Source organism: Haemorhous mexicanus, chromosome 4 (genome assembly GCF_027477595.1).
Source record: "Haemorhous mexicanus isolate bHaeMex1 chromosome 4, bHaeMex1.pri, whole genome shotgun sequence".
NCBI lineage: Eukaryota > Metazoa > Chordata > Aves > Passeriformes > Fringillidae > Haemorhous > Haemorhous mexicanus.
This window is the reverse complement of record NC_082344.1, coordinates 24,245,409-25,398,841: the sequence shown is the minus strand read 5'-3', so window position 1 is coordinate 25,398,841 and position 1,153,433 is coordinate 24,245,409. Positions and strand designations below refer to the sequence as shown.

At 39.8% G+C, this 1,153,433-nt stretch overlaps 6 protein-coding genes and 1 long non-coding RNA gene across 18 annotated transcripts; 2 read left to right on the top strand and 5 right to left on the bottom strand.

Annotated features, from left to right (window-relative positions):
• Positions 1 to 8,996: 8,996 nt before the first annotated feature.
• Positions 8,997 to 140,605, bottom strand: PDLIM5 (PDZ and LIM domain 5). Of its 6 annotated transcripts, XM_059844138.1 has the most exons (14): positions 140,489 to 140,602; positions 137,544 to 137,679; positions 98,424 to 98,575; positions 70,384 to 70,426; positions 66,174 to 66,190; positions 64,156 to 64,173; positions 63,705 to 63,877; positions 62,230 to 62,266; positions 36,124 to 36,287; positions 25,698 to 25,872; positions 18,418 to 18,598; positions 17,274 to 17,394; positions 13,014 to 13,129; positions 8,997 to 12,389 (listed from the first exon to the last, which is right to left on the bottom strand). In XM_059844138.1, the coding sequence occupies exons 2-14, from the start codon at positions 137,637 to 137,639 to the stop codon at positions 12,300 to 12,302; spliced, it is 1,383 nt and encodes a 460-aa protein (XP_059700121.1). In that variant the 5' UTR covers positions 137,640 to 137,679; positions 140,489 to 140,602; the 3' UTR covers positions 8,997 to 12,299. The 6 variants fall into 6 exon arrangements, with proteins under 6 accessions (XP_059700121.1, XP_059700116.1, XP_059700120.1 ...); XM_059844133.1 differs by lacking the exons at positions 64,156 to 64,173; positions 66,174 to 66,190 and adding an exon at positions 68,742 to 69,130; XM_059844137.1 differs by lacking the exons at positions 64,156 to 64,173; positions 66,174 to 66,190 and adding an exon at positions 68,742 to 68,848.
• Positions 140,606 to 140,614: 9 nt separating this feature from the next.
• On the top strand, positions 140,615 to 166,526 carry LOC132326208 (uncharacterized). Its single transcript, XR_009486168.1, has 3 exons — positions 140,615 to 140,685; positions 153,832 to 153,926; positions 166,212 to 166,526. It is a non-coding gene; the product is annotated as an uncharacterized LOC132326208 (long non-coding RNA).
• Positions 166,527 to 171,058: 4,532 nt separating this feature from the next.
• On the bottom strand, positions 171,059 to 190,142 carry LOC132326206 (melanopsin-like). The gene is made up of 9 exons (XM_059844132.1): positions 190,009 to 190,142; positions 188,136 to 188,269; positions 186,444 to 186,647; positions 185,844 to 186,015; positions 183,884 to 184,039; positions 182,731 to 182,838; positions 177,158 to 177,332; positions 174,787 to 174,936; positions 171,059 to 171,445 (listed from the first exon to the last, which is right to left on the bottom strand). Exons 1-9 carry the CDS (start codon positions 190,140 to 190,142, stop codon positions 171,059 to 171,061), a joined length of 1,620 nt encoding a protein of 539 aa, XP_059700115.1.
• A 43,651-nt stretch (positions 190,143 to 233,793) lies between these two features.
• HPGDS (hematopoietic prostaglandin D synthase) lies at positions 233,794 to 263,065 on the top strand. 6 transcript variants are annotated; one of them, XM_059844127.1, is made up of 7 exons: positions 233,815 to 233,932; positions 244,742 to 244,777; positions 246,098 to 246,238; positions 256,741 to 256,833; positions 258,830 to 258,939; positions 261,963 to 262,061; positions 262,710 to 263,065. In XM_059844127.1, exons 3-7 carry the CDS (start codon positions 246,106 to 246,108, stop codon positions 262,872 to 262,874), a joined length of 600 nt encoding a protein of 199 aa, XP_059700110.1. In that variant the 5' UTR covers positions 233,815 to 233,932; positions 244,742 to 244,777; positions 246,098 to 246,105; the 3' UTR covers positions 262,875 to 263,065. The 6 variants fall into 6 exon arrangements, with proteins under 6 accessions (XP_059700112.1, XP_059700111.1, XP_059700110.1 ...); XM_059844126.1 differs by having other exon boundaries at positions 233,819 to 233,932; positions 246,095 to 246,238; XM_059844130.1 differs by having other exon boundaries at positions 233,914 to 233,932; positions 244,742 to 244,832.
• A 1,946-nt stretch (positions 263,066 to 265,011) lies between these two features.
• SMARCAD1 (SWI/SNF-related, matrix-associated actin-dependent regulator of chromatin, subfamily a, containing DEAD/H box 1) lies at positions 265,012 to 305,811 on the bottom strand. Of its 2 annotated transcripts, none has more exons than XM_059844123.1 (24): positions 305,703 to 305,811; positions 305,233 to 305,447; positions 298,046 to 298,217; positions 294,715 to 294,892; positions 291,732 to 291,795; positions 287,353 to 287,441; positions 285,354 to 285,443; positions 284,641 to 284,725; positions 282,794 to 283,185; positions 277,538 to 277,740; positions 276,267 to 276,357; positions 274,984 to 275,083; positions 273,465 to 273,524; positions 273,201 to 273,276; positions 272,596 to 272,731; positions 271,433 to 271,570; positions 271,026 to 271,121; positions 270,479 to 270,596; positions 270,106 to 270,227; positions 268,805 to 268,993; positions 267,838 to 267,956; positions 266,664 to 266,846; positions 265,879 to 265,988; positions 265,012 to 265,574 (listed from the first exon to the last, which is right to left on the bottom strand). In XM_059844123.1, the coding sequence occupies exons 2-24, from the start codon at positions 305,432 to 305,434 to the stop codon at positions 265,513 to 265,515; spliced, it is 3,075 nt and encodes a 1,024-aa protein (XP_059700106.1). In that variant the 5' UTR covers positions 305,435 to 305,447; positions 305,703 to 305,811; the 3' UTR covers positions 265,012 to 265,512. The 2 variants fall into 2 exon arrangements, with proteins under 2 accessions (XP_059700106.1, XP_059700107.1); XM_059844124.1 differs by having other exon boundaries at positions 271,026 to 271,118.
• An 85,994-nt stretch (positions 305,812 to 391,805) lies between these two features.
• ATOH1 (atonal bHLH transcription factor 1) lies at positions 391,806 to 393,613 on the bottom strand. The gene has a single exon (XM_059845614.1). The coding sequence runs from the start codon at positions 393,611 to 393,613 to the stop codon at positions 392,750 to 392,752; it is 864 nt and encodes a 287-aa protein (XP_059701597.1). The 3' UTR covers positions 391,806 to 392,749.
• A 12,994-nt stretch (positions 393,614 to 406,607) lies between these two features.
• Positions 406,608 to 1,087,809, bottom strand: GRID2 (glutamate ionotropic receptor delta type subunit 2). Its single transcript, XM_059844122.1, has 16 exons — positions 1,086,763 to 1,087,809; positions 949,021 to 949,176; positions 691,606 to 691,890; positions 675,940 to 676,145; positions 624,918 to 624,971; positions 616,904 to 617,077; positions 611,876 to 612,037; positions 603,900 to 604,019; positions 549,613 to 549,714; positions 537,424 to 537,621; positions 529,648 to 529,960; positions 510,455 to 510,593; positions 500,292 to 500,487; positions 473,620 to 473,786; positions 413,462 to 413,702; positions 406,608 to 409,354 (listed from the first exon to the last, which is right to left on the bottom strand). Exons 1-16 carry the CDS (start codon positions 1,086,848 to 1,086,850, stop codon positions 408,932 to 408,934), a joined length of 3,024 nt encoding a protein of 1,007 aa, XP_059700105.1. The 5' UTR covers positions 1,086,851 to 1,087,809; the 3' UTR covers positions 406,608 to 408,931.
• Between the last annotated feature and the right edge of the window lie 65,624 nt (positions 1,087,810 to 1,153,433).

Below are 1,153,433 nucleotides of genomic sequence, written 5' to 3'. Positions count from 1 at the left end.
AGCACCCAGCAAGCAGGCAGTGCAACCATCACTTTAACTGCTTTCCTCAAAACACCCCCTGAGCCTGAGCTTTGGCTCACCTGACATTCAACTAATCATATCAAAGTCCTTACCTATTCTTTGTTTCTATTTTTATTTCCCCCCTCTAACATTAGCTTCAGATGTCACTGCTTTGCTTACTTTTTAATTAAAGACTTTGACATTTTTAAGGCACTTTTTATTTCCTACCTTGGCAATATTCAAAGGAGGGCTACACAGATGGGCAAATAATCATATCAAGATCTGAGGCAGCACTTCCCTTCATCTTGGTCCACTTGGGTAAACTCACAACACGTGCCAGTGGGAACTTTTCTTGTAAAGAAGACAAGGACTGTAAATCCCTGCTGAAACTTATTTGGGAAGGGTAATTATGGCTATGCAAAAGTGCCATATATTAAATATAGTTCAGGTGAAATTTGCTGGGAAGGGCTCTGACCCTAATTTGTAAGTTAAACAGATGGTACCTGTTAGAGAGGCTCCAAATTCTGAGCAAAAGTAAGATAATATAATTTTATATATAATTTATACAGCAATTTAACATGTAGTCTCTTCAGAAACACCAAACCCTTTTCAATTCCACAGTCTCTGGCCTTTAAAATTAAATAAATTCCCTTCAGTTATTCCTAGGTATTCCATGTGCAAAGGTACTGTAATATTTTTTCTTATTTCTGAATAGGTGTTCTTAGACAGTGTCTTTAAGTGAGTTGTGCGAAGATGCAAACATTTGCTGTCTCCATTCTCCTTTACAAAGCACCTGCATCTGTCTTCCTCACCCTTTCCCCAGGGAGAAGGGAAGCTGGGAGCCCCACAAAACAGCAATGGCAGCCTGAACCATCCCTGAAATGCAGGCATGATAAACGTGATGGGGCTGATCCTACCTTGGGTGGTCATGAGTTAGGAACCACAGCTACAGAACCTAGTTTCATTGAAGATATCCATGTCCTTCCTTGCCTTATTGCAAAGATTTTATGCCACAGTTGGCAAATTATCCCAGCAAGCTCTGGGATATCAGTTTTGTTAGAATAATTTGCCACTGAATTAAGTTTCTCTGTAAACCTTTCATTTCTTACTATGCTCTAGTGGATTGGGGGCACCTGAGACTTACTTGTAAAACTGCAGGTGTCAGGTTTCTAGCACACAGTGTAATTCTCACAAGGAGCTTTAAAAGTTAAAGCCACTCTCCCACATGAAGGTGGTCTAAATTCCTGACAGGTAAGGCTGCTTGGCTGCTTGTGAGTGGCAGCTTGGTCCCGTTGTACTCCTTTCCATGGCACTGCAGAAGGAAAACCACACCTGCCAGCTGGGCAGGCTGGTCAACAAAGCCAAGGACATCACACATGGAAAAACCTCTCCAGCTCAAGTGGGGAAACTCTGACAAAACACAAGGGGTTTTAAGATATCCCCTAGAAAAACAGCAGCTGCTTTCTTATAAAAAGATGCAATGGTAACCAGCAGTTGCAGGCATCCAGGCCAAGCCCTGTGGCAATTCCACAGTTCCTGTCTCTGCTGCTGTGTCTGCAACAGAACCAAAACTAACCAGCTTCAGATGGCCTCTTTTCTCTTCACATCTTCTATAAATATCCATTTCCTCCTCTAATTCCAGCATAAAACTCCCTTAGCTTGAATCTGCCCAGCTCTGGATCAGTGACATGTTTTAGATTTGTCATCTTAGACCTCCATGCAACAACAACTGAAGTGTCACTGCTGCTGACTTGAAGGTAGCTTTGTTACTCCCCAGGGTGTGTGGCACCTGGACACAGACCTGGGAAGCAGCAGGACAGCACAGTCCCAATGAGTGCAGCTCTTCTGAGCTATGCAGGCATATAATTTCAAATACTAAATACATCAGCGGTCCAGAACCAAAAATTGCCATTTGCTGGCTCTCAGGCAGCCATAACTTTCAAGAGAAGATTCACACTGGAACTGGAATCACATGAGCAATTGTACTGATTCAATATCACTTATGTTTGTTACCATCCTCAAATTCAGCCATGCAGAGTAATAATAATGGTATGAATCATTTTGATAAAACCCACCTTGTACACATAATGACAAATGTGAGTAGCTTAGAAAATGTGCAGATTGCCTGGATCTGCATGCAAGAGAAGAGGCCTGCTCAATTTCAAAACAGTAATAATTAAAAAAAATTGGTTAGGAATATAAACATTGATAAACTTGCCTTACAAATATTATTTTAAAGATACCTGTGACAGACTGCTTGAAGTCAAAGCCTAATACAGCAGTTATCTTCAAGGGGACTTCTTTACATAAGTTTAAGAGGAAGCACGTGCTTCAGGGCTTTGCTGGGTTCCAGGCACAGTGTCCTAATAACAATCACCTGCAGTCTCTGCCTCATTCCAGCAGGCATTTCCCTGTCCAAATCCCAGGCCACAAATCCCAGAGTGCTGTCACAGAGTTGCTCTGAGTGACCAAGAATGAGAGAGGGGCTGCAGGCTGTGCTTTGTTTTACATCTTTATGAGGCAGAACATAAGGTTTTCTATTCTTTGCATACATATGCAGAGTATTATCCATATGACAACCATAACAAAAGAAAGAAAATTAAAACCAGACTTATTTGAATTAATACAAAATAAACAGTTTGCTTAATATCTCTGTCTAATTTATCTTATGACAAAAGTGGACGAAATGCTTCTAAGTTTGGGGGTGGTGGTGTAGATTAGGGAAAAAAAAGCAAAATATTTAGCTTACGTCACCTGAAAGCAATCTCCTCTTTGATCTTGTTTTGCTTGAATTGCCAGCACTACTTCTTCTCCAGGATCATCAATTCCTTCTCCATCTCTATTTGTTCTTTTCCATGGAGCTGCATGGTACTTAGTTGCTGGCTGGGGTTAAACCATGGCAGGTCTTTAATTTCTGTGGCTGCACAGACACTGTAGATTTTACACTACTCAGGTCATATCACTGACTGCTGCGCTTGGCCTTTGCTGCTAATAGATATTCTCTTGGATTTACTTTTACACCCCAAACCTCTAACAGTTTAAACTTTGAACCAGACCAAAAGCACTGATATAAACACAATAGCATCTGTCTTTGCTGTTTGGATTATATTGCATTAAAAGAACATCTGTAAGGCTGAAAAGTAAGACCCTGTTAGGTAGCAGATTGTGCCAATTCAGTCCTCTTTGGAAACAACCCCTGGTTACTGCGTGCTCCAGTTTTCCATAGCAGTCCCACTGTCTGCATGGCATGTTTTGGCTGAGATGTAGATCCTAATTTTTAAGAATGCTGGAACTCAGATGAACAAGCTCCCAGAAAGCTGATGGATCAAAACTAAAGTAAATTTACACTATTTTCTATCATTTATAAATATCAAACTATGTATAATTAGAGAAAACACGGAAAATGCTTGGTGCACTAAAATGTTCCCTGTGCTTTTCAGAGCCCCATCTCTATCCTGCCTCATGAGGGCCTGCTGGGGCTGGACAGGCTCCAGGTGAAGGAAACTTGGACAAGGAGGGAAAAGCAGAAGCTCTGGATGCTTCCTCTATCCGTGGTCCAGGACACCAGCCTGGCTGAAGCAGAGTTGCCTGAGACTGCACAAGGTGAGCGCTTCACTCCTCCAGCATCCCCACCAACCAGCTTTGGTACACAGCAGTACAGAGCCATTTCTAACCACAGCTGGGGCAGGTGGCCAGGGAAGGGGCAGGCTGTCCTTCCACATGGACAGGAGCTCCAAACAACGCAGCACTGACAAAATGACAAAGGGGAGATCAGATCCTCAAGCAGTTAATAATATCCAGCTGACACAGACCATGCAAATCTATATAACTCACTGACCCAAAGCAGCAATGGATTTGTTTATCCTTGGGCTACACCAAAAACCTTCCAGAAACGTGTCAGCTCACAAAGCAGCTGGATGCCCCTTACACAGGGACATGGTTTAGCTCTGGCACTCAGTGCCTCACAGAACAGCATTTTAAACAGCATTTGAAGAACAGAGGTTCCAGCTTTACACATAGCAAAACACAAAAACTACGTGGTAGTGATTAGGTGAGGTTTTGCAATCCATTTCATCCCCCCCAAGTTATGGTGCTGCACAAGGGTGCAGCAGCTCGAGGTGCATTCTGTTCTCACACCCCACAGAGCTGCTGTGCAAAATCTTCAAGTGGGCTTTAGCAGAGGTGGCCATGCCAAGAGCTGAAAGAAGTTCAGAGATGCAAAGCCCTGGGGGAACTTGAGATAGGGCTGCTACCTACAGACAGCACAGAATAGGATGGTGTAATTTGAAGCAGCAGCTGGCACTGTAAAGTTAAACAAATCTCACTTCAGCCTCTGGGCAGCCCCGGATCAGCTGATGATGAAAAAGGATTTACTTGTGCTCATGTACATCATGAAGATAAAAAAAGCCATTTGACCTCAAAGAAAAAAGCTGTCAGAAAAAAATGTGCACAATTTGCTGATGAATATAAATGTAGAAGAGAGTGGGAAAAGTCCCTTCCCATGAAGCTGCAAGGTCTGTGTGCCTCCTGGGTCCCCCTTCAGAGCATCCTCAGCTCCTGCCAGCTGTTTTCCCTTGCCATGCCCAAATTATCCCAGTTTTTCAGACCATGTGCTCATCACTCTTTGACAAGAAAAACTGACAGAACAGCCTGATTTGCACAAGCCCTTGCTCTGTTTCTAAACTGCTTCCTACTGTCACCTCCTCTTTCCTCCTGTCACTGTGCCCTGAGTCCTGACCTCTGCTGTAGCTCACTTTTCCCTTCTGTCTTTACAGTGACTGAAAGCACAATCAAACATTTCTGTGCAGCACACTTTTTCTCCCCTCCAGGAGAAAGATGGGAGCTTACTGTATATACATCATGGCAAGACATGAAGGACAGAATAGCAAACACTGTTACTGTTCAAAAAAACCTGATTTGAACACCCATTTTCATCCTGGTTGATTTTGCAAACCCCTGCCAGGAAGATCTGAAGAGTCTTCTCTCAACATGCTCCCTGAAAAATAACTCATTACATTGACATAGACACATATTGATAAGAGTAAGCTCACACTTGCCCTCAGCAGTGATTATCCTTGAATGTATACTAGTTTAAAAAGCTAACCTATATATAAGCCTCTGAAGATGTATTTTTGGGTCTGTGGAAGTGGGAGAACAAAGGGTCAGGGTCACCAGGGTGCTGCTGGGTAGGGGGAGGGGACATGACTGGCAGAGAGGCAGCAAGCAGGGGCATTTGTTGGGATGGATTGGCCAGGACTGTAGCTCCTGCCAATGGCAGGACCTATCCAAGGAAGAAGCTGAGGTCTGGATGCAGGTGGCAATCCACAGCTCCCATATACTGATTTCCATTTAACTGTTTGCACCCTTTGTGTAGCAGAGCAAAGATCACCACATTGCTCCCACCGCATTCCAAATTATTACTCCCAGTTTCATGGTAATGCATCATGCTGTATAAATAGTGATGCTGTGCTCCCACAGGACACCACAATCCTCAAATGCTAATTACCACTGAGCAGAAAAATACAAGATTCTCCTACTTACAGCCATGCAACTGCCTTTAGGATGAATATGGTATTAGGAAACTTATGCCAAAGCTCTACAACCTTGTAAAGGATCTTTTTTTGGGGGGGTAGCATATCATAGGCTTCATCAGAGCACAATCTGAAACTGATTGCCAACACAGACACCCACTTGGAAAAAAGGAAAAAGAAGTGAAAAAGAAGTATCAAAAAAAACCATGTAAGATTTAAAGACAGATTTGCAGCCTTATTGCAGCATCATTTAACTTCCACTTACACACTGATTTATTTCAGAGAAAGTCCAGCCTACTTTCTTCTCCAGATAGCACTTGTCTGAGTTTCCCTGAATCCTCTGCTGACTGTCAGTGGCTAGCAAGTATGGAAAAAGTAGTCACATGGCAGATTAACTTCACTGTGGTTGCTCAAAGCCAAGTGTAAGTCCAAGATTGGATCCTAGTTAAAAGGAAATCCTGATAAAACCAAGGACCAAATCCTTAATTCTGAGCTTGCTCACTTGACAAATGTAAGCATAAAATTAAAATAGCTTTGATACCAGACATTTTTAACTTGGAGGGGAGTAAGTTGAAATCAGTGAGGTTGTACCTGTTTAGGTTATCCATGATTTTGGCTCTATACTTGTTTTCATGTGTTTCCCTTTTGCTTGATGGATTTCAAGGTAAATAAAGACTTTATGTGGGATATAATTACATTTTGGTCTAGTATCTCTAGTCATTTTTTCAGCGGAAACTTCTGGGTGGGAAAACTTGACACTTCATGCCAAAATTTAGTGCAAGTTTATATTTACCAAAGGAACATTTGACATTTCATTGATGCATCACAAAGAGAAATAAGGGACACACCTGACAGGATTATCTCGTAATGAAGTATTTTAAAACAAACATGGGCACTGCCCAGCAGTACGAAAAAGCAAAGCAAAGGCAGGAGAACTGAAAAGGAAACAACTCTGATCTACGGAAAGTGTGAATATTACAGCACAATGACACAATCCTTAGTCTCGCAGTACAGGAGAAATCTTGGACAAAAGCATATCCAAAATGCTGGATATTTTTCAATAGGTCAAGGTATTTTCAGTGCAAATACAAAAGTGCTGTATTGCAATTGCATACCCTTTCGTCTTAAGTATTTTCAAAAATCAGCCATGCATAAATTTTAGTGTGGTGATTTTACATTTCTTTAGAGATGTTTTTGCTTTCACTCCATATTATTATAACATGCCTTTCTCACACACTTTCATGAGACCTCTAAAGACACAGTGGTTTTCTATCCCCAAACTACCATACACAAAATAGGTTGGGGCTTATCAGAGATTTGCACTATTTTTCAGTTTCCTATCTAAGCCAACCTCAACTTTCCTGGCAAATGATAATGAAAAAGACCAGTAAGCAAAGCAATAAAGAGTAATATAAAAGCTCATTATAAGCCCAATTCATAAAATTACAAGCTGTAGTGTGCAGTATGCACAAGTAAAACTGAAAACCAAGTTCAAGCATACCAAACGAGATTATAAATTAGCTGTTGTTTTTCTGTCTGAGAAAAGCCATTCTTTAATGAGCTTGGGAACACAGCTAAATATTTTCTTTCATAAATTCAAGAAAAAGCCATACCACTTTTGAGACTTCTGCTGGGCAGCTTTTTCTCGTCTCCCTTTTCCTCTTTTAAATTTTAAATATTGCATAGGAACCATTTGCTCTGTGAGGTTCCCATAGTTAGGACCAAACCCTTCTCAGAGGAATTTTGGCACCTTATTAATTAGCTGGTTATGAGAAGGAGCTGCACTCTTTCAGTGACTCCTATTTCACCATCAGTAAAGTGTGATACCATAATAAATTTCCATCAAGCAAACTATTTCTGGTAATTCCCCCTAATTAACACCAGACAGCTAATAATAAATTAGGCCCTATGTGTTTCTGATATAACCAAGATCTTGTCTGAGCACAAGATATTAACCAACGTCCCAAGAAAGTAAAACTTGAACCTAAATTAAGCCTTTGCTGGTAAAAGGATTTATATGCAATTTTGTGAGAAACCCTTTGAAGATCTCATATAGAGCATTTTGACCAGCAAATATTTTGAGTGACAGAGAGATTTGTTCTGTGCTGAGCAGTGAAAGTGGATTTATTGTGAAAACACACCACCGCGTTTTAAGCCTATAAATCTTACACTGGATTACAGCATCTTAATGAATGAATGACAGATCTCTTTTTTTTGTTGGTCGGTGCATTTTAATGTTACATGACGTTGTGATTGATAGAAACCAAACCTTTGCCATTAAAATGTCAAATGCAGACTTCATGCCTTTAAAAATTTGGCTTCTGGAGCTTAATGTACTGTTTGCAAATAGACTTGTGTTTGTCTCGCTCATGGCCTAAAGACTGAAGGGGAGGCAAGTTTTCTGTAAAGCTGCCTCTAAATTTTATAGAGCTGTGTGCAGTGTTTTCCTTTGCCTGTGTAAATAAAGGTAAAAATACAACAGTGCATTTGCCTGTTTAAGAGATGCTCAGCTAAGGGGATTCTTAGACTGGTATTATCATGAAGGAACTGGCCCTGTCAGAGCAGACAGTTAAGCGTCCCATGGTGAAAACAGAGACTGCTGCATGCCAAGGCTGAGTGTGGTATCAGACAAGGCTTGCCAGAGCAGGCAGTATTTCCTTGGACAGTGTCAACTTAGGAAAAATATTAAACCCTTCCAGAGAAGCAGTGCAAAGTATTCTAGACAGCAGAATGGAGAAAGGATAGCAAATAAACAGTAATTGGCCAATGTAAGTTTTACATTGTTACATATTCTACAGCGTTCAACACAGTATTTATACCTTTCCATCCATCTTGAGAAAAGATGAAGAATCAGAGACTCACCAAGGCTGAAGGGACCTTGACTAGTCCAAGGGCTGTATCCAATCAGGTTTTGAGTATCTCCAAATAGAGACTCCACAATCTCTCTGGGCAACCTGTGCCAATGTTTCCCATCCTCACAGTTGTCCTCTTGCTACATACCAAGCCTGGCTCTTTCTTGACTCCCCTATCCAGGTATTTGTACACACTGATGAGGTCTCCCCTGAGTCCTCTCTTCTCCAGGCTGAGCAGTCCCAGCTCTCTCAGCCTCTCCTTGTATGACAAATGCTCCATGCCCCTCACCACCTTTCTTGCTCTCTACTCCAGTACAGCTATGTCTCTAGTGCTGGTGAGACCAGTACTGGACTCAGCTCTCCAGATGGGTTTCACCAAGGTTGAGCAGAGAAGGATAACTTCTCCCATCTGCTGGCAATCCTCATGGTCACCTTGGTGTTACCAGGACTCCCTGGTCCTTCCCTGTAAAACAAAGCTAAAAAACCCATAAAACCTGGAGAATGAGCAGCTCAAATGCTATCTATTCATGTGTACAATCATGGCTTTCCTTTACTGGCTATTATTCAGGAAAAGAAAGCATCCAACAACCACAAAATAACTCAAGACAGAGAATTTCAGGTTTTGAGTAGGATTTATTTGCTCGTTATGTTTTTCAATTGTAATTAAATTTGCAAATGTGAACAGACAAAATTTAATGCCAAAGATTATTAAACACAAGCAAAGAAATCACCAGGACTTAACAGCTGGTAGTTTAGCATAAAACAATGTTTGCAAAGCAGCTGGCATGGCTAGATGATGCAAGTAGCTCTGTGAAGAAATAGGTACACAACAGACCAACACACACTGAACCACAACTCAACTCCTGCTTTTATGTTTATGGCACTGTTATATTAAGCATTTATATTTACATGTAATCCTGAATTATTTCATTACAACATACTGAAACTGTCATCGTGGATCAATTATTCACTTATAAAGACATTCTACCTCCAAACAGAGTTTAGCCAAATTCTCTCACAGGCAGTTTTGGAAGAAAAACAATGACTGACTGAAAATGCATGCAAAGATCTACAGTAGTAAGGTTACTAATATATCAGTCCTGACTCTGTAACATTCCCTCATAATATGAGTGCTATATATGTGCTGTGTGAAAAGAAGTTGGGAATCTCACTAAATCCCCAAATGATTTTTTGCTATGTCAAGTCTGCATTCAAATGCACATTTATACTTATGTCTCTCAATGCACGTGCATACGTGTGCATGTAGAAAAAAGTATATTTAAACACATACACTCAGACCCCAAAAGATTCTAGAGGTAAAGGCAGGCTTAAAATAAAACAAAATAATACCAGGATGAAATAGTTCTAAACAACAACAACAAAAAAGGTAATAAATATTCAGTGAGATATATGGCATTATTATAAAGTGCTCTACTAAAATCTCACTTATTAAAATAACGATAAAAATTATGTTCCTTTTAATTGATTTATATAATTTGGTAAAGCCATTAAATATTCATTATCTATCAGTGACTCTATGCTTCCTTTAAAATTTTAAACAAATAGATAAAAGCAGAAATTAAAAGGCAAAGCAGCTAAATGAAGCAGTTCTATTGGAGCCTTTCAGGCTTTTGTCCTCAAATTCATTAACAACTGCATAATTTCAAACCCTAGAGCATATGGATTAAAAATAAAATCCCAATTAAAATTATGAGGCTGAACAAAATTGAACTGGATTTTAAGGACAATGACAAACTAAAAAGTTTTTATCCTACGTTAAAATTGCAAGGTTTGAATTGCAGAAATTACAGAACGCCTTTTCCTGTGCATTTCCCCCTCTGTCCTCACACATGTGCAATAGAGCTCCACTGAAACCTAGTCCGTAGGTCTCATTTCTCCACATTCCACTTAATTTTAAAGCAACCTGGATTATATTACTGTATCTTGTCCTGTCTGCTTCCACCCTTCTGTTTTTCAGCCAAACTCACAAAAGGGTAGATCTACAAGAGTGTAAACATTTTAAACAGCTTTATACCGTACCACCAAATTTCTTATTTACCAACATTCACCAAATTTACCAAAATTCTTCTGTACCACTGGAAGTTAAAAAAGAAACGTGGTAATATTGAGTAAAAACAACTTCAGGAAATAAAGTGAAACAGCCCCACAATGTGAACCTGTCTCACTGAATTAATAAAACGCCAATTTTTTTTTCATATTTCAGTACTGCAATTTTGGCTTTCTTTCCTCCTCTTTTGCTGATGTTCCTCATTACAATTGCTTTATTCAACCATAGCAAATTTTTTTTTACTTCATTATCCATGGTTTTATGGATTAAACTATCCCTTGAATCAGTAAAAAAACCCACCCCACAACAACAAAACCAGTAAATGGTTATTTTTAATGTCTACTAGAAAGAGCACTAAAGACTAACAATTCAGCTCTGACACTCCAGTTGAATCAAACAGCATGTAAATTCAGCTTCCTTCAGGAATCTGCTCAGGTCCCGAGAGAGCCCCCTTCACTGTTGCGCTATTCTGCTCAAGCAAATTCACCCTGTGCAGAGGAGCACACCTCCTCCCTGGCTGCCTGCAATTGCTCCAATTAAACCAGTTAAGCCCTAATTTGAGGCTAAGGGGCACTGAGCTGGCGCACTGGTCTTGCGCTGCCTCCCTGTGTGGATGCAAAATTCCTATCAAGCCACAGAATCAGCTGATCTGGCTAGCGGCAAATGCATAATGACAGCATTGTCTCTGCTCCCTTGCAAGATCTGAGAGCTACTGAGCTGCTTAAACCAATGGAATATCATTTAACAATACACTCCCTACGTCTGGAAGAAAAGTGAAAAATAAATCCTTAACTAATAAAAATCCTAACAGCTGAGCAAGAAAGTTAAGTTTTCGGTACGCTACCTGGCACACCACCAATATACATATTCATGAGTTACGTGGTAAAGAATGTACTGAGAAAAAATGTCCTCAGTTGCACTTCAGCAGCTTCCCTCATTCAACACAGAATCTCACATTCTGGATACAAAATGCTGTTACCTGCAGATTCAGCACAATTTCCCCTTTACAAGGCACTTAAAGCTACCTAAAACCTGAACTGCAAACAGAAGAGTTGAAATCCCTGCTCCCTTAAGATTTGATCTGACATTTTCATTCTATCAAACACACTCTTAGCAGCAAGGGATTTTGGCTAGTGTTCTGGTAGTACATGAGTACAGAAAAGTATCCCATTTATGTTTTAAGTGGCATCTTAATATTTTTTTTACCAGCATAGCCACTTAAATACTTTATAAAAACCTCTGTCCCTTGCAAACCCATCAGAAATTCAAGTGCAAAGGCACAGGTACATGTAGTCTTGTACGAAACTTCCTGTATACAAATATCAGATTTTAAAAAAAAAAGTTTCGGAACTATATATTTTGTGTAATTTTATCTTTACTTTGAGTTCCTTTTAATGGAGTTTAGCTGCAATATTTCTGGACACACTTTAAAAACATCACTGAAATAAAGTGATCGGGATTGCTGAATCCACTCTCCTTTTATTTGTTGAACAGCAGCAAGACTGAGACCTCTAATATCAGGTATTCACTTTTACAGATGCTTCACTTCTCATAATGAAACAGATAAATGTGGTCATAAAATCATGAAATACAGTAATGTGCAAAGCGTAGAGATAAAGACACTCTAATTGTTTGGCTTGGGTGCAATTCCCGATACCTTTCTTTTTATGAAGCAAAATCATAAATGATAAACACTCTGAAAAATTAGTGTACAATCCTTTCTGCAAGTTTCCACATCACTTTTACATTTTAGGAAAATTTGGTATAAATAATTTTAACCAAATATTGAACATGGACATTTTAACCTTTCTGCTCAGTACATTTGTTACACAAGATGAACTCCAAGTTTCAGATGTTGATAGAGTGGGCGTGTTTCTTGCACAGTGGCTTGTCCTTCTTGGAGAAGAAAGTCTGGCCCTCCAAACTGTCACTACATACCTGAAATGGGGTAAGAAACAAAAGAACACTCAATTCAGATGGATTAATTACACCGTAACCATTCAGAATGCCAAATCATGATATTGCTTTATGCACAAATATATTCAAAGAGTAAGAATTACCTTATTTTTTTTGGGATCCTCTTTTTAAGTAACTCTAGTGGTTTGCGTAAGCATAACCTTTCTTAAGACAAGAGGTGCTTAAGTGGGAGCAGAGTTACATTCAGAATTTAAGAAAACAAACCCCAATCATTAATATTGGGGCTCCCCTTTAAGTTTTTTTTGGTCATACAATATAAGCAAGCAATACCTTGGCTACAGTGTCCTTATGTCAAAAGCACTCTTACTACTTTGGAAACACAGCCCATTCCCTTAGAACCTTCAACACTTACTCTGAGGTAGTAAACGTCGAGGGTTAAATGCTGGGACACAGGGCTGCAATCCAGGACACCTTCGCTCGCACCCGTGCCAAAGGCTTACAATGGCAACACACCTTCCAAATAACTGGGAAAGCACTTTTTGTTTGGGCTCAGGGGATTGAGAGAGGTTTGAGCTGTTAACTCCCATATGGGTCAGGCTAGCACTGCTGCCAGTGTTTGTTTAAAGGCAGACCAGCTTTACTTACGGAGCATACAAAGCAGGTGTCATGCCAAGTGTGGCCCAGGGCTTCAAGAAACCTGTCTCCAGCTTCAATGGGGAATTCACAGCCGTGGCACATCGTACCAAAGAGGGCATAGTAATCTGCAAAGAGATACAAATAGCTTTTAAAACATATGCAGAAAAGCAGGACTGACCCTTCGAGAGCTTTGCTCTTTCATTGGCAATACATTTGGACTGAGGTTTATTAGACTGAGTATACTGAATAAAGAGCTCCTGGATCAAAAGCCTGGGATGTTGACTTCTTGCTAATTCAGTTCTCTTCCTCTTCCTTTCAAGTGGGCAATGCTTCCATCTTCCTGGTGTTTCATTTCCTTGAGATCAACAGTGGGCTGGAGTGGGGGAAATGCACTCCTTGAGAATACCCACGTGAATACCACATATTCCTTATGTTCTCTCCAACTCTGCTTTGAAACCACACCCCAGCGATTCACACTACAGACCTTCTCAGAGAGTCATGAACTCCAACCTACATCCTGGTACAATTTTTGCCCCAGACTGCACTACTCAAAACCATGTAATCATTAGCCTTCTGTCCTAATTAGAGTCTAGAAATCTGGATCAAGTCAGAATACCTTTCTAGTCACTAAACTACGCTACATGACTTTTAAAAAAACCAACAAAACCCCAAAACAAACCAACAAATCCTTCCTCTTCATTACTACGAAGAAGCTTCTCCAGCAATCTCAGGGAGCAGAGACTAAAACAAATGGCATTGAACCATTAATTTTCCTCAATCCAAGCTGTCTGGTCTTTTTCACTTATTTCAACTCTCAAACACCCCATTCTAGGAATCAAATGTTTTATTTCTGCAGAGACAGCAGTGGCATTAGTGCTACAACATGAGAGAATTTGGGACCGGCACACTACCACGGCAAACGCGTCACGCAACATTATGTCTTCATAAGATGAACTACTGTCAAAGTGACAGCTATAATGAAGCTTTGGACTCCATCTACCAGTAACAGAGTGTTACTACCATAGTAACACTCTGCCTCTAACAGGGAAATTAGATGCCAGGGGTTGTTTTCAGAGGAGAATTATAAGGGATGGGAAGCTGGGTAGAAGTGGATTTTGTTTCTCACCTAGACTGCACACATCTGCTGAAGCTCGAATGCTTACTGCAGCAGAGCCCAGAAAGGATCATCAGATGTGTCAAGCCCAAGAGAAAAGTCCTGGTTTTGTTTCCTAAGATAGTGTTTTGTGTGATAACCTCCCTGAAAATGAATCATCATAGAAGACAGCTCAACAGGATGGGGAACACAAGTGCTCTGGAATAGAAAAGCCCTTGATAGCTGCCAGTGGCAAGAAACTGCTTCACTGATCACCTCCATTAACCCATGCTACTGGGATGAATTTGTAAGTGTTTAAGAAGAAAGACAAATAAGAACATCAAATGGTAGGACAGACCTGTGCAAAACCCCTAAAGGACACGGTCTCATTACTGTACTCTTTCAGCTCTTTACATTTGTGGTCATACAGAATCTTACTGATATTTTCCTGGTGCCAGCAGTTAAAACCTTTTGTAAGTTGGCCTGTGGTTGTGTTGATAAGTTTATTGGCTTTTCTTCTGAAGAAAGGGCAGTAGATAAGGCAGAATGAAGGGCATCAGCTTTCTTTTGCATGCTTGAATTGCGATACCACAGAAGCCTTCCAAGGCAGACTTCTTACACAGTCACATATCAGTGCTTCCTGCACACAGCGTTTTCAAAACTAGGCTACTAACTCTGCACTTAAAAAATGTTCAAAGTTGTAGATATCCAGACTTTTATTTTAATTTTAGCCTCAACATCTAAACCCAGAACATTCTGCAGATTAATCCCCTTTTAATACTAATAGCTGATGCTGTTATAATTTCAAATACAGATTTATAATTAGAACTCTCCTTTGCACTAGGAAGAAGGAAAGTTGGCAGTGACATTTACTCCTTATTTCTTTAAAATTAGTCATAGACTCATAACTCCAGCTGGACTGAAAGTCTTTGAAAAATTAATATAACTCAAATTAACATCTAGTTAGTGAGCCAGAGCCATTACAAAGTATCACTGCCAATAACACCTCACAGATTGTGTCTGCATTAACTTGCACTAGCAACTTTTTATCTCGGAAATAAACTTTGCAAGAAGTGTGGTATACTTGACATCTTACCACCGTTTTTCCTGCCCACAATATAGAAAAAGGGCACATTTTGCACAGGAATTGTAACAGTAGCACAAATCAATGCACTGCATGACATGTGGGTCATTTGGTGGCAGGAACAAGAATTGAACCTTAGGAGAAAAAATCCTGTCATGAGCTTTCCACCGAAAGGGGAGTTATTGATTCCTCCAGTACTATTTTTGAATCATCAAATGTCTTCAGGATTAGGGGCTTCACATGGCTTCAGGATGAAATTTCACCGTGCTGTCACACTGGAGGATGCCACTCATATACCCATTTCCTCTGCTGCTCCACAAATTCAATAGGAGCAACACCCTACCCTACATTTGTCACCAAGTTAGCAACAACCTACTGTGTCCTTTTGTATCAGCCAACATCTTATTAAAGCAGCTCTTACAAGAGAAATTTTGGATAAATTGGCCTACTTCCCTCATGCTTACAGTACCTAGCACTCTCCCTGGCACCCACTGTGAACAACTCTGGGATCAGCTCAGAAGGAAATCTAAGCTCCAAAGAGGTCATTAGAATTTCATGCTAAATCTTTTCTGGTCAATCTATTTCTACAACTAGTGAAACTGCAATGTTCCTAAAAGAGTAGAAGGAAAACCATAACAAGGGTCCAACTGACAGCTCCAACACAGCACGCACTGTGAAAACAGATAATTTTGATACAATTTCACCTCTTTTCCATTTTCTGGGAATTGTTTTACAAATTGTTTATTTCTTTCCTAGCTCAGAGGGGTACATGGAAAGTTTTGGGTGAGCTAGAAAACCAACTTAAATAAACACTGTTCATACTAATAATAGATTGACAAGAGGTTCAGCATGGCCCAGCAATGTGCACACACAGCCCAGAAAGCCAAATGTATCCTGGGCTACACCACAAGAGGAGAGGCCAGCAGGCAAGGGAAGGATTCTGAACCATCTACTTCACTGGAAGCCTTGCATCCAGATACAGGGCTCCCAAGATGGGAAGGGTGTGGACCTGCTGGAGCAAGTCCAGAGAAGGTCACACAGATGCTCAGAGGAATGGAGCACCTCTCCTTTGAGGAAATGCTCAAAGAATTGCGGTTGTTCAGCCCAGGAGAAGGCTGCAGTCAGACCTTATAGCACCTTCCAATACCTGAAGGGGGCCTACAGGAAAGCTGTAGAGGGACATTTTACAAGGACACGTAGAGATAGGACAAGAGGGAATAGCGTTAAGCTGAAAGAGTACATTTATATTGCATAATAGGAAGCCATTTTTTTACTGTGAGGGAGGTGAGGCACTGGAAGAGGTTGCCCAGAGTAGCTGTGAATTCCCCATTCCTGGAGATGTTCAAGGCCAGCTGGATGGGGCTTTGAGCAGCATGGTCTAGTGGGAGGCGTTGGCAGAGGGGTTGGAACCAGATGATCTTGAAGGTCCCTTCCAACCCAAACTATTTTATGATTTTATAAAAAATGTTATGATTAGCTGGAAGTGCTAAAAACCAAGCCAGAAATGCTCTGAACTTCTAGGCCACATCATTCATGTAATATTGCTCATCCATCAGGCTTTCAAGTGCTCTAACTGTAGCATTGTATTTTTCCCCTGACAGTTTTTTATCCTTGATCCTGCAAAAAACTATGTGGACAGACTGCTTACTCTTGGAAGCCCCTCAGGCTGTGAATAAGGCTATTCAGAGAAAACCACATTACTCCAATGGCATTTGCTTGTGTTTGGTAAATAAGCAGATTCACATAAACTTCAGATTACTTTAAAGCCAACCAGAAAGTCACCCTAAAACTAACACTTTGATGTATCACTGATACTCCAGCTTGAGGACTTAACAGGAATATGTATAAATCAGTGACAAGAAGCCTGCTACTGCTGAAGCTGATGAAGAAATCCTCACCAACTCCTCCTGCTGCAAACTAAAGGGTCTACAGCAGCAGTTATTGCTTTGAATTGACATATCAAAGTTACATGAAATTGCTGGGGCGCTTCTAATGTGTAGCTTGAGAAAAGGGAATTTTTTTTTTTGCCCAACCTTACTGAGCTCTGCTTTCCTGCACAGCTGCAGTAAACTTTGGTTGCGCTGCTTCTTACCCGTCTCACAGTAGGGATCACCATCTTCTAAGTGAAAAACATTATTGCGGATGGGGTTATGACAGGCCACACACACGAAGCAGGAAACGTGCCAAGTTTGTTTCAAAGCATTTATTACTTCCTGTGGGGATTAGAAAAAGTGTTAGGAACACATTATTTCGATGTGATGACTAGGATTGTGGTAGCCATGCCTCCACACTTGATTCATTTCAAGAATACTTCGTTTCCTGCTGCCACTTTGAAAATGGGTTGTGCACACAAGTTCTGCAATGTTAAACTTAATGAGGTGCTTTACTTATGGTACATCTCCTTATTTTTCATAAGCAATCCTTCAGGATCTTTGGAAGGTCTGACAGAGCGTTGGACAAATTTTAACAACTCATTTGTTCAAATTCTTAATTTTAATCAGGATTTCACCCATAATGGGCCCCTGAAATAAGAAAAGCAGCATCTCCTCTTCCTTCTCTTGAAGTCTGTGAAGAGTTAAATCAGAAGACATCACACAGAAAATTACAACTGTTCTGTGCTGTTTTGGAAGATGCTATAGCGCCAAATATGACTTGAGAATTGTGCTGCCAGAGCCCTGCATGACCCCAGTTACACAAGAATGCAGACACTTTGCTGTCTGCAGTGAAACAGCAGCTGATCAGCTGGCAGGCTCAAATGAGCAATATCAGTACCCAGTAGGAGAACATGTCTTTCCATCTACATTAACACTGGGAATATTTCAGTACTTCTCATCTAGCAAGCAGTGTGTTCTTAATGCTCAGTTCACCTAAGGAGGAATTTTTTCTTTTTACTTCCTTCCCCTACTTCCCCCTTCCCGTTCTGTAAAAAGCTGCCAGTTAAAAGCATGTTGCTCAGGAAAATTTGGTAATGGCAACAGCTACTGAACAGCTTCATGAAAACAGGAGCTGAGCTTAGAAGAGCCATGGAGCCTACAGCACCTTTTCTCAGACATTGAAAAGGTTCAACATTAGAAGATCCAAAGGTGTATTTTTATGTGATGAGAGCAGAAAAGGTGTGTCAAGAGTATATTTGAAAGAAAGCAGACTGGGCCAGGTAAAATGGAATTTCATAGTAGAGAAGCACTGAACACTGTGATTATTGCTCCCACCAAAGAGGCCATTTGCTGGTCACTTACCCCAAGGATCTTCCTCTGGCACTTTGAACACTCAGGGGCAAAGAACTTCTCATAGCAGACCTCACAATACAGCATCCCTTTCTCTTCCACAAATCCTATGTATGCCATGGAGGTTTTGCAGTGGGCACAATTAAACTCCTCTGGATGCCATGACTTTCCCAAAGCCACCAAGAAGGGTCCTCTGATTAGAAAGAAGAGATATCGTCAGCAAAAGCGCCTGGACTGCCTCCTGCAAAAGCTGTTAATAGATTTATCTGCAATAGCTCTGTGCCATTACTACACTGTTCACACACATACATTGCTCCTCTTTCCTCCTACAGGCTCTAAGAAAGCTCCAATTGTTGACTGTATCCATCTCCACTGAACTAAGAAAGCTCCAAGTGTTTACTGTATCCATCTCCATTGAACTCTCTCCTAGAAATGCCTGCCCACAATAAACACTAATTGTTTTCACTTCACTGCATTTCAGAAATCTTATTTTAGAACCACATTAAATACAGCACTGAACTGTCTGCTAGGGAAGTGAAGAAGAAGAATGTTTTCCATGTTCCCAATTCCACCTATTGCCAAGAGATATTTGACTCAGTGACATGATTAGCTCTCCTATAGTCTGCCTTCGTATTGAGACTACAAATATAAGTAGACTTGACCCCACAAGGAGCAGACAACATCAGTTTCTTCTGAGACAAAAATTCAATCACTGTTCCTATCCAACAAGTTTCTTACAGGATAATCCATCCTATAAAGGATGGATTATAAAAGTTATAAAAGGATTTTTTTGTACTAAAATAGGTCCATTTTTTCCCAAACATGCAACTTCCTCTATCATTTGTAAATGCAAAAAACTTATGCTTTTAATACCATTTGTCTAGTTAATGCACTGTAGTTAATAAGAAAAGAAATTTATCCATTTTTCAGTCAACAAAAAATTCTTAGTTTGTAACTCATGAATCACATGTATGTATCATTGTCTCTATATTCATCTGAAAATATATTCAGTATGTGAATCTCTTTAGAGATTTAAACATATTTACTTTAAAGAGGTGCCTCCAAGGCCCTACCAACACTCAACTTTCCAGAGTTTAGGTTTCAGATGAACTTTGTGGTTCATCTCCTTCACCAGATTTCCTGTTTTTCCAACACCAAGAAAGATGTAATTCTTTCAAGTAGTGAAAAGTGAAAAGATGTAATTCTTACTTTTTTTCTGATCTAATGCTGCCCTTAAAAAAACCTGAAAGGTACTAATATGACCACCTGCTGCTAAACAGTTTTTTTGAAATCACGTAATCTACAAGAACATTATTGTGTAAGATTTTCATATTAACAAAGCAACAGCAATAAATAAAAAAACCCCAAACAAATAAGAAAGAAACCAAACACATACCACCCCCACCCCCCCAAATCCACTTTGAAATTTGCTAATGTTGACTCTAAAATGGAAATATAAGTAGGCTGAGGACAGAGGGCAATTCCATCAAGGATAGAGTGTAAAGATTATAATTTCTCTTCTACATTTTCTCTGGCAATGTTACGTATTTTGAGCAGGATAAGAAGTCCAAGACAGGGGACTCAAACAGGCTTAGGACAGACTTAAAGATTTAGGATAACCCAAACACCCTGTAAGTTGATGAACATACTTAGTCTGGGCCAGTTTCTTTTATTCATCCCTGTTTATTGGCGGGAGCAGAGTAAAAAAAGGTCCCTGAAGAGAAGCTTTAAGGAGGGAGCTGGGCCTGAGCGCAGCTCTCCAGCCCCTCTCCCAGCGGATGCCTGAGCAGTGCAAACACTGACCTAACCCGATACCCTCCCACTGCTCTACAAGCACCTTTTTACATCAATGCCCTCTCAGTTATGTACTGATCAAACAATACAAGCCCTTATGTACAACAAAGTGCCCTCAGAGCGCCGTGTCAGCACAGGCTAATTTAACAGATTCATTAACACGGGGCTGACACTAAAGACGCTCTCCCGGCTCCAGGTAGGATTGAATTTCTGGCCATCTGCACTGAAATGACGGGCTCAGCTCTGAAATGGGAAGCAGGCATGCCAGCAACAGGAGGAGAAGGAATTTTTACATCTGCTGCATTTAGCTCTCCAGAGTTTACAGCCCTGACATGTTGAGGTCAGCCACTCAGGACAGTGCTCAGGAACGCAGACGGACCAGGAACAGTCTGAGAGCACACCTACGGAGTTCCTCTCCCAAAGCTCCCAGACAGCTGGGGCTGTGCCCTGCACAATGTCTGAGAGGTGTTCCATTAGTGCACTGGCTCCCTGTGCACACATGTCCAGAAGAACACTTTCTAAATACAATTTTACTTTCAATCAGGCCGCAGTTTAAACATGTCAAGCTGATACTGCAGCTTAATGATTCCTGCAACTTAAAAGCTGCCCAAAGCACATGGAAGAAAAAGAAAAAAAGAAAAAAAATACCTGCCATGTAAAATACACTAAAACATGATATTCAGAACTTGGAGGTGTTCCCAGTCTCTGCATAATTTTGCCATCAAAATGATAGCTTCCAGTAATGAAAGGTATTTATTTCCTCTATTAATTTGAAAAGGACTTAAAAGCCCCAATTTGAGTAAGGGGCAGGATGCCCACTCTCACGCAATGAGACAGAAGTAGCTAGGGGGATGCAATGCTAGGAAAATGGCTGTAGATTCTTCATCGTTCATTTCTTCCCCATTTAATACCAAAACCAGTAAAAATCTCACATGCCTCCATCAACTAGAACATACTCGTAAAAGCAGTGCGAAAAACCCATGTTCCTACTGTCCAAACGGGATATGGGATGACCCAACTGGCAACAGTTGGCTATGAATGTGCCTGTACCCCAGGCTACTTTGACATGCTGAGCATTTCTGAACAAATTTCTGACATCACCACCTAGACCACATGAACAAAACTCAGAGATGAAAATAAACTAATAATTTATTATTTCTTGGAAAGAAATTCTGATTGATTTACAAGAGTATTTGCAGAATCTAATTCTCTAAAGGTACATGACTTTAGTAGTCACCTCAGACATCTGGGTTCTGCATGCAATAATGATATTGGGGCAAACTGAAAGAAGTGAGCAACTTAAAGGAAACGTAAGTGCAATTTCAATGACTTAACGCTCATAACTGAATATAACTTCATCAGTATGATTGTGATATATTTTATTAGTATGCCAGTAATTTAGTTTCTCATGTGGCTTGTATTATGATAGCAAGCCAGAACTGAAATTTGGTGGTAGAGAGATCAAAAAGGCTTTCCACATCTGCTAGGAAGGCCAATCACTTCACAGTTAACCATACAGCAGTTCTACATTCTTGGAAGTTTCTTCTCCTCCTCCCCTGAAAACACCACAGTATACAATTTGTGTACAGGAGATGCTGAAAGGAAGCATCATTTGTACTTTTTCCTTTGTGCTTTTTGCCTTTAAAAAAAATTAAGATTTATGAAAAGGTGACAAAGCCAAGTCATCATTCACAGCAGCCATGCCAAAGGGTATGTTCTCAATGGTGATCCAGAGAAAACACATTTGGACTTCAAAGGAAGAGCCAACTCTGCAGTGCAGAACTTGGTAAGGCTGTCTGGGAACCAGAAGTCTTCATCAGGAAATGCCAGAAGTCTGCCAGACCGTCACAGCAAGCAGATCAAGAGAAATTTAGTTTGCCTCCAGCTTTGATTCTTTTAGACATGGAAAGAAAAGCTTACTTAATGAAGCTTTGGAAAAAACTGGAACCTTCAGACAATCACTATGTGAATAATTGAAGATATATTAAAAAGTTATAAGGTATCTCTAAGAAAGGTTTTGGCTCATCCAGCCATGGTTATTCTATGCCTGAGTGTAAAGTAACCAACTCCAGAATGCATTTTGGCTTCAAAACAGATGTACAATGCAATGCCATTTGATCCTCCTCCTACCTTTTCATAGGTAAAGCTACCACTGACGGCATGAAGTGTAATTATGTTAAAACTTGAACTCAAAATGCCATTGCAGTCTTCCACATCCACTGTATGCTGTGAACATGAGGCATATTTGGCATTGATTAATGCACATCAACTCATCTCAGAACTCTTGCTTTTAATAATTGAGCAGGCATTTAACATATGAAGAAATATAAGGATTTAAACACCAACAGCAAATTACAAAGAAGTCAGATGTGGGTACCAATTACTATTCATGAAAAGGTGTCACTTACAAGAGGTGACAATGGCTTAAGTACAGTCAAGTGGGGCCTCTGCAGTTTGCCCTCAGGTATCCACTACGGAGTAAATGTTGCTCCACAGACCAACAGACTGCCCTACTTAGAGGGCAGGAGCTCATCTCTTTGGTGATCAAAACAGGGGAGTGAGGAGCAGCGGAAAGTGATTTAAGGACCAAGAAGAGAGGGGAACTGCTCAGGACTGAGACCCCACAGCACAGAGCACCAGCACACCCTGATAAAACACAACTGCTGTAAAAGGCAAGGAAGCCTGTTGTATGAAAGATGCAGCAGATGGTGCACTTAATGTTTGGTCTAAAATTAAAAGAGAAAATTAATAGTTTCTTGCATGTTATTTACTGGACACAAATCCAAATCCCAGAGAACAAAAAGGACAGAATACTAAAGACAGATATAATTATTATATAGGCGAAACTGTTCAAGGAATCAGATGAATCTCACCCCAAAAATAAGTACACTTTTTCTGATATTAATCTTTGATTCTTCAATGAAGAAAAAAAACTGGATTAAGAGGCATAGGTGCACCTGTGTTGGGAATGTCTGTAAGTATTTTCTGTTGCTTCAAGGGGGTTAGGTTCATATACCTTTATTTTATTTCCTTGATGTATCCAGTAGAAGTAGGAGTAGCTTTTCCAAAACATCACAGATCCATTAGTAAAGAGTCTTGTAAAATTAACCCCAGTGCTAACTGAACTGGTAGTGAACTACCAGAACAGAAATCTCATGGAAGCAAACAAGCTGGACTCAGTTCACCCCTAAAGATCAAGTGATTTGCATTGGCTGGTTCTGATGTAGAATCCAAGCCAGGGTGCAGGAGGCTACAAAAAAACATGGTGGAAAGGCTGATTTTCTATTGTAATGAAAGAAAATTATACAGCTCATGGAGTTCCTCATTTTTCAGAGCTTTCTAATCAATAAAAGTCTCTTTCTTTAATCTTGGTGAAACATAATGCAGGCTCTCTTATTTTGTCCACTGAAAACATGAGATATAGATAAATAAATTTAAAAATACTATTAAAAAACCATTACTTTCCCCTTGTAGTTTAACAATACAAATGACTGAATAAGCAAGAAGAAAATACTTTGGAAGAATGCATTTTTTTCAATAATCCAATGAAATTTCTATTTTAGGGAAAATAAAATGCAAGGTGGATGAAAACGAGGATTTGCACATTGGCAATAAAAGCAATTACAATTCCCTGAAAGAGACAATCACAACTAATTGTCAGAAACCACTGACTGAACAATGCAACCCAGATTCAATTCTTCCTCCATACAAAATTCTGGCTAATGGTAGCATATCTTATGGAATCAGCAGAATTTATTTAACTTAATCTCTATTGGCAAACTTGTGTTTGTATTGTACCCATTTTATACAAGCTAAGGACAATAGCTACGATAATGTCCAAAGGCCAGGGAGCCCAGCAGAGAGCTTGAAATCCAGCAATATAGTAAATTATTATCAATTCAGTCCTAGTAATTGTTAAAACACCACTTGTTTTTCTTCTATGGATGTTATTTTTCTTCTTCTCAGTTAGAAACGACACTTTAGAAATCAACATTAGTCTTTCTATGGCTATGCTCTCTGTTTGGTTTCCAACCAGCTAATAGTCCCAATTCCATTGCAATGGGTGTATGCATGAAAACTAACTTGCTTATTTTTCTTTGGTCTCACATTTACTCCATTCCATCCAGTTTTCTGGTTCTCTGTAAAATGGACTGTAGGACTGTGATTGTTAGCAGTTCACAATATTTTTCCTCCAAAGTAGTTTCATTCTTGGTTTTGTTAGATAAACCACACACGAAAACAGTGTCCTGCATTACCAAAATGGAGCCTTAACCCACTTGTGACTAAAGAACCAAAACCCATAAAAGCAAAACAAAGCCGTGCTGTGAGAGATGCTGCAGGATTAACAGAATCCTAGAATAATTTAGGTTGGAAAAGACCTGTAAGATTATACAGTCCAACTGTTCACTCAGCACTGCCAAGTCCACCACTAAGCCATGTTCCTAAGTGCCACATTACACATCTTTTTAAGTACCTCCAGGATGGTGACTCCAAGACGGCCCTGGGCAGCCTTTTGAGTGCTGGGCAGCCTTTTGAGTGCTTCACAACCTTGGTGAAAAAAATTTTCCTACTATCCAATCTAAACTTCCCCATCACATCTTGTGGCTATGTCCTCTCACATGAGGAACATTATTTCCATAATGACAAAAGAATGATAAAAGTACTATTGACTGCTGACCTGACTATAAACCTGCTGACTCCTTTGAACCAACCTCCACATCACTGCAAGCTCCTTTCAGGCAGTTGTAGAGATGGGTAAGGTCCTCCCTGAGCCTCCTTTTCTTCAGGCTGAACACTCCCAGCTCCCTCAGCTGCTCCTCATAGGACTTGTGCTCCAGACCCTTCCCCAGCTCTGTTGCCCTTCTCTGGACATGCTCCAGCACCTCAATGTCTTTCTTGTAGTGAGTGGCCCAGAACTGGACAAAGGATTTGACGTGTGGTGTCCAGTGCTGAGTACAGGGAGACAATCACTGCCCTGGTCCTGCTGATCACACTGTTGCTGATACAGGCCAGGATGCCACTGGCCTTCTTGGCCACCTGGGCATACTGATGGCTCATGTTCAACTGCTGTTGATCAGTATCCCCAGGTCCTTTTCGGCCAGGCAGCTTTCCAGTCACTCTGTCCCAGCCTGCAGCGATGCCTGGGATTGTTGTGACCCAAATGAAAGACACAGGACTTTGTTGTACTAAACGTCATAAAACTGAGCTCAGCTCATTGATCCAGCCTGTCCAGATCCCTCTGCAGGGCCTTCCCACGCTCCAATACAGCAACACTCCTGCCCAACTTAGCCACCTGCAAGCATGACTAAGTGTGCTTTTGATCCCAGTTTGGACCATTGATTAGGATATAAAGCAGGACATGCTCAAATACAGAGCCTGAGGAGCAACCCTGGTGGCCAGTGGCCAGCTGGATTTCGTTCACTCATCACCACTCTCTGGGCCTGGCCATAGAGCCAATTCTGCACACCCCAAAGAGTGCCCCAGCAGGCAATACACACCTGATGACCTGGTTGCAGTGTGCACACATGGGAGTGCGCTTCCCCGCTGGAATATGCTCCGCCCGCTGAACCAACGTGTCTTGCTCATTTAGCTGAGGTGTTGTTGCAGCTTTGTCACTCGGGGCAGTTATTCCAGGTGATTTAATACTGTTTGATGTCCATCCACTGACAGGAGCTGGGGAAAGAATGCCAAAAGCTTTTAGAGGACCATCTTTCAGTACTAAGTAAATTAACTTGAAGCACAAGCAACCAACAGCATTTGCCTAACATCATTGTCCAGTGTATACCTCCCTCCTTAAAGGAACATATTAAAAAGCACTCATTCTCCCCTTCTTCCCCCATTAAGTTACCCAGAAAGTCCAACCTACTTTATGAAATGTCTGTGAAATAACACAGAATGGTTTTGGCTAACTTGGAGAGGTAGTGGACAAATTTTAACATGTTGAAGAAGTTAGGTAAAAGAATATACAATCTGTGAAGGCATTTTTTTGTTTTAGATACAAAAGCTGAAGCCAAGAACATCAGTATATGAATAGAGGCAGGAGAAAATGACATACTTACTCAAAAAATTTCACAGTGTGTGCAAGAGATCATACATCATTACTAACATGTTAAACAAGAACATGCATTCAATACAACATGTGTAGGAATTTAAACTAGAGTACTGTAAAAGTAAAATTTGTTTCTACATTGAAATTAAACACTGGTCTAGATCCGTGGATTCTGCCAATCTGAAGCACTCCAAAGGTCATGTTCACATCCTCCTTATAAAAGCATGACACAAATAAAACCCTGACATTTTCAGAAATGTATAGGCTACACACTTCCATGTGTACTCAGGGTTTTAGAGCTGGAGAACAGACATAAGCTTTTATGGAGTTTGAGAAATGCATTTACAAAATGAAAGGCACAAATGATACTGTTGAAAGGGTAGAGAAGAAACAAGCAGACCTCTGCTTTTCTTTTCCCTCTACTGATATATGTACCTTGGTAATGGACAAGCTACAACAACATGGGTTTATGGGAGCAGTTATTCCTGTCAAGAGGAGGTATCTTTCTTTTTCAAGTACATTATAAAAAAGCTCACATTTCCATAGCCTTTTGTTTGCAACCACAGGCAAAAGAAACCTGAAGCATTTACTTGGTGCCCTGTCTTTAGTGCAGCTTTGCTAAAGCTTGTAAATCAATGAGTGAAATTAAGATGCAAGTGAAAATTCAGAGGCAAACAACCAAGCAATGACCAAGACATTAGACAGTGCAGGATGATGCTTCTGCTGCAAAGATGCAGCTCTCCAGGGTCAAGGCATTGGTATGAAGCTTTGCCAAAAATCTAGTTTGTGGAGCTGTTAATCTTTGTGCTATTCGTCCTCTCTTGTTTGTCATATCTTCCAGGGAAAAAATGAAAAATTGTTTCTCTTCATCTCCATTAATGGAATGCTGATCAGCCTCTGTCCTACAGAAAAATTGCAAATACTTTTCAGGCAAAACACTGCATTCCCTGCTGAAAGAGAAGTGCCATAGTGCCATACTAATTCACAGTGAAGACAGATTTAAGCAACACTGAATAAACAGAAAATCCAACATAAATGCCAATATTGTGCTATTTACAGAATATAGCCAAGCACTGCACAGTTTAATCAAAATATTACCATGAACTTTAGCAACCCCCTCCTCCACTCACATCTAGGCTAACACATCTGGAAGAGAAATCCTGTTTAACACCAATGCTTTTGTACTGTAATTAGACTTGGTATTAACCTGCTGATATGTGCTCAATACCTGCTTTTGCTTATTCTTTCTGTGTATGAAGAAGAAATATATTAATATATCTTTTTTTTGTTTAAGTGGTTGGTTTATGAAAATTTCTCATAGCAGATCATTTCAAGACTGATACAGTTTTGGATCCTTTTCAGAAACTGAAGTAGCAAAAAGTATAACAATTCATAAGGTTTGCTTGTTTTATTCTTATTTGTTTTTTCTTTTTTAAAACAAGACTATATTTCATGTAAAATTAATGACTTTGCAATATCTTGAAAAAATAACATCTTTATTCTTGAAACACTGAACATTCCTGAGCAGAAAGAATTTAGGAATAGAGGCACTTGATCTTGAACAAGTGACTCTGCTACTGTAGCTCACTTTAGATTATAAATGCCTGCTAAGCTGGAAACGTAGGAAGAGATAAAAATGAAAAGGTGGCAGAACAGCTTTGAAGACATGAACAAAAGTGGTGTTGATTAATAGCACTTTCCTGCTCTGTCATCACACATGGTTTTTCAATTTTCAGATCCCATTTCATGAGAAGACAGGAATACACACTAAACCCAAATCTGTTTGAAGACTGCTTTTGCCATAAATCAAATTGCAACACAGCTCCTAGTGCATTGCTAATTTCTGTTTGGGTTATCTACTGAATCCCAAAGCCCATTCAGACACATCAGCTGTCTCGTTTGCACTGTGTAGTTAAAAAAAGTGTTTCTGCTTGCTTAAGGGGTGGAAAAAAAGGCATAAACATCACAATTGCTCCCTTTTCTTTGTTCTCATTACAGCTTTCATTACTGCTGTTTTTATGAACGATGCTTTTCTGAACACTACCTAACTTCAAAGTTACTACTGGCCAGGAGGAGAATTTGTCTATGTAAACCTTCTATACAAAGCTGTTAGATCAGTCATTTCTGAGTTATTTAAAGCATTAAAAGTGAGAGGAGATAGTCCATCACATTACAACAAAAACTCTCTTTTAAGCAAAATATAATAGAAACCACACAAATTAATATTGTGTCAAGCAAGAGCTGTGACCTGAGCAAAACCAATCTGGTCTTTTAGCGTTGAGGACACTCCCTGCCCATGCTCCCAATTTGTGCCCCCAGCATTCTCACAAGGATTTTTCTTCTCTTTGCTGGTAATCACATTAAGACCTTGTTGGTCTTGCACAGTCAAAAATCCACCAGTAAAGTACTGTAGTATCTATACCTATATAAAATACCTTACTTGATATACTGCTTTCTTTGTAAGAACTCTAGAAACCTTCCACAGTTCTCTAGATTTATTTCTTTTTTTTTTTCACCATTCTCCCTTCTTCACTGCTTTATTTGCCTCAGCCTTTTATCTTCCTCATTTCCTTCTGAACACCACCTGGAGGATAGCTTTTATTGGCCACTTCTGTCTTTCCACAGGCCACAAACATACCTTTAACACTTCAGTAATTTCACCAAAGGTTCATTACTTCCACTGCAACCCACAGACCATTTTTTTGTTGGTGGTGACATTTTCATTTAGTTGGTTTGCTTTTGATTTAAAAAATCCCCACTATTAATGCTCCACTTAAATCTGTATGAATTCTCAGTACTTTCCCCAACACTATTCCTCCTCTTATAGCTAGAGAATTTCAAATATTAGGCCTGTTTTCTTGTTTATATAGAACATTGATATTTCCCATAGATTCCTTCTACTTCAACAGCAAGTTTAACACTCCAGTGGACAAGATGTTTTTACTGCAGACAGGATGGGGATACTCTGAGTTCACATCTTCTCTTCCCTTCCTTTCTCTTCTCTATTCCCTCAGGAATCTTTCAGATTGAAACTCAACTACTTGATTTAAAAACATCAGGCCCAGAAAACTGATACGGGCGTTTTTTTCTTGCAACTAGAAGATTTTAGGGCACATGAGGAATGCCAAAGTAGGTACCAATCTTTACACACAATCTAAGTGAACACCTCTCAACTCTTGGCAACCAGTCTGAGCTCTCCTCTAGTTTGTGTTTTATACTTTTCTTTTTATATTTTACACATATGATCAGCAGCTTTGTTCTCAATGAGTACTGGGGAAGATAGATGTCCCATTATCCAAGATGTGTCAAGGTGCATGCACATTTTTAATTGCAAATGGTGACTGATTAGTAATGGAAAGAGAAATCACCCATATTTTCCTGTTGCCACCTCTGTTGCTTGAAATGGGACAAAGGACAGAAACTTTTGTGGGTGGCTTGAAGATTTAAAACTAAAAGCAGTAAATTCAACTAATAAATAAAATAAAAAATTTAGAAGAATTATACACTCCAGCAGAAGCTATTCTGACCTGAGTAACAGAGAGATTTGGGTTCTATGCAAGTCATGAGAAGATGTCTGTGGCCAAATTTTGTAGGCTTCACTTCACCGTCACTCTTTTTAATTAAACATTCTAAAGCACTATTGATTTACAATGATGTATTGTCATTGCTTTTTTAATTTTTTCTAAAACCAAAAACACTCTGTCCCTGACTATTAACTTTCTACTTTATTAGGTTTAAGTTTAGCAAACCCACAGTGTTTGCTTTCACTGAACTCCTTGGTATGGCTAGTTTAATATTTAACAATCTTTTAGGAAGGATAAAGAAGTGCCTCTTTTTTTTTCCTTTTTTAAAAATCCCAGTGTGACTTTGCCCTTGTTAGTCTAACAATAGGTTGTTCCATCGCTGAGCACATGGATAACTGCAAACACTGCTGAAAGGTTTGGAAGACAAAGGGAGAAAGGCGGATACGCAGCGGTGCCAAAGTCACTTTGACAGAGGTTCTCTGGTGCGTAGCAACAATACAACAGCCTGAACTGTTTAACGCTCACTTAAACATAACATCAGCCTTCATGTAATATCTATAAATAACAATGCTACTTGAAGCAGTGGGAGTGCCAGAACTTCATTTGAAAGTGTTCTAACTCAGTGATTTATACACTGCAATCAAACTACTGTATTATAAATGGAAAATATAAAGCTTCATACGTCCAATTTTCTGACTTTTCGTAATATATCTGTCATGTAAGAAATCTTCCTGTTCCTTCCCTCAAAACCAAACAGATGGCCAGATGAAGCAACGTGTCTGAAAAGCTATGCTGTCAGCTCACTGCTCTGGCTGCATGCAACACCCCGTCCACTCCCAGGCCCACATGAAATCACACAAGTTCAGTGCAGAATGCAACAGGACAAGTACAAGGTGAGAAAAAAGCCAAAACCTCAAAAAAAACTCCCCCCAACAAACGCAGAGTTCAACCCCTGTATTCTGTAGTTGTTTCTTTTGTTTCTCATGAAGTCTTGGAAACACAGTCAGAGCTAAACTCCTTTTGCTGATTAAAGGCAGAACAGGACGAATTAAACCATTATCATGTCTTTAAATGCTGGGTGAAAGCTGTATGCACCCGTGGAAAATCAAAACAGGTGTCACCTTGGCCCCATTTCAACAGCCCCTGCAACTAGAGGGACTAGTTCCTGTGTTAGTAACCAGCCTTTCAACTGGAAAGGCTCCGGGTAAATTAGCTGTAAAGCATCTTAATTAAAATGAGTATGGTGGTTTTGGCTTGCTCAGCCTGTCTCCTTCTGATTTGTTACATCACATACCGTCACAAATTTGGCACAACTGGCGTTGCTTTTATCGAAAAAGCGGCTCAAGAAGAAAGAGAAAACCAAGTCCTGTGCTACAGTGTTGCATTTCTCTGCAGTGACAGTATACAAACCCATATGGTGGCTTTCTGCAGATAAGATTTTACCCCCCTTGCTTTTAGTTCCTCTTCTGAACTCAACAGCTTGGCTATGTCCGCAGAGACCATGTCTGTCCAGTCTCATGTAAATCACCTGTCAGTTTCATGAAGCTGATGGTTAACACTGAATTCCAATAAGAATGCATTTACCAGAGGAATACTGGTTTTTCATTTGCTGAACAAATATTAGGCATAATTCTTGGATGGCCCACACCTGTGCATCTGAAAAGGACACACCACTGCTCTGAGCTGGTGGTAGCTAATGGAGAGGAACTGATCTGGTGAGTCAGTCTGTGACAAGAAGTTACTTTTTAACAAATCAAAGACAATGAACATCGAATTTTGGAAGTCAGTGAACATTCCCACTTGATGTGCGTGAAATAAGCATAGAGCCAAAAAATCTCTGCATCTCTGCTTAAAGGAACACAAAGAAACCTGCATCTGTCCAAGTACTGCATATAATTCATTTAAGTGCCCAATTTGGTGCAATAGCACGTGAATTTGGAAAAACCAAAACACAGGAAAATTGTGTAAGGTCATGTCTGTAACAGAAGAGCTGAGTTTCTATTCAGCAGATCTCATACTGAGGTACACCAGTCCATTCTTTCTCTGAATAGCAGGTGGTACATTTCTGCATCATTACTATGATCTGTCCCTTCTTAAAGATAAACATTCAAGTTTTAGAAACACTAATTTTTTCACTAACTCTACAGTAGTTAAAATTTCGTACTGCCATCAAGTTAAGGTTAACATTTATAAATTACTCTGGTTTCACAATGGGTTTTGCTTGGCTAAGCGACTTCACATAAATTAACTTGTAAGAACAAACTCTTGTGGTTTGCTGTCACATGATGATATAACAATCTAGATTAGATGAAAAATTAATTACAGTCCATAAACCAGGATCAGAAAGGTTTTGTATTTTGACCTGTCAATCATAACACTTTTATGGAGAAGGCTTTCTGGTTTCATGAATGGTGACTACATCAGGGAGCAGCAACCTTTAACAATCTTTTTTGGTGAAAAATGGTGGAAGTGTTTTGGGATCTATTTTTAACAGAGGCAAAACCAACAATGTAAGAATTTGTTGTAATGACTAGCAGTGTTAACCCAGTTTCTTCCCCATATTCAGACCTTGGTCCTCAATGGGCAAGTAGCTCCTTGAGCTCCTATAATTAGTCCTGACTTTAAACTCCTGTTCTACAAAGGAAACAAATTATTATGAGAGGATCCTAAAAACAAAACTGCAGAACTTTATGATCACCGTGATGGTGACACAATAGTTTGGTTGCTTTTTCCATGCAGAAGTATTCCCAAAGCTATCAACATAAATTAGCCAGCCTGTATAGCCTGTATGATCAAAAAAATTGACATAGGGGCTGGTGCAATTACAAATGAAACACAGAAAAACAAAAGTGACAAGGACAAAAAGTGCTGCAGTCTATCCCTTTATGGTACTTAATCCCTTCAGGACTTACTGGCAGTACAAGCATTTTGTGACAGCACAATGTATCTCGGTGACTTCCTCTCCACAGCTCCATATTGTTTGCCCTGATGGCCAAACTCCACAGTTTCACATATCATTTTTCTCATTTTCTCTATATAAATAAGTAGCAGAATAAGTAGCAAGGAAGGAAACAAAGACTCGAACTGCCAATAAAGCACGATGTCAAGTCACACCTAGGAACAGGCTTTTCTTTCCCTTTAAAATTTTAATATTATTGCAGGAATGGGATATAAAAAAGAAAATGCAGCAAAAAAGCTATGGATAATTCCAGAGGAGGTAAATTCAAGGCTACCAAGTACACAAAAACAACTCCAAGGAAATAGCAGAATTTTTAAAACAAAGTTGTCTGGGGAGTACTTTTAACGTGCTTTCAGCCAGTTTCTAAGTGTAATCCCTCTGCTGAAGGGATCATGTGCTTAACACATGTGCTTGCTCAGGATTAGGCAACTGACAGTTGTGCATATTGCAAAATATGCTGACATTCCCTAGCAGCTCTTCTGGAAGGAGATTATATATCCCAGTGATACCAGGCTGAGAGAGACCCTAGGAATAAGGAAACTGGCACATCTGAGTAAAGGGTCACTTAAAACACCCACTTTGAACGCTTCTACCACAAACCTTCCCCATCCCGTTCTTCTAACTCAGCTGCAAAGCCTAGGAGGAACAAAGGGCATCGACTGCAATGAAACTCTCCTTTCCAAGAAGCAAACCAGCCTTTCTGGCCACCAGCTGTAACAGCTCCCCACAGGCCCCCTGCTATCCCACGGGCCCCAGCAAGCAAGTGGGATGTTGCCTGTCCAGCTCCTGTATGGAAGGCAAGGTATGGCACTGGCAGTGCTGTGCCTGGCACACAGCCCCTACAGTCCCCATGCATCAGCAGCTCCCCCCCCCCAGCAACAGGTTTGAAAGATGTCAGGTAAGAGAAGCAATTTCATGTGAGAAATGTAACACTGAAGTCCTGACTGCTTCTGACCATCACAGATCCTGCTATACTCTCCATGAGAACAGTTTGTCTCCGGGACTGACTCCAGCTGGTGTAGCTGTGCTTACCAGGCAATTGCACCTTCTGAGATTGTTCTCAATTTGCCACGTGCTATTCACTTCCTTTCAAGTTGCTGTGGAAGTTCACGGCACGCTGATGAGCAGCTGTCACCTCTCACCCAACAAGGTGGCTGCGTGGCAGTGGTGAGTGAAAGCCATTCCTGTGCATGCCCTGCTCCTAAGGTGCAAATGTTAACTGAAGCTCCTCTGGCACTTGGGACATCATACTCCTCCCACCCTGTTAATTCCTGGGCAGTTGCTGTTCACACTGCTGCATTATCTTCCCTGTACTTTCCAGTTTTAGGAAAATCTGAGTCTTCAATGCCTCTTTCTCCTATAGCTTTTATTTCTGACTCCCTCAATATTTTTGGGGAGAGCTAACAGCTTTGCTTCTTTGGAACTTAAGCAATGCATCTCAGAACACTTCATCAAGACAGCACAAAGCTGACATCCTCCTGACCATTTCTTTCCACCAGCTTCTCTACCAGTATGAACTTTCTAAGCTTTCTTTAAGCTATTCTGGGACATAACAACCAAAATTCTCCACCTGGCTTTCCCTCTCAGCTGCCTACTCAGTATCTCTGATGTAAAACAAAACAAAACAAAAAAAAACCCAAAAAAAACCCAAAAAAAACACCAACAAAAAAATTCGCATTATGCAAGAGCATAGGCATAGATTTTCAGAGCACTACAGAATCAAGCGCAGTTTAAGTAATCTCTTTAAAACTCTCTCCTTCATGAACATCTTATAAAAAAGGCTATTTTGAACATTTGACTCCTATTAATACTAGAGCAGGCTAGTAGGATTTAGCAGTGAAACACCTACCAACATACTAAAAATGAGTGTTGTACTACAGAAATTCCAAAATCATGAGTGGTTTCTATGCAAGGTAAATAATTAATGACTTGGTGAGACAGAAAGTTATATCAACTGTGAAGCACAACCAGTCACTTAGAAAAATGCAGGATTATGACATGCCCACAAAAGCTTGCCTTAAGCACACATGCTACCAAAAAGGTTACTTTAAGAACTGTTGGGGCTTCTGTTGCTACTGCTCATTTTGAGGGTTTTTTTCCCTTCTAATGCTAGCTAACTCATAGATGTAAAACAATGCTAGAATTAAACTGACCTAAATTTTAAGAAGTCTTTACCTTGCCCTCATTAGCAGACTCACTATTTGCCAGGAAAGTAAAGCAATGACAGTGCATTGCCATCTTGAGGCTTCCTACAGAACTGCACAGCCCAACCAAAATACACCAACTTGTTACCAACCACAGCAGTCATTCAATCAGAAGTGCCAAAGCCATTATAAAACATGCAGCATTAACACCGTATTTTTCTTTATTTTCATGCCAGGGCTTCTATAGTCCCATTTTGGGACTGGATATACTTCTAAAGAGGGAAAACCCTTACACAGAGCAAAACCAAACAAATAGAGCTATTTAGCATAAATGATCCTGTCAGAAAAAAAATCAAGACTAGTCATATATTACCAAGAAAAATCTGAAGCTAAAGCTTAATTAATAATACAGATTTCCCAGATCCTTTGAAATTACTACACAAGTTTAATTTAGCACCAAAATTGATTCAGCTTTAAAAATTACTCCAAGTAACTACTGCATGTAATACTATGAAAACCTATGTACACAGTTACACATACAAATGTGTCTGTATTATCTAATAACATAGGAGTGGCTCATAAAGAAAACAGAATGCTTTCCAGGTATAACACATTCTGGTGTGGGTTCAAAGGTTTAGAAATCACCCAAGTTCATTCAAAGGTAGAAGCTATGTGAATTGTCCTTGTAAGAACTTTTACACAAACCTCTGCAACCCAAACCTATGTCATAACCTGGCACCCTGCTCAAATAAAACCTACAGATGTCAAATACATAAACACTTTAGTGCTTCAGCCTTTTTTATCTTTTTTTAAAATTAATGAGTACTTCTGAAAAGATCACTTGGAAAACACAAGAATATGGGTAATATCAACATATGTCAATATTCCTCCTACCTGAATGGGATATGCTTGAATCTACAAAGTCACATGGGAAGAACCAAGATAAAACTGTGGGGTGTATATACATATAATTGATTTGTATAAATGCCTTTAATAGAGGTGTGAGGCAACTGATTTTGCTTGTTTGTGAAACTAATTGCATCTATGAGGCTACTTACAAAGGGCTACTGGTTTACTAAAGTGGCTAAATTGGTTTTTCTTCTCCTCTTTTCCCAGCAAACTGGCCTGTTCTCAAAACCCACAAACAGCCATTTGAAGCCTGTTGTTTTTACGCCCAAGGTGAAGCTTGTTTTCCTGAGCCATCCAAAGGCCTTTAGGTGAACAAGAAAAAGCCTCTCTGGAAGTTACCTGCTTGGTTGGGAGGCTGCCAGCCCTTGGCAGAACCCAGGGGTGCCGCTGGCTTGAGAACTGCGGCAGGTGAGGAGTTGGCAGGAGCAGGTCTCACATCCACAGTGTCCTGGCAGGCAGGGACGCTCCTCACTGGGGCAGGCTGGGCAGCTTCCAGGGAATCACTGTTCAGAAACGAGGGAAGAGTAAATAAATGCCTCTTGCTAGAACAGGAGAACTTGTGAAACGGAGATGTGGAGTGACATTCCCTCACCCCAGTGCAACAATGCAGCACCCACTAGTCTGTCATCACCCACAATGCTGTGGTAGCTACACCCTAAGGCTGCTTTCTAAGAACTGGACATTTGAGTAAGGTCTGCCAAAAGTCAATAGAGTCAACTAAACCCCTTCACAATTTTCATTTTAAAAGAGTTTTAAGTTTCTTTAGTCATTAAACAACATGCACAATATTTTATATTGCCTCTTTAGAGCACTTTACAGCTGCTTTTATACTTTAAGGGTTGGAAGAACTCTTTTAGCTCTTTAAAAACACACATGATGAAAACTGAACTCAATCACAATCCACATGTAGTGCAAGTAGCCATTAATTACACTGATAGCAAGAAAATTTTTCATTTCTCACTTGCCTTTGGGAAGCTGAAAATAAATACTTTTATTTAAAACAGTCAAAGTAGAGGAGTAATTACTAATGAAGGTCATTTGCAAAACAAATGTACATCAAAACCAGGAAATTAACAACATTGTGAAATACAGCCAAATACATACATGAAATACCATTCCAAAAATATATTTTGCACATTTTAGAAACCCATCAATAACACACTAGAAGCCTTGTATTCTTTCCTCTATTGAAGAAAAACAAATTTTCAGCACATGTGCACCATGTGTATTTTCACCAGGGTCATTCCCAGAATTACAGATTGTGCCAAGTTTGTAAAGTAAAAATCCATGAGCTATTTTTACTTTACAAGTGTTGCACATGCACAGTATTACCTTGCCTGCATGACATGCAACAACTTGAACACACCATGAGGCCAAAACAAAGGTTCATAACCTTGATTTTTTTTGTTGTCACTAGATTTACAGGGTAAATAATTCATGTATTTAAAATCTTCTTCCAGGTTAGGGATAACAAAAGTCATTCACAGCTTGGAGAATAAACTGAGCATTCAGATTTAATGAGTAACAGCTGTGGTAATTGCAGGCTTTTGGTAACAGCAGTAGCTGTGTTGAACCAGCACTGGTGGATTTGCTGTACACAGTGTGCCCAAGCCCAGAGAAGCACAAAGTGAGTCCTTGCATTCCTTTATCTTCAAATGCTGAAAAGATATTTAAAGACATTTGTGTAGCTCAAATGGAGGCATTGAAGGTGCACGTTAGATTCCTTTGAGACTCGTGTTCTAAGTCTTTATTACAGGCAGATTTTGAGGCAGTGGAGATACGGCATAAAAGTGCTAATGCAGACTGAAAGAAAAATGATAAATAACTACCCTCCGATGTGAAGTAGCAGCAGCAGCTGAAAATGACAAGGTAGTTTAGGATTGGCTTCCATAACGAAAACTGCAACCTCACTGTTACAGAAACATCCTTCTGTACTGTTGAATATATTCGACATGTAACCCATCAAACCCATTCCAGGCCAGAGTCCCACTGCAACTTTAAGAATCCCTTGTTAGCACTGTTGGTGCTAAAAAAAGAAAGTTTCCTCCTTCTCCATCCAAGAGGCTCATTACTGCTTGTCAAATAACTTTTCAAGTCTAGCACCTCTTCACTGCCTTTGTCTGGAATATATGTCATAAATAATACAAATCATCAGTCAGAAATAAAAAAATCCTGCTGACTCAGCAGCTATCTTTTACAAGCAGAGGCTACTCAACAAGCAAAAATGGATTTCAGACAAGTAAAAATGGTTCCCTCCAAGGAGAAGATGGCAAGGAAGCTTCTTGAGGGAAGCCCACAAGGCTCATTGCAATGCTGATTGGAAACTCTACTGTTGCTATTTTTGTGGTCAAATTCTAAGGCTTGTGAATGACGTGGCCCACTAGTTCCTGAAGCAACAGAATGCTGGAGACACTCAGGCTTTCATTTCGAAATTAGGTGAAACTCTAATGATCCCAAACTAAAAATCAATCATAAACCCAGGTATAAGGACGTCTGATGCTTTTTTATCACTTCTGGAAGTTTACATGCCAGGAACCTCAAGCAAGAAGCTTTCCAAGGGAAAAGCCTGAAGCCATCACTTGGACAGAGGGGATGCTCCTGGCCTCAGGCAAAACTTCTGATAGGTCTTGGACACCCTTTGCATTGCATTTCTGATTCTTCAAAGCAAAAATTGAATAAACTCAAGCCACTAGTTCAGCCTGTGAATTTAAGAGGCAGGCTGCTACTGCAGCTTGGTAAGCCTCCACTGTGCGATAGTGCCCATCTATGGCAGGCTGCATGAAATAATGCAGCATTTCTCTGGCATTAAGTTGGCTGCGAGCGCACATGCAGTGTTCTCTGCAGAAAGATCCATCTTTGTCTCACTTTCAAAGATGCACTGCACCCTCAGCATCTCCCTCCTAAGAGGTTCAACCTTTTAAACACTGAACTTGAAATTCATGCTGCAAAGTTAATTCCTCAACACCTCATGTTTTTCTACACTGAGAAACATTTGAACTCTAGTTATGGTTATCCAGCTTTACAAATACAGTGATGGATCTTTTCAGAAGCACAGTTATCTTCTACAAGTGGCTGTACAATGCCCACAATTAGCCCCACTAGTGTTTTGCAACTCACGAGGATGTACAATGATGACCCAAGTTTTTACCATCTAGAAAATACAGGATTTGAAGAGGCAAAAAAAAAACCCCGAAATCTAAGAAAATAAATATATTATAGAAGAGAGGTCCCACCTGCTTTTCAGTGTCACCACTGGGAAGCTGAGGAAGGAATGATAAACCTTATGTATTTACCAAGCTCTGTGTGAGTACTTTATTAGACTTCCTAGCTGACACTCACAGGTCAGCTTCAGGTCAAGAACATTTCCATGTCAGAACACTTGTAATATTACTAATGACACACCTACCTTCTGCCTCTAGCATTAACATTTTAACTCTGTTCCATAACTCTTAAACTCCTCCTTCTCGACCTGATGAATACTTACAGCAAAAATCAAAGTTTTCCAAGATAAAAACTTATGCAAACATGAGGCTCATCACTGCAAGCTAACCTTTCCTGCAAGCTGTGAATGCTCTGCTGTCAGCCTTTGGGCAAGGGGTATTAACACTGCAAGAACCAAGTAATGGTGAAACATGAGTCTGTCAGATTCAGTCTTGTGTCCTGAAAACCCACGAGAAGTTAGATTAATAAGCTATGGGAAGATTAATCAAAATAATTCTGGAAGTGTGTTGCAAGGGAAACAGATTGCAAAAACAGCCCAAGAAAAAAGTCTGGCAAAGAAGCAAGCCAAAGACACCTCTCTATCTTTTACATATGCTAGCTTACACTTAACAGACACGCCTGAAATTCCATGGAGAACAGCTCCTACCACACAGTGCAGCCTTATTTTATCAAAGTAAGTGTGTGTATGGAAAACAAACAAATTTCTGGGGAGCCAGTTAGGAGGCATGAGGGGGACACAGAAGGCTCCAGGGCCAGTGCAAACTTTATTCAGAGCTCACAAAACGCTCCTCAGACTTACCCTGTCTCTTGGTTCAACAAAACTGGGGGGGAAAAAAAAAACAGAAAAAGCAAGTAGAAATTTCTTCTCCTGTGAGGGAGGAAGCGGATCCAAGTTACACTTGATATAAGCACCAGTTTTTCAGAGACCAGGCTGAATGCATTTCAGAGGCATTTTAAGAAATTTGCACTGAATCTTTCTGAATGTATTTAGAGGTTTTCTTCCTCCCTCAAAAACCCCAAAGCCACAAAAAATAAACCCCAAAAAAACCAAACTGAACCAAAGCCAAACAAAACCCCAATAAACAAAAAACACCCCAAAAAGCCAACCAACCAACAGAACCCCAAGAAAACAAACAAACAAACAAAAACAGAGAAGAAAAACACGTTGTCTGGAGCTATGGATGCCTAAACCTCCCCTCCATCCTTCCACAGCATTTCCCATACAATGCTGTCTAGAATTACTTCACACAAACTTTAAAGAAGCTAATAATGGAGATGTTGTTATAGCCAAAGAAAGACCTACTAAATAACTGAAAAGGAATTGAGCTTGCTATCATGTACCTTCTAAGAGCACTAAGGTGATAACAAGGGCCAAGTCACTTGGGCTTTCTTAAGCAGGTTCAAAGGATTTGGCCGGGCTTTCTCCTCATGCAAGCCCAAGATATTGGCTATCCATCTGTAAATATTACTAGCTGAGCCCAGAGCTCAGTCTGGTACATCAGTATTTTACTATTAGTCTGTGGCTATAAATGATGGTTTAGGTATCTTGTTAAACTAACTTGCTCTGTTGTCCAGAACAACTGTGGAAGTAGGGCACAAGTCCCCTGCGGTGTGAGGAAATCTGCTGACAGGACAGGTCAGGTAGTATCTAAGGGACAGCTTGTAAATGCTTTCTCCAGATAGCCAGGAATTCTGTGACTTGGATCTCAGATCTCAGTTGTTTGTCATACAAATCATGTGCTATATTTTGTCCAGTATCAAAATACACAATAGCTGAAAATATATATGTAGGAAACCAGAAAAAGGCAGGTATGAGAATGACAACAAAACTCCATGAACAAGGGAAATGCAGATGGCTTTTTGCAAGGGTTTTCTGGTGTAACAATAGAGAAACAGAAGCCAAGAATCACTGAGTGCTGACCTTATCCCTACTACAAGCTCAGTGTTTATATTTCATCTTAGCCTAACAGTGCTCCAGTACCTCGCTAGAAGGAAGAAAAGCAAAATAAAGTAACAGAAAGAAAGAGCAGAGAAAATCATCTGGGTGGAGGTATTTCTGTATCAAATTACAGGGAGGGAGTATGAAACCCCTCTGTAAGCAGTGCTCTATACACAGAAATAACTCAAAGCACCTTTCAGAGTATGTATTCTCTCAGAGTTAACACCAGTGCTCATCTCAGAAGGTGTGACTACCATTTTTTTAGAGGAATTGAATGTAGCATAGCATCAGGAAGATAAACCAAAAGCCACGCCAAAAACAAAAGGGCTGTCAACACCCATTCTTGCTAGTGTTTCCCAATATTTCCCAGTGTTTCTGCCTTGAGATTTAATTTTAAGGCAAAGCTCCAATTCTTGGTCATGCAAGACATTAAATACATAATTTCCTGTGCTGCATATGTGTCGTTTGTTAGAAAACACGCAAGCCCCATAAACTCAAGGCCATCCCTGTTGCCATTAGGATGAAACACTTAGCTTGGTGCAAGACTGCATAGCTGCTACACACCCCCCAAAAAGACCATTACAGAGGAGTCTGGTGGGGAAGAAAACGTGTGGATGCTCACCACCACTTCAGGCCAGTTACTAAGTCAGAAAAAGGTCAAGCACTCTGGCAGCAACCCAGTACAGAACAGTTTAAGACATCCAGCTTTTTGGAGCAGAGACAGTGAAGTGAAAAGGATAAATGTGAAATATATCTGGAGGAACCTTACTGCAGAAGAGAATCAACACCCTGCTTTTGCTATAGCTACAACCTTCCTGAGTTTGTCCCCAGAGATAATGCAAAGAAACCTAAGCTACTTTGGTAAAATAGATTCATTACCTTTTCATTAAAGTTATGAAAGATATAAAAGAGCCAGAAAACCCTAAAGCAGTTTATTACCTGGCTTTTTTGGTTGAGCCAGACCTAGTTCTATTTGAAGCAGTTATATACTTTTCTGTTGTATACTTTTCTCTTTAGTTATGGGACGTAAGTTTTCAGTTCTCCCTTCGTATCAACTATTTTATTGTGGAATGAAGTGAGCTGCCATTTAAAACAACTTTTCAGCATTGCATTCATTTACATACTACAGTATGTCACTAGATGGATTTTAATGCAAAGACATTTTAATACCTCGTGTCACACTCAATGGGTACATTTCTCTCAAATCTATTACTCTCTTCCTGACATAATTGATTAGTTTTGCTTGATCTTTGCTGAAATTCAGTAACAATATGCAGTGGCTGACACTACATTTATCTTCTTTTCTTACATGTTTCTCAAGCCATTCAGCAAAGGCTGTGGTCTTTTATTCAACAGGACAAGACAGCACAAAGCTTCATTTCTTCAGTTCCATCTACTGGTAACCTCTCCTTCCTTACCAGTGCAGCAGCTCAGGACTAAGGATGTTAATAAGGAAACCAGAAATCATTACCCTCATTTGTTGTATGCTGTCTTCAGGAAAACACTGGCTATTCCTGCAAAAATCCTTTTTAAAATGCAGTTTTATGCAGAGTGTTCTCAGACTAACTATACTGCTATTGACCCAGATTTTAGGTCGTATCCTGTTTATGATGTCTCTAACAGCCTGAAAGTAATCATCTTCCTTTATCACCTTATGCCACAGCCTTGTAGCAGCAACGTGAATAACCAGAATAATCTGGCTATTGCAATGGTTTAAGAGAAAATTCACCTTTCACAAGTTTAAAGGCTACCTTTAAAACCCCCTAAAAATCCACGGATGTTTATTCCAAGCCATTCAACCTCAATCTTGATATATATCCAATACTGATATGGTCTTTTGGGCAGGCCTATATGGTCTCTGTACTCCCAGTGTACCTTCTGGCTTCTGGCACATCTCTCTCCAGCTCTGTCAGTTGGAAGAAAAAAAAACAGATTAAGCCCCTCCAAAACTGGACTTCAGCTGTGGAAGAATGAAACCAGTTCTCCATTGTTTCCTGCCTTTTCCAACACACATGTACTTGTAAGGGACAGCAAGTGAATGGAGACACTTTGGGAATTCCAACACTGAATGCATCCCCAAAAATAAATCTTCAACACCAGGAGAGCTTATCCTATACAGCGAGCAAACAATGGACAAACAGAAAGCCAGTTACAGATTCAGGAAGGAGAAAGTTTCCATTAATGTAATAATCTACCTTCACTTGCCAAAAACAATGCACATTAGTTAGTGAAAGAAAAAAAAAGAGAAGTCATAGAATTTGTTTTCACTGTACTAAAGTATCACCAAACAAACACCACAGCTAAAGAATAAATTCTTGCTGATGGCATGGCCTGGGCTTCACCTATAGGGCACAGACAGGTATCAGAACTCCTAAAGAGGTTTTCTCTTTCAATATGTACATAAAAGGTTTTCTAGTAAGATCATTCAGTGGCAAAAATAAAGTTGGTATTTTAAGCTGTATTATATCACCACAATTCTTTCAATGTTCCTTTTTTATCTTTTTTATGTGGATATGCTACAAGTTAGAAATTTTGACACAAATAAAAGTTGGTTTGTGTCTTATAAACGACTATTTCCCCTCCCTGAGGTCAGAGCTACTTTAACCTTCTCTGGAGACTGAGGTCACCTTGGAAGCCATGAAACAGAAGTAAAAGAACTAATACTTGTTACTCAACATCAAGTGGATCTCCGCTCTATTTATCTCTAGAAGGGTCTAACTCTTGTGAAAATATAAATAGGTACAAGAAAACCCAGAGATTATTTCTGCCCTAGCACAACTTAATACATGCAGCCCTGTAAAATAACCAAGCAGACTTCTGCCTGGGCAGCTGAAGTCATAAAAACAGCCTTCCGCTGAAGCAAGCGTTAACATCGCTGCGGTCAGGAAAGGAGAACAAACAGTCCTGTGCACTGAACAGAATCAGCACTGGAACAAAGAGCCTAGACAGCAAATATATTTTAAAACAGTCATTTGCTGGCCTGCATGCCAGTTATTTGATTTTATACATTCAAAGTGAACTTTAGAAAAATAATCTAACGTGACGCTTAGTTGCTCAAGGAACTGTGGCAAATAATTTACCCACGCAGAAGTTTCAAGCCAGGATCTCTTGTTTCTTCTATTGCTGCCTCTGCAGGGTGACACTGCTCCCTCAGAGGCTCACGATACAACACAAGCACCACCATGTATATCAGAGGACACTTGAAGCCAGTGAGGAAAGGAAACCTTTAGTAGGGTGGACTTGCACAAACACCATCTGCAGGTCCAGGGCGCTGTCTTGGTTTGGATAAGACAGGTGCCTGCTAAAGAAGGCAGGAGCTTCCCCTGAAATGGAGAATGCAAACCCTCCCCACCCCTCCAAATTGCTATGAATTTTAAATTAAGGGGCTCTCAGGCAAAAAAAAATACGGGAGCAGGAAATAACAGTTCTTTAATAGGGAAGGGGGGAAAAACCATAAAATGATAAAATAAAAACAATGCAGTACACTAAAATGACAGAGTCAGAACTCAACCTGACACCCTGTTGGTCAGGGTGCTGGCAGCAGTCCAGTTGGAAAAAGTGGCTGCAGTCCTCCTGAGGTGTCAGGTGTGGTTCTGTTGGAGCAGGGGGTCCTGTAGAAAAAGGGTGATTCTTCCTCCGCAGATCCGTGGAAGAAGAAGCAGCTGCTGTTCCTCTGGTGAATCCAGTGGAGAAGCTGTGCTGGTGTGTCAGAATCTCCTGATTATATCTGGATAGCAATGCTCGGCTCCTCCCTCTGGGCGGAGCATCTCACAATGGGATGTTACAGTTCTTATCAGCCATGCAGTGACATTCAATAGCCTCTTATCACGGGATGCCCCCTGCTGAGGGAGGAGTGATTGTGATCTCGCAGGGAGAGAGATAAGGGGAAATTGCCCACTTAACACCTAGACAACTGCCATACAGATGGTAATAGAATACATCCTGCCTTGCAATCCAGAACATAATCCACCCCTTATTCTATTTCCATCTGCATCACAATGAATCCTTACACACAGTTCTCACTTAAGACTAGGTTTCCCTGTGGTACACAACGGCTTTCTCCATCTTTCTGCATTACCCACCAAGTGTAACCAGGTCCTTGAGCAAAAACAATTCCACGGATGGGTTTGTCTTTGCCTGAGGTGGGAGTAATCCAAACAGTCTTTCCTAAAATACCTTTCATGTGTACAACAGGGACTTTATCTCCATCTACAGTGTGCAGGGGTTCAGACTGGGCAGGACCAGCTCGATTGATAGACCCTCTGGTGTTGACCATCCAGGTGGCCTTTGCTAAGTTCATCTCCCAATTTCTAAAAGTCCCCCCACCAAGTGCCTTCAGGGTAGTCTTGAGTAGTCCATTGCACCGTTCAACTTTCCCGGCAGCTGGTGCATGGTAGGGGATATGGTATATCCATTCAATACCATGTTCCCTGGCCCAGGTGTTGATAAGGCCGTTCTTGAAATGGGTCCCATTGTCCGACTCAATTCTCTCAGGGGTTCCATGTCTCCACAGCACTTGCTTTTCCAGGCCCAGGATGGTGTTCCGGGCAGTGGCGTGAGGTACAGGGTGGGTCTCCAACCATCCCGTGGTGGCTTCCACCATGGTCAGCACGTAGCGCTTGCCTTGGCGTGTCTGGGGCAGTGTGATGTAGTCGATCTGCCAGGCCTCCCCATACTTGTACTTGGACCACCGCCCACCATACCACAGGGGCTTCACTCTCTTGGCGTGCTTGATGGCAGCACACGTTTCACAGTCATGGATAACCTGAGAAATACTGTCTTTGGTTAAATCTACTCCTCGGTCTCGTGCCCACCTATAGGTGGCATCTCTACCTTGATGACCTGAGGCATCGTGGGCCCATCGAGCTAGGAACAACTCCCCCTTATGTTGCCAATCTAAGTCTATCTTCGACACCTCTATTTTTGCTGCCTGATCTACCTGTTCGTTGTTTCGATGTTCCTCATTAGCCCGGCTCTTGGGGATGTGGGCATCTACGTGGCGGACTTTCACAGGTAGGTTCTCCAACCGAGCGGCAATTTCTTTCCATTCCTCAGCAGCCCAGATTGGTTTTCCCTTACGCTGCCAGTTGGCCTTTTTCCACCTTTCCAGCCAGCCCCACAGAGCATTGGCTACCATCCACGAATCAGTATAAAGATAGAGCCTTGGCCATTTCTCTCTCTCAGCAATGTCCAGGGCTAGCTGAACAGCTTTGAGTTCAGCAAGTTGACTTGATCCACCTTCTCCTTCGATAGCCTGAGCAACCTGTCGTGTGGGGCTCCATACGGCTGCTTTCCACTTCCGGTTCAACCCTATGATGCGACAGGAACCGTCAGTGAAAAGAGCGTAGCGTGTTTCCTCTGCTGGGAGTTGGTTGTATGGTGGAGCTTCTTCGGCACGTGTTACTTGCTCTTGTTCCTCTTCATCAGAAAGACCAAAATCTTCACCTTCCGGCCAGTTTGTAATTATCTCTAAAATCCCAGGGCGATTCAGGTTTCCAATACGGGTGCGCTGTGTGATGAGGGCAATCCATTTACTCCATGTAGCATCAGTGGCATGGTGGGTGGTGGGAGCCTTTCCTTTGAACATCCACCCCAGCACCGGTAGTCGGGGTGCCAGGAGGAGTTGTGCTTCCGTGCCAATCACCTCTGAGGCAGCTTGAACTCCTTCGTAGGCAGCCAAGATTTCCTTTTCTGTGGGAGTGTAATTGGCTTCGGACCCTCTGAAGCTTCGACTCCAGAATCCCAGTGGTCGGCCTCGAGTCTCCCCAGGCACCTTCTGCCAAAGGCTCCAGGACAAACCATGGTTCCCGGCTGCAGAGTAGAGTACGTTCTTTACCTCTGGTCCCATCCTGACTGGGCCAAGGGCAACAGCATGAGCAATTTCTTGCTTAATCTGGGCAAAAGCTTGTTGCTGCTCAGGGCCCCAGTGGAACTCGTTCTTCTTGCGGGTGACCAGGTAAAGAGGGCTCACGATCTGACTGTACTCGGGAATGTGCATCCTCCAAAAGCCTATGGCACCCAGGAAAGCTTGTGTTTCCTTCTTGCTAGTTGGTGGAGACATCGCGGTGATCTTGTTGATGACCTCAATGGGAATCTGACGCCGTCCATCTTGCCACTTTACTCCCAGGAACTGGATCTCTCGAGCAGGTCCCTTGACTTTGTTCTTCTTGATGGCGCAACCGGCTTCTAGCAGAATCTGGATGATTTTCTTTCCTTTCTCAAATACTTCCACTGCCGTGTTCCCCCACACAATGATGTCATCGATGTATTGCAGATGTTCTGGGGCCTCACCCTTTTCCAGTGCAGTCTGGATCAGTCCATGGCAGATGGTGGGGCTGTGCTTCCACCCCTGGGGCAGTCGGTTCCAGGTGTACTGCACGCCCCTCCAGGTGAAAGCAAACTGAGGCCTGCACTCTGCTGCCAGAGGAATGGAGAAAAACGCGTTAGCAATGTCAATGGTGGCATACCACTTTGCTGCCTTGGACTCCAGCTCGTACTGGAGTTCCAGCATGTCTGGCACAGCAGCGCTCAGTGGTGGAGTCACTTCATTCAAGCCACGATAGTCCACAGTCAATCTCCATTCTTTGTCAGACTTGCGCACAGGCCAGATGGGACTGTTAAAGGGTGAGTGAGTCTTGCTGACCACCCCTTGGCTCTCCAGCTCACGGATCATTTTGTGGATGGGGATCACGGCGTCTCGATTCGTCCGATACTGCCGGCGGTGCACCGTCGAGGTGGCGATTGGCACTCGTTGCTCTTCCACATTCAAGAGTCCTACTGCGGATGGGTTTTCTGACAGTCCAGGCAAGGTGTTCAACTGCTTAATGTTCTCTGCCTCTACAGCAGCTATGCCAAAAGCCCATCTGAGTCCTTTTGGGTCTTTGTAATAGCCATTCCGGAGGAAGTCTATGCCTAGAATACATGGGGCCTCTGGGCCAGTCACAATAGGATGTTTCTTCCAGTCTTTCCCAGTCAGGCTCATCTCAGCTTCCAAAAGGGTCAATTGCTGTGATCCCCCCGTCACCCCGGCAATGGAAACAGGTTCGGCCCCCACATGTCCCGATGGTATCAGGGTACACTGTGCACCAGTATCCACTAAAGCATCGTACCTTTGTGGTTCTGATGTGCCAGGCCATCGGATCCACACCGTCCAGAAAATCCGATTTTCCCGTGCCTCTCCCTGGCTAGAGGCAGGGCCCCCCTAACCCTGGTTATTATTTCTTCCCTGGGCATACATGGTAGAGGTACCCTCAAGGGGATCTGACGGATCATACTCAGCAGCTCGGTCATGGGAGGTTGAGGCTACCTTCACTTTACTGGAGTTCTCTCGGTTAGTGTTTCCCTCCTTGAGTTGACGCACCCTTGCTGCCAGGACTGAAGTGGGTTTTCCATCCCACTTTCCCATGTCTTCCCCATGGTCCCTCAGAAAGAACCACAAGTCAGCCCGTGGGGTGTACCCTCTCTCTCTAGGTGGAAAATGTTGGGCTCTAACTCTGGGGCCTGTGACTCGCACTGGTGCAATATGGGAATTGTTCCTTCTCACCGCCTCCCTCATCTCCCTCATCTCCTCTCTGAGTTCTTGGACCACGGCAGAGACATGAGCTTGCATGGGGCCATTGATCATACTTTCATAATTTCTAAGTTTGTTTGCCACAGAACCCACTGTCTCTCGGTTGGTATCAGCATTGATCGTTGCAATGAAAGTGGTGTATTGAGATGGCCCCAGATTTGCCAGACTCCACAGCATCTGCCCTGTGCACCTGACCTGGTCGGGGTCATTATCATGCTGTCCATCTCTCCCAAAGAGTACCTCCAATACTGCCACTTCCCTCAGCTGTTGGATCCCTTCCTCAAGAGTCTTCCAGCGCATTCTGTGGTGCTGCTCCTGCATTCTTTCCCTGTGGACAAATCTCTCTCTGACACTTGTTAAAAGCCGCTCCCAGAGGGAAAGGGACCCTGGCTCCCTTACAAAAATCTGATTGATACCGGAGTCCTGAGTTAAGGGTCCCAGATTCCTTGCCTCACCACCATCCAGTTGCACACCTGTACCCATAAGGTCCCAGACCCGAAGTAGCCAGGTTGTATAAGCCTCACGTCCCCGTCGTACAATGTCTTTGTGTAGATTACGGAGACTTTCGTAAGTCAGGGACTCGGTGATGATTGCAACCTCTGGCTCCCCTGTGGGTTGTGAGGGCCCTCCCCTATCTGGGTGCTCTGCTTTTGTTTTAGATCTCCTTGTTTCTACAGGGGCAACTGCTGCTGGCTGTGACTGCCTCTGCAGTTCAGCTGGAACCTGGACAGTTGTAACATCTGTGGGTTCTGCTGCTGCACTATTAGATTCTCTCTCTTCAAAGCAGGGGGAGGGCTCTGCACCAGCTGGGGAAGTGTACTCCTTCAGGATCTGGCCTATCTCACGCATCTCCTTCACCAGACCCCCCACCCAATCTGGGTAGTTCACATCTGGCACGGGCTGTGGGGTAGGAGTAGGCTCTGGGGCAACAGCATCCCTGGACTCTGGTGGCGTGTTAGGTTCTGATGCAGGTGTCAGGGTAGTTATCCAGGTTAGTCTCTCTCTCTCTCTAAATGCTAAATAGAACAGGCCTATCAGCAACACCAGCCACTGTATGATATCATTAATGTTTAGATTGGATCTGAACCCTTCAAAAACTGGTGGGGTGGACCCAAAGAGGTGATTAAAGGGTTGGGAGAAAATTTCCCCTGGTGTAATTTCCTTACAGCAGGTGCCATTATTAAAGTAACCCCAAAAACACATAGTTAAGGTGTGATAGCTGTGAATCCATGTGCCTGCCTTCCAGAGGAAGTTAAAAATCCATGAATTCCTCACCTTATTCACCCATAAAACAAACCGGATAATAGCCACAGTAGCCTTGGTTATAGGACCCATGTTAAGATAAGGGCCTACAAATGGGAGAAATACAGCCATGATCACGTGCCACCCAAACCAGGGTAAACTGGACCACATGGTGTCACTTGATGAGGTTTGTATAGCCACACAAAAATTAGATTACTCAAGAACTGTTATTCCCTTTTTGTTTATTTGCCCTCGAGCCCCACGTTGGGCGCCAAAAATCTGTCTTGGTTTGGATAAGACAGGTGCCTGCTAAAGAAGGCAGGAGCTTCCCCTGAAATGGAGAATGCAAACCCTCCCCACCCCTCCAAATTGCTATGAATTTTAAATTAAGGGGCTCTCAGGCAAAAAAAAATACGGGAGCAGGAAATAACAGTTCTTTAATAGGGAAGGGGGGAAAAACCATAAAATGATAAAATAAAAACAATGCAGTACACTAAAATGACAGAGTCAGAACTCAACCTGACACCCTGTTGGTCAGGGTGCTGGCAGCAGTCCAGTTGGAAAAAGTGGCTGCAGTCCTCCTGAGGTGTCAGGTGTGGTTCTGTTGGAGCAGGGGGTCCTGTAGAAAAAGGGTGATTCTTCCTCCGCAGATCCGTGGAAGAAGAAGCAGCTGCTGTTCCTCTGGTGAATCCAGTGGAGAAGCTGTGCTGGTGTGTCAGAATCTCCTGATTATATCTGGATAGCAATGCTCGGCTCCTCCCTCTGGGCGGAGCATCTCACAATGGGATGTTACAGTTCTTATCAGCCATGCAGTGACATTCAATAGCCTCTTATCACGGGATGCCCCCTGCTGAGGGAGGAGTGATTGTGATCTCGCAGGGAGAGAGATAAGGGGAAATTGCCCACTTAACACCTAGACAACTGCCATACAGATGGTAATAGAATACATCCTGCCTTGCAATCCAGAACAGGCGCACACATTAGTCCAGGTGTGCAAAAAGATGAAACCAGCAGGGTTTGGAGCTGGTAACCTCATGTCAAAGACCAGGACAGGCACAAGCATGCAGACAACAGAAATGTGCTCTGAAGGAGTAGCCAGTTCCCTGAGTCCTAAGTGCCAGCCACACACCACATCTGGACAATACCTCTTGCTCTTTGGCAACTCCAGAGCACTTGTGGACTTCCTGGAGGGCGCGCTGGCCGGCAGGGGAGGCTTTGCGACAGGCGTGATGAGCAGTGCATCCAGCAGCGAGCGGTAGGCACTAGGCTCGTGGAGTCTAGCAAGTGTGTAAAAAGACCCCACAAACAAATGAGGTGACCACATGAAGTTCAGGATGGCTGGGACCACGGACAACACAAAATCCCTTATGAAAAGCCTGTCTGGAGAAACTGAACCCAGGAAAATTGATGCAGGAATCATGTCCAAACAAGCAGCCCACAAAGTGGAGGCTGCACAATTCAGGGGAGGCATAAGAAAACCCACTAAGGTGTGAGAAGCACGTTCTTTGTATATTTTTACCATTAATAAAATAAAATAAAAAGCAATGAGAAATTTTTTTCATCTTTTTTAGTTTTCTGATTTTGTGTATGCTTTCTAATGTACATAATTTATTATCACCCTGGAACATCCATGCAATTTAGAAATACAAAAATATGGGTATTATTGCCTATTAAAAAGTATTTTACTGATATGAATGGATGATCGAAAAACTTGTCAAAATGTTTGCTCTAAGCAAGCCTTTATAAAAAGCAATGCAGTAAAGATTTAGATGGAACTCAGCAAGCTATTGTTTTCAAGCATCAAAAAGTTCCTCAAAGTTGTAGATTATTCTTTGTCACTCACGTAACACAAATGTTATTTACAGGTAATTTACTAACTGAACTGTAAAACAGGCATCATGAGGAACAGAATGGTGGAATTACTCACCAAGGTTCAGAGCAGCTAAGCTATAAATAGGGCATGGGAGCTTTGGACATATTCTAATGACTTGCCCAGTATGGTGACAGAGCCGACTGATTTCACAACCCTGCCAGGGACCAATTATTCTTGTGTGAACTGGAACCTCCTTAAACCAACCTATAAAACATTCCTTTTGAAGTTGATGTCTACCTGGCCCGGACAGCAATAGCAGCAGACACTGCAGCAGCAGCCATGCTCTTAGTTTTTGATCTCTGCTCAAAAGGAGAAAGAGCTGGAGGAGGAGAGGGTCCAAGGATCGGCAGATTTCCCGAAGGATCTTCCAGCGTTACTTTTGCAGCGCAGAAGCTTTGAGTCAATGCAGGAGAAAACAGAGAAAGTAGGAAAGATTGACAGAGATACAGTATAACACCAGAGCACATTAACCACTGGAGAGTAATGGAAGTTTCCAGCTCACAGAGACATAGGCAATGTGTGAGTGACCTGAATATTAATATAAAGAACAGCAATTTTGATTTCACCCACAAATAAAACTATTCCCTCATCAAGTGAGCATTTAGCATCTGTCAGCTTTTAAATTCCTCATCATAGACTCTACCTCGCATGCCTGGATCATTCCCACTGAACCAGAGCCCAGAACTCTCCACATGGATCCATTTAAGTCTCCATGGTGTGGACAGAATTAGCCATGAAGATCATTTACCTTGTCCTCTTTTTCATAATAAACAGTAAACACAGAAAACTGGAGTATTTAGTGATATAACTTCTGTAGGTCCACCCTTAGCAAATTCAGCGTGTAACCCCCTTTTCATTTTCTCTACTTATTTTACAGGTGGAAATGGATTTGAACAGGGAAAAAAAAGGTGAAAGACCCAAACAGGCTCCAAAATAACTCCAACAATTTCTAACCTCTAACTTGGGTTCTTATTTTAAAATTTCAAAATTATCCACCAAACTGCTGTGTGTTTTTTCAAATAACTACAAATATGGACAGAACACTTTAAATACCTACAGAACTATATACTATTTCCCATATTTAAATGTAAAGCCAGTGCCTGAATACCTTGCTTACACCTAGCAGCCTGCTGTAGATATACCTTAAAATATTTACCTTGTATAACTTACAGATGATTTAGACTGAAACCTTGAGAATTTATTGTAAGAATTTGTTTCACAAGTAGGCAGAGATGCTTCATGCCTGCCCAAAAGCAGCAAGAGAAGAGAAGTCATTAATCAAACACTTATTACACCTCTGGCAATACTAACTAAAGCTCAGGAGTTCATTTAAATTTTTTTCCTAAAGCTATCCTTACCCATGAACAAACAAACAAAACGGGTATATTTTTTTCAGGTATCCTGTAGTGTTAATTACTGAGGGAAGCACTTTCTCTCCCTATTGGTAAAGACTTACATTCTGGATGTCCCATCACTACACAAGTTAAAGCTTGTATTCTCCTCCAAAAACTTTGGGCTACTGGATAATTTAACACCACACATTTTGTAACAAGGGTGACTATATTCTCCTCATGTCACCAACTTCTGCTGACAAAATCCAACTGAATCTCCTACCTATGACTGCTTTTCCTCCTCCATCAAAAGGCTGCTTTAATTTTTAAATTATTTTTAGAACTATTGCCTAAAAGCTACTTAAATTTCTAATTCCTATATAAATTGCCACAGCACTATGAGGGTCAGGAAACCTTTAAGCTGCTCCACCTGGACAGCATCATCATCAAAAAAAGAATCAGGTGAAACTGTACGGCTTTAAACCAAAAGAGGAGAGACTTAGATCAGGTATTAGGAAGGAATGCTTTACTATAAGGATGGGGAGGCACAGGAAAAAGTTGCCCAAAGAAGCTGTGGACACCCCAACCCTGGAAATGTTCACCTCCAGGCTGGATGGGGCCCCGAGCAATCTTGTCTAGTTGGAGGTGTCCGTGCCCATGGCAGGAGCACTTGAATTAAATGATCCTTAAGGTCCCTTCCAAAGCAAACCACTCTGTGTTTCAAAGTGTGCAAAATTACAGTTTCTGACTGCACCTTTCTAGCACAGCTGGGCTCGGATGTACCTGGCAAGGGCAGGAGGCAGCCCGAGGGCTGCTCCCACATGCAGGGCTGGAGAAGGCAGCCCCCCAGCTGGGTCAGCAGGCAGGGGGAACTCGGTGGTCTGTGTGGCCACAGCACACATCTTGGGGACAGGAGGTGCTTCATCTGCCGGCAGAGAGCTTGCTGCATCTGGAGCAGGCACAGTTATCTTCCTAGTTGATGTTAATTTCATGAGTAATTATAATGGGATAATAAACAGAGAAGAAATTTCTCATTTGATTAAAAGTACAAAATAGCAATGGCCAACTCTTTCTAGCTGGTATTCTTGCATCTGTAATTCTTCCGTCTCCTGTAGGAACCAAATACTCACGGCCTGGGAATCACACCATGCTGAAAACAATTTTGGAGGCATTTTTACAGCTAAAGCTTGAGCGCTTGTTTAACCACAAACCCAAACTATTTGGATAGTTACCTAAAAAATAACAAACTTGAGCAAGAGCACAATCAGTATACAAGAAACTATCTAGTGTCAGGAGATGACACTTCAGACACTGAGGCTACTTGGCTGCTGGCATTTAAAACCTGAATGATTGAAGGGAAGATGTGTACACTTGCCTAAGACTTCCAAAAGGTTCTCAAACAAAAGTTCTATATAATAATAGAAAGCAGAAGGACAAGTAGCATTCACCACAAGAGAGCAATAATTCTCCCTTGTATTCTGCTTCCTCTTGCTTGTCATCACACCAAAACAACCATAAAAACTCTGACAGTTTTAGTACAGTCAGCCTGACACCTCCTCTTCTCCCAAACTACAATTTCTGCAGAGAATGTTCCTGGATGTCCACTTACGAGAAAGTACACAACAAATATCAGGACTAATACCTATTATTACTTATTACTAAGTCTTTGTATTTATATCAGGAATAATTCCATTAAAAGAAAATATAAAAGTAGGTCTGCATGACTGGAAAAGGCATGTTTATAAAATACAATCTAAAGACCTGCTGGCATCACATCTGTTTTATATTAGTTATACACTTTCTCTGGAAGTGCCAGATTCTGTGGTTCACATGGTTTACTTCTGCCAGGATTACTTCTTGAGATGACTTTTTGCAACTTTCTGGAAGGGCTGTCATTGCTCTTAAATATTCTACTGTTAAACTTACAGGAGGACATTGCATATATGAAATAGAGTAATAATACACTATAACTTACAGGAGTTGGTTATATAGACATACAACTATTTAAGACTCAATAAAGAACTAAAGCTACAATAAAAAAGCATTATGAAATCTACCTTATAAGCAGCTCACTTAACTTTAATGTAGAAATCAAGTCCAGATCCTCCATACATTTTACAGCAAGGTTTCTCCTTCTTGGTGGTTAAGTAGTGGCTGATACAATTTACAGAGCTCCAGCCAAGAAAAGATGGAGCCCATTTGGAAAATAAGGACCTAGGCCAGTCCTTGACAACAAATTCAAGGCTTCAGTAGCAAGAGCAAGTCTACTCACGCTTGGATGGCCCAATTTTGCTTTCCTAAAAGCCTGACATGGCACTCATGAATTGCTCCATGCAGCTTTCCAATAGCTGCCATTTTAGTTTAAAAAGGGATTTGAAGACCAGATTTGCTGTATTTCCCACTCAAAAGAGCATTATAAAAGCAGCAGCATCTGCTCAGTAACAACATATAAATACCAACTGCTATCACTGATGACCTCTCAGTTCAGGGGAGACTCCAGACTACACAGCTGCATCAAATAACCATCAAATTGCTCTCCTTCCCACACCCAATGCTAAACCTTCCCTCAACAGCTCTGCAGAAGCTGCTCCAATTTCTGCCCTTCTTTAGCAGAAAATTCTTACCATCAACTTTTATATTTGTAAAAATACTTTGTCTCTCATCCTGAACCAATGGTGAGAACATAGCTGCTTTTCACATTTCACATCTTAAAGCTGCTCCCTTGCTAGGTTAATTTTGCCAGATAACAACATTTAGAGATCTAGATATTGAGTAAGATTAGATTTAAATTTCTTTTGCCTGGATTCAGATGCAGAGCTAGGATTTAGAGAGGACTCCTTGGTACTCAGAATACAGTAGCTGCAGTGGTATCTGCAAGGCATCTACAGCTCAGCAGAATCATGGATTGGAAGGGACCTTGAAGGTCAGCTACTTCCAACCCTCCTGCTGTGGGCAGGGACAGCTTTCACTAGACTTTGCCCAGAGTTCCATCCAACCTGGCTTTGCACACATGAAGGGATGGGGCAAGTAGGTGTAATCATACTGAAGTTTCACGGGTAGACATGAAAATCAATTACTGAAGCAGTACTTTTTTCACTGCCTTTTTCAACTCAGGTTTTCTGATTAAAAAATAAAATCACCAGGAGTATTGTCATACATCTTCTGTGTGTATTTTTCATCTTTGTTGATCTAGGAGAATTTGCTGCTGAAAACATCACAACCAAATCTTCTTTACTGTACTGGCTCAAGCCAAATGTCACCATGAAAGAACCCACCAGCCCGTCAGCCTCCAACCCATCCTGCCTAAGCTCATGTTAGCTCAGGAACATAGCTGCTTCTCCCAGACAACAAAATGTCCTCAAAAGACACCATAATAGACTTCTAATTGGATGCCAGATTTCCTCTTCTCTCAGCTAGTTGAGAACACTACTTTAAAGGGTTAAAACTGGTCAGTTCCAAGTCTTAGTATTAGCTTTCCAACAGCAGAAAGCCCACATAGGTGTAGGCAACAGTATATTGTATACTTTATTCAAGCATGAATGTCTGTCTAAGGCCTAGCAGGACCAGGCACTGTTCATTTAATTCTCATTTTCACAGGGACAGCTTTGTTTCATGTTATGACTTTGTGCTTGTGCATGCTACCTGGAACTCAAAAACTCCTGCACAATGTAAGATAAACCATGAGAAAAGTTATTGACCTCCAGTAACAATTAATCACCCTCCAAAGTACTGTTGCTTTCTTCTACCTAAAATTACTGTTCATGTCTAGTACTCACAAATTACCTCCAAAGCACCAGCAATTTGCCAAGGTAAGTGCCAGTAAAACTATCCAGGGCCAGAGACAGGAAATTTGCCAGATAATGTCCTTGTCTTCTGTGATTGCATCACAGCACAACACTGTGTTACAAATTAAGTAACTCACATTTTAGAAAATTACTTTTGTATTTCTAAATTCACATATTCACTTTTGACTTGTTGAGACCACTAAAAAGTTACTCCAAGTTATATGGTGGACACCCACTGACAGCATAAATACACTAAATATTGTATCTTGTTTTAATTAGTATCCACATGGCTGTTCATTAATTTCCTCGTCTTTATCTAATTTTTCTCCTTCCCCCTCCTACCACTTCCAGGAAAATCCCTAGTCACAGCAGCTTAATGAAGTTTATTTGAAGTGAATGACAAACAACCCTCTCTCCTCCAAGACAGACAAACCCAGGCTAGAAGAGGATAGATTGTTAACTGAATCAAAACCCCTGTGAATGATTTACCTCGCAGGAGCTGGTGCAGCAATATGTTCAGAAAGTTTGGGAGAGGGGACACTGCCAGGGCAGGAATCTGCTATCGGCAAAAGAGCAGCTGCAGGTTCTGGTCTAGCATTGTTTTCACTCCATTCACAGTAAAAAAACCCCAAGTGAAGACACACAGAGAAAAAGATTTTTAATTTACATTAAAATAGTATGCAGAAGAGGAAACACTGTGCATGAAGGTGTTAGTAAACTCAGAAGAAAAAAAGAACCCAAACCCCAAAAAACCCCCCAAAAGACCATGAAACTGATAGTAAAATACAATTGAGAGGTTAAAATGATGCAAAACACACTTAAGAAGTATCACAGTTCCAGTGAAGGCTGAGAGTGTCCTCGCTGCCTTAAAACTCCGAAAGCCAAGTAGTATTGGACATTTACAAAGATGGAACACATTAATTTGGGATTATATTATATAGAAAACAACTTTGGAAAATACTGAAAGTGACACAAGTGCTAGTGGGATTCACGCCAAAGCTTTGTGTGCTTTTTGCTACAACTTTTTGGTGGGGTTAGTTTTGTGAACATTACACTATGCATTTATCAGTATTTTTCATATCCTTTCTGTGATTCAGCTGTTATAGGAAAAAAATAAATCCAAAAAATGTTCTCTTAAAGTGCTCTACTTGAAGAAAAGCACCTGCCAGACTGTAAAACACACAAAAAAAGTAATCTACAAGGCAGAGAGCAATCACAACAGTAAGTTTTGAGCAGACTAAATTAGCCACAGGGGCAGGCATTCTGTAGTTTTTTCCTTATGTTAGTATGCAGAATTAAGTATCTTATTAAAGTAGGGAACCTTAAGTGCTGAAAATTATTGAACAGATTTAAGAATGACCAGGGAGCAGACCTCAAAGGTGGTAAAGGTGTGGATGGAAATTCTGGTGCAGATGGCATCTCCAAAGTCGGGGTAGCTATAGATTTTTTATTCAAATTAATACAGGTATCCTGGGTTCCTGCTCCATCAGGTAGATCTGCAGGTATGCTTTAGATATATTTTTGACATGGGGGAGAGAAAAGTAAATACATGATTTTATGACAGATTGTTTCAAGACTGACTGAGAGTAGGACAAATATTTTCCAGTCACTGTGGATCAACTAAACTACAAATCCAGAAAATCTTCACTCAGGACAATGAATTGACTCTACAATTTAAGGATAAAACCAAATCCAGAGCTGATTGCTCAAAAGGAGATGGTTGAAAGTGAACATTTAAAACAAACACCTTGGAAACAGGTTACTGCAGAAATAGAAATAATCTAAATCACATAAACTTTATACAAAGGCTAGACATTGCCTTCCTAAGTTTTAAATAACTGGTTTAAAAGCTGCAATCTACACATTTCAGTGAGGGCTTTCCATTTCTATATCCTGTCTTTCCAGCTGCTGAAGAGAAAAATCTATTTTATCCAAACAAAAATCCCTAGTGGGTTACAGTTTAGAAATAAACAATAGTAAAAACCACACAGAACATCTGACTTGGACAATGCCTGCCTGAAAAGCTGAAAATTATTAAATTGAGATATTTTACTGAAGATCGCTAAAAAAAGAGAAGTTTGTATTTTATTGTCACATTGATATTTCCAGGAGATATTTCTAGGAGATCTCTAAAATTTAAGCTTCTTCATTTATATAAAAAACCACTCCTAATATGTTTTCAAAGATCAGATGTATGCTGGGAATCAGACATGAGATAGGGCATGTTTGTCAGATACAAATGAAAAAGTGGTTCATTTTTGGGAACAGTAACAAAAAGTCCAAAATTGAATGCCAGTAATATCTGTGCAATGGGGATATTGGGTGAAGAGATGACATCTTTCAAGCAGTAAATGAAATTAATTTCATGCATTCATAAACCACTTCTGGAACTAGTAGTGTTTTTACAATGAAGTTATAGAAAAGTAATAATTTGGCTGTCTCTCAAACTACTTTCATATCCTGAAAGATAGACTCTACAACTATGTTTAATTTTACTCAAAACAGAGGCTTCTATTATTTTCATTATTTAGAGTGTTTATTCTTCTTTTTCTCACCACAGCAACTGACCCTTCAAAAGGATAAGAGCTGGTAAGATACATAAACATAATGGTAAGTTTAATAACAACATGAAAATAGTCTCATTACCTAGGGACATCTCCAGAACATAAAAATACCTGAAGGTCAAACCATTTTGCCCTTAAAACGAAACCTTTACAGAGAATCTAAGTGATAACCTTTCTAACATTTTACAGTTTTCATTGCATTGATGGTCTCTGAAATGCTCACATTTCGTTCTGTTCATAAAGAAATTATATAAACCCATACATTTAAATACATTACTTCACATTCCCAGTTTAATATGCAGTACTCAATAACCAAATTATTATATTGTGGTGTATGTGCACTCAGTAACACACTTGGGTTTAGTAACACAGTACTCACTGTCAAGTTACGTGATGGAGGGGCATGGAAATTAAACTGATTGGCATTTCTCATCCAAGCACTCTTTTGTGAAATTACTGAAGTGAATGTTTTCCCCTACTGTCCCTAAGGAGTTAACCCAAAAAGTATGCAAGAGGTGACATCCCTTGGGCTATCATTACCAGGGCAAATCTGTGCAGTGTTAGGCATCCACATCAGTGACTGTTAGTGCTAGATAACTTATCTATTACCTGAAGTCTCCATTTTCTGTTTGTCTTTTCCTAAAGACAAAATGACAAATACCATAAGCTACTGCTGTACTGTATAGCAGCATAAACCACCTGAAAAGGAATCTCAACTTAAAATGGTTCCAAAGGTCCTCTCAAATTCTGACATCGTGCAAGGAAAGAAAAACAACCCCGCCAAGTCTTCTGCAGAAGCATCTGTTCACAGGACTAATTCCATCAGAGGAGCATGTAGGTCAGCTGCAGAAACCCAAACCAATTGCAATGGTTCTCATTGAGCAGTTGTGAGAAACCGGGCTTTTACATGTGCTTCACAATCACCTTTGTTTGAGGTCTCAAATGTTATCTGGTTCAACAAGCGCTGCAAAAGCCAAGAGCGAGCTTTACTTCGTATATTCTTACTCCCCTAAGGGTCAATCATTTTATTGATGCCTGCAAATCTCGTGTCAATTTCAACAACACAAACACGTACCCCATTTTGAAGATGATCAGGAAGTAAAATACTGGGATAGTTTTAAACAATTCAGACTGTTTCTACCATGCAGTGGGGATTTAATTGTTTCTCTTCCTATAGGCTGTGAAGGTGCTATGAAATGTCAGCCCCATGCAAGAGAAGAATATTCAAGGAGTCCGAGAGACTCAAAAGAAAAACAGACAGAGCTAAGATAAAAGCAACTTTTATTAAAATACTCTCCAAGCTTCAAAATGCATAAATTAATGGATGTGTAGCTACTATAATACATTATTTTACATGAGAACCACAGGGCTGTGAAGCTTTCATAAACACAAGAAAGCCTATAAGCTTCACTCTGTAAATAAATAAATACTACTGTCTAATCTTGTCCCTGCTAGAAGATGTGTTGAAGCTCTTACACAGCAACATTCTGCTCAATTATTGTTTTTTAAGTTTTCCAAAATATGAACATATTACTAGTCTAAGCAGCAGAATCTTTATATTGAGCTTTCACTTCAATTCAAAACATTGGAAAATAATTTTTTAAAATTTTTCTTTTCTTTGCTTAAAAGCAGTCTGTCTTCTTGCTGTACTTTGTAAAACATTTACAACCACTCTAAAACTGACCTGCTGAAAACCTAAGGAAATCCAAGATAGTCTTCCTGGTAAGTACGATTATTTGAAATAAGTGCATACAATCCCCTCTTCATCTTCTTCCCCCAGCCCCAGAATCAAGGTAACACAATTTCTTACTCATTTGATCAAAATTTTCTGCTTTCTAACAGCCTACAGTAACTCAAACTCAGCAATGCAAATGACTTCTTTCAGTTGGAAAAAAGAACTGAAACAGCCATCTCCTCCCCCACATTGGGAGATTCAGCCACCCAAGTTGTTAAGTTTTAAATATGTATTTTTTGTCAACTAATGATTAGCACAAAAACATTTCATCTCATTTTTTACACACCAGTAGGAAAGTGTTAGAAAAGTATAGAAAAGGCTAGAATTTCTCTTGCAGAAAGGCTACTGAAACACATTTTCTTTTTCCATTTTTTTCTTTTTTCTTTTTTTTTTTTTTGCAAAGCAGCTGGAAAAGAAGAAAGGAAGGAAGTGTTTTTATTTTGCTTTTGCAACTTGGGTAAAATCACTGGACATTAAGAACACGTGCTGAGACTTCATGGTGCCAGTCACGTAATTTTGTATATTTGGGGCTAAGGACGTGGATGGGAACCTTTTCCCTGTGGAAAGAAGTGATAGAAGAAAAATAAGAAAGAAAGAAAGTTTGTCTTAAGCAGTTTCACAAGTGAGCATGCAAACTCCATGCACTATTTCTATTGCATTGTCTTCCTCTCTGTCAAAAAGCTGGATCCAGTGTTAGTCAGAGTCAGTAAAGAAAGTCTCACTGACTTCAAGACTCATTAGATTTAGCCAAAGGTTGGTGCTCCTTTTGAACACTGCTTATCCCAAGGCAAGGAGACAGCTGACCCTCACGTGCAGCCAGAACAGCAGTACTTCCTAGCTATGTCTTGCAACCAGATCCACACTCACAAATCAGAAATGCCTGATGAGACTTGCAAAAGGAAAACACAAGCTGACCTTGTACAGGCAAACAAACCGGTTCAAGTTTAGAGAAAATCTCTACACAAACTCCTGCACAAACGTTACTACTGGGTTGCACCAACAGCTTTTACAAAGGTTTGTCTATGGAGAAAAAGATCTTGATTTTGACATGCTGAAGTAAAAGGCAAAAAGGGAAGGAACATTTTAAAAACACCCAGATGTCACACAAGTGCACCAAACACTACAAGTTAAGAATTAAAACATGCAATGTATTAAAGTAATAAAAATGTAAAACATCAACTCACTTAGTCTTCTTCCCAGCTTCATTTTCTGGTTCTTTCACTGAAGGAAAACAGAAAATTTTTATTTTCTAGGGCACTAAAGACACTGTACCACAACACTGACATTCTCTGCTGTGCCAATGCATTCACTACAGCAGGAAATTACAACAAGGCTCGTCAGGATTCTTTGATTCTAAATCCGCCCCAAAGGACACGAGTTATGTCCATGAACTTCAAGAGCCCCCTTGCTAGTAGGACTGCTGAAAAGTGGCTCTGCTCGTCTCTGCCCTTCCCCCCGGCCCACTCTCCATTCTGGCATTGAGAAAAGTGATTTGAGAAGGTGAAGATGAATAGAAGTTAAGGGGTATTTCTTCTGGATGAACATCCAGTGGGTTTATATCAGGTGATAATCCAAGCATTTGTTTGCAGCCAGGCCATTTCCCACCAAGGTTCTAGAGATCTACATGAGGGATAATGCAAAATTCCCAGTCCTGATTTTAAGGCTGGCAAATCTAGTTGCAGTAATTTTCTTACAGCATTTGTCAACATGATAAATTCATCTTTACTGGATAACATGTTATTTGATGTTCAGGTCCTATACTCTGCCCTTACAAGGACTGATGAAGGGAACTGAACACAGGACCACAAACCAATCAAGTCCAAAGTCAGAATATTTATCAAACACGGACAATAACCCTTATTTTGGGAAATGTTATCACTGGCTTCTAGAAACAGCTGATTTAATCAAATCTCCTTCTGGAGAGGAGATCCAATTTCCTCAATGCCTTCATTATTGCAGCTCTATCTGAGAAAAACTGAAGAATGAGAGCTCAAAGGCCCTGACAGCACTTCTGTTGACCTTCACAGAAAATCACAAATCTCAGCCAGTGACTTATGGCTGACAGCATAACATGAAATTGAAGTTTTAGCATAAAATTATATGACTGGGAATGACCTTCACCACATCAACTGTTCCACTCCACCAATATATGTAACCACACCATAGTACAAGTAGAGGGTGGAAACATAACCTGGGAATAAACTGAGGAACTACAGATTTATGTTTCTGATTGGTTACACCATTGCAGATCACAAACTTTTGTATGACTGACAAAGACTTTCCACGTGCCAGAAAACACCTAATTTTTCAGAAGCATTAAATTTGCTCAGGAATGTTGTCATTTTAGTGATATGGGGGGGAGGGGGGGAAGAAACAACAATATCAATCTTTTGATATCTTTGGGAGTAGAAATGGAAATTTTAGGATTTATCAAGAATATTTTAATTCAGGTCCATCCAGAATAATGTCCAGCAATGTATATATCCTGAACTACTCAGTAATGGCAGGGTTTTGCTTTATTATATATTTTAGAGTAGAATTTAGGGGGAAATATTTTAGAGTAATATTTCCCTTTGTCTCTCTCCCCTGAGCCCCAGCTTTAAAAACGCAGTCTGTGCAGGGGACTTGCCCATTCCCCCACGTGCAGCGAGGAACTCACTGTGATCCGTGCCGGTGATCTGGGCGAGGATGCGGAAGGAGCGGGACTGGGTGGTGCCGGTGCGGGGGTGCCAGTCCTCGGTGTCCTCGATCAGCCGCTTCTTGCTGGCGTCGCTGTGGGTGGGCGTGTGGTAGAACTCCGTGTAGGTGTCCACGATGTGCTTCCGTGGGGGGCTGCGCCAGGGACAGACACAGCAGTGAGTGCGAGGCTTCGCACAGCACCTCGCTCTGGCCACAAAGGCACGGGTGCAGCTGTGACTTGTCACAGCATTTAAGGGCAGCAGTTGAGGCCCAGCTAAACACAGATGTAGTTTTCTGAAGCAAACACGCCTTTTATAATTACTCTAACCCCTGAAATAACCCCCTGAAATATTTCTCCTTCTATCACTGATGGAACACTTGAAACAGTAAAAGACAGTACTATCAAGACATCTACATGTTTAGACTTTTACCGTTTGGGTGGGTTTTTCCTTGGAGGCGACAGAGAAAGACAGCAAGAGAAAGTTTTCCCAGCATAAACAGGAAAAGAAAAAAAAAGAAAAGAAGAAAAAGTCAGAAAGCTGAAATGAAACAGAAATGTAGCTAATTATTCTAATTAGTTTTGTGATAAAGGGCACTAAAATCCAAATAATAGCCATATTCTCCTTCTACCACTAAAACCACTGCACAGAACTCACATACTTTAATTAAACTCATGGTGATTTCCTTATATAGATGAGAGGGAAATTTGTTTTGGTAAAGCAGGGTAGTCTACCTAGGGCAGATCAGGTGCCCCTTGACAAATTCTCCCTTTAGCTCCCGAGGGGCACAGCACAGATGTGTGCACATGCAAGGACCATCCAGTACACCCCAGGTGGTTTGCACTTGGCAAAGCCTAGATCAGAACCAGGCCATCTGAAAGCACAGATGGCCACGTTCTGAGGCATAATGAGGAGGTACTCTCTTTGAAAGAAAAGCAGTGGGGTGATTGTTCCACCTGGGAACTTTCCCTACAGTAACCTACAGACTTTTCATTATTATCAATTATTATCAAGACTATTATCAATCCTTGCACTAGCATGACTTTCAAGAGTACAGGATGAAAAAGCTTTGATTCCAGTAAGGGATGTAAAGAATGTGTCAATCTGGGCAATTTGGGAAAAGGGAAAAGAAGACTCAAACTACATAAAAAGCTACTACTAAATTCTATATTTGATGTTCCAAAGCATTAATCTGTAAGACCCACTAAGTGTACATTTATTTTTACAAAATTTACAGGAGGAAAACTGTGAAAAACTAGCTCCTAAGATATAAAACTTCTAATAATTACTAAAAATCAGAACCCAACAAAACTTTAGAAGTCACTTTAATTTTTAAAACTACCTCCTCACTGTATTTTTATGGTTCAAAGTATTTCTGGGGAATAAAGGTGGAAAATGAGTGAGGAATGATGTTAACTGTTAACAAGTAAGAATCAGGCCCATTAAAAAGAATGCATTAGTAAAAACTTAAGCTTAAAAAAATATTTAATACTTGAAAGAATGTGAATGGTATGGTACAAAATTATTTCAAAATATTTAATTTATTGACACACAATATTAGTGAAGAGCATGTATCACATATCAAAGTTGATAACAGAGAAAGAGGTATAGAAACAAAGGCAATGGCAATTACAGGATGGAGAACAGAGAAAAATGGAGTACAGCATCTAAAACAGTTAATAGCAAAAATGAAAAGTGAAAGTTAAAGCAGTAATTAAAGGTGTGGAAATACATGAAAACGTAATGATTTCTGTGCAGTTTACTGGATTCTAGTGAGTACCCCAGTGAAATAAGCAGTCTTTCACATTTGTTATATACCAAAGTGGTATAAAGAAAAAAATCCTGCTGACTTCTCAGGCCTAGTGGTCTCCTTTTTAAGGCTTAAGAGTCTACTAGTAATGACTCACTGAGGCAACAAGGTGGTGCCAGAGACAAAGGAAACCTCAGTGAGACAGGCACTCTCTTAACTCAGCCTTGAAGCAAGGGGAGAAGAGAGAAGCCAATAAAACCTCAATGATTTATCATCCTAATATGCACAAATCAGAGTATATGGACGTTAGTTTTCTTTTCCTGTATCAATTCAGAATCCAGCCCTTCATCCCACAGTTCTCAAAGCAATTTTATCTTTATACTGTATGTCACCATTTACTAGCTGTATTACCAACACCAATGAACCACAGTTGCACCAAGAATTTATCAGTACACACAAACACCACACGAATGTTTTGCAGAATAAAAATGAGCTGCAAAATGTAGCACAATGGAAAGCAAAGTCACATCATGTCCAATGCAGATAAAATAATGTATTACACTGAGAAAAGCTGAAGCTGTTTTGCAAAATTTAAGTATGTAGCTCTGTAAGAGCTGAAATTTTGCAAAACCAGAATACATGCTGGTTACTCCAATAGGAAAAATAACCATAATTCAAGTCCAGTGCTGTTGATACTAACTTTGTCGCTGCTGCTATCTGCAAGGGAAAAAAAAAGTATTTTGATGTGTTAATTAATTCTTTGCTTCTTAAAACAGTACAGGAGTTTCCAAATCCAAGCTCTGGTAAAGCCCTATATCGTGTAAGTCAAACTTACAAACACCAAGAGAACCTATAAGAGAAAATTTTAGACCAGCTGAACTTTAACTGAGTGAAGACTGGGGACAACTTACCTGTTTTAAGCAGCAGGCACATCTTCATGCAAAAGCAGGCAAAAAGGTCTCGATAAAAGTGCAAATGCACATAGGCTAGTGAAGGCAAATTGCTTGCTTTCTAAGGCAGAACTAAACAAGGGAAATTAAACTTCCTTTCCCATCCTGAAGTCAAATAGTTTATATCCTGAATGTTTTTCGAGGGAAGCCAAGAGGAAGGGAGGAAATTGTGAGTATAACAAGGTGCATGTCTAAAGCACTGCATTTGCTAAGCAGTGCCATGTATGAACAACGTATAAGTTGGTTTTTTGCATGTTTTGAGAAAATGAATCATACAAGCCACAGAAACAAAATGGAATTCATTTCACACTGATCAATTATTCCAATCTTCAATGTTTGTGATATTTTACAGATGTCATTGATACCATTTTCAATTGGGAGAGATTCAAGCATCATTGTAGAAATTTAACTTTTCTAGGTAAAATTAAGTAGTGTAGCAGCAGACCAATATAACCACCTTAGTGGGTTTGTCCGCTTGTTTTTGGTCTGTGCTTTAGGACTGCAGGACACTTAGCCAGCCCAAACACAATACTGTAAGAAGGACTGCAATATTAAGTGGGTTTTTACAACTCTGAAATGTTTTCCAACTTTTCTAAACTAGATCTGCAAGGCAGACAGTGAGACAGGGATTTCTTCACCTCTCAGCTGTGATTATTCATCCTCTTTGATGGTATTATTCATCCTCTAAGTAAGGTAGGGCACATAGCAGTGCTCACCCAGTCATCTCATCTTGATTGTAAAGTGCTTACTCTGTGCCTGCAGCGCTTCCTTCCAGGAGACTTAATTTTGTTGCTATTGTTCCTCTTTTTCAGTACTAATTGCTGCTTTTGAATACTCCTTACACAGTTATTTGCTAAAACAGTATTCCTGGAAAGATAAGAGAGGGTTTGCCAAGTGTATTCAACAACTACACCAGCAGTGAGCAAGTCCTTGGGATCTCTCAATTTCAACCCACTTTTTGCAGAGTGGGTCCTGCCATCATCTGTTTAAGAAAGGGCTGGAAGTTACCGTGGCTGCATTATGAGTCCACACATGGAAAATATTCATACTACAACATAAAGGGAATAAGTACCTAAGGAAGTAGGAAACTCAACTGAAACTGCAATTTAGTCGACGTTTTAGTTGGCATTACCTTTCTGTAGGGTTCTTAATATACTTTCTATACTGAGAGAATATCAGAGAAGAGAGGCACAAGGCCTGTTCTTTTCTTTTGTGGGATGGGAAATAGTAACCACAGCTTTTAGCTTTTAAGCCCAGGTTTCACATTTTTAAAATTGAAGGGAAACCTACAATTCCACTCCTGCCCTTTTTATTACTTAATTCAACTGCGGGTCACAGAGGCCAACTGCCATGGAACTGCTCATGCCCAGGCTCCTCCTCTCCCTCAAGCACAGCAGGCACTGGGAACTAGTCCCTGAGGTGCTACAGCTTCCAAACTCTGCCCAGGAATTTCTGGGAGAGCCCAAGGCATCCCCAAGTAAAATCTTGCTGCAGGTCTGAGTTCCCAGGACCACTGCTGAGCTCAATTTAGTTTCCTAATCTATTGTTTACTAGTCTAGATGCTACACTAGATAAAGCCTTTTATGTCTCCTACAATCCCTTAAATGTTCAGTCTCTGATGCCCACTTCAACATAAACAATTATTTGAATAAGGAAATTACTCACATTTAAAATCTGCATTGCTTGTCTGAGGTGAAGGTTAAATTTAAAGTTGAGGCATTTATATTACCGCACTGCAAAAAACCCACCTAACCCCATCAGCTTCTTAGAAAACATCTTACAGCTTCTCCTGTGTTGTGCAGAGAATTAGTGAGTCATCTGTCTGTCCCTTTGACTCCCTTCTGGGACCTTTTTGCACTGGTTCTGCCAGGGTCATGGTTGTTCTTCCAGAGCCTCTCATTCCCGGCCATCACAGCACCCACTGACCCTTCTTGACAGACTGCTCTGCATTTTTAAGTGCCTGCTGCTTTCAGTCACTGTATTGGGTGTCAAAATACACAGTGAGATCGGACATTGTAATTAATACCAGGCTTGTTGTAAGGTCCAGAACGTGGTGATAGAACACATCATGTAAAGCATTCCACGGTCCTTGTTCAATTTAGCCATGACACTCTATAAACTGACGTATCACTCGTGAGAAAAACCATCCAAAAGTCTAGCTGGGGCCCTTTGAAGCATCACTTTTAAAATAATTTCTGAGAGATCGGTTTCTGAAGAGCAAACAACTCCTCCAAGCTGTGTTTTCCTTGGCCCTCAAACAAGCCCGGCTTTTTTCCTGTGAGGAAAGACCCTCACAGCAAAAACAAAATCCCACCTACCCATTTTGCTGTTTACTCTCCCCCTGGTTCTCTCTGCCTCCTCGTCGCGGCCCCTCGGCTGCGTCCTGGGCGCCGTCGGCGGCCGAGGCGCTCGGGGCGGCACCGTGCTGCCGTGGGACAGGAACTGCAGGTTTAGGAGCGCCCGGCACAGTTGGCCAGGGCTCAGCGTTAGGCTTGGCGTTAGCATGCACTCCGGGCACGGCACACGTGGCCGACGCCTGCGCCGGCGTGAAGGCGGAGGACGGTGATGGGATGGAGGTGACCTTGGAGGAGGTTACAGCTCCAAACGGCCTCGGTGTCTTATTGAAAGCCACGCTGGCTGTGGCAGTGACTTTGGGTGCAACAGCAGAGGCAATGGGCACAGGCTTAACTACTTCGGTAGGTTCTGCCTATGTGGGATGAAAAACAAAACAGAGACACACAAAACCACGCCAAACGCATGCACATTCCTCAGCAGGGATTTTAGCTGTTCTCGGGGCAGATGACCCGCCTGGCACGAAGCACAGAAGCAAGCTTTACCAAGAGTGCAGCCATGAAGTGTATGGGAAAACAACCTGAGCCGTGCATCTTAGGAGAGGGAATGATCCCAACATGCATAATCAATATGAAATTCCACAACACTAGCTCCTCTTGGCATATCCAAAACAGACACTCCACAAATCAAACTCACAAGAAACTGAAAAACCGCTCTGTTGCAAAACCCAGCGGGTAAGTCATGTGGAAAAAACCAGAGCCTTGTAGAAAAATCCACATTCCATGTCTCAAACCCAATTTGAGATATGCACGTTCCCCATACACAAATGGAATGTGCAAGTGTTCACACACTGATCTGCTGCTACGACCTTTAAGAGCAACACAAGAGCACATTGATACTCCCCAAAGTCCCCACACACCCATGTCAGATAATACACTCAAGAAGTCTGCTTTTCTTGTTTCCTTGGGTTTTTGTGCTGGGAACTATGTTTTAACTTTGTCGTCCCCATACTGTGGCCTTTAAAGGTCATGGTCAGCAGAACAGTAATATACTACACATTAATTATGTCCACTGGAGAGGCTTACCAAGTACAGGCTATTTATAGTATTTTCAAGTTTGCAAACACCATTTTTATCAGAAAGAGGATTTTGAAACTGTTGTATAGAATAAAAAATTAGAAGAACTCAAGAACAAATAATTCTCCAGGGCTTTAAGGACAGTGAGGGGACTTGTTCACTGAAATTGTAGTATTTGGATAAGCTTCTCTCAAATACCAAGAAAGATTTCAGTGTCCACTAAAATAAACAAATCCCCACAAAAAATTTTAAAAATCGATGCCAAAAAAAACTACCTGTTTGTTTCTCTCTTAGATACAGAGGGAAAACAACAGCAATATCTTAAAAAAAAAGGTTACATGAGTTGGAGAATAGCATTTATTCACCTTTTGTTTTTCTTTTTGATAATCATTTCCAGGCCTCTCTATTCTTTTTTAGGAGGAGAAAAAAGTAATCAAAGATCCAAATGCTGCAATAGTCTCAATATAACACATGGAAAAGAAGCATGTTATACTGAAAGTCTGAATGCCAGTGCTTATCCACAACAGGGTTTGACAGATGGGTAACAGTTAGTGCCACATGCTACATATCACGGTTCTGATGATGAACATACCTTTGTCACATGAAAATGATCAGGCTTTTGTATAGAAGACACTCTGGAAAAGAAAAACAAACATAAATGTAAAAAACAAATTCTTTCATGTTTAAGCATTTCACTGTTCTACTCACCACATCCACCCATACATACATAAAATAATTAATTTTCCTTCTTCTATAACAAGAAAGTATAACAAGAAGTATTCAAGTTAAATCTACAGCACTGTTGTTAATACAATGAAAAGGTAAAACTGGACTGAATTAATTTCAGATATAATGTTAGGAAGTCTAGCATCTAGCATTAAGTACTATTAGATTCATAAATTCATAATTCTATATCATCACTTCAGAGACTTCAACTCCAATCTGCTTTCTGTTTTTCATTCTTTCACAAGAAACTGTCACATAATTCCGCAGCTCTCATCAATTTATCAATCTATCACTATTTATATTTTAAAAAGTGCATATTCCATATACAGGCCTAAAACAGAACACTTCCTTTTAGAAAAACACAAATCCTCCCAAAGAACGTGGCAAGTTAAATAATACAGAAAATTTTTACACAGTCTTTGGTTTTCAAAAATAAGGTTAATGTCACTGCAATTCTATAGTAGATGGCAAAAATAAATTTCTCCCAAACAATGGGCACATTGAGACTACTGTGGGGTGGTGGGAAGGAAAGGAAGTATGGCAATGAAAGGGATTAAGCAGATCAAGAATTGACAGATTTTGTTATATCTAAATTGAAATGGCAACGTGTAACAGGTAAAAAACATTCAATCAGGGTTTTTTTCAGATTTGCATATACTTACTTATGTGTAAAAATACACACACTAAAAAAAAAATATTAAAAACCCAGCAAAAAATCTGATACAGTAACATTCTGTTTGCAAACATTGCTGCTGGTGTCTTCACTCAAGTGAAAACACTTGAGTGTTTTCATCTTGTTATCATAGAAGATTGGATTTTTGACACATCTTCTGAATAAGGTATTGGAAACCTGCAGCTGGGTTCACATTTCCAAAAGACAATTTGCTAGGGAGGCAAAAAGGTTCATTTAACTGGAAATCAGCTAACAGAGGCTACAATTTAAAAACCCCTTCTACTGTATAAACCAGCTTCTCAGTTTTTACCAGAAAAACGTGGACAGCTACAAATCAATTAGGCACACTTGTTACCTTTAACAACTCTTTTTTTTAATGTTCCATTCTGTCCTCTTTTTTTTTCCCCTTAACTATTTTGTCCACAATGTTTATTCCTTCCCTCAAAGACATTTGGCCCTCAGGCCTCATCAGACCCCAGCAACAGGAATCCTGATGCAGGTTCAGTATCTACCTTACAAAAAAGGGAAATACATATAATTCAGATGCCATGCTGACAGGAGAGAGAAAAAAAAAATTAAAAAGAAGGAAAAAATCAAGGAAAAGATGCATAGCACAAGAAGATGATGTTCTGCACTTGGCCTTTCCCACTCGTGCATGGCTGCTGACACACATTATGTCCACATCAACAGCAATTCTCAACAGAGAGGGTTTTGTCTGCTCTGGGGAACAGGTCCCTCCTCCCCTTTCCCACCGAGTGTGCAGCCTATGAAAGCCTGACCTCTGGCCCTCCACAGCACTGGGGTGCATCATTAATCTCTCCTAATTGCAGAGTTGTCAATTTGCAGCAACAAAAGCAACAAGAAGGGAGAAAATAATGCCAATACATATGGAAACATTTCTTTCTTAAGACCATTTCTATCTTATGTGCACTTGTTCATTTTTAATACAGTAACTTGAAATGTTTTATCTATCTATTAAGCTGGATCAACAGGAAGAATTAGGAAGATATTACCATTCAAGCCAACTACCACATTTCACACTTGAGAAAAAAATCTTCTCTTTGCTAATGCTAGACTTTTGTTTAAGTCACATAAAAGGAACATATTTATTTTCCTTTGTGTTTTACAAAATAATAAAATTTGAGTTTGCAATGGATTACACGGCCTCTATACTCATCAACACAGTGCTGAGCAAAAATGATTTTATGCCACTATTACCAGACAACCAGAAGATATACTTTTCAAAATTCATCTTCAAAACTATCATACAAAAAGAAAAAAACAAAGGTGGGGAAAAACAAAATCTTGATAACCAAAGTGTTCATGATGTTCCTTTCAAACAGACAGACAACATAACATTTTCCCCACAAACATACTTTAACCAAACACATAAATTTGTGTGCCCCAGACATACTTAAAACAGTTTAACTTGGCCTTGTTGACTTCAGACCATAATCAGACTAAAAAATCTGTGATTTATCCCATATTGTAAAAGGAAAATGCTCACCCAGCAAACTGAGCCACCAGGATCATAATGTGAAATATGCATGGTGGTTAGACAAGACAGTACAAAAGGAAATGCACACTTCAAGTTGAAAGCAAAACACATCCAACACACACATTTAAGAAAATTCTTCCTTCAGGGCTATTTCCCACAATATTTTCCTAGATACCACTGAACTGCACAGCCAAAAAGTAATTAAACTACAGAATCATGCATATTCCTTAGCTGTTAGCACTTCACTTGCCACCTAGCAATTAAACATATTAGGATTTCATGCAGGTTTGGTCCCATTGAATGTATGAATAACTGATGATAAAAGTTTTCAGAATGAGATGACACACTTGCCCTGTTACTACTTACTAGAAAAGGCAGGATGGCTTTAAGCACGGTATTTTCTGAATGATTTAAAACTAGCAGTTCAGCGTATTAGTTTATGCAATACTTTCAATAACATACAAACAAAGCAAAGACATAAGAGCTCAGTATTTAGGCTTATTATAAACAACTCACACAAAAGACCTTGGCAAATGATTACTGTATCAAACTTCATAAGAATTATTATAAACAACAAAAACAGCAGCTGCAGTCATTGCTTACTGACAAACTGTTACTGAAAATGAAAGTGCATGATTTTTTTGCACAGCTTCTACATCAGTAATTTTTTTTTTACTGGAGGAAAAAAAAAAAAAGCAGCTATATTTAGCTTGTGTAAACAGCTCATTTTGACCAAACATGATCAAATTTGCTGTCTAAACACACCACAAGACAATCCTCTCTGATGAATACTTTCATGACATTTAATGTAATTTAAAACATTCCAACTTCCAGAGCAGCCTTATTAGGAAAATGAATTAGTCCACTCTTGACTGTAAGCAGTAGGCCCAGCAAAAACTATTCATTCTTTAAATTCCCCTATTATGCATTCATTTTCCAAGTACTCCATCCAGTTCAAAAAAAAAAAAAAAAAAAGACGACACAAGCATTTTGACAGAATCCTTCTATAGTTACCAGTAAGTGGAAAAAGACATTATTAAAGCTAAAATTACAGCTCTTCATGCTTCTGCAGTGAGTACAATTTGATACACCACTTCCAAGGACTGATCATCAATGCCAACACTGTTTCCTCAATAATCAACATTATGGAAGCAAACCCTCAGCCACTTAACCACTAAATCTTCATTGAACCTAGAATCCAAAGAACATGTAAGAGCTCTCTTCTGAACTCCATTTAAAGCCCCATCATCCCCCATCCATTTAAACCCCCTTAGTCAAGGGACTGTAATGTACCTGTAACTTTAAAAGCACATGAAAACCTCAATGGGCAAGTCACAGGAAGGTAACTGTGCTTGTTGTTATATGAGCCCTTCTATAAACAAGGGGAACACAAACTCTGGTACTAATACAGCTGCTGTGTTTGCTGTTTTCATATTTCTGTAACCAGAAGGATTGTTCAAGCTCTTGTAAAAAATACAACAAGAAGGTGCAGCACCTTCAGTGAGTAATAGAATCATCCAGGTTGAAAAAGGTCTTTAAGACTGAACCAAGCCATAAACCTAACATTGCCAAGTCCACCAAATGAAGTCAATGATGGAAAAATTCCTCTGAACTTTATTTGTTGTTCTGAACTGAACCTTTCTAACAGAAGGATGGAAAAGAGGAAGGATTCCCTTCCTGTCTCACATCCTGCCCTTTCAATTTTCAAAACTAACTCCTTTTTCCTAGCTGGTGAATCATCAGGAGACAAGTTTTGGCAGCAGATGCTACATCCCTGAAAAGCACTGGTCAGATCTTCCTTTTGAAAACCTGAATTTTTCATGGTCTTGCCATTGTAGTCTGCAGTTCTGTTGGTTAGCTTCATTTTACTTCAACTGATAGGGGAGAAAGCTAAATAAATTTGCTTTCTGTAAATTAGCCAACTTGTGGAACAAAGATGACAAGCAGAAAGCATTTAACATATATAACAAGCCATGACTTTCACTAAGGGTTATCTGAATAAAAACAAACGTAGACATAATTTAAAGCACAGAAAAAGGAACAATCCAAATATATTTCTTTTCTTCCTTAAGCACGAGCCCCTTCTCCACCACAGACACAATTAATTTCTTACCAATCTTGCTCTGGCTCACAACAATAGAAGAACTGGAAAATTGTTAAACTTGCTTCTTGTTGCAACTTACACTTTCAGAAATGGTTTCCTTGCATACATTAATACAAAAACATACAACTGTGCTTCTCACAGTTTTATAGAAGCATACACTGCCCCAGGCAACATCACTTGGTACATCAGCTCTTCAGCAATCTTGCCAGGGCAAGCATCTGTGGCCTTTAGGTGGCAAACCTGTTCACAGCCCAACACATGGAAAAGCAGAAGCAGCAAAATCATCATTAAGTAGAACTCAGTGAAAATTGGAATCTGTTGCAGTCACTGCAAAAAAAGAGATTTCTTTCCTTTTTGCCTTAAGAAACAGCAATGTTGTCAAATCTGTACTCTGGTCATTGTGGTTGCTAAGAAATGGCTATCAACATTTTATTTCATCAGTCATTCCCTTCGTTCTGGATTATTGTGCTAGCCTACATTTAGTTGAACACACCAAATGATGACAAATAGTGTTAATTACAATCAAACAACAGAAATGTCAGTGCTGCACCCAGAGGGTGGCTGGGCACTAGAACAGAGCTAGTTTGTGAGTCACTCTCAACAGATGCTACACTTTTAGTAAGTTTGAAAGGGGATAAATTATTAGAACGTGTGTTCATTTGGTTTACACTGTAGAATACGTCACATCCTCAAAGTGTGCCTCCCCCAGCACACCAGGGCACAATGAAGCACTAGGTCAGGTAAAAGAAAGAAAAAATATGTTCTTGCTTTTCTGGCTGCTTGATAGTAGGCCAAATCAAATTTAGGTCTCTCCTCTTAAATTTAAATAAGGTTTGTGATTTCATCATTATGTGTTAAAATAAACAGTGCTGATATTTTAGGAAAGAAAAAAGCTGCCCTCTGCTTTGGTATTCCTACCCACAAAAGTTTAGTTGTTTTTAAGACCTCCCAAAGACAACTACTCCTCATAGTCTCATTCCTGTGGTCTGTGGCAACCCTACCAATACATTTGTAAAGAGAATTTAAGTGCAGGCAGATAATATTTTATTCTATTACAGCAAAACCAAAAACCAAACAAAAAGCTAAGGAAAAAATACCACAGAATTTATCTCACTTACCTTCTGTCAGAGGCTTTTAAAAACATGTTTTTTGCTTCCAGGAAGGCAGAAAGTTTAGCAATCTGGAGGTCCCATGTTATGGCTAGCCCTGACTAGGAGAGCACATCTGTACACAGCTGTCCATGACTCCCCCAGTAAAAGCCTGGACAGGTGAAGCATCCCCAGTACCAAGCATGGCCGATGCCCTACAATCCTGTATGGCAGATTGCTGCCAGTTGTCTTAGAAAAGTCATAAAGCAGACCAGATACAAATGGTAACTCAGCATGTCTAAATAATCATGATAATTTTTATCAGTTATGCCTTGCTATAGCTATACTTTTCTTTTCTTTAAGCCCTCCTAAAGCTGTCTTGCTAAGTAATAGTATTGACATAACAGCTAAGTGCAAGTGACAAGATAAAACAATTATATCTGGTTTTCTAATAAACTTTAATTTACACCTTAATCTGATTTTCTTCATCAGTGCTTATTAGATAGTAAGTTTAACATAGCAAGCTACCTTTTAAAAACAGACATCTTAAAGAAAAGCACCAGTCTAAACTCATAGATCTAGTCAGTCCTTCAAAACTCTTAAAAAAAAAGGGCTCAGCTTCACATTGACTTCAGTCTGTCATCAAATCTGAGTAATAACTTAAAAAATTCAAAACTAAGCACTGAATTATTTTTGCCAGTGCTTTCCACAACATGGTGACTAATGTTTAAATTACCTCCTTTTAAATTACCTCCTTTGTTTAAATAAACTCAAAAGTGTAGTCATATCTATTTTAACTGGAAATTCACTACAAACAGCTCCCCAATCTCCAACATGTCCTTATATGGTTTTTATTTTTTTCCCTTTTAAGCATGTGTGTGGGAATGAGCATTTTTTCTCAAATGAAGAATCTGGCAATTTAGAGAGCTGTTAGGATATATTTTACTTCTTCTGGGAACTAAGAACACCTCTCTTCTACAAAGCAGCTCACCCATTTCTTACTTCCAGGAAGTCTGAGAAGGACAGTGGAAGTGTAGTTAACCAAATGGGATGAAAACTGTGTCTGAGGTGTCAGGGAGCAAGAGCAAAGAAGAGCCCTGTCCTTCACTAGGTCAGCAGCATGGGAAGCAGTGTCACTCACCCAGACTCTGAAAGTATTGTCCAGAAATCTGGCAAAATCCCAACTGCCCTACCTACCACCTCCTGCTTCTTCCTGGCTTCAGGTGATACAAGGAACAATATGAGCAACCTAATAATTCAGCTTCTGAATTTCCATCTGTGGCGTTTCAAGCTGTGTATCATCCCAACTACAATATGCAGACGTGTGGAGAGCCTACCACAACTGCATGGCTGTTAGGAAAACTACTAAGTCTGCGACTGATCCAGAAAAGCCAGGGATATGGCAGTAGTCACCAATAAAGAAAGATGATGATAATCTATTTTTAAAAGGATAAACTAGTGTTCTTTTTAACAGGACATGCTATGGGTTCAGTTATTTCCCATTAAAATCAGGAATATCATTAAGCTTTTGTCTGACTTCTCAGTGGGACCCACCAGCAAACCAGTCAATTTTCTTTCTTTTTCAGCCTTTCAGACACCTCTCTTCCCTCCCATGACACCCCAGCAACAAGGGATGAATACTCATCCTCAAGGTGCACGAGCACAGGACCTGACTGGCAAAGTGCCACAAAGGCTGTCAGAGGCCTTTCCACCACAGGGACTCTGTAGCTGGACACATAAAATTGGTCTTAAACTGACATCCATTTCGGCTAAGCCCAGTTCATGATAGAAAATAAATAAACAAGTCCTATGGAGATTCTCAGTTCAGTCAAAAAGAATTCTCCCAGGCTTCAGGCCTGGGAAACTTAGAGAGGGAGAATGAAAGCAATTATTATCTCTCTTTCTGTCCATGTTGTTTATAGATATGTGCCTTCAGAGTGTGCTATTCATAGTTCACCAATAGTGTGAAAGGTTTTTACTTTGAGATCAATCAGATTTCACCTTAGCAGTCCTGGTTATAAAAGGATGCTACCTCTTAATAAATTATCTCTTTTTCACTTTCTGAACCATGGAGTCATTTTGTCCGTCCCTGACTCAACAGCATCAAAGTCCCTAGGTGAGCAATGCTAAAAGAGATTTGAACCCAAAGAGAAGACCCCCAGCCAATCCCATTAAATCCTAAATCCAGACATAGCATTTCTCAGCAAGCTGGGCACTGCAGAGACCCCAACCAATCAGTTGTCCAAGCACAGGAACTTTGAACCCCTTATAAAAGGGAGCGCCGAAAAATAAACCCAGTTCTTTGTCACAAGATCCTCAGAGAGTTCTGTCACTCCTGTCTCCAACCAATGACCTAACGTAATACCAGCACACAGCCGAACCAGCCCTCATTGTAGCAGATGTTTGGGGGGCTCCCCAAAGGGAAAACCACCACAGGTAGCACTGGGTGTGGATGGCAGAGCTGAAGCTCTAAAAACCACATGCCAGAACTATTACTGTATCAATTTAATGAGCATGCACTTGCCAGAAGCTGTTAACTTTTCTGCTACAGACCCTTGCTTTTCTTGCACCTTATCATTTCCATGTATTGTTTACATGGTTATATATTTAAGGTCATTTTAGCAGCATGTACTACAGGTCTAACATGCTGAGAAAAGCTATTTCTGTCTCAACATAGCTGTCTGCTATAGTTCTAGATATCTAACACTTCAGTTTGGCAGTTTTTTTGTATTTTCCTTTCCTTTCAACCATGTATCAGGACCTCAAGTTAACCTGTCCAACACGTCTCACCATGCCTTCAAGGGAAAGAGAAGTCAAAGATGAACTGCCACACTATGAGCTGCAGCTGGAAATTATTTTGTATTCTGAAAAAGCCAAACAAGAAATCAGCAGAGACCTTCAACAGTTCATTCCGGCAGTCAATAAACTGGCCAAAGAACCAATTATTTAGTGAAGGTGCATAAAAAAAAAAAGTCCTGGTATTTTTCTGCTGTTTGCAAAAGCCATGAAAGAAGAGAAAAATTAATAAGCCCATCTATCTCCAACTGATCTCACCAATTACAAAGTTTTCCTTTCCCACCATCTAGTTTTTGAAAAAAAATAGCTTTCATCCTTCTCAGCTCAAAATACTTAGGGGGTAACAGTCACAGCACACTTACAGCATATGAATTAAGTTGCTTTTGTGGGCAGCTAATCACTGATGGAAAACATCTGATGGCCACAAAGCCTGTTGAGATCTGTCACAATGCTGCAAACATTACTTTCATCTTGCCTCATAGCCAAAGTGAGTAATATTTGACAGGCACAGTATGTGTTTTTATTACCTCATAGGGTTTTGTGCCACAGACATGACTTTCTACTGACAATATCCTGGAATTTATCAAAGGCAGTAATTATTCAAAAAAATTGTGTAGAAAAAAGCCCTTAAAACAGTGTAGCTGTGAGACTCAGCTTGTACTTGGACACCCAACTCTGCAGCTACCGCTTACTTTGACATGAGGTGGTGCAACAGATGCATATCTAGTTTAACTCACAGTGGTGCTACTCAATTTGTATTTAGCAGTTTTTCAGACCTCTTAGAAAATACTTCATACTTGAAAACCTGCCTGCTTTTCCCAGGATTACCAAACACCCCATCTTTCTTATACTGTTACGCTTTCATTACGCTATCTTTCAGGAAGACATTTCTTTTCCAAAGAGACAATCATTAATTTATTCTCATTTTACTGTTTACTAGAGGAAGGTGGCAAGAGCTGATGAGTCAGGGCACTAAAATTTTGATTCTCAACAGCTGAGAACTTGCATGGCAGAGGACAGGTTTTATTTAATCAGTGTCTCATTCTTTCCTGTGGGCTGAAGCTTGGGAGCAGTTTATCTAACAACACTTGTTAGTTCACTTACATCTCTGAGGATTTTTTCCCTATTCTTTACATCCCACATACACAGAAGTGCAAAATTAACTATCTGAGCTTAGGAAAATAACCAGTTACCTGCATAAGTACTAAATACACTATGTGGCCAGTTCAAGCTAACTTGAACTATTTTCAGCATATGAAGGGCATAGCCCATATATAAACCATGTAAGCTTCTTTTAATCCATTTAGAGACAACTGTCCCTTGACAGATCACCACATATCCTTTTATAATTAAAGAATGCCTGCAAGTTAGCATCATAAACCATGCATGTTGGAGAGATGTGTTTTTCAAAGGAAAGCAACAGGTGTGGGGCATAGTCCGCAGTGGGAAAACAAACGTGTAAATAGAGACAAGTAACATTATTCACGGCACCCAAATAATGAGATGAGTGTTTATGAAGGAAAAAAGGACACAGATTACACAGCTGACTGAGATAAAATGAACATGGGCATCCTTAGGTGAGGTAAGCTACCCATACTTAGTCAGATTTTGACCCACTAAGAAGCCAGAGTAGAAAAAACAGTGAAAATCATTTTCCTGTTCTTAATGTCATTCCTGTCATTTTTCAGAAGATTTTAAATAAACTCTATCAAGCATGTCCCACAGACCAGATAACACCACGTACAATCCCCCCCCCCCCACCCCCCTTTCTGAAATAGGAGACAGAAGTGTCTCTCTCAAATATATTCACATGCTATTCAAATTCAAAGGTAAGAAGAGTAATATTTTAAGAACTGTTTAAACTTTTCAAAATTCAAGCTTTTCCATTTATCTGGACTTGGCCAGGAGTGCAGGAAGCACCACTGCTGACGCATTATTGCTGAGCAACTGCCAGATCCCAAGGCTACTTCAGGTTCTGGCAAGTAAACCAACAGGACTTTTAAAACTTTTTGATCAGAATACTTTTGGACCTGGGTCAAATTTCTTCAAGTTCACTATCTTTTTGGCAGTCTCACTAAACTGTTGAACTTGATGGACATTTGACTTAACCCTAGCACAAGACCCTCAAAGATGCCGCAAGAAAGCTCTGCCTAATGTTTGCAGAGAGTCATTGTTTTATTGAGTTTCTGAGATCTTTCTAAAAACACTTATCCTTACATAACTACTATAGAGAAGAAATAAAAATAAAAGATCAGTGTCCCAAAGCACTACAGACAGTACAGTTATGCAATTCTCAGGAAGCTTTTAATCAGGGTCTTTGTAAATTAGTAGCACAGTCAAAACCAGATCTGTGTTGTTGCATTCCTTAGGAAATTGCAGTGCACGCAAAGCACATCAGACTTCCAAAGCCAAGCTCCCCACACCAATACAGGCTTCCCCTTTATTTCCTAGCTTGAGACCTTGACAGCTTTGCTCTTGGTCTCCTTTGCAGAGGTCTCCTTTCGTTCTGCAGCTGAATCAGAGGCTGCTGAAAACTTCCTCTAATAAAATCCCCAAGGGAAAAACAAGACACAAGGCAGCATGATGACAACAACAATGACAAGACTGGTTTCCATCACAGTGAAAGAATTTCTTCAACTTCATCTTCCAGTCCTCAAACATTCACTGGCACAAAACATGTCTCAGCAACAGGCACAGAATAACATTAGCTGTTACTACAAATTGTTTTTATAGCTGCACACTGGGAAGAAAGCAGAGGCTAGAGCACTCCTGGCATTCCTGTTTCCATTTTGTAACTGGATTGCTACCATGTTTGGCTGGACATGAGCTGGCAACACATGCCTGTAGCCCAGAGAGCCAAACATGTCCTGGGCTGCATCCAGAGCACCGTGGGCAGCATGGGGGGGAGGGGATTCTGCCCCTCTGCTCTTCTGAGACCTCACCTGCAGGGCTGCATCAGCTCTGGGGTCCCAGCACAGGAAGGACATGGACCTGATGGGTTGGGTCCAGAGGAGGGTCACCAAGATAATCAGAGGGATGGAGCACCTCCACTATGAGGAAAGGCTGGGAGAGTTGGGTTATTCAGCCTGGAGAAGAGAAGGCTCCAGAGTAACCTTACTGCAGCCTCTCAATATCTGAAGGAAGCCTACTAGTAAAATGGTGAGGAACTGTCTACAAAGGTATTGGCCTTAAACTGAAAGAGACTAGTTTCAGACTAGATATGAGGAAAAGTCTTTGAGGGTGGTGAGGCACTGGAAAAGGTTGCCCAGAGAAGATGTGGATGCACCACCCCTGGAAGTCTTCAAGTCCAGGCTGGACAGGGCTCCAAGTAACCTGGTCTAGGTGAGAGGTGTTCATACCCAGGGGAGGGAGCCTGGAGCCAGATCTTTAAGATCCTTTCCAAGCCCAGACACTCCATGATAAGGTACTTCTGTAGCAGCACTGTGTGTTTTGCAGATCCAGCTAAGGTCTGAAGGGAGGCAGCAGCACTGCAGCATATTAGACACACAAGCACCATGCAACTCAGTTACAGTGGCATTTGTTTGCTCTGCAAGAATGGTGTTAGAGTATTTTCAGACATGTCTATGAGCCTCCTTATATCATGTACTCTCTAAATAAAATATAATCAGGGACTGATTTCAGCAAATGAATGCATCCCAAACGACTCTCTGTATCCCCCCAAAAGCACACAGATATACCCATGAGTAATTTGGACCAAATACATGTAATCTGGGGCATGAAGGAGTTTTAACAGCTGCATTGCTCTGATGCAGCTGTTCACAATTACTGACATGTGTTGCAAGGCACTTCTGATTACTGTGTGTTTAATCTATATATAAATGCTTTATTTTACTACTCAAAAGCTTGGCATTTAGATGGTATCTGAAAGGCTTCAAAACTGATGTCTGCCTGTGATGTCCCAGCTGGCTATTTCAAAGTGTGCCAATAGAATTAAAATGTCACCAGAGATCATGCCACTGAGGTATCTGTGTTATTTTAAGAAGCGAAGATAAACTGTGGCCAACTTCGGATTGTTTCTTTAAGTCTTTCGCTAAACAACTAGAGACACAGCTTAAAATAAATATGCAAGGTCAATGGCATCCTAATTTCCATGCTAGCTAATGAGCCCCTAAACTTTCAGAAAGGTATTGTATGGGTTGCACGGGTTAAATGAGAAACGGGTAGAGGGGTTTTACTTGAGAGCGGGAATGGCAAATGGCCATCAGTCACATGGAAGAACCTACACACTGCTTCAATGTTAACAAAAAAAAAAAGAGCAGTTATGGGGAGAACATTTAAATTATTTACCTGAAATATAAGAGCTTTGAAAGCAGTGGCTCACTGACTGCAGAAAATGTTAGTTACAAACAGTTGGAGGCTGATTTGATTATCCAAACTATTTTTATATGGATGCTGCTTTACTAAAACATATTGTCTTGGTGAGCCATGGGGAAAAGTGCAACTTCACATTCTACTCACCTGAAGGCATTTTTTTCATGGCAAATAAAGTCATAGGTCTCAGCTGCTTCCTACAAGAATCTTTAGGCATGGAAAAGCATAAATTTTTAGGCATGCACTTCTTGAGTGATCTCTTTGGACAAAGATCAGCTCAACTGTTCAGACATCTCTTAATAACACATTTATGTTAAGCAGACCAATGACCAATACAATTTTTCTTGGCCCAATTGCTATCTTCAAGAGGAAACATCCACAAACAAAGAGGAAAATAAATCACTGACTTGTGAAAGACTTAAGATTCCTGCAGTCTTTTGCAAAAACGAGGAAACATTTCTACACAGTCCTGAAAAATATTCTATGTATTTACACAAAGCTTGGGCTACCATGGTTTGGAAACCAACAAAACAGTGCCAGCCACCCTCTGGTCTCCATAGGTGATATCCCATAATCATCTTCACTCTAGCAGCCACATGCACAAAGCCTGATTTTTGGAGAGCTCTCAACAGGGCTGGTCCTCACCTACTCAAGACTTTCCTACAGGCTCGACCAGTTCAAGAAGCACAGAGTTTGAAACGACTCACTACAAGAGCTCTCTAATCCCACACTGAAAGACATATCTACCATCACAGAAATCTGATCACCTGGGTCTGCCCATTTTTGACAGTTTTCCCTTTTGCCTCCCTGCCTGACCATGAGCAGTCTACAGTGATCTAAGGCAGGGAGTAGCATTAGGCCATTAATGACATGCTCTGTATCTCCTATTTCCTCTTTTACTTACCTATACATGTAGCAGCTAAGTCTTACAGATCCTCTTAGGAAGAGCAACTTAAAGTAAACAAACAAAAGCATCACGAACAAGCAAACCCCACTCAGATGGATAGGCAGGAAAAAATTCTGAAAATGTCAAGAGGTAATTTAATTCAGTGACTAATCGTTAGAGAAGTTTTCCATGGAGTTTAAAAAATAAAAAACCAAACAGCAGGAACACGGTGCATCATGAGAAGAACTGGATGAATTCTTCACATTTTTCATGAATAAAATCATTGGGGAGAATTATACAATGAAAAGGGTAGTCAAGAGTAAATATCTAAAGTTTGCGATACTCCAGCTCGCCCTCATACTTCCTTTTGGCCTCACCCACAGTTTGCAGCTATTATTAACAAAGGGTCATTCTCTAAAGCTAACGTATGGGAGGCAAAAAAGAAACCTACCTCAGCCAAGAAAACTCTTATGATCAAAATAATTATAAAAATGAAAGGTGTAATTAAAAAAAAAAATATGAGTACATCCTCAGAAAAACACACAAACAATTTACAACCTTTTTCATCTTTCTTCTGCAAAGAAAGCAAAAGCAACCAGAAGGAATAGTTTCACAGTGTCCCTTAGTCAGATCTTGATCAACAATGAGCTCTGTCTGCTAATTACTTGTTGATAGCAGAAGCAGTTCAGGCCCAGCCCTGCAAGGTATTATGTTTCTCCAGGAAGGCTGATAAATGCCTCAAGCTCCATTATCTTTTATAGCAGATTAAGTCTTCCCCATTAAATAAAGAACCTTTTTTTCTTCCACATCAAGAGGAATTCAAAACTTTATAACCATGTTTTATCCCAAAATACATTTGTCCTTTCTAGTATAAAAAAGAAACAGACATCTAAGTTATGAATCCATCATTCCTACGAAGATAAATCTACCAGATTAAAACAGTTCATGATTTTCCTGACCTTCCCCCCCACACTACTCACCTGCTTTAAAATTATTAACAATAACATTGAATTGATTAGTACTAATTTCAGCACTGGCATGCTACCTCCACTCACCTCTACGTGTTGCATACCATAGGATTTGTAAGCAACAACTACATGGTGTATTGCAAAAATAGCTAATCTTAGTGGCTAATGTAAGTAAGGATCATTTCTTTCTGACTAAAAGAAATAAAGTGACTCACAGATTTTATTAATTGACATAAGACATTGTGTTATAAAACCCAACCTAACAGCTTTTCCCGTAGGTGGCTACGAAGTGTCACTCTCATGAGGCATCTAATTCTCATCTTCCTAGTTCCATTTCCTGCCAAAATACCCTCTATACAGTAACTGAGATTTCATATGGATTTTTTTTTCTTTGTTGTTGTTTTTTAACGACAAGTGTTTATCTGAGTTGTGCTGAAACTTGAATTTGCCCCAAGTTCCATGTAAGCCCCTGTTCACAGCACTGTGCAACCTGAGTCTAGCAGCCCTGCCACAAGGGAAACTTCCATCTGCCCTTGCTCCAACTTGCTCTAATTGCACTAGGAGCTTTCTTCTCCAGGAGAGCTCCCTTCAGCCAAGCGCAAAAGCTACAAAAATCCCATCACCATACTCTCTATATAATGGAGTTATTCAACATCGTTCCTTTTTAGGCAGCTCCAAAGTTCCAAAGATGCAACACACAAATATTAGTCCAGCATTTTAAGTTAATGGAGCAGTCACTTATGAGTTAAGAAGATTTTGTGGAAAATGACTGACTTGTCCAGTCAGCACCTTCCTGCCAAGACTTGGAAAGGACATAACTGGCAACTCTTTCAGTCAATCGCCTCCAAGATCGGTATTGACAGCAGGCACACTTAAAAATTTCAGTACTTGAGAGACCTTGAATGGAAAATATTACATATTTTTGTACTTGCAAAACCTGTTATACATTATATTTAGCCCAGTACGTGCATTTCAGTGACTCCTGTGTCACTGAGACTTATAGTCTGCTCATGTGGAGGAGCTTTGTATGTAAAGGAAAAATAATCTGTTAGCAATCAAGCAGCATTAGTTACCTCTGAAGTCACTGTCCTCATTAAAAGTTTGGCTTCCTACACTCTGTAATACATTTTAAGAATGCATACTACATTCCATTTTTTGCATAGAAGCTTAGGAGCTAAAAGGGACACTATACAGTCAATAAGACTGACTGACTAGTTTGGTCATTTTCCCTCCACAAGACACTGAGTGTTAAAAGTCTTTCCCCCCTATAACGAAACTCACATTACTTGTATAATCCAATCCCTTCTGCCAAGATGGTCTCTAATACAGAGCAGCAATTAGTCACAAGTTAAACAGAAACAACAGACTAGGCCAAAGAAGCAATCCCCCAAAATAACTGCCACTCAGAAAACCCATTTAACTGTTTGGTGAAGAGCTTATTCCAAACAGAAAGCAACATCTAACATCAGCTTCAAACCAGTCTTAGCTGCTGACAGATTTTCTACAAATTTTGTGTCTCTCAGACAATGGCTTATAACCTCTCACACTGCGTATTTATTTTATTTTGGAAGATTTTGTCCTCAGCCACACCCACATAAATATGACATCAAATTTTCATGGGGTTTTTTTGTTTGTTTTGTTGGGGTTTTCCAAGTTATATTCAAATTGTATCTTGGCAAGAGTTGGAAATGTGAAGAAATTGAGGCTTGCCAAAACCGTGGGAGAAAATACTCAGCAGACATCATAAACTTAGAAGTTTAAGGCATTAAGAAGAATATCAAAGATTCCAAAATATAAAAGCATATAAATCTGTTGTAAATTTAAATATAAGAGAGATTGAAATGATTTGCAGATTTCATGTTAACAGACAAACTCTGCTCAGCTAAAACAGCCACAGGAATGCTGGAAAAAGCTAAAGCTTAACATGAACCAGTGTCTTACAAAGCAGGGATCAAACACTGTTAGCATCAAGTGTAATTAAGACTAAACTGAGAAAGTATGCAAGAACAGTTTATTCCATGTAGAAGATAAGTAGATGTCACTAAGTAAAAACAAATAATCCAGGTTCAGTTCTGGTTCAAGCAGTCACAAGTCCCCCACTGTATCTATGAGTTCCATTTTCAGAATTAACACAAGTGAGGAAAACTGCCCAGATTTTTAAGTGGAATTATTACCTAAAATGTTCTTGAGATATTTCAATAGCTTATTTTTTTTTCATTTCATCTCTATACATAATTTGCAACTTTTTTTGTTGGTAAATTCCCATGGAATAGGACCAAAGGGAAGTTTTTGTCATCTTTTATCCTTGCAGAAGAGATCTCATTCAGCACAATGATCCAACCCTAACATGTCTGTGCTGCAGATGTGGCACTTCTGCTAATGCTGTTCTTACTTGAAAGATTCCTAATTCTTTGAAACATAATATTCTTACTGACAGTTGCTTCCCTGCTTCTCTCAACATCCGAATTCCCATTTCTCAGAGCTCCTGAAACTGGCAGGAGCACTTCCTTGTATTGATTAGATGCCTTGGGGTTGGGGAGAAGGATCTGACATCTCCAGCAGCAGCAAGTGGTGTCAGGTCATGTGCAAGACAGAGGAGGATTGTGGCACAAACACCAAACAAACGCAAACAAAGGGCAGTTCACAATTTTAACAAAGTTGAGATAGGGTCTCTCAAACCTCCTTACTCATCACAGGAAGGAAGAGAAACTTTCCTTTCTGAGCACTTTTTGGGCAGAGGCTGTAACACAGGACTCCACCAGAAGCATCATGAGGTCAGGAGGAAAGCATGTCCTCCGGACCCCTGCCCCAGCAGGGAGCCCAAGTCCTTTCAAGGCCAGAAATTGCTGCATCTCCATGAATGAAAGAATGTGCACATGAGCAACTGAAAAGACAAAGGGCTTTTTTGTTTTTTGGGTTTTTTTCCTGGTGGGAATAAGGATTCAGCTGTGACTAAACTGAAGTGTCAGATGAATCCTGAAGACTTCCTGTCTCAAGTCTCAAACCACAGAGATGACAAAGGCTCAGATCTGGTGCAGACCCTCCCAAAAGCAGAGAGGGTGCACAGAAATAAGTAAAGAAAACTGTCTTTCTGCCTGAACGACTCACTGTGAATTAGGTAAAAGTGGGGATACACTGTGCATTGGAGGACAGTGCAATTGGGGAAAAAAAATCAGTGTGAGAAAATGTTTTTAATGTACATACAGCAAAAACACTTCAATGTTGTTAGCCTGTCTGAGACGAGAATTATGTTGATAGATAGATGAAACAACGCCTATAAGACCCCAGTTTAATTATTAGTTACAAGTGTTTATGATAATCAAACCCACATGTCTTGTGTAAGCACCCAGATTCTCACCATGCAGGTGTTACAAGGCACAGTTTAGTTCTCACTCCCCCCTCACGCTGAATCATCAGAAAGCAGCCACAGAGGGTCTGGATACCAGACTAACAGGTTCACTGATTCAATACACAGACAAAGCAATCCCTACTGGTTTTCATTCTCTTGTTATTTTTCAGGTTGAGTGTTCAGTCCAGAACACATCCACTGAAACACATCCTATTCAGTGTCAAGCCGAAACACACCCTGCCGGAAAATGTAAAGCAGTGGGGATATTAAAAAAAAAACAAACAAAAAAGAAAAAAAAAGAAAAAAAAAGAAAAAAACACCACACCAATTTATACACAATTCTTTGTTAGTCAATCACCAGGCAAAGCTAGGTTTCACTTCTAATACTGAACTAGCAGCAGCATTAGAAGATGAAAAACTCAGGTCTATTTTACTGGGCTGTGGAACTCTACAGTGTTTCATTGCAACATTCAGGTGCACACCCTTCCTCAAGTTTTATTTTGTTGCAGGAAACTTCACTTTGGGAAATGAAACCTATGTGCACTCCAAAACCAAAGTACTATTTAACAGTTGAGAGGTTCTACATCAAATGTAGCAGATCTACATCATTAATAAAATATAAAAAGAACTGCAACAAGGAGTGTTCGCATATGGTGCTCTTAACAGCAAGAGAATATTTAAAGGGAGTTTGTGTTACCACAAGAAAACAAACTTTATTTCACAAGGAACTAAGCAAAAATGACTGGTAATAGTCATCCCTGATTTATCATCATGATACTTTATTTCTCCTAGTATCTTCTACTGAAGCACTCAGAGCCTCCATGGCTATCAAGTAAGATCAGATCTGACTATGTGAAAGGCAAATAAAGGTTATCTGCTTAAGAGGAAATGTCTAGTTTTAGGAAATCAAACATTAAAAGCCAGCCAAGTCTGCTGCAAAAACAGAAATGGAACTAAAAATTTAAAACTTATGCTTAATCACTACATCAGTTCTGACAAATAAAAACCCACCTGATATAGTAAGATCAGTAATTGAGGACATTTTGCAAGTAATATAGCATTTTAAAACAGCAGTAATCAGCTGCTGCCTACAGCAGGTAATAATACTAGAGAAACAAAAATATGTTTTTCTACATTGCACTGCAGTGCTTATGGGGTATGGGTGACTGTTACCATGAATACCACGGAAGCCCATTAGGAAATAAGGAATCGAAAGCCAGAATTGCATCAAAAGCCTCCTGGAGAATATTAGTTCATTAAAATCACCTCAAATAAAACAAAATGTAACAAAAACCTAAGAATATCACTTTTCTGATGGCTTTCTGTAACTCAATAAAGAAAAAAAACAAACCTACGCTCCCCTCTGGGGATTATTTATAAAAGGGAGGAAAGCAGTAACTAAGAGAGCTTCCTGAAACACAGCTATGAACCTTTTCCTCAGAAAAACTAAAAAGCAGGACTTAGCCAGGAAATCACACTAAGAGCAAATAACATTGCTTTCTTATCAGTCTTCAAAATCTGAACTATTCCACAGCTCCATTTCTGCCCTTTTCTAAAACAAACCCAAACTGGATCCTAAACCAATGCCCCTTCCTCCCCACCCCCAGAAATCAACATGCCTTTCAGCATCTCCTCTGTGAAGAGATAATGAAAAGTAAAAAGTGCCTGGATTGTTCTTACACAGCCACAACAGCTCTTGACAACAAATTATATGCCAGTCCAAAGCACCTGGCATGTAATTGCCACAGAAAGGCTGCCTTAATATTGCACTGTCAGTGGAGACTACTTTCCCATGTAGGAAGTTGGCACTTATACAATAAAGCTTCTGCTTAAGGGGTACATCACAGGGATATAGACAGTCAGCAAAATGAACTCCTGTGGTTTTCAAGAGGTTTTTTTAGATTTCTATAATGAAGGTTAGCTTAGTTGTGTTCTTACCTTCCTAAAATGCATATATTTAATGTCTGGGAAATATTCAATCTGCTCCTTAGAAGCATCTATGTTACTAAAGGTCTCTAATGTGGGGATGTTTGAGCATGTATCTCGCGTTCTGTTTATACCCTTCAACAGCAATGAGAAGGCTTTGCAACACGCAGAATATAAAGCAACTTAAAGCAAAACTAACTTATAGGGGTTTGCAAGCTGGAAAATGCTGTAAAGTAACAGTCAGACTCGTAGTAACACTGGTCACAACCCACTCAGCCTAGACGTTTTCTGTATTATATTTCAGCTTGCAAATGTTACTTCTTGCTTGCAGCAAAGAGTATATGAATTGAACAATGTGGAGCTCATTAAGTAATTCCCTGCTGTCCACAGAGATACTCCTCAACCCAGTTCTGGGGTTTTTTTTAATTCTGTAAGACAGGAGAAAGCTATTGGTTATTTCAGCAAGTTATTCTAAATCGCAAGCAGTCATTTATCATTATCATATCTTTCACCCATTAGGCAGGGCACTGCAAGCCCATCCTCACCTTGCATACTGAGGCACACTGTCCATCTAGCACATGCCAAGATCAAGTAAGATTATCTAATTTCCAGGTACTTCCTACTGAATTACAGCATTTCAGGAAAAACATATGTGAATAAACCTTCACTGCTCCTGTCTTCACAGAAAGAAATCAATTGTGTCAGATCTAATCAGAATACAGATTTATTTTAGTTTTATAATAGAGTGAAAATAGGCTTCTAAACTACTGCACACCTAAACATCAAGCCAAAACTATTGCCTTTCTAATGATCTGCTTGTGTAAAGCCACATTTCTTGCACTGCATTTTTTTGCTTTAACAATTTAATCTTTGTGTTTTAAAAGCACCATTATACATCAGAGTGTATACGGTTTCATCCCTATAGTAGAAGTATAATGGAAGGTCAGTATTTTCATAATTATCTTAAATATAGGAATGAAAGAATGCAGTCTATATAATAACAACATGTGATAAGCATTTGTTTTTAGGCTAATCCCAACATATCTGAAAGATATGCATGGTTTCAGGCTTTAAAACAAACATCTATAGGGTCAGTAAAATTACTAAAACATACAAATGCAAAAAAGAACAAAAAGAAGCAAAAAAAAAATCCACAATCCAACCTCAACTTTATTTTCTTGTCTGAAAACAAAGTAGTATTTTTAAGAAATTTGTCAGACATCTGTGCTACGCAACAGATTGTATAAAGCAATGGCACAGATGTTTCTCACGGTTAAGGCAAAAAAGCAAGATGACCAATTAAAGCACCTAAGTTACCACTTGATCCACTGCAAACAGATGGGAACTTCTAGGATCCAAAACTTTCCTCCCTTCCTTTTCACAAGGGACTCCCAGGGGCAAACCTACACTACAATCACTCACTACTGTTCAAACAGTGATGCCTCAATTTATCTCCTCCCCAGCTTTTTATCAGCTTCTGCTGATTATAACATCTGAGCTACTCTCCCAAGCAACCTTCCCAACCTTTATTCCATCAAAGACTTGAACTATGAGGGTAGGAATTTGAAAATTCATCCCAAATTGAACTTGGAAGCTCTCAGGTTGTGAGAGACAGTTTCTTGATGATTGCCTCCTCACTTTTACACAAAAGAAGGTGATGTTTTTAAATATCCCGCTAATCTGACTGCCCGTGGTTTAACTCACCATGGCATAATAATGTAGACAAAACCTCAAAAACATAATGGCAAAATGGATGCAATTGCTGCAACTCAGAGGTGATATTTTGCATTTCCCTGGTAGCAAACATACTAAAAATAAAATGAAAACCATAAAAACCAAAACATTAGCATGTTAATGTTTCTTCTTTAACCTCCCTTTGCTTGATTTTCAACTTCCTGAGGTGGTATTAACTATATGGGGGCCAGAGGGGAACATACCTGAAATTAAAAGTGAAAAAACATCTTTAAACTTAAATTTGAAGGAAATTTTTGATGTTCAGTAAATAGCAATCTGCCTTTGGCACTTGCCATTGCCCACCATCTTTATCTACTACAGTATTTATGTTCCTATGCTGCTTACAGCAGTAACCTCTAGAAACTGCACAGCCTTTACAAGTCTTTTGCAGCTCTAAAGCTTCCCAACAAAACTCTAAGGTACACAATGTGAGAAAGGCTGCTATTACTGTTGCTTAACTCACCCTCAGTCCCACCCATTTTCCTGGCAGATGGCTAGGTATCACCCTGTACAAGTCACTGAACTCTTGTTTTTTACCCTGCAACCTTCCACTTTGATCCCAGCAACTCTCCTTTGAACTTCCAAGCAAGCCTTTAGTTTGTTGGGTTCACTTAGCTGCAACATGTTCTGTGGTTCATCTAATTGCTACCTGACCAGCAGCAAAGTGCTACGTACAAGACGACTATGAATTTCAGCTGGAAGCAAGAGCTGTACCCTTCCATTTATTTAGTGTGTGGGCAGGCTTTCCAAAGGCATGGCTTAGCTAGCTAAACTTGCTCAGCTCCTAAATTAGGAGCAAAAGGTTCCTACCTTGCTTCCAACAAGGGCATAGATTTATACAACAACCTTTGGATTAAAAAAAAACCCAGCTTCATTCATTAGCTTTGAATTCTCTGGACAATGTTTTAACTCAATATCACTTAATTTCAGAGTGAGATAAACCAGAAGAATTTAAGACAACTCAGCTGACTGCATTGCAATGCGCAGCACAAGAAGTTCTCCAGGGTTGTTTGAAATCTCACCAGTCTCCACTGAGTGAGCTACCTGGAACAGCTGCCACCTCAAAGCTTAGTGACATGGCTAAACAAGAGAAGGGAATGTCTGGTTTTCACCTAGTTATTTTCAGGCATAATCACTGAAAACTAGAATTAATGATTGAAAGTAACAAATTAGCCTTGGGGAATAAGCTGCCAAAGGTTTTGAGTGGCATTTGTACAATGAATATACAGCTTGTTTACATATGCCAAGCCATACTGCCTCAGCTGAGTTCTGTAAGTTTTCTGTGTCTCAACTCTCTCAATTAAAAAGAAATTATTTCCTTAATCATCCAGCATTTAGATATGACATCCCTGAAACAAGTTACATAAGAATTAGTATTACAAAAAAAATTACAGAAAAAAAAAAGTTTTCAGATTTTGAAAAAATTACTTGGAAGCTGTGGTGTCTTTCAACCAATTATTATTGTCTCTGTTCTGACATAGGACAACGAAGCTTCTATTTTTCTAAAAAAGCAAATCACTGAAGAGCCAAGCTAAATTCAAAATACCTATGTAAGGGAAATGATGATGACTAAAGCTGGGAGAAAAATATAAGACTTCTGAATGCATTCTTATCATAGTTTTCCTCAGGCTCATCCATATATGGTTTAGGGAAACAAAATACCCACCCAAGGAACCTATGACTCATAGAACTGAAACATCAGTTTTAACCATCATGTTAAGTGAAGCCTGTAAATTAAGCAAAAAATAGTAAGAAAAAAAGCATACTAAGCTAATCTTACTGCTGAAAAACCTTTCCAAATTGGTTAACTTGAAAAAAGATCTTAGAAAACAGAATTCAAATGGTCCATAAGATTTTTTTCTTCCTTACCCCATCTTAAATGATAAGAATTTCAGCTGCCCTTAAGCTAAAAACCGAGACTTCATGCTTCCTGAAAGAATAACCAAAAAGATAAGGGAAGGCAGTACGACAAAGATTAATACTCAGGCAGGCAGCTAAAACAAATGTCACGGCTTTTGAGCTAACTGACTGCAGAACTCATCCCTATGGCTCATCTAAATTTTGTCTCTGAGTCCTATAGAACATCAAGAATACCCAGGAGGCCCCAGCACCACCTATGACACTTGGGCAACCCCATGCTTTAAAAAGGTTTAGGAAAAAAAGCCCACCAAGCCCATGGCCATCACTGAAATTCATCTATTGCTTTGTAGCAGCTGTGTTCCTCCACTGAAGAGCTGGAATCAGAACCACAGTACCTGCCCAGAGACAGCTTTCTGCACCCAGAAAATTTTTTTCACCCAAACAAAGAAGCACTGCAATACAGCAACAGAGGAGCAAACAACCTGGAGAACCCTCCTTTCGCTTCCCAAGCCAAGCAATCTCAATGCCTTTTGTCCTAAATTAGTAAATTCATAGACAGAGTGAAAGAAATTCCTTTATAAAGCACACTATACCCATTCAGATCTGTTTTACTAGAGATAAATATGTTCTCCATCATTACAGGAAAAACAACGCCCAAGGCTTTCCATCTTTTCTCTTTTACTTTTATCCCTGCATTGCTGACACTTTTCCCAGAAGATTCACAGGTATCATGATCTCATTCATCTGTAGAAATCCACAATTCTTTATCCTTCTCACTCCAAAAGAATCATTAAGACAACTCTCTGGAGAAACAGTCCCCAAAAATAATATTTTAAAAATAGGTGGTGGCTTTTAGCTGTTCAGCAACTTAGAGATTTACTTATAAAAGTCCATGCTAAGTTACTGAACTTGAAAATATATCCAAAAAGCAAGCATCTGGTTTCCATCTGTCCTCATGGGAAACTGGAATGGCTTTAGATGAAAATGAAATATTGGGGTGCAAAAGAGCAAGATCTCAGAAAGGGAGGGATGAATACAAACAAAAATTGGAGGGGGGAGGAGATCTATCAAGAAGCTAAAATCACAAGTTACAAAATAAAAATAAGAGAAAAAAACCCACAGTCCATATTTTTGAGTCACATAATGTTGCAGCTGAGACAGCCACAATACACAGAGTATCCCCATAAAATTCCAGATGGCTTCAACCCATACAGAGTAACACCAAACCACTACAGAAGGCTTCAGGTGTCTGCCCTTCTTGTTCTTTAGCCCAACCTTTTATAGCTCTCATGTCCATGCACTGCACCTGTGTGCCCTCTGTTCCCTTGGGTGTTGGTCAGTGCCCCTGGGCACTCCATGGCTCATTGCTGTCAGTGCTGCTCACCTGCTGCTCACAGCTGTGCCCATTGGAAATGAGGCTGGCCACAGCCCCACCCCAATTACCAGAAACTGTGAACCTACAATATAATATGAAAAATGAGCAGGTAACATGCCTACATTCAATTTTCATTTCAGAACTGAAAAAAATATTTAGTTTCTGTACTAAATAAGGAGACTTGTTTACAGAACATACTGATTTTAAAGACATACACCTGAAAATACTTGCCAACACATGCAAATGTTAAGCACCTACTACTGCACACAGAGCTGGCAAAGCACAATTTTGTCCCTTGGTATTTGAGCAACCTCTAATCAAAGTGGACTTGCAATTGTGTCAGCTGCACCTCCAGTTCCTTTCCAGGACACACAACAATTCCGTGTTTAAAAAACCTAGCTGCCATACTGCCTTACATGGAACAAAGGGAAGCTTTTATTTGCCCTTCAAATATTTTGGCAACATTAAATTACAAGTTACAAAACATCTAAATTGGTTTTCCACAAGGGGTACTTGCATATCTGCCTACATAAATATACTACTTAAAATCTGTAAGTAAAGGTTTTGAAGACAGTACTTTAACTATCCCTTCCAACCTCCCAGACAAGCTACTTCTTGCCCCTTGTTTAGTTTCTCTTAATTTTATTTTTTCTACTTTGCACATGAAGAGAGGAAGCCAAGTGAAAACCTAAATAGGTTAACTATCAAGTTAAAAATATTTATAATAAGGAATCTGATAATAAAGAATTTCCTCTCTTGCCTTTGCCATAGAGTACAGAAGTTTCCTTTGTAGCTTTGAAAAGGTGAAGTGTCACCATGCCCTGACCACTGTGCAAACTAGGGTGCTGGAGTACATGCTCCAAAGTAACACCACTAACCATTGTGTTCTTTTAAAGCAGCAGCTAACCAGGGCAGTATCTCAGAATTGATGGACTCTTTCAAAACTAACCTCAACATCCTTGCATTGTAGTTCAAACTATCAGCAGACTGTGTGAAAGAAGATAAAATCTCAGAAGTAAAAATGAAAGATAAATAAAAAGCAATAATAGCAAAATAAAATATGTCTTAGATTTTCCTATTCTATGGCACCAGCCCATATTTTGAAGGCCAGCTTTCCTTCACATTGGCAGTATCTCCTTAATCTTGCATGTGAAGAGTAACAGCTTAAAATATTTTATTTCTTTCTGTTTCATTTTGGGAGAAGAGGCAGGAACAGAAGAATATAATTATGGAGAACACTCAATATTAAAATGGCTTATCTTTGCCACCCTGTTTATACTCTCAAGCTCCCATGGGCAGCCATCAACTCCAGTTAGCATGAGTCAGTCTGACTCCAAGAAGCATCTTCTTCCAGGCTATAAAGAACAAATAAACAACCAAAGCAGGTCTGTTAAACAGCAGGGCAAGGAGATGTTCACAGGCAGAGGAACCAGGAGAACACTGCCTACACCTTCGGTTTCTTGGGACACAGGCAAAATTCAAAACAGCTTAGACCATGAGACTACAAAGCAGCAGAGCCACAAGACACATCTGTCACACCCCCAGACGCCAGGACCAAGGCTATTCCTTTGATCACTGTTAGTCTGATCCTGACTTAGCTTTCAGCTGTCAGGTAGCTACAGTGGCGAGTCAGATGCTACACTAAGTGGGAAGGCAGAGAACAGTAGGGGATCAGGCTAACTCATGATTAATTTGGTTTTCAAACCACTCATCTCTGTACCTAACCAGAAGCACTCTCAGGCAAGTTATTACCTGACTGGGACATGCCTGCTATGACGTTCCTATATCTGATATTAACCCTGCCCATACAGTTATGGTGACAGGAAAAAGTGGGGCAACCCACCCGCCTGCTGCAGTGACTCACTGGGTCCTGGAAAGTGCATTTCTGAGCGACCTGCCCGTCTCCTTGGGAGTCAGAGAAGCAAATGACACACTAGATACAACATGTAGTTCTTCTAATGAGCTGGTATAATGCCTGTCTTTCATCAAGAAACTTTTAATGCCACCTTTACAAGTTTCACTCAGGGAGATGCCCTAGGGATGAACCACATCACAAGGTGCTCCCTTCCTCAGACTGAGCAAAGGGAATCCCTTAGTCAGGGTAGCTAATCACTAAAGCAGAGGACAATGGGAAAAACAAGAAACAACAAGCAGTGCTGAACTGCAGCCTCTTAGAGAAGAAAGTACTCACACAATCATTCAAATACATGGCACTTAGGGCTGGGAACAAGCACTGCCACCCTGGGGATGGATGTTTGTCAGCTCTGGAACCACATCACCTCTTTTTAATCAGTTGATACTGATTAACTCGCTGAAGGATGTAGTCCTTTCACTAAGGGGAGGAAAATTTGCCACAAAAAGCAGTCAGTAACTGGTGAAGAGATATGGTATGGATCTCAACACTCATCAAGGAACTCTGCACTGCTGAAGGCAGGCCTGAACAGCACTTATGGTCTACAACTGCTGCTGTTTTCTATGAAAACAAGAAGAAATGCTTTTCCCCATGTGATGGATTCAGAGGCCAATCTCCTCCAATATGTTCTCTCACATGATTGAATCAAAATAGCAGTCTTCTAACAAAAAACATTTAGCCCTGGGAAGCTTTTGAGAACTGGAAGAATTTATTGCTTGTGCTGCTGCTCACTCTACTTCAGGTTCAATAACCCATATGTGAGCATCCTGCTCCTCTCCTGGAACAACTCCCAAATAAGAGCCCCAGGCTATACCAGAGATAAGCTGGGATTCAAAAAACTCTATGATTTAGTAATGAGACTGGGCCAAGCTGTAACTTCTACAGCAGTGACTTCAATTAGCAAATGGAGGCTGCTACTTAGTGACACAGTGGTATCACCATGGTGGAAATCACACGGTGGAAACATCTCCCAGAATCTGAGCAGAAATATTTTGATCCATTTAGCTCAAGGGCTAACTATTTAAATCCATCATTCTGTTAGCCAGTAAGAATGATGCTGTAGCATTTGACCCAAAAAGATGTTCCTAGTCACTTGAGGGAGGGGGAAAAGCATTAATAAGACCTGCTTTTAAACAGATTAATTAAACAAAACTGAAACTCAAAAGGAAGAGGAAATAGAATAGGTGACATAAAGTTGGAAAAAGTCTTTGTCAAGCCACATAATTAACATCTAATAAGTTTTCAAAAATGCTGTAAATCAAGACAGATTACAGACTATGGCAGCATATCTTTCAATCGCTGACATTTAACTCCATAGACTTTGCCAAACCACTTAAACATTTTTATCCTCCAAACCACTGGTAGGATGATAACCAATTCTCTTTATAAAAAGAAGCTATCTTACCTTTGCAGAGTCATGTTCAAATTGCCTGTACATGCCTTGATCTTGTTTTGTGCTTCTAGATGAGTCATCCCATCCGTGCTTATCCCATCAATGGTGAGAACCACATCACCGATCCCCACATGTGCTTGGGCTGCCTTGCCACCGTCATTAAGCTGAAACATCGCAAGAACGGTAAATGAGAAACTTGGACGGTTTATGTTTATATTGAACACAAAATCACAATATTTTATTCACGGTGCTGTTTCATGCAAAGAGAAAAAACAAGATATCTTTTCTCATTTGTTAGTCCTGTGAAAATTGCTGCAATACCTATAGGTATTCATTCTTATTTTACTTCAATGACAGGAAAGAACTGCACAGTAGAGCCTGCTTTTCAAAATCAAACTCCACTTCTACTTTACTGTCTGGAAGCTATGGACATTCATGAAGAGACACAAGCAGGGATAGGCACTCATGGTTTCCTGAACTCCCAAGTTCCAGCCACCTCTCTCTTCATACATCAATTTTTTCTTACAAGAGGAGAGAGAAAGGCTCTAAACCAGCTTTTTCCTTTCTAGATTTTCCCCTTAAAAATCTCTTCAAAGTTCATTTATTTGTGAATGACTGGTCACATGCAGGGAAGACTCTGTTAATAGCGAAGCTGACTTTTCCCCAGCTACAACTACTAGAAAGTCAAAAGTTCAACATCACAGACAGGCTGCATGCAGGACATTGTTTTGCCTTTCTCTCAGTAGGTTTACAGGCCCCAATGACCTGCAGTATATTTAGATCAGGATAAGAAAAGTCTCTTGAGAAGACTAACTCTTTGATCAAGGTCACTGCCAAAGTTCAGTTCAATTGCTTTGGTCCACTTGAATGAAACAATATACCAACAGAAACCTCTGTAAAGTTCACACTATTGGCCCTAATTGAACAATAAATCAATCTTTTCATCTGATGTGACTGAATTTCAACTACCTTCATTCCCAAGAACAGAAACAGAAATTAAAGTAACACATAGTAAGACCTATGCACCGACTTACATCCCTGATCCTCAATCTTCTAATAATTTTATAGCAGGCTGAAGAAACATCCTGGATGGTGTCAATTCCTCCTATCTTTCCAACAGCAGAGATGTTAGAAAAAGCAGTCTTCTTACAGCAGAGATGCTGTAGCTGCTGGTGCTGTGCATACAAAACCTCACAACTCTGTCCTCTGCCTGCAAGCATGAGCCTGTTCCTTGAAGAAGTCACTGCTTTTAGAGCAGTGCTGCAAAAAGCACAATTACTTTATCTTCATTTCCAAAAGTAAACTTCACCTTGAGCCAAAACGGTGCTTTAGCACATGATTTGAGAGCTGGTGGTATTCAGCCTGGAGAAAAGGAGGCTCGGGGGAGACCTCATCCCTCTCTACAACTGCCTGAAAAGAGAATGTAGTGACATTGGGGGTCAGTCTCTTCTCCCAGGTAACAAGTGACAGGAGGAGAGCAAACTCAAGTCATACTATAGGACGTTTAGTTTGGATACTAGGAAAAATTTCTTCATGGAAAGCATTGTCAAGCACTGGAACAGGCTTTCCCAGGAAAACAGTAGATTCACCATCCCTAGAAGTGTTCAAAAGATGCATGGATAAGGCACCTGAGAACACAGTTCAATGGTTAACATGGTGGTGCTGCTACCTTGACAGCTGGACTTGGTGACCCTTAGAGGTCTTTTCCAACCTTGACAATCCTATGTATGATTCTATGACTTTTCAAAGGTACGCCAAAGGAGGTTTTAATCTCCTTTGTTTTTTAACTGCCCCTGTTTTAGTTCATACAGTAGGGACCAATAGGTTTTCGTTCCTTGTTACTTTACAAAGTACAGCCACCAGTCTATAGATCATTCACTTCAATGGGAGAAGTGAGGTTAAGTCTTGAAAACTGTCTGTGGGTAAAGAGATAATAATGCATGAAATATGAGGAACTCAGTCTCTGCATTTGTGTAGGGTAAACCTGTAGAAGGTGTACCATCAGACTAGCTGATATGGTTAAGGCTTTCCTAAAAACCAAGTAACTGGAAATATGCAACAGCTGTGACATGTTTTGGACGGCATCTGAAGACAAATACTTTAACTGAGAAAAAATATTGTGTAATGTTGCAAGATATATGCAATTGCAAAACTCCAAAAATATTACCATTTGACAACACATAGACTAAACCCAAGAAATTTCACATTCAATGCATCACTGCTAGCATCAATTCCATACTTGCTGATTGCAGTAGCAATCTTGAGCAGATAAAAAACAACAGAGAAAATTTTCAACAAAATGAGAAAAAATCTCCCATTTGATTTTAGCCTGGTGAAAGAAGAGGCCTGCGATCAAGGAAGACTTGTCATATCTTCAGATGCAAAATAGCAGCCACGCCCTCAGCATTACAAATCAACATACCTATTTTAGCCAGAGTTGAAACCAGAGGGTGCTAACAAGGAAACGTTAGCAGAGCAAGGAAGTTAAGTAAGAGGCAAAAGAAAAAGGAGATGCCCTGATTTCAGGAAAACTCTTTGACTCGCCAAAGTCATAAGAATTGCAAGGTGTATTGTGAATCCTTTTACAAAAGGCTTCAACAAAAAAGCCAAAAATCCTCCAAAATTGGGCGTTCATACCCAAATTGTGAGTTAAGAAGCCTGATTACTATAAAACACCAATCAGGGAAGCTCACAAGCATATAGAAAGCTATGACCAACATAGCTATTTATAGGAAAGCTCCTCAAACCTTTGGGTGAGGGGTGGGACCTGCCATAAACAGATCCTGCCATAAACCGATATGTTATAGCACGCTGACATTTGCCAGCAAGGTCTGGAAAAGGGAAAGGAACGTAAGGGTGCTAAAAGCTAAAGGTCAAATGGATCGCTGTGGTTTGTGAATAAAATTTAGCTTTCTCAGAACGTGTGCAAATGCACATGATGCTGACATGTTGCAATTTGTGATGAAAAAAAAAAAGCAACCTACACACTGCCCAGGACTAAGACTTCAAAAGCCAGCTTCAGGATAACTATTTTCATGGAAGGGTGGGTGGCCTTACCATCCCCAGGCATGTAAATGAAAACAAATTTCTTAATTAAAAAAAAAAAAAGCCAAACATTTATGTTTAACTCTAGTGGCCAACACACAACCCACAACCAACCACCCGACTTTCAAGAGGTCATTCTTAAACTGTTGCCTTAGGGGATGAAACTCTTTCCAAGTGCCTGTGGGAGACTGCTATAAATTAATTTCAGTAAAACCCCAGGATGAAATTTCCTAAGAATAGGTCCTGAGAAGTGTGATGAGTCCCTCACTATGTCCATGGGTCCTACTGTACAGACAGAGAACTTGCTATGCCTTAGAGGTGAAGCTGTCAGAGATGTATCAAAGCAAATTACTGGACAAGAGTATGAAGAACTGCCCACACGGAGGGATGCCAGAGTAGTAATCTCCTTATCAAGATGGAGTAAGACTTCTAAGTAACACCTACTGATTCTGAATGAGAGATCTGAGTCACTAAGCAGGAGAGGTGAGGTTGATACTCCTTGGAAATCTCAGTGTGAGTATTCCCTGAAAGTACTGGTCAGCTGTTTCAGTACAAGCTGATTTATACTGAGCATTAATCTGGTTATATATAAGAAACCCAGCCCAGTTCACTAAACCAGCCTCTGGGCTGACTGACAGAGGCTCCAAGCAATAACATCTCTCCTAAAGTACAAGCATTCCACTGCTTCAGAGTCTAAGGGGCTTAAAGACTAGACCAGTGGCTGTCTAGACCTGGGAAGTTTGAGTTGCCTATAAAAGTAAGCGCTAAAGAATGAAACACTGCTTTGCTGATGACCAAACAAAGTCTGCCAAGTGGGCTGTCTCACACACTTGACCATCACATATCACTCAGCAACCCTGGCTTCTGAAGCACCTATACTGAAGGGGGACTGAAGCTACAAGGGCAGTTTTACCATCAGTGCAAGAGGAATATTATCACAACTATATAAAGAAAGAAAACAGCTACACTGAACACAGCAGGAGGAATTAGAACATTTGAAATAACTAAGGATCTTTTTCAGACTGCAGACTCTGGGAGCTTCCCTTTTGACACTTCTTAGAGGCTAAACCATAGATTACCACCACAAACACTAAATTGGAATACATAATGAAGATGACATATATCAAACTGTGTACACATTCAACCCAAAACTGCAGAGATAGTCCAATTAGCCAACTCCATTCTGGACTCCACCCAGAATCTGGTCTGGGTTTTCCCTTTTGGCCCATTTTTCTTATCACAATGGAAACAAACTCCATTTATTTTTTTCCACACAGATTTAAAAAAATATTCAGCAGATACAGAAGACAAATAAATAACATTTGAAGATTATATATTAACACCTACAGTGTCATTGCTACTTTTGTACCATCTTTTTTTTTTTTTTTTGGCCCTGTACAAGTGATTTTTTCTTACAGTGCAAATTTAACCTTAGCAACATTATCCTGCATCAGTGACCCATGAAGTACAGAGTTAGTTATCTGGAAAAAATGGTGATCTGGAACATACCTTTATTAAATGTGTCTGTATTACCATATGGAAACAATGCAACCAGAGAAGAGTATAGCAGTAAAATATGGAGAAGAGTATAGCAATAAAATTACAAAACTGGCTATTCAATAATCCAACTAACCTCTAAGCACTACAAATATTCTTCAAATCCTTGATGGATCTGTTTTAATTCTGTATTTACAGTATTACGCAGGTTTTTAAAGTCAATCATGAATTACAGCTACAATAAGCAGACTTTTTTTCCTTGATGTTACACCACAGACTTGAAAGCTACAAAATTGCCAAACCAGGAATGTTTCCTCCTACTTAATTCCACGTCTCCCTACTCTGGAAAACTCATTTGGAGACGGAAGGGGAGGCAAGCAGGAGAGACATTTCATGACCAGGCACCTGCCGAGGCCACTCACTCCCACAGCCCCCGGCAGGAAACCTCTGCCCCTCTGCAGCCATCCGCTACATGGATGAAAGCCAAAAACCAGCCTGTGCCATGCAGGGATGCACAGGATGCTTTTTAACAAAGACAAGTGAAATCACCCATCTAATGTTAGATTTTTTTGTTTGGCAAAAAAAAACCCTGAAAAAATTAGGAAAAGATTGTTGTTCTTATGGTTCTCAACATCAGAATTCCAAAACTACAAATATTGTCCAAAACCACATTCCAAATGGAGACAGAACAAAAGCAAAGCAGTTCTTGATCCAGGACAGACTTCAAGATATAAAAAGTAGTCTCAGCATAGTTCTACAACTCAGGTTTTGAAATGCAAACAGCCCAGAATACCCAGGAATACAACTGTTTTATTGAGCTAAATTTTAGCCAGAACACTATTTTGTTTTGCAATAATCAACAGCTTTTTTACCTTTACTCTTAAGCTTCAATTAGATATTTTTAACAAGTCTTTCCAGGGTAATTGTATGTGCACACATACGTGCATCTATCTCTGAATCAATGTAATTTGCAACCTTACTAATTTCTATTTAACACTTAACCACCTATTTCTCCCTCACCTGCCCTAAAAGAAAACTTGACAAGCAACTCTTCTTTGAGGTGTCATTATTTTGCTTTTACACAGTAATAAATGAATTACTTAAGTTGCAGTCACTCCTAGGACAAAGGTCTATTGACTAAAGATGGAGGCTGCCTTCTCTGTTTTCCAAACTGCTTGCCTTGAATATATGCTATCTGCAACCACGCTGTATGATGGTACATCACAATGATTTTCTCAAAGAAACTGTTTTGTACTTTGACAGTAAGTAATGTTCTCCCATTGCACAAACATCCCTCAATATCATCTTCAACGTTCTCTGAGAATGTAACTCACTGATTCTGATTTAAAACTCCCTGGGCTAGCTGATATCCCTCCAGCTTGATTTTTACCTCTTAAGCATTTGATCCATAGCTGGCTGTAGCAATTCAGTTTAAAGTCATGAATAATCAAAGCAGAAAGCAACCAATGACCTTTGTGTCACTGCTGCTCCAGCTTCTCTTTTGTTCTACATTTTTCCCTATAAAGTATTTTAAATAACTAAAGAACCAAAACACAACGTACTCATTTAGAGAAAGAACATTACAAAATAACTTTGCAGAATCACAACACAAGCAAAGGGGCAAGCTCTTTTATCAAACAACATCCTGCTTTTCAAACCACAGGGATTTATCTCCTTGCTACAATATCACTTCATACTAATATTTACACTCACGGCCTGTTACTGTTTTGTTTATGCCTAGCTTTGTTTCACCTGACCGAAGTATCACCTTGCACTGATAATCAGTATTTTTAACAGCAACCTCATAAACATACATTGAGCTAAAAGTAAGCTAGAAATAACCCTTTGGTGAATTAATGAAAGAGAGGAACAGAAGCCCACTCCAAAATACAAGGTGGGGGGACACACTAATGCCCTGCAGCAGCACCAACTCCATCACAAAAATTGCACATCTGACCTGACTCCTGCTACCCCAGGACCTCACAACCCACAGAGCCAGAGTGTGGAACTCTCAGAGCCAACACAAGCACAAAAAGGGGAACACAGCGCTCCAGCATAATACACCTAATGGGATGGCTCATCAAAGCCCTTCCTCACCTGCTTCCTTGATGGGAAGGAAGCAAAACCCTACACTACACACTCCTGGCACTCCTGTCTGGGACACTTGAGGCCCAGCTTAAAACTTCTGCATGAGGGGGGAAAAAAGCATGAGAGCACCTGCTCTTTGTGACAAATAAGCTTCCTCTGCACTCAATGGAAACTGAGAGCTGTATCATGTTCCTCAAGCCTTTACTACAGCAATATTATTCACATAGCCAACAGATTAGCCAGCCAGCTTTGATAGTTGCTTCCAAATCAAGAACACACATGGCAGTTTTAAAGTCCAGATCGAATTTATACAGCTGAGTTATAAGAACTCTAATGCAGGGTTTGCTGTGGAAAGCGCTGACACAAGCAGCTATAAAAAGGGGTTATGAGGCAGTCCTCCAAATAAGCTAAAGCTTTTCCCCAAACAAAGCAAGGATCAAAGTTAGCTTAGGTCAGAAAACCTGCCTGATTACCAGAGTACTTTGCTATGTATCACCACCATGAAACCCTGCCCTCACCTCGCTCCATGTGGTTGTACTCCCACTTGCTACATTTTCATTTCCCTTCTTTTTCTCCCTATAACTTTAAAGGTGTTTTCAGACTGATTTATAAAGCTGTAACCTAAGGCATGGACAGCACAACCATTAAAGATAACGTTTAAGGAAAAAAGTGTAAGACAAAGCATCAACCATTCCTCTTGGTCTGGCTGTGGACCCCAAGAGCAGGCTGCATCCCAGTCCTGGTTAGAGGGCTGCCCTTGCCTCCTGGCCTGTCCTCCCACATTCCTCAGGCCTGCTTCATCCCTTTCCCTCCATACACAACTCCACTACTGTGATGCAGCAGTGACTCGGTTGAAGCAGACCCAAACCAGCCCTTTCACTCACTACAGCCCACGGGAAAATGGGGAGAGCCCACAGGCATCCATTCATTTTGCCAGCAAAGAACCACAAAACCATCTCTCACATTTCATTCTCAGTTCTGACAGCAGCAACCCTGACAACGACATATATTTTAACATGATTGAGCTGTGTATACCTATAGTCCCACATTCAGAAATTATGTCAAAGAAAAATTAACACAGTTTGAGTTTTTCCTCTAAGCAAACATGGCTGCGCATGCCTGTGGGTTCATATTCTAGGAAAAAGATTAATGGTTTCAACCCTCTCTTTTTTCCTTAAAATTTTTCTCTTACTGTATTACAACCTTTAATATTTATCTACTGTCTTCCACAAAAAACAAATAAACAAGAAAGCACCAAATAAAACCAAAATAATTTGGTTTTGGCACTTTAAATGATGCGTTGCATGCATGAATCACCCATTCTATTTATCCATGCATGCACTAAATGTGGAGCTATGCATCTTCAGAGGAGCATGAGAGGACATTGACTACTTAAAACAGGAGAGGCACCATATAGCTTAGATCACTCTTACACACGATTGGGTTGATGCAGAAAAGGATCCAAAAATATACATTAGGTTTATGAGGCAGAGTAACTGCACCATGTGCAAGCCTTTTGAATATGTGCTCTTTTATTTTTCAATCACTTAACACCAAACAAAGGAACTTGAATGCCAGTAGCAGCTCTCAGCTTCCCTCTGTTGTCCCAGAGCAGGTTGCCAATAAGCAGGAACAGTTTCCACATGCCAATGCCAGAAGGATTTTATTAACTGGTGCCACCTCTCACTTGTCATGGCTTGACTGATCATGGATTCCTCGCAGCTCTGCTCTTCTGTGAGCAAGAACCTTTGCTAGCTCTCCCCCCTCCCTTAGGACAATCCAACTCCTGCAGAATGTAAGGAAGCAGAAACAACTTCAGAAAAGGCTCCTTGTATATTGGACAGGATATTTAATTTTTGACAGAATGCCACTATCTCGTGATTACTAAAAGTCCAGTAGCAGTTATTAGAAAGTACAATCCCTGCTTTTGACCTTGCTGGTGTGAAAAGGAAGTAGCTAATTACATACAGTAATCAATTCTAAAACAACTCATCTCTTCGACAAGCAGCTTAAACATTTTATCCAGGTACTAATACACAAGTTAAAATGTGTGTTAATTGTGTGCTGGGAAACACCATCTGGAATTCAAAGGATTATTAAAATGAGTGAAAAGTCACACACATCAAAGAGGGATAAAGAAACTATTCTGTTCAAGTGTAGATGTGTTGGTATGTAACAAGACTAAGCATCTGGTCTTGCTTTTCCAAGCCACTAGCATTCAGGAGATCAGACATGAAGAGATTCCACCAAAAGAGGATGAGCAATAACTTCTTGACTAACAAGACATAATTAATGTTCAGATTTGGAGAAGAAATAATGTCACAACGACAAAAAACAAATTGTCAAAAGGACTAAGAAAAAATAATTCAGACATTGTGACTAGAATCATATTTGCAGGAAGCACATGGGTAATTCCAAAAAAACTTTTAAACATACTTTTGAAATGCTTGAGTGATGGAAAACCATTTACAGTCATGTGCCAGAATGTCTGAAGATATTTAAGACCCTATCATCCTTGAGAGAATGCTTAGCTTTCACTAGGCATTCTCTAAAGGAGCTCAGTTGTGTTCTCATGCTGCCAGCATGCCTTAAGAGCCCTGTTTATTTTAACTGGCTCTCTTCTCTCTGATGATTATTCTTCTGTTCAGAGAGTTTACAGAACTGATCCAGGTTCCTCCCTGGGAAACTATATGCCAGTGGGTAAAAAATACTGCCTACTTAATTTTTCAGATACAGAAAGAGAAAAGGGAAAGAAAATGTAGCTAGAAACACAACACAAACTTTGTGTGGCTGCCTTAGCTTTTGGGACCTGCATGTCTCTCCTCCAGTAGTGGTTAGCTTTGGGGAGTTTGGGGTGGTTTTTTTTGGAGAGCCAACACAAATTAACTCCACAACTAAAGCACATGATCTCTTAGGACTGCCAAACAGGCAACCCCTCAGGAGCCACTTGATTTGCACCAGAAAAGAAGCTTCAAGCCTCTCTCATTTGGAGCAAACAGTTCGGAAACTTACTAAGTTTTATTGCTGGACCTCCCAAACAAACACAAAGCAAAGCAGAGTTAGTTTTCTCTAGTGAAGCTTAAGTGTGAAGCAACAAAAGGGACTGAGCTCAGCTACTTCCAAAGAAATTAATTCCCATCCTGTAAAGGCCCTACGTATGACAAGGTCTGCAGAGCATAAAATGATGTATGCCCTCCCTTCCCAGACAGTGTTATGTTTATTCTTCTACAGATGATAAAATTAGTTGAACTAACTGAACATCCATCTCCTTATTAATCTTAGTAGCCAAATATGTGTCATCTTGTTTTCATAAGGCTTTCATGGTCTATCATTCAGCTCTTCTTAATGGCAGATACCTTTTCTGCATTAAATGTGATGCAATCACCCCATACTTGCCAGAATATCCAATTTAGAAATTCAAATAGCACAATATATTATACTGTGTAATTTAAAGATACATTTATTTTTTTCTTCTCAGTACCTCTCCCAGGACAAAGAGCCTTGTACATGGCAGCAACAAGAAGGAAACACAACTAATGAAGCAATTCTACACCTGAAAGCAAAGCAGAGAATCAAGTGGGGAGCCAGTGGCAAGAAAATGCTACTACAAATTGAATCCCTCATGATACATCAGCCATTGCTTCACTTGCCAGCTACAGGCATGCATAAACAAGCAGAAAACAACCTGTTGCTTCAAAGAACTGAGATAATGTCAAGCTGCACCATATAAAGTAAGGAGAAAACAGAGGCAAGTTCAGACACTCCTAGAATTGGTTATTGGCACAATCACCTGCCCAGAGAGGACAACTCACGTGAATGCCATCCCAAAGTGCCATTCTGCAAAAACTGTACATGTCCATCTCAAGGTGAAACCCAAGCCCAGCAAAAAGAGCCACCACACCCACAGAACTAGCAGAAGAGGCTGGAGACTGAGCTGCACTTGTGCCAGCTCTCTGCTGAGCATGGAGCTCAGCACCAAGGAGGAAATACACAAAAAAATGCAGAGTGCAGAAACTCTTCCATGCTACATCAATAAGGGAATCATATTTTAAGTATTTTTTTTTAAGGCACTAAGGCTTATGGCACCTGCCTTTGGCAACATGGAAGAAAAGGGCAATCTTAAACATGTGAAAGATGACAACTCATTTTAGATAAATAAGCATGCTCTGAAGTGCATGGAGTAACAAATAAACCAATCATGGCTATTATGCTGACAGCATAAGCACACAAAAGCACAGTTCAGTATGTATGTGCATTCCTGCAATGGAGAGAGAACTCCTTAGGATTAGTCAAATGCAAACTTCTAGCACAATGAAATAAAACAAAAATAGGAGACATTAGTAAGTCCTTGTGGGTATCGTGCCTTTCATACATCAAGGGAATATTATAGCAGTCATTTGTTTTAAGCCAGTCACATACTGGCTAAAACCCCAAGTATGAAATATTGCAGAAAAAGAGTCCAATAAAAAGCTCTCAGAAAACAAGAAACACATTTTAAATCAGTTGCATATTATTTAATAAATTCATACAGCTGTTTTTAGGTAAGACACACAAATCTTTATCATCAACTAATAAGGCTCATGAGAACATATAACAATTTCAAGTTTAATTTTCCATTTTATATGTATATACATATATACACATGCAATACACTGTTTTAGTTTGCTTCACTTTAAACATTACTTTTATGTGATTTTTTTATACAGTTCCACGTGTGGGTGTTTGTGTATACATTTATTATGAATGTAAAACACTGAATATGTAACTATAGACCATGGTATACATATTTATTCTTTAAGAAAATATTTGTGTATAAATATTTATTCTTACACACACCTCTATATAAATAAAAATGCATTTGTCCTCGATGCTGGAGACCTGTGTGAGAAGACCACTTGAAAAATTATCAGCACTTTTTTAGGCAGTGTACAACAAAAAGCAGTTGTCCAGAGCAAACAGGGAGCTATTCAGGACAAATTTTCTGACTGCAAAACTAAGACCCTCATGTTAAGTAAATTTTCTTTAACATTCAATTGCCAAATGCATTACACACGTGCAAGACTTAAACATAAACCCATGCAAAACCTCCTTACTAAAGCTCCAGAGATGAAAATGCTTGTGTAGTTGTTGCAGCTGAGAACTTTGACAAAATTTCTTGCTGCTATATTTTAGCTGTCTTCTGAGTTTTGCTGCTGAGAGTTGCACTCTAATTATAGCAACCTAAAGTCTGAGTTAGGCTGCAACATGTTTTTTTCTTCCTTGGACATCTGGAGATCAGAAAATTACACATACAGCTAAACAATGAATAAAGCTGGTTATCAACTAGCCCTGAAAAAACAATGAAGAAAACTCAACCCTTCAAATGCACTTCCTGCAACAGTCTACCCCTTGCTCTCAGCTTGACACTGTGCAGTGGAATGTGTCAGGCCATTCAAAGTCTGGGCTCGCAGAGGAATCCTGTAAGCTTAAGCCTGTTAGCCCCGACAGTTCTCTGGTGCATTTTCTTTTCTTAATTTTCACTTTCTTTTTTCCCCCTCCCCCCCGATTTGTATGTACGGAGCCCTACACTACCAAACTAAAATCAGAGGACATTTCGAAGTTAAGACACAGAAAAAGAAACGCTCCCTAAAGCAGAGTTTACAATGAATATTGTCACATCTAAGGAAACAAACATTTTAATCATTTAGGGTGTTACATTTTGGGACGAAAACCAAGACTGCTCTAGCATCCTGGAAAAAAAAAAAAAAAAAACCTATATACTCTGGTGGTTACAGGCAAAGCTCGGAAACAATTCCAAGTAAAACAACAAAACACAGTATGCATTCATTCATCCAACTTGATCCAAGACAGATGGTATGGAAAACCTGCAGGGTTTTTTTTCCCTGCTATTTTTGTTTGGTTGGTTTGGGTGTATTTTTTGATTTGTTGGTTCTTTTGTGGGTTTTTTTTGGTGTGGTTCTTTTTTTTTTTGTTTGTTTGGGGGGGATGTTTTATGCTACTATTGCTGACAACTGTACAAAATATTGATCCTTCACACAGGAGCCACATGTTTCCATGTGATTTAAACTCTTCTCGATCTCTGAGATCCAGATACAGCCTCTTAAATGCCTTCAAAGCTTAAGAGTAAAACGCTGACCAACTACAAGGAGAAGGCTTTCAAAAAATATGATCATACAGTGGACACAGCAAGTCCATTCAACTTTTCAGGCACAGAATTTCAGGGTTTTTTTTTTTACTAACTCTTTAACAGCAACAGCTTTTACTGCAGGAAGACTCCTGCTAGATTTCAAGTAATTTTTTAAAGTAAACATTACTTGAAGAATTGCTGGAAATAAGACTTTGGAAGAGTTTTATAAACAAATAACAATGGGTACTTGCTTTTCTGTTTTTCACCTTGTTTTCTTGAATTCAGCATCAACTACACCAAATTAAAAGTTTCTGGTCCTTAAAATAGTGCCCTTTTTGACCAATATTTTGGTTGCAGCCACAATGATTTGGTTTTTTTGTCTTGCCCTACTACCCTGATTGTTACTCAATTTTGTATACCTCAAGTTTGTGTAGGCCACTCATGAGAAAGGCTCTGGTGAAAGCTGGCAGTGTGAGTGACAACTTATTCTTTGGCATAAGAAAGACAATTTCAAAACAAAAGGATATTCAGAATAAATATTGGATGTTTACTGCTGAAAGCTTATCATCAAAGAGATTCTCCACATCAGTCCAAATCCAAGAAAAATTATGCCTCTCTAAAGCAGAGAATATCTCTTCACCTACCAACTGAAAACAGCAGGTGGGAATATCCAAGTAAAGCGAGTCCCTGCTCCTTCCCCACAGCAGGATGCATCCATCAGCTGTGACAAATATTCAAACACACAATTCAACACACGCCACCATATTACTCACTTCAGTGAGACAGAAACCTTGTGCAGGAGTGCATTAACGTTTGCAAAACAGCTCCTCAAGACCAAAAAAAAAAAAAAAAAAAAAAAAAAAATCAACTTTCAGCTGCAAAACTTGGGTTGTGGGGAAAAGAACCAACCAAGCAAAAACCACCCCCCTATACTTAGGTGAGACAGGGAATGCAGACAGTTTCCAAAATCATTGAGGCTCCACCTTTAGTTTATGGGACTATTTAAAAAAAAGACAAAAATATCACAGTCCTGCCCATTCTCTCTCTCCCCAAACATCATCAGGCAGGATAAGAAGGGTTATGCTGAGGCCATCACAGACTCAGGCTGGCCACCAGAACCAGAAGGGTCCAGTGGCTTCCCACCCACGACCATGATTCAAGGCAGGCTTTATCAATCACCAAACAGCAACAGCACCTCCAGTCCGGCTTTGGCAGGTGGAAGGCAGTAATAACAACACACGTGGAAGCAGAAAGTGAGAGCAGCCAGTGACCTTTGGTGAGCAATGTTCTCATGTCATATGAGCTGGTGACATCACGGATTCACATCAGCCTGATCCGAAAACGCACTGTTTGCATATTTCCTGCCTATTTAACAAACCAACTCTAGGGGAAAGCTTTCTCCTCATAAATACACCATTTTTGATTCAACCCTTTTCTAAAATGAAATGTTCAAGGGAACAATGAAAATGCCACTGAAAGGTCTGAGCTCTTCCCACAGCCATCCATCGCGTCTTTCTTGAAATTAACAGCTTCAGACATTCCTCTCCGGCCACCTATTAGAAGGCATCAGATATCCTAAAATTACGTAACCTACCAGAGGCAGGTCCTGGATTTACAGCACACGTCCCTGAGTGGCTCTTCCAGACACTGAATGGTCTGGAAGCATTTCATACTTCTCACTAGTGTTCAGTTACAGCCCGTACCACTAATCCAAAAAAAGGTTTGATTTTCCAGGGAGCACAGGGGTGTTTTCCCTGTCTTCTAAGCTGCTAGACTTAAGCAGTAACTTAGCACAATTATAGCCACGAAAATATGTTCAGGCATGCTGAGAATAAAGGATCTTCATACCTTAAATAGAAACAAGAGCACCCTGTGATCAGAATTTTGAATAATTAGCACCGACATGGCTACAAAAAAACTAAGACCTATCCCTACTTGAATTTGATACTGAAATTATTTTAATATGATTAAATTCTCACTTTAAAGTTTTGTTTCACTCAAAGTAATTCATGCTGACCTGGAACAATCACAATCACATGCAAGCAAAATTTGTATGATTTTCAGCAGGAGTCTTGCAGTTGGTTACAATGAGAAAAAAAATCCTCTATAAGAAAGGCTTGCAACATAGTGGGATACGCCTTTTTTCCTCTTCCCTCCAGCTTTCCAGTTAGATTGTCCTTTAACCTCTTGAGCTCTAACTGGAGAAGGTTAGAATAGCTTTTTGCACACCATAGTATTCTGATCTCCATACACTCTGCTACAAGTCACCAACTCAACAGCCATGCAAATGTGAGAACTGAAGGAGATAAGCATCTTGCACAACCTTTTATTGACCCAAAATTTATAACACACTAACGAAGTTACTATTTAGAAGTTCAACAGGGCCAATACTTCACCTTTGATACAATATGGCCTCTCTCAGGTGAGATTTTGCAGTGCTTTTTGAGTATAGAGATGAAGAACAAAAGCCAAACCACGCTAGCAAGAGAGAACAATAAGCGTGACTTAAGCAAAAACATGAATAAAGTTGGAGACCTTGGAAGTAAAACATCTTCTCGGAAATATGCCCACTTATAAATGAGGTTAGGGGAATAGCAGGTTAGTGTGGCTTTGTATGTTTTCTTCTCCATCCACATATGGACATCTGTGACCTGGCAGGTCAAATGGAGACACTGAAGTTCCTTCTTACAATATGTGTATTATTCAAGAGCATGAACCAACAGAGCATTCATGGCTGAAACACAGTATTCATTCCCTTACCACAAGAAAAATTCATGCAACTTGCCATCTGTTCCAAGGAAACCATCTGAGGGAGTAAGTCACTACAGAAATACAGAGGGTGTGAGCTTGGGCACCCTCGATGAGACCATGGTGCCAAACTGCAGACTGTTGCAGAGAGCTCCAGCTGATGCAAAGTTTGGGCCAGATACCAGCAAGGGTAACAACATCTCCTTACAAATCTGATACTAACCAACTCACCTCATACTTTAACCCTCCCTCAGTGCAAGACCTCCTCAAACCCTTCTACCTCACACCATAACCATGAGACAGGGACTGCTTTAACAAGTGCACTCCTAAGGAGTTCAGTACAAAAGGCTCAGTGTTCCCACCAATAAAGAAGTCAACGTGCTCTCCCTCCACGGCCACACACTGAGTGCAGCATGTTGTCACACACGTTCCCAAAGCCTGGGAAACAGCAGCATCCAAACCAGGACTTGTGGGTAGGGGAAGGGGGAAAATCAGTCTCTTGCAAACGTTTCCAAATGAATGCATGAACACAGGATGATGGATATGGGCACTCGGGCACTCCTACAGGGATGCTAATTGACTGCAGCAGCAGTAACGGGGTCAGTCCCACCCCCTCCTGTCTGTGTGTTCCTATCACTGCTAACACACAGGGAGTCACTTGTGCAGCTATTAAAGGATAATTGTTAGCCTGACAGAGTAACCAGCCAACTGCACCTTGAGTCAGAGCCACAGAAAGAATTCCCATCTCCCACTAGGACCAGTCACCTGGTGACTCCAAGGTCTCTGTCACAGGTGTATATCCTGCTAGCTCCCAGATATGGTTGGCACCCCCAGGACAGCACCCATTCCAAGGAGACAGGCCCTCCTTCATCCCTGGAAGCCAAGAGCCCAGCCACTCCCAGGGTCTCTGGATATTTTACCACCCCAGAGCACCCAGAGGACCTGTCTCCTATTTATGGGAGCTTCTTACTAACATGAATTTCACCAAGTGTTTCATGGTTTCTGAAGTGCTTCTCTCATAAACTAAACTAACTAAATGTGCCAATGGAAGGACCAGCACAGGCAGCACTGTATTTTGCAGCCAAGACTCATACTGAACAGCATGATGAAACTAAATCAGCTGATGAAGAAATTAAATCCCAAGCCCTTCAAATGACCAAGGAAATCAGTTCATTCCTTCAACTCACTACAGTTCACTGGAAAGAGGAAGCTCAAGCCTTTGAGAATTGAAAGCACACAAAACTCAAATAAAGATGACAGCAGCACAAGATGTGTACCAGGCCAGAGGCACATTTATTCTGCATTCCAACTAAACTGAGGAGGAGAAAAAAAAACAATACAATTTTTCTGCATAAGCAAAACTTAACGCAGAACATTATCTTTCTTCTTCCACGCTAATGCAAGCTACTAATACAAACAAAAACCAAAAGAAGTACCAACCAGACATATAAAAATCCTGGTGCAGCTTAAAGTTTGTATTCAAATGTCAATGTGTGGAGTGATTAACCTGCCTGAGGTTACACCAGACCTCCCTGCTTGTCTGTTACCATCACATGCACTTCCTAAACACTAACCACAGCACTCACTGAACATAAAATAGCTGTCATTCCTCCCCCTTTTGCAGAGAAGTCACAAGCAGGCTGGTTTTCATCATCCTAAGGACTACAAAGCTGAAGTAGGAACTTAACAGCAGAAGAGGAAGGTTGGAACAGCAGTGATCAAGAACAATCTGATTAAGAACAAAATCATCTGTCACATTCAAACACATCAAAGTGTGCTCATTACAGCCAGGAGGAGAGACAGCAACACAGAGCCCTGTGCACAAAAAGGTGTGCAAAAGATACAGAAAACAAAGGCAGCAGAAGTAAATCAATTGTGAAGCATTACTAGTCAGACATGCATGGATTTAGATTCATATCACTGAAGCCAACCCAGGTCAGGCACAAGTGATGGCTGATTTCTCAGCACAGGCGAGGAAACTCTCATGTCCCTGGGGCAGGATTACACAAACCTCCCCAAAACAAAGGAAGAATGCGCTCTAACTTCCAATTTATATCATTAAACATGACACTTCAATAGCATAATGCCCTGCAGTTACAGGTAGTTCTCCTGAAAAACAAGTTTTAAGGAGCACATAACCCTAACTGGAAAGCTGATGGTATTACCCACCAAAAATGAAAACAAGGTCTATTTCTGTGCTCTCTTAGCATACCATGAGAATGGATGAGCAGTGGCAGTAGCAAAGAGGCTGGGAGTGGTACACAGAGTCAGGGGAATAGCAGGATTGAAGCAACACAGACTTATGTCAGCGCTTCAGGCTGCACCTTCCTACTCAAGGTTACTTGAAACAGAGCTGAGGAGCTCTCAAACCATGAAGACCCAAGTTGTAATGCCAGAGGAAACACCCCAAGACTGGAAAAGAATTTTTAGTGACGATGTAAACCACATAAATACACATCACTGCAAAGGCAATTCCAGGCAAGCTCCTCTAAGATTCTGGGATACATCAAATAAAGAAATTAGTACTAGTCTCAGGGCTCACCAACCCTGCCCCTTAATGAAAAACATTTCAGTTTCTTTTTCCAAAAAATATCATCTTTTGGATCCACTGATGGAATGACAGATGGTTTAGTTCTGCATAATAAAATATTTCAAAATAGTAGTTTCAAATTTTAAATAGGGTCTAATTAACACATTTTAGCACAGTTGCCCAAAAATCTAATCTTGGTCAAATGCTGTTTCCCCCACATATACCACCTGAAAGTAAAAATAAAATCATTTTATCCTAATTTAGTGCTACTAAAGGCATGAGGGTGGTAATGAACAGGAATTAAATGGCACATAGCCATTTATCTCCAGACAGATATGGCTTAGGAAGCGAGAGCTTTGTCTTCAGAGCTGTGAGTTTAATTTGGTTTAAAAATAAAAAGGCAACAAAAAGCCCAATCCAAAACACTTAGCACCCCCCCCCCCCAAAAAAAAAAAACCCAAAAAAACCAAAAAACAACTCCCTAAGTCCAATTAAAAAATAAATGGAAGAGCAAATGATAGAGAAAGGTCTCCAAAAGAGACACTGGTGTCCCAGAGCCTACGTGTTGAACAGTGTACTCCAAGCGTGGTGTGGGCTGCCCAGCAAGGGTCTAAACTTTCATCTGGCACTCAGGGGACATGAATGCAAGTTATTTAAAACCACAGCACATCCAGCCAGCACGTCACTTTAACATTCTACTATAGATTGTGTTACTGCTATGCTTTATAATGAACCTTTGGCTTCATGTGCAGCTCTCTGGTGAAGCACAGCAGTGCCACAGCTTTAGGGTTTTAAGAATTACAGGAGACAGTTAATGCTTCTGCCAAATCCAGACGTGCAGCAGTATCCCAAAGGCAGTGAAAAAATGCCATAGGTTCCTGAAAAAGGGTCTCCCACTGAACAGAGATAAACAAGTTTCGTATGCAACTGAGTTTAACTATGATCTCTGGTCTCCTGATCTGATTTACAGCTCCAATCTTCACTGTTTAAGTGTGAACAAAGGCCTCGTTTTAATGCAGAAATAATAAAAGCATTCAGAAGCATCCACCTGAAGTCTGCTGAGCAAAACGTGAAGGGCCTGGGTGATTTCCCAGGGCCGGGCTCAGGCAGCAATAGCACAAAGTGCAAAGAGGTCACAGCAGAGGCAGCGGCGGTGCCTGCCCGCGGGGCTGGGCACACACGTGGTGTGACGCTCCGGGACACAGGTCAGGCGGGACAGGGGACAGCCTGTGCCATAGCTGGGGCATTACCTGCACACATACTTCCCGCTAAAGGGCAGGGCAAAAACGGAACAAAGCCCTGAAACATTTCAGACCTCTGCTCCTTCCCAGGGCGGGTGACAAACGCTGCTCTTCCAGCAGGTATGTGAAATGCTACAAACAAGAGCAAACTTGAGACCTTTGCCGCTCGTCTATCTTGATAGTGAAGTTCATCCCTTCTTGTTTGACATCCCAACGAGGCAAGGGGCTTGAAAACACACAAATCAGGTTGGTTTTCACTTCAAATTCACACCAAATTTGGCAATCACCTTTTTTTTTTTTTTTTTTTTTCAGTGCTGCCAAGTAGCAGAATGGTCAGGCCATAGCAAACTGTTGCATGTATGAAGCCGCCCTACAGGACACAGCCCGAGCCACACCTTCCCCAGGAGGCGCCAGGGCAGATCCTGCTTTTCATGGGAGCCAGTTCCTAATCCTGGATCCAGAGTTGAGGTGGGTGCTTGCAGACACTGAAGCTACCCCAAATTGAACTGCAAAGCTCAGCTATAATGTATAAACACATACTGATCCTGAAGATTTTGGTAATAGGGCTGCGCTGAAAAACATTTAAGCCGTGACCCCTGCAGGTATTTGTTACCACCTCTGTGTCAGGGCTGGTATGCATCAATAAAAAGCTGGGCCTGGCATGACAGCTCTCCAGTGCCTGCTGGCAGCAGATCAGATTGTACTTTGAACAAAAAACTTAGTGTTGCAACATATCCCTCCTCACCATTCTGCAGCACTAAAACAAACCAGGCAGAGAGACATATACTTGTGTATTTTTTGTCTACACTAAAAACTAATAAACATGAAAGCCTACTTATATCAACATGAGTCTGTTTATTCCTCGCAAGAATTTATAAATCGGCATTTCAAGAGCTTTGAGACATTCTTGACTAAAGAAAATAACATTAAATCAAGTTTCAAAGTTCATTAATAACTCAAAATATTTTCTAGGGAGCACAAAAGTAAATTTTTCCATAACTGCTGATGAGGAAGAGCCTGTTGAGAGATATCACCTCAGCCTCCCCTAAAAGGTGTGACTATTTGTGTTTTGACTCCTGCATTTTTTTATTTTTGGGGGGTTTTTTTGGTAGCCTGGCTCAAATAATCTAAGATCTTTTTTTTTCCCCAATGCAAAAATATTTGAGTTCTCAGGAGACTTGTAAGTCTTAAAAGAACTGGAAAAGAGAAACAAATTACAGTTTCATCAGCATTCAAGACCAGCAGTGAAGTGGTAGGGCAAGGCATATTTGCAAGGAAAATACCAACTTCTTATTTCAGCTTCACTATAAAGGAAAAAAAGAAAAAAAAAAAAAAAACAGTGGAGAGGAAAAATTGTAGAAGGTAAGATCATTAAGGAGAGTGCTGGCAGGAGGTGACCACTCCAGACCAATGATGTGAATCCCAATACCCACATGTTCAAGGGTCCAAATTTTATCATCTGCTTATATACTAAAGCACAGTGGGCAGAGTTGAACGGAATTTGCCCACAAACAACACAAAAATTTCTCATGCACCCTGAAGAAATGTAAAATATTCACTCAACAGCCAGATCAACTCTATGCTGTATTCTTCATTTGTTTGTAAGTTACCAAAGCCAAAGCACACTAATAGGAGCAAGGAAAAATGTCTTGAAAACCAAGGTTTTATTCATCATTTATGAAAATATTCATTTACTAGTACCAAAATACATTTTAACACGTGGAAGAAATAGGATTGCCTAAGCTTTTCTTTTCGAAGTAGTAACTCTTTGTACGCAGATTTCTTTTGACCAGGTAATTCATGAAACTCTGCTAAGGGATATAGGAAATATCAACAGTATTTTAACAAACACAGAAGGTGAAGCATTTAAAATTGAAGAGGGGTATATTTAGATCAGATACTAGGAAGAAATTCTTCACTGTGACCATGGTGAGACACTGAAACAAGTTACCCAGAGAAGCAGGGGGTGCCCCATCCTTGGAAATGTTCAAGGCCAGGTTGAATGGAGCTCTGAGCAGCCTGGTCTAGCAAAAGGTGTCACTGCCCACAGCAGAGCCATTGGAACTAAATTATCTTTAAGGTCCCTTCCAACCCAGCCCATTCTATGAGTCTCCTTTTTTCAAGTTTCACTTCAGACTAGGATAAATTCCCTTCCACAAGTTTGCACATAGCAAATTTGCTGCAGTATGCAAGTCTGGACTGTCCTAGGAAGTACCCCAAGAAGCCTGGGAATGAAGCACCATGCTGGAGGAGATCTGTGATGAAGGAGAGATAGAAAGCACAAGCTCCATACCCAGAGACAGCATACAGGAAATGCTCAAGTAAATTACTGTATGGGTGAGCCAAAGGAGGAAAGTTCAGGGGCTATTAACATTTTTCTATCTGATGAAAAACAGCCTACAAAAGGTATGAAAGACAGATTTGTCGCTGTACAACTTTCCACACATATCCAGCTGCCAGAAATGCTAAATGGCACAAGTCAAAAAGGAGGCATCATGCCAGCTGTCATATTCCTCTATATCAAGAGTGAAAGAAATAAAGAAAGGAAAAGATATTAAGGCTGGAGTTTCTCTTAAGGGGATTGTATTAATTAAATTTTTTCCCACAATGTGTTAGTTAAAAATCCAAGAGATAATCTAACTTACAATATAGAGCCCCGTCTTGCACTGAAATCCAGCTTCAAAGTAAATGCACTGAAATTATGTCCTGCAATAATTGTGTAGAGTACTTTGCTTACACATTTGTTACATTCTGCTCTCAGTTACTCATTTTAAACAATAGCATATGGAGACATAAGGCACATATTGTAAACTACATTCTTTCTTTCTTCTCTGCAAGAGGAGAAGTCATGAGAGTTTACATACATTACAATCCCCACAGTTTACAATGGCTGGGCCCAGCCCAGATATGTATGCAACATCATCTAGACCTTTCCCATACCTACTTCCAGCATCTATATGTTGTAGTGCTTTTGAAAAGTATCACAACTTTATAATTCAAGCAGTTTATTTCCTACATATATTCAAGAAAGATTCAGGTTACTATTACCCACTATTTACTTATTCCAACATTTCCTCACAATCTTGCCAGCCATGCTCCACCCCCTATTAACAAGGGCTCCCCCCACATAACACATATTTGTTAGAAGAGCAGCAAACACAAGAAGCAAATAAGCTTTGTGGAGTAATACTGAATTTTCACCAGCTAAAGTCTCATCTCCCTCAAACTAGAAGAAACCAGTGAAGCTGGCCCAGGAGAGGGGACCTCATCAATCTAAGTATCTGAAAGGGGAGTGCTAACAGGATGGAGCCGGGCTCTTCCCAGTGGTGCCAGCTGATAGGACAAGAAGAGGCAGGCAGACACTGATGCACAGGAGGTTCCAACTCCTGAATATGAGTAAGAACTTTTTTACTGTGCAGGGGATTGAGCACTGGAGATTGCACAGAGAGGGTGTGGAGTCTCTCTCATGGCAGATACTCAAGAACAGGATGCAATCCTGTACCATGTGCTCTAGAACTGCTTGAGCAGGGAGGCTGAAGCAGATGACCCACTATGGTCCCTTCCAACCTGACCCATTCTGTGACTCTGAATCCTTGAAAGAAAAAGGAAGCTCAAAACTTTCTTCATTAAAGGGCCTTTCCACATAGTATGGAAGTTTGGACTCAACATGCTTCTGACAGACAAATTACAGAAATAAGTGAATGTATTCATTCATCTTCTTCATCTGGAATACCGCAAGTAGAAGAGACCCTCCACACGCTGCTGCCCACACATAGCTCTCAACCTCATTATTTCAGTACTGCACCAAACAGCTTGTTCACATTTGCACATTCAATACTTGGAGAAAAGCAATTACCAGCTCAGTTCCCATTTTAAAGCTTGCAGAGCCCTTGTTCAGTGTTTCTGTCAAGTCACACCAAAGAAATGCATGAGGCCAATGCTTGCACTGCCCACTCCTCCCCACACTGCCAGAAGTGGCTCTGTGGCATTGTAGGGGACATGCTGCCTCTCTGCCTGCAGCACCCCACATCCCAGTGTTTAATGAAATCCTGAGCAAGAAATTCCCACACACATCCACGGAAAGCCTTCTCCATCTTTTAACATTCCACGCCTGCTGCAACTTGCAATGCCTTGTAAAAAATAATAGAAATATACTTCCCCCAGAGCACAATCTGTCAGAGGATAATTCATTTAGGACTTGGCTGAATGAGTTTCAGGGCACCATGGGCTTCCTGGAAGGCAGGAAGACTTATTCGATTATTCCACACACTACCACTACCTTGGCTTTTGCTTTGCATATGCTGACACCAGAAGCTGGAGCCACCATTAATAATCAGACAATTTTCCCAATTTACTTTCCTAACAGGGTAAAATTCTACCACACAGGCCATGCACTGTTTAGTTCTGAAGATCTCTAGCAAGCCAGCTGCTCCATAATTCACTTTCCTGTACCACATATACATGAAACTGCATACACCATGTCCCAATAAAACAGCTCGTAGACAGTCGACAACACTTTGGTCACTATGTAATTGATTTAAATACTTGAATTTGATGCACCATTTCCAGAAGTTTTGAGATTTGACATGTTGTCTGTTTAATTCCCAACACAACCCAGATTATAAGAGATCTGCAAAAATTTGTTTCGGGAATTAGGAAAAAAAAACCAAACATGAGAAAATTATTTGGCACAGCTCTGTGCCCAAAAGTCCTGAAATATTTATAATGCTACTTGACCAGCCAGCGCTGCCACCCTCACACATTCAAAAACCATGAGTCAGGCCCTAGAAATAAGTAGTGCTTTTTAATCTCACAGTTTTATTGCCAAGATACACTCTGAGGTTTTGCTGGGTTTTCCAGCTTACTTTTCTTAAATCTGCAATGCAAGACCAAAGGATTATTTTGATGATTTAAACTGAATTCAGATTTTGATACAAGCGCATCAATACAAAGGACCTGGAGCTTAAAAGCAACCTCCCGCAATGTTCCCCTCCAAAAATTCACAGTTACTTTGACACTCAAAACAGCAGCAGCAAAAGTAACTGATTTTCTTTATAATCTTGACTGCAGCAGTTTTGGAAGGGCTGCTTTAGGAATATCTCTTCAACATGCAGGAAGACAGCAAGAGGTTGAAGACAGCTTTGCGTGGTCCTGATTAACATCCAGATGAGGTTACTGGTGCATATCACAAAGCACTTCCTCCTCTTATTGGGACGACTGGTAAAACTAACTCAGATCTCATGCACCGCAGTGAGGCCCCTCTGATGAAACAGATTTTGGCTCCATTTTATTCAAGCCTTTCAACAACCTTTACACTTCCTCCCAGTGTGAATAAAAGGGATGGGGAAATGGCCAAACTGGTATCTTCTGCATGCTTTTTAACCAACACTTTGCTTGTAGAGTCCATTTTTTAATGAACAGAGATCAAGCCAATGAAGCTGCTACCTTCTTTATGTCATTTAACCCTATCACATTGTAACAGCCTCATGGGCAAATGACACCTAAACCCCCTGTGCTCTCCTGAATCACAACAGCCTGAGGCAGCTGAGGCTGAGGGAGTGAAGCCACTAGCATTGACATGATGTTGGGACTGCAGAAGGGATCTTGTGGCAGGCTCCAAAAAACAGCCCCACACATTGGGCAGCAAGAAACTGGAATACACAGTTGAGTCATGCCCAGGAAGGTCAAGAATCTGTCAGGAAACTAAAAATGAAAATACATCTCTAGACCCACTTCTCCACCTCACATGTAACACCAGCTACAGAATTTTCCCTAGAAGCCTGCAGTGCTTTTTGGGTTGGAAACCCAAAGCATGCATATGCTGCTGACAGTACTTATTCAGGAATCCAGGGGCACCCAGTTGCTCATAAAAGAGCAGCTTGTTTCTTGATGCTGAAGCATTTCCTGTAACTACACCCATAAAGCAAAAGCTGCCTGTATCCAGCCCTTCGTTTCTGATAACAGAAACCCAGGGCTGGGCACAACAGAACCAAACTACACCCTGCAAGGACTGGCACAGCTCAGAAAAATGGGAAGGAAAAGGATTGTTACAGACTTGCAAGGCAGTATGAATTCAATTCAAAACAGAGACAAGCTATCCCTATACCTACTTATACCACCTGCTTTAGAGTCCAAAGCTCTTACCATTTGTCACTTGCAACTCTCTGACAAACATACTATATATTCACTAGTTTTGTACATTTTTTAGCTTGTGAATTTTTTTGGTTCCTAATTCTTATTTCTTTTATTCCTATCCCTTCATTTGCTTTATTAATCCTAAACCCTGTTAGTGTCACAGGTAATAATGGATTCTGAACAGCATTTCTCTTAAATGATAACTAAGAGCAAAAACTCCTGGTAGAATTATTTCAGCAGTAAGGCACAAGTCTTCAGGCTACGAAAAGGAAAGACAAAAGTTAAAGGCAGTACAAATTGTGTTCTTGCAAAACTACCTTCCTCTTTCTGATAAAACAGGCAACAAACTAAAGGACTCTAACCTATTTAGCAGAAACTGAAAAAAATGGCACTAGAAAACCAACTCTGATTCAGTTTGAGTGGTTAGCTACCTTAAATACTGAAGTGAGGTTATTTCCTAATTCATAATGCCCATTGTTATGCACAATGTTTCCTAGAATTGACACTAACATTACTTAAATGTCATTGTGCTTATGTCTAAACTATTTGCATGCCACCCCTCTCAAGTGTATGCCTTCTCAGAAACACAGCAGTTACACATTCCACTACGCTCATCTTTATCCCCTCACTCTGAGTAATATTTTTCTTCAGGAGGAATTCCCTCTTGTGAGGCCTCATCTCCCATACCCAGCCCCCTTCCAAGTCATACAGAAATTTCTCTCAAAGGAATGAGTCCTGCTGCAGGATAGAGGCTGATTAGGTAATCATCATCAGGGCAGAGCGGGACAGGAAAATCTCTACAAAACCTCATTTTGTGCCCTGGGAATATGTTCCTTGCTAAAGAAATGGAATTCTGAAATGGAATGTAGAAAGCAGGAATGAGAAAATTAGGACATGCAATTAAGAAGAAGAAAAAAAGTACAGAGTGAATGAGTGGCAGAGCAGGCATTCAGAGTTAGCAGAAACACTGGAGGCACTCCATCCTGTTGATGAGGTCAGGAACCAGTTGACGTAAATGCTAAGGCATCCAAAATCCTGAACTTCACCCATCTTCCTCCATTTCCAATACCAAAAGTACTCCTTACATTTATTTGCAAGGAGGAAGCAGTGGGAGAACACCCCAGCAGTTTGGCCTTCCACAGTGGTAGGAGGTTACAAAGTAAAGCATCAACACCAACTGGTTTGCCCTAAATCCTTCCTTTGACTGCTGTAATCAGAGTTTCCTGTGAGCAATTTCCAGTTATTTCATCCCACACCATCCAGAACAGACGTATGCACTGATCTTGGCTGTCAACTGCAACAGCAGCAGTTTTCATCAGTTCAGGTATCAAAACTAATTAATGTAATTTTAAGTTTCAATGATCAGCAGTTTGTACATTTTAAAGCTGAAGTGGAGATGTGTCAATGGAGGAAAATACTCCCACAGAAGAGCTACTACACTGGCCAGTGAGTTTCACATTCCCTCTGACATAAGAGGGATGGTGATACTTTTATCCAGAGAGGGAGTGCAAGAATTCAAACCTCCAAGCTTTAAGTGCACACCTTGTGGAAACCATCTTTGGGTTTTCACATTGAAAGTGAATTGCATTTCTAGACACATAAAATTTGTTCTTTCAGTGAAAAACACCTACTCATCTGTATTTTGTTCATAAGCTCAATTATTTAATCAGCAGCTGAGAAGTTTTATAAAACTAACCAAAACAGGACATGCTCTGAGGGTAGTCATCTCAGCTTAAAAATTATAACTTACGCAATAATTGCATACTACAAAGAGAAAAGTGGAAGGAGCATCTCTGCATTTCCAGGGCAAGAGTTAGCACTACTAAAGCACTCGATTTACTGATGGAATTTGGCTGTCTGGTAAAAGCCTGTTTCTATTTGAGTTCTCTGGATGCCATACAAACATCTCTGCTAGTTAATTCTCTTAGGCTAACAATCACTGGCTCATGCATCTACGAGACAAAGTAGAAAGTTGTCTGGGAAAGGTCAACTGTCTCCTCCAAGCAAGTCTGTGCCTCTTTCTTCCTGGTAACAAGTCTGAAGAACCAAAACTGCAAGGTGCTGAGCCGTGATGTACATTGACACAGGCTGAGCCTTATGCAAGAGTTTTCTTATGGTAACAACTCATATGCCCACAACTGCACTTCTCCTTGAGTGTTTTTCCAGTGCCAAGGCCTGGGTTATTAGCATTTACAGGATTACAATCGATTTGCACAATGCCAAACTAATTTAATTTAGAAATTATGCTCTCAAAGGAGATTCATGTAAGCCCCAGCTACAGTGACTTCTGATTCTAGCCAGCTGCCAAAATATGACAGCTGGAAAGTGAAGAGAAGAGAATGTATTCATAGCTGACAGAAGTTGTTATTTAATAAGCATTCAGTGGCAGTTTTCACAGCTTAGTATGCTGACAGACATGTCCTAGCAAGTCTGGCTTCAGCACTTGTAGCCTGTACTGTCCCCAGGTACCTGCCACCACAGTGCCAGCAGATCCAGTTCCTGTGGCCCAGCCTGTTGGGCTGAGAGAACCTCTGCTGCACCAGTCCCATCTACTATCCCTGCTTAGGGCACTGATGGAGGAAGAACTTCATCTGTGGAGTTAGCTTTAAGCTCCATCACAAAAATGCAAGCACAGGTTTTCTTCTGCCAACCTTCTTCAGCCAGTGAGTAGCACTGACAGGAGTGGGGGCCAGTTCACATCCAAGAGACCTATTTGGTACTACATAAGCTTATTTCCACTTTTGAGAGTGCCAATATTTGGGGAGGGGAGCCTGCCTCACACCTTTCAGCGTTAAAAGATTTAAAGAAGACAGGAGCTCAGGCAGCCAGGTAGGATGCAAGGCTCTCCAACCATTACTGCTTCCTTTGCAAGGCTGTTTATAGCTCCTGATGACTATTTACATTACACTTGATCAAGTCAAGATTCCAACAATCAGTCCCCCATGAAGAACTAGTGCACCATCCCCCAAGGGTTAAATATATCCTGAATCTATATTTTGGGGGTTGCCTTTTAGTTTCTAAAGAATTGCTAGCATACTACCAAAGAACACTCATTTGGTCTAGATTCAAAACACTGATTTCAAGAGCAGCTGCAGAAAGCCAGCAGAAGAACTGTCTAAAATTGCAGGGTCCATGCACCAGCAAAGACTGGGGGCTGATCTGCTGGAGAGCAGTTCTGTGGAAAAGGACCTGGTGGACACCAAGCTGTCTGTGAGCCAGTAGGGTGCCCTGGAAACCAAGAGGGTCAAGTGAATCCTGAGCTGCATTAGGAAGAGCATGGACAGCAGGTCAAGGGGAGTGATCTTGCCCCTCTACTCAGTCCTAATGAGGTACATTTGGAGTGCTGTGTCCAGTTCTGGGCTCCTGAGGACAAGAGACATGGAGCTCCTGGAGCAAGTCCAGTGGAGCATGACAAAGATGATCAAGGGATTGAAGTATCTCTCAAACCAGGAAAGGCTGAGGGAGTTGATGAAGAGGGGACCTCACCAATGTCAGAAATTGATGCACAAGAAGTTTCACATGAATATGAGGAAGAGCTTCTCTACTGTGCAGGTGACAAAGCACTGGAACAGGTTGTCCAGAGAGGCGGCAGCAGGTCCCTCACTGGAGATATTCAAGGACTGTCTGGACCCAATCCTGTGCCATGTGCTCTGGGATGACACTGTATGAGCAGGGAGCTGACACATTGTAGTCCTTTCCAATCTGACCCATTCTGTGATTCTATGAATTTATCAAGTGGTCTTTGATGTTTAAAGCTTTACAAGGCTTCCATTTCCCTATTGGTCTAATAAAAGCAAGCCCAACCCAACTTCCACAAGCTCTGTGGTTTGTAAATCTCCCCATACCTTTTGTTTGCTCTTGTCCCTCCTTTTAAAGGCATTAAGTAAAGAAAATTAGAACAGCACAGAAGGTATTGCTCAGATACACATGCAAATTGTAGACAAACAATCCCATGAACCTGTCACCCCGTGTCTTCCACAATATAATGCAAAGTCTAGAACCACAAAGAGAAGAGGTAGAAAACACTGAACTCAAAACTACATCTGGCTTGTCATGTATAAGATGCACGTTAAATAGAAAAATCTTTAATAGCGGATGCACTATAAACTTTGAGATTGAGCTGCTCTGCTTGGCAGAGGGAGCTTTTGCACAGCAAAGCTGCTTTTGTTTTTCAAGGTTTCTGAACAAAATGTTCTATAGCTAGAGTTTCCACCAAAGTGATACTATCTTTTTAATAACAAAAATACACCTTTGTGTGTACATTTTTCATATTTGCAGCATTTTGCCTTGGCTCCACAGAATCTTTTTTAAAAAAATCTCAAATGATATTGCTACCAATACAGCACCACACTTAGAGACACTTGGATCATTTTCTCCACAGCCTGAATAAATTTTGGGTGCAAGATTAACTAAACATAATCCAATTACACTCATAAACACAAAAGCTAAATAAACAGGGAATCTTACCCTCCTGAAATTGATGCACTCTACGTTAATCCAGGCTTAGCGTCTAAATCACTAGTCAGGTCTTCAAAAGAACTATGAAATAATTAGCACAAAATAAAATTTTCTGTTGCCTTCCCAGGGCAAGTACTTCACATTGTTTTATTACTTGTCAGGGAAAAAAACTAGATACTGAGTTAGATCATTCCTTAATATAGCCCAGGATAAGTCAAACTTCTTTCATATCCAGTTAACATGCAAACCATTTGACCTTTCCAACAGGACTACTAGAGACCTGGCAAGATCTACATTTTAGCCTATGGGACTTCACACAAGGCATTACATTTTACTTTAGGGCTTTGCTACAGGCACAGCTGACAGCAATTGCAAGAGTTCATTCACTCAAATATTTTCAACTATCTTTTGCATTTACATCTACTAAGCTTAACTGTTTAAGCCGAAGTTTCAAATTAAAAAGTAACTCAAAATGAGAAAAAAACTGTAATACTAATCCATAGTGGTAAAATATTATGGACTATTCCACTTGAAATTTTCTGGTCTACAAGTCTCTGTGCTCTGTGGCCACTTACCCAGTAGTTTTGATGTAAAATACAGTTTTTGGTGCAACGCTTATTGATCTGCTTTAAGGGTGTGTATCATGGTAAGATCATCAACTGACTGCATGCCATTTTGTCCCCATACTACTTCTCTACTTGGGATAGCATAAACAAGCAGCTACACAAAACTGCACTGGTGTCCTGAAGTGACAAAAGATTAAAAGCTGCTGCATGTGGGACACCACCTGAGGTGTTGCCGGTCTTTCAACACCGACAGTGTTGAAAGGTGAGCAATGGAAGAAGCAAATAAATGGGAAGAGGGAGGGAACCCATATCTGCTCTTCTGAGAAAAGATAGTACCTCCCTTTGCAAATTCAGCTTGAGGACCTCACACAGCAAGGGAACGTGAACAGGTACTTCTGTCATATTTTCACTGCTGTCACTGCCCTGAAGACTTGAGTCATTCAAACTCACGGAACACAGGCCTTAGCAGTGGCCTCCATCCCTCCTATCTCTATTCTTGTAACAGCACCTCTAGAAGCAAACTAACTTGACAGAACAATGGGCTGAGGTGTGAATGAGGTTCAACAAGGAAAAGTTCCTGTGCTTGGGTCACAACAACCCCATGAAGTGTGACAGGCTTGGGGCAGTGGCTGGAAAACAGCCTGGTGGAAAAGCACCTGGAGATGCTGGTTGACAGCAGTTGAACATGAGCCAATGTGTGCTAGTGTGTGCCAAGAAGTCTAATGGCATCCTGGCTTTTGTCAAAAACAGCGTGGCAGCAGGACCAAGGAAGGGATTGTACCCCTCTACTCATGACTGGTGGGGCTACACCTTGAATCCTGGGTCCAGTTTTGGGCCCTTCATTACAAGAATGACACTGAGGTGCCAGAGAGTGTCCAGAAGAGGACAAGGGAGCTGATGAAGGGTCTGGAGCACAAGTCTCATGGGGAGCAGCGGGGGAGCCAGGGGTGTTTAACCTGGAGAAAAGGAAGCTCAGGGGGACATGATTGCTCTCTACAGCTACCTGAAAGGAGGCTGTAATAAGGTGAGAGTCAGCTTCTTCCAACAAACAAGAAGGACAAGAAGAAACAGCCTCAAGTTGTGCCAAGGGAGGTTTACATCGGATATATAGAAAATTCTTCACCAAAGGCGTTATTAAGCATTGGAACAGGCTGCCCAAGAAAGTGGTTAAGAAAGTGGTTGAGTCACCATCCCTGGAGACATTTAAAAGATGTGTAGATGTGGCACTTCAGGACATGGTTTAGTGGTGGACTTGGCACTGCTGAGTTAGTGGTTGAACTCGACGATCTTATAGGACTTTTCCAACCTAAGGGATTCAATGATTCTATCCCTCATATTTGTTCAAACTAACCTCAGCCTCAATTTTCATTTTTTATGACCACTGGCAGGAAGAATATCACCTTTCCCATATTTCCACTGCCTTAGGCATATGAGAAACAGTTTTCTCTCACACTTTCCCTTATATTGGTAACATATGAAATCTATTCTCAAAAAGTCAAAACAAATAATAATTAAAAAGAAAAAAAGCCAACAATGTTATCTCCTGGCTCCATACCAAAGCCAAACAAACAAACCTTTCAACACCATGTCTCTTCTCACAATGCCTTTTGATAGCCATCGGCCAATGAATAATGAGAAAAACAGTTACACTAAAAATAGCATCTCCAAATGGTGGGGAAGTCGACAGAAGCTGTCAGGCCTCCAGGGCGAGATACTTGCAAAGAAAACATGCCTAATATTTTGCAGTTACTATTCAATAAATGCTCCTGTCTTTTGGCCTCTGGAAGGACTGCCAATTTTGCATCTGCTCTGAACATCTAATCAGAGTTTATTTTTTCACTACATCTGTCTTTAAGAAGTAGACACTGCAAACAAATACTTTAATTTTTCCATCATGAAATATTTAGCTTATATTCCTCATACTGTAACTAAACCTTCACTTATAAGGGAAAAAAGAAGAACCAGCATTTTTTAATGTAAAAAGAATGTGCTCACACATAACATCAGACATCCCTCAGCTACAAACTCTTTGGTTCCTTTTTCTCCCAGTACAGCCAGCTTCACCTTTGGTGGAATGACATCAGCAGAGGAACTGGTTTTTTAAAACTTTTCTTCCTACTCAGTCTGAAGAGGCTGTCTAACCAATAAGGTCACGAACAGAACAAGATGCAGACACTTTTCTTACGCCTCTTCTCCCCCACGCCCTCCCTTCTTCCCAAGCCCACACACCAGTGCTGGTCTGTCATTCTTTAAACCACACAGCAGAAGAGACAAGGGAAGGAAAACAAATGGTCAGAGGAAACAGCCCTTTTCCCAATTTTCAGCACAAAGGTGTTAAACTGTAGTGAGACAAGAGGCAGCTGGGAAATTACACCCATACCAAATGATCTCTCTTTCCATCTTTGAGGAATGAGGTTTAACTGAAGAGCTCTCTAAAGACAGTTGCTTGCAACTACACTAACTCTGAAGCACTAGCCAGCACTCTTAGGACTTTCTCAACACTTGCTCATATTAAACTACTTGAGCAGCTGGGAACTTTGTAATTATCCAAAGGAAAACCTCTGCTCCTTCAGGACTTGGTGCACAGAGGATGTAGACTTTGGCACTGGTAGCTCATTTGTCATTGTCAGTATATTTTTCAGTAAACCACATCTTGTAAACAACATTAAACTGAACAGAATAACACTTCTTGCTTGGTATCTTGGCAAATCCCATTCACTTCATAAGCACTGATAGCTCCTGTAAAATACAGCATTTGCTGCCCCAGGAGCAGCATCAGCAGGTACAGGCTGCGATGTCTGACAGCATCTCTGACCTGTGTCAGGAAGTTACAGAATTACAGAAAGGATAGGATTAGAAGGGATGTCTGGAGAGCATCTGGTTCAACCCTGCTGCTAAAGCAGGCTAACTTGTGACAGCCAGCACAGGATTGTGTCCAGGTGGGTTTTGAGTATTTCCAGATAAGGAGACTCCACAGCCTGTGTCATCAACCTGTTCCAGTGCTCTGCTACACTTGAAATAAAGAAGTATTTCCTCATATTGAGATAGAGCCTCCTGTGTTTCAGTTTGTGTCTGTTGTCCCTTGTCCTGGGCACAGCCTATGTCTTCTCCAGGATCAACTCTCTTGAAACTTCCCTCAAAAAGTGATGCTCCAGTCCCCTAGTCATCTTCATAGCCCTTTGTTAGCCCCCCCCAACATTTACTTGTCTTTCTTCTACTGAGGAGCCCAGAACTGGGCACAGCACTCCAGATGCAGCCTCACCAAATCTCAGTACAGGAGCACAATCACATTGCTCTTCCTAACGCACCCCAGGATATCACTGGTCTTCTTGGCCACCAAGATATGCTGCTGGCTCACGGAGTTTGCTGTCCTCCAGGACCTCCAGGTCCTTCTTGGCAGAGCTGCTCTCCAGCAGATCAGTCCCCAGCCTGTGCTGGTGCATGGGGCTGTTCTTCCCCAGGTGCAGGACCCTGTATTAGTGTTCTGTTGAACTTCATTATGTTTCTCTCTGCCCAACACTCCAGCCTGACCAGATCTCACTGAATGGCAGCAGAGCCTACTGGTGTGTCATCCACTCTTCCCAGTTCTCTACCATGAGCAAACTTGCTGAGGGGATGCTCTATCCCTTCAACCAGGTCACTGATGTATAAGTTGAACAGGACTGGACCCAGGATTGACTCTCAAGGAACACCACTGGCTGCAGGCCTCTAATTTAGACTCTGTGCCATTGATCACAACCCTGAGCTTAGCCAGTTCCCAATCCACCTCAGCTGCAGTAGTGAAATGCATCTTCAGCTGCATTTTGTGCAAACCATCAGTAACAAATCAACCCAGCACACCAAGCCAGCAGCTGCCAGCTAGGGTTTAGTTAGGAGCTCTCAGCAGCTTCCAAGATGAAGCGTAAAGTTACTGACACAATTATCACTGGCCAGGCCAGCAGTTCTAATATTTCTCTCCTATTGACATACCTGCTTGAAAGAGTATTTCCCCAGCCCACCATTAAAATAACTTATTTCATACTTGCACAAAACTTGATTTTACTGGAAATGACACATACAGCTTAATATAATAATTCACACAAACACAAGGGCAAGAGGCTCAGCCAGACTCTAGTCACTCAAAGTTGACATGCTCCAGGTCCACTCAAAACATCATTTTCCTTTATTGTCTTCTCACTATTTTCACACATATTAATGACCTCCCAATACCAGCATAAAGAACATCAGGATGCTCGTGTGGGATGAATACTGAGCAGCTAACTTGCTGAACTTGCACATTCCCTACTTCATCCCAAGGTGGGCTGCTCTCCCACCTACTCCTTGAGTGTACTTTTTGCCAACAGACTTATTATCATGAGTATTCTGTCAACTATAAGCTTGCAACATCAACACAAAAACATCCTTGAAACAGCTGAAATAATGAAAACTGAGAAAACTGCAAAACCAAGTGGTTATTTCTGAGGCAGGAGCGGTGCTTGTTTGTTTTGGGTATTTTGAGGAAGAAAAGTGATCAGTGAAGCAGAAAGAAGCTGGGAGAAACATACTGAAAGAAGCTGCAGTAGAAAAACAGAGCTGTCAGTCAGGTCAAGCATTTCAACATGACTGTATTCCATTTAATTCCTACAGCAAAAGAAAAACAGCAAAACATCTTCTGAAAGACAATAGCTAAACTTGTCACCAGAATGCAATAAGAAAGTAACTTACATATAAGAAAATGTCTGATGTATTTGCATTAGGTCGGAAGGTATATATTGCCTACAGATTACATTAATCTTCAAACTATAGCTTTGCTTGAGTATTTCCTTGTTTCTAGTCATAAATATTGCCATAAAACAGAGAGAAGTACCTTTTAGAGACTACATTGCAAAAATTTTGATAAGCTACTAACACATCAAGCACACATTTGGAACAAGTATCCAAACCTCTCACAGGTCATCCCAAAATAATGAATGCATCATCAATACCAAATATCATTTATTTCAACCTTCAGAGAACAGCAGTTTTGACAGTTCTAATGTTAGTCAAGCTAACTGAGATTATTCTGGCTTTGTTAAAGAAGCATGGGGAACTAATCAACTCACCAAAAAATAAAGCAAATATAATATTACTTCAAAGTTGAAAGAAGCATAGGTAGTTTTAAAAGCTACTGTGCTGCACTTAAATAACAGAAATGTAGTAGATAGAATTAACCCCAAATTCTGTTTATATAGAATTTAGCATGCCTGAGAGCCACTTCATGAATCCTACCTAGCAATATATTGGAGTGCTTTATTTCCAAAATGCATTTGTTCCTTTTATTGAATGAGAATAAACTCCCGTGCAAATAAATCTTGTTCTCATCTCCTCTAGATTTCCCTTTGTTTTATGTTTGCATCATAGTATAGGTCTTGAAGGAACAAGGACAACAGTTGCTTCTTTAATTAATGTAAACCACCATGAGGAAACAGTAAGAACAGCAACTCAGAATAGTCTAAGTTTGCACACCTGGGCTCTAGTAATTTCTGTATTTGTCACTGCAGGCTAGCTGCTCACAGTTTGCAATCTCTCATTACACAAATGCCACCTCAGAAATCAGTACATGGAAGCCCTACAGTACACTTACATGTGGCAGCCTGAGCCACTTGAACTTGGCTGTTAACAAACCTCAACCCACCCTTTATCCCTTATTACTTTCAGAGCAACTTCCTTCCCACGGGCCCTTGCTTCATGGGAACCATACCGCCCATCACACTCCCACCACCCTGCAGCAGCTTCCCAGTGTTAAATTCCTGACCTGTGCAATGGCACTCTGCAGGGCTCAGACAAGTGCCTTCACCAGGCAGGGAGGAGGACTGGGAAAAGCCACCCTGTTGAATCCCAGCCAGATGCAAGTTCATGAAACAAGTGCCACATGCATTTGTGTTTTATGGACATGTATACATGTCATGTATGGGCACATACCTGTGTACATATATGGTATATACTTACACTGCTATGTGCAATAACCATCACATCACAGCAACCCCAGCTTATTGCTTCCCATGAAATGTGTACAGCTGTATAATTAAACATAGCAACTTCACAGCACTCAGCTATAAAAATGACTGGCATTACCCTGCAATAACTGTTGCTATTGGTTATGAAGTTCTGACTAGTCTGCAATATACTAATTTATGAAAAATCAAACACTACCCCTGAACTAATGTTAATCTTAGCTGACCATAAGAATTTCAACTGAAGGACACAAAACAGGCTCATTTTACCCTTCAGAGGCAACAAGGAATACACCCATTTAAACTGTATCCCATCCAAACTCAAGTGACTTACTAAAAACTTTCTTCGAGGAACTGTGAGATCTTAATTTGTTCAAATCATTGGTGAAGAGATTAACTTTTCAGATAAACATCTTCAGAAACCGGTCTATTCTCTGTGTTTCATATACTAGGCTTTATTTAAACCTAATTTCAAGGAGTTTAAACTAAAGCAGGAAATTAGCCCTCAGCAGCCCAGCATTCATCTTCAGCATCTAGAGGACAAATTAAAAACAAAACCAAACCAAAGAGTCCTCCTTGCCAAGGAACATAATTATGCTGTCTCATTACTGTTTTGCTGAAATAATTTAATTAGCAGCCTTCAGATACAGGAAGGAATTTATGCTACATCAGGAAAAGAACAGCTTGGGGGGGTGAATTGTACACAGTGTTCTAGCATATCAGGAACATGGGTGTTGAATTCTTCCAGTAAAAACTATCGGGCCAAAGCTGGATTGGCATACCAGAACTAAGCCCTTTTTTTGATCCAAAGGAGGGGGGAGGAAATAAAAAAAGGCACCAGGCAGTCTAATACTTGCATACTTTCAACTGCAAGTAGGAAGACACAGTGCAGGAGCAGTCCTGAGGTGAAGTGGAGATTGTGCTTCCCCGCCCATGCACAAATTAAAGCTCCAAAACCACACCAGACCCTGTCTTTCATTATGTTCTGCTCTTGTGGGCACTGACATTTGTCATTAGGGAATCCCATAACGGAGGCTTTTATAGGTAGCTCTTGAGGCCAATTCCTCCAGGCTACTCCATGCGACAGCGAATTTGATTCCTGCAATAAAGTTGGAGGCTAGGCTAATTCCAACATATGTTTCCTCTTTTAGATGGGAAGCCTGCTTACAGCAGGACTGCACTCTAGATCTCCAGGATAACAGAGGCCTGTAGAAAAAAAGGATTACCCTTTCCCAAAGCTGGTTGTTTCACATGGCTGACTGCCTATAGTGCTTAACTGCTGGTCAGTATCACCCAAAGGGACCCTGGGCAGGCAAGCTCCTGTACCATCAAATCAGTAGAGTTCCATCCACATCCCCACTTCATATCTCTCATTAGTGTACAAGTAACCAGCTACTGAACAAGAAACTGAATTACAGTTCAGTTTTAAAGTCCCTGCAATCCAGGAACAAACTGCTTTTCAACCCCTTATTGTCTCAGATATTAACTGTCTGAATCAGTACACAAGCATTTCTACAGCTCTCCAACCTATTTTAGCCATATTTTAGCCATATAAAAAGAATTTTTCAGAGCCAAACTGTACTTTAATTTCACCAGCATAATCCAACAGTGGATAAGATAAACCAAGACTAAACGAACTGGAAGGGTTTGAAACACTAGTTAAGATTAGCTAAAAATATCACCATGATGCATAAACCCAAATAGAAACCTGCTCCATCTCCCAGGGCAGTATCAATTCTGCCATCCCAACAGGTGTAAAAAATAATTCATCTTTGTCACTAAACTCCATGAAAATGCAGAAGAGAGAGGAGAGCTGTTGACAGAGGAGGGGCCACTTGTATATAAATGACTCCACCTGGCTAATCAGATTTAAAGGTATCAGGGTACAGAGCCATTAAAAGCCCCTCCCCTGACTTAGAGATTTCCAATGATCCTAGAAATTCAAAATTGCAAACTTTGTCCCCATATTTTATGCAAAGTGCTTCAGCCATCTGCAAAAGGCTTTGAAACTTAGCCCACAGTGAAAGACAAGCCTTCCTGAAAACACAGTTTTAAAGTAGGAAACTAGTTAGACAGTGCTGGGTACAAAGATCATATTTGTTTTGACTTAGTTCCTTAAATCCTTTGAATACCAGTTCAGAGCACATACTCTATAAAACACTCATGAGAAACTGGCAAGTTCACTCAGGCACATATTGATGAACTGCTATTTACAACTACTGTCATTTAAGTACTTTTTTATTACAAATAGTAGGATTTGTAATAACAGACACCACAAGATCCTCGAGCAGCTAAGAGCTGCTGAATAAACAAGTGTAACAGGAGTGATTTTCCCCCACTGCTTCCCATTTGAAATGCACAGGCTCAGCCCAGCAAAGTAAATTGCTTGTTTCCTGTCAGCCTTCAACCTCCACATCTTTATTTTCTGGATGGGAACAGGGAAGGGAATTCGAGGGTAATTTCTTTTGTTATTTGAATAAACAAATGCAGATAAAACAACCATTTCAAATGAACAAGTCCTTCCTGAGCTAATTTTCTTGGAGCCTTTAAACAATAAAGATTTCTTTTCCCCTTTCTATCCCTCACTCCCCGACCCCCAACAGTCCTCCATGCCACAGGGCAAGTAGAGCCCCAGTGTCTATAATTAATGGCTTTGTCTGAAGGTTGTGGGTTGGTCACAGCATAACAGATACCCACATGCAGGAAAAGAAGCAAATGTACTTACTCGTGAGATAGACAGAGGCACATTGAAATCCTTGCCCCCTTGAAGCCTGAAACCCCAGGGAGCCGGCCCGACCAAAGACACGCTGTAGTTGCTCATGATGTTTAGTATTCACGGACCAAATCCAAAGAACTGATGCCTGCAGAAGAGGATTAGAGATTTAGTTTAAAGATGATAAAAACAAAAGGCACTGCCTGCAATTTCGAAAACCTTCTCTCTTTGGCTGTATTCCTCTGCCCCCAAAACAGACAAAAACCCCACACCAGGTCTGTCACGACTTGTGCTTTTATTCCCCATATGTTGTTTCCCTCCATAGCTTAGGAAGAAACAGAACTTGGAGAACTGCCAAAAAGTCTGACAACTACTTTTTACTAACAAAACACTGTGTGGGGCAGGGGTGGTAAAACCATCCGGCATTAAAGCTCAGCTTAAAAAAAGTCAATATTGAGACAAGCATGAATTGATAGCATCCCTTAAACTGAAGTATGGAAGACATTAGCACTACTAGCACATTCATTTCTAACAAAATTAGTATCATATGCTGCCCTGTCATCAGCTCAAAGCTTCTTTCTAAACACAACAACGCCAAAAGCATCACAACTTTGCAGTTAGTCAGAGGAAAAAGTTCCTGTAACTTTTTTACTTTTATAGCATCGCTTCATAGTGGCAAAACAATATCACAGACGAGACAGGTATTAAAACCAACCCTCAAAATGAAAGCCATGAACTAAAGCAAAATATCCACAGTCACAAATTAATGCTGAGGAAGCAAAACCCAAGCATCTCCCTCTCCACAAATGTGGCTAACAAATTACCTTTAAAAGGCAACTGAGATATTTAAGCGCTGTTCAGCGTCAAAGATAAGGGCTTCAGTTCCACCTCAGATAAGCAACGTTACAATGACATCTTAGGTAGTGGATGCCGTCTATTTTTGTACAGTTGAAGCCCGGCAGGAGCACACCAGGGCAGGCTGGTGTAAGACTACACCGGGGCACAGCCAGATTCCATACTCATATAGGGACATTTAAGGTGGACCTTCAGCCAAGCAGCAGCAGGCGGCTGCACACCCCATCAAACTCTGAAAATCCCGGTTTTAGTTGTTCGTACACTGCAGGGGACCACGTTAGTTTCTCAGAGGCGGTGGATTTTTCCAAATAGAGCCCACCCACCAGGAGCATGAGAGCAGGGCAGTCGCACAGCCCCCATCAATGCAAGGATGTCACTCCCCGGGAGAGTCATCCACAACGCACGTTTTTGGGTTCACCTCCCAAAGCAGCAGAGATACCCTGCCAACACTGTTTTCTAAATCAATCAGTGAACTTTATTCACACCGACGGCCACTCAGGTAACCAGAGCAGGACTTCTGGCATTAGACAGCACGATATATAAAATATATATATATTAGGAAGCAGAATTTGGAGCTTGTACCAGAGGTGCCAGGGCAACCGGGCCATTCCCAACCCACCACTGCCGGCTGGCATCCAGCAAAGGGGCAGCTCTGACCCCAGGCTCTGATTCAATCCACCCTTAAAAACTTCAACAAGCACCAGTGAACAGAAAGGAAAGCACACAAGACTGAGCTCTCCTGAGGCTAAAGAGGAAGAAAAGTACCCGCCAAGTTCGAGCTAGGATGCTTAGGAGGCTTGCTCACCACTAAAGCTAGAACTAAGTTGTTTAATTGCCCTGCACACAGAACTCTTTTAAAAAGAGGATCTGAATTAGTCACAGATTTCTTTCTTCATAAAAATACACATTCTGTTCACTCCCGCTAAATGAAAACCACTGCAATGGCAGGTCACTGTAAATTATAAGACTGCAGAAAAGCAAAACACATCGACTGACCAGCATACAGTGTAGTGGTTTCACACAGGTGAGAAGGCTTTATCAGGCAATTGAAACTAAAGCACCTGTGTAGGTTGTTTGTTTTTTTGACCAGGCATCAACTAGTTACACCTACAGACCCATTAAAAAAAAAAAAGAATTCTGTTAGGAATTGATGTCATTCTTTTTCACTTGTAGCAACTAGAAATAGGAGGGAAGAAACTGCGCGCTGAAATACCGTGCATGACACTCAGCATCACTCATCCTTCTTTTCTCACCCCCTTAATTCCGGTATATCTGCATCTCTAGCTTAACAGATACACCAGGAAGGCACGGCAAACTAAGAAGACCACCCGCTCAAAGTTTTATTTAACAAATTACTTGAAATGTGCCAGCTAAAGAGAAACACCGGGAATCACCAATCTCGCTTCACATGCGGAGCACTCTGCAAACAAACCAGCTAAGGGTAAAGTCGTGCAACTTTTCTCTAGACGATCAAACGCCCGGTGGACCTGCGTCTGGAAGGGGGAATTTCAAATCCCGGGCCGAACGCCGGCCGCACCGCAGCCGGCCAGAGAGCGGGGCCCTCCTGCCCCGGGGCGGCCGTGCCGGAGGGACGGCACAAGCCCCCGTACACCCCAGCAGCCCGCTCTGCCCACCTCCCCGGGATGAGAAGCCCCACGGCCAGCGCAGGCTGGGGACCAGAATTCCGCCCAGGAGCGCTCGGTCTCGGTTCCAGGCGCTCCCACAGCCCCAGCCGCCCGAGGGGCACCCGGCGTGCAGCCCCGCGGGTGCCCCAAAGCCCGGGGAGCGGGGCACACCGGAGCCCTGTGCCCGAGCAGCCCTAGGGGCACAGCAGCGCTCGGCTGAGGGCGAGGAGCCCCGCAGGTGCCCCGCAGCCCGGGCTCCCCGAGGCGCTGCCTGGGGCCGGGCCGCGCCCCCGCCGCACCCCGGCACCCCGGCCGGGCGCTCCGCCACCACGGCAAGCTGCGCTCCCTGCTTACAGAAGTCAAACGAAACGAAAATAAGCACGGAGGAGCTTTACAAACCGCGCCCAGCCGACGGACTTTTTGCCTGATTCCCCCGCTGGTTATTTTCCGTTCGCTTTCTGCCGCCCCGGCACTCACCCGGCGGTGCGGCACAGCGCGGAGAGGCGAGGACACCGCAGCGCGTCTGCGAGGCGGCAGCTCCGTCCCCTCGCTCTTGTTTTCACTTCCGTCTCCCGCCGCTCCTCCCCTGGCCCGGCCCGGCCCAGCCCTGCCCGGCCGCCGCGGGACGGGGCTGCGGAGCGGGGCTGGGGCCGGAAAGCCCGCGTAGTGCCCAGGTTAGCCGTGCGGTTGATTTGTTTTGGTTGGTTTTTAACAAGGGAGCGCTCCCTTTCGCCCCGCTTTGATTTACGCGCACGCAGCTGCGGGCGCACCTGTGAGGCGCAAGGGCGAGCGGGAAGGGGCCGCTCCCCGTGTGCCAGTCCTGAGGGAAGGCGTGCGCTGCCGGGCAGGGATGGGGGGAAGCCGCGGGGGCAGCCTGAAGCGGAGCAGGAGAGCCTATGAAAAGGGGGAGTTTGGCTTATTTCATGTGAGGAATGACAGGGATATACTCGCCCCCTGAGGACATCAAAGTGAGGGAACGGCGGCGAGGCAGAAGAGCTGCTGGAGCTGACAGAAGGCTGGCAGAAGAACAAACAGGTATAGAGTAGCCATGCGTAAGATCAGCTCCGAAATTGGAAGGGATCCGCCAGAAATTAAGGTCTCTGGCACGGCCTCGCTGTAGGAGTGGGTCCATTAAATGAGCCAGGTTCTAAGGTGATGCTTGATCAGATTGTTACAGGACTAATTCTTTAACACGAGGACTGTCCAGCTGGGAATGCAGCTGGGAATCCGTGGGGCAGGGCGGGCTGGCTGGGACAGCTCTGCTGGGCCACTGCCGCTGCCTTTGGAAAGGCAGGAGTAGGGTGAAGATGAAACAGCAGTGGCGCTTCGGAGTCACATTCAGCTGCACCTCCCTGAGGCTTGAGGTTCCTGCCAAACTTCACACGACAAGAAGTCATTACAAGTAAAAATGACTGTGAAAGAAATGTGCATCTAGTTGACAGTACCATTATCAGTATGATTCAAAGGATTTCAGTACCCTCCTCAGGCATGGATTTATTGTGGAGAAGGAGTGCAGAAGAAAGCCTTAAATTCTTATTCATCACCATCCAACACAACACACAGTCCTCATAATGGACAGCCCTGCCTCACCCTTCTGGTCCCAGAGCACTGTCCCTTGCTTTTACTGTCACTTGCACAGCCCTGAGCCTGATTTTGGCCCTGCTGTGCTCATTGCCCTCACAGGCTACCCCAAAGAGGCTGGAGCTGATGCTGGGTTAGAAGACCTGTGCCCTAGGTGCCTGGGTGTGCATGAAACCAGGGCCTGTCCCATCTTCTGAGCCCTGGCTCAGTGAGCCTTAACAAGGGGATTTTAACAGTGTCCCACTGAGCTGTGTGTCTTTAACTAGGACAAACACACTTCAAACAGCATCTCAAAAGAAAAGCATCTAAACCTCCTATTACTTTAGCCAAACCACTGTTTCAAAAATCTTCCTTCCTTAGTCTGCTCTTTTCCTATTAAGTCTCTCCAATCAGGCAAAACTAAAAATCCCTGTTACGCAAAAAGACTCTCACATGATTTTAAATCATGGAGGTAAAAATTACCCAACACAGGGATTTTTCTTTGTGTCACAAGGGCTGTAGGTCACTCTCAAGCTGTTTTAGTTTTTAGAGTAGAAAAAGCTCCAGGACCCCACGCCCCGGTGTGACTCACATGATATCTCCAGTGTCAGCATGTCCCTGTGCTGACTGGCTGGGTAGCAATCTGCTCTCAGCTCACCATGGCACACAGCCTGTGGTCCTGCTTGATTTTGCACTTTGCCACGTTAGTGAAAAACATCCTTTTCCCCTTCAGTGCTCCCAAAGCCTTCAGCTTTTCCTGTTGGAGAAGTAGCTTGCACATGCAGCATCTCAAGACAGTATTACATTAATTCATCATGACCAAAAGAGAATGTGCAGAGAGATTTTTGCTGCTTGGAGTTGCAGCAGGTTTCAGCCCCAGCAAGCCTGCATGCACTTTGCTCCATACCCACCCATCGCAGCAAGGCCAGTGCCACTCCCAGCTCAAAGCTGACAGTCTCATCTCTAAGTTCGTCATCATTTCGCTGTGGCGTGATCAGTTTGAAACAAATGAATCTGTTTTCCTTTGCCTCCAGAGACAGGGCATGGAAATAGAGGCAACTCATTAGCTCGAGATCGCTCCATTCTTGGTCCCTTTTCAAATATTCTCCTCTTTGAGAGAAAGCTTTTCATTAAGATGAATAGCAAAATTAGAGATAGCAAGTTGAGCAAGAAACCTCGGCAGCAGCTAGAACTGTGGCCTGCCTGTTCTTCCTACCACTACCGGATTTTAGACAGAGCTTGCATTTTCCCCTCAGAACAAGGAAGGAAAGGGTCTGGAAATTAATTAAATGCAGTAGTCAGCTAGCCAGGCAGATACAGCCTATGTCAGAATTACTCAGGCACTTAAGTCTCCTTTAAATGCTAATGAAATGCCTTAGGTGCCAGGTAATGCGCACTACAAAACTGACAGAGAATATCCCCTGCGGTGGTGAAGTAGAAAAAGGTATTTGTAAATGGGAAAAGAAGCCCATAAATTATGAACAGATTAACAATGCACAGTCGAATTATTTTTAATTAAACACCATTTAATGTAACATTACCTTTGTGTGTGCTAAAGCATTGAACTACAAGCTGTGCTTTTACTGCACTGCTACTTTCACTTTTGCTTTTCTTCCAAAGGTATAGCTAGTGTAAATATTTACATTCAGCGTATAACTGCTGTTCAGCACTAAGTAATCCTCTCTCTAAAGAGGTTAATGTGCATATCATCTAGAGCATAACAGCTTATTTCCAATTCCAAGATAGCTCTGCGGCCAAAAAATACAATAAATCAGATAATTTCTATGTGTTTCTGAGAAGCAAGGGCTGCAGTCAGCTTTTGACAGGGCAAGCTGTTACACTTTGGTCACAGTGAAGCCCAAACCTCCTAGAATTGGTATCACAGAAGAACTTTTATTTTTCTGTTTGTTTGGTGTTTTGTGGTTTTGTTGTTTGTTTTGTTCTGTTTTTCTTTTTCCTGTCCCTGTTTCGGAAAGATAGCCTGTGCTGAATTGCATCCTCTCTCATACATCCTGCCAACCACAATAAGTCCACTTAGTCCAAAGACTTCTTTGCGTGGGAGGAGCCATGTGGTTGGGCAGAGTGGCTGGCAGGAGGTTCAGGATCCAGCCAGCTGGGCAGCTACACCCACCCAATTCACCTTGGAACGGTTTGTCAGCCAAAAAAACCCTCATGGTCAAGTTTTCTCTTACTTGTCACCTTTTTTTTCTCACCTCTTAGAGCCCTGTTCTCCCCGCAGCTGTGCTGACCATCTTCACCACTTGTCATCAGCCCATTTTCTCACTGAGCATGTTTTCTTGTGTTACTTCTGCTGTAGCTGTGTCCTCTCTGGCAGCAATTTGCTCCCCATCTCGGCGATCACGACAGCTTTTAAACCCGCGGTTTTCATCAGATTAAAAAGTTAAGTGTTGGTGTTCCCACTCTAGCCATTGAAGCTCTTGATGTTATAAATGGATTTATTAGTATTTTTATACCCTGATTTCTTTTTTATTATAGCTAATTAAGCCTTCTTTACTTTTTCTTTATTGGTGCTTTTCTTTGCAAAGAGAAAGTAATATTTACTAGTAAAATACTTTCTTATTTACAGTGTCTCTAGACTCTTGGTAAATTGCATAGACAGAGGAAATGTATGTTATTACTGGACTCCTTTGTAGTGACTGAGCAGACACACTGGAGCCTGGTCACTCCTAGTTCTAAGCTAGGAATATCTGTTTTGTTCCCTCCTCCTCAGGTAAAAGAAGACCACCTATGTGGATGCCACAGCCCATGCCACAGGTTAAACATTTCTACTTTGTGTGTCCAAACCAATGAAACAGCAAGTAAACCTCTTCATTCCAGGAAACACAATTAACCTTTTCAGAAGCTTAAGGTTATCTTCTTATCACATTAAACATGGTCCATTTTAGGGACTGAAATGAATCTGAAGCTTCTCAGAACGTCACAGCCTGTACAGCTTCATCCTCACAGCCCTGCTGTGAGGCATTAGCCTCATTTTACAGGTGGTGACCAGAGGCAATAAACATTTATGCTTGCAAGGAATCAACTGTCAAAGAATTGAAACCAGTTCTTCCAAATTCCTTCACCACTACTAACAACTAACTACTGGATTACTCTACCCCAGGCTGACACAGCCCTTTCTGCTTCTTCAAATGGAACAATTCATGGGAAGAAAAAAGGAGGGGGAAAAAAAAATCAGGCTTCATATTTACCATTTTTGACGCAGTTATGGGAATAATGCTTTCCATTATCCCCATTCTTACCTCTTGAAGGGAGCTGCCTGCCCCAATTTCCTTTTCCTTAACGGCAAGGAATGGTTAATGCAGAAACCTGTGGCTTGGTGTGCTTTAATTACAGTGCCTCAGCTATGCAGGAAGGGCTTGCTGAGTGATATCTTTGAGCTATGTTTGTGATCCACCACGAATACCAATTAAGCAGGGTTTGGCAGGTAAACAGCCAAACTTTCAGAGTGATCCTTGCAGTTATATTAATTAATGCCTCAGGAGAGGAGGTGCTGCTTTGCCTGAAGACTTGTGCATGATAGATTGCCTTGGCGAGAGAGGCAGCGGGTGCAAGCCGCAGCACGAAGAGCCTGGCAGGTTGGGAGCAGCAAGGCACAGGGGTTTGGATAGGGGCACAGCAGGGGAGCAGACAGCTCCCCTGCTTTTTTCCTACCAGCACCACTCACTCACTCACAAAAGCACAGGCTTTTTATAGGGTCTGTTCTGCTGCTCAGCCTTGGCACCCAGAAGATGCCCTTTGGGGCTCCCCCACCACAACCCCACATCATCCTCAAGTCAAAGCCCTTCAGCCAGCTCACACAACTGAACTGGTACAAAAATGAACATAGTCCAGAGCAGTGACACCCCACTGTATCAACAGGTCTAACAATACATTTACAAGTGTTTGGAAGTAAACTAAGGGGGGGGGAAAGATCAACTTTTCTTTTCTGTTGGATTGAAGCCCTTCAGCCAGCTCACACAACTGAACTGGTACAAAAATGAACATAGTCCAGAGCAGTGACACCCCACTGTATCAACAGGTCTAACAATACATTTACAAGTGTTTGGAAGTAAACTAAGGGGGGGGAAAAGATCAACTTTTCTTTTCTGTTGGATTGAGTTAGTTGCCCTGCATTTTATAACTGCTTAGGTAAAGCCATACAAAAATCTGTGCATAGAGAAACCTCTCTAGGCCTTTGTCACCACCTCTAGAGTTGTTTGGGGTTTTTTTTTCCCCCAGAGAAATACAAAACAGGCATGAGAGCAGTAAGATCAGAGAACATGTTCAAGAGATCTTATTTTAACTGCTGCCCACATAAAATAATATATTAACTAATAGCTATTCCCACAGTAAATAAAATACAGGTAAACTTGGAAAAAAAAAAAGAAACAGCCACCAGAGAAGCTTTTGTTTATACATCTTAAGAATTTGAACCAAATTTGTACACACCAGTGTCATATTTATGTGTGAATTGTTTTGTGATGATTTATTTGTGAAAACACCAGTTCCTTGTTGACTTTGCAAAGTTGGCTGCCACATAGATCTGGTTGTCACCCCCAGAAGACCAAAACCCTCATTGTGCTCATAAATTTGGTCAAAATTCTGTGCATAAATCAAGATGAGCAGAAGGGACCACAGGTACATAGAAACACCTCTCACTGTCAGAAACAGTTGTGCTCTCCCAGTGTGGATCCAGGAGCCATCAAGCCTGAGCCTTTCCCTCCTTAAATGCTACAGCATTTCTTCACAAATTAATTTACATCTTAGAAGTGCCTGTGCTTTTCTGGTCCCAGCTGTTCCCATGGGAAGGCTGTTCCTGCCCCTGTTTGTTTCAATGGCCAGCAACCTGCGTCTTATTTCCAGACTAAGTTTAGTCACATATGGGTTTAAATAGTTCTCCCTCACTGCTGTTTGAGTCCTGGGTATTTTTAGAGGGAAACCATATCCCCTGTCAACCTTCATTTTTCCTGGGCTGAACAAGCCGAGGTTGCCTCGGCCTCCATTTGTAAGGAAAGATTGCAGCACTCCTGATGATCCCAGTAGCCTTTCCTTACACCTGTTCAGATTTTTATTTTCCATGGGCATGAGACATCAAAATCATATGTAGTGTCCTAAGGACACCTTACTGATGTCATCTTCTGCCATGTATTTAGTGTTTCCACTGGAAACATCTTGATTGGCATGTCCCAGAATGACATTTCCCTCTCCTAAGAAAACCATAATGGTGCTCCAAAGGTACTGGAGAATTTCCCAGTTGATTAATTTTTTCCTATTTTCCTCCGAATTTCAGTTTACCGATAAATTATATCTATATGTCTGCTTTTCTTATCTATGCTTCTAAATTCAGCTCCATTACATTGTTTTTCTTCCCATAACATCTTTCAGATGATCTTCCCTCCTGATAGAGCCTCCCAGCTTTTGTCATCCACAAATGTCATTAGCAAACTTGCAGTCTTTGTGCCCAGTTTACTATGAAAACATTAAGCAGGAAAGCTTTCAAGACCTTCTAATTTATAACCATATATTTATATAATTATATACAAATATGTCAACAAACTCCATTAACTACCTTTCTGCATCATACTTCCTATTGCAGTCTTCCCTGCTGCAGTCTTCCTGCTCACCTGGCAGGAAAATGAATGGCTTTGGTAGTGTAAGGATTGAAGCAGAATATCAGATGCTGTCCTGAAGCCCAGATGAATGAAATCTGACCCATTGACTTTGTTTATAACCTCAGTGACAGGACAGCTGTGAGGTTAGTCTGACACAGGCTGCCCTTGGCAAGAGCAAGAAGCCATGCTGGGAGGAAAGCGCAGAAGTGCTGTGAGCTCCGTCTGGAGAGATGTTCAGACCAGAGCCACAGGAGTCAAAGACTGCTAAGAGGTCTGAGCAGAGATGGAAACACAGAAAGCCAGTATTAAATTACATTTCATGATGTCTTAGATGCAAAACATCATTGTGCTGATGTTTGCAAGGCAGCAGAAGTAGAGTCATAGAGTCACAGGCTAGTTTTGGTTGGAAGGGATCTTAAAAGGTCATCTAGTCCAACCCTCTGCAATGAACAGGGACATCTTCATCTAAATCAGGTTGCTAAGAACCCTGTTTGTTTCAAAACAGGATAGGGAACAAAAGAAAGATGGAGAAACAGTGTTTTAGAGTTTAAGGCTGTTAAAGCAAGGGTAAAATACTCTCTTAGACAATTTAAGGAAAGTGAAAAAGAAGGAAAAAGCTGTTGTTGAAGTATTTCTCATCCATAATTCCTATGAGCAAGGTGGTCACCTAACATGGATAAATCAAAGCTATGGATATCTCAGTTGGTCTCTGAGGTTATTTACTATACCCACATATGGAAAAAACGTACCGGCCGCTTCCTGTAGAGGTCAGGCTATATATAAACAACTGCAAGTGAAGTAGGATCTGATGCAATTGGCTCTAGGAGCTGCCTGTTCCACAGCATCTGTGCAGCTGCAGGTGGGACATGGAGTCACATCAATCAATCTAGGGTTAAACAGGAGCTGACAGTACTTTGGAGGAACATGAAGTGCCTGCAACCTATTTGCTGGGCACACGTCTGCACTTTGCCTCTCTTTGCACGAGAACCACCCTCCAAAGCACAGTGAAACAATCCTCTCACTCTCAAAGCTTTCACTCTAAAGAATACAAGGGAGTGGCAGAACAGTGACATCAATCGTTTTAGGCATGGTGTACCTGTTGAAATGCATGACACAGGTTGCACAGCAGTACCTGCAATGTCTGTGCTAAGCGACAGAAAAATATGTTAGAGACTAGTTAAAGAAACAGCTTGAAAACAGCTTGAAGGAGAAAACAGTGAAAATGAGAAGGAGGAGAGTGAAAAGTTCCAGCCACCACCTATTGTGTCTAAACTCATATTGTTTCTAAAAATACAAAAGCAGAAAGCTGGTAGGAAGTGTTGATGCCAGAAAGCTTTCAGCAAGTAAAGGACCATGCTGGTGCCCAGTGTAAAACTGAGCCTACAGAGCTCCAGGATTCAATCTGACAGCCATGTCCTAATGCCACTGCTCAGCTCCACCTCAGCTTGACCAAAACTTCACAGCCTATTAAAATCAAGTAGGAACTTTCTGTGGCTCTGGCTCCTAAGTTTAAAATTGGCACTGGACTTTGTCTCGCATTTCACCTCCTCCCCAGCCCTGTAGCTCGATACCCCTCGTTAGCCTGCTCAGGATGGTTTCTGTCCCTCTCTCAGGAGAGCATTTGTCACCCGGGACTGTTCCAGCCCCTGCTTACTTTGCGGAGAAGGAATTTTGGCAGCAATTAGCTGAAGTGAATTTCGGGACCTTCAGCCTGTTTGTTTGACCTCTGGAAGTAGGTGGCTAATTCAAGGACAATGGAAGCTGTCATGTTACCTGTTCCCAACATGAAATCAATCAGGGGAGAGTGGGAGTGAAGTCAGCCTTTCTGTTTTGATAAGAGAGTGTCCAAAGATCCCTGGAATGAGTGGAACTCCAGCAGCCACTCGGGCACAGGACCGCCTGGCCTGCTATTTATACACCCAGGGGCAGGGCTGGGGAACAAAGTGGTTCTTCTGCTCCTGGATTTTTTTATTTGCCTGGAACTGAAGGGGAAGGGCACAGCTCATGGCTTTCATCATCCAGAAGTATGCATGGGCAATTTTTTTTCCTCTATAGTGGGGAAAAAAAGTGTTACCAGTATAGCCTTGTGTCATCTATCGTATAAATGTATCTATATAATATTCTATATAATATATATATCATATATATTATCATTAGATGACTAAAGATTGTTTAAACTTTCAAAAACAGCATCTCTCTAAAGATAACCTTTAAGAAACTGAAAAATGAATTCAGCACCCCATGTGTAATGATGATGTGCCTGGTCTGTGCTCCAGGTGCCAGCAAACCGAAGATGGCTTCGCTCAGGAAGTGTTCGCCTTAATGACACAGAGGGACAAGGATATCAAAGTACAACAGCTGAGAGAGACATGAGGCACATACTAGTTCATATTTTATATGGCAAAAGCCAAAGTAATGGCATTTTGTGGAGTTTAATTCACATGCAGAACTACGTTTGAAATTCAGTAATACGCATATTTGTGCTAAGCCCCTTAGGAAGCAGATCCAAGTCATCCCAATGTTTGGAATTTTTTTTAACTAGTTGTAGACATAACTTAGTCATTGCAGTGGGTTTTGCCTTTGAGGAAGGGAGCAGTAGCACTTAATTTCATTTAGAAGTGCCCTTTTCCTGTTGACAGAGATAAGCCCCAAGAGAGCCTCATCCAATTCTGTGTGCTAAATATGACAGAAAAGAGTCTTTGGGAAAAGAAGTCCAGCACAAGACCCTGGGGAATGCTAATTGCAAGCTTATTTTAAGTATCTTGCATGTTCTGAATAGTTTACAAGGCTGTTCCAGTTGCTGAGAAGTCAGAAGTCTTGGTAATAAAGACTCTTGGGAAACTGATCCATCAGTTTTACAAGTTTACAGTGCTGCTGGAAAAGGGCCAGTGAGCTGGTCCCTGGAAATGAATGAAATATTTCTCTATTACCTCATATAGCTTGCAACACCATGGTAGCTGAGCAACTTGCAAGTGTTACTGCATTCATCCTTGCAGTATCTGAATAATCCAGGGAAATGCAAGTACAAGCAGCTATAAAAATATATCCACCTCTCTTTTGTTGGCAAGGTTTCCACCCAGCAGAGGAAAAATCTCAAAAAAACTCCCTCCATGGGGCACAAGCACATCCTAAGCATGGACCCTGTTCCTTCTCCCACCCCAGACTGCTCCCAGGCCTCTGCTAACAGGGCAGCAATGCTCACCTAACCTCAGTTTGTTTCCCACTGGACTAGTCAATTATGACAATTTTCTGTGGAGACAGAGGCACATACAAGAATTACCAGATTAGCCTCTATGGGCTGGTTTCCCTCATCCCACAAACTTTTGGGACTGAGACATGAATCCAACATGGGGCAAGTGACGCTTGGGATCTATAGGTGCTTTTCATTAATAACTACATGACCTATAACTCTGGCCTTCTCATAGATTATTGCCATTATTCTATTCTTAACATTAGCAGTCACTGGGTATATATCTATGTTTTCAAACAAAAGCATGGCTCCAGCCCAGAGATTCTTTGCAAAACAATTTGCTGCTTCTTCCCCCTCCACCTCCTCTTTTCCTTCCCTCTCCACCCATAAAATTCACATCCAAATTCAGTTATCTCTGTTTATCTGACAGGAAGTGCCAAAGGAAAAAAATAATGGATGATAGATTTAAGAAAATAATACATCGTGTATGCAGTACATACACACCATATAACATTTTACAATGCCATATCCATAATATGTGCTAGGAGTAAACTAATCAGACTTATTTCAAAATAGCTGGTTAGAAGGAAAAAATACAAGAAGGGCTGATTGCAAACAGAGAGAACGGAGTACATTTTCCATGTCTCACCAAAACCTTTGCAAAAAATCGCTTCTAACCATCTCTGTGTACAAGAGAGGAAAACTGCATGAGAAATTACTTTTTTCCTTCTTGCACAAGTCAGAACTTGAGAAACAATGCACCCTGCAGCTTTAACCTTACAGCCTCGGGCACTCGATTGAAATGGCTCACAAAGCAAACAAAGCCTTCTGGAGAGAACCACCTCCTTATCTATTCGTAGAGAAAGGAAGAGGGAGAGGATGAGTGACTGCAGGAAACTCGCATTTCATTCCAGTGACGAATTTTGACCAGCCTTTCATTCCTTGCACTGGAGATGCAAGTGCTTAAGAGGACCACAAAGAGAGGGATGAGTGTACACAGCTCCTTTTAAGCACAAGGGAAGCTCTTTTTGGCAAATAAATGTGTTTCCACTGTTGCTCAGTCATCAGGATCACCAGACAGAGGGCGTGGGCTTATGTTTTTTCTTTTTTGGGGTCTGTCTAGCCAGAGTTTTGCATAACTTCCTCCACCCTGTTTCACTCATCTTTCTGCAAGAATTTGAGCAGTTCATCTGCATAGTGTTCTGTCTGACCTTCCCAGTGATTTCTTAGGAAGTCGGGAATGCACTGACCCCTGGGCAGGCGCACAACGAATGGGGCTGGGGCAGGTCCCTGTGCTGCCAGGGACAGCTCTCATCACAAGTGCCAGCTAGTGGGGCTGAAGCAGGGTAGGCACATCAAACTGTGACTGCCAAAAATGGGGATATCTCTAGCAGCCAGGGATTGTAGTCAGTCACTTGAGATCCTGTTAGTAAGGTCTGACTTAAGAGAAAATGTGTGGGGAAAATAGTGAGCCATATATAGTTATTTCAAGCCCTGAAATATGCAGGACTGTAAATAAGCTATTTGTATAATGGAGGTGGATACAGATGTCAATGAAAACCAGGACAAAATGAAGCATATTAGCAAAAAAAAAAAAGATGCTGTCAGACTCACTCCACAGCTCTTCTGGATACAAGAGTTCCTTTGCCAGACTGTGGAAATGAAACAGATTTTTCCTCCCTAAAGTTCAGGAAAACATCAGATCTAGGACTGCCTGGTAAGCTATAAAACAAACTGCAAGAAAAGGGAATGGCTAAAAAAAATCCTCCAAAAAACTAGGAATTTAAAAGAAATTAATGTCTGTAAAAGTGTTAGGGTATGCATGGGATTGTAGAAGGGCTTCTTGCAGAGTTACTCAGAGTAAATTTTGAAACAGAAAGTATTAGATGTCCCAGTGGCTGTGCTAATGCCAAAAATCTGTTTTCTTATTTTTGATGATAAATAACCTTAGGGGGCTTTTCCTATCCCAGAGAGAGGGTGGAATAAATTAAGGGTGGATGTTGGCAGCCTTGCAAGACTGAAATCTTGGAGCAATCTCCAGAGCAGCTGGGACAAGGCAACCTCACTGGTGCTTCTGAATGGTGTTTGGTCTTTTCACAAAGGACTGAGTGATATGAGCAGAATAGGAGAGTAGCAAACAAGGCTGTGCAATACCAGTCACCTTGCTGTAGAAGAAATCAAATCTAAAGGAAATGTATGAATCATTTTATATTATCACTTTGTCTTAAAGACATGTGATATTGAACATAATCTTTAATCCTTGAATCTTTTGAAATGGCTGGAATAAATTACTAGTTTATGGCCTTTTGCCCTTCCCCAAGTCTTGGGAAAGTATCCATTTCTCTAGCTAAGGACAAGATATTGGATATATCATTCCAGTAGTGATCATTTTTCACATTCAGTTAAATTCCAATGGCTACACACCTCTCTTAACCCTAGCTAAGTTAAGAGAAAGAGCTAAAGCAAGAAGAAGGTTTAATAAAAGTAACATTGCATCAGGTGCACAAACTTCCTGGAACAGCTAAAATTTAGAGACAGAGTCATGGATTTTGGCAGAGCACTGGCATGTTTTGATGAGATCACCAAAGGTGTAAAGTGACTGCAAGACATGTATTCGATTATCTCTTAGATTTATAGAGGATTTGCTTGCTTGGAAAAAATTTTTAGAATGATTGGCATACACAATTTGTGTAAGCTAGTGGTGTTGGGATGTTATATACAATTCTATTTATATACAAACTGGGGGGAGTTCAGCTCCTTGATCTAAGCTCCCACGTAGACAGGGGGTGAGAGTGTCCATTTGCTGCCTGCACGTTTGTTTGGACAGAACTCCGCAGCAAGTGCCAAAAGATCCCACATCAGAAGGGCAGCATTTTACTCCTGCTGTAGACTGTCAGAGACCCAGCAACAACCAGCATGGCAATAATCAAACTGCTCTACTGGGAAATGGCACAGGCCACCAAGGAACTGAGCAAGATTTACTCGCAGCCTTTATGTAATGGATGCAGAAAACTTTGTGTACTCTTGTTCTAAGAATAGCCCCCCCAGTGACGAAGGGGATTTAATGGAAAGATAGCTGTAGACCCTTCGTGCTTTAAAAAGCATCTCACAGTCTCTGAGCGTCTATTTATTTGCCTGTGCTCATCTTTCACTTCCACTCAAAACTATGTTTTGGCCATGTATGTGTGCATCCACAAATTCCCAGAGCCTTAGAGTGAGAGCAAGGAACGGTCGCTGTAAGATGTAAAGGGGACAGGGTGAGTTATTCTGCTGACATTAAGTTATGAACCCTCCTCCAGAGAACAATGTTCTCTTCCCAATGTCTTGCCACCAGCCACAGAAATGAAAAAAACTCATCTGGTGATAAAAAGGATTGAAAAACTCCTTCCTTTTCCCATTCCTCAAAAATGCATCTTCAGCACCTTTAAATCGAGCTAACTGCTTTCTTTACTCTTCAGGTGAATAAAGGCACTCCAAAAGGAACAACTCCAGAATATCTCAACAGGAGCAGAGAAACAATGGCAAAGGACTGAAGACGCTTCCCACTTTAAAAGTAGGGATTGCTTACTAGAAAAATCATAAGAAAGAAGGACCATGCCATAGGGCTTTTGGGCTTTTTTCTTTTGTTTTTAGATGCTAAAGCAAACAGTTTTCTTACCTGTGTGTCAGATGTGGGTGTGGAGAAGACATAATGGGGCTTGTAGGTAGTTTTGTTGATCCACTCCACAGTCTGTTGTTCTCCAGCTGAGGCAGCTAAGTGAGAGGCAGCCCTGCCATCCCTGTACATAGAGAGTTCAAAACAATGGAAATAAGTAAGTTAAGAATAAGTAATATTTCAGCTGAATTTGAAGGAGAAATATGCAGCCGAGAAAGGGCTGAGCTAATGCATCCTATGGGTCCTCAATAGTTTTTGTGTATCTCTTATTAAACTGAGAGATGTGCAAAGTCCATTGTAACTTAAGGACTATTTTGGGAGATGGATCAGAGGCAAATACAAAGAACTGAAAAAATGACCAGCTCTGACAGAGGGCAAAGCATGACAAGTGAAGTGTAATTTTTTTTCCCATGCCACCTCCAGAAGCACTGACCTTCTTCCTAGGTTTACTCAGTATTTATTTGCAGTCATTTTGAGGACCACATTGCCCACCTTCCCTCTGGCTTTGTGAAGCACAGCTAGCCCTCAGTAGTGTATGTGGCTGAGAGTTACCACCTACAGCCATTCTGGTTGGGAAGGTGAAGCAGACCCTGGAGAAAAGTCTATTTCTTCCTCAGATTGGGAGGTATTAGAAAAAAATCTCTCCCTGTTAGGGAGGTCAGGCATTGGAATAGGCTGCCTTGCCCAGGGAGAGGTAGAGTCACCATCCCTGGAGGTGTTTGAGAGCTATCTGGTGCTGGTTTTCTGGTTATGGGTTTACAGTGTCAGAGCTGGGTGGTGATCTAAAGGTCTCTTCCAGCCTTGATGATTCTATGATTTAATGAAAAAATTGCTGTTTAGAAATCATTTTGGTTAGGAAGTAGCCACAGAAACTGGATGGTAACTGCAGGGCATGACTCAGGATCATGTCAGCTAGTGCTTTTTTACATGATGGTTCTTCTCCTGAGGGGGCTGACTCAAAAACTCTTTCTCCATTTAATGGCAATAGAAAGCTATTTCATAATTTCCATCTCTTTAAGCCACACTTTGCTATTTATGGCAGCATTCTCTCCCACAGATGCTGCCATCTTCTCTGCTTACAGCTATTCCTTAAGCACCACAATTTCCTGAATTTCTTCTTTTTTTTTTTTTCTTTTCCAAAGGATAAGTGTATTCTTTCTGTCTAATCCTGGATTCGCACCAGTCAGCAAAGGGGATCTAGACTTGGCCATACATCTACTTTTTAGACTCTGTGAAGAAAGTCTGCTTTAATTTCATAGATGCTAAATTAGATTTTATCTTAAATATAGATCTTAGTTTTATAGCTGCTACCACTTGAGCCACACTTCTTTTATAGCAGGGGTCTGAGGTATTGCCAAAACTGGCAAGGGAGGCAGAAGGGTTTTCTTTTAGCCCAGAATGCACACTCATTTATGAAATGTGATGTTGTAGAGGTTTTTGAGCCAAAATTATGGCTAGACTGTGTGAATGCCAGGATTTGCAAGTCTCAAGTGACATTACAGCTGTCACCTGCAAGAACTGAATGGAAGATTTGGAGCATCTGTGGCAAGTTTATTCCCTGAACATAAACAGATGAAACTCCCTCATTCCTACCAGCTCCAAGAGTAGATCTCAATAAAGAACATAAAAATTCTAGGTACCTAAAATGCATTGGGAAAAAAACCTCTTCTCTTTAGCATTAATAATTCACATATGTCTAGGAAAAGAAGTGGAAAGTAGATGAAATGTATTCTTTATTTTTGGAGTTTGCCCCTTTCTGGCTGCCACCTCCATCCTTGTAACCTTGGCACTGAAAATGACTAGGGTGGAGAGAAAAGGAGAGGGCTACTGTTTTTTAATATTATTATTCTAGACAATGATTCCATCTCCTTTTGGTCAAACAAGACCCTTTTATTCACCAAGGCTTGGAGGACTCAGTAGAGGACAGTGAAGTCATAGCAGAGACAAAAGCAGATTTTTTTTCTCTGTCCCTCTTTGAAAGTTCTTGGAGCAGCTTCAGCCTCTTATATTTTTCTCTGTTCTCCTTGTAATTCTTATGTTTGGGGGTCTTTTTCATTTAATTTTAGAATAATTTTTAGTGACTTCCCTGTTCTCTTTGGGGAAAGTTTCCCTGTGCACCTGGTACACTGCTGTTCATCTCACAATGGCAGAAAATGAGCACTCTCTGAACAACAAAGTGATCACCATTTTATTTTAGGGACACTGTGGGAAGAGATTTGTGCAAAGAGGAAGAGAAAAAGCAGCAGCTAAGAGAAAAATAGTCCTCAGTAAGATCTAACTGATAACTGAAATACAAAAAAATATTTTCGTTTCATTTGGTATTTTAATAATGTTTTCATTCTTCATAAAAGTGGGCTTTAAAAAATAGCCTTAAAAACCAAGCCTAATCCTGACATGATTTTTACTGGACAACCTGAAGCCTTGCTTAGACTTGTCTGAGACAGGGATTTCAGAGACTCTTCCTGGCTTTCCAATAAAAATGCATCAGGACCCTGGGAAGATGGATCCTGGGAAGCTATAGTCTGTCTAGCCTTGGCTGTAGGTTCTCAAATACATGTGTTACTGCCGGGAAAGGAAACCTCACTGATGACACCTAGTGTTTTCCCATATCCCAGGAGAGAAGGCTCCTCTGAGGGATACCCAGGGGGCCTCTCCTCCCCCTGGCTCTGCTAATGAAAACCACTGGAGGTGCAAGAAGTGGTTTTTACTGATCTTCAGTAGAAGAAATGGGCTTCTGGCTGTGGGTGTATAATGATCCTAAGAACAGAAACTTCTCTTTTCACCCCTTTGAGAAAGCAGCTCTAATGAATTTAACAGTGACTGCTTTTAGCAGCAGATAGACAACTGTGTTTCCTGACGCAGCTATTCCTATTTAGCATCTGTACAATGGCACAGTGGGAGAAAAAATTGGTGTCAGACTTTTCATCTGATATAAAGGGCTCAGCATCAATGTATGCAATATGAAGTCCAAAATCACGGCTTGGAAAAATATGGAGTGGGAGCAAGTCCATCATACAGGAATCCTGTTGTTTCCTGCCAATTGACAAGTGGAAGGTTTTCCTGGCTGTGAGGAGCATGGTGTAAAGAGTCCCACGTCTTTGTTTCCATTTCCCCATTTTGGGCAGGCAGAAAATCAGCCAAAGCATCTGAGAGGATCATGAAAGAATGAAAGAGTGAAAGAGTTTTCCCAAATCTCTTAATCCTCAGCTACCAACCCAAACAATCAGGACCAGTCACATGTATTGCAAGAAGGCCAGTGTCCAGACTAATTCCTGCAGAGTTACAGACAGTGGATAAAGTTTTAAAACCTTATTATTATTTTCTTAAAAAAAAAAAAAAAAAAAACCATGTTTTAAAGCATAAGAGAAGACCACTAAACACTGAGACTAACTGAAAAGGGAAGAGGGCAAAGTTGCATTTGCCATGCCCTGTTGCACACAGAATCCTGTAAAATTGAGGCTCAGTCTGCAGATACTGAAACCAAAGGGAGAAGGTACAGCATTCACACATGGGAATGCAGATAGTAAGAATAAATCAGCAGAGACAATTCAATAGAGGTACAAGGCTGGCAGAGTAATGCATTGGCACAGCCTCTATTCAACAAATGAATCCTCAAGGCAGCATATTTCTGGGAAAGCTTTTGGTCATTCCTTTCTCACCACTCCCCTGCACCCCAAATGAAGCGATGACTGAGTATTTACAGCCTGGCCATGTCAGAGGGTTGACAGTCCTGCTGATTGAAAGCACAGTTCTACTAGGAAAAGTGGCTCTGTGAATGATAACCTCATGGCTTTCTATTTATTGCATCTCACTGATTTCCAGTTCAAGTGAACTGGAAAAAAAAAAGAATACAAATAACTCACCAAGGTTGGTTCTTTCTGGTTTATATGTCAATGGCAATTAACAACACAAGTCAGGCTCTGTCTTTTCATAGCTGAACAAACAAAAGCTGAAAGGTTCAGTGTAGCTTTTCTACTTTTGCCCCTTAAATGAAGAAATGCCTTCCTCCAGAGCTCCTTTCCCTGCAATGTACTGCTCCCCTTCGGAAGCCAGATGCCCTGAAGCCCTTCTCTTAAAGGCAGAAACTCCAGGATCTCTCCTCCCAGATAGCAGAGGAAGGAGAATCAGATACTATACTGGTAGTCTTTCACTTATTGTAGAGAAAAGTGAACTTTAGGCACAATTTTAGTGACTGTTTCTCCCTACTGTTTTCCTTTAGCTCATTTCCCTGCCCAAAACTGCCATACACATGAAATGCCCATTGTTCTTTCACTTTAGCTCTACTTAAAGCATCATTCTACTAGCTATATATATTGCAGGGCAACATAAATCATTAATAATTCCATCAAAGTAGGTGAATGCAAGCCAGTAGAAAAAAAAGAAAAAGAAGTCCAATTTTTTCCCCTGTTAATCTAGTCCATGTGTTCTCCATTTTCTTTTCCATTAGGCAAATAGCCATTGAGTATTCAATGCTGTATATAAAATATTGCAAAAATGTAACCAAGCAGCTCAGTTCAGCTGCTCAAATCATGCAAGGCTATCAGCATTTTAAGACTGTCTCTCAATTTGCTCTTGGTCAAACTCTGAGGGGACCAGGGCTTCATGCACCAGGACCAGAGCTGGACACAGATGGGCCACAAAATAAATGGTTTTTTCTTTTATCCAGTTTTTTTCCACAAAACACCTAAATGCAGAAAACTGTTCTGAATAGATTTTTAAACTTTGGGGGTTTTTTCCCATCAAAGTAGAGCAGCCTAGATTTCCTGTTGTACTCTTTCCTTCTACTCATCCCCTTCACTCTGCTACACTAGAGATCCTTTTCTATCAGTTTGCTTTGTTATGATGCAGCTTTTCAAAATTTGGCTATGTTTAGGAAAACACTGACAAACAGCAAAAGGAAAAATGAAAAAAGGAGAACTGGCAACCCATAGATGCAGTTAACTGTTACCTTCAGTGAGGAAGCATGGAAAACAAGAAAGAATGCATTTAAAGATGCAAATACTTCCTTTAGAAGTATTTCATAACAACTGAGAGACAGGCAATCCATTTAAAGCAAAGCTTTAACATGTTTAAGGAATCTCAGCTCTGCTTTCTCACAGGAAGCTGAACTCAAACTTTGACCTCCAGTCCTTCCATCTCTCAGCTCTAGGTAACAGATGGGATTGGGGGGGGGGGGGGGGGTGAAGGTCGGGTCTTGGAGCAATGCTTACCAGTTAAAAATGGAAAATAAAAGGGGTTCTGGCAATCCCCAAGGAAGCATGCCTTCTCTTTGGGCAATGTGCTTTCATATGTATATGTGTGTGTATTTTTTTTTTTTTTAATGAGATACATTTTGAAAGAGGCCAGTGCCAAACCAGCAATCTGATTTTCACTTCTCCTTGCTTGCGCTCATTTTGCATTTCTCCTGCAGGTCAGAGCATGTGAAACTACAAATAGAGACAATCACCACTTCAAAAATGCCTGGTTTTAGAAGCCCAATTGCTCTTCAATTAGCACATAGCTCTTCTCTTAATAAACTCCCACGTATCTCTGAACACAACCAGTGGCAAGTTGCATTCTCTTCCACAAAAGACACTGAAAACACTTAGTGGAAAAACAAGTAACTATTATTAATAGTTACATTTTCTGCCTGGACTGCCAGGGCCAGTGGGGCTGTAACAACCACTAGCTCACAGTAAAATGACTTACAGCAGGCTGCTCAGCCAGACAGAGCACCAGAGAGAAACCAGTCCCTCCAACAGATTCTTCCCCCTTGCATCATCAGACATACAGATATAAACGTGCAGCATTAAAGGCCACGTTGGCACACATCCTGAGACTGCTGCAGAGATGATGGCTGCAATCACATCATCTGCCCCCACAAATTTACCTGTTCTTTTGAATTCTTCTTTCCAGTATTTTTGAAGGATTTCTCACTTGACCAATCTTATTTTGTTCACACTGAAGCATTCCATTGTTTATTTCTTTTAGGATCTTAGAGAGGGAGAAAAACCATTCCCAGACTTAGAGCTCTGTCTTTACAGGAGTACCCCCACAGGCCCAATTTATAAGGGGAAGCAAAAGCACTCAGGTGGTGCCTGATATTAACTTGAGGCACCTGCCATGGTAGCAAAGCTGAGCAGAAGAGTGAAAGACTGAAAGAAATTGTGTATTATTTTCCAAGTTACCCTGCTGTGCCAGTTTTAGGGAGTTTTCATCCTGCCTCCTGTTAACCTGTGCTTGCTTTTTCCCTGCTGTGTTCCTGCTTGCTGCTCTGTTCTGAGCAAATCTTCCAACTTTCAGCCACAACAGTAAAATGTTCTCTCTCACTTCTTGGTCCATACATTTCCTGCTTTAAAATGGCAACACCTCTGTCTTTGCCCACAAAACAATTTGCTTCTACTATAGAATAGCTTTTAGCTATACAGCTATACCAGAGCTTTCAGTTCCATTGCGTACTCATCTAGAAAATTAAATTTTAGATGGCAATGATCCCTGCTACTTTTCCCCTGGACCAGGCTTTGCCAGACACTTTCTCATTATGTCACTTGGATTCAATTACACTTTCCTTCGGACTAAATATTGCCACAGATACCCAATACTTTCACTCTGCTATATAAAAATAGAGAGACCTTTCATCCCCATCCCCCCCCCCCTTTTTTTTTTTTTTAATTCTAGCCCCGTTCATGTGTAATATGACAGAAACCTTTGCTGCCAGCATTTCTGGTTTCTCCCCAAACTCTCAACCAATTGGCTGCATTTAGACAGCTGGAATCTAGCCCTGTGTTAATAATGTGAGGAGAAGTGTTTCCATTCACCCTGGTGCCCAGGAGCTGGATATGGCTCTGCACACCTGAAATCCAAGAACACCCCTGTGGCATGTGGCACAGGACATTCCAGGAGCTGCAGGCCACGACCTCCTTTTTAATGGGCTTGTTTCCCCTCAGTGCTTTGGAGCAGCAGGAGAATAAAAGGTTATATTTGTAAAAACCATCACTGCTTCAAATTGCAGTAACATACGTGGCTTTTCCCAATACATTGCCACTAAAGGGCTTTATGGCTTCCCTTGCCCATTACCTATAAACCAGCATCCTTGCTTCCACTGCCTGCCTCTTTGGCTGCTGGTGGAACTGAGAAAAAAATGTTTTTACTGGCAAAAAACCCCATGAAGCAGGCATGGAGACATAGAGAGGGGCCCAGTGGGACATAGATTTTCAGGCATGAAAATCCCTAAATTAATCACGAGGAATTGAAGAAATACCTGAAAGACCCTTGATGTGGAAAAGAAGTGACTAAACTCTAGTCCCTCCCTGGCTGCCTTTGCAGACAGCCACCTGATACATGGATGGGTGCATTTTGGGCCACAGCAGCATGAAAGCACCCAGGATGCATCCAGCTGCAGGAGCTGAAGTTAGTGACTAGAAGGCTTTTTTAGCTGCATTTTCTGTGTAAAACACTTTTCCTCAATAGGGGTGGCAGCAGCGGGGTGGAGGGAATGACCACAAAGTTTGGACGTCTGATCAAACATAGGTCCTCCTCCCCAGTAAAGGTAAATGACCCTCTTTTAGTCACCTCACGGCTTTCTGGTGGGGATAGAGCAGATGCTGTGACACCAATATAGCCACAGCAGCAGTGCCTGTAATCATTAGCCAGAAAGAACAGGCTGTGGAAAAGAGCTGCTGTAAAATAGCCCATTACTTCATGGCACGGATTCCAGGAAAACACGTTGTATTTTGGTTACGGATCCTTGCAGCGGGAACTGCTAGTACGGCACTTGAGATAAGGAAGAGGCCAGATAGACCTAAATAGCAAAGCTTGGTATGACTTCTTATGTAATTATCAGCTCCCCATCACCATGAGGTCTGCATGTCTCAGGCAGCTAAAAATAGAGCAGCTTCCCCCTGCCTTTCTCTCTCTCCAGCCTGTGTGAGGGAAGACCTGACTCACTTGTGTTTGGGAGAGCCCTCTGAGCTGCCATGGGCTTTCCCTTCAAAGGCAATATAAGAATAATGTTGATTTTCTAAGAGTAAATTTTTATAATATGTTTTTTTTTCCGTGTGGCACACTCACAAAATGCTGGGACTTTCACTGTCATTGCCAGTGCTTGATAATACTGAGAGGAGACATTTCAGTTACTAAGCATGAAAGGAAACATCCTGTAGGCTGGCATAGAAATGTGGGCAACACTTCTTCCAAATTGCTTATTAAAAAAGTTACATTCTTTGAGAGAGAAGACTTGGAAACCTTGCCCTTAGAAATACAATGTTTATATCGTTTTCTGGTTACTTCCATGAGGCATGCCAGATTAAGGTGTGAGGGTAATATTAATTCAGTGCCTGCTCTTTATTCATTATTCCTGGAGATGGTCCCAGGCATATATTTTGGTGACAATTACAGCATTCACATTTGAAGCTGTCATTGAAATTCAACATATTATATAGAAATATTAAGTGGCAAAATTTTGACCCCAGATGGGATCCAAAATTTTAGTTGTTGCCTTGCTTGGATCTTGGTTTTGCTTTGTATTTCTGATGTAATAAATAGAGTTGAAATCCAGATATTTCAGTGATATTGACCACATCCTGCATTCAGGGAGTGTGAAGTGTCTGTGTTTGGGCTGGAGAGAAGAGGCAACACTGCTACTGTCTGCTCACACTTTGTCCCGGCCTCTGCCTATGTTAAATGAGGATAATTAACATTTTCTTGCCTCTCAGAAGACCTAAGAGATAGCCTGTTGATAAGTTGTTCCTCACAGTGCTTGCCAACTGCTTAAATAAAGTCTGTAAATATTTTGTGAGCACTCTGTAACTACAAACATGTCACATTTCTACTCCAAGTCTTTCAGACTTTTGCACAGCTTCAAAGGAATGCTGTCATAAGAGCAGGGATACTCTGGGGTGGGAGAGGAGGCAAGGGTCCAGAGCAGGGTGTCTGGGGAAAGGGAAAGGACAAATGACACAGGATGTCCTCCTGGGATGAGCAGCCAGAGCAGCTTTGCAGTTCACCCAAGGTGTGCAATGGTTTCCCTGTGCTTCTGTGCCAAGGGGATGGAGCTTCTGGATTCAGGGGGACAGAGTGGGACACTCACCTGTGAGAGAAGATGATGAGTGGAGGTGGTGCAGGCTCAGGGGAGCTCCAAGGAAGGTGCCCACCCCACAAGAACTGGAGGGCACTGAATGAAATTGCAAGCAAAGGGAGGCTCTGTTTTGTATAAACCACAATGGAACTGCAGAGCCTGTGGGATGTTTTCGTAATTAGGCTTTCACATGAGTCCCAGGAGTGATTTCATAAATCCATGGAAACAAAGAGGTCTGTGAAATCTTATTAAATACCCTTTCTGGCATAGAATCACCAGAAGTTCTGGGAGAGCAGAGCAGGAAAGTATTGGTGCCTTTTCTGCTTCTCTTTGTGTTACTTATTGCTGGTCACTGTTGGAGACAAGATATTGACTCAACCAAACTCTTGGTCTGAGTATGTATGGTTGGGGGTGGGGGAGGGCTTCCATTTTTCTGTGAAAAAAAAAGTCTTGTTTCTGTCTATTCAGGCTGGAGAGACAAGCTTGAAAAAAAAGGTCAAGACTCATGAAAATTCACTGTGGTAGTCCTCTGGTTTTTACCCAGTTTCCTGTCTTGTTTGAGTGTTTGTGATCACTTTTCCTGAGCCTTACTGTGTCCACTGGAGTCCAGGCCCAGATTTTAGGAGCACAAATGGAAGGGACTTCCTTACCACCTGCCTTTTACCTTGATATCTCCATTGATTCCCGCCTACAGATTGATTTTCTCCCTTTTTCAAGCTTGGGTTATTGAAGCTGCTTCACCCAAAAGCAAATGTCTTGGTGCATCAGCAGCACGAGAGTATGGCAGAACAACCCAGTCATGAAGGATCATCTGCCAGGCACCCTCAGCACTGCTCAGAAACTGCTCCAGGAAAAATCATCACACAGAAAAAATATATCAGACCAGCACAAAACCAAACGTTTTCTGAGTAAGCATCCTATGCCAGTAGGGACCCATGCCAAAGCATCCATGCAGAAAAAAAGGGAAAGGGAGAGGGAGAGGGAGAGGGAGAGGGAGAGGGAGAGGGAGAGGGAGAGGGAGAGGGCTTCAGTCACTCCCAAAATAGGCAAGATAGTAAAACTCTGAAGAAGCATAGAAGTCTTTTTTTCACTTGCCCGTTTCTCTTGGCCTCTCAGACCAGCAAATCTGGCAGACTGAAGCCTGGGGGGACAAGGCACATAGGAGAGAGCCCCAGGGGCTTGTCAGGGAGTTCAACACTTGCTGCTGGGCTCTGATGCAGCAAAATAAGGTTTTAAGCTATAATGTGATGGAAAGACAGCTTGGTGCCAGGAGGAAAAGGCCACACCACCTCAATTCCCAGCCCCAGAAAAGTGTGTGGCTTTTAGGTAGCATGACAGCGAGGAAGAAAATATAGCACAACGTGGACTCAGCCCGGCCAAGCAGCTGAAGTTCAAGTTATTTCCACATTACAAAATACCTTAGGGGACATGCAATTTTTCCACTAAAGTTTACAAAAAGGATAACAGAGATCCTACTGGTCTCTTGGCAATTTTCCTCCTCAGCAAATCAGAAGCAGTTCCTTGTTCAATGGCTGTGCATTGTCAGGAAATTTACTGCGTTTCTTCAGCAGGGCTCCTGCTTTGTGCACTCTGCTGACAGTCACGCATGCAGTGAGACTCAAAACAATGTCAGCCTGTTTAAAACCATCTCAAGACATTTTTTAATTGCAGGATTTTTTTCTGCAGGTATTTGCACTTTTAAGGAATTTATTATCATTCTGCTGGAGCAATCGGTGTCTGAGACTGGCCTCTGATGTCTGTCACTGACACTTCACTTGAATATCCTATTTTTCATCCCAGATGTGTAAAAAGAGTAGTCACATCCCCCTTGAATTTTTCTGCTGCATTTAACAAGGTGAATGAAGTTTGGTCCTGTAAGAGAAACTTTTCATCCCATTTTCTCCACATGCTGGTGCCCAGATGGTCACAGTGACCCAAGAATGAAAAAGTTGCTCTGAGAAACTTGGTGACTCTGAGCTCACTTCTGTTGGATTGTCCATAGATGGGGTTAGGCAAAAAGACCTGGCTGTATTAATTGCTTGGATACAGCTTTTTTATAGCTTTTATGAAGATGGAATTGGCCCTTCTGTTGCTTCTGGTGGATCAACAGTTTCCACTCTAAGCTGCTGTTTTCATTTGCTTTGCATTTACCAAACTCCAGTGTGTTCAGTTTCACATTTTCCACACTTGTAGTCTGCTCTGGGGTGGATATTTTTTTTTCCCCTCCATCTCAGGAAATAAGGATCATTTATTTCCAAGAACACGCCTGTGGAAAATTAGTTGTTAATGTTAAATACATCCATCTGTTCCTTTGAAGAGACTTGCCACCTGCTTGCAGTGGAAAGGAACCAGAAATTTGGCAAGGAGAAACACTAGGTAGATATCTTCTGCAGTCCCCATGAAAATCTACTCACACTGAGCTCCCTATAAATGTCTGGAAAATACCAATTTCATGTGGCACCCACTAGCACACATCTGTCTGCTCCAGGAGAACAGTTCTGCTCCTCAACATGGAGGGAAAGGGCTGGGATACATCACCCCGAGGACCATGCACCATTGATAACAGCAGCAGCCCATCTCCTCACCTCCTATTGCCTAATTAGTCTTTGGCTGATTCACTCCAGAACAAGGTCCTGAAGATGACAAGGGTCTTCTGGAGCTTTGCTTTAAGGTGAAGAATGTACCTGGCTTTTTAAATAAAAATGCCAACATGATACTTAACTAGGAGAACAGAGGAAAAATGCTTCAGAGTAAAAAAGTTAATATATTGTACAACACAATCATCCCTACAGAAATTTTCTCTCAGGGGATTTTACCTTTAAATATTGGCACCAGGATTGCTGGCACGCAGTCATCTCCTTGTGCTGGCAGAGGGGAGAATCAGTAACAGTGGATTTACACCTGACTTTGACATTTTGCAGTTAGCTTTTCATGTCCTGCTACAACCTGTAGCACTAACAAGTACAACCAGAGTGCAATGCAGACACACCATAAAGCAAGTAAAATACATGAACAGACATTTGAACTCTTAGTAAGCTGTAGTGTATGTTAATGCATGGGTAAAAGTGACAGGTACAACAAAGGCATCCCAGCACCAAACTTTTCACCTAAATACTTTTCCATTCCAGGTGCAGACAGAACACTGATTATAGACTGAGGCTCTGGATGAGGTGCAGAGCAAGAACTGATCATCACCTTGTGTTGAGATGAGCCAGGAGATGCATCTTGGCTGCTTCCACCCTGCCAGGCTTCATCCTGCAGTCACCTGGTGCGTGCACTTGCTGAACCCAAGCACTATGGGCAGGTTTGATTACTCCTGTGTGAGAAAGGAGTCTGCTGTGTAATATTTACCCAAGTTTTCATCTCCCCACTAACTTGCTTTGTTTTCATGTATTTGTGAAAGAACCAGACAAATAAATATCAAGGATAACCTACACAGAGAAGCAGTAAAGACCAGGTGTAACAACAACAAAAACAACAAAAGCAACACAATAAAAACAAAACAAAGAAATCCAAACAAACAAACAAAAAACCTCCAAGGGCTGGGGGGAAAGTAAGGAAATTTAAAAAAGAGGGTATTTACTGTGCAGTATTTTCCCATTTTTGCACATCACATCACAAACTCCGACCCCCAACCTGATCCCTGCCCTCTGATCCCTGACTTTTGACACTTGACATCGCAACCCTTACCCTTCACCCCTTATCCTTGGCCGCTGGCTCTTGGCCCCTGGCTCTGGAGCCTGGACCCTGACCCCAGGCCCTAACCTGGTCCCTAGCTGTCTGCCCTCCTGTACCCAGACCTGCTGCTGTGCCCTGTAACCCCAAGCCCTGGTGTGTAACCCTCAGCCCCCAACCCCTGCCTGTCCCTGCAGCCTGCACGTGCCACCCCTGCCTGTCTGGGCTGCTCTGTCCTCCTGTGCAGGTTCTGGTGCTGGCCTGGTGTGATGATTGCTCCTGCTGCTGCTGCTGCCACGAGGGTGAAAATGGCACCCTTAGGGCAGTGCAACTTTCTACTGCTGGTTTTTTATTTTAAACTAGAGACAAAAATTACAGTCTGGTTTAAACACAGAAGAGCAGAGGAAACGAGGTCTCGGCTAATAAAGCAGATCAAACCAAGAAAGGTTCAAAATACACCCAAAAATGTGATTCAAACCAAGAAAGGTTAGATGTTGTGCAAAAGGTTTCTTCTTCAGGTGTGTCTCCTGAAAGGAGGGAAATGGATGGATGTCTGGGAAATGAGTGAGCTTTCTGGAAGAATGTGGTTTCATACCAGCCCAAAGCTGCAAGAATCATTAGGGTTCACGTAAGTAAATTTTCTTATTTGAAAACTTGATCTAACCATTGATTTAACTATTAAAAAATACCACTGCCCATGAAAAAAGAAAGTGTTTACACTTGTAGTCTGGATTTTCTGTTATTCATGAAAATTGGAACACATCCTATAATTGTGCTATACAGAGTTTTAGCAGAAACAATTACTCATTAACTTTTAGTCAGATTCGGGTCAAAGATCAAAGTCTGCTATCACAGTTTTGATGTATTGACTTTAGCAAATTTTTTTCAATTTTGTTCACCTGATACCTGCCATCCCAGCTGAAGTCATTGTATTTCAAAAGTAGCTGTGCAACTTCAGGTTTTACCCAGCCAGTGAACTGTAAATTTAGATGTTATGCACTCAAGCAGGTGAGTGCTTGCACCTGAGCAGTCTAAATGACTTGAAAATAAAGTCACATATATATAAATATATATATATATATATATATATATATAATCTTACTATTAACTGGATCAGAGCACAGGTTTCAAAAACTTTGACTCAACTCTTTTATTCCTCATCCTGGCTCCAAAAATAATGATTAAATAAGAAAAACAAACAATGGATAATTCAGTTTAACTCCTAAGAATATTTTATTCCATTTAAGTGAACCAATACATTCCTTTGTGAAATGGGAAGCAACATTAATTAGTGTACATTTTTATGTGCCATCTATTCTAATGTGGCAACAGAGAAGCTTGCAAAATTCTCCTGGATTGTATAATTCAATTTGAGACTAATTTACTCTGTGACTGATATTTCTGCACAAGTCTCACAGTGAGTGCAGTAAGTCTATCTGGTATTTCATACAACTTCAGTTTTTATCTCTCTACCATTATACCATTTAGTATTTTAATCTGCATCAGTTTAGACAAGCAGTAATCTTGATAGCAGCTTCCAAAGCAATGGTACTAACAGTGTATGACACTAACAGCATAAAAGTGAAGCGTTGTTTGCACATACCTCAAGCCTGCTAATTTTCTGAGACACGCTCACAGTACCAGCACAGTAATAGTACCAAAGACATAAAGAGATCACTGGAGAGCCTTCTTGTAGCCTAACAGGTAGAATGCAAAACTTCAGATATGGAGGAATTTGTTGGCTATGACTTCAGGTCTTCCATTCTTCATCCTGCCAAAATCTATGGCAATACACTGCCTACATCCTTCCCAGTATGTTTTTATAACATGAAACACCAAAAGCTTTTTCTATTGTTATTTGGAGTGATTGCCACAGTTAAAGTCAAGTCTAGGGCTTGGAAGCCTTGAAAGAACACTTGCTTCCTAACATCTGGCTCAAGAAGAAAAGAGATGCAGTAGCTGAGGATATTTATTAATTGCAAGAAGAAGTAAGGTCACTGCACAGTTGATGTAGGGAAAATAAAAAAATCAGAGAAGGCAGGTTCAGCCATAAAAAGGACAAGGATCCAAGATGACAGGACAGTATGTTTAGCCTAGGACTAAGCCTGCCCCATTTCTCATGAACATAATACCTAATTAACATTTGATTACTCATTGTGGCCAAAACTGTGCAGTGGATGAAAACCTGACGTTGTGGAACTGCAAGTGAGCACGTCCCTGTCCCAGTCCCCAGCAGCTGTCCTGCACTCTCTGCTCACTGTGCCAGTCCTCAAATGGAGGAATTGCCCTTGGAATTGCTGAGCTCATTGCAGATGACCTTGGCATGATTCCTGGCCCTGTCAGAAAACTCAGGACACAATGGGCACAGGCTTTGGCAGCCTGGCTGCAGGAACCACTGCCTGGTGCTGCCCCAGCTGAGCCTTGGTCCCCAGCACCACACACCAGGGCTACACACAGGCTGTCATTTGCATGATGGGGCTCCATCCCCGATTTCCTCCCTGCTTTCCAGAGTAAGGAAGTATGAGGGTCTCTAGCCAGCAGAGCACCTCAAAGAATGGCAGCATTAAGAGTGCCAGCACTGCATTAGGCAGCCTCTCACAGCTGTTACCTCTGTAACCTACTGGTGCCTTTTTTTTTTTCTTTTTCTAAAAATTGTACAGTCTATACCAAAAGCAAGTGTGTCAGTCCTCTGAAAGGTTTGGCACCTTGCAGAGCCTCAGCTGTGCAAGTTTGGAGGCATTCTTCACTCTCTTGTGCTGCTCTGGGTTTTAATTTGTTCTTTAGTGGTGGTCCTGTCTAGCTCGTGGAAAACAAGATTTGTGTTGCCTTTTTTTATAATGAAAAAAAGTAATTAAAAGCACTTCTATGCTTCCCATCTGGTTTCTGCATCAGGAAAACGGGCAAAGAGAAATTACTTCCCGAGATCAGGCAGTGCAATACACAAAACCTGGAAGTTCTCTCACTGTTCTCTGCACAATCTAGGATGCAGCCAAGGAAATAAACTGAGACTATGAACATAAACTTTCACTCTCTTGTTGAATGTCTGAATACTATTAGTCTCCCTGGACCAAATATTTCCACTATTATATCCAGGGGAGCACCTGATTTCTACTAATATATATTGATACTATGTTAAGAACAATGTAGTTCAACTTGTTGTCTATGTTTGAAAGTCAGAGACTGAAAGGGAAGATGTAGAGAAATTGGAAAATAAGTAAAAAAAGGAAGAGTGCAGTTAGGAATAAAATGCTAACTGTGAGCCTGAGCCATAATGTGAAGCACAGATAAAACGAGCACAATTAGTAACCACAGATAATGATCTAAGTGCAGATCCTGTAGCAAACACCACAGTACTGTGTGGTTCTCTCCCAGGGATGATGTTTTACCCATTTTGAAGGCCTCTGGTAAGTGACCTGTAGAAGACATCTGCTGGTTTGTTTTAGAGGAGATGAGAAGAACCTCCTCTAAACAGACAAGTGATATACAGCAGCCAAGGCTTTATTTTTGTCAATGACTTGTCAAGCCAGCTGTGAGCATTCACCCTTTCAATCACAGACTCATTAGGATACATATTTAATCAGGACTTTAACTCTGAAGGTACTCTGAATGCTTCTACAGTACTGTGTGGTTTAGCATATAGCACCTTGCATTTTGACATTTAGGTGACCATGCTAATGCTGAGGTAAAATCCAGATTTCTACCACTAAACTTCCGAGGATTGGAGGCTGGAAATCAGCCACTTCCCAGTGAAAAACTACCAGTTTCTTATGTTTAGCACGCTGCCTATTTAAAAAATAAAACACAGCAAAAACAATGCTGAGAATGATTGGATTAAGCTCTAGTTGAGGTCATGCAGCCATCTGCCTTACTGCTGGGGCTGGTGGAAGCTGCGGTCTCATGGTGCTTCCCATTGCTGTGCAGAGCAGAGCTACCAAAACAGGAACGCTGCTCCATGTGCAGATAGCAGAAGCATTCAGCAGCTGACCCAGCTCTCAGTCATTTCCCCTGCTGCTGGCACCCCCACCAGTGGCAACAGATCAGGCGGCATCCTTGACCAATGCCACTCGATCGTGCTGCCACATCTTCCACTGCTCATTTCCTGCAGCACAATCTGAAAGAAAGCCTGTTTCCATGCCTGAGCTGCTTTGGACAAAGATAAATCTGGAGGCTGCCTAGTAACTACTATAAAAACATTCAAAAAACCCCTGATGATCTAACCTACAAGGCTTCAGTTATTTGGTATAATTAAGTGGAGAAGACGCCAAGAAAATAATTACCAGAAAGTTTTCTTTTGACAAACCTAGGATAGAAATTTCTCAACAGCTTCAAGGAACTCCACGGATGAGCTAAGCTCTTCCAAGTCCAGCAGATTGCCCTTTTTGTCATGAAAGTGGAATAATTCAGTCTCATCCTCTTCCAGTTCTTCCCGAAACAGACTGGTCTCTGAGGTAGGAATGATGATGATGCGAGGGACTGCATTGCTAGTGAGAGAATCCACAACTCCATTCACTTGACTTCCTTGAGTTGCCATATGGAAAGTACTTGAGTCTCCACTGGTGACACTGCTGCTATTCAATCTGACAGGCAGAGAAGTTGCTCTCAGGGAGCTGGTCATGAGTGGTGCAGAAGGACTGGGTAGGACAGGCTGCCCAAGCACCTTCTCCAAACAGCTGGAGGAGAGCGAAACCTGGAGCAAAGACATAAGATTTAGCACTGTCAGACACCATGAGGCTGTGGAAAACAGTATTTGGAATATTCATTGCCACTAGTCAATATCTGAGCCACCAGGCCAATTTTCTAAATACTTGAATCATTAACTTGAAAGAAAATCATGATGTGCTAACATGTACTGCTTGGAAAGCAGAATGTTAAATGGAGCAAAAGAAGATGTAGCAGAGACTGAAAAGAAGAAAAAAAAAGAAGAAGAAGAAAACAAAAGCTCATACTTGTGTCTGACTTATTAAATCATTAATGAAATGGTATTACTTCATTTTTAACACATCTTAGGGTATCAGGGTACTAGATTATTGCACTTCTCTCTCTTCTCATGGAAGAGATCTCAGATAAGACTCAAATACACTTCATTCTTTATTTTTCTAAAATTTTTTCAACCTTGTGACAATCTCCGTCTCTCTCCAAATGGCTCCTGATACTACCTCAGGGAAGTTGGTGGCCTTGCATTCACAGATTGGAAAATGCTTCCTCCAAGAAAGAAGCAATAAAGACTTTCTTTGCAAACAATTTCTTATCTGCCCATTTTGAGAGAATTCTCATTTCTAACTTGGCTCTGATGGCAAGTGTTCTTGGCTCTGTGTTCTTTCCATAAGTCTTGTGCACAGTGTGCAATTCAGAGTCAACTACATAAGCTTTGAAAGCATCAGTTAATATTCAAATACACAGGCAAGGGAAGGCATAAGTAATCAGTTTTGTCTTCTTTAAAAAAAATGACAAGGTGATATAACCACTGTGTCAGATGGAGAGATAAGCTGGAAGTTCCTCCTTTCTAGAGAAAACCAATATTTAAAGTAAAGTGCAGGTTCTACTTCATTTGCATATGAATTCTTACAGTTCTGTGTCATTCTACTCCACAAGCAGGAATCACTCACAAATCCATACTGATAATGATTTCTCCAGCTGCTCTACCTACCAAGCGGAGGGAAGCATGCTGTGCTAAAAAAAGTGGTTTAAATCAGTGTGACAGAGAAGAAAAGTCCATTCTTCCACATGAAAGGTAATAACAAAATGAAAAAATCCAACTCCAAAGCCACTCCTCCCTGTTCCAAGTGCTGTTTACACTGCAACAGAAGGATAGGTTTCTTTTGGATGTGGCTGGCACAACACCCACTTACAAGTTTTTTTAATAGTTTTCACATTGAGTAATTCCTTGAAACAAAACCTGGATGCCGAGGGGACATTTGACCACTCTTCTTTGAAATCAAGTATCCAAATCCACATTTTAATACTTCCAGAAAAGCCTCTTCACTGCCATGTTAAATTTCCAGGTGTCAGCCTACATCAAGTTTGTTACTATCATAACTGAAGTAAGTCATGGGGCTGGATCATATCTTTGTGGCAGCACAGAAAACAGTCACGTGCATCTTTATGCTTTGGAATGCACCAGGCCTGGGACACTGACTGGCTTGTCCACAACTGAGTGTTTTTGGAAGTACTCTAATTGGAATTCAGTCAAAGACAATCCAGTAATGCCATTAAAACATTAAAATAAATATAAAAACTGCATTGGTGCTTATTTAGGGTTTGTTGGGGGTTTTCTTTTTTTTTTTTTTTTTCCGCTTGAGGATAAATGGGTGGTCTCATTGTGAAACACTCTCACTGAGCCTGAGAAATAAATATTTACTCGGATAGTATGAACAGCAATGCATTGCATTGAGCTGCAATGAACACACAAAGCATCTTCACAACACACAGGAGCCTCTGCTGAAAACAGTGAGAAAAGCAAATGAGGCTTTGAACACTCCATGTAAATAAACTCCTCATAGCTCAGTGAAAGCCACTGAAAGTCTAAAGGGTTATTTATCAAAATAATTCAAGAGATGTCTTTCAAAGGCAAAGTATAGCACATGAGCCTTCTTGTGGGCTACACATTTGCTAAATTCCAGATACAGATATATTTCTTTTATGACTGAACTGTTTATGCAGACCACCTGAGATTTGCTTCCCTTCTCCTTCCTTGTGAGACCAAAAGCCAGTTATTCTCCAGAACCTGGAGACAATATCCTTTGCCACTTGGCTACAACCTTGGGCACGCTTGGCTGCTGACAGAACTAAGCAGTAGAACTAAGTAGTAGATTTGAGCCCATGTTGCCTGACACATTTGAAGCTGCTGTTTTTCCTCCAATACTGTTCACAAGAGTTACAGGAAAAGAACAAGGTTTCTCAGGGCTTGATCTTAGTGACACACATGAAAGAAGACAGGACAGAGGCATGCAGGAACTGGGTCATTGGGTGGCTGGAAAATGTCAGAGCAGTTCCTGCTTTAAACTATGCTGTCTCTAGACAATTACCATCAAATCTGGAAGGGAGCACTGGTGACAGAAGCAGATGCTGTAGCTGCCCAAGGTGTGGGTGTTTGTCCACATGCATTAGAGTAACCCCATGGAAGGAGGTTACTACCCCTTCATCAAAAAAGGGGTGTTACACAATCCAGGCACATACAGGGGATTGTAAGCCACGTCAGTCTTTCCCTGGAAAGGCAGCACTGGTGTATGCCTGACACTGTGTCATCCATGAAAGAACTCATTTGGAAACTGGAGTTACAATCTGGCAGAAGCTGAAGCTGACTCATGGGTGACCTACTGCTCCCATCAGGGAATGGAGGGCTCCTCAACAACAGGACAGCAAACCTCCGTGGTTTGGCCAACGAGGGTGATGCATCCACAGAGGATGCACTGAGTACTCACCATCTGCTCTTTCAGTGAGGGAAGGGTGGCAGCTGCCAGACTCTCCCACCCTTAGGGAGAAATGGGAGTTTCTTTCTCATCTTCCCCCTCAACAAAAATAAAACATTTTAATGTACACTGAAAAGAAGGAAAAGGGTGGCTTCTATCATGTCAAACTCATTTTTGCAGACTTGACTTTACTCTAAAAGGAGACTGCCACAGTATGGACACAAGGACCATGATGGACAGAACCAAAGCTGGGGTAGATTAACAGGCAAAGAACTCATCTTCTTCCATCTGATGCTATTGACTATGCCTTAATGCAGCTTCAGAGCTATAAGCACAGCTGGCTTTCCAAAAACAGGCAAATATCAGTGAAAAAAGTTAATTAGGCATTACTGGCACTCACATTTGTCACACAAACACACACAAAAAAAAAAAAAAGAAAAGAAAAAGAAAGGAAGAAAATAAATAACAGTAAGGAGAAAGAGGATGTTAGAATCAGTATCAACAAAGCCCACAAATGAAACAGCTGGGCATAAAGGCTGAATTATCATTCCAGAGATGATGCCCTGCAGCAAGATTAGCACTAAAATGGAGAGTCCTCAGCTGAGACTTTTTTCTGTACCTTTTGGGCAGCGGCTGCATCGCAGCTGCAGGTCTTTGGGAGCAGGTCTCTCTTCTCTTGGCTCAGACTTGTGGAGAAAGAATGACTTCGGCGAGGCTTCAGCTTCTCTTGAGCTGGCTCCACAGGGTCAAGCTCTACATTGCTCCAGGTCTGATCACAAATTGATGAAAGATTTCAGACAGTTGCATCCTTTCTGAAATTCTTGTAAATTCTCAAACTCTAGCAAAACCCATGCACATTCACAGAAAAGTAAAGCCCTTCTAAGAAGTCTCATACTCAAAACTCCACTGTGGGGAGGCTTTATTTTCAGTCTTGTCACTTTCCCTGGATTACTTTGCTTGCTGACCAAAAATAAAACCAACTTGGAAATAATGAAAATTAATTTAAATTCTTTTCACCCTTTTTTATCTCATTGCTTATGCTACACTTACACCTGCAGAGGATCTGAATTCTAAAGATAGGAGCCAATACAATCAATCTGTTTATTATGTCTTGTGGCATTTTGTGTGACCACCAGCTGATACAAAACCATGGAAATGGACAGATCCAAAACCATGTTTGCATGCATTCCAGCAGAATATCCAGAACACCAAGGGCTTCTCAATCTGCGTGAGCCTGTTGATTCTACAAACCCTCATTAGTACATGGGAGGCAGTGGCTGACCTTTGCTCTCTCTAGTTTTCTAAGAGCATGTCAGTAATGAAGCACAAATGGGACACTGCAAAAGTGCTGTTCCCTTTATAGGCTTGGGGTAAGGCTGTCTGTCATCCCTTACTTTGTGGTGACTTTTTGACTGAGTATCAATAAGATCATTCCACTCCAACACCAGCTTTTAGATATGGATAGACAGAGGCCAGACAGGCAGACAGACAGGGCTCCACACAAATGGGAAGATAGTGAGTAGTTCCTCTGCATCATCTTGCTCATACATCTATGTGTGGGCACCTGTTTATTTCCCCTCACCTGCTGAATAAAACTCCTTGAATGAAACATTCCTTGACATGAATCACAAATATGGTTGTTCCCTTCACTAGCATTTACACAACACACAGAAAAAAATGTTGGTGACAACAGCTGCATCTTTTACTGTGTTCCTGGTGTCATTTCTTGCCCATCAATGTTTTATTGGAGCCTTCCAAAATTTCAGCCAGTCCTGCTGTCATGCCAAAGCCATCAAGCTTAGCTTTTATTTCAGCAGCTGCTGTTTCAGCTAAAACCTCTACAGCTGCACTGAGCTGTCAGTTGCCCCAAAGGACAATTGCCTTTGGCTGCATCTACTCAGCACAGCACAGGGCTGTGCACTGCTAACAGCAGAGGTTTCAAATGAGATTCCTAAGCCAAAGCTGTGCCAAAAGCTGAAGCCTCCTACCCTCATTATCCTGTCTATTTAAGCAGCACCTGCATCAAAATACATGCAATAACCTGCTAACATGAGCAAACCAAAACCAAGTAGTGACCATCAGTGAAGAACAGAAAGCTTCTTGGATCAGGATGATGCAGCTGAAATTACTTTATTTGTCACCAAAGGAGTAATGGGAGAAAAAATAGGTTTTTATACATAAAGGTATAAAAGGTATACCTAAGATTTATAATTTTGTGAGAGGTTACTGGTGGCAGCTGTCACTCCGGGAGGTTTCTGATGCCCAAACTGAGGGGGAGCAGCACAGGTCCCCAGGAGGGCCAGCCCCAGCCCAGACTTTGCTGTGGCTGCCATCCCCCTGAGGAGCCACCTTCCCAGCACCTCTGCAGGCAGACAGCTTCTTGTGACTGAGAGAGGCTGTGAAGAGTGTCAAGGGATTCTTTTGTTTCTATCTCACTCAGTCACCAGCCCTACTGACACTGGGGGTATGTTCCTACAAAACACCCCACCACGCTCAAGGGGCAGGAGCCTTTCACTCCTCATGGTTAAAATCCAGGTAAAGAAGTCAAAAATTTCCCATCCTACAGAAAGTGGACTTATTCTAAAATAATAAGAGAGCTTTTGGATAAGTTCTAAAACTTTGGATGGAAGATTGTTTTCTTGTCCTTCAGGCCACCGAGATACCTAACATAGCCAGTAGTTGGTGACACAGGGAGTGTCTGACAATGGCTCTCTTTATTTCACATTAAAGACTTAATCTGAATATCCTCGGTCCCAGCAGGCATCAGAACCACACAGATATGCTGGCCTGAATGCTTTTTCTGATCATAAATTATCATCCATGAACTTCCAGCTTTGCAGAAATGACCTTACATGACCAAAAAATTTAGCTACACTCTTCCCCTTCCCTTTTCTGTTCTCTAATTTTGAATATGTATTTATAGTGTTGCTTATTTAAAGTCTGAGAAATGTTATACTCACTTTCTTTCATGGAAACAAGAAAAGACTTACAGCTTCTCCAGTAGAAACAGAGGAAACACAAGTGCTCCTAGTCCTGCCAGCAAGAGAGTGGTGGCTGCAGAGAGAGGTCCTGAAGGATGACTCATTTATGGATCCCCTCAGGAGGTCATTCTTTGATATTCGTATCAGGAACCTCAAGCAGGGAACAGCTTTGTGGATGGTTTTTCTGAGGGAGAATGTGAGAAGAAAAAAAAAAAGCCAAACCTGTCACACTGAGGACACAGCTTTGAAATTCATGTGGTGAAAATGCTGTCTCTTTCCATCACCTCAACACAGCTTCTGTTTTGATTAAGGGGGTCTTAAAGATTACATGCAAACAGCGCGGTAGCTGGTGCAAACAACTCAACAGGCTGAAAAGAAAGTAACAGGTCCTTCTGGGCCTTGTGTCAAAACACACACGAAAGAGCTGCATAGGTAAGTGGTAAGAATTGAAAATATCTTGAAACGCATGATTGCATATGGTTTATTTAAAATGTTAACCCAGAAAATTTCTGGGCTTGTTGGTAAAAGGTCTTCACTGTGCAAAGGCACAGAATGAGTGGAAACAAGGGAAGAGGAAGAGGGCCAGAAGAATCAGATGTTGTTAATTATTTGTATCACAGCTACTGTAAACTCCTATTGAAAATTAACACTGTACAAGCATTGAGGAGAAGGATGGTCTAGACCCCAAACCTGCCTTATTTGTTAAAAAATAATCTCAGTCATGATTGTGTGAGTCTATTTCTCCTGACTCCTACTGTGGCCCTGCATGGAGCAGAAGTGTCCAAAAGCCTCCCCTGGGCAATGCCAGCTGGCTCTTCTCCTCACAGGGCAATGCTAGTCAGAACACTTCATTTGGTGTAACACTTCCCCAGCACTACCCAATCCATTATTTAAGCCCAACAGATGAAGCTAATGAGGACTAAAAACTAAATGAACAAGTCAAGAAGTGAGGCATCAGCAAGGCATATGGCAAGGAACTGATGCAGGGGACCATGGATCGCTGGGGGATGTCAGTACATTGACTTGACACTGAGATGCAAGTCAAGCAGATGCATATTGTAAAGTATATTGTATTGTAAAGTATATTGTATTTTGTTTCTATATTTACCAGGTTTGTTAAATAACCAGGACATTTTAAATCATCATTTCTGTTCTCACAAAAGATCACTCGTGTTAAAATTTAAGAGACATGAAATGAGGTCACTTGCTTGTGATCAGAAAAAGAAGCCCACCACCACCAAACCTCAATATCTGGCATCATCACCATGCTCTGAATAGTTCTGCCTCTCTTTCCTCTGTAGTGTCAAAGGCAAGTGAACAGCAGCTCTGTGTCTGCTCTGGAGATGAGGACTGAAAAAAGCTGCACCATCATTCCTGATCCTGCCCAGATGCCTGCTGGTGACCAGACAGGGTCCACTGAACTGCTTGGAGCAGAAGGCTGCTCACATGGTGCTGGGTAAAAAAAGATGGTTAATGTTGTGCACAAAATAAAAGGTCCTGAGAAAGGGTTACAGGACACGAGAAAATGTCAAGCCCCCATACATTTCCTTTCAGGCTGAAGACCTCAGTCTGGTGCTGAAAAGCAGCTGCCAGCATTTTTCCCCAGCTAAGCTGAACTACTTCCCTCTGACAAATTCAAGTTTGTGTAAAATACACCATCCCATTTATTAAATGGGGTTCAGCACAGAGATCTCCTAATGAGGGAGATTCAGGAAATAGATGTCTGATGGTGAATTTTCAAGGAAAACATATGAATGTCTTGAGGGACCAGAATTTCTATTTTACTAATATTTGGGAGGAGTATTGAGGGACTTTTTGCTGGCTGGGATCAAAGTACAGATTTTGAAGGGAGTTTTAATATTGTATGTGTGAAATAAAAGGCATAAACTGAGGTACTTATTTAATGATATTCCTATAATCTGAAATAAAAGAGTGACTCTATATAGTAAGAGTAATATAGTAAAGTGACTCTTATATAGTAAGAGTAATATAGTAATTGCAAGCAACTTTTAAAGCAATACAGCAACTCAAAGTTATTTGCGATTATTCATAATTTATGATGTAGGAGTTTTGAGCCAATATTTTTTCTTTAATTCTGCTTTGCTTGGGAGCCAGTTGGAAACATGGAGTTGCAGAATTTCCTGTTTGCTATGAAAGAATGATTCCAAACCCAAAAATTTTCAAAATGTAAGGGAGTTTCTGCAACAACTTTAACACAGCAGTGTGTTAGAGTTATTGTGGAACACAGAGACAGCACACAAGTTGCTAAAGATGTAAGAGCTTTCTTCCCCACAAAAGAGCATTTCACAAATTAAAACTTTGAGTACATTCCTCACTTATATTTGTTTGCTCCTGTGAGTCCTGTTGAGAGGTGTTATTCTCCTTTCTGCTGGTAGGTAATGAGTGGGCAGGGGGGTGGGTAGATAAGGAGGAATGTAACAAACTCTCAAACCAGTTCTTAGAAGCCAAGTGCTAGCACAAAGGTCACTGTTACATTTTCAGTTACATTCACTATAATGTACATTTTTTTCCCTCTGTTGTTTAAGGTAAGGAAACCCCACAAAAAGGCTTGGTTTTGTTGGGATTTTAAGATGTGCAGGGTCAGGAATTCTCTGTGCAAAAAAGCATCTTGTTTTGCCAGTGGATTGAGCTGGATTTGAACACTTTTGATCCTGATTTCTGGATGCCTCTTTCTAGAAAGATTTGGAAAATAACAGATCTAATTTGGTTCAGTAGTTCCAATATAAAATGACAAATTATCCCCTGCTCAAACCCTTAACCCTTTGGCCTGAACAGACTGGCCCATTTATCTGTGCTTGAATAAATTACTTTCAAGGCATAATGTGAATAATTAGAAGATTTGGAAATTATCCAGAAAAAATAACCTTAACATATACATTCATTTTTCACCGTTGAAGCAAAATTGGTCCTGCCAACATATTTTTACCAACTGACTTATTAGTGTACGTAGGGTTTTTTCAGTTTTGAAACTGCATTCTTGATTCATCACAAGGGACCAACATTACTTCTTTTCCTGACTGGATTGCTCCCAAGTGCATGAAATGTCTTCACAAATCCATAAAATTTTCTCCTGTTGATATGTCTAGAAATACAGATTAGAAAGCAGGGAAAAAAATAAAACAAGATAAAAACAAGATACTTATAAAGAAAATGTCTGAAAGCTTGTTGTGGCCTCCAGTATTTTTTTAAACAGTCTTAAGAAGCCAATGCTGATAGGAAAAAGACTGACTGAAGCAGTTCCCTGTCACAGAGCCATAGGATGGTGTGGGCTGGAAGGGATCTTTAAGGAACCTTAAAGACCATCCAGTTCCAAGCCTGATGCCATGGGGAGGGACACCTTCCACTAGACCAGATTGCTCAAAGCCCTATCCAACCTGGCCTTGAACACTTCCAGGGAAGCATCCCCAGCTTCTCTGGGCAACCTGGTCCTTGCAAAAATAATAAACTGAACACAGTAACTTTGGTTCAGAAACAAATAATGGGTACAAAACACATCAGCCAGCCATCAAAACTTCTCATTGAACATCTGCAAGCCATCAGAAACTAGACATTCTCCTACTCTAAACTAAAATGCTCTGCAGACTTCAAAAAACTCAGATGGTTTTTGAAGGATGCAAAAAGGTGTTGTGATAGCAGACATTTTCAAACAAAATATGTCTCCAGAATGGAGAAACAGGGATTTGACAGATAAACCACTCAGTGGAAAAGGAGCAGTGTGGGTGGTCACACCCAAAGAGTTGTGGTCAGTGCTCAGTGTCCAGGTGGAGCTCAGTGAGAGTGGTGACCTCAGGGCTGGGTGTTGGGACCAGCCCTGTTTAACATTGCTGTCGGTGACAGGGACAGTGGGATCAGGAGCACCCTCAGCAGGTTTGGTGATGACACCAAGCTGTGTGGTGTGGCTGCCACCCTGGAGGGGAGGGATGGCATCCAGAGGGACCTGGACAGGCTGGAGAGGGGAGCCCACGGGAACCTCAGGAAGTTCTGGAAGGCCAAGTGCAAGGTGCTGTGTGTGGGTCAGGGCAATCCCGAGCACAAACACAGGCTGGGCAGAGAATGGACTGGGAGCAGCCCTGCCCAGAAGGATTTGGGGGTGCTGGTGGGTGAGAGGCTGGACATGACCCAGCAATGGGCACTCACAGCCCAGAAAGCCAGACGTGTCCTGGATCATGTCCTGCATCCAAAGCAGCGTGGCCAGCAGGGGAGGGAGGGGATTCTGCCCCTCTGCTCTGCTCTGGTGAGACCTCACCTGCAGGGCTGCAACAGCTCTGGGGTCCCAGCACAGGAAGGACATGGACCTGGAGCAGCAAGTCCAGAGGAGGCTGTGAAGATAACCAAAGGGTGGGAGCACCTCTCCTCTGCAGATAGGCTGAGGGAGTTGGGCTGATCTGCTAGGAGAAGAGAAGGCTCTGGACAAGGCCTTACAGCACTTTCCAGTGCCTGAATGAGGGCTACAGGAAAGATGAAGAAGTGTTTCTCACAAGGGGTAGGACAAGGGGGAATGGCTTTAAACTGAAAGAGGGAAGGGTTAGATTGGATATGTCCCATCCCTGGAAGTGTTCAAGGCAATGTTGGATGGGGTTTTGCACAACCTGGTCTTGTGGAAGGTGTCCCTGCCCATGGCAGGTGGTGAGAACTTGATGATATTTAAGGTCCCTTCCAACCCAAACCATTCTATGATTCTACAGAATTATAGGGTGAAAGGTTTTCACCCTTTTTGAGCAAGTTTCGACCAGCCTTCTGAGAAACTTTCACTTTTCTTACAACCACACTGTCATGCATCAGACATCCTAAACAATGAACTCAATTTCCAAATCCCAAGTCTGAGGCGTCAGGCAATGGAATTTACCAGCTTTTCCACTTCTTGGGTGAGATGAGCCTCATACTAACGACTAACCCTGCCATCTAGTGGTATTTATACATTTACCACATTTACCACCATGGCATCCCCATGTCTTCTCAGAACTTTCAACACAGCATCACTTTGTGAGAGCTACGCTTTGAAAGACTTGCAAAAAATTCTACAGGTATGATGGATAGCAGTTCTGTTACAAGTATATCCCCTTGTTGGAATAAAGTATTTTTTGCTGCCAGTGTCCCAAATTTTTTTGTGAAAAAAAGCTTCAGAAAACCAAACCTTGAATATATGCATATTGAGGTGCTTGAATTGGTATGGATGTGATTGTTTTGAGCCTTGCTGGGATTTTTTTCTCTAGAGAGTGCTCTGCAGTGGCTGTCTCTGGTGTGATGAAAGGTGACCTGAGCATCATCTTGTCCTCCTGTCAGTCATGGAGTTGTGCAGTTCCACAGGGCAGAGCAGGGCCCTGAGGGAGAGGAAAGGTGAAGGGAAAGACTGTTCTCTTTTGGCCACTCCCCAGGCCATATCTGGAGTTGCCATGTACCAGCTGGGTCTGACCCCTGGGAGCCCATCATGGCCTGGACAGCACAGGAACATGGAACATGCAGTGCACAGGGTGAGGCTGAAGGAATGAGGGTAGATTTCTCCATGTAAAAGATCCACATTTGCATGTACAGTTATACACATACCTATACATTTACTGTACCTGTATCTTGGGTGAATTATTGCATAAATGATGGGGTTGTAGATTGCAGAAGCTTTGGCAATAACTGCTGGCACAGATTTGGAATATGGTGTTAGACTGTTGCCTCGACTAAAACAAAGCAAAAACATTACACACAGCTATGCCATGGATTACATGGATACTACATTACTAAAACATATTACTCTTTAAAATTGGTTTTGTGCTATTATCTTTTTATAAGAAATTTTGTAAGAAATACACCTATAAAGTTGATTCATTACAACGATTTCTTTGCTCAGAGGAAAGGTTTGAATTTGACAGCATGTACTTGGTTTCGTTCATTTAAAGAAGACCAAAGACATGCAGCAAGTAATTTTAGGATGACTAGGAACACAAAGAATGTTTGTTCCCTGATTCTGCAAAAGCCAAAAATAAAGAAACCCAAAACCCCAGCAAAAGAACTCCCATTGTGGCCACCTGGGAAAAGTGAATGGCGATAGAAAAATCAAACCTAAAAAATCTTTCAGCAGCAGCATGTGTGCTGAACAATAATGTGTGTCAGTGACTCAATTCCAAACACTGTAGAAGGAAGAGAGGACTGGAAGTGGTTTGAAACCAATATTTCCCTTTAGACTTTAGGCTCTCACAGCCAGTCAGGTGTGACCAATGTCAGTGCAGCATAAGCACAGTCAATATCATGGTATCACAGAATGGTTTGGGTTGGAAGATACCGTGAAGATCATCCAACCCAACCTCTCTGCCATGGCAAGGACATCTTTCACTTGATGAGCCCCATCCAACGTGGCCTTGAAGAGTAGAACATGCATTGATAACACACCAGTGTTGTGAAAAATGGGTGGAGGAGAGAGCAGTGGATGGAAGGAAGGAGGGTATTAAAAGATAAAGGAGGTAACTCCTCCAATTTATACAAAGAAAGTATCATGTGGGAGAGAAAACATTGTGTACCAAATATTAAAACCAAAAAGTCATAATAGTTTTAAAATGCATAGACAAATAATCCTTTCTGCTTTATTCACAAGGATATGGTGAAGAATGAATATCAGCTATAATGTAGTAATTATTTAAGACCCATTCAAAAAGGAGATTTGCCTCATGTGGATGATAGTACTAATCTTATTTGCTTAACCCCTGCTTGGATTCCTCTTCCACTTACCCTGCCCAGGCAATCAAGGTGACACAAGCATATGGAGACCAGGACAAGACAAACACAATGATGACCACAAAAGCAATTTTTGCCAGCTTCCACTCATTCTTCATGGACTGAGAGAGGTAGGATTTCCGGCTGCAGGACCCCAGCTTTTCAACATCTCTGTAAGGGGAGAAAATACAGATATTTCAGAAGGATAATGAAAAAAGCAATACCTCTAATATGTTCTCAGCAATATGCAAAATGAAGTAAATTTCTTATTTCACCACTCTTACTGTTCTATTCTCCTCTGATATTTAAAAACTCTGGAAGGTAATTAATGTGGTTGCAAGTGTTGTGTTTGCTGTGAGCCTGAGCCAGAACCCCTGGGACTACAGGACAGGAGTGCTGTGTCCTTATCCCTAACATGAGGAGGGTTTCAAGTTGCAAAGACACAGAATTTGGTATCTCTTGCCCTGTGTTGCTTTTAGAGGTGGAGCAAGAAAAGGCACAGCTGGTTGGGAAAATCAAGACTTATGTCTTTTCCTTTTCGAGGAAGGAACAGCATGCAGAAATTCCAGTTCATGAGGTAACACAGGCTGGAATACCCTGACAGCTTTGAGAAACCTGTCCCAAACACTTTCAAGGACATTTTTACTTACCTGTAGATTTATTTCTGAAAGAGTATTTCCAGTGGGAGGTACAACAGGCAGTCCTAATATTTTTGTTATGAAAAAATCAAATTCTCTTCTCACACCAAAAACCCCACATTTTATTTTTAATGTTTTATATAGGTAGGCATTTTATATTCTTTAGTATAGAAATAACAAATTTTACATATTAGTGTTGTTGAATGGAGATATATTTCAGGCTGAAGACATTAATTACCAACCAGAAGGGTAACAAAGTCTCTGCTGGCACACTGTAAATATAGAACAAAAATCAAAGAAACATAGAATGGCCTGGTTTGGAAGGGAGCCTAAAGATCATCTAGTTCCAGCATGCCTGCCATGACCTGAGACACCTTCAGCTAGACCAGGGTGCTCAGGGCTCCATCCAGCCTGGCCTTGCAAAAGGCATGGGAAAAGCTTATGTCCACTGTGCTCCATGGGTGTACAAGGATGCACTCCTTTGCTTGGTATCAAGTATACATACACAAAGCACAATAAAAACCAAAACAAAGGCCAAAAAATAGAGTTCAGAAAGAACTTCATTTTAGACATTTATAAATGTACTTATAAAAGAGGAATTTAGGCTTATGAAGCAAAATGATTTCAACAAGTGCCTGCACACAGGAGCAGAGAAAAGCCATCAGATCTGATGAGACAGCTGAGCAGCAGGAAGGACTCACAGCACCAGCTAGTGTTGGATCGGACCAAAGATAAGCCATGTACTCATTAGCACAAAAATAACTGATAGAATGATGTTAGTTTACAGATCTAACACCCTGCTGATTTTTCATTTCAAATACAGGCCAAAAATTTTTTGGGGAAAACATATGAGCAAGCATAGCCAAATATTGTGCATGTAGCTGTGATGCTTGAGTGAAGCACAATGGTTTTTGGGATGCTTGCCTTAAATAAAACTGTCAAAAAATATGAGGACGGTTTTGTTTATAGAGCTGCTCAAAGACAGATGATTCCCCCACTGCTACATGTTTTTTATTATCCCTTGAGGCTGAAAACTGCTGGAATACACAAGGACATTGTTTCTTGTAGTGCAAATCTGAAATGCAAATAACTCAATCCAAGTGTCTGACGTACTATTAACTACCACAGTGGAATAAGATTAGAACCACCAGAGACTTCTACTCTGAAACTCATACATCCATTCCAGTTTTAAATTGGCAAAAAATGGTTCTCCTGTTACAGCTGTCAATTTCAATTCAGACTAATTTTTAATTCAGATTTTTCTGCAGCTAAAGAAACTGAGAAAATCTCCTTTTACACAAAAAGGGATATGTACTTCTTTCAGCTAGATTACTTACCTGCCAGTACGCCTTATGGCCAGGAACATCGATAAATAGCAGTGGAATATTATTACCAGGGGGATAAAAAACACACAGCAGCATAAAATCATGGTGTAGCTTCTGTTTGCAGGGGAGTAGGTAACATAGTCCCACGTACAGGATATCATCAAGCCCTCAGGCACATAGGAACCTGTGGAATACATGGAACACATTATTCACACATGCACCCAAAGTTAGAGCAGGTGCTGATGCAGCCACTAAGAGCTTAAAATAAACCCTGTCCTGGATCCATGGCCTTCAAGAGCTGTGCCAGCCAAACTACACATCATATATGAGGTCTGAGAAGTGAGTGCCCACGTGGAGAGGAGGCCCTGGCTACAGAACTCTCAGGTACACACCTAATACTCCATTTGTAGGTTGTTCTGCTTTAACACACCTGGGTGTAGGGGGCAGAGGTTTGTGCAGTGCAGTTGGTGCAGATATGTGCTGCAACAACAATCAGGTAGTGGCAGGGCATCCTCACGAGGACTGAGAAGAAAACTCATTATTTTACACCCCAAGCAAGACTGCAAAGAGCACACAGGGAATGCTAGGGGAGAGAGAGAGCAGACAACATACTCCAGCCGAGGAGCGGAGCCACGCTCCATCCCAGGGAGTAGAGCCACACCAGGGCGATGATCTGCACGGTGCGTCTCTTGGAAGTCCACTGGATGGACTGCAGGGGCTTTGTGATCACCAGGTAGCGGTCCACAGAGATAGCCAGCAGGGTCATCATCGAGGTTATCCCAAAGAGAGCCCCGCAGAAAGCATACAAGTTACAGCCTGGAGAAAGAAATGGCAATGTCAGGGGCTTTCTTGAAAAGAGGCATGCCTTCTCTCAGAGCTCATTGCAATAAATCTCCCTGGTTTTTTCCCTGCTCAGGTCTTCTCTCTCAATAGAAGCATTTTCTTAGCTTCACATTTTCATAGTTATTAAGTGTTTATTAGAAAAGGATAAATATAAATAAAATACAAATATATGTATTTAAACAAGTCCTACTTCACTGCAGGCTGCAACTGGGAATGTTTGTCAATGGAAAACTGCCTCAAAGAAAATCCAATCTAATTAAAGTTATATTTTCCTGGACTGTTGCCCAATATATTGATTTTAACAGGCTGCAGCAGACATCTGTCTGTTAATGATGGATGGGTGGTTCAAGAAATGACTTTGGTTTATGTGGCTTAAAAATGCAGAAACGGTTTAAATTTGGTGACTAAGAGACCAACTGTAGAACATAGCTCCAACTCTTATATTTAATGGCAGTACTTTTTAAAAGAACTGACATTTTTTACATGAAACAGACCTCTTAACCCCCTCTGCATGCAGGCACTGCACAACCAGATGGAAAAAGTTACGCTGAATTTAATGGAGCAACCTGTGGAAAGATCATCCATTTCTTGAAATCTTGTATTGCTCCATGTGGTTATAGACAAGACCCCACCAGGAGTGACAGGCAGCAAAACCACCAGATCCAACCTTAAAGCAGAATTCTAAAATCTATACAAGTAACTTGCAACTAAGGACCAAATCCCACTCAACCCAGATCAAACGCTTCATTTGTGACAGCATGGTAATTTGCACTAATTTTATCTAAGGGGATGAGCAAGACTAAAAATATCTTCAAACTAAGGCAGAGTCCCTTCTGTGCTGCTGAACAGTACATGGTCTCTGGGCTTGCTCCACCATTGTACAGCCACCAGTGGGTGCAAGTTTTCATCCATAGTATGATGAGGAGCACCAGCCAGCACTGAGCCTTCTGAAGTTCTTGCTATACCCACGTTTCAGCCTTAATTTCAACACAGATGACCTTTTCTTTCTTGCAGTTGGAAAGAAAGAGTCTTGCATTTGCTGTCCTCAAACAACTACTGTTATTTAAATCTCTTAATTAAATATGATATTCCTCAAAGCTTGCCAATGTATATCAGCATGCATTTCTAAATGAAAGCAGTAACTAGCCCTCAAAATGATACAGAAAAAATATTTACAACTTACTAAATCTTTTCTACTTAATTTCAGTAAACACCTCCCTTACAAGCTAAAGGGTGACATGATTACATGTGGATCTCGACTCCTTCCTTTCCAAAATCTGTAAGATAAAAGAATTACAGCTATAGTACAAAACATGTGACATCACACTGACTGACGATGTCTGGGGCTGTGACTCAAGAGATTCGTGCTGCTCTAGCCGTGGCACAAGCCAAGGCTGCTGTGGCTGAAACAGGGTGCAGGCAGCGTAAAGCTGGCGAGGTGTGAATTAGTGTGAAAAGTACCTATGTCTCCAAGTATCCATTCTCTGTGCAAGCTGTTGACAAAGCACATGGGTGCCTGAGAAGCCGACATCAGGAAGTCGCTCACAGCTAAATTCATTATAAAGTAGTTTTGGGGAGTCCTCAGCTTCTTGTTGCTTAAAAACATGAGAAATACATAGTTTTAAAAAGACAAAGTGGAAAGTTAACTTTATAACTTTGCTTACTAACATAAACAAATACTGTCCAGGTTGGAGTCGATGGTTACTCGCAGTGAATCAATTGCTAATCATCGGTCAATTACTGCAGCTACAGCTGAAGTCATTTCAAAATTATTGAAAAGACCAGGGGCCATATAATAGATTGTTTCCTCTTCAAGCTAAGGAGAGTTTCAGCTGTCTTGATATATATGGATTTGTTCAGAAGAGCAGTTCCCTAGGAGTGCTCTGATATTGATTGTGCCTTGCACTGCACACGAGGAAGATCCGAAGAAAGTTACAAAGCCAAAGGATCTGCTTTGGTGATACTTTAAAAACTGCTGACCTGAGGTGGTGTGTTGACACAGTTGGCCTGAAGTGGTTGACACAACACTAGCTAAATGACTTTTTGCAAAGTGCTACAGCGTGAGCAGAGCACACACAGAGATATGGAGAAAGTGCTTTTGCTTATAAACATCTCAGAAGAGAGAATGAAACCTATCAGTTGCAGATGAACAGACAACATTAAACACCACAACAGGGAGTGTGAAAGCAAAGGTCTGCAAGCAAAGCTTATCCAAGGAAAACAACTGAAACCTCTCTGATGTGCTTTGCAATATCAATATTTGCAGCTAACATGAATTTCTTTCTTCATGCTGATAAATATGGAAAAAGAAAGTGAGAAAGCCATCTCAGTGCTGCTGCAATTCTAATAAATTCTGGGGTCTCATAACTGTGTGCAAAAACAAGGTAAGAGAGAGTACAGAGTTCATGCATTCCCAGGTATTAATCTGCCCATGCAGACATTCCTGCTTTGACAATTTAATGCTTTTATTACACCAGCTGAACCACACACATTTAAAGAAAAATACAGAGCTTGTGCTGCATTTTAAAAAGTCATGAAGGTATCTACGGTTGTGGGGAATTAATTTTCTCTAAATCATATTAGAAGCCGGTTATTCAAAATAACTAATTTATTTGTCTTAAACATTTAAGAATAGGAAACTAATGCTTGGTTCATAACCCCACTGATGTCTCTAGCATTGTAAGGCCCTGCTGCATCACCATGCATAATGACAACAAGTAGTGAATGCAGAGGATTTTGAAATCCATCATTACATTAAGGGACAGAGGGCAGATGTTTCTTTTTTCCATGAGATTTTTGCATACTCTAGCTGCAGTAGCTTTGGCTGCATATTACTCTGCCAAGAGAGCACACAAACTGACAGAAATCCTATGATCTGCCTGAAGCAGGAAATACACTGGTGCCATGAGCTCATTTCATGTAGCAGATTGCCTTCTTGGTCCTTTCAGGACCACTGGGCTCCTGCAAAGAGAGTCACTGTTTGTCAAGTATTTGTGCAAAGGCTACAGGGTAAGTGAACAAGTCTACAGCTGCGAGACTGTGGTTTCTACCATTAGAAGTATTAAACCATTCTTTAAACTTTCAATTGGAAATTGTTTAGAGAACAATTTTTTTTCTCATTTTATTTGATTATTTAAACCATCAGGAATTTGCACTGAGGTTGTCGATGCACATGGATGTGTTTTCATCCATGTAGGGTTGCCTTCTCCTCTCTTTCCCCCCCACATTTGTTGCCATTAGATTTAACCCCAGTGGAAAGCAATGCAGAAATCTGCACATGGGCACAGGTGAAACTCAAGGCCTCTCAAATCAACCACAAAAGGAATTTTTGTACCTGTAAAATGCATAGAGGACTAGGAGGTTTCCAATGATGCCAATGGAGCCAATAATGAGCACACATGTTCCTACGGTGTAAAGAACATGACCAGGGATCTCTGCCTTGGTCACAGTGTGTGGCTGGGTACTCATGGTCAAACCCTGAATGGAAAACAGAGGAAAAGGAAAGGTTAGTCCATTTGGGACCTCTTAGTCCATGGAACAGATGCTCAGGCTGTAGGCATTCACTTCCACAGCTTGTGCAAATGAAATACACGCTTCTGAGTTCTTTTCACATCCCCTGTAATCAAGTTTCCCTCAGGTAACTTTCACAATTTTGACAGTAGACATTTATCTTAAGAAAAGAGCAACAGAGAAAGCAGACTGGAAAAGACAACTAAGGAAGTTATGATGATGATGATGATGATGATGTGAAAAAGGCAAAGAAGCATGAGCATAAAACTCATTCTGGGTAACTGCTGCACTCTGGGGCACAGAGCTGGCTGACAACACAGACTGACAGCAAGAAATAACTTGTCACAGTTTGGTTTTTTCAGGAACAATGATATCAAATCCCACACTTATAACCATTAAATCCCCTGGGTCTCCCCAGGTTCACTGTACACTAACTCGGTGCTACAAAACCTGGGAATTCTCCATGCAAAAGAGAGGAGATGAGAGGTATAATAGCAGCACTAGCACTGCCTATGTGAGAAAACATACATTGAATAGTCTTGACACCTCTTTCACTGCCCTGTATCTTCAGCACATGAACAGCCTCCTTCTGTATTTCTTCTTTTTTTAATCAAATTCAGATTTATCACTGGCTACATTCAGCAGCAAGGCAGCCTACAGCTAATTCACTCAGCTCACATTAGCATTAGCAATGAGAAGAATCCAAATTGCCTCGTGGAGATTCTTATTTACCAAGTTACAAGCAGCTAAGCCTCACACTCCCAATCAGATCTGGAGAGCTGAGTCAAAGGTGTGACACCTTGCCACAGCTGGGTCCCTGTTTCACTTCACCCCCTTCCTCCACTGCACAGCTCAGCAATGTTTGGAGTGTGTGATAAGGCTGATTTTGGCCAGTGAGAGAGGAGCTGGGTGACAGAACAGGTTAATATGATAACTATGTGATGATAACCACTTCTAGTATTTAAGCAGCCATTTTAAAAATGATGAGCACACCCTTTCTTTCCCGTAGCTACCTCCTAATCTCCCGTACTGCTGCTTCTCCTTTCTGCCTTATACTCCTCACTCATCTGTGAAGTGCACACAGTACAGCTCCCTCCCTGTACAACAGTCCTAGATGAGGACATTATCGCCCCAGCTCTGCCACCCTCCTGGGGCATGCCCTGGGGAGGCTGCACTTGGCAGTAGGGAGGGCATGGTGAAGTGCACTGCACACGCTGAGCACCCACACAGCAGCAGGTCAGGGGCAGAAATACTGACAGCAAAGCTCCCTGGACTCAAGTGCTGTAGTAAAAAGTACAAAAGCTATGCCTTCAAAGCTGGAAGGTGCTTTCAAGCCTTCTCAGTCATCTGACAGACTCTGCCCTTGACAGGATGGCTACTGCCTATATGGCACTTCACCATACAGAGATCACATCACTGAAAAAGTAGGAAGAAATGGAAGAGAGCATCTGCTGGTGCTGGTTGCACTGGGGGCCATGACTGTTATTTCCAGTGCTTAGGTAGCAATAAAAATGCCACCATGTGTAGGATTTACCCTTGAGAAATGTGTGAGAGGTTGTGTAAGAGCAGGCAGGGACAGGTGGCCCAGCAAAGAAAGCAGTCACAACTGTTTGCGGCACCAGGCGGAGCCAGCACCGTGCTCTCAGAGCAGGGCTGCCTGGGCATGCAAGTCAAGCACGGTAATGCCTCTCCTTCTCTCTCAAACCCAATAATCTTGGCAGGGGGTCTGCTCTGAATTGCAACCCTGCCACATTTCTGGCAGTGCGTACCAAAGAAGCTAAACTGGGGAGAAAGGAACAAAAAGCCTTACTTTTTTCCTTCCTTTCCAGCTTATCTGTTAGGCATGCCAAGGATTTGATTCTACCTAGGGGTTTATTATATAGAGGGCTATTATATAAATGTAATTCAGGGCAAGTAGTACTTGCCTCTCATATGATTTATGTTTTACTTCCAACGTATGGGAATTCACTGTTGCAGAAATTCATTTGAGAAATGGACTACGAATTTCACACCCAAAGGTGTCTCACCTTATCTCTGTGCTGAAGAGAAGCTGACTTGAACATTTTGGCCTCGTTTACTCATTTGCGGGTGGTGAGCTGTGTCAAAAGCTGAAAAATATCTCACATGACACATTTGTTAACTCAGCTTACAGTTTGTTGGCAATACCGGATGAAATATAAACTATTGATGCTTACAGAGCGGAATCTGGAAAGCAATAAATAGCAGGGATTACACAGAGCCTTCCATCTCAGTGAGAAGTTAAAGTGAAAGATGCTTAGATTACACAGACTTTGGATCTTGCCTCCAGGGGAGTCCATGAAATACCACGGCCACTTCTGCTCCACTGTTAATAGCAGTCAGATAACTTTCAGATCTGAATGGAAAGACAGCTACTCATTCCCTCTGCTGGTGTTACCCTGGGAGAGCAGGATGTGGCAGGCATCCAAGCTGAATGAAATGGGGCAAACTGACAAAGACCAAGAGCCATTTGTACCACTGTCCTTTGAATCTGAGAGGAAAAATGTGCATATCCATGTGTGTGTGTGTATAGATATATTTCAACAGAAAACCTCAACTTGGATGAAAAATAATTTCATTAAACTGGTGGAAAATTTCTAAATAGTACAAGCTAAACCAGTACAAATAGATGTAGGCTAATCAAGGAGAAAATATACCTCATTTTACTCACATCATGTATTTCACCATTTTGGCATATTTTCACAATAGAAAAATTTAAATTTAAAGATTCAAATACTCTTAAGGTTGAGAATTTAAGATCTGCTATGGTGAACAAATGCTGCTTTTCTAATACAGACCCATCTTCCATACAGCATAACATCCAGCTGGAGGCAAGTAGCCCTATGATCAAAGTTTTAGGATATTAATTAAATCTAGGCTTTCTCTCTTTTCCTACAGTGTCAACTCTGAGAAACTGGCCTTTTAGCAGTTTTAGTTAACAAGATAAATACTTGCCAATGTAAATATTTTACCACATGAAGATGAGAGCTAGAAATATAAAAAAGAAATTACAAACTTAGTGATGAGCTTTAAGAAGAAGCTGGTTTTTGCATATCTTCTCAAAAGCTGTTACTACTCTATGCATTTCTTTTTTGTAGTTTTAGTTTTCCACAACTAGTAAGAATAAAATGAAATTATAGGAGAATATTCCAGGTTAATATGAGCGTTTTAACCCAAGAAAACTCGAATCATTATTAAAAATCTTTCCAGACAACTTGGTAAGCAGGACAGCAGCTACATACAGCAGGTTGCATTCACTATAGACACTGATGAGTCTTACTGTGTTATGTCCATATTGGCCTCTCTTAGCACCTAAATTATGTATCAAATGGTCAATGACAGCTGCATGAATCAGCAGAAGATTAGCTTGTACTGTGGGGAAGGTCCTGCCTTTTAGGCTTGGTAAAGCACAGATTTTGTATCCATCTCATGTCACCGAGATACACTGTGCAATACTTTATACTTCAGCCTGATCACTTCTATTTTATTAACTCCAAATTTAGACCTGTTGAGAATGCAGAAAAACTGAAAAAATCTCTAAAAAATTAAAAGATACCTTGGGAGAAGTTTCCCTTAAGCCATTTCACACGGCTATGGTGATGTACAGCTGACCTGGGTTCAACACACCTATCTCAAATGTGTTTATGGGTGCTCAGTATCATCACAGCCATGCAACTTGTTCTGAAAAGCCTATTCTGTATAAGCCTCTGTCTTGCTCCTTTTCTTTAAGGATGTGATTTAACATAATGATAATGAAGGAAGGCATTCCATTTTATTCAATATATTGAATATTTAATGGGTGAACCCAGTTTTCTAGTGCTTACTTGAAATGAGTTCACCAGTTCCATTTTTCCCCCAGACTCACTTTGCCTCCCTCCATATTTTAGTCCTGGGACAGAATCCTGAGCACTCTGCTGAAGACACATCCATTTCCTGAGTGAGCATTTCAAAGGCACCATCCAGAATGACCTGATTGTTCAGGTCAAAAATCCAAATGTAAACAAGCAGCCCATGAAGACGCCAGTAATTGCACCGGGGCCAGCTTCTGGCATTCTTGCCAACCCTGTGCTCTCTCTGTTTGACTCCTTCTGAAATCATGCTACAATCATTTGCATTTTGACTCTATGAGCTGTTGGAGGACCTGACAACTCACATAAATTATGATGTGGCCTTACCCTTATATATGAAGTGACTACAACATCAAAACTCTGTCACCTACATGGCTGCTTGGAGGGCTTTCCTGGCAGTGTAGCAAACAGATCTTCAGGCAAATGGACAGTAAAAAATTAACAGTTGTCCCTCAACTATTTGGCAAAGGAAGCAGGCACCAGATAGAAAAATAAACTTTCTCCCATATTTCTCCCAAAATAAAGATGGAAAATAGGAAACAGACGAGGAAGGTAATTCTAAGAAAGCTTTTGTAATTTGATTTTTAGTGATAAAATGATGGCTAAATAATTACAGCAATCTGTTTCTGCTTTTCAGATACTAAGATGAATAAAGAAGACAAAATGAATTATACACAGAGGAAAAGAAATTGTTGTTAAAAAAGGAGGGCAAGGGCAGGTCCCCCTCAGTGGGTGGGGGTAGAAAATGGACTGAAATGGTTGTATGATTGGCATTAGGGGGATGTAAGATTATCCAAAGCTTTATTCACCCTCTGGTTTTGCTCATGGGTGCAAGCTCATCTTGTGGAAATGATTTACACTGAAATGAGCTTAAGGAAGGGCTTGCTTACATGGGGGATTAATGTGCACTAACAAGGGAATAAATTACCAACATAGCAGCCTCCCTGTGTTAAACTGCTCTGTGGATTCACAACATAGAAGTTTGATTTGCTGTTCAAAATCTTGTCTACTACACCTGAAAATTTTAAAGAAAAATACTAAACAATGTTAGGTATGTTAGGTGAGATGGGAGAAATCTGAGCGTGCTAGCTAGCAGATAGTACTTGCCAAGTTCCTTATAATGTCACTGATAGTCCATATAATCCAGGTAATTTCAGTATGGAGCACCATCTGGCTTGAAATTACAACAAAATTTGGTGCTTAATGAAATATCTTGTACTAGGAACTCTTGAAGCAGCAAACAGAAGGTCATTGCTGTGCAGAGACTATAGCAGAACTAGTGATCCTCAGATATTTTACAAAAGAAGACATATTTAAAATGAAGATTTTTGGAAAATATTGTTAATATCTTTGGGCTTTTAAAAAAGCCCCAAACAAAATCAAGACAACTTTGCTTGTTCTGGATGACAGTACTGTGTTCCAATACCACACAGTAAGGTCATATTAATTTGGCCCTCAGAAAGTCAAGTCAAACCGTGATCACCCACACGTGGAGAAGTTGCTTTCCTTATCAGCCTCTGGGTGACAGTCCTCTTCCACACTTGTTCCAGTCAGTTCACATGCCAAAGCCAGGAGCACTCAAACACACAGTTACAGTGTGTATTTAATCAAAATGAAAATTGGTTTAGCAAATGGACTCAATGCGTGTGACTTCCATGCAGTCCACCCAAAAGTCACAAAGAAGAACAGGAACTGCCTGTGTATAACAGGGCAAGGAGCAAAGTCAGGCATCTGCCCCAGACCAGACAAGTGTTCATGCAGACTGTCATCATTATTTTTTGGGAAAACCTTGAGAATTTTTTTCCTACAATAAACTATGTATTTAGTTTATTCCATTCCAGCAATTTGCTTCTGGGCTTCTGGCCAGTTGAAACAAAGCACTTGATTTCAGGGCTCATTTGTATCCTTAAAATCTCATGTTTAGCACAGCCTCTGCTTTGATGAGATGCTTTCTTTCAGACCCTTAATATCTGTGCTTAAATTTCTTGCAAGCAATCTAATGAGGCATGGCTGGGGATGGCAGAAACAAACATTAACTCCCCCCAAAAACTCCAAAGAGAAATCCATCAAACCCTCATCAAGTTCTCAATACAAGAATAAATCAGATAGATACTTAAAGCAGGCATACTCAGATTTTTACATATCCAGCCTAATGAGTCAGTAAAAGCAATAGATATTAATAATTCAGATGTTTTCTGAATTAATGATATTATAGTGAAATGATAACATAGCAATCAGTAGCAAACAATGAACTGAAAATAATTTAAGTTTTAATATATGTCTGCTAGTTGCAAAGCTTTCAAAGGGCATATTTTCATCTTTCTGCAGACTGGCTAGAAGAACTTTAAAATGTAAAGCCCTTTCTGGAAAGCACAGAGACATTGCTTTCTATGTACATCTTCAGCTACACTGCTGAAATCAGTGCTAAAAGAGACATTTGTTGGTCAGAGCACAAAAGAAAACAAAAATCCAAGCCCAAATATCAGCCCAGCTGAAAACTAAACTTGTGTTCCAAAACTAAACTTGGCAAACATGAGGGATTACCCAACATTCTACAAGTTGTTTTTATGGAGCATGCCTGCACTTACTTTGTGGGAAAGACCTGGCAAATAACTAGCACTTGTTTTCCTTTCCTGAATCCATGCCACTAGAATCAAACCTTGAGGCAATGGACTTTAATTTCAAGACTTGAAAATGTTAAGCCAAGGTACCAAAGGCATGTTTCCTGAGAACATTTCTGTCCCAGTATTAGTGCACTTGTATAATCCAGACAGGTAACATTAATGAGGCCTTCACTACATTTTCCTCTACAGAAATTTTATGTTCTATTTAAATGCATCCAGTTCTGGTCTTAAACATAAAAGAAACAAATTCTACCATGAGTTACAAAATTTTGAAAAACAAGCAAGTAGAAACCCACTACCAGAAGCTGCTCACACTAAATTGAGTTGGGGGCTCAGTTCATCTTTCCCCTGTCATCTCTCACAGGCTTGCCTGCCAGCACAGACAGTTTCTTAATGAGAGCCACTCGTTAAGAAACTCACCCTGAGACACTCTCCATATTGTCCCCTTGATCATAAACGACATCAAAACTATCTGATGCTCTGTCCAAATGCACCTCAAATCACAACCCAAGCTGTACACGCTCGGGCAGGCAGCACACTGAACAAATCTAATCAATGCTGACACTGCATCAAAATTAGCTGGACTATCACAGTTCAGTGCATATTTGTTTGGCCACCAGGGAACAGATGACTGCTAGCACAGTGCAACAGCAAAGCAGTAGGCAGAAATCTCAAGACATATATATATTTTATAGCCTTAGAGCATGTTAGTTAAAAACATGGGTGGTCAGAACATGATATGCTGGTTAAGTCCTTCAATATAAAAAATTTAGAAGTCACCATCAGGGAGAAGCTACAGCAAATATTTGTTTTAGTCTTATTATGCAGCATATTTTCATATGTTATTTTTCTCCTTCTGAGCATCTTGCTGCTAACTGGAGTTCTTTAATAAACACACGAAGTTCACCTAAAAAAGAAATCTCATTGCTCTATGTTTGCCACATAGTGAGCAGAGGTGAGTGTTTTGAACTCACTTTGCTCTGTAACCCTTGGGCTCTTCACCTGAGCTTCTCTCCCTCCTCTGCCTCCTTTGAGCTCCTGTAGCTCATCCTGATCTGTTTCATTCATACCAGGCTACCAGATGATGGCTGCTCACATTTCATCAGCCACAGATGACCCACACCAGGATGCTGCAGCTCCAGCCTGCCCACCACGTGTCAAAAGCCATTTGATCAGCTGCCACTGCTGACAAGGCAATGCCACAGCACCCATGGTCCACCTGGAGCAATCCCTCTCCCACTCCATCAGCCCCAGCAGCACGAGCTCAGCTCCCAAGTGAGGCTCACGTTACTGGATTTTACAGAAGTACATGGTGAAATGTCGGCCTGTCCACAGATGGCAACACACTGAAATTCTGATCTCTGCCAGTGGTTTCTGAGCTCTGCTCTGAGGTTTCAACATATACTCTGGCTTCTGGACAGCTGAACTTTTATATTTTATTTTAACAAAAAATTTCTTCCTTACTATTGACAGCTGAAAGCACGTCCTTCATCAGCCACCTCTGGCCTTATGCACCTTGTCTAGATGTTAGCAGTCTTTTCATTCCACTGTTCAGCTTCTTGGGGAGACCCACTCAACTGCTACTGGAAGATTTGTGCATGGAAATCGCTCTGAGAAAAGTGCCCTGCAGTTTAAATAGTTCCTATGAAATATTGTACTTATTTTTAAGGATCATGGGAAAAAAATCCCATCAGCTGACCCTGACTTTTCAAAGGCTGATTACAAAATGAAAGCACATCCCAATAAATCAGCTAAGGCAAGATGTTAACAACTTTTACTAATTCCATACAGTGTATTTAATGCTACTTTTTAAAATACAAACAGCTAATAATTTTCACCCATGTGGTCATTTGGGTCCTGCTGAATTCTCTGCTCTAGACTTCTTCTGTCATATATGAAGAACCATGGTGAATGATGAAGGAAATACAAATAATAATAATAATAATAATAGTAGAATTACACTTCTTTAGCTACATTACAATGAAGCTTTTTTGCAATTTTAACTAGCTGTGCAGAAAGAACTGTAGATTTCTCTCTCTACTTTTTACTGTTTGTAAAAATCCCACTTTTTCTTCTGCAGGAAATATTCTTAGCTGAAGGTCTGAAAACAGAGACATTCTTCACCAACCAGGGTAATTTCCATATTTCAGAAAGAAATTTTGATCATGGGTGGCATGGGTGAGGGTGGAGGGCAACCCAACTTCTTGATACCATTTGCACATTCTATCATGTACATTTGGGAACCTGAAATATGCTAAAAGTAGTCAGATCAGAGCCCCACCATCTCCTGTGTCTCACACCTGGCTGTCTGGCAACAGATGCTTTTAAGAGGAAGAACATGGGGAACAGAGGAAGTGAACATTCTCAATCTGCTAACTTCAAACCTTGTGTGATATTAGTATAAACACTGTGGCATTCAGTTTCTGTTTAGATCAAAGAATTGTCTGATCACTCTAAGCTGAGGATTCTTCCATATTATATCTTCTTGTGTCTGTTTAATATTCCTCTATGCATGGAAGGTGGAGTGTGCACAAGGCAGAGCCAGACACTTCCCAGAGGTGCATGGGGAATGAACATAAAGAGTGTCAAAATGTTGAATGAAGTGAGCCGTGCTTGGAGCAGGGGGTAGGACTTGACAACCACCCTTCCAACATAAAATATTCCATAATGCCAGCAATAAAACCTTCAAAACTCACAGTTAATAAATAAGGGTTAAAGCCATAAGTGAAATGAAATATGATTTCAATTACTTGAGGACATGTACTATGTCTCAATAAATTGAAAATACTCCTACCTACCTTCTGTTACTTTCACAGGAAACTGGGGACATAAAGAACCAAGTGAACCTAAATGCTGTTTTACACCCAGAGACTTTAGATACTTTTAATTGATGATCTCTGCAGAGACAGTATTTCTTTCATGGGGAGGCTGCAGCTAAGTGCTCCACTACATTTGCAACTCTTTTTGCTACTGTGCCTTTAAATCCCACATTAAAAGAATGATTTCCAGAGGTCTTAGGCACTTCACACCTATTGATTACGCTGCTGGCAAAACACCTACTGTTTTCCTTCGGTGCTGAAAACACTCCCTGGTGTTTATCTGCACTCTTAGGTGCCTAAGCATCACGAAAATCTACCTTTAAAGTGTGTTATGAATTATTTTAAGAATCTAACTGGATCACTGATACAATCTTAAGTCCAATGGCCTAATGCATTTTAGTCTGACAAATTCCCACTAGACACTCAGCATAAAGCACCTAGGCACCACAGGTAATGGAGATAATCAAGATGACTGGGAAGAGAGAGAAGTTACTGGGTGAAATATGTGCCAGGAGACCTATCTCAGCATCAAAAGGCAAGTCTTTATTGCCAAATGAAACCTTCTGGCAGGAGCACAACTACCCTTAACTCTCCAAAACAAGAGTAAAACAAACTCTCATCCAGGAAGGAGGTCGTTGCTTTTCAAGTCCTATGGAGGTTGAAGAACTTGCATATTTCTTGTGGATTTAGCATTGCTAAAGGAACAGAGACCAATGTCTGCTCCAAACTGGCTGCTCCATTTACAATTAGAAATCTACTGCAGACATTTCAAAGATTGAAGCAACACTTGCAAACTTACACTAAACTGAAATATGAGCATAATTAGAGATAAATTACAGCAATCAAAAGACTTTCAGATTTCTAAAACACTAAACTAACAAAGCATAACTGGACACATTTGATGGAAATAGGTGTGTATAGTATAAGTAACGTCTGCATCTCTTAGAAAACTATCTCATGGCAGTGATTATCCTGGGAGAAGAAACAATATCTTACACAGAAGCAAGCAACTTCGGTTTGGAGAAGCATCAAGACAATTTTGATACAGTGGTGAAGGAAGCTTCATCCTTTCCCTGTCCACTGCACTGTGTAACCCACTGAAAACAGGGATGATGCAGTTATTTTAATGTAGTCCCTTGTTTTAATTCTACGGTCCACTTTTCAAGACTCTACGAAAACTAACAAAAATTTTAGCACATCTATGTTAGGAAATGTCATCTTCCTCTCACCCTCATGATAACCTCTGGATATGGGGTAGATTTGAAGCATCTCCTACATTGCCTCAGCAACATCAGCTTGGAATCAGGATGAAGTACCAGAACAGAAAATCTCAGCACAAGGCAGCTCCCTTTTCTGATTTAAGAAGAAAAAAGCCATCTACAGAAAAGAACATTTATGTTAAAAAGCATATAAAAAACTTCATGTTATAAAACATATTAAAAAAGCCAGCAAAGTAATATGCACCAGAGAATATCAAAAAACAAAGAGAAGTCTAACAAAGCACTGTGTCTGCTTCAAGTCATGTCCATACTAGATTTGAGTTCACACTGCACATTCCTTTGTCCACCCAACTCTGGAAAAGCATCACATTAAAGAGCATCTCTCAATAGAAAAATGGCTAAAGGAACAATTGCTCACAACAGCTGTGGGAGTAAAAGAGATATTCGAGTTTTCTCCAGGAGTAAAAGCCCACTGAACACAAATCGTTACTATTAGTTGCAAAATTGCATTGAACTTCAGCAAAAGTTTGTTGCTATTAGTTTTGTGGTATCAAACACCGAGCTAATGACAGAGTGCAAAGCAATTCAACAGCCACCAACTCTAAATACAAAATAATTCCAATACAAATGGGTTATTTAAGTTTTTTGAAGCATTACCCAGGACATCATCAGACTGCTACCTCCTTTGCTGTGGAGGAAGGATGGCAAACACTGCAGATCTTGCAGCCCTCCAGCATTTGAGCCATGCTGCCTTCCCTTACCAGCTGCTTGAGGAGTAACTGACTGGCACTTACCTACAGCAGTGCCACTGGAGCTTTCCAAAGTGCCAGCATTGATCCACTAAGAGTCTCCCTGCTGCTCCTGAAGTCACCTTCACTTGCTATCACTCAACTGGGGTGCAATGGTCTCTGCAGCACCATGGAGGGCAGGACCTCTAACGACAGAGACTGTGTGGTGACAACAACACTGCACATTTCTGAGCCATGCTGACCCTTTCCCTATCATAGTAAAGTCAATTACATCATTTGAGTACTTGCACGAGTTCCAGTACAGAAAGTGTAGCAAAAGATACCAGGTCTATAAAAAACTATGCATATTTTTATTTCTCAACAAAAGACAAGTAATTTATTGAGCACTACATTATTAGCTGCAGAAAGTTTGACAGTACTTTGTCCTTTTTTTAATTCAAACCCAAACAAATTTCCTTCTCACTTGAGATCAAGTTCTTTTTTAGGCATGGCTAACTTTGCAAAGCACAAAGTGAGCTCTTTCCTGTTGCTTTAGGAGGTTTAGATTAACTGGAGCTGTTTAAATGTTGCCCTTTATATCATGCAGCCAGCAAGGGCTTGGTTTCACCTACTCAGTCATTTCACTGGCAGCACAGCTGTGCTGATGGCAGTCAGTCCAGAAGGATCAGCAAAAATCAGAGCAGTCCATTCCCTATTTCTTGGGCTTTCTGCTTAGGGTATGTTTGAACTTTGCAAATGTTGTCAAACGAAGCTGCTGATACCATTCCCAGGGCTGTTGTCAGCAGGATCAGCTGCTAACTCCCAGCTCAGCCCTCACTGTAACAGGCTGGCCCAGGCACACGGGGTGATCCAGCTGCACAGCAGCCCCAGGCTGCATCCTTAACCATGCCCTGCATTCTGCATGTGCCCCATCACATGTTCAGGTACTGACTGCAATCTGTACCAGGCATTTCTGACTGCTGACTTATTTACCTGCCAAGCACGCTTTCAAGTCCCAGTGCCCACCAAAGCTGCATGTGAAGTCTGAGCAATATCTTTTTATTTAAACCTTCCTAGGGTGGCTGTCCTCATCACAGAATTTATAGAGTGTCTAGCAGCCTGCAACCAATTTATGCAAGTCAGCCTGGTGCTTCCTCTCAGCTGCATTTTGAGTAGCTACTTAAATTCCCTTGCACCTATACACGAAGATTTCCTGCTTTTCAGGACTGAGAGAGTTTGACTTGTACTGCAGCTGCAATGTCTTGCAACTCCGTGGTTCTATTGAGTTTGCATAACTTTAAAATCTCTCAGGTACATTGATACCAAAGGCTGAATCATCTCATGCAGCAAGGCTGCTTTGTCATGCCCTGGGGGTTTAGGAGTGTGACCAGCCTCGCTTAACCACCTGCAACATTATGTAGACACACGTCTCTACTCTGAGTCCTGCTTGTGCACTGTATTCTGCTTCCCAATTGCTTAGCCAGGGACTGCTGGACTAAGCAGATCATCTTCAGCAGCCACCCTCTCTCTCCAGGCTGGCACCTGAGGGCATTGGAAACACAGGACATCCTAGGAGGGCATAATTTGCAACCTCTCAAGGTAGCCAAACAAAGTCAACCAAATTTCAACTATAGATCCCTTGATCAACTTAGTTGCAAATACACATGATTTTACACAGTTAAGTTTGTGGCAAGAGAAAGCAATATGGGATGTGAATAAGTTGAAAATTCTGTGAGTATATAATGACAGGGAACAAAACTTGTATTTCCTCAGAAACTTTAGAGAAAATTCAACAGCAAAAAGGGTCACTGTGGTAAAGAAGGGATTAAAAAGACAAACTGAAAATTAAGACCTTTAGCAGTGCCAGAACCCAATATTGGTAAATAATTTGGAGTTATGAGTTATATGCTCAAATTCCTTTTCACTTGCCACTTATTTATTACTTTAAATTACTCTATAAAAAGCTTGCCCCAGCTTTTTGTATTACTTATTCCAGGACCTGTTGCAATGAAACAAAATCCACAGTTTCCCTCCCAGCTGGAGTTTCTCCCACAGCATTCCCATAACCTTTTCTCATCCCCTCTTCAGACTTGAAACAAATATTCTTGGTAGACTTCTTTGAATGCCAGGGCTGGGCTGGCTAATGAAACTAAGTCCCCACAAGTTAGCAAAGACTTAGCAGTAAATCTTCTGTACTAAAATCTCTACAAAACATTGTAATGGTATAAGGTCAGGGTACACAGGGATAGGGCTGTATGAGGACAGAAGTACACAAATTCTTTATATTTAGCTTGCTGACTTATCTCAGTCTTCTGCCTCAAATCATCCTAACTAATTTTTAATGCACAACAAAATCCTCTTTTCATTATGAATGTGTTCAAATAATCCTAGCTTAATGCATAAACTATTGACAAGCCTTTCTACAGCACTTCATTTAGGTCACTTTACATTCTATTAATAGGTTCCACAAAAGGATAACAGCTCTGAAATCTGCTTTAGGACTTCATTTATATTTCCTTTCTCATAAAAATGTCCCTGCTATTATGGATCAGATCCAATAAGGTTTAATCAGTCAGCTCTTGATGATGCAACAAATACCATTGTAAGCAACCTCCTGCTACACCAACCCCTTGCACAACCACTTCTCCCATCAGCCAAGACTACAAATCAGTCCTAAAAATCTAAACAAAACAGCACAAAGAAAATAGATAAACATACACGCGCAGAAAATAAATACCAAAATTCACATTCAAAAAAATTTCAGTGAGATTTTCCTTTTAAAGGAGAAGCAATAAATTTAAATTATTCCTCAGAAAACGAAGCAGAAGAGAAATGCCCCGTTCCCTCCTCCCTGCCCAGCTCCCACTTCCTGAAGCCTTCCTCCAGGCACGTACTTTTTGGGTTCAGCCGAAAGCATTTCCCTCCCCTCCGCACATCTGCTCTGTGCAGGGCTGCCGAGCTGCGGCTCATCCTGAGGAGCGCTGGAAATCCCAGGCTTTAAAAAGCCGCTCGCAAGCCCCTCCTGGGCTGCCAGCCTGCCAGCTCCGGCAGCGATCGAAGCACAACATAGCCCCCAGCAAGCCACACGACCCGTCAGTCACCCTCACTGGCCACACCACCGCTGTTCCAAGTGCAAAAAGATGACTTGAAACAAACAAATAAACAAACCCTATCCACACCCAAACACCTCACAATTCAAAAAATAATACATATATATATGTCCATACACACTCACACATATTTATATATATGTGTGTGTATATATGCATAGATATATAGATATATATTTCTAAAAAGGATGGACACTCAGAAGAGCTTGTTTCCAGGGCAGCCCAGCTGGCAGGCTCTGCCCAGCCCATCCTGGCAGCACTGGAGCCCCTGTGGTGCCACCACCGAGGCTGGGCACCCTTTGAGAGTCAGTACCTGAGGCTGTGCCTGCTGCCCTGCAGTCCCGAGCGGGCAGCCCGGGATGGAGGGCACTGCCTGGGATTTCTCTTGTGGCAACTCATGCCCCTGGCCTCTTATGGCTATGCTGGAAGGAGCCAGCCTTCCTTGGAACCCTCCTTTAGGGGGCTGGAAACAGCAGCTGGGCACCTGCCACCACCCCCCTTCCCCCAGCCTCTACTGGCTGGCCAAACCTGGCTCCAGCTTTCCCTTTGCAAAGCTTTCCCTGTGCTCCATCCCCACGGCCCATGAGCCCCCTTGGCCAGGTTAGGGTGGCTCTGCCTTGCTGCACAAGTGAGCAGCAACATGCCGAAGCCATAGCTGGGTTTCTTGCAGGGCTGTCAAGAAACAAGGTATAAAACAGAACCACTTCCCAGCAACTCAGCCTGCAGTCACCAAAACTTCATTTGCAGAATTATGCCTTAACATTCAAGCATTTCCTGTCACAGAGGTGCTTGAATAGCCACAGAGAGTTTAGTGAGCAGCAGTGAATGGGTCACAGGAATTTCTTACCTCACAAGAACTTGTTGGTGTCATGGTTGTAAAGCTGAGCATTTCAGAGGCACTGGAACATGATGGAAAGAGCAGGGATCTGATGTCAGGCATGCTCTTTGAGAACCCCTCTCCTGCACTCTGGCCAGAAAGACATCAGAAAAGTAGTTAGATTCCTATCCCTATATAATTTTTATTTTCAGTGTATTAATATTTTCCACATACTTGGTTTCAGCGTTCCCCTTTTTAAAGGGGAATGGAAAGGATGTGTGAGAATGAGTTTTGTCTGAAGAAGAAAAGGTTCAAAGTAGTAGAGAAAGGAGGTAGAAATTACAATTTAAACAAAGTAAAGTTCAAGAAACTTACATGCCCCCTCCATTTAGGGCATGACAGTGGTCAGAGCTCCTCAGGAGAATCTTAAAACTATTTCTGCCCACAGATTAACCCTTTTAACTGATGATTTTAAAGATAGTAAAAACTGAACTACAGATATAAAACTTACAAGACTGGTGAACATATAACACATGGATAATCTGCAAATGCTGGAGAATAATGCTGAAATCCCTAGACTGGAGGCCTAGATTTCAAAACAAAGTTTACTTTGACGTTTAATAGCCCAAAGACAAGATTGATATGTTAGAATATAATGGGGAGTCAGCCAGAACAGAAAAAAAAACCAAGCCTATTTGATGAAAACACAATATAGGGTTATGCATTGTATTATAAAAGTCAAATTATGTTGTCATTGTCATGCATAATTTAGACACCAGTACTGTTTGTTGTTATTACTTCATCCTTGGGTTTCATTCCCCACTGAACCACCTCACTTCCATTCAATCATTTGACCTGAGAGGTTCTCATTCCCTGCCCTGAAGATGCCCAGTTGTTAGCTGCTGTCTTTCAGTCAGTTGTATGTTGGCATCATGATGCTTTTCCTTTTAGATGCACCTGTTGGCCTGATCCCTGTGATCTGCTGGCTGTAGATCAGTTTGGGAGGGAACTTCACTTCTTTCCATAAGTTTATATGCCCCAAGTTCAATCCACCAAATGACACATACATTCAATATTGTTACAGTTACATTTTTTGGTTACCTTACAACTTTTTCCATAAATATTGCCTTTCAGAGGAAAATCTATATACAATATTGGAGCTACTATATGCATTAGTGATAGTTTTAGAACCTGATGACTTATAATTTTGTTGGCTAATATTGTTTCTGATCTCCAGTGTGGTTTACATTTTCTGTAAGGCAACAGAGATCACACAAGAAATTATCTAACCCTATTATCTATCTAACCCTACTAACCATATTATCTATCTCTATATATCTATTATCATGCCCTCTATTATGCACAGGAGGGTTCCCTTTTTTCCTTTCCTTACAGAAGTAAGTAAAATACTGGAAATGCCACTCTCTGAAACCTGAGACCTGAAAAAGTGCTCAGATGTCCTTTCTGAGGAACTGCTTTCTTTGCTCATTTTGTTCACTCCCATGTCTGCAAGCTGGAGCTGAAACTTCTCTGAGGACAAGCCAACTACACACAATATTTCACTTAGCTGGATCAAACTGAACCCTATATTCTGTGAGATAATGTGATTAAAGCTAAGAATTGGATGCCAAGGGAAAAGTTAAATGCCAACTAAAGCAAACTTATTCACACTTCAGACTTGTTTAGACTGACAGGTTCTTGACTGACAATTTAAGTTGGCTCCATGAATGACAGTGTTTAGGTACAACTAAACCTCCAGCCAGAGGATTACTGAATTCCTGTCCCACACATCTCTCCTGCTCTCACATCAAGATTAGTTCTTCATTAGGCCTTTCTATTTCAGCTGTTTGTAATTAATGCTAGGACATGGGAAAATACAGTAAACCTATCAAGTGAGTACAACCAAAGCGTTTGGAGCTTTGAACGTCGCATGCATGCTTAAACTAACTGTGTTTAAATAAAAGCACTGAAAATCAGTGTCTTAAAATTAGTCACAGAACACAGATTGCTCAAGTAACTGGAGAAACAGGTAAGGGAAATTACTGCCAAGCAAAAGGTCAGATAAAAGGCCTGGGACACACTCAAGATCCAGGCACTAAGTGGTAGCAGTTCTGTGTGCAGATTTAAAGGAACCAACCAAACACTGAAAAAAATGCAGGGAAGAAGTACCCGTGGTTGTTTGGTTTTTTTTTTTTTTTTAGGAAAACAGAGTAGAGTGATTTCGGATGAGTAATAGCACTTTACATTTCTATGACACTTTTCATCCCTCAAGCTCCCAATGCAGTTGGCAAATTTAACAAATTGAAGGACCTTGTCCTCTGTTTATCTGTCACCAAAGGCATCCCTGGTGGAGCAAAAAGCAGTATCTGTTTAACAGGTTAGATCTCTTGTGACATATGCCACACCTCAGCAAAGCCACGGGGAGAGGATAATTGTCAACAGCTGGAATTAGTGCTGAATCCTGGATTAATCAGTTGTTAGAAGAAGTTTGTTAGTATTTCTCCAGTTACCACTGGTGATGATGACTTTACCACAGATCTTGCCAAGCTGCCATGCCCAGGGCAGGCTTTCTCATGACCCAGCTCCTCTGGGCACCTGCCTCAACATGAGGTGCCTTCACATGCCACAGTCCCCCTCCTTGCAACACTTGAGTGTTATATTCACCAGACAGAGTGAGAGCAGAGAGGGACTGTAAACATCCAGGCATGAAAACAGACCCAGTGGTCAATCAAGAGACACTGCACACTGAGAAATGGAGAATCATAGAGTAGTTCAGGTTTGAAGGGACCTTTAGAGGTCAGGGACATCTTCAACTACATCAGAGCCCCCTGAATGTTTCCTGGTGATTCATCACCTCTCTGTCACCTGTTCCAGTGCTTTACCAACTCTCATTGCAAAAGAATATTTTCTTTTATGTAATCTAAAAAAATCACCTTTTAATTGATTTAAACAGTCAACTTTGATCTAAGCCTTCACCAAGGTCATCTTTCCTTCATTGCAGCTGTATTTCTGGAAATACAGAAAGTGTCAAAGGTGCTTCACACACAACAGAATGTTCATATATGCTGCTTCCTAAGGCACATGAATGACAACAGCCTGACCAGCTCCTTGGAAGTCTCTGAACACTGAGATTAGCAAAGCAGGCTAAATTCAGTCACAGACTACCATCTATAGTGGCAAAGGGAGAAGAATTGCACTGAAAAGCTCCTCCAGGCTTCAGATTCAGTGGGATGGGAGTGAGCTTCACATTCCCCTTGTCTCACAATCACATCAGGGATGTCAGTCCTCCTTCTGTCCACTAATGGCTACTGATGATACACTTATGGCTACTGATGCTATGATCACTGAAGAGCAAAAAACAAGGTGAGTAAAGCATGGTTATTAAAAAACTATACAAAACAATGAAAACTGGAAGAAAGAAAAAAAATTCAATGAAAACAAAACACATGGCCAGTGAACTTGTACATTCTAACTTTAAAAAGAAAAGAAATAACACAGAAATCCCTTTCCAGATGTGGTGTTGGACCAAAAGACTGTCAAAGTCTGATGGGTAATTCACAGTCACATGTTCATTTTGGGATGGAAGAGAGGCATGTTTGGAAATGTGTTTTGAGCTGTCAAATAACCAACAGTGAAATAAAAAGTGGGAAAATAATCATATGCCAAAGAGCAAAATGGATTTATTCAGCAGTTAATATTTTTCACTGGTTTAAAAATAGCCAGAAAGTCGATCCAGGAATTATTCTAGGGACTGGCGTAAGCTGCTGTGCAAACACTCAATGCCATCCTGCTGAGCTTCTGACAAGTCTAAAAAGTCTCACATATTTCACATGGCAGCTGAAATATTTTAATTGCAAAGGAAAACAAAGTGTTAGCGTGGATCAGGCCAGCTGAGTGTGAATGAAACAACTGTAGAAACTTTAGGGCTTGGAAAAACTCAAGATGTTCCTTGGCCAAGTGCTTCTCAGGTAGGGTTAGTCATCATGGACAAGCAACAGTTTTTCAAATACTGAACTTTTACAGTATAATCAAAGATTTAGGATATGAATGCAGTCAGTTAATATCAAGGTATAGGTTCCAACCCATAATCACAGAATTAGAATGCAAATCTCTCTGTTATAGTTTTCAAGGGACAAAGAAGACCCAACAATGCTTATCTAGGACACATCTTATGCACAGATCACTCACTAGCAAAATGTACACCTGTATAAGCTTGACTCTACTAATTTACAAATGCCCAATTAATCACTGTCATTGGCATATGCTCTGTTAGACCATATGCCAATGGCAGTGATTAATTGGGCATTTGTATTTTCTTTCTCCTTCACCTCTGCCAAGCCTCGAGAAGTTTTGCTTGTTTTCATTCTGGGAGTGAGAAGCTGAAGGTACATGAGGTGGTGGTCCCTGCATGAAGGGGCTTCAGCATAACTCCTATCCCCTTCTCCAAGCCCCTTCCATCACAGAGGCTGATATCCCTCCTATTCCTTTTTCCACCAGCAGCAATGAGTTACCAGGACTCAGGTACATCTTTTCATCCCAGGCTTACCCTTATCCAGAGTCCTTCCCATGGAAAGAACAATCCAGTCGAGACCCACACCCAATCTCATTCCTCAGCTGAAGACATTCATTTTCTCAGGTACAGCAAAGGATTTTTAGCCATGGCTTATCATCTTCACAGCCCTTGAATCTGCTGCCTCCCAAGGAGAGGGTCCTCAGCATCAAGGCACAGCCAAGGAATGTTATCTCTGCTGGAGACACAAAATGGCAGGGGAAGAAATGCAACTGTCAAATGACCTGAGGGAGGAATACAACTTCATAATGCCCTGGGGAGACACTCACCTTGGGCACAGAGATCAGGGCTCCTGTTTACCACTCCCAGAACTGCTGTGTGCTCTTTGGAAAGGCTGTTTGAACTAGAATGGAAATGGACCTGTCCTAGAACTGGGATCTCAGATTAACATTTTGCTACACCACCAATACTGTAAACTTACTCAAAATACAATCTCTTTTGCTTTCAACACTCAGTTATAAACACTTTTCATGATACCAGTGTTTTCCACAGGACAGACATTCTGATTTTTTACTAACTCAAGATTTTTCTCTGGCCTCATTCAATCACAGAGTTTTCTCCAACAGCTTATGGAAAAACCCTAAAAGTCACAACTTTTACTGTCAAAGTCATGGCAGTGACAGTCACACAGATTTTGTTGTTGTTTTGTTATCTGCTATATTGACATTTTCCCATTTCTGGTCAAAGGTGACTTATTTCTATAAATAGAAACATTTTCACACTTTAAATGCTTAAACAAAATCCTTTTGTGTAAAAAGCCAGCCTGGAGGATTTCATCCTGGCAGTTGAATGAATCAGTCCTATCAATGCTTAGACAAATAATGAGGTTAAAAAAGAACCCCGAATTTGGTATTGGCTCCCTATTTCAGACATTCTTTTTAAAAGAGACACCGAAACAAGGAAGCCCTTATAGGTCTTCAGTTCCTATATGACAAAGGATGGAAGAAAATACTTAGATGTAAAGCAGCTATGACCCACATGCCCTTGAAGAGCCAGAGGGCCAACTGTTCCAATCCATAAGGAATAAACGTTAGGCAACAGCTGTGCTACTGCCCTGAACACTTAGCAGAAAGTGCTGTGCCCTGTTAAGTGCTGGCTCCAGGGGCTCCAGCCCAGCCCCTAACATGGCTCTGATGGTCCCTGCTGACACAGTGACAGGGGCTCTGTGTGTGCTCCAGGTGATGCTCTGCCCTGTTCCAACCATGGCACTTTGCAGAGCACGGTGAGGGAAACACGTGTGGTGTGACCTTTCAGAGCTCAGCCCTGCCCTCACCCTTTCAGTGATCAGACACCAGTTCCAGCTCTGCAGGAACCTTTCAGTGTGACCCATTCCCACTAGCCACCTCCTAAACCAGGTGAATTAAAATCCAGGTTCCACTGAAATGAGATGGCAATGTGTTTCAGACAATCTCAGAATCTTCTCAGGATCTTTTTTGCATCTGTGATGCAAAAAAAAACCCCATAATTTCTTCAGCCATTTCAGACCAAATAACCCTGTGGTTTGAATTGCTCCTCAGATGACATCACCCTAAAACACTGCCTGAACCAGAAAAAAAAAATTAAATTTAAACTACAAACTTGTTTAAAAATTTGGCTTGAGTCTTGACTTGAATATCCTCAAGACTCAGACAAATAGCAAAACCATTGTTGATTCTTACCTCAGAAAACAGAAGCCATTCCAGTAACTGAACTAGATGTGTAGTAGTTTGTTCATCCTGAGGTGAGAAGAAACTTGAATTTCATTTCTGCTAAAAAAGAAGCCATCACTAATACCTTCTGGATGACAATCTCACATATGAATCTGAGACTGGTTTTCAAATGCAGGTGCTAAAAGTAAAGGAAAATAATCACAAATTGTCTAATTTTTCTTTCAAATGGGTTCTTCTGACTTTTTATCTTCAAAAATTTCAATTCTGTTCCAGAATAAAAGAAGGAAACACTATTTGAAAACATCAGAAAAAGATTTCATACTTACATTCACTGGGTTTTTCTCCAGAAGAAAGAACAAAAAAAAACCATTAGTAAAAACCCTGTTCTTCCCTTCACCAAAAATTCTCTGGTCTGAAATTCCCTCTCTTTCAGACTGGGATAATTTCTCAGCTTTCCTGGTCTAATGCCACAGGAGTTTCTGTAATCCCTCTCCCATCTGGTACAGAAGTCATCAGGAGGCACTTACATTCCTCATCAAAACAAGTATTATTATAAAACCCCACCACTTCACTAAAATGAAACCTTTCAGACAAAACCCCTTTGCCTGAGAGCAGGGCATACAAATGAGGAGACTTGATGAGCACCACAAAAGAAGCTGGAGAGGGACTCAGGAGTCTGGGCTTCTTTGACCACCTGATGTCCCCCTTCCCTTTGCAAAAGGTACTCCCACAGGTAGCTTCTTTTCCCTCGTTTCTCACAGAAACCATAACACAAATGTACACATTTCCTAAAAAGGAAACAAAGTTTGCTTGGTCTAGAAATCATTAGCAAAGAAAGCTTTGAAATGAGGTGTTTGTTTTTTTTTTTTCCCAAACATATAGTAAGTGATAGCCAGAATGTAAAAACAACAATCTGCTCTAGGGACTTTGAGGAATGGATACTTTTCCCCAAAGCTTCTGCTCAAAACGGCAGGGCAGAGAATCAGACAGAATAAGACATTAAAACAGCAAGGTAAAAGGACGTCTTTGTCAGGTGAACTACATAGGACAACTTAAGGGACCATTTAATGTTTGACTGAAAGAGGTTTTGAATTTCTCCAAAACACTATAAATAGAGTGGGTTGTTTTGGGTTTTTTAAACCATAATTTTATTTAGAAATACTACAGAAAATTTTGCATTAGATCTATAGGCAGGTCAGATCACACACTCAGTTTCTGGGAGTGCCTGCATGTGTGCGTACACACGCACACACTTTGATAAAAAATTGATTTAAGTCAAAAAATATTTCCTAATATATCTGGAACAGTCTTCGTTGCTGAAGCTAACTGTATCATTACTGTTCATTTATTCTGTCAGCTACAACTTTGAACTCTCCATCTAACTTCTCAGCTCAGGAGAAGGCTGGCCTACAGAAAAAAAAACATTTTTTCGTTCTTTCATAAGCATAAAGGGGTGTTAGATTGTGAAGTAAGCTTTGCTACAGTTTAACTCATGAAATATAGCTGCATATTACAGCAGATAAACAGTATTAAATAAATTCTTGGGTTTCCTTATTCTTGTTAAGATTTTCCCAATAGTCCCAAGTATTCTCCCCACCTTTTTCCCAAATGACACAAAGAACAGAAACTAATGTTTCTTTGACAGAGCTACACTCTGGCAACAAGGCACAAGACTTTGAGGTTTAAGCACTTCAGCAACAGCTATGCTTCTATCCAAACTAATTTATAGATTAAAACAAAGGGATAGAACAGTGAGAAACCAAAAATTCACAGATAGAAAAAAAAAAATCTAGTTAGACCATCCATTCTCTCTTGCCAGCTCCATGAGTCACAACGGCATATTGCCATTCAAGGAATCATTGGAACCATTCAACTGGAAACAAGAAATAATCCAATTTGCTTCAGAGGAATCAAAGCAACCTATGGCAGATTCTGTCAGGCAGAGAGGATAGGTTTGTGAGCTTTCAGGTATGTTTAGAATTGCAGTAGTTGCCCAACGACACCATTAAGTTCAGTGTTGTAGCTCTGTCAGGAACCAGCAGCTAATGCTGAGAAAACAGATGAGACACCTCATTCAGCATCACAGCCACTGTGTAGTTTTAGAAGTCAAGGAGGGAAAAATTCCTGTGCTCAAATGGCAGGATTTGCCAGTTGAGCACAGGAATTTTTTAGTTGTTTTGTTATGATTAAATTAAAAAATTTAATCCAAAAGTCTCTTCATCCATCTCAAACTTGTAGGGCTGATTTGGGTTTGATGTAATACACAGGAGAAATATTAAGTTGCTTTTCAGCAAAAGCTGTTGATACAAATGCAGTTTTATTATTCCTCCTGTCAGCTTCTCTTTCAGCCTTTGGTCCTGAGTAACAAATCACTTTTCTTAAGTCATGGAACCAACTTCTGCTGTTGTATCACAAGCTTCCATTTGGCTTATCTGTTTGTGTTAGGATAGTGAGAACAGAAGTTGCTTTATAACACTGATCTTCACACAAGCATTTAAAAACCACCTTTATTGTATTTTCTAAGCAGAGCTATTTCTGGGCACAAATCACCAGGATTTTGCCTTTACTTTGAGAGAATTGGCCCTTCTTGTTCTATATCCTTTACTCACTTTACTTTTTAAAAGTCTGCCCCACACAGAGCTGTACTCTGCAAGTCACAGAACCAGTTAGATTGGAAAAAACCTTTGAGATTATCAAGTCCAAGAAACACCACGTTGTCAATTAGACCATGGCACCTAAACATGGTGCTTAGACCATGGTGCTTAAACACCTCCAGGGATGGTGACTCCCTCATCTCCCTGGGTAGTCCATTCCAATGTCTTATCACCCTTTCTGTTAAGAATTTCTTTCTTATATCTAATCTAAACATCTCCTGGCACAGCTAAAGACTGTGTCCACTTGTCACTGGTTGCCTGGGAGAAGAGACCAATGGCCACCTGGCTACACCCTCCTTTCAGGGAGCTGTAGAGAGTGATAGGGACACCTTTGAGCCTCCTCTTCTCCAGGCTAAACACCCCCAGATCCCTCAGCCACTCCTGATAGGACTTGTGCTCCACACTCTTCACCAGCTTTGTTGCCCTTCCTGGGAGATGCTCCAGCACCTCAATGTCCTTCCTGAACAGAAGCACCTTGAACTGGGCACAGGACATGAGACCTCACCAGTGCCGACAGCAGAGGAGCAATCACTTCCCTGGTCCTGCTGATAGTTCCTGGTACAGGCAAGGATGCCATCGGCTTTCCAGGTCATCTGGGCACATGAATCAGCATCCTGAATAGGCCAAAGTCTGCCCTCTGCAGCTGAGGCTGCATCTTCTCCCTTTTGTTTTTTTCAGCACCTCTTGCTTCAGACCTCCCCGACCCTGGTTTGGTGTAACGGGAACGCGGCACGATGCACAGGGCGGCACCGGGCAAAACTGTGCAGCCTCCATTTTAGCCATGCACCAACTTGTTTTTATTTCACTTAAGAGGCCCCACTGAAGGCACAACATGTTCATTACCATTGAGCACTTTATAAACAAAACATCAATCAAAGAATTAACTACTTAAACATTTTGTTAAATTTGCTGTCACTATTTCCTTGTGATCTGATGATAGCTGCATAATTTATTGCTAATAATAATTATTAGTCTTAACAGTTTTGGCACGTGTAATGATTTCTCCATCTACTTCCTGGCATTACTGTTTCCCTGCTTCCTGATCACCACTGACTTTGTGTTACCTAGAGAGCCTCGTGCTTTCTCCAGAGAATTTTGTATCCTCTTGTCTGATCCCACAGCTTCTCTTCCACCACCTAATTGAAGCAGTCACCTCTGGACAGGAAACATAAGGTTAAATTGATATCATATTCTTCTGAACATAGTATTTCTGAGTCATGTCATACATCTCATCATGCAGGGAGGATGCATCTCAGGGAGAACTGAAAAGAAGAATTCAAGACAAAGAAGAAGAGTTGAAGGCATCTTTTACTTTCCTTTGTGGTGCAACAATTACAGCCACTGATTTAATTTAGTAGTTGTCTCATTATAAGATTTACAACTGTCAAAACTCTGAATACGTAGAACTGCTTTTTGATTTAGAAAATTGTGATGATTCATAATTATTTTTATTTAAAAGAGGTGATTCAGCACCCTTAACAACCAGGGTGTCAGCAAACTCCTAATTCTAGTTTTACAAATGCTGCTCCAAAAATATCTTCCAAAAAACTTTTGGCTCCAAGGTATGAGAAACATGTCCACAAGAAACTTACCCTGAGATTTTGATTTAGTTTCTGAAACTATGGTTTTTGGATGCTTATACTGAGAGATAAATTTCTTGGTTAAAGTTAACTGAAGTTAAAAAACACTCTACTAAACCTTCACCTGCTGGAGAAAAGGATATTTGGTAGATTTTAGAGAGAAGTATAAAAGCAAAATTTCTGAGGGTGAGCATGTTAGCTAGTGAATGTCCTTCACATTTTATAGAAAGAAAAGTATTCCCAAAAAGAGACCAACAGTTTCCATAAATGTATGGAATCTGTAAGTTTGCCATATAGATTTATTTTGTACTTTTTGCAGAATGAAAGTAAGTTTGATTAAACCAAAGAAGTATCCATACATAAAATTTTAATGTTAACTAAACAAAAAAAAAATTGCTTAAAACTTTAGGAAAAAGGAACTTTTCAGGATTTTCCCCTGCTGGGCTAGGAGAGGTGGAAACCTTGCCCATGAAAAGAGAGGTGGAAATATTTTTATAGCTGCTTGTACTTGCATTTCCCTGGATTATTCAGATACTACAAGGATGAATGCAGTAATACCTGCAAGTTACTCAGCTACTACTGTGTTGCAAACTATATGAGGTAATAGAGAAATATTTCATTTAATTCCAGGGTCCAGTTGTTACAGTGCTGGCCCTTTTCCAGCAGCACTGTAAACCTGTAATAGAGACATATTTCATTCTGTTTCAGGAACCAGTTGGTACAGTGCTGGCCCTTTTCCAGCAGCACTGTAAATTTGTAAAACTGATGGATCAGTTTCCCAAGAGTCTTTATAACCAAGACTTCTGACTTCCCAGCAACTGGAACAGCCTTGTAGACTTGCAGTAAAAGCCAGGTTTCTCAAAATCTGCTAGCCTATATTAGCTAACAGATTTACATGGTGCTTCGAACCTTCAGGATTCTTGCTTAGTATAAAGAACAAGGAAAGTCTGCTAGGAAAGCTAGTGCTGGTTTTTTTTGTCAGGTCTGGCATGAAACAGTTTTACATTCATAAAATGGTGTTACACTCACCTACAGCTTTGCATTCATCCATAGCTCAAAACAAGAATGCAGAGCAGCAAGACTCAGCTGAATAAAATGGATCTGTGATGATTTCACTGGGCTATGGAGAGCAGCTGAAATTTGATAAACCTGTGAAAAGTGGAGAGACAATGAGTTATGGAGTGCTGGTGTCTCCCATAGTAAAGTGTCTGGCACATTTTGATCTTAAAATAGTGCCACTGTTCCAGAGTGACATTTCACAACAGAATTGACACCTTACTCACCCTATGGTCCACCCTTCAGAAGTAATATTTAGCTAGCTAACAGATATCCTTCATTAACAGAGGGACTCCTGCAGTAGTTTACATCCCACTGTCAGTGCCACAGTCTTGTCCCCCACTGCCAAAATGCCATCCAGCCTCACATTAAAATACTGCTGGTAAGTCAAGGATAGGATCACTATAAGTTTAGTATATCTACACAGGTATTAACATGCTAGAAATTATTTAAATGGATTAATTTTTGCAACCATATTTGATTCTGTGATAACTATTTTGCTTTGACTTGCACGCTTAAGAACTCCCTCAAGCTGTCTTCTAAAATGTACTGACACGTATTTCCTTTACTTAACCTGTTGCTCATTTTCACATTTCCTATCCTGGCAAAAAAAAAAAAAATTAAAACATTTTATTCTACTTCTTAGTTATACCTTAGTTAGCAATGCAATGAAAAAAAAAATCAGTGTGATATTGCAGAGATGTATTAATATAGTCAACATTCAAAACTTTGCTAAAATCAAGAACTGAGCAAAGGACTGTGATACATCTTCAGTGTATCACACAGAACTAACTAAGAGCTCTTGACTTTCCAGGGAAGCACAGATTTTATGGGAAGTTTACTGTAGTAGACTAAAATATTTAAAAAATAACCCAAACCCCCTATTTTATTTCATGTTGACTTGTACAGAAATTAGTGTAATTCATTTTCCTGAGCTGTCTGACATGACTTAATTTCTAGCAGTTTACAAACCAGAAAACTACCTTTCCCTCTGACCCAGAGAGAATATACTGACTCCCATTCTCATCCAGTGATGATATCACAAGAATTTCTCTGCTTCTACTGTTTAATGTGTAGGAATTACAGAAAATGAGGCGATTCATTAGAAAATTATTGGCAAGGAAAGAATAGCTTTTTTTTTTTCTAAAAGAATGCTTTTCCCCTTGGCCATGCCTCCAAGGCACTGAAAATGGGATAATCTGGGTGAGTAGAGAAGTTGAAAAATGCCTTTCAGTAATTTAAGTCATGTGTGTTTTACAAACTTTGAAGTACAAAAATATCTTGTTGATGTTAAAAATGCTTCTACATTGGTAAATTCCTGGTCTTTCAGAACTTGGATTCCCAGGAAAAAGCCTTGAAACACGAGGATTTCATATCAGCAAAGCTGTGTGTGTAAATACCAGACTTCCTTGTACAGGGGTAAATTCTAAATCCTGCTAAGCTCTCATAATAGTCCCCTTCAATCTGGGAGATTTCTGTAGCATGCATCAGGTGAGTGTAATTATTACTCTCCTAAAAATACTTCTATTAATGTTTTCTGCTTGTACTTTAAGGTAAAGAACATTTCCTTACCCAGACCACTACTAAATTATACAATTGCAGTTTTCTGGAGCTGAGATGTCCCTATTGGGCTACAAACCAAAGAAATTTTTTAAAGACATTTATCAACCACATCCTCATTGTGCAAGCATAAGTCCATAGGGAACCAGATGGATGCAAAACATCCCCCTGGCAGAGAAGTCTTGCCCTCTTAAATTAATCTTTTCCAGGCTGGTGATTGCATGGAATCACCATGGAGAAAAACAAAACCAAGCCATGCCACAGAGCAAAAACTGTGCTGAGCATCTTGAATTTCTCTGGACCTGTTGTTCATGGTAATAATTTACACCCAAGAAATTCATGATTCTACTGATGTCTAATATTTCTGCAAAGTACATTCATTGGTTTAACCTCAAAGGGACAATGAATTCCCCATTCCAGTTCAGAAAAAACTTCTTATGTGATCAGAAGGTACAGAACCCATTGAATTATTTGTGGTCCCATTTTCCTCCCCAGGATATAAATCTGGCCACATCAAAGCAACCACATTCCTGTTGCACTGATGACCCTACTAAAACTGAGTTGTTGCTCATGTACCACTAAGTCAAACCTGTCAAACTGCTCTATGACCACTAAGCTAAGACCAGATGACTTCACCAGTGGCCCCTGGGCTCTAACAAGCAGAAAATAACATTGACCTTAATCAGATCAGACACCAGCTTCTTTCAACTCTATCTCAAAGTCTATTTGATTTCATGCTTCATTATAAAATCAATTAATTGTTTCATTGCCTAGTTATTTTATGTGCTTCTTATGGAATATATTGTGTTGATATTCAAAAGATAGCAGGCACTCAGGATATTTTGTATTAGCCACTCACAGTAAGAATGGAAAACAGCATTATTTTTAAGAGACATAGCACATGTAAACCAATGCCATGAATAAGTTCACCAGACCATCCAAAGCAGGGTGATCAATTGTACCGGCCAGGGGCCTTTCCTGAGTGCCTAAAAGCTCTGCTTTCACAGGGCCTTCACAACCTGTGACAAGGAGACAAGTGCCATCCACAAATCCATCCTCAGCATCACCTTTTGCCAGTGCACAAGCACTTCCCAGCACAAGAGCTCAGTCTCCTCAGAGCTGAAAGCAGAAGCTTCTTCAGTGCAGTGAGATATTCTGGAAACTGAAATTAAGCATGAAACACCAAATAAATGAGGGCAGACATTACAACATGCTGGAAAAGTTAGGCCATGATGAGATTCCTTTGTGGCTGTGCAATAAGGATTTAATTTTCCACACAACTCATAAAAGTGAGTGGATGTTTATGGAAAATGGAATCATTCACTCAAGAATGAGTTTCCTAATGAGGGTGATTTTTAAGGAAGTTACTTATACTTTATTCTATCAAACTTTTAATTTACATCTAGATTCAGTAAAGCACTTAGCCATGATGAATTTGAGACGCAGCTCCATGAATCTATAATTAAAAACATTCATTTCAGACAAATGGAATCATAGCATTAGCAATGAGGGAAAGAAATTGTTAAGATTCAACCCTACAAAAATTAGCATATATCATTCCCCCTGCAGAGAGTATTTGCAAGAGATGTGGGCTGGAAAACCGCTTTTCTCTTTTTATATTAACTTTTGTCCCATTTCCCATGGACATATTCCAAAGAGTAATTTGTCTTAGCCTTCCTGAAAAGTGCTCCTATAACAACTATATATTTTTTTTAATCTTGGATTTAATTATGTATAGGTTTATCCAATATTCCTGGCACTCATTCCTTGATAACTTGTCATGTTCTCTCCTGTGATTTATAAATATTATTTGGCAGTGGCACAATGACATTACCCTTGCCCTACTTTTGTCAATAATTGGTGAAAAAGGTGTCAATAATTGACAGAATCCTGTCTTTCGACTCTTTTGAAACCATTCTTTATTCATACCCAAGCTGTATAAGCTGCACTCAGAGCTGAGCTTCACCCAGAGCACAATATCCCACTCTCGATGCTGACCGCCAATAATTCTTCCAAAGATCATTCACCAGGACTTAAAAGAGGCAGAAATGGAATAGCTTGCTGCCTACAGAATGACATTTTTCCCCTTTTAATTCAGAGTAGATTTACATCTCCTCTCAGATTATTATCTTGTTTATTTTATATGATGGCAGCTTTTGATGGTTGAATTACTTCTAAATGCATAAACAGTTTTTTGGAGTCCTAAAGCCCTGTCTGTGTATAGGGCACATCCAACCCCACTTGGGCACTCCCACAGGCATCCCACTGCCTTTGTCAGGCAGGACATCTCCTGCCAGTCAATCTGACCAGCCCCACGGACCTGGCTTTAGTCTGGCAAGTACCCTCCTGCCAATCAGGGAAATGGCTGGAACTACAAGTGACTGGCTGGTTTTCCACAAGCCAATTAATATTTACCCAGAACACAAGTATTCAAGGCAGAAATATTAGTCTCAAATCAGCTTACAGTGTCTTCTGTTTTAGGTGTTCCTCTGTCTTATACACAGAAAGCAGCTGAAGCCCACAGTTTTTTCACATCCTCCCTGTGTATGTCAGGCTCTCATTTCTATCCATTCCTGGAAAGTGGTCCTGACATAAATTCTTGTAGCTTCTTCACTACTTCTCTGTTGTCCGGTACCAGCACAAGGCCCCAGAAGCTGCATTTACCTGCATCGCTTACCTGAGAGAAACTGCCTTAATCCAACCTGTCAGACCATGAAAACCCCAAGGGTGTAAGCTGAGGTCATGTGGAGGAAAGCCTCTTGCAGCAGGTATGTCCCTGTCCATGTGAGGAGCACACTGCAGTGCCTGAGGGCTGCCGGCCTGCCTTCGAGGGACACCAGCTCATATCCAGCCTCTGTCCTGACTCTCCAAGGGGCCTGGCATGTTTGGCATGTTGACCAGAGCCCTACCTACCATGTAGGAGTGGTATGCCAGTAGTGGGAGGCAGGAACAGTGTAGTAAATGCCAGATGGAATGCATTGGAAAACACAGTCGGAAAGAACTGGTCTTACTCTGAACACCTGAGGCTAGATAAGCCAATCTGGCAGGTCCTTAGATTCTCCAAGAGAAAAACTATTCTTCTGGAATGAGGATAAGGAAACATTTGGACTCACCAAATTACTGATAGCTTCCATTTAGTTAGGAAGGATTTTAAAAGTTTCTATTTTTTTTTTTTTAATCTATGTGCTATTAGAAGAATTTTTTATTTAAATATCAATTTCCAGTATTTCTCTGAGGCATAGAGGTCTAACATAGCTCCATTACTTACTCAGCACTCTTTGATCTCTTTACTTGATAAATACTTATCTCTAGAAATAAGTTAAAATGTTTCTTCTGGTAAATCTATTTACAACACCACTTTAATGAACTTTCATCAGACTGAATATATACAGCACTCATAAGCTGAGAATCACATTTCCTCATGCGTATCATCCATAATAATGTGAAACTTTGTTTCCAGGCTCCTGCCCTCACTATTTTGGAATCAAAGAGTGATTCAAGACTCACTAAATAACTCTCCCATCCTGTGACTGGGAAGAGAGTCACCAATTTCAAACTGATAAAAAAGGCCACTTTCAGGACTGTGCCCCAGTAGGGAAGAGGAGAAAAAAAACTATGAGTCATGATGCCAGTGATTTTAACATTGATGATCTGTCTTCTCTATTTAATTTATGAAAAATTAACATCACCATTTGGCACTGCAAGGATCTAATGTAGGAATAAGTGGGTTAAATCCAACTTAATTGTGATGAGGCCATATTGTTTCCACATTTCTGTGTGTAGTATTCAAAAGTCTTATGCTGAGGGCTGAGAGCTCATATCAAGCACCACAACACCTTCCTGGAATTAGTCATACATTTGCATAATTTACTTAGGTTTTTCAACTTTGCCCAGAGAACAGCATAAGTCCACAAACAGTTTAAGATTGTTGCTTCCAGTGAGTGTGAGTATACCTTCACCAGCTCCAGTCACAGTTCTGGGCAACCCAGTCTAAAAAAGATGTGGACTTACTGGAGTGGGACCAGCCCAAGGTTGCCCAAGCATCTAAGGGACTGGAACATCTGCCATGTGTGGAGAGGATGAAAGAGCTGGGACTGGTCAGTCTGGAGAAGAAACAGTGGATGTACAGCAAAGCACATGAAATTCCATCTTCAGTATTCCATCAAGGATACACCATTTAAATTCTAAAGGTGGTTAAACACAGAAACAGGTTGTGGAGCTATTAAAAACCCAACTGGACATAGGCCTGAGCTGTCCCTGCTTAAGCAGACTGGCTTGACTAATAGATCTCAAGAGATCCATTCCAACCCAAATTACTCTACCATCAACACCATAACCTGCAGCAGCAACACTATAAAGTCATTTTATTACTGCTATGTTCCTGCACAAGTAACATCCTTTTTGGATGGTCTGTAGTTTTCTCTGGGTACAAGTAAATCCAAATAGTTCCAATCAGTTACGCCCTAACTGGGGATAACGTGAGAAAATGAGGTCAAAGATAGCTTCAGCAATAGAACAAACGTCATCTGCTTTAGTGGTCAGCTAAAGTGTTTGCAACCAGTCATACAAAGGGCAAATCCTCTTTCCAGTAACTTGCTATGTTAAAAGAGATAATCCTTCCATTACCTGTGATTGCTTTCAGTTCAGTTCTCTGCTTAGGAGTAGAAGGATCTACACAAAATAAATCTTGTGAGAAAGTATCAACTGGGCTACAGTTTGAGAATCTGAAATAAAATGTTATCTTAATTTTTCCCCCTAAGAACGCAAATAAACACATTCCTGAGCCACTGAGTAACTAAATCAACAAATGAATTTCTGAAGGTGACAAAATTTTACCTTGCTTTCAAACACTAACATGCACATAGAGCTACTTCCAGGTAAACTCTTACTGTACTTTTACTCCAGAGCACTGCACTGTGTCTTAAGTTGGGGGCCTTGAAGGCCTTTTTATCAGAAGCTAATAGATCCATCTCAGGCTGGAAAGAGAAATGTCACTTTTCTTCCCCAGCTTCTACTGGGGATAGAAACCTCCACAGACAACCCAGAAAAGAGGGATCCTTACCTCACTAGCTGGATTTCATAATCTGTGGACTCTTCTCATCTCCTTTGTTGTCAGAATAATGCTTAATAATGGTAAGAGATAAGCAGTACAAGGTGTAGGCAGACAACAGAGTTCTTCTTGCTTTTATAGCAACTTTCTGAAATGAATTTATATCTTTAATTTCAGCTACTTCCTCTACTTCAGCTACTAACTCAGCACCTCTCAAAAATTTGCAAAGTATGATACAGCAAGAACACAAAGCTACTTTAATTTCTTTAATATTGTGGTAAAAAAGTCAGAACTGTCCAATGATTTTGCTAATTTTTTAGAGGAGAACCAGCAGTGCATTACTGAAAGCCTGTACACAAGCAGAGTTTAAAAAGTGAAAGGGGCTTAGTAAGTTTAACAAAATCTTAGCAAAAATAGAAATTTCACAACAGACAATACTCAGCAGGGAGTATTTTAGTATGGAGGAGGAGATGCACACAGTGTGCTGAACACATTCTTTAATGTTTTCTGCACATATTTTGCAATGATAAAGAGATTGTTCACTGCTTGAGGAGACTCTGCACTTTCCACAGAAGGCACAGGAGGAAGTGTGACAGCATCCTCTCCTGTTGGGAAACACAACAATGCAGAGAACAGGATAAGGGGAAAATGTCATCTGAAAGGAGACAGCAGTACCTGAGCTCTGGGCCTCTCTCTCAGGCATGCACCAAGCCTACAACCCTGCCTGTACACAGGCCAGGGTAATTTCTTAAATGCCTCATCTTTCACTTAGGCACAGCTGGAGACTGTGACTCTGCAACTCCAACCACCCCCTTCCAGCAGGGATCTGTCTGAGCTGCTGCCATTGCTGCATGAGGGGAAAGCAGCAGCCCATGCTATGTGTAGATCAGCAGGGAGAGTGAGAGGGGTGTGAGACAAAGTTGGCTTGGGTTACTTCTAAGAAATTCAGGAGTCTAGCTGGATGAGCAAAACCTCCCTGATCACTCATTCAGACAGGTCATGAGATTGGTAGAAAGGCAAGAAAGCTGCCTGCAGGCAACCTGTCAGACTGACTGTAACGCCTGGAGTTGCACCAATACCTCTGCTTTATCTTTAGGTACAAAACCAGGCTGATGCAGACCTACATCTGACATTCAACCCCACCCCAAGAACCCAGCCAGATCCTTCAGGCCACTCCTCTCTTCCTGCACTCTCTGAATCAGTGGAAACAAAAGGGAGCAGTGTCCGGACAAGTGAATAATTTCACAGTGACTCCCAGAAAAGCTCCACAATGGAACAGAAAACCTATGGATACATTATCTTGTCTCACTTTCTTGGCTCAGCTTACCTCTTATCAGATTCTCACTGCACCCTTGCAGAAGTGCAGTGATTATTTAACAGTATCTACCGGGGGGAACTCTCTGTTGCTCATGGGCTGCTGGACACTCACAATTTTGATGCTTGGCATAAAATGTGTCAAATGATGCGCCAGCAGTAAAATATCTCTGCATAGGTCACAGAATCAGAACAGTTTGCAAGTAAAAAATAATCTTATTTATAGAAACAGTAAAATAAAAAATCATCAGGGAGAAAAGGACAACTTACACAGGTACTTAAAACTCTTGGAAAAAAAATGTATCTACATTTGCTAAGAAAAACACTGATAAAGATGATGTTGCAAAAGTTTTAAGATTACAGCAAGTATTTTGGATAAACATCAAAAAACTTGTAGTTCAAGCAAGTTATGTCTTCCTACAACTTTTGAGGATAGACAGAATAGTCCAAAATATGTTCAAAACAAGTATTTCACTTTAGCTTCCAAAGATTTTTTTCCTTTCTGCAATAAACAATGACAAAAATATCAAAGCCTACAATAGGACAGAGCTTGGTCTTTTTACTCAGTGCACTTCCAATTTTTGTTCTGCTTTTTATTCTGCGAGCAAAGCACTTGCACCCAAACACAGAAACTTTTCTGTTGAAATGCAATTGTACTTCTCTCATCCTCTAAGTTATTTAATGCTACTTACAGCAAACAGGAAGAGGGAACTGCTCTGCAAATACCACTGCAGTTTATCACTAAGACTTTCTGTATTTTGAAATTAACAACAAAAAATATCTATAAATTTAATGACAAAATATGTGTAGACCCTTTACAGTGTCACAGTCAGCATTTGCTGGATGGATGAAGTCAGTTATATGGCAGCATCTGTCAAAAGCTGGAGGCCCTCTACTAATTTTAACTCCTGAAGGTCTGCAGAAAAGGACAAGAACATATAGATGAACAGTGGCTGCTTGAAAGTCTTAATATCTCTCAGAGATTGTTTTGCCATCTGTATCTCCTGAAAAGAATATTGGAAAAAGAAGGGCAGGCAGAAATAAATGTTTTCACAATATCATGGTTGACAGAGGACCAAGAATTCAAAACCAGAAACCTCTTAAGAACAACTCACCAGACAGGAATCTTGATCATTTCAGGCTTCTCTTCATGAGGCAATAAAATACTGATATTGACCTTGAAAGTCCCACCTCTGGAAAGCTGGAGACATTTCACATTATTTTCTATCATGTTGAAAAGAAGGTAAATCCAGGAATCCTGACAGAGTAAGCTCTGGTCTCCATGTGAATTAAATCTCAAACCACTGAGGTTGATGAATAATTTTGCACTGGTAGAAAACAGAAATTCAACTGGTTTTATTTAAGTTCATTTTACCCTGAAGAGACTCCCTTCAGCTATGACACTTTGCTCAATGCCATCTCTGCCACTTTGGAAACGACACCATTATGAGTAAACGCCTCTGGTTGCTTGTTGCTGATGGACACATCTTGTTTATCCAATGTATCAAGTACTTAATAACACCTCCAAATAGCTCCCCAAAGCTAAAATGAGCACATTACTAGAAAACACAGTATTTTTTTTCATTTTGCCTCTACAGAAGCAATGTGAAGAGACAGCGCAGTTTTGCTCTACTCTTTCATGTTGACCACCATGTCTGGTTATCAGAGCTGGAGCACGGAGCACAACTGCTGTTGAGAACTGCATTTTGATTCAGATCACCCTTCCAGAACATGCTGCCATGGCTATTTTAGGCACTCTGGCACCTGAGAAAAAGTCAAAGGCAATCCTGTTTCTCTCCCTGAAGAAGAGAAACAGGATTGCCCCAACTGATTCTCATTCTAATTGTGCCCGGTTGTTGCTAATTTTTAATGAATTTAGTAGTTTAAATCCGTCTAACATCAACCAAATGTTAGCTCCCATCCCCTTCTGCTGTACTTTAAACAACTGAAAAAAAGACACTGCTTTGTTCTCTGGGCCTGCAGCTACTGACTGTAGAGAAGCACAAGACAGAGATAAAAATGTAAAATATTTATAACTAGCTTTAGAAATGGCCTCCAGGTCTCCACCCCTAGCACTGTGCTTCTTTGCTTTCTATGAGCAAACCAGGACTGCAGCTGCCTACCACACACTGTTACCTGGGGATTGCACCCTGAGCTTCAAGCCACTGGAAGCAAGCACCCTTAAAGACATGCCTGCAGGTCTGAACACAGCATCCCCCTGGTAAAGGCTGTGAAGGAAAGGCTCAGGCCAAGGACTGTGCTATCACCTCAAGGATTGCACTGTGGGGCAGGCAGGACGTGTCAGCAGAAGTCCCTGAGAGCCCCAGCTAGACAGAAGTGTCACCTCATGCTGTGTATGGCTCACAGAGAGCACAGTCACATCATCTGGCAGCACAGGGGTGGAGCTGCACTTGCGTAAGAGCTTCAGAAACCACCAGAGAGTTGAAAGGAGCAAAGAATAGAGGAGACTAAACCGCTCTTACCTACCTGCTTTACTTTTTCTATTGCCAGTAGAATTCAGACAAAGAACACCTAAGTAACTTCTGCTTAAGCACCTCAGACTATTGCTTAATTCAGGGAGGAGAAGAACAGCTAGCAATCCAAATGCAAGGTTATTTTTATTTTGAAAAGCTGAACACTCAGAGTTCCTTTCTCCTTAAGCACAAAAGAACAAGTAAATAAGTTTCTTGCTCATAAATTCATGGCAATTTTCTATTCTGTTGATCTTGTAATGACTTCTACACTCCAGCTTCCCTGTTTTTTGACCTCAAATTTGTTTCTGGTGGACAAAGATTTACCCCTTCTTCCTCTTGTCGCTGCAATAAGTTCCAAGGACTACCTCAGTCTATTGACGTTAATTCTTCCTGAAAATTTCTCCTTAATCAAAATAATCCAGTGTTTTAACTAGACAAGTTAATTTGTCATCTGGTATTTTAAATAGTTTTTTAAAATATATATTATACTCTCTCTAACCTCCTTCACCGTACCAATACGCTAGGGACACAGTGAGCCATCAGAGGTGGGCTGGCTGTGGAACTGGCTACGTTCTGTCATCTGGACAAAAAACCCAAACATTCCCTTAGTGAGTTTATGTTGGATTTACCAGTACTGGTTTCCATTGTGATTAGAGCAATTGGGGCTGCAAAGTCACTGCTGGAGCCATAGGGCAACAGCATTAAGGCTTAGACATTGATCCCTTTGTCCCACTCACTTTGACAGCTCAGCCTCACATACTTCTGGGAACAGAAGACTTCTCCCACAGCAATAATTCAGAAAAGAAAAAAAACCCCAACCAACAACAACAAACCAAACCCCCCCCGCCCCAAAAAAAAATTCCTCCCAAAAGAAATAAAAAAAACAATTAAAAAAAATCAAAAACAGAACCAAACCAACCAACACCAACCAAACCCAATCAAGTTTTTAAACCACATTCTTAATCCACTTTAGCTTCCTTGAAAGCAATTGGGATATCTAATGAGTCGTTTTGTGGAATCACAAAGGATGGCATGAAAGGATTGTTTTTTTTAAGAAATCTCAGATCTCACAATTTTGAAGTGCATGATTTCTTCTGCTTCATCCCTCCAAGTGTGTATGTGCAAACAGGTCCCGTGCCTGCTCAGGGCTCCCTGGGGGCTTCGGAGTGGGACTGTCCAGTACTTGTACTTGAGGTGAAGGTGCTTCATGTTTTTAAGAAGGCTTCCCTTTAAAACCTTTTATTTGCTTGTTAAGTAACATATTTGTCTAATGTTATCCCTGCTGAAACTGATGTGGATGGAATCAGGCAGACAGCACATGTTACATTACATTATGAGTCTTAACATTTCACTAATTGCATTGACCTACTTCTGTGAATCACAGATTATGCTCCTGCTCATAAAGCACATCTGATTCCCTTACGTCGTTGTTCATGCAACGTGATACAATTGCAAGGGCCCACAAGGGGGTGAAATCTCATGATTTGTCTATCCAAGTAAGCAGACAGCATCACCAGCTTTCATCAATACTTTGGCCACATTAACAAAATGAGGAACAAAGCTCTCCTATCTTCTGCAACTTGTACAGTTATTTATTTCTTAACTTTTCCTTCCCTTTTAAACAGAGATAACAAAACCTTAATTGAAATTAGAAAAGCAGCTGATCGGCTCTGACTTGGCCATGTGGTTTTTCATTTCCATGACAAGTTTCTGCAGGATGTAACAGGAAACAAAGCTTCAGTATAGAGACCTCAAATGGGTAGAGGGTCAGCCATCAGCTGACATACCTCCATTCAGTGTCTCAGTGAACTGCATCTTCTGAAGAGATCTCTGGCTATTCATCAAGAATTTTTACTTAATTGTCAGGTATGTATGTAGCTATGAGCTGGGAAGAGTGTCCTCTGCTAAGGCAGAAAAGCTGCTGGGATAAATGCATTCTATAGGGTAAGTGGCTTTTTAAGCCTTGACCAGTTTCTCATAAATAGAAGTGCTAAGATCAAGCAAATAGTCTGCCAGCTAGCTCAGGACTGAGGCAAACACACTAGAAAAGGCAACTCCAAATGCTCCAACTAAATTAGTTATTATGATCCTGCCCAAATTCCCAATGGCAAAACCAGCCCCTGGGACAAGAGCCCATAAGTCCTTATGCCAGCTTTACTGGACTTTGGATCAGGGTCCTTCATATTAAAAAACCACCTGTAGCTATGAACCTTCCTACTTAGGAATAAAGACAAGAAACCACTTCTGAACATGAAGAAGTGTGTCTAACAGACAGCTCCTTGTGGCTCTCCATGTAGTAACTTGAGGACAAACCTTTCAGCTGATGCTTTTCATTGTACACACAAAAGCTCCCTGCTGCCAGGAGCAGAGGGGAAAAAAAAAGTTATCAGCTAAACTTAAAACCCCAAAATTGCAGGCTTGTCTGTAGCTGATTGCTTCTCTAAGCTGTTCTGCTTCAAAAGCAAATCTCATTATTGCTCGTTTAATGATCTCATTGATCATTAAGCATGGCCTTTTACTAGAGTTACAGTAACACTGGAAGGATATTTGATTAAGAATGGATAATTTCTTTTAAATGTATTTGTGACTCTTCTGTATATTTTAAACAAAATATCAAAAAATGTAATGGACTATGCATGAGCAGAGAAAGCTGCACATGTAGAAACATGCTTATATTGACACAGATGGTGTTTTCAAATACACAAACCTTTTTTTGTTTATATTTCAAATTAGGAAAAAAAAAAGGCAATGAAAGCAATAATTCCCAATAAACTTTTAATGTGTCAACTTATCAAAAAATAAATGCCTGGCACTTTCAATATTCCCCCCAGCATTTATTTGTTCAAAAGTGTTTGCAAACTTAAGCTGCAGAAGTCCAGCATTAGGTCCTTCTGAAGGTGTACTTTTCTGTCTGAATTTACTGCTCACTAAAAGAGAATAGCAAGCTCAGCAAATTGCTGAGCTCTGTTATGTGTAAACATAAAGGAGCAAGTTCCTTTGCTTTATTTGTGGGTCTAGCATTTTGCAGGTCTAATATCCCTCCTTAAGTGGCTTAAAAATGATGAAACTTGTAATTATTCACTTCCTGTATCATATACTAAAAGTTAGTTTGCTCAAGACTCTAATAGCAGCATAGTAATGTAATTGAAAAAAACAAACAAACAACCAAACAAGGTAGAGGTAGGTGAGGAAATTACTAAGGAAGTGAACATGATGACTATATCTAAGTTTACAGTGAAACTTCTGACTTGAGTGGATTTATTCTCTTGAGCACACAAGTAGGTGCACTAACAGCAGGTTACCAGTCTTGATAAGATGGCTGTGTTCTGGGAAGTGCAAAAGTCAATTCACCATAAAAAATCGTTGGGATTTCCTTCCCAGCAGGGAAAAAGCCTCACTGTGGCGATGTGCTTACTCCCATTTCAGCTCTGGGGAGCTGGCTTCTTACTGTTCCCAAAGCAAGATTTCAGGAATCATGGTTGTTTCTCCTGGCACATGCAGTAAGCAAGCTATCCCACCACAGAGACCTGCAACAGAATACAGGCAACTTCATGAGATGCTACATTTTGTTTCAAACCTTCTGCTTAACTATCAGTTCCCAGGCAAAAGGTGGAGCAGCAGCTGGGACAGAAGAGGTGGGGAAAATCTGGCCACAATCAATAGGCACAGGGATCCCTCAACACTTAGGAGTCACGGGGCAGGAGATCTGCCTGGAGTGTACTGATCCTCTAATAGCCTGTGAATGCCCTGAAAGGGACATCTGCTGAACTAAATCTTGGATTTAAATTTAATCCATGTGAGTTCCCTTGCATTTATCTAGGGCTTTCAAACCACAAGGAGAGCCCCCACGCTGACCAAGAAAGGAAATGTGTTATTGACTTAAATGTCCTCACTTCCCTGTATAAAACACACGGAAAACATCCTTTCACTGACTGGATGACTCCACACAATTGCCAGGTGTATGCCCACAGAGTTGTCCATGGGGCTCAGGTGACTGTGAGAAACCTTTCTGTTGCTCCATGACCAAAAGACAAATGGGCAAGAGGTCAGCTGCTGAGTCTTGAGACAGCTGACTGCAGCTCCTGCCACTAAAGAGCCCCTGCTGCCATTCCCAGGAAAGGTGTTGGACACGAATGGATGTCTCCGCACCCAGGTTTTACACATGCTTCATGTAATACATCACGATCTTGACTGGTCTGCTCTCCCATCCCTGAAGTTTCCAGAAGTTGGACAGAGGTGAAAGATGCTTTAGGCAAGGAGCCTCATGTAACAGATGGATACACAGTCTCAGCCTGACTGCTTTGTCGAGCAGTTCAGCCAATTTTTCATGCCGTCATCAGCAGTTGCAGGCCAAAAGGGCAACAGAAAGGGAGACTTTAATCTGCAAGAAATCATCAGCAAATGAAAACAAGGTTAGATCAGGTCAGTGCACTACTAACTTCATTATTTTGAAATTGTATGCACAAATCACTTCCCATTTCAGAAAGCAGAGGAATTTATTTGATAATTCACATGCATCGAGACAAATCTGGCAGAATTTTCTTTAGGAGAGCCTACTTCCTGATCATGTAAAGAGTTGTACTTAGCTTGAGTGATAGGTGCCCCTGTAAATCCTACTGTCTGCATACCCATGCTCCTGCCAGACCCTAAGGTGCCCAGAGCAGCAGTGAGGGGAGGGAATAATGCCTGCCCAAGATGCATGGCCTGAAGGCAACTTCCACTGGACAGGGACTCAGTTACCCATTCAAAACAGGAAGTAAAAAATGTGGTCCCAGCACACTCCTGTCACAGGTTTGAAATCTTTTCTGCCTGATCTACATTAAAGATTTCTTACAGCAAAGGGAAAAAGGGGGTTTCAGTACCTTGTCAGTCATTGAAGGTGTAATTGCAGCACAAATGTATACTTGTGTTTCATACCAACTCGATGAATGGAACTCTAGCAGTGAAGGTACAGTTTTAACTCCTTAAATGGCTCACAGAGAAAGCAAACGTTAGATTACCAGTGTGCTTACTAATGCTTTACCATGTTTTTACTGGTAACCTTGCCAACCTGCAGTCTGTTGAAAACAATTCCTGGAGAATAATACCTTCTTCTTCCCTTTGAGAAGGCTGAGAACCTGATCCCACAACAGTTGCTGTGTTCCACTCTCTGCTCCAAATAAAAATAACTGAAAGTTCCTAGTTGCTCAAAATTTGCAAACATATTTTAAATAAGTTTGTTTCAAATTCCATTTGCTTTAGAACCATAAGCATTCCTTTAGTTTTCTGCTAATGAAATGAGGAAAAAGTCTCAGACTGCTTCTCTGCAACTGAAAGAACTGTTTTACCCCATATAGGCTGCTTTATCAAAAGTCAACCATTAAAAACTGTTGAAACATGCTATTAGAGCACTTGACACTTTTTGGGATGCACTTGAAACCACCACCTCCAAGGTCACATTTTGGAGAAAAGGAATATTAAAGCATAAATCTGCAGCCAGGGCAAATCTGAAAGCATGGAAGTGCCACTACCAAGGTAAGCCTCAGCAATTCAGCTTATCACTCAGTTTACATCAGTCCAAATTAGAAGACACTTTGGGGTTCTTTTTGTAAATTTTTTCTTAGCTGTAAAGGCTGTTGGTTTGTGAAAACCCAGCTGTTTACATCAGGGAAAAACATGTATTACATGAAAATGAGTTGAGCTGCAGCAAATGATTAAGAGTGATCTATCACCTCATTCCAGGAGAGAGTGCTTTTGTTAGCACCACTCCCTGCACCTGCAGGGAACACACACACACAATTGTTTCTCGACACAAAGAAAGCCTCAGAGCAGATTTGTGTGGTACACATCGCACTACAGAATCAGAAAACTTTGCTCCAATTCTGCTGCATTGCAGTCCCATGTTCAGAGGAGAACAAAGCAGAGCAACATCGAATGGACTTTGCTAAGGCTGAAGTACAATGAAAAGGAGAAAGAAAAACAAACAGAAAAGCACAACATTCACTACAGATGAGAAGCAGCAACATGAGAGCCATAACTACAAATGTGCATTACTCATGGACACAGTTTGTACAAATCCTTCTTCACCGATAACAAAAACCCCGCCCACCAAAACCAACCAAAACCCCAAAACCACCAACTTAAATCACACTCTGTTCTTTATGTAAAAGGTTTAGAGCTGGCTTTTTTTTTGGCGCTGGTGGTGGAGCATTTTGGAGTGTCTCTGTTTGCAGCTGTTTGAGGCATTCCTCTGTAGCAATCAAATTGTGTGGGCTTCACATTAGTTAGAAATAATCTACAAAAGACATTACTTGACTTGTTCCACACATTTTACATTCAGAAGTCATCATCTGACTCAACTCCTCAGCGCCTGTCTTTATTATCATATATATTCAAATGGCACTTTATCACTTTAAATTTGCTTTGAACGAAAGCCAAGAAATTCCAGCAGTCAGTATGCTCTGCTAGCCCCAAGTCAGCAAACTTGCTTGTTATCAGGAATGATGCAGATACCGTGTGAGTGCGAGACGGGGGAGGAGGAGAGTCATGCAGGCGGTCATGGGAAGGGGTTGGTTTGCATATTTAACAGCCCGTGCCCGAGCGCGCCAGCCTCTTCGGGGTCGGCGCTCACCGGGACTCCCGTGCACCAAGGAAGGGACCGCGTATCACCGCACCGGAGTGAGTTCTCTTTCAGCTTTGCTGCCGCTGCAGCCCGGCTCCTCTCTTTCCCCTTGCCTCTTCTGATCCTACTCTGCCCTCCCTAGGCTACCGCTACAGTGGCTGCGTGCGAGGTCAGTCTGTCAAATTATGCTACGTGTAGAGCACGTCCTGAGAGTGCTTAATTTGTAGAGATTTGTTCGGTTTATTCAGCCTGGCTCTCTGAGTGGTGCTACCGGCAGAGAGCAGCTCCATACGGTGGCTGCGAGTGTTACCAAAGCACCCCATCTATGCACTCTCTCTGCTACTTACAGGCATCCTTAAACTGTGCCTGCTGCACTTAGGACATCTGTACGACCACGTGCACCGCTAAAACCAGACTTTGCTCAAAATTGTGAGCTGCTTTTCCAGCGGCAAACAGGCAGATCACTGGCATGTTGTAGAACCAAGCCGCTGTTCCTCATCAGTGCCTTGCTCGGTCAGTGCTGAGCTACTTGGATAAATCAGCCTGCGAGTCAGGGTACTTGCCAAGAAAAGACAGCCTCATCAGCAAGGAAACCAGTGAGAAGGCTCTGAGAATTCTGCAGGGAACTTTTAGTAAGTGAAAACCCATTTCAACCAATATTCCATTAGATGTAAAGGCTGACTAAAATGCCTTCACTTACATAACCAAGCTAAATCTAAGCTAACGTCAGAGAAATTAGATGAATTTTAAGCAGCACCAACCAATTATTCTAGGTCATTTTTGTACACTGTTCTGTTCATTTTTCAAATTCCTGTGTTCTAAACCAATGGATTAACATACTCTGGTCTTAATTCCCACAGTCATTCTATAGAGTAAAAATCTCCTGCAGCTGACTCCACTCACTCAATTTTTCTCCTTATCAAAGTCAAAGGTTTTTTTGTTATTTGTCTTTTACTTCAAATAGCCATTGAGGACTTTTTTTTTCTTTCCATCTAACTGCTGTTGCTGTCCTATATACATAATCCTCCCACACATATTTCCTCTGTTAAAAGCAGTCTCTTGTTCCCGGTTCATTTCAGACTATCCAAGCAAACAAACCGAAGGTATAAAAGTATCTTTCCTGGGCTTCTGTACTCCTTACAACTGTTTGTAAACACAAGTACTTTTATACTCAAAACTTGCAACGTTTGTAAAGAAAAAAAGACACAGAGGTCTTTTTTAAGTTTACTTTTGTTCGTTATTTTGTTTTATTTAATCCAAACCAGAATCTACCTCTCCCTAAAAATGTGCACATTGTGTAAATTACTCCGTGCTGCAGACGCACACATGCCCAGGCACACAGTCAAATCTGTTTGTATAGAAATAAGACAGAAGCTCTCCAAAATTTAAACTGAAAATATACACAAAGTAATTCTTAAAAGAGTTCTGGATTCCTGCAGGAGCAAGCATGTTAGCCAGCACAGCATGCTCCTGTGCCACTGCCCAACATGCTCTGTTGCTCTAAGGGTTTGCTCATAACATTTCTCCTTGCTGTCTGTCCCACCTTTTCCTGAGCAGCTGCAAAGCAAAAGGACCAACTGAAGTTGGTGCTCATTTTCAAAACATCTTAGATTGAAATCTCACCAGAAAGTAATTACACTGCCCAGGAACCACTGATGGGGCTGGCATTGGGCTGGCAGGGGCACAGAAAGCTATGCTCATTCACACCTGCTGGAGACTTACCATATATGCTGCAAATTTCAAACAGGTGAATTTTTTTTTTACCTGTTTTACAGTTAGTCCAAGAAGCATGAGAAAAAAGAAAGAAGGGAAAAAAATTAGCCAAATCCCACATATACATTTCAAAGTGCCACCACTTTGAAGAACCGTGTCTAATCTCAAAGCAATCTGCTAAAACTCCCAGAAAACAAGCCACAACAATGAACTGAAAAAAACTGAAACACCTACTTTTGAATCTCTTTAGAAGTAACTAAAAATATTGCTGGAATGACTTAGTAAAGAATAAGCATGAGATGGAAAAAGAGAGAAAACAAGGATGTTCAGTGATACCAGGCAAATTGTACTATGCTTTGCATTTGTAGCAGATGAAAAGAGGGAAGGCAAACAAAGGTTTAAGCTGTCTCACAAGCTTACTTTAGTTGATGTGTGACAAAAAAGAATGCGTGATGTGTAATTGCATGTCTCAGCCAAATGACCGTTTCTCTGTACCAGGCACACAGCAATTGGGACTGCCCCGGAGCCAGACTAGCTGCAGTTTCCATGAGAAACTGGCAGCAAACTGCCTCTCAGAAAGTATTTTCTACTTAAGTAGGAACTCACAGGTTAGGGTTTTACATATTGAGCAGTCTTTGACTGTAACTTAAGAGTCCTGCACACTTCTCACTTATGGCCAAATTTGGGTGGTCCCCAGTTTCCTGGCTGGGTGCTGCTCAGAGCTGTAGGTCCACATTTGGTCCTCTCAAGGATACTGGCCTGGCAATGCCTGAAAAGCACTTTAGCAAGCTTCTGGGTCTCCTCAGGCTCACTCTGGCTAAGAAAAGAATTTCAAAATATTTGAAAATACTTGAGATCTGTGCCCCAGTCCACGTACTGATGCCTCCTGGGCACAGTGGTCTATGCCAGGTACTGCAGGGCAGAGCAGGAGGACACCAGGAATTTGTGACCAGGACCCATAGTGGGGGGTACTGGAGAATTCTGCAAAGTGAATAAAAACCTTTCCCAGTCAAACCTGTACTTGCTACAGGGATCATACGCAGTGCTTAAAAGCCTATCTAATTCTTTTGAGCCTATAATTTTGGTGGTTTTAGCAAATTATACAGTAGATTCATGATCTACAACAGGTCAAGAGCAAAGTAGTTTAGACAAGCAGGGGGAAGGATTTGGTGCTTGTACTCCCTCTTGCACTTACACACACATACACACTAATACATGGCTGGGATAGAAAAAAAGCCCACTTTTTAGCATCCAAGGAAATATGTTAGGTGGCCAAGACAGTTACAAAATTTTTGTGCTGGACAGGCTTCTGAGGTCAGAAAATGGACATGATTCATCCTGGCAAAAAACAGCTGGCTTTGGAGAGCCAGCTAAACAACACAGAGCTACGCTGTTCACAACTGAGCTCTGAAGGAATATTATTAGGTCATGCTGATTCATCTGAAGAGTCCAGAGAGAGATGCAAGGCCTGAATTTTACAGCAATGACATGGGGTTAGCAAGCATGAAGATTATTTAGGCTTTTGTTCTACCACAAAATGCTTCTGGGAATTCTTGAAACATCTGATGTGGATATAAAAGACTTAAGTAGTTTTTCCTGAGAAAGGATCCTAACCACTCCTTTGTCTGCATCTTTCCCGAGATCTCTTGCAATTTCATTTACCAGTATTTCATGGTCTTGGGTGTGCAATTCATTAATCTAAAAGAGGCTGCACAAAACAATTTCAAAAGTTGTCTATGTAAAACTGGCACCAAGTAGTTGCAAATCCAAAGTTTGAGGATCAGACAGAAAGCAAAGTCACCTCAGATGCTCAGACCCTAAAGGGAAGGGTGTGGCAAGCCAGGCAGACTGAGGACATGCTGCTGAGGTGGCTGAGCAGAGCCCTGTCCATCACCACTTCCCTGCCTCCTTAATCTTGCTGACTTGTGAGAGTTCCCTCATTCACTTCAGTTCAAACAGGGTGAACTTCAGATATCTGAATCATTATGATCAGTTTGATTGCAGTTGCATGAGGGGCAATCACAAACTCAGCTCAGGGAAACCCAGTGGGGTCTAGCATTCTCCTTCAACAAATCTTGACAGTGGACACCCATTCACACTGGACTCCCACTTTCTTATCTTCTTCTTTCGCTGATATATTGTGGTTATTTTTCTAGGAAAAAAAATCAGCAAAAAACCAAGTGTTTTTTTTTCCTGTGTTCTTGAAGGATTTTTTTGAGTTCTGATTTTCCATGTCAGCAATTCAAGCCTAAAGCTTCCTCAGAGAGAGAATTGCTTTAAGGTCTCCTACAGCTCCTTTTTTTTTAAGCCCACATATTGATAGATCAGGCTTTGCTCAAACAGTAGAGTTTTACTCATCAGGTCACTTGAAATACATATAACCATTAGTGCTACTCAATACTCTCACAGTAATGCCTTAAAACTCTTCTCATTTTAGGATGCTGATTTCCCCCACAAGTCACAAATAAGCAGCACAGCAGGTGCATGCATATGCAAAATCTTTCTAAAAAAGAATTTAAATCTATATTATGCTCTAAGTGATCCAGCAATCTAACCTTGAAAATCATGCTAAAAAGTATCCATTATAGTTGTAACTTTTTATTTTAAAACTTGACCCACATAAAATTCCATAAACATATACTTCAGATGATTTGTGTATTAAACAGAAAAGGGTGCACAGATTTTTTTTCTCTTTTCTTTCCAAGGTCCAGACTGCTATCTGGCTTAGAAATATAAGATATCAATTCCATATGTTTATTTTCTATAACTGGACCAGAGTGGGAAAAGAGACCATCAATTTTCAGAAAGAGACCCTATGTGAGACTGAGAGATGACAGCAAATAGAATTACTTAGAGTTTTTAATTTTATTTTCTGTCAAAACAGACTGCAGTGGAAATCTTCCACTGGAAGACTTGCAGTCTTCCATCAATCTGCCAATATTCTCTTATCCTTCTCCCCAAAAGGATGGGCAGAAAATTACTTATTCTCTTTGCTAAAAAAAGAACTAATAGAAACATCTTTTGCCAGGGAAAAAAAAAAAGCACCACCAACAAAAACTAACCAAAATATTAAATCAGTACTATTATTGGTTTTCAAAGGCTGAAAATATCTCTTAAATCTCTAATATTTTTTCACTCAAGGTAAAAAAAATTGAAGACATTTCCTGTAGCAACCAATTTGATCAGTAACCAGGAGGAGTGCAGCACCACACCCACAGGCAGGGCAAGGCTGCTTCTCAGATGGTTTCTGCCTTTTCAGCACTGCTCAAACAGGATAATGTAAACAATTATGCCTTTCCCCAAAACTTTGACTGGTATGTTGGTTAAATAAAAAAGGAAGAAATACTGCACATGGATATTTTTATCTTTCCTACACTGTGCAGTTTATAAAGTTACAGCTGTGGAAGCTCTGCTTTACTTGCCTCATACAGTAACTATTTTTGTCTCTCTGGTTCCTTCCTCTGAAATGTGAAAATTTAAACAAATAAGGGCAAAAAGACTCACTTGGACAGCTAAAACATCATTTTAAAACTGAGGAGGGAGAAAGCTGCTTTAATGCTCAGCTCTCCAGTCAGAGGGATGAGGAATGCACATATATGACAAGGACGATAAGCAAAGATGGGCAAAATTGAACTTACTATTCTTAATGTTTCTCAGGTGAAACAAGACAAAGTCTCTTTCCTGGTTAAAGATTTTTCTTTGTACTCCATAAATAACACAACTGTCTGCCAGCTCCTAAGGAACAGAACCAAAAATCCATGCTTCATATTTGGAGAGGTCAGGTCACTCCTGTGATGACAGCCTAAGAAAGATTGCTCCTTTAATGTGCAAAGATTCTTTTGTCTGTCTATGCAGAGACCCAGCCAGCTTCTCACCTTCTCTAATTTGAGTATCCTAGCTGACATGAGCACTACTTGTGTTCATGGCCCTGTCATTGGGAATAAGGAAGACAAGAAAGAGTCTTCCCTCTGAAATCCCAGTGTTACTATTAATAGAAAACATTCGGCTGACACTAATTTTAAGACTTCAGACTGCATATGTGGCAGAAATGTGTGAGCAAATATAGGAATTGGGTGAAACTGCAGTACCCCAGGAAACCTGTAGGACATCCAAATCAGGTTGATTGGTTTGCATCCGCTTCAAAATTTACTTGATTTTCAGGCTAACTTTGCAGAAAAAGGTCATAAAGAAACAGCAAATGCTTTGAAAACAGCACTTGAAAAAAACCCAAGAAAAATGTCTGCAAAGCTTCTCACCTTTTGATAGAACAGTGCTTAGGGAGGACACAAACTTCATAAAGTAAGAGTCTTCTTGGCAGAGAGATACCTGTAGGCATTCGTGAGTGAAAGCTGATTTGTTGTTATACTTTCATCCTGGAAAATAATGAAAATGAAATATATAATCAGCTCCAGCAACCAAGCACTCTGAATGGTTATAAAAGCTTAATCTTACAACAAAAGCACTCTGAATGGTTATAAAAATTAAGAGGTATCCATTGACTGAATCATCACTCCTGAATCATTGTCATGCTCTGGTTGCAATTCAAGAGAGGACAATGACACCTGGCAGACAAAGACCTGCAGCTTCCGCCTTCTATGGCAAGCCCATGGCCAGGACATTGTGTCAGGCACTAATTCTGGTGCTTTCCAGAAGTAACTCCTAAATAAATGAAGAACCCTCATGCCGAATGAATAGAAATACAGTGCAGTGCATCATCTCTTCCAAGCACACAGTTCAAGTCCCAACTTTTAGAAACACCCAGATGAACCCTACCTCAACCATACTGGTCTTGCTTCTTGGAGGGAACAGCTGGGCTCTTTGACATCATCTAGTGTTAATGCAACTTTCAGGATGGAAAACCCTTAATTTCTTGCAGCACAAAGTACAGTTAAGGGGGACTTTGCAGCACAAGCCCTTTGTCAGACTTTGGATGCATGTGAGGACATGGCTCAACTTAGCTGGTTTTTCTCCCTCTTCACCCCCAGCTCAGGGAAAGCTCTCTGCTGACTGTCATCTCAAATACTAACAACCCTATGCAGGAAAATGTAGTTATGTGCTGCCTTATTTCAAAACATTTTCTCTGAATTCACACATTGAGTACCTGCCGTTGTCGCGTTCCGCTGCAAAGGAATGGCGGAGGGATTCTTTTGAACAGATATCTTGGCGTAAATAAAGAAATATCATATCACCAAAGGTGGATAGAAAGGGGAACAGAAAGGCAGGGTAGACTGCATGGCTGAGGCAGGGCAAGCAGAACAGCGGGGCAGAATGAGCCAAACCTGCAGACGAGTCCCCCGCTCCCCTAGAGACTGAGGCAGCAGGCCCTGGTTATGGCGCAGTTACCTGTGTTTGTGTGCTAAGGCTCCTCTTGTAATCCCATCTAGCCCTGGCTAGTCAGGGAGAGTTGTTCCCAGGCACCAGGAGTTTCAGCACCTGCAGCCCAGTGGTGGGAGCTTCCTCTCCCCTGACTGACTGCCAGGCAAAGCCTCCCCACATCCAGAGCTTCCCACCATTTCCTACAGGCCTTGTCCACGTAGAGACCCTACAATGGCAGTGGCCTCTGCCCCCCTCACGTGTCCCAGTTGCCTCCTGCACACAGCATGCATTAAAGCTCTGTCGTAATTTTCCAACCCATGTCAAAAAATGGATTTGTAGCATAAAACCTGGACAATATTGAGGCATGCTGCCAGGCGAATCCTGCCAGAGCTTCCCGCCGTTTTCTGAGGGCGTTGTCTGTAAAGACTCTAAAATGGCGGCGGTCTCTGTTGAGGCATAAATAAAAGTTAATTGGTTCCTCACATGCATCCAGGTTTTGGTGCCTGTCACCAGCATGAAGAATATTTTCTTGGTATTACCTTGAGGGCAGGGTTTTCCAAAAGAGAGATGAAACACTGTTCCACTAGAGAGCTCAGCAGAGTTTTGGCGCAAGCACTGCCGAGCAGAGGCTGCATGCTCTGAGTACACGCAGGGAAAGCAGCCTGAGCAGTGTCCAGCCTGCCGGTGCTTTTTCTCTTCTGTCCTACTCCCGTCTGAAACTCAGTATTTCAGAAAATGCTGGTTCCTTCCTGGGCTCCGTTTTTAAACTCTAATCTTGCTTGAGGTTTTCAAAACGATTGCTCAGTCCTGCTTCAACTGGAATAAAAGCATCCCAAGTTCATCAGGAAATACAGTATCTCCATAAAGCCACAAAAAGTTTTAAATAATTTGAAATCTGTGATAAAATTCTTAGACGCATGTAACTCCACCATGATTTTTTGACTGACCCATGAGTATTATGGCAGATGCCAACTTTACACATATTTGACATTCTCTCAGATTTCCTGTTTGATTTTGTCACTGAATGGCTCCAAGTTGAATTTAATCATGAGATCCATTAATCTTCTGTTTAAAGGTATGTTAAAGCCAGTTAAGCTGGCTTTCAGAAAGTCACAGAGGAAAGCTGGAAAATCAGCTAAGCGGGTCAACAACTTTAAAGTATTAAAGCTAATTTAATAGTAAATTTAAAGCTGTTGAGTTCATGGCTTTGAAAGCTGTAGGCAATGAAGTGACTGAAGTATCTGAAGTGATTGAAGTATCAGGAAAATCCACAAATGCCATAGGTTTATGTCCAAACAGGAGACACAGGAGCCCTGCAACTTTATTCAAATAAATGGAGAGATTCCACTGGGGCACACACCTACAGGGTTTTGTCTCTCGAGGTTTCGGAGGGCACAGCCTCGTTTTATCCTAAAATCCGAGCCACATGGTGCCCTCCTCCTTTCCCCACTGGCTGAGGCACTAGGAAGGTACAGTCTTCTTGAACCACCTACCACATATCCCCCCTCGAACCTACTGTTTCACCCCAAAATTCAGAAACTCAGGCTGTGCAGACCCTTGTCTGTTTCTGGGACCAAGCTGCCTGGGCTCTGCAACCAACCTGCAGCCCAGTCGGTAGAGACATTGAGATCATTTCAGAGATGTTAACACCTGCACCTATCAAATTTTTTGTAAAGACATCAGCTTTCCTCTCAGGAGTGCTGTCAGTATAGGACAGGACAGGTAGACAGGGCTGTCCCAGCCATGTGTATTCATCAGAACAGAAATTGGAAAAACGCTGCTGAGGTGGCAGGTTTATTGGTGGAAGGCAAATCACCCCCTCCTGCTTTTATACACACCTAGCTTTGCAATGAACTCACCTGAACAGATTTAATAGAATTAAGAAGGTGGCTAAATGCCTGCAAGTCTGGACACTGATGTCCATCCACCATGACTATCTTTCAGTATTTTTAAGCCATGACTAACCTAAAAAATGAGAAACGATTTTAGATAAAGATTTTCCTGCTCTCCACCTCCAAAAAAGTCCCCAACATCTTCACCCCAAAAACCAACTCAAAGACACCAAATAGATATTTTTCCCCTAGAAATGACATTTTTCAATAATTCAGTCATTCTGGATGGTTTAAATGGTTTTAATTAGCTCCTCATGATCCCCTTCTTTATAAAACACCCTGGGGAAATGAGGGAGAGGAGGACAAGGAAAAAAAACCTAACAGCTTACTTTGTATGTTTGGCAAAAAGTTATTCTGAACACAACCATTTCTTTCATTTAGAAACTTATCTGTAATTGTTTAGGAAGCACTACTCCTGACATTTCACAGCAAATATAAATAAAAAATAAAGTCTACAAATATTTACAAAAACATGTTTACAGTAAACCCATAAAGGCTTTTAAAATGTCAGGTATTTTTGGTAAACTCCTTCTGGGGTTGGTTTTAGTTTTGTTTTTATTTTTGCTTATGGATGGGAAAAAAATCATAAGCTTAAAAGTGCATCACCACTACAAATACTTGATTACTCCTTATGATGTGTTCATTAGAAATTTGTTTAGCTTTGCCTTAGACAACTCAAACAATAGCTTCCGCTGCTTCCTTGACAGACCAAACTATTCCACTGTCTATCACAACAGGCAGAGAGACTTGCTAATCATCAGCCCAAATTCCCTAATTCTTTTCATCACTTCACTACTCTTGACTGGACATGCCTTTGTGTACAGAGAGCTCCCAGTGTAAGAATTAGGCTCTTCCAACACACTCACCTACCGGAATGTTCAGGCCTCAGCCTTCTCCAGCCCTCTCTCTATGTAGCTATCTCCTCCCTCACGACTGCACCTTAAAAATCTACTACTCTTGTGCTTTTAAGTGCCTTCCAGCTGCCAGCAACTATTTGCTAACAGGGCTGAGTGGGCTAGAGGCAGCCAGGGAACAGGAGCCATGTGTGAGTGGTGTAGCAAGTCCAGGGCACTGGTATTGCTATAGGTGTTTATGGAAAAAATTCTATGGGCACTCCTAAAGGAGGGAAAAAGACACTACATCACTAAATCAGTAGCATTTGCTTGTCTGTAAAAACCTGAAAATTAGGACTCAAGGTTTGGGGTTTTTTTCCCTTTGGCTCCTGAATTGCTGTCATGAGTCTCAGATAACTCATGCTCTTTTAAAAATGCCGTTCCTAGTTCTCGAATGACAGCACCAAACCAGAAACAGGGAGAAAAGGGAAGAAAATCCTGCTACAATCTCATTCTCTATTTTTACATTAACTTTCTAGACACGTAACCAGATTCTCAGTATATAATAGTATATTGTATTATCATATGTAGAGCATACCAAGCAATAAATCTTGCAAATGGAGTAGCCAAGCTCTGCCACTTACCTAAAATTTGCTTGAAAAAACTGGGTTTGTCAAAATTTCTCTCCTTAGAGAAAGAAGTGGTTTCACCTGTAACCTGTGAGCTGCCTTTGCCAAGCAGCAGATAAACACATTTAATTCACACATCTAAAAAACTAATCACATCCTGATGCAACTCATTTCACCTGGAGCCTCTCTCTTTTATACTGTGCAAAGGAACACACTTGACTTAATTATAATGGACTCTCTATTTGGAAGCCCTTGTTGATATCTCCATTGGTAATTTTCCAGCTCTGTTGCTGCTTCTCTGCTAGGCCATCTGACATGATAAGTCTCCATTCACTAATAATGTGAATCTTACTAATAATGTGAATCTCCATTCACTAATAATTCTCTTCTGAGCCTGCTGTGTGCTGTAGGGCAGCAGATGACTTTTACAATGAATTAGGCAGTCTCTAATGCACTCATTTGCCTTTTTTTTTTTTTTTGAGGTTTTCTTTTTGCTTTTGCTACTCTGAAGAAAGAAGGTACGTGCTTTGACTTTAGAGGAACAAGTGGCAAAAGCAGTTTGCTCTTTTCAGTGTGAGTTAAGTGTAAACTTTTCTGTTTCTGAACCAAGAGTTTCTCTGTCTAAAGCAAAAAACTGATGATGTATCTCCACAAGCACGTTTTCAAGGCAAGATGACTAATCAGGGGCTTGTTCTATTGTGAGATTTTATGGTAGCACTTACTCATGAAAAAAAGAAAATAGAGTTCCTTTTCTGTCCTGGTGCAGACAATCTGTGTACTGGGCTTTCTTACAAACCCTCTGAATGTGATGCATATAAAAGAATGGTAAATGCAATATCTCCTTCAAGGCAAAAATGAGAATGGGTTTTGCTTTGGCTGAGGAGGAAGATGGTTGTTTTACTATATTTTCCCCAGCACATACAAATCTCAGCTGAGCTCTCTTATTCAAGTGCCATGTGTAAATTCTTACCTTTGGTTTAAAGCAGCCTTATCTGTTTACATTTCCTGTACCATCCTTGCTACAGAACCAAACCCTCAAATATTATCTTTTCTTGTCTGTTACCCTGGGAAACAAACAGAGCCTTTCAGTATTGTGACTCCTAACTAGAACTGTAGGGAAAAAAATAAATCACATGAAAGCTTAAAAGGGTAATTTCAAGTTTTCTTTTGGCTTCTGTACAAAAACTGAAAAATCAATGATGATTTTTCCAAAACAACATTGTAGCCTGGTTTACATAGCAAATTTTTCTTCTAAAATAATTCCAGGCAATTGCTTATACAACTTCGGAACTAATTGATGCAAAAAATCACAAGGGTTTGGTAATTCTCATGATTTGGTCTTGGATGAAGGTCTCCATAAGCAGTAGGGGCTGAGCAGGGCAGGTCTGAACAAAATTGCCGCTTGAGATAACAACTGTCTTCTGGTACAGAAGAATATATCTGGGGAAAAAACAACAACAACAACAACAACAAAAACAAAAAACCCCCCAAAAATCACTTTATAGATGGCCTAAGTTTGGAGTCACAAGAGAAACAAATGAAAGCTGAAAGTTCCTATTACATGTGAAAAAAAAAATCAAGTCAGCTTTCAGGAGTCACTCAAGGAGGAACTGCAGGTTCAGCTGTCTTTGTTCACGTCTGCGTATGCTGTGGCTGACAAATGGGGAACAAAAAGGTGTGAGCAATGCAACAATTGCAAAGTGCAGTGCACCAGGGCTTGGTGTAATATTTCCTCTGCGTTGTACAAGCACGTCTGTCAGAACCAAGCAGACAGAGTGTTTTTCTATAAAGGGAGTTGAGTTAACCCTGTGTAAAGCAGCTGTCTCCCCTCCCAGCAGAGTCCAGCATGCCTCAGTACAAGCTCACCTACTTCAACCTGCGGGGACGAGCAGAGATCAGCCGCTACCTCTTTGCCTATTCGGGCACGAAGTACGAAGACCACAGGATAGAAGCGGCAGACTGGCCCAAAATCAAGCCAAGTGAGTAGCACGGGTTCCTATAGCCAAAGCTCCACTAGAAATGCTAGCAAAAAGAAAAGCAGTTGGTGAGGTACCTGTATGTTCTGTGAGCAGAAATCCACTTAACTTCTTTCTTTAGTTAAGCCTGTGTGAGTTTTAAGGTGAAACAGTCAAAATGTCATTGCTGATGCTCTCACAGGAGACCGGATCCAAACGTTCAGACAATCTGAAATGCCTAACCTGCCGTCATCCAGCTGGGCTTTTACTCCTTATCAGTTCAGTACAGCTTTTGCGTACCTAAAGATAACCAAATGAATGCTGATTTCAGCTTCTCTGGATAATTTCATCTCAAAGCCTTCACCCTGGGTTTAGAAAGCTGAATTGGAGAGAAGGGTCAGGAAAGACATTCCTTTGCAACCTGAATGTTTTCTCATCACTTTTCCTCTCTGAAAACCTCAGTCAGTTGATACAGCAAAATAAAAAACCAAAAGGATCAAAAGAGGTACTAGAAAAATAATTGTTCCTAAGAATATGCGCTACCAACCCTTCCAAAAGTACCCTTCAGGCTATTGTACCCCATTCATTTCATGTCTTTTAGCTTTCAAAGGTATTTGTTATTTCTGTTCATTAAATTAGCTTTAGTTCAAGTGAAAAAGATCTTGAGTTTGAAGACTCTGGGTAGGAAATCAATGCCTTCATTTCATGGATTAGGCTTGCATTTGGCCTCATGGGCTATGACTTTTCACATCCAAAATGAAGAATTATGGTTTTCATTTGGATAAAAGACACAACCAATTCACAAGGTGACTTCTATTAATGAAGTAATGTTTCTTGATAAGCTTTCACACAACTTAATAAGCTCAGCCTGCAAGCTACCAGATTTTTCTAGGGTGCAAATTTTGTAGGTTTGGTCTTTCCTGTTTGCAGTGACAAGAATGATAAACACTCAAACACTGCTGTAATCCAAGTGGCAGTTGAAGCCTTCAGTGGTGGTCAAGTATAGAAAACGCTGGCAAAAATCCACAGAGAGGAATGAGAAGCAATGGGACAGGGACACTTTTAGCTAGGGATGACTGACTTTGAAAACCTTTTTGTTGTAAGAGCTTAAGCCAGCTGACCACGTGGTATAGCTTACTTCTCTTTCACTGTAGTTCTCAGGAAGGAGAGTAGAAACTAAAGGTGAGATTAAGAATTCAGATGACCTGATGTAAGCTCTGCAAAGGCTTTTCATACTTAATTACACATATATTCACACATATGCACACTCACTTTTGTCCTGAAACAAAGTTGAGAGTATAAGGAAAGTATATTTTTATGTGGCATTTTCTATACTGATGAAGTAAGACAAATTAAAGAGACAAAGCACAATTAGTCACTTAAAAGGTGCAGAAGCATTCACATTCTAGAACAAGATGCTCTAACAGCAGATTCAGCATACAAGGTAAAAGCATTGCATCACTCTTGGAATATTGTTGATGATCCCAATGTCTGAGCAGCACAAGAAACAATGCAGGAAAGTTCTTCCTGTGCTTTCCTTTAGTGCTCACTCCACAAACCTCCCACTGGAGCTTTATTTGTGCAGGACATGTGTACAGTAAATGTGCAGCTGCAGCATCTAAGTATTCTTCTTCCCTAAGTATTTTTTTATCTTGCTTCATCATATTAGAAGCTTCAAAAAAGAGGGACATCGTGTTGTATTTGCAGACTGTAGTCAAAACTGGTTCCATATCTTTCATAGGCAAGTGGGTAAAGGCACACGTGATGTATGCAAGTGTACACAGCAATTTGTCTGGTATTTCTTAATCTCACCTCAATCTGTAATTATGTAATTAATTCAATTAATTTGACCAATTTTACTGATTATTGAAGGCTACAAAATAAACTGCATACTAAATTGCCTTACTTTAACTGGTGTTGCATCCAGTGCAGCTGTAATTCCCTTTACCATTGCTAAACATTTACCACTCTTTGATTTTCACCAGGATGAGACTGACTGGAATCTGCTACTTTATTTCTATTCTTTCTAAGGTAGACCCAGTTCAGGAAAAATAAGAGGAGAAAAAAAAAACTTGATATGAAGGATCAGAATACAGATACAAATGAGAGTTGTGCAGAAGAATTCTCAGCAGAATGAGCAATGCTGGTGTATATGCAGTGGGTTGGATGGATCTCATTTCACATTTACTTTTGAACACAGCAGTCATTTAACTTTCTGGGCAAGAATCCTGTTACCCGGTGCTTTTTCCAAATCAAACTGTGTCTCTGTGGAGGGACCTGAGGCACATATTGAAAACTGAGGATAGCAGAGAATGCAAGGCATGTTTTCCATAGGGCAGATGCTGTATGCAACACTTAACAGTGTGAAGGCACACAAAATCTGTACAAACCTACTCCCTCTCCCGGAGACAGCCATTTCTTGTGTTGAGTCACAGGCTGCAAAGTCAGAGTTTAGGTGCCCTAGGGCAGATTGGGGCACTGGTTATTGGTCTTGTTGAACACTTCAAGATGTTTGTTCCAAAGCCTTGTTGCTACCTTTGATTCAGTGTTTTTCTGAATGATTTGCCTGTGGTAGAACATTTTGTCTGGGAATACTGTGAGTAACCATGAGAAATGCCTCACAAAGGCAGAGGAGGAGATAGTCATTAGGTGATCTCCAGACAATTTCCTTAAGCAGCATTACATTTTTATGCATGAAAAAAACTTTTGTTTTAATTAGCAAACCTCTTAATTGCTTGCTGTCTGCAATGTGCATGTCAGTGGTGGCAGGTGGCACCATTACTTTGGTGCTAGAGCTAGGATTCAGGGAGATTGGAAGAGCAAAGGTTTAGCCTGCTGCCATAAGATATAAACAACACTTTCAGATATGCACCCAACTATTTCTGTGTAGGTGTATGTTTTCCTGGTCAATTAGCAGATACATTCCTGTTCCCATTCACTGACTGAGTGACTGGGTGTCAACAGATGACTGAAATTCAAAGAACTCTTAGACCAGTATGAATTTTGCACAGATGACTTCACAAATCTTAGAGCAGCAGCTCCCAAATTTTACTAAACTTCTTATCTGCCATGGGATTTCATCTAGAGCTCAGTTATAAAGGCTGCTGTGGAAAGCCATTATGCAGAGAAAATGAACAACTCTAATGAACCCTTGGTAAGCCTGCCCCCAAACTTTTCAGAGTACGGAAAGAGAAACAAAGTGTCCAAAGGTTAATGACTTGTCCAGAATTTGTTAATGCAGCAGATGGACTTACAAAGTGTGTAGCTCAGGATTTCTGGGGTCTCTCCCAGTGTTTTTGTGGTGATTGGGTTGCAGCTGCGCATTTACTGTACACACATCCTCTACAAATAAAGCTCCACTAGGAGATTTGTGGGGTGAGCGCTGAAGAAAAGCACAGGAAGAACTTTTCTGCACTTCTCAGCAGATTGTTTCTTGCGCTGCACAGACATCGGGATCATCAACAATACTCCAAGAGTGCTGCAATGCTGTTACTTTGTGTGGTAGGTCTGCTGTTAGAGCATCTTGTTCTAGAATGTGAATGCCTCTGCACCCCCAAAGTGACCAATTATGCTTTGTCTTTTGGACAAGAGAACACTTCACGTTTCTTGAGCTAATAAGAAACAAATTGAAGAATTCAAGTTTGTCCAAGAGCACAAGGAGTCAGGAATCTGAATGGGATCTGAGAGGATAGATTTGCTTCAGCAGTTTTCTCAAAATTGAAATAAGGTTTTGCAAGAAATACCAAGCTTTCCAAATCAGCATACCCTATAAACCAGGAAATACTGACATTATTCTGAGGAAAAGACTTAGTTCTGTAAAACTGATGGGAAAACAGAAGATCTGTGCATAAAGATCAATGTGAAGAAAGCCCATTGAGAAAGCAGACTAGCAGCTGCAGCAAGTTTAATTTTTGACCTGGACTGAAGAGTGTGGTGGGGTTTGTTGGTTTTTTTTGGCATTTTTCATATGGCTGCCACCAATAAGCTGCAATCCTTATGAACTTTCTGGCAAAAATAATAAGTCCCTCCTGGAAATACTGTCCCACTTGATTTTGTTTACACTTAGTGGTGATTTTGTTGTGTTTGAAAGGATGGCCTATTCTAACACAAGAACTTCTGCGATTTGGCTTATACACGGAAATTAACATTTCCATAATTCAACATTTGTTTTTTTCCCTTATGACACTAATCAGATCATCTTTGGCAAATTTTACAGCTGGTGCAGTTTAGAATATAAACACATTTTTAAAAGGCAGTGTACAAGTATTAGCATTGTCCTGCCTTAGCATAGAATTTTAAAAATCAGACAAATATCAAGCAGCAGCTTTCCCTAGCGCTTCACCATATGTAAGTCAATAATTATTTTAACAAGTCAACTAACTCATTCTCTACACTTCTTTTTGAACACACTCCGACTTTACAATGCCCCCATTTAAAGGGCAGTCAATTCAAGATCTGCAACAGGCTCATACAAGATCTGTACTCCCACACAGTGGACTGCTCACAGAAAGCATCTTTGCACTGACATAAGTACTGATACAGCAGAAAATCCATGGTAATGGTGAGCTAAGTTACCACCACCTTGGATACTAAGCTGGCAGGCAGCAACAGCTTTGGATCTGTGGCTTCTTAAAGCTGTTTGAAACAATGATAATAACAGACTTTATCATCATAGTAAAGGATGTTTCTCCTGCACCGATGGCCATAAACATCCCATAAACAGTTTAGGATGTGTAGAATGGTGCTTGAAAAGGTCCTTTGGAAACCTGACGGACGAATGGCCCTGAAAATACTCCCAAGACAACAGATAAATCTTGAGAAGCACCTGACACCAGACAAAAATTCCTCAGGGGAGCAGTTGCTTTGCTTCCTGAGTGATTTTCTGCTATGTAGCTCCACTAAAATCACAGCATCCTCCTCATCATCCCTTTCTAGAAGATTCAGATTCTAGGTGCCTCCAGCTCTGGGCTACCATTTCCAAGTGCCTTGCTCCTCTGTCACCATTAAAAAATACCTATTGCATCTTCTGATAAGAAATACATGAAAAGTATCTATTTGTTTCTCATGATCCAATTTAAATATGAATGGATAGGAAGTGCAGTTATAGTCAATTTTCAAGGCAAAGGAGAACTTATTTTGGCACAGATATCGCAGTAAGAAGCAGGTGACATTTATTTGCTCCCACATTTGACTAATCCAGCTGCCTTATTATGGAGCCAATCTAAGCTTGATTACCAAATGATTAATTATTCAGCTTTTGAGCAATAATCAAGGACTTAAATACAGGCTGCATTGCATCAGAGCCACAGACAATTACAACATGGGCAGGACGAGTCATGGGCAGGTCAGCTCGGGGAAGAATGGGGGAACAGGTTGGAAGGACACAACAGAAATGAGGAGAAGAACAATGGAGAAGTTAAGATCAGTGAAAAATGGAAGAAAGAGGTAAGGGAAGGAGAGAGTTAAGAACTGTATCTGCATGGGGAAGAAGAGCAGTGAGAAGCACAGCACAGCAGCAGCAGCTGGCAAGCCTAGGTGCCAGGACTGGACAAAACTGTGCTCAGCTCTGTTGTGTTTCCCCTCCCTGTCCCTGACACAGAAACAGTCCCACCGGAGCACCCTCCACTGGGTCATGGCCAGGAGGATGAGCGAGGAGCTTGTGTTCAAAGGGAAGGCCTGAACACCAGTGAGAGCCTACGGACATGGCAGGATGCCAGCAGTCATCACAGCCCTTAGGGGCTTGATGGAGTGGAAATTAATTAAAGGGGTGATCTTGCTTTTAACACACATCATCTCCCCTACTCAGCATCCATCAATTCTTGTCACAAAAGCCAATGAAAACTAAAGTAATATGAAAAGGAATGAATCCAATTCCTAAACACTGTACAGATACTTAAGAGAGAGCTTCCTAAAATGAGGAGAGAGACTGCAGATCAGCCTGAGGACTTGACCTGTGTCAAGGCTTTCTTCATGGCAAGTGTAGACTGTGCAGATTTCATTCCAGCATGTGGTGCAAAAAGCCATTAAATAACCAACATAATATGAAAAGCAAGAACCTGCTGATAAAGGTTCAATTTAAAGAAGAGTATAGGTTTATTTATTTAAAAAGGAGGCTTTTAAAAAACCCTTTTCCTCTTTCAATCTAAATTTGGAACACCAGCATCCACCAGCTTTGTACTTCAGATGAGCGGCAAAGCAAGCAAGAACTAACTGGGAAAGGTCATATTTTGTGCGTGCCTGAGAGATGACACTGTTTGCATGGTGACAGCAATAGATTTTCCTGCTTTTCCTTCTCAAAAAGCATTTGCTCAAGTGGGAGTTGGAAACATTGTAAGACAACATAGCTTTGAAAAACATGGAAAGCACATCTGTATAGATACACAAGGGTTTAAACTGACATAAGTACCAAGCAGCCCCCAAAACAATAAGGGTGAGAGAAAAGCCAGTAAAGTGACACTAACATCCTTTCAGCCTGCACTACCTTGGCTTTGCTGCTCTGTTGAAATTGCTCCCCAATGGATGGTGTTTCATGCCTTGCCCCCCATGACCTTGATTCTACCCAAACATCTCTCACACAGCAGCTTTTCACTTGCTCATCTAAAGTAGGAGCCTGGAAGGAGCTGCCACCTACCTGCTCTGCTCATCTGCAGTCACACAAACCACGCCTTTCACCAAAACTGAGACAACTTCATCAGGTTTAGTACCATGCCTATGCACATGGGGCATTTGGGCATCTCCTCCAACAGGTCAGTGAGCAGAATTGGGCCAGAAGCACCACAGGAGGTCAGAGCAATCCACAGAAGCCCATATTCCTGAGTCTAAGGGTAAGACTGCTTAAATCCATGCACAGAGATGTTCCTGTTTTGTTTGGAGCCCCCGAGAATATGGCCTAGGTGTGGTTTCTGCAACTGGCAGAGTTTCTAGAGGCCACATCGAGGTCATTGTCAAGCTCTAGCCTTATCTCCAGCAATCAAACGGTGTCCATCCAGTGTGAAGGCTCCTCACGTCCTCCCTTAGGATGAGCTGTGTAATAAAAATCTACCCCTCTGGAGAAGGAAGACTCCCAAGTTTCACAGAAAATGCATTCTTCCTCATAACAGCCAAACTCAGACATTAAAAAAAAAAAATCTTCTGGGAAAACTGTTATTCTAAATTTCAAAAGCTAAAAGATACTATACAGCAGGTTCCAAAAAATTTTGGGCATTACATGGATTTTAGACAATAACATTTCAAAGGCAAAGATGATTTTTTTCCTAAATTTTTCCAGACTGAAAACACAGCTTTGTAAGCCATTATACTTTCTCCTCAGGTATGGAGGAGATGTATATAAATATTTTCTTCCCACCTGACTAGTCTTTGTTATTTTCTTTTGTTGTAAAACAGCCTGAATATTTGCTGTAGTTTCTGGTGCTCAAGAATAGCCTGCCCTGCACCCAAGAAGAAACAACAGATTTTTAAAATTATCTGTACAGCACATGTGTACTTTCTTCAGACCTCTTAGAATTGCACTCATTTATAGTTTATTAACTCAATAATCAACAAAATCAGTGTATAATTATATACATGCACTCTATCAGCTGGAAAAAAAAAATCTGTGTTTACATTAAATCCCAATTTTTCCCTGTTCTTGCTAAGAAAAAATTAAATAGCATTTTGAATACACAAGAAAGGAAGGAACATCTACCATTTACTATCTGTTATCCCTTAAAGAGTGCATTGTTCAGTAATGGTAGCAATAGATTTGCTGCCTCCTAACAAACAAACCCCAAGTCTCATTATAAATCAAAGCATAAATCCTTTTAGATATTATGGGATAACAAAATAAAGTCTGCTCTCATTTATTAATTTTATGATTGTATTAAGAGTCATGCTACTGTAGGTACACAAAACAAAGCTGTCTTTTTATATTTTCAATTGCAAACTCAGTTTCTCTTTCAGAAAAGAATAACCAGGTCTTCAAGAAATTAGCTCAGCACTGAGGAGGATGATTTTTGTAGACATTACTCATGTTTTCAAGGAATGAATAGCAATTCCTTTGAATTCAGAAATGATCAGATTCCTGGGAAACAAGACATGAGAGCTGACTACCACTCTGCCAGTAAGCTGACTTTGACACTATAATCCATGTTCCTTAACTATTCAGAAAGGTGCTTCCCTCCTTTAGTTGTAATCAAGGGTTTCTTTTAAAACAAACAAACAAACAAACAAACAAACAAAAACCCCCACCATAACAACAAACTGGCTTTAATTTTTCTTGTAGTAACCCAGAAAGTGAAACATCAGTCAAAGCTGGGATTTATAGATGACTTCTCCTGTATGGAAACACAGCAGCAAAAATATCTGTGGGTTTCTAGATGAAGCAATCCCAGTCTCACAGTTTCCCAACCTGAGCAGTGAGTGACAGTGTGTTTTGACAGCTATTGCTACAGACAGGCTTAGTCATATTGACCCTGCCAGAACTGCATCACCCCAGAGCATTCCTACTGGGGCCTCCAAAAGAGGCTGCTTAACTCCTTCCTGGGGGGAGCTATTACCCCTGCTCTGGCTGCACTTTTGCTGTTTCCTGTTGTCAGGCATTGTTGTACATCCCTGTGTGGTCTGGGGGCGCATGGAGCAGGCTGCAGGCTGACCACACCGGCACATCCAGTAGTCACACCTGCTGTCATCCCCTCTGCTTGTGCTGGCCTGAAAGATGTGCTTCACATCAGCAAACATTGTGACACACCTCTGCAGCTTTGGAGCAGTGATGCTCAGGGCCCTGTGCGCCACTAGCCCAGAGCACAGAACCAAGGCTCTTCTCATTTTCATAGCCAGAGAGCTTTCCTGTGAAACATTCAGGGGATACAACTTGTCATCTCTCAGTGATTCTCAATGGAACAAAACATGGGCTTGCCAGGACCTTGCTGCTCTCTGGCTAACGAACATGGGAAGTCTGTGCAACGAGTCTATTGTTGCTTCAGTAACAACCAGCAGAGCCTGCTTTCTCCTGGGGTACAGCAGCTAATGCTCATTGAACTCTCTTGCTTCTGCTGTTCATCAGTGTCCAAATTCATACTGAATTCCCAGTGTGCTAAAACTTAAGGAAAAAAACAAATAGTATCATGAGTACTGTGTTCAGATGCAGGGAAAAAAAAAACAACAACAGAAAAAAGGCACAGACTTCTGGATGTCTTGTGCAACTGCAAAATTCATGTTGCAGGTCAGGACTTAACAGCTAGGACCTGGTACCTAATGTGATTCACATACTGCATGCTAAACCACAGAGCAGTGTTCATCTTTTATGAAGCTGCCTTGCAAAACAGTTATGAATGCATAAGATTTCACTATTGTCCCCTTTTCATTAAGAATGAAAAACGCTCATGGAATAGAGTTGTCATTCCAGCTGCCCTGTAAAGACAGTTCTCCTGGGTTTGAAAGCACTTTGCATGCTTCCAATGGCCAAATATTCTCACTTTTCCACTACCACCTTTTTACTCTTTAAGAGTATCACAAGATACTCTTAAAATGGATATAAATCACATTTATATAAAGTGTAATGCAGATGAAAATAGGGTACAAAGCATTTAACTATGGTCAGCACTTGCAGTAACATACTTGGAAACAGCATCCTTGGAAATGCAGAGATGTACAGTTCCCTCAGTGAACAGCACCAGGTTCCCACAAGCAGATTGTCACTGCCCTAAACACAGCTCTTTTCCCCAGATTAAACCTTTGCTCCAAGGTTCCAGTTCTATTTCATACCACACAGGCAGCTTCTCCAAAACACAGCAAAACAGCAGTCCAAGTTTCCATGTAACTACAAAATTAACAACAGAAAACTAAGACTGATTTCTTATCTCAAACTCCCTTACAGATATCCACGACACCTGCTTAGTTTGTCTTTCCCTGTACTTAAAATCTGGAGGCTTCTTCCCCATAACTGTCAGATTTTTTTTTTTATGCCAGCCACATCAGGTGAATTTGAATATCTTTTTAGGATTTGTAGTGCAGTGTAAAAGATATATTTGTGTCAGTGATGACTGACAAGTGAAATGCCTTGTCATGATGTAAGTTCTGAAATGAATCACTGCTTCTCAATTTGCCCAATCTCTTGCTTCATGCCCCAGCTGCATCCTGCACTATGAAATCTTCAGCAGTACTTTACTTAACCTTGGCAGTCACTTTCCTGGGGAGAAAAAAGCAGGATAGAGAAGAAAAAACCTAATATTCCCCTGAAAAGTTTCTCTATAGAAAGAATTCTGGACATACAGGAATACATTCAGCTTCTGCAGCACGAAGCCAGGAAACAGGAAATGCACCTCTGGTTTCTGTGCTATAGCTGCCTTCACACAGTGCACTCTGATTACATCCTTACTCTTTTTTATTTTTAGTCCTTGCATTTCTCCACAGAAACAGTGTGAAACTGTCAAGTGCTATAATAATGCATATTCTCTGAGTGGTAAAACTTCAGCTGTCACAGACTCCCACTGTTAATGGCTATGATTTAACTTTTGGTTGTTTTTTTCTTTTTTACTTTCCCCTCCAAGCTATCCCATTTGGCAAACTCCCTATTCTGGAAGTAGATGGAGTTATCATACACCAGAGCCTGGCAATGGCAAGATACCTTGCCAGAGAAGCAGGTAATACATCTTTGACTATTTTCTTTCTCTCTTCTGAGCTCACATTAAATGTTCAGGTAAAACCACATCCACAGTAAAAACAGAAACAAACCAACAGCCTGGCAAGCCTAACCATGCAGAAATCAACACCAGCATGGCAAAAATTAAACCAGTGCTTGGGGTTTGGGCTGACTTCTTGAGACAGTACACTTTGTCCACCTGTCCCTGCATGACAGAAAGCACCTACCTGTGGTTTCCCTTGGCAGGTCAAAGCTTTCCCTAAAGCTCAGCTTTGACCTGCCAAGATAACCAGAGAGATGACCAGGAGGAGGAGGTTTTGGAAGCATTAGAGATTATCACAGCAGGCAGAGAACTATGAAGCAGATTTAGGCAACAATTCTGGGCTAGCAAAGAGATTAGAGGAGATGTTGACATCACTTTCATCTTTAAATACTTACATGCTGTGGAAGTACACAACCAGTTAGATAAAATGATATGAGACTTAGTAATGCAAGTAATCAAAGAGAGTGGACAGGCTTTGCTTTAGGTCAAAGAGGTGTCATTCAACACCATCTGCAAAACTGGTCTGGCTGAAGGCAGATGTGCCCATGGCATGCTGGGCATCAGCAAATTGAAGAGGGGGCTGGGAAGCAAGTACTGTTCTACTATTTTTTTTACACTGTGAGCAAACGGATGTAGCCTGCCTTTCAAAATATCTCCCATTTTCTAACTGAGGAAGGAAGCAGAAATTCATAGCATTATTCTTCAAGGCACTAACACGACATATTTCAAGTATGTCTGCAATACTCTGTCCCAGCCCATTTCCTTCAGCTTTGGTACAACCTACTCCTTGCAAGAGAAGAGAATGAGGAAAGCCCACCTGGTGATAAAAAACAGTGGGAAAGCCTGCCTTCCACCCAAGATTCCTCCCTCCCTGGCTCCTGTAGGGAGGCTGATCTGGAACCATGCTCCTTTTGCAGTCTGAAGTTCAGATTTTTTTCGATTGACTTACACCAGTGACAAGGGCTTGGGATCTGGAGCCCATTCCAACCGTGATGGGCTCTTCCCAGAATTAGTCATGCTGTCAGCTACAGCAGGAAAAAAAAGCCATGCATGGAAAGGAGAAGATATCTTTTCAACTTCGTAGTGAAAACTGGCTGGTTCTGCCGTTAAGGCTGCATACACAGCACTAATCCTTTAAAATTAAGAAATGGCATTTTTAGGTACCTGACACCAACAACTCATAGCTGAAGGATCACAGAACCCAAGGCCCAAGAGGAGAGGCACAGCCCTCACCTTCAAAAGCACAACATTTCAGTAAGGGAGGTCATCTGTCAGAGGTAGGGCATGCAGCCTGTGATCTGAACCTGCACGGAGGTGAAAGCAAAGGCACAGGTCTGTGAAGTGACAGCTAGGGAGAAAAGGTAGAGGCATTAGGAGAACTGCAGGAAAGCCAAGGAGCTACAGGGGAGAAAAGCAGATTTGCAAACAAGACAAAGTTTAGTTGAGGTCCTTGATTACAATGAAAGAATAAAAAGTAGGTGGAATGTCATGAAAATGTTCTGAATGGGGCTGAGTGGGCAGGACATAGGGAAAGAGAAGCAGACTTTCACAGGTGCACTTTTGGAGAAGGTTTTGACCAAAATGGAAAGACCATGAGATGGAGAAGGACACAGAAAACTGGGATGGGCAAAGATGAAAGGAAAGGAATTTGTGCTGACCCTTGCTGAATGTGTGGTGGAAAGCAGAGATGATACAGAAACAATATTCAGGCTCAAAGCTCAGCTAATGGATAGAACAACTCACTACCTTGAGTGGCTATATGAGGCCAGAACTGGGAAAAAGCAAAGGTAGATAAAATTGCACCTGCATGCAAAGAGTCAAATCCACATTGTTAGCATCAAAAAGACCTGGAGAACATGTATGTTTATGAAAATATTCACAGTTTACCTTTGGGGCATCAAAAATTCCTGCTGCTGCTGTCTCTAACATCCCTTCATATGCTTGCTTCCCACAGGTGTGGCAGGCCAGACACCTGTGGAAGAGGCTTTAGCTGATGCCATTGTGGACACCATTGATGATTTCATGACACTGTTCCCTTGGGCAGAGAAAAACCAGGACGTGAGAGTAAGCCAATCACTAAATTAAACAAAGATAGCATGTAAGACATGATCCTGTATCTGAGCATCTGCTGTGGAGACACTGATGGGGATCAGCCACTGGCTTCATCACCTCAGCTCAACAAGGCTGAGCTGGTGGAGCTCTGTGGTTCTTCCTTGAGGCTGATCCCACCTTCTCCTTCACCAGGTTATTCTCACCCTTGGTAGAAACTCTGAGGTCATCAGCTTGAACCAAAGATGTGCCTACACCAAACTGCTCTTCAAAAGGGCAAAGACAGGACACTTCCACCCCAGCTGCTGCTGTGGATTTCCTCTCTCTTGTCGCAAGGAGCCTGTGCTCAAATCTTTCTGCCAACTCAATAAGATAAATAGCCCCACCCCATCCTTTAGTGTTTCTGCATTTTGATTTCTTCTAGGTGTTCAGTAAGTATCAATGTCCAGTAACATCAGCTGCCAGGGACAACTGCTTGTCAGGACAGCAAGCACTACTAATCAGGGCAGGGAGCACAGCCCTCACTGTGCTTTCCAGATGTCACAGCTCACCTTGGTCCTCTGCAGTGCTTCTGACACCAGGCTGTGGTGCTGTGGCTACTTAAACACACAATCACAGGGTTGTCCTACAGCATTTGGGGTTCCTTTGGTATCAGGCCAGCGCCTCTCACCAGAATCCCAAAAACAGGCACACAGATCAGTTGCTGGGGGAAGAAGGCAATGGATGATTTCCCTGCAGCATTACAAAGGCTCTGCACAGCTCTGCCCTGAGCAGACAACCTGACCCTCTTAGGGAAGTGGAGGTCTAACAACAGGTCTCACCATAAACTGCCAGTGCAGCCACCTTCCATTTATTCAAAGGCAACATTTCAGATCATTATCTGAATTGCTTATTATGGTATCTTATTAGAGTTATTATTATTAGGGTATCTTATTATTAGGTAAGAAGATACCCATTTTTGGGTATCTTATTGCAGAGACCACAGAGTAAAAAATGGTGCCCCAAACCCATAATAAATAAAGAAACAATATGAAAGTGCTCTGAAATCTTGCAGGGGAAAATCTGGAACTTGGAGGTTTAGTACTTAAAAGTGTGAATTACTTACATTTCCAAGTGATTTCCTTAAGTTTCCTAGTTTGGGGAGGGTGAGCTGACTCATGAGTTTTAATCATTTCAGAAGAGCCACACTCCACCAGATATGCTGGTAGCAGAATCAGCACTGCTGCCCTTCTGTGGGGAAGCTTCTGTTGTAACTCCAGCGTGTGCCCAAGCACTTCTCCAAAAAAGGACCCAGATCGTGTCACCAGTGATTAATTTAAACGGGAAGAGCTGGCAGCCAACTCAAACGTGCCAATCCTCACGTATGCATGCTAAATTATGTGCTGGGGCCAAGGATGGTCGGGAATCTCACTTTCCCACGCTCCCAACATTGTCCTTCCTCTCTCTCTCCTCCCGGATCCGCTGCCACCACCTTGTGGTCGAAGTGGCACCTCACGGTCTCACCAGGCCAGATTTAAGTCATTTACACACACAGTGAAGCCAAAACACCTCCCCAGGCCTGACCAGTGCTCACACAAACACACACCCAGGGAGCGGTGAGAGGATGTATTGCCATCTAGCCAGTAGCAAAGAGAAATCAAAGCAAACTAGGGGAGCAGAGCTAGAAGCTGCCTCTGGAAACTCCCTCCCTGCCAGGCACAGATTCCCCCTTCACCCCACGTTCCCCAAAACACAGCTGGCATTGCAAAGCTTTGCACCCTCTGCTGCAGAGCTCCAGGGTTGAGACAGGCAGGTTGTGCCACTGCAGAAGAGGGATCCTGGTTGTCCCCACCAGCTTCACAACTTGGCTGTGCACTCCTGTACCTGGGGAATGGTGTTACTGTCACGATCACACAACAGCTTGGGGTTTTCTTTGCAGGGTAAAACAGTGGGGAGGGGATAAGTTACCTAAAAGAAAGGAAATACTGCAGCCCAGGGCACAGATACGAGATTTCTGGACTGCAAACTCAGGCTGATATTTGCAGTTACCTCATACAGTTACTAAGCTCTTAACAAAGCAGAAAATTATGTCAAATCTTCGATCATATCTGTAGAAACACTGATTTGATTTCAGCCTGCATTTAGGTTTCTGCCTCTTCTGATTTTCTTTTTTCACATGAACCTCAGTTAAAGCTGTAGAAATAATTCCATTCCTGTACACCAGTGCTTATTTACCCAAGCCTGAGCATGTTCCTCCAAAATTAGGCAAAGCACAATTACTACAAAAACTGTGCCATGTGGGTTGACCAGATGATCACAACAGTCTGCAGTCTTAATTATTTCCATGCAGATAAGAAAAGAAAACCAGAAGCAGCCTTAAGACTTTCTGCTGTGGGGAACAGCCTGTAGAGAACCACCACCATAACCTCATGCTTCAGCCATTAACATACAGACACTAAGGCCTGAGCCTTTCGATCATCTTTTAAAAACAATTTTTAGCCATCTCAAATCTTACTGCTCTGGGGACAAAAAGGCAAAATAACATGAACATTAAAGCTCAAAGATAAATCAACCCCACCAAAAGCTCAAAACCCAAGTTCTATGTCTCACATAAGAAGGGTTGATAAGCAAAGGTAACTGACCAGCATCTGACTGACTGCATGGAAAGACAGAGCACAAGGGATTCTGGAAACCTGAGACTCTGCACACTAGAAAAGATGACATTCAAAAGAGCCCCCAAAAAACTGCTATGAGACATTAGGAATCTATCTTGTAGCTGGATTCTTCCCAAATCTCTGGCTGAGCTCCTGCCTTGCCATGGCTGTGTGCTTTTCTGTTAGCACATCACCACAAATATCATGTCAGCATCAAGGAGCACTCAGGTGTTCATTAAGGGAGGAATTGGCTTTAAGTCATGGCTCAGCAAGCCATGAATGCCATGTTTTGGTATCTAACCCTAATCTTTTTCATATTTCAGCTTTCTTTTTCATAAGTAATAAGACCTCAAAAATTCAGTTTTACTGACTGCTGTGCATCTCTGTATTTTGCTCTTCCACCAGAAAAAAGCATTTGATGATATCCTCACCAACAAAGCACCTGAGCTACTGAAAGATTTGGATACTTTCTTAGGGGATAAGAAGTGGCTGGTAGGGAATTCTGTAAGTATAATTTTTGTTTCTCCCATTCCCATCAGATTGCCAGAAAATTCAAGTAATAGACTATTGCTGAATTTCTGGGTTTCATGTCAGGCCATGAAGGAACTCTCCCCACACTTTGAGCCCTTTATTCTTACCAATACACAACTGGTCACTCAACTGCAAAGTGAAAATTGTTTTCCATGATATTAGAAAAGTGAGGCAAACCAGGACTAGGATCTGCATTTTCTAAAGCAGAAAACGCATTTTTGTAAGTATGTTGACACAAAACATTTAAAATCCCTTTGCACTTGTGAACACAAATTCATGACTATACAGAACCCTGTTTATCGTCACTGACTTATTTGTAAGGCAATACAAAAGAAACCTCTATATAGAGAGTACCCTTTTTACCCCAAAGCAGGAAAGACTAATATTGTAACACAAGTAATATTTGTAGCAATACTTGTAGCAATATTTGAACCAATATTTACTGAAGTCAAGCCTTGCATTGCAACCTAACTAGCCCTGTAATAATGGGCTTTAAAAAAAACTCCAACCCCAAAATGAAAACTTAAAGCAGATAAATACACAGTTTTTTGAGAACATTTGTAGTCCTGGCTTTTGAGATTACCAACTAAAATTTACTGCTTTCTGTCCCATTTCCACTAGGTAACATGGGCTGATTTCTACTGGGATGTGTGCAGTACAACACTTCTATCCTGTAAGCCTGACCTGGCAGACAAATACCCCAGGCTTTTGGCTCTCAGGGAGAGAGTGCAAGCACTGCCAGCTATTGCAGCCTGGATCCAGAAAAGGCCAAAGAGCGTAATGTAGATCAGCTGCTCAGAGAAAACAAATGCTTGTTTAGTTTTCAATATGACAAGCATCCTAAGTTATTAACTTCTAAATCATTTAATTAACTTCAGATGGCTATGCAGTATCAAATCAAAATCTACTATTTGTATCCACTTGCAAGAGAATCTGAAATACTGATTTAGTAGAGTAATAAATATTGATTCACAGAAGCGTGGTTCCAATTACATTCCCCCTCTACTAACACAGTGCTTCACCAAACCAATTAAGGTTTTGTGCACTCTCAAAGGGAGAAAAGGTGAATGCACCTTCATGGAGAGGTGCAATCTCAACAACATTTTGCCTATTGCAGTCTTTCAATCCGGAGGAAAGCAAGTTAAAAGGAGAGGGCAAATGTGTGGGACACTAAGCAAAAAAAAAAAAAAAAAAAAAAAAAAAGAGAAGTAAAAAGAAGACCCACTTAGTAAAATTCAAGGACCTACAAAAAAAGGGCTTGAGAAGCTTGAGGTTTATGCTGTGCCCCTGAAAAACCTCAAAACAAGCCAAAATAAAAACCTCCAAAACAAGCCAAAAAGCAGTTGCTCAGCAGAGCTGGTGCCCACACCAGCACCAGTACTCCATAAACACACCAGCTGCAAAAATATTAACAGCTCAGTATCTACGCCAATAAGTAGGAGACACAAACTGGTGGTCAGTGACGGCAGCCAGGTTTAGAAAAATGAAGGGTTTGCTCTTCCAGGACTGGAGAAGAAGCAGGTGGAAATCTTGGCAATGTGGACTGCTGTGGATGAAAGTGGTTTACACGAACTCAAGGGGAGACAAGTGCTTGTGAGAGGTCTCCATTGTGGTGTAGGCAGATAAACCACAACAAACTTGGGCAACACTCCATGCTGGAAATCACCACTGTTGGGAAAGTATTTCCCTTCACATTTTCTTTCCCCTCCCACCTCAAGTATTATTTCATTGAATTATGAGTGACACCAAACAACTCCTTAGAGAGACAACTCAGGTATTGTCACAACAAAAAGAAACAACCTTTTCTCATTCCCATCTTCACCTGCTGCTTCACCCTAACCTGGTTAGGGTTAGGGTCCTTGCGTGCTTTACTCCGGCTCTTCATACATTTTTCCTTCTTTAGCTCCCAAAACTCCTCTCTTCTTCAGCAACTGACTTCAGAGAATGGCTTTGTGTTCTTTCCCCTCTGTACATCTTTCCCAATCAGAAAAACAGAACCATAGAATAGTTGAAGGAACCTCTGGAGGTCATCTGGTCCAAGGTCCTGCTCACACAGGGCCACCTAGAGCCAGCTGCCCAGGACTGCATCCAGTTAGTTCTTGGTTATCTCCAAGGATGGTGGCCCTGCAGTCTCTTGAGACCCCCAGCTACTAACAGTAGAAACAGTTACAAGGAGGAAAGGTGGAAACACACATGAGTTCCACAGCATCTACAGACAGATACTGACCCCAGAGGTAACCACTGCTCCTCCAGACTACGTTAACTGATCCCACACACATCCAGAACACCACACAACCCACCCCGAAGGGCAGGGATCTTGTTTCAATCCACCCGTGAACTAAGCAAGTCAGAACATGCAGGAACAACTGGATAAGATTTGGGTTAGCATCATGCTCAACAGAAACACACAACCCAATCAGCTGTAGCATTAAGCACCGGTGGTTCTCTGTTAAATCCCACTATTTAGCTCAGCAGAACCAGTGGAATTAAAGAAGCATGGAAAACTGATTCTTACCCATATCCCTTCTCAAACAATGCAGTACATTTTCACCTTGTTTCAGTTGTGCATTTTGGAACAGACAGCACAGCCACAGAACATTTCTAGGAAAAGCCAAGCAGTTTAGTTCACATTTGGAAAAGGTTTTGGAAAAGCTTTAATTTCCCACCATTTTGAATTTGCAGAAATCACGTACAGTTGACCAGAATACCCACAAACCATTTGGCAGGAATTCTGTTTTTACAATCAATATCCTCACACCACTGTAATTAGAGTATAATGACACACTGGTAATTAACTACTGCTGGACAAAGCCAAGTCAGTTCAACTGGAACATTCCAGCTGGTTTTAGAGCTGTCTAATTGATTTCTAACACGCACATTATCATCCCCTCACCTGCCCCAAACCACTGCAACCATGAAAACATTTTGTCCATCTATGGAATTTTATTGGAACAGGTTGATACAAAACCAGTACGGTACATCAAATGAACCAAAACAAGCAGAAACAGACTCGAGCATTGTCAAATAAGGCACATATAAAAAAATCTACACACGGAATCCAGTGAAACACAGTTTTTTTATATATATATATATATATATATATTCAGAGGTAGAAATAATTACAAAAATACTGACAAATCTTAAGCAGTAGCAGATTTGTTAAAACAATTACTACTTCGGTCCCCATTTTCAAAAGTGATCTGTAAAACCTTTATTTAGCATTTGAGGTTGGCACATTTGGGCCATTTATGCTTTTAAGCATCAAAAAATGCTATTGGTGTTAAAAACTTTCAATACCATGAGCAACAAAACAAAGAAACTACAAAAAGTTAAAAACGTTCATAAAACTCCTGGTCAACAGTAATGAGAGTCCTTGGGGTACTTCATCACATTTCTTCCTTGAATTTCACAACATATTTACATTTTAGAGACCCAATGAAGCTTTTAATAGTGTCGCTATATCTGCTGGAATGGTTCCTTCTTCTCCTGAGGAATAAAGAGAAGCATTAGTACAGCTTAAAATATTTTGCATAAACAGATAAAAGCCTACGTCCCCAAAACAGTAAAAAAATCCTCTGCTTGTAGGACTTGCTCACTGATTTCTGGGTCAGACTCAGAGGGCACCTCCTGTCAAATCAAATAACAACCAGCAAAAATACATCTTTCTAGTTCAACATAAAAAACCCCAACAGCAAAAGGCTTGTCTGCATGAAGTACATTCTTTTTTTCAGACTAACATATTGCAGCTTTAATTTCCTTAAGTGGACATCATTATGTGTAAGACACCTACCTGATTCTGCTGCAGTCATATCTTGTTCTAACTTCAATTTCTGTTGGCTGATTTTGAGCATGGTTTCTTCAATAGTCCCCTTACTGATGAGCTTTATGACTTGCACTTCTCTGAAAACCACAAAAAGAAAAATCCATGTGCCTAGTTTAGATTAGTGAAAAAGGGAAGGATGCTACACCTTGGCTCAGCTGGCCGGGGTTTAAAGCAAGGATAGGGAAATGAATGAGAGGGCAATATAAAGAGCTTCTAGATTTTTCTCTGGAATGACGGTGCTCTGTATTGCCAGAAAACACATTTTCTCCTGCACTCCCAGCCAGTGCAAATACCTGGACAGTCACAAAAATCTCCATTAATATAAACAAGTCCAAATCCCCCTAATTCCCTTTTACTGTTGAATACAGTTGAAATTACACACATTCTATGGTTTCATTCTTTAGGATAGGGTGACACTTAAAAGCTTAGAAGTCTCCTGAAGAGAACAAACAGCTTGGCCAGACAGTCCCAAAGACTTCAGATCTACCTTGGAATAGTTCCCAGCACCAGAATTTTGAGAATTATGCACAGTTTGACAGTTATAGTGAACTAGGAAAAGGAGGAAAGTAAATAAAGGTTTGTTCTGCCAGCAACATGGACTAAGACAATTACAGTTCCTCGCTCCCACCCAACCCACAGCTGCTCTACACAAGTCTCTGTTTAGAACTTTAATCAGAAATACTGTCCTTTTAGCCTCCTTTGAGAGCTTTCCTCCAAGGAAAACCAAGCACTGTAATTAAAAGTAGTCTTACCGTGTCTGCCCCACTCTGTGGCACCGGTCTTCTGCTTGCTTATCGTTGTAAGGGTTGCAGTCAATGTCATGAAGGATAACGACATTGGCTGAGGTCAGATTAATGCCCAAGCCACCAGCTTTGGTGGACAGAAGGAATACAAATATACCCATGTCTGTGTTGAACTCATCTATCAGATGTATCCTGCAGAACACAAGAAACCATGCATCAGGCCTTGGAAAATATTCCACACTGGCTCCAGAGACAAACACAGAAGTTGGGATGATCTTCTGGAAGAACGTACAGTGGCACTGCACAGCCTCTCTAAAGTACAGATGTTATGCAGCAGGAAAAAGGGTACCAACAGTCCTCTGCAGTGACCAGAGAAACATAGGAGTGACAGATGGATAGCAAAAGAGTAAAAACAGGCTTAGAAAAAGATTTTTGATTATCATAGAACACAAAGAGTCAGTGGGAAGACAATGGAAGATTGACACACATGAAACGAATGGGGAATGTAAAACTCCACAGCAAAGCAACTGGGTTGCATAGAGAGCTGGCAGATACTAATTTAACACAAAAGTCCTGTTTTTCAAATAAAAGGGGAGGCAGAGGATGAATTTTGCATCATGACAATTTCCTCTACTAACTGCACACGCAAGGGCAGAAACAGGTATCAGCTCTGCATGGGAAGTTACACCACAGCAAAAATGACCATTTTTTGAAATTAAGGAAAAAGCATCAAAAAAAAAAAATCTTCAAAAATTCTTGAGAAAGAAAACCAGCTCAGCTCAAACAAGAAAAGCATTGCAACATTTTCAGCTGCAGGGACAGACAGAATGGTTTGCCCTAGAGAAACAAAGGAGTGTATCTGCTTATTGTAAAAGAGATACACTCTACTTCCAAGGAATACTACAGGTGTTATGAGGTGCTGACACACAAATCAAACACAATACGAACTGCTGAAGACACATTTTTCATTTCTGTGGCTAAGACTGTTAACCCCACCACTTAAACCTCATCTTTCAGCCTCACCCTTACTAAGGTGATCTGAAATTCAACATTAAACACCTGCTATGGTCAATGTCCAGTGAGCACAGATGTCTATACACTGGAAAACAAAGCTAAGCGTCCAAAGTCACCTCCCCCTCTCCAACACACTCACTTTCTCTCATTTTTGGCAAGAGTCACATACCTCTCTGAAATTTGTGTTTTTCCATCCAGCCTAATGTATCTATGTTGCCAGTGTTTTAGAAAAACTTCCAAGATGTCCAGCATCATAGTGAACTGGCTGAACAACACAACTCTGTCACCCTGGAAAGGACAAAGCAAAGCAAAATATTTTGAAACATGTCAACTACGAAGTACAATAATTCTTTATTGATGCAAATATATGATTTTACTTTCACAGAAGTCCTGTTTTCCAAAATAAAAGACTAAGCTGAAAATCATCAAGTCAGGATTGACTTTCAGTGAAGATTCATATCCAGTAGTTCTGCTGCATTAATTCACTGTCTGCTATTGCAGTAATATTTTAATTACTTTGTACTTAGGTGGCTCAAAAAAATCACATATCAAATGCATAAATGACAGATTACTTCCTTCAGAAACATCAAAATACTTTCATTCAAAACTTAAATATTTCATGTAATACACAGAGTAGCCCTGTTTTGTCTGAAATAGATCCACAGCACCCCCCTGCACAAATTCAGGGTACTCTGAAGCAATATGGCACATACTTATTTGCAAAATCAACCTGTTTCAATCTCAGGGCAGGACTTCAAACAAGGTCCTCCTCTTACCTTTCCACTGGCTTAACACACACACGATTATTCTAATGTAATACAGTTATTTAATTGCCAAGAGAAGGTCCGAGTCCCTGAGGTGTAAAAAATTATACAAGACCCCACACACTAATCAAATAGTTAACTTGAATGAATACTCTGAAACTTGGTAAACTGGGAAAATTGATTTCAGCTGTCTCTTAAGTGATGCGCATACTAAGGGCTGCACATTAAAAGTTGTAAGCTTTGCTTCTCAATTCTGCACATGCACTAAATTACATTGTAAAACTCCACAGCAAAGCAACTGGGTTGCATAGAGAGCTGGCAGATATTAATTTAACTCTTTAGACAGGAAAAAGCTTCAGCCATCTGTAATACCTTCTCTTTAAGGTCGGAGAGAATGCGTTCCAGAGCCCTAAACTTTCCAGAATCCAGGATCTCATCCATGTCTAACATGAAGTCATTGATGTGAGAATATTGCTTACAAAGCACATGCAGCTCAAAATCTGTCATTACTGTCATATCTTCAAAGATAAGGTCAGGGTTAGCATCACAATGTGTGGGTTCCTATTAGCAAAAACAAAGGGAAATAATGCAATACACAATCTCACCAGAGAAGTAAAAACAAATCCACCACACAGTAACATCCATAATCTCTGCAAGAAAAAGTAACACACCTGGACATGGACAAATGCCAGAGCTTGGCTCATGCAAGCAATGAAAGAGGAACTCTCACCTTCAGGTTTATAGGAGAGGATAATTACTTCACAGTTTAGCTCTCACAAGCACTTTGACTACCAAAAACTTAAGAAGGATATGCTAAACCTTCATCACAATTACCTACTTCCCATCAAGCCCCATGACTTTTTACACCTTTATCAGACCTCTTCCCCTAAAGACACATTCCTTAAAAGGGAGATCCAATCCTTGGAAAGATGGTAGAAAACATGGAAAGCCCAGCCCAAGATGGGTGGGTAGAGAAATGTCATGCCGGGAAGAAAGAAGAAAACAAAGCCACATCTGGACAGTATGATGGTATGGGAGTAAAAAGGGATAAAAATCCTTCATAAACCAATGGGTCACTTCTCGCTTCCTCAACCTTGTCTGGCTTCACTTTAAAACAAAGCTGAAGAATATTTAAATCCAGCTCCAAGTATTTTAGAGCACCTGTTCCATGCTGAGATATTTTTCTAATATTTTAGACATAATCAACAATTTTCCCCAAGCTCCTCAGGCATTAACCTCATACAAATTCTAAAAAAAAAAAATCCTTAACAGATCAATACTTAGGCCTTCCCTATTTTAGTTCTGTACTACTCAGTTCTTGCTACTCAGAAAGCTACTAAACTCAAGTGCCCACCTAAAATTTTTTCCATAAACATTGTGGCTTTAAATTCTGGGGCGGAGGGAAGAGGTGCTAAGGCAGAGTTTATGAAAAGGAGATGACTGCAGACTCACAACTGTTCTCTCCATTCTAATGATACAAAAATCAGTGTTAAATACCTACAGAGCTGGATTAGAGCACTGGATAGATGCAGAAAAATAAAAAGCAGCAACAATGAATTAAGTTTGGCAAAGACATTTTTGACCAGAAGCCTGACAATAAAACACACAAAGAAACAAGTTTGCATTAGAAATTCTGAGCAATGAAGGATTGCTTCTGAATCTCAACCCCTTACCTTGAGCATGAGGGTGGACATTGCCCTGAGCTTGTCATTTGTGTAGTACTGACGATGCAAAAGTGGATGATTGGCCATTTTTCTAAGTTGCATCATTGCATTTCCCATATCAGAGTTTTTCTCTGAAAACAAAAAAGGCATCTTTGTACTACTACTGAAAAGAACCATCTGAAACACTTATTTCTCAGCAGACCTTTGTTTGCAAGAACTCAGTTTGAAAATTCACCTATTAGCTAAAATTCAAACAAATTCATAGAAGAGATATAGACAGTTTATGGGCATTGACATTTCTACAAAGCAAAGACTGTAGTCATGTTCAACATATGTCTCAGCATGACAAAATCCACCAAAAGGAAAGGAGGCCCTTACATACCATTACTGTTAATGGTTTTCTTGAGCTTGTTTAAGAGAGCCAAGTAGAGCTGTTCCTGTTTATCAGACATGGCACACAGTTCAATGAGATCTTTTTTGGGAGGTAGTTGTTTAAGGACCTGACAAAACAAAATGATACCAGATAAAACCTGTATTATTGTGAACCATCAGTAATTCTGCACTGTCTTGTAGCTGTTACGGTACTCTGTTAATTCTCCTCATCCCAGCTCCTTTCACTGTTTGCAACTTCACTAACTTGGGCAGCAATTCAATGCAGGTCTTGACCTAGATTACACATCAACCTCCCCATCAAGTAACATGGTCTGCACACTCCAGAACTGCATGAAATAATATTTATTATATGCAATACTTGGGATCTACTCCCCTGTTAATCAGCATTACCCCCTTCAGACCACTGAAGTCTGCAAGTGCCCGTTAACATTTTTTAAGATCAGTAAGTAATTTAATCTCATATTATAGTGCTGGGTCTCAGAGATTATCAGGCTTTTTGATAACACAAACCCATCATTCTAAAGATAAAATGTTACCTCATCTTTTACTCTTCTCAAGATGAATGGCTTTATTATCTGCTTTGCATGTGCAATTCTCTCCTTCTCATATATGCTTTGTTCTTCAGCAGTCTTCTAAGGAAAACATTGAAAGAGTTCAATTACAGTGCGAAGTTTTCAGCTATAACACCACCACCTTAATTTCTCTAACTTGATGAAAACCCCAGCCAAAACAGACATGCTTGACCTGACCATCTATATTCCAAGATATCCTGTTGCAGGATATTTTAATTTAAATGGTTTACTCAATTATTTCATTCTCTAGATTTTCATAATCACATTACCTTTTTCCATAAGATGCCAATAAAACACAAGTTATGCAGCAGTAGCAGTCTTCCAGCAAAAATAAAAAAGTTATTTTCAAGAAGAGAATTCATGGTACTCACTGTTTTTGAAGAGAACATCCTTCGAATTTCACTTGTGCTACTGCTGAACATATGGGGCATGACAAAATTCAAGAGGGACATCAATTCCAACAGATTATTTTGAACTGGAGTCCCCGTTAGCAGCAAGCGATTCTTGGCCTGTTTGTCCAAAGTGCAAAGAGCAACAAGAAACATTTGTCAAACAGGCTAAAAAATATTATTGGCAAACAAACCACAGCTATGGAGAAGTGAGAAAATTAACTTGGTTTAAATGATAACTTTTTAAACTTATATATTTGGAACTCATGGAATAATTTCCTTGTTAAGTCAGCAAAACTGTTTACAGATCTGTGGGGAACTGCGCACCAATTTAAGACAATTAAAAAGGCATTCCTGGATCTATTAGGCTTCTTCTTGATTTTTCTGTTTGGGCTTTGTTTTGGTTATTGTTGTTGGGTTTCTTTTGTTGTCTGAGGTACTTTTTCTTCCTCCTGATGACTGTGCTAATTGCTGCTTCCATATCAAGTTCTCTAATGTCATGCAGTACTTAAGCACAAGTTTTGAATTGCAAGTACAAGCAAGTTTTATTGCTTAAAGATTAGCATTTTAAAAAGGCTGTTGATGAAAACATGATCTTGAAAAATAAGATGCAGTAAGTGATCTTAAGTTTATTATTACTGTACAAATATTACAGTGCTAGATCGTATTATTCAGAGAAAGAGCTGTTCTCAAATATTTTTCAAAACTCCACTTACTCAGGCTGCAATCCACAAGAAAAAATATTTTCAAGCTGGCTCTTTTCACTTAGCCTTATCAGAGTAGGTCCTTAAGTACTACAAAGTTTCAGCACAAGTAATCAGAACAGCATCTTTAAAATCTTTACTACTATGGGACGTAACTGGGAATTTGCTCAATACTGAAACTCAAGCACTACCACCATTGTAATGATGGTACAGGAAATTTATTACATTTCTTTGGGAGTTTATGTCCCAGAAGTGATCACAGTCCAGGATCCACTCCTTAGACCACACCAACACTTAAATCCATTTGCATACTGTAGTTGCTCTAAAGTTACGTGTATTAGAACATTACAGTTAATATTCCTGCTTTCCCCCTGCTTGTAACTACCAAACAGAAAAGCCAGGAGCTGTCCCCTCTAACCCAGCAATAACCAAACCTCTTACATTAATTGTCATGAGGTGCTGGTAGCGGATGGAGCTCATGTTCTTGAGCATATGACCTTCATCAAAAATTGCATAGTTAAGCTTCAGCCTACGGAACAGTCCTCGATCATCTGAGCTGCTGATTGCAGAGTTGTATCTGTCAAGAGACAAATATCACTTGCACTTAAGTCTCTCTCTGAAAATGAATGCACTGTTATCACAATCAAACTAAATTCTCTAATATTGATAAGAGTTATGGACAAAGTACATGAGGGGCAGTAGAACTGCCTGGAAGTAACCAACCACAACACAGTTGTGGCAAATGATTTCAGTTTACTTGATGAGCCAATGCTCTAAATAACCTAAAAATCTAAAATTTTGCTGATTCCCAAAAGTCTGCTGAAGTCTATTACAATGTAATATTATCTGTAATATACATGCTGACAGACACATATCTAAAACACCTATGTCACAGTATCTCTTACATAGTCATAAAAGCCTAGTTAACCATTATCTGAAACCCAGCTCCTAAAATTGTCTGGTTTCTTGTACCACTAGAGGTCAGCAGGACCACACTAAAGCTCCCTGTTTGTAGTGTTTTTTTGTAGTGTTTTAACTGTACTTACGTAGTCACAATCACATTGAAATCAACGACTTTATTGTGAATGTCCAACCTGAGATGTTTCCTGTCTTCTTGGGATCCTAAAGAAGGAGAAATTATAAAACTAGTACAATTACATATATTAAAAACACTGTAGAGAAATCACTCATCAATAAATCTGTGTACTTAACAACTGTCTTAAAACACTGCCACGAGCAATTCATCTTTTCTTACACTGGCCATGCAAGCAACTGCATTACTGGATTCACGTTTTAACTAGATTCCTCACCATAGTAAAAGAGGACATTCAGTTCAGGACACCACAGATGAACTTCTCTTATCCAGTTATCTGTAAGACAACATTAAAACAAAACCCAAGACATTTATAATTTATTACGTCTTGCTGTTTCACACCTCAGCATCAACGCAAACATCCAAATTTAATGCAAATCCCTCTAAATTCTCCTGAAGGTTAAGAGACCTTCTGTCTTAAAACTGGAAAACTGCTAAGTAAGAAACTGAATCTGCTAAGTAAGAAGCTGAATCAACCCCAACTGGGCTTTAGTAACTCAACCAGCTTGCACTTCAAACTCCTGCAGGAACAGGCCCTGCATGGTCTGTAACCACCGTGTGAAATAAATACAATGTGTGACTCTGCAGCTTGGTTTCTTCCCTAGACAGTTAAATCCCCAGAAAGCAAATCACCTTATCTGTCAGTACTTGCCTGCAGAAGTATGTCACCAGGAGAGACAGTGCCTCTGGGAGCAGGCAGAGGCCTGACATCTCGGCTCTGCAGCTCCAGGTGGTGCAGCAGCACAGCAGCCACAGCCAACACTGCCGTGCCCAAGGGGAAGCTGCTTGACAGCCAACACAAGTGCTGACCCCAAAGCACAGAAGGAGGGGGACTCTGCTAAACACCACTTGGGAAGGGAGGGACCCAGGTCAGGGGTGAGAAGACATCTCTGGAAAAGCGTCAGGAAAACTGCCAGCAGGCTGCACTGCCCAGGCATTGCCAACCTGCCTCTACAACTGGGACTCTAAGAACTGACTTCACAAAAGCACTTTTATTCACATACACACCAACTTCTAAGTAATATATGCATTATTAAGAGTTGTTTTAAAAAGTGGAGTTGTACAACTGGAAACTTTTCTGATGTATCAAGAGAAATTTTTGAAGTCCAAATCAGTATTTTGTATTAAAAGCAGCATTTACTTTCTAAATTCAATTTGTTACTTCCCCTGTCATTCAACAAATCCAAATCTTACTCCATCAAGAACCATTTTCTGCTCAACTTCATCCACTTTGCTAACATTTCATTCCACCACACTCTCTCCAATTTCAACTGAGGCTATAAAACCATCAGAACACACAAGTAACAGACAGCTTCATCATTTTAGGATTTTCATCTGCTTTGACAGATGCTGTGCAGTAAAGACAAAAAAAACCCCAGTGAATGTTTAAAATGTCATGAAACCTAACCCTAAGCACAGCCTGAAGACTAGCAAGTTCAGCCAATATTCAACAGGTAAAAAGACTACTTTGCTACAGAAGCTCAGATTGTAACAAGCAGCTTCATTTTTTTCGAAGCAGACAGGTCGTCTAAAAAAGTTCCATACTAAGTGTAATTAATTCAGAACAAGCATGCCTGCACTATGGTCTGCATTCCAATTCAAATGACTTAAGGAGCTGAGTACCATCACAAGAAAATCAAATTTTCTTTCATTAAATTATCGTTGCTTTACAATATGTCCACGATGGTTTGGTTCTTTTTTCCCAAACAAAATTATTTCTGAAGGTTGTAACTTACCTAACGTTGAAGCTGGCACAACTATCAAGTGGGGACCTTTATTGCCCTCTTGGTAAAGATAAGCCAAAAATGCAATAGCTTGAATTGTTTTTCCTAAGCCCTAAGAGAAAATAAATCCATTTAAACAAAATTTACAACCTGCATCACATAAAATTGTTTTGAACTCATACAACAATTACAGTGTAGTGATGGCCCAGTAAAGATGAGAAATCTGATTAGAAAATTTGTTCTGATTAACCAGTTTTAGAGAAGACAATTCCTTCTCAAGTACAACCTCAGTCAAACTTCATTATCCTTTCAGCTCAATATTTGAACAAAGATTCATCTTTTCAATTAATGAAGTCTTTCATTTTAGTTCAAGTTCATCCCTCAAATTGCCTCCAAAAACTTACCTTCCTGAGCCAATGATGCAGAAAAATGATTACTTGGAAACTAAATGTTTATTTCCATTTGAGCCACTTGTACAACTGGCTATTCCAGCTACTTCTGAAGTGGAATTTAATATGGGAATGAGATTAAAGAATCAGATTACATTTCTGCCAACACTCATTCTTCCTATTTTCTGCATCATGAATTAAAAAATTTCATCTACCACAAAAAACCCATATTCTTACTAATATGAAACATAGGGAAGTTGAGAAACACTGCCTAAATAACAGCAAGGCAAAGCAGTGCTTCCATTCAAGGTTCATCAGAAGACGAACAGCAGCCAGGATTAAAAATAACAGAACACAAATTCAGCAGCTGCATCAGTACGTTTCTTCCTTTGAACAACTACAGGTGGTGTCAGCATTTAACAAAACCTCAAACCCATAAGCTTGTCTCTCTTAGTTCAACGTTGATGAGGAGTGCCATGAGAAAAGATGGTGGAAATGCTGCTTCTGGAGAAGCAGAGAAGGTTTTTACCCACTTGGTTTTTCCTGTATTGTTATCTGCCTGTTTTGAAACTGGTGGAGAAATGGAGAAAATAGGAGGGGTCACTACACTAAATGATGTAGAATTAATTATATTTTTGGGCAAGGAGCTGTTAAACTCAATGGTTTGAAAATAAGCTGTTGTGGTAGAAATCGGTTCCATTGCACCAGAAGACACTATGTGATTTGTAAGTGTCCATGAATCTTAGGCTACCTTTGATTTCCAAATGGAAAATCAGCAGCTTCTAAGATCTTGGAAACTGTTTGCAATTTAGGATTACTTATGTCCTGAAGGTTTCTAGGTGAGAATTTAACAAAGTCTTTTTTGCAAAGTTTTAACGATTCTTAAATAAGCAGTTTCACACTTACCATTTCATCAGCAAGGATGCCATTCAATCTGTGCTTATACAGCAGAGCTAACCAGTTCAAACCAATCTTCTGATATGGCTTCAGTTTCAAACTGTTAAAAACAAGCAAGCTTATTACCACCTTTTATTTATTTCTCCTTGAAACACAACTTTACACTTACTGTAATCACAGACTGGCAGATTTAACACTGCCTTTATTTTAATGCACTCCAGACCTCTTTGTGTAGTGAAAAACACAAACCTTCTTAATTAGTCACCTGTACACAAACTGAGTTGCTTATCTCCATTTTCACAGACCTTAAATGATCAAAGGGAGTGACACAAGAAATACGTCTCTTCTACAATCAGCGATACACAACCAGATAAAAGCAGTTACAGAACTACTCATTTCTAAAATACACAATGAATTAAGTGGCCTTTTGCAGCTGCATCCCTAGTTTTGCTCTGTTGTACAATTACTGTTTGCATCAGCACCAAAGAAAAACCCAAACACACAACCCACAAAACACACTCAGCAGCAAGTTACCCAGTTCAGCACTTTTTCCAAAGAAGAAGCCTCACCGACATCTTTCTTCCTAAGACTTCCTACTTCCTCCCGGGTTTTATTTTCACACAGCTGAGAATCTTCTGCTTCTAACAGCATCCAACTGGAATTCATGCTGCTCCTTTGGCCATTCCCACTACAACCCTACATTTCCTACCCCTTAGAATAATACCCTCCACCATATCCATATCCATTTACATTCCCCCTAATATCCATTTGGAGATCCTTACCAATTTATCTCTCTGAAGGAAATCTTTCCCCACAACACATCCCAGCTGCCACTCTGACTGGATACGGCGTTCCACATTACTTGGTACACCTGCACTTCCTGACCAATGTCTTTCATTCAGCTGATAAACCTGCCCAGTTTGCTTAGATTTGTTCCAACTTAGCATTTTTGCAATCAAATCCTATTTGAAATCTGTCCCCCATTATAGACACAAATTTGCTTGGGTTTTTATTTGAAATAAATTGACAACTCATGATTCCATTGAAGTTAGCTGTTATATTCACCAGAAACTGGAGAAAATAAAACACTGTTACAATTTTTCATGCTCTTATCCTGCCCCCCAGCTTTCCTGATACACTTTAAAAAAACCTGTTAGATCTCAGCTACTAAGTATCAAAAATCTGCAACTCTACTTTCAGAGACTACAGTTCTGAAAATTCCAGTCTTCAAGTATACCTCATTGTCCTACACCCTTCTAAAGTATAAAAATGAGAGATACCTGCGATTCAGAATGGAGGGTTGCTCTATGTTCCATCCACATCCTCCATCTCTAGTAATCCTGGTTACCTGTTTTGTCAGCTTTTTGGAAATGTCTTCACATTTATTCATGAGCTTTAGAACCACATCCCTCTCCTTCAGCAGAATCTTGCAGTTCCACACTATATCCTCTGACAAACCAGAAGTCTTCGTCATTTTTGTAAACTGCAAAATAATAATTATTAAAAATCTATGAACACTGGTAATAGCAATTTCAGGGAAAATCCACAGCTGCTGCAGGCAACAACTCAAGTAGTAGACAGCAATAGCATCCCCATTTCCTTTCAAAATTCCAAATATTCCTTACACTTGGCCCACCGCAAACTGTGTGAATCCATACTGAAGGTCATGATTGCAGCTTCTCACATTATGAAACTTAATCTTAAGTGATAAAAATTCTCTGAAGAGCTTCTAACATAAAATACAAGCACTTTAAACTCAAAATCCTTAACAGGAGGCAACACACAGTGCAAAGGCCAGCTTTGAAGGCCAGGCACACTAACAGAACAAAACCCCAAAAGGAAGAAAAAAAAAAAGCACTGATGCTCATTAAGATGCCCTTTCAAACAGACCCTATTAGACACTAAAGGCAGAAGATGTAAGCATAATGTAGGCAAACAAATGAATCTATAACGAAGGTTATTACATTTTGTTATGGGTCTGTCTGGGGCTCAGCATTACTTGGTTCCAATTTTAACTCTGCCACAAAGGGAGTCAAAGTGGACTGAGGCACTGTTCCAGGCTTTTTGTGGTCACCAAGTAGTGCCAGTACAAAGAACCCTTACTTCCACCACTTGCTTCCTCAAGGCCACACTATACACACAGTTTATTTCCTTCCTCTACATTTGAGATCTTCATCACATTATGAATATTTTACATGTCAGAGACAAGCAGCCTCAAGTTGTATCAAAACAGGCCCCTCAGGCCCATCAATTTCTCCTAAATTCCATGTAGGGCCACCTGCAGAAACTGCAAAACCTACCTACCACTAAAAATATTTCTGCAGTAACTGGGATCATATTTGTAATTACAGTATTTTCTCAAGTACTTATACATACAGTAAAGAACAGGTTTTGTTTATTAATGGATTTAAAAAATTGAAGAATACAAGATGCTTTGGATTCAGCATTCTTGTATTAAAACAGAAGTAGTTTTCACACAGATTTTTCTGCATTTTAGACCAGGGGTCTGTTAAAATTTAGCACAAGACTTTATATGTATACATCCTCCAAGAATTCCTTCCATAAAAAAGGAGTCATATGATCCAGCTATTATGTTCTAAGTAACTCGCCAATATTGTCACATTGCAGAGTAAAAGCAAGTTTTGTTAAGCTGAAGACTATAACCAGATCAAAAATAGAATTTACAAAACAGCTTTCATTATAAGCATATTTAAAAAAATAACCAGAGTGAGGCAATCACAGTCCTGAGGTATTTTTTTTGGTTTTTTTATTTTAAACAAACTCCAGAAAGTTTACCAACACTCCTAGGTTAGACCAGGCTAAAGTACATATTTCAATATCTCTAAAGAAATTTTCTAAAAAGACACCTCTATTTAGAAATAAAAAGGAACACAGTTTTTAATAGGTGCCTACAAAATTTCGACATTTGTTTTGATGACTAAAGCTTTGGTTGGCATGAATAGAAATCCTGTAATCCATAAATAAAGGTGTGGAGAATTGAGCCATCTGTTATTAACAGAAATTGTATTGTTTCATGTCAGCACATTAACATCCACGTCCAAGTTGCAACAAGAAATACTTTAGCCACTGGTTTGCATGTGAAACACAGGGTGTTACCCTGCTCAGAACTCCAAGCAAATCCACGGGTGGCCTTTGCTTTCTAGAGGTTCTGTCACCCTCCCATGTTCAGCTTTTTTCAAATGAGGCCCAAAAATGTGAGACCATCATGGAAACTGAACCCAAGAGCTTTCCCAGCACAACTGGAATTGCCACACCAGCACACTCTGCCTGGGCTTACTTTACACAACCTGCAAGATGATGAAGGCTTTCTCTTTAATGCCTAAGGGTGAAAGTCAGCCTCAGTCTTGATCAACAAACACCAGTTCCACTGTAAGCAGTTTCCCACTGCTAACCTGATGCATTTGCTGCTTCCCTGCAGCTGGCTTTGGTGCAATGTGGTTCTGGAGTTTGGTTTTTGGAGCAGTTGTACATGTGCAGCCAAACAAAATGAGATGACAAAGGTGGAGCTAACTCTCCCTTGAGTGTGTACCTCCTAGCTCATATACTGCTGCAGTGTACAGAACATGATGGACAAGAACTGACAGCTCAGTTCTCCCATTCCCCTGAAAGTGATGTACTGGGTCAGCATTTCAATGTAACACTTTATATTACATTTCCAGAACACACACATTAACTTGTGTGTATTCTGTAAGAATTTCTGTAGACCACAAAGTCTTTAAATGCTAAGCAAGACAGCTTATTTTGTGATAGAATAATACTGTGAATGACAAAAATGGGAGGATACAGCAAGACTCACACTGATACATATGTTTTTACACTAAAAGGAAATCCAAACAGGTAACAGTTACACACTTTAAAAAAAAAAAAAAAAAGAAACAGAACAGCATTAAACCCTCTCCAGTTCCTCTCCTACATCTACCAGAAGAAACAGAAAATTCCAAGACCACCAACCCAGACCCCAAAACCTCAGCTGAGCTCCTCTGGGCACCAGTCTAGGCTCTGCTTTTGTTTCTTGGCATGCAGTGAAGGCAGGCAGGTACTGCCCTTACGTGACTGTGCTCACAGCCTCCCCGCTGAGAAATGGCGCTGCGTACTGACATTTCCAACACTGGGCAATTCCACAGCTGGGAAATGAGAGCGCTGTTAAAATATGATTAAGCACCAATAAGTTTTATAGAGGAGTTAGGGCAATTGGTGCCCAGAAGTGCTTCCATCAAGGAAAGAAACCATGCTGTCTGCTGGCCCACAATGTGTGCCAGTGGGTTATCATCAGGATCTCAAAGCAAACAGGAGAGAGAATTGAGAAGCCAACACAGGAGACTGAGGGGAGACCTCACTGCAGTTACAACTTCTTCACAAGGGGAAGCAGAGATGCAATCACAGATCTTTTCTCTGTTGTGACAGGGACAGGACCTGAGGAAATGGCCTGAATCTGTGTCAGAGAAAATTGATGTTGGATATTAGGCAAAGATTTCAGGTTTCCTCCTAGAAAATGTACTTGACCTACAGCATAGGCATTTCTAAACTGCCAAATGAATTAATCTTTGTAAGCAAGGACAATTTCAGCTCTCTCCAATTATTTTGAGAACCATGTCTAACTGAGCTTTTTCTATGTGTTTTAAGCATTACTAGATCAAGTTAAGCACTTGAGATACCTACTCCAAGAGTATTTCCAAGTGCTCTTATTAATCTTATGAGCTTATGAAATTAATTTAAATCCTCTTGAAATAAAATATCTTAGTCCAACTTAAAAAAAAAATCTAGAATAAAATACATTTTCATTTATGTTTTCCTGGAATAAAACATTTGATTTACAAGTAAGTAGGCTTTATTTTTAATACCAGAGTGAGAGTCTTAATATCTTCCTCAAGTCTAATAATGAACAAGTGGTAACAACTTGTAGTACTTCACATTGTGTTACACAAGATACCATTACAATAAAAAGAGACTTAAAACTAAGCCAATTTCTTTAATGCTCTAACTGAATCAGCTCTCCCCATTATTCTAACCACCCTTATTAATTGGTAGGAAAAACACTGGGTTACTGAGCTACTGGATCTTTATAAACAATTAAATCCACACTGATACAAAACATCTGCTAAAATCCGCTGCAAACCACTTCTACTCTGGGCAAGTATTCACAATACTACATAAACATGTGGCTGCTGACAGCAGCAATCTTCATGAAAGACAAAGTCTGAATGCAAACAGGCCCATGCAGTGTTTTTTTTAACTGTAAAATATTTAACACAGAAAAGGAAAAGAGCCCTGTAGCAAATACTTCTGCAAAGAATTAAGCTCAGACAAAATCCAACAAGTTTAGAAAGTAATAGCTGTATGACAGATGTTCTGTGAGAAGCCAAAGGCTTGGGGCAAAACGGATTTCTTTCGCAGCATACCAGTACCTTATTTTTTTCACATATCGTCCTTTTGTCTCCCCCCTTCCCTTACAACACAACACAAAAAGATCACTTTGTTTTCCTTAAAATTCTGTTTAGTATCTCTTTTTCTTTCATGGTAATGTATTTCACACACTGAATAACAAATGTTATTGTTTTACACATATTGAAAAAGTTCTTGCATACATCAGTGGGGGGGTTCAGAATGCACACTGATGAAAAATATCAATTATTCTGTAAAAAGGCCTGTGCATAGTTACTGTTTTAAAATCCAAAGTACCAATAAATTAAATCAAGACAATCTGCTGTAACAGATTGTAAGAATTCAAATTTCTTACCGGGACATTGCTCTTAGCAGGTCTGAGGTCTTGCAGTTAACTGAAACTGTATGAAATGTGAAGTCTACAAACAAGTAATGGTAAACATCTGAAAGTAACAACAAAGCGACAGCAGATAATGTACTTACCAGCAGATACCGTTTTCCCTTCCGTGGTGGATTGTGGCTTAGCCTTTTGATGCTTTACCTTTCATTAATAAAACACAGCAGCTCATTCCACTAAAAATGGCTGCATTGCTTAGCTAGCAAAACCATGCTAGACACTAAGCTGCAGTAGAATAAAGGCACAAAAGAAGGGAAAAAAAAAAAAAGAGAACGACCATTTCTTGCCTGAAACTAAAAATATCCATGCTGGCTTCTTCAATCATGGAGCTACCCTGGAAGCTGCTGCTGCTGCTGCACAAGTGTCTGCAGTAAAGGTCCTGCCACTTTCTTCCCTCCTGCATGGGTTTTCAGCTACAAGAGCTCAGAACAGGCTAGCAAACACCTCCTTCTCAAGTGAAAGCTCTAATTTCTCCTTCTGCAGTGAAATCAACCAACTTTCTGTGCTACAGAGTGAGTGACAGTAATGTCAGCCAATCAGCTTGAGTTTTCCAGAAAAATCACCCCTTAATTCATTCAAAATCAGGTCATATGACACTATTTGAAATGCTATTGGCTTAGGAGGAACATAGCATTTCAGCCTAATGAGGATAAGGCCACCCATCTAAGCCTCCCTAGGCTGAAGCCACCTTGACTCTAGGCAGGCTGGGGATAGGAAAGGAAGAATGCAGACCTACCAGAGCCTCCCAGCTGTTAAAGGGCCGGAGCGCTATTATCTTCTGAGCCTTTTTCTGAGAACACTGGGGAATCAGAGTCAGTTCACTCAGGGAAGCATCCTGCAGGAAGCTGAGGATTTTGGCTTTGTAGCCATCCTCCATCACTTCGTCGCCACTGCTGTAGTCTTCATCCAGGGAGCTTCCGCCGTCTTCGGAAGCAGACTCGTCCTCCATGTGTTCTGCTTCTCTCTCAGCACTCCAAATGCTCCTTTTGCCTTGGTCCTTTTTCTGAAAGCCATTCTGCTCTTTCTCAGAAGCCTTCTGCTTCATCTTATCTTTACTCTCCTCACTCTGGGTTTTAGTGGAGGCTTCGGTCCAGTCAGCAACTTTCCTTTTGGGAGGAAATTCCACACCTATGCATGCAACACAGAAGGTAACAAGTCAATGCATACTGGTATGGGGCTGATGAAAACACAAGTTGCTCCTCCAAATTAAAACCTACAGATCTGTAAAACACAGTTCTAGCATTTAATACACAAGAACTCAAAGCAGGTGATCCTAAGAGAACAGAAAAGCAAATCTGTATAAAATATGTAAATAGCTCTAACTGTGAGTACAAGGTAAGTAAACCTCATTTGTAAAATGGTCAAATAGCAGAAGGTTTTAAGTATCTTAAAATACTGATGATGAACATAATGTGAGGTGCAGAAGCTCTGAATCAGGGCAAACAGCTAAGAATTCTGATGTATCCTGAAGATGAGATACTGGTCCCACTGCACCTGACAGCAGAGATACTAATTCTGCTGACTTGAGAAAACAAGCCTTCTTTCACCAAGAAAATGAGACATTTTTTCCATTTTAATGCACTCTAGTACGGTATTCGGGGTGGGACAATGAAAACATGCTAAAAAAACCTCAAATAACAAGGTATCTCCAACCAAAATAACTCAGTTGCCTTAAAATAAGATAGAAGGTATTTAACTGGACCCAAGAACGTAATTTTCAGAAGTGACTCGTAAGGGTTTTGATTCCTTCATTGCAAGAGAGCACTTGCAACGCAGAAGGTTCTCTTCTCTCCAATCCCAGCTTGCTGCTGATTGAGTCCAACCCTGACATCTGCCTTCTCAGAAGCAGCAGCAAGGACGCAACTTCCTGAGCACTGAGCACTCTCTCCACTTGTAAAGAATCCAGTTAAGAACACTACCTTGTCCCAAGAACACTTAAATAGCTGATACAGCGAAACATGTACCTATCTGACAGCTGTGTAACACACTGAAAAGTAATCAACTCATTAAACAGGACTTAAGTTATAACTTGCAGATTTACTTAGATTCACTGGGTTTGCTCCCTGCCACATTTAAAGTACTGGGATTTACAGACAGGTTGCATAATTCAAGGCCTGCTTCTAGGATGTTCCTCTCCTAGAATACACTCTAGAACTGACAAAATAGCATATATTACTTGTTACCTATGCAGTTATTTGCAATTACTAGTTTGGAAACCAGTAATTTACAAATAGTGCAGTTAAAAAACAAACCTTTTTTTTTTAAACAAGCAGGAAGGGAGCAGGTATCAGCTTTGACATGTGCCAACATATATTTTAAGAGCTATTCATAGGTAATATAACTTTTCATACCTATCTGTATTAGCAGGGCAAAGATATTTATTTATCCCTAGTTAGAGAGCAAAAAGAAAATACAGAAAAATTGAGCTTCCTTTTTTTATTCTCCCTGTAATAATAATTTCAAGTATAAATCCAAGTTTCTAGGCATGGTGCTGTCAGGACTGTCATTGCTGAACATTCAAAAATACCTGTATCACAAGTCTGTTTTGTCTTTGGATAAAATTAATTAGAAATCTGTCTTTACCCTCCTCGTCGTCTGCAAATATTTTCAGGGCCTCCAGTGCATCATTAAACACCCAGTTATGTTCCTCAAGTACCTCTCTCAGCTCCTGATAAAAAATAAGACATTTTGCATTGTGGTGAGATAAGCACAAGCTAAATTTCTGTGCCTAGTAATATCAGGCAAGGAAAACCCCAGTAAATCAGATGATTCAAAACAAAAGGAAATCAAAATGAGAAAACCTTTCAGCTTCTTTGTACACTCAGTTTAGGCAGGGCTGCTCTCCACTTTTGAAAAGTGTAAAAATCCACATGAACAAGCTTTGCTTCCAATAATTTCAAGCACAGTACTGAAAGGGCTCAAGTAGTTGCTGAGGACCATCAGGTACTGAAGTAATACAAAGTGCTAAATATATTTAGCAGTCTGGGGGAGAAGAGTGAGAGAGGGAGGGATCATTTCCTCTTGCATTTTTATGGTAAGTCATCAAATTTGACTATGCTAGGCTTGTCATGGGGCCTGAAATGTAGGAAGAGAAGTTCCCTGTAGTCCTAACCACATCTCATAGCTCTCAGCTCAGGACAAGTTACATTGTAAAAGCAAGAACAGTAGAAGCCTTCCCACGCTGGGCTCTTCCTGGAAGGGCTGTCAGTAAAATAACTGTTTCATATGGACTATCAACAGCTGCAGTTTTCTTAAGAACTCAAAACCTGATGTGGCATAGGGAGACATCAACTCACCTCCTTATCCAACCCAGGGAATGTACTTTGCAACTTCTTCACAAGCATCTCTTGCCTCTCCCATTGTCTTTTGGGTTCTGAGTCATCCAGCTATGTTAAAAAAGGAACCTATTAGTTTTAATATTAGTTGCAACTATAGAAACAGAAGAAAACCTCATCAGCATTGTTTATCCTTAAAGAGCTACTCTAAATGACAAAAGCACTTAAGACAAATTCAAGCTTAAGTGATTCCTAGTCAATGATAACAGACCAAAACTTTCACAAACATAGCAAATTTCTTCAGTCATGAAAAACTGTGACTCTACTTGATAAGCATTCACAGTGCTAAGTTATATACCAAAACATAAATAATATAGAACAGCCTAGTTTATTTTGCTTTAAAATCAAAAGTTATCAGTAATTCTGGATGATACTTAAGGCAGAAGATGTCAGGGTTGGTGATCAGATTAGCTTACTAAGCATGTGGTGTTTAACCCACCACAGCCTACAAACATGTCAAATGGTGTGTTTATATTAAGATTTCTGGGTAAAAAATTCCAAAAATATTATGTCACAGCATCATGGAGTCACATCAAAAACTGGTAAAACTTTTCATTGACAATAGCTTCACTAACAGCTACTACCAGCCTGCAAAATGGAAGTTAACAAGTGCCAAAACTTCCACGGGCCACGGGCTCTGCTTTGTATTCACCACAAAGAACTACACCAGTTCCTTCCTGGAGCTCTGAATGCAAAGTGGTTACAGAGCTACTTGTCTACAGCAGGGATACCAACATTTACTTTGCTGAAGGAGCACAAACCACATCACCCAGAGGCACTCTGAGTAACAAAGGACATTACTCCTTTCCTCAGTGAGTGTTAGTGTCACTAAGACAGCAGCTACAGTCCACAAAAGAGCTGCACAAATATGCTCTGATCTTAGGAACCACAAGAAAAAGCAAAACTAAGTAGAAAACCCTGAAAATTCTCACTGCAGTTCTCTATAATGAGTTCCAAAAACCCATATTCCACATTTGGTTTTTCTAAACCTTCCCCCTTTAACTGTAACGTAACTGTTAAGAACAGAAATCAAGTTGATATATAAAACCAGGTAGCATTGTTTGCTAGGCTGGCTGGTTAATATTTAACTAAAGCCTCCTTTCATAACCAAACCCAGGGGATTGGTGAGAAGGAACAAACCCAGTTCACATCTCTCTTTCAGGAAAGAAGGAATTACAAATGAGTTGTCATGTTTTTGCTTTAATAGAAAACTGTGTTTTCTTCATTTGTTTCTGTCTGAAGACAGTGTTAGCCTAAATTTCAACAGTCACCCTCCTTCATCCAGCCTCCAGTATTTAGGTCGAATTACCTTCCTCTACATAAATGGCTTTCAAGGATGTCTCCTGGGATGCCTGGGAGATGGCCTCATGCACTGCAGGACTGTGCAAATCTGCCAAATGCCATCCTGAATGTACCAGGATCATGACATAGCTCCCATTTATTAGTAGAGGTCAAAGCAGTCATTCCTTTAAATGCAACCAATTAATTATTTTTAAAGATTTCCCCAAGTCGTAATTTCAAATAAACAAGCAACATCTATAACAAAGAGCAGCAGTAGATATAGCAAAATATGTTAACTTCATGTGCTTGAGGAAATACAAGGAATGACCTGAGGAGGAAAAGTGATCCAGAGCCTGTAATTCCCACTGCTGCTCACAATAAATGAATGGTACTCAGAGCCTCACACACTGCTACCTGCCATCAACTACTTTCACCAAAGGCAGTGAACTGGCTAGTGTGATATAAAGCCACAAGCACAAAAGAACAAAGCAGGTAATTCCATTTAGAATGTCAACAATAAAAAAAAAAAAAAAAAAAACAAAAAAAAAACCCCGAAAAAATAACTCATCCAGATGGTAAGATTTGACTTAATTTTCTGATAAAACACACCACTGTCACTGACCAAGTCAGGTAATTCCATTTATTTTATAATGCACAAAGAGAAAAGTGCAGTACTTACATAACTAACTTTTGACTTTTTTGCAACTCGCTCATTCTTGGTTTTGCAATTTGTGGGAGAATCTCTTTGTTTCCTTTTACCAGAGGCAGCTTCAAAAAGAATTGAGATGGAAAAAAAGAATTAGTTCCTTTCATTAAGTTCACTCCAAAACGGCAGGATATTTTACTTACTACAACAATGCAGTAGCGACTTGTTACCCACACAGGGTTTAGCAGTCTCCATAAGTTTCCTACTACAGAGCACAGATACACTGAAACTTCAAGCAAAGCAGCTGCTTGAAGGTACATGTTTATTTACCTCTAAGTTATCTTCAGCAGTCTGGCAATTAATCAAGTAATTACTTCTCATCTACAACAACTGGAATAGCATTTTATTCTTCGTTTTTTAATAGTTACCACATGTTATTACACACCAGTTGCATAAAGGTGTATCTGTGTCTGGTTTTATTCAAGCTGCTATTTCTTCCAGGCTGAAGCCCACCTGTGTGTTGGAATATGTACATCACTGCTAATCTGGAAGCACTGGTGACTGATTTCTGGCTCAGGTGCATACCAGAGCAGTTACCAAATGCTTTTCAACATTAAATCTAGACATCTCAAAGAAAACTATGCATATTAAGTCTGTGATAACCTTATCACTTACAAACAGTTCACATGAGCCACAACTCACTTTCTGACTGTCTTTGGGCCCTGGTGATTATCAAGAGATTATCATCTCATCTCAGCATTAAAGCCTGCCCAGCCAGGTGCACTTCCAGACTGCTGCTGTGCATGGCTCATGAAGGCAAGAAGACATTACCAGTATTTCTGCACACCAGCTTGGCTTGAAGCAGCATTACCAGAACAAATTCTTGTGAAAATTCCTAGTCCATGATCTGAAATACTACTGGAAGTTAAATCTTCTCTGGAACAGCAAGTGCCTGCAGAGCTTTGGTGTCTGATTCCAGCATCTCTGGCCAACCTCCCCTCCCAGCCTGCCCTGGGAGACCAGTGAAAAAGAACACCCACACACTCAAAAAGCACATTCGCTTTCCAGTCCAGAAGACTGTCTGGAGGATCAAAATAGTTTTAACTCTGGAACATTAAGTAGCCAAATCTTTGTACAAGAAGACACTGTGTGGAAATACTTCCAAATAAATTTTCTACTACAGTCATTCACTCTGACATCAGAGAAGTGGCATAAAACTATTGAAAAAAATAAATTATTAAAACATCCTAAAGAAAAGCAAAGTACTAGCAACTCTTCCCTAAAGTAAGGATCTAGTAAGAGATACCAGAAAACACTGTTAAGATTTTTTTCAAAGTCTATGTATTTTTATATATTTAGATTAAAATATGACAGAATCATATGTTTGGGTTGGAAGGGACATTAAAGACCACTTAGTTCCAAACCCCAGCTGTAGTCAGGGACACCTTCCACTAGATCAGGTTGCTCAGACCTCCATCCAACCACACCTTGAACACTTCCAAAGAAGGGGCATAATTTAAATAATTTAAACAATATTGCCAGGAAAATGCCTGCTACTAGCTTAAGTCTGAGGAATCCGTGGTTGTCTTGATATCCAAACTAGAAGCTGTCAGGCTGCTGCTGGGCCAAGCACCAGAAGTCATTAGAGGCCTCATGCTATTATTTCTTAAGCTCAATTAACATTGTATTCAGGATGGATAATTCTGAATGTGAACAGTGACCCTGCAAACCCCTTTGCCCTAAAAAAATACATGGGCTGGATATAAGAGTATTTCAAAGATTTCCCTGCTTTTACATCAAGCTTGGGTCCTGCTTTAGGGCTGAGCACTCAAAAGCCTTTGAAGGAAGTCCCATCATAAGCAATTTTAGAGGCACTCGAACTGAAACAAAGGATCTGGAAAATCATGGTCTCGGGAACCTATAAATACAGAAGTATTTAAAAACCAACCTATGGTCTTTGGAAACCCACCACATTTGCAAATGACAAAAAAAAAAGCCAACTTTCTGAAGACATCCACTTTGCAAAGTACACTTAACTTTTCCTTCCTCTGCTAGGGGAGTATATGGCTGAATGGACAAAGAAAATCTTACTGTTAGATAGGAAACACCCTCAGAGTGCAGGCAGGGCCTTCCAGAGGAATCCTTGTTCTCCCCATAAATTTTGTAACTAATGAGCAATGAAAAAAGCAGCTCCAAGGTCTCAGACTTTAGAGAAGCATCTGTAATTATTTCCCCTGTTACTTGCTGCTACCTCTAACAAAAAAGAAATCCCTTTTATTCCTGTGACTTCCCTCATCAGGATAAAAGAAACCAGTAATTTCTGACTGCTCAAAAAGAAGTGAATACCAGACAGACTTACATCAGGCTTCAGCTCAGAAGGACACCCACCGCTTTTGAGGTTTTCAAGAAAACAACACCAGAAACAAATCACAAGCAACAGGTATTATTACAACTTCACATCTTAGACACATATTTTCAATGTGACACATCTAATCTTCCTACCATTAAAAACTCTGCACTGTTTCTTATTTTAGCTCTACACAACTATTGAATTCAAGCTATAAATACAAGTTTTTTTGTCATTTTGATAGGACAGAAAAATTCAAGGATATCGTGGTCACTTTTTTCACAAAGCTGTGCTTAGCAAAACTGTATCTTGCCTTGACCTCTCACACAGCCAACATTTCACAACAGTAACGCATATTTGAAATTGACACAGTCAAAGCAGATGTTCAGCAATGTATCCATATTTAAAAAATGTGTCCAAAATTAGGTGATTTATACCATCACTGTCAGGCATGCTTACCCCTAACTAAATATTTTATACAACAGCTGTCATTAGTGAGAATTTTGCTGCCAAGAAGATTTTTCTGTTGCTCATATTTAAAGGATGTGAAACAACATTCTTAAATCAACACAAAAACGGCCAAAAGGCAGGGCCTACATACCAGAAATCAAAGTGATTTAGTTCAAACACTGTGAACTGCAACAAAGTTTAAGGATATATAGTAGCTTAAATTGGATTAATATTTATCAAAACCCTCAAAAAGTAATCAGTCTTCCGGGAACAGCAGCACTCAGTGTATTTCTCAAAACATGCCAGCCTTGTTTCCTATTGCCAGTACCCAAGAATTTCCATCTATAGAATCTGACCATGCACACAGTGATTAACTCAAAATGGTTTCAAGTTTATATTTGGTTGGTTAAAAAAACCGCATCAAACAACACAAAACACAAAAGCATCCCTTTCACTCAAAGTAGCCTGGATGGTCTTAAAACTTTTTGGAAATTGTTAAAAATCATTGCACTTTTATATGAAAATAAGAAAATGAAAATACGGTAAGTACAAAGGGGAAATAAAATAAGCAAGAAACTTTGTACTCTAAAGGCAGGAGTACAGCAGTTCTCCCTCAGCCTATGCTTCCTCCAAGACACACTGCTCCAAATGCCTAAGATCCTCCATGAAAAGATGCATGAACTACTCAAAACAACTAAATCATCAAGAGTGATCAGAAATAGTTTTTTCCATCATTTCCATGAAGATCCCTCAGGAAAACCTTAGACAGCTGAACTGTAAATAGATGGCTGATCTGCTTTCTATAATATCAGAATTCCACTCTTTGCTGACCAACTGCAACAAATCAAAAATAGAAGACAAGACTTAACCCTGGACATGGGTGATGTGAAAAAACAAACCCAAAGCCCAAGAATTATGATCCTTTAACACATCCAACACTTACAACACACTCCCACAAAATGTGTTGGGTTTTTTGTCTAGCTTTGTTTCTTTGTTTTGGTAACAGTATGAGACTGCATAAATTGAGGTGCAGAAAAGACACCCCTAAACAAGCTCTGAGGGTTCAAACCCATGGTTTGGGTGATGTTTTGCCAGAGAACCAGGGGGATCTGTCTAATGTTTAAGACTAACAGTTCTTATTCAGAATTACAAGAAGGTCTTGAACAACCAGAAGAAAAAACTGCAACGCACCTTGATATAAACAATATCTACTTATTAGTAACTACATACCCAGTATATTTTTTCCATACTACCAGACTGCTCACCTAGAACACTTAGAATTACTTCTGCTAACCCCTTACTATTTGCCACAAGTTCTGGACAAAGAAGGAACCAAAATAATCACTTAAGAAACCACAAGCAAAGCAATCCTGAGCATCAGAGAACAAATTCTCCTTTCTGGTTTTATTTACAGATTTTGGTCCACATTCTCTTTTCATCTTTCTCCCTGCAAAGCCTGTAAATTCAGTTCTGTGTTATTACAATAAACATACGATACTGTATCTTTCAGCAGAAGCTTCACCACTTTTTAAACACTTCCCAACCAATTTCACTGAATTAGTTACAGTTTCAAAAGTTTGGGTTTTGTTTTTTGGGGTTTTTTTGTTAAACATACCTTTGTCATTGAGCTTCAAACCAGCAGCTACTGCTTCATCCATTGTGCATGCTGATTCTATCAGCTGTAAAACAACAAAAAAAAAGGGCAACTGCTAAGTGGAGAAATTTAATCCAGTTGAACAGAGGAAGACAATGCTGGATCAGCTGTGACTGAAAAACTCTTTTACACCCCCCCCCCATATATATGTATTATAAAATCCAAGAGCAAAACCAAGAGCTATCAAATTAACATTTTGAATACAATGTCACTTACTATCACTTTCTTCCCTACTTCACAAACATACTCTGCATATTTACCTAGAAGCTTTTTTATAAAGACTATTCAATGTTACAATCACAAAACAAGATAATAAAACCCTCTAATTTATTAACTCAAAGTATCTGAATACTGTTGTGATGCACTGGTCCATTTCCTGTAAGTACATGGATGAAATGTATAATGTGTCTCAAGGTTTATCAATACACCCTTGCAGTCCTAGATTGTTTCTCCATCCACATGTAATCTCAACATAGATCTGTTCTACAAAGTGCATGTTGAGACTTTCAGGTTTTCTGCAGGTGAGGTAACAGCAACAAAAGCAAATGGCTTAACTGTTACAAATATTAAAAGAAAAAAAAAAAAAAAACCACAAAAAATGAAGTTATAAGGAATCCTGATTCCCAAGTATCAGTCCACACTCAGAAACAGCATCTTACAATTTTGCTACATTGGCACAATTTCCTTTCAAAAGACTCGTGATTTGTTTCCTTAACAGCATTCATCAGACGTGTCAAGTTTGTCAGGACAGCTTGCTCCAGATCCTTCACGAAGGAACAACAGATTTGCTTGATACTCCTCTGCCTTCCTTAAAAATGTTGCAGCTATGTAACTGCAGGAAAAAAAAACTGCACAGTCTCCATTTTCTACAAAGTTCTGCTGATACAGGAGCTATCTTGCACTCTACTGAAAACAAACACCATCAGCCTCACATGCTGCTCAGTAGCTAAGTCACAAAACAGCAGTTAGACACACCACACAGCATTTCTAGTAAGTTACTAAACTACAATGAACCAGATAAATTCTATGCAGCCAAAAACTGAAAAACACATTCTGGACATACACAACAAATTTTAATTCTAATGTTCAGGAGAAAAATTCAGAAACTCCTACTTGCAATCCTTTTGTTCTTCCCAAAATAAAGGAAGCCTAACCATAAAGTTGATTCACTGGGAAACAAAACACCCAGCAAGGAGCACCAGCAAAACGTGTGTATTTCTTCAATGCTATTTCAACAACCAGGTAACTTTGCAGACTAATTTAAACATGTTTAGCTTTATAAATAAAAGCTAGTGAAAGCCTTGTATGGTACTAAAGGCATTTTACTGTAATGAGCTACCACATCTCACTTGCAAGGAGTTACCTGTAGATTTGTATTGTACACCGGACAATGGCCAAGAGTTCCCACATCAGCTTAATCAGAATACATTACAGTAAGTTCAAACCTATCCTTTGCCTCCCTGGAAGTACTGAAGTCTTTGCATGTTAAATGCCATAAATGCAAGCTTGCAGAGTGTTTCATCTACTGGAAGATGGCAGTGATTGCACTCCTTCTGCATTTCATCAGCTAGCTCATTCCAACAACAGCAGTTACCATTAGTTATTAACTGAGACAGCCGTAATTAAGCCTAAACGTCACCACAAAGAAATAATTGAAAAATTTTCTGTACAATGGAGTTCACTGTTGTTGAACTTACTTAAAGGTGTTTATTTGAAGCACGTGCCTATATATTTATTTTTATAGATATCCAAGTTCCCATGCATGTGGAAATGTTACATAGCTGTACTTCCTCTAAAATGTTACTTTTTACCCTTTTGCAATTAACTAAGAGCTGCATTGTGTTTCAATGGCCAGGCATGACAGCAGCAGGGGCTACACAGGCGGCTTCTGTGAGAAGCCACCAGAAGCTTCTCTCACATCTAAAAGAGCCAGTGGCAGTCAGCTCCAAGACAGTCCTGCTGCTGGCCAAGGCCAAGGACATCAGTGACAGTGGCAGCACCAGTAGACAACAGTTAAGAAGGAAAGGGGGTAGGGAAATGGGGAGGATCATCACACCTGCAGCAGGAGAAAGGAAGGAGAATTCATGAGAGAGAAATGGCCCTGCAGACACCAAGGTCAATGAGGGGCTGGAGGTGCTCTAGCTGATGGAGCAGAGATTCCCCTGCAGCCAGTGGTGATGCCCATGGTGAGGCAGCTGTGTCCCTGCAGCCCATGGAGGCCAAGGTGGAAGAGATCCACCTGCAGCCCATGGAGAACAGCACAGCAGAACAGGTGCATGTCCAAAGGAGGCTGTGACCACATGGGAAGCCCCCCTGAAAGCAGGCTCATAGCAGGACCCATGGAGAGAAGGGCCCATGCTGGAGCAGGTTTGCTGGCAGGACTGGTGACCCAGCGGAAGGGACCCGCAAGGAAGCAGCTTGTTCCTGAAGGACTGCATGCCATGGAAAGGGATCCAATCTGGAGCAAGGGAAGGGTGTGATGAGTCCTCCTGCTGAGGAGGGCTGATGAACTGACTGCAGTTCCCATTTCCAGGCACCACTGGTGTGGGGGGAAGGAGGTAGAGAAAATAATAAATACAGTTAAGCCTCAAAATAATGGAGGGGTGGGGAAAAGGTGTTTTAAGATTTGTGTTTATTTCTCATTACCCTACTCTGATGTGATTGGTAATAAATTATATCTTTCCCACAAGATGAGTCTGTTTTGCTCATGACAGAAACTGGTGAGCAATCTGTCCACATCTTTATCACGATCCATGAGCCTTTCATTCTATTCTCTTTCCTATCCAGCTGAGAAGCAAAGTGACAGAGCACCTTTAGTGGGAACTAGCATTCAGACAACATTAACTCACCACAAGTCTGTAATGAAGTCAGAAGCTTAGAAAAACTGCCTATAAAATCCTATAAAATAATCATCAAAATAAATCAAAGAACTGAGCACTATTACTTTTAATAATTCTTGGTCACTTCTTTGGGGAAAACGTTCCTTCATAGTTTGCAGCTTTGAGTCTCTGGTATCCTTCTCTATGTGGTCCTTCACAGCTGGCTGCTGGTCCCCACCATTTACAAGGGCCTGCTGGGGCACATCCTCTTCAGGCTGGTCATCATCATCAGACGGTTCAGAGCTACAACGTACAGGGAAAGAAAACAAGAATTACAAATTATTTTTCCTTATGAATGTTTTACTCTACCAGAACATTACTGTAAACTAACCCACCAGGATTGCACAAAATGCACTGAGATGCATTTTGAGTCAGTAAGACTGAATCAATTTGTGTGTAAAGGGATACCTCTACTCAGGACAAAGTCAGGCATTTATCAAGTACAGTGTCCTCTTTGCACTAAACAATTTCAGCTTAGCAAAGGAAATAAGAAAGGAAGAATGGACCAGGGAAATACCATTATTTACCCTCATATTGTGCTATGAAAGGTTAATGATAATTTAATAACAGCCACCTTAATACAGTTTAGCTACCTGAACAGTTTCAGCTACCTGAATTACATCAGACTACACAAAGCTTATTTTAAACAGCCTTGCTAGTGTTTATTTGCCCAACAGACAAACAGACGTGGATTAGGTTCTTTGTAAACATTTTCCAGGTGCAGTATCAACTCTCTGTCCTAGCTCTTGGCTCACTGAGAAAGAAAATTCAAAGCTCCTCGTCCAGCATCTTAAATGTATAAATATGGCAAGACCCTTTCTGAAAAAAAGACAGTGTTCTGAATTTACTGAAAGATTGATTATTAACACTAATTTGCAGGAAAAGCAACCCCTACGTATCTTTCAGGATATTGAGTTGCACAGGTAAGACTGAACCTAAGCATGGGTCTCCCATCCTCCTTCTTCCCATAGACACAAAAATCTCCTTTTGGGAAGGCAAAATTGAACCATATGGAATTTGCCATTTAATAGGGATTTCACCATTAGAAAGGCTTGCCTTCAGGTCTCTCTACATAAATATAGGTAAAAGACTAAAAATTAACCTGGTCTTCCTCACTATATCTTTCTTTAGCAGTTGCAACCAGAAGATTGCATTAGAATTCTGGAAAAAAATTTTTACGTGTCACTTACATAAAAGATATACACAGGTAACTGTTCATCAAAGAATCCTTTTCTCCCTTTTCAAAAGGCACACACAGCTACTAGGACTCCCTGGTTGTGCCTCTTAAGAGTAAGGAAGTAATAAGAGAGAATCCAAATTATTCTTCAGTCCACCAAGGCATTGAGTTGTAAGCCTCAAAACATGCCTACTTCCACTTAAAATAAAACTTAATGAAGTATCATATTAAAATCTATTGGCATTTTTCTGATCTTTTTGCCTTGATAAGGAAGGTTTCTTGTAAAAAGTGCATATAAAAAAGGAAAATCAATCCAAATGAAAATGGTGACACTGCAATTATCCTACCCTTTCCTACCAGGGAATAACATCTAAACACTTTTCAACAAAGCCAAAGTTGTATACACCATAAATCTTGTCCTCTGTGTATAATCACATACTTATCAAGCATAAAGAAACACTCATTGAACTGGTAAGCAACTTTTGTGTTAGATGCTGGTTTTTTTTCCAGACAGCAGCCCTCTGGTAGCAAAAGCCGTGGCATTTTCTTTAGGAAAGATGTGTTTTCTACTCTAAACTTTCTGCTTTCTGTTCTGTGCCTTGTTCAGAATGAGGCAAGCTAGGATACTCTGCAAAAAGGAAGTAAAACCCCCAAAAACCCCACAAACCCCGCAAACTAGGTAACGCATGCACTAAAACACACAATGCAGACAATGAATTAACTTATCCCATGCAAAGCCAGAATTCAGCATGAGCCAGAGCTCCAAAGCCTGGACAGATCTCAGCTAACCTCCTGCTCCACTCTCCATTTGTTTGTTAGCTCGACTAGAAGAGCCACTTGTGACACAGCTCCGTGGGCTCTGTACACACCAATCAGCACCTGAGCCAGCACACTGGGACCAAGTGTCAGGCACTGAGGTGGCTACACAGGAATACTGAGGAGCACAAGAGGATGTAGTCTCATGCTCATCAATTCCACTAGGGAGTCACCTTGCTGTCCATCTCTCACTCCCAGCAACAGCAACACAGCATAGGAACAGCAAGCAACGGCTTTTCAAGTTGCATCCTGCATGGCTTATCAGCATCAGCTCCATAAGATACAAAGCCACTTGAACTGCTTCCAGGTGGGATTGATCCCAGAAGCAGAGTAACTGCATTTACACAGCACTGCACACAAGCCAATTTGATGCATGCAACCAGCTGGCCACCTCTGTCTCCTTGCACAATCTACAACTTAAATCACAGGCAGAAGCAGGAGCTCACTTGTAACTGCTAATATTTTTCTCCTTTTCAAGTAACTCCCTTAAGTTGAAATTTTGGGGGGCAAACACTACAAAAAGAAACAAACAACACAACATCAGAATTTCAGGTAACAGCAGCAGGAAAATGCATTATTTCACTTCTGCTGTAAACCCCCAATAACTCAATGCTCTGTGTAGGACTGAAGACCTGACAAGAGCCAACACCTGTTAAGGTTGCAATTCCCACAAAAGTTTTCTGCCCATTAATTCAACTAGACTATTAAAAAAGCAGGTAAAGCCATCTTGTTTTGCTTAGCACAAGAACATCCAGAGGGCACAATTACCACAGACACATAACTAGCAGGGGTTGCTTTACACTGTTGCAAATGGCTGCAGATGTCTATCTACAGCTTGTCTCACCTGCTCTCTCAACATTGCCTTTTTAGCACATGCACAAGCGACTCTTGCACAGTGACTCTTCCCTCCCAGCACATTCAAAAATATAAATTTCCAAATCACTTAGGAAAGAAAGTTTTCACTATGCATAGGAAACCGTACAATTCATACTTAAGTTTGGCTCGGGACTCATACAACACACTGAAGCTCTATTTGCTTCCCTGTCAAATATAGCTGCGTATACAAAAAAAAAAAAATCAACTCCAGCAGTTGAAAATTATTAAAGCAAGTGTTTTATGGTTAAGTTTTCAAGTTGCACTAAAAGGATTTCAGAAGGGCAAAGGCACAAATGTGTAAATGAACAAACATCACACGTTTCAATATTGCAGAACTTCTCCCTCTGAGAAAATGTTTTAGCAGGATACCTCTTCCCTGGAAAACCAGTAAAGTTTAGTTAGGGGCAGCTGAAACCCAAAGGAGCAAACAAGAACCCAACCTAAGCTCTGATTTTCAGTTCAGGGTTTCAACTTAGAACACCCTGTGAGGGTGCAGAGACAGGACAGAAATCTGGCTCAAAGCGTACATTAAGGCCACCTCTGCCCTCGGGACCTGGGTTTCTTTGGCAGCAGGGACTTTCCTTGGCTCGTCATCCTCGCTGTCAGACACATCGAGGAACTGCACCCCTCGCTGGCGCTTGAAGAAAGACTCTTTCCTTGTCCTCTGGGCTTCAGGAGTTTCTGGGATGGTGGAATACTCTGTGCAAGAAATTTCAATGGGAGAAAAAAGAGGAGACAATGACTTATGACTTCAAATATTTATTTGTACTTAGAGTATCAGGTAGGTGTAATTTTTTTCAGAGTCACAACAGTCAGTTAAACAGAACCCACTTTCTCATGCACACAAAATTCCTGTCAGCTCCATTTCTTAAAGTGGGAACCTACCTGGCAAAGGATCTTCAGTCCTCTTACATCAAACTATTTTTATATTACAACATTTAAGAGAACACATATTTTAGGTTAATAACTATTTATAAGTAAATAAATAAATACTCATTTTTAGATAAATGAATAATGAGCAAAGTCCCCTGAACTACTTCCAGGCTTATCAGAACATGGACAGAAACCAAAAGATATTTCTCTATTTTCTCTATGAAGAGAGAAAAATTGATGCATAGAGCAGAGAACATGACAGCTGCAGAGAACATTTTCTGTATGAAAGAAATCTTGTGAAAAATAAATTTTAAATAACGCATTGTGGCAGCACAGAATGAAAGGGAAAAAAAAGATAAATCCTAGAAGTAGAAGATATTTGCTGACACAGGAAACTGCACAGGATTTGAAAGGCAACAGCACCCAATAAACTAAAAAAAAATATGGCACCAAATGTTACAGAGTACACTACAGAAAAAGAAGAAAACAACTTTAAAATAGAGCTTAATAGTGGCTAAAGGGATGGAGGTGAATGTAACTCAGTGTCTTTGAAGAAACATAACAGTTCAAAAGAGCAATCATTGAAGCCTTAAGACTTCAGGTTGTTAAAAAAACTTCCTTGCCCAAGTATCCAGGAGCCACTCTGGCAGCAGCATCTGAACTGGGACCAAGACGCCTTTGCAGCTACAGATCCCACATCCACAGAGTCACACCAGGTCTCCCAGAGCACTCTCAGATGTCTAGATCCACAATATGATTTAATCATGGTACAGTAACAAAATCATAGCTCCAGCTGGTGCCTCTGAGGAGAAACCTCAAACAAAAAAATCCTGGGCTTTTACACCCTCAGAGTCTAACTGCAGGCAAGTCTGGAGTCATCAGCTCCTGAGTGTTCTGTGCCCTGGCTGGGCCACGGGCACCTGGGACCTTTGTGCAAGGGGTCAGTAGTTCCCCGCCTCCTGCCTGGGGCTCTCCCCACCCATAGCTCAACCTGCAGCCACACACTGAGCGACATGCACTGAATGGATCCCTTAACAAGGTCACCTTAGCCACACGCAGGAAAAATCCACGATAAGGGGCACAAGAATCAGCCACCAACTTCTGGGAAAGTTGTGTTTTAGTGATACTACTGTCACTGAAAGTCCTCATATAAAAAGATCTTAAATTCTCATAACACAAATAAAAGATCACAGGCATCCTCTCCCCTCTAACACACCCATCCTTTTTTAAAACTCATGTGCTTGTGAACCAAGCGCCAGGAGTGCTGCTAACTCTGGAACCACAATTCTGGCTGGAAGTAAAGACAGTTTCTTCTGTCTCCATTCAGTATTGCAGAAACTTGCTGAGTCAAATTAGTAGAATGTAACATCAGTTTGCAAGGCTGATTTGCCAGCAGAGAGTAGACACAGATGAAGCTAGAATAAATTAATCTGATAGTCAAATGCAGAAAGGAGCTACATGGCGTCTAATTCCTTCATCTCTGATGAAAGACCTAGTTGTAGTTGAGTTATCAAAATCTAAGTATTTTCTATCACTTTCAAAACACAATATAGGATTATGGTAATGATTTTTAGAAGAGGCAGAAGTCTCACTTTGCAAATTAATATTTTTTTGAAAAGCCTATACACATGCAAATTTACGAATGCCTAAAAATTATTAGTTCTGAAGCAGAAGTACATGGTTCCAAGACAGACTTCCCTGCATCCAAGATCAACACATTGGCAGCGGAAGCTTCCTAAGCAGCACCTTCTTCTATCTGTCCATTTTAGGAAGGAGATGTGTTGTCCTTGATGCAGTTGTCTCATCTGAAAACTGATTAAGTTTTTAGATGAATACAGGAGAGGAGCAAAAGAGACCTTTGGGAACATTGTGAAGTTGGGTTATCAGGGCAAAGGCTATCACAATAGGATAGAAATAAAAAATGCATTAAAAAATGTGATTCAATATCAGAACAGGTCTGTAAGAAACATGAGAATTTCACATCTATACAGAATTAACAGAACAGATCAAGGCAGTTTTCATGGATCTTCGCCTTGTAGATTAGTCTAAATTTAAACAAATTCCCCTTGTAAACAGTGTGACACGGAAAGGACAGGTGCTAATGACACCTTTGCTAAGAGGCATCCTTACTGAATTTAAAGGAAAAATACAAGGAAATTATACAAAAATATGATAGTCTTAAAAGTAGTTTTAGTCTTTACAGTATAAATCTTAGATAAGATTAATATCTAAATAAAGAGTATTTACTGTTTCACTTAGTGATTTCTCATTTTATTTTTATTTTATTTAGCAATTACTGTCCAGTCTTCATGATAGCTCCTAACTCCCATACTTATAAAATGCTGAGTTACCTGGGGGAAAAAAACCCAAACATTCTCCCTCTCAAAAGAAGCCCACTTTTCTGCCCTTCCTCCATCTATTCCACTGAACAGAGTACCCTACTAAGTGGGGGAAGCAAAAATCACACATGTAATATGGAGTCCTCATATTTAAAGCAAACTGTAACCTTGTAGAGTAATAACAGATTAAAGTTATAGCAACAATATGTAATTGTTGGAGGCAGAATTTTCTGATTACAGGCAATTCAAAAGAACTTTTAAGGAATGCCTGCAGTCATAAAACCAGTTTTTGACTTTGAGGCCAGAAATAGGAAGAGTCATAAGCATCCCTCTATGCACACATTAACATCAAAACCAAAACCCAACAACCACCAATTTTTGATACCATAAAAAGAGAATACACTGTAATTCTAAACTCAACCTCCTACACAAATCATACACCACACTCTGAGAAAGCCAGCTTCTCTCCCAAGTGAAAACAAAGGTAAAACCAAAGCAAAAACTGAGGCAATATTAAGAGGCTTACCAAATTTACTAACATTGTCCAACAAGCATTGTTAAACAAAAAGTAACTTCCACCTAGTTTTGGAAAGCAGCATCATGCTGCTCAAATCTACAAGGTAATAAGTATTCCCTTTTCAAAGGAAAGTCTTTTCCATTGGCTAAAATAATACTAAATGTCAGTATTACTCTAACGTACTTCTTAAAGCTGCCCTTTTCAAATGAACATATCTTCTTATGAACCCTTAGAAAACTTCACTTCATACTGCAGTCATCACTTCTTCCCAGAAATACTTGAAGTAGAATTACACTCTATGAACCAAGACATAACCAAAAGACAGGACGTCCTCAGATCCCAGAGAAAATGACAACTGAACAAAAAAGAACAGTCCCAGCGCAAATGAGCTCTGAGCATTATAATCTCAAAGTGTAGTAATTTAGGATACATATTCAAACAGTACAGAAAGGATATCAACAAAATCAGCCATCAATCACGGGGTTATATATTATAGTTTAATTTCTTTTACAACTTTTATTTCAATTGTTTTTGGAAGCTTAGTAAGCATACCTTTTGAAACCTAAATAAAGGCCTCGTTTTGAAATTCATCTTGGTAATTTTTCTAATTTGTGCAGTTCTGGTACAGTTCTGCTCCATTTCTGCAACAGTGTAGACTAATCTAATTATCTTAGTACACCAAGCTATTTACATAATTAAGAACATCAAAATGAAAATTAAGATGCTTCACTGTTTCCTTAACAGATTAAGAGATCCAGTAAATATTACTATTCAGTAAATAATACTCATTTGCATTAAAAACTGTAGTAAGCAACTCCAGTGTATTTTTCCAACTCTTTTTAGAGATATCTACCATATATAATTTGGTAACTGTCCCCAGAGTTGGTTTCCATCCCTCAGTAAATGCAGTCCAGAATTTTCCCTACAACCTGGCTGCAAACTCACTGCAGGTCTGTGTAATTTTGAGTACAGACAAGCGTACAAAGATGACCAATTCTTGCGGCCATCACACCACAAACTGCTTATTAAAGCATAAGGGATGCATGCTCAACACAAAGGAACAAGAAGCATGACCTACAGACATAAAGGGGGTACAGAACCATCTACCAATATTAGTTTGTTCTGGGAAAACAAAACTAAAGAAAATAGCTAAAAAGGCAATAGTGGTTCATGACACAACAGACAACATCTGACTATATTTTTTGAAGATGAATGACAATTAGACAATCCTATACTTTGTCAGAGGTGTACTTCAGGGCACTTAATAAAATGGAAAACTGGAGAAATCTCTCAGAAATTATACTGAACTATTTGTGCTCCTGAAGGATAAAGATTATTAAATTATTTTTAGATACACACACGTTGTTGCATTACACCAAAGTTGTTAGCAAAAAAAAAAAAAAAAAAAAGCAAGTTGTTAGCGATTTAATAGCATTTTTGTTTGTATAAGTGAAATAAAGATCACTCTCCTCTTCTTTCCCCAGTTTCTTGCACCAGCATTTTGTCAATCACTTTGTCTTCAGAAGAAATCTGAGTAATTGTTGTCCTCACATGATTCACTGAGCATTAGGGCGAGTTATTTTTCGAGAACCTGGTGTAAACTGCTTCCCATACAGAACAACTCCATAGTCTGACTTGTTATTGCAGTTAGCAGCAGAGAGCACACAGTGCCATAAATGCAGCTTTGGGCCTTTCCATGACCACTCAGCAATAACAACACCAACAAAAAAAAGCTGACTGTTTTATTTGACCCAAACCAAGAAAAATTCTGTCTTCCTGACATTAATTATGAAACAAGGAGGACAGCCACCTGCTAATCAAATCTAGTCTTCTCTATTACACTTAAGTGCCTCATATCATGCTGACATAATCTGAGTGTTTTATTTTTTGTTAACTTCTGCAGATGTAGAAACTGTGATTTTATTTCTTAAAAGGTTATTAATTCTTTAAAGAGGTTACATAACATTGATGTGGAAATAAGTGGGAGAAAAAAGTCACTAAAACACTTGATCATCTTTAAACACTCAATATCTGTGAAAGATGAAGCATTATGTATATGCGGAGTGCTACTAATTACATCTCAGTTTTCAATGTTAATTAGTGCCCCAGTTCTCCACCAGCATCTGTGTCCATGGATGCTTATTTCAGTTGGACACCTGCTGCAGTTTTGCCTTCTCTTGCACTCTACTCTGTTTCACTGTTAGCTACCGCCATCTCCCAGTAGTTTTCCTCACAAGTACTTAGCTTTGCATTACATGTCTTTAGGCTGGCCTTTGCCTTTCTTTTTATTACCTTGTATCTGAACCACTGCCTCTAAATTGGGTATTACATCCCCTCTCCACAGTCCTATTCCTGCAGAACTTAAGGGAGACCAGCATTTAGTAAAACAAGCACTGAAATTTGTTGGCATTTATCGTGTAGCTACATGCTTACACTGACAAAGTCCACAGGCAGGAAGGAAGAAGCATAATACTAAAACAAAGTAAATCCCCAAAACACTAAGCCACAAAACAAGCAGCACCATCCATTACTGCAGAACTACCATCCACAGCTCAAGAAGGGCCCCTGCACTCAGTAACTCCTCCACAGCACAAGACAATGATTTACCACAAACAGGAAGGGAACACCTGTTCCAAAGTGCACTTCTTCAGAGTGCCCATTGTGCCACACAAGCATTACAAAGACACAGCAGCAGAAATCAGAATTAACAGCTGCTCACTTCTTCTGTAGAGTTCTCCCTGTCACCAAAACTCTTTGCAAGTGGACAGGTTACTCAGTTCCAGACTGTCAACTTACATGTTTTATATATTTTAAGGCAGAACACTGCTTAATATTTACTAATGTAAGCACAAGAACACTCCAATCAACTGACAACAGTCAACCTGCACTAAACCAAAATTTAGGGAAGAGTAAATACCCACCTCCTGTAATTCTGACTTCAGTTTTAAAAGAGGAGCTCCTCGTGCATGAATGGTTCTCTGTTATCACCAAGATAAGGTGTTGTGAAAAACTGCCTTGCACCAAGAGAAGGTCACATGTAAAAGAATGTAGTTAAACAACATCAAGAGACATTGTTGTTTCAGTTTTTGAATAAATGCACAGTCAAAGTCTGTCTGATGTCTCCCATAACACCTGTAATTCGACAATCATACCACAAATTATATGTCTGAAAAGTACCAAATAATCAGCAGGAGATACTGTCTGTTTCTCAAATCCCTCAGTAACAGGAAAAACACACTAGTGAATGTGATTACACAGCCAACAGCAATTTCAGTCCTTAGTGTTAACCAACAAATCCAGACAGGAACAGCACATCTCTACTGTCTCAGCTAAGGGAAACTAACACACTACGACACAATCAAGGTTTTGACATTTTCATGAAAACCCCAAACTTCGGCCCCAAAAGAGGACAAACACTACAACAAAACCATTAACACAGCTTCTGAGAATCAGCACCAGGTCTCTCAGCTCTTTACAAAACCAGGCTTAAGTGAAAAGAAACTGTTCCCTTTCTTTTCAATTCCAACTGTGATGCTCCACGATGCATTAGACAAGGATTCTACTCAGAAAATTGAGTCTACAGTGTTGCATCTATCAGACAATTAAAAATAAAAGCCATTTTTCCCTTGAAAACCCTAAAACGTTAGCATAAAATAAGTATCAGTAAATAGAGTTTACAAATAGGAAAACATAACACTCTTTCAACATTTAATCTGAAACTTACTTAATCAATTGAAAAAACCAAGTTATTTCAGAAGGTTAACGACTTGCCTGTAATTAAGTTCAATTAGAGCATAGAATGTTTCAAATGAGGATAGTTTTGTGGAAATTACTGTGAAATGTTTGGACAGAAAAACACATTTGTAAAACAAGTAAAGGGGGCAAAACCCAAAATGACAAACACCAAAACAAAAGACAATTACTTCATTTCTAGAAATTAAGGACTTACACTGCCCTTAAGCTACACGCCAAACACCTGACTCACCAGTTCTCTCTGTCACGTCCGAAGCCGGAGTGCCTGGCCTCTTGCTGTCATCCGTACCTTCTTCCTCATCCCCTCCAGCGGCGCGGACGGCGGCAGCAGCGCCAGGTGTCTCGGCGCAGGCCGCCGGCGGGGACGGCGACACCTGCTCCGCGCCCTTCCCCTTCCTCTCGAAGCGGAACCGGTCCAAATTGTAGAGGCTCATATTCTTAACTTTTCTGTGGGAAAAGTCAGGAAGGGGAGAGAGCCGTCAGGGCCGGTCGAATACAGACAGTAAAACGCTGGCGAAGGGACCGGCCGGCGCTGCCACAGGAACGCGCGGCCAGGGGCACTGTCAGGCAGCTGGAAGGCTCCTGCCTGCCCATCCATCCGATCACCCACCCGCTCTCCCTCTTCCCCGCGCTCCCCCGGCCTCCCTCCTCATCTCACGGCGGCCGGCGCCCCCCGAGCAGGGCGGCGGGCCCCACACGCACCTGTGGCGCAGCGGGGCGTCGGCAGGGAGCGGCGGCAGGAAGCGGGAGCGGCGGCCGGCAGGGCCCGGGCCGCCCCCCTGGGGCAGCAGCGCGGGCCGGCGGGAGGGCGGGAGGGCGGGATGGGGCCCGGGCGGCGAGAGCACGGCGCGCTCCCCTCAGGAGCGGGGCTGCCGGCGCGCGGCGATGACGTCACGGCTGCTGCCGCCAATCGCCTGGCTGGGCCGGAGCGCGCGGGCGCGTGCGCCTTTCCTGTGGAGGGCGGCGGGAGGCGCTGCCCTGAGGGGCGGGAGGGTCCGTGCGCCTCTGCGGGCTTTGGGTCTGTCGGGGCTGCCGGGACCGAGCGGGTTTGCAGGTTCCGGCTCCAGGCACCGCACCTACGAGTGATGTTTGTGATTCCAGATCATCGCGTGGTCACACCCCGCCCCCCAGTTCCAAGTTGAAAAGTCTGGGTGGAGAGCCGCGGAAAGACCATCATAGGAGATTTGGAACCCTAAAATATGGGGTCATGCAAACGAAGAATAGTTGGGGTTGGAAGGTTCCGTAAAGACTCCTAGTTCTGAGCCTCTGCCATGGGCAGGGACACTTTCCACTAGACCAGGCTGAAAAACCCCTCTGAGCAACCTGCTACAGTGCCTCACCAGGATCACTGTAAAGGATTTCTTCCAAATGTCTAATTTAAGCCTACTCCCTTTAAGTTTGGAGCTGTTCACCTTTGCCCTCTCCTCTTGCACACTCTGGTAAAACGTCTCTCTCCATCTTTTGTGTACATGCCCTTCAGGTACTGGAAGGCCACAATTAGGTCTCCCCTAAGCCTTCTCTTCCACACCAAACAATCCCAACTTTCTCAGCCTTCCCTCATAGAAGAGGTGCTCCATCCCTCTGATCATCTGGGTGACACCCAATCCATCAGGTCCATGTCCTTCCTGTGCTGGGACCCCAGAGCTGATGCAGGGTTCCAGGTGGGGTCTCAGCAGAGCAGAGGGGCAGAATCCCCTCCCTCCCCTGCTGCCCACACTGCTTTGGATGAGCCCAGGATACATTTGGCTTTCTGGGCTGTGAGTGCCCATTGCCAGATCACATTCAGCCTCTCATCCAGTAGCACCCCCAAGTCCTCCTCAGCAGGGCTGCTCTCAATCTGTCCATCCCCCTGTACTGATACCGGGAGTTGCCCTGACCCAGGTGCAGCACCTTGCACTTGGCCTTGTCAAACTTCATGAAGTTCCCATAGACCCACTTCTCAGGCTCTTGTCCAGGTCCCTCTGACTAGTACTGTGGCAGCACACGTTGCAATTGAGACAGCCATGATACACAGAGTATCACCATGCAATTCCAGAAGGCTTCAACCCATAGAGAGTAACACCAGAGCACTGCAGAAGGGCACAAGTATGTGCCCTTCTTGTTCTTCAGCCCAGCCTTTTAATGCCCTCATGTCCATGGATTGCACCTTTGTGCTCTCTGTTCCTTTTTGTGCTGGGTCAGTGCCCCTGGGCAGTCCATGGCTCATTGCTGTCAGTGATGCTCACCTGCTGCTCACAGCTGCAGCCCATTGGGGATGAGGCTGGCCACAGCCCCACCCCAATTACCACAAACCATGTGTAATTTCATGGTAACCCATCCTTCAGGTGTGGACTTAGGGCAGTTTGCTCCTTAGGTTCCTCGACGTTTCCACCATTGTGTTCCTTTGGCAGAATAGGTGGGAAAGCACCTCCTTTTGCTGTCTTGGGTCAGGACCTGCTGCCATGCTGGGTTTCAGTGGATGTGTGGTCACAGAGCACATGCAGCTGGGTGTGCAAAGGCACCTGAAGGTCCCTGGTATTATACAGAGAACCTTGCCAGGGCTGAAATGGTGACCTTAAATGGCGAAGAGGTACTGAAACTACCTTTACCCCTTTAACATACCAGCCAGCCATGAAATAAAGTGCTTCAAGGCCTGGCAGAAATGAATAAGCATCATACTGGTGAGCCAGGTGCAGCAGCTAATAAAGACATTCTGGAGAGATTAGGCTGGCTAACAGAAAACCAGAAAAAGAAGCCACTTACCCATCCATTATGCCAGCTCTGTAGATCTGGGCTCGCAGGATGTTCCTTCACCCTTAAAGTTATTTGACTTTTAAATTGCAGTAGTCAAACACCTGAGAAGCAAAAGGATTTGGAGAAAATCAAGCTTCAGTGACGATGTCTTGCCTTCACATCAAATATTAATCTAAAATTTGGATAACAGATGAGTTTAAATTTGTTGGGAACTGCCTTCTGCTGATCCCAAATACAAATAATTGGCAGTGTAAATGGAGCAGAAGAGTGATTTCGCCCCCAGAGGTGGATGCCAAGACACAGGTGGATTTGCAGACTGGCTGGTGTCTGAACAGTGCAGTTCAGAGATCATCTGAGGTTATCCCCTGAGGTTATTCTCTGAGGAGGACTAAATTGTGCTGGAGAAGGAGTGCCTGGGCTAGGCTCACTGTTGACATATAAAAAGGCAAGAGATCAAGGGCTTTCATGCACAGAGCAGGTCAGTGTGAAAATGGAAGAGAATTTTGCCTGTCAGCACAAGCTCAGACTCCTACCAACTTGAAATTCCACCCACTTAAAGGCAAGTTACCCCAAAAATGGTAATAAAGAAGCTTGTAGGTACATCAGAAGTAAAGCTGGGTGTGGGTTAGAGGAGGAAAAAAGTATGGTCCATGAGGACACTTTTACTTTAGCTCAGAGAATTTGGCTCTTTCTTGAGACTTGATAACCATGGCAAAGCTCATGAGCTTCTCTGCAAAGCATTAGTACTGCTGTTAGCACCTCTGATGTGCTTGCCTCACACTGACTTATTGCAACACATTGATCATCTAAAAGTTAAGGACTCTGACAAGACTTTGACCCTTTTTTCCATGAGGAAAGGATGACAAACTGTGCATGTGATAGATGTCAAATCACGTTGTTGGACTGACTTAGAGGACACAGCCAAACAATGCTGTTAAATGTGCAGAGACAAATGGGCTGCAAGGCTGCAAAGCTGAACGAATAATGTTGGAAAAGTTGAGAAAAGAAAGGTGAAACTAGGGGAAGTGTAAAGGGGAGCATACACTCAGGTCAGTCTGTGTTTGTGACTCAACATGGCAGCTAGGAACATTAGTCTTGGGGAAAAAGTTATAAGAAAAAACCCATAAATTCCAGACCTTGGGAGAAAAAGCAAGTGCAAGATAAGAAAACAGTGAAAATTAAGGGGATTAAATAGAACACTCCAGAACATGCCAGTTTTAAAAGCATTTCATTTACAGGAATTAGCATGAACCTAGAAAATGCTGCAGCAGATTACTTCAGTTTTTACAGTGCTTTGAACTTGGAAAGACTGGGTAATTGCTAGGTATTAATATTGTTAACAAGGTATTGTGAATTCCTGGCAGGCAAGGCAGGGAAAATGTCTTTTTTGAGGTGCTAATGATACTGGTTAGACAGCTCATGCTTACTGGAGAACTGACAGCTTGCTGTCTGCTATTGTTTTGAAGGCTAATTTGTAAGATTTTTTTAAACAATGGCAGCAGAAATTTGAAAAGAATCTATTTATATACAGATTTGCTTTACATCCAACATTAGAGCTGTTGCATTTGATTTGTTTTTATTTAAGACACAGTTTTGTTGCTATGCCAGTGATAGAGGAGCATACCAGATGGTATGTAGGCCTTCAGAGAACATTATAAAGGTTTATAGATCAGTGAAATATAATAATGGCCTGAACGCTGAAAGAAGCCAAAGAAAACAAAAATATCAATTTAAAATTACTCATTTTGAAATTGATGCAAATTGAATTTGCATTGTTCTTAGTAGAAGGAAATTCAGTTTTAGAAGTTTGATAATAGAAGTTAAAACCTGATGAGATACAAAGAGTCACATTCTGTGTTACATTTTACAAGTGGCAAGGCAGTAAAATTGTTGTTCACTAGTAAATAATTAGCCAAGACAAAGTGTGCCTATAGCCATTCCTGACAAGTCTCTCTTGTTTCAACTATTGTTCCTTAGATTAATGCCCTTTTTGTGCCCTATCACTTCATCAACTTTGTATTAAGGGAAGGTCTACCTCAGCTACCTCAAGTAACTCACTGAAGTTGTACTGTGGTGTAAAATGAACAGGGTCTGTGACAGGTAAAGCCTTACAGCATTTCTGTTGGGGCTTGCCCCCAAATACTGTTTACTATTGGGGAAATTTTTTCTGCTCTGCTCGCAACAAAACCGGTTGTCAAATGCTGGTGGGTTTGTATCTGATTCTAAATAATAACAATAACAACAACAACAACAACAACAACAACAACAACAACAACAACAACAACAACAATAATAATAATAATAATAATAATAATAATAATAATAATAATAATAATAATACCTAATTAAAAATTCTAAAATCTATTAAGATGTTAAAACTAATTCAGCTGCCACCGAAAAAAGCAACTAGAGTTGTATGTAGCATATGATGTTGCTGTAGCAACATCACCATACCTAAATAATGAATATCCAAACTATTTTGTTGTGTGAGCTGCACAGTGATGGCAGAGTAAGGCCTCAGATGGGAACTGTCTCTTCTCTCTTAGCCAAGGGTTTTTTCCTTTTTACTGTCCATTGCATAGACAGGGGTTTTGTTTTCTACTCAGCAAACAATAAAAAAGAACACTCTTTGGGAAAGAATAAGAGAATAAGACTGGTTTTGTTGTACAACAGGTTTTATATTGGTATTACTTTGTGTGAGTATCATTTTTTTGTGTGTATGAAGAAGCTTTAAAACTATCTGTTGTGGTTCATATTTTCTAGGAACATGAACCATTCTACTACTCTGCTACCATTCTAGAACATTTCTACTTTTTTCTTTTTTCTCACCTGAGGTTGTTTGAGGTAATTTATTTCCAGTACTGTTATTTCAGTATTGAACTTCTGGTTTATACATATATATATGTGTGTGTATGTACAAACATATATATGTGCATAAAAATGTATATATATATATATATATATATATATATATAGTTGTTAAAAAGTAAACACATTTTAATTTTTTTTTCTCTATTCCTCTGAAGTAGTTAGTTGCTCTTTTTTGAGTTTATATGTATTTGATTAAGAAACAAGAGAGAGAAAAACTTGAGTGTAGAATCTCATAAATTGTGTTTGCTACCCATTTCATTCATTTGGGCAAATGCTCTCTCAGAAATCAAGCTAACCATAGTCAAAGGTCTGGGTAGCTCTCAAAAGGCTGTGACTTATCAGAAACCATGCATCCATAATACTTCTGCTGAGGTTTTTTGTTTTAACTTTCAGGTGAATATTACTTACAAGCACCCGCTGAATTGTGGATGAATCTGCCTAAGGCTGGAACACCAGTTTCACTGGGACAATCGTGGAGTTTCCCATTTCATTCTGCTCCCACAGGACTGAGGGAGCAGAAGTTCACCACAGGACTGCAGGCTATCTTTAGATCCTTTAATCCATTCATGATAACATGTGGATCATCATTTGCTGTCCAATTTGTTCAACACCCCTGATTTAATGGGCACCATCTGCTCAACACCCCTGATTTAATGGCATCCTAAATATCCTGAGCACTTTGAATCTGTATTGAGTCAGAAAATTATTCTAGAAAGGAAAGCAGTATCTGCTGTTTATTTAATACATAAGAAGTTAAAAACACTTGAAAAAATGCAGCTTCATCAGAACCAGTTTTGCCTGACATGTTGAATATATGACCTTTAGAACAAAAAGAAGTGTCAGAACTGTAGGAACATGCATCATTATCAAGGATTTTGTTTTGTCACCTGCAGCTGAGACCTCCCATATTGTTTGCAAATCACAGACAAATCACTTTTTTGCTTGAAGGAACCATTTTGAGAGAAGCATAACCTCAAAAGTACAGGCCAAAAGATATTTTAGTTCTTCTGAATCAATTGAAACAAATACATTTCCAGTGTGTGCTTCCATAATTACTTTTTGCTTACTTCTATCAGGCTACACTGCTCTAACTCTTCTATACTGCTGCATTTTTGGTGTCACATAGTATAGAAACTGTCAGAGTAAAAATGAACAGAAAACTCAAGTTCTTTGGCCCAGCATTCATATAACTGTCCTCAAAATTCACCAAAACACTGTCATGGGTCTTGCATAAATAAATACACAGGAGCAAATACCTATTTGCACCAAACATTTTTACAGGGTTTTGTTTGGTTGGTTGATTGGTTTTTTTTCCAAATTATATTTATAAAACCCTATCCAGCTATTTTCCCTAGCTACTTTTGAGGAAGAGAAGGGCTGAACTGGACTTCTGAAAGAGTATCTTTCAAGAACAGAATTTGGCCTTAAGCAAATAAAGTTTGTTCACTAGCATGTTATTAGTGCATAAGCAGTAGCAGAGTTTTGTCATGTACTGTTCTGAATCTCAAAGGAACTGGAGCAAGGCATATACACTCTTTCATTACATACATTTATGTGTTATTTTATAACAGTTTCTGTTTAATTCATGCTTTTAAATTATAAACCCTCATTTTATTGCAAATAGAATGCTAAAAGAATCTATGCCTGCACTGGTTAAAAAAATCATCAGATCCTAAAAAGACATAGACCAGTTATTGTTCTAAGAGGAAAAACTCAGATCATCCTTTGAGCTGTTTTTATACTTTCTTTGGGTTTCTTTATAAACTGCTATAATTTGTTTCTTCAAATATTCGTATTTAAAAGCTGGAGTAATGGAGTAATGGTTTTTGCAAATGCACACAGAAAAAGATTAACGGTACACTTCCACTCCTAGGATTGGAGTTCTTTCCTTCATGTCTGTTTCTGTAATCTGAACAAATACTCTTTGTTTCATTTTATTTTGCATTCAAGGAAAATAAGCCTCATTCCTAAAAATATATCTTGATACTAGAAAAATATTTTTAACTTCTCATTTCAAATCTTGAAATCTCATTAAGAAGCTATCTTTAAAGTTTTGGGACTTAGAAAGGGCACACAGGTAAACTGGGATTTACATGACATTTTTAAATTGCTATTTAATTCAACACCGTCATAATATTATAAACTTTGCAAGAAAGGATTACTGTTACTAGGCTCTATTTAACTATTTGCACACAGTAAAAGCTTCACACATTTGGGGAAAGGATGACAATTTCCTCTCCTATCCCTGTATTGAGATTTAATATTTACTCTAAAGTGGAAGATAATTTTCAGGGCTGTGACACAACCAGGCTTGAAACACTTTTAATGAGAGAGAACTATTATGCCAATGAAATGCCAAGCTATAATCACTTAATGCACACCCACACCCTTGCCCCCCCCACACACCTAGGGAACAACAACGAACATGGATTTGTGAAAACGTGCAATGTCAAACTGATTTAGCTTGTTTTGAAGCAGAGCAGGAAGGCTCATGAATATGGAGAAAGTGGCAAATGTTATCTGTGTTGACTTCAGTAAAGCTTTTGGCAGTGTGTCAGATCCATGACTTGGGGTATCCTATGGCATTCCCATTAGCCAAAGAAACACAATCCAGATCAAACTGCAACACTGATTAATGGCCCAATAGTGAGTGGTCAGTATAGAAGAATTTATCATATGGGGGCACGTTCCCGTGGCTTTTGTCCAATTCTTGTATTTACAATCCAGATCACAGGACGCAAACTGCAGATGACACCAAACTGAGACAGGACTGTAAGCATGCTGGAAGTCCTGCACTGAAATTAAGATTAAAATTCAAAGCGATCCTGCAAATTAAAGAAATTGTTAGAAAATAATTACATGTTACTCAGCAGCAAAAAATCACTGTTGCATACAGGATCAAAAAAGAAAAAAATAAAGCGTGGCATAAATACAGATAAAACAGATAAGGAAAAAAATAGCCTACGTAGCCATTCTTCTGGAGAAGCAGAACCATGAGTGATAACAGGTCACACCACTCTGAAAAATGGAAATGGCCATGTTTCGTTGTACTACAACTGTAAATACTCTAAGACTGCTGCTCTCTTTGAGCAGGACTGTTATGCCCAGTGCACTGTAAGACAAAAGCCTTGTGTCCAGTTTGGGATGTACTGCTTGTTTTATTGTGGTTGAATTGGAGATAGTTCAGAAACAACCTCTATTTATTCTCATTTCTTGAGATCATGGCCTGTAAGGAAAAGTTTAATAAATGGGATGTGCTCAATATAAAGCAGAGAATACCAAGGAAACATGTCTGCAAGTGCACATAGAAACACTGCAAGAGGTAGACACACATTTGTCCCCTGTTTTCATGAGAAACAGAACATGTAGAGATGGCATTAGGCTTAAGAAATTCTTTCAAACCATAGACATAATTAAACACTGAAGTATAACATCTGGTGAGATTGTGAATTCGTCATCATTAGAAACTTCCAAGAACCAGTTAGGCAAACATCTGTCAAGGCTATCATAGTTATAGTTGATCCTGCCTTCAGGCAGAGAAAGAACTGGATGATCTCCTGCTGCCTCTTCCAACTACATTTAAAAAATAATAATTTCTCTCTCTTTCTCTGTTTTCTTCGTCTAGCTGCTTTTCCCAGCTCCCTAATCTGTTTTCTTGCACCCAGTTCTAACAAGAGCAGCTTGGGACAACTCAGAAAGTCATGCAGACCTCATGGAAGCTTCTCTTAGTTAACCCTTTCAATTACTTTTTACCATATGAGACAGAAATATCACATGAACAAGCCCATGCGGTTGATTTTAACACATTACAGTTTTCTTTGGTCAAAAAGTACTTATGTCAAATGAGAAAAAACAGTGTTTGAGTCTATGTACAATATGGGTTGTAATGAGACTATCAGGGATGTAATAACCAACCACCTCTCCCCCCCCCCCCCCCCCCCCCCCCCCCCAAATTCTCAACTCCTTATTTTAAGGTAAGAACAAAAAGAGGGAAGAAAGGCAAATGCTGAATGAAGGACTGGATCTCAAGCTCTGATGAACCAACCTACAGGTTCTAGAGATGGATGCTACTGCCTCTAGCTGGATCTCAAGCTCTGATGAACCAACCTACAGGTTCTAGAGATGGATGCTACTGCCTCTAGCTATGTGCTGCTTCTGCCCCCATGGTCTCTGGCCCTCTGTTGCTCAGGGACAAAAGGCAAGACAGGCCATGGCTGCATGGACAGACTTCCCAGCCTCTGGCAGTGACTGCAGGTGTTGCTGAGCTCAGGGATCCACTAGCCTGCCAAGGGCTGGGGCTGGCAGGGGTTCTCTTATCCCTGCTGCCAACCACGCTTTGTGATGAACATCAAAATGACAGAGAGACAACCATGGCCAGCATGGAAATGGGCAACTTTCCTTCTCCTCCTGCAATCCCAGCAAAGCCAAGAGCAGAACACAGAGATCCCCCAGCCAATGCATCTCTGGCCTCAGAGGTGGGGAAATCCAGCTGATAAGCAGTCCATAAAGCCATTACCAACTAATGGAAATGACCCCATATAAATGCCACGTTGTCCCTCGTTTGTTCCCATGTGTTTTTAAAAGGTCCCTTATTTCACTGTGAGAGCCAGCACAAGAGGAGCTTGATAGGAGGCATCACACAAAATTAATCTCTTGAGTTTTTTCAATTTTGAACTGATTATATTTTCTTCTTTTTGAAGGGCAGGGCAAGGGGAATGGTTAGTAAGGGTTCCTGAAGACTTGCTTCACATTTTAAGCCATTGTTGACATTTTCAATTCAAACAGAATAAATCTTTTGGGATGGAAACAAATGTGCCTCTTAACTGGCATGGCACATTAAGCACAAATAAACACAATATATATGGCCTGCATAGCGTGAGCTATTTACTAAGTATTCCCTAGCAAGTACTGTGGTGCCTTATTTTCTAACTTTCTGGTATGCTGACAGTTCAGTTTTTAAGTACTCATGAAGTCATTAACATTTTTGCCACTTCTGGCTAAGCTTTACAAACAAATGATTTTAAAGAATTTTTTACCAGAGCAAGGCAGCTTCATCATCTGCATATCACAAGTTCAATTACTGCTCCATTGATGTCTTGAGTACCACTCTGAAGAATTCTCTCGCCACCCCTGTCAATAGCAAAGAATGACTTGTGTGCTAAATAATGGCCCACTACCAATTTTCATTTTGGGCAGGAATCTTCTCCTCAGGCTGGTAAGGAGGGAGAGCAGTAACAGCGATGTTGCTGATTTAGGAACCAAAGCAAGCTCATTCTCCTGGCCACCAGGGGGAGAGAGCTGCCACCGACATTTGTAAAGTGCTCAAAATCAACTTAAGGGTGCAGCTTTTTTTGCTTACTAAGGCTTTTTCAGTGATTTAGGCCTATCAGTTGTCCTACTGAATTATTTATGAAGAAACAATTAGTTTTAAGTTTTTTCTAAAATACTGTGAACACCATATTGTAATACAATTTTAATTAACAAACATAGAATAGTTGCTATATGGATTGCATTCTCTCCTTAGGTTAATGTTGCTTATTTTAAAGCTAATCCTATTATTTCTAATAGGGCTGATTGCATAGTAAGATACAACGTAGCATAAGTACAGAAAATACTGCCCTAAGTGAAAGGAACAAATTTATTCAAAGCATGGTGACACAAGATGACACATACTCGCCCCTTGGCCTAGTATAAACTCTGAATAAGAACAGAAAAGTGAAGGAAGAGAAAAGCAATGCATTTAAATATTGACTTGGTACTCAAGGAGGGTAATGTGCATTCAAATTACCTTCAGAATGTAAGGAAAGAAGTTTAGGGGGGTTGCATGTTATTGGAACAACTAACAAAAATATATCTAAGATTAAATGATAATGCAAGTCCTTCATGGAGCTGGAGCTACTTTTATGGATATTGTATCTTGCATCTCTCCTTCTGAGTAGGTATTTAGCATGATTCCCTCACATGTCTTCTAATATTGTTTTTTTCACACATTTACATACATTGTGGCAGAAAAACCCACAGAAAATAGGATTTATATCACAGAAGCAAGTTCCACGAAAGACCCATTCATAATAGAGCTCTACTTTTTAAGTGGCAGCTGACCAGATTTAAGAATTTTTTAACCCAAATTAGGACAAAAGCTGACTATAGCTTGGGGTCAGGCACACAAACTTAGGGTCAGGACAAGTTTTTGGGTGGTGTACAGGTAGCCTTCAGCCCTACTAACCAAAAGGCAGAAGTGATGCAACAGCCAGTGTCCACTAGATGCCAGGCTTCCTTTGCGGAGCAGAGCGCTGGCTCCGGCTTTCCGCAAGCTTTATCCCCATGGCCTCCGAGGTCCCCTTCTCTCCAGCACAGAAGATTTAATGTTTAGCACCAAATCCTGATCCCGTTCAGGCTGCCTCCAGTTTCAGCACTGTTATCCCTCACAAATTTTCAAGAGAGGCAAAAGGCTTCCCAGAAAGACTAAAAATAGGAGATGTCACTGAGAAGAATTGGGCGTTTTCTGAGTCCCTCCTTTTTGCACAAGCAGAAAGCTCCCAGTGAAGAGAATGGGATGAGTTCTGTGATTGGCATACTCAATCTGCAAACAGACCTAGCTGAACAGTGGCAAGGAAGAATGCTGGCTGCCTCCTGTGCTCCTGCTGCCATCATCAACAGGTAGGTGACCTCCAGCCTCTGGCTGTCATCAAATAGGCCAGGCAGCAGCTCAAAATATTGACTTAAAACTACATTGGGGCAATATTTGCTTTCTGATTATCTTGCTTCTGTATTTGAGGGAGGCTTCCAGAGTGCAAGCATCCCTCTCTACAGGGGGAGAGGGGGATGGGGGGCCAGTAGCTCTCCATCAGTACCTGGGGCAGGGCACGCTCCATCACTCATGATGGACCAGCCAGAACAGCAGCAGGACTGCACACTCCTCCAGGAGGTCAACAGCTGTTGGCAGTGCTGCCCCCACATGTTGGCACAAATCCAGGCTTTTCTATTGGGATTTGTGTTACCTCTAAAAAAATGGCAGGGCTACTGGAAGCCCCACCAGTTCCAGTTTCTGAAGACACCAAAGTTGTGTGGTGCTTGTGGTCTTACTAAATGGAATGGTCTTCTCAAATTCTAATTCATCTTTAAAATCACAGAGTCATTTAGGTAGGAAAAGACTTCTAAGATTGTTGAGTCCAACCATTAACCCAGCACTGCCATATCCACTGCTAAACTATGCCCACAGGTGCTACATCTACATGGCTTTTTAATAGCTCCAGGGATGGTGACTCCAACACTTTCTATTATATAGGTAGTTTATTCCTGTTCTTCACAGCTCTTTCTAGTTTTTGTGGTTTTTTGTTTTTCCTAATACCCAATCTAAACCTCCTCTGGTACAACTTGAGGCCATTTCCTCTCATCTTATTGCTTGTTACTTGGGACAGGAGACCAACCCCCACCTGGCTCCAGCCTCCTCTCAGGCAGCTGTAGAGTGATGAGGTCTCCCCTGAGCCTCCTTTTCTCCAGGCTGAGCACCCCCAGCTCCCTTAGCCACTCCTCACAGGACTTGTGCTCCAGACCCTTCCCCAGCTCCATTGCCCTTCTCTGGACATGCTCCAGCACTTTCTTGTAATAAGGGGCCCAGAACTGAACACAGGATTTGAGGTGCAGCCTCAGCAGTGCTGAGTACAGGGGGATGATTCCTTCTCTAGTCCTGCTGGCCACACACTTGCTGATACCTTAGTTCAGATCAGTAGTCTGCTGTGAGTAGGCACCTTAAAGAGTTGATTGCAGGCGAGAATACCTGATTTAAGTAAGGGCCTCTGGCAAGGTCTTAGAAGCTACATTAGTTAAATTACCTATTGTTAACTTAGAATACTTACTACTCAAAAATGACTAGCTATATTATTCAGAAATCCCTTTCTTGAATCCAAAACAGGATAATGGATATGAAATCTTTCTGGAAAATATTACAGACCAATTAATTTTAAAAAATGACAATGGAAAATGTTAATAAATGTATGACATACTCCCGTCTCTGCAACTAACAGATTTTCATTAAAAAAAAAAGAAAAAGAAAGAAACTTTTTGATTCATTCACTAAAACCAACTTTGGCAAAAGGACTGGTTTGTAAGAATCCAGTATTCAGTATCCATGTTTATTCTCTCTGCTCTCAGGTTTTGTCTCTGTGGGCCCTGTGTAGCTGTGTGGCAGGATCTGCAGTAAGCATCCTGTGCAGCTCCTACAGCCTCCGAGCAGAGACCCAGGGGATTGAGAAAACCACGGAGTGAAGCAGTTCTCTGCCCACCTACCAGCTCCTCTGGATAATCCTGCCCTACTCTACTTGCTGGAAACAATTAGGGGAGTAGAATAGGGCACTCTGCCACTTTGCCTGTCATCAGCTTCCCCATTGAGATCAAGTTGCATAAATGTTAATGGTCCTGCCCTCTCATGCTCAGCACTGTCGCATCCCTAAACTCCCCAAAACTCTGGGTTTCAGTCAGAGCAATCAGCGTATGTGGAAGGATTGCTGTGGTGTTAAACCTTGTCAGCACCACGAGTTGGGCATTTATTTTAGAACTGAATTTTCCTTGTGAGCATAAAGGAAAAATGATGAAAAGGCTGCTAGCATCACATACAGGAGAAAATGTTATTCCCTACCCACGTTAGAGGAACCAGCCATTTTACACTGGGCAGATCCTCGCAGATAGAGACATTTCTTTATTCATGTAACTCAGTGAGTGGTAAATGAGGCATGCTCACAGAAGTTATTTGGGATGGAAATGAGTCTAATTAGTCTATCCAGTTTAGGAATAGCACTGTGAAGCAAGTCCGGGGAAGTTGGGAGTTTAGCAACAGAAACCGCAGTGGAGAAACAGAGTTATGTGCTTTCCACAGTTAAGCAGAATATTTATTTGAGGTTTCATCTGACAGAATAAACAATAGATAAGGGGACAGTTCAAGTGGGCAAACATTTCTAAGAAACTGGCTTTAAAACACCCTTATTTTAATTGCATTGTCTGTAAGTAGCCTCTTACATATTCCTGCCTTAGTTTTCGACTTCATAATTTGTTGTACAGTAAACAGTAAAAAGCTTCTCAGTTGCTTCAGAGCTTTCTCAATGGGGCAGATGTACCCCAAACTTAAGTTATAACAATAAAAATTGGTGTCTTTTGAGGTTAGCAAGGGCATAACAGCGATTTTTAAAATAAGCTGCTAGAATATGTACATGTATTTTATGTGCTGACAAATCTTTTAATGGGAGAGAATCACATCTAGCAATGAATCACATTCTTGGAGTGAATAATTCAGCCCTTGACGCCAACCTCTGAGGGAGAATATTGTGGTCATGGTGTCTGAACAGTGTGGTAGCTATGGCTACCTATATAATTCTTAGCAATGGAAAAAAAAGTGACAATGACATTAAATTTAATCAGGTTCCCCTTTTCTGTGGTTCCCACTGGGATGAGCCACTAGTGTCTTGCCTTAAATATTCAAAGCCTTCAAAGTTTGCATGTGTTCATATACTGGGACAATATCCTGCTAATACAGAACAATGGATCTGTCATGTATTTCTCCTGTGGGTAGCCATAAGTCTGAATTTAGTTAGTATAGGGTATTATGATTGCTGCTTCTTTAGTGATTGTCTTTACATTAGTCTTCACTTAGAAGGAAGAAGAGCAGTAATGAAATGTAGCAAAAATACAATGAACTTAGCTGTTTTGGTTTGGAAATATGGAGCAAAGGACTGTGTCTTCTTAAAAAGATCCAGCTTTATTTCCAGTCACACTTCATCTGATATGAATGAGCTGGTACTACATATCACATGGCTGAATACATTTGGGAAACATGACCTAACATATATTTAGCAAAGAGAACTTAGAATCAAGCTAGAGTAGTTAAATGCACAAATTATTTGAATTCTCATTTCATAAAATTCACTATTCTTTTTGTGTTTTGTTGGCAAAGCTGTGAAAATGTGACTTTTATTGATTAATATTTACTAGTGCAGGAACTTTCCTTAATCTGCCGTAAAAGCCAGTAGTGAAAAAGTTGAAACTGACTAAATATTTTTGAGCATTGATTTGAAGCAGATATTTTAAAACACAGTCTTTGAAAAACATTTGCTTTTTTTTAATTTTCAATTGGGAAAGAAAAAGTAAAGAAGGGTGTTTTTTGCTGTTAATTTGAAGTTAAATGCTTCACAGCAGGTAAATGTGCTACAGGAAAAGCTGGTGCCTGTACAGTTAAGCACATTTGACAGAAAATCTTTCCCTCACTCTATATTTCTTTGAAGAGTTCCTGTGATTCGAAAATTACCAGATCTCTGATTATTTAATATTTTCTCTTACCTTTTTGTAGCTTAATGGTGCTTATCTTTGTTTGTCCTGCTTAGTAAACCAAAGCCTACTGTTAATACTTCCTCAGAGCATCAGAGCCATGAATTTGAAAGCATCCCTAGTCAGGTGTCCTATCTCACACACATGCCCATAAAGGAATACTGGTGAGTGAGTGAACATGTTTCACCACTTCCACATGCAAACCAAAAAACTAAAAAAAAAAAACCAAAACAAAACAAACAAAAAAAAAACAAAAACAAAAAAAAAAAAACCAAAAACAAAAAAACCCCCAAAAACCTCAATAAGAGGTGACTTCCTCTGCACGCCACATTCTTACAAACTGTATCTCATTAAATGATTGGAATGAAAACTAAAAAAAAATGCCACTCTCTTCTATGACATAGTACATCATAAAGGAAACAGGATGTCAGCCACCTTTATTTATTTTTCTAGGTTATTACAGAGTCATATATGCTACTCTTGATCCTGCTGCCTGAATGCTTCTCATAATTGCAGTTTGCTCATGTGAAAGAAAAATAAAATAATCTTTCTTGCCCTTGCTTCTCTTTGCTCAGGACAGAGCTAGCACCCACCTTTATGTTATTTGGTTTAGGTAATTTAACATTAAAGAATTAGATGCGTATTAAGCATGCAACAAGGACTACATAGTTTTATTTTTACATCATCAAATCCATTCTGTATAGGGGAAAAAAATCCCAAAAGCTTGTTTGAGCCAGTGTAGTCTGCATACCAGCTAAAGAATCAAGCTCCATAATTTGATCCTGGCCATCAGTATCATCAGCCTCAGCCCCTGAAGCTGCAGCACACCAGCTACAATCTAACAGTAGAACGGGACATTTAATTTTAGTTGGAAAAACAGCATCTCTTCAGGCACAGTCTGTCACTGTGGGATCACAGAAATTCTTGCCCAAACAGTAGCAAGAGCAGGACTGCCCATGTTTCCCAGATGCACTTGCTTTCTCCACTTGGAGATTTTCTCCAGGTGGGATGCAGGGACTCTGGCCCTTTGTCTAGGTCTTTACAGACTGCTCCACTTGCTCTGAATGCAAATTTCACACCAGTGGCTTTTACACATGCACAGGCTGATGACACAGCATGTGTGCAGCAGTTCCAGCTCTTCCCCAGTTTAACACACGCATGAAGGTCGGACGTCTCGGGCTCTCCATGGATGTGTGCTGCAGAGCACATGCTTCCATCCAGGAAATGCCACATAAAAGAGAAAAACCTGCCCAAGACTTCTGGGTACCTTCTGGGATGAAGAGACGAATGAATTCTCTGAGCTTGCATGATTCAAGGGCTGGCATGTTCCTCTTTGCTCATTGCCCAGGTGCTCTTGGTGATTGCCCAGCCCTGTGTACAGATTTTGTGTTGAGATTCATCTACATTTTAGTCCTGTGTTTGGTCCTGTTGTATTAACCCTGATTCAGACTCTGATGTATGTTTTAAAACATCTATAGGACTAGCAATCCAGTTTTATTTTTCTGTTTTACTTGTGATTTTCCTTCAAACTCCCCTTACCAAAACCAACTTATCCCTCTCACTGTTGCTTCAAAAGCTTTGCTTTACAGGTTGTATCACTGACATGGTAATGCCAGAAAAAAAGGCTCAGGAGAATAATCACCCCAAGCCTGCTGATACCAGAAAGTGATGTCTGCTCTAATTAAGGCCTAATAATGACCTACGTGTTTAGATATGAAACAATACAAAGCAAGTGATGAAAACCAAGTTTTACCCCTTGCTGTATCAGACTGTTAACTGTACAGTCAAATGGAAAAAAATGACACCTGCTTTGGCAAAATAGCTTTTATATCTCCAAAACAGTGACAACCAAATTTAATCTGCCTAAAGGAGTACCAGATCTTTCTCTTAAGCACAGCTGTAGCAAATACCTGGCTAGCAGGTAGCACATGAAACAGGTCAGCAAATAAAGGGCTGAGCAAGTCAGTTTAAAATTATTATGCCTCAAAACTGGCCATAAGCTTCCAAACTTTGTTCTGCACCAGGGTTTCCCTGATGGGGGGTGTAAGGGGAGTCAGCTCAGTTTTCTGATCTGAGACCTGGGATAAAAAGAATCATTTCACATTTAATCTCATTCCAAGAAGATATTGTGCTTTCCTTCATCTGTGTATTTTATGAACACTTGGAAATATAACAGCTAGTCAGTATTCCTTAAAGAAATATTTCTATTAACATTTTTCCCTGGAATAAGTAAAAGGTAGGTTCAGAGTAAATTACTATTAACAAAACATTTCTTTACCCAACCACGTAGCAAATCTACAAACTGGGACACCTAAATGTGATAACTCCTCCCAGTCTGCATGTTTTTAGAAAAACCCAAATGATAAAAAGTTGTTTCCCTACTGAAACTGCAGGAACTGCTTTAGCAGCAGATATCACAGAGGTTGAGAAGAATGAGAGTGTTTCCAAGGAAGTGATGACAACAGGAGGGTTCACCAACAGCCAGCAAGGTGTGAGCACCACGTCTCACACTACAGGGATGCTAAGAGGAGATGGCAGATTCATGAGAATATTTCATCAGAAAAACACACTGTCTCTTGTCTGGACAGATCATGTCACTCATGGCCAAAGCACCACTCTTACCTGCCTGATGATCACTGATTGACACCCAATTGTCACAACTATATATCTGAGGATAAATTTATCATAATTTTTTTTCCTGCAGTAATATCTGCTGAAGATAATATGCGCTGATAGGCTTAGCTGTCATTTTAAATTGAAGGATATACCACCCAGACAGGGCAAACAGCCAGCCACAAAAAGAACAAAATTACTGTAAGAGAGAGCAGAAAAGCAGGTTGTGACAAAGCGTTGTGCTCAACACAGAGACAAAAATTCAAATATTGGCACTTCAGTTTGAATTTTGTCTGAGAATCCTACAGCAATTGATAATGGGAAGCAAGAAAGCTACCATAATAAGGTTTTTCTAAAAATTTGTAGTGGACCAAGACAGAAATGTCAGGAACTTTTTTATGCTTCCCCCTCTTCCTGAAAGCCAAGTTAGGATCTTAGCATTAATGCAAAAATTATCATGGAGTTAAACTTCCTTTGTGCATGTAGGGAAACAATGATGCTGCCATCCTGCCTCTTCTTTCTGTTTCTACAGTTAGATCCTACTGCAGGGCTGTACGTAGGTAGTTCCCAAGTAAATACAAACTTTAAGGGAAGTTTAAAGAATACAGCTGTGAAAACATTTAAACTGTAAGTATGGAAAGTGGGATTCATTCTGCTATACCATGATACCTAAACTTAGGTTTGATATAGATGCTATTTCCTGTGATTACTAGAAATAGTGCACATGGTTCAGTTATCTTCAGTTGACTCTTAGAATTGCTTCACTGATTGTTTTGTTATCATAGCTTTTAACTTCAAAGTCTTGTGTGGGTCTGAGACTGAAATGGACATCAATGTACATATAGTTAAGCTCTAGAATCTGTATTCCATCTGGGGTGGAATACTGATGTCTGCATCAGTATTCAGTCCCAGTACATCAACTTCACTCCCTGCATTTTCACTAGAGAGGCACAAAATGTTTTAAATAAAATAACATAAGAACTGATACTGGCAAATGTGAGCCCCCAAGAGGTAAAAGCAAATGAGATGTACCCACAGTGACCACTTCCAAGGGACTGTAACAGAATTTAAAATAGTCACATCATCAGTAAAGCCATTTGAACCAGAGGGAAGACTGATCATCTCAAGATTTGGTGGAAGAGCTGTGTCACTAAATAACATTACCAATGGATGATAAAAAGCTCCAAACAAACAGGAAGAGCCTTTTGAATCAAAACAGGTAATAAGAACCAAGGGACTGTAGCTGTGCCACAGGATATAATCATGCTATGTATAATACAGATTTCAGATTGTGTGGATAATGGGCCACAAATTAACACTTTTTTGCTTCAAATGCTAGTTCCTCCAAACCTGTTGCAAAAAACACACACGTACCCATGCCCCAGCTATCTTACTGTATTTTAGATGCAAACTCTATCATGAATTTTATCTGGATATGATTAACGTAGCAGTTGGCCAAAATTAAAAGTTTTTCCTTCAGCTTTCTGCATTGACCATAGGGAAACCACCTGCCTCCCTTGCTGGTGTAACTAAAGATACTAGTTAGGTACTAAGTAAAAAAGATGCTGTTACAAAGTGAGGCTATGTGGGCTTAACGAAGGTGTGGCTTTTTATTGCTCCATTTTCTGGATCCCTGTGATAGCTCTCCAGGGGGAAGCAATATAATAAAAAGGGTAAGCTGATATGGCCCTTTGGAATAACAATCTTCTTAATTGCTTTACTCATCTCTTGCACGGGCTCGCCTCAGGGGAGCACGCCCTGTTGTCAAACAGCAGGTTCTGTATCGCAGGTATTAAATGCTGATTCCAAAGGGCACCAGCTCGTGTGTGCCCAGCAGAGCCCAGCTGATCATTCATCAGCTCAGCACAGGGGTGATAAGGTTGGTTATCATCCTGTGGCCCAGCAAAGCTAGTTGTAGACAATTCTAAAACACGTTCCTGCAAATCAGTATAATATATATATATTTCATTGAGTGTCGGAGCCACGTTAAGCCTGGGGCATGAGCTACGTATGTGACGCCAGGGATGTCCTGAACTAACAACACTCCTGACCTGGTACTAGGTGTGTTCCTGTTTAATATCATATATCCCTTTCAAATGGGGAATAGCTCTCCTGGGGCGCTGGGATGTTGTTGTTGTCACAAACCGAAATGTACGGCATGACGTCTGTGGAGCTCTCTTCTTGGGCAGGATTTGGTGACAAGCAAATATTCTACCTTTGTCATTATGACAAAGACTCCCTGTTCTTCCCACTGCACTAAAATAAACCAGCCAAGTTGGCACAGTTGGGTTTCAGATTCCAGGGGACAGTGAGCCTCAGTTGGGAGAAACTTGTTTTTTATTTCACAGACTGAGGGACACAGACAGTATCAGTTGGAGACACACTGATTCTGTTTTGTTTTCCTGGTGTTTGTGAGCTGGCCAGCAAGCTCTGCTCACTTCACAAGCCAGTCATTCCAGAGCCAGTCATTCCAGGTGCAGCTCCCTCCATCTCATCAGGTACCAAAGCCCTAAACTTGCCACTGTGATACGAGGAACTTTTAGCTGCAGTGCTTGAATTAAAAGAACCCATGAGAAATCCAGGAACACCTGAATGAGTTATGAATTGTTAACACCATCAGATTAATGAAGGGTCAAAGGGGAGAGGTATTTACAATGTGGAGTGATTAGAAGGGGTATTACAGCCTAAGGATAATTTAATACGGTTGAAATTCTGCTTTATGCAGATTGAACAGATGTTACAAGCAACTAGTAATTTACAAAACCCACCTTGCCAAATACAAAAACCACTGTCCTTCAAGAGACCAACCACTGGCAAATTAAGGTTCTCACATGTACTTTTCCCCAGGCAGCTGGTTGCAACCACCAACCTCCTTGAACTTGCACTAAATGTACTTTAAAGGGAAGGGAAAAAAAGTCTTTTTCATGATGGGTCCTTTTGAGACTGAACACAGCATCTCTATTTTTTTCTTTGAGACTAAGAAAGTATTCCATGGGTGCTTCTTTTGGCCTTGGAAGAAAGTCTGCTTAAAATTACATTTTAAGACGACCTGTTCAGGATTGGTGCCTGCATGGATGGCAGAAAAAGCTATTCCCACTGCTCCTGGAAGCCAGAAATAATGTTTGCACTTTCCAATGTTGTGAGAGGGCAGAGCTGTGACTGAGTGATGACAAAACCCTTCTTTAATTCTTTTGAACAGACATTTTATGCCCCAGTGTGTATGTCAGTTGAATTGTGAAACATTTTTTGCAGTTTTCTTAAATGGCTTCCACGCACCATAGTTCAGTATCAAACGTTCATACACTCCTCATTCCCAAATATATTTTCCTTTTTTCATTCCTTATATAGTTACTAGTGTAAATTTCATTGAGGAACAGGGAAAATTTTTCTTGGTGAGGGTAAATAGGGAAAAATTTCTTCCTAAAATGATGGGCTCTTAAAAACTCACCAAGGACTCACCAAAATCCATAAGGACTTTTTTTTCTTATCCTCTAATAGCTTGCTGATTTGCAAGGACTTTCATTTTTCTTCCTTTATGTCACTACACATTACTAAATATATTTGTGGTTTTTTTCTACATTCCTAGGAGCTAATAAAAATTAGGAATCTTTGATCTATTCCTATATTGTGCAGATAGTGTGATAGAGCAGACACACATAAACGAACAGCGTGGCATTTCTCACATTCTGCCTGTCACACCCTTTGAACTTGCAGCTGTGAAAAGCAGGGGTGATGAGGAGCACAGAGAATCTGTGTCAGGCAATATTACCAGTCCAAGAAGTTTTGTTTCTTGTTAAAATGTGTTGACTCTCTCCAACCCAGCTTAGTGCTTTTGTGCCATGACAGTGAAATTCTTCCCAGTAAATAATAAATATTTAGCCAGCCTCCCCCAGATTGGCTGCTTCGGTATTGAGGTTTTACACATTTTGAAGCAGAATAGGAGAGAAGGGCCTCAGCTTTTTCCTTAATAAAGAGCTTGCATCACCAAAACCAGTGAACACAGAGCCTGTGATTTTCCTGACGATCCTTCTAGTGGCTTTCAACCTTTTTACCTCTTTGGAGCGTCCCGAAGCGCAGAGATTAATGTGAGAAATCCCGCGGCCGAGCGGCTCTGCGTGCGCGCACCCGGAGAAGCCGGGGCACCTGATCCTGCCCGCGGCGGGCGGTGATGGATGGATGTCCCCGGGTTCAAGGGCCGGGATCCCCGCGCACCGACCGCGCTCCGCTCCCCTCCCCAAGGCCGCACCGCCGGCTAATGTGGCGGCACGGAGCGCCAATCCCCGAGGTTCGGTGTCTGCTACTTAGGCTCATTACAATTAGTCAACTTGATATATTGTTTACAATTTACACCAAACAAGCTTGGGGCTAATTATGAGTTAGCTAGTTTGTCTCTTTGATGTCAAGGTCCTCCGCAGGAGGCCCAGCTACTGAGCAGCAGCTACGTTTGGTCTCAGACACAGGTACAGGGAGGGAACAGGGCCCTCTAATTCGACTGCAGCTATGCAAAGTCCTCAGGCATCAAGAATTATATTAGCACAGCTAATAAACTTGCTGCAAATAGATTTATTTCTGTGTCCTCTTAAAACACCTGCTATCCAGGGAAGCAGCAGTTAAGGAAATAAACCACAAAGCTGTGAATTGCAGCCATTCCTTAGGGTGCTCAGAGGCAGCGAGACTTGGTCCACACAAAATGCAACGAGAGACCAATATTCCTTCATTGGACTAGAATTTATGGATTGTATTTCTGGTTTAAGTTGTATCATTATGAAAGCTGCAGCATAAAAGACAGATGGTTTGACCCTTTCATGTAGAATTCTAGGTTTACCATTGTGGTGCTACAATAATATTTTATAAATAAAAGCCAAGTGATCAGATGCGCCAGTGTATTTAAGGTACAATTTCAAGTTACAGAAATGTAAAGTTTTTAAGGGACAAACTATATATAGTCAGAATTCGTACAGAAAGGAGGGTTTTCAACAGAACATGGTGCTCTATCCAACCACAGGAAGAGTGAGCCACAAAAGTCCCCCTTGCCTTGGACACCACAGTCACATCACCGACCTTGACTCTCACCCACACCTTTGGTACTGGGTGCATAACTCATGCTGGAGCCAATCATCCCAGCAACATGTCCACAGAGGCAAGAAGTGTTGTGGTTAGAAAAGTCTAGCATCAAATAGGCTTTCCTAACAACTCCTAGGTCAAATGTGTGCATTTCATGGCTCGGTTGTGGTTTGGGTTTTCACCCTTCATTTATTCAGCTCAGTATAGGAAAAACGCTTCGTACTTCTTATCACTTGGTAGCAGCAATAAAGGAGCTGCAGCTTGGTTTTAACCAACAATGTGGTGGTGAAATGCCACCAGTGTGGGAGGTGGAGAGACTGAATTCAGTGGGAAAAGCCTCATATCTCTCCCGAAATAGTTAAGTAAAATGTAACAATAATGGCTTAGGATTTCCCAGTAAACTCTACCATGTTCCTGAGCAGTAACTTTATCAATCAGTACATAAGTATTTTTTTGAAATGACAGGTGGGTGCAAATAGGTGTTAGAAACAAAGTCTGTATAGTCTGATTTATGCAGTATGTTCACAACAACTTTGTATTCTTTTATCTCTATCTACATTTTTCTGTTATCACAGCAAAATTTGCCTAACTACTGAGGCAAAATGAGGTAATGGATGGGTTAAAAACTGGGATCAGGAAAACATTAAAATAGGAGTGGGTGATCAGACAAGAGAATATCTGTAAATGCCATTTTCCTTGTGAAAGTAACCACTTGGGAGTAGCAAGGATTGAAGGACAATCACTTTACAGTCCCTCTAGAAAATGCCATGCCTAACAGAAATCAACACAATCCTGCAGACCCTATTTTTAAAAGCCATTTCAGTTGTGGGTTTATCCCTTCAAGAGTTGAGATATGCCTCAAACTTGCAGTCTGAAATTAGCTGCAAAATTAGCCCCACCATTTTAGACTGCCAGTCAGCTTATCCACAGAGACGGACATTAACTGCAACTTTCAGACCCTTCACCCATCTCTGCTACACAGAGAAACCTGCAAACTGAAACACCAGTATCTGAGAGAGTCCTAACCAGCTTCCTCAAGCACAAAAAAGGAACTTTCTATTGGATCCTTTTGGGGAATCACACAGGGAATCAAACTCTTCACAGAGCCTAAAGTCCTCCTGAATCCCCATGTGCATATCTGAGAGGATAACTGCAACCAGAGCAGTTATGTTCAATATGGAAAGAGCTTCAATGCAAAGTTTACCAGTTGCAGATGGGATTTTCTGTTTCTTTTGAAGCTGAGGGACCATTGTGTGGCAGCAATGGCTGCAGTTATCTGCTATGTTTATGCCACTTGAAAATCTCTGACCTCTGCATTCCCTGTGTCATAAAAAGAACAAAGCAGTGAATATTGATTAATAAAAGTCTTTGACTCTACCAGCAAAGCAGTTACAAGCACTGGGAATTTGTTTGAGTTGAAGAGTGTGTCTTCCAAAACTCAACACCTCTGGTTTCCACTCTTTTGGGTCAAAAGAACCTGCTTCTCTCTCCCTCCACTAAGTAAATTTACCTGGCCAGGCGGCAACAAAATTGTATTTCTGTTTCTCCTGTGACTGAAGGATAAAGTTAAGGCAATGTTACAATGCCTTTACAACATGAAAACCAGTGGTGAATCTGAACCACCTGAGTCCTGTCTCTGCAGGACAATGATAAATGTCCGCCTGAAGTGCAAAGATCAAGTGCTGGGAGAGCAAGGTCAGATGCTTTACATGACATCTAATGTGACTGTCATTTCTCAGGCTCGGTAGCCGGTGGAAATGTGGCGACAGGATGAGCCAATCACTAAGGTACCATGTCTGGCATTTAAATAGAGTGCAGCAATTCCAGCAGTGCCAAGTGATTAGAGATCTAATTGCCATTGTCTAATGAATTCCTCTGTGGTGTGGCGTGCATGTTCAAAGAAAGAGTTAAGCTAAGTCCTGCAAGGTACTCTCAACCAAAAACGCAGTTTTAAAAGAATAAATTCTGGCTTTCTACTCTTAAATAGTCTCATGAATTAATAAAAGGTTCCATACAGGCATAGCTATAAATAATGGACGACCATTTTGCTGTTTTATTGGGAATTACCTTTCTATACATTCCAGCATTTGACTCTAGGGAAATACCACTGTCTGTATTAAATGCCCCTCCAAGATCATGAGAATTATACAATTCAATCTTTTTGGTTTAAAAATCGTTATCAACTTCTTTTCTTTGAAGAGTATGTTGCCTTGTGATTGTTTCAGTGTACTAGTGAGGGACACCAGATATAAAATATCTATTAAAGCAGAGGAAAATATGATTTATTGGGAGACTGAAGACCTGGTTTTCAGGTTAAGGTGATTTGGTTGCACCCTTGAGCACTTCTGGAGGAACAGGAATTTGGTGACAGATTGCTCTTCAGTTGATTTAACTCAGGCCATTACACCATCCTGTGGTGTCTTATAGTGAGAGCAGCTTGGGTAAAATCAGATGTCCCCTTTTAAAATGGGATAGCAGCTAACCAGTCCCACAGTTTCCAAGGACTACCATCACCTTTGTGTTCCTGCTGATGTCTAAATACAGAGTGAATTTTTATTTTCCTTGAAGCTATACCCTCTTTCAAAGAATTACACCCAAAGTCAGGCAGTTCAATGGCCTGTGTAATACCAAGGAATCCCGTGGGCTGCAAGCAGTGTGATTCTTGTCTGCTTGTGGAGCCTAAACATTCTCACTTGGATTCAGATTTTAATACTGGTCTGGGCCACCTCCCATTACAAAAAAATGTTTTTCTCTAGAATTGTGATTCCGATTTCTTTAAACTGTTAAAATCATGACAATCACTAAAAACCTTGTCAGCTGATTATCCACTGACAGGGGCTTTTATCTACCACCAAAGCCCACCTTTTTCATAAATGAGGATGTCTTTAAGTTCCTCTCCGTGTCCCTTTTGGATCTCCTCCTAAAGGTCAGATAAAAGTGAACAAATGTAGGCAGATAACGTTGCATGTGAAGGGGTCTGAGGTTTTTTGCCGATCCTGTGATTGACAGCTAAGGCCTTGCACAGTGACAGTGTCACTTGAGAGACCCTACCCTTTTTTTCCCAGGTTTTCTGCAGTCTCTGGTGTCACAGGGGGACAGCCCCCTGTGGTAATGCCAGGCTCCTCACTGTCAGGGGGCTAAGACCTGGACTAATTCATTGCGGTGCAGTTTAATTAAACTGCACCGGAGTTGTTTCCCTGGTAAAATAAGTGTGGGAAGAGAATGTGTGTCAAAAGAGACATGCCTCTTACTGTGTGTGCTTTATTGTTACACCACAGCTAATATATTGTGGGAATTCCCATGGAGTCAATGATAAACTATATTATCAAGCTCCATAAAATAGGCATTCTACTAGTGAGGGTTACTGTAGCCCACAATTCCATTAATCCTCCTAATTTATTATATTATAGCTGTATGTGAGGTCTCATAAATTTATTATACCCCTTTCATCTTGATAAAAATGCTTGTTTCTCCTCTCAAATAAGAACCTTTATTATTTGTTGTGTCTGTCTCTAAAAAAATAAATGTATCAGCCCCTTGCAAGAAAATATGATTATTGGCTGAGAAATGTAAACTGCAGTTGACATGTCTTCTGCCATAAAATTAAAGAATTTTATTAAACCTTGCTTTCTGTGCACAAAACACAGTATATGAAGGCACATTGAATTTTTATTTGCTTTTGCTTTAGAGCATTGCATTGTCTTATATATATATATCTATATATATATCTTTACAAGATTTTGCAATTCAAAGGCGCAGAACCTGCATCTGTCAGCTTTGCCTTTTATGAAGAAGGCAATTTTCTGAGACTCAACATTTCACGTCTCTTGGAAATTCATCTGGGTGGCAAATGAGATCATTCCCTCTTTTAGGGCATTTCACATGAGTAAAATGTTTGTTGGTAGGTTATGTTGCAGTAATCTATACTGAAGAATTTGCTATTTGCTAATACATGTGCTATATTGGGTGAGTGTAGAGGATGAAAATAGCAAACTTTTCCCTGGGAGCTTGTGTCCCTGGAAGGGGTCAGAGTGGCCTCTCTCTTTCACTGTGACTCAGTGGGTGGAATAGAAATCTTGCTTCAGTCTAAAGTCCTCTATCATGGTTCAAAGCAAAATATGAGCAATCAGTGGAGCCTCACAATGAGCAACATCAGGTCGGGCTGGGGAGCACAGAAAAGGCTGTGCTGATTCTGTCCAAGGGCCCCTCCAGGCCACATCTCTGATAGTGGCCAGAAGCAGGTGCCTGACTGAGACAAGGGCAAGGCAAAGGACCCTCCCAGCTACTGCCTCAGGCTGCTTTTGGCTCAGATTTCTTGAGAGGGATGTGGTTTGTCTTATTTGCTAATCCACCATCGAACTGTCATTTGAACATTTCTTCGTCCTCCTCTTGAACCCATGCAAACTTTTTAAAATGCACAACATCCCTTACCAAGGAAATCCATGCACCTACTTCAAACAAGGGTGAAGAAATCATCTCCCTGCACTCATTTTTACCCTGTTTCTTCCATGATCTGAGCATCCTAGATTTTATGTTAGATGAAACAACAAACAGCACATCCCTGTCCATTTTCTCCACACTGCTCCTTACTTTGTTGATCTTGACTGTCCACCCACTACATCCCCTCTGTTGTGAGCTGAAAGGTCTAAGCCTGCTTGGTCATTCCTCATACAGAAGCCACTCCTTGAACACCTACATTTTAAGGACAGGATTCCCTCAGCCTCCTGTGTCTTTGCTCCTTTTTTGGATTTTTAGTTCCAGTTATCAAATTATAAATTTTGTTATGTCATGAAAATCCTCTAATCCATCTCTCCTTGTAAGTTGAGTGCAAGAAAATCTGCAATGCTTGTAAGAGTTCTTTACCCTGGATACAGCTCCCTATCAGGAAATAGTACCAAAATGTGGTTCCAAATCCCAGTTCAAAAGCTTAAAGCACAAAGAAATGATGCTGGAATCCTACTGAATAGGAGACTTCCAATACATGGGATAGGGTAGTCTAAACGAATCAGCCAAATGTAAATTTCCCCCAGGCCACATTACAACAAGTGTTGAAACTAGCATGTCATGTGGGTCTATAAGTTGTGAAAATTTGCTAGTGCTAAGGATTACTTTTAAACATAAACAAAAAGGCTGAGTGAAAAATTTTGAAATTTTTTGACATGGTCTTAAAGGAGGAATGAGGGAAGGGTAAGAAGGTGAAAAAATCCTCTAGGCAGAAACTCTATTGTGAAAGAAGATTTAGTGATACCTCAAAACCCACCTAATTTTCTCTTGCAACATATTTTCCTATCCCAAACTAGAAAAAGTGTATTATTCAAAAAAAAGTGAAGCTGTTACGAGTGCCTGCTTTGGTGCAAGGAATGAACATGAAGCAGATGGTTTCTTTGGGGAATCAGGAAGAAAAAAGGCATTGTTTTCCAAACAGCCTGAAAAATAACAACTGGCAGGTATTTCCCAAGAATGCCTGTTCTAAAATACTTGGGGAAGAAACTGATAGACTTAGAACTGCATTAAGAGTTGAATCACAAGTCTGGGTAATTAGTGACAACAGAAACAAGGCTAAGAGAGCAGGATCTGGTATCCATGTTGGCTCTTACCAGGCTGTGTGTATGGGAGATGGGAGGTGGGAAAAGCTCCTATTCCTCAAAAGAATTGATAGTCTTTTGTCATTGTGGGGGGAAAAAGTTCTTTTCCCCTCAAGCTGCTTAGAACAGTCTGATGAGAGCTGCTTTCTATAAATCTTTCTGAAAGGCCTCAATGTGGAATGTGCAAATCCAAGGCAGGACTCAATCGTTTCTGTACCAATTTGCACTACAGTGCACGTTTGGACAACCCTATTAAAAGTATCAATTGTGGGACTTTCTTGGCAGTAACAAAAATAAAAATCTGCTCCATATCATAAAATTTTCCTCTCTCCACAGCAGCCTCTTAACTGCTCCAGGATGCACTTAAGGGCTCTTTGCTGCCTTGAAATAACATCATGTTTGGTAGGGAATGAGCTCCCAATTGATGTCACTTCCTGGAGTGGCCAGACTGTTTTGTGTCTAAAAATTTCTGATCTCATAACAGAAGAAAGAACTTTTACATATTAAACCAAGAACATGTCAGGAGATTTAAACTCTTGGGCCATTTCTGTCCTAGTTCTGAAACCACCATGAGATGCACCTTCCACAGCTGCCTTAGACACCACAAGTTAGAGAAATAGTTGTGGAAACCTGAAGCATATCCTAGGCTGGCTGTGCCATGACATGTGATATCCTTTGCCTCAATTCAGCTCTGTTAGAATTTCAACAAAAATTGTAAAGCTAAATAAGACTGAGATTTTAAGCACAAAGCTGGTATATCCTGGGACAGTGCTTAGTAGAGAAATTCACTGTTCAAGTAGCAACATTTCACACACTCTTCTCCCCCTTGACCCTCTCCTTTGTGTCAAAAGATGGTCTTTGTTCTTCCAATAAATGCGTTGCTTGTGATGATTTTATTGTGCTAAGTTGTTTTCTCAGTTAAGGAAATCCTCCTCCAGGTTGGGTATGGATTTCTACCTGCCAGCAGATTTGTTTCCTACCTAAAGATGCCTGGTTTTTAAAATGCACGTATTTATAGCCTGCTTGTAGTGGCAAAAAAAAAAAAAAAAAAAAGAGAAAAAACAATCTCTATGAGCGGGCAGTATGAGACAGTCACACATTCTGGACTGTAAAAAATTATTCTTTAACACTGAACAGTCTTCAAAAGCTATTCCTTATGCTGCATTCTTAAATTTACAGTTAGTCCTATTTTCAGTATTTCTCTTGGTCTTATATAGCAGCTAGAAGCAAAGGACAACAGAAATCTTTAAACCTCTTTTCAATTGATATCTTCAAACATGAACACATTTGTTCTGCACTGTGTTAAAATTATGCATTTCATGTAGGAAATTGATCCATCAGAATTACAACATAGGAAGTGTGCTTCAAAATCAACTTAGTGCAGTAACCATTGAATACAGCCACAGCTTATCACTATCAGTTTAGCAGTCTTTTAAGCAGTAGATATTTTCTATCCAGTTGGAGGATGTGTCACTGCTTTCACAAAGAACATTTACTGCCTGTAGGTTTTTATTATTTCTCATTTTTAAGCTATGTGAAATTTAATCCCAGATTACAACTAGACAAAGTCTGGTACTTGAGACAAGAGGAACATGGACCTGAATATGACATTTTATGCCACTTACCCTTTTAGCAACATGCTAATAAAATGAACACTCCCTGTTACTAATGGGCATTGCCTGATTTGTGTGCTCAAGTGCTTTGAAACACCTGTGTGACCATCACTGTATAGTGGCAGAGGAAACGGGCTTCACTTAAATTGAGGCTTTGCATTTTTCTGCCTTAATACAAGAGCCTGATTCAGCACATAGAAAATTAAAGCCAAGCTGCACAGCTTGGAGGAGTGTACACTCACTGACCTGCCTTGCCTACACTCACTGACCTGCCTTGCCTCCATCAGTCACAGGTACAGGAGATTTGCTCAGGAGAGAGTTTAGCATGCACATAATCCAGTGCAGAGACAGGAATCAGACTCAAAAAGGTGTTTTGGACCAAATGCCAATAGATGTGAGGCACTGAGGTGGCACATGGATGTGGGTAGGAACACTTCTGTATTGAGATTAATGAATGTGAAATGGCAGCAGGAAAAACTCTAAAGGACAGCTTTCTAGAGGTCTAATTAAGTAAGGAGTGTAGTGTAGAGGGAGAGTAGAATCAAGTGGAAACTGAAGCTTTGTTTTCTCAAGAAAGAGGAAAGAAAATTCAACAGTATTTACTACGCACAGCTACAAAGTCACAGTTAGTGATTTTCACATAGGTCAGAAAGAGAAGGCAAACTCCACCCACATTTTTCACCAAGTGTTTAGCTCAGCTCACTGATACTTGTACATTATTTTGCTTCTCAGAACAGATCCTATTACTAGTAAAATAACTTAGGAAAATTGATTTTTTCAGCACCTCTGAGTTTGTCGGCTCATAGGACCCAAACTGAAATTAGGGAAAAGATAAATAAGATGTTCATAGAATTGATTCATTTTTATCACAGTAGGATGATTTGATGTAGTTGATTAAAATTGGAATTAACCTGCCATACAAGAAAATTTTCCTTAAATTCTAGTGGACAAGTATGAATCCATCACCTGTGCATCCTATCTTATTGACACATTGACACGTGCATCAACCAAATAATGAAGTTACCTCTGGTCCAGACAGCAACAAGAATCTCAAAGCTCACCTCACATGCAAATGTTTGCAAGAATGTACTTGAATCATGGCCAGAGGGTTGACACTGGAAGGCCCAGTGGGAAAAGTGGATGCTGACAAGGACAGTATTTCAGGGGAACAAGCAAGGTTTCTTTTTCTGGAAATTAATGCTTCTGCACTGAGCCTAACTTTGATAAACTCAGTTCTAGTGCCAAGGGGTGAGAAGGAATGATGCAGGCTAATGGTACAACTTTTGTGTTGCTTTCTATTTGGAGTCCAAAAATTTAGTTGGGAAAAAAGATCAGAGCTTTACACGACTTGGAAAGGAAATGGAAACGTGGGCAGAAAGGTGTGTGGGCAGGGAAAGAGTCCAAATATGAATTACTCTAATAAAGTTAAGAAACAGTTCATTCAAGGTTCTACCATGTTGACTGGCAGCAGTCCTGTGTTTACAGCATGTGGTGAGGCTTGAAATTAAATAGACTCCAATGACAGCAATTGGAAAAGGTTGTTCGAGCTTTAAACAAAAATAAAGCCGTTACACTCTGTCTGGAGGAAAGCTCAGGGGGGAAAAAGGGGATGAGAAAGCAAGGTGAGGAAGAAATAAAATCACAAGACACAGTTTCTCAACCTGAGGAATTGTTTTCACTCTGCTTCTGTAGGGACTTTGTTGGACTTTGATTTTTTTTTTTTTTTTTTTCAGCCCTGCTATAACTTGCAAACACTATTGTCATGGCTAATACCTAGTTACCAGGTACCAGAGCTATCAGAGCTGCTTCTTACACTATTTTTTCCTTATTTTCCCCTTTCTTATATACATTTTTCCAGGAGCACAGCTGTGCCCTGCAATAGGTCCATTGGAGCTGGCTGGCAACACCTGTGTCCAGTACAGCTCAGCCTCTGGCCTTACCCCACAGAGGGTGGAGCCCCTGCAGCCCCCCACTCTCAGTGCCTGAGCACCTGAGCCCACTACTCATGAAATTTCAGTGATAAGGCCATAATTAGAACATTAAAAAACCCCCAAAACCAGAAAAACAGACTTACAGAATGGCCAAACAGCAACAGGTAAAGAGAGTATATGCCAAGGGACAGAAACCCATATATATATGTGTGATATGTAACAAATAACAATGAAAGAATAGCATATGCCAAAGGACAGAAACTCCATATATATATATATATATATATATGTGTGTGTGTGTGTGTGTGTGTGTGTGTGTGTGTGTGTTCTCCCTCCAGCACAACTGAGGCAAAGCAATTAAAAATGATAACTGCAGGTGACAATCGTGCCTCTTGGCATTCAGGGAAACCTCTTCCAAAGGCTTTTTAAACATCTCCCTGTGAGCCTCAGTCTCAGTGGGGGGAGGAAGGACTCTGCTGGTAGTTTTTGTGCTTGCCTCAGGCAGGATCCATTCCCATACTCAGTGCAAGCACAGCCTGCTCTGCAATAACCCCAAACCCAAACACACCCAATGCAACCCAAGTCCCTCTAGACATAAATTTTACTTTCACATCTCCAGCCTGCCGCCGGGGCTGGTAGGAGCCTTGTGTCTACACTGAGGATGTGCTTCCAGGGGGTGGTGACAGCTCTCAGAAGAAAGCAGTGACTGAAAGGGGAACATGTCAGGGGGCCCTGTCTGACATGGACCTTAGCAGCATGGGAGAGGTTGCAGGGACGGCGGAGGGAGTCAGCGCAGCCTGGCAGGGGATGGGGCAGTCAGCATTAATTCTCACCCTTAGACAGAGCCTTCTACCAGCAGCTCAAATCAAAAACAAAAGTTTGCTTTTAAATCATAAGGAAAGTTGCATGGTGTTAAAAAAAAAAATCTCTCCCATAAATAATGCAAATTACAATAAAGCAACATTTGAAGTGGACTAGCAGTACTACACAATTCTGATAGAAACATAAACTATTTACCCCAAACTGCTTACACACAAATCAGAATTTTTTGATATCAAGTTCACCTTCTGCCTTGACTGTTTATGTGTTTTATTGATTTGTTTGAAACTCTGTTTGGGGACTGTTAAGAAATTGCAGTAAAACAATGTTGTCGAGATCAGAAACACCACGTGTGTTAAATAACCATGAGTGCCTCTTAAAGCCTCAGGAGCAGCCTAAGAAATAACATGAACATTTTCAAATGTTAAGTTTCCTATTTCTATATCTAAGAAATGCAAATTGAAGTCAGAGATTGTGGCCAGTGTGTAGCTAAGAGCTGAAGCTCAGCTGTTTCATGTGGATTAGCTTGTGTGATTGATCACCCAAGTCAGAGCAGTTTTGCTTCTGTCATGAGCCGGCTTCATCACTTACAGAATTCATCTCTGCTTCTGTGAGAAAAATGCCAGTGCACAGGTAACAGCTCAACCCAGCCATACTCTACTTTTCTTTCCACACTCTGGAAAGAAAACAGGCAGTGAATGTGAAGGCAAGGGCAGCTTTCAGACAGAAGGACCTGGATTCCCAGGATTTTGCATTGCTCTGAGTGATGTCAGACAGAGCAGGCTGGGGAGCGGTGGCTGCAGAGGAAACACACTCCCACATTTGTCCCACAGACACTTGCTGGCTGAAGAGCAGCTAGCTTTATTAATCCAGCCTTGAATTGAGAAGTCTGAGTGCTGTTCCTTTGTCCTTTGTTTCCTGGGTTTCTTTTTGGATTTTAGGGGAAAATACCAATGCAGATCTAGCATTTGTAAATACAAATTATAGTAATAAAACAGTAAGTAAGGGCTGGTGGTTTTCTGTGGTTTGGTCTGAGAAAAGGGGAGTTGGCAGTCATTTGAAACAGTAATAGTTTTCAGAGATGCTCTTGAGGAATACTATTATGGATTGGTCTCTGATGACTAGTGATCTAGGACTTACTTCTCTTTAAAGAGTAGCAGTACAAATTTCAGCAAGTTTTAAGTTCAGGGCATACTAGAAATATGTACTTGTTCTACCAAATCAACAGTTTGTCATGGAGCAAAACAACCAGTATTTTTAAACACAAATTTATTGAAAATGAATTTTAAAACAAGTTCCAGAATACATATCACTCTTTGCTCATATATGCAATCAAGTGGCGAATTCTTCATCAAGTGCAGAAAGCACTCTCAATAGGGGAGCACTATTAGTGATACCGAATAAAAAACACACTAAAGCATATTTCACAGACATCATGGAAGTGCAGATTTGAGTGTGGCTCACATTGCCACATGCAGAAAGCCAGACCGAGTCCCAGGTTACCAGGGTGGCAAGATCTGAACAGGGCTAAGACAATGTCTCAAGGTTGCAAGGGAAAAAAGCACATCACCTATTGGCTATCATCTTTAGACAGCATCTGGAATAAACCAAAACAGCTCTGAAAGGAGCTTCATGTAAGCCTCCTCTGCCACAATGGAGAAAGGGCAGGAGAAACTGTACAACAATCTGGAAATCTCTGGGAAAATAAGCAATTAAGGATAAGAAGCAGCTGTCAGTCACTTGTTGTACCATCAGTGTTTTTCTGAGCATGTGTTAGAGATTTATGTGCCATATCTAGCATCCCCAGTGTTTTGCTTGGCTAGAGAGTTTTAAGGACAGAAATTCAACTATGAAAATAAAACCCATGGTCCATCCTGAATAATAAAAAAACCCCTCAACCAATCCAGATTCACCAATGTCTGGGCACTTTCCAGACACTTCCTGTTGCAAACCAAAATGAAAGAGAGCTTTGAAAAATGTTACCACGAAGAATTACAGGAGTGGTAATTCTGGTCATTGGACACACCCTCCATGGACACACCCTCCTTTTGGGGGAGTAGGAGAAGGGCTATCTCCAGAGGGTTTTTTTGCTCTGACAAAACCTGGTGCAGGTAACTCCATGCTGACTTCTGAATATCTCACCATAGGGCCAACTGGACCTTGGTAAGAGCAGCTCCTCTCTGAGAGAGCTTTGGGAGACACTGTCAGAATTAGTCCTGCAGGCACAGATTGTGACGCTCTCTGAGGTGTCCCAGGCTCTCTAGCACATCAATTGCAACTGCAGAGCAGTTATTCTTAAAAGGCAGGTAATTATTTAGCAATTTGTTGAAGGCAAAGAAAAGGTAATTGCCTGTTTTCCTTATAGATGATAAAAGAGTGCTTTGGGCAAAAAGTGTGATTTGCCATTAATTTCTAGCTCAGTCAATGTGAAATATTTGCAGTACAAAGTGAATATGGACCCCTGTCAAAGTGCAGTTTTTTTCTCCTGTCTGTTTAAAGATATCAGAGAGCAAAGTGCAAAGGAGCAGTGCCCCTAAGGAAGGCCAGAAAAACTCTGCTCACATTGGAAAGAGCCTGGACTGTAAGGTGGTACCAGCTCTTGGAGCCAATCTCTGTGCAAGGAACTCGATGTTAAGGCTTGAAATAGGAAACTGAAAGAGGTCACTCTGCTTTTATTGAGCTTCTCCTTCATGTCAAACCAGCTGGTTGTGTGTTCTACTCCTCACGGGTCACTGAGAGCCTATCACAAAGCCTCTCTGTTTGGATGCCATCCCTGAAACCTCACCAGCCAGCAGAGCAGAAACACTAAGGTAGAGCTTCCGTCCAAAAAGCTTCCCAGCACAATAGCTGCTGCTGTCATGGCAGGACAATAAAGTGGATTTTATGCTGGTATATTTTTCTCATCATATGCATGACAGAAAGTCTAATGGGCCTTACTAGTTTCTTAGTGGCTTTTAAGGCCCTATAAAATAGCCTACTATCAGTTTGATCTGTGTTCTCAAGATGTCTGCCTGAACATCAGAGAACTCCAGCAGGAGCTGTGTTTTTATTCCCCCAACCTGCAGGGAAGAGATAAGTTAATTAGCTGAGAAACGAGAGAGGGAAACTATTAGCATCACAGAAGTGAAAATGAAAGCACTATGAGAATTTATAGATGGGGAAGACCTACTCCACCTACTGCTCTCTGAGGTCTGGAGGGGTTTTTTTAACATACCCTTTATTTTCCAGGGGAAGGTAGTTCCTGCCAACAGTCCTGATAAGAAGGGACTCTTTTAATATTGGTGGAGAAACACCACCAATTTCTCATTCTATAGTCTACTTGTAGTTGGGTCTCTGCCTTTAGGTAGTTTCAAAAGGAGACTAGTTCTAGAGAACAAAAAGGTTGGGCTTCAAAATTACTGATGACAGAAGCTACAGACAGATTTAACAAGTGGAAGGGGAGATGTTTCTATTCTGACCAATACATCATGTCTGGCCACTGAAGTCATACCCCTCTTCTCTCTTTCTCAGCAGCCTAGGACTGTCCTGTGTCAATTCACTTGGTGCCAGCTCCTTTTGGGGGACTGGTAAATCCTCTGGATCTACCATTTCCCTGTATCTATTGTTACCCTTGATTCAGGACAAAGTACAAACCAGTACTAGTTTTTCTCTCTCTCAGTCTTGGTTATACTGGTCTGACACCAACTGCAGCAGAGTCCACAGAAATGGTACTTCAAGAGCAGAGGACAGACGGATTGCATAATCTTTTTGCAGCAAAACTTACAAACTTCATTTTTGGAAGACAAAGGCATTGAGTCCTGTTCTCAGTTTTGCACAGATCCAGATTCATTGTCTCTCTTCCACCCAATAAATAACTTATTATTGAAAAGATGCAAATAGGCAAATCAAAACCATAGAATCAGAATAAGTCCACCCAATATTTCACACAAACCAATCACACATTTACAAAAGTCAGCTATCACTTTATTTTTAACTTCTTCCCTGAGAGGTATGGCTATCCTCAGGACATCTCCTGGAGAGACATCCTTGGCTTTAAATACTGAAGAAATCAAGGCTGAGGGTAAGAAGGAGCAGAGACTGGAGCAGACCTTGTTCACCTAAAGTAATTTGTCTCAGAAGTTTTGTTCCTAGTTCTGACCACAGTTCTGACTGAGGAAATCACCTTTCCCATCACATCTCCTGATACATCTCTTTCCTGAGTTACTTTCCAGAAGGTTCCAGACCTCTAAGGGAGGGAGTCCTGCCAGACCTGACAGCACTTCATTGTGACCATTCCCATGTCCCCTTCTTGCTGCTGAAGCCATTCTCTTTGTTCCTCATTGTCTCACAGCAGATGTATTCCCATAAATAGCTAAGTACCAAACTCGCGCCTTTTAGGAATTTAAAGGAACTGCACTTCTGAATGAATAAATCTTTTTTATTTCCTGCAGATACTCTTCTGGAAATTTCTATGCATAACAACAAAATGAATGCAACCATCAATTTCCACTAGATATTCTTTTAAATACCTTCCCTAAGTTAAGCTGAGCTTTCTCCAGGGCCTGTTCCTAGAATCCCTCTTGCCTTCACGTGGTCCCACAAATGGAAGTGACACCTAGAGAGAGCCATCCATGCTCCAGAAGCCAGTTCACACAGGGAAGACACTGTTTTGCTGTAATAGTGAATTCGACCCCCGACCTACAAACCCACCCCGCTTGTGCTCCAGGCAGAGCACGTGTACGAGCACTGTCAGTGTGCATGAGACTGCCCAGTTCAGGGAGGCAATTCCAGGTTAATTTTGCACCTCCATGGTGGGTACTCCCTGTGTTACTGTATACAACAAGCCCCTGCAGCCTGATGAGACAGGGCACAGGCAGACACCCATGTAAATGGAGAGACAGCTCTGTTTACCCAAGGTACCCAGGTCAGGGAGATGAATATGCATCACAGGCGGCCTTAGCTGGTGCACCCAGGCCATTTTCAGGACAGAAAACACTTGTTGTAGTACCTAAACATATGTATTACAGCAGTACCTGGCTCTGTCACAGACATCTGGGAACAACCTGACTTCTTGCACTGCCCACCCCTCTCCTATGCATTACAGTGTAAAGACACGGGATTATGTGGCCCAATGTCCTACAATAGCCCCTTTGAAGAACATGAAAAAAAAGTAGAAGTTAATAAAACTCTCTCAATACCCTCCTGAAAAGGCCAAGTTTTTCAGCAACTGTTAAGGAAATGCTTCTTCTGTTGACTCGTACTTTCACTAAACAGATATATATTTACATAAACGTTTTGTATATTTACTCTTGGCCTTGAGAGACATAATACACGTGTCACTGAGGTCAAGAACATTTTAATTCTAAAGAATTTTTTTTTTTCCCCCAAAGCCACCTGGGAATGGTTAAAACAGGATATGGGCCTTTTATTCTGGCCTGCCTTCACGAAGGCAGCTCTGTTCTGTGCTGTACACACGATAGTTGCTATGCATACTGATAGAGCCCCAACAATGCTGTTCTGACATTCAAGCGTTTCACGCTCTGTGCAGGACAGCCTGTTTGTATTTTTAAGCTTGGTTCTTGGGCCAAATGCAAAGAGGCTACTGTGTGCCTCTGAGCTTATCTTCTGTACTCCCATCTAAAAAGTTAATGCTTGGGTGTGTCAGGTATCACCTGGGGATTTAAGCAAGAGGCTTTTTGCAGTTAACCCAATCCCGTGACCTGCTCTGAATTACCTTTGATTTGAAGGCAGTTTCGTTAAGTAGCCAACTGCCCCTTCCATTAATTGGAATCAAATTCTCCTCAAATGTGGGTGCACAATAATTCCTGTTTTACCTCCTTAATGGCTCCATACATACTCTGTTACACCTTAGAGCAGAGGTATTGGTGAGACACAGGTGGAGAAGGTTGTTTTGTTGTGCTCACCTTCTTGAATCTGATTTTCTTTGCTGAATGTTTGCAGAATATCAGCACCTGGTTAATCTGGCAGTTGCCTATATGGAGGTTGTGGAGGCTCCTTGATACTAGTGCTTCCTCATCAGCAGACAAACCGTTTATTTATTACTGGTTTCTGTTTTGCCAATATTATGATCACACTCATTTTTGCACATCTTGCAGCATCTGGAAAAGGAGGGTAATAGGCACTAGCTTTGTCTCATTTCTCATCATTGCTGATTGAAAAAGTGGTAAGCAACTAGTGTAAAGAGTGATGGCATGACTGTCTTGCAGGCTAAATAAAATCTAATACATGCCCTCAGTCAAGGGCTGCAGCAGGATCTTGCATTGATGCCCCAAAGGAACTCAGCAGGTAATAGAGGAGCCCCACCCTAACAGCAAATGATACTAAATGGCATAGTCACTGGCTCAGTTATTAGCTGGGGTTTGGACTCTGGAAGAGAGGATCTGAGGGGTTTTTCTGAAAGGATGACTGCTCCAGGGATGCTGTGAGCCAGGCTCATCATCCCACCCTGGCTCATTCCATGCTGCCCCTGTGTTGGCCCAGGGAAGGCACAGGCAGCTGTGGCTGCACTGACACAACTCCTGCAGGACCCTACTGCTTCCCTGAGGTCAGCCCTGCCACTGCAGCCAGGATCAGCTTCTCTTGCAACTCCATCAGATGACTCCATCCCTCTGCCGCAATGCCTCCTCAGCTGTAGCCATGAACTGTTGCACTGTGCAGAACTGGCAGCTAGAGGAGGATCTGTGAGGTTATGTTTCAGAAAAAAATGTAAATTTTGTATGTGATGCAACACCAGTGACAGTTACTTTCAACAGTTCACCAAGTTACAACTGCTTCATAAATCCTTAGTAATGATGGTGAGAGTAAATAGCAACTGAAAAGGAGCATCAACTGGAATTTTGCCTGGGAAGCTGGTGTGTTTCTTGTCTTGGTGCTTCACTGTACCTGATGGTTTTGTCACTGCTGTCATGACACTTTCAGAGACATGTGGCATGTATGCCACCTCTTTCTCGTGCTGGCTGACTTAGCCACTTAGGGAATGGTGTCTGTGATAGATACCCAATGTCTTACTTGCACAACTGGTGTTTGCAGAGAGAGGCTTTACAACAGAATCCCTTATTTTGACCTAAGGGACATGTGGCCATGCAAGTACATGGCAATTGTTATCACTTTGCCACTCCAATAATTCCTTTAGGACTGGTGCCTTTTGCTTGCTGTCCCTTAGGTCCCTTCCCTTTAGAAGCAGAGAGATTACTGATTATGTTTAAGATACACATTGGATACAACTTTCGGTAATTGAACAACACCTCTTGAAAATCCTGCTAGGAATTGTCTCCAGGGTGTTTCCTCTGGGACGAACTAACCCAATTTTTGTGATTTAAAGGTTCTGTCTAGTTCTTTTAAATATTCCTTTGACGTTGTAGTGCTCTGCTTGTAATAGATTGTTATTGCCCTATATTGAGTTTGCAGAGTGAAGGTAAATCTTTTGTGATGTGATTGTGCTACCCCAAACTCAATATTGTTCAGAGGTCCTTTATAACTCTCTGGTTTCACTGCAACAAGCGGGACAAATTTTCATTTTTACTCTTTTAGATTTCTATTCTCTGTTCTGAAACTCTAAGGGATAATATTTACAGGCAATGTCTAGTGCACTTTTCATGAACTGAGAACTCAAATGTCCTGGTGGGACTGTGGTTATTCCCCCATCTCAATTTACAATATACTTAGGGACAGAGAAGGCAAGACAGACCACATGTGAGTCCTGCCATTCTATAGTAGTATTTCTAATTGTGGAGAAAACAAAAAAAACTTCCAGTTCTGATATCAAATATATCATAGCAGCTCTTGCTTTAGAAATACATGACATGCACATTTTCATGTAATATCATCAGCCTAATTCCCTATAATGGTACTAATTCCCTATAGGTATGGGAACCAGCTACACACCACAAAAGCCTGGTAATCAGTACATTAATAATGAGCAATCAGTGATCAGGTAATCCACTCATCAGTACCCCTGCAATATATAGCTGTGTTTTTCTACCCTGCATCCATACATGCAAATGCATACACAAACTCACACAGAGTGGAAAATGTACTTACTTTTATGTCTGCCCAAGTGTTTTTTATGAGAACTCTTCCCAAATGGGTGAGTCAAATTTTGCAAGCTTGATGTCAGGTCACACAATACAGGTCAGGAAGCCTTTCCTGTTTGATGCTATGGGCACAAAATATCTCTGAGAGTGCAAGTCTCTGGCACAGGGCTTGAGTCCCTTCCCAGGCTGCATGCATGCAGCCAGCAAGAACAAGTCCCCAGCTCCTGTCTCAGATTGCCAAGAACTGTCTGGGGCAAGTAGCCCTAAGACCACTTTTGTAGCAGTCTTAGCAATTGCACTACAGCAGGTGTGTGTGACAGCCCCAGTTCAAGGGCACCATCCCTATGCTTCCTCTTGTGCATCACACACCTTGGGAGAGGAAGGCTCCCCTGCTGCCCAATTTCCTCACAGAGATTTAAATATAACCAAGCAATACTTTGCCTCATGTAAGAAATGTGATCTGCCTCCAATCAACTTAAAATTTCACTTAATTTTCAAATATTTGGTAATGACAGTGCATGTAGGATGGGGATTTAAAATTTTGTCAGAGAATAAGTATATTACTGCATGAGAATATTTTCATTTTGCATTCTGTCAAGTAGCCTTCCAGACAGCAAAATGAAGACAATTCTCAGCCTACAGAAGGATTTATTCAAACATCAACTGGCCCCAAACCCTTATGTTTCCCTAAATGCTTTGACTGCTTTTTAGTGTTCAGGTTTAATTTAGAAAGCCACTCAGACTGCAGAGACAGTGTTTCTTCCGTGGAAAAAAAGGAGCATTCTTTTTTCTCATCATTGTAGTAGCAGAAAATATCTGTACTGCCTAGGGCTATTTAAGAGGGACTCAACATTTATGCTGGTTAATAAAGCAAAGCAAGAAAATAGTTTGTCACTATTGTGTAGCTCATCTCATTTCATTTGGGGTCTCTTTTTTTGTGTGCACACATACTCCTGGGGAGGTAGGGTTTCATTAGAAATGCTAAGGAAAACCAACCTTAATTAGTCTGAAACACATCATTAAACTCAAGCTTGCTGGCTCAGAGTCATGTAGTGTGAAAGGCCGATACACTGGGGTCAGTCTTGGTGAGTTAGTGGTTTACTAAGACTCCCATGAGTCTACCTCTCCAAACTCTAAGCGGTCAGCAAGACAAAATAGCCTTGATCAGCATTCAAAGTCATGCCTCTCTGGACAGGATGGTTAGCTACAGTTTTCTGCCTACTAATGTTGCAATTATTTGTGGTGCCCTTTGTATCCTGGGTCTCTTATTCTAAAATGTTTGGCTCAAACCCTTTTCCCAGGTGAGTGCACTCTGACTTAGTCTCTAAGTTAAAGGTCCTTTGTGAGATGTGCCTTTGACTCAGAGAACACGATCTGCAACCATTTTATAAGACATTTTGGGCTAAAATCCACTCCAGCATTCAGGCAGGCACCCCATGCTGTACAGGCAGTGCTGGCTGGGCCAACAGATGTACCTGCAGTGTACCAAAGCTGAATTTCATTGAGACCCTCGAAACATTTAGAGTACAATAAAAAATTGTTGGTTGTTTCCATTGGGATTTTTTGTTTGGTTGGTTTTTTAACACGCTGAGATGAAAAAATGAGATTTTGGACTTGGTGGGAGCACTTGTAGGAGAGTGGAGAATGACAGGCAACAGGAAACGGAGAAGCCAGTGAGCAGAGAAGCCCCAGGCTAAATGCAGTGAGGGTCTCTGGTTTGGCACCATGGGCCACTGATGTTACAGAAGGGGATATTGTCCTCACTCAGACCAGTAAGTTCTCCATTTCAAATAATGGGATTCTATCCCAGCAAGAGCAAGGGATTTAAAAACAGAAGTATCTATAAGCATCCACAAAATCCCAAATGTATTCCAATCCGGTCTATTTCCTGAACAACAAGCAACCCACTCACCAAAAAAACCAAAATGTCCTTGCATCCTCAAGAGCTTCTGCTTCCTCTAAGTATGCAAAGGAAGAAAGGGCACATTCCAGTATCCCTGCTGACCTGGCCAAAGAAACCACAGAAACAGCTTTGGAGGCACTCACTTCAGGGGGATGCTTATTGGATTATGAGAAGCTGCCCGAATTACTGCAGGGAACAGGGTAAAACTTCAAGGGGCTATTGGAGACCACCCCAGCACAGCCCAGGGAAGTTGGGCTCCTGGGCAGACCTGGAGAAAAAAGGGCCTCAAGTCCAGTTTTGCCTATTTTGTTGTTTTGGTTTTTTTACATCTGTATCTCTGTGGAGATCTCTCTGGCTGATATTTAGCTTTCTTTGTAGAGATTTTATCGCTGCTACATAACACATCCCAAGGCATTAACAAAGGAATAAAACTTCTGGGACAGCCCAGCTGATCACCAGGCTCTGATACAAAGAGGTGCCATCATCTGTCTTTTCACTGAGAGCCTTGGCTGAAAGGAGGCTGGAAATAGGAGGTGAGGAGCCAGTGCCCAGTGACATTTCAGGCACCACAGGAGGAAGATCACCTAACACATTTTGCTTTCTCATTGTTAGCTTTGTCTGATCCCGAGGTACAGGTGCTGGTAGCGGAGTTTCCCTGGGGTCACTCCCCCTCTTCACACTCCACATTAACTCCTTTGCTGCCCTGTGCTGACAGCTCTCAGACGCCCCACCTATGGAACTTTGAGAAGTTATGTGGAAAATTGACAAAGAATTTAAAGGAAATCTTCCAGTGGTAAAGCATTTGGAATGGAAAAAGCATGCTGAAAACAAGGAAAAGTGTACTCTCAGTCTTCTTGGAGCCTGGCTCCCTTGGGTCACACATGCTTACTAAATTTTAGAGATGTCATTTCTTAAGGAAGATCATAGCTTAATTTATACAAACTAGAATTTCTGGAGCATGAAATTATTCTTTCTGCAATGAGTAGCAAAGAAATAAAATCAAACATCACCTTTCCCTCTGTTACATGCCCTCTCCCCCTCTTCCCCAGACTTGACGATGCTTTTTCCAAAGAGTTAAACTGGGTGTTTCTCAGGGGTTTACAACAGGAGTAACTATTGCTGAAAAACAATCTGATACATTCAACTTAGCAAGGCCCTACTCTTTCTCTCTAATCTTTCAGCAGGGCCCAAGGGAGGCTGAAGCTGAGATCTGTCTATTCTCCCCTCGAACTTTGATTCGCTATTAAATTCCGCCTAATGACGATGACTTTGCCATCTCACGTTCATCAGCGGGCCCTGCGCGGAACAATGCGGGCCCAGCAGCGTATAGAGGGACATTGTTCCTGCCTCCTGGTTGCTCTGTTTGAGCAGCATCACGTGGGAAGCCTCACAGAGAAGGGACATGTAAAACCAGCTCGGAGCATTACTCTCCAGGGTGCGACGGTAACTCAAGTCATACCTTGTGCACGGGCGTTCGTATTTGTGTGATCTCCTGTTGAGTTTGGAAAAACAACAACAAAGCCTACAAAAGGATAATGTATAAGGAAATACCTGAGCTTGGGGGAAGGTGACATGCAGTGCTGGGATGAAGGAGTCTTGTTCATGTCTGCTGCCCTACTGACTTAATGATCTGTGCTAAAATCCTTTACTTCAGTTTGTACAGATTCGAAAACTACTTTCAAAACCTTCTAAATCCCTGATTCCTTATCTGTTTATAAATGGCACAGCCTTCAGCAGGTCAGCATGTTCCCCACCACTGCTAAACACCACACAAAAGCTCACATGCAGATTTCTATGCCATTTTACTGAAGGGCCCCAGCCAGGAGCAGCTCTTGTTACAGCAGGTAACAACTCGGTTTTCTGTCAAGGTACTAGTTATTGATGTTGGGTTTATGTTGGGCCCTTCTGGGGGCTCCTTGGATGGGGGAAGCTCTGTTGTAGTAGTTCTGTGTCCAGAAAAAGGAGATGCAGGAATTTTTTGGTCTTCAGCTTCTTGTTTGTTGTTATCTACAGTTTTGCATGCTGTCTACAACAGCATCAGCGTGCAGGAAAAGCACTGCAAAATGGCCCCTGAAATGTGCAGTTTTAAGGTCTTTTAAAATAGTCTCATCTAATTAACTCTTAAAATGTACATTATTTCTACTTTTCTACTAGTAACTCATCCTTTGATTGTCTGTGTAACCTCTGCACTGTGCTTTCCTTGACCAATCACCCTGTGCCACTACCATGGCAGAAAACGGAGTAGATGAAGAAGAAGGAGGCAGGGACTACACTCAAATTCCTCCATCTTGCTTCCTATCTACACTACACTAAAAATCCCCACACCTAAATTTCTCACCCAAGTGACACACTGTAGTACTCTCTGTTATCTATGTCACACTTTGGTAGATTTTAGTCTCTCAAAGTCTTGGAAGTCCTCTCCATGGGCAAAGGTTAAAGGCAGTGTTTCTCTGGGGGTTAGGACCCCTCAGAGCAGACAGAGAAATATTCCTTGTGCCCTAAATTCCCACAGTTTTCCTTCCTGTCCTGAGAGCTATTGATTTCTGACATTTCCCAAGCAGACACGTGAGAGTATATCTGGAGTGATATGCACAGGGTGCCACATGGGTTGTGTGGGATGCTGTACACACCAGGTCAGCACACACAGGAGCACCATCCCTGGGGGTGGAGGGCATACAGAAGGTCAGGAGGTGGCCAAAATGTTCTTTCCCACCTGCATCATTTCACCAGGTACCAGCCCTATCTTACTGCAGTAAGCACAACAGTTCTCAGTAATTCCCCTTTTGTTTTCTGCATCCCTACACAAGGCAAGGAAACAACAAATGCCTCGCGTTTGCTAAATTTGCTTTCCTTTCCCCACACTAACTCTTCCAGTGCTCTGCTCCAATAAATGACATTACAAAAACATTGTAAACTCTCTAGGGAAAACCCCATGGCTGAAAAGATGTACTCCAGGCATGAAGAATTTTTGATGTTAGAAATTACTAGAAAACAAGGATTCTGTTTCTTTCCATCATTCCCTTAGCTGTCTCTTAAAACAACTCTACAGCTTTATGAATTCAATTCCATTCTTTCAAATAATTTTCCAAGCTACTACAAATTTTTTCTAAACTGGTTTAATTTTTTCATTCACTGAAATATATACAGCTACTCAAACTAGGTGTTCTTTTGAGCTGATTCCCAAATATGGTAGTTCAACTTTTTCCAATCCTGCTTAAAGAGAACCCTCTGGAAACAGGAGTCACGTGCCATTTATCTTTCTGCTTTTTTGCACTAGAAAACACATTTTTAACCACTTGACACAAGGCATTCAGTCCAATGGAGCAGTTCACTACCCACTGACAGCAGCAAAGCAAAGTATGAAAAATGAAAAAAACAACCCTATGCCGCATATCAAAAAGTGTTAGAAGTTTCTCTGCAGGCACACACGTCAGCCTGACTCAGGAACACGAGCTCTAAAGTCATGCTAGCACCAGCATTGCTTAGGGTTACACCAATCCATTGCCCAGTGCAAAACTTCATCTGGTTTTTCTCACAAAGGCTACTATGAGGTTTTCACCTGAATCAACAGAATAATCAGTTGTGGATATCAAATCTGTACTTAACACAAATTTACTGAAAATCCTATATTACCAGGTTTGGTATACAGTAATTAGTATCCAGAATAAGTGATCTGAAATAACTGGTGAAAACAGAAGTTTATCCATATCACTAGAACAGCCAAGTCTGAGGCTACCTGCTCATTTAGGAAAGGACTTCACCTAGGCTCACATTGCATGATGGCACTGGTATTTGTGCCCACTAAAACACAAAATACTGTCGTGATATTACCCTCACAGGGGAAAAGAAACTGAACTTCAGAAGCTGGCAGTTTCTTATTATTGACTAAAAGGTCTTTTAGTCCTTTTTCTGATTATACCAACAAAAGAACAAAGAAAGATCTCAGTACTGGCAAAGAATGTTTTAACCCATGTTCCTGTCAAAGGGAAACAAATTACTCTGCCCTTATCTCTGAAAGGAGATCCACTCCCAGAATAACTTGGCCTCATGTAAGGATGTACCAAAAAGGAGAGTTTCAAAGTAAAAAGGAAAACTTTTTGGCTTTTTGATTATTTCTGTTTACCTGCTACATTCTTTTCCACATCAGGCACACACATTAGAATTCATTTGTGGTCACAACTTTTGCTTTTTTAAGACAGTGAAAGATCTGCCTCAGCTCATTTTGTGTGCACCTCTCAGCCATTTTAAAAGATAAGCCACAGCCCTCCTGTGGGATTAGCACTCAGGTTTGTCCTTTTGTTTATCAACCAAGCCCCAAAAGAGAGAGCGTGTGAGCTACAGACTGCACTGAGAGCAGTGCTTCTCTGCAGCCTGCTTTGGGCAGGAAAGTGAGAGCCTTGTGAAACACCTCTGCCTCTGTGCTTGCCATTTCACTCCTCAGTGCAGCTTCTTCTGCCTGGTTTCCCAACTCCTGCTTCAGAAGCCTGGTCTGGGCTCTGCAGGGTGACTGCAGTATGCTGAGCAGCCTACAAGACCTGTGACCTTCCCACTTGTAGCACTTCAAATTGGATACCAGGCAGCTCTAGTGGAGCCTTGGCTCTGCCAGCTTCTCACAGATGAGCCCCTGCTGGCAGTGTGGGGAGTTTCTTCCCCACCTTCTCTGGGACAAGCAAGTGCCACCCTGATTCCCAAAACACCCAGAGTTCAACCCCATGCACTTGACTCCCAACAACTTTATAGGCAGCCTGTGATAGGTTTCACATCAAGAATTAAACTCCATTATATCTTGTATGGAAGCAGTGCCCCATCCTGACTTTCATTCAGCTCAAACCACCTTGAGCCATGGTAACAACCAGACTTGCCATTGTGACAGGGGCATTTCTTTACTACATACAAATATTTAGGCAAGAGTCACTTATAATTAATAGATAAATATTTCCTCAACTCCTAAAGGCAACCCACACTGTCACTTGCATTCACACAATTATTCTGAAGCCAGGACAGGTAACAGACACAGGAAATCCTGTTGCTGGCCCATAGGAACCCATGTACATTTTAAGTATAGGCTGCTTTTAAAAATGATCTGTGAACAAGATATAACTGCTTTAATCAAAAGTATTGTTATTCTTTTTTCCTCTTTTCTTTCTTTGTTGGCAGAACTGTTTGCAATCAATAATTATTTCATAAAGCAAATGTTATTTCACATAGGAGGTAAATTTCAAATCTCCAGCTGGCCTATTAATCATAAAAATCTCAAAATCCTAAACTTTAGGTCAATTGTTCACTGTGCAAGAGAAGCAGAAAAATTGCTGTAATATCATGTTTTCTTCCATCTTTCACTCATCTTTCAAAACTCGGATGTGAATGGATTTTTCCCCTCTCAAAGCCTCTCCCCTTTAAATGCTTGTTGTCTCTACCACTGATCAAGTTTCTGAGAAATGACTTTATGTAAGAGATGGAGCAAGATAAAGTTGCCACATTTCTTTTTATCTTTTTGGTTGAATTATTAGGACTTAAAGTTGTGGTGACAAGACTGCTACCTCCTAATAGGCCTTGTTGCCATGGGAGTGGGCTTTTTGAAAAGAACAAGACCCATGGCCACCAAGATCTTTTTTACTATTATTTCCATCCTTGGCCAATACAGAAATCCTTAGTCACAGACAGGAAAATGTGGTGTAGTATACCCAGTAACACTTGCTGACAGTGAAAAACAAAGGCAGTGGAAACCAATACTGCAGAAAGCTGAATTGCATCACAGCCTACAAGCAAAAGCATTTCTCCTCTGTAAAAGAAATGCTTTGTACATCCAAACAATTCCCTCTCTCTGGGACCCTTCAGAGATAAAAAGGAAAGAAGGCTGTCATCGTACCAAATAGGCATTCCAGACCTGGCAGGAATTTATTTTCCTCTGGAAGAAGGAATGAAGCAGAACCATGGAGCAGAACCAGGCAAATAAGCAAAAAGAATCAGCCAGTGGTCCACCAGCTCTGGTGCCTGGCCACCACCTACTCCTGGAGTAGGATTAGCCACATGGAGAGGATGAACAGGGAAGGATTGCTGTGGGTATGCAGAGGGAGACCTGCTTCTGCCACCCCCATCCAGAGAGGTGCCAGCATTCAGGTACAGAACGATTAGAGCCCAGCTGGTGAACTCCACCCACAATCACCCACGGGAATACAAAGATCAGGAGCAGGTTGGAAAAATCTGGCGTCTTTCTCTAGGCAGAGGTTTTACAAGCTCGAAGTCTGCACACAGTTAAACCTTGAATTAAAGAGGTCTGACAGGTAAAGCACTGACTAAAACCAGATTTTTGTGATTTAGCTCTTTCTACGTGGTTGAAAATCCTGGAATTTGTCTGTAGCTCAGCAAAGCACCCTGCAGACTGCTGGTGAAAGAAAGGTAAACGGTGTGGTGGCTGGTGAAACCTGTGTGACTGAGATTCACCACTGTTTCCTATTCACAGCTATTAAAAAAAAAATTAGTTTTATCAACAGCTAAGAATTCTTTTTGAGGAAAATACTAATTTAGCTGTAGTCTAAGACAAAGGAAAAAAAAATCAGAAAGCTAGAAAGGGATATCTCCATGGATCTGTGTAGAAGTGACACGTAGCAAGTCACCTCTGCCTCCCACGTCTTCAAGCATGATTGTCTGGCTAGAAATTCGAGCTCCACAATTGTGGAAAATGCCACTTCCATTCTCCAGTGCATCTCCTGCATTTTCTACCAAGCCCTCATAAACTGAATTGTATACAATGGTGTTACTAGAGTTGGCAGTAGCAGAGATTGTTTTGAGTGTCACCAAAGGGCATAGTCCTGAAGAAGAGTTTAATTGGATGAAATTTCTGCTAGCTGGTAGTGTGTTATGGGAGCTCCAAGAATGTGCAGATCTGTAGGTAAATGAAGCTGTTCCCTTGCTGCATCTGTGGGTCTGTGCTAGTCCAGTATTTAATTTAGTGCTCAGTCCTGAGCAGCCTTTATTTCCTTTGAGTGAACTAACAGCTGTGCTGGCATGAGAGAATGCTTTTACTTGGAGAGATGATGGTACAGGAGCAGCTGATGGTATAGGTCAAGCTGGACAACTCAAGACAGCTCAGCAGCTCTGGAGAATGGGCCAGAGCAAGTCTCCTGGAGCAGTCAGGAGGTGGATATTGATGGTCCAGGGGAGGGATCCAGAGGTCTCTAGACAAGGTGATTTCTTTTCCTTTCTCTCCCCCTTTCCCACTGCTAATCTGCACTGCTCCTGCAACACCCACCTCCTAATCTCATGTGCAGGACACCCATCTTCAAAGTCTTTTATTCAAAGAGATGCCTGGATTCTCACTTACACCACTACAAAATGCTCCCTTCATTCTCAGGCTTCAGAGCATCCCCCAGCCACCTGCACACATCTGCCAAGTTTTTGGGAAAAGGGTTCCTGAAGGGGTTGGGGCTCAAAACAAAATAACAGATACGCTGTCAAACAAAGGATTGGGACCAAAGAACTTTCTGCTGCTGCAGCCATAGGAAAATGGACAGGAGGGCTGTTGGTGTTTGGGATAAAATGTGAACTCCTGGTGTTATTCTCAGATGTTATATACATGATTAATTCTTGCTATGAATGTAAATGGGTCGTTCATATTGAAACAATAAGCTGCCTCTGCATGCCTGTTTACTGTTTAATGTGTTTACACATTAAATTGTAACTGTAATTGTAAACTGCTTAATTTGAAGTCTATGATATCAAGGGTCTTTGCCAGACTAAATAATCCTCTGATTCCTTTCTATGATCCTGTGAATATGCAATGGTGAATCAAAAAGTGCAAACAAAAATAATAGGGTGAGATAGTTCCAATGGTTCTCAGGACCTATTTTCAGAACATATTAAATACGTAAGGAAAATAAAGTTTCTGCGTAATGTCAAAGAAAAACAAATAAATAAGGCCTATAAATCATAGTAAGTCACTCAAAACATATTGAAGGAGGATACACATTTTAAATATGAAAAGATTGTATAGGAAATTGAGGACTGGATGGACCAGTAAGATATTCATTGCTGAAATACATCATAGTTCTGTACTTCTACTATAAAATTTTAAAAAATCAAATTCCTGGAACATCTATGCATATAATTTATTTCTTGTATATAAAATGTGCTCTATCCATTATGTCATATTAGAAATACTAATTTCAATGAAATGCCAGCACTTTTTTTGAGAGACACTGGGAGGTGCCTCTAATCCTCAGCTGCACAGACATCACTTCAATTTAATTTATGTAGGAGAAATGTCAAGTGTCCATGAGAGTGGGCCTCCTGGGAAGCACTCAGAAATGTAGATGCAAGGCCCATGCCTGTTCCTATTTAACCACACACACCCTTAGAAGCAGAGACTTGAAACTGAGTTAGGGGTATGCTTTTGATCATCAGCTTTTTCCAGGCACCTATTTCAGGACTGGCTCCATTTTCAGTCTCAACTTACACTGAGTGTCTGTCCCCTAAGGTAGTTTCATCAGGGTCTGGATACAGGCTCTGTAAAGAACATTGTAAAGCAGACATCTCTACAAGTATCACTGTAATAAGTCCCAATAATGTTTCCAGCTACGTTCAGGTGTCTGAATACTTATATCAGACTCTTCCTCAGTGACCCCAAGCACCTCCTGTGCAAGTAAACAGCTAAAGAGATCCACATTTCCATCTTACCTCCTGCCTGCCCAGCCCTACAAGCACGTGTTTTTACACCGACTTTCTTCTTTTCTCTGAGGGGATGGTGTACTGGGGGGAAGCACAAATAAAAAGCCATGGTCTTTAAATTTGATTTGAAGGTGGCAAGTTTTGTGGTGGTTTTGATCTCCTCCAGGCATTCCATAATCGTGGGCCAAGTTGCCTAGAGATCTTTGTCTCCCACACTTCCAAGTCTCTCTGTTGTGGCTGACAGATCCATTGTTTTGGAAGCATGTAGCTGTCATGGGAGGTCATGATCTCCCAGGCGTGAGGCAGTCCCTTCCCTACTTTGGGTTGGGCTTTGAAGATAAAAATGGTAAATTTGAACTTGGGTGTGAGTGTGTTTGACAGAAAGCCTTCCCTTGCGCTCCTTCAAAGCTTGTGCCAGCAGACAGTGGGCACTGCAACAGCAAACCTCAGATTACAGTGATTTTTATAAAATATTAGGGTTTAATAGCTGAAGCCAGCTGGGTCAGGGCCCACAGTGCCCTGGATAATGCAGACACATAGTAAGTGGCAGTCACTTAGCCAGAGCTCTTACATTTGACCTTGTATTCCTTCCACTGCGTCCTCTCACTTGTCACCAAAAAATGTCTTCAGTCACACCAGTGTAATGCTGATGTAGAACTGCCTTATAAATTTCATCTAAGAAAGTTCCTGAAAGCGAATCCCATATAAACAGATAAGAAACACACATTTGAGGTTCATGCCTGCTCCTATATGGTAAAATTAAAGAGAACCCACACCAAACATGTTTATATTACAGCCCTGGGGTGGACTCTGTGCCTTCCTACAGTGTATCTGTAACATACACCATTGCAGGATATATCACCTCCCTCTGCAGAGGGGAGAGAGCACAAATATAAACACAGGCAGCATTTGCTATCCCTGAGCTGACAGGCACATGCTCAGGTGGTCCTGACTGAGCCCTTCCTTGCTGTTTTCTCAGGAACCAACCCCGCCGCGTGGTGTGCGACTTCAATTATCAGGGCCTTTTTCCTTCCTGCGCTGATGCTCTGTCATCTCTCGGGTACCAGCAGAGTGGATTAGAACTGCCTGTCAGCTTTCTCTGCCTGTGAGAGCTCACAGAATAGCCTGGGCTGGCGTGCTGGCCCTGCTCCTCTTGGCAGAGAGCTGAGCTCGGCTTTCTGGCAGCGCATCCCCTGGCACAGCACAGATGTGGGGCTGCCCTCACCCCGGTGCAGCTGGGCAGCCCAACAACGGCACTGGCCCTGTGCTTGCCCAGCTTTTCCTGCTCTTGCAGTGGGAGGGAAGTAAAGAATATTTGTGGGGATATATCAGCACCTACATGAAGGACTGTACAGCAAAACTGCACTGGAGTAGAACAACGTAAAAAAACCACCCCAAACAGCAGAACAAAACAAAGCAAATTCTACAGGGTTTAAGAAAAACATCTTTAAAAGCAACAGAGTTATATTGCTCAAAACCCAGTTAACAATGCCTGTTCCCCAGCCTGCCTCAGCAGCTCAGGCTTCAGCTGAATGCTGGTCATAAAAACAGAGCCAGGACTTGGGAAAGGCAAGCCAAGGGAAGCACTTGTGCTCCAGCATGAGGCACCTGAAGGAAGGTGCAAGAAAATCCCTCTGCTGACTACTGTCACACCTGAGAGTTGCTGGATCTCTGCTTTCAAAACAGACTCCCCCAGCATGTGCCCTCTTGGATTATGGGCCATAGCTGGACATATTGATCAACAAATACTGCCTAAAATGTAGATACTGCTGGAAAGGCAACCTGTTGCTGGCCTGCCAACCCAACAGGCAAATCCTGTGGGCCATACTGGGGGCTGTGCAGGAGGCTGGCAGTCTGCTGGAATGTGACATCACTGGGGCACACAGTGATGACATGACCTCCATGGGCACACAGTGCACCAGAGGGGGTTTGGGAACGAGCTGGTCACTGGAATCTCTCTGTGTCCTCGAGTGTGCCCTGAACAGCAGCACACCAAGATCTTATTCCCCCGCAGACAGGTAGTGCTGCTGCCGCATGAAACCAGGCAGAGGAGAACTGAAAATATATAAAATTAGAGTGGGTCAATGCAGTCATCTCAAAGGTCAGTTGGGATGAATCAGGTGGAAAGGAACCTTATTGGCATGGTCTGCCCCTTGTTCACCCATAAAAAGCTTCAATAAGATTCCAACCACTTCTTACTTATATGGTTTACAAAATCCAAGCAAAAACCCTTGCTGTTCAGAGATGGAAGAAGAGATTAGAGATTTAGAGACTGTACATGGTAGGTGCTGTTGGTGGCTCAAGGTACTAAAGGAAGCCTTACTGAGTCAAGCAGAGCTTCCTGGGAGATGCACTAGCTAAGAATTCCAATATGAACCCTCGTTCCTAACATGGAAGTAGATTTTGTGTTGCTTCTCCTTCCTCAAGCGCAATTTCTGCAGGGAGAGAGTTGCTCTCACGAGAGCCCAGAGCAGCCTTCTGCCCTCACTGGGCAGCATTTGCAGGTCAGCATGCTTGGGATGGGGCAGATCCACCCCTGGGAAAATCTCCAACAGGAACCCCAAGTACTGAAGCACCCCAACCACTGTGGTGGAGCAGGATGCTCTGGTTTGGAGGCAGGCATTGTGGATTTAGATTTTAATTTCACAGAATGCCATGAAAAATACTATGAGAAATATAATGAAGACTTGAGTCCTTAAAAAACCCAAATCATTAGCATTCCTTGCCAAGAGGAGGGGAATAACAGCTGTGCTCATATTTACCTGCATCACTATCTGTTAGGCACAAATGGTACAACTTGTCTGCTTTTTTTCTTCTTTTTCTGCTTACACAGAACAGAAGTGCTAGTATTTGCAAGTTTGTGAGAAATAAAGAGCTGCTAGTAAAAGATTAATACCTTACAATGCTGAATTGCTCAGTGCAAAAATTGTCATTCCTCCTAGTAATGTAATATTTTTTTTTAATTTTAACTAAATAAAATGATTTATTTTTAGGTTAAAAAATATTGGTACTGTGTTCAGGTTTTAAAAATTAAAATTCATCCATTATTCAAGTAATTAATTACTTTGATGAGTAATACTGCCTGGAAGCTACTTCATTGCATTATCATTGTTACTCTTTTATCATCATACCTTCTCCTGCTGCTTTATGGCATAGGGAAATGAGGCACCTTTGGTTAGCCCAGGCTCTGGAGTTTTCCAGGTGTGGGAGAAGATGAGAATTACCATCCATGATGGAAAAGGACCCTTATCACTGGGGAAGAGGATGGATCTGAGGAGTTGAAGAGCACGGGTTACCATGGTGGGGAAGCCAGGGAAAGAAACCTGATGAGGAGGAGACGACGCCTTTTGTGGGATCCTCATGGGCAAACAAAGGGATGGGCAGCAGGGAGAGCTCTCAGCCACAGCTCCCAGTGACCCACTTGCTCCATCAGGGCCTGAATTTGTTGACCTTCAATGCCTAATTCAAATGTTAACTAAACACTTAGGCTGTGTGTTTGAGGAAGGTATTTGGGGAGCTGCTTTGAATTTTTATTTTGCCAGTTTATTTGGTTGGCCCTCTTTGGGTTTATAGCACAGGCACTGCTGAAGATCACTACTGACAGGTTGCAGCGCAGAAAGGGAAAGTTAAATAAAAAAAAAACAAACTATTTTGGAGCAGAGACTGGGGAAAGGGAGTCTTGGATATTATGGAACAGAAGAAAGAAGAAAAAATAGCATAAATCTCAACCATTACAGCAATAAAAAATTCTCTTAGTCTTTAGTTTAATGTACAATAAATGCAAAAATAATTTTCAAAGGTAAAGTCAAGAAAGAATAATAACTTGAGAATCAATCTGGGACAAGAGGAAGTGAGCTCACCCAACAAAGTACAGCAGAGAAATTCAAAAAAGAAATTAAAGGAAAAAAACCCAGAAGAGACAAACTGGGAAAGGTCTTCCAGAAGGGCCAATATTCTGAACATCTGTCTTGTCAGTTGTTCTCTTTTATGTATCCTTCAGATTTTTTAAACTAATTATTTTATAACCAAGAGGGCTTAGGGAGATTTCATACCTAAAACTCAAGACAGACAAAATGCTTTCTCCCCTTTAAATGGAGGGGAAAGTAATGCACAGGTGCAATCATTTGTTCAAGGTTCCCCATGGAAGTCACTGACAAAGTCAATTAATGTCTTGCCCACTCAACCACAGTGCTCTGCAGCAAAGGCTCTTCCATGTGATGCGGGCCAAATTCATTCCAAGAGCCATGCCCACAGATACTTGGAGTTTATTCCTCAAAAAGATGGATAAAGCACAGACAACTTATTTTTATAAGTGTTCTAAAACTTCATCCTAGCCCAGAGCTTCATCTTGCACCAGAGCTCCACCATCACATGTTACATTTATGTAGATGTATGTATCACTCCATAAAACGTCCTGGTGATGCAATATTTCCATTGTTAAGCTGTCAGCAAAACCTTGACCTTTGCTCCTTCCAAAACAAACTTTCCTGTCAATCACTATCTTGTTATACATGGATATGACATTAGACCTGCGAATAACAATCTCGCTGATGGACAGCTCATCTGCCACCACTCTCTCTTTAAATTGCCCAGAGTTTAAAGCCTTGAACAGCCAACCAACCACACTTGCCTCTAACCTGAGAGCTGTACTTGAAAAAACACAATTATTAGCCGCACAGACTAATTTTCCCAAAGCAAACAAGGGAGTTGGAGAGTTGTAAACGTCTGAGGCTACACCTGAAAAGTAGGGGAAACAAAAAACATGCAACAAAGCAGCAGATGATTTGGTAGAGCTTTTTTTCCCCCTTCCCTAAGTGGGCTGATATTTAAACTGGGAGATTTTCAGCACATGACTTTTAGCAGCTACCAGTTTGGGGGGGTGGGAGGGAAGTGAAGCAAACAGTAAAACATAGATTTAAAAACAACTGATTTCTAAGCCAATTGAGTCAGTGACAAAAATCAGAGTTGTCTGGGAGCCACTGCAAGTCCCACCAGCTTGGTGCAGTGACTCTGGGAAACCTCACACCTTTGTCACAAAAGTGGTAGTAAGGAGCCAACACCATTGTTTCACATCGCATTTTTACCACCCAAGAGCTGAGTGTGCTGTTACAGACAACTGCCTTGACTTCAGGTCACAGGGTAATTTGGGTTGAAAGGGAGAGCAAAAGGTGTCTAATGCAACCTGCTCCTCAGATCAGGGTTGGCTAGGAGATCAGACCAGGTTGTTTATCCAATCAGGTATTGGAAACCTACTCATTTTGGTTGAAAATTATCTCGAGTACTTTTGTGGAGTATGACATCCAAAGAACTCTGCCACTCCTACCCTTTATCAAATAGGAGCCCCAGAAATTACTGTGATAGAGAGGAGGAAAAAAGATTCATCCATCAGGATAAATTAGAGAGGATATGCTTGTTTGAGCCAACCATCCTAGCTTTCAAACAGATTAGATTTTGTACGATTTTGTGCATTCCACTGCCAGGAGGGCATGAAGAAAGCTTATCTGTTTCAGTCTATACCATTCATGTGCTCATTCTAACTAGAAAAACTTGAGATAACTAGTCAGCAATCATTCAGGCTTATCATCTTTCTTGGGAAGCTCCAGAAAAGCAAAGCCTTGCAGAAGTGCAGAATGACAGGGGTCTGTGCACCAGAACCTGTTCACACCACAGTCCCCCAAAACTCACTCATCTCCTGGCTGCTCCTGCCCAGCCAAAAGATCCTGCCCTCTCCCACACAGCAGACACAGGCAAATGCAGCAGAAGAGAGAAGGCTATTGCTGCCCTTCAGTGCACTGAAAGGGCTTTGGAGAAGAGCCCCAAACACCAGAGGTGAGCAGAACACCTTGCTGCTGGCACCTATGGGAGGTTTTCAGCACCACTCAGTATAACTCATGCCCCGGCCAACAGGATTCCAAGAAGAATAACTCTCAAAAGGCACACTGTGGAGGAAAAGACCCAATGTGTCACATGCTGAATGATGCAGTAGCAGTTATTAAAGCACCCTATCAGGCATTCACATCAATATCATTTACGTGTGCCAAGACCATTTAACCTCACAGCTTCCTTTGAAGTGCTGAGATTTCCTTCAGGTGCACTGGGATTAGGAAGTGGATTGTCTCCCAGGGGGCCACAGTGTGGCTTTCCCTTCTGTTTGTGCATTGTCTCCCTCACCCATGCTCCCTTAGCTCTAACTGCAGCCCGTGCTCCAAAGCCAGGGAAAGGGAAAGCTTTGGACAGCAGAACATGGCTTGTTGGTTTGCTTTCCTCCCACTTCTGCCAGCTTTGCCAAGGTAACTGGTTATTTCTGAGGTGATGGGAATTCTCTAGGTGCAGGGCAAAGACAACACTCCTCAGCTTTATAGAGAGTGAATGAATGTCCTTGGGCTCTCTGAAGAATGAAGGATTTGGGTTTAGGGGAAGGCTGAAGTTAAACCATCCACCTCCCTGCGCTGCAGAACTTGGTTAGCACAAGGACATCACCGCCCTTGGTCAAATTCTGGAGTACAATGACTGGGTGTTCTCTGAAGTTTTGACTCAATACACACTTTGAGATGACTTTCTGAAACTGCTAAGTAACTGGATTTGGGGACAAAAATTGTTCTGTTAGTTTAGCTCTTGCTGTATAAAGTACTAAAAGTTGAAAAGTACTGGCTGCTCTTTGACATTACCAGACCCATTCCTGCTTCTGTGCAAGGCAACAAAAACCATGTTCCATCAGCTACAACAGGAGCAGAATCAGATACAGCCAGGTGGCTTGCAGGACAGGTTTTCACATACATCCCCCAAGAGCTTAGCCACAGGGCTCCTCCAGTCACACCTCTTCCCTTTCTGCAAACCTCTTAAAAAAACAAAAAAAGTCTCATATCTCAGACAAAAGAGACTCTACATTATTCATCAGGACCACACCACAGGTCTGTATGGTTTATGGATCCTCTAATTTAGGACAAGGCAGTGAACAGGGAGGGGACTGAAGATGGAATTGAGAAAGAAGAGAGCATTATGCTAATCTACATTCAGTAACCATAAAGCTGCAGACACAAAACTGTAAGGAGCAGTATTTTGATGTCACATCAGAGAAGATGCACTTTTACAAAACAAAAAGTTTCGTGTTAATGGAAGATGATAATTACAAACTGTACCCTGCAAGGAATCCAATGAGAAAATAAAAATAAGCTGAACCCACTGAATGTCATACCTGAAATATTAGAGTCAAAGTTGTGCTGTTTTTCTGGGTGTCGCTTTCAGATTTGGGAAATTACAGGCCTCATGATAAATATTTCAGGCAGTTGATTACAATGAAAAGTAATTAACCCAGCTACAACAACAGGTGTTGTATGGGGAAATGCTGGCTTTTATCATGAAGTTGTGGGTGCATGTGCTAAATGCATTCGTCATTTTCTCCTTTCTTTTATTCAGAGAATGCCCTGGGGAAAGGATTCTAGTGCCAACATTTATAGGATATAATGAAAAGCCATTAAATATGTATATGACTGCTAACAACAGTGTAGAGAAGGAGTAACTTAACTATGGTTATGTAAGGCTGCCTGCTCAGCTGGCTTTGGTGTTGCTGTTAGCTGTAGCAATCTCATCTGAACTCCTTCACCCTGTACTTAGCTGCTGGTTCTGAGCTGAGGGGAGAACTGCTAATTTTTGTGTCATTTCATTTTCCAGTTGGGAAATGCACACAATAGGATTCAAAGCTCAGCTTGCCTTAACAGAAAGAGTCCAAAATACCCCTAAGTATGAACATGGCTGTCTGTAAATAATTAGGGAAGAAAGTTCAAAGTGGAGAAAACAGCTGTTCAGAGAGCCAACACACAGCACACACGTGGGTTTAAATGATGGTGCACTTGCTCGGAGCCTGCTCCTGACAGCCAGGCTCAGGCACAGACTCAAAAATTGGAGAGGGAAGATGCTGGAGTCAGTCAGAATCGGACTCAGATTTTTGACTCTTTTCCTGCAGCAGTCACCCTTACACAGAAAATGCCAATGGACATATTACAACCTCTCTCCTCACCCCCCCAATAATGCAAAAGAGATGCAGAATCTTCACTCTTCTGCCCCTCTCTGCATTTGGAAGGAGATGAAGGAGCTGTGAGTCTGCTTTTCCTACTTTCCTCTAACCTGATATAATCTTCCCCATGCTCTGAGAGTCTTGAATAGGAGATGAAATGCAGGTAAAAACCAGAGCAGGCAAGACAGGTGAGCTGCTTTGGTAGAATGCAAGGGAAGAGCAGCACTGATTTTACTCACTCAAGCTGTCTTCTCCTCCAGACAACAAGAATCCCACCCTTTGCTTTTTTGCAAGAGATGTCTTGGGCTGCCTGAGCCTGTGCAGGATTGGAAAAGGGCCAGGAGAAGCAGTTTAGCACAGGGCATCCTCTGTGCCTACCAACCCCTCACAGCCCTTGGGGAAAGGAAATCTCCCAAGTCCTCCAGGAGGAAATGCACACAGCCAGCACTGGTGAGCTACAAACTCTCTGATCTCAAGCACTTTGCATTTCCTTTCCCCTTCATGAGTTATTTCTCATTTAGGACTACAGAGCAACATGGACAAGAAAAACATTAGTATAGATTACTATCAATCATTCTCCTCACCAATGCTGCATGAATTCCCTAAAGAAAGGGGCAAAGGAAATAACATTTACAACAGCCCTTGTTATTTTTTCTCCTGGAGGAATAGATACAGGGGGTGCGTTTGCAAGGCAGGTTTGTTTGTCTAAAGATAAACAGAGTAGTCTCCCTTAAGCCAGCTCCATTATTTATGAGGGAAGATTTTCAGCCCCTAAACAGCCCTAACAGCCCCTAAACATGCTCATAAAGTGTAATGTTCCTCCTGTCTGAGGCTGCATGAGTTCAAAAGTCATCTCCCACTTGTGCAGAGATCGCCGCTGCCTCATAAACTGGGAATTTACGGGGAGCAGGTTACATCACTGACCCCTGGAGACAAAGGCTGAACCTGACACTGATTATTTAATATCTTACTGACAAATGCAGCTCAGAACAAAAAAAAAAAAAAAAAGGAGAGAAAGAAAAAAATTATTTAACTCTTGGCATTTTTAAGTCTGGGCTTTCGGGTTTGAGTTGGACTTGAAAATTGTGGTTGTTTTGGGTTTTTTTGTGGTGCCTGCTGTGTTATTTCCCATGATCAAATATACACAAAAGCATCTTACTAGGGAAGAAAAAAAAGGCATTTTCCTTATCACAAATGTAAGGCGGTTGAAAAACGCTTCCAGTCGCATGAAATGAGTGTGATGCTTGTGGTGGCTTTGACAGTACAGTTTGGCAAGTGGAAGAGAGAGAGGAGGCAGTGTGAGGCAGGTAGAAAATCTGGGGGTAAAAGACCCTTTCCCTCTAGCAACTTTGGGTTTCCATGTTAAGCACCTGTCTCAAACCTGCCACAAGCAGCTTGCAATCCGAGTACAAACACATTTATCTGCCAGGTGAGGCTCCTTGGGAAGCCCGTGCCTTGACACCTGAAGATTGGCTGATAATTTTAATAAGGTCTGCTATCTGGCAGGGACTTGTTTGCCCCTGATATTTGGTAGCACCTTGTTGGTGTGTACATACACACTCACAGCATGAGTGTGCTGGAAGCACGGCTGTCTTCTGGCAGCAGGAGCCTTCCCCTTGCAGGGATTTCAGCCCTGTGCTCACACTCCTGCCCTGCCATCGGCTCCCCATTGTGTCTGGAGCTGCCCCTGCTCTCCCAGCTCAAAGAGGCTCCCCAGGAAGCTGCTCTCCCACCATGCAGTGAGAAACAGAACTGCAGGAGAGCAGCTCTCTGCTTAACTAAACCCAAATCCTGGAAGGGAAGGATGGAGGCTTCCTGGAAGGGCCCCCCCCCCTTCCTGGCTGCCCCCCACCTCCCACAGCTGAGGCTGTTCCTTGTCTGACCAAGAAGGTCCTACCCACATCTATGCCAGAGGTTTCTGCACATCACCACATGGAGCTGACAGACAGAAGGGCTGGTCAAGATACTTGCTACTCCTCTCTCAAAAACATATATATAATATATAAGTATATATATATATTTGCTATATAAAAAAACCAAAATATGTTTGCTATATATGCTTTACCTCTCTCAAAAGCACAAACAGAAATTAAACCCAACATTAAGCAAACTTAATTTCACTAAGAAAGAAAAGTATCTGGAAAGACAGGTAACAGTTAAACAAACTGCAGGTCTGAAACTAATAGAAACCAATCTATTTAATGTCTTTGGGGAGATCTTTATCCTTGTGCCATAAATAAAAAATTATGAGGATTTTACCTAGTGTCTGGTTTAGTATTATGCATCATATAATTTTGTTCCTAGACTGCAAACAATGCATCCCCTGTTGAATCTGGGCCTAACATTCATGGGCAAGGAAGATGGCCAAATTCTTCACAAGCTGAGATGCCATTTCTCTCCCTCCTGGAAAATCCTGCTTCTGAAAAGCTCAGTGGCAACAGCTGGAGCTGAAGTAGTGGTAGGTGCCTGTATGAGCCTGCTACAGGAGCATAAACATCTTACACTGAACACTTCAAATTGGTCCAGATTTTAGGAACACCTCATTATTTCTCTTCCCGCCTCCACCTCTCAAAAAAACCCCAGTTCCACACACACCCCACTGCTTTATCCCAAAGAGTAGTCTTGGAGCTAAACTGGTATCTGGAAAGCACTTGAGATAGTGAGGGGAGGGAAAAAATAACCAAACCACATTGTAGGAAGAAGACTCTACAAACAAAATAATTGTTTTGTGTACAGAGTAAAATATAAACTGCATGCATTGAGGCCAACTGAACTGTGCATTCAGTAGGTCAGTACAACAGCAGTTACCCAGAAATCCAGCTAATTACCCAGTAATAGCATCTTGCATTGAAGAATTGCACTCTATGATCATGTAATTTTAAAAAAATGCTAGCATTAAAGCAACCATAAAACCTCAAGCCTTTCAAAACAATAATCATAGGGAGTGTGTTTTCAAGAGAAAAGTTAATCTGACACCCTGTAACTTCTGAAATCTTTGTCTCTTCACCTTTTACATTGTTTATAAAATACTTAGGGTTAGTTTTTTTGTACATAACTGAGTGCAGAATGCTCTTCAGAGGGTTGCACCAGCTCCCAGAAGCAATACAACTCCCATACCCACAGGAGTTATATTGCTTCTGGGAACCAACTGCTAGAAGACTGCAAAACTGCAGTGTTTGTTTTTTTTTTTTTTCCTAGCTGTTTATTATAAACAGCAGTTTATATCTAAAGAGACCCCTTTGAGGTTGCTTTTAACAGAAATCAAAATTTGAAAAAAAAAAATCTTTTCCATTGGGGTAGGTTTTACTTTTTATTATTTAGAAAAACCCCAAGCCAATAAATGGACAAACAATTCTTCTGTGTCACTGCCTCAAACCCCACTTTAGGGAGGCAGCAGGCACAGAATTTGTGGCACAAGCTGTCGAGAGATGCTGAAAGCGCAGCCTTGGCAAAATAAAGGTTTGAGGGAATCTATCTGTAGTATTATTTACAGACAGGACAGCTGTGCTGGTGACTGAAGTAAAACACCCTGACTAAACATAATCTGAAGCCAGAGATAAGTAAGTGTTTCAAAGCTGCGTCCCTACAAGAGGCACATGTTTAGCTTTTCATGCATCACAATGGATGTCCCACATGAACTTTTTGCTTCTTCAGGTTTCCTGCAGCCCCCGACTGTCCCTGTCACCCTGTGCCAGATGGGAAGTGAGAGCTCAGCCGAGCCACCTCTTTGTGGTGGAAACCCCCCGAGCTTCGGCTACAGGTTACTGAAGCCTTCATGAAAAATTCAGAGCTGGTATAACAAGCTTGCTGAAAGTAAAATGCCTGTCACATTATCCACCCTCCCTTTTTGCTAGCCCTGAGCTACCACTGCTGAGAGGTGGAAAACGTGCCTGGAACAAACTGCTACAGGGATACAGATGCAAAAATGAACATTAAACTCAGTGCTCTTTCCACCTTTAATTTTAGCAGTAAAATTAATATGGTGTGAAAATTAAGGAGAAATAAAAGAGCCCAGAAGATTGATTTTTAGACACACGTAGGAGAAGTGGACACTGAAAAGTGCTAAGTTGCTAAAAAGATTGGGGTGTGGAAGTAATTAATGCCTTTCCCAGTAGCTAAATCCCTGTTGTTTCACATTAGATGTCATTTAGGAGTGGTAGCATGCCACTTAATTTGTAAAACTATTTCAGAGGTAAATTTCGTGCCTATTAAAGGTGTTATTTGCCTTAAGAGATCAAGCAAAGCAGTGGAAAGCAGAATGGCCTGGTATAAATCAGCCTTGTCATTTGGCCCAACCTTCCTGTGTGTGCTTTTGCCCCGCAGGTGTGTGGGGACACAAACTCCCAGCAGGTACTGAGGGTCAGTGTGCAAGCTTGTCCCTGCTGTCCAACACCCCAAACCCAGGCTGAGGGTCAGTGTGCAAGCTTGTCCCTGCTTGCCAACACCCCAAACTCTGGCTGAGGGTCAGTGTGCAAGCTTGTCCCTGCTTTCCAACACCCCAAACCCTGGAGATGGGCCATGGAAGCAATACAAAGAGCACGTGGCTCAGTTCAGTAGGAGACTGTGGGCTCAGGGAGGTGGGGAGCAGCCTTCCCCTTTCAGCCAACCCCCTGCCATATCACCCCTCCCCACCAAAACCTTTGCTTCTTGCCTCCATACTTAAAGATTTGTGTGGAAAATAAATAAATAATAAAAAAGAGTGAGGTGGATCAACCAGAGAGAGGCTGTGGAGGGATATACCCAGATTTAACCAGAAAAGGAAGGTCCAAGAAGGAGTAACCTCCCAGTACGCAATGCTGGAAAACTGGAAGAAATGGCTGAGGGGAAGGCTGAGATGCTTCATCTCTTTTGCCTGTCTTCAACTTCTCTTCCCACACCTCTTGAGTGGATGGCCAGCAGGACGGGCATGTGGGGAGCAGAGTCTCTCCCTGTGTATGCAAAGACCAGGTTCATGGCCAAATGAGGAACCTGAATGTGCATACATCTGTGGGACTCGATGGGATGCAGCCCAGAGCCCTGGGGGATTTGGCTGATGCACTTGCTAAGCCACTCCCATGAAATTTGGCAAGTCCTGACTGTCAGGTGAAGTCACTAGGAACTGGGAAAAGGGAAACATTGTACCCATCTTAAAAGAGGATGGAAAGAGAGAGCCTGGGAGCTACCACCCTGTCAGCCTCATCTCTGTGCTTGGGGATATCATGGAAGAGATCCTCCTAGGAGTATGGTGAGGCACATGGAGAACAGGGAGGTGATTTGGGACAGCCAGCACAGCATCACCAAGCATAACTCTTGCCTGACCAACCCTGTGGCCTTCCTCAATGGAGTTACTACATCAATGGACAAGAGAAGGGCTGCAGATGTCACTCATCTGGACTTCTGTAAAGCCTTTGGCAGGGTCCCCCACAACATCCTTCTCTAAACTGGAGAGGGATGGGGTTAATGAGGGGATCATTAGAAGGATAAGAAAGTGGTTGAACAGTTTCACTGAGAGGGTGATGGTCAATGGTTCAGGATCCTGATGGACATTAGGGACAAGTGGTGTCTCTTAGAGGTCCATTCTGGGACCAGTGTTATTTAATATCTTGATTAACAACACAGACACAGGGGTCCAGTGCACCCTCGGCTAATTTCCAGGTGGCCCCAAGCTGGGTGGTGCATTTGCCACGCCTGAAGAATGGGATGCCATCCAGAGGGACCTGGTCTAGCTCCAGAAGTGGGTTCCTGGCAATATCATGAGGTTAAACAAGAGCAAGATCAAGATGCTGCACCTGGCTCAGGGCAAGCCCAAATATCAGCCCAGGCTGAGGGCTCATGAACAGCTCAAGAGCAGCCCTGCCCAGAAGGACTTGGGGGTGCTGCTGGGTGAGAGGCTGGCCATGACCCAGCAGTGTGTGCTTGCAGCTCAGAAATCCAAGCCCTCCTGGGAGAGCAAGCTAACTCTTCAAGGCTTTTTAGGTGCTGGCTCCCACAAAACCTCCCATTTGTCATTAGTACAGATGCCAAGCAGATCCTTCTTTTTGGGATGGTGGGAGCCAGGGTGGAAGGGACACTTACACCATTCTTTGTACACTAGTTCCTTGTAGAGGCTGACATAGCAGACAGGAGGGACCCAGGAAAAAGCATTTGCAGCTGCATGATGCTGGGGGGAAGCAGAATTCAGAGGAAAGAGGGCTGGGCACACAGCAATCAGTGGATTTCAGTAACTGTATAAAACACAGGACCTGAGCATGCTGCATGCAGCAGACCCCAACAGCAGGATAATCTGTATTGGCTCCTTTTCCTGGGAAGCAAAGCTGGGTGCCCAGCTGGGGCTGGAGCCTGAGAGCTCCCCTGCCTTACAGACAGGCAGCCCTGCCAGGCTGGACAGCCCTTGGAACTGCCTCAGCTAAGCCCGAACACCACGTGCAAGAGCAGCCCTAAAAGACACCCCAAATGTAATCTCCCTAATGGTTAAATTGTGCACGAGAAACCAGATTCCTGGAAAGCACCTCACTTGGAATGCATACAGGCAACAAGTGTTGCTCCATGGCATTTATAGCAACTAATTTCTCCTGCAAAAACAGACCTTTGCTTTTATGAAAGAGCACTTGGATTAAGGTATAATTGCATGCTTGCTTGGAGAGTTTCGATAAGAGGTTTTAGGCTAAGAGTAGATTGTGCAGCTCCAATGTTATTTCTAGTGTTTCTTGCTTTTCCAATTCTTTCTTTCCAGGGAAACTCCAACATAATTTCTGCATGAGTACTCACTGATAGGATGCCACAACAGACTGCTGTTGACACATGCTACTGAAAACATGTAAGTAGTCTCAGACACACTGGAGGGAAAACACAAGGAATAGAAACTCATATGACCACATCTGTCTTGTAGCTCACTACTTCCTCCTTTTGCCAAACTCAGACACTAAAAAGAAGAAAAGAAAAATACTGAGCATTTTTGTCTTAACCCCCTCTGAGATTTGTCACACATTTTTACTCAAACTCGAGGTTAAAAAAATTGCTTGCAACTATTTAGCTAAGTTACATTTTTTCTACTGATATTTTGTAAAGCTCTGTCTTTTGAAGTCACATCCCTCAGATCCTACACTGTCGTCAAACAGTGCCACAATTGCGTTAATGGAAGTGATTAATAATTCACTGGTGTTTTCTTTTATGCTTTAGGAAGGCTTGTGGCAGTTATGAATAACATTCAGTTTTGTTTGCTCAGGATTTTTTCCTTATTTTCCCCTATCTCTGTTATCTTACATTATAATCGTCTCCCTACCTGCCCTGGCTGCTTTTACACACCCTCATTGTTTACAAAATGAATAATTAATGGCTGATAACCTGCAGCCAAATCCCTCCCACCCTTATTTCTCCTGCTTGGTCTATGCCATTTTCTAGTTTATTCCAGCAGCTTGGTTTACAAAACTTGATATCACTTACATGTTTGAAGAAGAGAAATGGGATCAAATAAAAGTGTAACAAGGTGAAAGTTCACGTCAACCTGAGCTACAGTACTTACCTACTTGTAGGTCATTTTTGTAGCATTTGTTACACAGCAAAATGAAATAGATCTAGTCTTATTTTGTGAAGTAAATTAAAAATTCACAGCCCTTCTAGAGCAGCAAGAAAATCACTCCAAATGCCTTGCCCACTTTCTGAAGCACTTCTCCCATTTTCCAGCACCAGCCTACATCACCCCTGGCCCTCAGCGCATCTTCCCAGCACCCGCAAATGCCACTTGAATTCTCCAGCTCTCCTGGCTCAGCAAAACACTCACGTCCTCTTATCACTCATATTATCATATTTTGTCAGCCAGTGCACAAGCCCCAAACGTGATCTTTGCCCCAGGCAGCGAGGCACAGCTCCCCAGGTCCATGCAGCAGAGCCCTCTCACGGGCATGCGCAGCCCTCCAGGCGGGGATGGGCTTCCGCTTCCCTGCACAGCCACAAAAGCTGGGTCAGGGGATGCTCCCTTTGACCTTCCTGGGATGGCCATGACTTCTGAAGACTCATTTTTAATTTGATCTTCCAGCTCAGCATCTAAACTGAGACCTGACTGTCTTCTTGCTTCCATTACTTTAGCTCTAACAGCATTTTGCTGGAGTCACACATGGGCACCACGGTGCTCGTGCTCGGCTGGCCCAGATGTGTCCCTCAACACCTGCACAAGGAAGCTGAAGATGTCCCAATTGCAGGTGAACAATAAACTAAAATAAATAATAATAAAAAAAGAAGTTCACGTGATCTGGACTAGGCATGCCACGAAACTCAAATATTTGGCACCTGTTTTTCCTTGTCAAGCTGAAGCTGCATGTACTTCTTTTGCCATCAGAGGCAGCCAAACTTTGTAACCAGGAGCATTCAGATACCTGTGCTAGCAAAGAGTGCACAGCAGTCTAGTTCAAACCTGCTGAAGGGGGCTTTTGTTATAGAGCAGTGCTGATTAGCTTCATCTTTTTCACAAACAATACCCATTCAGCTGGGAGTTTATGAACCAGAAGAGAAAAGTGAATGTCACTGGTTTTGTGGGTGGGTCAAAAAGTTAAGACAACATATCTTTACAGTTCCCCCAACAACACATTACCTGCAAACTACAAAGCCTGTTAAAATTGTTGACATGTATATAATAAAATGCATCACTTACTGTAAACTTACTGACAAAAAGAACATGATGATAAAATGAATGAAATGCAAAAAGCAAAGCTAAGAATTAATAAAATGCACATAAATTTAGAGTTTACAGTTTTTCGTGGGAAAGCCAAATTAATGCCTGCTAACAAATCAAAAGGGAAGACTCTTGGTTCCAATTAATTTGGGGCCTGATCATCTGTGATGGCCTTAGCAGAGGGCAGAATCAGATTTCTGGGCATTAGCAGCACTTTTATCAACACAATGAGTTGGTGCTAAATCCTCTGCCTTTGGAGAGAGGGAAATTAGTCAAGCTGGTTGGAAGGTCATTGCTTTGAGACTTGATTTTGTTCCAGCATCAACTCACTGGAAACTCAGAAGGGAACATGGTTTTCAACCTGTCACCTTCAGATTTCTGAAATGAAATCTATTTTGCAGGATATCTGTGCAATGAGAGAAATTAGTTTCTGATGGCAGCTGCCTGCAAAGTCCCAGGCTCTGGGCACATCATGATGGGTCCAGACACTGCCACTGCTTCAAACCACTTTTTTTTCAGACTCTCTCAAGATAATCCAAGAACCCCAGACTATCCCTAGGGGATTTCAGGGACTTTCACTCCCCCAGGTTAAATGATGATCCTGGCATTAGTGGCATCCCCCAGAGCCCTTCACACTGGAAGGTCCAAGTCTCTGTTTCTCACAGCTGAATTCTGTAGGGCAGAAGACCTTCAAGCCTCAGAACCTTTGACAGAGAGACAACTTACCTCAAGGAATGGTACTTGAACCTGAGAGGTTTTCTGCAGAATACTTTGCAAAACATACTATAAAGCAACATTTTTTTTCCCCCCATCAAGTTATTTATTAGAAAACTCTGAAAAGTTTACTTGCTTAAAATTAGATATTAGACAGAAGGGCACTTGAAGAGGTTATCAGGGGAAGATGGTAGCAGATAAGAAAGTAGTCAGTGGGACACGAACAGCTAGCACTATATTCAAGTTATCACCAGCCAAAATACTGTTGCTGGTGTCTCATTAGGAGGGAATATCAACTTCTGATAATTTCTGCTTTCAGAAACCAGCATGCAGCGGTAGGATGTTCAGCTACGAGCCAGGAGATGTTGGCTTATTCCTGACAGTACCACAGAGCTTATAAAAGCAGCTCTGAATCAGATCTTCCACATCTAAAGCAGAAATGCTAATGCCAAACATGGCTCAGCAGGATACTTAAGCATTCTCCATCCAAGCACATCACAGGACTTGCAGTTTTAGCATGACAAGTGCTATGAAATACTAACAAAGTTTAAAGCAATTTGGTGGGATGTTGAGAGGGAAAGAGCAGGAAGAAGGTAGAAAGCTTCCTGCAGTCACAGGTAAATGAAAGGGGTCAATGAAAGATGGCCTAGGTATTCAGCAGATGAAGAGAGTCTGAACATTTTTTGTGTGGAAGGCACCAAGGGACACATGAAAACTTAGGAGGAGATGTGAGGATGTAACAGGCAATTAGCATGAGCTAACTATGAAACTGCTACATGAAGTGAAGGGCAGGGAAGGAAGCTTTTAGAAGAATTTGACAGTAAGCAACCCTAGTCTAGTCTAGTCCAAGCACTACTTGTCTGGTCTAGTCCAGATGCTCAAGAAGAGTGTGGAGAATCAGGAGAGAGACAAGCACTGGGGAAAACGAAAGGAGTTATGGTATCATCATGGCTCTATCTTCAATCAAAGAGTAATACATTTCTTAACCCATCAAAGAACCAAAGTATTTCTGTAGGAAGATCTTGTACTAAGAAAATAAATGGCTCCCTAATCTCCAATTAAGTCCAAGAGCTAAATATTTAAGTTCTTAGCATTAAAAAGCTAAATACGTACACAACAGCTTCTAAGAAATATAATACTCTAATCTTCAAGAGAGGTTTTTATAAAAGGGTGCTTAGACTCAGCAGTTAAATAATTTCCATTAACAAGAAATATACAAAGACATTTTGAAAAATTATATCCACCTCTGTGTTGCATGCAGGGTAGAGGTCTTTTTTTCTGTAGTCACACTATTGCCAAAGTATCTGAGAAATGAAAGGACCCCATCAAGGAATTAAGTAATTTGTATCTTCTCATTCTGTGACAAAAATTATGCACGAAGGTTCAAAAGGAAATTCTTCCTGTGTGTTTTATTCCAGCCATAAAATACACTTTATGGTAGCACTGAAATGCAAGAAGACACTTCTATGCTGTGGTCACATGGCTTTATGCCACCTGGCCAAGAGACATTGGTAAGGCAGTCGAGCACACACCCTGTCGTGCGTGCTCAGCTTTTATTGCCCAGTCAGAAAGCCTTGCCTGCATCATTTTGAAAGGGAGCAGAACTCACTCCAAGAAAACCCCAACCTGAAGAAAATTCGAGCCAAAATGCAAAAGAACCTGAATGCCAACTTATGGTGGACAAACATTTAGCTGTTTTGTTGACTTTTGCATTTCCACACTCTACTCCTCTGTTACAAGCAGGACTACACCTTTCAAACCTCTTGATACCACATGAAGCTGCTCTTCAGTTATCCAATTCAAAGCCTTTTCTTAGGAAATATTTAGTGTATATTTTCAGACTGGAAAACAGCACACACACACACGTGCAGCTACCTGATTTTTTAAAATGGGCCCCGGAATGGGCTGGGCTCAGTACCTCAGTGCCAAGCTCTGCCTGCCCTCCTGCATCCCCATCTGCCAAGTGAATAGGTATTCATTTGTGTAGGAGGCTTTCTTTTGGAACAGCCCTTCTGGCTGTGTAGGAGAGGGCAGACACCTACCACAAACACCACGGGTTTGGGGCCCTCTGGTAGGAGCTTCACACCGAGTTGGAGTAGCAGCCCTCCCAGTGGGCAGCTCCTGTGACAGAAGATATCCTGTGCTGGCCATTTAACAGTTGGGCCTGCTACAGAAATGGGAATTAAATACATTTTTAAGAGAAGGAGGTGATTTTTCCTGTTCAGTTTCCTTCATATCTTTTTTTTTTCCTTACAATAGGGATCTGTTCCACATGACCCAAACAACTGGAATGCTCCTGGAAATAAGTACTCTGATACTTCTGTAAGTATCTGTCAAGGGGTCGACCTCATCATGTGTTTTATGCCCTAGAAGATCACCCAGTTTTCAAAGCCTAAATGGAAAATATTAGCTTTTAAAAGGTTCTGTCAAGACACACCACAAGTTGGTTTTTGTGCAGTGTGGAAGAGAACCTCGAGGCACTGATCCCATGGGTTTCACCTGCTCTAACTGCCTTGGGATACATTAATACATGGAGTGCATAAATGACTACCAGGCATTCAAAGCCGGGGCTTACCACCCTTTTCTGAGAGATCACAGACTCCTAAATGAGACACCCACAGGCCTCCAGCTGTGTTTGTGTGAGAAGGGCTCTCCAGGCTCTAAAGATGTCCATTTGAAACCACCAAAGCTGGAATTATACAGCAAAACATCAAGTGCCAACACAGAACACGCTAAGATTCTTTTAACACTGTTTTATAACATCAACAACAAGGGCTTTGCTTCATGCATGGGATCTTTGTTTGAATTGCATTACATGGCCTGTTTTAGTTTGGTTTATGGGCACATCCTGTGCACTCTTGCACAGTTGAGCAATCCCATCCAATTCTAAAGGTTTATTTATGAGCATAAAGATGACTTAGGGTAATAAAGAGTTACACCCTTGTCGTTCCAGCACTCACCTGCTCACTGAGGATCTTATCATAATACAAACAATGAAAAAAAATACACTCAGATTCCCTTTGAGCCATGCCTGAGCAAAGCAGAGAAGGATAAACAAGGACCCTCCCACAGCTTCCAATTCCTGTAGTGGTTTGAGGTGAGAGAAGAAAATTTGAACTACAGTTCTTAGAAGGATGAAACATTCTTGTTCCACAGTGGATTCAAGGCTCACACTTCTGCCTTTTTTTCTTTCATAGAAATGAAACACCTACTTTCAAATGCCATACTTCTGGGTTTTGTTTGGGAGTTTTTGGTTTTTGGTGGGCTTTTTGTTTGTTTTGGTTGGGATTTTTTCACACTAGGAGTATTTCTTTCTATCATTATATCAAAACTAAACTCTTACGCAAAACAAACTAACTTTGTATTCCAAAGCAGTTGGATTTTATGTTGATAATTGCAAATTCAAATGGATTATAAAGATGCAGGAAGTGGGTTTGTCTATTTCCATCAGTCATGAGCCTCCATGTTTCTGTCTCACTTTTTTTTCTTTTCCCTACAGAAAGTACATCCAGCCTGTGAAGATTTTCACCCAAGTTGTTCCTTGTCTCTCTGGGATGGAGGCCCTGCTGCAGCCGAGGACAGATGAACATCCTGGGGTTAGAGCCAGCTGGGAAGGAAACAGATCTTTCCCTGCCAGTCACTTACTGCTGGGATTCTCCCTACACAGAGGCAATTCAGGGAGAGGCTCCTGCCAGTATAAATCTAACTGGGCTGTGTAAACACAGAGGAGGACCACAGACTGTGAGCTCCAGAGAGAGATTGCTTCCTTGTGATAAACTAAGCTAATAAATTTTAAAAGACGAAGAAGTCTAATGTTGAGAGCTTTAAAGAAGGATCAGATTTTTGCAAAAATTATGGGCGATATTCTGGAAAAAGGAAAGTTACTTTGCATCAGCCAAATGCAGCCTTTATTTATACTGTCAGGAATAAAATTCTCTTAAGGAAAGAAGGAAGAGAGCAAAGGCCTTGCCTATAATGCCACAGCTTACCCCTGCCAGTGCAACAGGCTACACTGTAGTGCCAGAGCCAGAGAAGGAGACACTGGGGACACCTGTGCCCCAACATGTGCCACCTGCCAATGTCCCCTAAGTGATGTTAGCTGACTGCAGAGAGCTGCTGGTTCATGTCAGTTCTGGGCCTTTCACCACAAGAAAGACTTTGAGGTGCTGGATGGTGTCCAGAGAAGGGCAACAGAGCTGGGGAAGGGTCTGGGTTAAATCACAGGAGGAAGCTGGGGGTGGTTAGCCTGGAGAAAAGGAGAGAGAGGGGAGACCTTATTGCTCTCTGCAGAAAGGAAGTTGCAGTGAGACTGGGGTCAGTAACAAGAGATGAGGGGAAATGACCTCTAGTTACATGAGATTAGATATTAAGAAAAAAAAAAATACAGAAAGAGCTGTCAAGTATAGACTGCACAGGGAAGCAGCAGAGTCACCACCCCGGGAAATGTTGAAGAAATATGTGGATATAACACTTGAGAGCATATTTTAGTGGTGAACATGGTGGTGCTGTTGGGTTGACAGCTGGACTTGGTGACCTTAGAGGTCTCCAAACTTAATATTTCTATGGCTGTATGACTTTAGATTGATTCTCAGCACAGCTTTTGCAAGAACTACTTACATTTCCTTCTGAGCATTTTTAAAAATATCTCTTTGTCATATTGAACCTTATAAACTGAAATACAGACCAGAACAATATTGTCTGTTTTCATTTATGCCATAACAAAAAGCTGTAGACCCCAGAAGAAATCACCACTGTGCCACCTGTGTAACAAGCCAAGTTTCTATGCTTCATATACCACTGAAGGTTTTTGGCTAAGGATGATAGATTAAAACAACATGCTGCATTAAACAGGGGTGGAAAGGTTTGCACTGTTTGATGGGGCTGGTTTCAGTTTTTTGGGTTTTTTTTTTTTTTTTTTTTTTTTTGTTTGTTTGTTTGTTTTTTTTTTAAGAGTGTGTGTTGGCAGGAAGGGACTAAACTAAGGAGGGAGGAAGAGGAGGAGAGTGGAAAAAGGGTAAAAATGAGGAAAGGGAGGCAAGAAAAAAAAAGCAAGGGAGAAAAAAAAAGCAAGGGAGAAAAAAAAAGCAAGGGAGAAAAAAAAAGCAAGGGAGAAAAAAAGTGAGACTACAACCCCCGAGGGCCTCTGGCAGAGCCGGGAGCCGCAGCTACCATGGACAGAGCCCGGCCGGCCGGCCCCGCCCGGCGCTCCCGGCCGCAGGGCAGCATCGCCTCCGCTCCGTGCCGGGGCGGCGGGGCTGGGAGCGGCTCGCACGCGGCTTTGTGGCGCTGTCTGGCTTAGGCTGGGCTGCCCCGTGTTGATCCAGGGCATCCTTCGGAACACCTGCCTCCCAGCGCCAGGCCGCGCAGTTCAGTTGCAATAAAAAGTTCATAAAAGAGTTTATGGCCGGGTGCGTAAACCTAAAATTTCAAATTAATCAAGACAGCAGCTCATAGGCAACTTCAAAGGCTGTTTTTTTAAAACATAACAGTGTCCCTCTATGTGCAACACAAAAGCTTTGTGGCAAAATATGGTTTGGTTGAGACAAATTGCTTCCTGCTGAAGCAATTAAAACATAAACTGGGATGGAAATATAAACCCTGATGGACTTTCCTTTCAGGTATACAGCATACTCAGCACAGGAATTGTCTGTTCTGCGTTTTGTAGCCCAGTACCCCTGAAGGTTATCAGTAACACCTTTTTTTCCTAGACAATGTCATGCAGGGAAATCTGAATTTGGACACACTGCAGTACATACAGGGAGAAGTCTGTGACTCCATGTTAAGTACTTGAGAGGAGAGAAGAAACTCAGAAACAAGTTTAGAGAGCTAAGAGAAAATATCCCAATTCCCTTGTTTGATCTAAAAGCCCAACTTCAGTAAAAAAAAAGGAATTAAGTTTCAAAATAAAAACTGTTATATTCAGTTGTCACAAACCTCTGCTTAGTGTACACACTTGACACCAAGTGCATTGCTGAGGATGTTATTTCATGACATTTGCATTCTTCACAGAGTAAAAAATTCTGAAAGTATTTCGCTAGATAATGAGATATGATAATGTCTGTTAATCTTAAGTAGAGTTTCAATAACTTTTTAAATATTTTCTGAGAATCTCCCTAATTATTAATTGACATCTCCCTGATGAGAATTCTTCTGGTTGAATGAATGGTGCTTGAATATCAAGAACACATTGTTGATGGTGCTTGAATATCAAGAATACACTTGATGCTGTTGATGCTGTCAGAACTTTTGATAATGCTACTCCCTTTCTTCAGCATAGTGTGGAGTTTGTAATGCTTATAAAATGCCCTGAAAATACAACTGGTTCAATATTATATTGTGGCTAAATGAGAGTTTGATGGAAACACTAAACTTTGTATGGAAAATGAAAAATAGTCTTCTAAATCTTGGTGACAGTTTTGAATTGAATATTGAATATCCACCAATTTTGTGGTCCTCCAAGTGCTCAGCTCTGGCTGAGTATTGAGAGGTCTTCAAAATAGCTGTGCTCTTTGAAAAAGCATATCCATCCTCTGGAATGTAACATATTACTCAAGATTCACTGTTTCTTAAGGCGAAAGTATACGTGGAGATTTCGTTGTACAAAAAAACACATATTGGGCTGGATTACAGATGTGTCATTGCTTCTGGGGTAGTAACCAGGAAACTATTCATGGTCATGGCTGCTTAAAAGCTACCTAAAGTAATGGAAAATAAGGGGTGAGGAAGGTAAATTTCAGCTGTGGATATACCTTTTTAGTAATTATTTGCTTGATTTCACATGCACAAATACTCGTCCACATAAATGCAAGTTGACAGAATGCCATTGCACATGTATTAAAAGACAGGCTTCACCAGTAACATCTGTGGCATCACAAAAGTATCCCACAAAAGCTGTGTTCTCAGCTTCAACAACCCTAAAATACTATTATGCAAGCTAGAACAGCAGCTGCTGGCAATAACCACAGATTTACCCTCCAGACCATTCTCTGGACATGCTCCAGCACTTCAACCTCCTTCTTGTAGTGAGGGGCCCAGGACTGAACGCAGCACTCCAGGAGGGGCCTCACAGTGCTGAGCACAGAGGGACAATGTGAAAACAAGCATTTTCATCTGCCCACAAAGCAAGCATGGGTATCCCTGCCTGTGTGAGGAGAGCTGGAGCTAGATGATCTTTAAGGTGCCCTCCCACTCAAGCCATCCTGTGATTCCAATGTTTGCCAGCTATTACCAGAGCAGACAGGAAGAACTCCTGCAAAGAGGGCCTGTATGCACTCAGAAGCAGGCCATGACACTTGCTGTTGGCACATCTCCTCTTCACCATTTACTCCATACCCATGAAATGTGTGCAATGGCCAGGCAGATTTAAGCATTGCTCTCACATTTCTTCTGATGTCTCTTCAGATTTCCTGGTCTTTCCAGAGACAAAGAGGGAAGCTGTTTCTCCCAAGCAGCCTGTCCAGTTCTGTGCATGAATATAGCCCCAAATATAGACACAATATGGTAATTAACTATCTCCTGGCTTTGTTGTTTCTCTCATCTTTTCCATTTGGGAAACCTCTTGTCAGCTTTCCTATGGTGTATTCTTTTGGTTAAACTGTTTCCATCGTCCTACTTGGATCACATTTCACTTCATACCACAGTGCTGAAGGTGGGAATTCTTTTCTCCAAAGAGGTGAGACTTTCCTGAACACTGATGGAAATCTGTCACACTCCTCCCCTACACAACACTATGTTCTAAAAGGTTAACATTAAACAGCCACTCAACAACCTTTACCCACTCCATAATAATAATAAAAATAATAAATTAATATCCCTTTTAAAAAAACAGAGGCCTGCAGTAATTTTCAGTAACATTTGATGAGAACTTTAGGATATTCTTTTCCAGCAAGGATATTAGAACTCATGGAATAATTCAGTCATTTGTTTTCAAACTTCAAAATGCATGAAGGGGGAAACAAAAACTGTAATGCAAGAATTGTCAAAGGAAACAATTAGATGAAAATAGCAGAAATTAGGTGAACTTCAAGTGCTATATTTTCTGTTACATTAATTGATTTTTAGCTGATTAAATATATTGATGTTGATACTGTAGTAGAATCACAGAAACTGAATGCCCCAATTTTGCTGGATTCCTTTTTTTCTCTAGGCATAATTATAAAATATAAAGTTAACATGGTGGGGGGGGAAACCACAAACAAAACCAGCAGGGAACTTTCTCCCTCATGAAACCCATATTTCCAAAGGCTGAGATGGCCCAGTCCTCCAACAGTTGCAGAGTCTCCTAATGAAAATGCCTTGTGAGCCATGCACAGAGTATGAATTTTATGTGATGGCAGTAAACACAGCAGGTTTAATATCTACAAACTGGATATCAGGAAAAAACAGGAGAGTCTAGTAAGCAGAGGTATGATTTTGTTTGATAGAAGTGAAAGAAAAAAATAAATTTGAATATATTCTTTTTTTTTTCAGGCAATAGAAAAGCTGAAATCTTCTGATACTGCATTGCCAATAATTTTTCAAAAAGCTGCAAAGGCAGAGTTAACATCTTGCAACTTCATATTTTTGCATTTCTCAGATTTGAGGTATTGAAAATCAAGGAGATCCATCAAAATAAGTAAATTAATGAAGGGGGGAGGGCGAAGGCCTTTTTTTAATAATCTGTTGGGGTTTTATTTGAATAAACAAATTAAGAGTCTGCCAGAAGAGGACACCAAGCTATTTGTTCCCAATGTTTCCTGCAGACTTTGGAGAGCCTAATTCAGTGTGGCCTGTGACCCTCTGTGGAGGCCCTGATCCTGCACCACCATCTATTTCAGGAATCTGCAGGTCAGTTCCCTACATCAGCCCCACAAATATTATCAAGGTGTGCAAGGATAATAAGTACAACTGCAAAAACCACCCACAGATATCCCTTTAATATTCCAATAAGAGTCCAAATTTTCCCTGTCTGCTAAGCACACAACTGTCACAGAAACAGCTGAAAACCTCTGAATACTCAGCAGCTTTTGAGGACCACAAACCTGGCTTTGAATGATCGTCTTTCATTCCTGTTATTCCTATTTTGGGGAATAATTTTTTTATTTTTTCTGGTTTAAGAATACTTGAAATTATGACATCAGCATCTCTAAGGTAAGTTTAGACCCACTGCTTTCTGTTGGAAGATGCTCTTCTATTTACACGTCTCAGTTATTTAGAAAAACAAAAGGGAAACCAAATACAGAAATATCCTTTCCAGATGTCACTTCCTCGGGGGGGGGGGGGGAAGGGGGGGGAGGTGGGAATACCAGTGGAAAAGCCATGCATCACTTTGTAAATTCTTGTTTAGCCTGAGATATGCAAAGATTTATGTCCCTTTCACACACCTCTATAGTGGAATAGCCACACACAGGGAGCCTTCAGCACAGGAGTGCCTGAGGCAGGTTGTGCTCTGGAGCTGCCACCACAAGTTCAGGTTCCAGAGGAGCTGGAATCATAGGGAATACCTTTGATGGAGGTGTCACCAAGCACCCTAGCAGCCCCAGGCAGGTGTGTGGCAGTACAAGGAACTTCCAGTGCACTGCCAGAACCTCACAGCTGCTTCAGCTACACTGGACCATGCCCCAGCCCCTGGTGGGGCAGCCCAAGGTTGAGAAACTTCCAGTAAAACCACAGCACAGAGTCTTGATAATAAATAAAACTGCCTTTCTTCAAAAGGTGCCTCACTCCTTCACCTTCAGCTTTGAACACTGCTCACTGCAGTTCCCCCGAGGGTGTCAGGGATGGGGTCAGCAATCACAGGAAACAGCAGCATCCAAGGGAAGTAACCCCATTACTTTCCAACCCCAAAATTACAGCCAGCAGTGCTCCCAAGTTTTCACTCTCTTTCCCAACAGGAAAACCCTAGGAATCCAACAGCAATTCAGAGCCTTTCTTTCCCAGCTGTCATTCTCACAGAACCAGCCTTCTGCTCTTCAAGTCTTTTTAAAGAAAAAACTTTCAGGATGTTCTGAAATGGCTGCAAAGTGGCTGCAAAGAGGCAGCCACCAAAGTGAAGAGCAGGGAAGAGGGTTTATTGAATGTCTTAATAACCAAGTAACAGCAGCATAATTGATTTAATGCAGTAATCTTTTCATAACCAGAGATGAACCACACAAAAATTTGCTGTGAGAGTACTCCTACAAAACATTCTGGTAAGCAATGAAACATAACAGTGCAATTCAAACTGTATCCATCATATCTCCACTACAAACATTGCAGCACTGCCAATACCAGAAAAAAATAAGAGATATTCTTACATGAGAGGTGGCTGAGGCTGGTAGGTACTTCATGTCCTGCACATCAAACTGTGCCTAGCCTAGAACACTGCCTCAGAGCCATGTTCTCACCCACACCAGTGGGGAAACTCCAGCAGGAGTAAGTTACACAGATTCAAACTTAATTGAGGTAACAATCAAGAGAACCATTTTGACGGCAGAAGCCTGCATCCAATCACCATCCCGCCCAAAATATTGCTCAGCTTTATCCTATATCAGAAATTTTCACCTCTCCCTCCCTCTTGACCCACCCTAGACAACAGGCTACAGCTGGGGTAGCATAAGCTGCTGTGCATCCTGCTTCCTGGGGCATCAGGAAAGGGTAACCCTATCAAAAAAAGGTGGTAAAAATGTCTGGAGGTGTAAAACCAGCCCCTGGCTGAACGTTCTTTGCGTGGAGCAAAGTCTTGCAACTGGAAATGCTTTGGAAGCAACTGGAATAAATTGTGTTCTGTGAGAAAGCCGTGGCACACATCCTGCACTCATGCCCTACCTTTGGCCCTGGGCTTCTTTCTGCTGTCCATAGCAAGTAATTTAACAAGTCTGGGCCTCACATCCTTCTACATGGACAGGATAGTTTCCTCTAGGCCAGAGGAGAAGATCAGGGACTGAGAACTATGAGCAGTCCCTATGTGAGCCTTAGCCAAGCTCTCAGCTGTACCATTTCTGTAGGATAGTTGTACAGTCCCACCACAGATAGTCACAGCTTGTTGACAGTCAGCATTTTGGGGGACCCTCATGTAACACTGGCCCTAAGTTCAGCATTGGTACTGGAATAAAAAAAAAAAAAGTAATGTCATCTGTGGCTACTACAAAGCAAACACTAAAGTGATACTTCTGCCCACAGCACCTGAAATCCAAAGCAGACAAGTTGTGTGGAAGTACTTAGCTCCCTTTCTACTGCTTTCCAAAATGGAGTATGGAGGAGCCCACTGCCCACTCTGACAGGGATCCCTGCTTCCCCTATCTCCCCTCTTTGCTCTGACCCTGTGCACAGCCCACTCCTGCTCCAGCGGAAACCAACAGCAAGGCTTCTCCCAGCCTCTCCAGCCACTAAGAAGAGCTGTCTTTTCTGTGTTAAAAAAACCCCAATAAATAAATGCAACACCCTCCTCCTTTTTTGAAGTTGACTTTAGAGAAGAGGTGTTCCAGAAAATACTCATTGTTCTTTCACTGCTGGCAAATTTAATAAATGAATAAATAAATAAAAAGACTGATCTCCTCGCACTGCTCCCAGGAGAAGTGGGGGCGGCCTCAGTTCGGGGCGAAGGGAGGGGCCGGTGTTCGCCGAGTGCCGGGGGAGCGGCGGGGGCCGGAGTGTAGCTGCTGGCGGCGGATGCCGCCCCGGAGCCGGGAGCGAGCAGGAACCTTTCTGTGGCAGGATAAAAATGTTGACTGTAGATAAGCGAGGTGCAGGTGGGGACTGCGGGCTCTGCGGCGGCTCCGGCCGGTCCCCGGGTTTGCTTTTGGGGTTTATGGGAAGCAGGTGATGCCGCCCAACGGTCTCGGGCTCATTCAACCTGTGCCCTGAACCAGAGTTCAGTCAGGGCACGTCGGCGGTCCCGGCATCTCCCGTCCTGGCAGAGCCCTTGCAGGAGGAAGGGAGCAGAGAAAACAAATAAAAGCTCAGAAACCTGCAGAGTCAAACGCTTTCCCCTGCCCGGGGACGGAACTCGGAAAGCTCCGCTGGCTGGTTGCGGGGCGCATCCCAGATGTGCCGGGGTGCTGGATGCGGGCTCGGCATCTTCCCCGGGCTCACCGGCCCCAGACGGGGGAGAGGCACGGGTCACCTCCCGGCGTGTCCCGCTCCAGACAGCGGTGACGAGTCCCGCGCTGCCCTCGCTTCCCTCACGCGTGCCGGGGTCCCGCAGGCCGGGGGGCAACGTGGGGCCCGTCCCGTCCCCCCGCACCTGCCGGGCTCTGCCACCCTCTGAGGCAGAGGATTTTGCAGCGCAGTGGTCGCACCACAGCCCGTACGCGATGCGCTGCTCGCTCCCCATCCTGGCTCCTGCCTCTGGATAAAACTGCCTTTCTGAGCACAGGATGGGAGCAAACAGAAACCCCAAGAACGAGGATGTCGAAACACAAAAATATCAGTGGGTGGCTGGAGCTGAAATGACACGAGCTGACCCGGTAGGGCCGAGGGATTTGCTTGTTCCGAACAGATCTTTTAAACACCAATCTGACAAAACGGAGAGGGGTTTACCGCGCCGGTGGGCCGGGTGTCCTGTTTCAGCGAGTCACGTACCATTAAAAAGGCACTTTTACAAGTTTGTGGCGAGGCGCTGAGGCATTCAAAACTGCTCGCTCGGGAGGAAAACCCGCGGCGGCAGCGCTTGGGGAAAGGGTTAACCCGCTGCCCGCCCTGCCTGGGAAATGATGGTAAATTATCCGGCGCGTTCTCCCGGGGAAGAAATTAGACTTCAAAAGGGCTGGAGCCCTTCTGAATATATATCAAGCAGATGGGCTGATGCGCTGTCTCGCTGATGTGCCATTGATTAGCCGCCCTACAAAAGGGCTGCAGCCCTGCTCGCCCACGGCGGGTGCGCGCCGCCGCCCGCCGCTCTCCGGGGTACCCCGGCGGCGGCAGCGCGCCTCGGTGTTGAGCGGGGAAAAAGGGATGGCCGCCGCAAGACACCGAGAAAGAAAGATGGGATCAGAGTGGGGAGAGCAGGGGAAGAGGGGGAAGAAAATATAAAAACCCAAAACCAACAAAAACAACAACAAGGAAAAAAAAAACCCACAAAAAAAAAAAAAAAAAAAACCAAAAACAAAACAATAAAAAAAACACCCCAAAAAACAAAAAACGGAGGAAAAACCGAGATGAAATACGAAAAGGAATTTCTTCAGAAACGGAGGGGATTTGTTTTCCCACCTCCAAATCTCGCCTTCCCTGTCAGCCCTACTAAGAGCCCATCCCCGCGCTGCACAAGCTGCTATCTCAAGTCCCAGCTGTACTCCGTGCCGCAGCGGGAGCGACGGGCCGGCACCTCCCCACCCCGGGAAGCCTCGGTTAAACCGAGCCGGGAGCGAAAAGTTGCGGGGAGCGGCAGAAGACCTGAGCTCTTCCCGCTGCCCGACGAGGCAGAGGCGGCCGCTCCGCCGCTGGAGCTCCGCGGGGAAGAGCCCGGCTGCGGCACCGGGCTGGGGGCCTGGGGGTGTCGCATCCAGCCCCTGAGGAGCTCAGTAAAAAGGCCCGTTCCCTCCTCCCGGGCCTAAGCGGGGAGGGAGAAAAGCACACGCCAGAAAGTCACCCATTGAAGCGTTTAAATGCTTCACCGCTCAAACCGCCTTTGACACGCCTTGGCTGGGCTCCCGAAGGCATCCCGAGCCATTCGATAGCACTTCAGAGGAGGCCTTTCTGTCTGCCCCGCTCTGGGCAGCCTGGAGATGGCCAGCGGCGGCAGTGGCAGCGCACCCGTCGCACAGGTGCAGCGCAGCCCGCGGAGCCGCGCTGCCATCCACTCTCGGGGACTCCTCAGAGTCCGCCCGAAGTTAACATGGGCTGGCGGCAGGGCAGCATGCGCCTTTCTGAGGCCCCAACCCAGCTCCAGGAGGGCAGCCGGCCGTGCGCCCCAGCCCGCCGGGCACACAGCCCCGAGCAAAGCCCCTTCTGCGTTGCAATGACTTGGCCAGGGGCGGAAAACTTGACCCCTTGTCCCCCGGCAGCTCCTCGCTCCAGCTTGGCTTGCCCACGGAGAGGATGCTCCCCACGCGGGGCCCGCAGGGTTCCCGCCTCACCCACGCACAAGCTGATCCCTCGCCACTTTCCCCTCATTTTTCTCTCCCGGACAGGCACGCCACGGGCACATACGACGGCGGGTGCCCAGACACAAGGTCGGCTCCTGCCGCGTCCCGGCCTCGGTGCCTGTGGGCGGCAGTGTCAGAGGTGGGGCCACGGGAGTCGGGCACACAGACAGACGCAAGCCGGGAGGTGCCCCTGGCGGGGACGGGGCTATGGGGCGCAAAGCTACCGGGAGCGGGGGATTTCTGCGTGTCCCCGTCGGTGCTGCAGCGGCTCGGACCCCTGCGAGCGAGTGCACGTGTGTGCATGCGGCCATGCGTGTGCGCGCCCGGGCGTGCCGGGCTCCGCGTGGGCTCGCCCATCCCTCCGCGGGCGCCTGCCCCTCCGCACTGTCGGAGCAGACACGCTGGGCCGTTCCTGAGTATCTTTTTCTCTTCCTTTGTCTCCCTTTCTTTGGCTTTGACTCTTTCAGGTGCCCCGGCGGTGCCCTCGCGTGCTGCTGGTTGCTGGGAGGTGGCGTGGCTGCCACTGCGCTGCTGTTGTGCAAGGGGAGGGAGGGAAGGGGGCTTGAATGCTGGCTGTTGTGCTCGGCTGGGGTGGGGGGCCGCCGAGGAGGAGGAGGAGGCCGATGATGATGATGATGGAGGGGAGGGGGTGACGATGGAGCTCACCGCGGGCGCGCAGCTCCCTGGGGAGCCGCCTGAAAGGCCGCTGCGCTCACCAGCTGACAACGCGTGCTCCGCTCCAGACACGGCGCACCGCGGCCGGGAGCGAGGCCAGACCCCCCCCCCTCCGCCCTCCAGCCCCCCTGTCCCCCCCATTGTCCGCCCCAAAGCATTGTCCGCCCCGCTCTAATTAAGAAACACTGGCCCCACGGCCAACTCCCCTTCTAACCCCCCCCCCCCCCCCCCCCCCCCGCCGCCGTGGTCCCTGTGCTTTTCTGGTCTCCCCTCGCTGGGTTTAACCCTTTCTTCCCATTCTCTTTCTCCTCCCTCTCCGAGGCCAGAGGTTGAGCAAACAGCAGCCGGAGAGCAGCAGGGCGGAGATGCGCCTCGGCCGCCGCGCCTCGGCCAGCTCCGTGCCCCCGAAACCCCCGCCGCCGGGACGACCGGGAAGAGCCCCGCATCGGAGCTCGCGGCCGCGCTTCGTCCGGCTTTGATCCGGGCTCAAAAGCCAGCGGAGCCGCCGTGCGCCTCGCACAAAGGCGGCTGCCTCCCCAAGCCCCCCCAGCCCTCGCTCTCGTTTTGCACACCCCGGAGGACAGTCAGCGTTCAGCCAAAATTTAACGCTCGGATAGTGCGCTTCTGACTCGCCCTTTTCAAATAAAAGCTCGTTTAGGATGATAAAACCCCACGAAGCAAACCGGGCGAGACTGCTCCCAGGGGCTGGTGTGCGTCCCCGCTCTTGTTAAAAAACTTTGCGGTAGTCTATACAAAACAAACACTGTCGCAGGCTCAATAAAGCGATTTATCCATCTTCATTACTTAAAGAAATGTTGTCTCTTTGTTTGTTTGGGAGATATTAAGCATGCTTAGCTTGCAACACATAGTTGATTCCTTTGCTAGTATCTTGGATACTTGGATCTGACTTTGGAAGGTAGGAGCTAATTGCTAATAATGGAGAGAAAGGAACCAGCCAGCATAGCGGGAGTGGCCTGGCATATGGGGAATGAGCGGTCTGAAATACTCAATATTCAAGTTTCCAAAATATTAATGAGATTATAGCAACCTGCAGCTATACGTTACAGCTTGTTAACGGAGTGAGAGAGAGGGGGGCTGCCAAGCGGTTGTTATGCAAACTCTATAGCTGAACCTTAAAATGGGAATGCGGCTGGGTATCTCTTTCAAAGAAGAGATAAAAAAAAAAAAGAAAAAGAAAAAGCCCCTCAGACGGCGAGAGCTGCTGCGCTGCGGCTGCGAGCACCAGCCGCGCCATGCGGTGCGCTCGTCTGTCGGGGGAAGGGACCCGACCGAGGGAGCGGGGAGGATTTTGATGCACTCTTTTCCACCACCTCGAGTGTTCGCAGCCGCAGAGGCAGACTCCGGGACGGCGGGGCGGAGAGAGGCTGCACGCACCCCTTCCACCCACGGCCGGCACCGCCGGGACCCCTCCGCGGGTGCTGCCTCTCAGTCACGGCGGCGGCCGCCGCTTCCCCCGCGCCGAGTACATCCCCAAATTAAACCAAATAAACAAAAGAATGCCCCCAAAGCTGGTGGTTTTCTGCTCCGCCACATCACTCCCGTGATGGGACCCCTCGCGTGCCCCCCAAGACGCGAGACCGGTTCCCACAGCACAGAAATCAGTGCCGGTAACTACAGCTGACCTACCCCGACAAAGCAGGCATTTTATTAGCAAAGCAAACGACCCTCCCGATAAACTTTCCACCCGGCGGGACCGCAGCCCGCTTCGGCAGGTACGGGCGGCGGCCGCGGGTGCTGGCGGCCAGAAGGGCAGGGCGACAGCGCGGGGTTACCGGGGGGGCAGGTGCCCTGTTTCTGCAGGGGAAAGCGACACCCTCACGGGCTTCGCTCCCGCGGGGGCCTCTGCCCCGGCCGCGCCTGGTTAACTGATCACCACTCCGACACCCCCCTGCCAGTGTCACCTGCTGAACCCAGCGGGACCCCGGCACAGACACGGCTCCGGTTTAGCCCCGGGTCTGGTGTCACGACAGGCTGGGCTGCGTCAGCCAATCCCCCAGTCCCGTCCGGGTTTAATCCGAGCCCAGGGGCCACATCCTGATCCCCGGCGACCCGCCGCGCTGCTCGCGTGTTCCCTAAACCCCGCCGGCTTCTCCGCCCGCTCCCAGCCCTTTCCGCTCGGCTTATACCGAGGAGGCTCGGTGGGAAGATCCGCTCGTGTTCCCGAGCAGAGGAGGAGTGGGGAAGAAGGGAATGATGTGACTCGAGGGGACAGGCGCTACAGAACAGCGACAAGCTCCTTACCCTGCACTTGTTGCAATTACCCGGTTCCTCTGGGAAATGCGGGACGGAAACGGGACGGGGTCCCGGCGGCGCAGGGAGCGGAGGGAGCGCTGCTCCATGCGGGACAGAGCCCGCCCCGCACTCCGGCCCCGCGGTCCGCCCGTCCCTCTGCAGGCAGCCGGGCTCCCCGGAGCATCGCCCCCGGCTCTGTACCCCTCACCCCCGCCGCGGAGTTTGACACCACCTCGGCTCAGGGAGGGCGAAGGGAGAAGTTGAACCCGACCACGATTCGAGGCTGATTTTGTTTTGGTTGTTTTGGGTTGTTTTTTTTTTTTTTCCATGTTTATTTGATCTCAAAAAATTTTTAAAATTAAAGTACATAAAACAATGGCAGCTGGCGTTGCTAAAATCAAAATAAACGATTTTCGTCGTAGAAAAGAATTTTTTTTAAAAAAAGAGAGAAGCAGAAATAATTGCAAACACTGCATAATAAATACGTTTCCTATTACCACAAAAGGAAAATAAAACTGACATAAAAGTTTGACACGACAAAACCGTTTTCGTTTTTAAGAGAGCGTTAGGATTAAGTGGCTTAATTAAACATTGGTCTCCAATTGGCAGTTAGTAGCTTTCCTCTTGAAACTGCATCTCCAGCCGCTGATAAAGTGCTTGCGCCAAGTTTCGCCCCACAAGACGCCGACATGATGCTCTAAGGAAAATCCAAATTTTCTCCGCTATTTACAGGTTAAGACTATTGACTTTTGTGAGTGTGTTTGTGTGTGTGCGTGTTTCCACAGCAATGCGACCCACGGCGGGATGGGTGTCCTGGAAGACGGGGGTGTCAGGGCGGGTTCACGGCTGGGTGGGGATGGATGGCGCCGGCGGCACCCCGGCAGCGGGGCCAGGCTTTCTCCCTGCGCATCACCTGCTCGCCGACGGGGCGAGCGAGGCTAAGGCTGCGAGGTGGCGTGTTGGCAGGAGGGAACGGCAACGACTTCTAGGCGAAGGAAACTTTCGAAGTGTAAACTAAAAATCAAACCAAACCGACCGACCCTGACAGACAGGGCGGGTACAGTCACTCGCTAACAGCCATCCCCCCTGGACAAACCAGGGGCTGCCGGGGGTGGGAGACAAGGGAGCGGATTTCAAAGCGACCGAGGGGAGCCGATGCCGTCCGTGGCGGCACCGCTTCCGGCTGCTCGCCCCACGGCAGAGTCTGTGCTTCGAGGGGCGGCCTTGCGGGCGTGCCGAGGACGACGCCCCTGCCTTAGCTGGCCTCATCCGAATCGCTGTAGTGGGAGCGGGGCGAGAACTCCCCGTCGCTCCTGTGGGACCGGGGCGACGTCTTGCTCCTCTCCTGCGGCGGCTGCCCGGGCTGCGGCAGGAGGAGGGCGGGGGAAGGGGCTCTCTGTCCCATCAGGGCGCCCTCCGCAAAGGAGAAGTGCAACGGGTCAAGCTGCACCGAGTAGCCCCCCGTGGCCGGCGGCGGGGGGAAGCGAGTCCGGCCGTGCCCGGGGGGCGACGCTCTGGGCGGCCCCGGTGGCGGCGCCGGCGGCCCCGGCGGAGCTCCGGCCCCGGCGGCGGCGCAGGGCGGCTCGAAGGGGGCCCCGCGGTGCTCGGCCTTGCCGGAGCCGTCGGAAGGGGCGGCGGGGCCGTGCAGCAGCTCGGCCAGGGCGCTGATGTAGATCTGCGCCATCTGCAGCGTCTCGTACTTGGAGAGCTTCTTGTCGTTGTTGAAGGAGGGGATGACATTGCGCAGCTGGTCGAAGGCGTGGTTCAGCCCGTGCATTCGCCGCCGCTCCCGCGCGTTGGCCGCCAGCCGCCGCTGCTTCTGCACGCCGCTCACCTGCGCCCGCAGCCCGGGGCCGCCGCCTCCGCCCCGCGGCCGCCCGCCGCCCCGCGCCCCGCCGGGGCTGCTCCCGCCGCCGCGTGCCGCGCCGCCCTCCGCCGCCGCCTCGTCGTCCTCGCCGGGCAGCAGGTAGCGCGGCGAGGCGGCGGCGGGCAGGCGGGCGGCGCAGCAGACGCCGAGCCAGGAGCCCGTCGCGAAGGCGCCGCAGCCGCTCTGCTCCGGGCCCGGCGGCGGCGGCTCTGTGGGCGGCTCGCGGGCGCGCTCTGCCCAGGGCAGGCTCATGGCTCTAGCGCCGCGCGCCCATCGGGCCGCGCGCAGCCCCCGCCTCGCGCGTGGCGCCCCGACGGCTCCGGTGGCGGCCGGGCTCGCGCCCCCCTTTAAGGAGCGGCACGCGCCGGGGTCCCCCCCGCCCCCGCTCCCCCTCCCCTCCTCTCCCTCGCGCCCCACCCCTCCCGCCGCACGCCCTCCACTCGCGCCGGTCGCGTGTCGGCGCGGCCAATGGCGCGCGCGCGCGCGGGGCCGGCGCGTGCGGGGAGCCAATGGCGCGCGGGGGGAGCGGAGGCCGCGGCCGACGGCGGCGGACGGGAGCGGGGGGGGGGGGGGGTGGGGGTTGGGGGGTGAGCCCGGGCCTGCGGCACGCGCTGTCCCGCCCCGCCCCGCCCCGGGCAGGCGCGCGCCGGGCGGCCTCCCCGCGCGCGGCGGGGCGGAACGGGGTGGGGGTGCAGGGAGCGCCCCGACGGCGCGTCCGCCCCGCGCCGGGCGGCTCCGCCGACAGAGGGAACGGACACCCGGCGGCACCGGGCCCTCCCCGCTGCCGCACTCTCTCAGGACGCTCCGTCGCGCCCGCCAGGGGAAACATCCTTTTCCTTATAGCCAAACCTCGGAGGCTCCGGTAAATGCCTGCCTTGGCCTCCCCACGCCTGGCGGGAGTAGCCGTCGGTCCGCTCGGCCCTCGCTGCGGCCGTAGCCACCCTGCCCGAGGTGTCGGTGCGGAGAGCTGCCCGCCCGGGATGGTGCAGGCGGCAGTGCTGGGAGCGCGTCGCTGCCGTATGGAGGTTCGGCGGCGAAGCCGCCGAGGGAATGTCCTCGGCTTTAGAGCGGTAATCCCGGGGACACGCGGGAAGCCCACGCGGGACCCGGCAGGTGAGAAGCGGTGGCGTTTGCAGACGGGACAGCACATTGCCCCCGGAGCTGCCACGTTTTCGGCAGGGTCCCGATCCCCCGCGAGCGAGTCCTTTTGTTGGGCCAACAATAGCTGGCCAAAGGTGGTGGAGAGGGAAATAGCTCCGTGCACGCATCTTAACTTCCCTTCCGCGCTGCCTCCCCTCCCGCCACCGCCGCCTGCCTGGAGAGGAGAAGTGGAGGTTTGCCCGTGTGAATAGGCGTGTGGAGAACAAAGTGATGGGCACAGTATGAGGTAGATATGTTTTTTCAAAAGTGAATAACTCGCAAGGCAAGGAGGGAGCGAGGGAGCCCAGCAGCTCAAAGCCGAGCGGCAGTGACACGGAATGAGCAGCCTCGCTAGTTTAGGAAGCTGGCTGGGCACACTTGGCGCATGGCAGGCGCCTGGGGCCCACCTTCCACAAACAACTGGATGGTACTGAGAAAGCGCAAAGCTGATGGTTTGCTTTCTTTAAAAACAAACGGAGGCAAACCGTCTCTATTTTTTTTTTTTTTTGCTAGCTATTATGCTTTAAAGGCAAAAGCTGTTGTATCCCCCCAAAACAAGTTGTCAGTTTCTGACCAAAATGGAAGTGTTTACTCGGTAAGAAAGATGGTAAGGAGCAGAAGTCAATACCTTGTTTCTGTATAGTATCCATAACGTTGCCAGACCATTTATCTGTATCTAGTAAAAACTTTTATACTCTCCCACTGTCTAACACCCCCCCCCCCTTCAATAAATGCTTCTGTCGTTAACAGGAGAAAAAGCCCTCAGCACTGTGCTGCATGGTGCTGTTTGCTGGCTAAATTCGCAGCCCCCTGGCTTCTCTTTCAGTCCACAGGCACCACGTGCTCCCTTCCTGGGTGCCCGTGACACAGGTGTGCTTTGCCAGCAGCCCTGCTGTGCTCTCCTCCCCAGGGTTAATCTGTGTGTTCCCTGTTTGGGCACTGAGTGCCATGGCTGTGAGCTGTTCCATGCAAGGACCATGGGCCAAACCTTGGAAATGAGTGAGCTTTGCTGAGCAGTAGCCACTGACACCCATTTCCAGAAGCCTAGCAAGCACCCAGCATGGGGGGAGCCAGGCTGGTGCCGTGTTGAAGTCTTAAACATCTTCCTCCAGGCTGGTGGACTGTGTGGCTGTCGGGCTTCCTTGACAGCAAGCCCAATCCTCCATCCCACAAACCATCCACTGGCCTCCGGGCACAGAGGGAAGCAGCATCCCATTAGCCTCTCGTGTGGATGCGAGGTGGCTGATGCCCGAGAAGGACCCTGGCCTCTGGATACCCCAGAGCTGCTGTCAGGTGCTGGGAACTTCCCTTAGCAGTACCTCAGTGACTGTATGGAGCACTGGGGACATCAGCCGAACACCTCAGCATGCTCCTGGGATGGGAAAAGTTCCTGGCTGGGAAACCGTAACAGCTGCTTATTTTTCAAGTACGTGTTTTGTGAGTGCATGCACGCTTTGAAACTGGAGGCATCTGAGACTCACTCCACAGTTTGCCTTTGAAAGGACACACACAAAAAGCCATTTTTCCCAACACCACTGCTCAGAGGGGGAAAAAATGTTTCATTGAAATCCAGTGGTCTCTGTATGCTTGTATCTGCTGCGTGTGCACACTCTCAGAGTCAAAGTCAAAGGCGAAGGGTGGTTTATGTCAGCACTGGGTTTAGCTCTGCTCTCCCAGAATAAGATAAATGTAAGTGATGAAGAACTCCTGGGGCTGGCTGAACTCATTTTGTATTCAACACTGCCCGGCCCTTTTCACTTTCCTTTCTCCCTCTCTTTGTATGTTCAAGCCTACTTGAGTTTCTTTTTTTCTTTTGTAGAAGTTGGTTCTTTTGAAGCGGTTCGAGGCACGCCCTGCTGCAAAGGGGACTTCACAGGAGTCGGAAACACAGGCACACCGGTCTGAAACACTTACTGTACAATAGCAGGAATGTAGGAAGCCTTGAAAATGAATCTGCTCTAAGCAAGTGTCAAAACTTTCAGAGGAAAAAAAACTGAACTTATCCCTATATCTTTATGCATATTTTCCCCCCTGTCCTCCTTTCCTCTCCCCCCCGCCCCCAGCCTGGTTAAGAGCCCAGGCAGCAACTTGGGGTCAGGAACGGACTAGTGTTACAGAAGTGGGTTACAGCAGACTTGCAAAAAGTCTCCTCTATCATTACAGCCAGAGACATTTTGAAAGCACACAAAGCACATGGGTCAGTCCTCAGTTTGTACTCAACAGTCTAATTGCTCATTCAATGCCATTTCAAGATCAGCCAGCTTCTCTGCAGGCATCACCACTGGTCAGAAAGTATTTTATTCCTTTTCTTCCCTTTCCCCAAGTGTTCTCCCCTTTTCCTCCTTTCCTTTTGAAAAGTATGTGGGGGGACACACAGCCCTCTTTGTACCTTCCCTGGTCTTCAGGCAGTAAAACCCACAAGTGGATAGAGACCAAGGTGTGAGTCTTGCTCACTGAGATCAGATAATCCTCGCTGAATCTCAGCTACAACCTGCCCAGGCCTCCTGCAGGAGAAGGAAAGGGGGATTTCTGCCCTCCCAGTGGCTGGCCTGCTCCCTGGGATGGCAAACTCCATCCAGGAGCTACTACAAACACAAAAAGACAATGTACAGCTGAATTATTTTCAGTCTCATAGACTGCATCATCAGAATACTCACCCAAAGAAAGCATTCATACTTACTTTATTCAGAGCAAGATTGCTTAAAGCAGAAAAGGGTCCTGCAACAAATGTTTCTTAGGCTTCTCCTATGACCAGTGTCTAAAGCTTTACTGTCACATATGTTTTAAATACACATTAGAAGTGATGACTGCAAGGAATGCAAGAGCCCAGGTACTGGGGAAATCTGAACCCTGCCCCTTTCCACTCAGGACAACCAGGACCATGCTGCTGCTGAAGCAGATGTGCACTCATTTCTGCAGAGCAATTTTCCTGGGCAGATCATTACACTTACCCAATGCCACGTGCTTCAGCTCTTGGAGGGTTTGTAAAACTAATTTCCCATTTCTTGGTGACATTTACCTCCCTAAATATCTTTACTCTAGGGCTAACCCCGTGGACACTTGCAGTTGTGTACAGTTAATTTTAGTGCAAGTACCTCCACTGCCTCCAAGAGAAATGCAAAGCATTGGTATAACAATACTTGCTTACCTCCTGGGGCCATTGTCAGGCATAATGAATTCAGCCTGGTGATACAGTTGGAAATCTTATCTATGGAATTTGTACCTACATTTTGCCTGTTTATTTAAATGTATACAGCTGTTACTGAGACATTAATTTATGCTTATATTTTAAAAATAAAAATCTTCATATTCAAGGAAGCATCAGCCATAATAATTTTTCTTTGATCATTTTGTTTTAAACTCTTTTTTGTTTTGCACTCAGCTTAGCAAGGACTTTCCACTAAAAATGGTAAATGCCTTCAGTCCCACCAAAGTCTTGCTCAGCTGAGGCACTTCTCAGCGGTGGGACACTTTGAACAACGATGTCATTCCAGGTGTAGTTTGTTCACCCTTTGCAGCAGGAACAATTCTGCAGAGCCTGTGCATGCTCACAGGCACCACCCACAGGTTCCTTGTTTTACTTTTGAAAGAAGCAATAAGAGAACACTAAGGACTGTCCCTGCTTTATGAACAAGTGCTTTCTAACATGCTTTCATTAGGCTGCTAGTTGGTATGTTTTAAAAGTAAAATCCCTTAAGCAACAAAATTACTACTGTGATCAACAGTTTTACAGCATATGATCAATACTTCATTTAGTTTAAGTTCAGAGAATTAACATCAATCTATTCACAGAAACAATATATTTCCTTCAAATCACATCTAGTTAGTTCCTCTTGCTCTCAAGGTCTCTTGCACAAGAGCCCAGAGAATGTAAATACTCCAGATTTGCTGGCACTAGATTTATTTCTTTTTTTTAACTGATCGCCTCAGCATTCCCTTTTTCACTGTCACTTTAGGCACTGCACAAAGTACAGTTATAAAGGTTTGCTCTGGGAAAAGAATCTAGCCATAGCTTGAAGTATGAATGAAAAATTTAGCTTGCAGGCTCTCTGTGTTATAGTAGTAACATATAAGTGAAAAAGAGAGAGAAAAAAGAACAGCTGACATGTAAGCAAGAGGTTAAAAAAAAAAAACCATTTGAAAGACTCTGCCTTGCCGCTCAACAGCAGCATTACTTGAGCAGTAACCTGGGAGCATAGGGGGCTGCTTCAATTGTACTGAGCCTTCGATCTGTTGTTCTCACATCCATCACCCACACAGCTCTTGGCAATCAGGCAGCCCAGTCCTTGAAGGAGGTTTCTTAGCTGTGGAAATGCCAGCCTGGAATCTGAACCTTTGCGGATCTCCTGAGGAGGGAAGGTTCCTAAAATGTGAAGAGTAAATATTTACAGTCACAGAAGCCAAAACAATGTGGAGAACAGTGGTCCTTCTAAGGGGAGAAAATCAAGTGAATGGACGCAGTCTGGTGCTGATCAACATCTCAGATTGACCCCTAAGAGCTGAGTATTTCCCCAAAAAAACCTTGTCAGCCATGAAAAAACACTACCTTGCCATTCATGGGAAATCCTCTCATTTAATCCCTGAGAGCAAAGAGCAAGGGGTTTCTAGGAAGAATCCATTTCCAACACAACACAGCACCAACAGAGCTTTCAAGAACTACCCCTGTTAAAGGCTGTGAAAAGAAACCTTTCTGAAGACATCTTCAGCTCGTCCACTACCTTGTAAATTAGGATGTCTTAAGAATTTCTGCTTGTTAATAAAGAAGAACCACTCATTTTTTTTTTCCCCTTCATGGGGTTAAGAGAGAAAGACATACACAAAAATTAAGCATTAAAGAGAATTAAGTTTTAGGGGCACCTCAAAATTCCAAGCCATGCAGAAAACTCTTCCCAGTCTATTAGACATCACACAGCTTCAGCTGAGCGTTGCTTGCAGTGCCTGTGACAGTGTCCTCGTGGGCTTTGTTAAGCAGCAATGCTCAGCTGCAGTCCTGCAGCTCTTGGGAAGCAGTTCTCCTGTGGCAGTAGGCTTGCAAAACCTTGACTGCAGCAGGACCTGTACCTCTGGCATAGCCCTGAGCTGATTAGTCTGGAGAGGGAGGAAGGGAGACTTACAAACACTTCCATTTCTCAGGCATGCAGGATGATTTGACCACCATAAAAGTTTTAGAAATTCCCAAAGGGTGAAGCCTACTATTCATCTGCAGTGATCAAGAGCTCTGTTGGGGCAGAAGGTGAAGCTAGACACAGCTGATGGCCTCAGGTGCTTGACAGCTTTCATCAAGCGCCCGCAGTCTGCAGCAGCCTGGATGTATGGCTCTCGTATCACGGGGGGCACAGATGAGCTCAGTGAGAACCCGCATGGCTCAGTTTTGGAGGGAGGGATGGCAGGAGTAACCAGCATCCCATCCTGCCTGGTTCATGAAGCAGAAATCCCCACCTCTTGCTTCAGCACGGGTGTGACTCCCACACTAGGAGCAACTATCTGTGCCATAGGCCTCTGGGCCTTCACACTCCAGTTGGAGCACGAGGTGACGTCCATGGGAAAGCAGCACACAAGCAATGTTCAGCCCAGGCTGCTTTGCTGAACAAAACCCTGGTGCCTCCACGGGTCCTTGAATGCCCCTGTGTCCCGGGATGGGCACACGGGCATTCCTCTCCCACCTCTCCCGGCCACACGGGTCCCCCAGGCTCGGGGCTCCTGCTCTGGTGGCGCTCGGTGCGCACGGCTGGCCAGCCAGGCTGGCCGAGCCCTCACCACGGCTCTGGAGATGCCCCCAAAAGCCTCGCCCTGGTGAGACAGCGGCGAGGCCACCACCCGGTCCCCTCGGGTGGGGCGTGCGCCCCGGCGCTGCCCCGCTGCCGGCAGCAGGTTGAATATTGTAGGTGTGGGCGATTAAAGTGTCGCCGGCACAATGGCGGTCTGTGTCCCATTCGCCACGCCCGGGCTCCTCTTTGGAAAGCGCACACAAGAGGTGACAGGGCGCTGGCCCCCGCCATTATCCCGGCGGCATAGCGGCGCGGCCCACCCCGTTTCCCGGGAAATGGCGCTCCCCGGCCGCCGCGGGACCACCGCGGCCGCGCCCGGCTCCGCGCTCCCCCCTCCCCTGCGCCAGAACGGCGGCCCCGTGAGGGGGGGATTGCGAGCGCCTGGCGAGGGGGAGCCGCAAGGCCACTGCCGGCGCCTCCGGGGCACTTTTCGGGGACAAGAGCCGCCGGTCCCGTCGAGGCACCAGCGGCACCGAGCGCGGCCCGGCCCCCGCCGCCGTGAGGGAGCCGGAGGCGGTGCCGCAGCGCCATCGCCCGGGCGGCGCCGGGCAGCGCAGGGCCGGGCCCGCCGCTCCAGCCGCCCGGCGCCGCCGCTCCTTCGGCGAGACTCTGCTCTTCTAAACAGCGACAACACTGTTTCCCTCCTGTATTTCCCTTATTTTCTTTTTTATTTTCTTTTTTTTTGTGTGTTTTTTTTTGTTTGTTTTTGTTTTGCTTTGTTTTGTTTTTTGCAAGTGCCCACCATTAACTCAGGAAGATGAAGTGCGTGGCAGTGGATGGAGATCTGCACGCAAATGCGCCACACCTGCCGCTTCCTCACGTGGCTTCACCCCGGGAAATGGAAATTCGTGTCTCTGCTCCGGGTTAACTTCTATTTGTACATTCTAGTAAATTACTGTGTGCCGTGGATGATAAACCCTCTGTCTGTAATGCCCATGAGTAATAATTCACTGGCTGTAAGTTTTGGAAGGAAAAGCTGATTTTATGTGTCAAGACTTACGGAATAAATGTTTAGGAGTATTTATGGATATTTTTTTTGAACAACTCATGTAAGACTTAGCAGACTAAATATACATATGGATAGACCTACATTTGTCAGACAATGTAGAAAAGTCTTAAAAAGTGAAGACCACAGTGATAATTATTGAAGACAATAAATGTGTCTTTCAAAAGTCAGATTTCCAGGTGTATCCCCTCTACTTCTATCTGTCTTTTCTCTTGATATAAGAAAAACAAAGCTCCCTGTGTCCCACATCAGCTCTACTTTCTGTATTGTATAGATGGGCTGAGAGGATAATTTTTGAATCATATAAAGGGGTTTGTGGAATTCTGTTTTGTTGGCAGGGAGGAGGTAAGAAAACTTCCTCTGCAGTCTCCTAAACCTGGGGAGACATAAAACCAACCCAAACAACAGCAGATATGATTCAGAAAGGTCTGTAAAAGTTTTAGAGCAAGACAAACCATTCCAGTGTTGCCTGAGCACTATTTCATAAAGCAACTTGCTTTCCTGTTACACTGCATCAATTTCTTGCTGTGTTTGCTGTCACGCTGCAGAGACGATTCCTTAAAAATGTGTCAGCTAGAAGGAGTAGCACGTAACCTCATTATTAGCTTTGTTCACAGTATTTGCTTTCTTTCTCCCGTTCCCCATGTGTAAGCAAAAGAATTAATTAGTAACAACATGGGTCAGCTGTGATTACTCTTACTGTGGTCCACGGTGAATATTCATATCCAGGGAATATTCAAAACCAAACAAGACCTCCCCACTGTGTGTGTGAAGAAGCATGTCCCTGGCCAGTGGGGGAGGAAGGCAAGCTTACCAGCGGTGGCAGGGCGACAATGCACTCACAGAGCTGCCTGCTCCTCCTTTTTTTTTCCCTGGCACTTGACAGGGACATGAGCAAGACTGGCAGAGTGCAGCAAATGTAACATACAACCCACAAAAAAGTGTGGTTTTTTTTTTTTTTAATTTATTTTCCAGCCATGCTTTTCAATTTCTAGCAGTTGTATAATACTTACCCCCTTCTCACTCCCAGTAAAAATGCTTTTGTGAGGATCTTCTGGCTTTGCCGAGTGGGAGAAGAGGGTCCCTCTACTATCTGGGGGAGTAAGTGACACCTCTGAGTCCTCCTTTGAGTGGCAACAAGATTCATGTGGAGCATTTTCCTATATGCAGAAGGAGGGTATGATATTTCCAGTCCAGGAGTACCAGCGTGGTGGACTGGGACACTGCACCCTGTGTATCAAAGCTGCTGCTGGTGCTGCAGCCCCACAAGGAGGGAGAAGTCAGGCAAAGCTCAGCTGACCTATTGGGCAACCAGGTGTGAACCCTCAAATTAGGCATGTGTGTCTTGAGAGATTTTTGCCATGAAATAAATCCTTGTTTCCTTTCTCCTCCTGTTCTCCACAGCCCACCAGGGCTCTGGTGCTGGCTGCCAATGGAGGTGGAGGGGGGTGCAGACAAACAGCTGAAGCAGAGAGAGCAGTGCCAGAGCCCGGCACTGGGTGCTCACCTGGGGGGCTGTAACACGAGACTCTTGTGGGGCTGTGAAAGCAAACCTGTCTGCTGCACCTCACCGAGGCTGTACCTGCCTGGGTGCTGGGTGCCCACCAAAGCTGCTCCATCCCTCCCCCTCCTCAGCTGGACATGGGAGAGAAAATATAATGAAAGGTTCATGGGCTGGGATAAGAACAGGGGAAATCACTCACACATTGCCATTGTTGGCAAAACAGGCTTGACTCAGGGGAAGATAAATTTATGTCCAATCAGATCAAAGTAGCGTAATGAGAAGTAAACCCCGATCTTAAAATGTCTTCCCTCCACCCCTCCTTTATTCCTGGGCTTAACTTTACTCCTGATTTTCCCTACCTTCCTGCCCCTCAGTAGCCCAGAGGGACCAAGAATAGGGGCTGGGGCAGCTCATGACACACTGTCTCTGCTGCTTCTTCTTCCTCAGGGCAAGACTCCTCACACTGTTCCCATACTCCATTGTAGGGTCCCTCCCATCTTCATTAACTCCTTCAGCATGTGTCCCTTCCATGGCATGCAGTCCTCCAGGAACAGACTGCTCCAGTGTGGGTTCCCCACAGTGTCACAAGTCCTGCCAGCAAACCTGCTCCAATGGGCTCCTCTCGCCATGCCTCCTTTCTCCTGACAGAACCTGCCAGGAGTCTGCTGCAGCATGTGCTTCCCACAGCATTCCTTTGGGCATTCATCTGCTCTGCTGCTCTCCATGGGCCGCAGGTGGATCTCTGCTCCCCACCTTGGAACTCCTTGGGCTGCAGGGACACAGCTGCCTCACCATGGACATCACCAAGGGCTGCAGGGGAATCTCTGCTGCAGCAGCTGGAGGACCTCCTCCCCCTTTTTCTGCCTGACTGGGGGTCTGCAGGGCTGTTTCTCTCACCCATTCTCACCCTCTCTCCCAGTGGCAACTGCTCCTGGGCAGGAACATTTTTCCCTTATTAACTCTGTTATCCCTGAGGCACTAACACCATTAGTTGTCTTGCGCAGTGGCAGGTCCCTCTTGGAGCTGGCTGTAATGGGGTCTCTTGGACATGGAGGAAGCTTTGGGCAGCTTCTCACAGAATTTGTCCTTGTAGCCCCTCACCCCCACTGCAAAAATCTGGCCACACAAACCCCAGACAGCTCTTTTACTTTACTGCCACATCAGATGCTGCAGGGGTCAGAAGAGCAACCTAGGGAAGCACCTGCAGCTGGGTGGTTACTTCAGGAGCTTGAAGACTGTCTCATGCTTGAAGACTGTCTGATGCACTTCAGGAGCTTGAAGACTATGTCATGCACCCCCAAAACCTTTAATTAAGTAATGGGTTTGCCTTTTAGCTCCTTATTTTGATTTGGAGGGTCAGCCTTTTAATGGACGATAGCTGGATTTGCAAATAAAGCTGTTAACTTTTGTTTTGGCACTGTGCAGCATTCCTTTATCCCATCTTGTGTTGGTGCATCACCCCCTTAGAACAAAGAATGGGACACAAGTATTTACTTTTGTTTAAGAAAGGGGAAAAATTATCATGCGCTGAAAGAAATGTTGGCCTTACGAGTGCTGGTAGGAATAATTAGCTACAGAAGCACTGAGCTGTGATGTCATGGTGGGGAATTGTCCTGTGCTTGCTGCAGGTAACTGTCTGTTTCCACTGGTGTGGCAGTTATTGATCCCAGAAAGATTTGTTTTTCCCCTTACAGCAGTGAACTGGTGTGACCCAGTAGTTAATGACTCAACAGTTTAGTTTTCCAGCTGTGATTTTTTTTTTTCTTTTGACAAATGTTGTAGAAATAGATCCTGCAGTACGCACAGAGTATTACACCACTGTGATGAATGGAACTGGGGGGCACAGATTTTTTAAGTCTTGACAGGTAGTATATTTTAAACTACACCTCTTGAAAAGTATTTTCTTTCTAAATTAAGGTCTTGGTTCCCAAAATTCTGAGGCATTGGTAAAAATGTTTATGTTTAGGAATTTGTGAAGCTAAGAATCACTTCCCCTGCTCTGACCTTCTTTTGGAGACTTCTATTTCTGACCTCATGAATGATGCCTTGGGTGAGATATAACAACCTGATAGATTGTGATGATGTCTTCACAGTAGCCCACTGCCGTTGATGTGACACATAGATGCATGTGTTCATGTGCCAGTGTTTATCAAAAATTTTGTTTGTGACTCAGATTAAGGGGGAGAGACTTGATTTTGACATTTATTTCAAAACAGCTCTGCAGAGTGAAGAGGAAACATTAATTAGTGTCGAGAGAAAAATGATTAAAGCAGGGTGGTGTTGGTGTGAAGCCTTTGTTGTTTTGGGGAGACTATTTTTGTTTTGTTAGTTAAGCCATGAGCATGCACAAAGGAAGCTGGTTTACTTTGCATGTCATCAGCTTTGAGCAGAGTTAAGAAATTAAACCTTTTGGGGGCATTGACCTCTGGTAAGCTGCAATAACCCCCTAACTGTTCACAGAAAGGATCTTCTCATCAATTCATAGCATCCTATGTAAGTAGGAAAGAAAGAGAAAAAGATACTCTGAAAAATCTGGTTTGTTCAGGGAAACAATCCTAGCACTTTTTTTGGTGAAGTCAAGAGAGAGACACAGGGGACTTTGGCACTGGTCGTGCTGCAGCTGTGTCCCTCAGGACTGCAATCATTCACTTGGTTGGCTCAGCAGAACTATTTATCTCCAGGTATTCACTGCTGGTCAATAGAAACATCTTTCTAGGCGATTCTTTGAAATCAGATAAACATGTTTTCTTCCACTACTCACTTTTTGTTTGTAGCTGGTATCTCAAAAAGGTCATATAACTGCAGATACCATGCAAACAACTCATCTTTATATAAACATCTGGCTTGTATCTCCAGTAGAGCTACTGCAGCAGAAACTCTTGACAGTCTTTAACACTATCACTTCCCTGGAATTCGTTGTAAAGAAATGGAAGTGTCATGTAGGGTTCACCATGATATAGCCAATCTGTCATATGTAAAATGACCTGGCTCTAAAGAGGTGTGTCTGTGAGTGTGTCAGGGACACAGTCCCTGACTCAGGGGAAGATAAATATAATTTATGTCTAATTAGATCAAAGTAGGGTAATGAGAAGTAAACCCAGATTTTAAAATGTCTTCCCTATTTGGGAATATAACATTGCCTCTGTTTAGGTGAATGATCTCCTGAATGCCTGCTAAGCTTAACAGAAAATTGTAACAGGTCAGGAATATTATTTAATGAATAAAACACACTGAATGTTAAAAGGCAGGAGATAAACTTTGGATGCTGCAAGTTAAATTGTCATGGCTGATGTTATTGCAGCACAGCTTGCTAATGACTGGGTCATTAGTTTAAAATGTTAATGAAACTTAGAGAGAGAATGAGAAAGCCATCATGATTGAAATATGGCCTACCTTCTCTCACCCTAAAACTTTTGTTTTAGGCAATATCTGTCCAGTACCAGAGAAAATTAACCTCTGTGCAAACAAAGATGGCAAAAAGTGATTCTATAAAAATAAAGGCCGTGCTCCAAGAAAACTCCTACATTATACTAAAACAGATGAAGGTGGGATGCAGTATTTCTAAAAATGATGTCCTGTACATGTGAGTGCTAAGGAGCTCCAAAACGCTGCTCGTAAATTCTCTCTGAAATCTAAGCTTGACATTGATAAACATGGTGTTTTCCATAGGTGCTCTTCACTGAGCTGACTCACAGCAGCCTGAGGAGCTCATCCCATCTCCATGGGCTAAAACTCTTCAGTAGCAGTGCAGCAAATCCATGAGTACATTGCCTTGCCACAGGCTGAAAATCCCACAGCACTCAGCAATTGCACAGGAGGAAACGCAAGTTTAGAAAACAATTTTATTAGACAAATTATTTAGACAAATTATACACAGAAAGCTCTGCCACTTGTAACTGAGGCCTCCAAAAAGTGTTTTGTGTATCTGTATAATAGGCAACACATCAAAATAGGCCTATTTTAAATATCGTACATGGTTAACAGGTTTTTTAATAGCTAAAATCACTGCAACATCTGGTATGTCCCTACGTAGCTTGTTGGAAAGAAATTTTCTTTTTTTTTTTTTTTTTCTCTTTTTTTCTTTTACTCAGAAGTGTGGATGAGTTCATGAATGTTACAAGGGGGAAGCAAGTTGTGCATGCTTTTAGACACTTGCTACCCTGGAAACAAAATGGCCTTTTGCACGATAAGAATTCGTTCTGCCTTACACAGTAGACAATATTTGAAGATTTAGTACAAAAAACAGTGACAGTACAAGATGCTCCCCCAGAACAGAATTAGCATCAAAATAGAATAGATCTGAAGAATATACCTTTTAATTTATCCTAAAGCAAATCACGTAGGCTGATTCCTATTAATCTTAGCCAAAGAATGAGTTAGATTAAAATAAGTGTATGGTTGCATTAAAAAGAAAACCAAACCAAAAATCTCACAGGATAAACTGCTTGCTTTCTACTTAACTGCATTTTTAGTTTAAGGATTACAAATTGAAAGCTCTTCCTATGTTTCTAACAGGTAACAGTGTTACTTGAAAAAGCTGGTGCCAAAGTGGGCGCCGGTTTTGCTCTCACTGCTGTTCTTTTTCTTGCTTTATACAGTTGGCACTAATGTAAAAAATAGATAGCTCCTCTAAATCTAAATTAACATAGAAAGGGTTAAACGGGGTGCCTGTTCATATTTTTCCCCCTTAGAACAATACGTGATTATAATTAAGGCCACATCTGTGTATCTTGAGGGCTTTTTTTTTTCCTCCACTCACGCCATTATTGTATTGATTAACTGTGCTGATTTGGAAAAGGATTTATTGACCTTTGATCCATGTTTAACTGCTCTAGAATTATATCAGTTGTTCATGAACATGGTATACCTAAGAGAGATTTCCATTTGTTTAGTTAATTAAAAGGAAAATTATCAAGATTAGCCTTATAGAATGCTCAAAAGCCAATGCAAAACCTAACCAAAGGAGTTACATCTAGGTACAAATGTCAAATTGCCCTGGATGCTCTAATAGAAAAGTATAAAATATGCTCTGTTGGCAAATGATGCAAGTCAGAATAATGTTAAAGCAACCTGTCTTTTCTAAATGAAAAGACACCCTGCACTGTACATCTCTCTTGTATACAACACATTTTTACTAAAGCTTTATTAAATGAATTGCAATAGCAACGGCTGCCATTTTATAGCTATATATACATGTGTGTATATATATATACATACATACATGTATGTGTATGTATGTATATATATATGTGTATGAGATACTAATTTATTTAACACAACAGAGGCTTCTGCCATATGATACAGTTTACTGTACATAAGAAAAACTTTTAACACTGTACAATCACATAAAGGTCATATGCACTGTTGCAGTGCAAAAGTAGATTTAACTGTAGTCTTTACTGGCATAGTAATGGCTTTTTGTAATCCTACAAAATTGCATTCTTATATTATGGGGCCTGAATGATCTTTAAACTTCATTTGTTTTCCTTTCTTTTTTTTTTTTTTTTCCCTTTTTTTTGTCTTTTTGCCTTTTTTTTTTTTTTTTTTTCCATTTTTCAAACTGCAGGGTTTGCCTTTGGTCCACAGTTAAAAGGACGCACAGCAGTGGAGCGCTGACTGGATGCAGCAGAGTACATGAAAAATACTTCAGTTATTGCAATTATAGTAAAAAAAGGCGGTGGGGGAGGAGGAGCAAATGCCCTTCTGTAAAGTAATCCTCAGGGTTTTCCTATGCATGAATTGCTGCTTGTATCCTATATTTAAAGTATATGAAAAGCCTGTAGTAACCAAAACCTAACATGGTGATAAACTGAAGAATAAGTGATTCAAGTAGTACAGAGAATAAGGGGAGGCAGAAGAGACCAGACTGTGAAAGCAGAGAAGAGGAGGAGGAAGAGTTGCTACTAATAATTCTGATTCTTAAATAAAATAAAGAAAAAAACCTCAAAACAACCCCTGAAGAGAAAATAACCCTCAAACAAATTAAAAAAAAAAACAAAACAAAACAAAAAAACCAACCCAAACCACAACCCTCAAAACTAAAAAATAAGGAAAAGAAGAAAGGTTACATCCATGTTAGTCCCACAATATTACAGCTGCTCCTTGCAAAGGGAGTCCTAAATAAGAAACAGTGAAGAAACTCGTTCTGACGCTCAGATGGAGGTGCCTCGGTCTGGGTCGCTACCGATATTCAGGCCCAGGGTGGGAGTTGGTTGGTAAGGGATAGATGACATTGTTTTGATGGGGCTTCTGAAAAAGCCCCCGTTGGGTGCCCTGTGCCTGAAAGGGCCAGTTCGGTGCTCGGGCACGCTGCCGAAGGAGAATCCCGAGGCGGCTTTAGCAGACAGCGTGCGGCTCAGAGTCTGGATCTGCTCTGGTATGAAGGTGGTTGTGGTGATGTGAGTGTTCCTGAAGTCACTGATTTGCTCCAGTGCCTGACGTGTGGGTAAAGTGTCAATGTCCAGCGGGGTCAAGTCAATCGATGAGGTGGAGAACTGTTTATGGGGACTGTCGTCGTCTGTGCAGAGGCTGTTCACGCGCCTGTGGAGGTGCTCCAGGTCGATCTCCTTGTCATCCTGGGGAATGAGAAAAACAAGAGGCACCACTCACCATCGCCATTTGTGCTGGGCTGAAGTTTCACAGGGTGATCAGAACTGCTTGGGGAGCACAAGGCACAACTGACTAGAGCTGGCTCTTGGCTGACGGTGTCCTGAGGGTCACCAGCGAGCTCCCCCACCGCCCAAAGCCAGGTGGGCAAAGCCAAACTGAGGCAGACCCTTACACCACAGCTACCTTCAAACCCTGGATCCAAACAACACAACTCAAAGCACCACCGGTAGATTTTCAGGAAAAAGCAAGCTCGGAGCTAGGTGGGTTAGACTAGCAACAGCTGAATAAAAGTAAACTGCATAATCTCAAATGCCTGGAATGATGCCAGTTCTTCAACTCCGCAATGAGAACTAAATTTGGATGTCAACATGGGAGGCTCTGAGGGATCAGGTTGCCATCTTTGTCATCCTCTCAGGGTTTAAGGAAGGGCTAGAAACTTCTCAGGTTCCTTTTTGCCTTTATAATGTAAATTGTGGTATAGAAAAGCTGAACATACAGAGAAAAAACCCCAAGCACTGGTGACTCATTGACATCGAACAGAAAGGAGTACACCAGGCAATTTTAAATTACAATGCCAACAGAGGGATTAATTATCTCCTCACCTACAAAGAAGCAATTCCATCTATTCTGATGGAATTATACTTTTGTGGGTGAGAAGAGAAGGCAGCCTGATGTGTTTATTATAATATATCATTGCTTCTCTTACCTCTGTCCCTTTTCCTTCTTAAATCTCTCTTCCCAGAGAATGCAATTAAACAGGTTGGTTTGTTAAAATTGAGAATTTAAATGCATAGAAGTTAAAAAAAGAGGAGAAAGCCCTAGGTGACCCAATAAATCACCTGTGTTGTACATACATATTTCTGCTGAACTGCAAAGCTTAATTCAAAGCAGCATTAAGTACACACGGACAGGGATATTCCCTCAGTCTAAGTAGTGCAGCTCATTCAGAACAAAAATCAATTTCAACTAACCTTAAAATTTACCTTAATCTCTGTGAAATTTACTGGCTCTTCCAGGCCACTAGAAATATCTCACACTCTAGGACCTCACAGAGGATAATTAGGCAGCCGATAGATGTGCACTGATGACTTCCAGCCTTGATTACTGAAATTCATTGACTGGCTTGATCCAGAGCTCCCTGAATCAATGGCAAGACTCCTAGTATACCGAATGGGCTTGAGATCCCTCCTTTCTCTAGGAATGAAGTCAAGCACTCAGTCCACACCTAGAACAAACTGCAGGAGTTCATCTACTTAGCAGAATGGATCACTGAACATTTGCGCTGGCACCACGCCGAACACAGAGCCCGACTGGAAGGAGACTGAGAGGCCAGCTCCCCTCCAGGACTGCGCCCTCCGAGGGCAGGGACAGGGAGACAAACCAGGGAAAAAGGGGAAGGGAACAGGGCATCAGGGATCTCCCAGGGACTGGATGATCACTGACCACAAGGGCTTTGGTTTGAGCTCATCACGGGAAGGAAAAAATGCAGTGCTCATTCCTCGGACTTAGCTTTCTGTCTATCGTTTATTCACAGGTGGACATAGACATGGATGCACATAACAACCACACAGGTGACATCAAATCCAAACGCATTCACCAAACGCTATCTCCTCAAAAAATTTGGAGCTGCATATGGATGCAGGAGAACTGGGGCCACATCAGCTAAAGAAATATACAGAGGCTCGATTAGCGTGTGCAAGTCATGACTATGTCTCTGAGGGACAGTCCTAAATGTTTTCCTTTTTTTTTTCTGCTTTGTTTTTTGTTTGTTTGTTTTTAATTTTGAAAAAAAAACCCAAACATACAAATACTTTGTAATTTAAAGTGCCAATCAGGAAAAGATTGGAATTTCATAATTTCTGAGCCTCTAAGAGTAACTCAAAATAGTCCTCTTTCTTTTACAGAGAAGCATTTGGGGCTAGGGTCAGACCAGTGAAAAGATATAAGCGGTGATAATCTCCCATGCTTAGCCCACAACCCAATCTCCACCCAATCGATACACCAAAATGAGACCCACTCACAGTAAGATTGTGCATATCTCCATAATATGATCTTTCCTCTTCTCTCTTGTGTGATCAGTAGTGAAATATGCAGCAGTTTTCACATTTAAATTATCATCAGGCTTCAGAGTCAACATCCCATTGAGATTACTGGGGCGGTTCATACTTCTCTCAGAGCTACTGTTTAAGGCTGTCTGCAGACTCAGGCAGACATCAGTGAATGGGTTACTTCTGGCACGCGACCGAAATGTTATCTTCGCAACCATTAGACAATTTTTTTTCAGTATAAATGCTTGCATTCTGGAGCACAAGATGGCAGCCACCAGGAAAAAGGGTTGGCTTGCTGACCACAAACTGGCCCAATCTGACCCCCGATTCTGGACTAGTGGCCTGGAAGAGCCAATGGATTTCATGGAAGCTAAAATGAATTTTAAGAAAGTTAGTTAAGAGGTATTTCTATGCTGAATGACCCCCACATCCAGGATAATGGGGACATTCAGCACGTATGTCCACGTCAAACTCAGTATTGAGCCAAGCTTTTCAATTTAATGTTGAGATGAGTGTTTAAATGCTAAGCTGATGACCATATAATAAAGATCAAGGAGGCCAAATTATACCATTTGTGGAAAGTACACACTTGAATTTCTCAGCATTTGAAAATTGAAATAGAAAATTTTCTACTTGTGTAAAATATCTGTGTTGGTGTTTTTTTTCTTTTCCTTTGTTATTGATTTTCATGTTTTGCACCAGATAAATATAAAGTGTTAAGTTCTGAATCTTTGGGTAAACAACAATCAAGTAAATTTTAGTGTTTTAAAATAATTTACCAGGTGAAACTACATGGTTTCCATTCCTGAGAAACCAAATTTAAATTCTAGAGATTCCTTTTTTTTTTTCCTTTTAATAATGGTCCGGTCCAGATCTTGAACAAAAAAGAAAAGAAAAAGAAACAAAGAAAAAAGAAAAAAAAAGCTTGGGAATTAAAACAGGCAAGAAAAGATTAAATGTATTTTAACATCAGTGCCAATGTTGTCTAATTAGGTGGTGTAATTAATCCTGCCTGATTAGACAGCATTAGATTAGCAGGAATAAACACAATGGAGAAACTGCAGAGAAGGCAAGACCACTGCACACAAATTAACATCAATACCCCACAAGCTACACATATGTGCCTAAGCTACACAGACAAAAAGCTGTTTTTGATAGTGCTACATTAATGCTCTTATTTAGGTTCAGGTTTGGGTGTTGCTTCCAAGGATATTTTAATAAATCATTCTGTCCCTATTTTTTTTTTTTTTTTAGCATTTTGTAGAGGTAAAAACTAAATTATGAATATAACTAATTTGGTGCAAAGTTGCACAAGGCTCAGATGGCTGGTAGAGGGACAGTTAGATTACCACAGGAAGGAAAGCATTACACATGCAGGTGTAGAAGAAAACTCATCTCAGGTGTAAAATAACATATTTCTCTGTGGCATCTGTACAAGATTTTCTGAAACAAGCCTGTACCAGGTTCCAAAAATATGCCTGGTCTGAACCTGAAAAATCTAATGTAGTTTTGCTTCCCTGGACTTCAGATGAAATAAAAAGAACTGAAGTTCATGGAAGTCTCAAGAGCTTAATGTTTCTGAAAATGGGGACAAGCTTATTCAAGAAGCTAACAGCTGATTTAAGGAGCAAATTTTGCAAATGTATTTTAAAAGACTCAGCCACTGAGCTTAGGGGAGGTATTTTTCAAGAAGAAGTCAAGACACCTAGTGAGAATTAGCTGTCACCAATGGGAACAATGAACTGAATATTGATGTATTAATAATGTACTATTCTACAAGTAACAATTGTGTTTTACTCAGAATAGTTGCATATTTATACATCATCAATATACATTTTTTTTTATTCAAGCTTTTCTAGAAAGAATAGCTGGAAAGATTTTGAGGAACATCATTTACGTTAAAAAATCAGGAAGCTATTAAAGTATCTCTGAATTTGATTCCCCACCCTCTCCAGTGCTATAAAGTCAAGGCAGCAATCTTTAGGGTGCATGAAAACTCCCCAGGAGAAATGGAGGGTCTAATACCTCTTTTGATGGAACCCGGGAGCCTTTCCTTTTATTCCACCACGTTTCCAACATTGCAATGAAACAGGATAGGACAATCCCTGCAGCGAGGATGCAGAAAACACCTGCAAAACTTTTTATGTCCAGGGCACCTCCTTTCTGTTTGGTATCCACAGATGAGTAAAGATCACACTGACCGTTCTTCGGCCACCACTTATGCTTCAGTACGTCCATGTCACCATTCTGCTGCAGCTCCAAAATCCTTGGGGAGAAAGCACAGAGGCAGGCATTACAGTGGGGCAGCAACACCTGAGAGTGTGAGGGTGTAAATCTGACTGCCTGCAACCTCCCCACGTGTCATGAAAAGCCAAGCAGCAGATGGACCTGCACAGACTGATTTAGCCAGAAAAGAAGGCTTGGGTGTGGGCTTGCCTGTTAGGCTGAGCATATGGATATCTATGTTCCACTCCAGATACAGCAAAGCACACTCAGATCTCTCTTTCCTTCTTTTAACAAACTAAATGAAAACGCTTTACTTCATATATTATATTTTCTCAATCGGCTTTTACTAGTCTAGGGCGACTGACTTTCATAGTCCATTAGATATCTGACAATATTTTGCATCCTGATCGTTGGAGGAGAGACACTTCAATTAAAAAAATCAGAAGGAATATACATTTCAGATTTACCACATTACACACGACATTGTTGCAAACTGATCTTTATCGGGTTGCCTACATTTGCTGCTTTGGAGAGAGAGCAAAGCCATCTCATTGCAGTCAGTGATGACCTAAAGCAGTCTTGCTTAATGTCAGAATGCAACCTGATGATAAGTGGTTCCACAGGAAGGTTCCTTCCTGTGGAATTCACTCGTCCTTGGACCTACATGCCCAGCCTGCCACCAAATATTTCCTGGGCAGCTTGCAAGGACAACATTTTTAACTAGACTTCCTGTGGGATGAAACGTTTGTGAAATGAGAATTTTGTTTGGAAGAATATTTGCATGTTTACTCAGTTTATTTCTGAGGAGACAGGTCTTTTTTTAAAAGCATCCAGAAATGACTAGAGAAACAGCTGGATGCCCCTGGTTATCCAAGATAAAAAATTCAATGATTATACCTAAAAATAATAAAACAATGGAAAATTTTTCCTTCATGTAATGAATTTGTTTTTCATTTCAGTGTTGGAAGGCAAACAATTACCACTGCAATCATTTGACACAGCATGCAAAAAAGTCCAAGTGCACACAAACCAGCAGAGGTCTGGGATGTTGCTACCAGAGACTGTATGCACTGTAGGAGGAAGAAAGCTGTCCCACTGTCCCAGGGCTACCACAACAGCTCAGCACAGTGATCTACATCACCCTCAAAAGGGAGCTTGAATGTACCTGGGGCTCACAGGGCAGCTGCTCTGTGCAGAGGTGACTCAGTCTCTGATGCTGCTTCAACTGGAGTTGTGTCCACGAGTCCACTTGATTTGCTATGGCAGATCCAAATGGCCACATAATTGTGCTGTGGTCTTGCCAGGAATGGGAGGCTTGACACAGCTACCAGTGGCTGAAATCCCAGCACAGGTCTGGAGGGAGCTCCCACTTCCCACCTAGCACAATGCCTGGTGGCTGGGATCATGACCTGTTCAGAGGGGAACAGCTTGTTCACCCCTGTGCTGTCCCAGAGGGAACAGTGCCCTAAAGGAACAGATCACAGGTGTCACACGAGTCCTTAGGGATGCCAGAACCATCTTGTTCATGTAGCTTTGAGTTTGTAAGAAGTGGGACAAATTCTGTGCAGTGCCTGCTGACAGTACATTGCTCAAGGTCCCACCCTGGAGAAAGGTATTCAAGGTCAGATTTGCCTGGACTACATTTTGACTTCTCCCAAACCCAGAGACAACTTAGGGAAGCCTCATCCTGAAGTTTTTTGATGGAGCAGGGATATCTCCAGGATGGGAGGATAATGTGGTTTGTTGTAAGAAACTGAAGAGCTGTTATGAGCCACCCATGCTCAGATGAGCTTTGGAGGGATGGCATGCAGGCAGGACTGCTGCCATGGCTGCCTGCAGCTGCCTCTTGGGAGTGTGCAGAGAAGCTCAGGTGAGACCCAGTGACAGGAGGAGATTCAACTGGGATAAACTGAAGATAAGAAATTCCAACCAGATAAGAGGAGAATCAGAGAGGTCAAACAATGGAACAGAGAATTTATGGCATCACCACCCCTGGTGAAATTCAAAGACTCAGAGCAAATTGACCTGCTCTAAACAAAGGGCTGAACTGGAGACCAGATTACTGCTCTGCAACTGCAAACAGGCTCCATACCCCACCCTGGATCATGGCATACAGTCCTTATGGAAAGAACTCACCATAATTCTGGTTCTCACTGCCCTGGAATCCTGTACTAGGATTTAGGCGAGTATTTTGGCCCAAATATTCCATTCTGAGAGGTTAGCAGGAGCAGACAGCCAGCATAAACAGAATCCTTTTGTATAAGTTCTTGTGGAGTAATAGGAAATTAATTTTCAATGCCTAATCCAAACATATATAGTTTTATATTTAGGAATTACTGTACTATCTTCCCAAGGCAGTAACAGAACAACATCCATGAGGTTTATTTCTTCCAGCAGTGGCTCTAATCCCTGAGCAGGGTGATTTTCTCTCTTTTATTCAGTCAGGAATAGAAAGAACTATCCAGATGATTGCTCTATTCTCATTAATTAAATGATTCTTCACTTGTCAGTATAATTCCTGATTACACAAGACATCTTTTTAACAAAAGGCATTTGCATAAAGACACTGAGCTTTGGCTTGTTCCTTAAGGGAGATTTATCCCTAATTGTACCCCTGGTAATTATTGCAAATTTTCTTTATGGATGTAATATGTAAGTTCAATTCTTTAAAGGAAAACATAAAACATGGAAGTAGAAATTGGAGATAGTATTGCTATTATTACATGGGAGAGCTCAAGAAGTGGAAAGCTTATAATGAAGCCATGTAAAACTGCAGCTGCAAACAGATGTTGAGGGATACAATATATATTGAGAGAAATGAAAAGGGTACTAATATCTAACTGTGTTAATGGTGTGCAGAGAAAGAGGGAGAACCTGCTTCTGTTAGGCTTCAGAAACACTTCATTTCAGATTTCACCTGTTTATGGAATCAAAGGAATAGTTAACATATTGAGATTTAACACTTCTAACCTGTTCCTAGTTATGAAAGTTCCCATCTTTGTAGCTCATTGTCAGAAACGAAAATTGTGCTTCTATGGAAATTCTAGGGAAAACAAAGGAGGAAGGGAGGTTCCTTCCAAGCAGGCACGCGGGCGCTGCTCTCCCTGCGTGCTACAAGGAGGCTCCCACACGATGGCACTCTTTCCATAAAAATACGTCGATTTGCCGCAGCTCCTGGTGGCTAATCAGACGTACCTGTTGGGTGGCAGACGCCACAATCACTTTGTTATTTGATTTTCAAATTTAATAAATGACTTAAGTAATAACGCATTAACTAAATGCTCTGAATGATAATGATCTTCCAATGCTACTATTCCAGCAAGTGCCTCTCCTTCCTAGTCCCAGATTTTTACAACTGAACTTTTTCCTCAATGGCCTTGGCTCTTTTAAACCTGCTTATTAGTACAGAGTAGTACTGCGAGACATAAGCCAGTGGAAATTAATAAGCAGGGTGCATGAGTCCCTGATGTTTTGAAATACCATAGTCTTAAAAAGCTTACAAAAGAAGCCTATATATGAAATAATCTGATTTGTCCAAAAAACATGACCTTTAAAACTTGCTTATGGATAGAGTGCCGGTCTTAAATATATTTTTCTTTAGCAAGCAAAGTGTTAGAGTTACATTTTTCAAGGCAATGACGTAAATTTATTGAGCTGCACAAACGAAAGGGTCTGTGTGCACTTTAACTGATTTGGCTCTGAATTCACAGTGCCCAGTGATGTCTCGTGGATATAAACACAGAAAACTAAGCTGCCTGTGGTTTCCAAATCTAACAGGGATGTGAACAACTCCTAATGAATCAATGGGAATAGGGGTGGATTCCACTTGGTAATGACATACTTTGCTGCTGGCAGTGAAATGGAATTACTCCTCAAAAATATCCACAGATAAAGAAAACGTGATAGCAAGGTGTCACAAATGCTCTGAAATCGAGACCTCTGTGGCAACACCTTTTTTGATCTAATTTCATTCTCAGCTATCAGTAGTGAGCATGAGATACGAGAGGCCATTTACAACGATATTGGAAATGCCAATGCATGTTCTGGGATGTCAAAGGTGGCTGAATATCAGCTTCCTGCACCAGGAACATGTGTCCAGAGGGATAACTTCCCCATTGGCACTGATAAGGAATATGATATGATGAGGTGCTTGGCTCTAGTCAGCAGATCAGACTAGCAGAGACAAGGTAATGAATGACCACTTTTGAAGGGGGGGGAAATGTAAATAATAAAAATAAAATACTTTAGTTGAGTACCTTGGCGGGCTCTGCCTTGTGCTGCCTCCCTTGTGTTGGCTCCCAGGGGTTCTCAGGGGTCACCTTTGGGAGCACTCGATGCTTGCAGATGGGATCAGGCAGTGACAAGACCTCTGGTAACTTCTGCAGTGGCTAGGCAAAAATCCTTCCTCTGGCAAAACCTTCTCACTGAAGCTTTTCTATCAAAAACCTGATACAAAGCCTGCGGACTTTGGTTCTCCTCTTCAAGCAAGATATAAAAGCTGGTTTGGAAGCATCCTTCAATCATCAAAGTAGACAGGTAGGGACCCACAAGGAGTGTTTGTGGGATTTTTATTTCAGTGAAACAACTGCCTAAATCTTTCACTGCAATAACTGGAGTGACGCCAGCTCCTGTTGCATCTCCCTGAGCAAGCTTTCAGTTTTGGAAAAGCAGGCTCCTCTCTTGGCAGCAGAGCAGCTCTCACTGGTGCCACCTGGAAGGCTGGCTCAAGGCTGTGGTGCCAGAGAGGGACGGCTGCTGCCTAGCCTGGCTGGCTTCCTCATGGGGAAGGAAGCAGGAAATAAGAATGGAGAGAGGCAAGTAGGAGACTCTTGGAGTCCTTTTCATCTTCTTTCCCACCTCAGTGGTACCTCCCTGTCTCACTGAGACCTGGTGAGTTTTCATATTTTGCCCTTATCTTGAGGCCTGGTGGGAGACACACATTGGCGCTCAAGCCCTTGACTTTGATGACATAAATCATATTTATAGGATTTATAGCATCATATTTCAGCCATAAAAAGGATGTGTGGGAAGGTGTAGGGCAGAAGGCATTGCCCTGAGGTGAAAGAAAGAGGGGAGCACTGCCAGTGCCTGCTCCTGAGTGGATGAAGCGGTGTTGGGAGAGCTTGCAAAACGAGCAAAACACCTGGAAGAAAAGATCATTGTATCTACATATACAGATATACCAGCCCTTCCTTTGACTAGAGATCTTGATATCAGTGAGAATTTTTGGTTCTGAAGAGACTGCTTTCTGTTTTTCTCTGTGGATATTTTTTTTAAGCCAGCTTTTTAATGAGCTGCCAGTCATGGGCTCCATGAGAGGAAAGAGGAAATTTTGTGTGCCAGCCAAATGCTGCCAGATTAGACGAAGCAGTGCTCCCTTTGCACCCATTCCCACCACTTAACCCAGCAAAAGAGTGCCCGTGGGTCCAGCTGCAAAGCCTGTTTTGTGGCAGGGACTCCGAGCAGATTTCAGCCCAGATTTCAGCCAGGGAGGCCCACGAGGGCAGGCAGGTGGCCGCCTTCTGATGTGCCCTGCAGCAGCGCTCGGCAGCACGCTGCTGTCAGCAGGAAGGCAGCGCACAGAAACAAGGATAAGCATCTTGCCTTCCAGAGATGACAGAAGAAGCAGTAGTAAACCAGAGCTGCTGTTCAGCATTAAGGATTTGCATATCAAACAATATTAAAAGAGAGAAAGCAGCTGACCTTCTGTTTCGTTCAGCAACAAACCATTACCTTCCAAAGATGTAGCATTCATCACTTGGATGCCATAAGTTAGTATCACTGTTCAATTTAGAGAACTCCTTTTTACTTAAATCTGTTGAACTTACATGGATATTCTCTTTCAAATGCAGAAGGCTAACCTTAAATGAAATGGCACCTGCAGTAAAATGAGATATTAACTCTATTTATTATATGACTGGCAGAATTTGATAAGGATGGCTCTACAATAGTTTTGTTCAAGCTGAACAGCTTTGCTGAGTACATACTAACAATTCAGAAACCTACATAAAGATAAAAATCAAATTATTAAAGATCTTCTTCTTACTTTTATACAGAAAAATAGAAGTGAGCTTTAATGGCCTTTCACTGTGAAGAACTTTCCTGCTCAGGAAAAAGCGGCGATAAAAGTACTTATTTATGAATCCCAAATGACAAGAGACCATCTACAGACAGTTGCATAAATATGATGAGTTCATTAAGCTCAGTGCTGTTATGGTAAACACCAAATTAATTCATTATGGCGAGTCACGGTACACCGCCAGCCTTATTAAAACAAAGAAATGTACTTTCAAGGTACATTGGTTCCTGTGCACTACCCACATTCCAGCCTTCTTTTAGAAAATTACTTGAAAAATGACAGTTACTAAGCTTTATAAAAAATTCAGTACTTCATGGCCACGTGAACACCCTGGACCTAATTTTCCTCTTGCTTTCATTGCCATAAGCCAAAAGCAAGAGCAGGGACAGCCTGTGGAGTCTGCAGAAGAAGTGAGCAGGCTTTGGTGTGCTCCTCTCCACTGGGACAGCTCTGCACTCCCCATCCTTGGTTTGCCCTGGGAAATGTCTTTCTAACTGCCCGTGCTTCCAAAGCTGCCTCCCAGATCCACAGAGCAGCTGTGATGCATGGGACTGCCATAGGACAGAGAGACAGTACTCCTTCTCAAATTTACACTTTCTTCACACTGTCCCCAACAACACTGGAGGTGATATTGAGGCTTTATGAGCAGAATTTATGATTACATGCATACCACTTGAGGACTTGAGTTGCAGGTCCCAAGCAGTACGTCAGCAAATCAGGAGCTCCTCTCTGTCACCATGATATTTTATGAGAAATACCTCTGCCAGGATTTCTTCTCCTGGGAAGATGAGCAGCCTCAGCTTCGCCATGTTTTGCTCCTCTGGAATGTGATTTGGAGAATTGTTTAACCAGCATGTGAATTGTTTTAACTTAATGACCAATCCCAGTCCAGCTGTGTCAGGACTCTGGTCAGTCACTGGTTTTATTATTCATTCCTTTCTAGCCTTCTGATGTATCCTTTCTCTTTCTTTAGTATAGTTTTAGTATATAATTTCTTCTACTATAATATCATAAAATAATAAATCAGCCTTCTGAGAACAAGGAGTCAAATTCTCATCTCTCACCTCATCCTGAGGACCTCACAATACCACACCTCTCTTATCTGAAATTAACCAACAATTCCACACAACATGAGGAAACCTCAATGTCCAAAGTCAGCAGAGTTTCATCATTAACTTTCAAAAAGCAGAGACCAACACAGAGCACACCTGGGAGCCCCAACACTTCTGGACAGGCTGTGACAAAAGTGGCATTTTTCTGAATCAGTACAGGATACCTCAATTAACCAAAAATGGAAAACTTGGAACATGCCCTTTCAGCCACTGCATACTTCTCAGACGTCTTCTTCCTCAGCTCTCCCCTCACTGAACATTTCCTCCAGTGTCACTTGTCAGCTGACCCCTGCCTGAGAAGCCATGTGGATAACAAGCCATTTGAATAACTGTTCTCCTGCTTAGCAGGAGAAAGAAAAAATTTGAAACAAACACTTTTGTTTGACTTTGTTATTGGTTTTTTTTCCAAGACTGAGATGCCAGCAGATATTAGGCTTAATTACTATTTCCAAATGCATTCTCAGACTTTTTGGACACAAAGCAATAAGACGAACACCAAAAGTTTGCATTAAGAAAACATCAAAATTAAATACTAAAATTTTGTCTTTTCTCTTAAGGAATTATTTTTTTCTTAATTAGATATAAGGAACAGCTTTAACTAATCTATTTAGACCCTCTGCTGATGTGCTGTGAGAAGGATAAATAAACTAGTTCACTGAACCTGACCTAGCACTGGATGAACACACAAGCCTTGTCTTCAGCTAAGAGGCAATTATGTTAAAAATAAAATTATTAACATCTTAAGATCTTAATAATTTTGGTGACTAGTAAACTTCATTTTTAATCTATTGTATATGTTTAGGCTACCTTTAAAAGTCAAGCACTTATTCCAGCTATGACAATATGGTATTTGCTAATATCAAAACTGGACTCCAATGACTTGACAAGAGGCAGAATGAAAGCAAGTGGAAGAGACTCCAGAGAGCTGGAGAGGAAAAGACAGGGAGTCCCACGAAGGCCCAGAGCATATCTGCAGTCAGAAAGGCAACACCTTGGGTGGTCTTTGAAAATGTCAGCAGCATCCTTGAGCACCGTGCGATATTTGGGTTATTGGGTGCAGGAAAAGATCTTCCATTTCAGTGTAAGAACCTGGACATGATCATGTTTGCTTGGGGTCATGCTTTAGGCAGTGCAAAGCCTCATTCTTATCCAAACTACCTGCATCTGTATTTTGAGAAATACAAGACACATCAGCTACACTAAGTCCCTTGAAGTGACAGTCTAGAACTGCTCTTTTTAAAAGTAAGAGATCTAGGTGGTCCTTGCATATTTGACATTTATCTGCTATTTACCTAAGCAAATATGACAAAAATATTTGGCTGATGATTCTCTCATGTTTTAAATTGCTTATAGAGTGCTTTTTTAAAAGCCCTTAAAAATTAAAACCAAAATCGTCAAAATTTCCTTTTTGATAGTGTTTAAATGAATGATTTACATATCTTGACTTAAACATCATAATTTGGATTTAAGAGACCCTGAATCAACAGCTTATAGCTATCTCCTAGGTGAACAGAGTTATTGATAAAATAGGAGAGGCTAGACAGATGAATACAGAGTCTGAAGATCAAATCACAGTAATACTCCTGGTGTCTGAAATCTGACATTTAAAAATACCTCAAATGCTTTTATCTTCTTGGTACTTGGTTACAGCAGTGAAAGCTTCCCAGATTCATTCCCATGCAGGGTTTAAAAAACACTGGGGTCTGAAACCACTACTCGTGTACATGAACATGCAATAACTAACCTTATACATTTAGAGATACACTGAGGAGCCTTTCCAGACAATCCTTTGGTCAATGAAAGTAAAAATGCTTAAGATTATTGTATAGGATATATTATTACTCCAAAACTTAATTCATTACTCTGATTTGTTCTCCCAAGCAAAAGCATTTCATAGAGGAACCACTTCTAGAGATAGCCTAAAATACATAAAATACGCGCCTTCTTTAAAGCCTTTCCTCAGATCATATTAATGAACACTCTTCAAATACACACAGCAGTACAGAGGCTATCCAGGGAAGCCTAAGGAAAAGCCACAATTCTGCCTATAAGTTGTAAGAGTCCTCACCGAATTTACCAGAGGCACTGAAGAGTGGATTGGACTATACTTAAAAAATATGGTATTTCTTATTCTAATAATATTATTATATTCTAAAGCACCTTGAGGTTTGAGGGATTCTACTTGTGCTGTTAAAGCTGAGCATGTATCAAACCACACATTTGACATGAGCCTGGCCCAGGTTACAAAATAGATCTGCCTGAGATGGACACTCTGGAAATATTGCTTAGGGCACCTTGGCTGGCTTGGGGCTTGCTCTGCCTACTTTCCCTTCCAACCTGCATCAGGTAAGACTTCCTCAAAGACATGAGATCATAAATGTTTCTATCTCCACGAGCATTCAGATCTTTTTCAGATCCCCCAAAGGAGGGCTTTAACCTCTCCTAAAAGAAGATTATGAAAGATAAAAGTAGTACAGCTTTGCAAGCAAGAAGCTGCCTTAGCACAGTGCTCTGCTCAATCTGTGCGCAGCACGAACCCAGGGGCTGTGCTGCTGCTGCTGCTTTTTGCAACCCTGATGCTCTTATGGATGGGGAGGTAAGGTAGGAAGTTGCTTTTCTTCACCAGACTGAGTGATTACTTTCAGGAAGGCATCAGCATGCCAGCCTGCCACCTCTGTGCCTGTAGGTTTTCTGCCAACAGGAGAATTTTCTAGCAATAGAAATCCTTTCCTGTGCTCTCCCAGGGCTACCAGCAATGGGGAGAGGTGAAAAAGCCTGGCGCAGAAACCCTGCTAGGTGCTGGTGTTTAGGAAAGTTAAGAACTCATGGTTTATTGCCCACCTTCCATTGTTGTGTGTGTCCAGAGGGGCTGCAGGCCACTTTGCATGATTGGAATCAGGCTTTAAGCAGCATGGTGTTTGCTTGAAGGATCACACTACCTGAGATCTCCATGTTTTGCAGAGGTGTCTTGGTAACAACCAAGTGCCATTCCATCTGGATAACAATCTGCAGGAGGACTGAGTGTTTATTCTGTTAATAAAGGCATCTCCCTGGTAATGTTGCCATTTTTCAGGAGCTTGGCTGTATTCTTGTCTCACAAAATTTGCCTAATCAGGTCCCCTGGTCCCCTCTGCATTTCAATAAGCAAGGGCTGTACCTGTTCATGTGTGTAATGTTAATTTTTTTTTTTTTTTTTTGCCTCTGGATTTTAGTGCTTTGGAACAATGCAGAACAATCAAGACCTACCATTACTTCTGCTGCTGGAGGAAGCAGAGCAGAAAGGAGCTAACTAGCAGGAAGATCTGAAGTTTTGCATTTCACCTCATACCTTTTTTCCCCTGAAATGTAGGCCCATGTTTTTCACACACTGATTGCTGACCTGAAGGTTATCTGCTATTCAGCTCAGGAGAATAGGAGAAAGGAAACATAAGCTTGCATAGCAATGCCAGCACACATCACTTGAATCCTAAAAGTATTCTACAGCTTGACCAAACAAATCTTCAATTACAGCAGATGCCTAGGAGCAAAAATCTTTCATAGTCAGCCAGAGCAGACAATGGGCTTGCTTGCCCTCCATTATTGTACCTACAGCCATGTCTTTTATGGAATTATTAATCCCACTTGGAGTTTTGCAATTTCCACCATGCGAACCTCAGAGGAGGAATCTTGGGAGCAAATAAATGAACCTTTCCCTCCTTCTCCCTTTACTCCCTCTCCAGTAGACACAGCTCATGAAGCAGCTTCCCATGCAGCTTCCCACAGGGGCCACTAAGCTGGGCTTGCTCATTGTCCCGTGACACCGTGCCACAGCTGACTGGCATGGCTCACTGCTCCTGAGAGAAGGCAATGCCAGGATTTCCTGTGTAATGTTACAAAACACATCCCATCATTTTCCTGTGCATTGTGCCAGATAAACTGTGGTCGAAAGAAATAACCCCAGAAATAAAATGCAAGGCATTCCCTGGTGTTATTCTATCATTTTCCCCGTGCAGAATGACAATGGCTTTGTAGGAAATTTAACACTTTTATAGCATAGGTCAAAACCAAGAGACTTGGCACTGAGATTCAATTTGGATAAGCCCATGAGCCTGCTCAATTGATTTGTGCATCTTTTTTCAAGATCAAGGGCATGAAGTAAAATTCTCAGCTCTTTTTTGGTAGCACAGAGAAGTGAGCTCCTTTTTGCAGGCAGAGGAAGACTTGAGAGCTCCTGGGTTCCTTTTGGTGCCACCCTGCATGTTGTGCAGCTCAGAGCATGGGGCAAGTTGGGTGACAAATTCATCAGAGAGTCTCCCTAGTAAGGGAAGTCAGACATAGAGCAGATGCAGTCAGATGTGGGGTTTCAAGGAGAGGCAAAAGGGGAGGACCTTTTTTAAAAATGTCACCCAATTTTAGAGGAAGAATCAAGACTATCCTGACGTCTCTTGAAAAAGTTGTCTGGCAGGAGAGATGGAAGCATGAATGCCAGGCTATTTGGAACCCTAATTTCCAAATTCCAGAATTCCAGAAAGTAAAAGTTTATTTGTGGGAGGGCAAAGGAGGATACTAACAGGCTTTCATTTTTACCCAGCCAGTTCACCTCTCTCTACCTCTGTGTCAGACTGAAAATCAGGATTCCACTGGATGTCCCTGTCGCCGTGGTGCAGATTCACAGCTGCAGAAGATGGCACACCGTAAATCACTGTCCTCTCACTGAGAGCTGCCATAAATAATGCCACAGGAGCTCCCCCCCTGCAAACAGCAGCTGCCTGCAACTGCTGGGAGCAAAGCTGTAACGCAGCCCCCAGGTAGGGAACAGAGAGAAGGTAAACCAGAACAGTCTAGAAAATAAGATCCTGTGATTTATCATCACATTGACTTGTAAGCCTCTCAAAATATTTGTCTCTTATCTTCCACAGGAGAATTTGAATTTGTCGTAACTTTTGACAAATTTCACGAATGCCCTGTGTTAAAAGTATCCAGTCTTAAAAGTATTTTCATTAACAGCAAGTATTGCCACTCTGCTGGTACAGAGCAGAAAGCTGAGTCAGAGGCCACGAAGCAAGAAGGGAAAGATAAACCTCAGGTAAGTGGTGAAAGCACCAACTGAACCCAGTTCCTGGTCTCTCTATTCCTTTTTGCAGTTGGTATAATTGTTTGATTTCCTAAGAGAAGTGTGGAGCAGAGAGAAGGCAAGGGAAAAGAGAGGTTTGGCAGCCTACATGACGGGGGAAGAGGCTGAAGACGTGGGAGTGTATTAGCCATGACTTCCCGAGCAAGCAGCTGGCTGACTCTATTGCTCAGTCTCTGCATCACTGACAGCTTGGGAGGCTTGTGCTGCAGCACAGCCTCTCTCCTGCTGGCCACAGGCATTTCCCAAACACAGGCACAACCTCGGGGTCACCAGCAAGACCAAGCCCTGGGCAGGACGGGCCCAGAGGGGAACTCCAAAGCAATGATCCATAGGGACTGGAAGGGACATGGCCCTCACGGCAGCTGGGCAGTACCACAGCCCCTCTCCAGCTCCAAAGGGGCTAGAGCAGCACCAGCAGCCAGGAACATAAGGGGGTGGTGGAAAACAGAACCGAGGCCCTTCTCTAAGTTGCCAGCAAAGCTGCAGCATTTCCCAGCCCTTTACAGCCCCACTTGGCACCTTGAGCTCTGCACCATTCACACCTTGGATCACACAGCTGTCCTTAACTGCAATTTCTCCACCTAATTTGGGTCAGACAAGCTCCAGGGGATGCCTCTCTCCCTGGGAGCACTTGACTGAAGAGAGACATCAAGGATATGTATGGCACAGCTCATAGACACAGCCTGCAGATGGGGCTAAATAGATGAAATCCTGAGGTAATGTCAGATTCCTTTCTCTCCTGGCAAAAAAAAAAAAAAAAAAAAAAAGAAAGCAGCAGGAGCAGGGGCTTTTTCCAGTTCTGTAAATACCTTTTTTTGATAAAGATGTATCCAAACTCTGACAATTGGTTAAAAGAAAAAGAAAAAAAACAACCCAACAAAAAATACACTAGGAACATTCAGATATAAAGATATGGCTGTGATTGATTGTGGGGATTGTGACTGCAGAAGGAGATTTATATGGAGATTGTTCTGTTGACATTTAAAACTGGGCAGGCAGATTCCAGTGATTTTTTTTTTTTGTTTGTTTTTTTTTTAAAGACTAGTTTCTAATTCTGATTTAATGATAAACTAAGATTAGTGTTTTTTCCCCTTCCAATCTTCTCTTTTTGGTTGGGTTTCAGATCAAACTGGATATTCAGATCAAATTTTTCAGAGAGCAAGATGCACATACAGGATGTAGGCAGACTGGGCTCCTATCCTCCTCCCCTGGTTCAAAGTAAGGACTGAAAGTCAGATCTCCTCTAGAACGGAGGTTATCAGGTAGAGAAGTCATGCCAGAGACAGAGATAAGAGTCTCTTACCCCTGCAAGTAAATCTTTGCTTTAGGAAGGTACTGCAGGGGGCAGGAAAATCAGATACAGGAATCTGCCTGCATTAAGGAAAGCTGTAAACCTCTGGAAAAAAATCAGATACTGAAGCTTAGGCTTCTTCTTATTTTTCCCTCTTTGAAACAGAATGTTTGTTTTCCAGCCAGCTCTTTGAAAAACTTGAAATAAATCCCCAGCACAGCATTTCTCTGCTGGGGAGGGGCACCTTCAGCTGTAGTGCTGTTGGACCAGAGCCTGCACAGCCACTCATCACCCTCTCTGGCAAAAGTGGATGCAAAAAGTCAAAGCTCACCCACACCGCCTGCTCAAGAAAAGCTCTTTGTACCAGTTAAAAGATTCTGGGGACCAGCAGCAGCACTGCCTACTCTGCAGAAGTCAGAGCAAACCCTCTGACCCTCACCTTGTCTCCACTCCTGTTGGAATCCAGGACATGCCTTTGGCTGCCCTGGATGGCTCAAGCCCCTGCCAGGGGGCTCAGAGACCTTGGCACAGAGACTCCCGTGCCCTTGATTTTGACCCATGGAAAAAATTACCAACCTTATATGAGGATTTACAAGCCATGAAAGTTTAAGTAAAATGATAGTTAGTTTGTCACAGGGTGAAAAGTAGAGTTTTGGGCTTTGTAGAATGGGGGCTCGGGGTCCCAAGACGGAGGAATTTGGGCATGCCTTGTCCTTCTTTCTCCTTCTTCCTAGCCTGCATCTTCTGGGTGATGTTGGCACTTTTGGAGTGGTTTAGGGTAGAGATGGACTGTCTAACATAGGTGATAGTATTGGAAAATAATTGTAAATATAGTAGTTTTTAGTATAAAAAGACAACACCACCCTGGGGGCGGGCAGTGTGCCACTGACTGACCTGCTGGACAGACCTCAGCAGGCCAGGGAAAGAATGTTATAGATAACAGAAAATAAACAACCTTGAAAACCAGAACAGAAGAATCCTGACTCCTTCTTCAGTTGCCAGACTGAGAAAAGAGACTCTAACACATCTCAAGGTCATCCTCACCACAAAGTCCCCCAGGACACTGCTGTGCCTCCAGACGGGCAGAGACATCCCAAGCAGCCACATGCAGAGCACAAAGCCATGCTGGTGGTGACCCACCCCTGCTGCCCAAGGAGCCTCTAGCCAGGGCCTGGCACTTCTGATGCTGTGCTTCCAGTTACAGGTGAGAGGCACCACAGGAAGCTGAGCCAGCTGCAGAGTAGGGCAGCAGAGTTTTCCCCCTTACTGGAAACCCAAGGCAGCCATTCCTGTAACAGGGATGGGATGTTTGTTTTATTGCCACTGCTGGCAGAGAGGGAAGCCAGGCCAGGCAGCCCAGCAGAGAAAGTTTTGCAGGTAAAAAGATAACTTATACTGGCTGATTTTCTTCCTCTACTTGCTTTACTTTAGGGCAGTAATGCTGAGAAAACTGTTGGTTCTTTTCACATCTACAAGAGAAGTCAGGTTTTATGTCTTGTCCATAATAGATAAGCTCCTTAAGACTGTGCACATATTTGCAAATTGAATTAATATTTAACATTGTAAACTTGATTTTTCCAAGCTTATTTTTAGTGCAAGCATTCATTCTAACCAGGTTTTAAGTTAAACCCTTTAGAGTGAAGATTCAAGTTCAAAATCACTGCTTTCTTTTTAAATCTCTTTCTTAAACAAAAAAAAAAAAAAAAAAGGAATAAATGCCATGCGAAGACTCATGAGCTGAGGGGGTTCAGTAGAAATAGAAATTCACATTTAATTTCAAAATAATTTTTAGGACACTTTTAAGATCCTTCAGAGGACATGAACCTGTTTTGTATTTACCTCTGTTCCCTGTCTTCCCAGTCCTGGGCATACCCCTGTGGATAGGAAGAGACTTTACTGGAAAAGTGACCATGTTGCAGGGGCTTCTGGAATACCTAAGCTTTGTTTACCTGCTTAGATTTTTAAACCAGGATGAGGGCTCTGCTTTCAAGACAAAGATTAAAGTCACACATTTACTTGAGGTCTGATGTTCAGAAAACACATGGAGAAAACTCCGTGCTCCTAGGACACACTGATCTTTTGCATTGGCAACATTTCCACCTCTCCTAATGAAGCCTTTTCCCTAAAGTATGTGCTGAGGAAGGCCAATGAAAACTTCAGGTCTGCATTTTTTCAGCTGTTCTCCTCATTGCTTACAGGGTGCATTGCTGTGGGGTAGAACCCCAGAGTGTAACTCAGAGATGCTTAAAAAGCAGAGAGGAAAATGAATGATGCATTTCCTTTTCTTTAAATGTATCCCTTTTGAAAAGCGAATCTCTTATTCTGGGGGCTCTGATTCCCAACTTTGGGTGAAGACCATCACAGCATGGGGATGTAATACACTCCTGTTTACCTCATAGTACCAGTTGACTTTTGCTTTATAGATGACAAGTTTAAGAGGAGGCAAAACAGATCGCACACAAAGGCAAGAAAGATGAGGAGATAAAGGGTTATGAGCTGAGGTCAAGATGAGCAATCACACACTAAGAAAAGAGAGGCAGAGATGTGTCCACAAGGGTCCCAGGATGAGGCAAGAGACAAGAAAATTGACTCCATGTATCAGAAGGCTTGATTTATTATTTTATAATAGATAATATATTAAAACTATACTAAAAGAACAGAAGAAGGGATTTCATCAGAAGGCTAAGCTAAGAATAGAAAAGGAATGAATAACAAAGGCTTGTCTCTGACCGAGACAGTCTGCACAGGTGATCTGTGATTGGCCCCTAATTAAAAACAACCAGATGAGACCAATCACAGATTCTCCCTGTTGCATTCCACAGCAGCAGATAAGAATTGTTTACAGTTTGTTCCTGAGGCCTCTCAGCTTCTCAGGAGGGAAAAATCCTAAGCAAAGTATTTTTCATAAAACATGTTGGTGACAGAGATGGGACATGGGTGGAGATGGGAAATACTTGACAGGAAGCAGTGATGTGATCAGGCTGGTAGAGATAATAGGGTGGCTGAGCTGAGACAGGGGGATGTTTAACCCAGAAAATGGGAGGAAATGTCTCCCTTAGCTGAGGGAGATGTCCCTGGCTTGGTGGGTGCACTAAGACATGGTGCTGGCAGAGTCACCAGCAAATCTTTCCCTAACTGGAGCACGTGGCCCCACGGGCATTTAGTGCCTAGTTCTCTGTCAAGATTATGACCTTCTGGGCCTTGCTGGAGCTGCCCTCCTCAAATAAAGGTTTAGTGGAGGGGAGGGGGCTGTCAAGCTGATTGACCTCATTTGACTGGAGAGGGAGCAATGGCAATGTGGGTAAGAGGCTGAGGGAAGTAAATGGACTAATTTTAACCTCCCTGCCTTCTACTGCAGTAAATCCCAGATGAGGGCTTTTCTGACAGCCTGATAAAAAATCAGTTACCTGGTAAGGGGCACTGGAGAGCCAGGTGCTCACGTGCTCTGTAGAGACATGTAAAAATGGCACAAAACTTGCTAGTTCCTGGGCCTTAAAATGCAATTAGTTTAATTTCTTTTCATATTGACACAGAGTAGGTAACAACAGTACATTAACTCCCAAGATGAGAATTTCAGGCAATGTTTTCCAAATCAGCTAAATAAATGAGCATCTCAGGATTTTGCAAAAATACACCACAGGTTTGGGCAATTTTTTCTTTCTTGACCCATTATAAGGTGCACCAAATCCACCCCTAACCACTAGAGAACAAGTGCTGCCTTTCACTGAATCCCTGACTATTTTGTACATTTATTTTTTTTGCAGCAATATCCCAGTGGAGTGGCAGCAGGTTTGGGGATTATAAGCACCACAAAAGGAGGGCAAAATCTGACCACAAGGAGCATGTGTTACAACATTTCCTTCATGTGGAGATGTTTAAAGAGAGATGAACATTTCCTGAGCGAGAGCTTTTTGCTGTGGTACAGAACAAGATCTCAGCACTGAGAGCACCAGGCACAGAGCCCTGTCAGAAGAGAGCAGCAGGCAAACCCCATCATCTTTATGGAGCGTGCAATGACACATGTGGCAGCCAAGCAGCTGAGCTATTTTCCTCCTTGTAATTACTGACACCAGCACTTCTCAACCTGCTCAGCGCTGCCCCCCTGAAATGCTACGAGGTGTGAAGCCCTCACCTCAGGAGCCATCAAATATGATAAGGCACAAAAAGCTCTTAATTAGGCTGCCGTGGTTTAGAGGAAGAATTTAACACAGGTGAAGCTTTTGAGAGGCTCTGAGAGAGGTCCCTGTCTCATGGTGCTCATCCAACATGAGCTCCAGGACATTACTGATCCTGAGAGAAAATACAGAATGACTCCCCAGCTCCCTCCTGGTTCCAAGGGGCAGGTGGGAAGAGCAGCCATGTGAGGCTGTACTGACTGCAGCAGATTCTCCTCCAATACACAGGACTCGCTGTGCAAAGATAAAAAGTAGTGCAGCCATAGCTAGCTTGCCTAGCTGGTGCCTTTATGGTTTGCATCTGATAAAAGCCTGGTTCAGAAAAGGTCTCCAGCAGGTCTCCAGACACTTTGTTAAGAATGAAGACCACGGCCTTTAAGAAGTGGAGCCTTTCTTATACACCAGATTATTATCTGTTCCCACTGGGCCAAGTTAAGCAAAAAACACCCCTCAGCTGATTCATTTCAGCAGCCAACAGTTGCTCAGTTTTTTCTTATTAGCAACTTCTAAAAGATTTCCCAAGTTAAAAAGCCCACAACTAGCTAGAAAAATAAGATAAAAGATATCCATTGAAAAAAAATAATTATCTTAATTATACCACAGCTTTGTCCTCCAAAGGGGAGGTAGTTTTTCCACAAGACAGCATTGCTGTAATAGAGGATGCACTTTAAACAGGACTATGGTTTGCACACTGCAGTGAACTTCTAACCCCATACAACTTGTATTTACTGCATTTCAGAATTGTACTAGTGGATAAAAACCATCTTCCTTCTCCCCCCATTTTTCCCCTCCCTGGAACTGCAGATCCATTTTGCCGTTCTCCCCCATTATGGAACTAAACATCCCAACATCCCACGATATTCTACAAAATAAATCAAGAGAAGAGACATTTTACTCAGTAGGTTTGTGGCGTTGTAGTTTGGTTTGCTGTTTGTTTTTTTGCTCTCTCATTACTCTCTCCCATCCCTTATTATTCTGTCCATCTCCAAGGTAAAGCTGAATGCACTGAATTACTGTGGATGTCTGCTCCACAAGAGACTGCTGGAAAGGAGTTATTGGCAAATAACCTTTTTTCTCTGTGGTGGCTCTTTTGCCTTCTTGTCTCCAGCAAAACAGAAAAAAAAAAATCCCCCTTATTGGAGTAACCTTACCTTCCCTTTGCTAATATCAGGTATTGCACTGCTGTTCAATACCTCTCTGTTGGCGACCGATCAAGATGTTAATTCAGAAAAATCACATCAGCTGCAGTCACAGAACTTAGAACAAAGCTGTTGCTTTTTGCATGTTCTGAAATCCATTAAGGGCATCTTAACATGCTGGGTGCTGAATTGTCTCTGGCCAAGAAGATCTGTAGCAGATTCTGAAGATATAGTCCTATTTTACACAGCACTTATCTCAACAAAAACAGCATTAAAAGAATTTGCTTGCCTCATTTTTTTTCCTGAAGTGTTGCAAATACTCAAATTCACTATCAGGGTTATCCTTTTAGAAGAAGAAGAACCTGTCCTTTTCAGATTTGGCATGAAACTGGCTTCTCCTGGGTGGGAGTCAAGACTTGGAGAGCACCAGCTTCATTCTGAGACTTCAGACCATCTCACAGAGCTTGCAGAGGAGATACAGGGTGGAAGATTCATGCAAGCCTTAAACTGAAGTCTTTACACCGGAGGAGCTCCTGATCAACAGTTGCTCTTGAAAGGCACAAGGGCAGTTTCTTTTATAAAGACTGGAGTGCACAACCACAGCTTTGAGGAATCCTTGTCAGTCGAGGGGAGAAAACTCATTTTTTGTGATTAGAATGAGATGTGACAGCTATGAAAATTCCTGAAGAAAACTGAAATGACTTAAAAAATAGGAAGCTACTTGAAGATTCACTTCAAGATAGCTTCTTCACAGGTTTGAAAAGCTATCCTGTTGCCACCAGTTTAGTCTGGTAATCAACATCACCACAAAGCTCTCAGCCTTCAGCAGACTTTAGCTGGCACAGAACATGTTCCATCTACTTGTTTGGATGTAGATGGGACAGAAAGGAACACCAGTGCTGAAGTAGAGACCCACAACTTCCCAAGATTATCCCAGGAAGTTGGAGGATGCCACTCCTCCTTGCATCTGGGAAGTATTTCTTTATTTGCCCCAAGAGCTCTGGAAGACTGTCTATCCAATGAAGCACAGAAGCACAGATTTGATGTTCTGGGGCTGTGCTGGTGGGAGGATGTTGGATGGATCTTCCCAACATTGCTGCCAGAAGCTATTGTAAAGAAAGAACACCAGGACTCTTGGGAGTATCTTGGAAGCTTTCAGACTTGTGGAAAATCTGAGGCAGGGTCACCTAGCTGGGGAAAGCATTTCTCAACAGGAACACATGGAAGGCACGAGCATGGCACTGTCACGGGCAGAGATCCCATACCAAAATCTCGGGTCACTCATCTCTGGCAGACCCTCAGAAATAACAGAAATGGAATTTCCACCTTCACCTTCAGGCACAGACAAAATTTGAAGAAGTGTTGAAAAAGTGCACTTCCTGAATCCAACAAGAAAAGTTAGGCCCAAAGGCACTTTTCCAGTCAATTTTCATTAATTAGGTTTTTCTCTCAGTGGTCTACTTCGAGTTCACAAAACAACTTATGACAAAGACATTGCCTTTTCTGTCAAGAATGCATCACCCACCATGGACCCATTATTGATATGGACAAAGCATAACAGGATTTATTTTTATCTTAAGCACCACTTAGGAAACTAGTTGCAATTCTCTTAATTTATTTATGTAAAAAACCCCCTGTCAAATAACCTGCTCAACATCTGCTCAAGATTCTTTTTGATGAAAGTCACATGTAGTGCAAAATAAATAGGAAATCTAAATATTCCATACAAATATCAAGACACTCTAAATATTGTGATCCTACACCATGCAGAGTGTCAGCTGTGACAATGAAGGTAGGATTTACTGCTCATGGTCCAAATACACAAACCACCATTAATTCAAGTGCTGCTAGTGGCTGATCTACTTTATGTAGAAAAAAATTACACTCAAATGTGAGTCCAAATTTGAGCTATGCAAGCTGAACTGTTAAAAAATAGTTGAAAATGAAGTCTTGCAATGGTAAAATAATACAAAAAAAAATTATTGTATTTTCAGCACCCAGCTTATATAATTGCCCATTTCCAAGAAGGGAGTTTGTCTGAATTTTTGATAGTTTTAATGCAATACCTTGTTCATCAGGGTGGCTTGTAGAACATCATTTAAATGAAAATGCTCAGACTTGCAATTCCTTTTTTAGTTCAAATGGAGCTGTTCATACTTGCAATTCTCATTTTTCTTCGTGGATTTCCAGTGAACTTTTTTGCAACCTTTTTTCCTAGGGATGGTTGTTATATTTTTGAGCATTACCATCTGTAGAAGAGCTGTCTCCTTCTTAAAGATTCAGAGGTAATAACCAACCAATACAGATGCAGCTCTTTTGCCAGGGAACAGCCACCCTCATACAGAGAGCCAGATTTGCAACCTTGTTGAAGTGGAGACAAAATAATGCAAAGCAAAAATCGATCTTTTGTTCTGTGCTGCCAGGGGAAAATGCATTTCCACTACAAAATCCAAATTCCTTTCAGAGTTTCTATGTCCTCATTCAGGTACAATGAACAACCACATGGGCTATATCTACTCTCCTGTCTTGATCCATAAATATCATTAAGGGAAGTGTTTCTGCAAGAAACCTTTGTCTAAGGGATACTGCAAAACCTGACTCTCAATCAGGTTGAGAGTCATGGAAACTGGAAATCTGGAAATCTGGTTTCAAGCCATGGAAACTAAAATTAGGTCTGCATAAAGTTGATATAAATTACTTGCTTTCTTTCTGTTCTAGAATAACCTAAACCCACTCATTTCTCTCTCATTTTGATAAGCTGAATAGCTTGAGCTTCTAGCATCATTCATGGTAATAATGTTTCTCATATTCCAGACTGCTTATGCAGCTCTGAATTTTCATGATGTATCTGTAGCAGAAATGAACTTAGTATTAATGACCAATAAAAATACCACCAGTGCTGCATACAAAAACAAAAAGTCCTTTTTTTCCTGCACAGTAGCATCAAACTTCTGTATTCAATTTCCATTATTTCTCCTCAGGACTCTACAAATAATTAATTTTAGGGCCTGTTTGTAATAGAAAAAGATAATTTAATTTCAAACAAAATATTAAATCTGGCCTAGAGTAAAATGCGTTCTTACAGATTTAAGCACCAAAGGACTTTTGGTTTTTAAGGTGCAATAAAAAACAACTATGTTTAAAATTAATTTTGAATAGAAAGAAATTGTTATTCAAATTTTTATGTAAATATTTATCATTCCTTTCTTGGCCCAGTTTCTGAGTGAAAAAGAAGTTTTATGTGACCAGCTTTTTCTTTGTCTTCTCTTCTTTTCCTTCCTGAAATCATCTCAACAATTTTTATGAGGGCAAATTTGAGTTAAGGCAAACTGCAAAACCCCAATGACTGCAAAGGTCTCATTTCTTCTCTGCACTTTATCTGCTTCAGAGTGAACCAAGTCCGAGTAAGAGCACAAAACATTTTGAGAAATAATATTTACACACACAGTTGTTTAGGTGAAGGTGGATTGTAGCAACCTGAAATCAGGGCCCCAATAATGCCAAAAGAAAAGGAGGGTGCACGGGATCACTCCAGGCAAGGTGCAGTGTGGAGAAAGTTTATTCATTGTGATGCTAAGTTAGCACTGAGCTGCAGCAGCTGGCAGCTAGGCAAGCAAAGAAATGGACCTGTTTGAAATGTGAGTGACACTGATTTGAAAATCTTGAAAACTATGAACTCAGGACCCAGGGGTGTCATTTTATAGTTAATTTTCAGAGAGCTAATACACAGCAGTCAACACTGGAATAAGCCAACACATCTCACTGAACTACTTATTGTCAGAAGCACAGCTGTGATACACACGGTTACTATTCCACAAAACAGCCCTAGCATTACTTTTTAAAAGGGTAATGAACGCAATAAAAGGTTCTCAGCCACTGCAAGAGCAATAACAATATTAATGTAATTTGAAAAGATGGTCAAAACCCTTTGCTAACGCTCATGAATCATCAGCTGCTTTTGCAATGTAACTGCTGTGTTTGGAAATTGCATTTCCCCACTCATTCACATTATTCTGACCATTCTTCCAGTCTGTCTGTTTTATAAAGTCATCACATGTCCAAGAAACAGCAATCATGAACCTTGAATGTGCCTTTGTCCCGCTTTCATTACAGAGAAGGAAAATACGCTTGCAGATGCCCCCTCTGAGCAAGAAAACCCATCCTTCCCAACAAGCAGCTCTGCAATGTGACCATGAGCTGCTGATGGAGCTGCTATCCCTACACAGAGGTCCTCTGTGGGGGACACCTTTACTTGTGATTAGGTTTTGACAAAGACAAAGGGATGGTTGATGCGGTAAGGAAGGACGGAAAGAGTTTCTGCCGTTTTATCAGAGTGAAAGTGAAGTTAAACAACATCTGAAGTATTTTTGGAAAAAGCCCAAACCTGGTTTCTGACACACAGTGGGTTTCCATACAGGCCAGAAGCAATAATCATACACAGAAATAAAACAAGCAGAGGTGGAGTTGGTCCTGACCGGTGGAGTTTCCTTCAATCTCATGCAAGAAAGAAGTCATTACACTCTCCACAGGGCAATGAGACTAAAAATAAGCCTAACAGGTGAGCAAAGGCCTGGATGTGGCAGGGCCTAAGTGAGATTTTGTGTCCCTGCACCAGAAGCAATAAAGGAAAAAAAGATTTCATCTTTTCTTGCAGGTTGCTTCCACTTTTGTCTCTGAAATTGCACCCTAATGAAGGGTGCTAAGGAGGGGAAAAGCAGAGAGAAGCCAGGCAAGAGGGAGGTGGCCAAGCTAACCAGAGTAGAATTTCAAGGAGTAAAATTCTGAGCATGGCTCTGCAGCACTTCCAGACTGTTGAGGAGCCCTCTTCTGTTGCTATCTAACACGAAAGAACCAGACGCACACCACTGCTCTAAGGTGAAGAACAAAAGAGGAAGTTTATTCTTTGACTCCAACATTTATAGTTTTCTAAAAGTGACAGTGGATTGGAGGGTGACAGTGCCACCTCTCCAATGCCACTGGTCAACTCAACAGTCCATCAAGTCTCTCCTCCTCCATAAAGGAATGCAAAACCATGTGTTGTCTCCAGACAGTGTGTGATAAAGTTCTCCACAAGGAAGTAAACATCAAAAGGCTTAGAAAATCCTAGAAAATCAAGGCGACACTCTTCCTTTCTGTCCTTTGGGATGCAGTCCCTGGTTCAACAGCTCTCCTCTGTTCCTGCACACTTCCTTCTAACCACCCTGCCAACTCCAGCTGAGTGGGCAGACTGTCTGACCTGGCGCAGGAAAGGCAGCTGTGCTCCATGTTGATGTTTATTAAATTGTTTGCCTTGTTGTATAAAATTTAGTTGTTTTCTTCCCTCTCCCCACATCCTCATCTCAGATCTTCAGAGCAGACCTTTCCAGGGGAGGATGGTGTGGGAGAACTACATTTGCTACAGAGAGAAAAACACCCTTGAAAAAGGCAAAAATGAACCAAAATCTCTATTTCAAAATACCAGGACAGCTGAAACACCAACAAGCAAAAATCATTCTGAATAAAGTTTTAGTGAAATAAAGAAGGCTGACAGGCATGGTTCAGAGTGTCAAAAATTATGACTAATAAACAATATGAGTTCTGTTTTACTATAAAATCTCATCCCATAAAAAAATCGTTCCTGTGAATCATCCTTGATGCTGGTGAGCAGACTCTGTGCAGAGCACAATGTCTGCACTGTCCATAAATATCACCATGGCCAGTAAACTCACGGCAATGACGAGGGGGCTGTAAAACCACTGAGGGTGCCATACACTGCAGTGCTTGTAAAAAACGCCGTAAAAGAAAAATAATCTTTTATTAAATCTTTTGTTTGGGAGGAGCTCTGTATTTGAACAGGGCATTTAGCACCCAGGATAGCTTTCCAAAAGAAGCAGTCTCTCTGCCCTTAAACTGGATTTGGAGTCCTGTAAAGTTCTAAAATTACTTCAGCCAAGAACATTTCTACATTTTCTACATTCTGAGCTGAGACCAAACCTTCGTTGCCTCACTCAAATATTTTCAATTGAAACATGCAGGAGTTCAGGGAAAAAAAGTTACTATTTTCTTCTAAAAACTCAACACACAACAGTAAAAGCTCAGTAGGAGAGTGCAAAGTCTGACACCTAAAAAGCTTCACAGAAGCCAATTATAACTAAACCCCATCCATTTTATTTATCTCATGTAGCCAAAGGTAGTGGCAGGGTAAGAAAGTTGTGTGGGCCCAATGGGCCAAGTGCTGTGCTGTGGTTTGGTACCGCAGATGGCAACCAGGCTGTTATTGTTCTTTTCCTGCAAGGGCATACATCTGGAAGCACTCTGGGGTATCCATAAAAATCAGAATGGTAGGGGTTTCTGAAGAGCATCCATCTTCCAAGATAAAGGGAAAATTTGGTTTTGACCTCCAAACGGTTTCCTGGACTTAAGGCAAATACTAAAGGACCTTCAATGCCCTGAGCAGAGTGGAGACAGCTCACAGGAAGATGCAGATATTATAAAACTCAGTTAAACTGCCTTTGGTTTAGCTATCAGGACTGATAGGTTTATGACCAGAGCAAAGGAATTTTACCATTAAAAAACCAGACACAGCATTTTCTCAGACTATACAGACAGATGCTGATTATTTCAATGATATAAAAATAAGTATACTGCTTACAAAATAAATTAGTATTTTACAGGTTTGATAGCATTTGTCAATATGTGCAATCTTAACAAAATACCATATGCTCTAGAGATTAAGTATGGCTCTTGTGTAATGCCAAATGAGTACTCTGGGAGTTGTTTTTGCATATTAGAGGTTTAGAAGTTGTTCCTTAGAGCATTAATATTTCCTTTGGAATAGCACATTAACAGCAAATCCAGCAAAACCCTTCACACTACACTATAAAACAAATCTAAAACAACCTCCACTCTCACCCACGGAAAGGGTAGGATAATCTTAGGATAATTCCACACTTCTCATTCTTACTAAGAAAGACATATATTCAATCTTGATCATCTTTCCTCTTACAACACAGTCTCTTTCTATTTGGACATGCAGACTCTAATCAAACACAAATGCTTACTTGAACTAGTCAAGCTCTGTGTATTTTGTACTAAAGCCAGCATACTGTACCTAATTAACCCTTCTGCTTTTCTGGCTGTGTTGCTTGGATGGCTCTGAACTGAGCAGTAAACCCATGACAATGAAATTTTAGTGAAGAGCTCAAGAGGGAAAAATTGCACTCCATTCACCTTAGCCTTTTGGGGCATAAACCAGTAGCATTTTTAATATGGCCTGTATCCCAAAAAAAGGCATCCCACAAATACTTCTGGAACAGCACTAAGGGGGAGGAGGGCAGCACTACGTCCCCCCAAACAAGATTTGTAGAATCACACTATAGGATATAAGGGCAGTATTTGCTCCTGCAGGCACAGTAACTCAATTTCCAGGCTATAATTGGATGATGTGGTTTGCACCATCTCCAGAACCCCTTGATGGAATTACATCTCCCTGATAAATTATATAGTTTTCAGAACGGTGTTTTACACAGAGCATGGAGCCCTGGGTCCTAATATCTTGATGGGTATCATCTACCTTCTGCTCCTGACATCCCAAGGGAGGCTTAAAATAATATGAGCTGCCCTTTGCTCGGACGTGAGGCAGAATGGGAATGCCCAGGGGAGAGCTCAGGGAAGCCTTCTCCTTGCCAAAGGGTCTTTCCTTTCACAGGCTGACTTTCATTCTCCTCCCTGGGCTAAGGAGAGAAATGGGAGGCAGGAGGAAAAGGGATGTCTGCTGTTGTCTACAGCTCCTTTTCTTCCCAGAGAAAAGCAGTACAAATCCACAAAGCATCAGCTGCCGGGTTTTAACGTGCTTGGTAAACTGCAAGCACGAGCTGCACCAGGGACAGGCTGCAGAGGCTGGCTTGACCCAGCATGTCTTTATTAAAGTATCTCAGTGCTCTTTTACACCTGAAATTTTGATGTGTTGAAACAAAGCAGGAGTTAAGCAGGATTACATTTAGGCTTCCTCTGATGCTTTTATGCAGAAGACAGTATATACCAAGGGAGTGAATTTCAATCTCAGAATGTGGAAGGAATTGAAAAATAACCTATATATAACTGCAGTAGTCCTAATAGCAGCCTAAACCCCTGAGAACCAATGCAAAAAAGGGCCTATCTATCCCCTGACTAAAAGAGAATACACAATGAAGTTGGACAGAGAATAAATGAATGAGAAAATAGTCATTTAGTATACTTATTTAATTAGTTCTTTCTGCTGCTAATGGTAATGTGGCAGAATACGAGACTGAACAGAACAAGGTGGCTGCCTATGGCATAATTAGGCCTTTTAAGGAGGCAGAGAAAGACATCAGTCTGCACAGGCTGGTAGGGAAGGCAACTTCAGTGAGCATCCAATTTCCATATCTGGAAAAACACAGCTTCTTTAATGAATGCCTTGGATAAAGCATTTAGGTTTTTGTTATAATTTTAAAATAAAACACAACTGTTACCCATCAGTTGAAAAGCTTGGGTTTTCTTTGCATTATTGCAGTCCTCGGACTTGGGGCTCTCTGGCCCTGAATATGCAAAAGATGACTTTAACACCTGAATGTTTTTTTAAATAAGAGGTGAATAAGAATGGGACAGCAAGAATGGAAGTTCCCAGAAGGAAGGACTGCCCAAACCTCTCCTCCTCCTTCTGCCCTCCCCTTTAGAGCACAAAATCACCACTTTCTATTTTGACTGAGTGCCCTGAAGCTCAGCACTCTCACTTTTCTAATACATAGCAAGTGGCCTGAACACACAGACACACACCCTGCACTGCCACCCACCATCCTGGGAGAAACCTGTGGAGAACACCTTTCCAGAAGTCATTCAGGCTGCTCAGGACACAATGGGGACCCTCAGAAGATTTGGTTGCCAGCAGTTTGAATAACAAAGGCAGGGTAGGATAAAAAGCTGACCTTGTAAAAGAGGGGTGGAAGGTCTGCACGGTTTCACAAACACACCCTTGTGTCAGGACCAAACACACCCTTAAGAATTCTAGGAATTCTAGGAACAAGGAAGCAGCCTCAACTAAAATCCTTAAATGAAAAGAAACCAAACCTATTTTGTGTAAAACATAAGTGTTTTTCTTGGGCCAAAATACATGTGCATACTTACATATCCTCATCCCCAGGTGAAGTGTCACCCAATTATGACACTACTTCTGTAGCATTCAAGTCTAGAGACTGAGATGAATTAATTTTTTAATGGATTTTTTTTAACCTCTTCAAAGAATCCAGTCCAAAATGTGTCTTTGCTGAGACTTTTCCCGATGGGTCCAGGCCCCAGACAGCTTCAGTATCCATCTGCAATGTACACTGGAGCTTGGCAGAACTCCTTCCCTTAAACGAATCAGTTTGGCTCTAACCTACACTCCTGTGAGATGTAGGACAAGCATTATCTTAAGTGCATCTCTGTTTATTTAATAACCTCATTTAGGGTGCAATAAATGCACACAAGCAGAGATCAGGATCATGTCTGGTAAGAAGCTGCTGTGGCTGAAGTTGATAAATACTTAGCAACTGGTTTAAGCTGAGATTGGATTGAGCTTCCCAAAAGGTCAGTAAAATTAGTATCTACCTGAAAATTACTGTAACCACTCCAAATGGTCACACAGAATTTCTAAAATTAACTCACAGGTTAAAATGAGGAATTAATGCCAGGGCACCAACAGAAACCTAGAAAACACCATTAAAAAATATGGTCTGATGGTGACAATACTTATTTTTTCCTAACCCAATAACATTAAAGTTTATGTCTTTATTAATACTAATAAACTTATATTTCCCTGCAACACACTGATCTTATTCTCAGATAGATAAGCACTTCATCTCTCTTTTTTTTTTTTTTTTTTTTTTTTAACTTAGCTATTCTTGGCTTGGCATTGCCCTTTAATCTCCTGCAAGCCTAATTGTGCAATTAGGAGGTTTTTTCCTTTTTAAACATTTAACTCAGCCTCGTATTTCGGCACATTATCTTTATCTGGGGAGATGAGTAACAGCTCTGCTTAACTTTTATGGTTAGATTTTCAAAGTCTGTTGCTGCTGAGGCCATTCCTGGCAGGTGTTTGGCACCAGGCTTGCTCCTGTAGAGCAGGTACCTTCATGTAAACACAGGAGATGTTGGATGGACAGCCAGGGATCTGACTGCTTGCCAAAATCAGACTCTCTGCATGTCATGATGCTGTCCACTGTGCCTACATGGGGGTCAAGACCTAGAGTTGCACTGGTGGTAGTTTTCCTTTAGGAAACCAGAGCTGAAAGAGGGGGTCAGGCCCCAGCAGGCAAGAATGCTTCTCTCCCTTTATTTTTAAGAACATCTTTATTTTTCTGCTAAAGGGGAAAAAAATACCAGCAAAGAAGCTGTAGGTGATGGGCAGCTAAGCCAGTGTCTGCTAAATTCCTGGGAAGGAATAAATGACTTTGGTGTGTTTTGGATCTCTCCCTCATTTTGCAGGGTTATTTTTTTACCTTACCCATGCACTGCTTTATATAAGCCTTGGTGCCATTTCTGCAAATACCCTGCTACACCTGATTTTGAAAATCCAGAGTAAAGTATAATGTCTTTGGAGAAGAGACAGAGTTGATATATAAAAAAAAATATCATTATCTGAAGTCACTGCCATTCCTTTAATGATAAGTTGGCAGAGGGATTTTGCAATTTTCGAAGCAAGATTTGCTCACTGCTAAGAACAAAAAGTGGGCACAGCTAACATTAAACCAGGCAGTGCACCTTCTGAATATATTTGTAAGCTTCTTATTGGGAGAAAATAGTCCCACATTTTCCCAGTCATGCTCCTTGGACAAGGAGCAGCTCTTTCTCATTCCAGATGGGTTTTATTTGCAATGACATATTTAGTGTTAGAGGTATCAAAGAGAACAAAATAATGAGTAGGTTTCCTTTTTGTTGTTTTTTTTTTTTTTTGTCAGGTTCAAAGGATCAATTTAAAATTAATGTGTACAGTATCACTTTAAAAAGAGAATGAGTGAACATAGTGATATTGTTCCCAGGCTTTTATCTTAGTTACCAGGATATGGGAGGTTCATAAGCAGACTTTTAGTACCTCAGCATTATATTAAAATACATAACATGAAAAAATTAAAGAAAAGTTACATAACACTTATTATTTGTTATCAGCAGAAACAGCTGCTATCAGGGCTGGGTTCATGGAACTCAGTGCAGAGCCGTGTTCTGACCTGAATCAATAAGCCCTGATAACTGACAGACTCTTTCTGAATATGCAGCACTGATACCAAAGCAGTGTGGTGGGACAGGCACCTGAAAACTATCCTTTGAAAGGATTTTGGCCTGTAGGTTTCACACAGTGTTGACATTTCTTCTGTCCTTCCTTCCATTTCCTGCTCTTGGTGCCTGCTAGAGCCTGGCACTGCATGTGATGTGGCTGTTCAATAGACCAAAGTGTGAAAAATACTTAATAATGCCTTTTCCCCACCATGGTTAGCATGCATGAAATGAATGAGGCTTCCTGCACAAGGGATAAATCTATAACTAAATGTCAAAAACTATAAGTCTCTCTGAAGGTAGCTTATTAACTATTTGCTATGGTTCATTTTACAGTGACACTTCCATATTCAGAAGTGTCAGAGTACAGAGGAGCAGCCTGGGATCAATTCATTCTGACATTAAAAAAAAGAAGATTAAAAAAAATAAAGGGAAAGGAGGGGGAACAGAACTGGTATCTAACAAAGCATCTGGACTCATTCAAAGATAAAGAAAATTCAAGATTCATTACTGAGCACCCCCAGTCCCAATCAGACAGGCTTTGTGACACAGTCAGGGTGATTACAGCTCACTGGAGGAACACAGAGCAGCCCTAAAGCCACATTTGCTTAAAGAGCATGATGTGGTTCTTCCTCCCAAATCATGTATTAAAGCTCTGCAGAAAAACAGCATGAGGGAAACACACTGTATGCTTATGACAGAAAGACCAGCACCAAAGCTATTGAAAGGAAACTAATGAGCATGGCAAACCCAGGTTTCTGATACCATCAGTTTTTAAAACCAATACTGGAAGCAATGCAAGGTTTTGCTTAAAGATAATAGAAAAAACAGCTCTGATTCTGCACATTGAAGGAGAGCAAGAACATGGGTTTGGGATCAACAGCTGAAAAAAAAAAATCAGTTCTAGGGGCTGGCTAAAAAACTGCAAGTGAGAACTTCCCCTCTGGGACAGGACATCCCTACAGCAGTGTGCTGACCAGGACACAACACCCGGGGGGAAAGTTTCCACACCCTGGAAAGGGAAATGTCTGCCCACACTGCCTCCTCCAACACACAAACCTCATTACTGTTTGTCATCAGCTTCTGGCTGGGAAATGAGGAATGGGCATTTCCCAGCTTTAGAGAAGGTTTTAGGCTTCTCCAGAGCTGAAAAATTGCAGTGGAGCCAGGCACAGCCCAAGGGAGCCCAGCTCAGCTCATTAGCTGCCTCTGAACTCTGCAGAGGAAAGTGGGGAAAATGGAGGGGAAGTGTGAAAAGCCACAGTGAGTTCCTCCTGCTGGCTCACAGGGACCCCTGGCAGTGTGTGGCAACAAATGGGTGGTCCTGAAGGCATTTTTGTATGAATTTGCTCTCCCAACAGCTGAGATGGGGCAGGTACCAAACTACCTGCCTGGTTACTGGCAAAGTACTTAATAAAAGGGAGCAAGGCATGTTTTGGCAGCCAAAGAGCTATCACCTCTTAATGATAAAAGTTTGAGGCCACTTAGTTTGCATTTCAGTGCAAACTTGTGGGGAAAGCCTGAACCAGAGATATCTGCAATATATCTTGGCTTTGTTCAGCTCTCAGATTTTTCCAGTTCTGTGGCAGTTTCCTCAATTACATATTTTAGTTCCAAGTTTTCACATTGACCTTTACATCCTGGTAAATACCCTGATAAATGACAAGATAAATAAACAGCCATCTCTTAATCATTTTTATCTTCTGGGGTAATTTTTAACGCCACATCAGAAATGAAACTGATCTTCTAGTGAACTAAAATCCCCAGCGCCCCCAGACCTGTACATCTTTTATGGAAGTTGGTCTGTAAGAGACAGTTTATGAGAAAGAAAATTACTGCTTGGCCCAGAGCTTGGACTCTTAGGTGCTACCTGCCTATAAATTTGCAGACTATCCACAGGAAATAAAAGCTATAGGAAAAAAAAAACAGGAACACTCTTAAAGGCTCATAAAAGGAAGGGTAAATGTAGACCACCCAAGTTACCTTTATGTTCTTAGTTGGGAATATTGTTATCAGTTGAAAAGCAGAGATATCTCTTAGAGGATAGTAATTTTCTCTTGGAGCCCCATCCCACTGGAAGTGTGTCACCTCCATAGTTCTGGATTTGGGGGTCAGCAAGACTGGATGTGTCTTGGAGAGATGGTGCAGGGCTGGGAAAAGGCCCCAAAGAAACAAATCTGAAGAGAAAGTTAACAGTCAGTTAACTGTTAAGTTCTCATCTTCCAAAAAACTGTAAATAAATGTAAATGCAAGGAATAGAAAGTCTGGTCATGCCATGAGAAATTACCTGTGATTTCTAAGAGGCAGCTTTTCACTCTCTCTGTCAGAGAAGATGCCTCAAATGCATCACAATGGCATTACCTATGCAAGAACAGCTCTAAGCACTGCTGATTTTTCCCTCCTTATGAAAATGAGCAAAATCTGATGTTAAAGAGTCACCTGACATTGCTGAGGCACTGCTGCTGCATCCAGTGCCAGTTTCCCATGTGCTTTATATTACTTATTGACAGAGAGAAAAAGTTTAGGTAGTTTGAGTATTTTAAACAACGAACAAGCCAACAACTTTCTACCCCAAATAGATACAGCGAGATCAAGTGAAAACAGCAGCAGCAACAACAATTAAAATAAATTATTTTTTTAAAAAGCGTGCTTACATCTGTTTCAAGGGATTTTCCCTTCTCCAGGAGAAACTCACCAAGCCCTCATGGAGGATGCTGGCAGCTCTAGTGCCTAGAGACTGTTGTTACTTGGACCACACTTGAAAGCTCTCCGTGTTTACTCTCGCCTGTAAGTACACTGACCTGGCTTCCCTCCTGGCACTGCCCTGTCCTGCCTGTTTGCTCTGGGCTCCTCGGGGGCTGCAGCTGACTGATGGGCCATCAAAGGCAGTGAGAAGGGCAGCGCTGCCTGGGGACTGCCTCAAGCTCCTTGCTTTTTGCAAAACCCTTCCCGAGCATGTCTCAAGAGGGCAGGGGTTGTGCCCACGCTCAGGTCCTGAGCCTGATGGAAATGAAGTGCTTGGAGAGGAACCATCATGGTATAATTGATGGGAGTGTGAGCACTTCTAGTGCCCTAATGCAGGAGAAGAGGCTTCCTTAGTAACTCTGCTGGTGTTAAAGGATGATTCACATCAGAAAAGTTAATCACACAAGCACATGCTTCAGGATGAAGCTGAAAAACATTGGACAAATACTGCATTTGAAAACCCCTTCCACTCATGTTTTTTTAAAGCGGCTGTTGTCTATTACAGTACTCCTGTGTGTTTTTAATCACAGTTTTTGAGTAGAGACAGGATGTATAACTAAAATCTATTACCCATCGATTTGATTTTATATTAAAAAGATAACTCTGATGCACATAATAAAATATGAGACCTGTTCTCTCTTCATGAGACAAGGCAGGAGATTTATTCTGGAAACTTCTGGATGGGAAACAGTCACATTTGCAAAGAAACAAACTGACAAACTCATCTCCAATCACCTGACATAATTTTCTGCCTGCTTTCTTCTGTTTTAGAAGAACAGTTTTCTTGCTTGTATAGAGAAAATACCTCTTATCCAAAAAAGCTTCAATTTTAATCACATTAGCATTAATTAGCAGAAAAATTTGATATTCTAGTGATGATACTAATTGCTTGCAGAGCTCTCAATACCTTCAAAGCATTGCATGAGAATGAATAGAGCAATGCATAACTGTGCATGCCTTTTATCAGCCCCAGTATTATTTGATGCTCATTAAGTATTTTCTGGAATTAAAATGCATGGCACTTGATAGCCGAGTTGTTTAAAAGAATTGAAGCCACAGAAGTAGCTTTCCACGAGGGAAGAAAGTTTAATTTTCTCATCAGAGGAACAAAACATGTTTAGCTTAGCGTGTTTGCTGTTTATCTCATTATTCCAGGGAGCACTGCATATTGCAGTTGTGTGCCTGTTCTTCAGAGGGACTGTGGATAAGTACAGTTTATTAAACCCTGCTGAGGCAATCTGTTGTGTCTGTCTGTTTTAATGTTGTTATAAGTCAGTTAAGCATGTACCATACTTGTTAGCTGCATATATACTAATTTAATGTATTGATGGGCTGTCAGTACTAATACCTAATGAATATTAAAATACAAACTCAGATACAGAAATGCAAAGCAGAGCCAGCATGTGGTCAACATTTTGAGGGACAGGCAGAGAAAGGAAAAGACCAGAGTTCAGAGTAAATGACAGTAAACACTCATGAAATGAACCTGAAAACAAATCACTAGCGGCTTCCCAGGAAAGACGGAGGAAAATAATAATTAAGGGTCTCAAAAACACGGGCTCTAAATATACACTGTGAACTTTGTCTTCTGCCAGCTGATTTCAATATAAATGAAACAAGGGGTGGTTAGCAGACCAGTATGCCAGTAAGACAAAGGGAACTAGAGAAAACAGAATAAAGACACTGTACCATGGGAGGGAGGGGAGGGGAGAAGGAAAAATCTCCCACTGTCTCTTCGGCAATGCTAATTTTCTGTTTAACAATGGCTCTAAAAATGGATAGCAGTCGATACTTTGCATGCTCTGCATAATGCAGCCTTTCAGCAAAAGCTTGTACGTACAAATCTCTCCTGCTCCCAGTGAATGTGGCAGGAGTTTGCTGTGCATGTTGCTCCCTATTAGATCACATTCAGCTCTGCAGCCAGCTGCTAGTTGGAGACTCGAAGGCTTGTGCACCATTCAGACCCAGCTCAGAGGCATGCTGTCTGTCCTTCACGAGGTTTGAAGTGAAGAGCGAATTACAAAGAGAAAACCCTTGGGCCAGAGGAGGAAATAACAAACCACGGTGAGTGGAGAGGCAGCAGGGTGGAGACACGTGAGCAGCCAAGGGGCTGATGAAACCAGGAGAAACAGCCCAAGAAATTCAGGATCTGTCTGGAGTTCAACTGCTGCTTCTTTCTTTCTCCCTGTCCCACCTCTCCAAAATCATAAATGTGTCTCGAGGGTGACAATGACCTGGCAAATGTACCAGCTGCAGAAAAGGGAAGAAGGAAAGAGGAGTTAAAGGGCAGGTGACCAGGAGGGAACTTGTGATGGTCTACCATCAGGGGACAACTTTCCAGAGCAGAAAGAACACCAAAAAGGATCTGGTCCAAAAAGCTCTCTCTGGAGGCTCCTTCACAGGTGGGAAAGCCTGCTTGGGGCTGCTGGTCCCATCCTGTGGGATGGTGACCCACTGCTGCCCATCCAGCAGGGGCTGCAGGGATCTGCAGTGTCCCAGGAATGAAGGGACTGCAGAGCAGATGCAGAGTGCAGGGACATGCAGAGGTGTTGGGAAATCTCCCTCCAAGGGCAACCAGGGAGATGCAAAGCTGATGTGGCCTCCATCTGCAGTCAACAGGGAGTGGTCAGTTGTGATTTAGAGGTGATTTTCTCAGTGGAGACCTTCATACAGGAACAAAATAGGAGGGAAATCTACAAATTGATCTAGGACAGAGCCTTCCTAGTTGGCAGCCAACAGCTGTGTTTGTGGATGGGGAAAAGAATGTCTTCATGGATCAAATGCATAAGGATGTGTCAGAATTTCAATTATTATGTAAACACTCAGTGAAATGATAGACAGCAAGCCTTTGAAATGAAAGGGAAATCACTGAAATTGGACAAATCTGTTAATCTGCTTCCCTGGTGACATCAGACTCTAAAAGATTTCACAATATCCTGATTTAAATATAACCTAATATGATCAAACACCTCACCTTATGGTTTGAGCTAGAAGGGTAAAGATACAGCTGTCTTTGACACCTCTGGGCCTTCTTTGCTGCCCCTCTTCCCTGGTTCCTTTTCAAATTACTTGGAATGACTCTAAATGTGCCCCTATAATGCTATGAGGTGTGAAATGCACTCTGCTTCCTAGATCCTATGGGCTCTGGCTGCTTCTCCTGCAGCCTGGGAGAGCAGTTGCAGCAGTGGCCATCAGAAATCTGCTTGAGGAGCAGCAGCTGGGTGGCAGGCTGGGATAGAAAAGCACAGGAGGAAGGGCCAATCTGAGCTTGGCAAGATGTTCTCCATCACCTCTAATTTACAGGTAAGCAATCTTGCTGGAAGAAGTGGTGGAGGCAAGGGCGTTCCTGAAGGCAGAGGAGAAAAATGACCTGCTGGGAAACTTCAGGAAGAAATTACTCTTTGGGCCACTGGCAGACATTAGGTAGATGATGAAAAACCCAGCTAGGGAGATCAGGTAAGGAGAAGGAGCACATGTTTTGAATCCTAGGGGAATGACACTTATGGGATGGTGAAGAACAGAAGTTTGCACAAATTTTAGTCTTTCTCACTCAACCCAAAATACATGTTGTGGGGAGCTCAATGCAAAGCCACCACCAAACCTTTAGAAACGAAAAGCAGGATCTGGGCAAGCACTAGTGCCTAGGTCCAACCAATTTGTAAGTCTCTGTTCTCTGAATTTCCAGGGTTTTCCTGTTTGCTTTCTGCCATCAGAATAAAGCCTGGTACACAAAGGTAGATGTCAAGCAAACATTCAGTTCAGTTTAATAAGATAGAGTGTAAATAACACAGGCTCTACGTTTGATGCTCACTAAATATGACTGAATTATTCCTGTCTCTGGTGGCTTTTTTCATTGCTTCTGGCAGGAAAACACAGAATGGCAGGAAATCACTTATTCCAAGGTAGAGGCTTTGCTTCTGTAATAACTCACTAAAGGCCTAATCCTGTCGAGTTTGAAGAAACTTAGTAAGACAAAGGATGTTTAATTTATTCATGTATTAAGGTCATGTGCCAAAGGAAAAATAAGGAAAATAAAGATGAAATAAAATACAACCCTTCCATCAAGAGGCTGAAGGCAAGACAAAGAAATAATAGTCTAACTGATGGCTTCATGGGTGAATGGCTAGAAATATCTGCTATGCCCAGAAAATAACATCTAAAATCACCCTTTAAGCCAGAAAACAGCTCCTGCTGCTGAAAATGGACAAGTCTGTAAAAGGCTTCTCTGTCCAGCAGCGGCGCTGAACTGTGAGCTGGGTGCAACTGCAAGAACAAGGCTGCAGCACTGCTGTCCCCAAAAGCAGGGAGGGGAGGAGGGATGCAGGCTCAGCTCCACTTAGGGAAGTGCCTGCACTTAGGGAAGGCAGCCCAGCAGCAGCTCCCGCCCAGTGCAGCTAGAGGGAGACGAGGTGAGGGCGTGGCAGGGATGTGCTGAACGAGGCAGGATAAATCCCTGCTCCGTCTTTGCAGACCTGGGAGCGCGGGGAGCTGTGAGTGTGCCCACGGGGGCAAAGCAATCCCAAAGTCATGCAGCCAGCCATGCATGTTATCCAGGCACTGGGGCAAAAAGAAAGTGACCTTTTCCCCTTGCTCAGTCATCTTAACAGCAACCACAACAGGAAAAACACCTCAAAAGCTTGGCTTAGCTAACATAGGCAATCTCAGCTTCCCATCAGTGCCACTCCTGCCTGCTGCCTGCTTCAGCCCTGCCCCACGCCAGCCCACTTGTCTTGCCCTGCTTTTGCCTGGATGGTAGGTGTGAGGGATATTGCTACAGTCCTGCTGCTTCAGACGCAGACTGAGAGTTTTCAAAATACCTCTTTTTGCATTTCTCTGGCCTTGTGATTTCTGTGTGGATGAAGGTGCAGAAAATAAGCTGGTCTCTGGCGCTGTCTTTGGAGAAATGGAAGAAATGAAAAGGTATTGCAACCAGATTTCACATTTGAAGCTATGTAAACTTAGTCCCAATCAAGCCATCACTTGTCAAAAATTAGGAGAAGGCCATCATTAGGCCTCATTCCAGCTGGTTTGAAATTAGTAATTAACTTCTCACAGAAAACAGATATTTTGCAGGGAATCAGAGATGACATTTTTATGTGTGATTTACTTAGTGAGCCAAAGGAGTCTGCATATTGACAGTAAACATTATGCCAACAAACCTCTGTAGGCTGGAAGACCCTCCTGTGCTAATTTGGGATAGTTTTCAACAGTAAGGATATTAAAGCTGAAGCAAGAAAACACATTTAGACTGCAGTAGGCAGAGCATTAGTGGTCTGAGGTGTTCCTATCAACCACAAAGAGAATCAAGAGAAGAACAAATGCAGCAGCAATCAGCTCTGCCCTGGCTCAGGAGCTCCATCTGGGCTGAGGCAAGCAGGGAGGCAGGCAAAGCCACACCAGCCCACCACAAACCCTAGGTCGTGGTGCTTCCAGGATGGGAACTTTCCAGCTCACAGGTGCTTTGCCCTTGGCTGGGATCTCAGGCAGAGCAGACTGAGGAGCGCCAGCAGGTGCAAAACTGCAGGCACCAGGCAAATGCTGGGTTTCTCTGTAACCACAATTGCATTTATATGGGTTGGTTAGTTGTTCCTCATTTGCTTAAAAAAAAAAAAAAATCCTGAGAATCTAGGAAGCTATAGAAAAGTCTGTCCTATCTCACACCCCAAAATGCTGGCTCCGGCTAAAACTGGGAAGTTCTGTAAAAATGCTGCAACTTGTTCAACTGAACACATCCCTACACATGAATGTAAGCATTAAGAATACAGCTGACAGTCATAAATCATGCCAGCTCACTATGCATACAGAAAGGGAAAAGAAAGCTGCCACTTTGGTGCTCGACAGCACAGTGATGAGCACCATACAAATGGATAGTGGTCATCTAATATAAATTAGGTAGTTGTTGCCTAGAAGACTACCATTAGGGAGTACAATGCACTGGAACTTGGGTAAACCAATAATATAATATTTTCTGCAGCAAGAAAGACAGGAGTGCCACAGGAGAGTGAAGTTTCTCTTATTAACGACTAGATAAAATACTTGCTTCGTTCCACTTTGGGAAAAAAACCAAGACAGGAGAAGCACAGGGAAATTCAGAGAACGGATGAAGCACTGGGAAAGACAGAGGATAGATCTGCTTTGTCAGGGAAACAAATGGAGTGATCTAGCAAGCCTTTCCCATATCCAATTCCTGTGTCTGTGTTAAGGGCAGAATTTTCTTCAGTTTGAAGAATTGCCTCTGCCCCAGTCAGGGCAACATGGGAGACAGCACACTAGAGGAAATTTCCTGGCCTCTTTCTTGCAGGGCTAAAGGCACAGGAATTTGCTCACCTGCACCCTTGCTTCATATTAGAGGGTCTCAGCTGCAGCATTTCTACCCAAATACCAGCACAGCCTTTCCTGCTCCAGCTAAGGACCGAATTGGCAACTTTAATATTGTAAAGGAAATTTAATACATCTGGGAAATCAATTTTATTTTGCTTTGTTCTGAACAGGGATCTACTCACTGACATGGACCATTAAGTAAAGGAGAATGAAAAAACACCAGGAATGAATGAAAGCCTATTTAACAGAGCAGCAAACATACCTGTAGGACTTAACAACAAAAAGACAGGGCAGAGTATGTAAGGTGCTGGATGATATTTCTTGTTCATGTCAGCATGGCTGCATAGCTCAGCTATTCTGAAATCTGTTCGTGTGAATCAGGAAGACATACAGAAAAAACTGCAGCAATATGCAACTGGATGAGAGAAAATTAAATTTCATACAATAGTGACACCAAGCACTGTTAATACATGTAGACCCCTTGGAATGTTTTTTATTACCATCTCTGTTACACAAGGCTTTGAAATGTGGTCATAAGAAAAAAAAAGCTTCATAACATGACTTGGCAGACAGCACAGGAAGGTCTTAGCCCAAAAAATAGTTGGTGTTTTCCTTTCTTCTCCCTGTACACACCAAGACCTAAATTCATTTACAAAATATGAACAAATAAATATATTTTCATCAAAGATGAATTAAGCATGGCAGTCTGGCCTGTCTTACACATAAAAGAAAGAAAAGGAGGTTGTTCCTCATTTAGAAATGTACTGCCTTCATGTGTCACAATGGCAGCTGGAACCTGAGCAACGAAACCTGGCAAGTGATTAATTGCTCCAAGTATTTAAATGAGTTCCACAGCACACAGAATAGACATCACTGAAAAGAGAGTCTGGGGTCTTAAATCTCCCTATTACCCTTCATCCAAATATGTAATCAGAACTGGCCTAAAGCTGTTAAAGGCTGTAAAGCTATGAGATTTTTACTGCCACTGGGTCATGTGGGTAATTCAACCCAAACAGACCTTGCACAGGGGAGAGGGGAGGAATCTCTGAGATGATCACTTTTTCTACTGACTGAAAAGAGACTCAGCATGCTGGAACAGATCTATGCCAAAAGGCAAGAAATCTGGAAGGAATAGGCTACCTACAACAAAGATTTTTTACAAACATCCCCTGTGTGGGCTGACCAATACAAAAGCTCTTGTTTTAATATGGCCAGAACTGCATACTGCTAACTAAAAATGAAATTTGAGCATATTTATACTCACTAAAGAAGTGGCTGTCAAAGACAAGTATCAATTTCAGCAAGTACTTAGTTTCTTCAGTAACAAAGTGCACCAAAAAAAAAAAAAAAAAAAAAAAAAAAAAAAAAAAAAAAAGGTGTGCTGCATCCATATCTCTCTCAGGGAGCCAGTCAATGAGAGCAGATGAAAAAAGAGTTGCAAAATTCTGATTTATCCCTGCCTTTTATCCAGTCAGTCTGGAAGGACATGCTTTAAAACACTGTTTTAGACAAGGGCTAGAAATTAAAGCTGATTTCGCAGGACATGTGGATAATTGTGAATTCTGGAAAGTTCCAATGCAACTCTCCTTTTTGCAAATGTGACAGTGCATGATGTTAAATGGTTTCTGTAGCTGCTCATGCATGATTACAAAAGATTCAAATAGCAGCTTTATGAGTTTTAATGAAAGCAGAAGGTGTCCAGCCTGTGAGAGCCCTTTGTTAAGAATATTGGCAGGGATGGTACAAAAGCAGGAATTTTCTAGTAGGACTGGGTTGCTCAATATATGTGGTTCAGACTTTTGAAAAACAAAGCAGAAAACCTTCTTCACTTGGTGAATTTGATTCCTGGCTATTGTCTCTCAACTTTGCCAATGCTATTATATGCAGGTATCCTTTATGTAATAGATCCCTCTAACATATTTTATTTCCTTGGCTCCCACCAACAGTTTCTAGAAAGAATGTGCTGTTATTCACTTAAATTGGACAATTCAACAATAGTGGAGGGAATAATGGAGAGGAACCACAATCCCTCAAAGTGATAATAACCTGCGGAGATATTTCTCTGCTCATTTTTTAACCAAAACCTGACATTTCTCATTATTTCCGAGTGCAGACTACCTAATCCAGAAGTCTATCTATCACAAGTAATTCAGGTACAGAACTGACATTGCAATTATTTTTACTAGTACTAGCCAAAAATGACCTATGTCTCAATGTGCACAGATCAAATCTCTCCTACAGATATAGCAGTATACTTGCATTGGAAACTTTCAATTATTGGAATGAAAACACACACTTGTCGATCCAAAGTGTTTAGGGAAGAAAGTGTCCCTGTTTGACTCCATTTATTACTTTCCAATAGCCTATCCCTGTCAAATAACAACCACATTTTATCTTTTTTGGGATGTAAAAATCCATCAGAAAGCACAATAAATTTATCTCTCATGCAGAAATAACAGTAGCACTAGTGCAAAATACTTGCAATAAAATTTCAGTCCACGGGAAACACACTGGAGTTCAGCTTTTGTTGGGGACTCAAAAGCATGCATGGTTTTGTTAGAAGCTTCAGGACCCAGGTGAAGAGCACTGAGACAATTTGGTTTTCATCTCACAGCTCTTATATGAAACTAGTCTCTTGGCAATCAAAAATACTACCTCTGACTAAAAGAAAGAGAAAAATAGAGTTTCTTCAAATTTTACCAAGACTGTTCTGCTTTTTTTCTTTTTTTGCAATGAAGTGGAGTAAATTTCAGTGGCACCATAGAAAAATTCAAGATTCTTGTAATTGTCCTACTACAACACATAATCAGAGACAAAACACTGTGTTATTATGATCAGTTATGTCTCTGATGCAATCTGCATTTATTATTCTCCAGGTTTGCAAAGAATAGAGAGTTGCCTGGAAGAAATGCCAGCTTTAGTTTACAATGGAGTTTTCTTTTGTGCCACCATTCCCTTTGTGCTGAAGGTGTGTGGGTGTGAGAAGAGTCAGTGGAATAGAACTCTCTCAAAATGCCCCCCCAAAATAAGCAAATGAAGGTTTTTTTCCCCTGAACTGCATGGCTACATGACATCATCTTTCCTTACATAAATGAACAAACTGGAATTACTACACTGCTACTTCAGTAAAGGATGGGTATTTTTCTATGTAAGGCCATCTTCAGTCTCAGAGAAAAATAAAGTGACAAAAAATTATAATACCCCCATATTTCTGCATTCTATGTTTATCATTTTTACTGAGGTTCAAGTAAAAAATATTTACCCCCTTTTGAGGGCTGGAGAGCTCAGCTGATGAAGAACAGCACACCATGCCAGCCAGGCATTCATTGCTTGGATGTCAGTGAGGGCAGCAAAGGCTGAGGTGTGATAGTGGCCAACAGCCACCAGCACAATAAAGTTGCAAAATGGGCAAATGGTGTGCCAGAGTGCACCAGCCAAGGCATTTCTGATTCAGATTCTGGCAAGCTCATGTGCAGTCTCATCCAACACACTGCACAACTGGCCTTACCCACCTTCATGCAACCAGAACCAGTGCAGATGAGATACAGCAATGAGCAGGAGAACAGAGCTCCTATCTCAGAAGGAAAAAAGCCTTGCCAAGACGCATGGGAAAGGAGAGCCGAGAGTAAGAGAAGGCAGAAACAGAGAAATACAGTGTGAGGGAAATGCCAATATTAACAAAAGCTAACAGTTACACACTGGCTAGGAAGAAATCTGGACTATAAAGAATGACCCTGGGAATAAGAGGGAGAAGGAAATGCTTCCCAGCAGGAAGAGCATCAGACAAACAACCTCCCAAGGGAAAACACTCAAGTGAACAAAAATCCCTCAGCTTGGTATTGAGATGGCTCTTGATGAAGTTATGAAAGGACCCATGTGGTGTGCTTGCCTATCATAGCAGGATAATGGACTCGGTGACCCAGCAGACCCCTCTGATTCTTATGTTCATATAACAGCAATAAAGCAAATTGCCTGTAGCTTTGTCACTCGGGACATCTATCAAACAGACGAGGATCTTGGACTGCAAACCTGAAACATGCACCCCAGTGCAACAGCCATAGGTTTTAGCATGCCCCATTGGTGTTCCCCAGTGCGGTGGGAGATGTGTGGTGGGTGAAGGACTATAGACCTCTCATCCCTTTGCCCCTCTTTGTCTCTGCTCTGTCCTCCTCCAGCCAGTGCCCCCTGGAGCTCCTCCTCACTGGGCTTGCTTGGGAAACCTGGTGTGGGGCACTTGGCTTGTCCAGCTGCAAACCCTAAGCCTCACTCCCTGTACAGCCAAGATGCCAAAGGGATCTATGCCCAAAGACCACACTCAAGGCAATCTGGAGCCCCTAAGGCAAAGTAACCTCTGGAGAGCCTTGTGCAGTGCACAGCTGCCTTTTGAAAGCGGTGTAACTTTCAATGGCCTAGGGTAAGTGGTCTTTCTAAATAAAATGTCCATGTAATATTAATGAACCGTAATTTAATTAATGCCAACCAAACTTGCTTAAATATTATCATAAATGAGCACAGAAATAGCTAAGTAAATGCAAAGATATTATCCACAGGGGATATGAATAATGATAACTTCACTATGATGAGACCCTGAAGACTCTACTCAAAACTTAAGGTTTCCTTAGTAAAAAAACATTGATCCAACAGAGATTTATTTACAGCAACCTACTTTTAGTACAGAGGACTTATAACACAATTACTCTGGCTATATAATTAGTGGGTAAAACACATATACTAATGAGCTTGAAGGTAGAATTCAGTGTTTTATGGATGAATGGTTCACCCCTCCTTTCTGTAAAGATTTTACACTCCTTACTGTGCTAATTTGTGATACTGGGAAGCAATTTCTTTCCTTTCACTCATTACATGTCCACAAAGGAATAGAAGATTAACTCTCACTTCACCAGCCCTCTAAATGCTTGTAATTTCAAACCAGTCTCTAGTGCCTTTCGGTGATAATAATCCTTGATACACCATGGCAGCACAACTATGAAATTAAAGCGCGTTACGGCAAAATGCCTTCCAACGCTGTTCAAAGTTTTGGCCTCCCACATGGAATGAATCATTACAGTATTAAGTTTTCTTTTGGCTTTGCTGTCAAGTTCTCTGTGGCAAAAACCTGCCAAGGGTTTTATAAAGGCTCCTGTCACCTTGCACCCGATGGCCTCAGAAACACGTACTGCTGACTTCTGCTACGGCTTTATCCAGAATTTTATCCTAAACAACCTCGAGCCCATAAAAGCCTCAGAAGAAAAATTCCCACTTTATTATCATATTGAACTTGTCATGTTCTTGAAATAAACCAGCATCATGAGACTTTAATCCTCTTTCAACTTCCCATAAATGCCATCAATCAGAAAACTGTCAGCTCAAGTGTGACAAAAAGCCTGCTTCCATTCCCCTGAGACCCTGGTGAAATGAGTATTATTAGCCCATTTTCTCCTCTAAAGGGGTCTGGTACAAAAGAGTGAATCATCAAGAAATGCAGTCTCTAGCACAAGATCAATATTGATACATCCCCTGTTGAGAGGCTTTAAAACGCTACCCAACATATGGCAAAAACCTTTGTGGCTTTCCAAAGTCTGCGGTTGAGAAAGGGGCTGGAAAAGTGACTTCAGCAGGGTGGGACAGAGCCTCCTTGCTGCAAAAGTGATCCACATGTGATAACCATGTGGGCAAAGTCCCTGCTTTTCCCTCCCAATACAGAAGTAGATGATGTTTGTCCAGACTTTTGCCAATACACCACCTAGAGATCCTTCTACTCTTCTTTGTCTAAACGCAAACTGACCATCAAGCAGTCTGGGATATTTCAAAATATCTCTGCTTGTGTCCAGTTGCTCAGCAATATGCTAAATTCATAGCATGATGTGCCAGAGACGGAGTTTTTCCCATTAGGAAATATCTATCTTGAAAGGGCTGCCAAACATTTTCTCCAAATTTTGCAAGAAATTAATTTGATTCCATCCATGAAACTATAAACTGAGCAAATTTAATACACACTTCTTCTTTCCAGACTTGATTTGCATGGAAGGGGATTTTAGTCATTTTAAGAAAAGGTCCCAGGAGAGCATACTTGGATTGGTATATAATGTAATACTGCTGCAAGGCCCCACTCCACTAATTTTCTCTGTTATTGCTTTACAGAAAAGAGCCTTGATAGATTACTCTTATGAGCCCCTGCTGTGTTTACATAATTTGCCTTATTTTGCCTTTTTTCTATCAATTTATGTCTATTTACAAGGACTCCAACTTCCTCAGTCAATAAAGACAAAATTTCCATGCTTATCACACACGGATCTTCTTCAAGCTTACGCAAAGAATTTTTCAGACTAACTTAATAAACCAAGTCAACCAATCCATGTTAGAAGTATCAACAGGCAGGCCCAAAGTCCAAAAGCACTGAGACAGAAATTCCTGCCTGTGGGCACTGCCTACAGTGCAACACAGATGACAGGAGATGTCCAGCTGGCCTCCCCTTCTGCCACCTTTCTCTCCCAGAACACCAGAGATGTTGGGGCTAAGCACAGGCTTAGGAACACAGGCTAAGGGACATTCAAAAGACTCCCTGTTTTTCTCCAAACATGTATTGGGGCTCCTTTGTAAACTATTTCCTTATATAAAATGGCCAAACTCCATGCAAGATGGGCAGGTGTATGAGTACTACAGCAACCTGAAGAATGACTTCATAGAGAAACACCTATTTCTTTCATCAGTCATTTCAAATGCCATCGTAATTAATTAAAAAACAAACCAATAACATTCATCTGGGAGCTAAACTGAAAGACACACAGGGTGTTGATTGAAACCCAAGTATCTACCAACTGCTGCAGCCCCCAGAATTTTGGTCACTGAGCAGTATTAGTAATTGACATTATATGCTTCTTTGTTTGAACTGTGACTTCTTTGGGCCATCAGCTTTCCTATGCTCCTCCAAGCACACAAGCTGCAACCATCTGACAGTAATTGCCATGACAACTGATGCTGGTCCCAAGAGGACAAGAGACAACACTGCCAGCAAAATTCAATAAACAACGTAATGAAGTCAAACACATCACGGGAAGTTGGTTGTGGTTTCATGGTAGGGAGAGTGAGCAACCTGGAGGATTCCTCGAGTGTCCCAGGCCTAACCATTTCCCAGCCTGGAGCTCTCACAGATGCTGCTCAGGGTGATCTCAGTGCTCTGGATGGGATAGAGAGATGCTGCAAAGGACCAAATTATAAGCTTGGAGGAGAAAGGCAGCAGGGTGATGTCAGAGAAGGCTGGTTTAGAACGAAGTGAGGAGATTTGCTGGCAGTGGGGCTGGAAGGATCATTACAACACTTAGCCTGCCCTACCGAGGATGTCACACTGGCATAGGAAAAGGCAGAGGAAAATTTTCAGAATAACAAATCAGGATTAGGCACCTTCCTCCTACGCAACTTCCTAAGTTTTCAGCTGACTGGCCTTCCCATCATCTGAAGACAGTAATCAAACAAGTTCCAACAAAATTAAAAAGAAGAAAAGCACACTTGTTTTTATCTACTCAGGTTCTAATAACTAAGGAAATGCCTTAATTATAAGCATAGGTTAACTGCATGGCATCATTATAAGGCTGATTTGGAGCTGCATGACTGAACTAACTGCATCCTTTACCTTCAGGTTTCTTTGATGTGGGACTTTATTTCAGACTTTCATCATTTTATGATGACTGATTCTGGAGTTATTATAAGCATTCTTTCTTATTTCTTTCTATCAAATAATAAGTTTTCACTTTCAACTCTAGCAAAGATTTCAGTTTCTAATGACATTCAAGTATCCAGCTGACTCTAGCTAATTTAGCTAACCACTGTTAGCATGGAGCAGACAGGCTAGTTCAGGAGAAGTGGTGTGCTAAGAGAAGCAGTTCTGATTGACATGGCCTTAAAGCTGTCTCCTCTTCCTATATTTTTTAATCTGTTCCCTAATCAAAAAAGAATCCCTGAATATCATACCATTTCTCCCTTCATAAGTTACTCCATTTGGTTAAAACCAAGCCTGGAAACAGAACTGAAATTTGTTTGAGAAAACTCAAGTTCAGATCAGGGCAATAAACCCCCAGCTAGGAAACAATTCTCTAGAAAAACAAATGTTGCCAAGAAAGCATCCTTGCAGGCCTGCTGTGAGAGCACAGTGACTCAAGGCAAGCACCACTAACTAAGCCCAAAGGGAAGTGATGCAGACTGCCAGAGAGAACAGCAAGCAGAAATAAGGACCCTTTTTGCCCAGATCCAATGTTTGTTAGTGCTGGCAGTACTGCAAGATGCTCAGGAAGTCCAGCATCAGGCCTACAGAGAAAAATCCTTTGGTTTCTAGGCAGCACACCACATATTTTACCATATCCAGGAACATTAAATCATCAGTTTTACCTGCAAGCATCACAAACTGAACTTTAGGAAGGCACCTCCAGATAGGAACAAACTATCATGTTTATCCAGATCAATATATCAGTGCAGGCCTGCAGCATTTCTCCTGCTGAATAAAGATCTGGCACTATTTACACAGAGATAACCTGCACCATCACTATTAAGATTCAGCCCTGTGATAATTCCATCTGTATGGGATAGGCTGTATTAGCGATCTAAAGGGATGTAACATTTGAAAATTTCAGCAAGGAGCTTATCATTGCCTAGGCAAGAGGAAGGACTGGCATCTCCACTTTTCCCTCAGCTCAGGAAAAGATATTAGTGGGTATGCAATGCCTGTGGGGGATGAGAAAGCTTCTCGGTGAGCGAGCAAATATTCAGAGCTGAGCCTGAAATGCAGCACTGTGGGAATCATCTTAAATTGCACTAGGATGAAAGGTGCACAGCATGGTCTGCTCCCAGTCCTGCCAGCCTAGGACAGAAGTCTCCTGGTGAGAGTCTTTACCCAGGCTTTATTTTCATCACGAGCAAAAAGACATGTTCAGCCCCATGAACGGACAAACCACTTACACCTCTGAGAAATGGGGGGAAAAAAGGAAATAAAAAATCCCCACTTTTTCACAACGAGCAACACTACTGACCCCAACCACCAGTTTTGTTTGTGAGGGGGTTTGGAGACCACTACCCCAGGAGGATGGCATTTAGAGCCCTTGGGGCACCTCCTGGCCCCAGAGTGTGCCCAGCCAGCCTGTGGTCACTGCCCTGCACCCACCCAGGGCTGCACCCCACGGGGTGCCCCCCAGCCCACCACCCCTGTTTGGCAGGGCAAGGAACAACAGGCTGCTGCACAACACTGAAACAGCCCAAAGGGTCTGTGTTAAGGGAAGCAGCAGTAGGAAAACACTTTGGGCAGAAAAAAGGAAACCAAGACACCAGGTAATTTGAAATAAAGCTGGCAGGAGAGGGAGGGAGGGAGGGAGGAAGTGGCAGAAGGAAGGAAGGAAGTGGAGGAAGGAAGTGGCGGAAGGAAGGAAGTGGCGGAAGGAAGGAAGGAAGTGGCGGAAGGAAGGAAGTGGCGGAAGGAAGGGGCGGAAGGAAGGAAGTGGCGGAAGGAAGGAAGGAAGTGGCGGAAGGAAGGAAGGAAGTGGCGGAAGGAAGTGGCGGAAGGAAGGAAGGAAGTGGCGGAAGGAAGGAAGGAAGGAAGTGGCGGAAGGAAGGAAGGAAGGAAGTGGTGGAAGGAAGGAAGCTGTGTCTGTGCACAGCTCGCAGCTGGGCCAGCTCTGCAGTCCTGCTGCCTCCCTTCATCTCGGCTATTGCAGCTCTCCATGAAAGCAGAGAGTCTGCTGCTCCTAAACTCAGCCCTTAAAGCACTCCAGCACCAAAGCCAGCCTGGATTTCTTCTTCCAAAGAAGGCCTCAGAGCAAGTAAGCAGTAAACCACTGGTAAAAGCTGAGAAAATGGGAAGACAACAGCCAGTAGGAGAAGCAAGGGCTTTGATCAGCATCCAGGTGATTGGTGGGGTCAGCTTGGACGTGTTCATCCCCCTGAGCTGAGTGTCCTGTAGCAAGCTGGAGTGACAGACCCTTCACTTGCAAAGCCAGGCAGGAGGAGAGGGTACCACTGCTCGCTGCTCTGCTCTCTGCTACCACACAAATATTTCATTGTGGGGCTGAGAATAAAACACAGCCACTGCTGCCAGCACAGCTTACATGCACTTACTTCATATACAGCCATGGATATATTTCTTCCTGTGTTACACACCTGTCAGGGGGTCTTACTGAAACCTTGTCTTTTCAAGAGGCCTCGTATGTTTAATCTGGTGCAAGATTGCTGCTCTTAAAAAAATTAAAAATGAGCGTTGTAGGTATTTTTAACTTAAGAGGGACACAAAGAAGATCAAGAAACTTTCACTTCCTCAGGGCTTTAACCATGCTATGCTTTTTTTTCAATTGCTTTTCTTCTATGGATTTTACAATTTACTCCAGACTGATATAAAATGGAAGAACACAAGGAAATTTGATGCTGCAGGTGAAGCCCAATGGCTTTCTGAAAGCCCTGATTGCTGCCCAAGCGTGACTGTCGGAGCTGACACATTTCTGCAGCTTTGCATAGCACTTCACAGTGTAAGAAAAAGAAATGAACATAAATTCCCTGTTTCATGGGGACCTTAATCTTGAGCCTTACATCTAAATTATGCCAAAGGCATATTATAGGATTAAATTTTGTCAGCTAAACCAGTATAAATCTGGAGTAATTCCATGATCTGAAGATCCACTGCTAATTAACTAAATCCCCCTAAACCCAAGGAAATTAACACAAACAAACAATATTAAAGTATCTATTTCTCAGTTACCTCCAGGCTCACTTCTTCATGGTTTCTCTCATGTGTGCTGTAGGAATATCCCAGACAAAGCAAAAAAAAAAAAAAACAGTCCTGGGTCAGGAACTTCTAATCTGTGCTCTCAAGGCTGCAAAACAGTGCTAATGACTTTGCTGCATTTCTCTCTAAATATTACTGTAATGGAGTTTGTTTGTTCTTTTTAAATTAAAAAATAATTGATTTTTTAATTAAATAAACAAACAAATCCGAACATGGCTTATCTGTCTTATCAGCTTTCTGTAGGAATCTGATGTCTTTGAGATACTCATGATCTCTTTGCTTCTGTGGAGGCATCCCACTTATGAAACTGCAGCCAATACAGTTATTTTTTCTTTTCATGCTTGTCACCAGCTGAAACCTTTCTGCTTTGGTGGGAGCAGCTGGAGCATGTACTTATCTACAAAGCCAGGTAATTAGGTGGCAGCTTTTCTTCACTGCTTTGGAAATTCAGCTGTTAGGCTATTCTTTCAGCTGGAGACAAAAGCAGCAAATAGAAGGGAAAAAAAAAATCAATTGCAAAAAGAATGAAAGGATCGTGACCTTTGCAAACAAGTGTACTTGCCCTGGCTCAGCCCTTGACTGTGAGGGCTGTCAGAGTGAACTGGCAAAGCCTCTTAAGCACATGCAAGAGGGAGATGTGCTCACGTGCCGTGACAAATTATTCCAATTATTGCCACTAGCACTTAATCAGGAGTGTAAGCACATGTTCCAGACAGGCCAAAACCCCCTGTGATGGTTTTCTGTGACTATAACTGGCTTCTTATTCAAATCCCTCTGTTGAAGGTGAGCACTAGAGGAATATGATAAAGTATTTGATTGAGAGGAAGTCCAAGTATGACACACTTTTCTGATTTACTGCCAGATGGCTGAAGAGTGCCATTATCAGTACCTTCCATAGGAACTTGAAAGAGCAAACTTTTCCTGATTAATTCTTTTATTTTGGGTTATAAATCCTGCCTTCCCATTCTCTCCTCCTTTTTCTTTTAATACAGTTGGTCATTTAAAGCATCTATTTCTCTTCATTGACTCTAATTTTATTCTGTTTTATCTATTTTTTTTCTGAGAAATTCCAATATTCTGGTCCTATGTAAGTCTTTTCCCTTAGTCAGGAAGTGCAGTCTGTAATAGCAGCAGTCAAGGCAGTTCATTCTGGCAAACACATGTCAGAAAAGGACTGCTGTGACTTTGAAATATTGAAAGTGACTGATAACATAATGTGTGAAGCAGAATAAATGCATAGAAATGGAAGATTTCGCTGAGCAGTCAAAGTATGAACAAAATACAGTGCCAGAGCTCTGCCCTGAAAGCTCTCCGTGCAGGTGGTTGCAGTGGCAAATTACTAAATGCACTTTGCAAAAGTGTTTTACGAATAAAATGGCAAACACAGTTTTTCTTTGGCCATATCACCATTTCTGTCTGCTTGCACACCATGTTTAAGTGGAAAACTTAGGTCTGGAAAGGCATTTGATTTTTAGGGCAGTCATCAAAACTATGATGGCTGGGATCAGGGCTCTGCTGTACTGTGGGCTAACCTAACTCCACTGGCACTAAAGCAGAATATAAACCACAGTGTTGCACACTGTGCAATCAAGAGCCTCCAGCATTATCCAGCTGGTTCATGTCAGCAACTGCTTTTGTCTGTTTTAACCTTGCAAAGCCTCTCTGCCACCACCAAGTCTTCTTTGGGGTTTGGGCAGAGCTCTTTTCAATTTTGTGATAGTTCATCACCAGAACATTTTTTCCTCAAGACTACACAGGAGTCAGAGAGCAAAGGCTTCCCCACCCCCTCTTCATCTTCAAACTAATCCAAACCTTCTATCCGCGACACTCTGACACACTGGTGACCCTGCTGGGCAAACTGACTTCCTCTCCCAGTTCCTTCATTATTTCCTTGGGGAGCAGCCTAGAGCAACCTACCCCATGGGATTGCTCTGAGACACAGCAGAAGACTTCTCTGGATTTTTTTTTTTTTAGATTTTTCACTTTGTTAATCTCCTCCTACATGGAACTGGGCAATATGGAAGGCTTCATTTTTTTGTCCCTCCAAGAATCAGTGAGGAGCACTCAGCCCCTCACTGTTTCTCCTCTCACTCCCTCTGTTCCTGCAACAAGTTTTCTTCTTTTTCTTATCCCATTTCAGCAAGGAAAAGACAGCTCTGCTAGGAAACCTGCCAACACTCTTCCTTGGCTCTACATCCTGGAGACTTTCCCCATGCTCTTTTTCACTTTGCCTACCCCTGAACTTGGCTGAAGTCATAAACCAAGGCTAGAACCTTCTTTGCTTACTGATGATTCAAGGATGGGTGACAAACAGCAGACTGGTGTTGTACAGCAGGGCAAATCTCTGCAGGATGAGGGAGCTTCTGTTGCAGCAATTCCACTGGTGGAAGCAAATCTCTTAGCTCAGATGTGGATAAATCCAGCTGTCATTCCATCAAGTCCAATTCAGCTTTGAAAACAAACTTTATTTTCAGGCCTTTTACTTTTATCTGGAAAACAGGACTAGCTGAAAATGAGCTTTATGGTCCAGCTAAAGGTTAATTTCTTTTCAAGGCAGCAAAGTGGGTTAGCAAAGATCTATTACTTTTTGCTCTTAAGTGAAATGGGCTGACCAGTGTTTTGAGAACTGAGGCCAAGAGCAGGCAGGTATGGGGTAGGTGGGCTAAACCCTTGCCTGGGTTATTATGGTTCTGTCATCAAGGCAGCTGTGTGACTGGTCCCTTCCTATTTCCAGGGAAAGCTTTTCCCTTGTTTTCCACCCCACTTTAAAGGCAATGCTGCAGCTCAGCTGAGCCAGAGTGAGCAGTTACACCCATTCCTCTCAGGACTGATGCACACATTAGAGAAGGCAGCCAGAAAAGAAAAAAACCCTGTACTGCAGGACAGTGTGCACTGATGGTAAACCTAATCTTTGCTTCAGGAATTCATAAAAGGCAAGTTCTTGGCGGGAAGCCACTCACTGGCACTTCTTTTAGCTTTACTGTCATCAGATTTATAACCAAGCAGTTTCAAATTCTGCAGCCATGCACTTACTCACTCCATAAAACTTTAAAACACATGAACAACTCAGCTTACAATAAATGTCGCTTCCATATAGTTGGATGAGCAACACTGTTTCCACTGACTGTACTGCACACCTCACTGGGTAATACCTGGCCATTTCACATGCCAAGTCTGAGGTGCCTAAGGGTAGGGAGCTGGATAGCAAGTAGTGAGAAAGAGCTTGCAAAGTGCTCTCTGCTGGTAATTTAACACATCACAATTAGACTGTTTTCTTTGGGGTGGTAATGATGGGGAAATGATATGCAAAAGCATGCCCTTACCTGGCTTGCCTTTGGGAAACTCTGAATGTAGGGCTCTTTCTGAAAGTCAGCATTGATTAGGAAAAAGAGAAAGAATGAAGCTGCCCTTTTCATAGTACCTTTTTTCCCCCAACATGCAACAATGTGGGAAAGTTTTCCTTCACCACAGCACTGCTTGGATGCAAGGTGCCTTTCCATGGTGAAGGAGGCAGGCAGCTCTCTGTTCCTCGTAGCTCTGTGCTGTGTGAGAATGCAAGAAGATCTAATGCCATTCCCTATGATTTTCTTTCCCATGCCTCTTCTCAGGGCTGCTACCTCATGATCCTTTAACTTACCACATCAAATAATGTTATGGTATATTTAAAAAGTCCTAATCTGCTCACTGTCTGTATATGTTTTGAGTAAACTTTCACTATGTGTATGTAACAAACTCCAGATCTGCTGCAGAATCCTTTACCCTCTATCACCAGTTAATATCACGGGAGATTAAGAAGTTGCTAAAGCCTGTGTTTCTGTAGGCATCTCCATCCTGTTCAGCTCCTAGTCATGAATTCACAGTGAGACCTGCAAGCACCATCAGGAGTCAATAAAGCCATTTCTCCTGTTCTCACAAGGTGATGTGGGGGAGCCACAGCCTCTCTGCTGTCCTACAGCCCCTGTGAGCAAGCCAGATGGGGAGGGGTAATAAAGCCAGGAACCCCTCCTGGTGACAGTGCAGGAATCTTCAGAACCTGGAGCTCTGCACTAGGCAGTGGGTGGAAGAGGATGCAAAGGGACACTGTCAGATCATCTGGCCCTTGGGCAGAGCTATGAGCAATGAGCTCAGACAGGACTGCAGAGCACCCTAAGCCTGGGTCAGATGCTCGTGGGCTTGGTAGAAAAAAGAAGAGAGAATAGCAGAGGGACAAAAGCTTTCTGTTAGGGCTTTCTCATGAAGTAATGGATGCTGTTTCAAAAAATCAGAATGAAGCTACATCTTTTCTCACAATCCATCTGAGGTGATAGGTTTCAGCCTGGATGCAGTGGCCTGGAGTAAGGTGAGCAGAGTGTGAGCACTCTGCAGCCCCGGGGGGCAGGAGCTGGCTGAGCAGAACTTTCTCAAGGTGAGTTCCCAGGCATGAAGGGCAAAGTTTGTCTTTCAGGACCTGGGCCAGCAGGAAGGAAGATGGACATGTTTTGAGACCTAGAGTCTGGTGCAATTCCCAGTTTTACCCCTACATGTCTCATATAGACAGCAAAAATAGGATAGACTGGTTATTTTGGATGGTCAAGAAATATTGTCTTGGGTGTGGTTAAACTTTTTATTTAGTATCCTGGTTACCTGAGAAACTACCTTGTTTCTACGTGCTACTCTGAAGTTAAGGCTTTCATTAACAATGACTATATCTGAATAAATTAAGAGTGGACTCTCATGTCAGATTGCTTAGAAACCTGGAATCAATTTTGATTTTTTTTTCTTCTCACTATGGTAATTTCAGTCATATGAACTTGTGGCATGATCTAAGAGCAGACTCTCAAAATTAAACTCTTCTATTTGAATTCAGGAGTTTGCTTGAAGTCAAGTAATTCTCCCAACTTGCAGAGTTTCTTAATTTTCTGGAGCTATGAGAAAAAAATGTGCCTTGAGTGGATTTAGGTAGATTTTACTAGTTTGTCCACTATATGTTTCAGAATGTTATACATACAGCTCAGAATAGTTTTTCAGTTCTTAGCAAACTACCAAGACAAAGCAAAGTTGATCTCCTACTAAGGCATCCACTATTCTAGAGATGATCCCTGTATTTAATAATGAAAAAAATCAATTACATCACTATTGTTAGTCCTCTGCAGGGTTAGGGTATAATCCAAAACTCTTATTTCCCATATAGCTGCTAAAAAATAAGTCAGAGAATAAGTGACTCTTGCTTGGGCTTTCATTAAAAGAATATTAAAATAAATTTAAAAAAATAGGGGGATCTTATCAAAGAAAGGGGTACATAGTCCCAAGGTCAGAGAAAATCAAGGCAGTTAGGAATAAAGTAATTTTCCTTGCACTGGAGTCTTTAGACATAAGTGACCTCCAGGACACAGAATGAAAATTTAAGGAGAGAGAATTAATGGTGAGGAGACAGGAAGAACACATATTTATGGCTCAGGGCAGGAACTTTCTAAGACTCGGGATTTTGCTGATGAGATGTAAAAAGGACAGGAGAATATCCATACCATTTATTTAAAGCAGCTGGCTAATGATTTGCTGGGGGGCAGTCTGAAATGCCATATGATGGCTCTCTCCTTTCCCTCCGAAGTTCTGGGTATCTGAAAGCACACCACTTGCTGCTAGGGAGGTGTCTTTGGGCTTGCCATGAGGAAATCATTATAAGTGTCCATTTCTTTTCCCCCCTCAGGACAAGAAGATGTGATTGACTTGTCTAGCAACCCCACAAATTTGCTGTGACTTTTTGTGAATAATGTCAGATTCAGACTGGGGTTTCTGCAGAAGCTATATGGTACTTGTACCTTCCATACATTTTGCCCTCACACACCCCCTTTCCCACAGACAATCACCAGGAATTATGGAACTGTTGCTGCTCCTCTTGGCACACAGACAGCTTTAGGTGTCCATGAGCTTGTGCTTGGCTGGGGCAATTGTGGGAACACAGCTGATGAACAAAACACTGTGGGCTCTAAAGGCAAGCTTGCCTTTTCCTTTTTATTCTTCCTATCATCACTGTTTCCTCTGACCTAGAGGGGCACAACACACATGGATGCTCTTTGGGATATGAGGGCTGAAGAGCAACTATGGCTTGGTTTTTCAGTGGTTTTGGGTGCTGACAGGTTCCAGTTAAGTGAAAAGCTGGCTGCTGGCCTCTGCTGGGCATGGAATTAGTGCTTCCTGTCCCTTTGCCTCTAGTGTGCTGCACAGTTGGGACTGTAGTGCAGGAGAAGAAAGTGAAACAGCAGAGAAAGTGGGAACATGAACAGGATTCCAGAGCTTTGCTGCCACCCCTCCTTGACCCCCACCAAAAGCCAGCCACCAGCACAGCACCTGAGCCATTGCTGCAGCACTGCAGGAAGCACAGACATCCTATGGAATACTCTGAAAAGCGTCTGCAATTATATTTATACCTCCTAGGGGTGCAATGGAAGTTTTAAAGTTTAAGGCTGAAAAGAATTCTTAACAGGTGTCAAATTTAGTGTCACCACACAGCTCCTCATGAACCAAAAGACACATCCTTTTCAAGCTCTCCTAGGAAATTTGGCAGTTCCTATTATTACAGCCCCTGTCATTACCTTGAAAGAAAAATATATAGAGAGGGAAAACTGACATGCTGCCTGGAGGCTGCTGGTGCTCAGAAGGTTAAGTCTTAGTGGCAAAGAAAAGAGGACAGCCATCTACCTGAGCTCATCACCTGGCTGCCTAGTGGCACGGCCAGTTGTGCTTGTTAACATCTGCAACATGAATGAAATCATCGGGACGGCTGCGACAGCTCCATCCTTCAAATATTACCCAGCTTATTTTCTATATTCTTTGTGTTGCAGCCACATATCTATGGTCAGGATGGACCCAAAGCATGTGTTTTCAGTGAAAAAACGAGGCAGGGCCTGGTCCCAGATGCTGTGTGGGACCCCAGCTGGCTGCTTTGCCACCCCTGTGCAGCAAAAAGCCAATCTCATACTGCAGTCAGGCCATTCACTGCTGCTCACGTCTTTGTTTTGGCATGGAAGGGATTCTTTTGCCTCTGGAAAAGGAGGGTCTCAAAGACCCTTTTTTGACACTGCTTCCTGTTGGTAAACTTTACCACAGCATTACCTTGGCTGCAGCTCACTCTGCGTAGCTTTAGAGAGAAGGGGTGAGTGTTCCCACCTCTCTCTGTTCCTGTTTCTCTGGGAATCACCTGTATGTTTGGAAAAGGTACTGAAAAGTTTAAAATGCATGCCTGTGCTTCCTGCACAGAGAACAAATTCTCCTGTAAGCTTGCCAGACCTTTCACAGCTGCACCCTAGGGATTTACCACCGAGCAGCTTATGGCTTTATATGACATTTCTTAAAAGAGAAGGCCTGTATTTTCACATAAATATATTTATTTTGGGAAAGATCAAGGAGGGCCAATATATTTTAAACCAGTTCCCTGCAGCATTAAAACTGTGAAATATTCGTGTGAACATTTGCTAATCCTATACAATGAATCTATTCCTCTCTCTCTATTTAGCATGCAGGCTGCAGCTGCTGAAGGTTGTTGAGCCTTTTCATTAGGAAGAAATGTAAGGATGATGTATGAAAACCACATGGATGTAAACTCAAGGAGCAGTACAGAAGGGTATTAAGAACACAACCTCATAAGCTACCTTGTAAGCATGATTTCTCTTTCACATGTTTGTTCTTATATGGTCTTTCACTGCTTTAAAATGTAAGTTTATATTTATGGACATAATTAGAAATGCTATATAATGTGCTCTCATAATACAGAAATAAGAACATAAGCATGGCAGCACACACATTTTTAGAATATATATCTCAGGCTCCCTAAATTCTGCATGGGGTAGTATCACTCTAAGCAAATTCCAATTTCTCTGTTCAGGCATTACTCCTCCTAATGTAATGAGTTATTTTCTCACCAGTGGATCTCATATCCATCCAGATCCTCCTGTGGCCCAATATCTGACAAATAACCCCTTTCTTCATCTACCTGAACTCTGACAACTGGAGCAGGAAATCAAAAATGAGTGCCTATGATCCCTGATTCCACCAGGGGACAACATATGACCTTGGGATTTCATTTAAGTCTCCTGATGCTATGGATTCCCTAAGCATTAAGTGGAAATAGCATTTGCTTTCCTGAGAGATGCTAATATTTAAGTATTGCTCCGAAGATCCTCAGATAAAAATACCTATATATGTGCAAATTTCTATGCTTCCTTCTGCTTTTCTATAGCTCCAAGATATAATAACACACTGAAAAGCCAAAATTGTCTTATGAAATAAAATTGTACTTGGAAATGTCAGGCCTGCACAGACCAGTGATCCAGGAGTGGCTGCAGGCAGTGTATCAGAAGCAGCTGTAACCCAGCCTCTCCATGTGCCGAGTACTGTGACCAAGGAGAAACTCTCTTACCAGAATCAGCCATAACCACTTCCCCCCTGTGCCAAGAGCTATACCCAGTACATAAACCCTGTCACAAGCAGCCTCTGAGGGCACTTGGGATGCACCCACCTTGGCTTGCAGGGCAGCAGAGGTGGGCAGGAAGAATGCAGGTGTGAGCCGTACCACGTCGCTTGGCGGTTTCACTGTGTTTGCTAATAAAGACACACACTGTGAAGTTCCCTAATGCCTTCCAATTTTTGTACTCAAACTTACAGGGATAAGGCTGTGGAGAGGATGACTTAACACCTTGACAAGCACCTGAGAACTCTAACAGGTAGGAGAATATCTGTGAAAGATTGCAGGAAGGAATCCTACTCCTTTGTTTTGCATAGAGATCCCTAACAGTAGAGTGCCAGAGATTTTAAGCAGAGCCAGCTTGAACACCTGGAATACGAGAGTATTACAGTATTTGGTAAACATTTGCCTTTAATACTCTTTGTAATATACAAAGCATATACATGTTTCATTAAAATTAAATTCTTTGTAGATCCTGTAAAATATTTTATTATATTGCTGCTATGTTAGCACAAAATTCAGCAATGTCACTCCCAAAGCAGAACAGATTCAAAGAATCCAAGTCTTCCCTATTCATGCAGTAGGTGTGAGCAGAGAGTGATTCCTCTGGATCTGCACAGTGTTACTGGCTACTTTCTCCCCCACCACAGCCTTTGAACAAAGGAAACAGTCCAAATTAAGCATATTTTGTATGCTTACCTGCAGCCACACAACAGAAATCCCATTGCAGGAACTGTAAAGTTTTGGTTGATACACATAACACAAACCAACAGAAACCAGGCTGAGAGACCAGATACAGAATGAAAAAAAGGGTAAAGAGACTAGCTCACATCTTCTCCTAAGTGCCAAACTGCAGATATTATACTTTTAAAAAGTTTGGTAGTTTTTTTTTTTTACATTTCACACACATCATCCTGATTTAGGAATCAATACTGGAGTGAAGCAGAACTACATATGCAAAGGCACAATACATACAATTTAGTGTTTCTGATCCCAGCAGAAACACAGTACCAGTAGCATCTCTAGAGATGGCACTTTGGTGGCCCAAGAGATCGATTAGTACAGGGATAAGCACCTATGCTTTTGGGTACTAATAGGGGTCCTTCACCAAAACATCAAACGTTCTTGCTCATCCCCTTCAGTTTTCCCATCAGTGTCCAAATTCACTTTCCTTTTCTTTCAGAAGCAGCTTCTGCAATAGGAAGGGTTGAATTATGCTGACTCTCTATAACAAATGAAGCAACTCTTTCCTCATTTTCCTGCTAATGAGGTTGAGTTTATCTCATTATTGTTTTTCAAAAGAAACAAGAACAATTCAAATAAGAGCAACACAAAGTGTTTTTAATGCCGTTTCTCGAAAAGTGAATAATTCAATGTCTCAGATAAAATGAATGCGTACGCAAGAAATGAAGCGGATCGCAAGAACAACGCGTTTTTCCTTTGCCAAAAATTAAATTAGAAGAAGGCTCCAGAGCTGAGAGAAATCTTCCCTTAGTACCTCCCTGCTTCTCTGCTCCTCCTGCTCCAAAGGCTTACCTTTGTGAGAAGACGTCTCGGTAGGGGCTGCCGTGCTGCAGGGCGATGCCGTATCCCCTGTCCGCGACAGTGTTGCCGACCGTGTAGAAGGAGCACTCCGCGTCGTTGATGGCCACGTACTCCAGCACCGCCGCGTCCCACACAAAGGCGTAGTTCCCGTGTTTCACCTGCGGCAAACAGAGGGAAAGCTCAGGCTAGGGGCTGCCATGTCCGGAAGGAGGCCAGTGCACCTGGAAATGGGGCAGTTTCAGCACAGTCTGCTCTCCAAGGGAAGTGAAATTTGGGAACTGCTGCCAGACACTGGGGTTGTGAAGGGCTTGGGCTGAGCACCTCGGCTGAAATTGAAGAAACGTGACCTGAGAACGACGTGCCATCGGTGACACAGTGCCATGGAGGAAATAGAGACTGTCCCTTTTCCAAGAGCAAAGGAAACACCACAGTCCCTCTATCAACACTAAATTCCACATGAAATCCCCCGTAAATTCCATAAAAGCAACCATTTGGAGAGAGGGTAGGTATTCCCACTTGGAGAAGCATGGCAGGGTAGGCATAGCTATCTAGAGGGAAGACCACCGTTCAGGATGGTCCACATTTCAGTCATGCTCCAAATTGTGGCAGACTTCACAAACACCAATTTGTCTTATGGGTTCTGTGGATAAGACCACACCAAGTAGATTTTCTGGGATTACTTTTCTCAGCATGAGGCATTTTCACGTATCTTCAAAGACTTTCATAAAACAAGATCATGTAAGCCATTTTACCTGTTTGACTAAGAAAAATCCAACCAGCTCATTACACTGAAAAAGCTTTTAAAGTAACACTTCCCCATCCACTCACATTTGAAACAAATCCAGATTTTTAAAAAATTTAAATATATGTGATGTATACAAAATTTAGGCATTTATTCAGAAGCAAGCCTTTAAAAACAGAAGCTCGCTCTATACAAATCAATTAATTTCTGCTTTCCAGACATATAACGTTTTTTTCTGAAAAAACAGTAACCTCTAGGTGCTCTACCAGACCCAGATCTTTTGCTGGTTTTCTCTTTGCTTGGTCCCTATGTCAAACCTGAAGAATCCCTCTGCTTTTTTCCTGCCCCTCTGCTTGGCTTCATTTAGCTTTTTCCCTGCGCTGTATTAGGCAACTAAGCTGTAAAGCTAGGCTGAATCCATTGACTTTGTACATCTAATGGGAATAAATACGTGACAGCTCAGTGAAAAGTAAACAAAACACAAAAAGGCCATGTGGGGCCAGGCAATCCAGAGAGAATTCAAAACCAAGTCAGCATATCAAAGTAAGCAATGTCAGAACATCATTTAGATTAGGCTTTGACAATGTAGATTATGTTTTTAAAGACTGTTTACATATAAAAGCTACTGAAGCAAGCCTCACCGTCTGCTTGCTCACAAGATGTAGTGCACAAGGAATGATTGCATTTGGGACACATTCCTTTTTACTGCAGGCTTGGCAAGGGAATATTTCCTATTTCCATCTGTAGGCATGGCAGGGGAAGAATTTGTGCAGATTTTGGAGCAGAAAGGGAGCCATGTTATCTGTGGACTCCACAGGACTTGCAGGATAAAGAAAATTCTTTTCAAAGTGCACACACACACACAAATGCAGGACTGAGCCAGTTTTAATCTTCAGGCTCTGGGAACTGTCAAGAATGTTTTTTCTCTCCTCCCAGTGGAGGTTTAGGTTTACCTAAACAGGCAGGGAAAAAGGGATAGAAGTGAATTTGCAGTTAACAAACAATACAACTTGTATGCTTGTCCTATAGGTAGTGCCACTCACAGAGCTCTTCCTAGCATGGGTTGTTCTATCTTCCTGCAGGCACCACTTCAGTAAGAAATAGCATGACTGAGAAAAAAGCCCTCCCTAGGAGAATTTAAGAGGATAATGGCTCAGCCTGAAAAAGGATCATGATGTGCTGAGAACAAGGGTGGGATATAGGAGACAAAAGCAGAGGATCAGAAGTGGGCAAATGAATCCTGAAAAGGATCAGATGGACTTTCTGAACAAAAGAATTAAGGAAAAGTGGGGTTCAAAACCCAAGTAATTTTACATGGGGGACATAACCTTTGAGGTGATGGAAGGAACAGAGGGTTATGTTTTGACATCCGCTTTTGTCCTAACCCGCCTTTTTATCATCCTAGTGCATTGAATTCACCTAAGTGCTTGTAAGGAGACCTATCAGCTGCTCAGCTGGTCAGGAAAAATTCTCTTGATTTAGCTGCCTTGCTATAAAACAACTCACAAAGAGAATATATAAAAGTGGTAAAAGCACTGACTGTCAATAATATCTGTGATGAAGTGGTATATATAAGATCCTCAGAACAGAGCTCATAATATCACAGTTCAAGTTCCCACGAAGATATTACTTTTCATAGATAACATCACAGTGAGCTCCAGTTAAAGTGCATGGGGCACAAAAGAGATTGAAGAGCCAGAAGGGATCATTACCATCACCTACCTTCAACACATGACTGCTCCATGCATTAAAATACAACCTTTTTAGCATTTTTTCCCTATTCACTTAAAAATCTCAGGAATTCAAAACCATGCAGCAAACCTAAGTTGTAATTGTCATGCTTGCAATCCCTCTCTTTAGAGAACTACTTCTTGATCTAACATATTTCATTGCTAGTCAGTGTATTTATTATTACTACCTTTTTTTTTTTTTGTTAATATATAACTTTCCTATGTCATTCCTAGGTATTTTTGCTCTGAAGTTCTAAATACTCACACTTTGGGGCTGACACTTTTCAATTATTGATGGATCTTTCTGTTACTTAGCTGAGCTGGATATAGCTTTCTGTAATCTCTCCTTGCAAATCTATCTGTCCAGCCCTGCCAGTAGCACTGACACTACTTTTGAACTGTCTCCAATTCTTAATTTTTATGCATGGGAGAAGCACCTGTTTCACTAAGAGAGAATCAGTTATCAGCCAGCTCAGGAGCTATAGGATTTCCTTTTTAGCATACTCTTCTTCTGAGAATCGGTCTTAACTCCTTGTCCAGGGATCTTTCACACAGCTCAAGTCTGGTTTTAGCTTAAAGGACTAAGAATAAAATTTTGCCAGAGTATAGCATACCTGGAACCTGCTGATATTTCACAGATTTGCACCTACTCTATGGAAAGAGGAGAGGATGCTCTCTGTAAAAGGACAAGAGAATTTCAGAACAAAATGTCAATTAAAAACTTTTATCCTTCTCTCTCTTTCCCTCTGATCATGGGAAGCAGATACTTTGCAGCTCTTCAATAGCTATGCAGAAGACTTCTACTATGGGCCTCAAAATCAACAGCAAAAATTCCAGCGTTGTACTATGAGAAAAAGTTAAGGAACTTACTTTCAGCCAATTATGGGAGCTAAATGAAAGCAGAATCTCCTTGGGGGAAAAAAGTAAAAAAGGATTCTTGCGACACATTTAACTCACTACTCTCAGAAGAACTATAGCCCTGATTCTACATTTCCTCACCATTATATTGGCCTTTTGTGCAGAGAGAAGGACATTTCAGGATGGTGGCAAATCTGGATGCTGTTCACACATGACCACGCAGCCCTGGATGGCCAGGGAGGAGTTTCTGGAGGGCAGCACATTATCATTCTGCAGCAACCCCTGCTCCTCAGTCCATCGGGGCATGGAGAACTGACACTTCACTCTCCTTCCCTGTGCCTTCTTGCCTGTCACTATGGCAGAGGCTAAAAAGACTTTGAGTATCTGATATCTATTGTCGTAGAGGGGAAAAAAACCCAACAAAACCAGGAAAACTGAAACTGTTAGTTGTTCATCAGGGTATTCTGAACTCATGCACTGCAGCGGTCATTAAGTGAAACTGGGAGGTGTGGTACCACACAGAAATGCTTGACTTGACTTCATGGTCCTGTGAGCAATTCAGAAGGAGTTACTGTAAAAAGGGTTGTTTCACAGGACAGGAGCCATCAGCACATAGATGTTAAAACTATCTCTTTAGGGCTGTTATATTTCTATTTTCTATCACTGAACACTTACAAAATTTTTCTTTGCTGAAGCCCTGTCAGTAGATATTAGCTAAAATTTATCCTGGATGATTCCATCAGAAAACCCATTGGGTTATAAGAGGAAAACATTTAAAGCCATTACACTGTTGCATATGCACATATTTTATGCCAAGAGGGATATGGATAGTATTTCTTGTTACAGCTAACCCGCTCTTGCAGAGTAAGTTGAATAATGTATTTGTGTACAGCTCTGGCATTCTAAAAGCACATTTATAGGTCTGGCAAATGCTAAATTAAAAAAAAAATTGTAAGTAAACAGCAACCAATTGCTGTAATTTTTCATACTTGTATTCTTGGATAATATCTTTTCTGTATTTTGAATTCCTCTATAAAAGAAATAAAAAGGATCCTCATGAATGAAAAATACCAAAACCCACAATAGATTGCAGGTTAAAAAGAACTGGCAGTTATTTTTGCTGCAGACCTCTTTTAAATATTTCATTGTACATAAAATGTGTTAAATGCTATAAAAACAATGGAACTCCTAAGGCCAGAGAATCTTAAGTTTAAACTGATTAAAACAATATTAATTTTCTAGAAAAAAATCTGAAAATTATTGGATAATGCTGATGAAGGCCATTTTCTGAACCACCTGTGCCTACACTCCTGAGACACAGAGGTGGTGCTGTTTCCACTCCTTTCCATTATCAGTCAGGTGCCAACTGCTGAACAACTTTCCCAGCCTATGAAGTTGTCAGCTGCAGTATCTGCTGTATTTTAGCCAAAACCAGAAGCAGACTCCTCTGCAGCATAGCAGCAGCAGCTCCAGCTCTGACCTAAACCCAGTCAAGGACACTGATTAATTACCTGCTCCCTAAAGCACTTTGAGGGTCCTGTTCTCCAGAACGGGCCATTCCACTGCAAAGAGGAAAAAACACCATCCAGTGCTGCTAGCTAGACCTGTGCCCACCGGTGTGGAGCTGAGACTTTGGCATATATAAGTACATAAATCACATTTTTGATACACTCTTGCCATGTTCAGCAAGTGTGCAGCAGCTACAGCCTGCAGAGGGCTGTGCTCCTCTCTATAAAACAGCCAAGGCTGCTATCACACAGGGAATGAAGGAGAGGGGAGAAGATTGAATGAACATTTGCAAATAGATGAGCCAGAGCTGGTATAGGTAATGTGGATATTGTACTCCTAAGTGGGGAAAGGAAAAGATGAAATCTGAGGCAGAAGCCTAAATCTAGATTTTCACATTGTCAGATGTTGGCAAACAGCTCGATGGCATTCACAAGAGAGGGTGTTTGTTCAGCAGAAGGGAATGGAAGCACTTTCCATAATCCTCTTGCAAGAGGCCAATGAAGTTGCTGTATATCAGACTGCAGCAGAAGTCAGATCTGCCTTCAGAGAAATTCTTATTTGCTAATTTGTTTTCCTCAGGGGACCAAGGTTTCAAGTCTTGATTTTGTTCACAAAGGGCACAAATCTAGCTAGATTTGTGCTAGCTGATGTTTATCTGGATCCCAGTAACATAAAACCTTACATTTTAGCTTTGTTGAACAGACCCCACTGATTCACAAAGTAGATCTTTCTATACATCCAAAGTACAATTTGGCACTTCTTGTCGCACACTCTTGCAGGACAGCATGCATGGCTGACCTGCATGGCTTAAGACTGAAATGCAGTCATGCAATCAGGGAATCTGAATCTGACTGACAGCTCTCTGCACTGCAAGACAGGAGCTGGACTCCCATAGTAGCATTAGAGCACAGAAGAAAAATTCATATATATATATATATATATATATATATATATATATATATATATACACACACACACACACACACACATACATATAAAACTCTATTCAGTCATCAAGGCAACCAGCTACTATTACTACTACCACCACCTTTTATATGTAATTTTGCAGAGTCTATAGAAACTTATTTCTATTCAAGGGCCACTATTTGTAAAACACTGAAATGTATTTTTGTACTTATTCAAACAGAAAAGCGTAGAATAGATTCTCAGAGCATCATTGAGCCCAAGTGTAAACAGCAGCAGGAAAATGAAACACCTGGAAGCTTAGGGGAAGAAACAGGAGGTTAGAAATCCCAGCCCCACCTTCTCTTCAGTATGAAGTTCATCTTTCACTACAGTGCCATACCAGCTTGAATGGCACGTCTATTTGTTACCCATAAAATTTAATCAGGAAAAACCATCATTCCTCATATGCAACCTGCCATCAATTTCTTGAGAAAAATCTCATGATCACATGTTCACTTGTTCCACTGGGCAGACCTTATAATTGATCCAGAATAGGAATTACTCAGGTATGAGAGCTCTGTAATGAGGGAGCACCACAGTGTCAGAACTTTCCCAGCGCTCAGCACCTTCACATTTTGTCATTGCAATTAAAGGTATCTTGTAAGTTAACAAGAAAGAAAAGAACAAGTGGAGCAAAACTGTGGAGGCCAGTGTAAGGCACATTTCTGAGGGTGGTGGGAGAACAGAGCCAGCTGCTTTTTCAGGTAACTACAGCCAAGCACTAAAAAGCCAGTGATCATGCTGATCACTGACAAGCAGCTAAACCACAGGTTTGCTACAGCAAACATTCTTTTCAGACAGAAGAGGCACAAGAGAAAAAATAACTCTCAGCAAAGCAGGCCTTTGAAAGGTAAGGAAGCAATTTCTTCTTTTATTATGCCAGCTTTCCATCTGCTTTTTGACAACTAAGTGCTGCAGATAGCAATGCATACTCTTTTAAGAGTATCAGTAGTGAAGGTCATATACAGAAGTTATATGAAACCACTTCAGAAAATTAGATCTGGGGTAATCAAGTGGCCATCTCAATAATGGGGCAAATTTAAACCAAATGTTGCTGAAGCGATTCCCCTCTTCTGATAAATTAATATTTTTGTGGCAGTTAATTCCCAATAGAAGAACCTTTAAATAAGGAAATATACACGGGTCAATACTCTTCATTTGGGTAAAAAAAAAATTTGTGGATTAGAGTACAATGAAGAAGTTAAACAGAGGGGAATATAGAAAAGCAGCATCACTATTGATAGGAAATCAATCCAGTATGATGCTCACTGGAGGGTTCTTGTCCCCCTTCTTTAGAATAGAATCCTAACTGCAATTCTTGGGCACATTCATTTTTCAAAGACATGCTTACTGAATACCAAGTGCAAGGAGAGAAAAATCATTAAAAGTCAAAAAACTACTCATCAAAACCATTCATCAGTTGAAAAAGAACTTTAACCACAAGAAAAAATCTTTGCAAAACTACCAGTGATACTGAAAAATTCTACAGTAAAAGCTCATTTGAAATAGTACTTTCATTTTTAAAACTTATTTTAAAGAAACTGACTTATCTTTCAGTTTTTTTCATATTCCTCATACATGAGCCCTGACCACTTTCCTACTGGTAATAGGATTCAAGATGTCCCACTACTCACACAAAAGAATTTAACTATCTTCTTTAGAACCATTGTATTCTTCCCTTTTTGATAAGCATCTCCTGCCCAGATATGGAAGGAGCCAGCTTGGTCCAGACACAGAATCTTGAAGCTTCAAAAGAATAGCTTCCCAGCCCTTCTTTTGCTCCTCTCTGAAAGTACCCTGCACAGCAGTTTTGCATGTTTCCCCTCATTCTGCTGAGCTGCAGGACACAGGGAGCACTGACTGCTGGCCACCTGCACAAGCCTAGGCTGGAGTGTGCAGGAGCTGGCTTTGCATCATGAAGCCCAGGGCTTCCACATCACTTTGCTTGCATACAGGCTTTGGCTGCCAAAAAAGCCTCCTCTCCCTCTGGAAAACCTGCATGAAACCACTTCTCTTCTCTAGCAGTGAACCTTCCCCCTCAGTGCAGCAGGTCATGGGGCCATGGAAAGGAGGAAACTAAGATTTGTCCCCACCCCTTCAGGTTTGTACCTTTCAGCAACACCTGGCATCCCCCTTCTCTGAGAGCTCCGTAAAGGCTGCCATAGGGTGTTCCTAAGCATTTCTTTTGCAAGGCTGTAAGTTCAGGCTGCAGCACAGACTGGTTCTTAATGCCACCACACCATCCCTTGTGACTGGCTTGTCAGGTCCTTGGAGACGTCGCTGCTGAATGCATTTTGATTCTTGCAAGAAGGTGTTTTGGACCCACAGGAAAGGAGAACATTACAGATTTGAGCTATGAAGGTTTTTTTCTTTTTTTTTGCAGTTTAGGACCGATGGAAGACATCAGGAGCTATGGCAGGGAGAAGAAGACCGGTGCAGTCACATTTTTTACTCAGTTCAGGCTGCCTTCTTGCTGTCACCATGCAGACAACTGAGAAGATGACACAACACAACAACTTGTCACATAAAGTACCTGTAAGTCTTGAAGCTAGCTCCTGTCTCTGCTGCCCTGCCTGCAGTCACAAACTAGCAATTCAAACCCCTGAGACAAATCAGAGAATACAAATAATGCTGCTGGAGTCACTCACAATGCACAGCCAGGGCTGCCAGGCAGAGCAAGGCCGGACAAAGGAGCAGGCACCCAAGTTCTGTAATTGCAAAGGTAAATAAAGATGTAAACAGTATCCAGAAGGAGTTTCAACTTCAGACAGCACCCAAAATAGTGCAACAGCTCCTGAACATTCTCCATAGCCATCCAGGGATTTAATGTTTACTGCTACTGTAATTTCAGGTGATAGCTGGGCTTTTGCATCTTTACAGAGTGAAATACTCACAGCCTTTGCCTGCAAATGTACACAGAGCAGGTAATCTCTGGCCACAAACATTTCCACTTATCCAGGGCTGCAACATTCATTTGGCACACCTTTGTAAATAACAAATGAAGTACAAGCCACACACTTCCCTTATATTTGCTTCTAATTCATCCTGAGCTGCCCACACCATAGCTCAGGCGCCAGAAATCAGTTACAGATGACAGCACTGAGAAACAGCTGCCAAATATCAACTGAAAATAAATAAATTACTGAAAAACAATCACTTGTGCTCAAAAGTCATTCAGAACCAGTATCTTTTAGGAAAGATTTTTAACCCTTTCTTTCCCCTGAAACAGGAATCAACAGAAATTCCTGCGTGGAACACTTGAAATTCAGAGACGTAATGTTAAACACAGAACTTTTAATTGGTGAAAGTGATAGATTGAGCTGGACAGAAATTAGTTATCTTCCTGCCCAAGGAATTTCAAGATTTTTAATTAAGGAAAAACATCACAACTTTTGGGACCAAAAGCAATAAAAAAATCCAAACTGGAGAATATTTTATTCCAAAAAGTGGATTTTAATCCGAATTACTTTCCCTGCAATGGATTAACATTTGAAAATGAAATAAAAACAAAAACATTTTGATAAAACAGAGGTTATAATTAAATATGATAATTCCCTATGATGACATGTTGACAGTTTTAGAGCTTTTGAAGCTACACAGTATTTTATAAAAATACCTTCTCCCTTATAGTTTCAGTTTCAATTATGATTATATTCCAGTGAATAAATCCCTAATGATAATTCACACTGGTTTGCTTGAGCCATACTTTCAGACATCTTGTAAAAATCTAAAAATGTATCAATAGAAACAATTAGCAATTGTGTTTCCCGCTCCACTCTTGATTTCCTGCAAGTACAATAAATTATGGAAACTTATTTCTCTTTATGTGTTGCCTAAGCCAGTCAGATTCAAACTTGGACAAAATATGCTGAGAAATCTCATTGTATCATAAGCCAGGATAGTTCTTTGGTAAACACACATTACAATTAGTCACCCAGTCTTATTTTTTTAATTTGAATTTGAATTGTATACCCCCTGTCACTGGGTAGTATACAAACAGAATACAATCAGGTTAAAATCAACTACTTCTTCTAGTCCTACAACATCAATAAAAAATGCCAGCCAAAGTATTTTTGAGATGAGTGATGAGAAAAGTAGAGGTAAAGTACTTATGAAGGAGAAAAAATTTTCACCATGAAATACAAGGTAATCAGAACTTATTTACCATTTTAAAATGAAGTAGCTAATTCTAGCATTTCAGCTAGAATTAGCAACATCAACTGAGATTTTCTTAGCTGAACAATGCACTTGCAAATCAGGTATTTGTGCAGGCAGTGTGGACAGTGAAGTGCCCAGCCAATCATATACACCACTAAACATCTTACTTGAGTGAATGAAATAATTTCCTTAGTTAGCACCAAACTATGGGAAAGGAAATTGAAAAACACATGCAATAGCATAATAATGAAATAATGAACTCAGTATTTTAGCACTTCTTCCAATGTGTAGTTGCTATCACCCAGCATCTGTGCAGGGATAGCCTGAAGAAGGCCACCACCCTGTTAGGAAATCTTTCTCATCAGTCTTGTCTTATTTATTTCACTGACAAACAGGCTGGACTATGTCTATGTAAAGAACGAGTACCTACACTGCTGTTGCTTTCTAGCCACATTTATATCACAACCTGACTTAAAAACAACTTCTCTTACAGGACTCTCCCATGAGAAGGACAGTGTGTTGGACACATGTATACTAAATGCAGGGAAGAGCTGCAGTTTCTCTCTGGCTTTCAAGAAATTAGGTAGTGCATTGCACAGGAACATGTGAGCTGCCAGCACAGTGGCAAGGGTGGAGAAAGGCCTTATAAATGACCTCTAAAGCAGAAAAATAATAATTTACTTGCCCAGTTCTGTATTATTGGCATGCTCCTTGTTCCTTCAGCATGGACTTTTCAGGGGAAAACAATGAAGAGAAATTTTTTTCTTTGCTTGTTAAGGGATACTAAAAGATGCTACACAGCTTCTGACACAGTGCTGGTAAGTGCCTGACCAAGTTTTCAGGAAAAGCAGCTGCATACCTGCATCTGTACAAACAGCCTTGCAGCTGTGCAGGGCTCTGGGGGCAGATAGATCTTTCTGTGTGCAGCTCTATTAAAAGATGGTACTGCACACATGTGGGCTCCTCTGAAAATATCATCCCTTCAGACACAAAGGGAAAACACAATCCCTGCATCTTTGTCAAGTACAATACAGTATCATTGCTGCTACATTGTTCATGTTAAATTTAAGGAAAAACTTAAACTCACAACATGTATATATCAAAGCAGAGTAAATACAATGCCAGAAAAATGTATTCCCCTTATCTTATAGATGACATATCTATGAAAAGCATATAATATTAGAGCTGAAAAAGGTAAAATAACAATAATATTTTCTCTTGTCTCTTTTAAAATTTCTTTTTGAGTTGTGTTTATTCTTTTTTGTCATATTTTAAATTATTAAGAGCTGAATAATGCAAGTACAATGGGAATCTGAGGCCCAATACAGGCATCTACATTTGGCAGCTGGTGAATAACTAATAGTCAGATCACTGGGCTTACTCTGTACCTGCATGGGGCACACCCTAGAATTTAGGTCTAGCAATGGATGAGCTGAATGAATAAATCAAAGACTGTAAAAATATGACAACATCATCATAAAAAAATAAAGAAATCTACCAATTGAGAATAACATGATAAAGGTGAGCTCAAAGCTGCAGTTAAAAAATTTACATGAGACTTGTCATGCTCCTCTCAGCTTAAAAAATTTATGGAGTAGTAATAACTAAAATAAATGGAAGGTGTGCAATATAAGTGCTGAAAGGACACAATTTGATACAGTTTGATGCAGCATCAGTCCTAAAGTGTACCATGTGAAACTCTGTGGGGACTGAAGAAACTCCACCAGGCCTTGGAATAGTACTAGAAATAAATTCAAAACAAACCTTCTGTAAGCTTCTCTTTTATTTGGTTGTAATTTGTCTTTGTTCAGCCAGGAATGGATCTGGATGTGATATAACATTATGTTAAATAATTCTTGCTGTCATGAGATTTCCCCTTTGCAACTCAGATCTCAAGGTGTGCAGCAGCCAAGTCAGTTGCAATTGGTGGGTGGAAATACAAACTGGGCTGAAGTCTACCACTGACTGTTTCCAGTGGATGCCAAATTTGAGCTAAAGATTTTTCATGTTGGATGTAGGGAGAAATAAACTTTGGAGAAATGAGAAAGGGTGTGGTAGGAAGACAGAGAAAACCTTTGGTGGGATGTTGGAGGAAGATGGAGAGGGCAGCTGATTAGAGGCTGAATCAGGCAATTCAAGATCTTGAAAAGCAGGACACTAGCTTGGGAAGAGAGAGGTATAGCAAGAAGCATAGCAAAATCCATCAGATACAAAAAAATTTATGTGACCTTTAGCTACATGCTTGGCTGATATTTCCACTCCACTAAAGTTCACTTAAGTTTTTCAAAATCACTATGGTGTCTTAAGGGGTGGGAGACTCAACACCCCACATGAGAGGATGTCTTCAGAAGTACAATTCCCTAACTCAAGATTGCTATTGGCATCTATCAACAGACAAAATAATATCCTGAATATTTTCCACAACTGTTGAAATTCCCAAACATATGCTATGTGTCATTATATTAGCCAGAATTTTGGTATGAGCTCTTTTGAATTACTTCTGGGTTTGCCTTGTTTGATTTTTTCTGAAATCTCATATTTTTCTGCTGTTTTTGCTGTGTTCCATCTGCTGCTCACTTTGTTAGATCTGAAACGATTTAATGATCACTCTAATCAAGAATAAGATACTGTTTAAAGAAAACCAGCTCCTTCATTTAGCTTTCAGCACAGCCATAGCATAATCAAAGATGTTCAGCTCAATAATAGCATAATCTGAAGGACTGGAAGCACTTTGCAAACATTCATTAACTGATGCTCACATTTTCCTTTTGTGAGGAAACATTCCTGCTTTTGCTGTTTACACCTGCCAGATGTGCACCTACACTGTTGTGTGCTGCCTCCTTGACTATGCTGTGAAACACAGCATTTGGAGTCCAAGAGATTCATACAACAACTGGAGTGTAAAGACATGGCTTGGGAAAAATGTTAGCACTTGAGGCCAAATTTTTGATCCTGAAGACACTGCTGCTGATAGCCACCTAATATTTTTCATGTCAAACTGTGCTTCTGAGCCTGCAGTAGCTATGAGCCTCCCCTCTGCGAGGGATGAGCAGACTGGTGTCCCCTACTTTACCAGTTCTCAGTGAAAGCCCATGAATGAGGTGACAGGGTGTTGTTCCCAGTCCAGCAGCTCTCAAGTGCCTGCTTGAATGTCACATAAAACAGGACCGTGCTCAGAACTCCTGCCAGCTGTGAAACAAAATGGAAAGGTTTTCAAACTTGGCTTTGTCACATGGTTCTGACCACATGCAGTTTAGAAAGCAAGGCCATGCTATTTCTCCATGCTGCAGGGCACAAAGAATTGTTTTTAGTGTCTTCCAGAGGTAACAAATTCAGACCTTTTTGGACCAAGTTATGTTGCATCAAGTATCTTACATCAATCACAAGACATTCCTGGCCATCAATATCTTGTAAAACAGAGTATTAAAGAACAGCATCCAGGACTGAATGGAAGACTGAAGAGAAATTTAGAGGTTCCTTGGGAATTTGTATTTGAGTCAGGGACAAGACTCACTAAAGGGAAGGAGCCATGTCCTAGATTTGTTTACTTACAGGGTGAGAATTACTAGAAAAGTATCAGTCATTTTTTGACTGAGATGGGTAATTTTCTTCATAGCAGCTAGTATGGGCTGTGGTTTGGATTTGTGCTACAAACAGTGCCAGTAGCACAGGGATATTTTCCTTACTGCTGAACAGAGCTTGCACAGGGTCAAGGCCTTTGCTGCTCCTCCCACCACCCCAGCAGCGAGGGGGCTGGGAGGGGGCACAGCTGGTACAGCTGGCCCAAGGACATTCCACACCATGTGACATCATGCTGGGCATATGGAGCCAGGGGGAGAAGGGGGGAACATTCAGAGTGATGGTGTTGGCCTTCCCAAGTGCCTGCTACATGTGAGCCCTGCTTTCCTGGGGATGGCTGAACTCCTGCCTGCCCGTGGGAAGTGGGGAATGTTTTGCTTTGATGGCTTTTGTGGCTTTCTCTTTACTTGTTAAATGGTCTTTATCTCAAGCCGTGAATTTTCTCACTTTTACTCTGCTGATTCTCTTCCCCCATCCTGAAACGAGGGGAAGTGACAGAGTGGCTGTGTGGGGCTGCAATACCAGCTGGGGTTAAACCACGGCTGCATTAGGAGGAAATCCTGCTCTGAGGTCAGAGAGATAAAACAACACAATCTTCCACCCTTTGATTGATGCTATGACCAGAACCCTTACAGACTTTTATAATACAGCTGCTTATCTGCTGGGGTTTTCATTACAGATGCATTGTGTTTTCCACCCATCTTGATACAGCCCCTGGGATTGATATCTCTCCCTATCTTACATTCAGTGGGGAATGGGGTCTGTTTTATTTGATTCAATAGCCCTTCTGTAAACAGCCATAAACAGCAATCAGCCCCCATGCAGCAGGAAAGCTTTAGAGCTGGGAATAGTAAACAATTCTCTCCTGCCATTGTAATTCAGGAAGGGAGTTGTGCAGCCTATCTAGAGCAGTTATTTCATCCAAAAGAATAGAAGAATGATATGTGATTACAGCCTAGTTAAAATGCTTCTTAAAATACTCCACATGGCACTTTAATCCTCTCCTCCCATAGCTTGGCTCTTGAAAAGAAACTCAATTTATTGTAGTCACATCTTCATACTGGACAACTCTGCCACCTAATTCAAATGCAAGGAGACATAAACTGCTTGATGGCAATTTAACTAAAGAGAATAAAAGGTGGAAAAAACCCAATAATAACTACTCCTCAGCCTAAGGAAACATTCTGCTTATTTAACAGAAGAACTTTAGCTTTATATTTTTAGTTGACACACTTCAGGAGTGCCACTTGGAGCCTCTGCTTGCATTGTGACACCAGCCCGTGGTGCACCAGGTGCAGCCTGACAACTTGTGCAGAGGGGACTCTCTGCTTACTGGAATTATCCTTTAAAGAAATACCCCTACCTCCCAACCTCAGGCTTTCGTTGGCATGAGTATGGTTTAATCCCACAAAAGTTAATCATAGGTTCTGGCATGCCTCTGAGGAATCACTTTTGTGTAACAACTGTCCAGGCTGACCACCTGATCTGCTTCAAACCGGTCCTCTTTCTCCTCTCTCCCTCCTCAAACACAATATAATTATTTTTTCCTTCTAACACGGTGAATAAATGAATAAGTTGAACTGATTGAAATGAATCAATGAAATAATATATTCCAAGAGAATGCAGTTTTACCAGAATATTTCCCACTCTATATATTGAAATGACTGTCAAAAAGCAGCCAGCAGCAAAAGTCTGCTCGGTCTCCTGTCTCCCAGACCAGATCTGTTTTCAGATTAGATATTAGAGATCTCTCTGCCTGTAAAACTTCTATGTGCAATCAAATGCACACAGGTATTTAGAAGCACAGAGCTGGAGTTTTTAAAACAACCACCATTTTGGGGATGCATAGGGCTCCTCTTTTGTATTGGAAAAATTACACTTTTTGGGGTTTTATTTCTCTCCATGGTATCTCAAACTCTCCTGTTTTGAGACTCAGATGACTTTAAGGGCAATCATCTGTTTTAAGTACATCTTCTGATATCTTAGAGGCTCGATACTTAGAGACTAGAAAGGCTGATTTTTTTCCCAAGTGTTCTGCTAGTGCTTTTTAGTTTGCAATTCAATTTTCCTGTGCCATTCTTATTACTTTACTAGCATGTCACTGCTTACCAATATGTTTATTAATGCATTGCCTATTCATGGATGATATTGAAAAAATTTGCTGTTGGAGCAGATGCAGGCTGTCCTCATCTATCCACTTTTTTCTTTTCTCTGACTTCTAGCTGTAAGGGTTTCAGAAGGAAAAAATTCTGAATCTTTAATGAGGAACTATTAAGTGTCTTACAGTGGAGACTTCCTACAGATCTACTCACTGCAATTGCTTTTGCTGGTCTCCAGAACACACATTTTGTTTGTTTGCTAACAAGTTGTTGAACAGAAATTACCTAAAGCTATCAAAACTGTTTGATGAGTGATTGGTATAGCAGCTCCAAAAACCTGAGACAAGCTCCCTCTGTTACCTCTCATGCTTCTCTCATGATTTTAGACTTGCAGCCTCACAAAGTCATGCTTTAAGGCTGGAACAAAGGGGATGGATAAAATGTACTCTCTCATTATTTCTGTTCACCTCTCTTTTCTGTTGCATATATCCTTTAAACAACCTGACATTCGATCCCATCACTTGCATTTGTTAAGGCAGCACAGAGTACTTGGGTATTATTAAAATATGTTAATACACAAAAATGATAGCTGGAAACATTTAAGCAAGAAAAAGAATACACTGCCAAGTTCAGTGCCTGGAGCAAGAGTGTGCTCTCCTGCCTCCATCCATGGATCATGAGACAGAGCCTGCATTTCCCCTGTCTGTGTGTGATACATCCCCAGAGCAGCCCACCACACCAGGAGCCTGCAACTGGGCTTCAAAGTGACAGCTGGAGTTTGGGAAGGCTTCATCTGACTGCAAATGGAAATTGTTCCACAGATCAACAGTGAAAAATTGTAAGCTGATGGAGATAACAAAGGGGATGTGTAACACTGTGGAGGGGTGAAAGGTGGAAAGAAGAAAGAAATTAGAGAGCTGGGGAAAAGTTGGAGCTGCTGTTATCCAAACAGAGGGGACAGGGGGTCAAAAAGCAGACAAATGAAAAAGTAAGAGGGAGGAAACCAAGTGAAGTGAGAATTCAGAAGGAAAAGAACAAGCAGAGCTTTCTGGAGCTGTGTAGGAGTCAGTGTAGTCCCCAGACACTCTTGGGAGGGTGGTGTTATTAATCTTCATCAACCTAGAAATGTTACAGAACCTCTGCAGGAAAAGCAATAAGTTAATGGAGATAAAATGGAGAAATAGGAGCTCACAGGACCAGAATAACAGATGCCTGATAACTTGTGTGTCCCCTGTAGCCAAACAAGAGTGCTCCAAATACCAAACTACTCTTCTTTGTCAGGATAACAAGAATGCAAAATGATGTAGCAATTTTTGACAGAAATTTTCCTCTGATGCTTTTTAAAAGGGGACCCAGAACTAGATTTAGGCACAAAATAAAATGTGTGGTCGCTAAACTGCACAAATTCAAATTTTTTATCAGCCTCCCATAGGAAAATGTCTGCAAGAGGCGAACTGAAGAAGTAAAGGGATAACTTCAAGTTATTTTTTGCTCATCCCAAGCTTTGCTTCCCTAGAGATTGCACAGACACGACCCACATGTGATGTGACCAGACTAGGAAAACATGCCTGGCAGTTTGCAACTTCCATCAGGAGTCCCTCTGGTTTAATAAAAAGCAATGAACATGCTACTCCAAAATCCAAAGAATGGAATATGCCCCCACAAGCTGCTGACACAGGAGGAGGTTCACTGCACTGAGGCACCTCAGCACAGCTTGCTCATCCCTCATCATACAGTTTTTGGTCATTTAAAGCTGTTGGTCACAACCTTTGTTGCCAAGGCAATGCTACAGATTGAAGAGCCTGGGAAGGTAGCACATAAAATTCTAGCAACAGCATCAGAGGTGCATTTATGGGTTGGAAAAAGTTACAAACATTTATTATCCAGCAGAAGTTTCCTAGCATTGCCTTTTCACTTTATATATATCCAGCACGTTTTCACTGTAAGATGCCACACCAGAACCAACATCACTCCAGCAGCAGGGCCCAAATAAGCACTGAAACCTTACTACTCTAGAGTGGCCCCTCAGTACCTTTCTGCCCCCAAGAATCTGAATCTCCCAAACCCTTCCTGGCCCCTGCAGCAGATAAACTTTGGTTTTAATTGAGAGAGCAACATGCAGCAGAACTTCCATTTTGCTACAAATATATCTGTGAAGACATTTCCAGTCTTTCACTCTTTAATAAATCCTGCATGTGTTACTCAGGAGAGGGTTTGTAACAGCACCCAGGAGAGCTGTTTCTCTTTCAGACCTCTCCTGTGCTAATGCATAATAAATGCACTCATCACCTACTAAACACTCACAAACCTTTTCTCTTACAGAATATGACAACAGCATTGCTCTGGTAGATGTAAATATGCTCAAACTAAGCTACTCATTTGTAGGGGTGGGTTCAGCATCCTTTTCTGTTTAAACCATCCTTTCTAAAAATGCCTTCCAAACAGAGTGTGACCAGCTCAGAAAAATTAGGCAACAAATAATACTAGCAAAAAGAATTCCTGTGAGCATTATCATATGAGCATTCCTGACATGTTCATACTCAGCTTTTACAACCACTGACTGACAATGCACCCTTTTTCTTAAATTATTTCCTAATTGTCAGTTTTCTTACTCCCTGATACCTTCCAAAATCTTTGATCCCGTAAAAATCCCAGCTTCAGCACAGAACTCAGAATTTCTACAATTAATCACCTGCCAGTGCAAATGAAAGCAGCATTCATGCTGCTTAGCAATTCAGAAGTTTAAAGTCTGCCATACATAATGCCTGGGATTATGCTATTCAGATGTGGTAGGGCCATGGAAACAAATGGGGATACATTGCAGTCAGGCAGCAATTCCCAAAGTGCCCAGCCCCAGAAAAAGATACAAAGTCCTCACACAGGAAGCCACAAGCGTTCCCACCTTGCTTATCAGACACATCCAAAGTTCTCCAGAAACAACAAAAACCCAACCAACCAACTAAAAACAAAACAACAAAAAAAAATCCCCAAACTGCTATTTTTTATTTCAGTATCTGGAGACTGGGGGCTATTTCACACACAATTAGTTCTACTAACACACAAAAAATCCCACTTTTTGCACGTGCCTGGGGGTTATTTTAGACCAAATGGCTGACAGTGTGCCCTGGCCTGATAGTGGCAGCTGCCCCTTCACTCCTACAGAGCTGTGCTCCTGCCATCAGGATGCACTCTGGGTGTTTTGCTCATGAATCCACCTTCATTAGCCCAGTTCCACGTCAGAAAAGCATCAAGTGAAATCTCCACTCACAAAGGAATCAGTTTTCCTCTCTGTACTGTTTTGCCCTATAAAAAGATGACTGCAGGGTTAGGCACAGGCCAAGGTGTGAAGTACTGAGCTCTGCATTTGGCCATCAGGATGAAGGATGGGGCTCACTCCCCCATCCCATGCTCAAAGGGCTGTCATCTACCCTTCCTCCAGCTGAAAAGTCTGGACTCAGCTCTCTGCAAAATGCAGTTCTACAGGGCTGAGGCAAAATTAGCTCCTCAGAGTATATTTTGCTGTTTCTTATTTTTATTGCCATTTCTAGTCATGGAATATGATCTTTCTTTGCTAGGTACTGTACAAAATAAGCCACCAAGAAAAATAGGTTGCCATCTTAGGCATTCCTGACCACCCTCCAGAGAAGAAAATTGCCTGTCTACAAAAGCAAAGAAAGAAACTTGGACACCTAAATTAGATACCTCAAGTTACATGTGATGAGGGTATATTTATAGCCATTGACAGATCAAGGTGAAGCAAGGTTTCAAGAGAGAATTATCTTTGAACACAAGATGGGATATATCTGTGGGGAGAGCCCTAAATAACCAAGTTTTCAGGCAAACAAGCATCTGAAAACAAGCAGAAAACTTCAAGATTAGAAAACTGCCTCCGAGATGAATGCAATGATATTGCTGTTAATCAATGAGATCATTCAAAACAAATATGTAGCTGGCACTATTAAAATTGGAGAAATTGAGAAATAACAAGGAGCAATTGTCCAATAAAATCTTTCCCCCCCCCCCCCATTTTTTATATTGTATCAGACTGTTAAGAACTTTTAGTTCTCAGGCTCATCTTTTGAAGTTAGGCTGTAGCTTTCCTTTGAGGATGAAGGCTGAAAGGTCAGGCACAGAGAGGCTGTTTTTTGAGAAATACTATTCATCTGATAATGGTGGTGTTCATTAATTCAGTTCATTCTGGGGTACAGCAGATCTTTGGTTTCCCCCACATCCCATCTATGCCAGTACTTAGATGATTATCGTGTGTGTTCCTCTCTCCCCTCTGATTTGGCAGCTGTAAAATAAACCAAAGGGAGGGAAAGAGCATAAAGAAGCAACAAAACAGAGCTGCTCAGCTGATGGGTAGTGATCATGGCACACCAGAGACCTGGTTGTCAAGGTTTTTGTTACTGCAATAACAAAGGGGAGCGCTAAGGAGTTTGAAGGAAAGACATGACTACTGTCTTGAGGGAAAACATACCTTACAGAGGGGTCCTTAGAGAAAGCATAAAGATACTTTGCTTGAGAAAGGAGTTGCACTGGAAGCTCACACAAATGATTTCCAATTCAGAAATGAGAAAGCTGCAGGGAGAGTCAGAATTCACCATGAAAGGCCTTGAAAGTCAAGGCAACTTTTTTTTTTTCCTTAAACCCAGGAGCATTTTCAATGGAACTAAATGCAAAAAGAATTCTTTATAGAAGCCTCAGAAAATAACAATGAAAACTACTGAAGTGACAGGCTGGAGGTTGGGTAAATCATAGACATGGTGTGGAAAGTAAATTGGCAAGACTTACCTAGACACAGCAGCAACAGAAAGAAAATTTAAGATGATGAAGTCAGCTTCTGTAGACTTTAGGTTGAACCAAGTTAGTGGTCAGACACGAACAGACAGCAGAGGAAAACACACAAATTTTATTTCAGATGAAATAAGCTCAGCTCAGTTCAAGAGAAGTGAAACTTCAAGTTGTCTCCATGGAGCCAATTTTTTTGGACTTAAGGGAAAGGAATAAGTTAGAGACAGAAAAGACTCTGGTCTCCTGGATGTAGGATGGCCCACAAAAAATTTCTGAACAGCTCTGGAAAGTTCTCCAAAAAACTGAGAGATGAGAGAGAGAGAACAAGCAAAGACATTCTGCCTTCCTTCTTCATGGAAGGTAGAATTCTATGTGTCACAGCCCCACAGCAGGACAGCAGTCAGTGACACCTGAGGGTGTTGAAGTGACTTGAGCTTATGCAGACTGACCTTTGAAGAGAAGTCAAGAGTGACTTGGGTGTCATTTCAGGGGGAGCAAAAAGGGTGAGGTACATTCAGTAGCATGTAAGATGAAACAGGAGAAGATGAACTCACATAAACCTTCCAGAAAACTTTGGAGACAAAGGAATACAGCAATAGTTGGCTTGCTTTGTGGCTGAATGAACACATGTCCATGTAGATCCATTTCTTGATATGTGGGCTAACTCAAATTTTGACTTACCCATTCTTTTGAATAAAGCCCAACTCTGCAGAAAATAACTTTTACAGGTGTTCTACTCTAGATAAAACATGTGAAAACTCTCTAGAAAGTCAAAGTTTGATCAGACTTTCTTATATACTCAGAAGTGTTGGTGAGGGAGAGCAAGCCTTTAGTTAGACATACCCTGAATTCTGAGAAAATGTGGTCGTAGGAAAAGTTTTGCATTTAGTTTTTAAAGCTATGCACAGAATCTGCTTCATGCTCTGTTAACTGCCACAAACCAGTTATTGTACATGCTGAGCTCCTGAGCTAACCCAGATAACTATTAGCCTTTGGATAATGCCTGAAAGTAATGCCACACTGTGTTTGTAGAGCTTTCTGGTCAGGATTCGAATTCTTATCACTGCTGTAAGTTTTTTAAAGCCCCAGATATGGCAGTAAAGATACACAGAATTATAGGGGAAAAAAAATAAAGCCAGACCATCCGTGATAATACAAAGTAAGGGCAGTCAGTGCCTTTGGTACTGCAAGGCACCGGTCAGCTCTAAATCATGGACTGTGCAGGAGACAGTAATTGCAGAATAGACAAACCTCCAGCTGTGGGACTGAACACATCAAGGTCTTAAGGGTACTTGTCAATCTTATTACTCATAGAGCAGACACAGAACATCTCATCTGACCAAGAAGCATCAGCTCCAGAGGCAGAATCAGGGAACCAGGGAGCTGGCATCTGGGTTGGTAATTAGCCTTCTAACCAACAGCTGCAGAGCCCAACGCCTGCTGGTGAATTGAGATATACTGGAGAACTGTCCCAGCATTTTTAAATGCTCTCACCTCTTCTGCTTCCTATCCCTTTCTTAGCCACTGCCAAACTGCTGAATCATGGTGCACATCCAGTATCCTAAAAGTCTGTCTTCATTCTCTTTTGTTTTCAGTGTTTTTTTTAACTGGGCTACTCCATGGCCAGAAATGTTCACAACAAAGATGTGTGGACTACCATACATTAACTAGATTTTTTTGTGGTGCAATCAGTGTATCTGCCAAAAGAATGGCAATTCCAATGGCAAATTTGTGAGGATAATTAATAAATTCAGGAGGGGTTTTGGCCCATCAAGATAAGTCTTCATGATGCTGCTACTGCTGTAAACAAATTAAGCATATCCACAGCCAGTTATTAACAATTTGCTCTAGCACAGAATAGCAAATTGTTATTACCCCTTTCTTCCTCACACAAATAACCTTAGCAGAGCTTTGCTATGGTCTATTCATAAATATTTTTACTATTACAGTGCCATCCACAGTGTCCAGGGAAAACAAACAGGCTCGTGTGCTTCCACTGGCATTGCAATTAGGATCACAAGAAAATCCAAATCTCAAGACCAAATTCCTTTTGATGCTGTGAGCACATAGAAAAGGAAGTAGTATGAGTCTACAAGTTTCTCTTAATGCACCATCCAGAAGCATTATTTCACCTGGCAATAATTCACAAGTTTCCTAGCAGTTAAATATTTCACAGATAGAGTTAAATAGACAGAAGAGGTTTCAGATGCATTCAGATTCTGCCTGGGAAAGGAATTTTCCACTCTGTACTACTGAGAAAAATGAAGATGCTGTAGGCTATGGTATCATGTTCAGAGGAACAAGGTGGGTAGGGTAGGGCATTAGGCACTATTATACTCCAGGGAAGAAAGAGCAGACAGGGGCACAATAGAAGCGCTTCATTATATTTTAAATGGGAATAGTTCCAAGGATAGGAAAGCCTGTGGTGCTTGTAAAGGATTAAGCAGGGTAATGTGCTTTTTAAGAAGACATAAAGAGGTATGTAATGTGATATCTTTAAGCCTAAATGATTTTTCTTGGAGTCCTCAATGAATGTTTAAGCAGGCATGACTTAGGCCTCTGTAAATCCTCTCTGAATAAATAACTTCCGCAAAAATAGAGATTCCTAGGACAGAATGAGATGCATATTTCATAACCTATGCAAAAAAAAAAAAGAAAAATCAATTTGAGACACATGAAACACTTAGGAATAATAAAGAAAAAGGGAAGATAAAAGTGAATATTCTCCAGGATAATCCAGGCTTATAAAAAAAATATAGCTAACCTCCCCATCCATTTTGATTTGACAGTGCAGGAAGACAAACAACTGAGTGCTTCCCTACCTTATATTCAGACCTTCAACAGCTTTTTGCTGTCTTTTGAGACAGGAAGAGACAATAAGTGGAAGAAAATATCTAAAGTGCCTGTGCTTTTCAGGCTGTCTCCTGTTTGAGGTATTTAAAACTGTTCTCTCTTCAGGGTAAATCTATCCAGCTGCTCTCTAGCTGGACCTGTGGTATTTATAGCTGATCGCTATGGATGGAACAGGAGCACACACGGTGGTATGTATGCACCTGATTTATGAGAGGAACAGGACCAATAAATATCAAAACCTGAAAACTTACAATGGCATGATCTTCCCATCTTATTTCTCTTGTCTGCCCTGCCCTCCTGCCAGGAAAAGCAGGTCAAAGCAGCAGAATGTCTGATTTAAAGTGGGACTGTGCAATCACAGTCATTTGGCTGTATTGTATTTGCACTCACACAGGTGCCACTCCCCACAAAGACACTGGTGCAGCGAGCAGGCAGCCCTGCTGAGTGAGAGGGGTGAAGTGCTGAGTGAATCAGTGGTTGGCCTCTCTCCTCTTCCCCCTGTTTATATATACATTAGCATTAGACTGCTACTTTCCTCACAATAAAATAGTGCCAGCTCCACTGGAGTTGTCAGGATAAAAGCAAGACAAAACTAAAGAACTTTTGAGACTTTACAAAAATATTTTGGGAAGCGTCTTCTGTGGAGGCTCCTTGCAAACCTCATTTAAGCTCTGAGGTGGTGCAGCAAGGAGTGTTGCTAAAGATGGGAGTGTCCACTGCATCCCTGCACACTTCTATCCCGTGGTGGTCCCTCCTATCCAATCCCTTCATGGTCATTACTCAGCTGAGTGGGAGTCCCTTTCCCTGTACCAGTCTGGAGCACTCATTAAGTCTCTCCTGTCTCACTTGGCACTCCAGGAAGGTTTGCTGAGCTGATGCTCTCATGGAGCCTGGACAAGCTGCTGTTCAGTCACACTTTGGTGCTGATGAATGGGGGAAACAAAATGAGGCACAGAGGAAGAGCTGCTGGTGTATCTTGCCCAGGGTTAAAATCAGGTTAGCAGCTCTGATGTGGCCAGCTAAATTCATTAAAGACCCTGAAGAGCATTATAAAGCATATAAATGGGCCAAGGGGACCCATCAAGTCTTTCTGAAATGTTTTCATTTTCCGAAATGTGTTACAGAGATTATAATCTCTGCCTTTTGTCAGATATCTTTTAAAATATTAGTTTTCCTTGCCTAAGATTAGCTTTTAACATCACATTCTTCATGCAGCTTTCTTCCCGAGCAGGCCAACTACAACTTCCCAAAAGCTTCTGGTGAACAGCAGCTGGCAAATAATCCTCTGTGCAATTTCTTCCTGTAAATTGAAGGAAGGGGAGAGAAATTGTGCACCCACAGGTAGATGTGTATGTTCATTAGAACCAGACCTAAGACCTCTGGTTTTTTTAAAACTGGAGGCTGGTTGGCTTGCTTAATTGACACAAGCTAGTTTTTGACATCATCATTTGCCTATTCCTGGGAAGCAAAAGTATGGGAAATTAACAACTTGGATGTTTCTGTTTTTTTAGGTTTTAGGACAGCAACTCCCATGTCTCCAAGAATGAAAATTCAAGGACTGTAATCTGGAATTACCTGCCAGCAGGATATACCATTGGTTTGGTTCTTCAAGCTAAAAGCTGTTAGTGAGCACAGCTGTGTTTGATGTACTCTGGTTTTTTGATCCTTCTGAAACTCATTTTATAACTTGGGAAGGGAAACCAGAAGGAGGGAAGGTTCTTGGTTTTGGGCTTTTCATATATATACACAAAAGGCAAATCCCAGCTTTATCAGCCACTTACAAACTGAGCTAAAATATGTTCTCTCAAAAAAAGCAATTTCCTCTAGCCAATAAATCTTCAGGCCTTTTCTTCTTGCTCTTTCAGCTTATGACTTTATCTAAAAGGGTTTCAAAAGTGCAGTTCCCCAGGACCTCTCCTGCCTCTTTTTTAATGCTGTTTAGTCCTTCAGAGGAGAAAATATGATCTTGTTATCCAGAGGCTGGATTGGGGATTTTTAAAACTCCAAATAATCTTTGTTATTTTTTAGTTCTTCTATTATCAAGAGTTCACCAGTGATTTCATCATTCTTCTAAATATACTCTTTTCTCTTGTTACTATCTAGAGTGAGAACATCAGAAATGTCAGGTTTTCCTGGCCAATGGATTTTGGTGGAGACAAAAAAGCAGAGTTCATCTGGATTTTCAGAAGTCTCTAAATCAAGATTGTAACAATGCGAACACACAATTCATGGATATTTTCTGTAAGAAATCGTCACATATTGAAGTTTAAAATAAAGTCAGCAAAATATTGTATTTCTTTGATTTGATTTGGAAGTCTGAATATAAAGATACAATGCTAAGGGAGAAGCTTGTGTACAGTCACTCATCACCTTATATTGACTCTTAAACTGAATCCTTTTGTGGACTGGTGTTTCTTTAAAAGCTACAGCTGTCAGCCAGAATGCAGGAGGGAACTACTGCATTCACAGATGTGCCTACAAAAAGCTCTCAAAGTGTTTTTCCACTGCCAAACCTACTACAGAATGTGTTTGTGAGACTCTTTTTAAAGTCAAATCATCCATTCCTGCCTTTGTCTCTCAAAACAAACGTGACCCAGAGCTACAACAGAAAGTCAGGATTTTCAGTGTCAGGAGACTACAAAATAAAGATAATCAATATCTTGTATTCTGGGGGATAGAATTCACAGGGATCCCCAACAGGGGGAGAGAATGATGCATCTGACTCCATCTTATCAGAGGCTAATTAATTACTTTATTATACTACATTATTCTATATCATATTACACTATATTACATTACATCTAAACCGAATCTGCCAAGCACTCAACTCTGCACACAACTCTGCACTGAATTCCGTGACTGTCAGCCGACAGTCCCGACACACACACACACACTTGGCCCTGATAGGCCAAGGAAACAAAACACCATCACTTTGGGTAAACAGTCTCTATATTGCATTCTACTTTTGCACAAACGCAGGCACAGCAAATGGTAAGAATTGTTTTTCCTTTCTCTGAGGTTCAGAGAATGTGAAACCCAGAAATACTCTTGGGAAGAATCGTGCCTTGCTTTTCCCTGTGAAGAGAAACATGGCGACACCGGGATTCTCAGTCCAGTGCTCCTATTCCTGTTTTTGCACCATTACAAACGCAGCCATCTCCCATAAAAACACCTGTAAATACTTTTTGGAGCAAGCAGTCTAGGTACTTACATCTTAAAATGCTATTCAGTGCCACAAACCTGAGAAGTCCCAGTCCTCGGAACCGGTGCAATGGGCTTTCAGGAACTGATTAAAGGCATGATTGCACCAGCTAAGCAAGCGTGGTGCAACACAGAGCATCTCCAATGGGAAGCACAAAGGAAGGGTGCCAGTACCTTCTGAATGCCTGCAGTGGACTCGAGGACGTTGTTCTCGGAGCCGTTGCTCCTGTTGATCATGCGCCACATCTGGGAGTACATGCTGTCCCTCTCGAAGGGGTTCATCCCTTTCACCCGCACGTGCTCGTACACGGCCGAGTCCAGCACGGTGCCGTAAGGAATGTCCGTCTGCCTCGACAGATCCTGCAGAGACCTGAATTGGTGGGGAAGAAAAAGAGACAGGGGAGGCTTTAATCCACTTTTTCAAGAGGAAGGAGCTGCAGGCAAACAAAGGGCAACGCAGAGGAAGACAGGTGTCATGACACTTCTGTTGGGCTTTTTTTCCTTTTTTTTATGATTTAAGTCCCAAAGACCAAATGAAGAGAAAGGAAGGGGTGGAAAAACTGAAAATGGATGAGAAAGGAACAGAAGGGGCAAGAGGATGATGGGAAATGCCAAGTTCCTTTGAGAGCAGGGGCAAGGGAGAGGCAGGGAGCGTTGGAATCAGAAGTTGGATACCTGCCAACAGAGCAAACACACACACTGCTGTGGGGAGCTGGTGGCAGCACCAGAACTCAGGAAATCCAGCCCAGAGCACCCGGACTGAGAAGCTCTGTGTGCTCCTGGGTTACCCTGTGCAGGGCAGTTTGGGGGGGGTGTTCAGTTCCACTGAACTGTGCATCCATCTCATAGGTCACATCTGGTATTAGTTCCGGCAATAAGAATATTGCTGTTGTACTTTCATGAACTGATTTTTCATCATATTTTCTGGTTATCACAGTTCATGTTATTTAGTCTAAAATTTGTTCTGCTTTACTTGTTCTGTAGTCTTACCCTCCTCTATAAACTAAAAGAATAACCCATTTTAGAAGTTTCTAAAACATCCCAAATGAGGCTTGGTCAACCAAACTCACTTTGAACTTCAAAACTGTATATTAGAACCATTTAAAGTTCCCTTACCTCTTGGCTTTTATTTTCCTTTCCCGTTGAATTGCTCTCCAGTACCTTTGATTCTTTAATGGCACTCATTAAAATTTCAAAGTAACTACCTCAATATGTCTACTGCTTAAAACCCATTACAGCTTTCTCAGCACAAATTAACTGTGTATAAACTGCACAAATCTAGTGGATGACACATAAGGACAATCAAGGAGCTCAACGCTGTCCTAAAGAAAGCAATAGCAAATTGTAAAAGCTTGTTGCAGACACAGAAAATGCAAACAGCAACGTAGGAAACTCATCAAATTCCAAGCTGCATTTCTAAAAAATGTAAATATGAAGGCCAGTGAAAATGGCCCTGTGGAGTAGGGATTGGAAGAAATGAAATTCTTAGGAGTAATGAGGATGGCACTGAAGAAAACAGTAATGACATCTCACAGGATTTGTATGCCATGAACAAAACAGAAAGCAGGAAAAGAAGAAATCAATAGAGATCAATGGCAAGAGTTTAGATGTTAGCTGAGTAAAAAAGAAATCCTTTGAAGTTTAGACATACGGGCTTAGAAAAACATTGACCAAGAGCTAAATTCTAGTCAGATAACATATGGTAATTATAAGGAAGAGATAAATGTAATTGTGAGGAGTAAATAACTAATGGCATTAAAACCCCTCAAAATCATCTCACTTTCTCCAAGATTGCATTCCTTTTAAACAGGGAACCTGCAAAGAATCTGTCTCATATATGGAATCATCAAGGGTGAGATGCTACATGTAACATTTCCTGAAACCAAGTGTATTGATATTCTACCAGAGGACCATGACATGCCCTGTTCTATGTGGAAAAATATGAGACTCTGGCAGACTAAGGCATCAGGACAATAAGTACTGTGGTACTTATTGCAACTGAATAGTAAAAAAAAAAGAAATGTCAATTTTGGAACCTATGAGTTGCAAAAGATTAAATATAAAATGGCTGAGCCTTTTATATTTACAGCCTCCTTACAGCCAATGAGCAAAAGGAAAGCAGTAAATATTTTAAAAAGTGGCAGTCAGGGGAATTACCAAAGCAAGGTACTTAGGTCATACGCTAATGTTTAATAAATATACTGAAATAAGGATTAATACAATTTTAAATGTCAGTCCTGAAGTCTAGACATAGCCACCAGGTAGGTTTCTCCAGGGAAAGCAAGTAAATCATCTATTACACTTTGAAATTGCTCAGAAACCCCTCAGAATTTCAAAAATAACTTCCTCTCATCAAACAGACAGTGGAAGCAGACAGACAATCTCCACAGGAGGAGTTTAGAAACATTTCCTAGCAACTCTGGGCAGCATGAGAAATATTCAGTCAGAGTGGATGCTCTCGAGGGATTTCAAGGGTAACAAGAACAGCTTTTGCAGAGCTAAAAGGCTGAACAAGGAGAGTGTGACCCTGTGGATGGGGACAGCAGTCACGGCTAGAGCTGAGGCACTCAGTGCCTGCATTGCTCACCCTTCTCCACCAAGGTCTCCCAGGCCCTTGTGACTACAGGCAGGGTTCAAGAAAGCAACAAACAAGGAGCAGTAAGTTGTCAGGTAAATCCCGACCAGACAAAGCAGGGATTGATTGGGATCACTAGATCCATAGAAATCAGGGTGCTGAGAAAGCTGGCCTGTGTCCTTGCAAGGCCACCTGCTTTAATTTTTGCAAGGTGAAGGAGGCTAGGGGAAATCCCTTGCTACAGGAGAAAGAAAATATCCAGACTATATTAGGAAAGTTAAAAAAGTTGATTCATGGAATTACTGCTGGTTGTTCAACCTCATGGAGTGAGTCCTCAGCACATTTCTGAGCACATGAAGGAAAAGCAGACTGGAGGCAGCACTCAACATTGACTCCCCAAAAGCAAGTCATGCCTGACCAATTTGATTGCCTTCTACACTAAAATGACTTCATTTGTGGACAAGACTGGAGATACTGACATAGTTTACCTCTAGCAAGGCAGCCTGCCTATCTGCCTGCCACAATATTCTTGTATTCAAAGGAGGTCGTTAGGTACAGCAGTGTGGGAAAGCAGCTTTGATAAATTCCCAATTGGATTGTCATGCTCACAGCATCTCTCCCCTGCAGGCTGCTCACAGGTACCCCAGAGGTCTAACCTGGGACGTGTCTTTGCCAATGACTTGGAGGAGGCAAGCAAGCACCCTCCTGTCAGGTTTGCAGCTGGCATGACTTGGAAGGAGCTGCTCAAGGACAGGCTGGAGTTCAGATGGGCCTAGAAAGGTTGGAGCAATGGGGTGTGAAATTCAGCAAGGACAAATGCAAAGCTCTGTACCTGGGGATGAATAAAACCCTGCTACAACCAGGCTGAGCACAGCTCTGCAGAAAGGCACCCTGGCAGGCAGCAGTGGGTCTTGCTGAGAGCTTCTCCTTATTTTAACATCAGGCAAAGCGTTGTGCAAAGTGCTGATGGTCTGTCTATCTGTCAAAAGCATCACTGATGAAAGGCACTAGATAAATACAGCACACTGTATTCATCCATTCTGCTCCTGCTGCTGCCAGTACATTCCTGTAATCAACTGGCAGCGCTCAGCAGTGCAATGAGCTGTCACAAGATGCATACTGCCACGTCCTGTAATTGTTATTTGGCATACCAGAAAAGTGTTACAAAAGTATTTATATAGTCTCCAATTTCTAGTGACAACACTTGGTAAAATTGCAATCACTACTTTACAGGACTCTGTATAGCCATATAATTTCTAATATAACAAGCAACAAAGCAGTTTTTGAGTATATTATTGCTAAGCAGGATATAATTGACAGGTGTAGCTGCTGCCACAAATCAGTTAAAAGCAGCACAAAAGAAAAGAACTCCTGTGTATTTCTTGTGGCTATAAAAGCAACTTTGTTATTATCAGAAGGGCAAACCAGCACAAGACAAGAGCAATTAGTCTTGGAGTGTACTACAGCCAGGTATGGGAAGCAAACAGGCTGAGAAGCAAGCGGGCTATCACACACAAAGGCACCACCAGCAGGGAAATAACAAGGAGAAGAATTATGTCAATGCCTTCAGGAAGGCATGTAGTAGCTGCCACGTCTGGCATTAACTGCAGTCTGCAGTGCCTCACTGCTAGATGTGCTACCCTAACATGCAGGGTGCCTCTCAGCTGCCCTACTTGCATCTTTTCACAGTTGCAGGTGAGGCTCCATGCTGAGAAAACGATGACAAGAGGACAAAAGCAAGACAAATGTAAGTGTAAACTCTATGGATGGGCTAAACTCTGTTGCTGGCAGTAAACCCAAAGTTCTGGTTCACCTGAACACACGCTGAGGAGCAAGAAAAGTCTGGGAGCCTTGGAGGTGTACATGTGTATATACTGCTGCACAGGCAAGCTGCAAATACAGCAAAGATCTACCACACATCAGTGACTCCCTCCCCTCACACAAACATGTAAAATGGGATCATAATATACAGGACCTCCTTCAGAAGCTGTTTGTTTAATAACCCACAACTCTGCCAAGTGTTGCTGAGACACTCAGCCTAGAAGGTACAGCAAAACAAAGTACAGCAAAACAAAGGGAAATGACAAACTTTGAGAGAGCTACTAGAATTATTAAACCACGGAGGTTCCTTTACAGAAGAAAGAACTCTTAAAACTGCTTTGACTCCGGCCTGGTTTATAGGTTACACATTGGTTGGTGTACCTTTGTTCCTGGATTAAACAATTCTCTTTTCAGACAATTGTCTTTAGTGGACATCTAAATCCTCAGCCTCACTCTGTCCCCCAGTTTCATCACACAACTACCACACCAGATCTCAAAATGAGGAAAAAGCATTTGTCAGGATAATGAATTCCTACAAGGGATCCTTTGATGCCCAAATCCCGATTCCATTAACCACACTGAAATGTAATTTTTCAATAGTTCTCAGATGAACTATCTGCAAAACAAAGCATTCATTATGCTGGTAATGAATGATAAAAATTGTTAAAAATATAAAAAAGTACATGTAGCTGAAAAAATTGTTTAAAAATTAGATACCTTTAACTGAGTTTGTATACAGACAAATTCTACTTCTAGGGAAGTGACCATGCAGTCAGATCATTCAGCTTACTTTTATTTATCATTCATGCAGCATTGTGGGGAAAAATATTATGTATGGCGTTTATGGCAATTTTTTTTCTCTCATTGCAATTACTGGGATAATACCAATATTATCCCAGCATCAATATTATCCTAAATTAACCAGGCTAATAGTTATAGGGCTATTCTGAGGAGGAATTGAATCATTTGAGGAAGAGTTATTAACAGACAGATGTATTTTTCAGCATTTGTTGCTTTTGCTTAGTATTCTACACCTTAATCAGGCAGTAGTTGTCAGGTCACTTTCATTTTATGGCTTAGTACAGATCAGTTACTTTGCAATTTAAGAAATTATCTCTGCCTCCAGCTAGAAGAAAAGCGTGGCAGGATTTGGAAATGTTTCTTTCTCCAAAGCATACCCTTTTCTATAAATTCAAATCCTAGAATCATAATTGGTAACATGTTCACATATGTCAAAAGTGTTAAAAAAGTACACAGAAAAATGTTGCAAAGCAAAAAGTCAGCTTCATAAAGAAGTAACTGAATTTCTTTTTAGGTGATAAAATACCACAGAGGTCAGAGACTTGGGCATCAACACATCTTTGTAAACCTGTGTTATAGATCAATTCAGGCTAGCTGTGCTAGACTTAAGGGCTGCATAGAGCTGTCTGCAAGAAGTAGTCACTAAATTTTCAACAAAAAACAACCAATGTCATGGCCTACACTGAAGTCTTTATTTATGACTGATTCAGATAAAGCTTTCCAGTGCTTTTGTGGGGTATTTTGTTCATTTGTCTGGTTGGTTGGGTTGGTTTTTTTTTTCCCTAGGACAGTAAGGAATAATTCACAAAAGCAGATTTAGGGTTAGGGAACAGGGCACATTAAGCCAAGGGGTTTGACTGTTGTCAGGGTGAGCCGTGGCAGAAACCTGTAATATTGCATGCAGGCTGAACCATGTCAAAGATCAATGGACATGCATCAGGCAGTATCTAATTACTGCATTTGGTGCAACCCCCTCTCAGAAATCCTGCAGCCAGTTCCACTGAACTGTATAAAGCCTTAAGGAATTCTTAGCTTCAAGTGAATCATGGTTTAGCAAAATGTTGGGAAAAGAATGGCTGAGAAAGAAAGATTTGCTTTCCCACCATGCCTCCCTTTTTGGAGGCAGAGGTCTCACCTAGCAAACAAGACACACTTGTTATAAGATGGAGAGCATAATGTGAACTTCTGATTGTACAGAAGAAGACAAAAGATGCACACTTTCCCACACAACATGTGCAATCTCAACTCTCATGCTTCCACATTTTAGAAGTCGATTAAATTTGAAACCACCTAACACCAGGCTTTCATATGGCAAATCCTTTGACTTCTTCTCTGTTCACCCCACTCCCACAACCTTCCTGCAAAATGCCAGTGCTTATGAGGTGGAGACACTCTCTCCTAATCCAGAAAAACTGTGCAGTAATTTTAATAAAATCAATCTCTGCCAATGGACTCTAATTTGGTCCTAAAGGAATCATAAAACATAATAATGTCAACACTGGCTCAGTGATGAAATTAAGAACACGAGCACCTCCTAGAAATAGCTCAGGACCTCCAAATTTATTTGGCATTTACCAAGAAAAGCCACTCCTAATTACTGATAATTTATGTTGCATTTACAAAAGCGATCTAAAGATTTAAAACACGTAGAAATTATGCTTTGCTGCCACAGTGTTTTGGCATTTGAAATGCTGACAGTCTTGATTTAAATGTGATCTGCAGTGTTGGGTCAAGTGTGAACAAAAGATGCATCTAGGAACTACTTTAGAACTTGAGTGCCTCGGCTCTTGATACTGCGTTTTGGCAGAAGGTGAAAAGCTGAGCTCCCAAAGGTATTAAGAGTAGCCATTTTTCTGAAAAAGCAGATTTAACACCCATTCTTTTTCTTCTAGTTTCTCTGAATTAATTTAAAAACTGCAAAAATTTGATTCAAACTGAACACTGAGGCAGAGCACAAATGCCATCAAGTGAGGTTATACAGCAGAGATCTACTTTGGAACTCTGTAAAGAAAGGGAACACTTATTTCTCTAAGGGTCCTCCTTAGTGGATGGGCTGATAAAATTTTGCATGCTTTGCTACTCAAAACAGAGCTCTGGATTCCATGAGGCACTCACTAGGAAGAATGGGCCAGCCTTCACTCCAGCTGAGCAGGGGAAGCTGCAAGAGCTCTGAACACAAACTGGCTTCATATCCAAAAGCTGAAATGCAGTAACTGCCAAATGTTTCATGGAAATGAAATGTGCTGTAGGCTGCTTGAAGCCTCCTATCTTTTGTAGAAGATATCATGAGGACCATACCTACAACAACACACTGTAATATCTGATGCTAGCTGGAAATCTGAAATGAAAAACTATTAACTACTTTTTATATCTGTGCAAACCCACTGACTTCATTTTCTTTCCCTTTTTCTGGCTTGTCTAAAGCTGACAAGCATTACTAGCAGAATCTGGATTTTTTTTTTTCAATGCTTATACTCATTTCCATTCTGGCCTTGAAGGTTCCCCAAGGTACAATTTGAACTGTTAAAAAAAAAAAAAAAAGGAAAAAAGGAGCATCAGCTTTTTTTCTTTATTGCTTATTCATGTTTTCCACTTTGCAGTAATTCAGCATGATAAACAAACCTCCTCTCTCTTATGTGCTGGTTTAAGTTCCAATTTTGGCAGTTTTGTAAACTGAAGTTTTATACTCACACCATAGTTAGGATAACTTCATTCCCTAATGGATACTAAACACATCTAATTACTCTATTTTTGAGCAGGAAGTGCTGTTGAAAGATGTCTGTTCTTTTATTCCAGGAGCTTTCCAGCTGCAACATTTTCTACTGAATAAAACATTTTCAGTGACTCTGCCCATAAATAATACAGCACAAAGACTAATGTAATCCCAACTGTACATAATAACCTCAAAATTCCACTGAGGCTTTTCTAGTGACATCATAATAAACTGCAAGCAAAAGATGAAGATGTATTAAATTATAGTTTGGGTATATTTTATTCTTTTTTGCACATCATAAGAAAACACAGACATTTGTCACAGTAATTTGGACATTTTTCTTGACTACTTCAAAACTAGAAGGGACATGATTTCAAAGCAGAATGCAGAAGCATATTTCATTCTTCTAAGGATAACCTGAATCAGTGACTATATCCTTGTAATTTATTTTGCATATATAAATTCCCATGCTGTTTCTTCATACTCCTTAGTCAAATTTAAATTGTTTAAAACTTAAAAATATAAATAAATCAACTTCCCTCAAAATATCAACATCAATGCTGACAAACATTGGCACGGAATATCATTTTACTCCCATCCAAATTTTGAAGGGATTATAATTGAGACTATGGAGTCAAATGGTTGGGCTGTGTCAAAATAACAAAATCTGTTATTCTGAACACACACCAAAAATGGTAATTTGATTTAAATTTCTCATTTTCTCGTTACTTTAGTCTATTTTATATATCTCTGTCTTAGAGTATGGATCCCTCTAATAGATGAAAGTGGTGAGGCTGTTACATCAGAAAGGAAGGATAACAGCCATAGAAAATGCCCAATTTGGAACGTAAGGACTTGCAAAGCCTGGGCAATTTGGCCCACGGAACACCGACTTCTCCCTCTACCTCCATCAGCCAAGGGTCAGGACATAACCATGCACTCAAAGTTAAGTACTGCTGCTGCTCTTGGGTCCAGCTTGGGCTTAGGGTGCAAATCAAAGTTGTCTGCTCTTGCAGATGTTTGCCAGCCTATGTGAAAGCCTGGATTGGTTTTAGCCCACAGAAAATCCTCACCTAGAGGAGAAATACCTTTGTGTGAGCACAGTGACTGCTGGCACGCAGCGATGCTTGATCCTGACCTGCGAACTCACAGGAGGCAAAGGCTCCCCCTGCTCAGTCTGTGACAGTGGCTCACTGTCTCAAGGGGAATTTCAGAGAGATTTTGAAAGCAGCTGAAGTAGAGGCAGAAGGACCTTAGGTGATGCTACACACAAGTCAGGGACTTGGATCAATGACTGGACTGGGAAAACTGGATTTTCCCTAAGGTCAGCATTGAGCCTGACTTAAGGGTCAAGTTCTTACCTTTCTGAAACAAGAAACACAGTGAAATGTGCCTCTCTTCTTTAAAGTCACTCTGAGATTTTTGCAAAGAAGGATATATAGGAAAGGGTAATTTTGTCACTCTCACATACTCCCACAGACTCGTCGGTTGGCTCAAGATTAACCTGCTACAAAAAAACGGCCAGCTGTCCCTCACAGTGCTTGCCTAGCTAATCCTTCCCCGTATTTTTTAGTCTGCTTTGGCTCAGGAGTGAGCATTTGAAGGTGAAGGTTATCACTGGAGCAATGGGAGCAGCGTGCAGCTAGGTGAAGGAGAGGATACTGGAGTACAAAAGGACAGAGAGAGAGGATAGGAGACCTAGAAAGGCTCCTGTGGTATGGAAAGATGACATGATCTTCAGAAAAAGACTGGAAGGTGCAACAGAAAGAGCTCACCATAAAAGGGACAGGAGAAGACCAGGACATTCATTTTTGGGAGGCATGAAGCAAAGGAATGAATACACGGGGAAAGGAGAACGACATGATGTGCTTATGTAGTAAGAGAGCTCCTGGGAGCAGAAGGAGCAAAGAGGAACTCCTAAACCAGTGAGTTTATTACTGCTTGTTGCTGTTAACACATCTCTGCCTTGGCAAGAATGGGTGAAATCAGCTCTGAGCTCTCCCCATACCTTGAAGAAGCACTGGGGTCTTCCTGACCAGTGTCAGAATGCAGGCATTGTGGAATACATCTGAATGGAAAGCAGCAGCAGCAATTTATACTTTCCTATTTCAAACACTGACACTGTGTGGTCATCTCAAACTCAATTGCCTCTTTCAAAATATGTATGTGTGTGCAAACATACATATGTATGTCTGCCACAGGGAAAAGCATCTGCTAGAGGCCAACAATTCCAATCCTAAAAACAAAGTGTCTCCAGGGAGACCGACAGTCTCTCATAGTATATTGTTACTTTTCTAACTTTCCAACTGCTTCTCAGGAGGATAAGCATTTATTCCTGTCCTCACATTTAAGTAGAACATTTATACCCCTCTATATGTATATTTATGTTCGCCCTCCTTTCCCTTGAATCGTTCTTTATCAACTTACTGGATGGAGTTCTCAATGCGTGTGATGGTGAGGAAAGCTGCTAGGTTGGCCGTGTAGGAGGAGATGACAATCAAAGCAAAAAGCCACCAGGCTCCCATCATCAGTCGGGTTGCCAGGGTTGTGTATGGAACCTCTCCTCCTGTGGGGAAGAAGGAAAAGCAAGAATTTTCATTTGGCAGAGGAATGCTCATGCATCTCTCAGGATAACTAGACCCCAAGGTTAACAGCTTAAAGCAGTTCATTAAAGTCTGGTGCTTCAGTGAGCTGAGCAAGATTTGGAGCTGCACTTTCTATGCAAGGAAAAGCACTGAAGGAAGCCCACACTGTCAGTTGTCATTCCTCTGTTTAATCTCTTTTGCTATTGTGCCTTTAATTGCAGTTCATCTGCCAATCCTGTCCAGTAATGGAAATAGACTTCTACATCTCAGAACAAAAGCAGCTAAAGGAAAATCTTACAATGTTCTTTCCTTAGAGATCTTATCTACAAACCTTAATTAAGTTTTTCTTTCATTCTGGGGAACGTAAAGTCAAAAAATCCCATCAAACCACAATTACTTTTCACAGTTCTGTAGGCAGGCAGATGCTCATGATAACCATATGTATTTGTACAACTTGCTGCAAGTGAACTTGGACACGCAGGGAAAAAAAAAAATCACGCGTATAGAAGAAGAAAGCAAACATTGTTTTGTATTCCTCTAGTTGCTTTCCTTTAAAATCCAACTGCCATGTAAACAGAACATGAGCAGCAATTAAACCTCCCAGGATGTGCTGCAAGCTATCGATTGTGTGACAAGAGCCTAGTAATGCAAGCCATGAAAAGCAACAGTTTTTATTCAAATAGTTGCCCCAAAACACACTGGTTTGGAGTATTTGCAAGAGCTCTTTCTCTTTAAATATATATATATAAATCTCATGTTTTTAGATGAAGGAAAATGTTGCCTTTTTTTTTTTTTTTAATCCTCCCCCTTTGTCTGCAGTATGTTTTGTCACAGCTACAAGTAACTAAGGGGGGATAGGTGAACACAGCAAACACCCACAGTCAACTGCTCAAGATGTTCACCCTTTTCCTCTCCCTCTACACTCAGCAGTTTGAGAAGCTGATATTGTTTTTGAGGTAGGTTTCTCCTAGGCAAAATCTTATAATGGTACAATGCCTGGGATTTGCAAAAGCAATTTGTTACCAATTCAACCATCTGTAGATAGTTTGTTTTGTACTTATGTAAAAACTCCTTAATGCTTCCACAGCAAGTCGGTTTAAGGGAATACAAATTATAATTATTCCCATTCCAAGAACAAATAATTTTCACTTATGTTCCGAAACTGGGTGTTTAATCAGTGTTGTCCATTAAGGACGCTCTTACTGCTTTATTCAGAAATTTTCTTACCTATACAAAACACTGGGGACTCTGCATTGCCATACAAATTTGAAACTTTTTAGCTGCCTTGGTGATGTGGAATTGTACCATATATGAAATAATAATTGACTCCATTCGTATATACTTTTGGTATATAAGCACTCAAATCCTTTGATTTCTGAGAATTCCAGAACTGACAGACAAAATCTCTCAGACCTAAACATCTGGAAACAAGCTTTCTTTTATTTCCAAGATGCCATGTAATCATCTGAAATAATAATCTACTGATCAGATTGGGACATATTATTTCAGTCTAAGGCTTATCGAAGATGAACACTGACTTCAGCATCTGAAGATTTGGGTTTGTGTGCTGCATGAATTTTAAATTACTTTTAATAGAGTATTTCTACTTGACAACAGTTTTTGCAATTTATTTTAAATACTTAATTTAAAAATTATTTTTTAATAAAATGAAAAGAGCAATTATATTAATTTATCAGAAAGGGCTATTTGTCCTTTTAACTTTCAGGTGCCAATCCCTGCAGATAATCCTCACACTGAATTGAAATGGTGAGTGGGATTGAGAAGAGACTAGTGATATTTTGGATATCCTTGCATATTCATTTTTCAGCTTAATGAGTAAAACTCTGAAATTCTTACATTTTTGAATTGAAATTACATGTCAGAAGAGAGAGGACCACAAAGTCACACACCTGCCTTCTGGTGAAAGCGAGGATGCTGTGCATCAAGTGAACACAAAAGCCACTACAGATCTCTCAGTCACAGCATTCCCTACTGTCCACACAGCTTTCCCATACTTTGACAAGGTTGTCCCCACTATTCACTGTTACTTTTCCCTTTTTCCTCCCATGTTTAAAACCCATGACTGCTGGTTAGCCCAAGTGCTTTTATTTCATCCAGCTGTTTGTGAAGCTTTGTTCCTAATTCACAGTTGTTCCTTGTATACCAGCAGTCAATAAATGAAGCATGAGGACGAAGCTTGTATTGAAGTACATGTACAATAAATACATATCAAAATAATCCCTCACTCCTCTAACAAGTCTTGCACTGAGGCTTCTTAAACACCATTTCTAAAGCAGGGCTGACACCACAGCAGCCTAAGAGTATGATTTTTTTAAAGCAGTACAGGCAGAGTACTCCACCTTTCCCAGTAAAAGAAGAAAAGAACCAAAAACCAGAGGAGATCTTTTACTGCCATGGTACCATTTCTTTGGCATCTATTAGGAGACTAAATGTGACACGGTCTTGTTCCATTGTACTCTTTGCTAGAACACTTCCTGCACCATGGCAATTCCCCTTAAGAAAACTCTTCATTCTCCCTAATGAAGAGGTTTCTGGGGATAAAACTTTTTGAAGTTTTCTTTGAGTCCCAATCTACATTTTCTCAGGGCAGAGGAGTGCCAAGTCACTCAGGGGAGCAACAATCACTGCTTTTCCATTAACATTACTACGACAGAGAGCAACAGACCTAAAAGATACTAAACTCCACTTTAAATTAGTGTGCAGGAGGGACAGGCATGCCAACCTCCCTGAGCTCTGCTTTCCAAGACCTAGGATGAGTTTCAGGTGCACTGACACCTTCATGGATCACGCCATGTTCTAGTTACAAGAGGTTTCACATAAGACATGCAGCACAAAGCAGGAGGGAGCCAAAACCATGGAACAATTCTCTGCCTGTTGCTGTCTTTCATATCATACCAGCAAAGCTTAGTAACCCCTAATGGCAAAGGGGGCCAACCTGTGCAATGCAGACACACATTGATGAGCAGAGAAGAATCTGTTCCATGACACCTCACTCCTATAGCAAAATTCATCAGTGGAGGTCAGCACAGTGGTTGTGGTTACAGAAAAAACACTGCTGCTGCTCTTGGGGCATGATGAGCAGTGCTTGAAAGTACTGAGCCCCACTCAGGGAACAAATGGAAATCATAGAAGACAGGAATCCAGGAGTTGCTTTGTCACAATAAAAGACAGAGCTCAAAGGACTACAGAGGCTATATTATCATTTATTGCATCCTTTCCAATATACCTGTAGAAGGGTATAAGGCAGCACAAAATTCCACTACCTGTACATCACCTACGTTGTGGCTACAGCTCCCAGTATAATTCATCTGACATGTAATGGGTGCTAAAACCACTTAGAAAAACGTAATCTGCCTTTAAAATTGTCATGTGCAGGAAGGGACAGATATTTTCCAGAGTAAACTGAACTAAAAAAATCAATCTTATTGGGAGTTTTCTGAAAAAGTTGAATTGCTGTAGAAGTCACAGTGAAAGAAATTACTTTTAGTCCTCCCACTCTCATCTAATGCAGCTCTCCTTCATCAATCCTAGACCATTTCAATGCTGGCCTACTTCAGATGACAGGCTTAGACTGCAACTTATCTTATAAATTTCTGTTTATTCCCATTTCTTTCCAAGTGCTTCAAGCTAAATAGAAGGCAGGAAAAATAACGCATTGTCTTGATAATGCAAAAAATATAATGCATAATTATGACAGACCTAAATACCAGGATAAAAACCATCTTAGAAGACAAAATGTGAAACTATAGAATTACCATACATATTTTTACTTTAAAAAAATTATTTTCCCTCATTATTATTCAGTGCAAAGGTTTCTTCACGTCAAAAATTACAAGAGAGGAGTACAGGCAAGAAGGAGGGATGAAAACACAGGACAAATGGCCAAAATAGGGAAATTCAGGATCATAGCCTGCTAAGATCTTGATATTTTATAATTCTGGATTTAATCTGAAGAATTCAAAATGCATAGGCTCTTTTTCCAGACATCCTGTTCTCAGGGATTTGTCAATTGTGTGCCTGAAGAAAAACTGCAGTGAGCTGAGCTACTCTGTAAGGAGTTTTCCAGCTAATTTAAAGAACCATGAAAAATATGTTAATTGTGACTGCTTTGTTGAGGAACTGTAATGCCATCAAAATTAAAAGCAAGAGTCTCAGCTGTGCTTGGAAAAGGAAGGTGAAGAAATAATAGTGTGGGTTATCTAGGGACAGATTTTGATTCTGCTTTTTCCTACAAAAATTCTGTCCACATTCAGTGAATTATTGGCCTTTGGTAAAAAGCACAAAGGACTTGGGAGCTGGCTGCAATTTAGCCTTTAGCCTGTTAGAACAGTCACATCAATTATGCTGTGCATCTGCAATTTCCATAAATAAAGAGCTGCAGATGCCTGTTGCAAACAGTTTAGATCAATGCATGTCTTCTGTTTTCTTTGTGAAGGGGACATTATTAGAGAGTGCATGTAAGGGAAGTAGTTTGTATTAACAAAGAGGAAAAGGTATTTTATATTTCCACTTTTTTATTGCCACTAGAAACAAAACCTGAAGTTTGACTGAGCACTGTGATCTTTGTAAAACTCTGCAAAGCAGAACTCTTCAAAGGCAGAACCTTTCAGAGCATTATCTACTGCTATTGTTCTGTTAAAAACTTTCCTGATAATATAAAATCTCACCTACTTTCAACTGGAAATGTTCAATTCAGTATAGGACAAAAAAAAATTTTACAGTCAATGAAGCCCATACCTATTTCTACCAGCTGTGAAGTAAATGCAGCCTGGAAGTTGTCGGGAAATTTCTCATAATGAATTTTTCTTCCCTTATTTTCATTTTTTTTTTTTTTCATCTATCCTTTTCCATTCTTCCTTGAACTTTGCTTGTATTCAACCCTAACATTTAAGCTGGCATGCCATAACCTGAGCTTGTAATATTCCATTTTGTGCTGAAGTTAACACCCACTGACCACAGCAGGCACGACGAATTATTCCACAGGAGAATACAACTCCTTGAATTGGTAATGCCTCCCAAATAAACTTGAAAATCGGTGGCTGAACTTGCTATCCTGGCACATATTGGCAGATTGGAGGGGTTTGAGAATGGAGAAGGAACTGATCATGAGGCAGGGCTGGTAGCCAGACCTTGCAAGGTGTGGAGAAGTTTGAGAGCCAGCTACAGATTTACTCACCACACCGCCTGATCCACCTGTAGCATTTGGTTTGTATTAAAATGAAGAGATTTAAAACCAAAAAAATTATATGTAAAAAGAGACATTCAGATATTTTGCTTCATGCTGCAAACATTTCTTCAGGTCTTTACTCGCTAATGAGAGAGCACTGCATCTATGTATTATTACTATACTGTGAAAATACTCAAAATATATTAGGAACTGTTCTTTGAGTTCATTGGAAGTAGTAGAATTGGAAGGGACCTAATCTTCTTTTTATTTACCAAAGCAATTATAACAGTTACCATCAGATCCCAAAGATAAAGTTTTCTCTTTTTTATAATAAAGCTATTTATAAGCTACTGTTTTGCTATAATAAAATAGTAAAAGTCATGTGTAGACTTTTTAAATGGTTATATCTTTTGAAATTGTTAAGTGTCTGTTTATATTTGTTAAGTCTTTCATCTTGTTACAGCCAGGTATTAAAATGGAAGGAAATTGAAGGTTCAGTATGGACTTAGGTTTACACTAAATTATTTTGGCCATCTTTCTAAAAACCTACCCTATGTTCTAAGACTCATGTCAGCAAACAGAAATCTTGGAAGCTACACAGTAAACTCCCATAAATTCTTGGATGAAATTTGCTTGAATTTGCTGATTTGAAACTGTATTATAGTAGTAGCTACCATTTAGCTTCCACTACACAGAAAGAATTTAATTGGCTTTTTTCCACAAACACAGAAGAGAAGAGAAATATTTATTGCCTTTCTGGCATAACAATTTTGAATAGTATTATCTTCACCTAATGCACCAATATCATTAAGGTTTCTATATCTCCTAATGAAGTTTTCAGTGCCCTGCTTCGTGTTCTCAGCTCTGCCTCACCTCTGTGTACCTTTCTCCCCATATCATTTTTCTCCGAAGTTTGCAGCATTTAACACTTTGTGTTCCTTTTCCTTTCAATACACTCTACCTGTGCATTCCAGACACTTCAGCATGGGCAGCTGGAGGCTTGAAACACACACCATTCAGCCTGACTGCCCCTTTTACAGCTCACATTTTCCCTTATGCATCACAGAGATGCTCTACAGGAGCCAACCATGCTCCACTCCAGTGTGATTTGGTGGCCTGCAGCAGACACTGTCTCCCATCTCATTTTGTGCTGCAGCCATTAGCACACAGTCACAGAAAAAAAACCAGGATCAGTTCTTTCCAAGTTCTCAACCTCTGAAATATCTAATCCCCTGTGACTTAGTGACACCTTCTTCCCCTTTCACCCACCTCGTCCATCTGACTTTCAGTATTTCCAATTGTTCCTGCAAGATTTCAGAAACAACACGAAGATCAACTCTGTATTTCTGAGTCTAACTGTTCTTGTTTATTATTCAGATTTCTCCTGCTGGTCTATAGGCAATTAAAGAATGTGTTCACTTTGTCCTTTGGTGCTCTGATTAATTTTTTTGCCCCTTAATGTCTTATTTCTGAACTAAACAATCACTGACTTGCCATTTGTTGTTGTTAGTGTAATGATCCCCTGACTAATCTCATTACATTTTCTCCCTGGAAGATTGTTTTCTTTCAGCTGGGTGGGAAGCACTGCCCTCACTGCACTCCCAGAAGGGAAGCAATGATGCACAAAAGAAAGCTCCCCTCATTTATTTCTCCCCTTTATGTGACAGGGAGAAAATACGAAACCATCATTCCTCTCCTTCAGGCTTATTTCAAATCACTCCTAGGTATCTGAAATCTGTGAAGGAGTTTGAGAAGCTGCATCTTATACATGCTAAAGATCCTGACCAGCAGCTCTGGAAGCCAGCTACCCTGAGGGTGTATGCACAGCCTTGTGGAGACAGATGTAGGCTGCCCCCAGCCTCCTACCAAGGAGGGCAGGCACGAGCCAGCTCCAGTCTGAGAGAGAGACTACCCTGCACCCTCTGTTACTGCTGGCCAGCAATCACCTCCAAGCTGTATCTCATATCTTGAAAACTCCCTCTGGACACTCTCCATTTGCCACTGCTGTGTATCTGTTTGGATGTGCCTTTGGAACTTGACTCACACACTAAGGCTCATTGCTCAGCTCTGTTTTCTCATTAATAGGGAAAGACTATCAATGCTGAGATTTCAAATGCTGGGGCTGATCAAGGACCAGTGGCAGTGCCACAAAAACCCTCATCAAGTCACAGCCTGGTCAGAGGGCCTTGACATACAACCTGATGGACAAATAGAAATATCCAAAAGGTTGGTGAAATGCCTGCTCACAAACTATTTTGCTTAAAATACAGGTTCTTCAGTCACATTTCTTGAAAATACCCTTTCTGAAGCTAGAAATTCCTCTAGCATCCAGAAAAGGGTCAGTGCTACCCAGAGCAAAGCATTTCAGCCTAATACAGCACTGCTCTGTTACTGGATCAGTAACCTACTGTGTTTGTAAGTTTAACTCTCTGCTGTGTCTATTACCAAATTATTTTTCTATCGGTCCTTAAATACCAGCCTGCCTAACTTGCTGTGTCTACTGTAACAGCTCCATTCTAGTGATAGAGGACTAATCATTTGGCCACTGGTCCCTCTTGGAAAATTCTGCCAAGATACAGCAGGAACTGTCAGACATCCTTGAGTAAAATTTTGTTTGAAAATTCATCTATTTGCAGCAGCCTGTCAGATGCACCACTTCACTACACCACTACCCTTTTCTCCCTGGGTCTAATTTATACACAACAGTAGTTAGAGGCACCATGAAGATGAAAAATAATTTGTGACAATAGCACCCCTAAGGGAAACCAAGGAGGGCATCCAGAGACAACATATCTTCAGGTAAGTGGGAGCTGTAACTATAAAGGTCAGCTTTAACTCTGTCTTAACCCCCAGGTACTGATCACACTCCTTTCATAATGCTCACCATTTCCACTAAGCTGTGACTAGACAGTGCAGGATTCAGCCTCAGAATAATCTAGATAGAACAGTGCTCTGCTGCTACTTTTAAAAGCTGCTGTGTCTTTAAAGTTGCAAAACTTTTCTATAAACCAAACTCTATTCCTCCTAAAAAAAAAAAAATCATCAGGTTTGCAGAGAAGAAAGCAGAGAATGAAAACTGAGAAAATTTGTTTTACGGGAGAAGCAATAGCAAGTCAAGCCCAAAATTGAATGGACTTTCTAAAAGGCTATTTTAAACAGAAATTCAAGCTTCTATCAAAAAGGAGAGCAGTACAATGACAAAAATTTTTACTTATTTTTTCTATTCAGAAATTTTCAGATAAACCCCAAACATTTAAATATATACTGAAAGTATAAAAAGGGTCTAATAACTACATTCGAGTAGAATAGTAGCTAATGTGATAATAAAAAGTCTAAACTCTTTTCAGCTGAGCTGAGATTCCAATTTTCTGCATCACTAGCAATGATAATGTTACACAAACAGTGTTCAATCATTAAATTAATTCCCATTAAATCAATGTCCTTAAAGGCCAAACAGTCCTTTAATAATTACCTGATTAAAGTGATGTTAGCATAACATATTAGTTATAGGATATTTATAATTCCCTTCACAACAATAAATCCTTTCTTTCCACCCATCTTGCTGAAATGGTGGCAATAATGCAGAAGTTGGGATGGGAAACGTGTTGCATCACCATTTAGCAAATGGCTGGGCTCCAGCTTCTCTTGGTGTCTGTGATGCTTTAATTACACACATTGATCAGATTTTCATTCCTATTATGTCGCATTTACAGGATCAATCTTCAAGACCTACAGGAATCAATTCCTGGCTTTTAGGCCTAGACCCACAAGCTTAATGACTTATTTCAGATATTAACAGCTTTGCACTGCTCACTTTCCGTCTTTCTGTGGAATTAGCAAAATGTATTTTCAACTGCAAATCAAAGTTCACAAGAGATAAAAGAAAATGTTACAAACATTCGTTTGCATTATTATAGTGCCAATACATTGCATTGACTTGTGCAACATTATCAGAGAGAGAGGGCATGAGTAGCCTTTACAGTGCTTCTCCAAGTTCTGGAAAATATATCACAAAGTGTATTTTGTTCTTCCTTCTGCTGCCATTACAAAAGAGAAGCAAAGACTGCAGCCAAAATGAAAATGGAGGCATCCAGCAGTATTTGCTGAAGTTACTGGGAACCCTTAGATTAATTATTACTAGTCTTATACTATGAGTCTTGATATTTGAAAGTCTGTCTTTTGATACGTGCAACTGTGACCACATTGGAACTGAGGCTCGCTGTCCACCTCTCATGAATGATTTGGCCAAAGTATACTGTATTAATGCTGCTGAAACACATTGGTTTATTAGAAGACTTAGCAGGGTTTCAAATTTAATTTTGGGGTTACCCAACATAGGAGCATTCAATTACAGAATCAGAAATAACTGTACAACAAGCCTAGCAATTTTACTAACTGCTCTTTGCAAAAAAAAAAAAAAGAAAAGAAAAAACTCTGATCAGATAATTCTTTGTTGCCACTTCCAAAACATAGCACAATAATCCTACAGAATATAATTATTAATATACACACAGAGAGAAGAACACAGATTAGAGCTCAATGGGCATTTTCAAGGAACACAGGGAGTCTCTGGGGATGCTCTTCAGGAGTGCTGTGATGAGATTTGTTCTTTTAAGATGGCTCTTGATTGCATGCCTGTGTAAAGGTGCTATTTGCAGCCACTGGGAAGGCATCAACGTGATATATGCTTGCTATTATTTTAGAGGATGTTGGCACTGGGTCTTAACAAATAACCTTGCACACTGGCAACGTTTAGATCAGATTTCAAGAGATGCTGAGACCAAATCTCTCAATTACTAATGGCTGGATTCAAATGCTGTGAAGCCTCAAGCAATCAGCCACAATTATAATCTCTGGGGCATATTCATAAGTGGCTGAGGAGAGGATGTATGTGCTACTGTCACACACAGTTTGCTTGGTGGGGTCTTTCTGCACACTACTGACAGGGCTGCTGTAGCACCTTCAGGGACAGCAGAAGGAACTGTGCACAATGGACTGAAAACAGACCATCTGTATGTAAAATTAACATTAGGCTAAACAATGCCATTAATGAGGAATTAAAGCCTGGCTTTAGCCAAGAGCCTGTCAGAGAGGGTTTATGAATATGAGGGAGAGAGTCCCCTTTGGCTGAAACTGAGCAACTGTGAACCAAGCAAAGCACAAAACAAGTCAGTGTGACCATAAGGACAAACACTTAGTCCAGTAAAGCCCTCACCTCTTTTGACAAGTAGTTTTCCCCATAATCTTTTTACCTCTACATGATTCTGTGACTCAAGATTTTAGGGGGTGAAGGGAATTTAAAAAAGGATTACACACGACAAACTACGGCTTTGCTTGAATTTTTAAAGAATTATGATCTGTTTTATAAATCTGTTCTTTCAAGTTTTCCAAGCATCCATCAGTACAGAGTGACCCCTGACTACTTCAGAGAAAAGTGAATCACAGGCATCTCAGATACCTTAGTTCAGTTTTCCTGTCAGTAATGCTAGTTATCCTTTAATTTTCAGAATGCTTCTCAGCAATGAACTCCTAACCTTATAGAATTCAATCATCACCAGTGTAGGAGCTCTAATTATGTTCCTAAATAACACATTTTAAAATTTAGACTAAAATTCCACTCCAGGTACATCCTGCAATGTTGCTATCAAAGTGATCTCAAACTCAAATGACCTAATGTAGTATTATGACAGTGAACAGAGGACAGAATGAAACCCTGATCCTTTTAAGTTTCACAGAGAAAAATGCTATAATGTCATTTATTGATGAAAATCACTAATACGAATGCTTATTTTTGAAAGTGGAATAACCTGGTTTTCATGGCAAATCATCTATCACCCTGCTTAAGATCACAACTCAGGTTTTTCAGAAGTGAAAAGCGACTTCAAAGGTGACTTTACAGGAAAGTGAGGATTTTCCTCTTTGGAGATATAGAAATAAAAGAAGCCATTGTAAGAATGAGGTACATTCTTATGGCTAAAAATGTTCTATTAGCAAGTATATCAGGGCATGAACAGCGAGCCCCCCACTCAACAGATTGATTATCACTGCTCCTTCACAGCCTGTTTGCAGATGGCTTTCTTTCCCCTTCATCCCTACTTTTACTCTCTCCTAGTGTGGGGGAAGACGAGGCTTCAGCCAAAACCACACGTGTTCCTTCAACTCCCTTTTGCTCAGTAAGTGAGGTATCACACATTTTTAACCCAGCCCCAGCTCACTAACTTCAAAAATGCTGAAGGGGTGAAGTCCTACTTTAAGCTAAGATCTCTCCCTCCACTACTGACAGTGGAAGGATAAAAATTAGCAGCAGGACATTCCTACAACAGAATGCTGCTATAATGAAGGTAATCCCCTTAATTTGCATGCTGGGAAGCTGACTAGATTAAAACAAATACAAACAAATTCTCCCCACAGCCCTCATTCTACCATATATGCTGAGGCTCGTCCTTCATCTCAACAACCAGGGAAAGGAACAGGTTAGTTAAAAAAAAATCATTTCATAGCATTTTTTATTTCCTTTCTCTAATAATTTTGGTCTACTCCTTTTATAAACATTTTAGTATTACAAGAGGTCTAAGGAAAAAACCCTCAGCTGCTGAAGAAGGGAGACTTTCTGCCAGCAGCTTGAAAACCTCTGCTACTCCTGTCTTTACAGCTTTCAGGCAATTTTCCTGGCACCTACCCACCAGTTGATGTTGTGAAGTGGCTCTGCATGGGTGGATGCAGCTATGGCACAGCTGTTGCAGAGGAGGGACTCCTCACAGGGCAGAAAAGCAACAGAAAACTACCGTGGGCTCCCTCTAAAACCCATGTTTGTCTGGAGCCTTGGCCTCAGCTGAAAAAGGCTGATCAGTTTGAGGATGAAACTGCTGGCATCTCAAGCAGCAGGGGAGTACTTTTAATAAAGCTAAAACTCATTTCTCACTTTCTCCCTACCTGTAAGAGCTGAAGTTGTCAATTTAACCGTAAACTCCCGTGCAGGAAGATCAAATAGCAGGACAAGTAAGACTTGCCTCTTCAGCTTCTAAACATCCTTGAAGATAAAAATGGGGTTTATGCTGTTCCTACATGTAAGAAACACTCAGTTCCTGACTAAATGCTTGTTTCCTCAGTTAAATGTATATTATACACAGCCAAAATTGGTTACCCAGTCTAAATCTAACTTATTCATTCTTTACCCAGTTACAGCATGTAGTCATATTAGAAATTACAACAACTAAAGAAACTGTTCTGAGTAAAATATTCACCTTAGGCTGTTTTTGAAAGAACACAGAATGATGGACAGATGCCATGACATCCAATTCTACTTTCCTTTTGCCTCACTTGGTCTTGATCAGGGTTTACGCTACAGCCAGATAGACATGACCTTCTCACAGTCAATCAGAGCTAGTCCTAGGCAATTAAGTCAGTTTTTGGGCTTTCACACTGCCATTCATTCTCCATCTCCTCACAGATGGAATATCAGACACAAAATCTCTAAACAGACTGGCTCATGTACCCAGTGCTATTACTCAAGCAACCACGTGCAGAGAAGATGTAGAAATGCATTATTTAAGATGCCTCTGAGAACTGCCTGAATCATAACTTCAGATTAGGGAAAATCCAAGCATATCCCCTGGTAGTTTCACACTAGGGATATCACATTGCTGCAAACAAATGCCCACACCACTGAACGTTTTACTTGGAGCGTGGTTACTCCACGGAGCTACAGTTTCAAAAAGAGACAATCAAATAAACCTCTGAAAGGACATAAAGCTACATCCAAGGCTTACAAAAACGTACTTCACACACGAGAACAACTCTCAGTACATGCTGTCAGTTCCAGTAACCACTTGTGGTTTCCAAATACCTTTGAGACACAGGACACAATTGCCAAAATGTACTCATTTTTGGATGCTGTCAAGAGGGCTGGCCAAACCACTGAGACATGCAAAAGGAGCTTGGGTAGCACAGGGCTGCAGTCCCCATTTCAGAGAGGTGACTTGATGAAGGTAATTACACTTCCTGATGCACTAGCCCAGATTTAATCCAAATGACATCAGAATTTGGGGGGGGGGGGGGTTATACTTTAAGGTGGAACTATCCTGCCACAAATAAATCTGCTGGTGTATGTAGTTTGTTTCCTAACACGTTTGGTGTCTGACTTTTCATTTTCCCAGCTCAGTGCTGTGCCTTCTAGGCTCAGCAAGTCTGTTCCCCTTGCCACATGAATATGTCAAGACTGGCATTAGCTTGAAGAGCAATTAAATTTGTTAATTCATGAGACTGGCATTTAAGTTTTGCCTTCTATCAGAAAGTATAAAACATGTTTTTATGGAGGAAGATGGGTAACATATCCATTTTAAAACTAAGGGCTGATAGCTAAGATATTAAATAATGTTCTGTGGTCAGCCAGCAGAACAAGTGCAGAAACCAAATTAGGAACTAGGTCCCAGTCCTAAAGTCTTTATACTGGATCTTTTTTGTATTTCTAAACATACCCCCCCAATAAATTAGGTTTCACCACTAAATATCACATGTGAAGATATAATTAATTTCTAGCAGAATTTTTCCAGAATGATTCTAGAGTCTGCCCCCTGAATATTAAATGTTTGATTATTGTACAGTTAATTAAGAGAAAATGTCACTCAGAAAGGATGTTGCTACAGCATAATGGTTTCCTGCTGATAGGGATATGCCAAGAGTGAGATAAGCAAGACGGAGTAATTTATTAAGCAACAGCAGACTCCAGGCAGTGCATTTCAGGAGGATTATATCACACCTTGGGTGGTAATACAAGGCAGAAGACTGAGAATTCTGAGCAGCTTTAACCATCTGAGAAGTATTATAATGACTTTGAAGTGCTGAAGCTTGGAGGCTGGTTTATTGCCCCTATGAAATGTAATTTACACAAGGCAAACAGTAAGATTTGCTCATTTGCCAGGTATTATCAGGATAATTGGCCATTACTGACACCACTGATGACCAATCAAAACCTCCAGTTGTGACCAGCATTTTAAACAAATATAAGGGGATAAAAAAATGGCCCACCAGTGGAGCTTTAACATCATCCATTTCATAACTTTTCTAGGTTAAGCAAGTGTATTAGGATCTCTGAAGAAAATTGTATTTTTGCTGCTAATACTTCAAGCACTCATTATCCTGTGGTCAAATTCTATTTATAAAACTACAATGAATGTTTGTTTTGCTGCAATCACTAAGTAGTGATTAAATCTTGAATGATTCAGCCATTTAAAAGATATTTTCTATTATAGCCAAAAAAACCAAACAAACCCAAACAAAACAGAGCTTTGCATCTTTACCTGCATAATCTGAAATCCTGCCAGGCCAATCCAGAAATACCTTCTCTTACAGAAAAATTCAAAGCAAAATGAGCAGAGTGCAATAAGATAGACATGTTATGGTCTCTTTCACATCAAATACAAAACACTGTATTTTTCCCTAACTTCATTATTTTTCAACATTCCATTGAAATCTATTATAATAAGTTAGCTCATCACTGAATTCTCAAGCAAAATTTGAGAGGCTGCCTTCAAAACAAAATCCCCAAAAACATTCTTCTGCAAGTCCTTGGATAAAAAATTACACAGCATTTTACCTGTCTCAAAAACTGATCTATTATACAAAAAAGGTTGGCAGCAACTCAAGATCTTGAACTCCTGTTTCTTAAATCATTGATTTTCTCCAGTTCTGGTGAGAGCAGAGCGCTCCCTAGAGCGTTTTGTAACAAGAGCCCCTAACAGGAAGCTAATAGAAAACCTTCAGGAGATTAAACGAGGTTCTCAGCAAGTATAAAAGTCATCAGACTGTTGCAGCAACTTGATTCAGCTGATGTCAATGAAGATTTTAGTAAAGTATTTTAGAACCCCCAAATTTCTTCTCTGGGAGTTCATATGGTAAGTTCCCTATACTGGCAAATTCTAATAAGGGCAAAATTTGAGGGAGCAGCAACAATACCATGGCTAAAGAGAAGCCATGGTATGTTTGTATAGAGTAGCACAGAGGCTGAACAAAGTCCACAAAATATATCATTATTCATAGATCACTCAGACTCTCTGAAGTAGAAAGGGACCTTGTCCCTTGTCCCAAAGCAGGGCTGCCAAGAGCCAGATTTCTGTCCAGTTGTCAAGGGTGATATTCAAAATAAGCAAAATGAGGAGCTTCAGCCACTTATTTTTCTGGGATGAGCAAAAGGAAAAGAACAAATTCAGAAGCTGTGACACTAAATTTCAACACAACTACAATCCTCCAGTCTGAATCTATGAATTTGCTTCATCTTTAGATGAATAAACAACTCAGAGACATCAGATATTACCTTAACTACTCATGCCTGAATTTTGATTTCAGAGTCAGAAGCATTTGCATTGAAACCCACAGCAGCATGGCTGAGATCACCTGAAAATCTCTTAAGTGGTCACAGTTTATTGCAAATTCAGTGGGTATATTGAGTAGGAAACCAAACCATTTCAGTGCACTGCCTGCTCCTTTTTTTTTTTCATTTTTATAATGAAGGGCTTGACCACAGAATAAAAAACTTCCTTTGCATTTTATACACTTTTATATTGATTGAGTCATATTGCAGCTTTATCCTCATATATCTTAAAAAAAAAAAGTTAACTATTTTGGCTGATCTCAATAATGAATGAACATCAAATAAAAAGGGAAACTTAAAATATATCTCCATATTACTAGCCTCAAAATGGTGCCTAGAGCAATCACTGAGATATGGAGGTAAGAAAGTGAAAGCCAAGTTCAAGACCTAAATTTAAGTGATACAAGCAGCAGCCACATTAAGTTTCAGTCTACCTTTAAGGAAGCAACTAAAAAGACTTAAATTTTGTAACTGAGTATGACAGTAATTATAGACCTGCCTTAAAAACCATTGGATTGATCTGTGTTGACTTTTGCCTATTGCCAATGACACAGAATTTTTCTTTGGTGTTTCAAAAATTGAAGAAGGCTAAAACTTGTTAATAGCATTTGGAAAAGGGACACAGTGAACTAAAGCTACTTGCTAAAGTCTGCCAAGTTTTTAACTATTTCAGAAGGAATGAGCTCTTTGTTTCAATCACAAAAGGTTATGAGTTTCCTTAAAGAATGAGTTGTATTTTTGCAGCAGAGGGCTCTTTTCAGAGCCATGGCAGGTCTGAAGCCAGTCTGCAAGCTTGCAAATTTTTCCTCTGTCCAGAGAAAACAAAGAAGATGATGCCAAAAATCCCTTGTTAGCCCCCAAAAAAGAATCCAGAACTATCAAAGCACAAGCAATCTTTGGTGCAAGCTGCTTTGTTTCTGTCAGCACAGGGCATAAAAGCATCTTTGGCTCTGTGTTTTGATAGCAGAAATGAGTACCTTGTCATGCTTTAAATCGCTGCTGAAAGATTTCTTAAGTGAACGTGACAGTATTTGAAATACCCCATGCTGCTACACTTAAGATTTGCCAATCAGAATTAATAGCAACAGATTTGCTATTCCAAAACAAATAAAAGCTGCAGTTTTTCTGCTGAATGAAGAGCTGATGAAAGAAGACAGAGGCAACACCACCACAATAGCCAGTTACCCTGTCAATGAAAATAATTTTCATATGTCTGTATTCACAAGGATTAGTAAAAAATAACGCTTCAGCTAATATAGTTTTTGTTATATTCAAATTGAATGTGAAATACAGGCTGGCTTTTTACTCTTTTGCACTGAATTTCTGAGTTCTTCTGAGTCTTTATGTTTGTATCAGTCAGTAAGTGTATTTTGGTATAAATAAGTATAAGTAATAATAAGTAAATGTATTTTGGTATCAATTCTTTCCAATGTGTTTCATTTTTCCTTCTAGATAATTCAGGAGAGTTCTGCTTGTTGTTTGAAGGAGAGCAAAACTATAGATACGTGTCTGTTGCTTTCCCTCACTCAGTAGGAGCCAAGTGAATATTTTACTTTATTCTAGTGAATTCTATAGAGTTGTGTTGAAAATCCACATGGTAGAGTGATGAGGTGTCTCTCTCCAAGTAACTCCTCGCACCTTCCCAGTTTTGTGAATTTCTTTTTCTGACATTACACAGCAGTTTTGGTGTCCCCAGATGCTTTGTACCACCAACAGGTTTTACTGAGTTGAACCTCATGTGCAACACCTCTTATCATAGGGAGTGGATGCAGATCTGCTCAAATAAATTCCTTTTCTTTTCCTCCCTTTTTTTTTGGTTTTTTTTTTTTTTCCCCCCATTGAATTCTGGTATTGCTGCAACCTGGTCCCCCTTCTTTACATCTAACTTCTTCCTCAATTTCATGCTGAATTTAAAGTTTCTCTCTAAGCCCTGCTTAAGGACTTATTTTCATTGATTAGTCAAAAAAATTCTTTTCTTTTTAAGCTAACTGAGCATCTATCCAAATGCTCCCTTGCAGACTACTACTCTGGACCTATAAGTTAGGAAATTTCATGAAATACAGACTTCCTTGGATAAACATGAGGCAAAACAATTCAGGGGACAATTGTTCAGACTGAGTTGAGTTAAACTAATTGTGCCTCCTCAGAACCTTAGCTGGGCAGTCTCCTAGAAAGCTTTCAGGGGCTCCTGTTAGGAGTCCAGCAGGGATGCTCAGGCTGATAAACCCGTGTGGAATGGCTCACATTCATGCAGTAAAGAAACTAATTCTCAAGTTCTAACCTAACAGGAAGACTGATGCAATGAGTCTCATTCTGTAACAGACCAACTGCTCTCTCACAGCTGGATTTGCTAAACACACTGGGGATATTTTGGACAGAAAGAGAGATTTTTTTTTTTTGATAGTGACATTGTTTCAGCTTTTTTTTTCCATTCTAGGAGTTTCATGGATACCTTTAGCTTTTATGGATATCATCTGATTGTTTTGAAAAAAAACAAAAATATTGTAATGTTGAATCACGTTGCGGTTTTAACACAAATACGACACCTTTACCTACAGTGTTCCATCCACATTCAGGTTAAAACACAAAGAACTGTCTGCAAGTTTGGGGCTGTAGTGGCCATGGCTCTTTGTAGAGCAGATGCTCTGTGAAATTAAAAGAGGTGTACCTGCAGTGCCAGCAGCGACTGAGGAACAGTTACATGGATAAGCAAGAAGGTGTTCATTCTGTTTTGTTGTTGAGCCAAACCCCCTTTTGCTCTTATATCAAGGTCTGTTTTTTTATTTCGCTTTGCTTTACAACTTCAACTTGTAGACCAGAATTCTTAGCAGCATATACCCAACCAAGATCTGCAGTCCCTGATGTTTTCAGGATGCATGGTTAAAACTCTGCCAGAAGAGGTACATTGTGGAGGACTTGGGAATATAAGCAGAACTGGGGACCCAACTGGCCCCCAATTGCTAGATGGGATTGAAAAAGCAATCAGGACAGCCAGCGACGCCTGAATCTAAACATTAGATAGGAAAATTGAAGTAAATCAGAAGAGGGAGGAAAGAATATCAGACACAGTAAGATCGTTTAGCACTGCTGACTAGTCTAAACATAGCTCAAAATCCAAATCCTGGAATTCTCTGTCTGACTGGGTAAGACCATAGCACTTGTTAATGCTGAATAATTCTCCAGCAACTGATGAACAATTTTTTTTTTTTTTTTACTCAGAGAAAAATCACCTTTCTGTAACAACAAAATAACAAATCACAAGCTAGCATGTAGTGCTCTGAAATTCTCAGGGTTCCACATAGGGCAGCTAAATATCTAGGAAATCTTTTAGCACAAGGCTTTCCAGTGCTCCCAGTTCCAGTGCTCCTCCACAGCCTTGTGGGCTGTGGGAGGCAGGCAGGGGAGAGGAAGGTCTCTATGGCAATGGGGAGCATAGGTAGGTTTTCTCTCAGAGGCAGAGCCTCCCTCTGTCTCTTACCTTGCTGCACAAAGGATCCATAGACAAACCACATGGAGTTGTAGAGAGTTGTGGACGTCATGGATCCCATCTGAAGGCGTGGGGGGTTGAGCCAGTTCAAGAGGTAGACCAGGAGCCCCACTAAGAGCACCGTGCCAGCAATGCAGGCCCACAGGGAGAGGTCAAAGGGGGCCAGGCAGGCAAACATGTCCACTGTCTTCTCTGCCTTGCGCAGCAGCACGCCCACCGAGTAGTCCATGTAGCGCGTTGTGAAGTCCACCACGTTCTCCCTGTCGGGGGTGATGGTGAGGGCAGAGATCCCGATGTCAGCTCTCTGAGGGGAGGAGGAAAAAACAACATGGATAAGCAGGAGCTGCAAAAAAAACCCCATCTTTGCTCCTCTGTGATTTACAGCAGCTGAGCTTAGAGAGAATCACATGCCAAGACCGAGGTCTTCAACATGTGAGCACAGAGGTGACTGAGGCTTGAGCAGGGTAGGTCAACTGTGCATCTTAGTTTCTGCAAGCAAACATCACTTGGTGGACTCTGGCACATCAGCTCCCCTTGTTATTTTCCAAGAAATCAAAATACTACAAACACAGGTAATACCTGGAGGAAATCTATGTTTGCTCATTTTTGTCAACCTGGCTTATTAAAGCCATCGCTGCCATCGTGGCAAAAGTCAGATTTCATGCATAGGAAATTAGTTGTCTGATAGAGACAAATTTATAAAATATTTTCATGATTTGATGATCATGAAAAAGGGCTACTACCCGAGGAGCACCTGAAATTCCATAAAACATCAATTTTATCTACAGAGTCTAAAGTGCAGAAGGGCAGATTCTGCACACAGTTCCTTTACGATGAATTCCTCTGTATCCTACTGACAAGCAATTCCTCCAGCAACGCCAATCTGTCTGCAGCTAGCCTGGACTTGCTTTGTACCATTTCCTTTCTCTTTTTTTCTATAATTTAAAGAACACATTTCACATGAGAAGAGGATGAGTAACATTTCTTGATCTAATCATTGTATTTCACAGTATGCATTAGGTATCCAGGGACACCGGGCACAAGTACAGCAGATGCTACTGTACTTTTTACAGGTACAATTAGAGCTTCACTGAAAACAAGAAAGGTTATTTAAAGCAGGCATATGAATACCATTTAAAAAAGCCCAAATACTGAGCAACAAGACTGTGAATTCTAGATGTTTTAGTATGACAAAAGAGTACTTAAAATATTTAAACTTGTACTACCTTGATTCAATCCATTTTTGTTCTGCCTAAAGAAGTGTGTGATCCTTTGGAAGGGGGTGAGGAGAGCACAAAAAATTGAAAGTACTGAGTCAAATTTTATTAACTCTCTTGAATTTCTTTCTTCTTGCCCAAAGAAGGCAGAGATTCCTAGTTCCTTAGAAATGTGGTTTGAAATATTGAGTGGGAAGGCATGGCAGCTGAAACTGACTAGAAAATTTTGTAAATCAACTGGGCTCTTTTAATAGAGCGTGCAAAGCACTCTGCAGCCCATGGCACAAACACACTCCTAATCACAGTGCTCTTAAGACTTCAGTTTAAATGATGTTACTTTATATTGATTGTTCACTGGCTTGAGAAAGTGGCAGAGCCTAGCTGCAAGCCCGATGATTTGGACAAAAAAAGGGTTTGAAAATATTGATTTTCTTAAAAGCTATGAATTAGAGTTTCAGCTTTAGTTTGTGTGTTAAGTTCTCTGGTGTCATGACTGAAGCTGTGCTGATGAGCACATCTGAAAAAACAGCTTCATGAATTCACTTCAGGTCCCTTCCTAACATTTTTGTCAGAGTGGTGATTCAACTGCCCTTTGCCCATGGGCACAGCAAACTCAGTAATTAGAATTATCCATGGAAACGTTCAGGTTATCCGAGTCTCCCTACCCTCTCACTACAAACCTTCTGCTCAACGAGTGACTCAAGTGATTCACAGCACCTGCTGACAGTCAAGCCCTTGCTCCAATGAGCAAGATGCAAACCAGCCAGCACTTGAATTGTCTTCCCACACTGTGAACATAAATATGTTTTTAAAAAAATTTACAAACACACAAGTCCAATAGTTGTCAAAAAGGAAATTATGATTGCATTTAATGAATAGCATGGATTTGGGCCTTTTCCCCTGAATATGTATCAAAAAGCAAAATAGGAATTTAGGAGTTAAGGGAGGACATGTGGAAAAAAAGACCTCCTAGACTCAGCCACTGCTTATTAAGTTAGCTGGGTTATTAATTATCAGTATATTACTAAAACACTTCCCTTCCATATTAGATCATTGAGTTTCTCATTCAAATTGCAGTCTGTAAGATGCTTAAGGATTCTCTACTGAAAAGCAGCATACACCAGTAAAGATACTTTTACCAAATAATAGTTGACTGTATGACTAATAGAATTCTTTTCCACTTTTCTCCCTCTTTTTACAGCAAAACACTGTTTTTCCCCATTAAATACATTGAAGAGAATTAAAGAAAAAAATGAGACACCATGGTATCTATGGAAATACTACTTCTAATCTGCATCTCTGGGAAGCAGTCCCTCCACATTCCCCAGAATTATGGTTCCACTCCACTTACCAACCAGTTATGACAGTGGAACAACATCATGCTAATGTTTTGTGAAATGCTGCATTTCCTTTGCTCTACTGCAGCAACAACTGTGATATAATTATGTCTTGCTACTTTATAGGCTACATATATAATTAAGGCTTCTAGGTGACCTAATTGCAGCCTTCCATTACCTGAAGGGAGCCTACAGGAAAGATGGAGAGAGACCTTTTACAATGGCCTGGAGTCACAGGATGGGGGAAATGTCTTCAAACTGAAAGGCAGTTGGTTTAGATTAGATATTAGAAAGAAATTCTTCACAGTGAAGGTGGTGAGACACTGAAACAGGTTACCAAGAGAAGCTGTGGATGCCCCTCATCCCTGGAAGTGTTCAAGGAAGGGCTCTGAGCAGCCTGATCTAGTGAAAGATGTCCTGCCCATGGCACTAGGGCTGGAACGAGATAATCTTTAAGCCATTCTTGTATTCTATAGGTCTTTATTTCTTGAGAGGCAGTAAAATGAAAAACACAAAGGAGAGAGGTAAATCCTGACTTCTTTTTAGCTGTTTCAAAAAAAAAAAAAAAAAAAGAAAAAAGCTACACTGAAATATGTAAACTCATAATCTTTACTCACAAAATTGACTCATAAACACCAGTTTCCCAGAAAACCACACTTTTAGCACAAAACTAAGCTTAAGCTTCACTCAATACTTGATTTGCTGATAGTGAGCATCCTTGATTACATATAGATTCTGTCATCTTGTTTCAGAATTGGAAGATGAAAATAATTAAAAGCTTGTCATTAACATGTCAGATTGGATCACAGAAGACATCAGTTTGAAGAAGTAAAGGTTCTTAGTGCTTTTGAGATAGAAAGGCAAATGCATGCAATTATGTCAATATTTAGATATAAAGCTGCCAATTTGAATTATAAACATGTATAGCTCTCCACTCACTAAGTTTTTGCAGTGCCAAAATCAAAAAAAGCATCATATGTCTTACACGTTTCTCATGAATGAAACTGTGACTCCTGAAACAGATAGAAAAAACAGCAGAGGGCATTATTTTGCTCTGTGACCTGCATAGAAATTTATATTTATCTTCCTTAGCAGCCGTTCTCCTGAGGCCATTGTAGAGCAACATAACCAGAATGAGAAAATCCAAAAGAAATGACCTAAAGGGTCTGATAGCACTGGGACTGGTGTCACAGAACCAGCTTATCAGCAAAGCCTAGAAATCCCTGAAATGTCCCTAAGCTACCGCTGTAGCAAGCACATCTCATACACACGGAAAGCAATCTTCTTGTGGTTCATCATCAAGAACAGGGGAAAAAAAAATCATCTATTCTAATTCAGTCCTGTGAGTACCTTCATTTTTTCCATTTTCAATGTTAAATCAAGTTTCAAGAAATGCTAGAAGTGATAAAACCCAGTCCCACGTTATGCAGTTATTAATAGGGACATGCAAAAACCAATCAGAGAGACATTTTTACTCAAGCTAACACACATAGATCCAAATAATTCTTCTTTTACTCAGCTTTTATTTTTTCTTGCCTCACTTTGCCCTTACTGTATGGTTTCTCCATTCTTATACTACCCCTCTTAAGAAGGTGCAATAGAAAAAGAGCCTCATAAGAGGCTTCTACTTGATTTGCAGTTTCTCTTAGAAATGACTAAGCATGCATTTTTCCTTTCCTGATGGACCCAAGTGGAATCAGGCTGCTTTCCCTAGGCTATTTGCTTCCTCGTGGCTCCTCACTGGAAAAAAATGCTCACAATCAAGGTAGCATGGCAAGATGTGAAATAGCAAGGGTTGATGGATGTGAATATCACCAGGAAGCCCAGAGTCATGCTGGAAAGCCTAGTGTGCTCTCCCAGAAGTGGCATTAGCCACTTCTCTCGCCTGTCACAAAGGCTTATCCCTCGGGCCATCTGGATAGAGGGCAACAAAAGGGATCACTGTGAGAAGACAGACAATTAACAGTAAGAGAAAGGTTTGTGGTAAAGCACTGCTCTCTTGAGATGGTTTTAGCCTCTCCACAGAGGGCTGCTGCTCTCTGAACTAATCCTGTTTGTGAGATGAAGCTCTACAAGATGCAGTGAGAGCCCCGGTCACTTGACAGGAGAGGGACAAGAGCACCACATGCATCTCTCAAAGACCATTTATTCTCTGAAGACCACTTGGTTCAGGGGTTTAGCAAACAGAAACCTTTGTACAGCAGGGTTACATTCAGAGTATTTTGACTACAAAAGGTGCATGGACCAATTGTGTCCCTAATATAAGTCTTGACAATCAAAGGAGTGGAGGCTTGAATTTGTTTCCAAATTCAAATTAAAGATCACTTACTATATTCTGCTGATTCCACCTCCTATTTTAGCAGCCAACAGAAACCCGGTCTTCAAAGCTGGAACAGTGGCTCCATGTCATGTCTGTGAAGCCAGCTGTTGGCCCAGGGCATGTATTTGGCACAGCTGGGCTCCTGCCCTGCCATCCAACTCCAGCAGGGCTGCTGCAAAGAAGATCAGCCAGGGACTGCTCTCCCTGATACCAGAACCTGCACCAGAGACTGCTGCGTGCTGGAGATGGTCAAAGTAAGCAGTGAATATTGATCTTGAGCACGGAAATCGTGTGGTTGCTACAGCAACTGCTATTTCACATGGCACATCTTCTGGAGTGGCCAAAGACACCTATTTCTCAATGAGATGATCTCTACAACTACCTGGAAGGAGGCTGTATTGAGGTGGGGATTGATCTCCTCAGCAACAAGAAATAGGACAAGAGGAAATGGCCTCAAGTTGTACCAGGAGATGTTAGAAAAACTTCATTCACTGAAAAGGTGGCCAAGCATTGGAACTGGCAGCCCAGAGAAGTGGTTGAGTCACCCTCCCTGGAGGTATTGAAAGGACAAGTAGACATGGCACTTCGGGACCTGATTTAGCGACTGACTAGGCAGTGCTGGATAGCAGTTGGACTTGATGATCTCAAAGGTCTTTTCCAAGCTAAATGGCCTGGTATGATTCTGTGCACTCAAAAAAGAGAAGGCAGCTATTTTCTATTACCCTTGAGTGAGACTTGTCTCTTGCAGAACTCATTCCTGGCTGACACACTAGCAGGCAAAGAGTACTCCCACTGTTTCTGGAATTCCTCCACTTGTTGGCCAGACTATCATGTACAACTTGGTTGGGAAAACAAGGAAATGCTGTGTCTCAAACAGGTTAGGCCTTTAATTTAAAACTATTCTCTGCTCTTTTACTTCCCCTTATGAAGTTGCCAAGAGGATGGAAATGTGAGTTCTGGGGGCAGAACGGAGCTCACAGTAAATAAGAAAGCAGCCTTTCAAGAACAGCTTGCACTTGGTGAGGGGTAGATAGACACTGGCTGCTCACCCAGAGGTTCTTTTGCCTTAAGAGGGACAGAGAAAGGGAGAGAAAGACACAGTGAACCTTTACTGCTAATTAATTATGTAAGGGTAAGGAACATGAAAAATTATACACTGCCACAGTATAGGGAAAACCTGGGTTTTGAATTCCAAATTTAGTTCCATTAACCCTGCATACTCTGTAGATGTGCAGAAAGATTTCATATCCCTGAAGACTGATTTACAGCAAAATCATAGCAGGCTGGTAAATCTGTTGCACTTGAGACATGGATTTGCAGATGTGGGTGGATACCACCTTCAGTGGGCTATTCCTTTGAATCCCTGCCTGCCAAGGGAACAAGAAAACCATATGTGTTTTTCCTTGGAGCCATTTGGGTTATTGGGAGTTCTGCCTTAGCAATCATCCCTTGCAAGTAAATAAAAAACATTCCAGGCCCACTTCCATTTCCAGACCATCTAGAACTAAGATCCCTCCAGTCTGTGTTATGCAGTGGTCTGATGAGTACTGTAGAGAGCAGGGTGTAGCATAATATCAGATTTAGAGGCAGAAAGAAAGGTTAAAAATAAATCAGTGGGCCATTGTGTTGTTACGTCTCCAAATCAGATGACAGAGTTTTAGTTGCCAAGGTTTAGAAGGTGATGGAAAATCTACTTTTCCAGCTGTGTCCAGCTTACCAATTGTGGATACACAATTCCAGCTTCCAGCTTCATAAGGACATAGGGAGATGGCAAAGGAAGCTTATTATTACAGTGTAGGTGTATGAAAGGTGATATGGGTACAGAAAGAGTAGCTGGGTTTTTCCATTCCAACATGCTTCCTGCTGCTCAGGAAGGTAGAATAGATTAAATCTATCAGTAATTTCTAACCCATGAAGGAAAATATTTTCTTTTTTTTTTCCAAAAATATTATTTTCTCTTTCTTTATTGAAAGACTTGAGCCCTGTACCTCATCACAGTGCTCCTTGCTGTTAGCTGTGCTTATGAATTAAATTCTACCTGCATGTTTGGAAAAACACTTCTATAGCCAATGTCTAAGTTATTTACATGAATATCTACTGCAGTTCTTTAAGGAAGCACAACAAATGTAGGACTCCACAGCTGTAAAAGCTACCCCCACATGTCAATTAAGAGCCAATAAAATACTTATATTCACTGTACAAATGAGGCACCAGCAGAATAAAGTCTGCCTAGTCTTTTCTCTCTCAGTGGGAGAAACTCCAAACAGATAAGATGCAAGGAGTGGGCAAAAAGAAAAAAAGGAAAACATTGCATATGCATTAGGTTCGATTTATTTATAATAATTTGACATTAATTGTTCAATAAGTAGACTAAATGGTTTATTAATTACAGAATAGATAATATATTACGCTTGATTCATACATCTACATAATGTGTTGTTATTATATATCAATAAAACATTTTCTGTTGATTATATACAACATGTATTCATCACACCAACATTTTTCTAAGTGCTATACATTATTTATGTAATGTATCACTAATTACTGCAACATTAATTTTTCCTCTTTTGCACAGCCTCTTCAACTCATTTGTGTCAGGACTTGCCAAACTAATTAGGGTGCTGTGCATCCCATTATTTGACTAGACTGAGACTTCACTTTGGTAGAAAAAAAGAGAGATTGCCCTGCTTCTTAGACAGTTATTAACAACTATAACTTCCAGCTTTTTCGGTGCTGTCCAACGCACACTACCCAAGTGCTGGCAAAGTGCAATAATCAAAGTCTTATCAATTACCTGTAAAAAAGGTTACTGCCTGATGCAAACAGAATATAACACACATTTCTTAACTTTATCACAGATTATTACTTAGTAAATGATTAATGCCCTTACCTTAAACACCAGTTCTCCTATCAGGCCATTCCATGACCCATCCTCCTGGGGACTGCCATACTTGTGATCCGGAGCTACATAAATTTCGTATTTAAAGCCGAGGTAAGTGGCCAAGGCTTCCAACACATCTATTGAGAAGCCCTGATACTTCTTTGGTTTTCCCAGAACATTTTCAGACACCATGACAAAGGGCTCTTCCTAAACAACAACAACAACAAAACAACAAAGGAGGAATCTGTTAATAAAGCAATTATATGTCATGTGTGGGTGCTGGGTTTTTTTTAAACTAAAGAAGGAACCATTAAAATATTGCTTATACAAAACTTTCCTAAAGTACCTTGTTAGCAGTGCCCCCTACATTCTACAATATGCTATTTTGTTTTGGATTTCTTTCAACAGAGAAACTTTATTTGCTATTATATATGACAGAAGTAGATTTTCTGCTGTGACATTTCAACCAAATGCTTTTCAGTAATGCCTGCTGACCACGCTTATGGTCAGCAGGACAGACATACATGCCATGACTGGCCATAAATATGGAGGAATCTACAGCACTGCCATTTTCCACTAGCTGGGCAAACGCTGTACCTAATGCAGCCACAAATTCATATTGTAAGGAAAGAAAAACAAGGCTAAACTGAAACATGTGTTGCTCTTGTCCTTCTACTGTAACCTGAATATAGGCCAGTTAAATTTAAATAGTTCTATCCAAAGAAACTCCATTCGATTAGTTTAGGGACAACCAATTATAGGACTAAAGGCTGTCTATGAGAATGATTGGTGAATACTCATCTAAAAGATAACTGTCATAAAGGATAGAATTAGATACCAAAAGCTGATACTGAAAGGTCAGACTTCCAACAACATGCTTTTCTTTCCCAAAGACTTGTAACACACTTTTCTCTATTTTGTTATTAAATTTCCCCTGCTCTATTATTCTTCCTGTTGCACAATTAATTTCTAGACATTACTCTGCACTTTTTTTTCAAAAAGGATACAACAAAACAGATCATATTTCTAAAGACAAAAAATATATATTTGCCACAGATGGATTTCATTTAGGCTTGTTCTTTATTTTTATAAAGAATAAAGCCTAAGTGAAATCTATCTGTGGCAAATATATATTTTCTCTGAAAACATCTGTCTAATTTAAGTACAGTAAAATATTAAATCACCCCCAAAAGCATTAAGGTGCGGTAACACATATACAGATTTCTAAATATGCTACATGTCTTTCTTTTAATTCATTACACAGTGCTGTAATTTTGTATAAGGTGAACAGAAGCATCGATTCTGATATGCAAAAAAGTTAGTTCTGACTTGTCATGGCTTGGCCAGGACAAGCCCAGGAAACCACTCCCTGACTACTTTGCTCTGGTCTGCAAAACTGACAAGCAGATAGAAGAAAACAGAATTGATATTTTGCAGTGTTTGTGGCCCAAACTTTAATACTACATACAGTGGCATTCTTGTTGGCGTTTAAAACATTTCTTTATTATTTTACTACTTATATCTCTAAATTACTTTGAAGCCAGAGTATTTTTCACCATTTTTTTCACCAATCCTATACCTCACTAATATTTTTAGCTCACTGGAATGTCCTTCTATATGAACAGGTGTCATTGAATTGCAGGCAGGATGTTTTTGAAATAAGAAAGCATCTTTTGTAAATGCTTGAGCAAATATTCTCAAGGACAGCCACATGCTGAGCATGCTGCCAAAGAAGAAAGGATGCAACCAGACTGCACTGGCAGGATGTTCTTTTCTGACTCCAGGAAATCCAGGAAAAAACCCAACCCCAACCCAAAGAGAAAAAGAAACAAACAATCCCACCCCGATCAAAAAAAAAAAAAAAAGTTAAGGGTGAACTGCCTCAAGTTATTATTTCTAGATGTCAGATAGAAATTCTTTCTTCCATACTATCCAAGACCAGTGAAATTGATTAAAAAATGGAGGAGAGAAAGTAAAATGAATTTTTAAAGTAGTTTTCAAGTGCCTAGGTACCAAGAACATTGAAGAAATTGAGACTAAGTTGATGAAAGCCTCTCTTAAATGAGAGCACAAATGTGAATTCAGGTTTGCTGATCACCTGAATGATAAATTCCATAATATAGACTCAAAATTAAAGAGAAGAAATGTTTCTGAAACAAATAAAAATGGTAGTTCATCATTCTAAACACACTATGCACAAAATTAAAAATATTTATGTGTACAAAGGACATTTTGGAAGTTGATAATTTTAACATTAGAAAGGATTAATTTTTATCACTAAATTATTTAGAAAATAGTTGCTCATAAACTGATTTTCTATCCAGTTGCACATTGTGGTGATTTAATATGCTGTTTAAAATGCAGTTTGTCACAGCTAATATCCTTATTAGTACTTAATAGTCCTTTATTAAGCAATGTAATACTGTTTGCTGTTGAGAGATTTACAAAAAACCCCAATGTCCAGTGTCCTATATATATATGTATGACATATAAAGAGTCAATCAGCTTTATGCAAAGCAACTAACATTTTGCAATTTTTGTTGAAGTCTGCACAAGCAAACCCTTTAATCATATTCCAAACAAAACAAAACCAATCTACTGCCATGATGGTTTTTTTGTGCAATTGTTTACATTTCTGAGAATGCACTGAAAGAGGACAAAAAATATTTGTCTTGATATTTTTCCCTCCAAAAATGCTGCAGCTTGAACTATGCCAGTTGTTATTTTCTTTTTTTTTGCAGTAGGAGGGTGTCATGGGATCTATGGAAAGGTGCATACATCCCTACAACATGGATCTTAAAATGATTGTCTCCACCCTTGAGAAAGTTGAACTTGCAGAAAGAAAATAAACATAGCAAACCAATGAGGACAATGATGAGCTTGCAGAAAGTAGGTGTGAAAATCTGGTGAACTAACTGGTGCTTTTGGAGGTGGGAAAATTCACCCGGATGATGAAAGTTCCATTTGACCCCAATAAATTCAGGAAAATCCTGATGCACTCTCTCTCCAAAGCAAGTGTTGATTCAGACTATACAGGAAGGTCTTTATCAGAGAATCCATACAATTGTCAGCCTTGGAGATGCTCAAAACTCCCCTGGACAGTGTTCCAACAACCTGCTCTAACATTTACCCTGCTCCACACAGCTGCCACCCAAGGGTCCCTTCAAACCTAAATTGCTGCAGAATACAGTGAAGTGACCCAAGGAAGGCCACTGCTCCTGCTTCTCCTTTTCTTCCTCTTGGAGACACCTCTCGAGGGGACTTCGGAGCTTCTGTGGGGCAAGAGCAGACTTCACACCCTGTAAAACCAGGGAGGTGGAGAAGCAAACCAGTCACAACATTCATGACGGAGGAGAAAATTAAAAGAAAATGAATGGGTTGCACAACCTTAACTTCTTGTTTTTGCAAGGTTGATGATCTGCCTCACTGAACCACATGGACATCCAGTATATTTAGGGGATGTTTTTTCATCCAACCTCAATGGAGATCCTTTAAGAGAGGGCTATTTTCATTCCACTTTACCTTCAACATGCCCCCTTCTTGGATGTCAACTGAATGCAACACTACTAAGTCTGTGATAAGGGCTATTTCTCAAAAATAGCTCCACAGTTATCACTGCCTGGTTTCTTCTTGGGATCAAAGCTGTGCTGCCCTGACCCAAAGGAGGATGGGTTTAAGACTTGGGGGATTTTACACAGGACTGTGGGTTAACTGTAGTGGACAGCTGAGCACCACACAGGCAAAACCACCTGCAGCAAAGTGAAGGTCAGCAGCAAACAGGTGAAGGTTAAACTGGGGGAAGCTGTGCATATTGCTTTTTATGGCTGCAGGAAGGCAAAGTCTGGCTTCAGAGGTGATTATGTCCCCCCAAGCAAGAGAAACTGCAAAATGCTAGACTGGCACAGCTTAAGAACAGTAAAGGTGAACCCAAGATTAAGGCAACATGGTATAAAAGAGGGAAAGCATTGGGAAGATGACATAATAGTACAAATACTTTGGGGAAGAAGCTCAAGAAAATGTTTGTTGCCATTCATTTCCCTATTATCACACATTTTAAAGAAGAAGCCACAAACTAAGACTGATAGAGGTTAACAATATGCTACATGTTAAGACTGATATAATTTAACATTCCCAGCATCCTTGGAAACTGGTGTGAGATGACATAGCATAACCTGTGGGTCCTAGCCATATCCCCTCCTGGCTACTGCAAAAATTAACTGTGTCCTGGCCAGAACCAGGACAATTTGTTAAATACTTCAAGAGTCTAAGACTTAAAAGTACAAAATACAGTTCTTATTTACTCTGATGAAATTCTCAAACACACCAATAATTTGGATAAAATATCTGGTTTGAAGTAATCTTTTTACATTCTTTATTGTACCCCCTAATAAAGTTAAAAATAGGAAAGGAGAGAAAAGCTGCTGGGCACAGAAAACCTTCCTTGGAAACAGAAGGAGCAATACTCTAGCTAAATAGCAGAAAAGAACAATTAGGCTGAGTTTAACTTGGTTGTGTTAATTAATTAGACAATCAAAGAGAAACATCTGTTTGTAGCTGTGCTACAGATGTGGACGATAAAGTCAAGCAATAAATTCCAGCCTTAGAGGAGGCAGAGAGGGAGAAGAAGAGAATGATTGCCTTTCAGAAGTTCAGTTACCTAAACCCAGAATCTCTATTTGGGACGATTTTAAGCCAGTGACTTTAATATGACTGTAAATTCCAGTCTCTGATAGTAATCTTTTAGTTCCTCAATGAACATCAAGTTTTAAAGATCCAGTATTTTTGTAAAGAAGATCTCTTTTTGGGCAAATGACAGAAAACACTATTGAAAGAACAGAAAAGTTTCATTTAGATCTTAAACACAGCACTCTAATTAAACACATGAGAGGAAGAAAAGGTTGTGTTCAGTGGGCTGTTTACAAGGAAGTAGTGGTCTTAGCTTAGCTGTTCATAATTTTACCTGTTCCCATCACCTCATTAGGAGATCACTGGGCAATAAGATAGATTTTCTCTCCAATTAAAAGTGTGGATTCTGTGGCTTTGAGACTTATTTCAAGATAAAAATTATATGGAGCTCGCTGCACTTATTTGTGAAGGTCTTCTGCTTTTTCTAAACATAAAAATGCTAAAAATCTAGGATGTACTTTACAAATGAAAAAGCAAAAGCAAAAAAGAAAGCTTTGGATTATTTGCCTGGTCAGCTAAATCCTCTTTCCCCCTTAGCATGGAGAGAAACTTCCTAGCCAGGGCATTATACTGAAAATATTGGGTAAAAAAAAAAAGGCTTTTGAGGTTAGAGAAGCTAATCACTACAGGGATTTACAACATAAATTGGAGCTCGATGGGAGCTGGAGGGGTTTAGCCTGGAGTAAAGGAGGCTCGGGGGGACATAATTGCTCTCCACGAGTACATGAAGGGAGGTTATGGCAAGGTGGTAATTAGCCCAAGAAACAAACCATAGGGCAAGAGGAAATGGCCTCAGGTTGTGCCAGGGGCAAATTACTTTGGATATTAGGAAAAAAAATCTCTTCACTGAAAGGACTGTGAAGCTTTGGAGCAGGTTGCCCAGGGTGCAGTCACCATCCCTGGAGACATTAGCAGATGTCAGAGACGTGTTGATGTGGCACTTTGGGACATGGTTTAGTGGTGGGCTTGGCAGAGCTGGTTTAATGGTTGGACTTGATGATCTTAAAGGTCTTTTCCAATCTAAATGATTCTATGAAGAGAGTTTTGAAATAATTATATAGGTGGTTAGGATTCATAAAGAATATGAAAATGACCTCTGTGTCTACTCTTCAAAAATTTCTGAACACACTGGAATATAATACTCTCATAGCAACACTCCATTCAATAGGACTCCACATTCAATAAATTTTCCCTCTTTCTCCGCTGAAAGTAGTGAGAGAAAAAGAAAGAAAAGAAAAAAAGAAAGCAAGAAATGAAGCTCAGTTGTGGGCAAGACTGTCAATGTGTGGTTGACACTGACTCTAGAAACAGTGGACAGGCACATTAAACAATTCCCATAGCCCAGGCTGAGCCTTGGCAATCTCATGAAGCAAATATTCACTGTGACACTTTAAAAACTCCCATTCCCCTGCAAATTTTAAGAAACTGCTCCCCAAACTGAAATTCACACTTATTACTAGATTTCTCAACTTACTTCCAATGGCTGCTGAATGACCAAGCATGGCCATTATAACCAGCATGAAACACTAAGTCTGATAACCTAGAACCAAAGTATTTTCAAGCACAAGATGCAATTTTCTTGTTGATAGGCAAAATCACTTTTTCCTTGACTGAAAATATAATGAATGGCCCCTTTTAATACGTTAGATATTTTGCATTTCCTTCCCCAAAAGATTTTGGTGAAATATGCAGTCCCAAACACATAATTTCTTCAGCTGCTTTATTGATTGCTGTTCTGGGGATTTTATTTGGCTAGGAACAGCACAGCAGCTTGTTATTTTAATCGAACAGCAATGTACATTAATTCACGTTGAAATCAATGACCAAAATTTAATTGAAACATTTCATTCTTTCATTACAGAAATTCTCCCACTATCAACAGGAATAAAATTGCTGCAAAGCATAACACAGCCCCCACCCCTTAATAAAAATAATACATAGATGAAGGATTGAAATCTACAAGATCTAGGATAATTAAATATTGTGCCAATGGGCTGTGTAACTGCATTGGCACTGAAAGCCACCATTCTCTGATCCTGTGCTTTTCAAACAGATTGATTAGAAAGTCAGTTGCACTAACAGAAAAGTCACCTTTTCTACAGCAAAAAACTCATTCACATCCCAGTAACTGAGAACAATATTTAGGTGGATTTTACATTTGGCTTATTCTTATCCCTGTATGTAGTCTGTCACTTTCTTGATCTGTTTATTGTCATCTTCAATTGGACATGAAATTTGGTTTTTTCATTACAGTACTTTAAATAGTATTTTTCCCTCCTGAAAGAAATGGTAACTTCCAGATTATGATTTTTAGTTTAGTCCTATTTACAAGAAATGAACAAAGAATGTCAGCCCCTCTTCCTCCTATTTCTCAGCAATGGGACTACAACTCCTTTCAAAGGGCTCCATGGCAATGGTCTATTAGAATGCTGCCAAGCTTTGTGTATTGATTTCAATCCACAATAACTTAATGCAGGTAACAGCTCTCTCTGAACCATAGGACAGGGATATGGATTTGGATTGGAATTGATTGGGGTGCCTTAGAGTGTGTCTAAAGAGTACAATGGTGGCTTTAATGCAGATAGTTCAGAGACCTGAATTAGCACAAGTGTGGTATGGGTACATTAACCTGCTGGCAGCTACACTGCACTCCCTCCAGCAGCCTTGCAAGGGCTCCTGTTCATAAGCTCACCTTTTCTACCTTGCATAGCAAGGAAGGATAATGGCAGCCAGAGTGAGAGCCTCTTTCTGCTTCAAAGTCAAATTTCTGTGAGCTGTGTGAATTGCTCTGGAGAGCAAACGTGCCCACAGAGCAGATGGGTAAGGGTCAGCGAGGAGATAAAGCCAGGGAGCCCTGAGAGGTAGCCCTTGACACAGAGATGAGTTAGGCTGCTCCTACCAGGCTCAGCACTGCACCTACCTTGCAGTCAAGCTGTGGCCCCAGCCAGGTCCCAAAACATTTGAATTGCTTGATAACCACCTTATCTAGTATATAGTACCTGCTACTTCAGAAAAATGGGTTGAAAATAACAATAATTGGAAAAAAAAAAAAAAAAAGAAAAAAGGTGCTGGGTTTCCCAGCAGGCTGTGAGATTAAAGCTTGTCAAATGAATGATCCCAGTAGTGAATAACTGTAAGGTTTATGACCTGTTTTAATACAAGCTAGGTAGCTCAAAGGGACATAAAACAGCTATTAAAAAAGGCCTGTGCCCAGTCAGTAGCAATTTAAACTTGGCCCTTGTACAGGTGTGGTGGTTGCAGGAGGAATATGAAGACAGGTTCTGCCTCTGTCGAGGAATCTTAGTTTCCGGTTTTGTAATAATGATTTGAATTGTTACTATTTTGGGTACTACTGCAGTCCAATATACCAATACATACATATATATATATATACACACACATGGTATAATACATACCTCAATTGAAATTATTTTTCCTAAAAGATTGTGGGCAATAGGGCAGAGATAGAGCTGCCTGATGGAACCAAGAGACTTTACAGAAGTTCACAGTATTCAGATATGAAAATGGGGCAATGGGATCAGGACGGCATGAGAAAAGTGATCACCAAAAATATTGGGAGAAAGTATAAGAAGCATTATCTATGAAACTATTGCACACTATTATAAAATATTTATTCAATATTTAATGAGGTATCCTGCACATAATCTTTCCTGAGGATGATCTTTATTGTACAGTCATTCACTGATGTTTTTGCCCTGACATTTTTAATGCTTTATCACTTCTGTTTGTTCCTCTGCATATGCTTAAACACTGTCTTATTTCATCTTCCTTGTGCCTGTCCTTTCCCCAGTCACTCTGAAAGTTACTCCAGCTTTGGAGAAAACTTTTTTTTTTAACTTCCTTTAAGCCAGTATTGGAATTCAAATCCCAAAGACAGTTTCAGCTTTTAAAATCAGGCCTTAGCTTCATATCCTATGTTTCCTCTCTGAGTGGTAAATTCAACAGAAAAAGGGACTGAAGATGCAGACCTCCTGCCAGCTCAATGTCCCTAAAGACATTGTCTGCTTTCAAATTTCTTTCTTTTCTAATCTGGGCAACAAATGCTCATGAATTAAATACCAACCACTGAGAATTAAACTAGTCCACATATGATAACATTTTCCACAGTATAAATAATGTTTCTTAATTATTTTTTTCTATGCTTATCTACCCTTTTGCCAGTCCTTTCACTGCATCATGTCCCACAGTGCCCACCTGCAGCCAAGAGTGACCAACCTGCAGCTCTGTGCAGGTAAGCTGGGTAATAACTCTTGAGATACTGTGTACAGGGATGTATGGCAAAGCAGAATTCAGCACGGCTTGCTGTTATCTGTCTCTCCTGTATCCTGCCTGCCTTCTCAGAACCCTCCAGATACAAAAATACAAAAATTCCTGTTTGGGAGCTGCTTTGAATTTTCACGTAGAGCCACACAAACCTTGTCCACCATTAGGATATTACACCTTATGCATTTTCAGGAAAGGCTCTGTACTTTTCAGTCAAGGTTTTAATGCTTTAAAACAGAGAAATCCAAACTTTTTCCTTTTTTGAACAGCAGGGGCTTTTTAAGAAAACACAATTTTACAAATACCTGCTAGCCTATTCATTCTCAAATGGACCAAATCTCATTCCATTTGCAATGTCTTAATATTCATATGAACAATTCGGTAATTGCTGTGGCAAATACAATGATATTATGAGAATATCTGCTGCATTTTAGGTCTTTTTTAATAAAACTGAACAACTGAAAAAGAGAATAAATTGAGACAGCCAAAACAGATATATAGCTAAACTTGTTCTTGGGCAATTGCTCATTCAAGACACACTGAATTTGTTTGGAACAGCTATACTGACCTTTGATTGAGCTACATTTCAGAAACTCAGAATACATTTCAGAAATTCACCGGCAAGTGACTTGAACTTAAGAGCAACTTGTCAAACACAAAGTTCAGACCTCAGCTTCATGTGTGGAAGCAGTCCAAGACAGAGGTATCTGATATTTAAGTTAGACAAAATAAGCCTTTTCTAAAAGTGCACAAAGTGTGGTACTAATCCAACTCAGATTAAAACATTGAATTATGTGTAGACAAACATGACCACAGTTCTCCTCAGAATAAGCCACAAATAAATATTTCTTATTGCTATTTATGCAAAGGAGAGCATTCACATGTACTGCAGAAGAGCCAGGATCCTCTGCCAAGTGAAACCAGATGATTTCCATCTTGGGGCTATTCTGTATTCTGCCATACTCACAAAGAGATTTTGGTTAAGGTCTGCAGATACATAGCTCATAATTATTACATTTACTTAGGGAAAGGAATTAGTTGATGGATGTGGATGATGGGAATTGCTCAGCTTTTGTTTTTTGAAACACTGAGGAAATAAATCACAATCATTTATGATTGTCAGACTCCAGGTTTAATTTCATTAGTATAACGCAATATAAACCCAGGTGTTGCAATTTGCTATCCTCTCAAATTCTACTGCAATTTTAAAAAAAAGTCCTTTTCAACCTGAAGGCATAGCAAAATAAAATTGAAAGAGGAGAAGGGGTGCTATCTAAAATAGGCATGAGAGATCTGAGCTTTTAACAAAGCAAATTTACAAATTAATGTAAACTTCTCAACCCTCAATAAAAAAAAACCCTATTAACAGTCAAAGGTATTACTGTTTAATTTTAATACTTGTTTCCCTGGATCAAGTTCATTCTGTTAGAAAATAGCAGAATTAATAATAACTAATAATTCACCACCTATATAGAGTCTTTACTTTTCACAGAAATGTACTGACTTAATTGAAGAACAGGGAGAGAGACGGAAGAGAAAATACAGTAAAGATCACCACTAAAACAAAGTTAATTGGTGAAATCCCTCCTGCTCTCACATCCAAGGTAAGCATCACACATTTTCATCACACAGGTTAAATACAAATCTCCAGTATTGATCCACCCAGAAGATATAAAACTAGTGATGAGACTGAAATTCCCTGTGCTAGGTTGAACTTTAAATTTCTGTCTTTGCTTTTATAATTACTGTAGAACCCTACCAGCACAGGTAATTATTTTTGTCTATCTTTGCAAGCTGATATACATCCATGCTATAGTAACGTGAAAGAAAAGCTCTCTGTCAAGGTAACAAAGATAACTGGGGATAAAGCAGGAACAGTGGGGAGAGAGGGAAGAACTACTAAAAACAATGCTAATATTCTAATTAAAATTTATTTTACTAGGCAGAATCCACAGATCATTTTTGTCAACATGTCATTATACTGAACTAATTAATAGGAGCATCAGGCAAAACAGAGACCAGCCACTGCCACCATGATGCTATTGTGATGAACATGTAAATAAAGTACAACCTTCCCCTTCTCTGTTACTCCTTTTTTCTTTTTTTTTTTTCCTCTGTACATTCATTCTTCCTTGGCTGGCTTTTGCTGTGGTTTAGTTTGGCTTTGGGTTCTTTTTTAGGTTTGTGGGGTTTTTTCGGTTGTTGCTTGGCTTGTTTTGTCTTGTAGATACTACCACAGAAAGGTCTCTAATGTAGCTGGAACAGAATGTTCACCCTGACAGGTACAGGTGTCTAAAAACCCATAAAATAATTGGAGGGGTATCAAACTGCTCTGTCTGTGGCACTGACATGCTCTGGTGATTCCACTTTCCACCCCTGACCCTTTATCATGCACTGTCAGCAATGCAAACCCTGAAAACTCCTCGTCTTGCTGTTTATAAAAAAGTGCTGGGCCTTTAAACACTGAACTCAAACACAAGTAGAGAGCAGCAAGAGAGAAATAGCTCAATCTAACCTTGACAGTTCTGCAGCCCTGGATCAACTTTGTATTTGGGCATTGGTCCAAAGAGGGCTATATGTCTCATATTATTTTCTTTTTCTATATTTCCTTTTTTTTCCCCACTCTTAAAAACTTCTCCTCAAGCCAGGTTTATGGCAGGGAATACACTGGCCTCATAACGAATTCCTATTCTGGTAGACATTGTCTGTTCAGCTTTAAACCAAGAATTTTTCTTAATGTAAGATGTGCACACAGGGGAAGAACCTGGCTGACAAAAAGCCAGGATAGGACAGTGGATGTTTTACCAAACTAACATTACTTGACCTAAGCTGACCTTGAATATTTCCTGAGTGTGACAATTTGTGTTAGACTGCGCACAATTTGCCAAGGTGATTGGAATTGAATCATTCAGAGCTTCAGCTAGGTAGCTCTAGCTAACAGGGCACTTGAAGTTGCCCTTTATCAGCTCACATGCTTGTGTTACCTAATTTAGAATGTGCCTGAGCAAGAAACAGGTTCTAATGTGTTGGATTCAGTCTGAAAAGTGCTGTACTGATAAACAATTTTATTTTGTGGAAAATGATCAATCTTTCTGGGTTTTTTGTGACCAGCTAAAATCAGAGCCTCTAAAACCAACTACTTTCTTGGTAAAATGGTGCACTTACTGAATAAATGCAAAAGGAAGAAAATGCACTCCTGCTAGTGCAGAAGGATGAGCATCTGCTTACCAGCACAGTCACCACACGCAGAACCACTCCTCGCATGTTGTTCTCCAGCTTTCTGTCTGTTAGTGACCCATTCAGACCAGTTACAGGATTCCAGCAGCCAAGCTAAAAGAGAAAACAAAAATAATTTTCTCATTTACCCATAAAACTTTGCTAGTCATTCCTGCTAGGTGTCTTTTAAGTGGGAGCATGAGAAATATACAGAATATGTTCTGGACTCAATGGGATGGAAACTCAGGGGATGTGCACAGATTCATCTTGAAATTGAAAATGAAGCAATTAAGGACATCAGGTTTTGATTTTAAATACCAGTGTGCAATGGATGACAGCATCCAGGATTTGGGGTTATATGAGCTGCTTTAAAAGAAGTCAGAGAGGATATCAATATTAGTGAAAGACATATTAAAAGTACTGTACTTGTAGCAATATTTCTACCTTACTTTCATTAATACACTAATTGGAGAAATAATAGCTACCATCATTTTAGCACGCTCTTTGCTCCAGCCCATCATTCCTAGCGGAACTCTGACAAAAGGAATTACACCAGCTTTAGTTAAAGCTTATACTACTAATTGGTAATGAAACCGCAGTGATTTTAAGCAAGTTTACAAATCACATTTAAAGATGATTGAGGAAAAGACCACTGGACAGGCACTTCAAGTACTGGGAGGGTACTGCAATAGACAACGCAGAAAAAGAAGTTCACCTATGCCTTTCTTTGCATTGGTGCTATTGTATTTCTTGGCCTTCTGTGGGTGAAGTTTCGCTCAGGAATGTGTTTAGGATTATCTGCCTTTCAATCTGGGTGTAGTAGACACTGACTCGTAATTCAGCTTTCTGTAAATGTGTGGGAGGAGACCCTAGGGACAATGGGGTGGAGATGCCTTGGGAGGGCACTCCCCTGTAGGTGTCCGTCAACTATGGCTCCCTCCCAAAGATCTAGAAAGTTCTGTGGTTCCCCCTTCCCCATTGGACTGTATGTTGGTGCCACCCTCTTCCCCTCATTTCATTTGTACATCCCCAATCACTCCAATCCTGCTCCTCCCCTGGTCCCCTATCCCATTGGTTCCTTGTACCCTAGCCCCTCCTACTTTTACAATGTTATAAACCCTGTTCCCGCCCAGCTTCTTGCTCTTTGCCACCTGCTTCCCTTTAGCTTGGTTGTTTCCCTGCTTCTCTTCTACCCACCCTGCCTGCGATCCTTCACTGCTCCTTCAATAAACCCAGTTGGACCCTCAGCAGAGTGTGCAGAGTCCTCCTTCTTCACCTGGTTGGACTTTGTTAAGCTACCTAGGATTGTGTACGTGTGAGGAGAATCGAGGAGACAGCTCTCCCGGGAGTTGGACCACCTGCCCAGGATCCCCTCAAGTGGGAGAAGCTGCTGTGGAAGGCCTTCTCTCTCTCTTCCTCTCCACACCAGCGACAACAATCCTACATAAATGTAACTTGCCTGGGTTTTTGTACGATGGTAGATGCTATTTTTTAAGAATAGAGAAACAAATCAATCAACCACACACCAAGACAACCAGTTTCATTTTTGAAATTCATTAGCACACTCAGCTGTCCTGCACCATTACCAGTGCTAAATCCAAAACCCACAGAAGGACAATGACTTCAGAGGACTTTGGAGCAGAGTCTCAACTACAGCAGGTAAACCAACTGCCTCTGTGAAATCATTACACAGCCAAAGGGACAGACAGGCACCTGCAGCTACCAGTTCTTGCTCTGAATCACCTTCTCCATGGACTGGGAATGAAACCTTGCCAGGGATGCTCATCTTCTGACTCCTATTTAAAGGAATATAAGGTCTTGCTTTCTCTGATAAACCAAGACTAACATCAGTAGGATATTGTTGGGTCCAGTGGCCTCTACCAAAACTATTCTCTTGGAGAATTCAGCACCATAATCTGAGACAAAGATCAACTGTAAAACATGGAAAATACTACTGTAATTTCATACAGAGTCATAGAAATGGCAGGTTGCCTGAAACCATCTGAAAGGGTTTGTAAAGAAGGGAGCTTTGCTGGCTGTGCTTGAACAAGAATTTACAGAAATCATTATTTCCAGCACTTCATGTGAAAAGACTGTATATGTATTTCATAGATCTTTCAAAGTGAAACAGAAGACAAAGAACAAACTTGAAGTACACATATTTAACAATTTTAGAAGTGGGTAATCTGGATTGTTTGTTTTCTTCATTACATCTCTCAGACTAAAGCAACTCCAAAATTTTTAAATTTCAATATATTCATATAAGTTCTTTGAAGATGCCTCCTTAAGAAACGAATGTCTAAAATAGTAAACAAACAAACAAAAAACTTTTGGCAATGACATAGAATTAGGTTTGTCTTGATGGTCTCTCAGGCCTTTTCCAATCTAAATGATCCCATGATTCTAGGTTTCCCAGAGGAAGATGGCCTCAAAACAATGTCATCACTTCTCTCTGCTGCTTTCAGGAATACTCACAGCTAATTCTTGCCCTTCTGAAGTCAAGGTTATCCTCCAGACAGGGAATGAGGGAGGGTAATACTGAACATACTTGTACTGAATCAAGAATCTACTAGATCCAAACCCTAGAGAAACTGAAAGCAGCAACAGGATAGAAGGAGAAACAAAAGCAGGAGGTGTCCTATTAATCTCTTGAAATTGCTCATCTTTCCTATGACTGCTTCCAAATAAAAGCACACAATATCCCCATTTGGTTTCCCTACTTCGTGTTCCCACCCGATCACAAAGACCAGCAAGAGATCACAGCAGCCCTCTCTGCTTCTTCTGGTCCTCCACAGTCTATCCAGCTGCTCTCCAGTCATAGATGGAATACTGACACATTCCGGGTCCTCCCCACTCCCCTGGCAAATCCCTGCAACACTTGGAGTTGAATAACCTCAATGCTGGAGGGTATGGCCTATAATGGTACAGAGAAATGCAGCACATGGACGTGCGCTGCACTTGGTACGTGGCAGGCCACTGACATCCTCTAAAGCAAAGCATTTCATGGGCTACATTTTCCTATGAAAAATAGTGAAAACAGGACTAAGATCAGAACAAAGCTGCATTAAATTAATTCAGTGATTGTCATTCTTAGTCACACAAAGAAACTAATTAGAACTTAGATCCAATTAGCATATCCAAATGTGTTGGATGTATAATTACTGCAGAAACTCTCTTGCTTTTGCCAGAACTAAAACCCTAGGAAGTTGCTGAAAAGCCTTTTTATCCTTTTGAAGTTAAAGTCCCTTTTTAATTATGTACATTAATGTGCACATATTTATACAATTAAGTTTTTAGCCCAACTCTACCTTTTTTAAGGCAAAACCTCCCCACCAAGAAAACATTTCTGGAAATACAGCATAGCACTAATTTTCCTTTAAAAAGGCACTTTTTATTTTCAATTATTGTTCATTTAATTTTCAATTCAATTGTTCCTTTATGCAGCTCAGTCATGGTGAAGACAAATGTGCAGTGTCTTGCCAACAAAGTTGAAATTGATTTTGAGTGGGAGCTGCTTATTGTTATTAGGAGAAAACAAATCAACATTTATTGATGACAATTTGAGCAGCAAGGAGCCAATGTAACTACTACTGAAACACTGAGATGGGGGTGTTATGAAGCTCCCTCTTCAGCTTTGTCTTGTTTAAATGCTTCTGCAAAACATTTGCTGCTTCTGCAGTTACTTTCTTTTACTTTTCTTCTCTCTCTGCTGGTTGAAATGAGAGAATAGATCAGACAATAGCAGAATCTCACATTAATTTGGGTGGATTTGGGCAGACGGGTGATGGGAACCTTCTCACTGAGAACACAGTGCTTGTCACCTTCATACCACACAATTTATCTTCTATAGTGCTTTGAACTTCTGTTTCAGTTTCTTCTATTTATTCTAATGACAGCTTTCACTCTGCTAGGTTTGATGTAATATGATGAAGATGGAAAAAGCTGTCAGTCTTCTACTTCCTTTGATATCCAATCTGAAATCTCTCTCTGTTCATCCCACACCCCAGCTTGTTATCCTCACTATCATCATTGTTGAAATGGATTCACTCTCCTGTTTTGCTGGCAAAGCCAAAAATTTACTTCTCTTCTTCATTAGAAATTTTTGACTATATGAACAATGCGTTATGGAAGGTCTTTAATTTGTATATCAATATTACAGTAGGCAAAACCTATTTCATGTGTACTTACAGTTTCATTATTTATAAGGAACTTGGAACACTAAAGACTATAATGCCTTTATGACAGAGCTTACAGCCAGTTTTCCTCCCCTACTTCCTATGCAACCAGTGAACTCTGCTGAATAACTGAGAGCTTTCACTTCTTTTCCTGGCAGAGTAAAGTGCAGATTATGTCAATTAATCAAGAAAAATACATTGGCCTGGTATGGTCACAGTAGAGGACCATCAGAGAAAATGAATAAAACCAGAATACTGCTACAGATGAATTACTTAAGTGCTTGTCACTACATCGAAGTTTAGAGTGTTCTGTTGCTTCAATTAACATAGAAAATGTACAGGAACTGGTTTATCCAATGCAACCACCTTGGAACTCAGACTGCATTACTACAACACAAGGGTCAAGAGCAGAAAACAACTCTAGAGGAGGTGCAATGGAAATCTGAAAGACAAAACTGTACTGCATTTGCAACTCAAATCTATAACGACATTGGGATCACTTTCATTTATTTCTCTGTCATTTAAATAAAAAAAAATCCCAACAATACTCTGGTTTTAGTATGGATAAAAAAAATCACAAAATATTTCCAGTGGAAATGCCCAGGACAGAGGTGAGTGAGCCACAGAAAGAGCAGCCTCCCTGCCTGGAGTACCCACATGCACTTCAGAAACTCCCTCCTCAATTTTCACCCAAGTCCAACCTGCTTTAGGAACTGAATTCTTACAAGATCCAGCCTCAATGGAAGAAATGTGCATTAGTAATCCCCTTTTCCATTCCAAAGCATACTAAATTCACAGAAATGGAAAAGACCCCATGAAGCTGTCACAAAACGACACTCAGCTGGAAGATTCAAGCTCCCAGGAGTGCTGGGGAGACATGAAATGGGGCACACAACAAAAAATAAGGAGGAAAAAGGTAGAGTTTCTTTTGCTGATGTGCGGATTCAGCATTTGCAAAATTTTCTAGGACACCAGTTTAGGCAAAATTCAAGCAGGACAGCCCAGAAATTGTTTTGCACAGAGCTCATGCGTCTTGTCAGCCGTTCAATATGTCCAACAGCAACTGGGAAATCAGACATTAAATCCTACTGCTTAAAGACTATGTCTCAGAGAAGAAACATCATAAAGATATCTTTTGGTCGCCAATATGATACTGTCAGTTATGTAAAAAGTAGTCAGATGCTCTGTTACCTGGTTAAAGAGTCCTTTCCCTACTGCTCTTAAGCCAGCAACCAACAGTTGATCAACCAAATCTGCAAAAAAATCTGGTGGCCAGGGGTTAACTGAGGCCTTTTGTACCCCTGGGCTTGATTAAAGAAGGAAGGATCTGTTCTGTTTTTTCAGCAATTTCCTAATAGGATTGGTTAGCAGGAAAGATTCCTGTGTTAAACTGCTGCCTTCACTAAAGCTTAGGTAATAGTCAGCAAATAGGAAGTTGCTAAAATCAATAGAAAATACTGTGCTCAACAATTGGATAATGTATAGAAGCATTTGTTTCTCCTACATTCTGTGTGGTGAAATCTATATAGTTCTGTGCATTCAGTTAATTATTTTGTACAGTGTGTTTTATTGCTTCAATTTGTCTCTGGCCTAGGAGGAATGGCCTGCCCCTAGACTTGCTCTGTTATTTTCAAGCTGTTAGGAGGATGTGAATACCCAAGTTTAGTTTTATATCCAGTGTGCTAAGGATTGTAATTGCAGAAGCTGAGGTGGGCTATTTGTTTTGTACACTGATCATAGACACCAGTGCAAGCGACCTCAATAGAAATTTCTTTCCTCAAAGCCAATGCACAATGCAGAATAACACTGAACAGAGTTAATAAAATATTTTGCTTTGGGGACTACCCAAATTTCCTTTTCTTACTGAACTGAAATAAAGAAGCTAATGGAAAGTTGCAACCTGCTGTTCATTGGCTTACTAGCTCCTGACTCAATGTTTTCTCAAGGACCCAGATTGCTGCCAGAAGTTATAATTGGGTATTTCAGACCACTGACAAATGTTGAAAACAACACAGACTTCATAGGTATTCCCCCACTGCACTCTCTACTCACAGAGCTGATGCTTATTTAGAATCTAATGGTGTAACTTTTCAAAGGTATAGTAAATCACCACACCTCAAAGAAAATGAACCATCTCCCCAAGCTAGTGGCGCCGTTCTAATGATCCCCAACTTATCCCCCCACCAGCTCTTCATCTCTGGCTTACTTTCTCTATTTTTCTTTCCCTTTCTTTTGAAATTTGGTGGTCTTTATCATTTTCCCCTTCTGTCATCTCTTTTTTTTTGGAAAATACCCTTTTTTCCCTTCCTTAGTCCCTTTTGTACTGTGAATTCAGTACTCCCAGAAGCTCCCTGACCTGTGCTTATCTTCCTCTTTCCTACATTGCAATACCTCTTGCCATCCATTTCTTTGTGTACTTTCAGTGCACTTTCTGTCCCCTCTGTTTTTCTTTCCCTTGATCTTCCTTTCCATTTCCTGCAGTTTCTTCCTGGCTTTTTTTGTTTGTTTGTGTTTTCAGGGTTTGGATTGGTCAAGGGACATCACTTTTCACTACATCCAGCTTTGACTCATTTTTGGGTCCTTTCCCCTTTCTCTTTGCCCTTGGATCTCCTTTTTTCTCAGGCAGTCCTCTCAGAAAACTTCTCCCCAACTCCTCCTTCTCCTTTTGTGTTATGAGGGAGATGGGACTTAACAAAATAAATTACTCTATAGCCCTGTTTCCTTTGCTTTCATCTTTTCTGCTGTTTTTTTTTCCACTCCCATCCTCTAACAACCTTACAGAACTCTGAAGAAAAGACTCGGACAAGGATAATAATGAGTCAGGTGGTGATCTCTTTTCTCATTGCCTCCATGTTTCAATTAAAGTCAAATACTCAGAAAAGCCTGTTCTTTGACCCAATACTGACTTCACCCCTTTACTAACAAATTTCTTCATATTGCCAGAGTAAAAACCATGAATATCACTTTCTTTTTACACTGGAAGATTTTTCACTGATGTCTGAATTATTCTAGGGTAATTGATACTGCCAGAGTAAAAACCATGAATATCACTTTCTTTTTACACTGGAAGATTTTTCACTGATGTCTGAATTATTCTAGGGTAATTGATACTACCAAGGAAGTTCAGGTTTGTGTACAGTTTAAATTTAGTCACTTTGATGTGTAATTGCAAATGTCTCCTTTCTCACAAAGCATATTAAGAGTTAAAAGGGATGTCTTCATCTAAGTCATATAAGGCCTGGGAGAAAACCCAAAACCTTCAAATCAGCTTTTATAACTGAACTTGGTCTGTTTTGTCCACAACTACATCTTTATGAAATCAGAGAAAAGTCTTCAAGGTTACTTCTCCAGCTTGAATTAAATCACAATATTGCTTTTGATACCATCACAAAGCCCTGGATCAAACCTATTCAGTGAAAAACAATGAAAAGCACTGTTTTCCACTTGGTTGCATAAAGCTCCCTCTCCACAGGTAGCAAGAACACACACAGAGCACATTTCAGGTTCTCATCAGTTCCCTGGCAGTATTCAAACATTCTTCAGCACACTCCCAGCTTTCCCCTCAGCTCAGTAAGGTGCTTTTTTGAGAACCAAATTTTCAGAAATGGTTTGTCAAACTGGAATATCAACAAAACCTGTTGATAGGGCTGTTGCAGGGCTCAAGAATTCTGGGGGCAGCATTCCAGTAAGAAATCCAAACAGTAATAGTGCAGAGCAAACCCACTACTGTTCCATTTGAAGGGAAGTGGGTTTACAGAGCAGCACTCTGAATAAACACAGTCCAGCAAACCCACATAAGTGAATCCTCCAGACTAAAGTGGCCTGTGGTGAAAGCCCTGCCTCTGCAGCAGTGCTGCCAGAGCTGAGCTGCTTGGCCACCTCCACACTGCACTGCAGCCAGCTCGGTGAGCACAGATGCTGAGAAGCACCTTGGCTTGGGTTTTTTCTGCAATAAAAATCTCCCCTTCAATATAATCACTGAATTAGTAGTCCAGGAGTCAGCTCTGGAAGTAAAGCCACATGGGGAATTGTGTATTAGATTCATCACTCTCCAAGCTGGGAAGAAGAAGAGAGGCTCCTGTGTAGTTCCAGCCCAGGAACTGCAGTAGCAGAGCAGTAGTACAGCTCTGTGCTTGCACTAAAGAAATTGGAGCTCATTTCAAAGGCAGCTGACAAGGAATGCATGTTTAAATATGCATGGGGCCCAATGAGGCTGCAGAACATCTGGACTAATGTGAGTGGCACCTCTTTAGCTTTTTTTTTTGAAGTGTAAGCAGAATTATCACACACTGCTTTCACAGTAATGCATCAAGGAACTGCACATCTGGTTATCTTTTCATATGAATACAATGTTATGAAGTACACTTTTTTCGGGCATAGCATATGGGAATCTCCATTTTTATTTGGCAGGCTAAAGGATTTTAAATGAAGCAATACCTCAGCACTATTTGCTCAAAAGTGTATTTAGTTATTTATTCAGCTACTGAATGCTCACTGGGCAGTACTGCTGTGGTTGATTTCCTCACGCATGAAAAACGAGTTCACTGGACTTGGGTGAAAGGTGATGTTCCTAGGATGCACACACCATGGAAATACATGTCCTGAAAACCCTGGAAATAGAACAACCTCATTTTATACTATACTTAGCATCTCTGCCATTGCCACACAATTCTCAGCTTCACCATGAAGCCAAATAAGAACAGGACACAGAAAAACACCTCCTTTCCTTAGTCGAGGCACAGATGTACTGACATGAAAACACTTCCTCCAAATACCACATACAAAGACAAAGAGAGGCAGCTGTGATAAGATTATTATTTTTATCTCAAAGACTGTGGGTCCCTGTCTCCTCAGACAGGTTCAGCCTCTCATTGCCAACATGAAAAGCAAAGGAATTAGCATGCAGGTATTGTGAGAACACATACCAGTGTTCAGCACAGACAATTCCTATATCTTTAAGTATCTTTGCACCTGTCCAAACTTACACAACATCAAAGTATCTTATACTTTCTGCTGCTCAGCACAGCAGAGTCTGCCAGCTCTTTCTTAAATGCAGTACAAAGAAAGATGTGACTAGAGTATCTCCTTTTCATACATGCTAGTGCAATGTGCTTCCCAAGTACAGGGGCTAGGAAACAGCCGCTCACAAAGCATCAACACCAAAAACTAAATATTTTTATAAAATTTAAAAAAAAAAAAAAAGGGAGAGACAGAGAGAGAAAGAAAGAAAAAAGCTGATGGACCATGAGAAATTTGCATGAAAGGGCAATTTAGCTTATTTCCATTTTAAATGTGCATATGGGAAGGCATTCTGGAAAATGCCTAAAGAAATGAACAGCTTAAGCAAAAAGTGACAAACCAAAACAGGCTTTTACTCAAATTCTTCAAGTTCCTCACTACAGAGGAGCTAACATGGCAATGCAGCAAGAGTAGCACTACATGACAAACTGCTTTCCATTGATTCTTCAGATTCCTGGGATGCTTAAATGAGGAACACAGAAATGGAAACAGTCTTTGCTTACACATAGATCAATACCCTGTTTCTAAAATTCAGGATTTATTCTTAGTGTTGGCATAAAAAAAGAGGTCTGCTAAGCTGGACGTGTCACAGACTTAGCAGCTTGATACTGGCTAGTAAATCAAAGCTGCATTTTGCCACTGCTATGTTAGAAAACATGACTCCAGTATAATCCATGCTCACAGAGTATACGGCTACAGAGTCACCAGCTTTCTAGTGCATTATGGACCCAATGTTACAAGTGATTTACTGGACCATACATTTTTGAGAGTTTGGTAGTGAAGAAAATAAGATTGTGGGGTGTTTTTTTTTTCCATTCCTTAAGCAAAGAGAAGCTTTCTTAGGAAACTGAACTATTAGTAAAGCAATAAAAAAATTTACCACAGCAGTGATGAAGCAGAGCCAGTTACCAGTACCAGGCCCCAGCTGAGAAGAAACAACACCTCCTTCTGAAGGCTCTCTTTTGACCCTGACACTTGGGGCAGGGGAGAACAGAAAGGTCAAGAGTAAATTTGAGGAGATGATTGTGGCCAACAACCTGGATTACAAGAACTAACTTCCTCCCACTAAATTAAACTGCAATGAGAGCAGCTGTGCTCACCTAGAGTCCTAAAGACCAGCACAGGTAGCAGCAGCATTGAGCACTAGGAAATCTTGGAGTGATATGGTCTGGTTCATACTGGGGTCCCTCCCTCTATGGGGTCCAGATAATATTTTCTAAAATTTTTACCTGCAGATGATCTGGCCTTAATTGCAAAGCAAAGGCCTCTTTAGCATCAATAGACTGTTACTGAAATCATCTTTGGTCCAAAGGCCATGAACTGCTATGCTGATAACCAAATGTTACACTGATAATGGTGAAAAGCAATTCCCTAACCACCAACACTATAAACTCACCTTCAGCACAGTCAATGTATTCAACTTCACTCCTTTCTATATGCCAGAGGGCATTTCCTTCATCATTAGGTGGCAGAAAAGCTGTCCCTAAACCAGACCTGAACTCCCATGGCCTTTGGTTGATGCTTCCAATGACATCAGAGGCATCACCACCTTACCAGCAAGACAAGTGCAATTCTGATGGGTGACTCCTCCTGGGGGCAGTGCTGTTGGAGCTACCACAGCTGTACATAACCTGTTTAACATATCTATGCTACCCTTGGGCATACTACACAACAGGCATGGTGGAGAGCAAATTTGGAGTCCATTAGGTTTACTACTAGCCAGGGCTCCACTGAAGAATATCTAAATCCTATCAGGATCTGTGAAGAACTACAGTGGAGCCACATGCAGGAGTGGGTACTTCTGCATTAAAGAAAAAGAGGCAGTATTGTAAGTAAATTTCATATGCTTTCTTAAACATTAAATGGCAAATGATATGCTGTAGAGCATCTGAAGACTTAAATAAAAGATCCTTGTGGAAAATAGTAACTCATTAGTTTAAAAGATTAAATGACACATCTAATAAGCCCTGTCTAGAATAGCTGAATCACTGAAATAAATTTTTCTTACAAATGAAAATCACTGCTCTAATGACACTAGAATTTGCCACAAAAATAAATTAGAAATACAACCTAGCAATTAAAACTACAGAAACACATGATAAATCTGTGTTGTCTTAGACAGCACGAGTTCTAACATCATTATAGCACAAGGATTTCATATCACCAGAGCCTTATACCTCCTCAATGTTTCTCTCAGGCAGCTCTTCTGAGCACTGACTGTTCCTGGTCCTTGCAGCAATCCTCTGACTCCAGATCCCACCAATCCACTCTTTTATACCACTTGTTCTTATTGGCTACAGGTGTGGCCTGTTAACATCAGGTCTGATTCTAATCTTTAGTGATTGGTCCAGCTGAAACTCATTGGGGGATAAGATTACCTTCTATACCACCTTCATTTACCCATACTGTGTCCCCCTACAAATCTGTCTTGCAAACAATGAGAATTATATTTGCTAGAACACTGTATTCCTGCAATAGATTCATACACACTGCTGAAACTGAGTTAAAAAAACAAGAACTTTAAACCAGAGAACTTTCCTTTCTTAGTTTGATACTGCAAAGATCCTTCTAAGAACATATTGGCATATAAGGCAGTGATAATTTAATCAGGTAAGTGATTACTGTGCTCATCACTATAGTCTTTTTGGGATTTAAGGGAGGATACCTATTTTAAAATAATTTTTTAATTTGAAAATATATACTACTTTTATGAAGAAAGAAATATCTGTCTTAAGACTACATTACAAAATCAAATTGAGGCTCAAATTACCTTACCAGCCTCTTCCCATATAAGAAATTTCTTTCAACTGAGAAGGGTGGCTTAAAAACATCATCTTTCCAAATGCTAGACAGAGCCCAAAATCAGAATCCTCAAGTCTTTTTCTTCCCACACCTGTGTGTACAACTGCATTATCTCCCAATGCACACTCAAAGCTTTTGCCTGGGGACACTGATCATCTTTCAAGGAGCAAGCCCTAAGGTTAACAGCTGCTGGAGAAGGTGTAAATGTCTGCAGGACTGAAGAGTGCTTGCTTGAAAGCTGACCCTTGATGGGACTACTCTTGTCCAAGAGTTCATCTCCTTTGCAATTTTGATGGAGAATGTTAATGGTTTTCATAGACTTAGAAAGAAGATATTATTACTATAGTTTCAGATGTTAACACAAACTCCTCATAATAATTTTTAAACTTATTTTTTAAATTTTAATATCATGGTCTTTTAAAATTTCCCTGCAAAACTAACCTCCATTTATGCAATCCTGGGTAATATGCTGTAAGTCCTGCACTTCAGGCTAAAGAGACAAAAGAAGGAAAAAAAAAAAAAGCCAAAAGAGCCTATGACCTGGTATGGCTTCTATCCATTGTCTAAAGCAGAGATGAATGCTATTAGTCTGTCAGCATTTGTTCTGATTTAAACACTTTTCTCTAGCTGCTTTCATTAACTGTGTTGGCAAAGCTATATATTACTCATTTAACCTGCACTTGATTGCACCCCTAATACACAAGCAGGTCCTGCAAACATGAACATGACTAAAAGGCAGTCGAGGCTGGAGTCTGGGTTGCTGTAAGCCAGAGGATTTTAGTGAAAACAAGCCTCACTAGGCTATATCTGAATCCAATTCTATCCCTACACCTGCAAATGCAACTATATTTCTTCTTAGAATAGATCCTGAGTGTGTCTCCATTTTTAGTACAACACCTGGGAGCTATGCTCAGCTCACTTTTCATTGCATTAAAACACTAATTAAAATGAGAATTTTTACTGCTATAGGAAACATAAATTGCCTCTATGCAAGATGCACTAAAGCTAAGTGAATAATTCATCTATTTTTCATATACAAATTTATTCATGGAATAATATCAGGTAATAGCTACTTTATGGATATTACAGGCAGCTTCTCCAAAGAATTCAATAATCAGAAAGCTGTGCTGGTTTGTTTAGCTGGACACATTGTCCTTACAGGACACCTTTTTCTCATGATTGGGCTGTCTGGCTTCTGGCAAGAACATCTGCATTTATCACTTCAATCCTTATTAGCTTTACAACTTGTGAAAACAGAGACCACACAGTTTCTAAGAAAGCATTGACAGTAACTCAGTGCAAGCATTACACAGCACATGACAGTCCTGCTCTCAGGAACCATCACTGTTTAGCAAATTTAAATTCCTTGAACAAGCAGAACTCAGTCCTTGCACAAACAAACTGCTCTAAATCCAAATCCCTGACGCCCAAACCTGCCTGTCTCGTGGCTTGGTGATTTCAAGAGAGATTTGAAAACTCGGAATACTATTAAAAATGTACTAAACTGGAAAATATTCAATAATTTTCTTCTCCCCCTGCTACTGGGATTCATAATTACCTGACTTGGATAGCTAAGAGAATTTTCTTAGTATTTCTTTCTGTTACTCCTTACATGCTATTTCACTGTTGAAAACAAAGTATAAGTCGCTCCAACAGGTCTATCCCTACCTTGAATACACTGGCATTTGCTATTCCCATCTCCAGAAATCTATATTGGGCTCACATCTCTTTTGAAAAACATTCTCTAATCAGCCCTATGTCTGTGCTAATTATCACTATGCTCAGAATGATTACATTGAATAGATAACATAACATATGTATTATTTGAATTGTATAGGCTCTGTCTCCTTGCTCATACAGAAGTGTCATTGCAGCTCTGCTGGTGTAATTCTATGAACCTGCTAGGCTTGTAAAGAGAAGTAATATCTTTTATTAGACCAAGAAATATAGTCAGGGGAGAGAATGAGCTTTGAGCTCAGAAATCTAATGAAAGTCCTCTGAGACAAAAATCTTTCTTGCTTTTCTTCCAGCTGTGTTATTTGGTCTTATAAAAGATATAACCCTTTCCCTGTAGGCCTGACTGTCCTTGGTTATAATAGATTACTTAGGGTGGAGATAGGTCAAAAAGGAGCTGGAGAACAACAGACCAGAAGGGAAAAAAAATTAAAAAAAGCAGGGAAGGAAAAACCATGGCACAGACAAATTGCAGCTGTTGACATAAAACAGTCTGCCTGACAGTCCTGAGGATGGTCTCCTCAACCTCAACACCATGATGGGATTTCTCACCAAGATTACTGACCTCTAGACCACAGGGATCCATTTTTTGGAGAGGGTGCCCAGGGGAGTTGCTAACAGGCAGCTGTCTGCAGGAAGCAGGCAGGAAACTGGACCTTGCACAAGTGATGCTCTGTGCATCTAGGAGGAGTAAGGACATGAAGGCCCTGAAAGGAGGGCTCTCCATGCACATCTCTGGAAGGCTATGGAAAGTACAGGCTTGCTGCTCAATGGGTGGGGGACCCAGGGACAACAAGCACAGGAACAGATGAGGAAAAGTGCTTTCTTTGACTGGATCTTTACTGTCAGGGTCTGTTCTGAGGCTTTCCAGCTTGTCTTCCTCATGTCAGAGCCTGGGGGAGTGAAATACTACACATGACATGAGGAAATCAGTGAGGATGTGCTTAAATAAGAAAATGAGTCCATGGAACTGCACAGGATATAACTGACCTGGCTGAGGGAGCTACAATCTCTGATGTTTGAAAAGTCTTAGTGGCTGGAAAAGGGCAGACAGACACCACACCCATCTTCAAACAGCACAAGCAAGAGGATCCAGTGAAGCAGACTGGTCAGTGCAACCTCAGCTCTTAGAGGGATGCTGAAGCCCTTTCCACCTGAAGGTGATGCTCTCTGGGGATCAAGGCAGGACATTTGTCCCTGTGCTGCACAGGCAGTTGATGCCTTTGAAAGGAGAAAGCAAACTTGTATAAATAGAGTGAGGAAAAGGGATGGAAAGTTTAAAGCCTCTCCTTCATCAAAACAATTTCTATCTGTATTATCCATTATCCATCCTCTTTTCCTAGAAGTCCCATTTTATCAATTAATCCAGACTGTTTTTTGTAGCAGACAACTTCTCCTGTAGTCATCTGCAAGTTTAATCAACGATGGTTGATATAAATATTTAAAAGAAAACAAGCCAATTTCCTTTAATATAAATGCACCTCAGAATTAGCAGCAGCTGTAATACACAATCATAGCATAAATTGATGTATTCTTAGACAGACATAATAGATTGAGCCTTAATGAGTCATTGTTAAGGTGACCTTATCATTTGTGCTGTGAAGCATCATTTTTTGTTTGCTAGATTTGGCAATTTGAACTGCATAGGCTGAAATTTTCCATAACACATGTCAGTTCAGGATAAAATAAACTATCATAAGTCATACAAACATATCATTTGAATTACAAAAGATTATGTTTAAATAAATTTTGTAATTTTGTAATTTCTGGGTCATAGTCAACCTTCAAAATGTTTTTAATTTCTTTTTAAGTGTTAATACAGTAGGAAGTGTTTTAGCATAACTTTTACCAAGTTCCCCTCCTACTATTTTTTGAGTTGTTTCACACTTTCTAGCTGGAAAAGTTCCAGCTTTTGTCTTTGTCTGTCATTTAATTTATTTTTTTTAAACTAGGGCAAAATTTTTCCAACTCTGCAAAAGAAAGACTGCAGGAAAAAAAATTAATCTCAAAATTAAAAAAAGATCTAAAGGTGCCATGACCCACTTCTAATGCTGTTTATGACAGGAAGCTCAATTCAGCAAGGAAACAAACAAACAGTGAAAAGTTTGCATGTGGTAGTTTAACCACTTCTGAGATAGGCAAACAGCTCCAGTCACCATTTTCACTTTTACTGTCCTACAACTCTGGTGGAAGATGATCTTGGTAGTATCTGCTTTTGCATTTTAAAAAATCTTACTAATGTGCCTTTTCTTCATAGAAGAGGACAAATGTCCTAATTTGCAGCTCAGCATACTGGAATTAGAGCTTTAAAAATTAGCAGGCTTTTTAGAGATTGTTTTCAATTGTACCACAAAAGGCACTTTAAAGAGAATTAGCACTAACATTAAAAACCTGAAATTTCCTGTGGATTACATGAAGCTGTTCCTGACAGCTCCAATAATGGCTTGCTACTAATCAGTCACAAAAAAAAAAAAAAAGAACCAACTCAAAACATTGTTTTATGGGTTTGGTTTTTCTGTTTTATTTTCTTTGATGAAACAAATCTTTGAACTTCAGGCATGGCTGTTTGTTCTTTAAAGCAAAGAATGTTTTAATCTTTTTTTCAGTAGAGCACAGGGTTCTCATGTAAAATACCTAAGGAAAAATGTCTCTTTGAATAGGACAAAATTGTCTTTCCTGAGGTAGGCTTGGCTCAGTGATTTGTAATTCCTTGAGGCTTTAGTCAGGCCATTTTATTCTAACTCAAACTCTTCCTCTTTGAAATCAATCATGGCTGCACTTCATAATTTGAATTAATAGCTTAAAAAAACAACAACAGTGTCTTCCTCATATAGAGGAACAAAAGACTGAGCAAATTTTGACACTGCAAAAATATTATCTTTTCTATTCTTTAGCTAGAACAGAAATCATATTAAAAAGGAATTTTGCAAACAGCTGTCTTGCACTCAGGTCCCAAATCAAAGACAAGGAGCTGAGCAAAGTCTGCTGACTTCAGGCATCGTTGGATCAGAGTTCTCTGGCTTAGATGCTCAGCCCCATTTTTATTTTACTCTTCTCAAATTCTAAAGAAGTGTGGCTGAAAAATTCTCTGTAAATGAATTACCTCATGGAATGAGCTGCCCCAGTTCCTTGTGATTTGTTCATAGCTATTAGGTATTGACAGAATCAATAAAACAGAGAATATGGCAGAGCTTCAGACCATCACTTCAGCATTTCTCTGCTTTGACTGAATGTCAGAGCATCTTTACTGGATGCTCTGATAAGAAAACACTCTGTGGCACATCCTTGGCACAAGCATCCACCAGAGAATTCCTGGCCAAAGAGCAAAGGTGAGCTATGGTGGATGACTTCCAGCCACCCCCCAGCTCTGGGCTGTGCCATGGGCTTGGCAACATTTGCAGCATTTCCAGCAGCCTGTGTAGGCCACAGCACTACCTAAAATTAAACTAATATCTGAAAATATTATCCTTATAGCAATTTTTCTGTTTTAATCAGTGCACCTCTTAGGCCTAGCATTCCTAGATAAAATACATAAGAAAGACATTCAACATGTTGTTAGAATTCAGAAAATGAGTTAATAGCAACAAGAGAGGAATCCCATAAAAAACAATGAGTGTGCAGTGGGACCAAAACTGATGGGATTAGTTGGAATACAGGAATGCTTTCTCCTGATTTTTTGTGATAACAATTTGTAAACCCTCTAATTATTAAACCTCAAGACCTGCAATTCTAAAATGTAGAGTTTGAAAAATATCAGCCTTCTTGCATTTGCTTTTGCTCTTATGCCAAGCAGACCCACTTGGTATGGATTTGCAATCACTTTCCTTGCCACAGTGAAACAGCACAGTGACAACAATAACACAAAACCCCAAATCCCAGCAAACCCAGGAAGTGACAGAAAAGGTACTGTGCATTATAAAATAATAAAATTCATTGCAGCTGCAGAAATCAATATAATCTGAGTTTGTCTGCAAGTGTAGGGAATTTGTTGAGGGGAAAAAAAAGAAAAAAAATCCCCAAAGCAATTCTTCTGGCTCAGAGCCAGGATGCACAGCATGTAAATTTGCTAGTTCTCACAGACCACTCATAAAGCTTACTGCTGCCATATCAGTTACCTACTTCATATTTATAGATAAGGGATGAAGTTAATGCCATTTACAATTTTTTCTTGGCTTGTTTCTATAACATGAATACTGCAAAACCTATAAGCACAAGGGAACTGGGCTCATAAAGCACAAGTTAGCAGTGCAGTCAGGAATTTTGCTGCATTGAAGCTACTGTCATCTTTCTCCAAAACAGATAAGATGAACCTCTTCCACAGAGCAGAAGACTGTGCACTTGCAATGCCCATAGTCCCCAGTGGGATATGTGGGAGAAACTTAAGGTGCTGCAGAACTTCAACATCTTCCCCAAATGATCAGAATCAGACATAAGGACATATTCTTGCAAAATCTAAAAATACACAAAAAAGCTCCTGAGAAGAAACAATAAAAATAGATTAAGGTCCTGGCCAACCAGTTCTGGATCCAACTAACTCTTTGAAAATTCCACATCCCGACAAAAGTCTTCATCATCTCCTTTGATCACCACCTGCATTTTTCTGACCCATTGTAAGCCACCAAGGGTAGGTTACCACCAGCTTCCCATTAAAGAATCACTGTTCCCTCTCCACATCACACTCTTACTTTTGAAACCATAGGAATATAACGAACCCCTTATCCCTTATGTATATAGTCAAAGGTAAAATGTTGACAGCTGTGATGAGAAGAATGAATTCCCCTTAATCTAAAACTTGTGCTTTTCAAGCTATATATATCTCTAAGACTTTCTTCCTTGATGCAGAGTTCACATAAAAACATCAATTCAAATAGACATGGTCGGTGCTGGTGAGAACTGCAGTACAATATAGACAAAGTTTCAACAATTCTTCCATAGGGCTTCTTACCACTTCAAGTGATCTTCAAACACAATTCAGTAGGAACACATCAGGGGTGACACGGTTCAAAAGGAAAGAAAAATGATAAGAAAAGAATTCTTAAAAAAATTTCTTCTCTTAATGCTGTCCAACACACAAAGATCTCATTTCCAAAGATGAACTGAATGATCTCTACTGCACGTCACCACTCCCAACTATTACATCATCTTGGTCTGTCTTATCAAGGGATTCCACATTTTGAGTGAGCACTGAACTTAGTGCCTGAGTTCTCATTCTCTAAATTGGGATACATTAGCTACCTTACCTCATTAGGATGCTAGGAGTATAGTTTCGTAAATATCTACTCACCATTTGAACGAAACAAATTTTCACAAATAACAAAAAGACACAAGTATTTGAGACACAACTGCAGGTCCAAGTTAAAAGTGACCCTCAAGAACTCCCCTTTGTACCAAAATTTTCCACCTTTTTAGAAGTTTGTGACATTCCAGCACTCCCTGTGCCACAAAATCTGCCCTGAGATGATTCTTAGGGAGTCTGAGTTTCTTCCCATGTGCATTGACAAATGTAATACAACCTCACAATGTCCCACTAAGAACAACACAATAATGTATACATGACATTCCAGCACTCTCTGTGCCACAAAATCTGCCCTGAGATGATTCTTAGGGAGTCTGAGTTTCTTCCCATATGCATTGACAAATGTAATAACAACCTCACTATGTCCCACTAAGAACTCTCCTGTTAACCTTACTCAAGCAAACATTCACAAAAACACTGTTCACATCAACCGTATACAGCACTCATGACAACATCAAACATCCTTTCTTAGGCTATTTTCAACCTTTTGGTTCTTTAAATTACATGGTTGATTACAAGAGACTGAGGGGAGACCTTATCACAGTCTACAGCCTCCTCACAAGGGGAAGAGGAGGGGCAGACACTGATCTCTTCCCTGTGGTGACAGTGACAGGACCAGAGGGAATGGCCTGAAGCTGTGTCAGGGGAGGTTTAGGTTGGATATCAGGAAAAGGTTCTTCACCCAGAGGGTGGTTGGGCACTGGCACAGGCTCCCCAGGGATGTGATCACAGCAGCAGCCTGAGAGTGCTCTAGAAGTGTTTGAACAATGCTCTCAGGCACCTGGTGTGACTCCTGGGGTGCTCTGTGCTGGGCCAGGAGTTGGACTTGATGATCTTTGTGGGCACCCTCCATGTCAGGAAAATCCATGATTTTATGATATCTGTAATAAGACACTAGTCTAAGAGCTATCTTGAAAAACACAAAAATATTCAAAAAGGCTAAATCAAAGTTAGAAATTTCAGTTCAGTGACTCAACCCAAAATGTGATGTAGATGTGCTTAACTTACAAATTCCTGCTACTTCAAAATAAATGTCATCAATTACTCTGGAGACCATGAAAATTTCTGAAAGTTTCCAAGGACAGTGGCAATTTTGGCTAGAAGTCAGATACCTTTCTTATCAGAATCATGATCCATCATCATATATGAAATCCCAAATAATATGAACTCTCAGAAATAACGAGCCAATATGAAAAATATAATTTACATACCCAATTACCCGGGAGAATTCTATGTGATTATCCAAGATTATTAATCATACCAAGTTGATTAATTTGAATGTGATACTGAATAAATCTGAAGAATTTTTGACACAGTGGTATTTACTAAACTCTGTCCTCTACACCCTAAAAATAATAATATTGATGGAGAAAAAACCCAGAAATCAATATTCATAAAACTGAAGAAAATAATGACTCAGCACCAAACAAGTAGTCGTGCAAAAACGTTGGGACCAGATACCAAAGAAATGTAGAATCGTAGGAATGAAACACAAGTTTAAAAAAGGTTGATTTTTTTTGTTGTTGGTTTTTTTTTATTTTAATATAGACACACTAAATCATTCAAAGACGACCTCACATGATTTCTTGATGGCATTTTTGACACATAACTGCTTTGTGTGCTTAGAGTTGATGGTCTTCAAAGCTTGATGTAAAAGCAACTAGGATATACTGGGTTTATTCCTCAGTGGAGCTTCCAAAAAGGGGTGGAGAAGAGTATTATTGGCATGTTTACTGAGACACTTTCATTATTAGAGGCAATTGATATTAGCACTTTTTATGTAAATTACTACCTCTGCTATTTATTATGTGGTAGCATTATTATGATTATCGATGTTGTGTTTAGATACATAATGATTGCTAATATTATCATCATAATGGTGACTGGGAGAAGAACTAAGGCTTTCATTTGGTGAATTAAAATACAAGAAGGAGAAATGTCTGTTCCTCAATCATTTTGAGATGTCACTGTCAATCAAGTGCTGCCTCACAGTTCATCTGCTGGAAATATTTTCCGTTCCACTCAAGCTCAGCTGCAGCTCAACTGCATTCAATGATGTGAATTTTTAGATTTTCCTCATTCTCATTCAGGAAATATTTCATTTATAAAATTAAAATGATGAAGACTCTCTCCAGTTTCCTAAGGGTTATTTAAGGATGACAGCCCGTCACTAGTGGCTTGGACTGGATTCAAACCAGTGACGTAAACATGGGACATTCTGTAATCTATTATCATTTTCTGAGCAAAGCACAGTGATGTTTTACATGTTCACATCAAGGAAAAGCATGTAATTTGATCAAACTGCAAGTGCAAGCTTCTTGGCAGAGCCTGAGGGAAAGCAATGACAATAATAAAATGAATAGGCAGATTGTCAAAAGAAGTGAAAGTATTTTCAACCACAAAATTTTAAAGCAAGTCTTGCAGTGGAGAGGCTGAAAATACTGTCTGCAAGAGTGCCCATGGCTGTCCTGGAGGGGAAGGATTAGTTTCTGAACTGTAGACATGCTATTATTAAATGAACTCAGATAAGAGTTAAATTCATTAATTTACTTAACTCCATTGTTGGCAGGGGAGCAAGTCCTCAGTGATGTAAAATGGAATTGGAACTATGACAATTTCTAGCACGAGTGTCTGACCCTAGAAGTATTTATTTTGCTTGAAAAAGTAAAGACAGTTAATATGTAAATGAGATGCAGCTTGCCAGTTCTGTATAATTTGTCAATATGGATGCTAATTTCACAAGGACTAAGCAATCTCTGTTCTAGAATAATAATAGGACTTCATCCCACCAACTCTTGCTTGCAGCAGTAATCTCATTATGGTGGTGGGACTAGAGGAACAGCTGGACACATATCATATGATGCTTTTCTTCATGTAATTTCTTTGATATGTTTCTTGGTCTCTTTCAGCATAATGAGTGATGCTAAGAGCTAAATGAAATTCTAGGACATCTATTAAAAGCCAGCCCTTCCATGGATTTTCACAGAGCAGTATTTTTTGCAACTGGATATGGGTGTAGATTAAAAATACTCCTTTATAGTGAAAATCGGATAATAAAACTACTGCTGCCTTTTCTTCTTTTCATTACAAAGGGATTTATGCCAGGATGCTGAAAACATTATGAAGCTTAAACCTGTCACACGAAGAGTTTCTTGGGAGAATTTCCCCTCCTGAGAGTTTGAGACATAAATCCAGATTCTCTGATTTATTCCCACTCTTGATAGCACTGGCCTCAATCTAGAGAATTGACTTTTAAGGATTTGAAAAGAGCCTTGAAGCATCTTTAAAAGCTGGAGTGCTCAATCTATTTCAAAGTGTCATAAGACTATAATGCAGGCTATAGACATATTTTTTAAAAAGGACACATTTAAAGTGTTTTCTCAGACAAAACACTGAATTAAATCACTTCACCTAAGAACTAGCAAGAGAATAAGGTGCAGAAAATGAATAAGAGCATAATTCATTTTCACTTCACCTTCTCCTTAAAACTTCTGAATTTATTTTGTTTTCATTTTCTTCTGACCTCATTAACATTGTTTTACAGTTTTTCAGTTGACTAACAAACAGATCCATCCTGAGTGTAACACATCTGTTGTGAGACTCCTTTGATAACGTTTTCTAATATTTTTCAAATAGCTTTGTAATAAAGTCTTTAATAAAAACAAAGCATCATTTTTCTTATATATGCATCCTGTGATATAAGTTTAAATTACCTGGAACTGATCTCAATATAAAACTTAGAAGCATCTGTGCTAACAATTATTCCAAATCTCTGCATTTAAAGCATCAATTCGTGAATTATTTAACTTACTTAACACAGTCTTGTTTGGTTTAGTTTTGTTTTTCTTTTCTACCCTGCCAATATTATTGATGCCCTCTTTGGGGCTATAACTCTATTAATTTTTTATATCCTTTAGTCTTGCCTGACTTATTTCCTGCTGTCTGCTACACATAATCTCTCCACCCCTGCAGAAAGCAATGGATATTATTCAGGAACATAATGAAAGGACACAGCTGGGCTTGGCTCCTATCTACCAAAATGCCATGGATGTCGCTGGAATTTTAGCCTCCACTTCAAAACAAGGCAGTGTCAAAAGACTCAAGTGCTTTTCAGACTGGGATAATTAGAAGATAGGAATCATAGCAGTAACAACATTTTTCTGAACTCAAAAGTCAATTGCCATAATTAAAAATAAAAGGATACATTAGTTGGCTTTAGATGGAAAAGGGTCAATTTGTACTGTACCAACAATATTAGAAATGGACAACCAGTACCTCCCAGAAAAATGTATTTTTCATATTCTTAGTGTCACTTTAGTATTTACAAGGTCATTTGCCAACACCAAGACAGGTAAAGTAAATATGTATATGCCAGCCCCATACTGTTGCTTGAAATAAGTACAGAGTACAAGGCTGGAGCCCAGTTAGACATTGCTGCTTTTCCCTAATACTTTTTCCTTGCCACCAAATACTGCAGAGGTCAGTAACCACATGGTCAGACACAGGCTATAGAGCTGGGATGGATTTTAGTCTGACTTCATACAGCAGTTCTTATCCTACAAAACCAAATGACCCACGTGCCCCATCACAGTGCAATGCCAGAACATCACTGATGTCCAAGCCTCATCTCCCAATCTTATTTAGGAAACTATTTTTATGCAGAATAGCAGATACCACACAAGCCTGATTAATCTATTTCAACTTCAACACATCTTAAAGCACTAAACAAGTTCCATTTTTCTACTATCATTTTTAGTAAGTATGAATTTAAACTTGTCTTTAACCGTTTGTCTGAATCAGGTCCTGTACACAATTACTTCCCACATCCATACTTGAAACTCAAATCCCCCATAAACAGCCCTGTGCCTTCAGAAACTATCAAACATGAACATATACTCCAACATAGTTGCTTACCTCACTGACTGCTAAATTAAGCTCAGAAGCCCAAAAACAAATTTTAAACAAATAAAAGTTTTAAACAAATAAAAAAACCCAAGCCAAATTATTATTTCATTTCACTGATAAAGTTGAGTTGCCTCACTTTCCTTTCACTGAAAAAGCTAAAGGGGAAAAACTCCTTCCCTTCTCTCCAGAAATAAATAAGCAGCACTTCTTTCCTCCAGTTTGCTGCACATCTCTCCAGTAGAGAGATGCTTTTACATAGGCATCCATGGGATTGCAGAACTGGGAATAGGGATTTATAAGCCACACTCTCTTTGACAGGGAAAACGTTAATAGCTTTTAAAAACGTACAGGAACACAGGTATCTAATGAAGGTGGATGTAGCTAGAACTTCCACAAGCCATGGCTATGCAAAACTATAAGGGATGTAAAACTTGAACTTTGTTGATCTTTGACTAAGCAATCTTTTCCTTCTAAATATACTGTTCATTAAATGAATTTTTTTTTCTTAAAGGACTTACTATAATGCAGTCTTAGCAAGCAGCACATATGAAATTTGCAGTCTTCTGTGTAAATGTAGACAATGGGCACAAAACCCATATGTTTTATAGTCACAATTTTCAAGCTTTCAGATCTCTCTACTATTTATTATTCCTGATATCGTCTCAGAATATTGTTATGAGCCAAGACACCTTTTTTTTTATCACAAGGAATAAAGCCAGAAAATATACCAAAAGCAACATTCACATTTTCCATGACAAAAGTTTTACGGAACGCAGATAAAGATGCCCTTGATGCTTCCAAAATGCAAGTTCCCGTGACACTAATGTTTCAGCATCAACTGACTTGGAAATAAAATGAAAAATCTAATGCTTCTAAAAAGACTTTAAAAAAATATTTGTTGATCTAAGATACACTTTAGAAAACCTCTTATCTTACTAAATTTTCCAGTGAATGAAAAAAATTATATACCTTGTCTGCTCTGCCAGGTTATCAGGCAATTCCGTTATTGCATTCTCTGATAAGTACAAATCAGAAGGAAGAAAAATAATAAAGGGGAAAAAAATCCTTGTTTTATATCATACATTTCACCAACAAAATGCTATTTGATCATCATGTAAGGAAGTGGAACCCAAATCATGACACAAAACACCAAGAAAAGAAGTACAGATACATTTTAATTGACAGTGCTGAGGTTTATACTTCTGTCACCTTTGCAAGGAAGAGACTGTCTGTGTTTGTAGATGGGTATGGAATTGGCTAATAGAGACTCTAGGCATTATTACTTTCATATGGGTGTCTCTTTCCTTATCCAAAAAAAGTCAAATATTGACTCCATGAAGTCCAATATTACCCAGTTTGACTGCAGATAGTGAAATGTAGATTCTTACATATTTAATTTGATTTCTGAGAAGAGACTGAAGTAGATATCTGATACCACATATATATATATGAAAGACTCAACTTCAGCACTGCTATCTCCATTTCTCCTTCCTCTCAAAGTTAGTTTGCCTAATTTTCTTTAGGCGCATGATTTTTCAAGTCACCCCACTGATTTATCTTTTTTTCTTAAGTAAACACTGACCTTTCTACTCCCAACCTTTCTCTCGAGGTGACACAGCCCTGCCTTCAGAAAAGCAGACCTGTAGTTTTAGCCAGAGGCAGACAACCTGGTATTTCCCAATAAATGACCTAATCAAACAGGCTTATAACCCTAAAAACATGATGACAGGTAACTTGGTCATTAGTTTGGCTGTTTGCTTGTGTTTCTTCTGGCAGGCATTTCAAATCAACCTGAGAGGCCAGGAGCTCTCCTGATCTGAATAATGCCAGGCAGTTCTGAGCTCGTGTGAGGGATACACGAACAAACCACAAACTGCATCAGAAAATGAGAGGGTCAGCCCTCAAATGCTACTGTCTGGAGAGAGCTAAAAGTACAACTTCCATCACTTCCATCACCATTTGTGTTACCATGCTTTACACAGCACTGTCCACTAACTGTGCATTACATTGGCTTTTACTTTGTTGAGCTACTATTTGACTGGCTTTTGAACCATACTTTTGAACACAGATTGCTTCAGCATAAGAGCAAGACTTTTTTTTCTCTTTTTTTTGCAAGTAGTAGACAATTTTGTGAACAATATGTAGAAGAATGACCTAAACACAGCAAGGGGGTTACAGGTAGGAGTGAAAAATCTCATCTCCAGATCTTTGCTAGAGTGGGTACAAGCTTGTCTCACAGTACATATGTGCATTAGGCTCACTCAAATGAGGAGGCAGCTTCTGTGTCTAACACCCTTCCTGGAATCAGTTGTCCACAAAAAGATAAGGCAGTAATATTTGAAGAAAAAAGACTTATTTCTCCTGTTTTAGGTGGGTGGAGAGCACAAACCTCTTTTGCACAAGCTCCTAGACACCCACCACGTGGTTGTAATTTCTGCAGTAGGGCCTGAGCTGGGATTTAACCGTAGGCTGGAAGAAAAGCTCATTGCTGATATTTGCTCTCTAATAAAAAACCCTATGCACAAGGAAAATGCTCAAATGTCTTTGTTGGACTCAGGCTGCCTCCTATTTCGTCTGTGTGAAAGTTTATGAAATGTGTGGGAGAAAATTCTCTAAGCTGAAAGGACAGATTTTAAATTTATAGTAATAATAAAACTAAGACAAGTTTACACAATTGCAGTTCTGTCTCACAGTGAGAGAGAATAGTTTTCATCCAAAACTATTTAAGGAAAATATATACAATTCTTCATCTGCAGTCAGACAAATAAAAGTGCATTTACAGTAAACAGGCAATGTAAGATATTTAACAACACTCCAAAAAGAGGCTATAAACCCAACAATTTTAACTTAATTGGAGACAGAAACACTGCAATTTCATGATTTGTCATAAATGCCATGCAGCACAGAGAGCTTCCTTTACCAAAAAAAAAAAAAAAATAAAAAGAGTCAAAATGAAACAAAATAATTCAGACCACAGTGAAGACAGGCAAAGATACTGTTAAAGTAAGGAACCAGATATATAGTTTGAAGAAAGAAAGGAAAGGAAATGTAGATAGCAGCTTGATCTCAACTCAAAACAATGAATCAGCCTGCAAAACACCAGGATGCATTAATTCAAGGAAGAAATCACAGCAAAAGCTTTAAGAGGCAGGGAAGGCTGCTCCACTCCACTGTGCCAGAAACTGATGGGAGCCATCAAAAACGCTGCAAAAGAAAGGGACCACCCCACTGCTTTTCACCCCCCAATGACCTGAGGAGCTAGCAGGCAGCCTTGGCTGCAGCACTACAAAGCCTGGATTGCCACACTTCTCAGGTGCTGAGGTGTAACATCCCTCTCCTGCCAAGGAGGATCGTGCTTATTCCTGCTCTAGCACAGCTGCCTGGGCTTTTTCAGTTTATATTATCTGGGTTTAGATGTCAGTCCAAGGCTTATGAACAGAGCTATAGCTGCACCTACTGCATTCCTCAAACTCTTTCCTAGTCACTGCTACACTGCTGCCAGCAACCCTTTTCTGGAGGTGATAGCAGTGAAGTATGCATATGGTAGAGCTTAAGAGCTTCTGCCAGATAGCTGGTGCCCTCTTTCCCCCTGCCTTTACTACAGCTGTGCTGTACACAAACTGCAGAAGTCAGCCAAGCAGAGAGATTACCTTCTGAATAACCTATTAGTGCAGTGTTGCACAGTAATTGTTCTTTTCACACAGTTCACCAGTGATTATCAGTGCTCAGAATTCAATTCTATTATTGCTGGTGGGAAAATCATTGCTGACCACAAACGTGGGTGCAGCAATGAGGGAAAGCAAGTGAAGGTAAGACCATATAGAAAGAAATTAGGCTCATGGAACATCAAATTTTGCAACTTATCAGATATAATTACAGAGGCACCCAGCTCTTTGAGAAAGAAAAGTGATACAGTTGATGACTGTATTCCATCTTGCAGCAATGTCAAGTTTTGAAGGCTGTGGGTTAAAACATTTGACCTTTGTCACTCATAAATATGTTGCTAAATCCTGCAGCCAAATATTACACTTATTATTTATGTGAGTAGTTTCACTGATTTCAGCCACTGGAATAAATGAAGATAAACAAATGCATGAGGATATGTAAAAGGAATTGCACTCACACACCCACTTCTCATCCTACTTGAGCACTTCTGATGTGGTACATTACATTATGGAGTCTTAAAATTAACAACTAGGGCCAAGCCTCCCATCAATATCTCAAAACAATTTTAATGGAATCTTACCTGAATGCTCATACACATATAGATATAGTAATACACATTTGATGACCATGAGCAAGTCAAAGACCTGTGCTTATAAACAAGGCCACAGATTTCGAGTAGGTGCATTTCCACTTACTCAAATGTCCACAGTCAAGGTCTGATTTTTATACAAGTTCCATGAAGAGACAAAACCAACTGAAATCAACACCTCATTAGATCAGTTCTTATTGAGTAAAACAAGTCAATCACTTTACATCCAGAGGACAAAACACAGAGCTTTTTGACCTGTAAAAAAACCCTGAAAAACTCAATGTCCACAGATTTGTAGTTCTAATTTTATCGAAAACAAGCACAGAACAAGCAAGACGCAGTGCAGAGATCAAGTGAACTTGGGAATATGGAATCCACAGGGACAAATTTCTCCTACCTTTCTTCTACCCAGGTCAATTAGGTGGAACTCACATCCAGGAATTGGGGAAAAGGAAGAGGCCAAGTTGCCAGTCAGAGGAGAAAAAGAAAAAGATAGAATGATTATTCCCTGCCTAAGTATTGATGGAGGTAAAGAAGAAACAACTGAAGAAGGAACTCAAAGACCACCTGAGTTGACCAGGTTTGTAAGATAAAGGTAATTGTAGCTATTCCAGCTTTAAAGATGGACTTTTGGTTTGTACGAATGTATCAAATCATCATATTCCCCTGCTAAGTAAATTACAATTCACCAGACTGCAACGTGATGTGTTTTATTTTAAAACTCTCTGTGACCTTCCTGCATGAAGGGGTTGTATCTACTGCTAAAGTAGATACATCTACTTTAAATACAAGTCAAGGGAGTTTGGAGCACTGTGCCTGGATGAACTGAGCAGGAAGAAAAAGTATTCTTTGGGTTTTTTTCTACCTGGCCGTTTGTTTCCAGGGACTATTCTCACAAAGTGTCAAATCTGTACTGGCTGTGTACTTTCCCTCCTAGGATTTAATCCATTAGAAAATTCCCAAATCTAAACTGTCTTGGGCATAGTTCCTTTTTATACAGCACGATATTCAAATCAGAAGAACTCAAACGTCTACATGAATCAGGCTTCTGTATTGAAACACTTCATTCAGTTAACAGGAACACATTACTTGATTTATTAGAGTCCCATGGCACATCACTAGCCCACAAATGTCATGTTACAATATTTAACAAAAGAAATACTATTAAATAAAGTATTTGTGAATAAATCAGCAGTGATTTGTCTGCAATGTCTAAGTATGAGAAAATAATTTGGCCGTTGGCTTTGTTCCTTTTGGTACAGGATACAGTTGCAAAATACATTTTTAAATCTTCAATTATGTTGTAAGTTGCAGAGTTTGTCATTGGCTTTAATAAGCTGACAGTCATAATTTTTTTTCAAAAAGCTCTGCCTAATAAAATTCCCTTTTTTTTTTTAGCTACATAGCTTTCCTATACACTCGAGGCTTTAAATGTATTTTAAATATTAAAAAACATTTCATTAAAATGCAGAAACATGGGTGGGGGAGCTACTAAAAAAGGGTTTACTTTGTCTCCTTGAGTTTTATGTGGAAATATTAATCAAAACCTTCATTAATATTTTAGGAATTCAGAGCCTTTGCACAATTGGAATGCACGTTACTTCTTATTTAAAATATTTTTATTGTAAGGTGGTCCATTTAACAAAAAAATTAGCAATCTGAAGATATTTAAGCAGACACAGAAAGTGCTAGATTGCAGAACTCATGTTCCAGGCAAACATCTGGATTTAAAAAGTGGAAAATTGAAATTCTGTAGGAATCTCAAGCAGTGTTTCCAAAAATCTGCATTTAATATGACAACTCCAGCTCTGCAAATGACTGATTATTGAGTGCTCAGGATTTATGGCTAAGGTTTCCTTTCTTCCTTCCAAGAGTTGGGGTAAAAAAACATGCACTGTTCATGGATTGAAAATCTACAACCTTCAGGAAACTGGGTGAGGTTAAACAGAATTATCAGCTGTGCTGTTAAATGCGTAATTACAGGGAGGAAAACAACATGCCTCTTCTACAAACAGCAGAAGGTGTCATGGCATGGAAGGGAAAATTCTTTAGTAGATAACCAGTGCTAAAGGACAAAATTGATAAGAAGAAAGCAACAGTTTCATATTCACAGGATATTAATAATATCCTGGTATCTGTACTAATCTCCTGGGCTCCGATTTTTGACATATTCATACAGTGTCAAGGAAAGTTGATGAAGAGCAGAGTGGAGAAGTTTGTGTACTGTGCTAAATAATTCAATTGAGTAAACATGAAAAGGGACAACAAGGAATCCAGACAGATCTCACAGTACTGAGCAACTGTGGTACAACAGCAGATGATGTTCAATGTTGATAAATGTGAAATCACGTAAAAACTACTCTAACTGTAACTGGACACAAAAAAGGAGGGCAGGGTGGTGCTCCAGATTTGCATTGTTATCAAAACCTTAAAAGGCTTCAAAAAGCATAAAAAAATATTAATCCAGGTCTGTTAAACACAAAGGCACTATCTTAGTCTAAGAGGCCTTTAAAAGCTGCACTGTTTGGAGGTGTGATGGTTTATGGAGGGACTAAAACTTTTTTCTGTCCTTATTGTGTCATTCCCTATCAGTCTTCACCAAAATATGTTGGAATAGGGGACCTCCTCAACCCATTCTTATACTATCTGAAATAGATCTGATGCTGTCAAAATCAGACTTTTCTTATTTGTTATTAAATACTCTCATTACCTTTTTGTGATAATAATATTAAACTGCAAAATACTAAAACAGTATGTGCAAATGCTCATGCTTTCCCCTACTCCCATCAATACAATTCCATTTATTTCTCCTAAATACTGCTTCCCTTCTCATGCCTACAACTCTTGCATACGCAGACAGAAGCTTCACAAATTGGAAAGGCTTCTTTTCTTTGGAAAAAATTGGTTCTACTAGATTAGTCCAGCTCTACATATAAAGAAAAAGTCAAAAAGTCAGAAATTACTTTTGGAAAAATACCACCTGGAAAAATGGCATCCTGTGGGAATAACTTCATTGAGGTCAAAATTTCACTTGTGGATTCAAACAGACAGTTAAAATTTTACTGAAAGGCTTTTCAGAATCAAAGGAAGGAGAAGATTTGAGATCAGGCTTTTAACTGAAGAAAAAAGACTGCACAGCAGACAATTTCTACAAGATAAGTAGAATGCAGCAAAACTTTCATGAAGTTGCAGATTTTTTTCCCCTCAGAAAGACTTACTGCTATCTTCTGGCTATGAGGTTTAGAATTGTGAGCAGCAACATAAAAATGAACAGCTAGATCTGAAACCCAGACCTAATCTGTGAGCTCCAGTCAATACTGGGACTCTACTGGGTGACCCAAATTATGCAAGGAAGCTCATTCAATTTATATTCCTGGTTCACTTGTGTGGTGCAGGCTTACCATTTATTGTTACACGAATTTATAAACAGTGTGTCCAGTTATTTGCCTCTGCTAGAAACCCACTGGAGCATTTTCATTACATGTATTACACTCGATGAAATTAAAAGATGCTCTGACATTTAAGTGCCATCCTATGGGGATACAGAGCACTTAATTGTCAGTCCTTTTATCTGGTTTTGTCAATTCTCTAAATAAGTAAAGTACAACACCTGCTTAGCTCATGCCTTCTCCAGGACATTTCCTAAGGATGGAGTTTATGTAGTTTGGGTTTCACTGCACTCGGATGTTTTCTAGTTCAGAAGGAGTTTATATTTGTCTACAAGACTACACTGTAAACATGATGATAACATCTCCATCCCAGAAAGCAGAAAAGAAACTAACTTTGTAGTGGTTCCTCTTGATAAAAATGAGCTACTATGTTAGTGTGAATAAGTCTAATAGAAAAGTTAGAACCCAATAAAATGGTTTAGATTTATATAATTTGTCTTATTTTAAAAAATAAAAATGAAACTTGGCTAACCAAAAGCACCACACTCTATAATAGTGAACTGCATTAAATCCACTTTGTAATTTCTAGATTATACCTCTCTGTCTTCTAATGCAGATGTCCAAGGTAGTAAATTTGCAGGCAGAAACTTTAAATTTTAGTATTGGAATATATCCAAGTACCATGCATATTGAAAATTAAACTGAAAATGCATAAAGATGCATATAAAGCATATTTGACTGCATAAAATGTGCAGATTTTTTCATCTGAGATTGTTTGTGCAACCTTCAAACCAGAGGTTCCTCTAGTCCATGGTATTTCCAGTTGCTGCTGCTGGGGGTGGAGGGGCTGTGTATTGAAGAGGGGACAAGACAGTAAAGCACCTTAGTGTAATAAAACTGCTCACATTCTGTAGAGACAAAAGCAAAAGGAGCTTGAGGAGGCCACTTGCCTGAGGAAGCTACACACCTCATGGGGAACACTGGGTGTCATGGTCCAGGCCAAGCTCCTTCTTTTACCTCCTTATGCCCATCTGTTCAGAGTTAACTATTTAGGAGCCCATTTCTTGCTGTCTCAGTGATTGCACAACAGAGCCCCAATGGTATTGAGATGCCAATTATGCCTTTAAAAGTAATTCTGTGTTTAGTGACAGAATAGCAATTGGAGAAACAAAGTTAGAATAAGGAAAGTTAAAAAGAGAGGTGCAATGTTAAGGTTTAAGAATGCTGCATTACACTAAAATATAGGCAATTTCTTTCTCCACTCAGAATAAAAAAACATAGAAATATACTTTTATGGTAAATAAACATCAGCAGCTATAAACACTAAGGATAAGAAATATGAAGAGACAGAGATAACTATTTTTGTGTACATATATACAAATTGGTTGCATATTTCAATGAAGAGGATATATGGGAAACATGAAATCTACACTACCTAAGGAATTTCCAAGCACCAATTTTTGAATCAAAGTGCAAAAAAGAAACGTCTCCTTTCCAGGCTGCTCTACTATGATGCTGAGGATGTTGCTTCCACCATCTGGTGCCTCCTCACCTCTAGTACTGCTATGCAGACACCCTTACTACTGTAGGGCTCACAATTTTTACAGTTTTCTCTCTATATACAGCAGCTGTCTTGGCCTGTCTTTCCAACCCATGCATGGCTTAGGTGTATAGATGGCCACTGCCAGTCATCCAAGGTGTTACTATATGTACAACAGACTTAACAGGTAACAGCTAATTACCAGGCAAGATAATTTCAGGCAATCAGCTCAGTTTCTTAAAGAGAATAAGATAAAAACCCCAATTTCTATTGAGGTGTTAAGCTGCACAGAAATTGAAGCGCAGCAGAAGGACAAGAATAGGATTGATTAGAAGCTATGATATGTTCACAGATCATGCTGGGAATCTCTGGTAAGCACAATGCTTCTTTAATGCAAATCAATAATGACAGTCTGACGATGGCCCTTGAGAAAGGAAGTGCAATCAAGCTGCTGCTCCAAAAGACAGAGCCGGTCCAGCAGTGAGCTCACGGGTTCTCTCTTCACAGCATCTACAGGAGTGAGGAATTCATCTGACAATTAGAGCAGTTCAAATGATTTTTGCTGTTAAGTAGGCTGTGAAATTCAGGAAGGTATTCTGGGCTTTGCTTGATAATGGCACAATTACTCATTGACAGAGCACACTGGCACCATTGTGGTGAGCTGCTAGCAAACATCAGCTTCATGAGCTGCAGATGATGCATAATTTGAACAGAAGTTGTAAAGTTTCCTCCAGATTGTCTTGGGACCTTCAAAAATCTACTTTCAGAGCCATGAAGTTTTGCAGTAGCTTTTTTAGAGAGAGAAGTTAGAAAAAGAAGGCACGTATTTATCTGCCATCCCCCAATCTTAGATGCTCCTCTGTAATCACATAGGCAAAGAACAGTAGGTGGGCAGTAATTTTTACAATGTTCACTCATTTATTTCAACACGGCATCTAGAGTTATTGGAATTGTAACTGAAAGGAGAAAAGGAAGCACACTGCACCCCTAATGACCACACTTCTGTCTGAAAACAAGGATTTCTTAAAGCTATTTCACTGAAATTTCAAATCTTGGCACACGGCTGGCAGGAAGCTCCACTCCTGCAGACCAAGGAACAGACGGGGAGGAGACGAGAGGGCTCACGCTGGCCCTTGTAAGGGACACTCACAGCCATTCACTGACCCTGCCCTTCTGCCCCCTTGCCAGCTTAAGTGTGGGGAGGAACAGGAGTCAGGAGGGGCAGCTCTGAGACCACTTCAGACAGGTGCAGTATGAATGGTTCAAATCAATTTGCTGAGCCCAGGCCCTTATATTGTGAAGAGTTGTGCAAAGAACGGCACGACGCCCGAAGCAGCTGGAATGAGCTGAAAGCTTTCTAGGAGAGCACTGACCCTCATCTCTGCACACCATGGGTCTTCACTGAAGGAAACATGCAGGGAGACAGCAAAGTTAATTATCACCTCAAGGACTGAAACCCACTCTGTGTGACTTTTGAGACTCAGGGCTTCACTTTCCCATTGGTTTTTCCAAAATACTACACCAGCTTTCATCTGGTGAGGTATCTGAAGATGCCAGATGACATTAAGTCAGACACTCAGTTTCACAGGAAATTGTGTTCCTACCAAAAAACCACATTTCCTTTAAAGCAGGTACTTTTTTTCAAATCCAAACAAAACCAGACAAATAACCAAAAAAGCACAAATGAATATATAGTGCTTAAAATTCACATGGATAACTCATCCTTGGAGCTTAATTGAGCATACATTTCAGAAGATTTTGTTAAATGGAATAAATATCTGTAAAGTCATAAAAATGTCTTAGATGTTATTACTCCTGCACCTAAATTTAGAAACCTAAGTCTTTAATGGTCCATATAAATCTAAGCACTTTCATCTTCTGATATGCACAAGACTCTCAGCTCCCAGTAAATTTAGATATCTAACCCCTACTAAGGAAAAACAACTTTCCATGTGTCTAGTGCTTTCATCAAGTATAATTCAGTAGAGAAATATGTTTCCATCTCTGAAGAACAATAATATAAATAAAATTAACATACACATATTTATTGACATTAAACACTTAAAATTTGCTTTTATAGTCCACTGCTTGATCTTATGATCTTAAATTTTAATGATTAACTTTTGGGTTTTTTTATAGTTAACGATATTAGGTAAATATCCTACAACAACAAAGAATGGGAACTTTGTTTGTGTGGCCTTTATTATTTAGTTTCAAATCCACCAGACCATTTCAAAAGTACCACACATAAAAACTTATGCCTAAAAGGGCGTGCATATATATATATTTTTGTATATTTATATTCTAAAATATATAAGGGCTTCAAGCAGCTTTTTCTGAATTTTCTGCAGATAACTTAGTCTTGTTGTAATTAAAAAAAAATGAAATTAGGCAATTCAGCAAAAAGTATATCTATTAAAAAGTATATATATGTATGCATATATGTATCTGTGTGTGTGAACAATTCTTCCTAGCTTACATGAAGATACAGTTTACAGTGAAAAGAATATATACACAGAATAACTCAAGCCAATAGAAAAATCAATCCAATATGCTACAGATAAAGCATGCAGTCTAACAAATCCACTTGTGCCTAAAGATCAGGAATAAAGTTTGAAGAGTAAAGATTAAGAAGTACTACATGGCTGAAAAATACCAAATACAAAGCAAGATTGAAATGAGCATAATAAGGGATACCCAGTCATGACCAGGGACCAGACCATGACTTAAGAGCATAAAACAGAATCATCTCCTCCTCATAAATCTGTTGTAAGGACTCATGGTATTTCTAATTAACTACTCCATCAAAGCCTAAAACCAAAAATAAAAGGCAAGTGACCCTCTTCTCATTTCCCATCGAAGTCACTTGGTTCATTAAACACTTACATTAGAGTGATAAAAGTCTGGTGAGTGATTCATTCATTTATCAGATGAAGAGGAAAATACAATTTGATAGCTTCCCAGAGTCTATCTATCATCATGTTAGGGAGGGACGGACAGAAGAAAAAAACTGATGACAAGAATATTAAGAGTTAAGGATGTAAGGACAAACGTGCTGGAGGTTAAGAAGAAAAGAGGAACCTAGAGGTAAAATGGCTCCCTGTGAAGCCATTAATCTCAGAAGTTAAACCACAGGCACAATTTCCTATGACTGTCTCAGCATAATGGATTCATTATTGCTATAAATACTGTTGATAGCAATGCTCTGCGTTTACCATGGGCACTTGGGAAGAGAGGAGCTGGGGTGACTTTCCATTTAAAGAGGGCTCAGTGACAAGGACAGGAATAAAAACTAAGAAAGGCCAATAATATGTGCTACTGCCCACAAGCAACCCATGAGTCTTCTGCAGACCTGAAGCAAGCAATCCCTTTTAGGATCTTAGGCACCATATGAAACAGAGATTTACAAAAGATATAGGATCTTCAGGAGGGAAAAGCTCTAGAGCTTTAGGAATAGATAGAAAAAACTGGAGTCAGAAGTCCATCTCACCTTTGGGGAATTCAGGATATCTGAACATCGCATATTTGAGGCCAGTCAATCTATTCTCCCACAGAGAGATCTGTGGTCCAGGGCTTTATAGGAAAACTGCAGGCCAGCAGCTATGAGTGCATGCACCTGTAGGTATCTCTGCATATGCACATATATATTAATGAGCTTCTCTCTGAACTCAAAACTCAGCTCAGCCAAAAAGCCTTCTCAGCTACTCAAGGTTTTCCTAGTGCCCTGTGCTTTAAAGGAAGGGTACAATTTAAAGGCACTACAGCTACTTCTACATAAATAACATACACACATAGTTAAAAACTACAAGCAGGCACTATGCTGGGAATTCTTTTCATTTGTTGAATTGCAGGGAGAAATCTGAGGGCAGTGGCAAAAAGCTACAAATGAATTTTTCTTTCCAATTAGTTTTCCAACTTCTTAGGTAGTCAATACATGAAACTGGACATTGAGCTTCTAACTGTAAAGAGGTGCAGAGCAGATACCTGTATCCAGCTTTTGGCATTTCAAACTAACTACGTGAACTTGGAGAACTTGGACAGCAAAAACAAAGGGCAGAAAACACAGAAAGCCAGCACAGGAAGTAGCCATATTCATTCCCTGCCCACACTTCTCCCAGAACAATAGAGTTTTTAGAGTTTTTTTACTCTAAATTCTTCTGTTCCCACATTGTCAATGATACATGAAAATGAACATCCTTAACTGTTCTATCACTAGAGAAAGAAACTAAAAATGAAGAGGAAAAGATGTATTGTTATTCTACAACATTATTGAAGGGCTTCTTCCTACCACTCACCTTGAGCTCCCGTGTGCTTGCCCCACTCTCATGTCTCTAGTCTGCAGCACCTGTCAGCCTCCAAGAGGTGACTGCTCTGACTAGTCAAATCCCAGACAAAGAGAAACAGAGACATGGAGAAATGCCAGCCAGGTCTGTACTTTTAAGTTAAAACCTGGCCTTTCTACTAATGCAGAAATTGTCTGTAGAGAATTGCAGCTAGCTCTGAGCCTGTCACCTTCAAAAATGCAGTAGGGATGGGACGTATCCCACAAGACTGACTTGAAATAACAGCTACACAAGAAAGAAGGCAGGGAACTGTGTGGCAGCCCTGAGGCACTTCACAACAACTGTGTACCAAGACTGCTGCATCAAATACATTGCATTTTTAAAACGTGTCATGATTCCTCTTTTTTGCTACTTTGAAAGAGATATGATTGTTTCACCTTTCAGTAAAGACACAGGCAAAAAATTTAATAACTGTCTCAACCTGGTTCTTGAACTGTTTTTGCTCCTCCTAATTTCCTGCCGAAGCATGTAGTCAGTTTGCAAGGTGACATTTGCAGAGGCTCCTTACAGATTGATTGGCTAAACTGCTGGGAAGCTGAGAGAATTCATATAGAGAACGACCTTGGTTTATTATAAAGTCAGACCTGCTGATGCTGCTGCGTGCCAGAAAAGTCCAACTATTCCCCATACATTTCTCACAGAGGGCCACTGATGGATGCACATCACAAGAAGGACAGCAAACAAGGCTGTATGATCCTGCAGAGTTCCTGAAAACCCTTGAGTGAAAACTCGGGTCATGGTGCTGCCTACTGAGTGCTAGACAAGAAAGGAAAAAAGCAATTTTTTCTTGGAAGACATTCTGCATAGTAACAAAGAGCTACTTGGAGGGTGATAGTGACTTCAGGCAGTAAACCTGCAGATCCCTTCCCTTTGTGAGCATTGGGAAGCTCTCCTTCCCTACCCATCACAATTTACCTCCCTTTCAGACTTTTCCTTGAAATTGCAGTGCTCTTGGCATAGCTCAAACTTTTAAGCGCTGACATATCTACTCCTCCATCCTTTCAACCGAGGGGCACTTGCCAAATTTGCATTTGGTACAGAAAAAAATCATTGCTCAGTATAAAAACATCTAACATGGATTATTAACTTTGTAATTCTACCACTACCAGCCCTTTGTGGTTTAAGTATTCCTCAGTACAAAGAATCATCTCTGTGCTTTGAAAACACAACAGATGCTGAGCTGCTTGCGTGGCTCTGGACGTGTACCACATTTCTGTCTTCTTTCATTTCTTTAGCTTAAAGAAACACATTGTCAAAAGACAAGACTTGTTGGTTTATTTTTTGCCATTCACTCCTTTCTAAATATTGCTATAATATAGACATCCTGAAATACACAGTGAAACATAACTCATCAGAAAGATCCCTTTGGGAGTTGCAAGTTATACATACAAAATACGTGTCATTTTTAAATTATAGTCCCTCCTGCAGTATAAACTCCCAGCCTTCCTGAACCAATGATGCTGTCATTGAAGAATTTGTTTGATTACTTTGAAGTAAAACACAGGACTGACTGTGTTTCAACTACACTCTCTGATTTAACTTAATCAGATTTAATCATGACATGGAAATCAAACCTCACGTTCTTGTGAGATGTTTCACAAAACTGTTCATAATAGCACATGATTAAAAGATCAGTCATGGTTTATGGTTCTATGTATGACTTCTCAGCTCTCCCAAATATCCCAACTCAGGGATAACTCAGGAAGCTTGCAAATCTAGATCTTATCACAGACTTTTGGAGGAGAAAAGTTTTTATAAGCTTTGAAAGAAAACAGTTGAAATTAGCTAACAAATATCCCCAGATATCTTCTGCTGTTTGGAACTGCCTTCAAGGGCAGTACCTCCTGTTTGCATGTGTCAGATGAAGATTACTTGTTCACACATGCCCCTGAATTGGCTGCCTAAAACTGACAGGTTTTAATAAAATAGTGACTAGGCAATTATTCTACCAAGAAGTTAAAATGTCATTAGCTTTGTCACTACTCACAAGACACAGACTTTGTTTAAATATTTTTAACAAATATTTTTAAATATTAGTATACAATTATGGAAAAGAATCTATTGTCAAGATGTTTTTATAAGTTTGAATACTTAAAAAAATGTTCCTAAACACATATGATCATACATCATAGAAGAAACCAGTAAGCTCACTCACAAAAAAGCTGAAATAAATAGTACAACCATCACAACTTCGTGGATAATTATTAATCCACAATATCCAACTTGCTATGATTTCCTGGCAAAAACCCACTCACAACAAAGGAAAAAATCCTTTTTGCTCTTTAGTTAAGGTTTGTGAAAAAGAGGCCACTTTTAACTCTCACCAAGAGAGGGCAGTGACATATCTCAAATTATTAGAAGATCCCATTCAAGAGCCATATACCTTTATAGCAAGTATGATAGCAAATAATCTATGCAGACATTTCATTTTAAATTCTGTGGAGCATTCAGCTGATGCTGTATTATTTTTAATTAACACCCTCCCACCCTTGAGTAAGTGTACTGTAGTGTTTGGAGAAAATAGAAAGAGATTGTGGATAAAACTGGGAGTCCTTATGAAGTAAGATTTTTTTTTTTCCTCTTTTTCAAGCAGGTTTTTCAAAGCAGAATATTAAGAAATACCTGCCTTCTACTATGAAACACTTTCATAGCAGTGTGTAAGCTTTGTTTTCAGTTTTAATTGACTTCTCCAGAATGTGAGGGCTTTACAACTTAGCTCTATCCCATACATTCTATTTCTCAAACCTCAAAATGGCAAGCTAGAGGCTTTTTTTGTTGCCAGGGCTAATAGACATTGTTACAGGTAAGCAGCTGTACTACGCTGTTCAGGATGAGTGATTTTTTTTTTAAAAGAAAGTGAGTATACCCATTTTTTTGCTCAAGGTTACCTCAAGACTCTTGGCTTGTGAAGCCTAAATTGTCTTACTCCAAATCCTGTAATTAAAATGTGCCTTAAGACTATTATTTTTGGTCTCCAAATGACTGCAATGTCTTCAAGTTCATGGCCTCTTGCACAGCTACTGCTGTCCCCAATGTTCAAAAAATACAGCTGGCAAAAAGCCAGCACCTTTCTCTTTTTCACAGCCTTTCAGTGAAGAGATGTAGTCCAGAGGAAAACTTTTTGTCTTCTAAAGAAAACTTTGAGGTTTATGTTCAACAGAATTTAAGAGCAATCACACACAAAACCTGTCCAATCTGACACACGGTCAAGTATGATTTTCTTCGCAATTTTCAAGGCATCTTTCAAAGGTATGAAAAAGAGAGGGAAAAAGAAGGAGAGAGACATGCAATTCCTTTTATCTAAAGTCATTGGAGGTTTAGAGCAGTTGGAACCCCTTTCTGAAAGTGAATTTAACTAGACCAGATGCTTTTATATGGCTTTTTCTAAATTTCTAAGCCAAACTGAATGAATAAGAAGACATGAAATAAAATAATGATGAGGACAAACATTTCTTTAACAAGGTATCACAACATTCTCTTATTGATATTTTCTTTATTGATGTTTTAATTTCCTCTTGCAGAAATGATTTGTCTCAATATGCTAGAGTGTCACAACAAACGAGAAAGCAGCTTCTAATGACTAATGGAATGTCTGACAATTTAGATGTTACAAACCTGTTAGAAAAGAGCTTAGAAGGAATATATAATGGGAACCAAACAAAAAAAAATCGGAGGAATTGATCTGTAATAAATATGGAGTATCAAATTACATACCAAGTACATTAGAGAAAGGGGGATGAGATCCACTGTCAGAAAAAGTTAATCAGAATTTCTTATTCACACTTCCTATCATGTCTGCCATCACACCACATAGATACACCCACACCCTGACACCCCTATTGTAAAAGCAGCACAAAAATATCCACCACAAAATCAGCTTGGTGTTAAATTCACTCCCTTTTAGACTGAACAGAAAGGCTTCAGTGTCTACAGATGCCAAAAGCATTTGTATTCAGTGCACCAGTCCTTGTTTAAGGCAATCTGTTGGTGGCCTACAGTCACAGAGCACATAAAGATTATATTCTCATGTGGGAAGATATCCATCACTTAGTTGGTCTTGTCATTCTTGCTTTCCTGCAGACACAATAAGTAGCAAAGCTAGAAGCAAGCAGGGTGTAAGGTCTGCAGCAGGAAGGTTAGTAGAGAGGACAATAACTTTCACATACTGTTCTGTGTACAGCAAGCCCCAAGGCCAAACAGAGAAATCAATTCAACTATCCAGAATCAAGTGCATCAAGAGACTCACTGAGACTTTACTGGAGATCAAACGAGCTGTGAATTATTCCAGTCTTTCAAACATATTTGGAGAGGCAATTTATGACCATATAGATACTGTGGAAATACAATTTACTTCAGTCTATACTGAGCAAAAGTCTGTCCTTCAATATCTTTCTGCTAGCAACTGAACATGCTGGCAATCCAAGTTCTGTGGACTAAGATTTGGGTAAAATATTTCTATATATTGTTACTATCATAGAAAAAATTGTTTTATCATAGAAATCATAGATTAGTTTTATCATAGACAAAATAGCTCACCTTATCTGTCCTTTGATAAAAGACTGTCACAGATGACATAAAAATCCATTCACCTTGGTTTTCCAAATTGTGGCCTCATTCTGAAATAAATTTTGTGGAACTATACCCACTGACCCCCAGCACTAGCTACCATCTCTCTGTGAACAGAACTGCTCTGATATTAGGCTGGAACCTCTCTCTAATTCAAAGCTTAGACAAACTCTCCTGTAACCTTCTCTGAGCAGGTTGTCTGGAGTGCAAATGAACTTTTCATCCTTTCTAAGGCATTGCCAACATCCCTGCAGCAAAGCATACAATTCTCAGACATTTATTCTTTGCTAAGGAAACATCACTCGTGATGCACTTTGCGAGAAAAGCAGGCTCCAGAGTCAGAAGCAGAACTTGTAATTTGTGGAAAATAAATGAAATGAAGCAGCAAGAAACACACTCACAGCAGCAGGCCTGGATGGCTGGTCCAGGGATTGCAAGGCAAGATAGGAAAACAGTTTATAATGTTGTTCAACCACTGTGGAATGAGTGGAACTGATACTCAATTTAAGTAGTTAATAGATATTTTGAAAAAAATTGCATTAATTGGCACTGTTCCAGTGAGTGGTAGGAGTGGTTTAATAATGGATTTATGCTATTTAACTCGATCTTAATAAAAAGACTTATTTTCTTACTTTATATTTAGGATAAATATTTGTCACAAATAATATAATAAGCAACTTAAAATAAACTGACTATTGGGAACTCAGACATGCACATTCAATGGGGAAATCACACATTTGATCAGTAGTTCATACATTTGGAGAGCTAAGAGTACCTGAGTTATAATTCAGAATACAAATGTGTAGAACACTGAAACCTTCTAGAGCCAAACTGATGAAAAACTAGCATGAAGGCTTTAAAATAAAATGCATTATTTTCAAATACAATCAAGTTATAATGCAAAATCAGTAGAAGTGTAGAGAAACTGAATGTTGCATTAAAATATTCATATAAAACACTTATGGCTCATTATTAAGGCACTCCATTAGAATGCATACTTTAAATTAGATTTTTATGAGCTCCAAGTACATTATTTATTATAGAAGTGTGTTTAAAACAAACAAATAAAACCCTAAAATCAAATTCCGCATTTCAGAATATGAACTTTGTGATAGGGTTCAGAAGCAGACTGGTCGAGCGCTGATCAGGAAAATACGTTAAAACTTCTAGCTTAAACAGAAATTATAACAACTGAAATGTTGGGGTTTTTTACTCCAATATATAAATTTTGATACATTATGTTGCATTTTTCTAAACCAAGTAAAAAGAAGTTTATATATATGAACTAAATAATTTGAGCTCAAAATTCAACAGAACGCCTGCAATTTATCTCATTCTGTCCTTCTACGTTTATACAAGAAGGACATTCTTCTCACTGCTACACTTCAGGAAGAAATGTCTGAAATATTTTTCATGTGCTTTGAGAAATAGAGAGAAGTAGTGTTGGAATAATGGTGAGATTATTTTCTAACTGACTTCTGCCACAGGTGCTAAACATACTTTTCTTAATTATTCCTTAAAACATATTTATCCCCATTTGCTTCCAGCCTAAAGAGTTTCAAAGCTGTGTTAGTGCATACAATTTCCTCAAAACCCTTATTTTTTTTAAAGTGGTTCTATCAAACAAAATTAATTCTGTTTATCAAAATGAAAATGTAAATTGTTTGAGACTTCATCCATTTCACTTTTTCTATTACTCCTGTTGCACATTTTAAAGCAGAAGTACACCATGACAAGAATATTTATTTTTAAATTGTATTGTAACTTATCCTTTGATTAAGTCATTATATCATAACTTTAGAACAGGCAAAAATCTGAGCACTGTAATTTTAAGGCTGAATCATAAAAATCTTCCAACACTATGAAGGAACTATAAATATTATGAAGTCATTGAAAGCTTCACCATCCTCATTTTTATTATTTGCAAAGATCTCAAAAGGTACAAAGAGGTGTCCCTAAACAGTTCCACAGAGGTAACTTTTTATCTCTGGAAATCACTTTTATCATTCTTCTAATTGCAGGATACAGTTGTGACCACTTTAGGGGGAAACACATCTTAGCACTGCCATAAATGCAATACTGAGACAAAATGACATCTCAATTCTGCTCCTGAAGTTATTTTATCAGATAAGAAGACTTAACTTAAAACTTTTACTTTACAAATGGATTTATGCATAGTAAACTCTGCCACATTTTTAAATATATGAGCTGAGTTATGGAGTGGGAAATTACAGTACATTATGAACATGATACAGAATCCAAACTGAAGCCACGGGGGTGGTTCTCTTTGTCTTCTCAAATGTCACCATTTATTTCTTATTGGTCTTAAAAACACCACAACAAACAAAGATTTACTGCACTTCCAACTGTGTTTTGCTAACAACACTGGAATGCAATTTCCACTCTCTGATGTGCCCTGCCTCCTCTTTCTCTTTAGCAACCATTGTAGCCACGTGCATTTTCTGGTCCAGCCCAAAGATGAGGCTCCCCATCGACTCAACCTGGTGGGCAGCACCTGCTCTCAGCAGGACACAGCTGACCCTTGACTCTTTGCTAACATGACACTTTCTGACTCTTGCCTATAGATGTCTACATCCTTATGATGAATTTGGGAACCTTGAGCAGCTTCATGGAAGTTTTCACATTTGTGCCTCCTGTAAATCTACTCCCACAGCTCTCAAGGCTCAGGGTGGTAGCTATTACACACACACCATATATATATATGTATATATATATATATAAAAATAGATATATGGTGGGTGTTCTCAGTGGAAATCTATAATCATTATTTCCCAATCAACTTGTGACCTGTCTAGCTCCTCTAGATCCCACAGTCTGCACGGGGAGGACTAAAGGGATTAAATGTCCGTGTTTGGATTTTCCCTCCTTCAGTAGAAAATCTCACTGAATATTTTATGGCCACAGAGGTAAAGGTCTTTGGGCTTACCAGGGTTGCTTAACTCTCTGCAGGAAAATAGTGCCTACTGCTATCAACATATTATCATTCAGCATCATGCTCAATGAAATATAGTCTTTCCATAAAACAAACACAGAAAAAAACCAAAAAAAAAATCAACTAAACAAAAACCCCCAAACAAACAAAACCAACCAAAAACTCAAAAAATCCCCCAAAACCAACCACACAAACACCCAAAGGTATCTCCACTACAGAAACCCGAAAACAAGCAAACAAATAAATGCCCCAACTTTTGTCTCTGATGCACATAAATATTCAGTGTCTAAAAAGACACATTTTTATGTTTTCCTGCTAATACACTAATTTGGAACAAAGAGATCTTGCTGCAAAAAATATACTTTAGACTTGTACCAGCAAAGTTGGGATTAACATGAGCATTCCAGGCCTTTCGGGCTCATCCTACTTATCAGTCTGCAAGACCACACAGCCTTCAAGGAGAAGCCCTCCAAAAAACATTAAAGTTAGAAACAATTTATTTAAAAGTTGGACCAGATAATCTTTGAAGTCCAGCCTGGACTGTTGTACAATTCATTGACATATTATCACGGGATATGGTTGGCAGAATGCAGCAGGACATATAATTGTGTCAGACTTGGCTTGTGGTTCCTTAAGAAAAAGACAATTTATAAAATTCAAATCCTGTGAAATGGCCCAGGTGGCCAAAAAGGCCAATGGCATCCTGGTCTTTTTCAGCAATAGTGAGGCCAGCAGGACCAAAGCAGGGATCCTCCTCTTTCTACTCAGCTCTGGTGTGGCCACACCTCATGTAGCGGGTTTAGTTTTGGCTTCTCCCTACAAGAAAGATATTGAGGGGCTGGAGTGTGTTCAGAGAAGGGCAACAGAGCTGGTGATGTGTCTGGAGCACAAGTGTTATGACTTAGGGAACTGGGGGTGTTCAGCCTGGAGAAAAGGAGGCTCAGGGGAGACCTCATCATTCTCTGAGAGTGCAGGGAGATGGTAAAGCACCAGAACAGGCTGCCCAGGGAAGTGGTGGAGCCACCATTCCTGGAAATGTTCAAAAAGCATGTAAATGTGCTGCTTGGAAAAAGGGATTAGTGGTGGGCTTGGCGTTGGACTCAGTTGTCTTAAAGGTCTTTTCCAGCCTCAACAATTTTATGATTCTAAATCTGTGTAGATCTACTTTCACACATTATGGATTAAGATCTGGATTACAACCACAGATATGTATCAGCCCTCCCAATGGTTTAAACTGAGCCCTTAATTCTGAGAACTGAGCCCTTCACCACGCTCAAAAGCCCAAAGTTAATGGCCCATTTCATACTATCATCACTTCATGCCTCCTGTTAAAAGAAGCAGTTCAGTTTTTTAACATTCCTCTCTCTTGTCTGCATGGTTTTCCAATTATTGAGAGTTTTTGACTAGGATACTCAGACTGCATACAAATTTGGGTGGAAATATATAATTTACTAGAGATATAGTTATTATCTCCCTCTTCACATGACAAATTAGCTACAACACCCTCATTCTTTTGGATTAATGGAGGGTTAAATACACATTCCTTTTTCCTACTCCTGGAAAATATATGTTTGTTCCAGTTAGAAGCATTTGTGAAATGAAGTCATTTTCATCAGATGATAGCCTTGATTGAAAACAAAGCAGCTCTAAAGAGCAAAAGGCAAGCATTAAAAACTTTAATTCTGAAAATAACCTATAATTCATTGAGAGTGTCCACCTTAAAACAAGTAATTCCAAGTCGAGCTAAGTGTTTTATCCTATTAATTTCAAGGATGATGAACCACATTCTTGAAGCAGCACCCACTGAGAATTCTCTTAGAGGTGACAAGAAGTCCCTAATGGGATTTCCAAAATCACATAGAAGCATTACTGCGTGAGAGGTCAATGAAGCATTAAGTCCATTCTTAAATACACACTTCCTTCTGACATTATTCAAAATGTCATTTTTGAGGCACTTCAAAGTTTCCAAGCACTTCAGATCTCTGAAGAGAGTTACAAAGCTAATTTGCTCAGTGGAAGCATTGGAGGATAAAAATTCAAAACTTGCCAGCCAGTTCAACAAATCCATGTTCGCCAGGAAGCTGTCACAGCTACCCAAACAGAAGGAAAAGCCATATAAACACAGTAAAGGTATTGCAAAAGTGGCCCAACCAGTCATACTGAAAACTGTAAAAGGTTCTGCCAATATCAAGTTCAGAAAAACAAAAGTGATCTATCCCCTTGGTCTGCTTGACTGTGAGCAGTTCAAGAGGAAAAGAGGAATCAAAAATGAAGGAAAAATATTTAGTGGACCCAAATCAAGTTTTACGTGCTACATAAAACAGACCAACATGGAAATCCATTTTTTTTTGCTATGTAGATATTAAAAACCCACCACTCAATTTCTGCTATTCAAAATTTTCCAGGAAACAAAAAAATCTCTGCTGCAGAAATAATGAAGTTCTGAGTCATTCTTGCTCTTATGCCCATTTTGAAGCCCAAAACTATCACACAGGAGCCTCTGTGGTTAGGCACTTGCCTAACAGCATCAACAGAAAACAGGAGTTGCTGTTCTCAGCTTTTTAAAATTATTATTAATTTTTGACTGATCATTCTCAAGTTTCCATTGTCATAACAAGATATGAAAGGAAATTAAAAACACAGTTTGAAAGTGGAAAATATTTCTCCTGTTCTTTGCTGTCAAGACAACTATATTTTCTACAGGAGATGGGTAAAATATAACCTCTTTTCCAGATGAACAGAAATGAATAAAATGCATGAAACTGTATAATTTAAAGAGCATAAAAAAGATTTGTCTCTCTCTGATGAAAGTAATCAGTCAAAATAGGCAGTTCCCAATGCACTCAAAATATCTTATCAGTTTTGACAAGACTAGATATACTGAGCAAAAGAAAGACGAGCTCATCCCTGCCAAAACTGTGAAGAGAAATACTACGGAGCACCAAGGTCTCCAGGGGAATTTCTGCTTGACATCAATGCTTCTCTGCAGGGTTCCATTGCATTCTCCCCTTCTTCCATCCTGCATTTTCCCTTTCTCCCCACAGTGTTCCCAATGCAGGAGCAGGCCCCTCTTCACTCCAGAGTGCTGCAGTTATTCAAAGGCTTGAAAGATTTTTTTTTTTTTTTCAAAATCATCTATAGCCCCGTAAGTCACTGTGTTAAGGGCCATCCAACCAGTGAGCTGGAAACTGGATAAACCCAGATCTTAATTTTTTGAGTTGAATTTTCACTGAGCACTTATCCTTATTGTTCTAGACCGGGGAATCTGGACACCCATTAGTATTACAGCCTAAAATAATTTCTCTTTTTTACAACACACGAAATACACTGGAGCTCAGCAGACATGGCTGACTGTTCTGGTAAGAAGAAATAGGTGGGATAAGACCTGTATAGTGCACTGTGCTTGCCTTGGGTTAGTGGGTATTAGTTTGGAGTGAGACTTGTGGGTCATTTTGGTCCTAACACATGATCCTGGCTCTTATGGATTCTGGATGGATGTTTTGCTCCACAGGTGAATAATTCATGTGGAATGGGTTGAGTTGTAGCAACTCTGCTCTGCATTTATCAGCAGGATGAATTTGAACCTTTGTCTTCTCTGTTCCTGGGGCAGCATCCACCAAGCCACCAAATCCATCTCTGGCTTCTTTACTTTGCACTTATTACAAGTAATGAAATATTCATCCAAAGAGCCCAGGATTAGGCCAGACAGCTGGACAATCCAGTACAAAAAATTAGATTTCACTCCCCCCATCAGAATCAGAGAGTCCAAAAGCTGATAAATTCTCCAAATGGTACACTGATTACTGATTACTTTGAGTCAGACTGCCTCTCTTTCTGCATCCTCAGCTTTTAAAAGAAAATGCTCTCTTCAAAATAAAAAAGAAATTTTCTTTTTAAGACCTTTAAATTATTTTAATTAAAAAGTACAGTTATGGATGGATACTTTAGTTTCTTTTTCTGTTATAGTCAAACATGCAATTGGTTCGGGTTTTAATCTAAGCAGAAGTACACTTCCATGCAAAACACAGTTCTCTATTAACTCTAGTTTCATTGCGATGGCAATCAAATCCCCAACACTTTGCAGCCAAATTAAATTTCACTAAGATTTGACAAAAGATTTGCAGAAGCTACCAGAGACTAAAGCATCAGTTGCTGTGTCTTAATCAATTTACTGCATAGCACTAATGGAAGGGAGGAAATGCTACCCTTCAGCAGGCTTACAAGCAAAATTTAAGTTCTGGGCTGAATCAGAACAGCCGGTCTTGGTTCACCAGCATATTTAATTACCTCTTTACCTTTAATATTAAGTAGCTTACTTCATTTTTAGAAGGGTGATTAAATATTTAAAGTTGCTTTAGAAACACTATCATGCTAGTACTGTGCCAGGTCCAGCTTCTCCATCAATACCAGAGGCAAAGCAGTCAGACACAGCAACTTTTATTTCAACTCACTAGAAAACACACCACCGATAGTATCTCTCTAAATCACAAGGACATCTTTCAGTCACATCATAAATTGCATGACAACCTTTAGAAACATCTGCACAGGTCACAGCTTAAAGTATCAGGAGGTGGTATAAATATATTTTTTAAATCCCATTACACAGGTCTACCTTGATCGTGCTCACAAAGAGCCCAGGTGAACCCATCATTTACCTCAAGCAGCTCAGCAAGAAGCTAACTGAGAAGGAAATACTTCAAATGCTCTTGGTTATTAAATGGGGTTAGCTATTTAGTGTTGGCAGAGCTGTATAACTGATCTTTTTGCCTAATGGCACAAAAGGGAATATGAGATAATGGATGCAGAAAATAAGTTTTAACTTTGTAAGAATAGAAATCAACTTCCTGAAGATCAAAATTTATTGCTCCACGATGCAAGTTTAAGAAAAAAAAATAGTGTATTAGAAAGAAATACCACTACTGTGATCAACAAGTATTTTCAGATGAAGTGGAAATGTCAATTATTTTAAGAGAATGAAGAAATGCAAACCAGCTTTCCCATCTCTGAACAAACAGCACAGCTACAGAGTGTTAACCCTTAATAGTCTGTGAAATGAACACCTGCATGCATTGACTCTGCAGGGAAGGTCCTGCCACTTGCACTGGCTGAAGCTGAGAGGAACAATGCAGAACCTGTTAGACAGGTTTCAAAGCCTTTCACATGAGATGCTTGAAAACCCCAGATCTCCCTTGGATCAAAATAGATAACATTTCCTCCTTAAGACAATAAAATCAAAAGGATTTAGGACTGAATCCTACAATCCTAATGGACAAATGCAGATGGCTCAAAGCATCCTGGGTTACCCTGGTGCCCTACCAAGGCTACCTGTTTTCCTGCATGCTCACAGCTCTATTCTTCCTCCAAGGCATCTCTAGCTGTCCTGAAGGCAAAGGAAACCTTGACGTGGACATCTTGGCGCAGACAGGAATTGATTCAAGAGCCTGGAACATCATCTTGCTCCCTCACTGGGAGGAAATAACCTAAAACATCTTCAGAAGAGAAGAGAAACATGCAGGAGGAGGTGGGTGTATGCTGATATGGAAAGGAAGGCAGAGCAAAACACATCATGATCTTCAACTGCCCACCTGTGGAAAGAAAACCAGAGGGGGAGCAAAAACAAAGTCCTCTAAACTTCAAATGTCAAACAGAGCCTTTGAAGATGAGCCCATTCTGAATTACAAGGAGCACTGTAAGAAACTTGAAAACCACTTTATTTCTGCAGTGCTGTTTTCTACACCACTAAGATGTAAGACAGTACTCAGAGCTATCAGCTTCCTTTTGTTCATTTGTTTGTTGCATGGCTATTCACGGGAATGGCAGCTTTTATTTCAGCAGTTCAGATAAAAGTATTGCACTGAAATTTAAATGTCAAAGAATACATACTCAAATGTCAAATACCAACAGACAAATGCCAACAGAGAAATGTCAGAAATACACCCATGTCTCCCACTGACTATAACTACATCTGCACAAATGCAAGCCACAACATGATATGAAACAGCAAGAGTTTTTCTTCAGTTCCTTTGGGGTTGTTATACCACTGGTGTCAATAAAATCAGTACCTGGCAGCAGTCTGAGTGTATTACTCCAAGTACCTGGCTCTGGCAAAAAGTGCAAGCTAACTGATCCATGGTCTGCGAGGTAATGGATAACATTTACAGTCATGATGGTACAAAATTGCTGATTCAGGCAAATTGCACCCCAGGATTTGCTACCTCGTCACTAGGCGACAGAGCCCAGCACAATGACCTTTCACATGGATTCTCCCACTGCTTTTTGGGTATGATAGTAACCCCTGAAAGCTGAAGGAGGGGACGTGAAGATAGTTTTTCCTAGATACATGGCCTAATTTGGCCAAATAAAACAAAAATAAACATGAATTCTAGGTGTATGCTAAACTATTTGCTTTTCTTGAGTCCTGGGAATAATCACCTACAAATATAAGTGAACTTTGCAGTAGTATAAATGACTCCAAAACCCAAGCAGAACAGATTTCAAGCAGAAATTCTCTTTTCAATTTAATTTTCTCTTGAGAAATTCAAGCATGTTTTAAAATCTTACTTTCTTTATTAAAATCAATTGACTGTTCCTCAGGAAAACAAAATAGTAATTCTTTACACAATTCACTTGATGGGAATCTCTGGTCCCAATGACTTCAATGGGCCTTTTGTAATGATTTTACCCTTCATTATCTCCTATAAAAGTACTTGAAAATATGTTGATTAGAGAAGATGCATTAGCTTAGAAATTTCAGTCAGTCTGCTAATTGCAGCTGCCTCTACTAGAGTTGAGAAATAAAAATTCTTAGGTAGTTCTGCAGTCAGATCACTAAATACATGAAAATCTGAAGTGTACTTTAATTAGTGTAGTTAACAAAAATATAACTGACTCCTGTAATTATTGTGATTTGCTTCCAGCACTAGAAGTTCATACACTGTAAATTGTATTCCAAGAGAAAAGATGTGAATTTTTGTCAGAGAGTAAAACCCCCTAAAAATTTTCTTCTCTGTCTCTGAAGCAACTGTTTTAAGAAACCTACCTTGTTTTTTTAACTCTTTGACATTGACTAGAAATTAATTTTAAATTGCTTTCCTACTCAATTTATTGCAAAAATTTGAAATAATTATTGGATTTTTTAAAAAGAAACTTCTGAGGACAATTATCACATCCTCACAGTATATAAAGAACTTTTCTTCTAAAGAAATTTTTTTCTGTACACCTCTTTTTAAAGGTTTCTCAGGATTATTGAATGCTGTTTAGAAAAAAAATGAAACAGTTTTAATCTGTTCTGCTCTGGACCCTTTCTTCTTTTTAACCAGCTGCAATGCATCACACAACTCTACAGAGAGGCATTTACTATCTTTTTCAACAGTAAAATTTTCTTATAATATCTAAATCTATTTTTAAATGCTCATCTTGGCAAATGTAAAAAAAAATCCCAGATATTTTAGTATTTAGAATATATTTAGTATTTAATTTTAAACTTTGTTTTTCTCCTCAAAGGTTTGTATGATGCTGAGTTTCATCATCTAATTATGATCTGAGGAGAGCTCTATTCTCTTTGACCAACTTCAAATCCATTTCTCTCCAAAGACAGTGAATGCCTCTTTGTTCTTGAACGATCATAGAGTAAACAAGGAAGGTTCAAAAGACCTGTTTGTATTACCCCACTGTTTTACACGAGTTAGGTGTGCCCACAGTCATTAATACCTGTTTTAAAATCAAACTCTACCATAGCTCAAAGTAATAGCACAATTTTAAACACACCATCAAAAAAGAGTTAGAACAGCCAGGGAGTTTTTTGTACTTCTGTATTTCCAAGATCTTTCTGCGAGTCTCTCTTTCTTTACTATCTTTTTGGGAATGAAAGAACACAACTTAGTGCTTCACTCAGGCATTCGCCCAGACAGGCCTGAAGTCAAAAAAACCCCAGTCCAAGTCAACCAAATAGATTAAATGAAGAGACACAGATTTGTCTTAGGAAGGCGTCTCTAAAGAATAAATAGCTCCTCAGTGCACAGCATGGGAAATAAATCAAAATATGTTGAAACAGATCGAATTTAAATGTAAGGGAATTAGGACTTATCCAACATTCTGGTCTCCAAAGACTCTCTGTAAGGTACCTCCAAATGTCAACCAGAACCAGTTCTGCCTAGTTTCTGAAGCATTTGTCAGGACCTCTGCTCAAGGTGACAGAACCATAGGCCCGTGTGTACATTAGGGTATTGACAAGAGATGAAAGAGCACAAACAGAATAACAATTCTGATGAATAGTGGAGGAGAAAGTTCAGTTTTTAGACACTTTAGACTTCTTATTTATCTCTTCTTTCTTTCAGAGTACTTATCTGTTGTTCCAGAAGGTGTGCAGACAAATGATGCACTTCATCATGAAGTGACACTGACACATGGACCCAGTTTACATATATTAAGAAAATTCTCTTGTTTCCTTTCAGTCACTTCATGTTCCTCCTATACAAAACCCAGTATGATGTGATACACTAAATGAAGAGATCTTGGTATTTTCCAGGAAGTCTGTCTCTGAAGGAGAGTTGCTCCTGGAAAAGCCTACTAGTATTTTCTTTACCTGTCAAGTGCCATATGATTTTTGCCATACTAGATGAGCAGTTGTTCAAAGTTAAGGATATTCGTTGCAAATAGAGACATTTGTTTCCAACATTTGTTACACAGGACTTAAATTTAGTTTTAAACTGGCAAAACCCAAATACCAAGAAAGAGTAATTCTGCTGGATATATATGCTATTCCCTGTAACAACTGAAGTCCTTTGGATTGTGTCTGGCAGCTGAATACATAACACTAACTTATTCTGTAAAAGTTAACTCCTATTAAAATAACAAGTATTTATTTCATGAAGAGGCCATAGAAATTTTACCTATTTTACAAAAGAATTTCTCTTTTCATAGCTATGAATTTTAATCATATAGCAGGTGGAGCATCCCACTTTGACCAAGTATCAGGAACCAGTCTGGGTGCTCTAAACATAATTCAATCTAAGATTTTGGACAGGAGTTGTAAGGGTTAAAAAACAACAGCTTTCCCTGGTCTTTTGGGACAGTCCATCAGCAGCTTAACAGAGTCTGCATTACAAATAGTATCTTGATCAACACAACCTGCTTCAAGGCCTATTTGAAATGATGAAATAGATGAGTATCTCAAAGTTCAAAGCTTTTCTCCTACATCTTACTCCTTCAACAATATAGAACACCATGTTATCTGCCACCAAATGTTTTTCTATTAACATGGAACACAAGAAAGGTTTTGAAAAAAATCAGCAATTTCTTGCTTGAATATATGTAGCCTCACCTTGCGGATGCCTCTGCCAAGATCTTCTCCATAGTTTGTCCCCAAAATTTCAAAATGCACATTGGGATTCCCCCCATTTTCTGCAAATTCCAGTTCTCCAGTCAAGCCATTCACTCCACCCTAGAAAAAACAAAAAGAAAAAATGGACTGAAAACTTCTAAGTGGGTAATTGTAACAACTTTTTGTTACTTAAAGGCCTTCATGCACCAGCTATGCAGGATAGATAGGTAACTACCAGAAGTAGGATAGTTTTCCATAGACCATGGTTCCCTAAAAATTCTGAAGCCTAAATTATTCCTGCATCATTATGAAGTTCTTCACAGAAGAATTAAACTCAGCAATGCTAAGCAGATGGAATAGAAACAATAGTCTCACTCTTAGCATATTTGAACTCCAATTTTTGGGCTTTGATCCATCAGCATGTATGTATTGACACTTTAACTCCAACAAATAAAATAAAAAAAGTAGTTTTTTGCAAAGAAGTTTAGTGAAAGCAAAGCTAAGCACAAACACATAGAAGAAATTGCACAAAAATTAGTTATGTTTGTTGATCTTTTCTTTCTCCCCTCAAATGTCTCTCCCCCATGAAAGATTTCCACATGAGGGCAGGCTGAGGTTTCGACAAAGTTATGTGCTTTCTGAGCTCAACATAGATGATCTGCACAAATGAAGAAGGGATCTATTTAAGGTCTAGCTGAATGCAGTGATTTTTCTTTTTCCTCCCAATTATCCTTTATAAAGAATACATGACATGGACAACAATGCAGCATCTCTTCAAGCTTGTTTTAATGTTTTACAGTTTTGCTGGGAGGGGTTAAAATACTAGAGATGAAACACTGGAGTGAATAATCCCCACAAAGAATTAGAGTTGAAAGGGCTATACATGCCACAGCCATACTCAAAATCTATTCCAGAGTTAATTCAACATGACACACATTTCATCTTTGTATAAGAACTGTGATGACCTAAACTATAAAATCAACAGAGCCATGTGAGAAGCTGATAATGAAAACCTTTACCTTCAAAAATTTCTTCAGTTTACAAGTTGAAGGAAAATTTGTGTCTTAGCCCTCTCCCTCAAAAGGAAAAAAAAAAACCAACAAAAAACCAGGCCTGTAAAAAATATTTTAAGAATGTTAAAAAAAAAAAAAAATCTGCCTCTGGTGTAAAACCCCATGAAATGCATAGTTTTTCCCCAAAACATAAGGCAAGAAGTTTGCAGTTGTGATTGCTGTTTCACTTAGGAACTTTTCTATTTAAACTGGAGAAACTTGCAATATCAACTATCTAGCTAAGCACATGAGCCTTGCTGAATCATGATATTAAAAGCTCGATTCTTACATTTCAGTCTGGACAAAATCCAGGAAGGAATACAAAATTTGCATCTCCATTGCAGTTTGCTGTGAAATAACAATGTTCTCCTACTTTTATAAAACATTACTGTGATTATAACAAAAGTAATGAAATAAATCATTGAGATGATACTTTTAGAATTTACTAGAATACTAGAAACTAGTACTATGGGGGAGTAATACATAAATACCTATATATTAAAATATTAATACAAATATAATAATACAACTATTTTATGAGTGCCATTTAAAGTTAAAACCAATAAAATTCTTTGTGTATATACATATTTAATGATTTTTATAAAATGCTTTTGATAATATTTTATTTCTATAGTATTCACTTGTTCTAGAACTAAAACAAATTTAACAAAAAGGAAGGAAAAAAGCCAATAGCCTGATTAAGGGTACATCTAAACAGACATTTGCAGGAAGACTCTGGCAATTGCAAATCAGACAATTTTGACAAAGGTTGTGGTTAGCAAGACACTCGGATGACTTTTTATCTTGACTACCACCTGCAACAACCAGACCTTTGTGGCTCTTAGATTGGGGTTAGCACACCTCTGGCTGGTTCACATTAAAGACAGTGAACTTGTGTTTGCCCACAAAATCACTTGAAGATATCCTTTGGTAAATAACCAAGTTACACAAATATAAACCTTTTACTCCAACTCAAATTTGACTTCATCCTACTTGTGGACCAGAAGCATAAACCTGCTCCATATACCTTTTCCCTCATAGGTTCTTATCTATTTCTTTAACACCTAAGGCACAGTTTCACACGACATGAGATGGAGAAATGCCTGTGAAGTGTCACAGACCTGTAAGAGTTGGGATGCCCAGTGATTGCTCAAAGCCTCCATCTGGACACCTCACCAGATAATGATTTGGTTATGTTGTACTTATTATTTCCTATATTGCTTCCTAAAACTTTCCCTCACACTGTGTATTAAACCTGTGGGTCTGGGGTAATTAAAGCCTGAAAATAAATTAAACTGGTCTAGATGCCCTGAGCAGCACCATGATTTCAAGTGAGCCACAAGCAGGACCTGGAAAAAGGAAGAGGAAACTCTGGAACAAAGTGGTAAAAAAAAAGGAAATATTCAACAAAAAACATTATGATCTCTTCACACAGATGCTTTGTACAGCAGAAAACAGAAATTAAAAATACAGGATTTTCAATCTAGAAAATAAGTGACTTTCCTTTCCAGACTGAGAGCAGTCCCAATACTTTAAGGAACATGGAGATGAAATGTAAATGATTTTTTGAGCCTTGAGATAGCAATTAAAAATATTAACAAACTTTAAAATTTATTTTTATAACCTTTGTTCTTATTCGAGTAAATACAATTAAAAACAATTCAAATAATCATTCAACCTCAATTATACTTGATGTAATCAATCAATTTCTTTAGAAAACACAGGATTCTTTGGAAATATATGTCCCCTTACGTACAGTACAGGTTAACAGAATCACCTAAGATGTTTTGGATTTTGATCTCTATCCAGAAACTTTGTATGAGTTTGTTGAACTTGATTTTTAAATGACTGCAATTGTCAGGGCAAGATACAAACTCGAAGTCCATCAGCTTTAGTTGTCTGGAATCCAGTCTTAACCACAACAACATTATTGCTCACTTATCTATTTTGGCAATCTATCATTCTTTGAAAATTTCTCATTAAGGAGTGTATTAATCAGAGCTTCCACTCCTAGACTGTGTACATATGAAAATAGTGTAATAAGAGCTCCCATCAAAATGGGAATGCTGCCAGCTTGGGAAGGGAAGAGGCAGAAAGATAAAACAGCAAAGAACCACCCATATAACAGCAACAATACTAAATTTATAGGAAATTTCTTGGAGGTCTTGGTTTCTCCTCCCTGTCTGGGACTGATCTTGCTGGACCTGCAGGCCATGCAATCCTGTTATTGCTCTCCACTGCTCCTCACTGTCCCCCACAGCCTTTCCACAAGGCTTACACAACGCTGGGTGCTGCTTGGGGCTGGCAGTGAGGAGCAGGATATTGCCCAGGAAGAGTTTCAGGATGCTGCTCCAATTTTTGTGGGTAGCTTTTCACAGTGTGGATCTGTCTGAAACACTTGATTTACAGCATGTGTTTTATCCCTCTGCTAGGGCACAGTGGAAGGGGCTCACAGAGGAAATGACCATCTGTATGACAGCTACTGATGCAGCAACTTCCTGAGGAGATTTTCCCAAATGATTTTAGTGTTAATCATGATAACGGCCAAGAGTAAAAGAAATTTTTCATTCCATTTAACTCACAGAAACAATGCTATTTGGGCAAGAATGAAGACGTATTTGTTATCTACCTCCTCAAATTCTTCTGAGGTTCAGCTGCAACCATGCAATTTCCTGACATGTATAAAACTGAAGAGTGAAATGTCAGTTGCTAGGCCAAAAATGTTTTACTTACAATTCTGATCACTGCTCTGGGCTTTGCAGAGCTGTTATAAAGCTTGGCAATATAATTAAAGCCTACTTGAGTCCCATCTAGACTGGCAAGATAAACTACAGTTTATACATGCTTAGGCACTACTATACTGAAAGTCCCCGAAGAAAGCACTATTTACCCAGCAGTCAGGACCTCACTTGGGAATGTCAGCTCGCCAATCATCAGCCATAAAATACTGTACTTGCCCTCAGCTTCTGTTCAAACTTCCTCTTCTTTTTCCTTCAGGTACCAGCTAGTTTGCAATTAAGGATAAAAAATAGGCTTTATCCTGGTATAGGCAGGAAAAAACGCTATAATCAGTAAATACACATTTCACATTTTAGTCTTGAAAAAGTCTGATCCTGAGAACATTGTTGAGTTCTCAACTAGCACAGGCAATCCAATCCACTACCTGGAAAACAACTTGGCATCTTTTTTGCATGTCACCACTGAGTGTCACTGACATTTCTGAGGCCAGCACTAGTTGACAATTCCACCTGTGATTCATGAAACAGCAAGAGGTACAGCTCATTTCCCAGAAAGGATCAGCCTCTGTGTTGCTGCTAGCACTAGAACTTTGCTGCTAGTGAGCTAAACAAATGTGACTGGGAAGAGCCCTGGGACACGTGAGAGAAGGCATATGCAGAAACTTGATGCCATCTTGCTGACTTGATCCTCCCTATAATCCTACTTGCACTCATTCCCAGGCTACTCAGGAAGATTAATTTTTCCCAAAGTAGACTTATTTTCTAGTGATACTTATTCCTCCAACTGTGAAATGGCTTTACTGAGAAATAAACAAGTGAGCATGTGTTTAGGGATAGGTCCCATTACAAAAGTGAATTTAAACTAATTGCTGGAGCTGGCCAAATTCATTAGAAGGATTGTATTTCCTGATGAATTTAACTGTTTATTCAGTTCCAGAACAGGCAGGAACAGATATTAGATTTAAATAATTGTGGTGGGCTTAAAATGTTTTCTTTAGGCTTTGTCCAATCAGCTGAATTCACAAAGAAGAAACTGCTTTTGTAGCTGTTTGTAGAAATATTGATGCATGAGTCAAATGCTTAGCAGCGAAAAGTAACAAACGACAATAAGGAATGATTTAGACAGCTTTTTCACAATTTTAAGCAATGCTGGAAACTCTAATTTTCTCTCATTGCCTACTGCCCTTTACTAGCTCATTAACTAAAAAGAAATAAGTTTATTTACCACCAAGGTAACAAATTTAACATTTGCTGCTGTAGGTTAAACATCATCATTCCTTTCTCTTACCTTCTTCAGTGAGTGGCTTAATAAAGATTTCCCACCTCTTCTCTTATTTCTCCCTTCAGAAATCAAAGAAAGGTCTCCCTCTGCAGCTAAAACACTGCCAGATGTTTCTGGATCTTTTCAGACAAATTCTCAACTCCTTTTCCCTTCAAGACCTTGAGTATTGAGTATAATTTGACTCCTAGTGAAGCTACACTGAGAGGAGGGACAACCAGAGACCAGGTGATGATTTCAGCTCTGCAATACAGGTCACCATGAAGGGTGAATTAAGGTGCTGCAGAGGACAGAAGTTCTTTTTCCAGGAGTATTTAAGAATTCTCCAAATGCAGTTTCACCCTGAATTATGTCAATACCCTACTGTGATATTCCATTATACACCACCATTGGCAACACTGGCAACAGTGGTGATTTCAAAATGAAAATGAGGAACTTTTAATTCAGAAACTATTTAAATACCACATAGTAACTTTCATCTGTTTTCTTTCAAAATTAAGGGAAACTGGTATGTTTTTGAGAAAAAAAACCCCTGTATTTCAGTTTATTTTAGAGGATTCTCCAGGACAATAGGAGAGAAAAGATGCTTAAAAAATAAGGCAAGATGGGAAAGAGAAGAATTGTCAGGAAGAGAGATGAAGTGAAAACTTTTTTCCTTTCATTACTTTTGGATTTTATTGTTTTTCTGACACCTCATCAGGCATTCATCAATGCCAAATTTTTAATTTCAAAAGTACACAGCTGTGATCCCATGGTTCTTCTACATAAATGCTTTAGTGAAAGAAAAGAGAAAGTAGGCCACAAAACTAAAGCAGAATTCCTGGTTTTGTGCAATTCCACTTCCCTGTTGCAATCTTTCTCTTTCCTCTGCCTATGGATTGAAATGCTACTGACATTCACACAGAGTAAAATTTCTGTATTTCATTTGGGTTAAATTTTGATTTTCAATTTTAGCACGTTACTTCTAGAAATTCATCTCTGTCAGCACAATGCAGTGTAAGGAGTATTTGGATTATTCAATTTACACCAATAAAATAGTTTCGTATCAAACCCATCTAATTGAAATAGCAGAGAAACTCAAAAGTGACAGGATGGAAGCATGGTTAGCTGCACAGATCAGGAATTTCTTTGGCATTTGATTAATTTTTTAACAAGCTAACAACAACTCTGGAATTTCCACTTGTTCCTGCCTCCTTGAATGCTTCCATAATTCTCCTGGCCCTTTAAATGGAAAAGTGTGCAACAGTACTTACAAAATCCAAGGCAAGAAGAGAACTAGCCTGCCTGAATCATAGGTCAAAATACATGGGACTGCCAAATGTGAACTGGAAATTGCTCAGACAGGTTAAGAGCAACTCAATTTGGAGTCCCTTAAAGACCTATCCTGCCCCTGAATAAGAAATGTGTCCTGGATTATTCTTGCTGTCTCATGAGTTCAAACTGTTAGAATGGAAAACAGAAACATACGAAAGAAATCCTTGAACTATCATTTTGGGGGTAACACTGATTAACCTGGGACTGGGTAAAATATAAGCAGTGTTCAAAGGAGACTTACGTTTTGCCTGCATCATCATAATTTCTGGTAAAGCTAAATACCTAGTGCAGAATAGCAACTTCTCAAGACAACATTATATTTTAAATTATTTTTATGTCCTGTAGTGACAACCATAAATAAATCAACGTTTTATTTTTTTTTTTTACTGTCCTTTTTCTCTTCTGTGTTTACAACACCAGCACTTTAAATGTAAATATGCATTACCAGGAAGTGTATGCAGACAAATAAGGAGGCAGTTTTATGAAAGACATCAATAACATAAAGAAAATGAGGCAAAAAACTTACAGGGAAGGGCAAACTCTCAACCTGTTCATATTGACTAAACAGGTCGCAGTATTTGTCTGTAACTATCTGGAGGCTGTACACATCATGAAGAACGGAAATAACTAAGAGAAATTATCTTTAAAGACTGAACAGGAAAAGCATCTTGGGCATGACAAGGATTTAGGTAGGAAATAAAAATCACAGGGAAGCAGCAACATTGGATGAAGCTGTATCGAGACTGTTACACTTGGCAGTTGAGATGGCCACAACACACACAGTAACACCAGACAATTTCAGAAGGCTCCAAGCATTAGCCCATACAGAGTAACACCAGAGCACTTGAGGAGGCTTCAAGCTCTGCCCTTTATTGCTCTTCTGTGCAATCTTTTATATCCTTCATCTTACATGCACTGCACCTTTGTGTCCTCTGTTCCCTTTGGTGTTGGTCAGTGCCCCAGGACACTCCATGGCTCATTGCTGTCAGTGCTGCTCACCTGCTGCTCACAGCTGCAGCCCACTGGGGATGAGGCTGGACACAGCCCCACCCCAGTTACCACCAACTGTGTGCCTACAGTTACAGGTTTTGCAGTGGCAGGATATAGCCTAGATAATTTACGGGTTTCCTTACTCCCATTTCTATGATTTTCTTTATTAAGGTCAAAGGCAGTGCAATGGCAAATTCTGCAGAACATTACCCACCTGCAATTCTGCAATTTTTTCTCCTTTTTTTTACGAAAATAAATAGTAAATTTATTTCATTTACTTCCTAACCTGTGAAACTTCTTCAACAGCGACACTTCACTTGTTCACCTTGGACGCTTTTTCTTCCTTGAGTATCCAACTGTTTTGGTAGTTTTGGTAAACAAACTTCTTGGTTTTATTTCAATATGATTATTATGACGTGGAAAAAACCCAACCAACCAACAAACAACCCAAGCCAAATAATGACTACTTCCATTCAGGAATTGTGACTATGTAAAAACTATACTGATAAGAGTAATATGCACCTCAGGAGGAAAAGTATTTCCTCCTACCTTATGTGTGAGTATTTTAGAAATCAAAGATGAGGAAACACAGGGAAAAAGTACCTTCTTGATGGTTTCCAGCATTGATCTCCCTCCTTGCCAGGGTTTAGAGTTCTTCCTGATGCAGGTGAGGCTGGCCATGCTGTGCCACTTCCTGTCCTCCAGCTTCTTATGAAAGGCATTTGCCAGCAGGAGGACAGTGTCATATATATACAGGTTTGAAATCTGTTAAGAGATCAAAAGCATAGTTATTTGTAGTCTCCTCCTAGCAGCCAGAATTTATAATTTGTTTTTCCTCACCCATAATCCTCTGGTAATTAAAAACTTTATTTGGTTTTAAGAAGAATCTGTGAGAGGCAAAATGTCACACTTTTGGGATTTGGTAGAACCTGCAGCTGGGGGCTGTAACGCTAAAAGTGATAAACACTAAACAAACTACACACACATGAAAAGTCCAGGCAGCCCAACCACTGGCACAGCTCCACTTGCCAGATTTACAGCTCTACTTATGACCATAAACTGACTTTTTTACATTTTTAACCAGTTCCACGTGAGACTCAATTTTTCAGTCACCAGATATTTGGATACCATCAAACTATCTTCAAGGCTGTTTTGTTATTTGGAAAAGCAGAAACTCTGAAAATTTAGAATAGATTTAGTTGTGAGTTTTTGTGCCTGATTTGTGCAGTCAATTCTGGTTGACACTTTCTGGCATGAAATAAGACTCAATGAAATTCTTGTCCGTGTGCAATTGCATGTTGATTCTGCAATTTATAGTGTTTTCTGTCAGAGTGTTTGACATTGGCTGCTAATTCCTTGCAGGACCAAACTCTTACAGAGTACATGTGTGTATGTTTCACTGTGAGCATAGCTGCATACAGTGCGATGAAGTCCTAGCTTGGGATCAAAAGCAAACAGTGGAATTCAAGAAGAGCAATCACTTGTGTGCCCCTTCCACTTAACCATGTTTTAGTTCTATGTACGTGCTTTAAATGCACACAGTGCAAAGTCAGATGTGAAAGATAGATACAATTAAAAGTAAAAGAATAGAAGCTCAGAACTCATGAACATTTCTGAAAAAAAGTGATTTACAATCTAGTTTTACATCAGTCTTTTCTGTCCTCAGATGGCAGGAACATTTAAGTTACTGACAGTATCATAAAAAGAAACCTCAGCTGTCCTGAACAGAGGTTCTCATGAAGAAAAATTATGTTCAGAAATGAAAAGGACTTTTGGGAATATTATTTTTAGGTAACCTGTTGGTCATCTAAAGTTATTGAGGGAAACAGAGTTTCCTCAGGTGCATGATAAAGGGCTCTGTAGAACATTCCTAGTGCCTGACAGAAAATTAGCCAGTGGCAATTTGAGGCAAGGTTGCTGGGATTTTTTTCTCCATCAGTCACAGACAAGCCAAAAGACATTTTCATCAGATTTGTGGAATATGTTGGCTGCTCTCTGTAAGGGTTTTTTACACAGCTATAGGTAGTGTGCTTAAAGCTTGAAAAGAAGAAAGAAGCTTACAATTGGAAAGTATGGGAATTTAGTAGCCCTATTCTGCTTTCTGAATACATCCAAAGCCTGGGAAAGCTCTGAAGCTATTGGAAGGGGGTATATGGCAAGGAAGCACAATAATGCTGAAGATCTGAGATACTGATTGGCAAATTCACACATCACCTTAAAAGAGGGGGAAAAGTTAAAAAAAAATCCCAAAAACCTCCCTTCCTGCCTAATTAGTCCTTCCCACATAACATCTTTTTATGTTTTTATTTCCTTTTTTAAATCCCATCTTTATGCTGGCTTTGCTAGTGTCATCCACTAACTGCTCTGTTAGTAGCACAGATGCACAGAACCTCTGATCCTTAGTGCCCTTTTTCTTTAAATGATCCTCCACTGTGCCTTTCCTCTAAAGAAGGTGCTTCTTTAATGTTACTTGAGCTCCTCTTGTGGCTGTGAACATTTCTATTTTGGTATGCACCCAGGAACAAAATCTACTTTCTTCAGATGCACAGGCCAGGCATCACTGTACATGACAGGATTAAAGCATGGATTGAGGATCTGGGCCCAGGTTAATCAAGCATTTCAAAAACAGCTGGGATGATTTGCCTGCATATTGCAAACCTACAAAGAATTCAAAGCATTTGAGCTAAAACTGTGTTTCCCCAATGAAGTCAGCACTAGAGGGACATTTGTTGGAGCAGGGAGGGAAGGAATTATCACTGGGCCGTGAGGCAAGCTTCTTTCTATACAAGCCTTTGCCAAAGGGAAAAAAAAAAACCAAAGCCACCCCACCTGTGGAGAGCAGAGGGAATAAGGTCACTAATGAGACTAAATTGGTACATGAAGAGCTGTGGATGCCAAGTCATCATTTCCCAACAAAATGACATTGCTTTCAAGGTAACTTCTGTAACCTACCACCCTGGGAATAGAAGACATTTGTCACAGTTCATGAGGAAGGATGCACTCACTAATCTAAGAGTAATATAGCTGGGCCTTCATCAAGTACTAACAGGGCTCAGGAGGACAGAGTTCAGCAGTTATTAAGCATTGTTACTCCTTCACTAATAGTTGAGCTTAACATTTACTGCAATCAATCACTGATAATGCAATGATAAAGACCCTACAATTAATTCCTGTTTCTCAAAATCACCCTTCCCTGTCACTTCCAGGAGTATGCTTCGTTAATATCTGTCCTGATGAACAGAAGGGGGTTGTAATTTAAAGTCACTTTACACCTTTATTAATTTCCTACATAAATTTACTGGGGCATTTAATGCACTGCCTGGCGTCCATTACTAATCCCTTATTTATTCTAAGTCTGTTAGGCTAAGGGCTGGAAGCTTGCATGACCAGAAGTATTTAACTGCATAACCTTCTGGTAATGGAACTTCAAATTGAGATGTGATTATTTTATCCAGAGTGTAGAAGAAAGGTACTTAGCATCAGATTAAGGATGAATGATTAATTTGGATTATCAGTGTTTATTTTATGTGTACCTATAATATTGCACATAGCTTTTAGACAAAAGGGTTACAGTACTAAATTCTTCTGTGAATCCAGTTTTTAACTTTCTGCCTTCAAAATGATGCAAATTTATAGAATTTGTTTCAATTAGGCCAGTTGCAAAGACAGTGAGACATTTTCACCAGAATATTTTTCAGTGTTTTAATAAAGATGCTGAAAAAAAAAATTAATTATTCACACAGACTTTAGGGGGAGTAATTCAGAAAAAAATAAAAAAAGAAATTCACCCTTATAATTTCCAGAGAATGTTTCTGATTAGTCACACTTCGATGTCATTAAAAAAAAAAGCTTTAGTAATTTCAATTTATAAACTGTTCCAGCTCCCCACTGGATTAGAAACTAATTTATAATATTGTTGGGTAGAACAAAGAAGCAGCAAACAAACCCCACAGCTACTCAAAGGACTGTGCATCATACGAAGGCACAGGGGAAATTGTGTCAGAGTTTTCCTTCCTTTCAGTTTATAATGTTGTCTCACTCAGCTAAAATAATGAAGTACAGCCAGCTCGGGGAAAGCATGAAAAAAGCAACTCATCTGCACAGAACAATTAAACCAGTCCAGCTTCCATCATTCCTTTGAACCAAATTACTAGGAAAGCTTCCAGTAGGAACATTGTAGCTCTCCAAACTATAGGTAGATCAGGACACAGAGGTTAAGGTGTAAGATCCAACCTAACAAATTAAATGGAATTTTCCAATTTGCTGAGACTAAACTTTGAATTCTAGAACTTATCTTTCCTGGATTCACACAACTGCTGAAGTGAAAATAACAGTGAAGTTGAAGAGAAAGACAAATCAAAATGTAAAGCATCCCACTGACGTGTGACTCTTGTTTTCTGCCTTGCTGTAGTCAGGAGCTCTGTTCATGAGAACTGCTCTCTGCACTCTCTGACTCCTGCATGTGATCACACTCTCAGCTGGAACACACTCTCCCTAGACTGCCAAAGTCCCCCCAGGACCATGCTGCCATGACAGCATGGCACAGCCTAAAGGATTTTTGCACTTCTGAAACAGTCTGTAGATAAATCCTAAGCATCAATGGGCATCACACAGCTCTGCTTGCTTTGAGAACTCAAATAGGATCACTGTGTTCTCTGCTACAGCCAGTTTTTCATGTCATCAATAATTGCTGGCTGGCTGTTCTGTGAACTAAAATTAGTGACACAAAGGCTCTTACAACTAATCTGAAACAGGACCAGACCATCCACACTTTGTCCCTTACATACTTTCATTTTAAACAGACACTCTTGAAGACCTCCCTATTTTCCTCCCATTGTTTTCTCTCATTCTTCTCTTTCAGAATCATGACGTGGCTGCTTTTAGCTGCTGGGTCAGATAAGCTCCTCCCTCCACTGCTAAAAATAATAATAGGTAGCCATCCTTCTACAACGGCAGAAATGTTCACAGAAAACAAACCCAAAATAAAAACAACATATTGATTCAATTTCACACTCCTGATTTACCTGAGCTTTGTCATGTGAAACCTAATGAGAGACACAGAGGACTGTTTCTTGGAAAAACTATGTGAAGTCAGGAGGACAGGGATCCTATTGCTGAATTCCTGTGGTAGGAACCTATTATAGTTTACTTGTAGTTTGTGATTACTGAAAATAAGGCCTCCTTGGAACTTCGACACAGATCTGGATGTATACACCAAGGCACATGAAAGAGATGATCTGGGTGCTCCTAGGAGTTTCTTATTGACAACAGATCTGAGGCTCAGAGAAGCACAGCAGCTCAGGAGACATTGAGTACAGGGAAGAAGTTCTTTTGGGTGAGATGACAAAAAATTAAATTTAGCAGGGCAACAAAATTACTATCCTGCTACGTGGAGACCAGGTTGCTTTTCTGGATGTTTATCACTATTGCTGTGGAGCAGGCAAGCTGCTGCTCTCCATCAGACACATCCACTCCCTCCCCAACTCCAGGCATTTCCTTGTCATTCCATGAGCCTTTAACCACATGTCAGAGAGGACATGAAAAATAAGTTACAGTTAGCCCCTGGGGGAAAACTTCGGAGTTATCTAGAAAGACATATCCCAGGTGAGGATAGACTGCTGTATGAGCTACCTCCATGCTTTGGGAGAAAGGGTCCTTAGGATCACACAGTGATGAAGATATTCTGTGGTTGCCACGGAAACAGCGCTGGCTTATGTTTTGGGGGACTGGAAACGTCTGTCGGATGATTGTCAACCTTCCAATTGACCTTCTCACCAGCTCCTGCACGTCCACGTCATTTATTTCCTGAAAGATAAGGCAAGGGAGAGGATTTGCATCAGAGTCAAAATTCAGAAACGTGACCATCAAATTATAAACAAAAAATAAACTGAGTGGACCAGGAGGCCTCTGACCGACACACAGCTATTGTCAAACTCCACCGCAGCCTCAAAACCAATTGGTGCATGTGCATTAAAATAACTGCTGGTATTCAAATACCACCCTTAACTGCAAAAGTTCAAAGTGTACTGTGCTCAAACCTCACCAAATATTTGTATTTTAATAGCTGTTTCATTTGGGGTTTTCTCTGCCTCTCCTTTTACCTCTTCTGATCTTCTATTTAACAGTTTCACAGCACCCTTGACAGATAATGTATAAATCAGTAGCAAGCCAGAGCATGATGTATTTTTGAGTGAAGCATTGCTTAGGAGCAGGGAAGGTGGAGACAATGTTTCAGGCCTTAAGTGCTCATTTGCTACATTCAGAATATCAAGAACCTATAAACAATGTGCTAGTTAGAAATCATTTACCAAAAGGGCAAAGAAAATGCATAAGAGCATTCTAGGTGTAGATGTGCTTGTTTATAGCAAGACCTAATTTAAAACCAAATTTTTATTCCATAGGGTACTGTAAGCCCATTAAGGCTTACAGCTGAACACTCAGCTCTACAGACAAATACTTAAAAGAAAAAATAACTAAGTAAATCCACCAATATTAAGCTTGAAGCATTAACTTTAAGACGGGTTAGGGAAACCAGAAAAACATTTTTTACATAGCATAAATTCTGGCAGCTTGGGAACATGGTGTTTTACACTGTTGAGTTATGGGTCCCTCAGGGAAGTTGAATAAGAGGAACACGGGCTCCCAAGAAACAGCAACTGAGTCCAACCTTCACATAAGGACTTGAACTTTAGTTAAACATGTTTTTTTCCTGGTGATTCAAATAGCTGGTAGCTTTCAAGATAATTCTGTGTCTGTATTTTCCTGTAAAATTGTAGAAATAATGTAAAATTTGTACCGTCTTAACCAGGATCTCTTTCTCATCATGCTGAACTGCCTGTCCATGATCTGTCTTAATTACAGAGGCTGATGCCCCAAACTTTCCAGACATTTAAAACTGTGGATGTGCCCCCAGGGAGGGAGGTGGATCAAGTGGCTCCTGTTGGCAGCCTGCAGTTAATATTCCTTTGCATGCAGCCACAGTTTATTGAATATTTTTGATTCTCATTTGTGTATTTATAGCTTTGTCATTTTTCAAAGGAGACGGCACATCTGCATTACTAGTACCTGTAATGAAATGCCATCATCTCTTCCTATCTTAGCTTCCTGATCTATAATCATATTGAAGAATTCAGGAGACACCAGGATAGACTTGATCTCAAATTACAGAATCTTTCTTGGGGAAATGAAGCCAAGCTTTTTGAAAAAGCAGCTCTTAGAATGTTATGACAACCACCCCAGTTATTTTGATTTTGCTGTTCCAGTATCCTTTCATTATTTTGAAGGAACTACTTTGGACATACTGGTATTTGTTTATTTCCCTTAAATTTTGAAAGAAATGTGAGATGTAAATTCTAACTTCTACTCTCTTGACTACCGTAAAAGTATTTTATTTGCCTTCAGAGATTATCATAGTTTCTGAATTCATCTGTTATTATTGTTCTTTATGAAATACAGGGTTTTTTCTGCAAAGAGAAATAACAGCACCAGCTGTGTTCAGTGTCATATCTTGCATTTCTGGTCAATTAATTCTTAATGTGTCACAGATAATGGCTTATCTCAGCTTAAGATGCAGTCTCTTCATTTAGCCTGTATCATTTCACTAGCTGTGAGGTAAAAAAAAATATATAATGCTGTTTTAGCAAAATACATATATCTATTTTTTAATACTTTCAATATAACCATAAAGGAGAGCTCAAGAAACTTTTAATCCTAATTTTAAATTATATAGTTTCTCAGAGGATTTAAAAAACTTTGCCTGGTTTCATTACAAAGTATGCCCAAACTGTAACAGCAAGATTATTAGACTCGCTCTAATAATGTAAAAACAGACACCTGGATGGCCACATTATAGTATATAAATACTGCTTTAAAAGAGATTTTGACTTCCAAATCCTCAAGCATTCATCTTTCCTGCCATAAAAGTGCATTTATGTTTTCTGTATTCAGCACTTTTTGGCACATTTTGAATAGAATGTTCTCATTTTAACCTCTAGGTTACTGCCTCATGTCATTACACATCACCTGGGAAATAATAACAGAATTGAAACACCAAGGCCATTTTTGTGTGGTAGCCAAGGAGGTATATACATCTCTAGATTAGTGACAGCTATTATTTTAAATGCTGATTATACCATAAATCCAGATTTTAGATTGACAACAAAGCAATGCCATGCACCCCCAAATTCAACGTTAGTCATTGCTATGTATTTCTCTGTCATTTTTTAAATACTTGGCATTGACTGAGTGACAAGCCTTTTATATAATGACTCTCCAATATCATCTCTCATTCTTGAATTTTGGATCTGACTTAAGAAAACTATATAAAGCAACTATTGTATGAGAGGAAACAATTTTCATTTGCACTTCAAAGGAGGATACAGTGTAACGATATAAAGGCGGCAGAGGAAATGTTATACAAGCGTCAAATGTCAAAAAAATTAGAAAGTTGGCCAAGTTGAACTGAGTTGGCCCCTGAATAAATTTAGGCTAGGTTATATGAGGTTGTTTTTCTTTTTTTTTTTCCTTGTGTGTTTTTTTTGTTTATTTCATTTTTCTTTTTTGTTTGTTTGTTTGTTTTTTGTTTTTACATCAAAAATTCAATTTATAGTTCCAAGCCTTTCTTTTGCTGGTCTGAACTTGGAATTCAGGGGAGACTGTATGATCACAAAGGGAATCAAGATAAAATCAGATGTACATTTCATCTAAGCAGGCAAATAAATAAGGAATAAATGCGGATCTAAATTAACAATTCTTTACAGATTAATTAGGAAACAAGAACTGAAGAGCACCATCTTGACATATAAGGCAAGATTCCAAGGGGAATTCCAAGCAGAATCAAGACTACATACTGGACATCTAATATTTGTCCCATTATTTTAAGATAAGCAGCCCAGAGAGAGACTTACTATTTACCACAGAGCAATTGTATCAGCAGTGAGACACATGGAGGGGAACAATTTATTTACATGCTCCTGTATTAAGCACCAAACAAAGGCAAAAATACCCTTTCTTATGAAAACATCTTAACTTTGGGCCAAGAAGATGGTCCCAGCATTTATAATAAAGTGGACACACACTATTTTCCAGTGCATGCCAAGACTTCATCACAGAAAATACTGACACTCAGAGAGGAGAGTGTTTCTTCCTTATCCAAAAGTCAGCAGAGGAGGAAAGGGTGGCTTAAGGCCTCTAGGCTGCCACTGCCCATGCCAGAGAACATTTGTGCCCTTCCCAAACTCCTCAGCACTTTCTAAAGAGAAGTTGAGCCAAAGGCATGGCTGGATGAACCTCCAAGAGAAGGAAAAGCAGATTTTGAACTGCATCATAGCTTGCTCCTATGTATCTTTGTTTTTTAGGCTTTGCAGAAAAGGATGAATAAAACCTGAAAGGACAAGGAGAAACTAATTTTTAGCTTTCACAGAGAAAAAAATAATCCAAGATCTTGTATAAAGCAGGGTTCTCTCCATCTGTGCATTAACTCTCACTAATGCCAGGAGCTGGCAACTTGTTTGCCCACCTGTTCCAAGGAGGGTGCCATTCCACACAGACCCACCAACCCAGGGGAAAATGTAAGGGTTCAAGTGAAGCTCTAATGCTATCATCAGTCATTATCCATAGGAAAATGATGAATATAAATGAGCTGCTGGAACTGAGCTGTGATTATAGGATCTGATCTAACTGCTTGAGCTTGAAACATGGTTATGCTCTACACTCCTACTCATGGTGGAATGCACTGGGCTTGAAACATGATGAACAAGATGAATACATAGGCCAAGGACAAGCCCTCTCCGAGGAAAGAGTCTTCATCAAAAAGAATACAGCCTTTGAATACAACCTTGTAGGTCCCCAAATCCACTCTTGTGCTATGCTGGGCAAACCTGTTGGACCTTTTCCCACAAACTGGTCTTTAAAAGAGTCTGGAGGTTTTTTTAATTCTTTCATCAAGCAGGAGTTTTTCCAGACTCTGGTGCCTCTGGTAATTAGAAACATTTTAACAATTTTTGACCTCAGTTTACTCACGCACAAATTAAACTCATTTGTTCTGGTGTCAACCTCCTCCTTTGGCTCTTGACAATGATGCATTTATTCACATTCTGAAAGTGTTTATAAACAGAGCACATCCTCTTTTAGTCTTTGTTTCAAAGGCCAACCAAGCCAACCTTTCAGAAATCAGCTTTCCTGTGCAGTCCTTCCATTCTGAGTCCAACAGATCTGGTCTTCACTGACCACATTACAGCAGATGAAATCCAAACAATACTTTATAAAGCAGCATTGCTATTTTCACCTCTGTACTCCAACTCTAAGCTGTGGAAAGTGTTTGGGGCTGTCCTTGAGTAAACAATAGCAATAAAGAACTGGTGTCAGCCTTAGGTATAGAAAGATAAAGTAAGGTAACCCTGAATGTTTTAACAGAGGAAAATGCTTGAGAGAGACCTGGTTTAAAATGGAAAAAAAAAAAAAAAAAAAAAGACATTTCTTGCATTTAAAAAGAGCAAGATAAAGTGATGAAAATCATAAAAATGCCCCTTCTTTGGCTCCACTAAATTAAATCTAAGTTTACTGTACAGTTGTGAACTAAGGGTGATGAAAGAAATATCATTTTTTATCCTGGAACTTTAAAGCTGTATTTACTGCTGTGCAGAGGAAATGAAGCAAGCAAAGACAGATAGACAGAGGGAGAGAGAGTGTGAGAAATCCATTCTCACATTTTGTTAAGGCATATTTGATCATGACTACATTCAAATCTATGACTCCTGCAAATTTTAAATAAAGAACTGCAACATCTGCTTTAAGGCCCTGAAGAAATGGGAATATTTATTTGGAGAGCATTTTCTCAGCTGACTATACTGATCAAAAGAGATTTGCATTATTTGCTATGGTCTAACACAATGCATTATGTTTTAGCAAATTATGAACTCTTTCATTTTATAGGAACAAACCCCTTCCTCCCACACTTACATTATGATACATGCTCTTCAAGAAAATTTGCTGTATTGCATAAAGTAGCAAGTAATGAGACAATAAAAAATAAGGAACTCTTTGCAGGCATTATAGCATTTAAAGTGAGCAATTAAAATAGCAGATGTTACCTCACAAAGCCCAAACAGATTTCTGATCACAAAACTGAAGGTGGTATTTGCTTCTGTATTACTATAGTTGGTAAGAAGTTGTATTCCATTAGCACAGTGATGGAAAAGGAAAGACAATCCCAACTTTTTTTGGTATCTCAAGGCAAGGAATTATTTGAATCTGGTGCATAATTTGCAGAACAACATATTTTCACTGCCATAGATCATTTTAGAATTTCAAATTAGGAGGCCAGAGAAGCAGTGTTACCGTTACTTATTTGACAGTGTCATTTACCCAATACAGGCACTCAAGCACAGATGTCTAAGCTGTGACAAAAGATTCACAGAAGCAAGAAAATGGGCAGAGCTCTGAGATCATCTCCCAGTCAGTCATATGGAGGCACTGTGGCCATCAACAGGTGATGGATGAGCACCTCGGATAGACTGGGACATAAAGATAGCTGGTTTGTGTACCACACAGAAAGGAGGCCACAAATCTCTGCATTTCCAAATCCTGCACTGCCAAACAGAGGCATTGCAATCTCGTTACTGAACTGGCAAAACATTGCAACAAGCAATTACCCAGCATCAAACACTCAGGAAACATGTAGATTTCTCCTCTAATTTGAAGATAGTGATAGGGAAAAATTGTGCAAAGCAGAACCCTTGCTGTAGTATGATCTACCGATCTTATTTATTGCTAATATGATTTCTGCATCCACATAATATTGAAATTATTTGCATTTTAAAGCAAACAGAGCTTGAAAGCTACCTAAGTACCTAATATGGATTTAGGTTCAGAAGCAGATTAAGCTGAGGTAGCACTAAACATATTCACTTTCTCTGACAGAGAAAAGAGGAATTACTGAAAGAGATGCAGAGACTCTAATGACGATGGTTTAGAGCAGTTTGTTGGAACGATCTTAATCACAGCTTTCTTCCTTTTCATATACAAGACTAAGAAGGGATGATGTACATTTCTCTCTGCAGTTCATTCAGCTTTTCCTGCTGCTGGGACTGCAGCCCAAAGAAAGAGTTTTGGAGTGGAGAAGGAAGCTAAGTGGTAACCACTTTGATTGCTCTGCCATTTCATCTGCTGCAATGTGCAAATAGCAATGCTTAAAAAGCACATTTTCTTTTTTCCCATGGAGACACTAATTTCTGAATAAAAAGCAAAGAGAAAGCATATATTCTAGGAATGGATCCTCAGTCTTGTTTTGGTTTTTTTTGAGGGTGAAGGAGCTGAAATAGCTAAAAGCAAGCACCTTTTTAGGTCTTTTAGAAAGCATGTAACATTTAAAACAAAAGAGTCAATGGCAGTGTCTTTAACTTGAACAGCAAGCCAAAATCTGAGCTTTGTCTAAGAAACTGCTGTCCCATCTACTGATTACAGAGGATGGCTTTAGATTCAGTTGATACTCTTCTTAAAACACTCAGTTTTAACTCTGAAGTGAATTTTAGTTTAATCAGACATGAAAAAGAAAATATGTATGTTGTTCACATGACCACCTGCAGATTAGAGCTGAGTTCTCTGCCAGCAAAGCCCCATTCAGTGCTGGAAAATACACACAGCACTGGTCAGGAGCAAGGCAGGGCCCAAACTAATGGTTATGCTGGACTTGTTTGTTTGCACAGCATTTCCAGAGACATTTTTCTGCAAAAAAACCCAGGCTAAAAATCCACCAGTTTAGCACATCATACTAATGGAAATCCAATAATTAAGTATGAAAACAGAAGTGGACAGTAAATCCAGGTAGTATGACATGGAATTTCCATGCAGTCTTTTATCCTGAGAATATACAGGAGTTGCATGATTAACATGTTAGGAGGTAGTCATCTACTCAGGGAATCCAGCTGTTTTCGACCTAAATTATTTTTCAAAAACCTGAATGCTGTCAAACCTGAACTGCAGTGTTCAATACTTTGTACACAAAACTGCTTCACACATTGACTTGTCATATTTCAGCTGACAAGCTTTCATGGGAGACGTTATTTCACACTGTAAAAGCAGAATCTCAATTTAACTCACTGTTTTCCCTTTATGAACATTTATATATGACCTAATCCAGAAGTCTACCAAAGAGCCTCCCACTAATATCAACAGGTTTGGATATCAACCATGCCAGGACATTTGGAGAGTTCATAAAGGAAAGGGAAATATGGGATTTTATTTTTATTATTATTATTTTTATTTTTAAGAAAAAAAATCATAAAAGTATAAACTAAATGCAAGGACTCCACCACAAAAGATTACATATTAAAAAAAGGCCTTAAAAATCCTGTGAAAATGAGAGTTCAATTGTGAACTCTAGAGATATTTAGAAATAAAGAGGTTTTTTTTACAGTTTATTTTCCATTTCTTCATAGAGGGACTTCCATTTAAAACAGGCAAGAAAAAACAGCAAAATCCAAGAACCTGTCATTCTGCTTTTATTAAGCAACATCTACTCCCTCAGCGTGCTTGAACTTTGTCATAGCTACTGCTTCCTGTTGGCAAAGTGAGAATCAGCATGAATATTGTCAGTGAGGCTGAAAACAGGATTCATGGTTCACAATAATGTTCACTTGACAGTTACCTCATTTATAATGATCCAGTGACAGTCAAAAGCAACCAAATTAGTCTCCACGACCTGAAACAGAGAACAAACCAGCTATCAGTCAGCTTGCCTGTGAAAGCCAGAAAAAAAACAAAATTAAATAGATGCTCTCTGCAAATGACCAAACCCAAAGCACACGCTCTCTAGAACTTTTGCTATTGAACTGAGGATAGAGAACCTTTAGCACCATGCTGCAGAAGCATTTGTGTCATTGTTTGACTTGCCAATTAAACTTGGAAATACATTTCATTGCCAGCATCACAGGAAAGAATATGTTTCAGTTGACTGAGGAGAAAAATGAAAACATTTTTGCTTTAGCACTGTGTGTTGAGAGGAAGCAACAGAGACGAAGGCAGAAAATAAATGTCAAGTGACTTTTGTAAGATTCCTGTATTTCCTTCTTCTAAGGCCTTTCCAGTGTATACCTACTCTGAAAGCCTCTGAATTAAGGAAAAAAAAACCAAACCCAAACCAAAAACCCCCACATCACAAATGCTAGAGTTCATAGAAGTGCAAAGAGCAGGAAGGAAAGGGTTCTCCTGAGAAAGAGGGCTGTCACGGGGATGATGAATTACAGCCTGTCTCAGGTTCCATGCACAGACGGCCTCTCATCCTCCTCTCATACATCTTCTCCTCTCCTTTGCTGAAAATTTGTCCATGACCTGCCTTCATGCTGGACTGAACAAGTGCTTTCTAACTCATCTACACTCAGTTCTGTCCCTCCTTGAATCCATTACACTTTTGTGGCAAGTCACTTTTCAATCCACTTCCCAGTGCAAATGAAGAGGATAAAAATACACTTGTTCTTCTTTCATTAGGTAGGAAAGAAATCATTGACAAAAGGGAGGCCAGAAACAAACTCTGGAAAAAGCTGGACACCCTAAATTTTTTTCTACATGAAACTGAATTAGGATTTCCATGCAAATAGTTTTAAACACAGATTAACTCAATTTTATTTGTATAGTTACCATGCTCATCTTGATTCACAACCCAAAACTACTGGATACTTAAAACTGTATTGAATATACCCTTAAAAAAACACAAAGGAAAAGAAAAACTCCAAAAAAAACCAGAAACAAATCTTGGGGTTGACAGTGTTTAAGTGTCCAATTAGATGCCTCGTGCTGGCCTCTTATTACTTGGACCATTGGCTTTTAATGACAACCAACAGAAATAGCACTTGCCAAGGATGGTGGCAATTTATACTGTGCCATGTCCAAAGCAGAACAATTTAACTGGCCACAAATCTTAAGAGCATCAAAAAAACTCACACTGATAACCCTCATTATTAATTCAGAGGCTATTAGAACTGGGGTCACTGCTTGTTTAGCAGAATGCTGAGGCAAGATTGGAAATTCTGATCTGGAGAGACTTGGGTGAGGAAAAATCAGGAGCAGCAGTGTATGACTGATTCCTCATTTGAAACTCTCACAGCACTGATAAGAAATGAGGGGGATTAGCAGCCATGGCTGCTAATGGAAAACTCCAATTCTCTGGAAAACTTCAATAGCATTAGCAAGAATCAGGGTCGTTAATTTATGTGCTCAATAGTTAAAACCAACACGATATTTTGGTGTGCTGCTTTGACATTTTCTTGCATTCTCCTCTGTGGGTGTTCCCACCACAGGTATAAAAGAATAGGAAAGAAACTGAATAACTGTGATAGGAGGCAGCACAACAGACTGAGCCAGGATGCTTGAACTGAAACATAGTTGTTCTGATCAGATTGCTCATAACAAACCAGTCAGAATACAAGCACACCCAGGAACCAAGAAAGGTCAAAAGAGGACAGAGTAGTAACAAAATTCTCAATGGAGCATTTGCTCCTTATATAAACTTCCAAAGCATAGAAAGTTTATCCCATTTACAACATAAGCTGTCATTTAATTTTTCCACAAAACAGAACAAACCAAAGCCTTACTAAAGCAGGAACAATTCTGCTAGTCAATCTACATACAGTTTTACTGAAAGCAAGCTGAATTAAATACAAAAAAAAATATTGAAAAAAAGGCAGCACAGTCAGCATGTTTTCTGATTTCATGTCAGGTTCCTAGCAACCTTGTCCTTCCTAACTTTTGGCTCTGGGATGTCCTTCCGGGAGTGTCTGCCCTGCTGTAACTGCTCTGCTCAAGATGAGGTCTCCTAAGGTTCCTGTGGCTCCAAGGCAATCTGCCAGTGGCACCCTGAAGTCAAGTCTCACAGTGGTGGTAGAAAAATGACAATAAGTGTGTTTCACAAAGGGCTCCTATGCTTTTTTCTGCTTCCAAATAGCAGTCAACCAAAAATTCAGATTTAGGGAATCTACAAAATGAAAATTAATATTTTCTGTTCACTTATTATTAATGTGTTACAAGTGGCAGAGATAACTTCTTTGTGCCTGAAGCTTCAGCTGATCAGATTTTCATGTATTGTATCTCTCATTTTTGTTTCAGTTCATTTAGTTGCTTAATAAGTATTTGCTTTGGAGTACCTACTTTGCCCAGATTCTCATATTTCAGTCAGAGAACGACTTTTCAACTGAATATGGTCCTAAGAGTCACTGGTTTTATTATGTAAAGCTCACAGACCACTTAAGCTAGTCACTGGTAGATGCTGACTGGTATCACAAGTCACTCACATTATTTTAAACAGCTCAGGGTACCTGCGACAGATTTATTCACAATTTTCAAACAACAAGAAGAAATTAACCCATTTTTTTAGTTACAGTTGAAACTCCTGAGCAGCAGGATCGCGTTTTATCCATTAAAGTCGATGCATTCATGAATCTACTGAATACTAAAAACATCTTCAAAAATCCCATGTCCAACTGGAACTTGTAGTGCACTCAGAGACACTCAAACTAACATATTCTAAGTTTAGATGGGCTGCAAATAGCCACTGATTTAAAAATACACTTTACCTTTCAGTCTGCTAGAAGCTGCTTTTTGGCATTTTCCTCAGCCCATCTACCCAAAGCTTGTTCTGGTATTGACAGTCACTTAAAAAGATGACTGATAATGCCCTGAGAAAGTTGCATGATTTTTAGGATAGATTTACATCTGAACTGGGACTCAGCATTAGGCAGAGATTTCAAGGCCTTATTTTCATTCCTGGGTCATTTACCCTTATGTCTCACAAAAGAGCTGTTCATTTCAGCAGCACCAAAACGCTGCATCTCAGTCTCTCCCTTCTTAACTTCTCTTCTGCCAGCAAGGCCTTTAATGCCCATTTAATTGACCTAAAGGTTGGCAGGGCACATTCTGTCTGTAGGAATTGCAGGACACTATAATATCATCATCATCAATAACCTCCCCAGATTTTGCAATTATTGTGCTCCTTATGTTTTTCAGTATGGATAAATGCACTGGCACATCCACTGTTTTACAAAAAATAAATAAATGAAATGCTATGCACATCTTCAGTTTTGATGCTTGAGGGAAAAAGTTTCTCAATCCTAAAGTTTTCTTCAAATTCTAAGAGTAATCATATGCATAACCTTACCATCAGAAGATTACCTCCATCAGCAGCTATTAAGCACTAGTCTGCAAGTAGAAGACTACAATAAATCAGTTTTAAAAACCCCCAAACTGTCTAAAGTCAGCAGTAACACAACCTAGATCCAATTATTCATCAGTAGAGCAGTCATTACTTGCACACAGCAGGCCTTTACAGCCACGACACAATGTTCCAGAATGCCCTTGACTATCTCCTGTATTTGCCATTCTCTTTACTTTAAAAAGCCATTGCATTTTCACATAGAAGGGATGATAACAAATAAGAGTGAAGTGAAATAAAAACCAAAAAGAGCACAGCTAGGTCTGCTTAAAATTGACCATTACCTAAAAAGCACAAACAGCAGAATTAGTAAAGGCAGTTTTGCAGCAGGTTTCTATGTTTAATATGCTCAGAATTGTAAAACAAGTATCTTTTTATCTGAGTGATGATCTTTTTCTGGTTGAAATTCATATCTGCATGCATATCAAGTGAGCTGGCATGAACTTGTGCTCTGTGCTAGGGAAAAATGAATGTAGAGAATAATGCTTGCAAGTGCATAAGGGCAGTAATGAAAAAGAAATCTGAAATCCTGTATTTTAGAAGCAATAAAACAACTTGATTGGGGAGTGTAGGAGGTTGGGGCTTCAAGACTTCAAGCATTTGAATACAATGCAAGTTTCAGATTCATCACTGGTTCTGCTGGCTCTGTGACAGGAACCAGTGCTTTCCCTCCCAAAAGGTAAGGGACAGATTGGAAATTTCCATACAAGACAGAAGGCAGGTGAACCTATTGTTTATGCAGCTCACCTCTTAAGCTAAAACAGAAAAACTGGAGTGTGCATTCATAATGAGGGGTGAACACCAAAGTTCTACACAGATATTAAATGGAGGAAAGTTGACACTTTCTAAAACAAAGAAGACCATGTACCCATTTGACAAATTCTCATTTCACACATCCTCTAAAGGAAATCATACAAGCTGTGGGTTAATCAACATACAAAGCTATAGGTCAATACAAAAATCTCTCTGAAGCTAAGCAGAGCTGCTAGCCAGGAGAGCATTAGGACAAAATATCATATATCCCTACCCTGTTCTTACTGCTCCTTTAGGCATTCAAGCCACTTTTGGAGTTAGACACTTTAACCCAAGACAGCTGCTTTTGAGCTTCTAAATATAAGTTGCTTTCTTAACTGTGATGAATGGGTCTACCAGTAGCTAAAGGAAGCAAAATTTATTAATTCTGTATTGACTGTTCTGCTGTTCAGACTCTATTTATTTACTAAAAAGGAAAATATTTGAAAGAATCCCCCACCCCAAAAAAGCACTTTGTGCTTTGGAGGTGCCACCTCTGCTATTGCATTGAGTAAGCAGAACTCCAGGGTGAACAGAAGGAACATGTTTAAGTTTAATGCCTCTTGCCACTGACCCCCTGCTGTGTCAGACAACTAAATCAGTGTCAGGACAAGCAGAGGACAGCCAACTCCTTCAGGAAACTACTTTTCTGAATTCAGCATTTTTTTCATCTGTAGACTGTTGTTATTCAATTATTTATAATGCCATATCACATAATTCTCCATTACTAAAATTCAAAGCAGCAAGTTAGCATGCTAGCTCTGAAACAGACCTTATGAAATTATGGAAAAGCTGAAAAAGAAAATAACTCTCTACTCACTCTGCCCCTTCTCAGACACAGAGAGTTCACACTTGAGTACATGAAAACATTACCATTAGTTGTATAAATCCTTGCAAAGGATTTATTAGTTGCAGTAAAGGATACAGCCTGGCAAGTATGCAGTGCTATTCATGCACAGTCACAGAAATCCACAGCAAGAGATACAAAAGATCACTCTTAACATCTTTGTAACTTTAGAAATATGTTCATGTCAAGCTCCAGCAGTTCTCCCAACACCCTATTAAAATAAATCAAACTCATGCTTCATGAGGAAGGTGTTCCACTTAGTGAAACACGGGCTCTATTGAACTGATGAGCACGAGCACAGATGAAACAGAAACTAATTTTCTTTTTCTAAAGAATTCTACTACACACCGAGGGAGATTTAGCAGAGAGCACAAAAATGCTGCCAAGATGACAAGTGATGAGCAAGGACAAATCATCTGTCATTGGCAGCAACTCCAGAACTTTTGAATCTTTGGAAGAGCTTGACAATTTGTCATAACTATTTCTATTGTTCACACTCAGACCTTTAAATGGCCTAAATGCAAGACAATCTAAAGCAAGTAAAGCAGCTGTAGTGCCAGCATGCAAGCTTTTTCCATGTGCAGTAGTAAGCAAAAAAGTAAAAAGGCTTTTTGTCAAAAAAACCCAAGTCATATAATGAAAAATTACATTAAAAAAATTATCTACATCACTTCTTTCTAATAGATATTGGCCCACAAGTGTGGGCAAAAACTGCAAGATACAGATCATAAAGGAAAACCATTCCTTTCATTTAATGGAAAATTACATCAAATATTATCTACATCACTTCTTTCTTATAGATATGTGCTCACAAGTGTGGGCAAAAACTGCAAGATAGAGATCATAAAGGAAAATCACTCCTTTCCTTCACAAAGGAAATACAGGAAAACCATTCTGGATTTTCAAAATTTAGCCCCACACATACACAACTAGTCAGACAAGCTTGCAAACACCCCAGCAAGCAGTAATGCTGCATGTAAGCAAAGATCCTTACAGGACCAGGCCATGTCAGGTATCCCCTGATTGAAACGCAGAGGAGAGCTCCCTGGCTCCTGCTTCATCTGTGCTGCAGCTGGGACTGCTCTGTGACAAGGCACCCAGAGGCCATGGCTCCTTCCTCAAAATGTTGAAGGGAACTGTCTTGAACTAGAGCTTGCCTTCTTGTTGACTTTCTGCTCCACCAGGAGCTGCAGTGAATCTTTCTGCTGGACCACCACAGAGCAAACCACACTTTCCATCTGATTTTTTTTTTTTTCCCCACAAAAGCCAAAAAGATGGCATTACACAGCCTATAGCTCTGGGAATGGCTGATATTGGAATAATTTAGAAGGTGATTTAGAAAGTTTCCCAAGAATTGAGCTGGGATACCAACCTCCTGTCAACCTTTCCCAATCACTGTCTGCCTACAATATTTCCAAACCAATATAAGGTTTTGCAAACTGGACTGCATTCTTCCAAATGGAAGACTGACAAAATGCTTTCATCCAATACCTATGGATTTGCTGTCCATGTCTTTTCATGGACCAGCCCCTTGAAGTCCCCACTGCTGTTTTACAGGTGAACATGTCTTAATGTAATTTTCTCCCCCAGGGGCATAGCAATTTGTGGATCACTAAGACATGATAAAAAACAGACTTCCAATGCACACACGTGAGACAGGAAGTCACTCCAATTCAACCCTGCTCCCTCTCTGAGAAAATGACAACCAAACAAAAACCAATCAAACAGAAGAAGTCAGAGGCCATTTTTTAACATGAGGTTTAACTAAAGATGTTAGCTTTGCACTAGTGTGAGCATTCAGAGCAGTCTCTGACAGCACAGATGTCTTCCCATGGACTGGTATGTAAAGCAAAATATGGAAGTTAAAGACTATTAAATAGCAAAGAAAGGTGATAAACTGAAAACTACCTCAACTGATCTGAAGTCCAGAAAGGTAAAAGTGTGGAGTTGTACTATTTAGTATATTGTACTAGGTTAAAAACCCACAGGACTAGTTCATGGAGATCCTCAGGTGGGTTTGTGCTTATTTTTACTTTTCTTCCTTCTAGCACCTAGTTCATAAAACCACCATCATTTTATCAGGCTGTTTGCTCCATTTCTTCCTTCTGGTGCCACAGCACGTTCTTTCTGTGCTCCCACTCTTAGCCTTTGAGCTTTTCAGTAGGGAGATCAGTTGTTGATTTATAAAGCTCATTCTTATGCACCAGAAACTAAAGCTCATAAAAAAATCTCTCTTCACCAAAGGCAACATTTTTGTAATCTAATTTTAATCTCTACCCATTTCTGCTCTTGAGAGATGAAAAAAAAAAACCGAACCACGCACGGCTATACTTATTTTTGTTCTTCTAGACAATCACCTCTTTCTGGGATTTCTTTCCCTGACATTCCTTCTAAGAAAAAGCAAGCCAACAAACATCAAAGTAAACCCCAAAAAACACCAAAGAAAACCACCAACTACTGGGTGAAACCTAACAGAGACATTTACCAATGAATAGAAAGCAAGCTTCAACAGCATTTGGAGGTGGAAACTGTCTTCGAGTCTCCTCCTAAGGATGGTGATATGGCTGACATGGCTTCATTGGCTTTCTCAGGAAAATCCATTTCTTTTAAAAATAAATAGTTGAAGAACTTGATCAGGTTTCCACTTTTTCAGATTTATTTCAAAAGACGACACTTTTAAACTAAAAGCACTGCGTTACTCCACTGAATGTTTAGTTTTATATTGACTTGGCTCACACTCATAACTACATCTGAAATAAGTCAAGCTTCAGGGAACACTTTGTATCTTTTGTCCTAAGATTTTAAGAGATGGAGGCTGTTAAAGGACAGAAATCAGCCCCATGCTAAAGAGAACAGTTAAATATTCAATAAAAGTAAATAAAGAGAGCATTAATACTTCACTGAGTTTGACCACAGGCTTGCACTGAGAACACAAAATAAAACCACATTATGTCTAGTAGAAATGGCCTTTTTAAAATGATTCATTTCCTTAATCATTGAGAAAAGCTAATAATGTATATTTTATAGATGTCTAAACCCATGCATCTTTCTAAAGTCAGCCTCTAGACAGTAGGTTTTAAATAAAATAACTATAAGCAATTTACGTATCTTTCATTTTAAGGACTATCTTATTCTTACTTGGTTTTCTTACTTCCAAATTTATGCTTTGATTTATATTCCTATTATCCTTCTGAAAAGTGTTTATAATATCTACTCTGGGAAAAAAAAAAAAAAGAACCCAAAACCAAAACAAACCACCATATATTTTTTCACAAGTTCTGAAACCACTTGGCTTTAACTCAGACCTATGAGCACATTCTCCTACCTGCCCTGCAAGACAGTTGCAAGAAAGCAGAATAATAGTATTCTTAATTAACAATGTACATTCCACCTAGAAACTATTTATTTCAAAGTAAAAAAAGTGTCTCAAATTATCATGGAAATACAGAAATTCAGATTCATTACTGTTGAGTGGCTGCCTCTACATGCCTTTCTTTTTATGAACTATATTTTGTTTATAGCAATAGTATAAATTGACCCCTGAAGATCTCTTGTTCTTTATCTGTTCTTTATCTGTTTTTTTTTTTTTTTTTTAAGCTGAATTCTATTTGGAAATTGAAGCAGAAAACTTGAGTATTTGGCTTGGACAGGGGCTTTGCATCAAAGTGATGGTCATCACCTTTGAAGTTGAAGAACCAAATACAAGAAACAACACCACGGTATCAAAATTTCCTTGTTATTATGGATTAAGAGCTGGAGTCAGAGACTTCTCCCAGTTGTGGAGCTTGTTTTAAGCACCTCAGCATCTCTTACATGCAGGCATTCAGGAGCTACCCTTTTAGTGAACTCACTCAAGACTGAAGGCTGTTGACAAGTCCTCCAGAAGACAGAAATAATTGCCTTGCTGATTTTGATGCCTTTGCACCTGCCTTCTCCAAGGCCAGAATCTCTCCACAACAGTGAAAGTCAGGGATTAATGAAGCTTTGTCACAAATTTAGTTACTCCATCTGCACATATAAATTATTTTTCTAAGCAGAATAAAAAGCTCAGTTCTCAATTTTAACCTCTTGCAGACTTGATAGGCAGCATCTGATTTATTCCAAGCCTTATTAATAGGAAGAAAGCTTTCAAACTGTTAATGTGACATGAGAAGTTCAGACAAACAGTCATTAATTTGCTGCTTTAATTTGTAGAGGAAAAAGGAATGCCAGTTTGACAATGGACCTTTCTTAAGTCTGCCTTTGTATCATGTCTGCTAGTAAAGAGAGCTTCGGAGGCTACAAAAAGAATACAGATGATAAAATGGTATCTGTCATAATTTCAGTGTATGCTCCTTTGTTAGCTTGTACAAAAATTTGCAAATTCATATTTACTTCCTCTTTAAACATATACCTATTAAGAATCATGATTAACCAAAGTTACCACTTTAGTAAGGCAGTGAACAGCTAAGAATGAAGAAAAACACACATGTGAGGCACAAGATTCCTTCCCAGTGTGCATTACTATGGGTTGACTGTACTCAGCAAAAGGAAAATTGATTAAATAAAACTTGTAAAGGAAATATATGAGGGTTCTATTTTAAATAACCTTTCCCTTCTCATCCATACTTGATTTTATACCTGAGTACTTCTACACATTGTACAGTTACAGTTACACCAGTATAAATTAAAAGAATATCCAATAGGATGGAAGTCACTGTCAGTAAGGGGCTGAAGAATATGGGCTTTGAGGTAGAACTTGAAGTAGAGAACAGCAGTAGCAGAACAGGGTGCCTGATTCAGAGGGCTGTTTGGTAGTGTGAACAAATACTTTGAGACTGCTATTGCTTAAAAGCAAGCAAACAGAAAAACTAAAGCCATAACAACAGTTTTCTTAAGACCAGCCATTTTCCATAAAAAAAGCTGACTGTCCAAACAAGGTACCAGCAACCCAAATTAATAAAAATTGAGTAGATTAACTTAAATCCATAATTAATATGGATTTAAGTTAATCTACTCAATTTGGCCCATTCTCATTGATTGTTTTCTGATATTAAGTGCGGGTGCCATTGTTTTTAAAGTTTAGCAACTATTAAAAAAATAGATTGAATTTATTTATGATAGATTGAATTTATTTATTTATTTATTTACATCTCCAAACTGAAAACAGAAGGCTTAGTTCACCTTTACCTTTTTTTTTTTTTTTTCCCAAAGAATAGTAAAGGAATATTTTAGGGCCAGACCCTCTGAATAGCTCAGTCTCTATAAGTTACTCAGATTTTCCTCAAGAGGGGCTGCAGGATGCTGAGTGCCTTTGAAAACTTGCCCATTCCATTCAGGATTTTAAATATAAGTTGACTGCCTTGAAAATCCAGCCCTGATTATGCTGGCAGTGTGTTGTTTATTTTATTAGTGATACGGAAATGGGGTTTCAACTCCTTTTGCATCTGTTAGTAAACTCAAGATTTAGTCTGACTGCCTATCAGGGAAAATGTTTAACTTCATACACTACAGAATATAACAGTGCTGCTCTTTTTTCTTCTTTGCTGTCTGCCTTAAAAAGCAATTTTTGCCAAGCATCAGACTGGCATTACTGAAACAGAAAGTATTTTATTTTCCTATCACAGGCATTATTAACAAAGGTCACCGTTCAAGTGACAAAATATCGCTAAAGCCATCAGGTCTTTTGCTCTTCAGCTTTGTGGTGGTGCCTCTCCTGTCACTTCACATATCTGTAGAGAACAACAGTGGCAGAAGTTCAAGTGAGACAGCCCCCATTTCGGACTTGCACATAAACTTAGCATTCAGCTCCTCTCCAAGCACACAGGCTGAAAGCATTTTTTTTCCTGTAATAGGAGTTCAAGAATCAGGAGCAGTCTAATGGAGTTCTAACTGGCTGCAGGCTTGAAGCTCCCTATGAAAAACATGCTCCCCAAAACATGTGTGCAAAAGACAAAATCAGTTCTAAACATATTGAAAACATTCTGGTCACCAAATTGCGAAGCCCAGTGGCCATTTTTGCTTCTGTGCCTCACAAGAGATGAACAAAATAGAACACTCTTACTAAAGGTCCAAAGGCATTGCAGGCACAGAAGGTCTGCACAGGGACTCACTGAGTCTCATAAAGGGCATGGATCAAAACAGCAGCCTTTTCTTTTTCTCATAATGGCTCTAATGCTTCCTAATAAAGTACTTCTAAATTTTGGGAAATTCAGCTATTGCTTCTGAGAGTAGTTGAGCCAGTCAACTACATGCACCCAGACCATAATTTAAAGATTTTTATAAGCCATGTTTGTCCTAACATCAACCATGCAACGCAGTTCAGATTCATCTTTCCAAAAAACCCTCTGGCCAGATATCTGCTTGCAGACCTTCCATCTGAAATCCTTCATATATGTCACTGAAGGTTATTAAAGACTGATGTCCAAGGTGAATACAACGTACTCTCTGTATTACCACAATTCTCTATCAGCTAATGGTGAAGCTAACAGAAATGTAACAACTCAGCAGAAACTGATACAGGCTAAAACATATTCCAGCTCTATAAAGAGAGAAAATCTGTATGTTTTTCATCATTGTTTGATGCTTAATTGCATCTGCATCCAAAGGGTCCAAGCAATACCTATCCCGCAGACACTGGATATAAAAACATACTGAAATTACAGATTCAAGCACACCTGAAACACAACTGCAGCTGGGACATTGGATCATCTCTAAAATGGGACAGGTCCTAACAGATTGAAAACAACTTTATCAGTGAAACAATAGCACAAGAAGCCAATATGTGTTCTATTAGAGAAAAAGATAAAACTTTCTAGCCATGAAGTATGTTATTTGAAAACACTTCTCGTTTGTTATCAGAAAGAAAAAACACAGGAATTCAGGAGAGGCAAATGTTGCAATCATAAAAACCCAGAAAAGTAGAAGCATTTAACATGCACAGTGTAATTTGAGCCATTCTGTACAGTTTAATAATTTATAGGGATTAAGTTGCTAAGAATTGTTTCTCAAATTTTCATTGTGGAACAGTTGCCTATTTCTTTCTTTCTAAACTAAGAGGCTTAAATTAGATCCTTGCTATCATCTTTTAAAAATAAGTTGGAAAGATTTGATGGAGAAAAGTAAAAAGACTGGAAGAACTTTAAGAGGATTTGCACATTCCAGAAAAGGAAAAATAGAATGCACGTTGTTAAAAATACAATTAGTTCTGCATTTTAAGTTTGTGAAAGCAACTATAGCATTAGCAAAATGAGTTATATAGAAAAATAAAGGCCTTTTGAACTTTTATAAAAAATTATTGAAGACCATTCTATTTAAGCCCATATTATTACTTTATTTTTTTAATGGAAAACAAGCCAAACCCATAATTGTAATTGCCTTGTTTTGTTTTTTAGTTTAGACAGATAAACAAGCTGTAACTTGACTCATGGTAACAATTTCTCTAAAGTCTATGGAGTTACTCAGCTGATGAAATTACTTATGTGAGGAAAATAAGTCATATATATAAGAGATTACTGGCACAGGTACCTCGATGTAAATTATGAAAGACACATTACAGAGTGTAATAAATTTTCTAGCAACACATTCCTTTTTCCCACAGGTACTGTCAAACAGGTTTTTACCTTTAGCCACTGCATTTTTGTAGCATTCTTTCAATCATCTTTTTGACTAACCTGAACCAGAACAGTGACATATCTCTCCTATTCCTACTATTAATATTATGGGCACATGGTCTTTGCTTTTCGAGGTGATAGAAGGAAACTGACAGAAGCAATATCCAGACAATCCTTGAAGTGATCCACGAGCTTTACACCAGGATGATCAACAAGATAGAGCACTATTCTCTCCAGACTGATTGATAGGAAAAACAAGTTGGCTCTAAGGCTGTATTTTCAGCTGGAAGAAAGTACATCAGAAGTCCTCTGTGGGTCCCCATGTATACAAAGCTTATCCAGACAGAATAAAAATAAATAAAAAGGAAGAAAGGCAAATAGAAAAAGGGATATAGCAATATAGGTAATTTTTTGCTCTATTATGCAGCAAGTAGGAGAGATACACATCTGTAATGAAGACCTAAGTAAAATTCTGAATGTGTGAACATTATGGCCCATCTGAAGTCCCATTAAAGCCCAGTTTACCTCAGACAGACAGGCTGGCACAGCACAGTGGAGTTGTGTCAAATGTCAGGTGACTTCCTGAGCCATTTCCAAAGCTAAGTCAGGGACAGGAATGAGTAAAGTTTTTCACACAAAGCCCAGCCAGGAACCTCACACCTGTGAGCAAGAAGGGAACCTGATTGCTACACAGTGCTGTGCAACTAAACACAACTGCTCAGACACTGCTAAATACCTGCACCTGACTGCATTTCCACAGCTGCTTTTAGGGCCAGGCTGCCCTCCCTCTGTGCTTCATATGTGGCACTTCTCCTCTGGGGATGGGCACTTATGTCCTTGTCAGCCCCAGATCTCTGCCTGGAGTGACCACTTTTTCTCATCTGCCAATGCCTCGTTTGATCTCCATCCTCAAAGCACTAGCAGGATGAGGAAAAACATTGCAGAGGCAGAGCAGAAAGGCACCAGCAGAGCCCTTGGTGGATATTTAAGTGCTTTTGCTGAGTATTCCTCTCCTATGTTTTTTTTCAATCTTGCTGGTTGCTGGCTCCTTCCCGAGTAAAGAGACCATCTGGCAGTCACAGCAAGAGCAGTTAGGGGTGTTGTGATGCATTTTATCCCACTTGCCACTTAGGTAGGCAGTGCCTTAGTATCACCTCTTTTCATGGCACTTCTTCTCAGGTGCACACAAAGAATTTTGTCTAGAGGAGTCAAGCAAATTATTTAAAAAATGTAAAAAAGGTAAAAAATCCAAAGTAAAATCTCATCTGTAATCAACAAGAAATTTAGGGAAGGGAAAGGAAGGGACTATCAATAGTTTTTTGCTAATATACATGAGAGACAGATATGTCTCTCTCAGATATGAATTAAAGCTCAGTGTGAGAGACAAGAGCTCTAAGGAATCATGAGAAATTCACATTCATTCTCTGCACTAGCATCCTGCAAACATATTAAAAACCATCATTACTGCAGTGTCTGATGCTTGCAACATAGGCTACAAATCTGAAAACCAAACTAAACTATCTGAAAACTAAACAAAATGAGCTTATTTTCCTCTTGTCCCACAACACAGAGTTTGTGTACACATATATGCATGCACCAAATTTACTCCTATTTGTTTCATCTACCATATCTTATCCTACACACTGTCAGCTTTTCCTAAGAGATCAGGAATCTATCTCTGCAGATGTGAAAATGTCCTCTGGGTGAGTTATAATTCCAAACCAGGCATTTTACAGGATCCTGCAAAAGTGAAAATTTTCTTGGTAAACATCACAGAAAATTCATTCTACTGAAGAAGATTCTAACTTTGATCCATGACCCTCTGCACACGATATCCTGTCTCCAAAATGGAAGAGATGCCATCGAAATTGCTTAATGTGTATCTATTTCACTCTCCCCTGGGCAAAAGAAGATAAAAGCAGAGCAATACCACAGTGCTGTCAGAATATGAATCTTCCTGGATTTATGTTACAATATCTAATAGATGGTGCTTTTTTTCCCAGCATTTATGGCAACAAAAGACATTTTTATCACAGTTGTTCTGCACTTGTATGACGTCTAACAATGCCATCCTGGCACATGCCTGAGCAATCGGGAACTTTCTCCAGCAAGAACTTATCACTGTTTTTATGATTACAATTGGACATTTTAAAGAAATTACTATTATTTTGCTTTCATTTTGAAAAAAAATGCAACAGAAAACTTGGAATTAAATACACGGTAAAGTATCTCCCAACCCCAAAACCAAGCTTGATCAGAGAGTAGCCTGGATTAGAAGTGTCATGAAAACTTTGCTTCAGTGTGAAAAGGGACACATGGAAAAGTAAGAAAACTCACAATCCCTCACCAAATGAAATTAAAATAATTGTTGTCATCTTGGAATATTTCATGTTCTAAGCACAAAAACTGTTTTTGGAGGAAGCAAGTTTTCACTATGCTCTGTAGTATTCCCTCAGACACACACCAAGGCTCCCCACAGCTGTGTTTCACTTGTTCAAAAGGCATTTAAAGCATACATATTTTTGGCATCACCTAGTTGAAAAAAAAAAAAAAAGCCTCCTTTGGAGGTCTCAGCTTCATTTTATGGGTGTGTGCTTCTTGTTTTTTGGCAACTGTATGCTTATTCAGGCAGATGAAGACACTGAAAAGGCAAATGGGACCTGTGAGGTGAAGTACCTACATGTAAAAATATTGTGATCACATTTCTTAATGCTCTTCCTCTGGTCCTAGAGAGAAGTGGTAAACACAGGAAGATGTCAACACCACAAATGGGTAAGAGGAAGGAGGTTGGATGGCTCCTTGCCATGAGCAGGTAATATTGAAAGAGACAATTATGAAATGTGCTACAATGAAACAGGAAATTTTTAAAATAATTTTGAATGCAGTTTTTTTCCTCAATGGGCTTCTGGTCCTAGATTCAATCCAACACCTTTGCAGCTGAGCTGGTTGGGTGAATGCGAGCACTTAAGCAGCATTAAAACATTATTAATGTTGACTGAACACTGTCTGAGGCTTGTTTACATCAGATTAAGTTCTGTTCTTAGAATGCACCTACAAAAGCACTAAATCAGATAATAAAGTGACCAATTTGATGCAACTGTATTACATTTTCTTCACTTGAATCGAAAAGTTTCCTTTGTAATCTCAGGCACATTAATTAGCTCTAATTTTGCCATCTCTGCTGTAGAAGCATGCAGGAAACCTGAAGAAAGCTATAAGAAAAAGGACAAGCAGGAAAATGACCACAGAGTCACAAAGCTGCCTCTGGATTAAAAGGACACACTAATGAAGCCAAGAGCTGTTCTGTATAAGCACTACTGAAATAACATTATTATTATTATTAACTGTAGAAAGTGCCACTAACTAGAAACATGAAATCATATATCAAAAAATTTACCTGCTTTTAGAATTGTGACCTATAAAATGAAGCAAAAAGGGAATCCTCCTAAAGGGAAGGAAATGACAGGAAAATTCTGGGGATGTTGAATTGCAGAGCACTGATACTCAGACAACAAAAACCCTCAGAGAAGAAGAATTTCCAGCTCTTGGCTTATTTTGCATTTCAATCTCACAAAGGGAACACAAATCTTTTAAGTCTGCACCTTCTTTTTCAAACCTCTGCCTTCCTCTTTACTCAAAATGATGATATAAATACAATAGAAAAAGCGTACATGACCATAGTAAATTTGGTTCCAAATTACACCTCTTATAAATATGATTTTACAAAGCTTTTATTTACACACACAAAAAAAAGGTTGTTTCCATGACAGCACAGAAAAACCTAGCAAAAGGAGTTTATGTGCATTATTTTTAACAGTGCCCAAAACTTAGAAGTGAAGGATCTGTGTTGGCTCGTGAGATAATGAAGCCAATATAAACTGATTTAGCCTTTGTCCTTAACTGATTGGGAAAACCACTGTGTAATGTTCATTTAGTCACTGCCACAGTACCATGCTGGAAAATAAGTCCAATAAACTAATGTTTTCCTATCTGAGCTTCTGATCCCCTGAAAAAGAGCTGAAGTAGCAACCCTTTGCCAATTTATGCTAACTGGTCTTTTGACACCTAGGTTTTTATATGTGTTGTTAAAAAGAGTTAAGATTTTAGTTTTTTAGTTAATATTTTCGAATGTACATGCAAGAAATTACTTCCCCTAAAGTTCTATTTGCTTCCTCAATCCTAAAGGTAGAAACAAACTTTTACCTGCAGCTTCAAGATCTCTGGCCCACTTCCTGCAGGGAAAGCTCTTTATAGCCACTTGCTGTTATTTACCAGTGCTCTCACTTAATTTCCAGAATAATAGGATGATTTTAGGTATTTATCAGGGCAGAAGCACAGCTTTCATGGGAATGAAGCAACAGTGTCTCTAAAAAAATGATGTAGAGATACTTAAAAATATTTTTTTCACTAATCTTATAAAAAACAGATTCAGTGTGAAGGCCTCTTTTCTACCCTTGCTTTGGTGACAGTGACATTTTCCCATTCTAAGAAACACACCTTCCTTGTGTTAGTGCCTCTTTTCTTCCTAGACAAATATTGATGCAGATGACTAAGGACAGAGGGGGCTACAAGGAATTCATTTCTTGAGGTGTCTCGAGCTCTGTAATTAAAGCAGGTAAAGCATGTAACAAATACTGACAAAGAAAAGTGAGACTCTACTGAGCTTATTTTAAACAAACAAATAAATAAATAGATTTTAAATAAATAAAAAATGATAGGTCTCATCCCCATGTGACCCTGTCTCAATTTATTAAGTTTTCCTTTTTCAGTTTATCCAGTTTCATGTAGAAGGTACCTGATTCCTGTGGTTTAATGCACTGAGACAAATGGTGGTGTAACTTCACCCCTCTCCACCTTCCCATAAAAACATCGTGAAAACCATGAAAACTTATGTAAATATATATATAAATATGTATATATGTAAATCAGATCACCTATAAGAGCTACAGTTTAAAAAGGCAGCTTTCTCATAGTGACCAAAATTAGCCTGAAGTTAAGACCCCAGATCAAATATGAAATTCCCTGTGAACCATCTCTCAATAAGGGCTGAAGCTGGATGTGAACTTGGAATTCAATAAGCAAACTCTCTGACTCATGGATTGTGGGAAGTCCCACTTCAGAGCCCGGAACAGTACCAACACAACAGTTCAAATCTTACAAAATAAATTAAGATTACACCTTCTTCTTCTGAGGATGTAAATTACTGATGGAACATGGCTTGGGAGACACAAAGAGAGGAGAGGTTTGGGCAGAGGATGCTTTAAGAACTGATTTACTTGAAGTTATTCCTTCTTTCCTGTTCAATCAGTTCCTGTGCTAAACAAAGTCCTTGGGGTGAAACATTTAGAGGTAATTATGGAACTGGCATAATCTCTCTTGCTTTCAAATTAACAATTTATCACAGTGACAAATTAATTCCCCCTTTTTTTTTTCACCAGCATATTAGCACATCAACCACAGTGACTAGCCTCATTTCACTCCCATTATTAAGATAGTTTTTCCTTTTAATTTATACAAAGCATGAAATTTTATAACCAAATCTAAAACTCAGCTATGAAGAACTTACTGAGGAAATTTTATATTTCAAGTAAAAAATGAGCTATAGATGTAAAAGCAACCAAGACTAAGCCACTGTACATAGTCCTGGTGAGGAAATCATCAATTTTTTGGATAATAGGGATTTTTCATTTATTTCTCTCTCAGTTACTACTTTCATACAACACTAATGAATCCAATAAATAAAAAATCAACAATAATAAAATCTAATAAAATGTTTCTTTATGATTCCTTTCTACAACTCATTCCCTTTAAAATCTGTAATGTTCATTTTTCATGGAAAAAGAAAATAAAATAATTAGAGCAAAAATATCAGGCTACAGAGAAGTACCTAAGATAGCCCCACTAAATATTACTGAACATATTAACAGTAGTTATATTTGCTGCCACAAGCACATGAATATTTTTTCAGAACCTGTTCAGAGAAAATATGTACAACAGTCATGCAAAACTATGTTTGAAGAAGTGTTTTGTTTTACAAACCATAGTATTATGTTTCTAGGGAATATAGAGAGGCTGACCTTTTCCCAGGATAAATCATAACTATTTCATCCTAATGATAGTGAAGAAAACTCTTCAGCTAAAGGGAAAAAAGCAGCCCTTGCTCCCTCAGCTAGCCTGAACAAAATTAAATATGAAGACACAGAAAAGAGGAAACAAATCAATAACTGATAAGAAAGCAAGATATGAGACATCTGTGACATTGACCAACTAGAAAGGAGGAGGATCAGCTTCCACTTTTATTATCCACTCCCATGCAATGTTTATTAAAAAACAACAATATTGTTAGGTAGTCCACAGTGACACACGCTTTTCTATTTATGGAGATGACTTCTAACTGCCAGGTGCTGTTAATCACTGCAGCAATGCTCTCTCTCCACCTCAGAGATGATGTTAGGAACAGACAGGCAAGCAGGGAACGCTCAATAGAGGAGATGAGCATAATTGTGTGGCACCTCAAAGATGCCCTTAGTACCTTCTAACCTCTGCTCTTTTCCTTACTATTTTCTATTAGTTTCCCTTGCTGTGCTATTCCTGAACTCCAGCTCAGCATAAAATCTCATTACCAAAAAGTCAAGGCAATAACCGTTTCTTTAACTCTGTTCATTTTTTTTTTCCCCCCTCCAAAATATATACACACAGAAAATGTTATTATGGCTTTATTGTTTCAGGTAATTAATAGCTCCAGTTCAGGGTAGGAATTAATTGTGTCCATATTCATTCAGCTCACAGTCCATATTAATGTACAATCTGCATTGCCAGTTCTATATCAAACATAGTTGGTATTCAGTGGAGAAGCATGGAAAGAATAGAATGGCTACTAGGAGGTTACTTAAAAAACACAAATCTTATCTAAATAATAGCAGGCACAATACAAATGCTTAATTGTAAGTTTGTCTGCTGGACTAGACAATTATGAAAAATGATTCCTTGTGCATTGCTTTAGACATTCAATGCAACTTGCCTGTAACAAGTTTTTTTTTTTTTCCTCCCTGAGGAACAGACATTTCTGGTGGTCAGTGGAAAGTTCTTGATCATTCCTCACACCCACACATATCCTGCTGCTATTTGACAAATATGGGATGTGAAGGATCTCACTTGGCTCCTCTGCCTCAGCAACACCACCTGCCCATGAACAGAGTTAGTCGCTCTGTGAGAAGGAACCCCGTCCTACTCTGGTGAACGAAAACTGGTTCAGGTTTGAAATGATCACAGAACTCTTTGTGTGCAATTTCTAAGCAATCTTTCCTTGTTTTTGCAGTGGATTTTTACACCATTCCCTACATGAGGTGCTTACAGAGACTGCAAAGGTCAGGAGTAAAAGGAAGAGCAGACAAGCCCAGTACACACAGAATTCTCTGTATAGATCTACGCAATATACAAAGTCATATCAACTTCTACTGTTCCAAGAACACACAGCACTATGAGAAGTGGAGTCAATCAAAAGCAGGAATCCAGCAATAGAAAAATCTTTCCATCTGGAATAAGTGAGAGTTTCTTCATGTATTTCTCTATACACAGAGAGTTTCTCCATGAATTTTCCTGTTTCTTGTTTCAGCTTTTAGAGTTGAAACAAGAAACAGAATACAACCAATTTTTGTGATCATTATCACAAAGGAATGAAACCTTTTCAGAAACAGATTATTTTCTCCCTTACATTTTTCTCAATTAATCAATAGGTCCCTAAATTCCCTTCAGAACAGGTTGCCCTACTGAGTACAAGGAACTACTTTACTATTCTGCTTTGAAATACAGACACACCTTTGTTAGTGAAGCATCTCTGCTGCCTGGTGAACAAAGAAAAAATCCCCAAAAGAGGGACAAACTGCTAATGAGGAGCAGCAATCCTGTTTTTCTGGCTTGCTTTACATGTTGTAGACAAGAGGGCAAGTCCCTTCACACTTTAAAAATGACAGAATAAGCGCTGGCTCTCAGAGAAGGGAAAAGAGCCAGAGTGCCAAATCTGTCATTCCTTATTAGGAGAACCCCAACTAAATAAATAAATCAGGATTAAGTCTGAAGAATTAAAATTCTTCTTTTAAGACAAGCCTGCCATGTTGAAATTGAAACACTGTTTTGTGCCAGGCTACCTGCCTGCAAGTCCTTTAAGCAGTCTTGAGTTGGCACCACCACCCTAACTCCAAATATCAGGGTCAAAAATGCTGCTCTTGAAGGCCTATCCAGCAGCACTGCAATGTGGAAAAAGAACAAAATTCCCCAGTAATCCATCTCTCCTTTAAAACCCAGGGTTTCTTTTTCTTCACCTGCAGGAAAGGAACCATTTCTGGTCCTCCAGTGCAAAATCCCTGGTGCATGGCTCTAACCCTCTGTGGGCTGTGATACTCTCTTGGAAATGTGGCCCTCCTTGAGAGGGCAAGGGGGAAGGAAGTGACCAAGACCTGCAGACTCGACTGCCTGCTCTCAGGACTGTTTGTATTTTCCAAGAACCAAATGTTGCATCAAATCTATGACACAAAATGACAGCTGAGCAGCTGAGCATCTCCTTTCCCTTCATTGAGTTGATAGCATCAGACACACGAGCCGCTGCAGAGCACAGCCTGCTTGGTGACTGATTTTGGTCTCTTGCTACAAACATTACCTGCACTTTTAAGGTTAAAAGGCTGTCCCAGTGCATAGACTATGCCATTCTTTGCTTCTTGAAAAAATCTGAAGTTGGCAGTAAATTAAGGACAAGGACAGGGAGAGGATGTTGAAAACTACCTGTTGGCAAAAGTCTCACCATAACAACTTCTTCTGTTAAAGAAGACCAAACACACAAGCAAACAAACTTCACATCTGCAATATTCACTTTAAAACACTTATTTTCATTTTCTGTTATGATCTTTTAGAGATCATATGCATCTTGTAGCCTCCTTCTCTCAGCTGACACATTCCTAATGAGGCTGCTGATGTAATCCATATTAAAGCTAAATTGTCTGAAGACACCAGGAAAACAAACAGAACTGCAACAGGGGATAAAAATAGGTTGTGTAACTTCAAGGGACCACCAAAATTTCTGCATCTAATGTATATTTTTTAAAATTCACTTTAATTCCCATTCTCTCCTACCTCTTTCTTAGTACACTGTTTGTATCATAAATGCCAGAGGAAAAAAATTATGATTCCAAGAAACAAGGAGGAATCCTCCATACCAACAGTGATTTCTCTGACTCATTAACATTTTTCTTCTGAATACTCATAGACTCGGTCCAGAAGAGCATCTAAATTGAGAGAGTTTAAAATAAACCATGGCAGAGCTGCTGTAACACCAGTTAATGGGATGCCTTGAAGCCTATATGTGACCAATTCCCAGGGAGTCTGCTGCTGGAATTTAGAGTGATTTAGAGTGCCTCCTAGGACCTTCTATTATCAGAAGCCATAAGCTATTAGAATTTTGAAGAAAATAATAGCAAGCAAAAACTATCAAAGGATTTATTCTGTTTAATCGTGTGATGATTGTTTCAACTCTAGGACAGGGCACTTCAGAAGCTCTGTTTCCTGGCCAACCTAAAGTAATTGTCCAAGTCTGTTCTCATATTCCTAAAAAGTTCATTTCACCAAGTCCTAGCTTTTGCAGGGAAAGCAAACTGGGAAGAACTTTTATAAAGCGCTTAGAAAGCTGAGTGGTAAAAACGCCAGGAAAGGAGACCAGTGTCAGAAGGAAAGAAGCAGTTTAGGAGCACAAGTACTAGCCAAAAATGATAAGAAAAGGAAGACAGTAATTTAGAAAGCAGTATTGAGAGAATGCTAAGAAAAGTTTGGAAATTACATTAAACTTACATATAGGATGAGAAAATTTCATGTGCACTTACACTGATAAAGTTGGTTTATATACAGGCATTAGTTTCTCATATGTTCTAAGACTCAAATTTGTTTCCACAGCCAAAGTCCTAAAGTTAGCTAAAACTAAAATTCCTTCCAGTTTAAGATAAGTTGACCTGACCCAGTTCAGTGTAATGAAATAGCCAATCATGAACGAAAGTGAGTTTCAGGAAAATAAAAATTGGTGACATTACATCTCAAATTCTATTAATAACGGGTTCTATATTGTCATAAAAATCACAACAGATACCATATCTCAGCATAGCTCTAAGAGTTAAGCCTGTGATATGTCCTCATCTTTGGTTCATCTGAAAGCTTTGCTTTCTAAAGAATTAATTTTTAACAGAATAAAACATTCTGTTCCAAGTGAAAACGTAGGTTGTAGAGCAGTCATTCTGGAATAGCTTTTCTGGGACAACAGTATAGATCAAAAAATACTCATTTTTCTTTCCTATAAACTATTATACTACCTTCCCTTCTCCCTTTTTCATTCTCAATTGAGTAAAAATATGAAATATCAAAGTAAAACTAAGCAGAGTGGCATCAGACATCAATGACAGAAGGTAAAAAAACAGAATGTACCTGTCAGAAGTATTTCTTAGCTTTAACTATACCTATAGAAATAGATAAGAAAGATGAGGGAAAAGAAGAGAAGAGAAGAAGGAGTTGTAACTTCTGTAGGGTTTTGACAAATCCCAGAGCATTCCTTTGTCAATCAGACACAAACTCAGAATGGTGAAAAGGGTACTTCAGGTGCTCTTGAATTTACTTGACTGAGCTGATGTCCAGGGAGAGAGAGAGAGATGTGGGGAGCATGGGGGCTGAACAAAATATCCCAGGAAAATATCTTAGGTCCATCAGGCACAATATCATCTTAAAGCTCAGAGATATCTGCCTATTTAGATCTGGAGTAGATCGCCTGCTTGTGCACTTTTATATTATTTTTTCCCCAAAGCCATATCCTGAATTTTTCCAAGGAAAAAAAACCAAAACCCCCAAAAAAGCCAAACCAAAAAAACCAAACAAAAAACCACAACAAACCAAAACAAACAAAAAAACCCAGCAAAACCCCAAAGCCACCAAACTCTGCTCTGTTCTTCCCACTCTAATCACAATATAGAATTTACAAAGGGACAGTAAGAAATCAACCATGCTGACTTCTTAGGCTGGTAGCTTGAGAATGATGATAACATCAAGAGTGCTCATCTCCTAAAGGTAATACTCCTTTACGTCACTATTTAAGGGGGTGGCTACATTTTCAATTAAGCTCTGAATGTTTTGCACAAGCTATTTCATGCAGCAACTCATTCTCCACTCTTGGTACTTTTCATTACAAAGAAATTTTCAAATTCCTCTAGTCAAGTATTTCAAAGTGATTCACATCTACTCTCTCATGAGGTGTTCATTATATAAATTTTAATTTCTTCCAATATTTTCATGTCAAGCATTGCCAAATTCTGGGTAATAATTTAAGTCATTGCTTAGCTTGGGTGTCTCAAGTGTAGCCTTGAGAGATCTTGGAGGAATTAATATTGGCATTTCTCTCTGGAGAATCTGACAACCAAATATTTTTCAAATTATATTTAGAAACACTTGGCTTACTAGAGAGGAAGAGGAATTTTATCTGTTTGGTGAATGCAGAAAGCTGTTTGTACCACCTGAATTGCCCCTTTCCAAAATAAGGAAACCTTGTGAGAAACTATTAACTAATTTCTACAGGAATACAATCATTCCCAACTTACCAACAGCTAAAAACGACAATTATATAAACCTGATGTTCTGATACCAGCAAAAATCTAATATGTCCAGTTCTGTGCAAAATATTATTTTACCCCTTGACATGGCAACAATTCTGGTGATTGATCTTTTTTAAATGTCTAAGGACAGGTTTTATTCAAAGAAAACAGAAATCCCAACTTTTTGAATGGCCATTTGCGTCTACATTTTTCTCTTTACATCTTAATCCCCAAAATTATTCGAATGAAATATGAAAAAGTAAGAGATAGTGTCAGTCTCCTCAGGGTGTCTGGTTGCTGGTTCAGTTCCTCCCTCTCCACTGCCCAATTTGCCAATAACTGAGCTTAAAGAATAAATCATAATAAAACCAGTCAGAATAAAACCTTTCCTGCGGCAGAATAGGCTGCTTCTGTATTTTTCTATTTTTAGAATTTTTTTTTCAGGATAAATACATAGTTTTCTGCAATTGCAGTATATGGTTGACTTGTATTCTTCAGAGAGGAAGACAACTGTATGTCTGACTTCTAAATCCACCTGCCGAGTTTGTGAGAAAAAAAATGGCAATATATACATCAGTACTCCATGCAAAGCTTTGCTTCAGCGGGCAGTATATTGATATTTCAACAGTATAGACTCTATATAGCATAAGCTCTTTCTTTTGAATACTTATTAGAGGATGATTTCTGGTGTAAATTACAACATGTACTATAGAAATATAGGAATCTTACTTTCAAAAATGTGTATTGATAGTAACTTAGGGGCTTTCAGCTTGCAAAAGTTTCTTATGTAACTATTGGCAAGGGGATTAATTTGTTGCACTGCATTTCTGTTCTGTTTTTTCCAAGGTATCATCAATGAAAACTTCTTTGCACGACATTTGCTGCCAGTTTACAGGCTTTGTTCAGGGTATTTATTATGCTAACAATATCAATAATGGTAGCAATTTTGATTACACTCAGAAAATAAAGTGCGTAACCACTTTTTTTTTTTTTTATTTTTGCTTAACTAGACTTTTTAGAAGCAGCAGAAAAACAAAAGTTAAGGATGTTACCCACCAGGAACAGCCAGATTAGACAATCCCCCACTATAGAGAATGGAAAATGGAAGAGATACAGAAGAAAGAATATGAGCACAGGACTCATCCTAAAGGGACTGTTTCAGCTCAGAGACCTCTGTTCCTTGAACACAGCCTGGATAAAAGAAGAAAGCAGGACCTCTGCACTTCCTTCTTCTCCCCCTTTATTGTGCACAGTGGCAATAGCATGACCTTTCCTTTGATAGTGTAAAAGGCAGGAGGACATTCTACAAGCTTATCCAGAGTACTTGACATCAGTAAGAAACAAGGACTGTTTTAATTCCTAGCCTAACCTATCCCCCTCTCCTGAACAACACACAACAAAACAAGCAAAAAAGAGAACCCTTCAAAAGTGATAACTTACTGGGAGTGTCTTCTCCTACTGTTTAGGCAAGGACAGCAGGGACTCCTCTACCCGTGCCAGGCTCATGCTTCTGTCTCATTTCCAGTGTCTGAGCATGTCATGACCATTTCTTGCAGCCAACTGTGCTTGCTACAATCAGATAAAAGGGAGGGGAGACCCAGAAGACCTTCCCCTGCTGGCTTAGCTCTTCACTGTAAGCAGCCATCTAAAGGCTTGGCAGGGCTTTCCTTCACCTGGACTTTCCAGTGCTGCACATCAGCATTTTCTTAAGATGGAAACAGCATTATACAGAAAAACAGTGAGCTGCTAGCACTGCCACTGCCAGGCACTCAGGTTTGAACTCCTGCATTTCCTCTAAAACACTAGATCTCTACCAAAAAGGCAGCTGTCCATCTTCTAATCCCTGCTGTTTCAGAGATGACCTTTCAATTATGTATAGGAGCATGAGTCCTGTGTTCTACCTGTACAAAATCAGAAACGGGAACACAAAATAATTGCCATAATAGAGCTTAAGAACCAATTTCTCCCAATTTTCTCCTTGCTCTATAGTGTAAGAGCCATGCTAATCAAGAGGAAAGGAAGAAAAAGAATTGGAAGGGACCTTTTCATGAAGTGCTGGACTTCTTTCCTCACTCTGTAGCCTCTAGAACACATTAGAGTAAAACACCTTCATTTCTGCAGCATTCCAGTCTGAATCACCAAGTAAATATTTCAAATGCTGTGCACTTTAGAAAATCAATTTCAGACACTAAGCTAATGAGAGTTTCCTCTGGGAGTTTGTTAAGATGCTAGAAAAGTTCCTAAATTACAGTGTTGATTTAAACCTGTTAAAGCAGCTATTCAGTAGCTTCCAAACAACAAATGATTGTATGTCTCCTGGCTAGAAGAAACAATTACTGGTGCATTTGGACCACAAAGTTCTGTCTATAGAGCTTAAACAGTTTTTTTTTCCTGACTGTTCTAAATACTGTTGAGGCATCTGAAGTAATGAAGATTATCAGTAAATTGCCTCATTTGAAGCACAAATCTTCAAAACTGCATGAGAAAAAGGTGTCAAATAAGCTATCACGAGACCAATTATATTTCCTGTTTGTATTATTCAAACACCAGAAAGTGAAATGTAAGACAAGGACACATTGCTGGAATGCAAAACAGGTTCAGCATTAATCTTGGTCTGGTTTCTTCTGCATGACAAAAAATTGGGTAAGTCACCTATGTCAACACAGCTTATTCAGCCTGAGAGGCAGCTGAGGGTCTTGTCTTTGATGGGTTTGGATACAGCCCAATCTGAAATGACTCAAGCAAATGTCATTTAAGATCAATCTACCTTCCACATCTTCAATTACCCTTGAAAACAGAAGCCTGCTCCTGCATTTCACGACACTTAATAACTTTGTTATTAGGTCATCTTACTGGGCTGAACTAAGCTAAGAGGCTAAAATCCATAGCAAAAGGATCCTTTCCCAAATATTTGAATCTCCAAAAGGTGAAGCTGTGGCAAGGAGTGAAGAGATCTGGCCACCTTTAGAGGTCAGATAATTAGCAGGCATAGGAGTATAGATCACTGTCCCCTACAATGAATACAAGAAGTTATCAAATACTTTCAAGCTTTCTTTTTTTTCTATTCCACTATTAAAATCCCCTGTTTTCATGATAACAGAAGTTTTCAATTTTCCTTGGAAATAAATTTTAACTTCTGGTTCTATGTAAGTCTGCAAGACAGGTCTTGTAAATGGAAACATCAGCAGACCCTGAAATGCAGCACAGTTGTACTGTATCTCTAATGACTTCATCCTGCTGAAAGCAAGGTATTGCCAGTCAACAGAGGGTAAAATGTCGTTCTGCTACTTATGAAATACGAATAAAAATATTAGGTTTTTTTCCTCAATGGCATAAAATGAAAGTGCTGAATTTTAAAGTCCGCAAATCTCATGTGGATTTCACCTCAACTCAGACATTATATTGGTGTTTGGAAATATGAGCCCTTCTGTGAAATTTCCATGAAAATCCAATTTACCTACTTTATAATTTTAAAGGCCTAAACTATAGTGCACGGTTTGTGTTCTCTGAAGCCTTGAAACTGATTTGGTGTTTTCCTAAGCTTTGTTGAATAGTTTGTGACCTTCCTCCTCTCCTCCAAATGTCTCTCTTTAAAATATTAATACTTAGAAATCAAGAAAAAAAAAAAAAAAAGGAAAAGCATGTATGTCCAACAAAGAGATGAAGACAGTCGATCATGGCTCTTAAGAGGATAAAAAAAATTTCCTGAGAACAGATTTAGAATATATTCAAAAATAATTTTAAAAAAAGGAACCAAATGAGGAAATGTACTTTCTCTTATAAAATATTACCTCCCAAGACTATAACCTTTTCTGTAAATATGGATGAATATGTATTACAAAAATCAAGACTTATGAAATGTTCTACTCCTGAAAAACGCCCCTGAAATTCCCATTATAAATATACTTCTGGTACCCAGAAGAGAGATTTAAAATCCTGGAGGAGTTGTGATTAAATTTTACCTCTCTTTAAAAATAACATAACTACTCAACCATCCATTTAATCTGATCATAACACCAGTAACCCAAAGCCACGTGCACTCTAGCAGTAATTCCAAATGCTACTTTCATTCCTTTCTGGTTTTCCATTTGCACAACATATTATGATCAAATAAGAAAGTATGAGCTGGCTCCACCCATGCACAAACCTGAATAAAAGTCAGGAGAAGCACAACTCCATATGAATATAAATCTTCCTGTCAGCAGAAGTAATTAAGTGATGCTCAGCATTACAACATCTGAACTTGGCTAGTTTCCTACCCACTCCAGCTGTGGAAAAAGAAAGCTTGTGTCTGCCTAAAACGTATTCCATGGGCACAATCCATTGGAAATTGATCAGTTACCAACTTCCCACCCCAAAGACAAAGTCAAACCTTTCACCAGCACTGCAAAAATTGGTCCATGTGTGTGAAGTCACAGGTTTATGAGAATCTGTCAGCTGTTATGTGCTCTCTCTTGTGAAATTCCAGAACAGTTTGATTTTACTTTCTCATTTCAGCCACATCCTAATTTCTTGATATTGCTATCATTATGGATTTATGATTTTATGCCTGCATATTATCATTGTTATTTTTTATCATTATAATTATTATAGTTATTGCTATATTGTATTTATAGTTATGTTTAAGAATCCTGAGAAGAAAATGCTTCAGAAGCATTTTTTTTCTGAACTTTACATTCCAAAATAAACTTTCAAAAGCTGGCTTTTCACTGCAGCTCATTAAAATTCAGAGGTCTCAAGAATTCTCTTTTGATCAAGTACTTTTACTGCAAAAGCTGAAAATTTTAGCTTCCTTATATACACTTAAATGTGCAATGGAACTGTCAGATATTCTGAATGAGTAATTTATAATGCAGATAGCTGAACTTGCCTATTATTATTTGAGGAGCATTTTTTGTCTCTCCAATCTCCACTCAAACAGCATGAGTTTGAACATCTGTCCTTCTGACTTGGGAGTTGTTAACCCTTGGATTTCATACCTATATTACATGAATTTTCAATGGTGACTGTGTCATTAACATAACACATATGTATGATAGATTTAGAAGAATTAGATACACCAAAAAAACCACATGAATATATTTAAGAGATGCCTAAGACACATGTGAAATTCAATGGGCATTAGCATATTGCACCATAAAGCCAACATTTTTAAGAGTGTAGTTACACCAATACCTAAGCACACACTTGAACACTAACCCACCTGCTGAGATTCTAAAAGGTCTACACCACATAAATTTCTCCCGAGGAAAAAATGTGGATTAAAAATCAAAGGGAATTTTATATGCTTAACCTCCCTACATGTCAGTGCTAGATTTTCAGGCATCAATATAGATTTAATAACACTTTTAATGTTCAATATGCTTAAGAATTTAAACTGAATGTTGGCATGCATCTCAAGTCATTTGAGATTCTGAAAGCAGATGATTTAGTCCAATCTATGGGAATAGATTAATGGAGTATTTCCATTTCGTAACGTCAGGAGCCAACCATGGGTAACCAAATTGAGATTCAAGGCTTAATTCCTTGTCTGCATTGCAGACTAGCAGCTTCCTTAACGACTGGTAACACTGATACTGGAAACCCCATTGCTCTCTGAGTCAAATACATGAAGGAATTTACTTTGTCCTTTTTTTGATTCTGAAATTAAAAGCATGACCTGTCTTGATTTTCCTATTGCCGAGTAAAAGCTTGGTGAATTAATTGTCTGACATTTTATAATAAGTCCTTTCTTACAGCTCTAAATCTTTTCTAAACTAATTACAAATAATGTACATAAAATTACATGAATGGGACGTGTGACAGAGGTCTTCATAATTTCCAACTGTGAAGAACAGATTCTTCTAAGAACCCCAAACACCTACTGGAAAATTCTCAACTTCAGTGGTAATTTGATGCCTCATTCTCATAGGTTCATTAATTTTGATGTTAAATTTGAGTTTGAGTGTCCATACTTTTGCTGTTCAACTCGAACCAATCATAATATTTCTGACTTTCTCTCACATGACATGTCTCAGAGCAGTAGACCTGATCTCAGGGACACACTTCAGTACTTCTGTAAGTGTCATGTTTGACTTAGCAAATTTTAATTACGTTGCAGTACAGTCACATGAAGGGCAAAGAACAATTATTAGAATTCAAATAAACTCATTTATGAGCTAGTTCTTATCTACATTAATCAAAACAGACACCATTTTATATTTGCTTACTATTTAAACTGTGTATGTTTGCATCTGTATGTGGTATCTGAGCATAAAAAATAAACAAGAGATGCAGGAACTTAGTGACAAGAAACGAGCAATGTGCTTCAGCAAAGAAAACTGCAGGAAATGTATTTATGAAATACCACATATAGCCTGAGACCTGCCAGAGTAACCTCCTTCATAAGTATTTCAAACAAACTAATGTGCAGAGCTCTCTTTGATATTATGCCAGACTTATAAAAACAAACCAACTCTGAAAAACTGAAAAGACATTTTCATTTAATTGTTCCCAAATCCACTCCACAGCAGCTAAAACACAAAATTGGAAAGTCTGAGCTCCAGCCTAGAGATTATATGTGTCTAATACAAGATAATGGGAACAATTTACTGTTGTAATCGTGAGGTCTTTTTTACTGGTTCAATTAGCACGACAAGGTAATTTGATACAACTCTGAGCTAACATATTTGAAACAATAGGAATGTCATGTTTGCTGCTTTTAAAATGAACTTCTCATTTCCTAAGTAGCTGTGTCACTTGTTCTTGCTCTCTTTTTACTCTTTTCCCCATTGTCTCTAAAATCAGTTTCCATTATACAGCAAGAAAGCTGCTAGGACAGCAATGCAAACACTGGGTTTTTTAGTTAAAATACCAATGTTTGTGAAGTGCTTTGAAAATGTAAAAAGCCAAGGATAGAGAAAGTGATTTTACTAAAAGTAATTAAAGGACAAGGAATGTTGCCACTAGGTAAAAAAGATATTTTCTTATTGTACATCCAGTTGTTTCAAAAGAGACACATTGTGAAATCACTACGTAAAATGAAAACCTTTGCCAAGCTTGTGCTTAGACCTGCATGGGTAATAAAAGCAGTTCAAGTGTCACAGGACACAATACCCCAAACTCACTCTTTCTCCAAGAAATGGCCACTGTCTGAATAACCTCCTCAGCTTAAGGGCTGTCTGTGTCAGACACTAACAGGCACAAACTAGTGCCAGAAATAGCAGGCACCTCTTCAGTGTGAATGGGCATATGTTAACACAGCTTCAGGTTTGCAGCAGTGAAAGAACTGTGTGATCTCTTGTCAATGAACAGTGTGGGAGCACCTTTAGCAAAGTCAGTTCACTGCCATGTCCTTGAGAGAAATATTTTTTTGGTAGAGAGCCAGCCTATTTTGAAGCCACAAATACTACCTGAACTTTACAGGCTTACATTGTTCTCTCTCTTTGTCATGTATGGCTTCGTATCACTAAAGTTTTTAATTGATGCATTGATTTCAGAATGTACTGTCTTACTTAAAAAAAGAAACTGCTTTAACATTATCAAGAATGATGTAACTTGAAAGCACTTAATTGCTACTGAAAACAAAGGCACATTCCTTGAAAATAATTCCATAATTACTGTTAAGCTGTTTGGGGATTATGTGTGCCTATAAGAAAATAATTTGTTTATGAAAATGGAAAACATTCTGCTGCACTAGTGGAAACTGCAATGTGAGAGAAAGTGGTCCTATGCTTTGGCATATCATGTCCAGTGGCTTGTGATACTGACAACCACCTCTGATCTCCCCCAGAGTGACTTTGGTATTTGAGATGGTCAGTCTACTTCAGCATTGCTGAAGTTTACAAGGAGAAATGCCTGTCACTTTTCAGTGACACCTAAGGTCCTTTAACATCTTACTAGCTCTGAAATTTTTCCTGTCTTCTTGCTATGACAGTTCCTGTTCATTGGATGGGAACAGTATAGCAGGTTTAACAAAGATGAAATAAATATATGTCTCAGAAATGTTTGATTTAAAGACTGTAATTAAATTATGCCCTAGCATTCCACACTACCAGAAACATTTGTTCTTGGATAACAAAGAGAAAATATTTATCCATCTGTCACACAAAACAGTGTTCCTGACATTCTACAAGGAACTAATTGCTATGGATAATTTGATCTTTAAAAATGAAAGATTTGTGGCTCCATCATTACCAAAACTGGAAATGTCAAACATAATTCCTCTGGGATCAAAGAGGAAAGAAACTGCAACCTTAGAGCCCGAGAAACACTGCTTTTCTTTAGAGGAATATACAAATATTGAAGGACACACTCAATTTTGGAGAATGTTAAAAGGGAGAGCACAGAAGGCTAATTTCTCTTTCCAGAGAATGTATTACACAGAAGGCCAACTGTGGAGGTAATGTTGCACTAGATAAATCAAGATATATGCAACTATCTACAGGAGACAAACAATAGAAAAAAGCCAATGTGCTCAAACTGCAGAAAATTGGATGTTGTAACTTTTACCAAAGACTTATGAAACTCTCTACGATAGCTGTGTTTATGAAAAACACCTAGGATTTAATCCCAATAAGTGTTTATGGACTTTTTCTTTTTTTCTTTTCAGTAATCACAACGTATAGAAAGAAGACCTAGACAACAATTTTTCACCTGAATGACTATGGCTGTAAAACAGCACAGGAAATTAAATTAGGACACAGACACATTGAATAGCAGTTTAAATCCAGATATGATGCTCTGATGAGTACAAGTAAGACAAATCGTGATTTAGACTGAATATTGAACTAAGTCTTAGAGCAGATGTGTTTTATCCCTCCTCTGCTTTTACAGAATCTAATACAAGGGGCCACTCAGAAGGACTAGGCCACAAACACTACATTTGAAATTCCAGAGGGAACAAAATTGACAGTGTATGCTCTTGGGAAGACAAGATATGAGCAGGTCAGGTATCAATGAATTAAGGGACAATGAAATAAAACCTTAGTACATTACAAAGCATGCAAGTTGTGGATGCACTTAGGCATTCAGAGCTACTCAGCTCCTCCAGACATTGTAACTTATGTTACAAAATCTCAGAATGAACGAACAGTGGGAACTGAAGCCTCATTCTTCCTTCACAATTGTAAAATAATTTTATCTAGTTACATTGGAATTCCCTTGTATTTTAACTGCAATGGTATTTGTCATATTTTATGTAACCCAATATGTTTTTTGATTATCAAGTTTATTATAAAAGTTTGAGTAATAATTTAGTTTATGACTTTTATAACCATTTTAACAGCTTGGTGTACTGACCAATTAATACTAAAGCCAAATAATATTATATCATGGCTTTATGACTTCAAGAAACTTCATATTTCAAGTTTTAATGGCTATACAGATGCAGTAAAAAAGGCATTACATTTATTGGAAGACTGTTATTGGAAAGAAACCTTGTAGCTATCCTACATGAAAAGTGGGGTTAGAATCATAGAACCATATCAGTAAAGCAAACATTTCACAACTAAGCAAACAGTTGAGCAAGTGAAAGAGTTGGCATAGAGGTGCTACAGCATGCAAGGGGGAAGGGGGAAAGCACAGCAGACAGGAAATTACGAGTGTGGGACCTCAGCACAAGGAAATCCTTAACAGCATTGCACATTCCACAAGGAAGTCCTGTGGGCCAAAACCCACTGGGTACATGGAGAAAGATGAGAGGGATCCTGCCTTCTGAAAGTTGGTATCTGAAGGGTAACAACAAGACAGACCAGTTAAATAGGTAGACAGAGTGATAGGTAGACAAGAGAGAGGAACAAAGATGAGAGGGAATATTAGTCACCAGAGTAGGCAGTTGCCTCAGCATTAACAGCTGCCTGTACATTGTCAAGTTCATCATAGGAGAGGTGACAAAAGAGTTTGGAGGAAAGGTCAGAAGCAGGATAATGAATTGGTTTAGTGTGAATTAGCAATGTGCTCTTTCCATGTGCAAGGGAAAATCATTGAAGAAGCGAGATCACTCAGAAGCAAGCAGTGAACAATAATAGATGGGCAAAGCAAACAAGAGCTGACATCTGAACACCACTTAAAATTCAAAAAAAAGCAACATTCAATAATTCTAAAAGGGCTATAGGAAAAAATAAAAGCCTTGTATTCTACACCACTAAGAAGGCAGACTCAATAACAGGGAGAGCAACAAGCTAGAAAACATTTCATCAGTATTTTGAATAGCTTCAAACTGGGTGAGATTGTACCTATCAAGAGCAGAGAAAGAGTTTTGCAATTGCAACACATTGTAGCTGTGAACCTTTTATTGACAAAGTCTGCACCTGAAAGTTACTTCCTAAACAGAAATCAGCTATTTTGAACTGCTGGGCAGATATGAAGATCCTGAGAAAAGAGAAACTCAAGCAATGAGGGGTGGAGGAGAATATAGCAGCTTGGCCAGAATAATTAAACAAATAAAGGTTAAAACTTGCTTAAGTTTAGGTGATTAGACATTGAACAGATGTCTGAAAGACAGGGAGCACATTTAAGTTGCATGAAAATCCAGAAAGAACAATCAGCAGTCATTAGTACAGAGCAGATTCTGAATTTATATTCCCAAACGTAATTTTCCAGACATTACAGACTTAGAGAAGACAGCAGAAAATAATTATGCCCAACTGCAAATCACCAGCATCCCTACTGTGAGAGTCATCTATAGGATGAAAACTTGGGTAAGAACTATTCAATTGATAAACTTACAACCTCTTAGAGGCAAGAATTTACTGATGTTGATAATTTTGTTGACTGGTAACTATTGCCATCAAAATATTAGCAAGAAAAGAACTTCCTTTTCCATCCTAAATTATCTTGTAAGGAAGAGGTGATGTGACTATATTTATACCTTTGTTACCATTAATAAACAGAGAACTTCAATCCATGGGAATTACCAGTATGGCAAAACATAATATATATCATCAATATAGAAAAAATGAACATCTTTGTGCAGAATATGCACAAATGTGAAAGAAGAATCAAGTGCCACACATTGAACAAAAGATATTAACAGCAATGGGTTGTGTGAAACAAATCCACCCTACAGCTATCATGGATAAAAGCTCCTTGAAAAAATAAACACCACTAGGAAAATCAGTTAAAAGTCATACAAAAAGAAAAAGTGAAGCATTTTTGTGGAAAAAAACCCCAACTAATTGGGTAAAAGTAGATAAATTCTGTTGATTTGCATAAATATTCTTTGGTGTGAAAAATGCTCTTGTGGAAAACATTTCATGCTCTATTTGTCTTAAATTCATCATGCATCTTCTTCATCGGAGTAAACTATCACCACTAAGTGCTGAATTTTCTGAAAATCTGGTATTTTTGTATATCACATCATGTTAAACCCAAATTGCAAAACCCATCAGCAGAAGAAGTGAAACCCCTGAGCAAAAAGAGGTGCTGGTCCAAGCAAACTGCAGGATGAGCATAAGTCAGTGTGGAAAAGGAGAAGCAGACTGCAATGGAAATAAACTATGAGCTGGGAGGAGGTTATGGGGTTCTAGGTCTTGATTTGGGATATATGAAAACAAACATCACATTTTAGAGGTGGAACATAGAAAACCAAAAATTTTCAAGCAACCAGAAGGTAGAAGTTCCAGTTTAGTATTACTGAGTGCAGTAGGTGTGACTGCCTCAAGCAAGCAAGAAATGTGCACAGAAGCCAAAGAGCTCATCATCTCTAAATCCTAAGCACTTTGACTTGCAGTCAGATTGACTGAACTGGATACAAAATAATGAAAAAAATAAACTAAACTAAGCTAAAGGAGGAAGGACATTATAAGTCATCAAAGCATTAACTCCTGGCAAGGTTAAAAACCCCCAAACTACAAATGGGACTTTGTGTGAACATCATCATATAAATGATGAGAACCTGACTCAGCCACCCCATGAAAACCACAACAGCCTCATGAAAAATGTTTTTGTCAGATACCAAGTAAGTGGGAGTTGCAGGCAGATTTTCCCTCTGACAGTAGGTGATGGCCCCCACAGTGAGGGAAAGCTGCTGGCTGGGGTCCATATGAGCACCAGCAACATGTGGAGAGAAGGCAGCAATGTGCAGAAAGGGAAACATCCAAAACATCAGGGAATCCTGCAGTAATCACTTAAGACTGAGAGTCTGCAAATGATGCCACTGTTAAGAGATGAAGACAAATAAATTGCCTGGAGCTTTACAAACCCTGTAGTCCTAAGAGATTAACAAAAAACTTTAAAAGGAAAAAGACCACAGCCATAGCATATGTTTGTTCTCATGGCAGTTTTACAAAGACTGCAAGGCAAGAAGGATGAAAGGATACACGTGATTTTAAGTAAAAACTGATATGCAGGGCATCTCAAGAACCTTGTTAATGGAAGATTTACCAGGGTAAATCTGAAAGGAATTTCATAAAATATTGTGGTAAAAGGAAAAATCGGTATACTACACTTACCTTGGGAAAAAAAAAAAAAAAAGAGGTAAATATATACAGAAAAGCAGAGAGAAGAGAAAAATGTTTTTAAGTGGAAGCTCTATGAGTTGTATTGAAGTATAAACTATATGAAGTGTTGTGAATGCAAGCAAACTGTGGAAATACATTTATTTTGAATTTCTTCACTTTATTTGATCCTCAACAATTATTAATTTTCCTTGGTATTCATTGACTCTTTCTACTTTCTCAATTCTTTCTGCATCAGGGTAGCTCAATCAGAAAAGCAGCATTTCTCATCAAGTTATATTACTTGTTATTCCTGTGAGGGGATGCACATTTGTACCAGGCTAAAAATTGTATTTCTCACCCTGCACTACATATTGGTATTTTTCAACCCAGCAAATTTAATCCTGTGGAATTTATTTCACAATCCAAACAAAGTATTTGTCAGAACTGAAAGCAGCTCCAGTGCTTTCTCACAGGGGAATTCTAGGTCTCTATTCCCCTTATCCCAAGCGAATGCATTATGCCCTTGAGTCAAAACCTTTTTCCCTACTTTTTGTAACATATATTAGAAGTATCAAAAACCTGGAGAATATGCACCTCTTTTAGTATTGTACAAACACCACAAAACATTCCTTGAGCAAACAGTAGCAGTTACACCTCAGGGAAAGTCACTGCACTGACAGACAATAGACAGTAAAGCCTCTGAGTTAGCTTCTTGATATAACCAGGATAGTGAACAGACATGGCAATACGAGATTAAATTCTCATTTTAAAACAAAGGCAATCACTTAATTTCATATTTTCTCAATACTGTTTTCTGAAAATAAATACAAGCCTCAAATCTCTGTCTCCATAAGCAATGGCAAAGCTAGGGAATAGTCAGAGGGGTTTTGTCTTTTCACAAACTTCAGGTGTGATCAGACAGCTGTGATGGGGAAGCGGCAGCACATTATGAATTCTCTCACCCTGCTCTGCCTCCTCCCTTGTTCAATGTGCACTTCAGCCTGCATGAGTCTGTCAGCCAGCTTGAGGCCAGCACTCGACACTCTGGGTCCTCTTTGAGCACTGGCTTGACAGTCTGCTTGCACTCCCTGCTGCAAGCCTCATTAGGACCCTCAGTAATGGCAGGCTGGAAGCCACTTGCTAAACAAGAGTAAAATGAAGATTGATTAAATGGACAATGAAAAAGAACGTTCAGCTCAACCTCAGCAGCTGGCAGGATGGATACCTCAATGCCTTCACAGCAAAGGCAGTGATGTTCTCTCTGTACTGGAAGACCCATGAGCACAGTACGACAGGCTGAAATGCAAAGAGCTTGGCTTGGAAGTAAATTTGAAAGCTAGTCAGGAGAAAAGCAGAATGAAAAGAAAGGTCACTCAACTCTGCAGAGGATGTAGATGTTTGAAAATCTGGTTTTATTCCATTGGAATGAAGTGCCAGAGCTTTGAAATTCTATGAAATATGTTTCGGAGTCGAGGCCCTCAGGTAATCTGCCTGCCTATCTCAGAAGCACAGACCATAAGAAAATTGAAAATTTTTAATGGAAAAAACCCCTTAGCTGGTTTCAGTCAGGATCTGATATCTTAAAGTCAATGAAGTTTTACTAACATTTAAGCAATTTACAGAATAGAAATCACAGGCTTTATTCTTTAAATACTGATTCTACAGCAGCATACTACTAGCCTGATTTCTGTTCTACAAGCATGATTTTGGCTTAGACATGTGTTAGATAAATATATGTGACAGAGTATATAAATAAAACATGGTTTTATGTATAATAAATACTACTAATTTCCCCCACTAAAATTAAGGCAAAACGTTAAAAAAATAAAAGAATCACAAATCAGATCTGCATTTACATCACTACCATGAGGGTGAACCATAGAGCTAACAAGGGATATGAAACAGGTATTCTTTAGACCTAACAGCAACTCTCTCCTGGGAGAGGAAAATTGCAATACAACATACATCTCTAGGAAATGAAATTATTTTAAGGATATTGCACATAAAAAGCTTTCCTTTCTCAGAGCACTTAAAAATGCCAAGCATGTTATTTTTGCTGGTCACTTTTTAAATTAGAGTTTGTGGGAAGGTGCTTTCATCATTGCTTAATTGAATCTGGAGACAATTTTAAACAACTACTTCCCTTTTTCCTTCCTCTGCTTTCCCCCTAGCACACCTCACTTCTTGCCCAATACAAAAACAGTAAATAACATATGCAATAACCTATGGAAATTTTTCCACTACAAGTCCCATTAAGAAATATCCAGTTACATGATGAGAATCGGTCTACTTCCCAAAGCTAAAGCCCTGCCTCAAGGCCTTCTCTTGGCCTGTCTTCAGCTACCTGAGGATGGGTTAAAAGGAGCCTTGGCTCCTGGGGCCTTTATAACTAGATGAACATCTTCTGCAAAGCATTCTTCAAGGCAACTTCGCTTACTGAATTCCTAAAGCAGGTTGACAAAATCTGTCTCCTCATTTAATCTCCTTTGGATTTGTGTCCATCTAAGTTCTAAGTAATACTGGCTCAGAAGCCAGATAAAGAACAAGAGACCAAACAAAACTGATTACTTTCATCTTTTAACACAGCAGGTCAATGTTATGATCTTGCTCATTTCCTTTTCTTCCTCTAGTGCTCATGTGCAGCAACTATTTCTTAATTTGTGCTGACAGCATAAACTCCTACTGCTCCTTGTTGAAAGTCACAAAGAATTTTTTCTACTGTGAGGGTGGCTGAATTCTGGACTAGGTTGCCTGGAGAGGTCATGGAGTCTCCCTCTCTGCAGATAGTCAAAAGCCATCTGGACATAATCCTGAATAATGTGACTAATGGACTCCAACTGACCAGGGAGGTTGGGCTAGATATCCTCTAGCAGCTCCTTCCAACCTGATCCATTCTGTGATTCTTTATTTGCTCTGAAATACAGGAACTCCCGTAAGATCAAAATATTTATTTATCTAAAAACAAATGTTGATTTCCTTCCTCAGCAATTACGGAAAGGTTTGGGTTGGGAGGGACCTTAAAGATCATCTAGTTCCAACTCCCCTAACACAGGCAGGGATACCTTTCACTAGACCAAGCTGCTCAGAGCCCCATCCAGCCTGGCTTGGAACACTTCCATGGATGGGGCATCCACAGCTGGATGGGTAGCCCATCCTGGCCTGTGAATGCACATGGCTGGATCATGCCCAACCTGTCATCCTTCAGCACCCCCAAGTCCTTCTCAGCACGACTGCCTGGTCACTTGTAAGAGGAGACAAAATAAGCACAGCCCCCCAGGAAGCACAGGGCTCTTATTTAAAGAGAGGGCCCTTGCTGTGGATGACCCAGGAAACCAGTAGAAAGCATGTTTTTGCAAACTCAAAAGTGATACTTTTTACACCTATTCTCACAATCAGCAGAAGCAGCTGTTACTTTCATTTATGGAAATTTGCAGATGAATCGCAGCACTATTTAATATTCCATTTAAAAAAAGAACATCTGGTATAAAAAACTCCTGAATCTTTAAAAATTATTTAAAAATAAGCTAAAGAGCAGAAATCCTAACGAGGGGGAAATTATGTGGGGAGGTGAGAAACTTATAATGTGTAAATCTAAAATTAGCTCTTGACATCAGCAGTCCCCAACTCATATTGAAGCTGTAGAAACCATAAAATGAGCTAGCTGGGTAAGTGCTTCCAAAATAGAATAAATTCTCTTAGAACAGTCTTTAAAAATATTACTGCTGATTATGAAGTGTCTACAAAAGCAACCTGAATCAGGTACCCATCATTGCAGCCATTGTTTCTAGTGGTGGACCAAGCATTTTTATTAATGTGGTCTTAATCTATTTACAGATAATTATCTAATCTGGTTGACCAAATGTTAAAGGAAAGAATTTACTTTTACACAAGGATTACAAGCATATGTGGCAAAAGCATTACAGCCATGATAAAACTACCACACACAATCTGAAAAAAGGAGAAAAAACAAGGGAGATCTTGCTCAGCAAAATTTCACAAGAAAACTCCTAGCAAACTGGGAAAGAAGTGATGTGGTATAAACTTCGACCTTTATTTCAAACAAACTAATGAGAGCGTCTTCAGTGTCACAGGGAATATTATCAGAAGAAATAATGACTATTAGCTTTCATTTCAGTTTAACTGAAGGGCAAAATGAATCATATAATAATTGATTGTGAGTAAATTGACTGTGTTTTGGGGTTAGAAATGTTCAACACGGAATTTTCACGGTAGCTACGAAATCAGTTCTATTTTCTGGAAACCAAGGTAAATTAATGCAATGACTATACCTCTGTCTCCTGGTGAGAAGGAAGGAGGCAGAACAGTCCTGCCAATCAGGCAGCATCACCTTGGAGAAAGGATTGGATTAGGAATAGTTTTGTCAGATCTTATCTCCACTATAAGCTAATCCTCTCTAGCTGTCATTTCATTTCAAAGAGACACTCATCCCATGGCAATCAATTGCATATTAGTTTTGCAGATGTTCAGAGTGGGCTTTTTATAATGCAAGAATCAGCCACCCTCAGTTATGTAGAAAATACACACTTTAAAACACTGTCTGTCTCCACCAATGTGTGTGTAATAGCTTTGTTGCATTAATGGGCTCACTTGCTTTCTTTTTTATAAAATTTATTTACTCTGTTTGGCTGGCTGAAGCAATTTACTCTCCTTGGGAAGACATTTGTCTCTCAAGAGGAACACAACAGAGATGTTTATAGTGAGGCTATAAAAGCAGGGAGGAAGGATAAGCAGTAACCAAGACTATCACATCCAATTAAAATCCCTGGTATGACAACAGGAGTATATAATTAAGTATAATAGCAATTTAAGAAAGCAGAACAAAGAATAGCCAACACAAATTGAATAAGAAAATAATTATTACATCTTTGAAGATCATGGGAGGTCAGCCCCTCAGTTATTTGTTTTAGTCCAGAAACAGCATACCCAGCAAGATCCCAAAGAAGAGGATGTCAATTACTGAGTCTTTGAAAGCCATGTAGAGAAACAGAAAGCAATTATAGGAGAGCATAACCAAACAGTTGTTTGCACAACAGCAAATATTATGAGATTCTCATAAAGTACATAATACATCTTCTACTCAGTACTTAATCACTAAAGCTCCCCTTCTTTTCTCTCAAACACACTAGCAGTTTAACTATTGCTTTCAATACAAAATACTGGTCAGAGCTTACATACAGTGTGGGGTTCCTTTCTTATTGTGTTCCAAAAAATTTTATATAACTGCCCAAATTCTGATGGCATAAATATTTGCACTGACAACAAGGAACAGATCAATTATAGTCATATAGTCCTGCATACACCTCTATAACAAATGTGAGTATGTACACCTCTGTAAAAAATGTATGTTTTATCAGCAAAGTTTTGTTTTTATAGAAAAAACAATACACTACAACTTTTGTTGTTGTCACTAGAGAGGTAGGTCTGGTATGTATCTCACAACTGTGCTACAGTGTGACACAGGATGGAATGGGAATATCTATCTGTAATACAGGCCACATCACCAAACACCATACAGCCAGAATGAAGAAAATACTGAAAGAATTAAAATGCAGACACAAGGTGTGACTTATGCTGTAAATCTCACAAGTGCTCTGGTACATATTGGCCTTGCACACACACTTCAGTGAGTGTCTCCTTAAGCCACCAATACCACATTGAGGGTGTAAAAGCCCAGAGAACCATGGTACAATTCACAAGATACACTGGTATCACCAGACTTGTGACATCAGTCAGGCCTGACTTTTCACATGTGAGGCATGGCTGACTGAAGGATAAATATATCCATATGCTGCTCCTCCTCAGCTGCTGCTATCAGCAGCCTTAATCAAAAGCAAAACCAACTTTCACAGCCAACACAAATGTGCCAGCTGAGCTCCAGGCTACTGATACTGAGCCTTACCTCTCAGAAACAGAAAGGCACAGCCTTAGTTCTAGACTCCATATCAGTGCAAAGGACCTGCAGACAGCCCCCAGCTCCTGCTCTTCTAAGTGTAGACCCTCTGTGTTCGGATAGATTTCCCAAACTGGTTTTGCTTCGTTTTAGATACCAAAATAGCCTTGGCTGCAGCAAGCACTGCATTCTGTCCTGATAACCCCAACAGTACAGTGCAAAACTCAATTTTACTATGCCTGAAAACACACAAACAGAAAGGATTGCTTCAGGTTGCAGTTTCATTATGATGCAAATGATACAAATCCCTTTGAAGCTGACTTATTTTATCACTGAGACTTTTCTTTTTCATTGTTTTGTAAGTAAAATGTTTTATCCTTGAACTTTCACCTTATGGTAAGCAAGTGCATATAAAATCTAAGCCAATGTCACTCTATTGATAAAAAAACCCAGTCATTTTCTCATCCAGTCATTCAGCCATCAGCTGGATGCCACATATTCAAGGATGCAAGAGCATAAAATAGCAAGGAATTGGACTACATCATAAATCAGGAATTTGCTCAGATTTTCACTGAAATGTAAAATCTAAAATGTAAAATCTAAAATCCAAGATCCCTTCTTGCAGGTTAAAAAAAGTCAGGGAGGCCACTTAAAGGGTGGTTTAAGTGGTGTGACATTCTGAACATATTTTTTGAACTTCCCTTTACTAGAGATTTCTAAGATCCTACAAAATAAAAAAAAAAAAAATCCTTTAAGCCTGTATTTCAATTTGCAGCTATGAATTCTGGGCTTCATGCTAGACAAAGAAGGAAAAAAATATATACATTTTTCAACATTGTAATTAACAACAACAACAAATTTCAGTGGAGTACACTGAATAGGATTTATTCGATTGCAAGCAATGGTAGAGAATGGACTCAAAAAAGGCAAATATGCTCTCCAGGATACTGCAGGCCTAAAAGCTCAAACTCTAAGGTGAGAAAGATGACCCCAAAGATGAGAGCACTCAGCTTACTTACAAGGGAAAAAACAGGAGCAAACAGTCACTGACTGAAAAATCTGATTTTGGCCTCTGAAGGCCATCACTTCTAGATAAAATCCAATCAACATACACACTCCTGGTAAAATTATAGGAAAAGGAGACCAAAATAGCAGTAGGTTCATATGTCTGCTGCTGATTCTTCACTTTCCTTCTAAAAGGGAACTGCCTGAAATACTCTTGCCTTTAGAGACTTCAGACTTGTGTTTTATGTAAATAGGATGGTTTAAAAATTCCAAGTGATCCTGAACAAACTTGGACAAAGACAAAACTGAAAATCTCTGAAGCAAATCATGCTGCATATCTAAGGCATTATAAGCATCATGCATCAGTAAATGCGATAAAGAATTACTCTTTTCATTAGCTTATGGGAAAATACCAACCAGCTATCACATTGTGATACTGGTACTTACACATGGCACAAACCATCAAGTCACTCCTCAGCCTAACTGGAAATCCAGCAGGCTTCCCATGAAACCTGGCTATTTTTCCAGTCCATCATTGGACCAGTTCAACTGCCAAATTCAACTGAGCAAATCCTTGCTCATCCAAACTCCGTTTTACTTTGACAAGAAGAAACTGTTTGGGTAGTAGAGTTAATTTGAAAACATAAAACAGTGTGTGGGTTTTAGGTGGCAGATGAATACGCTTTTATCGTTGCAGAAAATGTTTGCATGTACACAAAGGAATGTTACTTTTTAGCTCATATACACTGTACACAGGTATGGAGACACACACACAGCAGAAGAAAATCCTTCTCTGGATTTCCTAAATCCAAATCTGATGCCTGCTTGTAAACATATTTGCCGCCTGTGGCACACACACCAAGGCAAGCCAAAATTTTTGGATTTCAGTAAAGATTTCAGTGCTGTCTCTCCCAGTATCCTTCTGCATAAAATGTCTAGCCCACAGCTGGATAAACACATGGTGTGTTGGGTGAGCAGCTGGCTCACTGGTCAGGCACAAGGGTCACAGTGAATGGGGTGACATCAGACTGGTGACTGTCACCGGGGCGCTATGCAGGGCTCCATCTCAGGCCGTGGACTCTTCCACATCTTCAGGAATGACTTGGATGTAGCACTGGAAGGGATACTAGGTAAGTTAGCAGGTAACGCAAGGAGATGTCCCTCGAAGGCAGAGAGGCCCTGCAGAGAGACCTTGATGAATCAGAGGACTGGGCAATAACCAAATATGTGAACCTCAACAAGGGAAAGTGCCAGATTCTGCACCTGGGGATGGGGCAACCCTGGATCTACGGACAGACTGGGGAATGAGAGGCTGGAAGGCAGTGCCATGGAAAGGGACCTGAGGGTTGAACATGGGCCAGCAGTGCCCTGGCAGCCAGGAGGGCCAGCCTTTTCCGGGGGTCATCAGGCAGAGCATCGGCAAGCCGGGCAAGGGAAAAATAGAAGAACATGTTAAGCTATTAGAGAGCATCCAAAGGAGGGCTGTGAAGGTCATGAAGAGCCTTGAGAAGAAGCCATATGGGAAGAGACTGAGGTGATATGGCCTGTTCAGTCTGGAGGAGACTGAGAGGAGATCGCACTGCAGTCTACAGCTTCCTCATGGGGGGAACAGGAGACGAAGGCACTGATCTCTTCTCTGTGGTTACCAGTGACAGAACCCAAGGGAATGGCCTGAAGTTGTGTCAGGGGAGGTTTAGGTTGGATATCAGGAAAGGGTTCTTCACCCTGGTTGAGCACTGGCACAGGCTCACCAGGGAAATGGTCATGGCACCAGCCCGACAGAGATGAAGAAGCATTTAGACAACATGCTCAGGCACATGGTCTGACTTGGTGAGTCCCATGCAGGCCCAGAAGTTGGATTTGATGACCTCTGTGGGTCCCTCCACACTCAACAGATTATGAGAATTTTGTGAACTCGATACTTGTCCGGAGTCTTCTACCTCTCCCTGCTATGTGTCTTTTCTCTCCATACCTGAACAAAAATCATCTTCATCTGCTCCCACTGGAAACATCTGAATTTTTACTGCAGATTTCAGTGGAAGTAGCACACAAGTGCATCAGATCCTTAACTCCTATTTTCAGCTTCATTCACTTTACCACATATCTATATATCATGCTTTTGACTAAAGACAGAATCATGTTGCTTATTAATAAAAAAAGGAACAGAAAAACAAACAGCTAATTTCTGTCCTAGTCTTCATTAGAATACATGTAAAATAAAAAACCATCATGAAATAAGATTTTTTTAAAAAGGGGAAAAAAGAAAAAAAAAAAGAAAATACTAATTTGCCATGAGCTTTGGACACACAAAGGCTGAATGAACCTTTTGGAACAGTTGAATAAATTTTCCTAATTCTCAGTAAATAAGCTGATTAAAGAAATAAACCTGATTTGAGCACTATGTAACACTAAAGCAAATCCCTGTTTTAGATCTCAAAGATTCACAATTTGCTTCATGATTAGATCTAATATCTGGTGAAACAACAACTATGTCACTACATGAAAAACCCCTGTATTTTTTCAAATAATTACATTTAAAATTAACTGTTATTTTCAACAGAGAGACAACAATCAAATATAATAAAAATCAGGGCTTTTGCTATCAGGAATAATCTCGTTCCACAGAATAAATGTTACTTCTCATTCTATTCACAGTAACGATGAGTAAAAGCATGTCGAAAGTTCAATTACATGAGGCAATTTAAATTACATTTGCTCTTTAAACAGTCTTTTCTTTTTTTTTTCACTTGCCCACAACATGGCAAGAACTCCTCAGTACTTAATTTATAGGCTTAATTCTATTTTCCATGTATATTTTACCATTTCATTTATAGAGTTCTTTTATTCATGAAAGTAGCAGTGTAGCTTCTTTTCATCCAAGGTAATCTTACTTTAATACTGTCCCACATTAGCCTGGGATAGAAAAAAGGAAATTTATTTTCAAAATCATGAGTAGTAGATTACACTAATGCCGAAAGCTACATGATTTTAATTTTCTTTGAAAAGAAATATAAACAAACAAAACAGTACCTATAGAAGTTAGTGCAATAAATGTAATACATACACACACAGGCCAACATACAGGACTTATTTGCTGCAACTCAAAGATTTGGCAGCACCTATTTTTGTTGAATACACCTTTTCAATAATTATAACCCAGTTCTGTCATGCAGATGGGTTTAACTTTTAATAGATGTTTAACAGTAAACATTTCTAATATCTCCAGCATGCCTGAAGTCTGCATATGATGGGGTTCATTGGGCTGCAAGTGGAACCTTGGCAATAATAAGTAGGAAATATTTTCATTTACACAAACCATGCAGCACAGAGTGAGTTGAGGAGTACTCTCCAACCTGGGAAGTGTCAATGCTCACTGCATTGATGGCTTGAGGTTGTCAAGCCTCAAAGAGCTTTGTTGGCTTATACACATTGTCAGTGCTCTGAAGATCTTCCTAGGAAAAGTGCTGAATCTTGCTGGCACAGCCAAAAAACGTTCTCACCTCTCTTTGTAAGAGGCCACTAACCCCTGCAACAGAAGCACAAGAAGGGACTCTGCAAGGGGCAGGAAGCCAGACAATCACATCGGCTGAGGTTGCTGGGCTGGTAACCCCTCCTCTGAGGGGAGGCTGGAGGCAGCAGTTTCTTCAGCACCTAGACCAAGGCCTTCCAGAAGTTGCCTGTCAAAACTCCATCAAAATCCCTGGCTGATGCTAGGGCTCTTTCACACATGGCTTACTGGATTTTCAATGTGTGAAGTTTTTCTCTATAAAGAAATGAATGAATTAGCTGCATTGTCCCTTCTTTGTAGTCCTGCTATGAGCTCCTGAAGTCACAAGACAGAACACATTCACATTTCTGCACTCAAGTGATAAGATAGCTTCCTTAGCTAAAGAGAAAAAAAAACTGAAAGCAGAGTTGTACTGACAGCATTTTGGCTCAGTGGAGGACATCTGTCCAAAGTATTGCTTCCCAAAGTCTTGATTCTCAAACTTGCTTTGTTATCCCCAGAACCTTTCTTGGCCTGATCCTGCTCCTACCCAGTCTCCTCAAACTTGGCTTTTGAAGCCCTTGATTTTTGTTGTCGTGCCGAGCTGGCAAAGACATCTAATTTAAGGACATCTTATTTTTCCCTTACATGGCTTTTCCTATCCCTCATATTCATCCCAAATCAGAAGAACATGAGTAAATAAAATCCCCACCCCAAAACATAAGGCAAAAAACTGACACACAGTTCAGATCCATCACCGGTGCTATCAGATAGCACAGCAAATTTTGTGGAAGTCAGAAGTATATTTTGTAATCATGAAAGTTTCAGTGGGAAAATTTTGCTTCACCTGTGGGACCTGGGCAGATACTTGAGAGTAGAAAAAAACTGCATCAGAAAAAAAAAACCTGAACAAGTCACCAGCATATTTCTGGCAAAGTACTCTTCCAGACGCCGCCACAAACTCATCTGTGGAGAGGCGTCAGTCTCTGATAGCTCCATACCTCTGCACTCCTTAGCCCCAGTGAATTCCACTCTTCCAGAAGAATTTTTTTCCCTCTGCCCCTCCATCTCCAGCTCAAAGCAACCAAGGATATTTGGGAGTCTGGCTGGCCCCTCCCTCTCACTTCACATTAATCCTTTAGCCAGAAAGGAGAAATGCTGTGATACTTGCTCCCAGAGCTTCATGCCTTTCCATTCTGCACGGAGGGCAAATTTATACATAGTGTTTAAAGAGAAGGCAGGCTTTTATTTCCACAGCCAGAGAAGTGTATCTACCTCTTAATCTCCATTTTATTAAGAGTATAAGTACAGGTTTCTTCTCTGCAAGCTCTAGAGATAGAAGAGATGGAGAGAAAGAAGCACCTAACATAAAAAGCAATACTGCTTTAAAAAAAAAAAATTCAAACACAGAATTTCAAAGAGTCTGAACAAAGATAAATTCTACACAAGCAAACTCCAGTTTACAGACTGCTTATTTACACAGGCCAGTGTCTGACTATTTACTCTGTAATAGTTGTTACTTGCATAGTAATCAAGACCACGCTTACTACAGCTGTTGCAGAGTGAATGAACCCTCTTCTCAGCTAAACAATGACAGGGTTCAGCCACAGCAGTCATCTCAGAAGGGACCAAGCAGCAGAGATTATCTGAGGTCTGGGGAGAGAAGCAGACAGCTGAATCCAGTGAGGCAGCCAAAAGCTTCTACTGGGCAGAAAAAGCCCAAGGGTTTTTCTGCATACAGTTTTTTCTTATTATAATCATAAGGTTTACATGCTACATCCACTAGGTTACGCTGAATTTCCCAGCTAAACTGATCATGCACAAGGCACGGGTTTTGGAATCAGCACGATCATTAAATTGTTGAGGAATACCTCTGCCCATTGGCAGCCCATAGAGCTTTATAATTTCTTTTCCCCTATAGTACAGCTGCTGGTTTGACTCAAAATAACAGTTTTTAATATCCACTGGAAAAGCAACCCCTACAAACTTCTTGTGCAAAGACTTTGTGTTGGAGCTCACCTGTTTAGTTCATTTCCTGTCACTAACATAAATAAGCTATGGCAATAATCACATTTCTATTTGAGTAACTCTTCTTATTAAGAGGTTCCTGCTATATATCTACCAGTCACATATACGCCAAATAAATGCTGCTGTCCTGGAAAAAACTTGCAATATGGAGCTGATGTGAGAATCTTTCTTTGAACCATAGTTGCAGAAGAAGATATTGACCTTCCCTGGCACACTTACAGACTCCAGAAAAGGAGAAACATTGGAATTCTTTTGTTTTTCAGGATTTTTTGGTGTTTCGTATAGGAATTATTTGGAGGGAGGGGGATTGAGGATTTGGTTTAGTTGTTTTTTTTACTGGTCTTTTGATTTTTGGAGTCTTGAGCGGCCAGTGCCAAAGTAAGAACTCTGAAGTAAATTGTTTACTTTCTTGGCAACACCTTCAAAAGATGACAATGACTTTGTTACTATGCCCAAGTATGTAAAAAAAATTAAGAGATGAAAAGTATCTTTTTTTAAAGAGTGTTTCTCTGTAAGAACAATGCAGGAATTTTGTTTTCTGAGTTATGGTAGTTCGAGCCCCCAACCGTTCTTCTTTCAAGTTGCAATGTGAAACATCTCATAATGCATCTTACCAAAAAATAAAACACTTGTGGCATGGGTGATGAAAACACTGCAGAACAACCTAAATATGCCCCAAAATTGTTTAAACCTTATGAAGCACTACACACATTTAAACAGAGCAGCAGACCCTCATTCCTCAGAATTAGCAAGCTTCAAGTATGTAACAAGGACAGTGAAACACCCAGCCAAAACAAACCAAGGGCAAACAAAATTTTGGAAAAGAAACCAAGAAAGCCAACTTCTAGCTAATGTTTCTAAAATGCATTCACTTGAGACTGGATACACAGTACTTTTTATATAAAAATAGGTTTTAAGCTTGAATTTATCAAGACCAAGGTAATAGCAAAGTATAGAAAAAAGTAATGCAAGTTAGAAACAGATCCAAAGAGAAATTATTGAAGAGAGAAAGTGAATTTCTATGGAACAAAACAGAGATTTTAAAGCTTTGGCTGGTGATGAAGAATATACATGCATGCAAAACCACTTTTGAAACAGCACAGTGCCATGTAAAAAAAAGCAGGCCACTCATTTGAAAACATTGCACAACTTATAGTTGTACAAAAAATGCAATGTGCAGGTCTTCTGTCTCTAAATCCCTAAGAACTTTTGAAAATCTGGTCCATATTACTTGAAACCATGACTTTAGATTATCATCTCAAATTCTTCATGCAAATCAAATCTTCCATATATTCCACTACTGCTCAGTACCATTCAGTGGCACAAAAGAGAATATTATCAACATCATTTTATGTAAAATAATAGAATTTTGATTAGAAAAAGACATTTTATCCACAAATACATATCACTTATCTAAATACTAAAACTTTCAGTTGTAAATATTTCAGTAGTCACAATGGCAATACAATACCCTTGAGGTTCAAACAGAAGCCTGAGGGGTAATTCTTCTGCATATTTCCTAAAAGCGTTTGCTCATGCAGGATGAGGTTTTATTTGTTCTCTCTTTTAATGTACATGCACATTTAGGAACAAGAATAAACACCCTTGCATGCTGATATTTGAATAGAGAATATTCAAAATTTTACTTGGGGGGGCTTACCTGGGTTTATTTTTATTACCATTAAGAAGTCAAATAAACTAAATTTTTTTGACAGGCTGCTGTGGTCTTGGTCAGCAAAACAAGAAGCTATCCTGTCATTAAAATACATACCTCTGTCAGGAATGATTTGGCTGTGGAAGGGTTCATGATGAGAATGGCCCGTCTCAGGGTATCCCGGTAGCGGTTCAGTTCTTCGATTCTCATAGAGGCAAAGAGCCCCGTGATCATTTTATTGATGTTGTTTTCTACTTTCTGCAATGCTACATCCATGCCCTGCTGAGATACTTTGTCTAAAAATTCTTGTATTCCACGGATATCTAGAAAAAGCAGAAGGCAAACAAGATGTTAATTGGTAAGTGGAAAAAGAGACACAAGTAACTGTTCAATTTATCTCACAGAAACTTTGTCAGGTAGATCCCTACAGGCTTTCCCTTAATATTCATTAAACCTCTTCCTGAGCTATGCTCATTACATTTCTTAAAGTACTAAGACAGGAGAAAGAATGGGCACACAACAGCCCATTTGAAAACAAATCTACAAATACTTTTGGAAATTTTCCTAATTTGGCCATTCAACCATCACACTTGGTTCTAATCTTTCTTAAAGGACTTTTACACTAAAATCCATATAGGACAATGAGACCATGGTGACCATCATCCAAAATTCTTCCTTCAGGCAAGGGTTGTTGGAGGACAACTGATGATAAGAAAGGCAGGATGTTTTCTTTTGTGAAACTCAAAACTACACTATCCATACTATGTAGCTTGATGTTTCTAAGTGAAGCTTGTGAAGTTCACTCATAAAAAAGTCTGAATGTTGTTCTAAATTCACAACTATTTATTTTCTTCAAAAACAAAACAAAAGCCACATATACAGTTTTTGCAATGATACTGCCTGGTCTCAGCTCATACAACTGGCTGAGTTTAGTAAATTTTCCCCAGCAAACTGCTCCTGTAGAGCTTTCTGGCTCACTCTGGGTAAATCCTTCTTTAAGAATGACTTAGAAAGGAAGATTTGACCAGCAAAATGCTGACTGAGTTTACTACCTGGCCTGTAATATATTTATAGTCTACCAAACTGAAATGTCTGGGTACTCTTCACATTGTTATACTGCCTCTAGCTGGCCCAAGCCTTTGGAAGGGCTTTTTCCAGCACTGTTCCACAAGCATGCTTGACTTTTTCTTTCCTGTTGCTCTTTTGAATGGTTTTACCTAAAACTCCAAAGTTTAGGCTTAATAATGAAAATCATTCAATGACTTCACAAGTCAGATCAGGGCCTTATGGACCTGAGGAAAGTCCCTTCAGCCTCACTGAGTCCTCACTGCCTCACCCCTAGTCACCACTGCAGACTCTCAATCTGTTTTCAGGAGCTAAGCCAGCAGTTGCCTAAGGTGACTCTCCCCTCCTGCAGTCGCTCTGACCTGCTGTCCCAGAGGACACCCAGCAGGACATCCTTCCTTCCCTCCTGGCGTGCAAGCCTCCCACACACCCAACTGCTCTGTTAGGGGAGAAAGAAACTGCCCTAGAGTCAACACAACAGACACTAGCTGAAACACACACTATGGGAAAGGGGAAAGAGAAAAAGAAAGGACATCAGCAACCCAGTTCTTCAAAAAACTAAAGGTTCCTCAGGTTTAGGAGGGCATTTGTGGTTAAAATACACCAGAAAATATTTCTCCCATTAGAATACTCAAGGTGGTCTCCCCCAGATGCAGCCTCTGAGGGAATTCCTCAGATTTCCTCAAAGTTCCTTCTTTGCTTGTCCCAATTAGTTTGCAGGGGAATGGTCAGACCTGAAGTTAGAGGCTTCTTATGCATCTGCGTGAGACATCTTATAGTTGAGAAAGCTTCCAATTAGACTTTCACAACAGCTTGGCTACTCAGATCTTTTGTCCTGACCTAAAGACTTCCCCTGCTCCCTGCCCTTGGGGGGTGCCACAAACAGCAGTATTAGGAGAACAAAGTTCAGTCTGCACAGGAGAAAAAATGCCCAGTCTGCATCACTAGCAGAGATCAACTGACTAGAGAATATGGTGCTGTCCTCCTCCAGTACCAATTTACTGAGATGCTTCAAATTATGAAGAAATAGCCATGCAATAGCTTATAATCAAACAGTACACAAGAGTAATTCAACAGGGTTAGTCCTGGAAGTCCATCACTGTCACCAAGCTGAGTCTTCTGTCTAGAGATCCAAAATACCATGAACTGGAAAGAAATGGTATTTTAGGCATTTAGGCTATTTTAGAGAATCATCACCAAAACCTCACTCTCCAGACACTGCCAAAATATCAGTATTACTAAACACTTGTAGGATAGTTTAACCGTGAATTAAATGCATGCATGCCCTAAAAATAAAGTTCCATAAGAGAATCAGATACTAATTACAGCTTCTATTTAATATCTAAATCAGGAAAATTAGATTCAATCTAATCAGAGATGTTAGAAATTTTTGGCACTTTAAATACCAACAAGATTATTTGAAGTGCTACAAATATGTCTAGTTTTATGCAAATGATAAAATAAATTCTTTCTGCTTTAACCCCTTCATTCTAAAGTTCCTGAGGCTCACACACTCAGGATTACTCAGGATCCAGAGTAATTAAATCATATAATGGGTAAAACTGACTGTTTAAGTCAAAATCATTGAAGCACAAGGAGAACATGTAGATGGGATCTAAATATGCTGTCAAAATACTAGGAAGAAAAGTTACTTAGGCTATGAATTCCTTTGTAAAGACTTAAAAATCTGTCTCATAAATCCATATATTTTCTGGCACCAGAATAGGTGAGCAGGAACCTCCAAACAAAGTTTCATTGGTCCATTTTCAAAACAAGAACATAATTTCACTTGATGTGAGTTTATAAACACACTGGAGTTACTGACTGATATTCTGCATATTCTGCGTTGACCCAGAAGTCAGATTATAGGATCAAATGGCTTTCTTTGCCATGAAGACCTGCATATAAACAATGAAACAATTATATTGATTCTTCACTAAATGATGGGACAAAAGAGATCCAGTATTGTTCTCTGTCACCCTGATACTTTCTGAAAAATCCTCTTTGCCCAGGATTTTCTCCTGGGAAGCTCAGAGGCCTCAGAAAAGACTGAAAACAATAATTATCTGACTGCTTGGGAATGTGGTCTGGAGATTGTTTACCAGCAGGTGCATCTTTCATTGGTTCCATGTGAATTGTTTTAACCTAATGACTCTGTGAGTCAGCCACAAGCTTTCATTATCATTCTCGTTCAGCCTCTCTCTTTCTTTAGTATAGTTTTAGTATACAATTTCTTTCAGTATAATACAATATCATAAAACAATAAATCAGCCTTCTGAGAACAAGGAGTCAAATTCTCATCTCTCACCTTGTCCTGGGGACCTCACAACACCACAATTCTCTACATTTATTAGGTGACTGTGCCAACCATATTGCATCTGTGTGATATGCTATTAGGAAAACACCACCATTCCAATGGAAAATGTACCAAACCAGGATCCCTACTTCTTCTTTATTACTTCTGTCTTTGGCATTGGTACAATACAGAGACATGGGCAGGAAATAAACACAGACTCTGGTTATACCTCAGCTTACCCTTAGCAGAATGGAGGTATTGGTGGTGCTCACCTGCTGCTGTAATACAGCAGAAAGCACACAAAAACACCCTGCAATTTAAATGCTATTTAAATCATGATGGCACTTCCAATATTTCAGCAGTGAGTCACTAGCAGTGATCATATTCAAAGTGTGTGCCAAAGAACAGATGCTGCCACTGAATGGGCAGCATTATCTTTCCTGCGTGGATTGTCTGCAAGTGGCACATATCCACACCGAACTGTGGAATCATCTTTCTAATAGATAAACTCCTTCTGCAGAAAAATCTGGCAAGCAACCTGTGGCACAGATGGCTTTACTGAGGAGACACAAGACTGTTCATGTCTGGAACACAGGTGTTTCTTGCCCTGAATTTGCTAGCCAACCAACCTGTTGCCCAGCCAGAAGTAACATTTCTACTTTCTATTTAAATCAGATGAGTCACAGTCATTGCCAGAAGCTCAGTTTCCCCATTATCACCAGTATTAATTATCCTCCTTAGTGATCAAAGCCAAGGTTAGCATGCAGAGACAGATCAATGCTAAAGCCAAAGTTGCTACCTCCTCTCCCTGCTCAATGACACTATTATTTAGTATTGCATTTCCTCTTTTTTACTGAACTGCCATCACTTCCAGTCTACACACGTGTGCACAAGAACTGAGTACCCCTCTGTAGTCAGCATCACTTACAGGGTTAAACCAGGCTGGTAATTTAAAAGAAGCATTCCCAAAGAGTCTCCTTATAACCAAAACTGTTCTCAGTTTAAGAGGCTGTGATGTTGACTTGGAAATGCTTATACACAAAGCAAGCAAAATTTATCAAGGCCTCTGTTGGAAATGTCCTTCCTGGGCATATATAACCATATCACAAGGCAGAGGTCTACAGGAAGGTCTTAGAGGTTGCACTGGTGGTGCACAGCTGGTCTGGCAGTGGGCACACCAGCTCTGCAGGCACAGCTGAGGTGCACATGCAGAGCGCCCTGCAGAGGAGAGCTCAAGGCCCTGAGCTTCTGAAGTGCTGCAGACCTGGCTGATATATTCAATTGCAGGTACTCAGTGTAAGACTGCTCCAGCTGAGATCTGAATTCAGGGGACAGCTTCACCAAACTTGTCATTATTGTGTCAGCTACCATGTATTCTGACCTAAGAAAGAATTTAGGAAATGAAGCATAAACTCACACACCTTCTTCTCACCGTTATGACACTGGAGAAAGCACAATAAAAAATATGAGTATCTTAAATACAGAGCATGCTCAGGAAAAGGTCTCTTCACAGACTACAGGTCTAAATCTTCTTAAATGAGCAGCCTGGCAGGGGCACTCAGACCTCACCTAACATAAACCATAAGAACCATTTACTAGAAAAGGCACATGGTGTGACTAGTGGGGCTGTTCAGAGCAGGGCCAGGAGTGGGACTTCAATGAGCCTGTGGGTCCCTTCTAACTCAGAACATTGTATGATTCTTGCACAAGGCTTTGTTTCATCATGGAACCAGATCTCATCTCACTTTTTTGTTCTCTTTGGCCCCCTAAACTTCCCTTTGCCATCTCTGTTTTATACAAAAGGAGCAAGTCCCCTAATCCATTTTGGATAAAACCTAATAATCAGGGCATCCTAGAACAAAATAGGCTGGTTTTCAGGCATCTCATACAGGAATACCAGGATGCATATGCAGTGAAGATTTTATAACTTGAATAAAAGGAATGGCAAATATTAAATAACTCATAAGCTAAGTACCTCTTACACCCTTATTAAAAAGAAATATCTACAAGTAGGTGCAAAGTTCATACTTTTTTTTTTTTCAGTTCACACTATTATCAGGAGATGAGAAAGATGGCACTATTCCCTAATGGTAATAAATTAATCCATCCACCTGTATCATTGTCTTCCACCCAAATCACAAGGCACTCACTGTGCACTTTGGTTATCTCAAGCCTGGCTTACAGTCATTAGCTCATCCTCCCTCTGATGGCATTTCAGATGTGAGAACATCCTCCTCAGAGTATCTGGCTGATAAATACCAACTGATTCAGCTGTGGTGGTAAAGGTGAATGTGCCTGTCATAAATATTCACTGGCTGATTTGCACAAAAGACCATTTTATTTGTACAGATGATGAGAAAAGCTGCTGTATAACAAATAACACTGTTCAAATTCTTATCAAGAATAGCTTTACAATCTACTACAGTGATTTCCTTCTTCCACAACACTGGCTCACATGACAGCAACTATTAACTGTGGTAATGCACTGTACTCCAGGGAGGTGTGCAGCTTCAGCTGGACTCTGATGGTGCCCCTGCTCAGTGTAAAGACTTGTGCAGTGATTGCATTCCTGTGCACATGCTCATCTCTATTAACATGGTTAAGATCCAGAAAGAGGAAAACAACAGTTTAACTGGATGACTGAGCAACAGTCCTTCATTTTACTTTCACAGCAATGGGATTCCCTCTTGTTAATAATCTTACATGCAATTTTTTGTACCTCCAAATTAAAATTAATTATAAAAAAAAAATCATCCAAGCTCTTTCATATTATCACTTTGGAACTAAGAAGGACCAGTTACCTGAGCAATTTCAGCTGGATGATCTAACTTCTCCAACAGATATATTTTCTAACAGAGAACATTCTCTGACAGATATACTCTCTAACAGAGAACATAGCAGTAGTTCAAACTCATAATAAATAAATTCAAGCCCAAATGCTTAATTACATATAAAATCTCATATTATCAGAATTTCTGCAACTTAAGAAGTGGACATATAGCTTGGGAGAAACTGAATGTTTGTGAATGGCACAAATGACTGGGGTCTTTTCCCCCCTTATTTGCAATTTTCTGAAATTTTACACTTAAAAAGAAAACAAAAAATTGTCTCAAATTTTTTAGTATCACTGAACTGAGAAAAATGAAAAAATGCTTGTATACTTTTCTTTTTTTGAAGATATTTCCATTTCAAATTAAAATATAAGCAGGTGATTTCAATTTTTGCTGTTTGATGTGAACTATTTTAAGACCAGTGAAATGTCTCTATAATCCCTATTTTAAAGGTTCATTCAAATGTCATTTACATTAGTTACTTTTGTGTCACATTATGAGTTATTAGAAATTATCCTTTAAATAAGCAAAATCAATACAGATAGTCTTGAGCAGCTGAATCTGTGTTGAGGGAAAGATAAGAACAGTTGCACATTTCAAATCCTGCATGACTTCAGTTCTGAACCTACTGAGGGTTGACACAAGATGCTTCCTTTGAGTTTCTTTTTTCCTTTTTTTTTTTTGACTGGAAAGAAAGAGGAAAAAAGCAAAGAATAAAAAAGATAAATAGGAATGAAACTAGAACTAATCCTTCAGAGTATCTGCTGTTACTGTAACTTAAAAAATAGAAAGGAAGTCAGAATGTGATCACTCGTGAAGGCTGACATGGCAATTTATTCTATCCATGTACTTTTGACTATATAACCTGCTTTCTATTTCTTCATTCAATTCCCTTTTGATTACAGTTTGCATTAGAGATTTCCAAAAGGCTTCTATGGGTTGCCTTTGAGTGAAATAACCTCTTGCAAAGAAATTAATTTTCCCTGCCTAGTGCCTTCAAATCATGCCAAAGTTACAAAATTATGTGTAAATCCTGTTCGACAGGACTTTATATTTCTGAGTAGATAAAAGTCTTTATTAAATAGCAACTATATATATGTATTTTTTTTTATGTAAGTCTGTCTGTACAATTCACCAGCTCTCCCTATACGTCACTGCTACTGCCTGTTGGTTCTCATAAGCATGAAGAACTGTGCATCCCCTTCCAGGGAGATGGAGTAAAGAATAACAAAGAGAATGTCCTTGCAGGGAATAATTTGGGAACATTTGAGAGGCTGAGAAAGCCAGGGCTCAACCTGCAGAAGAGAAGTTTGTGGGAAGATCTATAACAAGCTTCCAGTACCTGAGGGGTGAGGGGGGGGGCTACAGAAAGGGATTCTGCCCCAGGAGCTATAGTGATAGGAGAAGGAGTAATGAGTTCAAAAGGAAAGAGGGATGATTGGGATTAGATCTTAGAAGAAATCCATGACTGTGAAGGTGGTAAGGCACTGCCACAGGTAGCCCACAGCTGTGGATGTCCCATCCCTGGAGGAGTTCAAGGTCAGGTTGGATGAGGCTCTGAGAAACCTGGTTTAGTGGAGGTGTCCCTGCCCATGGCAGGGCATTGGAACCAAATGGTTCTTAAGGCCCCTTCCAACCCAAGCCATTCCATGAGGTGTGGAATAAGCTTCCTTAAGACAAACTGTTCCCTGACTCTGCATCAATCTCTTCCCAAAGAACACTGCCAGTTGATTAAAAGCTTACAGTATAGAAAGAGGAATATTTTATGAGTGAACTGGTGCTGTGAAGAACATAACCTATGAAAGTGAAGCTGATAAATTAAGATTTAGGAATACTGCTAAAAATGCTTTCTAGCTCTTTCCTGTCTCTCAGCTTCCTCTTTTTCTTGACTGGTTAAAACTCTCAGAGACAAGTTTTCTTTTCAGTTTATGATATTAATAAATGTTATTGTGCCAAATTCATGGGTTTTTTTCCCAATGGTGATATAATTTCTTCAATTCAATGTGCAAAAATTACTTCTCTCAAAAGTTTCCTAATTTGATTACTGTTCATGTATTTAGCTGCCAAACCATAAACTTACAAGCTTAATTTTAATACTTCTGAGAAGAAAGAACAATGTCTTGAGAGTTGAAAAATACTTAGCACACAGTGGCAGATATCAGTACAAGCTTCAGGTATTCAATTATTGTTTAAATCGATCACTGTTCTTCTGATGCAGGCTGGATCTACAAAAGCCATCTTGTACCTCTGCAAAACTTCAAAACAACACCTCATTTACAGAGTTTTTCTACTGCACAGGTATTGGGAGAACACCCAGAGTTTTATTCTGGCCCCAGCTTGCTAACACAGGACGGGACTGTCAGGCAAAACCTTTGAAGGCTTTACCCATCCCCTCCCTAAGGCCTGCAACATGAGGGAGTGACAAACACTCCCTTATCTTCTGATATATTCCCTTCTAGTTCCTGCAATACGTTCCTCCAAGTGTTCTGTGGCTGAAAAGCAGAAGCATGCCCACTTTTCCACAAGAGAAACTTTACAGAATAATTCAGAAGTTGAATCATTTTAGGGTCGCCCAGATGATTTACTCAAATTTCAGTGGTAAAGTCAATCTGCAAATGCAAGTTGTGACAGAAGTTCTCACCTGACACACTAAAGTTACACAGATGAAAATTAATGCTCCTTTCCTTATCTGAATGACGTAATAAATACTAATGGAAAAAAAAAAAGGTTCAGTAATAAGCTTGAATTAATTACATGTTTATTGAGGCACAGTGAAGCAAATGAGTACGGGAAGCTGGCAAAGAGCCAGATGAGTAATAAACAGTTTTAAGACTGTCTGGAGACAGACTTGAGAATATTATAGTCATCAAGCAGCTGAAAACAGCCTCAGGGTAATTATAAGCATTTGCAATCGATTAAAGAGAGCATGATTCTTTTATGAGTCTTTATTAAACTTGCATTAAAACTTAAAACTATTAGAAAATGTTATGGTTTCAAGCACATCTATGTCAGTGGTCATCACATCTATTTCTGGAAAACATATGTGCAGCAAAGTGCTCCACAGGATCGCTTATTTTAAACTAGTTTTAAAGGAAATGCTGGGAATTTGGGGCCCGTACACAGAGATGGGCATCACCTCAGAATATCACCCCTGCTAAAATGCGGGAGGCAGCCTTTCTGCAAGCTGCTCAGCCTTTCAGATTCTGGGTATAATCCCTGTTTTTCTGGGATCTTTCAAGAACAGCACTCCAATTCTATAGAATTACACTCAATTTATTTGAAAACCACTGCCTTTCTGGGGTAGGGATGGGGATAATGCTCTTTTATCTTCACAGTTTCACAGACTTGTTTACTTAGGCTGAACTCCTCAGTAATGCAAATGTCACTGCTCTCTCCTTCAGATTCTATTTTATTTTATCTCTTTCTCCAAAATCTTCTCTCAGACTGAGCTTGAGACACCTTCTACTGGCCAGGTAACTCACAACACTGCCTTCATCCTTTCCTTGTGCAGAAATAATCTGAAACCCCTGTATATGATAAAGGAGCAAGAAGGGAGATCCATGAAGAAGTTTTTCAAGACAGATGCCCACTAAAGTCTTTCTTACTGCTAACCTCCTCCCTTCTGCTCCACTCAAGTCTTGACAATTACTTCTTCAACCCCTGTATCCTATGGGAATGCCTCCCTCAGCCATACAGAGTAAATCCCCTTCATAGCCTTAACACTTGCTTTTTTTCTCTTCTTTACAAAAGTTAAAATTAAATTAACGCCTAAGGGAATGGCAAATATCTATTGCCAAATATTTGCAGTATTAGTTAGAAGGTCAAAAAACTGTAAGGAAAGATATCTTAGTAGTGGAATCAGCAAATATTTCATAGCTCTCCAGTGATGGCTGCATATCAAAAGGATGCTGGGATGAAATACACAAGGTCAGGCCAAAAACCGGCAAAGAAAAGTGAGGTTTTTATTAGGTTTTTATTTTATATTAAAAGAAAACAAAATAATTTTTTTCTTTTAATATAAAATACAGAAGGGTTTTTAAATGTTAATATCACCACAATAAAAGAATTGGAATGAAGATAAAATTAATTCTCCAGAAAAAGTCTTATTCCCTCAGCCTTTCAAGAGGAAGATTGCAGAATCTTTCTATCCACTTTAGCAGCAACAAAACATTAAAAATAAATGTTTCCAAACAGCTCGACTTTCTGTCTTTCATCTCAGAAATGCAGAGATACCTACACTGTAAATTGCACGAGATTCACAACTATGTTCTTGCAGGGATTGACTGGTTTCTTCATAAAGAATTTACTACTACAGAGAAGTATCTACATCTTTTTCCTGGAAAACACAGTGAGCTGTAAACTGCCTGAGAGTAAAACACGAATTGCAAAAGCTTGTCCCTTGTTGATACACCACAGAGATAAAACCCAACAGTGTGCTGGGATTGCAGCTCAGTCACTCTGCCCATATGGCCAGGGCTCTCACACTGTGGTCTCAAACGACTATTTCACTCCATGAAATGTGTCTGCCTTTCCATGTTGTGACTGGCCACTGTCACGGGCCAGTCTGTGGATCAGGTAGGATTTGCTATTTCAAACTGCATTTTGCTTGATTTGAACTTGAAACCATAAAGATTAATAACTTGGCAAACTTGCTCAAAATGTTTACAGATGGCAGTGGTTCTTTTTATAAATCCAAACCTGGCAAACTTCCAAAGGCAGAAGTTTTACATTTACAGTGTCCAATCTCAAAATGCCTTCACTGAAAGGGTGCTGATGCTCCTAAGGAGGAATTCAGACTAGAGGAGGAGCTTCCCAGTCTCTACATCTGCTTGTGAGGGGGAGATGTACAAACACCCTCTGCACAGTGATCCTACATGTTGAGCTGAGCAGTCAAGAATGAAGCGAGGAGGAGCTGATTTGGCTGCCTAAATGATTTGGCTTCTACATTCTGTGTGGATAGTAATTTTAATATCAGTTTGAGAAAGGCATCAGTCTACTGCATAATTCTGCTGCATTTCATGCCGCCTACTCTTTATCTCCACAAGAAGACTCGCTTTAACAGCCTTTGAAGAAGTGCAGAATTGTTCTTGAATGCTTTTAATAACCATGTATTAAATTTTCCTAAACAAAATCAGATTTCGTGTCCTGGACAGGCCCTAACTTGTATTACCAGAAGGAACAAAACACACTGACTACAAAGGGCCTGACAGCACTGGGATTTGCTCTAGATCATGGTCACAGAGGGCAAGGATTGGGGAAAAGACAACTTTCTTTGATTTTCAGGAGTTCATCTGAATTTATACGCTAAAGGTACAATTAGAGTAAATGAAATACAGCAAATATCACCTAAGCCTTCTCAGTTTAAGATGTTCTTTTTTCTCTCACATCCCCACTCATTAATTCTTACTGTATGTTGGCCTTACATTTGTTACTGGGGAGGCTCTACCACTTAGAAAAGACTATGGCTTTTCTGGAGTCTTTACTTAGCATAACAAAGTCGACAGTAGGAAAATAAGGTTTTTTTACAATTATCAAGGTGTCATTTGTTTTATCTTAAAACAGTCAGCCTATCTTCAAATTTCTTGGAAAAGAAATATAATTTGGAAACTTAGATGTCAATTATTTCAGAAATGCATTTCTACCTCACTTTTACAACATCCAGTTAGTTATGACTAAATGAATAAATTGCTTCTTTCGAAGACTTAACTTTCCTTATCAGTAAAGAACCTTTAAGTAGATTGAAGTTTCTAAGATTTTGATGTTAGTACAGTAGTGTTAAAACAGTAAAAATGAATATACTCATCTACTTACATTCAAAATAAGAATTTGAGATTTTAAAGTAGGATTACTATAGGGGAAATTATTCTAAAATCTGCATAAAACATTTCCATTATAGAAAATTCTCTGATAATGAAAAACAATCTATGATAGACTGCAAGATAAAATTCAAAAGCAATTGTATTGATAGGATTTAAAACCTTTGATTTTGATAAATTGACACATTAAGGTTTGCAGCTTCTATTAAATGTGCAAGGCAACTGGTTTAGTGTAGTATGGACTTTGGATAAGATCCTAATTTTACTGTAGGAATATTTGTTTTAAATATGAGAGGCCCATTTCCTTCCAGAGAGTGAAATTATTGCTGGAAATAATTTCAATAATACCACTAAAGTATTTTGTTTTAAATAATTAAATGACTAAACAAAATAATTTATTGGAAAGGAAAGTTGTGAAATTCTGATGGTTGCTGGAATCAGTTAGTCTATTAGTGCTTTCACATTTTCTAACTTAGAAAAATATGGCAACAATGAGGGGAAAAAAAAAAAAAGATGAACACCAGAATCTATATTCCCATTATTTGTCAAGTGTCATTTTCTTATATGGAGACACCACTTCATGTTATGATACACGCCTTGAGAAGGAATGATTGCTGCACATGAAAAAATATCACCAGGGCAAGAAATTGCTGCTTGCACAGGTGTCAGTTTTGCAGAGAGCTGTGGACAGCATATCAATAATCTCTTCCTAATATGAAATCAGTTCTAATGCAGGTATTGAACTCCCACTTACTTTAATGTTTTATACTAAATGTTCTATTCAAATGTCTAATAGTAACTGCTGCAAGCAGTTACACTCAGCGAAGCTTTTAGCAAGATTTTCATTTTAGGTCTGTATGAGCTGAGAAAATAAATAGGTCTCATTGCAGCAGAACTTCTCAGGGAAGCTGAGGTATGGGACTGGGATCTTCCAGAGGAAATTGCAACCACCCTTAGCTGCACTGATGCTGACCAAAGGGATGGATTATTCCTGGACCTCCACCCCATATCTGCATGCCCAGTCTTGACTTCTTTCTAAAACAGGCACAGAAGCTAATGGCCATGCTTCCTTCCTCACGGTCTTCTGGAGTTCTTGGGCCAACACTCTCTTTAAAAATTCCAACTGATGCTTGAATAGTTATATTTCACATCCAGAGACCCATCTGAAGAATGGCTTTCTCAAACATCACAGAATCATTAGAGTTGGATGAAATTTCAGGACATCATACTGTCCAACCTGCTGCTCAAAGCATGTTAAATACTGAATTGAGACTTATCCACCCTGTAATCCACTAAAAAGTGATTCCAGTTCCTCTTTTCATGCCATTAATTTCTTTGTCCCTCTCTCTGGGCTAGTTCTTCTTCCATCAATAGAGAATCCCGAAAGAGAAAATGCAAACTGCTAACATATGAGAATTTTTTTCAGATTATCAATAAAATAGCAGGAAAAAGGGGAAAGGTGACCTAATTTGTTAATATTTATAACCATCTGGCAAGTTTACTCTCTAGGGGCTACTAATCAAAAAATGTCATCATGTGTCTGTGAAAAACTGCTGTCATCGATCAAAACCTGGGTAAAAGGACTGTGAACAGGCAAATATCTGCTGCTTTTGAAACCTAATGGTGATTGATAATGGTTTCATCTGAAACAGGGTAGCAAAGAGGGGGGCATTCCAGTATGAGCAAGAAAAAGAAATGGAGAGCCAGTGATCAAAGGAAAGAATGAGAGGCCTCAGGTTAGATACGGTGATCTCAAAGTTCTGCTCTGTTTGTTATTAAAAATGGAGGGGGAAACCATCAATGAAATCAGTATCTTTATAAAATCTTTATAAAATTTTATAAAGAAACAGCAGGAAGCAAAAGAATACAGAAATAGCTTGCTGCCCTAGGATGGCTGTTGAAATCAAGGATTGAACTTGATGCAGTCTAAAGAAACATACCATTGCACAGCTGATAGCTCTACTCTGTGTCACAGGCTAATTTAAAAATCAGCTTACATTTAAAATAATTTTATCCATGGTATTAATTCCAAACTATGTACACACACCCCTCACCCCCCCAAAAAAAAAAACCACCTACCCTCCCAAAATGCCCAAGCCACACAAATTAGTAAGGGAACAGACTGTTCAGAATATACTAAATGCAGAATGCTCGTAGTTTTTCACACCTTGTCCTGATGTTTGGGATGGTGATCACTAACCAGAGTTAGATTACCAGCTTGTCTTGGTTAGTAAGGCATTACTTGTTGACTACTGAATTCAGAATGCCAGAGAGGCTGGTACAGAGACTAAATATTGGCCATCTGAGGATGATGTGTCACTGAATGAGCTATTGCTCTGAAACTAATTCCTTGCAGGCAGGCAGGCAGGCATCTGTGTTATATAAGTCACACCATTATGAAGTACTTACCCAGATATCAAGGACAAAATAGCATGGTGTCTGAACGGTATTTTTAAATTAAATAATGAAACTTGAATAATATAAACCCAGTATTTTCAAATATAATTATTCAAAGATATTAATTAAATAATTTGCTTGAGGCTTTTAAACTCAAAAATACATAAAAAAAAAAAAGATACCCCTTAAAAGTTCAGAGTTGTCTTCATAGGTGCCTGGCAGTTAAATACACAAACTCATAATTTCTGACCAAAAATACTCTGCTGTGAGATTTTAAGGATTTTTTGTTTATTTTTAGTTTTAGGGGTTTTTGTGTGTGTGTTCCTTATGCCATGGTGCTTTAAGGTGCTGCTTTGTTATAGAGAAGAATTCTCCTATTCATCACTTTCTAGTCCTCTAATTTAAGAATTTATTATGTAGGCAGGGAACAAAAATCAATACCACCTGACCTGAATGAACCAGATATTATGCACAGTAAATGGCTGAAGTGAGCATTTTTCTATAACTTAAAGATTAAACTTTGAACATAAGTTTTAAAATGCTCATCCAAGCCAGTCATGATTACTTATGAATATTGTATGCATCTGAAGAAAACAGGTTGGGTTGCAAAGCAATTTTTCACAGAAATAAAGATTGTTAAATTTGTTAGATAAGGCAGCCTACTGGAGAAATATTTCCAGTTCTCCTGTCAGCTGTAAAACATATTTGGGCCAAAATTGGCTGATTCACCAAGCTGGATGGTGCAGTCTTGTGACACTGCCATCTGTGTCACACTTACTCTATCACACAAAAAGCACCAATTCAGCACCTTTCAGGAACACTGAACGAACTCAAAACAGAGAGAATGTTGTCTTGTCCAAGCCCTCCTCCTCCTCAACTTCTTCACTCTCGAGAACTTCTTTCTACATGTTTTATATTTATGACTAGCACCTTGTTCTTGCCAAACCTCTGACCTACATTCACCATCCCTTCAGGTTCTGGCCAGAAAGTATATGCCAACAAACAGAAGAGATTCACCAGACAATAAACAAATTTACAGAATGCTAAGCTTACATGTTGCATCTTGAATTGTCATTTTCTGTTTCTACTATCCAAAAAACCAAGAGAGCTTGTTAAAAAGTTTTATGCTTTATAAACACGGGTAGAATAGAAAAACACAAGTTCTTAATTTATCAGCTAACTCTAACAAAGACATTATCAAATAAACATAAATGTTGATGGAATTTAGAAATAGATTTCTCTGAGGTGCTGTAAAATGGTGCCAGAACCATAAATGTTCATGAGGAAAACAATCTATCGGAAGACTAAAGCCATAATGTGACAATTTTCAACAGGATTATGGATTCGACAAAAACCACCCTGATAAATAAATACTTACCATAGTCATTATCGTAAAAAATAATGAATTTCTGCCAGGCATATTCTGTGACCACTCTCAAGATGACATCATTTAGGTAGACGGGGGGCCGCACGGAGAGCGTGTAGTCATCGTTGCGGTTGCTCCTGGTGAGCCCGCAGCCGCTCCTCGGCGTTCCTGCCGTGGAGCGCTGGATGAAGAGGTGAGGGATGTGCATGGCATCGGCCAGAGACTGCAGGGATCCTGCTGATGTGCAGCCAATGGAGCTGACCAGGGCCAGGATGCCTTGGTTCATCAGGTCACAGGCTGTGAGAAAACACAGAGATATCGGGAGTGAGAGTGGTTCAGTGCACATGGTTTGGTTCGGTTTTGCTGGCGAAATACACTGGGAGCTGAAACACATCAGGTCCAGTCAAGGAAAATATGGGTACATTTTTCATATTGAGCAATCCAGATGTAGAATTCATCAAAATCACAAAGCTAGTCTATTCACTTTGAGGTGTCTTGTGGTCTAAACTGCAAGACTGTCCTATCCACACTACCCAGAAATGAATTTTCCCTTAGAAATGAGACCCATAATTTGATCTTCTCAAAAACAGTAAAAACTGATTTTGGCTATGGAATTAACATGACCGCCCAAGGAGATAAGCGCTCTTCAAAGTCTAGCACAACAGCTGCATGAATAATAGTATCCTTGCATTATACAGGGAAAACTTGAAATAACAGCTCAGGCTTGCTGTCAACTTTTGAAGACAACTGAATAGCATTATGTGCATCACCTTGTCCAAGGAAAAAAAAAGTTTCTTCTGGGATGTAAGAGGTATATGTATATATGGTGTATATATCTCACAAACTTTTCTTTTTATTTAGAAGACAAACAACCTTCCCCTCTCCCCCAAGCTAGTCTTATAAATAACAAAATGCTTTCAAAATTCAGTGAACAGTTTCTATACATTTACTTTCCTCACCTCTTTAATAAAGACATGAAGTTGACTGCAAAATATAATACATTAAAACTAACTAATGTTCCTATTAGTTACAGTAGACAGCCTTAAGTACAACGCCAGTAATATCCATGCTAATAAACTGGTGTTTATCATGAACAATGTTGATGCAATCACTAAATATCAAAGAAATTTATAATCATTAGGTCTGCAATTTTGAAGGATTACTGTGTGAATCAGAATCAAGTGGTTATACTGTGTTTCTAAAAGGCTGGAGAGCTGAATGAAGAAATAACATGGAGTTGTAGCATAATTCATCAGAACACAACCAAGGCTAAATTTTGAAATAGTCAAATTTTCACTGGCAAAGTTACGCAAGCAGTTGACCTGCATTTACACATGTAAATGAGTAATGGGATGGTAAAAACCAATCTGTGTTTACATATGAATATCTACTACTAAACTGTACAATTATTTCTTCTGCAGGACTATTCTGTACACACAACAGGTGCAGGCCAAAACAAGAAACCCACAGGAGAGAATATACTCACCTAAAAATATAAAAACACATTTTAGTGCCAGACCTGTTGTCTCACATCATATGGCTCTTACTCACAGTGAGTAATATTTTACTTTGCAAACACACCTATTGATCTCAATGGGAATATTTACAGTGTGAGGAATGGAGTTCCCCATCAGGCCCATACAGAGATTGACTGTGAAGCCAAAGGACAGCACCAGAGGTCAGGAGTGCTGAGAGCCACCTTCTCCTAAAGCCAGAGCATTGTTTTCATGAAGAGAGAGAGATCTGGAACATATAAGGCTGTTTTCCCAGGCCCTACTGGTGCTGCTGCTTTGTCCCTTGGAGCCCTTCTGAATTCCTTCATGCAGATATATATGGGAGAGAGCATTCCCACACAGAGCTTTCAAAGTGTTTTGGCTTAGGATAAAGTGTTCTCTCTGTTACACTCTCTGAACAGAGCTCAGCTTCGCTTCTGGACTTTAGGTTAGAGTTAATATATTTTTGATTTCAAAGTATCCTTCTTCAGGAAAGTATAAAATATGATTGATAAAGGTACAAAAAATTATTGGTATCTCACAAGTTTAAAATTTTGGGAACATTTCAAAACAATCTTAATAACTACTCATCTTTTATGCTGCTTGTTACAGTCCTTTCTCATCACTTTAACCAAAGATAAAAGGCTTGTCAAGTTAAATTTTTAGGGAGATGCTGAATCTCTTTTTTGATATGGTTTTCCTGTACCAAGGAGTGCAATATCTAGGTTGTATATCCCACTGAGAGTGCTACAGCTTGAGAAAAAAACCCTATTTTCTGTTGATATATTGCTAGATATTGTAGAATGGATATGAATAAATGTTAGATTTTTCAAAAGGCTAATTCAACAAAATATTAAAGTTTTTGCCTCTGATGTCCCTTGTTCAGATAAAATATGTGGCGTGACCCACCAGTCTCTGAAGCCTGACTGTTAAAAATGTAGCCATGTCAAAATGCATTCTAGAAATTGCTTGAAAATGTCTAAATTTCCAGGCACACTTTCAGACCCTCAAAAACCACTCCCTGTAATGCCATGAAGTGGGAGACATGCTTTTTATGAAAATTGTTCTTGAAACATGAAGAGGAAGAAAACAGCATGGAACATTCAGCTCCACAGGACCAAATCTTTAATAATGGCCAACAAACTGAATGAAGGATGAAAATCTTCTCCCTTCACACTGCATCACATTTGATACAACAGCCTCAGGACTGAAGTTGCCTGGGTGTCTCTTTCTTCCATGATACGCTTAAGAGAATTGTGCGTGCTGGATTGGGACAATATCCACTTAATTATGCTCAAATAGACCTTACTCCTGCACTCTTAGAAGCTAGCTAATACACAGATTAGCTGCTGGAGGAGGGACAATATCTCAGAAGCAGCTTTTTCTAGAAAATTGGCACCTGAATTGAGAGTTCACCTCTGAGTCAAACTGACTGGATTATTCTTTGAACAAAAATATAGTTTCTGCAGTATATACACATACAAAAAACAGCCTATGTAATATGTAAAACTATCTTCTATGACATTCAAATATTTCTCAGCCAAGAAGAACTTCTGTTGTCTCCAGCAGAAGAGTACATTGGCAAAAAGCACAAGACTGAGGTCTATGTACTTTCTTGAGCCTTTTTCCTCCCTCAGTAACACCAGCTCTATTAAATCCTGTTCCTAGTGTTCCAAATCTTTCAACTGTATCTTACCAATGGAATAAAAGCTATAGTTCAAACATATTTGGGATCCTGGTTGCATTCCTTTCCTGAGCCTGAAATATATACACACACACACACATATATATATACACATACACAGTTGAATACTATCTTGGCATTCAAAACTCTATTGCAATTTATTACTACAGCCTCCTTAACTGGTTGTATTTCAAAGCTGGTATTTAGTCTACTGCCAATATGATCATGGAATATTAGTTTGCCATCAACTAGAGAAATAAAAATATTGCTGTGTCTATAAAGTCCTCAGTCATGCCCTGTAGAAATGCCAAACTCAGATGGACCTGTACACAGCTCCATTGCAGATTTAACAAAGGAAGAGCAGAAGTTCAGTAATAGTGTTTCTAAAATATTGATTCAAACTATAAGCTACATTTAAACAGAAGTTGTCCAAATATTAGTTCACCCTCATAACCACCATGTAGCAGATGTTCTTAACAACTGCATCTTCACCAGCTAAAGGAATAAAACCAATCATATTATTTTAAACATTTCATAGAGAGAATATGAAGACTATCAGTAAGATGACTGAAAATGCTTCACCATTTTATATATACACAGCATGTATAGCACATGCTGGCGTGCACTCAGCATTATGTTTAACTCTCCAGCTTATCTTGGTCTTTTTTCAAAATGCAAAGTTTCTGAATTTTCAACCTTGGTGGGCCAATCACCAGTAACAAAAAAGCAATCTTTTAGAGTAAAAATTCTTGCTAGTTTGGCAGGCATCTAAAGAAAATAAAAAACCGTAATTTTGTGGCTAGTGTGCTTTTTTTTTTTTTAAATAAAGAGCAAAACCTATTGAATTGGAAATAAATAATTTACATCTAGGCTATCAGCTTGTACAAGCATTTCCAGCAAAGCAGAATTTAAATGGCCATGGTAACAAACGTGTCCCTAAAGTGAGTTCTCTCTAAAATGGAAACAATGGTAGGTCCTTAAATAATTACTAGTTGCTGTAATGTAGAAAGAAAACACAAAAAAAAAATCTATAAATAAGATCAAGTTAAAAACAGATGTAGGAATAAATAAGAAGAACCAAAAAAAAAGGAACTGCTGAGTTTTAACTATTGCTATGAAAGTGAGAATTTTCTTTCTTATTTCTCCCATGTTCTTGTAATAGTAAATCCCAACACATCACCCTCATCTACTGTGAACTGATGAGCCAAACTGAAAAAAAGTAGTGAAGGATCTCTGGAGACTTGGATAGCAATCCAGTTTTGCTCCTACTTAAATTGGTGGTTAAACAAAGTCAGACCAACTTTTAACACTATGTTTTTGAAAATGCTAAATGCTGTGCATCAATAGTGGGTAGGATCCCTTTAAATAATCAGACACATATTCTACAGTTTCTTTAGTCTTCTGTAATTTAGAAACTACCAGGCTCCTTCCAGAAAAGTAGCAGTGTTTCACTGAGATGATGCTGAGCGAACAAAAATTAGATTAGAACGCTGTTCCCAGAATCACGGTCCCATGGGCCAGTCACACACCTCAGCATCATTCTGCTGGATGTCCTCTTCAAAGCTGACATCATTTCAATCTCAGTACTCCTGGATGTTTTCCACATATTACCCATGTAGTGTAATGCCTCCAAGCTATTTATCTGAATGTGAATCTGGGGAAGAAAACCTCTCTTGACTGATATCTCTGATTTGGGATGAAGACTACAAACAGTTTGTTACTCTCTGCATCTGCTCTGTGTTTTGAAAATGCTCTAAGGACTTTGTCACCAGGAGGGCTCTATACAGTTGGGCCAAATTTGCTTTCCTTTGATTTCTGGTGAAGGTGAATACAGTCTTTCTACAGAAACACTTTTTATCTTCTTACTCTCTTTTGGAGCCTGTACAATTCAACACCAGGTGAATCACAGGTTCCCTGGAAGAATACTCAGATTTATTCTCCATTCTATCCAAATGGCCAGGAACATACAGTTTGGTCAGAGGGCAGGGAAAAAAAATCTAATCCATAGGAGCCTCAGGTTTTCTGCATACAGTAGTAATGAAGATGCATTCCAGAAATTTTGTCCCTATTGGAACTAATCCACATCCAAACCAGGATACACATCTGATTCAAGGGGCAAAACATCTGAGCCCCTATAAATGCATATTAGGCAGCTTCTATGTAGCTTTGGAAATATAAGCTATTATTTCTTGTTCATTTTGAGAAAATGCTGTTGGCTGCTCCTCAAATCCTTTCTGAGCTTCAGGGTGCTGATGAAGACTGAGGGACCATAGCATGCAAATTCTCTGTTGCAAAGGGTAAGGAATAAGGTTAAAATCTGCATTTCTTTCACTGTTTTGTTCTGCTCCCTCCCAAAATGCAATTTTTTTTGTCTTTGTCACCTTTAAATGCTCCCCAAACCACCCATGAGTACCTTGCAGAAAGATAATGCATTCACAGGAAAACAGCCATGAAAAGTGACGAGAAGTTTAAACAGATAAACTACAGGTCTTTCTGTTTGGTGTTCATAATCTCAGATGCAAGAAGTGGAATGAATTGTGATTATGAGATCAATGATCAAGTGAGATTGGTCTCAAATTTCTAATAAATCTTTTTAGTCACTACTGGATGGAAATTCTTCTCTTGCAAATTATTTTTCCTTCATAACACAATGGTTCATCCCTGACTTAGAGCTGAATTATTTCTAGAAGAGTGACAGCACATTTTTAATTTATCCTGAAAACTCTTCAGAAGGAAATAAGGATAAAGTGGGGGGAGGGGAAATTATTGACTGGATTTTAAAGAATATTCTCCTCTGCAATGCAGATAACAGAGTCTATCCTGTTCCTTTTTCAGATAAGGTTAGAGAATTCCACTTCATTTACATCTTCTCTGTAAACGTTAGTAAAAATTTCCCTCCTGCCACTACATTATACACAACTCAGACTAACAGTATTTTAAATTCACTTGTAATTAACCTTTAAGGGATTTTAGTTTGTCCGGACTGTAAAACAAACTTGTGTTTGAGCCTTAGCAGCTGTGCTTTCTAAGTCTTGGGATTTCTTTGTTTGGGAAAAAGAATCCAAACTTCTGATATCTAAAAATTATTACCAGAAAGCACATTTGCATCTCTGTTGCACAAAACAACACAACCACTTTTGGAACTTTTAATATTGAAAAGCATTTGAGAGCCTTTTCTGGTTCAGATATCTTCCTGTATCTGAGCTGTGCCAATTATGGTAGCATTAAAATGCAGTAATTAATCAGAGCCTTGAAAAAATGAACTAAAAGTTTCCCAAGTTTTGAGGAAAGCAAGATTTATACATGAAAGGTATTTTGATACCATGGCTTACAGGATTCAGTTAGAGGGCTTGAAAGAACAACAGCTTACAAAGGCCACGAAACAAAGAAGGCTCCACAAGTTCTCTTTTTGGACAAGTGTCCTGATTTATTCACTTTTTCCTGCTTGCCAACTTTTAGCTCTTCCATCTGATTCTACAGATGCACAAAGAGGATACGTGTCCTGCCAGGTTAGCACATCAGGCAGAGAACCAGCAGTAAAACTTCCTATATTTTTAAAATCTGCCTTCAATTTATTTTTCAATTGTTTTTTAAATCTGGTTTTTACCTGGCACTCAACAGTTGTGCCCAGGCTTTGTCTCAGGCAAGTCATGGTTCCAGCTTTTTAAGAAGCCTGAACATTTTAGAAAACATTTAGAACCACCCCACCATTTTAAAGAAGTTACATGGGCACACATCTTCAGCTGAAGAGTGGCTTTATATGCCATGTCTGTTAGGATGTAAACCTGATTATACTCCCCAAAATGCACAGGATGTTTTCAGAATGCCTATGGTTGAGATGTCAAAAGAGGCTGTAGTATTGATAGATCTGGAAAAAGGAGGCTGTGCCAGGCAGCACTGTTGTTGAAAGGTTTGAAATGTGTACTAAGAGGTGAAAAGAGGCAGGGAAAGAAGAAATTTAAAATCAATTAAGGCTAGGCAGTGACATTCACTAGAGAAAAGGCTAGATACACATCACAAAACTGACCTCTAGAGTCCTGGCATCTCAACAGGGATGTCTGTCTGCAAAGGTAATGCAGCCTATTGGAAAATAAGAAATGCAAGGAAACACAGGCATAGATTCCAAGAATGCCTCCAAAATATTATCTTTCACTTCTGCTGAACTCCCGCCGACACAAGCCAAATCTCATCTGCTGCCAGAATCCTCGCTCAAAGTGTTGCAGGAGCAATCTTCATTCATCCATTCAGCAAAATGAAAACTTTCCATTTCAAGTGCAACCATTGGTAGATTCCACTTGATTACCTAATTTATGATGAAGGATGTATTAACTCAATATACAATGACAACTTCATTTCTTCCTTTGTTCCTGCACCCTTGCACTGGTTCTGAATCTTTTAACTCCTTAACCAGCACGGTTTGAAGAGTTACTAGGCAGCACATACTCTCTGATACCCTTTCAATATCAAGCTTGCCTGCTTCAGAGCAGACAATTGCTGCTTAGCAGCAATTATATGGAAACAAAAAGGCTGAGTCTTAAAGCAGCTTAATATAAAATTAAATATAATTTTATCAGAAGATAGCATCCTGATAAAATCATAGGGATTTACTATTATTCTGTGTTCTCTGGAAGTTTGTGTAGAAGTGCTGAGGGGAAAAAAAAGCCACCACCATCAAAATCTGTTAAAACCTTGAGAATCAGCATTTATCGTTTTTTGAACCTACTCAAAAGAAACCAGAGTAATTTTCTTCTTAAGGGGATAAAACACTGAGCTTGATGACACTTGACAAAAATTACACTTTCTCTGCTCCCTGTAAATCAGACTGTCTTACACTTTTTTGCCTTCCATCCTTTCTGTCTCAGGTCAAACTTTCTTTCCTATCTGATTTTTCTTGCCCTGAGCATCTGGCTTTCATCCTCCACTTGCCAGTTCTCCTCTCTTTAGAATCTGCTCCAGTCAGGTAAAACAACTCTTTTTTTTCCTCCTCATGTCACCTCATCCATCTCTTCTTTTTTCATTTTTATTTTTCCCCCACCTCCTTCACCTCGCTGCTTTCAATGCCCAGAAACAAAATCTAGAAAACCTGACACCGGACTGAGAATCTGAAAATTATTGCATGACTAATTTGGGATTAGTAGTCTGATTTCCCTTATGCTTTGGTGATTATGACACTTGGACACTTTTTTGGAACACTTTTGCATGATCTAAATGAAAGAGATTACACCTGTGTTCCCCATACCCATTTTTTCAAGGTTACAAAGCCCATTTCTGAGAATTACTTAGATCACCAGAGCTCCTTTACATCTCCTCTCTTTTCTGAAATGTTTCATAGCCCCCCTTCTCTTGCCCAAACTATTAATATGGAGACAACAGGCTCTGCTGGAGAGATACAGTGGGAAGCACAATACCACAGCCTAGTCCAGGGCAGACAAAAGAACACACAGCTGGTAGCATTAGTTTAATTGGAAGCCCTACAATGGGAAGAGCTGCCTGTGCTGCCCTGGATGAGCTTGGCATCCTTCCAAGCAAAGATATTACTGAGCAACACTGTTCAAAAGACGACCATCCCCCAAACAAAAAGAAATCTGTGAAAAGTAATCTGGGAGAGCTTTCTTTCCCGCAGTGCAAAAAGCAAATATTCAGGGAATGTTCTGCTATGGGGACAGCTAAGCAACTTTTTCAGTCTTTTAATGTGGCATTGCAGACAGTGTTTCCAAAGTTGAAAAAGGTATACATTTAGTTCTTAAAAGAAACCCTCTTCACAACAAAAATAAAATGAAACAAACAAACAGCAACAACAAAAGAAAAAGGAGCCAATTTTACCAGATGAGTGAATCAAACAGAGCAACTTAAGAGCAAACAATACAAATGCCAGATCTTGCATTTGACACAAAAAAGGGAAACAGATTCTACATCAAGATAAAGAACTTTGTAAGAGAACAAGCAGAAAGCAAGGGAGGTGGTACTTCTGTTGCAAAAAAATACATGGCTGTGAAAAAACTGAGAAGTCTGTAGGAGTTTAGAGCATCAGTTCCATTGGCAACTTAGCCACTCCAGAAAACCTCAGATGAGTCAAAACAACTATCACCATTATTATCTGCTAAGAATAGACATTCTGCTTGTTTCACTGACTGTCACACAGAAAAACAAGCATGATAAGAATAAAAAAAAAAAAAAATCAACTACCTTAAACTTTTATTTTTTATTTGCAGCTCTGAAAGTGTTTTGCAAAGATGCTCAGCATCTTCATCTCTATTTCACAGAATAAAAAACCCCAGATGTGCCAAGAGGACTTTCTTGCCCAAGGTCAAAAAGCAAGGCAAGAAAATTGTTTTCCGTGCCAAGCTCAAACAAGCAAAAAGGCTGAAAATAAAGTTCTTTGTTGCAGCTTTTCATTGTTTGTTTTGTGCATTAGTGTGCCATTGAAAGTGTTTTATGTTCTGAGTCCAATGTAACAATGCTTTATGAAAACTAAAGAGTTTGAAGGAAGGCAAGACAACCTACAAAACAGAATTAAGCGACAAAGACTTTCAGATCCACAGTGACCCCAAAGCATGACCACTGTTGATTATGAGAAAACATTAAGACACAAGTATGTAGGTAATGGAGAGTAAAGGTGGAAAAGAAAAGCAGAGCTGTAGGTGAGATACAAAGTTTTGATGGATAACACAAAATGCCAGCAGACATGGAGAATGCATTATAAGCAGAAGCATTCAATAAAGGAGTAAACATTTTGCAAGGAAAATTACAGATGAGAGTTCAACAGAAGGGAAATTGTAAGGTATTGAGGTAAGGGGGGACAGGGTGGAAGTATGCATGGAAAATTCAACTCCTGAGCTCATGATCATGAGTTTTGGAAAAAGTTAACAATAATCATGTTAGAGGACTCCATTATCTTTGCTCATATTACTTAAAAACATTTTCAATGTGGTTTCTTTCATGCTTGATGTGCAGTGTGATTGGTTCTAGCAACACCAGACAAGCCAAAGATTCACTAACAGCTACGTAAGACCTAGAAATCCAGAACAACACGTTGACAAAGAGCTGAGGGTGCAATGCTGACATGTGAAGATAAGAATTCAGAAATGTTAAAACAGTGCTAGTGAAAGGCATGGGGAGAGCAAAGAAAGGAAAAAAAGCACTTTGCAAGCAATAAAGGAATATAACGAGGGACAACATCAGCTTTGAGGTAATAGAGAAGGATGTTAAATATTAGTAAGTGATGAGACAGTAAGATGTGCAGTTGGGGAGTAATAAATCCATTTAGATATCAGGGAGGAAGAGGTTGCTGCTGTGTGGGAGTAATGGAGCAGAGCAGAAGATAGAGCAAGGGGGACAGTGACAGTGATACTGTACTGTATCTGCTGAAGTGCAAATAGCCAATGCATTGACAGACGTGTCAGCCAAAAGGGCACTGGGGAAAAATCAACTTGGTGCATGCTACAGACAAAGCAGCAGCTGGCCTTGGCAGCAGCTTCAGCATGTGAAGAGAAGGAGAGAGAAGACAAAATGTGCCTAAGTCTGAGAGTCTATTTTCGCTCTCTTACTCCAGGAATAATAATGGTGCAGTGTTCCTTTAGTGCCAGTTGCAACCTTTTACTGAGATTGCTTTGACTGTAATGGCTGCAAGAGATGCCAGGAAAAGAAGGTAATGAAGCTTTTCTTTTCTCTTGACTTTTTCCAATGTCACAGAAAAAGAAATTTGCATAGCTCCAAAATGGAAAATATACATTTTCAATAAGGACCATTTGAGTAACACTAAACACTTAACCATAATTGAAACCAGCAGTTGTTCTAAACCGTTCACACCATGGGAAAACGGGATTGAAAGGAAATTTAAAACCCACCTCTGACACTGGAGAGACATGTCCAACAAAAAACATGCTTAATGAACTATTAGAAATCAATTGAAACAAATTCTATGTGGAATCAGAGGCAAATCTTTCCTTTGCCTTTAAAGAAGCATTTCAAAATTGCATCTCTTCCTGACAAACAGAAAACCATGTAGAAAGTGAAAAAAAATTGCACTCAGCTTCCAAAGCTGGAGCAGGAGTTGTTTTGCCGGGCTATACAGCACAAGACAGCAGTGCCACGTGCAGGAGCATGTGGAGTGAAGCAGTAGGACTGCTGAGTCTGCTCACTAGCTTTTCCCTGAAATGGAAATTACCATTTTCTTCCTAGATCTCTTAAAATCTATTTTAATTGCTCTTGGATCTAAGAAATAGTGCTCACTGTGTTGCTTCAGATACCAGCAAGTCTATTTTTCCACTGAAGACTTTGCTCCTGTGGTGCAGCACTTCATGTATTTACTGACATGTTTTTTTTTCTCCAGCTCTTTCATGCTGCCACAATAATTCTTCAAAACAAAAGTATTGACTCCACTACAGGATTCTGTCTTCAGTCGTTTTGCATTGGTATTACCTCTGAAGTAGGAACAGAATTGTTCTGTCACTACCAGATATGAAAGAGGGGAACCAGGCTTACTGTGTATATTAAGAGCTCCTAGTTGTGGATTGCACATCATTTCATTCCCTTTGACTTGCTTTTTCCATGCATTTAGCAGGCACAGCTAGCAGGGATGCCCAGAAAATGGCAGAAAACCAGAGTGCCATGTAACACCTTCTGATCCGCAGTACTACAGGTCTCACTTGTGGGGAAGCAAGGAGGCAAAACCCAACTGACATAAAAATTACTGTTTTCTTTCCAGCATGTTCAATACTTCATACAAACAAGGAAGTATGGTTATTTATGTTTTACCACAAGATCTGAAGGACATAACAGACTAAGCAGCACATCTGAAGAATTGGAGTTACAAAACCCTCTTCTTCTGCCTAGTAAAACTCTGGTCCCTGCACAAGGGAAGTGGCACTCCAAACGTCTCTTTGATGTTTGAATCCTGTGTGTGCAACAGAAAAAAACGCTGAAGTTTCAGAAAGGCTTCCTTAGGACTGTGTAGGGCAGGATTTTCTTAAGTCACAGAAGCACTGCCAAGGATGTTGTAGCAATGCCTAATGGTCTTTGTGCCATTACCTGGCCTGGGCAAAGCACAGACACTGCCTACCTTTCCCACTGCTCCCCACTACTGTGTTGCAAGAGCCATTCCACAGCAAAAAAAATAAAGAAGGTCAGTTTTCAAAAATTTCATTACAGATGATTAGCTGTCAAGAGTAAATAAATTCAAAATTCATTTTAACACATGAGTTTGCATAATTCTAATACATTATTCCTTTGTCTGTAAGTCTATTTCTGCAGAACTTGGATAAAACAGGAGACTTAAGCTTAGCAAATAGCCCTGATCTCAATTCACCAGTTTTGAAAGGTGTGAAGTTTTCTGACTTTCAAGAGTTATGCCCGATTTTCACTTAGGAATTAGTGAGGAGAGAGCCAAGCACATTCTTCCATTTCTCAAGTTTTATACAGTCAATTATCTTCCTTTGTGTGCAGAGGAGATTTAGACTGTTATATACTAAGGCACTGTTAGTTAGCCAATATTTTTCTTTCATTCTCTCCCCGTTGCTGCTTTTGATAACAGCTTATTTTTTAATTGCAATGTAGTGAATACACTGGGGATATTTTTTTTTCCTAGCAGTTGGATGCATGCATTTTCTTATTTGGTCTGTCAGCAGCACCCATGCACACAAATAAGTATGTACACACAGAAAATATGACATGACTAGCTCCAACTTCTCAAGCACAAAAATATTCTGTGACAAGATGCATGGAACAAACACAAAACCAAGAGAAAAACACATCCCTCAACTTGAATAACCTAGTCTCTATCGTTTATGAACGTTGCCTGCATTTCTAAGTCTTTAAGACATCCAATCACAGAAAACGTCTAAGGTCAGTGCTTTGTAAAGCAAATGTTTAGCATTAGTGCAAGGGATGCCCAAAAATCCAATTACTTTATTCCCGTAATAGAAAATTAAAGCCTTTTTTAGCCTTAAGTTGACATATGAATTAATGCAGCTTTCATTCCTTGTTATTTTGTATGAAGGCAGATGAGCAACATCAGATGCTATGGAATAAGGTGATTTGTACACACATGAGGATTGCCAAAATACCACACTTCCCAAAGTAAGCTACAAGAAGTGAGACAGAGCAGGAAGGGGAAAATGGAAATCCTCTAAATCTCAATATCACCGTCATTCCTAGAGACAAAACTAATCTTTGTTAAAATCCAGGGATGTCAAATAAAGACTGGCAAAGAGTAAGCCTTGTATCTTCATGCATCTCTTAGGTTTGCAAACACCAGGAACTAGCAGAGTATTTAAAACATTAAAAAAACCCATACAAACCTACAACTAAACAACAAAATGAAAACAAAGACACAACCCAGCCCTATTCTCAAACTTTATCTATTTGAAAAATAAGGACAGCTCTGGAAATGCTGTAAAAGTCCTGTTTAAAGCAATTTTCCCAAAAGTTTCTTCTAGCGAGTAACACTTTTTCCTATCGGCTCAATTTTTTCTTCTACTGTTTTTTGCCAATTGGCACTTAAAGCAACCAAGGAGCTGAGGTTCTGGTGGCAAGCTAAAATTGTGATTACAATCCCTTTTAAATGCCTTGGGTGTGCCTTCCAGGACTGGCATGACCAATATGCCTTAGCCCAACTCCTTTTGAGAGGTCTTGCTTCTCCAATAAATCCTTTTCCTTCAAAGGAAAGGCAGGTATAGAGCCTTGAACAGACCTATATGATGTGCTTCAGCCTCTTGGGCCCATGGGCACCTACCCCCCCAGTGGAACAAAATTTCAGCCACGGTTTCACCCTGGAACTCATGTTTACCTCATTCTTGATGTTTCCCATAAAGACAATTACCTATACCCATATTCCCTTGCCTACACTGTGATTAGGAGTAAAGTCCTCTAAATCAACTTTCATGCAAGAGCTTGGCAAATTAGTTCTTTTTTATTTGCCAAGTAGGCAAAAAGTACACATTCCTGAGAAGGTGTCCAAGTCTACCACCAAAAGACAGATTTGAGGATTTCATTGGAGAACGACAATGAAATGTACCATAAAAGCTCTTTGAGGTGGCAGGAAGTTTTGGGGGGCTGCAGACCTCAAGCCATCCTCTTCTGTCACCTGTTCTACAATCCAATCCAGTAGTTTGCAAAAAACAACCAACAAGCAAGTTTTGCAGACCACAGTTGTACCACTGAGGTACAATTCCCAGCCTAACACATGCCACTGCTTTGTAATCACACTCTGAGATGTTGCTGTTTCACATGTTTCTATCAGCTAAAGGTCAGCTTTCTCCACATGCTAATTTTTTCTCTGTACCTGGGAGTATAACAGAAATAGAAACTCCTCTGGCTGCAGAACACAAACTGCCCACTGCCTTGGGTTCCTGTCTTTTTGCTGTTAATAGGAGCTGGCACAGGCTCATGGATTCACACTTGCATATCCTGCTGCAGAGTAGGAACTACTCCCCTTTCACAAAGAAAGACTATAGCACATAATGCTGTTTTGATGGACTGATACCATTGTTTCATTTTTAATAAATACCTCTGCAAAGGGAATTGTTACCAGCACTCTTGTTTTGAAAAAGAGATTAGACAAAAAAATACATTTTATAGAACACTGGTCACATGTAGAATGATAAAATTAGTAGGGCAACTGTTTTAAAACACAGGCTGCGACCACTTTCCCTCAGCTGAAATAAAGAGGAATAGCAATTCTGCAAATCAGAAACCTGACTACTTCAAATGAGGGGATTTTCAAACAGCATGTCCCTAGGATGTTTGGTAAGCCTGGACAAACTAGACCTGGGAAAATTTCACATAAAGACAGACAGAATGGCCCTGAGGAACGAGACAGCTGTGGAGGAGCAGGAGGAACTGCTGGATGGCAAAGATCACTTGTTTGTCTTTGCCATTAGTAACAAAAAGCCATTTTTCTGTACTTATTCCTTTTAAACCCTAGCCAGGGGTCACTCCAGCTTTCTGGATCTTATTGTTTTCACCATACAACTTCCAAATCCAGTTCCACTCGGTTTTCCAAGGTGGTATGACAGTAATGGGTCCCTGCAAGATACACGATAAATTGTCAGAATTTAAACAAACTAGAGAATAGCTCTTACAAGCTGAAGTAAGCTAGTGTGTACCCATAGCAGTCTAAATTACAGGGAACAAAAATCCAGCCAGTCCAATGCAGGCACACTGTGGTTAGATGTTGACTTAGTATTCCCCAATTCTCTCTGTACTATAATATTAAAAGAAGGAGACTTTGAGCTTATAACTATTGTATTATTAATTTTGCCAGTTCTGGTAAATCAATGTAGATACGTTTATGGCTATATAACAGAAAATGGAATTTAAAGTCAAGCCTTGATTACATTTTTTTGGGGAAGTCCATCATTACCACTACAGTTGTTCCAGGCAGGATGGGCAAAACACCAAGTATAGACAGGCTGCTGTAGAATTTTAACTATTGTGTTAGACAGTATTTCAAAAGACTTAAGGCAGGACTTCTACATAACTCTGACCAGCAGTTGTCTCTGCAAGCAAAGGTCACCAGCTTTTCATCTTGAGAGCTGCTGCTATCTTCAAATTCCTGAATTAAATTGCTTCACTTCTATCTGGACACATAAATGTTTCTCTTTAGCACAGTGGTAGAGCAAATGGGTAAAGTGCTGTGCCTTTATGTGATAAGCCCTTGTAACAAAAGCAGATACTTGATGAGGGCCTGCAGTACTGGGAAATTTTTTTCTTTAATTATTAAAACAGTTTTTGTGGCCTTATTTACTTGGAGAGACTTACCATTTGAAATCCCTACACACATAATCAACACATAGCAATTAAAGCCATTGTTCAGGACATAGAGGATTTAAACGCAGTTTTCTTCTTTACCTAACAACACCACCTCATGTGACCCTGGCCCAGGGACTCTGTTACTACTCAGAGAGGATTTTTATTCTGGGTAGTGAAGCCCCAGTCTGCCTCTCTGACCACTTCACTTTGCATAGGCTGCTCAAACATGTAAGGGAACACGGGCTGTAACCCAGGGGTCCAGCAGACTGCTCTTCTCCCATCAGACATTTTGTCCTTCTGATTATGAGAGATAGAAGCTGAAATCCTCTGAGGCAGAAAAGAATTTGTGCCTCCTATGTCCTGACTGTGTGCACAAACCACTCAGCTATCATGTAAAAGAAGAAAATACCCTCCTTCAGAAATTCTGCACATCTAGACTCTCATCTTTCTTGCTACTTCTTACAACAACTTCAGGCAAGCCATTATGCTCTGGATACAGCAGATACCTCTGGTCTACTGGATTTTTTTTTTTTTTTTTATTATTTCATTCTTTTAATGTCTTCTTTTCACCAAACCATGAAGTCTACTTGCACACATGCATGAAATCCCACATTATCCAGGCAGTCTTTAGTAGACTGCTTGGAAGATCTATGGAACACATAACCAGCAAGCATCTTAAAGGAAAGGAAGGACAATTGTGTCTCTCTGAAATCCATGCTCAAAACCCAACAGATAGACAATCTTCAAATCCAGCAGTACAGAGATTCCCGTGGTGATACTTTACATAGATTTTGAAAGACAGATGTGTATTATTTGATTTATTCAGTTAAGGGTAGGTAACAATATAAAATCAAAGCAAACACAATAGGATTGATGTTTTAACAGTGATTGTCCATTTTTTAGATTGATAGAGAGAGTACACTGGTGAGCAGTTGGCTAAGAGGTCTCACTTTCTGTTATACAAAGTAAAATCAATCCAAACAAAACCCTCAAAATTCAACCCAAATAAAAACCTGCCAGGCAAACAGGAGATGCAAACAAGATAATAAAATGTTCAAATTTAAGAAAAAATTGCAACCCAAACCCAAACAAAAAAATACCCTACCCCCCCAAAAAACACCACAACAACCAAAACAAACACCACCTGCCCCACCAATACTTTAAGGATTATATAAAAATGAAAACTCTGCAAAACTTTTCTTCCCACACCAAAAAAAAAAAACTCTTCCAGAAACTAGGCACACTTCATGCCACACTAACTCGAAAAAAAAAGTATATATATGAAAAGCCCCACTCTAGGGAGCTACAGGCATCTATTCCTACTTCCTCTAAATCTGCTATGCTTTTATCCTATGCTGAACTGAAATTTCTTGGCTTCTCCATTTTATGAGATGGACATGCTTTTAAACAGGATCACAAATGAGCACACACAGCTTTATTAACAAGACACTGATAACAGATACTGAACTTAGAGTTGCATGGGAGACAATTTACCTCACCTACATTTTTGAGATTTCAGTAATTTTTATTGCTTTGCATCTGAACAACACCAATACAGCTAAAATATTGGCTGTCAAAAACATTAAAACCACAAAAAACTTCAAATCTTCTCTGTATTTACTGAAAGAGGGCAGGAGAACAAGAAAAAAGTTAAAAGGATCAGTAAGTATGTATTTTTCTAGACTGAAAATGCTGCAGTAATGAAAGACATAACCAGGGTCATCCTGCAATAAGCTAGAAAAAATATTCATGGCACTCATCTAAGATGAGGGGAAACAAAAAAAATCCCTGAAAATATAAACACAAAACCAAATATTTTATGTATTTCAACATGTTATCCTGCCAGGCTACTTTGGGGCAAAAAGAATCCATTGTGGGCCTGCATAATTTTTAAACAAGCTCTGCTGGAGCATCCACAATAGCTCAGTTCTTACATATAATGTAAAACCAGCATGATTTCCATTGGCAGTAATTAATTTCATCTAAGTGGATAAACTGGGGCAATTTCAAAGCTAGCATAAGCAAATGGAGCTGCACACTACTATGGAATTGTTCAAAAAAATCCACTATGCTTTCATTTGCCCTCTTTTTCCTTGGTACCATTTTTCCTGGGGGAAAGCTGCCTTATCCAATTACACTAACTAGGATGATAAGAGAACTAGTAAACCTACCTGATAGTACTGTTCTGTATCAGCTGGGATATACTGCTCAGTACTTTCAGGTTAAGTAAAGCACTGTGTAGCATCAGGAGAATCATATTAGATTGCTGGAGGTAAAACTGCTTCTAATCCTAACAGAGAGGCTTCATCACTCCTGGTTATCCCTCAGGAAGCAGAGGATAATAACATCAAGGTTGCTTTCCTCCTCACTTACTACACTCAGGCTGTTTGAGGTTGCTGAGTCATTGAATAAGATCTAACCCTTCAGATCATCCTTAAACTGTCACATTTAATTACAACTTTCTTGTCACCTCACTTCTTTGCCATCCTTCTCTCATCAAAAGCAAGCCTCGACACCGAACCTCAGAGCAGCACCTTTTTTTCCTGCTTCCAAAACAAACCCTGGCACAAGGAATATTTTTACTTCTAAGTGATTTGGGCATGTCCCTAGCCTAAATGCATTTCCTAAAAAAAACCTCACAAAAAGAATCATAAATCCATATTGATTTTTATTTTTTAGAGTGATTGCTTAAATGTCTGCAAGGTACTGGCACACTTACTGCTTCATAACATCACTATCAAGAACTTATAAAGGGAATGTTTGTTAAAAACCCACACATCTAAACAACTTCAGCAGGTTGAGAGAAACAGAGATAAGAAAAAAGTAGAGCAGGGAAGAAAATGTTAATTTATTTTTTTTTTCCCCACTCACTTTGGCAAATGTTGAGAGGCTTTAGAGGAATCAATATTTTCAGATTTATAAGGAAAGCAAGCAGGGGGCCCCAAATTTCATGGCCTTTACAGAAGCAGACTTCCTGCTAGCTCCACTAAGGAAATGTCAGATGATGATGACAGCCCACATCAGCAGCTACCCGAGAGCCATCACGTTGACTAAACAGCCTGGAATAGGGGATCTGTGCGAATCATCAGCTGCAAAGTGCTAAGAAGCTGTCAAAAAAACAACCCCAAACCCAAAACACATACACAAGACACTGTTGTTTTAGCCAGGAGTGAATAGAGAAATAGGTCTTCTAGTTATAAATTATTTTTGGTACCAAAGAGAAGTGACATGCCAAGGCTTTCTCTCTAGATAACATCCCCCTGCAGAGCAAACAGAGGCAGTGACTGCTCTTGCTCACTGGCTGTGAGGTGGCTGGCTGTGATGTGCCAAACCTGACTTCAGGAGCAAAATCTTCTCTGTAGGAAACAGTGACTGATGTTTGACCACAAACACCATAGTCGCCTTCTCATAGAGAAAGCTAAAAACAGAAATAGTGCATCCCTTAAAAAAAAAAAAAAAAATCAGAAAGTGGCATTGATTTTTAGCTTAAAAGAGGGGGAAAAAGAAACTGAGAACAAAATTCATGTAAATGCTTATAAAGTTACAAATGCTCTATTAGATCATCTGGGCAAAACCCACAAAACAGCAACTCATGAGAATGGTAGTTGGCCTGAGTGCAGGCCAATCAATCCAGTACAATTTAAGTGCAAGCTGCTCTGGTAGAGGCATTAGTTTCCTACTGCATCACATTTGCCAGCTTGGGGCAGGGGGAACTGCTGGAACCAGAGATCTCCAGGACTGGGGCTTGCCAATGACTTGCAGATATCAGGGAGAACTTTGTTCATCATATGCAATGATTTGTCAAAATGTGCCACTTTTACAGCACATGAGAAATGTTCACTTCTCAGAACAAGTGATTTCCTAGGAGAAGGGATATCTAGGATTATATATTCTCATAACATCTAGGCTATAAGAAATGAAATTTTTTAAAAATGCTGCCAAGTCAAGCCATACTAACTCTCATGAAAATGCATTTCTCAAACAGCCCACCACACCCACCAAAATGTGACAAAATGTAATAGATTCCTTGCCAGAATGACAGACAAATAGTTGTCTTTTAAAAACAGATTTTGGGGGTGGGGGAGGGGAGTTGAGAGGAATAAGCACACATACTATTGAAAAAATTCACGAAAATCAAAGTGCAGAAGGAATCATCCCCATGTCCAGAAGAAGATGGCAGTAAATCCTGCATTCATTAACAGCCAGCTAATGGCTTGCCAACTACCTGAACTTTTTCCAAATGCTTTAGCTAGCTCAAATTTGACTGCAGTCCATTTTGGCCACAGATTTAAAAATACGTCCTTCCGTTCATGTATATTGCAATCATTTTGTAAGTGCTTGAGCCAGGCATTACAATTACAACATGCATTACTCAAGCATTTATGTGCTCTATTTGGTTATTTTTATCACATTCATGCATGCAAGTGTACATCTCAAATAATTCAGACCGCATCAATTTCAATTCATTTAAAGCACAGAAAACCTCTTTGTTCACTCCAGAAATTAGTACACGAAGAGATTCCTTATCCAGCAATGGGAAACATTCATTGAAATGCCTTATTTTTAAGGCAATCTGTGTTTTTTCTTTAGCTTAACTGGCAGGCACAGAATCACAGAATGGGTCAGGTTGGAAGGCATCACAGTGTGTCATCTGGTCCAAACTCCCTGCTCAAGCAGGGTCACCCTGCACAGAGCACATGGCACAGGATTGCATCCAGACGGTTCTTGAATATGTCCAGGGAGGGAGAATCCATAACTTCTCCGGGCAATCTGTTCCACTGCTCAGTCACTATTTACCACAGCTCAGTGGCAGTAAACATTCATGTTCATCATGTGTATTGTAACAAATCTCACTTAGACTGAATTCTGACATTTTCTACTAGAAATTCTCAGCTCATCACAGATCTCTTCCACACCAGTAATGAGTTTCAGCAGTGAAAAATGATATTCTAAACAGTTTTTTCTCACTCATCTTCTCAATATCTATTTTCTTCAGTATTTCCTACAACAACATGAAATCTTCCAGGACCAAACCCCCAAATACTACTGGAGAACGGAAAGAGTCATTAAATTGGTGGTATGTCTACAACTAATCATATTATCTTAGCTTAAAGGCTTGGGCAGTTAATGTTAAAGACAGATTCAATCCATAAACAAATTTTAACAGGAAGTATTTCTGGAACTGAGCCATCCTCTTGACACCTCAGTCTTTCCTTGTCAGAGAAATGCTCCAGTCCCCTCATCATCTTTGTTGCCCTCTGCTGGACCCACTCCAGGGGCTCCACGTAGCAGAACTTAGAAATACCTGTTAGCCATGATCACACCATCAAACAGCCACAACTCTCTTCACCCCCATAACCAGCTCTTATCCATAACCAGCTCTTCCTTTGAACAGACAGTGCTTACCAAACACAGAGCAGGCTAGAAATACACGAAGGACTGTAAGCAGAATCCACAGTCAAGTGCCTCCCAACTTGGGGCAAAGTATGGGTACCAAGTCCAAAATTTCCATTCTGTGTGGATATTCACAGGCTGCCTCTCTGCATAACCAAGCATTTATCCAAAGGTATTTGATTCAGGAGGAGAACTGTCCCACTTTCCCGGTGTCACTTCAGTTTGATCCATGGCACATGTGGCTATCAAAGTGTCTGCAATCTGGAAAGTATTTGGCTAGAGAGACTCGAGAGACAAAAACAGATAGAAATTGGACAAAGCAGCTGTTTAGAGCCACGTTTCTAGTTTCGGGTGTGACAAATGCTGTAACATTTCAGCAATAACAAATATATTATCTAGCTGTATTACTGTATGCTGCAATGTTTTGCAATTGTTTAACTTGGTGTCATTAATGATATATAAACAGATCAAGTGTCATGAAAAATGAGCACTTGATCCATAGAGAAAATTTATTCTACTGAAGGCAATGGCTCTCTCCTTCTTTTATAAATCCTATTCCTATCAGCCACCACCCTCTTTTTTTGTTTGATTACTGTCAGACTCTATTTGTAAAGTCTTATTTTAGTAGAAGAAATGTAAAAAAAAAAAAATGGTTACTTGTTCCAAAGTATATCTGAAATGCCAAATTGTCTATTCTGTTTCAGTGGCATCAGAAATTTAACTAAATATCCCATGAATAATTAAGGGTGGAAGAGGAGACTACAGTTTTTTCTGAATCACAGTGGTGGCATGTTCCTCTTCACATGGGTGTGATAAACGCAGTATACACTTGACACGTATTATATAGAAGTTTGTGATTATTGATAAAAACAATATGATACACAATAAAACACAGGATGACAGCCATGATCAGAGCAGCCTTATGAAATGTCAAGTCAGGTCTGAAAAGTCCAAGATCACAGAATCAAAGAATCAGTCTGGGAAAGACCACCAAGATCATCAAGCCCAGGCTTTGACTGATCACCACCTTGTCAACCAGACCATGGCACTGAGTGCCACATCCAGTTGTTTCTTGAACACTGCCAGGAATGGTGACTCCTGATGTCTTAACATAATGCAATGTCTTTCACTTAAATGCAGCTTTAGATTGAATTTTTATACTGAAGAACAGGATCTTTCCCAATAAAGAAAAATCTATTTTTTACATGGTATGAAGCTATGAAATATAAGAAGTTCACAGGGATGTTAGTAATCCTTCCAATACTTCTTGAAACAGTAATTCACCTATTTAATAAAAATTTCTAAAATTTTGCCATCATTTTCCATCTCTGTTTCCTTCCCTCCTCCTCCTTCTACTTTTTTAATTAAAGCTTCTAAGGAACACTTATTGAAAGGTCTTTTATCCTCTTATTGCTTTTTTAATTCTTTACCTCAGTCCTTTTATACTCCTCCTTAATCATGAATGCAAATAAAACTCAAAGAGTAATCAGCAGCTGCCTAAGGAGAGCACAGAGCTCTGTTGCCATGGGAACAGCCAAGTCAGTCCTTGACCAGCGGAGGAATCACACCTACCTTTCTGCCTCATTCCTTGTGCCATCCCTCACCCCTTTTGGTTTCCAACCACACTTGCTTCCCTGGAACATGCAGTATCTGACAACAAATATTCTCCTTTGTTCTAAGAACAAACGATCACCAACACAAAGTTCTTTTACATGCAAAACCAACTGGCAGCACTGGTTTGAGCAATGGTCCCCCCCCCACTGAGCATCATCCTAGGGCTCATGACTCCTTTTCTACCCTGAGCTGATTTGCCAAAGTACATCATCAATTACATCAACAGCTCCCATAATTTTAGGTGCAGCAAGCAGCTAGTCATGCTGCCAAAGTAACAGAGCACTTGATTTCAGTCCAGTTATTAACAGGAGTTGAAACTAGACTGACAATCCTGCAACATTTTAAGGCAAAGCTTTTCATATTGAAAGAGGTGCTTCCAGCTACAAGACACCTCAGTACCTAGACCTTCTACATAGTGACTATTCCTTACCAAAGAGCTCTCAGTGGGGCTGGATCACTACAAGAAAAGTAATACATCCAACACCCCATGTACTATATTTCCTATGTATATGACTTTGAGGACAACTCTTCTAACACCCTGCACTTCCTGCTGCTCACTGCTTTGCTGAGGTTCTTGCCATACTTTGACACTTTGTCAATGTAAATAGCTCAGCCAAGTGTTTCTAACAGAGGCATAAAAATGTCTCTGGATTGTTACTGAAAATCTCCAGACACAGTTGGTTAAGATCCACTTCAGATGAAGTGCAAATATCTGAAGTGGAAGGATCTGATAATGATGGCCAGTGTTGTCTTATTTCTACATTCTTCATCACAGCTGGAGCTTTTGCCCAGCATTTGATAAATGTCTGACTCTTCTACTGTTTTTTGGCAAGAGCACTGGAACACAACAAATTGCAAATATGCTTGAGACATCCAGCACTAATTAAAATTTTCAATAAATAAATGGGAAAAACTTTAATCTTATGAACTCAGAGAGAATCCTCAGGGGACAGCTGTGGTTGCAACTGGATATTTGGAGCACATAGATATTTCAACTGAGGCATATATAGATATATACATATATTCAAGAAAGGAAATGAAAACAAAATAATAACTAGAAAAACAGTAATTTCCTTTTGTTAACCTTTATCTAGAAGCTACTTTAAATGGCAAAGTATAAAATTTCCTCCTTACTTCAGACTTGGTTAATTGCACTTTTACCCCTTGGCACTAGCGCCAAGTCACAATGTGCCTTCATTAAATGCAATAATAAAATGTCCCAATTAGGCCACAGCCACCTCCATTCACTCTCATTATGCCAAATCAGCCTCAGCAGAGATGTCCCAGCTCCAGTCAGTCTGTTCTGATGAAACAAAAGAAAATCACACAGGATGCCTCCGCATACCTTTAGGAGAAGGCAAATCTGAAATTCACCATGTTCCCTTGCTGAGTCAATTTCATTCTGAGACATTCCCAATTATATCCCTGGGAACAGAGAGAACCACAGAGAGAACCAATCTGCTCCTTCTTCTTAAATTGAGGTCTGACAATTAATTGTACACGAGTCCTTTCCTATATCTTTATTCCTCTTTCAATCTTTTGAAAGATGAGTACAAAAGAGAGCACACTTGTGCAAGGAAGAAAAAAAGGCAAGTCCTTGAACATGCTTTCTATCACTTCCTATAATTAACTGTGTTGCATTAGAAAGGCCCTTCTGTATAATAAGAAAGCTTGACACACACAAAAGTGTTTGTTAAACATTGGCTACATAAGGCCAGTGAAGCATAACATAGGTCTGTGTTGTGGTTATAGGCAGTAGTTTTTCTGGCCACTGTAAATTCAGTTTGTCTTTTGAAACCACCACCACAGTAAGAAGGCTTCAGAAGTTTATTTTGAATCTTTATCCTATATGCTGCAAAGAAGACAACAGGGAAATTGTAACTGGACGAACCACATCAAAATAGGAGATAAATGAAAGATAGGAAGCTATTAAAAAGAAAATTGATCTGTGAAGAAAGTGGTCTGACACCCTATTAGAATGACACTTGTTTTGGCACAGTATCATTCTGGCTTTATGTCAGATGCTTACTCCAAATAAAAATATTCTGTATTGGATGTAAATACAAGCAACACACTCCAATAAAATCTAGCAGATTCATCTAACATTTTAATCTCTTGTGGGCTGCCATTGTCTGGATCAAGCAAGATACGTAGGAATAAAAAATTAAAGAAAGTCAGTTGAGGGGAATGACGGCAAAAGATGACTTGTGGGAAAAAAAAGGAATGAATGGGAATTATATACAGTGTATAATTTCATTCTTAAATTCTCTGATTGGGTAGGATCATCCAATGAAGGAAGCACAGAATATCATTAGATATAAAGAACACCTTGATGTAGTCAGGTTTCCTGTTTTCTGGCAGTGTGGTGGTGAAGGGAAAAAAGGTGAAATAGCTTGAAAACACATTACATCTTCCAGTTTTTATTTAAAAACAGTAATGCATCAACCTCTCTATACACATCTGTTTTGTTCAGACAGGGTGGAGCTGTAAAGTCCAAACTCTATTAACATTTTCAAAAAAAACAATAAATCCACCTATCTCAGGACAACTGGTAATCATAAAATAAATGAGGTCACTCTGCCCTTCTCTTACAGCCTATGATTCTTTTATATCTAGAACATTAACCATGATAAAACATGATGTCTGTGCCTACAATTATGCCAACACTGCCTCTGGAGAGCCTACGAGGTTGTTTTTTTTTTTTTTTACCTCTTACTATTCACTATACTGTGTATTTATAATTCATGTCCTGTAATTACACTAATATATTTTAACTGAAGGTTGTTATTGTTGCTCTTTTTTTTTTTTTAACTCTCACTCCTACTTAATACATTATTTCAAAGCCAAACCCAGACGCTCTTGTCTGTCTCCTAGGTATCAAATTTTAAATCAGGTTTGCTTGCAGTCAGTCCAAGCCTCTGTTAGCGCTGTACATGCCATGCTCTTGTGAGCACGACATGTAGCGAACATCCAGTTCCTGCCATGTCTTTTACCATCCTGATGCTGAACATTGCCTAAAACCAGCCTTGTGGGAGCACGCTGAAGTTTCCTACATTACAAGGAAACTCATGAGAAGCACACCACACAATGCCTGCTGGGAAGCACCTGCAGCTCCATTTGCATGACCAACCCCAGTGATTTACTCATTCTCTTGGTACACACGACCTAGCAATGAAACCCTGTGCAGTGGGTTGAATCTCAATCCCAATCCCATTGGTCTGAGTCAAAGACAAGCTCCTGGGCTGTTTCTTGGTTTGACATCGATGTTTTCATTTGAAGGACTGATTTTGAGTTACTCCAGAAGACTAACTCACATGTCTGTTATCTACTGGATGGAGCTAATAAAAAGTAAAGTTCTATTTGCAGAAAAATAACCTTCTTTTTATTGCCTACTTGCACACGACAGATGTGAAAGTTGCATTGTTCAGTTCCCTTTAGTATTTTCTTGAGTTCTGAAAACTTAAAGTAGATGTGTAGTTCTGCTTTCAGAATAAATCTCTGTTTTTAATTTCTACTAGGACTATGCTGTGGCACATGACTCCTAGAAATATCTCCAAACCATTGAATGTGTCTCAAAGCAAGTCACAAATATAAAATGAATTATTTGCTTTATGTGCATTGGGATGGCTATGAGTTGACCAAGAGAAATTATCCTATGCTTTCCTTTTTTTAAAATTTATTTTAGGTTAACTGCACTGTCGCCTTTGAAGGTAGCTTCAGCTCAATTAAATCTCACAAATGTTTACTGCCATTTTGTTTTTAAGAGAACCCTCTGCTTTGCCCCATAAAATCTGAGCAGAAAAATCCTCCATCTTGCATCAGAATGTGAGGCAGGCTCTGAAGGGTAAACTGTGCAAAATGAAGTCAGAATGTAATAATGACACATTTGCCAGAGTAACATATCAAGTTATCTTACCCTTGTTATACCTCTTTGATTTTAACTTCTGAAACAATTTTGCTTTCCCTGCCAGTACCAAAATAAGCCAGTTATTCTTTTACTCTAATGGCCTTCAATTTTTCTCTTGAAATAAAACGTCACCTTAAAAGCAAAGACTAGTTGGATGAAAAATTATGTTGTTCTATTTTTCATTTCTGATCAAGAATGTCTCTTCAATGTCAACATGAAATTATCTTCATCCTCCAGGAGCAATCTGCATTGAATGAATTGTTTTAAAAATAATGTATCTATTGTTCTGACTGTGAAAAGGAGGATGGTACAGTACTCAATTTTGACTGCAGAAGAGTAGTGTTGCAAGGTACTGCAATATTTTACTTAATAAATTCTTGGGATATTGCTTTGGGACCAAAAACCTGACTGAAAGGTCAAATTGAAAAAGACCAAACACTCAACTCAGAAACAAAAACTCATGCTCCAAACACTCAACTTCAGATCTGCATTTGGCAACTACTTAACTGACTGATTCACAAAAAATTGCACTTTTCATTTCTCTCTTATGGCTGAAAGCTACTTGACTGTCAGACATCATTTCCCTTTTCTCCTTCCCCAGAATTAAATGGGATGAAAATATATTGCACTCTCTGTGACTAAGAGAGCTCATAACAAACACAAGCCATAACAATGTTAGAATGCCTAGTAAAGCAGTGTAGGGCTTCATTGCCATTTCTGGGAGTTCAGAGCTACAATAATTACAGCCAATTGCAATGTAATCAGCCTAAGTAATTCCAGTTTAACAAGTCTAGTTCATTTAAATTAAGTTTTTCCTCCTCACTTTTTAAAGTCAGAGTTGGAATTATTTGATATAAAAGTAGAGTCAGGAAACACATCAGTGTGGTAAGTTAAGTTTTGAGCATTTAAATGTCTTTTATATACTCCACCTTTATTGCTAGCATGTTTCATCTTGGGTTTTGATACCCTCAGAATTGAAACTCAAATCTATGTGGGGAAAACAAAAGCAATTTATTTGTATCTGGTTTAATGTGCCTATAAAAACTGCTAATATTTTTCCATAGTGGTCTCCTTTCTAGGTTCCTTTTTTATATGCTTCAGCGGATCTCTTTAATAACAAAGTTAGTCTGTTATTCAGGAAGCAATGCCTGAAGATGAAATATTACAGATCAGATTGTTTTTAATGTAGATAAAAGTGTGGCACAGTAAAATAAAAAAGAAGTTGTAGTACCTCCAATGAAAGAAATTTATGACTCAAAACCACTCTTTGCAGATAAAGCCTCATTACAGCTGTACTTGCTTTGTTTTAACCGGAAATTAAAGCAGTATTTAAGCAGTAAAAGTTTCATTACAAGGTAAAGTTAGAAAAGAACAAACCTCTAATGACAAATGAAACACACTCAGCAAATACACACTCTCTTTTACCATCAGAGATATTTCAATTTTCATCTCATTAGTAACTTTTATTTTGCTTGAAAGAGTTCTTGATGCATCTCCATTTCCCAAAAAGCTACATTCCAGAATATGTAACTTCATAATCATGTTAATGGCTATTTCCATAGAAAGGAGGAATTTTACATCTCTCCACTCAACATAGAAGCATAGTAGTTACCAGGAACACACATAAAATAAATATTACTTATAAGAAATTAAGAACATGAAAACAATCAAAGGACATAGAGGTGATATGAACTGTCACAGTGCCAGAGCCACTAACCAAACTGCAAAGGACAAAAGTAATTATTTCACACCATTATGTAGAAAGAAGTAATTTCTGGTTCAAGGGAAAGGACTGGACCTGATGATCAGACACTGACTTCAATAACACTTTTTGAACAGTTCAAACTTATTTAGTTTGTAGTTTTCTATGCAGTATTCCTGAGGCAGCAAAGCTTACATGTACCTGTTAAGATGCTCTGCTGAATCAGGCCCCTTCAGCACTTACCAGCACTGAGAGCACTGATCTATAAAATGAAAACAAGCATTTCAATCTACAAAGACCTAAATGTTACCTGATATATTAAGAAAACCAAAACCAAAAGAAAAACAAGCAAAGAACCCCAATCAACCAACCCCACTCAACAACAAGGACCAACCAACCAACAAAACCAAACTCCAAACCCCATAAAACTAAAAACAAACAATGAAAGAAAAATGAAAGGTAAATCCTTCAAATCACTAGAAGGATGAGTGATCTTTCTTTCAGTCAAAGCTGTTAACTGCTGCTGGGAGTTATGTAAATATTTAAGCATAATCAACACCCAGCCAGGGAGTTCATTGCTGTAAACAATGCACTGATTTACAACCCTTCAAACAGAACACTACATTTCTTTAATACTGTATCTTATATGTAAATTTACCTGTGTTTTCTGTTAGAGCATTACATGATGAAGAGCCCAGCTCAGAAAACCAACTGAATGGTTGGGTTTTCTGGGTTTTTTTCCATAAAGAATTGATATGCTTTCACACTTCAGTCTATTCTGCCTTCAACAACTCCACAAATATTTATCCAGTGTAAAAAAGCTCAAAACACTGATTTCCCTTTTACCTACAAGTCTAATGGCCTCTGAAGTTTAAACATTCAGCCAGTTAAGATGGCTCCCTTCTCATCACTTCCCATGCTGGCTCCTGGCTCAGATCATCAAGTAGCAGCTGCTAGTGAAAATGGTCACACTGACACAGAGCACCACGGTCAGGGCTGGTGAGTGACAGTTTTACCCCTCTCTTGTGACAAGTGATTACTGGGGGGATGAAAAAACAGTAAGGTAGGTCCCAGAGGCTTGTATTTCCCACTTTATTACTAAGTGATTTTCAGGTTTAATTTAATCAATTAAGGCAAACGATGTTACTTCTAACTTTAAGAAAAGGATTAGGCTGTGATTCTTCCTCACCCCTTTAGAAACACATCCAGTCTCCAGGGTTTTCCTCAAATGCCTGAACTATGGACTAGAAGAAAGAAGCTTGTCTTCTCAAATAACAAAAGAACCAGCAAGCTTACTTGACAGATGACTGAGTCAGAAATGTCCTCCCTTAGAGATGACATAAGGATTTCTTCAGGTACCTGTTGGCCACCCTAGATCAACACCTTACTCAAAGGAAGGACACGACACGCCTTCAACTAGAAGTGGTATTCATGCTCATGTACTGTCAGAGAAAACAAACCTGCTTAATCCCAGTAAAACATCTGCAAGGCTGACCGACAGTGAAGTGCTTGAGGTAAGAATGAATACCTTGGAAATTAGTGGTTGGCCAGATATTTCGCAGAAGAAAGCCTAAAAACAAAATCAATTTTCCCTACATACAGCACGGGGAAACCCTTTGCAAACATTGCTGCTATTGTAGGTACAGTACTTAATGCTTTCCTACTTTATGTTTGATTTACAGATAAAAATGTTCAGCAGATTTCTCCAGCTGTGCTCCCTTTGCAGATTGTGAGATGCAGCAATCTGTTGGAGAGCAGCTGTTAGTTCACATGTAGTTTTATTTGCATCAATATAAAACAGCAGCTTGCTACATGAATAAAACATGCTTTCTCTTTGCCCTGTTCTGGTAGAAAGATTTATCTATTTAATTTAATTTTACACCAAAGAGCTTTATTTTTAAAAGATATTATTATTTTTTTCAATGAAAACTTATTTTCAATCAAGTTTGTTAAGATTCTATAACGCTCAGGTAGTCTTTTTGGAATGGATGGCATCTCTTTTGCTCTGAACAGAGATGGCTTTGCAAACAGATCTCAACATGTGTTCATGGTCAGCACTTTGTTTGAAGAGCCCACTGCCCTGCCATTCACCACAATGCTCAAATGCTCAGTAACTTTCAGAATTATATGCAGAAACGTGGAATCTCCAACAGCACTGCTAACTGCATAATGCTTTGGAAATTTTCAAGATTTTAGTGGCTAATTCTAAATGTCTAGGGAGATATTAATGATGATCCCTTATCCCAATGCCTCAGATGCAAATCAGCATCCAATTTCAGCTGAAATAAGGAATCCATAGAAGACCTGTGAGACAGGCTCTTAACTGCTTAAAGCTCACTTAAATTAGATTTCTGCCTATCACATTCCTGTGGGACTGACCCTGATGCTCCACACTCTCTGATGTCTGCTCAGAGAGAGGACCTTGTGTACATGGCCACTGATCAGTGCTGTAACTTCCCTGGATTTTCAGTCTCTCCCATCAAACTCAGCTGGAAACCAAAGCCCAGTCAGGAACCTGAGAAACACTCCACAAACAGCAGTTCCAAAAGGCTGTGGGCCATTTCCTGTGCTTTGTCTGAATGCTTACAACAACAGCTCTGTTTTGTAGAGGACACCCATTCTACTGGTGCCGTAATTTCTTTCTGCTTTCTGTCTCAGGTTTCTTAAGTCGGTCATTTTATTGTTCCAGTAAAATCCTATTTAAGTACTTCATAGCTCCCTCCTCAGTTTTTTTGTCAACAACATATAGGTTTTTTTGGAGCTGAGATGTTGCAGGACTTCGTTTTGCTTTTAAACTTTTGTTTGGGGCTGTTTTTGCATCCTTTTAGTACTTAAATGAGTTTGCTTAAATATAACTTAGGATTGTGCTTCCACTAGCAGCTGCTGCATGACAAGAGTAGCTGAATTCAGATCATCTGAGTTCATTAACATTTTTAAAATTCAAGACAAAATATTTCATGAAACAATTTTAAACATATAAAACACTTCCTACTTGTATAAATGGCATTTCTCAGGAGAGCCTGACACTAGAGGGGCAAAATTAAAATGTGACCTTTACGGCACCCTCATTTACCTTTCCTCTAAATGTTGTAAGAGGGCAGGAGGGAGGAACCATCCAATATGTTTAATTTCAGGCACAGCTCTCAAGAAACACCAAAGTCCAAGGAAAAAAATTCAGTGTTTGTTTGAAAATATTTCAGCAAACCTTCAGCCAAACACAAACATCAGCATCTTATTCTTTTTCAAATAAAATAAATCACAGCTTTATCTGATTTCATCAGGCATTCTGTAATGTTTATTTTATTTTTTCAAGACCTCCATTCTACCTCTCAGATTGCAATTGCTCTGTCATTCATGAGATTACATCTTTACCAGCTAAAGCCTTACCAGCCTTTACAATAGCTCCCAGATAGTTTCCACAGATACAGGGCACCAACCATTTGTCATTTTTCTGCAACAGCTGAACTTTCAGATCAATTACAAAAAGAAGCAGTGATAAAGTAAACAAGATATGTCACTGGTTTGGATTCCAGAAACCAGATTTTGCCACTCTGACAAACACCATCTCTCTTCCCTGAGGGATGTAATTAGGCTATTCAAAAAGACACCATCTACACTGAAAAAGGGTTAAGGACCCGACTCCACATAAAATAGATTAATTTGAGTTGGAAAAGACCTTCAAGATCACTGAGCCCAGCCACGAAACAAACACTGCCATGCCTATGTCTTCATATGTCATATGTATATATACAGCATATTTTTAATCATATATCTTGTATCGCTGTTGTGGGTGTCAGTCTCTCCTCCCAAACTACAAGTGATAGGATAAGAGGAAACAGCCTCAAGTTGCACCAGAGGAGGTTTAGCTTTGACATTAGGAAAAATTCTTTCACTGAGTATGTTGTCAAGCCCTGGATCAGACTGCCCAGGGAAGTGGTTGAGTCACCATTCCTGGAGGTATTTAAAAAAATGGGTGGATGTGGGGACATGGTTTAGCGGGGGACTTGGCAGTGCTGGGTTGTTAACCCACCCCATGATCTCAGAGGTCTTTTCCACCCTAACCAGTTCTATAATTCTATGTACCATGGCACACACATGGACCCTCCAATCACCCAATCCCATTCTTATACTTCCTTCACTTGCATACAAACCATGAAATGGCTATTCAGCACCTGGCTGGGTGCAGAACCTTCCATCTTCACTTGAGCCTCATTTGTCTCCAACTAGATTGTCAAATGGAGTTTAAAGAGACATTAGCGCACTGCTCTGAAAAAAGACACTGGATAGTTTGGATCTCATTATGGAATACAAATTGGATAAGAGCATTAACTTTCTCTCCACTTCACATTAGGTATAATGAGCAGATTTATCTTCTATTTCCATGCGCTTTTTCCCCTCACAGACAGTAGGGAGTATACCAAGCTAAGTATAAAAAAGCTCCATGTTTTGAACTCATATTAACTTGTTGCCTGAAAGAGTTCCCGAAGCAAAAAAGTGTCCCTGCCTACTGATCATTCTTTTGTTTCTTTAGACACTCCCTGAGGTGATTTAATAGACTTTTGCCTATATAACCTCCACTGAAAAACTCTAAGAAGCAGTGAATTAATAGTTGAATAGTTCTTCATCTTGTTTTCAATTAAATAATTGTGTTCATGTCAAGAATCCCATTCTATTTAAGCTCTCTGTGCCTAGTAACTGCTGAGTTCAGCCAATCTAAATTTCAGCTGACCATCTTTTTAATAGCGCTGTGTTTGAAAAGTAAGTCACAAAGCCTCATATGAACCCAGATGCAGACTGCCACTATGGATTTTACATTCCATTGAAATACCTATAAAAAGGCTTTTCCCATTAAATCACAGTGAACCTTAGGCTACTAGCAAAAAGTATATTCAGCTCTCTGTCCCTCCAACGCTTCACAAGAGAAATACACTCTAAAATAAATACACCAGGTGCAATGTTGAAGTTGATAGAATAGCTAATTAAAACTGCTAAGAGTGATGGAAACAATATTTTGGGAACCTTAGTCAAAAGGATAGGCATGAACTAAGGCAATTAGAAATGGTCAATACGTTAAGTAACAGGAGGTAAAATACGAGCTCACATACTGAGTAAAAACACTGGAAGGCAGACAGAAAAACTAATACAGGTAAACCAAGGTTTATGTTACTCTTGACAAAGATAAGTCAAATGTTTTTACCCAACTCCTCTCTCACTCTCACTGCTGATCCTTGTTGCCATATTTCTTTACCTGCAGTATTCAGGCAGCACGAGCTGCAGAAAGAGATCTATAGCTCATGAAGCAGTCTCAATGACCAAAGCTCCAGTTTTCATTTTCCACAGTTATCTGAGTAATTTTTTATTGTTATTAAAGACACGGCTGCTAAAAATAACTGAAAATGAATTTTAAAACACCCTTTTATCAAAGTGGTCAGGAAACACAACATCCTCAAGAGCCTGGTTAAAAGAGCTACCACTCTCATTTCTACTACATTTTTCAAAGAAAATGCACTGATTTTAATTCCTGAATCCAGATACATCTTCTGTTTTGGATGTTATAAGATTTATGAGACATGAATAACAAAATTTGAAATCAGATAGAATTCAAAGTAACAAAGGTCTTGTGGAACCAGTTCACTGCATGGACTGACTGACCTTTCAGCTGAAAGCTACCAGAAAGACTCAAGAGCTTTTTGTGCCCTACAGTTTAGATTAGACCGTTGACAACAATTTTCAAATAAGTTGAAATACAGCCATTGGTTTCTCATCTGCTCTTAGTTTTTTTTCTATCTTCTATTATTATTTAGCAGCCCCTTATGTTCTGAAGTGACCTTCTTGCTAAACAGCAATGTGACTCCTTAAACTTTGAAGGACAGAGTTGCTCATTTAATATATTTAATAAAAATATATTTAAATTATCTTTTAAAATCCCTCAAACAGAACAAACACACACAAAAAAACCAAAACCACAATAAGCCAAAATCTCCTACCCTCAACATCAGCCATGTTCCAAAATGTTCTGAAGCAACCCAGCCTTGTCTGACAGCACTGGAGTTAGAGGTTATTCCCCTAACTTTGTCAGACCCCAAAATTGGCCTCCCCTTGAAACCTCTGTATCTTTAATACCTGAACAGCTTCTGTGCCACATCCATCATTTTCCCCGGACCTTGCAAGTGACCAAGTGCATGGTGAACAGTTTGGAAAGGATGGCACAAAGGTAAGAGAAGTACAAGGAGTACATAGTGCTAAAGCAAATTTTTGCTGCTTTCTGCATTCAAAAATAATCAGAAGTTCTTCCATCTTATGTACCTCACTGAATTTTAAAGCCAAAAAAGCTGTTCTGCCAGCTTGGTTTGGTAAGATATCTGCCCATTGTGACTGCAAGGCCGGCGGTAAAGCGGCCGGTTTTGACAGAAGGAAAGTACAAGTCCTGCAGAATTACTTATTGTCATCCTAAATGTAATTATTAAAAAAAAAAAAGTCAATAGGTAATGGAAGACATCATGAGACTCCTACAAATAATTTTAACCAGAGACAGAACTGGTCCTGTCTTCAACATGACACTGAGCACAGAAAACCAGGCCACTTGATTTGACTTAGTACTGATAGAGCTGCTGCTGCTGCTTCTCCCTCCTCTTATGAAAGAATCTGCAGGTCAGCAAAGCACCCAGTCACCACAGCCTTGAGGGAGTGTGTGTGTGAAACAGAGCCCTTCCCTTCTGAGCTCAACGCTTAAACTTGTGTCATAGGTCTAGGTTTGCTCCAAAGCCATCGAGGGACATTTCCTCCTGCTGCAGCCTTTGCCATTTTTCTGCTGCAGCTGAAGTGTAAAGACCAATGTCAAAGGGAATATCTCAGCAAGCAAAGGAAAGATGATACTGGTTTTATTTCTGGTGGCAAAATTCTGCCACTCTGCATCAGAAATAATTGTGTCCTTTACCACAGAAGACCATGAGGCCACACATAAGCTCAGGCACAGCTTGTGGCAGCACTCTACTTTTAAGGAAGGTCAGTGAGATATGTATTACTGTACAGACAGATACAGAAGCTCAAAGTCCCCATTTACATGATTTTAAAGGATTTCTTATGAACATACTGACAAATTGGGTGGGTTTTTTTTCTTGATTCTTCTTTTTTTTAATTAAAAACACTATGCAGTGGTGATGTTGCAATGCTATACACAACACAGAGTAAAAATGAGCAGAACCTGCAAACTACCCCACAAATCCATGTTCTCCTGCAAAGTTAATTTAGCAAGGTTCTCACAAATGTTCTTGTTTTATAATTAAATGGAGTATAAAAATAATAATAAAACCTGGCATAATTGCAGTGCTAAAATTACCCTGCACCTGCACAACGAACTCCTTGGTAATCAGCCAGATGCTACATTTTATCTGAGCTCCTGAATTACAACACTGACAATACACCCGGGTACCGCCTTCCTTTTCTTTCTCCAAGAGTAAAGAAACCCTCAGAGTCCCTCCCGTGGCTGATCCCAATGGTTTAACATCCACCTCACAGTCGTGACTGACTCTGTAGTAAGCCTGGATCTCAGCCAACTTGAAATTATGTCCCAAAAAGTGCAGTACATAGCAACGGGAAGGCAAGACAAGCACATGTTTTCCACCATGGAATATAAGGTTACATATGCACCACTACATTTTACAACTTACTACAGCATGGATGACTTTCTCAGCTGTGGCACAGCCTCCTTCCCCACGAAGGATAAAAAGACAAGCAAAAGGTATCAACCAGTGGGCCTTGATATTGCAGTTAATTAATTAATATGTCTACTGCATAATTTAACAAAGTGGAATAAGAGGTAGTAGCACTTGGAACTGACTAGAATTCATGCATTTCCACTGTTAGCAAATGTGAGATCCTATTTCACATCATTCCACAAAACACAACTAATACTGCAATGTCATTGTGCTTCTGTGACAATACTCATTTGAATAAACATTTCTTTTATGGTTTGTAAATGTAGGTAACAAAATCAAGCCTGAAAAATAAGGTATTTATCTTCTCAAATGGCCTTTTCATTTTTCACATCCAATACAATAATATTCACTCATCATTTTCTTGGAAGACATTTACCTGCAATTCGGAAAGCTCCCTGTAATTAAGTTATTACAGATGGTCAGAATGATAAGTTCATACCCCAGTGAAACCTTCAAAATTTAAGTTATTATGCTTAGATCACCCCAACCCATTGGATAAGACCAAGCTGAGCAACAGTTTAACATCAATATACTCTCTCTGAGAAACAGCAGAAAACAAGATTTCATGATCTAATAGGACTTTTTCTCCAGACATTCTACAGGTTTTGATTCAATGAGTTTTTTTCCAATGTCAAGTACCTAAACTAAACTATTATGAACATTTGAAAAGAATCAGTCTTCCTTAAAATAAAATCTGCATTCCAAGTCATGTAAATAAGACAAACTTGCAGACTGAATGGTCAAATCCTCATTGAGTAAAGAAAAGTCTCAAAATACTGACAGAATACATGTGTGAATTTTTCCGGCCCTCAAACTAATAAAAAAAAATTAGGTACACTCCTAAAGTTACATGTATGCTTGTTAACCAAAAAATGGAGCTATTTTTACCGCCTCAGACATTATTTTTTTTCCCCTCAACAGTGAAGTGAAGCTGCTCTTTGCCTATAGTTGACTTTAGAATATTTTTATCAAGTTGATCTAATGTTTTATTCACTCAAGGTGGGATTTCATAGGGCAGTTTTGTTTTCAGAAATTACCTTGTGCTCCATTTCTGAAAGCACATTTCTCTGGAGTTTCTGGCAGTCCTTACTGCGAGCGAAGCAGTGAAAAACTGTAGTTAACTTTTACCTCTTCATCACTCAGAGAGTCTCACATCTCTGCTGGCACTAAACATGGGCTTGTTATTATCTGGGACTGCCACAGGTATTTCATTATAAAACCAGTATAAATGAAGAGTCTTCTTTTGCCCCTCAGACTAGGATCCTGACTCTAACAAATATTGAACACAGCAAACTTTATCAGCAAAAGCAAGCAAAATATTTCCTCTTTCCCCTCTGAGTTATTTTTATAATTACACTTAGTTTTAAAATAGCACAGCTTATAAAACGCAAAGTACACAATTACCAATAAACACTCTAATTTTTTACTCTGTTGCCCTCTTCTGATCTTTTTCGTCTTCTGGTTACTTATATCAATATGCATTAATGCCCAGGTGGTTAGAGAGCCTGAGGGAATCATTGCTGTACCTACACTCAGTGCCACAGCACATGAGCTGAGGGAAGTCCGGCTGAGACAGTGCAGAAAGTGCTTTACAAACCAACACCAAACAACAGAAGAAGAGCAGGAAAATCCCTGTTTGTGTTCCTCGTGCTGCAGAGACGGGAGCTGCCGCTGCACAGGCATTGCCATCATCGAAACACAAATGTCCAATATGACTGCAACACAACTGTGCATTATGGTATCACACATTTGTTCAGTTATTTGAACATTTCAATACATAGTACCAGTACTTTGGTACCTGCACTCTTGCTGCCAACCTCCTCAGTTTCCTGACCTGGAAGGAAGCAAGAGCCACAGGTGGGCCCTCCCCTGACAAACCTGCTCTGCTCTTACCCAGGTCTACAGATCTGCAGCTTTTAAATTGTATTTTAGAAGACTTCAGAAAACACAGAAAATGCCCAGTGTCCAACTCCACAATCACAAAGCTGATCAGTGCCTAGACTACCACCTTGTTTGCTACTCCAGCACTGCATTTTGCTCACTAAGACAGTACTTTTCATCTTTCCAGAATACACAATGGCTTTATGCAGCCCAAATGAATTGGTCAAATCTGGTCAGGGTGAGATGTGGACCATAATTTATTAATTTTCTCAACATTTATTAAGAACTATTTTCTCGTTTCAGAAACAAAAAAAGCAAACCTGTTTTTATCTAATGTGTCTCCTGTCATTTCTCATCTAAACCAATAACCCTTCCAAAGCTATTTCATTATCCTTTTCCCAAAAGAAAAAAGTTTTATTATTAGTAATTGCAGAAAGCATAATACATTAACACTTCCAATCTATTTAAAAATATTATTTGCAATGAACTCCATGGGCTGCTTTTGATTACTCTAACAGATTATAACTATTTCTTTATTCTGTACTGCAGACTCCCAAACCAGTATGGGCTTTTTCTTGTCAAATATGTAAAAAGGAGATTTATTTACCCACACTCCTCTTCTCCAGGCTAAATACCCCCAGTTTCCTCAGCTGCTCCTCACAGGATTGGTTTTCTAGACCCTTCCCCAGCTCTGTTGCCCCTCTCTGGACATGTTCCAGGCACCTCAATGATTTTCCTTCAGGGAAGGGCCCAGAACTGGACACAGCCCGGGAGGTGCAGCCTCTCCAGTGCCCAGTACAGGGACATGATGACATCCCTGATCCTGCTGGCCACACTGCTGGCTCATCCCAGTATACATCCATTTTTTCCACAGAGCTTATGAAAATACAAATCCTCTTGGAATACCTCTCAGATGACCTCTCCAGTGAAAATTTTCTAGGTATTCCTATAGTTTACTTCCCAGATTTTAGAAACTTAATCTGTGGAACAGTTTTTGATCTAATACCTGTATCTTGGAATAGCATTGAAGAAAGTTCATCTCAAAGCTTTGTGGTTTTGTGTGTTGGTTTGTTTTTTAAAATTATTTAAAACTTGAATAAATATTTTGAACCAAAACATTGTCTATCTACTTAATAATATTTTTAAAGTACTTGAGTAATATTTGTGATTTAGGTCTTCCTTTAACAAAAGTCTGGCAGATAAACAGAGATAGCAGTGTCCATTTATGTGCAAGAAATGTCATACATGCCTCCTTCCTAAACAATACTTGTAAAAAATATCGCCACTGAAGCATACAGAATATCCATGAGTAAATATGCTACTCATCCTTTCCCTGTGCACATGTAGAGTAACAGACAATCTACAAAAGATCCAGCAATGCATCTTGAGCAAACAATGGTAACACATATAGTTTTCCTAAAAATTGGTATTCTATTCTTGTTGCTTAATGTTTGATTACAAGCCTTGTCTAGCCAGCACTTCCCAAGTTAATACTTTTATACTGGAATTAAAAAGCAACTGTCCCATAAAAGTTAAGAATTATTCCTTTGTTCTTACTTATTGCTTCCCTAGCTTACAGGCAATGGGAATGCTCTTACTCCATTTAAATGAAATGAAACCAGGTTAGCTTACATCACCTTAAGTAATCATTATTAAAAAGTGTTGGCTATGTGGGTAGAAAGAGCTCATAGGAGATCAAACCAGATCTTCTCCCTCAACTAGTGTCAGATGTATTTTCTTTGCTTTGCTTCATTTTTACTTTAAAACAAAAGCCCTGTGTACAGGAAGGAAACCATGAGAAAACAAAGAACAGCAAGGACAGAAAACATTAAGGAGTACTCTCTTGAGAAGGGGCAAAACGGGTTTGTATTGCATACAATATTAAAAAGCCATTTTTGCAATACTGTCTTTCTTACACTGCCCACAATTTATAGATGATGTTGACAATCAGGAAAGATTCAAAATGTAAACTGATAAGAAACAATAAAAAAAGCTTGGAAAATTGTTTCTCAGTAAGATAATGAAAGAAGGTCCATGCCCTAATTTACCTGAACTATGGAGTGTAAAAAAAAAAATCAGAGTCTGCTTTCCCCCTAACAGCCAGCAAAAAAAGGCAGAAAATTATTCAGTGAGGCAAGGCTCACAAATAAGGTTAAGCAGCATTTCTGAGTAGACAAAAAAAAAGCTAAAACCTCTTAATTCAAGCCTAAGAAAGACTAGCAACAAATGTGATTTTAAGTAGGCGCTGAAAATAACAGTTCTCTGTATGATGTGATTAACATAAGTTCAAGAGGGAACTTGGACCAAGCAGTGCCATCTACTTCCTAAAGAAAATCATCTCATCATGAAGTGATTACTCTTGGCAAATCTCAGACCATCTGAACAATTCTGAATATGCAGGAGAGCTCCAGTAAAATACCTCCTTCCCCTGAACCACTTTTTTTTTTCCCAGACAATAAACTCACATATTTCAGCAAATTAGAATAACAAAATTAGAAACACATTAAACTTATTTTTGCAGTTGTTTGGAGTTTGCTAGTGATAGACATTAATGTGACAAAGAATAAAATCAGTGACTGCTTCACCATCAAGACACACACTGAGAAAAAAACATCATCACCTTTTAGGAGGTCAATATTATCCACCAAGACATTTCTGTACTATCACTACATGAAAACAATTCTGGACCTATCTGACCTATAGATTCTTTCCACCGAGCTTTTTTTTTCCTCCTCAGAGGAAAAGCCTGACAAAAGTGCAAGGAAAATCTTTTTTACTAACTCCTCAGCACAAACAAACCTGTTTCTAAGATGGCTCTCTTTTCATTAACACAGAGAAAGCAATAAAAAAACCACCACTGAACTGGACACACAAGGCACAATTTCACCTTGGACAATTACACTGAGCATTGAGGAAATGATGCACAATAAATGCTCTCCCCAGAAACGAGCTCTAAAATTATTTGTAACGGTGATGGATGTATCCCATTTTTCATCTGGACTAAAAGGCATTCCCATGTAGAGCTTTATCCCAGCCCAGGGAAGTGCCTCTCAATTCAGTCTGCCTCTGGAATCCTGACACATGAACATAAACTCTCTTGACACATGAAAAATGGGAACGTGGAAATTACTCCATACAAAAGTCTCCCAAAATGACCTTTCTCTGAGGAAGCAAGGACTATACCAAATACATGGAGGAACAGGGTCAATACAGTCAACCCCCCAGATATTCCTGCAACTTTTCTGAGAAAAACCTTCACACTAAAGACAAATTTTATCAGTGTGGAAAAGTTAACACCTGTCAGGATCATAACAGTTACATTGGTTCAGACCAACAAGACCTCACAGCCCAATATCTTGTCTCCAATTGGCCATTAGCAGGTGCTGAGGGAAGAGTAAAACAGGGCAAGCAGTTGTGCTATCTTGTACTGGTGGGAATGGGATTGGAGAATTCATCCTTTTTGATTTATTTCAGGGGGGGAAGAAAACATCACAGAAAGGCATCAAAATACGTACATAGTGGGGTTTGGTAATGAGGAACATGAAAAGCTACTCTAGGGTTCCACCAGTGCAAGTCTTGCATTACTTAAATTATTCCCACATTCACTTTTGGGTTTTTGCATGTACTTGATGCCTGCTTGGATATCTCAAGCGTAAGCACAGCAGAGCTGCAACAGAATGAAACAGCATGTTGGCTGCATCAGTGAAATATTAAGACAGCCTAATTATACCTCTAGGAGGTCATTAGCATGCTGCCTTGTCTGTGCCTCTTGCCTAGGCTGGGAGATGTCAGAATTGCAAGTTGGGGAATATCACACAGTGGAAGACTCCAGCTTCTGAGCATCCTTCATCCACAGTGCTACTACTGCAGCCCCGAGCTGCACAACCAGTATTTCCAATTAGTGTGGAAATGCACACCAACCAGGCATAAGCTTCATTTGTTTTTCTTTCAGATTCTTCCAGCAAGCTGACATATATTTAGCAGACATATACTATCACTTACATTTATCTTTCCATGTATTCTGTCCCTCCTTACAGAAATGCACGTTGGGGATCCTTTCATGTATTGAACAACCTTACCCTAAGTGCAAGTAAGATTTCATTACCCAGCATCACTTAAAACCTGGAATTAATTACCTATTTTAAAGAATAAATAAAGATATAAATATTATTTATTGCAAAAATGTGCACTTCAGTATTGCTTAACAAGAAACATCTAAATGCAGATTTGCTCCTTAAATAAAGCTGCATATCAACATCTCTCAAAATCCCACTACCTTCTCTCTCACAGGACCACAGCAAACTTTAAAACACATTATGCTGATATCTTAATATTTGAAGTTGCAGCACCAGAAAATAAACAATTTCCAATCTATTTTGGAACACAGAACTCTTTTAGCTTATAATGATGCAGCTAAGCACAATGTTCATTTCAGTAAGAGCCTTAAAGGACTTGTAAACAGATTCTCTCTGTATACAGTCGCAAAGTCTGGGTATGACAAAGGCTTTTGCCAGAGATCCTATTCCTTCAGTCCCTTCTCTAGTGCAGAGAGAAAAAGCCTAAAAAGTCAAAAAGAACACAGAGCTGTCAGGCTTAAGCAAACTAGCTCAGGCACCATTTCAGTCATCAAAACCTTCAGCTCAGCACAGGCCATACAGTAGGAAAATACCCATGTTTAACTAACCTGCTTTAAGCTGTGTCTTGTTAACCTGTTTATCTAGCCCTGCTGCTTTTCAAAATCCAGGAAAAGTTACATAATACCTTCCTGAGGACTATACATCCTAAATAAGTATCACAGCAATATCACACTAGTTTTGTTGGGTTGGTTTGTCTGTTTGGTTTCTAAAGAGTTCAATGTTGAAAATTTTGGTTCCTGTGAATGCAATTTGCCCACTGCACATAGCAGACAATAGATTCTGACTGTGATAATCCACATAATGTTTTGTATTGAATGCAGTACTCTAGACACAATTTCCCATTTTAAAAAAAGCCCTATAAAAATTGTAGTTAAGAGCTACTCAACAACAGCATTTCTACGATAACAAAGCATCTTAAGTTCCCACTAAACATCACTTTACATGGATTTGGCAAGTGTTGCTGGAAGAAAATAATGTAAAAGCTGTTGTCGATGTGTCCAGATTCAGGAGTAATGAAGCACATGATCATGCACTTAGATGAACACGAGGGCCATCCTTTGCCTTAGGGAAGTGGCTCCCACAGAGCAAGAGCTGATACAGGCAGCTTTCCATGTAGAAATTCTGTGTCAGGACAGTTTCTCCTTTCTTCTGGTTTATAATTGATGTGCTTGACCTCTCTTTATTGCAGTGGCAGTAATGCTTGGGGTAATAGAATTAAGGTTGGGTAAATACTTTTCTGTGAAATTTGCTAAGAAAAGAGGGTTTATTCAGCAGAGTCTAAAACTTATATAATTTTATGGCTCTTGCTATAGCTTTCTGTTACTTTTCCAGAATGACGTGGAAGAGAACAAATGGAAGATATCTCGTGAGTTCTGCAAGTATCATATATTTATGTAGAGAGGAGAAGAACCCTTTTTGACTCATTAACTCTCAATGCCCATTGGAAACAACATCTCTCTTTATCAAGACATACATACATGTAATGAATCTGCAAAGTAAGATCATATATTTTATTGGTATAAATTACACCAGCATCTCAGGTAAGTTTTGATATATAGAGAAAGACAATTTTTAGTGTCTATATGGTAATAATTTTCTGATCTAGAAATGCCATAAAAATTACATAAAAATTACATTTCCTAATACATGAAATACAGGCCAGACCTTAGACTACAAGTTGCAGGTTTATACTCTCAACAAGTTCCTTCCATAGCCAACATATAAACAATTTTGAAAAAGAGCACAGGAATACCTTAACAGTTTCCTTATGCAAGATGGCCTCTTATTTGGTTAAATTCTGCTTGCAAAAACAATCAAAATATTTCACACAACAATCAAAATATTTCACAGAAGTTTGTGCTCCAATTTCATTCAGAGTCATGCCTAACTCAGCCATGATCTGGATATGAAAAATTTCAAACTCGTGGCATAATTTATTACAGAGTTTGGAAATGCTCCCTGCAACCATACAAGGCCTGGGTGTGCTTTGAGTAAATATTTTCTTGGCTGATAATAAGGTTTAAAAAGTTGCACTGAATATCCAAATATTGGTACGATCTGCATTCTCTGTGATATCTTTGCAGGTTTTTCCCAATATACTAAAAAAAACTCGAAAACTAACCAACAAACCAATCAACAAATAATTGCATAATCCCAGGCAGATTACCATTAACCTCTCATGAGGAACTTTCAATCTAAAATTTACTGGGTTAGACACAAGATTTGTCTGTTACCCACTGATGACACAACTCAGAATATTTTGGGATATAGCAATACCTTAAAGACCACTGTATTTACTGATGGCCTCTTTTTTTAATACTCTGAGCTCTTAAAAAAACCTAAATCCATAAAAACGAACTAATTCAGTGAATCTTAGTCACAGATAAATTTTGGTTCATTTAAGTAGAAAGCAGATGTTTCAGTTTATGTTCATGCTAGCAAAATTCAGATAAACCACCGTATTTCTCAATATTGTACAGGTCATAGCGTGTGTGGAAAAACAGAAACTCAAATCTTAAACTAAGTTATAGAAAAGCAAAAGGAGAAAGAGAAAGAATTTATCATCAGAAAATGCTACCAGCAGCAAAAGAAAACACAACACATAAATATTCCCATGTAAACAACATCCTTCCCTGTGGCCAGCCTGCAGAGGAAGGCAATGCCCTTCATTTTATCGTGCCCTAACACCATGTTTGAATTGTTTCTTTTCTACAGATGTGGCAAACGAGTCTTAGAGACATATATCATACTCTGAAACAACATCTCCTTCCCTATTAGACATGGACTCCATTTAACGTTAAATGGGATTTGGACAAGCCTGAGATATTGGGTGAAAGAGCTGCCCTTGCTGCTAGATTGAAGAGCCACTCGAGAAGTTTCCCCATGACTGCCCCTTTGGGAGTTGTGCCTCTGCATTACTCGATAAAGTGCTGACTGCACGAGAAGCATGGCCCTAAAAGTCAAGTGTGATTTTCTGTTAAAACAGCTTCCCTAGATTTATTGACTGATTAGACACAGAAACAAAGTTTGTCTGGTTTTACTTCTCTTTCAACAGCCTCACTTTATGTAGCAGAAAAAAAGGCAGAAAATCTAAAAAAGCTCCATTGGTTTCTTCTTTCAACAGAAGAACGTAAAACAATCTCCAAGAACGGCAGTCTCCACCATGGCACAGACTAATTAACTGTATAAAATTCATAAAAGGAAAATGGTTTCCTGAATTGAGACAACAATTATGTCAGCTTTACCTATGGAAATTACAGCATGCATAATCTAATTACTTTTATTTTTCAAAGGAATTCAAGGCACTGAAATTTATGTAAGTGATTCAATTATTCTATTGAACGAGTGCCTATATTCAACTGTCTTGCATGTAACAAAGAGACATCCGTGACTTCCATTTCCGTTTTCAAAATTTAAGTTCCTGCATGAGGAATGAGTTTCAGTAGTCACAGCTATTATTGTCTCCCCTCCTTACAGTGGAGGAACTAAAAGCAAAAATCTGCTCACAGGCACAGTCAGCGTTAGGCTCAGACATGACTTTGTGAAGCAAGCAGGCACCAGCAGTACAGAGGGGAAAAGGAGGCAATGTGTACATTCAAAAGCTGTGCTATCTTTTTGACTGAGAGAACTGAAAGTATTTAGTCTACAGAGAACATGAAATTATTCCAAATATTGTTTGGAAAATTAATATTGACAGGATAAAAGTGATCACATTTACTTACCCTCATTTGCTGATTTTTTTTCTAAACTGCAGACTGAAATCCAATTTAGAAATAAACTCCCTTTGAAATATGATCCTTGAAATGTTGAACATGACAGAGGCACATTAACCATCAGCCTCAGCAGACTAGTCTGCATTTAAAGCTATTCAATTCTACTAAAAAACATAACACAGTTCAGGCTTTATTTAAATACATATCCAAACTGTTTGGACAATTCAACAGATATGTGGGTGCTCTAAATATGCCCTCAGTTATCTACGTAATTACACTTAAACTTCAACTTTCTTATTGCTGTCAAAGGTGTAAGGAAATCTGCACCCAGATCTGTTTACCACAGACTTTTCAAACACTGTCTAGTTCTTTAAGGCTGAGATCATACACAGATCTCATCATAACATTTTTTACAGTGAAAGAAGAGAGTATTCAAAATAATAACTGCACATAGGATTTTGAGAAACCAAAAGTCTAAATGTCAATAGAGCAGGATAAAACACTCCTTGTGCCCATCCTACAACTATGTTTCAATGTACAGGATTGCCAATACTGAGTCCATCTCCCTGGTGCTTCTTTCTGCAAGAGTCGCCATCAGAATGAACTACACAACAAAAGATTTGCTGTCTTTTTTGTAAAAGATGTTTTTTATTTCCAAAGTCCCTTCTTGTTTTAGATGTCTTTTCACTTGGGATTGATTTGATTGGTATTTTAGCTATGTCGAAAGAAGGAAGAAAAGGAAGGGTATTTAGGAGAAGAAACAGCCAGTATTGCAGGCTTCTACTGTGTATCCTCCATGAACCCACCTTTTTCCCTGCCTTCTGTACAGCTAAACTTTCTGCTTACACCTTCATCAGTATAAAGTAAGGTTACTGTAACTCCTTCTACCGGAGCCTTCTCTGTCATCGGCATTGCTATGCCCATTCAAATGAAATTTAACAGGGAATTTCAACATGACCAAATTTTAGCAGCTATCTTCATCTACTTTCTTTTAATCCATCTGGCCATCACTTGCAAAACCCGCTACAGATATTAATCCCTAATATCAGAAATTGCCCAATCTTGCCTAATAATTCTGCCTCATTCCCGTGTCCCTGGACTCCTTTATTATTTGGGCTACTGCTTCCCCTGTTCTAGCCAAGCCAGCATCTTCTGGTTGTGTCCAGCTGCTTAAACAGCCACTTGGCTGAGGGATGGCAGACAGAGAAGGTAAATGATGCCTTCTGTTTTCCTCAAACAAGCCAAGGGGAAATTGAAATCTGCACAACAGCAGTGCACACAATTTGACTAAATCTTGCAGTCCTTAGAGTGGAAAGGTTTTTACAGCCACAAGGAATACTTGTAATTCTCTGGGAAGTGCTGATGGAATTGGTTTTCTACATACAGACTTCTGAAGAATCATAGTAACAGCTAAGTTCAGCAACTGGAATAGGTAGCTGTCATTATTTGTTGAGTGTAATAAAGATTTTTGAGGAATTAATCTAAATGATGAGTTTTTTACACGTTTCTCCCTTGTTTTTTTCCATGCACGCAGTGTTTTGCTCATGTAGAAATGTCACAGGCTGTGGCTGGAATTTCAGTGCCATTTTTAGGCAGAATTTCAGAGCACGACAAGCATGCCACATCATCGATGTGGTCTTCACAACAAACATTGCAATACCAAATCGTTTACATATGGAACCTGTGACTGCATTGGAGTATCATTGTGGTAACACTGTAGCAGCAGTTAAATACTCATTTTATGATGTCATTACTATCTCTGGAGGAAAATTGCTTGCTTGCTGTGGTCAGATTCAAGAAAATTCTTATCTGATGGGGGTTTTTTTTGCTCTTAAGTAATCCCCACACAATTTGCAAGAAAGTGATAAATTAGCACCAAGAAAAAAAAAGAAAAGAGGGGTATGCACATTAGCCTCTGCAAAATTGAGAAATGTATTTAAAACTCTTTGGTTGATAACCAGACTCTCATATGGAACAAGGCCAGGAATGAAAAAAAAACCCAACAAGCTATTTCATTTGAAATAGAGATTGGAAGCTAGAGAAGCAAACCTGCCTTTTGGGAAGCATCCTCTTTTAGGTCCAACCAAAATGTGTTGAAGCCACAAAGGAGGAACAAATGAAGGAGGAAAAATAGACATGGTGTAGAGGATGAGCAATGGGAAAATAAGGAAAAAGCATACATGAAAGTGGGGCCAAAAGAGATCTTAAGGTGAATTTAGGAAAGAACTGGGACATAGAGAGACCCACACTCTTTGGAGAACAAGTATGTTTGTATTACAGAGCAATGAAGGAAAACATACACAGGGTACGGGTTGAAGAAGAGTTGATCGTGTGAAACGATGGCATTGGAAAACCCAGCAGACAAAGCAATATCAAGAAGAAAGAATAAGAAAAAGAGCTGGCATTCAGACAAGATAAAATTAAGAAAAAATAGAGGCTGTTATACTAAAAACAAAAGACAATGAAGCTACTGACAACTACAAGGAGAGGGGAAGAAGTAGCGTGGGAGAATTGAAGAGACAGTGTAGAGACAATCCAGACTTTCACATTTAAATTGGTTCAATTGCTTTTGAAAAGGAAAAGCACAGGTTTATTACTTTCAGTAAATGGAGAAGTGGAGGAGCAGCTCTTTAGAGCAGTAACAGTTTTGAATTTGAAGAACAGATGATTCACTATTCTAGTAACAATTAGTATATTAATCATTTGCTGCATCACACAAGAAGTAAAATCAGACAATTCTGCAAAGTGAAGAATCCTACAGAACAACTGGGGAATCTAGCAATTTAATGTAACACATTCAACATCAATTCATCAGGTACAATGGCTGTTTGGTTCTATAAAATAATGAATCAAAAGCGTTGCAAATTTTGGCTCAGGGACCTGAAATGCTTGATACTTGAAATTTTAATAGGTTTGAGGGAAGAAAACTCTCCAATGAATAAAGCTGTTTTATCTTACAGGCATCTCATAAACTGTTTAAATGAAATTTGAAATATATTAGCTAACAAAACTAAAGCTGCTTTTAAAATGGACATATGATGAGTTTAAAGTTTAATTTTCCCACAAGAACCTCAAATACCTCACAGAAGGATTGTATAAGATATATAAAGCGTCAGCTGCTTCTGTAGCTTTTCCTAATCCATTTCCTGGCCATTAGAGAACTTTGCTCCTGAAGCACTCACTGCACCTTTACCACGATGCCACCTCTGGCTGCCAAGCATTTTTACTAGGGTGGAACTGGTGATGCATGCAAAATTATTATGTGGCTCAATGAGCTGTGACAAAGGTGCAATAATAACACACTCAGGGTAGAGCAGTGAATTTTAAGGCAAAGGCCAGATTTGAGGGCAGCTAAGAGCATTATCACCACATCCAGGAGAGCTCTGAGGGGACATGGGTGCTCTGGAGTCAGACACTGGTGACTGGCAGAGGCCAAACTGGCTCATTAAAATTGACCTTTGGCTGCCAGGATGATGCACACTTTCAGGATGGTTTAGGTGACAAACACTGCCTACTGCTTCTGGACTCCAAAAAAAGAGATAACAGCTCTTCCTGATGGGATAAGGAAGCGGACTGCACTTGGCTGGGAAGAAATTGACATTTTTTGTAGCAGCCTGAATAGTGCCCTGGATTTCTGGTTAAAACAGCACTGATAAAACCTCAGTGTTTTGATTGTTGCTGAGCAGTGCTTTGAGACTTGCTCTTTTTCACATTTGGTCACCCTGGTTCCAGGCTGGGGATAGGTGAGAAATTGGGAGGGAGTTTTGGTGAAAAAAAATGAGCAAAGGGATGTTCAGTGCTGGATCATGCAGTCAGCAATAAAAACTCAAGAACAAGTGGAGGAATTCCAGATGTTTGCACATATGACATCCCATGCAACTCATTCCCATGATCTGCTTTCCAGGAAGTGGCTGGACAAATGGTACAAAAAGAAGGGAATAATGTGTTCCTTATCTTGTTTTGCTTTCACACACACCTTTTGTTTCACTTACTAAACCATCTTTCTCTCCATCCCTCCGTCTTCTTTCCATTTACTCCCTGTCCAGTGGGAGAAGGAAGCAAATAGGCAGCTGGCTGGGTCTAACACAACTGAGGAACAAGGGGCTTTTTCTCACAATACAGTTTGAAATTCCAGCCAGGAACAACTTCTCCCTCCCCCAAATCCCCACTGAAAAAGAGGCCACAGCCTCTGTTACATCCAGCTGCTGCATCACAAATATTGCAATGGGCTGACAATGATAACAGAAGAGCTCTTCCCCACCAAAATTATACACCTCAAGATGCATGATTCCACTTAGAAAAAATAACTTTGGGTCTTTATAATCATGTTTAACTTTTCTGACTGATCTTTTTGACAGGTATTTGACTACAAGAGCCAGAGGTAGAGGAATAAAACATGTGATTAGAATTTTTACTGGGTTTATACAGCTCTGAAATATGATACTGTGTTGGTGCAACCTAAGGGCTCAGACTTCCTGCAATAAGTCTTGAATGCTAATTAATGCTAAAAACACATGAAGTCAGTTTAACACTTCTCCTGGGTGGATTTCCTCAGAGCTAAGGATTACTACATCATTGGTCAGATATATTTGTATTGTATTTGTTGAAAATAGGGCCTCTTCTCAAAAATAAATATCAGCTCGTTGAGCTTCTGTGAACCAGTTCAATTTTGCCTGCTGCTATTTTCCTAGCACAGAAAGATGATGAAACACTGATTGGAACAATAGATCAATGCAGAAGATGAAACTCAGATGAAAACAACAGTTCTCACCTCCACAGTGTCTGTGCATTGATCTTAAAATTTTAGAACTTGCACACTTAAATCTGGAAAGCACTCTAATCTCTAAATACATTTGTCAGCAGACATCTGCCTGCCTTTGTATTGAAGACAGCTGTTGTGGGAGAGTCAATAACAAGGAAACAGATATTAAAGGAAACGAGCCCTCCGTCATGATTGAGAGTCAAATATTAATATTTTCAACTACAGATAATTCCAAAAAGCTATATTTTTTATCTCTTATTGATCAACACAGCCTTAATAAACCCTAGGTATGAAACAATGAGTAAAAGGGGCAAGAAAGGCCATAACCATTTATGTTTAGCATCAATAAAAAGGTAAAGATGTAATATGTAAATTATGCTGCTATTTTCACTGGCTCTTTCGTCGTTGCTCCTTCAGTGAATATAAGGGACAGAAGTGAGAAACTTCAAAGAATAGATAGTATCTAAAGAATGGACAAGCTGACAAAAGAGATTAGTGATGAGATGTGAGAGATGAGCCAAGCCAGATAATCCTCAACATCTGTGTAAGAAATGAAGGAGAATGTGAAGGTTATGTACAGGTTTACTCTTCCTAGCAAGAGGTGTCTGAAGGGCAAGAGAAAGAAAAATTATCATTAAAGACAGTTACCATAAAAAAGAAGTACAAAAGTTAAAAAGCAGTCACTGCTGCTTTATCAAGTGGAAATGAAAAGGATTTATTATATGTGAGGCAAGAGCTCTGTTCAAATACGTAAAATGCCATGAAGAAGAGGAGGAGAAAGGAAGTGTTCATGTCAGGAGCCTGGTCTTAATTGTCCCCTCATCTCCTCCAACTATAGCCAAGCCTTGGCTGTATTTCTTATACATTTCCTGTTTTCTCTCTGCATGTTTTTCTCAGTGTGCTCTGGTGCTGACACGGACTTCTGGAATCAACTGTGTCTGGGAGAATTTTCTCAAGATCAGTATTTTTGGTTGTCTGCAGGCTTGCCCAAACACCCTCAGTGAGGATGTACATACCTTTCATACTTCAGTATAGCTATGGTTTATACTAAAGAGTATATGGCACAGGTGCTGGAGGTACAGGCCTGATGGAAATGCACAGTTTCTGCTGGACAACACTGGCTGCACAAAAACTGATCATCCATTTCTGCCCCACATTCACACGCCACAGAAGTACCAGGACTTGCCAGTTTTGCCACCACCACTGGCAGTCTGACATGCATCATGCATTAGCTAGAGAGAAAACCAGGAGAATGAGGAAGACACTTGGAAATCTTGCCATTCTGCACATGTTTAGAACTTTGGTGTGCATCAGTAATTTGAAGAAGGCATGCAAATGATTTTGTGAATCAATTCAGAAGTTACTCCTTAGAAACTATGTGAGACTGTAACACCTTCAATACTTTGCCAAGATTAGCAAAAATGTAATCCTAATGATTTCTTAGAGAAGCTGTTTAGACCTGGGAATGGTAATTCTCTTCAGTCCCAATTTAAACCCACAAACTGTGAGTCTATCAGCCTTGGGAGGAACACTTTCCACTCCTTCCATGTCTGATAACTGCTTTATGAAAGAAAAGTAGAGGAAGAAAACCCAGGATTAAGAAACCCTTGTGAATCCTGTTTTGTTTCCACTCCAGAAGGCTATTAAAATATTTAAAAATAAATGTCTGAGATAAAGTCCTTGATACACCTATAGCACAAGAATTAAGATAAAATAAAGAAGCATCTTAAGTGCCTATTGACCATATTTTCAAGCAGTTACAAAGATTTACCTTAATGGATGAACAATCCTTGGCAGAAGAATTCTTTGCACTGAAGAATTAGAGAATAAAAGAGAATCTGCTATTTTTCTGGATAAAGTCTTGTACTGTGCCACACTGTGTACCCAAACCACAATGTATAAACTGTATTACTGGTTCCCTAAAGGATCTGATTTGTCTCAACAGGTAGCCAAGTGTACAAACTGGATTCAAATCCCTTCTAGTGATGTGTCCCTCTTTTTTAGGTTTCTGAAAACTAAAGATTGAACATTACCCAGTAGTACACCATTTTTTGGTGGGGATATCTGTCACTAGAAAGGTTTGAAGATAATTTAATAGTTTTGGTTTTCAAACACATAAACAAGAGAACAAAAAGGGCCAGAAGTTTCTAGACAATGACAAGCAAAGCAGATTCCTCTAGTCCAGTGTACTGACCCAGACTTATAGAGGTCTGCTATATAATTGCCTACCCGCACGTTTAAATTCATAAATGGAAGACACTGGGTTTTCTACACACTAGTCACGAATCCTTTTAGAAATAAAATAATCAGAATACATAAAAAGGTCCATGAATAATAAAACTGTCTGGAAGAAAAAGAAGTTAAGTTTGACAATAACAGCTTTGCCCGAACCCCTGGGCAAATTATTTCTGTGCTTTTTATTTCTATCCAGCTCAACTTTTTATTTAGATTGTTTTCTCCAGAGAACTAGATTATTATTTCACAAGGGCTTTTCACAATCCCCATAGCTCTTCACTGCTGTTTTCCCATAAACTTTCCTTCAAGAGGTATTATTAATCTTAACCTTGTTCCCCAACAAATTCCCTCCATCCCTTACATAATCCTTTTGAGAACATGGTAAACACCTTATCATCAAAAAGGAATAAGGATAAAATAATTAGAAATTTATTCTAGATACAAATTTTTGAGGGGGATATCATTGTATTATACTCTTATTTTATTTGGAAGAACATAAGGATATCAGAGAGAGAGGATGAAAGTTTTTGAACTTGTCAGTCTTGCTATACATGTGGAGCTCTAGCAGTGTCATGACCTCAATTCCCCCACGATACTTCCATCAATAAAGCTAAGGGTGTGGGTACCATTTTCAACCTCTTCAGCTCTTTCTGTTAATTTGTCACTCTCCAAGTTCTGGAGGTAAGAAACTCTCAGGTTTTCTGCCTTCTATTAATATTTGATAAAAAAATTAATTACAAATCTTAGAAGTCAAAAAGCTGAATGAAGCTGAGCTGAGTTTAATGTAAGGACAATAAAAGATAATTATCTAATCTAAGAACATTCAGTGGCATGTGCAGCAAAATAAAGGGTTTTAAATATATGTATTTGAAAGTAGACATTTGTTGGCCAAACAGCAATTTCTTAAAATGCTCATCTAATACAAATGAATTAAAAGCTTATGCATTTTAAATATTTGCAAAATACATTTACAATGAAGCAAAAATACATTTTGAAGCATGCAGCAAAACCTCACCACCCTATTTACAGCTACATAAGCATATACCAACATAGCATGCCTTTTTTTTTCTTCAGAAACCTCTGATTTCTGCCATGTCCTGTACTGAGGTACCAAAGAACCCTACATTTTAAATCATCTTTCTGGATCTAACTTCAGATCTTCAAAGGTATTTAGATACCTAATTCCATTTGATTTAGTTGAAAACTAGGCAGTTATGCAAGAAAATGTGCTTGAGTATGAAGAAAAAAAAAAGACAAAATGACATCTTTTCCTAGGAAATACTTCAAGGTTTGAACTACATCTTATCTAACTACAGTCAAGCAAATTGTCATCACAACTATTCAGGAGGAACCTTTCAGCTGGTCAAGATACTTGCTTTGTTGAATTCAGTGGATCATTCAATTGGTCAACACCACCAGGGGTTAAAACGTCTCAGAGACTGGTTCAGGGAAGGTTTGGATAATGAAAAAAGGGCACCTGCCTGTTGGAACAAGACAGTTAAAGCTGGAAGGTTTGTCAAGAAGGGAAAACCAGTTATTTTCTCTCAAGATGACCTGGCAGCTGAAGATGCTAAGAATGTTCAGTGGGGAAATTTTCACATTGTTTTCTGTCTGTTTTGAGAAAGTGATTCCTGTAGAAGATAACACAATGCTGTAAAAGACCTAAAAAAATATTCTAACCAGGCCTAGGCCTGCTGGCGGGGGAGAGGAGAGATAAGAAGTTTGGAGATTGTAGAACACGGCCTTGCAAAGGATTGCCCCTGTGCCAGGCCTTTGATGGCAGGTGGGAATGGCACGGGGGCTTTTTACCCTGGCTAAGATGGAACAAGCTTAGCAGTGTCTCTGTTTTGCCAGAGAGGAGATGGAGTAAATCTACCCTTCACACTTCAGCTGTGGATTTTGGCTGTCTTGGTTACCTGCAGGTATTTCAGTTCTCACACTGCCAAAATCATCTTCTCTTCTCATGTGCCTTTCCATGAGATATCTTCTCCTTTCCCCTCTTGCCCCAGTCACCTTTGTGTTACTCCTTCGCCCCTAGTTTATGTCCACAGTAGGATGTAAAACTCACCACACCAATTAGCAGCAATTCCCAGGCATTGTACAGGGATTAAGAGGTTCCCAGGGGTCATTCCCAATGGGTGTTTTTATTCAGTGCTCTGATTATTGGAGACAAAATAAACTCACTGGGTTACATGTCAGTCCTTCACATCTTTATCTACATGGACACTGCTTCTGCCTGCCCTGTTTCTTATTTCTCCAGTTAAATCAGCTTTTACACAGCCATGTCTTTCTTGCACAAGAAAGAAAAAGGAAAGGGTGAAGGTCTGCTCTTGGGCTGTATAAAACAGGCAGCACAGGTAAATTAGGAAAAAAGGGGAAAGAGGAGAACTGAAAAGTAAAGAAGATGAGGTTCCCACTGACATTGGCAGAGATGAATAAGATTTCCTTGGAAAAGCTGCTGTTGGCTGCTGCACACCATATCATGCAGGAAAGCTCAAATGTTAACTTCAATTTTTTTTTCTTCCTTCCAGCAATGGGTAGCTCTAATGACATGACTTTGATTAGTCCCATAAAAAAAGTGTCAACATCCCAATGACATAATGAATGGTGTACGAGAAAAATCAAAATGTATATGTTGTCTTTCAGTTACATAAAAAATGATGCCAGTTGAATGGGAACCTTTCAGCATATGATGAGTAGGGGAAAACCACTGTTTGAAAAGTTCCAAAATACATATTAGCAACAATTAGTCTTCTGTAATAGGATTAACGAGCCACAGTTGAGAAGAAAATTTTAGCTTTTTTCATAATGATTTATTCTTAGATGGTATTTCTCTGAAGGGCCAATTCACCATCAACCTCTCAAATATAGTCAAACTAACTCAAAGTAAATCCAGCCAGCAGAAATTGCTAAAGAACATAGAGCAAATATGAGTTGAGAATTGCTTTCCATCATAATTTTACATTTTCTTTTTTTAAGACCCAAGGGCATATAAATGATATTTTGAGTAAGTGGAACTCACTGTAATATTTAGTCCAAGGCATGAAAAGCATCACTTTCTATCTGGGATCTAAGTACAACCTCAAATGACTACTGTATTGTCAGAACCTTCTATGTAAAATACAGCAAGTTTTGGAAAAACGCCATCCTTTAATAATTTACTCATTGTTTATATACTGTTTGGGTTTTTCAGGAAAAGAGCTTTCAACAAGACTGAGGTATGAAGCAAACAGTCTCTTTTTAATCTGAACATACTCCCACAGCAATGTGAGGTTTTTTTTTCAAGTAGACCTGTTAAGCTATGCATTTAAAATACACCCAAGCTACATAAAACCCTCTAAGATTTTAAGCAACAAAACATCTAGAACATTAAATCACAAGAAGTGGGGGTGGGTTTTTTTCTGTTTTGGTAAAGATTATGGAGAATAGCCGCCTATGTCTTCTGCTTAAGCACATTAAAGGCACAAAAATACATCAACGGTTGAGGCAACAACATAAAAATCTCTTAAATTTGCCTGAAAAGTACTAAAGTTTGGACATGCAAGTGCCTTGAAAAAGCTCTTGCTTTTTATATCCTAAGTAGCCACTGCATTGTCTGAAACACAAAGTACGATGCTTTCATGTCTGGCTATATTCCAGTTTGGGTAATTGCATTTTACCCGCACAAATTGCATTGGCAGTTTTCATTAGGCACGGTATTATTCTTTATTTCCAACCTTACATTGTTGCTATATGCTCTTAACACAGTTTCAGCTCTTCAGCCAAGAAGCAGCCACATACTGCAAGGAAACCCCCACAAATTCAGAGTTTTCATCAATTTCTCACTGTTCCCCAAAACCAGTATTCTAGATAAAATTTGGAAGTACCTATGAAATCAGCAATACATTGCCCTAAGTCTAATCTTGCAAACACCCACCCATCATTTTTCAAAGGTTATAAGTTACCTTGGGAAAAATAAATATCTTTTGTTGCTTTTCAGACAACATCTGAGGGTATTTTGAGGGCGTTACAACTTTTTGTGTCTCTGATTATTTTATGGTCTTAATATTTAGGCATGTGATTAGCTTATGGCAAGTAGAATGAATAATCAAAGTGGTATTGTGTCAGAATTTCATCCAAAGCTAAATATTAAGAAAGTTTGGAAAAACACAAAAGAAATTGTCCCTTCTGTGTAACATACAACATAAGCCCGAGTCCTGATGCAGAACCAGAGAAAATCATCACCTGTGTTGATGGACTGAAAACAGTGGCACTATGGCTCTGTCTTCAATGCAGAACCTCTCAATTTTCTTTGATAAAGGCTCTGCAGAACCATATTAATTTATACTATTCTACACCAACCTAAACTGTTTCTTTACAGTTATAATACAATCTCTTTTGCCCATAGTTTGAGAGTGGTTTTTAAAGAGTGTTTTTCAACTTTTCGGAGCTAATTAATTAAAAGAGAATGTAATTAGATCTGAATTAGCATCTCTTACAATATAACTTTTGAGAATGAAACTCTTAGCTTGTTTGGTTCAGAAAAATTGTCTGTCATTATGTGGGAAAACTCAGATTCTGGTACTAGAATCATGATGGCAATTTGAACTAAACTGTTGCAAAGAATGGTTCCCTCGCTAGTTTTTTTAGTGGTTTGGTTTTGGATTTGTTTTTTCCCTTTTAACTGTATAGGCTCTACAATAAAAGATGAAGTATCAAGGCATTAGCCCCATTTTGCCGCATCAGCGGCATAAATAAAAAAGATAACTTGGATTGGTGCAGTTGTACATTCTTCACTGCCTTTGTTCTGCCTGAAGTAAAAGTTAGATAACATATGGTAGGTTCATCTTCATTCATTCACAGATATTTTTGACATTCCATAAGCTAGACTCATGGCAGACATTTTTTATAACATCAGCCTTGATGAGCTAAAGACAGAAACGAATGTGTTCTCCCATGGCTGCAGAGAGTTTCTCAGATCATCTACCACAGTTCTGTCATAAATAATATCCAGAAAGGGGTTATTATCCTCTCTGATTAGATGATTAGACTAGAAGCTAAATCCACAGTTACTGATCCTAGTTAAAATCCTTTAACTTAAACCTATGTTAAAGTATGAAACCAGCAATCGATTTAAAGGGGAAGAGGGGACAGAAAGAGAGATGCAAAGGACAGATAAGGCAGCAAAGTCAATAATCAAGATTTTAGGTAATTATATGGGAAAGACAAAAAACCTGATGCTAAATTGATTTCTGTCAGACATTGATATTCTTTTTGTCTTTTCAGATGTAACATAATGACTTACTAGCCCTTGGAAGGTGTGCTATTGATAAAAGAGCTCCATAATAGCATGACATCCATAGGGTAATTCCCAGGGCTGGAATCAACAGCAAGTACACAACATGGATCCACAGTGGTGGGACTCTGTCTGCCCAGTGTTACATAATTGGAAACACTTCTTTTCCCTTAGTGGCATTAGAGATTACCAACACCAAAGGCATTCTCTCAGAGGTGTCCTTTACTAAGCTGACAGTCAAGGTACACAAAGAAGCTGTGGACTCTTTGAAACAATTTTTTAAATCTTGGTCAATAAGTCCTCAAGATTTCTATGAGACAGAGATGCCAGAGAAGAATGGCCATTACCATAGCTAAGGATTGCAATTTGCCTTTCTGGAGACACATCAAATATTCCTTGAAGTGGTGAAACAAGTTAAATCATTTTGTCCGACCTTATAAAGACCAGCTAAGATACTTAAAGACCAGCAGACAGATTGGATAGTAGTGTGAAGGCTTGATCCTCTGTTGCAACAACAGATCAACAATGACATGCACAATCAAAACTACAAATCACTTCCATTGATACTGAACTGGCTTAGTACATACACTTACACCTGAAGGAAAAAACAGGCAGGAAACATGCTGGCCAAGGAATTCTGCTTCACAAGCAGCAAGTCAGTGAGCACTCGGAGCTGTGGTGGTATGAAAAGTAAGAGGGTTGACAGCCTGAAAACCTCAATGACTTTGTTAGCAATTAGTAGCAGAGCTATTTGACTTAGAAATAATTTTCAGCTCTTGGTCTCAAGGAGATTTCCTCTGGAGTTTATCACAAAGGTGCTAATGAAAGAAAACAGCTCTCCTATTCTAAAGTTTGGGAGCCCCATTAAAAGTACCCAGTGGAAGTTATAACCCTTTTAAATAAAGACCACAAATTTTATCAGCAGAGATCTTTTGTTTATGAGTAGACTTCCACTAAATAGTCAAAGAGCTGTTATTTCAGCAACAGAGACAAATTTTATATTCTTCTAAATCTTAAACCAAAATATCATTAACTTTTTCTACACTTAGGGCCACCCTTTTCTAAGTTTTTACTGCAAAGAAAGTTAAGTTTTCTATCTTGTATTCATACAGCCAGTGCAAGTCTGCAGAGCCTCTGTTGGACAGAGAAATGACTGTGGTGAGGTTCGCCCATTCAGAGCACTGCTGAAATCCCTGCTGTACATAAATTCTACTTCCTTTTTTTTCTTTTCTGATAAAACTTTTAAAGTGAACACAGCTACGAATATAATAATAATCTTGCCGAGGTGAATTCCCAAAGCTCAATTGACTCCAGAATGGGTATGCATTTCCAACATTGCTCCAGTGGATGTCAGCGGAACCTACAATTTGTTTTGTTGCCTTAAGTCTATCAATAAGCCTAATTCCCAGTTTTTCTATGAAAGCCAAGCCACGGTCTTGTGAGGTTACAGAAATAACAGAACCATTTGAGTGTTTGCAAGTGCAACTCTGATAATGGTTTATGGAATATTATGTCTGAGATCTGATCACAGTCCTTTGATTCAGAAAGGCAGGAATCACAGTTCTGAACAGGAAATGCTTTTCCCATAGGTACACATGACAGATACCTACTTCCAGGACTATATGCAATTTTTTATTAGTAAAAAATTATTGATGTTAACATATGGAGTGCATAAAAGATGAATTGTTATCAATAGAAAACATTTCTACAAAAATGGGAGGAAGAAGCCATGTGACAAAAAATTAATATTTAGGAAATGCTTTGGAAGCAAAAGTTAAAACAAAATTCCTCACTAGCGAAGAAATTTTAGTGCACTGAGAACGCAAATTAAATTTTGCAATGAAAAAGATGCAATAAAAGCTTCTCAATGTTTGTATGACATCTTAAAGCAAATAAACATAAGTTGAGATGCCTTTGTAGTCTCCATGTTTACTTTCAATCCTTGACATAACTTAATCAATTTCTCTGTAAATCTCCATGTTTCCTCAGTTGTGTGACACAGTAGGCAATATTAAGAACTGTCTTTCTCTTCTTTTTTCACACAAGAAAAGTGACCATGTTTACAAATTGGGAATAACACACTTACATCTTTGACTACAAATTCTCAGTCTCATTTGTGTTTTATTTCATTTAAGCCTTTAAGGCATAACATCTGCACTGCCAGCCTACGCTCAAGATTTGATGTTTGGGTTGAGTTGAAGTTGAAAAATAAATCAAAAATATATTCTAAATACTGAAATGTGATTAGCCAGATGCAAATTCCTCTCTTCTTATTCCAAGTCCTGACATGATCTGACTGACTGTCTTGAGGGTACTGCATTTGTAGAAAGTGAGTATTCAACCATTTCAGTGTGCTTTTTTTTGCCTCTTTTGGGTGCCTCTGGAAGGAATGTCCATCCCAAATCAGTAGCACTTTTGGTTTCTGGCTGAATACTAGCACACTCATTATCTCACAGAGCTTGTAGTTAGAGCTTTCCTCTTAACTAAAGCCTTGGTAATGGATGGAACTGGAGCACATCCATCGCTTCCTGAAGGTAACTGGCTGACCAGTAAATCCATGGCTTTAAGGAGCATCTTTAATCTTCAGAAGACTGTACATTTTATGAAGTTTTCTTCAAGAACTCTTTCTCTTACATTTAACAAAAATGAAACGGTAAAAGTAACCAAAAGTAGAAGTCAAACTGAAAAGTTTCTCTGCTTCTGGCAGTTGACCAAAATCTTGAACAGCAGCAGTTTTTTAAAATTAATTAATGCAACATTTTCACAAGCTGAAATACTTTGCATCCTCTGTACAGTAAAAATTATAAAGATTGCTGAAACTACTTTCATTTCATATGACTGCAATAACTGTCTGTGAGAGGAGCACATTGATTCCAAAGGTGTGGATTCTTCACTTACAGTGAAGGTATTACTGTTTCCTGGGATGTACTGGAGATATTGCAAGACTTTTTGAGATAACTCTCAGGCAAGAGAACTTCAGTCCTGCTTGGCCATGCCTGTTGGTTTCTACATTTCTGTCACGGGGTCTGTCAGTGTCCTAATGAGGGGGAGTGGCCACTTGTTGGTGTAACAGCTTCAAAGCAAAGCACTGCCCTACAACTGACCAAGAGGCACCAGGACTTGACTGCAGATGTACATGGATCTAAGGAAGGGATGCTCTTCCTGGGTACCATCTCTTGTCAACTGAGAGTAACATGCTAAAGAGTTCTGCTATCCCTCCTGTCCACATTAAAACAGACATTATCTGGAAGACTGCCTTGACACTGCTGCTCTCCCTAAATGCAGAGGAAAAACAGAGCAAATCTCATTGCAGGTAAGGGATATCTCCCCATGTAGCCTCTTTGGTTATGCAGCAGTATGAAGCTGCTCTCTCTTCCTATTTTGGAACTACCACGTCGTATCTGACACAAACTGAATTCCAGTACATTCTGGCAAGAAAATAATTATTAGAAGACTATAGAAAGAATAATTGAACATAAAACTCACGTTTTGCCTCGCACTTGCCACCCTGAGATAAATAATGTTTACTAACCATATTGATGCATATACATTTACTATTTGCCACCACATTAGCTGAGAAGCACAGACCAACATATGCAAGCAGCCAAACAAACAATGACAAAGATAGACTAAAATATTTTTCAACAGAAAATAATGAGAGCACTTAATGCACTCACTATACTACAGTTCCATTTAATTTCAAGAGTTCTATTAAGCATTGCTCTAATTGTACATCACTTAAGAGTTCTTGATCTGTGAAGGGGGGGATAATAGATGCAGGTCATTGTGCTAGTAGCCATTCATTCAATTTATATTGTCAAAATAAAAATCACACACATCTCAAAAATCCTTATGAGCACACTAAAAACTGCATCAAAAAGCCATCTGTTTTAGGCCATGTAGAGCTCAGTAACAAAACAAATGTTGCATTTCATTTTCAGATGGAGGCTTATTGATTATTTTATCTCTTCTGCTGCAGAGTATGCCAGAAGGCCCTGCTCTGGAGGCAAGTTGCAATGAAAAGAGACAAGAATTTTATTAGTGCTAGAAGACACATAGCTTTGCTTTGGGAAAAATTGTGCAGCTCTCCAATGGAAAAAATAATACAAATGAATGAGGCCTGACAAAAGGCAGAAAAAAGCCTGCAGCTGCCATAAAATTGATAAAAGCTGAAAGGGATCGCACGGATAAGCATAATAATGCCCAAGCCAATGACATTTCATTATTATCTCTTGGTAGCTGTCTAGGGGAGCAGGTGAGCCCTTGATGCTTTCTCTACCACGTCAATCACTACTTTGCCAACCAAATTAGAGATGAATCACCCACAGGATCTGCAGAACAGTCTAGGGCAGCTCCTTTTGAGAGAACAGCTCCTCCTGACAACGCAACACCTCCAGTAACATCATTACTGCCAGTTTTATTACCTGCTAACAGCACCTAGGGAATTCATAGCCTTTATACATTTACAATTTTTATCAGCTGGGAATGGCACAAGGTAACACTGAATACTCTGTTGGAGTTGGTGCTGCTTGTGGCACTGTGATCTTCACAAAGACATGGCAGAGTCAGTTCCTTCTTCACTTATTTACTGATAAAAGAAAATTATTTTTTGTCTTTTTATCTACTATTTTTCCACTGACAGGAATACACCTTCCACAGACATAGCTGGGTACTGCAAATGGACTAATGACTGCTGCAAGCCACTCAAGCATGCAGACACTCCTGCTCCATTCCACAAATCACCAGTTGTGAAAGGGCGAAATCAGTGCTGTCTCAGCTGGGAAAGGAAAGGTATTTAAAACTAAGTGGGTATAGGCCCTTAATCCCCAAGTAAGAGTAAAGTCAAGTTGATGTTCCTATCAGTTGTGCAAAGGGGACAGCTCTAGTTTTAAGCAACAAATGCAGCTGTACAAGCCTAAATTTGTTTATAAACTAATATTTTCAAAATGAAGCTCAGCTCCCTTCTGGACCAATTTGGTCAATGCTGACTCAAAATACTGGGTCTGTTTTTCACCTACTCTCTGCATGGGGAAAATTATTCCCTTTCTTAGGAAATGATTTATTCTTCCTCCCCAAATTCCTAGATATTTTGGTGATTTAATTACTTACCTCTAAGAATAGTACATTACCATCAATCCTGTTCCCTCTCTCCCAGGGCTTTATACACCTTGATGATAACCTCCTCATTCTAGACACCCTTGAGCTTCACAGATCAAATCTGGCTAATCTTTCATATCTTGCAGATGGAAAATTAGAGGTCTCTGTTGCAACCTAATCTCAGCAACGTCCTTCTTATTATAAGGTCAGTGGAAGGACACAAGTTACTCCAAATGCAATTTTATTCTTTCTTAAATTTTTGCCCAAAATAATTTACAATTAAACAGAAGCATAATCTGTCTGTTTAGGACTCTGTATCAAGGCTTGTCTCTTTTTTTCTGCTTCCATGTAGCATTCAGTTCAGACTGGATTATCTACAAATAATAGTCTTGAATTAAAGTCTACATTTCTCTTCCTTATGCTATCACAGGGTATGTATTATTACTTTTGAGGCTCAGTTTCCTTGACCCATAAACTTTAATGTCTCTAATGCATTAAAGCAATCTAATAACGCTTTTACACCAGTAGAAAGGAGTACTGGATTATTTTAATGGATTAGAGACACATTGTATTTAAGGATACCACACAAATTCTGAGTTATCAATCATCAGGAAAAGCTTGGTTTTGCCAGTGGCACAATCTTTTTGTAATATCCTTCTCCAAAGCCAAGTACACGTGAGGCAAACAATCATTTTTCAAAATGAGTGATGTTGCCTAGAAATTCAGCCAAAATTTACTGACATTTGCTCGTTAAAAGAAACAGCAACTGAAACCCCAAATTTTAAAGTACTTGAAGTGTTCCTATTAGTATAGCTTGATTTCACTGATAGCAGTCCATTTTCTATTATATTAACAAACATGAAATATAGCTGATGAACATCATAAATACCATATGAAATAGTCCTATATTATAACAGCAGGGCCCTGTGGGGAGACAAAATAGGTTTTGCACATACCAGAACAGAATGGTTAAATTGTGATAAACTTTCTACAGATTCTTTTTATGATTCTCTAGATTCTGGCAGGAGGCTTTTAGTTCTGTATTAAATTCTACATAACAGTTAAAATATTCAGTGATGTATGAAGCATACTTTGACTCATAAGTGAAATGTCTTGCCATTTATCACCAATTATGCCCTTAATGAGTTCTGACTATTGTCAAAGCTTTCTAGCTTGTCAGTGAAGAAGATGCAAGTGCCACAAGATGCAAGAATTGATCTCTACAGCAAAGTGTATAAATTAGGAAAAAACTCTCTTTAAAGATAGCACTAAAATCTGCCTTTAGGATCTACCACTATGTTTTATGCACAGTTTCATAGGAACCTCCCATTCTGGGGTAAGAGTGAATAATTCAGAGGAAATGCTATTCATCTCTCACAAAAATATGTGTAAACAGAGTACAGTCTTCTGAATGTACTCATAATCACAGAGAACTGCAGCAAACACAAACTCTTCAGTAATTTTAGTGGGCTCTGGATTAGATCTTATTTTAATTTCCTCTAAATGCATTTTAAGTAGGATTTCACTTGCTTAGAAATAAACTTCTAAATGGAGCTGATTTACAGATGACTGAGTATTTGGCACTTGGTTTATTTGGGTGCCACGTTGTTGCTCGTATCAACATGAATGACACGGCACCATTCTTTTCCACTGGAGGAACAGGATTCTAATCCTAATGAAAGAGAGCATGTAAAGGTAATGGGACGTTTTAATCTCTCAAGAGAGGCTCGGGGATGAACTGGATTAAAGTGCTTCACAGAATTCCTACACCAGGTCAATGCTGCTTATCGCCAGAGAAGCTCTCTAAGTTGTAGTCACATCACTAGTTACACTAACAGCACACAATATTTATACTCAATAAAGAGAGATTTTGGGAACAAAGAGACAAAAACATTGAAACAATGGGGAGACTGTTTAACTTCGGGGTGATGGCACTAGAGCTCACAGATAGAAAATGGGAGACCTGCTCATTAAGGAATATCCCGTGTGAAAAAAAGTATCAGCTACTCATTGATCTTTATCTGTCTTTTTACCACAAGCATAACTGGTTTTTACAGAGATTATCAATATGCATGAAGCACCCTGGCTAGAGTGGGCAGAGGAATACTAATACCATGCTCATTTATTAACTTGGGGATGTTTTCAGGTAAAATCTTTGTGTGTGCTTGCAGTATGCATAGCACAGTCCTATCCCTGAATACTCCTTGAAGGAAGATATTTAGCATCCTTTGATAACAGCTGCCTGTCATGACACCCTGGGAACAGGAACACACAAGTATTCACCCACAGCCACAAAGAATACCCCACAAAAACCTGCTTCTTGCATCAGTTCTGAATTAGGAAACTTCAGTGAGCAAGTGCTCCACAGTGAAGCAATTCTCTCTATGCTCTCCTGACAAATGCACCAAGACAGAAGTAAGGGCAGCACCAATTTATATGAACAAAAGTGGTCTTGATTATTCAACACAATGCTGCAACCTGGGGTCATATCTACTAAATAATTTCTAAGACCATGGACTTTACTACCTACATTGTGTTTCTTAAAAGTTCAAGAAATATGCCATTAATTTAGCTTTTTAGCAATTTGCTTATTCTTCACCCATGTGCTATATGTGGAATCTGTCTCTAGATTTCAGAATTATCAACAAGCGTTGATATTGATTTTATCTTCTTTATGAGTGTGTCACAATTCATTTTGCAGCAGGACATTTTTTAATCCTTTCATCCTAAAGTTCTTCTCCTGTTACCAGCAATGAATTTGGATATACATATGACAAATAATCAATACTCTACAAGCACTGGTCAATGCAAACTAAACTGCACAATGCTTCTTTAGTCACAGTTCCCCAAATTTCAAAGCACCTACAAAGAATCCAAATTCTTTATCTTGCTACTTATCCACAAAGGTTGTGTCATCTGAACTTTTCAGCAGATTTGAAGAGAAACTGTACAGAAACTTAGAGCTACCTAGAGCCCACTAATTACACTCTGCTCCCAGGACACAAATACTGAACTGGAGCGTAGGAGCCGAGTAGCTTTTGTTAGTTTTATTTCCAAAATCACACCACCAGAGAACCATCACCAACAGTCACTTGAATTTATAAGTGCAGATTATGTTTCATATTGGAAGCCAGTAACAGCAAGAACAAGGAAAAGCATCATTAAATGGATGTGCTTTGGTTTTCCTCAAAAGCTAGACACATTTCATAGCAAGATGGACAAGATACAGCCTGCTACACTGCTCTGCAGCTGGGTCAGCAGCAGCCAGCCCTTCCTGAGTGCACAGTTTGTCTGGAATAACAGTACACAGATTTTTAGTGCAGAATCATTAAGTGATTCAGAACTGTCAAGGATTCAAAAGCACATATATATATACATATATATACACACACACACACACACATACACACAGTGTAAACAGTGTATAAGTCACAGGACTAGAATTGGGTAAACACACCCAAGGGAACCACAGGGGCAAAGTGAGTGAAGGAATGAAGGAAGACCTCTGGAGATTCTGCTCTTACTGTAAGAAACAAGCACATGCTAAAAGTGGTAAAGGCGAAAGAAAACCATGGGACAGGCAAGCAGCCCCAACAAAGTGTGTTTCAAATTCAGCAACTCCTACTACACTTTGTGGACACTTTTTAAAATTCACCTTTACTGAAGAGTATAAGGAATACCTTACTAGCCCTGTGCCTTAGATCAGTCCACCCTGAGTATGCACTATGGAAAGCTGATATCTGCAGTCCATTCATTCCCACTTCCCCTTCCCAGGAAACTCCAGTTGCTTTCCCCGAAATATGGGACAGAAAAGGCTTCCCTACCCCTTCCCCATGGTATCCACTAAGAACCTGTTGCCCATGTGTTTCTCTAATACCCCACACAACTCCTGCTTTTGTCTCTCTGCATTCTCTGCTGTGGCAACAGATTCCCATAGTTCAATATCACTTTTGAAGAAAAAAAAAATCTTCTTTTCTGCATTTTAAATGTGTTTCCCATAGTTATGGCATATGCAGCCCTGACCTTTACAATTTTTTTTGTCTCAGTCAAATCCTCAGCACAGTCTTTTCTTCTCCAAACCAGAGAGCCCCAGCCTTTCCACCCTTGCTTCAATAGCTTCTCTCTTATGTCAAGACAGCTATTCCTTGGCTCTTCTAAGAACTACTAACAGCATTGCCACATTCTGCTTGTCTTGATCCTAGCCCCAGAAACTGTGTCTATCAGCAAAAGAGAAAATATTATGCCCTGAGATTTCTGCCAAAAAACTAGGGATTTCTGTAGCATGGTATTATTTAAGAACAGAACAGCTCTTAAATATCAGATCTTCTTATGATACTATGGAGGATTAGATGCACAGCTCCATGGGGCAAATTAGAGTAATGCTTTCTGCAGTCATGAAATGAAGCATTTAAAAGTGAAATAAGCAGAACCAGAATTCCAAGAAATAATTGTTATCCCTGGAGTAACTCCAAATCCCCAGGAGCTTTGTGAATTTCTCATGCATTCCAAAGCAGGAAAAAGGGTGGATCTTAGTAAGCCTGGTGAAGCTGAGGACTACGGAGAACTTGGTGATTCACATTATTAGTGTCAGTGTTGATAAATGCATTCAAATGTTTGCCCATCTTTGCTGTCTCTGAAGATTTCATGTTGCTATAGTAGAAGGCTAAGCAGACATTGTATCTGTAGAAAACAAAGATTAGGAAAGACACCCAAAGTTGATCATTAGAACATAACAACTGAGGGTCCTCCGGGACAAATATATATTGCTGTGATAATACCTGAAATCCAAACACTTCAAGATTAATTTAGTACTTATGGGATACAAAAAAACTTGATCTCAGGAGACCTTTTCAAGACCTCAGCACTTCCACACAAGGTATTTGATTAGTAAGAAATAAAAATAAATGCTACTTCTGAAGAGCTTTCAAAGCAAAGAACTTTGGGAACAGATCCAAAAAAGTAATTTAGGTGCTTTCTCTGACAAAATCAATGGATGCATGTAAATTTTTGCGTAAGCGTTACAATTTGAAAGTTTATCAAATGTATTCTATTTAATGTGGAATTTCTGGTAGTATTTAATTGGTTCCTTGCATCAAGGCAAACATTTCCAGTAGTGTATTTGCCAGTTTGTGAATGGCAATACAGAAACACAAAAATGTTAATTTGGAGAACTTAGTTTTTCTGGTTGTCAAGACAGGATAACATTTTCTATAATCCAATCATTAAATGATGCAGTTTTAATAACAGATAATCTTTCTCACCAATTTTAAAAATACCCAAATCATATTATTCACATATGCATTTCTTAGCACAAAATTTTCTAACTCATGGCAGCTCATAAAACCATGAAAGATTTTCTTTCCCCCTCTTTTCACCTCTCAAAAAGAATTCATATTCGTTGCTCTTTCAAATTCAATATGGTGACCACTGACACACACAGAAGAACTCATGCTCTTGGCTTTGTTCAAATCAATCCATCTTCCACACAGTTTCTATGGCTTTGCTAAATGAAATGTCCACTGTCTCTTTCGTTGTTAGTCAAGAGTGATGTCTAGTAAATTAACAGCAAACACTTTCCATAAGTAAATAAAAAAACTCCTGAAGGTTTCAGCACAAGATACCACTGCATACGTACCCTTTCTTTGTTCCTTGCCAAGACTAAAATCCAAGAGTCCAGAAACAGAAAAATTCTAAGCCAGAGACAAAATCCCCAAGTGGCAAACTTCACAAACAAATCTTCAGCTCCGGTTTTCCTCATAAGACAGGTCTTACTACTTGTTCATTTTACCAGCAATACAAATTTACTTGTTCTAAATATATCACTATGATTATTATTGCTATTGCAGACTTGTACACATTCCTCATGCCCATAAAGTAAACAGGACTATTGGTGACAGAATTTCAGAAAAAAACCCAATCCATAAACTCCTTGAGTATTTGGAAAGAAACATAAAGGAATTGAAATAAAGGTATGTTAAATTCCTTCCCTGATCTAAGTAATAATTTACAGAAACCTGACCTATTGATTAGACTGGAGCATCACAGACAAATGAAGTGTTGGACCGTCAAAAAAACCAGAGAACCCACATTCAAACTGAAGACCATGAAGTTGCTATATTTTCATATGAGATTTAACAGAATCACACTGCTGTCTGTCTCCATCCTTCCCCTCAACCACTGGGCTCAGCTGGGACTCAGACTTGAACATATGCTTTATCAACACCCACAAGTTTGACCCCAGGCACACATTTCAGAGCGCTAATTTTCATGTTTTACATTTTTCTAATTCAGTTTCAGGTTTGAAAATAAATAACACACCATCTTTTCACATTGTTTTTGGTTTTTTTCAAAATGAATTTGCTTCTTCTAGCAAAAAAGGTAATAAATTAAAAGAAAAGAGGAAAATGAAAGGGACACTCTGGCCTCAATAATGTGCATTTAGGGAAGAAAAGGCTGGGAGCAACATTTGTATCACTGGGCTCTCGCTTCTTGAATCATCACTTCTCTCTAAATACAATTGTGTAGGGACACACATTTGTTGTAGGGTGGGGGTTTTCATGCCTTTCAGGGTGTCATAACCTAAGTGATCAAGGTACTGCAGCAGGTAGGATTTCACCAGGAGGAAAGCCCCATATTAGCTTTCATTTACCTGGCACAAAGACAACAGCAAAGGCAGAGGGGTGGCCTGAACCACCTCCACCAACCTGCCAGGTACTCCTGGCTGGATACTACTAAAATCTGTGCTCATTCAATGGTCCTGCTCCCTTGGCAGGCTAAAACGACCATGTAGTCCCACACAGGGTAATCATGCATTCACTTGCCAGCTAAACACATTCTCCAAATTCAGAAAAACACCTGCAAGAGAAATGGACATGTTCACCTCAAATATGCACTGTCCTTCCTTATATAAGATGCGCTATGTATGCTCAGAAGTAGAGAAAAATGGAAGGACATGATCTAAAAAAGCCTGCAGAGCCTGGAATTCTAACACTGTATTGTAAAAAGGGGAAACACTTTTTGAAAGTCATGTATAAAATGGAAATCCTTTCCTTTCTTCTTGAGGACGTAAAATCGGTGATTTTGACAATTCATGGTAATCAGTACCTGCACAAGCTTTGGATAACCTACTTTTCAGATCTCTGCATCCAAACTGAAGCAAAGCCTCAATAATTATCTCTGCAGTCTAGATAGTCTAAAGCTACTCAAAATAGCAGAATAAGAGGAACTATCTGTTCTCCATATAGACCTTTACTTTTGCAAGGATATATCAAAGTCTGGGATTAGTATCCCACCTGTAGCAATAATGCAGCTGTACTGTCTCTCTGGTCAGCATTAAACTTGCTGCCCAAGTTTTGCCCAAGTTTTAATACAAACAAACTTAGCCAAGGACCTATGTACAAGTATTTCATATGCGGCATCATCTCTTCATGCAGAACTTGAGATCAGATTGCCATTGTCTCCTAATAGATAGAAAGGAGGGCAGGAAGTGGAATTATAAAGAAATAAAGACATTTAGCACCAAATTGTATCAAACAAAGCAGGAAACTGTGTCTTGCTGGAAGAAATACTTTTGTGAAACATAGATGCCATGCTGTTCACCTAATGACAAAGTAGCTGAACCAGAAAAATGGATGGATTCTCACTGGCAGTTCCTGCTGACCACGTTAAGTACCATAGCTGAGAGATTTTTTAGACTTCCCTGGAATTATTTTACATAAGACTTGATTGAACTAATGTGCTCCATGCAAATCTCTCTATATAATGAAAACTGGAATCGGAAAAGGAGATTTTCTTTGCACTCACTCAAACCACGACAAACATTGCTGCATTGCCTAAAATACAGAAGCAGTTCTTGCACGAAGACTTCATGGTGGATAATAACCTTTCAGTGCCTTGCCAGAAGTTCTGGGTAGTTTTAGATTCCACCCTGAATTACAGAGGAGATGAGGGTGAGTTTCCACATTAATCAGAGTTCAATCAATTATAATACTCTGAATTAAAGACTCTATGTTTCTAGAAAGGCTCCTCACTACCCTGCAACATGATGCAGACATGCTAATTTCATTACTACATTCTGAGGCCTCAGTTACACATCTTGCAATGCAGTTCTCCAAATGAGCTGCTTTCAGATTTGCCTAAAATTTCCACGAGACCAGTCAAAGGCAACCGAGCTATAAAGCTTAAAGGGGATCACAAGACAAACTGTGAGTACCCCACTGCTAAGGCCTTCACTCAGCCAGAAACCCCTCTTCTCCCCACAAACAGCAAAAACAGCAGTACAGTTTAAATTGAAATAAGCTTCATTCACCATTTTGTGGCTAACTCAGTGGCCAAAGAAAAAATACAGGAAATTATCTCCAAGGAATTTGAAAGAAGAAAGAATTTGATCGCTGTCATTGTTAGACTGCCGAGCCTGTTGTTCTCAGAGTGCTTTAGGCTCACTCACATCTACCTTTCTGTGTTGATTTATAAGTTCAAATTCTTTTCTTTTATAGCTGTACTGCTCCGTGTAGCCCTTTGCAAAGCACTAGAGCTGTACAGATGAACTGCACTGATTTACATAGCTTCAGAATTCGACTCAAAAGACTTTAAGTAGCATGCTGAGATCGGATATATAACATCTATACCAGAGCATCTAGGATTTGATTGCAATATAATGAAGAGTCATTTAAGTAATTACTTTTGCATAAATTACTCTGTGCTGGTACATTCCAATCTATAATTGCAGTATGTTACAAGCACCATGGTTACTAATCAAGGGGTGAAAGGAATTTGAGACCTGGAAAGAGCAAGAGAGATTAGGTAGAGCTAATGTATGGACAGACTAAGGAACACATTATTCATCTTCCACCTTGACATGCAGAATGCATAGAAGCAGGAAGGTAAGAAAAAGGACCCAGAAGTGACACACCTACCTATCCTAGCCCAGGTAACTTGTGCTTTAGTGTGTCACAGAATATATAAACACTGTGACTAGATTTTTTTGATACAAAGAATTCCCACAGTGTGGTTTAAATACAATGATAAATCAAGATGCCAACACTGTTATATTCTGTAATTCCATAAAAATCCAATACCCTCAAGTGAAATTGCTCCTTTCATTAGTCAAAACCATGTGTTGTTGATGTAGCAGCCTCACAGCATTCCTGTGTTTCATGAAAGGAGTCTCTGGCCATAGCCAAGTCCTTTTGCTGATTTCCAGTGGCAGAGGAAACCACCATACACAACTCCTAGCAAATCCACAAGAGTAACATGCAGTAGAACACTGGAAACCTGAGGAAAAGCCCACCCGTTCTCCAGACAGAATGGGAACAGAAGCATTTGATGACTTCTGAGGCATATTTGCAAGCTTTTTATGATACTGCAGCATGTTTTTCAGCCAAAGCAGTTTTGACTGGTACTCAATTTTTGTTAGGAATACTCGGCACAGCTGCTCTCTTATGAAACTAAATGTCTTGTGACAGTAAACGCAGCATGATGGAGGGGGTCTGGCAGAGATGCCAAATGATCTTTGGCCCTTATATATATGTGACATTTCCAGAAAAAAGGCCTATTTATTAGATAAGCCACTAGGGAACAATCTTTCAACTGATGGCTACAGCCATCAGTTTGCTCTTCTGGCAAAGACAAGCTTCTGAGAATGCCAGTTACAGGTTAGGATACATTCTGCAAAGCAAGTAGAAATTAGATCATAGGAGGGAAAAACCCTTAAAGAGGAATTATATTTGGACTGAATGATTGCTTAGTTGTCACATTCAAAATTGCCCACAGCACTTATCCGGGTAAAGCATTGGCAGTACCCACTAAGTTCAGCTGTCTCACCATCCATATGTCATCATTATCACAAATAATTATTATGTACTCTCAGAACATATTAAAAGCAGAGTGGAACTGGATGTAAATACAGGCAAATTAAGAATGAGGCAAGCCCAACATGATCCACTGACATTTTCAAAACACCGCAACTCAAGATGATTTCCTTTGACAAATTCCATCTGCAGTCCTGTCTCACATAAAAATAAGTGAAGTTGCAAAGCCTGTAAATTTGCAAACTATGAAAAATAAGGCATGGGAGAACATATCATGTCACTGATAACACCTTCAGCCATCACCATTAAAAAAATCATGACTGTATATTCAGGAAACTGGGTCGATGTCTGATCTGCTTCCCTATCATCTGGAATGAAAAGAAACGCAGAGTTTCTGCATAAGGCACAGAAAGAGTAATTAGACATAATTAATGAATACAACATAGAGTAAGGAATACAGGAAAGAACAGCTTTGCTTTTCCCCCCTCCTTACAGGTTGTGTTGGTGGACTATGTTGTCAAGCAATCTCAAGTTAAAGCAAACAAAGTCTTCTGTGTGGGAATAGATTTATACACACATATCACGCTCAGAGCTAGATAAACACATATGCCCAAAGACAAGCTAATCCCTTTAATGAATCCAGCCCACAACAGTCTAATCATTATGAATTTTCTTTAAAATAGAAGCTACATTTAGATGCAGAAACACAATGCAGTCTCATTTGTAAAGTACTACAAAATTTATCCTTTCTGAACCTGAAAGTATGGCCTGGTTAATTTCCTCTCTAACTTTCAGGCCTCTTTGGGCCCAAATTTAAATCTTGCTGATGTTAATTTCTGCAGCATAACTATGCTACCATGATTTTTTTGTCCCCACTAGACATAAAGTGTACAAATCTACTGAGAAAAACATCAATTCCTGGCAAGAGCTCTTGGCAAAGGAATGATCCTTTCCCCTCCACAGAATCATTTTGGATATTAAGACTATGCACAGAAATACAAAAATTTGTCTTGGGATGGGTAGGATTTGTTGAAGTCGCTTTTGAAGCCCTTCTGAAATGCTGGAGTCAGGTTTTGAGCTTGGACTTTTCCTTGAGATGAATAAAAGCACAACAGAAAGATGCAGAAGAAACAAGAGAAAGCTACAGGAACGGAAACATACCAGAGTAATCCCTCCAAACCTCTGCCCCTCCAAAATGACTCTGAACAGATGGGTAAAAGTGTATCAACCAAAGCTGTTACTTTAGGGTGAAACTGAAATTAGATTCAGAAGCATCTGATGCTCAGGAGTGCCACAGGTTGCACAAAAAGTCTGACTTGCAAGATCCTTCTAAGTCTGAACGCTGCTGGCTAATATTGGGTGCATCCAGTCTTCAGAATGTTCAGGTCCTGAAATAGGATTAGACTAAATATTGGATCAATCTATCTCCACTGTTACCATTACCTCTATAATATCAAGGGATTTTCATCCAGAAGGTAAATAATTAAATGGAGTAAATGAGATAGTAGCAAAGCCAAAACTTCATTGTGTGTGCTACAGCTATCCAGTCATTATTTCATCTAGTAAAATTATCAATACATAAACACAGAGACTTCTGAAAATGAAGAAATTGATTAGTGTGAGCAGTCATGCAACCTTAGCTTTTTATATAAGGAAAGGTAAAGTTTGAGGGTTTTGGGGGTTTCTTTTGCAAGCCTCCCAGATGCATTCATTTTTACACATATTTGTATTGACATTGAATTAATTATCTGCAACCAACTTAAAAATAAACCAATCCTAGAAATAAGGCTATTGAGCTAGTCATGATCAGTCAAAATCTCCACAAAGATACACATATCTCTCCCAACAGCTCTGCCTACAATATAGAAAATTCCTGAGAAATACAGCATTGCATGCATAGATTGTGTCAGCTGTCGGGTAGAGGAGATTGTCAGCAGTTGAAAGGGAAAAAAACCCAACCAAACAAAACAAGAATCCCGGCTTTTACTAACAGGAAAATCCTTGCTTTTTATTCTTCTTCCAATAAAAATTGCAATCCAGCAGTAATAATATTGGGTTTAGAAGTATCAAATTCACTTATCTGAACAGGCATTTAAGCAGTCAAATCAGTCATGGAAACTTTTAATTCTCCTAAAGGAAGCATCATTTTTTTGTGCTGAATTATGAGATCCTCCGTGGATAAATAAAGTAGACATTATGTGAACTAGATTTACTGCAGTTTCAGGAAGAGCAGTATTTGCCCTATAAATTGCTGCAGCACTATTTTCTTCACTCCCACTAGCTAAGCACAGGCTAAACAAGATGGAATACTGATATAGTACAGCTATATTGTGTTATGGAGGCATTAAAGACCTCATGTTATTACTAAGACATCAAAAGCAAGACAAAAATATTTTCAGTTGCCATTTGAATTTCAGTGGTGGCAGGGAAAAAGAAAAAAAAGCTGAATTTTCTCTCAGAACCAACTTCAACTTTCAGATTTTGCCACAACACATCATTGCCTATACAGCATCTATTGTTTTCAATGTCCACAATAAACCAAAAATGCTTTTTTTTAGACACAGATGTTAAGGGTACCTAAGATTTCATTTTAGAAGAACACTGAAAATAAGATAAAGCTTTTCACCTCCATCTCCTTAGAGAATAACCATGCTGCATGTCATCTCTGCTCATCTAAGTTGTGAACAGATTTTATGCAATGTCCATGTTCAACCTGGGGCACAGCTCCATTGGCCACACAAAGTAAATTTCTAGGGTTTTCTAGTTTATATTACATTTTTTATGTTACATTTATATGCTCTATTACCACCATAACAGTCTGTTCTGACATACAGAAGGATATATGGACTGCCAACGTTAGGTGAGCAGACCAGATCAGGGAGTAGTGGTATTGCCCCATCTTTTCTGCATTACTCACTTGAATTCAGCATGTGACTGCTTGAATAAATCACAATTTCCAGGTTATGTGACATGTTATTTTTTCCAGCTCTTATTATTAACAGTTATGGGTGTTTTATTTAAAATAAACTCATGGAGTACTCAGGGAGAAAGCCATGAATTAGACTCAATGTGCTTGGTTTCTCACTAAAACAGAGATGTGATTTTTTCTCAGCAAACAGAAAGATTCTTTACCTAACCCTGAGAAGGAGAATTGAAGTTCCACTCACACACTGAGATGCACAGCCAGAACCCAGAGCTATTACATAGGTATTTTAAAATGTACCACTGCTAGAAATTGTATCATAAGAAGTCAGTATAAAACATTTTCTTAGAAATATCATCCTGTGAATAACCCAATTCCTCAGGCTCTCCAGTCCCAGCTGGTGGAAGATTACCACGTAGTGAAAAGGCTTGCTGGGGATTTTGTTGGAGTACTGCCAGCTGAAGTTCTGGTGCAGAAAAAGGCATTCTCTGCTGTGAGGAAATTGAAGACAAGATGCAGCACCTGATGTAATCATCAGCTGCCAACCTATTTGCTTTGATTCCCTGGCAGCATGCAAAGTTTGGGCAAAGAGGAGAGTTTTACACAAAATGAACCTTCCAGTCACGGGTAAGTGATGGACTTGTCAAAAGATGAACCACAGATGCCAAATACTGACTTATCTGTACAACTCCAGCTAGAAAATGCAGCTATATAAGAGTGACATGCAAGCAAGAAAGGAAAGAGAAGAAAGAGAAAATGAAGCAAGACTGCTAAACAAAGTAGAAAGAGGGACAAACTTCACTACAAAGGGGATCTTTTAAACAGCTAGGACGGTAATATAACCTGTATGTTTAAAATCTACACCTGGCTTTAGAACTAGCAGGCTGGAAACATAGGACCTGCGCCACTTTTTTCCCCTCTGTGCATGGAGACATGGAGCATATGAGTGCAAACATCTGAGGGACTGGGTTCTGCACAGGCAAACAACTGCTGAAGATGCAAGGAAACAGCACAATGAGCACCTAAACAGTCACAGGAAAAGCAAACCAGACTGCAATCTAAACATCGTGTTCCAGGTATCTACCATGCTTTAATTTGTCAAAATTCTAATAACTTCATTAACCAGTCTAATCAGATTCCAAGTTAGAAATAATTCCTAAAAAATATTCATCAGCATAAAGGCAGGTTCCTTATTCAAAATTGTAAGGACTTGACACCAGTGAGTCTGCATTGCAAAGAGTAGGAAAATATTTATGACTCCACTGTCAGAGACAATGTCTAATGAAGCCATTAAACGCAAAATTGTTTTCTGACTTCAAACTCTGCAGGACATTTCAATGAATTTATGTGAAAAACAGCCTGCTTTTAACACTTAGTAGTACAATCCCTTTCACTGCTGTGCTGTAAATAGGCAGTTCAGACTTCTATGGCCATACTTTCCAAGTCCTGCCGCAGCACACATAGCAGCTGAGATGATCACGATATTCAGAGTATTCCCTTGCAATTCCAGAAAGCTTCAACCCATGCTGAGGAACACCAAACCACTGCAGAGGGCTGCAAGCATCTGACCTTCTTGTTCTTTAGCCCAGCCTTTTATAGCCCTCATGTCCATGCACTGCACCTGTGTGCCCTCTGTTCCCTTTGGTGTTGGTCAGTGCCCCTGGGCGCTCCATGGCTCATTGCTGTCAGTGCTGCTCACCTGCTGCTCACAGCTGCAGCCCACTGGGGATGAGGCTGGCCACAGCCCCACCCCAATTAACACAAACTCTGTGTACCTATGAAGTCCTGTACACTTTATGCTAGAAACATATCTGTTTGAAATTAAGTCATGAGCGTGATTATTTAATGTGCACAATAAAGTCAAAGGGTCTGGCTGGCCATATGCTAACAACTGAACTGCACACCTGGCCTCAAACTTCACTGTAGATTAATTTGTGCCTCAAACTACAAAAGCCTGTGAAAGTTTGGCTTTTTTTTTTGGTTTTATTTTTCCCCACTGCATTTGTACACCACTGACTTAGAAAAATATAAGAAACTTTGGGACTGACTGAGATAATTCACTGAGATAATTCCTTTCTTGCACGGTCTTCAGCATGTGAGAGAATATCGCTGGGCAGGACTTGTTTTTCAAAGCAACTTTGACAATAATTGCCGGCAGTTAAATTTGTGTCAATCACAGTGAGCCTAAAATCTATAAAAACATAGAAAGCGTTCATTGTGTAATTTTATGTGACACTACTCATAATTCAGAGGGAGAAACACCCCAAATCTCAAAAACAGCCAATGCCAGGAATATGCCAGCTATATCTGCATATTCCAGGATCTGCTTCCTGGTTACAATGAATGAAATGTAACTATGAAGACATGCAGTGTGCTATCAAATATAAATATTGATGCTTCATGTCTCCATGCTGTTCTTAATTAATCAGCACTATTCTTTAGAAATGCTGGCACTAAGCTCAAGAGCTTTGTTCACCTTTTACTACTGAACACTACATTCCTAAAAACAGTAAGAAGCAACAGTTTGATGTCTGATAAAATACATGCAGCACACTTAAAAACTGAAATCCAAGTGTTACCTGTGAAGTCAGAGAATGAACTAGAGAAGCTTTGGGGGTTTTATTTTTTAAAAACAGTGACTGTATCACAGGAGGTACTTCTCAATATTTACATTAAAGTTATCAACTGAAACATGTTTTTTTCCTTCAAAGTACAAAATGGAATCTTATTATTTCATGAGCATACAAGGACAACCATGAACCATATCCAAATGTCTGGTGTTTTAGCTAATGCATGATATCATTCTGAAACAGCTCATTTAAATTGATCTTTTTGGGTACAAAATGGAATGGTCCTTGCCTGATTTCAAACATACTCTAATACACCACTCAGGAATGAGATCCAGACAAAGCCCAGGACAATGGATAATTAGAATACAAACAGGCTGCTAGTATATTTGTCCAGCCTTCAACCACTGTTCATTAAAACTATAATTCTCAGCCCCTAGTTAATGGTCCTTCAGGAATTTTTTGTCCTTGAATTTATCTAACGGCTTAGGATTTCTTTTTAAACATATATAAACTTGAAGTATCTACATAATTTGACAAGACAATTCAGAATGTAACTATTTCTTGTGCAAAATACACTAGTGTGCACATGAAGTAAGTTCTTGGCTCTTAGTCACACCATTCTGAACATGCAACTGGGCCAAATAACAGACAGTTGAGATAATTTGGGTTAATTTTATTCTGGAGAAAATATTACTCTAAACTATCAAGGCCAAACTACTGAAATACTGTAGTTAACACCTGGACCTGAATTGTGTTGTAACAGTAAATCTTCTTTTCAAAACTTAGACTTAGGAGGATCCCGAGTTTGACATTATGATTAATGTATGTGAAAGAAAAATCATAATATTTATCCTACATCAAAATAAATCTAGAAGAAACAGTATATAGTAATGAAAATTGACATGCTGGGGGACCTGACACTTATATGTTAGAAAAAGCCTACAAAGCCAATGTCTTGTGAATTACAGCTACACACTTTCAGGGGCTGTGCTATAATGAGGACAGACTTCAATATTCATTACCTCTCTTCTTGTTTGCTCAGTAGAGAAGGTATTTGAACTCTAAAGTGCTCAAATGGACTTCACAGACTGATTTCCCTCAGGTAGTCTTTTCATTGAAATTCCTATAAATTGATAACTAATGAAGGGAATAAAAGGGGATGGGAAGAAGCAAGCAGTTGCAAAGCTTGCTAGGCTCCACGAACAGAATATTTTCTGAGAGCACTGAAATTTCAGATTAACAAGGTTTAATAATTTAAAACCAGCCATTCACCTACGTGATATTACATTTGCCTTTCACAAATCTGCACTGAGTCCTGCATACAGTGCACTGACAGATATCGCTTTACTTATCAATATCTCTACTGCTTGTTCTAGTTTCATGCAAGCACTTCCCAAAACTGCCCAAATGACTGAGCCATCAGTGTCTCATTTCCCAAGGAGACTTCAAAAGAAGTTCTCAAAACATCAGAGCAGAATTTTGTCCCAAACCATTACTAAATTTACATCTGAGCTGGCCATTGGCCATCCCTCAGGCTGGTGTGAAGTCCTTTGTCTTGGACATTTAGAAATGTACATGTCCATCTGCCCTGCATGCTCAGTCAAGGACTAGAAAAACGTGACCTGCCGTGCGTACAGAGCAGTCAGAACTGCACGTGGCTGACCCTGAAAGACTTACAGTGCCCTAACTCTATTAAGCCCTAGCTCAGAAGAGCAGCTTAGCCACACCTTTTCCACACAGCACAGTTTCCAGCTCCTGAGACATCTCAGACAGCAGCCCACTTTAGCCAGCAACAAAGCCAAGTGCCAACCTGAGGAATGGCACAGCTGACAGTCTCCACACTTCCCACGCCTCAGGCAGGGTTTATCTGGGAGCTGTGCTGGGCCTGTGGACTTCATGCCCTGTAGTCAACAGGTTGGATCTGCCAGATGAAACTCACTTGAAAGAAATCTAGTAAAGTTGCTTCAAATTTCCTTCTCTAGAAGAGGTGGTTGGTGTTGTTCAAAAGATGGGATTCAAAAGCTAAACTCTTATCCAAATGGAAAACTCAAGAGTGTCCAGCTCCCACTCTCCTCCACTGCTCAACGCAATTATCCCAATGCTCTTTTTTGTAAAAAAGCCTCCAAACTTCAGTTTTCCATATTCTGCACTAGATTTACATTTCACCGTCATCTTGAAAGACAACCAGGTACTCAACAAGACACTGCATCTACACAAGCTGTAGTTGATGTAGCAAGGACCCTCAAAAAAATCAGGGTGGATCATTAAAAGTAATCCACATTAAAATATTGAAACTCACATACAATTAATTATTTCAAGCTGGCAGGACTACTAAAAGCATGCAAAATTAATTACTTCCTTCTCTTTAGGACCAAGGGAAAGGGTTAGACTTTACTGAAAAGTTTTAATATTTGACCCAAGTTCAGCCCTAATGGAGATGGATCCACAAACATCTCAACAGGATGAAGTCCTCTGGTGAGAAAAGTTGTGTCAGAATGCAATCATGAGATAGTGCTATGGGAACTCTGACCCATAAATTAGATGTCACTGACATTATCCAGCAGAAATCCTTCAATGTAGGAGTGTATCACTGCTGGAGCAATTACTGTTCAATAGCTTGTTGGGGATTTTTTTAGTTCTTTTAAATCATTTTCTAACCCAGCAGGGTCACATTAACTCTGAGTGTTGGTTCTGCTGGAGCTTGTCCAACTGTAAACTGAAATTCCCTGACCTTTGAGGCTCAGTGAAGACCTGATAACATAACCTACACTGATCACTTTCCCTCATTTAGCCTGTTTGGGCTTCCCCCCTGCTCCCCCCACATTTTCTGAAAAACGACCACAGCGTGTGTAACAGACACTTTCAGACTCTATAAATTAACCTGGCTTGACCTCCAAAAGAGAAAAATGTTTTAAAAGGAGAAGGAGTAATTATTAAGCTTTTTGTCTATGCTACTTGTCAATTTGCATAGCGTTATCTGCAATGTTTTGCAAAGCTTTCTTTGGAGGTCATCTAATCTTGTTAAATCTGTCACAGGGCTACTGCTGTATCAGACGCAGATGACACATTTGCACAACACAAGTCTCCAGCAATGATGATAAATGTGTTTGTTTCTGGCAGTCTGACCACGCAGATGCTTATTATGTATGTATGCAGGCATTTACATTATTTAATCAGCTTCAGGAAGGAGAAAGAGGTCTCAGGCACCCAAGATATAGTTTGCTTTTGGATGTACTTACTGCCTGCTCATGATAGTTTTAAGCAAGCATTATTTGCTAGCTGATCCAGAAAGATCATGAACTTCTTTAGGCATCCCACACTGCCAGCATTGTTTCTGTTTGTTTACAGAGACCTATCCATGCAGATGGATAATAACCAATAGTATCTTTACCCTGTCTAAAACACTCCAGCTGGAGCCTAAACCATAATAAGCGACATTAAGTTCAGGGGAAGACAAATGTGGATAGCTACACTGTTTGTAGCAAGAAATTTCCTCTGGCTAGACAAAATACATGAAGCTACAAAGTGGACTGTGCACAACTCAGCTGCTTTTATAAAGCATGAAAAATTGAATTCATTTCCACTTTAGGAATCTGGTCCACTGGCATGCCAGGGCCACAAGGAGTTGAGGGGAAAGTCAATCCTGTAAACCCATACAGACTTGAAAAATTGTTTCAGGCACATCTAGGATTAAACAAAGTAATTAACAAGACAAACAAACCCATCAAACCAAACAAAACAAAAAAAAAAAAAAAAAAAAAAAGAAAAGAAAACCAACCCCAAACCAAACAACAGACGTTCTGCAGAATTTGGCAACTAAAAGGAAAACTGCAAGCTAGCCATTTGTTCTCTTTAATATGAGAAAAAAGAGACACATTTCTGTCTCAGCATTCCATAAACCTGAAAGCTGATATCAAGGAAGCTTTTGCAAGAGCAGCTTAAGTCCTTAAACTGTATCAATTGACACAGAAAATTTAAATTTAACCACCATACTGAAGTAGTATTTCTTACTGCTAAATTCTAATTGCTTGACCATGTATTGAAGATATTCACTTTCACTTGTTCCATCATACAAAATCAGAAAAGGAACAGACACATAGAGAATTAGGCTCAGAATTCCCATGCCATATGCATTTACAGGTAAATAATATCTACAAACTTGTAGCTGCTTAGAGATAAAACTCAGTATTTCCAGTATCTTCCATTTCAACCCAAGATGATAAAAAAGGCAGAAAAATGCAACAACAGCTAAAGCTAAACTACTGAATTATTACCAAAAATATTATCTTAGCATAGCCTGTGGTTTAAATGGACTTTGCAGTTTGAAAGACAATTTATTCTTATCGATTTAAAGACAAAACATGGAGAAAAAAAAAGAAAAACTTGGGTAGTCTTGACACTGACTGCTGTGCTTGATGGAGATCAAATGTCACTGCCCTGTGTACAAAGATCTGTTTGTTTGTTGTTAAATCTACGTTTAATTTGATGTTAGGTTATAATTTCTTTGCATATGATGCATATTAACTTGAGACAGCAGCCAGCTGTCCACCCAGCCACTGCCTCACTCCCCCTCCTCAAAAAAGTAGGGTAAGAAAAACAGACAAAAACAAGATCATGAGCTGATAAAAAGGCCATGAAGATCACTTACCGCTTATGATCACAGCCAAACCACAAGGAACATAAAGAAGAGGAATTTAATGTATTGCCATTTAAAATAGATTAGAATGAGAAGACAAAAAAAACCCAAAACAAAGCTACATCATCTTCCCCCACTCTCACATTTTCCCCTTTCTCAACTTGACTCCAACATGCCCAGCTTCTCATCACAGTCTCAGCGATTTCAAGTAGATGCTAGACATGCTTAGGTAAACAGTGACATTGTATTTTGTAGAAAAACACTGATATTTTAATGCTGCTTTATCCTAGATGATTTCCATACTCATATTAAAAGATACCTCTAAATCACAAGCTTCAGCTAGAAGATTGACTTGGCTCTGAAGGCTACCAAAGTCTACAGATTACTTTAAATAATATTTCCTTTCCAAATCAAGACCCTCTGTCGACTAAGAACTTAGGAAAATTTAGAGGAAAGCAAAATTAAGAACTCAGGCTTCCATACTGCCACATTAGCAGTCCTGTTAATAACAAAAGTGTACAACAATGATAAACACTAGATGCAAATATTTTCCATGACAATAATAACTTCCTTTATAACTAGCAAATTACTGTTAAAAGCAGCATGAATATTTATATAATTATACTTAATTGGTGGAAATCTAATAATTTCAGCAGATTTGCACATATTTTACAGCAGATACATCTTGCCATTGATTCAAACCTATTTTTTCCATCTGTGTAATAGGTTCTGAAAGAGTAAAAAGCAAAACTAATTATTAATTTTTATGAAAGAAAATTACTTTTATTTCTAACATGAAGTTATCTTAGCTAATGCAGTAATATAAAAAGAATGAGGAATATTTATTTTTAATCTGAAATTGAAGCTTTAATTTCTCATAACCATTTTACAAGAATCTTGCAAACATAATAGATTTTTAAAAAGCAAGTTCCCCAAATAGTTTCATGCAATGTCACAGACACACTCTATCAGAGCTCTGGGCAAGCTGATCTGCCAAAAGTTGTAATGGAAGTTGATTCCCAACTCTCTGATTTTTCAAATACAACATTAATTTATGGTGCAAGCTGAGAAAATTGCGGAAGAGTCTATTCTGGTTATCTCCATAAAGGTAATGTACTGCAATAAGTACAGACTGGAATCAATCACTTTTTTCACTTACACACGCTCATGTGAGTATTTCTACTTGTACAGCATGAGGAGATGGATTTTCAAAAGAGAACTGGGAGTTAAAGATCATCAACAAATTCTTCTAAATGTTCAGACATGACATTCCTCTCAGCACTTTGAAAATTGCTCACATCAAGTATTTCTACCTCTAAAATGAGAAATTAAAATTACACTGTTTCCAGTATGGCCATCAATCTTTCTCCTTTGGTTATGCCTATGTACGTCTAAGATTTCTTGATGCATTTTCTTAAGTGAGAAAACAAATGTTCATTGGTCTGAAAACACTCCCAAAGGGAAACAGAGCAGCTACAACTTCTCAAGAAAAATATTTTTTTGTATATACAAAATATTTTTTTTTTAATTTATATATATATATATATATATATATATATGTATCGGTGGTTGGACTATGCAGCTTATTGTTCATATTATTTCTGTTCCTGTTAAGAAATATTTTAACATATTCAGTACTAAGTCATAAATTCCAGGCCTTCCTTGACAACCTTACAGATGGTTATTATGCTAATATTGACTCAGATTATCTCTTAACAGTGCTTTTCAATCTTGGCAATATTTTAGAAATCAAACATCACAAGAGAGGAGAAACTCTTGCTCAAGAGTCTATCTTTTTTCCTCATTAAAGTTTCAAGTGGCAGAGGAAAGAAATGGGTGAAGTTGCCAAAGTCTGAGCATTAGTCTAGGAGAGAACAACTTCTGTTTGCCATGAGTCAGCTTCTGTATCCAGTTTCATTACAAAAATACTGGCACATCTCAAGAGAAAGGAAGCAGTGAAATCTTACCAGTAAAGATAAAACAGGGATGCTAAGCAGACAGGATACTTGAAAGATAAATCCCAACTAGGAAAAAAAATGTAACTACTTATCATTCATTTAATAAATAAACTCCCTCGTAAATAGCTATTCAAGCAAAATTAGTGGAGTTCTTCTACAGTTACATGGAAGCAATCCTTTAATTTTGCATGAATGTGATAACAAATTGGAGTACTGTCATAACTCCAGGAAGACTGCTGTTTGTCTGATGGAGAGTCTCCTCTCTTGCACAGTGTCAGCAAATTAATTAACCCTCCAGGGAAGAAGTTCACCTCAAAGGACAGAATGAAGAGAAGAGAGAAGAGAAGAGAGCACACATGATGGCAGGGGCATGAAATACTTTTTTGAAACATAACTATGCCTTGACAAAAGCCTTGATCCAAACAAAAAGACAAAAGACTTGATCCGAAACTTTGATCACATAATAAAGTTTTGGGGTTTTTTAATCTGATCTGCTTTAAAGACTTTTTGATTACCTTTGACTTTTACTTTAAACCAATTTAGGACATTGATTAAACAGAGGAAAAATTTTTAAATGTTAAGCCTTGTGTATGGAAAATATAAGCCAGCCATTCAGCTAAATCTTTAACTGGGCTGTAAACTAAAGCAGCTGGGAGCAAAATAGAACTTCGGATCCAGAGGATTTTTTCCCCTCACAAAGAAGTTGGGTGAGGTTGGGAAATGTGTGAGAAATCGAAATCTAGAAGAGACAAAGCTGACTTTTTTGGTAACATCTTCATTCTCTCCCATACTTAGTTATTCCTAAATTTCTGCTTATATCTGAATCAACCTACGCCCAGTAAATAAACTTGATAATAATTCTATAATAATAATAAAAAGATCTTAAAAGGTGTAAAAAATCCCCTAAACCTTACTTTTGTCAGACTATCACAGAACTGAGTAGAATTATGAGCCATGAACAGCGTAAGGACATACTATATTTTTTTCTTTAATTTTGTTTATGTTGTGGGTTAAACTATACAGCATCTCAATTTCAAAGTCTCCAAGGAGACAAGGAAAAAATATGTTCCTCTTTCAATCACTCAGATAGAAATGTTGGAAAACGTAAACTTCAAAAAAAATTTGAGGAGGTAATCTTTGGGAGATGATCTGGAAATCATTTTGACAGAGATCTCAATTTTCTAATCTGCTATGCTGGGAGTGACATAAATTGACAAATGATGTTCTTTTGTGATTTTGACAACATTGCAACTTTGTAAAAAAGCACAAGAGAAATTACAGACTCTGTTATTGATCAGCTCAGTGAAGATGCCACCAAAATGAAACAGGAACTGTGGAAGATTTATGCACAATTTCCAACAACTATTTGTCTGCTACAGAGTAGCTCGATGGGATTCAACCCACTCAGGTAGACCAAGCTACTTAGTCATTCCAAAAATGTAACACAGTCCATACATAAATCTGTAAGAGGATCAAATCAAATAAGCAAATAATTGAATGAAGGATCATGTTTCTACTAGATGACTTCACAATGGCAAAACTAGGAACTGGAAGAAAGAAGCAAGAACCCATGCACATGCTTAAATATTACAAGAATAAGCCCAAACCTTACTTCAAATTACTCTGAGATTAAAGAAAAAGTCTAATTAACTTAGCAAATATTTGTGCTGACTCAGGTTAGCTGTGTTCCTGGAGGGGAGGAAAGGCTGATGAGTAAAACCAACCTCTAGGCTCACGTGTGCTTAGTGAGCAGGGAAAGATGATGTTCTCAAAAGGGCACAGCCCTGGCAGGGAGAAGGGAAACTCTTAGCAAAGACATGTGTTGAGAGTGGGATAAGTGTGACACAGCAAGCATCTCCGAGGGGGAAAAGGCCCAGACTGAACTCCAGGGAGCTGGAGATTATCTCTAGTTCTGTTTTATGTATTGAGCATGTATCTATACTTGGACTCAATGATATTAAAAGTCTTTTGCTTCCTAAATGATTCTGTATTTCTCTACATACTGTTCAGCATAAAGTAGGTATATCTCATCTACACAGTTGCCTCTGAACACAAGCCACTTTTAATTGCTTGTGACAAGTCATTTCTGAGTGCTAGGAAAAAGCCCTGATGCTGCAGGCTCACATATAACAGCATTTGTTTACATGCACCATGTGCACATTCTTTCCTACTAGGCATCTAAGTCTTTCTACCCTAAGAGAATACATAATTCTGGTCCTCCTTTGCATATTCTGTTTCCATCTGAAGCTCAAATATGGACTGCGGTGGGGTGCAGCACAGAGGGAAATCTAGTCTCAGTTATTTCCATCACTAGAGAAGAGAAACAGCAGCAGGATACTTTGCAAGACAAGCTGTCCCTGTGAAATTTCTGCCTACTGCAAATTCAGCTGGCAGCCTAAGCTTTGAAATTAGCTTCTCAATTTCTAACATGGTTCTTTGGAAAGCTGCTGCACATCAGAGTTTCCAAACCTGTGTGAGACATTCAAACTGTGGTTCTTTATTTTTCATGTCAACAATATTGAATTATTCAAATCTGAAAATACACACCAGAAAGATACACTTGCCTCTTCACTGTGCTGTTTAATCATTTACCAAAGACACTTGATACTGGATATCAATTACACCACAACTAGATGGCCACACAACTTGTGCTTTTATGTCTTAATTCCAACATCTCGGAATACTCTAAGAGCTCAGCTGCCTGGATCCTTCCTGGAGACCTCTGAAACCCTCTCCCATTGCTATGGGAGACTAAAATTTCCACACTAAAATGGCAAACATGGAGTAAGAGGTCCTGGTCAGTCTTCAAGATTTCTCCAATAACTTATCAACAGACTTGTGAAACAGACCAGGAGAAAAAGAGTGTCCCAGGGCTTCTTCTGCCATATTCTCAAACTTCCTGAAGTATCAGATTCCCTTTACTATTGTTACTTGGGGCTCTGGGACACTCAAAACCATTATTTTATAGCATTCTTAATACTTTTCTTTCTATATGAAGATGCGTAATTTAAATTTATTTTTAAATATGCAAAGTTCAAAGCTAGTAATGACAACTAGAAATACCACTGGTTTCCACTAGCTATATTTTGTTCTGTGTCCAGAACAAATTGTATAGATGGTGGAACTTGCTATTTCCCTGAATGAATGGCAGATCTCAAGGATGACCCCCAGCTGATTTTAGGCTAACTGAATCTTTACTTATCTTCACATGTAAAGATAACTATAATTCATTGAAGAGGTCTTCCAGTTCACAGAAGCACAAATGCCTGACATTAGCTCGGAAAGGGACAAAATTATCACCAAGGGGAAACATATTTCCGCAGCATAGCACATTCAAGGACCTTCAGCATCTAAGTAAAACTGACATTTGTTTTAGCCAAGTGCTCAGATTCAGGAAAGCACTTCTCTTTGGCAGACCTCCATGACAAAACACAGCTTTACAGGATCACACTTGGAGCTCATTGGTGTGTAAGAGCACCCACCGGACAAGTCTCATCAAGATTTTTGTCTGCTGTCTATCGGTAGCTGCTAAACTTTCTATACCATATGTACAATACAGAGTTGCAGTTTGCAGAACACTTGGAGAAGCTCAATGTTTAGCTTACAGCAAGTGCAGCCTGTCACCAATCCACATTACTCTGAGTGGAGCATCAACAGATTAAAACATTCCCCCATTAGGCCACACACCACAATAGATTATAACAGCTGTGAAGGAGGCATTGTGTCATCATTAAGTGTTTCGTCATGGTCTGTCAGACAATGCTAAGGAAAATTCAAGTCTGTAGATTGCTGCTAAGATAAAATGGAACAGCTCATTCAAACACATATAACATCTTCTTGTCAAAGATTTACATGCAAAATTCCTCTTGGTGTTATGGGAATTAACTCTACGAATCCCCCACACACTTATGGCTGCAGGACAGACCCTTTGTGCCAACATGGCAACAAAAGATTTTGAAATTTGTTACTGTATGAGCATTTAGCATTTACTGGTAGGTAGGCTTGTTGTCTTTCATTGTTTTTTTTTCCTTAACTGAAATAGCAAGCTGTTTTAAATCCTTTCATGCTCACACCCAAAAGGCACTGGTATTTACCTTACACTTCAACCAAGTAACTTCCCTCTCCCCGCCCTCCAAAACTTCCTTTGAAAAGTATCCATACTCCTAAACCTCTCATGTTCTTTCATTCTGAGTATAAAAGGAAACATTTCTAAATGGGTGTATACAAACTTAATTGTACTGCATTAATTCTCAGGTCTTCCAGCAGTGAGAGGATTTCCTGACACTTCACAAAAACCAGGCATGCTGGAGTGACCCTACACCAACAAAGAACATCCATCATACCAGGGCAAGCAGCTCTGCCAGCATCAGGTTTACAGAAAGTACAGCTTGTACAGGTAGCTTGTTATGAGCCTTTACCTGTTCCCCAAGAAGAAGATACTGAGAGCTGTAAGACATGCCAAAGCAGAGAACCCAAGTCATTCCTGCAATGCCTGTGAATCCTGTAAGAATACCTCTCCAATGGGATACACCACTGCCTGTTGTCCAGGGCAATATATTACAGGGCAGAATTCAGCAATATTAAAAATATTAAAATAAAACTATTTCCTCCTAGTCTTTGCTGTCTCAGAAACAAGAAAACCCTCTATGTAAACAAGTCTTTTACATGAGAAAATTCTGAGTTAGTTCTTGAGGACCTTGCTCATACGCCTTCCCTTTAAATTTATTCCTTTAGATACTAATCTACTACATTGTTTCACATCACAAGCCTTCAATAAGACTTAAAAATGATACAACAACCCTAATGTAATTTTATTTCTTCTTTAGACACATGGTAACACATTAAAGCCTACTCTGTTTAGACTCACACAAAACATAAATCTTGAGCATTGTGCTCACTTTAAATAGCACTCAGTCTTAAGAGAAACTAAGCTAAGACATCTTGAGGGTGCTGCTCTATACCAGAATCGAAATGTCAGGCCATTTTACCAAGTCTGGAACTCACATTGGGTTAGAAGTAACACTAGGTGGTTTGGACACCCATTACTACAGGTTTGTGTTTCCTTTCAACCAAGTTTGTGCTAAGGCCTTCCATTCAATTTTATGCAAACCGAACACAAATATGTCACCTCATTTTAACTTGCACATTTTTGATTCATGAAAACAATGGAAACAAGAAAGTTAGTTGCCAAGGGCAGTCTAACAACGTCGGACTGTCAGAAAACACATTAAATTAGAAGTTTGTACAGTTTCTGGCCTCACATAACAAAGCAGAGAACAGCTTTGGCTGCAGGGCCATTCTAATACAGAAAGATGTGCTTTAATAATGGATGCAAAGTATTTTATCAGCACAGCAAGAAGGGATGAGGGTGGGAAGATGATGAATGACTTGAAATTCTGCAGGGGGTTTCTACTGATGCAGTTGTTTAGAAAGATGCCATGCCCTGTCACAGTGCTTTCCCTCTCCGGGCTATAATGAATTGAGTGCAGCTAGGGAATCATAACCTCATGCAAGAGCACAGCGTGGTCTTATCTATCTTTAAGATCTAGTGCTCTGCTATCTCCAGTCATGTGGCATCAGCTCAGAAGATGAATTTTTTCAAAAGAACCAAGTCAGAGCCTAGACCCTTTGCCTGCAAGGGCTGCTGTTTGGATAAGTAATCAGAACATGACCTTTCCACTGCTCTCAGAGACAGAGTCTATGAGGACATGCCCAATTTGCTTCAGACTCTTTATCTGCCTTGCAAAACAACAGGACCTTTTCGTTAACTACCTCAAAGCTAAATATTCAAGGGACTAATTATCTATAATTAGTGTTCAGGAATGGTATCAGCTACACTAACCTTACATGCTTTTGCTCGAAGACTTTCTTCTTTTCGTGAAACAACTAAGATGCCCTTGTCTCTTGTGCAATTTATTTCATGGCAGTCTTTTACCTAGTGCCTAACCTAGATATTGACCCTTAATATCAGCATTAAAAGCAGCTGAACTTATATGTATGTGCAACTTCTGTTTAAGACCAATTCACATCACTGCCAGTGATTTCAGAAATACCCATTTACATTTCGCTTTCTCTGGTACCCAAACAAAACAAAGTAAAAGCCACAACTTCAAAAATAAATTCTGACTAATTTTTTGTAAGACTCTTCCAGAGGTGTTCCAAGGAAACAGCTGAAAAGAAACAGGAAAACTGACTTTGGAATATATAGTCAAAGAAGAAATTTGACATACAGTACCTTGGAGCATGTCATTATCAAATGACACAGGCTTAATATTTTATTTAATGTCTGTATGCTTTAACCACAGCATTTGCAGCTTCTTATTTATTCTCATAAATAAGAAGCTGCAAATGCTGTGGTTAAAGCATACAGACATTAAATAAAATATTAAGCCAGAGGTAAAAAAGTGGTACTTGGTCTTTAGCATCAGCAAACCACAGGGACACCAAGTCTTGCCCACAACATGTTAGGACCCTCACAGAGCACATACTGAATTCAAATTCTGGTGTCATCATATGTTGTCTCATTCAGCTGCAAATTGGAGCAAAACAGCAGATCCTGAGTCACAAAACACAACCCTAGGAGCAAATTAGACAGGAAATACCCAGGAGGTAAAAATCACAGACGAGAGTTTAACAATATTGGAGATGGAATGATGTAAAATTAAGGTGGATTTTCATTGCAAGACCCGGAATCTACAGTAAAAACTGCATTACAAGCAGGTTAGAGATGGAGAGAAACTACCAGAGAGAGCCTGAGTTGGCACTGCTGCTTGTGCAAATAAGTATATACTTCTCAATCTTTCATCCCAGCAGGGAATCTGATTCCTGGCCTTCCTGAAAGCAGGCAATCCAACCCATTATCTCCTTCGTACATTTGTCTCACAGAAAGTGCATGAGCAACACAGACTCTCTAGTAACAGGTTGTGCTTTTGAGGGTCTAAACAGCCACAAAGCTTGCAATTCTCTGAATAGACTGTGTTTAATGGCTTTGAATACAGCAGCATTTCATCTATTGAACTGTTAAAGGCCACTTATTACACTTTTTGGGAAAATGCATGCTTATATTAGATTCCAGGGAGTAAAAGGATGTGTTGACAAAGGGCACATTTATTAGAGGAGACTTAATTGCATACTTAACCTTAAGTACATGCTGTTTTAATGGCAAATAAAAATATGCCAAGCATTTTGTATTTTTCATAACAAGGGCCAAAGGCAACAGAAGAATTAAACTCTCAGCACAGAGAAATCTTTTCTTTTTCCCTCATTTCATCACAGCTAAAGCAACCTCTAGATGCCCTCAGATTAGAATATCTGCATAATAATAAACAAGATGTTTTACAGAAGGGGAGCTTTGTTCTCTGCAGTCCCAGTTTTCCCACCCACCCATCTGTATACAAACTGCATTCTTATGCATCTCAATGGCAAAACAACTGTCCTTAGAACTACTGGGCAATATTTGATAAAAATTATGTTATAGTTAACCTGTTTGCACCTTTTTACCTCTACTTTGCTACACTTCCTACCAAACGTTGGCTTTCCTACAAGTGCATGGCAAAGCAGCTTGCCACACTGAGGGAAATGCACTCCAATAATTTCCTATTAACCAATATGCTCCCAGTAACTGCTAAAATCACAGGGGCTACAGGGACCTAAACTGTTCTCCAAGGTTTTAGAGGGAGATGATACACCATTATGTATTGAAAACATCATTTTTGAGGGTAAAAAGAAACAAAACAAACCAACACGTACATTCACTCAAGAGGAGAAAATCAAATTGGGAGAAAAATCACAACATTGATCTTTCCTCTGATTGAACAGAATCACTAAAATCATGTTCTAGACAGTCAACTCTCCAAACCCAGAGTCACTCTGCTGGTCTTCAGAGTCTTTTATGAACTAGCTCCCAGGGAAACGAAGGGGACAAAAAACTCAGCACACAGTCATGTCCATCACCGTGAACCAGCAAGGGACAAGGGTGGTTATTTAAGAGGAAATCTCTCCATTATCTGGTACCAGAATTTTCCTCCCAGTGTGAGAAGGGAGGATGTGAACTGCTTATTTACAGATTAGCCACTCTTTGTTCCTTGTTCTGTGAGCAAAGATCATGTCAATGACCAAACAGAAGTGAAAACAAAAATTATGTGGGCAAGCAGTTGCAATTCTAAGACAAAACAGGGAACTTGTTTTCCTGGTTTGACAAAACAGTTTTTTAGGATGAAGTAACAAGTTCCCTGTTACATTGGCCCACAGCTCCTGATAACTCAGGTGAAAGAAGCCTGAATATAATTCAGAATTTTCCTCCTGAGAAGCTGAAAGGAGTCAGGAACAAACTGTAAACAATGATTATCTGCTGCTGCAGAATGCAACAGGGGGATCTGTGATTGGTCTCATCTGGTTGTTTCCAATTAATGGCCAATCACAGATCACCTGTCCAGACTGTCTTGGTCAGAGACAAACCTTTGTTATTCATTCCTTTTCTATTCTTAGCAAGCCTTCTGATGAAATCCTTTCTTCTATTCTTTTAAGTATAGTTTTAATATAATATGTATCATAAAATAACAAATCAAGCCTTCTGAACATGGAGTCAGCTTTCTCATCTCTTCCCTCATCCTGAGACCCCTGTGAACATTGTCACAGGATATGGCACAGGCATACTTGTCTACTCACCCAGTACATCAATCATTTGAATTGCACCCATCTTCTCACCACATGCTTAAGATTTAGACCAAACCAAAAGCTTCATCTCAGAAGATGTTTGACTTTCTGAAGAACTCAGAAAAGAAGAATTAGAAAAGCTACCAAAACAATGACCACATTTTTTTTTATTGTAGTCCCTGTGCCTTCATTCTCTGCTTGTGCATGGGTTGTCAATGGATACTCTGTGTGAATGTGTGACTGCAAACCCTCCTGAGCCACAGAGCAGGTGTGTGATGTTTATGCCTCCTCCTCTGGTAATACAGGAAATCTTCTTGGCACAGCAGTGCATTTACCATGGTCAAACATTACAGTGATACAACAAACGGGCATTTGATTCCTAGCAAAATAACCTAAGATCACAACTATTTACCTGAGTGAATATTAATGATGCCTCTTCCTGTGACAGTGCCACCCTGCACTAGAAAATAATGTATTCTCACCCTTTGCAATGCTGTGAGCAGATACACAGACTGAAATTCCATCATGTGACAGGAGTTAAATTTTTGTATTCTCATATCTCAGAGGTGCCAAAGCATAGGAAACAGTAAGAATAACAAGGTAATATAAAGTAGCAATAATATTTAAACCTAAAATAAATTTTTGTACAGTGAAAATAATACACAAATTCCACTTAATTCTATGAGCATTTTGATAAGCAACCACATATTTTTCTTTACAATTTCTGATGAGAAATGGAGGAAGAGAATCCTGCTTTGGAAAGATACTGCAAACCCCAACACATGTCTTTTTACATCTTTTACATCTCCCAGTTGGGTGTGTATTTCCCAATACCATACAGTTATTCTATTATCTTTTATTTTGAGACATCACAGAAAAGGAAAGATGTGCTTGGTTTTACCAGTCAGTCTTTTTTTAAAGGATTACCTGTCATTTGCATTTATTTCTGCATGTCTTATCAGAAGTGTTAATAAATTATTCCATTCTGTCCATGTACCCTTCTAAGCTTACATGAATTAATGGGCATATCATTTAATTAAAAAGAAAGCAAAAAAACCCCAAACCCATTCCCAAAATGGTGAGAGAGGGAAAGACTCTATTAATGATCCAGGTATTATTTTTCACTTTTATGAAACCAGTCCAAACGATGCATTAAGATACAATGAAATTTTAAGGTAAAAACCAGAGGAAAAAATCATAAGGTTTCTACTACCATGAAAGGATACATGAAGAAGAGAGAAAAGAAAAGGGGGATTAAGAAAAATTTGCTGAAGAGAAGAATAATAATTTACATGTGAAAGCTGTAAGTACAGCTTATCTGAAAAGTCTTACGCTCCTATAACTAAACAAGCAGACAAACAAATCGACTACTGGTAAATTCCTAATCCCCTAACCTGAAAAAAAATCTGTTCACACCCTGAGAGTTTGCTTAACAGAAGACTGTGTACTTGGTAGTATATACATATGAGAAAAAAATCTTGGACTTATGAGAGTAAGTCTGAACTTGTTTGATGGAACACAGCATCTAATATATATTTTGAATGGAAGATGACTTAGTAACTCATTTCAGATACTTCAGGGATGGATGCTGAAATAGGAAGTTTGACATTGATCAGAATCTCTGATTTCTCCAAAAAGATGGCCATCACCTGGAGGAAATTGTCATTTCTCCCTGCTTTGTCTCCATTAAAGATTCATTCAATACAAAAGTAAACCAACACGTCAGAGTGTTAAAAAATGCCATGTTTTTATCAGTCAGAACGGCAGAGCTCTGTCATCTCAACCAAGCAAGCTGAGCTCATGAATTGAATCCTCTGAGGGCACCTAAGAAGAACTTATAACCATGTGGATAACCTCCCTGAATGGAAGACTAATTTAATAAGCAGTGTAGTTCTCTTTCCAGGAGTCAGGCTGAACTGTGGATCTGATTTTGAGGAATTACAGTATTTCATAGTCAAGTGAGTGGAAGGAATATTGTGAGTGACTTAAATCCCTACTCCAGAGGAAAAAGAAAAGCTTTCACATTGACACGTCACCATTTATGATATACTTAGGTATACTCTAGCTGCACTTTTCTTTCTAACAAAATCCAAGTATGAAAGAATAAAAGCACTGTCAATTTATCCCTCCAGTAAGTGCTGCCTTGTAAGGCTTTTTCTCCTTCCAATGTTTTCCACTTGCTTAGTTCCAGATTCTGCTGTTAATACCAACATTATGCATTTTGTCACATAGGGTACAAACACCAGCATCAATAGAAACAGGCCAACAAAACTGTTCTTATAATGCTTTCCAGTATTAGGTATTAAAGCTTGTCTATACTCATACCAAATTTCAAAATACGCTTTAAAGAATATATATTTTATCGCAGTTTTCTCCCATGAAGTATGGGTGCAAAAAAATTTTGTTTCCATACACTAGAAAAAGACCTTTCTATGCATCTTCTGTACATACAGAACACTTTCAGATGACACTTTTTTTCTCAGTGATAATTACAGAAGTCAATAGATCATACAAGATTTCTCAAGACCCAACACAAACTAGAAACATCTATTTTTTCCCCCCATGGTAAACCTTTATTTAAAGCCCAGCTCACAGAATTCTAGGAATATTTTAATTAATGCCTACTCTGTTACAAGCTGTCTTTACATGTAAATTCAAGGATAATTACTCAAAGTGGAAAGATATTCTTTAGAATATCTTTGATGCTAAAACAGACAGTAAGGGTTAAAGCCTCTTTAAGCTATTTAATTGCAAATTGCAAAAACTGCTTAATATCACTGCTATATATAGAAAGTTGTTTTATGTATAAATATGTCAAGGTCATTTGGTGCTATTACTAATATAAGAAGCCATTTCTGTATGAATGTTATTAATTGGAGGATTAATCAGTCATACAGCAATGCTTAAGCAACTTCTTCACAAACCTCGCAAATTGCAGGGTCATCTCTCCAATCTATAAAGAGGACAATTACTTCTTTCCCCAGTTTACAAATCTTTCAAGGTCACTAAGTCAGGTCCCACCATACCTAACTTATGAAGAATTTCTGCCTCCAAGGAAGAAATAGCTTCATAATTTACAAGCAACAAATAAAAGTGGCTCTTCCTACCACTCTCTGTCCTCAGTTCAATATTTTCTACATGTTACTAATCAGAATCCCTTATTATGATTTCATAATTTGAGTACATTCGCTGTTATCTGCTTTAGCTTGCCCACAACAAACTGAAAGGATCAAATGTAGAAAAGCACCTTTACATAGTGTACCATCTCTGGGTGAACAGTCTCTATTAATTATAAAAATAATTAAAATCATAGTTAATTATGGATGACAAGAAAACACCCAAAATAACTAAAATAATGAAAGATGCATTACTGAAAAATTTAAGAAAGGACTCCAACTTGGAGATGAACAAGACAATATTAAGTGAAATAACAAGAGGAGCTCTAAATTTTAAAGTATTAAAAAATCTGCAGATATCAGAAATAAGTTATTTCAAGTAGTCCATCCTACTTCTATTGCCAACACTTTTAATTTAAATATTAATCTGGGATTTTCCCCTCAGTAGAGCAACTTTCTCCAGCTAGAAAGCAAAGACCAGATTTAACTCTTTAGATATTGCAGTGAAGCCCACATAAATTCATATTCTTCCCTGATGCCAACAGGCTTTGGGTTGCATCCTTTGGAAATATTAAATTACAGGTTTTCAATTCACTGGGAAATAAGTAATTAGGCAATATGCACAGTTCATAAATACTGGCAGCATCCACCCATATGGAATTCACCCATCCCTGAGGAATTAAATAGGCATGCTATAACTATCACACCTTTAGATAAAATTTACATTAAATTTTACGTATGCTCCTGTAGGTCAAACTGTTGTTCCCCACTTCTCTTCTTCTGTTTATTCCTGCCTGTAACACCACAACACCTTCAAAACACACTCACAAAGGCTAGAGCTTGAAAAATAGTCTATTTCTGCCCCTCTCTCTATGGGGAGTCATGGAAATGCATGATTCTTCTCTGGGTGGCTTTAAATAGCATCTCCCTTTCCTGCCATGCAGCTGAGGGGAAGGTAAAAGGCAGGAAAGCAGAGCCCAGCTCCTCCTGTCAGACACACCTGGGGAGTCTGAGTCCCTCTGGCAGGGCTCAGGCTCTGTGTGAGATGGGGCACCTGGCCCAAAATTGTGCTGGGACATTTTCTGGGCAGAAAAATGCAGCACACATGTGAACCCACCACTGCCTCGATATGGCAAGTGCTCCGAGAGATTTCTTACGTTTTAAGATTACAAGCCTTTTCCAAAATCCACACCTGAGCTCAATGCAGCAGTCCATCTGCTGATTTTGAGAGGAACTTCAGCACATACAGCTTGACCTAGAAGAGAACTGATACTGCCAGGGTGAGTCTGCTCTTTTTGGCCTGCCTTAATACATGACACCATGGCATAAAGTGCCTTTTACCTCAGAAATAGGTTTGTTGGGGTTTTTCCCCTGTCCATTTCACAACTACTCTTTATAGTACTTGATGAATCACAGCAAGAGAGACAACTTAGATAAATTGGATCATAGCCACTAAAACCCATCTCACAGCTGCTCTCTACCTCTGCAACAGAAACATCTTTCATCATAAGATTTGTTAAAATAAGCTGTCAATAAAAATTCTCTGCATTTATCTGGAAAAGGGTTGCTGGCAGAAAAGGCCAGTAGCAATAAAATCAGAGGCAGGTTCTGCAGCATCAGGCAACATTCAGTGAGGAAAAAGAATCAAACCACCGCCTTACACTTCATTAGGATTAGGCAGAAGAAAATGTGTGGCCAAGTAAATATTCAGTCTTTGTAAATCCCCTGAGCTCTACTAAGCTTTACACCTACTGGCACCCACTGAAAAGTACAAGTGCCTTTCTCTGGAAGTGAAATGCCATATAGACTGATCTGGAGGAGACAGGAAGATGTTAATATCCTTATTAACATCCTGTACATCCCATTCAACATTTTCCTTTCAATGCAGCGCCATAGGGAAATACACTGCCTTACCCTGAGCAGGCCAGCAGTTTCTACACAGAGAATGCCACCTCCAGGTTTTGGATGTGGTTCTTTGTTTAACTGCAGGCAAAAAGCTGCTCTAATGCTGGGTATTAAACAGCAAACTGTTTCTCTATGCATAGAGAAACCACTGGCATAGGAATAACCTGAATAGTGAGTCTTGTTGCAGCAGCTCTAATAAAGTCATTTTACATGTAATGGAAATAAGGCAATAAGACAGAAGGTAAATTGTCCAGCCACAGGCAGAGCCAGGAGAAGAAAAGAGATTTTCAGTTCTCAACCTGTTGCTGTCACTTGTAGACCATATTTTAATCTTCTTAATAGCCCACTATTGATCCACATTCAGAGGTCCTGTCAAACTTCACATGTCCTAAGCAGAAAAGACAACACCAGCTGATCTTTACTGGCAGGAAGGCACTCCATTGTCTTGGAATGATCTGCTAAGAACAAAACAAGGTGCAAAACAATCCAGCACAAGGCACGCACGGCTGAGGAAGAAGTGACTAATCTTCTGTTACTCCAATATTTAACAATACTTCTTTTTGCTTACATAAAAAAATACTTTTAGAGAATAACTAGAATTGCATCACGACTGCTTAGCTAAGAGCTAGGAATAGGAAAAAATTATTACCCTCAAAATGCCAGTTTAAAAGAGAGACTCTTTCAAAACTTTGTTGCATTACATAAGCTTCTGAGGTCTCAAGATTGGAATAATTTATCCACTGCACACAAGTCATTTCAAAGCAGTTCAAAGTGGGTGGACAGAGGAGATCTGGGTCTTTAAAAAAAGACAGCTGAGCTGCACCTCTGTGTGTGTAAGTCCCAGTGAAGTCCTCAAAATCAAATTTAAAGAATGGTGAAGTATGCAGATCTGCTTCTTTATCAAGGGAAAACACCACAGAGGATTAGTTTGATTAGTACCTAGCTTCATACCCTGGACAAGAGGGGACACTGCATTAGCTAAGAGTGTCTACTCTCCTTCACTGAAGACTGTGGAATTTAGTTAAAATGTGTGCTTTTTGTCACTTAGGTCATTTGTCAAAAAACCCTCCACTTCTCAAATTAGCTGCCAACTGAAGGCATATTCACATTTAAGTGTCTGAGGTTTAGTATAAAATCTGTCTCAGATCAAATTGATCAGTGCTATTTCCCACAGCCAATAGTTTGTGGGCTTGCACAGAATAAGAAAGGTTCTTCCCTTTGACTTTGACTGGACAGAGTTGAAGCTGGAGCTCCCACTGTAACCATCTCACTATTCCATAGGCTTGGCTTAGGTACTCCTGGTTTCTCCCACTGACATCGTTCCTTAAAAAAAATGGGTTTGACTATTTTAAAGTAAAAGGACTGCAAGTCAGCCCTTTATCAGCCATTCCTTTTAAAGTGACCATGGACTTGATCTCTTCATGTGTCTTTGAGCAACTCTTCACCCAGAGATAGAACACCACAACCTACTCGTGTTATGAAACCTCTACATACTGAAGAGCTTTCACATAACTTGGTTGTGTTTACCATTAATTCCTTTTATAATCACTCATCTGAGTCCTTCCTTCTTGAAGGATGGATGAAGGGAATCCTCACTTTAAGGGAGAAAATGTTTCAGTGCTTTCTTATTGTACATTTTATTCTTGTACTGTGAATTAGTGCATTTTATATTAGGGCAATTTCTTCCACATTCCTTCAACCAGCTGTGAGCTGAATGTTCATCAGTAGCTGCAGGATACAGCAAAGAGAAAGCAAAACAAACTGCAGGGCTATGCATTGCTTCCTTTGGGAACGAGGGAACAAATCCAATAAAAGATGTGCACATCTTTGATCTAAATTTCCAGAAACTGCACCACAAACAGCATTCAGGGTACCCTACCCTGGAGATGGGCAGATTTCATGATTGGCACTACAAGCTGAACAACAAATGGTCTGAAGTCTTCAGGTTGACCACGTAAGTGTGAAAATATCACCGACACAATGAGACCAAAAAGGGTGTCAACCCTTGTCCTGCTGCAGGTTCCACCATGAGAGGCACTCTCAAATGGCACAGTCTACCAGGCACAGCAGCCTCCTGGAAAGGCACCCACCTATTCCCTGTTTGCCCAAGACTATGCCATGTTCATGCTTATGGTTTCATAATGAAATACAACCTCTGGGAGAGGCAGCAGGGATGCTCTCCTTATTCCTCTTGCATGAACAACATCCAGCTGTTGGGAAATCAGCGAGGAAAGGAAAGCTCTTGGCTCGTGCTTGCTGTTTGGCTGCAAGTGAGGCTAACTGTGCACCTACCAAGGAAAAAGTGAGGCCTGCAGCACACTGAATAAAGAGCTAGAAGGTGCTGCATGGTGAAAATAAATCAAGATTTGCAAAGTAGAGGAAGGAATGCAATTTCAAGATTGAATACTCACATGAAAGATAATCCTGATCCCTTTTCCCTGAACTGCCCACATGCACGACCATCCAACAACTTGGCAAGTCTAAAGCACAGCTTGAACAGCAGTCAAGCCCCCCAGGCACTAAAAATCAAGCACTGGTCAGTGTGTCAGGGCTCCTTTCCTAGCAGTAACATTCCATCCCCCAGTCTCCCTAAAGCCCTCCAAGCCTCTCCTCTTTGCTGCTCTGAGGGAAGACAGTTCCCATGCTTACTTTCCTGGAGCTTCTTAACACTGACATTACTCAATGTCCATTTCTTTTGCCAGTAAAATTTGATGGAATCATTAAACAAATTTTAGAAACAGCTTACTGGAAAAGAATATTGTCTTTGAAATCTACAGCATTTACAACAAATTCCTTTCATTATGCCTTCTACTTGGTAATTCAAAGAAATTTAAAACTAATCTGCTGGTTTTTATATTCAAGTCTTCTAAACTATTTTCTTTCATGAGCAGTAAAAAATCTTCCATTTATATAGCATTATTATATGAGAATTTTCATGTTAAAGAAGAAGAATATTCCACAAATGCCCAGGCACCTCTCGGCCATAGTACTCCTACAGAAGATAATTAAGTTTTCATATTGAAATTCGGTATGCACCAAAAATGCTGATGAGGATAGTTCCTTCAATGATAACAGGAAATCAGGGAGTTTTAGTTTGGACAGTGAGAATGCTCAGTAGTCTCTTGAACTACCCAGCTTTGGGAGAGTCTCTGTCTGCTGGACATGAATAATGTTTCCAGCATTACATTTCCTGCACCCTTGTGGTGGAATTTCACCACAAGTTATGACTATAAATAAATATATGTGTATCCCTGTGTATTACCAGAAATGATAGCATGAACCACCTTCTGCAGCAGCTGTAGAAAATAATTTTTTTTCCCCTCATGCTGATACCCTCAGGGACCCATGAAAATATTATCTCTTGCTGGCCATAAGCAACATACTATAATGACAATGCATAACTGTGGATGTCTGTCCCTTAGGTACCAAGATGAAAAAAAAGATGATAAAGGTGAAAAAAAGATTATTTTCATGTGCATATATATATATATATATAAATATATATGTATATACACACACCCCCAAATCAATCACTAAAACACCTAAGACTGGAGTAAACTCTACTTCTGGAATAAAAAAGAAAAAAGGTGCAAGAAGCATTGGAGGAATACCACCCTTACTCTAGAAGAGATAATCTACCAGAACCTCTAATTGCAACAAGAGAAGCTGAATATTTGTCCATGTCATTTTACAGCAGAAAAGGCTCAATAGAACAACCCCTCCAGCCCCTTCCCCATCAGGAATATATCAGTTTCGTTGGACCTTTTCTTCACAGGTTTTTCACAAGATTTTTTTCAGGCTCAGAAGAGAACTTCCTTCACACAAGAACAAGCAATGCAGTACCACTAGAATTTGAAGAGTTTACGAATTACTCTTGAATTCAAATATGCATTATTAATATCAATAAACTAATAGACATTACAGGTTAGGTGACCATGATAATCTACTGACTTCCCCCTGCCATAAGCATGAGATTTACTGGATCACTATGTCAAGGCCCTTTCCAATTTTGGAGTTGGAAATGAAGGCACCATTAGACTCAATAAAGATGCTTGCAAGGGCTTCAATGTAATGATTCAAGATATGGGTTTAAGGTCCAACATAGTACACAAGAAATGTTGGTACTTACTATTTCAAAGGGGCAATTTCCCAAAGCATTTAGGATTACTTTAAAGAGCTCTGAACACAAGGAAAACTTGCAGAAAAACCTGACCTCTTTAGACTGGTTTCTTAGATGGGATCCTAAAATTTCTGATGACTTTCAAACAGCTTTGTAATACCATACTGGTAGGAAACGTAACAGAGAGGTAGGCAGACAGAAAAATTGCCTGGTATTTCAGAGTTATTTATTCAAAACAGGTATGGGTCCTTGAATTTTTCACCTACTGTGTAACCTGCCAGTTTACTGTGCCTTATCTTCACACTTTGTAAGAGAATATAGTAGTGAAGAACAACACATCTGTGTTCAAGAGTATTCAACATCATAATACTTTTTGCTATAATTTTTCAGAATTAAGAGGAGTATTTTTGACCTCCTAAAATGAGACCAGAAGTTGGCAAGAACTGGCTGGTGTACTTCAGGGACTTTTTTCAACCCAAGAGCAGAGAGCAAAGTGTTTGAGCAGATTGAAATTTCTGAGCTGGTCAACATTTTCACAGGAAGCAACAGCAGTGTATTCCACTGCACTCTACCCAGTGCTGAAACAGCCTTCAAAAGCAACACAAGGTTTTTGGGCAAGGATTCTCAGGGATTAGCTTTTGCCTTCTCTTTAAAATGGATGAAATGCATTAATAGTTTATATCCTAACCTCTTCTAACCATCTTGCAGTGTTCAACAGGGATGGAAATTTTTCTACTTGCATGCTGCAAATATACACAGCGTGAGTGTATAAATGTGAATTTCCATATATTGTGCACTGCCTAGTTATTGACTTTGCAAAATATGTACACTCTGTTTCTTAAAATCTACAAAGAAATATCTTATTACAAGCAGTAGAGCCTAACAGAGGAAAAAACTCTATTAAATACTTTGTGCTTACACCTAATAAATTGCAGTTTCAGAAACAGACAACTCAAAGGGTTTCTTGCAATTGTTTCACTGATAAAAAAGGGTCCACTCACAAAGTGGATAATTCTAAACTGAGAACAAGGTAGCTTAAGGATTCAAATGAATAATTCCTTCAAGAGACATTCATTGCCAAGAAGCCACTACTGTAATCTGTTATTTGGGTTTTGCAAAATGGTGATTTTGGCAATAGATCAATTTATTGAACAGAAATTAAACCTTGCGCACTTCTGAAATCAGAAATTCAGTTTTAAATGAACTGCACCTTATATATTTTTTTCCAAAAAGCCTCTTTCAAAACAAAGGAGGGGGAGAGTTGACTGGATAAATGATTCTGTTACCCAAGAATAAACACCATACTAAGCCATTTATATTATCTTGCCTACACAGCACAGTATAACATTTTCATTCTATATAATAACATACTCTGCATTTACAGAAGAGAGATATTATATGTTATGACAGAACTGTTTTATCCTGTTCAAAAAATGACATGCATCAATGGGAAAATATCAAAAGAGCAGAAGGAGAAGATTTTTTATTATTACAGACAAGGTAGTCTGTCGTAAATTAGTGAGGCCATTATCAGCCCGAACACCAATATATGCTCCCTGACAGAAGCCCATTTCAGGAACTGGTGACATTTTGATTCATGCCATATAATAGCACTGCATTTTACATGCTATATATCTTTAGAAAAGTCTAGCACCTTGGACAGGATTTCATTGTAGTTCTTGCCAGATGACATTAAGAAGCAGGGTATATGCCTTAATTAAACACTTCATTATGACTACTAATTATTTCTCAAACTAAGACAACAAGACTAACAACTGTTTTATGCAGTAAAGGGTTTCTTGGTTTTTATACTATGTGAAGAGATGCAGAAACAACATCCAGTGTGCTAAAAGCATTAATAAGAGATAATATGTTTTCAAAAGTTAAAACAATCCGGTTGATTACATTAGCACTGCTTGTGCTAGCAATTTTTCTTAGATGTTGTTTTCTGGAAAATGTTTCATAGGTGATCCATTTCTGCAATAGCTTCATTGTTTCCTCTTTCAAAAAAAGCTAAGTCAGGTCCTTAGACAAAAGCTGTGTTGGAGATTTGAGATGTAACACTACTGAGTCACAAACATACCGCGTGTTTTGCACTGCCAGCATTAAATTTGGGATTACTATTCTGCTTTGCCAATGTGGCTGAGCTTGATCTGCAGAGATAGTCATCTCTGATTAGGTACAAATCAAGAGAGCTGCCATTTTTAAAATAATATAGAAAGAAATGTCTAAAAAGAGATTTCCTATTTACCTGACACAACTCCAGGGAAGAGGTCCTTGCATATTCATTTTCACCTTAGGAATAACTGATAAGGAATGAGAAACAAAGTATCCAATGCCAGATACAACCTGTAGCTTAACAAAATGAAGCAGACATAGAATTCCATAATTCATCTGCCTTCCATTTCCCAAACATGTCCTTGATCCTCCCTTCAGAGCAGCAGCAGTGCACTAACCTCCTCTTCACAGCTGCCCTTCCCACCTCTCCATCTGGATGCTAGAAAGGCAAGATCAAAAAAATACAAGCGCTTTCCTCATATGGGTAATCTAAAACTCAGCTAAAATTAAGGAGAAAAATCTAGTTTATTTTCAGGAAACAAGAAGGGACTATTATATGTTTTAAAATAACACACATTTCACATCCCTTTTACCTCCTACGTCCCTTTTTACTCTAAGACTCTTCGGTGAGCTGTGGATTCAAGTGAAGCCAGTGAGAACCATCAGTGTACCAGAGGTGAAACTTCAGCAGCCCTGCATGGTCTTCACCTGGCTTCTTTACTTTTAAGCCAACTGGATGGATCAGTTTTGAGAGATAGGAGACTTTTACACAGTGTGTTTAATTTACCTGGCAGACACTGGCTGTGTTTGAGACAGAGAGAGTGCAGGCTGTGTCCAGAGAAGGCAAACAGGGCATAACACAGACTACAAACATGGAAACTTTGTAAGTCAGATTTGCCTAAAAAGAGAGAAACAACAAGCAATTTGCCCTCAAGACCTGCTCCCAGCAGTATAACGAGGATGGCCATGAACATCTCACATGGTACACACCCTTTCCCTTACCAAGGGCCAGAGGAAAAAAGTGGGCACAAAGGAATTGATTTCAATCAATAAGGAAAGCACTGTCTGAGGAAGGCTGATTTTAGAAATATGAAGGCATGCATACTCATGGTGCTCCTTTTAACTGCATCTTTCTTTGAAATCCATCTGTTACTGCTTTATGGGACTTTTAATACAGGCTCAAAACTTCCATTTCTTCTCAGTTCTCCCCGATGATCTTGCCCTCAGGCACACACTGGTGTTCTCCCTCCTCTCAACCCGTGCAGTTATATCACATTCCTTACGTTGGGTCAGACCAAGCCTGTGTATTTTACTGTCTCTTGGGTGGATAGTGTCAGACAAGGAGAGATTAATGTATCATCACACAGCTTTTGATTTAAAATTAGCTCACCTATTGAATCTCTTTCAACTGGCCTTTTGAAAAGGATAATATATTCCAACCACCGAGCAAAGATGTCTCCTCTGGCATTGATTGAAATAAAAGAACATTTTTGCTTAAAGAGGATTCCTTTTCTGACCCTTCTTTCACTCAAGACTTTTGCCTGTAATTTGGTAACCCAAAGCAAATCTCTAGCATACACTCATTAACCTCATGAACCAAAGAAGAACAAAACTTGGCAAGAGAAATACCTATTTTACAATTTCCCTCTACCAGCATATGCCCCTTTTTTAAATTTTCTAATCACTCTTCATTTATGCCTTACAAGCTCATCTCTCCAGTCACAAAAGAAATAATTAGAAGAGTGCATTCATGTACAATTAACGTTCAAATTGATTGTGAGTGAAAGTCAGATTTTGCTCTGACTTAATTATGTAAACGAACACTAGAAAGTGTCAGGCAGGTGAAGACCGCAGGGTTTGATACACGAGCACGTTGGCTTAACCTGGCAGAGTTTCTTTCTGCTTTGTGCACCCATACAGAGAATTAACAATTATTTTACAATGGAAAGTCCATATTAATGCCATTAAAGCCCATTCTACCTGCCCATGTCAACAAGAATACTATGTGCTGGCAATGAAGGCCATACAAACAATTTGAACTGTACCAAAATCAATCTTGCACATCAGAAAGGTCTGATGACTAAATTTGCATGGAATCAAGTTAAAACTCTCACTTGATGTCATATGCCCACAACAGCATACATGCTTTTACAAAATAAAAGGGAAACCTGTGTATGCTGGGTTCTCTACTTTTACTAGACAGACTTTCCTGATAATTTTGGAGATGAAGGTTTCCTATTGACAAGTGATTTAGAGCCAAAATTACCGACAGGTGTGATAAAATCATTTCATGAAAATAGGATTTTGAGAATGCCTATAAAAAATATAAGAAGGGTAAACAGTGGAGAACAGTGAGCTACAGCATATTTAAGATATTACTGAAACTTTCTTCAGACTATAGTTCACGTTCAGGTTCATATTTACCACTCACTCAGTTGGCAGCATTCTTGTAGCTGTTTCGCATGGAAGTTACAGAAGTCATAAAGTGCATTTTCAGGGGAAAGCAGCAGGGAACCTCCTTCCCACAGTGAAACTCTTATTTCCTTTGATAAACTGAGATGCTCAAAAAAGAAAGCTTGCCATTGCTGACTCTCCAAATGCACAAACTCAAGGCAGGTGCTCTGCTCAATAAGCAATGTCCCACAACACTTTTTTCCCAAGTACTTGAGGATGGACCAGATGCTTACACATCCAGCTGTGAAACATTCATGCTTGCTTCAGTCAAGGTGAGCTAGCAAGATTTAAAGTCCCTAAGGTGCTAAAAGACTATCAAAAATACTGGTTAGGAAAGGATTTTATTACTTGGAAAAGAGAACTCCCAGACTGACAAGTTACCCAAAGTAAGAAGGCATAGAAATTTATCCCCACTTCACAATGTGTGCCACATTTTTTCAGCAGATAAAACTGTTTTTGCTTGAAGCAGGTATGCTACTAACAAGTTTGCAGTTTGAGATGTTTTATCACATGGTGTGAAGTAGGCTTTAGAATTTTTAATGGAACAGTTGATCTTAAACAACACACAGTATTTCCTTTTCATCATAGCCTGCAAGTGATAGGAAACTCATCCTTAGTTTTAAAACCTGTTTTACTGTGATATTTTCCAATTATTTTTTTAAATGTTTAATTTCTGGCATTTTTATAATTATGTGTTTTAAGACTAATGTGATTTACCATATGGTTTAAAATGCAGCATTTTTGCATGAGGCACACCTGGCTAAGTTAGGATAAAGGTGTTTTTGTCTGTATCATATTCAGTACTTAACTCATAATCAAAGACTAGTGCAGATCACACAAATCTCTTGATGATCTATAAATGAGCCTCCATCAATCCACAACCTTAAATTAAAATTCACTTCGTTGCTTCAACTTTTTTACATGTGCCACTTTATCTGAAGATGGTAGACCCTATGAGGGCCAAGTTCCTCATGCTAACTATGTTTGAGATTCAGCAGCTGATTTTAGGAGCCACAAACCTAATGTTTGGATGGGTGCCTGTGATGCTGCTTTCTCAGAGTGAACCCACAGCTGGTATGAGCATACAGATGTAGTATTTCCTTATACAGAATGACTAAAGATCTATGTACAAAATATGCACTCAGATTTTAGTTGTTTTGCTAAGTCATACACCCAGGTTTATAAGAAAACTTCTACCCAGAAGCTTCTAAAAGTGCCCTAATTTATTACAAAAATCATACTGCATTACAAGACATTTTGTTGTTGCACAGGACTGTAGGCACTTCCACACTGGCTACCCTGAACTGGATGGTGCTGTTATTGCACAAGGCCCATTAGGATTCATAAATTATATGCCACTGCCCTTCCCATGAGTAGCTCAGCACACACCTGACACAAACTCCCAAAAGTTAATTAAGTGCAAAATTGAGCAGCACAAATACAGTAGGACAAAAACAAGGTTGCAACCTTGCAATAACAACCTACTGGGAGCAGGTGAAGGATTGCAGGCTAAAACTTGTCCCTAAAAGAAGTAGCTCAAACCATCTGCTTATTCACTGCTGGTCAATAAAAAGTCTAAACCAGTCCTACAGTGCATTTTCTCTTGACAGGGAACAAGTGCCTTGGAAACACTGAAAAGTTCAAGGGGAGAGAAAGAAAGAAAAAAGGGGACCTGATACATGAAGAAAAGGAAGAACCCATGGTTCATGCCATGCACCCCATCTCTGTGGAGAGCAGAAGCAATGAGAGACCAGCTGGCCTCTTTCTAGAGACAAGGCTTTATCTACTGGGCTACAGCCATGCATTTTCACAGCATGACCGCCCTGACTGGAAGGTATGCTGCTTGTATCCCCTAAAAAAGGAATAAAATGAAGTAAAACCACTACCCTAAAGCAAGGGTGTATCATTCCTTAGGATCACAGACAAATGAGTGAAACTTGATTTCAAACTCTGCATTACACCAGAATAATCCCTGCATGTCCCAAGATCACTTTATCAGTGAATATATAATCATGAATTTACTCAACAAAATTTTATAAGGTCATCTATTTCCCTACAAACTACTTCTTTAGGCTGAAAGAATCAAAGTAAAATTAAACAGAAGAAGCCTCAACCTGTTTGTGCATCAATTAAACACTCTCTGCCAAATTGGTGTGCTAACTTTTGAGATGCAAAATACAAAGAGGAAAATACATAAAATATTACAGGAGGTCCCACTGCATTTTGCTGTCTCTAAGTGAAGCAGCACCTAAACTCCTAACCATATGCCAACCAACTCAAACCAGGTAACAGCTTCACCAATATCATTCTCATGAGAAATGTTTTGCAGAACTGGAAGCGCTCCAGTGCAAAGCATGAATAGGAAGGATGAATAAGATATCTGCAGGAAATGCTCCTCTTAGTAAAGGAAAAAGCTAGAGAGCTAAATTTTAATGCTACTTATATATTGAAATTTCTGTCAAGGAAGAAAGTTTTGTATTTTTATAACACCTAATTTAAAGGAATTTCAAAACACTCTGGACATATAAATAAAATCCATTTTATACCTGCCATGTACAGTGAGAAGGTTATCCCCATTTTAACATTCAGAAGCTTCAAGTGTTGAGATTAAGCTATTTACCCCAGATTACAAAAAAAGATTAAGGAGTAGAGACAAAAGTCACAAGCCACTCAGCTCCTCTTCTCCCTGCTCTTCAACATTCAGCATTGTGCTTTGCAGAGCAATTTTAAAATCTACCTATATTAAAAAAATAAACTAAAATTTATATTTATTCTTCATATTGGAAGAAACAACCCTTTGCCATAAAGGGAAGTGCACAAGGAGCAAAAGGGAGAAGGTAAATCAGCATGTTCTCAAGGTCTTCCTTTTAGCAGTCTTTTCCCAGCTGAACAGTTCATTTGTCTTTAAAATATTCTTCCAGCATAACTGACTCCAAACCATCCCATGTGATAAACAACAAACTGTTCTATTTCTTCTCAGTGGGAACACTGAAGCACAAAAGTCAAAGCTTATACAAAGGTACCCAAGGACTCATTGTGAAACATGGAACTAGCTAGAGATGAACAAATACATTTACTTGTTTTGATGGCATAAGTGAAAAATACTTTAAACCATTTAATGTGTGTGATTCTAGGTCAATCTAGAGTTTTTTTCATCTATTGCTGTGGTGAGGAAAAAAGGCAAGAAAAAGAAAAAATAAATATTTCTCCTTGCTTGAAACTGAATACCACATTTCAGTTACTAGAACTGCTAATAAATGAGACTTTTTCCAACATAAAAAAATACAATTAATATGAGATTTTCTCATTGGGTTTTCTAAAATTGAAAACAACCTTGTAAATAAACACCGTATATTAAAAACTTTCTGCCACCTTCATTCCAGTTTGCAGTCTATCTGAGCTAACCCAAAGGATCCAGCTTTCAGACCCCACTCAAGCTGACCAAGGCTGTAAGAGTGCCACTGATTAAAGAGCTTCGTATCACAGATCCAAACCCACCTGTGCTTATCCCACAACCTCCTCCTTCTGGCTGGCCATGGGTGTCCAACTCAAGCGACCCTGTTTTGTGCTTTGGTGATCTCTTGATGTTTTCCTGTCTTGCCTTCTGCATCAGGGAACCCAGCCAGCTGAGAGAAAAGCCTGCTTACCAACAAGCCTGTTGCATATGGCCAGCTGTGAAAAGAGGGGAATTGGTGACATACAGCCTGCAGCTCCAGGGTTACAGATGTTACAGTGAGGGCAAAAGCTAATCTGGAAATCACACACACACACTGCTGGATACCTTCCATTTCTTCTGACAATAGCAAATACATGGAGAGCCAGAAGTAACTGAAAATAAGTCACCCCTTTATCCCATCAATTTTCTTTTGGAAGAAATAGCAAGAAGTCCAGATTTCCAAGACTGGATCAAATTAGATGTTTACAACCGAATACAAAATTTTAAAACACCAAAACCTTAAAGAGAATGTATTTAAGAAAAGGATTTCCATGCATCCAAAACAACATCAGGGCTTATCATTACATGACAATTGTGCTGGATATTTACTCAAGCCATAGTGGTCCTTGTTTACTCTCTGAGCCTAGGCAGATGAAATACAAAAAAGGCTCAGCTCTAGCACTAGAGCTTGTTTCCCACTCATTTGGAGCACTGCACTTTCTGATAGAGTGCATTGCTCAGCATCCACCACTATCCCTGTATCTGCTCCTGCCCAGGAATAAAAAGCCCAGAGAACCCAACCTTGGGGAGAGCATTCCTGCATGGGATACAGACCTGAGGAAACAATCCTGCACCACACAAGTTTCATGGTCCCAGTAGGATTCAGGGTATTGTAAGGGACAGAGGCACATGGCTGTTTGAGGCACACAGGTCAGCCTCCAGCCAAGACCCATTCCTGCTGCAGCAATCCCACAACATTCTCCTGGGGAGCGCAGCCAACCCGAGCTCACTAACACCAGTGCAAAGGCTCCACAAACAACCCACACAAGCAAGGCGTGGAGCACTACCCGAAAACCCTTGTCTGGTCTGTTCTCTATTCTGGTTTCTTTTCCCCTCTTCATACAGGAGACATGTTAACCCAAAAAGAGAATCTGAGGCAAGATTCCTTAAGGAAATTCAATTGCCTATGAATTAATCTGAAAGGTGGAGGCACAGGACCTTAAACTGATGATCATCAATCAGCTGCTGGACACAACACTTCAAGCAATGGTTGACAGTAGTTGAACTAGAACTAGACTTAGTTCTTTGAGAAACTGCTTTTCTCACAGTGGCAGATACTTTTGTTCAGGCCTAAAAGACATTTATCTTCAAGCTAAAACAGAGAATACCAAACAGCAAAGAAAATTCAACAAGTGACAAGGAAGTAGCATGTGTAGTACTGTTTCACAAGACTAGAAAGAATTGCTGATTTTCATTGTTGTCTTAACGACAGGTGAATTCCGCTATGACTCATCTAACAAATCTCCCTCTTATTTGTCACCTGCAAACCAGACTATCCTTTGAGGTCCAAAGCAATTGAAAAAACTATTTATTGACCAGTCTATAGCAGTGCTAAAGCTCTACAGTTTCATTGGAACTATATAATAATAGTGATAACTTCCTAGAGGTTAGGGATTTTGCTTTTCTTTTAACCTGGATTGGAAACTATGATTTTTTTAAAACCTAAATTATTTCACTCTACACAGAAATAATTCAGGGAAGTTCTGTAGGCATTACTGTGCAGTATGAATGTGTTACCAATCTTTTTCCTTTCTTTATTTAATCCCTCTAAAGAAAAGAAAAAAACATGCATTTAAGTGTTTCCTGCTGCAGGACTTACTTCACTAATGCGAGACAAAGTGTACCTCAAAAAAACCAAAAATATAATGCGTGGGGGGTTGTAATTTTTAAATGATCCCTACTTCAAGATACATAGTGTGTAATACACTTTCTGTGTACCAAATTACAGTACCTGTATTTCTCAGAACACTGCAGGGGTGGTTGTGTCTTGTTTGCTTAAATACATTTCAGATAATTTTGAGTATTTAACAACAAGATATAATAAGCAAAAGCAGAAAAAGCTGTATCAATATTTCAATAGAGTACCATTTTTATCTACATCAGTTTTAAAACTGATTTTTTTAGCAGGTGAAAGGCCTGCTAAACCTGTCATTTACATTTGAGAGTAAACCAAGGATATTTTGGTAGGGAAGATACTGTTCTGACAGCTAGGTGCTCCTTTAAACACTTCACTTGTTTTCACTCCCATAACCTACGGCCTACAAAACAGAAACACGAGAGAAAATATGCCACTGCTAAAATTAGAGAGAAAGGATTTCATCCCTCGTGCATCCTAGACCCCTCCTGCAGGAGATGACACCAAGTGCCTCAAGAACTGCACTGTGCCAGCAATCCTCAGCAAACTGCTGTCACGTGGATGTTGTTACCACTCACCACCAGCCAGGAGGGCATCAGCACCTCCCAGGAGTGGGATCTTCATGCAAGCAGGAAGATGATTTTCTGTGTAGCACCTCCTTCCCAGGGCAGTGGAAGGGGTGGAGAGGCAAAGCAACATGGCAACTGCATTCTGCTCTCCCGATGGGTTTCTGCAAGGAGGAATGGTATTTTCCTTGCAAAATACAAACAGCCAGTGAACTGCAGGAAAAGTAACCAAGCCTCATCTAGCTGCCAGCCATGTTTGTCTCTGGACAAACATTTCAAATCAGCTGTGTTTTGTAAACGGGCGTCACTACGGAACACGAAAGAACATAGGCGCACACTGCTGCTCCAAGGTGAAGAACAAAAAGGGGAAGTTTATTTCCTGACTCCAACACTTATAGTTTTCCAAAAGTGACAGTGGATTGGAGGATGACAGTGCCTCTGTACCTCTCCAATGCCACTGGACAAACCAACACTCCATCAAGTCTCCCCTCCTCCATAAATGGATGCAAAACAATGTGTTATCTACAGAAAGTGTGTGAGAAAGTTCTCCACAAGAATGTCAACATCAGAAGGCTCAGAAAATCCTAGAAAATCAGAGCGACAAACAGGCAATGATAGTTGGGGGGGGGGACTTTTTTTTCTTCATCTAAACTCCCAAAGTTTGTATATGAAATGAGCTACAGAACTCTGCAACAAGCTTTCTAATGAATGCTTCCAATATCTCAAGGGAAAAAAGAAACCAAACCCAAATCTGCTACATCTCATGAATTCAGATACGAAGGCTCCCTTGAAAAGGCTTTCATTTCAGATTCATGAGATGCTTTATGAAACAAATCATGATCCCAGTTTGTAAGATGAAGCTGTAGGGATGAGAAGACTGCTGAATGGGTTAAGAGAGTAGCTAAGAACATCCTTTGCTCACCATCCTGACTTGTCATAATATGACATTGCTTTAGGAGGAAGAAGACAAAACAAATCACGTCTGGTTGCATTGTTGATGTGATTTTAACCTCAGGATAAACATCTGGACCAACACTCAGCATTGTTTCTATTTGTTGCCATTATTGTCCCAGAATCCACAGTTCTGGAGCAAGACCACAGCAATGCTAAAACAGCGTGTGTTGGCAAAATAAAAGTGCTCTCTCTTTCCCAAAAACTACAGATATTTGAACAACAGAAAATATAAAAAATCCCCAAACAGTTTAAAAAACAATGGCAAAATACAAATAAGAATGGTATAGCTGCTCTCTTTTAATTGTTCCTTCTAAATAATTGTTTCCATCTTTTCATGTCTATTCCTAGCATACAGGAAAGCATTTCTAGTTGAGGACGAACTTTATAGGAAGTCTTCTGAAACAGCACAGATTTTACTATAACTTCTACAACACAGAAATAGCCTATTAACCACATCTCTGGGGCAAAACCCGTAGAGAAACACCTGAATCCTGAAAGAATGGATGTGACTGACCAACAAGGGAATGTACCCATTCCCTCTCCTAGGAGATGAAACTAAGATATAAATCTAAAGCAGACATCCCAATGCCAGACACCTTCCTCAGTACCTCTTCAATACTCATTAAATAAAACTTGGCTAAATTTTTCAAATTGAAAACTAAACAACCCTTTTGTCGTAGCTCTTCTGCTGCCCATAATTACTGAACACATTTGCAATGCATCTTGTGACCTTAGCACATTATGTCCATTAGTTAAAAGTTGAATCCAATGTGATAGCAAAGTTTGCTCTTGTATTTTATCTGTGTGATGATCACCAAAACTAAAGAGAAACTGTAGCCAAAGACCACTCAACTCCTTTAACATAATGTGAGACTGACCTCTACCATAAAGAAGCCCACTGGCATAACAGAAGCTCCAGCATTAGACCCAAACTAAAGAGGAAAGAGAAAAAATCTGCCAACCTCTAGATCAGCCAAATGGAAAGCTATTTGCCTCTCTAAAAGCAGGGATAATCAATTTCTCAAAAGCATCCAGGATTTATGCAAAAAGTCCTGGTTTGAAATAATTGTCCCATTAAAACAGTGGAGATGTATTTTTACATGGCTCCTCCTCTTACGAAAGAGTCTTGATTTATTTTGAGTGTTGTGGGGTGTGGGTGCATGGGTTTTTAAAAGATTTTCTGGAGCCTTAAAAAAGATTTGTCCTTCTGCCTTTCCAAGCTAAAGGACAATGAGATCATATTTTGTGTTTTAGAAGGCTGTAAGCCTTCCTTTGGAAAACTACTATGTTTATTCACAGCACTGAACAGCCCCAACTGACAAGTTAATGGTCAAAACCCTAATTTTCCTCATAGCAGGCCCAGCATAGGAATGCAGCCACAATGCAGTTGTTAAGCCCAACTGGAATTCAACTGAATTACAAGGAAACTCCAGTATTCAAGTACTAGTACAAATTCTCATCATTATTAGGAAATTTCTGCAACACTGACTTCCTGAAAAATTACTTCTTCCCTGTGCTTCATTTCACCTACACACAGGACAAGCATCTTTTCATGGGCATAACAAGGAGCATGCCAAAATATTTGAACTGACTACTCAGTTTTGTCATGTTCTGCTCTGAAAAGCTGGTTTATTGTCATTGGTCATAGGACTAGACACTGCCTCTGAAAGGATGATGACGTATCTTCATCAACACACCTTAGAATGAAGTGTTGCAATGAAGTGTTGCAATGACTCTTCTGTTTAGATGAATGCATTTCTCATGACATTTAAAATGAGAAGGATTGATTCCAGAACTTTCAGGAAATTTGCAATTGGGATAGAATGGGAAGTTGGGAGAAATACTGACCTTTAGACCTAGGAGGGTATGATGCATACCAGTAAAAGACTTGATGATCTCTGAGTTGTGGTTAGAACTTCGCAGGAAGTCTGGAATCAAACAAGCTTCCCCAATTACCTGAGAGTAAGCCTGCAGGGAAATCTTACTATTTGCTGCCTCTGTCCTGGCTAGAGATCAACTTGCCCACACCACTAACTCACACCTCACAATCTCATTTTAAATCACATTATTTCTCCAGATACTTCACAGAAAAGTCTAAAACAGAGAACGGGAGAGCTTGCACTAAGTAATATTGACAGGTTCAATTTAATAATCTGAAGTTTTATGAGGATTGCAAATCAGAGTCATTCAGACTTTGAAGACTTCTGACAAACATTTTAGCCCTCCAAAAAGGACACTTGAAGAGATTAATCATCTGAAACATCATTGTGAGTCCTGAATACAAATGGATCATTATTACAGTGGCAGGGGGTGTCCTCCCACATCTATAAACACACCCTTCCACTGATATTAATGGAGAGAAGAACAGTCTAATTAGTGTTGTATATTTATCTGTTTATTTTCTTAGTCTGGGGATTTCTTGAATAAATTTAATTAAACTGTGCCTGTGCTTCCACGCTTTGAGAGCTTGGCATGGGTGGGTTGAAATGTGCATGCATACTTGATAGTCTGTTCCATTTACTAAACAGGTTTGGAGGAAGAAGGGGGGGGAGGAGAAGGAAAGCACATCCTCTGAGTCACTTTGACTAAAACCGTCTGCTTTACTCAACATTTACATAAAATAATTAAACTCCCCTGTCTGATTATAGAAGGAGAGAAACTGATTTTAATTCCAATACTCTGGTCATTCCACATTAGCACTACATTTAGAGGACGTGATGGCACCATTTTTGCCCTGCAATGTAAAGTAGGTGGCATAGCTCTGCATATCAGTACCAGTCTAGAAGCTGAAAGCATACTATGACCTTGACAAACAAGTAGAAATATACAACACAGTTTTTAATTCAATGTTATCTAACTGAGTACTCTTATTTTTCTGGAACAGCCATTATTTCTCTGTTTGTCAGGTTTTTCTTCACTGTGAAAGTGGGCAATCTCATGACTGAAATGCTTATTTTTGTCTAAAAAATGGAGGATAAAATCTAGGTCCTGCTATAGTTGAAGTGAGTTTTGTCACTGACTTCAAAAGTGTTATAATTTCACCTTGTGAAATTTAAATTCCTTGCCTAGTGAATCCTGTGTATGTTTTCCATGAATACCCAATTCTGTCAGCTCTGAAATACTAAATATAAGGGAATGCTGCAGGAAAAGAAATCGAGCACTTGGTTTCAACAGAAACATATCTTTGTGGAAGACTCAAATGAAAGGCCAAATTTGGGGAGTAGACAAAAAAAAAAAAAAAGGGAGAAAATAGAAAGGTTGTAACACCAGCACTTCACTTGACTATCAACTTCATGTGTATGATGTAAGTGCACTGCTCTACCATATGAAGAGCTCTACCATTCCATGAGCTGGTAAATTCTGCTACAGAAATCCCTCAATTTAGCTTTTAGCTGAGATTCTTTTCCTTGCTGAAAACCACAGAGGACATGGAAAAACAGTTTTAATTGCTACCACATTTTTGATCATCTAAAACTGCAGGAAAAAGAACATTGCAATATTTTGAAATTTTACCTCACATAAAACGTGAGCAAAACATTTCAATACATAATCAGTTTGCTGCAAATTTTCACCTAAAAAATGGCTATCACAAAAAATGACTAAGCAAGAAAAATAACCATATTTTTATTAAAAAAAAAATAAAATACAAGTAGTGATTTCACTTATGTCAACCACCTTAGCAATCTTAGAAGGTCAACTAAATTTTGTATGCAAGTATCGTGTATGATAGACTGAGGTACTTCTTTCCTTCCTCCTGTCCTCAAAATCAGCTGAACTATTAGATTCACACATGCCAATGGCAAGCCATTGTTGTGAGCCAGCATGCAATTCTGCCCATATAGATAACCAAACACCCAGAGCACACTATATGCAGAGTGAAATTGTGCAGACAAACCCCTGCATTGCAGTCTCACAGGTGTAAATTATAACCACCCCTTCTTTCACCCTGTGGCAAGGAAAAAGAGCACTCTGATGGAGCATGCAGCTTTCCAGAAGCACAGACACTCCTGATTTCCAGGAACAATGATCACCCAAGGCCAGCTCTCTCTGGGGATGCTCTTATCAAACTCAGATGTTTCTCAGCTACCCATGCAACTTGGCCAGTATTATGCCACCAGAACTGCCTTTCCAGCAGGAAGGTGCTGCACCCAATATCCATTCATCTCTGTGTGGCTATAATTAATGCTAAGCTCCAAATTGGATTAGCCATGTAAGGCAGCTCCGTAAACAAGTTAATAGGATCTCTCTGCTAACAACACGGTTACCAATATCCAATTACTGTAACCAGGTATTAATCTAATGGCTCTAATCTGTCAGACTCTAAAATTTACAGCACACTGCTGCAACATGTTAATAAAATTAAAAAGTAATTTTCCCCCTTTACTAAAATATGTGTACTAACTAATATTTTATTTTGATATCATAGCAATGGCCACAGAGAAAACAGACCAAAAAACCAAACCAGCTCAGGATCTGTGACTTCCATTACTGCATTACTCAAACAGTGATGCTGACACTTCTTTGGTGGGATTTTTTGCCTATTAGATTGACCAAAGCATCCAACCCACTACACTGAATAAACAGCAAGAAGTTTCTATCAATTCTTCTAAATTCCTTTAAAAAAAATGCCAGAAGTAATGATTACTACTAGAATTCACTACTGAATAACAAAGAGAACTTCTGTTCATTATTTAAAACTTTTCCCTCCTACTTTTTTCTGTCTAAATATTACATACAGTCTATCAGAGAAGAAATGGTGAATTACTAGAGAGAACCAACAGTGAATATACAGTGAGAACAGACCACAGCTTGTATCAGAAAGTGATTGTTTTTGAAGTTCTGTATAAGAAAGGAACTAGCCCAATAGTCATGATTTCTATTTATTCATTCATTTTAGCATAGTGTCATGAGCTTGCTAAGGGTTTACAGCACCTTGAGTACAGGAAGCTGTTGCAGTACATCAACACACAGTGAGCTGAGCACAACAGAAAAAAACAAGGATCTAGTATAATTTGCATTCTGGACAGCACAATTATCTCTCAAAAAAGCATTATTTTCTGAATATCCATCCCAGTGTTAAAAAAAAAGCGCCAACAGATAATTTATTGTGAATTTCACATTGCAGAATGAATATTAATACTCTTTTTGCTCAAATTTATAGTATTCAGCTCCAAGAAGAAGGAAACAAGATGCGCTCTACCCGGGACAGCAGCTCTGGGCTCGTCTCTAATTCCTATGGTTTCCACACTCGAGACCTTCTCATCCCTCCCCACTGCAGCACTGTGTGTGCCCACATCCCATCCCAGAAGGGAAGCCAGAGCCCCCCTGCCACCCCGCTGCCCCCAGAGCAATGATGCTGCAGCCAGCTGGTGCTGGGGATGCTGGAGAGTCAGACACAGAGAAACTGGTCCCAGCTGTAAGTGAGCCAGATCACAGTGCCAGGTTTACACACCACCGTGCAGGTAAGGGATTCAGCTTGCAGGGACAGCTTTTAATTAAACACAGGATCAAAACACTGATCTTCTCAAGAGCCTGAAGGACAAAGGAGAAATCAGATACAGGTAGAACAAAGGGTGCCACTTAGCTACGTTGTCCTATCCTTGTTTTCTACTAACATGAGCCATGAGAAAGAAGCAGGTCAGAACCCAGAACCTAGACACAAATACTAAAGCGTAATATAATAGTGTGAGGCTGATGTACAAACCAGAAATCTGAGGCACAGAATCAGATGCAAGAAGAAAGGGATATCATGGGTTAAAAGAAATCACAGCAAATATAGGGAACTAATGTAAGGAACGTCAACCTCCAATGTGTGAGGCAGAGAAAGAAATGAGCTTGCTAGGGGATATGTAGAAAACTTTCAGTCCTTCGGACACAGCTAATAGGAAGACACCTTTACTTAGCATTTAAAGAACTGACAGAAGCACTCTGTATATGAGAGTGGAAAACAAGCGATGAACTTTAAAAGCCAGGGATGTACAGACCAGCAGCATAAAGGAGCTCAATTGCATGGCAAGTCTTTGAGCCCACAGAGACTGAGAAATTGCTGAGGTCCATTCTTATTGCCATGGGGCACAACTAACATTTACTGCCAATTTGCTTAATGTGGCTTTAGTTCTTCTTGATCTGCACTGGAGTATTCACTTTAGCCCTTATTTTTCAGGTACAGACTTAGTGACTCAGGTCTCTGCTCAAGCTGGAAACACAAACCTGTGTTCCAATACACAATATCTATGTCCTACAATTCTTTACATGGAAAACAGCTCTACTCATGGAGTCTACATTATATTTCCCCTATGAAAAATAAATAAATTGATAAAGACTTCAGAATTGATAATATAGAGGTAATAAACATAACATTTGACAGCTTAAGTTCTATTAGCCAATTGTAAGATAACATTATATGCTACTAAATGTCAGAGAAAAGTAGTTCTAACTACCTGTTTAATGGGAGAAATTGGATAATATTAAAGAATTGTAAATAAAAAAATATCACATCATTACAAGTCTGAGGGTAAAAATTCCCAGTCCATCAATTTCCCCTTGTACATCACAAGCTATAAAAAAAGCTCTAGCACTTGGTAGCCCACTCTTTTCTGACACCCCACATAAACCAGTTTTACAGTAATAGGAAAAACCCTTAAGATGACAAAACTCCAGATCACTCACTGCTTCACTAATAATGCCCAAGTAAATCTTCCTAAGAGCTTCTACATGCCTTTCTTCATATGCTATAGCTCACACTGCATGTATAATAATATAATAAAAAGTGCAGTTAAAAATTTTTACAAGCCTGATAAACAAATACTTCCATCTCTTAAGACATCCTAGAGGCCTTTGCTTCATTTTACACATCCTTAGCTAACACAGCTCGTGCAAAGTGCAGCCCATTTAAAAAACACATTACACAAACTTACATAAAACATAAGCACATTAATTTATGTTATAAATAATCAAATGAATTGTTAATCAAATAAAAGTTACTCAGGAGGAAGAAAGACTTTTCCTTGATTAGACTTTGAAAAGTAACATAACTAGCATATTACAGAAGAGGTACCCCTCAAGGAGATTGCCACATTTGGCCAGCATAGATCTGACAAAGAAAAAAGGATGTATAAAATTTTGTCTCCAACACATCAGTCTTTACCGAATAGCTTTGACCTTTCTTTCTATGTTAATTATGACAGGGCTTATATTTTCTTTCAGAGCACTGCTACAAAGCAGGGCCACTAAGACACATTTAACACATCCATTCATAATGTATATATCACATCACTTCTTTTAGGATCAATAAATAAAGTGCAAAGCCAGCACAAGTTCTCTCAGTTTGTGATGACTTTGTTGGCAACAGAAGCAATTAATTGTTCAGGTATCTTTCCCTAACCCTTCTGCAATCCCAAAGCACTACATAAGAAGACAAAGGCAATATGCAACATGTCAGCGCTTGAAGGTTTCATTTGATTTTTTGTTTCTTATCCAGGCTAAAATGCAAGCAGTGGAAATAGAGATGACTATATGCCTAATGATTCTGCAACATAAAAATCAAGGCTGGCAAATGCTGTGTAAAGGTATCCTTTCTAAATAAATCTGTATTATTTCCCCATTTAGGATTCAATTCTTAAGAAGTCTGTTGATATAGGAAGTTAACCAAATCTTGACAAACCTAATCAACTTTGGCTGTATAGTGAAAGTTTTATACTGACAATGGGTTAGATTGTACAGATTCTCCCTACCGGAGCATCCTAGAAATACTCTGTACTTCACCTATGCAAGTTTTCAATGATTCACACTTGGAAATTGTTGGAATTTAGCATCTCTAATCTAGGTAAATATTAGACATGTTACATTCACTTACGTTTTTCTTTCCTGGTAAAGAAGTGGATTTGAAAAGTAGCTCATGTAGGTATGGAACACAAGACTGCAAAAACATAGTTGCTTCACCAAAAGACCTTTTTGGTGTGTGGTAAAGAACAGCTGGGAACAGATTCCTATAATATATGAACAGATAATATGGTCTATGGACTAGGGCCATTAAGAGAAGACACTTTGACTCCACTTTGATCCCCAGACCCTCTCCAGCTAACAGGAGGATTCATGCACCACACTATCAGGCAGGAAAGTTATTTACACAATATGGTCATGCCTCGGAACTTCACATGCTTCTCCCCAGACAGGCCAGGATACACATAAAAACCTGCATTCCTGTGATTGTCAGCCCTCTCCTGATGGCCAAAATAACCAGGGAAACCTCACCCAGCAGCCTCTTTACTGCTGGGTGCTTAAGGGGTACATCAGCTACTGAAAAACTCCTTCAGCCCTTGCTGGACTTCCCTGCCTGAGCCATTAAAAGGCCCTTCCTTCTCATACATTAGAAATATAACACATGAAGAGCACTTCTCTTCTGAGTTACTTTTTTAACCAGCCTAAAAATAATCTCTGTTAAAAGCACAGCATACCTTGCAGTGCCCTGGCCCAGGTGTGCCTGTGTGAGGTGTGAGAGCCAATACTCTTTTCTAACACAAGACTGCCTTTGTTGGACTTGCTAGGAGGTGCAAACACCTTAACCAGACTTCTCCCACTCATCACACTGCTAGCCCAGAGCAATGACAAAGGTGCTGGAGGAGGAATGGGAGAGCAGGAGCACAGCTGGATCCCTGCCCATGTGCTCTCTTGCCACAGGGCCTGTGTACAGTGCTTTGGGCATCTCTGTGCTGCCCAAGGCAGAGACCTGCTGAGTTCTGGGGAAAAACATGCAAACATAAAGTACCAGCTGTTCAGCTGCTGGGCCAAAAGAACTTGGGAAGTTGGGGGTATTTGAAGCCTGTGGTGTTCTGCAGCTCCTGCTTTAGCATGTGGCAAGACAAATCCTGCTGGCAGCTCCCAAACTCAGGCTTTTATAGTCCTGACTGCCACGCCAAGTCTATGCTGGAAGCTCCTGCTGTTGCAAAGCCCCATTGGGGGCCACCAGTGTTTCACACAGGGCAGTAAAGCCAGAAAACATGTCATAAACAATGGAAACACTTCCTTGTCAAGCACAAGAAAATGTCTTTTTAAGTGCAAGCAAGCAGCACTGGTCTTGCAAAGGCACTACTTGACCTCCAAAGAAGTTCTACAGTCAGCAGCACTTCATGGATTTACGCATCCACTAAGAGAACAAATGAAAAAACAAACACTATAGAGAACATTTATAAAAACGTTGGTCCCTTTGCAGTGACACTGGGATCAGAGCACTGTCAAATTATACAAACAATTTTTTTTTCTTATTGTGGTGAGTACAAATCGATACTATTCTAAAGAGAGGACTTTGTCACAGAAGGAGACCCCTCAAGATCTTTTCAGGTGTACCTCTGTACTAGAGGCTATAGGGACAGATAGATAACTCAGAAAAGGAACATAAATACAAACCATGTCTGTCTTGACCCTTAAAGGAAGAAAAAAAATAAAGCATTCCTCAGTAACACTGATAGTCTGAAAGATCATTTAATGATGCCAAACAAAAATTAAGTTATTCAGCTCCCCTTCTTGTCTTTTTCAGTCCTGACATCCAAATTATGAGTCACTTCACATTCCATTCCAAAATATGAGCCATGCACTTGGAACATGTTTTTTATCTGATTAATCATCTCTGCTTAGATATGTACGGCATCACGACAAGCCATGATCACACAGCTGAACTCCGATTTGGCAATTCAAAGCGTGCAGGACAGGCAGTGGGAGCAGTAAGTCATGGTGGAAGAGGAGATGGTGGCTGATCTCCCAGTCCTGACTACTGGTAGCTACATACTCATGGTTTTGTGTCCCGGATGCTGAAAGATCTCAACCTCCAGCTACTGCTCCAGAAGAGCATGACAATCTTCTTATAACTATCTGTCTCCTTTTATACCCTAGACAGTCTGACAGATTCTCTGAAGCAGTCTGGAATGTAGCTCTCCACCATCTATTTTCAAATTAAAGCCCACTCTGAGTCATAACAGGCAAGGAGCAGATAATAAGGAGAGAGTATTTTTTTTTTTTGCAGTCTTATCCTGCACTACAGTGAAAAAAGAAACCAAGGTCAGCATAAAACCTTGTTCTCAATATGCAATGTTTTTCTTAAAGGAAAAAGATTTTAAAAGGATGTTAATTCTTAAGCAAGTTACCAATATGGTTTTTAAAAACCTTTTTTAAAGCATATGCCAGTCTGAAAGACACAATCACTTATGTGAGATTTGAGGCAAGACTGTTCTTAACTCTGTCCTGCAGGATGCCTCACCTAGACTCAACTCATTCATAACATAGGGTGATCCAGAAATTGATTCCCTGACATGCTGGTCCCAACTCCTTAAAGGAGTGAGTTTGCTATCAGAGACTATTGACACAGACCTTCCCTCGACATTCAAGGTGGAAAAAAAGTTGAACCCTTGTAGCTCACTGGGAATTCCTTCCAGCTCCCTTACAACTCTCTGGAAGAGCTGGTAAAGACAGTTTGGCAGCTGCTGGTCCACAGACAGACTGAGGCACACTCTCCTGAGAATAAGGGTTTCCACCTGACTTTTCTAAGGCTGTCTAAGGACCTGGGGTTAAGGGAAGTTTGGAATTCTGCAGATATGCAAGGTGTTTGACCACTCTGTTACAACACATACCTCCACTCCTTAAATCTAGTGCGCTTCCTCTCCTCCTCCCAAATATGTGCTTTTTCCACATTTCAGACTGCAGCCTCTTTGGCAAAACCCTCCTGGATCTTCTCTGCGAGTGGATTACTTCAATGAACTCTTGTTATTACTTCAGAATAGACCTCCTTGAGCTTCCACGTGGCTTTGTGGATAGCTCTGTTAAAACTGCTTGGCATGTGGTACATTCTGTATTGAAAAGAAGGCATAGACCCCACTGAGCTTTGAGCAGAGCATCCCTCCAAAGCAGCATGCAATGCCTGGAATCATCCTGGCAGTGGGAGATGGATGGGCCATGCCATGTGTCCTTTAGAGAGGTGTGTTGGCACAATCGGGTCATTCTAAGTGCGTTCCTGGCAGGTGCGAGCCATCCAAACTGTCCGCACACGCTTGGAAGGATGGGTGCTCCTGGAGTTTCACCCACACCTGCCAGATAGGGCACCCCACTGGCACAGCTAGGGAAATCAGGGAAATGGAATCCCTAGGGAAGCCCATCAGTGCACTACAGCCATGCCCAAGGACACCTGAAGTTATAGCAGACAAGTTTTCGAGGCTGGTGGATGGTAACGACTGATAGGACTCCATAGCTGCTTTTGTAGCATTTCATAAGACAGTAATTGCACAGCAGGAAGAGTCAAAGGGATTTTCCTTGGGCATTTTCCCAAGTGGGTGATTATGAGCACTTATGTCCCATAAGAAGAGAGTCATCAGCTACATGTATATTTTTATATGGTTCCTCAGTATATCCAAAGACTTAGTCAATAAATGTTTTCAGATGACAATGTAGTAAAGATGGAAAATGGGCATTTTTCATGCTCCTCTGTGCCCCGAAAAATTTCAGTTATCCTATGGAACTGTCATAGAAAATACACAAAACTTACAATACACTGTTAATCTACAGCTGGCAAATGTATAACACTTTTTCTGTACCATAAGCATTAAATTTCAAACCATTTTCTAATGACTTGCTGTCTAACACATTGAATTAGTCACTTCTGTGATAAATGACGAAAGTACTCTTCGTAACAAAATAGTAGTGTTCATACAAAATGAATGGGAACTGCAGAAGAAACTGATTTACCCAAGACTGCATGCATTTATTGAGACTGATTTATTTGTTTTAATTAATCTAAGCTCAAAAACATCCTCAGCTCTCAAAACATAAGAAATTACTTTTATTTGGTTCCAAAGTAAGATATTAATTCAGGTCAGTTTTTTCTTGAGATTTGTCAAAATAGTTTCAGCGTCAAAATACTTTTAGGTTTTTTTCCATAAAATTCTTAGCTTAATTCCAAATTAAGTTTAAAATAAATATCTGAACACAGGTGTTCTGCAAAAGTTATATCAAACTTTCAGGAAATTCCCCTACTGGAATTTGTTAAAGACATTAAATTTAATTTACCCTTTCTTGGAAAAGTGCCAAAGAGTTTTAAATGGTCTGCTCAGTACTTTAGCTCAACCTTTCACCATAAACACAACAGCACAAATAGCACAGTACTTTAAAACCTTATTACAGTATAAAATAAATAGGAAGAGATCACCTCACATTATTTCCAGCAGTGCCAATGTCAATACCAAAAGTCACAGCTAAACCTTGTTGAGTTCATGAAATCCCATAGAAGCATTACACAGATTAGCAGCAGTAAACACAGTTATTCTGTACACCACACTACCCAGAGGTGCTTTGATTGACTTAGATTAATTCAGGTTCAATAACATCTAAACTTCAGGTCATTTTGCTGGTGTGACATGGTTTCTAAGGTTTGAAGCAGTATTGAAGGTTTAGCAAACAAGCTGTAGTTCTTTGGCTTTTTTTACTCTCCGGCACCAGCTCCTGGGTCCCTCTAGGTCACCAGCAACTCAATGTCCAAGCTTGTACACAGGATTTAATTAATTAATTAACTACAGACCTTTTTAACATAAGATGAAACTCCCATCATTATATTAACTGCAAACAAGAGTGAATCAATACTACTTTTTTTCCCAAGAGAGCTTTATGCTATTAGTCTACTTGTCTACCACTTGAGATGGCAATTGCCCTCAGGAATTATGAGACAAAAAGGTAAATCACTTCAGTTCAATAAGCAATTCCTAGGACATGGAACAGCAATTTGTTCTTCAGTGCACATGAAATCTCTTACCTCTAGGGTTTTCCTCCCCCATTTTTCCAGTTAGACACAGGATATAGACTATGAAAAATATGCTTTTAGGATCAAATACTTACAATCCAAGTATAAAGTTTACTGTATGGAGGACATCCCTGTAAGTATTTAATATTATGGATCACAATTATGTCTTTAAGCAGAATTTTCTGCTCCTTCCTTTGATCTCTGCTGCAGATGGAAGCTGACGGTATCATTTTCACCTTTAACCCATTTTAAATGCAGAAAGATCCTATCAGCTGTGTTAAGATGATGTTGCTTAATGTGATGTTCAGCTATCAAGAGTTAGCTTCAAGCATAAAGAAAAAAATACATTTACTCATTCTAGAAAATAGCACTAAAATTAAACAGTGATAACTCCAGATATCTCGATGCCTCAGGCAGGTGAAAAGGGGAACAAATGTGTGGAGAGGGGTAGAGAAAGGCAGAGAAGAGCAGAAGAGGAGGTAAAGGGAGTTGGGTGTCAGGCCTATGGTTATGGTTTTGTCACACAGGGGAGAACAGGATAGAGGGGTTGAAGAAGGTGAAGAATGACAGAAGGGCAGAAAAAAGCTGAGATCTGTGTGTAGAGATTGGCAGGCAGCAGGCAAGGGACCAAAAAGGAGTGAAGGGAAGGAAAGGTCAGAGAAAGTTAAAAAAAAAAAAAAAGTGGAGCTGGCAAGAGAGCAGCAGACAGCAGAGAAGAGAAAAGGGAAAAAATGGGCAAAGAAGGGTGAAAAAGAAAAGGAAGAGAAGAAAGGAAGAAAAGAAATATAAGAAGAGATGGGCAGGAGTAAAAGAAGAGCAGAGAAAAGAAGTGTTAAGAAGGTCAGAAAAGTTCAAAAAATTTCAAAGAATGTCAAAGAAGGTCACTGCCAACACTGGCACTAAGGGTGTACTAAGCAAATTCATCCTGTGACTGATCAGAGCTGCTTAAGGGTCCATGATCAGTGCAGTGAACCTCATTTCCCTCAACAACAGACATATATAGGCATTTTTCAGTTCAAATGGGAAATGTGGGAGTTTTGCTCTCCTCTTTCCCTAGCTTGCTGCTTTAGGTCTGGGAACAGAGAATTCCAATTCTATTCATGTCACAGCAAACAATCTCCAAACCATCTGCTATCTAATAAAACAACTCATCTAGACAAACCCCAGCCCGGGCAACAAATCTGATATTGTACTTGAAGTCACCATAACTATTAACAACCTGCCATATATAAAACAAAGCATTTCACAATCAAAGGACCTGCACTGAAAGAATATTAAGAATTTAATGCCAAGTACTCAAATCCTAAGCAAAAAAACCTGCCTCCAGTTCTCTCTGCACTACCAGTTTTTAATTTCATAAAGGCATTTTTTATTCGCCTCCTGTGGGATGAATGCTTCATTCAGTGTGCAGTGTGGGGCCATATGACACAAGTGAATCAGGGCTGAGCAATGAAGGTTGCTGTCCATGCCTCATTTGTGCCAATGCTACAAGGAGTTAATAAATGGAGCTGGACACAGCAGAGAAATGAGGGTTTGAACGGCAAGACAACTGAATGCTCCTCCAGAGAATTGGATTCCAACACCATCTCTGCCATCAGGCTCCACAGTGATGCTGGGCAAACATTTCACAGATGGCTACTAATTGTGTCTCTCTCATTTCCTGCATGCTCAGTGGGCAACACCTGAGGCCAGATTGACAGAAGCACTAAGCAGTCAAACAGTATTTGACTGAAGAGGCTTTCTAGGCTACTGTAGAAACTTGATGCCTCTGAAAATTCAGATCATGCCTCTTCAAACAAATGTTTGCTTGACAGTTTTGGTCATAATCTCCTGAAGAGTCAATTGTGTATTTGTGAAAAAGAGATAAAGCAGCAACTTTCCTTTGGGTATGGTTATGATAAATTCATTAAAGTTTATGCAGCACTTCAAGACCATAGCACTCTAATACAAAATTCCCACTGCAATACTTGATGATGATGCAGAGTATTTACAGAGAAGTTGCAATGAAGTACACTAAATACAACATTCAGCTATACATTGGGGACGATTAAAAGTACAAATACATGCACTGAACGACAAACAATTTCCTCTCTCTCTAAGACCTCTGAGAAAATAATGTGTGACTTCACAGGAAAAACTAATTTACCATACAACTATGCAGAAAAATGCAATGGATTAGAAATAGAAGGCAATTTTCATTTTGCTATCAGCAATTTTTGTAGTATTTGGGTTTTTGAAATCCTAACATTCATATTTTCTGACACGATTTGTGCTTACATGAATCCATATACATTACAGAAAGATTTCTGTCAAATTTCATAAGTTTGTAACAGTTGCCTTGGCAACTAAATTTAAACAGATCTGCTGGCGCGTCTCTTGACCCTTTCTTTCTGAAGCTGTTTTGAAATCTATCTTTTCAATACTCTTCAATATCCCTCTGCTTTGAAATTCAAAACATACTAAAAAGCTCAGCAACAGGGTTCCTATGAGATTATGGAAAATTTCTGTCCATTGTTGTTCTACTCTTCATAAATCAGGCTTTTTGATAATAAAAGTCACACTGGTTTCCTGTTCTCACGTGGTCCTCTTTAAGAATTATTTCTGAAATTAGCCACAATCCCAATGTGGGCTGAGGAATATGTATGGATTTTTTTTTTAAACTTTGTGACTGAACTCTAAGGGGTTTTTTTTGTCTCTACAGTTTGTGCATGCTGTCTTTCTATAGTAACAGTCAATAAATTCAAGATGAATGTTTCACAGAAGGGCTTATCTTGTTGATGCACTAGTGGCTATACTTTGACCTTCCCCCTTTCATTTCACAATCAAATCACAACTACCAGCCACCCCAAGGCTTCTCTAAATTGTGCTCAAATGCAGCAAAGTAAACAAAGCCTTGCTGGACACGAGGATTTACTCTAGACATTTTTTCCTCTTCTCCCTGCTCCCCAAGGTGTCATCTGACACATATTTCATATTGCAGGCTGCAAAGAGGAGTGAAATAAGACAGTTCTCCTGGCATGATGCCACCAAGGGATTTTCTTCCCTTCAGCACACTCCCTGGGCAGAAGCTGTGCCAGCTGCCCTGCTGCTCCAATCTGCAGGAACAGTGCAAAACAGTGTGGAAGAAGGCAGAAGATCTGGGCCACCATAACTTTTTGAAGAAAGCATTGATTCCCATTCTGTGACTGATGTTCAGGATGTTTCAGATTAATGTTTTTTTTCAAAACCACAGCTCTCAGGTTGAGGAAAATAAAGAGAGTTTTGTGTTCCCTTGCCTTTACCTGCAACAGGCTAAAGTTAAGGGGCTTAGAGTCCACAAGACAGTAGGCAAGTACCAATGAATAATGAACACAGATTTGTAACAGTTGGTTAAGCATTTGTCAATGAGCCATCTGCAGCAAGAAATACCATAAACACTTCCCTCATATCAGGTATTTTTTTGAATGCTTCTGTAAAAAACTTACTCCAGAAAGAGAACCATGGTCATTTTTATGCCATTTATGTTGAAATAATTACATTTGCAGGCTATTTTAAATGGTATCAAGAAACTTATATGAAAAACTCAACAACCTAAATTTCCACTGATAATGGTTTTCACCAAGTGACAGTTTCAGAAGATGTTCTGTGTGAAGAACTGTCAGTTTTCATTTATGTTTTGCATTAGAAGGATGCATTTGGAATGATAAACTGTAAATTGTGGCAAACTATAACAAAATTTCATAAATCTTAGTTATATTAACCAAAGCATGATTCTGACATACTTAACACAAGAAAATCAATCAAACTCAGCTCCAATTAAGCTCAACTACTAATCAAAGGGCTGCCATTGATAGGAATAGTGATTGCTTTTGAAGTTCTGAGTAAGAATTCAAAGGAAGTTTTGGCATATGGTATGTCATGTGGAAAAGGAAATCCTTTGGCTTGGACACACTGTGGAAGGGAAGCCCATGTGGCTAAGAAACGCTGTAATGCTATTAAAATACAGTTTATGCATATTTAAATTTAAATTCAAATCATGTTCATTTCTGTGGCTTGAAGTATTTCTCATCATGCTCTTCTACCTTTTGAACAGCTTGTGCTCAGCTGAAGTCACATACTGAGAGGGAACATGACAGACTGCAATTCTGACCATGGAGGTCCATATTTGTCAGAGGCAATGCTGAAAAACCCCAATCAAGTACACAGATGTACTTCATTCTGAAGAATTTCAGTAACAAGCAAACAATATATGCTACATGTGATTATGAGGTTGCATTTGCTACAAACATAGAGAGCAAAAGCCATGTAAGGGAAAGCTATTTTAGAGCCTTTTCAAAATTAAAGGTCAGGACCTGAACTCTTATTACTTTCCTATCCAAAGTGGACAATAAATTAAAAAAAATAAAAAGCAAGTACTCTACTGTAGTATTAGTTATGTCAAGATGATTATCTCTGGAGGAAACTTGAATCATGGATATACTGGGAACAAGACTTCCTCAGATTTAAATATTCTTACAGTGAAAGTGGCAACAGATCCCTAGCTTCACAACTCCATCTGCAGCATTTCAAATTTCATGTGCTCCTTAGAGAGAAATGGAAGTGCTGTGCTTATCTACCAACCCTAGTAGTCTGTGCCACACATTTCCATGACACAGTGCTTGGTCTCCTTTATTTACCACGGTTTAGTACCAGAGAGGTTTTTAAACTATAAACAGATTCACCTTTAGCTCAATGCTCACATTTGTGACAGACTTGATGATCCACTTCACCAAAGAGAACAGGGCAAAACTACCTCAGTACACCCATGTATATTAGCTTTGCTGTAGCAGAGTGTTGCTACAGCTGTGCCCCCTCTATTGCTAGCTTGTCTCCATTTACCTGGCATTTAAAATTTTATTCCAATCCCACATTTTAAAATAATGCCCTGAACTTTCCTCATAAGTATCCACCTGTAGAAATGCAGTTCTGTATCGTCTTTTATTATTTCTGCTTAGCTACATGAAGGATTTATCTAAATCCCTTCTGGCTGTCAAAATCTTAAAGCAACAACTTCCCATTATATTTTTTTCCTTTTATGATGAGATTCCATCCTAAATGATAAATGGAGAATGCAAGAAATGGAGGCCAGACATGCATGCAATCAAATTGTAATTGTCTTTGCATGTACTGTAGTCCAGTGCAGTACATGCAAAGACTATTTTCTTGCCAATTAAGACACAGCTCTTTCCCAGATGAAACAGAAACTTTCTCAGGACAGGGGTTGTTTCCTAGGGTTTCACTCCATGCCAACACACTCCTACCACTCTTTTTCTCTTGCTCCAGTCATTATAAAAGGGAGCTTCTAGGCAAAACAAGCCCAGACAAGGAGAGAACACAAGCGTAGAAGCAGAGTTTGCAGCCAGTTACGTACACTGGATTCTGCAGCACTTCGTATTATTTCCTCTTAATGTGTTTGGCTTTCTGACCAGAAGATTAGAAGTCTGCACTTGCACCCTGAAGTTTTTTGGTTAAAGCAAAACAAAACCCGACGCTTGAAAGAAAAAAGTGACACACAGGAACAAATTACTTTCGGTTCACAAGGAAGCTGCAGTGTTGTATATTTTAAATGCAAGATGATGCCAAACCAACACGCCTTCATAGTGCTAGATACTACTTGGACATATTTTAATGTAACCTTTTTAGATCAAGTATCGTTATGTTTATTCACCACAACATTTCTTCCAGCCAGTGAATTTTCACTACATATTATCAACTTCCAATATTCTCTTTCTACCAAATCATAAATTACGAATTCAGCACTAATCAACACGAGCTAGAAAGGAGGTAACAAAAAATGTGCCATGTGTGGAGTCTTAACACTTCCATTTTGGAGTCCTGACACACACTTCTGAGCAGCAGTGTTGATCTACTCAAAGGTAGCAAAGCTCTGCAGAGTGATCTGGACAGGCTGGAATGACAAACCAAGGCCAACCATATGAGCCTTAATAAGACAAAATTCTCAGTCCTGCACTTGCGTCACAACAACCCCAGAAGCACCCACAGGCTGGGGTAGAGTGGGTGGAAAGTGGCCCAGTGGAAAAGGACCTGGCTGCTTGACAGGGACTGAACATGAACCAGCGTGTCCCCAGGTGGCCAAGAAGGACAATGGCACCCTGGCCTGGATCAGGAACAGTGTGCCCAGCAGGACCTGGGCAGTGATCCAGCCTCTGACCTCAGCACTGGTGAGGCCACACCTCAAGGGTTGTGCTCATTTTTGGGGCCCCTCAGAACAAGTTGACATTGATGTGCTGGAAGGTGTCCAGGCAAGGGCAGCAGAGCTGGGGAAGGGTCTGAAGAGGAGCTGCTGAAGGACCTTGGTGTGGAGAAAAGGAAGATCAGGGGGAACCTTATCACTCTACAACTGCCTGAGAGGAGGTTGTAATGATCTGAGTGTCAGTCTCTTCTCACATGTAACAAGGAATAAGACAAGAGGAAATGGCTTCAAGTTGCCCCAGGGTGAGTTTAGATTAGATGCTAAGAACAGCTTCCTTCACCACAAGGGTTATCAAGCATTGGAACAGGCTACCCAGGGAAGTGGAGGAGATATTTTAAATATCTTCACTAATCCTGGAGATATTTAAAAAACTATAAACCTGGTGCTTATGGACATGGTTCAGAGCTGGAATTGGCAGGGCTGGGCTGGACTCTATGATCTTAAAGGTCTTTTCCAAACTATGTGATTCTATGATTTTAATCATAAACTACATACTCTCCTCTGTAGGCTCCCATGCTTGCAACACAAAAAGTACACAACATTTGAATATAAGCTCTGTTGACAAGATTTCATCACGCTAGAATTAGCAGAATTTCCAGAGCAGATAAAAACAATAAAGCTTGACAACTTTTTTTATTTGAGTTTGCATCCTTAGGAAATGAAGCATAACAATATTTATGCCAATATTTCATATTCCATGTTCACTTGGAGTCAAGAACCCAGGTTTCCCTGGCAACCTCCACTGTTTTGCCTCCACAGGTTGCTGCAGTTTACCCTCACCTTGGCACCTGAGATACAGCACAGCCAGTCTGGCTGGGACAGAGGGGCACTCACTTGTGCTGCTACTGCCACAGCCCTGACCTTCAGCAGCCTGCTCAGCTCAGCACCAAAGGACCAGGGCTCTGAAGCCTGACCTTGCCTTCTTGGTGGAAGCCCAATTAATTTTCACAGATCTTTCCCACAGCTTCAGGTTGTCAAACCACACAGCACCAGCCTGGGTTAAACTGCATGCAAAGAGACAGCAGGCACAGAGCAGCTCTCTGATACAGCTGGCAGTCCGTTCAAACGAGCTGATATTCAAGAGCTGAAGGGAGGGAATTTGAGAGAGTGACAGACACAGAGTGAAGTCTCTGCTTCCAGAGGAATTGCCAAAATGTGTCTGAGTAGGTGGCAACAATGAGAAGAAAAACCTGTAAGAAGAATAATAATTTAATTTCTATCTGAAGCTGTTAATTGTAGCTAAGGCACAGGCCCTTTCACAGCTGAACTGGCATTTGGATTGATCACTGTGGACAGCTTGTTTACTGGGAAGATCTTAAGAACTAGAAGTGCTCACCAAGTAGCTTAAGCTCCTTCCTTCCAACATGGGGAAAACAGAGGGGGAGGCTAGCTCCTTACACTCTGCTGCTGCAAGAGGAAAAGAAAACCTTTTACTTTCTGGTTTTGCATTGAATTTAGAAAATTTGACTTGCTAATCTTTTATACGTTGGCATTCTTTCATCTTCTTGAGAGATAAATATTTTTAATCAGGCAATTCCCTTCAGGATCACAGTGATTCAAATTATACTGATGAATGATATCAATCAGTTATTAGGCATGAAAAATGTGTATGTCAAACCCTAACAATGTTTATCCTAACTAAAGTGCAAAGCCTTTTTTCTCTTTTCTTAGAAAAAAACCCAATTTTCTAATAGTTTTTTTCTATAGTCAAGAGGGCTTTTTTTTCTTCAAATGTTAGAGTAAAACCAGCAGCTAACTAGTGAGTCCTGTTTGCAGTAGAACATTATTAAACGTTCTAATTAATCTAATTAATGGAAGATATCATGCCATATCCCTGCAGATATACAGAAGATATTTTCAAAGGCTGCTTTTTAAGATGGAAAATTAACATTAAATGGCACTGCTGATTTTAAAAGCCCTAGACATGGTTGTCTTTTCTTCCTCATTATTTTGCCAGATATCTATCTTGACTCAGACAGCATCTGACTTTTCAGGATTTTAAATGATCAGAACATCAGGGCCAGTCCCAAGGGAGTTCAAGCTCAGAGCTCTACCACTCTCTGTCCCCCGTCCTAGGAGTCAGACTGTGACCCTTGCTGCAGAGGAGGTGGCTTTGCTAAAACAGGACATGCGTCAAAACTGCTCACCTCTCAAATTCTTCACTCAGTAAGGGAATACCTGGAACTCACCATGAGGTTTTCACTGGCAAAGATAATGCCACACCAATGGCTGCAACAGGGCATCATAGCTGTATCTGAGCATTCCACAAACCAGCAAGGAATTTGTGGTGGGCTGCTGCAGAAAATGGAACAAGGGGACAAAAATTTCAGGCAAAGCCTAGGGAGGGTATGATCACAAGCCTTGGTGAGAGACCCATATGGGAGCAGAAGTAACAGCTATATAACCTGAGCCTATGCCTTGTTTGCATCCAACATGGTCCTGTGCAGATACACAGGAATGGGCAGCCCTCAGCACATCTCAGTGGCTGCTGAGCAAACTTAGCTGCTGAATTTGTAATGGAGGAAGTTGTATGTAATTGCCATCTAGTCCACGTGTGATCTAAGGTGGTGTCTGACAATCTACCCATCCTGTCTTTCCTCTAGCTTAAGCAGCACATCTAACACAACATTACTCTATCTGACAGCAGAAAAGATGAACATATTTTTTTACTTTCCAGAAATTCCAACAAAATGTCCAAAGACCACAATGCTGGCAGACCTCATCATGGACAGGAACTGCATAGTACCATCAACTCAGAGAGATTCTTTTGATGGAGACAGTCCAAGTTCCCAGCATTAGAAGGGACTTAAACTTACTCTCACTTTTCCCACTACATCTCTGATATCAGAAGAGAGATGAGATTGCTACCAACTTTTATATTTCCATTCTTTCTACAATAAACTCAAATAGCCTCAAGTCTCATTGTCTTACTCACTGAGACCCTAAAAGAACTAGCAGACCTTTTGTGAACAAAAGAATTCATGTGTGTATCAGGTTATCCACATGTTTCTGTCAGTTGCCACACTGTCTCAAGTTAGGAGGAAATTAAAAACCAAAAAATGCAACACTAATTGGTCAAACCATTTGTTCTGAGGATAACACAAGGTCTGTAACACAGGGCTGGAAAAAACACACTGCAAAATCAAATAACAGACTTGTTTGTTTCACTTGTGCTTAACATGGCCTGTTTTCCTCACTGGACCAACATTAGGAGTCTGACCTAAGAAGTCACTCGTGCTTCATCTGCTGCTCACAGAAGACTTGTCCCTCTATCACTGCAGTCACAAGAGTAAAACGCTCAACAAAACACGGTTTGGCCATTGCCATTATTTTAAGCCCTCTCTCATGAGAAACAAAACTGAATGTGACATCTCCAGCATTCAAAGAAAGAAAGACATCTTAATTGGTGTGCACAAAAGGATCTCATTGATAATGAAAACAGTAAAAATCTACAGAAGAAATGACAGTCTGAAAATAAGTCAGGAAGCACATTCAATATCCAAACAATTCCCTCCACAAGGGCGATAAAGGAAAAATAATGCTCATCAAGAATAGGTTACAGTAAAATTAATTCATTTTGTAAACAGAAAATTCTTATCAGTAATAAGCAGTATTAACACCTAAAGCAACAGAAGATGCAGCTGCAAATTATGGCATAATGTCATCTTTACAGCTACCTTGTCATTACAGAACTAAGCATATTGTTAAGCTTCTGCTTGCAGAAGTCATTTCCACAAAGCAATATTTATTTTATGCATAATATATCTGGTGCTGAAGATAGAAATTCAATATATAAAACATACACATAAGGATGTTTTACTTAAGTTTACACAGTCATTTGAAACATTGAACCTTCAATAAAAAACCCAGAAAAGTTTCCAAGCTTGATTATCTATGCAAGAGATGAGCATGTTAACAGGGCTTCCTCACAAGGCATGAATTAGAAGGTGCAGTTCAAAGGAATGCATTTGGCACGGAGAAGAACAAAAGACAATTAACAAAAATTCTTGCTCGGAAACATTTTAGCCTAGAAGAAGCACAGAAATACAAATCCTCAGCACAAAGTTCACTTCCCAGCAGTGGGTAAAATGCCTAATCCAAATTGATTCTGGCCAATATTTCATGCTTTAATCAACAAATATATGTTGCAGAGAGCTATCTGGGGAAATTAAAAAAAAAAAAAAAAGGCAAAACATAACAAAACATGGGTCCTGATCTGATGCCATGAAGGATATTCATTAATGCTGCAACAGATGGTTAATCTGCAGACTTAAAATATGTCAACTTCATTTAATTAAAAGTCAACATTATTATAATATTGCCATCATGAAATCAGGTTCTGACAGTGTGCCAAATTTTATTGTTTTACTTTTAAACAGAAACTTTTTGATGAGAAGCAACACATTCCCCACTTCAGTGAACATTCACACATCTCAGTAAACACAGAGGAACTTCTCCTGAGGGCTCCCTCCTGCAGTGGCTCTGCCATGCACAGGATTTTTGATCCCTCTACTCCTACACTCAGCAACATTTCAGGCTGCAGAAAGTTCTGGAGCCAATACAGATACACTGCTACTGGGAAGGAAGCTAACTGGTGCTGTGTCAGATCGAAGAGCTCATCCATCACCCTGTAATTTGCAGTGTAAATACACAGCAGCGAGCCTAACTCTTAGTGAGGTGTGACTCAATGAAGGGGTATCAATAGCTGGTTTAAGCTATTTGTAAGAAACTCAAGACAAAGAAGCACCTGACATCAAGTAATACTCATTATTTACTATCACCTGCCACCAAAGTCAACTGGCACTGAGGCTTGAGGAGTAGTTACTACAGCTGGTTGCCAGCACAAGACAAAGCAGTCATCACAAAATGTCACACCATCAAAGCTATCCTGATCTCAGGTCCATTATGTGACTGTAATTTTGACTAAGGCTTCTCAGATATTTCATTAGGGAACAGCTCAATTGATCCCTTTATATTTCTGGATTTAAAATCCCAATGGCAGGGACAATACCACTGAGAGACTTCAGCCTGAGCTGCACTGCACTGGTATTTTGCAGGGGTACTCTCTCAAAAACCCCTTCTCCCACCACAAAAGACTCCAGATCTTAATGGAAGAAGAGCATGAACTGCAGGGCCCAGCAGAGAGAAAGCATTTGACATCTACTGGTACCAGAGCAGAAAGGAATCAACCCTCTTGATGTGCAACCCCTGGTGACAGCTGGTTAGAGGTTGCAAACACTGCTAAAACAGTGGCAAGGAAAGAGACAAGCAAATTCCCATTTGGCCACAGACTGCTATGTTCTGAAGTTTGGTGTAGACCCAGTTTTGCTAAGAGGATGAAATACCATCTTACTGGCTTGGATTAATTTGTCCCAAGAATAAGGAAGGAAAAGTAATGCTTTTATCTGGAGGAAAAAGAAAACATTTTTTCTGCCATTACCTAACCCCCACTAGTTCTATAATGTCTCATATGTCACTGACCCACAGATATGAAGTGTGGAGTAACAGCACCACCAGGACATACTGGCCCAGGCACCAGGGTATGAGAGCTGATTTTTATGTTGCAAGAAAACACCTATGGGCAGTGTTTTAAAACCATTCCAAGAGTGTGGTCTGTGGAGAGATTGTAAAAAAAAAAAAAAAAAAAAAAACTGACTGCTGTTTTTCTGTATTTTCCCAGACATCAAATAGGGAGCTAAACTCCTGACAGCTGCATCTGCATAATGACCCAGCAGCCATCTAACCCTTTGCTAGCCCCTTTGGACAGCTCCACAGCTGCCACAGCTCTGAGCAGCAGGGCTGCACCAGGGGTCAGAGAGGACAGCAGAGTCAATCACACAGATGCCAGGCTTGGAAACAACAGCCAAAGTCTGTTTTGCAGCTCCTAAGCACACCCCTTATCTGAACACTGTCTGAATTCAGTAGAATTCAAGAGAGCAGGGAAATGCATGGGAACAAATTCATTGCTACTCTAGTGGGAAGGTGCACAATGACAATGAATAATACAGCATTAGATGTACCTCAATGTATTAAAGAATGCTAAGCAGACTTGCTAAGTGCTACCAAAGCTTGGTAGATCTTATTGACATTTTAATAACTGTCTTTTCCTCCAGAGTTTTGGACCTTGCTCCTTGGATGCTCAGAACAGCGACAGACACACTCTTAGAAATATCAATAAAAAACACACACTGCATTCTCAAAAGCTGAAGGCAGAAATGGGCAGCAGGATTGTCTTAGCAGTTTGCCATGATCTTGTTTTTATGAGAGACGAGATCAATCCCTCCAGATGCCTATCAAACCTGGACACCACAGGAAATATGAGTTAAATAGAAAGGTATTGTTTAGAAGGCAGGTGCTAGAAAATGCTGGTATTGCAAACCAAGTGGGAAGGCAGAAGCCTCAGGGAGCTGATGCATTCCTGACTCCTATTTCCCTTATGGAATCTTGGTCGAGTTTGCTGTTAGCAGCTGTAGAAAAATGGCTGTGCAAAAGCTATGCCCCTTAGGCAGCCTCATCCTAACCCACTTGAAGCTGCAGTATGATGTAGAGATTTCTGCCCTTATCACAGTGGACACAAAAACATCACCGGAAACCCAATGTACAGACCCATAGACAAAGTAAAGGTCTTCACCTAACATGAATCTAACAACCCCACCCTGAGTTCCCTGAAGTCCTGTACAAGCGTGGAATTCAGTTGGATTGAACTGTGACACAAACATACTTGTTTTTCTAGTAGAAAAATATGCAGTGATCCCATAGTCTCTCTGTTGTACATTGTGTGCTAATTAGTACAGAATTTCAGTAAAGGTGATGTCTTGCTACGTACAGACAGGTATTCAACTTTTCCAAATATTCAAAGTAGTAAACCTGACATGAACACTATTTAGGAATAATTCTGCTGTTTGCTCAAAGTCTCATTTCATAGTTGAATTTTGAAGACTCTGATTTACTTCAGTGTAAGAAATCCTCAGCAATTTTTAATATTTGTTTTGTCAATATAACGAAAAAAATAATTTTCATATAGGCAACAGATGTTTACACCAAACCCTCACTGAAATCAACTACCTTAGTAACAAACTTCGTAAATATCTGTTGGATTTACATAATGCTCTGATGCATAAACACTTTTCCAAAGGAAAGAATGAGAGTCCAAGGACATTTTAAGCAAGGACACATTTAAGATCCCAGGGCACTTCAAGAAACAAGAATCAAATTACAGGGAAATATGAAATGCTTCCAGCATGATCCAAAGGTCACTGGGATCAAGGGACACACTAATTATGAGTTTAGCAAACTTTGTGACTTGACCACAGTCATTTAGAAAAGGACACCAAGAACACACTCCATGAACTACCAATAAATAAATCCTAATAGCTGAAACATTCTGTACTTCACAGTGGTAATGCACTGTCACTCTCAGAGCATCTCTCTTTAAGATAGAGTGAGTACTAAAAGCTCACAACTCCAATAAATTCCAAGTATGATAAAAAGAGATCATACTCAAAGATAAAACATATGCTTATTACCTGGTATTTTTGGATAACAAAAACTTCAGTTTCTAGTTCAAGTAAATTATTTTCATCTTAACTAAAAATAGCAGACTTGCCAGTTCCCCTGCTAGCCTGACAAGTAGTCTAGACATGGTTAGATAATAGCATTCACCTTTGACAGCCCCCTCTAAGGTATTAAACATTTGTTCATGATTTAATAAATTCCAGTCAAATAGTGCTTTATGACAGTCATGCCAGTTAATAAATTCCAAGATGTTTATAACTACAAAGATCAGCTTTGTCCTCAGACACTTGAATTAGCATAAATTATGAATGTGCAGATGTTATTGACATGTGGAATAGAAACATAACTGATTGAAACATATTGCAAAATTCCCTTTATGCTTCCACAAATACAGGCAAGTAACAGTTAAGTAACCCCCTATTATGACAGATAGTATAATTAGAAAGTAACCATCAAGACATTTTTGCCCTCCCAAAAATCTTCAGTCTTGCAAGAACATTTAAATTGCGCCTATTCTTTGGCACTCTGCAGTCCTGAAATGCAAGCACCTGTGAGGAGAGGCAATTCTCCAAAGCACTTACAACCCCACATCCACCATACTCATCCCTTCATCTTGAAGTATTTCCTGGAACTTCCTTTCCTTCAAAATCAAGACATCCTTGCTTTTCTAGAATACTTACTTTCTCAAACTACACCCAGTATATCTCTGAGTAACATGCATCCTTTCACAAAGTGAAGATTTGGTACATTTTCTTACCAGTACATCAATCCATGCACTACAGAAATTTTTCACATTAGTGAAAAAAAATTAAAGGAAATATGCTGTTTCCAGGATATGTACTTATCTAAGCCTTGTCCTTTCATACATAATTTCAAGCCATCAATGACTGGCAGAAGATTTAACAAGGATGGGAATAATGCCTCTGTGTGACTCAGCAGCATCCTAATATAACAATAGCTAAATATGCTGACCCTAAACCTGCAAAGAGCATCTGTACTAGTTGATAAGAGATCTATACAATTGTCAGGTCACAGATCATTCTGCCTCAGTGTTTCAGTTTGTTGCAGTAAACCCTGACAGCTTCAGCAATCACAAATGCTTTCCTGCTCATACAATAAAAGGTTTAATATTGCCAAACACATTTATTCACTCCAGACTTTTTTACTCCCCAACACAGAGCATGGAAAACAGATTTTACAGTATGGCTAAAATCAACGAGCATATGGGCCTCCATTTAAGAAAGATAAATTAGTTCTCTGCTGATTACTTAGAGAAATACAATTGATGTCCAGCTTCTGCTACTTTTACAGAGCATCTGGGTTTCCCCTACCTCTGTTTTTCATAGTCAGGAGAAGGATGAAAATTCCTTTCTGTTTAATGACTCTGCAGAAAGGAGAACAATGCTGCTGTTCTTGATGGGGAAGAAGGAAATCAAATTTATTGATGCCAACCTGACAAAAGCTTTGATTAGGACTGTTCTCATCTATTCCAGAAGGGCAAGGCAGGGAAATTAATCCACTGGCAGTTTTACTGAGAAAAGCAGTCATAAGTGATTTCCTATACAATATTTTGTTAACTTTTGCACCTGAACCCTAATCAAGAGATCTGATCACAGCACTTTCTGTTTAGAGGGTGAAGAGCAACTGAACTAATACAGCACCTGTGATGGATAGGGCTTGGTCTTCAATGTTCAAGACCAAAAAAGTTCACTCATCTAAGAATGACAGGGTAGAGATGTTTCACCCTTTTCAGAGAAGCCCTCTCCAAATGTCTGTGAATGCCTCAGGATCCAAAATTCCAACTTACAAACTGGTTTGCAATTTAAAGGCTTGTGGTTGAAAAGAGATTGCTAGTGCCACAGGCAGCACATTTCTCAAACTATCACTCTATGGTTCCTTTCTCTTTTTTACATTTCATTACCACTTTGTCCAAGAGTAGCAGCATCAATCCAAACATCTGCAGAGTGACCCCACCTTGCTGGAAGTCTGTAACATGGTGACTGCATATGGAGAGGGATAATGGCACCTGTGGCCAGGCTACAAACTTCAGTGCTGTCAAAGCCAGGAGAAAAAGCTGGCCTGTGGTTTGGTGTCAATCTGGCCACAGTCTCTAACAGCCAGGAATTGCATCCAAAATCCTGCAATTCACTGGAAACAATCAGGAAAGGAACCCCATGTACCTGAAGTTACAGTGAGTCCATCACCCTGGGATCACTCCAAGGTGCTTCCACACTCCTGAATTTTTCCAAGCAGACCATCAGACACCTCAAACGAAGAATTCCTTCTTTTGGGGCGCTAGCACGTAACAAAGTCTGAGCCTCTGGGCATTTGACATATGAAGACTTACCAGCATTGGAAGCTGCTAGCCTAGGTTTGCATACAAAGGGGATGGCAGCAGGAATGCTGCAAGCCTGGAGATATACATCATCAGGGTGGAATAATTCAGGGCAATCTGCTCTGACCATTATACAAAGAAAATGCTCAAGTGCCTCCCCCTGCTGTGATCAAGCCTGCTTAGAGCCTTATCCAGACACTGTACCAGCAGAGCAGGTTTTGACCTCTCTGTGAAGATAATACCTCCCTCCTCCTTCCCCTGAACGCTCTCTTTGTGGAAGCAAAAAAACAGTTTTCCCCTTTACACAGTGTCCTGCTGTGTGGTACCCTGAGGTCAGCATGCCAGCATGCTCTGGATCTAAATGGCCTGATTTTTCCTGCCAGCTCTCTCCCCTCCCCACCATCGTGCTTCAGAAGTTTCCATATTAATAATGACATTAAAATAGAGAGCAAAATATCTTTCAGGAGACAGCTGAAACACGTTGTAAATACTTACGTCTAGGGAGGCTGTGGGGAGGTCTTACTGCTTTCTGCAACTAGCTGAACAGAGGCTGGAGTGAGGTGGGGCTGATCTCATCTCCCAGGTAACAAGTGACAGAATGACAAGAAATGGCCTCAAGTTTACCCAGGGGCGTCTCAGATTGGGTATTAGGAAAAATTTCTTCACTTGAAAGGTTATCAAGCACTGAATTAGGCTGCCCAGGGAAGTGGTGGAGTTACCATCCCTGGAGCTATTTAGAAGACATGGAGATGTGACACCTGGGGACACAGTTTAATGGTGGGCTTGGCAGAGCTATGTCACTGACATGTTTTATGAAAAATCCTTTTCTTAGGATTTTTCCCTCCTGAGTTGCTGAGAGGCCTCAGGAACAAACTGTAAACAATTCTTATCTGCTGCTGTGGAATGCACCAGGTGGATCTATGATTGGTCTCATTTGGTTGTTTCTAATTAATGGCCAATCACAGATCACCTGTGCAGACTGTCTCGGTCAGAGACAAGCCTTTGTTATTCATTCCTTTTCTATTCTTAGCTAAGCCTTCTGATGAAATCCTTTCTTCTGTTCTTTTAGTAGAGTTTTAATATAATATATATCATAAAATAATAAACCAAGCCTTCTGAACATGGAGTCAACGTTCTCATCTCTTCCCTCATCCTGGGACCCCTGTGAACACCGTCACAGACCTGGGTTAATATTTGAGCTCAGGGATCTAAAGGGTCTTTTCCAACCTAAATGATTATGAGACGAACACCCCAAATTCAGCTCTGTGGCTTCCAGTTTCCCTACTCTCTCTCAAGATCATCCGGTGTTTCTCCACACCACAACCTCTGCTCCATAATGAACCCTTCAGGGACAGTTTTCCCTTTCTATCAGGGCCCCATGCTTTTGCTCCTACTTTGGCTGGATGATCCTCTCCCCTCAGACTTTCATCTCTCTTATCCTTAATCTTCTCCACTCCCAGTCACTCCTTGCTCTTCTTCAGAACTGCCACAGCACCATCCTTATTAAAGAACTTGGTAACAATTAAATTGATAAAACATGCAAATTAATAATATTTTTTGAATCTGTGATGTATCTAGGTTTGCAACCTCTCTCAGTTGTTAGCTGATGTCTAACTATTCACATCTTTTCCCTCAGTAATTCCCCAGTATAAAACACAAAATTTACTTGCATATATCTTTGTTCTTGCCTCCAAGTTAGTGATGTGCAAATGTGAACCCACAGATAGCAATTCTGGTTTCTGAGTTTTGAAATTATTTTCCTCCCTGTGACATATCCCACCAGATGAACAAAACACTTAAGAGAAACCCCTTCAAAGTGTTTATAACTGAATAAAATGTGCAGTTCACTAGCAGCTACTCTCTATGGCATTAGGTTAAATACTTCAGTTAAACAGATTTGTTTTATTGCAACTCTGCCTTGCTTGCCCTTTAATGGATTTCTTTTTTGGCATCTTTTCCTCCACCATTACTCAACTCAAGAATTTTGAGACAGAATACTGACAATCCTAAATGTCCCTGTTCCCAAATGAGAAAAAGACACTTTGATTGTCATGAACACTCTACTGGCTCATAAGCATCAGGCAAAGTTTGTTTTTTTTTTCACTAGAAAAATCCCCTTAAAAATGTGACAAAGTTAAAAAAAAACAAGGCAATAAAAAACTTCTAAGACACTATCCTCAGGAGAAAGAGGAACTTCACTTTGGTATGTGGTTTGGGAACAAGCATGGCAAACTTACTCCACAAAGCTAGGAGCAAGATATTTTTGCAGGCATATGACTATTGGACAGAGATTTTGAGTGAACACCAATTCTGTAGATGTTATGAACTTGAGTTAGCAGCTAGAACTGGCAAATGCATGCTTAACTGGGAACACACTCACACACTCCATGTCTTTCCCACACAGAACATTGTCCTTGCCCCAAAGCAATCACTGTTGCTCACAAATAGGTCTGAGTATGCATACAAGCACTAATGTAACCACAGAGTTACAGATCTTATTTAGGTACTATGAGACTGACCTCAAAATCCTGGTGGATGCTTCTTCAGTGGAGAAAAAGTGCACAGGGTCAGACCCTTGTATTATCAGATAATTCACCTTCAATATATAAATGTACTAATCACCCATCACCTCTGAGCTAGAGATGCTGAGCACTCCTGGGACAAAAGTGAGAGGAGGAAATCTCCTGTAAGCTTAGTATTGAAAGTAATGAAGGCAAATGCCTCCAAATCCACTAGAGGAAGAGATATTTAGAAATACATATTTTCTTAAATTCTGAAACAGCTTTTAGTTCTCTCAATACATTACTTCTGAAGGCAGAAGTTCAGTTTTGAAGAGATGGCACCAACCTTATGCTTTCCCTGAATAGTTTCTTCAGAGCAACAAAACTAGCTTAACTGGTTTCCTCTTCTAACAAAGAAACAACACCCATGTAGAAAACACTAAAACAGAACTGGACAATTCACTGATAACACAAATATTCTCACGTATTACTCCTCAGGTTAAAAAACACATGAATATATAATGTAGGTAATACTTCTGGGGCTTTTCCACATAGGACAACTTTTTATATTAATAGGTGTATATAATGGGGACATTAATGTGTTTCACATTGTCTCCTCATAACTCCTTTTTTTTTTCTTCTTCTTTGAATCTAAGGATTCTTACTGAAATTCGAAAATATCTCTGCAGTGAGGTAAGAAACTCAATATCTACACTGAACACAACCACAGGCTAACTAGTGCCCCCAATTTGACTGGCTGTAGTCATCCTTCCCCAGCTAGAGAGAAGAGCAAAAACAGGACTCTAACTTGTCCAAATTCACCACAAAGCAGGAAAAGCTACCACAGCTTCCTATTTCCAAAGGAAAAAATGTGACAGGGATGAATATATGGAAAATAGTTTTCAACAAATTCTCACAGTCTGGAGAGTTTTAGATAAGATACTTATAAAAAACAAGAATTGAAATAAAGTGATCAATATTTTTATTATTAATGTCAGTCAGAAGTATTTCTGTAATTAGTGTCAATATTTTCGGTTAATATCAGATGGAGGTGGAGGAGAGGTTCTTGAAAACAGAAGAGCCAAAGCCATGCTAAAGCACAAATACTCTTACGAAAAATGTGTTGGGTACAGCATTTTGCAACCAATCAGTTCCATTTTCTCATTCAGATTCTTAGTTCTCCTCCAAAGTACATCCAGCCATGTGCAAACACCAAGCCAGACACTTCACTAAATGACGCCAAGTTCCTAAAGTCACTATCTGAAAAGTGCATCACTTCAGTTAGCTTTCAAGAAAAAAAACAGCGATATTAATAGAATGCTTTTTGATTTGCACCACAGTACCCGATTCTGGCATGTTGCCCTTGCTGCCACTGGCATGTGTGAAGTGCTTTCACTCTCTTTGGAGACCTAATGCACAGCGGAATGGGAAGGTAAAGGACAAGACAGCAAATACTTTCTAACACAGCAAATACTTTCTATACCTAGGAACTCTTGCTGAAAGACAGCTAGGTTCTCCTCATTGTGTTCACACCTTCGTGATCAGTTCCAAGCCTTTCACTTTTGGCTGAGAAAAAACATCAGAAATAAGATACCCCCTCCCCAAGCTAATTTCTAGAAGTGGTTTCATTTAATTCATTGCATTAATTGAGTGATAGATCCCATTTTTAATCAAGTGTTGAGTCATGTGAAATCAATCATGATTTCCCTATACCAAGACTAATATCTGCGTGCATCTGATTAGTGCAAATCTTTAAACTTTATCAAACAAAATGGTGGCACGCAGCTCCAGTTTTTGTTCTTAGTTTGTTCTTTGTCTGCCAGTTCACTAACCAACAAAATCCAGAAACAAAGTCTGAAACCCAGACTACCTTTTTTTTTTCCCCCTTGCAGCATCAGATATTTCCATAAGATGTATTATGAAACACACCTGGAGTCTTTACAATAACACTGAGCTGTTTTATGTTTCTAAATCAAACTAAGGAAACTCATTAGAGCTTTTCAAAGAGCGTGAGAACAGTTCTTCAAAGAAGCATCATTAAATTCTAAATATACATGTGCTTACTTCAAAAGTTCTCAGTTGAACAGAAACTGGATCTTCAGAAATACTTCAGGATCTAAGCAATGTCAAGGAAAGACAAGACACACAACAAAAAGCAGAGAGGAGCTTTTTCTAAGAAGTGATAGGGAGTAAGACTGAGCCATGCAAAATTTTCAGAATAAGGACAATCACCCAGGGAAAAGAGAACTGCTGTCCCAGAGGTGAGATAAAGGCTGAGATCACCTCCTAGGACTTGGACATCCTAGGTCCAGATGTTTGGTTTTCGTTAAAATGTACGGATGTCAAAATGAGAGGCCTCCTGTGATAGATTTGCTACTTTACTATCAAGTTCGGTCATACCCATCTGTACAGTCCTGATATGGAATTGCATCTTCATTAGCATCACACACTGAAACTATTCTTAAATAGACAGTCTAAGGCATTAAGGTTGGAGAGGTTTTTTGCTGATGTTGTTTTTGCTTGTAGGATTTTTTGCTTTTGTACACTGATTTTCTCAATCATACTCAATATTTCGATTCCTCCTCAGCCCATTTTCAAATTACACTAATACAGCCTCAGTGACATTCCCCCTTTGCAGCAGCAGTTCGTGCACTGCAGTAGAAGCCACTCACAGCCTCTAGCACTTTTCAGCCTTACGTTTCCAAACCATTACTCCTTGTAGTGTTCCTCATAAAGCAAATTCAGAAGTGAAACTGTATTTCCTAATAGAGGCTTCAAGCCATGTTAGAACAACTTAATGATAGCCACCCACTTACAAAAATAAAAAAAGAAAAAGAAAAAAGATGGAAACATTTCACGTGTCTCTTCACAGCTACAGTAAAGACCTGCCATGTAGAATCATAGAATGGGCCAGCACCCTGTCCAGCTGAATATCAAACATGTCCCAACGTTGGAGAATCCCCCACTTCTCTGGGGAGATTATTCCAATGGCTGATTGCTCTAATTGTGAAAAATTTTCCTCTTGTGCTCAATTGTCATCTTCCTAAGAGTAAATTGTATTCATTACACCTCATCTTTTCCATCTGACTCCTTGTAAGAAGGGAGTCTCCATTTCCTTAGTAGCCATCCTGGAAATACTGAACATAGTGGTTCCCCTGCATCTCCCCATAATCTTCTTTTCTCAAAGCTGAACTAATCAAGCTCTTTCAGTCTTTCTTCCTATGGAAAGCTTCCTAGTCCTTTGATTATCTCTGTGTCCCCTCTCTGGACCTCTCCAACCTGTCCACAACTTTTTTGCATACCAGTGACCAAAACTGAACACAATATTCAAGGCATGACAAGCTGAGTGGAGTGGGACAATAATGATTTTTTCATCAGCTGGTGATGCCTTTGTTGATGCCACCCGGCACCCTGGTGGCTTTCTTTGCTGGAGCAGCACACTGTCCACTCTTATTGAGCTCATCATCCACCAGGACCACCAGTTCCCTTTACACAGAGCTGCTTCTCAGCAGGATAGATTCTGGATTATGTTTTCCCAGAACAAGACCACATGTACTTGCCTAACCTCTTGTTAGCCCACTCTTTCAGCCTATCCAGTGTTGTGGTGTGAAGCTCTGCTTCCCTCCTTGCCCCCCCACACCCTGTTCCTAATTGCTGTCTGTCAAGTTCCACATTCCAGCTAGAGCATCATGTGATTGGCAGAAGTTCAAAAGATGCTTTTCAGACCTGGAGTCATTGGCCTGTCCAGGTGTCATTGTCTCCTGAAACCCTCCCCCTCCCACCTGGTTGGTGGCTCACCTATCCTCTCCCTACCACCTCCCTGTGAGTTTAAAAGGTGCTGGAACCATGCAGTCAGGGTCTGTCAGAATTGTACTGAGATTCAGATCTGTGTCACCTTGAAATAAACTCTGGATTTAACTCTCTGGCAGAACCCGCTCTCTTTCTGTTCACCATCGCCTGAACTTTTTTCACTAGAGGTAAGCCGAGTTCCTACTTCGTATGGGTCTATTCCGAGTGCCTGCCTGCAACTGCCTGCGAGCTAAAGGTGTCTCTGAGGAGAAGTATCCCCAGCAGTCATCTCTAGCACAGTGCAATCAATAATCCAGATCTTCCTGCAGGGTGGCTCTCCCTTCTGAAGTGTCCACTTTCCCCCTCAGCTTTCCACCATCAGCAAACTCTGCCAGGCTACACTTGATCCCATCTTACAGCTCACTTAGGAAGATACCAAACAGTGTTGAGCCCAAAACCAATCCCTGTGGGACCCCACCTGTGACAAGTTGCCCATTTGAAGAGCTATTCACCACCACCCTCTGGGTGCAGCCTGTCAGTCAATTCCCCACGCACCATAGGGACCACTTGTCCAGATCCTTGACGCATTGGCTTTTCCAGGACAGGGCTTTGGGGAGCAATATCAAAACCCTTGGAGAATTCCAGGTAGACAGTGTTCACCACTCAGCCCACATCGACCGAGCAAGTTTTGTCATAAAGGGTGATCATGTCTGTCAAGCATAACTTACCCTTGGTGAATCCATGCTGGCTCTTCCCAGTACATGGCTCTTCATTTGACTTGTGATGGCCCCCAAGAGGATGTGTTCCATCATTTTCCTGGTGACTGAGGTAAGACTGATGTGCCTATAATTTCCTGAATCCTTCTTTAATCCCTTCCTGCAGATGGGGGTGATAGCCTTCTTCCCATCTTCTGGGACATCTCTCAGTATCCACATCCACTCATAGTTAATGGAGAGGAGCTTCCCAGTGCTGTCAGGCAGCTCTCAACACCCTCAGGGGGACAATGTCAGGGTTCATTGAAGGCCAGGCTGCTGTCACAGACCACACACAAACTCTTCCTTCCCTGGCAGTAGGTCTGTGTGCCCATCAGCCTGGGGCTCTGTTCCCAAGGCCTGGGGGCCAAAAGTGCTGGTGAGGAGAGAGCTGGACAAAGTGCTGAGAACTTTTGCCTTGTCAGTCTCATTGGTGACTTCTCTGCTGTTTAACACCAAGACAGTATTTCCCTCCTTTTTCTGCTTGGTGTTTATACACCTGAAGTACCCTTCATTGGTTTTTGACATCTCTGGCCAATTTCAATTTGAACTGAGCTTTTTCTTTTCTAACTGCATCTCTGCATGCCCTGGGAGTGCCCTTGTAGATCTCAAGGGGAATTGTCTGCTTTCCCATCTCTGGTACACTTCCCTGGGTTTTGAGCACACTTGGAAGGTCACAGTGAAGCCAAGGGGGTCTCTTGCTCCACCTAATTCCCTACCTTTAAAGGGGATGAATGGTTTTTGTGCTTCCAGTGAAGTATTACTGAAAAAACTCCCAACAAGCACTAGCTCCTTTATCCTCTATGGAAGCTTCCCACGGAATCCCTCCCAGATGAGCTTCTAAAAATCTAAAACGCTTTCCTTAGCACTAGCCTTCAGTATGCTCAGCAGGATCCCAAACTCCAAGATAATGTGATCACTGCAGCCAAGGCTATCATTAACTGAGATATTACAAAGCAATTTTTCTTGGTTTTGAACAGCTCCAGCAGTGCCTCATTTCTGGTCGGCACATCTAACATTTGTGTGAGGAAACAGTCCTTCATGCATTCCAGAAATTTGATGGATGACATGGGAGCTGCTGCACTTCCAACAAACGTCTTGTTGGGTTAGGTCACCCCTAAGAACCAGGCTGTGTTGACACAAAACTTGCCAAAGTGACCCAAATATTGCTTTGTTGGTTTTATCATCTTGGTTTGGAAGTCAGAGACAGAAGCATACTGCAAGACTCCCCTTGGATACAATCCCTCTAATCTTGACCCAGAGGCAATTCCATAGGGCTGGAATTATCATAGCTCACTCCCACACATTCAAGATTCTCCTTTAACAAAGAACACAACAAAAACTCCTCCTCTTTTTCCCTGCCTGTCTTTGCAACACAGCTTACAGCCATCTGTTGTGGTCCTCCAGTCACAGCAGTGCTTCGGTTATTTCCCTGGCATCCTAACTTCTGCTAAAGAACCTGTGCCACACATCCACACTGCAATCAGCTGTGTGCAAGCACAACAGTGACCAGACAGTTCAGCTGACTCTTCAGTGAGGGCATCAGTTTCAAGGATTTGGATCAAATTCTGATGGGAAGGAAAATAGCTGCACAACAAGCTGTTCCAACTTACAAAGGTGAAAGCGGTCAAGTTTCGTCTTACAAAAAAGTAGAAGAAAAAAAATACAAAAGGGGCAGTGGCAATGTTGTGTTTGCTACATTAGAAAGTGGACAAGTTTCAAAATGTCCATGTATGCAAATCAGGAGATTGCATCAAAATCTGAGGCTGAATTTGAGCTGACAATTAATCACCTATTATTTCATCCCATCTTTTGCAAACAGCTAGATATATCATATTATTCTGCTATAGAAAAAAAAATGCACCTGCCATGAATTTTCACATCCAATATATTGAAAATTGACTATCTTCTCACACAAGAAAGAAGGAGCGCACATTAATACAGCTGCAAGTACTTAATCTCAATTAGCTTTATACAACACATAGTTTAAATAATTTTCTTCCTGCCATATTCATTATCACTGATTCCTTCCCCTTCCACTTTATTTTGCCTGATTTTTCATCCAACACTTTTACCAGTCTCTATAGTAGGATCTACAACATATATTGAAATACAGTCTGGGCTCTGCAGCACAGTATTCTGGGTCACACAAAGCATTTGTCTTTAAAGGATCAAGGGTAAAGGAGCATATACCAGAGAATACAAAATCTTAACCACGTTTAAACAAGTGTAGATGGTGTCTGCCAAAGATTACTGATCTACTAGAAGGCACACGTAATATAAGTGATAGGTATAGAGATGGAGCCCTGGTGGTCCTTCACATCTGGCTTAGCTGTCAACCTCACCACACACACAGGTTCTGTTCAAAAGCAATTTCAGGGACATGAGCCAAGAGGCCAAATCCATCTTGGACTTGCCTGAATAAACCTTTCCTGGTTTTGGGACGTCCAGCCATTGGGAAAAACCAATAGTTTCAAAGATGGGACGTTGTCCAAACCCAAAGAGTGTCAAAGAGGATCCTTCCAGGCCCAACACAGGCACTGTCTGTGAGGCCCAGAAGCAGCAAGCATGGTGTAAATACTAACAGCACAGGCTCCAAAGTCAACATCAATTTTGATACCCATTTCAGAGGTGCATGGTAAAATCCCATAGGTGCTACTGTAATCCAAGAAATTCAAGAAGGGCATAACCTCTTCTCTTGTTACTGTTAGTGTTATTAATGATTGATCACCCAAATCACATTGCAGTGAATAAAACAATCACTTGAGCAGGTTTTCATGCATATGTATTCATGTATTTAAAATGTCTCCAGACCTACCAGTGTCAAATTACATTATGCTATAATAGAAACTCAAATAATTCAAACACTGGCATGGTCAATGTAGTAAACCTTCCAGTAAAAATCTATTGTTGATCATAAGTACAGGGCATCTCACTGAAGCTTTTTTAATATTTTAACATGAAACACAGGCTCAGCTGCAGTGTAGTTAAAACTTGCATTTCTGGCTCCAACTGTGCTCACGCAACTATTTTACATATTTACAAAAAGCAAAGACAAATTGGTATTTTTGCTTAAGTAAGTTACTCTAGTAATTCCATTTCTTGACTATGGCCAGCTGGGAAGTGCTGAATTCAGTCCAAATTCTGCTGCTAATCATTGCTCAGAGGTCATGGTACTTTCCATGATGCTCTCAGCAATTATGTGTCTGGTCTCAAATAGCAACACTTAAAAATAACAGACTCAGGGCCTTGCCCAGATTCTGCCTGGAAACTTTTGCTGTTAAAAGATTTCCCATTAGTGAAAGATTTGGCCAGGCAGGAAGATGACTCAGTAATGCCACCCTCACCAGAGCCCGAATCAGAAAGATGATTGCATGCTAGGTGCACAAGAACACAGAAGTCTGACCTCACCTGAGCTAGCAAGTTGCCAAAAAGCAAACAGCAGTGCCTTTGTTCAGCTTTAACAGAATCAGAGACACCTATGTCCAAGCACGTGGTCTTGTAATGCAGCAGAGACCAGCAAGGCTAATCTTTCCTGATGGACAAGAGCTAAGCACATACTCCTCCACAGCACCAGGAAAAACAAAAGAAGTTGCCCAGGGCAGGTGTTCCTCTGCTACATCACAGATTTAGCAAACTTCCAAAAGGACTCACAGGTGAGCTTTACTTATTAGCTCCTGCAATTAGGAGACCCAGAAACAACCTGGTGGGTTTTGACCCATAACTAAGAAAACACATTAAAGAACCCAAACTAGCAGATCATGACTTCAGAAAGGAGGAGAATGTCACTTCAAACTCAGCTGCAGGCATTTCCTTGTTCCCCTATGATGTTTCCCACCCACATCACACACCCACAAACCCCCCTCCCCCCACCACCAAAGGATTTTTTTAATATTTTCATCATCTTGGGGGGGTCACTTTATACCTGGGTACTAAATGCAACCAATTCTCAAGTACAGTTATATCAATCACATGGTAAAAATAAAGCTACAGCCTTAACATCTGTGTCTGTGTCATCCCTCTCTGTGTGTCTAAGCCAATCCACAGTCATTCCAATCAGGAAATCTCTGTTTTCTTCAAATTAGCATTGAGAATCTTAACCTCCCCATGCACTTAACTTTGTCTTGTATAAACCTTTTCAGAAATGTTCAAGGCAATCTCCCTTCACCTGCTCACATACTTCAAGGAATTCTGCAGCAAGTTAATTACCTAGGAGGTCCTCTATTACTCTCCCCAGTCTGTAACCAGCTATACATACACCTAAACATAACAACACACACAAACACATATACCAACTACTGCAAAAATCACCTCAACCACTTCATCTTTTAAAATGAATTAATTTCCTTTGGTGAAGGAGACTGCATGAATCACTGCTGTAAGCCCACTGACAGAACCCTTAGCTGACACTTACTCAATTGAATAAAAATATAGAGACCAATAGAAGTCAGAAGTAGAATAATAAAGAACATAATTGTTTCAGGTCCTTTTTCTCTTAGCCTTCCTAAACCATAGCAGCACAAAGGTTTCTGTTGCTCCAATTTGTCTATCAAACTACCAGATCCAATCTGAGATCATTTTAAGCTGTGCAGTGTTACATACTTCACAGACTGATGAAGCTGCAAACAAACAGCCACAAATCTTTGTATTAAATTATTAGAGTAATTTCATTTTAAGTTGCTTATCAGTTCTAGCATGAGGACTCAATTATCTAACCATTTTCCTATTCCTATAGGCACACTGTGCTCAGGACTCACTTTGAAGGTTCCCACATGAATGTTATGTGAAAGATGCAAGCAAGCAAGAAGAAAATAGATTGCCCAGAGTCTGCCCAACCACTTCTAAATGCTCATGTTCTGAAAAAAATACAAGCAGAAAGCTTAGAGACATATATATTGCTTCTGGCAGAAGTGCTTCATTAAAAATAACCCACAAAAGTGAAACAGGATCAATGATTTCTTACTGAAAAATAGGTCTTACACATTAATTCTTCAGGCCCTTTGCTGAAAACCTTGCCTTTAAAATTTCTTCACTGCACATAAATGAAGCCTTGGTTCTGTCATAAGTGTAAAACAAGGCAGGGTTACTTGAAAGTCCAACATTCCAGCAGGATTTTTTAAATTGGTTTTTTTGTTTTGTTTTGTTTATTCTCAAGTCTATCAGTTTGCTCACTTCTTGTCTTCACTCTAAATAAATGTCCTCTTCACTGGATTCACCACAAGCACTAGTTTTAACTCAAATCAAGGAAAAGCCCTTCATTTCTGCATGTGACATACTCCTCTGGTTCACTGCTCTTTCTAGCTTTTTATATGAATTTGCAACCCCTTCAAAAACCTGCATTTTTTAAGTCCTGAGTACAACAGATCTGCATTCAGTCACTGAGTGAATTCTGCTAACAGAAGCATAAATTCTCCTTTAAAGATATCTTACACATGCAATGAACAGAGCACTAGACTAAAATTACACAAGTCCAAGAGGCTTAGACCTAGGACTCAAAAGAAGGAGCACCACGGCCCTACAGCATTTATTGCATTTGTTCAGTACCCTTCTCTCCATCTGCAGCTCTCTCACAACCACCCACCAGCTTTATAACCACATCTCTTGCACATCTTTTTCCCACATTTTTCTTTCCTCACCTTGGTCTTTTCAATCCTACTCTGAGAAGGCTTCCATATTATTTTTTATTAAACAATGTTACTGTTTCACCATGATTCAGTTTCAAAGCTGTTAGATGCATCTGAAAATGTTGTTAAATGTTTTTCAAAAATAAAACATAAAACTTCTGTTCTTGAACCTTTGTATTTTCCCTGAATTCCCAGGCATATTTTCCTATTTTATTCATTCTCTGCTTTTTTTTTCCAGTTTGACAAAGTTCATGTGTAATTGCCTAGTTTCTACCTTATTTTTTCTCTTTCTGAGCTGCATCAATAAGTGATACTTGAAAGAAAATGTTGAATTTATAGACCAAACAAAATATTTCTTTTACTGCCTTAGAAGAAGCCCAGCCATCTGCTCATTTCAAATAACATCATTCTTCATACTAATAAAATTAATTGTGTAAACTAATTTCAGCCTTTTAAAATAACAATCACTCCCAGAGCATTCACTTTATGTTGCTCACGGAGTATTTTAATATACCATGCTGTAAATAAAATATTGGTTTCCATATAAATTGATGTCGGTCTTTAAAAATATGTCATTATCTCCCTCTCTTGATTGGATTATTCTTCTCAATAAATTCAATTTTTTTAAATGTCATGCACATTTCAGCAGTGATTTCTTGAAAAGGTTTATTACTGCATGAGATTTATTTTCAATGAGGACACTGCACTAGACAGAGAGGAAGAAAGAAACAGGGGCTGAGTGAGAAGGACATGAAGGAATCTATTACCCCAAAACATAATAAGGGAGGATGAACATACAGTCTAGGCTATATCTTTCAAAGCAGAAAATGTAATTTCCAATGATGTGTTTTTAAAGTATTTTTTTAGCTAAAGTGAATTTCCAGCTAAAAAGAAAGTAAAATCAAAATGCAAAACAAAATTAAATTAAAGACAAGGAAATAAACCAAACAATAAAGCAATGCTTTTTTCTGAGCATCTGCTGAAACCCTCACTTTAGGCTTTCATATTGAAGGATAAAAAAACCAGGCTGGCTCACAGCTACATCTGCTGACCTCCAGCCAGCCTCTCCTGTTTCTTTAGTTTATTTTCTTAAAACTTTCCCACATTGATTCTTCTTCCTGTTCTGTGAGGTATTAACAATCCTTGTCTCTACAATTCTGTCTCTGCCTGTAATTCTGTCCCTTTTTCTTACAGGCTTTCCCACAGCTTTTTCTTATAACTTAACAATTTCCTCAGACATCTGACCCCAAGTTATGGAGCTGGGCTGTGTTTGAGCAAGACCTTGGATCCCTGGAAGACTCACAGCTGAATGGGATAGTTCAGAAAGAACTTCCAGGGCAGACACAGGCAGAGAGGGTTACAGTGTATAGAGAAATCAATACCACAGGAGTAAAACTGTCCTTTTGGCACAAGTGTTTGCATCCAGCCCAAGACAGAAATAAAAATATCTCAAGTGTTGCACTGGAGAGAAAAAACCCCAAAAAGGAACCAACCAAAAACAAATCAACCAATGTAACACACTATAAAACAAACTAAAAACCCACCCAGCAGTTAAAATACCTAAACACTGCCTAGGCTCATGTGAATTGCAAATGTACTTGAGCTTCAAATTTCAGCACTTATTAAGTTATGAAACTTCCTTGCTAAAACCATGTGCCACAAAGGACTGATGCTCTCCTCACCAGTCCTTTTGCCCTTCAGCAATTTCAGTATAATGTCAGAGCTTACAATGTTGTCACCTTACCCAGATTGCTTATCACTGAAATAATAATCTCAGACACATTTTCTAGTGCTTACTAAACCCAGATGTTAGCAAGAGAGTTAAATAAAAGGATTTTAGGTGAGCATTTTTTGCCCTTCCTTATGACCCCATCCTTTGCTGAAAATCAGTTAAATCTTTGGAGCATCTGTTTAGATTTGTTAGAAATCATATTTCTCTTCTCTTGTGATTTAATCTTTACTTTAATCTTTAGCATTCCACTGCCCTTTTTGCCCTGCAAACCCACTTACCATTGCACACCAAAGCTCTTGGGGTACCTCACATGCTGTATGATAAATCCCAACCCTTAATATGCAGACAGTATAATTTGGTTCCACTTAGACAAAGCAAATCTAATTCTGTGCTTTAACATCCTTGTATCTTGGGGAGTTTTTGTTAATTTATTTAGAACATGGCATTGATAATGCCATGCTTGTGGGTTTGATCCATTATGGGCCATTCACTTAAGAGCTGGACCCAAGGATCCTTGTGGGTCCCTTCCAACTCAGAACACCCTGAAATTCTGTGAAGAATTCCATGTAGCATCACCACAAAATAAAGGCTGTTATCTTCTACAATTAAAATCTGAATGATCTGAAGACTGAAATGCAGAAAACAAAGCCAAAGCTAGAAAATAAATACATACCATCAGAAAAATAAATTACATATTTTTGAACTAGCTTATCCTACCTCTTCATCAGCTTCTTGGAAGGTTTTCAGAAAGCATGAATAATCTTTTCTCATCCTGTTTTTTAACTGCACACACAGGTTCTCTGATGCAAAGTTAAATGAGTTTACCCACTGCAAGATACACAGCTAGAGATGTGTAATTACTTCAGTGGCAGCCAATCTGAAGTCCAAGTACAAAGCTACTTCTGGCAGATCTAAGAAATTAAAAAGTCTACAACATCAAGATACATCTCAGGATTCTTTCAGAATCAATAATCAGTTAAGAAAGGATGTAAATACAACAAGAGTCAGAAATTTGGCTTTCCAGACAGAAATTAATCTTCACTTTATTTTCAACTTGAAACTCAGAGCTTAAAAGCAAGGAGAAATATTTTTCTTCTGTAAAACTAATTGGCCTCTGAAAAATTTACATTGACAAAAACAACAGAAACACTTCAGAGATTCAGAATAACAGCGTACCTTTTGGAAAGCTACCCTGTCTGTGCTCCTCAATACATAACTGATGAGACTGCTGTTATGTTCAACACATGCTCATGAGTTTTCCTAAATCTCAGCAGCAATTTATTTATTTTAGCCTCTGTCATATTACTTGTTCAATAACATCAGAGATTTCATTTTTTTATCATATTAGCAGCCCTTTCAGAACAAACATTTTAAAAATATATGTAATTATTTCCCAAAATGCCTGTAATTTTGCTCTGAGTCTCTCTGTGACCACCGCATGAGTGAATTAAAATTATATGTCACAGCTTTACTTGCAAACCTACAATTAGTATTTCAGTTTTTAAAATAGTCTCGAGAGGTTTTTCATAATTCCAGTTTATTACCCTAGCTAGAGAAGGATGGAAATGTGAAGCCTTGCTGGCTCCATCATTCTGTAGCAAAGGTCTCCACAGCACACACCAAAGTACACTTCAGCTGACTATGGGGGTCACAGCTTATCAGAAAGTAGAGGCTATCTGGATCTTACTTCCATATGGTTTATGAAAACAAAGGAGGAAATATGGTCTCGGTTTTTATTGCTCTGGAAATTCAGAAACACTAAAGCTCAAATTAACCTTGGTAAGTTATCACCTAAAACTTCCCAAACAGCAAAACCAGACAGCCATCCTCCCCTTGCTATTATCCCATACATTTTAAGAAGAGAAAGTCAGGCTTTGCATCTTACAGTAAGACAGAAAGTGATTTAAACTTGGCTTATTTAGGTAATTTCATTTGCATGATGGTGAAAAGCTCTAAAATATTACTGACAAATAATACTTGTTTAGCTGTTCTTTAATCATTAAAAGCTCTTTACTAGGCAAGATTTCAGTTGCTGAAAAGGGTAACAATGATTTCTGAATTGCAAGCAGATGAAAAGAACTGCAAGACAAGTCTTAACAATTATGTATTTTACAGATGCAGTTGATAACTTTTAAGTTGGAGACTATAATACTGCATAGATGCCATGCTTAACACAAAGGAGCTAAAATTTCTGTAAGAAAGAAGCAAAAGGTACTGAATTTTTTTTTTTTTTTTGGACAAACTGTTAGAATTCTTAAGCCAACTTGGATCATGTCACTAGCACATGACCCAAGTGAAAGAAAATAATTCACCTGTGTTACTGCAAACTCTGGTATCTCCTTACATTTTTAAGCCCATGATAGGTTAAAACAATAAGTTTGCATATTGTACCTCATCACTTTTACAGGACAAAACCCAGGTCAATTTGCAAAGAAAATATATTCCTGACTTTTACCCAATACAGTACTTCACAGCATTGGCAGAGACTGGAAAAGCTATTATTGCACGGTTTGGAGGTTGGCTGTTTTTCAAGCCCAATCTTTTTAAGTTCTGTTGGGTTTGTTCCCCCACTAACCTCTAACTTCTCCAAAAGTCATCATTTCCTATTTGAAGAAAGTAGCAGAAGACAGGCCTGCTAACAGGAAAAAGAAATATTTCCTATCTCAACACTGATCACTCCACTTCTACTGATTCCTGAGGCTCACACAGCTGGAAAGGTCAACAGTGAGAACACACAGAGAGAGAAATAAAGAGAATTCAAATTTGTGACTGTGTCACCCATGCTCATCTCCTACCTTGTCTCTGGGAAAGACTTAGGGGACTCTGAAACAGGGTCAGCAACAGCCAATATGCAACCAGCTACTGCCTATGGAAACCCAAAATCACCACTTGCTTCTCAAAGACATTTTTCTACTGAGATGAAATTGCTGACATACTAGACTTTCATAGCAGTTACTTACTGGGGAGCTGGATTTTAAAGACTGTTTTTATTATTTTCTACTGATGACATAACTGAAAACAAAATAACTTTCTTTTTTAATTTTACAGTCACTCAGACTTAAACAGCCTTTCCCTTGTTTCTGTAATGATGTCAACATGTTTCATTTTTACATGTTTACAATTATTTACATGACAAAGCTCTAATAGTGTTAATTTTCTCTCATTTTGTAAAAGGCAATTGCGCTGACAATGTTCCATTTCTGAAATTTTTAGTACAGGCATTTTAATGACATGTTCATAATTTTATGAGTGTCACAGTTAGCAGAAAGTCACACAAATGACATGGAAAACCAGAAATTCTTGTCTAATTTTCAGCTCACTTGTAACCATCTCACTAGAAGCTCTGGGAACAGACCCAACTCTTACTTTAAACCTGCATCTCGTATTTTATCTTGCCAGGAACTAAATGCCAAAAGCTCTTGATAGTGAACACATTCCCTATTTCCACTGATTGTTTGGAAAAAAAAAGAAGCAACCAACCAAACCACTTTAAGTGCACTGTATAAATGCAGAATATCAAGGTAAGAGGAAGCTCAGCCTCACCAATACAGTCAATAGGTTTTGGAATTTAATCAATGATGTCTTCCATGAGTGGCAGAGTGAATAATTGCAGGTACCCTCCTATAGCAAAAAACATCTTTTGCAGATTCATTTTAGCCTTCACTGGAATAACACAGCGAGTAAATCACCATCAAGTCACTCAGCAATCCCTTCCATCTTTATTTAGCTCTTGCAACCCCAGGTGAAAGAAATAATTTAACAACAAAGCACTCCATCTGACTGGGAAATCATTGCCTCATTGATTTTTTTATCACTTAATAATATCACACCAATATTTCTTAAAGAAAATTTACTAAGCCTTGCAATGGCAGAGTGCACTGAGCTCAGCCAGGTGTGCAATTCTATCGACATCTCGTGTGTTTCAGGTTCAGATTAGAGAGACTTATTTTTCTAAAAAAGACAACCTCTCACAGAAAATAATTATCATCTCATTTTGCAAGTCTCACATCTCGTATGTGTCATTTCAGTTTGTGATCCGTGTATCCTTCATACATTAAGCATTGCCCAACCCTGTTCCAGTGGCAACAGGTTGCCTAGGTTTTTAAGCTAGCAGCTTAAACAGGTATGGGGAAAAAAAAAAAAAAAAAAGTCAGCTTTATTTTTACCACACCCTCTTACAGCTTTGCTTTTCCTCTCTTCAGGCACTACAACTCAGGACTCATGCAAGTAGTATTTCTCATAGTAATTCCTACCAGAGCTCCTAAAAGAAAATCTTGACTTGGAAGCCACTGAGCCGAGGAAAACTGAAGCTAAATAGGAACAAAACGTATCCTAATCAACTTCAAGAAAGCCAGTTCACTTGCTCTCCTGTTATCAGGAATTAAATGACACCTTACCTCCCATTTCTGAAATCATCAGAAGGCACTCAGCCACAGCTGGCTAACAGGCTCCTTCCAAGCACAGTGGGAATTTGTTACTACCCTGTACTGTCATGGAAACTTTCAAAAGTTGGCTTTCCAAGAAGTCTGCGTGACTCTCTTTCATCTCAACTCTTAAAAGAGATTTGTTAATAGCTCATTACTTTTATCACTTTGCTCTGCATTAAGTGAGTCTGTGCTACTGCAACAAGTTACTGTGGAAAGTTTGGATCTATAGCTAAACTACCCCTGCTGGAAAATATTATGTTCTGAGTAATGAACTGCCTCCATTTCTGCTAATAGGAATTTATTTCTTTGAGTGTAAACCATCAATAAAAAAAGAAATCGCAAAGAATGTAACACAGGAACAAAGTGTCATGAAAACCTACTACAGAAGGTCCTAAAATTGTCCTTAATTATTGAGAGACACTGATAAAAATCCACAATTAATTGCAAAAAAAATTTCATGTACTTATAAATTTAGACAAAAGTGTGTGCTGTCTACCCCAAGTTATTTTATTATATTCCTTACCTAGAACTTCCATGCCAGCTAACAAGGTCAAAGCACTTGTATATAGCTAAATTAGTTTACAATACACAAACACATAAAATAGTTAGGAAGATGCTCCTTTGAAAAAGCAGAGGGAGGTTTTAAATTATTTATAAACAATAAAAGTATACTCAAAAAACTCGACTGTATCAATTTAAGGAATACATTTGCACAACAATCATGAATTTTCAGATTGCTCCCAGTAAGCCAAATAAATAACATTTTAGACCCTTATCAGAATGGTTTCTACAAAAGATCACTGTTACTTTAGAGTAACTCATTCACGATTGTCATTATCATCCTACTAAAACAAAATTGCCAGTCTCTTGACCATTCTCCTCTTAAGTCTCTAAGGTTTCCCTGAATATTCAGCATTACAATCCATTTACCTGAAATGGATTTTTCTGTTTAAGGCCGGTCCAAAAGCTCCTGAAAATAAGCTCAAAAAAATAAATGTTATTTAAGCTCTCTAATAAAATCATGCTTCCATGTTTTCTCATGACAGCCTATGGATGCATTGTATTTAAATTTAACCTATTGAGTATCCAGTGAGGTTTACCACAGTAAATAAGCACTATCCTGATGTGTTAATTGCAAACTACCCTTCCTTTCTTGTAAAATTAACGTGCGAGAAAGGCTTGGTGGCTCTCCTCTCTCACCTTACCTTGACTGAAAGCAATTTTCTTCGTGTTTCTGAGGCTGATAATCATCTAATAATGAAAACACTCATTTGTTCTGAGCTGTTTTTTAACAGCAAAGGAGTACATACAACCAGTCCAATTAGAACAAAAAGCCTGTGTTAAAAAACTCAATACAAGCATAACATTAATAATAAGCACATACAACATGTAGAGTTGCAGTTCCCATGGCAACCATACCTCTCACTGCACATCTATTAAAGTAGGGCCTTTCTTCACACGAGTGCCAAAAGCACAGATATGGTGCCAATCACTGCTATGGTATGAATTTATGCACACATCCTCTAGCACGTTGGTATGGAACCTGCTAACAGCGCTCGATGCCCTAGTTGTTCTCTCCCCCATGACCAGCGAAAAAAGCCACTATGGAAAAGTGTTTATCCCATTTTACACCATTTCTCAACTATTTTGACACGCCTGTCATGATTGTGTGACCTTCAAACCTCCGACACTCTTTAAACATCCCCTGATGTTTGTTAAAAGGGTCAGAGTCAAGACTTCAGAGTAGCTGCTATTACTGCGGGCCCTGTCCTCTTTGCAAATGCAGCTTCACAGTTCACTTATGTAATTTTTGCTTCCTAAGACTCTCCCTGCTTTCTCTTGTCAACTTCTCTTCCCTTTGACAACACAGTATTTCAATTAGAATTTAATCAAAAACTTAAACCTGTCAAGTTTATTCATTCTGAGAGCCCACTCTTGGGGAAAAAACTCTTTTGTATTGACACTCTACCCTCATTTCACTGCTAAATTTTTGCTTTCTCTATAGCTGTCACCCCTCCCCAATGCCCTTTCCAGTCTGCCAGGTGCATGTGTCCTGTTGAGCAATACATGAAATAGTTTAATGACTAGAAAGAACTCTTTAAACATGTATTGAGGTTTCCAGAACCCTTACTGATCCATTCCACGCTCAGCCACACAAGGACCGAACTAGCACATCCTGGATGACCAAACCCCAAGCATTGCACAGCTTCAGTCTAGATGTTCACTCAAAACCACACACTTTCATCCCATTTATGATAAACTCTCCTATCTACAAGCCCAAACCAGAATTTAGGCGTAAACTACTATAACTACTACTGTCAAGAATAGAAAATGTGAGCTCATCAGAAAATAAACAGCTACAAAACCAGCAGAGCTTTTTTCTCCTTAAGTATAAAGTCAAACAAGTTGATTCCCATGGGCAAAACCTCAAAACTTATTCCATTTACTGGCCTGAAAACAAGCAGCACTAACACTTGAGATAACCACATGCTGTGGATCTTCACACCTCTGCACTCTCATTAATGCAGTCTCAAAAAGCATTCAGATACACAACTATGACTAACATTCTATGGATTAGAAACAAGCATGCGGCCAATTCCTGACTTTTCAGACTGCTTATTGTTAAAAATAATAGCCTCAAGTCAACAGAGATGGAAGAATTCTTTGAGGAGAGATTTCTGACAGAGCTACATAAAAAGCAGCGCAAATCATGTCTCCTAACATCTGTGTCCTTAAGAAGCTGAAAACAACAATTTATAAACCAAACGATATCATACAAAACTCACCCAAACAAAAAAGAAAGAAGGAACACATGGAAGTGATCTTCACTGAAAGAGACCCAGGAACTAATTGTGCAAGTTTTCAACACAAAATACACTTGATAACAAACATGTTCCTGGGTTTCTGAAAGGAATGATGAAGAAAATTATTTCAAACAATGAAAAGTAACAGAATTAGAAAATCAAACCTTGAGAAAAGCAGAGATATTGTTTTAAATTTACTATTAAAGAACTTCTGATATGACACATAAAAGATAACATACATATAATGCAGCTGTGCTCAAAATTTAGCTGTATTTCTAGCATAGCAGAATATGTATACTAGGAATATGGTAACAGATATGACCAAAATACTGCATAAAAGAAACAAAAAAAAAACCACTCAGATGCAGATTTTTATCCTCATTATACTTACATTCTTCCAATCTCAATAATCTTATTAATTTCTTTCTCACCATTCTCTGCATAATTTTCCACATTTTCTGACCATTTCTCCCTTTTTGTACATGTTATTTGTTTACCTTCTTCCACATTAACCACATAAAAACACTTGGAAAAAAAACAGCAATACAAGATGTTCCTTTAGTGAATGTCATAGGAGGATTACAAAGCTGTTCTATAAATTCAATTAAACTTAAGAACATTCCTCTGCCTGCTGCAAAAGATTAAGACAGTAACAAGCTTAAATATGGAAAAACTCAAACCTAGACAGGAGAGAAACCATACATGGCTCCCAAAACAGGCAGAAAAAGTCCCACAGTTGATGTGTTGATTTGGGCTGCGGATGCCTCGGACTTTCCGGTTTGGTTTTTTTTTTTTCTTTCTTTGCAAATTCACTGCTTCCTTCCCTCCTACACACTCTGTTGAGCACCAGAATCTCATCATGTGTCGTAACATAACAGACAGAGAAAGGGTGGCTATGGAATTCTAGACTACACACCCAAGACCCAATACACTGCCACAGCTAATTCTGGGTTAGAGGGTCCCACTTCACTAACAGATGGACAAACTATGGAGGATGCACAAGATATATTAAAGGTACTGCTCTCAAAGAAGTATAGTTGCAAGAGGACCTTGCCCAGGTAGGGTATAGGAGGAAGAACCCAATAAGGAAACTTCTGCTCCCTATTTCACACTTAGTCTTACCAGCATAGTCAAAATGACCCCAACAGCAGCTCAACTGGCATGTAACAGTCTAAAAAGCTGAGAACCTACCATTACAGAAACAATTCAAAGAGAAAATAAGTCCAAGAGCTTCAAACACGTTTGACCCAAGCATTTGATCTGGGATTTTCCCCTTTTTCTATTTTAGTATTTTTTCTATTACTTCAGATAAAGACAGAAAACGTCCTTAAAAACTCCAGCTTCAGCAACTTAGCACGCACCTTTGGATTAACGGAGTGGCAAATTTTCAAACAGGAAAGTGAAGAGCTAATAAATCTATGCAAACCGGTGAAGAGTTAGGGAAATCATTATGAGCTTTACTGTGAAACTTCCAATAAAAATACATTTACTACTCTGTGACGCTTGCCTCATAAATCACATGAGTGAGATCTTATTAAAAGGGATCTTTATACATAATCAATATTGACACTTGCTCAGAAGAAACTCAAAGGAATGAGAGACTTCATCCAAAGAAGGAATATAATCAGGTAGACATTTTTTCTATAATGACATTAGCTGACAAAAGAAGAAAGAATCTAAATTTTCTAAAAACTGATTTAAAAGGACGAATAAAAAACCCTAAAGCTTTCTACACTCTGGCAAAAACTACTTATTTACCTATTTGAATATTCTAACATTATTCTGCAAAATTAGAAAGTTATTTTGACTCATCCAGGAAGACCAAAGAATTCACAACAGAACCATGACTGAACCTGTGAGTGATGTCAAACTTGGAAACGGTATGTCTTCTTTCACTGACCTTTGTGTTCTTCTGCCATGTCTCATAGCATCTTGATTAATGTCATTCATAACTGAAGGAAGGAGCCATGTCCATAAGCAAAAGTCATATCTTGTAAAGAAAGTTAGGTTTGACTTTCAAGCAAAAGCAGAATGGAGCTTTGCTTTTTCTGTCTAATTAGCCCATTGATTTTCCAGGAAATACCATTCATCTCGTTCCATCCTGTCCCTGTCCTCTTAGCCAGAAATGTAATTAAAAAGCCAGTTCCCTCAGGAACTGGTAAAACTAAATGAAACGTGGGATCTCACAACACAGGACATTTCCCAAAGCTTGTAGAGAGCAAAGAGAAGTTAAATCTTTTTGAAGCTCTGAATATTATGGATCCAATTAATTCCTAAGGCAGCTGTGTAGAAGACACAGTAACTTGTCCCAAGGGTAGACTTACAGAAGATATAGCAGTGTCACAGTGTTTATGATTTCCTGAAGTGCAAACCAATGGCTGACATACTTCAGGTTTAAAGTTGTGAAACTTTTGAAATGGGTATTTGTTGCTCTGGAAGAAGAACACATTACTTCTCTACTCCAATAAAAATGATGTCACTGCTAGGGCCTCCGACAAGACTATTTGATATATTTAACTATAACAATGCACAATCTGAAGTTGCTTAGTCTTTGTTGAAATGTTTAAAATGCCTTAACAGAAGTAAGAATAGACACAAGCACAGATAAAGAATTAGCATTAATGCTATTAAAATTATGGGAAACAGGGAGAGAAAAGCTGTCTAGATTCACATTTTAAGTGTTCAGTTAACTTGGAAGTGAGACGGTAGCTGAAGTAAAAGACCAAATTGAAGTAAGAGTTTATGTAGCTCATGCGCACTACTGACTGTCAATTTAGTAAGGTCCATTATTTCTGGGATCCAAATGATATTTCCTTGCAAGGCTTGCTTTTTAAATATTAGGATTTTGATGCTAAATATTAATGCGTTCAATCCTCCAAAGTTTCCAGTCAAGGGGAGAAAGCCATAATAATGTCTTTTAATAAGCTGTGATATTTCCTAAGAGAAAAATAAGAAGGATTTCTACCACCTATCATCTGTGTCCCTTACAGGCTTACCCTACAAGACATAGGTTTGTTATAGGACATGAGACAGGGAAAGTGAACATCCTGTTGCAAAAAAATATTGCACCAGTAATTTATGTGACAGCCTTATATTATTTTCAGCATTTTTCTGTATTCCTTTCTTAATGCTGCCTATTTTTTTTACGCTTCTTGAACACTAAGCAGATATTTCTATGGAATTCCTAATAATGATGGAGAATGCAGGAGGTCCCTGACTAGCTACCTTAATTTATACCTTCTAAATGCATCAAGTTTTTGACTATTATTTTTTGAGCCATTCAAATTAAATCAGTAAAACAATTGAATTTTCAGCTACTATAGCTCTTTCCCCAAGTTTCTGTTCACTTACCAGTATTCAAGGTACAGTCTGAATGTAAAAGACTGTAAAATTAAAAAAAAATTTCAAGCAATTTTTTCCAGATGGAAACTTTAGTGGTTCTGAAAAATATGGTGATAATTATGTTTTTCAGCTCTCAGAAGTTGAATGACTATACAATCCTAGAATTATGAAGGGATAAAAGCATTCCAGCTAAATATCATTCCATACCTGTAGGGTTCAAGTGTAGTGTCTAGCATGTCTTGCTTTGACTTTTCACTGTATTACAGCTCAGTTTTGGTAAAATGATATATACCCAAAATGATATTAGCTACCCAAGTTCATGTGTGTTTTCTGGTGCTCTACCTCCTCTCCATTGATACAAGCTGCTTGCTCATCTAGAGACTAGAAATATTTAATCCCACAGCCCTGCCAGTTTGCACCAAGATTTCTGAGTGTATTTTTGTATTGTCATCAGAGGATAGGCTACATTTGTGCCAAGCATGAACTACATGCACATTACACAGGTAATACACTATAGAGCAGATGTTTCTGTCTGCTTCCTTGCATGTTCCAACAAAATTTGAATCGGTGTAACCAAGAGGGAGCACACAGAGTTATGGTCCTACTCAACATTCAGTCCCCTTCAGGGATCCCAAAGCAAGAATGAGCATAGACTGAGTAACTGATAACAATTGCAGTGCATTCTGTCATATTGACATTGACATTCTAAGACAATACCATGCAAGTTTCACATGTGCAGCATTATCAGGAAAGACTGATGGTATCCGTGGATAACAGACAGGCTAAGTATCCTCCTGGTAGCTGCAGGACACTTGTGCAGAACCTGTACCATTTCATCCTATAACTCCCTATATAGGATGCACACCAAGTTTGGTACAGAGACAAGTCTAAGAAAATAAAACTGGAAATCTATGTGATTCTTAAAAAGAAATAAAAGTATAGCTTGAGGTGCTACATCTGCTCTAAATTAGAAAAATCAGTGAGTAACACTACAGGCACTGGCTAACAGCTTTTTTATGATACAGAATTAATTATGAAAGCAAAAAAAAATACCTGTCCAGAATTACTTTCTCAATATTTAGACTGGTAAATACAAGGTTTTTTCTTTAGTTGTCTAGTTTAGAAGTCCCTCTTTCAAAAGAAAATTTTTTAATGCATCACAAACTGCCTGAATAAGTGGCAGGCATCCTTAGACTGTATCCAGGGGCAGCAAGGGCATCTGGAAAAGTGGAAGTCAAAGACTATTACTTATATTAGAAGATTTTTAAAAATAAACTGACTTATAAATCTAAGTGGATTTTAATTTCAACTTGCTATAAAGAAAGGCAGCAAAGTCTTGCAAAACTGTGCAATTCATGTCAAATTGCATCTGCCTGAGATACATTAATTGCATATTAGCCAACTGAACAGCATGCAACACTTTAACCTCGTGTCAGTAATAGCCAAAGTGGGGTTGCCATACTTTGCCACAGAAAGTGCCTGCTAAGAAACAGCAGCAAAGAACACAGATAACCTATGGACATACTGCTTTTCTCTTGCCTGTGTCACACCCCTTAATGCACCTACCAGGGGACAGAGCAAAAACTTGGCAGGATGAAAGGGCAGAGAAGAAAGCACAGGTCCAGGGAAACAGCACACAAGGAAAATTCTGGTCCCCGTGGCGTTAATTTAATGCTTTTCTGTCTCTAATAGGATCGATTTATTTCACTCTAGTAGGTTTGCAAGAGTGAAAGAGCTATGAATTTCTCCTTGCTGCTCAGCCTGTAACATACACATGTATATTTTTTCATTTCAGTGGTTTTCAATTACGACACTTCTCTTTGCCTTCTGAAACATTTATTTTTCTAAAATCTGATATAGAGTACATAGCTTGCAGCTTAATATTTTTCCAGAATATGATTTGCTAACACAGTCTTTTCAACAGAGCTTTTTCATTGCTGATGCTAAAGAAAGAATATTTTGCCACAAAAATATTTTTTTTAGTCTGCTGTTGGACTGACCACCATAGGAAAAAAATTTCAAAATGAACAAACTAGAAAGCTTCCAACACAAAGAATATTAAATAATAGAGGCTGAATATTTGGATATTATATGACAAGACATCTTAATGTCAGATTTACATAATCTGTCTGAAGATAAAGGTAAGTAAAAGTCATCTTTTATCAGATCTTTTTATTGACCTTCAAGCAGTGATGTAGAAACAGCAAAAACTTCATGACACTATTAAAATGAGCGTGAGCTGAATGCATAAAACCTTGTGATAATCAGTTCATGCAAAAAAAACCATTCAGTCTCAGACTTCCTGGTAGTATTTACCTAAGCTTTTTCCCCGTGCCACTATATTTAAATTGCTGATGGCTGAATGCTCTTCTGAATTGGATCCCATATTTCTTGCTGGGCCCTAAAGCTCTTTAAGAATGAAGGTCAAGAATTACTCTTGGAGAAGCTCTATGAATAAGTCTGATTTGAACTATTTACTAGAGACATCAGTGAACTTCACTGCAGCCTGGGAGTGTTTCATCACTGGACACGATCACAAAAATGCTGAACCTGGGAAAGTGAGATAACCTGATGGCAAAACTTCTCTATCAGCATTCTGCACCACGCCTAAAGGTACACGTTAGTCATTGGGCGGTATGGCCATACATCTGTGAGCATAAATCTGATCTGTTCCAAGAGAAAAATAAATCTCCCTAACAAATTCTTTGTCAGGGAAGGACTGAAGTTATGGGAAAGACAAATCTGCCTGCCAAATGGAATACAGTTTTTCTAGTGCAAGCTTCATTTTATCTCTATGTCTATAAATCCTGTCCCACAGGGAAGTCCACCCAGCACTAGACTATTGCTGTCATGAAAAGCAACATCATAAACATACAAGAGGGTAAGAAGCATCAGCTCTGAGGTGCTATCAGTACCACTCTCAGCACAATGAATTATTTTGCCACAATAAAATAATACCAGGCAAAAAGCCAGCAGTGGGATATTATTTTGGATGGGCAGAACTGAGGCTTAATTAGCATAAGTTAAATTAGTGAACCAAGTACTAATTTTTTCATTTTTGTTAAACATTGCTACATGTCAAATCTTTCCTCTTAAGAAGAGCAAAACTCAAAAAAAAAAAAAAAAAAAAGCATGTGGAGCAGTACATGGAGATGAGCAGGAATGACAGTTTCATCCTCCTTACCCTTATCACACTTTGTCTAGTAAAACATCTGCTAAACTTGCAGCATAAAACACATACATTGATAACTCTTTGTTGAACTCCTTAGCTCAGTAAGCTTATTGTTTATAAATTGTCTAAAATAGCATAAGCCACAAATTGATAACCAGTGAGCAGTCTGAAAAACAACAACTCTTTCTTATCAGAAATATTGTTACACTGAAAATACCAGGGAATCAGAGCAGTGCTGGATGCACAGCTGGGCTCAGATCTGGGCAAAATAATTTGTAAAATGCTCTGAAGTATATAGTACAAATGTCTGCCAACTTATCTTTCTTTGAAGCAAATTTCCCATAAGCATACTTACTTAATAAAAAAATCATCTCATACCCATATTACATTCCAAACCAATTTATAAATACTTTTGAAGCCAATGCAGATATGAGAGATTAACTTGGAAGATCAGGAAGAAAAGTATGAAAGTGAAGTAACTTTGCTATCCATTATAGCTACATTTTATGAGTACTATAGATAGATGTTTGAAAGGAAATGTGTTCCTTCTTTGGATAAATGATAACCTCCCTCTTAGCTAAACTCTGTGGGCTGAACAGTAATGCATTAGTGTACAGTAATAGAGTCCAAGTAAACATGTAGTATCTTTGCTTGCTTTCTGATTTCTATGGAGGTAAAAAAAACAACCAGAAGGCAAAAATCACACTAAATCATTTCACCAAGGTCATAATCTGCTAGGGTTTTAAATATAAACCTGCTGTAGACGTGTACTCTGTAACACTAAGTACAATGGGGAGCTGACCTCAAATTAAACAGTGTAAACATCCAAAAATTGAGCCAGACACAATGGCATTAAAGAGAGCTAACTAGCTCCTAGCTCTAGTATAATATGCAAAGAGTGAGAGGAAAGAAATGCATTTATTCTATTGTTTTAATGTAGCAAAAGTTTAAAATGCAAAATTTGGTGTGATTACATGTCTGACATAGAGAGACTGGTTCAGTTAAAGTGAGGCACAACACAAATCAACCTTTTTTCTGAAACTTAAGAAGTTCAGCTTTAGAGGCTGTTTCTTTTCCCCTTGCCCGATTTTTCCAAATGAATTAAAATTTGAAGAGAGAAAATTATAACCATGATTGAAGAACTGGTTTCCTTCCTGCTACGTTTTTTATTTTAAATAGTTTTCAAAGAGTTTTTCCCCCATAAGATTTCTGATCAGTTTTTCAAGACTCAAAAGTCTCAGAAGGATAAAACCTGAGATTAAAATAATCCCTTTGGTATGTTATCAAGCAGCAAAAAAATTACTGGTTTTGCACACATAGATGTTGCCTACTTTTTTAGAGGAGAGGGATAAAGGAAGAAGTTTAAGGCTATAGAGTCAAAAGTCAGGCAAGAATCAAACCACAGAAAAATTGTCTTTGTATAGCATTTTTCTCCTCAAGACTGCTGAGGTGGCAGGTGCAATCCAAACAGTCTTTGCTCCAGCCAGCCCCTGGCATTCTGGAGAAGGGTGTCAAGTCAAAGGCAGCCATTAAGGGGAGAGAAGGGGGGACCAAACAAACGCTTTGGTGAATATGTTTTAAAGATATGTAAACAATTTAGTTAGATTCCTAAGAGTTAGTTGTTTAAATCTAAGCCACTCAAACAGATGCCTTTTTTTGGTTCAATGGAAGGAAAAAGGAAGCTGTGATGGTCTTGAATGCACATGATTTAAAACAAGACAAATTACTATTGTAATGTATCTACATTTCCATTCATTTTTGGAGGGCTTAGACAACTATATTGCATGCTAAATTTAACATAAAAACCTTAATTTGAATTGGTGAAGGAAAATAATCCCCTTCCAGCTGTTGTCATAGTAAGACAAAGATGTTGTTATACTAAGGAAAAGATGAGTCTGAGCTAAGAAGGTATCAACATCTGGTTTGCAGCACATAGGCTTCAACTTTGCTAAACAAAAACCTTACTGGGTCACTGAAGTTCTTCCTACATGGCTAAATGATAGGAAACTTCTTCTCCTGGTCTACTTTATGGAGAAGAATTTTACTCCACAGAATATTGGGGGTGAAAAAAAGAAAAATCCTTACAAAAAAGCTGGAATTTGGAACCACGGATCTGCCAGCCTGTAGCCATGAACCTACAATGTGAGGCTGGGCAGATCAAAAACAGAAACTGAAAGCATCCAAACTGTGTTGACACTTTCAGTTTGGTCTGGTGCTGAGAATAGGCTGCTTTTGAAGGGGGTGTAATTTCCCATACAAAAGGATAGAGAATGAGCAAAATGAGAAGTGTGCTGTCCTTAATATGTTTTTACTTCCAGGGGATGAGATGTTTCAGCCCTTGTAGATATTTAGAAATACCCTCTTTAAAATGAAAATACTAAACAACAGTGCTGTCTACCAATTTAGCAATACCAAAAAAGAAATGAAAAAGCAGCTCAAAATGCACAGGGGACATAGGAAAACTAGGCTGGAAGGGTCATTGAGAACCAGACTGTAGGTTATAAGCTAATCTTTGAAGATTAAAATGCATCCTTTAACACAGGCAAATAGATTATCATTGTCTACTCTAGATTTTTGCTTCTTACTGAGGAGTTCCATTCCTTGCAGCATACAATTTAATCTTTTCCACCAATGTCTCTCCATGCTTTCACTGGCTTTAGAGAGAGCTACTGTACACAATACATGACTTCTATATGAGAAACCCATAACTAGAGTTTCATGGTTACCCCTTCCATGGAATGCTGCCAACAACACAAGCTTTGTCTTGCTTGTTTGTCTTAGGTCTCAGATGAACTTGTCACATTCTGATTGAACAACGACATGTGGCCCCCGGGCTAATGAAAATCAGAAAAGAGCCCATTTATTATTGACTGTATTATAATCTCTTAAGGACATCAAAGAGCAGAAGTTTCTTAAGGTGAACTTTTGATAAAAGCTGACAGAGGTCACTTCCTGTTTATTTTGTGATGTTACTTTAGCACTGACTTTGCAACCCCACTTTACTACCTTGTATGCTGGGAAGGAGCACATGCTTGACTAGTATTTCTTATTTGATTTCTATCATGTTTCTTTAAAACTTCAGTAAGCCATATGCTGTAGTATACACGGTCCATTTTCCCATTCTCATTCTCCTCAGTATCAGAATTTTTGCCAATATCAGGCTCCTCCCATTTCCTTCAAAGTCAGAGGTGCTGGGTATTCCACGGGAAAACAACAAGCACGACTTCCCAGAATTTGTGTGACCAAGATGCTCCCTGCTGTGAGATGCCAGGTAAGCAAATCCACTCAGGCTCCTCCCTGCCTCACTCTCTTCCCACCCACACAACGCCAATAATTCTCAGTACTTGCTTCAAGTGCCACAGAGATTACTAAGTAGATTTACTGGGGATGGCCCTTTGGTTCCAAGGACAAAACCACTTCTGCATCTTACACTGACATTTTGGTTTATTAGGAGGCTTTGTTCTACTGCTGTGCTGTGAGCTGCTATCAAGTGTATGCTCTAAATACAATTCTAATGTGAAATGTACCAAATTTGCTGGTTTTTCATGGGTGAGAAGCATGCAACAGAGCTTCACTTCCTGCCATCCCTTAGCTTCAAAGAGCAATTTGGCTGGCAGCAGTTCATGGCAAAGAAGGGACAATAATCTCAAGTGTGTATGAAACAGCTGCCTCTTCCAATGCCTCCCTGAGGGCACGGAGCACATGATTTCTTGGACACACACATGCTCCTGACCCAACCAACAGCAGAGGTTTTTATTAGTAAATTTAACTTTTGCTTAAAATGGTAATTCTCTATCTTCTATAATGGCATTTTAACAGACCTTTAAGCATGTTTACACACTTCCTGAGCATAAGACTACTGAAAAGTGGCTCTGCCAAAGAATAGTGTTGACACAAAAAAGTATAAGATCAGCAGATATTGTGGTGGGGGGGAACCACAGGAGGAGAAAATCTAAAAAACTACAGATAAGCAGCACCACAAAAAGTGGTGTTTTGTTTCCTAAACGTGGAGAAACAAAGGCCAAAAAAAGAAAATTTTCAGGCATCTCTTCAAAAGAAATGTGTAGGGTTTGGATTCTTCTGATTGTGTAATAAACATTCAGGTTGACTCTGCTGATTTGTGATATTAACTCAGAACTTAAAGGAAACAAATATCCTGTATCCAAAATCAAAGAAAGTGTTAGTCTTACCTCTTGGCAAAACAATCACAATGCAATTTAAAAAATATCATGCTGATTCATTCTAAGAATGATATGTCAGACTAAAATAGTTATTGTTGTGATGAAACAGAAATCTAATGGCTCCATCATTTTATAGAGTAGTGATAAGCTTCATTGGCAAAGCTTCTACTGTGTTTACTGTAAAATTGTCAGTTTGCTCTTTTCTGTAAATAGCAACAGTTTGTGCACGATCCAAATACAGACAACCTTTGCCCAATAATTTAATGTATTTGGTTTGTGTGAGTTTTTCTCTAAGGAATGGAATACACTACCAAGTTTTTCTCTGACTGCTGCAAGACAATGAAAATAGCTTTCACTGTAGGAAAAAAACTGATTAAGTCAAGACATCCTTTTAAATTACATGATCCAGTTTCAGATGCAACGCAAGGGGACAAAGTTTTTAAATACCCCATAATTCACAATGGCATTATTCAAATTTAAATGTCTTAAATTATTATGCAGAAAGGTGTACTAGTTTACATCATGGTCCTTTAAGCCATGGGATAAATTTAAAAAAGCAGTTAAAAGAGAAAAGATCTTCAAGGTAAATGTTGTGTGGAGTAATTAATTATATTATTTATGAGTTCACTTTCTTTGCATGACTGGCTCTCTAAAGTTTGGCTAAGGCACTTAGTGCTGTATATCTCAAGTTAGTTCTTAATTTCCAAATGCACCACTTGCTGCTCCATTACTAAAATTTAGTACAGCTAATAAATAAGATCACAAACTCCTTGGAGCAGGACTTACCTTATTAGTTGTGTAAAATCCAAGCACAGTAATAGCACTACAATGAGAAAAACACAATATTGTCCATTCATCATGGTCTGTTCAGATGAGCTAGTCAGAACTATGGTCTTGTATGGAGTTTTATTTTCAACGCTTCAAATCTTTCAAAAGTTAAATATGTATTAAGAAATAATACTGCAGCTGTTTGACAGTAGATAAAACAAGGTTCATTTATTCATCATGCAACAAAAAATGGACAGTGTGCAAATTCCTTGTCAGAGAACTAGTCTGAGGCTTGGGGGTAGAACAGAGCTAGCTGTACAGAGCAGCTGATGAACAGCTGTACACAACTGAAACTTTAAGTTGCTTTTAGTGTTTACTGATAACCAGGATCATAACCCAAATTACAGAACCACTGAGCACTTTAAATCTACCTACTTTCTGCTTGACAGTTATTTCAATAGATCTACAAATTGTTATATGATTATTTTTCATTCTAAACAGTGAGATAACTTTCCAGTGATAGGAAAATCTTACAGCTATTACATTGGTGAAATATGTGTGAAAAGTAAAAGGTAAGTTTTGAAATGTCATCATTATTGTTTTTAGTAGCTTTCAGCAGCAGGGCAACATCCAGGCAGAAACTAAGAGTCAGCATTGGTTTATATAAAGACAACAGCTATATCTGGAATATGGCTGAAAATAACTCATCACCACCAAAATCCACCAAGAGAGAGGCACACACAAGTGCAGGATGGGAACCCAAGGAAATCCTGGTGTTCCTCTCTCCAGCTTTTATCAGCCTCGAGAATCCACAGTAACATAAGGGCAATGTAACACAGCAGCAGTTGATGCAAATCACATAAACACAGAATCAATTAGGTTGGCAAAGACCTCTTAGATCATCGAGCTGCATTATGAGTTACTCATTAAGTAGCTACACAGGCAAGGTACACAGAGGCTGTCTGCTACAGGAGGAAATGTCTTCCTGCACTCCTGCCAAACTCTGCAGAAAAGGAAAACAGTGATCACCCCATATCAAGACAAAATAGGTCTCCCTGGATCTTGTCAAGATCACTCTGGACGAAAGGTAATGGAATGAATTGGCCTTGCTGCATTCAGTACACAAAGGGAAGGTTCCTCTCTGCCGGTATTTCTAAGAGTTTTGCAGTAGCCTCAAGCTGTTTTGAAGTTGGAACCACTAAAAAGCACTTGAAAAGGCAGACTAAAGACCTGTTTACTTCAAAGCATCTGAAGCAGAGTGCTCTAAAACTGTGCCATAAAACTGAGCTCACTTCACCATCGTGTCGTCAAGTTCTGATCTAAGAACAGGAAGGCAGTGGAGAACACTTGGCCTCCTTCCAGGAGTTTTGCCAAGGTCCACCACTAAAATCCAACACAGTTTTCCTCCCCAAAAGAATGGTGTTATAATCTTGATGACCTCCAGACACATTATACTTGAATATTCTTAATATTCAAGTATAATACTTGAATATTAAGATTACTAAGAATATTACTTGAATATTAAGAATACTTGTTACTTGGGTTACAAGTACTTTTTCTGACTGTCTTTCAGTGATTAATAGTTAAAGCAATATAAGGCACATCCACACATATTGGCCATTAGGTCCCTAAGTTGTTGGCTATGGCGTTATTCTTAAGTCAGGTTTTTCCCAGCACACGTTGCAGTTGAGACAGCCACAATAGACAGTGCATCCCCATACAATTTCAGAAAGCTTTAAGCATTCACCCATACAGAATAACACCATACCTCATCAGAAGGCATCAGGCATCTCCTCATACAGAGTAACATCCTGTCACTTCAGAAGGCTGCAAGCATCTGCACTTCTTGTCCTTCAGCCCAACCTTTTATAGCCCTCATGTCCATGCACTGCCCCTGTGTGCCCTCTGTTCCCTTTGGTGCTGGTCAGTGCCCCTGGGCACTCCATGGCTCATTGCTGTCAGTGCTGCTCACCTGCTGCTCACAGCTGTGCCCATTGGGGATGAGGCTGGACACAGCCCCCACCCCAATTACCGCAAACCGTGTGCCTACACAGCTTGGGTATTTAGGTGACAGCTGAGCAAACAGAAATTAACATGTGCAAGTGTTTAAAGTAACAAGGCAAACAGGACACAAAAAATGTTACCTTTCTTCCAAAATAAAAACATTTAAAGGATTCATGTTAATATCCGTGTGTACAATTTACAAGAGTACATTATGATTTGACTATGGATTTCTTTGTAATAGAGTGAGAAGTGATGCAAATGTCAACAGGAGATGGAGATCACCTACAACAAAGTCAAATCTTTAATTTTTAAATTACTGGCATTTTTTTTGGAAACAAAATAATGTTTTCAAATCTAGAAGTGCTTATTACCACAGTCATGATATTTAAATTTTTAACTCCCTTTTCCAGTTTTCTTTCTGTGCTCTCATCTGTTCTATTTTCTTCAATTCTCCTACTTTTCATAGAAGACTACTTTGAGGTCACTTATGGAGCTGGACCACAAGGAACTGCTAAGAGGTCCTGCTGTGAAAAAGTTCAAATGGAGAGTCATTTTAATCTGTGCATGTAAAATAGGCCAGTGCTATTTAAAGTGACAAATTTAGGTCTTGATTCAGCAAAAGAATTATGCATATGCCTAACTTGACACATGTGGATAGTCCCTTTGCTTGAAGGTATTGTAAGGCTAAGAACATATTTCAAAAGGTTTAGGGTTTTAAATTCCATTTTCAAGTTTGTCTTACACACTTATTAAAAGATTTCATGGTTTTGAAAACAGAAATTAGGCTTGGTTGTCTTTCAGTGCTTATATTTTATGCAAACTGAAAATTTATTGTACAGTACCTTCAATTAATTTTTCATATCTACCAATGTACAGGAATGTATTCTGCTGCAATATATAACACCAAAAAAATCAATGGCAATTGTATATTTAAAATGAGTTCTGATTTTTTTTTTGTCATCTCTATTCAAAGCCTGTTTTCAGGCTTTGGGCATTCACTTAAGAAAAACTTGGCAGCTGTCTGACAAATAAAGCTGTGTACTGAGGTTCACAATTCATAAGACAATTGAATTAAACACAACATATAAGTCCCAAAATGTAACATTCAATAAATAATTAAATTATGCAGGGAAAAATAGAAAAGCATGTGTATGTGTCTATGTGTGTGGATATATAGTTAAGCTCTTAAAAACATCATACTGGCAAAGTTCTAGGATGTGTCAGGCATTTCTGGGCCCTGTGAAACCAAAAAGGCTTAACACTTCTGCATTTGAATGCCATCTTAGCTCTCTATGTCAGTTTGAGTATGGATTCCCTGTTTATAGATTAAACACATAAGACAAAGCAAAAATTTACAAAGATACATAAGTTCCATTTACTCAGCGCACTGACTGGGATGTGAAAAGATGTCAGAAAAATGATACCTCCCCCTTGAGCACAGCCCAGCAGTTTCGGAAGTCCAAGATTTAGGGGTATCAAAGGCAAACATCATGCACAGGTATTGTTCTACACTTGGAGACTTAAAAAATTTACATGATAGACAAAGTGTCAGATTCTGCAGCATTTATGCATGAATATTTATCTCAATGAGTTTTGTGATGCTCCCAGAAACTCTGGAAATTGAATTTCCTGAAATCAATGGCATTACTTTATCCAAAAAACCTGATAAACTTCCAGAAACTGGATAAACCTGAAATACTGACTTCCAGACTGCATATGCATTTTGATACTCTTTATTACAGAAGAAATTTCTTTTAAAAAGCTTATACCAAGGAGACATTATACGATTTTTCTACACATAGGATGAGCAGTGACACCTCATTCTCACAAAAAAACCCCACCAAAACAAACAAAAAAACCCACCTTAATTAAACTAAGTTTAACATTTTTATCAAAACCAGTAATGCTGCCATAGGGAGTCAATTCACTTGAAATTCTTTTCAACTTCCAGCTGTCTTTTTGCTGCATTATGAAGGTCAAATGTTCTTCAATGCTGCAGCAAACCATACTGTAAAAATGACAACGTGAAGGCTAAAACGTTGCAAGCATTTGCCATGCCAACATGTCCCTGATGAAAATCCCTTCCACTTCATGAACTGGTCAAGCTGTATGCTTCATTAAATCACAGACAGCACACTCATTAAAGATCAATGGCATCTTCCAAATGCATTTTGTTTTGCTTTAGTCCTAACATATGTTCATAATAATGTATCTAACAGTAAGCCTGAGTGCTGATTTTTAATGAAAAATAATGTTCAGACCGGCCCATGTAATTTGCTTTTATGTTTCTGACCTTGTTCTGAAATGAATCCCCATCGTTCCCAAACATTCTCATTCCAGGTTCTCAGTTCTCTTGCCAAGAAAGGCAGATGCCATGTTTGTAACTTACAACGTCTCTGTTTAAATCATCCCCCTTCATCTAATGCTGGGCTGTTTTGCCTTCCTAGGTGCACACCACCTCTCGGAGAAGAAAAAAAATACCCAAAGCAAGCCCTGTCAACCAAAGCTAGTGATAGCAAGGCAGATATCCCTCACAGAGGCACGCCATGCTTCTGTCTAGCATGAGAAATGTTGTCATTTCAGACATACTACATCAGCCTATTTTGCCATCTGTGTAGGAGCTCCATGAGCCCAGAAATTATCACAGCAAAGACTGATCAAAGGTTTGGCAACTATACTGACATGTTTCAGTGGGAAAAAAACAAGTCCCCCACATTTGCTACTAAGGCTCTGCAAAGAACAAATACACACATTGGAGTTTTCCTCCAACTATTTGGCCTAAAAGAAAAAGAATTCTCAGCTTAGACTTTTGCCTTTGTTTCCATCACCTTTGCTAATTATATATACAGACATACAGGCAATGTCAAGCCATGATTCAAACTTAACACAATGGTAGTGAACCAAAACGCACCAAAATTAACAGCTGTTTTTTGTCATTGCCTGAGACATGTTATTACCTGAGACACTTCAAAGTCCTGTAATAAAGTGAGTATTCCAGTCCTCTTTTCCCAAAATCTAATCTGACTTCTAGCTTTAACCAATCAATACAAGTAGCAGCAGGTAGTCCTGTAGGTCTTATTACTGGAAACTTGAAACAGAGCAATGCCCCCTGCTTTGCATAGTGAAAGCAGAAGTCAGCTCTTGCTTTTCCTCACACCAGCACTTGTTGAAAACTGGGGCACAGGCACAGCACAAAAAGAATTGGAGTTCTTATACCCTGATTTATGGAATCTTACTCCGAACTGCAGCCCAATCCTAGTTTTCATCATAGCTAAAGGCATCTTAATTTTACAAAAGCACACACTCAAAGTACTGTTTCATTAGTACTATTTCACCTGGGATCAAAAATAATTTTAGCTCTGTAAGCCTAAAGAAAGCTAATAACCGGAGATCCTCAGCAGCAGTTCTCTCAAACCAGCCCTAACCCTGGTTTTAATTAAAGTCTGCAGGTGGATGTGAGAACCAAAGCATCCTTCAGGTGCTAACTACCATCTTAATCCTAGCAAGCTTGCAGTGCTCTTCAATAGATCTGCCAGTACCTGAATTCCCAGTTTCTAATCCTAATTTTAAGTTTAATGATCCACACATACAAGTGTTAAAAAAAAACTCAGCAGTCCTTTGGAGAAGAGTGTAATCTCCGTCCTGTTGATTTTTTTTAATATATCAGAAAGGTGCAAAGAGTAAGAAGCCAAGAAGTGACTAAATCCTTCTCTTTTCAACAGGTTTCTAAGAGATCTTTGATAACATAATGTAACTAAGAAGAGCATTATAAGAAATGCATAGAATGAAGATTAACCTGCTCTAAATTTCCACAGTATTTTAATTAGCTAAATGACTTTTCTTCCTGATTTTTCCTTCTACAAGGTACATGCCTGTATTTAACTTTTCATTACATGTCATTAACATTCAAAACTGGAAATTAAGTTTCTGTCAAAGTCAAATGAATTAACACTAATTCAAGGAAGAGAAATTTTCAATTAAATTTCAATACTTCATTTTTACAGTTTGATTTCAAGCTTACATGTCTCCATAGCACAAAACAGACAGGATATATTTAATCACTTTATGCTCTTATGATTAGCTAATATTTGAGTAGAAAAATCCTTCAGCTGTATATTTAACTCCAAACTCATACTGTTGGGACTGCGTGGAGCTCATGTATGGGAAATGGCCAAATACCATATTCTGCTCAGTTTTCAGGTTTGCAGAAAAAAATTTGTTTCTTCTACCTAAATGTATCCCAGTTGCCACTCTTCACATACCACTGTCTTTTTAGCAGAGTTATCATTAGCTTGCAAGGCAGTTTGGATTTGGGGGGGGTTGTAAGGCACTATGCATGTTTAAGCTATCCCATTTTATAAAGTTTACTCTTGACAAGAGCTTCTTTGTGGTTTTACTATCTTATTTTTTGATTTTCCCCTAATTTGTACTTGCTTCCCTAGCCCTTCAGCTGTCTAGAGGGTTTTTTAAGTGGTTGCAGCCACAGTTATTGCGACATTCCTTTACATTTTCCTGCAGCTAATGCTTAGCTCCATTCACTTTGTTGCCTTATTTAAAGATTCACATTTTGTTAGCCTTATTTAAAGATGCACTTGTTTTAGACCTTAGAGTGGTCTACCTGCTGAGTTAACAGGTATTATTACCTGCAAGAGGAAAATGTATTTTTAAAGAAATGAAAAACATGGGTTAGTGCAGAAGCTTTTATATCAGCTATTAAATAACACCTGAATTAAAGTGATAGATTTGCTAAACTGTTTCTTACAAATTACACATCTGAGAGCATCAATGCAGCACAATTACTTAACTTGCTGTAAAGGAATGTAATTCTTCTAGGAATGAACAATACTGTATCAACCCAAAGGCCACATACATCAGAAGACACATTTTCCCCTCACTCTTTCATATTAATTTAAGAAAAGACATACATTGTAAATGTAAATGTGTTTCTTTTATTAACCGAGCTAAGTACAATCTTGGTGAAGACAGCCATGAAGCCAATTCTTCAGCTTAACAAGAGCAAACACAACTGATGAAAAATCAAAGCCAACTACTGCTGAAACTTCCTCATTCTGAGACAGAAGTTTTTAAGGAGAGTGTTTAACTACAATCAGTTTACAAAGAAACAGAAGTACTGACAGCAGCTGGGCATCCATGAGATGAGTGGCCCACACAGGATACCCAGCACTGGCTGCATACAGCTGCCAAACACAACTAAATCCAGGGCAATCCTTCAGCCATAATTACTGAAACTATTTCTGTGCTTCAAATTAAGCGTGCATTTAGTTACTGCTGCTGTACCAGACTCAGGAGTTGTGAACTGCCCTGTGCCCACCTGGGATTCAAGACATACCCTAACTGCAAGATAGAGCAGTGCCAGTGGTAAAATTAGTTTTGCTCTCCTCGCATATTGAGTAAATGGCATATGTGTAATTTCCCTGCAATCAATGGAAATCACAGATTTCCATACCACATGCTAAATGCTGAGGCTGATTACCACTATATTTCATTTATAGTATTCACTCTAAGCCAAGTGGGGCTTTAACATTGCAGGGAGATTTACATCTAAAGTTTTGCTTTTTCATTCTTTAGGGGAACAAGCAAGTATAGATGGTATCAGAAATGGGTTTTCATATATAACACACACAATAAGTGCTTAGAAAATGATAGCATGTATTTTAAAACCATTTGAATGCTGCTATTTGAAAGTATTTCAATAGAAAGCTTTGTCTTTCCTTTTGGATATCTCTCTTGAGCAATGATAAAATGATTTAGCAACCCTTTTAGCCCCATTTATTTCTTAAAGTCTGCAGAAATAGTTTCTTATTCTTCTCAGAATTCAAAAACAAAACAAACTTCACATATTTTTTGCACTGGAAAATATTGCATGTTCAAATCATGTCAACACATGGTAGGTATGTGTTACCTCTGTATTGTTTTTTTATTTTATATACTGACAGTCCTTAGGCTCCACATGTCTTATTGCATGGGCACACAGTTAAAAAAGAAAAAATAAGAGAATAATTTATTTTTTATCATATTAGCAGAAGACTTCTGATCTTTCATGTGGTAGAGCTGAAAGAAAGAAAATCAATAGGCATGACAGAGCCAAATTCTCCAAATGCTATCAAACAACTGACAACTCTCACAGAAGTGAGATGACACTGGAAACAATTACTCAGAATACAGAATAATTCAACACCGACTTTTCACATTTAGTAATCTGTCTGATCAGGGTTGGTTTGCTTGTTTATTCCTGGGGAGAAAGAGAAATTGCACTAGTTGTGTCGGCAGGACAACAAAAGTATCACATACAAGCTTCCAGACTACCTACTACTTGTACGTGAAAATAAAAAGAATGTGTTTCCTCTCCATACTTTATTTTCAAAGTGACATTTTACACATAATGCCATACTAAGTGAAAAATATCAGTATGTGTCTCTTAATACATCTAGGTTTTCTTCTTAATTGAACTGATTCCCATTTGTGGCAATAGAGTTACAACAAAGCAACATTCAGTCCTGGTTAGAATCTGTTTGGTTTTTTTTTTTACACAAGCTGAAAATCTGTTCCCATATTCAGAAAGGTTAAGTCAACTGGATTTAATCAATCCTGAGGTCACAGCTATTAAACATTACTGCTGAAAATTCAATGGTTTAAGAAGCTGAAGGGTACTTGGGGGGTAGAAACACCAAGCTACAGTCATAAAGAACAAGCTGGAAGGATGGATTTCAAGCCAAGCAAGCTTACACAGCCCACAAGATGATAAAGTCCATTTCAACGTCAAAAGCAAATCAGTGGTAAACTGGGCAGAAAGCAAACCAAAGCCATTGACACAGTGTCTGCTGTTGAGAATGTAAAATACACTTGATGCATAGGAAGAAGATAAGCTTGACCACTTAACAGAGAGAGTGAAGGTGAAAATCCTGAACCAAAGCTTGTAGAAGGAATTCAGAGAAAGAATACAATATCTTCTCACCATGAGATCCTGACAACCTAATCCTATATGATCATGAAAAATTGTATACATTCATATCTTTCTTCTGAAGCCAAAATGACCATTTACTTTTCTCACACACTGACTAGCAGAAAATATGTTGGACTAAAGATATATGAGATAAGGATTACCTAATTATCTTGCTGAAATTGAACTATCATGATAATTTGAATTTATATCCAGAGCTCTGGATATCTCTAACTTTCAAATTATTACTTCTTGAAACACTCATCCAATATAATACTAGCAACAGATGAGTTTAAAAAAAGCAGAGATTTTTAGTAGAAAATACTATTCCAAGCTATGTCAGAAATTGGTTTAGGCTAGTGGAACATTTCATGTATTCAAATTGAAATAGCAAATGAGAATAAATGTAGATAGCCTTTCTCTGGGCCTTTTAAATTTTTTTTTTCAAAGGTGAGTCTATATTTCTGTCACAGTAACTGGTAAGTAAACTTCTTGTTTTTATCTCAACCTATAAATTCTTCCATCTTATTTTGTCCTACAGTTGCATCAAGAAAGGGGAGTGAGAGAGTGGCTGGGTGTGCATCTGGTCAACCCACCAGCTACAGAGGTCTTAATAGCAGGGATAAGAAAAATGCAGTCAGCAACAAAACACTGAGCATACCACAGTTAAACACCCCAGGAAAGTGATGACAAGAGGAAAGGAGAGTACATTCTTAATGCCTTTCCATATCCAGGTTACTGAGACACTAAAGTGACTCTGGATGTCACAAGGCAGCCGATCACAACACAAGGTTAGCACTGAAGGGTTGGCCCACATTAATTTCTGCTTCACATTAATAGCTCAGTGGATAAGGAGATGTCAGGTCAGGTTTGCAGGTCTACACATTACCTAGGTGAGAGAACCCTGTTCTTAGAGTTTCTAGGCAAAATCTCCATCCCTTGGCTGCTTGGAAAGACATGGATTTCCTTATGGTGCTTCACAGATGACAGCTAGGAAAGCATAAAACAGAATCAACACATGTTTTAAGTTAGGTCATTATTTAAACATTTCAAGTTGTATTCAGAAATGCATAAGAGTTGTACTGCTGTACTCTTTTTAAGGGCATCTTACCAAAAAGGTAGCAATACCAAAACAAATTAATGATCACATGGGATGATTAATTAGGAAGGTCAGGTTTTTGTTCAGTTCCTTTTTCATTTATCAATGTTAAAATGAATGCATAACACGCCTTGTGCTTCGCAATGCCAAGCACAGATGCAAATCAGCTCTTTCGTGAGTGCACCATTACATTGTATTGTCATAAAAGCTGCTGTCTTAGAATATGCCTTTTGTTTTGCAAGAAGTTAAAGACAAAATTACTTTCCTGAAAGCCCTTAGAAGAGACTGAATCGAATTAGCACTCAGCTAGTGAAGTTTGAAACTCAGGCAGAGAGAAGTTCACGCGCAGAGTATGCCTGAAATTAGAATTGCCTCTTGATTTTCTGCTCCCCACTACACGCTAGATAAGGCTCCAACCAAATATGTGCAGACTTCTTTTAAAACAAAAACATACGAAGGAAAGGAGTATATTAGGGAGGCAGTTTTGTTTGGCTAGTTCATGAGAGAACTCCAGACACTTCTTTTAGAATGGGTCGCATATTCATCACCTCAAAAGTTAAGCATCCAATTCTTACTCTCACTGGAACAAGACAGAAAATTGAGGATTTTGGCTCTGATTGTGTTCATTGGAAATGATGCATATCAAGAAGAAACACAAAGCTGTCTTCTCAAGGATAGAAAAATTCATTTTACTGCTAAAATTAACTCAGTCTCAACAGAAACCAGCATCAATACTGTTTGGTCCTATTTCTGTCTGAATAATTTGTTGAAGGCAAATGTAAAAGAAAAGTAATTAAGATTTATAACAGTATTCTTTGTTGCTGTATCCAGGATATTTGTCTTTGATTTTACTTATTTCAATGTCTAAGAATATTAAAAAGGGCAATGACTAATGCACAAGCAATCAAGAGCTACAAGTAAAATCTAGAAGCGTGCAGACAAAACTCTATACTGAAAGTCATTACCTCAGATATGAGTCTCAGAAATTAGTGTCTGAAATGACTAAAAAATAAGTGAGACCAGAATTTACCCAGTTGCTTTGAAAATTAATTCACAGATATAAACTGAATTAGCAGCTCCACACAACACTCAATTTCCGTCCCTCCTGTTACTTATTTTCTTTTTAAAATTCATTTCACAATTGTGTAAAACCAAGAGAAAATTCAACCTGCAGTCCTGGTACTGAATATTGACGTAAAATTCTCAATATTACACTCACTGCCTGGTTTTGTTATCACCGCATTCTTCATGGTGAGTTACAGAGTCTAAAAATAAGACTCAATTTTTATTTAAAAATAAAAATAAGAATGCCAGCAAGAATGTGAACAACAAACAGAAGAAACAGCTAGGGGGAAGCAGATTATAATAGTTCTTAATATAAAAAGTATGGCAGAATTTGCACAAAACTTCTCCAGAGTTTCCCTGTGATTCTGGGATGCTGAAACTTTGACAGAAAGCAGAGATGTAGAAAGGACAGTAATGAAGCTTTCTGATGTCATCATGGAATCAGAAGGAATAGAATTCTTTCATGATGCATGGGGGAAGTCAGGAGCATGATATCTGGAGAACAAATGCTTCCTCATGGATACTCAGATTTGTTATTGTGGTAACTGGGCTTGTGATCAAATGCCTTCCAAGTCCAACAACAAAACCACAGGCTCAGGAGCAGAGCAGGGACAGGATGATCATGCATCCCTGGCCTACACTATGTAGGAAAAGCAAGCCAGAACTCCCACTGAATCTGGCTGCATGCATGTAACTGGAGGATCATAGTGACAATAGAGCAGATGTAGTCAGCTCCAAAGAAATGACAAATGGAGTTTGACCAACTGTTACTATCATCTTGTACCCCACTCAAGAAATCTCCAGAAATTCAGCACACAACCATCAATGGTAGTTTAACATTTAGCACACAATCATCTGCTAACTTAGACTTTTTCCTGTTTCCTATGGTATAGCACCACTGTAAAAATCTAATAGTCCTTGGAACATTCTTACTGCTTTAAATACTACAGGTGAGGCAGAAAAAGAACAACAAAAACAACCCCAATGTAGTGGTTCCTGGCCAAATCCGATTACTTAGAAATGTACATTTACATGCTAAGCATGTTCTTCCATTCTTATCTCCATTTTCCCATTTTGCAGCACTAAAAGTAGCTTCAGGGTGCTTTAATATTTAATTCCATTGAGACTCTTCAATGCTTACATCTAGCTTTGTAAACTTAATTAAAAAAATTAAACTGAAACAGTGAAAACACCCAAGCTAGCTCTTCAACATCAAGAAAGATCAAAAGGGAGAGTACACTGGCATACATATATCAGCAAATAGAGTTCTTCATGCTAACAGTGACCAAAAAAATTTATTGTCATTCACAGTATTTTAAATAAATTATCTGTATTAAAATTATATTAAAATTTGACACATGAAAATGTATCTGCACAGACAAGAGTCCAGTCACACATCAGAGCAACTGGGATGCAATTTATACGTGATCTTAATTTTGTTTGTTCGTATAAGACATTTTGAAGAACCCAAGAACATTGTTGAGTTTAGAGGAATTTCACAGAATACTTTTCCATACTTGAAATCAGTTTATCCTCAGCTATTGGTGCTCTGAACAAGGCTACACCAACTCATCTTTCCATGAACATAAATTTATTAGGGTGAGGATAATTCATATTTGAAAAAGTTGGAACTGCTTAGCTGTAAAAGTTCCTGGGAATAGTTTTATTTTAGATAGTGAACTCTGTGATCTCAGTTAAGGAAAAATGTACTTCTGTGCCTATTCCAAAATGGTAGAAATAAAAAAAAATACTGAATGCATTATTTTAAAGGAAATTTGCATAAATTATACACAGCAATTATACCAAAAGATTTAGTATTAGAATTATTTCACCATCTTGGAAACAAATTTAGACTACATATTAGTTTCTCTGCAAGGCTTATTTATTTTTTAACACGTATCACTCTTCCATGTCATTACGTTTAAAACAGCAATTCTGTACAATGCTCCTTTTTCAACAAGTCATATGGGCCTGAATGCCTATCAGATTACCATCCTCCTTTTTCCTTTGGAATTCTAGACTTTGAAAAACAATTCTCAATTTTCCTTTAGGAAAACAGAAACTTTGTACAAATGCAAGAGGAAAAAAAAAAAAAAACAACAATATAATTTGTTTTGGAAACTAGCAGTTTCCATCCATTTATTAAAACAAAACAAAAAGCATCATACCACAGTTCCCCCTTTCCCTGGGCCAATAAAGAGTTGTGTTAGTCGTTCAATATCATTAAAGTTTTCTGTAGCTCCTGAACACACTGACAGAACAAATTTCCCTCTAGAGACCTAAACCAGAGGGCACCAGAAGCTGTATGGATTGACATGGACAGAGAGAACAGGTGTCTGAACTCAAGAGGAAGGTGGTCTTCTGTATGTTGGTTAAAGCTTAAAGGCAAAATATTTGCTCTTTCCCCTCCACAATCAAAGCAAGGACAAGCAAATGCCACTAACAATCCAAGAATATAATCAGTGACTATTTTCAATACTGGCAGCATTAGAAAGGAGCTTGCTATTCAGGCCTGATTCTAAGGAGCTGTGTTACCAGTAAGTTTCTTTTCCTGGAGGTGGGAGTCGAAGTGTTCACTTTCTCAAACATATATTCATGAAAATAGGACATATATCTGTGTAAGAAAAAAAATACTGTTTTTCAAGACTTGATTATAGTTAAAATTACCTATTTAATTTGCAGATATCAGCTCAATTTAAAGACCACACTAGAAACATGTTTCCATAGCAAAAAAGGAAATCTTTACTTGGTACCTGTATTGAATGTCCTTTTTTTTTTTTTCTTCCCCTCCATTTTAAAATACTTAACTATTGGGTTTTATAGTCTCAGTTTTGAAAAGATATTAGATCAATCATCAGCTGACAAAACTGGTCAACAAAAATACTCAGCAGCTTGATAGCAAAGTATTTCAAATTAAAAAAATAAAGCTTCATAATATACAGACAAGGACTGTACATGATCCCCTGTGAGCCTTCTCCAGCATTTTTCAGAGAAATAAATAGCTGAAAGAATGTTTAAAATGCTAAGGGAAATTTATACTTAAACCATTTCACTAACTTACAATAAATTTGAATTTATTGCAATGAACTGCTGTCTTGCAACACAACAGAATTGCACAGAGGACAGTGCTAATGCTCATCAGAAAATTGTGTTCCCTTTAAATAAACAACATATAAAGCCCAGCAAAGTAACACATAGCACAGAAACAGCTTCTAAATTTTTATATCAAAAAAGGTGCATCTAAGAAAGAACCAGCAATTTAAACACCATCAATTTCATGTTTTCATCACAAACTTTAAACTTCTCCCTAATTTAGCAATATAAAGGTTGTAGACAACATAACTGATAGAAAATAACATTTGCCTTTAATGCCAAACCTTGTAAGACTTGGTAGTTTAAAATGGGGTTTAGTTTCAAATGTGAATGTCAAAGCAAAGCTGAGCGGGTTGGAAAGAATCAATGCAGTAAATGAATACAACTTAAACATTAACCTTAAAGATGAAACTTGAGCAGCATTTGTCAGACTAAATAAAATCTTATAACTGTTATAATTTATGTATTTGCTCGTTTTCTCACTTCATAGTAAAGCAATAGTAAGCCTAAGAGCAGTATGACCATAAAAGTATTTGGGAGCAGAAAAGTTGCCTTGCAATGGAGCTGATGTGGCTCATAAACTTTCTTTTTCAACCCATAACTGTAATTTTTATCATTAAGGATGACAGCACAGCAAAGCTTTGAGCACAACAAAAACTGCCATAACTACAACAGAAATACCCACACTGTCGATGGCTTCAGGCATGGGCAGATGTTTGGGGATGGGGCTATGAGATTGTTCTACTTCTGTCTCTACAGCAAACTTAAGTCTGCATTAAAAACCTTACCTATATGTTACCAGGAAAACAATCAGCTTTCTTGACTCCTTTTATACTTAAGAAAAAACAGTGTCAGTGAAGAATGAACTGGAGTTACTTATTCTGTAAACAAGACGGGTTTGGCGGTTTGTTTTTTTTTTTTTTTCCACTTCCGTTCCAGGAAGTGAATGAACAAGGAAGGAAGGAGCAAGCAATGTAGAATTTTTTGAGACTTTTTTTATGTTTGCTTAAGTATAAAAAAACACCAGCTGAGAATTCCAGTTTTCAAGAAACCTTTCACCTCACATGGTGTTACTGGGAGCTCTCACAAGCACAGGCTCCAAGAGCAGAGTCTGAGCTAACACATAAAGGTCGAACTATGCAAGTCCAAGGAATATGAAATCCATGGCAAATAAATGTTTAGCCCACATAGAGGACCTCCTGGGGGGCAATTGAACACTGGAAAAAACAAAAGCAAAGCAGCATGATGCTGCTTCTGCAGCTGAGCTTTCTGCCTGTGCAGTGCCACTGTGCTAAGCTGCCCTGAGCCCAGGCCAAAGAGATTTAAATGCCCAACTGCTGAGCCTTCAACCCCATTTGCAGTGCCCCAGGAAACCTGGGCTCCTACCTGAGCTCCACTTGGGGAAAATATTCTTCCCCCAGACCTCCCTGGCTAACTAATAAGGAAATCTTTGAGCACACACAGAGTGAGGTGGCTGTTCCTCTGAGATGCACCTCAACAGCATCTTGAGCAGTCCTGGCGCTCCATTCTGGGATTCCTACAGCATCCCCACTGTTGGAAAACATCCCCACCACAAAATTGTCAAAAAGAAACAAAAAGACAGAGACTGAAGATATTAACAAAGATGATAAAAATGTGAAATGTTTCCTCTCATCATTTCTCTAGTGTTACTCTTCCCCCTCCCTTTTCCAAGACAACTTTCTCTGCATTTTCCTAGATGACATTTATGTTGCAACATTTGAGGAAGATAATTGATTGAGAAGAAATAATGAGATGGAGATCAGTATTTCAGCCTTCTTGGGAACCTCATAGCTGTCACTTCTGGGGGGGAGAAAAAACCAAAAAGATACCCTGTAGATGAGCTCCTGAATACATATTAGCTGACAGAATAATAGGACTGACTTTCAAGTATAGAGTGTAGAATGTTCAATGCCAGCCTATTTACTTGAATAATTTTGCTTTTAAAATCTCTGTGTGCTTACATTATTCCTCACAAATACCCCCAGGATAAAAAGCCCCAACCATACTTGTTTATTGACCAAACTTCAACAGGTCCACAAGGTTTCCATGTTCTCACTCAGCCAAAGAGACAACATGGAGGGAGAAGGAAAATTTGTGACCATGGGATCATTTGCCCTGGAAAATCAAAATTTTCAGGACAGTACACTTTAACTAAAAAGTTATTTTTCTATTTAAGATTATCAACTCTATCTACTCTTTATTGTGCTTTCAATAATAAATTCCTAATTGTAGCAATTCCAGTAAGGATGATTAAGATTTTAGGTAGAATTAGATAAATTATTATAGTTCCACTGATGAGTGCACCTGTGTTAGAATCATTCCTAATCTCTTTTTTGTGAGCAAAAATATGAATCACACTCAAGTATACACTGTTTTTTACCTTTTTTTAAAATAGAATCCATGCATAGGCTTGGGACAAAAAGATGAAATATAAGAAACTGCTGTTGAAAAAGCTTTATTGAGTCTCTTTAGCTACTCTGTAAGTCTTTTGTAAATATTCTCACACAAAGACTTCAAACTAGCTGATGTAATGGATTAATTTGCTTCAGCGACTGCATAGCTCCAGACACAACCCATCTAAAACATAATTAAAATACATTTGGTAGATCTGAGGCTAAGCTTTTTGAGAACAACAGATTACATTAGAAAGATTTTAATGAGGCCAGAGCTGATTACATCCTTGCTTCCTCTTTTGGATAGGGACTGGGGAATCCTCTGAATGAGGTTAACATACTATTTACCAGCTAGAAGTATATGGAAAACAAGAAAAAAGGGACTAAAATAATCATGGGGCCTTTTGAGTTTTTAGCAGTATAAAATGAAAGTGTTTAGCATTTATTGACTTCACCAGAAGAAAAGCAAGTGGCTGTTATGTATCACTGTCAGCAGGGTACTATTATCTATGGATTATTCCTGTATCACTTCCACAAAATACTGCTGTTTTCATATTATGTCAGGCATGTTTTAGTATGCATCATCCTCCAAAGACTAACTAAATGCCGAGTACGCGGTGAAATAAAAAGTGTTTGGGTAGAAATGCGCCACACTCCTGAAGTAATTTACATGAATTAGAATTCACATTAGCAATGTTAAATACCCTCTGATACCTCTAGATGAAAAGCATTGAGTCTTCTGTGGGATGATATGATGCTTTCATAATTATCAAGATGAATTGAAGACGACAGAGGTAAGGTCTTCCTCAAAACCCACATGCTGTGGGTTGCCAATTCCCAGACTTGTCAAATATTTCCTATTTCTTTAATTTCAGGTGAATCACAGCTCATTTCTTTAATATCTTGGGCAGATTTGGGAATGTAGTTAGATTCAATATTTACTGTGTCTGCAAACTGGAGATAATTTATTCTTTTTTACTACCATGCTACATGGATGCATTCATTAACATTTGGGATACATCTCGTGTTAGAGTGGCGGAGATCATATTACAAATCTCAGTGTTAATGATCTAACACTTAAACATTTCAAAACAATCATCTGAGTAAATGTCCAGATGTTCAAAAGGATTTCTCACCTGTCATAGATACCCTGCCAGCCCCTCCTTTCCCCCAGTACTAGAAACCCAGGACATTGGTTTTGGCCTCTACTGTGAAATCAGAAGACCATGTGTTTTGTTGGCTTTTGTTTTCTTTAAATCATATCCTAAACCATCTCACAGAAAGATAAGGTAAAATAGAATATTTGGAATAAATGATACCCTTTGTCTTTTCATAAAACCCACAGGAAAAGGGCTGCCAGCCACAAGAGGTGATCTGAGACTTCACAAATTCAGTGGTTCCTTAACAGTGTCATCAGGTTATCAGGCAGTAAATCTTCATTGGCTCACTGTAACAGGTTGATTCCCTACCAGGATAACTACATAGCAAGATGAATATTGCCTATTTAAACTTCCCCACTGTCACTCTGCAGAATTCCTCGAAATCTGCAGCTTGTACAACCTCTTCAGTATATGATTATAGATTTGTAAGATGTTACATAATTACTACTTAACACACAGTGTTTCACCTAGTTGCTATTCTATTTCAAAATTTTATTGCTGAAATATCCATTGTAGATCACTTAGGCAAATTATCTAATATTATATACAAAGAGTTTAATACTGTGTTCCATCTTAAACACTTACACCATGACACAGTTGCAAATTACCACAATGATATGCTCACTTGGCATTTGAGAACTGAAGCAATCTTTCCAACAGAAAGATGTAGATGAATATGCACACAATAGCTCTTAGGCTGATTGAAAGATTAAAATGTTTATTATGGTGGTTTAAAAAAATCATGCTAAAAAAGACTATGGGGCTTATCTGCAAGCATATCATAATCAAGGGAAAGTATGTCTCAATGTTAATTTGCTACATGCCTGAAATTCGGACACATTGCAGAAGAAATCAGCTTACCCACTGACCCCAGTTAGAACTGGAATTTTTAAGCAATATTTTCCAGGCTAGACCTAAAATACCTCACAATACTGTGAAACCGCTCTGATACTATGAAAATTTACCTTCCAGCAACACTTAAAAACATCTCTCAAGAAAAAATATAATTTTTCAACAGTACAGTTGACTAAGTTTAAAAACCTCAACAGATTACAAGAGTTAGGAATTGCAAAGGTCTTCAAACACAAAGATACATCCCACACACACTTAATGCAAGCTGTAAACACTTCGAGCAAGAGTTCATGAAGTGCTGGCAGGCTCTGCGCCAGCGAACCCACAATCACTCAGTATAAAACTAAAGACAAGGGAGCAAATTTACAGTGACCCAGCAATGCGACACCGCCGCACAGAAAATCACTATTTTCCAGGCGGGCACACGCTTGCCTCGTCTGCACTCCCAGCCGGCCAAAGCAGGAGCGCTGTCAGCAGCGCCGGAGCCCGAGGAAATTCTCTGTTCAGAGGGAGTTGCAGGGCAGGTTAAGGGCTGCGCTTGCCACATGGACACAGCCCGGGGGCAGCCCGGAGAGCGGGCAGCGGGAGCCGCGCTACAACGCGCTCCAATAAAGGGGGCGTCGGATAAAGGGGGGGGTCCGCATAAAGCGGGGGTGCAGAGAGAACTGAGCAAAACCAGAACAACGCACAGGTCAGACCGGGAAAGGAGGAAGGACTCCTCAGCAAACCGTCATGTACATCCTTTGTTTTGCTGCCGGGATCTTCCAACATTTCTCTATTCAACAAATTATGACCTCACGATCTGCTTAATTTTTAGGCGTGCCACAATATGCAGAATATTATATATAGAATTACCTATTCTATATATAGAATTACCTCCAGTTGAAAAAAAAAAAAACAGAAAGAACAATACAGGAATTTTCCCATTAAACATTACAGCTTTTCTTTACTATAAATAATTTCTATTATAAAACGTTGAATAATACTTGAAGTATGAAAATTCCTCCACCATGAAAATTTAAACTTACACTGTAAATGTTGAGGATTCTTTCAATTCAAGTTGCTCAGAGAAATTCTGCTTATTCTCTTTCATATAATTGGCGATTCAAATACTAAACCTGTTGATTTTCCTTCTGGAATGAAAAGGGTTTCTAATGATGCAGAAGTGTATAAAAATAAAATAATAACAGGAAGATTATTTTTTACTGGGATTAGTACATCTTTGAACAAAGCTAAGAAACTCAAATACATATGATTTAAAGGCTTAATTTGGTACATAAAGAATAATTCTCAAAAATTTGGGTTTTATTAATTCTGAGGACATATACTCCAATTTTCACTTCACTAGGCTATTTACATTTCATAATTCCTTTCCTTTTTATAGTTTAACTAACTGATATTCAAACTTGCTTGAATCCTATTAGCTTTTTATGAATGGGAGGATACAGGCTGTGACTTATTTACATCTTCTTGCAAGACTGAAACATGAAAAACTTGTCCTTTGATTCCACTGATCTGGTGTGACCTTGGGAAAACCAAATCAACCCACACCACACTTAACTTCAGGCTTTCACAGCAGCATGAGCATTTCGCACTGGGTCACTTCAAGAATTCTCCATTCTCAGTATGGGAAGAGAGTATGACCCTTTTCTGAACGTTTCAAATTTTTAACGTGGAACATAAAAATAAAAAAAACAACATATATCTATTTGAATTACGAAAAGTGAAGCATTGGAGAAAATTTGGCATGCATGAATATTCCAATGACATTAAAAAAGTCACTCACTTCTATGTCTTTTCCATTTCCTATTTGCCCCTTTGGTTTGTTTTCTCTGCAAATGTACACTGAGACCTATTTACTTAGTTCTCTTCAGTTTCCCCAATCAGTTTTGACTGCACACTTGTAGTTCAGTGAGGCACGGAACAAAGAAAGAAGATTTCTCATTTCAGAAGCTTTCAAAGATCTTTTCTTTCATACACAAAGTTAAATTACAAAATTGTGTTATGAGAAACAGGCAGCTTTCTGGCATCCCATGGAATATAAATCAGCAGTTGTGTTTTTACATTGCACCTCGGTGACACTTTGATGCGTGACAAGTTCTCCCGTGCAATTTATGCAAGGGAGAAAGCCCAGCTTACACGACAAAAAATAAATTTTAAAAACTGCTGAGATGATTTCAATGACTGCTAAGTACTATTGCCCGTATTTTTAGTAGCAGGGAGGCTCAAGGTAAGTGATGTATCATTCAGGATCTCTGTCTATGGCCACCAGTACTCACAGAGTTACTGGTAATATTTAGCTAGATCCAAATGATGGCTGTTGTCTGGGGTTTTTTAGATAGAACTAATAACAAAGCATATGCACAGTGCAAGTGTGTCTATGTATATGTGTATATGTATATGTGATCAGGGCTGGAATGGAGCACCCATCCTTGAGCACATTTGATCTCTACAAAAGGAAGGGCTTCCAGCTTTCTCCCAAGGAACTGTACATAATATTTCAAGACTGTTTCCTTTAAAACTAGGAAATTACATTTTGCAGTTTCTACTAATAATAGAACTAGAGAGATAAAGGAGAGCTACAAAGAACTGTTCACATAATTAAAGATTTTTATAAATAATCCCTCACTTTGCTATGCAGCTGAATTTTCTGACAAAGTCAGAAAGGAAATTATGTCCCTTCTACAAAGCACTGTGAGAGGTTCAAGAAAGGTATAAAGGGCTTTATTCCCTATTCCAGGGCTTTATTCCCTATTCCACGCCAGAAGTGTCATGAATTGTTTCTCTAGACCTCTGTTATATAGATCTATAAAAGAGATTAAATATCTCATATATATCATATAGGCTTTTTGTTCCTTAGAATTATTTGATGAGAAGACCTTGATCTTTGCAACTATTACTGTTTGTATAGAGACAGAAGCAGTTTTTCAATGCAAATCCTCTCTGCTCATGAATGAGGCCTCACAGTTCAGGAATGCAAGCCAAGTCCCACTACTCCTGTTCAGTGAGAATCTCCACTGCTTAGCATGGAAGGTTGTACAAGTTCTCATGCATGCACAAAGACTTTTTCTTGAACAAAGTGAAAAGAGAGAAGCCATACCACTGAACAGAAGTGCCAATCATCCCGTGCTCACCTGGGAAATCCCAAGCCAAGGTCCTGAACAGCCAATTTAGGCTGCACTTGGAGTTACATCTTCAGCAGAGGACAGTGGCCTAGGTGTTGTGTTGCTGCAGAGATGGATTTTTTTCCCCTTTGTCTGGCATTATCCCAAATAATGAAACGTTAAATAATGTCACTCACCTACAGCACAGGACAGCAAGGCTCAAATGCCAGAGCTAATGAGTAGTTAATTACTAAAACAACGTGACACACTTTCAAATGAGAGGATTTCAAAGAAGACAAATCAGGAACATGGCATATTCAAAATGGAGGTTTGACTCAGGCATAGTGGAAATATACATCCTAGCTTTCTGTATCCATACTTTTTGGCCTAGACTTTTGAAGCAAGATCTTAACACTACTAAAACTTGCAGGAGTATTACTACGGACAGCTTTGTTTTGGCAAACCGTCCTGTTCTTAAAACAACATTTTTTTTTCTCCTAATGTATTTCAAATGTCATTGGGAATTTGAACTACAAGAATTCGATACTTTCTGTGCAGATTGTCTGACAAAAAGGAGATGCACATTTCAGATTGACACAAACAACTATCCACTCACTTAAATAACCTAAAGAGAAAACTAATTGATCTGGGACACATCTCTAATCTCAAATGAACACAAAGCAAGCTCACTGCACTAATCACAAAACCAATAAAGTGGGTCTAGCCTGGAGACTGGAGAAATCCTGGAAAATCCTTCTGGAAAATGCAAAAGGTTTGAGAAGCATACAAGCAAGCAAGCAGAGAGGGTGGTCCTGACCAGCAGGAGCAGCAGCTTGGTCAGCAGTTGACAACAAGGTCTCACTGGTATCAACAACTTGAGAAGTTAAAAATAGAGACAAAAGACCACATACATGGTGACCACATAAGGTTTTGTATTTAAGGTTTTGAAAACCACATCAAATCTAGTACAAACATGGCCAGTGGTATGGCACTTGTGCCAAAGCCATGAGACATGTACTTTTTTTGGACTTTAGACATGCTGCTTTTCACTATTTCTTAATAGATCATGTGGAAATTTCCCATTCCCATTTAATAAGTACAGCCTTGTTTATTTCCTCCCTATTTTACAAACCATTCTTTATTAATATTTATACCATGAAGACTTTCAATAACAGAGGGAAAAGAACTCACAGCTATCACTTTTGCTGATAAATGCTCACCTTATCTTAGAAAACACTATTTGTCCTCCTGCCTGATACATGTTGGCATTCCTGTGCAGAGCAAGAATCTATTTTGGAATTGTACAGTGCATATAACCAACTCCTCAAGAACTGATTTCTAATCAAAGGGAAAACCACACATGTACAGCATTCAGCTGTTTTCGTAGGAGACCCTTCTTTTCATTGCATAATCTCTGTGCACACATTTAAGCTCTGGGTGATATGAAAGGAACATCTTCTGTCACTTTAAAAATCAATCAGTGGAAAATGGGTAATGTGAAAACACGACAGGCAAGCAATGTGCTGCAGTGGAATAAGCAATAGCCAGAGAAGGCATTATTCTGAATTTCCCAGCATCAGTTCACAAAAGCTTATCTCCTGCCCTGCGCTAATCAAGGCCTCTGACTCTGACTTTGCAGCGATAACAACAGCAGCAATAAACAAGGTTTGGTGCTCAGCCCCGTGTTTGCTGTTGTGCTTTTCTGTCAGGTATGACAGCCTCTACTTCCCATGATGGTTGGGGTTAAATAGCCAACAACAGACACAACTCGCAGTGCCCTGCTAAAACTGCTCGACCATAAAATAAACACCGCTTAGCACGTTTTAAATAAATACTAAAGAATTAGAGAGCACATGGTAGAAACATTAATCTCATAATCCTCCTAGCATGTCTGCTGTTTATATGAACACAGACAGGGGGCTGATGGCTGCCATCAGCTCCAGCCTTGAAATACACTCAGGTCCTAACTTTAAAAAGCAATGAATAATCACATTCTTCCTGAAGCTGTTGGATCTGGCCTGGTTGTTCAGAATAGGCTACAACTGATGAAGGTGAGATGTGCATAAGACCAGCCCTGACACAGAACAAACAGAAGATGCAGCTATTGTGTCCAGAACCCCTGATAAAGAGAATAAACATCTTCCCACTTAGTGCCAAACACACAACTGACAGCTATATCCAGATTTCTGCCTATAAAACACTCACACAGTATGACTACATTAATAGGCACTCTACAATCCTCCTGTGCTTCTTTTGCACTTCTTCCTAGAGAGCATAAGCAGCTGCTTGGTGTGATACACCAAACCCACGTTCGTGTCCTTAGGATTTGACATGCAGTAGCTCAAGGAAACCTTTTCCCCAAATCAAAATGTCACAAACCAAGCGCACATATTGATCTTTGCTGTGAATATGATGCTCATGACACAACCTAATTTTATTTCATTTAAAATCATGGCAAACTATGAAAGCAAACCAGATCAGATTTATGTTGATATTTAAAAGTCTTCTGAGGTCTTCTCTGATCCATTAGCTGCTGTCTGTCAGAATAGTGGATGTGCTGTGTACAAATGCATGCAGGATGAAAAGCTGCAGCTGATTTATGTTTTTATTACTTGACAGTAGCAGAGCCTACCACAGATCAGAAAATGCAATCTCTAAAATGATTTAGATCTGGATGATTTTTATGTCATTAACATATTATAACCAGAGCTCAGAGGTGATCTTTGAACTGCAAGCATTATTTCCAATCAAATGGAAACTGACATTGCTTAGTCTTGAAAATAAATTAATGAATTCTTTCCATAAGGAATCTAATTCTGCTTCTACCTGTAAACTCCATGGTATTTGGTTTCCTATAGTTGCCATCAAGGTTTCTACAGTAGGACCAGTGTACCCTATTCATTTTTTTAATATTTATTTAGAAAACCTCCAGATTAGATGCTAGTGCACTGAGGCAAGATTGCTACACATGCTACCTCATTTTGGTTTCTGCTAGCTACAGCATTTACTGATGGCAACAGCCTCTCAAAAGAAGAATAACTGGGGTGACTATGACCAGAACTGGTCCTACAAGGAAATCAGTGTAAAGTCCAGGAGGAAAAGAAAAATTAAACCCTTAGAATTTTGATTGTTATTTAAAAGGAATTTTTTTTCTTACTCTTACCCAAATGCACTTCTACTATTCATTACCAGGGCTTCATTTAATTTATAAATTTTCAATGTCATGACTCATTTCTCTAATCCCTCTCTTCTTTGTTTCTCTGCTTGTTTAGCTTTTAATCTAATGGCATAGAAAAAAAAAAACAGGAGTGGGGTTAAGGGAAATAAACAGAGGAGAACTTATTTAGGGTTCTATTCCAAACTGAGTTTTGTGCTGTATGAGGATAAGAATGGAGCTGGGAAAGCAGTGAGAGCAGGGGATGTGGTGGAAATTGAGGAGTAGTCAGGGTAATGCTTCTCTTTTAAGCTATGAAGACTACAGTCTTTTCTCTACCAAAAGCAAGAACTGCTTGCTCTTTCCATCAATACTGTTCTTTCAAATCCACACTGTCTCTCCTTTGACATGATCTCTCCTTCCACTGTCTGGAAAATTTGGGTCAAGCTTTGCATTGCATTGCAATTTTTAAAAATCATGCAGCTTTCTCCATCCCTTGCCAACTCTCCAAAAGCACAGTAAAAAGCATCATGAAACTGTATGTTATTTTGCAGAGGCAATGAGCCTTTTATTCAGATACAAATAAAATTAATATTAAAGCATTAAAAGCATCATTTTATGCAAGTTTTAATTTTTTTCCTGGTTTTGTGGTTTGTTTGGGTTTTTTCTTACAGCTATTTCATCCCCAGAAAGTTCTTCATGGGGAAGAATTATGATTTTTGCAATTATCTTCCCAGAGTTAATAGGGCAAAATTATTCTCATAACAAATAGATTAGTATAACATAGCAGAAGACCATAGCATGTAGCTAGTCTTAAGGACTCTGGAATATTCAGTGTTTATCATTCCTTCACTCTGATAAAAGTAACCACTGCAGCCTTCATCATAGGACCAAACAGTGCATGAGCTCAGCAAAGGGTGAATTTGGTCACACAATGAAGTTCACTGTTTGCATGCAAGAAAAAGCAGATTGCATTCTCCAAGAGTGTCTCTGTTTCCTCCTTCCTTAAGATTCATTAAGTGACTCTAAGACCCTTGACTTCTTACAAAGCCTTCAATGGTTTACAGGCATTTACCAAGAAATACCTACATGACCTGGCAGCACAATTCCCATTGATTTTTCCAAGAAACTTCTTCCAGGTTACTTGTACACTTCTGAAAATCCAGTCTCCCATGCTTGATCCTCCATTCTGTTCCAGCCAAATACACAGGATTTATTTGTGCTATAAATACAGCATGTAGGGCTAGCAGTGACACAAGAGAAGGGGAAGGGTGAATTATTCTGGGGGCACTCCCAGAAGTGAGAATCTGAGAATTGCACCTCACAGGGGAAGCTGCTTGTGATTGAAGCATTTAATTGCAAAGACCAAAAGCACGGCTCCCACTTCTTTTTTTTTTTCCTAAAAGGACAGCCTTGCCAAAAATCACACACCTGAAATATGAAATATGCCCTGGTCCTTCCCACACCTCCTTGGCCCAAATGACTGACTTTTCCAGGAACACCTGGAATAGTTATTTTGACTGGCAAAAAGGGCTAAAATTTTACTGATGCAACAAATCAGTAAATACACAAGTGCCTCTTTGCTTCTGGTTCAGAACCTTTGATTCTCAGTACTGCTTTTGATCAAATCCTCATTTCTGCAGTCTGAAAACACCTGGAAAACCTGGTTACTCCTTGTCTCCTATTTTTTAAATGTATCCCAAGGGACTTTAAAACAGTCTGAACCACAGTCATACTTCATACTTAACTCCTAAACACTGTAACATACAGAAAAGTAAATTTCAAAGAGAGAGAGCTTCATGCACATCCACTTGAGCCTTCACTAACTAATAAGGAGCTCAGAATATTTCAGAAATAGCAAGCCATATATTTTGCCTTATTAAAGTTTTACTTTTACTGCTGCAACAGCAAAATGTGAACTTGAAGTATTTCAAGAAGACAGAAGGAATACACAAAAACTTTATGGGGGGGATTTGGCAGCACTAGGTCTCAAAAACATAGTGAATTCCATTCTGCTACTCAGCCCCAGTGTTAAGAGGGGAAAAGAGAAAACAGCAGGTCTCCTGCATTGCACAGGGTGAGCCAAGTTTGGCTCTGAATATACAGCAGTTCCTCACCTGGAGCACAGCTATGGAGAGGTTGCTTTAAAGAATGAATGCCAGCAAACAGCACAAAGAAGTCCTATTTAATTTATTTTTATACTACTATCATTATTTCTGTAATGGAAGGAATGAACGAGGGTGAAAATGTGTAATAATTCAGACAACACATTGGAGTAACAAGTTCTCCCACGTGTTTTTCAAACCACAGTTTAAATGGAAATATTATATACTGAAATTTTCTATTCTCCGTGTGTGGAAGAGAAGCTCAAGTACTATACAAGGGATTAATTATAAAGCCACACCTGCTTACTACAAGGATAACAACAGCTAGATTTTCTTATTATCTACTGCTGCTACTAGGCCTGAAATAGAAATGCAACTACTTCATAGTACTAAAAATAATACTACAAGCACAGTAGCACAATCATTTTAATATTTGCAGATGTCTATGTCACTGGTATAGGAAATATAAAGATGAATCACTAAGATACAATACTATAATTTGCTTTATGAGTAAATCAAGGTAAGATTTACTTCCCTTTCAACTGGTTTTCTGCAGAAAATTTCATATCGTTTACAGCGGGCAACACATATTAAAAAAACCCTTTTTTTTTCCATTTAAAGCCAGAAAGCTGGAGTGAAGAGGCAATGTCACACTCTTGGGTGTTAGGAAATCACCAGAGAGGTCACAAAGGAATTCTTCCTCTAGAAATACCTTCAGACCTTCAGCAAGACAAGTTGTATGTTTTCCTGCCTTGTTTACCTCTGACACATCAAGCATTAACCATTGTTGCAGGCAGGATCACATCTTCAACAGGCCAGTTGCTTTATGTTATAGAGCAAATCACACCTCCAGTAGAGTAAAAAGAACATTTAAAGACAACAAAAGTTAAATAATCAAAACACAAATAGAACAAAAAAAGAAGCAAAAAATAAAAAAACAAAAACCAACTCCTCACCAAAACAACCACAACAAAGAAACTAAAACCAACTACAGGACATGAATCAAAAACCAGCTGCAGAGGCCTAAAAAGTGACCTTACATTTCATAGGCTGTAAATATCACTGTAGTTCTGCTCCCAGAAAGAGAGGAAAGCAGTAATGCTGCAGCAAATTATTGGAACTTGAAAAACTGGAAGGGTAAGAAAAAACTAGCACTGCAAAAGAGAAAGACTCAGGAAGGCAGAAAAGCAGCTGATAGATGAAGTTCTCTAAGGCAGAGAAGTGTATCATCACTGCCTGGCTCCTGAGGCTCCAGGCTGCCAAGGAGAGGTCTCGCACAGAAAGGTTGGAAAGTAAAAAGCTGTGGAAGCTCTATCAGGTTGATATTTGCATTTGGAAGACAAATTTAATTTGCCTGAATTACAGCCTGCTTTCTTCTATTCTGAGTGGACATTCGTACAAGCAAAATATTTTATCAAATCAGTCTGAACAGTGAGCTTTACACAAAATATTTCTTTTGTATAAACAAACCAATTTTCAGACACATGGCTTTCTTAGATTTCTATGTAATATAACTTAAGTTTGTTCATGATTTCTGTAGTTCAATACAATTATGTGAAGGTTCCTTTACAGCAATTGCTAAGCTCTGCAATCATTTTTCCCTTCACTTTCAGAATTCACTTTCTCAGGTCTGCCTCAAATTATAAAAATGTATACATGTTGGTTGTTTTTCTTCATTCTTCCCTTTCCTTTGCTACAAAAAGGTTCAGCCTGTAGATGTATATTTCAATAAGCTAACTAAAACACTAACTTAGTAGATATAGATAAAAAAATCTCAAAGCAATGGCAATGTGTAAGAAGGAGAAAAGGCAAAGAGGAAAATCATCCTGTCCTCATGAGTTACCAACTCTTCTCTTAGAACAGCTGTTATTTAACTACAGAATTGTAAACTCCTCATTTCCAATATACATAATTCCTGCATTTTAGCTTCTTTTTAATCCTCTTGAAGAAGTTGAGAGCCTTTCCTGAGTCCCTGTCAGACAGCAAACAGAAGGAACAGGACACTGCCTGCCCTGAAGACCTTTCAGCCCAAACACAAGGCCAAGACAAGGAATAGCGACAAGCCGGCACTCAGGATGGCAGGCACACCTGACTGCTGGCAGCCTTCTCCTACAGAAACAAGGAATTCAAAACCCATACAAAAAACAAGGTGGTCAATGGGTCTGTGTGTCAATTCAAGTGCTCCCTAAGGTAATACAATGAAGTATAGAATAAAAAAGCAGCATGCCAACACGTGAGTGACAAAATCCTTGTGTCACTGCCCGTCTCAGACAGGACACAACGCCGTGATAGCGCGCAACCAACGCACGGGCTGGGAAAGGCTCCAGCATCACTGACAGAAAAAATGAGCACTTGATTCTGATGTGATAGAGAAAGGGAGGTTAGCTGAGAGCAGGCAAAATGTTCCAAGCCACAGGTTATGAAAAATATTTGGGCAGCAGATGTGAGTAGATGGAGATTAGAAAATATGTCACCTGCCAAGAATAGAAAATAGAGTATCAGGATGTGATATGTGGTGACTTTCAGATTTGCACAGGGCTAACAAAAGGTGCATGTTAGAGCTCTCATGTAAAAACAGTCATGTAAGAAGGAAGCAGATGCTGGGATATAAAAGGTAATTAAAACTGAGATGAGATCAAGGTTATAGGCTAAAAAACAGCAAAAAGATGATGCTCCCCACAGCTACTAGGAATGCTGTACCTGGCAGTAGTGGAGAGGAGATGAAGAGCTCTGCTTTAACCCCTTTGAAATGACAACCAATGGCAGGTGAAAATTAAATATTTCCTGCAGAATAACACCACTGTTAAAAAGGATACGAAGAAACAACCAACACTGCTATCAAGGTGTTAATTGTTTCTTACAAAAACACCTTTCAAAGAAGGAAGCTGTTATTGAGCCTACTGATACCTCAACCACAAGCTGGACTGTTACTGACAAAGGAGGGCAAGCTTCCTCTTGCAGTCCACTTCACAGGGACTAGAGGTGTGCAAAGCAGTTCCTACCCATACCTACTTTAACTTAGATACACTTCCTTCATGTTTTCTGAACACCAGAATATCCCCAAGCTCTTTCTCAAGCTGAAGAAAACAGTACAGCATCCTTATCATGGTTTTCTGATAAGAGACTCAAGAGCCCAAATCACTCCTGTGTGATATGAAGCTACTCTCAGGGATTGTTATCCTTGCCTCCAAAAGCACTGCCCCTCTCAGATCCTCAGGAAAAGATGGCATTAATTCTGTGAATCCACGCAAACTTGAGAGGAGAGCACCATAAGTGCAATTTGCCAAACAGTCATAAACACCTCCTAAAATCCAAGAGACCTGGGGTAGCTAGATAACAGATCTTAGCAGCTGAATAAATTAATAAAACAAAACAAAATTAATAAAACAAATGGTGTCCCCACAGACAGTTGTTCTTACACTTTGGGCTTCATCTACACAAAACACTAAGCAAAACAAAGAAAAAAAGGAATAGAGAAGGAGAAGAGAACAGCTTTCTTGTTATGCCTTTTGGTTCAGTAAAGCAAAGGTTAGCTTAATCCAACTCCTCTTTTGGGATATATATGGAGATTACACCATATGTAACAATGGACTGGAAAGGGAGAGGGATAAGATGGAAAAATGGTAGACAGGTGGGATTAATACACTGACAAGGGCAAGGGAGCAAGATTCATTCTATACTCTTATCTGCCTACAGTTCTTACTCCAGATAATGCCTCATTTCCCTTTATACGAGTTTAAAAGAAATGTTTTTTCACAAGCCATATGAAATCAAATGTTCATGCAATGAATACCAAAAGTGCTCCTAATGCCTAGTAAAAAAAAGTTAGGAGCTTGGGAATTAAACACTAATTTTCAAACACAAAAAGAACAAATCATGCTTTAAAACCCACACAATTTTGTGCAGCTCTAAACACACACCCACGCTGTTCTGTACATACAGGAAATTCTCATTAAATTAAATCTGAGCCCATTTGTGAAGCTTGTAGTGGCAACACAAACAAAGTGAAAGGTATTTTGGAAAGTTCATAAATAATTTAGGAACAACAGAATAAGCAGTGTTGCCCAAGTGCAATAATGTTATTTTTAGGACTGGAAGAAATATTTAAACCAGAGCATTCTTCACAAACTACAGCAGAAGCCACACTGTTCTGAAAACAGATTTGTAGGTGTTTCTGTCTGTATCTAAGTGCAAGAAGACATTCTAAAGACTTGAATATAGGCATTTGTCTTACCATCAGAGGTAATTAGACATACATTTGCTACAACACTTCTGTTATCTTCCCACACAAAGAGAAAGGATCTTACTTTTTTTATCATTACTGAAAGACATTTTCAAAGGTAACTTTCACAGAGAGGGACTAAAGCACTGACTTTCACAATGTGTTCAATTCTTTGGAAACAATTTGAAAATCACAAGTGGGTTCTGAAAAAAACTTTAATAAAATATTTCATCAGAATATGAATAGGAAGAAAGGCTTTGCATTTCAAATATTCCTTAAACAGAGAGAGGTTTATGGTCAACCACAAGCAGCACATGAGAGTCTTGACTTTAATTTCATCCATGTTTATATTTTTGCTACTAGTTATTGTTCCTTCCTTTTCACTTCATGCATGGCCCTGTATTTTTCCATTTCTTAGGAGATATTTGTCCCTTCTCAACTTAACAAAATTCTTTCATAACAAAAAAAAATTTAAAAAGGCAATTTGTTTTTTGAGTGTGACCACCAACACACTTGGCTATGTACAGAAGAAGAAAATTCACATGATCTCAATGCCAGGCAGCATGTGTGAATATTTATTTTTTATTTATTAATTTTTTAAAATTTTTATTTTAGATTTTTATTTTAACCCATTTAATTTGTTAGCACCACTGTGATTTCCAGTATTAGACCAGTTATCTGTATCTTTCAAGTTTTATTTGCTCTAATGTCTGGCAGGATATTATGTTGAAAAAAGATATTTAGGAGCCACACAATGGATGGCAGAGAATTTAGATGCAAGGTAAAAAAAAAAAAAAAAAAAACGCAGGAAAACTATAACTTTCCCAAATGAAACTCACTTAGTACTTGAATTCACATAAATAAAGATTACTATTATCCCTGGTACTTAATACCTATGAAAGAACAGACCTACTTCAGATCAGAAACAAATTGATTTATTCACTATCTTGAAAAAGACGGTAGGCACTTCTTTGTTGCTACAGAATCTTTAGGAGTCCCAAAGCAGCTGAGAGTGCTGAAGTCACTCAAGCTCCACACCACTGAACCTTGCTGGACCAAGATCAAATCTTTGAAACTAAGCAGGTATATCTGAAAAAACTAAGAGCCTAATGCATAAATCTCAGTAATTCAGGAAATGAACTGACCAAAATCAACAGCAAGAAGCCTGTGACTAAAACCTTAAACCCAGGCTAAAAGTATAAAAAGGGTAATTTTCATATTCCCTTGCATCCCTAAACTGAACTGCTTTTGGAAGCATCTCTTTGCAGTGCATGGGGAAGGGCTGTATTCTCTGGGGCTTTCATCTATGAAATACTGTGTAAAGTGTAATGCTCAACCAGACAGCAACAGAACTGCTCCACAAGGATGCATAAACCAAGGCCATAGTTTGCAGGACAACCAAGGCAAACTGATTTGAGGTCTTCTCTTGAGTACCAAATCAGCAGTTCCAAGGAGTTGCACACTTGTATTGACTGAAAAAAGCAGGATTGCACAGGTGTAAGTGGAGGGCAAATACACAACAAAAATATGATTTCACCACAGCAACATCATCAAAGTTGCAGCACCACCGGATTTAGAGTTCCCAGAGGTATATTTAGGGCTGGTAGTCTAGGAAACACATATTGTTACCTGTCAATTGAGAATATTTTATATGAAAATCAGTGAAATATGAAAATTGAATACTAAGATGCCATAGGTACAACATAGGTTCATTCTCTGAATACAGTACTGACTGAAGGAAAGGCTTCCACACAGAGATGAAAGAAGAAAAGAGAACAGAAGGTTCCCAACACAGAAATGATACTTGGACTTTGACCAGATTCAAGAGTTTTAAAGCTATTGTAATGTTTCTTCCTAGATTTCTTCAAAATATTTGGGAACATAAGAAATTAATGACCTCCCAGCAGCACTGGTGAACCAAGTTTGCCTTCCCCATACATCTTCAAAAATAATATAGGCTATATTAAAACTGGTTTCTCCTGTAATAAGAACAAACCTGAGAGCAACAGCAGTGGAACATAAAACACTGTAAAATAACTTAGGGATCATCATTATAACAGTTTTTGTCATTCTTTATTACCTCTCCAAAGACTTCGGAAGAAGACAAAGCTTTCAGAAAGCAAATTGAAAACAATACCAAGGATAAATTAAATTTTGGATTTACTGCTAGGCATAACCATGAAGCATTAACAATGTACAAAATTGCATTTAAAGTTATGAAGAACATGACCAATCTCCAGTGTTTTTTAAAGAAATTAGGCAATAATTTTATTCTAAGTGAATGTTCCAGAGGGTAAATGACTTCTGCAGTGCAATAAACGGTACAGCAAATTGAGGAGTATATTTTAAAAGTAGGAGCAATTTTCCTTCCATAACCTTCACTTGAAAGAACATTATTGCTATTTTATTAAATAGACTAAATGAAAAATAAATTAGAAGGCATTTTATGGGGTTTAAATACACTTAATATCACAGTAAGATATGTGGATTTAAATGGCAGCTTTCTAAATTAGACCACACTGGAAGCATAGAATATACAGAACAATTTATAGAAATAATCAAGCATCTTGACAGGACAGTTATTACTGTTACCTAGAGGACCCATGAAAGATATCAAAAATCTATTCTCTCTCTGTTTACGTAACTTATTATTCAAAACTATACTTCATATAAAGTCAAGATTTCGGAAAGTTATTGCTCCCCTGCTAAAAAAGATGTGGCAAAATTAAATAAGTTCAGGACATACAGCCTGCACCATCTATATATGGAGGGAAGCTAGTAAATAGATTTTGCATGGCAATCTGATGCATTTCTCAACCAGGACAAAGTACACGCTACTGATATGCCAAAAAGTTGCTGAGCAAGGTGATTTTCTTAATACTAGGAAAGAGATTGAGTTCTCAGAAAAAAAATGAAAGGAGTTTTTGGTGTTACAAGATGTTCTACAGCACAAAAATAAGCACAACATTTTTTTAATAGGTCTCACATTAAAACAGCGCAACAGAAGAACTTGTAATTTATTTTTCTTTTTTGGCTAGGATTTAGTGGGGATATCAAAACTAAAGCCTTGCAAAGAACAATGCCTGTTTTGTTTACCAAACTTGTAGGTAGCTTGTTTCCCTTGACTTAGCTAATTTTCGTAATGTAGTTAATAACCTTATAAAGATGGCAAAAAAAATTGGGTCTCTCCACTAAGCCTACCTCAAAAGGAAGTTGGTACCTCATACAGAAAGAGAAAAAAGCAATGTGGAGAGGAAGGGGAAGCACTGCCACTGTACAGTATTGTTTTTCCTCAGCCTGTGCTGAGACCCGGAGGATTTCCCAAGCTGTTACAAGCCTGGAAGTTCACTCTGGAACAGTTGTGGAGGTTGATGGCAAAGCTAGGAACCTTCAGGTGAAAAACTGTGTTTCTAGACACAGTTTGCCTTCAGCATGTGTGACTATGGAGTGCAGTGTCATGGTGTTTTACTTTCTCACATAACATTCATTGCATTTCTTTACAAATGTACACTGAAATGTATTCTGCTCCTTTTTTATATTCTGGCAGTTCGAGGCTCCCTCTTTGCTTCTGTTTATGAATTTTCTTGGCTGAAAGTTCTCATATGATGTTTTGAGAAGTGGCATAAATGGGAATATTTATTACTCGAGCTACACACAGTGAAAAGGCATATGCAGAACCATGTTCAGAAAGGCTCACTGCTGATGAAAAGGCTGTAGCTCTGACTACTCCTAGGATTTTTCCTTGATGGTCTATCAGTGTTTTGCTGTCTCCCATGAGGATCTTCAGCCTACTTTTGGCACATTCCCAATTATGCAGAAAGGTGCAGACCTTCACCCTTTTATGCAAACTGAAGGCTACCCTTTTTGACATACTGAATGCTTTCTCAGTATTTGAGTACCAAAGAAAAACATTCACAGCTATAAAAACAGATATTAAAACCAATAAATAACCCAACAGTGCAATATGCTCAGCCTAAATTTAGGGGAAAATTAGCTTTTTCTCTTCCTGCTTTTCCCCATTATTTTAAAACCACTGGCAAATGCTCTTTCAAAAGAAGTGCAACACCTGCTGGAAGGCAGAGGAGGATCAGGACAAAGAACTAACCCTGGAATGGTTTTTGTAGCCCTTTGCCACCTGGTATCATCACTCTGCCACCAGCAACAAAAAGTTGTCACACACAGGCTGAGCTCCAGGACTTGAAGAGTCCTTTGCTGCAAAGTCAAATAGTACCTTTGGAAAAAGGCACAGAAGCAGAATTTGAGAGAATTACCAATTCTTTTTGCCCAAAACCTCTTGAAATATTCAAAACAGGCTGACTGAATCTGACAGGAATTTTTTACAGACTTATGCCAGGCCTTTTCAGCTAATTTGAGGCCCAGGGTGTTTCTGTGGTACAAAACCAAGTAAAATCTGTATAAATTTTATAACTTCCCCAGAATCCCAGTTCAGAAGAATATGCTACCTGTAAGTTTCAAAGTTCAAGCTCACTCTTAAATCTACACTGGGCTAACTGAACTGGTTTCCAGTTTCACTGGTAGAGGTTTTATATGAATATATTCCTTGCAAACCAAAGATTCCTTCAAATCTTTCAGAGTTCAGACACAATCCATGCTTTGCAAATGTATCTTAAACACGCCTTCAAAACTGTCACAATACTTTCCAAGCTATGCATATAATTCATACATATGTCAGGAAGTAGATCAATTATCAAGCTTACATTTGTAAAGTATAAGCATAAGGCTTTTCTAAGACACGTGCGCTTTTTAATTGCTAGTTGCTTTTTAAAATTTCAAGGGAGAAGTTTAGGACTAAACCAGGCAGGCCTGAATATAAATAGCTCCTTGCACATGAATGCAACAAGCTGTCCCCTGTCCTGCACAATCTCTGTGCTCTGCTGTGCCAAGGGCAGCTTTCCCTATGCTGAGACCAAGTTTGCAGTGGCACATGTCTCATCCTCGCTGTCCAAATTAATCTGGCATAGTGAGTAAAGGATGCAGACTGAGAAGGAAAAAATCTAAACCAACTTTCTAAGGCAGTTGCAGTTTTGTAATACTCAACTTATTGCTGGCTTGCTTCGTTTGTTATTTGTGTTCCTTGCTTGTCTATGCACTCTGCCTCTTTCTCCAATAAATCTCTCTTCAGGATTAAATCTTGTCTATGATTCATAACAGCTATTAGTTAAGAAATTATGGCCAAATGGAGTGGCACTTGCAGAAAACTGATATAATTTATTTATTCAAACCAATAAGTAATATTTTGTATCTGTCAAATGATTTTAAATGATGGTCTTATTTTGTTATGCTCAACTTTGTTGTTTCTCTCTTATCCTCCTTGTTTTTAGTCCCAACTACCGCATTTTTCCTTGAAAAGTACTAAAAAAAAAGGCAGATGGCCCAGTCATAGGCAAAGGCAGTTAAACAGCACAGATCAGGGCAGCTTTGTTGTGACTGGGGATATCTGGTATTATCATGAACTCATATATTGGCTACCAACATAAAAAAAAAAAAAAAAAGTTCCCTTCCTCCATTTCCCCACAATAAAGGGAAAAACAACCCTCCTCAACAGAACCGAGCAAAAAACACCATAACAAAATAAAATGCCCAAAAAAAGAAAAGCTAAACCCTTCCTCCTTCCAGATCAAAATGGTTACAGAAACCCTACAACCTGCTGAAGTTATGTGAATAGCACAGCTGGTTTATTTCTTAAAACACAGATGAACACAAGCAAAGAAAATTTTTTTTCACTGTTTTATATCAGGTTATTGAAGTCAAAAATGTGTATGCATTCCTATTCTAAGTGGCAATAATTGACTATGTCACCACAATGATCCTTTGCTCTCTGAAGAGAACTGAAGAAAAGCCTTCTTGATAAAAATCTTCACCTCAAATGCAGATCCATGCAAATGGCAAAATTAAATATTTAAAGGTTCTCCAGAAACTTGGACACGGTCTATCAGGTATTTATCAAAATAAGTTATTTAGAGGCACAAGTGCAGTCACCAATATGATTCTGTGCTACAACAGTAGCAAGTGGGCTGAGTTGCATCAGAGGGAAAAGTCTCAATTTCCCTTGGCATGGAAATTGCTAGAAATAAACAGCAACCAAGTTGCTGCATAGAAAAGTCATTTGCTTTGTCATTCAATAGCTATCTATTTTGAAAACAAAACCCTATTACAAGATCACTTATCCTTCAGCTTGATTGATGATTTGTCACTTTTGCTACCCTTTTACCGAGCAGCAGACCAATAAATAAAGAGTGACTTTGAGTGACAGTAAACCCAGAATTTGAAGTAAATTAGAGGAAAATAATCTGTACAGATAGGAGTCAAAACAAACACCACAGTTTGATTTTTCTTCTCCACTTCTACTGCAAAATTGGGATGTAATTAAATTTTGTAATGACAGCTCTGAACTCAACCATCTGCCTTTCTTCTCCCCCCCCCCCCATTTTTCTTACATTTCCATGTAGACTGTGACACTCGGTGTCATAGCTCCTGAGAGTGAAGCAAATATTGGATTTACTGAGTGGTGACTCTCTCCAAAGGAACAGTGTCTGAAGATGGGGATCTCCAGGTCACAGCACCTGCTTAGAGGAGCCTGACCACCACTCTGCAATGGTAAAGGTTAAAAAAAGCACTTGTATGTGTGTGGATAAGAAATATTGGGTAGCCTTAGGAGACCAGGTATCTTTCATCTGCCACTGAATCCAAGTGCCTTTGGACCAGTGGGTCCTGCCTGGCTCTTCATACTTCAGAAAAATTGTTGAAGAAGGAAGAAGTTTTAAAAGGCAACATCAAATGGGAGCCTAAGAAGCCAGGAAAGCATGACATTAAAAGGAGCATCAATCTGTATTGCTGATCTAAAGGAACATGAAGGAGTGACTTGATTACAGTCTTTAAGAAATACATGAAGCAGAAAAATTTGATAATGGAAGAATCGCAAATGAATGGCCAAAACCTGAATTAAGATTAATACAGTCCAAAAATAAGGAGGTTATTTTTAACACTGGAGGCAATGAACCACTGAAGCACCTTATCATGGCTTGACATCAGCTCTGCAGCACTAGAAGCATTAATGTTAAGCTTGGTGCTTTCCAAAAAACACAGATCTTAAGTTAAGAGATAGCTTCTTGAAGAAAGGTCCCCAGTTAGATGGAAATAATGACTGCTTACAAACTCCTGGACTGAATCTATAGAAATGATTGGTGAGTATGGGGGGAAAAACGACTGGAGTGAATTGGTCTTGATGACTTTGCAGTCCAGCATGCTGATACCTCAAAGCAGAACCAATGACAACAAGGCAAGATAAATTCAATTTTCAGCAAGTAATATAAAAAGACCTGTTATAGCATCCACTTCCGAAAAGTTTTATTTGAATTTATTTCAAGTTTCAGTAGCACCCCCTTTCTTTTCAGAAAAAAAGAAGGATAAAGGTAGCTTAATTAAATTCTATGAAGTCAAAAATCTCAATTGACAAAAAAGACCAAAACCAACATGCGTTGTCAAGGCAACATGGGCCAGGAATTGTCTTTAATATCTGTTAGACCTGACAGTTGACTACATTAGGCATCATTTGTACAGAATACTGATGCATCTCACTGTAATTTTAATCTGTGATGAGAAGCAAAAGCAATGCCTATAAGCAAAGATAAAAATCTCATGTTTAAGAAATGAGATGTAATTTTTAGTTTGATTTTTACTTATGCCAATCAAGTAATACTCAATATAACCCCTGGATGTTGGTGTCAGATGTAACAACACTGGTAAAGAAGTGTTATCTCTAAGGGCCCAATTTAATTTTTAGCAGTTTAGGGTTTGATAAATGCTGGAAGTTAAGCAAATATTGAGTACCCTCCAGCAAAGTCAGTCAGCTAGTTTATTACAGCATTAATAACTCCATCTTTGTCATGTAATTAGGAAGTAAAATGCAGAAAGGTATTAGAAAAACATACCTTCATGAGCGACTCAGCTTCTAAAAGAAAGAACTTTACACAACACAGAAAAAGGAGGAGGGGTATTATTCTAATTTGTTCAAACATTCAAGTAAGCCAGGAATAATTTCAAGGGCACCTAACATACAGAACTCCAGACATGTCAAATGCACTTCCACAGTCTGGAAGATAAGATTTAACCCAGACCATTGCAACTAGGGGTTGGGGTGATAGGGGAAAGGAAATAAAGGACGTAATTCATGTTTAGGGCACAATGTTTGCATCAGAATCCTGGAGCATTCACTCGTTCTTCTTGCTGTGAGACATATCAGTAGTGCTGGACAACAAATGCTTCTGCCCTTACTAATTGTTACTGCTAAAACATCAAACTAGAATTAGCACAAATCAGAAGCTATGTAGTTGTCAGAGAACTCTTCTTCCTCTCTTCCACTTTCCTCTTTACTTTAGAAGAAGAGCATGACTGACAAAGCAACGGATACTAATCTCTCTCCAGCACTGCACTGTTCTGGTTGATTTGTAACATAAGAAAAGTCAGGGAGGAATTCAGGAACAGGTGAATAGAGAATTCCCTACATTACTCAACAGATTTATCTGTATCCAGATGTTCTTAAAATCCCCCAAACTACAGCTGCTTCTTAAGAGACTTCACTTTAATAGTACCCTACAGGTTTTCTGCTGAAGTTTTTGCTGCTTTGTAATTACAGTTTTCACAGCTGATATTCAGAGAAACTACTTGGGGTTTCCATACTACTTTATTAGAAAATGAAGGTTCACTAACTCCCCTACCGCATGTCAAGAAAGTCTGCAAGACATCTGTCCTGAGAGATCAGTTGGAAGGGAAGAGGCATTCCTTCAGGATCACTGCATATTTCCCCCACACCTTTTACTTCTCACTCACAAAGTAAACCTCCCAGTTAGAAAAATAACTAATTTTAGAACCCTGTGGTGGATTTCACCAAAGCTGGCTGGCAGTGCCCATCCAGGCATCTCTCACACCCCCTACTCGACAGGACAGGGAGAGAAAGTGTGATGGACAAGTTTGGGGGCTGAGATAGAGACTGAGATAATTTACCAATTTCCATCACAGGTAAAGGCAGGCACAGGTAAAGGAAAAGACATGACTTGGGGAAGATTCATTTAATTTATTGCTAATTAATTTTAGACTAGAATGTTGAGAGAGAGAGACAAAACAAACCTACAAGAAGCCTACACCCAATGCATAACCTAAAGGCAAACACCAAAGAAAGCACAGGCATGTCTGCATGTCAGGCAAAGCCATAGGTCTGTGATTGTTTGGATGTGACACTTGGACAAGCACCAAGTTTCCCATCTCAGCTAAATGACAAAATCCAGAAGCTATTTGCATAATCACAGTACTTTTGGTCTTCAGCTTTTGTAAAATGGTTGCATATCTCTGCATGGCAAACAAGAAAGAGCAAAATACAACTTCTCTCCTGAGCAAACTGCTGAGGAGACAAAACCCTGGAAACAAGAGTCTCCTGAACAGGCCAAAAATAGGAAATGTTCCACCCTGTTGGCTGAGCTTCTGGGAGCAGTGGTAACCAGCACTGGTGCAGTGAGTGGAAGGTTATGTCCATACAGCCAAAGGCTTGAAGGCTATTTCTACCTGAAAAAGTTCTATACACAGTTTTCAGAGCAAACTAACAAAAATACATAAAATGTGGGCAACAGCCTTGCATGTAGAGTACGGTGTGAAAAAAATGTATGCGAAACTGGAGTGCATTACAGAACATAGCTAAAGTATGACCCATTAGAGGAGAAAAAATATATGAAAGTCAACTTGAGAGAGATGATTCATTTCTGTGAGGTAAATTGAACATATAAAATTGATACATTTCCAAATAAAGTCCAGAGGAATTAACCAATTATGTTTCTAGCCTGGCCATTAGTTCTTCTCCATGCTTTTCTTATTGGATCTGATTGCCAGCGCTATCCATGTAAGGAGCTTCATTACTCTGTTGTTTTAATAAAGTAGTGTGAAGAATTACTGCCCTTCCCATGCTAGTGAAGAAGATGAAAAGATTAAAATAAACCTGAGGTTGAAAGTTAAAAGCATGTAAACTTATAAAAGAGTAACATCACCATACATGAAAGAAAATTATTTACACAAACTCTGCTTTTTTTTAAAGCCAGGCACCATACAAGAATAGCATTAATTAACTGAGCACAGCTATCTACAGAGGCACCAACATTCCACTTCCACAACTGTGTTTTATGTGAGACAAAAGAAAAAATTAAAATAAGACTGTCTATACAAGACATAAGATCTGCTTTGTATAGCCACGTCTTTGAAATAACATCAGTCTGCTCAGCTCATAATTAGTGCATCTGTATGTCCTAAGACCTCAGTTTTAACTCCAAGGTACATCCATGTGGATTTCCAAATTGATCCCTAATTTTTCAACTTGATGCCCACTTATAGCTGAATTTCTGATCCTTTTTCCTTTGTGTAACAATGAAGAACATTTACTTTTTTTTGAGCAAGACATGATAAGTTGAGAGCAGTTGTTTGTACTTCCATCTAATAGTTAGCTTTGCTGTCTTGGAAATTCCCTGCAGAAAATATAAGATGACAAAAAATATTAGAAATTAAGAATACATTTAAAAATGTCTCTTTTTTTTCTCAGATTACATATGCAATAAATGCAAGTAAAAACAGAAAATTCAACTACATGGAAGCCCACCCAAGCCTCCAAACCATACAGAAACAGCTGTAGCAGGAAGGTGAGAGAACAAACCAAAGCACTCGTCTATTCTCTTCCTAACAACCTGCCACTACTACAACTGCCAGCAAATAATCCCCTGGGACAGTCATGTTGTTGTGTTGAATAAATTCTCTAAACTGTTTTTGCTTCTTTTAGCATTACTAAATTACATTTGAACATGTTTGAACCCACAAATGTCAGCTCTGAAACCTCAGAGTACACATAAAACTGCCAAGAAAAACCGGAGCCATACAAAACAATAGCTCTGATATGAAGATGAAAGTAAGCAAAACACAGCAGAAGGAAGTGAGAATACATTTCTTTCCACTATTCAACAAGACAACAGAAGAAAGGCATCTTCTTTAAAAATCCTTCTTTGCTAGTCATGTGTGAATGAGTACCTGAGCATTATACAACAAACTGTTCTGCAGTTTAAGAACTAGGAGGAAAGAAAATTCATCGTATACCCAAGCTCAAGCCTCTACTGCCTCCAGCACCAACCATAAAATACAATTCCTGACCCTCCCTGCAAATAGAATAGAACAAATCATAACAAATCATATTATTTTACAGTGTGTAATAATATGTGTAGAGGAAAAAAAGGAGGAAAAAAAATCAGTTGTTATTCCTGTCATTTATCCCTCAACTAACATTTTATTTTTGCACTTGTTTTCATAAAATCTATTTTTCTTACCTGCAATGACCCAAGCATTGCTAATGTGTAGTCTTGCTTTTCTACTTGCTAATATAACAAGTGGCTATAAAAATAGCCAAAACCATGCACAGTACCAACCCTGAGATTCAGAAGACCATACATCATAATGGTAAATACATTTCCACTTTATTGACATTTTTTCTTTTGCATCCAGTGATCTATCCTTTTCACTGCAACTCTGATTTTTTTTTTTTATTCCTTGGAGTTTTTTAAGTAAAAGCAACTAAGGCCAAGTTCAGTTCTAATGAAATGAGGGAAAGCTTAGCCATCAACCTTAATGTAATCATGAAGCAGTGATTAGTGAATAAAAGCTGCGTACCTTTTTCTGCATATTATTCAGGCTTCATAGCATGTCCAACATTACTAGATTTCTGCTAATTTCCTAATTTATTTATAATTTTCTGCAAACCTGTAAGGTCTTGCTGTAATGACCGCCATCTGCTTTACTTATAATTTTTTTTTTTTATTATGTAATGCACCTGCATTGTGTAAGTTATGTTGTAACAGAGCACAGGAGCGGGGATGCAAGTTGGGGAGAAATTTTTCATTGCTTTGCCCTGCTTCTGCACATTGGGTCATGGTGAGGCCTCTGGGGAGAGCAAGGATTTCCTTGAGGTTGAGTTGCAAGAAAAGAGGGAAGGAAGAAGAAGGACTGGGAAGGGAAGCTTAAGGAAAGGATTCAAGTCTGGACAGCAGAAATGGCTGAGAGAAGTGAGAGGCAGTTGGGCCTTGGAAGTGGTGGATAAAAACCTTTCTCTGCAGGGGAACACAAACATTGTTCTCTAGCCACAGAATCACTGGGGAGAAAAATAAGCTTGAAGGAAAGGCTGTAGTTGTACCAGAGAAGGAATGGAAAGGGTACAAGTAGAGAAAAGTCAAGCATAGTAAAATTTGCAAACTTTTGATATTAGTTTCTGTTTACATGAACCCTATTTAGAGGGGATTTTTTTCCTGCTTCAAAATAACAACAGCTATAATTTATACTAAAAATTAGTCTGGCTTTTGGATTTAAAGGGTTTTTTGTCTTTTGGGAGAATTTGTTAAAGAAGAGAGTTTAGGCAAATCCAAACAGAAGAGAGAGATGACTCAGTCTCATCACACCTACAGAAAGAAAAGTCTTACAAATATTTGCCTATCACAAAATATGAACCCATGAGCTCTCATGTGAAGACTGAGAAGCTTTATTTCCCACAGAAAAACTTGCACTGCTGCTTGCACCCTGTCTTCCATGAATACCACAACCCTGCCAGGAAGCCTCCTAAAGTTACAACTCTTGCATGCAGAAATTGCAGTCACGCTTGTAAAATTTATTATGTATGCTCACTGGAGAGCTACTTCTGTAAAAAGGCGTTTGTGTACAGTAAGTTTTAATTTCTAGGACACTTCCCCCATTCTGCTCAGTTCTAGTCTCCTTGATGACTTATTGTTATTATGTAGAACTCCCTGGATCTTTCCTGCAGGCAGTGCTTGATCTCTCCCATAATTTCAGCAGTAGTAGCAGCTTATTTTGCATAATTAAAAAACAGTTCTAGTTTATCAAGCACTTGGATGAAATTTGTGTTTATAGAGAGGTGTTCTCTAGAAATTTATTTGTGCTTCAAGAAAATCAGGCTGAAATATTTGGTAAATATTCTTCACTTTTTGGTGACTATACTGGTCCATAACATATATCAAATAGTTCTTTGGTAAGTACAATTTTTTTTTCCTGCTAAATAATGGAAGGGATTTTTAATAAAAGGAGAGGATATGTACAAACATGCAGAACTACTTTAGACGTGATGTATTTTAGAATTTCTCCAAAAGACTAATTGGTGCATCATTTAGATGCTGACTACATCCATCCATCCATTTTCCAACCAGATCCATGTCAGTTTTTGAAGGAAGCTTTGGCCTTTTACCTCTGCCTGCCTTCTAGAAGGGAAACTGAAATTATGCTGCAGCGTTCCCAGTCCAGACAGCCACTTCCCATCTAATCCCCTTTCAGTCAACCTGCTAAGCAGCTGAAAATACCTGCTGGAAAAGGAATAAAAATCCAAGCACCAGTCTGTGAAAAGACTAAGTGGGGGAGACATCTCTGTAGTAGCAACTGGTCACTTTATTGATATCCCTGTTAGAGAATCTGAGGAAAACCATTACAAGAAGGGACAGATTCCTGAAGGCTCCGGACTGAGATGTTGAGAGGGAACTGCTCCCCTACAGTTTCTGCCAACTAAACACTCCCCAGCGGGTAACATCACTCACACACACAGCTTTTACAGAAGGAACTGATGAAACCTCTGATAATTCAAATATTAATCTAATCAAAAATTCCATTAACAAAGGATGTTAGAGTGGTGGTGTATTACAGATTAATCAGAACTCATTACAATTCTCTCCTGTGGTGCTAATGATTCATTGGTCTTTCAGTAGGAAACTGAGGGATCTCTCTAGCAGCTTACAGGAGGTGTCTAAGAAAAAAATTTATTAGCTCTTGCTCATTTTGGAAAATGCTGGCAAAAAGTGTTCCACCTTACAAAGGAAATACCATCCTTAAAAATTAGCATGTTTATAGAACCTATGAGAGCAGCCACATGCACACAGAAAATCAGGTATTGTAATCACTGACCTCTCTCAAAAGTTAAGAGCTCATTCAATACCCCCAAGTAATCTCACAAAAACCATAATCATACCAGAAATCAGCAAGAAGAAAGGAGGCAGTAGGAAAATCGATGTGCAAGTTGAGTTTTCCCAGTGTTTAGTTAAATGGTGGAAAGAAACACTGAGCATATGTTTTGCAAATGGGGGGGAGATGTAAATTCTTTTTTCTGAGGAAATGCATATTTGATTGGCATGCTTTTAATAGTTGGAGGCATTTAACCTGAATTGTAACCCACACAATTTTCTGCCATCTAATTAACAGTCCTTCAAGGCACAAGTTCTTTGCACAAGAATCGGCAAGCGATGCCCTGCAGAATGCCATGATTTTGTCACTGTTTTTCACTTTTCTGCTTCAGAAAGTGTCAGCTATGCAATAAAACTAGATATTTTGTGTCTGATTATACTGGCTGTGGTATGTTCAGGTACTGCTCCAGAGTAGTGGTGACAGTGACATGAATAAAGGTAATTTGATCTTCCCTGAAATGCATTACAGCAAAAATAGGATAATAACAAGAATCAACATTATATTCCATTTTCAACAACAAGAATGTAGAAAATTGTATTTGTTACCTTTCCTGTTTTCTTCTCCATCCGCAAATATTTACACTTCAAAATGTTACCTTCTGGTAAGTGCAAAAACAGTAAATAGTGTATCAGACAAGGAAATGCACATTCTGTAGGCTTTACTGAAGCATGGTACAAAACATAGGCAAGCACCTAAATTACTGAAGTACAGGAGATGACAGGATACCTGTTCTTATCTTCCATGGACATACATCTGCCACTTGCCTGGAAAAGATAAAAACTACAGTTTTACAGGGCATGGTCTGCAGCTCCCACACCCAAGCTGAGGCAGGGCTGAAAATGTCACTGAATGAGAAAAGGCCAGATTTTCCCTTCCGATGATACGCAACACGCAGCATGTCCTGTCACATGCAATTCTTTCTTGCTCCCCTAGACACAATTCTTATTGTGACACAAATTAACATGGATGCTGAGGAGTGAGGGAATTTATAGAGTCTAAGGAGGTCTAGCAGCAGAACAGACTAGGATGGTCAGCTGTGTCGTTGCCAACCCTGAGCTCTCCAAATTTTTGAACCATTTCACTGTACTCAAACTTTTCTGTGAATAAGATAAGAAAACATCATGGGATATCCTACGTAAACTGAGTTTGACCTTAAGCAAAGAAGCAGTTGAAAATAACCTACATCAATCTTGCATTTAAGAGACAGAACCATACCCAATTAATTTTAATTAAGTTATTCCATTAGCACTGATTTCCTTTGACACTGCAGAGCATGACCTCCTCTGTGCTATGGGTTAGCAGCAGGGCTGAGCTGCCTTCATAACAAACCACCTCACTTAAACTTCATTACATTGTTGCACTAATGGAGTGGAAAGGATAAAGAGAGCAACTTAGACATCTTTCGCCAGTACCTCTGCCCTCAGAGAGGTTCTGCTAGTTCACAAGCTCCTGTGTGCTCTAAAAAGACGCTGTTGTCTGCTACAATAACTTACACATAAACTTCCATCTTCTGTATAACTTATTTCTATCATGATATGGCATGATATGGCAACAGGATGAACAAATCAACAGATCATTTTTCATTCTTGCCTTTCAGCTGCTCTATTCTAACGCACAAAAGGCAATTCCTATTCCCCTGCTATCCTATGTTCCACTCCTTCCCAACCCAAACCTCTGCCCACTTTTGTCCGAGTTTAATATTTTAAACATTATGAAGATAGAATTTAAAAGAACACAAATATACTCCCCTTCTACTGACATCAGGCAACACATTCCCAGAGCAGGAGACAGTGGCCTTCACATTGTGCCCTTCAGGCAAGTGAAATGTCCATTTGCAAGAGAAACAGCACATTCCTACCTCAAATTTCTATATCCCATTTACTGAGAAGACAGCCGAGAGGCGTTTAGAGAACAGACATTTCCCTCCTTTTTCTGTCAAATATATTTACCCAGGGCAGTGGCAGCTAATCCAGACACTAAAAGGGTCCATAGATTTAAATAAGATCTCATGGATGAAGACAGCATTTCCTGAAGCCTAGTAACCAATGTCACATTTTATAGCTCAATCTAGAGGTAGCTCAAGTCTATCATGAGACATTGCTTGAAAACACTGTGGACCTTCAGAGGCAAATTTCATTTGCTCATTTGAATACTAGGCTTTAAATAGCAACAGATGCAATTTTGAAGATACTGCCCTCTTAAAAACACCATCCAACAGGTAAATTATAGGCAGAACTTAATTATAAAGCTCTAGAGACTCTTTAAAGCCATTTCTCCTAAGAAATGAGCCAAAACCTCTTGAATTATCAGAGGTGTCAAATCTACTTTCAGTAGAAACTCTCCACAGATCATTTCATTAAATCATTTGATCACTGGCTATTAAATAAAAAAGGAAATAATTTTGCAGGGGAGCAGAGAGGGAAAAATAGCTATAATTAAGCATAGCAATTGAAAGTTGCACTCTTCACACACCATTACTGTCATTAGAAACCTGCTAATATGCTAGCAAAGTCACATGCCAGAACTGGTGACTGATGAAAAGAGGATACAGAGTTTGTCTGAAGAAGTTCAGCAAAGTTCATTTATGCCCTCAACTATCTGAATTGCTTGCTTAGCTTCATGGGTGGGAATACTGAAAACAAAAATGTTTATGCAGCTGTACCTGTGGCTACCTCTCTATTTCTCCATCACTGTTTAGTCTGGGATTGCTGAATCAAGTGCAAAAAAGAACTTTAGGATTTTGATTCATCTTTTGCTTGGGAAAAATTGTGTTCTACCCTTCTTTCACAGAACTTGATCTAATTTCAAATAATTCCTATTATTTATACATATATTAACAAATTGAAATGGAATTCATACATTTGTGGCACGACCTTGTTTTCCATTATACAGCTCTAGGTCTCAGAGGGCAGTGGCAAGGCAAACCATTATGCCTCCTACATTTTCAGTAATAACTCATAGAGAAAACACATTTTTAAAGTCTTAAATGAGAATCTTTTGCCAGACTGGACAAAGCTAATGGCTCAAACCAGTAATACAGTGACTAAGGCTTTAGGGAGCTCCACTAGGAAGCATCTTTCCAGTGGTTTTGGACAATTGTGGTTTTATTATGCTTTGTTATGCCCCCTGAAAGATAGGTTTTGTTAATTTTTTATTCTTTGTGGAACTGCAGGTGTTACTGTATAAAAAAGAAGTCCTTGAATTACAGGCTGGTTGTATTTTCCCTATGTCCATTACTGCAAAGCACAAGAAAACAAGGAAGATTCTACTAAATGGATGATGGCAATTTCTGTCTTCACCAAACCTTCAATAGATAACTGAAAACAAAGCACAAGCTCTGTAGCACATCCCATTGTACACCACCATACTGTTATAGAAAAAGTCTTCACACATGTTGAGGGTATTATTTTTTTTCAAATATACAGACTGAAAGTACAAGGTAGTTTTAAGAATCCTCTGTGCTGTAGATATTCCCTAGGCACATGCAAGGAAAACCTCTTAACTTTCTATCCCTAGAAGCAGGAAACCAATACTGACTAAATATACAATTCCCTGCATCAGAAATATTTCATAGGACTGCAGTCACATGAAGAGCTTCGTAACTCTCAGCTTAATGTGGAGATTTTCTGAAATTATTTTTTTAAAAGCTAAGAAAGAAGTAATAAAAACGGCTTTTCTATAAGCTTAGACTTCCCTGGCAGCAGGAAGGCCTCTGCTGAGCACCCTAACCAGGGAGTGCTGAAGCTGTGATTCCTGAAACTGCTCTGAGCATAATTTTCCACGAGAGAGCTGACACAACAAGCTGCTGTTTATGAAAACAGAGTCACCAAAGCCCAGTCTCCTGGTCTCCTAGTCCCAGCTTTGTTTCCACTGAGCAGGAGACTTGGTTCTTTTTGACTGGGTCTGTTTTCTCCTAAACTGGTGAACTCAACTGGCTTGCCAAGCGAGTAAGTGATCAGCGGAGATCATTCAGGGGGAGATGAAGCAGGCCAGGTTAGGACAGAGGGGAGGAGGATGGTGAAATCTTTCTTGCACATTAAACATCATAATTGCAGTCCCAGTACATCCAGGCCTGTCTGAGACAACTGAAAATCACTTCCTCAGCTAATAACCACCTCCTCACATACACTTGAGGAATGAAGACTGCAAGATTTACTTATTTGTTACCTGCCAGTTTCTGCATTTATCTAGACTTGCACAAAGCAACTGCCACCAAGTTTAAGGGTATTTTACATCCCTTCTTCACAATTTTAATGACTATACAAGCATGTAACACACTGTTCTGGTCCATTCTGGAAGAGAATATTAAATATAACTTTTTAACAAATCAACTGATAGATTTTATGACAAAGCTGCAAGGCTTGAATTCTAGAAATTTGGAACTCAGAAATTCCAACCTAGGTGACTTTGCTGACAATCAAGCTATCATTTATTCCTTCTTAGATAGTGCAAGAGGAGAAAAAAAACCCAACAATGTATACAAGCATTGTGCTAAGCTCAAAACAGTTTAAAACTCTTACCTGCAGGTCAATAACCAATCACCATGATTAAAGAACCCATGCTGAGTCTTGGCAAAACTTGTTCTGTGAGGAGTTTACTCATCTGCTTAAGGTCAATGATGCAACTTCCATCAGCAACAGGCCTGGGAAGATGCCAATAGAGCTTCAAATTGCAACACAGATTCAATTTCACAGCTGCTGGCCAAAGGCATAGGGCTGTAATCTTATTTTTGCAGCTTTTTAACATTCTACATGTTTTAAATATTTTCTGGTCTGTGCCACCATCACACCTCTGAAGATAATGCACACACCTGGATAGTCAAGTGAACCACTCCCCTTTGTCCTGGTCTGCTTGACTTCCATCAGAGAAAAAGAGGACATATGCCCATAATGTCCTGGCCTTTAGATATTTCTCACTTCTAGTTCATAGTTTCTATTTAGTTTGTTGAGACAGACAGATGACAAGCCAAAGAGCTAGACATTTTAGTGCCTCCCACCATGGCATCTAATCATAGATCTAAATAGTGTCTGGGGCAGAAAAATGAAATTAAGGTTGTGATGTGAGAAGGATGAGATTGAAACTTTCTGACCTCTGATCCTTTAAGCGGAAGAGTGACGTGTCCCCTAAATTTCAAGCCAAGGATCATAAAAGGAAATAATACATCCTGCCACCTCGGTCTAATCATGCATAGTTAGGTGTTCCTAGCCATCAGCACTTTAGCATACTTGACTAGTGATGTATGAAGTAGGCCACCCCTGGAAATTGGTTTTCTTGCCCTGTGTCCGGGACCAGTGTAACCACAGGCCATAAATACTTAGGCTGTTCAATATCCTCTTACTTGTATTTTTCTAGAATGATTTATTCACGTAACCAGGTTAAAACTGCAGCAGTAATTCAGATTGGGGATTGAAAAGCTGTCTGGCTTCAAGGCACTTGGGAGTTATTACCCATTTAGACTACAGGCAGAACAAGCCCTGTAGCCTGATTTGCTGACATTTGTCCAAAAAGGTTCCAGCACTGCTGTGTTAATCGACTGGCCTTGATCTGGGAAGGGGACAGAGCACAGATTTACTCTCCTGTTTCACCGTAATCTCAATTCTTGCTTCCACGCTCTTTTGGACTACTTCAAATCTGTCACTAGAAAAATTATTGATACTGAAATGAAATGCTCCTGCTCATTCTGTTACCCAAAATGTTCCTAGAATTGTGGTTCACAGAAATAAGCCATGAATTACAAAGTACGGTAAAATAAAGTTTCTAAGATAACAATCCTGTTTTCAGACTGCTAGCTATTGGCCACAAGTTGACCACAGAAAAAACAAAAGACATTCCAATAAAAGGGAGACGTATGCTTCAAGCTTTCCTAAAGACAGTCCCATCCTCGTTTTCAGGCACATCACATCTAGAATGCAATTGCTCTGAAATTTTTATCATTTTCAGACTATATTCCAAAAAGTGACTTGCCTGTCTTCCTGACAGAATCCTGTCACCACAGAGACAAATTTGAAAGAAGAACTACTTATAATACTCATGCCAACACATTAGTATTATACCCCCCCATTTCACCTACTAGACTGAGACCTCTCCACGAGGCCACCTAAAAAATGAATAAAAATATATCTTCTTTTCTAAACAGAAAGACAATTTTGATTTCTCACACCTGGAAAATAATACTATTAGCTGTGTTGGGACAAGAGTCACAGGAATGGCATATTTAAGGTAGCTGGAACATCAAAGGACATTCAGATTTATTATCCAGCATTAGCTGCCTTCATTGCTGCTTTAAAATTGGATGAACAACAGCCTATCCCTTTCCTGCCAGTGATAACACAGCAGCATTCCAGATGTAGTCAAATTATTTTATAAATATGGGCCAGTCAGCTTTGTCCACAGTTCTTGTTCTCAGCTCAACATGGGTCTCATATGTGATAAAAAAACTTTCCTAAGAAACCTGTTAATGCAAGTGTGGAAAAAATTACAAAAACAGTCAAAGAGGTTAATTTATCTGGGAGCAAAAGCTAGCCTGACACACCAAAGTATGCTGAGAGACCCTTTACACCTATTTGTCTGGATGCTGGGATGGGCATCTGGACAAGCACTTTGTATCATTTCTCCTTGTGTCACCACTTCCATATTGCTGACAGAAGCAATCAGCATTTGCCCAAAGAGCAGATCATTTTTCAACACCATTGTACAAACACAAGTTTGGCAAAACTGGAAAGAGTGGGGGAATAATCCCCTTTATTTTGTAGAAATATTACTCCTATATCAGTTTAATTCCCTGATACAGAGCTGGTTAAGTGTACAAATTGCAAGAGAGGAGAGGAAAGATGATTCCATCAGAAAACGATTTCTGAAATATCCTGCTTAACAGACATGAAATAGGATATTTCCGTCAATTTCTAAATCTGGTGACTGACCTCTCCCTCATGTTAGCACAACTTACAGAAAGGCACCTGGGAGTAATATTTCCTCCTCCTTGTAGCTTGCCTAATTTACTTAGCACAATATCTTGAAACATAATTGCAGGGCTTATCTGCAAGTATCCTAGCACTACCCTCTGCTTGAAGTGCAGGTCAGTAGGTTTTTCTCCCTTCATTCTGAATGCATCTGATCAAAGAAGCTATTTTAAGTCTCTTTAATCAGATATTGGTCAAAGGTCTTTAATGCTGGCATGTAGGAACTAAGAAGCTGAACCTCTGAGGTCTGCCTACAATGGAATAGTTGGCTTTAAAATAACAAATTCAAATAATGGTGATGGGACAGAACTCAGTGAGCAATACTAACCAGTCTCAGAAGTTTTGTTGATCTTCATCCTGAAAATTTTCAGTATCAGTATGGTCTTTGCATACTGATAATAACAGACTTCCACTTGGTGGAAAGAAGGGGAAAAACAAATGCAAAAACTCCTGTCACCTGAAGGATGCAAGATACAGAGAGACAGGACAATAAAGCATGTTGTGGTGCTAGGGCAGCAGGATAAAACCCTGCACTCTAGGAAGGGCATGTGGGAGAGCCCAGAAATGCAATCTGGGCAAAGCACTAAGAGAAGTGCTGAGTGGGACAAGAGCTCATCAAGTTCTCTCCAAAAACCTGGGTAAACTTCTCAATATCTACAAATGCAAAAATACCAGCTTGAGGTTGACTGCCTTATCCTCATGCCAGAGGCAGCAAATAGAAACATAATTTATGAATCACCTGCAAACATGCAGGCTTTTGTGCTAGACTTAATAGGGCTTCAAATAACGTTGTGAGAAACACTTGGGCTGAGTAGTGTTAAAGAAGCAAGAAAGTCTGTGTATGTGGACAAAACCAGAATATTAAACACTGCATTAAAACACAAACATTTCCAATTATTTAGAAAGTGTTTTCAATCAGTGGAATCGAGAATCAATTTTAAAAAGGAAACAAAACAAAAAAATACAACCACCTGCCCCATTACCAAACTCACCAACTGGAAAAGAAGGCTTGAATTGCTTCCCACACAGAATATTGTGATTGTCAAGTTTACTTTTGCAGGAAAACCAAAAGTATTGTAGGGTCTCCAAGTGTTTAGCATCAAAATGGCTAAAGAACCCTGAACTAACATTGATCATTTCTTTCAGCAGCCAAATCCAAAATTTCTTAGTTCCTCTCTACCCTCAAGCTTTACCCCCTCTAACTTTCGTCCTTTATAAGTATATGCATGTGCAGACTATCCTGCATGTTTGAACCAGAATGGCCATTATACAAACAGCATATGCATGATAAACAAAGGTATTTTGATGCATGGTGAAGGGAGGAAAAAGCAGCTAGAAATTTACTCTTCAGTAAGAGATTCATTTTACATAGAGCTGTAGGAGCTGGGAACTTAGAAAAATAAATGGCCAGTCTGTCTTCTGATCTGAAAACCTGGAGTTAAGATTTCCATCCACTGTATACTTGACAGGGATATAAATGTGTTTTATTTACATATATACGTACAGGACATATATCTGTTATGTGTTAAGACTAAGAAATTTCACAGAAGATAAACCCCTTGTATTTCAAGTTGTCCCCAGAGTTCAGAGGGCTTTTCAGCTCCGTAAGTTTGGTCATGTTCAATAGCAGCTTCCATGGGCACAGATTCATAAACAGGGCAGATTTTCATTTCCACACTACAGATCTGGTCACATTCAATAAGATCTTGTGTGATCAGAGATCCACAAATAGTGAGATTAACCAATCCAACCTTATAGGTCCAGTCACGTTTAGTAAGAGCCTTGAGATAACAGATTAACTAATAGTGAAATTTACTGAAGCAAGAGAAAAAGTGTTGGAACTGCCATTGCTAAATACACCAACTTTGAAAGAGCTCTAACAGTAACAATACTATTGTGTTAACCCAGGTAATAATAGCAATCCATGAAGAAGCTTGCAAAGAAAGCATCCATGTTTGGGAGGAAGAAGAGACGAGTAGCCTGCTGACTGTCTCCAAGGGTCTTCCTCCTAATGAGCTAAAATTTCTACCCTTTTTATATAAGGTCCAACCCTATCCTTCTCCTCCTATGTATACCAAGATCTAAGCAGAGAGTTGAGTCATACATCTGGTACCATGTGCTTCACTAAGCCTATTGGCACATACAGGGTGTACTTCTAACACACATGACATTGAAGCAAGCAAAAGCTACTTTTTTGGCCACAGCTGCCTTCAAATTTTCAGTCATATGACTTTTTTTTTTCTCTCTGCTGTACCTCAAAGCCAAATCAAGACAATCTCATCTCCACAGGACCTCATGCTTCAGCCAACTCACCTCCTCTGGACATCAGCTGTGCAGATCTCCATCTGCAAAGATAATGCAGAAGGTACACAGGGTAGACCACAGACAGGAAACCTCAGGTCTTGCTTGTCATTTTGGTCATCATCCCACAGCTACTACAGCAGCCTCTAATTGCTTCTCACATCTTTTTAGTGACAAACATATGCAAATAATATTCTTCTACATTGCATGAATAAATAAGTCACTTTACTAGTTTACTGGATAGCAAAAGGTCTTCGTTGCTTTGCTGGTTGCAGAGCAAACTAATCAAAAGTCCATGTGCAGACCAGCAAACAGCACAGTTAATGAGAATAGACAAGATACAGAGCAGACAAAGACAGTGCTTTTACCTTGCTGGCTTTCACACCAGCTCAGGCTTTTCCCTTTTAAAGAAGCTGTGATTTTTTTGAGAGAAAGAAGGAAGTAAAATTACTATTTAACTGGATTTAATGAGCCTTTGCTTTTCCCATTCAGTAATTTCCTGCATTGTGATAACTTAGTTAGCAATACATCTGACCGTCTACACAATATTTGTGCTGTCCTAAATGATTTTTTTAATACCATACCTTTCTTATTCTCCCAGCCATAACAACATAGTTAATAGAAATTATAACAAAAGGGATATGGACACCACAGGAAAAAAAAAAAAGAGGAAACAGAAATCCTCCTTTTTTTTACATGGTACATAAACTACAGTGTCTTGATCTGTCAGTATATTACATTAAAAATATCATTTTCAACATACAGTATGTAAAATTTATGCAGACCTATCTCATAAGAAGGTATGCCATTGATTTTCAAAGGCCTAACTCTCATTCCAATATGGTCATAGAATATTAACAGAAATTAGGAACCCAAATGAATTACTGGACTGAGACTTTATCATTAAGTTACCTATTGGAGATACCTATGGGTTATAGTACAACAGATTTATTTTACATTGCAACAGAGATATCTGAATCACAACGCAGATTTTACTTTTCTTCGTGTGGCTGAAAACTGCTAAGGATTTTCCTGTTTGAAATAGTATTTTTTTTTCTTTATCATGATTTCCTAAAGACAATAGGCAAGGAAAAAATAATAATGGCAAGCAAAGATAATATAAAAATTCTTAACATTTTAAAGCACCTTCTTGAAAAGGTCACGTTTTGCATTACACCCAAAGGGGAGAGATTAGTTTTAATTGAGATTAATATTACTGCAGTAATTCCAGGAATAAATTACATGGCCTTGGTTCAAAACTAAGAGAAACTCACCAACTAATATACCCCATACAATACAGATATACTCTGAAAAGAGAGACTTTTTATCTCAGACCTCTCATATCTATGCTAAAGGGTTTTGTCTCCCTCTGCCAAAGTGTTCATTCTTATTGTCATTTTTATATATCAATTCTATTTTTCTTTTGCCTAACTGCACTCAAAAATTTTATTGAATGTATTACCAAAGGTAAACTGAATTTACTGAATTATTTTGACTTAGCCTTTGGGCTCAGAGTGCTCATGCTGTCTCTCATGTCCCATCAGTGTTCATAACAATATCATTGTTTTCCTTTTGGAAGTCACAGAAATGACTTCAGATAAAAATTAAACCCTACTTGGCAGATATAGCAAATATTTTTCCACTGGATGTGCTTCTCATCTTTGATACACCCACCCTGGCTGTACAGAGGATGATTTTCTCCCAATTATCACCTGTGTACAGTCCTTCACAAATTGTGCCAACTGGATCAAAAAATACTTTTCCTTTAATCTAATAGCATTCTCCATGCAGCTTTTGCAAATAATTCAACTTTGAAAGGTTTCAGAGGGTCATTGACTTCTTTTAAATCTGACCTGCTCCAGCAATTTCAAATAAATAATTCTAATGTTCCCTTGTTTTATCATGTGGAAATACAAATAGGTAATGCAGGTCAGTGCATGGTCACAGATATATATGGCATCTAAAAGATTTTTGGTTTGAATGTGGGTTATGCAGCACAACCATACAAATCTGAATTTCCCAACTTGCACACTGCTCAAATAAGCACCATCTCTTATCCTGGAACAAGGCCATCTCTAGCTGGGATGCAGACATCGTATACTTGGTTAAAATTTTCAAAATGAAATATTTCCACAATGGTATCAAAGCTTCATATGAAATGATGATAAATAATTATTTTTACATCCAAAAATATTTTGATAAACTGATTAAAAGGACCATGGGGCAACAGCAACTGTTTGTGGGAAGAAAACACTTAAACCCCAAAGAAAACTTATCGCCTTCTTCCAAGAAAGCAACACTGTGTGATCAAATAAGAAACCAGCATTTAAAATAAAAATTAATTTTCTCCTAAGTTGTAATTAGTCCAGATTCAAACACACATACTAAGAATGGTAATTTGTCTGAAGTCTATCAACAGAATAATTCACCGTGCAACTCAAGAGGAAAATAAGCTTCTGAGTATTAACCTCACCATATTCAGCAATTACCAATAGTTTGTAAAACCTAAGAAACTATTTCTGCTGACACTATTTTACATTCTCTGTCTTAAGGAAATTACACTTTAGTGACTTGGACAAGGTCACAGAAGGAAGAGAGGCGGACTACTTGCTCCCTGTTTTGCCTTCACCTGAAGTTAAATGAGCAAAGTAAAACAGGAAATATAGTCCATAACAAACACTGGTTCTCTGAGTGTGTAATTTTGTACTCACAAACCATTAAACTGAAAGAAAATACTACAACAATAACGTTACAGCCAAATTTTGCAATGCACTGCACGTCACGCTGTAGTTTTCTGAATCTGAGGAAAACATGTTTCTCACTAAGGAAGTTCTCATAACAATGAGGCTGGATATGGAACTTATCAAATAAATGAAAGAAAAGGAAGGAAACACTGGTAACATCTTTTCACATGAATCAAGAAATCAAACAAAATTTGTGTGTATCGTCTGTCACCCTGGGGGAAAACAAATAAAATCCAAAAGCCCCTCTATTTGCCCAAACCAAAGCACAGTGTCCAGCCTCTCCATATCAGAAGAGTAATACAAGAACAATTCTTTCTCTGCATGCTTTACTGGCTATTCCATGGTGTTGGAAGATCTCTAATACAAATTTGCCTCTCAACTATTTCTGGGATACATCACTCCTTTTTAGTAATGGTGTTTCCCTAGCAAGAATCACAAAAGGTTTTGTATGAAATCAGATACTTGCCTCAAGCTGTAGAGAGTGACAGAAAGCCAGGTTTTATACCCCCTGGGTGTGCAACTTTGCAAAGGCACTCAACTGCCAGAGTGCCCATTACCCAGTGATGGAAAGAAGCTCCCTAAAAACACAGGTGCTTTTCTGCTACCTCACTGGTGAATCTGGCACAAGCCTTAACAACATTGAAATTGCCAGTGCCAACACCTACAAAAATGAAATTAAGTCTAAATCCTTGTACTAAACAGGTGTTGTGTGAGTCCTGATGCACAGGAAAAAAGAAAATTCTTTTTACCATAAAAACATGCAAGCAATAAATTGACATAAAACAATAAAAGCAGCTTTTTAACCATTTTCAAGTGTCATAATTTTGCTTGTACACTAGTTTGATGAGCAGAAGTTGAGTTTCTCAGTATAGTCAAAGCTGCACCATTAACATAAAAATGTATGACATCTATAAAAGTTAATAGGCATAACGCTAAAAGCTGCCAAGTATAAGAGCAGAATAAAAATAAAAGCTTTTGCCTTCAGAATCCCTTTAACTGTGAAATCCACATCCATCAGAGCACTGTGCCCTACGTTATTTCACTCTAAATATAACACTGCCAGAATGTTATTTAGCAGTGCTGTGAGTGCTCATTACATTTTAGAAACACAGCCACTCTTCAATAGACAAACTAACAAAAAATTTAAAAAATACAAAATAGATATTTCACAAAAGAATTTCAAGTCACATACCAAACTGGGAGTGAGTAAGTTTTCCCACCCTACTCTAAGTACCCCTATAAGCTTGGTTAAATGAAGTCTGGCATCATGCATTATCTGAATTCATGCTTCCAGACTGATGACAATAGCCAATAAAGGAGAAATACAGTAGGTCCATTAACAAAGATTTTCTTATTACCATCCTAAATTGTGGAATGGTTTTTGTCTGTAGTCTGTCAGCTCCTCCAGCAAGATCTGATGTCTCTGAAGGTTTAAATTGCTCTCCAATTGACCTACTCATCTGTATGTAAACATAAATTATCTCACTGGAATATATAGAAGATCAATAACAACAGAAATTGGACTTTATACATACTTATCTCATTCCATAATTAAGCCTCAATTGTTCTACATGCCTGTAACAGCGTTTGATTCTGTCTCTGACAAGAAATATAAAACATAAGCCTAAGCCTGTGTTTAATTACGAAATCCCTGCAGTCCAAAATGGATGTTTGCAGACTTATAAAAGCACCACAAAAACTTATCAGTGCAGATGTAAAGGCTCATTGTTTCCATTTATAATGATTATGAGAGAAAAAAGATGATTGTCTTAATAAAAAAACAGACAAATGAGAATAAGCACATGCACATTGACAAACAAGTCAAGGTAGGATGAGTAGTATGATGATTGTATGATCCTTTTAGTAATAAAATTTTTGTGGCGTTTCCCAAAATGGTATTAGTGGAGCAGGACAATAGTGGATGAAACCATAAGTCAGGCAAAAATATTTTTCAATTTCACATCCCTGTTACTAACCCAGAAGGATCATTCTCCTGGAGCCATTAATGAATTCCCCTTGGATTATTATACTGCAAGCAAAAAAAGGAAGAAAACTGTTTTTATACATCAGTAAAGCCCACAAGATCTACTTCCCTCTGATCAGCTTGTCTTATCAAATGGGAGCCTCAAACACAACCTACACCTCGTATGGTAAAAAAACCAAACAACACCACCACCACCACAGTAAAAAGCCCCCTCTAAACTGTTCTGAGATCTTTTTTTTAAAGTCCATATCCATCCACCTGTAGATGAAATTAAAGATACTATTTGAGAATAAGTAATAATTCTTTAGGGACTTCAGGAAGCAAAATTCTTGCTCTATCTAATCACAAATGGTGCTGGACAAGGTGATCTCAGGTTATCCTTTCAACTAAATGGGCTTTTGCTCTTTAATTTCAGAGTGAGAGATAGGAAGAAGGAAATGGAGAATGGAGAGAGCGGTCAAATAGAATTCACTGAGTCAACAAATAGAAGCCCAAAGCAGGCAGTAAAACCCAGAGTTTAGAGGAAAAAGCCATGGAGTCATACAGCAGCTCATGGGCACTTGGCGCTGAAAGTTCTGCTCAAGAATCCCAAACAAGCTTGGGAAGCAAGTACAGGAAGCCATGTGCAGCAAATACAGGTATTTCCTGGCAATTCTCCTGTGTACACATCTGCTCCTGAATGTCTGTAGAGCAGAGACATTTTCTCGACAATGCTTTCTTTGGAAGGAGTTCTTGATGTAGCAACACATTGGTTTGATGGAGTAAAAATTGTTCCTCCTTCCCAGCCATGCCAATTTTAGCAGTATGACATGAACCTATGTCAGGACATTGGATGGTTATACCTTAGCAGAGGAAAGACAGACATTACTTGTCTATTTTGAAAGTGGAGCTAGAAGTACTACTAAGAATTTCTTATGGGTTGCAATTATATATCTCCTTTTATTTCCATTGCTGGAATCAAGCCATTGGGATGCCAATGTCTCTTCCACCATTCCTTCTACTTGCCTGCAAAAAAACCTACATCATAGCTCTTTTCTCCCCTTCTCTCTCCTTGTAGGGAGAATATCAGGGACCTTTTCTGTTTCCAGCAACTCTTTGTACCTTCAGATGCTTTCCCTGTGCTGCCACACTAGTCTTCCTACAACCAGATAGAGCAATGAATGAAGTGATGAGATGAAAGGAAACAGCAGCTCCTTCCACGTAGGAGCAGCATGAGGCAAGAAGGTGTCATAAAATATGTGCCCCTAGTCTAAAACTGTTGGATTGGGAGAGTGAGGTAACACAAAGTTGCCTGCGGTTGCATTCACTGATAACCTGAATGTCAGTCACTCACAAAGTTGTTATACACCTCAAGCTTTGAGTTCAGCTTTTCCCAGGGCTGTGGGGCTTATCTGTTCTATGGATCTACAGCTAAAGCACTGCAGAACTACTCCTCAGATTGGAAGATCTCATCTCATACCTGACAATTTGTTCAACTAGTCCAACATAGTTTTGAAGGTACCTAGGTGAACAAGAGTTTTGGACATTTCAGTAACTTCCCAGATACAAAATTACATTGTCATGAACTGCAAGAATCCATGGGGCACAACCTATGACCACAGGAAGAAAACATGACCTCCCTCCTCTTGGAGCCAACCTGCTGTCGCTCGCTGTGCATCAAAGCCAACAAGCTGAATGCCAGCTCCTCTCCTCTCCAGCCTGACATTGTCATTTTCCACTCTGGTCTATTAACACAGGCAAAGTAAAAAGCTGGAGAAATGGTCTAAAGCATTACTGATGTACAATAAATAGCTATACAATGTTCTTATATACAATGTCCTTATATACGTACCATTGCGAAGCGTTGGCTAAGCCTCCTGCTTGCTGTTATCTCACATTTTATTTATATACATCATGCAGTGTAAACACATGCTCATATCTTGAACAAAAACCCATAAATAAAATATGCAACAAAAACACAAGAAATTATTCTGTGCCAAGATTATCTGGACTGCTTCAAAGATATGGTCTCTCTAGATGCTATAGTTTTGGGTTTTTTAAATAAAGTTTCTTGTTTGCAGGGCTCCTGCTTCAGACCTTAGAGCATTTACTTATAAAAATATTTCCAAATGATAAAATCGACTGTAAAATGGTATTTTCACCTAGACAATTTATCTCAGATCTATGTGGTTAAAACTGAGCAGTGTAATCCCACAAGAAAAAACCTGTACCAGAGAGGAAAAACCCTAACAGTGGCTGCCTTTGAAAAAACCCCATGTAGGATTCTGCTGCTTATTTTAAACAATTATGACATCCACTAATGCCATTTTATGAACCAAAGCTTCAGACCTGGAATTATTCTTTAATTATAAATACAAAAGCCCTTTGCTCAAGGGTTTAACTATGTCTGCATGGTATCCTACAGGCCTCTTGTACAGTAAAATTAAAAATGAAAGAAAGGGACATTTAAAGCAGCACTTTGCCTGTCAACCCTGGAGTAAAATTGCCAGAATTGCTTCTTTTGCTGATTTAGCCCATGGATGCTCTTCCCAGGGCTCCCGCTGGTGTACAGGATTTGCTGGAGGATGTATCACTTGTGTTTTGAAGTTACTTGGTAAAGCATCCTGCTATTCCTTCAGAATCCTGCATTGCAATTTACACAAAAGAATTAGACACTGACTGCTCTTCATATGAAAGCATGTTCATCACATAAAAAATTAGACATGTCAAATAGCATAACAGTAACAAAAATAAATTTGCTCTTCCTTGGTTTTTCTCCTCCTATTTTTAAATAGGTAATTGCACTGCATAGGCTGTAATAATGCAATTTGCAGCAGGCCTTGGTAATTTGTTAGTAGAAAAAAAAAATTATACTGTGTGGTAACAACCTGCAAAGACAAATATTTCTAAAAGAAAGAAAAAAAACTTCATAGGCAGAAATAATAACAGGCAATAAAAGACTAAGCAAGTTTCAAAAGAGACCAGTGACTTAGGAAAACAGCCACAACTAGAAACAGCTTTTACTGGAGTTTATTACTGATGTACCTACAGCAATAATGTTAGTGATTGCTAGGAAGTGGGATGACGCAGCAGCCATAAAAGAACTCCCAATTTTATCTCCTCCCCCACTTCCTTAATCTGGACTTTAAAAGCGATCCTGAAAATCAGAATCTTATTAATAGAAAGAATAATTGCAACAATTTAAAAGCCTGGCAGAAAAAACTTCTTTGAATTTTTCTGCTCTAAAGCCAAATATTCAACTCCCTACAACAGATAGGTGAACAGGGAGGCCTCTGAGTGCTTTCTTGGCATGTTGCCATTAACTGAACAGCAGCTGGCAATTAATAACCCTTATCTAAATAGTAATTCGTACAGGATTAAACTGGTCACAAACACTCTAGCTTGATGCTGTTGAAACCATTATGATGTAGTTTTAAATCAGTGTTTTCAATGAAATCATCCCCTGGCCAATTCTATGTGGGTATTTTGGCTTACAAGTGGGGGTAGGAGGTGAAAGGATATTTGATCTGATGAGTCACAACAAAGCCACTTTTTTTTTTTTCTAACTCTTATGCCAAGAAAATTACAGAGTTAAGGACACTAAAACCTGTCTAAAAAGGAGAAGATTAATGAAAAAAATGCCAGGCTCCTGCAAATTACACAGAACATCTTCATCAACTCCAGATAAGCATTAACGAGTATAGTCACAATTTTGGCTTCCAAAAGCTAAAAAATTACACTAGAAGGACAAAAATAATAAAGAACATGTACCACTGTAAGAACAAGCAGGAGAAGAATCCTAAGAAATTTAGCCCACTTAGGGTTAAGGTCAAAAACCATGGTTTAGATACTTTGTCTATTTTCATATCCATGCTGTAACGTCACAGCAAGAAAATCTTGCCTGTCAGGAGCACTTCAATAGAATTTTTAGAAAAGTTAGCAACTCTAGAGATGAGAAGAAAACAGTAAAATATATATATTATGTGCTAGCCAAAGTATGAATTGAAATGAAGATGTACAAACAGGCTTGAAGAAGAAAGCTTGTACAGGTCCTGTGTGTGTTTGTAGTTCAGTACAAGGACACCAGCTTTGCTGACACACAGCTTTTTCAAGACTCTGTAAAACAGTGTCTTACATCTAACACCAATGTTACACGTAGAATAAAAATGCCAACACTCAGACATACTGAAGAAACACTGCAAATACAGTACCTAGCATTGCTTTTTAACTCTCTTTTGGTAATAGTAGCTCAATCAAACAGGAAAGGTGCAATTACACTCTATAGATAAATAACTGCTCCGAACCAACTTTAATTTGATTAAAGAGATGCTTCTTCCTGAGTTTTCATTCAGATAGAAAATTTTGCATATTTATTAGCTGGTTGAAAATATTATCATCTTACCACCTAATTTGGAGGATGCAGATCCTTTTGCTTGATAGAATTGTCCCCTAAGCTGCGAATGATGTTGCAAAAGGCATACACTAGCCATCAAAAATCCTGGAGTATTCCTCTCTCATCTTTGTGGTATCTTTCACAACAAACAACCCACACAAGTAAAAACTGCTGTCTGAGAAGCCCAGATCCTGCAGGCAGACATTGAATTAGGACAGATACATTTCACTGTCACAAACTTTATACACTGCCTTTTCATACTGGTCATTTTTTGTTCCTCCATTGAAAAGGTACAGAAGGAAAATTACAACCCCTACCATTCCCAGCAGCAGAGAAATTAAGGAAAGCATTTGGCAGTGTTTAGTATGCCTTGGTAGCCTCTATTCCTCCCTTTAGGTGTTGTTTCTCCTCCTGTAAACCTTTGAAATTAAATGAAGAGGCAACACAGCTGTAGCTCCCTGCTGCTTTGTGGGTGTGTGGCAGTTCAGCACAGGTGAGCTTCTGACTGGTGCACTTGTTTAAGGCCCTGCAAGATTTCCCAATGAAGCTATTTCCAAGAATCCCATTACTACCCTACAGCCAATTAAATTACCACGTTCAGCACTGCTGAAGTTGTTATCTTTCACCTTTGAAAACACTAAAAATGCAAATTAAATATACATTGTATTAACTGAATAAAACATGAAGCTCTCTTGCCCTCTTACAATAACGCAGAGCAAGGAGCAAAAGGTGAATCAGGCAATAAACTTAGGCTTGGCTACCCTGTATTCAGAGTTTTAGTTGGAATAAACAGACCTAATTTGTTTATACAGCTATTGAAAACAACCAGAACATGATGCCAGAGGAAGTGGGTAAAAGCAACTAAACTGATTCTTGATGTTCAGGGATGTTTAATTCTTGCTGCTTACATACAATCCCTTTCTAGTGACAGCAATTATCATCCTCTGAAATATCTCCTCTACCCTATCCCTGGATTCTCCAATCCTTCAAAAACACAAATTAATCTGAAAGGCACTCACAGGAGCTTCCAAAACTTGCCAATGGCAAGTGGCATTCTCTCAGTCTGGGGAAAATTGCTTTCTTCTGCTTGGACATCTGCGTTTTGTAATCATAGCCTTGCTTTTTCTGAGGGATCCTCATCACACCATGGGAACAGCAATTCAGAACAGCCCCACCCCTGATGCTGTAAGTCAGAAAAGAAGGCTGGGCTCTGACTGGCACAAAGAGAGACGGGGGGGGGGGGGGGGGGGGGGGGGGGGGGGGGGGGGAAGAGCACTACCATTCCTAAAAGCATGTATCTTCAGAATACACTTTTATCATTTTCTGGAAACCATCTCATTCACCAAGGACAAATGCTTCCCAATCAGTAAAACTAAGTGAGCATAATTCAAGAATCCTAAAAGTTAGCCAAGGGCATAATTGCTAATATGCTGGTACTAATTTTTTAAATAAAGATTGAAACAGTGGAGATTTTTCTGCAGCACTGAAAGTGTTACTTCTGCAATACTGAAGGAGAGTGACCTGATAACTACAGGACTCTCACAGCACTTTCAACCACACAAAGAGAATAATGAAAAACTATAGACTGAGAGAACAGGTTATAATTGTACACAGTGATTGTCAAAAGTGTAAAAGGCTAAGCTAAAGTGGAGGTACACGTATGGGAACTGACATATTTTAGAATGTATTTTGGAAAATTCTAAAGTAAGTCTTTGTATAAACTGCTATTTATCTGGAGAGGCAAGATTGCATGAAATGACAGCAATGCATAGAACAGCTGCCAGGTAAGCTCACAAGACAGTTTACCTGGAATGAAATCTGAGTTACTTATTCTGTAGAAAACTAAATGCTGATCAAACCCTCACGTTGTACAGGAAGAGAACCAAGTAAAACACTAAACCAAAAAAAGGAAATTCCATGTTAAGGAGCACTATGCAATTTTTTTCTGTTCCCTCCTAACCCTCTTCTCTCATCTTCTTCAAACCAAATGAATTTACACACATGAAAATATTAAGCAACAAGAAAATGAAAGCATCACGTCCTAATTTAAGGATTCTTTTCTATGTTCTCCTAACATTAGGGTGAAACTTCATCTCAGGCAGCCTGAAATTTCAACAGCCTAGGCCCCACCTGCTTAGAAATTTGTTCCAAAATAGCAATTCTTAAGATTAGATCAGACATAGTTATTCCTCTTTTAACTCATATCTTAGCTTAACACAAATTTCTCTGGGTAAAAAGTACCCTTCAATTCCCTTTGGCTAATTGTAAATATCTTGTTACTAGTCCATATGACCACGGCCCTGCAGATCTGGAATGAGGAGATCTGCCACAGGGAACCCAGCCAAGGATCATGTGCTCCTTCCAAATTTAGTGATGTCCAGAACACAGTCATCAGAAAGACAAAAACTGACTCAACTATTTCAAGAGGCAGCTTGTAAAGAGCAAAGGTAAACTCAGAAAGTAGGCTATTTAAATATTTATGCTCCACATGCTTCTAGAGTGAGAGCTGAAATATGAAATTATACAATTAAAATTAATCTATTTGAATCTGTAGATAAAGATTCAATTTCTGAAATAATCAGACTGAGAGCTCTAAAAGATTGTACAAACAAGCTACCAGAAGCAGGTAAACGTTTCAAAGTTCACTGTCATTCAAGTATAACATAAAACCAGAGAATCATAATTTACTTTTCCAAAAGTTTGATATTTCCAAAACAGCCATCTATTCTATCCAGATATATATTCCAGCTGCCAGATGTAATGACTCTGCATGTCAGATACATCTGCCAAGTGCTTTTTATGCCAGGTAAAGCTTTGGGAAGCATCCATTTCAAATGCTTAAGTTGCTGCTACAGTGGTAGGTTTAACAGAAAAAATTACTGATGCATTTGAAGACAACATCCTGTGTACTCTTGTAGCCTTGGAAACAACAAAACTTATCACCAGCTTATATTCCATATGTATCCACACATATCTCTACCCAATTTTTTTTTTTTTTGCCCTAACTATGGTACATTCTTTTCCATTAATGTGTTGCTGGTTATAAATATCAAGAATTTATAGACATGGCTGATTTGAAGACAGATCTTCAGATTAGCTGAAATATTCAAATCGTTCCCTTTCTTGCAATATCATTGTTCAGACTTCCTGCAAAGTCCAATAGAGGTTAAAGGCATGGCTTTCTACTCAATTTCTATTTTCAAAGTGAGACCTAGAGAATTAACTTTAAACCCTTCATATCTCTCTCTGTGATCGATACATCAATTGAAGGAGGACACCCCAACCCCATGGGAGTTAACTTTTCAGCTCTTTTAATAGCATTTGAGAGTCCTCAATAGAAATTGAGAGAGAAGAGGAAAAAAATAAAGAGATCCTAAGTTAGTCAGGCACATTAGATGAAAAATTTTTCAACTCATGACAAGCAGGTGCATTTCATGTTTCTATTAAACTTTTTTTTTCATTTCCTTTTACAAAAGAGCCAGATAAAAAAAATTATTTTTAGACCTCGGGATGATATAATTTACTCTTGCTTGATAAATATTTACAGTTAAACTAAGTGTGGTTAATTTTGCATAAGTTCTTCTGTGCGTCACAAGCGAGGCCCTCAGAGGCTGTAATTCTTTCTTCTCCAGACTCCAAAATGAAAGATTCTTGCATACAAAAAAAAAAAAAAAATCTGGGTTGTTTCTTTCTCCAGCTTTTCTGTATTTATTATAGATCACAGCTCTCTCCAGGAGATAATTATTTAGAACTAATAGAACTAAACTCTTTTGACTTTATCAAAAATTCTGTTAACCTCTCCAGTAACCACACACAGTCACCCCAAAAACTTCTAAACTTCTCCAAGTCTGTGAAGTATTAACAGTGTGATTGTAAAGACTTACACTTACTTTTTGAAACCAAAATAGTCATCCCAATTCACCTCAAGAAACAGAGCAATTTTAAAAGCTGAAGAAAGTAATAATTTTCTAGATAAGAGAACTTATATTCACTCCGTAATCCTGCAGCTGAGTAAAAAGTAGAGATCTCCTGAGATGCAGACATCTCACCAAAAATTGCATTAAAAGATCTTTTGCTTCAAGCTGGGATGTTTGTTCCTCAAAAATGTTCAAGTCCCCTAATATAAGCAATGTGACTCTTGCAATGAAATCTGTACTGCTTCCCAAGTGGCTCCATATCACCAGAACCATTCATAATCTGAGGAGGGTGCAGAGCAGGTGGTCTTCAAGCCATTTTTGACGTGTTACAGACAATAAGCACCTACATTTTTGTTTACTTGGCTTCTGCATCTTCCAGAAAAAGCGATTAAAAACTCATAATGAACTTTTGGCATTTATTCTTTGGACAGTATATCAAAATCTCTAGTCTTAACACCACAGCATTATAACACACACATCAGTCATGCTTGGAAAGGCATGAACAAATCTTTAAATATTGCTTCCATAGTCTTCACTTTTTACCTTCCCTCACTATTTCCCTACACATCAGTGGAGCTTGTCAATTTTTGAGAAAGACATACTTCACATACTTCAGAACTTGTCAATTTTTGAGAAAGAAATCTTACCTGAAAACATGCAATAACAATTTTTCTCATTTCTTACTCTATTTCTCATGGGTTTTGACCTCTCTTACATTTTGCATATTTCAACAACCTTTACTAATATTGCGCACCCTTTTGCAATGTGAAGAATCTGAGTTTGAAATTAATTCTGCTGATAAGTGACACCCACCAAGATCCCAACAGCAAGGAAATTTCACAGAGAAGACACTACACTAACCTAGGTTTATTAATGCTCTTTTCTATCTTCAAAGCCTTGACTTTGAATAAAATCACTGTTCCAGACACACTGTTGAGCCCATGGATTTTTTCACATGTAATATTTTCCAGCTTTCTATTGTACACAACTGATCACACTCAAGTTATCAGAAAGATTTACTGAGCCTGATCCTTCCAAGCATTAGTAGCCATACTGATTTTCAGAGGTAACCTGGAGTGAAGAATTTTTCATATTCACAAAACTGGATCAAGACAAGTGCTTTTCTTTTCAACTCTTATATAAACACATCATCAAAAATGGCCAGATACAGCAAGCACTTTCAGATATAAGCAATAACCATCCAGAAATAACCAACAAGAACAAACTAAGCAAGGGGAGAAGAATGGAAGAGGTCATTCCTTAAAGAGAAGCTCAAGAAGTTCTCTAGAAGCTGTTTGTGGAGGAAGGTTCTATAGCTAAGCAATACAACAAGTCCCATGAAGGAAAACTACTCAAAATTCTGCTTTTCATTATCAAAGGAAATCACTCATCCACAGATACTTTGGAAATCACTTTTTCTTCATGTTGCAAAATAAATTACTTCTCCAGTTCAGATACAGAATCAGAAAATTCCAACTTGGAAGGGATCCACAACCATTATCAAGTCCAACTCCTGAAGCCAACGAATAGACAATGAAGAGGGTTCTACATGAGTTGGTCCCTGCATTAAACATTAATAGATATGAAAAACAGAAGGGGGAAAACTTCCAAGTCACTATTAACGACTGGTGATAGGAAGAAAAGTTGAGCCTTTCTCCTTAAATTCCCTTTCCATTAACGCAAGAGGTGAGTACAAGTTTGTTCACAACTAGTTTTTCTTCAAGAACACCTTTTGCAGTCCCAAAAGAGGGTCTAAAAAGGCACAAAGTGCACAAGCTGAAGGCTCAGAGCACAAACACACAGGAAAACAGACTTCAAAATGCCAAATAACAACAACAAAAAAAAACAAATAAAAGAAATCTCTTGAATCTAAAACTCTCACACAGAAGATACATGGGACCAACTCTTACAAGGTGACAATTTTTAAAGTAATAATGAAATACAGTAAAATAACAAAACTTTAGTCCTATTATTTATGTAGAAGTTCCAGAAAATAACCTGAAGCTTAAAAAATGAATACACTGATTTGTAACTAGCTGTAAGAATGTCCTCAATATTAGGAGTGCAGGAAGGACTACAGTTTTCTCATGCTTTTGGAAGCTGCTGCTTTCAGCTGCTCATTTCCACATTGAAAGGGTTGTTTTTCAAGGTGCACTCCTTACAAACATCACAGAACATGAGCTTGTTGATAGGTTTGACCAAGGAATGATGTCTCTTTCACAGTCATCCCAATTGTAGCGGCAACTGACATTGTATTACACAAAGAAGAAATTTCAAAACTCTTCTTATAAGCATAGTTCATGTCAGAGCTTGAGCATCAGAAGTTGTCAAAGGAGGCTCCAGTTACCATCTGTGCTACTCCAGAGAGCTTTCTGGCTAGGAATAGGAGGTGATCCTGTATATTCACTACCCATACTCCCTGGAGCTTCCACAAAGAACATCTGCAAACACACAAATTTCTAACTTTCTCTTCAAGATAGACTGCACATGAAAGGAATGCCTGAACAGCAAAGAATAAAGAACACACAAAGAGAAGAAATATATGCTAACTGGCAAATATGTACATATATCATCCTAGTGTAAAGACTTGACAGAAAAATTAACTTAGAAAATCTTGAGATGTGATCTTGGCATGACCAAACATATTTACTAAGTACATTTTAGAATTTTGATAATATTTGTGCTCAAATTTCAAGGAGTCTTAGGATTACAGAACTTGCTAAAAACAACTATGTTAAAACACATGGCCTTTCTTGCTTAGTTTATTAAAAGGAGTAACTGAGACAAGCCACAACCAGCCCCATTTGTTATGTCCGCAGCTTCTTTCCATATGCAGAAACCAATTCCTGAGAATTTTTATTCTATGGAACACATCATAACATAAATTGGTTTTTATGCAACTTTCAGTTTGGCTCTGAATCTTCACAGACAAGCAAGTCTTAGTGATCTACAGGCTCAGCTGACAGAACGTTTAAGTACAACTTCATATCAATTAAGAGCACTTATTTCTCCTTCTGACAAAAAATAAAAACAAATTTTCACAATAAATTTTAATTAGAGAGTTTCAGGCATGAACACTATGCGAAGAAAAAGCAACAAAATAATGTTAGTGAAAGTCTCCATGCTAGAGAAATATTGAAAAAAAAGTATGTTTTATGCTTTAAAAATCATTACTTGAATGGGACTTATAGAGCCACGCAATAACTCTGCATGGAGCTTCCCTGGATGCTGACCTTTCAAAATGGTAATCCTCCAAATAATGAAATTCAATTTAAAAAAAAAAAAACCAATTGCAGAATTCCTAGTGGCTCTCAAAATAATGCTGTTATATGCTATTGGAAGGTATATTTTCTGTATTATAAAAGAAGTAGTTGTAACGAACAAAAAGTACAAAGAAAAGCCTATCCTTCCCCAAATACAGGAAAGTATCTATCTTTCTCTATAATGTTTTCTTGATTTGTGGCTGTTTTTTGGGGGTTATCTTAATATAAAGATGAGTAGAACAACACATCTTTTAATGCCAGCTAAACTAAGACAGCTGAGAACATTACTTAAAAAACATTTAAGTTAGTGCTTTCAGAGGCTTTTTTACACTCAGTTATTTCTATTCTAAATCAAGGTCACTGTTTTGCTAACCCAACTGAGCTACGTGCTGCTTGCTCCTATGTTATATAGGCATCTCTAGACTCTTTGCTGCTCTCACCACAGTACCCAGTTTCTACCCCATGATGTGTGGAACTTAAGCAGTTAAGCACACAGAAGAATATCATTTTGCTTCATCATTTGATCCACCAATGCCAAATTAAGAAGGAAAAATACATTTAAAGGCAAGCTAGCCAAATCAAAGTTGCATTATGCTTTCATCTGTACCCATTTACCCCTTCTTCCTTTCTATCAGAGAATTAGAATTGGCTAAGACCTCAGGAAGAAACTCAGATTGTAGGTTTTAATTAGAACCAATGAGCCTTTTACAAATGCCTTGACAAGTCCCTATTTTACACCACCTCACTCTTCAGATTGCACCCATTAGAGAGAATGTGAACTGTTACCACATAGGCAACTTTTTGTTCTTTAACCTCCTGGTAAGCCCGAATAGATTTCATTTTCTCAAAACGTTCATCTTCTCTGTTCGGGAAACAAAGTTTTCATACCCTTTTTCACTGAAATGGCATTTCAGAAGTGCAAAAGTCTCTCCTCTTAGGGTGGCTGTTTTTTTTCTGTATTTGACAACTAACAATCATTTACTTTCAGCTCCTGGCATCCAACATTAGAGCAAGCTGCTCCAACATCTGGCTGCACCTGGAACGGGGAGTTGGCGCTCCCTTCCCGTGCCCTTAGCAAGGGCTGGCTATCACAGGGCTTGCTGCTGAGCCACAGCTTGCTACTAAAGACACATAATATTTCTGAAAAACAAAGTAGCTTCTTGCTGGCTTTCTTTCCTGCACCAGGTCACAAAGGGATGGGAGGAACATAAATTGTTTACCTATAACATGAAACTGCAATTTCTGAGTACAGCTCTCTGGTACTCTCATGACCAAGCCCTGTACGTAACGCTCTTGTTGTGAAACATAGTGTCAGAGGCTTTTACTTATTTAGCTGTGCTTTGTGGCCTGGCACTCTGAAAGATTCACTGTCATTTCAAAGTTTTTTTCCAGATGTCACAAGGCACAGCCATGACCTGCAGCCATATTTTCTGCTTTCAGCAATACCAGAGGAGCTACAGCCACCTGGCACGTTTGGACAACCAGAGGTGCAGGATGAGAAAATGCTGCAAAGATCTACAAGTTTCTGGAGAAAATAAGTCCCTAAAGTAAACAAAATAATGAATACCAGCTGCCAAAGAAAATTAAGTCACTGATTTGAGATTGCTTAAGTATATCCCTGCTCAGGTATAAGCCTTTAAGCAGGTGCTTAATTTCCATATCAAGTTAAGCCCCACGTGTTAATTCCTTATACCCTTACATAAAGATTCCAAGCCCAAACTCCCACTTGTGTGTCAACAGAAGATGAAAGACTCTGCAAGACTCCCATTTCTATTCCAGGCTCAGAGTAAATGTTTTTTAACTACCATCAACACTACCTGTTTCATCTGCCCTCGGCAAGTGCTGCACTTAATGGCTGCATCCTTCAGAGTGGCTTGGCTCACTTCAGTATTCTTCCAGACTACACAATGAAGAACTTCAAAAGATTGGATTTTAAGGAAAAAAACAAGTTTCATAAGAGCCTGCAATCATAGGAGCTAAAGGTTCACCAGTAGTCTAAAACAAACGAGCATTAAAATCCCACAGCAGGCATCCTTTCAAAAAGTTAACACAAAAGGTTAGGTTATGGTTTTATGATACGATTAGTGTTTTAATAAAACTCTTCCTAGTTTTCACATCTGTCCTTGTAACTGCACTCTTTTGCCCAGATAATTTTTCATGAATTGATATTTAGTCAAAATTACTTGGTAGTGTACAATACAAAGGGTCTAAGTAACAGGAGACCAAGCTAAAATATAATTAATTTTCCCATCTACGAGAATGACCTTCATAATTCACTTCAGGCTTCACCTCCAGAGTTGTCATGGCTCATTTCCTCATTACCAAAATTAGATTTTAAAACACCACTGTCCTCCATAAAGTACACTCTGTTTCTGGTTATACAGAGAGAGAGAGAGGGAGAGAGGATTATGTTTAAAATTATTTGAAGCACACAAATACCCAATTGCCTCAAATACAGACTAGTCTACTTCCTAAGAATACAGTGACCGAAGAGCTAACAGGTCATAACAAAATCAGCTTGCAGATGAAACAGAATATTTTTGATAAGAGAATTAAGAAGTGCAAGTAAGGCTCAAAGGGGAGAATTAAATTAAGAAAATAATTGAAAATAATTAACTCTATTGACTTTTAGACAAGCACTGAAATAGACAGATGCAGCAAATATGGATCTGTAAGGAATTGGATCCATGTTTGTACCTAAATTGTATGGTGAAACAAGGACTCAGGATGACTTTCACTTAATTCATAGAATGTAGCCAGGAGAAACAAAAGCAAAATCTCCAATTAATATTATGAGAGGACTCAGAAGGACTCTGTACAGCAGAAAGCAGCTGAATGCAGCAGTTCTTGCTTGGTAGTAGCCAAAACCTGCTGGAAGCTTGCAGGCTGTGAGGCCTGTCTGGGAATATACATGTCTGGTTGGACAGAGATGATTGACTGCTCCAGTGATTTTAGTGGACATTGCTTCACAAAAAAGATGAGAAGGAAATCCAGATAGTGTGTCTGTTACTTATTTAAGGAGATTACTTTAGGGGACTGATAGCTCAGGGTGCTAGTTAAATAATTGGCATCTAGGATGATGAAGCATCCCTCATTTACTTTGTCTCTATGCTTCTGTTTGTTAAAATACCCCAAAAACCTCCAGGCACAGTGGCTGTAAACATTTAAACATACTACTGATATTATTTAATAACATCACAATCTGCACAGCTCTCTTTAAAGTAAACTCCTAGCAGTGTGTCAGAGTACATTAACACAGCAGACTGAAGCTCCGTGCTTAATGTATGAAAACACATATTGGGCACTTGTGAACTGCAAGTGGAAACATGTCTATTGCAAAATCAGAAATGATCCAATCTAGATTTAAAGTCTAAGTACTGCAGAATAGCAGCCTGTCCAGCTTTTCCTACAGTAATGTGATAAAATTCACTCTGCACCTCGCCATCAAAAGGCATCACACTTGTCAAGGGGGTATTTGTTATTTTATTTGATCCACCTTTTTAAAAGGGTTAGAGGTTAATAGTCTCACAGTCACATGCTTTTCAAGCAACAATCTGAGAAAGAAATTCTTTCAAGCCTATTAAAATTCCTGCCTGTCACTTGAAAGTGGAAGCTCTGATAAAAAATGTTAAAATCTGCCAAAAAATTAAGTTGAGCCAAACTTTGGCAACTGAAAATGGCAAATGGCACCAGCCTTAGGAAAATCACTCCTGCTGTTTTCAAGTCACAAGAAAGTTGGGGAAGCAGGTGAGGGAAACACCCCAGAGAGGTAGTGGGTAATGCAAACTCTGAAGCACCAAAGTCCTTGGTGCTTCACAAACACCTTCAGTCCCAGCATTGCATTTGAAAGCTGCAATGCAGCCAGGTGTAACGGGGGATGTTAGCCCATCTCCCGGCCACCTGAAGAAAAGTGGTTTCCATAGAAACACTAGCATTCTTTCCTTAAACCACAACAAACATGCAGCATTCATAAAGTGTATATCCAGCAGGGGTTAGGTGCTCTGGGAGACAAAGTGGGTAACAGCACCTAAAGGATGCCAGGATCTTGCCCCAGCCTGGAGTAAGGCCCTTGCCTCCCCTCTTTGGCTCAGCAATTTGGAAACCCTACTGCAGAGAAGGCTCCTTTATCACCATAATACCTATAGCTTAATTTCTCTCTTTGTTTAAACTAGCCTGAAAAAAGCCATTCCTGATAGGCTGACTTCTTTTTAATTTCTTTTTTTATGCAGATTGGAAGGAATTTTTTGGAGCTGAGCAGAAGCGATTTTAATCTTAAAGTATCTGAAAGCCTAGTGCAGTTTACAGCTGCCAGAGTTTGCTTTCAAACTGGAAACAAAGATAATGGAAGCTGTCTTACAATAGAAGAAAACATTACTACAGAAAGAATTTGGAACTAGAAAACACTGGGGCTCAAAACCCAGAGGCTGGAGGGCGATGGAAGTCTTGCAATTACTGCATCAGCTGTACCACTCTGAGGCCTTTTTGAGAATAAGTCTGACCTCCTTTTTACAGCCTCCAGTATGTTCTGAGTAGATTACTTCCAGGCAAAGAAAGGTCACGAGAGCTTTGAAATCATTGCTGAAAATGTGTTAAATGTGCATTCTGCTCATCCTAAACAAAACCTCTACTACACATCCCTTTTCTACTTCCATCAGTGCTCACTCCTCCCTTCTTCCTGATCTTGTCCCATGCAAGCACTGCCTTCCCAACTGTCAGGATGTTATCACCACCAGTGTAGCAAGATCTTTTTTCTTAAGCTGTCAACACTTGGACCCCCATGGTACATTTATGCAGACTGGAGATCTGATTTGATTTTTTTTGTGGGTTTAGGAAGACTTAGATGAGAACAAAGCCTGTGTAAGAGAGTAGGCTCCTGACCAGACACCTTTTGAACAGAGGAAAGTGCTGCAACTATTGGTACATTATGGGAAAGCACAGAGGACAGGTAATTCAAAAAAATCTCCTATTGTATTATCTGAAGTGCCCATGATAGAAGCAATTTGCAATTGCAAACACTTCTGACAGTTTCTGATTTTACAAAGGAGTTTTATATCATTATTGAAATGCTTCTACTCCTCTTCGTCCTTGACTTTTTATAACTCAGATCCTACTTGATTTTTTCTTCCTCCTCAGTATATCTTTTCACATCAAAACCCATTTTATCAGGAAATAAAACAGCAAATCGGAAATGAAATGGAGGGGCAGTGAAGAAGTTCAACCCACTAAAGATTTAATCTCAAACCAAACATGTACTGCTTAATAAACAGCATGGGGAAGGCTGAGAAATATCAAGAAATACGTGAAACAAAGTGAAAGAAAAAGTTTAGCAGTCCATGAAATCTGTGGATTTAACAGATTTCTACAGTGATCAGAGAAATGGGAAAGGACAATCTTATTACACTCATCTAGTCCCAAAGGCCAAAGCAGATGTATCCATCAGGTTGTAATTTCTGACCATAAAACTTTGCTTGAATAAAATCCTGCATGTGACCTTCATACATATTGCTGCCCTACAAACCTCTGTTGCTCTACAGCTGAATCCCATTTAGTTATGACTCACTGCCTTATTTACTTCACTGATCACAATAAGCTTTCAAAAGCCATTACCAAGGCTTGAGTTGGTGTCTGTAAGCATACTCTGGTGACTATCCTGAATGACAAAAAGGTTGGGTTAGAAAAAAAAAAGAAAAATCAGCCTCACATACATGTGACTGCCATAGGAAAATGTGTTCAACAAAGATAATTTCAAACAGCTTCAGTCTAACCTGTCACATGTGTTATAGGTTACCTATAGAACATTGCATTATCGTAGAATTATCATTCAAGATAAGTAAAATAGGATGTCATCAAAAGAAGATTTAAAAAAAGAGTTAGGAGAAAGGAGTAAGATGAAAAAACCTACCAGCACTACCAGAAAATAAAATGTTTGCCGTGAGGTTAAAAGATTGCCAATGGATCTCCAAGGACGACACACATCTTTGGCCGAGCTCTGACTACTTTCCAGATGCTGAGGATGCCTCAAGCACTGCAAACTCCTGCAGAGCTCGCTCCATAACTCTCAGTGTGCAAGTGGAAATGGCAGCATGAGGGCTGAGGAAACTGTGCTGCTCAAGGACATGCATCAGCACAAGCCAAAATATTACATCTGGTCCAAGCTACCAAAGCCACCTCTCTTTCCTTGCCACAAAAATGCAAAGACCATCACACATTTTCCATCAGCCATTCAGCTGCTGTATGGTTGTAGTACTAATGATAAATCAAGGACTGGAGCAAACAGCAGGCTCTGAACCATAAAATTAAAGCTTTAATTATTAGTGTATTGAAGTAAGCACCAGCATAATAAATTTAAGAGAAAGATAACAGAACAGAGTGACTTGCTGACAAACAAGAAAATAAGTGTTGTATTTATTTCAGCCAAATTTCACAGTGAAAGAAAAAAAAGAGTTCATTGAAAAGAAATAGAGAAGCATGTATTTTATATAAAAAAAAATAACTACAGTTTAAATATATGTAGAACTCGAACCCTTTTGAAGGCCTGTCCCACCCCTGTTTAAATACTGCTGTAAATTGGAGTCTCACAGGAAAGGAAGTAAAGATTATACTAATATATATTATTAGCACCAGTATGGATCTGGATCATAATTCCTTGTTTCACAGTGCTAAATCACTGCCTAGCTGCCATGCAATACTTGACTATCCCTACTTCCTTTAATGTCTATATACAAAGAAAATTTAAGCTTCTGCTTTTTCTTTGCAGTACCTGATGTGGGCACAGCATAAAAAAGCCAAATCACAATACTCTCCCTCTCTCAATCACAAAAATATTTTGAGACACCACACAGAAGATTACTATAAATATTGTGAAGCATATTGTATTGAAGAAAGAAAGAGAGAGAAAGGAACCTGCCACACTGGACATTTCCACAGGTGTTACTGTGACAATTCTCAGCAACTGGGCTGCAGCCTCCACAAGGGCATGGGATGAACCACACTTGCTGCGGGCCCTTTCTGAGGCCAACAGAAAGGAAGACTAATTTTCCTAACTTAAAGAACATCACCTCCTGTTTCTCTGCACTAGAACATGCCCATAAATGGTCCCTGAGGGCACTTCCAGTGATATTATGGGGCATGTCATTCACAGGTCTTCTAGGATAAAACCACTCAGCTTTGCTATAGTATCATCCCCCCAATCAGAGCTGTTAAAGAGAGGCCCTAAGGTACAAGTGGAAGACATTTAAGGGCACTGTAATAATTTATAAAAACAGATTCAGAGGGAAGAACACAGTACTGCACAGATGGCAATCCTCTCAAATTATTTATCTTTACATCCCAAAATCATTGTGAAGTGTCTGAGTATTTCTGTTTACATTGTTTGGGAGTTACTTGCCAATCTCAATAATAAAGTGAAATAAAAGATTTTATGCAGGTTGTCCATTACTGCATCATTATGAAAATAACTCTGTACCTAATGTCATGTTTCATGACATCTTTGCTCATGACTTGTTGGATTTTTAAAATTCACAGTCCTAGGCAAATTCTTTATCTTTCTCCATTGACTGAAAAGGGCAGTTTAAAGACAAATTTAGACCAATTTTAAGCTATTATTATGAATCTAATGCTTTAAATAAGCACTTTACCAAGCATTAAAAGTTGGGTATTTTAAAGGCTCTTCTGTAGTTTATACAATGAGAAAAAAGTCAAAATTTTGAAAAACTCCAGATATGGTGGCCTAAAACAAAGCAAACTTCAAGCAGTTTATATAAAAATAATTAAAACAAGCAAACAGAAAATGAAATGAATAGTATATTTTTTTAACATTTAGGCTGTGCTTGATAAGAGGTGACAGACCTCAGACTCAGTGGTGTTATGATTCCAAGGAAAGGGTCGTGGTTGCATGAAAAAGACAAGCTTGAGAATACTGAAAGTCACACACTGAAAAATATGAGATTTAGTCTTGTGCTAGTATTTCTTTCACAAATAAAAGGCCAGAATGGCCTGAATGTTTAAATGAACATTTTTACGTGGTGTTTAGTACAGTGCATTTTTACTCAGCATTTGTCCAAGTTATAAGACATGCCATTATGTCACTTTTGCCAGTATGTGGCAAAAATTAGAGTGGTCCCCTTCCCTGCTACTAAGAAAAATATTTATAATGTATATAAAAATATAAAATATTATAAATAATATAATACATATTTATAATTATTAATATTCCTACTTATATTTATGATATGTAATATATAAGCTGTATTTCTAGGAAATACAATTAAGAGCAGTGGATGAGTGAAATAAAGATACAGAGAAAAGGAGAAAAGCAAGAAACTGGTGCAAAGTAATCGAATTATTACAGTGGAGCTTCTGCCTGTGTTCAGTTAAAACAAAACACATTGACTGTGGTAAAATATTTTAACAAGCAAAATGCCACCAATACATACATGAAAAAGATTCAAACTTTTGTTCTTCACTTGGATTATTCCAAGCAAAATACAGGGCCCTTAAAAAATAGGAAATGTGATATTTGCTAGGCATGTAGCTGTATTTGACCATGCATTTACAAGAAACAGTTTTTACTGGAAAGTATTGAACTCATCAATATCACAACAGACCTTTCATTCTCGCACCAGATGGTAATGAAATTTATGTCAAATCTGCTACATCCACATTTCAAATGTTGACTTTGCTTTCAACCACGACAAACACAACTTTTGCATAAAATAATAATTGAATATTGAAATATTGGATTATTAACTCCTTGGGATTGTTTTACTTTACTAGGCATTCCTAGTTTCTCTAAGTCACAAATAAGGTACTTAAAACATAATTTTGTGAAATAGTTTGCAACTTCTCCACCACAATGATACAGGAAATAAATAGCTAGGTTTCAGAGTTAATTAATGCTAAGCACAGAGCATCAGCTAGCATTAGCCATCCCAGATTAAAGAAAAAAAAAAAACCTTAAATACCAACAATGTAGAAGGCATCTTAAAAAGATGCAGTTCTCTTAGTCATCTTCCCCTCTGAATTCTAAAAGTATTGAGTAGTTCCAGTTTCTATGTTAGCCTTTTCAGATTGAAAGAAATTAAATTGATTCTAATTGGAATACTCTCAAAATCATCTTTTACTGCTTCAGCCATATCAAGCAGAGACTGCAATGCTTCTCACTACACAGATCTATCTACTTGTAAAATTTAACAGAAGAAAAACATTACTGAATCACTAAATTCTCAAAAATTAAGAACATCATTGGTAAAAAACCAAAACAAGCATTAAAGACTTTTTCATTAGCATTACCTGGTCAATAATCCATTGAAGCAAAACCTTTGATTTCACAAATATTGGAACAACTAATTGCATATTTCCCTTAAATCTCAAGTGTCTATACAGAGCTAGGAAATCACCAAAATTTTATTTTGCTGTTAAGAAAAGTTTAGTAATATAACTGAAATAAATAACTTTGGCATCTCAGGCAGAAGTTACTGTTCCAGAACAGCAAAGAAATAACAAATGCTTAAACCCCAAATTTGAATCCGTACTTCTCAAGATTTGTCCCAGCGGTCTTTCCAGAGAACTGCTCAGACACACCAGTGATTTACTAATCCAGCTCAGAGGGATTTCAAATATTATTTTCTCTTATCTTCCTTCCACTATCACAGGAGCCCAAAGCCATGTCGTCATCCCTTGTCCAGCAATTTTGGAATGACAAAAAGGACAGGCTGAAAACAACATCATGTATTGAGCACAGGCAACTTTCTGAATCTTCAGGTTATCTCTAATCTCTTCTTTAAAACAAGTATCCTTCTCAGGCAGGTGGGCTGAAAAGGTTATCCACAAAACAACCTTTGTTTCCCAACCAATTGCCATTAGTTGCACAAAATTAAACCAAAAAGTAGTATGAAGTAGTCATCATTTTGACAGTAACTTCTAAACAGCCTGAAAAAGGTGAAAGAAGCAGGCAAAGTGTGTCTGATTTCTTTATCACATTTCAACAGCCTATACATAGAAAATGGATAAAAGCTGACTTTATAGCTATAAGTCACGAGGACCAACACAAACCAAAGCAGCTAAACCCAAAATTAAATACACTATTGGATGTTTTGTTTAAAAAGAAGCCAACAAAAATTACAAATTCCCATAAAGACAGCAAACTATCAAGGTAATATTTTGCATGTCCCCACAGAACCAACAACAGGAAATCTTTTCAGTTGTCCTACCTTCTTGAACTGCCTGGAAAGGATTGTTGCCATCCACAAACGTCACTGAACATGTGATTTTCTCTGTTTGTAAGATTTCATCATTCTGGTTGAGATCAGCTACTGCCATTCGAAAAACTTCCTCATCTTTTTTGGCAGATTCATCAAAAATTGCCCCTGTGGAGGAAAGAAAGGACAAGAACAAAAATCACATTGCACCTTTCATCTGCAGTATCCCAAAACATTAATCATAAGCACTTAAAACATTTCTTTGCTAGAAGATCATCTCTTCCTCAGTCCTTAAAAGAAACTTCTCTCTATACAGAGCCAAGAAGTTACTTCAAAATACCCAGAATTTTTACCTTCTGACATAATTTAAGATGTATATTAAAGGGAAGCATTGATGCCAGCTAGAAATATTGGGGGAAACTAATTAAGCACAAAGCAAAAGATCCGCATAAGAACATGGCTATGAAATGAGAATTGAGTTTCTTCCAAAGGGCTGTTTAATATATTGAATGATTACAGCGGCCTAGGATCTACATTTAACATCATGCCTACTGACAATTTTAAAAGATAAAGTTCAAACAATGTGAGAATAAGCCTAAAAAGGCAGCAGCACTGGGAAAAGGAGGTAGAATTGACACCCACAATCAATAGACAGGTCAGGAGCCAATATAAATTATTTCAATTGTAATACCTCTAGGATTTGCAAAACAACAATTCCAACTAATTGTCAGACTCTTGAAGTCAATAAGTTAAATTTAAATGGTTAGTTAAAATAAGTACTGCCTTTATAAATCTCATAGAAAGTGAATGTCTTGTCTATTTCTTCAGAACATTTAAGCAGAATGTTGTAAACAGTGAACCAATAAACTCAAGAGGAGCTGGCAGAGTGAGAGTGCCCAACTCTCATTTAGCCAATTCTTCAGGCATAATAAAAAAGAATTCTAAAACTAATCCAGAGGTTTTAAGGTTTTTTTTTTCCTTTAAACTACAGCATCACTTTTAGCATCAGTGATTTCCTATCATCTTACACTTGCTTTTTGTATTAACTATCCAGAGATAGCTCAAAAAGTCCTATGACAAATGCTAGATTGTTTGAAACCTTAAAATCAAGGCTATTAGATTTTCAAGCACCTTTAAAGCTTTCCATCTCAGGCAGTAGATTAGAAAGACAGAAGGGCTGCTTTAAAACCACACTTTTGACAACTGTATTTATTTATTCTTGAGTGTCTGTTGTCAGTATAGAACTCAGCTAAGGAAGTAAATGTGTCAAGGCAAACAAAGAAAACAGAAAATGCTGATCACTGAAGGCTGCAGGTAAGCACCTGCAATCAGAGCTGGAAAGAACTGAAAACTATTCATTTAGAGGAAATGGCTACTTTAGGACAAATAAACTTCATACACAGCCTTTGCTGTGTTTTTCCCACTGACCTCCGACACTCATCTCGCTGCCAGCACCACTCATCCTTCATGAGCATCATCTCTTCCTACAGTCTGACCGCTTTGACTCCAGCATTTTCCCTCCTGAAGCTCCTACCATCTGGAACAGCTGTTCTTTACTCTCCACCTCATTCACCTGTCATCTCTGCACAAATCTCTGTTGAAAACATTCATTTCTCCCCTTGCCCCCAATTCCATTTTCCCTTGTTTTATTTAGCTCCATTAAAAAAGCCACACGTGGCCGACAACACGCTCGGTATGCAAGATGTTACAAACCCTGTCTTCTCCACAAAACACCTATATGTGGATACATCCAGCATTTAAGGGGACAAAAAACTGTGTCCAAGACACATCTTAAAACATGTTTCTTGCCTCATGGAACTCAAACCAAACCCACACAGACTTCATGTGGGTGTTAGACCCATACTGATAATAAGGACAGAGCCCTGCAAATATTTGAAGGAGTGATTCTACATGGCTACTTAGTAACAAAGGTAAAATTAAGGGGGGGAATAATTAGAAAATAATTATAGTAATTAGTCAAATTCTATCCCTGTAGAGTTACTCTGCCACAAATGCTATACTGTAAAGTGAACACACACAGATTTCATGCACACACAGGGCAGCTGTCAACTGCGTTGCAGAACAGCACAGCAAAACAAAGATCTTCCAGCCAACACTACAGAGTACAGCTTCTTATTCAACAGATGGGAAATACCATCTTAAGCCTGGCTTGGTCCCCAGAATAACCCTGGTCATTTATTGAGTAGAGGATACAGCAAAGTCCCAGGTAACTAGCTTTCTTTTGTCTATGTCATCATAAAAAGCCCCTTCAGGACCTTTGCCCTTCCACTGGGCAACTGAGGGCTGCTGCCAAGATAATTCTGCACTGGTAAATCCATCCAGGTCCTCAAGAGATGAACCTGCTTTACAATCTTGCCCTTCTTCACACACAGGTATTCCTAATAAACTCCTATGCTTTTTTCCAGTTTCTCAGCCTGAAAGAAACCAAACCTCTAGCAGCACCTGAATGTGTAAGGGACTGGGATAGAACTAACTCCATGTTTTTTCACAAATGCTGCTCTCACTTGAATACAATGCCTCCTCTTTTGGTCTGACCACTGCTTATGTTTTTATAGCTCCATATTTCAGACACAAATTTCAAAATTTCTCCTATAACCAATACTGTATCTGACATTTTAAAGAAACTACCTCACAGAAACATCATCACATGTTCTAGTGTAGGACTATCTCCATAAGTAAAACACATAGATATATAGGTGAATTGCAAAAAAAACTTCTAAACATGGTTCTTGTCTGAGCATCTAAGCAGGAAAGCAGAAATTAGATTATTTTCCTTTAGAAACTCAGGCCTTATTCATTAGAGTATTTAAATTCTCTATACAAAAAGCTTTTTAAGATATAATAAAGATTACAGTGCTCCTTTCAGGAGATGGCAGTGCACAGCAGCACATGCATTACACTTTGCAACCACAATAAGAGAAATTTTATTACTTAATTGATTCTCAAAATTTAATTTCAGTTGTTATATAAAATTGAAAAACCTAAAAACAAAACAAAGTCAAGCCACAAAATCCCTGAATAATTTTAAAATTGTAACTATTCGCATTATATATAATTTTATGTCCCTGTTTCAGCTGTTTTTCATGTGCCTTTATATCTGCCTATATTACAGAGGGGGTGGAAAAGATATGACTTTTGCTTGTTTGTTAAAAGAAAAGCCATTTCAATAGAAAGATGGAGGGGATTGTTTGGACAGTGCTAACACTGCTGGAATATTTTTCTTTCACTGTCATTTCAGGAATTATCTTCTAGTTTACAGGACTGATCCTTCTGATATGAAAGAGGCATATCAAAATGTTGCCCTCTAGCTCAATATGCAACCCTTAACTTAAGGCTGACTTTAAGGTTAACTTAAACCTTACGTATGAGATAGGACCTTTTCTTGCCAAGGCCTGAAGTTTTTATGTGTCTTCTTCAAAATATTGTCATTCAACCAAGTCAAGCAACACAAATGAACAAATAAAGGGTATCAGACTTGAAAATTACTTCCCTAGTGAGACCTATATGCTCTCTCATTTCTCCATCTAGAGCTGGAAATGAGAGAACTGGGATGACTACAAACTTACTTGGAGTACATGAACCCTTTTGGCCACAAGAAAAATTGTTACAGAAAGTAATAACAGCTGAGAAGGAAAAGAAAATTATTTCTATAGATATTCTAAGGCACACACTCTACAAAAATGATGCAACAACACTATTTACAAAGGGAGAAAGCCTTGAAAACTACCCAAAAGTAATGCTGTTCATGTCTCTTCCAGCCCCACTGCTCATCTCAGCAGGAAGAGGCCTCACACTGAACATGTCATTTCTAACTGTGCTCAAGGAGCATTCCCACGATGGCACTGGGAGCCGACATGCTGACACAGCAACCACTCTGCACCAGCTTCCCCCTCCTGTTTTATTAGCATGTCATTACTTCCAGCTCTATTTCAGAATCTGGATGAGGACAGCACAAACATTCTCTCCTGGCTTTTTAAAAACCCTCAGCACATCAATTATTTTGTGTGGCTTCGTAGGGAATTCCTTGCATTTAACTATCTCATTTGCACTCAGCCATGCCACCAGAAATCTGTCATTTTAGAGTTCATATACACCAAATCACAGTAAGTTCAGATACCGAAAACACCACTGAAATGGCTTTTCAAAGATCCCTTGTCCTACTGACCCATACACACAAGAAAAAAAAAAATCCCAATTAGATATTATCAGCTATGTCTAGAATGATTTGAGCAGTCTTGTGGAATCAGTCCAGCAAACAAAAATGTGAGAGAAATGCATCATGATCTCAAGGATGAAGTGAGAAGAGATTTAAACCATTGTACATCCATCAACTAAGAAAGGACAAAGTCCACTGCTTGAAGTGTTCTCGAGTGCTAAAATTTTATTACATATGAAAGTATGACATTTCTGGATTTCAGTGCCCCATATTAGTCTCAGAAAATTAAGTACCTTATTTCAAAGAGCACATGGATTAAATGCCATTGTGAATTGAGGTCACAGTTCAGTTTCAGCACGTTTGATTTTCACCTTCTAACATTGCACACACTGCCCTCACCAATAAAAGCCAAATATGCTTTGCCCAGTGATTTACTAGTTCATTCCAGGAATTTTTGGAGAGAAAAGGAAGAAAATGGGAAAGTCTACATAGAAGCTTTTTGAGCAACTATCTCATGTTCTCAGCAGCTCCTGATTCTATGACAATTCTTTGTGCCACTGATATTGCCAATTTTTTCCAGTCTCTGAGTCCAACTGCACTGCATTTTCTCAACTCCTGCTATTGCATTATTATTCTGAATGAGAAACTTAACACTGCTGCTGGGAGAAGGATGGCCGTGCTGTTAATGCTCAGAACTGGAAGCTGAGTTTTGACTTTTCATGGCAAAGCTCATCTGAAATGTCCTTCAGATCTATGAGCTCATTTCCACAGAACCAGCTCCCCAATATCAAATAAGGTCAGGAAACATTAATTTCTAGAGGCCTAAAACTGGTATTTGAGATCCTCAGATACAGTGTAGAACCCAATCTCATGTTATTTCTAGGCCCCGTGAATGTCTGGTCAGCAAAATTTGTATCAAATCCATTCATTTTTTAACTACAGAGGCAAATGCCTGGGTATATTGCATCCTATGATGTCTGATTTACAGAATATACCCATGCAGCTTTAGTAGGCCAATTATCATGGTATAATTGTCAACAACAACAAGAGGGACTGCAGGAGCTCTAGAGAGAGGCTGCAGTAATGTAGGAATTTAGGAAGTCACACACAGAGACCTTGCCTTTGCATGCAGCTCCCATTATCATGCTATCCAGCATGCACTCATACAACTGGACCCTAAATTTCTTTGTGACACATTTAGAGCTGCTGTTAAGCTTCTCTACTGACCAACAGGCAGCTGAGTACGTGCGATCACATCTTGATTTTGTCAATGGAGGGAAAACAGCACGCTTTGCCTTCGTCTTTTAAATGGATTAAGTTTTAGAAACAGCACAGCAAGCTTCATTTTGTCATTGCAGCATAAAGGCAGCTGAACTCCTCCACCTCCTGCACCAGGAGGGAGCTGCCAGCAGACATGTCCCGAGCCACCTCGCACGTCAGGCTGCGGCAGCACAGGGCTGGGTCGCCGAGCCCCGCAGCCCGTGGGGACCACGGCCGCCTCACCCGTGGCCAGCGTGGGGCTCCAGCTCCGGGCACAGCCCATCCCCTGCATCGGAACCACCAGCCTCGTGTGTTGGCTCCCCAGAGCCCCCCGACCCCGCACCGCAGGGATCTTAGCACCAAAGTGCATCTAAGTCAAGCTGAAATTTTTGAAAACACTACTTGTTTGTTCATTTTAATTTTTCAAGACTTTCACAGCTCCCATGATGATGTTACAAGAGACAGCAGGGCACCTGCACCATCTCCTTCTGCAAAGAACATAATGTCTCCATGCCCACCAAACTATAAAGATAAGATTTGTCTTTCTACTTTGCATTTCTCTTACTTTAACAAGCACAATAAAGACACAGAGCAATACATGAGCATATACTTTCCACTATTTATCAGCAGACATATAAAAGAAAAGTAAAACAACTACCTTCAAGAGAATGTGTTTGCCAACACTAAATCTACACCTATGTAGGGAAGTTCTACTTCTTACTTTTAGCAGCACAGATGAGACCAGAAAAACTTCCCTAACAGTTTCTTGATTACCACTGACACAAGATTGATCAACTAAGAAAAGCATCAGGCCCTACTGTCATGTTTTAATAGACTGTTATAAAGGTCTGCTTCTGACAGAGAAGAGGGGATATTTTCCCAGACCATGAGCAATGCCTGTTTCCCTGAGAGACCACACACTATATAAGCCTGCATACAGATCCCTGCTACCTCCAGATAGAATTCCTTAAATAACAACAACTTCTATTGTAATGGAAAAAAAAAAAAAGCCAGCAGCAAAATTATTAGATACAAGATCCGCACCTAATCAGGCTATGTGGGAAAAAAACAACCCAGTCCATTTCTGCTCCTTTTATAAGCACTTTACCCATTCTCAGATCAGCAATATGACTGGAATATCACAGAAGTGATAAAGCAACTCCTTCCCTTTACTGTTTTCATTTTCTAACTTGAAATATTTGAAACAAGAGATGAATGAGGAATTTTACAGGCGTCTCAATCTGGCAAATTGCTAGAGGCAAAGTCTGCTTGAAATACACAGAAAGTCAGAAAAGTGCAGCTATCATCTAAATAACAGAAAAGTCTCTCCATTCTTCTGCCAAAACATGGTTGTTTTTTAATGTCCCAATCTCAAGTAAAACAAGTGAGACTGTTCTGCTTGGCTTTGAAAACTGTTTCTTGTTTTAAATTATTTGACCTCAGGAGGGTATGCACTGTACTACACCTTCTCCTTTTTGTTACCTCTGGAGTACACCAACCAAGCTTTGGAAGAACGGTGGCTTCACAGGTTGACAAATTAAACGAAGACTCCACTTTTTAGGCATTTCTAAACATATTTACATGCAGTGAGACCCAATGCTTCAAGTATTGTATGTCAAACCTAAAAATTACAAGGTGATACTGAATTTCTAGGTAAGGTGGGACACAAGCCTGAAGGTACAGAATAAATTGTTTTTGCATTTCCTTTATTTAATTTTAACATGATAGAAGGTGGTCTGGGGTCAGTTAATTTGCACACAACAGGGGCTACAGCTCTGTGGAGCTCAGGAAATATTGAAAATTGCTGCTCTGACAGTTTTCAATACCAGAATGCATACTGGATATTTTTTCCTGTTTAATTCTACAACAACGTTGTCGATACACATCGGTGTCATTGGGAATTATGTTCACATTTGGAAAGAACAGACTCCAAGATCTTATCCTCCTTATTTATACTGTCTGTCAGGCACATATGCACAGGCACAAACTTCTTCCAATCACCACTGAATTATTTTAAGCTCATCCTGACAGATATTTCTAATTGTTCTCAAGTTCTAAACCATCATTTTACACTTATACTTAATGTAGCAAATGGTACAATTTGTCAAAATCATCTGCTGAATCTTGTTAATCTCATTTAAAAAACAGCTGTCATTTGCCAGTCCCTTTTTGTGATGTGCTATTGTTGGCTACAAAGTACAAAAAAGAGGAATACAGAGGGAGAGAAAGGCAAAATATTGTGGTCCTACCAAAAAATGCACTTCATAGGATATAATGAATTAGAAGGGATCCACAAGGATCAAAACTCAACTCCTGGCCTAGCACAGGCCAGCCCCAAAAATCTCACCATGAGCCATCTACTTTGATGCATTTTTTCCTATGCAACATACAATCAATGGCATCTTAAAAGGCAATTCTAGAAAATCTCCAGGTAATCAAGTCTCTTCTCACTTGCTCGACATTCTCATTAACTTAAGGGGTCCTCAAGTAGAAAAGGAACGTAAAAACTACTACATCAAAGAAATAACAATTGGCATACACCTAGTTTTTCCTTTTAAGAGCTAACTAATTGATTGCACAAATTGCAGAGCCACATAGAATTTCTTCCTGCAGATTGAAAAGCGCTGCGCAAGCACCTGTTGGAGCATTGGAGACCGCTAACTACTTTTGTAAATGCAGCAGGGCACAAGATTATCATCATAGAAACAATAAACTTTATACACAATGTACCTTTCATAGCATAAGAATTAAGATAACTTCTGTGCACTATTCCACTCTAAACTTGATATGGTGATTAACTACAGTGATAATATCTTCACATTCATTATGCAACAAATGAGCTGATAATAATGAGAAGCTTTTCATGTTTTCTATCATATCCATAACTATCAAGTTAGGGTCTAGCTGTGAAAAGCATCTGGTTTGGTAGATAGACTTGCCATATATTAATACCCCATACAGAAAGTTAATGTGATGATCATAAATTTCATGAAAAGTGTCCACGTTCTTGAAAAAAAGAGTATTAGAAAACAACGTATTTTCAAGGCTTGTTTAATTGCTGGTTTAGAACCAGAGCAATTGCAATCTGATTCACTGAACTATTTCATCATTTTTCTTAGCCCCCACCTGTTAACAGAAGAACACCTCACAAACTGTCAACAAGGACGGCTGCATCCTAAACAAAAAAAAAATCTCCTAAACAGTTGTTAAGCATTTGTCATTACCTACTGTCTTCCACTCTCACACTTGCTGCTCTGCCTGTGAATGCAATTCTGTGTCGCAGCACGAACCACAGTTGAGACGGCCATGATACACAGAGTATCCCCATACAATTCCAGAATTCCCCATACAGAGTAACACCAGCTTCTGCCCTTCTTGTTCTTTAGCCCAACCTTTTATAGCCCTCACGTCCATGGACTGCCCCTGTGTGCCCTCTGTTCCCTTTGGTGTTGGTCAGTGCCCCTGGGCACTCCATGGCTCACTGCTGTCAGTGCTGCTCACCTGCTGCTCACAGCTGCAGCCCACTGGGGATGAGGTTGGACACAGCCCCACCCCAGTTACCACAAACCGTGTACCTTCAAGTCTGCTCTGTGATCTTTCAAAGAAGCTACTGCTTTAATTAATCAGATGATGCAGACTGCTAGGTAGAGATGGAGAGAAAACTGCTGCCAAACCATTTCTTTATGACATGAGGCAGCTGCAGCGCCTCACTCCTGTAGCAGCTGAACTTAGTGGAGAAGAATGAGATTCCCAATATGCTGGAGATGTTGCTAGAACACAAACATATGCCTGTGTACACACACACAGACGTGAAAGTGCAAAGATTGGCACATGAGGTTTTTCTGGAGGGCATTTTTCTGGTTTTCCCTTCCTATTTCACAAGCCTTTTGCTGCAAACAGTTTAATCATTTCAAGGAGCACAGAAACCTGGCTTACAACACTTAGATACAGGTGTTGACACTAAAGATTGCCATTGGGAGGGTATTTACGGGAATAAGAGACGATTTCTTGAGTACCACGCAATGTATAATTTCAGCCTCCTACTGCCTCTAAAAAAAATAAGAAAAAGGTGCTGAGTCATCATGCCACAGACTCACAGAATTGTTTGGGTTGGAAGGGACTGTTCAAGACCATGGGCAGGGACACTTTTCATCTCTGTTGTTAAGACCCCCATCCAAGCCAGCCTTGAAAACACTCAATGATAGGGCATGCACAACTTCTCTGGGTATCACAGAGAAGCACAGACAGATGACCTTTAAATATATTGCTTATAAAAATCTATCCAATGCAACATGCAGTGATATGAATGCCATGGTTAAGAATTAAATAGCACAGGGAAGAAAACAGTAATGAGAAACTGTTTTATGAGCCCTATTGAATATGTAAAGGCAGACTCTGAAAATAATCCTTTTCTTAAACAGCTTTTCTATTCTCCTGGAGGAGAGACATTCAGCAAATTTACACACAAACATTTTATTTGAATGGAAATGGGATCAATCAAACAAATTAGTCCATTTTTTTTGCAAGACAGGACTGTCTTGTAGAGGGCAATTCACATTACAGTTGAAAATTGACATATGTAACTTCTTTCACAAAATGCAACAAATCTGGAAGCAATCTGTTTCCAATTTTAACACAAAAACCACATCCAAAATGGCCCCAAGAAATAGCCACTTTCCCAACAATGGTACAAATACCCAGTTTCTAGAAACATGGTTCTTACTTCTCAGTACAGATTTTGCTGAACTACTGCTAACTTTTTTTTTTTTAATTTTATCATTTCAGCAAAAGGACAGCCCATGTGGCTCTGAAATTCTCTCTCTAAATATTCAGGACTATAGGCTCAAAGTGCCTTCATGATCAAGGATGCTGAATCCTTAAATTCTTTGTTGCTTCCTACAGAAGATGGTGCCATATCATCTTTGTACTTCTTATTCAAGTCTGAGAGAATATTTTCTACTTTCTCAACTCATCATTTGCATGTGTGTATATAAAAAATTCTCAGAAAATATCTCTCAGACAAGCTGAGAAAATTTTTATTTCAAAAATTTCACCCAATAAATTATTGTAATGACGCTTCCATTTTAAAACAGTCAAAATAAGAAGTGGAGGGTAAGAAAAGTTTAATGTCATCCCACATGAGACACATTAGAATATGACCAAAAAGTCCTGCTTTAAATTTCTTCAACTCTCTGCTGCAATTTAATTCACCCATTGTTTTAAACATACTACAATTCCTCAGAAATACAAAGCTTTTTGAAAATTCACTGCCTTATGAAATGCAATGAATTTGCATTTCCCAAAGCCTCACTGCAAGTCAATTAAAAGCTCAAGTTCTGCTAAAGACTAGTTTCCAGGGTGCTATAAAAGTGTTTACTTTTTTTTTTTAAAACAAGAAATTTTCTAATTTTAAGACAGAGACACTGAAAAATGAAGAACAGGCGTTTCTTCCATTGGCTTCTATAATGTCAGCCTCCAGGTCCACAGCTGGAATAAACTTTAATCTCCCCAAGATCACAAATACTTTTGAGAAACTAGCCCTGGCATTAGATTTTTTTAAATCAGACCTAGAGCTATGTGTTTGGTTTAAGTTATCACCTGTCAAGAACAACTTATAAAAAGCCATATGCAAGTGAATAATTACTTTCCCATTTTAGAGATTAAGTAATATTAAGCAGATGTGGAGTGACTTGTTCAGACACTCCATAATTAGTCGCCTGTCAAAATTAGAAGAATCTAATAAAAACCTGATTATTCAAAGTACCTATCTTTATTTCTGTCACTTAACACATATAATCTTGGAACACTGATATTAAAATAACAGTAAGTATGCTATTATTATAGCTCCCACTTTATCTCAATTTCATTCGAAAAGATATATAGTTTGTTTTTTGGGGTTTTTTTTGGTTGGAGAGTTTGAGGAGGAGAGGTTGTAGGTTTTGGTTTGTGTTCTTGGTTTGGATTTCTATCATTTCTTTTTAACTGGAGTGGCTCTAAACTTAAGGTGACAAAAATGTGTTTAATGCCTTCAAAATCATTGTAACTTGAACAGACTTGAAGTCAAGTAACTTAGGCAAGGCCTTTCTTTTCTATTTTAAGACCTATTTTAAGTCAGGAACAAAATGCAAACCAAAAAGTGGGAAAAGAAAAAAGATTAAATTATACAGAAAAAAAACCCCAAAAACAAAAACAAAACCATACGAAAAAATTGTGTCATTAACCATATTGAAATCTGAACATGCAATTTAGAGACTTGAACATGAATCAAAAAATTCCAGAAGTGATACTTGTGGAGGTACCAAACTTGCTCTTGTTGCTGCATGATCTCTACTGATCAATTCAAGTTTGTGAGGAGCCAGCCAAACAGAGAGAAGCATTTCAATAGCAGCCAGTTGTAGGCAACTGATCATTTTGACAAAGTTTTCTTATTTATCACAGAATGACTAAGTTGGAAGAGACCTTAAAGATCATCAAGCCCAACCCACACCCCGACACCTCAACTGAACCCTGGCACCAAGTGCCACATCCAGTCTTCTTTTAAACACATCCAGGGATGGTGACTTCACCACCTCCCCAGGCAGGCCATTGCAGAACTTTATCATTCTTTCAGTGAAAAACTTTTTCCTAATATCCAATCTGTATTTCCCTTGGTGCAGCTTAAGACTGTGTCCTCTGGTTCTCTCAGCTGCATTCACAAAAGGGGTAAAAAGAGAACAAGAAAACTTCCACCATAATAAAAAAAAAAAATTCTCTAACAAAACATAATCTGAAATAATTCCAGCTACTCACTTTCTGAGAATTAAGCTTTAGGTTTTGTTTTCCTTTAGTCAGCAGAACAGTACCTGTAAAAAATGTGCATCTTATTTTCTGTCACCAGCAATAAGCACCTAAGTAAAAAACAGACAAGGAAACTCAGGAAAGAAGAATAACCTTCCTACTCTTCCTGTAATCACTTTTAGTATTAGCAATTTGCCCAGCTCACTAGCTTAGGAAAAAATATTTTTTACGATCAACTTTGCAACTTTGAGAAAACAACCTCAGTAGTCACTGTAATATGAACAGGAAAGCAAATTAGGAAGTTATTTTACAAAGCAGAAGGACATGTTAAATTCAAGCCGAGAATCTAAATTCTGCTCTCCTCAGCATTTAAATACTTGAGTAGATATATTTAGTTTGATTTTCCAGTCACTTCTGCCTTAATCAAGTCTTTTTATGCTTTGGGAAAAGATGAAGAAAATCAGCTCACACTGACTATGCCTTCAGGTCTGTCACATGACTAGACATAGCTTAAAAATTTGCCTACAGATTTTGAATTTCATTATTAACATACCACTTAATTATCACAGGACCATTTTAATTAATTATTACTGTATTATTACCAATTATTATAGAATACTTAGAGTATATTGTGGCACATTTTATCTGGGAGAATGTGTAATTAATTTGTCAAATTACTCCAAAAGACTACACCGGAATTCTACCTAATATAAACGTTTTTGCACCCATAACTCCTGGTACTCAAATTCTCAACCAGAGGTTAGTAAAAAGCCTGTAAAATTAAGCACTGATACAGGGATTCCCCAGCAGACTGTGCCAAACACAACTTGTTTCTAAGAAGACTTTTTTTAAATCTCTCTCTCTTGTTGGCCTCTTTCCAAGCAAGAAGAGGGTATCTAAATATTCTGTATTTAATAGTAATGGAAAAGGCATTTCTAGGAATTAGATCTCAGCTGCAGGCATGACTCCTAATCCTTCATTTTTAAAAGCAAGTACAACTTTACTGAGGTCATGATTTTCCATGCTAGATCATCACTGTACAATAATTTACTCTTTATAATAAAGCAGAGCTAATGTAAGATAAAATTTCTGAGAAAGAGGAAAACTGCAGTGCCCAGGATTTAAGAATTATGTGCATGTTGTATAACAACAGAGCATGTATACTTAACTGGCCTTTAATAAAGGGTAAAAGTAGTTAAAGAAATGGGACCACAGCAAGTATTCACATCCAGATCTCTTCTTCCCTATCTATCCTCTGTTCCAGACAACATGTAATGCAAGTCTGTATTCACTTATACAACTCTAAAATCAAATTTTAGGTAGCAATCCACATTTTCATGAACAAAATGCAACTTCTTTCCACTTGAGGGGAAAAAATTCAAACCTTCAAACCATTTAATATTTTACAAAAAAAAAAGTATTATTCATCAGCTTGACAGGGCAACCGAGAGGTATTTCCCTGATGCTGGGATCTCAGAGGATTTTCTTTCAGTATTACCCTCTTTGCCTCTAGTCATCCCAGTGAAACATTTCCTCATGGTTCTTTTTACAGGTTGAAGAAAAATAAGCCTTCCAAAGCATCTTACCACTCATACATAAGCATTTCCACTTTCTAATTTTTTTTTCCCCACATACAGATAAAATAATTTTCCTCCTTGGTTTTAGAAATAGAACACCAAAAAAAGATTTCTTGAAGCATAAGGTAAAATTTACATCCGACATTACCCTACTCACATTTCTCTTCTATCCCTCCTTCACTTGCATGGGATTTATATCAATAAACTTGGCAGATGTATTTATAGCACTGGTAAAGCTGTTTTTACTGTCCAGAAAGTAACTCAAAGTCCAGAAAGTAACTCAAAGTCCAGAAAGTAACTCAAAGTCCAGAAAGTAACTCAAAGTACCGGAATGCTGCAGTCATGGCTGGACCATTTTCATGGGACATGGTTTAAACTCCTGAGAAGGAACAAAACTGGGCAGACATCTTCAGAACTTGTTACAATTTCTTTGACAATGTCCTAGAATACAAGAGGAAATACCAGGAGCATTCCTTATTGATCTATAATTATTCCTTATGCCATTAGGAACCTCATTCCACTGTGTTTCCTAAGAAAGGGAGTTCACTCCTCTATCTCCTGTAGAAGATTCAGGGCTGTATATCCCACAGGACTCCCATACTTTACTTCTCTGCTTCTCTCAACTCTAGGAAAGAGCCAGGTTTGAAAGCACACCTTTGTCATCAGCTATGCTTACAGAAGGCTGATATATTCTGGCTGAAGTTTCAGCTTATCTCTTTGTCTGTCTCAGAACAAAAAAAATAAAAGACACACATGCAGTCACTTCTGTGTTTGGGATCTAAGCCCCAGCAGCAGGTACAAGTCTGGTTCCCGGGTAACTTCTTGACCTGTTTGCTACATAAAGCTATTCCACCTTATACAAACTGGCTTTGGAATAATTACCAGTCCTCAGAAGATTGTAGTTTCTATTTCTGCTTATCTCTCTCTTTCTGAATATTTACAGAAAATGGGGGAACATGACTGTTACTCAAGCTTGAAGACGCATGACTTAATTCACTTCTCTAGTTTCTAAAAAAATCCTTCAATACTATTTCATATAAGGTGGAAGGGAAGTCCCCTTTCCTCACTATGCAGGTAATGTAAGTAAAAACACTCTAAAAGGTCACATTGCCATATTTGCAGTCTGCAACAAGCCATCCTACATTAGATGAAATTCATGGAACCTTTGATTAAAAAATGAAAATGCATATAACAAGCTCACAGAAGGGGAACACTGTATAGAATTATCATCTCATGCATACACACTCTCTAAAAGAAAGTGAAGAAGCAAAAGAACATGAAAAGAAAGAGAAATGGCACATCACATATTTTAAGCCAAGGCAGAGCCTTCTTAAAGTGTAATAAAAATTGGTCAAGTAGAAGTCATTTGGGCTTTATAAGCTCTATCCTAGAATGTATAAGGATGATAAGGCTAACGAAGACAATTCCATTACAATTCTTCAGTGGTAGCATATATAGTCCATTATGTATGAATCTACATCTCAAGCTTCATTTTTCAGAGATGGTTATAGACCCAAAGGACAAAGACTCCAAAGTAAAAAAGCAGCACATCTCAAAAAGCCTTGTGGAGTCAGTTCTGCTTTTTAAAGTAAACACTTATGTTAGTGAGTCATTATAAAACCTTAAGATTGACACCTAAGTTTCCACAAATAAAATCTTTCGACTTCCTCTTCCATATGACTGCAGAAGAGTTTACCATATTACAAATATAGATTTGCACATTACTTGCTCTTTCTTTCACATGTTCATTTTACATTAGGTTGCTTTATTCTCAGAAATATGGAGAAGAGTTAGAGAGAATTCCAGAAAATAAATCCTTGAACTCACATTAGGAACTGGAGAAAATTATATACAGTAAGATCGTCAAATAATGATTAGGCAGACATAAATCACTTCTTAAATGCAAAAAGGGAATTATTTTCTAATGAACTCCCATCAGGAGCTGATTTTTTCCTAAGAAAGCAGCAATAAATTCCTATCCATGCATCTTTCATCAAGAGCACCAGCATTTTGCAGTTGTGTTCCCAGAATATTTGAAGAATCAATTGCAATTTGCAACTATACTCTAATTTAAGTAATAAATAAATAAATGTGCTTTTGAAGTATCTCCTTGGCTGCTTTCAAAGCCTTTTCACTATCAAATACTATGGTAAGGTTTTAACAACCATATCAAAGAAGTTGGTATCAACTTCTGAAGGTAAAGGGGGAGAAGGACCAAGTCTGACTGCCTTGGTGTTGGCTCCACTGCAAACCATGTAAGTATCAGATTACCTTCAGATACTGAAAATACTATTTCTATTTTAAAAAAACCTAAACTATTGCAATAAAATAAGAGCCTGTAAAGCACTTTGGGTTTTTTTTTTTTAAAGCAGCAAGCTGAAAAGCAGTCATGATAATCACTGCAGAGAGCTAACCTGCCTTCCACCTACTTAGACTGTTTATGCACTGAAACAGTCTGGGCAGGGATATAATCAACTGCTTCTTTGAGAAAGTAGAACTAATTTTCCAAACGATTATTTGTGACACATTTCCTGAGAAAACTGAAAAACTCCATGGGTTTCAGGAAGAGCTTGACACTTGCCCTGCATTCTTCAACAGATTTTCAATGCACGCAGGACTGCTCAATATTTCTGCACAGCTCAAGCACATATTTTTCAAAAAAAAACCCCATTCAAAAACAGATTCTCACCAAGCACTGACAACTCAGTGCTGGTAGGGCATGGAAATCAAACAGACAGAAAGGTTTTAATCAGCCATGGTGAACCAATGCTGAGAGCAGCTCTTACTCCAGGGAGCAACAACTCATCGGAAGATACAGACCCACAGCCCTAACCCATCACCCTTCAAGTATCCTCAGATGTCCTTGAGTTTTAGTTACATTATAAATGATCTGAACATATTATTATTTGAATATATAGTGAATATATTTTCTTGCAAATTCTACAAACAAGAAAGCAGTGTGAAAAGAGCAGCTCTAGAAAATGCAGGTGAGGATTTAGTAAGAGGCATGGATTTGCAGTGGGGTTGGAGGCATTATCCAGACAGCCTGAAGTGGCCAGTCATTTTGCAACATAACACTACAGTGAAAGTGAAGTGCTGAAGAACTGCAAGTATGGAGTAACTGAGGGGTCACTTTTCATATGCAATTGCAAGCCATCCCTCTTGCCATATTAAAGAGCTTGGAAGCTCATCAAATAGTGGCCTGAGATCATAATTAAAGGAAAATGTGGCACAAGGCTGCACGTCTGCTGCAAGGTAAACACGTTCTTGAACAGCAGCTGATCACATGCCACCTGAGGACTCAATGTACTTGAGGTTATCTGAACCAGAACAGCAGCATTTAGGGATGCAGACAATGTTTTTCCTATGCATTTCAGCAGGCTCAAATACTGTGCTGGGTAGCACAAGAGAAAAGCTTGCCCAGTCCACAGACACAAGGATTTATATAACTGGCCTTTCTCATGCATGCATAGTGTTCTCCAGCATCACATCTATTAAGTTACCAGATTTTTAGAGCTGCTCACTAATCAAAAGCCCATCAAGAACCATGCATTTGCAGCTGAAGAAAACAGAGTCAAGGAAATTTCTCTATATATTGAGTGAGGAAGTGGCACTTCCTGCAGCTCTGCTGCCTTTGAGAGGCTGGCACGTCAAGCACTGACAGGAGAATGAATAGAGCCAGTCATGCTAAACATGCATCCTATTGTTTTGGGCTGTGCCAGTCAGATCCACTGTCAACACATTTTCTGTTTCTCCCTCTGCCTCCCCCCCACCATCATCTTTTGTTGCTGTTGTTGGCAAGTTATACTCATCCTATTTGATTCAAGAAGAATATGCTGCAAACCATACTGCATCTGCCAGAGCCGGGCTTTTAAAGAGACACATGCACATTTACTTAATTTTTTTCTTTTTCTCTAAAAGACCACCAAGAATAACCCACTGGGAAGTAGGAATGGCTTTCTCCAGGACTAGCAGCTTGACCAAGCATTTGATCCATAACTCAGCCTCAGTCAGCCCTGTGTGGGCAGAAAGAGATCAGGTGAGTTAGAAACATCAACAGGGGAAACACAAGTTGGAACTCAAAAATGGGCAAACTCTGAATGCACTGCAGATATTTGAGGCAATTTCTATTCTACTTAATGAAAAACTTTGGTTTGTCTACTTTGTTTTTCCAATAAACACATCTTTAATACAAATTAAAATTATTTTAAAAGAAATTAAATTTATTAAATGCAAATTAAAACTGTTTTCTCTATCTTGGATTACAAGAGAGATTTACAAATCATGAGGGGAAAGCACCTTTCAAAAAAAAAATTCTATCTTCTAGGAACATATTTTACCTGCAGTGCCATAAAGAGATACATTCCTTAAGAAAACCCCCACTGTCCAGGACTTCACTGTGGTCTGGAACCTTTCCAGATAGGGAAAAGGTTTATCAGTAGGGAACAAAAAAATGGTTGAAAGATCCTTCAAAAAGTCATGAAGCCTAATTTAGATTCTATCACAGAATTTAGGGAGCAAGGACAGTGACTTGCAAAACCTTAGAAGTCAACGACAAGCCAGAAGGAAGCCTTGGTTTTATTAAATTTTCAAAAGACATTGACCTGGCAACCAGCCTTGAGTTTAAAGAACAATAATAAAATGTAGGCACACTGGAAAGTGCTTTCTCTCAGATTTCCCCTTAGGGAAAGCAACATATTTGTCAGGATGGGGAATGTCATCTCTTGCCTTCCCTGTGGCCAAGAACAGAACCTGCGTGAAGAGATGTTTATACACAGGCAGTATGAATGAGATCAAATGATGATAAAAAGATAAGTTGCCAGGGTTCTGGCCTACATGCATTCCAAGGAAGACTGAAACTACAACCTACAGGGAGAGGCACTCAAAGCAAAGGATGGCAGAAAGTCACCCTGCTAGACAAAATAGCAAAGATTGTGATAGCTATTTCTTATCAATCACACAAGCTGCATCACATCACTCTTTTTAACCATGAAGCTTCAGGAAAGAGACGATAGGTTATTGCAATGACAGGGAATCAAACAGGAAATAAATGATGTTAGGAAGAACGGGATCAAAAGAGAAAAAACAACACAGAAAAAGAGGCCTATCAATCTGGATTGGGAAAGCTTGGGCAACTGCAAGAACAGAAAATATGTTCTAGTGTTGCAAGATCTCTTAAAAGTGACCGACAGAAATTGAATAAACATTGCTCCTCCAAGGAGGAAGGTGGGAAGTTGATGGTCACTTAAGGTTACAGTACTTGACAAGCTATCCCTGATCAGCAGGGATATTAAGATATTTTTAAATTTTAAGATATTTTTAAACTTTACTCCTGCTTCTCAATCTTAGGCTTCTTCTGATGACACCACTGGAGTATGATAGACAAGATTATTTAATCCCATTTTACTTCAGACTCCAGAAATTAATGAATAGGGGAAGAATGAAATAGCTTGCCAAGGCTGAGTTCTTCCAGTAGTATTAAAGACTGGACCGTGTATTCTGTACTGATCATGGCCCAGGGAAAATTATTCCAAAAAAGCCAAAACAAAACAAATAACAACCCCATATACACTTTTAAACATCTATTGATGAAAAAACCCAAAATTCCTGGGTTACACCATCTGCAGAGTTAGGAAACAAAAGAACAACTTCTCCTTGGCAAGTTTTCATACCCATGTGCTTCAACATTAACTTGCTAGCTGGGTAACAGGACTGATTACAAAATGCCACAAATTTTATCCTGTGGGAAACATCTGAGGGAAACTTATTATGTGACATCAGACTACAACACAATCAAGTGTGGATCCTCTTAAAAGGTCTCCTTAATTTCTTCTTTAATCCTTTTTTCAGTGTTCTGTTCACCAATGCCTGGTAAACAGAACCCTTTTTTGCATTCTCTCTTCTCTCCTCCTAGCTTTCCCTTTCAGCCTTAGCTCCAATTTTTCTTCTCTGCTCCATTTACCACACTATCTCTTACATATTCCTAACCTAATCAGCTAAGATTTTGCATTCCCTTGCAGTCTCTCTCAGAAGCATGTTTTTCAATCATACCCATAAGGCATTTTGAATTTAAATACAATGCTTAAAACCAAAACAGAAAAAAAGTAGCAAAGTAAGTTTAATAATTTCTATATGTTTTCCACTTTCCATCCCAAAAACATTCACTCTCAGTTACACCTTTAGATCTACTTCTTTGAAACAAAGACATTTAAAAAGAAATTGGGATTTCGGTTTCCTGTTTTCCAGCTGTATAATTACCTATAGAATTGCCTACCTATTTATTTTCCATGCCAAACCCTAATTGCTGGGCTCCTCCTACATCCAATTTCTTGCAGCCTAAGAAAGTGGAGAAGTAAATGGGTATCATAAGACAGGAGTTCAAATGTTAAGAGAAAACCTTATAAATCAACTCAATTCAAAAATATAATTGAATTAGGATTGGCTACTTGAAAATGGAAATAAGAACAGAATAGGGTCTGTATATGTTATTTTTAGGTCATTTATATTTTAGCCCTATAATTTGAAAGCAAAAAATCCAAGCCTTCTGAAAACAGTCAATTTCAAATCTTAAATTCTGTGAAGATAGGTACATGAAGAACTGTGCAGTCTTTTGATACTACAGCAGCATGGGCCATCAATTACCACTGGAGCACTTAGATAGAATTTATTTTGACCTCAGACTTGCCTAGCCACTCAAAGAAAATCAGTAAATGTGTAGATGTCCATATTCCAAGGGAATGAAAATTTATAAAAGTACAAATTCAGGAAACCTCACCTTGGATTAATTCCTGGTGCATTTGCTTAATCTTATCATACACTCCCCAAAATCAGAAAAGCTTTAGCTGCACAGTTACCAGTTTTCTTCTTTAGAAATGCACCAGGCTAGATTTGCTCCATGTATGAACCTCTAGTGATTGCAAACTTGCCATTTTATCAGGAGAAGATTCCTACCTGTAATAATTACTGTTATGACATCCAGCAGCACTACTAATCTGATGTTATGGGTTAGTTCAGTTATTTCAGTATGAGGTATTAATAATTAAATTAGTTGTGAAGGTTTTTTTATATAAAAGACTTAATAATGTGCAGCAGAAGTTTTTACTTAATCTAGAAGGATTTAAAAGAAGCATTCTGCACCATTAAACTCAGTCTGCTTTAATTGAAATAGAAGTACTGCAGCAAGACAGAAATCAAACAGTCCCAAGTGCAGCAGCAAGAATTTCTATCATTTCACAGACACACCATTATGTCAGAGATGTCATTTTTCTGAGAACAATACAATATGCAATTACAGTATGCAGCGAAGAGCATCTGGAAACTAAAAATCAACTTATGCCTGTGTAAAGACTCCCATTAGCTTCCCTGGGCATTGAACCAGGCTGTTGCTGCAGATCAGTCAGTGTAATTCCCCCGATGTGTCAGACATTAATGACACTAACACGGCAAAGAACAGCACATTGCAAAGAGCTGATGACCAAATTGCCCGAAGCGCTCATGTACCACTGAAGCCTGCCCATCAGGCACCATTTCACAACCTTCTGAAAGGCTTTCAGACTCCAGACAACATTCCCTTCTTGCTGTCATTAGAAACATACTCGTTGACTTTCCTCAATCCATTAAAGGTTAGTACTCACAGTTATTTCTGCCTACCAAGAGGCAGCATTCTGGCACTGCTTTGCAAACATTGATTCCAGCTGGGAATTTTTTCAGCCCAGGTTCATGAAGATTCGTTGTTCGCTTTCTACAGAATCAAAGTCACAATAGGATAGATCTTGACCATGCCCTTACTCCTCCAGCATACAGAAGAGATTAAAAACTGACATCTTTCTATCCACCTCAGAGGACTCTGTTCCAACAGCATTTATGCCATCACCTTGGACAAGCTGGGTTGTCCACCTCCACTCATCTGTAAACAAGTGATTTGCAAAACCCTAGATGTATCACTAAGCTTACATACGTAGGCTTGCTTTTGAAGACAAGCTTTTAGATTCCTCTCTAGCTCAACAGCTGCTAGTTCCATTGAAAGCCCAGCACTACTAACCTTTGTAGTTAAGAACCTAAGGTCTAATGATTTTCTGATAGTGTGCTAACACAGGTGTGAATGCATAGCAGGTCAGTCAGCCTATAGCCTCAAGGTATAAAGTCAGAATATACACCTTCCAAGCCAGATGAGCCCAAATGAAATCAGGCACAAGGCTTAGAGCATTCAAATTACCTCATTTGATACCAAATAACCTCTGAAGCATTGCACCACAGGATCTAGAAACTTCTTGCATTTTTCCTTACAAAGCATCTTTCCCTGTAAATATGTTTACAGTTGTTTTCCAAAACCCCTCATACGTGGAACCTGAAACTCTTCCCTTGCTCTGCCCTGTGTGTGACATGTGTGAAAAGATATTAGTTCCTAATAGGAAAGGATAACATGTACATGGTCTTACTAAAATCAGTATTGCTCTGATTTCTCAAGTAAGGCATACACGTGCACACTGGCAGTTTTTAGAAGCCATTTGAGATGTGCTCCATTCACCTTTCCCATGTGAGATCCTGGGCACTCAGCACCTCTAACCACCAGATCAATACTGCATGCTAATCAGTGTCTTTGTCAAAGGCTCCTCTGAGCTGGCACACCCAAGAGAGCCGAGATCAACCTAAGTAATTCCAGTGTGAAAGATTGCTTGCAGAGTATACTCTTCAGAAACTGTTTTTCTACACAGCTATCTATTTAGTCCTTAGTAAGGACTAAATTACAAAATTTAATCTCTTTCATTTGATTTAGGTTTGTTTTCCACTCTCCTCTTGCTTTGATTCACCTTATCTGTGTTTCCAGACAACACTGAGTAGCTCCAAGAGATGCATTTCTGTTCCATGGAAGTGCAAGCTCACTGCTGCTTTCATTCCCCAAGTCAGGTCCTCCAACACAGATTCTGGGGAATACCTCCACAGTGTTAGATTGCTTTTAGGCTTTTTTTTTTTTTAATCCCTTTTGCATCATTGTCCAGAGTACGTGTGGCAATATTAAGACCACCTCATGCATCTCTTACTTAAAAACTTTGTCACATAGAGGAAAGACGGAAGACCTGAAACAAATTGGCAGCTCTTGGAGGACCCCAGGTTAAAAATGTTATTGAATATCAAAAGTAGAGCACACTGGCATCTCTGGAGAACTTGTTTCTTGCCAAAGAAACACAGTTTCACGACCGCACGTTCTGTTCTCTGTATCAGTAGCTCACAGAAGGGTTTCAAGGAACTGAGAGCAAGGTTTCTCTGCTCAGAAGAATGAGAGGTCAAGGATACAGATGCAGACACCCACCAGTTCCAGAAAAGGGCTCACAGATTAAAGAAATACACAGGTGAAAGAAATTGGCCAGGAGGTCCATTTGGATGTTTACAGATAACACGCTCTGCAATCATTCAAACCAGCTGTCAAGCGTACAGAACAAGTAATAGCAATTTAATGGCAAGCTTCTGATGGTACCTCAAGTGGGGCAAGGTTTCTGCTGGAACCCTCCCTGGCTTCTATGTGGTTCTCACCATCCGTTTCTTATCAAAATTGAACCATCTTGCAGTTGGTTGGATTCCATAGAAAACACTAACTGATATTTTAGGGTTTTTTTTCTTTATTTTAAGTGAAATCCAATCTAATGCTGACTGCAGTTTACCAAGCCTCAAATGACTCAGATAGTGAATTGCTCTGGGTTAATAATATATTGCTGTTCTTGCTGTAAAACTAATTCCCTTTGTATGGAAAAGAATGAGACTGAGACTTGCAAGGTGCATTAAGGCACACAGGCACAACTTTCAATGACACGAAGCACCACCATTGTCTCTTCAGAAAATCCTAAAGATGTTTGGGGCTTCTGAGAGTGTGGAGTCTGAATTACTGGGCTTGCCTTCCAACTCAAGAAATAAAGGTTCATGTTTCCACGCTAAGGGCCTCTTTTCACATGTTCAAGGAACATTTTTACAGTTTGAAGACGTATTAAAATTTAGTCACAGTCACTAACTCACAAACACACTCTGTTGAGCAGATTTTATCAGTTTAAACAGGATGATGTTCAACACACCACAGCACCTCATTTTTTCCTCTATCATTATTTTTAGATACAGTTATGCTTTTATACCTTCCATTAACTTCCTGAATCGTGGACATAGATGCTCATGCAGAAATTGCTACACCTCTGAGTTAGGAAGCCAGCTTTTGTTTTCTTTGTTATATTACTATTTTGAACAACACAGCAAGAAATAAAACACATGAAATTACATTTGTAAGAACACAATAAAATTGTTATGGTGACCCATAACCAGATGCAGTCTCTGAAACCACTGTGAAATTGATCTTTCTGAAAATGACAAGATTTTGTCAAGATCCCTTTAAAGTACTACTTTTCACCAGTGCTTATAAACACCTTTTTTAAAGGCACAAAGAAGTATTCATCATAAGTTAATGTCATAGTAAACTTAAAATGCTAGTCAGATTTAAAAGAAAAAACACAAAAGAGCAACTGAGCTCAAGTAGTCAGTCATTCAGCCCCAAGAATGAGAAATGGTGAATGCTTAGATATTGCTACTTTCACCAGTCCAGCAGACTGCATAATTTACATCCAAGATAGGAGAAGCTTTGCCACAGTGAAGAATGTATTTTTTTCACAAGCTTTATAGAAGGCAATTTTCTCAGACTATACAAGCCTCCATTCCAATTTTAGCAGTAGAAAAAATGAAAATAGTCAGAATTAGTCTACTATGCTAAGTACTCTAGCATCTTAAACTATAACTTGTGTGATTGGCTAGAGTATATTGTTTACTTTAATCTAAATAAAAATGAAAACTAAATTTATGTCAATTATTAAGGTGCAAAAGATTTATCCTTTGAATTCAGTTGCTTAAACAGGTTCTGTATAATAAACTGCAAACTGAAAATAATATACAATCCGATTCTGCTGTTCTTCAACCACATAAAACTTATTAAGACTATCTTTTCTCACAAAACAATTTGAAAATAGCACATTACTGTCATCCCTTATGATAAACTGAGCACCTCATTATGATCTCTAACTATACAGTATTTCAGCTTCTATTTGAAAGAAAATTTAAAAAAAACAGCAAACCAACCAAAAAAAAAACCCCAAAACCAAAAAAAACACACAAAACCAAAACCATAAACAAGCAACAAGTGCAGCCAGAAGACCTGCATTTCATATCCAGACATTCACCAAACCACAGCATTTCAGCACAGCTCATCCACTGAGTAAGAGGTTTTCCTACAGATTAGAGCATGCAAAAATCAAGCACTTCCATTTTCTCTCACAGGTTTTATTAGTAAAGTAAAAAAAAAGGCCTTTCTTTTGCAGTTCGCTGTACTGTTGCATCACAGGTTTTCCCCATTAGAATACAATTCAGACAAGAGTAAAGCAAGCACCTGTTGCTACCAAACACACAATACCAGCCCAAAACCCAGCTAATGTCCCTTTCTTCATTGCAGAGTGCAGCAAATCTAGGAGGGGAAAACTGCAGGATCCACTCAAATATATTTATCACTCCAAGAGCATCTCTGTATCAATAAAAATGAAGTTTACAGAAAAATCTTAAAGTAAAGGGTTTAGAGAATTCAGTTCAAAATGTAACGAGGATGTGGTTTTGTTCACAGCACAGATGAGTGTGTAAATCCTCACTTTCACATGTAAAAACAATGGCTATAACTGGGTTATCCAGATTGTGGTGGAAATACACCCAGAAATACTGCTACAAATGCTTCCCTGGAAAGCCAATGGCAGAATGTATGTGTCTTACCATAACGAAAAAGAAAAACAAACAGGCCTACACAGGGGTAAAAGGTTTGGAATTACCACACCAGAAAAAATTCCACTGTGGGAAAAATGCACACAGCAACAACAGGAAGATGCCAGGCCTGGTGAGGCAGATTTGGATCACCTCTCCGGACAACAACTCTCACTATGGCAATCTGTGGAACTGGGAAAGGAAGCAACTCCTTCCAGACACACAGTCCCTAGTTACAGAAGGGCACATACACCTCATGGAGCCCTGGGGGCTCGGACTGGATCCAAGTGGTGCCTCCAGAGGAACCCCCTGGGGACCCTCACCACTGAGACCAGAAGGGCCACCAGGACACTGCAGGCACCCATGTGGGGGTGACCATCTTTCCACCTAACTTAGCTCTCTCTTCCCCTCTACTCTCCTCCTCCCAAACATTCACATTTCCTGTTAAATAAAATCCATACTGCTGACTTAGCACACGGTCTCAATTTGTACCTTAATGGGGGCAGAGGCATCCTTTAATAATCAGACCCAACCATTATTTGGAGTCATAAGTGGGATCATAAATAGCCTGTGTGTATTTGACATAAACCAAAGAACCTCACTTGTGAGGCTATGCATCATAAAGCAAAGAGGCCTGTATCCTATCTAAACTTGTGTGGTTTTGTAATTAGCATGTCTAACCAGCAGTTAACATTATTACAATTAATTCTAGCCTGCAAAGCTCAAAACTACAGCTTAGTGTCTCAGGCAGCAGGACAAACATCTGTTCTCTGAAGAGTAAGAAAAATTTGTTCTTGATGTCTGAACGTTATCTCCTAAACGGAAATAAATGATCCAAAAGGAAAAATAAAAATTTAGAACTTGGGTCTTCTTGGCATAAAAATTCTTCTATAGATCTGCATTAATTCTGCATTAATATGATAAAAATGGCACCCTGTGGCTGTTTTCTGTGAGATTGTGGAAAATAACAACAGGGCAATAAAAGAATTGCTGGAACTCCTTGTAACATTGGAGTGATAAAAGACCAGAGCTGTCCACAGGGACTAGGAAGAGAGAAATGTTTTTTTCTACAGTCCAGAGATAAGTCATGGCCCTTATACTTGCTTCCCAATCCAAATTATAATGCTTGCCCCTGTCATAATTAGAATTGTAAAGCTCAAAGTACATTTCCTAATTTAGCTGGCTGCTGGATGTCAGTTTTCATGGATACAAGGAAGACCATTGTGGGGGAAAAAACCCTATTATATAGAACCCTGAACTTTGGTCAGGTAACTGGCTTGTTTCTGAAGAATCATTAGCATGGCTGGGCACCAGTATATTATAATAACAGCAACAAATAAAAAAATTCACACCTTTCAAGCAGGAGGAAAAGTGCTGTTGGTGAGGGCCAAAAACCTTAAACACCGGGTGATGATACTCCTTGTACTATCACAGAAGGAAATAAAAGTCTGAGTTATTACCGAGATCTATTTTCTTGGCTCCTTCAGCAAAATGTCAGCAAACTGACTCAAATGACAGTGACAGTTGTTAAACCTTTCTTCAAGGAGTAGTTCAAAGACTCAGGGAGGAACAAACAAGACTCTTGTGCTTTCTATACTGATACACCTTGCTTTTCTATTGCACAGGGTTCAGATTTTTTTCTCTTATGTACCGACTTGAGGTTTTTTGTGCAGTGGGTTTTTGTTCTTTCCTATTCATTTTCAGTATGGCCACACTGAGAGGCTAAATTTTAGGTTGAGAAAAACTCCGAGATTGTTTCTGATGCTTCTCAAAAAACACTAACAGAAGAGATAAAAAACCACCTTCATAGAGTCAGGAAGCTCATTTCTTTCTTATGCCAACACAGTTGGTAGATAATCTGTTATTCTCTTGTAAAATGGACAGAAAAACGTAAAGTTTTCTGGAAGACCATGACAAACATTTGAAAAAGAAAGCCTGTGACCATTCCAGGGCTGATGGGAAGCTCCTGCAGCTGGCAGCATTAAGGAAACTTCCTTGTCTGACCCTTCTGGAGCCACTTTTGCAGCCACTCTTTCACCACGTGAGACGAGACTGAGGCCCCTTCACAGTTACGTACCCCACACTCACACCAGGCTTCCTTACTGACTTGATCCCTGGATTCCCAGAGTACAGGCACAGACATCCAGACCCTTCAAATAATTTGGTTATTGCACCACGAATAAACAACAGAATGACAGCTCAAGATGGTGCCTCCAACTTGACCCCAAACAAAGGAGGGACCCCGAACAAAGGAGCCCCTGGACTTTTATATCCTCACAGTGTAAGGGCAGAAGAGTCTGGAATGGTCAGCTCCTGCTGTGTCCCTGAGTGTCCAATCCCTGGCTGGGCCACGGGTCCCAGAGCCCTCTGTTCTGCACTTCATGGCCTCTTGCCTGGGGCTTGGGCTCCTGCCTCCCAGAGCTGAAGCTGCACCCCGAGCTCCCTGTGCTGAACACATCCCTCCACACACAGAGTGCCACACCAGAGGGACAGACAAGGACATCTGCAGCTCCCACACCTGGGACACAAACCTCAGCTTGTCTGGATCCAAATCTGAACAGCATTAATGCCCCCTCCAGCAGTCCCACTGACACTCCTGAGGGGAGCCTGGCTTCTGCCAAAAGGTTTTACAGTAGCCAAGTGCCCACATCAATTCCCCAGGTGCTCTTTCATGACAAGAGGCCAGCAGGGAGCTGACATAACATCCAGAGTCTGACAGTGAAGCACTCTACTTCCCTGCAAGCCAAAAAAAAAACCCAAGTGCTCAATGATTTTTAATGACACTGGCTGCATTTCAGCCCAGAAATCCAACAAATGCTTTGAAATTGAAACCAGATTTAATCTGTTAAGAACACCTGACAGCAACAGTACCCTGGATTTAAATCTTGACATGAAAAGCAGTGACACACAAATATTATCATCTGCTCTGATTTGCTTAGTTGTATCAATGGCACTCTCCTGCTGTGTCTCAAAGTATTTCAAGGAACATGTTTTCCCCAAACAGTGCCAGTTCGTCAGATTTAATGCCTTTGTTTGAACAACAATCAGTCAAGAAAACTCCTGAAAACCAGGACGAAAATTCTGGTTAAAACAGAGCTAAAGACCCCATTATGAAACTGGATCTTTAACATCTCAAGAGAACACAATATTCTCTACTGGTCACCTCAAAATGATTTTCCCTGTCACTTACTATTTCCTTCCAATTTGGACTGACAATAAATAATAAAAATAGAAAGTTTTCAATTAATAAATACAACAAAAATCTGATTCTTGTCTACCTAATGTTTAAGAACTCTGAGGGCCAAGTCTACTTAGTGCATGTCTAACATCAATGGTACTTGCAAACTGAAAAAATTCCTTGGAAAGATCTGCCCACTTGATTTTTACATGGATGTCTGAGTGATATACAGAAGTAGGAAATAGTAAAAACATATAAATACTAATATAAATAATAAAAATATATAAATAATTTTATTTATACCCTTCTATACTTTAAAGCAAGTCAATAATTAGTTTCTCTGGAAAGATATAGGCATCAAAAACAACTCTGTATTTTTTTCCTCCATTGAAAATCTTGTGAGAATTATGTCTTTAGAACGATGAAGTAGTAATATATGATTTAATAAGCAAGAAAGTGACTGCTGTTTTGCTTCTTTTTTAAATATTCTGGTTTGGTGAACACATTTAACTCAGACATCTGGCAGAGCAGTTGGAAGGAAATCCTTGTGATTAAGGGCCAAAGGAGATATGAGCTTTGGGAAGATCTCCAGCAAAAGAACTGATAAAAATGGTAACAGAAAAATTTTTAAAATTAATCTACACCAGCCAGGCTGACAATAAGAAGTATCAAAATCGAAAGAATATGGTAGAGTAATGCTATATTCCCTTGCTTTTGTTTCAAGTCATTTTTACATCTTTCAGTCTCAGCCTTCTGGGTTTTTTTTCCCCAAACCATTTCTATCACAAGTCTTTGGGTTGAGATCATGCTTAATGCCATCACAGGACCGTGCAGCCCTGAGGATGCAGTAGTACATGGTAACAGACTTTTCCCTTCCCTTGGAAAGAATGGCAGGAAACAAAACTGGCTCAGCCTTTAAGTGTTTTACTACATGCATCACTCTGGGGTTGTGTGCCTCCCAGGATGAGCTGTTAAAAGCAAGTAGTCTCTGCTCTTACGTCTGTATTCCATTAAGGCATTTAGTGCTGTCAGAAATTAAATTCAGAGTCAACAGTCAAACACACTGTATGTAAATGTGCATCTGAACTCTTCAACCCAGCTGTATTTCAGACCACAAAAAAAGATACTGCAGCAACTTAGTTGAATTACACTTAGCAAAACCTCATGATTACCTCCTGTTCCATTTAATTCTTAGTTATTTCTATTAATAATACAAAAAATAATGAAAAAGAAAAACCAAATAGCTGCAAGAAAGCAGCAGGGAACTGCTTTTAACTGCTCACTCCCACAGTTGTATTTCATCTTTCAGAGCTGTCTTTAAAACACTTTGACAGCTCAGTTCTAGACTTGATAAGCTGCTAGGAGCTAACAGTTCAACTCATCCCAAAGATTTCAAACTGCTCATTAAAACAAGATGGCTATAGGCAACAATGGAACTAAAAGAATGCACTACAATCTGGTTGCTTGAGGGAAACCAAGATAACTTTGAGAAACTCAAATCCCCTCAGACTTGAGAAAGAAAATAGAACAAATTATCTTCAGGAAGGACTTTTTCAAGTTTTTCTTCCCCCATCCCATGCTTCTCACTGTATTTGCTTTCCATATTTCCTTCCTTCTTCTACTTGAATTAGAGGGAAAGGTGTCAGAGCAGTAAATACTTGCAGCTAGCACAAACTGACCAGTCCATATTTCATAAGGAACTTTGGCAATCTTTCCCAGATGTCACAATCCCTATATTTATCATGTTGGAAAGCTCATATTTGACTTGATATGCTTTTCTGTTCTGAGAGTATAATGGCACAGGGTAGAGGTAAAAAGGAACTGTTTTCGTTGTTTTGTTTGAATTACTCATGTCCCAAGGTTTATATAAGCCCTCTTTTCCTTTTTGAATTTTACAGAATTTAAACTGTAATTAACATTTTATATATATATATATATATAAATGTATATATACACATACATGTTGATATAATGATAACCAAAATCTTTATCTGAGTGCAGAGACAGAGGCTGGATATGTGAGAAGGAAAATAAAGAGCCAAGTTACATATCAGTCAATTATTCCAAGACTTTCACCCACGGAGCAGGCTTGGCTTGGCTGATTGGTTTTGCCCACAATGCAATAGAAAATCACAGGATCAAAAAGACACAGCACTTGCTTTGAGTGTCGAGGCCTTGTCCAGGATATGCTTGAAGGGCCTGAAGCATCAAAGAGATTTTCTCCTACACTTAAATTAGCTCAGACATCTCTGTTGTTTCAACACACAGCCCAAAGCAGCTCTGAATGAAAATTACATTAAACAAAGATGTTGTCAGCTAATTTGTACCAAATTATGTAATGGCACAGAATCTGAGAGGCTGGAGCATCTCAGTGGTCACCCTCTGAAAAACTCTTACACCACTGAAGGGACTGAAGCAACTCCAGAGAATGAGGTGAAGACAGGGAAACAAAACAGATACCACGAATTTTTCAAGCACTAACAAATCTTCCATACTAAAATGAGAACCCAACCATTCCTAATGCTTGATCAACAAGGAGCAAAAGGAAAGAACGAGAGATTTTGGTAGGTAGAAAAGAAAAAACTTTTCCAAGGGAAGAAATGGATGTAACTGTCTGAAAAATAGGAAATGTCTGACCCAACATATCTCTCCCTCAGACAAGTTTCTCAACAGTTGCTCAAATTTGCACTAATATTTATATGCACTTATTTCCTTAAATGTGGATTAAAATTTTATGAATGCTTTCATATGGAGCTTCATGAAAATTATCTGAGAAGACCATCAACAAAATTTAATTTGACTAAATCTAACATTAATAAACAACACAGCAATAAACATTGATCATTAGCTTAGCTATAATGATTTCTTTTAGATTTTAAATAGGTACATTTTACTCCACACTTCAAAAACGTTCTAAATCATTTACTGTGAGCTGTACCAGATATAAATTGCCCAAATACTGAGCATTTGCTTCAGCATGGTTTGCTCAAACAGAACTAGCTCCTGAGATTTAGTGTACAACTGCATCAAAGGGCCTTTTTTAACTTCCTGTTTCTCCCTCAACATGCTCTTATAAAACCCCAGAGTTAGTAATTTATTTCACTTTATACTTTTAATTGCACTTTCTGCTGGTTTCTGCATTTCTTAGGAAATGAGCAAATAATTTGGTAACAGGACTAGTTTTCAACTTGAGTACAAGACAGTATTTTTCAGGCCTCTGGGCATTTCAGAACACCTGGAAAGCAATCAGAAACAGTATCTAAAGAAAACTTACATAGACAATGAGAAAAAACAATGAGAATGCCTAATATATCTTATATATTATTATTGCTTTAAAGAGCCTCATCCTATTTTATCATCATTGCATTTGCATAAAGAAACAACTTATTCAGAGAATGTGTTTTTAAGAAATGCAACCCAAGGGGTACCATTGAAATACAACATAAAATAAACTCATTTCCCTAAGGGATTTAAAATAGCTCTCAAGTTTAAGCCAAGATTCTTCTCCTATAAAGCTGTATCTTAATTCTGACAGAATTCTCTATTTGATGGCTCACCTAAAATTTTTATGATGCCTATTCAAAGAAGGAGTCTGAAAAAGTCTTTGTCTCCTTTCCCTACACAAGGCTCCCTTCCCTTTGTAAATGGCTGACTCCAGGGCCAGAATAGAACATGGCAGAAAAAAATTAATTGAAACCTCTAAGTCTCACTTGATACCTACAAGCTCCTCAGGCAAGATATCTCACTAGACACTAAAATCCATCACCCAAAAAGACCTATCCCAAACCCACCAACAAGCAACCAGAAAACCACAGCATTATTAAACATATCAAGCAAATACCTAGCAACCAGAAGCTTTTCACTGCTAGTCAAGAAGAGACACAGTGCAGTATCAGCAAGCCAACCATCTTCTGAGCAATAAACACTAAATGGAAATCACCCACATGCTGAAGTATCTTTGCTCTGAAAGGATTGTAGTGTGTAGAAGGATGGAGAAACCATGATGGTGAACTGTACACTATTTGTAGCTTATTTATAATCTCTAGATGTATTTCTTCTGCTGCCCTGAACTTGCAAGTAAATTTAAGGACACAGCTTGTTCACAACACCTTGTATGACTCAACTAAACCAGATATTGGGTGAAAATTTTGACTTGCCTCCTCTTTGTTGAATCATCTGCACTGCAAAAAGAATATTATTCTATGCACAATATAATAAAGATAGTTACATATGATCAACAACATTCCAATAAAATGAAGTTTGAAAATCCTGAAATCTTCTAGTATTGAAAACCTGAAGCTGAAAAATGAGAAGATAAACAACACAGCTGAGTATATGGGGTCTACCAGTGATACAGATGTTGTTATTTAGGGTTGCTAGAGTCCTCTCCACTAAACATCCTCCAGGATGGCAAACATTAGGCTATCCACTCCTCAGAGCACACTGCACTGCTCCACAAAGCAGAAGCCTTGGCAATCAGAGATACTTAAGTAGCATTTTATTCTCTCAAGAATTCAGTAATACCACATGGCAGGTCACATTCATCATCACCAGCTTTTAACTTCCTGCAATGCACTGCTATTTGTGCTGGGCCATTGTTGCCCTGATTTTCTAGGATTTTCTAAGCCTTCTGATGTTTACCTCCTTGTGGAGAACTTTATCACACACTGTCTGGAGATAACACATTGTTTTGCATTCCTTTATGGAAAAGGAGAGACTTGATGGACTGTTGGTTTGCCCAGTGGCATTGGAGAGGTGGCACTGTCACCCTCCAATCCACTGTCACTTTTGGAAAACTATAAATGTTGGAGGAAAAAAATAAACTTCCTTTTTTGTTCTTCACCTTGGAGCAGCGGTGTGCGTCTGGTTTTTCATGTTCAATAGCGACAGGCCATAGCTACATTTGTAGCTTCAGATGGTACAAAACAAACTCCACACTTGTTTTGTCACAACACTAAGGTCCACTATTTACATTTTTAATTGCATTCAAGTTCTAATATTTAAATGAACATTAGGCGTGAAGAGAATACCATCTAACAAAGGTGCATAAATGCACCCATCCCTGGTAAGCTGAGAAGGCCATAGCTGCTGCCTCTGTAGAAAACCTGGACATAGAAAACCTAGGATATCTAGAAAACCTGGACATACTTACTCTAGGTCTTTTACTTTTTAGTTACTATCTTGGCTAAGAAGAGAAACAGCAACAATAAATGAACCACACATGTGACACCTCTGTAAACCCTTCACAAAGGCTTGACAGAATTTGAAGTATTGGACAGTGAACATCACAGCAACAAGTAAAATTGAGAGTTTATAAACATCAAAGACCCAATGATAGCCAGTAACATCTCACCATGTGTAAGGCTAAGTAGTGTGATTCATTTTGCAGACACCATGGTATTAGATTGATCAACTGCCCTTGAGAAAGTTACAGCAATTGTTAACCTGTCACTTGGCTGTTTCTATAAGCTTCCACAATCCCAGCAATATCATAAAATTAATCACAGATATTCAGGACTTGCATGATTCACAGATATTGGTTCATAACCTAGATGCTGATTCACATTGAAATCAAAACCTCTTTTCCATCAGTAGAGCTTCACAAGTGAACTAGAGGTCAGTTCCCTTGATTTAAAAACACAGGGGTCTTTTTTCCTCCTTTGTAAATGAGAACAGGAAAGTTCAGGGCAATACCAGGTTATCCTCTAATGATAAAGTCTCCTCCAATCCATAACCGTTTCATCTGCAGAAAAAAGCTACAAGGTGCTAGACCAGAAACTCAGTAGACATGACTGTACTTTTTCAGAAGTCATCTAGCAATATCTGAATGCGTAAGGGAGCACACAAATGCCAAGTTAACAGTTAATTGCGTCCAAATTTCACTTCCTCTTTCTCTCATTAGTCCTGGAGGTTGATCTGAGTGTTGAATTGTGGATACTCAACCTAATAAGCTTATATTATATTGTAAAGGTCACATAAGTACTCAAAAGGGTATGAAAATTTAAAATACCACATTAGTGCATTTCACTTTCTCAATTTATAATCTTCATGACTGATTTAGTACTATTTAAGAGTTACAAAGAATATATTAATGAGACTGAAAATATCTATTCAGTTTGGATGACAGACTATGGATCAGCAGCCATTACTTGAAAATTTCCCCCCTTCTTTATGTTGGCCTTACCGCAGATATTTTAGTGCTCTCTCTTGAAAATACACTTAACCCTAAGCATAACAGCATAGAGTTGGGCACACTTCACATGACACATTAAAATTACAAATCAGTTCATTTAATGTACATTCTATGCAGCTGTAACTTAAAGAATCACCAAAAAGAAAGCAAAAAGAAATAGTTGAGCTGCAATATTGACTTCAGGAAAAAAAAACAGATGACCCTGTCCTGAGGTTGAAATACGTTATACTTGCCTGGAAAACCCTTCACAGTCTTTATGGTCTTCCTTTGGACTCTAATAGCTTAATGTCTTTTTTATATTGTAGTGCCCAAAACTGTGATCCCCAAAGGCAGAGAATCATAGAATCATGGAATGGTTTAGGCTGCAAGGAAATTTAACGATCATCTAGCTCCAGCCTTTCTCTATAATCAATACCTGATCAACGTGGGTAACATCAATCCCTTAAAGCATTTCCATTATCTACGAAACAAGTTTTGTACTTCTATCCTCTTTTTTTGTGGCAATAATATCAGGATGTTGCAACCTTGACTGAGCAACTCAGAATGCAGAATTGTGCTGGCACAAAACGGCATGGAAAGGTGCCATGCAACTTTAAGCCGGAAACATTCTATTATCAAGGGAACTTAAAATGCAAAGAATACGAAGTCTCTGAAGGAGAACCAAAGTAAATTAAGTAAAGCCTGGCAGCTTGTCTCTTAGTGAAGCATGCTAAATTAATACAGTAGGAGGAGACACCTCTTCCACAGAGCAAGGCAGAACTCAAGCAGCATCAAACAGCCATCACTGGTGTCACTTCAAATTCAAGGGCCAGGTAACCAAGGGCTGTGAAGAAGAAAGTAATAGTTCTAATTCAGGTTGTCAGTTATTTTCCTTCAGTGTTACTTCTCAAAATATTTTATTGCTCTCAATGCCTTCTTATTCTGTCAGTTTATAAATGTCCACTTTTGAATCCTTTCAGGTAACTCAGAGTCTCAGGTTTGGTAAATAAATCATAGACCCCTTGATTTCATTCTCTAATTTTTCAACATTCCTTTTGTTTTAAAATATTGAGTTGATTTAAAAAATATATTGTAATTGATATCATGGAAGACAATCACAATTCTCAAAGTAGAGCTGGAAAAATTCACCTTAGTCTCTGTAAAATGCAGTATATTGTTGTACTTTGTACAAGAAATGTGGGATCATTATAAACAGATTTAATTTACTTCAAACTGGTTGACAGGACCATATCAGAGGCTACCCCAGATCATTATCAACAATTCAAAATATAAAACCATGTAAAAGTGTCAGCCCCAGATGTCATTCAATGACTGTCCCAACCCCTCAAAAATTAAGCAGAAGTTATCTGTCCATATGATTATGTCCTCATTTAAAAATGCAAAGATGGATGAAGAGTCATTAATTGTGGGGCTTCTTGGTTTTTTAAACCAAAACCACAGTGAACAATGAAACGTTCTAACTGTGGCACTAGAAATTGAAAGGTAGTTCATGAGGAAGCAATAAGGACTCTTCAGTATTGGAATCATACCATGTTTGGGGTTATAAAACAAGCGGGAAAGCAAACAGAGGGCAAACAAAGCGTTCCTGCCAGTTCCACGTTTGCAATACAAGACAGCATCATCCAGAAGTGTGACTCCTCCGTCATTCTCAAGTCGATGAAGCTTCTTCACGTGGTAATTATACCAAGAGTATACCTAAGTTGCATATGGAAAAAACTTCAGCCTCAGATGACTGCTGGAATATGTGCAGACCTCATGTGAAAATTATGATCACAATTTTCCCTGAGCAAACGAGTGAGATTTTATATGTAAATACAGAACCAAGAAAAATGATGCAAGCTGGTCAAAAATATTTCAAATGTTGCCAGCACCTAAGAGTCATTCAGAGCCCAGAGAATATTCTATTCTGCTTTTTGTTTTCCCTGATCTAGCTCATACACAAAAATTGATCATACTTGCAGAAGACTAGCATTACACTTTCCTAAAGGAAAACAATTTTTTTTTTATTCTTTTGACAAATCATCCAAGGCAAGACTTCCATTAATGGAAATGGAATCAGGATCTGAAATCACACCTTTGCTGTTCATCCTCCAGTAACTGGTGCTGCAGTTAGCACCTATGGGAGAGGAGCCATAAGACAGCTGATTTAAAAAAAAAAAAAAGGAAATTTAAAAACCATTTTTGTTGAGTTAATAGCAATAGGTGTCAAAGTAGAAAAGAAAATACAACTTCAAAACCCAACTAGTCACATAGGTGAAATATTGACCAGTGATCCAAATTCCCTACTCATTTATTTACACAACAGTTCTGAGTGCTCTCTGAGCTGAGAGCAAAAGGACAGGAAGAAGAAATTCCCTATGGTCACTTGAATTGCAAGGGCCTTATTGTGACTTATTAAATGAACGCTCCTAATATTCAAAATGGGCTTTCCAACAAAAGCTACCTTGAATTCTGCCTCCCAAAGGAGAAAGCCCCCACAGTCATTAGAAAGCTTTAAGGGTTTATTCCTACTGGAAAATCCATTTAAACAAACATCCAGACAGAATTTCCTTAGTGCAAAAGAAGCTCCTGAAAACTTTAAAAATAGCTATAGGGGTTTTAGCCTCCTGAGGTCAGTCTTTCTTGCACAGTGACTGCCAATCTCAGTACCAGTCTTCTTTGGAACTGTCAAGCCTATAAGACCGCCTGAGAAGTGTTCTTTCAAGTGGATAGTATTTCTCTTGCAACACTGATAAACATTAGCAAAAAAAAAAAAAAAAAAAAAAAACAAAAAAAAAAAAACCAGTTATCTTTACAGCAACAACCTGAATATAAATAACTTAGCAAAGAAAGAGACATCCACAATCGGAATGAGAGCCAGCATTGGACCATGACTAACTACTGCAAAAGGTTACCACAGCCCTAAACACAGCCAAAACTTATTACAAGGAATAAAGTATCCAGAATGTGAAGTAGTTAACTGCAGGACAGAATATAAGAGCTTGAGAGAGAACAGGAGACAAGGCCTGATTGAATGATCACAAACATGAATGAAGGCTGTTGTAAAACAAAGCTTATCACGTTTCACATAACTCTTTCAGGAGCTGATTACTGGGATGGGTGCCAAACTAAAACAATTTACCAAAAGATATGTTATTTCTGTAGTAGAAATGTGATTATACTAAAATACTACTAAAACCTCTTTGTTCTTCATAACTTTCCCAAAAAGCCTCCCTAGTAGCTTGTCTCATTCTAGAGCCGCAACCTTAAAACCGCAGAAATGATATTTTTAAAAAAATTTACAAGGAATTCGTCTTGGATTTTTTCCGAATATTTTACACAATATAATGTTACAATCTTTAAGACTCTGATCCCTGTTACTTAACAGAATCACAGAGAACTATTGATGAATACTCTAGACAGAGTTACCAATACGGCAGAAGTATCATATCATGATCTGGCATTTGCATCATTTACTATTTCTTTTCTAGACAGTCATTAGCAAGGCTACTGAAGAACTCACCATACCACACGTGCCAGAAAATTACACACAAGGAAGTCACATTGGTTTGAATTTTTTTTTTGGGGGGGGGAACTCATATTGGCTTGTTCTTTAGATTCTTAAGAACTGGTTGTTTGCAACTTTCCTCTACCCTCCTCTCAACTCTTGGAGTAAGGAGAGAGAAACTGTACTACCAGTCATGCTTGCTTTTCCTCTTTTGAAAGATTAATTACTATGTTTGCCCTTCTTCAGCCCTCTGGGGCCAACCCACTCTCTATGAGCTCTCAAAGATAAACACTGCCAGTTTCTGAGCCATTGATCCAGTTAGTTCCTGGGGGATTGTAGGTAAACCTCATCAGACATAAACGACTTAAACACACCAAGATGGGGTAAATATTCTCTGAATTACGCTTTTCCTGTTCTGGTCTATGTACTCATTCTACTCTTGACTTTATTATGTTCGATTGCTATAAGTAACTTTCTTTTTAAAAGGCATGGAACACAGAAGAAAATAGACCTTTAGCTTATTATGAACTATTAATTATTTTCTATTCCTCAAGAAATGAAATTATCATTTTTCTTTGTTTACTTTTCACACCTAATATGATGAACAGGACATTTTTATGGCCCTTTAGTGCCTTTTATTCACTATAACTTAATCCATCTTTTTAGTTTTGTCTCTGTACGTTTGTGTCATCCTTTCATACATGCCATTGCCAAGACAGTGCAATCGCCACTTACAGTACAGTTCTTTTCTGATTTTAGGAGTCCCTGACAAAGCTACATTTTTCCTTACTGCACTTCATATCTGTATTTTGCATCAAAATAATGGTGGTGTGGTTTACATATCGTTTCTTTAAAAAAATTTTTCAAGACCTCTACCCATTAAATAACTTCTTCTATCTAATTATTTTCTTATTTGACAGAAACTTACTTTTCAATCCTCATTGCCTCCAACCTTCTGCCATCTTTCCTTCTCTTATAGCCAGAAAGATGATAGTCACTGGACCAAGTGATCCTTTCCAACATTATGTTTCAAAGGTGTTTTCAAAAGAGTTTCATTCTAATGACCTTCTCCTTTCAGACAGAGCTCTATTCCGACTACAGGTAAGAAACAGTGTAAAATTAGTGTTCCCTTGGTTATTTTCTCCATCTTAGCAGATCACCTTGGTTTACTGGAAAAACAGAGACAGTGAAATTGGTTTCAAGGTTTTTTAGCAGTGATTCTTTCAGCAAATCAGGTATTGTGATATTGCCTGTACATATCAGCTATTCTCTCTTGCACACACCTATTATGCTAAGTTTCTATTTGTTCTTTAAATGTCTTTACTTTTAAAAACAATTCCTTAAAAGGGTTTGATGTGGAGCCAGGTTTAGAGTTAAATCAGCTTTCACATTATTTACTAACAGACAACCTAAATCTCACAAATTTAAGGAAATAAAAGAAAAACTTCTGGGGATAAGCTGCATAACTTCTTACTACAAAATTCCTATGAATACATCATCTTGACCAAGTCTTCACACGGAAATTTTTCAGCTAAGAAAGTCTGTTTTCTACAGCTAATCTTCAGAATACTGGAAAACAAACAGTGTTCAAAAGCAGGAAGGATAATTTATCATTACAATTTCTAAAATCCCCAAAGAGGAAAAGGGAACTCTCCAGCTAATATACAAAAATGGTATTGCTACTCTTCTGTTTTTTTGATATTAGCTGAAAAAATTGGATTAGGTCCCCAATTGCAAATGCACAAAAGTAACTCAACCTTGCTATATCTCACTTCAATAGTGTCCTACATTGAAGACCAAATAACATGAAGCAGCTTTTGCAATTTTGCAAAATTTTGGCAAATTATCAAATATTTCCAAAGACTAAGAAATCTATGATATTTGGTATTTAGCAATAAGTCCTCATTTGAGTAATTTTGTCATAGCACATAGTATATGAAAAAGGCAATTATCTAGAAGCAAACATTTTTTATATCACACTGCAGACAGTTGAATCTTTCAGAGTTAACCTGTGCATTCTTAGCTGCAAGTAAAAGGGCATTGTCAAAATTCAAATGTATAATACATTTTCAAATATTTCTTAGCATTGCATTTCACTGCTCAACTGTTTCAGCAACTCCTTGCAAGTGGATAATAATGAGCAACTTAGAGAATTACATGACTACACTCATGGACTGAGGTAGACTAGGGAACAATATCTTCTTTCCAGTCACGTCTTGAATGGTTTTTTTCCTAAACTTGCCTAGACTGTGAATAGCACAGGGCATCACCCTCTCCAGCTACTTGAACTGGATCTAGTGTAAGAAAAACAGACACTACACACAGGATTTATGCCACTAAATAACAAAAGTAAAATAAAACTTTTCAACACAAACAAACCTGAATTAAACATCCCATAAAGAAAACTGAGAAAGTTAAAATCCACCTCATTGGAAAACTTGATTATAACCAAGTGCAAACAGTCTAAATAGGTGGGCATTTGCTACCACTTATATTTTGCTGGATTTACATCTCCAGAACTTTCATTCCAAGTACTCAAATGACAGTCCTACCATGTCAGTGTCACAACTCTCTAAATCAAAGAAAAGACTGCCATCAGTGTCATACTCCACTGAGCAAGAAACAGCTCTCTGGTGCATTTAGGGTCAAGTATTATTAAAATGTAATCTATTGTTTCAATTCACTGTTCCCTTTCACTGCACGAATTGCTGTTATGCTGATAAAAAAATGCATTTGAAGAAATGCCATAGTGACCCCCAAGATGACATGTAGAAGATTTCACTCTCTCTGTTAAATAGACCATTCTCAACTCACTGCAGAAAGCCTACAGTTACACCTCTGACACAAATGAAGAATTTTGCATCTTTTTTTGCTAGAATCAATGCACAAAGCAACTTAAAAAAAAAAAAGTAAAAATTAATACAGGTTCAATATCTACTGCTTTTTGCACTACTCAAACAGTAGAAACTTCAGTTCTGCATCAACAAAATCTAATGATACAAGCAACAGATAAGGACACAACAGACCTGCTATCAATTCCACAATATTTTTGGGGTTAAGAGAGATTACACTACAAAAGAGTGGAAAAAGATTAGAAAAAACTTTATATCTCTGACAGAAAAACTTTTTGATTCTCCCAGATGAAGCCCAGCCTATGGAAGTTATTTGGTACATTAGCTGTGACACAGGGGCATTTCATACTTCAAAACTGAAAGAACTGCAGAAGCACAAAACCAAACACCTAAAAAAAAGCAAACAAAACACCTCAACAAATGAAACCCAAAGCAAGCATAATGGAAATACAACTCCTCCCACAGTTCTCAAAAAAACACAAAAAATTACCTTCAAGGACCATTTTTGAGAAAAATTATTTTTTAAATTGGTTAATACCTTATTTTCTTTAATAATCCAAGAAAATCAGAAGGTAACGTCAGAAAACCAGACATTACTAATGAGTACTGTAATTAGCAGTAGCAAGATGATAATCACACAAGCCTCTGTAGCTGGATTTCACTTGCTAGACAAGCCCTCACTGAGGTATGATTATTTCAGCTAAGAAAGACTCTTTTCTATGACTAATCTCATTAGCTTCACTGGGAATAAAAATGATGCTAAACTTTATAGATCACTGACTAATGCCAGACAACACACAGGAAATTGTTTGACCTGTTTGTACTCATAATAAATAAACCATTTCCCCTAAGGGTCTAGAATCTCTACGTAAAAATTCAGTTCTGAGGTTTCCTCATTAATGTTTGTAAAATATGTTGAGGGCTGGGATGGGAGCCACTACAAAAACAGTGTAATTTCCTATGATAAAAGCAGAGGAAAACACACAGGAAAGCAAGCCTCTATTCTTGAAAGCAGAAGTGCCATATGAGCTCTTAATTGTTTACCATAATTATAAACTTATGAATCCTTAAAACACTACTGTCCCATTGGTGCAGCATATTTTCTATAACAGAAGATGAAAAATGACAAGTTAGGTAATATTTTCTCACAGAAGACAATTTACATATTATAATGGTCACAAACTCAATGTAAGTAAACACTTGTGCTTGAACAGGGAAAGATAAACACCACACTGGGATGTGCAGAGTGGTGTTTAGCCCATAAAAGACATCAGTTGATTCTTTTAATCTGTGTGATGCTCTTGAGGAAGCTGCAGGAGTGTGTTCAAAAAAGGGAAAAACAAATGAGGAAAAAAGAAAACAAACAAACCCAAACACCCAGCAAATCAGTATACCAGTGAGGACAACAAGACCTAGAAAACCTGATCTGTGAGGAAAGACTGAATTGAAAGACAATGTAGTGGTAAAATTAACATTCGATAATTGAGAAGTCTGGCTAAGAATGTATTTCACTACAATAACATCTTTTTTAATTAAAAGCTAACAGAGTGAGATGGTCTCCACCTCCCCACTCAGGAGCCAGACTAATACAAGGTGGGTCACTCTTTCAGCCTCCACAGTGTCACATTATTTACTGTCTGATTCCTCCCTTGAACCATGGCAGCTAGCACGCTGCTCCAATCCATCCCTGCCAGGGACAGACACCTGGCCTCAAGATGGAAATCAGTGTTTTCCCTCCACCTCCCTCTCTTGTTTTGCAGCCTGAGTCTCTGCAGCCACTTGGAAGATGACAAGGGACACAGGGGGGAGATGCTGCCCCACTGTTCTGTCACCAGGGCCAGAGCGAACAAAGCTTCTCTAAGACCATGTCCCAATTGGTACTTACACTGTTATGCACTTGAAGCACACATTCTTTAAAAAGAAGATTCATCTTGGAAAAGGAAAAACAGCCATTGTGTGAAGGAAAACAATTCTGGTTTCCCTAATTCCTGAAGAAAACATTAAGGGGTTTTCATTGGCTTTAATAATATTCAAATTGAATTCCCCTCACGCTATCTTTTAATTTATATTTATTTATTACATCTCACTTTATCTACCTAACACAGAACACATTTTGTGTTAGAATTCAGGAGTGATGAGTTCCTGACCTCCTCAGGTCCTTTCCAATCCTTCTAATTATGGTTTTACAATATAAAGTCTTTTTAGGGTTGAGGATAGAGAGTGATCCTGAAGCAATCACTTGCTGGGCACTGATAGAATCGACCAGGAGCATAAGTCTGACAATAACCATGATGTACTCCAGAACCAGAGTGATTTATACCCTGCCTCCCTTACCCCAAAATCACTCCCAGGGAAAATCCCTTAGAAATAAATTTATTCACACAATCCAAATACTTAGAGCATATTTACAAAAGCTTTAGAGAGCCCTTAAAACATCCAAGGCTAACATTTAATCATCTTATCAGACGAAAGATGAAAAAGCTCCCACAAAAGTCATACAATAATGTTCTCAGTACTATGAAGCTATTTCAAAGAAAAGAGCTAATTTAATTTCCATATGACCATTCAAGGCTTCCAATTATCATATCTAAGATTTATACTGGAAAAATCAAATACCTTCAATTAGTAATAATACAAATCAATTTATAATTCTCTTATGTTTCTATTAAAAAAAAAACCTTAGTCAAGAAAAGAAAAAAATAGTAAGTATTTCTCACATTTTATTTTGTTTGGATAATGACTGAAAAGGAAATCTTCACAAAAATTTATATTAGAACGGGAATGTTAAGGAAAACTGCAGATGTGTGAAAAGTGGGAGTTACAAGGGAAAGTATTTTACCACAGTTGCTACTAGCAACTGATATATTGTTTCACACACTGTATCAAAATGCTCTGATTTACCTTTAGGTATCTTTCCATGAATATTAACTTGTGTGTTAGTCTTTACTATCCTTCTACCATCATTGATGAGAAGGCAAAGTTCAACACAATAATCCATATGACAAGTAAATGACACTTAATTCCTACAGACCTTAAACAGCCTGGACACTACACAGCTTCCAAAGGCTTTTACTTCCCTTACCTTCAAATTCCAGGTTTTATACCCAATTTTATTTCCTGTTAAGAAAATCATGCTTAAGTGTCCATTAGCCATTTTGCAAAGTTAGCTAAATAAAAATTATTTCAGATTCGGCTAAATATGACTATTTTGACAACTCAGAATCAACTGTTTTATGTTAATCTGTTTTGTTTTGCTATCAAAAAATGCAAAAAGATTTGTTAAATAAAATACTGGAATTTGGAAATCACATAGCTCTACGTCATAAATAAACAATATGGAAATGGAAGAAAGCATTTGGGACGAACAATTTACTGAATTAATTTCATAGGAATTAATTTCCTGCTTTGTTAAAAAAAGGGCATTTTTTTGCAGCACAAGTCATTTTGTATTCATTTATTACCCGGTTCCATTAGTACACTCCGAGCAATTTGGCCACTGTTCAAGGAAATTATTCCTTTTTGCCCAAAATGCTGCACTACCTTTTCTATTTGAATTGCAAAAATTCTTCCCATCTTGCTTTAAGTCAAAGAACAGAAACAAGGGCTCAGCACTTCCACAGGACGAGTGAAATTCATCACTCTGCTGTGTTCAAGTCAACATCCCATTAGACCTCTCATTTTGAGAGCCCTCCTTAACAACACAGTTAACACCAATTATTAATTTCTTTTGTGGTCCATAGCCTTATGACACCATGGGCATGGTGGAACTTCTCTAGTCATGCAGAAAAAGGCTAACTGTTACTGCTAAGAAGCTTTTTAGTTTGGAAATGCTTATTCTTCACAATTTTTTAAGTCACATTTGTTTCCTGCAGAAGCATGAATGTAGTATCTTGGGCACAGACCGTGATGTGAGATATAAAAACAGGATCCCACAACCAGACAATCCAAAAGAGGTGGCTCCCTCCCTTGCTCTCTCTTTAGTCTGGCACCTGGGCCTCACAGGCTTTGCTGTGCACTCAGACACATCAGTAGCCAGAACATTTTGTGACAATTGGATAATAAGTGAAAGCACTTGTTCCCAAAGGGTAACAGACTAAGATCTGAACAATTAGGCAGCTGAAAAATTTATAGTTTAGGTACAATTTTTGACATTTGTTTATCTCCACTGTTTTTCCCCCCGCTGTCATCAAGGGTTCATTTCCAAGTCTGTGCTCTCAGCCCTGTCACCAGAGAACAGAGCAACATACAACGTAGCAGCATATGCAACAAGATAACAAATAATGTGCAGCTCAAATCTCAGAGAAGTCATCCCTGAAGAAGACTGTTTACTCTGAAACTCCAAGCAGGGAAAGAGCTGGGTTACAAATAGTTTTCAACAGAGGAAGCAGCATAGGCTTGTCGTAAACTGAATTGAAAGTAAATGACACTGAAATTTCTGTCTCTCAGGGAAGGTTCCAACCTGAAGACAAACAGATCATTGCTCTGATGCCTCTGGAATCCCATCAATGTGCATATTAGCATACTGCACACAAAGCAGACACACCCACTGGAACCTCATTACTATAGTCAATTGTTGGTAAAAGAAAAAAATTGCTAATATCTAAGTTAAGATTTCTAAGCACCCACTGATTTTCAAAGAACTCAAAATCAGTACAGCTTTGCCTCTGATTTCCATTAGATTAGACTCCACGTTTGGAGTCTTAGCCCCAAAACCATTTTCTCTCTGAACAAACCTGTTTCTTCTGCCACCAAATTAAACTCTGATGTAGGCCTGCTTTCTGAACAGAGCTGCATTTTGGGATTAGTCACACACAGCTCTATTTCTTGAGCTTCAGTTAACAAATCACACCAGAGTGCTAATTAGTGAGGAGATGATTTATATTGACAGGCAAATATCATTCTAATTACTAATGATGAGAAAAGAACTACAGAAAACACCCTTGTGGTTTAACTGTAACACCATCATTGATGAATCATACAAATCCTATTTAACTATATGAAAAAACTGTGGTGAGAGTATTTTCCAGCTTCTCTTTAAATAAAGCAATTGCTACAACCTCTTTTACAAACCACACTCTTTTATAATTTCCTCTTCTGTCTTCAAAGCTACAGAAAAGCTCGGGTCACCCTGCCACTGCTTTCAGGAAACGGGTGCCTTATCCTCCCCTCCAATGTTCCACTGATACCCACACATCCCATTCTACCCACCCACTGAGCTTTTCTTAAATGGTTCTGAGTTCTGACTGAATCCACTGCCCAGGTCCAGATTAGCTTTCCCACAGCTGAGGCTGATTGTACCCCAGGAGTGAAAAGGGAGAGGTTTTTTTTAAACTATACAGTGCAACTTGAGAAATTTGTAGGAAGGAGGCAGAGAGATTGACCAACTCAGGAATAAAATATTGTAGCAAGTTATAAAGCCATATTTGACCCCAGCTTATTTCCAGATAATTCTGGACAACTGTGTCCAGCACAGTTCTAACCATTTGGATAGAAATTACTCAAAAGGAACACTTATAAGAATTTTTAAAATGCTCAGAAAACAAAGAATCAGATCAATCAGACTTTCTACATTTTACTTTGCTTTTTTAAAGTAATTATGAAAATAGATCAAACAATTTATCCACTAATTTTACTTTTCAGGTTCTCAAACAGATGGAGACTTCTGTATTATCTGGATCTCAAGCACTCTAGAGACAAATATTTTAAAAAGGTGAGCAGTGATTCCATGCAGGAGCCTGCAGTAAGAGTTGTTTGACTCTTAAAAAGTCATTACCACTTTTGGCTCAATGTCATGTTCTTTCTGTTTTAAAGCCCAACGTTTTGGAAAAAATCTGACCATGGTTCCATACTATAAGAAATACTAAGACATAGTTCCATAGATTCATTGCTTGTTCTACAGACACTTTTTATAAGCAACCTCCACTGAGAATCTTAATGACTCTTACTACCTCTTTAAAATGAGCAGGATGTCCATCCAAGCACCACTGAACACCCAAAAGCCCATTTCATATCAAAGATTTTCTTTTTCAGCCTAACAATAATTCTCCCCTGCTGCTCTTATTGGGTTTTGTGCATACTGTAAGGCAGCACTTGTGCATGAATAAAAATTATCTGATTAGAAATTCACTATCATGTCAAAGATACAGCTTCAGGGATGGTCATGACACCAAGGTCACTAGTTAGAAACACAAGGAGTCACATCAGGGAGGGCACAGAGTCCTCAGGATAAGTTATTACACTTAATGGCTGCTTAGGATGTTAAGGAAATTCAACCCAGTTTAAATGCAAGAGTTGTGATTAAAACGCTATGTATGATTTCTGGTATATAGTACTATTCTCAAAAGAATAAAAAGAATGTGCTTGAAACGAGAAAAAATAAAAGAACTAAAAAAACAAAGGGAAAAAAAGCAGGCATTGATATGAGGTATGAATCATATTTTAAAACTCTTCAGTACTCAGGCAAACATTCAAAATTACCTTGGCAAAAAGCAGAGGGGGGCTGAAAGGATGTCCTGTGTTACAAGAAGCTACTGAGAAGTGTCTAAAACTCTCTGGGCACATGTCTCTCCTCTGACCATCTTAACATCCTTCTGCTAAGCCAAAGAGATGCTAAGGTATTCTTTTGGCTTCTAAATTTTCAGCTCTTCACATAACTTGGTGGGGGTTTAATAATTTAAATTGTAGGAGAGGTTATGCTGTTTGCTTGGAAAATTAGGTGGAGTCGCTAATGTTTGACGGATTTCTTTTTTAATCCTTCAGAGAGAAATATAAAATTTAATACAATCAAAGAAAATAAGCTAATGACTACACTATCAGTCCCTTCTTTGGAATAAAAATATAATGGTTCCAAAGAATTGTCCATCATGCCTGAAAAGTTGTTGGGAAAATTTCTTTTCAAAGTTGGTCTATTCCAACCTAACACTTCCATAGAGAGTTCATTATGGACACAATAGTAACTCTCTTGCCTTCTCTTGGACAATGTCTAACCTCCAGAATTCCTCTTTTTAGGTAAGTCTTTGAGGTGATTATTTCATTTTTTAGTTCTGCAGTCATATTTTTACCTACAGAGCTATCAGGTAGATATATTTCCAACTTTTGTGCTTGAATTCTCTCTTGGTCTCAGGAACCCTAACTGCACTACACTTCTGCTCTCCTAAACTAAAGCAATCCACCTCCCCACCTCAGGCTTGTCATTCTTGGAAAAACTGCTTCCTAATCACAGTATCAAAATCAATCTTGACCCAAAGACCTGTGTTAATGGTTACTTCTTTCAGAAACCCTTTCCCCTTTTTAGCATGAGGCATAGCATTCTCAATCTGATTCTTAATTGGCACACAAATTAATACTCAAGTACATACATAGATGTAGACTGGAAAGGTCTACAAGTCAGAGGAGGAAATGTGAGACACAAATCTACTTAAAAAAGTATAAGGCAGAAGTCAGCCTTATCAAGTATGGATGACTGCATATTTCTAAATTTCATTACTCTTTGGTCTCTTTACACAGAATAGAAAGCCCTAAATTTACTACCATAACTACAGATTATTTTTTGTGATTACATTTGCATGGAAAAAAAAGCAAACTTAAACGAGCTTGCACTTGTTTTTTCATGGTCAGCTAACACATCTCTTTTTTTCAGTACCTTGTATTCTTCATAAACATTTCACTCACTATGTTGTTCAGGCTCCATTTAACAGCCAGACTTTCACACATACACTACCCTCTCTGAGCCCAGGAATGGAATGAGCCATTTAATTGGGCTCTGATTACTTGATTGCTTCACAGTTTACTAATGATCTGCACATTGAAAGGAGAATCCAAATATTGCAAGAGGAATAGCAATAGCATTGTGTTTTATGAGACTGTTCAGGAAAGCCTCCCACGTACAGATATCAAATGTGCCTAAATCTTTGATGCTAGCTACACTGCCTGCTACTTTCTACAATATTAGTGGGAAATAATATATTTTAACCCTCTCTAAGTCAACTGAATTAGGTAATTATCTACAGCCTTATATGAGATAGGTTCTACTGGCCTCACTGTTTTTCTCAGTACTTCACAGCCTGGATGCCAGTATGCATTAACAGAAATAAAGCATGATTTTATCTCACTTAAATGCAAGATAAGAATCAAATCTATTATCTGATAAAGGGCCTAATTATTTTCTAAACTGGTATCCTACACAGCACCTATACTTAGCACTTCTGAGCTCTTGTGAGTAGCACAAATCATTTATTCAGATTATATTTTTACCAATTCCTTAGGCAGCAGGATTTGCCTAAAGGCATACATCAAGCAATAAAAAGGTCTACAATTTATATTTACATTTATCTGATTGACCCAGACACATACACAAAGGTACACATGTTCATGAACACCCATTCTCTTTCAGCCACAAAGTAGAAAATGTGCTTAGAAACTGAAACAAAAACCAGAATTAAATATGCAAATTTATTTAGTCCTCTCTTTGCTTTATTCTTATTTTCCTAGGACTTAATTTTAATAACTAAGTCACACCAATTCTATTGACAATTAACCTATTGTGTTTCTGTCACAGAACATAGATTTACACAGTAAAGAAAATCACCCCAAGAGCAGAATCACCAAAAAAACCAAAGCAAACATGTTCCCCCAGAGTAAGACTCAGGCAGACGTCTAGAATGAGGCCTGAGGTCACTGAAATTAGGAGTCTGAAGCACGCATCAAAGAACTGCAGTTCTTCACTGTAACAAGTGCAATAAATACATTCCAGGGCATTACCTGTCCTTTTAGTTGTCCCCACACAACTACAAGCAGGTTGTGAAGTGTACCTATGTTGCATCTGTAATTGCAGACCCAGTTATATTTGATATGTCAACAGATCCACAGTGCTTATTCAAGGGAACATTCACCACCAATTTTCCATGTAACTTTTCTTTTCTACAAAATAAGGAGAAAAATAAACTGTTCTTGGCAATGTACTTGAACATTACCAATGCCAAATAATGACATCTAAGCAATGTGAAACTCTTACACTTCATGTAATGAAAAAATGTACAGAAAAATTCACAGCAATAACAAAAAAACCCAAATGAGTCTAAGTGTGTAAAAGCTTTGGTGACAGCTACAAGCACTGCACCAAAACATCTACTTCAACATTTGTGACGTTCTTTTTCTTTCTATTCTATTTTTTTCTTGAGAGTTAGAGAATTAGGTTAGCAAGTACACTAAAAGCCAGCCACTAAAGAAAAACTAGGCATGTGCAATGAGACAGAGCCATCTCAACATCCCCTGGGCAGAATTAACATATTTACTTACTGTGCAACAACTACTTGGTCACTTCTTCCCAATTTGTATAGGCAGGAACTGCCTTCAGCTCATCTACTTTGGATTGCCTTAAACTGGCAGGACTTTCATTCCTCAAAGTAAACTACCAAGGATGAGAGGGCTTGAAGGGATTTTTCTCTGCTGAGATTAGGCTTTAGAGAAAATTTTGGGAGCCATTATTGTGCTGGATACCCTCACTTGACTCAATATTGAGGCTCTATAGCTGCAAAAGATTAATAAAAGTATTGATCCCCCTAATTTTTACAGTTTTGTGACTGTAGACTTGACAAGGCTAAATGCAACACTGAGAAAGGCTGTCACATCCCACAGAGGAAGGCTGATCAGAAGAAAATTACGCCGAGTATCTAGTAGAGAGCATTCTTCATTACCTTAGAAGATTGCTTTCACAGCTTTTGGTCTGGAAACCATTAAAATGTTTGATAAGATTTAGCACTTCTCCAGTATTGGTGCCTGCTCAGCTGTGGCACAAAGCTACAAACTCTTACTAAAAAAGACCTGGGCAGAGAGTCTTCACATCATTCTATTTCCTTCTTGCCTCTTCTGGCCACTTCGATATCCAAGAGGCAACTCCGATCAAACACTGTTTGATCATTGTTTTCCAATGCCAGCTTTGGAAAACAACCATCAAAAATAAATATTTCAATTCCACCACAGAAATTTGAGTGGAGCAATCAAGGCATGACAGCCAATGGCAGCATAACTGCAGACTTGGCAATTATTTGAAATCCCACGACAACTGTAGGACTGGCCTGAGAACCAAAAGCTGAGTGGCTTTCACTCACTTTTAGTAGGTCCCACACAGAGTATTTATAGCTGGCTTAAAATAATCTTCTATGAAGTGGCTTCAATAACGTGACTACACCATGCCTTTGAATACACTTGTGGTAAATATCTTTGAATTTGAGGAAAACCAGTTCTCTCCTCACTCTGGTTGTGAGAGAATTACTGACTCCCACGCTAGGAATCCTGTACATGCAGATGACACAATCAATTACTGCTAAAAAAAACCTTAAAGCACTGAGTCAAGTACAATATTGATGTCTAAGAACCTTTAACTGTTCTTCCTACAGTCGGAGCTTTTCAACTCATGTGTCAAATTCTCTCACTGCCAAGATGGCAAGCTGTTTTGCTGCTGCTGCTCTTCCAGATCACCCACAGAAAGACTGAGATTTAAGTTCCCTTAGGCTTAAACACACAACTTGCTCTTTCAACTGGCTGTCAAAACTCTCCTGGCTGAGCCACATTTATAACTGCGCTGTTTTGGGCTGGGGTAGAGTTAATTTTATGCCATCTTCCTCCCCCCAGTGGGCAGTATGCAAAGAAATCCCAAGCTTCCAACTTGGAATTGCCACTACAAGTTGCAATCATTACACTGTCAATTATACACCAAAGGTATATACTGCCACCTTTTTGACACTCTACATAACTCTGAATAAACAGAATCTATCTTTTCACTGCTTGAAAAATTCTCAGTTCTCCCATGGAATGATCCATTCTACAGTCGAAAGTCAGTCCCCAAGCCCTTTCTGAACCACTACCATTTTCTTAGCTGTGTTCCAAAGACCAAACTGCTTCTAGGTTCTTTCATAGAAAGGGCTTCTTACTTCCTTTTCCTAGATCCCAGCTTTCACTGTAACACACTTCCATTAGTCCTGTCCAGCATTCAGAAGCAACCAAACATACCAATATCAATGAATGATACAGGAATTATGCCACCAGCAACATTTCCATCAATGGAAAGAAATATTAACGTAAAATGGCAAGGGTGCTCCCTTTCAGCTCCTTACCTTTTGTGTGAAGTACAAAGCCAAGAAAAAAACCTAGGCTTCTTCCCAGAACTTCCATGTGCCATTTATTCTCCATAGCTAATATTGCTAGAGTCCAGAAGCATAAAAATAAGTCTAGTAAACATGCCATTCTGTCTGTATTATTATTAATACGAGATGGGGTTCTATAGCAAGCTCTTAAATCAGTTTGGGCCCTGCCTGTTGGTAACAGTGATAAACTTGAGTCTTGCAGGAATTGCACTGGCTTGAAATTTGCTTTGAGATTTTTGTGCTTTGATGAAAGCAATCCAAGAGGAGGCAGTAGTTACAAAGCCTCAAATTAAATAGCTGCATTCAGTATTTTCACTTAGGCAATAAATGTCCAGATCTATCCACAATGGGAAAACGCTTTCAAAACAATGTAAGTCCTCTTGAAAGTTTTACTAAGCAGTAGAGTAAGATCAAATTCAGGAGCAGAAAGACAGTACTGAAGTTCATCTCTTTTTGTATAAGCAAAGTGATTTTAGGTGTTCTACAGTACATAAAAAGTAATTTTAAAAAATATCAGAAACCTCATGCAGCCGGATGTTAGAAATTATAGTCTTCAGGCCTCAGAAATGATAGTCTATAACTCACAAATAAATAATTAAAACTAATTTAGCAATTTTAAAGGAACAAAAAATACCCTCATTTATCCTTGGTTACCTTTTTTCCCAAATGCAAAATTTGTTTTATTATTACTTGTGATTTTTACAAACTTTACTGTCACACTGTAGCACTTGACAAATACAACATCACTAGTGTGCTTTGAGTAATTTTTTCTTATTCTTGGGGGAGTCCCCTAATAAGAGAACTGAATGCATAGGTTCCACATCATAAAGAGGCGAAGAACAAAAAAACCCAAGAGGAATGCAAGAGGTGCAGCCCCTCTAATAACAGATACATCTGTTTTGAGGTGTTCTAACAACAGGCTGCAACTCACTCTTAGCCCCATTGCTTTTCTTTATCTCCATGGCATGGACCAGTTACTACTGAATGAAGATAGTGAGGATGCTGAAGCCTCTTATCTATCTCCCTATTTTTACAGTCATTTCTTAAAACATACATCATCATACATTGTCAGATTCTACTCTGTGCACATGCCATTGTGTTTTTCAGAGAGAAATTTCAGTAAATCAGCATCCCCTGTTCTATGGTTTTCCTTATAAAATAGCATTATAAGTCCAGATTCTTAAATTGATAAACCAAGAATTCTCTAGAAGATTGATAAAAACAAAACTAAACATACACAAGTCACTTGGGCCTTTGCCAGACAAACAGCTGGTAGTAGGGGGGTAAAGGAATGAAAATTCTGACTCAACATTTATTTTTCAGAGTCCTTTAGACCAATTCAGTATCAAGGGTGAACTCTCCCAACATAAGCTGCAACAGACCAGGGTCATAACACAGGTTAACCAAACAAGTATATAACAGGGAGAGCTGAGAAGTTTCAAGTCTCAATCCATTCCAGTCTCTTCTGACAAAAATCATTGTTTCTGCAGCAAAATAAACACACATAACAGGAATAGCCAGGTGGAGAGGAAGAACACAAAATTTTTCTCATGCTGCTTTTATTTATTCCTTGGAGAGCACTGCAGCTGCAGGGTATCCTGAGTAGATGTTCAAGGCCAAAATTAATGTTAGGTAAAAAAGAACAAACATGAAACTCCTCATTCTCTGTTTTGCCGCTTTTGTTGCTGATACAAATCCTTTACACACCTCACTGCATGTGGCCATCATTCTTTTAAGTACCTGACAAACCATAAGCACAATACCCTAATCCTTCACTGCAAACAGCTCCCTAAGAACTGACAACAGCTGGTTTGTCAGTATAACCATCAAATTAACAAAATGCCCTTTTTTTCCCCAGGAAATTGACCATTTAAGGAGAGGGAAGCAGGCAAGCATAACTGTGCACCACCACCTGTGTGGGACAATTACATATTTGTAGGAATGACTCATTTCTTGTCACACCTAAGAGCACATTGTGCAGATGGAGCGACCCATTGATATTCCTGCTCTGTGTGTTAACGTCATGCACCTCCTTCAGCTGGAGCAGAACTCAAGTCAGTGAGTGAAAGAAAGAACATGCAGGGGAGATGCTGCTCTCTATTACTGTAAATATTTCCAATTCCTTAACTGAAATTATAAAGTTGCATTGACACTGTGGCATAACCCAAGAAGTGTACCCAGAAAGATATCCAGCACAGAAAAGGACTGCAAGAGTTTAGAGAACCAAAACCTAATAATGTGTATCATAACAGAAGTCTAATTTTCACCTGACTTAAAATAGAAGTAATACCCTCAATGGGAAGAAATACAGGAGAACTGTGTAGAGATCAAACTACTCAGACTCTAACACATCTAACAATTCTGCAGAGCCAGTCAACTGGTACCAAACACTTCAGACAAATGTAAAACTGCCCAGAGATCTAAAGCATGAAGTTTAGATGAAGACACATGAGAAAGAAAGGGATCTCTGAATATAGGGAAAGGAAAATAATATGAAGAAGCAACAGAAAAGAATTGGGAAAAAGTCTGTAAGAGGTTGTTGACATATGTAAAGATAAAGATTTGCTTGAAAACACTGGCTGATAATAGCAAAGAATCTCCCCTGAATTTGATTTCATAGAATAGCTTGGGTTGGAAGAGATCTTTAAAGGCCAACTGGTCTAATTACCCTGCAAAGAGCAGCGAAATCTTCAATTACATCAGGTTGCTCAGAGTCCTGTCCAACTTGACCTTGTCTGCTTCCAAGCATGGGGCACCAACCTCCTCTCTGAGCAACCTGCTCAAGTGTTTTACCACCCTCATTGAAAAAACCTTTTCTTATATCCAACCTAAATTACCTCTCTGTTTAAAACCATTACTGCTTGTTCCATCACAGCAGGCCCTGCTAAAAAGTTTGTCCTCATCTTTCTTATAGACCCCCCCTTCAAGGACTGGAAGGCTACTGGGAGGTGTTCCCAAAGCCTTCTATTCTTCACTCTGAACACCCCCAATTCTCTCAGCCTTTCCTCACAGAAGAGGATTTAACCAAACATTTCATTAATGATCAGCAGGAACTTCACTAATGCATGGAGAAGTTGGACTTAATACACCTGTTATTCTTAACTGGGATGTTATCAGATATATCTGCTTTCATCAACCATTTCTCCTCACCAAAACAATTCTCAGAAAATGTAACCAAGCTTTTTGTTCTTTGTAAATGTACATCAAAAACAATCACAGAGTCTCTCCTTGTTAGGTGGCACTGATGCTGAGGCCAGTCATTCTTGCTACAGTACTAGAAATAAGTATTCTGAGGAGGTAGGGAAGGTCTTGTGCTCCAGAAGAAAGTGCTCTTAACCACATAAAAAATACTTCACTTTAAGGTGTCATTTGCAATAAAAGAGCATAATAGTATTCTTAAGTCTGTTTTAGACCCCCCAGAAGTTGTCTTCTCTCAGAACTATAACAGAGTGAAACAGTGAAAGCTTCAATGTGTATGGCCAGGACATTTGGTACTAGGAAAAAAATTTTCCAGTTGTTTTCCAACTTACATTCAACTGCATTTCCTGTGTGAAAGAACGGAATTTCCATTACCTACTGAAAAGCTTATTCTTTCAGCCCAATATTGCAAAGAGTTCTGACAGATGGCGTGACAATGAAGTTCAGAATTCAATGTGTAATATAAAAAAATACACTGGATACCTGAAATGATTGTTTCTCTGGATAGCTTTTACTCAAAAAATAGTTCATTGGTACCTCAGGAAACTCAGTGGCAGAAAGCACCATATGAGCTTATTTGCTTCACAACTGCAGTCTGAAGATTGCTATCAAGACTGATGCAAAACTAAGACACAATGACCCCATATGCAAGGCCAGGAATCCCTTTTAACATCCCCAACCCCCTTAAAGAGAGATAGTTTTAGTGGAAAAGCCAACAACACCATTAGCATTGTTAGAAGCAAGGTGACAAGAGCTGACCTTAAAATGGAAAGAGAAGCTTTGGACAGGGATGACCAAAGAGAACTCTGGTGGTGTAGCAGCACTGCATGAATTGCCAAGTCCTTTTGGCCTATCACTTTCTGTGGTCACACAGAGATACAGAGGGATTTAAGAAGCAGTGGGATTTTTTACAGAGGCTTCCATATTTCAAATGAAGGTGTTAAGTTTCCCTCAGAGTTAAAAAAAAAAAAAGGAAAAAACACCACAAAACCCCAGGAAACACCCCTACACACACCACATACTTACAATCAATATCTCACCAGACACAATACATGCATGTGCATGCACACTTGCATCATCCATGTGTGAATTCTTCCTGGGTGAGTTTAGGCTCTAAGTATCTTCCAGAAAAAAACAGAAGACAGAAGAACACATGCAAATTTGAAGGTAGGGAAGAAGTGTATGCTGACTTCTGCAATGACAAACATTCTGTAGGTCTCTTACTTTCAGATCTCATGAGATTTAATCAAAATTCAAAATTCCAGAAGAAAACAGAAGATCTACTATTGCCCCCAAATATTTTCCCATCTCCTGGTTTCACCCTTAGTCAACATTTCTTATTATCCATCTCTAAACACAGTTCTCAGTACCTTGACCTTTCACACATTTCTTCCTTGTCTTTTTCTTTAAATATTTCACGTAAGTTTTTTTCTCTAAGTAGCCCCAGTACCATTTCCTTGAGGAAAAGAGACACTACAAGTGACCAAGACCTTGTCACTTCAAGTAGCAAAAATACGTCTCCATGCATCTGCTTGTCCCTTCACACAGTTAAGACATGGCTTCCCCAACTGACCTCTCATCTAATACATGCAGATATTTCTTTCCCAAATGACACTTGCTATCGGGCTGCATCTTTTAATTTACAAAGGCAACAATGGTAATTTCATATTCCTTAAACATAGTAGCTCACTTGGTATTTTGCAAGCATCTCTTCCTGTTATTTTATACCAGCTCATCTTGCTCTTTAAATCCCAATAACCTCTGCACATCTGCAAACAATTAATGCATTTTTCAAACTTGAAGTTCTGTCCAAACTCCATTAAAATTATCACCTTTTTATTTCAGATCTTGGCAGATTATCTTTTTATGTTCTACCTGGCTCTTTATTCCATTGTTCATTTTTTCAGCAGGAAAAGATCCCTTGCCACACCACTTTCTCAGAGAACCCTACTTTTTTCTTTTGCTATGCAGCTGGGTTTATTCAATCCTTATTTCTTACAGATTACAGTTCATTATTTAACTGATTACATTTATAATTTGAGATACTTTTTAAATAAAAAAATATCAATATATAGAAATAGCAGTGAGTCTTTAAAAGTTTAAATATAAACTCCTGTTTAAAACCAAACACTAGTGCATCCTACATTGAGGAACGGTCAGTCATGAAAGTTTCACTGGCATTCATTTTGGATCATGAAAGAGGGAAGAGTTGCAGACAGGAGAAAAAGAACACAGTTTGCATTGCAAAGGCAAACTGCTCTCCTGCAAGGTTAAACAAAGATAATTTCAGAAGCCATTCCAAGTAATGTATTTATGCCGGTTTTTCTGTCCAAAGCAAAAACTTCAAACAAAAAGCATCCTAAACCAACCAAACCCCATGACCACCGCAAGGGTCCTGCATTACTTGCAGTTAAAGAAAGAGGAATTCTCTCTGCCCACATATAAAAGAAGCAGTCAGCAGCTTAAAGAGAGAGCTTTTTGTAAGATTAGCCTTTTAACACAGCATTTTATTATAGTCCACTTATTATAGAGATGGCTCATAAATACCAGTTCTTTTATACAGATAGAGACGCCAACCCAGAAAAACATGCTCTCTCTCTTTGCCCACATACTTTCAGTTCTATTGAGATGTCATAAACCCCAAGATGTCTCACAGATATTAGATGATATCACTGAACCTTACTCTCTCTATATATGTATCTCCTAAAATATTTCTTCAGTACTCATAATTATATCATTTTTTGGTACTTTGGCCCTTTTTCAAATGTAGATAATGTGCAACACTTGAACAGTCTTGTACTTGTGCTGCAAGTATAAACATCCCTGAGATATCCACAGATGACAGACTGCACACACAGAAGTCAGTATCCCTGGATACACAGCTGGAAAAACACACAGACAAAACTGCTAAAATACTCCCATGATGTGTGTACCACCACAGGCATTCCTAGCTACCTCAGGTCCTAGGAAAGTCAGTTTGGAGAACTTCTTCTGCAGCTTCCAGTGGCTACACCAGCCATGAGGCAGAGTAAGAAGCACCCCCTCAATGCAGGAAAACACAATATTGCACTTCTTATGGCATTTTGGCCAAAATCAGCAGGCAGACCACAAGGACATGCCCTCTGTTCACATCATCACCTGTAATGTTACCTTATTCTGAAGGTAACACTAAAAAACATTATGGTAACATGATGAAGCAAACATCACTGTTCAAAGCAAAGAGTCTAGTACTCCAAATTTTCACACAGGCTTTCACCAGCTGCTTTTTCCATGGGTTTTGGTGAGTTTTTGAGCAGTACTTTCAAAAGCATTTGTACAGACAATAGCTTGGGGGTCATGAGTTTTTCTCCACATTTGCATAACATGAATTTTCACAAAGAAAAAAAAAGTGATAAAATATTTTGTTGCACTTAAAATTCATAAAAATCAAAGATGTTTGTAAAAAAGTATCAAGGAGATTTTTACCAAAATGGAAGAAGCAAAGACTTCTACACCTTTGTAGTCAGACATTCAGAACTGTATTTCGAAACCACAATAATGTGTTTTGCACATTTAACACTGACATGATTTTCACAAGAAACAAAACACAAACCTATCTTCTCCCCCATGAGACTGACAAGCCTATTGGTAAAATAGGAGATCCTCCACCATGATTTTGCAAATAACCACAGCAGTTATTTGTTGTAAATAAATAACCATGGCAGTAAATTTGTTCTAATATCTTAAACTAACTGGAATAGTTAGTTTATGCCAGTTAGTTTAACTTTTTAGAATAAATTTATCATACCATAATGCTGATGTCTCAACCTAGCACAGAATAGTGAGAAATGAGTAAGAATCAAACAAACCTTGTTAATTTTTTTAATTAAAAAAACCAAACAAACCCTAACATCAAAACTTGAAGGCCTGGATTTTCCCTCTCTTTCTACAAGTTTGACAGTCATCTTAACTGTCTTCTGCCACCCTGCTCCAACCCACTGTCCAAAAACAACTTCAAAGCCTTAGATAAACAAAGGCTAAAGCCAAGAAGAGTAATTACCCTGTTGTGTTCATCCTTTCTGAGGTACAGGAATGAAGCACAGACCGACTGTTCCCATACTATGACTCTGTGATTTGAATATACCTACAGGATGAAGGACACAAAGCTAGCCTCTAACATGAATTTGATCCAGTTAACCAAAGTGTCATAGAGGCTTATGTAATTTGGAAGAACTTTTGATGGTTTAACACTCCTATTTTAATGAAGCTTTACCTTTGAGATGTTACTTAAAATCTGATTTGGCATTGGATCAAAAAGTACTCTGCTAATGCAGAATAAGTTCCCTATACAGGAGTAGGAATTTCCCTGATACTTTTGCCTTACATGAAATGGACATGTCTTTACAGCTCTGTTGCTCCCCACAGGATAGAAATAAATGCATTTTTCATTTGGTTTTTATTTTTTAAAAGGAGTGAATCATCCCATTTTCACTGGAGACAAAGTGCAAGCAAGTAAACAGGTCATGCTATTAAAAACTCACCAAAAAGTATCTTGAATCAGATATAACCACACATTTTAGGCTGCTAAAAACCAGCACCTTGTATAAATAGATTTTCTAAGTGAAGCAGAATTCAAGAGTTGTGATAGAATGTGTGTGAATGAACAGGTTTCTGCCTACTAGAAATCGGATGTTGCTGCCATATTTCCAGGTTTTCAGTAACAGACAATTATACTTCTTTTCCATGGTGCTTCATTTCTTTAAGCTACAGAGCTGAGTAAAATGCGATTTTTATTATTTTCTTAAATATGGAGATTAATGGAAGCCAAGGTTTTCATTCACACATCAACATACATTTCAGAGAAACATGAACTGAGAGATCTGAGGGGTTTTGAAAGAACATCAAAATCAAAAAGGAGCTATTCAGACCACACAACTGGCAAGAGTGTGTCTTGGTTGCACAGTCATGCATGCATCCAGAAAAGATATCAGTGCTATTTTAAAATAACTTGCAAAACCTTTAAAACCAGTGTAGGCCGATAATCAGTGATTTCTGATCCCTCCTATTTATTATAGGATCAACTCCTATTCCTAAACATCAGTGGGTAGAGGCTGCAGCAAGAATCCAGCAACAACTTTGAGAGAAAACTGCTTTTCATAGAATACCACACAACAGTTCAGTGCTTTGTGTTGGCTCTGAGTAAAAGGTTTCCTCTTAAAATCTATTTTGAAAATATTTGAGGGTTTTTGTCTACTGAAATAGGAATGCTGTATTTCACTAAGTAAAACTGCTGTCTCTTCTGTATACTTACAATTGTTTTCATTCTAAAGTTTTTACTAGAAAAGGTTTCTTTCATTTTAGGCTGGATAGTCTACATGTACTGGGATTACAATATGAAAGGTTTCATTAAAGGAAATTATCTTTTCATCTTTTTCTCTAAATACAGCCTCAAAACTCATTGGATTTCTTTTTTTTCCCCTACCAAAAATTGACAAAACTAGATTCAAGGTTTTATATTTGAATTATCTCTGAAAAGAAACTAATCTGTTTAAAAGTGTGATCCAGTTCTAGTGTCAGGTGCATGCTATGAAAATAACATGGAAATTTTCTCTCTGCTGTTGCCACACACACACAGTGTCAAAGACTGGAATAGAAGTGTCACCCTGTAGATTTCCAAGCATAACAAGGCCCTTCCCTGGAGAGAAAAAGCAGCCTAGTACATGAAGAGAGCACAGCTTCAGATCAAGACTAACTGGAAAGAAAAAGGAGGAATAGGAAGAAAAAAAAAAAGGACAATAAACACACCTGAAAATCCTAACTTGTAGGTATCTAAAATTTCCTTAAATTACTTGGAAAAGATATTGAATGCTGATTCTTCTAATAGGAACACAAAAAGTTTACTGTGTTTATTTAAAGTATGATGCATTTAAGTTTATTAAGCAAGCATTTAAATACTAAGTACCCATCTCTACACAACTTTTGTTTTGTGACAGAGGGAAGGAAATATTCTATATGGATTTGCAAGCTAGATTTTCAAAGTGAAAAAAGGACATGTATTTAAGCTGTGATCATAACTTTATGTCTGAACAACATGATTTCTTCTACCACTACTGGAAGACATCTTTGATTCCATACAGGATGTACTAATTTGAAACTCCCAACCACAAAATAACGAGGTGGCAGAAGAGAACCAGCAGAAAAGACAAGTAAATTGGACCACATGTTGAACCCCAGTCTCAGCCTACACCTAGAATAGGTGGAAAGAGCCACCTATTTCTCCCTTCTGCTTTGTTTCATCAGCTTCCTTTATAGATTTGTTTTATTCTTTTTCTCAGTTGTAAGAGTTCGAACATCCCAAGAGCAAAAGAATGTGAGATTCCTTGGAGGTTTTCAAACGGAAATTTGGGATGAGTCATCAGCAGAAAAATTTCCAATGCCCCACCCCAAAGGTGATCCACTAAAGCAAGAAGATGGATTAGAGCTGTTGGCTAAACAGCAGCAAAATTGTCTGATATATTCAAAACATTCACAAGGTCTCTATTCAGTAACATTTAGCTGTGCCATTTTTTTTACTAGGATAGCTATATATAACTGAAAAGATGTTCTTTAATTAATTAACAAAAATACTCAATGTAAAAGAGACTCATTCAATTGGAATTTGAAAGTGAACCCGCCTTTATGAAACCGTCCACAAAAAAAAACTACAAATCATTTTAATTTGCTGTATTCCACACCACTTCTTAAAAAATAACCTGAAAATTATTACAAGCTACTCTTCAGAGTCTCATTTGACATACCAATAAAAGGGTAATTTCATATAAACTTCAGTAATACAGATGTGTACCCTAGGAAATAACTGGTGAGTTGACGGACTAAATAGTGAGCCTTTCTTGAATTTTCTACAGGCAGAACAGGGAAAGCAGTCACCATCAACAACCAAGTCACAGAACATGGTCTATTCCTGATGAGGAGGAAGAGACAAAGGCAAAAAAAGGCCTTCCCCCACTCAAAAAAAATCCAAATAATGAACACTGACAAATTCCCTCCATGGGGCTAACAAAAGCATCTCAGTCTGTTTCCTAAGCTCCAGGGACAGATAGTTGAAGAGACTGTAAGAAGGACTTCAGGGTTACTTGCTGCTCAGGGATTCTCTGCTTTAGCAAAGAATACCTTTTAGGAAAGCATATCCATCACTCATGGTATTGTATCAATAAAGCTGATATTGAAAACACAACAATAGAGAGCAGCAAGGTCACTCCTCTGAGTCGCTGAACTCCAAATGATCCAATGTTACTGTCATGACAGAACTACCATGATGGCTTACTTGTTAAATAATGCAAAATGACAATGAGAATGAACAAATATGAGTTTTGCTAATGACACTTTGCACCACTGTTACTGCAGTCCCTGGAATGGCATTTTCTTTTAACATTCTTTTAACATGCACTCCCATGTAGTGCATGCACTTGCGGATTTTACACACGCATTGATAAAGTCACTTCTTTAAAATATGAACATTGTGTTGATATATAAAGCAAACATGGAAAGCTTTCTACATGAATAGGCAGTGTTGTATGCTTTGTTTGAAAAGTAAGGAGCTTCTAAGATACCAAACCTACAAAATTTTATCCTCTACATGCAAATAAAAGGAATTTTTCCCGTTCAGCATCGTCTGTAGAACTTCTCTGAAATGCTGACACATACTAGACATACCTAAAGCAGCTCTTAGGAAAGCACAAGTCAGACTTCAGTCTCATTCAGACTTCAGAATTGTTCTTTGGCAAGGTTATACTACAATCCCTACTGTGCAAACACTAATTAGTACTAGTGAACTAAACTGAAATCTTAGTCTCATCCGTGGAAAATGCCTCACAGAACTCACGTAAACAAGGTGTTCAGATGTTAAACTTGGACTCTGTGTCTGCTCTAGGAATTGCAGATTACAAAGTGCCACATGATGTTGAGCCTCTTCTTCTGACAGGCCATTTAAAAAAGCTACAAGAATCTTTCAGTAATTTTCCAGCTGATTTTAAAATCCACAGTTTTCAGGCAGTGAGAAACTTGAATTGATTCAAGAAAAAGTTATAGAAAGTTAATGTATTCAGAGGGAAAAACTGAAATGAAATGCCTACTAATTATATTAAGACTTATAACTGAAATATATAGATATTTTCCAAAATTTAAAACTTAAGAAGACAATAATGGATTGTAGATCCAAGCAACCTACAGCAATCTCTCAAATATTCTTTCCATTACAACTAATACTGTAGTACTTAATGTAAGATTTCAAAGTGTGTAGTAGCACCTAGTCTCCCCAGAATCTTGCTTGTTTCAGTTGGAAACTGTGACTAAAGAAATTCATGGCAATATACTTCCAATTAAGTATTAAATTAAGGGCTAATATATATTGAAGACAATTTCTAAATTGTCTGTTGCACTTATGTGGATTTGTATTATATTATTTCACTTCCAGATTTTTCATTTCTTCTCCATTACAAAATTGTCTATATAATTATAATCTAAACTTTTTTTTTTTAAGTTGGTAGTATTATACTCCACATACTTACCAGTTGCCTGTCTGTATTAATATCAGAGTAAATACCTCACAACTTCAACACATGAGATGAAGAGATTTAAAACAACTCTTCATCGCTAAAGCAACATTGGGTTTAGCCTTTTATGAGTTATAAGGCTTCATTTAGGTGCATTTACGTTTTTAATATAACCCTGTTGACTTTAGGCTACCTATATTTGTCACTGAATCATCATGCCCTGCAAGACATAAGAATTCCTAGGAACTGATGTTCTCAATCTCTGCTTGTCCACTTACGTTCAGATTCCTGCTACATCCAAGTTTCAAACAATCTACAAGTTGCCTTTTTCTAATCTACATTAGGAAATGCTTCAGGATCAAATGATAATTCTAAAGGGAAAAAAAACAGTAAAAACTAATATATCTTGAGATAATATCTCATTTGAAAATTACTTTTCCTCGAGGAGAAATATTCAGCATGATAACAAAAAGATGGTCCTGTTGCCTTCAGGCCCTGCAATAAAAAAGGTACCAGGCTCCACCAGGCACAGGAGGACCAGTCAGATCTCTTGTTCACCCTTCTCAAACACTTTCTGTGTGCAGCACAATGCCCTCAAAAGGGCCCAGGGGGGAAAGAACACAGTAAATTAGAGAAGCAGTATGAATAACAGATCAGTCAAATATTCTAAACTATGAATATGGAGTGCTGCACCTAAGACCCAGAGGCATCCCCAAGCAGGAACCCTGCACAATCCCCAAGGATTCTTACAGCTGGCTATTGTACACCCTGCCCAACACTCCACAGCAGCAAAACCTGCTCCAGAGTAGCAAATCTGCAAATCAGTGATCCCTTCTCATGTTAAACCTTAAAAGCCTTTTGGTACTAGATACAGAGACGGGGCATTCCTAGAATATCTAAGTCCTCAGAGATTTAACACCCTATTCCTATACACAGTCCTCTTGACTTACTACTACACTAGGAAACAGTACTTCTACTTTAGCATTCCACAGTTTCTGTACAGGTAAAATTCCAGACTCAAACAAGAAACAATTGGGAAATAGAAGTGCTCCAATTCCAGAAAGAATAAATGGCAAAAGCCATCTTCTCTAATAAAAATACAGGGCTTTAAAATACAACTTTTTTTCTTTTGCTCTAAATCTGGGAAGCTTCAGTAAAGCATTGGGAAAATCTTGTCCCATTGAAACATGAACAGCTGTACAATGATAATAATTTTATCAAGGAAATGATGCAATTTTATCATACATAGCAGTTGGAAAAAAAAAAAACCCACCTAGCAAAACAACCCATAGCCCCAAAAAAATTCCATAAGCAAAGAGCAAAAGCATAGAGAAAGGAAAAAACCCTACCAAACTGCATTTTGTTGACACTGACCATCACTTTCACAGAAAAAAAACCCGAAAACTATAAGGTTTCCAAGTGCCCCTGAGGAAACTTATTTCACAGTTACCATAATTTGCCATCTGTAGCTTCCTTCTTCAATGAAATCTTTAGAATAGTCTGCATTGCAGATGAGTAGGAACTGTTAACTCTTCATTGTGGGGGTTTTGACAACTTGTGCAGGCTCTTTTAAATTAGAATTTCTTGCATATTAAAATGTAGGTTTATCCTTTCCCACATGAATCATTACACACTCTGTTAGCCTGTTAGTCAGCAGGAACATACCAGAAGCACTCTGAAAGCTGACTATTACTGTCTAATGATACATTCCAACAATCTGCTAAAACTGAACATGCAGAACTTCACATCTCCATGTGCTATAATAATGTAGACATGACTGATGCCTCACAGGTTTTATTGTTCACATTATTAGATGAGATAAATTCAAGCAAAAATGGAAAAAGATTCTCCTAAAATTATTACGGGTTTCTTTTTTATTTTGGCAATCAGGTTTAAAATCATCACTTAATGATTTATTGAAGTATTCAAAACACACCCCCAACAATTACTGAAATAATTTAAAGACCATTTGATAACTAATATATATTACAAAAAATTATTCACCTGCAATCATTTGTAGATTTTATTTACTTTCTAAATAAACATCTGCATTAACATGATGCTGAACAGAAATCACCATTCATTGCTTTATTTTCACCTCAACCTTTGATTCTCCACCTGTCTCATTGATCACTTTCATTCTGTCATGATCTATAAAAGGAGATATTTGAAGAACAATCTGTAGCTAATACAGCAAACCAAAATGCATAATAATGCATCCAAAAACAAAAAAAAAAGAAAATGGTGCGTTGCATTACGTTTGTCATTTAACTGTCCAAGTCATGGTTACTTCCCTTCATTTTCACAATTATGAGCATCAGCACATTTGTAACAACCTTCATTTTGTACTTGCCTCTAATTTACCTGCATATCTTCTTATCTTCAGACTTAACAGTCTGTTAAATCCACTTAACAGTCGGTTAGGTCCACAAAATGATAAAATTACATTTAAGGAGAAAAACTGCTTCCTACACAAAAAACATTGATTTACTATATAGTCACCATGCCTCCAAGACATCAATTAAAGGAATAAAAGAGACAAACAGCTAAAACATTGAAAAGAAGAACTGATGGGTTGAAAATAAGCTATTCAATCTAACCAATACCTTTTTCATCCCCCATGTATATATTTCAGCTCTTAACTCTTCTGAAGCTTTGATTGTGCTTTATGAAGGCTTAAACTAAAATCTGTACAGCTGTGTACATATTTATGGCCCAAGTTAAGGCTATAGACTGGCTCTTTAAGGGGAAGAGTGGTTTGTCAGACTAGCATAATGGGGGTTGACAATAGAACCATAAACATGCAATAAAAAGTGAAATGGAAAAATTAATCAAGCTGCACAATCTCAGGGGATGAGATGCCCAGATATAGCCATTCAACTAATAAAAATTAATTGGAAATACACAAAGAATAGCAGGTGTTTGGGGGGGGGGGGGAAGCTAATCCTAGAAAGTAGTAGCCCTGTATTAGAAACACACCGATTTTCTTCCTGTAAGAAAGCTGCAGATTTATGCAAACAGACAATATCCTCCAACCACTTAATACTGACCATTACAGTAATATAATCTACTAGTAAGTCAAATATAAAACCATAAAGTAGTCAAAAAGTAAATAGTTGCATGGCAATTTTTAAACACTTGCATTTAATCATACTCTTCTCGTGATTTATGATCAAGATAGTGTTATGTTCTCTGTTTTCCATGCTACACTAATGGAAATGTGATTTACCAAAACACTAAATATACCACCCACAGTCAGAATACAATCAGGTAAAATAGCGTCAGAAAAAACCTTTTATCTGTTTCATTTTTTTGGCTAGAACTATTTATGAAGTTCTAGTTTTACAGTTACCTTTTATACCAGTATTTTCATTTACAGAAGTAAACCTCAGCTTTCAGCAAGATGTCAGCATATGACACCATATGCTTCAATTTCAATTAATGCCATGTGAATAAGAACATATTTGTTTTCCTTTCTTAGCTCTTGCCAGCTACAATGAGGGATTACTAAAGAATGGAAGGCAGCATAGTGTGTGAAGCTTTATCAAATATTCATTTCAGAATATTAAACCTGATTGCCCAATTCCCCAAAATTTTCAACTTCAGCAGTTACAATCACTGTCACAATCACAGACATATTGAAATTCTGGCCTGAAAGGATGAATGTCAGATGACTCAACTCCATATCAAATTCTGGCTAAATGCCAAAACTGGTCTTAGAAATAACACTTACCCAGTCAAAGATGAAGGAAAACCTATTTATAGTATTGCAGGAAGGGAAATTCCTTACCCTTTTTTTAATGGGCTCCAACACTGAATGTGCTATCCTGGGATTCAAGAACTAAAACACATGCAAGCTTTTAAATAAAGTATAGTCTAAAGACAAAAAGCAGTAGCCTTTAGGCAAATGGTGTCTTCTTACTCCTCACAGAGCCTAACACTGCCTCTGCAGGGGTAAGAGCAGGAACAGTCGCAGATCTTGCACAGTTACTCCCTGATACCTTGTGATACAAAGTGCTTGGGCTACCCAGAGCAAAACTCAACTAGAGTTCAGAAAGAAATTACTGGGATTGAGTAAAAAAATACTCTAACTTCACATAAAGTTTAGTTAAAGTTAACTTTTCTCAAATGATTTTTGCACATCTTTTCAAAAGGAAAAGTGCAGAAGAAATTGTTTAGGTTAATTATTCTTTCCAAGATCTAATCCTGAGAATAACTGCATTCTGCCAAGTAATAACTGCCCCAACCTCTTACTAATGCTTGAAAGCTTTAATATTGTACTGTGCTTCCTGTAAAATACTCAGAGTATATATACGGCCTCTTCTTAGTATGAAACTTATAGACATTTTGTAAGCAGAATTTAGAAACATTTGTGGAAGTTAAATGCAGTATTGAGAGAGGGATTATGCAATAAAATAACATTTTAAAAAATAATTCAGAACAGAACATTACAAAGAAAATCAGGCAGCAACTGCTACCAGTAGCCCATTGAGGGTTTTTTTTGTTTGGTAAGCCAGACCTTCCCTAAGGACGCAATCATGCTAATTGTCAAGTACATCCTGCAGGGCTGAGTACCCCCAGTTCCTGCCTGGATCTGGGTCTCTTAACTGCAGTGCTGCTCTCTGCCCAACTGACAAATATGGGGCTGTGCAAGAAGAGCACATGAAATGTGCAAGAATTCAAGGAGAAAGACTTGGGAGCCCTGGTGGACGAGACGCTGAACACGAGCCAGCACTGTGCCCTTGAAGCAAAGGGTTCTAAGCTGCATTATGCACAACACTATGATGCCAAAAGATCAAGGGAGTTAAGAGCCTTCCCCACTGCTCAGAAAAAGGACCACAAGCAATGTGCATAAATTAAAATAGGAAACCCCTCCTATAAACATGAGAAATCACTTATTCACGGTGAGGGCGGTTGAAATCTCTGGGGACAGGTTGCCCAGAGAAGTAGTGAAGTCCCCTTGGTGATACTGAAGACACAACAGGACATCAACCTGAGCAATCAGCTCCAGGTGGTCCTGATTGAGCAAAAAGTTGGACTAAGTGACCTCCAGAGGCACCTTCAAAACCAAACCACGACTCTGTGATATTTTGAAAAAAATGAAAAAACTTAGAGACTTGAGAAGCTGTTCCTTTCAGCCTTCTATTTCCAGATATCTGGACTAGACCTTAGAAAAGTAATTTCACAAAATCAAAGCCTACAGGATTAATAGTCTACAAACCTTGCTTGATCTTTGCTTGTCAATTTTTGCATGCTCTTCATTTTCTTAGGATACCTTGTAAAATCCTCCCTATAATTCCACACGTAACCAAAGTACTAAATACCATTTTAAGGTCCTGATGTTAGCAGAATTAAGATGCTACCCCTTTCTCATCTCAGTAGGGAAATAGATTATGCTCATCAATCACTCCTATTTCCATCTAAAGAGAAACAGCAAGTGCTAAGAGAAGACTGCATCAGCTGGTTTTACCTTGGACACAAAGTACTTTGCTGGACTTTAAAAGGCAAATTTGGCTTTGAGTCATTTGGCTGCTCCTGGGCTTTTTTACTGTCTACAGTGACACTGTTCAGCCATTTTGTCTCAGAAAACAGCTGATTATTCTACAAGCCAGAAATTGATTCAAAGCATAAGGTTAATTAAATGCAACATGAATACAATGGTATACACAATAATTTAAATGTCCTACAAGGGGGACAACCCCTGAAATACAGGGGGTGGTGAATCATGCCATATAGAAAAGAGTGTATCAAGCACTGGTATTTTTAGCTTTATCTTCCCAGAACTGGAATTCCCACCTGGAATGGAACAGATACAGCATTTCTTCCTTCCCAAGTCCCCACATAATGAAATCAACCATACTTGGTCTATTACTGTAATGTATATTGCTACTTGTTTCTCTTTTCAACACAAAAAGGACTCCTTGCTTAAAAAAAAATAAAAATAAAAAAATTCTGCAGAGTCAGAGGAAGAGAAATGGGGGACAAAAGTGCTGACAAATTACACACATTTTCCAATCTGTCAAAAATAGAGCATTTAATTTTTAGATGCCAATATGCACAAAAATATCTAACTAGGAAGAGTATAAACACAAGCTTGTTATGGATAATGAACTGAAATTGCCCACTGTATAAATAGGGAAATACTGCTGAATAAATACAGTGTTGGGAGAGTGAGCAACACAGCCTCCTCACTTACTCAACACTTTACAGCTCTCAGAAAAAGACTACCCAGTAAACCAAAGTCATTTTAGAGATATTGGCTAAGAGGTAGGTGATGGCAATTTTGAGATCTTTCTAAGGCTTCTGAATTAACTCCTGACCTCAAAATTGATTCAAGCCATAATCTTTTACAAGTCCCTTTGAAAATATGTCTTCCCTTCCTCAGTGTGTTTAAAAATAAAATAACCCTATAAAATGATAAAAAAACCCCAAATCAGTTTAGCTCATACAGGAACAAATAAACAGAAATCAGGATACAGTAAGAAAACCAAGCACTACAGCCATTACAGATAAGATTTTCTCTTTCAGAAAGAGTTGCACTCTTTTTCTGAGTAAGTTACTCTCTTCCACCTTCAGAGTCGTACATATTAAAAGTGAGCAGCTCTGCAAGCACTGATGCCTGCAAGATCATATGGCCTCTTCTGTGGAACCCTTCAACCCTGCAGTCTAAAAAACATCCACTCAATTCAGTCTTCCTTGCTTACTCCCCCTCTTTTTTGCCCCCCTCTGGTCCTTTTGAATGGCCCCAAACATGCAGACGGATCTTCCTTTCAAAACATCCTCCTCCTGTCCCACAGAGGAACTCCAGGCTGAATAGCTCAGCCCTGGAGCTGAAGGGAGGCTAATGCTTGGATCGAGTTCTGCATGAACTGATCCCTTCCTGAATGGATATTGTTATAACCTTTGCCACCACTAAAAGGTGACTAAACAGAACTCACTGGCCATGATTTGCAAGGTAGATCAGCAACTTGAAGTCTAACAGTAGACAGAATCCATCCCAAGTCCATTGTCCCACATTTGTGCTGTCTCTAATAAAGACAGAAGGAACAGAAGGCAAAGAGCGGTTCAACACAGAAGCACTAAGATTTCCAGGTGTGCAAGGAAACCTGGCCACATGTTTCTGTGCAAAAATCTAGCACTTCAAGAGACAGTCATCAAAAAAGCTATTAAAAAGAACCTCTGACCTTCTTTGAAATAGAACAAAAATAATTGGTTATGCTAATGAATACTGAGGTCAAGTGGAAATTTGAGCAAAACTCTAATTTGTTACCTGATTTAAAACGGGACTCACCATGAAAGAGCATAAGGTGCTACAAAAAGTGAAGTTTTTATTGACAGTGACTATTACATTTTTCAAATGTTGTTTAATAGTGTCCCACAGTGCCAACTAGAAAAAGAAAATGCTCATTTTTCAGTTGCTTTTCTTTATCTCATTATAGCCTTGACTTGCATAAAGCTGTGTTCTTTCATCTCAGTCAATGCCATTACTTATTTTTCTGTGTTACCTTACACCTCAACTTGCAAGCCAATTTAATAAATATAAAATCTGGAATCAAGGCTCTATAGTCTGATAAGCTACAAAGCAAGAAAATGCCATAGCTTGACTATTTGTTCATTAGAGATGGCAGGAGAAATGTCATGCCCTGAAAGCTTGATGGGAAGAAAGAAAAAAATCAAACTGAGGAATATAAGCAGAATCTTTGTTAAAGGTAGATAAAGGAATCTGTGACAAGGTACAACCTCTTAATTTGCAAGTGAATGTCTTAACAATTAAGACATGTTTCTCTCTCCTCCTAGTGATAATACTTAATAAACCTAATATTGTAAAAAAAAATACAAATACTTTTATAGCTAATGCATAATACTGTACGAAATTTAAAGAAAATAGAAGTGTGGTATGTCTCAGCCCCATCATACAATAGAATTGTAATCCTGTCCCAAGCAGACAGAGAACTGCTTAACAACTTAAGACTTCTCCTAGTCCACCTCATTATGGTGTTTTTCTTTTGTGAAATTGGATAGCAAGAGACACTGTACCACAAAGTACAAATACATTAAACAATGCACTATTGTTATCTAGATAAACATAGCATGAGGAACCTCACAAAATTCAACAAGGACAAATCAAGCCCTGCATGGACTGACCCTTCCCACCAGTACCACTCGGCCTGGAGCACCTGATTAGGAGCTCTGTGGACAAGGAGAGAGGGGCCCTTGTGGATGCTTGGCTAAAGATAAGCCAGCATGGAACTCTGGAATAAATGAAGGCCAATATCCTAGTGGGCTGTGACAGGAAAAACTGCAGGGAACTCAAGTGAATCCACAGGAAAGCATCCAGGATGGTCACAGGGTGGAAAAAACAGGATTTGAGAATATAGGATTTGTTCAGCCTTGAAGACAAGAAGGCTCCAGGGGACTTAAGAGCAGAACCTCGGTACTGCAGGGAGGCTGTTGAGGAAACAGAGCCAGGTCATTCATGGCGGTGCACAGTGGAAGATTGAGACACACCCACCCTTCCATAAATTGGTGGTTGCAACTGGATGAAGGGGAGTGGGCAGGGAAGGTTTCACCATGAGGAAAACCAAGCTTCAGAATCCAGCGAGGTTGTGCAATCTCCATGTTCAGAGACTTTACAATGGTCTTAACTTGATGCTGGCTCTGCTTTGAGCAGGCTAAATACCTCCTGAGATCCCTTCCAACCCGAGTGATTCTGCAATTCTAAGTAATAAACCCAAAGAAACTCCTTAGATAGAACAGCAAGAAAATCCTGTGTGATTATTTATATAACCCTTGCACTGCTAATGAAGCTGCCTTTTCCATTGTCTGAACAACTGATTTGAGGACTAATGTATTTGACTATGGTATCACCAAATTAGGAGAAGAAAGTTGCTCATTTCTCTAGCATTATTTAGTTTGGAGAGGCAATTTAGCAAAAAGCATCATTAATGTTGTATGAAGAACAGAAACATCTGAATCATCAGCAAATACAAGCAGTAGTTTAAATAACCTGCTAACTCTCACATGCTCCACAGCTTGGTCACTCTCAGGAAATAAACAGTCTAACACACCAATGTACCTCCTACTTGAAAGTCCAATAAAACAACACTTATTCTAAAGAAAAACAATTCATTTACACAGAGTTATTTCACCCCAAACTGTGCCACTTCTTTCTTATGGGACACAGGACGGATCACAGGAATGACAGGACAAGAAGTAAATTTGGAAATGTTCATTTTACCTAAAAGCATTTACTGAACATTTAGCTCCAGCTGCTACAGCAGTGAGTTTTCTAGAGCTGCTGGTTATACTACAGAAGTAAACACTATATTCAAGTATTGCCCAGAGCACATATGTGGATATTCTGCAGGAAGACAACAAAACCCTCATTATTTAAGTGCAAAAATACTAAGGTTGTTCTCAAACTTTAATTATCACTGACATGACTTATGCCTGAAAAGTACAAAATATAATTTGGCATGGGCTTTTTTGCCCATGCTTTAAGGTTAGTTATACATTAGATATACATTAATTCCCACAAAGACAAACTAAGAAAAAATATTCCATATGCATTATAGTTCACAGAAGTATAACTGAATGCCTCGTCCTGACACTGGCTTGCCTGCAGCAAAGCACAGAACATACCCCTCCACCAATACACAAATGTACTGCCTTACGTGATGTGATATTCTTATTGACTTCAAATACACTTTTTATTCCTGCTCTCTGGGAAGTCTTTTTTTTCAAGGAGTCATCCAAGGCATCACCACATCCCAAAGTGGAAAAAAAAAAAAAACCTCACCAAAACAAACATACGAAACTACAACAAAACAACCTCCAAAGAAACCTAAAACTCAAACACATCCTTTCAGACACCTAGTGAACACTATTCCCATCAGAAATCAGAAGATGGCATTTACCTGGCATTAAACCTTGCATTAAAAGGAGACCGAAGTGCAGTAGCTAAGAGATGTCACCATAATATTGAGTTGGCTTGGTGAAAAGGAATTAAGTAAATGTATATTAACAATCATTCTTCCCTGAATCACCTCCACAACATGTTACCATTTCTAACACCAAAAATGACTCTCTGGTAACAACTCTTGCTTCAAAGCAACAAACGTAATTCTCATCAATATTCTCCTGGAATAAACAGAAATACTCTGAATTCCTTAGAGGAGAAATACAATTCTTTTGTTGCCCCAAACACCAATGTTCCTTTCCTCAAAGGAAATAAAAGGCCAAGCTCATTGCCCTACAGTTTAAGGCTTTGATTAAAAATCAATTGGGCTGTTCATGCCCTTGCAATTAGCTAGTTGCTTAAACACTGCTGAATTAGATGCAAAAAGAAGTAAAAATGAGACCCAAAGTCTCCCTTTCACTCCAGAACAATGAGCTTGCTTATATATTAGTTAGGACCACTTATTTTCTAAGCAGGGGCTCTACTCAGAGTAAATTTTCCCCAAAGAGCAAATACCTCTTGCAGTAACTGTGAGAACCACCTTTTTGGTTTTTCAGCATAGTATTTATTTCCTCGCCTTCTGCTGGGAAGCAATGAAGCAAACTGATTTCCAGTAAGCTTTATCTAAAGGCAATCAAAAGCTCAGCATCGTTACCAAAAGCAAAATTGCATTGATTAAACAGAAAAATCATTCTAATAAAAACCTGATAGACAAGTAATTTTGGCTTCCTTCTGTACAAAGCAGTGAAAAGAAAAAAAGATAAAGATATGTTAACAAAAAAAACCCCAAGAGACTGAAGCAAATATAGGCAAAACTACAATTTAGTTCTGAAAGTGGTATTTGAAAGTCCCAGTTAGAACAAGTTTTTCATTCTCACAAGACAACAGATGTTACGTGCAAGGTATCATCAAGTAAAATCAACCTCACTGCACATTAATTAACTCTATTCTTAATCCAACTGGATCTCTGTTGGCAAATTTCTTTATTTTACAAATAAAACTGCAGATGCATAAAGAGTTTTGAGCAAAGAGTTTTCTGAGGACATGTTGCAGGAAAACAGAATTGAATTTTAGCTCAACAATTCTTGTAACCAAAACGTCTCATTAAGCTGAGACAGCTCTGGGAACAGGTATTTGATACTTGGCTTTTCAAATACCCTGTAGGAAAACAGGCAGCATTTTCACACATGATTTAAAAGTATCACCTAGTGTACTATGTGTTCATCATCACAAAATAAATCAGAAAAGCTAGACCAAAAGGGCACTGGTTTGAACTACAAAGCACATTGCTAGCACTGCCCTTCTTGCCTATGCATGTTCTAGGACCAAGTCTGGATAAGACAACTGCCTTGAAAACAGCACCAAACTGGCTCATTCAGGTAACTGTGGTTTATATAAAGAGTAATGAAAAAGTCATTCTCATCTTAAAAAAATTCTTGGAAAAAATGAAAATGCAATCAAAGTTTGTGATCTCAGTTTAAATGCCTAGACTAAAACACAAAAGGTCTCTTTTGAGATGACTTGAAAAAAAAAAGACAAAAAGCCACACTGACACAAAGAGCCTCGGGTAAGAACTTAATTCAGCTGTAATCTAGGTAGTGATTTTAATTATGCTGCTGAGGTAAATTATACAGTCAGAGGATGGGCACAAATGGCAGATCTGGCATCTAAACAATGTTTCTGGCACAGCCAGAAAAGGCAAAGGAAGTAATAGCAGGAAAAACCAAAAACACTTGGCTTAAATACCATTTCAAATTGCCAAGGGCAAATATATCTTTTGGAAAAGCACCTCCATGCTCCTTAAACACCACTTGTGCCAGATACAAAGTGTTCAGATTCCATCCACAGATTATTTTAGTCACACAGATTATGGAGCAATGGCTGGAGTGCTTTACATGGCCTTGCTTGGCATAAATCAACAGCTCCTGTTCCACGAGGACTTAATTTGCCTTCATAAATAATAATACAACTAAGGATGAAACTATGTTAAATCTATCTAGGAACTAAGTTCACATCTTGCAGCAAAGAGGTCAGTAAGCTGCATATCAAAATCAGATTTAAAGAAAGACTTTTGACTCTGACAGAAATAACTCCCCTAAACATGTACAATGGTGCCAAGCACCTGCCTGATAGATGCTAACAGAACAACCAGCACTTTTGGTAGTGGTAGCTTCCATTTTTACTCCTACATACACAATGTGAGTAGTATAAGATCTTTTGCTAGGGAAAAAAATGGGGCTACATGCTAAATCAAGGCTTAGAAGAAAAACCAGGTGTTTTCTTTTTGTCCCCAAGACTTGCCTCCATATGCAGCCTTCACCAAAAACTCATCCCTGAGACAGTGAAATAAATAGCATCTAGGAATAAAACTCACTCACCATAAATAAGTTGTGACAATGCTCCCAGAGGTGAGCTGCCTCAGAGAAGGATCCACATTACTCCTTCTGCCCTTCTACAGCAGCAGAAACTGTCCTCAGAGAGAAGTCACCACAAAACCCCCCCAAACTTTATCCCAAAGGCTCCTCCCCCTTGATTAAAGCCGGGTGTGAGCCATTAGCTGAGGTGTTTCCATCACCTCCCCCTTCACACAGCTGTACCCACTTTATAAACGAGCTCTTGCTGCCTGAGTAAGTCAGAGCAGAGAGCCCTCTCACAGAGCCCTTTCTTCCACCTGCCATCCCTCAGGGAAGAGGAAGCTCAGCTGCTGTGATGTTACCAGTTATGAAAAGTGTCCACATTGTCACAAATGCTGTTCTGCTGCCCAAGGAGCAAGCAGAGCTCCTGGCTTTGATGGCAAGGTGGGCAAATTCCTGCAGCAGTGAAGCAAGGAGCAGCGGCACAAGGTGGTTTTACACTACCTAACATCCATCAGAAACCTTTTAACATAGGTGACAGCATCCAAGTCTCTTGTTAATTACTTGACTGTAAAAGTTTAAGAGCTTTAAGTTGATGAGTGTTCTCAATGGAACAGACTTAATTAATTCCCTAGGAAGGGAATATAAACACTTTAAAAATGCTTACTTCTATGTACAATGTAAATTATGTTTTCCACATTTCTACTTCTTTCCCATCCCCTCACAAACCTTAAAACATCTAGGAGATTTATATCTCATGTCTCAGCACTTTCACCACAGAAATAAATGTAGAAGCTAACTTTCCAAGACTTAAATAACAACAAATATGATATATGAAACAATATTTAGGAACTAAGAAAAATGTTATTACAGGAAACAATGTGTAACTATTACTGAAATAGAGTATATTTCATTAAGGTGAGACCATCTTCTAATACTACTAAATAGTAGTCTTTAGTAACTAGTCTTTACTAACTACTAAAAACCAGACAAAACAGAAGAGGAAAATGAAAAAAAAAAAAAACTTTCAAGTATGTCACATATTCTCACATTGCTTTTAGCTTTACTAAGCAAGAGGAGAGGAAACATCCAAAATCATTATTTTTACTATTTTTAAATGTCTTTTCTCCTCAGATGTTTGTAAGCAGCAAGACCCAACAATGTACTATAAAGAAGTTAGTGAAATAGGATTGATTAATGCAGCAGGATTTGTAGAGATGCTGTGAGAAAAAACACAAGGCAATGCTTCCAGTGACACTGCATTTTCTTTTAAATAGCAAAAGGATATTTAAAGATTATACAGTGGTTTAAGTAAGCTATTCAAATCTAAGTTTTCCTTAATAGAAGCTAATCTCATTGTTTGCATTGTGTGTTTTTTTAAGGACAAATCAGGAAAAAAGGGTCATGTTTAACTTTTTGTATAATAATGTGTGACAGGAAAATAGTCTTCAGGCTTTATATGGGAAGAAAAATGTACTGTCACTTTTTCTTCCTATTCCCTATTTTTTTCTCCTACTCTATGTGCTGTATTGGCAAATGAAAATAAGAAAATGTCCTATTACTTTTTCTTTTCTAACATCTTCAGAAAAGAACCTGATTTTTTAGATTTTTTTTACACTGGGTAGAAAAGACCATCTATTTCTCTCCTACACATCTACCCGTTTAAATTTTCAAGACCCATTTAGCTGAGCTTGGCAATCTCATTGGGGTTTCAGTATATTAGGAAGCTCAGATTTTAAATCATGACTGAAAATCTGAGTATCTGAGTTCTCCTGAGTCCTGGTTGTCTGATTACTCACACTCATAAACTGTTTTTTATAAATAAGTCAACTCCCTTGCTCTCAGGCAGTTTTGCTTCAGACTCTATGTCCCACATGCAGGATGAGAAAGATTCCAATTAATCTAACCCCCTTCATGTACACATGGTGTGAAGGAAACTTTCCTGTCTGACCACCCAGGAGCCAGTCTGGCAGCTACACTCCTGCCACAAGAGACTTCAGCTGCTGGGTCTGAGGCCCTTCCACAGCAGGAGATGAGAAGTGTTCCATCATCCAGTGTAAAACTCCATGCCCCAGGGAAGGTACCTTGGCATTCCCACCCAAACCTGAATGAATATGAAACTCGGTGGGCTCTGTTTTTTCTCAGCTTCCTTCACTGGGTCCAGACTGCAACTTGGAGAGAATGAGCCCCTCAGCACTGAGAACACCAGAAGAAGTGGTCCAACAAAATGCCATCAGGACCCACAGAGAGGTGATATCACTTCTACCTATTCTCTTTGTCACTCTCTCTCTCCTCCTTTCTTTTCCTATTTCTTTCTACCTCTCCCTCCTGGCTGTTTAATAAAAATCCATACTATTGACTTCAGCATATGGTTGTGCCTGCACCTTAATTTGGGCAGACATATCTCTCTAAAAATTTTAATAACCAGACCTTAACAGCACGTAACACCTGCCCTTGCTCTCTTGCTTCAACACCAAAACTTTATTGGACTGCAACACAGACCTGCTTCATGTCAGTTGCTCTGTACAAAACCAAACAAAAAACACACTCAAAGATGTCTGGGAATAAACAATATGATAAAGGGATGTGAACATCCCTTGGGAAACAACTCTGCAGTTTTCACTGTGCTGTAGAACACATGAGGACAAAGGCAATGCTGCATCTGCTCCTGGAGTCAGTCATAGTGAATGACTTCAGTCAAAGATGAAAGTAACAACTGAAAGTGCATTTCATTAGGATTCAAGGCAACAAATTACTACCAGATTAGGAAATCCCCACTGCATTTCCCACAGTCAGTAAACTTTAGCTTTTTCAGACTCAAAGGGTTAAAAATTAAGGTTGAACTGTGAGCTGTTAGACAGTAACATAAAAGCAGTTTGGATCACTCAGCTGCTCCTAACACGGTATTACAATGGGTTATCTAAATCTCATAATAATTTACAGACAATGATCCTGATTTGGATGACAACTGCTGGCCTCACAAAAACTTCATTTCACCTTGACTCTATTTTACCCATCACTTGCTGGCAGACAGAACAAGGCAAAGACGCTGACAAATGCAAAGAACAAAGAATGATCCTTCTTCCTTTGCCTTTGAATCTTCTTCCTTAGGCTGTTCATCTGACACATTGTGTGTTTTAAACATCAAAATATTTTTAGGCCTGCAATATTTTGAGACAGAAAATACAAAACTAGCACAAGCAGAATGTAAGGAGCATGTCATTGCTATTCTCCTGATCACTTTTTTTTTTCCCCAGAGCTTTCATGTATGCCAACGTCACACGTCATGAAGTACTGCACTGAATGTCCCAGTGTGTGACAGAGTTATGTAATTTTCACATTTGGAACAGTCGTTCTGAGGCATAAAGTCCCTTTTTTTTAATGAATATACATCTAATTTTGAATAAAGTTGTTTATTTAGACAAAATTTGGTGAGCAGCATGCATATCCTGATGCAGAGAAAATCAGTATGATGGGTGGTGTTGAGTGTAGTTAACTTATTATAGCTGCAGCTGAAGTTTAGGACCCCTGAATTATCTTCTGAGCTGTGCAACTGATTATAACTGGAGTCTATGGTACTTTGCAATATTACAAAGAATCTTGAGAAACAACTAATATTTACAGCATAATTTAAGACCACAAGTGAAAGGCATTTTTAGCAGTATGACAATTAAAAGCTGCTGGTTAAAAAAAAAATTAAAAGTCATTAGTGGCATAAAAAATTCAGGGTTAAGTGTGAAATGACCTGGGCTTATTGTTTCTGATGGAAGTCTTCTCAGCCTTGCCATATGAAGATCTGCCCTGCTAATAATTTTTTATAAAATCATAGAATAATTCAAGTTCAAAGGGATCTCAGCAGGTCACCTGCTCCAATCTCCTGCCCAAAGCAGGGTCAGCAGTTCTTTAATCCTTCCTAAGCAGCCATTAGTCATCCCTTCAGAGCAGAGTTATCAAAATGATCGTTAATTGTTTAGTAACCTGATTACAGTGATTAATTAATCAAGCCTGAGTTTTGCTAATCCAATTACAGTACTCTCAAAGAACTCAAGGCGTGCTCGGATGCACAATGCAGCTACTCGTGATCCGGGGCAACTCATAACATTTTGAAGACCAAGACAGTGTGGTTTATTTAGCAGTGCCTTTGCTAAGGGAGTGGAGACATAGGCATTCTCTGTTAAAGAGCCAAAGCGTTTAACACTGCCTGTTAACTGTATGGAGTGGGACAGAATGCCTACAGCAGCTTCTCTAGGGATGGGCAGCCAGGGCTCAGGCAGCCATCAGGAAGGGGGAATTTTACTGCAGATGTAAGAGGGAGGGTGCAGCTCACTAGAGGCAGCTCATGGGTTGTAACACAAATGGGTCACAAACAGCACAACCAGTCACAACTGCCTTTTAATGCAGCGCTGGTAGAGAGCAGCCTGGCCCTGAAAACATGGATCAGCACTTAGAATGTATTTCCTCTGTGCACTTTAGGAATGGCTATGAATGACAACCTCTTTCATTTGAGCTAATGTGTATATTTATTTTGGGGAAGAAGGACCACAATAGAAAGAAAACTGAAATTATCATCTTGTTCTGATTGACCACAGAATTCTATTCACACAAACCATCTTCTTTACCTCAACATGTTATATAGCCCATAAGATCAGTGCTAATCTGGTGCTTCAAGGAGACAATACTATTAGCAGATAAAAGTTATGGAGACAACTACTGTAAAAAATGTGCAGCTGCTTACAAGTTAACATTGCCTAGACAGATTCCACTGACAGGACTCTCCTGGCATAAACTACCACTGCTCTATTGCTGATCTATGCACTTCAAATGACTCAGTCCACCAAAATGCAAGTCATTCTTCCACCAGGATTCTAATGTTCTGTTTATACAGAATTGCTTTTATTCTTCAAAAGAGAAGGAAAAGGCAATGCACATAAACTAATGGGATGATAAACAACTGCTTGTTTGAAGTGGCAATTAAATTTACTCTCTAATCCTGCAACCACTGGGGAACCAAACAATTGTGTCAAGATCACAAGAAGCAATCATGAATATATGGATCTCAGTCCAAAGGGAATACACCTAGGGGAAGTACAGTTACTTACTATCCATGTTTCATAACAACTGAGGGGTTTGTACAGACAGGAACTGAAACATCTGTTAAATTCTATTTACCAAAAACATAAATAAAAAACACACAACACTAAAACACAACACAGAGTTGAAAGGTTTGAAGAAATCTCCAGTGTAATAGGGGAAAGTTTAATGCATACTACCCAAGATACAGAGGAGGTGACAGAGAAGCAAGCTAAAAATAAACCTGGTGGGTGGCAGTGTGGGCGTGCAATTCCACTGGTTTAGCCTGAGAATTTTTCCCAAAGCCATGCAGAAGGTCCCAAGTGCATCTAGTTAAAGCCTAGTTTTAAAACTGTTAGCCATTGATATATATGAAGAGGTTTTTTTGTTTGGTTTTTTTCATTGTTACATCTGTTGACTTCTCTCTTTTCCTTCTGTCAGACACACTCCAACCACTCCTCCACTTCCAAGTCTGTGCCTGTACTGAAGGCAACCTCTCTGGGTATCTGGACTTCAGTGACAACACACAATCTGAAGTATCTTTAATGTTTTCAGTTACACTGTACTTCATAACAAAACCACAGCAACTGCGCTGTTTTTCTTCTGCTGCTGGGATGTTTAAAGTTAACCAGAGCAGAATGCCATAATGTCATCCCACTCCTAAATTCAAGGCTGTGTGAAAAGAGCAGAGAGGAATGCACTCCAATGCATGCATTATAGGCTCCCCAGCACCCAAGCTTAAGAAGGCTACATTCAAAATCCTCTGCTCTAATACCAACATGATTAAATGACTATGTTTCAAGTCTATAAGTTTATAAACTGTACTGAAACAATTTGTATAGAAATGATTCAATTTCTCTTCACGAGCACAAAACCTATCACCTTCTATCATGAGAAGCAGTATTTTTCATTCTTTATACAATGGAAGCAATCTCCCTAATACTCTAAGCAGGTAAATGTTATATATTTCATGCATATCCTATACAGCTGCTGCATGGGGACACAGCAAAAACATCACTTCATGCGTGCTTCTGCAGAATTCCTCCAGGCAAACAGTTAAGCAGTGCTTTGACTCACTGGGATACTTTTATCAAAATTTCCACTTTCCCACCTAACACAATAAATCAAAATTTATTTTAGGTCGTGCCCATCTCCATTAAGGTAACTATACTTGCAGCTTTATACACCATTCATAAAATATCCCCATAAAGCCAGGCACAGCGGTGATACCATGGCTCCCCTGCACAGTCATTCTGCCCTTGCAGACTGGGTCTTCTACAGAGATAATTAAAGTCCATCAGCACTAATTTATCTTGTATTTCAGCCAAAATTATTATACTGAGACAGGCTGGAAGGAGCTTTAGGGCTTTCTTTATTCAGTTACTACAGGAATTGCATTTGTTTCCAACAACTAATAAATGGGAGTCGATAACAGCTACAGGACAATCCAGTGGCAATGATGTTAAGCTATGTAGATTAAAACCATTTCCAGATCTAAGTACAAAAGGCACTTAAGAGAGGTGGAAATACACATTTTCAGTCTAAATGTACCGTTAACAAATTCAACCTTTCATTAACTGGGGCCAAACCAAAGACTTCCAAGCTGTCTTTAGTACCAGAAAGAAAAGCATTTGTCAGCACAATCTGTGAGGGTCACACCGTGAGAACTGGAGATATCTGAACTGTGGAGCTTGGGAAATTCTAGAAGGGAATAAGTGAGAGAAAACAAGCCAGCATCAAATATTGAACAACTACTTTGAAATTACAAATAGCCTTGACTTCAGAAGTATCTTGCCTGGTTCTTCTTTCCACCCATGCCTAAAAAATTAATTGAAAGTAAAGACAACTGCACATAAAAGAATCAAAAGGCATATAACTAAATACTTCACAATTTCATCATGTAAAAATAAATTCAATTGTATTAAATAATGTTAGATTTTGATCACCAGATGTTACTGCTATTCTGCTGTATGCCCAAACTACCTTCATGGATACAGAATTATTTTTCAGCATCTATATTACTGTTCTCTGTGGAGCTATGATTTATATGAGAATCTAACCCTGTATTCTTTCCTTAAACAAATTTAACATTTCACATGAAATCCATTTTGCAGAACATCTGTTTAATCTTCATTATTAATTCATGATCATCACAGATCCCATTCTGTTAGTTTCTGTATAAAACTAGCATCATGCAAGAAACAGCTTATTTATGAGAATTTCAGCATCTAAAGTACATTCTGTCCTTCTCAAGTCCTAACACTTTTTTCTAACCAGATGATCAGCTTCCTGAATTGAATTATATTGTAATAATATCTGAGGTAATTTTGCCTCTGAAATTGGTGTTTAGACATTGTAAAGTATTATTAAACTTACAGTGCAATGTCGCCTTGGTCCAGGCAAAAACTAAACCTTTCTCTAAAGCCTCTTTTTTCACCTCTACTAGGTGAAAAAAAAATTAATTTTAAAGAATTTTCTACCATTAACAAATGACATTTACCTCATTATGCTAACAATGCCTTGTAAAAAAGTTCATAAGCAAAAAATATACAAATAGCTCTGGAGAATGAGAAGAAGGCACAGAGAAGCATTTTTCTATTAAAACCACACAACACTGCATTAAACCCAAGCAACCCTACATAGTATCATGAATGTTAAATATATTGAGTGGATGTGTCTAAGTGATGGAAATTATAAACTGCAGCTAAACTCTGATATAGAAATAGTGTCATTAGAAAATACTCACTTTTTTTGATATTTTTGCTGATGTTTTTTCTGATACCAAAGACATCCCACAGCCTGAATTGTTTAAGCAAACCCTGTACTTACCAGCCTATACTACCTGGCAGTAGTGTCACAGATACTAGAAAACCTGGCTGAACATCTGCCTCAACAGAGAAAAAAATCTTTCAAAAATTGCTATGTTGTGTTTCACCTATTTTTATCTCCACATTGTAGGGAAGGGCATCCAGTTTGGGGGAAAAAAAAAAAAAAAAAAAAGACCAGAAAGCCTTAACTAAAAGTCATAACTTTAAATATTCACTAGAGTAGGAAACAAAATACTGTAACATAGCCTCCAACATTTTGAATAAAGACTTAACTATGAAAACAGCCTCACATCCAGGAAATTGCAGAACATGCTTTTAGTGATTTTTTTTCTTTAACTTTTACAAACTACTTTAATTGTTTTGAATTTTTTTTCTACTAACCTATTTTTTTCTGTTAATGAAGGAAAAAAAATGCCAATGCTGTATACTAGTTAATATCCTGATAACAACAACCATACTTCTCTAGATATTATTCCCTCAAAAGAGTCACCTCCTCTACTAAGGTTTGTAAATACAGGCAGAAATACATTATTAAAGTGCATTTAGTATACAGTATTTAGTATATTAAGTTTAGGCATGCAATATGGATGAGTTCTGATCAGCATAAAGATTCACACAGAACATATGCATAGAAGTATGTATATAAAATTTCTGCTATTTATATTCTGCCTTACATCAACGAGAATAATGACCACCAGTAGACTGATTTGTTATATAGGGCTATTTTCCGCAGTAATACTAGTTATTTTTCTAATAGCACAGTATAAAAAAAAAATGGAGGCCTTAATCTACTGCACAATATCACAAACAAATTAATATGGTTGGGGATCAGTTCTTATTTTTTGCCATCAGACACAAAATGAAAGAACCATGAATTTCAGGATTAAAACAGAAGCATTTTGTCTCATGTCTTGGATTAAACATGCTTGAGGTCTCTGATGGCGATGGGAGAGGGTTAACAACTTTACATGCATTTTGGATTGCCAACACTTTTTTGCATGTGCTTTTCCATTGTCCCCTGTGCATCTGGTCAAAACTATCATCCTGGTTCCTCTTACCCTTCAGCCCCTCCCACCTAAGACTGGGATTTCAAGCAATATCCTGACTTGTACCTTGCCATACTCTGCCTACAGGAACTTCTGTCTCTTCAAGGTCCAAGTGTACAAAGCTGGGGAGAGAGTCTTGCTATCTCTCATAATAAATCCATCTTAAACACTACCCAACGAGAAAATGGCAGGCATAACTCTGGGATACTAGAAATAATATTATTTTGGTATCTGCAGTTATTGAAGGCAAAATATTGAATCTTAATGGTTTTTAGTCAGCACTACCTGTGCTTTAAGTGGGAGAGAAAAAGTCAATTTCTAAAGCTAACAATTAAAGTCACTTGCTGCTGGTGACTTAAGGGTTTGGTCAGGTAAAGAAATAACAATTTTGTTGCATTAATAATTCTAGGTAAAGTTAGCAAAATATAAAGATGGTTGTTTTGGGTTTTTTCCCAGAACCAGCACAGTCTCTTGAATTTAGGCATTTAGTTTCAGAATTTGTGTCCTATTGACAACATCTAACTACAGCTATTAATCTGCTGGCCACAAAGCAGTGGTGGCCCTGTTGGGTTTTTTTCTGTCAAAAAACATTAACATAATATCTGACCTCAGTCTTTCTTAGGCTGAGCAGGCAAAAAAGGTTGGAGGAAAACGTCACCATGTTTTCATCACCCAGGAATAAAAGGAGAGCTTCACCAACTATCTAATTTATTGAACATGGAAATCCTTCTAGTTATCTCAAACACTCATGCACGATTATCACTGCTTTGGTCAATTCACTGGTGATGCCTCCTCTGTGCTGTAGCTTCCATTATTCTGATAAGCCAGTGACACCCAAGAGACACAATTTCGTTATATTCTTTCCCTTCCAAAAATGAGGAAAGCACTTTCACTGTTGTCAAATCATGCTCTAAAATATTTGGGTTTTTTTTCCACTGCACATGAATTCTTAGAAGAAAGGAGCATTTCACTTTCAAAGCAATCCCTAAGAGAACCCTCAAAGAACAATAAATTCTCAGCAGAAGGAGCTGGGCACTGTCCAGTTGATAAGAGAAGCTGGGGATGAAGGGGTAAAGTAGAGCCAGGGAAGAAACAAGGAGAGGCAGGGAAAAGGAAAAGGTGGGTTTGGTTTTGCTTCTTATTGTCCTACTCTGTTTTTAATTGGCAGAACACTACAATAAATTTTCTCCAGACTATGTCTGCTCTGCTCATGACACAACAGGTCTGCAGTCTCCCTGTTTCTTGACCCAGGAGCTTTCTCATCTGGTTTTCTTCCTGTATTCTGGTAAGAAAAGGGAGCGAGGCAGTGCCAGGGTGGGCACCTGGCAGCATCCATCCCACCCCAGAGAGAACAGGGACTTGAAGGCTGTGTGCTGCACGTACAGAAAGGCCAGTTCTCATGGACTGCAATACTCAAGTCAGGAGAATTGCTGACAGCTTTTTCTCCTCATATACTGCCCCATACAGATACAAAAGGAATTTCAGATGACAGATTTCCTATGTAAATTGGAAATGTTACCCCACATTTGTAGCAGTGGTAAATTTTGCTCTGATTATGTAACAGACATACAGGATGATATGAACTTTGGCTTTTACAAGTCAGAAGACTTTACTGATCTTGTAATGGACTGATCTTCATTTGCAAAGTACGTAAAGACATGATTAATTTTAAACACATGATCCCACTTACTTCAAAAGAACAGATCAATGATTCAAGTTAGATACTCAAAACTTAGATGACAATGATTTGATTGTTCATTTCTTAGAAATACCAGAGGAATGTTTGGGGAGTAGAAGTAAAAAGTAAAAATAATATACAGAATTTAACTCTTTTAACCAGATACTTAAAAGCACTCAATTCCAGTTTTATGTCTATTTTCTTTGCTGACTGTGGAAAGTAAATTTCTTGCACCACCACAGAATGATTCTACATGTCTTAGCAACTTTCACTGGATTTTGGTTTTCCTATAGGCTCTACCAACCTGCCTGGTAGGTAAAAACACTGTACAAAAGTAAGTAGTAAATATGACTTGAAACTGAGTATCAAGTTTCAAAACTCTCTGACAGTGCACTGCAAACTATAAATTCCCATCTGAGAGAGAATCCTTTTGTTTCTATTCCAGGAAATGCAGTTTGGCCATAACTTTTATTCCCTCAGAAATACGTAATTTACATTCTTTCAGTTTAAAAAGGACACTGTAAAAAGTGTCACCTTTATAAAAGCTGTTTCAATAAAACTTTACTTTCACATTATACTTAAAAATTAATTTGACCTTGAATTCTAAATTTTAGAAAAATGAGTCTACTACACTTCTTCCTACATGACTATTTAAAAAAAAATCATGAAAATTTGACAGCATATCCACTGTATTTGAGACCACAAATTAGGATACTTGGCAAAGAACGATTTGATGCACCCTAGCTTTTAGGAAAGTATTGGCTCAAAATATACTACCCCAATTCCCTTAAAACAACTAGATTTTTCTAAGAGTTAATCAAAAAGTTTAGTAGACTTGCATTCTGGCTTCCCAAGATGGCAGAAGACAAATGATTCCATATAATTATGCCAGTAAGAGGAAGGATCTGAGTGCCTTCAATAAGAGTAGTTAAAGCCTGATCTTCTGAGGAAAAGTATAAGGTACGCATTAACATGGTATAGTAAAGCTAAGACCACCAAATACTAGCTGAATTACCACAAAAAATCCCCAAACCAAAAAAAAAAAAAAAAAAAAAAAAAAAAAAACCAAACAACAACAAATCCCACAAATCCAAAAAATCCCACACAACAAAAAGAAAAGCACAACAACAAAGAAAAAACCTGAAATAAAATCAGTTTCTTCTATTTCTTGCAGACAGACATCTCTTGAGACAGATTTCTACTGGCAACTCCAAGAGGACATCCTCAAAATATCCCATTTTTTATTACCCTGGAACATTCAGTATAGGTGCAGTGAAACAATACCTTTTGCTAAAGTCTAACACCCCACAAGACAACTTGCTTCTATGCACAGCCTGCCTCCTGCAGTTGTGTAATTTTGTGCATTTCATAATGGCACTCCCCTTATGGGCCAACATCTTTTCTTCAAGGATTACCAGAATTGCACTCTGAGGTATTTTTCTCTACTCAGACATTTAGCCTTGCCTGTGTTATTTCACAGTAAGCAGCTACCAGCTGCATTCACATAACTTCTTTTTGTACATTTTAGTACAGAAATTATATAGAATGCACTGCAAGTCCTCACATGCCCTGTTCTCCTTGATACAGTCTTACAAATCACTGAGACACTCTTCATAGTTAATCAGTTATCTCCCTACCTGCTAAATGTGACATTTTATACCCTTGGCTTAGTCGTGGCTCCCATCCTCAGCCAAAATAAATCATCTTAGTAAGTTTTTCACATTTCGGTTCTCTCAAACTATTGGTAGCATATGACATTATTTGTGAGACAGAGGGCTTGCAAAATGACAGAAGTACTTTTAGACTGGAATTTGTAAGGCTCACTTCTAGGGTTTATCTGACAATAGATCTCTCTCGGGGAGAGGAAGGGAAGCACTCTCCTTAGGACTTAGATTTTTTTTTTTCTCTGCCTTCTCACATATAGGCTGTCAAAGCCGCGGCATTTTGTCCTGTGGTCACAAGGAAAGCACTAATTGGAAAAACATTCAATAGCAACAGATGACTGGGGGGAAATACCAGTCAGTTTAACTCCTATTAAGCTGATTTTTAATTCCTGTCAGAAAGAGCCGGGCATCTGTGAAGACAGGAAGATTTGCTGTTTGACCACAAGGCCTGTTTGCAAATATACTGCCCTTCTTATTAGCAGCTCTGAGTGTAGTGCTCTATTAGATGTTTTCATAAATTATTGATCTAAATGGTGCATGTAAAAAGAATGGGAAGATATTCCCGAGGCTTGAAAAAGCATATAAATAAATATGCTATAACATACATGTGTTTTCTTTAAGTGTTTTCTTCACAGCGCTCTCCAGGTTATCTGTTTGCATTTATGAACAGAAATACTTCAGTCCACTATAAACATGTATAATTAATATTGTATGAGAGTACTTCCAAATGTAGGGCAAATTCTACAATGCACAAAGAGCTGTGCATTGGTGGGATCAGTTCAGGAAGTACCCAATGGAATATTTTATTCTTACATTCTTCCTCAATATAATTATATATTTACTATATCTGTTTTAAAGTCTGTTCAAACAGAAGAATGTTTGGGAAAGTACTACTAACACTTTCTCAAATCTACAAAAAATGAAAAGTTGAGTTCAGCATACAAATACCACCCAAAACATCTTTGTCCTAATTTCCCACTCTGTAAAGGGTATGAGCATTATTAAATGTATGAGCATTATTTTCTACACACGTGCAGATTTCTCTGTGAATACCTGAGCTTCTTACATATTTCAACATGAGCCTAACATGTGAGTCTTTCCAGGGCTGGGGTCTTTTCCAGCTCATGCTGACTACAATGGGAATCAGTTAATCTATCCTTCAGTCTAACAAAAAGCATGTTAACATAATTAGATAAAGATAAGAAAAGATTGGTTTGAAGTATTAATAATAGTTGTGGGTATTTCAAATGCCACAGCACCTGAATTTATCTACAAGTCATTAAACCTAGAATTCCCTAGTTTCCCTTTGTTTTGTGCTTGCAAATGCAGGAAGATGTAATATCTCCATTTCCAATCAGTGCATTTTAAACATCACCACTTACAAAACAGGACATGCCAGCAGTCCATTTTCCTCTACCCTTTGAATCACGACATGACAGAAATATTTGCTTCTTCACTAACTGAAAGGGAACATTATGATAGAAATTTGGACTGTGAAGACAATCATCTTTTAGACTGTTTCTATTTCATAAAAAGGGAGAGTGCTGAAGTTGTTTTTTCATTTGTTTTTTGTTTGGATTTTTTGAGAACAAGAGAAAAAGGTCAACACTGTTTTTATGTTAGAAGCAAGACATCTTTATTAAGAGGTTAAAACAAACTATACTTAGCATGATGTTTAAAGGCAGTGGGCCGAGACTGCCAGCTATTTCTTCATATCTGCAAAGAAATACACTGTCATCATTAAGGCCGTGCAGAAACAAAGCAGCCCAGTCTGGACAAGGAATGATATTATTTCTTGCTTAATAAGCAAAGCTCTTAACAGCAATGGCACTCAGATTTATCATCTGGGTTTCCAGAAAAACTGCGGAGGAAATTGAGGTTAGGAGATTAAGTGTGTCCAAAAATGTCTTCTCTAAAATGATGGGATAATCCTAATGCTTATACAATAAACTAATACAATAATCCTAAATTATTTCCAAACAAAGATTTATTGAGTGGGGTCATAATGCAAGTTTGATTTTAATATATTACTACAAGCTGCTCATGACCCAGTCCCAGCTGAGAAGTTTCAAATAAGATCAATTGCAAGGTGATATTCAAAGCATTTGACACAAGAACTTTACTATAAAAAGCAGTCATCCTTACACCTTACATGCTTACACATCCTGCACAGTAACACACAGCCGTGCCCTTTGGTGAGATGCTATCTGGTCAAACCCCTTTTCTCACACAGAACAAGTCCAAAAGTCCTGAACCACATTGTTTCACTGCTGTAGTCCTTGAAGCATAGCCAGGGTATGATCCGGTGGCCCTTGGAGCAGACAGGCAGGCTTCCATGGCCAATACACAGCTGTCACCATCAAACTGTCCCTCCCTGTTCCTCTCATTTGGTTTCTAAGTGAAAACATCCAACTGTCCCATTAGATCTTTGATTTCAAGCCAGGGCTCTGCCTATAGTGCCAAGTGTCACCCCTTTCCCACAGAATTCTTTTGCATGCATGCATGTATACACACACAAGTTAAAATCCTCTATTCACAGATGTGAGAAGAGGCAATTGGCTTTCCATCAAGGTTAATAGAAGCCAGATAGTTAAGCATATCTGAAAAGCAAGAAGAGCAGTTCTGCTGCTATAGTACAGGGAATTTTCTGAAAGGGACATATTCTAAAAAGCTTTGCTGATTTTAGCACTACTAGTTTCCCTTCAGTTAGTAAGTTCTTCAAGATTATTTATTCAGAAATGTTAATATAAGATTTTTGGTTCACTACACTCAGCCTTTGCTCTGACAAAAACTGGTTATTACCAACTTTAAACAAAAATCACATTCTGTCTGTATATTTTCTGTCTTACATGCAAAAACAAACAAAAAAAACCACAGCCATTTTGCCAGCTGAGGTTAAAATCTTTTCATTATCCTCCAAAGAGTGTATTTTCTTTGTGTACGGTTACTAAACTTTCTTTCTAGAGCTGAAAAAAGTTGAACACTCCAAAATGCAGATATTCTGCTATTCTCTTTCAACTGGATTGCATGATCTTGTATGGAATCCACAAGTATATTACATTTTTAATTTAAAAATAGCTTCTCTATACTGATTGTCTTAGTGATCAAAAGACATAAATTACTTGGAAGAAAACAGAAAAACTGAGTGATAAGTTTTGCTGCAATCAATGTCTCTAATCTGTATGAGAATGGGACATCATTTTACCAAAACAATCCATCTGTGAAGTATGTAAAGGGATGACTGCATTGGGATACAGCAATTAATCACCACATTATTTATAGCACTTCAGAAGCGGCTTACAGTACATTAATCAGGGATAACTTCTGCTTAATTAACAGAGCTGCCAAAAACGTCAAACAACACCATAAAAAACGGAGTTGAGAAAGAAAGCAATAACAAGGGACTGGTAATGATGAAATATTCAAAGTTCCTCTTCAGCAAAAGTCTTCTCCCAGTTTCTCTTTCAACACCACCAGTAAGCAGCAAACTCCATCAACAAACAACTGTGCTAGGTGACTTTATTGATAACATTAGATACTCACAAGCAGAAAGAAAACTAAGCACCAAGAATATGACTGCATCAGTTTTAGTGCCCTTCCATAGACACAGCCACATGGTATGGAAGACAGTGAAAACAAAGAGGCAACTTATTTATTAGAAAGATCTTCCTTTGTGCAATCTGAAGGGCCACTGGAGTGAGAAGATGCATCGACTACGGCATGGACTCCATTAGAAGTGAAGAAGAGGAGCAGTCTGGGGTTTGCTATTTAATCTGCTTTTCAAATCATAGCTCAACGCAAGTCTCTCTCATGCAGAGGCTCTTAAAATAAAAACATCTTTTCCAGAAGTGTGAAAGGCAATGTAACTCTCCTATTCAAAGTATTTGAAAAGAAGTTTAGCAACTAAAACTAAGTAAAACATTAGTGAGATATGGAGAACACAAGTAATTTACATGTTAGGCATATGCAAATTGGAAAATAAGATCTGGTTTAAAGGAATAAAACACTTCATAAATTACATGGCTACTAAAAGTAACTTATATGCTAAGAAGTATTCTGATTTACATAAACAAATTTATTTCAATTACTACATGCAAATGGTAATTATGTCAATTTTTATTGAAACCACATCTTATTATAGAAAATATCTATGAATTTGTTCAATTTTGGGTCTTCCTTAAAAAGCGGTGATGAATAAAGTGCAGCAAAAATGCTTTTATTATGCAATGCACAGCTGAAAGCTTAACTATGAAGCAACTGCAATTAGGTTTTGTTAGTCTTTTGTTAGCCTGGTGTTTATTGATCTCCAAATAACTTGACATATCCACTGGGAGTAATGGCAAAGTGCTTCTTGTTACTTGTCATACTTTACCATTCTCATACAAAAATACCCTGTTTTCACTGTTGAAACTCTGTTTGTCTTTATGAAATAAGGATACCTAAATCTATTATTAGTCTAACATTTGACATGTACAAAAGGCAGACACATTTGGGAATTTATGAGCATTTCCACAGAAGTCTTCATTAAGCTGTCACTTGATACTGGAATGTGTGTGCACAAACCCCACTTTAATGTGCATGTTTATAGGCATATTTGTGTTTATGAAATGGAAAAAAATCAAATAGAAATCCAAGTGGAACCTTCTATGTATCAGATGTACTTGAAGAAAGATCAATTGATGTAGGAGAAACTATTTCTGTGTCAATTACAGCTGAAATTAAAAGAATCATAGGGCCTGAAAAGAAGGAAAAGGCCCATCAAAAATTCCTTTGTAAAATACTGATCTACATAAATATCACTCCAGGCTTTCATCATGTCCCTCCTGGTTAAAAGTTCCTTACCTAGTAGGAGAATTTGGAGCAGTATAAAAGAATGCTTCCAGTGCTTTGGTTATTTCATATAGTACCATTCAACGGGGACTTGAAGGCCATTTTTCTTGTTGCACCAGTAACCAAGACTGCCATGAGGTCCCTCAACACACACCTACTAAAGGGCTCAAATTAAATATTCATCTTACCCGGGAACAGCAAGATCAGTTCAACAGTAACATCACTTCAAACTATTCTGTAAAATAATATTGCTCTCCCAGAACCTGTGATTTGTTGAGCTCATTGAGCTTTCTCCTGGCAAACCAAATGCATTTCAGATCAGTGGAATCTGGGGTGAGGGGAAGGAACCTTGTATAGTAAGGTACAGAAGGCATTAACAAATATGGTTAACATTATTTTTTCTCATTACTCCTTAAGTGAAACTATTAATCCAGAGGGCTATAAATTACTCCATTTTCCTGTATCAGCACTTTTTAATGTTTTGTTAGTATTCATGGAATGAAGATGGCAGCCTGTGAGCACATCTGGTAGAATTTCCTCTCAATGATTCAGAGAAATAAAGCACCAGATTAGTCAATTCTCAGCAATCCTGGGCAGATGGTGCTCATTCTTCAAACAGGTGTGGGGATGTAAAATGTGCCTCTACCTTTACCCACTGACAGTTTGCTACAACAAATTGCTTAAAATAAGAGATAAAGCCTAACGTGGAGGAAGCTACCAGACTATTCTTCATGCACCCAAGACTCTGAGTGATTTGAATGGCATTTCAGCACATACTAGAAATGGCATATGAGTCTCTGAGAAATCTTACAATTCCAACTAAAATGCAACTTGGTTTTCTATTTCCTGACAAATCCTTTATGGCTGAAACCAAATACTATCCATCTGAAGTCACTATTTCAATAAAAATTGCATCAGACCACAGAGTCACAAATACAAACATACTCCTGAATATCTCTACAGAGTATTGTAAAATACACTTTCCCTTTCTTTTCTACAGAAGTCCCATTATCAGTGATAACTGCTCTTATGCAATGTTCTTTCACCACAGATAAGTCTCCTAGACAGACTATGCCAGACAGATAAAACTGATGCAGATAAATACTTTAAGCATTTCATAGAACTATAAATAAAAAGGTTTCTAGAAATGAATGATAACAAAAGCATGATATGAAATGAATGATAACACTGCAAGCCTGGTGAAAAACCTCTGAACACAGTGAGAGGTAGTTACACAGAAATGGGAAAACTACAAACAAATATGACAGACAGAAAAGGCTCCATCTGTACAAAAACAGCATTCTGCTTTGAATCAGAATGCATGTAAAAATGTAATGTAAGAAAATCCAGTCAGGCAAGACATAGATTCTCTGTAACTACACCCAAGTCAAACCAAATAACTCACCCTGTTTGGCCAAAAAATCAGACCTAAAGACCAAGACTATTATGAAGGTCTATCTGAGGAAGTAGCAGTCCCCCAATGATCATGTGAAATGTTCTATATGACACAGAAATTATTCACCTCCAAACCAGGTGACACAGTACCAGCTTCCATTGACAACTTCTAAGACACCTTAAATTCAACAGGAGAATTCTCCTGATCATATTCCTAAAAAAGAAGCAGGTTACCTCCTTATCACAGCCCAGCTGGGAAACAAGGAACAGACAACCAGTGAAAAAAGAAGACAGAGATGGTTTTGCTCATCTCAAAAAAAACAAATTCTGAGCTTTCCCAGGTCCTGGAAAAGCTGCAGGCACTTACATAGACATAACTACCAACTACTAGGCAACAGTACCAACTTGACCCAAAAGCACTATCACAGCCCATTTGAATGACAGATAAGACCTAAGCCTCTGACAGAACTCCCTTTAGTGTGAAAAACTATTTCAAAATGGTTATTCCTCATTCAAACCTTGAGACCCCAGGGTGACTTGCATTTTCACACATAATCCAATTAGTAAGACTGAGACTAAGCTAACTGCAGCAGGAAAAAAAAAGCACTAATCATCATGTAAACCTTGTGGCTTCGTGGTTTCACACTTTGTCTTTAATACCTGCCCAACAGATAACACAGGATTTTCATTCTGAGCCAGCTCCCACTGCAGTGGGATAAATAAATAACAAAACTATTCAGGAGTCATAGGCAATGCACTCTGCATAGAGTATTTGGTTGGAAATGAAACGATGCATACTAGCAATCAAAGGAATCAGCTTTGAAAGGGAAGGTAATTCTCTTTTAAATCTAAAAGAGACAAATCTAGCAAAACTACCCCACAGATCTTTGTCTTTCACTAGCTTATGTTGGAAAGCAATCAACGTGAATTAGCAGCATTCATGGGACTGATATTTTACTGGATAATTGCTGATTACTATGCAATACATAATTGTGAAGTATTTTGCATGTGTGAATTGACTAAACATTGGAAATAACTGTATTAAGGATTAACCAGTGATTTAGATGAAAAGTTATTTAGTAAGCAAAATGTTCTTTTCCTTGTTTCTTTTATTAGCCATGCGTTTGAGCTTAGTGTTAGCACTCCTTTGAAAGCACTGTGTTTACTGGCCTTAATCTTACATCTCACCCTACTGTAAAACATTGTCACTTACCTCGGTGGCCCTTCCTGAGCCTCTCTGTAATGAATTCTTTGGAAAGATTAAAATATCATTCCATCCACTGAGGATTTATTTTTTTTTTAAACAGAGTGTGCAGCAGTGAAGAACACAGACATACATTTTTATTTCCTTTTGCTCAGACACCTGGAAGATTTTGATGTTTCAGTTGACCCTCACTGTGATAACAAGCTAAACTGACTGTGGTCTGACAACAGAAAGAATTAATGAATAAGAGAACAAAACAAAATAAAACTAAAATAATGTATACACTGCTGTCTTTGGAGAGGTCTGTTATAAGACCAGGAATTAAACTGTAGTATGGGCTCTGCCAATCTACTATACTAGTTGATAATTCCTATTTTATTATCATACATGAGAGAAAACATTTATGGACTAAAGAGACTTTCACTTTACTTGAATTTACATCTCAACACAGGTCTGATTCTCAAACTTTCTTCTATTAATTTATATGAGCACAATAGCATACAAACATATGGCAAATAAAATTCCCATCCTCTAAAAATATTCAATCTAACATTTCCAATCAATAGGCTAACATTCAATCCAAAAAAGAAATACAGCTATGCACATTAAATATCTCAATTTTCAGCTGTCTTCCTCTGTCATTGTCTTGTGGGTTTTTGGTCACTCCTTTCCTAAATGACACAAGTGCTATTCAGCATTGGTGTCAAACTCCCCGTTTTGACCTTTCAGCCACCTGCAGTTTCTACCAGCTGTGCTCACTCCTCTTCTTCCCTGTCCTCACCCTTTCTCGTCTAGTGCATTCACACTTGTTTTCACCTGTTCTTCAACACCTGAAGGTACACTTTGTCTTTCATTTTCCATTCTTTTGCCATCATCCTAAAACCCCTTACATCGAGGGATTTGCTGCTCAGGAGATTTCTCAATCAGTGGTAATGTATTTATATTTAACAGCCTTTTGAAATATCTATCTTTCTCTGCTTTTGTGCACTAGTTTTTTAGGTCCAGAAAAACACTCAGCATCCGTAATACTCAATGGCATAGTTTTGCTTATCCTAACTGTGTCTTCTGAGGACTATCTTCTCTTGTTCATTTTGAGACTGCTTTTTGCTAACTTCCCCTGATGTGCCATTCTTCTTGTACAGAAAGAAACTACAAATAATAATTCTCTGTTCGTCCTCCTTAAACCTAACAAAGATTTCTTGATTTTGTCATATGACCTTTAGTCATATCTTCTTTTTCTAATCTGAAGAGTCCTTGATTATTCCATTGCCACTTAGGATAAAGTATTTTTTTAATAAATTTTGTCCTTTTTTGTTTTCTTAACTTTGTAAATACTAATATATCCATCCAAGAGAGACTTCAATACGTGGACATAGTGTGAATGTATATAAAGCCATAAAAATGTTTCTAGGCTTTTTTCACTCTTTTCCCAATAATTTTTAATGGCCAATAATTTTTAATAGTCACTGCAGCCCTTGCATCTCAGTCTTAAAAAACAGTAATTGGTTCACTATCATTGTATATGACTACAGTTGGGCTTTTTTTTTTAATATTCATTTGCACTTCTTCACATTCATGTAGACTGAATTTCATCATCTGCTTTTTTGCTGCACTTGGAATTTCTTCTTTCTTTATCTTGCCTAGCTTGGCAATCTCACAAGAATTTCATTATTAGTCACTATAAATCCCTTTTTCCAGAAAACTCAGACCCCAGTGCAAAGTCCCATGACTCAACCCTATTTCTAACCCTATTGTTTTGTGTTTTGTTTTGGTCTTTTTAAATTTTATTTTACAGATACTTCTCCACGTTGAGTACCTTTCAAAATCTTGTGGCTAGATAGTTTCTTATAGTTTCTTGGTGAGAATTCTTTTCAAATACATTCTGGAAACCTAAGAAGACTGTATTGACAGGACTACTCTGCCTTTTTAAGTAAATTCAAGTGAATTCTAACTGTGAGGAACAACTAAATAAGCCATGTTGAGTCTTCCCCAGGATATTATGTGTATTTATCTGACCAGCGACTATTCCCTGCCAGTTTCTACCAGTTTGGTGAATGCAGACTCAGTGGTTAGTAGTTCCCTGGATACTCTGAAGAAATCATTCTCTAGCTTGGCATTACATTAATCTGTCTCCACCTCTTTGATACCAAGGAAGAGTTAGGCAACACAATAAACACAAATCAATTTAACTACTTCAACCTTGATGGTCCTCTAGGCCTCTTGGGCAAATGCCACTGGGTTCAGATACTTTTAACTGATAACTGTTTATTTTGTCCATTTGCTTCGCTATTTCTTCTGTTGAGTAATATTCTCTAATCAACTTTTGAAAAAAAAATGACTATGTGGGAATCTGCCCAGTTTATTTTGCATTTCCATTGTTGCAACAAATCTTATTTGTACTTAAATACTGTGCTTCAGCTTCTTATACTGTGACCTTCCACAGGCCTTACGGATTACCTGACAGATACCCCACATTTCAAGAGTCTGAGAAAAGTCTTTAGAAGTTCTTCCTCTGTCATGTTTGCTCTAACAGGGTATTTTTTCATTTAACCTAGCAGATTCTACCTTTTTTTTTTTTATTTTTGAGATTTAAACAGGGATTCAATATTGTGAAGAACACTTGCACATTTGAAAATTTCTCTAATCTCGGTATTTAACAATGATGGTGTTCCAACTTGATCTTCCTACGATGCTTTCATGCAATATTACTTTTTGGCTTCCAATACAACGGCTTGAAACAATATCCATGTCATCTGTTAAGATGATTTTTTAGCCGCTTCCATCAGTTTCTTTTTAACAAGCATCCCTGTTTTTCTAAAACTTACCATTTGTGGAATTAAGCATTTCTATAGTGGTTCTTATGACTTCTGTTGTTCCTGACAGCATGCTGAATTTAAGCACATGGTTACAGAATGCACTTTTGTAATAACACTGTCAATAAACTGCCCCTCCATTGATTGGACAATCAGCTTCCTCAGTGGAAACTCATTTATGGCATCTAAAAGTTTAGCCTGACTTGACAGCTAATACCAAATTGACATGGGAGGTGAAATCATGGTGAGCTGAAATTAAAAATTCCTCTCGTGTATCTTGACAAGTGCCTCTGACCTATTGTGGTATGCCACATTCATTGATCAAGCACCTATTACTTATACTAAGTTTAGGCCTAGAAATGCAACAGGGATTCGTAATTATTGCCTGACATAGTTTATTTGTTTACCTCCCATAGACATGCATTTCATTCATTACAGAGCACACTATTTCTCCACATTATTACCTTTTTATTATCCCAGTACTTCATTAAAGAAAAATCAAATTATGCTTTTTATAGAAATAGACTAAATTAAAGCTAGGCTTCCTATAAAATCCAGGTATCAAGTTTACAGCCACTCCCCTAAAATTCTTCATGAATAAAATATTTGAAAATTCAACACCTCAGATATTGGAGAATTCCAGAAATAAGCTTGTCTAAACAAACTCTCCCTGGCATCCTTGTATGCATATGGCACATTATCTATTTACATTCAAATGCTGTATTTTTACAGCACAACTCTTCTGTTCAAAGCAGGGCATGGAGAGTACTCAATTGATCATTATTCCTCTCTTGTTTCCACATTCACCACCCAGACTGTAATCCCACAGTGTATTTACTGGACACGATCCAAACTCTGTGCTGAATACAGAATTATCACTTTCCTCATGGGCCTTCAATAGTTCTCTTATTCCATTATCTTACTGCGCTCCTCTTTTAAACAAACGTAATTAATCTAGCTTCATAACTCTTCTGTAAAACAAGGTGGTTCCATTTTATACACAAAGAACAGAGGGGAAGCAATTAAAGGTAAAACTGTCCAGGAATCAATTAATTTACCTGTCTAATAAGAAAACAATATCTTAGAACCCACTCTATATCTCTATGAAATTTCCAGTGATATGATTAATGCTACAACCATTTCTCAAGTAAGATACCATGTATATTAAGTGGGGATGCCAGAAAGGAACGAGCAGAAATTATTAAATTTCTGTGACCCTGCTCATATTCAGCAAATACTGGTTCTCTACAGAGACCCTAGTCTACTTCAATTCTTCTTCAATTGTCATTTTTTCCATGTGCCTTGCACCAAAAAACAGAACAATCTATGCAAATTTGCTTCATTCCCATAGCACAGGAGGTCATGTAGAGAGTCTCAAAACAAACCAGCCAAACAAACAAAAACTCAAAAAACCAAAACCTCAACAGAAGCACAAATCTAAAGACACCTGATCATATAATCAGATTAATGCAATGAGCTTATGGAATAAATGTTGACAAGCACACTGTGATCCTCAGCATGGATGCTCTAGAAGAGTGTTGAGATGTCTACACCCATGGGATGTTTCCACACAGTGGAAAAGTCTATTAGGGACAACAAGTTTGGTGGGAAAATAGTTCACAGGGACGTCAAAGAAATGTAGTAGAGAAATTTTCTTCCAGGTAAACAAGGAAGAGGAGTTTTTTCAATCCTTTAAACCTACCCATCAGTTTGTCTGGATAGACTATCTGCCTTTTCAGAATTTCAGATATGCCCCAACAAAGACTACTTTAGAAGAAAATTCTCTCATTTGAGATCTCAGTGATTAGCAAAATAACATGTAGCAGCACTGAAGACAGGCTAAGATAAGCTAGAGGAGATGCAGGATGGTAATCCACAGGTACATAAAAGGCTGCTAACAAAGAAGATGGGAATAGTCTGTTTTCCGTGTTCATTAATGGATTCCACTCGCAGCAAGAACAATGCATATTAAACATAATGGAAACTTTCAAACAGGGACAAGAGTAACAGACTGTGACAAATTGCCTGCCGAGGATGTGGAAAGTCTGTAATTAGAACAGGCAAGACAGATATCTGCTTGGCACGATACACATAAATTTACTTGGGGCAAGAATATTACCTCTTGAGACCCATTCCAGTCCTAGTCTTCCACTTTTCTTTATACACTCTAACATCATTAAAAAATTAAAACTATTTCCCTAGAATTCTCTCTGTATGGAATGTACATTTAAAATAATTTTGCCTCTCCCTCTTTTTAGCCAGTATAAAACTGCTGTGATTCTTCAACAGAAAAGGAATAAAGAACATTTCATGTTTCCTTATATTAGTTTGTATCAACTGAAACGCTGAGAACCCACTTTTATGGGTAAGCACAAATGAAAAACTCCCTGTGCACACACAGAAGCTGAATGGCTGCCCATATACAAAACAATGATATGCCAAGTTGAAGTGCAGTGACACAAAAGCATTCATCTAAAAGTTGATTACCTGATTCAAATACATCTCATTTGCCTTTAGGTGCTGGGGAAAAAAAAAAAAGGGGGAGGGGGCAGAGGGGAATCAATTTTTCACTCATATAAAGGTGTTCTAATACAGCAATTATTAATTCTTATCACTTTTATAACCACCTGAACACTTTTTTTCCTCTACTGAGTGTCTAGATCTAATTTATCTCTTTTAAACAAAGGCAATTAAACTAGTGTTGAAGAAGAGACAGTGATCCTCACGTTGCCATCCCAGTAACCGAGTCCCCTCAGGGTTCATTTCAGTGATGTGCCACAGTCACCTTCACAGATGTCTGACACAAGAAGGTTCTTATGCACCCTCACCTCTGATTCACAAAGTCTCTTCTGATCTGAATTCACTATCTAGACTGTACTGTTGAGCTCAAGCCCAAGACTGACCAGGGCTATTCCTGAAGATGCAGCTGTAGTCAGCTTAGGCTGGAGCAGAGGGCAGACAACTCATTTCTCCAGTATCTTTCCCAGATTTATTGGATAAGGACAAGAGCACAGCAAAGGAGCCTTCACAGCAAGACAAAAGGGAGGCAAGAAAGACATCAGGAGGGCTATGAGAGAACAAGGCGAAATGGGAGAGGGTGACATGAGTAGCACTCAGGTGGGTATGAAAAGGGACTAAAGAAGGATACTGGTAGCAGGAAATTGAAGGCAAATGGAAAAGATCCTTGGGAAAGCCATCCATAATGGCTCTCCAAGGAAACTTGGCCTTCAATAGAAGCAAAGTTAGCAGGAATGATATTACAATTTGTATAGGGACCAAGATAAACAAGATAAACAAGAATATGAATGTTAGGATATAAGACAATGTAGAAAATCTGGACAGCAGAAATCTGTATTTGCTTTGCATGGCACCTGAGAATGGGGAAGGAGGAAGAAATAAAATTTATATCAAGGAAAACAACATAGTTCTGAACTGAACCTAGGACTGTTGAGAAGCTGGGGTGGTGGTGTAATGGGGCAAAGGAGAAGGAAGGAGACACTGTCTAGATTTGGATACACAGAACAGTGAGATGAGAGCAGCAAGAAGGGAGGGGAGGGAAAAAGGAGAAAAAGACTGAATCATACAATTGCAGGAGGTAGGGAAAAACTTGCTGGCAAGAAGCTCAAGAAGGAAAATCAAGGTTCTTAGTAAGTAAAGAGAAAGAGCCTGGAACAAGGAAAAGAAAGCAGTGGAATCAAACACAGGATAATTTGGAGTAAATTAAGTATATTCTACACCAGAGCCTGGAATGCAACCAAAGAATCCCCAGTCTTGCCAACACTCTGCTGTCAGCAATCACCTATGAATCCCATCTGAGGAAAAAAACACAGTGAGTTTTCACAGATAGTCAACAATTGCATGCTCTCATTTTCTGGTCGCCTGCCTGGAGACCCTGGGGTCTGGCTTGAAGAAGTGCTAAGCACTTGCAGCAGTGAGGGAAGGCAACAGAAGCCACTGTTGTGAGAATAAATTCATTACTCCTTGGGATGCACTCAGACACTGCAGCAGTGAGTGCCATGGTGAAGCTCGTGAGTCACTACGACTTCAAAAGGTTTTAAATGGAGTGCAGTAAATAAGATATAGAGACACACATGCAACATCAAGGTAAAAGCCAAGTATCAAAGCTGCTCACAGAGGGAATCCATCTGGTCTATCTAATGCATGGTGAGGTGGAAGATGTATAAAGCAAAAGAATAAAAATAATATAGACTACTGATACAGGCACGCTAGGAGAAAATTTGTTTAGCACAGTGAATGCCTGACTTTTGAAGCTGTGCTACGTGATTGGTGTTATGCATGTGGATGCCCATATTGTACACATTCCACTCACACAGATGAGTAAGTGGTATGACCTCTACATACAATCTACACCTCAAGTGCAGCTCCTGCCTTGCAGGCTTACTAGCGTGGGCCACACACACTTAAAGTCAATGGGAGATTTGGAGAGACTTCCACCAACATGGCCCCAGTTACACTATCTACTTAAAGCAGCAACACAAAATGCTTTCCTCAGATTTGCAAATATCCTGAAAAAGGTTAGTATTCATTGGCCTGTTACAACCTAATACACATTAACAGGAATGAAGTAAACAAAGATTGGCTCTGTGAAACAATGAAGTGATAGTTTTAACAATGTCAGAGGGGGTTTATTCTGCTTCATACTACCTGATTCCTCTTTCTACTGTTGTCAGTTTGGCTAACTATCAAGGCCAGCATCATATCTACTCTTCCTGAGGCTACTCAGTGCAATTTCTTGACTTAGAGCAGTGAAGAAAATTTTTACTTTCTTCACTGTAAAATTTATTTTCTTTTTGTATTACAGTCAGTTCACCATATTAGTTCTCCAATATTGGTACAATTACTATTTCATGACAGTTTTTCAGTAAATAAAAATGTATCTGGCTTTAGAACTAAGTAGAATAATAAAGTCAGCCTAAAGTCAGATGGAAGGAATTAATTCTGCCCAAATCAAAAAGGCAGAGGTTTAGTGGTCCCAAAAAGCAGAATGTCCTGAGTTGAGCAACCCAAAAATGAATCAGCTTAGGAGAAATCTCCATCTGACCGCTCAAATACAAAATAAGCTGGAATGTAAGTCAGATGTAAATCCAATTCCTTCACTTTCAAAAATTCAATCCTGTGATTTGGCATGGAGACAAAGATGCACAAAATCATTCACTGCTGATTCAACTGAATCATGAACGGTTTAGATCCTTATCAGGATCAGCATTTTTTCAAGTTACAGTCAAGGCCTATTAGTTTTTCACATTATTGGATAATTTTTTATCTGTTTGACAGGACTGCTTACATCAAATATTCCTGTAAAAGCAGTAAGTCATGTGCTGTTCGTACAGCACTGGAATTCTTTTACTTATACACTGAAGTCACCTTAGAAAATAATTTGAACTCCTGTGATCATCTGAATAAATGCAATTTCTTTTAAAGCATATGCAGCATCTGCTTAAGGGCAAAGCCAGGCCTGCAAGAGCATCTTCCTGCTACTTCTAAGAAGCAAAATTTCCTTCTATTAGATAAAAGGTTTTAACACTTTAAAGTGTTAAAGTGTTATTCCCTAACAAAGTAGTCATTATATTCACATTTAATGATTTGGGGTTTTTCCTTAATGTACAACAAAGCTGAAGGCTCTCACAGAAATGTTCTATGCAGCAATTTTCACTCCAGATGTGTGAGAAAGTTCAAATAACATACAAAAGAAACTTCAGCTGAAAGCTTTCTAAAACCCCATTTTCAGTGCTTCCTGATTCTCCCCATCAACATTGCTACTTGCATTGCAGCAGCACCCAGTGACTCCTGATCAGGACTAGGACCCAAATTAACATCAATATTACTTCAGAACTTTCAAATTTCACTTAGTAAAACATACACTGATCTTGGTGCCTGTCACAGGCATCATCTAGAAATGCATGTCTTAAACATACACAGAGCTAAGCAGAGAGATGAGTAAGCCTGGAAGCCATGAGCAGTACCCCTGTGCACCAGTTCCCTGTCAGCTCTGACACTCTTGCACCATGAATGCCCTCATTTTTGAGACTTAAGTCCCATGAGATGTTTGAATTTTCTACTTGTTTAGATTATAGATAAAAATGAACAGGAGTGGGGAAAAAGGACCACTGTTTTAAAGATATTTAGTGGATTTAAACAGCAATATCAAGTTATCTGCATCTGACCTGCAGCTTTAACCCCATCTGTTGAGAGCTGGAAAGAACAGCTGAAACACAAAATACATTCTCCTATGCTATGGTGAGCCATGTCCCCAAAGACTTTCTTAACTGGTCACAAGAAATTCAAAGTTCAAGCAAGCAACAAAGGAATGCTTGAAAAGCAAAGTCCTAATGTCATCCCTCAAATCATATAAGGAACATGACTGAACAGAAAACAAATAAATTATTCTTTTTTCACTCCCAGTAGAGGAAGGAGGCCTGGATGGACAAACAAGATAAAACTTTAAACAAATTAGAATTTCAAAACCAACAAGATTTACCACAATGTGTTTGCTTTCCATTTTAATCTGCTGCATTAAAAGGGATCAGGATTTGGAATTTCACACTTATTTATCACCTGGTTAAACAACATTCAGGAACAGAGCACCAGGGAGCTGCTGTGCCACTGAGCAGAACATAGCCTAATTCTACCCTGATCAAGCAGCAGTCATTGCATCTCCATATCATTAAGGTGGCCTTGGAGAGATATCCCTGTACTGTGGCTATTCTAATTAAGAGTGTTATCAGTGAGTGAAGTGTGGTGCACAGCAATTCAAACATTTCTGTGGCAAAGGGACAGAGCCGTTCAACAGGTACACAAAAAAAATCTAATTTTTTCAACATGAAAGCTTACTACAGCTCTGGTTACAGCTACTGAAGGAGAAACATACCAGATTTGCATCTTCAAATTTGCCTTCAGAAAGCCAGGATTGAAGTCAGCTGACAGACCTTAAGGCTTAATTGAAAAGAAAGCCTGTCAGGAGCTTTCAGTCTCATTTTGCTTCTGGGTAACAGACTCAGTTTTAATTTGCTGTGCAAGATGAGCATGAAAAGGTAAGACTGGGTCACCTAGTGAGTCACCACACAAAATAAATGACTAATGGGTCTATCTGCATTTGACAGATTGAGGTTCAAATCCTGCTGCTCCTTCAGGAAAGGCAGATTCTACTGCTTGGAGGAACAGAGGTTCATGGCACATGTTATGCAGACAAGGTTTACAAGAAATTTTAAAAGCCAGCTGCTTCCTACATGATGCTTTTAGGAAGTTCCTGTTAACTTTGTTTATCAACAAGAAAGCACACTTATTTTGTGTGCAATCATTTTACTCCACACAAACTCTACGCAAACTCTTGCACTGACAGGCACCACACCTTCATTCTGATGATGTGGCTCTTATCTGACCCCTCCATTGCACAGTGGAACTTAAATTTCTTCATTACACTTCCCTGCTTGCCTACACTACTCTGTTCTCCTATGTGCTTTTTTCCTCACACTCAACCAGTCTATTCAGTCTCTGTACTATCTTTTCATGTTTGCATTTCTCTCAGATTTTAACTTCATCAAAATACAGATGTTTACCACACTTCTTTAAACGCCTTCTGAGAGAAGCTGGTTATCATATACATGGACAGGTCTTTGCTAAAACCAAAGCAGCTTGCTGAGGTTGTCTACTTAAATCTCCTTGCAGCTTCTTTCTAGTACTGAAACATTATAAAATACATGCAAAAGAGCAGAAAAGAAAAAAAAAAGAGAGATAAAAACAATACAAACACAAAAAAGTCAATCTAAAACCCACCAAACCAAACGGTTTAGAAAGCCTGTAGCAGTCCAGAGACACAACAGTCACACCAGTTTCCAGCCCTGATCTTCAGACTGTTCTACATCTTCTGTGGAATGGAAATATTCTGTATGCATACACATCAGTCAGTCCTAAAACACCCCACAATTATCAGTTGTTTTCCATTGATCTACAAGAACCAAACATCTTAATCATGTTTTTAAAAAGTTGCTCATTTTAAAAGAAGTAATGTGAATATACAGGCTAATTAAGGTCATGGAGTTGTGAGGGTGGGAGACAACCCTCTGCTCAAGAAGGACCACTTAGAACTGGCTGCTCAGGAGCATGGCCCTAAATTAAGCCCCCTCATCAGGCAGGCCACCTCTCCTGGCAGAGATGCTTTTAAAGGTAGAGCCTCTCTCTTCCAAGTATCCGACAGAACATCTCTCATGGGCATAGACCCCAAAAACTAACCATCAGTATTTTCCTTTAGAGTCAGTGGGAAGACAAAGGCAAGAAAACAACCCAAACACCGGTCGTCATCCTGTTCAGAAAGCCAGTTTGCTCAGACACCTACTAGAAAGTTTTAGTTGGATAAAATAAATCAGCAAGAAAGTTAGAGAACCTTCTCTCTTCCTCATACAATTCTTTCAATTAAGGAGCTATGTGTAATTCCTGTTCCTTCACTGTTCAAGCCAGAACTCTCTGGTGTCAGAGTCCACCTTTTATATCAGCCCTGACTGAAAGTACTTTGGTATAGATTGCTTTGAAGTCGGTAATATTTTCTTTTAGATGTCAAACTCACTGCAGCAGTTGAGGACACTATGACAGGATCACAGGGCTAAACATTTGAAACGAAGCAGAGCCCTTTGTTTTTTCTGAAAAGAAGCAGAGCAGTGCTAAGTAACATTTCCAACAGAAATTATCGCCCAACTGCACCTGCAGCAGCAGCTTGTGGGGAGGAAGACAACCAGAAGGTAAAGAAGAAAATTATAGCTAATAGCTAAGAGGAAGAAACAGACTGACTTATGTTTTTGATTCACTGCCCACAAAGGCAGCCTGAGACACTAATTTATTCTAAAACAGAACGTGTTTTTTTTTTTTAATTAGATACTTAGATAGTGATTACACAAATTTTATGATATAATTTTATTTAATTTTCTGGGTATTTCAGAGATGTGACCAAAATTTTTCTTTATTCCTCCAAGTGGAGACAAAGCAGTGAATTCATAACAGAGATACCTTCTTCCTTGTTTGTTTTTTTCCAACCCTTGTGCTTCAATTAAACAATATCAAAAAATTTTATTCTTTCCTTAGTGATTCAAGTGTTACTTGAATAACATCTTTATGCCAATGGTTTGTTAGCCAATTGTACTACTTTCAGTGCAAATATGAAACAATGGCCTCTAATCAAAAAAGCTTATGAAGGATAAAGCTATAGATAACAGCTGGATGTAATTAAAGTACAAAACCAAAACTGGTATCTCAAAGTTACACAGTCAATCAGTTCCACAGTACACCAAGGTCTGAATTTTTAATTAAAAAAAAAGAAAAATGTTAAAAAGGAATTCAGACCTTTCTTGCATATCACAAATCTGAACAGTGCAGAAATTTATTGGTGGCAAGGAAAAGTTCATTCTACAGCAGCAGAACACGTGTAACATAGATCAGCATGAGTATGCCTAAACTAACATGAATTCCCACCTGAGAATTCTGCTGAGCTGAGTCGACACCATAATCCAGACTTTTAAAATAAGTATTAGCACAGTTTTGCTCATCTTTAAACTTCTCAACTCTTTCAAAGCCAGTAATGTCCTCATCCTGCCTTGTAGATTGGTGTTAAATTACCAGCTTATTATAAAGAGAAGTCAAAATGGTACCAAATGCCACTGGGAGGGGAATTCAGTTTGAGGAGTCAGCTTTACAGATTCCAGGGTCTCCATGTGACAAGGTCATAAAGGCTCATCAGCCTCAGGGAACTGACCAAGGCCAGGGAGATTTGGCCTTGACAAGTACCAGAAATTCTGGCACTGCAGAGAACCAGATGCCTGTGGAAATGTCACTGGCATTAAATCAGGAAAAGGTGTTTCAGCTTTCTGGACAGAGGCAATTGTTTTTCAAGATCCTACTGTATTGGCTTTTTGATTTGCTTGGACTTGCAGTCAAATTTGGTCAAGTAGGACAAAATACCCAAATGAATGATTCTGTGCTACTTATTGACAGTCTCTGCAGAGACTGTCAAACCAAAAAACATGAAAAAACCATACTACTCCATTATCTGTAGTTCCCATGCTTGTCCCTTCAATCTTTCTACACAAAGTCATCATGAATAGAAGGTTAATTTTACCCTCCTTTTGCCTTGCCAGTGTTTCATTTTAACTCAAGCAGCTGTACTGAAAGAAAGGTTATTGACACAGACTGCAGTATTAGCATCCTTTTTTTTTCCCCCAGAAAGAGATGCATTAAGCTAATGAACTCAAACGTAAAGAATTGCTTAAAATCAGATATTCCATCCAACACAGGTTTATCAAATTTAAAAAAAACCCCAACCTTCCCATATTTTTTACTGGCAAATAGTTTAGAAACTGAAATAGTAAAATCAGATCTGTAAAAACAAATATCTGGATAGTCACACAACCTCTATTTCCTAAATTCCTTCTTTGCCCCTATTTTATTCATTTGTCACACTCGGTTGTAAAGCAATGCACTCTTCTTGACCTGCCTGCAGGAGAATATCAGTTGGAAGGTACAGTTTCCATGATTTGACTGTGAAGGACATGGCCCTTCCAGTCACAGCCTCCCCAAGCTTCTGTCAAAATAATCTCTTCTTTATTATTTGATGGTGACATTCAGGAAAACTTAACTTGAGGAGAAAAAGCAAACACACACACATGCACACACGCTTGGGAGATGGACTTGGGAGGGTGGGCATATCTGAGGAGATCCAAAGAGCACAATAACCTTCCACAGCAATTCAGTCAGGGGCACATCACCACTATAAAACTGCTTCAGTTTCATTTGAGGAGCAGCATTAATGAAAGATTTAAAATTACTTTTGAGAGTTTTAACGGGTAAGTTACTGGAACAACATCTTTCAAAGTGCAAGTGTCCAGTCCTCCACGTGTGAACAACTCTGTTCACAGCAATGGCTGTTCAGAGCACACTGCAGCACTGCCTTTCTTTCACCTTTGGCAGTCCAGACAACAGAGAGAAGCAATGCTCACGTCAGTGGTGCTTAATTGATATTTACAACTTTGATTATAAAGGGTCACAAGGTGTTCTGGAGGCAAACACATGCTCACATTTTCTCTATAAGATTAGAAGACAGTGTTTTGATATCACCTTTGCTACTTACTCATTCTTTCTCACCAATAAATCAGGTGATACTAGCAACTAATCTTAGTTTGGGTTTAGGGGGGTTTTTTTGTGCAGAGAGAAGCAGGGACCTGCTGGTTCTCTCCCTTCTCAGAGTAATGTTTCTGTTGACTGCCTACAAAGCTGACTAATCCAGTCCCACAGATCTCAGTATCTGTCCAAATGCAACTGCCTACATCCAGCTGTCACCTTGTTCTGTACTCAGACTGAAGGGGCTCTAGAATTTCAAGTTGTCTAATCAGTTTAGGAGCAACAGTGTGCCCCTGGTAAAGACAAGAGGTGTTCAAGTGCTACAGTGTTGCTAATTCCAGTACCTACAACTGCTCGCTGGTTTAACAGCGTTATGCAGACCTAGTCCAGACCTGTAACACTACAAGAGTAAATTATCAGATCTATGCTATGTAAAAACAACACCTAAAACCTGCTGTCTGGGTTACTCTCAATATACTATAAAATGCTCTGTGATTCAGGAAAGCATTTCATTCATAGATTAACTTCTAGTTAGATTTCTCTCAAACAAGCAGAAGTTAATTTTTCAAAAAGATGTAAAAATTCTCCCATTTCCACTAAACAACAAAAGCAACTCACAGAGACTCCAAAAAGGACAACTGGTAACTAGAAAGAAACAAATATTTCTGAGCTCTCTTTTATAGAATGTGAATAAGTTATTCCTATTTGTAATAGGCAACCAGCAATGGTAAAACTACTGGTACAGAAATATCTAAACAAAAGTTAGACTCAAATATGAAAATGTATATCATCCAGTTCTCTTCCCATTCTACATTATAACTGCAGCAAAGTTCAATGACTAACTTCAGCCAGAGGCAAATGAAACCCTTGAAATGTCCTGACAACACATGAGGAGAACTGATCTGTCTGGGTTACAAACCAGAACAAACCCAACTTCATATTTGACACTGCCATAAATGCTACTGTAAATTCAATGCTTACACAAAATCCAAGACAAGGGTGAGCCTTCTCATTTCCTAGAGTACTTCCTTATGACTTCTCCTATGAAGACCAGCTGAGAGAATTGGAGCTGTTCAGCCTGGAGAAAGAGGCCTTGTAACATACCCCAAATGTTGTCTCAGATCTCACGAGTTCTATCATCATTATAGCGCAAGGATTTCATATCCCCAGAGCTCCATACCTCCTCGATGTTCCTCATGAGCAGCTCCTCTAAGCACTGACTGTTCCTAGCCCTTACAGCAGTCCTCTGACTCCAGATCCCACCAATCCACTCTTTTATACCACTTGTTCTTATTGGCTGCAGCTGTGGCCTGTTAACATCAGGCCTGCTTCTAATCTTTGGTGATTGGTCCAGCTGCAACTCATTGGGGGATAAGATTACCTCCTATACTACTTTCATTTACCCATGCTGTATCCCCCTACACCCCAATATATCACAATTTCTGATCAGACTGAGTTGTGTATGGCAGTCTCTGAAGCTGTGCAAACAGCCAGGGAAAGCCTCCCTGACTGCTGATGGCTTGAGGTGCCAGATTCAGTGCTAGCATGTGTGCCATTCAGTTAAAAAAAGAAGGGAAATAAGGCTCAGAAAAATTATAAAGCTTTGGAGGCATTAGACAACACACTCCTCAAGGTAGCAGCTCCTCTGGTTTCAGTTCAGACAAATAAACTCAACTAGGTCTCCTCCTTTAGCTCATAGAAGGGTGTTTAGATTGCACCCAGGTTCCTGCCCACAATCACTATAGTTTGAATCAATATGTTTTGAATATATTTTTCCATAGGGTTGGAAAACTTTCTTTCCTCATGAGATCATCTATTAAACAGATTTTTAGTGGCTTAGTAACAAATATTTATTATTACAATAAACTCTAACTCCACAGCAGTAGGATTATGATTACCCAGTCCCTAATGTCATTAAGAAATTACTCTGTTAAAGTGTTAATGAAACAAAAGAGACACACCAGTTCTCTGACACCTGTTACAAAAGCCAGGCAGGCAGAGTTTGTCCAGAAAGGGGTCATATCCAAAGAGGGTAAACTGATTTCATCTGTGCAGTGTTCACTTAACTCAGTGATTGTAGAAGAGGAAGTAGAAAGAAGTTTGTTTTCATTATAGAATGAATCATCAAGCAAGAAACATAAGGGGATTGGAAGCTCATGTTTCTGTTAATTTGTGCATCTTAAACATAAAAGTCAAAGGTGCAGAATTCGAAAGGAGGGAATTATGTCACATGGATGACAGCCACACAAATGAGATGGAATATAACAAAATTGTGCACCTATAAGGTTTATAAGAGAAATTTCTGGTTAAGATGAAGCTACAGACTATGACTAGTTCTTACAAACATTTTACTAAAGACAACTTTATTCATTTTATTGTCCACTGACATGCAAATCACTTCTAATTAATGCAAAATTTAGAGCTCTAAAATAAAGCTGGATGATATGTTTTTAAGCAGATGCTACATGAGTACTCACTAGAAAGCATAAGATTCTGACTCTCATAATATGTAATGGATATAATTTCTGCACAAGCCCATATGGGCTTGTGCAGAAGTTTACAATTTTGAAGTTCAAATATAGACTATTTTATTCCTATTCAACAGAAACAATAAAACTACACATTTACATGAGAGCTTCTCAATATTCCTAAAGCTATTGGTACTAATACTAGAAATATCTGCAACTGTGTCCTTGTCCCAAGAGTCCCTCACCGACTCAGAGGACAAAACAAGACCCAGTAAAACATCATTACCTTGTGTTTTGCAGACTGCCCTATAGCAAAGTCCTGGGGCACTGCTGCTAGGCTTTGGAGACCAGCTAAAGGATTTATTGTGGGCTATTTAATATTACAAGAAAATCCTACCAAGCCAGAAGACGTTAGAGAAGGGACTGTCACACACCAACAGAGTTGAATATATGAATCAATATGCATTAGTCTGGTTTGATATAAATCAATATGTCGTGCAGGAAAGTTCTATGCTTTATATTTCCTAATCTGTAGAAAGCCTTGTTTTAAGAAGCATCAAATAAATTTTATAATAGCATTTGATTTCCTTAGCTACCAATTGATTACATGTAATTAGCCCTCCACCAGCTCTTCTCTGTTAACACAGAGAATTCTAAGTAGCAGTTTACTATCGTGTTCAGTGGGAACAAAAAGGCCCTTTATAAAGAGAAAGGATGCTCAGCAAAATATTTAAGCTTTAATCACACTTGTTTCAAGTTGTCACACAGAGAAATACATGCAATAAAATAAAAAACAATGCAAAACTGTACAAGTGCAACATTGCATTCATCCCTGGTATTGAATCCTGTGAAAGCTTGAGCATGCACCTCTGGCCTTGAATGCTGCCCAAACTCAGCCACCCTGAAAGATCCTCTCCTTGACAGGACAAGCTGAAACACAGAATCCTGTAAGAAACTGCCACTCATGAGACAAAGAGCACCAGCTCATGGTATGACCTGCACTGCCTGCTGAGAATCCAGCTATAAATACGAGCTTGTTTGCCAACGCTTCAGGCTGGGAAGAGGCTGCCGGTGGCTGTGCCAGAGGGGCTCCCACTGCCCAAACAGGCAGTGTCACCTCCTGTTGCTGGGAACACCTACTTCTTTCTGCAGCACTGAAAGGGCACTGATCAAGACCAGAGGGTCAACTGATTGTTACTCCTCATTATTACACAGTTCTTCCTTGCCAATTACAGGTTATTCTTAATCCCAAGTGAGCATGTATGCAAGATGTGGTCCTTACACTGAACAACTCAGGAACCCAAGTCAAAAATCCTTAAAAGTGGTGTGACAGCAGCTGGGAGCACTGGGAGCCTTGTCATTCTTACACGAAACAGCACTGGTGAGGTCCAGCATGCTTTTTAAGTGGCAGGGTATGGTTCAGGCTCTTTGAAGGCTCTGAGAGATAGTGTCATCCACAGCATGGGATCACACTTTGGGGAGTGGGCATTTCTGTGGGCTAAGCAACCACTGTGACAATAGCAAATGTGACTACTGAAGCTTCATTGACACCAGCCACTTAGAGAAATTCACAGACTGCGGTTTATCAATTCAGAAATGCAAGAAGTTCTACACAAACCTTTACGAGCCAAATTCTCAAAAAGCAATTTAAAGTTGCCTGACTTGTTCCATACCATTTCCCCACACCTAATGCTTTCCTTTGCCAAGAATTTTAGCTTGCTGGGATTATTTAGTTTTCACTTTACATCAGCAAACATGGCACAAAATGATAAACAGCTGCATTCTACTTTTCCTCCTCTCAGATGGGGTGAATTTCCCACCAGGAAACAAGCAGCACTGTGCAGAAACAAAGCAAATCACAGCCTTGCTGTCTGAAAAAATCAATGGCCTTCATACACTTTATGCTTTTCATACATAGTAAATTTAATTTCCTGTTTAATTCAGCAGAATCTGTTTGCTTTCTTCTCAACCAGTTCATCAATCCATGACATTTGCAATGTACCTCAAACTAGAGCCTGCAGTTTAAAGACAAAAGTAACATGATGCATGTAAAGCACTTTTTAAAATCTAAACTTATACATAATTATAGAAAAGCTATTTAATTTGGTTTTGTGTTTAAATTTGTAATCACATTAAATCCAATTTGCATGTCAGCAAATAGAAAATCTTTGAAGTTCTCTGAGAAGTGTTCTGCATAGGTATGCATGCCCCAGTCTCTTCCAAAATCAATACAGCTGAACATTGAGAGACAAGAGAGATCATATTTCTAAACTGATAAAAATTACACAGAAAGGGACTGTTCAAGAAGAGACAATCCACAGCCTTTCTGAAACCCTCTGATAAAACTTCATGTCTAAAAACAAGCATTTTACATTCTTCAGCATGATCTGTATATTTCCTGTAGTGACTAGATTGCCATAGTGACTTTTGTTTGTCTATCTGCGTAGGTTCTTTCTAAAGAACACCAGAAACGATGCAAAGATCATCTTAGGAGAGGCATGAAGAAGTGGAATCTAGATTGTTTTGTCTTCCCCAGGATGGAGATGTATTACTTTTTAGTCAGAGACTGATATATGTATAATATATATATATTTGCAGTTAAAATTGCAACTCAACAGAAACAAAAACCCTGAAACTTTTGATAACTGAAAATATACATTCGTTCTCTTTTAATTAACTCACATTATTTTTATGTGCATAATGAAAGAAAATTTTTCTCTTTTATCACAAAGATTCTCACTTAATTCCTAGGCCATTAGATCAACCCCAGCTCAATCCATAAGACACCAGTGGAAAAGGACTAACCTAACCAAGAATGTTCATCACCACCAAGTAAATTCAGCTAAGACCTTCCCTGTGTAGCTCCCCTGAATTTTTCGGGTTAGAAAATAGATTACAAAAGTTACTGTTATTTTTTTAACCAAAAAAATTATTATTTATATTTCAACTGACTTCTTGTCACTTAAATTCACCAGAGCTGTCTTTACTTCTGTCTCTGCTAGACTGAGGGACTTAGCTAGCTGATCATCCAAGCTGAATGAAGACATATTCCTTCCCTACCTGCCAGTGGTACCACCACAGCTTCTGGCATAAAGGTCAGTGGTTAAGAGTTTCAAATGGAAACAAGATGATAGGTGACACCAGTTTGGCAGGTCCTTGGAAGATAATGGGACAGTGAGCTCTGAAGAGCAGCCAAGACAGGTGTCTTCATCCTAAAGCACAGTAACCATTTGGTGACTACTCTGGTAATGACTCACCACACGTGTACATAGAAAGAGTTTGTAATTTGGCACCTGCTGTGTACACTGAAGCCATTTCTTTACAGAAGCATTCATGAAATATGCATGAGGAGTTTAACTTCATTTTCAAAAAGTTCAAATTTCACTGATTTTTAGCAAGTTACCTCAAAGCTGTTGTCCTCAAAGGAACTAACTGAGCTGAGAAATGATTCTGAAGAAAGAATCAGAATCACAGACTTTCTTTAGCTTAAGAACACATTGAGATAACTAGCTCCTTCTGTCCGTAGCTGCAATTTACTGCAACAGCAAGAATTCTCCTTGGAGAACATCACAAGAGAGTGAAAAGGCAGCAGTGCCCTGGCACCTGTGATTAAAAAGAATATAGTATTTTGCAGAGGGCTGTACATAGGAGGGAGAGAATAACCAGAGCCCTTATGGCTTTTCTTTGTTCCTGCTTCAAAAAAATCTTTTGAAGGCCATCACTTGCCAGACAGTAAAACAAGTTTTCCTGATAGAAAACAAAAAGGCACAAATTACTTAGAGCCGAAGTTTTTAAAACCAGCAGGTGGAAGTCGAGGGAGCATGGAGTCTGAATTAGATGCTGTGAAAGCCTATTTTGCTCACATTTGACTGCAAGCAGACCAGAAGCTATCACAAGCAGCAAACACTGCTGCAGATAAGTACTAGAATGCAATTATATTCATATTTTGACAATACACAATGAATAAATGTATTACTTGTAATCATCATTCGCTTCCCACACCAATCTCATGTATGGTAAAACATACAAATCAAGAAAACAATTCTGCAAATTGCATTTCTCTTTTCTGTTTCTCATATCCTTATATTCTTTTGCCTTTTACAGACATGAGATAGCTGTGCAGTGGTGTGGGGGATTAGGAAAACTGCAGAGTACTTCTCTGCAGCATTTTAAGAGATGCTTCTGAGCACAAAACCTAGCACAAAAACAAATGTCCTACTGAAGACAAGTGTCTGCATCATAATCTGAAGTCTCCAACTCCTTAAGTGTTTTTCAATTGCTACAGATGTACACATTGATGGAAATACAGAACCTAATGAGTTTCCGACTACTTTGACTGGCCTATCAGCCCTGTTAATAGAATTGTGTTTCTTTCTCTTTTTCACATTGCTAATGTGTTAATGGCTAAAATTTATCTTCCTCCAGCACAACTCTGACCAGCTAACCTAACAACTCACAGTGTAACCCCGGAGTGGCTTGAAATGCTAAAATATATAGGCTAAGACAACTCACTTGCTTCCTCTTCATAATTCAGGAAATGTACTTCTCCTACCTTTTACATTGCAAAAACCCCACCTTTTCCCCATTTAGAGCAGGGTCAGTGGGCAAAGTTGACATATTGTGTTTTCAAAGTTTTGAGAACTGGTGTGGTTCAGAAACCAAATTACTTTCTCCCTACAGATATTGCTTAGGTCTAGTTCCCAAATATCAGCAAAACCTTCTAAGTCAGTAGGGTACACAAAACCAACAATATTCACATACAGGAGGCCAAATTACATTTGACATTACCACCTACCTGCTAATATCACATATGTGTGCTGACATACCCCTTCTAAAAATAAACTCTGTTTAACTGATAAACAGAGTTTATAGCTGAATGTCCCTTTTAATAGGCAGTTATGGATTTAAAGAACAATCAATGCACTGTACTTCTTCCTTCTTGTCTTAATTATTGTTCTGCATAGTTACAAATGATGAATAAGGAAGAGGAAAATTAGAAGGCAAATTAATTCCTTAATCTATTCAGAAAACACTGTAGGATTGTACAAACATACACAGAATTACTCATAGAAGAGCTATATATGCCAACTGTAACAGAAGGAAAAATAATTGGTATGCAGGAAAAATAAATGTTAGTAACCAAAATGAATACTTTATCTTCTACAATAACAGCAGCCTTAACCAATTACCAATTTAGATAGCAGATATCCATTTAATCAATGTACTCAACTGTCAGGCTGGTTTGAGGCATCCTTAATAAACACTACAGCATAAAATCAAATTTTAAAAAAGCATACAAATAAGTTTTTATTAAGCTATAAAAATAACCAATGTCCACCAATTGAATTTCTTTGTCTTGAATAAAAAGAAAATAGTGAGTTTAGGGATTTTGGTTTTTTACATTTAACATTTAACTTTTCTCATTTTTTATGTTAGTATGTTGATCATTCATGGTTCTATAAGCATGAAATTCTTCAAATAATTATTTTAATCATTTGTTGAAATAGAAGCCATAGTCCATTTTCAGTAATGGCGCAAGTAACTTTTCTCTCTGAATATTGCTGGGTGAACAAAATAGTAAAAGTATGTCGTTGCATGTGGCTGTATAAGTAAATATGTGTATGAACAGTCTAGGAAGAATTCCCACTGCCACACTAAAACATTTTATACATATGCTGTCATCGCCTTGTCAAGATCTGGCAATACCACCTTAGTTATATATTACAGATCTTATCATTCAGAGGGAACAGAACATTCTGAGTGTGCCTCAGAGTGACATGGAAAAGCTCAAGGCATGGGATTTTGTTTGTTTGTTTTGAAGCTCTGGGTTCTGCTTATCTGCTCAGGATGCCCCAGCTTTTCAATGTTCCCTTCTAAGTCCTAATAATTGCAAAATAATATTCTGAGGCTAGTGACAGAGCCAGAAATGCTCACTGATGTTCACACAATGAAACCAGATGAATGACTTGCCCAATGTCATGCCAGAATTAGCAGAAACGGCAAAAAAACAAAGGAGTCTCCCAAGTGCAAGTCAAGTGCTTTAACCATAACAATATTCTTACATCTAAAGTGCACAACTAATCTGACCTTGCTTGCTCAGATAATATTTCTAAAGCTCAAGTTCTATTGTGAGTGTTAACATTTCTTCCTATTAATATTTTAAATAGGACTTTACTAATCCAGCCAGTACAATAAACAATACAAATCTTCCTGAAATGTGAATTCTTAACACTGAAGACTTACAATTGTTGGGTAACTTTAAAAAAAATCCCTCTTTTATTCAGCTTGGCCTGAAATGAAATACAATAAAAATATTCATTATTTTCAAAATCCTTGCAGATGAAGACTCTGAAGGACTTTAAAATAAGCTGTGAGATGCATTAACTTTTCAGAGCTTATTCAGACTTAATCCGTTTAAATATTTGAAGCATACAACATTGCAAACCTGTTGACTTCAGTGTAAAAACAAAAGGAATACATATATGATGTGCTTTATACTTGTACCTCTCAGCCATCAAAAGAAATTTAAGGGGAGTTTGCTGTCCTTGAAAGACACAACTGGAAATACTGACACATACACAACAGGACAGGCAGATGAGGAGGATGAATCCCAAATTATAGGTACTCCAAACCAAAAAGCAGGCCAGTAGGACATCCTTCAGAACATGGCAGTGGATGTTTTCTGAATCACAGAAAAGGTGAAGCTGACCAAGTGCTGGCACACAGGTAAGGATATGCAGAGAAAACAATCAGGGATGCAGACTGCTCTGGAAAAATGCAAAATATTTTCACCTCTGCTCAGGAAACATGGCTTACCTCTTTTTTTTGATATCTATGTCAACTTGGAGCAGTGCACCTGCTGGACACATTCTGCAGGCTGCACATCAATTTGAATCCTTTCAAAAGGTACTAAATTTGGAAGTACCCCTTTCAAAACACCACAATGCCTGTAGCAAGCTATTTTGTCAACTATTGCAGCATCTTGGATTAATATTTCCAATGGGAAAGTTGTTTTCAAAAATATTTCTCTTTCAAAACCCTGTTAAGAAGAAAAAAAGGTGTGAAATTAAAGAAGCTTTTAAAGCCCACCAGAAGGATAGACATTAGTTCAGAAACAGATGTGTACTTCTCTGCCCTAACACTTGCTTTGCCTTGTAGAATAAAGACATTGTTTTAGTTGGTCTGCTCTTTGGTGGATTTACAATGTCACAGTATTGTATGTCAAAGGCAAAACAAACAAACACATAATCCTCTGGTAATTCAGGAAATCATCTTCAATTTTCAGGTTTAGGTTTTTCAAACTGGATGTTTCAGATTCTAATTGAAAGTAGTGCAGCAAATGCAAAATGGAGTAATTCCTCCAGATAACGTTTACCTGCAACAGCAGAGAAGAATATGGGAAAAAAAGAAACAGTTTGTTTCCTATTCACAGGGAGAAAACTTACAGTGCCACTTGAAACAATGTTGTAAGTACCTTTACACAAGCTAGAGCTTGACTGCTTTCATAAATACACATTTATATTTTTAACTTACACCCAAAGCCCCAGTTCCTGGCTGTAACAGTAGCAATCCACATCAGCACTTTCCACCCTCCAGTAAAACTGAGCGAACACTCCAGCTCCATCACTCACAATCATCTTGGAAGCATATCACAGAATAAGCTCGTTGCTCGCATCCAAATTTTGCCTTCCTAAAATAGAATAGCGTGTTCTAGTCATTGATGCAAAAAATACGTTTTTACAACCAAGAGTTGTACAGGAACCTTCAGAGCTCTCAGCTGAAATGGTATCACTGGCATTGGCCACACAGATACAAGGCAGCACGAGGCAGAGCTCAGCCCGAAGAGCGCAGACACGGCAGACAAGGCAAAACGTGTTCGGTAGGGGGATCTCATTCTCCCCGTGGAAAAGAGAGGTTCAACAAGTCAAGGCAATACCTGCACAGGTGCAACACTAGCTCACGAGGAGCCCTGATGATCCCACTTTGATACCTCATGTGTGGCAACCACTGAAAGTGTTCCTCCAGGACAGCAGAGTCCAAAACGGAATTCAACTTTCACAAATTCGAATCTTATTTCTTAAGTATAAAACTACTTTTGTCTCCTTTCCTGTTAGCCACAATAAGAATAAAGCACAGAATAGATGATATACAAGGGTTGCCCTGAACAGACGTCAGTGTAGTCCATCTTGTTTTGTCTTTAGTAGCTGGCAGTGATCAATGTCTCAGAAACACTGAAAATTAACTTGCTTCTAAATAAGGTTTTGCCTCTTCATACAAAAATACTTAAAGCAATGCAAAAGATTATAATAGCAATAGGAATAACATGTCAGTGGGATTCCCACCTATGTTTAAATCCGAATGTGAAGATTTCCCTAGTCAGCTTCCCTCAGTTCACACATGCACAAACACTCCACATGCATTACTGAAAGGCTGTTTATGAGTATTGGCAGCTACTAATGCAGTTGCATAAAAAAAGGCAAGGAAGTAGTTGATGAGAGAGAGAAGGAAAGGATAAAAGGACAAGAGGGAACTACATAAATATAGAAGATGTGATCCAAAGTCCAATAAAGTCAATGGAATGATTCATACTGATTTCAGAAGTCATGAGAGATGGAGTCTGCAAAGGCAGAAAACAGATTTCAGCCCCAATGGTAGACATGTTTTTCCTCCAAAAGTTCTACAACAGAGGCCATGATGTTTTTATCTTAAAGATTAATCAATAAGAAGATTGTTATAGCCCATTTTGTTTCCTTTTAAATGGCTCTGGCAGCTTTTCCTAATATGTGATATGGGAAATATTTTGTTGTTTCCCTCACCTTAGCTCCAAAAAAAAGTTTCTATGCACACACACTCAGGTCTCAGACTGTCTTAGTGGCTGCACTATCACAGCCTTTGGGGATGAGGAAAATAAAGTCAGCTGTGAATTGTGTGCCCTGCTTGAAAAAAGGGGCATAAGTGACTATGAAAATCTACTTAGCCTTTCACCATGTTCCAGCTAGAGATGAGAAAAGGAACATAGTCAGCAGTCTTTAGCCTGATGACCGTTCCAGCAGGAGTTATTACCAAGAAAATAATTAATGCAGGATTAAAGCTCCATTTGAACCCAGCAACATGTTCAAATGCACACTATGTTCAGGCAGTGAGATGGGGCAATGACACTTTCCTTCAGATCTTTACAGAATAGGAAAAACCTAAAATCTGAGAATATTTCAAGGCTGTAGTCAGTCAGCAGCACCAGTAGTCTGCAAAGATATGGTTTTGCATGACATAAAAACCAATGCATCAAAAATTCTTTGTTGTGTCATTGCAAAATCTTCTTGGCTGCACAATTTATGAGTAGTAGTTAGGAAAAAAAGCCCTGAGCTCTTCTATCTGTTCCTCACTTTTTATTCCATATAAATGCAGCTCAATACAGACTATACATTGAACATGACCAAGTATAAGTAAGTTAGGTAATATGCCCAGCCAAGTTAGCTCTAGTACCCCCAAACCAATGCCATTTATATCACGTAACCAGCAAGAACCTAGAAATCCTATTTTCTAAGGAGCAGACTGATAAATAAGCATTTTAACTAGGATTTTATTACGTATTTTGGCTCCGAATATTGTGTTGTGCTAATAAATATAATCTGTCAGCACAGATGGGAAAAATAAGAAGTAACAGAAGCAGAAATATTTCCCAAATAGTTTCAGGCTATAACTATCATTGAAGCTTTTCACTGCCTTTCTGGTAACATAGATACAAGAGCATTGTCCTGGGGCCTGAGACCAAGTAAATGAAGCTGATGGGAAAGAACACAGCAAGATTACAAAAACTTCACCATGGACTGCTTTTTACTATGCACTTTTTACAGACAGCACATCAAACTAGTCCATTTTCTCAGGTACTCTCACCACAACAGTGGGTACTTAGCAATGCTACGGGATGAACAGCACCAGGAGAAACAATTTGCCATTTAGCTACAAACTTCAGAGACAACTCTTGCATTACAGCTGCTGCCTCAGGAGCTCCTCCAGTTCCTCCCGACCATTATGCCAGATCTCAACACAAATATGCTTGCATGTCAATATACAAACACACAGTCATTTCATCTCAAAGGTATGGATCTCCACAAATATAGGTTTTGCAACATAGGTACTGTGAAGATAAATGTCATTGCTGGTGTCAAATTCAGTCTGGAGGGAATGGCCCAAGACATGGTGAAGAGAGAGCAACTGCTTGACAGAAGTACCTGCCAAGTGGCAGAGAACTTTCCTTTCTTGGCTTCAACCCTTGGCAATTCACAAGCACAAGAAACTGCTGGCACGAAGTTAAAGCCTTCACTGTCCCCTGGAAGCAGTTTGTGTGGCAGAAAAGTAAGTGGAAGCATGGGATGGGATGAGATAATTTTGTTGGGTATGAGATAGGAAGGCAGCTGCATACACAAAACAGGGTAGTCAGGTGTGGCCAGAAGCACATCCCAGTTGTTTTGGTGAGAATGTTAAGGAAAGGAGGAGAACCTTACACCTGCCCACCTATGAGCTGGTTTAGCTGCCATGAGTGACTCCTCAGCAAACTGTATCAGGATATTCCTGTGTGAACTCACTCTCAGCTTTGGGCCATTTAGACCCAAAACACTTTTAGCCAGGCTGCTCTGCCTTTTGCCAATCACACTTCTAAAAAGACATTTGTTTATTTATAAACAGAGGTAGGTTACCAAGAAGGATTTGCAGTAACAACTATGTTTCTGAGCACTTCTAAATTTTTATTTTAGATCTCACAAAACACCTCTCTGCATAGTTTTAAGAAAATTCCAGTGATTCTAAAAGAAGAAGCAGACAACAAACATGTGCCTTGCACAGCACTCTACCATTTTTATACTCAGTTAATGGAGGCAAGAATTCATGAAGACCTGCACCAAATCACCAACCACCTCCTACTGTCCCCCTACTCTTTGGTGCTAGAACAAGTGCTTCCCTCACTCCTGGTGAAATCAAGCTCATTCTTTGTCAAAATGCTGGGAATAAGAGGGATTAGTAAAAAGATAGCTGCTAGAAATGGCTTTGAGTCCTTTCAAAAAGACTTATGAGGTAGAGATTGGCCTCCTTTGCCCTATCACGAGTTGCTTCTTAATAAAGTTCAGCTCCTGCTCATATGTGCTTTGAATCTCTTAGTATTGAAACAGTTTTAAGAGGCAAGATAAACATCTACATATGAGGAGACAAGCAGTGAAAATAAGGTGGAAATGTATCTGGACTCCTTTTTGTGCCATGTGACAGACCCAGCAGAGATTACTCAGCACCCAGTCATGAAAAACAGAGATCCCTTCAAGGGGCAGCTTTATTGACTGACAACTGTGGACTGGCCAATTCTATTTCATCAGCCCATTATTCACTGTAAATGTGTGAAAATCCATCTGCTTTTATTTCTCTGTATGCACGAGGTATGAAAGGAAACAAAAACCTGTCTAAGCAAAAAGCAAGAGCATGACAAGAATATTGTTATAGCAAGACCAATTCTCACAGCTCAAACAGTCTCTGTTCCCTCTGCCTCACACAGATGTTTGCTAACACAATAGAAGGTCCCTCTCTCACATCAGATAAACCAAAATACCACTCTGTGATAGTACAAGACAACATAGTGGCTTGAACTGAGTAATAGACAGCCAAGATATCTTTCATTCATCCTGGACTTACAGTTAATTGTCTCAAACAAGCAACTTTATGGGTAATCAGCCTGTCTACAAGAAAAACAGTGTGGGTTTCTGAATGGCATTTTGGAAGAGGTGAAGGTCTTTACACCCAAAATAACAAGTGAAAGACTTGACTCCTCAAACACAAAATCAGTATCAGTTGTACTTCTAGCATGGAAAAAGAAAATCATGCAAAATAATAAAGCAGGGTAGAACTGGTTTATAACTGAGGAGAATTTGACTTAGCCTGTCTTAGCTACATAGACCACATGGCCATTGTACCAGTAGGCCTATGGGCACACACACAGTACCTGTGCCTCAGCAAGAAATGCTGATGAAGATTATTTCAGCTAAAAGCATATGAGATATGATCAATTTATGTGCAGAGCAAGCTGAATATTAGTTATAGTCCATGCAAGACTGAGCAAACAAAATTCAGCGAGCCTTTTTTGGGAGGGGAAAGAGAAAGACACAAAAAAAACTTCTACTTGGCCACGTTTTCCTTTTTCTTCTCAAATGGAATGTTTATAAGATGCATCTTTTAATATCTCCAAAATCCTTCCTAAACTAAACAATCCAACAGCTATGTGTAGTTTGTCATTTACTAGATTTCTCTTTGTACACCCTTCTTTAAATATTGTGCAAGATTTGGCTGTTTGCTAATATGAGTAAAGTAGCTTTATTGCTGAAACAAAAGCATTTCCTAACAGACACCAATAAGTTACACTGGCTTTTGGAGTAGATTCAAAACTGGTCAGAACCTCTTCTTACTAGAAGCTGAATTACTTCAGCATATTCAGCTGAGAGAAGTCTAGAGATGGAGATGTTCTGGTACTGAGAACATTTCCAGCTACAGATCACACTCTTCAGTGCAGACCAGCTTTCACATTGCAGAAGGGCTGAGCGTTCAGGTGGTGTTCAAACCCCCCCAGGAACTCTGAACAAAGAACTGCCTCCCAGAACACAGAAGTTATATTATAAGGAATCAAGCTTTCTACATATCCATGTACAAGGATATGGATATGTAACAAGGGAATACATCCCCTTGTTATTTTACCATGCAAACTGTACTTGCAGTTACCACTGAATTTTTGCTGTGATGTGAATGGGAAGTGGTTGTAAACAAAAAAGGATTCTGCCTGAAAACTGGGGACCAAGCTGGAAACAGCTAGAAACAGGCACCATTCTACCCATACACCACAAATATTTACTCCCTTATGTGAGCTGAGAGTGTGACACAAAATCTCTAATAGTTAGTGGTCCCCACAAAGAGATTGCGACTTTCTGAACTAAAATACTAATTTAGAGTTAGACTTTTCTTCACACCATGACTCCCCTGCTCTTTCTGGGAATTATGGAGATTTTAAAATATTATTAATTCGCACTAGCAGATGGTAGTAGCACTTTGTCGGAGCATTATTACATTTAAGTTAACACTTTGGAATTTTAATGCAACGGCTCCACGACTTACTTCTCAAACTCTCCCATAAAAGGGCCATTTCAAAGCTTACATCTACAACTGCTGCCATCCTCTGGCTTCCATCCATTTTAAGAAGTGGCCTTTGAAATAGCAGTATTAAAAAATGATAAAATACTTTCATATCCGAAATGGTCAGGGGGAATTTGTGAAATGAACCGCAACAGGAAACCTCTGTTGTATTACTAAAGCAATGCCGACAACAAAATACATCTCCATGGCCCCCGCTCCTGAACCTCTTTAAAAAAACCCAAATGCTGGTTACTTCTGAGGAGCAGACATTTGTTTACTCATTGCAGATGCCTGGAGGTGAGAGCAAAAGAAGTTGGCACACGCTTGTTGTGAAGGGAGGATTAGTCACAATGAAGGGATGAGGGCATCGGGGATGTTTCCAAGAGCTTCCAAAGCTCCAACACTAGAAATTTCAAAATTCTACTTGTTACTCCAAGTTAGTGGTACAAAATGATGCAAGGACCTTGTTTATAGAAAGTTAGCCCCTCTCTCCCTTTCATGTTGTCTATGGAAGTCTGTAAACCTAGTATTTTCTGAAAACACTCGTACTCCTTACTTGACACAACACAAAGAGCCAATTAATTCTAGCCTCAGGGACATTTGGCAGCTGTACAAAAAATGAGGGGGAAAAATGCATCCCTTTAAAAAAATGCTAAAAAAACCTCCAACCCCACAGTACTTGAATGAACAGACTTTTTTTTTTTTTAAATTACTAAATCCTGAGAAGATGATTTTCAGCAATAGCAGTTTCCAAATGCTATCATTATCTACCTTTCCCTGAGGAGGTATTTACTTTGCCATTCCATACATCATTCCCTGTTGTTAGAGATCATTGTTCTCAAACAGAAAAATATTCTAAAAAACTGTTGTCCCAATTCTTAATGTGTCTCATTTATGGGAAACGCAAGGCACTGCCTGTGCCTTTGCTGCCTTGAATGGGGGTTGGACAAGGTTGATGCTGACAGAAAACCAGACCAAATGAGGACACATGCCACGAGAGAAGTGTGAAAGGAGATCCACTCACCACTCTGGAGCTCCACTGAAGAAGGTGTAACTTTGAAAGCAGCTACTTGAGATGAGGAGAAAGCTAGCACTCGCCCCCTCATTCCGTGAAAGTCACGGCAGGCTGTGCATCCAGAAGCAGGCTGCATTATTTACCCTTTCCTCCCTCCCTAATTTAGGCCAAAAGTCAATGGAGCAGAAGATGTGGCTGTGTGCACCTCTTCCTCCTACTCACCAGCCACAGAAGCTGAGTTTAAAAGGAGGCATGGCACAGGCCAGCCTATGAAAGAAAATGCTAAGATAGTGTCAAGGCACAGGAAGGTACAATACACTCAGAGTTACCCTGGGAGAAGAGGAGTGGAAGCTGACACTTCAGTACTCATAGTCTGCACCTGTGTAGCATGGTATTAGACAATACAAAGGTAAAATGGATCTTACTTCTCTGCCAAGTAACCAGGTACAATTATTTTCTGAAAAAAACCCCAAAAATTAAGATCTATCACACAAATCAAATGCTTTATGGTAAAACTATAGAGGCTAGACAGAGAGAAACAATCCTATTTTCTAATCTGAAATTTAGTTTCTTTAAAACTTAATACTATCTTCCAGCTATACTGTTCTCAAAGCACCATTTGCATTATATTATTAAGCTTTTCAGTAATATTTGTGCCATTCCAGTCCCTTGTTCCTCTGGATTTCCCAACATTTCTCATAACCTTAGACATATACCTCCTCTACAAGGCCTGCCTCAAACATAAAGCCCAGTCTCCAAACCCCATAACATTTCCTGCTACTCCCTGAAGGTATCCTGCACTGCCCATCACTCATGCTAACCCCTCCAAATGCTTCCTGCACCCCTCCACCACACAGCCAGCTCCCACCACTGCTGAACACAACCCTCCAATCACTTTCCAAAGCTCCCACGTAGAAGGCATCACCAGAACATTTCCCACAGCTGTCCTGCTCCTAGAGCAGTTCTGTGGCAGAGAACATGGGTTTTTCCTGCCCGCTGCCTTCAGCCATTTTATTTAACACAGGCCCTATACTCTTTGCAGCACTGTCAAAAAGGGAGAACTTTTTCAAGTAAATGAGCATGTAGCTCATGTATCAAATTTCTCATCTATCTCCAGGATGCAATCCGATTCCAGAACAGGAGAGCTACTTTGAGGAGATGGATAATAATTTCTCTACATTATTTCAATAATATTTCCACAGCAATACAAAAACTTCATGGGACTACCAAAGGAGGCTGCAGATAGTTTCAGGATCACTGACTATATATTATATGTCTTTTAAACAAAGTGGGGAATTTTTCGACATATATTGTTCCATTTTCCAAAAAAGGAGTGTTTTCTTCCTATCAAGTCTTCTAAAACTGTACTAAGAAATATTTGTCTAAGTGAGTCAGAGAGTTAGAGTGGGCATGGGCATTACTTCCTGTTCCAGGGTAAACCAAGAGAGTAGCAAGGTGGCAGCTGATGAGGTAATAATTGCTTCTATTTGGCCAATTTAATCAAAGTTACTGGCAATAACACATTGTAGGTAATAACTATGAACACATTGCTGCCCTTTGGTTTTTGCCAGCTCTTTCACCTCACAGCCCCAGATCAGGAACCTTTGATATCAGCCATGCAGCATCTGCCCTGACAGGACATCTCTGCAGGCACTTCCACCTGCTTTCATCCCTTTGTACCCAAAGTGATCATTCACAAACCTCAATGAGTGAATCTGGCTCTCAAAAGACACAGAGTCTCCAGGTGTACAAACTGAGCTGCAGAGAGATCCAAGCCCTCTCTTTCACTTCAGCTTCAAATCTCCTGACAGCCAACTTTTTGTTTCATATTGGTACAGCTTCCAGCACAGTGGGGGGGCCATTTCACTACTTGTATTCATGCTATGGCTTCCTGCCTGCGAGCAAAAAGCCTCCCAAATCTTCATGCTGTTACCTAGGGTGGAAACTAATGCCATCCCAAATTAAAGAAAAATCCAGTCAAGTATTTTTAATAAGCATAGCCCTTCTGATTAATGAAAAAGTGTGTATTTATATATTGTATATGCATACATTAATACATACCCCAGTGCTTGCTATGGAGCTAGAATAGCTCCAGAATAGTGAACTTTTAAAGGTATTTATAGCAAATACATTAGTGGATATACTTCAATACTGCTTCAGCACATTCATTCAAAAAGAGGAAAGCTGAAGGAAGGCTACCTTTAAGAATTCAAACCAATTTTTTGACGTGTATTTGATCTCAAAAGAGGTCAAGTAAGTGGAATTCCAGAGAAATTTCCAGAGAAAAAACAGTTTCATTCAAATAACAGAAATCTGTATTATGGTGGTTTAACTTTTTCCTTACTGGACATTAAAAGCAGATATTCAAGAGCAGAGAACACAGTGACCATCACAACTTCTTGCCATGAGCCTGGAATTTGAGAGAGACAGAAGCTTACAGAAACAGTGAAAGAGAGCAATTAATGTATTTTGATATGACCTAAAATAGCTATCACTTTCACTTGCATTTAACAATGCAAGTCCACACTGTGCCCTGGCCAGACACTGCCACTACTCTGCAGTGGCTTCACTGAGCAAGAACTGTATGTTCTCTACTGCCTTCTTCCTATTGACAACCCTCTAGTACATGGAATGGCTTTAAAATGGTTCGCAAATGTTTAAGTTCAACACTATAAAGACTGCAAGAAGGCAAAGGATAAACAAAAAGAAGCATCCTTGCTTAGTAATGTTTGGTCTGGAGATACCCCCAGTGTGTGCCAGCCAGACAAGTTTTAATTCTGACTGTAATCAGTGAGATAACTCTGCAGTGGTGTCTTGGCACCTGAGAAATACAACTGACATCTCCAAAACATCCCAAAGGCTCAGGAGCCTGAGCTTGACTGAGATGAGTTCCTGCATGCTTTAAAACCAAAGCAAGTCTGCCATCAGGTTTGGGTCCCAAACACGGGTCTGCAGTTGGCATCCCAAGGCAGGGAAGCCCACCCCGTGCAAAGTTACATTTCTCTATTTCAAAATGGGTTTGCAAAATTGATACATCTGTGTACGTTAAAATTTGGCACAGCAAATCCAAGCCTGGCATTCAGGTCTGCTGTTCTGCCATCCTCTGCTCTCTCCAGAGCTCTCATCTGGAGCTCCTTTCCACAGCACTGGAGCGGTGCTATTTGATTTTGATTTATTACAAATGAATTATTATAATGAAATCACCAACTCGATTTAAGCCTCTGAGAAAGATATGGTTGGACTAACAAAAAAATTGTTCTGCAAAACAAGCAATTATTGTTAGGTTCACTGGATATTGGCCTTAGCAATTCAACTGATTACAGAAAGTTAATGTTTTAAAAAGCAATGAAAAAGTAAGGTATTAAATCCTTTAAATCTGCATGAAAGGCTCCAAGAGGAATTTTACAGTTATTTTCACTGCATATTTTATTAGATATGTGATATTTTATTCATGGGTAAAGCAAATATAACAATTAGGAATAATTAGCATTTCAGCACAGAGTGTTATCTAATACATTAAAATACACATATAACTCCTCATTTAAATTCTTATCCTGACATTTTTTTCCCTTTCTGGTTCAGGACTTTTCCATTGAGCATAACATTTACAGGAACATTATACAGCTCCCAAAGAAATAGAAGCAGACAGAACTAGTGGCTTTTGCCTTTGATATCTTATTTTCTTCCCCTCCTTCCATTTTTACTCATTTTCTTTTTCAATTTCCTCTTGAGTACAGAGCTTGTCACATAAACCCAGCACAACTTTCAAGAAACTTTTTCCCTTTCATCTTTTCTTCTCTACCCTACTCCCCCATCATTCCACAACTAATGTTTATAAATGGAAATCTACTTTACACCTAACCTTGCTCTTACAAATCCATCAGTTTACAGTTGAGTAAAACTAGAGTAATAGTCTCTGTACCACCTCTTCCACCATAACTTTAGTGCTACACAGAAATGCTGTAGTTACTCTATTATCCTTTCTCATTAAGTGTCACTTTTTATGAGCACTTGTCTTTTTTTTTTTTTTTTTTTTTAATTTAATGCAGCACTTACAGCTCTCAGAATATCCCTGCCTTGAGCTTTTGTGGTGAGTCCCAGACCAAAGCAGGAAGAAGTCTCTCCAGCTGAAGTGCACTCTGCGGTATGATAGAGAACACAAAATACCTCCTTCTCTGAATTAAGTATATTATCACTGAAACTAGGACATAAATCCTGAACCTTACAAAATTACAGCAGTGCACAACATCAAACGCGCTCCCTTGCCAGGTTTCAGAACTGTCATCCAAACACCAGCACATTTCATTTACTAACCTTCAATTTCAGCCTGTGTCCTCCCTGTTAGAGATCACTTATGACTCTCCAGGTCACATAAGCCTTTGTTAATTATAGCAGTTGTAGGCACAGGAGAACCTTTCCCTTACTCTGTCAGTTTTCACAACTGCTTGGCGAACAACCACAAACCAAAGCCTGACACTTGTAGAGAAGTAGTTTTCCTCACTGACTCTTCCTTCCATTTCAGTCTAGATGTTTAAATTACTATGACATACCACACAACTATATTCTGCCTCTGTAGTGGGTCACAACAGCACTTCCTCCTCCCCAAGTGCTACATCAAATGCACAAGCCAGCTAAAAGCTGTGCCCAGAAGGCTTTGCCCAGGCCTCCCTTACCTGATGTTGAGGATGGATTAACCAGCACTCCACCAAACTGATCCAACATGCATTTAGCACACATCCCATGCCACATGTCACACTGCACCCCCTCAGTATTGCACCTTTTCCAATACAGTTTGCCAGCCTAGACGAGCCAAAGCCATGATCAACATTACTCTGTAAAAGGCCAACATAGCTCATTTTGGCAACTATTGCAAGCAACAGGACAGCAACTACATCCTCATGGACATAATACATGGTGCAGGAGGATAATGTGACACCAGAAAAGGAGAGGAAGGGCATCTGTGTGCAGGAAGCCCTGCAGGAAGCCAGTGGCTACATGGCAAGCCCAGGGTACAAAACTCAAAGAAACATGAGCTGTGATGAGCAGCTCCCAGCCACCCTGTCAGGCTGCCAGCAACCTGCCTACTGGGCTTTGCTCTTGGGCTGTGACAGTCACACTTGCCTCTTGGCACTTGTAGGTAGCACATACTGTGTCTGGGGCTCTCATGGATGGCTGTGAGCCCAAGCAGAGCCATGAACTGGATTGTAAAGTTTATAGGATGCACAGGTGAAGAGCTGCTTTGACACACAAGCCAAGCCTGAATCTCAAATCAAGGTTTTCTTCCAAAATTCACCAGCTTAGATAACAACTGACTTCTTCTGGAATTCAAATCTAACTGGAAAAAGAAAAAAAAGTGACAACTGAATTTGTGGATGCAGAGAAGTATCTGAATTTGCCTCATTATTAATGTATCACCTGAAATCAATCTTTGCCACAAACTATGTATCATAATATACGTGCAAAACATGTTCTCAAAGTTTGATCATTTTCTTGTAATTGCTCAAAATATTAGAATACTATTTTCTTTTCTCATTGGTCACTTGTAAGTCCAAACATCAATGGTAATTATCTGAGCCTAGTAAGTTTTTAAACATTGAATATATGAACAAAAATATGTTTGGAGTTTGTGTAGACGGAAAAAGTGCTACCATGTTCTCATATATAAACCAGGAAATTAAGAAAATTTATTAGAAACTGATAGCCAAATAGAACTACTCTTTCACATAAACTGTTTTTAAAACCATTTTTTACTGTGCTGGAAAAAAAAAAACAAGCAGTGAAGTAGCAGTAACAAAGAGTGAAAATACAAACCTCAACTCAAAAGGCAAAAGCCTCCAATAAATTTCAGCCAAAACCAGGCTGTCATGGCAGATTATAGATAGCTATATATCAAATGGAAGAAAATGATGTAAGTTCAAGTCTATATCTAGGGAGTAACCTAATGGCTTACAGAAGTCATCTCTTGCCAATACCACTTGCTTTCCAGGGCCAGGGAGTGGAAGAGAACCATACTTAATGCCTTTGTTCATTAAGTTAAATGAACCTTAGTTGGTAGGTTTATGTAGTCACAGTCTTAAAAGATTTTTCTCCAGTGTGTTTTTTCAAAGATGGCACTGTGAGAACAAAGGCTCAGTGCATCCATAAGTAGTCATGTGAAGCACAGAGCAGCAGCAGTGACTGCCATGTCAGACATTTGTCAGGGCACCGCTTGAAAACAGACGGTTGATTTTTTTTTTTTTTTTTTAATCTGTCTTTATCAAGGACAAAGAACCTGATATAACACTAAGAGTTATTTAAGAACACGAAAAGGAGCTGCCTGCTGCAGTCAGCAATCCACAGGCTCAGTTTAAAATCTCCTGAAGTCAATTTAGCCACTCACCTGGATTATGACAGACCCTGGATCAGGCCCTGATGATGACTAAGAAACACTCCAGAAAGCAGTGACACCTAATGGCAAACATGCCTTTAGATGATGGCAAACCCTAATCTATGGCATGCAAAGTCATCCCTCTTCAGCTACAGAGTAACTAACACACATCACAGGGCCTGAAGCACTGCCACAAATCCAAGCACCTGGGAAAGTGTTTCAGAAATAAGGCACACAGAAGCAGAGAGCTTGTCACGCAGGCTGAGCATTTAAGTAGAACATAGTTACTAACAGAGCTCCTGGCTGCTCAGCCCCAGCACGCTGGGTTCCAGGTCCTCACTCAGAGGTGTGTTTAAAATAAGCAAGTAACCTTCTCACATCCTAGAGCAGGGACAACAGGGACCAGAGTGCCCCCCTGCAGACTCTACAGGCACACAGAGATTTATCTGGTTTTAATAAATGTGTTTTGCTCGCTTCTCTTGCGCTTTACAAATGCATGTGAGAGTACTGTAATGAACAGTTAGTGGCATACACTACATACCTCCTAATGAGCCTTCACCAACAGCACAGCAAATTAAATTCCTATTACCAATTCACAACACAACCCCAGCTGCACTGTAGCACATCAGCTTACAAGAAGAAATGAGACAGGCATCCCACCAAACAACAAGAACCCCTTTCCTTTTTACAGAAAAAAATTACATTTTAGTCACCACCAACATCAAGAGAAGAAACAAGCAATAGACCCCATGCTGAAATTGCCTTGATATTATTAACCATGGAACCGAAGAGCTTAAAGGTGTGAGCCAAAACTCAGGACCCAGCAGTGCTGGGAACTTGTCCAACAAAAGGAATGCAGCAGTCCTGGCCTACAAAGCTGAGAGGAGTAAGGTAAGGGCAGAACAGATTTTCTCTCTCAGGAAGAAAAAACGATATCTATAAATATATTAAACCAGATGTATAATTATATGTAGAAGCATTTATAATACATAACTATATCTATTTATGAAATTTGCATTAAAAATAAAAAAGCCAAGGGCAGTACACTGTTGACTGTGTATGACTAAAGTTACTGATAAACATAAAACCAACTTGAGTTAATCAGGGGGGATGAACTAGATCAGCCTTCAAAAAATACTGTAGAGTGTTTTTTCAGCAAAACTTTTGTACCACACTATGTGCCTGCTGCCCTGGGTGATTTTTCAGCACCTAATACACATATACCTGCCTATGTGTTTCTCTTGGCACAACAGGAAATCCATAGGCATGAACAGATGTATTACTATGTATTTATCAAGGGAAAATAAGGAGCACAAAGTACAAAATATAAAAGCACGAGACTACCAGCAGTAGAAGATACAAAGCATAGGCAAATTGTGCCGTTGACAAGGAATGCCACCCAATCCCTGCTTAATTAAAACACTGTTCTAAACTCCTGTTTAGGGAGTGGGGAGTGTGGGACGACTGATGTATGAAGGAAATATCAGGCAGCGTGGCTAATCTCAAAGACTTGGGAGCTTTCAAGCTACATAAATCAGAGCGACTTTTTGAATAGCCTCATAAAACACAGAATCATTACCATTCCACTCACGACTTTCAGATTCTTCCTACAGCATACAGATCATTAGGAAACTTCTAAGCAATCAAGTAATGTGGGACTGATGAAATTACTCAATCAATGCATGGGCTGAGAGAAGCAGCATAATACAGGATTGCACAGTTTTGACATGGTAACCCTGCCCCTTTCTTTTTTATATAAGGGTAAGGAAAATTATAGTGGAGTCGATTTATTTCACCATTTTCACAAGAGTGCTTAATGTAGTCTTTCTGAACTGCCAGTTCCTATTTATAATAGCAGGGCAGCAGAAACGTACAGACTATAAGCAGCTCTACCAATGTTTAAAATATGACACAGGAAAACCTCTTTTTAAATGTGCACAAGTACGTATGCACAGACCTTCTCTAGAGATCAAAACCAGAATCTGCACACAGAAGACAGGACTATGAAAAGGCATTATCATAGATACCAGTCACTGTATCCCTCCAACTGACATCACCAAGTCATTAATGTCTGCTCACTAAATTGTAACATTTTTTGGCATTGTCTAAGAGAGGACTGATAAAATATTTTGAGACAGAAAGCATCCTTTTACAGGTAACACATTAAATAAAACATAGGCAAGCAAGAGAGTTTGTGCATTATATTGAAAAAAGTATGCACTATTAGGAAAAGGGTATGCACAGGTAACATGCTACTTCTTATGACCATCTGCCCCTCTCAAACATGGAGTAATATTTTCCACTTGAATATCTTAGCACTGCAGAACGAAAAAAAGATAATGCATTTATTCTGTCTGTTGCCTAAGGCATCAGAACTACCTCTCTAGTATTTCTTTTCCCTTGAACTGAGCATTTTGGTTTTTTCTTTGGCTTTGTGAGTTCTTCTGTAGTTAATTTCTTCACAGGGTACCCTGCTACTGCTTTTTCTCACTCATTTAAATAAATACAGTTTATTACTTATGCCTAAATATTTTATGCATAAATTTATTTTATACAAGGGGAAGAAAGCAAAAAGAGGTCAGAAGATCAGGTCACAAAATACAGTGGTGTTACTTGGGGCCAAATTTTCATCTGTGAGCTGTACAACTTGGAATATTTTGCTGTGTGCTCATTTACTGTTCTGATTTCAGGTAATTTATTTTCTGAGTATTCATTTTAGTAGATGTAAAGCTCTGTGTACGAGTTATATAGTTTGCCATTTTCATAGCAGCACAAACCAGTCTATAAAAAGAGCTAATCCCCTTGTCAACTGTGCTAATTGTCTCTCAAGACAAATTATGTGAGAAGCAACTGTTTTGGTTCTGCTAGTTTGGGTTGGGGGGGGGTTTTTTGCTCTCAGTGGGGATTCACTGTGTTGATGTATCTAATCACTAACAGCATTATTGAAAAAAAAATTAAAATTTGTTGCATTTATCACATAAAACAAATTAATCAAATAAATTTTCATTAAGACGAGGGGAGAAAAGCTATCGTCTCCCCTGACGGCAGCGCAAAGGCACACGGCTTGCCCAGCAGCGCTGCCTTAGCCAGGAGGATGGGCGACAGCGGATGGTAAAGAAACTCCTCATATGCTGCACAGTCAAAATTTCCCCCCAAATCCTAGGATGTAACCGTTTGTTACAACCTCTTAGGAAAGAAACCCTAAGACGTAACTGTCTCCTAGTGTCGCTTTAAGAGTCTGCAACTGGGAAGAATCTAAAAAGTCCTTCTCCCTTTAAAAGGAGGGCATAGAGCGCTACCTCCCCGTGCAGTATTTGCTGCTCCAGTCTCACACAGCCAAAAGGACTGACCCCTGTAAAGTTGCGGTACCTAAGGGGAACGGTGGCTTCTGGGCTCGGGGACAGCTACGCGGAGGGCTGGCGCACCGCTGCCCCAAAATCGGTCCTGCAGGAAAGCTCCTGACGGCCACGCTTTCCAAACGCTCTCCCCGCTTCCCCTTTCACAGAAACCCGCTACGGATCCCCACGACAAGCACCGGCAGACATATTTATAAAGGCAACCCAGGGGAGAGCGGCAGCTGCCCCACAGCCGGGGCCGGCACCGCCCCAGGAACCTCCCCGAAGCCCCGGCGGGACCGTGCCCCGAGATGCACCTTCCCCGGGGCAACGCGGCGCCGGCCGCCCGCCCCCGCTCCGCCTGCGTGCGGTGCCTGCAGATGGGCGAGCGGCCGCGGGGGAAGCGCCCTCCTCTCCCCATCTCCGCTCCTCTCCCTCCCCGCGCATCCCCGGCCGGCGCAGGGGGGCCACCCGCTCTCGCCGGTCGCGGGAACCGAGCGCCGCTCGGCAGCGGGGCTCGGCGCATCCCCGCCGAGAGGGAGGGCAGCCGTGCCGGAGATGGCTCGGGGTAGCGGGCAGCGAGGGGGCACGGGCGGCGGGCAGTGCGGGCAGCGCCGTGCACCGGCAGCAACCCGAGCTGCCCCCGGGGCGGAGGGGAGGCCGCTGCCCTTCCCGGGAGCGTCGGCTCCGGGAGGCGCAGACGGGGCCGGCGGGGTGGCGGCCGGGAAGGGGGTGCCGGCCGGCCGGAGCCCCCCGCCCCCGCGGCCGCCCGCGGCAGGGGAAGCGCTCACGTTGCCAAACCACCTGTTCCGCCGCGGGAGAGGAAGGCGGGGAGGGGGGTGTGAAGGAAGGAAAAGTGTGCGGGGTGGGGGCTTTGCGTGGCTGTCACCCTGGTGTGAGGAACACGGGGAGGCGTGGGGTGTCCCCCGGCCGAGGGCGAGCCGGGGCAGGCGGAAAGCAGGCTGGAGCTGAGGGGCGGCGGGGAGGAACCAGGGAAGTGCCCAAGCCCTGGGCGCCCCCATCATCAGCCTCATCAAAACCTCAAGGTCTAAAGCACGCACATACCCCGCCGCCAAGAAACCTTTGCACAGCGCGGTAGGGGAAAAAGAGGACGCCTGAGGTCCTGGTGGAAAGCAATTATAAGAGAGGACTAAACAACAAAAAAAAAGCAAGCGAGCAAGCGATAAAAGACAGCGGGAGCTACGGGGGGAGGGGGGAAAGCCTTCCAAGAGAGGGAAGGTTGCAAAGGAGAGCTAGAAAAGTGTCCAGCAGCACCAGCAGGCGCAGCACCCCCTTACCGATATGAATGATTGAATCTGCAATCGCCGCTTTCCAGGTTCGAGTCCAACAGACGGACACGACCAGGATGAGGGAGAAAACTTCCATCTCCTCCGGAGGTCCAGGCTTTATAACAACAGATCTCTTCGCCAGACGGTGCTGCCGCGGAGGACAGCGCAGCGCAGGAAGCCCAAGAGTTTGAGGTGCAGCCGGAGGAGCGTGTAAATCCCGATGGCTGGCGCAGAGCCGCGGCTGGTCAGGGAGCGAGCCCGGGGCTCCGAGCGCTCCTCTCCTCGGCGAAACCCCGCGTCACTTCGCGGGGCTCCTGGGCAGCACCCGAATTGCTGGGAGCGCCGGCAGCAAATCCATCCAGCCCGGGCGCCGCCGCGGGCAGCAGACGCCTCTGCTGGTCAGACAATCCCCATCCTTCCGCCGGGTCCAGGGATCCGCTCGGTCCCGCTGCTGCACAGCAACTTCCAACCCACACCACGCACACGCTCACACACACGGACACACAGGCACACACACGAGCAGACACGCACACGCGAGCAGACACCCACAAACCCTCTTGGCCAGAGAAGCCCCAGGAGCCCGCAGCAAATAGCTCGCCTTCAGCGAGGTGGGAGGAGCGGGCGACCGAGGGAGCAGGCGATCCCGCTCCCAGCAGCCAGATTCCTGCAGGAAAAGCCCCCCCGGAGGCCAAAAAACAAAGTGAACTTCAAGGTAATGCAGATAGTAATGCAGAGATTTCCCCCCACCCTTCGCTCGGAAAAATCGCTTCCCACAACTGGAGGAAAAAAAATAGAAATCTGCCAATGGAGCCCAGCGTGCTGTCTCTGTCGCGCAAGGTGGTGGTTGGACAGGGCAGAAGAGAGAGGAGGAGTACCCGGAGCGAGGCAGAGGAAAGCAGATGATGGTCTGCAGGTTGCTTTTGGATCTTGCTTTGCTAGTGGGATGCAGAGAGAGCTGGCAGCTCCAGCACCAGCCAGCACGTTGCCTAGAAATGGATCACCTAGGAGAAGGAGAGAGAGCGAGAGATAAGTGCTATCAGCCAGAGAGGGAGAAACAGAGAGAGCGAGCGAGTGAGAGCGCTTCTCTCTAATAACCACCTCCTCCCCCTATCTGCAATACAAGGGAGAAACAATATAGAGCCCTCGTCTCCCTTGAAGTCTTCAGCTGGGACTAAGGAACAGACATAGGCAAGAGTGCATTACAGCCTAAAAATACATTGGGGGAGGGGGGAGAGAAAATCTTTTTGAAGTGTTATGCTCAGTTTAAAGTAATAAAACAAAAAATACCCCACCCCATTTATTTAACCTTGTAACTCCACTGTGGGGATCAAGTTCAAAGCTAGACGAGCACTTCTGCTTCTCAGTCTTTGACAACTGAGTCAGGGACATTACTTGAAGGGGAAAAGGAAAAAAAAAATCAGGGACACCTGGCCTCTAGGGGAAAATGAAGACCTAAAAATCTATTAATATTACTTTAATTATCTATGTTCTTGATGGAATTTTGCACAGCTCTTTAAAGCAGTGAATTAGCTTTTTTCTTCCTCTCTCTTTAGGTAATGGAGAAATTTCTATGGGAAACATTTAGAGCACACTTTTCATGCTCAGGGTTCTATGAATTCATTAACCAATTAATCCTCAGACTTTTCGTGCTGTGGTTTAAATACATTATCCCCATTACACAGACTGAGAGTTGTACAGAGAGGTTAAGTATGTTCCTATAAAACAGTCTAAATCCCCACTTTATGTCTTAATACACTTTTTTCTGACTTTGATTTTTCTAGTCCCACCAGAGACAGAAAGGAGAAATCAAAGAATTGCTCATAATATAGCAGTTTATATCCTAAACTCACACAAACCATTGATAAGTCCTGGTAGTCAACAGATCAAAAGGTTGATCAACCCATTTTCTTCAGAAGGAATCTCTTTTGAAGGCATCTTCTTAGTTACAACACTTCTAAGTTCATCATACCCAACTTGTATATTTCTCCTCTTTCTCCTGACTTGCATATGTCTTCTTTCAGCTGTGGGACTGGTTGGCAAAACAGTTGTATGCCTATAAAATTTAAGGATTTAGTTCAAGAGGGAGAAATAAGCTTTTTGAGAAAAGCAAAACTAAACCAATGGCAAGATAATTAACTCTACCAAAAAAAAAAAAAAAAAAAAAAAAGAAAACAAACCAAAGTTAAAGTAACCAACACCCCCAAGAAAAAGCATCAGCAGCAATTTTGACTTTGCTTAGGTCCACCTTGGCATGAGAGAACTTCTCTACAAATGGTAGCACTCAAAATGCTTTAAGCCCAATCCAAAGGACAAGTCAGGGCTCATCTTTTCACAGGTTAGAATGGACTCTCTCTCTCCTAAGAGCTGAAACAAATTACAACTAGAGCTGCTTTAGAGACAAAAGAAAAGGTATGTAAAGAGAACTATAGATGAGCAGTGTGAAGCTGTCGTCTCACAAATTATGTCACTCACATGCTGCATTTGTCCCTATCGTCTGTGCAAGTCATAGATGTGTTATCAGTAAGGGCAAACAGTAAAAAAGAGTGGGTTTTTTCCTACAAATGACAATTTATGCACAGTATCAGTGAATGTAATGACCATTAATTTTACAAGTAATAAACTCCAATTCATCTGAGAAACTTCTGGAGCTGCTTGAGTCATTATTACTTCTTCACAAAAGAAGAGAGTTCACACGAAATGTTAATTCACTTCTTTGGGGGGCATGTCAGAGCAGTATTCTTTAATAATGTACAATGCACAGTAGACAGAATAGGAAATGTAATGGAAACCTTTGGAAAACTATAACTTTTTAATCCTCAGTTTAGATATTACTAAGAATTTGAGGCCTTATCTAGGAACCAGATATCCTTACTGACTCTTTAAAGCGTATAGTACCCTGAACTGGCCACACTAAATGGAATTTTTTTGCAAAAGTCTGTAGACACATATAAAAGAACACAAGAGAAAGCCAAGAGTCTGTAGCTCAAAAATACCCTCTAACTAATTAAAAAAATAATTTCAAGTGGAGTTCAAAATAACAATTCCAGTGGTAAAGAACACCATGTGAAATTTGAAAGTGACTGAAGTAAATTTAAAAGATAAATTGAAATAAAATTACTTTAAATAATGAAGACATTGTTGACTTAATATACATCCATCACAGAGATAAAGTAATTTTCACTTTCATTCTCTTTAATGCTCGTTAAAAACAAAAACTCACGTCACTCATTCAAACAGAGTGAAAAAAACCTCATGCTATATGGCTAGCTCAAGGTATCATAAAAATATTGAAAATGAATAGTTGTCTTTTCTATTCAGATACAAAAAATTTGCTGAAAGTTAAAGCTAGAGGAAAGAAAGAATTTCAGAACCGAGTTACCAATACTATGAACATATCCTAAAAAATAATGGGCACATCCAGGCCCCTAAAAAGCCATAAGAACCCTGCTCAGGGCTCAGCCTCAGGCACTGTGGAAGCTGAAGTCCCACAGGTTTCAGCCATGCCAGTCTTCCTTCACTGCAGCTTCCCTCCCAAACACCGTGAGTTCCATCAGCATCACTCCAGCTCTACCACTGGCCGCCATGGGAGAAGTGCCACCAGCCCCCAGCCCTGGGTTCTGCCCATGGGGAGGGGTTGTCTTCTTTCCAGTAGCCTGACTCCAGTGTGTTTCCAGCTGGTTTCCACTGATCAGCTGTTACAGTGCTGCACATTAATGCAGCCCCTGGAGGAGCAGCAAAGAGAGGATGTTCTTGTAAAAACAGAGGCATTGGGGGGCAAATGTCTCTATCTGAAGTTTGTTGCCTCACACCCACATTTAACACCCTGCTACCTAACAAGCCAGCCTGGGACCTGAGCTTCTGTCTACAGAGGAGACAGTGCTAAAACCAAAACTTTCACCTGCTTTTCAGTCATCTAAAGCCATAATTTTGATACTATAATGCCCCTTTTCCCATCTCTTTGGCTATACAAGCAGCTCTGACCATGCACAGGTCAACTTTTCATTTGTTTAGTTCTAAGTCCCAGGAGATCCTTCAGTATTTGAAGAAATTCAGATAGTGATAAGACAGGCACACTTACAATCTTCAGTTTTGGGAGACAAACAGCACAGCTAAGCCTTACAATTACAGTCCTAAATTCCACAGGAAGTATTACTTTTCTAACACGTGAACACTGAACACATCCTTTGCACATCAGAAATTGATCTTTTCTGTTGTAGTATATTGCTTAAACTTAAAAAAATGTTTAATGAGGTGAAATCAAGTTACACCTTGGGTTAGTCCACCAGCCCATTTGCTCCTACACCTATTTCCATGAAGACCCAGAAGTTATTAACTCAGAGAAAAAAGCCAAACCAAGAAGTATACACATACCTGACTATTCTGCCCTATTCAGAGCAGGATAGGGAATAGGAGAAGTTCCTTCCTAACCCTACTAAGTTAACCTAAAAATCAAATAAATAATACGGGGGGGGGGAAGCCACCAACCCAGCAGTGTCAACTGGCCAAGAGGAATAACCTCTCTCTTGCTTACCTCTTATTGATTTCACTGTCTTTCATAAAATAGTCCAATATTATTGCAATAAGAGGTGGGATTAAACAGGAACAGATCATCTATGGCAGGAGACTGTCATTAATCACAAATACATAACAGTCACATACAAACTCTTATTGATGCCATCTAAACATGGGAGAAAGGCCTCCACCTACTATTGCTAAGATTGATTTCTATTTATGGAATTTTAAATAATTTGTTGCCATTTTCACTGTATTTGCTGCTTCTTCTTTGAGGTCTTTGTGGGTCATTTTTTAAATGAATCCTCCCAATGAAAAAATTAGCAGTAATTCTGCCAATCTCCACATTTCTTTGATGGCTTTTTATCTCTCTTCAGATGATACTGGAGGTTCGGATTAGTCACCAAATAGTAACATTATAGATGAAATGCAGAACCCTGTAACATCTTCAATACTACAACTCTAGAAAGATAACAAGCAGACTCAGAAACCACATCAGCACAGGCAGCTCCCTGTAGAGAGCCATTTCAGTGGGAACAGGATCTCCCCAAAAGGACACCACTCCCAGATCATATGCTAATTTATATGAGACAAAAATTTATATGAGGCAAAAAATTACTAATATTAATTCTCTCTTTCTAATTATTATTATGTAGGGTCCAAGAAGAGCTACCTAAATTAAAACTTGGTATACTCAAGGCTGGACAGGTAAATAGTTCATGACTGTAAAACAACCAACCATGGGCCTCCAACCTGTAATTTATGTAGGGCAACATGTTCCATTTGACAACAGCATTTCAATCTAAATAACAGACCCCATTTTCAAAATGCAAACTGGCAAATATCCCTCACCTTGCAGTGCTGGGGGTTTTTTTAATACTTACATCCTAAAAGTGCTGATATAAAGCAGCTGAGTGACAGACCTACCAAGAGACCATGTGCCACAAGCAAATGTTCCTGTGCCACCGAGCTGGTGCCCAGACTGTTGGGGCCGGCTGCTCACTCCAAGAGGTTACTCGAGTTGACACATCCACTCAGTCTTTGCTTTACCTGGCAGAGCTTCAAACAAGAAGTCATCTGGGAGGGCTTTAGTTAAGTGGACATCTGTCCATTAGGAAATAGACTTGCTTCAGTGACCGCCAAATAACCTTTAAATTAAAGCTTTCTCCTACTGCCAACTTTTAGGTCGTTCTCTGTATTATGAGAGAGGTCCAGGTTAATAAGACCATTCCAATTCTAAGTAGTGGCCCAGACACGGACTCCATCTGTCCTGTCACACTTGGAGTGAAGCATACACTCTTGGGCCTCTGTCATCCTTCTTGAATAAAGGGGATATTCTTGCTTTTACTTAATGGAATAATTTGAGGACTAAGTACATTCATTTTTAAAAATGCAAAGTATTATATCCTTCTTCCAATTTCTTTCACTCAGTTTCTGCATAGTTTAAATATGTGAATGTGTGTATATCTGCAAGAGTGTGTGTGTGTGTATGTGCACGTGTAGTTAGGTAAATAAATAGAAAGTAATTTCATTTGGCCATTATAGAAATAAACAGAACATTAAATATTTACTGCATTTCAACAGACAGTCCATGATGTGGCCTTGAATATCTTACCACAAAGGATTGCATCACAAAACCAGAGTTAACAGAGTTAAAACAGAATCGAGAGTTATTCTTCTGGGCTGGAGAACTGAGAAAAAAAGGGTATCGATGCAGTACATAGCAAGGATTTCAAAGCTTTCTGCTTTTTCAAAAACTACAATATGGTTGAGTTTAGTTGAGAGCTTGTGTTTTATCCTTTAGCCTCACTACACAAAACTCAGAAAGTGGTTATGAAGTAAAGTCAACCCTTAGAGCAACCAGTGTTATCAAGTGATTTAGCAGGGACTGCTGCTGAAGTAGATTTATTTTGTCTCCATTTAAACTCATGTTATAGATCTCCTCTGTTGCCTGAGCCATCCTGTGATGTACCTTGCTTAGAAGCTATTAGGCTGCTGGAGAGAGGAGCACACGGGGCTCAAGACCCATAAGGTTTATTGGGCATGGTCTGAACAGGAAAAAAAAGCCCACCTTGTGAAAACAAAACAAAAGTGGTGTCAAGGTATTAATTTCATTGGTACCAGTGCAAATGTGATGCTCTCAGATACATGGATATGTAACATCTTTTCAGTCTTATCTATGTTAAAGGGAAACCAGAGAATAATTTCTCCCTTCTCTTGCTGCTTCTGCCCAGCAAGTATTAAGCCAAATTTTTCTAATGCAAAATCCTTCCTGTCTCTGTAATCACTCAGCTAGCTGTCCTCCTCAGCCTCTCAGACTCTCACTCAAACTCCCTGTTATTCAGCACTTGACACAGTTGTCCTCCAGGTCTTTCCTGGTGCCTCCCAAAGATGCATTACTGTACTGCTATATAGTAAATACAGTTTCACTTTTCTGTCTTGCTGGCATTCCAGCCCTTCTATTGCTCCTCCTATTATTCCCTACACTTCACAGTCATGGCCTTTCTTGCTATCATCCCTTTGCCCCTTCTTTTCTTTCCCTTCAAGAGCTACAGAAGGGTCAAAGACATGCAAGGCACTCTGCCAAAACCGCCTCACATTTATGCTGGGTGAAAAGCAAGTCACAAATGGAGGGGAAAGTCTGTAAGGGAAGCAAGAGAAGCAGGCAATATGCTGACAGCTGCAGACACAGGTACAGTTTGTACCTGTGGATCCTCTATTGGCAGCAGGAGTGGAGTGACTTTCAGAAAGTGCTTGGACAGGTTTGAGAACCTGGGCAGGGCGTGACTGGCAGTGAGAGCGGGGAGACAGCACTCCTAGCAATTGGCCAAGGATATGGGTGTGTTTTCTGTTCCATGTCTGTGCATCTTACTCCTAGCTCTTCTCCCAAAACCCATTGATGACTTTAGGCTCATTCTAAGCACAGGCTAGAAGCCTGCACAGTGGAGAAGCCAAATACATCAGACTGAAGAAGATGTGGACAGAGGAGAAGTCAGGTAGGTTGGGAAACTGTCTTTGAGAACACAACATGTTACTGTGGAGAGAAATCTGTAGGAAAGTTTTGATGACAGGCAGCAGAGCAGTGGCAGAGCACAGTGAAGTCACAGTTCAGATGCAGGCAGCTCTTCGTTTAGCCTTTTAGAGTCACATGGCTGGAGGACTCCGACTATTCTGGGAACTACATGGAGTGAAAGAGCCAAGCAAGAGGGAACCATTTTAACTGGTCTCTTTCCACGCCTCCACTGCTGCTGAGAAGAGAGGAGGCAGTTTCAACTGTGACAGTAAAAGAAAGGCCAGTTGGAAGTCATCACTGAACCAGAAATGCCACATGCTGTTTGCTTTGTATAATGCAAGACCAGAGTCAGCTCAGTCTTTCCTGCTGCAAGTGGTGGAAGAGAAAATTGGAAAAGAGCAGTATTGGAGAACAGAATTACTGTCGCTCCAGCAGCCCCTGGTTGCAGCAGGGGAAAACCTGGCACACTAGATTCTTTTACCTGTTTGGAAAAGGTAGCAGGAAGCCTGTGAAATCTTTAACAAGATTTAACAAGAATAAGACTCAATTATTTGTGAAAGAGAAATAGTGCAGACATTGCTGGTTATTTAGCACTGTAGTTAGGCTGACACCTACAAAGCTCTACATATTTCTCTATTGCATCTATATTTAGTAACAATCATTAATGTTGTGTTACTGTTATATTGAGAATACTAGCAAGACTAAGATTTCATTCTGGCAGATACACCAGAACAAGCATAGCAAAATAATCCTCACCACAATACAGTACATTCTGATTGCACGAGAAAAACTAGAGTTGGGGAGAGAAACAAAAAAGGCAAACATATTCCCAAGATCCTATGTAGTAAAATCTGAAGCAGAATTTGAATTTCCCAAGTTGCAGTACAGGAAAGTCCTCACCAAAACTATCCACTCTCTCCTGGTACATTGGAACATTCTCTGGCCTCTTTCAAGAAGCAGCAGCAACACAACAAAAAATTACTTTTACCTGTAAAATTACAGATGTTTTTAGTACCAGGATCCCAGAAACACTTGATAAGTTCTTGTAGCACAAGATCTGAACTACGATGTGCAGTCCTTCCTGTGTGCTGACTTTTAAAAAAAGGAAATTTTCAGTACAAAATAAATCTCATGCCTTGCCTATGATTTTCTCTCCAGTATAATTCTTGGTGCTGGGTTTTTTCAAAATGCAAAGCATTAACTGAACCAAATGAAAACCCAGGTACAAAAAGATGACTGATAAATTTGAGAACTGAATAAGTCACTACTTTTTATGTGAAGAGTCAAAAAACTCTCCAGGCCAGAAGGTACCAATTGGTTATCACATATTGGAAATTATTATGTCTATTAGACTCTGAAAGAATTCTCCCTTCATAAATGAGAAAAAGATGTTTCCATTTCTAGGAGTCTCTAACCATTCTTTATGATGCATGTTTTCCCACTGTTACTTTTGGTACTAATCCCTCACCTTTCCTTCCTTCCCTTCTCCCCAAAAGACATATTAAATCAAGGTAACTGAAATAACCTATTTGAAATTTCTTTCTTTGATGCATTAAACATAATTTCCTTCTCTCTGTGTTTTCATCCTAACAAACAGCATCATTATAGTTGACATTCACCTTATTCCACAGGATTTCTGTCATAAATTAAGAAAGAACCATTAGATCTGATGACATGGCAAGGGAAAAAGTACCTAAATAACATGATGAATTATTTGTGGTGATTTTTAAGATAATTCAACTTTGTCTGTACTGTACCTAAAATTAAAATAAACAACCTATTTTTCTCAGTTGGACTGGCTTCTGCAAGTACTTTTCACATAATATTTACCCTGTATAACCATCCCAACAGGGCTGGAAAGGCTATAGAGCTCTGAAGTGCTACTATTTCAATGAAAGCCAGTCAGAAAGACTTAATCTCAAAGAAGCTTTTGAAAACATACAATTCTAATAAAACCCTACAATATAGGGGGGGGAAAAAAGGAAACAAAGTAAAATTACCTTCCTATTATGACCTACTTTTCATTGATGCCTACTTCATTTGCTTAGAATTACTAACAAGTGAATTTTGGAAAGGAAAAAGTGCATATTCTGTTTTGACTAGGTTAAACATTTTTTTCACATTAGTGAAGTCATGCTGATAAATTGAAACAATTCCTATTAGCATGACTGCAAAATGTGTTTTGGATGTTTCTAGATAGTGAATGTTCATGCATCATCCCATTGCACAGACAAAAATTCTACAATATCTATTTATGTTACAAGCTTGCCAACTATTACTGTTGTCCATGTTCTCTAATGTATTTGCTCTTTTCCTCTTTAATGTTTACTCTCCTACCACTTTTTCATCAGTTTAAACCGTAAAAAAAAAAAAAAAAAAAAAAAGCAAATTCACCACTGAGGATGGTAACCAAGTACCCCATCCCACTGTCCTTCACCTTTCAAGTCTGTGGTCTCTTTTGAAGTGTCAAGCAGTAACAATAATTCAGGTCTTTTAAGTGTTATTTGTAATTAATACTTTCTTCCCTCCAGGAATTAGGAGTATAACCACACTCCTGCCTCAGAAATTCCTCTACAAAACCTCATTTTATACTTCAGAAAATAAGGTATTGCCAGTAATGAATGGCTCCATAACATTCAGTACTTCCATTTGCCATTTGGCTGTGGAAAGCCAAAAAGGGGAGGTGTTCAATTAACAGAATGCTTGCCTATGTTACACTGTAACAAAATAATTCCAACCCCAAGCAAGGTCTGAAAGAAAAAGCTGAGCACTTTATGCACCTTATAAAAACCACCCACCTTCTAATTACCTCATTAGACAATCTTCCAAGTAGAGTAACTGTGCAAATGCTTATAAATTATTCTTCTAGATAAGCAACCAAATGTTTTATGACCCTCCTTACATGCACAAGACTGAATGGACTTCTAGTGACACATGAGCTACTTACTTGAAAAGCTGCAAACCATTTAGCCTGAATATCTGGCCTGATTGCATATTTCTCTTGGGTATCAAAAAGTTATTCAGGTTCAGAAAGCTCCACCTCACTAAAGATCTTCTGTTCATTCTCTGCTTTTCCCCACTTTGGTTCTCTTTCATGTATATGGACATGCTGAGACATGTATGCAAATCAGTGGAGTTCTGGCCCTTTAATATAAATTGCTCCTCAAGTAATAGCAGGGAAGTGCAGTGGGATTGTGTGAGGAGTGAAGGACAGGTGACAGTGGCCTGCAAATGAGACTGTGGCCCTTGATCTGTCCAAGCTAATTGATGAGCTGCAGTCCCAGACTCCAAACTGTCACTCTTGCAAAGCAAATTCCACACTGAGAGGGGAAGAACCCAGTGAGGGGGAAACAATAATCGCATTAAATCTCATTTAAAACATTTTTGACAGGTGACTCTTGGCACAAAGCATAAAGCAGTAAATCACCTCAGGGGTTTCAAACTCGGGATGTATCCAGAAACTTGTGTTAGCATCACAACTTGTTACTCCCTTTCAAATCTGTTAAAGTCTCAACTAAATTGAGGCTAAACACATCTGCTCCACTCTCTGCTTCAGAGAGTTTCAACCAAATCAGAGACTTTTCCCATATACAGAAAGCTGAACACACAAATAGAAGTTTAAAAGACTGGAATTTGAGGGCATATGATTTGTCTGTCAGTTCCCCATGGCATTTTTTACCTCTGTTCTTAAAAAAATGAAGCAGAAAAATCAATAATCCATAGGAACTGCCACTCCTTTTTGAATGTCCAAGTTCAGTGGAGAAAAAACAAAGCATTTAAGTAGATGACAGAGCATAAGCAACTTTACTAAACACTTTGTCAGAGAGATTCTTCTACCCCCAACTTTGGGTGAAACTACCAGGCACAATATGAAGCAGAAGAAGCCTCATTACAAAGAGAAATCAAGCAGTTACTCCTTTGTAAATGAAAATCATTTTGCAAGAAAATATGAAGTTTGGACTTGAGTTTAAATATAGTCATTAAATGTGTTACCAGTGTCACAAAATGTGAACTTTGACAGGCTAATCTGAGTTAAAACAAACCAAGTAATGAATTAAGCACTTCAGACTAATTAGCTCTGTCTTCTATCAAGCTAGGTATAAAATGAGAACTATTTCTATATAAAATAATCAGACCTCTAGTAGAATGAAGTGAGAACTGAAATTTTGGGTCTACTCAGGGGAGCAGAAATAAGGGAATCATCTCTCCTATTTGTTGGAAAGTCACCTTTAAAGAAAAAGAGAAAAAATCCCTAAGGACTTATCACAAAAGCATCCAAAGCAAAACCAATTTCCTATGCAGCAGTATGATATCCTTCTAATATTTTATATTAAGGGGGATGTGGGGGACAGATCACAACATGCCACTCCTCTGGATGACTTTCGTTATCCAAACTCATGTATAAAATAACACAAGGCTGTGGATAAGGACCAAATCAGGAGAGAACTTCCATAAACCTAATGGGGAGCTACACTAAACTAACAGATGAATGGGAATTTTGAATAGCTTTATGTGTTAGCTTTCTGTGGTGTACAAAGAAATAGAAAGGGGCGCATCTAAGACTGGTGCAAATTTGAATAACTTGTTGAAGGTTTGCCAAACAAAAGCAAAACCTCAAGTTAAAACAAAAACATTCCATGGGACACTGCTGAAAGAAAAAAATGCAAAAAACCCAATATCATCACCTATAAGCTCTAAGGCAGCACAGTGGCTGGAACCTGAATCTCTGTGCACCAGATGAGCCCCTGAAATGTTATGCTACAAATAAGGTCTGAATGTTTCTCAAAGCTCTCAGGTCGTGGTTCTCTGTGTGAGGACCTGGCCAGTACAGAAACATTTGCCTTGCCCAGATAACCCAGTCACTGGCAGGAGAGAGGCTCTCCTGCACACTCAGGACCAACACAGCAAGGGTGAAAATGCAGCACTAGGAGCTCAGGACTCCTTGGTGCAGCAATTTAAACAGTGCACCTGGGCTTCTCCTGACAGAGCTGTCCCACTTTCTATAAATAATGCTCTAGCTGAGGCAGACTGACTCTGTGCTTAGGCCATTCTCACCTATGATTTAATTTCAATTTTCTACTTTTGTTGTGAATGGTCCTGTCCACAAAAGCAGCAGCTATAGTAAGATTTCTTTTTTTGCTCTTTTTTTTTTCTTGTGGTTGAGAATGCATTTGGTAAGGTTTAAGATTAATTACAGAAAGGGATAATATAAAAAATTTTAAATATCTGTGAAATAGATTGCTTGCATTGCATACTAGATCCATGTATATTATAAACATCCCCATGAATTTTTTTAAGGTATTTGACAGAAGTTATAAAGCAGAGTACAGCACTGGCCCCGAAACTATTCTGTGTTTTCAACTTCAGTTTTAAAAGTGCTGACAGACATAAGGTAAAAGACAAAGGATGTGCACCATTCTTTGTTAAAAAAAAACCAAACCAAACAAAACAAGACATTAAAGAAAGCAAAAAATGAAAGAATAGAGATGAAAGCATCAATGGCATTTTCAGCTGGTCTTTATAAGTGTTTGCAGTAAAAGTCAGTACAAGTAGAAGAGCCTATCCCCAACTTGATGCATTCCCAGCAGGTTATAACCATTAAAAGGAAAGCCAGTCTATAACACAGAGACTTCTTCCTGAACTCCAGCCTAATATCAAAGTGACTAACCTTTGTTTCAGCTCCTTTTAGTTCATCTAGGGGAGGGACGAGAACGCTTTATGTGTGGGAAATTGCCAGGGAGACGGAGAAACAGGGTCAGTATTTAGCAACAAGTAACACTCCCCACTGCTCTTGGCTGTTTGTACAATTTCCACTCCTTGGTAGAAGTCAGTCTGAAAAATCTTTAGAGAGAAAAATCTGAAAACTATGCCATTGGCAGAGTTAATAATGTGCTATGAAAAAAAAAAAAAAGTTGAAAACTATTAATAAAAACTAAGTGTTAATGATGCATAATAGTTCTCAGGAAATTTTTGGATGCTTAATTTTTAACCAAAATAATATTCTGCATAAGCATCCTTGTGCAACTGAACCTCCACACACATTTCCAAAATATGCAACTTGGCCTCAAATAAGGGAAGGAGGCACACTTCCAAAACATCTCAACTGGTTAGCAACATTTTTGATAGCAAACAATCAGACAGGAGACCTCCAACTCCCCAGTTTTCTGGTAAACACACTGCTTGAGGATTTCTGATGGGCATCTCTAGTCCACACTGTCTCAGAGCTTCACATACTGTAGGTGAAAAACAAATTTACAAAATAAATTTCCTTGCAATTTACAACAGTGCCATCTTTTTATCACAACAGCACTCAACAGACAGTACAGGGGTGTAAAAGGCAAGGTAATTTGGTTGGGTGTTCCCTGTGTAATTAGAAAACTTGAAATATAGTCACATATGTACAGATTATTTTCTTTCCATCTGTGTCATGTTTGATAATTTGATTGTGGAGCAGAGTTAAAAAGGAGGGGAAAAAATGTCCACAGTCGATAAGCAAATCTCCACATATATTTATCTCAAAGTCATCATTTATATGGACTTTGAATTTACATGTCTACTGTATATTTGAGAGTGGATTTGAGGTTTCCCTAAAGAGAAAATCTATTCACAAAGTACAAAACTACTTCAGTTTAGAGAATTAGCACTGAACCTTACAAGACTTCTGACATTAGGATAATTTTACCTGCATTGCTTTCATAGACAGTATAAAATAAAAACATAATTTGCTACAGATTTGGAATTTATCTGGGTCAATTCTGTGTACATCGATGTAGCTTTCAGTTCTTCCTAAATTTGTATTAATACTCACTTTTTTTATGTTTGATGCCTTTAATATTCGTATGACAAAATGTTACACTGACTAGGGAGCCAAGCAAAGTCCATTTTCTTTATAGGGGAAAATCTGCAAGCTCCTCAAAAGGTGCAATAATTTTGAGGCTTCATCAGGACCTCTCAAACAAAGCTGCTAAAAGTCAAATATGTGCTTACATCAGCTTGACCTAAAGAAGTTACCAAAAAGACAGGAGGGCAAGGCTACAGCCTGTTATACCAACACTCAAGTCCCTCCTCTCAACATTTCAATAACTTCTCTTTACTTTCAATAAGGCATGTCAATATTAGTTTTATTGCATATCTTATATACCCCCCAAAATAGAAAGAAAGTTAAGAAAAGTAAAGAAAAAGTATAGAAAAATCTGAGTGTAGCTTTAATTTGTCATGAGTCAATAAGAAAAACTTAAATTTTCACTTTTAAAGACTATAAACTTTTTTAAATTTCAGCAGAAAGATATACATAATATATCTCTATATAAAAATATATATGTGCACTCCAATTTCAGCAATCACATTTGCTTTGAAGTCTGCTTTGTTTTCACTGTATGAAATGTATTAAAGTGGTCTACCATGCAAGAAAAGGCTAAAAATTTTACTTTAAACTTGCATTAATTCCTAGAAAAATTAGGCTTAAATTATTCCTTAGAACACCTATTAACTATTTTTATTAACCAAAAATAAAATTATGGTAGATAAAAGAAACAACTTGATCAAGATCAAGAGCATTGCCTACACTGAAAGATGATGGGATTCCTCCTGAAGTACTTAATTTCTCTAAAAGAATTATCTTCTCTCAGCTGCTCTTTCATATCATGCAATTTAATGATTGTGATGAAATAAATGTATTATATCAATCAAACAACATTTAGAAAAAGTATGTCTTCTGCTCATAGTCTCTCTCTGTCAGACCAGAAATATTCCTAGAGGTTTTTGTTCTCATTAGACTAAAATTTGTTGAGTTAATCTTATACTTAGCTCAGTGCTTATCATTTTGGCTAAAACATAAATATACTCTGGTCAACAGCAAATTAGCATCAAGAGCATGGATTAATCATAGGTCTTTGAAATCACTTTAGAGAGACAGTTAGGAAAAAAAACAAACTATTTGATGAAAACAATCAAAGATATAATTATGTGTCACTTTATTATTTCCTTACAAATTTAATTATGGTAGGTATGCATTGATTATCCCTTATCAAAATTTCAATCTGCTCAACAGGGTCTAACAGAATAATTTTTAGATCTCCTTTATGTTTGTCTTTTAGACTAGTAACTCTACTTTGATTACCAAGAATACTGATAAGTAGGTTTGGCACCTTGACAATTATAAGGATTCATATTTTGCTAATGTAATACTCTGCTGATATTTTAATAACTCATCTAGATACATCAGACTGTTTCCACATCATTTGTTCTCTTTCAGACATCTGAATTTCTTTCAGCTGATATATTCATTTCACTCAAAGCTGTCAATTTGTGCTATTCCTTAAGTGCATAAAATTTCTTTAGTAATTCAATCATGTGGTTTTGCCTTCCATTTTCTAATACATATCTTGAAAGTTTACTCCTCCTCATCTGCCATTCACTTAGTCTCAGAAAGGTGTATGCCTAAACTTTGTGCTCTCCAAATATTATTTCCACACCTTATTAAAGCATCTCAAGTTGCCACAGTCAGCCAACATTTAAAACAAATTCATCAGCAAACAAATTTCTTCCTTAACTGCCCCACAGAGTTTTGAAAATACCTGAATTTTTTGACAGAGCTGAATAACCAAAAATATTAACATGGAGTCATTTATTGTGGGTCCATGATGTCCTCTGGGTTGTGGGTGTCTTGCTACTGAAGCAGAGCAGACTCTTGCTTTTGCAAGGCAGTACTTCTCTAAGATATCCCAAGCTTGTCCAACCAGTTTTCCTTCCTGTACATAGGGCCCAAGCTCATCGTGGGTTTTTGTCTGAAATCTTTCTTTGTAGTCTCTCCCAAATGTCCCACAGATGGTTCATAAAGCTAAGCAGCATTCACAAGAGCTCAGATAGCTTTACCAACTTAGTAATTCTTTATTCCTTTCAGTTAAGTTTCCTTTTTCTAATCCTCAGATGTCCCCTATTGGCTCTTCTCCTCCATAGCTATGTTAATTTTTAAATTGTCCCCCAGTATTCTTCAAGATAAAAAAAAAAAGGTTCTTTTCTTTTTTGAGAATTGCAGGACAATGCTAGCTTTGGTGAATCTGAAGATTACCAAGGCTAAAATGTACTCATGGACTGAATGTGAAAAATTGAATTTCAACATCCAAATTCTAATGTTACATATAAGGCTTTAAAAAGTCTATTTGAAGATGCATTACAAAAATAGGTTTTGTCTTTGCCATTCTAAAATTCACTTGAGATTTCTGGGAAAGATCTGTTAAACCTACTGATTCTGAACTCAGTTAACACAAGTTCCACTCAGGGAGCACAAGTGTATAGAACATGGTGCTTTTATTATTGCAGCAGTGAGCCCACATTGAGGGAGTCTGGATTTCACTTGCACTGATCATGGAATCATAGAACCATTGAATGGTTTGGGTTGGAAGGGAACTTAAAAACTCCTAGTTCCAGCCCCCCGCCATAGGCAGGGACACTTTCCACTAGACCAGGCTGCTCAAAACCCATCCAACCTGGCCTTGAGCACTTCCAGGGATGGGGCATTCACAACTCCTCTGGGCAACCTGCTACAGTGCCTCACCAGGATCACTGCAACAAACTTTTTTCTATTCTCCATTCTAAAACCACTACTCTCTTTCAATCTGAAGCCATTCCCCCTTGCTCTGTCACTACATGGTCTTGTAAAAAATCTCTCTCCATCTTTCTCATAGGCTCCCTTCAGGTACTGGAAGGCCACAGCTAGGTTACCCTGAAGCCTTTTCTTTTCCAGGCCAAACAATCTGCATTCTCCCAGCCTTTCCTCAAATGAGAGGTGCTCCATCCCTCTCATCATCTTGGCAGCCCTCCTCTGGACCTGATCCATCAGGTCCATGTCCTTCCTCTGCTGGGACCACAGAACTGATGCAGCTCTGCAGGTGGGGTCTCAGCAGAGCAGAGCACAGGGGCAGAATCCCCTCCCTCCCCTGCTGGGTCATGTCCAGCCTCTTATCCATCAGCACCCCCAAATTATTTTTTTCTCTGAAACATGAACAGTTTTTTCTCCTTCCTCTCACTGTGTATCTGTATATAATGTTGAACTTTCAGTGTGGACAGTGACTATTACAAACAGTTCAAGGTATAGATCACTTTCTAAGGGATGGTCACCACGCTTGATGGTTTTGGAAATAACACAACATTCACCTAGTAGTACAAATTCAAACTAAGTTAGAATACAACCAAATATTTTCAAGGTGTCTCCAGCACTCTGCATTAATTTCACATCAGAAACAAAAACAACGACAGCAAATCCCCAAACAAAACCACTATTCCTATGAAACAATAAAACTTTCCAGGGGAAAAAAAAAGAAACAGACACATAAACTAACCTGACCAGATTGATAAAAATGGTAAAAATGAGTACTCCAAAAATTTGCTGCCATTTTTCCACTTTGGAGCAGGGTATATAGGAAGAGCCCATTGAAAGACACCCCGTACCACGAGGATTAACTGCACAACAAGCTTTAGGCAGTACAGACACAATCAGTTCTGCAACTCACATTAAAGGGGCAAGGTTTGCATTTGTAAACAGACAGATCTCAGTGCCTTGAATCTCAGATTTCTGCTATATTGACTTTGGGTTACAAAGTATTATTTCAGCCTACTACTTAACTCTATCCAAACAGTAGGATTCCTGCTCATGTGAGGCATAAACAGTTATGTCTACTGATGCTGTGGTAGACTATTTGGTTAACACCTCAATCCAGAGACTATCTAGTAAGGCTTTGCTGTGAATGCTACACCTTCTACAAAAGGTGTAGAAAAAAAATTCTCTCATTATTCTTGGTTTCACTTCCTTTGGCAGTGAAATTTCAATTTATGGAGAATTTCTGTTTACATGGAAATTAGAAAATTTCAGATCTTGCCAATCTCTTTGTCACAGATCTTCCAGGAACACCAACAGAGTCTGATCTTATGTGTGTTTCTTGTGAAAAGAGCTTGGAGAAAACAACACTGGGAATTCCATGGGTGGGATTTTTCCGCTGATGTCGCTGTAAAATATTTATTCTCTATAAAAATGTTAGCACTGTGAACTTCCTGGGATCAGATGCTCCTTTTTATCAGCTTCTTCTATGAAACCTACTAACACAGCTATCAGAGGGACTGCAGACCCACAGGTACATCTGCAAAGCCCTCTCTGGCTCCAGGTCATTCACTCAGTTACACATGTACACACCTATTAGTCTTAAGTGGTTTTGAATCCGCAGCTCAGGGCAATAATCCAAAAAGATTTGAGTTGCTCAGGAAAAGTTAGGGGAAGCGACAGGCCTGCAGGCTTTCTCTGCTACAGACAATACATGAAAAGGAAAGAAGTCAGTCTGACTGTTAAATCTTAGATCTGCTTGCAGGGCTGCAAGACAGATTTTTATGTTACAAACAAATATACATTAAACAGGGAGAATAAAAAAAAAAACAACAACCAAAACCAAAACAAGTGGAATATAATAAACACAGAATCCTACAAAAGAAGTCTATGAATGGCCCATATTACCTGGAGTGACAATTTAAAAAGACAGACTTCTGATATCTTTCCCATCTCTTGAGAAGACCTCATTGTATAAACTTAACATTAAAATGCCTGTAGGACTTTATTTACAGTACTCAGAAGATAACACAAATTCATCCAGCAGTTATATCTTTAAACAATAAAATGACAGGTCAGCAGATTCAATGGCTTTTGTTTCTTTTCAGGGGTTTTGAAGAGGTATTTGAAGATTGTTTTGCTCTGTGCATTTCAGGAACAGATGCTGCTTAATACCAGTGCAGTGGGAAATTATGAGGAAAAAAAACCTGGGGTATACTCTTTATGCAAGATACTGGTATTTTCATATACATAATTTTGTACTTGTAATAGAGATGAGGATTTTCACTGGATTTGCACTTCTAAATCACCATTAAAAAAACCCTCCTATAAACTACCTTTTATTCTTGCAGGTACGTTCCATGATTCCAAGTGTGGTCTAGCAGCAGACTGTGAACCCAATGCTTTACTCCAAAGCTCAAGGAGTCTCTTACCACAAAGTATGCACCATTCAGCAGGGAATTCTAAAATGTCAGGAAAGCATGTGACTTCAATTTCCTGGTGGCTCTCATGATTGATTTTATGTCAGTCTTACAAGATCTGCTACTAATCCTATACAGCAAATCCCTTCTTGTCATTATTCTATTTTTCTTCAGCTGTACCAAAAACCCCATGGACTGAGCTGCATCAAGAGAGAGACTGTCTGACACCAAGGGTAGACGTTTCTAAAAGGATGCCTCAGTGTTCTCAAATCAAGGCCTTTTGTTTTCTTGTGCATGTATCTCAGAAAAACATCGTGACCCTGAAAAATTTTAATCAGATACTGCTTTCAGTAATATTATTGATTATTTTTACATTTGGGGAATTCAACTGACCTGTCAAGGCCAGAGGCAAAAACCCCTGCCTCGATAAACATGTTAGTGTTTATACAAAACAGGATCCCTGCAATTAGAGCAATGGCATTTGTCCTGCAGCACATCTCTGGGGTGGTTCACCTTTTATAGAGCTGTGAAATCAAAAGAAGGGATCTACCAAGGAATTCCAGTCATTTACATGGTAACATTTGATAGCACCATGCAAAAAAAGCACCCATTAAATTCAAAAGCTGTTTCACCCAATGAATGACTCCACAGTCATCCAGGGAGTAGGCTACCACTTGATATTCATCACTGTGTAACTTACAAAAGATTTGAATATTTTACTTTTCTGCCACATATATAAACCACTGAATGGAGGGGGCTAAATAGAGTCTTTCTTCCTCTCCTCTGGAGAGAAAATAATGCGCATATTCAGACTGAGGAACATGAAAAGTACCTGGACATGCATGTGTAGTATCCTGAAATAAATCCATACAGCAGTGAGCTTTCATCTCTCCACCTCTCTTTCTCATGGGATGTGCACTGGGTTATCACCATGCCACCAAAAATATTGGGTGCAGTGACCTTTGTAGCCCTGAATTCCCAAAGCATGAGGGAGGCTGTTTAGTTGCTAAGGTGAATTTTTGAGGAGTCTGTGAAACAGGCTCAGGTTAGGTACTTCTGTGAACAGGAATTTTCCAAGTTGTGTGATTGTCTGCATACCACATTTTCCCTTTGGAAGCTGATTAACAACAAAGCATGGGGACTCTGACCAACCTGATAGAGTTATATCCCATTACAGGGATTGGGACTACATGACCTTTGAAGGTCCCTTCCAGCCCAAAGTATTCTATGGTTCTATCAAAGCAGTCATTATCTGCAGAAGAGTATAACCCCAAAACTTTGTGATTATAAACAACTGAACAAATCCACAACACCTGTCGTGTCCTCTTTGAACTCCCATTCTCATTCAGTTTTCCCTCCTCTCTCTTCTCCATCCTAAGGAGCATCCAGCAATAACTCAATGGCAAAAATGTAGTCTAGGATATGCATCCTGCTCTCCTTCACATAGATTGCATTACAGATAATACAATCCTGCCCTTCTGGATTTTAGGCTACAGGCACAGTGTTATATTACAGCTACGTTCCTGGCACAACTGCACTTCCAGTTTCCACATCCAGTAGGTTTTTCTACATAGCACTAGACAGCTACAAAAATTCAATTTCTTTTTTAACAAGTAGGCTCTTGTGTCTCTGTAAGCACTCTCCAGACCTGCCCAGCAGACCTCAGCTGGGGCACTGTATCCTTTTGCCCAGAATGACTGAACATCCATGAGGAAGGCAGAGCTGGCAAACACCTTCCAGACATCCTTAACACCATCATAATGTTAACCATGTAATATCAGTAAAGAATTATTCTAATATTCAAGATTGTTACTAGATTTTAAAATCTTCCGACCATTTGCTCCTTCCAATATAAAGATGTAGCAGATCTTCATACAAAGGAATGTCACCTGCCATGGCATTCCTATGTACACAGCAAACCTGTTTCTCACACAGCTCTTCTGCACTGCATGTGTGAGTACCCTCCATGCTGCAAGCACTGTGAGACTCCAGTAAGACAGATTCTTGATGTTATTTTGATCAATTAAATAGTTTTATCTGTAATTTTGGGATAGGGGATGAACTGCAGCATTCTGCATACCTTGCCTCCAGCAGCTTTTGACAGCCAGGAAGAAAGTCCAGTCAAAACACATCTCTCTCATACTTTGCTGGAGAGTACTGACCCAGTCTAAAATTTTCACTGTGATCACAAGATTTAAAGTCATAGCAGAAGGATATAGTCACCCAAGCTGAGTTTCCAGATGGACCTGAATGCAACCACGGAGCTCAAAGAGGTAGTGTAAGCAATCAAAAATTTGCACTGTACCCTGAACAAAAGTTTCATAAACTTCAAATATCAATACTTGAATTCAATCAACACTTCTATATTCTGGTAGCCCCAAAATACTGGATCAGCTATTCCTACTGCTGAACATGCTTTTCCTCAGTCCTGTGTAGGATGGTCTGAACTGTAGCTTGTGTCTTACTCAGCACAGCTAACACCACTTGCCATGAAAAGCCCAAACAAAGCACTCAGAAGTCTGAAATTTTGAGTCAAGTGGAGAGAAAGGAGAAGGCAATGACTTCCAACAGAAGACCCAAAAATGCATCTGATATTCCCGTCCAACAATCAAAAGAGAGGAAGGGTTTGTGTCCTCATATAAAACACCCAGACTTGTGCAACTACAAAAATTGCAGGAAAATTCTTTATGCTTCTGGAACAGGTAATTTTCAACTACTCTGTAGAAACAATTTATGCAGAGTCTGGTGATTTCTGGGATCTGCTAGAAGCCTAAACAGGTCTAAACCTGATGATTTTTAGGATGAGAATTCAATAAAGATTTACTAGAGTTCAACTTAGAATAGATAGGAAAAAAAGCCTAAAGTGTTTCTGATAATACACTGTTGGACTTCAGTATAAAGACTGTACTAAACTGTTGCTTGCTTTTTCTTTTTCCTTTCCTACTTAAACTATTCTGTCAGAATAGCTTAGATTGGAAAGGACCTCTGGAGAGGTCCTAGTCTGGCTCTCAAAACAAGGCTAATGGCTTACTATTTCTCTAGATTTTAGATGTTACTTAGGCTTTAGATGAGTGAAGAGGAGAAGGCAGTCTCAAAACTGTCTTTTCTGAAGAAACACATCACACATTTTATCAGCATTAATACATAAATATTCTACTGAGCTGGAACAACAAACCGTAGAGATGTAGCATTTCTGTTTCAAAGAAATTCACATTTCTCTTTACCTGCATTGAAGTTAAAAGCAATTCCTATGTCCCGCTCTACATATGAGAACAGATACAGGTCAATGTGAGAGTAAGGTGATCTCTAAACATAAGAAACGTGGTCTCTACTTGTAACCATCCCCATGTGGAACAGGGATTCCATTTTTAGTTTGCAGCACATTAATAAATAGTAGAAACCAACATTACTATGCTTCTTGAAACAGTGGAATATCTGGGTTTACCTCCACTGTGTAGGAAAATGGGGTTTTATGTCTGACACATGACATTGTCTTAGAACAGCTCTACTCAGGTCCACTCACACTGTGATGATGGTCTAGTTAATTAAATGTTTTGGCTTCAGCTGATAGGGCTTAATGACCCAGAACTTAAAGGGGAGAAAAAAGAAAAGGTAGGCATTTCTGTGCAGTTTGAGAAATTTCCTTACCAAGTCTCCACGTGGCTCATTTTTATTGGTTTTTTTGGGGTGATGGAGAAAAACTGAATATTTTAAATGCAAATACTTTAAATACTTTCAGCTTTAAGAGATTTTTCTAAATATCATTTTTCTAAAAAACAATGTTGACCAAAAACTAGGTCTCCTGTTTTCTGCCCTGTTAATTGGACTAATGGCACTGTTGATTCTGGCAGATAGAATTCTGCATATCCTTGGGAAAATCTGAGCCCTCTGACTTACACAAGCAAGGACATAAGAATCTTCCTTTTAACTACATGTCCTAGTTTTCACAGAATGACTTGGGTTGAAAGGGACCTTAAAGACCACCTTGTTACGAACACATCCCTGCACCCCTCCCAGGCAGTTTTGACTGGAATATTTATTTTCTTCCTAGTTTCTCATGCAGCACTGGGTTTTGGGATTTAGCATGAAAATAATAATTGATAACACACTGATGTTTTGGTTATTTTTCAGTACTAAAAAAAGGATTTTTTAGTTTCCCGTGCTCTGGCAGTGAGCAGGTACACAAAGAAGCTGTGAAGGAACATGGCCAGGACAGCTGATCCCAACTGGCCAAAGGGATATTCCATACCATAGAACACCATACTCAGTGTATAAACCAGGGTGAGTTGGCTGGAACCACTGATCACTGCTGAAGCATGGGTGAGCAGGGAGCAAGAATTGGATTGGGCACTGCTTGTTTCTCTTGGGTTTTATTACTCTCTCCCCTTCTCACTAAAATTATTAGCAGTATTATTAGCATTTTTTATTTTGTTTCAATTAATTAACTGTTCTTATCTCAACTGCCGACTTTCACTTTTTTTTTGCCTCTTGATTTTCCTCCCCACCAGGAGGGTGGGAGTGAGTGAGCAGTTGCTCACTCACTTGGTTGCCAGCTGGGGTTAAACCACAACCTTACAGAAAGCTTCTGTTCAAACCCTTTATTTGAAAAGCATTTTAGACACAGAACTGACATAATTTAAAAGAGATTATTAGCTACCCACTCAATGAGACACCATGTTACATGCTGCCTTTCACTGTTTTAAAAACAAAAACAAAATACTCAAGAAACAGACGCCACACACACAAACATCCACACAAAAAGGAGAAATGAGGACAAAATACACCACACAAATTTGTTCCTGCACTGGTAACTCCAGTATTCTACATAGATGGTGAGAAAAGCTCTCTGCAGGACTTCCGTAGAGGGAATTTTTCTCACAAGGGAATTAAACAAAATGAAGTCACAATGCCACAGGGTTTTGCTGGTCATAATGGAGCAAAGATTACTTCACAGACTTACATAATAGAATAAATAGTCTTTTGAGAAAAAGACTGTCTGCTGACATAAAAGACTGACTGACATAATTGCATAATTAAGATTCCACTGGAATGAGGGGAAAATACACATCAGAATCTACTACCAACTAGAGATTTCTTTTTTTCCCTTTGAATAGTAAAAAAATTACATAAGTGAAGTTCTTGCCTTAAGGATGATTCTGAGGTGCTTTTCAGATGAGCTTGCAAATGAGTAATGGCCAAAGTAAAATGACTTCAAAAGGTCAAGAATCACCCTATCTCCCATCAATGTAAATGCTTAAAAGCTTAAATTGAAGAAAGCCTAAGCCAACATTGTGTCTTTGTAGTATTCCTCTCTACACAAAGAAAATTGAGTTAGTGCTTCTCTAAACTGCAAAGGGGGAGGACAGCAACCCTCATGTCAAACAGGGAAATTTGTTAATGTTGAATTTTGTGGCCAGGTTCTTGTCAGATATTATCAATGTAAACATTTCACAAACAAAATGATTCCTAATCATTTCTTTCACTCAGTATTTTTTTAGAAGCAGTACCAAGAAATGGAGGTGCTTAGTTGTGGAGTACACTGGCCTGCTAGCTGAATAAACAATAGCTCTGTGTTTCTTTCTATACGTCACAGAGTGACTAGAAAGACATTACAAAGCTCTGAAAATCAAACTGAAAGGTTATTCATGTTTTCTAGAAAATTCTGTATATGAAAGCCCTGCATTGTTACTGAAGTTGCAGCCTCACTTAGGAAATTATTCTGCCCACCAAATCAGAATCTGCTTTTCCATCTATACTCTTTTCAAGTTACTGAGTACGTGTCTGTCAGAGAAAGTGCACTACATCTTTCCTTTTACAGGATTTGCTTCCCTTGGAGGACTTTTTCCAGACCAGCTTACATAGAATTAGAATTGCATCAGAGACACTCAAATCACTGTTTTTAAAGGCTGCAATGTGTGCAGCCCAGTGAGGTTTGTGGCTTCTAGATTTTCCCATCTGTTTCTAGAATCAGGTCTTCAAACACAAGGCTCTTGTCTACTCATACAATAATGGTTTAATTATATTATTTATTATCATTTGCATGTCATTAATATTATAATTTCACGCAAAACACTAGTAAATTAGTTTTGTGCAGGTTATAGGTATTAAATTATGTTCCATATTAAGTCACTTCATTAACTATATTTTTCAATTCTCCCTTTCTTGAGAAATTATTTTATTCTGTACACTTGAAAGTGGAAAAATCTTATTTTTACTTTTCTTCTCTGTCAGTAACAGTAATACTTAAGGTACATTCTTAAGCTTCCTCCATAATATTACAGCTTTTATTTTCATTCTTTTCCACTTTAGGTGTTTCCTTGTAATTCTCCAGTAAACCCTTACAGACAGTAAAATATGGTAAGTCAACTACTGGCTAGAATATATATTCCAATTTAGTCAGCAGTCATTAGGATAACTGTTGTCTTCAGCTTTCAAAATACTTATTATTCCCAAATGCCTTTCAAATTGCAAAGCCAGCTCAACTGCACACTCAGGTATCACATGTCAGAAGTTTCTCTGTCTGATTTTACACTGCTATAATAAACTTTGTGCTTGTTGAATAGAAATGCCTCGCTGAGCTTTTATACCACAAACAATGCAGGCCCTCTGTTGCCATGAAGTGCAGTTTATCACATTTGAAGATGAGTGTATCAGAAATAGCTCTATGGATCTATAGACATGATTTGAGAAAACATTTGCCTCCTAACATACACGTGCAAGGGGCAAAGTTAACATCATGCATGCAATGTTAACTTGATCATTTCCTGCCAGCTAGATACTTTCCCTAACCATATAATTTTTAGCTCATGAGAATAGCATCAGATTAGCACTATTTTCTTCTGGAAACAAGATTTTTGGCACATTCCAATTAAATGTATGATCGCTGAAGCATTCACTTGACAGATTATAAACTACTGCTTATTAAAAGTTACATTGTCTCACAGATGTAATTGCTGGAAAAGTTTAAAATACTTGCTTTTGTTTAGAAATAGAAAAGTAATACTTCATTATTTTCCTTGTATCCTAAAATGACTTCTCTCAAAAGAAATGATACAGAGTTAACTATTCTAAGTAAAACTATTAGAAAACTTTAGTTCTGATTAGAGGATATAAAACAAAAACTCAGGTATATCAGTTGCACAACTCTCACCATCTCAGTAAAAATAGCTAGAAGATTTGAGCTTCTATGTGAGCTTTTGATTGCTCACATAACTTCTATATTCTTTAGAATATGGACACAACCAAGCTACTGTGCACATTCTTGTGCAGAACTTCAACTGACATATTTTTCAAAGGCAGAAATATTTGGTTTTATATGTATATGCATATAACTTTAATGGTTTTTAAGACACCTAAAAAAGAAAAAAAATAGAGAAAACATAATCAAAATAACTGTGAGGAATCAGCCTGAAATGTGGTCTTCTAGGTTTTGTAAAAGGGTGATGACCTGTAAAAGGGACTCATGCTGCTAAGAATCTTGTTCAGCTTCCAATCAGAAAAGAACCAGACTGTTATTTCTCCAGCTAAATGTATCATGATAACTCTGCAAGTTACAGTCTGCAACTTTGAAATGGAAATGAAACTTTGAAATGTGTTTCTAAGACAAAGGCTGCAATGAATTATCCCTTTTTAACTTGACTAATTAGCTCCACTTCCCCTGAGACCCTCGTTAGTAGCTTCTTTTAACTTCAATGTCACCCTTTCATGGTGACACCACCGATCCACATACAAGCCCATTATCACAAGTAGGCTCTTGTTTCAATGATTAGTACAAAGAAACAGGGGGAATAAACAAGAAACAGAAGTATTAGCTTGACAGGTATAATAAAAGGAGAAGAGTCTCAAAAAATAAAAATTACTTGTGTCAGCAGAGATGAATCCTAAAACTTTTTGACATTAGGACTTGACATAGAAATATCTTCTCTTTTACTTTCTGATAAATGAGAACATGCATTTATAAGACTATATGTAGTTATTATACACTGCACTGAAAGCCACAAAAATATTCTTTTGCACTTACAACAGTACCACATGGTATTTTTATCTAGCAACACCTTTTTTCCTATTATTGTTTCCAAATGGTCAATGTTTTTTTCATATACTTCTATCATGTTTACTTATCTCTACAGATCTTTTTCTACAAAGTACATCTCTAATTTATATTTGATGTTTTCTCTCTCAAAATGTATTTTGATGAGAACAAGTGCCTTAAAGTTTCAGAAACTAACATATGCTTTTGCAAGCACTGGAGCTAATTGTTACTTGGATTTTTTTTCTTCTGTTTGGGGAAATTAATATATATTATGCATCTAAATGCATATAAAAAGACTATAATATACAGTCATTTGTTATTTTGAAATGCACAAACAAAATAAGTCTGCAAAAATTCTATCCACTTAATCAGCAAGAACTGGTAATTTATTCACTTCTTCCTTTGCTCTCCAACAATAGTTCCCAACCTATTAGATGTGCCAGTCCAATCACACACTAGTTCTGTATTGTCAGAAGATTACCCAGCTTCACATAAGATGCTGGGACTACTGCTTTAATGCCAACTGTCCCATGAAGAGAGGAAAATTAGAACTCCACATTTTCTCCAACTCCATGTGTGCCCAAGAGGGACAGAAGTGAAATAATTTCTTCTCATCCGTGGAAAGACCTGCCTACCTCCTGCTGAGAGCAGGGACCGCACTGAGATTTTCTTCTGCTTTCCATTCCCCCTTCAACCTATTTACTCTCAGTCAGGAAGCTGGAAAATTAGAAGAGGCTTTCTACAATTTGACTGGAATCAAAGAGGTGGCTGGAATAAGCTAAGTGCCTGCTCCCTACACTTCCTTACCTCTGAGCAGGAGCAGAGGTAGTCTGTCCTTAACCAATGGTGGTATTCTACCCACAAATGCAATGTTCACCTTTTAGAAGCAGTTTCACAGGCAAAACATTATCCTCACTAAAATTAGTGAAGAGTAAGGGGCCGTAATGCATGGACAGGAAACAAAATATTTGGAAGTGATTCAAGCATCCGAAGATGCTTGAATCTTTGAATTTTTCTGCCTTTCCCATTTCTCACATTCTAACTAAAAATTTAGTCCAATGCTGCTCATAGCTCAATACCTGTTCCAAATTTTAAATCAGACAGACTGACTATTTCAGCTGTAGTGGAGGTTGAATTGGACCCTAGTAAGTTGATGTGCTGAGCCAGAATTATTATGCCTGGTGGTTTTCAGACTCAAGCAGGGTGAAGCTGTGAATCAGATACAGGGGGTTTTAGTTTGTAAGGAATTCACAACTCCTGTACAGTGCCAAGCAGAAAGTTTGAGTTTTCAGAAAGAAACTGAGATGCCTTTCTCTAAGTTGGCATGTTTCAAATTAAGAAAAACCAAATAAGTAAATAAATGCCTGTTAAACAATTGCAAGACGGCAAAATGAGCAAGTGTCTTGCAATATAAGAACTAAAGCCTGATTGCATCTTGTGACTCAAAATGCACTTCATTGCTACTGTGTTGCCAATGTCTTCAGCTCATTTTTCTCACTCTGCTCAGGCTTCAAGTAAGTCTGTTCCACTTTTCAGCTCTGAGCACTGCCTCCTTGTAGGATCACAGAGGATGCTAGTGTGCATGTCTCAAACATGATAGCCAGATGGCTTGCAGCCAACCAAGGGCTGCTGGCAATCAACAGACAAGAATTGGTAGTAGTACCATACCATGGGAAAGAAAAAGTTGTGGCTGGAGCAGGGAGCCATGTGGGAGGGGGGCACCACTTTTTTGAGCCAAACATCCTTGTTCTAGTTCCTGGAGTTAAGCACAATACAGTAAAACACAAGAGCGGGAATGATGCTTACAAGAGAGCAAGGAGCGTAGGGGAAGATCAAGATCACCTGAGACCCCCAAAGCCCTCTGACCCACATCCAGAAAGGTCTGAAAGAACATTCTGCACAGAATTAATTTGCATAAGTGAGAAATCTGTCTCTGAAAAGGTACCCCCAATCAAGGCTGGACACGTGCTCTGGAAACCCTGGATGTCCCATTGGCTAGACCAACACTGGAACCAGGCACGGTGGCCTTTCTTTCCTTCCTTCTTTCATTTCATCTTCTGCCTTTATCCAAAGCCCACAGCAGCGTGCTCATTTAGTAGGGTAGGGAGCAACGTACCAACTTCCATGCCATCTGTGTAATTTACTGATAAAACTTTGTGAATGGTTGTGGGCCCTCTGAATTTTGTCATTCCTTTCAACCACAAGCATCTACAAATCTTAGGTGCTCCCTTCCCCTTAAGAGCTGGGCATCACACTCCTGTGCTCTGTGTTTGAGTTCAGGAGTCTGCACAGCTCAAGTCTGAAAGGTGAGCTCTTGTCTTCAGGTGGCAGCCTGCTGCTCCTTAAACAAGCAACCTGAAGAAGTCACACTGGCATAAAAGTGTTCTTCAGGAAATCAGGTGAGAGGAGGAATAATGGAGGACTGGCAAGAGCAAGATGCGCTGGTTGATGCATGCCAGCAGGACACACGATTGTGTTTCAGCAAGAGTAAAAAGCATAGAGAGAAGAAAGCAGTATGTTAACATGTGGGAGTAAACATGCTAAAAGCAATAAACAGTGAGGGTTTGTTGAAAATGTGGTAGGTCAATTCAAGAGAATCTAATAGCTAGTTTGTGCATGTTTTTGTCTTTTGTTACTTTAAAATAGAAGTCATAGGTTCTGGAAAGTGAGTTGGGTTTGGATTGGACCAAGTATAATAGAGCATAAGATACTCTGTTGTGTACCATGTATTTCAGTGAGAAAAACACCCTTAAAAGAAAACTCAGAAAAACAGCAAACAAAATAAAAGTATTATTTTAGCAAAGACTAAACATACCCTAACAAAACATACCCTACTGCAACTTTTGCCTTCTCTTATCTGCACAATCAACTAATTACTGAATGTAAAACACAGAAGTACATTTAGCATGGCTCAGTAGAAATGTCAGAAACTCATGCTGTTTACCATTTAGATAATTTTTCATTCTGAATTTTTACAAGCTGCCAGGTACAGAAATGGCTTTTGTCACTGGCAAGGTATAATTGCACACAGCTCATTTACATTGAGATGCAGCGATAGGGAATAACGAATCCAAATAAAATTGCAAAAAGAAGCTGTAAGCAATTAGACTCCAAAGGTGGCTCTGAAAATCTCCCATGACTAGAGAATTTAAATGAAAAGTGGTTATTTCCTTCTATTTTTAGAAGTGATGAAAACCTCAAGAATACCTTTCAGCAGACAGTCACTAGCAGTGAGATGCATCTTATTTAGAAATTTTTATCCCCCAGCATAAGGTCAGGAAAGCACATCTTTAGCAGCATATTTGTCTTAGTGATTTTTACTTTTTATATATAAGCATTACAAAGAACTACTCTGCTTTGCTTAGTTTTGTCAAAGAAACTACACTAGATTTGTACAAGAGTGCAGTCTCTTACCTTCTAAAACTGCTGTAATGATTCACTGACCTATACCCAACTAGACTGAAACAAGAAATACACTTAATAAAGTAAGTACTACTGGAATACTGCTGTAGTGAAGTGTTAGTGCAGCACTGCAGGAACAAAACCATGTATTGGGGAAATTATAAAGAAATCCTGTATCCAAAGAAACTCTTGTAGCTATTGCTTCAAATACTCACTCATTGTACTGATTGTACTTCAAGGGCTCCTACATCTACGTATCTCCTGCATGGTCACCAACAATACATTGGGTTTTGTTTGTGCTTTATGAAGAAGGATGAAAAGTATAGAAAAATCTTTTCCAAGATTGCCACCAAGTAGAGTTTAACAAAGTACACTCTAGAACTAAAAATATACATTTTAAAGCAAAAATATTCACCCAGGAGTAATCAAGGCTGAGAATTCTATTTATCTTTGAAATTCAGTCCAAATTCATGAGAAAAAAATAAATACGTGTACCACATGAGTGTGACGAAAATCCAGGAGAGTGCCCCTGAAACATGTCAGAGTTTTACCCCCCCACATTCAAAGGCATGCTGTATACAGAATATTAATGAACACATAGGTAGCTCTCTCATCTCAACTGTTTTAAAAAGAGCACTCTGAGTAGCATGGATGGAAAAACCTAAATGAGAAGTACCAATCCCATTAAAATCTACCCTAATGTTTATTAATTAACAGAATCAAGAATAGGGTCCCAGCACTGGTGAATTTTATAGGCACTAGAGAGTTCTGCACTATTTTTTCGAGAAGTGGGATGCCTGACCATGTCAGAGAAAGCATATACCATACTAAAATGTATATTGTGATTCAGCTGGAACATTCCTTCCTCCTATGACGACCAGCCATCAGTTCCTGATTTAACCCTGAGTTGTTAGTTGCACATAACTAAAAAGATAACACCCATTTGTTCTGTCCAAAAAACAAATTTGACAAACACTAAATATCAAAGCTGATAGAGCAAACTGAATCCCCAAAAAATATGGGACAAAACAGTGGAATAAACAGTCACCACTACCAGATCATTTCAAGTTAACTGCCTATTTAAAAAATACAGATGGTAAAAACTGCTAAAAGTACCCAAGGCAAAAGTGCTATCCAAGTAACTGCGCTTCTTATTTAATGTTAATATAACACATGAAAAGGTGTAGAGCTAAGGTCTCAGTGGTTTTGCTGTATTTATTATACAATAAGACTAGTGCAGAATAAAAGGCAATTGGACACTAAAACATGACAAATAAAACAACCCCTCAAAATTTAGATGCTTTTGAGACACAAGCTTCATACTGTGGAAAAATGTTTTCTATTTACCTGTTTCAAATAATTCTTAAAATCAGAGAAAAGAGGCTTTTTCTTGTATCCTGCAGGTTAATTTCTTGTACCAAGGAGAAAACTTTGAGATCTCCACCAGAGAGCACATGGCCGGGCTCCCTGCTCTTCAAACTGAGGGGGCAGCAGTCTCAGCTCCTTATTAACTCTGCTATGGATCCAATGACTTTGCAGGAAAAACAGTCTCTGAAAGAGGGAAATTCAATACCATTTAAGGGTCTGTAAACTCAAAAAAATTTTTCTTGTAGAACGATTCTTTCTCAGTGCAGTTTCAGGACTACCAGTGTGATTTACACATGGTCAGAAACAGACGTCTCCAGCTGGAAGTTGGGTGAATAACAATGTGAATGTTCTTGTGTGAATAACAGGTGCTCTGGACACAAAATCATCAACAGCAACAGAAGACAGTCCTTAATGGTAACTAAATAATAACTGAGATAGGTCATGTGGCTATCCTACTGACCTGCAATCCCTCATGAACACTTCCAGTCATTCTACAAAAACATTTAAGTAAACTGGGGAAGACAAAAAATCTTAAAAAATCCCAGCAAGTTTCACAAAGATTTTTTCCCAATTTTCCCAGATTCTGAGACACAAACACCTTTGATGGCCACTGTTATCTCGTCTTCCTTCCTTTTACTCTCTATGATCAACATATCTAAGATTGTACCTTACACCTATATTCCCATAAATATAATCTCTTTTGAATGCATGTAGAATATTACCTAGCAGTTTTTGAAGCAGCCCCAAAGAGTAGTTGTAAAACTGATAACTATTATTTCTAAACCTGAACTGCTGTGAACACATAGCATTCAACCTTTCACTCGAAAGAGAAAAGATGGACTTAAAACAGATAATTTGCCACAGGCACACAAGGCAGCTCTTTGACAACATAACCTTTCTAAAGCATTCACTGACATGCACTACAAATGACAGTATTACTTAGCTTTTCTCAAAGGAGAATTTAAAAAAAAAATTGCAGCATTTAATAAAAGCACATTATCAGTTGCCAATGTGCAGCACGTAATACAGTATTCAATCTGTCAACACTCAGAGGCGCCACACAAAATTCAAGGGCAGATGCACCAAAGTCTGAGCCAGTTCTTAAAGTTCTTTCCACCTTTGTCCCTTTATAATTCTGTCTTGAGGGTGTTTGCTTTATGAGATGTGAGAGCTGGAAAAGAATGCTTCGTGAGCATCGCACAGAGAGACGTTCACCTTCTAAGTGGATAGGTATCCTTGAAGGGCACTTGACAGAAGACACATCAATCTTCATCAACTTTTGCTTCAGAAACTGTTTCTACAAACACAGCTCCTTCACCTCTGTTCTTTCATCAACTTTCATAAAAGCTGAGCAGCTGGGGGGTAAATTACCCCACAGCGTGTGTTATTTAATCTGACCTTTTAAATGGTTGAGCCTTTTCTAGCTGCATTTGGTAATTTGGTGTCTTTATTTGAGTGACCTTTCTTTTTTTCTGAAAAAACTTTTCTAGCAACTGCAAAACATTTTATGGAACTACAAAAAATAATGTAGAAATAAGTGGAGGAGGAAGGCAGGTGACAGAAATTCAAATCAACAGCACAAATTTAACCCTTGACATTTGACTAAATATTCAGCTACCTTGTCGTAGTAAGGAACTCTGTCTAGACAAAATTTGTAACCCCGAATTGAAGTGTAAGAAGCAATCACAGATTCATGTAATTGTGCATTTAGGATATGCCAGAAAAAGATGGGAACAAATGGTAACACGTGGTATAACATAAAATAGTATTCCTCTCAAAAGAAATATTAGAAACAGAATGGAACCTTAGAATGAAGAGAATTTATTTCCATTAAGTATTGGAAATTGGAAGAGGTTTTTTTTATCTATTTACTTGCAATGCTCAGAACAAAGATATGATGTCGAAATGTTAGTGAACTTTTTGTTAACTAGGACTTAAACTTAAGAAAAAAATACCTAGTGTACTACACCAGCAGCATTTTACATTTAAAAATAGTTTTTACCTATGCACCTAAATAGAAACTTCATATGAAATTAATAAAACCTGTAAATGAACAGGGAAGAGATCCTGCGGACCAGTTCAGTGTCCTACAATCCTTCAAGTGTCTCTTATGCCAACAGGTTATTTGTCCATATTGCACAAGGGAACAAAAGCAGCTATCCCCTAGTAAACCCTATCACAAGCAGGGAACAGTATATTTAATTAAATTTCTATGGAAAAGGAAGAGACAGGCTTTTTATCAGATTTTGCAAGAAAAACCAACTTGTCTATACATTCCTTAAGGACAGAACAAGCAGATAAAATCTGCCACCTGGCATATACAGATAAGGTACAACATTTCACTCTGGGGGAAAACAATATTTGGTTTGCTATAGAAAAGTTTTGCTTTTAGCTCTCGAGAAACAATACATTGGGCCTTCATTACAGTCCTACAAACATATTTAAGAGCTTGCCTTGTGGATCTCCAGAAAGCACAGCTTCTCCCAGCAGCCTTAAAGCAATATTGGTGGTGGTTTCTTTGGAGAACCTCATCTTGCAAGTCACACACAGGGTAGGATGTCAAGCCCTAAAATACCAATTTAAACAGACAAGTGGGATAGGACAAGAGGATGTGATAGATCAACAGGAAATGGCTTTGGGTTACACCAGATAAAGTTTAGACTGAATATTAGGAAAAAATTCTTCACCAAGAGGGTGGTTAGGCATTGGAATAGGCTGCCCACAGAAGGAAGCACTTGAGTCACCATTCCTGAAGGAACAGCAGCTCATTTAAAAGATGTGTAGATGTGGCTTCGTGTTGAGCTTGGCAGTGCTGGGTGAATGGCCAGACCGGGTGACCTCAGAGGTGTTTTCCAGCCTAAAGAGTTTTGTGATTCTACTGTATTGTTGTCCAAATGAAATGTTCTGAAAGAAACCTTTCACAAATTTTAAGTTGCTGTGAGAGAGTTTCCTATCACTGCTTGCAAAACCAAAGCTTGGTCTCTCTACCAGTTTCCTGGACTTCTACCCTTGGGGGATGTCTCAAAGCACATGAAAACCAAGTGGGACAAATTAAAGAACAGAAGGATTGCCGTCTCTCCTCCTTAATGGATAAACAGAACTGGTTCTTCTCTCCAAATAAATGCACCGCTATCATTGGAAAGGCACACATGCATCATCCCAACATTTTATGCCATGGATAAGATATCGAGGATTAGGCTCTACAACTATCTATCAACAAGCACATAGCTGTGAGAGAGAAATTTCTGACTACAATATTCACCCACCAATAAAAAAAGAAGAAAAAAAGAGGCAAAACCCACAACAAACCAAACATTTCAAATACATAAATAGCTTGCTAAAAGTTATCTGTGAGTCATAGAATGGCATTTCTGCAGGAATGCAGTTACAGAAAAAGAAAAAAAAAAGCATTAAGTTATATCTAGACACCACATTTTGTCCATTTCCCTCCATCTCCTTGTGGTTTTTTTTCTCATAAGGTCTTCTGCATAAATACTCTATTCAAAGAAAACCCTTCAGAAATCAGACATTTATTCTACAGGTACATTTATTTCAAGGCAGAAAACTCCATTTAAACTTTCTCAGAAAACACATGAGAACTCAAGATGAATAAGAAACACCTATTTAAAAAGTCATTAAAAGTGAGGAAGCACTAACAGATCTATTTGTTTTGCTGGATAGATGGATACAAACAACATCTAGAAGAATTAAGAATCCCATAAAAAAAGACTTAAAACCTGAAGGAAAACAATTACCTGCATTAGAGTAATTGGTAATTTTGTCAGTTGGTGGCTTGCATTTGGTGGATACAATAAGCAGTAATTTTGGTAACCTGCAATCCATTACCATAAGCATGCAGGAGAAAAACTCAATTCCCAGTCTGATATAACAGAAATTGCAGCAGAGATTTATAACAACCCCAGATTTATAACAGCCCCAGATTGCTAGCCAAGGTCTGAGACAGAGAATAGCCTAAGCATTTCATAATCTATCTTTGAGATAGATGTGGGCCCACTCCAGCATAATGAGTCCAAACATACGGTAGTTGACGTAATGCCTGAGCACTTCACAAGTAGATGGGTGTTAGTAAGAAGTGCTGATTAACTCATCCTCCAAATTATTTTAGTCCCTGAGTACAGCCTGCAATTTAGTTACGTCCATGCACCAAAATCCTATGCACTAATTGGCTCAATATTTGGTCTTTGTGTTACGCACAGGGAAGCCAGCAGTGAGAGGAGGGAAAGACACTTACTCAAGGTTAGACATTTGGCTCACAGAGGTGGAAGCAGAAGCAATGGTTAAGCTCACGCTTCGCCCATCAGATCAAAGAGGTATGTAAGCATCTCTTGAGCTATTAGATGCTTGTACAACTACATAAATCTGGGATTTCTTCCGGTTTTTTAGGGGACAACCAAACACTTTTTGTTTTGAAATGTTGCTGGAGGTTTCTGACATGGTTTCTGGAGCTCATCTTCTTCCTCTGACATTTTCTCACAAAGGACAGAGAAGCACAAGTCTTGGTGGAGCAGTTTTGTCTGACTCATTTCCCTTTGCTCATTCCCTACACACCATTCCATAATAAAAAGCTTTTACTTATGCTCACACCATTTCTTAATGATGGCATCCCTTTTTTCAAAGTCCACAATCTTCCAAAAGAGCTGTCCTGCTCCCTCAGACCTCTATTCTGTACTAAGGTGCAAGCTACTTCTACTTCAGGTACCAAGTCTGACGTGATGAGGTGAGAAGGACAGAAATCAGGTGTTGCATCCATATGATCCTGAAACACCACACCAGGAGATGGAAGTGCACTGAGTTCAGCTCAGTCATCCTGTCTTCCCTTCAACGCTCCTTCTCCCTGGCCCTCATTGCGTATTTTATTGGGAATAGAAGAGTTCAAATGCCTGTCTGAAAGAGCCAGAAAGGAACAGGCTGCCCGGGGGAGTAGCGCAGTCACCATCCTGGGAGGTATTTAAAAGACACATGGATAGGAGACTTAGGGACATGGTTTAGTGGTGGGCTTGACAGTGCTGGGTTAAGTGTTGGACTTAAATGCCTTTTCCAACTTCAATGATTCTATGACTCTGTTGAAGGAAGATGGGACAGGGACAGCAAAAAGTGGACAACTGCAGAAGTCAACTCAGGGAAAGGATGTGAGCTCTAAGAATCATAGCAGGAGTCTAAGAGCCTGGAAGTTCAGTGCCAAGTCAAGCTCCTGACTGCTCCAAGTACAGTACATTATATGTACAAGGGAAGTGTCTGCCTGGGCCAGACAGCTGAATCAATATTAAAAGGGATCAAGTAGGAAATGTTTAACTGCACTTTGAATAGCTAATTTAAGGGAGATGAATCTTATCCTTAGGGCCACATTTTGCATCCTTTCTTCCTTTTGAGTAGTACATTGCTTTATTCAAAATGACTATTTGTAAAGTATATATCTTTGCAAAATGAGCAAAGGTATTACAAGCTGACACTTAAACTATGTAACTCCAGAGCCAGGGAGTAGCTTTTATTGTATGCAGAATGAGCTTTGGTTGTGCTGTTAGACACTACTGAATATACAAATATTAAGTAGGGAGTAAATAAGCAGTCTAAGCAAGCAAAGAATCCTATACTAATTATTTGTTGCTGAGTTCTCCTAATAACAAAATGTCAAGTAAGGGAAGATGGATTTTTTTCTCCCCCCAATCTTTTTGGTTTCCTCCTTCTGCTAAACTTTTATACTTGAAAAATACTGCTATATTCTCATGCATATAAAAGGACATGGGAAAACTGAAAAAAGACCTTCGTTATTTTGACTACAGACTTAATGACAGTCAAATGGTTTACAGGAGCCTAGTAATGCAAGTGTATGATCCCATCAGGCTGACTGCAGTGCTATATGCTATAGTCAGGATTAGAGCATTGAATTTAACGTGGCACAGAATGTTGGATTTAACACTGAACAATGACACTGCACATAAAATTTATTGTGCAATTTACAGGTGGATTTTAAATACAAAAATCAAAATGTCATAAAGGAAGAAAAAGACATTTTATTACTTATATGTTATTTAAGAAATAGATTAATAATTGGAACAAGTCAGGCAAGGCACAAATTCCTAAACAGAAAAATGCCCACCATTACCATCTGCTAGTAGTAGTAGTTGTATATCAATTAATATATTCATAGTCTTTAAGGCCACATCTAACCCAATTTCCAGTGTTTCACCAATCAAAAATTCACCCATTTTTCCTGTAGCATATGAATAACCAAGATTTTACTGCAGTAAACAGAATAACAAAGAATTTATGATCTAATTTTGAGCCTCCCACATCCAAACTCTGAACTACTGTTTTCTATGACACATTGGTTACACTGTCTATTTAAAACAGGCGCTGACGACTGAAATCCAAAAGGAAGGTCAGCAGGTGATACACTGGTTGTAGCAAGGTGGAAGAAGAAAAACTTTACTATGTTGAAAATAAACCAAAACAAAACAACATCCCAAAGCAAAAAAAACCCTTATCAATTCAACTTCCAAAAAAAAAAAAAAAGATTAGGCTATTTGTGGACTGTTACTAAGCCTAACTGGAGCCTAACTGTCAGAAAGAACATTTGGTATTAATTTCAAATTTTCAGGAAATACACAATTCACAGTTCCCCTTGGCAGTTTTTTTTCCAAAGGTTAATCACTCTCAGCATAAAAATCTGTCTTATTTTTAATTTGAGTTTATGCATCTTCTGCTTCCAGTCATTAGTTCTTGTTATGATGCTTCTGTTAGATTAAAGTAGCCCATTAGTACATTTTCTCAAGACTGTCAATCTTCTTCTATAGCTCATTTTCACATTATCTTCAGGTTGTTTTTCCATTAAAAACCAACATTGGCCTGTGCAGTGCAGCAGATTCAGTCTCCTCATGGCTGAAAGCAAGGCAGCAGCAGCTATACTGTTTCTGCAATACTTCTAAACTGTTTCTGCATTTTCTTTCTAAACCCTCTAGTGATATAGATTGCTCAAGCCTTCCTTCCTGGTGCTTCAAGGCTTCTCCCAGCATATGACAGCCCATCTTTGTTATATGCCAATCAGCTTGATGCATAGGAGAATATGGAAAATACTTAATTCATTCTGACACTGCAGCTAATTCAAACCTGCTTGAAAATTGTCACCTCACCTCCTCTGCTTTCTTTGCATCCTAGAATCCATTGTCTTCAAGAATTCTCAAAACCTTATAATGTCCAAAGCTTCCTAACATTTTGTCAGTGAAATTTTCAAGACTTCATTCCCTTGGCCACAAGTTCCATGAAGATGGAAAATTAGAACCAATAATTAAGCTAAGGCTTCACCACCACTGCTAATGCAGTAGGCAGGTCTCCTTTCCTTATTTTGCAGGTGATGAGCAGCTGAGCAGTCATATCTAAGCACTGCCACCAATGGTACCATTTTAGTATTCAGAGGGATGTGTGTATGACATTAAAGATAAGCCCAAATGTGGTGCACAAAGTTAGACAGAATTTGACAATACCCAGCAATGACCAAGATGAAGACTATTCAGACTCAGTTCTACAGATTGAAAAGGTACTCTTTGCTCTTTGAAGAAATGGTGTGAAAGGATGAATGTATAATGGGCTTTATGCTCTCTGTTGTCACACCTCACCTGACATGAAAGCTTTGCTTGCCCTTAGCCAGAGGAATGTTTAGTCTGATATGACAGTCTGTGTGATGTACTGCCTCAGCTCTACATATTCTTTGATGAAGAATGTGTCTTTATTTAGTTTATTCCCTTTGATAGCATGAAGCTTTGGGTCCTTCTCTGTGCCTGCTCATGAGCTGCATCATCAGATGCACAAATGAAATGCAGTGCTATCAATATTCCACCATAACAGGGCTGCATCAGAGATGCACATCACAGCTTCCTTCAGATTTTATCAGCTCTGGTTATAAGGTTGCTGTTCACAATACATAGAAAAACAATCTTGGGTGAATAATGAATTCCACAGTTCAGACAGATGCTGTGCTGTTCTCTGCAAAATGCTGCAGTTTTACCCTTTCTCCCAGTTTTAAAAGTAATCAAGAAAGTGTTTTTCTGTAATATGTTTTCTCCATCAACTTCTATTTTTAATATCATGTAAAGAATAAGGTCTCATCTCTTAATCTTATGTCATTATTATGACTATTAATAGTGGAAAGACAGAATTTTTCTTATGAAGCCCCATTTATATAATGAGCTTTCAACTGAAATATATTGTATTTTCCGCATTCAGATTTTCAACAAGTAGCAGTACTTTAACTGAAAAGAGTTTACACACTACTTCTTTTCACAAACCAAATTTTATCATATATTAATTATCTTCTTACATGTCCTGCAATTTAAGGATGCTGATTTTTAAAAAACATGCAGAAAGGTACAAGTCTAAGGAAAAAAAAAATAAAAGAACATTTCATTATAAAATGCTATAAACCTATAAACTCATAGCAAATGTGCATCTCAAGGACTGTGCAATATGATCCTCTGTCTACACAGGCCCTGGCAAAACTGGATGGATTCTACACCAAGGAGTGGAGTTAGACTTGAAGACCTCCTGAAATTCTTCCGACCTGAATTTTGTGAAAGGAAAGGTACAGATTTATTAGTCTGGATAAAGAGAAGGATGTGCAGCAACACTACTAAAACAAGAATGACATGGAAGGAAAAGGTCTACAGTGATCACCTGTTGTCTCAGATATCACAAGTTCTAACATCATTATAGCACAAGGATTTCATAGCGCCAGAGCTGCACACCTCCTCCATGTTTCTGACAGGCAGCTCCTCTAAGCACTGCCTGTTCTTAGTCCTTACAGCAATCCTCTGACTCCAGATCCCACCAATCCACTCTTTTATACCACTTGTCCTTATTGGCTACAGCTGTGGCCTGTTAGGATCAGCCCTGCTTCTAATCTTTAGTAATTGGTCCAGCTGCAACTCATTGGGGGACAAGATTACCTTCTATATCACCTTCATTTACCCATACTGTGTCCCCCTACAATCACCACCTCTTCTCGTACAAAAGCTAAATTGTTCCATATTAAAATTACTATGTGAAAAATTCTGAAAAACCTGAAAGTAGCTGGTTCATCTCAAAGCTTGTCACAAAGCTGTAGAATTCCTGGCCACAGAAAGCTGCAAGTTAGTCTAAGTTCAAGAACAGCCTGGGTAACTTCATGAAAGAAATACACTGAGTGTTAAAAAAACTGCACAGAAAGCTCTTCTGGCCCAGTAATTTTCCAAATTATAAATGGTTTGAGGCTGGGAAAGTAATGAAGTATTACTATGCACTTGCCTCAACAGCCTTATGCTCTCCTTCAAGTATTTGCATTTTCCCCCCCCAGACATTATCAGAGACTGGACAGCAGGAGAGATAAATGTCCTCCCTGTCCCAGTGCAACCTTTCCATTACTTTCCTTCCATTGTCCTCAAGCTAAACCATTGACTTCCAATGTTTTAATCTGAAATTTGGTCCTAAGACTTTTGGCCTACCTTTTAATTTGCCTGCTTGGAGTTAAAACCACTCCGCACTAAATCTTGTCTCAACTTTGATCTGCAAATGAAATGTACTTTCTTGAACCAAGTTTTACAAACGCTTAGTAAATTTTAATTACATTCCTGAAATTTCTTAGAAGCCACTTATCTGGGAATGTGATGGTCTGACAGGTTTTCACAGTAAGCTACTGAAAGAGTATGTCTATCCAACTCCCACAGTTGTCAAGGAACACCACTCTGGCACAGCTCACTCCCATTCTCAGTGGAGCTCATGTCAACGTGACTGCATCTATGACAAAAGATAGGTGGGATTTGCAGGAGAAACTGTCTGGATGTTCACATAATTAATGCATTCCAGAGATGGGGAGCTGGGGGGTTGAGTTCAGTGCACTTTGGCCTGCAAAATGGTGTAAAATGCTGCTGCAGACTGGGCCAGTGGGGCAAACCCTTCTCCTGAGGTTGCAGGGAGCTTCCCTGTGGATCCCTGCCTCTGGCAGGGCTGCCTTCAGGCTATGTCCACCCTCAAGACAGGGAACACTCTGTTCTAGATAAGTGAGGAAAAGCACAAAGATCTGGTCACATATAGAAATAAAATCCTAACGTGGCTCCATAGATGGCTTGTTGCTTTGTAATTGTTCCTTCTGCAAGGCCAAAGGCTGTAAACCTGTACATTTCCAGCCAAACCTGCCTTTTCTTATAGCCTTTGAGATCTGATAGTGTTATATAATGCACTGGAAATATTTAGGCACTGTAGTAGCAAGAAATCTAATCATAATCATCTACACAATCAGTGTCATGCTTCTTGTGCCTGACCAAGAGTCTTCACTCTGCTACACTCAGTCCATTACAGAAGCTGGATCAGGCCCTCAGAGTGAAATGTCACTTACATTAATGCCCAAAAGAATGCAAGTTTCAGCTTCAGTTCTGCCCAGCAGCAAAAGAATACTGTTGCATGGTACCAGAATACAGTTTTGCTGTGCCTTCAGTATTAATGCACACAGCAAGTTTCACCTTCTAGGAATATCTAGTTGTATAAACCAAGAACTTAATAATTGGTCTTGACATGAATCCATTAGTCCTGTCCTTATGTGATTAAAATTGAGAGTAAAAGTGTGCAAACACTTACTAAGATACTATTCAAATCAAAGTCTAAGATGTCTTTAGATTTGATCTCTCCTTTAAATTCAATTGACACATCTGGGCAGTGCAAATAGGTTTTGTTTAGTTTGCATTAACTAAAACGTCACGTTCTATGCCATTTCACACAGTTTATGTTTTGCTTTTAAGTTTTTAATTCTGCCTTAGTTCTGGGCTTGTTTCCTAGGAAATGAAGGGGGGGAAAAAATAAAGCAAGAAACAAAAATCTACATATACAAAAAACCACCCCCATCCAACAGGAAGAGACATAGCCCTGTATTAATAGTTCTCAAGTCCAATTAAGATTTTTCTTTGAATCCATTCTTGTAGTGTGAAGCTAGCCCTTTTTTTTTCTCACAGACCCATGCTTTGAAGAAAGACTAATAAAAACACACTCTGTAAACACACAGAGAAGAAAAAGTAATTTTTCTTTACTTTGCACCATAAATAACAGGTATTTTCTGCAGAAAGGTCTAATCACCTTCTTGGGTCACCTCATTCCACCACCTTTTAGATATCTGTCATTGATAAGCCTAAGAAGCCCCTGTAACTATCTACAGCTCCCATGATGCTAAACACAGAAAACTAAATAAAACTGAAGCACTGTGAAGTGCTGCAAGCAAAGAGACAATATCATCCACTTAGAAATTCCATATACTCCATTGTGGAAAGGTCATGTTTATATGCTCAGAGCTCAACCATTGAGGTAAAGACCTCACATACAACTGCTAGCAGGTCAGTGGTTATTGTGGGGTTCATTCTTTCAGCAAATTCCAAGGCAAAGAAGCCCAGATATTTAAAAACAAGCACTTCTTCTGAATGCTTGGAAATTTACCACCTAAAGCAAAACAGTCTTTTAAGCAATCTATCTCTTGTTGACAAACGCACCTTGGCACACAACACCAAATGTGTATGGGCATTTTAACATACAGGAAACAAAGGTTTAACCACTGAACAACTAAAACCTCCAAATATCAACTGTCTAATTACGAACCAATAGTTTTCTTTGAAACTGTGATCTTGTATAGCAGTTTATCCTGGTAGAAGTGCATTTATACTACTGGCATAGTTGATTTCAGCTTAGAGAAATATGCTCCGATGTTGTAATCTCTCTAATGAATACTAAGTCTTTAATAGTCTCTGTTTATTGACTTACATTCCTGCTATCATGAAGGAAAGGTACAACAAAGGCACTTCAAATAGAATGAAATATCTGTTTGGGGAGAAAGAGTGAATAACCAGATAGAAAAAGTATGTAAACTGACATATTTATATTCTATTTTCTACCTCAGAAGACAAAAGTAGTTCAATTTCCCTCCTCCTTTTTCCATGAAGGTGCTTTATAATCAAGTTTGTACAGAATAAATACTTTTCCATTCAGACAAATACTTCTTACACAACAAAAGGAAGTGCTCCTGATTTGGGGATAGAGAATTAGAAACAAGAATTTCTATTAACAACTGAGCAGCTGTGTCTCAATGTCACATTGCAGCAAATAGAAGTAAAATCAGTGATGACCAGTTTTTCTGTAGCCCTTTGCATGGTATTCAAGTGGTCTGTGAAACTCATAGATAAATTAATGCTAAATAAATAATTCTGTTCAGTTTTTATAAAACCACGAGTGCTAGACAGCCATTATTTGCTTTCTTTATTTGCAACATCAGCAAGGCAGCCAAACCTTCTGTGTGAGAAATTGGTGCTTTAAATGCAAGAAATTTTTATTATCATACTGTTCTCGCATTTTGGGGTCTGGTAGAAGTAACATTTTAACATAGCATATTACCAAAAATCACATTTGGCAGAGAGCAAGTTCCAAGTGAACACAGCAGAAAAACTAGAAAAGTTTTCTGAATCTAACATTTTCTGGTTTGAAATTATTTTTCCCATTGCAGTCATTGGACTACTTTTGCAATATTACATTAATAAAATGAAAATGTTTGCAGGTTCTTGGCAGTTCTTTTGTATCATGGGGCTTTAACAACACACATGGATTCAATTTAGACTAGATTGCTAATGCAGTCATTTGGAAGTCCATGGTTTTGAGATTTGAACAAAAGTACATACTGTGAAAGCAGCTCATGACAGATATAAAGATTAGAGGAAAAAACCAAAGCTAATTTATATGAGGGATTGAAACCTTTTTTGTTGTTAATTGTTTTATCAATGAGGCAAATTATCTTTATTAGAACTCTTATGTAATCATTAAGAAAGAAAAACACAGCAGGTAAGAAGAGTGTAAGAGAAGCAGATGAGATCTTAGGCTATCATTTAAAAAGTACATGTTCCAGTCATTTTAATATTATTTAATTTAGGAGATAGAAGAAGAAAAACCTGAGTTTCACCAACTGAGCAGTGAAGGTACAATGGCATTCCAGCTGATCCTTAAACTATCACATTCTGTCTGTTGCCTGAAGATAAAAAAGCAGACCATTGAAAATCCCATTTACCTTTGCAGCATTATTAAATGCTTCAGAGCAGCCAGGTGGAGAAGATCAGTTTAAGGATCCCAGGGCATGCCTCTAAAGTCAGAAATTAACTAGCTAGACTAACACTTAGTTTCATTCCTATGGTTTTGAATTACATTGGCCAGACTTCACAAGCTTCTGTGAACTTGACTGCTGTGTCTCCAGCTGCTGGGAGGGATGCTGGTGTGGCTGTCTCCACCCAACAGTGTCCCAGCTGCAGCTTTGTCTAGGAGCACCCAAATAACTGAGGGCAGTCAGGACAATGCTGCCTCCTCCTCCATTGTGGAATGTCTAAACTACTATCTTAGAGGGGCAGTCTCAAGCTCATCGATGAGTTGTTGACAGGCTACTGCACTACAAATAGTAATATTTGAGTGTTGTCCTGCAGGGCATGGCTCACTGTTCAGCACTGAAAGCCAAAAGGAGTGATCTTATAACCCACACTGCCTGAAGTTACAATGACTTGACATTCTCCTGCATTCAGTAGTTGGAGATTGTCACAGACATGTTTTATGAAAAATCCTTTCCTTAAGATTTTTCCTCCTGAGAAGCTGAGAGGCCTCAAGAAGAAAATGTAAACAATGATTATCTGCTGCTGTGGAATGCAACAGGTGGATCTGTGATTGGTCTCAAGTGGTTGTTTCTAATAAATGACCAATCACAGTCCACCTGCCTCAGGCTGTTTTGGTCAGTCTGAGCCTTTGTTACTCATTCCTTTTCTATTCTTAGCCAGCTTTCCAATGAAATCCTTTCTTCTATTCTTTTAGTATAGTTTTTAATATAATATATATCATAAAATAATAAATCAAGCCTTTTGAACGTGGAGTCAGCTTTCTCATCTCTTTGCTCATCCTGGGACCCCTGCAATCACCATCACAGGAAACTATATTGATGAAAAAAAAAAAAAATCCCTGAATACTTGTTAAGAACAAAAACCTGCCAATTTGGAAATCATGTTACTTAAATTAGTAATAAAAATAACAGTTTTCTGATGGTGGGTACCCTGACACACTCATAAATAATTGTCTGCTTCCCTGGAAAGACCCTTCTATTTCTGTTACAGCAGATAGTGACCAGGTTACCATAGACCTCAGCCTTAGTTTCACAGCACATGCATGAGCTTAATTATCTTCTAATTTGTCTAGGCTGCAAGGTTCCCATTGCACAAGAATTACTAGGATAAAATCTCTGTTAGATCAAATAGAAGAGTATATTTCTCCCAATGATTTAATTATTTGACCAACCATTGACATATACCTTTTTCTACAGTTTCTTATTGTTTTCTATTCTGTAATGTTTACAAATATCCTTTGTGAACAGGGTGAAGGGGGATAGAGAACTCCATTTACTGAACAAAGACCATTGCAAAGTAGAATAGTAAGTCCCAGTTAGTGAAGGCTTCACTTGGTAATTTCCTATAGTATAGCATAAGATGTTGTATACTATCATAACAAGTTGTGATTAAGCTTGCTCAAGGAGAAGGATGATGTGTCTGCAAGGACAGCTAAGGAACATTTATAATGCAGGATTCAAGCTCATTTTCAGAGATAGGCAAAATCCTGCCAAAGCATTTGCACATCAAGCTTTTAAAAGCTTGTGCAACTGTTCTGAAAAAATAAGTAACTAATCTGTTAAAGCTATTATTTTTGCAGCCTTGATAATTAGCCCTTTTGCTCCATTATAAAAAAACCCCATGGTGTACATCTTTTATTATTTTTCATTATTAAATCATCAGACTGACATAAGTTGGTTTCTCGTACTTCAAACACCAAATTAAGATACTTTTGATTTATTAATTGGTACATCTTAAATTGCAAATATTTTTGAAGGTAATGCATAGAACAGCACCTCAATACTTTGAATACATCTTGTTAAAGGGCCAAGGTCTTGCTTATTTCCCATGAGGAAACTGTCACTTCATATTGTGCACTTCAGTTTATAGAAGGAATAACTCAAGTGAGCCAATGTTTCAATTACAAGGCTTCATATGAGTATCAAAGCACTTTTTCTCTTCCCTCAGTTATCAAGGTTTCAGTCTCAATGGATCTGTGACTCGTTCTACATTGCACTTCCTCTTTTCATATTATAAGTTCTATTTCTTCAAAGTCAAAGTTCCTTGTGAGCAAAGTATTTTTAGGTCACAGAAAAAACTGGGATGAGACACATGTGGTATAACACAGTTTTATTTGACATAATCGGTCCAAGTCAAGCAAGTCAACAATATCTGTTCAAAAAGAAATCTCTTCACTTGTGTTCCCAGAACTGATAAAACTGGCCTGGGCTTTAATCAATCTTTATGATCTTTTCTTTACATCACAGCAAAGAAACAAAATAATAATTTACTGGCAGACAGTGTATCTGACACAGAACCTTTGCATTCTGCTCTAGGATCTTAACTCTAATTGCAATCACTCTCCTCCTCCTTATCCTTAATTCTCCCTGCATTGAAGGAGTCACCTAAGCACTCCTCTTCATTTATTTCCTAACGGTGGAGGTCTCAGGTGAATTTGCTCTTCCTTTTGGTTGATGCCATGTTTTTGTGTGCCTAGAAAAGGGCAATGGAGCTGGTGAAGAGGCTGAGCCCATGTCATATCAGGAGAGGCTGAGGCAACTGGGCTTGTTTATTCTGGAAAAGAGGCTGCACAGGGGTGACCTTATCACTCTATAAATCTGCCTGAAAGGAGGATGTAGCCAGGTGGGATCACTTGGGTTGGTCACTTCTCCCAAGTATCAGGAGATAGGACAAGAAGAAATGACCTCAATTTATGCCAGATGAGGTTCAGATTAAGCATTAGGAAGAATTTCTTTACCAAAAGGGTTTTCAAGCATTGCAGCAGGCTGCCCAAGGAAATGGTGGAGTCACCATCCCTGGAGGCATGAGTAAGATGTGTAGATGTGGCACCTACAGATACAGCTTTGTGGTGGACTTGGCAGTGTTGGGTTAATGGTTGGATGCCTTGATCTCAGAGAGCATTTCCTTTACGATCCTGTTCTCTGTCTCTCTTTTTTTTTTTTTTTTTTTTTCCTATCTGTTCACATGGGGATAAGAAGATATTTTTCCATTTATCTCTTGAGATTTTGGGCTTTTCCTCTCCTGGAGTTCAGTCTGCATCTTCTATTTTGGAAGCGTAAAAAAAGATTTCTCTATATCCTGGTAATGTGCAGCTCTCAATAATAAAATAGCTTTTTGGAAAACATTTTCAAGCCTACTCTCAGATAACAACAATTATACATATGAAAAGAAAATCAATTTTTTGACCTGTGCATGAAAGGGTTTGTAATTTTGATGAAATGGCCGCAGAGCTTTATATCAGTATGAGTGTGTCCAGAAAAATAGCACAGTAGGATAGAATAGAAAAATAAGTCAAGATAACACAAATCATGGCAGATCACATGCTACATACCTAATCTTCTTTCATTTTCATCTCATTTTACTCTGATCTGTTTAACTCTATAATTTTTTTTCAATATGGATGTGTAGATTTCTTACTTTAAGATAGACTACTGTGTATCTAAATATTAATAAATGAGTTTCTTTAAAATTTGGGGACAACATTTTGGGGTCAAAAATTCAGGGACAAAAAATAAAATTAAAAATCACTGTTGAGGTGTGAAACAATCAGAGTTCAATAGCCCTCAACACAGAAAAACTAATCAGGGTCCAAAAAACCCCCATTAACACAATCCCCCTCCAAAAACCTGCTTACTGTTCATGCACTGTATTTTTATTGCCATCTGATAAAGAAGTCACCCTAATATCCTCTGTGGATTACATAAATTTATAATAGACTATATAAATAATGAATTAAAATGATGACAAAGAGTAACTATGTATTGTGGTTGCCTTCATTCATCTGAACACTACTTTAAACCAACTGTTTCAGATCAAAACATTATGCTCATTCTTTCCATCTTCATTCATGCATTAGGGACAATAGGATATAATTAGAGAGCTGTGACCATTTTTAAACCTTACAATTCTAAGCTACAATTTTGTAACAAAATAGATTTATTTTCTTTAACAATCCCATCTTTTGCTGCACTGTTAAGCACTTTTCATGCTCAATTTCCATTTTGTTCCCTTAATTTGAGTGTCAGAAAGCCTCTATTCATCTTCTATCACACCATATGAGCTGAAATGGATTTTCTGTAAACAACTGTGTGTCCTATAGGTGTGTGTGCAACCGAGGTTCTGTGACACTTGTGAGGTAAATTGACTCAGATACTGTAAAATCACCCAAAAGGCCAACCATAAACCTCCAATTTCATCCAAGACCTTTTCATATAACTGTGTTGAATGAAAATCATTCCTTTTAGGTACCAGTACTCAGTATGTGCATAAGAGCAAAAGGAATGTTCTTGGTCACCCAGCCATCTAACCAGGTAAACTGGACAGCCTCATTCGCCTCATCCTTCAGAGCATGGCCTCCTATGGATTGCCATTCTCCTTTAGAGTTTTGCCTGCTTAATCTTTTGTTTAGGAAGTATTTGCAAGTATTAAGAGTATAATCTATTTTTTCAGTGTTTTCCTTAGCTCCAACACATCACTGCCTCCACTTGAATCTAAACACAATATGTGGAGTGAGACATAAAGTATTATTATCATTATTACCATTAGACATTCTATTAATGTAGGATTGCAGTGCTGTGCCTAATATTAGCTTCAGTCACATCATCCTTTTGACATTACAGTAGTTACAGCTTGTTTATTTGGCATAAGGGATGACCCTGCTTGGCAATCACAACAAATGTTCAATGGCGTAATGAATGTGGAATAGAGTAAAAGTCCATTTAGTATTAGGCAACTTTTCCTGAGTAAACCAGCATTTTAGGGAAGTGGATAACTCCACATTTCCTCAGGAAGGCCTTTGCTTCTGAAGGCAACTTTACCAGCTGCTGTAGTTGTGGTGGTGAAAGCAGCACACTGCTTTGCGCAGCTAAACCATCTCCATATATATTTGCCTAATCTGTGCCACAAAACCTAATATTTTGCCTGAAGATATTTTTTCTTCATAGTCTGAACAGGCTGTCCTAAACTGTCTCTGGTTCACTATTCCACCCACCATTGCTTTCTTTTTCTTTCCCTTAAGTTTAAAGGAGGAGAGGTATAAGAGCTGCCTTTTAAGTTCAGCAGCAAATATCTTCTTTTCCTTCAGCCACCTGGCTCCTGACATTACTGATTCTCTGGCATTGTAGGCTTTTTGTCTACTTTGATGCTCTTATGCCCAGAAGCCCTTTGTTGTGATTAATAGCAGGTAATCACCTTCACCACCAAATCACTGACATCTAGAGGCACCCAGGGCAGAAATTGCTGTCAGCCCCTATTTTGCATACTGATACAACCCCTCATTTCTACTCAACCTAAATATAAATGTGAATTCAATTAGGCACAGCCTGAACTATAAAGGATTGGGGGTGGAGGGGGTGGACCCCGAACCGTCATTGCCATTGTGGATGTTCCAGCTAAGCATCCCAATAAGGACTAGACAAAAACATATTCTACTTGACAATTCAACCATAAAGTCATGAAGCTATGGTGTTATTGCAAATATTTCAGTGCAGTAACTCAGGGGAAAAGGCTGCACCCTGATTGCTATATATGAACACTTGAAATCACAGAAGTATAAGTTCAAATTAATTTAAATCCCTTGCAGATCTATTAGACTACTGAATTTCTGCTGAAATACAGAGAGAAAATGTCCCTTATGCCTTATAATCTGTACAAATTAAATTACATTGGAGGGAGTTCAGTGTATAAATCTCAACTTATTAATACTATACTTCTAACTCAATTTAAGATATCAACTTCCCCCCTCCCCCTTTCCACAAAACAAGAACTTCAAATACTATTGTATTTGTGCAAGGTCAACAATTTAGGGTAATTCCAATATCCTTAATCATGTTGAACAACACTTTGCTTTGCTAGTATCCTGAGTTGGTATTTGCCTTGAAAATTACTACCCAACAGCAGAAAGAACATCAGAATATGATTTTTAATAAACTCTAAATTAAAAAAAAAAAAAATTGAGAGAGAAGAATGTTATATAGCGTAACTATTATTAGGAATATAAATATAATAAAATGGTAGTAGTGCTTCTTGTGAGTCTGTTAGATAGACAGCAGCAATGCAACATTCACAAGATTGTTGCATTTTCACAGAGCTCTAACAATATGTTTTGAACCATTATTGCTCAGCAATAATGCTGATGTTTCCTACAAGACTGAGTTCTTAAAAAGCAAAGAAAAATTGTGTCCTGTAAGCCTGGATGTAAAGCTACCACCAGAGGTGAAACAGGATTGTCCCTGCAATAAGGACAGCAGGAGTAGGAGGCTGAAAGAGGTTTAAACTCTATTCTTAATTTTTCAGGCTCCGTTAGAAGCATTTATGAAAGCTTAAATTGTCAAACAAGCTTGGTGTCCTTCCTCAGTTCTTTGCTTTTATTACTTGCAGAATAACTAAATGGTAGCTCTCAACTGATACTTGCATAACATACCTTAATGAGACTGAAGAATTATTATTAGCTAGGAAGAGTTATAACTGGAAACAGGTACACCTTAATTGAAAAAAAACCACTCACAATCACACTTCATAGCACATTCTTTGATAAGGGCATAATGAAATATCCCATCATTGTCTGAGGGCTCTGCAGTGATTCATAAACCCTGTTGAACAGTATAGACAACTTTCATAGAGAGTGAGATTTTTTGAACATAAAGGTGTCATTTTCATCAAAAACAGTCTGTAAAAAAATGGGTAGTTAGCTACGCCAAAACAGAAAACAATCAAGGTTTAACAATTATTTAGGAAGTTTTATTCATTCCTTCAGACTACTGTTTTTAAAATAGGATAGCCATATGTCAAGTTCTTTATATTTGAAACTATCAGCAAGCCTAAGATTCTAATTATGCTGGAAAACTTTTAAATGCTTTAGTTTTATGCAGGTAACTAAACAATAAATGAAAAAACATTTACAAAACAGATGTGCCTTGCCACTCTGAAGAAACTGAGCTAAAATAGTATGTTTTTCCTTTACCAGTGAATAACATTTACAAATCTAGGAAAACTCACTTTTCCAAAATTATTTAAAAAGGTAAAAAGAAAAACATTAAATCATTCTTTCACATTGCATATTCTCACTGCATTCAGAAAATGAAGAAAAAGTGAAAAACTGAAAATTCCACCATGCAGAATATACTAATTTCTATTTTAGGAGTTGAAGAAAGTGATAATCTTCACTACCACCTTTTCAAAAAAATTTGAAGCCATGGAAGCTGCAACAAAAGGACATTAAATTATAAAATTGAGCACTATAATAAATTCCATCCTAATCCTGCCTCCTTTAAGTTTGTATTATGATCCAGACAGTCATGTGTACTCTTTTCCTCTTTCTTGCAAAAGCTGTCCTACCTTTGGAACACCCACAGCAATGTGGAGAAAAAAGTGACATGGTGAATTAGTATTCTTGCATTCAGTACTCTTACACCTTCATATATTCAAATACTTGACTTTTGATACATTTTTTTGAAGATGACACAGAACAATAAGCATTTTAATCAGGAAATCCATCAAGGACTTCCTTTAAGAGCTTCGAATTGATTGCATCAGCTTTAAAGAATCACCTTCCCTCCAGAAATCCTGTGGCTAGCAAACCAAAGAAATACCCCTTGTATGAGAGCCTTTCTCAGAGAAGACTTTACCAGACCATCCCAGGGTAGATGAAAACTAAACTAGGTCTTCATGGGTGTTCTTCTCACTATCAAGTTGCAACTAAGTCCTCCAAGTGCAAGTACCATGCCAGGTACTACATGCATAGTAGCAAAAATTGGAGGTACTGTGGCTACTACCTTGCTCTGTCCATGTTCTGGGGTACAAAGAGAAAAAGAAACACACATTCCTGCTTGCAGTATCTCTTTGCAGACCTTGACTGACCAGTCATGCCTCTGGAATAATGCCTCCAGGGCTTGTTTAACACACTTTATGCAATCATAAAGTGGGAAAAGACTTTCAAGATCGAGCCCAGCACTGCCAAGTCCATCACTAGTCTGTCTCTACACACCACATCTACGCATATTTAGAAGGCTTCCAGGGACAGTGGTTCCACCCCTTTCTTTGGCAGCTTGTTCCAGCATTTCATGATCAATTCTGCAAAGAAATTTTTCCAAAATATCCAGTGTAAGCCTCCTCTGGTGCAACTTGAATCCATCTCCCCTCTGTCCTATCACTTGTTACCTGGGAGAACAGACTGAGCCCCACCTGTCCACAACCTACTTGCCCCTGCTTTCTGTGGCTAAAGCAAGCAGCAGAGAACCAAAGGACAGAAGCACCAAACTGGAGCAGTGATGCTCTACCAGGCTGCTTTGGAAGTCTGTAGAGCCCTAATTAGCCAGCATGGATCCAGCAAGTCCAGTGCCAGCTTGCTGGTGCCACACAATTGCAGTGGTATTTGGCAAACTCTTTTCCCATTAATTGCCAGTATGGAGAGCATGCTGGGGTGGAGGAGAGTTTCAAACTCTGCATGCAAAAGGAGAAGGAGGAGCACTAATGCTGCAGTGAACCCACCAATATAACTTGAAAATGTTACTTCTTAATTCTGCAAGAATTATTTGGCTGTTTTCACCCTTTAGCAGTGCTGCACTGGCAAGGCCAGGATCCTGCAGAGCTCTGATATGCTCAAGGTTGCTCTGGCTTGTATTCTTCACCAATGGCAATTGTAATACATTACTAAGTTAATTGAGGTACTGTCAGAGAGATTCATTTGCCTATCATTCTTTCAAGGATCCCACTTATTTGCTGCTGCTGTAGATGATGAAGCTGCACTTGTTCCAGAGTCAGGCCGAGTACAGAATGCAGTTATATGCTAAGCAGTCAGATGAGGGTGATTGAATGAGCACTTGAGAGGCTGAAGGCAAGATGGCACTAGCTCCCAGCTTGGAGGTAAAGGCTGCAAACATGATAAATAAGTCTCACTGGCTACCTATGGTCAGCATAGCCAAAAGTGAATCTTTTCATAAAGCGTGTACCCTGCACACTGATTTTCTTTACTGATGCCTCCCACTGGAAATCAATGCAACCAGCAATTCCAGCCCAGCTGCAGGAGAGGCAGGCAGTGCTGCACACCGTATGTGCACATACCCAATAACAGAATTTAGATGCTCTGTGCACATCTTGTCTTGTGCTTTGCCATGGGATATACTATAACTGCATGATACAAGAGTTTAAGTCCACACATATTTTTAATTCCTGGGATGCTGTGAAGTGTAGTAATTGCAAAGCACGTGCCTGTAAATCTTAATAGGTTTCAGGCAAGAATAAATGAGCTGTTTAGCAAGTGTTTCATCAAAATTCTCTTAAAATTAATTTCTACAGGTAATTTAATATTACCCCAAAACTTTACTAAAAGCTTTTGGCTCAACCACGTCTTGTGAATTTCCTCATACATATGCTAAAGACAGCCAGGTAATAAAAGCAAAGCTAAGCACTTAATATATTAAAGCTCCATGGAGAAGAAGTCCAGGCAGACTAGATGATCACTAGCAGTAAAAATACAGCCTCATGGTAATCATCATTTAAGATGAACACTCAAACAAAATTTCACATCATAAGAGCAGCTACAAGCAAAGATGTCTCTGCAGTTCAACTGTGTTTTGCTGGGACCAAGACAAAAATCATGCATCCAAAACTCTTGTTGAAATGAACCGAACACTTCCTTTATAAATATAATCACACTACAAATGAGGGAAATGAGGACACATGGACAGGTAATTTGGCACTGCACTTATGCCATGGATCAACAGCAGAGAGAGGAACATTTGTCAAATTCAAGTCTCACATTTCATTCCTTCTTAAAAAAGAAAAAAGTTGTAAGATCAAAATGTAACACTATCCTGAAATTTTCTAATTGGGGCAAAATATGAATTTAGATAAATTTCTCTGCTGTGGAGAAAAGCATACCTATAGGGTCATTTGCAATATTTTTTTTTAACAAGATACACTGAAAGAGAACTACTGAAATGCAAAAGACAGTGGGGGGGTTGGGAGAAGAGTGAAGTTCACACCGCAGAAAGATAAAGAACAAGTGACAAAAAGAAAAGATATGACATTTTCTTACTATGTTCAATTACAGGTGACCACTAGAGAGTGTCCAGAACTGCAGAAGCATTTGACAAAACTCTTGGTTTACAAAGTGACCTTTAAGAAATTTTGATTTTTCCTTCCCTTAAAGGCAATGCCTGAAAGTGTTACTTAGCTAGCCACAGCATAAACTTTCTGACAGCAATGTAGCTATAGAAGTCTGTCTTCATTACAGCAGGTAAAAATGCAAACAGCCCTCAAAAATATACTGAAGTCTGAAGAACACAGAGGTTAATCTGTGGATATTTTTTAATGCATCAGAATGAATTCCAAGTGTGACTTTACAAGGAAAATGGCTTATACTAACATGCTTCTTCTACAGACAATAAATGGGGTTCATTTTTATTGTAAATAATAGCATATATAGAGAATTCATACAAATAATTCAGATGTGTCATTTTGCAGTACACAAAAATGAGTGACACAGTCTAATTCATGCCCTGGTACACAGCAGTCTGACATGAATAAGCTGTGGATAAAGCCAGGAACCCACATTTACCTCTAAGTTCCACTAAAAACAAACAAACCAAAATTTAGATTTGTTTGTTTGTTTGTTTGTTTGTTTAATGGGAATTATGGAGGGCACTATGCTACACGAAGCTCCTTGTCCTGCTTTCCTAAGGCTCCTGTATTGCCCAAAAATTCTCTCCAAATATTCTAGCTGGTAGAAGGACAGTGAGACCTGACTTGAAGCAGCTATTTTTTCTCCATGGATATCCCTGACTTCCTGAAGATCTTGGGGAAATAGCTGTGCAGCTCTATAGCTTTGCTACTGAAGGAAAAAAAAACCCTTTCATCTCCTGTTGTGATGATAAAGTAGAGCTGATTCCCATGGAGGAATCATTCTGTTTAAACACTTCTGAATTTTAGAACTGGAGGAGTTGATCAAAACAAAAGCCCTTTGCAGAAGTACACATGTATTAGACACCACGCTTCAGATTTAGCACTTATAGCTTTAACAGGGCCCCAGGATAAAAATAAGGATATCTGCAGTTCGTGATACTACATTCTTCCCACACAAACAGCACTCACTAATTAGGTTCTGATAAATGTCACATCCCTCTCATTGGGACTCCAGATTCACCCCAGTGTATTGGTGTGGCTCTAAACAATAGATAACCTGCCTACAGAAGACCTTTGTTATAGTCTTGCACTAGGCACAGCACCTGGATTACCATTATTTACCCACAAGGGAGGAAAAGCCAGGTGATATGATCTGGTAGGTCAGAACAGGGCTGAATGCAACAGATCTGGCTTCAATTTTCCTGACAGTGTTGAGGGTTATTAACTGATTTACAAAATGAATAGCACCTGCTGAGAGCTGCTCTGTTTTATTTAAACTGTTACCTAAAGAACCTCACATTAGGATAGATTAGGTACAGAATGTCTGAGCTTTCAGCAGTTTGACCTCTCAAGTGGAATCAAACCCCAAGGTTTCCCACACTATATATGGGAACATCAAAAGCCTCTACAGAATGGGGGAAGGACTTCAAAGTGGTCCATGTAAAATGCTATGCTTACAATATCTGTGTACTGCTTCCCTTCCTCCTGGCCACCAAACCCTGAGCTGGTCTAACACTGGGCCTAAATTTGACCTCTGCCAGCCCCAGATCCTCCCAGGAGTCAAGGCACACAACTGCTCACAAGAACCTAGATCAGTTTTTTCCTCTCAAACAGGTGCTGGTTCTCCTAATGTGGTTTCCTAATGTTAAAGATGAGTTTCTAGTACCCTCAGTTCAGGAAATTGGAGAGCAGGCTCAGTTTCTGTTCTACAGCCAGAAAGAGCATGGTGCTATTACATACTTCTTAGTAACTGTTAAGACATTATTTCCAAATCTGTAACTTGATAATCCCTCAATATCTTTTCTGACTGCCAAGAGAGGGCTCTTAAGCAACAATTTACCCATAGGTTTTTGTTTCAATACTGCCTTTCTGCATACCAAATATCTGTGAATATAGTAAAGATGTGGATAATAAAGACAAACTAGAAAACAAACAGCTTTGGCAGCAAGTAACAACCTAAGTAAATATAGAAAAGGACAGCAAGCTTCCAAAATAGCTGTCAAATTATAAAAGCAAGTAACTGGTTCTTCCTTCTATCAGCTTTCCTTGTCCTGCATAAGCACATGAGCCTCTAACAGCATCTAGGGACTGAGGGCATGCAACAACCCTGCAGTTACAAGCCAGAATAAAAATGAAATGAAAACAAAGAAAAGGGCCCTCAAAGGTTGCAGGCAGCTTCTGGACGGATCCCTACCCCAGCAAGGAGCCAGCAGGGTATACCTGGGGTATACCTGGCTGAAAGCGGGGGAAACACTCACTTTTGGAAGCACAAGTGAAATCACTCAGGTCCTATTAAATAAGGAAAAAAAAAAACTTAAATAAGCTACTTAGGTGCTTTGTTATTGTGCATTCTGCAAGGTCAAAGACTCAATTTGCACATTTCTAACCAAGCCTTCTTGTATTTGACTCTTTAGACATGGACTGTTGATCAAATCTGAAACTAAGTGATGCTAATCACATCTAGACTTGTCTGAGAAATTTAGACAGCAAGGAGGTCTCACTGAAGCTCATGGTTCAACAGAATCACCTCCTCAACTGGAGGCACCACAACCTAATTATAGTATAATATATTGAAATAAATGACAGTGCTGCTATTTAGATACTGCATTGCAGTATTTAAATACTGAATTGGCAATAAAACTAATCATAATCATCCATGTCATCATTGTCCTACTTCTCACACGTGGCTGAAAACCTTCTTCTCCTGATAGCTCTGCTACAAATATCAGAACTAAAAGGAAGATATGTTAATTCTCACTGAAGAGCAGGTACTTAAGTCCAAAACCAAACTAATAGTTCAAATTTGATTAAGAATACAACTTTATAAAATCTACAGCAATCTACCAGGAAAGGAATTCTCCTTTGAACCATTAATTTGCAGTCCTCTTCAGAAAAATGACAATGTGAAAATGATAAGTTTCTACTCTCTTCACAAGCCGACAGCCTCACATGATCTGACTTCAGGTCAAATAAAAGATGATGTATTTTACTCCTCCTTGTCCTAGAGGATTGGGATAGACTGAATCATCTGCATGCCATTTCTATACCTGCCTGACAGAATTGTCACCAAGCACTAATCAATTACACCTTGCAAATTGTTGTGTTGTGAAGAAGCTTTAAATTAGCTCTACGTCCAGTGATCAAATGAACTACAAAGATGTAATCATAATTGTACCCATAGATGTTTATAGAGCTGGTGGTTTGTTTGGAAGATGAATAACTTCTAAATTAACTGTGCTTATTTAATAAATACCTATCAACTGTCTATTTCTAAGTGGGTTTATAGCTAATTAACTCAGTCAATAGACAGATATATCTGGACTATCTTTTTATCAATGAATCCAATGGTAATCACCAAGTCTGCTTGCAGAATAAAATTCCCCCCTTACCACCACTGTAAATATTTAATTGCCAAATGAATCAACAGCCTTAAAATGCAGTTCTATACCCATTGATCCTGAAAGGCACTGCCAAGTCCAAAGTCCAGGAATTAAAGGTGTCAGGGTAAAACAAAGGAGCAGCTAGTGATATATTGGCAGTCATAGCTCATGGTTTGGGGTTCATTCTGCAATCATAAGATATCAGAAAAAATTGTGCATCAGATGAGTGCAACAGACATGCAGTTGCCAAAGTCAAATTTGGTAAAATCCCATGCACTTTCCTCTAAAGGGCTTTTCTTTCAAGAAAAAGCAATAGTTGATTTATCTCATTATACAACATGCTGGAACCAATCAAAAGGTGTTTTCAACATGAGACAACCATAGTTAAGTTTTTTCATCTCCTGGGATAGGTCAACCAAACATTATTTTACAAGTGCATTCTTAGGCTTTACCTTCCTTTTCAAGGTCATCTTTTATAACTAGTGATAATTGCAATTTTGCAAGTGCTCCATCTGTGGAAGCATTCAGAACTGCACAGGTTTTAACATTGGCACAGCTCTTGCTATCAAGCTTCTTGCTAAAGAAAAAGACAGACTTTCATATGCTGCCTTCCTCCAAGCTACATTTAGCTGTGATCACTGACCTGATTTAAGGATGCAGAGGCTAGACAACCATTTCATACAGAACTACGCCTTCAGCCAGTGAAGTGAGCATGCTGGACACCACAGGTGTGATAAGCCAAGTACCCACATTATCCATCCATGTCCTGGCCCTCAGGTGCACTCACACTGTGCAGGCACATAACCTTCCAAACCCTTTCTTGGATGCACAGGCATCTGAAATCAGCAGATCAGGGACACATGCTTTCTTGCAGCAGGTCCCACGTGTTCATGTTCAAGTGCCAAGAGTACTTCAAATCTACAGGAGAGGAAGGCATGGGATTCAGAGGCAGCTCTGGCTGCCAACAGGACAGGTTGCACTGCAGCAGCATCCAAGAAATCCCGAAGACCACTTGTGATCCTGAACGTGAAAGAGCAAACTGTGGCCTGGAAGAACTCTGCACGGAAGCACTACAGTACCTTGATGAAAACCCTTCTTTACAAAATTGAGACTCTACCTCACATTTTGCTTTCCTCATGGTATAACCTTATCCAACTCACCCTCGTGATCTTCAGACCTGACTATGCCCACACATTATTCATCCCTGTAGTTTCACTTGAGCTACCCTAAGCCTACAAAGTAACATTCAGCCACATTGCACAGAGCCCAGGAGGAGATAAAAGACTTACCTGGGAAGTGTCTTGCTCTTTTTAATCTCCCTCTGGGACCTGATCTAACCAAGTGGTATTTACTGAAATATATCTACTGACCCAGAGTAATTACTTGCCCTGTAATAGTAGCCTAGCCTTGAAGTGCTGCCTTCCTTTATGTTTAGAAAATGTAGAAGGTGTCTGATGCTTGACCACATCAATACCTGCACATAACATCCAAAGAAATTGCTTCAGAGAAACTAGCACAGGAAACTAGTACACTGACATTTCCAGTTTCAGTCAGAGCTTCAAGATACTACAGAAGCTGAGGGGGAATATTGGAATACTGAAGCACAGAGATGTTACAGAAGTTGAAGGAAAAAATACCAGAATAACATTAGAAAGGTTATAATCAACTATTAGAAATACTATAAAGTGACATAATTCTTATAATACTCAAAATGACCCTATTTTCTTGCTCTGATTTGTAGTACTTGAACCAGCCCCAAGCTTCTGCTTCACTAGCACTGTCCTAATCTGGTGCTAGACTAGATCCAGTCTACAAAGAGTTACAGGGAAATGGTTTAACCTTCAGATGGGTAAACTGAGGCTCCCAAGTAATCCACAGCAAAATAAGCAAGCTGGAGCTGTGTGGCTCTCACAATGTGTCTTAAGCCTGTTTAATAACAGCATTGACCACAAAGCAAAGTTGCAGCCTCTTCATTCTAAGGTAGCCCCCAAAGACTCTTTTGACCTCAAAACCATCAGGGGTTAAGAGAACGTCTGAAGGTGCTTAAATACTAAAGCCTAATTTGCCCTCTAAATTCTTCCTCTTTTGGCAAAGATAGGGCAAACCTTTCCTCTATGTATTTTTTTTCTTTGTTTTGAGGATCTTGTTCGGGTTTATTTTGTTTTTATCTTTTCTTCAGTGACTGGAATAAAACTGACATTGTGCAACACAAAATAGTCCAGAGCAGTGCTCCATACCTCTCTAGGAACCCAAAAGTCACCCAGTTTCAAGTAGTGGAGGGCCAACAAAATTAAGCAGCATGTGTAACCTGGCAGTCAAAATGGACTTGAAAAAGCTTTTCACATCTGCCAATATATCATGGCTCATTGCAGGGGAGCATAAGGGAAAGCTTTTAGATGTTATAGCAGCACCTGCAGCAAACGTTATCCTCAAAGTGTGACTCCCTCACAGTTCCATCCATAAGGTGGCTCACACCTAGTGCTCAGAGCAGGGCTCTGAGGAGAGCTCTCCCGGCTGCACACGCCTGAGCAGAGCCACATCTCTGCACAGCCTGCAGTCAGCAGAGGGCAGTGGAAATTATTTTCTTCTCAGAAACCTCGTGTAATGCTTCTATTATCCTCTGCATTTAAACTTCCCTGATACTGATCTCCCACGGTGCTATAATGAACTGAATAGAAAAGCTCTATTTTTTTCTTGTATTTTGTCTTATGCCTTCAGGCTTCTAGAAGCTATTAGTCCCTCACACCACCTTGATTTTAAATTTGCTTTGTAATAATAGATATTCTGGAAAATAGACCCACTCAGGTACTTCTTTCACCACGTACTAAGCAATCTGATTTTAAAAGATACAGAACTCTAGATATAAAACAATTCATGGCTCCTCAGCAATCCATGGCAAGCAATTTCCTCAATTTGATATTGTCACAGCAGCAGAGAAAGAAGTAGTTTAGATGGGCCAAGGGCCATCATCATCACAGGCACTGCTTGATTTGGATCTGCTTGAGCTAAAATCTCATCCCAGCTGGATCAGCAACTGCTAATTGAAATAGATCAGTTCATCATACCAGGGAGAGCATTATTTCATGTTATTAGCTATATACACTTAGTAACTTCAATTCAAAAAAAGGGGCACAAATTAAGACAATAGAGTATTTGTCTTGCTAATCCACAACACCCTCTCTACTGCATGACAGGACATAACCTTGAAGCCATTTTTCTTTGGCCTTCCTTACCATAGTCTATATTAATAAATTAATAATGAAAGTTAGCAGTTCTTTAAAATTGCTTTTTTTTAATGGAAAAATTGTTAAGGGGTGAGAAAACAACTCACTCTGAAGCATCCAAAAACAACATTAACCCCATTGCTAATAAATATCCTTTTCTTGCTGAAATGCTGTTTGAAAATTTTGAGAACAGGTTATTGCTCCAGCAAAAGTAAATTATAACACATTTCCAGCTAACTCGTTCTTTCTAAAGCAAAAGCATGCACAACCAGAATGGTCAGAACCACCACAAACAAGTCTGCACCTCTGGAAAAAGCTGCAACAGCTAAAGGTTTCTTAGAGTTACTGTACAGTAAGGAGACTATCTTAAGTGCATGCAGCTACTTCTGATAAGCCTTTAGCTTCTTTTATCAGAGGAACATTAGCCTTCATTTTATTCATAAGATGTAGAGAGGCCAAGGAGGAAAGATAGAGAAGGAAGACAGTTGTACCTTATCAGGAAATAAAGCTACTGCCAGCAGCTTCTTGTGTTACTATTGGGTCCTCAGTTGCTCTGCAAACCTTTATCCTGTCTCTAGCTCCCAAATGACTGCAGATTTACTGAGAAGTGTCTGAGCAGATATTTGGTACCAAATTCTTGTGTTGGGACCAGCATTCAAATCTGAAATTTCTCATAAATCAAATGAACAAAACTAAGAAAGTGATATTGTGTCTGAAAGCAGATAGCATGTCCTGTTCAAGGGTATTTTGTGCTATTTACTAATTAAACAACCATAATTAAAAACTGAAAAGCTATACTAATCATTCCTGATGACAGAGATGTGTCCAGTAGGTTTCACCCAAGACCACATGCTCCTAGCTACCCCACAATCCATACTGTTGCCCTTAAATTGTTATATTATCAACTGCTTGCGATAAATCTTAAATGCAACTGCAACTTTTACAACATTTTCTTTTTGCTCTAGTTTTTTTTCCTAAGGTTTAGATAGAAAAATTACATTGTGTCTAACACTTTATCTCATTTCTCAAAATTACAAGTGTTACTGATAGTACACAGAGTACTCTGTGTACTACTTATCTCAACTTGGTGCAGGGTGCCATCAAAACCAAAGTTTCATCTATAACTATCATACACTCCTGATACCCAAATTTGTCTCAGAGTTATAAAGGAACATCAAAAGCTTTCCTCCTACTTTCCTGAGGTTTTGTGGGTTGTTGGTTTTGAGTACGTTGATGCACTGCAAAAAATATATAAATATACAAAATTGACATGATGTCAAAACAACACAAACAGCATCTTCCAAAGAAATTCTTTAAAGGTATCATCAGTTGCTATAGTTGCTAGACAAGTACAGACAGACTATGAAATCTGTTCTTCACAGCAGTGGAGATAATACCTGAGTGGAGCCCACGGTTGTATCCTCAGCAGCGCTGCAAAAAGCCTAAATTAACTCAGCCTAACCTTTTGAAGTTAAGCAGGTAGAGACAAACAGCTCAAAAGTACCCCAGTCCTGCCAAATATCAATGTTTCCAGCAGTCACTTCAACATCATGATTTGTTTTCTAGGCATACACACAAATGCCTATGACCTGATTACTCAGCACCTAGTTATGAGATCCTTGAAAGGCTCTTCATAGGGAGTAGGAAAAAGTTTTGGCCTCCTAAGAAGAGAGTTAAAATTAATGAAATTCATCCAATAACAGGAAGGCTGCTTACAGTCAAAAGGCACAGAAAATAAAGGTGAAAGAAGCCCAGATATTCCCTCTCATTCTCCATCCCCTTCCCACTGCTGCTTATGCTTCCTTTGAGTAGTTATCAGCAGTCTGATCAGAATTTAGCTTAACTTTACCCAAATCTGACCTTGATTATTTTATAGAAAGTCTCTATGAAAGTCCTGTAGCTTCTGGAGTAGCTCCTACCAAATAGCTAGCTGAGGGCTTCAAAGATATGCAACACATCACCTGAGTTTGCCCTATTCTGAAAAGGGGTGTAGGCACTAATCTGCACAGGATATTTAAGTTGACAACTCTAGAGTTTAGCTCACAGCCTTAGAAAGGTCCTCAGCCAATGCTTATTTATTAAAACTTGCTATTTTCCCTGCCAAGAAATGATAGAGATTTTGCCTTACCAATGTTTTGCATCATACTTTCAATAGCAGGGCTTCTGCAGCCACAGGGCAAAATTTCAAATTTAAAGGGAAGGGTGGGTGGAGTTGGGGTATGTATGTTGATCCCAGAATCAAGGTATTAATGAATTCCAGCTTCTGGCAAGGCTACTTAGAGTCACCTGTTGCAACAGTTCATGATGCCTGTGAAAGTTAAAGACTAGAAATTTTTTTCTATTGTCTTATAAGTTATGTAGGTTGCTCAGGTTGTTTAAAACTGTAGAAAAGTGCACCTGAATGTTTTACACTATGTTGAACAAACCTGTGCCCAAAATAGTTACTGATAATTAGCTGCTTTCCAAACTCATGGTGTATTCAAAACTGCATGTAGTATTTCTCATGTTGAAAAAAAAAAGACATTTTTTCATATAGCTGTTGTTCACAGGCTTCAAGTTTAAAAATTTCTTTTGTTAGGTGCTGTCTCACATTGCAGGTGTCAGATTTTCTCACTTTCCGAACATCTGTAGGGTCTTCACATTTCTGTATAGGCAAGAGTCACTTATCAGATCTTCTTCATACATCTGGCAAGGCTGAGAGGACAAAAACACCACAGGTTTAACCTTCCCAAATGGTGTCTGTCCTCAGTTTCCATGCCAGCAACATTTGCCATTGCATTTCTTGGGGCATTCTTTGGGGACTCTGCTGTATAGAAACCTACTTTGCTTTCCCTTCAAGTAAAGGATAATCTCCTAATGCACAGTCTCTGCAAAATCATTCCATTTATCCCGGGAACAGTAGCAAAATATAAGAGTTTAAATGTGGCAACACGTAAGCCCATCTCTATAAACTCTGGAGTGTTTCACTGCACAGCTACACAGCTCTCACTGGGAATATTCTTGCCTTTCAGGCGATGAACTGCCTGCTGTGGCCAAGCTGTACAAATCTGAAAGGCTTTGTATTACAGATTATGACAACCCCAGGATATGATCTGTAGATAGAAATCTGAGAATTCACTAGGGCTCAAGTTTAGAAGTTTGAGGATTTTTGTACTGCTCTAGCCTCCCTACTTCAATTGGGAGAATATAGTGTATAAACCAAATCTGACCCAATCCTTTATCATCTACTGGAAAGTGCCTTTAAAGGAATATGTTATAAAATATAATGAATCAGGCTACCTCTCATACCCTCGTCATAAAAGCTAAAATATTGAGACTGTTGTAAAGTAAATTATTTTGTGAGAACTACTTGGCACTGACACTTTCCTTTGTTCTTGACCTGTCTTATCATTACACTTACCAAGCTAAGCCAACAGCTGTAGCTATACCTTTGGCAGGAAACACAACCTGGATTCAGAAGCCAAGCATGTGAATCCTTTGCATTTTACTCCATCTCTTTACCACCTTCAGGAACAGGCTCAGGGTTCGCACGTGATCTTTTCTGATGAGTTACCTGGCAAAAACTGATCATTGACAGCCCTGACAGTAAAAAGAGCTACAGAAAGACTCATAAAATTAAATTAGGTTTGGTACCAGTTGTTTAGACTCTACCCAACAGATGATGTCCTACCACATAGCAAAGTTTAACAGTGTCCTCAAGATTTTATTACCGAATGAAAACAGTTTAATAGTAAATCTCTTTTAGATCCTATTCCTGCTTTCAACACAGAAGTTTCTCTTCAGGACAATCAGTTGGAAAGAGTAAACGCCAGCCACAATGTTCAGTCTTTTATCCAGTGGTAGCTGATTCACTTTTTAGAATATATCCCTATCAGCAATACTCAGACTTGATGCTGTGTATAGTAGAATCCACTTAATCTTATTTGTTTCCAGCCCAAAAGCCTATGAGAAAGTCTGAATTGAAAATGTGGAAGAAAAGAGTAAGCAGAATTGCCTTTTTCCTCTCATTTTTTGAATTAGCCTGCCTGACTGGGTCTGTGCACTCTAGAGGAATGTGCAGACTGGGAGAGAAGCAGTCTTTGTATGTGGAAAGGGGTTTGGTAGCAGCTGAAGTAACTGCCCTTTTTTTTTTCTTTTTTTACAGTAGCAGACAAGCAATTTGGTGGGAGGCATTTTAAACAGCAGACATTTTAAAGTAGTTACTATCATGTAAGAACTCATTCAGTTGCTAGAAGTAGCAAATGTGCAGCAGAGATGGGATCTGTGCACGTTGTCATGGGAGAGGGATGATACATTCATAAACCCACAGAGAACTGTCTGGCTGCATTGCAGCCACAGCCACTCTACTGCAGCCATGAAGAGCCAGAGGTGCTGTGGATCCCCAAATAATATTTCATATGCACACTGCAGTGAATAAGACAGAGAGCATTCCTCTTGTTC

Bases quoted from the DNA above. Each gene is read 5' to 3' on its own strand.
- HPGDS (XM_059844129.1), top strand. From the start codon at position 246,106: ATGCCTCAGTACAAGCTCACCTACTTCAACCTGCGGGGACGAGCAGAG. The intron at 256,834-258,829 runs GTAATACATCTT...TGCTTCCCACAG, and splicing joins ATACCTTGCCAGAGAAGCAG to GTGTGGCAGGCCAGACACCT. The intron at 258,940-261,962 runs GTAAGCCAATCA...CTCTTCCACCAG, and splicing joins AGAAAAACCAGGACGTGAGA to AAAAAAGCATTTGATGATAT.
- GRID2 (XM_059844122.1), bottom strand. From the start codon at position 1,086,850: ATGGAAGTTTTCTCCCTCATCCTGGTCGTGTCCGTCTGTTGGACTCGA. The intron at 624,972-675,939 runs GTATGTATTTTA...TCTCTGTTTCAG, and splicing joins CCAAATCATTCCTGACAGAG to GTCGTGGAGACTAATTTGGT. The intron at 612,038-616,903 runs GTAGCTCATACA...ATCTCTTAACAG, and splicing joins CTTTCTCCCAAAGCATGGAG to ATTTCAAACCTGTATATATA.
- SMARCAD1 (XM_059844123.1), bottom strand. From the start codon at position 305,434: ATGAGCCTCTACAATTTGGACCGGTTCCGCTTCGAGAGGAAGGGGAAG. The intron at 284,726-285,353 runs GTGAGTTGATGT...ATTTTTTATCAG, and splicing joins TCCCTGGGTTGGATAAGGAG to GAGCTGAGAGAGGTACTTGA. The intron at 266,847-267,837 runs GTATGTGACTCT...TGTGTTCTGCAG, and splicing joins AAAACACAAATTTCAGAGAG to GATACATCTGATAGATGAGT.
- PDLIM5 (XM_059844133.1), bottom strand. From the start codon at position 137,639: ATGAGCAACTACAGCGTGTCTTTGGTCGGGCCGGCTCCCTGGGGTTTC. The intron at 18,599-25,697 runs GTGTGTATTGCC...CTTTCTAATCAG, and splicing joins CACTGCAACCAGGTCATCAG to AGGACCCTTCTTGGTGGCTT. The intron at 13,130-17,273 runs GTAAGAAGCAGC...ATCTCTTTGCAG, and splicing joins TGATCCCTACTGTGAGACGG to ATTACTATGCCCTCTTTGGT.
- ATOH1 (XM_059845614.1), bottom strand. From the start codon at position 393,613: ATGAGCCTGCCCTGGGCAGAGCGCGCCCGCGAGCCGCCCACAGAGCCG.
- LOC132326206 (XM_059844132.1), bottom strand. From the start codon at position 190,142: ATGAGTACCCAGCCACACACTGTGACCAAGGCAGAGATCCCTGGTCAT. The intron at 182,839-183,883 runs GTAAGTGGAAGA...GCTTTGTTTTAG, and splicing joins ACCTTGATTGCCTGGGCAGG to TCGAGGCAACAGTCTAACAC. The intron at 171,446-174,786 runs GTACAGAAAAAA...TCTTTGCTCCAG, and splicing joins ATGCAGCCGCTGCCCAAAAG to GTTTCGCTCTCCTCCAGCTG.